Below are 1108338 nucleotides of genomic sequence, written 5' to 3'. Positions count from 1 at the left end.
TGGATAGTCCAGAGATTCAGGTCCCCTGGGTATATACAAAACCCCAGTCCTTTTATTTCTTGGTTTCATATTCTCTTTTTTTTTTAAAAGGAAACTTTTACCCATACTCTCATTAGCAGACTTCTTGTAAAGTCTGTCCCATTTTCTTCCATCTCAATCTACTGCTTTCTTCATTGTAAATAAGCCCTAACCATGTGATGTATTATAAAAAGAGGATGGTGCATTAAAAAAAATATTGAGCCATTAAACTGATAGGCTGAGCTGCCATTAATCCAATAGCTGCCCTGAGACAGAGCACTGTGCTTCTCCTAATGGAAGGAGAGGGTTGACTGGTATTGATTCATTGTTGGAGTATTATATTCTCCATTTAGACTTCTTCTCTTGGCAGTGATCCCAAACTCAAGAATCCAAATGTGAGTCTGAACTTTTATCTCTCTTTTCATAGAACTCTGGGAATTTTTTACCTTTTCTTTAACAATCCCTCTAATTACTGATCTGCCTTTCCCAGGGATTTGAAATCCATACTGTACAGTGGTAAAGACAGGGCTTTTTTCTCTTTGGCCGCTGTCCTCCTAATGCGTTGTCCTCTTTCCTGTTTAGATGTTTAGCTTTTGTTTGATCAACTGGTTTGCATACTGATCAGGTTGTGCCCTTTCCTCTACTTTCCCTAAATATTTAAATCTAACGTTATGATACTTCAAATCTTATGTGATGCTTATTGATTTTTATGCTAGAATATCTGAGATTGCCATGTAGAGTATATACACATGGTTTTATTAATGAAACATTTCCAGGATTTAATTTGTCACAAAAGCATTGGATTTTTCACGTTGAATAATAGATTTATCAGAATTACATTTTGCAATTACAAGTTATTTAGCTTATAAGCTTATGCAGATTTATAAGAATACATAGATATATAGAGATAAAGATGATAGGTAGATATATAGAGTTATCCCTGCTTATCCTCTATACCTCTGTGTGAGTATGAAAGAGAACAAGAGTGATTTATGTCTTCATTTACTTGCAGACTTTCATTCCATACATGATTATATCCTAATTATGTAGCAGTATCCAAAATGAAAGTGCAAATAAATTTTAAAGCACTTAGATTTATACTTATAAACTTTATCGTACATCTGGTTACTCTTTAATAGTTGGAACTAAATGTTCTAACTAGGATACCAATGAATTTATACCATAATTATTTTATTGTTTTAATATAGCTCCACAAGAGGTGGGATGAGGTGAGGGTATGTGTTACACAACATTATGGAAATGAGATTATGTAATTACAAGTAAGTTTGGAGGATTTAGAATAGCGTTATAAATCATCATTAAAAAAATAAGTGCAGTACATATGAACCGGCACAGTTTTTCAAAAGAGATTTAAAGGACAAAGCAAGTAGAATCAGGGAAGAAAGAATGCTGCAATAGAAGTGGCTTCTGATATCTTCCAAGTGCGCTTTTGGACTCTACTTCCACTTTTGCCAGCAGCTAGGGTTGATGGGATGCTTCCATAACCTAATCTCCTGCTACCTATATTCCATCCACTGCCACATGCAACCCTGAACTTACAGCCCAGGTAACTTGGTCATTTACAAACCAGAAAGAATTATTACCAATACCTGACTGTAAAGGTGGAATGCAAACAGATCTTTTAGGTTCTGCAGCCCAAGCTATATTTTAGAACAGTATTTTCTAAAATATTTTCTATGGAAGACTCTTTCCTTGGGATATTTGTAGCTGTTATATGATAAAAGACAATTATAATTTGGAAACTAGTTTAATTAAGGTTAAAAAGCCTTGTAAACAGTTATCTGATTTCTGGAAACCTTTATATTATGAATTTCTAAGAAGGAGATATAATTTTCAGAGTTTCTCAAATATATTTGGCTACAATATCCTTCACAAATTATAAAAAAGGACATATTGCCAGGAATATATTTTGCAAAAACATGATAGCAATTTCTAAAACAAGAGTAGAAATATAATTCTTTCATTTCAATGAAACCTACTCCCAATTATTACATCTTTTGGTAACTGCTTCTAGTATGCACTAGTTCCTTCATGAATGTATGGATTTGGAAGGCAATTCCAGTATTGAGCTTTCTGGACTTTTTGTTTCTTGAGTTTTTGACATTGAAGGATTTCATATCTATCTATATCAATGTATATATGTCTATATATTTATATGGACACATGGGTATATAGATATAGTTGAGTCTACACTTCTATGTAAGTATTAAAGACAATGAGAGTGATTTATGCATTCATTTCATCAGCAAACTATCATAGCATACTTACTAATTTCAAGACCTTGTACCATGTTCTATGAACCCTTGCTTGTAAGAAGCTTTTGAGTTTTCAGAATAAATTTTATCAGTATATAAAAAGCTAAAATTATAGGAAAATAGTCACAGTTCTCATGTGAAACATAAAAGTAAACAATAGGAGTTTAGAAAATAAAGAGATGGCTTCTGGTTGTGGTTTTATGAAGCAGTTGAACTGGACCATATTGGATAGGTGAAATTTGTGCATGCAGAAATACGGTGTTTGGGTCACAACCTCAGCCACGAGAAATACAGGAAGGAAAGAAAGGAGGGAAGGAAAGAAAGGAGGGAAGGAAGGAAAGGAGGGAAGGAAGGAAGGGAGGGAGGGAGGAAGGAAGGAAGGAAGGAAGGAAGGAAGGAAGGAAGGAAGGAAGGAAGGAAGGAAGGAAGGAAGGGAAGGACAGAGGGGGGAGGGAGGGAGGGAGGGAGGGAGGAGAGAAAGAAACATGGGAAAACATGAACTACACCTTAGGTTGACTGAAGTGCAAAATTCACAGGAGACCTCATTGGCATGACCTTGAAAGCCAGGCCACCAGGGCCACTGAAGTTTGTTGACTGCAAGGTAAAATGATCTCAGCCATGGTTTATTATGAAGCATGGACCTCACAAAAAAGAATCGTTTGGACTTGAAAAGGCTTTCCATTCAGAAATAAGAGATTAACACAGTAATAATTGAGGTTTGGGACTGAGCTACATCTAATATTTGTATTATTGGGATAAGGCAGAAATGAGTTCTCTCTCTCAATTCAGCACTAACAGTTTTATTACCTGCACAGCTAAGCTTTAGGAACATGTTTCTTCTTTTTCTCCTTGGACATAAACATCTGCGTCAGAGCATGTGCGTGTTCTGGCTCCAGTCGCATTGTGAGGCACAGTTACCTATACTCTAGAAGAGTCAAACAAAAGGAGATTGAGCTGAAATTGGAAACAGCTCAAAGCAAGGAGTGCCAAGTCTCCATCACAATATATTCAGTATTCATACATACATAATACGCACTGAAATCTGATATCAATTTTCTTCCATTTCCCCTTTGTTAAAAAATAATGTGATAGCCCTTAGCCAGTATGGCTGAGAAAATCAATTTTTTTTCTGTCTTCTAATGGATGCCACTTCTTCCACACAAGACCAAAAGTGTTTATTCACATGTTACTCTGACCAAAGTCTTCTTTGCTAAGAAAGGTTGTTCTCTTTAGGATGTTAGCGTTATTTTTCAATAGTTCTTAGCCATAATGTTTGTTTCACATGTCAAATCTTTACCACCAGCTTTCAGTGGGGTTTTATAACCTCCAGTTTCCTCTACAAAAACAATTTGTCACTATTATGTGTTACCAGTAGCAAGAGCTTCTCACTTTTGGAGCTGAGTTCTCTGCTGCTAACAGCATTGAGTACACAATGGGAATGAGAGGCATCCGATCCTTTTCTTCTCTAGAGGAAAATCACTTCCGGATTTAATGTTCTAGTGGAGAACTGATTCTTTTACTCGGCATCTGGATGCTTCTTCTAAGATAGTATAAACCATCTCCCTGACCGTAAAATCTCAGAAAATGCATTGATGTCTTTATTTATTTGATTCCTTTTATTTCACTTCTGTTTTAGTTTCCTAGGCTGATAGAGCAACTACCATGAAATAGGTAGGTGGGCTTTAACAATGGGAATTTATTAGCTTATGGTTTTGAGGCTAAGAGGAAGTCCAAGTCAAAGCATCAACAAGGCAGTGCTTTTTTCCTGAAGACCAGAGTTCTGGAGCTGAAAGCCAGTGATCCTTGGTTCCTCTGTCACATGGCAAGGCACATGGCAGCATCTCCTGTTCTCTCCCTTTTCTTCTGGTTTCCAGTTCTTCTAGCTTCCTGTATTTTTCTATGTCTGAATTTCATTCTTTTATAATGGGCTCCACTAATAGGATTACGATCCATCCTGACTGAGGTGGGTCACACCTAAGCTGAAGTATCCTCATCAGAAATGTCCTATTAACAGTGGATTCACACCTACAGGAATGGATTAAACTTAAGAACATGTTTGCTGACCACCACAACTGTTCTGCACCATTTTACCCTCAGTGTTGGTCGGCCTACGAAACAAAGGAGAGGGCGGAAGCACTGAACAAGCAAAGAGACTTAAATTTGAATAGGGGTGATCCCTGAAACTGGGTTTGATGAACAGACAAAGAACAAACCCAAGGATTAATAATGATGCATGGGCAGATGATCTGCAAGCCCAGATTGATTTGGCTAGAGTGCACCCTGTTGGAGGAGAACTCTTGTTTAATGTTCAAGGCTTCATTCCTTCATTGTGTGTGTATGGGGGGGCGGGTAAGGCATAGAGGACCTGTAATTAAAAATAGGTCAGCTTGGGGAGCAGATGCACCTCAAGTGGTTGAACACCTGCTTCCCATGTATGAGGTCCCAGGTTTGAACCCCAGCACTTACTAAAAAAACAGACTAACAAAACCAACTCTCATTGGAGAGTGAATGGAGCTCAGTGGTTGAGCACCTGCTTCCCATGTATGAGGTCCTGGGTTCAATCTCTGGTACCTCCTAAAAAAAAAAAAGCTTACTGAGACGTTTTGAATCATGTTTCTTTCTAAAAGATCCAGAGGCCCCAAGAGAATGACCCAAGGACAATTAACAGTGACAATTAAATGTGGGGACAACTTGGGGAAATATTGCACTCCTCATACCCTAGAAGTTATTATTTTCTTAATAATTTTGAGATCACCAATATTGACATCATCATGTTGCCATCATAGGACTCCCTGCCTTATTGCAGTTCTATTTTTGGCATGCAGAGTTCACAGCTGCCTCTCCTGGATCCTTGAGCAAACATGTTCTTCCTCTTTGTATGAAGGAATAGTTGGCCTCAGCTAATACAAAGCTCTCATTTTCTTATAAACTTTATGTTGTGTGCTCACCTTCCCCTTACAGAGTTACTGTGTAGTACTGGTCATGTGTATCCATTCCCTAAAACATTTCTAAGCTGAAGAATAACCCCAAAGTTGGAAAGTCACCAGTCTGTTTCAAGACACAGACAATCACCTGTCTTTTTCAAATATTTTAAATTTTGATCTCAAAGAAGGAAGCCACATTTTCTAATGAAATGTGCAAGCCAATTTCACCCTTTTAAAAAGAGAGGAATTACTTAAGATGCTTAATAGTGATGAAATTGAGAAAAATGGCCTGAGAGTGAACACAAGACCAATTTAATTTGGACATCATGAAAATTTCACTTGAAGCAAGGGCAATTATGCAATGAAATAATTTCCTAAGGGAGAAACAGTAAGATGTCATTAAAAGGGTTACTTAAAGGGACGGAGGTAAAAGCACCTGCAGCTGAAACTGCTGGAAAATCATTTTATGGATTATTGTCTTACTACTTGCTAAAGATGTACCTGGCTGGGGCAGCTTACTTTACATCAGGGAAGGAAGAATCTGCATTGTTTCAGAGGATTAGGATGTCTATATTCTATTTTCCTTTATGCCAAAATACAAAGCTCTAAATAGAATCCTGGTGAACGAGCAAAGGAGAAGATAAGGGCTAGAGGTGTGGAGAATCCATGCTGTGCCAGATTGTGCCCTGGGACCCTTCATATTTGTAATATACAGACATACACACACACCTTTGCCATCTGTTTAAACTTCTTGAAGCAGATGATTGATTTGTTCAAACTGGTGGCTGGCACTGAGTCTCTACTTCTGGGCATGAGGAGGCCTGACATGGTAATTCCTTCACATCACCACATCTCTCTTAACTGCAGCTCAGGATGTAAAAAGCATCCTTCACCTGATGTCCGAAGTCTAGGCTTTGAATCCCAGACACCCACCCCCACCCCAAGACACACACTGTTGGATCTGGGGCAACACTCCAGACAACCAAACTACCTCTTGCTTTTTCACATTCTTCATTTGTAAATGGACATGTAAAATGCCGCATTGGCTGAGCAGTGTTCATTTATAGACACTAAGCCATTTTTTTTTCAGTACACCTTTGTATATCAACCAAGAGGCTGCCACATTGATTTGAAAGATTCCCTGAAATTCTCACGATGTAGGTATTTTCTGGAAATGTATGCACTTTCATTGGATATTAACATTTTCTCTCAGGATGCCCAGAAATCTTCCCAAAGGAATCTATCTTTGGAAGCTCCCTTTCTCACCTCAAATTCCCCTAATTTATTCAGAGGAAGTGGCATGCCACATCCCTAGTGAATTTTCATCAGCCTTCCCTATACCTACTCCAGGCAACTACTTTGTCTACACTGGGTGTGTCCACCCTGGGGAGATTCTCTTTTATTTTTTTTAAGATTTATTTTATTTATTTATACACCCCCTGTTGTTTGTGCTCGCTGTCTGCATTTGTTGTGCACTCTCCGTATCTGCTCATCTTCTCTTTAGGAGGCACCAGGAACTGAACCTGGGACCCCGCATATAGGAGAGAGGCAATCAATTACTTGAATCACCTCAGCTCCCTGCTTTGTTGTATCTCACATTGTCTTTCCTCTTTGTGTCTCCTTGTTGCACCATCTTGCTGCATCAGCCTGCTGCACCTGCCCATCACACCAGCTCTCTCTCTTGCTCATCTTCTCCAGGAGGCACCTAGAACTTAACCCGGGACCTCCCATGTGGTAGATGGGAGCTCAAGTGCTTGATCCACATCAGCTTCCCTGTCCTAGGAGATTCTACTAGGCAATGTTTATATCCAGCCTTGATTAGCATGTATGTGGATAAACCCTACACTATCCATGTGTATATATACATTGGATTCTGCTACCTGAGCGTGGGCTCCATTTCATATGGAACAATCAATCCATAAAGGCTGAGGACCCAAAAGTGCCTCCAAGTATAAAGAACATACACAATTTTTTCCTTGCCCTCACACCCCAAATCTGCAGGTTTCTAAGTATAGCTTATGCTGTGTTTGTCAACCCAACATCAGTCCATCTTACAGTGGTTGGTTGTGTTTCATGAAATACAACTGGTCTTTGGATAAAGAAGACCACTTTGGAAGTCCTTGCATATAATTGCTGGATAATATTGGACAAGACTTCATTTCCTTAAACAGCTCTTCCTTTTTCTCTTTAGCGTCTTTTTTTTTTTTAAGATTTATTTTATCTATTTCTCTCCCCTTCCCCCATTGTCTGCTCTCTTTGTCCATTCACTGTGTGTTTTGCAGCTGCTTGCATTATCTGGCAGCACTGGGAAACTTCCTCTCTTTTCTTTTTGTTGCGTCATCTTGCTGCATCAGCTTTCCATGTGTGCGGTGCCACTCCTGGGCAGGCTGTGTGCGGCGGCTGGCTCGGTCGGTCGAGGTGGGGTCTGGCTGCGGACGAGGGGTCGGTCCAGCCTTGGACGAGGGGTCGGTCCCGCTTGGGTCGAGGGGTCGGTCTCACAGGGGTTGCGTGGTTCAGCTGACGGGGTCGCCTGGCGAAGCCAGCGACGAGGGGGTCGCCCGGAGAAGCAGGCGACGAACTGGGGACAAGGGAGGCCAGGCCCTTGTCGGGGGCTCTCAGGACTGGAGGGCGCACAGCAGAAGAACTACCGCGGAGACAAGGTAAACACGCAAGTCCAACTTTATTGAGGGAGAGGCAACAGTTTTATAGGGGCTGGGGAAGGCTGATTGGTCAAAGCCACGCCCTGTTCTGATTGGCTGCCGGCGAAAGGTCAGTGGGAGGTACTGGAAGGGGGAGGGGTGGTGGTTAGGGATTGGCTGTTGTTGTTGTTAGGGGAAGTGGCAGGGTTTAGGGATTGGTGGCTGCTGTTGCTGGGGTAGAGGGCAGACTGGAGTTTCCTGCCTTGCGCCTGGCTGTTGCTGCTGTGGGGGGGGGGGGGAGGGGGAAAAAGGGCAGATTGGAATTTTCCGCCCTGCGCCTGCGCAGGGAGAAAGAAGAAGAAGGGTGTTGCCTCATAAGGCATCGTGTGGCGCCATCCGGGAGGAGGGGCGGCCATGGAAGCATGGCTGCCGAGAAGGGGAAACCCGAGGGCACTCTGCGCCCATGCCGAGCTCCCTTCAGGGGTGGCGGTGAGTCTGACCAGCCACCCTATTATGGGGGCAGCGGCTTGGAATTAGGCCTACCGCGGCTGCTCCCCCGCCAGGCCAGCAAACCCCACTTCAGCCCGAGGGGTGACCGCAGCTGTGCTTTTTTCACACAGGGCGGCTCTCCTTGCAGGGCGCACACCTTGCATGTAGGGCACCCCTACATGGGGGTACCCCTGCAGGGAACTGCACTCCTTGTGCACAGCAGCATTGCACGTGAGCCAGCTTTACCACATGGGTCAGGAGGCCCTGGGGATCGAACCCTGGACCCTCCATATGGTAGGCAGACACTCTATCAGTTGAGCCACATCTGCATCCCCCCATTAACTTCTTGACCCCTAATAAGGTCGCATACTATTCCCTCTCTTTATGCTCCTGGCATTACCTATCCCGCACCTTCATTGGCGCCTCTGTTTCCTGACTGTGGGGTCATCTTCAACTCTCTTCAAAATGAGTGAAATCATTTTCACTCTGGGCATCTTTATTCATCTCCAGAACAGAGACAAAACTCCTCCCTAATTTGATAAATATAAGAATAAAGTGAGATTTCAGCGAGGAAGCTCTGTCCAAGCACCTATCATTGTGGTTTCCAGTATGCTGTCATGTCCCTGGCTGCTATGATCAATTGTGAAGTTCGGAAGATTCACATCCAGTAGGTGGAGTGGGTGGTGAAGAATGAGACTTCAAGAGTTCATTTGTTTTGAAAGATCAACCAGTGTCTCTACTGATCAACCAGGTTTGGTTTAGATGATCTTCGAGACCCTCGACAGATGTGTGAGACACTTACGACCTATGTAGAATATTTCTCGGTCGCAGTGTAAAGAAACAAATCTTTGTTTTTCAGGACTATGAGCGTATTTAGGGTAATATTCTGAGCGTAGAAAAGGGATTTGTCAAGACCAGAGGGTTTGCTTTCTTTTAGGAGGTACACATTTCAGCTGGATGAAGACAGAATTGAAAAACTAATCCTTCTTAGTGTTTATTAAAAGAAAATGAACATTCTTGGTCCTTGCGCTACAAAGAATAACCACATTTTGCATAACAAAAATCCTACTTCAAGGAGTGATGCCACAAAAATCAGATGTGAATGTGATCTGTCTGAATAAACATTAATTAAAGGGTTTCTAAAGAATCCAACCTTCCTTCAAACTGCCTACAGTGACCCCAGTCATTCTTTGCCAGTGTATGTTTTTCCTGGGCATAGCACCCATTTGGATAAAATCAATTCCAGAATATAATAAAAAACAATTCATACTTGTTTCTCTGAATTTGCTGTTAGTTTGAAAGGAAGACATCTTGATAGCCTTACTAACTATATTTCCATGTTTTACAAATTAATTTTGTTGTAGCCTCTAAGGATGTTTTCTTTCATTTCAAAATTCAATTTTTGTGTTTCCTATTACTCATAAACATATAATACTTCTGTTTTTGTCTATGGGCAGCACACACAGTTGTGATTCAGAGCTTGCTTTATGGACATAATTCATCTTCCTTGACTCTCAAATGAAACAATTAGCTCTGCAGTTAATGCTTTGTGTGCAAATATCTTTATAGTCAATTACTCTCAGAAAAAATATATAGGAAATAATTTATTTTCTCCTCTAACAAATAGCTGGGAAGCTTGGAACTAATTGTGGTGTGTAACTTTTGTAGATTTCCTTAGGAAGAAATTCTTAACCCATTACTCTATTTTACTCCTCCTTATTCCAAAGTTGTTAATTGGTGTATCTTTTCTTTCTAGCATATATATATATATTTTTTTCCTTTTTAAGGCTATTTATTAAATGTTTCATTAGCTTTTCAGATGTAATTGAGAGGATAAATGATTAAATTGGTCAACCACCTACCTCACACCATACACAGAAGTCAATGACAAATGGATTATAAATCTACATGTAAAAGCTTAAAAAAAAAAACCTTTTAGAATAAAACTTAAAAAATATTTTGGGGACCTTGGAGTAATCAAATTTTCTTAAACAGCAAATAAAAATGCTAATAATACAGAAAAAAAAGTATAAATTAAATGTCACTACAATTAACAATTCCTTTTTATCAAAAGCCATTATTAAAATAGTGAGAAATGGGGAGCAGGTAAAGCTCAGTGGCTGAGTACCTATTTTGCATTTACAAGGTTCCAGGTTCAATCCTCAGTACCTCCTAAAAATAAAACAATATAAAATAAAATAAAGGAAGCCATAAACATATATTAATAATGCCTGCAAATGGCAAAGTACTAGTATATAGAAATAAGAACTCTAAAATCAATAAAAAGGAAGCAGAAAAAGAAGTTAAAAATGGGCAAAAAAGTTTGGAATGTATATACTTCAAAAAGGATATCCAAATAGCCATTATACATGGAAAAAGATGCCCAACATCATTATTCATTATGGAAATACAAATTAAAATTGCATAAAATACTACTAGCCAGCCCCCAGAAAACCTAAACAGATAAGAGTGGAAAATAACCAGGTGCTGGCAGGCATGTGAAACACTGCTGGGAACTCGCATATACTGCTAGTGGGAGTGTAAATTGGTATTGCAAAGCTGTGTAACTACTAACACTGAACATAGCCATAACCCTCTTATTTGTATATCCAGCATAAATAATGCATATATTAACGAGAATTTTCATTACAGACTATTACTTAATAGCCAAAAAATGGAACAATTCAAAATGCCATTGAAAGCAGAATGAATACATAATTTGTGGTATATACAGACAATAGAAAATAATGTATCGATGAGAATGAACGGATTATTTCCACTTGCAGAAACATGAATAAATCTCATAAACATATAGTTGAGTAATAAAAACCAATTACAAAAGAGTACATAGCTCCTGTTTCCATTAATATGATGTTCAAGTAATCTATGCTGGCGGCAGACTTGGCCCAGTGGTTAGGGCGTCCATCTACCACATGGGAGGTCCACGGTTCAAACCCTGGGCCTCCTTGACCCGTGTGCAGCTGGCCCATGTGCAGTGCTGATGCGCGCAAGGAGTGCCCTGCCACGCAGGGGTGTCCCCGCATAGGGGAGCCCCACATGCAAGAAGTGCACCCCGTAAGGAGACCCACCTAGCGGGAAAGAAAGTGCAGCCTGCCCAGGAATGGTGCTGCACACACGGAAAGCTGACACAAGATGATGCAACAAGAAGAGACACAGATTCCCGTGCCGCTGTCAACAACAGAAGCAGACAAAAAAGATGCAGCAAATGAACACAGAGAACAGACAACCGGCGGGGGGGAAGGGGAGAGAAATAAATAAATAAATATATCTTTAAAAAATAAATTTAAAAAAGAGTAATCTATGCTTACAAAACAGGACAGTTTTTACCTTAGCAGAGCAGTGACTAGGAAAGACAAAGGGGGTTTTGGAGGGCCGATAATAATATTATTTATCTAAGTGTTTGGTTGCCTGGGTTTGCTCAGTTCATGGAAATTCATTGATCTCACCGCTCAGAATTTAAAAAAAAAATTCAGCAAGTCATAAGTTATCTCTGGGAAGCTGTTCCCAACAATTCCTTTCAATAATAAAATATTCACATTCTTTCATCTTCTTGACAAAAATGGTAAAAATTATACTGGATAGAACACATGCAAAAATAACATTTTGATCCAGTAAAATATTTCTTTATTTTTTTTTATTTTTTGTTGTGTTGCCTTATTTCCAAGTCAGAAAGAAGAGAGTGAGAAACCTCAAGAATTAGTAATCATCTCTGCAGATGATCCAGCTGTGATCTAAAATACTCTGTGGGTTTAAAGCTTTTATCAGGAAGCAGACTTGGCCCAGTGGTTAGGGCGTCCACCTACCACATGGGAGGTCCGCGGTTCAAACCCCGGGCCTCCTTGACCCGTGTGGAGCTGGCCCATGAGCAGTGCTGATGCGCGCAAGGAGTGCCCTGCCACGCAGGGGTGTCCCCCGCGTAGGGGAGCCCCACGCACAAGGAGTGCGCCCTGTAAGGAGAGCCGCCCAGCGGGAAAGAAAGTGCAGCCTGCCAAGAATGGCACTACACACACAGAGAGCTGACACAAGATGAGTCAACAAAAAGAAACACAGATTCCCGTTGCTGCAGATAAGGATAGAAGTGGTCACAGAGGAACACACAGCAAATGCACACAGAGAGCAGACAACTGGAGGGGGGGAGAAGGGGAAAGAAATTTTAAAAAAAATAAAGCTTTTATCATGGCTGATTATATGCCACTTTCAAAACCTTTTTAGAATTCTTTAAGCCTACCTAGAGTCCCAGTTCGGGTAGGAATGGAGTTGGGATGCATCTCCTGGAATAACAGAAAATTCTTCAGTATATATGAGATGGTTCCTTCCTTCTCTTAATTGAATCTTCCTTTCATAAGGTAAGCCATCTCCCTCCAGCCTGTGAGTTTTATGTGAAGATTGGAAGCACCCACTGCATTCTTTCCCACATCTTGGTCAAACATGATATTTTGACTTTCAAGTGTTGAAATCATGAAGTCTGTGTATGAGAAAAAAGAGATTTGGGAAGAAGGTTTTTTCTTTCAGAAGCGGTTCTTTATTTGCACTGGGTTATGCCAGAGTAACAAAAAGCCTAAATGCTCAGAGGCCTGCAAGAACAACTTTTTTCACTCATGTTACAGTGTTTTACAGTTTGGAGTTCATTCCTCCCCAGGTGTTGTTGTTGATATCATGGCTTGCTCAGCAATTGTGAGCAGGGCATGGTTGAGCTTGTGTGGTCTACAACCATTCTCCAGAACCAATCCAGTTGTCTAGTTTCTCCAGAGGCATGCTGGAGGATTAAAGGAAGCTATGATAGCACCAATCACCTCTTCACAATAATCTCCACTAACCATCCCAATTCTGCTCAGTATTCAATTTTGTTTCTCATTTGCTATCCTGTTCAGGAATGAGGAAGCTCTTTCAGAGTTTTCCTCTTGACCTTCCCTACTACGATGGCTCTTATGTATAGGCCAAGGATCCAATGTGTAGGCTACTCCTCCGGCCAATTACGTCACTTATCTTTATACACTTAGGAACTATGGAAATGACCACTGGATGGGTTCTGTGGACCCAGCAGGCCTCCTGCAAACCAGGATTAGCCAAGGTTTTGTTCATCCCCTGGCCTCTAGAAGAAGCTTTGGGTCTCCAAGTATCAGTGTGAAGAACTTCTACACAGTCTGCCAGCACAGCAGTGGGGAAGTACCTGCTCTTAATGTGGAAAAGTGGGCCACCTCTGTGAACTCTGAAGGTTCAAAGGGGACCACAGAGCCAATATCCTCCACAACATCCATCTAGATAGCCCTACGCCATGTTTCAGGGTACAGAATTTTCTCAACCAGAACATTTAAATTCTCTGGAGCTCTGAGATCTTTTTATTAGAGTTTCAGTTTTCTTCAGTGTTGTAGAATTTGAGAGAGGTTCAATTATTTGCGTATAGAAAGGCCAGGACTCGGGAATGATTTTGAGAAGAAAAAATGGTTTATTGACGGCTGGCCGGACTCGGGAGCTTTCTGTTGCACCCCGAGCCCCGAGCAAGATTTTTGAGTCCCTTTTATACAGAGAGGAAAGGCCAAATGGTCCTTTTGTTTCGGTTCTCAATAGGCTTGAATTAGCATGTATCTTCCACATCCCAGGTAAGCTTTTAGCATGGACTTCATACATTCTAGATAAGCTTTTAGCACATTTGGTTTGCATTTCCCCTGAATATTTAAAGTTTATAGACTTTGCATTGTTAAACTGTTTCCTGGGACTGGAGTCGTTGCCATGGTCACCAAGGGCAGGACTGCAGCCTCTTACCCGTCACACCCACAAGTCATGGACAGACAGTTTAGGCTAAGGTTATCTCTGAAGAGACAAAGAGCCTCCCACCCATAGCCCACATCACCAGAAGTATCCCCTCTTCCACTGAAGAAGTTAAATTCCTCTTTATAAACTCCCAAAACCCTCGGTCTCTCATTCTTAAACCTTTGCTTGTTAATGATCCTCTTCCATTCCTCATTTTCCCTCCGCAGAGTGTTGCTAGAATTTAGCTGTAATTGGCCAGCTCCACTATATTTGTAGGCATAATTCCCCTTATGCCTTTTATATATTTGAATTGTCATACCTGCAAAGGCATTTCCCTCACAGGGATGCTTTTCCCAGTCATCACCAGCGAGAGATTTAGCAATTGGACTATGTACTAGGGAAACTTAGGATAGTTCCTTCATTGCCTGCCTGAGCCCCCAATTACTGCCTATGTTTCATACCACTCACAGCACCACTTAAGTTAGTTCAGTTCCTCTTAGAAGCAGATGCCAAGTTGGGATTAAAATTTTAAGAGGTTTAGGGGGAAACTCCTTGTAAAGAAAAATGGCAAGGGAGCTGGAGGATATCAGCAGAACCATCAGACCATGATACAAATGGGATCCCTGTTGGGAAGAGAGGGAAGGAAACAGAGTTTAGATAGGGAAAGTCTTAAAATGAGGTAGAGCTCAAAGAAAGTTTCATCAAGGCCAAGTGAGGGTCTTGTATTAGTCAGTGAAAGGGGTGCTGATGCAAAATATCAGAAATTGGTTGGTTTTTATAAAGGGTATTCATTTGGGGTAGGAGTTTGCAGATACCAGGCCATATGGCATAAGTTACTTCCCTCGCCAAAGTCTATTTTCACGTGTTGGAGCAAGATGGCTGCTGTCGTCTGTGAGGGTTCAGGCTTCCTAGGTTCCTCCCTTCCAGGGTCTTGCTTCTCTCTGGGTTCAAGGTTCCTCTCTTCCCAGGGCTTGCTTCTTCCTGGGCTCAGGGTCCTCTCTTCCTGGGACTTGCTTCTCTGTTCTCTGTGAGCTTACTTCCAAGGACTCCGGCTTAAGGCTTCAGCATCAAACTCCAATATCAAAAATGCTCTAACTCTGTGCTTGTGATACCTTTTATCTGTGAGCCCCCACCCACCAAGGAGCAGGGGACCTCAATGCCCTACCAGCATTGAATCCAATATAATCTAGTATGTCCAGAGGGAAAGACCAGTTTACAAACATGATCCAATATTTTTTTGGAATTCATCAATAATATCAAATGGCTCAGTTCTCGAATCAAAGCTGTTGCCAGAGGAGAACCACATCAGGCCACCTGATACCTCTGCTGAGCTCAGTCATAATCTTCAGACAGCATTTGGGAAGTGTTAGAGGTTTGCAATAATTAACAAGCTGTAGCTAAGGTTTCCCTGATATGCATTGGGAAAAAGGCAAACCCCCTCTCCCCTGTGTCTGAGGGCACAGCACTTTCCCACAGGTTAACCAAAGAAACCTCATAGAGACAGGAGTAAAGAGAGATAAAGATCTTCACAATCTGCATATCAGAGGGAGATTGGAGATGGAAACCTTCACTATTTACATATCCTTTAATCCCTACAGATGAAAAGAAACGTCTGCTCCTGCAGCATTCCAAGAAGCCATAAACTCCCTCAACCCCCCTTCCACTAACTACCATTTCCCCACCTAGGAAAGTTCTGTGTAAATTCAAGTCCCCTCCTTTCAGGAGTGGACTGAAGCCTGTTCTTCAAACCCCCTCTGTTGGGAGAGCTTCTCAATAAATATACTTTCTGCCTGTGGTCAGTCAGTCTCTGTGTCCCAGTGAACGCCATTTTTCTCCAACAGGAAGGTTAGCTTCTGGCCAATCACAGTGATGGTTTTCAGAACACAGCAGGTGGGGACCTCGGTCAGTCACGTTCCCGTAGACAAAGACCTTAGAGGTGCATTCACAGCTGCCACAAATGGGGATCCACCTTCAGGATCCAACCTGATCTACGGTCTTAAGGTCCTGTGCATTTAGCCGGTGGCCCATATCCTTGATGCATATGGATGCACTTTATTGAAATAAGGGCCCAGAAAATGTATTCCTGGCCAGTTGGCCGCTTAGCAGCAAGAACGTCACATCATGGAAAAAGGAACACAAACCTTTGGCAAAATGAAGGCCTTTCCTGCCACTTAGAATAAATACAGTTATTCGAAAAAACTAATAAAATGTCATAATTCAAATAAAAACAAAATAAGCACTATTATAAAGGAAAAACCTAGGTCATAACTGCAAATACAGTATAAATTAAAAATTAAACAAGTCAATACTATGAACAACTAAATGCCAATAAATTTGAAAAATAAAGTATTTGCGAGTATTTTTTACCCAAGATGACTGAAAACTAAACACAAAACCTGAATAACATACCTGATTTTAAAAAACCCATAATTTAAAAAATATTCTGACCCTAAAACACAAAGTCTAGAAATTTTTGTAGATGAGCCCCACTAAACAATCTTCAATGCATTCTTCCAGTCTTTTTTTTAATTAATAAAAGCTATTAATATAATTCCCTGTGTTAGCAGACTGAAGGATAAAATCATCTCAATAGGTGCAGAAAAACTTCTATTTATCCCAGTTCAATGTGTTATTGATTAAAACTAAACAAAAGCCATTTCAGTAACAATTATAGACCCAAAATCCCATCAAAATCAGTCATGGGAATGATCCATCCTAGGGCAAAATTCCCTCCCCATCTGTGAACCTGTGTAGCCTGGAAAACAGGCTATCTACTTCCAGACTACAATGGTGGGACAGGCATCGGGTAGGCATTCCCATTTCAGAATGGTGGAGTTAGAAGGAAAAAGGGATATGGATCCCCAAAATAGGCCAAAACCCAGCAGGGCAAATTCTGTTAGAGTTAAAGGCCTGTGAGTAACCTGTGGCTTCATGCTTTGCCCTCTGAGCCTACTGAGGGGCAGCCCCAACCTCTCCAAACTCTGGAGAACACCCGGGTAGGGACCCTGCCCTCCTACTCTCTTGGCCTGAAAGGGCTCTTCAGTCCAGACCTCTGCTTTCCTGGGTCCACCCTTGGGATCACTCTTTATTTAATCCTGCTCTGTCCTTTTCAGTGCAGGCTGGCAATGCAGGTTCTGCCTTTTCAATACAGGCTTTTAAAACTAAGGACTTGCCATGGATGCTTGATAATATCCTATTTATTCAATATTGTAATGGAGATGTAAACAAATGCACTAAGAGGAAAGTGTAAAAGAGCAAGTGTAATGATTTGAAAATAATTAAGACTGTCATTCCCACATGATAGGGTTGCTTACGTAGAAGAGCCAAAAGACTATAGAGATATAAGACTATAAGCATCATAACTCATATAATAAAAATCTTAAAAAAAGATATGTTCTATCAATAATAATCAATCATATGACAATACAGCAGGAAAAAGAATTAGAAAATGTAAATAATAAAGTGTGTGTAATTTGCAGTACCAACAAAACCATATATTTTATCTATCCCAATAATATGAAAGTATTTTTCATGAAAAGTAGAGCTTTTGAAGCACATATTGAAAACAAATAAATAGAGCCATGTGCCATGTTCAAGGTGTATATTTCAGAGAGAATTCAGTTTCATAAAAAGGTCACTTCTCCATATGTTAAACTAAGAATTGAAACCAGTTCCAACGTTTCAACATACTGTTAAAGTAGTTCAAAAATACATCCCAAAATACATATGGAATAGCAAACAGTTAAAACCAAATTAATTTTGAGGAACAAGATGAAAATATTACCCTATCAAATATCAATATATTTTATAATGTCATACAATTAAGTTTGCATGGTATTAATATATGAATAAATTTTAAAACTCATAGGAATAAAAGAAACAGACATACCATATATGGAAAATACTACAATGCAAACTGTGGGAAAATGATACCTTATTCAATAATGGGAATGAGACAATGCATAATCTCTACAGAAAAAAATTAAAAATTTTATCTGACAAGAAATGCAGAAACAGCTTTTAGGTAGATTAAAATCTTAACCATGAAAAGCAAAGCAGTAAGCGGTAAAATGTTAACAGTAGTATGAAGAATATATATGTTAATGTCCTCATTGGTTCATTAGAGAAAACAAAAATCATAATAAAGAAAAAAATATTAAGAAATTTTGATTATCATGAAATTAAAACTCCTCTACAAAATATCACCATGACAAGGTGAAAAGCTACAGACTAGAAGATATCATAACGTATATGCATGTACTATACATTTCATGAAGATGGGAAATAACAGGTGCACTCATCCATGATCGATGGGAGTGTAAATTGGTGCAATCATTCCTGAAAAGTAAGTAACATCTACTAAAGCTGAAAATAAGCATACCTGACTACCCAGGAATTTCACCCATAAGGAAACACCCAACAACATGCATACAGCAATGTTTAATGAAGCAGTGTTTTTAAAAGAGAAAAAAGGGAATCAACTGAAATGCTCACAAGTAAGAGAATGGATAAACTAATATATACCCACAATACACACAGTAGTTATGACTGAACAAAAGCTGTTTATATAACCGTGGATAAATCTCAAAAGTCTATATTTGTGATAAGCGTACAAACGGAAAGATAATTACAGTATAATATGAAAATTTTGAAAACATTTAAAACAATACTATGTGTAATTTATGATTATGGATAGGTAATGTATAATTTTAAAACATGCAATAAAATGTGCATGTGAATTTAACCATTAAATTCAGCCTAGTGATTAATTTCAGGGAGGAGTGGGTAAAAAATGGAATGGGTATATATACTTCATGAGATACTTCAAATCGATCCAAAATAAAAGCTATGAAATAAATATAAAACTTTAATTTGACAAAAATAAATGGTTATATACCTGACTGTTTGTAAAATGGTATTCTCCATACTTTCCTGAAAGCGTAACATTTAAAAAAAAAACATTATTTAAAAATACACAGCAAAGGCTGTTCTTACTGGCTTAACCTCTGAGTTTGATGAATCTTTCTATTGAGAAATAGCCTATATTTGTTCTTACAAATATTATGGATTATTTAAAGTATAAATGGTTGGAGCTTTGATTGTTCAGCCATGAGCACTGTCAGCATTTTGTCTTTCTTAGAATAAATGATGCTTCATATAATCATCTGTATACTGCCTGTCAATTTGGGTATATGACTTTCTTAGGAAAAAAGTAGAGCTGAAGTTATGTTAGATGTTAGGGGAAGAAAAGGTCTTTGTGTTGTATGTACATGCATGCATGTGTGTTTCACCTTAAATTCTGGTTTATTTGCTAAGATGAGTAAAGTATGTTCAGAACTTTTGGGGTATTTAGATATCATAGATTAATTATTAATATATGAATAAATTTTAAAACTCATAGGAATAAAATAAAGAGCTCAGAAACAGACATACCATACATGGAAAATACTACAATGCAAACTGTGGGAAAATGATACCTTATTCAAAACATTTTGAATTCAAAACATTTCATCTCTATTTTTATTATTGCTGTACATAATATTTACTAGACTTTTATTGAATACCAGTAAAACAGGACTTGGGAGATGCTACTGAATCACACCAATTGAATTAATCATATTTAGAGTTTTATTAGAATGAATACGCTGCTTTGAGGGTACTGACTACTTATCTTGCTACATGTAAATGTCCACTAGTGAAGCTGATTTGACAACCCTGAATCATTTCTGCAAGTCCAGGCAAGTTAATAAATCTTTTGTCTTTGAATTTCTTCATCTTAGGAAGGTATTATTAAACTTAACACTTTTTATTCCTCTCTTCTCCATAGGATTTTGAATATTGTGCTGCAGTAGAAAATCACTGAATGCAAACTCTTGTACCTAGCAAGACCAGGGAGAGCATTTATTGTTATCCAAGGTTCTTTAGAGTGAATTTTGAGAACCCACAGTGAGAGTGTCAAGACTAGAATCCAGATGTCTTAGTTTTCATTTGGTATTTCTTTACTCTAAAGTAAACTTATGACGAAATATCATCATCATCTCTACACTTTTATGCACATTGTCCACCTTAAATTTTTTTAAAAAGACATGCAAAGAGAATAATCAAAAGAATAATCAGATAATAGAATCAAACTCAATGATAATTCAGAAAGATATATATGTGTGTATATATATATGAGTTGGCTTACATGACCATGGGGACTGGCACATCAGTATTCGATAGAGAGGGTCTCAAATTGGAAACTACGATGTGGGTGAAGTTGAAGTACCCTGGGAGAAGCTAGAAACAGAAATTCTTCTTTCTGACGTCATAAACCTTCAGTAATGGCTTTTAAGACAGCCAATTGATTGGATGAGGACACTTTCTTTATTGCTGAGGACAATCTTTGTCAATTGTAGATAAAATCATCTATAGATGCAGTCACCTGACTTTAAGTGCAAATCCATCTACCAAATATCTTCATAGTAATCATCAAGACAGTGCTTTCTTGACCAAACAACTGGACAGCCTTGCTAGATTAACATGTGAAATTGAGTATCACAAATGGGTGCTTTAGAATCCTAAAACATAATACTGAAAGCTGAGATATATTGGATGAATGGAAAGAGACATTCAGCAGAAGACTGGATCAGTGAATGCAAAAGCAGACTAGAGAACATTTTGAAATTGAGGCATAGAGGGGGAAATGTCTGGAAAGGGCACAAGAGCACAGGAGATGTGTGGAACGCACATGGTCTAGTATGCATGTACTTATAATTGTCCTGGAAAAAGAGGACAGGGAGATGCCATAATTAAGGAGTAAATGACCAAGATGTTTTCTAGTCTTTTGAAAATTATTAACCCTTCAGGAAGCTTAGCAAACCCTAAACAAGATTAATAAAAAGAAAACCACACAGGAAAGTGGATATGGCTCAAGCGATTGGGCTCCTCTCTGCCATATAGGAGGTTCAGGGTTCCATTCCTGGCCCTCCTGGTAAAGGGCAAGCTGGTCAGAGCAGCCAGCTGGCCCGTACAGAGTGCTGGCACACGCAAAGAGCTGGCACAGCAAGATGATGCAACAAAAGGAGACACAGAGGACAGACAATAAGAGATGCAGCAGACCAGGTTGCTAAGGTGATGCAAGAGATTAAGCACCTCTATCCCACTCTGGAAGGTTCCAGGATTGGTTCCATGTGCTGCCCAAGAGCAGACAAGCTGACACAGAAGAATACACAAAGAGCAGATAGCAAGTATGAAAAAAATTGAGTGGGGGTGGGAGTGATGGAATAAATAAACAAATATATCTTTTTAAAAAAAAAAAACCACATCATTCTCTGGAATGTTTGAGCTGAACTCAGCTGGGCAGTTTATTTGGTCTCAGGTGGACTCAGTCATACACCTGCAAGATGAGCTGCTGGGATGGCTGGGGACTGGATCATCCAGGATAGCCTTAGCTAAGATAGCTTGTCTCTGCTCCATGTGGTCTCTCATCCCCCAGTAGGCTATCACAGGCCTATTCTTGTGGCAGCAAGGCAGGGGTCCAAGAGAGGAAGAGGAGAAAGGCCTCTTAAAGCCACAAAGGTGGAAGCAGGGCAGGCTTGATGGACATGTGAATTGTACAGTCACACAGGGCTCTAAGCTTAGAAGAGCCCCACACTTAGCCTGAGGCTCTGCTGTCACCATCTTGAAATTCTTAATAAATTTTAAACAAGGGCCCCCACATTTTCATTCTTCACTAGGTCCCACAATTTATGTAGCTCTTCCTTTGTAGCAGTGAGACCTACCTCAAAAGATGCCCATGTGACAAGAAGCACCCATCTTCCAGAGAAGATTCCTGCGTTGGGATGAGAAGCAATTAAGAGGCAATCATGATGAACTTAACCTCAGGCTCAATCCTCTCCATATCCCTACCCCAATTTGAGCATCACATAATCCTCAGCAATATTTCACAGCCCCAGAAGTCCAACATGACGGAGCTTGAATTTCCTGTCATTCATGTGGGTGCAGATTCCAAACAGAATTAAATTTGATTTAGATGAGTAAAGTAAGGTAACATTTTTTGAGCTTTGTATGCTGGGAGCAAGGAACATCACCACTGCACATGTTTAGAAAAACAGATCAATCTGATTATAAATGTTACAGGCAGTCAAGAACGGTTACAAGTATGTAAACACCCAGCCGAAAGGACATACTGTCAGCTCAATTGATTGACTGCTAAATGGAGGCTAGCTTGTGATTACATCTGTTCAACAGACGCTGTTGTATCCACATCGTCAAAGTGGTGTTAGGGTGGGCTGTGAGTCAAGAAGGGGAGAGTGCCTTGTCACTGGGACCAGGCACTCAAGAGGCGTTCATTAAAATCGGAGGCTGTCAGGCATCTTGAGTGATGAACTGGAACAAGAAGCAATTGACATTTGTTCAGATCGTTCAAGGGAAGCTGGATGTGTGAACAAGAAGAGTTTGAAGAAGATCTTCATTAGGGATGAAGTGATGCATCAAAGCTTGCAGGGGAGGCTCTGAAGCCCAGAGGCCCAAGAAAATACATGTGTCAAAATCAGAAGTGAAATCCATGTTGATTTTTCTTTCTCCTTTGACATCAATTGCCTTGCTTATGTAAAATTAATCTCATGGGGCCCATCTCTTCTGTATTGTTGGAAATTAAGATGTAATTGAGAATGTCTGTATAATCTAATAGTATTGAACTGTAATTTTTGTCCTTTATTAAGTGAGCAGTTAATTTATTGCTTTGGGCAAGGTGCTGTAAGAGAATACAAAAATGAATCAGCCTTAGGTCCAGCAAGCAAGATTTTACTTTTCAGAGACATGGAGATAAGACGTAGACTAAGAGAAAGGAAAAAGCCATGTCATGTGAAGGATGCTGTGAAAAATGCTTGTAGTTACTGTGACTCCAGGACCAGTAGAGGGAAGATAAAGAAAAAGCTAATGGAAGATGATGCACATTTTTGTTGAGTCTTAAGTAGGACTCAGAATTTGGCTTTTCACTGTTACTGGGGTAGATCATTCAATGTGTAAGAAGCATCATGGATAAAGACATGGAGACAAGGAAGGATGGGTATTAAAAGTTGTAGGGGAACTTAGTAGCCTAGTGCGCTGGTTTAAGACATCTGTTTCCTAAGGGCATCAGGGAGGGAAGTAATGCAACAGTGAAAGAGAAATCCCTTGTTCCTTGGGTGGTGGTGATGCTTTCAATTGTTTGTGCGATTATTTAATTATTTAGTTATTTCTGCAGGATTTTAAAAGATTTTTAACATTCTTATGTTCAAATTCATTTTTAAATTTCTTTCAATGTTGTTCATGTCTTTAAGATTTTGTTTTAGAAAGTTTTAGATTCAGAATTATTATAAACAGAGTAGAGAGTTCCAAACCCCCACACAACTCGCCCCCAGTAATGTCTTTGATTTGTCACTTGTACATTTGCCACAATTAATGAACTGATACTGGTATCGTTATCATTAAAAGCCCATATATTATCCAATTTCTTTAGTTTTTACCTGTCAGTTTTCTGTTCCAGAATCTCATTAAGGAAACCATATTGAATTTAGAAGTCGAGTGTCCTTAGGCGCCTCTTAGTTGTGACCCTTTTTTCAGACTTTCCATGTGTTTGATGACCTTCATAGTTTTGAGAACTGCTGAGCAGATAATTTGTAGAATGTCCCTCAACTGTGATTTGTTCGATGTATTCCTCGTGATTAACTGGGATTATGGGTTCTTGGAGGAAAACCACAAGGTAAAGTGCCATTTCATCACATCCTATCTAGAGTATATATATTATCAATATGACATATCATTGTTGACCTTAATATGGATCACCTGGTTGAGGTAATGTTTGTCAGGTTTATCAATTGTATTGATACATATTAATAATGCATACAATTTATCCACAGTGTACAATCAATGGTATTTGGCATAATCACACAGTTGTGCATTCAGCATTTCAATCATGATTAGAGAATTTTCATTATTTCAATACTACTAATAAAAAAAATCATGCAAACAAATGAGAAATTCTTCACCTCTCAATTGCTGTGTTTTTCCCTGCCGTACATAGCTGCTATTTCTGGCTATTCTTGCACAATTATTTATTTATTTATTAACCAGTTTTACTGAGATATATTCACATGCCATATGATCTATCCAAAGTGTATAGCCAATGGCTTTTAGTATAATCATAATGTTGTGCATTCATCACCACAAAAAAATTTAGAACAATTTCATTATTCCAAAAAGAAAAACTCCACACCCCTTAGCATTCCTTCCCAGGCCTACATATTCACTAATCTAATTTCATCTTTATAAATTGATTTATATTTACATTTTATATAAATGTAATCATAAAATATGTAGTACTTTGTGTCTGGTTTCACTCACTTAGCATAATGTGGTTTCTTTGGTCTGATATTAACATTTTATAGTATTAACATACATTAGTTCAGCTTCAAGAAAAACAGTCTTATATGTGCAATTTTGCCCATATTCATATTTTTTAGCTTTCCTTTTAGTAATAGGTAGGACCTTAGACTTCCCCTTTAAACCACTTTCATACTCACCTAATACTACCACTAGTTACAAACATTATGTTGTGCTTTCACCTTTTCTATCCATTTCCAAAGATTAACACACATCCCTTTGACCAATTCTGCAAAAGTTAAGTCTCAGCTTTCCATTCTATAAACACATTCTATTTTCTGGTGACCCATATTCAAGTTAATAACTCCATGAGATTACACAGTATACTTAGTTGATAGTAGTGCAATCATATAATATTTATCTTTTTGTGTCGGGCTTGCTTCACTCAACATAATGTCCTCCAGCTTCATCCATGTTGTCATATGCTTTATGAATTCATTGGTTGATGGACACCTGGATTGTTTGCAACTTTTGGGAATCATGAATAATGTTGCTAAAAACTTCAGTATGCAGGTATCTGTTCATGTGACTGCTCTCAGTTCTTCAGTCGTGGCATTGCCGGGTCACATGACAAATCTATATTCAACTTTTTTAGGAACGGCCAAACAGTCCTCCACAGCAGCTATACCATTCTAAATTCCTACCAACAGTGAATAAGTGTTCCTATCTCTCCACATTCTCTCTAACACTTCTAGTTCTCTTTTTAATAGTCACCATGCTGATAGATGTGAAATGATATCTCATTGTAATTTTGATTTACATTTCACTTATCACTAGTAATGTTGAAAGTTTTTTTAAGTTTATGAGGTTTTTTTGTGGGTTTTTTTTGCCATTGATATTTATTCTTTGGACAGACATCTATTCAAGTTTTTGCCCATGTTTTAGCTTCATCATTTGTCTTTTTATTGTAGAGTTGTAGCATCTGTATATATATCATGTATATTAAACACTTTTTGGACATGTGATTACAAAATTTTTCTCCCATTGAATCAGTTGCCTTTTCACTCTTTTGACAAAGTCCTGTGAGGTGCAAAAGTGTTCAATTTTGAGGACATCCCGTTTATCTATTTTTTCTTTTGTTGTATGTACTTTGGGTGTAAGGTCCAAGAAACCATGACCTACCACAAGATCTTTAAGCTGTTTCCCTACATATTATTTTAGTAGTTTTGTGGCCCTGGATTTTATATTTAGGTCTTTGATTCATTTTTGAGTTGATTCTTGTATAGGGAGTAAGAAAGGGGTCCTCTTTCATTCTTTTGGTTATGGGTATCTAGTTGTCCCAGCACCATTTGTTGAAGAGACAGTTTTATCCCATCAACATGGACTTGGTAGCTTTGTCTGAAACCAGAAGTCATAGAGGTGAGGGTTTATTTTTGGGCTCTCAATTCTGTTCTATGGATTGATGCATCTATTACTGATTTTTTGCATATTAACCTTGCATCTTGTCACTTTGCTGAACTCATTTATTAGCTCAAGTAGCTTTCTCATAGACATTTCAGAATTCTCTAAATATAGGATCATGTCATCAGCAAAGAATGAGAGTTTTATTTCTTTTTCTATTTGGATGCCATTGCTTTTTTTCCTTGTCTAATTGCTCTAGCTAGAACTTCGTGTACAATGTTGAATAACAATATTGGCAATGGGCATCCTTGTGTTCTTCCCAAACTTAAAGGAAAGCTTTCAACCTTTGCCCATTGAGTGCAATGTCTCTGGGTTTTTCATATATGCCTTTTATCATATTATGGAATTTTCCTTCTATTACTATCTTTCAAAGTGTTTTTTATCAAGAAAGGGTTTTGGATTTTGTCAAATGCCTTTATCTGTATCAGTCAAGATGATCATGTGGTGTTTTTTTCCCCTTTCAATCATTAATGTGGTGTATTACATTGATTAATTTTCTTATGTTGAACCATCCTTGAATACCAGGAATAAATCTCACTTGGTTGAGATTTATAAGTTTTTTGATATGCTGTTGGATTCTATTTGCAAGATTTTTTAAAAAGAATTTTTGCATCTATGTTCATTAGTGAGGTTGATCTGTAATTTTCTTTTTTTTGTAGCGTTTCTATCTGGCTTTGGGATTAGGGTGATGTTGACTTCATAAAATGTTTTGGGTAATTTTTCCTCTTCTTCAATATTTTGAAGAGTTTAAACTGGATGCTGTTAATTCTTCTCAAAATGTTTGGTAGAATTCACCTGTGAAGGCATCTGGTCCTGAATATTTCTTGGTTGAGAAATTTTTGATGACTGATTCAATCTACTTAAGTATGATTGGTTTGTTAAGTTCTTGTATTTCTGGGGAGTGTCATTGTAGTTGTTTGTGCATTTCTAGGAATTTGTCCATTTCATCTAGGTTGTCTAGTTTGTTGGCATACAGTTTCTCCTAATATCCTCTTATGATCCTTTTTATTTCTGTGGGGCAGTCATACGTTCAGCCCTTTAATTTCTGATTTTATTTATTTGCATCTTCTTTCCTTTTTTTCTTTGTTAGTCTAGCTAGGGGTTTGTCAATTTTATTGATCTTCTCAAAGAAACAGGTTTTGGTTTTGTTAATTTTCTCTATTGTTTTTGTTGTTGTTGTTCTCAATTTCATTTATTTCTACACTAATCTTTATTATGTCTTTCCTTTTGCTTGCTTTCAAAATGGTTTACTGTTCTTTTTCTAGTTTCTCCAGTTGTTTAGTTAGATCTTTGATTTTAGTTCTTTCTTATTTTTAAATATAAGTATTTACAGGTATAAATTTCCCTTTCAAGACTGCCTTCACTGTATTCCATAAACTTTGAAAATTTGAGTTCTCATTTTCATTCATCTCAAGATGCAATTTTTTTGACCCATTGTTTATTTAGGAGTGTGTTGTTTAGCCTCCACACACTTGCAAACTTAACTCTTTCCTGTCTATTATTGATTTCCAGTTTAATTCCATTATGATCTGAGAAGGTGCTTTGCATTATTTAGTTTTTATAATTATTGAGAGCTATGTTGTGAGATAACACGTGGTTTATCCTGGAGAAAGATCCATGGTCACTTGAAAAGAGTGTATAAACCATTAACTTTGGGAGCAACATTCTGTATATAGCTGTTAAGTCCAGCTCATTTATCATATTGTTGCAGTTCTCCATTTTCTTGTTGATCTTTTGTCTAGTTGTTCTATCAAATGATGTGGAAGGTGTGTTGAAGTCTCCAGTTATTATTGTAGAAAAGTCTATTTCTCCCTTCAGTTTTTCCAGAGTTTGCCTCATGCATTTTGGTAAATCCTTGTTAGGTGTATAGATATTTATGACTGTTATCTCTTTCTGGTGGAATGTCCCTTTTATTAAATAATGACCTTCTGTATCTCTTATAAGTTTTTTGTATTTAAAGTCTGTATTGTCTAGTCTTAGTATACCTACCCCTGTTCTTTTTTGGTTACTATTTGCATGGAGTATCTTTTCCCAACCTTTCATTTTCAGTTGATTTGTATCCCCTGGGCCTAAGGTGAGTCTTTTGCAAGCAGCATATGCATGGATCATTATTTTTTAATCCATCTTTCAGCCTATATCTTTTGATATCCCATTCCCATTCAAGGATATTACTGTAAATGCATTATTTATTTCCAAACTTTTGTTCTTTGATTTTCCTATGACATATCTTATTTTTCTCTGTCTTTATACCCTGTTGGTTACCCTTTCTGCTATTCTTTCTTCTATATCTCTTCCAAGTCTCTCTCCTATCTTTTCCTTTCAGGCTATAAGGTTTCCTTTAATATTTCCCCCAAAGGTGGATTCTTATTTATGTATTCTCTTAGTTTATGTTTGTTTGTGAATGTTTTAAACTCACCTCTATATTTGAAGGACAATTTTTCTGGATAGGGAATTCTCAGCTGACAGTTTTTCTCTTTCAGTATCCTAATTGTATCATACCACTGTCTTCTCGCCCCCATGGTTTCTGGCATCTTACTGGGCATCCCTTATATGTGATGATTTGTTCCTTCCTTTCAGCCCTCAGATTTTTCTCTTTATCTTTAATGTTTGACATTCTGAGTAGTAATTGTCTTGGAGTAAGTTATTAGTTGTGCTTCTTGGACATAATTTCATTTATTTTGTGAGAGATGGGGAATTTTCAGCTATTATTTCCTCAAATGCTCTTTCTGCCCCTTTTTCCTTCTCTTCTTCTGGAACTCCCATGACATGTATGTTGTTGCATTCCATGCTATCATTCAACTCTCTGAGTCCCTTCTCTATTTTTTCCCATTCTTTTCTCTCTTCAATTTCAGCTGTTCTGTCCTCTGTGTCACTTATTTTTTTCTTCTATCATTTTGATTCTTCTGTTGTATGCCTCTCATGTGTTTTCGATCTCACCTATCATTTCTTTCATTCCCATGAGCTCTGTTACTTTTTAATTCAGGTTTTCAAATTCTTCTCTGTGTACCCTCAGATCTTCTTGATGTCCTTTATCTCTTTAGCCTTATTGTCTTTCAACTCATTATTTAGTTTTGGATATTTGCATTCGTCTCATTGATTAGTTGTCTAAAATCCTGTGTGTCTTCTAGGGCTATGATATATTTCTTTTTGGGGGTCATTACTTCCATTTTCTTAGTATGGTTTGTAATTTTTGTAGATGTCTAGGCATTTGATTAGGGTGGTGAGTTTACTCAGATGCTCGATTTCTCTCTCTTTTATAGGGTTCTTGGATTCTTGGTTCAATCTGTTCTGGGTCTTTAGGCTTGTTCCTTTTAGTTGCTCAGATCTGGGTCCTGGACCCAGTAATAAGATGCAGAGCTCCTTCCTAGAGCCTTGAGGAGGGAGGTTGTAAAGGCCAGAAAAAGCTTCCCTTACATATTTACCTTTAATGTCTTCATGTGCACTTCTTTGTTCTGCCAGAAGATGATTCTCTTTTGCAGCCCTCTCAGTTCAATGCCTGGTTGGAATGTGTTTGCTGTAGTTCAGACTGGGTCAATGTGACAGAGGTTCCTGCCTGGAGGCTCAGAGCCTCAAAATTCAAACTTCCTTAGAGGCAGTTCTCCAACCTTTGCTGGCAGCCCCCTCTCTTTTCCTGGGTAGGGAGTCATTCTGCTCTGTTCTGCATCCTCAACAACCAGTCCTGGTCAGTAGATAAGGAGTTTGAGAGGGTCAGATCTCTTTAGTCCTTTATCAGCTCCCAAGGCAAACAATGGGCATGGCCACATTTGGACTGGAAGGGCTTGTGGAGCACAACAGACCAAATGTGTGGGTCAAAAGCTGGGTCCGCCTTAGGCCATGTCCTTTCTCCCCTTTCTTGGGGAGGTGGCTCACTGGGCCCCCTTTATACCTACCAGCTCCAAAGCTGAGAATTCAAAAGTGTCTATTGTGGGGGGGAGGGTGCCTGCATTTGCAGCCATGGCCTTAACTCCCAGTTTTGCTGTCATGGTTCTCTCCTCTGGGTGGTGTCCATCCTTCCCCTGGTATCCTAAACCCTAGAAGACTTTTTCCCAGCCATTTCTGCCTGCTAACTAGGTATTTTCTGCAAGAGATGAGAATCCTGTGTCTTTCTATTCCACCATCTTCCTGGAAGTCTCAGTTTCCATATTTTTCCATAGTCTTTGGAAGGAAATTACTATTCACATCTCACACTTAATTTTTTTTTTTCTGTTCATTTCAGGAGAGGGAGTTATGCTCTACCTCCTTGAGGCAGAGTGTTGCCAAGCTAAGTTTGCTGCCTGATGATGTGTACAAATGCCAAGTCGTGACTCTGGGATTTCAAAGAAAGAAAGAGATTTATTACAGAGAAGTTGCGGAAAGAGACAGGAAGCAATCCAAGCCTTAAATCTGTCTCCCCAAAGTGGAGATACTTATGGTATTCTGAAAGAGGCATGATTATGATAATGAATACAGTGGTCTGAAGTGATAGAATTTTGGTTGATCATGTGCAGACAGGTTACATGCTTAGTCATAGAATGCGTGTACAAAAATGGCAGCCTTGACATGATGATGGGTGTGATTTTTAGCATTATAATGAGTTATAAGTTACTTTGGATTAAGGTTCTATATTACTGCACATGTCTAGAGGGCCAGTTCTGAGGGAAAATGGTTTTATCTAGGAGAAGAAAAATAAGAACTGAGGTAAGATGACTCAGGTTTCCTTATTAATAAACATGAGGGGTTGTTAGCAGAATCATAAGACCACTAAGTTATATGAATTTTTTAAAGTAGGGTAAGGGTTAGGCACAAAGTTATAAGATTCCTATGCAATAAAAAGGGAAGGTTTCTGGGTTACAGTTCCAAATTTGTATACACATAAGAAGGTTAGTAGGTGCAAGCAGTTAGTTCTCAGTTACAAAAATATCTATGTATCTTTGTTGTTGTTTTTTCTTTTTCTATTTTCCCTCATTTTTACTATGATGTGCCTATTTGTGAATCTCTTTGTAATTATCCTACCTTGAATTTGCTGAACTTCCTGGATGTATAGATTATATTTTTCAATAAATTGTGGAAGTTTTCTACCATTATTTCTTTAATACATTTTCTGCTCTTTTCTCTCTTTCCTGCTCCTTCTGGTATTCCCATTAAATACATGTTAAAGCACTTAATTGAGTTTTCCACATTTCTCTGACACTTCATTTTTCTTTATTCTTTTTTCTTTCCAGTCTTTGGATTACATTTTCTCTAATTATCTATCTTTAAGCTTACTAATTCTTTTTTTCTGCCAGTTCAAATCTACTGTTGAGGCCCTGTAATGAATTTTTCATTTCAGTTGTACTTTTCGACTCCAAAATTTCCATTTGGTTCTTTATATATATATAATTTCTATTCTTCATTGATCTTCTCTATTTGATGTGATGTTGTTATTATACCTTTTGTTACTTCTTTAACCATACTTCCTTTTAGTTCTTTGAAAATATTTATAATGGCTACTTAATCTTTACCTGTTAAATCCACCATCTGGTCACTCTCACATTTTTCCCAGTGTATGTGTCATACTTTCCCATTTCCTGGGATTATAGTGACCACACAGAAGTATTACATTCTACTAATTGTGTCCTGATTGCTCCATTGTTTTCAGTGATGCCTAAGGCATAAATTGCTTCACAGGCTAATCATTCAAATCTAATTTCCTTTGAAATGAGTTACTGAGGTCTGTGTTTGATAATTGTTCTGACCCCAGGGAAGGTCTTCCCAGCTGTCACTTTCTGTTTTTCTCTGGAAAATTAGCCAGGCTACAGTCTGGTTTATATTCCCAAACAATCTATGAACTGGCTTCCAGTTGTCTTTTGCCACAATTTTCACTGATTTTCAGAGAGGCTTTAGGCCTAAAGTTCACCACACTCTGTTGAAAACAAAGCCAGTTCCACTGGGGAGGACTTTGGAGTTCTCTGTTCTAAGAACTGCTTCTCCTCCAATGCATAATCTCTGAACCTTAGCCCAAGGTTCAGAGTCAAAGCTAAATCTGATTCTAATGTTTGCTTTGTCTCTTCAGACTGGGGTGTGTTTTTGTTTCTTTATTTGATTGTTGGCTTGTTCCTTTTGACATGTCCTGTAACTTTTTGAAAGTGAGGCATATCCCATCAGTAATAGGAACCAGGGTATACAGGGTATATAGGCTTCTAGTGTGGGGATTTATTCTAATCTGGCTATTTGCTGTAAGTCTAGGAAATGGAAGCCTCAATTCTTCTAATTACTTTGTTTTGGTTTGTTTTGTTTTTTCTCCATCCCCAGTTTTCTTTGTACTTCCTTAAATACTCCTCTTCCAGTTATGGCTTCATTGGCTTCTCCTCAGGGTAAGGAGATCTGAGCTATGACTCTCTGGATGTACCTGTCTCTCCAGATTTGGGGGTAGCAGTTTTCCCTGTGACCTCAGTTCTCTGATAGGTCTAAGAAAAAGACATTGATTTTGAGTTTGCCTAGTTTTTTTTTTGTTGTTGTTGAAAGACAGGAGTGATAGTTTCCAAGGTCTTTATATATTGCAGCTGGAATGGAAAATATCTCATTATATATATATATATATATATACACATATATATATATTATATATATATTTAGTTGATTGCTTACTATCTGCAAGGCAATATTTAAATGCTTGGGGTTCACAGTGAGCAATACCTCAAAGCTTACATTACATTAAAGAAAGACCGACAATAATCATGAAAATATATAAGATAATTTTAAATAGAAATAATTGATTATGATATAATTAATAGTGATATGTGGTAGAAAATGAATAGTGTGAGAATTTGCCAGTGTGATAAGGAAAGACTTCATAAAGATGTCATCTGAAATGAGACCTGAATGAAGAGGAGTTAGTCCTACAAAGTTCCAGTGAAGAAACTATGAAGTGAAGGGCTGTGAGTTGGGTTGAGCTTGCTATATTGAGCTTGGAAGCTAGGGCGAGAGAGCTACGAGATAATGTTAGAGTAGGGCAGGGACTAGAATATGTAGATGCTGATAAACAATTATCAGAGACAGACATTCAGAGAGTAATCTCCCAGCAGGCACCCTAATAATTGGTTGGTACATATAAAAAATAATATCTTGCATTGCATTCAAACATCCTTCCTATTTTTCTTACCCTTTTGGTGATTAAAAGGTAGGCTAGAGGGGAGTGGATGTAGCTCAGTCATTAAGTACCTATTTCCCATGGATGAGATGCTGGGTCCAATTCCTGGTACCTCTTTTAAAAAAAAAGTAGGCTGGAAGAAAAATACTGTAAGTAAAAGGGATGAATTCAGAGAATTTCTTACTTTTTTGTCACGATTTGAAATTGGATAGACCCCAGAAAATCCTATTCTTAAAACTAATTCAACCTACTGTGGGTGAGATAGATTTTTGATTAGGTTACTTAGTAGGGCATGACACAGCATGGGTCTTAATCTTCTTACTGAAGTCCTTTATAAATGGGATGAACACAGAGAGAAAAGGCCACTGAAGCAGGAAGCTGAAGCAATGAAATCCAGAGGAGAAGAGAAAGAACAGCAGACTTTTTGCCATGTGCCTTGCCATGTGACAGGAGTCCAGGATTGCCAGTCTTTAGGGAAAGAGCATCACCTGATGATGACTAATTTGGATTTTTTTATGGCCACAGAACAGTAATCTTGCAAGCAATTAAATCCCCATTGTAAAAGCCAAGCCATATCTGGTAACCTAGCAGACCAAAACATGTTCCAAATATGAACCAAAGCTTCCCATAACCATGAATACTTGCCTCACTTGTAGAAGGCAGATTAAAATTCAAAGCTGTGAGGGTGCATGTAATATGAGATTTTCCTCATGATCTTGGACTTGTTTGTATAGAGCCTTCTTCCTTAATTTCTTACCATTTGTCTTAGTTTGCTAAATGCTGCCCAAGCAATATACCAGAAATGTGTTGGCTTTTATATTGGGAATTTATTAGGGTAAAAGCTTACAACTCTGAGGCTGTGGAAGTGTGAAATCAAGGCATCATCATGAGATGCTGTCTCACCACATTGCAGTGGTGGGCAATCAAGCACATGGCAGGGCACATGCCGATCAGCTGGCGTCTCCCTTCTCCTCCAACCTTGTCTCTTCAGCCTTGAGCTGCTCCTTGCACAGAGCCTCTTGGAGTACTCGTTCCATGCCTTTAGGTTCCACTGATTCCAGCTGACCTTCTCTCAGTGTCTCTGCCTCGCTTTCCCTGTGTGCCTGTTTTCAGTCCTCTGTTTATAAAGGACTTCAATAAGCAGAATAAGACCCACCCTGGGTCACACCTCACTGATGTGACCCAATCAAAGGCTCCCCACTTGAAACTAAACCATTCAAAGGGTCCCACACCCACAGGATTAGAAGAGCCCTAAGGACATAGTCTTCTGGAATCCACCCAGCTTCACCATCACACTATTCTTTCTTTATCTCTTTCCCTGTCCCCATACCTCTTCCTCTTCTGCCCTCCCTTTCTCCTTCCCCCTTCCTCTTTAAATCTAGTTCTAGCTACCTTTGTCATCTATCTAGTCTATTGTAATCTAATTTAAAACAAGACTCTCCAAAGGTAAATGTGTTAGCTTTGCAGGACTAGCTCACTTAGAGAGACTTTATGCTTCAACAGCATAGAATTATTTGTTGTTCCTCAAACTCATTCTGCCTTCTCTAAAGGCCTTTCATGCTGCTTCCCTTCACCTGGATTATCTCCACCACAACCCCATCCCACAGGAATCCTACCAATCCTATAGGACCTCTTGAAGGTCAAAATGCTAGAGATGAATTTGTTGGTGTCATGCTGGATCTGAACTGTACTTTGGGGAAATTACTCTGGCTTTTGGTGTACAGGATAACCACAAAATGAAGAAGTAAGGTGGGGAATACTTAAGAGGCTTGCACACACATGCTGGTTCATAAGACTCAGGGACCAGTCTTTATGAAATCCTGGGAGCCATTTTTCTCAAGTTGTTACAGTCTTTGCACCTTTTCCCTAGTCTTATGTGACAATGGCACAGGTGGCCAGTAATTTTCTTTCTTAATGAGAACAAATGAGTCCTGGATGTTTGAAGGAGGCTGGCTGAGTCCCCGTGATGATGACAAAATCAGTAGCTTGGTCTCTGGAGTTGAAAGAATACTATGCAAATACAGCTGTGAGTCACCCCTGTTCAATTAAGGCAATTGCATTTAGACTTGTGATGATTCTATCTGAAAATGGGATCAGTCAGGGAGAAAACTGGACTTTGTGAGGCTGAACACACAAGTCACTCATCAAAAATTGAAATTTTCATTTTATCCCCTGAGTTCTTTGATGAAGCTGTCCTTGTCTCTGAAGCTCTGGAGAGTTCTTTCTTCCTCCCTTTTGTAAAATCAGATGTACCTAAAGATGTACTTGTTTATCCGTGTATTTACCAACTACCTACAGTGATCCTGCTGTAGTCAGTGCAGAGCAAGATGCATGGCAACGTGGCTCTGTTGTTGCATTTTAAGGCTGCAGCCTGGCTGCCACAGTATACAGAAGTTCTCTCTCTTTAGCTCTCTCTCTGTCTCTCTGTCCAAACTTTCCCCTCTCCCCTCTTTCTCAGTCCAAATTAGAAGGCACAATGATAATGAAATCCGCCTTGGCAAGCTAATTGCATTTCCTGAACCAAACAGGATAGAACACTAATGCTCTTTGGGAGCATAAGTTAACTAATTTTCTACCTTTATATTTGAAAAAAATAGGCTTTCCTCTTCCCAGAGGTCACCTGAAATGTGCATAGTCATCAGTATTTCTCAGGCACAGCTCTTGTTTCTGTGCAAGACCATCCTCTATCTTGCTTTCAGTTACTGAGGCAGGAGTTTCTAGTAATAATAATAATAAATCATTTATCGAGCAATTATTATGCACCAGGCATATTGTTCAGCACTCATTAAAAACTATCTAACTTAATCCTTTTAGCCATCCTCTCCAATAGCAATTATTATCCTCATTGTACCAAGAAGGGATTTCAGTCTCAGAGACTATATAGCTCATACAACTTGAAAGTATCAGAGCCTGATTTCAATCCTAGTTCTAATGAAACTGTCCTCTTAATATCCCTACTATCCTGCCACTCACAGACTCCAGGAGGAGAAGTTCCTACCTCAAAAATTTGTTATTTTTTTGCTCGTGATATGATAGTGAAAGTGGGCTTCATCTTAGAAGCTGACCACAGCATTGGCATTTTCTCTACTGAATAAAGAAGGATGACTCTTTGTATTATGGAGAGAAAAAGACACACTGAAGTCGCTAAATGGAATTCAATGAACACATATTGATTTTTCCTAAATGTAAACTGTAATAGGCACTAAACCCAATGTATCACTTCAAGTACACTTTGGGTTGATCAGGGAAGATTGGATGATTAATTAACAGTAATGAACCAGAAAGTTGTAGATTGACAATTATGTAAAGTCATGTCAAGGGGTATGTCAAGGTTCAGAGAAGAGAAAAATCATCCATGTGTCTCTGATAGCCTGAGAAATGGTCACTGAAGATATTTTTCTCCCTATGACACACGTTGAGGAATGGCTGTGGATCCATAGATCTATAAAAAACTATGGACTGCTAGTTCCTTCAACATTCTAGAAAGCCTACAAATAGGGCATGTAATTTACTCAAGATCACATGACTATATAGTAGTGATGCCAGAACTAAGTCCAAGTGTTCTCCCTGATTCCTTATGGTGAGGTGCTGCCTTAAGTCTCTGCTCACACAGCAGCTATCATACAGCCTGGTGGCCTTCCAAGGGGGTTGTTGAAAGATGGGCCTTATTCATTAACTCTTGGGGGAACTCAGAGAGGACAGGATGATCAGATGCTAATGTATTAGAAAGTGCTTCCCAATTGTATGTGGTAGATTTAATCATGCAGCCCAACAAAAGACATGTGCTTAAGTTTAATCCATCTTCCTGTGGGTGTGAAACCTTTGTAAACAGGCTCTTTTGAAGGTGTTATTACCAGATAAGGTATAGACACATTCGTGAATAGCCTCCAAGATCCTATTCAGGTGTGAGCCAACTGAATAATGGTGGACCTTAATCTCTATTACTAGAGATCTAATAAAGAAAAGCCAGGAGACAAAGAAAGCCACAAGAAGAGTCCAAGGATGTTACCATATGGCAGAGGCAGAGATACAAGTCAAGAAACTCAAAGGACTATAGCAAGCCTGCACCAGAATGCTATTGACTTTGGGGGAGAATCATGGTCTTGCCAACACTTTCAAATGGGGACTTCTGACCTCTACAACCATGAGCCAATGAATTCTTATTGTTTAAGCCAACCCATTGTGTGGTTTTTGTCATAGCAGCCCTGGAAAATTCAGACACTCTTCTATACTCCTTTGGTCACAAAGTGTTCCTAATACTCCCCGACTAGGGAAAGGAAAATCCAACTGAGGCTCTTGTCCTTTCCATGTCTCTTCCTCTCAGCCGAGAGTTACCAAGTTGTGCCAGCAGGGATGGAAATGCCAGTAGAGTACAAAGTCTAATGTTGTGGCTAAAGCCAGGTCTTTTTTTTTTTAAGATTTATTTATTTGTTTATTTCTCTTCCCCTCCCTACCCAGTTGTCTATTTTTTGGGTCCATTCACTGTGTGTTCTTCTGTGTCTGCTTGCATTCTTGGCAGCTCCGGGATTCTGTCTCTTTATGTTGCGTCATCTTGCTGCATCAGCTCTCCATGTGTGTGGCGCCACTCCTGGGTGGGCTGCACTTTTTTCGCACAGAGGCAGCTCTCTTTGTGGGGTGCACTCTTTGTATGTGGGGCTCCCCTATGCGGGGAACACCCTCATGTGGCATGGCACCCCACGTGCTCGGCAGCACTATTAATGGGCCAGCTCACCACATGGGCCAGGAGGCCCTAGGTTAGAACCCTAGACCTCCTATATGGTAGGTGGATGCTCTATCAGTTGAGCCATGTCCATGTCCCTGAAGCCAGATCTTGCTCCACCTCTTACCTTGGTACCTTACTCAAACAAATCCCAGTTTTCCCATTCTCCAAAACAAAACTAATAATAGATTTTACTCATAAGCTTGTGGGAAGATTAAGTGAATTCATATATATAGAGCACTGAGCAGATTATCTGGCAGATAAAACTGCACAGTGAATGGCACTACTATTCCTCTATTTCTGTTGGTGTCATTAATATTCATTCAATAAACATCAACTGGGTGTCAGTCCAGTGTCTAACCCTATGTTGGGTGCTGTAGTCATAAAATAGGAACAGCCTCCCAAGAGAACCAAGAGGAGGGAACAAAGGCTGACTGGAACAGAGGGCAGGGTGGTGGGTCTTCTTAGAGCCTGCAGTTCTCTTGTTCAACTTTGCTGGTAGCATCTATCCTGATGTGGGTTCTTCCCCAAAGGAGGCCCTGAATCGAGGGCAAATATTTGTTGTGGGAAGTGAGATCCCAGGAAGCACTGATAAGTGAGTAGAAAAGTGAGACAGAGAAGAGAAGGAAACCAGTAGTGGACATGTTATCAGGCAGGTGACCACTGTGGAAAAATGGAGCTCAATCTGGCAGGTGACTGAGAGAGACAGGTTAGAGCATACCTTAGTGTGATTTTGCCTAAAGCACAAGGAATCTGGGGTATTTTCTTACTTAGATCACATTCATTCTTGGTTGAGGGCTGCATCAGGTGACATTGACTCCACAGAAATTCAATGTGTCCTGCAGACCAGAGAAAAACCCTCAAACAGAGAATCTCAGGCATTGATTACAAGCAGCTTTGAGGGATGAAGAAATGAGTACAGAGGTATGTGGGAGGAGGCAGGCAATGGTAGTATGTCTCAATACTGGTGCTCTGACTCTGGTTTTGTTGATGGCTTGTGGGAACCAAGGATTGATTACAGTTCTACCAGCTAATAGTGATAATACAGGTTGGATCAAAAGTGAGAGATTTAGAAGGCTCTGGACAAGACACCTGGGTGAGCTACCAGGATGCAAGAGATAGGCAGATTTCACATAAGCCAGTTTAAGGAAAAATGTCCCAGGAAAAATATCTTATTTAGTGAGCCTGAAGCCCTGAGAGTGAGCAGTAAGCTCTACTCTTGTCCAATGACAAAGTTGTCCCTATAAATCCAGTAGAAGGATGTGAAACTGTTTGGACCCCTGGAGATACCAACTCTACCACAAAATAGTGCATGCAACTTTCTCTGAACAATACTGGAATTTTCACTTGACACCTTGCTATATTTTAGGGATGATACTTAATGCAATACCAATGGGAAACAGATGGAAAGATCCTCAGTCCAGAGAGGATAAGTAATGCACCACACCCACACAGGGAGGCAGGACTACCTGCCCAAAGTCCACGTCCTTTCCGCCCACCTGGTTTCCCCAGCTTGGACTGAGCACCTCCATTAAGTTGATAGGGCCACTTCCAACGGTGAGCCAAGAACATTCTCCTGGCTTTATTCTGTTTCCCTGGGCCATGGTTTCCCTGACCTCCCCCCTGTAGTCGGCCCTCAGACCTCCAGATGCATAAGGTCTGGAACCTAAAAACCTGAAATTGTGGCTCTGACCATGTCTTCTTTTCTACTCTTAATAACTATATCCAATTTCACAAGCAAAGAAAGGAAAAGATGATAGAAAATGTTTCTCTTTTTTTTTTTTTCAGAATAAGAAATAAAAGGGAGTGTTTACTGAATTCTTTGGGACCAAATGGCATTTATTTATTTTATTGAGACTTTATTACATACAAATAACTGTTCTGAATATAGCTGTTTCTCCAAGGTTAGAGGCTGGCTTTGGTCTTATTTCAATATGCTGCATTATGTGGGAGTGACTTTATGGAAATCATTGGGAAACAGATACATTATTTTAAGTTGCATGTATTTTTAAATGCAAATTCTTGCTTATCTATCCTGCTGGTAGACAATGGTTTGAATTTCCTGATATCAAAGTATTCAAATATCATATTTCCTCAGTCTAAAGCAGGGTTCCTCAAACACTAAAGGTCATCCACCACCTTAAAAAGGTGTTGAAACACTGATACCCAGATTCAGCTCCAGAGATTCAGATCAATAATTCAGGTACTGTGTGCATGTGTGTGTGTATTTCATCAGATGATTCTAATAAAGTTGATTCTCAGAGAAATGCTTTTTCCAAGAGATTTCCCTTTCTGATTATTAGTTAGCTTAATTATAAAATGAGATTATGTTACATGCACCTTTGAAAAATATTTTAGCCAAAAGAATTAAGAACTTTGACCTTATAATGTTACTTCTGGAGATTAATGCTATAGAAATTAATTTACAGATGGGAAAAGCCCATATATGGTGTGGTCATGTTTCCCATTGTCTTCTTAAAATAGTGGAAATCTCACCAAAAAATGTCTAAAAACATGGGGGGAGCGGAGAGTGGATGTGACTCAAGCACTTGGGCATCTGCCTACCATAGGGGAGGTCCCAGGTACCTTCCAAAGAAGACAAGCAAGACAGCGAGCTGATGCAGTGGGTTTGTGCTACGAGCTGACTCAATGAGATGACGCAACAAAGAAACACAAAGAGAGACACAGCATGTGGGAGTGGAAGTGGCTCAAGTCATTGGTGGCCTCCCTCCCACATGGGAGGTCCTGGGTTTGGTTCCAGGTGCCTCCTAAAAAGAAGATGAGCAGACAACAAGCAGACAGTGAGTGCAAACAATGGGGGTGGGGGTGAAAATAAATAAAATCTTTAAAAAATAATAATAAATAGGGGAATGTAAATATTCAAATTATTTAACCCCCATGAAACTCTGTATCCCCAAAATGTACAAGATAGTAATTCCTACCTCATGGATTATTAGAATTATAATACACATGTCTGCAAAATGCCCATTCAGTACCTGTTAAATGGCAATAACCATGCTTCCTCTGCCCCTACAAGGAGATATTATACAGACAATTAAATGAGATGTACCAACTATCAAATAAATCTTAGACCTGCCTGTAATGCAATGTTAAGTGTACTAGGTCAATATTTTAAGTACATTATCAAGTAGTTGAGAAATATGTATTATCATCTACTATGTGCCAGGTAGAGACTCCAGAAAACAGTGATTGAAAGAAGAGACTCTTTTCTGATGGAACCTAGATATTAGTGCATGGGTCAGCAAACTTTTCTTGTAAAAGACCAGAGAGTAAATATTTTAGGCTCTGTGGGACACATAGTCTTTGTCACAACTACTTAACTGCCGCTGTGACATAAAGCAGCCTTAGACAATATGTAAACAAATTGGTGTGTCTGCAAACCAATAAAATTTTATTTATGAAAACAGGCAGAAGGCCAGATTCAGCCTGGAAGCTAGAGTTTGCAGGTCTCTGGTCTGATCTGTTACAGCCATGTAGAAAATAAAAAGCAAAACACTGTGCATATAATCAAAGACTAGAAAAGAAGTGCTCTGAATGTTAAAAATAGATGGTATTTAGGTAGTTGAATTTAGGCATAATTTTTTTCTTTTGTGTACATCTTGCATTTTACAGAAGTTCTCAAATGCATGTTCACTACTTCCAAAATGAAAAAAAAGGCCATTTGAAAATGTTTGTAATATTGTCTGAAGCCTTTGAACAAAAGGAGACTCAAACTTGAGATTAAAATATTGCCATGAAATATTGACAATACTGATACTGTTTGGGTAACATGGGATATCAAAGCTGTAGCTGTGATTTTAGAATCCACTGTACACATTTGAACTTACAGCTGTGGCTGCCATTTGTCAGTCAATTTCAATCGTGTAGGATTTTAAATGAGTGTCCTGTGTATTTATGTAGCTGTGGTATGGCTGATCTCATTTTTCTTATTATACATGAACTCTGGAGGTCACTTCATCAAAACCAGCTGCATTCGGTGGGTGTTTGTAATTTGTTTAGAACTAAGCTAGGAGCTATGGAAGACAAAACAAGACACTGTTATTGTCACTCTTAAGAGTAACTTTAAAAAGGCTAAGTTTCAGAATGCTGGGCAGCGACAGAATTGCCACAGAGGCAGTATTTAACAGCATCAGTTATGTTTATCTCAGTATTCTGGTGCCAGGTTTTTTGGTTATGAAAAATTTAACTCTGGATACAGTCTGAGAAAAGGGGCTTACAGCCTGATTGGAAGCATATCATTTAAGATTCCCAGAGCAATATTATTGGAGTGCATGTGTTTGGTTGATAGTCTCCAAGGATGGCTACCAACAACTCCTCCCTGGTGTCAGTAGACACTGATACTCCCTATATCAAGAGGTAGAAACAATTACCCCTGCCACCCCTGGTTGGTTTGATGACTTTCTTTGACCAACAGAATGTGGTAGAAGTAAGACTTTCAAACCTGACCTCAGGAGGACAGGCTGCTTTGGCTGTTTGTCTCTTGGAGTTCAGCCTCCATGCAGTAAAGAAGTCCAAGCTAAACTATTGAATGATTAAAGAACATGTCATGAAAAGAGACTCCAAATGATGAGAGTGCATCTCAGATGTTCTAGTCCCATCTGAGCTCTCAGCTTTTTGGAACCACTTGAGTGACCCCCGTTGACTTCACATGGAGCGGAAGAACTGCTTAGCTGAGCCCTGCCCAAATTCCTGATCCTCAGAATGTGACAGATAAAAAGATGTTTTTGTTTTATCCTGCCCAGTTTGAAACTGTTTATGATACAGCAATGGATAACTGATACAATGTATATAAGTATTGGGGAGGGGGCTAGAAATAGGGAAAGATGGTCAGGTGACTACACTACAGAGGAAGACAGTGAAGACTATTGTAATTAGGAATCTACCAGAGAAAAGTGCAGACATTTACCTGCTAAGAACAAGAAGTAGACTGGATTTCTAGGTTTGATTGTTTCTAGGGCAGAGAAAGTTACATATGCTTGTAGAAAGGAGCCAGTAATCAAGCAATACTTGGTCGTTAACCATTTTATTTTTGATTTCCAACTGCTCAGAGGACTTTCCCCACTCAGTTTTGTCTAAAAAAAATTGGATCCTCTTACAGTCCATCTCTATAGCCTCTGGTTCTGTGCTTCTTAACATTGTGCTTTGGGATTCAATGTTCTTTTCTTGGGAAGTGGATGTGGCTCAAGTGATTGGGCTTCTGCCTACCGTATGGGAGGATCTGGGTTCAGTCCCTGAGGCCTCCTTGTAAAGGCATGCGTGCATGGCCTGCCAGTGCCAATGAGTCATGCAGCAAGATGGTGATGCAACAAAAAAGAGACAAAGGGGAGAGTCAAGGTGAAGTGAGACAGGAAACCACTCTCCACATGAGAGATCCCCAGGATCGAATCCTGGTGAATCCTAGAGGAGAAAAAATGAGAAGAGAAGACAAAAAGAGAAAGATAGATACAGAAGACCACAGAGCAAATGGACACGGACAGCAAAAAGAGCAGGGCAGATGGGGAAGGAGAAGGGAAAAACATGCTCTTCTTGTTCAGGTTAAGTTTTTTGGCAAAAAGTCTATCATGCCTTTTAAAGATCACCCACTATTTTAAATAATTTTTCATATTTATTTAGATCCCTCATGCCCTAAATGATTTAAGAAACCTCTGGTCCATCCCACCTGGCTCAGGAAATGCAAATTCCCCTTGGCATAGTACCCCAGCGGCAGCCAAAAGAACGAAATGAGCAAAGTTCTGTTTCCCGTCCCTGTGCTTCTCAGCACAATGCTTTCTAAACCTTCTAGACCCTAGAAGCTGCCCCTCCCCCTTCCCTTCCTATTCCATGCAAGCAAGCACAGCCACTATTAGAGAAAATTCATGCTCATGCTTGAAAACTGAAGGCAGATGCTGCCTCCTTGAACCCTCTTCTGTGAGCACACGTTTTGCCACTGTACTTTTTAAATGTCTCTGCTCTTCATTTCTTTGAGCGTGTGTTTCCTCTACTAGACTGTGAGCTCTGCAATGGCAGTCCCTTGTCAAATTTTCTTCTCTAAACCTAGCATTCCCTAGCATATAAAATTTCTCAATAAAATGGATTACTGAATGAACTCAGAATCTGTAACCTTATGATCTTGCATGAGTCATCTAACTTTTCAAGGCTTGAGTCCTTCTCTATTTCTAGGTAAAAGAAAGAGATTGCTACTTGCTCCTCTCTACTCTGTGCTGCTTTTATGAAGTTTAACCATTTAATTATCACAGAACTCCCTGCAGAAAAGGGATATGGAAAAATGCCAGATGGTAACAAAAGCTGAAGGTATCTAAACGACCTGCCAATCAGGGAAAAGTCTTGGAATACAGCTTCAAGCACCAGATATTCTGACAGCTGCGAAAACTTGCCTGCCTGTCATACTGGGTGGCAGGGAGCCTGGGCACCGGTTATGGGTCCTTGCTGATTGAAAGTCATAATCTCAGCTCTTCTGGCACCTGTTTGAGCGTGCCACTGTAAGACGAACATGTAGCACTGCTGCACTTGGCGCTGATATTCAGTTTCACATATGTTCCTTATTTACCTACAACAGTTGCAAACCTTTTTATAGTTATGAATTCTAACAATGCAGGAATTCAAGGCTGGGATTATCTAGAGCAGGCTGATAGTAGCCCTGGAATATGGTGCTCAGTTCTTGTCAGGCAGCCCCACTTCAAAAAACCAGATGGATGAAATTAAAATATTGGTGTTTTAAATGCATGCAAATAAACAGCACATGCATAAATGCACTTTAGAGGCTGGGGTCTCATTCAGCTAAACTTGGGTAACTCAGAATCTGGATTGTAGTTTTGCTGTCCATTATCTGTCCCCTGCCATCATGCCATGTCTACCTCCATTAGAATGCAAGCTTTATGAGAAGAGGATATCCTATGTGTCTTCAAGGCTTAGAAAATTCCTGGCTCATAGCACATTTTACATTTATACATACTGAGTTATATACATAAATAGTTTTAAGTTGAAATGTTTTCACTGAAAAATAGCAGTTCCCAGTCTCACCCTCTTTGACAGACTACATTTTCTAAACAACGCACAATATCTCCTATCCAACATGAATTTCTTACAGTGTAACTTTGACACTTCTCCCATTAAAAAGTATGGTCTCCATTCCTTCCTACTGAGTCCGAAGAAACTTGGAACTATTGTGTGAGTGGTACCATGCAACTTCTAAGCTTGCTCTTGGGACCTATGCCCCACATCATGAGGAAGGCCAAATAGCCATTAAAGAGACCATGCACAGCAGAAGGAACAGAGGCATGGCCCAGAGCCCTGGCTGAGCTCCCAGCTAGCGGTCAGCATTAAATTTTCAGCCATGAAAATGAGTCATATTGAATGGATCCTCTACCCCCTCTTTAAGACACCCAGCTGATGGTTCAAGGAACTGAGATGAGCTCTCCCCATTAAACCCTGCCCAAACTGAAGATTCAAGAACCAAACAATTATTGTTTTTCAAGCCTCTAAGTTTTAGACTTTTTTTTTGCAGCAAATGGTAACTGATACACTCCCCTCCTCATTTCTAATTCCTGCTCTCAAAGGCAGATGTTTTAAATTCCTTTAGGTATTTCTTCTGGAAACTGCTTCAAAATATCTAAATAGTATGATCTCAGTACCACCTAGTGCGAGCTATGCAAAATTACTCAGCTTCATTGTTATCGCCTGCAAAACAGGGTCACAACAATAGTTTTGTCACTGGTTCTTCTGAGGGTTACATGAGCTAATGAACTTAGACACCTAGCAGCACAGTAAATGGCTCAGTGTAAAGTATTCAATATACTGTTATTATGACTTTTATTTTTGTGAGAAAATTACATTTTTCTTGTAAATGTAGAATAAACAAGATAGTCAAGACCCATATCAGGGATACATCTGATGAAGTTTCTCTTTAGATTTAAAATAAGTTTGGCCTTGAAAACAGAGAGCTCTGTGTTAAGCACAATGAGACAGTTCATTTGTTACACATGTGTGTTTTCTCCTCTCCATCACCCCAATATGATTACAGCCCAATTTTTCATCAATTACTGCACTTTTGTTGTTTTAATTTCCTTTGTACCTTCCATTAATTCATGTTCAAACTTTCTGCCTTAAGCTTTTCTGTGATTCTTAGCTCTGTTCTTCATGTTTGCAAGTGAGATACTAAAAATCTTCCTGAAACCAATGGTCCATGGGCAAGGTAAGTTGACAGGGATTTTTAAATGTACAGTTGACAAAGAGTTTAACAGGTTTCTTCATGAGTATACCCCCAAATGTCACTCTTTATAATATTGGTCTCTTGGACCGAAGAATCATTTAAACTACTGCCTGGGCAAAAAGAGGGCAGAGTGTCTCATCATTCACCTGTTTTCAGCTGAAACATCAACCATATACCCAGCAATGCCTAATGACTGTGTAATTGATAATTCCACCTCTCCGGAAAGTCAACTTAGCTTACCCTATATTTATAGAGGGAGGGGCTATAGCCTGGATTGTATAGATTTGGAGAAATAATGCAATGGGTCTAACTACTCCATAATCAAACTTTCAACCCACCTTTTTTTCACCTCCCCTCCTTCCCTACCAAACCTTAGACCCCACCTGCAGAGGTAGCTGGGATCACCTATTTCTGAGCCTTTTCAGGGTTCTGTGGCATGAATCAGCTGGTTCCTTAATGCCTTGCCTGTTGCACCCTTTTTCAGTGTTCTCAGATTTGCTGAGTCAGGTACCACTCCATATTGTTTCTAGCTTCCAAAATGAATAGAACCGATATTTTAAATTAGCCATTGTTTCTTCACTAATTTTCATATTGCATGGTTTTACTTCTTACATTGTGCACATTTCAATTTCTTATCACCATTTTAATGGAGTTTAAGGGGGAAGTGAGATAAATGCATTTCTTTATAATGACATAAACTTAATTTTTCCATGAGCATCTCTTTGGTCCATTATTTTAGACATTCTCAGGGATGAAAATAAGAGGACTTAAGTGGACCAAAGAAGACTTGTGTTCTGGGGAAAAGAGCTCTCTCCACACTGCCTCCTTGAATTGGCTCATTCGAGGGGAGCTTTCCTGCTCTTTGGTTACTGATCCCCTTACAGTAGTAACTGAGATCTCGGAGACACCTACTGTAGAATCAGACAAGGACTGTGCTCTCATGAAATTTCACACCTTAATGAAGGTGAGTGAAAGAAGCAAGAGAGAAAAGGCTCTGCCTGCGTGAAAGTTACTATCCCTCATAGGATTTGGGGACAGGGACCCAGCTTGTAGCCTTGACAATGTACTCAGATTGGGAAAAACTCATTTCCCACGTCGAAGGGGGAAAAAAAGCTCGAGTGGGTTTCTATAAAGCCAAAGGGCAAACATAATCTTCAAACACATCTTAAAAAAGACAAAGGACAATACTCAGGGTTTGGACTCTGTCATTGTTCCCTGAACCTTCTACTGCTGTCCCAGGCCAATCCACCCTTGCCTCAGTAATGCATTTCTTTACATTTCTAAAAGGTTAACCTGTCTGGAAACTTCAATTTTATATAGCAACTATCTTCTTAGGACAAGAGAGTCCTAAGAAGAATTTCTGTTCACATCCCCAACTCTAATGGCTGAGTGAAAATGATCTCATCCCAACATGAATGGGACTTTTTCATTCTGAGAAATGATCAAGGAATATGCTCTCTCTGTTCTTTTTAACTGGGTCTTCTGATATGTGGAATTTTCCAGGATTTTCCCTCAAACATTGTCTTCCCACCCTGTAGTCCAGAAAAAATTTTTTGAAGTGGAGATAGTATATTAAAGAATAATAAAAATTGAGAGAGTTAAGATCAGTCAGAGTTTAATTAGGAAATGTTGGAATATATATATATATTCCTTATTTAGGGATCATATATGTGTGTGTGTGTGTGTATATATATATATATATTCTCTCAATTTCATAGACCGTTCTCATTCAAATGGATGGTAAAATTAATACACCAAGTAAACCAGAAAAATTTGGCACTCTTAATCACTGAGAATCATATAAACAAGCCCTTTCTCTCCTTTCTACACATTGATTTTCCCCTATTGTATACTTGCTTACCATGAAGATGAAGGATATTCTTTGAACCAAAACTTTCCTAAGTTCCCAATAGTACTTCTACTTCTCAAGCATTTTTCATGTAAAATCCTGCAGACAAAAGCAGTGTGATTTCTATTCTGTTCACATTCTTGCAGTATTGCTATACCTTCCTACTCCACTCCCTCCTGCTAAAAGGAATAACGACTCCCAGATGGTATATTTCTTCTGGCAGAAAACTCAACCTGGCATTTATAAAAACAGGCTCTTTTTGGATGTAAATGACTTCTTTTTAATTCTGTTTCGACTTCTTTTTTTTTTAATTTTTAATACCAGTGGCTGAAATGAGGTTGTCCAAAGAAGATATTTAAGTCTATTTAAGAGCTGGAAGAAGGACGACTGGAGAGTTTTAATTGTGATAGTCTTGGTGATACAAATCAAATGTAGCTTTAAGACTTGTCTCTTCTATCATCCCCCATCCTCTTCTCTGTTTTAGAAATTCCAAATTGATTTGTTAAGAAAGATCAAAGAAGTAGAGATTTTTCCATTGGGCTTATTGCTTCCAAGGGTGAATAAAAGATAAGTGAGTTACAAACCAAGAAAAAGAATAGAAAGAAAAATTGCCTAGTGAATTCGGGCTCCTTACATTTCATAAGGCCAATTAATGATGACTTATATCATCCTCCTGATAAACAGAACTACCAGAATTTCCACTTTGCCCTAATCTCTCTGAACTATATTATAGTCTAATATATTGCCCATGGATTTGAGAGGCAAGAGTGCTTACTCTTGCCAATTCTCTCCTTCTTCACACATGATGGGGAGCAGCGGGTGTTGTGATCACAGCACCACTTAGGTCTTCTTGGGTAACTCTTTTGGAGCCTCACTTCTCCCCTGTAAAATTCTAGCTTAGAGTTAGGATAGCTTGACTTGGAGAACGGAATTATTGTCAATATCATGCTAGTTCCCTTACCTGTCATATGTATATTTATTATCATCCGTGTGTGTGTGTGTAGAAAGTGACAGAGAGACAGAAGGACCAAGATAGAAGAGCAAAAGAAAAGAGATAGCAAGGAGATTAGGAAGAATGTGTGTGTTTGTTTCTATGTGCATACACTCACACATATATATTTAACCTATGCTATAAAAGCAGTTATGAATATATCAATGACAAGAAAATAGCCTTTAAATTTTTTTTCTTTTGCCTTTATAAGAGCATAAGTTAAAACAGAGAAATTTAATCCAATCACGTTGTCATTTTGTTTGTTCAAATGAGAGCATTGCATAGAAGGTAGAACTAAGCTCATCTGAATACATTACATGAGCGTTTGCCAGTTTGATCTTTGTGCAGTGCAAACGTGGTTCATGAATTAATGCCACCTCTTGTTCTTTGCCAGATGCTGTCAAATCCCTGTCATTCCTCTTTCTATTCAGTTATTTGATGAGGGGAAAAACACTGGAGCAGAAGATGTAATTTTGGAAATAAAAACAGCCCCTGATGGTATTTTGTGTGCGTGCATGTGTATGTGTGTGTGTGTTTGTGTGTGTGTGTGTGTGAGAGAGAGAGAGATAGGGACAGGGTGGGGATATAAGATCCATGATATCAAAGAGTACTTCTCAACATAAAAAAAAAAAAAGTACATTTCTATAAGAGTATTTGCCTATTCTAAGGTCTGAGAAAGAGATTTACTTGAAAAAGAGCTATGATTTCAGTGAAACCTAATGCTTTTCAAGATGAATAGGGCCGTCTTAGGGTACTTGATTAAGAGACTTGAAAGACACTTGGATTTAATTGTGAAATCTGAATCTGTGGACAATATAAGGATAATAGCAGTAAATATTTTATTAATTTTGCTACTTCCCTTGTGAGTTAAAATCAGTCTCCCCATTTACTTGATAAACAGAAGGGTAATCTATTGAGCTATTTACTTATGTTTTGTTCTCATTACTGTATTAGGCAGAACATAATTATAAGAATCATCTCCCCTAAGCCCCACCAAATTGTGTGGAACAGATTTTTGCTCCTTACTCCAGAAAGTGGTTGATGACATGTATGGTGGGCCCCAAACAGTCATTGCCAGGCACCCTGAATACAGCAATGCATGAAGGTTTTTGTTTGGGACACAGAGAGGGTGTCAAACATGGTAGGAAAATATTTTTGAGGGGTGTTGGGAATTGAATCATGTCCCCCACTAAAGAAACATTTAACTCCTAATCTCTGGTCCTGGGAGTAAGGATCTATTTGTAGGTAGGACCTTTGAAGATATCATGAGTTAAGGTGTGCCCAAACTGAATAAAGGTGGGCATTAATCCAATATGACAGAAGTCTTCATAAGCAAAGAAAAGTGGATACAGAAGTGGAAACAAGAGAATGAGACAGAACAAGACAGATGGCCATACGATGGAGGCAGAGATTGAACCACCATCAGAATGCAATGCTAACACTTCAGAGAAAACAGGGTCTGCTAATATCTTGAGAATTCTAGCCTCCCAAACTATTAGACAATAAAATCCTGTTACTTATGGCAACACATTCTGTGGTATTTGTCATAGCAGCCCTGCCAAACTAAGACAAGGCATTCTCTAAAATTGGGAAAGGGCCAAGTTTGAGGGTTTTCTATGAATGGAAAATACATGGCCAGCTCCAATATAGAACTCATTTGAGTGGCAGGAATATTTATGGGATGACAAGAGAGTCCTAAGAACGGGGTGAGAGAGTGGAGCAAACAGAAATCGTCATGGCCCTAGGATCAAGGGTGAAAGACCCCATGACCATAGTTGACCCAAATGGAAGAAGAGGCTGTAGATAAAACTAGGGAGGTGAACAGTTAGCCACATTGTGAAAGCATTTTGCTATTTTGAGGGCCACAAGCAGCAAAGCAACATGATCAAATTATGAGTTGGAAAAAAGTATTGGGCAAAAGTGCCTGGGGGGAAGAAATGTGAAATAAACAATATGGCAGATAAGTGGTAAAACCCAATTGTATTCATTGCCCTATCCCTAGAACATGGTTTTTTGCCCAGCATAAAGCAGATCCTTGATGGATTTATTTATTGCCTAAAAGGAATGGAAGATAACTCCTAATTCCCCACCTTGATGACTGACATAAGACACTCAATAGCAAGTTTGAGACCAAAGACATGGGTTCAGTTTTGGAATGATTAAAACAGTGGAGACTGTGAGTCATCCAGATGGAGTGGTCCAATATGCAGTGAGCTGTATAGGTCAGGAACTCAAAAGTGGGGACAGGAGAATATCAGAAGGAAGTTATTCCCCTGGAGGATTATATTCTAAGGACCAAGATACCTGGGAAGCCATATGTGTCCCATTGTGATCCCTGGGCATAATTACAGAGATATATAGTAAATCCTGACTTTCTGAAATGAGTTCATGCACAGTTTTTGTAAGGCTCCTTTTAATCAAGAACTTATATCAAAAATACCCCAAAAAGGTTTGTAAGAGAAATAAGCCTCCTTTTTTTAAAGTATATACTATTGCTAATGCATAAGGAATAAGGAGCTACTTAGAGCACCCACTGCTTTTCCAAGGAGAGGAAATTTTGTTCTGTTGAGTACCTTAAAAGATATATTTATGCAAGCTAAGGTGAATTCCCTAGTTTAATATAGGGAGGTTTTAAGGAACCAAAGAAAGGAGTAATGTGAAAAATTAGAGCATGAGGAACAGAGATGGGAAGGAATGGGAGGAGAGAGAACTGGTGAGAAATTAGAAAGACACATGCTCTCTCATGATTGCATTTCCTGAGGAAACTGGTGAAGGAACTGAGCTCTGCGTTTTGGTTTATATGACAAAATGTAGAGATATCACAGAGGTCTTAGAATCACAGAAGGACAGGAGACCAAGATGATAAGTGGAATTCCCAGAAATCTTTGGGAGGCTTTGGACTTTCTCAGCGAGTAGAATTGGGTCTTGTTGCAGCTCAAACATTGAGAGGTCCAAGCACACACCAGAGTTATGTTTCGGTAATGCAATTCCATTCATGAGAAAGATCTTCCAGTGTTTTCATGAAAACTTCTATAGAGAAAATTTAGAACTAGAGAATCCTGCTTGAAACCAGTCTTTACACCTCTATCTATAAAACTTCTGAAACATTGAATTGTATCAATTATATCCTTAACAGTTAGAGCACCATCTGTTAGGTCTCTCCTCCAGCCCTGTCAAATGCATCCCATTTCTGTGGTCCTTCTGAGACATCAGGAATGAGAAGGATTTTGTCATTTGAAAGAAACAAAGAGCATGGGGAGAACCACATCACGGTTTCAAGATAGAACCAGCACTAATAATTGTGAAATGCATTTAGCCATTCCACATATTTTTAAATTAACTTCTTTGTCAATCTGTTAAGTATTAGGCACTGAAAATTCAGATATTTGAACAAAATACCATCTTCGCTTTATCTACGCTTGAATGCGCTATAGGGAGAAAGTAAAAACAAGTATTAGCAAACCTGAGTGCTAAAATAAATGTCTTATCTGGAATGCAAAAGGAGCTACTTAAGGCTTTAAGCCTGGATGTGATTAGAATTTAAATTTCAAAGATCAATTTTGACAAATTCAGAAATGGATATCCCAGATATATAGCAGTAGTCCAGGTAAGCTATGATGAGAGCCTGAAGCAAGGTGAAGGCAGTGAAGATCTAAAGATAGAGACAGCGGGCCTGGCTCAAACATTGAACACCTGCTTCCCACATGGGAGATCCAAGTGTTGGTTCCCAGTACCTCCTAAAAAAATAAAAACAAGCAAAACAACAAACAAAAACACCAAAATAGGGTTGCCCATGTGGCTCAGTGGTTGAGTGCCAGTTTCCCACATATGACATCTCAGGTTTAATCCCTGACACCCAGTACCTCAGAAAAATTTTTTTAAAAAAGACAGGTACTGCTACATAGAATCAGCAGGTCCCGTCAGAATTCGTGTGTGTAGTGATCCACCTACATCCAGTTTTCTGGGTACAATGTCTATGTGGATGGCAAAGTCATTCACGGGTATAAGGAGGACAGAACTGGAACAAATTTGGGGGAGAGATGGTGAGTTTGGTTTTGGGAAGCTGAAGTTGCCTGTGGAGCTTACAGGTAAAGGGTGTCAGCAGGCAGGTGTCGGTCAGGAGATCAGAGCTGGAGCTACTGGGTCTGTGAGTTATTGGCATCAAGGTGCATTCAAGTGATCTGAGCATTAACTGAATGAGAGAACATCCAAAGGAATTCCTAGAAGAGGTAATGAGCTGCAGACAGAGACAGAGAGATGCAGAAGCCCTTTTAAATGGAAAAATAAAAGACAACAAAGAACTTTGGACACATGTTCGGTCAGAGCCTTGCTTTGAAAGGAAGCAGATGGGGGATATTCCATACCTGGGGGAAGGAACACTCAACAATCAAAACTGAGTGGAACCAGGGAGCCAAGAGTGCCTACACCTGCAAACAGGAGAATTGCATCCATCGTCCAAGTGGAGTCGAGGCACCCTCTCGATAGAGGGGTGGAGTGGACATAGCCATCCCAGGGTCCACAGAATGGAGGAATAGAGTATGGATTAGAGTGGACTTACTGATGCTCTATTCTGGAATTGTTGTGATTAGTGATGGAAGCAAATGGGGCATTGAGGTGGAGAAAGTGGCCATGATGGCTGCTGGGGGTGGGGAGTGGGAAGAAGAGACGTGATGTGGGGGCATTTTCAGGACTTGGAGGTGTCCTGGGTGGTACTGCAGGGAGAGTTACTGGACATTGTATATCCTCCCATGGCCCACTGGGTGGACTGGGGGAGAGTATAAACTGTAATGTGAACCATTGACCATGTGGTGCAGCAGTGCTCAGAGATGTATTCACCAAGCACAATGAATGTCCCATGATGATGGAGGAGGTTGTTGTTATGGGAGGAGTGGGATGAAGGGGTGGGGGGTGTATGGGGAGCTCATATTTTTTTAACGTAACCTTAAAAATTAATTAATTTTTAAAAAAACTTAGTGGAAGTGAAATCTCACTCTAAGTGAAGGAGACACAGGATACCTCTAAGGGGTTATCCAAAAGCCTTTTAGAAATGAGGGGTGGTGGCATAAGTCATTTTTTAAGGCTCATTTCATATGGCTATTGTTCACATAATGAAATCCATAGAACTTAAAGCTGTACAAAAGTCTGTTGGCATAGGTTGGTGCAGGGAGAGGGGAAAGGCTGAAAATTAGTCTAACGGTATGTTGGGACTAGATTATAAATGACCTTGAATGCTAATTTTTAAAGTTCATAATTTATTCTATAGAAAACATTTGGAACCGAGAGGGCCTACAACTGCAAGCAAGAGTATTTCATCCATTATCCATGTGGCATCTAAGCCCCCTCTCGATTTAGAGGTGGAATGGACATCACAATCCCAGGGTCCACAGGATGGAGGAATAAAATATGGATCAGAGTGGACTTACTGGTATTCTACTATGGAACTATTGTGACTAGTAATGGAAAGAACTGTAGCATTGATGTGGAGAAAGTGGCCATGGTAGTTGCTGAGGGCAGGGAAAGGGAAGACGAGGTATGATGTGTGGGGCATTTTTGGGACTTGGAGTTGTCCTGAATGATATTGCAGGGACAGATGCTGGACATTATATATCCTGCCATAACCCCCTGAATGGACTGGGGAAGAGTGTAAACTACAATGTAAACTATAATCCATGCAGTACAGCAGTGCTCCAAAATGTATTCACCAAATGCAATGAAATGTACCACAATGATGAAAGAGGTTGTTGATGTGGGAGGAATGAGGTGAGAGGGTTTGGAGGGTATATGGGAACCTCTTATATTTTTTGAGTGTAACATTTTTTAAAAAATAAAAGAAAAACAAAACAAAAAAACAATGAAAAAAAAAGAAAACATTTGGGGAGTATGTGGTTTGAAAAATGCAAGCAAAAGCGTGGCATAGTCAGGGTAGAATTGAGGAAGTTTACTGTGGTGGTCCATGTAGAGAATCACTTGGAGATATTTGAAAGTATGTCAGGATTCAGGTGGGTGCTTCTGATAATAACTGAGCCAAGAGTTGGGGAAGGTCTGGCTGTGACAAGGAAGATGGAGAGGAAGAGGTGAATTTGAGAGACATTTAGGGGGTTGCTTTCAGTTTGATTGTGGGGTGTTACTGAGGGGAAAAGCAAGAGAATGACTTTTAGATTTATGGCCTACAAAATTGGATGGATGATTGCACCATCAATAGAGAGAGAGAAGACTTGATTTTTTAACAAATGAAAAATAATATAATAGCTATGGTATGTCAAGTCCTTATTGAGTGCCAAGAAATGTGTAAATCCCTTTACATGCATATTTTTATTTACTTGTCACAACAACCCTATAGAAGGGTGAATTATTTTCCAATTTTTACAGGTAAGAAAACTAAAGTTTAGTAAGATCAATTAACTTCCCCAAGATCACCTAGTTAATAAATTGCGGATAGAGGATTCAAACCCAGATTTGAAACAACTCTGCTTTCTGCAATTCTGCCAAAGAAGGTGAGCCGTCTTGATGGCAATGAGGTTATGCCCTCCTCTAACTGTTGCTCATTCATTCACTCAGCAACAATTACTGAAAATGGTTTGTTGTATATGGGCAAAGTCTTTTGCTCAGACTGTTGCAATGAAAGAAAATGGATTTCTGTTAAGTTGCCACACTTTGCCTGAAGGGCCCATGCAATTATGTTCTTCTACTCTGGCCTGATGGATTACTACAAATAAATATTAGCTATTATAATGAGGAGTAATAACAGTAGCAGTTGTAGTGGTAATTGAGGTCCAAACACTAGTATGTTAAAACTCATGTTTCAAATCCCATGCGTATACTGAAAATGAACAATCCTTCTAGAATACAAGCTTTTAGCCCATAACTGGACATCACAATGAGGTTTCATAACAGCAAAGGGAGGTGACTTTGCCAAAGCCACATGCCACGTAGGTGACATCCAAGGCTCCTAAAATGTATACAAGATTGCATTCGGGGACATCACAGGCTTAATACACTTCAGAAGGACACCTGGGCACATGGATGAGTGGCAGTTGAAAGCCAGCCCTGAAGTCTGCTCACCAAGTATCGCTCCTTTCTTCTAATTTCTGCATGTGCACTGTTCACACGATGCTGCAGCTGTACCTTTCTAAAGGCAGGAGGTGACATTTCAAATTCTTACAAGGGTACCTTCAAGGCTAGCAGAGGCCACAGTTCACTTGAGTACCAACCGGCAGACTCGGGGTTTGCAGTTTCTGAATGAAGGCATGCAGCCACCGCTGCAGTACTGCCTTTTGTCCGAGATTAGCTTTTAAAATGCAACATTCTAAACATGGATAAAAAACACATTTTCAGGTTGTAAGGACTTGAGATTAATTGCTCGGAATTCTTTCACTCCTTTCCGAGCAATTTGCCTTTGGGCCTTTAATCAGGTTTTCAAGGTGCAATTGAGTGGATGGAACTGAGCAAATATCAGCAAATCAAAATGGTGCTCGTCGCTGTGGATGCCATTGCATTCCACCCAATTCGTATCATTAATAACAGTAATGTTGCACTGTCATGTCTATACTCCATATATATATACAATATTTCCCCTCTGTTTTCACACTATAAATGAATCGTGGCTCGGAATCTCACAGTGAGGAATTTTGAGGGCATTATAACATGCCCTGAATGGAAAACTGCTTTCAACTTACTGTGAAAAAATAATTTGTCTGAATTCATGTTTTCATGACAACATGTTCTAAGATGAAAGTCTGCACCAAAACAATACAAGACATCTGGAGGCACCGTGACAAGTGGTTGACCACTGGCCAACAAAGAGGAAAAAAATAAACCATATATATATATTTGGCAAACAAATTCTGTGCCTCCAATTGGATGCCATTGCTCCCATGGCACACCTCTCTGCTGGAGCTGCATATCCCTGAATTTCTCACTGAGGCCCTTAGTTACCAAGACGTCTCTGCTCACCCACCCATTCAGCATTGCCATGCCCTTCCAAGCCCTCCTTGAGCTTGTCAGAACCACTTCTCTCATAGCCTTTTTCACTCTCCCCTTAAACCTCTGACCCTGAAGGTCTGCCACCTTTCTCCTTCTGGTTACTAAACATGGTTATCGGTAGTTGCAGTGGATACTCTGGTGACAATTTCTAGCTCAATCATTCTCAAATTATTCACACCGCCAGTCAGTCTCGTGAGTGCTCTGGAGACTTGTCGTGAAGGTGACGACAACCCAAGCAACTGGGGAAACTCAGGATTTGGACGTTTGAGATGGAGGCAATTTAAATGCTCCGATCTTGCCAGGTCCTCCTTGAGTGGTTAACGAAGAAGTTCTACTTTGATCAGGAGTGCTGAAAAACTGTAATCAGGGTTACTTTTGCTCCTGGTAACAGCAGACTAGGCAAATTAGACCACCCTTCCTGCTGAAAACAATTAGAATCACTGGCAGTAAAGCCCGCTTAATGACACTGGACTGGGATCAGGCCGAAATAGTTACCATGATCTAGGAAAAGATGAAAATCTAGAGAGGCGAGACCATCATTTCAGACTGTTTTTCCTCCAAAATTTTCTGCTGAACTGAGGGAAGAGAGAGAGAGAGAGAGAGAGAGAGAGAGAGAGAGAGAGAGAGAAGGGGTAAAATAATAAGCAGAAGCAGAGGGTGAGGTAAATTTAATTTGGGGGGAAAATTTTGGAGAAAGTGGACCAGAGCGGTTATGAGGGAAAAAGAAATCACTGTGAAAGGAAGAAACAGCTTGAAAGAAAGAAGAGATACTGGCTTTGTCCAGTGTGGCTTGGCATTGTCATAAGAAGAGCACACACTGGGGACCTGCTCCCCCTTCTGCCTCAGGGGGAGTCCCACAGAGCAGACCTAACCCTGATATATTTCCTGGAGCCAAACCAAGCCCAGCAACTATCAGCTGAACCCCAGCCATCCTGCAGACTCAAGGATGAGAGAAGTAAATATTTGTTGTTTAAAGCACTAAGATTTTGAGGCTACTTGTTATACAGCTGTAGCTAACTATTACACATGGTAATGCTGAAGAAAAACATATTCCCTTGATATAACAATTCTTTACTTTCTGAAATCAGTTAATAAATGGATGCTGTATCTTATAACCAATAGCATCTTAGAGAAAATATAGGTGTACACTGATATGGAAATTTAGAAAGCATGGATTTAAATATTCATTAAACTGTGTATCTCCAAAATTTCTTTCGGTTTAAGACAATAACTAAAGGAGTCAATGTTTACCTGCTGGCTGAGGAGGCAGTACACCAGGAAGATGAAAGCACCCTGCAGGATGTTGACGATGGTGAAGAGGTAAGCCATGACATGGGCAGCTGGACCCACCTGCAGGATGCCCAGACACCACGTGCACCCCAGGATGAAGAGCTGAGCTGTCGCTTTGAAAGTCAGCATCCTGAGAAGGGTCAGTAACGTTTATTTTAAAAAACCAATTAATGGACACGGACAGCCCTATCATGTGGTTGTCAGCACTGAGGACTCTGGAGCTAGACTTCCTGGGTTTAAATCCAAGCCTTGGGCAGTGACTTTACCTTTCTGAATCCCAGCACCCTCATCTTAGGGTAGGGTTGCTGCGAAGATTAAAGGAGAGCTTATTATATGTAAAGAACTTAGGACAGTGTTAAATTGGTTTCTCCCCAAAAGACATGTTTAAGTCCTAAATCCCGGTCCGGTGAATGGCACCTTATTTGGAAATATTGATTTGGAAGATGTGATTAGTTAAGATGAGGTCAGGGAAGTTCATGTGGCTCAAGTGGCTCAAAAGCTCTTGCCAACCACATGGGAGGTCCCGGGTTCAGTTCCTCTTGCCTCCTAGAGAAAAAGAGCAAGAAAGCGAGTTGTACAACAGGCTGGTGCAGCAAGCTGATGCAATAAGATAATGCAACAAGGAGACACAAAGAGGAAACACAATGAAAGAAACAACAAAGCAGAGAGTGGAGGTAGCTCTGGTGATTGAGCACCTCTCTCCCACATGGGAGGTCCCGGGTTCAGTTCCCGGTTCCTCCTAAAAAGAAGATGAGCAGACACAGAGAGCACACAGCAAATGGTCAGAGAGAGCAGAGAGTGAGCACTAACAATGGGAGTGTGTGTGTATAAATAATAATAATATAAAAGATGAAGTCAAATTAGATTGGGGTGGACCCTGATCCAATATGACTGGTGTCCTTATAAGAAGCAGAGAACTGGACACAGACACTGAGGAAATGGCCAAGTGGCAACTGAGGCAGAGATTGAAGCTCATGGATTGCTGGCAACCAGCCACAATCTGGGAAAAGTCAAGGAAGAATTCTCCCCAGCAGATTTTGACTTCTAGTCTCTAGAACTGTGAGATTAGAACTTCGTGTTGTTTTAAGACACAGTTTCTAATACTTTGTTAGAGAGCCCTAGGAAATTAAGAAGACAGTATCTGGGACAAAATTGGTACCATATATATGAAAGTGTTGTAAAACTGGACACTCTATCCCTTTTTCTAAATCATTTATTAATAATTAATAATTACAGTGGGTTAACGGCACTTAGATTTGTTAATATAATAATACATAAATGAGAAAGGCTAGTTAAGGAATAATTTATATAGTGTGATTCTATTTTATTTGTGCCTATGTCTGTGCTATAGAAAATTGACAGAAAAATGATCTGGAAAAAGTATTGTACATATTAAACAGATTGTTAATTCTGTTTTTCTTGGAAAGTAGAAACAGCAGGAAAAGGGGACATTGCCCACTTTCACTTTTTACTTTAAATATTTTGAAAAATGTTAAAAGATTGCATAAGCATGCCATATATTTGTGATTAAAACAAAAACCATAATAACAACAACAAAGATATGTTTAAACAAAAATGGATGCTGTAAAAAAAAAACAACTCATAGCGCAAACTTTTTGGGGAAAGTATTATACAAAATTATATTTCAATCTAAATTCTTCCTGAACCTATTACATGCAACTGGAAACATACATTTAAATTTACTACAAGTAGCTAAATTTGTCCCTATTGTTTGGGGTGGGCGTAATTTTACTGGGATATCCTTCAGCAGCTCGCTTGTTAGGATTTCTATAGAATTTAAGCTGTCCATAATTGATGGATTAGCACACCTGAGTTGAGAACAAAAAGGAACTGTAGTGTTTTGGGACACTGCTTATTTTGTGCATTTTCCTCTTTTCCTGTTAGTCTTGAATAACTTCCCCTTTTGGGTTTTATCATAGTACATGGCTGCCCAACTAAAGACTAAATTTCCCAGTCTTCTTGGATTCCAGGTCTGCCAAGTATGAAATCTTCACACTTTGGATGAGAACAGGAGTGGACAAATTTTCTCTGTAAAGGGCCAAAGAGTAAACATTTCTGTCTTTAATGGACATACCGTCTTGGTTGAAACGACAAAATTCTGCCATTGTAACACGTAAGCAACTATTAGAAAACCAGGTAATGGTTTACTGACCCCTGGATATGAATCACAAAGGGTTACCTCCTAAAAAAGGATAAACTGGAAGAAATAGGAAGTAATACAGCTTTCTCAGAGATTACCTCTCAGCCTCAATTCATATCAAATCCTGCAAATTGGACTAGGCACTTGCCAGAAATAAATTCAAATCATATTGAAAGGAAGATAGCATAATACTCAAAACACTTGTACAATTTTCAAAACATTTTTTAAAATTTTGAGATAATTGTAGATCACATGCCATTGTAAGAAATAATATGAGAGGGACCTTATCTCCATCACCCAGTTTCCCCCATGCTAACATCCTGCTTAGCTATAGTACAATAACACAACCAGAAAATGGACACTGAGACAATGTACCAACCTTATTTAGATTTCACCAGTTTTACATGCACTCATCTGCATGTGTGTGCATGCATATTTGTTCTATGCTATTTTATCATGTGTTAATACATGTGATTCCTACCCCAGTCAAGATACAAAAAAACTCCTATCACAGGCTGCTGCATGCTCTGCTTATATGGGCACAACACCTTCCTTTCTCAGTCCTCCGTAACTCCTAGAAATCACTAATATATTCTCCAGCTCTATCATTTTGTCGTTTGAAGAATATGATTGACATGTAATTTTATAGTATGTAATATTTTGACTGCTTTGGCTCGCCATAATGCCTTGTAGGTCCATCCAAGTTGTTGCATTTATCAATAGGCTGTTCCTTTTCATTGCTGAAGAGCATTCCATGGTATGGATTTACCATGGCTTGTTCGACTATCCATCTGTTGAAAGGCTTTGGGTTTTTTACAGTCCAGGGCTAATACAAACAAGCTGCTAGGAACATTCATGTACATATTTTTGTGTAAGTGTAATTTTTTAAAATAAAATTTTATTGAAGTATCTCATTCATACACGAATCTACATAAACAATAAGTGTATAGTGAAAGTTGTGAAATTACAAAACAGACATGCATATCACCACACAGGGATCCTGTACTTCACCCCACCACCAACACTACATAGTTGTGAAACATTTGGGACAAACTATGAAAAAACATTGTCAAAACATTGCAGTGAATGCACCACACTAATGAAAGAAGTTGTTGATATGGGAGGAGTGGGGGTTGTGAGAAGAGGGGTATATGGGAACCTCTTACATTTTTTAATGCAACATTTTGTATGAGCTATGTATTTTAAAAAATAATAACGAAACAATTATTACTATTAACTATAACCCATATCTTACATTTGGGTATTTCTCCCCCAACCCACCCAATTATTAACACCCTGTGTTAGTATTATACATTTCCTGTAGTTCATGAAAAAACATTCTCATATTTGCCCTGTTGACCACATTCCATCTTCTACCACCGGATTCCCTGTGTCATACATTCCCATGCTTTGTACAATACATTCAAAATGTCCACTCAGTGGCTCTCATTTTTATCACAGAGTTGTGCCATCAACTCAGTCAATTCTAGAATGCTTTCATTACTTCAAAAGAAAAAATTCCATACCCCTTTGTACCACCCCCCATTGTTGGCCCTTAGAATTGATATAATATCTATTTTGCCAATGCTGCAAAAATATTACAATATTACTACTAACTATTGTCCATAATTACATTAGCTGTAATTTCCCTGGGATAAATGCCCAAGAATCTGATTGTTGGATATTTGGTTAGCCCATATTTCCTTTTAAAGAAACAGGTATAGTAAGAAACTGTCACAATCTTTTCCAAAATTACTGTACTACTTTACATTCCCACCAGCAATGCACAAGTGATCTGGTTTCTTCACAAGCTCACCAGCATTTGGTGTTATCACTGTTTTTTGTTGTTTTTTTAAAAAGTAGCCATGCAGATGCATATGTAGTGATATAGCATTATGGTTTTAATATGCATTTTGCTAAAGGCTAAGGTGTTGTACATCTTTTCCTGGACTTATTTGTTACCTGTGCATCCTCTTCAGTGAAATGTCTACTCATGTCTTTTACCCATTTTCTAATTGGAGAGTTGGCTTTTTCACTTTTTAGTTGTGAGGATTCTTTATTCTAGACACCAGGTCTTTGTCAGATATGTGGTTTGTGAATATTTTCTACCTTTCTGTAACTTTCTTTTTCATTCTCATCACAAAGACAAATATTTACATTTGATGAGATCCAATTTGTCCATTTTCTTTTGATTGATCATGCTTTTGGTGTTAAGCATCAGAAAATTTCACCTAGGCCCTGAATATTTCCTCCCATTTTTTCCTAAAACTTTTATATTTTGGATTTAATATGTGATACTTTTTAAGTTCATTTTTATATAAGGCATGGGATTTAGATGAAGGTTGCTTTTGTCCTATGAATGTCCAGTTGCTCCAGCACCATTTGTTGAAACAGCCATCCTTCCTCCATTGAAATGTTTTTGCACCTTCATCAAAAATCAGTTGAGGGGGAGCAGATGTGACTCAAGTGGTTGTGCTCCCACCTCCCACTTGGGAGGTCCCAGGTTCAGGTCCCAGTACCTCCTAAAGAAGACAAACAATGAGCAAAAACAATGAGCTCACATCCAGCAAAAACAAAGAGCAGACAAAGAGCAAAAGCAATTAGTAGACAATGAGAAAAAATAAGCCAAAACAATGTGCAAATAATGAACAAAAGTAATAATAATAATGAGCAGACAATGAGCAAAAACAAATGAACAGGGAGCAACTGTGACTCAAGCAGTTGAGTGCCTGCCGCCTTCCTTAGAGGTCCTGTATTCAGTTCCTGGTGCCTCCTAAAGAAAAAACAAACAGGCCATGAACAAAAACAATGAGCAGACAATGAGTACAAACAACAAACAAACAAATGAGGGAGTCATCTCAGGGAGGGAAAAATTGAAAGAAAAAAAAATCAGTTGAACACGTTTGTGTGCCCTGTGACCCAAGTATATGTCAGAAGAATGAAGATAGATAATAAAAATATATTTCTTCTTTCCCTTGTTGTTTATGGTTATGGGGAAATGGGCGCATATTAGAATTCCATCACCAGGGAAGAAGATTGATAAAGGTAGATAAATCAGTATTCTATACATGGACAGAAATTAAATGAACACTTTTAAGTGAAAAACGAAAGAACAGAATAAAGTCTGTAGCACAGTGGCATTTTTTCCCCAAATTAAAAGCATACATTAGAACAAAATGCAGCATATTATCCAAAGGTGCATTATCTCTGTAGGTTTAAATTAAAAAGGTTGACCTGTGGGGGAAGGATCATCAGAATGATTATTGTGTATATTGGAAGAAATTTAAATACAAAGCAGAGGAGACTTGCAGGAACCATTGATTGCAGTGTATTCTGAACTGAGGAATATGTGCGACTCAATTCATTGCATCTTTTTTTTAGGTTTTTTAGAATTTAAAAATGTAGACATAGTAGAAAGAATCAAAACTTGCCTCTCTGGACTCTAAGCTGAAGCTCTTCTGTAATGTTAAGTGTGGCAAGAAAAAAACTGATATCTATTTAACTGGAAGTCTTTTCCACAGGGAGAATTTTAGAAAATTCAGCATTGCTCTCTTTGTTCAAATAGTGCAAAAGAGACCATACAAAACCCTTCTAATTCAGCAAGCTGGGTCTGGATGAATTAGACTGAAGTCTTAATGGCCCAATCTTAACCATCTTGGACTCATCATATTGCCAGTTTAACAGTACATTTCATATTAGAAGACAACAGTTTTATCTAATTTTTGCTAATATCTCCTTCAGCTGCTTTAGATTGGTTAGAAGAATCGTGGCTCTGCAGGAGCTTTTGTAAAATCTAAGGCTCGGCTAAGATTCCAATAGTCAGAAGCTGGCTAGAGTTCCTTTTGACATGCAGTTCCTACCCTCTAAGAATCTATATTGAAGAGATAAATACAATGAACCAGCATAATAATTGTTATGGCTAGGCTAATGTGTCAACTCAGGCAGGTAATAATGCCCCATTGTTTGGTCAAGCAGGCACTGGGCTATTTGTAATATTAGGGCATTTCATGGACTTTAATCATCAGTGAGTTGATTGCATAGATGGCTGGTTACATCTACAATCAACTGAGGAGATTGCCATCAGCAATGAGGGCCCTCTCATCCAATCAGTTGAAGGCCTTAAAAGGAGAAGTGATTTCAGTGTTCAGGGAGAGAATTCCCAGCTCTACTTCGGACAGCCGGCATCTCCTGGGGAACTCGTCAGGGTCTTCCATCGGAGTCCCTGGCCTATAGCCTGCCCTATGGAATTTGGGCTCATGCAGCCCCACGGTCACATGAAAGAAAATTTTATAAAATCCCACACTCTTTGCAGATATCTCCTATTGCTTGTTTCACTAGAGAACTCCACCTAATACAATAATATTTTGGATTTTGAAATTTGAACCCATCTTACATAGCTTTCACTGCTTCCCCAAAACGCTTTATCCCAATCACCCAAGGCTTTCTTTCTGTCCTTTTCAATTAGAGGTTCCCAAGAAGTGCCCCTTGCACCCGCCCCCGCCCCCCCAACCACCACCACCACCACACCGACATCTCCCTACTGAGTAATCTAAGGCTGATCTGCATTTTAAGTTCAGTTCAAGCTTCCAGTCCTCCATAAGACCTGCTTGGAAAACAAGTCTTGTTTTTCTTATATTCCTCCGTGATTTGTCTTTCTCCTAGGACACATTCTATCAATAGTAATGTCATATACTGTTTCCTGCAAATGTCTTCTTTCCTTCTTGTGGATATCCATGGTTCACAGAAGAAAAATCTTAATACTCCTCACTCCTACTACACTCTTTTTCATGAGCTCATTGCCAACAGCCACATCTTACATGATACCTCTCTTAGACAAAGCATATTAATTCAACTAAGCCAGCCTGGCCTAATGGAGTAACCCACTCCCAGTGACTCCTGAGCTCCAGCTATCTCTCTGCCATTTCTATGACAAAGATATTAAATTATTTCCTTTTTTTAACATATTACACTCACACAATAAATTCTCCATTTTTCCTAAGTTAATTGAATTTGTGTTTCTGTAGTTTGCAATCCAGATAACCTTGAAAAAAGACCCATACCTAGATCCTAGTTTTTTCCCTAGGCATTTGTAGAAAAGAATGGTGCTTCCCACTGATTTGTACTGGGGTTGAGAAAAAGGGAACTGAGAGGTGGGATGTATCTTGATGAACGTGGTACAAATTATTCTCTTGAAATCCTTCACATAAGCAGAAGATCTTAGGCAGGGAGTATCTGAAATGTGGAGAAAGATGACACTTTGCAAAGAGCAGGACTCTGTATCCCTGAGATTCCTGTGTACTTTGCTTTGTAGAGATTTAGAATTGTATACGCATGTTTGAACACAGATACTAAGAATGTTTATGGATGATCGAAAGAGCAAACCACAAAGCCTTCTAGGTTTTTATTATTGTTATTGTTGTTAAACATATCTTATACAGCATATGACAAGAAATCAACATGACATGGAAAGATTCACGAGTTTTACAAGGTTAATAAACAAAGGTGAAAAAATGTTTTCTGTTCCTTTTTACCTGTTTTCCCTCCTTCTCTCATCACCAAGGTTGTTACAGATTTAAAACACGCCTTATTTTTCTTTACTCACTGTGGAGTGGCTTAATTATGCTTCCTTAACAAATATGTACTGGGAAGTATATTATACAAAAAAGAAAGTATAGGAAACGTACATTTCAAGGGATAATTATAAACCATTGTTTGTAGTTCAACTGATAGAGCATGCGCCTACCACGTGGAGGGTCCAGGGTTCGATACCCAGGGCCTCCTGCCCCATGTGGTGAGCTGGCCCACACGCATTGCTGCCGCGCACAAGGAGTGCCGTGCCACACAGGGGTGTCCCCCACATAGGGGTGCCCCATGCACAAGGAGTGTGCCCCACAAGGAGAGCCCAAGCAGGAGTGGTGCTGCACATGGAGAGCTGATACTGCAAGATGCTGCAACAACAACAACAACAAAAAAGCGACAGTTTCCTGAAACTGCATGACAAGAATTCGAGTGGACACAGAAGAACACACAGCAAGTGGACACAGAGAGCAGACAATGGGGGTGAAAGGGAGAGATATATAAATAAATAAATAAATAAATAATAAAGAGACAGTGTTTAAAAAAAAAACAAAAAACATGCACATACACCAAGCACCACTCAGATCAAGAAATAGAATATTAACAGCACCCCAAAAATTCATTCCTCATTATGTGCCCTCTCACACACCCAAAGATAAGCATTATCAAAATATAAAACTACAGCCTAACTTTGAAAGCTTCTTGAACTTCCATAAATGGAATAATTAAGTATATGATCCTTTCTATCCAGTCTCACTTTCAGTCAGTACTGCATTCATAAGATTCATCAGTTTGTAGTATGTGGTGGTGGTTGATTTGTTTTATGATATATAGTATTTAACTGAATGACTAGTTCACAGTTTAATTTTTCACTCATTCTTCTGTTGATGGACATTTGCCTTCTTCCCTCCTTCCCTCCTTCCCTTCCCTTTCTTTCTTTTGATTTTTGCTATTGTAAATGAAGGTGCTGTGAACATTTGGCACATGTATTCTGTTGAAATATGCATGCATTTCTGTTATATTTATATCTTGGAATGGTGATAGGTTATACATATGTTTGACTTTATTAGATAATGCCAAACTATTCTACAGAGAGTTTTAACATATTTTTACTCAATGCAGCAGTGTCTGAGAGTTCCATTTGCTCCTACAATCTCAACAACATTTGCCCATTTGGTATTGACATCTTTCTAATTTAAGCCAATCTAGTGGACATGTAATGATATTTCATCATGGGTTTGATTTGCAGTTCCTGTATTCCTAACGAGATTGATCACATTTCATATATTGATTGGCTGCTAGAGACCGTCTTTTGTATAATGCCAAAATTTAAAAAAATTTATCCATGTTTGTATTGGGTTATCTCTTGGCAAAATTGGCTTGTAAGAAATTTTATTCATTCTGGATCTGAGTCTTTTGTTGGATATCCGTTGGATCTATTAAAGAAATTTACCCTCTGTTCATAGCTTACCTTTGATGTTTTTAATGATGTCTTCTGATTAACAGTAGATCTTAATTTTAATGAAGATGAATTTGCCTTTTTTTTTTTTTGGGTAAGGGCTTTTTGCGTCCTATTTAAGAAGATCATGAAAGATTTTCCTATGTATTATTCCATTGCAATTTGAAGATAAGTTGACACCCTTGTCTCATGGCTGCTGCTAAGAAAAATCACCATTTCATCATTTTGTCTAATATTTTCTATATTATATACATAGATGGTTTTATCAAGCTTTAGGTAATTTCCTTCTATTGGTGGTTTGCCAGCAGTTTTTTTTTTTAATCATGAACAAATATTGAATGTTAATATTTTCCTGCAATTTCTGAGAGATTATGTTTTATCTTTTTTATTCTATTAATGTTTTGATTTATATACATTGATTTTCACATGATACACCAATCTTGCAATCCTAAAGTAAACACGACTGTATTACTAAATTTATTATCCAATATTTTAAAGGATTTTTACATATGTGTTCATGAGAGTGATCACCTTGTATCTTTGCTTTCTTGTAGTGTCTTTGTAACATGGCAAATAAGCCTCTAAATGTGACAACTTTTGGTTTTGTGATTCATCATCAGTATGATTTCAATTATTTGATCTTTGTTGGAACTTGTTTTATAGGACATAATGTAATAGTCAATTTTGGAATACTAAAATATGCATTGTTTTCAGGTACAGTGGTCTATTTGTGTTAATATGCAATCATTTGTTAATTATGTTGTCAATCTTCTATTTTGATTATCATGTTTTGTTTGGGTTGTTTTAAGCTACTGAGAGGTATAGTAAAATATGTCATTGTGATTGAGGATTTGTTTTCTTCTCCTTTTAGTTCTGTCAAGAACCTTTGCCAAGGTTTATTTATTTACTTAAATATTTACAGACAGATGTTGAATTATTACAACAATTGTTGAAAAAAATCACTCTCTCACCCCTGAATTAACTTAGCAATTTGTCGAAAATCCATTGCTAATATGTATATAGGTCTATTTCTGGATTGTTTATTCTGTTCCATTAATCCATCTGTCCTTATAACAATATCACCTTTTTATAGTAAGTCTCAAGATCAGAGAGTGTGATTCCTCCAACTTAATAAAAACTGTTTTGGCTCTTTTATGTCCTTTGCTATTCCATATACATTTTTAAATCAACTGGTCAACTCTATAATAAAAAGCTTATGGGAATTTTGGATGGGATTGCATCAAGTATATCAATAGATCATTCCAGAGAGTAACGACGTCTTAACATTAAATCTGATTCAAGAACACAATCATTTCTTCACTTTTGTTAAAATTTCATTATATTTTTCTTGCTCGATTATGTGGCTGCCACCATCTCCTTCTGTGCTCTGCCAAAGGCAGAAGAGCCCATCTTCTTTTGAGAATTCAATTAACCTGATTATCGTGTGATGATAATTCTTTGATGGGCTCCTCAAATTTGATTCTTTTATAGATAATCTGCATTTTACTTATTGTTAGGTTAGGAGCAACTTTCTCTTGTGACTTTCTATATCCTAAGTAGAAACAGAATCTGAAACATCATAAATTATGCCTAATAATTCCTCTTACCACCGCATCAGTTCTACTGATAATAGTGTAGCAACTACTTTGTGTGAACATGTTTTCATTTCTCTTGGGAAGGTTGTCAGAAATGGCATTGCTGGGTCATATAGTACTTTAACTTTTTAAGAAACTGAAAAACTTTTTAAACGTGTCTATAAAACTTTACATTCTAACAGAAAATTGTGAAGGTTCTAGTTTCACTGTACCCTGGTCCATATTTGTAATTACATATTTTTATTATAGCCATTCTAGTGAGTGTGGAGCAACATATCTTTATGGTTTTAATTTGCATGTCCCTAATGACTAGTGATTTTTGAACATCTTTACCTGTGCTTATTAGCCATTCACATGCATTTTTTAGTGGGTTGTCTATTTTAGAAAGTTTGCCCATTTTTTGTCTTACTGGCTTGTAAGAGTTTGGTATATATTCTGGATCTAAGACCTTTATCAGATATATGATGTACAAATATTTTCTTCCACTCTCTGACTGCCTTTCCATTTTGTTAATAGTTACTTATGATGTGGAAAGACTTAATTTTGTCTTCTTTTATAGCTCATGCTTTTGGTATTATGTCTAAAAACTCTTGCCCTAACGTAAAGATTTCCTCATATTGTGATGGTTAGGCTATTGTGTCAGCTCAGCCAGGTAATTGTGCCCAGTGGTTTGGTCAAGCAAGCACTGGGCTAACTGTAACACAAGGGCATTATGGACTTTAGTCACCATTGACTTTACTGAAGTGGTAAATCATAGATGGCAATCAGGGAGATCGCCACCAGCAATGAGTGACGCTTAACCCAATCAGTTGAATCCCTTAAAAGGGGAAGTGATTCCAGCACTGAGAGAGAATTTCCCAGCTCATCTTTGGACAGCCAACATCTCCCAGAACTCGTCAAGGACCTTCATTGGACTTTCATCAGAGCTCCTGGTTTCAGCCTGCCTGTAGAACCTGGGCTCTTGCATCCCCACGGCTGCATGAGAGACTCTGATAAATCTTACTATCGACAGATATCCCTTGTTGATTCTGTTTCCCTAGAGAACCCTGACTAATACACATGTTTCATATGTTTCATTCTAGCAGTTTTAGAGTTTTAGTTCTTACACTTTTGGGGGGATCCTTCTGAGTTATTTTTGAATATGGCGTGTATATGAATATCCAATTGTCCCAGTCTTATTTATTGGAAAAGACTTCCCTTTCCCCTACTGAACTGCCTGAGTACTTTGTGGAAAAGCAATTGGCCATAAATCTGCCCTTTTGATTCTGTTCTTTTTTAGCAAAGTCAGCAGTATTTGTACACTGAAAATGATGAAACATTGCTGAGAAAATCAAAGAACTTCTAAATTAATGATTAGACTATCATATTCATGGATTGGAAGATTCAATATTAGTAAGATGTCAATTTTCCCCTCATTGATGTATAGATTAAACAGAATCCCTATTAAAACTCCAGCAGGCTATTCTGCAGAGATTGTGTAATATCTATTATAAATTTAACTATAGGTTAAATGTTCTCTGTATGTTTATTACAGGAAGTTGGTTGATAGTGTTGTACAGAAGTCTTCAATACCCTGCTGATCTTAGCTCTAGATATTCTATAAATTATTGAAATTGAAATCTCTAATTCTTATTATTGCAATGTCTGTTTTTCCTTTTGATATTGCTGTTTTGGGGTTTTTTTTAGGTACTGGGTGTTGGGGATTGAACCCAGGACCTCATATGTGGGAAGCTAGCACTCAGCCACTGAACCACATCACCTTCCCGGTGATGGTTTTCTCATTTGTGTTGCTTGTTGTAAAGTAAAAAAAACCCAGGACTTCCTATATGGGAGGTGGGTTCTCAAAACTTGAGCCATAACGGCTTCCATCAATATTGCCATTTTTTGCTTTATTTATTTAGGGATAAATATCTGTCGTTAGGTGTATATACATTTATAATCCTTATATCTTCCTCATGCATTGACCCCTGAATCTTTTCGACATGTATTGCTTTGTCTTTAATAATATATTTCACCTTAAATTTTATATTATCTAATGTTAGTATAGTTATTCCAACTTTCACTTTGTATGAATTATCTTTTTCTATCCTTTTTTTTCAACCTATTTACATCTTCAAATCTTAGATGTGTATTTTGCAGACAGAAATAGTTGGGGCTTGTTTTTTATCCTATGCCACAAGGTCTTTTACTTGTTTATACAATTAACATTGAATGTATTTTGGCTGATTGGTTTTACAACTGCCATTTCGTTATTTATTTTTTTATTTGTCTCATGCCTTTTATGTGCCTCTGCTCCTACTTTACTGCCCTTTTTGTGTTAAATATTATTTTAGAGTACCATTTTTTTCCAGTGTTGACCTTTCAGTGTATTATTTTGAGTTATTTTCTTAATGGTTGTTTAGGAATTAAAATATGCATTTTTATTTATTATAATGGACTTGGGAATAATAGTAACTTAATCCTGATACATTATAAAAATTTTGTTCCATTATATCTCATTTTATTTCCTACAATTTGTGCTTTCATTGTCATATGTGTTAGATCTACATGTCATTCTTCAACAAAATAGGGTTATAGTTGTGTCTTCACCATTTTATGTCTTTTAAAGAATGTAGAGGAAAAAAAACATGTACATTTACTTAAACATTTAAAGTTTTCCAGTTCTCTCCATTACTTCCTATGGATTCAAGTTACCATTCGGTGTCCCTTCTTTTCAGACAAAATAATTTCCAGGATTTTTTTAAGGCAGTTTAATAAGTAAATTCTTCCACCTCTGTTTATCTTGAAATGTCTTTAGATTAATGCTTTTCATCAAATTTGGAAAGGTTTTGGTTATTCTTTCTTTAAATATTTTTTCTGTCCCTTTCTCTCTCTCCTCTTTTTGGGACTCCGATTGCATGTATATTGTCCCACTGTCTTTGAGGATCTGTCTCTTTCTTTCATTATCAATACACATTGGATAATTTCTATAAATCTATCTTCAAGTTTACGGATTTTTTCCTCCTCTGTCTCAAGTCTTCTTTGAGCCATGTGGCAGTTTGAAATTATTTTATGAATTCCAAAAGGAGAAAAATTTTATTTTTGAACTAGTTTATTCCTGTGGGTGTGATACCTTGTGATTGCATTAAATTTGGTTGAGGGCCCTTTGATTAGATTACCTGCTAGGATCTCTTCAGGGCTTTTGATTGGACTATGTCAGTGAAGTGTGACTCAGGCTGAGCCTCGCCCCCTTGTTGAGTCTAATATGAACAGAAACACAGAGGCAGAAAGGCAGATACAGAAAAATGAAGCTGCCATGTTTGATCCTGCCATGTAATTGAGGGGATTAGAGGGTCACTTAAGCATGAAGCCCCAAGAGGCTGGGCCCATAAAGCTGCTCAAGATGAGACAAGCCCTGCTATATGCCTAATAGCTTACAGCCGAACTCAGGAAGAAAGCAGAATAGCCAAAATTGATATAGGAGGCTTGAAAAGAGACAAGCCTTATGGCTGGGTGCCCTCAGTTGAGCTCATAACTTGGCAGAAATCAGTGGCCATCTTGCTTCAACACATGGCAGCTGACTTTGGTGAGAAAGCATCTCTGATGGTGCCTCAGTTTGGACTTTTCACAGCATTGGAACTGTACACTTTTACCCCAAATAAATCTCTTTATAATGGTGGGGCTCCTGAGGGCTTTGGAGATAGCCACATCCTACAGTCATGGCAGATAGCTCCAGAGTTTGGTGCCTTGCTAGTGAGCCCTACTTTGGAGTTTGTGCTCCTGAGTGTGACAGAGTTGGACTCAGTTGTGACTTCTCTACAGATGCCTCTTCTGTCCCTTCTATTTGAACCTATAGATAGTGCTGGAGTTGGTAAGTATACATTCAAGAGATTTGAATCTTTGGGTTGTTCATGTGCCAGCTAGGTCGAGAGCCTCAGCAGAGTTGCAAAATATACTCTTCAGTTCGTTGGACTCACCCAGGACAATTAACAAGGATGTGAAGATGGACAACCACCACACCAAAGAGCAGAGAGAGTCTACAGTTACAAGCAGGAGAGTCCCATCCATCAGCCATATAAAATTGAGGCTGCCTCTCAATTAGAGGTGGAGTGGGCATCACCATCCCAGAATCCTCAGGATTGGGGAATAAAATATGGACTGGAGTACACTTGCTGGTATTCTACTATAGACTTGTTGTGATACTAGCAATGGAGGAAATTATATCATTGATGTGGAGACAGTGGCTACTGGAGGTACTGAAGGCAGAGAAAGGGAAGAAGAGATGTTATATGGGGGCATTTTCAGGACTTGGAATTGTCCTGGGTGACAACAGACACAGGCCATGGTATATCCTGCCATAACCTGAAGATTTGAGTAGGAGAGAATGTAAGACTACAATGTAAACTATAATCCATGTTTAATGGCAATGCTCCAAATGTGTTCATCAATTGCAATCAGTGTACCACACTATTGAAAAAAGTTGTTAATGTGGGGAAGGGTGGGAGGTATGGGGAGTGGGGCATATGGCAATCCCTTACAATTTTTTGTGTAACATTTTGTGTAATCTAAATATCTTTTTAAAAAAATAAAAAATATATTTTAATAAAAGAGCTCTGATTAAAGGTAACTATGTTACAATTACTGATGGAGAGGACGTGAAATGAGGTTTAACCTGAATGTTGATTCACACTTGCAGTTTTATCCACAAATCACCATTGCTAATAAATGACTAAGAATGCGTTCTGTATTTTAAAAAAATGCTAACCCATTTCTGGTACTTTGCATTAGTAGCCCTTTGATAAAATAAGGCAAGCCACTATAGTGTTTGTTTTACATTTCACTTATTAAACTCTTCAACCTCCTAATTTCCATTTACTATAACTTTTTTCTCTTTGAGATTCTCTGTTTTCTGATTCATTACCATCACACTTCCTTTTAAAGTGATTTCCTTTGTATTTATAATATCTACTTTGAATTCTTTGTCCGCAAAATTCCAACATCTGAGAACACTCAGGGCTCATTTCTATTGACTTTATTTTTTCCTGAGTATGTGTTGTGCTTCTTATTTCTCTGTATGTCTTGTCATATTTTCCTAAATATAATACAAGACATTAGGTAATATATTATAGCAACTCTGGATTCTGTCTTGTTCCCTGTGAGGGCTATGCTGTTATTGAATTATTTGATTATTTGTACAATAACTTGCTCAAAAAAAATCTGTGAAGTCTGTCTCTCCCACAGTGTGTTGCTGCTGAAGTCCTCACTCATTTTTTTTTTTTAATTCTTGTTTTTATGTTTAGCCCTGTCTGCCTAGTAGTTGCCCCATGTTCTGCAGTTTAGTGGTCAAAGATAGGTCTGAGATTATACTCAAATACCTCAAGTCATTAAAGCATGCACTCTCTGCTAACGGATTTGTGTGGAGACTGGGGAGCGCCTTTGAAGTTCAGGCCATTTTCAAGTAAACTCTGTTTTTGTCTTCTGCCAGATTCTCAGATATACTCTGCACAAGGACAAGCTGACAGTCAGGGATGTGGGGGTGACTTGAGCTCTCAAAGCCTCCAGGCATTTTAAGACATGTGGCAAGTTGACCAAGTCCCCTACGGCTGTCTCACTTCCAGGAACTCTGTGTTAAATCCTTGGCTAGTCCACTGTTCTGTTTTTTTCTCCCAAAGAGACTAACAACTGATCCTCCCAATCACTTGCCTTTGGATAAATGCTTAAACTGACAATGGGCAGTGCTTCAAATCAAGTGCACCACATCAATCAGTAACAGTGAAATTCATTGTTTTTGTAGTCTTCTCTACCCTGGATGAACCGCCACACTACCCTTGCTTGGTGGAGGGTGGAGGTAGGGCCAAACAAGAGTGCCAATACTCATGCTTTTCTTACCCAGATTCAGCAGTTTTTAATGAATAAATACTTTTCAAATTGCTGTATACCTGTGGTTGAATTCCTGAGCACTAAAATGGCTGTTTTTGACTATTTTGTCCAGCTTCATAGCTGAATTTGGGGGAGATGACTTTTCAACCTCCTCATACCATAATGCCAGAAGCCAGAAGTTCTTCACAGCTTTTTATTTATTTACTTTTATTTTAAAGAAAATTTAGATTACATAAATATTACATTAAAAATTTAGAGGATTCTCATAAGCCCCACTCCCTCCCCTTCCCGCATTTTTCCACATTAACAACATCTTTCATTAGTGTGGTACGTTACAATTGATGAACACATATTAAAGCATTGCCCCCGTATTACACCTGTTTTTCCCCCTCTCTCCCCTCAGAACCTCCAGTGTCCTCTGCCTCCATATCAATGATGAAAGGTCTTCCATTGCTAGAACAACAAAAATATATAGTAGAATAATAATAAGTCTGCTTTAGTCCATTGTTCATTCCCCCATCTTGAGGATTGGGGGACGGTGATGACCACTCTACCTCTAATTGAGAGGAGGCTTAGATTCCATGGCACAGATGGATGGAACGCTCTAGCCTGCAGTTATAGATTCTCTCTGTTCCTTGGCATGGGCGTTGTCCATCATCATCACCTTGTTAGTTGTGCTGGGTGAGTCCAATGAACTGGAAAGTAGGTGTTGCAACTCTGTTGAGATTCAGGGTCCAACTGGCACATGGACAGACTAAAGATTTATTAAGTCTCTTGGACCTATACTTATCAAGCATAGTACTAACCATAGGTTCAAAAAGAAAGGGCAGAAAATCCATGTGTAGGGAACCACAAATGGGTGCAGCTCTGCACACTGGGGAGCATACTTTCCAAGGCAAGGCCCACTGGCAAGGTACCAAACTCCTGAGCTCTTATCCCTGCTCATAGTGTCTGGATGTCTCTAGAGCTGTCAGGAGCCCTGCTATTTGAGGCACTTTTTACCGTGGCATTCAACAAGATCCTACTGAGACATGTATAAGCATAACCTTTGGAATGACCTCCTGACTCTCTTTGAAATCTCTTAGCCATATTTGTTCTGGGGATGGTTTGCCCACATTATTCAGTCCATTTGTGGTAGATTGAATTATGTACCCCGACTTAAACATGTTCTTATCTTAACCTGCATTCCTATGAGTGTGAACCCATTATAAACATCTAAAAGATGTTAGTTTTAGTTAAAGTATAGCCCAAATGAATGAGGGTGAGTTAATCCATAGTTCTAGAGGTTTTATAAAGAGAAGAAAGCAGAAGCCAGACATTGGAGAAGGCCACACAGTAAGAAACCAGAAGTCAGTAGAACCAGAGGGGTGGATAAATGAGAGGACATCATCATGCGATGAGAGGCAGAGAGACAAGTCAAGGAACCCCAAGGATTATTGCAAACCCCAAGGACTATTGCAGATAGCACCAGAACGCTACAGACTCTGGGAGAAAGCAAGCCTTGGTGATATCTTGAATTTGGACTCTTTTAGCCTCAGAACTATGAGCCCATACGTTCCCATTGTTTAAACCACCCCACTGTCTGGTATTTGTCATCGCAGCCTGGCAAACCAAGACATTAATACATCTGTACAACTTTTTTCCCTTCTTTTACTTTGGTCCTTTCTCTTGCCTTAGGTTTTGTGTATGTCTCTTCACACTGCATGTAGCTATACTTTTTTGTTGTTTAATCTGTCAGTCTATGTGTATGATACAACAGCATCTCCTACCTGACTGAGAATTGGCCTCCATCCTATCCCCTTTCTGGGCATCCCTCCCTGTAGCTTTAGCTGCTATAACCTTAAATGCTCCCCACCCCAAGTGCATCTTGATTTGAGGAAAGAGCACAGAGCTAAATGTTTTCCCCAAAATTGCACACAAACGTCTGACAGTCAGCCACCTTTGCCTCCCAGTCCCACACAATCTAAAGAGCAGTTGTCATAGGTATGGATGTATTCAGGTGAACTTCTTATCATCTTGCTGTCCTTGCAAGGCAGCTGCTGCTCTCTGTAAATAAGTTCCCCTAATACATGCTTAAGGACTGACCAAATTGGCATTTAGTGCTTCTTACTTCAGAATCTCAACAGTTCCCATTATAGGGTGGTTTGGGCAGTGCTTTAATTTCTTCTTTAAGGGTGACTCCTGCTGCTGACTCAGCAAGACCCAGCACTAGGTAATTTAATGTGAGATTTTAATGTGTTTTTATTATAGTGACCGCAGCAATATTTGCAGTTCTCTTTTATTTTTCTTTTTTCATTTAATTTTTGTGTATTTCTTCTGTCTCATCCCTTTACGTTTTTGAGGTTTTCTTTCTTTGGTCACTTCTTTACTCATTTGAAAATGTTAAATTTAATTTTACAGTTTTTAATGGTCACTTTGGATATTTTAACATAGATAACTTAAAAAAAAGCTTCAATCAAATCAATATCCTTATACTCCTCCAAACAAAGTAAGAACCTTAGCCTGTTTTAACTCTAAACATTGTCCACCCTTTTTTGGCTTATGTGTTATTTTTGATCACATGTGAATTAGATATTAACAAAATATATTTTTTGTATATTTGTATCTCTGTGAATTAGACATTAAAATATTCTTTTATACTGTCAATGCTTGTTTGATATTTATCCATAGTTTTCTTTGCTTACATTTACTCTTGCATCTCAGAATCACTTTTGGGATTATTCACTTTCTTCTGAAGTCCCTTCAGTGAAGTTTTCTGGGTAGAAAACTCATCTTTGTTTATCTGACAAATCTTTATTTCGTCCTCTTTAAACAACTTCACTTTTTTTCAGCACTTTTATGGCATCACTGACATATTTCTGAGTTTTCTTTTTGCCACAGAGAAATTAGCTCTCATTTCTATTTTTAGACAATTGCCTTTATCTTTGGCTGTGCTGAGATTTTCTTTCTTTCTTTGGTTCTATATAGTTTAATTACAATATCCAGGTATGGATTTCTTTTTCTTTAATGTGACAGATTTCTCGCGAGTAGTTTTGTGATTTCAATTTCTGACTATTCTTTGCTATTCTCTTTATATATTGCTTTTCCTCTATGCTCATCATAATCTCCCTGTTAGCTATATTTGGATCTTGGATACTATCTTCAGTGTCTCTTAAATTCTCTCATGTTTTTAGTTTTTAAGTACTACAGTTTGTATTTTTCCTCAGTTCCTACATCCAATGTACTCTATGGCCTTAAGCATGTCTGAGCTATTGTTTAATCTCTCTTTTGAATTACTTTAAGAATTATATTTTCTAGAAGTATCTTTTATGTCAATATTCTTTGTCATTTTGATTATGTATCTTTTTTTCCTTAGTCAGGTTTTTGATTCTCCCTTTTATTTTTTTAAAGCACATTAAAAATATTATTTTATATTCAGCATCTAATTCTAGTAGCTTCATCATTTGTGTCTGTTTCTCTTGTTTGTCACTTCTGGTGATTTTAATCCTGGTGCCTTGTTTTGTTGTTGTTTTCCTGTATGCTTTCCTTCTTTTTTGTTGTGATCTCACTTTTGTTGCAAATTATTTTGTATAATTATTTTAGGGCTTTTCTAAAGGAAGCTTTACCAGAGAAATATGTATTTTCTTTATGAGATGACCAAGTATAACACTGCCATGACAGATGTGTTATTACTAAATTGTGTTATTTACTAAATTCCAGCTGCTCTGGCCTTTGTTTATTTTTTAAGACAATCACATGCTGTTAATTTAATTCCCAAATACATGTGAAGTTAGTTCAGTGTTCACATATTCTTAGGGAGACATTTTTCCTCTCTGTTGTAATGAAAGGCCAGGTGGTCAGGTTTCCTTAGATAGGGTGCTTTTTCTTAATTTACCTTTTTTCTGAATGGGCCCTGTCTTAATTTCTGTGTGTGTGTGTGTGTGTGTGTGTGTGTGTGTGTGTGTGAGTGTACAGGGGCCATTTATTCCAACCCCAGCTCTGCTCAAGTAATCTTTTTTTTTTTCAAGATTTATTTTTTATTTATTTCTCTCCCCTCTACCCCTACCCCAGTTGTCTGCTCTCTGTGTCCATTCGCTGTGTGTTCTTCTGTGTCCACTTGCATTCTTGTCAGCAGCACCAGGAATCTGTCGCTTTTTGTTGTGTCATCTTGCTGCATCAGCTCTCTATGTGCGTGGCGCCATTCCTGGGCAGGCTGCACTTTGCACTTTTCTCGCGTGGGGCGGCTCTCCTTACAGGGCGCACTCCTTCCATGTGGGGCTCCCCTACGTCAGGGACACCCCTGCATGGCATGGCACTCCTTATGTGCATCAGCACTGCACAGAGCCAGCTCACCACACAGGTCAGGAGGCCCTGGGTTTGAACTCTGCACTTCCCATGGTAGGTGGACGCTCTATCTGTTGAGCCAAATCCATTTCCCATCTGCTCAAGTAATTTTAACTCAAGTTTTGGAGTACTTCAGCACTCAATCTTAGATATTTTACATTTCTGTAATAAAAATTATAGGTTCATAGGAAGTTGCAAAGAAATGTACCACGGTGTCCTGTGCACACTCTTTGCTACCCCAACTTTAACATCTTGCATAACTAAAGTACAATATCAAAACCAGAAATCAACTTTGGGATCATCTACAGAGTTTGATTAAATGCCACTGTTTGTATATGCCCTCATTTATGTGGGTGTGTGGCATAAAATGCTATGTAATTTCATCATAAGTGCAGGTTCATGAAACAACCACCCACAATCAAGATTCTTACACCACCAGAAGGCTCCTGTGCTACTTAGAGTCATACCTTTCCTCTCCTCCCACATCCCTAAGCCTCGAATGATTTTGTACATTGAATTGGCAGCCTTGCATTATCTTGAATAAATCCCACTGGGTCTTGGGGTCATTCTTTTTATACATGTTGGGCTTTATTTTCTAATATTTTGTTGAGGAATTCTGTGTCTAAGTTCATGAAAGATACTGGTTTACGGTTTTCTTTTCTGTGCTGTCTTTGCCTGGTTTTGATCTAGGAGAAATAGTAGATTCATGAAATGAATCGGGATGTGTTTTCGTTTCCTAGGCTGCTAAAGCAAATACCATGCGATGGGTCAGCTTAAACAAGAGGGATTTATTAGCTTACAGTTTTGAGGCTGAAGTCCAAATTAAGGTGTTAAGGTGATGCTTTCTCTCTGAAGACCGTGGCGCTCTGGGACAGGGGGATAGTTGGGTAGGTCCTCTGGGCCTTTGCTGATGCTGAGCTTCTCTTCTGCCCAGATGGATGGTCTGGACCTGCTAGTGCCTCATTGCGGAATGGGGGTTGGCGGTCCCCTTGGTGCCCTGTTAGGCTTCTGCTTTCCCAGTTCACTGGTAAGAGGGAGCAGGCTTTTCTTACTAGTGTTTGGTTTTTGTTTGTTTGCTTGTTTTTTCTATATTTGTTGGTGGTTCTGGATTGCAGGTCTCTCTAGGCCTAGTCCAAGATATGTGGGAGAGAAAAAGGAAACTCGGAGAACTCATAGCGTTCTTTTTTCAAGTCAGATGTCCCTAGTCAGTCTGCCTCCTTCTTTCAACCCCTCAGAGTTCTTTTATGGTTGTTTCCTGAATTACTTCAAGGGTATCTAGCTTTATTTAGAGAAGAGAACAGGATAGCATGAGTCTATTCCATCTTGTTCCAGAACCAGAAGCCCCTAGGCTTTTTATAATACTCTAATACACTTACCATTGAGATTTTTGTCTTTAGATACCATCAGTGTATAGATGGTCCACAAACTGCTATCTTCCCATACTACCATCTTCCCTGAGATTTAGACATAAATGTTCACAGCCTACCGTGAACATTAACCACCTCAGCATAGATGGCAAATGAACTTCTCAAATTGAACACGTCCTACACAAAACTCTTGTTTTCCTTCTTGCAATGTGCTCCTTTTAGAGTCTTCCTGGTTTCTTTGAATGGCAACATCACTACACTATTTTAAGACTACCACACAAAATAAGAATTATCCTTGTTCTTCTCTTTCACTTCATGCTCATATCCAAGCCAGTAGGAAGACCTATCTATAAAACCTCCAAAATATATGTTCGGTCTGATCACTTCCATTTCTACTGCCATCTACTCTGCCTGGGTTAGTAAAACAACTTCCTCACTGATCTCCTGCTACCATTTTTGTCCCATAGACAGTCCTGTAGATACAGTAGCTGGAGTAATCTTTTACAAATGCAATTAACAATATATTGATTCTTTTTTAAAACTGTCAGCTAATTGCTCACTGTAATTAGACTAAAATCTAAATTCTTTACCATAGACTTCCAGACTTTACATGAATAGATTTCTGGCTACTTCTCTAAAACTTCTCAAAAAAAGTTTGTATTATTTACTAAATTCCAGCTGCTCTGGCCTTCTTTCTACCCTACAAATATTCCAAGCTAGTTTACTCTTAGGATAGTAGCTTCTTTGACTCCTGAGACACTCTTTCCCCAGAAGTTTGCATGGATAATTTATCCTTCAGATGAAGCTCATGTATCTTCTCAAAGGTTTCCTGACCACCCAGTCTCCAATAGCTTCCTCAGCATCTCCCAATCATTCTCCCACCTTTAGCATTTGGCATTATCTGAAACCATGTTATCTTTGTATATATTTGATTATGCATTTATTATTTTTCTTTCTGTCTCCTTTCTCAAAATGTAAGCTTTTTGGGCTAAAAACTTGTTGTTTTTGTTCCCTGCTATATTCTCACTACTTAAAAAGAATCTTGAACTTAGTAGAGGCAATATTTGTTGAATGAATGAATGAGTGAATGACTCACTCATTTCTTCACAGCTGGAAGCCTATTGAAGAAGGCAATTTTATTTACTTACAGTGCCTGACGTACAGCAGTTTCTCTCTATTGAATGAAGTAATCATTTTGAAATGCTGATAGTTTCTGCTTAACCAATATACTGACACTTGGCATTCGAAACCAAGCCAATCATTTGAGGGGAGAAAAAAAGAATGAACTTAAAAGAGTCTATAAAAGGCTTACTGTGGATTGGTTATGCTTTGGTCCTGTCAATTCCCCCATGCTATGTGAGTGTGCATTTCCTCTGGATGTCATTTTGAATGTATCTTTTAAATACCCTGTGCTATTGCTCCTTATCTTTCGATTCCTTCACCTTTCTTGTCTCTCCCTCTTGTTCCCTTTGCCAATTAATTCATACAGTGGGTATCAGCAATAGCTGGACCCCTGCACAGCTAGCCAGCTGTTCTGTCAAATACCACAGGCATGCTCTTCCTGGCTGGACCAATTATATTTACCGTCTCACACTAAAGCAATTTCAGTGCCGTGTTGAGTCTTTTGGGGGCCTGCAAAAGATCAAAGCTTTCTTCCAGACTTATGGGAATAAAATCCACAGGAAGGTGACAGCAAAGGGACTCATATAGTATCCAGGTGGCATATGATCCTCATACTCTTCAGGAGAAGTTTACTGGGTTGTAGGCTCACAATATCCAAAAAATAGAGACCCCAAGGAACAAGGAAAAATGAATGAGAGTTGACAGTTCAGACACACTGGCAAGAGAGCTACAAAATGTTATTTGACATTAAAAGTGATTTGAAAGTGAGTTGCTCCTTCACTGGAGACAGAATGTTCCAGTATGCTTTTTGAGCTATTAAAAGCATTTCTCTATGGAGCAGAACATATTTTTTTAGCATTGTAGAACCTTATATTCCAACCTATACCACTTTTCCTAATTTATTATAGCATTATGCTTGATTGCTGAATATTTTGTAGAATAGCACCTGACATCTTGGGGAAAATAAAATGAAAACAAAATACATTAAAACTATTAAAAATTAAAACTCCATGGGTCATCAATCAAACATAACAAAACCACAGCTCCCAACAACTTGAAAAGTGAGAAACGTGTTAATGTTTAAATTATCCCCACAAAAAGATGTTTCAGAGGTCAGCCCAAATATAAGATAGCTATGAATAAAACTAACATGATACATAAGCACTTGCGGATAAAATTATACAATGTTATTGAAAAACAGTTAAGTAGCCCTAACTAAAAGGATAAACATATTATGTTCACAGATGAAAAGAATCACACATTGATGTCAGTTCTCCCATACTTAACTCTGAAATTCAATCCAATTCCAATAGAAAAACCAGTCAAATGCCTGATAGAACTTGATAATTCAAGTCTAAAAGTTATGTGGGAAAAACAAAGGTCAAAATGCAAAATACTGAAGGAAAATGGGAAACACAATATAAAATATACTAATGAGATAGAAAGACATATTTTAAAGGGTATTGATTAAATCAGTTGTAATTTTGGCTTAGTGATAAACAAATAGAACAGAATAAAAGTCCAATAATGAGCTGTCAGCAATATAGGCACTTAATGCTTGTCAAACCTGGAATTGCAGATCAGATCAGTAGGAAGACAATGACTTATTCAATAAATAGCAATGCCTACATTAGTTACACACATGGAAAAATTAAATTGTAATACTTATTTGCAAAATATATATGGGGATTGAACCCAGGACCTGGTACATGGGAAGAAGGCATTCAACCACTGAGCTACACCCACTCCCCAGTGAGAGTTTGATTTATCGTTTGTAAATTTTAGGAGGTACAGAGAATTGAACCCGGGACCTCATACATGGGAAGTAGGCACTCAGCCACTTGAGCTACATACTCTCCCCAATATATTCTTTTTGATAAACTGCTTATGTGTGAGGCAAAACTATGAAATATTTAGAAGCAAATATGAAAATATATTTATATACTATAACAGCAATTACAGGAAGCAGGTGCAATAGCTAATGCCACCTAGAGAAAGGATGAGGATATTTATTGATTGACTGACGGAGTGATTGCAGGATCAAGGGTGATAAGGCAGGGACAGAGAGACATTGGACAGGCTGTAGATTTCACTGAGCCTGCACGTTCAGAACAGGAACCCTTCGCTATATTTACACTGTCATGGTCGAGATCACCATAAATAAAGAAACAATTTAAAATCTTTCTGAATCTAGGTTGGCTCAGGGGTAAAACATGGGACCACCACTGCAGAGAAGCAACCCCAGAGAAACCTGGCCTGAATTGGGAACAAATACAGCATCCCCTAACCGTTTGCTGCCAGCCTACCTGAAGGAATGAGGATGAGTAGAAGGCATGAAGACCCCTTCCTCATTCTCCAACTCATAATTTATTCATGTTTTCCTTTCTTATTACTGGTGTGAGTTGGAACAATGTGATGCTTAGAAGCAAAGACTCTGGAGCCAAATGGTCTGAGTTCAAATTCTTGCTGACCTGAAAATTCTAGAAAAAATTAAGCAGCTCACCTTGTGGCTGCAAGACAACCACTAAGTGCCTTATTTTGAAGTCTATGAAGTCTGGATATCAATATGCCGACTTATGAAACATGGATCTGTGTAGCAGAATGAACCCTTTTGTGGATGAGTGTGGTTAATAGTGCAAATATAAGAATGTTTTTCCATGAAACAGAGCAAAGGTATGCTAATAATAGAGTGATATTTGGGCAAAAATCTACCTAAAACAAAAACAAAAACATTACTACCTACCTCCCAGCACTATTGTGTTAAGTGGCTTCACGGGTGGAATTCTTGGGATAGGGACTGGCCCACAGCCAGTACTCTTTCCATGGTCAGCAGTCAGTCATCTCTATTTCCAATATAAAAGTGACTATCTTTTGGATTCCAAATCCATACATTTCATGTGTGTAGCCTTTTTTTTCCCCCAACTTCCCATGTGACAGTTATAATCTAACGCCAGGGTTCTTAATCTTCTTTGTTCCATAGACCCCTTTGCCAGGCAGGTGAAAACCACAGACCCCTTACTAAGTACATACTATACTGTGTATTATTTAATAAATACATCACACCTGCACCAACTCACCCCCACAAGAATAATGTTTTTTTGAATTTCAATTCAAGCTCACAGATCCCTTATTAAGAACCCTCTATCTAATGTGTTAGTGGAAAACCAAGAAATGGGAACTTCTCTGGTAAACCGAAAATTATTAATTGGGAAAATTAAGATTTTTGCATTGAGTTTATATTTTTCTTCAATGTTATATTGGCAGATTTAAGCAGGTTATTTTAGGAAAAAGGGGCCAAATTATAATAAAGTTATTGTTTAGCAGGTACCAAGTATTTTTGTTTGTTTGCTCTTTTCCTGAAAAGGCTATTTTTTTTTTTTTCAAATTTTAGCTCTGATCGAGTATCTGCACTTTGAAATGCATATCAGATGATTTTCAAAATTTTTTTCAGGAGGCAAGTTGTTCTTACGTGAATAAAATCTCTGGCTTCATCTGGATTTACTGGTGTCACTTTCCCTCCAAATAATAAAGTTTACCTCTCTCTAGTTCTTTGACCATCACTTGGTTTTAGAGGATATACCCAAAGGGACCCCTAGATAAAAAGATGTATTAAGTTTTCCCACAAATATATTTCACAAAGCCAAAAGGAAAACAAAAATCAAAGTACATTTATTTTCACTGCTTACTGCCCCAGTTGCATTTTAAGTTACACACTTATTTTTTGGAGGGTGTTTAAAATGCAAGTTTTTGTCCTAAATCATTAATGTTTGTCATATATTCCTTAGTGTCTTTGGGGACATTGGTGACAACATTAGGTATTAGTAACAACTTTTGAAACAATGATTAAACAGCTCACATAGCTAGCTTCTAGTGATTCTTTTACTGGCACTCACTAAGGTCCATTGCTGCATATATTATCATAGAATTATGACCAGAGTCCATTTAATATCTAACGACTTCATTGTGTGCAAACACCAGAAAATTTTACGAAATTCTTTGTATGCATTAGGAATTCTTCAAAACATAATGTGGAGCTACATTCATATTCTCTGGTGGATAAGGCAGACTCATTCATTCCCTTTGTGTTCCAGACTTACTAGAATAACTTCGTATCCTGCAGAGGCTGAAAAAAATAAGCTACGTATGCCTTGGTATCCAGGAGTCTTATACAATTTAGTGCCCATCAGTTAGATAGGCTTGCACTGACTAGAATTTGGAAATGAATTTTAAAAGGAGGCAGCATCTTATTAAGGCTGCTGATTATGGCGTGAACAGCCTGGCCGGAAGTGACGTTTTGCGGCAGCTTCATAGATAAGGGGATGTGTTTCTCAAACCAACACTTCTGCTGATACTTTTCTGTTCCACAGATTTTTAGCCCTGTTCCTATAGATGGGCACATCGGTGGTGTGCTTCCTGGCTAAGGCAGAGGAAGCGGTTTCCTTGATGAGTCAGTGTGCTCTGTTGGTCTAGGAATCATCCCAGAGGTCCAGCCTAGAGATTGCTCCAGGCTCTTCCAATAATATTGTAAACTTTAATTCCCTGCATTAAAGCCCTTATCTGCTTAAGCTCTCAAGAGTGTCTCTGTTATATACAACTGGGCTCTGGCTGATGTAGTACTTGGTACCAGAATGTTGCAGACAAGAGACCCTTCAGAATGGCATCCATGGGGTCCATGGTGCTTATTGAGGGCACACATGGGGGTCGGGGGGGCTGGGTGGCAATAGGCTCTTGGAGAACACAGATGGATGGAAGCTTCACGGGGAGTTGATTCAGGTGACCGCTGCTGTTCTGGAAAGTTGTATCTTGTCTTAAGCAGATCACCATGGCCCTCGTACTATTGTATGTAACTGTGCTCAAGAGCTTTCTTCTGTCTTCTCTATGCCAGTAAGGAGAAAATAATAGAAGTAGTATCCCCTGGAGGAATATCAATCTGCCTTTACCATAGTGCCTCAGGAACACATCAACTCCCCAGTTCTCAACCATAATTTTGTCTAACAGGACCTTGACTATCTCACCGTCCCCCAGGGCATCTTGTTGGTCTCTTGAGTTTATGACATCATTCTTTTCTGACAAGGTGAAGGATGAAGTAGAATCTACTCTAGACGCTCAGTAAACACATGCAGTCTTGAGGGTCCAAGGCGAGCCCAGTGAAGATTCAGGTGTCTGTCATCTCAGTACGGATCCTGGGCTACACTAGAATTCATTGTGTTGGGATATCCCCTCCACCCCTTGCATTCCTTACCAACAGAGATGCAATGCTTTGAGGGCCTTTTGGACTTTGGATCCTGGTTTAAATAAATCTGTTGTAAAGAAATTTGGGGGACAACTGGTGATATTTGAACACTGACTGGATATTGGATGAAATGAGAAAATAACAGCTAATTTTGTTAGGTATGACAAAGGGGTTATGATATAATTTCATATCATAAAAAGCCATCATGTATATAATTTACATGAAAATACTTCAGCAAAAATTAGAGGAAGCAAACACGGCGATTTTTAAAACAACCTTTAAATCTAGATGGTGCGTATAAGCATGTTTATTATAATTAGCTTACTCCGTGGTATGTCTGAAATTTTTCAGAAAATGAAACTCAAACATGATATTGTCATTGTGAGTCAAACTATAAAGTTCAAAATTCTCAAGATAATTTGAAAGAGAGAGAAATTGAAGTCTTCCTCAATTTCCGATTCTGGCCATTTTTAGCTAGAGTGCCTCTTGATTGCTTGCGATTCTACCTGGATTCCAGAAAGGAATGGAGGCTCCTTCAGTAGCTGCAGCCAGGATTCTCTGACCAGAATGAGTGCATTTCCTGGACAACTGCAGATATTGCAATAGTTCAACCCAGTATTACAGGAGTCTTCCATTTGAAGAGTCCAAAGAAATACCACAACACAAAGTTTATCACAGGTGCCAGGCCCCTATATTCAAAATTCAGAAAGTGAGCCAAGTCTCAGCCTATAAAGCAATTTATCATATGCAAATGTGCTTTCACATTTTAGCTCTGGGTGCTTGTCAAAAGTCATAATAGATAATAAATGATGGGTGAAGGAAAGAGACTAGAGAGAGGAAACGTTTTTGGGTTCACTTGTGTATTAAAGATTTATTGAAAAAAATCTTTCTTTATTCAGTAAAAACTTATTTATCACCTATTAATGTACCATTCCTCTTAAGAGATTAATTTTGGCCCTATGGAATTGACATATGGGAGAAGGTGGGGCATTCACCTAGACCATCATTTCCCTTCTTTAAAAGTATCACCTGGGATTTGCTGGCTTCTTGCAATGTCAGAAAATGGGAATTTTCATAACCCCAGGTACCGAGCCACTCTTGAAATGCTGCTCTTTCTCCTTGCACCTTATCCAATTGTTTCTATTCCCCTCCTCCTCAGCCCCCTGTGCTGCTGGCACCCAGTGCTGGCACTGAGCACCGTCTGCTGTGTCTCCAAAACCTCTCTCAAGCTGGTCTTTTCATTCCTGTATCCAGTGACAACTGTCGTTGCCTCTCACTGTGGAACTGCTGAGACCTGTGAAAAACTGTTTCTTAAGGAACATTTTTGCCAAGTGCTCACAGTCATTCCAATTGTAGAATTACCTCCTCCACCCTCCCGAACTGAAGTTCATGCGATCTTGAATCTGGTGCCGCTAGGAGCCTAGTAAAGACTCATCCCTCTGCTCTTAATATACATTGTTTATCCTCATCATTTGAAAGCCCCCATCACAAATCAGTTTTGCTTTCTGTCATATCCAGTTTCTGTGTTAGTGGAATGTCCTCCAGATATATAAATTTTCTTTCAAGAAGAATAATTGTCTATTTTTTCAAAAATTATTTTAAACGTATTTTTATTGTCTTTTTAAAAAAAAGATACATAGATCACACAAAATGTTACATTAAAAAAATATAAGAGGCTCCCAAATACCCCACTCCCCACCCCAGCCCACTCCTCCCACATCAACGACCTTCATCAGTGCGGCACATTACAATAATGCCTGCTTGGTGGCTTTGTTCCTTCTGTTGTCAGTGCTTCTCTAACCAAAGGATCCCCAGATCCCCTGAGGATCTTGCTGAAGTGCAGATTCTGACCCAGTAGGTGTGGGGCGTCGCCTGGGATTGTACCTCTCTCTGAGCTCCCTGCTGCCCTCTGGACCCAAGTTGGTTAACAAGAACCTCATACACGTAAACCAGCGCTAGCTGCTGGGTTCCCAGGACTCCTTTCCTTTCCACTGACCTCTGAGTTTGGGCTCTACTTTTTCAATTTTTACTTTTTTATAAACATCTTCCTCTAGCTCTTAGCTTGAGTCCTTGCAGTGACAATAATAAAGTGATTGGGAGTCTACCAAATTCATTCCTTATATAGCAATTCTGGGCCATCTTCATCTTCCTGAGTTAGGAAGCTTTCATAATGAGAATATGGGGGTAAAAAGTCTGAAGACTCCCACTTGCTAGAGCTAAAGGTTGAAAACCAGAAGCCCTGCCCAGACCAAAGCCTCGATCTCTGTTAACGTCATCTCTGAATTTAACTCCTTGTCTATTGTTATCACTATCCATTTTTGAGTAACAAACCACCTCAAAATCCAGGGGCTTGAAACAATCATTGTATTATTTCTCAAGAGTCTCTGGGTTACTGGGTCTCAGCTGGATGTTTTTTCTACTGATCTTACTTGGTGTCTCTTAGGAGGTTGTAGGCAGACAGATGGTGGATAGATCCAAAGTGTTCAATATGGCTCCACGCACAGCCGCGCACCTTGGCAGGGGATCTGGGAGCCTGGGCCTTCCTTTCTGCATCGTCTCAAGGCCCACCCATGTGATCTCTTCGTGATGTCTCTCCAATGGAATAGCCAGGCTTCTTGATAGGGCAGCTCAAGGCTCCCAAAGCAAAAGCACAAACGCAGAAGCTGTCAGATTTTCTGAAATTTAACCTCAGCCTGGCACTGCATCACTTTTGCCACATTTTCCTGGGTAGAGCAAGCCACCAGCCTAGCCAGATTCAGATTCAGGGACCACCTAAAATGGTATCAGGAGATGTGGTTCAATGGGGGCTTGTTGCCTACTATCTATTTTCAAATTCCGGGATTAGCATATTGGATGTTGGGACTTTAGAGAGTTAATAAAAATCTCTGTTTTCCACACTTGAATTTGAAGCCCGCTGAAAGATGAAATCAAGAGCCAGTCATATATTGATTAAAATAGTCTATATATGTAAATCAGATCCAGTGGTCTTTAAACTGACTCCTGGTCTCCTATGGTCTGCTGATTCTTTAAGTACTTCTGAGTACCTCACTGGGGCATATGGGAGCTTCTAGATCCCTTGAGGCCATACAGAGGCAATGGGGAGCTCAGGCTCAGCATTTCCTACTAATGACTCAGCACCATGATGGCCATTCCCCTGCCATATGAGCCTGTTGAGAATCCTGCTGATCATCCACTCCACTCCACAATATCTGGATTTTCTTTTGTACCCTTCCCCAACTCCCCACACCCTGGTTTCATCTCAAAGTAGCCCCAGGGACAATTAGCAACCTGCACCTCTTACTTGAAGACTATCTAATTCATGCTTTCTGATGGAGCTTTCCCCTTGTCACATCTATTGTCTATTCAGATATTCACGAAAGAGTTAAAGTATCATTCTGAGTTCTGTCAGGAAGCAGTCACAATGAGTAAAAGGAGAATAAGCGAATTATTTGAGAAACTGGCCAATAGGAAGAAGCTAGGCAAACAAACAGAGGTCTGTAGAAGGGAGTCAGAGGATTGGAGAGAAGTGTCCTGCAACACCTCCTGAAGCTCTGAAATGGTGAGCAAGTCAGATCGTGTAGAAAAATCCCAGGAGCCAGGCAAGCCCAGTGACTATGGTAAAAGGGAAGTTCATGGAAAGATGGACTAGAAGTCTCTGTGTAGCTCTCTCCTCTACAGGTCCACAGCTAAGTGCCTGACTATAGGCCTGGGACCACTGCTGGGCAGCAAGTCTAGCCATTGAACTAGACATGAAGTCAAAGAGAGAAGAACTGGGTCTCACCAAGCACCTTTGTGTCTGTCTGTGGCTGCTACTTCACTTCCACATTCCAAATCTCAGAAATGTCCCTCATTTGGCCAATACTAACCTGACCCATCCTTAGAAGGGGATTCTGGGAAACAACATTTCCAGCTTAACCAAATTGATATAACATGACCCTACACAATTAAGAGATCCTAAAAAATTTCTGAAAAGCTTTGACCATTCGAGAATCCTGCTTTGGATTAAAAATTCATTTTAGTGGTCAAAAACTAAACATTAATTCTTTCTCTTGGCATTCCTGCTATATAGCAATGCATTTTCAGGGAAAAGTGAAAGACATACTTTAATGTAATTGAAAAAAAAGTCATCCTGATTCCAATGATAATTAGTGCTTTATTCAAGTGTTGATGAAGAGTCAGTGAATTGAATATTTAGGGGTTTAGAATAAGTACATAGGAGATTTATCTGCAAAGAATGGGTGCTCTATAAACGTATTGGACTAATGAATGAGATAACTCCCTGGGATCCCTTCAAGATACAGGAGAAGGGAGAGGGAAAAATAGGTGGAATATGGGGGCATTTCCAGGACATTGGAATTGTCCTGCATGAGGTTGCAATGGTGGATACAGGCCATTATATGTTTTGTCATAACTTAACAAAATTGTGTGAGGCAGAGTGTAAACTATAATCCACGGTTAGTGACAATGCTACAATATGTGTTCATCAATTGTAACAAATGTAGCATACTAATGAGGGATGTTGTTAATGGGGGAAAGTGTGGGAGGGGGAGGGAGTGGGGCATATAGGAATCCCCTACATTTTATATGTAACATTTATGTAATCCAAAGTATCTTTTTTAAAAATTGTTTTTTTATGTATTTTTAAAAAGACACAGGAGGAAAAATAATATATCTAAAGTTTTAGAATGAATCAAAATAAAATTATAATGCTGTGTTGGGTATCTCTAAACAGAGTACACTCAAGTCCCCAAATCTGAAAGGTGTTAGAATTTTGGAAGGCAGGTGTGCCTATCTCTGTGGGTGTGTCTTAAGGACTGGAAACCCAGCCCAAGGACTTACATAGATCTTAAGAGAGAAACATGGGAAGCGGATTTGGCTCAATGGATACAGCATCCACCTACCACAGGGGAGGTCCAAGGTTCAAACCCAGGGCCTCCTGACCTGTGTGGTGAAGCTGGCCCATGCGCAGCGCTGATGCACACAAGGATTGCTGTGGCATACAGGGATGTCCCCCATGTAGGGGAGCCCCACACACAAGGAGTGTACCCCATCAGGAAAGCCACCCCACACAAGAAAAGTACAGCCTGCCTATGAGTGGGGTGCCACACACGGAGAGCTGTCGCAGCAAGATGCTGCAACAAAAATAGACACAGATTCCAGGTGCCACTGACAAGAATACAAACAGACACAGAAGAACACACAGCAAATGGACACAGAAAGCAGACAACTGGGGGGGGGGGGGGTGAGGGAGAAGGGGAGAGGAATAAATAAAAAATCTTAAAAAAAAAAAAGAGAGAGAGAAACAGGTTTTATTTCCTAGCAAAGCCAGCACTCTTGACTTCCTACTACAGTCTGCATTTATTCCCAAACAGCCTGTGAGAATGTGAGGTGCTCAAGTATTCAACAAAAACTGGTTGTCAGAATCAGGGGAAGGTAATTCTCCCTTCTTAGGCAGAGGTTCTTTTGGTGATTTTCAGCTGTTAATAGTTTTCCCTGGACATATGACTTTCCTTCAGTCAATGGCTGATGGTAAGCATCATTGTATACACTGCACTGGAATCCAATAGATTTGTCTTCACTCAGTTTCCAATTAAATGCTGCATTTTCCTTCTATATTCTACAAATTTGATTGATGGCTTGGTTTTCAAGAAATAAGGTAAATTAAACCCAGCTGACTATCTGACATGCTTGTAGCTCTAAGACAGCTGAAGAACAGGTGGTCTAAAATCCAGAGGCCTTTCAATTAATTTAGTGGACTCACTTGGATCTAATTCTGAGAAAACCTATTTAGTGGCCATCAAGCTGTCAAAGCAATGGGATTAAAGTAAAGCAATTATATGCCAAGCAGAAGACTTTATTTCAAGAGAAGGAACAGCAACACCAACAGGTGTTAAATTGGATAGACTGAAGTTTGTGTCTGTGTCAATATATATTTTTTCTCTCTGCAGCTTTTCTGAAAAATTCTATAGAGATGGCATTTTTCATTTATTGACCAGAAATAAGGCACTGTATAATCTCTGCCTGCTGGCTACAGAGTCTACACTCCTCTTGACTTTGAAGAGGTGAAAATGTTTTCTACCCTAAAGATCAGGCTTCTGTTTTGTGTAACCCAAGCACATTATTTTTGAAATGCAATTTACCATATTCCCCATGTATTACAGCCTTAATACATATTAAAAACACCTAAAGACACAAGGGAGACCAGGAGACATTTGTAACATGTAAAACAAGTGACTAACTTCTAGAATGTAAAAGAAACCCATGCACAGCAGGAAAATGAAAACAAGACACCCAATAGCACAATGGGTAAAGGATATGAAATAAGCAGTTTTCAAATGGCTGACGAGTGTGAGGAGATTCAGTTAGCAGTAATTAGAGAAATGGAAATTAAAACAAAACTGAAATTTTATTGATCTGGTTATTGGTTACACAAGTATGTTCTGTTTCTAAAAATTATTGAGCTGTGCACTTAAGTATACTTTTCAGTAAGCATACTATATTTCAATAAGAAGTAAAAAGGGGAGATGAATATTTAAAAAGAGAATATCAAACCTTAAAGATTGGCAAAAATTAGGCAACTGAAATGCTATCAGGGTTGTTAAGGGAATGTGACATCTCCTGCACTCCTAGTGGGACTATAAAATGGTACCAACATTCTGGAAAATAATCTGGCAGTATTTAGTGGAACTGGGGATGAACAAACTATGTCCCAACAATTCTGCTCAAGGGAAAATACCAAGAAACTCTCACCCAGGAGGTCCCCAAGGGAACAAGCATAAAATAATCAGCAAAAAAAAAATCCTTTATAAATGGGACCTCCTCAAAATTAAACACTTGTGCACCTCAAAGGACTTTGTCAAAAGGGTGAAGAGGCAGCCACATCAGTGGGAGAAGATATTTGACAATCACATATCTGATAAGGGTTGAATATCCATTATATAAAAAGAGATCATACAATTCAATAATAAAAAGACAAACTACCCTATTTAAAAAATGGACAAGAGACTTGAAAAGGTATTTGTACAAAGAAGAAACACAAATGGTGAAGAAACACATGAAAAAATGTCCAATATCATTAGCAGCTAGGGAAACGCAAATCAAAACTACAGTAAGTGCTGACTCCCTCGACCAAAGTTTGCCTTTGGAGTCTTCATTTAACGCAGGTGGCCAGCGAATTCTGTGTTTCAACTTTATGAATCTTCCACCCCCTCACCCAACGCTTTGGGAGGGACTTGTGTGTCCCAGATGCCTGTGGCTGAGGGCAAGAGTGTCCAGCAGACTGTGGAGCACCTTATCCGGAAGTTGGAGATGCTTGGAACAGAGGAACAAGGAACATTTTGTGTGGACTGTGAGACCTGCTATACAGCTGGTTCCACCCTTGGCAGCCAAGGTCAGGCCAGGAAGCTGATGTATGTGATGCACTCAGGGTACTCTTTGAGCTGCTTTGCCCTCTTTGAGAATGGACATTGCCTTATTGCTGATACCAACTTTGATGTGCTTATGGTGAAGCTCAAGGGTTTTGTCCAGAGTGCCAAGGCCAGCAAGATGGAGACCCGGGGTACCCGTCACCAGTGCTGTGACTTCCTAGTGAAGGTGGGCACAGTCACAATGGGACCCAGCACCCGGGGCATCTCTGTGGAGGTGGAGTATGGCCCGTGTGTGGTACCCAGTGGCTGCTGGAGCCTGCTACTTGAGTTCCTACAGAGTTTTTTGGGTACCCACACACCAGGGCCTCCTGCAGTGTTTGGGAATAGACATGATGCAATATATGGCCCAGCAGATACCATGATCCAGTACATGGAATTGTTCAACAAGATCCGCAACCAGCAGCAGGTGCTGGTGGCTGGGATTCTTTAGTGACTGTCATCAGGGAGACTTCACAGGAGGAGCAGGTGCTGCATCCTCATGTCCCTGGACCCCAGAAACTCAGGGCAGATATGGAGGCTTCTCTTCCCCATTTCTTAGCAAAGACTTTTGTTCTGGGGCTCTGCATGCCCTTCCCCTGACCCTCACACATAGACCCCAAACAGCTGTCTTCCACCAGGCCTTCCTGGACTTGGTCTGCCCTTGAGAACAGTAATGACGAAGAGCAGAGAAGTTTGGACCTTTCCTGCTGTAGGGGAAAAGGTAGGACAGGGGAGTCCCTGCCTCGTATTGATGGGAAGAACAGTTTATATTGCCAGCTGCTGAGGATTTGGCTTAGCTCCACAAGTGGACAGGCTGCATTTTGTGTTTCGGTTGTGCTCTAATAAAGGCCTCTTTCCTTAACTCAAAAAAAAAAAAAAATAGACTAGTCTCTATTAAAAAGTAGGAAAACTATAAGTGTTTGAGAAGATGTGGAGTGATGGGACTATAGAATGATACAGCCACTGTGGAGGACTGTTCGGCACTTCCTAAGGAAGTTGAATATAGACTCGCCATGGGACCCAGCAATAGCAGAACTAGGTATATACCCAGAAGAACTGAGAGCAGAAATGCAAACAGACATCTGCACACCAATGTTACTATTGGCATTATTCACAGTTGCTAAAAGTTGGAAACAACCCAGGTGTCCATCAACTGATGAATGGATAAACAAATTGTGGTGTATATACAAAATGGAATATTATGCAGTGGCAAGATGAAATGACGTCATGAAGCATTTGGCAACATGGATGAACTTAGAGGACATTACGTTGAGTGAAGCAAGCCACACACAAAAGGATAAACACTGTATGATTGCGATATTATGAACTAAATATATTGTGTAAACTCATGGAGTTAATAATTAGAATATAGGCCACCAAAAATTAGAAGTACGGTAGAGAATGGAAAGCTGAGGTTTAATCTGTGCAGACTTGATAAAAAAAGGTTGTTCGTAAATCTTTGGAAATGAATAGAAATGGTGAAAGTATATTATGGATTTTGTAACTAACAGAGCTATTATATGGGAATGACAGTGGTTGAAAGGGAAAGTCTAAGGTCAATGTATATTACTAGAAGGAAAGCTAAACATGTAACATAGGACCATATAAGATAATAAAAGCTCATGTAAAACACAAATATGGGTGATTTTGCATATATGTAAGACTGCTTTTACAAAATATAAATGCAAATATACTGGAGAGAAGGGAAAATAATTGCAGCTATCTATGGCAGGGGAAGCATAGAGATTGAGAGGTGATGAGTTTGGCTTGGTTTTTATTTATTTTTGTTATAGGAATAATGGAAGTACTCTAAGAATGATTGAAGTAATAAATGCACAAATATGTGATTATACCAAATACCACCGATTGTACACTTTGGACGGATTTATGCTTAATTAATATGTATCAATAAAATTGCTTTGTTAAAAAAAATAAATCCTTTGAATCTGATAGAAAAAGTAAATGAGATACTACAAGCAAAGTGCTTGACTTACAAAATGCTAGCTAATGGGGAAACAAACAAAATCAGAAGATGGGAGGGGAGGGAAGGGAAAAGAAGAGAAGGGGAGGGGAGGGAAGGGAGAAAATATTGGCAGAAGAGGAAGCATGTGGAAAGAAGGTAATGGAGCATGAAACAATTCAGGTTTTCTAAAATGTCTCTGGGGCCTCGGAAAACCTCAGGGAGTGATTCTGGACAGTACTGATGATGAGGCTTTAAAAACTAGCAGGGAAGGCAAGGACTCGTGAAGTCATGGGACATGCAAACAAAGTATTTTCAGCTGACCCATGAGTGGAAGAAGGATAATGGCCTTGAAACTGAAGAGATTGGAAAGAACAGTCATGCAGGCAAAGGTCAATTTATTTGCGAGCTAACAATGCTGAAGCTTCAGGGTCCCTTACTTGCCCAAGCCCCGTCACAGGAAGTGCATCTAATTTTGTGTTCTTGGTAGCAATAGCTTCCCCCGATTTTATGAGCCTTAAGAAAGAGACCAAGAGTGCCCCTATCCCTGTCCCCCTCCAGAGACAGGACTTTCTGTTTTTTCCTTTTCTTTTACTTTTTGTCTTGCTTGTGTTGAGACAAAGGCATTGGGTGCGATCTGTCCAGTGGTGTTTCCATAGAACTTTGCCTGGAGAGACCATGGAGAGGAGGTCTGAGGGCGCAGCAAATACTCCCACAGATTCACCTTATCGTACAAAGTAAATGCTGTTAGGGATTGCCAGAGAACAAATTCTTAGCAGCAGCAGCCAAGGCATCCAAGGAGAGGAAATAGCCGTCTTCTTGTCCCACACAGAGCACAGCCTTGCCGACATGTGCAGTTTATTGAATTAATTACTCAGTTCTCCTCTCTTCTGTGTGAAATAAAAGCTAAGAAATACAAAGCCTTTGAAGAAGACACCAATGAGTCACTAGCCAGATTCACACTTAATATCCTGAGGATTGATTGCTTTTCTACCAGGGGTTGCACGAGGAGACCCCGGAAAACTGCCTAATTGCCACATTCCAGCAGAGATTTTCAGCATTCCAGAGACCTGGAAACCCTGATGGCCCCCCTGCGGAGTCTTATAATTGCAGTCAGTTAGCTAAATAAACGTGCAATCTGTAACCGCTGGTATAAATTACCTATTTCACAGCCTGTTCCAGAGCATGAAAGAAATCAGGGAAGAGACAAAGAGGTTTTTGTTGTGTTTCGCTTTGTTTTGTAATTTCATCCACTGAGGGCAGACTGATGAAACGGCTTAGGCAGCTCATTAATTAAGTGAGCTGACCCCTGAAGGGTAATGCTGAGCAGCTGGGAGTGTCCAGACAATCAAGGCAAGTAGGTGGAGATGCGACTGGCTGCACTGTAGCTGGACTTGACCGCGGACTTTACTGATTGCCAGGTGCGCTGCCTTGGATCAGCAACACGGAGCTTGCTAGATTTGCAGATTCTCAGGTCCCACCCTAGCCTAGCTTAATCAGAATCTGCATTTAAAGAAATTTCCACCCCAAAAGAGTCATAGGAACATTGAAGTTTGAGAAGTGTGGATTTAGAGGAATGATAATGAGATGATCAAAGCTTGCCCAGGCTGAGATCTGAGCTCACCACATGCAGTATTCTCATTTACATGGGCTCTGGAATCAGACCAAAAGCATCCAAACACCACATCAGCCCTTACCAGTTGCGTGCCCTTGGGTAAGTTGCTCAAACTCTTTAGCTTCAGTTCTATTAACTGCAAAGTGGGATAATATTCGTTTCTTCAGAGAATCGTGGCATGCATGCCAAGTTCAGATCACAAGACTGCAATAAGCCCTCTAAGTTTTAATAGTCTTTTAATATTTTTAATGATACGATGGTATAGATACCAGTTTCTGCGGTTCCAGAAAATACTCCTTTCTAATGCCAGCAAGCCTCTAAATAGGCCAATGCAAACATTTGCTAATTGCGACCTTCCTGGTCACTGAAAATCACCATGACATCAGCTTCTGTATTTCTTGGCATTAGTGACCCTTCCAAGTTTCCCTAGACCCTCTGCTTGCCTTCACCTGGATCAGTTCTCTGCAGGGACTCATGGAATTCCCCAAAGATGTTGCCCATGTTGAATCCAAAACAATCTTATTTCCTCTCCAGTCCACGTTCTATTAAGCGATTGGTTGATTGTTTTGCTTACTAAACCCTAAATAAACAACTGCCTCTCTGCAACCCTCTGTTTTCACCCATTTCAGAACATGATGCAGGCCTGTCTTGTAGTTTTAATAACACCATCCCCTGAATGCACACTTAATCCACTCACATCAAAAGATCAATGAGCAGTACAGAGGGCACTGGATATTTAGTATTGAGAGCTGCAGGAATAATTGCAGTAGATTGAACCACAGGCAGGGATAAGGAGTGAATGTGGGATCAGAGAGTGGAAGCAGCTGTGATGATTTTGTAATGCTTTTTGAAACCAGAGTTCAGCATGGGGACAGGGTGTTAGGGGAATTTTTTCTTGAATGGGAGGGAGTTGATTTGAACTTTCTCTCCTGCTGCCCCTAACAGCACTGAGTCTCTCCGCAGCAACCCTTGCTAAATTTCTATTGTTTCCATCCCTAAAACAATGCTTTTCACAGAATGTTAAAGCCTTTGTTTTGCAGATGAAGAATGTGAGGTCCAGGCAAGGAAGAAAAGTTCATGCAAAAGGACTTTTCTCCTCCCCTTACAAACAGGGCAATCAATCAGTGTTCACATTTTTATAGATTTACATTCTTGACAATGCTTTACTCAATTAACATTTCATCTTTAATCTTTGCCATAATGAGGTAGATAGTACCTTCACCTGACAGGCCAGGGTTGGGAGGTTGAGAGAGATACTCAAAGCCATAGAGCAAGTGACAGAAGACTTTCATTCTCTAATTTCCTGCTTTTGATATCACACCCTCAATTCTATCAGAGTAAAACAATTTTTTAAAAATGCATTTTCTCTAGGCCATTGAAGGGTAGGAAGGAGATGAGGGAAGCAGTAACCTAAATAAAATGTTTTAAATACACATCCAATAATTTTGACTCTCTTTTTTTTGGTGTAAAGTTCTATGTGTAACACAAGTATAAATTAGATTTGTGTCACCACCACGACCACCACATTCAGGATACAGAACAATTAATTTCCTTTTAATACAGAATTGATTACTCAACATCAGTTTTGGGTCTGAAGATAAGGAAGCACTAAGGGTGGTAGAAACTTATTTTCTAGGGCCCCTGAGATGACTCTTCTTCCTCCCTTTTTACTTCATAAAGCAAGTCATGAATCAGCTGTGAGGTTCTAATAATCTGTAAGGCAGAGGTTCTTAACAAGGGGTCCTTGAGCTTGAATTGAAATTCAAAAAACATTATTCTTATGAAGACATGTTGGTGCAGGGGTGATAGTTGAGGCCAGTTAGTACAGAGAAATGAGGAGAAGAGGATCCACAGCATGGCTGACAGGCAACTTGAGACCCTGCCAAGACCTTGACCTTGACCTTGAGGTCCCAGTTAGAACTCTTTCTGGGGTCAAGGGTTGGCCCGGGAAATTCCAAACAGGCCTCACCATTGGTGGGGTAGCCAATAACAGTTGGGGCCCGTCCTCTTAGCATTAATGGGGGGGGCAAAAATTAAAAGGCAACCACACAAGCTGAATCGCACTCCCCCGGCCTAGAGGAGACCTCACCAAATCTCAGTGTGTATTTCTGTCCTTCTCTCCCCTTTCTCAGCAAGCTCTGTTCTTTTCCCCCTTTCCCCAATAAATTCTTTTTACTGCCCTAACTAAACCGGCGCGTTCTTAAACTCTTTTATGTGACTTAGCCAAGAACCTGGAGGAATCCAACGCTTCCCCAGCTTCGTTTGGCGAGCCATTGCCGAGAGACAGAAAGGCCAGCAGTGGTGCTCAGGGACCCCCGCCGGGGGCAGGTGCGTTTTAATTACGGCCTGTCTGTGCCTTCATTTGGTTCTGTCATTTTAAAGGGGCACATGTCATAAACTCGGTCTGCCCAGACTTCTGGCTCCCTCTTCAGAGGTGGTAGGGGAGAGCCCCCATGCCGTGCAGATCCAAGGAAGTTCTGGGTGGCCGGAAAACCATTCCTGAAACCTGGCTGGGCATGTGGCCTGAGTCAAACCGGAGCCTCCTGAGAGCTCGACAGGCCCTCTCGGTGAGCTCGGAATGGCTGTCACGCATTCTAGTAAACTCTTTTTAATTAGAAATGCCTTTGCTCTTCCAACTAGGGCTGCCCTCATATTGGGTCTGTGAGATACTTTAGAATGCCTTAGAACCTGGAAATGCACTTGGGAGCCAAGCAAGAGTCCCACCCTCAGCAGTGCCCCCTGAGGCTTTGCTCCTCCATCCCGGGAGGTCCTGAGACTGTCTCCAGGGCCCCTGAGGCTATTTGATGACAAGTCACAGGACAATTAGCCTCCAGTTTTTTTAGTGGGCTTTTAATGTCAGGTTTAATTGCTGAACTCGGTCCCTGGGAGTCACCTGAGGAGAGGCGCCCTCATAGCCATCTGCAAAGTAGGCGAAAGAAAGATCCCCAGCCAGCCCCCTTCCTAGGGGCAGCCCGGCTTGGGGCTTTGGTCTGGGAGGTGGACCCTGATGCCCCAAAACCTCTAAAGCTCTGGGGGTGGGGGTGGGGGAGATATAAGTCTCCCAATCCCCAGAACATGGGGACAGGGAGCAGCGCTCCCCAATTTCCAGAAGGCTGGCTTGGCAAGCAATCTATTCAGTCAGGTCTAGTGGCAGGATACTATCCAGATTAATGAATGCTTTTCATCCTCCCCCAGGATAATGGGCAGCCCTTGCAGCATTCCAGCAGACCCCCTTTTGGGCTGCCTTCTCAGAAACTGGAACAACCTGACTGCTGATGGTTGAAAATGCAAAAGGTTCCTGCCATACCATATGGCTGCAGTGTGGCAAGAGCAGGCTCTGTATGGGACCCTGAATTTCAGTTAAATCTGTGTAAGAGAGAAGGACAGACAGATCTGAGGGCCAGAGACTACATGGTCATGTCTTCTTAAGGGGAAGAAGAAATGCACTCCTTTTATTAAACCTCTCCCCTGTAGAATTAGGAAACCCCTCATGTGCCATCAATTAAGATTAAAAGGTTCCTGGTTTTCCCAGCTGCCTGCCTATTTCCTTGTAACACTCCAATCCTTCCTGCAAAAAAAAAGGCTTTCAAGGTTTTATCCATTGCCAGGAGGTTACTAGTGGAATACAGCCTCCAGAGCAGCCCCAAGGGGTTCTCTGGACCCCTTTACTCAGTACTTAGCAGCTGCCCAGGGATTCTCCTGGAGGAACTAAGCTTTCCTGCACAAAGTTTCTGCCATGGACTGACACTGGGAGCCTTGTGTCCAGGTGATTCTAAAGCCAAGTCTTTACCTAAACTAAACTAAGTGTATAAAGCTGTCTCCTGTTCTCATCTGTGCTTGCTTTAACTTTGTTAGTCTGCTCATGTCTAGGAACTTGTAAATTAGATTTGGGGTTGGCCTGTTACAAATTGGATAACGGTGAAAGGTAATCTAAAAATGACTCTTTAAATGTCAATACTATCTTGCAATTGAATTTGATGTATAAAAGAAATCACAAGTGGAATTAATTCACCTGCTGAACCAGCAGAAAAACTTAGCGAAGTTGTTACTAATAAAATTGTTTTAGGGGTTTAGTTAATAAACGGAAATGCCCAAATTGTTTTCAAAGCAAAAACTTACTGGAAACTGAAACTAAGACTTAAGATCATTATATAGATGTCTTTATATTACAAAACAGCTGAAGGATAATATCTGAAATTGCTATAACTAGGTAGATTTAACCTAGACTTCAGCTATTCTGATGGTAAATATAAGCTGAGTGGATTAGTCAGTCGAACAGTGTATTAGTCTGCAAAGTACCAGAAATCTATTGGAATTTATAAAGGCTATTTATCTGGGGTAGAAGCTTTCAGTCACAAATAAAGCATAAGTTACTTCCCTCACCAAAGTCTGTTGCCATGTGTTGATACAAGATGGCTGCTGGTCTCTGCACAGGTTCAGCCTTCCTCCTAAGGCTCTGCGGTCTCAGTTCCTTCCTTTCTCAGCTGTAGGTTAGCAAAAATTTTGTCTTTCTCCCCAGGGCTTGTTTCTTTCCAGGCTCAGCTGTTCTGCTCTCTTCACAAGGTCAGTTATAGACTATCAGGCTCATTCTCTACCCGGGGCCTCTGCCACATTTAATGGAGACTTCTCTCTTTCCTCACGTATCTGTTTCTCTGTGTATTTACTTCCTGGGACTCCAGCATCAAAACTCCAACTCTCTCCTCTGCCATGTTGTTTTCTCTGTGAGTCCACACCCCCTCCTGATGAGATCAAATCACAGCCTGATTCATAATTTAATCAAGTAAAAGTGAAACCTCTGAATTTTTTATAATCAAAGGTTAACAAGGAGAATAGACCAGTTTAAAAACATCATCCAATATCTATTTTTGGAATTCATAAATAATATCAAACTGCTACACTGAGTTCACCTTTGTTTATGGTTACTTCAGGTCTAGCCTCACGCCTTGCTTATTCTTATGATTATTTCACGGCTGGCCTCTCCCCTGTACGTAGCGTGGTAACTTCTTTCCCCCATGGCTCAGGGGAAGGCCTCCCTTCCTTCCACTGGTGTTAGTGACCCTGCTTTCTCTCGTGACTCCAGGTGTTTGCTGCTGGTGGATTCTCAACCCTTAGGGTTGGACGTCCACTCTTCCAATACATTGGCCAAGGACTGGGGAGTGGTTCTCCCAACTCAAGTGTTGATGCTCCTAAAAGCAGCATTTCATGAGAGGCTTCAGTGACCTCAGTAAGGACTATACTGGAATTAGTGTTTTTCATCCAAAGTCTGCCAAAGTCAAAATGGGAAATAAGCAGAGCTCTGAAGTAAGGGAAAATTGTATTTTTAAGCATTGGGGACAATTCGTTTATAAGCCACTAATTAAAGGAAAGAAATTCTTGTGTAAAACTCAAGGTCACGGGGCAAATTTGAGTAATTAGAAATAGCCTTCAAAGAAATCTTTTAAATGCTATTTTATAATTAAACTTATTTTGTGAAAGAATGGAAATTATTAGTAGCATCAGTGAGTTGTGTGTTTCCATGTCTCTATTTGTGTCTGCTTATTTGTTCAGTGTATATCTTCATACATTGGGATGTTAATATTCAATTAAAGAATGAAACTTCTTGGAAGAGCTCTATTCAAATTGTTAAAAATTAAATATGCAGTTATATATGTAAATGACTATTCCTGGAGCCCAAATAGGCTAAGTAGGATGGATAGGTCATACAGAAATCTGAATATAGAAACTATTGGAAAGGAAAGATTTTCCTGAGCTCATTGACCTACCCAGCCCCTAGGGTCTTCTCTTTGCTAGAGCTCTGATGGAGGGGCCAGGTGTGGCAGATTAAAACTCTTTCTTCTAGGCTGGGAATTAAAAACCAGTTTGCCTGTTGTAATTCCCCAATTTAAGCCTTTTAACAGCCTTAAAATAAGGGTGGTTAATAATCCTATTACCAAATTTCAGTAAGTAAAGGAAAAGCCCTTGACAGCTATGGAAAGATCTTTTAAAACAAATTAAACAATTATAATCATTCCAGAACCTAGCAGTCAGTATACTTTTATGATTATTCACAGTTTTAGAATTTTATTAAAGTAAAGAGGTTTTGGCCTCCTATAAATAAAGGAAAAAAAAAAACATTCCTTGCCTAAACTATAATTGGTTCAATTTTATTTAGTTTGGATGTAATCTCCCTAGGTTTATAGGATACCAATTAAATAAATTAACATTATATGTATTAAGCCTTTAAGATAATGAAAGTTGTAAGTTCATGTTTAATTAAATTAAGTTAAAGAAGGAAATGTAGATCTGCCCTCTCTTAAATGAATAAATTTCATTGGTTGTTAATTGTAATTTTATACACTTATTTTAAGGTAAAGTAACCAGTCTATGTGGTTATAGTTAATAATAAGGAGTTTGTAAAAGCATCTTCTAAACTGAAGGATTTAAGTGACTAATTCCAGGAAGCCATTAATAATTAGAAACATAAATTGATATTAATGACAAATAATAACTTTGTAACAGGGAAACCTATCAGAGGCCACCTCAGCCTGCATGTTAAAGTGGTGGTAAGGAAAAATAATCTTGATTCCATTAGGAATCTTCAGTTTTCATAAAATAATTGAGAAAATCTTTCCTGTACTGCTAAATAAAATATCTGTTAATTAATGTCATCATGGTAAAGGTATAGAAGGTAAAAGCAAAGTACTAAAAGGTTAAGTTCATTTGACATGTTATAAACTGCATTGGAAGCATTTAGAAAGTGTATAAAGATCGAAAGAGATAGACTTCAGTATTGTCAAGCTCTCTTGTGTGTTCAAACCATGCTCAAATACCTTGCCTGGTGTCTCTCCATTTGATCTATTGGTTAGGTTGGCCACTGGCCCCTATAGCAATAAAGATATCTACGACATCTCTGGCTATGCTCTTGAAGTGTATGTTGCAGTTCCAGACTCCTGCAGCAGCTGGCAATGGCTCAGTATGGCTGGATGTACAATGGACATTGCCTGCAGACTGGGTCTGTTTCAAAGTGCTGACCGTTGCTGTGCCCCAGGCTGAGTCAAGTGTGCTGCAGCGTGCTGGCTGGGTGAAGGACATACCAAGTGGAGCAATGATTACCAGAGTACTGTGAGTAGAACTTAAACAAACACAATTGGCATTATAGCCTGCTTCTGTGGACATAGAACATATATGGTATTGAAAACCTGGAGCTTAGATCTATTAATTGCAGCTCAAAGTGGAACTTGTGCATTGATTAGTATTATGTACTGTACCTATATGCCTGATGATTATGATGATATCTCTTCTAGATCATATGTGGAGGGATATTGAACGTGTTAAAAGTCTTGGCAAATTTAATTCATTTTCTAAGTAGTTACTGAACATGCCTATAAGATAAAGGAATGACTCTCTTAGGTACTGTCTTTATTTTGCTTGCTATCTGCTTGCATGGTTGTTGCCTGGACTATCTTTGTGAACTTATGTCTAGTTATGTCTATTTATAACTCTCCTAGCTGTCCTAAGTATAACCACTGCCGTGGGAACTGGGGTTGGCAGTTTATACCCAAACCAGCAGGTCCACCACAATCTCTCCCTAGAGTTAACCAACAGCATAAAAGAACTCAAAGAAGAGTGTTGTTTCCCATAACTTTGGGAGGAGGCAGCCCCTGAAGGTACCTGGCCTTTCTCACTCTCGTGGTCCAGTATGTCATGACTGGCCCCCTTTTTGGACCTGCCTGCCACCATCTTCTTCATCCCTTTAATAGGACTGTGTATCTTCAGAAGTCTAATTAAGTTCATTTCTTACAGAAGCAATGCCTTATTAGTTATGTGGGGATTTCATTCAGTTTCAACCAGGGTGCCAGACCCATCTTCCCTTAACCTCAGTAGAATAGCCAGAGAAGTTTACACCATGTCAGGCAGGGACTACTGCCCTAACTGGCAGGAAGTAGCTACAGAAGAACGACCATCACCTCTCAGCGACTCCTTAAGAATAAGGGCATGAGCTCTCTGAGGGGGGAGTTGAAGCAGGTTAGTACAGGGAAATGAGGAGAAGATGAGCCACAACATGGCCAACAGAAAACATGGCCGACAGACAACATGGCTGACAGACAATATGGCTGTGAGATCCCACCGAGACATTGACCTTGACCTTGAGGTCCCAGCTGGGATGCTTTCCATGGCTAAGGGTGGGCCCTGGGTATTTCAAACAGACCTCACCATTGGCCTTCACCATTGGTGGGGTAACCAGTAACAGCTGGAGCCCCTCCCTTAGCATTAGGTGGGGGAGGAGTAATTAATGGCTTAACAGGTGACCACACAAGCCAAATCTCGTGCTTTCTGCCTAGAGGAACCCACATCAAATCTCAGTGCATATTTCTGTCCTTCTCTCCCCTTTCTCAGCAAGTTCTGTTCTTTTTCCCCATTTCTCCATAAATACTTTTTACTGGCCCAACTAAACTTGCATGTTCTTAAATTCTTTTCTGTGACATAGCCAAGAACCTAGAGGAATCCAACACGTCCCTGGCTTTATATTTATTAAATAACACACAGTATAGTGTGGACCTAGTAAGGGGTCCATGGTTTTTACCTGACTGGCAAAGGGGTCCATGGAACAAAAACGGTAAAGAACCCCTGATCTAAGGAGATGTTCATAAACTTAGAAGGAGAGACATGGAGCTTCTGAGCATTTCCTTCTTGCCCAGCAGCTAACTAATCTTGCTGTTGGCAGGGCCTTCTCTGGGGTGCAAGGAATCAAACATTTTCTGGTGAACTCCTATAATCCAGGAGACAGTCAGGCCAGTTTTACTTTAGGGGTCTCCTAGAGGAGATGCCTCTGTGTATCAAAATAGTTGGCTCTTGTAGGGGATGCTGCCGATGGCCTGCCCAGATGCCCCTTAGCCAGCAGAATGACCAGCGTCAGCTGCAGTGTTAGCTGATGCTTCTCCGCCTCTCAGCTGCCCCATTCTCCAGAGAATTGCCATTGGCTGTTAGCAGTGTTCAATCTCACCCAGCTATTTGTGCCTGTCCTAAAGGCCCTGGCACTAATTTAGGCTCCTTATTTTCTAAGTCCAAATTTAAGATCACTGCAGAATGTGAGGGGTATGACACCTCACAGCTGTGAGGGCCACATTCACAACGACAGATTGTCATAGCAAGCTTCACGGGGCCCAGCTCTGCTGCCACTTAAGGTATGATTTGAAAAACCTAACAGAATCCAGCGACCTCTGCTGCAGACCTTGATTCAGATATAAGGATCGCTGCAGGGCTTGCTGCTTGCCTCCTTTTGGCTCAGTTCTCTGCAGAAATAAATGGAATCCCCCAAAGGCGCTGCTGTCCATTTGAATCCTACACACACCTCTTCCCTCTTAATGCAGGTGGGGCATTAGCTCATTTTTCTAGCAAGCCTTTATTTTCTCAGGTATTGCAGTTTTCAAAAGTAGGTCAACATGGAAAATGCGCTGGTCTTTGTGCAAACTATCAGCAACTCAGCAACACATCGATGCCCAGTTCCACATTTGGGCATCTCCAAGAAGCAGACAAAGGGAAACTCCAAAAGCACAACTTTTATTTTCCTAGTAGAAAACAGGTTAATCCAAAATTCCAGGTTTCTAAATGCTATAAAAATCATCACTTTGGGAGTCAGAGGCTATGTGGGGAAATTCCATTGGTAATGTCTCAATTGCTCGTTTGTGCTTCTGGGGAATGAGGAACTTCTATGTTCCACAAAAGGAAAAATCTTCAATTTCAGGGTGTCTCTGCTTGAGAATTTTAAAGGCATTTATGTCAGTGATTTTATATAAATCATATATGCCTTGGGAAGTTTAGGTATTGTTGCCATTTTTAAATTTTTTTTTAGGAACCAGGGGTTGGAATTGAACCCGGGACTTTGTATTTGGGAAGCTGGGGCTCAACCACTGAGCCACATTGCTCCTCTGACTTGGATTTCTCATTTGTTTTGCCTGTTGTTTGTTTTTGTTTTTTTAAGAGGGACCCAGAACCTCCTATGTGGGAAGCAGGTGCTCAACCACCCCCTTGTCGCCTTTTTTAAGATATAAGGAAACAGAACCTCTTAAGGTTGATTGCCCAACAAATGGCTGAGTCAAGATTTGTTCCCCAGGTCCATCATATTCTACAGTCCCTGTTTCTTTATTCTTGCTTTCTTTTGTTAACTTACTTAAAGGAAAATGCGTAGTTCTTGATTAAAGGTCTTGAAGATCTTTTCAAAGCCTGCTCTTTCACTTCCCAGGACACCTTCCCAAAAGCATTAACTACCTCTTGAACCCCATGAAGGGTTTATTTGACAATAGGGCAAAACAATTATCAGGAGTCTCACCCATATGCACTTTGGTGGAAATAGAATCCGATGTGTCAGTTTCTGACAAGGGATGTTGTTCTCATGATGAAAATGCTGAGGTGCACAAGAAGGCCATAAATGTGAAGGGCTGGGAAGACATTCAGACTGAGAATGTTAAAATCAGGATCAGGCCTAGAAACAAAGACCTTCAATTCTCACAACAGTATAAGGGATTAACGTTACAATTCTATTAATAAACATATTTCCCAAAGGGTTCCTGGCTCCAGAAGGAAATTTAAGCATGCAGGTTCCCCTCTGTTGTCCTAAGGCCCCACTGAAATAAAAGTACAGAAATAAATTCAGAATAAATCAATAATAGCTAAGGGAATGGGGAATGCCGGAAAGACCACCAATGGGTAAACAATTTCCAAAAAAAATTCTTCAAGATTAAAAACAGTTGGAGTGTCGACAGATATATTAGGCAGAGTGATGGCAGTCTGCATCATGCTGGGAGATGCCGGCAGAGGAGCTGGGAATACATCTCCAGGAATCCTAGAGGAACTCAGGACTTAAAGACAGCAGGCAGACAGGACTGCGAGATAACGTTTATTGCTTTTGCGTAGCGACTATTAGTCAGCAACCCACCTTCCCCATCACTGCCTCTAGCAGAAAATTGGCTCCTTGGTATTTTGCCCAAAATGGGAAAAAAAAAAAAAAGTTCTGCAAAGGTGTTGAATAAACAAGTACAAAAATCTAGGGATGCCCATATCTCAGAGTAAGCACACCTCATTGCACAGCCTTTGGAACATCATGATATCCAACTCTATGTCTAGTCATTTTGTAATTAAGCCTGCCAGTTGAAGCACCATTCCTGCTTCATACAGCAGCCAATCAAACCACTCAAGCAGGAGTTAGCAGGAGAAGCAAGTGTCTTTCCTAGGCACCTAGGATCCCCTATATATGAGCAGAATGAAAAGAGGGATAAAAGGAAGCAACAAATAGACACGAAAGAAAGATACAAGATACTTAAATTGTGTTCTTTTTTTAAAAAAATGTATTTTATTTATTTCTCTCCCTTTCCTCCCCCCTGCCCCCCGCACCAGTTGTCTGTTTCCTGTGTCTATTTGCCGTGTCGTCTTCTTTTTGTCCGCTTCTTTTGCTGTTAGTGGCACAGGAATCTGTGTTTCTTTTTGTTGGGCCATCTTGCTGTGTCAGCGCTCCATATGTGCGGCGCCATTCCTGGGCAGGCTGCACTTTCTTTCATGCTGGGCGACTCTCCTTACGGGCGCACTCCTTGCGCGTGGGGCTACCCTACACAGGGGACACCCCTGCGTGGCAGGGCGCTCCTTTCACGTATCAGCACTGCGCATGGACCAGCTCCACGCGGGTCAAGGAGGCCTGGGGTTTGAACCGTGGACCTCCCATGTGGTAGGCGGACGGCCTATCCACTGGGCCAAGTCCGCTTCCCTCAAATTGTGTGCTTGAGGAGTTAGGTAGGGCCCCCAAAGGGTTACAATGTCTAGTTGGATAGGCAGGCCCTGTCATGGTAACCTAGAACTGATAATGCCCTTGGCCTCCTGCCAGAAGCCAACTTAAAAGCAAAAGGCATTATTAGAGATTGAATGGCATATTTCATAGAAGGATTTTAAAATCACTCAAGATATTTCAAATCTAAAATTTTCAAAGAAAGAAGACAAAATTGATAGAATTTAAGGAAATGTTTGACATCTCCAGAATCAAATGGAAGATTTTAACATTTTTCATTTCCACTGAGATTGATAAATAGACCACTTTGTTCAACAGCATAAGGTCCTAGCTGGTGAATACAGTAGGATAAATAAAATGTGAAAGGAATGGAAAAGAAGATAGAACATGAGCCTTATTCGCAGGTGCTATGATTATATACTAGAAAATGTAGCAATTAATTAAAATTATGAATCAATTAAATAAAGTACAAAATCAGTTTTTCTATAACCCTGCACCAAATAATTAGAAAATAACATTTTTAAAAAATTACTTAAAGATTGTGGGAAGATGGCGACATAGGAAGCTCCAGAAATCAGTCCCTCCAAAAGAACAACTATTTAACAGGCAGGAATGGCCTGAATCAACTATTTCAAAACTCCAGAGTCCAGTAAAACACTGTACAGCTTCCAGAGAAAAGCAGGAGAAGAAGTTGATAAATCATGGCAAATACCAATAAATTGCTCTTTCCACTGGGTGGTTGCTATTACTGATCACCTACTCTCATTGCAGTGGGGCTGGGTCATTGCTGGTACCAGGTAGAGACATAAAAATCCAGTTCCCCAAGATCCAGGGGGGCACAGTCCAATTGCTGGTTACTGCTTGTAATCAGCTACGTTGAATTGCTGGAGGCCCGGCTCGGAGGACGACCGTGGTCCAACCTGCCCTCACAAAGGTAATGGAGGAGATTTTAATTAAAGAGTAGGCTTCCTCAGAACTGCAGAGGACCATTGAAGGGCTGGACTTGCAGGGCAGGGGCCAACTCTAGAAAGCCCAGCTTTGGCACGTGTGGAAAAGCACGTGCTTTTTTTTTTTTTTTTTTTGTCATCCTGGCAAAAGCAGCTTGAGACAACGAAAACAGTATATGAGAATCTCAAAGAAGATACAGAAAATGTTATAAGGGAACCAGACAGAGCTACTGGAGCTGATGACCACAATACTTCAAATGAAAAATTTCCAGAAGGATTTCAAAGGCAGATTAGAGCTGGCAGGAGACAGAATCAGGGGGTGCTGGAAGACAAGACAATTGAAATGCACCGGACTGAGAGGCAGAAAGGAAAAAGAACTAGAAAAAGAGGACACAGCCTGAGAGACCTCTGGGACACCATCAATCATACCAATATGAAGTAAGCTAGTAAAACAGGGAATCACCAGACGCGTCTGGAACCTGGCAAGAAGCCCACGTGGACATCAACAACCCCAAGACGGCTGCTGGAAGACCCTCCCCAAGATCCTGCCACTCAGAAGAAGACTTCCTTTGGAAGCCAAGAAAAGCCCGGAATATTCCCCAAGGACTTTATCATTGGGCCTCATGGGAGACTGATGGGAGAAATAATCAAAATGGTAAACAGCTGGAACTCCTCCTCTGCCATTAGCAAAGGGGTGGGCTAATTAACAGTTCAAAAGCAGGGGCCAGGCCTGAGCTGACTCTCTCTCCTCTGGACCCCAACTCTGGCTGCCTCCCCCACTCTTGTATCAATACACAAGTAAACCTGGGGATTTATAACCTATAATGGGAAATTGTAGCCTGTAAATCAGCTGCTTTATCACTTTGCAACCCCTTCCTCTCCACCTGGGACCCCTGATCTGTTATTTTCTTCCATTTCTTGTCCTTCGCTACCTGAATAAATTACTGGCCTAACTAACCCAACGTGCTCTTGAAATTCATTTCTGCAGCATAGTCGAAAACTTCAACAAAATCCGGTAACAAATATGCATATGACACGGATCTGCAGCAAATGGGAGTTCTTTTCTCCTGATGCAGCTTTTCAGCCAATTCTCGAGACACTGGGGTTTCAAAGAGAGGAAGAGTTTATTTGTTTGTGCAAACAAAGGATATCAGTTGCCTTAGAAGGCCCAAAGACTGCCTCCCTGATCTGCAGAAATTGTTTTATAACCTCAGAGTGCTAATGAATAATTGGGGTGGAGCTGGACACAGGTTCCTTCTTAATAAATATTAAGGAGTTGAACAAGATAGGAGTGGGGTGGGGGTGGGTAAGGTTGCAAACCAGGATCAGTCACCAGGATTTGGGATAGGGGCTTACAGAACAAAGGTCCTTTACCAGGTCTTTCATATGGATATTAAACAGGTGGGTGGAGTAGTTACCAAGCATACACAAAGGTGAGCCTAATCCAAAAACCAGGGTAAATTCAATCTAGAATTACCACCATAATAGTAAGAATGCAGGGGTGAGCCTCATCTACAAACAAGGATAAGGTCAATTTAGAATTATCATCACAAAGTTAAGCCTTCCCAGGTCTAGAGCAGGGGTTCTTCACCAGGGGTTAATTAAAAAAAAAAAAACATTATTCTTGTGGGGATGTGTTGGTGCAGGTGTGATATAGTTATTAAATACTATGATAGTATACAGGAGAGACTTCATATGGGGTCTGTGGTTTTCAACTGACTGGCAAAGGCGTCCATGGAACAAAAAAGGTCAAGAACCCCTGGTCTGGAGTAACTAGAAAAGAGGAGTGAGACTACGCTGTCTAGCTTCAGTTATTTCTGATACTAAGTTTTTGCTCTTTTGTAATATATAAGCATCTATGTAATGATTTTGTAATCATAATTATTTGTTAATTCTTAACCCTCAGTTATAATACCAGAAGGAGAAGAAAGTGGTAGAAAGAATATCCGAAGGAATACTGACAGAAAACTCGCCCAACATAGCAAAAGGCATGGATATATATATATCCAAGAAGCCCAGAGAACACCAAAGAGGATAAAGGAAAAATATGCTCTGTCATTCTGATCAAACTCCCAAATGCAAAGGGGCAAGGAGAAAGTTCTGAAAGCTGCAAGAGAAAAGCAACATTTGGGTACAGTGAGTCCCAATTACATTAAGTGCCAATTTCTCATCATAAATTGTGGAGGCAAGAAGGTAGTGGGTTGAAATACCTAAAGGACTGAGAGAAAATAACTGTCAACCAAGAACTTTATATCTGGTGAGACTTTCTTTTAAAAATGAAGGAGAGATTAAGGCATTCCTAGATAAACCAAAGCTGAAGGAGTTCATCACCGCTAGACCTGCCCTACAAGCAATGCTAAAGGTTCTTCAGAGGGACAGGAGAGGACTAAACAGTGGTTCAAAAGTGGCATTAAAAAAATACCATTGGTAAATGTTACCACTTGGGTAATTATAAATGCCAGTACTATTGTACTATGTTTTTTGGTATATAACTCCACTTTTTAATTCCTACAGGTGCTAAAATACAAATGCATAAAAAGTAATGATAAGGGAAGTGGACTTGGCCCAATGGATAGGGCATCCATCTAACACATGGGAGGTCCGCAGTTCAAACCCCAGGCTTCCTTGACCCATGTGGTGAGCTGGCCCATGCACAGTGCTGATGCACGCAAGGAGTGCTGTGCCACACGGGGTGTCCCCTGCATAGGGGAGCCCCATGAGCAAGGAGTGTGCCCCATAAAGAGAGCCGCCCAGTGTGAAATAAAGTTCAGCCTGCCCAGGAATGGCACCGCACACATGGAGAGCTGACACACAAGATGATGCCACAAAAAGAAACACAGATTCCTGTGCTGCTGACAACAGAAGCTGACAAAGAAGAACATGCAGCAAAGGGACACAGAGAGCAGACAATGGGGGGGGGGGAGGGGAAGGGAAGAGAAATAAAATAATAAAACAAAAAAATAAAAGTAATAAATCTATGGTTTGGACATGCAATGTAAAAAATTATAAATTATAACAAGTACAAAAATTATAAATTATAACAAGTATAACAAGTACAAAAGGGTACGGGGACAGAGAAGAATAGGAATTTGTGTATGCTGTAGAAGTCAATTCTACAGCAATTGGTATTAAATAAAATATGGTTATTATATATTTAGGATGTTAAATTTATCCCAATAGTATAAGAAAAATATATCCAGATAGAAATGAGAATAGACTAAATATGATTTAAAACAAACAAAATAAATATGAAAGTAGGCATTAATGGAAGAATTGAGGGACAAATAGATATTAGACTTACAAAGACTAAACAGCAAAATGTCATAAGAATAGCCTGCATTTTCAGTAGTGACTTTAATTGCAAATGGATTAAACTTTCCAGTCAAAAAGCTGAGCTTGGCAGAATGGATAAAAAGGCAAGAGCAACTAAACTATAAGCTGCTTATAAAAGACATCAAATTCAAAGGCCTAAGAAGGTTAAAAGCAAAGGATGGAAAAATATATACAATGTAAGAAGTAACCAAAACAGAGCTGGGGTAGCTATACAAATATAAGATAAAATAGACTTCAAAACATTTAAGAGAGTCAAGAATGGTCATTGTATACTGATAAGGAGTCTACTTCCATGTGAGAGTCTGTTTTATCAGCGCACCAAGTGGGCTAGGAATCAACACTGAGTTGCACTCTAATTAAGCCCTAATCGTAACATAATTTAATCAGACATCTCAGCTGAATCTAATACAATCAAAGGTTTATCACATCCAGAGGAACAGACCAGTTTACAAACATAATCTATATCTCTTTTTGGAATTCATAAATAAAATCAAACTGCCACAATATGTTACTAGAATAAAACTTCTTTAAAAAATCCATGGAACTGCACAACACAGTGAACCCTAAGTTTAACTGTGAACTATGACTGATAGTACAACAGCTGATAGTACAATTATAAGAAACATGCTTTCATCAGTTGAAACAAACATACCCCATTAATGCAAGTTTTTAAAAATAGGGTGGTACATGGGGACATTTTATTTTATGCATGATTTTTTGGTAAACCCACAACTTCTCTAATAAAAAAATTTCTTAAACATATTAAATACCTAGATATAAATCTATCTCAGCCAGTGTATTAGTCAGCCACAGGGGTGCTGATGCAAAATATCTGAAATTGGTTGGTTTTTATAAAGGGTATTTGAGATAGGAGCTTACAGATATCAGGCCACAAAGCATAAGTTACTTCCCTCACCAAAATCTATTTTCACGTGTTGGAACAAGATGGCTGCCGACGTCTGCAGGGTTCAGGCTTCCTGGGCTCCTCTCTTCCCAGGGTTTGCTTCTTTCAAGAGTTAGGGTTCCTCTCTTCTCAGGGCTCCTGCTTAAGGCTTCAGCATCAAACTCCAACATCAAAAACTTTAACTCTGTCTTTTGCCATGCCTTTTATATGTGAGTCCCAACCCTCCAAAGATGGGGACTCAAAGCCCTACTGGCGCAAGAAGTTTACATAATTACTTAATCAAGTAAACCTATGAATCCATTATAATCTAATATGCCCAGAGGAAAAGATCAGTTTACAGACATAATCCAATATTTCTTTTTGGAATTCATCAACAATACCAAACTGCTACAGCCAGTATTTTGGTGCAAATTTATAAAGTGATCCTAAATTTTATATGGAATTGTAAATGATCGAGAAACCCAAGGTATTCTCTAAAAATGAAGAATTAGGTGAAAGACTTACTCTATACTAGATATTAAAAATTATCATGCATCTTCAGTAATGAAAGCCATGTGATTTTAATTCAAGGATAGACAGGAAAAAATAATTCTTGCCAATTATAAGTCTAAATAGGAAAGAAATAATAAAGCTTGTAGAAGATAACGTAAGAGAATATATTCACATCTTTAACAGACCAAAAGCATAAATTACAGAGAAAAAGACTAATAAATTGGATTATATTCAAATGAAGAATTTGTGTTCACCTAGAATTTAGGGCATGAAACTTCAAGCTCGACGTGGGAAAACATATTTACAACACATGTAAGACATATAAATCAATAACAAAAAGAGACAACCTAATATAAAAAATTGACAAGAGAGAGATGTTAACTTCATAAAAGAAGATACCAAAATTCCAATAAACATATGAAGAGGTGCTGAATCTCTCTGGGCATTAAAGGAATGAAAATTAAGACAATGACCCCTCTCAATTGGAAGCAGAGTGAGCATCATCATACCCCAAATCTCAGGATTGAGGAATCAACAAACATAAGGGGGAATGCAACTATGGACTAAAGTAGACTTACTATTATTCTAGTAATGGAAGAACTTGTAGCATTGATATAAAGATGCTGGTCACCAGAGGTTCTGAGGGGAAGGAGAGGAAAGGATAGGTGTAAAGTGGGGCATTATCAGTACATTGGAATTGTTCTACATGCTATTGCAATGACAGATTCAGGCATTATACATTTTGTCAAAACTTATAAAATTGTATGGTGCAAAGTGTAAACCATAATGTAAATTGTAGACCATGGTTGGGAACAGTGCTTCAATATGTGTTCATCAATTGTAGCAAATTAACCACACTAATTAAAGATGTCATTAATAGGGGAAAATGTGAGAGGGGAAGCTGTAAGGTATATGAGAATCCCTATATTTTTTATGTAAAATTTTAGTTACAGAAAATTGCCAAATACAGCATCTTCTCATGATTTCATATTATGTAGTGGCAGCTTTTCAGTGAACATGGAAATTTGGTTGTTTTCAACTCAGAAGAAAATAAAAACTAAACAAGAACAGGAGTGCATTAGAAGATAAACATTTTGAGAATACCCTAACCCTAACCCTAATGCAGACATGTTAATGTGGATATAATTTTAGCTTAGACTGTAAAAGTCAGGAAATGCTGCTAGGAGCACAGATTGGAAGCTGAAGATATGACTATTAGGTGGGGAAGCATTGCTGGTTACTGAGAAATGGGTTTTTTGTCTATTTTGTTTCTTTTTATTTTCCCATCTATTATCACAAGGGCCCATAATGTTGAAAGCTTCCTATAACTGGTGCATCTTCCTGTTAAACATGGTTTATGTTGGAACTGACCACGCTCAGCTGTCCATGATGAGGCCAAGTCAATTTTCCATAGCATTCAGCTTCTTGGTTTGCCTGGTTTCAGGATCCTTCTTTAACATTCTGATCCTAAAATATGAATGCCCAAAGGCTTTAATATGTCATAGAAAGTGAGAACCAAATAAAGAAATAAAAATAAAAATTGCAAAAACTAAAAACAAACCAAAAAAAAGAAAATGAGACCCAACTGTCTAGTACTCCATATTGACCCTTCAGAGGGGCAAAGAGACTTTTTTAAAAGCCTTTTTCCCCCTTTTGGCCAGGTTACCATCTTCCAGAAAACAGAACAAAACAAAACAAAGCTAAAACCACTTTACCCTTCCTTTAAACATAAGCTGGCCGGCGGACTTGGCCCAGTGGTTAGGGTGTCCATTTACCACATGGGAGGTCCGCGGTTCAAACCCCAGGCCTCCTTGACCCGTGTGCAGCTGGCCTATGCACAGTGCTGATGCGTGCAAGGAGTGCCATGCCATGCAGGGGTGTCCCCCGCGTAGGGGATCCCCAGGCACAAGGAGTGCACCCCATAAGGAGAGCCGCCTAGCGAGAAAGAAAGTGCAGCCTGCCCAGGAATGATGCCGCACACAAGGAGAGCTGACACAACAAGATGACACAACAAAAAGAAACACAGATTCCCGTGCCGCTGACAACAACAGAAGCAGACAAAGAAGACACAGTAAATAGACACAGAGAACAGACAACGGGGGGGGGGGGGGGGGGGGGGCGGGGGCGGACGGGGAAGGGAGGGGAGAGAAATAAATCTTAAAAAAAAAAAGAACCAGTAATACTCATAAAAATAAATAAATAAATATAAACTGCCCCAATGTTCTGGTAATGCTATTAAAATTGCACTCAGATCTGCCTGCTTATTGCCACTGCCAGTGCTCCAATACAAGCCTTCCTTTCTTCCACTCTGAACTGCACCTGCTACTATCTGCTAATTCCCCTTCCAAACTCCAGCCCAACTTGCCAGAGTGGCCTCATTTAGACTGCACTGCAGGTAGCACGGCATTCAAATTCCTTCATGTGGGATACCAAGCCTTTCAACCTCAGACCCCAACCAAAATCCCCTCTTGCCCCAGAACATCACAGTCCAGCCCCAATTTTCCTGTGTTCCCCAAGTACTATCTATTGACAAGCCCTTACTCGTTTGCCTTTACTCAAGCAGTTTCCCCTGCCAGGAATTCCTTTTCCTTTACCAAACATGTCTCCTAAATAATGCTCTGCTAGAAATTGGTTTCTGTAGTTGTCTTCTTTCAATGTCTTTATTTATTTTTATCTTTAGCTTCCTTTCCCAGGGCTCTAAGACATGATCCCTGCCCATTTGCTCCCCTCTCATCCTGCTGGTCTCCTTGGTCTCCTCTCCCAGGGTTTCTTTATTCTGTACCAATGACCCTTTCTCTTCTCCCAGCTTATTTTTATTCATCTCTCAGGCGTCAGCCATGGTTACAGACACGTCTTTCCCTATGGTCACTCGCAGATAGTACTCCCCATTACATTGTTTTATCACAAGTTAATTCTCCTTTGATGCATTATCACAGTTCTAATAAATGCGTGGTTGGTTGATGTTTGTCTCTGCTGCTGAGGTCAGGGACAGAAATTTGTTTGTTGTTTTGCTCCTGTGCCCAGGAAAGTGTCTAGTACTTAGCAACGTCTCAGTATTTACTGAAAGCTCTGTAAGAATGTCCAAATATAATAATGATATAAATAAGCGTTTATAACAATATAACAAAATACATCAATAGCATGATTACAAAATGCCAAACCACCATCATTTTCTCCACTAAACGACTTGGCCAAAAGATGTTTCTTTATGAAGAACTGTAATTTGGGAAATTTTAAAACTAATTGGAGCAAAGGCATGTTTTTATTTTTCAAATCTCTGAATTATTAATTATGGAGTTTTATTTATTAAGTTAATACAAATGACATGTATGTGTCCTTTGTGAATACTATGTTGAATAGCTACAGTAAGAATAAATTATTTTTGCCATGATGGTATTAAATTAAATTATCTTGTTTATGTCTAGATTTTTGCTAAAGCATTTATTAAAGTGCATCCTAATTAGATAAACACATCTCTCTGAAATATGAGTGGTGCTTTCATTTTTGACTATCAAATAATTTTAAACTAAATGACACCAAAAATAAAGCACAAAATCAAATGTTTTTACCCCGATTCCACTGATTCTAATCAAGAAGATGTAAATTGGGAGCATTTAATTGTATTTAAGTCCCTAACACACTACCAGCTCCATTTTAGTTTATACAATCTTAGCATTGATTGAACAATTGCCGTGTACCCCACACGCTTTCCTATGAGAAGGTATTTTATTACATCTCCAGTATGAGTGGAAAATATTTCAAGATAGGGAAGTCTTTACCATTATTGTCACAGCTATAGTTTAAAAAAAAATTTTGGCAAAGAGCTCCAGGGCAAACCCCAATGAAGGTCACTGGGTCTAGGGTGGACTTTGAGCAAAAGGCTGGCAGGTAGGTTGGCCCCTCTTTGGAGCAGTATCCTTGGGATGGGTAAGAGCTGCTGAGGGGCTGTGCTCCTGCTAAGCAAACTGTGTCCTCCATTTTCATGGGACAAGCATAAGGGCAACCCTGCATGGGTGACATAACACTTAGATTTGAGTGTTAGGCAGTTTGAGATCACACACCCACCACTGAGGGCAGTGCTGAAAAATGCCAGGAAACTAGCACACGACCTGGAGAACTTGGGAGCTCTGGATTTGTGGGAATTGACTGTGGCACTGCCCTTCTCTTCTGCAGAAGCAGCTCACTCACGGCCAGGGAGCCTGGGGCAAGCCTTGAAGTAACTCAGAAATTCCAGCTGCCCATCTCCACGCCCGCCTTCTCTGTTCCTATGCTCTTATTTTGATGATGGCTGAGTTGAGATGGCTCAAAGTGTTTTTTCTTTCTTTAAGGCAATATCCATAGGGTGGCCCGTAAACTTGACTTATTAATCAGGAGGCACTGATTGCTAAGTGTTAATTTATGTAAAAGAGAACAGGAATAAAAAAAGGCAAAGCAACTATCCTTTTGGTGAATGCCTGCTCCCACCTGTTAAATCATCTGTTCTTCACAACACCCTATAAAGTAGGCATTACTGATTCTCTTAAAATGAGATAAAGGAGAATCAGCAAGATTAAATAAATGGCCCAAAGGCCTCATCGTTGGTAAAAGGCAGTCTGTCGCAATCCAAATCCTACTTATTTGGGCTGATTTTCTGAGATTTCAAAGTAATCATATGTATAAAAGTTTATTTTTGTGAAAAAGCTACCAAGTGTTTGGTTCAGTGACTCAGTGCTATCTGTAGGTCCAAGACACTGTGCCAGTTACTTTTTCCTTTCCTACCCCATTTGATCTTCAATTTGCCTCCAGTGCATTTACTTAAATCCTAACCACAGTCTCAGTGGTTTTCAAACTTTTATAAAGCAGTGGCATCCATTCTTAAAATAAAGTCTATGGCAGAAGTCCAAAATATTAAAGATCAGGAAGGAATTGCTCTGGTTGAATTTAGGGTGGTGGCTCCGGGGTCCCACTTTCTCTCCCACAAACACAAATTGCCCCCGAACTTTTTTTCGGGGAATACTGGTGTTCATGGAACACAGCAACTGGAAAGCCACAGCTTTAGTCAGAAAGTTGGCTATAGGGGACAAATGAGTGTGTCCAGCTGTGAGTTTTCTGGTTTCCTAGAAACTCTGTCTTGCACAGAAGGTCATGCCCTGCAGGAGATGTGATGGCAGCTCACCATCTGTTGAGCTGCTGCAGCAGCAAATGAAGAACATTTTTTCCCCCAAAGTTTCAACTCACAAAATGGGAGAATCACCTCATTACCTCTGGATGCTTGTGACTGCAACTCAATTGTATGGTGTATAAATGTTTGTGTCATAAAAATTACGCTCTCTATATATCATGTTGAGAATTGAACTAACCTCACCCTTACAATAAACCCTTATGAAATCACATCGATTTGCAGCTTGAATCCATTTGTCTTCCTGATCAATCAAGAGTGCATTTATCATCAAATGAACTTAAAATGATTTGTTGCTGTTGGCTTTCAACAGTGGAGGTGACCAATGTGCTGACATTACTTGGGAAATTTCACTGTGGGCAGAGAACTTCTGGGCGCACTGGAAACTTGTAAAGCTCCCTGAAAAACCTTTACCTTGCCTACGAATCTAGACAAGAAAAAAAAAACTGCTCACAGAGGAAAACAAGAATTGTACCCTGCCTGACTCCATGAACAGCATTTACACAGTCATAATAATTTAAGCCCTAATATTGGCTTAATGAGGATTTTAGGGCTGGGAGAAAAATTGTAGCAGAATAGGCAAACTAAATTATGAACTTCCACAACCCACTGTCACTGACTACTAATATTTATAAAACAAGAGGTAGTACCATAACATGGAGACAGTTGTTTTTTTAAAACAGAAATTCTAAGTTGCTTCCAGGAGAAATTTGGGGAGTGGAAGCTATTTTTCAATATGGATCCTTACCTAATGTAATTTGATATCATTACTCCATGCAGGTAGTACTTGAAATTTTTAAAATAAATAATATAACAAATTTTAAAAACTAAAAACAGGGTTCTTTTAAATTGTTTTTGCATTGATCTTAATATTCTCTGATGAATATCTCAAACACTGTTTTCCTTTGTCTGCTTTGTCCTATCTTTATATTCGTTTTTCTTTAGGTTACTTTCATTTACATGTCTCTCACATGCAAAATTGAGTTTTATTTATTTTGATACAATGTGACTATCTTTTTCTTTGGTGATATTTTTCCATTTGCAACTTTTGATATAACAGATATATTTGGACTTTATTTTACCATGATCTTTTATATTTGTTTTTAAAGAATCTTTTTTTATCATTTTCTGACCTGTTTTCATATATGTAATTTTCTGCTGGTATTTGGAAGTACTGTATATTCTATATTCTTTTTTTTTTACAAATCAATTTTATTGATACATACATATTAGTAAAGCATACAATCAATCCAAAGTGTGCAATCAATGGTATTTGGCATAATCACATAGCTGTACATTCATTGCTTCAATCATTATTAGAGAATTTTCATTATTTCAATTATAAAAATAATAAACAAAAACAGATAAAAATTCATCACCTCTCAATCTCTCTCTGTTTCCCTTGCTATACATCGATGCTATTTCTGGCTATTCTTGCTTATTTATTTATTTATTTTAAAGCAGTTTTATTGAGATATATTCACATACCATAAAAATATATCCTAAGTATATATATCAGTGGGTCTTAGTATAATCACAATGTTGTTCCTTCATCACCAAAAAGGCTTTAGAACAATTTCATTACTCCAAAGGAAAGACTCCACACCTCTTAGTTTTACATATGCAATATTACCCATATTTGTATTTCACATGAGGTTTTACTGTGCTATACCTTCTCATGTTATATTACACTCTTAATTCATAAGATTGTTACCACCACAACCTAAATATTGTAAGAGTTCTATTTCTTATTTAATTGACTCCAACTTTAAACCCCACCATGAAAGCAGAAGAAACTAATTTACTTAAATTTCTTTCTGTTCATCTTTTATATTCAAGTCCTTATTGTTTAATTGACAAATTAAATTTAGTTGGAAAAATTGTATCATTTATATTCTGTAGAAATGATGGCTATATAACTGAATATAGATGTTAAATGGAAATGAATCCAATCATCATATTTGATGATATAGCTTTTCCATACCTCACTTTTCCATATTTTGATTCATCTCTTGAGTAAATGAATTTTATCATCAGTTTTTTTCTTTAAGTAGAGTTAATGAGTGATATTTTTCCTGATTTTTTCATATCAGTGAATGCCTTTAAGCTGCCTTTATACATGACCAACATCCTGGGGAGAATTAAATTCTGGATTTTTTTTTTTCAGTCCCCTATGTTCTTGGTGTGAGACTGGCCATGAGTTACAGAAGAGGTCCCACCAAAGTTCAATGGGCATTTAAACCGCAGAATGAAGCAGGCCCCTCCATATAACAAAATAGTTATTTACTAGGGAACTTACAGAACAGCAAGCCTGGTCCTGGGCAGCTGCAGGACAGTCAGCGTAAGCTCCACACCACCCAGCAGGTTTCAGAGAGTCATACAGGGGAAGGACAAAGAAGGAACAAAGCCAAATCAGGATTTGCAAGATTGTAAACATATCTCTCTGAAGTCACTGATACATAGCAGGAGCAGTTTTAGTACAGATAGCTATCATGCTTAGGAATATGTATGTGTATTTTATGAGACCCTTAGAGGGTTTTCTGTGCCTTTTTTTTTTGCCTTATCTAGGAATTTATGGCTTCTCTGTGGCTTCACAGTGTGGTCATTTTAATAAAGTGTGCATTTTTTTAAAAAGCATATTATTTGGAAATAATTGTAGTTTTACAAATAGTTCCAAAGATAGTACAAAGAGGTTTTCCTTACCCTTCTGGGTCCCCCTATGGGTAAATAATACCTAACTATATAGTACAATATCAAATTTAGAAAACCGACATTGGAACAAGGTGTATGTTTTCCTCTGTCATTTTATCACTTGTTTAGCTTCCTGAAACTACCAATCAAGACATAAAACTATCCCATCAACATGAAAATCAACCTGTGCAACCCTTTTAGAGACATACTCCTTCCTTCCCCACCATCCTTAACCTCTAGCAACCATTAATTTTTTTCTCCATCTCTATAACTTTGTCATTTTAATGATACCACATAAAAGTCACCATATAGTATGTATCCTTTTGAGATTGACTTTTTCCACTCAATTCCCTTGAGGCCCTTCCAAGATGCTGGATATACCAATATTTTGTTCTTTCTTGTTGCTGAGTAGTATTCCGTGGTATGGATTATCCCAGTTTGACCATTCACCTACTGTAGGTCATTTTTGGTTGCTGCTGGTTCAGGATATTACAAAGAAAGCTGCCGTAAGTAATCGATTATGTACAGGTTTTGTGTGAATATAAGTTTTCATTTCTCTGGAATAAGAGCCCAGGAGTGCAATAGCTGGGTTATTATATATTAAATGTATGTTTTGTTTTTTAAGAAATTGCCAAGCTATTTTTCAGAGTTGTATCATTTTACTTTCCCACCAGCAATCTTTTAGAGTTCAGGTTTCTCCATATCCTTAGTAGCCTTTACAGTTACCATTGTTTTTGGCCTTTTTGGTAGGTGTTTAATAGTGCTATCCAATCAAGTTTTTTTTTTTTTGAAAGCAAAAAGCAATGATCCACTTTTTTTTTTAAAGATTTATTTATTTATTTCTCTCTCCTTCCCCCGCCCCGCTGTCTGTTCTCTGTGTCTATTTGTTGTGTCTTCTTTGTCTGCTTCTGCTGTTGTTGGTGGCACGGGAATCTGTGTCTCTTTTTGTTGCGTCATCTTGTGTCAGCTCTCCGTGTGTGCAGCACCGTTCCTGGGCAGGCTGCGCTTTCTTTTGTGTTGGGCGGTTCTCCTTACAGGGCGCGCTCCTTGCGCATAGGGCTCCCCTTTGCAGGGGACACCCCTGCGTGGCAGGGCACTCCTTGTGCGCATCAGCACTGCGCATGGGCTAGCTCCACACGGGTCAAGGAGGCCCGGGGTTTGAACCGCGGACTTCCCATGTGGTAGACAGATGCCCTAACCACTGGGCCAAGTCCGCCGCCCTAATCAAGTCTTAATTTGTATTTCCCTATGGTTAGTAACGGTGAACCTATTTATATGTGCTTATTTGCCATCAGTTTTACCTCTTAGGTGTTATTTACTTCATGTCTTTTTCAAATTAGGTAAGTTTTTCTTTACAGATGAGTTTTAAGGTTCCTTATATACTTTAAATACCAATCCTTTTTTGGACATGTGGTTTGCAAATATTTTCTCCAAGACTGTAGCTTGTCTTTTTATCCTCTTGTTTTTCAAAATCTTTTGCAAAAGATTTTTATTTTTATGAAGCCCAATTTATTGACTTTTTCTGTTATGGATCATTTTTTTGGTGTCATGACTAAAAATTCTTCCTGTAGGTCCTACAGACTTTCTCCTGTGATTGCTTTTAAAAGTTTTATAGCTCTAGGTATTAGGTCTTATATTCAAATCTACAGTTCATTTTGAGTTAATTTTTGCTTTTGGTAGAAAGTTTAGGTCAATGGTCCTTTTTTTTTTCCTATAGATAACTAATTGTTCTAGTACCATGTGTTGAAAATACCATCCTTCTTCATTGAATTGCTTTTGCATCTTTCCAAAAATCAGTGGGCCATACTTGTGTGGTACTATTTCTGGGTCCTGGATTGTGCTTTGATCCTTACCAACTTAGGATAAAATAATTCACTTGCCTGGAATGTACATGTAAGGCTTGTTATCTTCCATGTGCATTGATTTTTTTTTCTGCCTGTGTCCCCACAGAATTATTTCTTTGCCATTTATATTTATTGATTTAATCACAATACCTCTTTGTGAACACTATTTGGAATGAATAGTTTTGGGGGAAATGTGGGCAGCTTAGGTGATTTTAGGTAAACAGATTCAGGCCTTGCCTTTTTTTTCCAGGAATATTGTTTTCTATATTTTTCATTTCCAATCATTCTGTTTTCTTCTTTAGACATAACATTTACACGAATATTCCATTTATCTGTTTTCTCTGCATCATATGTTCGCTATTTAGTTTTACCTCTTTGAAACTTTGCATTTCATTTTGCATATTTGCCAAACTTATTCTCCATGCCCCTGCATTTTTAGCAATATCTTTTCTATTTCTTCCCTATTTTTATTGACTTTTGTTTCTGAAATACCTTTATTTTTTCTTTCGTTTCTTTATTGAGTTGTGCCACTGTACCTTTTCTTTTAACTTTCAACTTTGAAATAATAAAAACAGTGTTCTCTAGGAGAGTTCTGGGAGATGCCTTCTACATGCAGGGCAAATTCTGGGACAGCCTGTCCCTCAGACCACAACTAGACAGACTGGGCCAGACACATGTGTTCCTAGCTGTTCACTGGGGTTACGCTGCGCCCTCTAGCACCAGGTCCAGGGATGCACACTGGAAGTGGGGGCCAGCCCTGGGCACAGCAGAGACGGGCGGAAAAGGGGCCAGCCAGAGTGCCAAGAAATCCTATGGCTTTTAAGTTGCTTTTTCTTCACTAGTGTTCACCCTATTATTGCAGTCCTTCAACTATTTTCCAGAGCTTTGAGAAAGATGTTTCTGCCAGTTCTTGCTGGTTATTCAAAGCTTCTGTGAATGAACAGAACCCTGACGCTCTCACTCTGCCATCTTCATGCCACTTTACTATTCAACTCCTTGCATTAGATAATATCACCTCCTATTTGGTCTCTTGTATCTTCATTTGAAATATATCTTTCAGAATCCATGTTCTCTTTCGTTAACTTAAAAGCATGCAAAACTGTGCATGAAATTCTCTTTAGTTTTCAGGAGTAATTATTCTGCTGAGATGTATTCTAGAGGAAGTATTACATAGTGGTTAGGAGTGGGGTCAGATTGCCTAGATGTTAATTTCATCTACCACTTCCTAGCTGTGTAATTTATTTAACCTTGTTAAACTTGAGATTTTTCATCTGCAAAATTAAATAAAGCAATAGCAGTTTCACTGTGAGAACAATAACCCTTGGGAGGATTGCCAAAGAGCCTACTTTAAAAGTCATTAAGAAATGCATTATTTAAGGAAGTGGCAACATTCCTGAAAAGTTGTTCAGTGACTTTTCAGTGTACACCAATGAATTAAGATGACAATGGAAAATGAATTAAGGAATTGGAGTTCATGATTTCAGTATAGGATAGGATCCCAGAATGACAAAATTCAGGTAGAGGTGCTTAATCTTTATAGACAAAGAGGGAACTTTTACCAAAATTAATCTTAGAATTGTAGGAGTGATCGAAGTGTTTTTAGTCACACAGATCTGTGTCTGTAATCAATTAATTACTAGACTCCTGGAAATGAGAAGGGTGGGCAATTTCTAAGATGTTTGCCTAATCTAGGTAACTAGAAAACAAAACTCTTTATCTGAAGTGCACAGTCTTGATTCATATCACCACAATGAAACTGAATGACCTCTTTTTCAGAGTTCACAGATTCAAGTCTATTTGCATACCCAACAATCCTTGATGGAAAAGGAATTGGTACCTGGAGGTACACTGACAGAGGGGAGATTGGTACTTCTGCTGTGCAGCCCCACTTGTGTATTATAAAACTCCAAACCTTCCCTCAGAAAAACCTGTTGCTAATAACCAGACCATGCACTGGTGAAAAGAAATATCAGACACCTGTGGGTTATTCATATAGATTCCAAAATTAAGAGAGACCCAAAAGCCACTGTGCCTCATTGGTCAGAGAGAATTCAGTCTTTGCTTAAATTCATTTCACTGTGAGACTAGCAAATGTATCTCCTTTTCAGAAACCAGCATTTAGCAGAATCTTGATATTGGTCCTGTTACCACTGGAATAAAGATTTACATGATAGAAAGGGGCATGGGAAATTTGGAAGCCCATCCTCCCCAATAAAACTAAATATTACATACATGAAGATAATGCATCCATTATCATCACCAACCTAAGTGATGATTCCTATCATATTCTCATTTAAATTTTCTGCTAAGTGCGTGCAAAAGCCAAATAAATCTTAGAGAATGATTGTGAATTATTAGTAAACTTAAATAAGTTACTAGCATCTGCCATTCCATGGGGTATAATTACTTAAAACCAACACAGCTCTTGGCACTGGTTTGCAACTAGTGACATGGGAAAGGATCTTTTCTGAAACCCGATTTGGAAGTACAATTAGAGATTCTTTACCTTTATCTCTTGGGGATGGCATTCTCTTAACTTTGTAACTTGTTAACATTCTTACTCTCTGCAGAAATATAATCCAGAGAATCATCTCCACGAATTCTGTCCTTTGCCCATTATATTGATGACATCAAATTGGACCTGGATGAGCAGGAAGTAGCAAGGATCGTAAATACATGAATAATTAACTTTAAAGGCCAGTTTAGGGGAAAGAACTCACTGCATCCGATAGGACAGGGGTGACTGTAAGACTTCTCAATGTATCCATTTTTATGTGTTTGAAAATTTTTGTGAATTTATGATCAATTCTATACATAATAAAACATGAAACAAGGTAAAATTTAACAGCAACCTGGTGGATTCCTACTTTCTACCTACTCCATACTTAACACCTGTGCAGTTGAATAAAAATAAAATGTCTAAGGTAAAACATACAACTTGCCGGTTGATTTAACTTTAAAATAATAAAAGTGGGTTTCTAATGCTGCCTGGCAACCATACTTTATTTCCCCTACTCTATCTACTTTCTTACTTTCCTAGGTGATCATTTCGATCATTTCCCTCTCTCTTTCAATAAAAACCTCCAGATTTTGTTCTCTATTGATGACCTTAAGTGGTGGTTTGAAGCTGTATGTATCCCATTCCTAATCCATTAAATCTAATCCATTCCTGTGAATGTGAAACCACTGTAAATAGTGCCTTTTGATGAGGTGACTTCAGTTGTGACCCACCTCAGTCAGGACGGGTCTTAATCCTATTACTGGAGTCATTTATAAACAAGATAAATACAGAGAGAGAGAAAGTCATGGAAGCAAGAAGCTGAAAGCAAGGAAATCGGGAAGAGAAGAGAGAGACCAGCAGAGGCTGCCACGTGCCTTGCTATGTCACAGAGGAGCCAAGGATCCCTGGCAGCTGCTCTTTAGGAAGAAAGCATCACCTTGAAGATGATTTGATTTGGACATTTTCTAGCCCTCAAACTGAGGTAAGTTGGTGTAGTGAAAGGCGGAGGGCAGCTGAGGCCCAGCAGACGACATGGCCGACAGACGACATGGCCGACAGACGACATGGCCGACAGACGACATGGCCGACAGACGACATGGCCGACAGACGACATTGCTGTGAGACCCTGCCAGAAACCTCCTGAGGGGAAGACTGAGGGAAAGATCCCTCGAGACCCCAGCCACCATTTGGAAGAAGAATCTCACTTGGAACGAGAATCCTGTTCAGGGTCAAGGGAAAGTCCTGGATTCCTTCAAATAAAGGCCTCGCCATTGGCCCCCTGAGACCTAACAGGTGGGGCAAACTATCAGAACAGCAAACAGCTGGGGCTCTACCCCAACATTATGAAGGAGGAGGAAAGACTTTAAAAAGGCTCACCTGAGCCTTGTCTCACTCTGCAGCATGCCCATGGTCCATGCCTCAGACCACGTACTTTTCTCATTTTCTTGTTTCTTAATAAACTCTTTACTCCCCTGCCCATCCTATGGCATGTCCTTAAATTCTTTATGTGGCATAAGCCAAGAACCTAGAAGCCCAGAACCCAGAGCCTTCTGCCAGCAAAACTGTAAACTAATAAATCCTCATTGTTTAAGCCAACCCATTTTTCGGTATCTGCTTTAAGCAACCTAGGAAACTAAAACACCTTGCTTCCTAATTCATTGAAAAAAAAATGGAGCAATTAGAATAAGTTTTCATACTCTTATAACAGACCTACATATCTAAAAGCACCTATATCCATAAACTCTGCCAGTTCTCATGTCACTAGAGATGAATTTTATGTCCTTTCTAAAAGCATTTGCTTCCATTCTCTCTTGCTCATAGGACAACATTCCAACAATATTCACCTATCAAATATTACGTTTCCCCCTCTCAACTGGATTGTTCATATTAACATATAAACATGCTGCTATTTCTTTCTATACAAAAAAAAAATCTTGAGCTCACTTTCCTCTCAAGCTACAACCCATTCATTTGCTCCTCTTCTCATCAAAAGTATTTCAAAGTGTTGATTATATAGTATCCAATTCCTTTCTTTCCATTCTGTCTTACACCTACACTAATCAGATATTTTCCCCCATTATTCCATTGAAATAGTTTTTTAATGGCCTCCATGTTACTAAATCCAGCGCTCAAATCTCAGTCCTTATCTTAACTTTTCTTAGGAGTAGCAGTTTATAGTCAATCCTTCCCTCTCCTAGAAATGAAATTATGACTTGGCTTCCAGGAAACACTCTCATTTTTCCTCCTACTTAATTCCTCTCTGTTCCCTTTTTATTTCCCCATTTACCGTGACTTCTGCAGGATAGTGCTACAGGGCTTTTACACACTAAATCAAAGTTGTCCTGAATGATACTGCAGGGACAGATGCAGGGCATTATATATCCTGCCATAACCCACTGAATGGACTGGGGGGAGAGTGTAAACTACCATGTAAACTATAATCTATGCTGGGTAGCAGTGCTCCAAAATGTATTCACTAAATGCAATGAATGTACCAATCTAATTAAAGAGGTTGTTGATGCAGGAGGAGTGGGGATGGGGGTGGGGAGCGGGGTGTATGGGAACCTCTTATCCTCTTTAATGTAACATTTTGTAGGAGCTATGTATCTTTAAAAAAAGATAATAAACAAAGTTACAGTCATCTGTGTCTTCCTTGATAACCACCCCATGGCCTCCTTCAGGTCTAGTGTCCACTCTTGTCCAAAGGCTTTGCCGGGTCCAATCAGAGATGCTCTGTACAGGTCTGGGTCCCACAGCCGTGGGCAATCACAGGCTCACAGCGCTCCACCACCCACAATAAACAAAACATGTTCCCTTAATATGGGGTGTGGGTGGGAGAGGAGGGGAATGAGAAGGGAACACCTGCAATGGATAGGGTGGAGGTAATGAAATAACTTGAGAGGCATAAATAACTTGAGAGGTTTTAGTTTGTGATCTTGAAATACCAATTTGTAGCCAAAAGTGCAGGGTAGAGCAAACAAAAGAAGAATGGCTAGAATGTGGGTTTGTTTTAAAGTGCCCTGCCCTTAGCGCAGCCACGTCCCCTGCTGAGGAGAGAACCCCCGGATTTAAGCAACATTTCTTCTTAGTGAGAGTGATTTGTTCTCAGCTCAGGGGTTGCTTCGCCGGAATCTCTAGTAAAAATTTATAATTTTTTTTCCCATTTTTCATTTTTGCCTCCATTAGTTTCCTGTAGCGCTTCTCCCTGCACCTCCTTTTTCACTTTATTAAAGCTCATCTGTGGAAATTATCTTACACTGAAGAACATAAATAAACTTTCATTTAGCAAGCTGTGGAAATTAGGGATCAACAGCTAAGACAAGCGAGCTCGTTAAGCACCCATGGCAGTAATGCTGTCTTCTCATTACTCACTCATTTCCCTGATTGTTTTAACCAAATGGGAGGCACCGCTTCTCCCCTTGATCATCAGCTCCTTCTCTCTGGGTGTCACTGAAGACAGAAGAGTCGGGCAGGCAGCACACAGTGGGAGCCAGCTCACAAATCGTCAGGCTTGTGTGCTAGTTCTCTCATCTCTTTCTCTTTCTAACATTCTCCCTCCTCTACAAAGCAAGGAGAAGGAGGTCACGAGGAATGTGTGAGTCCCTCTCTAATGAAAGTTTTATACTCAACATTTGTTGGGAATGAGTTTAAGGGATCCAAAAAGCAGCATTTACCATTGTTCTTGTGTTCTAGTTCATTTCCACCATAAACCGGTGTTTTCAAAGTCAATTCAACTCAGATTCTACCATTGGACCTGCCAGAAGCATCCTGGTAGGGCAAATGATATTTAGAACTATGATACATTTTGTCCCAAGTTCTGTTAAACTTCTTGCAACAGGAAATGTGTAGAAACTGATTTTCAGACTCTGAGTTAGCTAAAGGGGACAGCAAGCCTCTTTCATTTATACACAGGAGCAGATTTCAAGAAATTACATTTCTTATAAATGAAGGAAAAGTTGCCAGTTACAGCATTGCATGAAAAGGGGTGGATGGGGTTTTACTAAACTCAGAGAAGACTTCTGAAGTGGACTTACATAAAATATAGGCTAGGGCATTCTCTGTGGTAGGCCTTGTGTGACAGGAGGTGGCACCTCAGAGGGTTGGCCCTCCATCCTCCAGAGCAGCTGCAAATGCTGGTTTGCAAAGGAGCTGCCCCTCACTGGAATAGGGCTCCACAGTGAGTAACTCCAAGTAACTATTTAACAACCAGCCACGAGCTCCCAGTTAGTGATGTGGTGAAGCTGTAGAGTAATGAAACCATCATTAACATTTTGGGGCTCCTCTCTGTGACAAGCCAAATCCCTAGATGTCACTTGTGCTTTGTCACCTAATCTTCAAAATATTTCTGTATGCTGTGGGTTACTATTATGCCCCCATTTCACAGATGATTAAAATAAACCAAGCAAGAGGTCAGACAGCTAAGTATACCGCTGTGCCAGGAGTTAAAACCAGGCGGCTTGACTTAAAATCTCTTGCACCTACTATCACCTGGGCTATCAAATATCAGAAACACAATAGTCACCAATTCATCTCTGGTTGAAGGAGACCGTGTACAAGCCAGCAAAGGAAGCAGTGCTTGAGAATGGGAGAAACAGAACAATGTGTCACTGAAATTAGGGGTTCCGAGGTTGGAGAAATGAAAATAAACCCTCAGGAAGCAGAGTTAGCTGTTTAGGGTAGATGAGGACAGGGTTATGTCTTCAGCTTTCCTGTGGGTTGGGCGCAAAATACCAGGAAAGGCGACCTGAATTAGAACAAGAAACTCAATATCTCTTTTGTCCAGGTTTTCCTCTCTCCATAAACTAAGGGTAACAGGGGAGAAGGGAGTGGTTATTTTTTAAATTTTACAGTGCAGAGGTGATGATTGGCCCTTCTCATGCATGAGCTCATGGGAACATCAAAATAAAATCTTAGCTAGGTGGTCACGGTCCCAGGTAACACTCTGGAGCTCTGTTAGTAAAGGAAGATGAGTAGTCAGGGCTTTCAAAGGTTACTCCTGCTCATAGCCAGTCTGAATGAAGAACTTATCTAATCAATTGAACCTGGAGGTACAAGGCCTGAATTCTTAAATTTGTTGGTAAGAACAAAGCATAGGAGGGCTTTCTTTTATTTCCTGATTATAAAATGAATATATATATTGATCCTGGAAATGTTTGCATTTGAAAAGTATATACAGAGGTATCAATCGCCCATGTCACCACCATTCAGAGGCAATCATTCATTAAATGACGTGACTGTTTTTTACCCTTTATCTACTGTTGATACCTTCAGACCTGACTTTTCATACCTTTCATCTACTGCTAACTTCAGACCCCATCTGAAGCCTAAGATGTTTTAAAAGAGTCTGATTTACAATGAACAGAGGCCACATAACTTGTGCTGAAAGTATATATGAGGGAAATCCTCTTTCCCTTCTTCCCAGGCTCTGAATAACCATTTCCTCCCCTGTGATGGACAGTTTGATTAAGGCAGACTGTCTATACTCAGAAGTAAATTTAACATGTTATTGGGGCAAAGTATTTTTCTACAGCCATTAGAGATAAGATTGACTGGTGATAATGGGAAAATGTGCTGTTCTATAGTAGCCAGAGCAAGATCTTGGGATAGCAGTGTCTTTGTTAGCTTTGGACCAAATTCAGCAAAGTAGGTAAAGGAAAGAAATCAGTTGGCAAACCACCAGCTTATCAAATCTTTTCTATTTCAGAACTGTAACCTTACAAGGGAAGATGGTAGGTGAAAAGGTGCCACTTCCCCTGTAGCAGAAAGTTCTAAAGTATGGAAGGTTCTTTCTCAAGACCTCATTACACTACTCTCATCAAGAGCCCTTCTCCAAATCTCTCCTATTGAAACTAAAATGAGATGGGATCAGGAAAATCCATCACCCACTTTTCTACTTCCTTACTATATAGAGTAATTGTGTTTCTGGTGGGGGCAGTTTCTGGTTCTATATGCACATGCATTTCTTGGATGCATTCACCATTCAGCAAATATTTATTGAGCATCTTCTACTTGCCAGGTTTACTTGCTGGTACTAAAGTGATAAAATCACCAAGTGTCTGCCTTAGCAGAGCTCACATTTAGTAATGGATATGGACAGTAAAACAACATCTAATATAATCTGAGGTAGTGCTAAGCACAACTAAAGGAAGTATAAAAGCGCCACACAGAGATAATGGATGATAGCAGAAATTTGAATAAAGCGAGGGAGAAGGCCCATGGGTAACTAGAAGAAAAACCAACCAAACAGAGAGAAAGCAAAAGTGCAAAGGCCTCTATGGGGTATTTGGGGGGCCTCTTTAAGGAACAGCAGGGAGGCCTCTGTGTCAGGAATGAGAGAGGAAGGGAAAGGGTATAAAGAAATGACGCTAGGCAGAGCCTTAGGGTTCCAATGAATGGAACCTTACACACCATGGGACAACCTCACCATGGTAAAATCACTCTATGATTGTTTCTGCAGCCAGACTCTGGAATTCCTCCACAGATCACCCACAGTTCTTTGATCAACCCAACACCATTCAAGAGGCTTCAACTCCAACTTCTGGCCCATAGTAACTATTTTCTTCAGGTGTAGGGGCTCCCTCATTTACCCAAACTCACCAGGTTCTTTCATGCCTCTCTGCCTTTGCATGGGCAGATCGCTTTGCTTGAAATGGTTTTCTTCTTATTGGCCTGGTGAGGTATGACTCTTCCTACAAGAAACACTTTATGTGTACTTTTCCTGGCTCACAGAGGTAGCCGCTCTTGCCGTTGCCCAACTACTCTTCACAGCATATTTTATAGAACTTTGGAAGCATTACTTGTTTGCCTTCCTGCTTTGCATGCCAAGAGATGAGGTCTTTACAGTCACAATATAGACCTTTGTCTCTATATTCCTCATGTTTAGCACAGGGCCACATGCAGGGCAGAAATCCAGTAACTGTTGGCTAAATGCATGAGCCTGAGTGCCTAAATGAATGAAAGAGTGCCTGAATGAAATTTGGTTTTGTTTTATTTCAGGTCAATGATACCAAAAAAATCATCATAAAATGGACTTCTCTTTCATTATCATTCAGCCAAGGAAGACAATTCAGTCTAAACTTTTTCTCTTTTCTAGTGGCAAACTGCAAGTAAAATGAATGTCAGGAATGTTCTGTGCATGGAAAATATAATAACTACTAATACACCTGTCAAAATGGTGTCTAAAATAAAATGCTAACAGACCCATATAACTGAAGAGGTTTGTGGGAGTTGCTATTATAAAGCAGTTTTTAACACTCTGCACAGAAAATTATCACCTACGTGAAACTTTTAGAGCAACTGTGATTTACAGCTGGAAACTGTACTTGCCATTAACCAGTAAGTCATTTCAAATATTTCATACTTCTGTTCATTGGTTTGCAAATCTACAGAATGGACAGACTCATAAATGGTCAGGGTTAAATTGAGAAGGGAATGAAAGGCATTTCAGTGTAAAGTTTTACTTTAAATATTGCTCTTTGTTAAAGGAAAAAGTCTACATTTAAATAGAAGTTAAAGTATGTGAAATTAATGTGTCTAAATATTCTATAAGAATAATAAATAATTTTCAATATGATCCAATGATAGAATGAAGTCTTCATAAAAGTCAAGATATTAAAACTCAGTGGCAGGTTCAGGAAATGAACTGAAGATACTTTTCTTGCCTCGTGATTCATACCTTCTTTCTCTTCTGTGTTTTCACTTTTCTTCTTTGGTCACAATTGTTTGAGGTGTTGATCATCTTTCCCTGGTCTGGGCAGGAATAGGTTTGGTTGAGTTTCTGAAGTGCCACCAACAGGGGCTTACAGAAAAAATACTCCAGATGAACCTGTGATACACACTGAAATCATGGATATGACCAGAGCTGACCCAAGTATAGAAATAAAATCTGGTTATTTGGAAATGGACATCTGTGTGGAATAACTAAATGGAGGGGTCAAAAGAGATGGTAATACTTGGGGTCCACAGTCAGGAGAAGGGGGCAGGGGAGGAAGGAAAAAGTGGCTAGAAGAGGAAGGAAGAGGTAAAGCAGCTAACCATTACTCACTGCTTACCATGTTGGCAGGCATTATTTTAAGTCCCAGAGACAGAGGGTCTTAAATTAGCCAACAACACTCTGACATACCTGCCTTATTCCAGGCCGTTTTTTTGTAGTAATTACCTGGCATAAGTGGTTTGGTTCTTAGGAAGACCTGTTGGTAATAGCATGGATAGTCCCTATGGCTTCTCTAGTTTCCAGGACTTTCTATCCTTTTGCTTCTCTTCTTTTCTCTGGTATTTCTCCTTCCCTGGATTTTCAGTCTTTTGCTCTAAATGTGGACGCCCAAACCACAGTCGTTAACCCTCTGATTTTCTTTAAATACACACTCACGCTAATCGACTGAAATAGTCTCGATATGTCCAACAAGATGTCGAAAAGCAATTTCCAGATCTTTAGCCATACTCTGTCTTCAACTGCATGTAGCAATCAACACTTGGATGTCCCACCATCACTGAAACTTACAAGACCATCTTCAAAGACACCTCAAGACATTTAAGTAATTCTAAGTTCTGTAAATTAATAGAAATTCTTACAGTTAAACTAATTGTAAGTTACAGAAATCTAAGTTCTATGAAATTTTGGATACATTATATTTATTAATTTCTCTCTTCACTGTACTTAGTTTGCAAGCCAGTTGATTGTTGCATTCATGCCTTTTTCTACATGGTATTGGTCGGAGGACCTGCAGAGTACTTGGCACATGGAGGGGTTGGGGGCTCATCACATATTTAGTTTATTGACGTGAACTCAGTGTATGAATAAATATGAGGAAACTATAGCTGTGAAAACATCATTGAGTTCAGATATTTTGGCCTGTTTAGAAAACATCTCTATGAATAGTTTCTACCTCAGAGTACATATGTTCATGCATTGTTTTCGAAATTCCAAAAAATATAAAACATATCCTATATTTTAGAAGCAAAATATATACCAACACATGTATGCAAAGTCATAAGAATTCAAAAGCAATAGTCATTTGTAACACCAAGAGTAGAAAGCACGAAATATCCATCGGTGAGCACTGGTAAAACAAATTGTGGTACATCAATAAAGCAGCCTAACACATTAACTATTGTGTGTGTGTGTGTGTTACAACCCAACTCCTGAAGGGCACAAGTTGGTGAGGTCGTGAGACCAAAGAACACACCTGGCAGTTAGTCAGGCATAAGCTTTATTGGGACTTATGGACAGGACAGAATCTTTGAAGGCTGTGGTTCAGAGAATGAAGATAGCACTCTGCAAAGAGACAGGGAAATGAGGGGTGATTCAAGGGGTTTCAGAATTAGGACTTTCCATAGGATATAAGAGAGTTCCTGCAGGGTCACATGACGGTGTGCATGGGGTCTGGTGAGGTTTGTACTATGCTCATAGGAAGGACATTTTCCAAGGATATTTACTGTTTTGGGAGGGTTATAGTTTCTGGGAACCATCTGTACATTCCCTCCCCTCCAGGAGAGTTGTTAACCTTTAACTTAGGTCTAGGTCATGCAGGTGGCTACCTGCTGAGGACTTAGGGGTGGGGCTCCCCTGTGTGTGTTGAGGGGAAAACACAAAGTACGGATTCTTACCATTATGCTTTTATTTGCTGGAAGACTTTGCACAGTCTAGGAAACAGGGAGAAGATTAGGAACAGAACTAGGGTTGTGAGCAGGAGCAGGAAAGTCAAGCGTGCAAGAAAGGCTGAAGTTTTGCTGCGTACTCTTTGCAATATTTACATTTTCCCCAGATACACACGTTAGCTTACAAATATATAATCTCTCTGGCTGAGTTAAACAAAAGCCAAAGCAAGTAAAATTTGGTGAGTAATCTGAGACAAGGCTGAATATTCAATCAAAACCAGTGTGAACTTTAGAGAATGCCTTCCAAAGCATTATTCTCCGGGGACATGGCATTATGACTAATGGGATTAAAGCCAATTTCCTTGAATTGCTAGACCTTTTTAATAATGGGTTTCCTGTTCTTTTTCTTTCTGGAGAATTGTCTTCGATTACTACACATTTGTCAGTTTGGACATTTATTTGGTGCTACGTATCTATATAGTTACCTATATCCATTTAGCCAAGGATTATATAGCCAAGGATACGCAAAGCCAATGTCTGCAAATGTCTCCTGTATGATCCTTAAAAATACATATAACCAGTATGAGCAGCTTTGCTGTAAATCACGGCAGGTTAAAGGAGCAGACAAGATGCCAGATAAGGTAACGAATATAGCCCTCACCCTCAGCCCCTTTTGTGTGGGTTGTGATGGTAAATTACAGACTGAAGAATGCGCGGAGAGTAGGTAGGCATTCTAATCTAATCCCCCAATGGTCCTGGGCTGGGACATTGTCTGCTCCCAAGGCATATTGGCTTTCTTGTCTTAGTGGTTGTAGCTAACTGGTCTCCTTGTCTTTCAGGGCACCACAAAAAAATGGAAGTTCCCAGAAAGTGGGTTCTAATACAGTTTTACATTTCACAGTTAAGGCTTATAGTCCTACTAAAGTTTGAAAACATTTGTTTTGGGCTGTAGTAGTATCATTTCCGTGTAATAAGTTAATTCTGCTTAGATAATGTGATCTTTAAAGGGAAAATAGTTATTAACTGATGTTAGAGGGGAAAACTTTTTGAAGAACTTGGCCCACACTAGGAAAAGATTGTGCTTTCTCATTTCCAGTTTACAGTCTGAGAAGAGTGAGCTATTTTTAGATAATATAGCTGACTTTAGGTCACATAATTAATAAATACCCAGGTTTTGAATTTAGGATGTTCTGGCTCACAACAGCATTTTGCTAACCTCTTAAATAAACCCTATATTACTTTTAAAGTCTAAGTTTCTTTTCCTAAGAGTTTTGGCTTTTACTTATTTTAGAGACTAATAAGGTTTATCTCTTTTCTATTAATAGTTTTGTAAACCAATGTAATTTGAATTTTTATTTCAAACTTCAGCTATTCTAAACAAAATTATAGTAGACAAATTTGTGGGTTGATCTTTGCACATGTATGATTATTTTTGTACCTATCAAAATTTTGCAAGTGACAGAAACTAAATATGAGTATCTTAAGCAACAGAGAATTCATTGGAAGGCTATTTTTCCCTTATACAGAGAAATGGAGCCTGGAGGAACAGGCAGATTGGCTGGAACCAGGTATACTCTGGTATACCTTTTTTGGTTCCATGGAACCCTTTGCCAGTCAGGTGAAAACCATGGACCCCTTCTCAGAATGTGGTGGCAGGTAGTTTTATGACACTCAACTAGCATTGGGTGGAACAACTACCACAATTTCGAAGTATAGATGAGCATAAGTGATTTTTTGAGTTAAGCAATGACTGTAATGTGATATGAAATGAATACTGCTGTAATTTATTGCATACATTCGTAAGTGAAGGAAATGCTAGATTTCAGTTAGAGGTCAGAGAAAATAAAGATAACAAGTTGATTTTTTTTCAGTTCAAGCTCACGGGCCCCCTGAAATCTTTCCATGGACCTCTTGGGGGTCCGTGGACCCCCGGTTAAGAACCCCTGCTCTAGAGGGCTTGGCAACCAGAAGCCCAGGGAAAACCTTACAAGCAAACAAAGTATTCAGTAAGGAATCACTCTGATGAAAGGAATAATCTCTAACCTTTCTTCCCATCCTTGGGGTATCCATTCAAATATCAAAGTCCTGAAAGCCAGCTCCTCATTGGCAGAGCCTAAGTGGGTGGGGAGAGGGAGCGTGTGACCAATTTATCTTTCATAACGAAAAGTGGGCTCTACAAGTACCTCTAAAGGCTATGGGTTTTAAGTTGCCTTCCAAAGAATTTGAGTTGAGATAAGCATATTTTAATGATAAAGGATATTTGACTTCCCATTTTCTATCAGGGTATAGGTCATTTTCTCATTGATTAGTGAAAGTTTTTATCTACAGTAAGAAAATTGGCCCATGGTACATGTAATTATCATTTTCAAAATGTTTGACATTTAATGATACATTTTAATACAGATGTATGCATAGTGTTGGTTTGTTTCACACAGTGCTTTAAAAAAACACCTTATCAGGTAAAGTCAGGTGTCCTCCTTTCCTAATTTGTGTGGCATTTTCATATTAAGTAGTGTTGCCTTTTTTCCAAAATGCTTTTTCTACATCTTTTGAGGAGATTAAAATATGCATTTTCTTCTTAAATGTGATGTGTTATATAAATTGATTTGATCATCTTAAAACAATCATTCACTCCTGAGATAAACCCATCTTGGTCATGAAGTTTCTTTTACATGTTCCTAAATTCTATTGCTAATAGTTTGTTCAGAATTTTTGTAACTATATTCATCAATAAGTGTGAAGTGAAATTTCCATTCCTTATACTATGAAAGGTAATCCTTTTTATTTATTTTTTATTTTTTGTTTTTGTTTTTTTATTAAAGTTAGTAAATCACAAAGAACATTACATTAAAAAACATGAGGTTCCCATATAAACCACTCCCCACCCTCCCACCCTCATCATTTTTGTAAATTGCTTTTTTTTCAAGACATGCACATCTCAAAAAATGTCACATTAAAAAATATAAGAGGTTCCCGTATACCCTCCACCTCCCCACCCCACTCCTCCCACACCAACCACCTCCCCCATCATTGTGGCACACTCATCACACTAGGTGAACACATTTTGGAGCACTGCTGCACCACATGGATAATAGTTTACTCTGTAGTTCACACTATCCCCCAATACATTCAGTGGGTTATGGCAAATCCTTTTTAAATATCTGGAAGAGTCTGAGTAAGATTAAAAATTCATTTAGGCCTGAGTTATTAAATGCATTTAATCTGGCATATTGCTGAAGATATTTGAGGCTTAATTTTTTCAAAAGCACTTTCAACATTCATGAAAATCTTTTGTTTTAATCCTCTGACATATTGCTACATGGAATTTTATTCATAAATTTCCTAATATTTAGCTACCTTTTATGTTACAAAAAGATTTGCTTGTTTCATTACTACTTTAAGCAGCTTTATTGAGATAAAGTCCATATACTGTAAACTTCACCCATTTAAAGTACACAGTCTGTTGGTATTTAGTATAGTCACAGAGTTGTCCAATCATCATCACAATCTAATTTTAGAATATTCAATTTCAGACACATCTAGCTTTAGAACGCCCAAAAAGAAACACCACATAATTAGCAATTACACCCATTCCCCCAACTTTATCTACCAGCAACTGAAAAGCACTAATTTGCCCTGAATATTTTATATAAATGGAATAATACATTATCTTTTATGACTGGTTTCTTCATAACATTTTCATGATTCATCATTTTGTAATATGTATCAGTACTTCATTCCTTTTCATTGCCAAATATTCCATTTTATAGATATCTACATTTTGTATATACTTTCATCAGTCAGTGGACAACTGGGTTGCTTCCACACTCTAGTTATTATGAATAATGCTGCTACGGATATTCATGTACAAGTTGTTGTGTGGACATGTTTCCATGCGCCCCTGACATGTCCCCTTGTCTGTTTGTTCATTGTTTTTGCTTGTTGTTTGCACTCATTTTCTGCTCATTATTTTTTACTTATTGTTTGCTTATTGTCTGTGTGTATTGTTTTTTCTTTAGGAGGCACCAGGAACTGAACCTGGGACCTCTCATGTGGGAGGTGGGAGCTCAATCTACCTTGAGCTACATCTGTTCCCCTGGACATATGTTTTAATTTATTTTAGGTATATACCTAGAAGTGGAATTGCTGGATCATATGGTATCTCTACAGTTAATATTCAGAGGAATTACAGACTATTGTCCAAGTGGCTGCACCATTTTTATGCCCACCAACAATATATGAGACTTACAAGGTCTGCATATCCTTACTAAGATTTACAGCTATCTATTTTATTATAGTCATCCTAGGGGTATGAAGTGATATCTCATTATGATCTCGATTTCCATTTCCCTGATAACTAATGATGTTGAGCATCTTTTCACAGGCTGATCAGCCATTTGTATATCTTCTTTGGACAAATGCATAGTCACATTCTGTGCTTGTTTTTGAAATTGAATTATCTGTCTTTTTATTATTGAGTTGTAAGATTTCTATATATATTCTGGATACAATTTCTTCTTAGATATATGATTTTCAAATATTTTCTCTCATTCTATGAGTTGTATTTTTACAATTCTTATTGATGCCCTTTTAGCACCAACATTTTTTAATCTGGCAAATTCTGTTTTTTCTTTTGTCATTTGTATTTTTGTGGGAGGAACCCATTCCCTAAACCAAGGACACAAGGATTTACTCCTGTTTCCTCCCAGGAGTTTTACAGTTTTAGCCTTTTTAGATCATTTAAGGCTATGATCCATTTCAAATAAATTTTTGTATATGGTGTAAGGTAGTGTATTAGTCAGCCCAAGGGGTACTGATGCAAAGTACCAGAACTCTGTTAGCTTTTATAAAGGGTATTTATTTGGGGTAGAAACGTATAGTTACCAGACCCTGAAGAGTCCAACTCAAGGTACCATAAGAGGTACTTTCTCACCCAAAGTCTGTTGCCACATGTTGAAACAAGATAGCGGACAATGTCTGTGAGGGCTCAGCCTTCCTTCTTCCCTGTTAAGGCTCCATGGGTCCAGCTTCTTCCAACCTCAACTGTAGGCTGGCATAAGGCTCATCTCTCTTCCCAGGACTTGTTTCTTTCCAGACTCAGTGGCTCTGCTTTCTCCACAAGACCAGCTGTAAACCAGCAGGCCAATAGCTTGGCTTTCTCCTTGGGGCTCCAGTGTCAAAACTAAAACTCTCCTCTGCCATGTCATTTTCTGGTCCTACTGATGTGACCAAATCAAAGCCCTAATCATAATTTAATCAAGTAAAAGTGAAATCTCTGGATTTAATACAATCTAATATGCCCAGAGGAACAGACCAATTTGCGAACACAATCCAATATCTATTTTTGGAATTCACAAACAATGCCAAACTGCCACAAGTAGGCATCTTTCTTCATTTTTTAATAAGGATATTGGTTTGTTGATATTATTTTGATATAATAAATAATTCTATTTTATATTAAATTATTTATGGTTTTGCAGCAGTACTAAAAAGTAAGATCAGTATATCTTAGAATTTGTTTTCTATGCTATGTAAGAGCCATACAACATGTTTGTGAACTTCCACCTGTGTCTGGAAGAATTTAAAAACCAGTAGGCATCTATTTTATTCATTATTTAGAAGAAGTTGACTAGAACTATCATTTAGTAGATTACTGATAAACTTCTGAACTCCCTCCGTAATGATGATGAGTATAGATTTTTCATATCTTCTTAGATAATTATCATTTTCAATTTTTCCAGGAAAATATACATTTTCAATATATCTTATAATTTTGCATATAAATTGCCATGTGCTAGAATTTTCCTCCCCATTTTTATATAATTCTTAGTTTTCCAATATTGGAATCAAAACAATATTTTCTGCAGTATTTCTACTTTGAAGAATTTATGGCACCTTTCATTTTTGTCTATTACACGGTCAAATCTTAAAACTTTTCCATGGTATTTGAAAAGGAAATAGACTTATGAAGGTTAATAAAATCACCCATTATATCTATGTGATTACATGTGATTTAAGTTTTTATAGTCTTATTTTCTTTCTATTCATTTTCATTTGCCTGATTTTAATCCACTATATTTTTAACTTCTCTGGGTCATTTTTTAAATATTTATACCTTGTATAGAGCTTATGGTTGAATTTTGAACTATTTAAGAGCTATTTTTGGCTATCATGAGTTGCTCTGTTCCATTTATTTTATTTATGCCTGTTCTATATGATTTTCTATTACTCTATTTGATGTTTCCCTTCCTTTTTTTTTTTTAAGATTTATTTTATTTATTCATCTCTCCACACCCCCTCATTGTCTGCACTTATAGTATCTGTTCATCTTCTTTGTTTCTTTAGGAGGCACCAGGCACAGAACCCTGGACCTTCAGTGTGGAAGGGAGGCGCCTAATCACTTAAGACACTCCCATTCTCTGCTTTGTTGTGTCTCCCATAATTTTTTCTTTTTGTGTCTCTTGTTGCGTCATCTTGTGTCAGCTTGCCACACCTGCCCGTCACACCACCTCGCTGTCCTGCTCACTGGGAACCTCTGCTCCCTGCTTTGCTGTTTCTCTCATTATGCATTTCTTCTTGTGTCTCCTGTTACATCATCTTGTTGTGCCAGCCCACCACACCTGCCCATCATGCCAGCTCGCTGTCTTCTTTAGGAGGCACCAGGAACGAACCATGGACCGCCCATGTGGTAGACGGGAGCCCAATCACTTGAGCCACATCAGCTTCCCCACTTCCATTATTTTAATGCTTTCCCTCACTGTTACATTGTTTTTCTGTTTCCACCTAAGTAATTACAGAACACTTCCATAACCCTAAAAATTCCCTTTTTATAGCCCCTTTATAGTCAATCCTCCCCTGCCCCCCACTTTCCCCAACCCCTGGCAACTACCAATCTTTCTGTTCTTATAATTCTGCCTTTTTCAGAATGTCATATGTGTAGAATAAGTTCAATTAGTAAAATTCATTTAAAAATTCAGCCATGTTGTTGGGTGAATCAATAGCACATTCCTTTTTATTGATTAGTAACATCCTATTGTATGGAATGTTTGTTTGTCCATTCTTCCGTTAAGGGACATATGATATATTTCCAATGCTTGGCAAATATGAATAAATGACTTTTTTGCTTTCATAACTTTTCATTTCTCTATAGTAAATACCCAGGAGTGGGATTGCTGGGTTATGTGGCAAACAAATATTGCACTTCATTATTTGTTCAAGTCTGAGTTTTTGAATTGATTATTTAAAAGTTTTCCTCATGAATGTTGTAGGTATTTTAAATATGTTCATGCTTACATTTGTGTTTTTGCTTGGGGGACATTAAAGTTAGCTCCTGCCTCATTAAATCAACGTGCAAATGGCGAGGCTTTCTCGCTCCCTGACCACTGAGCTCTCCCCACTTTCAAGTGGCTCCCTAGAACCGACTATTATTCTCAAGCCACCACTTCACTCCTGTAATTCTAAATCCCCGTCCCCACACACTAATGACAATGTGCACTAGTGGCTGCTCGCAGAGTGGGGTGGAAGAAATCTTTCTTGAGTAGATGCTTTGGGAGCTGGCCGAACTAGTGAGGAATCTAGGAGCAAAGAGGTTAGCATGTGAACCCACAGAGAAGAGTTCAAGTTGTGACTTGGAGCCTGAAGCTCTGAAGAGTGTCAGCAGCACCGCTCCTCATTTCACTTCCTGCACTCCTTTGCACCTTGTAGATTGCATCTCTCCTGGGCGTATATTATGTCAGCAGAACATCCTGACATACATTTTCCTTCACTTAAGTTCATAGGCAATGTTCGAGAAGACTACCATTAGGAATTATAATCGTGAAAGGGGAAGGATGTGGGGTGCAGAGGGGTGGGGCGACAATCACGAACTGAAGTGGAGGTATTGTTCTGATGCCGTGAAAGGTGCTTTTAAGTATATTAGTGATATTCCTGTGAAAGCTACTTTATCAATTCATGCAAAATAAAACCCAGCCATTGTGTGGAAATTGTGATGCAGGAGGAAAGAACATAATGATCCTTTTGTGACGAGCACCTGGGCAAATAAATCAAGGTTCCATCCGGGTTCCCTACAAGAAATGTTAATTATTAGAATTAATGTATATTTTAAAAATATTTCTGAATATTACAGAACTATCCAATAATTTGAAAATACTTATTCTTTCCTCCTATATACTTCTTTTTCCTCTTCTTTACACTAATAAGCCTCCCAGGGAGCTAAATACCTGTTCTCAGTTAACCTTATTTCTAGCTGACATGAGTACCCAATTATGAAATAGTAGGGCCGAAATAAATGGTCAATGAAAATTAATAATGCTTGTGACTATTTTCTATTCTCTACGCATAATTCCATTCTCTATTCTCTTTGCATAAACTCTTAGGAAGACGCAGATTAACACCCTTGCTTATTCAGATATTTGGAATATTGATTTGCAGTTTGGATAAACTGATAATGTGTTGAGTAGAGTGAAAATAATATTGGTTTCAGAGACAGTTCTTAATTTGAATTCCAGGTTTAATCTACGTTGCAAACAATATCAGGCAAACTAGCCTTTCTGGGATTCAGGGAAGTAACACCTAAACCACTGTGATGAAGATTAAATGGGATAATAAATATTCTAAACGGATGCCCTGATGCCCAATAAATAATAGGCATTCAGATGTGTGATTGTTTACCACCTGCCCTGTTTTAGATTGCTAAGGCTGCTGATGCAAAATACCACAAATGGGTTTACTTTCATAATAGGAATTTATTTGGGGTAAAATCTTATTGTCTCAAGGCTGTGAAAATGCCCAAACCAAGGCATCATCAGAGATGCTGACAGATCTAGACTCCTGCCTCAGAGCAAAGCAAAATAGCAGCCAGTCTCTGCCAAGGTTCCTGCCTTCCCCTCCTGGCTCACGTTCTCCTGGACTCAGCCATAGGATTCTTCTCTTGCTGGCCTCCCTTCAGCTTCGGCTTTTCTGCTTTCTGCCCGAGCTCAGCTGTGGGCTATCAAGTACATGGCCGTGTTCATCTCTTCAGCTTTGAGCTGAGCCTCTTAGGGGTCTCTTTCAGTGGCCCTGTATTCCCCTGATTCCAGCTTCTGGCCTCTCTCTCAGCCTCTCCAGGTTTTTCTTGGCATCTGTCTCAGCTGTAGCTGATCCTGGAGTCCTCTTTCACATGGCAGGGTAAGAACAGCAGCTGTTCTTCTCTGTGCGTGTTTCTGCTCTCAGTTCTCGGTTTGTATAAATTCCCAGCAAGAGGGATGAAACCTAACCTGGGTCATACCTCACTAACATAGTCCAATCAAAGGCCCTACAGTGATCTAATCAAGCGGTGTAATCAAAGCCTTCCTTAACTGGATCTAATGCAATCAAAGGATCCCACACCCACAGAAATGGTTTACTTTAAGAACATGATTTTTTCTGGGATTCACAGAAAAAATCTGTCACATACCTGTTAAAATGTTAGGTGAAAAAACTACATACAAGGTTTTATGCAGAATGAGTATAAGTAAAAGTGAACTAATTAAAATACTAAGTGATAGAAAAAATATGAAAAGTAGCCTACCTCATATTAACTACAGTTTACATGTGGAAATAAACCTATCAGCAATTAATTGCTGTCTTTTAATTTTCTTAATCTTCAGTAATCAACATGACCTACTTTATTATAAGCAAAAATATATGCTTTGGTTAAAAAATCTAAAAGCATCACAAAAACAACAAATTTCATGTATATAATTTAACACCAAGGAAGGTTTTGGTATTGGGGTTTCCATCACTATTTCAATATCTGTGGGATGTTTGCATCAAAGTTATGTGGGTAGTGTGGGAGGAGTAGTCTTTTGTCAAACAACATTGGAAAATTCTGGGTTAAACAAAGTTCAGAGGCATTCTTTGGGGCAGAACTTTCAAGAGCTTGCAATAAGCTCGAATGCATTTTGCAAGCTTATGTGGCTAAAAATACCCTGGAAACATCTCTAAAATCCTTCTATAAACCTAGCCAATCTTCTCATATATATAAGAGTATACAAACCAAAGCCACCAGTTATCAAGTCCTTCCTACAAGCTAGATAAAATGCTAAGGATGTTTACATGCATAATTGCATTTAACACTTGCAACAATCTTATCCCCATTAAATACATGAGGAAGCTGAGGTTTTGAAGATTACCCAAACCCCCATGTCATGCCTTTTGCACATTTCCTGATCCTGCTTCCTATATTACAGAAACGTGATCTCCTTTTTATTCAAAACATACTAATAAAAAAATCCTAAAAACCAACAAACAAAAAACATGCTCAAAATAAAGATTCCAAAGCTATTTTCTTCCTTTTTTTTTTTCTGATTCCTGTCTAGGCTTGCTTTCAATATGGCTGCAATTCCAAAATGAACAGAATTTACATGACTGCCATCAACAATATAGCCAGGTTATAGCTTTAATCTTCAAAACAAATGCTTAAGCCAAAGCGTATTTCTGACAGTTTAACTTATTATCTGTGTTTGAGGTAGAAAAGGAATTTGAACACTGTTGGAGATCATTTGATTTGTGCTTTGTATAAAAAACGCAATATCAATCATTTAAACATTTTGCAATAGCTCCTTTCTAGATATTTTCTGCCAAGATGGAATGAATAAACAAAAGCACAATATAAATGTAACAGCTCTTATTATGGTAGTGAAAGATGTGTGGTTTAATGTGGAAGAAAGAGGGGGTAGATTTACCTTTTCAAGGCTACTGAGAGGAAACTGCCAGCTCTGAATGTTTGTCATTTTTATGACATTTCACTTTATGAGGGCGTATATCCTTAATCTGTAGCCAGGTGTGGTTTAGCATAGTTCCATGTCAAATAAAAGGAAATTCCTCCATTCAAATGAAGGTTCATTTTAATTCCCATAAACAATTTGTGTTGAAGAGAAGCATGACAACAACGACCACCAAAAAAAAAAAAAAAAAAGCACAGATTGGACCTTCATACTCTTAGGGCAATGAACTTATTCTGACTGGAATAGCTACTGAACTATTGATAATGGTACAATAGAACTTACTTTTTGGAAGACTGGGGGCCTGCCATAACACAAAGTGTTGGAAGGCCTAGCCTGAGGAATAGCTACACTTTTCTGCAAATATCCTCTTCATAGAACTCAATACGAATTTATTTAAGGGCCACCATATGCCCAGAGACAGTCAGTCAGTGGGAAAAGCAACTTTGCACATGCATGGAACCAGGTTTGTTTATCAGTCTTGAGTTTGTATTATCAAGCTCTAATACGATTATGTGTACAAAATGGGTGGCATGGTGATTGGCAAAAAAGAGACGAATAAATTTTTATGCCTCCTCACAAACTTCTCTAACCAGCCACTCTATGGGATGGATTTAGTGGGTGACATAAGAGAAAAGAGACAGGTGTTTTCACTGGGTAAGCATTTCTTCTAGAGCACAGCACAGCATTCTGTGTCATCTTGATCACAACAAAAGTTGATCAATTCTTGGGGACCCTGGGCACCCCTAGCAGGTTTACAGATAAAGAGAAAGAAAAAGAGGAAGGGAATTACCACCAAATGGTGGAATCCACACTAGAGGTTTTTTATCCTATGCCAGATTTTAATAGTCTGTGTTCTTGTATCCTTACCTTTGAGAATTAATGGACATTTTTAGCCAAAGTCCTTTCTTTTTGCTAGATTCTCAATTTAAAAGTTAGTTTTATAAGGCAGCCAGTGACAAGCTCAGGAATTCAAGAGGCAGAAATCATCCAGAAGATATTTTCCACAAAATCCCTTGATTTTGTATGCACATTCTCTCCTGCAAGTTCCCTAACTCTTTGCTGGTGAGGCCATAATCCTTAAAGTTTTTTAAGAAGTAGGAGCAGAACTTTAGACCAACATCACCTTAGGAGAAATAGATCCAAAACAAAAATGTACATCCAAGTTCAAACTCTGCAAAGGCCTTCACACTATTTCTCCTTTTCAGAGCAACCAGCATCTCTTCTTTAAACATAAAGATGATTGACAGTGATGGCATCCAATTTTTTAAAAATTATTTTTACTTTAATTTGGATCACAGAAAGTATGCGTCTTCTATCATTCATCTGAAATATTACAAACTAGTTAACACAAATTTCTCATAATATTTTACTCAATATAAAGACTGAGGCATATGTTATCATGCTCTTTTCCCTATAAGATACATAATGTATCTCCTAGGACTGGACTCAATTGGGCCCTCCTGTGCATGCCCTTTTAGTGAATGCATTCAAATTCCCATGTGTATTGGTAAAAGAATTAGCAGCAACACAAGGTAGAAATTATTAATAATGATTGTATATATATTTTAAGTTTGGTCAAACTCAATATATAAAGAATGAGAGGTTACTGGTACAGATTCTAGAGCAAAGCAGACTTGAGTTCATAACTTGATGTGCCAATATTGCCTCTTAGACACAGGGCAAATCACTGAATATCTCTGTGCTTCATCTTTCCATGGGTTGCATGCAATAAAAATGTGAGTTCAAAGAGATAAATGTATGATGTCAACTATCTGACTAATAGGAAGAGTTTGTAAATCTCTTTAAATGTATGAATGTGGGTATCAAATGGATCAAGTATTTAGATTCTATTGGATACATGTAAAAGTTTTACCTATATGTCAGCATTTATAATTTGCTAGAAATTACATCTTTTTCAACTATTTAAATTTGTGATGAAAAGCTTTATAGGTCAACTTTAAAATCTTCAAGAGGTATATGGTTTTTCAAAATTATGGCAACTGGTACAAAAATGAAAACTTTTAAGATCATGGATGCAAATTCCCCACTTCCTAACTCAGCTGGAAACTGAAAATTGGTTTCAGTGTATAGTCATCATTGTGGTTATGTGAAGTATATTCAAATATTTTATATTACCTTTATTAACAAGTTATAAAAATTAACTTTAGAATATATAAATAGTAATTTTCTATTAAGATCTGACACAAACTTACCTGAAATCTTAAACTAGTGGCTATGTTTGGTCCAGTATCTCAAATGTAGTAGGGCCACATCAGACATGTAAAATTCAAAAACATTTTTAGAAGTCTGACAAAAGAATTGTATGATCAACAGATTTCAAGTGATCGCTTTGGCTTTGTATGCAACTCAAGACAGCAGAGCAATCAAATCATGCAGCATTTCCAAGTTCCACATTAACGACTTGGCACTGTTTCCCTGTCAACTTCATCCTCAGACTTAAGTATTAACGACAGCTTCAAAACTGATGAGTCATGGATAATGGAATAATTGTCTTTTCATGGGGAAAAAATGTAATACTTAAAACAACAAGCTCTTTGGGGGAGATGCTGGTGATTTACAATTTGTCATCACTTCCACCCTGAAAGAGATTTCTATTTCTCCATATCTAAAAGGAGAACACATTCCAAGAGGAGAATTGACAAATAAGGGTTCATACAGAGGTCAGACTACAACACTTATCCAGATTGGTCTCAAAAGAAGGGTGGACCAACTAGATTCTTAAAAGAGAAGGAGGGACAGCAGACTTGGCCCAGTGCTTAGGGCATCCATCTACCACATGGGAGGTCCACGGTTCAAACCCCCTGGGCCACCCTGATCCGTGTGGAGCTGGCCCATGCGCAGTGCTGATGCATGCAAGGAGTGCCGTGCCACGCAGGGGTGTCCCCGCGTAAGGGAGCCCCACACACAAGGAGTGCGCCCTGTAAGGAGAACCGCCCAGCACGAAAGAAAGTGCAGCCTGCCCAGGAATAGTGCCGCCCACATGGAGAGCTGACACAACACACAACAAGATGACGCAATGAAAAGAAACACAGATTCCCGTGCCGCTGATGACAACAGAAGCGGACAAAGAAGCAGCAGCAAATAGACACAGAGAACAGTCAATCAGGGTGGGCGGGGGGAAGGGGAGAGAAATAAAATAAATAAATAAATCTAAAAAAAAAGAGAAGGAGGAAATATACTATTAATGATGACTTCACTGGGAAGAATAGTGTTTAATGTTTAAACACTCTAGTGTTTAGGGTTCATTAGAGAAAACTTTCTCATTTTCCTCCCTATACTTCTGAATCTTTCACAATAAGTTATCCATGCATTTTATGAATAAATAATATAAATAGATATTTGTCCAAATATCCTTTGTGATGATTTCAATTCCTTTTTTTCATTTGAATTAATGAATGACTGACAATATTACTTGTTTTAGTTTGCGAAAGGCTGCCATGGCAATATACTAGAACTGAACTGGCTTTTACAATGGGGATTTATTAACCGATAGTCTTTCAGTTCTGTGACTGTGAAGTTGTCCAAATCAAGGCATCATCAGGAGATGCTTTCTCCATGAGCTGCAGCTACGGGCGATCAGGCATATGGCAGCGTCTGCTCATCTCTCCCCTCTATTCCTAGTTTCAGGGCTTTCAGTTTCTGGCTTCAGTGGCTCCTCTCAGCTTCTGTGTTCCGTTGATTTCAGCTTCTAGCTCCTGGAAATTTCTCTTTCAGCTTCTGGGCATTTCTCTTTTTTACAGCAGCCTCCTCTGTCTTTGTAATAAACAAAGTCCAGCAAGAGGACTTAGACCCACCCTGGGCTATACACTACTGCAGTGATCCAAGCAAATGGCCTTCGACTGAATCTAATCCGATCAAAGGGTCCCACACCCCCAGGAATGGACCAATTTAAGAACATAATATTCAGGAGTCCATTAAAAAAGTGCAAACCACCACATTACTTAAAACGTTGTGCAATGTTTTAAGGCTTATAAATTTTTTCACTTATCATCTCTCACTTGATTCTGCATAATACTCTTAAAGACAAGTGTTTATTTCCCCATTTTACAGATGAGAAAGCAGAGGAGCAAAAAGGCAGATTGATTTTTCCAAGAATATGTAGCTAGTAAATTAGAAATCTAGTCTACTAGCCTGTCAGTACCAAAGTTAGGATTTTTCCTCCCAACAGAACAGCATGCTCACATTCAAAATTGAAAAACAGGGAAGGAGGTGGCTCAAGCCATTGAGCACTTGCTTCCCACATGGGAGGTCCTAGGCTCTGTTCTCAGTGCCTCCTAGAAACATAAAAACAAATAACAAGCAAACAAATGGAAAAACCAACTCAGGGAAGCTGATCTGGCTCAGTGGTTGAGCGCCAGCTTCCCACATATGAGGACCCAGCTTCAATCCCTGGCTCTGGTACCTCAAAAAAATAAGATAAAACTGATAAACAGAATTATTGCCCTCCAATCTCAGTTCTTCCCCAGTTCTGGATTTCATTTTGCAGTCCCTAGTATTCTGGTTCAGTATCCAGAAGCAGCAGTCATTTTAAGGTACCAAGGTAAGAGTGTACAAAGAAAGCAAGATCTCATCCTGAAAGATTTTAAGAAATAGGACAATGTATTAGCCAAAGGGGTGCTAATGCAAAATACCAGAAATTGACTGGCTTTTATAAAGGGTACTTATTTGGGGGAGAAGCTTACTGATGTTCAGCCTTCCTCTTTCTTTTAAAGCTCTGTGGCCCCAGCTTCTTCCATTATCAGCTGTAGGCCATCAGGCTCTCTAGACTTTATCTCTCTCCCCCCATGGCTGGATTCTTTCTGGGCTCAGGCTTGTTTCTCTCTACAAGGTCAGCTGTAGACTATCAGGTGAATGACTCGTCTCTCTTCCTGGGGCCTCTGCCATGTCTATGGAGCCGTCTCTATTCCTGTGTTCCTCTCCTGTGTGTTTACTTCCTGGGCTCCAGCTCAAAACTCCAACATCAAAACTCCAATGAAATCCTCTGCTCTGCTGTTTAGTTTTCTCTTTGAGTCCCTTCCCACCAATGGGGTAGGGATGCAACATCCTACTGACATGGCCCAATCAAAGCCTTAATCTTTTTTAAATCGAGTAAAAGTGAAACCTTGGAATCCAATACAAATATGCCCAGAGGAACAGGCCAGTTTACAAACATAATCCAATATCTCTTTTTGGAATTCATAAACAATATCAAACTGCTACAGGCAACCTCCAAGGATGACTTTGGCATTTGTCCAGTCTTTCAGAAAGCACTTGGAATTTTGCACTCTGAATTCTGTAAATTAAAACAAAACAAAGTGTCTAAGAATTAAGATTGCCTAGTATCATGTTTTTTTGTTGTTATTGTTTTTTCAGTAAAAACAAAGCAGTATTCAGCAGTAGTAAGGACTTTGTTGTAAGGTCGGGTGTTCAAATTTCTTGCTATTTTTAGTGACATCACTAACAGAAGTATTCAATGAATTACCCACAGCTCTAAGGAAATGGTCATGCCTTCTGGCTGGGATTTTAAAATAATGACAGGGTCTATAATGTGTGCTGCAACCCTGAGAACATCAACTATGGGAAGGGTAGCAGAAATACCACCAGTTCTCAGCCCTTCTCTCTGTGACTCGGGAGGAAGCATGTCATTTTTTCAGGGAAAACTTTTTCTCTACCAATACAGGTGGCACTAAAGAAATCATTAAGGGCCAATTATTTTAAAGGCAGGGTAATAATGATCATTATCTTAATTTTTGTGCTCTGTTGGCAGTCTCCTCATTCCTTGATTTGGCTCTTTCAAGTACCCAATAATGCAACTTCTGAACTTGAAAGATGGACATTCCTGTCAAAGAACATTGCTATGAGCAAGTCACCAGAATTGGAAGCTAGTTCTGGAAAATCCATGGCATGCATCTTGTTAATTACTCTCTTTAGCAAGCACCTGTAATTATGATATGAAAAGAATCTCAACATCCCAGCAGTATGGCTCATGTTCCTTGCCAAGGCAGGCTTCTGCAATCTAGTGAGCTCTGTTATGAGACAAGAAAGTCAGAGTGAAGGAGGTGTGGTTGGGGAGGCCCTTGGCATGGGCATGGGATGAGATTCACTAGGGTGAAATCCAACAAGGAAGACTAAACCTTGAAGACATTGAACTTTTAAGCTCCTTTTCCAATCAAAATTGTTAAAACTTTCTTCTTCTTAAAAAAGTGATGATGATAAGCTAGCCTTGCAATGAAAGAAGGTAGAAGAAGGAAGAAGATGAGGAGGAGGAAAAAAGAAAGGGATAATTGTACTGTTAAATCTTCAAAGAGCTTAAGGATCATGGAGACAGACAGGCCAAAAGTCACATTTTTTCCACTGTAAAAAAGTGACTGTGCCACTCAGCCACTTCAGGTTTCCTCACTTTTAAAATGAAGAAATGAAGACACCTCAAACAACTGGTGCTTTGATAAAATAAAGATATGGCTGTACAATGCCTGGCACACAAGAGGAAATCAATATATTTTTATTAGCCTCCCCCGCTCTACCCTCCATCGACTGAAATCCCATATAATCAGCATTAATCCATTTTGATTTGACAGCAAGCAGTGGAAGACATAAATCCTTAGGAAGTCCTTGTCTGTGTTCCCTCCACATGTTGTTTATGCTAAATTACTGTAACTTCCAAAGGGTAAATACCACTCTCTTGTCTTTGTCTAGAGGCCTAGTCTAGAAGCTTTAGAAGGAAAGACCAGGATGGCTCAGGGCCAAAACAAAACAAACAAACAAAAAGCCTGCCTAGGGGCACCAGACTCATTGGACCACCTGCTAATGCTTTCCAAAGCCACTGAAAGCCAATTGCAGGTTTTCATCAACACATAGCTCTTAATATTTTCCCTGTGTTAAACCCTCCCATATGACATTTTAACAGCCACTTTTAAAGTAATAATTCCATTTTTCCTTTTAGTTTTCAAATACTATAAAATTACATGTGATTCTGCAGATCAAGAGCTAGGAAGTATTGCATCACAAATTGACATAATGCTACTTTAGGAAAGAAATCTACGATAACCTTGTTTTCCCCAATACCAATATCACAGTCATTGGTTTATTAAAGATAGGACTTGACCTCTGGATCCAGTTTCAAATTCTAAGCCTGCTACTTACTAGTTATGGAACAAGAGAAAATTCTTTAACCTTTCTGAGTCTCAGTGTTATCTTTCCTGTATTGGAGATACTTAACAATCTCCTCAATTGTACCAGGCAGACATTGTGCAAGCACCAGAAATGTGGTATACTTTCAATAAATGTTAGCTCACTTCTGAGATTTCACAATATCCAATTTTAAATCCCCCTCCAAATAACAATGAAATAAAAAAGATATAAATTACTGGGCTCAGAAGGATTTATCCAGTAGCCTACAAGTTTTGAGAATAAGGATGGAAATTAAATAGACTCAAAACATTCCCTTTCCTTCTCTATACTTTAAGTAATGTAATTTTCATCATTTTCATCACCCTGTATAGATTCTCAACTATCATTCTACTATCATAGTACTTATCTGCCTCTCTGGATAGGTGGGTTCTGGCTGAGTCAGTAAAACAAGGATCATGTTTCTCCCACATATTCATTTGTAGTTTTCTTGACACTGGTGTTTATTTCTGGGCACAAATCAAATAAATATATAAATATATATCTATATATGTATTTGTTGAAGGTTTAGAAGAAAGTAAAATATTACTAAAATATTTCAAAATATGGCCGAGGGAAAAGGTTGAAATTACTTTTATTTGACATTACATCATTAAAATCTGTTTAGAACTGGAAAGCATCTGGATGATCATATCGTCCAAGTTTATTTCCAGCAGAAGAAAATAAGAACCTAGAGGTGAAATGGCATGTGATTTTTTTTATCCATAGAAGTTGTAAGTACAACAGATTCTGAGATGCAAAGTCCTTTCAATAATACAAAGAAAGAGGTAAAAATAAAGGTGTCACTATATAATAATACTTATGGTCAGAGATCTTGAGGATCATTAGAGAGAGACTAATGGCCACACTGCAATCTCCCTAGTTAGAGGATGAAGAGAGGCATTATCTTTGGTCCTAAGATATCCCTCTGTGGGTCTTCAGTCAGTACCTAGGGCTTCACAGTGTGTCCCTAAAGGCAACAGTATGCAGTACAATGCAATGATTTCCTCCACTGGAATCAGAAAGGCCAGAGTTTGAATCTGCTTGTCACTTTCCACCTGATTAAAAAAATAAAAAGTCACAGGGAGTCTCAGTTTTCTCACCTCGACTATGAGGACTAATAAAGAGTGTCAACATCATGGAGTTATTATAGTTTACAAAATAAGTGAGAAAATGAATGTAAAGTGCACAACATGCCCACAACTCACTAATACGTTTTCAACAGTTGGTTCTTCCAACCCACTGCCAAAGGCACAACATGAGGAAAGGAAGCTATATTTAGGAGCTTGAGATTAGGTGATGGGGGAAAATGGGAGGCAATGGGAAATTCAGGCAGTTTCTGCGTGACTCTGGAGTGAAGACAACAGGATGAATGAACTTACCTCTCAGTGTTGGCTCCAACATGACTTGGGGGTTATCAGCTGTATTCCATTCTAGTGAGAAATGAGTCTAAGACATGATCTGAGTTTTTGTTATCATGGAAAGTAGTTGTGAAGAATGCTTTTCAAATTTCTTTGGGAATTTAAACCTCAATTAGGACAGAAACCAAACCAGCCTCTTCTATTCATTCAAGTACTTACAGATTTCTGATACACATTTATATTTCTCTAAAGGGATAGAGAAAGATTGCAGAGAAAAAACAGAAGTATAGCACACATCCTGGTTTGTCTTTCGTGGAGTAGACCCTAGAAAATTAAGCTAACCCATTCCTTTGCTGTAAATGCCATGTAGATGGGGCCTTTTGTTTAGATTGAGTTAAGGGACTTAAATCAGATTACTTTTGATTAGATTACATTAGGTCCCTTGATGGAACTATGTCACTGAGGTGTGACCCAGGGTAGATCTCCACCCTCTGTTGTGTCTTTTATAAACAGTGATCTGAAACACATGGAAAAAGACGGCCACCATTATGAACCTGGCATGTGTGAGAGAGGACTGCAGGAAGGTAGAGAAACCCTAAGAGGCTGGAGGCTGGAATCAGTGGAGCAGGTCCAAAGTGAAAAGAAGTCTTCATTTTGCTTTGCTACATGGCAGGAGTCCAGGATTCAACCAGTAGCTGACCTTTGGTGAGAAAACATATCTGGTGATGCCTTGATTTGAACATTTTTGCAGATTCAGAACTGTGAGCTTTTACCCTAATAAATCCCCATATCAAGGCCAATCCATTTCTTGTATTTTTATATTAGCAATTTTAGTACACTATAACAATATGTTATAAATTTGTGCTTAAATATTATATTCTGAGTGGACATACCATTAATTTATGGTAATGCCTTTATCCTTTTAAAATATTTATTTCTTGTGAAGTAGTAGTAAAGTCTTAAAGCACGATACTTTCTTCCATATATTTTGGTTATTTACTGATAACAAATTGCTAGAATTGGGATTAAAGGATTAAAGTTTCATTTTCTAATTGATTCATTTATTTGTTCAATAGATACTTAAGGAGAACCTCTTAGATGCTAGATATGGTGTTATGGCTGGGAACTAATCATATTTCAGCCATGGGCCCTGTCTAAACACTGCTAATTTGTGTTATGGATTACAGTAATTAAACTCCAAAAGCAATTGGAGGAATACATAAAAAACATAAATAAAATACATATTTGTAGTTATTATAAATAGAAACATATAGACACACAGAGATGACATAGATACATACGGACGTATATCTAGCTCTACGTCTCTCTCAGAGGGGAAGGTAGCCTTATAATAATGATATATGGATATCTCAGATTTTTCTCCTTTCATCCCAGTTCCTGCTTTCAGCAGTAAGCAAGTCCTTTCCTTTATCTAAAATATATAAAAACGCAGTTGTCTAATATGCACATCTTTTACAAAGTAGAAACATCAAAAAAATCCTACTTAAATTGTTAATATATTTTAAGTTGACTTAGTCAAATTGATTCAGTGTGATCTAGCTCTGCAGCTAAATCCAACTTGCCTTCAGGTCCTTAAATTCGTAGGTACATTTAATTTTTTAAAATTAACACAGGAAATGGCATTCTAGCAAACTGTTTCCAAATGCTTCTCTCTTTCCGCTGAATTCCCACGAATTGGTCTCATGAGTAGAATCTTTCCTCCACTATTGCCAGAGAAAATTAAAATGGTTTCTCCCTTCTATAAATTCTCCCCAACCCGACTACCAGATGAATGCTCTTAAAACCCAACTGTAATCATTTTTACCCTCTCTACCAGTAGGATTTCACGGCTTCTCATTTATCCCAGAAAATAATCTGGCTACATGTCTGTCATTCAGACCATATACCTTCCTCTAGCTTTCAAGGCAACCCTAGCTCCGGTCAGATTCAAATTCTCACCTACTCACTTACTCACTTAATTTTTCCACCTCATGCCTTGATTCAATCTATGTAACCTAGAAAGCCTTGTCAAATCTGCCCAAAGATAACAGCTACTATGTATGGACTATCTGTTTTGTACCAGAAACTGAATAAATATTTCCAAATATTCTCTTATTTCATAGAATTATTACAGCCTCTGTTTCACATGTGAAACCACTGGAGCATGTTCAAGAGACTTGGTCAAATTCATGTAACTTTCTTAAATTTGGAATCTTGTAGGATTCCAGAGTTCTTATTCCTTCAACTTTAGTAAGTTTCATGTCCAAATCCTATTTATACTTCTATCTCAAGTACCACCGAATTCATGAAGTCTTAATGTTCCAGATAGAAGTAATTTCTCACTTTTCTGAATTCTTGTTCTCACTCTATATCTCTACTACACCACTGTTACCTTTTCGTGTATTTAGACAATATGTCTTCTTACGTTTATTTATCCATTTAGTATTTTATAAAATATGGGCCAACTAAGTGACAAGCACTTCATTAGGTACCTGGTCTATAAAACAAAATAAAGTGATTCTTGCTCTTCAGAAACATGCAATCTCGTTACACAGACAAACATTAAGATCAAGATAAATATAAAACTATATATTTAATTGGTTCTATGAAGCAAAATCACAGAATCCATTGAAGTAATATAGAAAAGTCACAACAGAGGAATGTTCAGAGTTGGCCTTGTAGAGAAAGTAAAATGTCAGCTGACACATTGGCATGAAAATACATTAGCTGTCTTAGTTTTCAGGTTGAAAAATATCACACAATGGGTTGTCTTAAACCACAGGAATTTATTGGCTTGTGGATTTGAGACTGGGAGAAGTTCAAAAATGAGGTGTCAGCAAGGTGAGGCTTTCTCCTCAAGGTCTGTAACATTGTAGAGCTGACTGGCAATGATCTTTGGGTTCCCTTAGTTTGTGTCCCTGCCTTGTGAAACACGGTGGTGTCCTCCCCTTTCTCTTCCTGGTTCTGATGATGTCTGGCTTCCTGCTTCCTGCTTCCTGCTTCCTGCTCCTCCGTGTGACTTTCTCATTACAAGGCAACCAGTAATGGGTCAAATTTCTTGGAGTGAACCAATGAAGTGGAAAAGCAGCCAGGCAACAGGGTGGAAAGGAAGGCAGAGCCAGATCATTCAGCAAGGGGAAGTCACTCACAGGATTTAAGTCAGGGAATGCTATGATCCAATTTCAGTTTGAATGTTTATTTATTCTTTTAGAACAGGTGTTCTTAATCAGGTGTCCATGGAAAGATTTCAGGGGGTCTGTGAGCTTGTATTGAAAAAAAATCAACTTATTATCTTTATTTTCTCAGACCTCTAACTGAAATCCAGCATTTCCTTCCCTTATGAATGTGTGCAATAAATAAATTACAATAGTATTCATTTCAACTGACTGGCAAAAGGGTCCATGGAACAAAAAAGGTTAAGAACCTATGTTTCAGAAGACAGAAACTGTGAATTGATATATCTATGCCTATTTTATCTTTAATATTTTTCACTCCATAGCACCTAATATAATTCTTTGAGTGTATTAGTTATTTAATGCTTATTTCCTAAGACACAGAGGAGTTAATGTCACTATCTTCTGAATCTTATAAGCTCTATCATCATAACCATGCTGTTGTATTGTATCATTACAACAACTCTCTCTGGAGAGTATGTGCACAATTGTGTACCTTTTTTTTCATTTGGCATTTCTTTAACTGTCTGTAATTAAACCTGAATCTTACCAAATGGTTAACTTGAGCTCTTGATATTGCTGCCAGCTAGAGAAAGGACTGTTAAGCCACATCTAGACATTTGGTACAATGACTGCTTTGATAGTCCAAGTATAAAGAGCTGTCAAGTTTTTGTTCTAAGGCTATAGGTTACAAACATTTCAGGAATTAAGTTTTTGTTCCTTGTTTAGTTTATTTTTCACAACTTCTGCTAATACCATTTCCAAAAGACCTTACCTTCCAACACAGTGCACATTATAGCTCTTTGACCTCTCTGGGGATACTGAAAAAAACTGACTTTTTAGCAAGTTAGTAGTCATACAGATTGCTGGTATACTTTCCTTCCCCACTTGGAAATTCTCTGGGGAGATTGGGGAGGAATTTCCTAGACTGGGGAAGGAAAGTTGATTTATATAACATAAACCAGGAATAACCAGTTAGAATTAGCACTATTGAGAAGGACTGAAGGCCATATCTGGACTGAAGAAGAGAGGGCCATGACTGATTACCAGTATCTGCCTTATGTTCAGAAGGAGAAAGTGACAGTACTTAGGTCATGGTTGTTGTTTTTGCCTAAGTCAGTCAAGAAGAGCCAGGGGCATTGAGAAGTTTTCTACTATGGGAGAATTTAATCAAAACACAACATAAAGGAAGATATAAACCAAGATAGTTAAAGAATGGCAAAAATTACAATCAAATACTTAAATTGTATGTGAAATTTCAATTAATATTCAAAGAGTGCTATTAAGTTGATGATTAAAATGACCACAATAAAAATCTGAGTAATATGTACAAGGATATATTGAATAGTTTTTTGAATAGTAATTTTCATTCCATCTACTTACTGAATCTTTCTTTAAATTTCTGGTTAATTTTACCTTGGTTCTCTTGAATTATTAATGGAGAATCTGTAGGTAATTATAACAAAAACCATTGCAACCTACAAATAAATATATTTTTTCTTATCTTATTGCATTGACCAGAACTTCTAAAACAATATACTAATCATGTGGGTGAGAATGGACATAAATTTTTGTCCTTACTTTTAATGAAAATTTCTTTAATATTTTACCTTTGAGAGACCAGAGATTACTTACCATAAGTTTTTTTCTAAAATAAGTATAGAAGTTGAATATTGTAAAACAGCTTTTTCTGTCATCAAATAAAATGATTCATATGATTTTCTCCTTTGACTTAATGAAATATATCCCCTAATAATGCTGAAATAAACATACTTGATCATGGTATATTATTCATGTTTGGTACACTAATTATTAATATTGATATACCAGTATTTTCTTTAAGTTTTTGTTGCAATGTTGAAAAATGAGATTAAACCAATTAAATATTCTTTAGGGATAGTTATGATAAGATTATTGAATCAGTACTATGCTTGCTTTGCAAAATTATAAATGCTGTTATAGTCTATGTTCTGGAAGCAGCTTAGGGTAGTGATTAAGAATTTAAGCCCTTAAATCTGACACATGTGGGTTAGAAATCCAGTTATGCTACTTAGTAGCTGTCTTTTCTTGGCCATATAATTAAACATATTCCTCATCTGTAAGAAAAGTGATGATGATGGTAACTCTTAAGATTATGAATATTAAACATAATAGCTCTTATTAAGTACTTACTTTTTGGCAAGTAATTAAGGTTTTGTAGCAAGTATTGAGCACTCAATCGCTGTGTAAATATATACACATACACGCACACACATTTAAAAAATAAAACAAAAATGAAGAACTTCTTATATTCTAAAGGTTTAAAGAAAATTTGCCAGTAAAGTAGTGAAAGCCTAACGCCTTTTGAAGGCTTAGTTCTTAAAAAGTTTTCCCTCCTTCTTTCATACATATTTATCTTTCAAGGCTCCCTGCTTCTTCTGTCATTCTGAAATAACTTATATCATCCCAAATAGCAACTGTTTCTGTGAGATTTAAAACTTTTATTGGTGAATTGCATGTAACTTTTTGGCTTAAACCCCTCTGAATCAGTAGTTATGTATCCATTTTTCTCTCCTAATAGTTTTTTTCTTCCTTAGCATTGTCAAAGATTTACCTATTTAATAGTGTTTTCTGAAACTAGCTCTTGAGTTAACTATGCCTTGATATTTCTTCTTTGGTCTCTTAATTTATTGATTTCTATCTTTATTGTTTTCTCTTTTTCATGCTTATTTTCTGGAATATATAGGCTCTGCCTGGTTGTGGATGCACGGTGGCTGGGGGAGAGGACCGGAGGGGACACTCCAGGTCCTCCTTTCTAGCTGATGTGTACAATGAGGATGCCTACTGCTTCCATCCCTAGAACAAACTCAGGGCCTCTGGGCCAGGCACTTATGGGAGAGCATCCTCCTATCTAATGCTTGTGTTGTCGGTTGATTCTCCAGAGAGTATGAGGTTTGGAATCAGGACACATCCCGCTTTGAGTCTAGGCTCTTCTACTCTTTATAATAAATTTCTTAACTTCTCTAACCTCATTTTCCTCATCTGTGAAATGGCCACAATAATAGTATCTTTTTCATAAGGGTCTCAGGAGAATTAAAGGATTAAATGAGGTAATGCCCAGGGCTGTGTTTATTTCACTTGCTTATCTGTACATCTACAAAAGCACATACACATATGTCTATGCATGCTTGAGCTAATAATCCAAGAACATTTTTTGAATCGGCCTTGGGAATTTCCTCCCAACCTTGACATGCTACAGGTTCCTGGGACCCAATCTTGTGAAGAGATTGACGAGCTCTCTGAACCTCTGCAGCTATTGCATGATAAAAATGATTGAAGCCTCTTGCCAACGTAAAAGTGCCTCGTGCACGGTTATTAATAATTCTGAGCAGTGCCCATTATAGAAAACCTGCAGCTTTCATGCTTCCATAATTTTAGTCATGCTATCATCCTCTCAAGAAAGAATAATAGCCCCCAACACAAATCCTACTAGCTCTCTATTTTCCAAAAAAGAGAACCTTGCAAATGAGGAAAACAATGACACATCCTTTTCACTAGCCCCTCTTGGAGTTGAGAAAGGGACTGGATGGGGAATATCTCCCCTGCCCAGCACAAATCATTGCATGCCTGGCTGTTTTCAAACTGACAGCAAGATCCTCCATTAATAGAAAGGGAGAGGGCACTTTTCCCCCCTTCAACAAAAAGCCATTTCTGAAAAGGCATTCTTTTATAATAAAGGTAGCACGAAAAAATGATTTAGAAAACATAACCAAAATGAACTCCCCCAAACAAACTGTGCATTTGTGTGCATGGCATTTACTACCACAACTTGTTTAGAGAGGATATTTGGAAAAGTTATTTGACATTTCAGAAGCCTGTCTTCTTTTTCAGCTACAACTTTTTAAAGGGACTCCGCTTCCTTTTCAGGGGGCTGGGAATTACTGTTTATTTTTCTGGACTGCTGTGTATAAAAATGTTAAATTAGAATGTGATTTGTTGGGCTTGTAGCAAATATATAATATTTATACTATATATAAAATACAAGTCAGCCTCTCTATAACTTGGCTCAGGTAATGGTAGAAGAGCTACCGAGATAAACATTTTAATCATAACCAGGGCACTTAGAGAGTGTCCAAATAGAAAATAATTTATAATATTAAATAAAACACTTGAATACAAGGATCCAGAAAGTATGGTGATTGGATGGGAAAGAACAAGTCCAGATTTGCTACTGACAGCTGATTTTTTGTCAGTGTACCCCACCTTGAGGGGAGAAAGCTTTCAAATAAGTCATCCCAAAAAGAAGAGTTTCACAGATCACTTCCCCATTCTGTCAGCTCAGCTCCTCTGGCGAGCAGCTCAGACTTGTCACGTCACTTCTGGGGTCCCTTTCCCTCCAGCTGAAAACAAGGGAAAAAAGATGGGTACCTGATTTTGAAGTGGGGGAAGAAAAATAACTACCTTTTAAAAAGAGTAGTTTTTGCTACTCATTCATAGGCAAGAAGCTGTCTTTGGGGGAAAACTGTCTTTTACAAAAGACTTTAGGTACAAATTTTTGAAAAGGGAGCTGGGTAAATTAAGACTTCTTCCCCTGATGGCACCAATCCTAGAGGCTAAATTGCTGTATTAAAGTTTTCATTCTTTAAGACATTATCATTCATCTACATAAAGATATGAAAAAGGGTGGGCAAGTTAACTAGCATTTACATGTTACTTAACTTTCCCCCAGATTGCATTCCACACAAGCTGCTAACAGGTTAAAATAAGAGATGCCTAACAAATAAAGCACTTTCTTCAAAATGGGCCTTTTATGGCTTCTGGTGTGTTTCCAGAGGAGTTTCTGAATTCTATGCTCAAGTATCAGTCACAAAGGCTCCAGGATTTAGCATTATAGCCATGTTTAACTCTACATTTCTTATCCAGTGGTAATGTATCTCCAGTTCTAGAATTACTTTTCTCGTGCCCAGGTTAGATGTAATATTTATACAGTTTGGATTATTGGGTGTTACAGATGTTGTACTTGGAAGATAAAGAGGAGGACGCCCCTCTGGACAAATAACCCACAGTGGCAGGCTAAGGTATATCAACTTCCAGGTAAATTCCCTCTTTCCCACTTCAGGATATGAATAATTCTCCTTTGTTCAGAGAGGGGTGAAATTGAGAAAAAATGGTGAAACTGTTTCAGAGGGAAGGAAAGGTGTTGCCTTTTCTTTTTATAAGCCTTTTTGGCTCTTCTTAGGGAAAAATAAGCTGGGATCCTGCAAACTCTTGCTCTCACAGTATAGGGGGAACTATAATATCCTCGGCAATTTTGTCAGCCAGACTTGTCTTTATTTAACCTACTCAAGGACTATAAAAGGGCTGGTAACAGCACCCACGTGCCAGTTTCAGTTGTGGAAGTACCCAGTGAAACAAGGAAAGGGATCCGGGCTTTAGCAAGCACAACACAAACCACAGACAACCTAGAGACTTAACGCCCCCTATCGTTAAACACGTGCAACTCAGGAAATACATTCAACTAGATTTCAGCATCAGGTACCTCTCTTTGGACTTCTGGTTGGGACCGTTATTTATGCAGACGCTTTCTTGTTGTTATTTCTACTAACATACCAGATGGCCTGGTCCATCCCTTCCCTTCATTATCATTGTGGCCAAATGCACATCGTCATGTCAGTCATGAGGAAGGGACGGATGAGGAGGGTTTCAGCATACACAAAGCTGCTGCGTAGAGCCCTGCTAATTGCCCTGTGGTCCAAACTTGGCAGCAACGTCATTTCCTGACAAGAGTCCAGATGGCCCCAGCTTCGACTCCAGGCATACCAGCTCGCAAAGGAGGGCACTGCCACCTGCTCGAGGAAGAGAGATGAGCCCATTAATTCTGATTTACAAAGATGACACTGCTTCAAGGGAGCTGGGCATGAGGGACCCCCCAAAGTCCATTTCTAGAAACAGGCCACCGAGGCCTTTTCATTCATCCAGGTCCCTGTCCTCTGGCCCTGCTTGCAACCGAAAGTTGGTTGCAGCCTTTAAACTCTGTTTGCTCTCTGGTTTTATTGCTGGCAGAAAGCTGTGTAGTTTATCAACATTATCTCATATTGGCAGATCCCAGACAGTGAAATGGTAGTTGTTGGGGCCATTAAGAGACGCCTCCACACTCTGCCTGATACAGAATTTATAGAGTCTTACTGCTTAAGGTCCTGGAAAGTACAGATTGTCTCATTATATGAAACGACAACCTAGCACCTCAGAGATCGGGCAATTCCAAGTGCTCACAGGCTCAGGTACAACTGGGCTTTGGAGGCTTGTTAAAAATGATGCTGATAGACTTCTAAGATTTTTATAGGATGCATCTTTCCAGTGCTCAAGACTTCAAGGGGAAGGAGGCCCTCTTCATCCTAGAAAGCTCCCGCAAACCCTCTTCTGGGGAAATTTGTATCTATAGTTCTGTATCTAAGAAAGTTGACAACTTTGGTCTTTGTATGTCCCCATATTTTCACATTATCTTTGTACCTCTATTTGTCCTGGGTTGTGTTCCCAGCAGAAGAAACTGAGACGAGGATTCTTGAGCACATGATTTATTGAGGGAGTGTTTTCAGGAAAGTAGAAGCAGAGGAGGTAGAATAGATCAGGAAAGTCACTGAGTAAGGGTATCTTCTCAGATGTGGTCAGCTTCAGCCGGATTCTGCAGGGAACTCTGAAGCAGGAATTGTATCCTAGAGCTCCTACCACTTGGAAGTAAGAGAGCCTGCCTTTTGTCCTCTCAGTCAATTATATTTCTTCAGGTGAAGGAAGAATAGACAGGGCTTGCCATACCGCCCTGCCCAGGAAATGAGGATTTAGCTTGGTCTAGAGTAATGATTTTTAAAGGCTGATCTGTGGAACAACAGCAATTACATCACCTGGGATTTCATTAGAAATGCCAATTCTCAGAGCTCTTCCCAGCGCAACGGAATCAGAAATTCTGGGAGTGGGCCAAGAAATGCTAAGTTCACCAAATGCTTTCAGGGATTCTAATTCATAATAAAATTTGAGAACCACTAGTCTAGGTCAATTCTCTGGAAAAGGGGGCAGCTTTCAGCAGTCATCACTCACAGCGGCTGCAGGATGGGTCCTGGGGAAGGAGATCATTTCTATCAGGTCTCAGGAAGGATTTGTGAAAAGAAAGAGAAATGTGGGTTAAAATTTCAAGGATGAGATGTTAGTTGGGTGAAGGGGGTGGGTTTGTGGGCAATGAAAGAATCATGATTGAAGGTTCTAAAATTTAAAATATTATCATTTATTGAAAGAACTGACCGACGTGGGCTTGTCCACCCCACCCCACCCCCTGAGACATTCTGTAGCGTGTGCTGTAGAATAAATATAGTCGTGGGCTTAAAAGGATATTTAGAGATTGTTAAGATTCTGAGAAAATGTTGAGAGAAAGTAGGGGGCACAATTTGGATAAAAGATCAGCAGAACTGCTTTTAGGTTTTCTCAGATTTGGAGAGTTGCCAGCTACCTGGAATCCTTTCCATCTCAACCAAATGAGGATGGCCAGGGAATCAGAAGCACATCTAGGCACTGTCTGAAGCCTGGCTGCCCACTCATCTTCTTGGGATTAAACACACGCTCAACTCCAATGGAGATGTGAGCAGCTCAGTGACTAAGCTTTTCAAGACATCATCCCAAACCAGGGGGAGCTGCAACTTTACTGATCTATCCCTTCCCTTTGTATGACCTGGGTCGCAGGAGAGGGGACCCTTGCTCTTTTATGCCTTCAGGGCACCCTTCATTTCCCTAAATCTCTCCATCTCAGCAGTCTTATCATTGCCCCTCATCTAGCCTTGCTTGAAATCATGCCCGTTGGGGTCCTCCTTTCCCTTGCCTCCTCAGGACATTCCAGTTCCTTACGTGCTCATGAGATCTCGACTCTGAATCTTTGTATCTGGCAAATTTTTACTGACTCAGCTTTCAGCCAGACTTCAATGGGCCTTCCGTCTACTCACACATCTTTGATTCCATAGAGGGTGGGCATGGTGTCCGGTGGCCGTGGTAGTTTGAGACTGTGTGTGTCCAAGAAAATCAGGTTCTTGAAACTGGTGCATTCCTGGGGGTGGGACTGTTTGATTAGATTACTTCAGTAAGGCATGGCCCAGGGTAGGTCTTAATCCTCTTACTGGAATCCTTTATAAAAGATGAATACTGAGAGAAGGGGCCACAGAAACAAAGTGAAACCCCCAGAAGCTGAGAGAGAAAGCCCCAGAAGCTGAAATCAATGGAACACAGAAGCAGAGAGAAAGCCATGAGGCAGGTGGTTGTGGGCAACTGAGCCGGAAGGAGGAGAGAGATGCCTGCCTGTGCCTTGCTTTGTAAGAGAGGGTTCCAGGATTGCCAACAGCCTGTCTTCAGGGAGAAGCCTTGATTTGGACATTTTTCTTGGCCTTAAAACTGTAAGCTTTAAAACGAATAAATCCCATTGTAAAAGCCAACCCATTTCTGGTATATTGCCTTAGCAGCCTTTAACAAATGAAAACAGGTCCCCTTTGCTTGTGATAGGGGGGGGGGGGAAGGAGGGAAGAAGGCACATTTTTAAATTTCAGCTTGTTTCTTTATCCACATTAACTGTGGACCATTTCTTTTGAATTAGCTAAAATACATCTCACCCCAACAGGCATTAATTTAATTTTCTTCCTAATGTCATAGGTCTAGTCTGACATTAACATGACTTTGACTCTTCACTCTTCAAGATCACCTTAGCTAATCATTCCGAAAAGGGCATTCATTTCATTCCTGAGCCTGTCCTCATTATGAATGACCTACACACTCGGTGAGAAAGGTTCTGTATGAACTATTCTGACAAGAGGGAGCCATCCTCAATAGATTCTCTCTGATTCTCAAATCTCTTCTCTGATGAAGGTGAGGGAGGAACTAAGAAGGGAACGATCAGTTCATCCCATTACAGGATCAAGAAGGTCTCAGGGACAGAGTGGCATGTGTAAGTCTTTTGCCAACACAGCTACGGTTTGCAATCTGAGACTCTGGGAAGGGAGACCTTCCACAGAGTGTATTACTCACTTGATCTCAATTTCCTTCCCATCCACTAACATGTACTTACTGTGCAATTACTTAATGCTCAAGGTGCCACATTAAGACTTAGGAGAAACAAAAGCAATGTGAGTTTATTGCTAAGGAGATAAAGGTCTTATTGCAAATCATCACATATATGTTTAAAAGAATAGTCCATGAGTATCGAGATGTGAGATAAGCAGAGAATGCAGGCTGCAGCAGTTCAAAGATGGGCAAGGGCTCTCATGTAGGCTGATCTAGGAAACTATGCTGAGAAGTAGGAATCTGGTTTGGCTTCTGAAGAAAGAGGTAGCCTCCGTTAAGTTGGAGTAGTGTGTTCTGTGTTGTGGGATTGCTTAATGTATTACTTACTTGGACTTATAGTACAACCACTCCAACATTCAGAATGGAGTACCAAATAAACAAGAAAATGTGCAATGAGATCTAGTGTGTGTGGCACACTCATGCAATGCAATATAAGTTGATACAACCTTTTGGGCATGAGAGGGAAGGAGAAAATAAGCCACAAGAAATGTACAACCATTTCTGTTTTTAAAATTTCATTCTATTTCTGGAAATATACTAAAGAATTCATATGAAGTTTTAAAAATATAGAGTCTGTTTATCACAGTATTATTTAGTGTAGTAACAAAATAGAGACAGCTAGTGTGCCTGACAATTGGGGATGTTTAAGTAAATTGTGGTATAAACAATCCTTCTCAGAGGCTAAACCACGTATATTCTGGTCTGATTTTTAACATAAATTATTTAGCTCCACTGAATACATCATCAGTAGGAAGGCCTCTCTATGATATGAAGGAATAGTACTGAGTAGGAGTTTGTCCTTTTGAGCACTAGTCTAACATTTTTTACAAATGAGTCTTTGATTTCCAAGGATTTGCCATCTTTTTCAGTTGAAACTTGGATCATCCGGTGATGGCATTGGCTATCTTTTTTGGCCCTTTATTTGTCCTTCCATTTTCTCTCATTTTCTTTCTTAAAGCCAGTTCTTTGAATGGCTCCATCTATTGGTGCCTGCTGCTCCAGTTTCTGAGCTAAGCACAAACGTTTAAATAATTTGTCTTAGTTTCAGCCTGTGCACCTGTTGGGATCTGGGTATTGAATCTCATTGGCTGTTGGACTCAGGGTCTGATTGAGATCCCAGCAGCTTTCAAATATCAGCTCATTTTCTCCTGCAACTGTTTTGTGCCACAGCACATGGTGGGACCACCTGCCTTAATTTCATTTTTCATCTTTTTTTTTTTTGATACCAGGAGCTCATACGTGGGAAACCAGCACTCAACCACTGAGTTACACCAGCTCCCTCATCTTTTTTAAACGTTTCCTTTTAAAGCTTTTTCATTCGATATTCTGTATATATCCATTAGCCAAAAATTTTTAGCACTTTAGTTACTATTTAAGGAAATAGTGATGTTGGTAAATATTTTAAATTATACATGCAAGCACAGTTAGTTTTATTTTATTCTGTCATGTGCCTTATCCTGAAAAAGATTTTCCTTCTCTATTGCAAATCACTGCTTGATCTGATTTCTCTGCAAGGAGGTAGCCAAATCCTCCATTTCCACAGAAATCTTTCCAATTGTCTTTCTCAAGGGGTGGAAATTTATGCCCAATATTCTTATATGAGTCATATGGCATATGAATGAATGGTAGACAACAAGGTGTAATTTTTAGATCGGTGACAGGAGAAAAACTGAAATAAATGACTCATTTTTTTCAATCAGTAATTTATTGAGGTAAAGAATATCTTATTTAAAAAAAAAAATGGCTCCCTAAAATTAAAAACAATGAAAAGAATATCATTAATTCACTTACATCTGAGGTTTTTAAAATCATTTTCTGGCTGCTGTAAAGATTTTCTGTTATATCAGGAGAGGAGAGGCTTGAGACAAGGATTTCTGAATCAAGGCACGGCCTCTTGGTGACTAGTTTGTAGCTTGAAGGCAGCACAAGACCATAAAACTCTTGAGAGAGGAAAATCAGGAGGTGGAGAAATGGATGCAGCCCTGGGAAGAGAGCCATCCTTAAATAATGTCACTAACGCTGGTTTGTAGCATGTTTTCATGAGCATTATCTCATTTAAAACCTCCATAATCCTGCAAATGGGGGATTTCTATCTCCTCAGAGAAGAAATGAAGGGTCAGAGACATGAAGCACATTTCAAGGTCCACAGGTCTAGCAAGTGGCCTAGTTAGAACACAGAATATTTGCCTTCCAGACCTGTGTTATTTGCAACACCCCACAATTTAAGGACTTTGGGTCTTTGCTGGGAGTAGCCATAAGGACATACATCTGAGCACTTGCTGACCCATGTTGTTCAGCCCCCCAGAGGCATTCTGTGGTGTGTGCTATAAAATAAAGCTACCCATGGGCTTAAGACGATACTTAGTGAGTTACCATGATTCTGAGAAAATGTTGAGAGAAAGTTGGTTGAACAATTTGAGTTGTAAATAGTGTAAATTATTTTAAAGTTAAACCAAGAATGAGTACATTAATAGTGCATGTAATCAAATTAAATGTCCATAATTTTATAAGACAAAACATTAGTTCAAGGATGCTTTGTGTTTTTAGAAGTCCATGTCAGGGTAGACCATGAAAGCTTCCCTCAGAGACACATCCTCTCTCTCTACTATCAGTGTTTTTAATGTTGAACAATTTGAGAAACAATGAATATTTTAAAAACCTCTTTATTAAAACAGAAAGGCTTAGAGACAACCAGCAATAGGGCAGTTAGTAATCACCCAGAGCTATCTAAAACACCTGTTTGAGGGCTCCAGGAGACCAGAAGAGCATCCTACAACATTCTTGAAGGAATAGAAAGAGGAGACTGCTCATCTGCAGAGAAGATTTGTAAGTAGAGTAAGTAGAGCACTCCACGCCATGGAGGCCCATGCCTTTCCTCCACTGGAGGCACAAGCAGCCTAGGAGCTATTCTGCAACTGGAATTAGAAGTCCCACTTCCCAAAAACAGGGGAGGAAGAGATGGTTGGGCACCAACTTCAGCTACTGATTAGTAAACTCGGCTGGCTATAGTATAATCCTAAGAACAGGTAAAGTTTGAACCTGTCCAAGTCAGAAAGATGCCAGAAGCCTCCATCTTATCTCCACGCCTGGCTTGAGAGGAAGCAGGGTGGACTGAAAATCACAGTGCTGGTGGGGACTGGCTTCTTTCCATCCAGGCTGGATTGCAGCTCTAGCCTAGGCCACAGCCCCACCTCCAGCATGGAGGAAGCTGGGGGCACCTGCACCAGCCTCTCTGGGAAATTACAGACCACACCACAGAGGTCAGTGATCATCCTACTTTGGCAGTGCAAGCCACCCCAGGAGCTATTCTGTGGCTGGAATTGGAAGCTCTAGTTCCCAAAAGGATGGGAGGAAAAAATGGTTGGCCACCGATTCCAGCTACTGATCTGTAAATCTGACTGGCTAAAGTGTAACCCTACAAACAGCTAGAGTTTGAACCTGTCCAAGTAGGAAAGAGGTCAATAGCCACCATTTTGACTCCAGCCCCAGCATAAGGGGAAACCAGGCTGACTAAAAATCACAGTGACAGTAGGGACCAGTTTCTTTCACCCAGATCAGCCTTCAACCTTAGCCTAGGCTTCAGCCCCACCTCTGGCAGGGAGGAAGCTGATGGGCCCTGCACCAGCCTATCCAGGTAACTGCAGGTGCATTTGGCTGGCACAAACTAAAATAATCAGAAGTCTACTGGGGCAACTGAGGCCATCTTGGAACTGCACTTCAGAGATTGCTGCCAAGACTTGCAGCTCAATCCCTACCCCAGGCAGGGGAGAAAGGGGCATGAAGCTTCATCAGTCTCTCTGGACAACAACAGTCTAGGCCTGCATGACTCGTACCCAGAATAAATAGTTTAGTAAGCCAGATGCCAAGACACCAACAAAAAATTACAATCCACACCAAAAAACAGGAAGATATTGTCCAGTTAAAGGAACAAGAAAAGTCTTTAGATAATACAAAGGAGTTGAGACATCTAATCATAGGTGTTCAAACAAATATCCTTAATAAATTCAATGAGATGGCTAAAGAGGTTAAGGAAATTAAGAAGACATTGGATGAGCACAAAGAAGAATTTGAAAGCATACATAGACAAATAGCAGGTCTTATGGAAATGAAAGATGCAATAAATGAAATTAAAAATACATTGGAATCAGGGAAATGGACTTGGCCCAGTGGTTAGGGCATCCATCTACCACATGGGAGGTCTGCAGTTCAAACCCTGGGCCTCCTTGACCCGTGTGCAGCTGGCCCATGTGCAGTGATGATGCGCACAGAATGCCCTGCCATGCAAGGGTGTCCCCCACATAGGGGAGCCCCATGTGCAAGGAGTGTGACCCATAAGGAGAGCCTCCCAGCAAGAAAGAAAGTTCAGCCTGCCCAGGAATGGAGCCACACACACAGAGAGCTAACACAAGATGACACAACCACAACAACAACAAAAAAGAAACACAGATTCTCGTGCCACTGACAACAACAGAAGCAGACGAAGAAACAAGACACAGCAAATAGATACAGATAACAGACAACGGGGGTGGGGGGGGAGGGGAGAGAAATAAATAAATAAGTAAATCTTTAAAAAAATACATTGGAATCATATAATAGCAGATTTGAGGAGGCAGAAGAAAGAATTGGTGAGCTTGAAGAAATAGCCTCTGAAAATGAACATACAAAAGAACAGATTAAGAAAAGAATGGAAAAAATTAAACAAGGACTTATGGAACTAAATGGCAGCAAGAGACAGGCAAATATGTGTCATTAGTGTCCCAGAAGGAGAAGAGAAGGGAAAAGGGGCAGAAGGAATATTTGAAAAATTCCCCAACCCTATTGAAGGACATAGATATCTATGTCTAAGAAGCACAACATACTCCCATCTGAAAAGTCCAAATAGACCAACTCTGAGACACATACTAACCAGAATATCAAATGTAAAAGACAAAGAGAGAATTCTGAGAACAGCAAGAGAAAAAGCAATGCATAACATATAAGGGATAATCAATAAGATTAAGTGCTGAGTTCTCACCAGGAACCATGGAGGCAAAAAGAAAGTGGTATGATATATTTAAGATACTACAAGAGAAAAACTGCCAGCCAGGAATCTTATATCCAGCAAGACTGTCCTTCAAAAATGAGGGTGAGTTTAGAATATTCACAGATAAACAGAAATTGAGAGAATTTCTAAGCAAGAGACCAGATTTTCAGGAAATATTAAAGGATGTGCCAGAATCTGAAAAGAAAAGACAAGAGAGAGAGGCCTGGAAGAGGGTCTAGAAATTAAGATTATGTCAATAAAGGTAACAAAGTATCAAAAGAGTGGTAAAAATAAAATATGACAGATAAAACTCAAATAGTCAGGAATAAACTTAACCAGTGTTATACAGCACTTGTATTCAGAAAACGGTAACTCAATGTTAAAATAAATAAAAAAAGCCTAAATAATTGGAAGAACATTCTGTGCTCACAGATTGGAAGACTAAATATCATTAAGATGTCAATTCCACTCAAATTGATACACAGATTCAATGCAATCCTGACAAAAATTGCACCAGCATTTTTAAAATGAATTAAAAACGTGATTACCAAATTTCTTTGGAAAGGTAAGGGGTCCTGAATAGCCAGAAACATTTTAAAAAGGAAAAGCAAAGTTCAAGGACTCTCATCTCCAGACTTTAAGTCATATTACCTAGCTATAGTGGTAAAAACAGCATGGTACTGGCATAAAGACAGACACATACACCAATGGAACCAAATTGTTGGTTCAGAAACAGACCCTCACATCTGTGGTCAAGTGATTTTTGACTAGCCTGTCAAACCCACACAGCTTGGGCAGAACAGTCCATTCAACAAATGGTGCTGAGAGAACTGGATATCCATAGCCAAAAGAAGGGAAGGGGACCCCTGCCTCATACCTTATACAAAAATTAACTCAAAATGGATCAAAAACCTAAGTATAAAAGAAAGAACCATAAAGCTTCTAGAAGAAAGTGTAGGAAAATGTTTTCAAGATCTGATGGTAAGTGGTGGATTCTTAAAGGGGATAAGCTGAGGACTGAGATGTACTACTTACATTTAATATATGTGGAAGTGTGAATTAGCTTTACTGTAAAAGTGTGGAAAAATAGAGTGGATGGTAACACATAGTGAGTAACAGTTTGCTTATAAATGGGAATGTGCCTGAAAATAATGGTAGTTTAGGGATGTAAATGCCAATTGACAGAATGCTAGAGAATAATCTAGGAAATAAATAGCACAGTAAACCCAGAGGTGGATGAGAATTGTGGCTGATGGTACAGATTCAAGAGCGTCCTTTGTTAGCTAGAGCAAATGTACATCACTATTGCAGGGTGGTGGGAATGTGGAGCATGGGAGCACAACTGGAGTGACCTATGGACTGTAGTTACCAGTAATAATGTAACATTCTTGCATCTAAGATACCTAAGATGTATTGTGTTGATGATGGGGCAGGATGGAAAATGTGTGCCAAATATACACTATGGATCTGGTAACAATCAGATGATATTATCTTACAATCTGTAACAAATGTTCTATGACAGTGTGGTGTGTTCATAGAGGGGTATTGTTTGGGAATTCTGCACATGTGCATGATTGTTTTGTAAGTTTACAACTTCTGTCATAAAAGTATATTTAAAAAATAATAACAGGGTTGGTTGGGGGGAAATACACCAAATGTAAGATAAAGACTATAATTAGTAGTAAGATTTTGACAATATTCTTTCATAATTTGTTAACAAATGTCTCATGACAATGCAAGGTGTTGGTGGAGGGTTGATGTATGGGACCCCTGTATGATGTTATGCATGTTTGCTTTGTAAATTCACAACACTTACTATACTTATTGTTTATGTATGTTCATATGTAAATGATATAAAGGTAATGATAATAATAATCGGGTGGTTTGGGGGAAAATACTTTGGTCAGTAGTAATATTTTGATGATACTCTTTAATCATTAGTTAAGTGTTTAACAACAATGCAAGTTATTGGTAGTAGGGTGAGATATTAGAGTCCTGTATGATGTTATATATATTTGTTTTGTAAGTTCAGCACTATTACTATTCATGTATTGTTTATGTATGTTTATGTATGAGTGATATACTTCAATAAATTTAAAAAAACAAAACAGAATGGCTTAGATTTATTTTTCTGATGATTCTTTAATTTCCTTGGAGGTAGTGATTGAGGGAGAGGTAAGGAGACAAGTGTTCCCTCCTATACAGAAATATCCATACAAAACAATGCTTATATGTTATGATGGATTGAATTATGTACACCAGTTTAGAAATATTCTTCATCTTAATCCACATTCCTGTGGATATGAATCCATGGTAAATAAGACCTCTTGATGATATTATTTAAAATTAAGTTGCGGAGTAACTGAATGAGGTTGGGTCTTAATCCAGATGATGATGATGATGATGGTGGTGGTTCTCATCATCATTATTATTTGAGGTATTGAGGTGGGGGATTGAACCCAGGACCTGTACATGGGAAGCAGGCACTCAACCACTTGTGCTATATCCACTCCCTAATCTAGGTTATTAATAGAAGAAATTCAGATGTAGTGAGACCCACAGGGAGGATCCTGGAGCTGGAAGTCAACAAACCCAGAAATTAATGGAAATTGGAAGAAATGCGAGGCCATCACCATGTGATGCGGGGAAGGGACACAAGCTAAGGAACTCCAAGCGTTGTAGGTAGCAGCACCAGTGATTAATAGACTTTGAGGAGAAAGCATCGTCTTGATGACATCTCTATTTTGGACTTCCCCAGCCTCAGAACAGGGAGACAATAATTTCCCATTGTTTAAGCCTATCCATTGGGTGGTATTTATCATAGCAGCCTGGAAAATTAAGATGTATGGATTTTATGCTTCATGGCACCGCCCTTACCCCATAATTCTATGTGCTTATGTTTAACACAGATTAGCATTACTGCCTTCTGAAGTGGTTGACCTGTTGTCTATCACAAAGCAAAGCAATGGCACAGTAATAGGTTAATGGCAGCTTATCCTCAAAAGAGGAGAATATATGTATGCGAGTAAGAGAAGGACTTTGATTTCCATTATATCTCTGAACTTTATGATGACTCTCTGTAGGGCTGAAATACATTCAAGAGGGGTTGTGAGATTTTTAAATTAATGCCCAATGTTCTAAGATGATGTTGATGTTGCCCAGTGATCGAAGTGACTGGCATTTAAAAACCCCTGCCTCCTTTTATCCAGGTTATTTTGTCAGTATTACTTCGCATTATGCCCAGTGATTTTTATTCTGTGGTTGCTGTCTGGTCTCTCAGGACATTAAAATTTATGTATTGTCAATGCCCATACTCTTGCTTCTGGCATGAATTAGCAACTTACATAAGTTCATCAAAAATAGATCCATTCTTTCTGTAATGAGTATCATTACCTTTGTGCTCAAAATTATAAATGTCAGCTCTAGCTGAAGTACTAAAATATTTCAGATATTTCTGATAAAATCCTAAAGCAAAAGTGAAACTAGTTCCTCACGTGACTATGGAAAAAAAAAGATATGCAAATAGCTTCCAAAATAACAAAAGCACTAGGTGGAATTTTTTTTTCCTACCTTATATTTTTTTTTTTTAAATCATGTGCTTTTAAAAAATTAAATTATTCTAAATGGCTGAAAATGAAAGAGATACCATATCAGTTTGCTGTTCTACCTTTTCATACCTAAGTCCCATTGGACAGAGGTAAAATGTTCAACTCTGTTAGCCACCAGTTGAGGTATTTATATTGATATTTTTGAATAACATGTTTATATTGCTATTTGTAAACTTACCCATTAGATATTGTCTATTGATTTATTACTATAGTGGATTAGAATTTACCCATCAGACACACCCCTCCACACCATTTCTCCTCTCTCTCTATTGCAAATGTGGTTATTTCACACACTTTGGTTAAATCAGTACTCAATGTTTATATTTATGACTACAAATAGATGACCTTACTGAAATGAACTCCAAATAGTCAGTTTGAATTAGTGAAATATGAGTGTTTTCTACATTGTAAAACAACTTTGTTTTTTTCAATGTACATATTAATATTTCTTCCAGAATGATAGAATTTTCTCTCTGTCAAATGCATTAGACAATTCATCAGTGCATTTTGTTTTGTTTTCCTAGAGACTTTCCTTTTGAAGACAACTTCCCTCCCACACTAATCTACACTGTTTTTTCGTTAGGATTTTGAGCATATATTGTCCCAGAACCATTCTACAATATCATCTAGTGATGATCTCTACCTTCCTAGATCTTTTCCCCCCTGGTCCTTGGTTTATTGCCACGTTTTAGTGGAGAATTTCCTCAAAAGCTTCCTGGAGAAAAAGATACTTAGAAGATAAATTGACTCTTGCTGTCTGGCAATACCTTTTAGCCTAAAATTGGAGAGTAGTTTGAATGAATATAGAATTCTAGGATAGAAAGAATTTTTCTTCAAAATTTTTGAGGCATTGTTTCATTGTCTTTTATTTTGCAGTACAGCTTCCAAGAAGTCCAAATAGTTTTCACTACTAATCTTTTGCTTGTTTTACCTATTTTTATCTATTAAACTTTAAAAAAAATTTTTTTTACTTGGTTTCTGATGTTCCAAAGTGCCATAATGATAGGCCTTGGAGGGAGGTTCTTTTTCTGTTTATTACAGTGAACAGGTAGACCTTGGACCCTTTCAGTCTTGAAATATTATTTTGTTATTTCTTTATATCCTCCCCATCTTTACCGTGATCTTCCTTACTTTTATGTTATATTTTCGATCTTCTGGACTGCTTCTATAATTCTCTTATACTTTATTTTCTATTTTCCATATCTTTGGCTTTTGCTCAAATGTCTGGAATTGCCAGTTATGTTTTGATAATTTCTATCATTTTTGTGTTCAAATTTCAGTAAGCCAATAGCTCCATTTTTTCTGGTGCTCTAGAAAAATCATTTTATATTTCTGCTTCAGGGATGCAATATCCACTTATCTCTTTGAAGTTATTAGAGATAGTTTTGTTGTTATTATTTTGTCTTTGTTTTCTTCTGCTGCCTTCATGGTTCTTTTCCATTTTCTGTTTTATATCATTGATTTCTCTATTGGTTTTTTTTTTTATTTTCTTTTTCAGTTTTCTCCGATTTAATCTGTTTTCTTCCTCCATCTCATTTTGGTTTTATTACTGTGCTAATCTCTTTCTAGATCTTCCAGTTGTGAAGTTAGATCTCTGATTTGAGATCATTCTTCTATTTTATTATAAGTATTTAAAGTTATAAATTTCCCTTTCAGTACTGCTTTTGCTGCATTCCACAAGTTTTGGTATGTTGCTTTCATTTTCACTTGCCACAAGATACTTCCTAATTTCCTTTGTGATTTTTTTCTTTGACCCATTGGTTATTTAAGGGCAAATTGTTTAGTTTCCAAATATTTTTTTACTTTTCCATTTCTCTCTGTTACTGTTCATAGCTTCATCCCATTTTGTTCAGAGAAGGTATAGTGTATGATTTCAATATTTTTTAATTTATAGAACCTTATTTTGTGACTTAGTATATGATCTCTCCTGGAGAATGATCCATGAGCACTAGACAAAAAATGTGTATTCTGCTGCTTTTGGGTGTATATATGTTTGTTATCTGGTTGGTTTAAGGTGATTCTACTGAAAACAGCATAGAGTTGGGCCATACCTTTTTTATCCATTTTGCCAAATTCTGCCTTTTGACTAGAGAGTTTAATGCATTTACATTTAAAGTAGCTACTGATAATGCAGGAGTTTCTTCTGCCATTTTGCTATTTGGACTTTGTATGTCATATCATTTTTATCCCTCAATTCTTCTATTAATACCTGCTTTCATATTAATTTTATTTTTTTAGTGTTCCATTGTGTGTCCCTACACTATTCCTTCTGTAAATATTTTTCATATATTGTCTTTATGTTTACCATGGCACTGAAGTCCTGAATCTATAACAATCGCATTTAATTTGATAGTAACTTAACTTCAATAGCATACATGGTCCCTATACCTTTCCATCCCCTCATCTTTTCTATTGTATTTGTTACACTTTATATCTTTATACATTGCATGTCAAAAACCATAGATTTATCATTATGTTTTAAGAATTTGAAGTTTAGAAGCTGTAAGGAGTAAAAAGTGGTGTTACATACCAAAATATACGATATAATAGTACTGGCATTTATAATCACATTAAGGTTAAATTTGCCAAAGGTCTTTATTTCTTTATATTACTTTGATCCAATGTCTAGTATCCTTTCCTTTCAGTCAAAGAACTCCCTGCAGCATTGTTTGAAGGACAGGAGTAGTAATAACAAATTCCCCCAGCTTTTGTTTATATGGGAATATCTTTTTTTTTAATATGCTTTGTTTGAAAAAGAAACTTAGATTACATAAATGTTACACAAAAATGTAGGGAATTCCCATAATCTCCACTCCTTAACCCTCCCACATTTTCCCACATCAACAACATCCTTCATTAGTGTGGTATATTTGCCAAAATTGATAAACAAATCTTGAAGCATTGCCACTAAGTGATGATTATAGTTTGCATTATAGTTTATACTCTCTCCCACACATTTCTGCAAGTTATTACAAGATATACAATGGCCTGTACCTGTCATTGCAATGTTGTTCAGGATAATTCCCAAGTCCCCAAAATGCCCCCAAATTACATTTATTTTTCCTCTCCCTTCCCTCAGAACCTCCAGTGGCCACTGCTCCCACATCCACAATAAAAGTTCTTCCATTGCTAGGATCACAACAAGTCTACACAGAACAGCTGTAAGTCTATTCTAACCCATCATCCATTCCCCAATCCTGAGAATTCTGTGCTAGTGATGCCCACCCCACCTCTAATTGAGAGGGGGCAGATGGGATGGGACTTTCTTGCTTGTAGGTGCAGACTCTCCCTGTTCTTTGAGATGGTCATTGTCAATCATCATCTCCTTGTTAGTTGTTCTGGGTAAGTTGAAGAACCTGGAGAGTAAGTGTTGCAAGTATGTTGAGATTCAGGGCCCAACTGGCACAAGGATAGCCCAAAGACTTAAGTCTCTTGAAAATACAACTCTCAACTCTAGTACTAACTATTAAGGTTCAAATAGAGGGGCAGCAGAGCCATGTATAGGGAAAACACAACTGAGTCCAACTCTATCACACTGGGGAGCATAAATTGCAAAGTAGGACCCACCAAACTCCTGACCTGTCTGCTCTGCCTATAGTGTCTGGATGTCTCCAGAGCCCTCAGGAGCCCTGCTATTTGATGTAATATTTACTTTGGCAGCCAATGAGTTCCCACTGAGAAGGGCATGAGCATAATCTCTGAAATGACCTCCCAACTTACTTTGAAGTCTCTTAGCCATGTAAACTCATTTGTCTTTACCCTTTTCCCCTTTTGGTCAAGGCCTTTTTCCAGTTACATTGCTAGTTGGTTCTTGGTAGTAATTCCTTGGTGCCAGGGAGTCATGTCCCATGCTGGGGGAAGGTAACACATTTATATGCTGAGTTTTGGCTTAGAGAGAGGTATATGGGAATATCTTAATCTTGCCCTCATTTTTCAAAGACAGTCTCACCAGATAGAAAATTCTTGATAGCAATTGTTTTCTTTCAATTTTTAAAATATTTTATCCTATTGCTTTCTTTTCTCATAGCCTGAGAAGAATGTGAAGTGCAAGTTCCTCTCTGTGTTTCTTAAGTCTGTTTCCATAGTTTCTAGCAAAAAAAAAAAGTATTAATAATATTTAGGTTCCCTTGTATATAACATGTTGCTTTTCTCTTGCAGCTTTCAGAACTCTTTACTTGCCCTCGGCATTTGAAAATTTGACTACACTGTGTCTGGGCATGGTTCTCTTTGAGTGTATCCTATTTGGAATTCATTAGGCTTCATGAATGCCCATATTCATGCCTTTCATTAAACTTGGGAAGTTTTCTGCCATTATGTATTTGAGTATCCATTCTGCCTCTTTCTCTCTTTCTTCTTCTTCTGGTACTCCCATAATGATTACTAGTGAGTATATTAGTACACCCTGTGGTGTCTTATAAGTTTCTTAGGCTCTGTTTACTTTTTAAATTCTTTTTCCCTCTCTGTTCCTCAAACTGAATCATTGTAATTGTCTTGTCTTTGATTTCACTGATTCTTTCTTCTGTCAGCCTCAATCTGCTATTGAAACCCTCTAGGAATTTTTTCATTTTAGTTATTGTGGTCTTCAACTCTAGCATTTATGTTCAGTTTCTTTTTAAAATTTCCATCTCTATATTGAGTGTCATATTTTTCATTCCTTGCTTTCCTGATATATTTTCATTCTTTCTTTTATCTCCTTGAGCATATTAATGATTTTTTTTTTTAAAGTCTCTGCCTGGTATATACAAAGTCTCGTCTTCTTTGTTTGTGGTTTCTGGATTTTTATCTTGTTCTATTGATTAGGCCATAATTTTCTATTTCTTTATTATTCTTGTAATCTTTTGTTGCTCACTGCATATTTTAATTTTTTGTTGTTGTTTGGTGTTAACCCTGGAACTTAGCCCCTGATCTGTCTGTTCCTTAGGTTTGTATCCAGCTAGTGATTTGACAGAGAATTCCTTGAGTGCCAGGAATTATTTTTAAAAAAATAAATATATACAAAAAACTCCTTTCAGAGTCTTTGCAGACTAGCTCTGCTTTAGCTGGTGGTACTCTCCCTCAGAGTTAGTCCTCCTGTCAAGAAGATCAGCCTGAGAATAATGTGAAGGCAAGTTCCTCTCAGTGTTTTTAGGCCCTTCTTTGTCCTGGGCTTGTTTTGCTTGGATTCCCCCATTTACAGGAATTTGAATGCCCACATTGTTCCCTAAGAAACAGACTCTTTCTCCTTCCTGCAGGTACCTTTATAAGTCTTAAAGCAAGTAATCTTTGCCCCAGGCTGCTTTGACTTAATTTTGTCTTGCACTACTTTAGCTGTCTGAAAACTGCTTTTGCTTTCAGGGCACATTCATAGAGGGTGAGCCAGAGAGTTTTGTGCTCAGTCTTATAGGCTGCCTCCTGATAGACTGACACCAAAATAAAGTCACTGCAGTATGCACACAGGGGTTACTCTCCCCCCTTCAGAACTGGCCCAGAGACTCACAATAGGACTCAGACTGGCTCCACACTGCACTAGGGATGAGATGGTGAAGGGATCAGCAGGGCTGACATGACTTCTCCCTACCATTTTTTTAAAGGTTCGTATTCTTGATTTGGCCCTTGCTCAGTTACTGCAATCCTTTACCTACCTTCTGGAGTTCTAAGGAATGTGGCACTGCATATTTTTGCTAACTGTTCAAAGATATTGTGGGGAAATGGCACCTTGAAGCATTTTATGCCACCATTTTCATACAATGAAAAACTGCTGTGTTAATTTTTTAAAATTCTTTTTAGATTAAGACAAGTGCCAAGGTCTGATTAGGAGGATTTTCCTTTCTTAGTAGTTAATGAAATATAGATATTACAGACCTAGTGGGAGGTCATTCCAGAGGTTACACTTATGTACATCTCAGCAGGATCTCATTGACTGCTAAGTAAATATTACCTCAAATAGCGGGGCTCCTAATGGCTCTGGACACATCCGGACACTATAGGCAGGGGAGGATTACTGGAGCAGGATGTAGGATTAGGGGGTGGCACACAGGACAGGGTGTACTTGGAACAGGGCTTAGTGAAAGAAGACAGACTGTTATGCCAGACTCTTGATATTGATGATTGTAATAATGAACCTTTACTTGTGAAACTGAAACTTAGCCTAGTATTATATATTGCTTTAAAGTTATCTCCTGAAAGTCTCTTGTTGCTCAAATGTGGCCTCTCTCTACATCAAGCTCAGCAAATAAATGTACTACATCCCCCCCCCCCACCCCGAGTGGGACATGACTCCTGGGTATAAGCCTCCCTGGCACCAAGGGATTATTACAAGTGCTAAATAGCAATGCATCCAGAAGAAGACCTTAGGGAAAAGGGGAAAATATTAAATATAAATGGGTTTTTATGGCTAAGAGATTTCAAAGTGAGTCGGGAGGTCATTCCACAGGTTATGTTTATGCACGTCTTAGCAGGATCTCATTGACTATCACAGTAAATAGTGCCTCAAAGAGCAAGACTCCTGAGGGCTCTAGAGACATCCAGAAACTATAGGCAGAGCAGAAGCCTCAGGAGTTTAGCACCATGCCAGTGGTCTTTACCTTGGAATTTATGTTCCCCAGTGTGATAGAGTTGGACTCATTTGTGATTTCCCTACACATGGCTCTTCTGCCTCTTCTATTTGAACCTAGAGTTAGTACTATACTTGCTAGGTGTATGTCTAAGAGACTTAAATCTTTGGTCCATCCATGTGCCAACTGGGCCTGAATCTCAGCAGAGTTGCAACACCTACTCTTCAGTTCATTGGAATCATCCAGGACAACGAACAAGGAGATGATGATGGGCAGTGACCATCCCAAGGAACAGAGAGAGTCTGAAACTGCAAGCAAGATAATTCCTTGAGTCTTTAATTTTTTTTTTTTTAGTATAAGACCTGATTAAAGATGACTACTTTAAGTTTACTCAAATCCCATCCCTGAAATCCACTGGAAAAATTAAAATCTTGAGCAAAACTTCAAAGAAATGATGAAATTACCACAATCCAAACCCACAAACTCTGAATCATACCCAAAAATTTCTGTGTAATTTCACTAAGGTGAAAACATCATTATATCTGATTTAGTGCTACAGAAACCCAGCTTACTCTGTCCTCAAAACCTAGGTATAAACTAGCCTAGCCTGATTAGTACAGTACTAGAAGTGTGTCCAATTGTAACAACTTAAAATATGTGATATTGACTTAGCAGCTGGATTAGAGTGCTGAGGAAACTGATATTAGAGGTTGGGAAAATAGGAGCCCATATTATAGTGAAAATATTTCATAAAGAGTAAACTGCAGTAACTTTCTAGGCAGACCATAATGGTTCCTGACCGGAAAACCCCTGGGTGCATTTGACAAGGAATTTAAAGAAAGATATGAGCCCTGGAAAGAAATGGCTGGTTTGAAAGTAGAAATGAAAGGGGTTAAATAGAGTTCATAAATTCTGAATAATGTAGAGTTAGAGTTGATTTTAAACTCGAAGTATAAAAGATAAAATTGAAAAAGTTTTAAGATCCATCATAATTTATTCTGTTGACCAAACTAAGGCATGGGCTTTACATCTACTGTTAAAATACATAAATGAATTAAATGCCTCAAAGCAGATTAAGGGTATGGTTTTTCCAGAATGGCCTACCAGTTCTGAGGTAACCCAATTTAAATCTAGAGAGTAATGAGGGCAAAAAAGCAAAGATATACAGTTTACATGATAACTGTTTTCTCAAAGAACTCTGGCATATGGGAACTGGCCAGAAAAAAATATGAAGTCTTTCAATTTTTGATAGAATTGTATTGTCAAAGATATCATGAGGTCTTACTGGTTTCACAGAGCTGTTGTGAGTGTTGAAGTTCGTATATATGAAAGTACTTTTGAAACTGTATTAGTGATAATTTATTATTAATATCACTAATAATCTTTTCAAATGTCTGTACCCTCAACTTGCCCTCTATCAGGAGGAATTAAATTACCTTAGAAAAATACCATATGTTACATGAAAATCAGTATTTTCTTTATTTTTATTTTGTCTAACCACTTTCATTTCCCCCATATTATTCCTCCCTCAGAGAATATTTAGGAAAGTAAATTTAGTCTGTATCTCAATAACATAAATTCCTCAGTCTATACCTCAATAACATAAATATTTCTAAGTAATTTTCCTTTTTAGTTAATAAATTAAGCAATTGGCAAGTTATCAAAATATTTTAAAAGCTGTCCTTTCCAAAGGAAAGGATGTTCTTGCAGGTTTGGTAAATCAAAAATTAATTTTATTTAAAATGTCCAACTTCACACTTGCCTAGGGCCTCCCATAGTGGGCTAAGGTCTCTTAATAATTAGAAAGTTAGTAAGAAAAAAGTTAGACTCACCTGAACATTCTGAGTTATTTATTCTTAGAAATTGAAATCAAACCTAACCATCTTTAAAAGGCAGGGTCCAATTAATACAGAGCTTGGTGAGAGAATATTTGCAAAATCTTAGATGAACTTTCATGACTCCAATAGACACCAAAAAAGGATGTTCTTCCTAATGAATCAGCTGGGAAAAGCAACGTGAAAGGGATTTTTGGAATGGAGTAAAGCACAGTTGAAAAGGAGAAATTATTATGCAATGTAACTTATGTAGGGTTTGTGTTGGGTGTCCTGGTGGTCAGTTTGGAGTGTAAGTACATAAAGAGGTAGCAGGATGCTTCAGAATGGGCTGGTAGAAGAAGGCAAAATGAAGCCCTTCAATGTGAGTTCTATTGCTGAATGCAAAGAGCTCAATGGAAGGCAAAGAGCTGATCTAGAGCTAGGCCAAGGATGAAATGATGAGATGAGTGGCAATGTCTAGGACTCTGGCATTTTCATATGCAATGTGGGGGTTGCCTAACACTGAGAACAGTATCAGGAGAACATTTTTAACTTTTCAGAAATCTTAACTTCAGACTCATGATTCCATTGTGGACAAAAAACAGCATCAAGCAGGAAGGGAAGAGAGAAGAAGGAAAATAACATTCATTCATATATCCTGGCACATCGTTAAGTGCCAGGATATATTAATTTTCTTATTTAGATAACATGTATTATTTTCCCCAATTATGAGAGTAATACAATCCTTACAGAAACTTAAGAGAATATAGAATGTAATACAAACGACTTATTATCACAGTACCTTAGGTTTACATTAAACCTTATAGATTTCCTAGAATTTCTGCCAAGGCACACCATTTCATATACTGTCTTTTTCACTTGCCATGGTCATTGTCACATTGTTGGCTAGTCTTTGAATAACTAATCTTTAAAGACGTCTCTTTGGACTATCATCTTGCAAATTATTTGGGAGATGATATCAGAACTTCTGTTAATCTTATATCAAATATTTAACTTTTTTCAAAATGGACCACAAGAATAAAAAAATATCAGAGATAACGCTAGCTTCTCCTAACACTGTCCTGTATAGAGATTTTGGGATCATAACATAAGAAAGAAACCTCACTGAATACATGGTTAAATGACTTTTTAAACCTTGTGGATACAACTTGTCTTTTGTTAGATTATGATGATTTTTCAAAAAAGTAATTAGATTCAGGGCATTTGTATTAGTATGGAATAAACAAATTTCCCTGTTTAGAATTTCACACTAATTGCCTCCATGATATGAAATATTTATTCGTACACTCAGTTAGAATCAAGCATTTCAGGATATTGGGTATGATTTTATGCAGTAACATAAAAGGGTGATGTTCTTAGGGTAGTTTGCATGCTGCCTCAGGCACCTGGGAACCATGATAGCCAACTTACATTAGCATGTTATTGCTGTCAGGGGGTAGCACTCTACCATATAACGTGCAAAACCAATCAGCTAAGTTGGACCTCTTTCCCTAAGCGAGAGCAGCTCAGAGGTACAGAACCTCAGACTTACACTGGGAGAAAATTTTAATATAAATGACAATTATATTGATTCAACAATACAAGTATGAAAATCATCATTCTTATAAAAATATAGTAGGAAATGTGTTTCTAAACTTAGGTATGATATTGGCAGATGACACGATATTTTCAGTTATGAAAGGGGAGTTAGAGGCTTCATTGAAGCAAACCCTTCCTTATCCAGGGAAGAAATGGAAATACATAAAGGTCATTACCAATCTAAATCCTCAGTGTCAGCTGGTTTCAAACACAGGATCAGAAGGCAGTTCTTTGGATTTCCAGCCCAGTGCATTTTACGTCTAATTACCTAGCTTCCTAGTATAATTGTAGAGGCAAAGCTAGTTAATTTGACTGATTTTTTTAAAAAAAATCTTTCCAATAAAATAAGGGACAAGAAGCAAATAAACAAAAACTATCCCCCAGATTTTTTTTTAAAAAGTCATTCTCTACACAGAATAGGAAAAGGAAAAATTTACAGTTGTTTAGCAACATCCCTTCTTTGGAGTCACACATAGTGGACCCTTCTCATTTTTGTCTTATAATAAACACATCCCCTTTCGTTTTCCTTCTTCTTTTAACCTTCATTTGGTAACAAAAAGTATAACATCAAGAAAGACCAAGGCTAAAATCAACACAGAGTTTTCAGTCAGTTTTACCATAGCCTGTTTAGTGAGTGAGGAAAGGCACTTGTTTACCAACCTGAATTAGACCTGAACTAAAGCCATTCTAACTCATTTATCTTACAAACCTGAGAAAATTTTTCTTGTTGCTTTTCCTGAAGCACAAAATTGAATTCTCTAAGGCAAAGGGTAAAGTTATTTCATGAAAACCTCTTATGTTTGCTGGCAACCTACTTTGTTTACCAGAGGTAACATATAAAACCCTATTCCACTCAATGTTTCTCTCTCCCAGTTATCATAATCCACCACCTTGCAAATGACATTCATTTCTAGGCATAGATTAGTAAAGAGAGGAGAGGAAAATCTGCATTGCAAAAGGTTCCTAGACACTCTTATCTTCTCATTGCTCTGGTACACAGAACAGCCTTGCTGTGTAAGTTTTTTGAGAACATCCCTACACAGAACAGGAGATGGAGCTCTTTACTAACATGAATTCAAAGTGTCTCTCATCTTTTTGGATTTAAAGTCATTTATTTTATCCTACAGATTTCAGAGGCTCCCAGAAATCAGGGCTGCCTAAAATTTTCCCTGATCTTCAATTACTTATATTGGGAAATATCCATTTTGGGGAATCAAATTCCTTCCAGACTCATGATCATTACTTTAATATAAGAACTTGAAGTGGAATCTCTGTGCCCCAGGGCTGTGAAATAGTGAGGAAGCACTAGAGTTTCTCTCCACAAAGAAGATCTTTAACCATAAGGCAGGGAAGCAGATGTGGCTCAAGTGATAGAGCTTCCACCTACCACATGGGAGAACATAGGTTTGATCCCTGGGGCCTCCTGGTGAAAAAGAAGAAGAGAAAGCATGCCTGCGTGGCAAGCCAGTGCCCGCACGAGTGCCCACGTGGTGAGCCAGTGCCTGCAGGAGTGCCCACGTGGTGAACCAGCGCCCTGCACAGGTGAGTCATGCAGCAAGATGAGGACGCATCAAAAAAGAGAGACAAGGGGAGAGTCAAGGTGAAGCACAGCAGAAACCAGGAATTAAGGAGGTGCAATTGACAGGGAACCTCTCTCCCCATCAGAGGTCTCCAGGATCAAATCCTGGTGAATCCTAGAGGAGAGAAAATGAGAGAGAAGACAACACAGACAGCAGAAACAGCAGGGTTGGAAGAGGGGAAAGGGTGGGGGGGAATAAATAAATACATAAACTTAAAAAAAAAAACAACTACCATAAGGTAGACTGCAAGCAGTGCTTGTCTGGAGATGACGGAGCTAATGTGTGTGCTTGTGTGTGTTTACTTTCAGAAAAGAAAGCCCTTGAACTTTTTCTGACATGGACAATTAACAGTCAAAAGTCTCATGTAATATTAGCAATTATAGCTTTAAGATCCCTCTTTCAACTAGATTGCTCCTTTTATATAGAAATTACGGGGGTGCCGCTGGAGGGTTGCCTATTCACTTACGTTTTAGGATGAACATATACCTCCTCTCCCATGCTTACCCTCCTTTTAATATGCTCTTTTCTCTTCTCTATTCTCATTTTGTTTTCCCAGCTTAGCTCTAAGTAGTTTAATTCCTTTTTCCCTTTTTATTCTGTTCAAATGGTAGAGAATAATTTTGGAAGTGAAAACCCCTCACAACTCACAGGAAGGAAGCAAAAGAACAGGGTTTTAGACATTGCTCTTTATGACAAAACGCTACAGAGGCAAACGTGTTTTATGCTTCTGAATGAGCGGGCTTGCTAGACTTTTGCTTCTGCATTTGGTTGACAAGAGCTATGTGTTGGAAAAGTCTATAACGACTGCTTAACTGAGGCCACTGCAATGCACGGTCGAATTTGGGAGACTCTCAATGGACACAATACTAGGGCCATGGGAGCCTTGGAAATTACACTTATTAGTTCAACCTCTTTGTTCCCCTCCTGGTGCATTCACTAACTGAAGGGGAATTAAAGTATAATAAACTGAAGGGGGAGGCAGGTTAGGTCTCCATTCCCAGCAACTTGTCAGAGCAGTAATGTTGTTACTAGACATGCAACTGTAGATAGCACTTATACCTCCAACTGGGTTTGTGAGCCCATAAAACCATCCTCTTTTTGCAGCCTTTGGGAGCAGCATGCTCTGCCCTTAATTCCAAGTTAAGAGATGACCCAAGCCAGTTTTCTTAGTGCCCTGATGAAACAGTGAAACTAGACCAGAAGTGTCTCAATAGTTTATCTGTTCATAGTCACTAAGGTGCAAGAAGGTGGGGGCTGTTACCTTTTAGGAAGACACAATCCATGGAACCCACTGTGCTAGATGGGTATATTGGCTGGAGGGCAATCCAGCCCATATAGATAGCTAGATGGCATGTATTTTCATAAAAATACTTGGGAGACTGTTTTGTCCCATAAGTGATACAACGCAAAATCTGTGGCTAAAACAGGCAATGGATATACAAGCGAGAAGCAATAGAGAGTGTTAATGGTCTGTGGCAGCTTTGTAGAGAGGGCTTCCAGAATAAAGGAATTCTGACCTGGATTTGGAAGGATGGATTGGAGACACTCAGGCTAACAAGAGTGGAGGGAGACACTGCAGGAAAGCCAGAGGAAAGGGCATAGGTGGAGGAACTGGCATATGAGAAAGCACCAAGGCGTGAAAGAAATTACAAGGAGTTTGGTATTGGTGAAGTGGGAGAGCTACTGAGGTTAAGAGCATGGAGGAGGATGGTTTTGGAGTGCATGCTTTGCCACCTGGGGCTCATCTCTAATCCTGTAAGTTCTACAGCCTTGGCAAATGTTTTGTAGACTTACTCCTAAAGTTTCTCCTATTTCATGGTGAGGAGCAAGAAGACTAGTGCCCCAGGGCTGCTTTGGATCCCCAAAATTCTCAGAGTGATGAGGATAACATTTGAGTTGGAGTTTCAGAGATGAGCTTGAGGCTGTTGGGGCATATGTTTTCAGAAAAGTGTTTTGCATGGTTTTCTTAAATTATTTTTAAAAGTTTTTATTTTGTATTGAAGTATATCATTCATACATGAACACATATAAACAATAAGTGTCTACTAAAGATTGTGAACTTACAAAATAAATATACATAACATCACACAGGGGTCGCATACATCACCCTTCCACCAACTCTTTGCATTGGTGTGAAACATTTGTTACAAACTATGCAAGAGCATCATCAAAGTATTACTACCAACTACAGTCCTTATTTTACATTCGGTGTATTTTTCCCCCAACCCACACTATTTTTCAAATATATTTTTTGTTACAGATATTGTGAACTTGCAAAACAATCATACAGAAGTGTAGATTTCCCATACACCTCCACTCCCTGGTGGAACATTTGTTACAGCTTATGAGACAATATCATCAGACTATTACCACCAATCATGGTCCATAGCATACACTTGGCCCACTTTTTCCATACACCTCCGTTATCAACACAGTACAGCTTTGGCATTGCACTGGTGCAAGAATACTATAGTATCGCTGTTAAGCACCGTCTATAGGTAACACCAATTGTAGTTTTCCCATGTTTCTCCCTATTCCCATCACCCTGCATGATCTTCAATTACTGTGAATTTACTATAGAAACATGTGACAATGATTTGTATCAAGCTGAAATCAGAGTTTCCTGTATTGAATAACATAATGCCTTTTTGAAAATAGATAAAAGCAGTGTACTTGCTATAGATATGCCTATCATGCCATCTGCCTATAAATGAATCTGTCAGTGCCAACTTACCTGTGGTACACTGTCAGGCATGGTCATAAGAGAGATCTCTTACTGAGGATCTGGCCAGTTGAGTTTGAGTTGATGGCATTTGTTGATGCTATTAGACAACAAAGGGGAAAACAAGATTATTTTCTGGTTGCGGTTCATATAATTTATGGGAAGAAATTTCGAAAACAAGCTGTGAACACAGACAGAAGCTTCAGGAGGCACTCAATGGATTTCATTTTAATGTTACACTCTTGAGATCTTTGGAGATTTTATGTATTTTCTGTTTAATCTTTGGTGAAGAGAGTGCTTCTGTGAGTGGTTCAGTGAGCTTTATGTAAGAACCATTTAATAAGTTCCTTGTAGAACTTAGTAACAGGAAATAAGGTATCTTTTCTGAAGGCGTAACATGTTTCTTTTTATGTGATAAAGTAACCTAAATTATTTCTTTTTACACTGGCTGGGAAAAAAACCCACTTGTAATTAATCACAATGTTTATATTAGCCTGAGGTTCCATACATTCTTGTTCTATTCTTGCTTGATTCTATTTAAGCTTCAACAATATTACCACGAAACAAAGTTTCTAGTAAACCGAGTTTAAGATATTATTTTTCCCTTCTTTATTTTGTAAGGACTGATATTGCCATATGGTTCTAGCATAAGCATGATCTGAAAGTTACCTTGAAACTTGTATACACCTGCCAGTGAAGAACAACTCCAGTGGTTTCCCTTAGTTATGTAACTTTAGGGCTACTAGGCATCTACGGCTGGAGTTGGGATTTGGAAAGGCAGAAAGAAGGATGTTAGGAGAACGTCTAAGTTTCCATCAAAGCTTCTGCTCCTTACAGCTAAATCTGCTCATTAATTTGAAGGGCTTTCTGGGAAGGGAACTACCACTATTCACACTTTAAAAGAGTCATAAGAATAATAATTTTTTAAAGAGCTTGAGAAATCTTGAAAAGCTCAGGAATCTTTCTTATATATGAGAAAAATTGATGCACAGGAGAGTAAAAATTTCCCCATATCACCCAGATAGTTTACAGCAGAGCCAGGATTGGGGCATGATTTTACACTTTTCTGGTTTGCTTGCCTTTTTTTCCCCAAGGATCTTAAACTACTCATCAAGGTTTTCGGAATTATAATATTCAGATAGATGAATTAAGATAGTTTGGGTATCCTTAGAAAAAATCACACCCTGATTTACAGTGAGATACTGAGCTGTATCAGAACTCGCATAATAATAAAAGTGAAAGTAAATTTCTTCAGCCATGAAGAGATGCTGCCTCTCAATATATCATGTTCACTGCTACTTCTCTGTTCATGACATTAAGTCTTGCAAAGAAAATCTGCATCAACTAACCTGGGTCTGTTTATGCAGCTTAGCATTACAAAATTAAAATGGAATGTGGGGTATTTAAAGACTTGTTCAGTCATTGTGTTCCATAGAGAGATACCTTCGTCCTCAGGTAAAAAGGAAAAATGTTTTAGAGCATTAATTAGTAACAAACCCAGAGTTTTCAAATGGCCATAGAGGCTGATCTGGTTACCTTCCTTCAATCTAAGGAATAATGAAAAATCCAGAAGAAAAAAAAATTACAACAAATTTCACAGTGCTATTATTCATAATATTTAAAAATTAGCAAGACTAAAACTGCAACAGTAGGGAAAGTTTTTCTAAAATATGGCACAAGTATTGGGTAGAACAATAATCTGCCTCAAATATATATATATAGTAACATGGAGAAATGCAAATGTTCATTGTTAAAGGCCAAAGCAGAATAAAAAATAAGACAAAATAGTAGATCCCCGAGTAATGAAGATTGAGAAATTGAAATTTACTTCCCAATAATTTTTCTGTGTGTTCCAATTTTATACCTGGACTATACCTCATTTCATAAGCAAGAGAGAGCTTACTGGGAAAAAAAATAGATGAAAGAAAATGATAGGAGGAAAAGCTTTTAAAGGCCACAGACAAAGTGGCATGGAAAAGGGAAAACTACATACAGTTTAAAAATGCTGTGCTTTTAATTTCAGGAAGTTGGAGGACCTAGCTAGAAGCAATTTAAGCTCTCAGTATTACTGCTACTTGTGAATTCAGTTCTCGTTTTTAATTCATGGGAAAAATTAGATTTTTATTACTCACTGTCAACTTCTCATTTTCTGTTCTGCCACTTTGCCCCTACTGTCATCAACATGGTTTTCTTCTACTGAATTTCTCCTAGGATTTGGAAATAAACTCCAACTGAAGTTTGGTTAGGAATTCAAGGCATTTGGGCACACCAATTTGACATATTAAATATGACTGTGGGAAGCCGTTTTATTCTGATCAAATATGATAATGTGATAAAACTCTTCTTGCCGTTACCATTTATTTTAAATTGCATGATAAATCTGTTAGTTCTTCCTATTTATGCCTAATAAAAAAGAAGCTTGAGAAACCAATTTCCCTTGCCAACATTATTATTAGATAATTAATGGTATTTGATTTTTAATGTTTCAGAGGGTGGTTCTGAAGGCTTTCCTATGTGTTAAACTGTATTTCTCACAGTGTTTTGGTGATTTTTACTTTTCCCTGTAGCTTTGCACAGATAACACATACACGCATATACAATTACTTGGCTTCTGTTGTATATCAGGCATTGGCAGAGTTTCTCTAAAGAGTCAGATTTGAGTGACATAATGAAGGGCACAGACATACAAAATGGGTGTCCCAGTCAGAAAAGAGAAGGGAAAAGGGCAATAAAGAATATTTGAGGAAATCATGGCTGAAAATTTCCCAATGCTTATGAAAGACATGAATATGCATGTCCAAGAAGTGTAACATACTCAAAACAGGATAAATCCCAATATACCTACTCTGAGACACACGAGAGAATTCCAAATGCAGCAAGAGGAAAGTGATACATCACATACAGGGGATCCTCGATAAGACTAAATGCCAATTTCTCATCAGAAACCATGGAGGTAAGAAGGCAGGAGTATGATATATTTAAGGTACTGAAAGAGAAAAACTGCCAGACCCACATTTTAATCTGGTCAAACTGTCCCTCAAAAATAAGGGAGAGTTTTAAACATCCACAGATAATAGTAACTGACATAGTTCATCAACAAGAGAGCTAGCCTACAAGAGTTTTCTGTAGCTTGAAAGGAAAATACAGGAAAGAGTGACTTGGAATAGTATGGAAAAAATGATGGCCATCAGTAAGGGTGCGTGAAAAACCCCACAATTCTGTGTCTTCAAAATACAACTCTATTCTTTAATTCATGTAAGAATCAGAATACAACTGAACAAGAAAAAGGCATATTTCCTGATATCGTACATGGAAAATATCAATATTTTTCAGTTGTAAAAAGAAATGAATTCCTGAAGCATGTGACAACATGGATGAACCTTGGAGACATTATGTTGAGTGAAATAAGCCAGGAACAAAAGGACAAATACTGTATGATTTTATTGATATTAACTAATTAGAATAAGCAAACTCATAGAGTTTGAATTTAGAGTATAGGTTCTCAGGGGATGGATTTAGGGTAGAGAATGGGGAGTTTGTGCTTAATTTGTATAGAATTTCTAGATAGGTTGATTGGAAAGGTCTAGAAATGCATGGTGGTGATGGTAGCAAATTCTGGTGAGTATAATCAACAGTCCTGAATTATGTATGTGAATGTGGTTGAAAGAGGAAGTTTTGGGTCATGTATGTTCCTAGAATGAAAGTTAGAATAGGGTTGGAAGGTGTCTGGACGTCAATTCGGTGGGAAGGTAACAGAGAGGATACGTCTATAATATATAAACGGAGGTCCCAGCTGGGCGCGGGAAGTTCCCTCCTTGGGTGGGCAGAGACGCGGTAGCGGGCGCTCCGGCAGCTCCGGAGCCGCGGCGGCCAGGGTTTTTGTTTTGTTTTTTGTTTTTTTTTCCTTATTCTAGAGGCTTTGTGGTGCTGAGAAATTCGCGGATACTGGGCTGGCTGGTGAGGGATTGTTGGGACAAGACTCCTTTGCAGATTGATTTGCGGAGACAAACGGTGTTTCCCTGTGAAGCGGGGACGTTTTTGGTCTCCGGACAGGGGGGGAGTAGCGCTTCCGCCTGGAGCCCCATCCCCACAGGTCCGGCTGCCGATCGATCTGCAACGGAATTGGATTTTGAGCAATAAGGGGACACAATTGGGAGACTGTTGTAGGGTGCAGTGAGGGAGGAGGACACGTCTGGAAGCTGATTGGGGGATATTTTGCGAAGTTTGGGATTTCGGATCTTAGAGTCTGTTTTCGGCGTTTCCAGCTGAAGCCCACCCCACCCGGCGGGGCTTGGGATCTGGGTCATTGAACTGGCCGTGGTGTAGAGGCGCCCTCAAGTGGCCGTTGCGTGGGAGCACAGGGAGGGAGCTGTCCAAAGGCTGATACCCTGAGGAATTAGGTGAATTTCAGAGATCAGACATTCAATATAGAATTCGCCGATCTATCTTCCCCCACGGGACTGGCACCCAGCTACGGGGATCCCTGAGGGCTGTGTTGCACTGCGGGGCTCCTAAGCTTTCTGTGGACCAGATTTGAGGTTGCCAGGTCTGGGTCCCCTGGACTCTGGCGGTCCACACCCCAGACTCACACCTCTTGAGTCTTCAGTGTCTCAGACTTTCCACCCCCGAATCCATCACGCCCTGGGGTCTAGCTGGGGTCCTTGAATGCTCTGGACCTTAACGTTTGCGTTTTATCTTTATTGGTTCATATTGTTTTGTTTTTATTTTCACTTTATCTTATTTTTTACTCTTTTTGACACCCTGATTGCTAATATTGCATTATCCCCTAGTCTTTTCTCCTAGCGTGCCCCCCAAAGTCTCCTTTTTTTTTTTTTTATACAGTTATTTAGGGGTTTTTTTGCTTGTTGTTTTAGATAGTGTTGTAATTGTGACACTTGTATACCTGTATCTCTCTTCCCCCTATCTGTTCCCCACCGTGTACCTATCCTCTTTTTCTTTCTTCCTTTCTTCTTGTCTTTCTTTTTTTCTTTATTATAATTAGTGTTTTTTTTTCGGTTTTCTCTTTCCCTCTTGTCCCTCATTTTCCACTTATTTTATTTTAATTCAAGTACACAATAGGTGCTACAGGGAACACCTCATATTTGCTGGATTTTCCCATCCTCCACTGCCTCATTTCTGTGTGAACTGATTTAGCCTACCTGCACTATCCTCTTTCCCCTACATCTTGATATCCGCCACCATCTACTGGCTCTCCCATATTCCACCTCCCACCTCCCTTTCTTCGATCCACGAAGGGTCTAAGTCTTAATTTCTAATACCTATGTTTTGTTTTCTGTCTGTTATCCACACTTGAAACTATTACCACTTTTTTTTCTCTTTCCCTCTCTCACGAAATCAATAGCTTTTTAGCTCATACCATAATCCTCCTATATTCAATCACCTACCTCATAATAGGTACTCTACCTACTGCTATAACTCTACACAATTTACATAAATCTAACCTCCATCCTCCCAGATCTCATATTCTTGCTTTGTTAACATATATCACCAATATTACTTTACACTTTTCCCTTGCTTACACAATTGCCTTCCCCCAACACTAATACTTTCCTTTAAAGTGAACTTAACCAACAACAAGAAACTAGAATAAGAAGAAAAAAGTGACAAAGAGAAGATATAACACCGATGCAAAAATAACAGCTAATTAACCTCCAAGAGCAGACAAAGAAGCTAAGGAACTGATTAAATCCGTCAAGATAAAGAGATGACCAGAAAGCAACAAAAATCTACAAACCAAACCAGTAATCAGGAAAACATGGCTGAATCCAATCAACAAACCAATAATCACGAAGGGGAGCAAAACTTGGCACAAGCAATGAAAGATCTCAGAACATTTATCACCGACAAATTTGACGAAGTAATGAAAGAGGTTAACAACATGAAGACATCACTTGGAGGGGAAATTGCAGACATACGAAAAAACATAATAGATATGATGGGAATGAACACCACAGTTCAAGAAATCAAAAATACACTAGCAGCAAATATCAGCAGACTAGAAGAGACAGAGCAGAGAATTAGTGATGTGGAAGACAGTACTTCAGAAATCAAACAGATAGTAGAAGGGGTCAATAAGAAGATAGAAAAAATCCAATTAGGATTTAGGGACCTGAATGACAAGCAAAACGCTCAAACATACGTATTATAGGCATTCCAGAAGGTGAAGGGAAGGGAAAGGGGTCAGAAGGAGTGCTGCAGGAAATAATGGCTGAAAACTTCCCAAATCTACTGAAAGAGACAGATGTACATATCCAAGAAGCACAGCGCACTCCACAAGTCATAAACCCCAACAGGCCCACCCCAAGACATATACTTGTCAAATTATCCAAGGCTCAAGACAAAGAGAAAATCCTAAAAGCAGCAAGAGAAAAGAAAACCATCACATACAAGGGAAGCTCAATTAGATTAAGTGCTGATTTCTCTTCTGAAACCATGGAGGCAAGAAGGCAGTGGTATGATATAGTCAAGGTACTAAAGGAAAGAAATTTCCAACCAAGAATACTCTATCCAGCTAAATTAGCATTCAAACATGATGGAGAGTTCAAAATATTCGCAGACAAACAGAAACTGAAAGAGTATACCAACAAGAAACCTCCCCTTCAAGAAATTCTAAAGGGAGTTCTACAGGAAGAAAGAAGAAAACAGGAAAGGCAGAGTTGGAGGAGAGTATAAGACCAACAACAATAACAAAAAAGACACAAAAAAAAATATACAAACAAAATATGACAAACACAAATCCAATCAAAATATGGCTAACACAAATAATTCCTTGATAGTAATAACACTGAATGTCAACGGATTAAACTCACCTATCAAAAGATTCAGACTGGGACATTGGATAAGGAAATATGACCCATCCATATGCTGTCTACAAGAGACACATCTTAGACCCAGAGACGCATGGAGATTGAAAGTGAATGGCTGGAAAACAATCATACAAGCTAACAATAACCAAAAAAAGGCAGGAGTAGCTATATTAATATCAGACAAAATAGACTTTAAATGTGAAACAATTGTGAGAGACAAAGAAGGATACTACATTTTAGTGAAAGGGAAAATCTGGCAAGAAGATCGAACAATCATAAATATCTATGCCCCTAACAAGGGTGCCTCTAAATACATCAGGCAAACGCTGGAAAAACTAAGTGAAAGAATAGATACATCTACAATTATAGTGGGGGATTTTAATACACCACTATCAACTCTGGACAGAACATCTCAAAAGAGAATCACCAAAGAAACAAAACATCTGAATAGTATATTAGAGGAGCTGGATCTAATAGATATATATAGATCGCTACACCCAAACACAGCAGGATATACATTTTTCTCAAGCGCACATGGATCATTCTCCAAGATAGATCATATGCTAGGCCACAAAGAAAGGCTGAACGAATTCAGAAAGATTGAAATCATACAAAACATTATCTCTGACCACAGTGGAGTCAAGCTGGAGATTTGCAAGGGACAGAAGCCCAGATTTCACCCCACGATTTGGAAATTAAACAGCACACTCTTAGAAAAACAGTGGGTCAAAGAGGAAATCTCAAAAGAAATCAATGACTACCTTGAAACAAATGATAATGATAACACAACATACCAAAATTTATGGGATACAGCAAAGGCAGTACTGAGAGGGAAGTTTATAGCCATAAATTCATATATCAAAAAAGAAGAAAGAGCAAAAATTGAAGAACTAACTGCACATTTGAAGGAATTAGAAAAACAACAACAAAGTGACCCAACAGGAAGAAGAAGGAAGGAAATAACAAAGATAAGAGCAGAACTAAATGAAATAGAAAATAAGAAAGCACTTGAACAGATAAACAAGACCAAGAGCTGGTTTTTTGAGAAGATTAACAAAATTGACAAACCTTTAGCAACACTAACAAAGAAAAAAAGAGAGAAGATGCAAATACACAAAATAAGAAATGAGAAAGGTGATATCACCACTGACCCCACAGAAATAAAGACTATCATAAGAGGATATTTTGAAAAACTATATTCCAACAAAAATGACAATCTAGAGGAAATGGACAAATTCCTAGAAACACATAAGCAGCCCATATTGACGAAAGAAGAAATTGATGATCTTAACAAACCAATCACAAGCAGAGAGATAGAATCAGTTATTAAAAATCTCCCAACTAAGAAGAGCCCAGGGCCAGATGGCTTCACAAGTGAATTCTACAAAACATTCCGGAAAGAACTGACACCAATCCTGCTGAAACTATTCCAAAAAATCGAAACAGAAAGAACATTACCCAACTCCTTCTATGATGCCAACATTACCCTAGTACCAAAGCCAAACAAAGACATCACAAGAAAGGAAAATTACAGACCAATTTCTCTAATGAATCTAGACGCAAAAATACTTAACAAAATACTTGCTAATCGTATTCAACAACACATTAAACGTATTATACACCACGACCAAGTGGGATTCATCCCAGGTATGCAAGGATGGTTTAACATAAGAAAATCAATCAACGTAATACACCATATAAACAGATTGAGGGAAAAAAATCACATGATTATATCTATTGATGCAGAAAAAGCATTTGACAAAATACAGCACCCTTTCTTGATAAAAACACTCCAAAAGATTGGAATACAAGGGAATTTTTTGAACATGATAAAGACTATATATGAAAAACCTAAAGCCAATATTGTTTACAATGGAGAAATCCTAGACTCCTTCCCTCTAAACTCAGGAACAAGACAAGGATGCCCACTGTCTCCGCTCCTATTTAACATTGTCTTAGAAGTACTTGCTCGAGCACTGAGGCAAGAACCAGAAATAAAAGGCATTCAAATTGGAAAGGAAGAAGTCAAAATTTCATTATTTGCAGATGACATGATCCTATACATAGAAAACCCTGAGAGATCTACAACGAAGATTCTAGAACTCATAAATGAGTTTAGTAAAGTCGCAGGTTATAAGATCAATGCGCAAAAATCAGTAGCATTTCTGTACACTAATAATGAGCAAGATCAGGAGGAAATCAAGAAACAAATACCATTCACAATAGTAAATAAAAAAATCAAATACTTAGGAATAAATCTAACTAAAGAGGTAAAGAACTTATACACCGAGAACTATACAAGATTGTTCAAGGAAATCAAAGAAGACCTAAATAAATGGAAGACTCTTCCTTGTTCATGGATAGGAAGACTGAATATTATTAAGATGTCTATCCTGCCAAAACTGATCTACACATTCAATGCAATCCCAATAAAAATCAATGCAGCCTTCTTTAAGGAACTAGAAAAACTAACTATGAAATTTATTTGGAAAGGAAAGAGACCCCGAATAGCCAAAGACATACTGAAAAAGAAAAACGAAATTGGAGGAATCACACTACCTGACTTCAAAACATACTACAAAGCTACGGTGGTGAAAACAGCATGGTATTGGCATAAGGAGAGACACATAGACCAATGGAATCGAATTGAAAGCTCTGAAATAGAACCTCACATATACAGCCACATAATATTCGATAAAGCCACCAAACCCTCTCAACTGGGAGAGAGTGGCCTATTCAACAAATGGTGTCTGGAGAACTGGATAGCCATATGTAGAAGAATGAAAGAGGATTACCATCTTACACCTTATACAAAGATCAACTCAAGATGGATCAAAGACCTAAATATAAGAGCCAAGACCATAAAAACCTTAGAAAGCAGTGTAGGGAAACATCTACAGGACCTTGTAATAGGAAATGGATTTATGAATATCTCACCAAAAGCACGAGCAGCAAAAGAACTAATAGATAAATGGGACTACCTCAAAATAAAAGCCTTCTGCACCTCAAAGGAGTTTGTCAAGAAAGTAAAAAGGGAGCCCACACAGTGGGAGAAAATATTTGGCAATCATATATCTGATAAGAAACTTATAACGTGCATATATAAAGAACTTCTATATCTTGAAAATAAAAAGATAAACAACCCATTCAAAAAATGGGAAAAAGACTTAAACAGACACTTCTCCGAAGAAGAAATACAAATGGCAAAAAAGCACATGAAAAAATGTTCCAAATCTCTAGCTATCAGGGAAATGCAAATCAAAACTACAATGAGATACCATCTTACACCCATAAGATTGGCAGCTATGAAAAAAACAGAAGAATACAAGTGCTGGAGAGGATGTGAAGGAAGGGGAACACTCATCCACTGCTGGTGGGAATGCAGAAGGATCCAACCGTTCTGGAGGACAGTATGGCGTTTTCTCAAAAAACTAGCCATAGATTTGCCATATGACCCAGCAATACCACTGCTGGGTATATACCCAGCAGAACTGAAAACAAGGACACAAACAGATATATGTACACCAATGTTCATAGCAGCATTGTTCACTATTGCCAAAAGTTGGAATCAACCCAAATGCCCATCAACAGATGAGTGGATCAATAAAATGTGGTATATACACACAATGGAATACTACTCGGCTATAAGAACAAACACACTACAAACACATGTGATAACATGGATGAATCTTGAGAATCTTATGTTGAGTGAAGCAACCCAGACATTGAAGGACAAATACTACATGACCTCAATGATATGAAATAAACAAGCTGCCTTAGATAGCAAGAGACTGAACGATAGGCTTACAGGAAATCGGAGGGTGGAGGAAGGATATGAGCCGATGTCTGCAGGGGTGGAATTTAAGACGAGATGGTGGTAAGTATGAACACAAAGAAGAGATAAAAGGGGGGCAAGGGGTTGCCTTTGGTTGGGGCTTTGCGGGTTTGAGGGTGGCTGGGGAGGGACGGATGGGTGACATTGCCCAAAAGTGGGGGGAGGGAGGGGTAGCATACGAACACAGGAGAGGGTTAGGTGTTGGTGGAGAGTAAAATGCCGAGAAAATCATATCAAAATATAATAAAGAGGGTTACCTGTTTAGAATGCTCGGAGGGGAGGGTCTGATGCAGGACGGGCTCCTGGGGAATGTCTAAATGCTCATTCTGCCAGAGTGGGTGTCACCATGGGGTAGAAACCCAAGTAGTGAGAGTGGGGGTGGACCCACATCCTGGGGAGGACTGATGCCACCAAATAGAGGGAACTGTATCCCTCGAGAGAAAGGGTGGCTCCCAGGGCATTGGGGCAGTTGAGCAAGTTAGGCCCTGAACACTATTCCATCTATCTCTGGAAGTGGCTCCTCAGGAAACGGAGGTTGGCTGTCACTGTGGGCACCAAGGTGGAAGGGAAAATGGATGTTAAATGTGTGGAACCAAGGTAAATGGGGGGTAAGAGAGGAGTTTCTTGAGAGTACACAAGGATGGATATAAAACATGTAATATTACACCATAACATATAGGAGATGACAGACTGATAATGTAAACCATAATGTAAAACATAGGATAACTAAGAATGTAAAGAACTGTGTATCCTAAAGTATGCACCATAATGTAAGCACAGATGTCACCTTGTTAGAAACCTAATGTCTCAGACTCTGTACATCACGTTAAGTAAATATGATGTGAATAGGGTGTAAGTGTATTGCTCTGGAAGGAAAAAGGTTTTTGTGGGGGATGTATGGGAGTGCTGTATATTATATATATGCATTGCTGTGGTCTAGGACTCCTGTGAAGAGAAGCTGAATAATTAGGGGGGGAAAAAAAAAAAAAAAAAAAGATAGGATGTAGAATTTTTTCAAGTCAACATTCTTTATCTAAGTTCTTTATCTAACTTTATCCAAGTTCTTTATCTAACCTTTAAATCCCTCGCTATATGCCATTCCCTAGTAAGGGACCATGACATTATATTGGGCTTCAAATTTCGGGGAGTTCTGGATCACAGAGTGTTTCAACAATGGCAATGGAGGGATACTGGTATGGGATACCAATGACAGGTGATATATGGCTGACAGGGAGCTGTACAGAACATATGTCCAGGGTGCATGGTAATGTTTGGATATACTCATAGTGGCAACAATTAAAAACCACAGCAGGGGGGGTACTGGGTTCCTGGCCAGTGGTGCTCTGTCGTGGTCCCTAGGGGAGCAGCGACAGTCTCCCAGGTACAGCGGCGGGGACCGGGAGGGAGTGAGGGTTCAACGGTGAGCCCCTGATGCTAATGACTATGCTTGTGAGCTGATAAGCCTAAAATAAGAACAAGGCCTAGAGCAACATTGTGCCTGGGAATTTCCTCCTGTCAGCCTTCATGTTACTCAAATGTGGCCAGTCTCGAAGCCAAACTCAGCATGTAAATGCAATGCCTTCCCCCCAGCGTGGGACATGACACCCGGGGATGAGCCTCCCTGGCACCGAGGGACCACTATCAACTACCAACTGATGATGCAACTGGAAAATGACCTTATACGGAAGGTTCAATTTGGATCAGCAGAATATCCCTGTCTACATAAAATAACATGACTTTAAAATGCTGTTTGAACTAAAGTAAGGGGGAAATGGAAAAGAGAAATGAGTTTATATGGCTACGAGTTTCTAAAAAAGAGTCTGGAGGTTGGCAGAAGGATTGCCCTCATGCACAACTGAGCAGAGTCAGAGAGACAGATAAAGCAGATACAACCCCCAGATATCGGTTCCTTTGAGGGCTAAAGAGACCCATGGGAGTTATGGTCATGGCCGATGGGGTTAACTACCAGGTCAGATGGCCCCTTTTTGGAACTGGTGTTTATGTGTGATGAATCTGGACTCAGATGGGATCTTCCTTCATAAGACTTTCATGCTAATGTGCTGGAGGTGCAGTTAACGTTGGGGTTTAAGATATATTTAGGGGATTTGAATCTCTGGACTGACAATGTGATAGCCAGGTTCTGAGCCTCAACAGACTCCACCACCTACAATATGATTTATTGGACTTACCACACTCAGCTAAGATGGAGTTGAAGAAGGACAACCACCACACCATGGAGCCTAGAGTGATTACAACTGAAAGTGGGAGGATTGCATCCAACATCCATGTGGAATCTGAGCCTCCTCTTGACATAGAGGTGCAATGGACACAACCAATCCAATGTCCACATAGAAGAGGTGGCATTGGATTGGGAAAAGTGGACATGGTGGCTGATGGGTATGGGGAAAGGCAGGAAGAGATGAGAGGTGGAGGCTTTGGGACATGGAGCTGCCCTGGATGGTGCTTCAGAGGCAATCACCGGACATTGTAAATCCTCACAGGGCCCACTGGATGGAATGGAGGAGAGTATGGGCCATGATGTGGACCATTGACTATGAGGTGCAGAGGTGCCCAAAGATGTACTTACCAAATCCAATGGATGTGTCATGATGATGGGAACGAGTGTTGCTGGGGGGGGGGAGAGGTGGGGGGGGGGTTGAATGGGACCTCACATATATATTTTTAATGTAATATTATTACAAAGTCAATAAAAAAAATAAATAAATAAAAAAATAAAATAAAAAAAAAAAAAGAAAGTTAGAATATAATACGTGGGACTGTAACACAGTGAAACCTGTTGTGGACGATGGACTGGGGTTAATAGTACAAGAATGTACTTTCATGAATTGTAACAAATGTACAACACTAACACAAGGTGTTAATGGAGAAAAAGTACCTAACGGGCTATAGTTTAGAGTACTATTTTAATATTCTTTGATCAATTGTAACAGTTATCACACTAATGCAAAGTGTCAATGATATGGGTATATGGGAATGCTGTATTTTTTGCATGACTTTTCTGTAAACCTACAACTTCTCTAATTAAAAATTTTTTAAAGGTTTATTTCTCTCCCCTCCCCGCCCTCTGCCCTGGTTGTCTGTTTTCTGTGTCTATTTGCTGCGTCTTCTTTGTCTGCTTCTGTTGTTGTCAGCAGCACAGGAATCTTTCTTTTTGTTGCATCATCTTGCTGTGTCAGCTCCATGTGTGCAGTGCCATTCCTGGGCAGGCTGCACTTTCTTTCAAGCCAGGCGGCTCTCCTTACGGGGCACACCCCTTATGCGGGGGACACCCCTGCGTGGCAGGGCACTCGGTGCACACATCAGCACTGTGCATGGGCCACCTCCACACAGGTCAAGGAGACCCGGGGTTTGAATCATGGACCTCCCATGTGGTAGACGGACGCCCTAACCACTGGGCCAAGTCCACTTCCCTCTAATTAAAATTTTAAAAATTGATGCTACAACTTAAAAATAAAATGAACCAGTAGTCAAAATCATGACATAGCACAAACATATTGAACTAAAAGTCATGACCAAGAAGGAGGCAATTTATGGAACAAAAAACAATATTAAAAAACTAATTAGTATAAAAAGAGATTTGTTTGGATCCATAAAGCAGAAGAGGATATCATAGACCAGGAAAGAGAAAGAACAAGAAATAACTTTTGAAAATAAAAAACCTGATTGCTAAAATCCAAAATTGGTTAAAGTATTGGAAGTCAAACTCAAACAAATCTCGCAGAGATGTAAACCAACCCAGTTTCCTGTTTGAGAGCATAGGGTCAATCCAGGAGCTCAATTTCCCGTATCTGAAGGACATGTCTCCTGGTTAGAGAAGTCCACTTAGTGACCAGAACACTAATAAGATGATACTCACACAATGAGGTCCATTCCTGCAATATTTCAGAACAAGAAAAAAAAAATTGCAAGCAATTGGTTAGGAGAAATTAGCTATCAACAAAGGAACATGAAAAATAACATAGTGTCAGGCTTAGCAGCAGCATTACATAATGGCTGACAATGCCATTCCAAGCGCTGGCAGAAAATAATTTACCCCAATATACAGGTGAATTGTCAATGAGCTATGAAGATAAAATACAGATATTTTCTTCAGAAGCTGCTTTAGAATATGTACAAGATGTGAGAAAGAGGTGGAATTTAGAAAAGATTGGGTTTAATCAGAAAAGCAATGAAAGGAAGCTCCAAAATGTCAGCTGTGCAGCAGGATCAAAGAAACCTGGGCTAATTTTGAAGTAGGCAGCCAAGAGGCCGTGGGACATGAGGGAATTCCTCTTTAGTGGATGGAATTTTAAATAGTTATTACAAAAAAGTTAGAATAACACCAATAACCCCCTGCATCATAACCCAGTTTCAACCATGATTAACATATGACCAATCTTTGATAAATTTCCATGTACATGTTACATCATAAAGTTAATAGATGGCATCTAAAATTTTGGAAAAGGCTATATTATTTATATATTTTGAGATGATTACCTGAACGATAAGCTCTAATATGAAAAAATGGTTGTCCATTGGAATGGTTCTAGAAGTTGAAATGGAAGAGGAGAGGTAATATTTTCATTATTTGTCCTTGTATACAGTTTAGTTTTAATAAGTATGCATATTTTGAGAAAAATTATATAACAAATTTAATAAAACTATAAAATGAAGAGTGAAACTCAGGTAGTCTTGTTTAATTTCTTCTAATTAGTGATAAGGAAATTGCAACTCTAAATGCAATTTAGGAAGCTAGAGGCAATAACTCGCCTGAAACACATATTTTAAACTACTGGTCGCCAATCACAATACCAAACCCTCATTTGAAAAGAATGGTGTGGAAAATATTGCTGTTAAAGATTTATTGTATCTTTTTTTTTATGAGATAGTTTAGAAAGGAACAAGCCGTGATTAAGAAGTTTGGCAATCAACTAGATATATTAAAACCTCAGTGATAAAATTGCAGTACAGAATATCCATTAGATACGTCTTTGATGAAGAAACTGCTCAATATAGCGTTCGGGGCAATCTTCTTGTTTCTAGAAAAGTCATCCATAAAAGAGACAGCCATTTATCTCTTAAAAGACAGATTTCGTTCAATGTAAGAGACTCACAATTTAGCAAAAGAGTACACTTCCTCAGCACATATCCATCAGTTTTCAATGTTAGAAATTTTTACAAACTATATTGAGACCAGAGAACCTTAGACTCATTTACAGGGAAGTTCAGAATTAAACAGCACATAGCCATCCTTGACTTCATATCATAGGTGGGATTCTTTAGGAGTAAAACCTGAGACAGGGATTCTTGTTCAAGTGATGTATTGGGAAGTGCTCAGGACAAGGGAAGTGGAGGAAGAAGGATGGGGTGGGGTGGGGGGTGCGATGTCAGCAGAGTCTAGTTTCAGCCTGATCTCCTGGGAGTTCTGGAGCATGCACTGTACACAGTTTATTACATCCAGGGACAAGGGTGCAAGTCTTCTTGTACACAAGTTAGTCATTGGCAAGGTGAGACAGGTCCCTCTGGGACAGGAGTTCTCATTAAGTCAAAGCCCACTTGGATGGGAAGCAGACTTGGCCCAGTGGTTAGGGCGTCCGTCTACCACATGGGAGGTCCGCGGTTCAAACCCCAGGCCTCCTTGACCCGTGTGGAGCTGGCCCATGCACAGTGCTGATGCGCTCAAGGAGTGCCAAGCCACACAGGGGTATCCCCCACGTGGGGGAGCCCTACGGGCAAGGAGTGCGCCCCAGAAGGAGAGCCACCCAAGGTGAAAGAAAGTGCAGCCTGCCCAGGAATGGTGCTGCATACACGGAGAGCTGACACAGCAAGATGACGCAACAAGAAGAGACGCAGATTCCCGTGCCGCTGACAACAGAAGCGGACAAAGAAGAACACACAGCAAATGGACACAGAAAGCAGACAACTGGGGGCGCGGGGAGGAGAAATAAATAAAATAAATCTTTAAAAAAAAAAAGTCCACTTTGGACAAAGGAGCAATTATGATCCCCTTAATTGCCGAAACTCAGAGCAGCTTCAGGATTAGTATGACTGGTCCATAGATGGCATGTGGGTAAGTTACCAATATCACCCAGTACAGTTGATTTCTAGGGCTAAGGGGTTTCTAATCAGACAAACCATGTGAACGCAAAGTTGAGTATAGCTACAACTTGAGCACTGTTAATTCCTATTCTGTTTTCTTTATTTGCAGGTGTTCCTGTTTTTGGAAAACTGTTAAACCACATTCTCCAAACACATTCTTTGGAGAGAGATTAACTATGCTAAATAAAAGATACTCTTCTGAAAGTGGTTCATCTTTATAAGCTTGGTGCCCTTTGCCAGATAAGTTTACTTCTCCGAGTCTATTTTTCTTAATTTGTAAAACATACGTAATACAAGTCTATTCCTCTACAGAGGTGAGATGAGGTTTATATGAGATCATGCATGCAAAGCAATTACCACTGTGCCTGGCACAAAGGAAATACAGTTCAAAAAGTCAGTTCTAAAAATGAAAATTCTAATAATTATATTAGCCCAAACCTTCATTTAATAAGGAGTTTCCTGAATAAGTGAAAGCACTTTGGGTTCTATGTTCTGCGTGATATTCCAGAAATCTGGAAGAAGAACAGCCGTTGCAGATTTTGTGTTGCTAAAATCCAGTCACAATAAGTCATGGCAAAGAGGCAGAAGCTCGAGTTGTTTCTTCTTCTGATACCATTATTGAAATATAAGTGACCACAATAAACTCCATGCTTTTAAATTATACAATCTGGTTTGTTTTGACATAGGTATGTGAAACCAGGACATATGAAACCAGAACTGTGGTCAAGATAATCAGCAAATCCATCACTCCCAAAATTTCCTTATGCTCCTTTGTCGTCTCTCTCTTCTGCTCCTCCCTGCAACACCACCTCCAAACAACTACTGACCTGCTGTCACTGTATATCAGTTTGAATTTTCCAGACCTTCATACAACTGAGATCAAACAGTATTCTGATTTTGTTAGGCCTCTTTCAGTACAATTATTTTGAGATTTATCCATGTTGATATGTATATCAATAGTTCGTTCTTTTTTTTTTAAGTACCAGGGTCGGGGACAGAAAGTGGGACCTCATGTGGGAAGTTGGCATGCAACCACTGAGCCACATCGGCTCCCTGATTGGTTTTCTCATTTGTTTGCTTGTTGTTGTTATTGTTGTTTTAGGAGGCACTGGGAACCAAACCCAGGACCTCCCACGAGGGAAGCAGGTGCTCAACCCCTTGAGACACATCCACTCTACAGTTCATTTATTTTTATTGCTAAATAATATGTATCAACATTTATCTCTTATTCTTCTGTCCAAGTTTTTGACTATTATAAATAAAACTGCTTATGAATATTCATGTCCAAGTCTTTACACGGAAATATGATTTCATTTCTCTTGTGTAGATAGCTAAAACAGGATAACTTGGTCATACGATAGATGTATGCGTAACATTTATAGAAACTCTGAAGTTGTTTCCCAAAATTTCTATTTTCTTGATGACTAAGGCTATTGAGAATTTGTTCATGTGCTTATTTGTAATTGAATATCTTCTTGGGGAAGAGTCTGTTCAAATTTCTTCTCTTTATATTTTAATATTGTTTTATTTTCTTATTATGGTGCTTTGAGTGTCCTTTATATATTCTGGGCACGAGTCCAACAGTAGATATGAGATTTGAAATGTTTTTTTCCAAGTCTGTGCCTTGTCTTTCCATTGTCTTAAAAGTGTCTTTTGAAAAGTGTCTTTTAAAACTGCGAATAGTGGTTTTCTCTGACAATTGGTTTAAGGGGCACTTTCACTTTTGTCTTGTTTTAATATTTTTTACAGAGATCATCCCTTATCAGAAAAACTAAGATGCTTTTAATGAAACATGGTGAAAGTGGTGAGGAATAAGAAAGATACCAGAGGCCCACGCATGACATCACTGATAGGAAATAATTGAAATAAGCAAATTCATAGCCAGAAACTAGAATGCAAGTACCAGGGGAAAGGGTTGAGGTAGGGGATGGGCAGTTAATGTTTATCTGGTACACAGTTACTGTTTGGGGTGATGGAAAATCGTTGGTAATGGATGGTGATAATGGTAGCACGACATTGTGAATGTAATGAACACCCCCATAGTATATACTTGAATGTGGTTAAAAGGGAGAAATTTTAGGTTGTACGTATGTCACTGGAATAAAATTTTTTTAAACCTGTAGAATTGTACAACACAAACAGTGACTACTAATGTAAACTATCGACTATAATAGGTAAATTACATTATATAGTATAGCATAATTATTAATAGTATTATTATAATACTATCATAACAGTTGACAGTATAATTATAATTATATTGTTTCATCAATTGTAAGAAAGGTACCATACTAATGAAAAGTGTTACTAATAGGGAAAATTGTGTATGTACATGTGGGGAGCGGTATATGGGAACTCTGTATTTTCTGCAAGGTTTTTCTGCAAACCTGGAACATCTCTAATAAAAAGAGAATTTATGTACAACATATATGTAAGATATAAATATCATTTGTAAAAAAACAAAACAAAAACCAGATGCTAATGCCATTCAAGAGATATAGAGCCAAGTACTTCTCCATTTATTTCATTCAATACAAAAGCACAGCTGGCTTCTTTCTAGCAACCCTTAAAATGTTGGGCCTTCCCCATGTATGTTAAAATATACCTAGCTCCCTCCTCACTTTCTGACACCTATTAGGGAAAAAACTGTTATGGAATCTTTTTTTATTCTTCAATGAGTTAGCTATAAAATGTTCCCTACTGGATGTGATTCATGCTCATTGCCATGCGAATGTGTACACACTTAAGCTTGAGCACCTTTACCTTCCATTGTGTTTTTTACCTTTTGTTGATAGAGTTTGCCCAACTTCTACAAATCCTAACATTAAAAACAATCATTCTAGTAGATAAATATTAGAACAAGGGTTCTTAATCTTTTTTGTTCCATGGACCACTTTGCCAGTCAGATGAAAACCACGGATCCTTTTTTTTTAACTAAAAATGTTGAAGGTTTACAAAAAAATCATGTGGAAAATACTCCTCTCCCCCAATTGCATTATTGTGGTACACTTGTTATAATCGATGTAAACACATTTTTATAATTGCACTATTAACTGCAGTACATTAGGGTTCACTGTTTGTGTTGTACAGGCCTAGGTGCTTTTCTTTAAAATTTTTATTCTAGTTAAATACATACACTCTAAAATTTCCCCTTTTTGACACATTCAAATATATAATTCAGTGTTGTTAATTATGCTCACGATGTTGTGCTACCATCACCACCATCCATTGCCAAAATTTTTCCAACACCCCAAAAAGAAACTGTACATTTTAAGCCTTAACTCTCCCTTCCCTACCTCTATCCTGACTCCTAGTATCTCCTATTCTACTTTCTCACTCTATAAATTTGCTCATTGTAATTATTTCATATTAACGAGATCATACAATATTTGTCCCTTTGTTTCTGAGTTATTGCTCGACATGATGTCTTCAAGGTTCATCCATGATGTCTCATGTATCGGAGCTTCATATCTTTTTATGGTTCAATAATATTCCATTGTATATATTGTAATTAACTTTTTAAATGCATTTATTTATTTATCCCTTCCTACTCCCTGAGATGGCCCCTCATCTGTCTGCTCGCTGTGTCTGTTTATCTTCTTTAGGAGGCATCAGGAACTGAACCTGGGACCTCCCATGTGGGAGGCAGATGCCCAACCACTTGAGATACATCCACTCCCTAGTTGTTGCATCAGCTCATTGTGTCAGCTTGTCTTTTTTAGGAGGAACCAGGAACCAAACCTGGGACCTTTCATGTGGGATGTGCGCACCCAACTTCTTGAGCTTCATCTATTCCCCTATAATTAACTTTGGAAAAATTTTCCCTATTTTTCAAATAACTCAACTTAGTTTTTTAATCCATTTAATACCCTTGTATTTATTTATATGATGGTTTGTGATTTTTATGTTTTTAATTTGAAATGCAGAATAATCCAATGGGAGCAAAGTAGATTTTCCCCTATTTACTGACATTGAAACCAAAAGCTGTTTCCAATAGCATTTGAAAAATGATTTTTCTTATATCAGCCTGAGTGTTTTTTCTAGTATATTGCTTTGTCCTGAATTTTGTGGATTAAAATTTGATTGCAATCAATATTCTCAATAATGTTTATTGCATTTATCATGCAATTAATATATTCATTATTTAAAAATTTTTCAGGGTTCTAGTAGACACACCAAGTTGTTGATGTAATGATTTTAAATATGACCCACAAGACAGGGGACTCATTGAGACTACACAAAAATGGTAAACCACACAATTGCTTGAAGTAAGGCAAGATTTTCTGCTTTCTCTATGTCATGGGCAGATTTCATTGGTATCCATCAGGAAATACAACATAAAAAAATATGTCCAGTTAAAGCCACTTAAAAAGGATAATACTTCTATAAGAAGGCATGGGAAATCAAAGTACTGGGAGAACCCCAAAATCCAAAATTCTTCTAGAAAGTTCATAAGCTTTAGATAAAAAGAGACTTTGATCTGATTTCCAAGGAAAGGACCATGTATTCATAGCTTAAATTTTCACTAAACAATTTCTTTATCTCTAAAGTAGAGTTGATAATTCCATTTCTATTGATGTAGAAAGAATTAAATGAGGTAGAATAAGAAAATTGTCATATATTACAAGTTAATTACATTCAAGATGTATGTTAGCTCTGCTAGTTGCCTCATTTCCTTCTCTTCCCTCACACACACCAACGAGCCATATTTATAAAGGTTTGGCTCTATCTTTGAATTTTATGTGTGTGTCAAGATTTTAATGTGAGTTCTTATTTCTCAGTTGCAGGCACAAAAAAGGCCTAGGAAAACAACAGGGTGCAAAACGTCACCCATTCCAAAGAGAGATTGTAAGCCAGCTCTCCTGACCTCACAATGGGAGTGTCTGTGACTGATTTTAGGAAAATTTCACCTAGCATCCACCCCAATGGTATAAAGTTACAGAAGAGACCAGGAGAGAGAATTTCTTTATAAAACGCTGATTTCAATCTGTGAAATCTGGAGGGTAGATGGGGTGCATTCCCACTCATCTCAAGGTCAATGCTAAGGGTTTCAGTGGAACCCCTCAGGTAGTCAGAGCTGGTCACTGACAGACACCCAGAAAAGCCTGAAGTCCAGGGGCTATGGCCAGGCAGCTGCCCTGACATCACAGCTATGATGGTTAGGTTACTGTGTCAACTTGGCCAGGTAATGGGCCCAGTAGTATGGTCAAGCAAGCACTGACCTAATTGTTACTGTGAGGACATTTCATGGACTTATGTAAGTTGATTTCTTCTATGGCTTGTTACATCTACAACCAAGTGAGGAGACTGCCTTCAGCAATGAAAGATGTCTCATCCAATCAGTTGATGGCCTTAGAAGGAGGCAAGATGATGTCAGCCATCAGAGGAGAGAATTTTTATCTCAACTTCAGCCATCCAGCGCTTCCTGGGGAATTCATAGAGGAAGTTCATTGGAGTTCAAGGCTTGCTGCCTGCCCTACAGAAATTGTACTCGCGCACTGCCATAGTTGTGTGAGACAATCTTATAAAATTTTATAATACAGATACCTCCTGTCGGTTCTGTTTCCCTAGAGAATCCTGGATAATATGACAGCCAGGGCAGATGGCTGTCCCGGGAATGGTCGGTACTTCCTGTGTCAGCCAGGGTAAAAGATACGTCTTTCCATTGGATCATATCTGGGCCCTGGGGGAGAAGGAACTTGATGGAAGCAACCCAGACACTCCCCTAGAGGACTGAGTACTTTGGTGGGGGAAAGGAGAATGACAGTCAAGAAGAGTTTGATCACCTTGTCACAAAAAATACAGTCAATTATTTCGTGGTGAGGTCTCCAAAGAATCCACACAAATGCCATAAAGAGAAAGGGTCAGCTATGAAGATATGCCATGGGAGAGAAAAGTAATGCGTGATTAGCAGTCAAATTTGTCTATTTTGTCCCTTGCCTCTCTCCATTCCACCCATTTCAACAGTGGGAATGTCAAGGCAGGTAATAGGTCAAAAGGGAAATGAAGAAGAGGTGACTTCGCTGTCCTTCCTCCGAAAGCTTGCCTGCTTGCGCTTGAGGGAGGGAAAGTTTTAACTATAAATGTAATTTGAACTTTTCACAGGACAGTGAATGATAATCCTCAAAATGACACTTTTCTTCGGTCTAAAAGTGACCGAAGTACCTTCTTTTTTATTATTCAAGACTGATCAGGAAATCTTTGGGAACTTTTAGAGATGCCATGTAAGGATGGGTTAAGGATAAAAAGACCCTGCTTTCAAATTGCACCCAGTTGCACTGTCATTAAATATGATGGTTACATCTGGCTTCTAGGAACTTGGGCTTTGCCTCCTAAAGACAAATGAATTTTTCCCTCAGAATTTACAAGTATTTTTGGACTGGAACCCACTTCTGGTCTTAAGCACCTTCTTGGGGTGAGAGAGTAGATGGCTTATGTTCCTGGTATTTTCTCTGGAAAGAAAGAAATGAAGCCAATATGAAGTCCTAATCAATTTTTTAAACTTTTCTCCCTTCAGCGCTAACAACCTTAGATGGAAGCAGAGTTGATTGATGGGGAAAGGAGTGTGAAGGTAGGGATTGAGCCTCGGTGGCAGTGCACTCAAAGAATGCATATCTTGAGAAGGAATTAATATTGATTTATTGTTACAGATCCATTCTCTCATTTAATCTTCAAAATAACTATGGGAGGGAGGAAAGATGGCATTATTACAGATAAAGAAGTGAGGTTGGAAAGGCCAGAGGTTTCACAGTTGATCATACTCTAAAATGAATTACTGCACCATTTTTCTTCCTCTTCAGTAACGCAATTTGAGTATGATTTCAGTGTGAAGGTAGAATATCAATTATGTAAGTGACCACCACACTCTTCCCTATCCATCACTCTTTAAGGCAGAAAACCCAGTTATCTGCATACAGGGTTTTGTTTTTGTGCTTGCTTTACTCATTCAATTAGAGTGTGTATGTCCAGCAAATATGCACTTACGTCTTCGTTGACACAGTGTCCTATAAACCAGGATGAAGGGGCAACAGGAAAAGAATACCCATTTCCCTTTAAAATATAGATAGTTGATATTTTTTATCAAAAGAGAATTAGGATGAAAGGTGTCAGGCCCATAGCAAAACCTTTCCTAGTGCTCTACGTGCTAAAAGGCAGAGCACTCTAAGAATAAGAGGAAAAGTTGTTTAGAAATAGAGAAGAAATAGGAGATTGGGAAACCTGAGTTCATGAGATCCTCCTGACATCTCATTGAGGACTCTACCCCATGCCCTGTGTTGTACAAGCTCTTTCCACTCTTACTGACTTATATAAACTCCAGTAATTATTTGGGCTGTTGCTGCCTGGTGTTTCTATCCACGGTCTCTGAAGTTTCTGTCCCTTGTTTGTAAAAATCAGTATGCAACACAACATTCTTGAACAGCATCTGTAGAGTCTGAGAGACTTCTCGATGTGAAGACCCCTTCTTGTTGGCATTTTCCACAATTTCTAGTGTCCTAGGTTCTGTGTACTCTGCTCTCTGTTTCTTCAACTCAGCAAGATTGCCAGGCAGGGTTTGTGTTCCTTTTTCTGCTCTGCAGCCTGACACTGCCTCCAGGCAGTGTTCTGGGGGCAAGCATAAGGTTCACCTCATGTGCTTACTTATTACTGTGATTAAAGTCCTGTTCTGCATGATCCAACGTCCAAAATAATTTTTTAAATTATTTTTTATTTTTTATTCTTTCTTATATATTTTTCTAGTTACCTAATTGTTTTACAGTAGGAGCCATAGCAGTTATTCCTTCATGCATAGAAGCAGAAATTGCAAATATTTGAAGTTTATGCTTTTAATCAGTATACCTTATTGCCTTTTCTGGCCAAATGAAAAGTATTCACCTAAATGTGCTTTGGTCATGCTCTTCTGAAACTTCAGATCCAGTTTTCTTGTGAAAATGCTCACCACTTCTTTTTTTAAAATTTATTTATTTATTTTTAAAAGATACATAGATCACACAAAATGTTACATTAAAAAATATGAGATTCCCATATGTCCCACTCCCCCTACCCCCCTATTTTCCCACATCAACTACTTCTTTCACTAGTGTGGTTCATTCATTGCATTTGATGAATGCATTTTGGAGCACTGCTACACAGCATGGATTATACTTTACATTGTAGTTTACACTCTCTCCCAGTCCATTCAGTGGGTTATGGCAAGATATATAATGTCTTGCATCTGTCCCTGCAATATCATTCAGGACAACTCCAAGTCCCGAAAATGTCCCCATATTATAACTCTTTTTCCTTCTCCTTGCCTTCAGCAACTCCGGTGGCCACTGTCTCCATACAATGACGTAATTTCTTCCATTGCTAGAGCCACAATAATTCTATAGTAGAATACCAGTAAGTCTGCTCTAGTCCATAGTTTATTCCCCAATCCTGAGGACTCTGGAATGGTGATGCTCACTCCAACTCTTAATTGAGAGGGAGCAGTGCTAATGCAGAATCCTAGTAATCCAAGTAATTGAGTTCCTTCAATTGTATTCTTACACAAAATTCATAGACCTGGTCTGTAGTCTTTTGAAGCTCAATGAGCCATACCTATTACCCAATTTATCTTCATTTTGCCCCTTTCTTCTTATTCTCCTGATTACCATCTTATTGCCATATCGCCTTATTTCAATAATTTTTTGTTCCTTCTTTAACATTAGATATCTGGTTGATCCATCTCTCTACTGATTTTTCTCTTTCTTTACCACTAAAATGGAAATACTTGAAGAGACAAATTGTTATACTTAATAAAACTCTTGGTAGCATATGATAGTCAAAGATACTTGTCTGAGAGTAGTTACAAATTTTATTCCAAGGCTGTGTGATGGGTGAAAGATTATGAATTTTATAACCATGGAAATTATTTCAAATTCTATATCTACCTATTATTATTGCATAGATATGGCAGTAAATCACAGAGTCTGTTTTTTCCAGCTGTAAAATTAAGCTGAGCCTTTCCAAATTCCCAAGTCTGAACTCCCTGAAATATAATAAAATAGTTGTTGTAAGCTTCTAAATTTTGGGGTAGTTTCTTAGGCAGCCATAGTAACTGTAACAAAAGATATAGACTCAATCACTCCAAATTGCATTCCTAAGTTTCCTCACCTGTAAACTGGGAATAATAGTAACACCTATTTCCCATGGCTTTGTAACAATTAAATGACATTTTATGAGATATCCTAGCTGAGTACCTGGTACATAAAAGGTGCTTCGCAAGTGTTAAATCTCTTGTCCTCCTCTGTATTTCCTATTGCCTCAATTTCTTTTATCAGACCTTTCTAACTTAAATAGGAGTATTTTATAGAGCACAGATTATAAGCAGACCAAGGTTGTTTTAGCATCTGAGGAAATAAAGAGAGGAACTTTAAAAAATCCTTCCTGTAGTCTGTTCACTAATGTTTCACAATGACCAACAGTATTATCATGAGCAAAAATTTTATTAGAAAATAAAACTAAACAATGAGGCGTATAAAATCTCATTGGCAGCGAATGCAAAGGGAAGGTAAATTTGCTGAAAAATGCTCAGGAGTTTGGTTTGTGCTTACCTATGATATTTTTACCATTATCAATGATGGGTTGCTGTTGTGAAAAAATGTAGTTCAGAGCACACATAAAGAATGCAATGAACTGAGGAACGATTATATTTAATAATTTCAAATAATGCAAAACAGAGAACATGTACTGTGGAATGATTTACAAAGCAGGACTTGAATATGTTTTTATTAATAGAAGCCTTGCCATCTAGTGCACTTTGATGTTTATTATGCATTCTACTTTAGCACTAGATTGTTCTTTTGTTCTAGCTAATCTATTCCATTATTTCGCTTTTTGAATTACACATCTGTCTTTTTGTTCTCATTTTAATGCATAATTGTTGTGAGGATGGAAAATCTTAATTTGTTTTTCCACAGCATGATTTGGTGATGGGTAAAAATAAGGGATAAAAAATGCAGTATAGGTAAATTCAAGAGAATTTGACAATTGACTGAATGTGGGGATGGAGATTGAAATTATAGGGAAGTGACTCCCAGATTATGCTCTTGACCTACTGTTTCTATGTTTTTGTTTTCTGGTGATAGAAGTTGATCAGTTTTGTTGAGGAATGGTTGTCTGTGGTGACAAGTGGTGATATTTCACAGGCTACATAGCTTCATATAACCGTTGATTTTATAAAGAAGCTTCGCATGTAAGGTAAAGGAGAGCACTTAGAAGAAGATAATAAGAAAGTCCTATGAAACAGGAGAGATGTCTATTTATATTGAGACAATAAAAATGAAATGGCAATAGGAAAAAAATTTCCGGTAAAAAATTGAAGATACTGGAAAAGACGTCATGTTCTCATGGGTTAGCCATTTGGGGTCCTTAGATCCATCACCATGATTTCTCCCTGTTACACACTGTGATAGTTTTTTGATATGTCAACTTGGCTAGGCTACAGTCCCCAGAGATTCAGTCAAACACTAACCTGGGTGTTGCTGTGAAGAGATTTTGCAGACGTAATTAAAGTTGTGAATCAGTTGACTTTATGTATGGGATATTCTCCTGGATAATATGGGTGGGTCTGACTGAATGAGTTGTAAGGACTAAAAAGCAGGGCCCTAGAGAAGAAATTCCACCTGTGGAAAGCAGCGTTAGATCATGCCCATGGGACTTGATTGTGTCAGTAATCTTACTTTCTTGATTGCGTGTGGGCAATAGCTTCCCTTGTGTCTGTGGGTTCCAGCCTGCCTCCATCTTCCCTTCCAGACTGTCTGCCCTACTGATTCTGGACTTGCTCAGTCAGACCCCACAATCCCGTGAGTCAATTACTTGCAATAAATTTCCAACATTCAATCAACCTCATGAATTCACAAATCTTGAGCCTTAAAAGTGAGGAAAGGGGTACTTCATTACTTATTATCTAATACCTGTTATGTACCCCTTTAGATAATAAATAATGAAAAGACACAGATATTTGAGTCCTACATGTATTTCCCAATTATAACCCAATCAGTAGGTTTCTCTTTATATTGGAGAACTAAAGTTACCTCAGACCAGAATTATGGAATATTTCTATGAGTGTTTTTATATGGCTTAAAAATGTTTACTATAGAATAAAACTTAAAATCTTTCAGATCCACTAAATTTTCATTCTAACAAAATAATACTAGATCTACCCAGAGAATAGAATTTCTGACCTTGTTAATTCTATACCTGCATCTCCCCAACAATGAAGCTATTGAGCTCTGAGAAACACTTTATTTAATAGTTAGCTTTCTATCATCATTATTTAGAAGATGAAGATAATATATCTGGAGTATCTGCATTTTCCATGATGGACTGGAAAGTTTAATCAGTCTTAATCAAGATGTTATAATTATTCATGCTAACTTATGAATAAAGGATAATGGGATTTGCATAAAGCCAAAGAAATGAATTTCTAAAGAGAGAAATTTAGAAATCAGCAATTAAGTCAATTCGTGGATGAGTGAATAATGTTTAAGAATTCTGTGGGCAGTAGAATGACTCTGCAGCCAAGAAGTAATTATTAGCTCTGATAAAAGTGAAAGTGGATGCCCAATTATGTGAGATGTAGTCCACACCCCATGTACCGTCTCTGATGACAGCCATACTTTCCTTTCGGCTGCCCTGATTTATGTGAATGTACTTTTTTTTATTGGTTCCAGGCTGCCTAGACAATATGATGCAACTCTCCTCGGTTTCTAAAGGATCTGCTTTTGAATGTTCTGTATCACCCCTCATTTGTCCTCTCAGTTTCTGAAATTGAATTGCTCTATAATCTTGATGCTAAGTCTCAAGGCCCTTTTCCCTCGTCTATGTCCTAACTCCAAATAATCTGGAATCAAAGATGTGAAAAGAAAGTCATGACATGATTTACTTGCCATGACAAAACACTTGAAGTAAAATCTAGTTCTATTTTAATGTGAAAAAGTTAATCTGTTATGAATTATTATTTAATTATTATGGAACTTGAGGCAACTAACTATCCCATAAATGCCCCAATTGTGAGGCAGTATAAATGTGGTCAAAAGTAACTTTGGCCAAAAATCCACTTGAAATAACTTTTTTGTTGTTGTTATTGAGTTAAAGATACCTTAGTTCAGACCCAGTAAAATATGTGTTTGTTAATTAAGGGTATTAAAATGTGTAAATTTTGAATAGAATATTCCTTTTGCTTTTTAAAGTTTTCCTTAAAGGGATATTATTTGAATAGTTAGGGAGTATTCTTGACTGTTTCATCCATTAAAAACTAATTTAAAAGACATTATTAGGTTCTTTTCATAAAATTAAAAAAACAAAACAAGACATGGAAACATTACACCACCTCAGGTTGGACTGGCCAGTTTCACAGGCAAATTCAGTGACTGCTGACCTGTGTTAGGAGTAACAGATTCTTTATAGTGTGAGCATTTTGTGTGGATTGGCAGTGAGGTAGGAGAGAGGAACTGAGATGGGAGAAGGGAAATCTGGGTTCCAATCCTTTTTCTATTTTGGGAAAGCTAACCTGCTGGCCTATCTTGGTTCCAGGTTTCATTTCAAATACCAATTGAGAAATTAAGTTGGGATAGACTTTCTATGTCTAACATTTCATGATGTATGATTGGAAATTAACTAAAATCAAAAGCATGAAAATGCTGTAAAACCAGTGACTTATCCAGCATTTTCCCAGCTCACAAATTACACCTAGGAAGATTTTGAACATTGAGATGGGATGTATTTTCTCCATTAGGCCACTAATCTTTCACAGGGAAAATGACTATTCTATCATGCATTTATTGTGTTCAAAGAGTGAGCAAATAAGAGCTTCTAAAATAGTCCTGCCACACTCAAATATAAGTACCTTATTCACAGGATGATAAAATCTCCTCTCCAGGTATTAAAATCTTGCTTGGCTTTCTTTTCATCTTTCAAATAATTTAGCTTCCTATTGTCCTAATGTTTTGGGGTTTTTTTAAATCTCAAAACATTATTATAACTGTAATATAACCCATGTTTTAAAATAGATCAAGCTGTATTGGTGAAAAAATAGACCACATTTTAAAAAGACTACGATCTATTAATTCAATTGGCCAAAGATAGTAAAAGTTGAACCAAATCAAAAGAGGATGCCAAAGATAAATATATTCTTCTTTTAATTCTTATCAGGTAAGGAGTTCTTCAGAAGAAAAGGGCAAATCCAGTATCATCTCCAACATGTAAAGACTTTGGAAGTCATCACTCCAATACTGAAAAAAGCTGGACAAACTGAATAGCAATAACTTTTCTTAGACCCTTCAGAGAATTGAGGTCATAGAGCAAATTGCCACCATGAAATCAGGAGAGACAGGTGAATACAGAGAATGCCAGCTGAGTACAGAGAAATATAGTGCTATCAGCTTACTCAGAGCAGAAGCCACTGGAGCCATAAACTGGTTGGAACGTCTAAAAGGTAATTTTTGTAAATTGCTGGAGGCTGAGTATAGACTAACTTGAGAGTGAGAACTACTGGAAGTCCAGTCTTAAGAAGGATCTCGTACTTTCCAGGAAACTTATCAGGTTCTCAGAGTACGGATCCAAGAAAACTTCAGGGGGCTTTCCAGTAGAGCAGGAGAAAAGTAATCATTTGAAATACTATTCAGAGCACACTTCAAGGGAGAAGACTTCACCAGATATTTACCTAACCTGGGGGAAGGGCAATTATCCACACCAGCTCCATCTAGCTTTCCTGGCTCAACAAAGGGAAGGGAAAAAAAATAAGAAACACTTGTGAATGTCACAACCCAGGGGAACAAGCCTGCTATGAGAATGAGATTTAATCATAATATTTATGCTTCTCCCATTCCTTAATACCAAATCATCAACTTAATACCAAATCAATCAAATCATCAAATCAATAACTGTCTCATGGAGGGGGAGAAAATCTAATTCCTAGGGAGTAAATGACATAGTACAAAGACTCTACCCTTAACAAAGAATTGTTGATTGAAAGGAGGCCAGGGCTCTCAGAGTTCATAAAAAAATGATAGTTGTTTGGCATTTTGTCACTTTGCCCCTTATTTAAAAATGCATATTGAATGAAAATCTTACAAGGTCTCATGTTAAAGATGGGCATCGATTGGGAAGGAGTAGGAACCTGAAAATTAGGATGTGGGAATATGGGCAGCGTTCTAAAAAGTGAAAGACCTTGAACTCTTTAAATTTTTCTTTGATTGCTTTGCCAGTAGAAGTATTACTTCCTCCTCAGTTGAGGATGTTAAAGAAATTGTGACAGTCTTCCCTGAGCTAACTGCTTTAAGAGAATTCTGATCCTCATCAGGGTTTAGCCCCCGTCCTCTGATTGATACGAGTTAGGAACTGTGAGGGGGTACCACACATATCAAAAGAACTGAAATATTTTGTCAACTTATATTGACAGAAATATGAGGCATGTGTATGAATTTGGATCATAAGTTCATTGCATCAAGGTGGAAGAAATGTAATATTGGTTTAAGCAAAATTTGTTAGTATGGGTACATTGTGCAGAAATTCTGGACTCGAAGTGCTACTCAAACCCTTGGAACAGTTTTCCTGTGAGGGAAAAATTGGGAAGGAGCTGGAGGAGCCTGAGAGGGTCAACATATTTTGATGTAAGTCTGAACTTGTGGAGTAAAGAGGGAAGGATGGAAGATTGGGTATCAAAAGTCTTATAGACTGTGGTGCAGTTTTCAAAAAAATGAGGCAAAGTTTATGGGGAGTCCTTGAGCCAAGGTCACCTGTTGGAAGAGTCCCGTGTCTTCTAGGAACACTCCAGCCATCATATCCCTGCTGCACTCGGTCACTGGCTGAGAGCAGTACATGGTACGGTTGCCCTCCTTGTGAACAAACTGATGAACTTGAGAACGCAGCAGCTGGGGTGGTAGGTCCATTATGCAGCTTGCAGTTAGAGATCTGAAAGACCCATTCTCAAGGCTGCCACCCTAAATACTGATAAAAAAAGGTTTAACTCACTAAGAACATGTGCTAATTTTTAAAAACTATATAAATTATTTAGAAAATATCCTCATACATATGGTAAAATAGCTTCACAATATACGAAGAAATAGGCAAGCAAAGTGGGAGAGGAAACCAGAGGTGAACTCAAGATCTGAAAAGATGGCGGGGCTGCCCCGCAGGATTGTCAAGGAAACCCAACATTTACCGGCAGAACCAGGTCCAGATATTAAAGCACAATCAGATGAGAGCAATGCTCATTATTTTCATATGGTCATTCCTGGCCCCCCAAACTCCTCTTAGAGGGAGGGACTTTTAAACTTAAACTCTTTCTTCCAGAAGAATAGCCAATGGCAGCCCCTAAAGTATGTCTCATGACCAAAATTTATCACCCTAATATAGACAAGTTGGGAAGAATATGTTTAGATATTTTGAAACATGAGGGGTCCCGCTGTACAGGTCTGCTATGGATCCAGGCTTTGTTACGTGCTCCCCATCCGGATGATCCACTGGCAAATGATATAGCTGAGCACTGGGAGACCAGCAAAGCCCAAGCCGTGGACACAGCTACAGCATGGATTAAGGCATATGCCCTGAGTAATATTTATATTGATCTGATCATCAAGTGTGCATGTCCTGTTCTGCCAAGACTTACTCCTTTTTTTTCATTTGCATTTAATGGAGACAGTCTTAGAAACATTACAGAATAAAAAGCCCAGGCCTCTTCAGTCCTTTGGCGATTAAAGGCACATTAGCAAATCTATGTCTTGTTCTGATTCGCTGTTGTAAAGCATGAGCAGAGACTAGAAGTATCATCTGGAAGGTTGCCAAACATTTAAAAGCAGTGGCCCCGCTCTGACTTTATTCACAAATATTCACATGGTTTAAGGATAAAACATGGTGAATGAAAGTAGTTTTCAGGGTGAGCCGCAGGGGTGTGGGTGTTTTTCTTTATTTTGTTTTTATTTTTTGAGGAGAGAAATAGTTTTATTTTAATTTTATGAGCTACCCTCCTCCCCTTTTTTATGGTGATCTAATTAAATGCAGTGGTTAAAAGCAGCTAACCAGTTGTTCTTTAGAATATACCTCTAGTCAAGTCTAACTTTATTTAGACAGTGTAGATGGATAAGCTTGATTGAACCAAAATGGGAATTTTAAACAAACATCATTGCCTTCACTGATAACATGGTGACTCTACTGTCAAGTGTGTAGAATCCGCCCTTCCAAAAAAAAAAAAAAAAGGTGTGACTATTTTGTATGGCTTGTATGGAAACTTCTGTCAATCTCAGGTTTTAGTAAAATATTTTTTGTTATTCTAAAACTATTAAAAGTCATAACTGAACTGGACAACGTATTCCCATCATACTAAATTTCACTACCCTTCTCCTGATTATTGACAGGTGAACTAGACAAAAATTAATCACACAATGGACATATACACCCAACAGATCTATACATTCTTCTCAAGCACGCATGCAATATCTACAGAAATTGGTCATATATTAGGTTCATAAATAAATCCACAATTTTGAAAGAATGCAAATATAGGTCACCCTCTCTGGCATCCAAGTGATTAGGTTAGATGTTAATAACTCAGAGATAAAATGTTTAAAATCACAAATATTTGGATTTAACAGTATAGTTCTCATTATCGTATGGGTCAAAGAATAAATCATGAAGGAAATACTAGGGCATGCAGAGGAAAAGAAAGCCTGTCAGCAGGAGGAGACAGTTTCTCTGCTGCTTCAGATAACTGAGAAACTCTGTCTTCTGCTTTCATGGTACAGGTGTGAATCCCCTGTCCCACACGGCCCTCAGGTAAACAAGTGTGGGGAGCAGTCTTCCCTTCCTATGAATGGGTATGTTGTGCCCTTGTGACAAATAGCCGACCCTGGAATTCAAGTCCTGCATCTGGGTTCAAATCCCAACACCGCCATCCAACTTCCTTGAGCAAGGACGGGTGACTCAAATGTTACTGAGTCTCAGGTTTCCACATTCATAAAATGGATTAATAAGAGCTATATCACCGAGTAGCTGTAAAGCTAAAATTAGAGTGTGTTAGGGGATATTTAGAAAATACTTCATTTTAACAGGTAATTTTTTTTTCTTCTCCCAGGTGTAAATTCTGAATATTTACCTATTAACAAGGGGTTAGACCCTTGTTTGTATATTCAGTTCTGCCTTGTATTGCAGGTTCATCTTGGCTTTAAAAAGCTTTTGAGATTAGTTTGGCAATCTAGCCAAAATGTTCTTCCAATTCTTACTTGGTGAAAGATAAAGGTCTCAGATTAATCATCTCTACCATCAAAAGCTGTCTTTGTGGAGGGCAGTTCACACGGCAGAAATCTGAAATAGAAATACTGAATAAATGAAGGGACAAATGGTTTCTAAAAGTATGCATGTAAGGGGGAACTGCAGTGGATGTGAATACTTTCCTCTCCACATGACTGAAATTCAGTTTTGAAGGTTCACATTCTTTGATCAAAACTCTCTTAAGTTCTTTCACACCTGGACTGTAGAGGCAAATAGAGTATGTTGGGAAGTGATCAAAGAAGAAATTCATTTTTCATGAACACCTTGCTTGATATCGGCTCTCACATGTGAAATTGCATATCACGTCCCTCTCAAAAGTGAAAACGCATATTAAGCCGCTCTCTCAGCACCACCACCTTCACCTGAAATCCTTCCTATCTGATTTACATCCTAGTTTGTGCCAGTCTTTTGTACATGGCTTAGATCAGGGATTCTCACCCTTGACTTTACTGACGTTTGGGGCCAGCTAATTATTTTTCTTGAGACACTGTCCTGTGCTCATAGGAGGTTGAGCAGCATCCCTGATCTCCTCCCAGTAGATGCCAGTGCCACCCACCCCCCAAATAGTAACAGCCAAACATGTCTCCAAATATTGCTTGTGGTCAAGAATCACCGGTTTAGCAGGATCCTTGCCAGAATATAGATAGAAGCTTTCTTAAAAGTTTGAGAGCAGTGAAGGATGCACAATCAATCCTGGAATATATTCTATTGTTGAAAGTTTTTACTAATTCAGTGCCATCAGAAAACTGCCGGTCTTAACTGGCAAGCTTGCTCTCTGCTGTTCAATTCTCACATTGAGGGTCCTGAATCGTTAACCAAAAAAAATCACTTCACTGACTGCAATTTGTACTAGTTCCTGCAAAATGCATGTGTGTTAGCATGTCTGTGTATTTATATCATAAACATATATTATAAATATATATTTTCATACTTAATATTATATATGACAGACACATAAATGGAAGTAGATATGCCATTATTGTATTCTTCAGCTCTCTATATTGCTGAGGTTTTTGGGGTTCTTAAAGATTTATTTTTTTTATTTATCCACTCCCCCCTCGTTGTTTTGCACTGGCTGTCTGCTCTCTGTTGTCCATTTATTGTGTGCTTCGTATCTGCTCGTCTTCTCTTTAGGAGGCACTGGTAACTGAACCCAGGACCTCCCATGTGGGAGAGAGGCACACAATCTCTTGAGCCACCTCAGCTCCCTGGTTTGTTGTGTCTTTCGTTGTCCTTCTTCTTTGTGTCTCTTTGTTGTGCATCTCGTTGCATCAGCTCGCCATGCCTGCCCATCATGCCAGCTCACCCTCTTGCTTGACTTCTCCAGGAGAAACTGGGAAACAAACCTGGGGCCTCCCATGTGGTAGGTGGGCAGCCCAATGCTCGAGCCACATTCGCTTCCCTCTTGCTGAGTTTTTATTTACATCATCTGCCAGCAACAGAATGGCCTTTTAAAACCTTCCATGAAAATTGTGAAATTGTTCCTGAAAATAATTTTCTGTAAAGCTATTCAACTCAACAATAATCCAAAGAGTTATAATGTTTTCCCTTGCATCCTACCTTATCTGACAGTATTATTGCAATGTGTTCTTTTTATATGTTTGCTGACATACTTCTGTTTATTTTTAAATTTTACTTTACTGTGTCACTCTGTCTGAGGTGTATTTATAATGCTCAATAAATAATTTGATTTTGTTTTGACCCATTAAGAATATCTCCCATTTACTGACAGATATTAACTTAATTTACATGCTTTGTTGTAACAGATATATTTTGTTTTACTATTGCCATCTTGTTCCCTTCAAGAGTTCTCTTGAATTCTGGATCTTTCAGTAGGAGGTTTATTTTCTTTGCTTTTACCATATTTAATGTTTCAGAAGGCATATTTATTGCTTTTAATTCTACTACTAATTATAAAAATTTTCTCTCCCTAAGAATGTGTGGTAATTCTTTTAATTTTCACATTACATATTTTGAGGCTGTAGGTTTAGGTGAACATAGACTCAAAATTAAAATGTATTTATGGTGAATTTTCCTTTCATGATCAAATATGTCCCTAATATCCTTAAAAATCCTAGCCACCTTAAAATTCTATTTACCTTTTGATCAGTAATTATTTTCAGATTCTATTTCCTATCATTTTAAAATATTTTCTGTTAGACTCATTTTAGTATCTTAAGTCTATTATGTATATTCAGATCCTGACCTTGAAAAAATTTATAATCTACAAATATTTAACTTTTAATGGATGAGTTTTACTTATATTTACTGTACGTATTTATCCCAAAATATTCTCCTCACCTTGTGCCTGTTCCCTTTGCAATGTGACTTTGCAGCTTCTTACATATCTTACATCAAAAGCTCACAGGGAGAAAAAAAAAAAGAGGAAAAAAAAAAGCTTAGAGGGAGCAGATGTGGCTCAATCAGTTGACTACCTGCTTCCCACATGGGAGGTCCCAGGTTTGGTTCTTGGTGCCTCCTGAAAAAACAAAAACAAACAATAAGCAAAACAAATGAAAACACCAACTCAGGGAAGCTGATGTGGCTCAGTGGTTCAGTACCATCTTCCCACATACGAGGTCCTGGGTTCAATCCCCAGTCCCAGTACCTCAAAAAAAAAAGGCTTGCATCTTCATTCCTTCTATTGAGATTTGTCTTGTGACTTGCTGTCACCAATAAAAGGTAGCAAGAGGACTGGTGGGGCCAATCCAAGTCCTGGCCTCCATATTTTCACTTGCTTTCTTAGAACTCTGACAGTGCCGTGTAACCAAGCATGAATCAGCTGCTAGAGGAGGCGAACTCTCATATGGAAGGAGAGCCAGGGTATACCAGTGACATTCTGTCCAGACACAGAATAGATCCACCTGTCAAACTGCCACCCCCACCCCACTTATGGCAGATGACAAGGGCGCTAAATCGAGACCAGAGCTGTTGCACCTGAACCCAGCTTAAATTGCCACTTGTAAAATTAGCAGTCAAACAATTGGTTGTTATTTAGAGCCACTAGGTTTTGGAGTGATGTTACATGACAATATCTAATTGATACATTGATATATTTAGAATTATGCCACGATATTTTTTGTTGCTATTTGTTTATTATTTCCCACCATAAGAAATATATTTTACATCAAGGCACAGTACACACACATACATGCATCTATGTGATTGAAACAAAAGTTTCACTGAACCTTACTTACCTTTAAAATACACAGCATACATTTTCTCTTCTATTTTCAAATGCTGGTTTTGGTTTAAAAATTGATTTCATGACTTATTAATGCACCAAAACACATGGTTTGAAAAATATTACATAAGGGATAATTAAGATGCTAATAGACAAAAGTTTTACAATTCCATGAATAACCAGATGAACATTAATGTAGAACCTACCCAAATATAACTCCCCATACACACACATACACACAAAGGAGTGGCTACATAATTACCTAATTGACCAAACCAATTACTCATGTGACTATTTGTCTATGTGGTAAGAAGTAAAGCTGATGTCAGAACAAGTAGGGTAAAATCAATTATGGAAAAGGAAACAACTCCTTCGTATTATTCTTTTTTTGTTCTCTACCAGCATAAACACTATAATCCAAGCAGCCACTGTATTATAGAGGGCTGAAAATCAAGCCCCAGATTGGGTTAAGGGAATAGATGGATTAGATGACTTCTAGGTTGGTTTCCAATCCTAAACTTTACTCCTTCAACAAATATTTACTGAACACCTAATATGTGCCAGACATCATACCAGGACACAGGGACCCAACAGTGGACAAGATAATGCCAATTCTATCAGGAAGTTAACATTTAAACTGGGGAAGCAGACAACCAAAAATCAAATAAATAGAACACAACTAAAGCTATGAAAGAAATAAAATGATAGAGAATAATAGGGAAGACCTAGTATTTTTCTTATGTTTATTTTTAATAATCACTGATACTACTATTTTAGAAGTAATGATATTATAATCATTGACATTAGTGTGATAGGATGGTCACAAAAGGCTCATTTGGGAAGATTTAATCTTAAAACTTAAGAATTAAGAGCCATTTATGATTGAACCAGGGTAATAACCTTTCCAAGGATTAAACAATAAGTGCCAAGGCCCTAAATCAGAAAATAGCATGCCATGTCCCAGCAACTGACAGCGAATTGATGTGACGGGAGCAGAACTAGTCAGGGAACAATACATGTGATGAGTTTGGAGAGGTATATGCCATGATATCTTAAGTTCTCTTTTTCCATATTTTCATCTTTGTTTCTATTTTTTACTTCTTTTTCTCCTTTTACTTGATTGCTTCATTTTGACTTTATTTTTATTTGATTTTATTTCTTCCTGTTTTCCTTTAGTGGTTTTGAAATTGTATATTATATCTTGATTATTTTGTTACTGTTTAGATATGACTTGAATCTGGTAAAAAATCATGAGTTAATGAGTATCTTTATTCACCTTCAATAAGGAACTTGGGGCTATTTAATTTTTGTTGTACGGTATTTTAGTTCCACTTTCTTTGTAAAGGACCCCAAATTAGTTGTTGTAGTCATCATTGTCATCACTATCAGCCCATTGTTTCCTAGATTTACTAATATGGTGACTAATTTATTTGTTCTTCACGACTTTTTATACTCCACTACTTTCTGAGTACAATTTCTTTCTAATGTACATTTTTCTGTTCCAGAATCCTATCCAGGCTTCACATCAGTTGTTATGTCTCCTTTAGTCTCCTCCAGGTTGTTGTTTTTAATTCAGAAGGGACCTTTCTATTTTTTTTAAACCATTTACATTTATTGCCATTATTCATAAGCTCTGTCTTCCATTGCTCTAGTTTTTGGTTCTTGCATTGTATATTTTGTAGTGTTTATTGTTTTCTGTTACTCTAATATATTACATTATGTTTTATGAAGATTTGAAAGAAAAAAATTGATCCTATGTGTAATTCTATTAGTGATTAAATCTGGTTAAAATTATTTTCAACCTGATAGTTCTGTATGAAAGTTACATAGAAACTTTCCTTAGGATTCATCCATGTATTAAGATACATTCTTCAAGTCTTTGTGGGCATAATCTGAGTTTTCAGTACAAATTATTTTATTTGCATGTTATTTTTGTGACATATAATTAATGCTTCACACTTACTTTGTTTTGTTTTATTCTATGTTTTATCTCCATTGTTAAACTCAAAAACTTTCAAATATGAAGTTCTCAATAATTAACTGTTGATTGAAACTATATTTTCCCCAGTTATTTAAATAAGAATCTTTAAGAGAAGTTTGATACTTACAAATCTTTTTCTATCACAGCTTTCCTACTTTTAGATATCATTTTTTTAATCTTCCAGATTACTGACATTAAAGATTTGTTAATTAAAGACAAATCAGTATTGTACCTTAAGCAGTATTACACATTTGAAACTGTTTTCTAGTGCTTTGGCATCTCAAAGATAATTTGACTAAGGTTAAATTATTCTATCTCCAATATCCTCTGCAAAAAACAAACTTATTACATTGTTTCTATATATTTTCACAATTAGTGCCGCAGAGCAGAAGTCTAAATGATTTATAGTCCTTTTCCAATATTATGGATAAATGTAGAATTTTAAATCCAAGCATTTTACCCCCTATGTCTAGATATGAGTCTTCTTTTCACTGATTTTCCTGGTGCATAGTTGAACTTTTTCATACTTCATGTACGTTTTGTCAATTGAGATATTTTCAATTCTGTTTTGAATAATTTCATCACTGTTTTATACAAGTATCTTTAAATAACTCCAGTTTTCTGTAGGTTGGATTTCTGTTGGCTGTCATAGCTGTTATTTTATGTCACGGAATCTCTTTGTACTTTTTCTTCTGTATTCTGCAGGAGTTTCCCAGTTTTGACCTGCTTGTCATTCATTCACTTTTAACCAATGCCAATTTGATTCTTAATTAAATCAACTCAAGTTTAGAAGAAAGTGTGCATATTTTTAGTTTTAAGTATTTTCTTCATCTTCTTTTATCTTATTTGGCTCCATTTGTATTTCTGATCATTATTTCCTTATGGCACTTTGCCTATTTGCCACCTATTAAGAAGAAGAAGAATAGCTTTTTGCGTGTTAACGGTGCACTGAAGAATTCATATCTATTAACTATACAATCCTCACAGCAAACCTAAAATGTAGACCTTATAGTTGTTCCCATTTTGCATGTTAGAAATTTGAGGCATAGAGTGTAAGGTAACTTTCTCAGAGCAACCCTGCCTAGAAGTAGACTATCAAGGAAGGGAATTGAGCAAGGCCAACTTCAGAGGCTGATTTCAACCCAATAATATCAAAATTTCAGATTCTGCTCCTATATTTAATCATTCAACTTGTCTGTGTCTTCAGAATCATGGTACATACCCATCCTTCTACAATATTTTTAAATATATGCATAATGTTTTAAAAACTAACACTTACATAGGACGGTTGAATTTTCAGACTTAATATTTGCAACATAGAGGGGACACACTCTGCCATTGGCTTAATTCTCTGTCTCCTGGTTTGAACAAAAATCATGTATCTAGAACTAGTGAACAAACTGATGTACACAGCTCCTAACATGAGATTTAATTTGAGGCAAAAAAGTAAGTAGTTTGCTTTGAGGGGCTGAGGGGCCTTTTCTACCCCCATGTGTTTCTCTTAAAGTCTTAACCAATATTACCCACAGTGTCCAGTCCTTCCAGAGTTCTTCTTCCTCTTTCATTATCTACAGCATTTATCTTGCAGGAATTCTACATCTCAGGATGAAGGTCACCATGTCCAAATCCCCAGACTTCATATCTTGCTTTTCGAGATTGGCTTTCACACTGAAAATATAGAAAAGAGGAAGCAGGCATAAATTAGAAGAGGTAGTAAAGGGACAATATATTTGTTAACTCCAAAAATCTATTCCCTAGTAATGGAGTGAGGGCTTCTCAGTTTTCTGATTGATAGTAACCCTAAACTGTGAACAAAAGGGAGTCTTGAAGCTTTTTTCCTATATTTCCTTGGGACAAAATCTTTATACCAAATGGTCATTTTCTTTGCCTTTCTGGACCTAAGTTGACTACCAGTCCTTTTTTTTTTTTTTCACTCTACACATATTTATTGAGCAATTACTGTGTGCCAAGTTCTGTTCCAGGTAATTAAAATAGAGCAGCAAACCAGAGTTAAGCCCCAGTCCTTATGGAAATTTAGATTCTACCAGGGAGGAGGTGGGGAGGCAGACCATTTAAATACAAGCCATTAAACATATAGTATATGTGTATGATGGTAAGTGCTATGAATAAGTGAAATTGGGTAGGGGCCAGAGAATGGAAATGATTACTATTTTGGGTGTCAAGGAAAATCTCTAGGATAAGGTGACCTTTGAGCAGACCTGAAGGAAATGGTGGGGAGAGTGAGTCGTGGAGACGAGGTGGGGAGAGTGAGTCGTGGAGACGAGGTGGGCAGAGCATGTCAGTGAGAACAGAGGCTCAGAGGAAGAAAAGGGCTGGCGTCTGGAGGAACAGGGAGGAGACTAGAACAGAATACCTGAGGGGGACACAGGTAGGAGGTGAGTCCTAGAAGTAGTAAACAGATCCCATGGTCTTGGAGGCGTTCGTCTGGGGACTGGCTCTATATTCCGAGGCACTGGAGGATCCCAGTACAGGATGCCATGATCTCACTTCCCTTTATTTTATTTATTTTAATTTTTCTTAAATTGTCTTTTTTTAAGGTACATAGATCACAAAAAATGTTACATCATAAAATATAAGAGGTTCCCACATACCCCGCACCCCAGACCCCCACTCCTCCCACATCAACAGCCTCTTTCATCAGTGGCACATTCATTGCATTTGGTGAATACATTCTGGAGCACTGCTGCACTGCCTGGATTATAGTTTACACTGTACTTTACACTCTCCCCCAGTACATTCAGTGGGTTATGGCACTATATATAATGTCCAGCATCTGTCCCTGTAATATCACTTAGGACAACTCCAAGTCCCGAAAATGCCCCCACATCTCATCTCTTCTTCCCTCTCTCTACCCTCAGCAACTACAGTGGCCACTTTCTCCAGATCAATACTACAGTTTCTTCCATTACTAGTCACTATAGTTCTATAGTAGAATACCAGTAAGGTCACTCTAATCCATATTTTATTCCTCCATTCTGTGAACCCTGGGTTGGTGATATCCACTCCACCTCTATATTGAGAGGAGACTTAGATCCCACATGGCTGATGGATGTGATTCTCCTGCTTGGAGTGGTAGGCACTCTTGGTTCCCTGGTGTGGTGGTTGACCATCTTCACCTCCCTGTTAGCTGACCTGGGTAAGCCCAATGAACCGAAGAGTAGGAGTTGCAACTCTGCTGAGGCTCAGGGCCCAGCTGGCACATGGCCAGTCCAGAGATTCAAGTTTCCTGAGCATATGCCAACCCCAGAGCCAACCACAGGTTCAGTAAAAGTGACAAAAGAGGCATGTGTGGATAGTTCGCATCTAAGTCCAACTCCATCACACTCAGGAACACAAATTCCAAAGTAGGGCCCACTGACAAGGCACTGAACTCCAGAGCCAACTCACTTTCCTTTAAATGGACCCTTTTGGCTAGTAGGTGGAGGATAAGCTGCAGTGGGGCAAGGGTAAAAACAGGGAGATTCAGTTAGCAGGAGGCCTTTGCCTCTAGGGAAGAGGTAATGATAGAACTGAAAAGATTTCCCATAGATTGGATGCAGTGTGTTGAAAGGAGTGTAGTCAATGATTACTCAGATTTTTTTGGTAAGTTTCCATTTACCAAGACATGAACAAATTATGGGAAGACTAGGTTTGATAGGTGCTTTGGTTTGCCAAAGGGCTCCTGATGCAAAGCACCAGAAATCTTTTGGCTTTTATATTGGGGATTTATTTGGGGATAAAAGCTTACATTTCCAAGGCCATGAAATGTCCAGATCAAGGCATCGCCAGAGGTACTTTCTCACCAAAGTCAATTTCTATTGATCCAGGCATTGTTGTCATGTGGCGAAGCAAGATGGCTGCTGATCTCTGGAGAGGTCTCAGCCTTCCCCTTCCCAGCTCACCTTCTCCTCTTGAACTACTCTGTAGACCCAGCCTATTTGAGCCCCTCAGGGGCTTCTGTTTTCCTGTAGTACTCTCTCTCACACTGCAGAATCAAATATGCCAACTCCCTTTTCCTCTGTCTCTTTGTTTCCACTTATATCAGATGCAGCAAGAGGATGGAGACTCAAACTGAGTCATGCCTCACTGAGGCAGTCCAAAGCCCTAAAGCAATCTTATCAATTAATCTAATCAAAGGCCTCTCAACAAATTTCATGCAATCAAATGATATCATATCTGGAGGAACAGATTTACAAACATAATCTTTCTCTTTTTGGGATTCATAAAATAATCCAAACTGCCACAGTAGGGAGGATCATGAGTTTTAATTTTGGGCTTCAGATTGACAGGGCTATAGACTCCCAAAGAGATTGGATTAGGCAGTTGCAAACCTGAAGTTCAAGAGAGAGGTCTGTGATATCAATTCAGGGATCACCAACACGTAGATAGTTTTTAAAGTTCTAAGACTGGGTGATATTCCCAGGAAGGGAGTGTACAAAGAGATGAGAAAAGGTTGGGAAACAGAGCCCAGGGACCTCCACCACTCTAGAGGTTGGGAGACGAAAAGGAACATTTGATGATGATTCATGTACTTTATGGACCAGTGTTTTGAAAAACATATTTTTTGGTTACTTTATTAAATTTTAAAAATTATTTTAAACATTTAATTAGCAAATAAATATTCATGGAAAAAGTTAAATAATCAACTAGCACATGAATGTATAATGAACAGCAGTTACTTTCTCTTCCAACCCCCCTTCCCTACACTCTCTTTAGAGACAACCAGTTTTGATAGTTTCTATATTTAGAGTTTCTGGTGGTTACCTTTATGGAAGAGCTTTATTCTCCTTTATCATACTTTTAAAAACATAAAAATTGAATCAGAAGAATGATGAAGTGCCTAGAAGTGTTTGGTCATGTAGCTAGGGACTTCCAGAACTGGCTTCTTGGAGAATAGAGAGATAAGAAGTCAAGTACAACAGATGCAGCTCTTAGAATGACTGTTTTCCATCCCTACTGATGTCTTCCCTATAAAACAGTGTGTGTGTGTGTGTGTGTGTGAGAGAGAGAGAGAGAGAGAGAGAGAGAGATTGAGAAAGAAGGAGAAAGAGAAAGAGAGAAAGAGAGGTCATCTGTGTGGCTGCAGGGCTGGTCTTGGGGTAAGCCACACAGGCAACCCATTGTCTGCTCTCATTTCATGGAATCTGGAAATGATCAAATCTCTATAAACTCTCCCAATTGTGACTAACAAAGAAAAGGTCATTTTAGTGAGTTGGAGACCATAGTTTTAAAATACTTGGTCCGTAGAGTATGAGAAGTGCATCAACAATCTAAATGTCAGGTCAGAAATCTGTTCCTGTTGTAAGAATACTATGTCTTGTGGGTGGACAAGGAATTTTCTATTATAATAGCTATTTGGATGAATATTCCTTGGTTCTAACAAATGGGAAACTTCAGTTTTTAATTAAAAACTGTTTGATTCACTCATCAAGTAGATTTACAGTAGACTTCAAATTAAGAGATTCACGTAGTGCTTTTCAGTAATAGTGCTAACGTGTTCATGGGTGAAGTGGCATGTTATCTTTGATCTGCTTTAAAACACCCCAGTACTTGCCCCACCAACAAAGTGGCAGCTATGAAGGAAACAAGACTGTAAAACTGCCCATAATTTTTGAAGCCAAATGATGGGTACATGGGAATTTATTGTACTTTTCCCTCTACTTGAAGTATGTTTGAATATGTCCATAAGAAAAAATTAAGCAAAAAGTTGAAAAATATTAATCCTGCAGGCTTTGTCTTAACAATCTTTCATTGATATTACATTCTGCTGGTAATGCTACCCATTAAATAGAGGCATAAACACTTTGAAACAATAAATGTGATATACAAATATGAAGTAATGTTGATGATTCATATAATTATCACTGGATTTGCTGTGACCGAAGGGTGTTTGCTTCTGTGCGCTCTGTCTTCCAAGGAGAGAGGAGATCAAGAGATGGTCTCTTCCAGCCTCCTGCAATTGCTGACAACACTGGTCCTAAAAGAAGAGCTGTTAGAGTGAGGAGCACAAGAGCTTCTCTTGTTCCAGGGGATCCAGGACTAGTAAACTACACTGGTCTGCACCTGCTCAGTGTCACCGCTGCTGGTTGATTAGTTCAGAGGGCTGGAGGATAAATGTTTGTAGTGAAAAGATTCTACTTTTCTCTATGTGATTGCTAACTTTGCCCTATGGGGCTGAAGCGACACTTCCAATTATGGGGAGAAATTGAACAAGAGGACAAGGAAGCATAAGTTAACATTGGCAGAGATCTTAGAGAGATTACTGTCTCACACTTTCACTTCATCGTTGAGTTGTAAATTATCCCTCTGTATTTCAATAAGTGTCATAGGCTCTTATCAAGAGCACTTGATCACTTCATTGTTGCTCCCTCAGGGGCAAGCTACTGTGACAAAGGCCAACTATCTATCTCCCCCACACTGGAGTTCCCACAAGTTTGTCTCATCTTCACAGTTCAGGTCCAATAGTCTGAAGACCCAGAGAGTCGCCTTCAGCCTAAACTCTCTTCGAGTCCTCCCTCCCTGTCCTAGAATCTGCAGCTTCCCAGAAAAAAGACGACCGAGAAAAATGTCCAGATGCCCAGTGGTCCCCAACACAGTCTCATCAAATATATGATCATCCAATATCAGTACTTTCTAAGAGTCTGAATTATTCAATCTTTTCCTTGTCATAAGTAAATCACATGGTAGAGTTTTGCTTTGGCCTGCCCTAGTGGTTTTTAACAATTCTTCTCTTTGGCTAAGGGAAAGCATGTCTTTATTTGGAGCCTCATTTTCAATAATTATCTCATTTTCCATGGCCTTAGTTTGATTTTTGCAAAGGAACAGTCTACTGCAAAGGTCATCTCCATCTCTTGCAAAAACAACTCTGCTTCTGTTCTTCCCGTCAGTGTTTCAAAGGCCTCAGAACGAAGGTAGGGTCAGAAGTGAGCCCTGAGTCCTGGGAGCTGCCTCATCACTCAGCAGCATCTGCCAGAGGGGAGCTTCTCCCATGCACATGGTTTAGGGAATGCAAGCAAGTTGGCTTCCTTCTCATACATCTTTCTTTTCCACTGTACAGCAGCCCAGTGGTATAACTCTTCCACAGTGTTTTCTCCATGGATTCAAGCGCAACCAAACATTAGAATAGATAGGTCCCTGTCCAAGTTACCTGGTAGCATTAAGCCCTTTTTGGAGTAAGGCTGGGAGGCTCTGAGCAGGCTGCCACCTTGTGGCATTGACTTCTCCATTCGCAGAGCTCATTAGTCTTTGTTTTTTAATGTTCTAATTTTTTAAATCAATTCAATGCTTTCAGAATTTCAGAAATGATAGAGTATACCCATGCACCACATGAAAATGAAATTTTATTGCATTTTTCCACTTACAAAATATAGGTTCTTAAAAAAGTAAAGAAAATCTAGATGAATAAAATTCTCTACTCCCACCATCCAAAGTAACCGCTATTAATATGTTGATATATATTAATACTTTGCATATACTGTAGCTGCATAATGAATACATGTGTATTAAATGAAAACAGACGTAACTAGCTAGAAAATATATAATTATAAAAAATGCAATTTCAATATATCTATTTTGGAGCATGTACTTTTATTTTATCCAAAAAAAATGTATCTTTTCATAGTCAGAATCATTTTCAATATATTACTTTACATGGATGCTTTAAAAACAGGCTGCATAGGAAAGTCAAACTTTGAGTAATGAGAGGGTGATGATTGAATTACTCTGGCTCTAATGTTTGATGGAAAAGGGAAGACATATGTCAATTTTATGAGACAAGTTTAAGTTAAAGTATTAAAAACATGTATCATTGTATGTTGCATAAATAGAAGAAGCAGGGGCATACCAAAGACTTGAAGCTACGTAAACCACAAATAGAATGTTACCATATAAAAGTCTCTGCATATTTCAAATAACTAAAAGTCTGACTGACGTAGCCATGAGATATTAGGTATAGTAGGGATTTAATTCAATAAAAAGCAACGATAGTGTATTAGGCACTACTATGGCATAAACAATGAACCTCAATCAGATAGGAAAAGTTTCCCCAAAGTGTTCATTCATCACCACCTACCGTCCTACCTCACCCCCGCCCCCACACAAAAGTCTGATATTTCCCACCCTACCTTAGCCTTCCTGATTTCCCCTTCCCTTGACATAGAATCATTGTCCCAGGACCTCTGCTAGTTAAGGGAGAAGTCTGACCCTCAGAAGTGCTGGTGCCTGGGCACACAAGAAGAGCATCTCTGCTCCAAGAAGTGGTGATGACTCAGCCAGACCTTGAAGCCACTAATCACAGGGGAAGCAGACACCTGGAAATGTAATTACAAAGCATTGTGCTCAGGGGTTCCTTTTGAGATGTGCTGTGAGGATGGAGGAGGCATCTCCCACTCTTCTCTGGAGACTACAAAAGAGTTCACCGGGAAGTTATTTCCATTTAGCCTTCATAAAGTTTGAGAATTTTCCAGACATCCCAAGGGAAGGGAAGAACATTATAATATCGTAATGTGTTAATCATCTTCCTTCTAATAAAATGACTTGAAATGATAATGGAAACAGCAGTCATTGTTGTCATCACCAAATAATAATAGCTACTGCTTCTTGAGTGCTGATTAAGTGACAAGCACTGTGCTCAGTACCTCATCACCCTTGCCGTCTTTGGTTTTCCTCTTCAGCCACTTTCCACTCTTCATCTTCCCGTTCTGTGTCCCTCACTACTGATTTGTGTTGACTCCATCAAAAGGCTCCCTGGCCCTCAGACTTGCACTTGAATCCTGCCACTGAAGAGCACAGGGTGGTCATCCCTCTTCTTCCCTGCTGCACAGAGCAACTGTGAGCTGATGGGTCCCTCATTCTAGTTCCAGCAAGCACTCCCTCCATGATCAGCACTATCCAGCTCCAGACTTCTACATCATCCCTCCAGATTTCCCTTTACTTTGCCTTCACTTTTGAGAATAGCTCCTTTAGGAAACTCTTCAATTATCCAATTTGAGTGCTCTGTAGAATCAAGTACCTGCTGACATGATTTCATTGAATCCTTCCTACAAGGCAGCAAGGTAGACATCATTATCCCCCTTATCTCCATTTGAATTAGGATTTCTTTGAAAAGTATTTCTAAGAGTTGCTCTTTGTGTTAACGTATATTTGTCACCGGCCAGAAAGAGAAGAATGATTATAACTGTCGTTTATTGGATGCTCAGCATGAAAAATCACTTTAAAGTGATTTAACTTTCTATTGCATCAAAGTGATGCTAACTTTCTATTATCTTATGTTTGCAAAGGAAGAAACTGACTGAGAGAAAGGTTCAGTAACTTGTTCACAGTCACAAACTTCATCTGTAGAAAGATTCACAGCCTTCTCTCCCTGCTTTCAAAAGCAGTGGTCTGATCCCCTCCAACTATCCAATGAAGCTTTCATCATGAAAAAAAAAACTGTGAACAGCATTAGGTAAAATAATATTCACTTATATCTTATGACCCATTTATTTATTCACAAAGGATGAAGGAAATCTTACATAATTTTATCCATGTTTTTCTCAGCAGAAGATTCTGCATTTAATATGGGGCCACCTCAGTCCATCTCAGAAGACTTTTGCTTAGGTTGTTCATTAGTCAGCCAAAGGGTACTGACACAAAATACCAGAAATCTGTTGGCTTTTATAAAGGGTATTTGTTTGGGGTAGAAGCTTACAGTCACAAGGCCATAAAGCATAAGTTACTTCCCTCACCAGAGTCTGTGGCCACTTTTTGGAGCAAGATGGCTGCTGACGTCTGCCAGGGTTCAGGCTTCTTCTCCCCCTTAAGGCTCTGTGGTCCCAGCTTCTTCCAATACCAGCTGTAGGCTGGGATAAGTCTCATCTCTCTCCCTGGGCTTGTTTCACTCTCTGGACTCAGCGGCTCTGTTCTCTCCACAAGGTCAGCTGTAGATGATCAGACTCTCAAGTCTTTTTTTTTTTTTAATGTACTTATTTGTATTCATTTTTTTTTTAATATTACATTCAAAAAATATGAAGTCCCATTCAACCCCACCGCCCCCGCCCACCACTCCCCCCACAGCAACACTCTCTCCCATCATCATGACACATCCATTGCATTTGGTAAGTACATCTCTGGGCATCTTTATCTCTCTCCTGGGGGCTCAATTCTTTCTGGGCTCAGCTGCTCTGCTTTCTCCACAAGGCCAGTGTAAACTATCAGGTGAAAGGCTAGTCTCTCTCCTGGGCCTCTGCTGTGTCTAATGGAGACTTCTCCCTTTCCTCACATATCTGCATCTCTGTGTATTTATTTCTCAGGGCTCCGAGATCAAACTGCTACAGGTTGCAGTACCGAAAGTCATGTATCAGTTTATTATACCTAATTTTACACTGTTAAAACACTTTGTTTTGTCTTACTATTTATTTTAAAAGAAAAATACATTAAAGTGTATAAATGAATATATAAATTTCAATAAATGACAGCAAAGTAAAAAATTCACGTAACCATTACACAAGTGGAGAAAGAGAATATTATTGGCATCCGAAAGTTTTCTACATGTCCCTTACAAATCACAACCTGCCCCTCCAGAGGAAATCATAGTTGTGAATTTATACTGATCATTTACTTCCATTTGTAAAATACTTTTATTGCCTGCATAGTCATCGCAAAACAATATACTTTGTGTTGCAGGTTTCTGAAATGTGTATACACTAGAATAATAACTCTTGCTTGTATTCTTTGGATCAACATTATGAATGAATGATGCATTCATGTGATTGGATAAAACCACATCAACTTATCTATTTTCATTGGGGTATAGTCTTTTTACTTCATAAATATACCATAATTCATCGATCAGTTCTACTATTGACTGACATTTGAATGGTTTACATTTTTGTTTATTTTAAATAAAACTACTATGACTTTCTTGTATTTCAGTGAAAATATATATGCATTTAAGGAAATAAATATATATATATTTATGGATATATACCCAAGAGTGGAATTTCTGGATAACATCATATGCAAATGTAAACATTACAAAACAAATTTCCAGAGCAGAGAAACAAATTTATTCTGTCATCAGAGTACGTGAGTTCCAGTTTCTCCACATCTGTTATGGATTGAATCATGCCTCCTACAAAGATATGTTCAATCCATGGATGTGAACTCATTTGTAAATAAAATCTTCAGTGATCAGATTAAGATGAGACCAAACTGAATCTGATGGTACTTAATCAAATATGACTGGAGTCCTTCTAAGCAAAGAAAATTTGGGAACAGTAGTAGGAGTAAGTAGGGGACAGAGGAGAGAGATGGTGTTATGAAAGAGGCAGAGATTGTCAGTAAACTACCCCCAGAATGCACCAGATGTCAGAGAAAACAGGGCATGCTGATGCCTTTGATGCCTTCTAGCCTCCAAACTTCCATCAATAAATTTGTGTAAAGTCAATCTAAGGTATTTGTTATAGCACCACTGGAAAACTAAGAAAACATCTTTACCAATCTTCAAACCAACCATTTTTTGTTATTGTTGTTTTAGATTTAGATATTCTAGTGGGTGTGTAGTGTAGTGGTATCCCATTGCCACTTTAATGTTCATTTCCCTGACTAGAAATACAATCAAGCACTTTTTTATTTGTTTCTTGGCATTTCTATTTCTTCTTTTTTGAACTGCCTCTTCAAGTTTTTTTTACCATTTTTCTATTGTGTGGCCTTCCTTTTTTCTCACTGATCTGTAGAAGTTCTATAAATCTGCTGGACACTTGTCCTTTGTCAGTTATATGTGTGGCAAACACTTTCTTCCTATCTGTACCTTTTTACTGGTTCTATAGTATCTTTGGTTAAATAGGTCTTAAATGTAATGAAGTTAAAATGACCAATCCTTTCATTCATGATTAGAGCCATCAGTGCCTTGTTTTTAAAAATCCTATTATACCTCAAGCCACAAGGGCTTTCTTCAGTATTTTCTTGTAAAAGGCCTTTCATATATATGTTTTGCACTAACCTGGAATTGGTTTTTCATGTATAGACTGAAGGAAAGAGCACAAAATCTAATGACAATGAAAACCTTTATTGTCCTGTCAGAAAATAGAACGACTATAAAATGCAAACTCCACTACTTACCTCCTAACTCATAAATCATTTTTTCCAGGAAATTTTATATACTGTATATTTTTTATTTATAGTTTCTCACCAGATCGTAGTACTGATGTTTGAAATATTCTACACTCATTTATATCTGCCCACATATTTACCATTTTCTTTGTTTTTAATTCCTTCTGATTTTTCAGATCTTGGCTCACTTTTTTTGTTTTTTCACTTAAAATGGATTCTTTAGCATTTCCTTTTATGAAAACCTGCTGGTGACACATTCCTTCTGTCTTTTATATCATAAATGCTTGTATTGGACTTTTATCCATGCAGTATATTTTCTCTGGTTATGGAATTCTAGATTGTCAATTATTTTGTTTCTGCATTTTGAAAATAGCCTTCTCTCTTCTAATCTTTATAGTTGCTTTTGTGGAATCAGTCAGTCATTCCTCTGAAGGTCTTATTTCTCTCTCTTATTTCTTATCTGTCTTATTTCTCTGCCTGTCAATATATTTTCTTTGTTTATTACAGTTTCACTAACATATCTAGGTATGGGTTTCTTTGTTTATTATGTCTTGATTTATTGTACTTTGACCTTTCTGGATAATTCTCAACCAATTATTCTGCAAATATTTCCTTTTCTCATTTCTCTATTTTATCTGTATCTTGGACTCTCTATTAGTCAAACCAAAGGGGTGCGGATGCAAAGTACAAGAACTCTGTTGACTTTTATAAAGGGTATTTATTTGGTGTAGAAGCTTACAATGGTAAGGCCCTAAAGAGTCCAACTCAATGTACCATAAGAGGTACTTTTTGACTCAGTCTGCTGCCACGTGTTGACGCGAGATGGCGAGTGATGTCTGTGAGGGTTCAGTCTTCCTCCTTCCTCTTAAGGCTCTGTGGTCCCTGCTTCATACATCTCAGCTATAGGCTGGCATAATGCTCCTCACTTTCCCCAGGGCTCATTTCTTTCCAGGCTCAGCTGCTGTTTCTTCACAAGGTCAGCTGTAGACTATCAGGCTCATCTCACTTCCCAGGGTTGCAGGATCCCATCTAATGAGCTGTCTCTCTTCCTCTGTGTTCTCCTTCTCTGTGCATTTACTTCCATGTGAGCATCTGTTTTATCCCCAAGGAGGCTGGGACTCGAAGCTGAGTCACACTCTAATGATGTAGTTGGATCAGACCTAATCTTAATGGAATTTAATCAGACATCTCAGCTGAATCTGATTCAGTCAAAGGGTTATCAGGCCAGAGGAACCAACCAGTTTACAAACATAATCTATATTTCTTTTTGGAATTCATAAAAAATATCAAACTGTTACAGACTCCAATGAAATATTGTTAGGTACACTCATAATTCTCATCTCTTACCTTCTCATCTGTATTTTTATCTTTTGCTTTCTCCAGGGTGGATTCTGCATAAATTCATATAGTCTGTCTTAAAATGTCGTAAAACTTAATGGCTATGACTAATTAATTCTATTTACATCGATGTTTAGAAATTCAGGATATTTTATTTTTACTATTACTGAAAGTTCTGTTTGGTTCTTTTTTCAAATCTGCTGTGTCACTTTTTATTATTTTCTCCTCTTTGCAGATACTTTCTCTTTTGTAATTTATTTGTATAAATATGTTAAATACAGTTATTTATAGTCTGATGGAGATAGAATTTCTAGAAAAGCCTCTTCAGATATTACAAGATTTTCCATGTGACTTTTGCCACATCTTTTTCATTTGTCTGGACTTTAAATACTGTTGGAGAAAATACGGCGCTTACTGGGACACGGAGACTGAAATGACTATTGAGATTTATTGAGAAGCTCTCCCAACAGAGGAGTTCTGAAGAGAGACTTCAGCCCACTCCTGGAAGGGTGGGATTTGAATTTATACAGAACTTTCCTAGGCGGGAAAATGATAGTTGGAGGGAGGGGGTTGAAGGTCAGAGTGAAGTGCAGGGACCAATAGGAAGCCCTAGAAATGAACACTTTCCCTGATAGTGACTAGAAGATAGTGGGTTAGGGAGTCATGGTTTCTCGGAAGGCTGCAGGAGCAGATGTTTCTTTGTTCTGTAGGAATTTTATCTCCCTCCGATATGTAGGAAGGGAAGGTTTCCATTTCCCTTTCCTCCCATCTCTATGTGGTTTCTTTGTTTAACCTGTGGGGAAGCGCCGTGCCCTCGGACACGTAGGCTTATGGGGGATGGGGTTGGCCTTTCCCCAGTGAATATCAGGGGAAACTGAGCTACAGCTTGTTGATTATTACAAATCTCTAACAATACAATGCTTGGAGCAGCCATTTTGTGACTTAAGGATGGAAGGCACATGTGAAGAAAGGTGGGGCAGGAAGCCACAAGATCAAGGCGGGCATCCTTTAGCCACTGAATCAGTATCATACTGAAAATCCTAATCAGTGCAACAAAGCAAAATAAGTCTATAAATAGACAAATAAAAGGCATACATATTGGAAAGGAAGAAATAAAACTCTATTTTCAGGCAATATGATTATCTATTTCAAAAACTCAAAAAAGTCTATAAAAAACTCCTGGAAGAAATAAATGAGTTTATCAAGTTTGCAAGATATAAGTTCAACATAGAAAATTAATCATATTATTATATACCAGGAATGAACAAATAGGCTTTTAAATTTTAAAAAATACAATTTATAATTCTCCATTCAGAGATGAAGTACTTAAGTATAAATCCAACACTGTGTGTACAGTATCTATACAAAGAAAGATACAAAAAAAAAGTAAAAGATATTATGAAAGATCTAAATAAAAATAGAGATGTCATATTCATGAATTGGAAAGCTCAATATTATAAAGATCTCAATTTCCCCCACTTTGATCTATAGATTCAATGCAATCACAACCAAAATTGACAAGTTGATCTAAATCAATGTACAAAGAAAAGGAACTAAAACATGCAAAAATTCTGAAAAGGAACAAAGTTGAAAGACTAGACTTCTCAATTTCAAGAATTACAGTAAAGTTACAGTATCCAAGAACTGTCTATATCAGACAATTCAATGGGGGAAAGATAGCACTTTCAACAAATGGTGCTAGAGGGACTAGACATGCATAAACAAACAAAATAAATTGAACCTCAATACATATTTTATACCTTATTCAATAATTAACTCAAAATGCTTCATAAACCTAAGTGTAAAAAGAAAAAAATAAACTTTAAGAAGGAAACATGGACTTACGCGACCTTGAGTTTGGCTATAGATTTTAGACACAACAAAATTATAATTTATAAAGGAGAAAAACGTGATAAATTGTATTTTTAATATAGAAATTAAAAACGTTTGCTCTGTGAAAGAAATTCTTGTGAGAACAAAAAGACAAGCCACAGAAATTGTGAGAAAATATTTGCAAATCAAATATCCACCAAATAATTGTATCCAGAACAAAGAACAATAAAAACTGAAGAGTAATATAAAACAAAACAACAAATACACTACTCCAAAATAGACTGTAGGTTTGAAAAATTCAAAAAGGATATTTGGACAGCACATAAGCATGTGATAAAATTTTCTGTTTCCTTAGCCATTAGGGAAATATAAATTACAAACTACAGTGAGATACACTATACAACTTTCAGAATGGCTAAAGTAAAAAATACAGACAATACCAAGTACTGGAGAGGATAGGGAGTCACTGGAATGTTCCTGCTTTTCTGGTGAGAATACAAAGTAGCACAGCCACTCTACAAAATAGCTTGGCAGTTTCTTATAAAGTTAAATGTGCCCCTACCCTATGACCCAGCATGAACATTTTTCATACAAAACCTATATACAAATGCTTATAACAGCTCTATTCATGTTTTCCAAATATCCTTTAATGGGTGAATGGATATGCAGACTGTTCATACAATGAAATATTGCTGACTATTGTTCAGAAATAAAAAGAAGCAGGCTACTGATGCATAAAACAAGCAGATGAATTTCAGAGGCACTATATTGAGTGGAAAAGCCAGTCTCAAAAGGTTCCTTACTGTATGTGGCAGTTTGACATTATTTATGAATTCCAAAAAGATGTATTGATTATGTTTCTAAACTGGTCTGTTCCTCTGGGTATGATAGCCCTTTGCATTAAATTCAGAGGTTTCACTTTTACTTCATTAAATCAAGATTAGGGCTTTGTTTCCACCACATCATTAGGGTCACCCAGTTCAAGTCCTTTCCCCTTTTGTGGGCTATATAAATGGACAGTCACTCAAGGAGAACATAGAACAACATACACACAGAGGAACAGAGAGCACTCTATGCACACGGCAGAGGAGAGGACTTTGTTCCTGGAGCCCTGGGGAGAGATGAGCTGGTCACCTGCTGACTTACAGCTGACCTTGTGAAGAGAACAGAGCAGCTGAGCCAGGGAAGAAATGAGCCCTCCAATCTAGAGCTGAGATCAGAAGGAGCTGGGCCCATGGAGCCTTAAAATGAAAAGGAATGCTGAACCCTTATCGACATTGCCCACCATCTTGTGGCAACACGTGGCAACAGGGCTGTAATTTTGAGGAAGTAATTTTGAGCTGGACTCTTTAGGGCCTTGTGATGGTGAGCTTCCACTCCAAATAAATACCCTTTATAAAAGCCAACAGATTTCTGGCACTTTGCATCAGCACCCCTTTTGGCTGACTACTATACTGTATATTTCCACTTATATAATATTCTCAAACAGACAAAAATATAATAGTGGAGGACACATCACTGGTTTCTGGTGTTAAGAAAGCAGAAAGATTGCAAGCATAAAGGGGTACCACAGAGATTGTTTGGAGCGATGGAACTGCTCTGTGTACTGATTGTAGTGGTGATTACATGAATCTGCACATCTGTTAAAATGCATAGAACTGCATGCAAAATTAGCTGCAAAAGACATGGCACACAGAAAGCATACAATAAATGTTCCTTATATAGTCATTCAGAATAAAGGGAGTAGTTAATCATCTTTTAAATATAAAAGCATTACTGAGCACCTGTGCTGTTTCAAAAATGGGTATGTAAAGTACAAATTAAGACAGTGATGTTCTGAGAGTCTAATAAAAAAGACAAGATATACTAAATGTAAAGTGATTCATGTGGAAGAAACAATGTGCTGAGACAAAGGAGAACAGGATTAATTTTCTCATAGGAAGAAGAGGGAGCACTGTCAGCTGCACCTCAAAGGCAAAGGTATAAGATAGCAGCAATTGTTTGAGTGGGGGGAAAAAAGGGTCAAAGGGAGAGAAGGAGGAAATAATTTTAAGCTAGTGCACATAAATAAAACAGATATACATGACATTATCAGACCTGTACATTAGGTAAGAAGTTAAATATAGCAAGAATATAGAGTGTACCAAGAGTGCTAGAATTTTTCTCAAATGCTATTTGTAGTTTTGCAAAATAAGCTACTTAGTTGGTGCCAAGTTCCTGGTCACATCAAGTAATGGCAAATATTTTCTGTTGCAATTGTGGAAACGCACACAGTATTATTAAGTGAAATCCCACAACCATCATGTGGTGAATGCTATGTTTTGAGAAGAACTCTAGCAAGAGTTTGTGATTCGCAGCAAAAGATTCAGGTGTGGAAGAGTGAAGCTAAAGACCCCTCTCTTTTCAACAAGAAGAGCAATATCTTGATTTGCTTTAAGTATGGCGTTTCTACATAAAATTTCATTTGGAAAAACAATGCTGATGAAAAAAGAGTTTGGAAGGAAATAACTCACTGCCACCCATCTGGGTAGGTTGTGTGAAACTTTCCCCACCAGTCCCTTGGACTGGACATGGCCCTAGATCCTGATGATCTGGAAGAGTTGGGACTGTAACATCTGAGTAGTTTCACTGATTCTGTCCTACCTTTAAGGAACATTTTTAAAAGTTTTTCCTTTATGATCTTACAGGAGCCTGAAACCAAAAAGTGCTACAGTGGGAAATAATATTATTATTGGACAAATGGGTGAAATTTGAATAAGGTTTGTAATTTACTTAATACTATTGTACAACGTTATTTTCAGGCTTTAATAATTGCACTGAGGTTATATAAAATGTTACCGTTAGGAGAAGCTGATATATGAGAACCTTCTATATATTCTTGCAACTTTTATATAAGTCTAAAATTAGCTCAAAATTAAAAGTTAAAAAAAAGCAACTTATCAAGCTAGATAGTAATTTGGCATATATGATTAATGTTCCGTTAAAAATGATACAAATGTACTGACCCAAAGAAGACAGCAGGTGTTCATTAGAGGTGTGAAATCCTTATTAATAATTCAATTTCATATGTGGAAACCATGCCAGCAATAGGAACTGGGGACAGAGACCAGTTATAGCTTTCAAAAATTTTTATAAAGGAAAGCAAATGCCAAAGACCAGAACCTTCTTTTTCACAATTTCCCAGGAACATGGAACACAGAAGCTGCAGCTCCTGCATTTTCTCTCTCCGATATTTTTCTCTACTTGTCCTCCTTTGTTAATAACATTAAGTGTAGTTAAGTTGAAATGAGCATAAATAACATATTTTTCTTTCATATTTGTGAAATCTATGCCCAAAAGACTCCAGTATAAAAAATGTTATTTCGCAAATGTGCCCAAATGAAGCATAATTAAATTTGCCACTGAGTCATTGCAAAGCATGGACTTCTCTTCTGTAATATCCTCCCTCTTGCTTCTGTCCTTGTGTTGGTATCTCTTTGAACTGCTGGCCCTGCCTGAATTCACAACCAAGTAGAGAGTTCTTGGCCCATCTCAAAGATCAGTACCAATTTATTCAAAGCTTTCCTGACTTGCCCATGCATCTTCCAATCAGGCATGAGACTTTCTCCTTCATCTTCCTACTCTGATTGGAGATTTTAATTAGCACCAGCTCCCACGTTCTCCTGCTATGGCTCAGGCTGCACATTTGCAAGTGGTCTAGAGAAAGTGGGAAGCCTCTGAGCAAGCCAAAGACCTGGGATAGGAGATTATCAACGGATTTCAGAGTAAGTGGAACTTGCTCAGACACAGAGTCTGTAGACAGGCATGCACACACCCTCGCACACACACACGGAGTCCAGCGGCTGGCTTCAGGATAGGATGGCTCTCTTCCCTCACAGAAGCTTCCATTTCTGGCTTCCAGGGACAGCTGTGGCTCCATTGCCCTCTGGGGATTCTGGACCTCTATTCGTCTCACAAGGAGACCCCACCTGCTCTTGCAGACACAGAAGCAGGGATGAATTCTGGCTCTCTTGCCTTCTTGCAGGTCAGAGCCATCTGAAACAGAACCAGCTCATTTCTCTTAATCAGGAGCAATGACTTTCAAAAGAGCCTGATGGCACCAATTGATGAAGTAAGTCAAGAGGGAGAAGCTAATCATGAAGGACGTGCCTTGTGCCTGGTTATTTATAGAAGCCTCAGATGACGGGGGGAATACATTAACATTATTAAGCTAAATCCACCCTGTGCTTCTCAGGTCTTGTTAGTGGCAATTTCTCCATTAGCTGCTTGCTTCTATAAAGATCCATGTTACACTTATTTTAGTTAAAATTGTGTCCTCAAAGAGAGTGTTTCCTCACCTTTTTTCTCCTCTAAAAAACGTGATCTGGATTTTCATAGTAAGTCACAGAAGGGGGAGGGGAAACAAAACAAAAAATAATGCAAGCAACATTATGTGGGAGAGAAGTCCAAAAAAAGGGAATGGTGCTGCCTTTTCTTAAGTAAAATGGTTTTGTTATTTTTTTTAGGAGGTGCCAGGGACTGACCAAGGACCTCACATGGAAGTAGGTACTCAACCACTTGAGTTACACCCACTCCCCAGTTTTGTTACTTTTGAAACAAGTCTATCTTTTAGAGAAAGGCCTATGGTATGAAGAGGGAGAGATGGACAGGGAAATGGAAACTCACCAACTTTAAGCCAGTTAACTACAACCACAGGGCCTCACAGGATGTATGTGATTGTTACAATGAACCCAGCCCCTAATTTACTGTCCAAGGTGCTAGCCTGGTCATGAGTAATAGCAAAGCCATTTTCAAAACAGGAGAGCAATGGCTCAAAAAGTTCTAAGTATAATGAAACATCCAGTCAATGTTTGAACTTCCACCATTGTCTAATTAATTAATTAGCTAGCCTATGTAGTTCACTTATCTGGATCAGGATCCAAATGCTTGGTGATCAGTTGACATAACGCCAACATCTTTTTAAATAAATAGCTTCCTCCCTCCACCAGCCTCCCCTTTACACCCATTCAATGCATTTGTTGAAGAAATCAGCTCAATATCCTAAAAGACCACAGAAAACTCAGGATTTTGCTGATTGCACCTCTGTGGTGTCATGTAAATTGGTGCTTAGAGCTAAGAGTGTTCATCAGAATTGGGTTTGCCTTTTTTTTTTTTCCCAGCAAAAGTGCTTTTCTTGGTGGGATTGTCTATTTCCTTGGGCTGTTATTCATTTAGGATTGCTCAGTGTTGCTACTCTATCATTCTCACTTCATGTATTAGCTGGATTCTTCTATAAGGAGGAATTTTCCTTCATAACTGCTGGCCACCAGAATTATAGCTTGTAAAATACAAGCAGAATGTGAATGTTTGATTCTAAGAATTTTTTTCTATGAATTTTTCATATGGGTTATTTTCTAGCAATTTTTAAAATTGCTATTTTATTTTTCAAATATCATTATGAATGCATAGATTTAAAAATATTTTGTGTAATTGACAGCACTGAATGATGTATCTGAATATGGTTAAAGGAGGCAATTTTAGGTTGCATATATGTTAAGATAAAAATTAAAAACAAAAAGCACAAGACTGTACAACACAAATGGTGAACACTAATGTAAACTATGGACTATAATTATAGTACAGTTATAAAAATGTTCTTTCATCAGTTATAACAAATATACTATACTAATGTAAGATATTAATAATAAGGTGGTATATGGGAACTATGTAGTTTATGCATGATTTTTCTACAAACCTACCACTTTTCTAACAATTAAAAGAAAGTAAAATAAAAATATTTTGTGTGTTTCAATCCCTTGCAGTTATATTCCTTATTGCCAATCTCTGGCCAGTTGTGGCCCTCTTCATTGTGTCTTCTGAGGCCTTTCAAGAGTCTTTGACAGCTTCCTTGCTTTTCAGTATAAAAAGATGCTCTGAATTTATCTTGCATAATTCCAGTCCCAGAACTCAAGTCAGCTAGCGTTTGTCATTATTTTACTGTTCACCTCTAAAAAAATACACATGCATATGTATGAAATATAAAATAGTTTCATAGCAATGTTTACAATTATGAATCAGAAATATGGAGATTTCTTTTAACATCATAGATGCATCATTTATTGTCTTGTTTATTGTTTCAGTATACAGATATGGGAAATATGTATTTATGTGTATGTGTATGCACATGTTTGTACAAATATTAAAATGATTCATAATGATACTTTTAATTCAAATTCAGAACCATTGCGTTTTTACTTAACCTCATAGATATGTAACTATCGCTTTTCTTCCATGTTGTTCAGTCCTCATTCTCCATAACAAAACCTTGATTCATTTACTGTATTCAACAATACATGTGCAGCAATCTTAGAATAACAATACCAACCCTTACTGTAGCAACTGATTACTAGAAACAATTTTATTTACAGTTTTATTTTTCTTTAGGCATACCCCATATCCCATTAGAAATATTCAGCCAATTGTATTTTGAAGTTTCTCTCCTGTGGTTATGCTACCAATTAGAATCACAAATTCATTTGTTTCAGTTTACTTTTCATATTTAAAGATAGCTTTTAATTTAATTTTGTTTATAATTATGTAAACATTATATTTTGTTCTAAAGTTTAAACTGCAACAATAAGACATATGCAAAGAAATTTTGTTTCTAGCCACACATCATTCATCCATTTCCTCCATTCCTAATAGCATTATTTTTTTTGTTGTTTTCTGTTTGATTCTAAATTGAACTTCATCAAGATTTAAAAACTTTATATGTCAAAAGACACTATCTAGAAAGTAAAAAGATAGCCCCAGATTGGGAGAAAATCTTAGCAAATCATAACACTTATAAGGGACTTGTATTTAGAATATAGAAAATACCATTACAACTCAATAATAAAAAGACAGACCAATTAAAACTTGGCAAAGTATCTGAGTAGACATTTACTCAAAAATATGTACAAATGGCCAAAAACTACATGAAAAGATGCCTAATATCATTAATCATCAGGAAATATAAATTAAATCCACTTCATACCCACTAGAATGGTTATAATAAAAAAGCTGGATAATAATTAATGTTGGTGTGGATGTGAAAAATTGGATCCCTCATACACTGGTGGATGAAATGTAAAATGGTGCAGCGTCTTTGGAAAAACAACCTGTCAGCTCCTTAAAAAGTTAAACAGAATAACCTTTTGACCCAGCAACTGCACTCCTACCTACCCAAGATAATTGAAAATATAAAATTGTACATAAATATAAATAGCAGCACTATGCATAATAGCCAAAAGGTGGAAATAACTCAAATAGCCATCAACTGGTAAATGGATAAACAAAATGTACTATAACTATACAATGGAATATTATTCATCCATAAAAAGAATAAAATACTGATACATGCTACAATATTGTTGAACCTTGAAAACACTATATACTAAGTGAAAATGAAGTTTCTACATTAGGTGAAAATGAAATTTCTACATTAAGTACAGAGACAGAAAGTAGATTAGTGGACACTTAGGGCAAGAGGGAAAAGAGAAGATTGGTGGGAGGATGACAGCTAAAGTTTCTTTATCAAGTGATAAAAATGTACTAAAATCACTATTGATAATGGTGGCACAACTCTGTGAATACACTAAAAACCATTAAATTCATCCACTTTAACTGGATGAATTATATGATATATGAATTATATCTCAATAAGACAGTTACAAAAAATTACATATGTGCTATATGTATAGTTAGATATTTTCCCCAAGAGCTACCATCTTATTTTGATGGAAATTTAAAGGATTTTTTACATGTTCAGAAACTGTTACAATATCTTATATCATCTTCTCATGGTGTTTGAAACAACTTGATCTCTTTGCTCTCTAACAAACCTCATATGAGCTTCGACTTCTCTTGATTAATAAAGTCTTCTGCATATGTGATCCTTACTGTTTCTATATTGAAAATTTTAAATCGGAATCTCAGACAACTTTTTTCTTTGTTTGATGAGACTTAGTTTTATAAATAGAGTTTTTCAAGTGGATTTAGCAACCATTTTGCCTTTTATACAAATCCTTGATTCCATAAAAAAAAAAAGTTTGAGAAAATTCTTTTATCCTAAGATGTGATTTACTTCAAGCAGATCAAAGATTATAACCATGTACTTCATTATGTATTTGAGCAAGCTATAAAATACCTCTTTAGTATTATTCCTGTGAAAGCATTTATCCCAAAACCATCTCAGGAAAAGAAGAACATTTCTGCCTTTGTTAAGAACACATTGAGTAAGAACTCACTGGAAGAAAAAACTTCCATGGAATTATATCGCCTTATTAAAGACAGAAAGACATTCAGCTTCTGGTTCCGGTTTTATTTACTCGAATTCCTCCATAGTCTCTTCATCTTTTCCAGTATATCCATTCTCTCTCAGGGATTCTCACAATCAGTATTTGCAGTTATAGAGGGTATAATAAACTCTGCACATCCCTCAACTTTAACGAGAGCTTCATGTAACCATAGGAAACCATGACAAGTTTTCTCTCACCTACGTGTGGGCTCTGGAAAGCAGAGGAAGTGTGATCTTAGGATTCACTGTGAGTTTACTGTGTCTCTTTAATCGAGACCCTTGGGAAGTGCAATCCCAAAAGACCAACAAGGTTCAGGCGCACATCCTCACACATTTCTACATCTCCTCCTCTACTTTGAATATAGAAGTGCCTAATTATGAGGTCTGTCTCCTGACAGCCTCCTCTAGATTTGCTGCAATGGCCTGAGGACCTAGATCGTGATGTTGCAGGTATGCATAGGAACAGGTAGACTGTTGGTGGGGAAGGGAAAAACAGCTAGGGAATTGATAGCCATGCCCTCACAGCACGTATCTGCACACCTCACCTCCTTTCTCTGACATTTCCACTGCTCTTGTTAGAAGTATCTATCGTCTAACCCAAAGCAGCCATGACATTCCAGAAAAGCATTCGTCCTTGCATTTCTCAGGAATGTTTCTGACATTCCTACGTCTTTCCCTTGCTTCTATTTTACTGTATTGATGTGTTCTGAACACCTGTGGTTGGAAATGGATAGCTACAGATGGCACGTGGTTGTGGATATTCCAGACTCCGTGCTAGATATATGGACATTGATTGTTATGAAGGGGATGAAATAACTCATCTATCCTACCCTTCCACTGCCATTGCCATAAATGCTGTATTTGCAGTATGGAAAGGTATGACTTTTGATATGAAATCCCACCATGTTCTGAGCATATGCCAAATCAGTATGCAACAAATTGCAGACATATGTGTTATTCATCTCTCTACAAGACTGGGCAAGAAAGATGAAAGTAGTACCCCAAAAGTCTTGTGAGGACAAATGCCTAATTTCTGTTAAGAGTACATAGTATTTGCATCAGTGACCTTCCATGAAGACCAGTTCAGAAAGCTAGTGTTCACAAGTGGAGCAAGAATTCCCACCCACCACCTCTAACAAAAAATAAAATAAAATAAAATAAAATAAAATATATAACATAAAATCAGAGATTACTGAGAATGAAAGTTTTATTCTGAAATAGTTTGAATTTCAAATCTAACTGCAACCTTGTGAGCAATCAGGTAACACAGCAGTGTCTTTTTTTTTCTTTATTTATAAACCTTTGCCTGCATTTCATACACTACTCCCTAAAGACACATTATGGAAAACCATGGAAGCCTCCTACTTGAAATTTAGCACTTGTAAACACTGTCTTATCCAGAAGGTCACCATCTGCAATTAAACATCATTTTAAAAGCCCAGAGGAAATGAAATGCTAAGTGTGACATTCTTTGAATCATGCCTCCAGTTTATTAAATTGCAGGAAATAATCATTCTCATTTTCCATTCATTTTTAGTTATTCCCCTTCTTTCTGCAAGTATAATATATTAGGGGTTACTTGGTGGCTTTTGGACAAAATTTTTCTTTTTGCGTCTATATTTGGAAATCCCGAATCTGCTTCTTTCTAGACTAAATGCACAGTGCCTTTATAAAAGATGGAAAAGTATAGGTAAACACTGAATATTAAATTCATACTGCAGAAATACTTAATTATCCATATGGTAGAACATGAAATCAGATCCTAGCTCATACCATATAGAAAAATGAAGATACAGATGGGAATAACAAAATGTATAATATTTTTATTTTAATGAAAATTAATTTATGACAACAGATTATGATTAATTTTATTTTAAAAGATTTCTTTTAAAACAAATATCAACTTTTGTTTCTGATACTGGTGAATTTTTGAACTTACTTCCCTCATGCTGTAAATAACAAGAAAATGTGAAAAATATATGATGCAACACCTTGAGGACTTGGGGAACAAATACCATAGAAACATGATCCCTGAAAAAAAGGAAACACAGGAGGTAAACTCCATATTTCCCCCAGCTTTTATTTTGCGGGAACTTTTCAAACCTCAACACAGGAAAGTGGGTTCCAAACAGGGAAACAATTTAGTGAGTGAAGAAAACAGAGATCTGAGTTAGGAACTAAAGTGGTAAAGTGAAGGCTGGACTTTTCAGGATTAGGTACAGGACACAGGGGAGCTAGAGAGGGAAAGCCTCAAAAATATGGTGGAGTCTCCTTGAGTCTTTGACCAAATCTTAACTAAATGTGTGCAAAGCAGGATTCTGTGAAGCGTGGCTAAAAAGGGAAACTGGGGGTGCTGAGGGGCCTGGAAAGCGTGTGTGTGACTGAAGCAGAGATTCCAAAGGATACACAGGGTCATGAACAATGGAGTTACAACCAAGCAGAGTGGCAAGATATCACTGAATTTCATAGGCACTGAGTTAAGACCCAGAAAGACAGCAATTTCTTTTCAACATTCTCTAAAGATTCAATGTAACCCCAAGCAAAAATCCCAGCAAGCTATTTTGTGGATATAGACAAACTAGTTTTAAAGTTCATATAGAAAGGCAAAAGATGCAAATTAGTCAACACAATACTGAAGAAGAACAAAGTTGGAGGACTAACAACACCGAACCTCAAGACTTATTATCAAGCTATGGTAAATAAGACAGCATGGTATCAGAGGGGAAAAAAAAATGTATATATATATATACATTTAGACCAGTGGAACAGAATGGAGCGCCCAGAAATAGATCTATACAGATCAAGTGAACTGATTTGACAAAGGAGCAAAGGAATTCAGTGGAGAAAGGATAATCTTTTCAATAAGTGGAACAGAAAAACTGGAGTTAATATCTGCCCTACCCAAATCTAGATACAGATTTTACTCCTTTCATAAAATTCAAACAAAATGGATCTTAGACCTAAACATAAAACACACATCTATTAAACTTTTGTAAGTCAACATTTGAGTAAGTGAACATGGGTTTGGTCATGAGTTTTTAGATACAAGGCAAAAACATTATTCCATGAAAGAAAAAATTGATAAGATAGAGTTTGTAAAATTAAAACTTTCTTCTCTGGGAGTAGATGTAGCTGGAGTGGTTGAGCACCTGCTTCCCATGTATGAGTGCATGGGTTCAAGGTCCAGTACCTCCTTAAAAAAACAAACAAACAAAAACCTTCTACTCTGCAAAAGACACTTTTAAGAAAATGAAAAGACAATCCACACACTGGGAGAAAATGCTCACAAAACACATATCTGATACAGGACTTGTATCCAAAATATACAAAGAAATCTTAAATATTATCAGAAAGAAAACATATCACAGAGTTGGAAAATGAATAAATGATTAGAACAGACATGTAACCAAAGAAAATATACAGACGACAAAGGAAGGATGCTCATCGTCAGTTGCCATTATGGAATTAAAATTAAAACAATAAGATACCACTATAAACCTACTAAAATGGTTAAGATCCAAACAAAACAGAACAAAACAAGAAACTGGCAATAGCAAATGCTGGCAAGCATGGTGAGTGACACGATCTCTCATTTATTGTGTGTGGGAATTCAAAACAGTGCAGCCACTTTGAAAAACAATTTCATAGTCCCTTCAAAGCTACATGTATAAGTATGGCCTTACCATATGATCCAGCAATTTTACTCTTAGGTATTTACACAAATGAATTGAAAACTCATGTCCACACCAAAGCCTTCAAGTGAAAGTTTATAGCAGTTTTGTTTATAATCATTCAAACTGGAAGCAGCCAAGATATTCTTTAATAGGTGAGAGGATAAATAAACTGTGGTATAGACATCCAAAAAAATATTTCTTAGCAATAAAATAGAATGAGCTATCAAAGGAGGAAAAGATAGGAGGAACCTTAAATGCATACTGCTGGATGAAAGAAACCCATCTGAAAAGGCTGCAAATTACATAATTCCAATTATAGATATCCTGGAAAAGATAAACTTAAAGACAGTAAAATGATCAATGGTTGCCAACAATTCAAGAACCACTGGGATGAATAAGTGAGTCCAGAGGATTTTTAGATCAGTAAAATTATTCTGTATGATACGGTAATGGTAGACAGAAGACATTATATATTTGACAAAAACCATAAGGATTTTTAGATCAGTAAAATTATTCTGTATGATACGGTAATGGTAGACAGAAGACATTATATATTTGACAAAAACCATAAAACTTTAAGCACAAAGGATGAAACTTATTGCTTGCAAATTAAAAGGTCACTTAAGAGGTTGTAGAATTCCAGGAAATAAAGAAGACTATGAAAAAAGAGTTTAACTGTATTACAAATGGATGGAAAAAAAAACAAAAACACCTCACTGAAGGAGATTGAGAGAAAATGTACTAACCCAAGTAACTTTGAAAATGAATGGAGTCTTTAAGAAGAAGGCAAAAAAAAAAAAAATCCCACAAAAACACAACTGTGTATAAGCACTGTATTCTAGTTAATAAAGTGGTTTCCTGTGGGAGTATGTCTTAAAAATTCTGGTCATGCTGTACATGTAATATGGAATGGAACAATTAAGGAAATGGATAGTAGTTTGTGGTAGTCAATTTTCTCACTTTTGGAGTGAGAGTTTACGGATGAGCAAGGGGAGGAGAGTAGAATCATCCATTTGGTAATGAATTAGAATTGGAGACCTAAGTATGAATTCACATGTCGCTTAATATAGATACAGACAGTTACATGTAGAAATGGTTGTAGATGCATGTTTAAACTAGATTTCGTATAAATACATGCAGTTTTTGTTCTGTTAGCTGAGAGGGCCTAAATACAACACCCCAGTAGCAATGAGCACACTTAGTTCCAGGGCTTGGTTTCTAACATTCTCTAATAGAAGGTCCCAGTGCTCCATGGAGAAATTTCTGACAAAGGGTTTGAATCCGGAATATAAAAACAAGTTCTTCCATTCAATAATAAAGATATAAACATTCTAAATAAAAATGTGCAAGAGATTCAGACACTACAATAAAGAGAGTATAAATGATTAAATAGCACCTGATAAAATTTTCAACATCGTTAGTAGTAAAGGAAATGCAATTTGAAACCACAGTGATATACCTCTACACACGTACTAGAATAGCTATAATTAAGACTAAAAGTCAAATGTTAATGGAGATGTGCTGCCAGAATTTTGATATTTTGTTGGTGGGAATATAAAATAGTACAACCACTATAAGAAGCAATTTAACATTTTCTTATAAATTTAAACATACACCTACCCTGTCATGTATTAATTCCTCTCCTAAGTATTTTTACAAGATAAATGAAAACATATATTCACAAAAAGACTTATACAAGAATGTTCATAGCAACCTTATTTATAATATCCATTAAGTGACAAAGAAATGAATAAGTTGCAGTAAATTCTTACTATAGGATATAACTTGTAAATAAAAATATGAACAATCAATACATAAACATAAACATGCATTAAATCCCCAGATACTATACAGAGCAAAAGAAGCTGGTCAGAAAAGATACCTACTATATGATTCCTCTTTTATTATATTTATAAGAAGTCCTCAAACATGAAACAATTAATCTATCATTGTTTGATCAGAATCATGTTTCCCCGAGGAAAGGAAAGATTGACTGGGAAGAATCATATGTTGATTTCAGAGTTGACAGAAATGTTTTATAATCTTGAGGGTGGTATGGGTAGCACAGGAGACTGATGTATTTTACTGTAAGAAATTTATACCGCAATAAAATAATGTAAAAGTATCAAAAAGAAAATACGGATTCATTTAATTGTGAAACAGATGGAGAACAACAAAAATAACTAAACCTCTTGGATGGAAGGCATCCTAAACAAGTACCTGTGCACAGAAAGGTGCAGAAAGATGTTTATTACAGCACTATGTGTAATAACCAAAAGAGTGGGAGGGGACAACCACCTAATTGTTCTCCATTAAGTGGGTAATAGCTCTAATCTCCACTTCCCCTTCGCACCATGCATCTTGCCTTCAGAATGGCTGTTTGCTGCTTTTCAAAATAGTAATAATATTAATAACGATTGTGCTTCAACCTGTATGATCACGTGTGTCCAGACATGACACAGATGTATGCACAGCCAGAACTAACATCATGCAAATGTGACAAGTGGCCAATCTGGTCAGACTAAATCTCCTTAATGGGAACCTACCTAATGGGCATCTTATGTGGTGTAGAGTCCTGTGAACATGAAATGCCTGATTTTCAGTTTTCAAGGAAGAGCCATCTATTTTAGAAATCTACATAAAACAATCCTGAGGGTGTACAGTTATTAAGTTGAGACAGCTTGAGGATGATGAAAGATTATTGATAAATTCTGAGCCCTCCCACTGGAATAAATGCAGAGAATTTGCCGTGCACAGTTACAATGCCGTACAAGGGGCATAATTGCAGGTACTGCAATGAGACTCTGATCTTTTTCAACCAGAACTACTCATAACCCTAAGTCAAGTCGTTAGGAGAAAAGTTTTCTGCACAGACTCTACACCCTTGACAAGATTTTTCCTGTGTCCCTTTGGCTTGCACTGACATAATCTGCCTCTGACTTCAAGCCCTAATATTTTAGCCTAGAGATTTCTTAGATCTTGCTTATTAGGTCAGGATTATGCTTAGTTGACCCTCTGTAATCTGACCCACTTGTCTTCAGACTGTTAAAGATAGCCATCTCTCTGACCTAATATCATACCACGTCCTTTTTCTCTTTGGTCAATAGGATAAAGTCTTAAAATATATTTAATGGGAAACATCTTTTTTCTTGGAGTCTGAACAAAAAACAGCTTCAGTCAAATACTGATACATGGATTCCTACACCATTCTTTCTGGGTGATGCTTTAGAGAGCCACATTGAAATAATAAGCCTTGAATCACTCCGTGCTCAGTATTTTAAGAGATCACACAACATATAGAAATTTATATTATTTTTTCAGGTACTGGGAGAAGTCTGGGAGATGACAGATATTCTCTTGGACAGCTGGGAAAGAATTTGGGCATCCAGGAGATGAGAGAGAAATGCAAATGATAGCAAGTCCATGTTTTGTTGTGAACGCCTCACTTAACAAATCCATCCTATAAACCTAGAATGACAATGTAAGTACCCACCATGATAGAGGGGCCCAGGTGATAATAAATGTGAATAATAATTGAGACCTCCATTCAAGGAAACATTCCAGAAGGGGAGATGGGCGAAGTACATAATTATCCATAGTGCTAGGTGGAAAATGATAGACCAGTGAGTACATCTACAAGCTAAGTGCTGGATTCTTGCCCATCATAATTTTTAGAGCTGACAGTTCTCCCAATCAAATAGCAAAACCTTTTCAGCACATGAGAATATAGATATACTTAACTTCTCTTTTAAAATGAGATGCTTCATTTCAGTTAGAAAGGAAGGCAGGTGAGAGACAGGTAAATTTTTTTTTTTTTTTTCTGTTAAGCCACCTTACTAGGAAATCAATTGAAGGAAGACAACATGAGAGTTTCGAAGTACGTATCTTTGCAGGGGTCAATTTATTCCTAGAGAGTGGAATTATTGTCCTCAAGGCGACATTCGCAGGGGCCTGGATTACTTCTTGTGACTCATAGATTTTCAGACAACCAGAACTTACGGTAAATGAGGACTATTTTAAAGTTCCCAGAATAATGGAGCTTGTATTTTTCACCCAGATCCCATCTTTCTTTAGGTTCCAGGAAGCCGCTGATGTAATTTAAAGATGGAGAATCAAATCTTGGGCAAGACAATTGAATTCTAGACTAGAAATTCTGTTGGAGACAGCAGTCCCTAAAAGGCCCCCACAGGGACAAGATCAGTGTAGTAAGATGGAAAAAGATGAAACGCAATTAGTAGCCTGAGTGTCTACAGTGTAACAATTAAGTTTCTCTTTCATGAAACCCACTGAGTGGTATCTAGCTTGAAATTTAAAAGCTTTCCAAAGTGCATCTAGGAAAACTTCCCATACCCTCCTTAAACAAGGAGGAAATAGTCTTGTGTTATTGGTAGGGCATCTTGGAATATTTTAGCTAGCTGGGAGAAAGAAGGGCTGTGCACATATACAAAGAAATGGTTTAAGACATTGGAAATCAATTGACCATAAATGTAAGTGTTTATATATGGACTTTCAAATATGTTCAATTGGCTTATATGTCTGTCCTTATGCCGGTACCACATGTCTCGATTACTGTGGCTTTTTAGTAAGCTGTGAAATCAGGATCCTGTATTAATGGATTGGAAGACTCAATATTATTAAGATGGCAACAAATTAGTTTGTTGATTTAACACAATCTCTACCAAAATTCATGTAGGCTTTTTTTTCAGTAGAATTTGTTTCTAAAATTTATGTGGTAGTGCAAAGGGCCCAGAATAATAAAAATAATCTTGTAAAATGACAAAGTTAGAAGACTTACACTTCCTGATTTCAGAGCTTACTATAAAGCTACAGTAATCAAGACAATGTGGTACAAGCATAAGGATAGACATTTGGCCAATTGAACATATTTGAAAGTCCATATACAAACACTACAAAGAATAGGTATAATATGGGGGCATTGTCCTACATGGCATTGCAGTGACGATATAGGCCATTGTATATTTTGACATAACCTACAAAAGTGTGCAGAGTGTCAACTCTAATGTAAACTGTAGTCCATGGTTAGTAGTAATGCTTCAATATGTGTTCATCAGTTGTAACAAATCTAATGAAAGGTTGTTAATGTGGGAAAGTATGGGAGGGGAGAGGGTGGGCATATGGGAATCCCTTATATATATATATTTTTTTTAAAGGATTTATTTATTTATTTAATTCCTCCCCTCCCACGGTTGTCTGTTCTCTGTGTCCATTTGCTGCATCTTGTTTCTTTTGTCCGCTTCTGTTGTCATCAGCGGCACGGGAAGTGTGGGCGGCGCCATTCCTGGGCAGGCTGCACCTTCTTTCGCGCTGGGCGGCTCTCCTTACGGGCGCACTCCTCGCGCGTGGGGCTCCCCTACGCGGGGAACACCCCTGGGTGGCACAGCACTCCTTGCGCGCATCAGCACTGCGCGTGGGCCAGCTCCACACGGGTCTAGGAGGCCAGGGGCCCGAACCGCGGACCTCCCATGTGGTAAATGGACGCCCTAACCACTGGGCCAAGTCTGTTTCCGGGAATCCCTTATATTTTTTAGTAACATTTATGTAAACTAAAGCTTCTTCAAAAACCGGGAGAGAGTGTGAACTGCAGAGTAAACTATTATCCATGTGGTGCAGCAGTGCTCCAGAATGTGTTTGCTGAGTGCAATGAGTGTGCCACAATGATGGGGGAGGTTGTTGGTGTGGGAGGAGTGGGGGGGGGTGGGGGGGGTATACGGGAACCTCTTATGTTTTGCATAATGTAACCTTTTTTGTGATGTATGTATCTTCAAAAAAATACAATTTACAAAAATGATGGATATGGGGGGAGGGTTATATAGGAACCTCTTATGTTTCTTTTTAATGTAACATTCTATATGATCTATTAACTTTAATAAATAAAAATATAGGATGTCTTTTCATTTGTTTTGTTTAGATTTACTTTACTTTCTCTCCATGATGCTTTATAGTTGTTTTGTTCTGTTTTTATATATTTCTCTCCCCTCCCCCCCCACCCCATTGTCTGTTTTCTGTGTCCATTCACTGTGTGTTCTTCTTGTCAGTGGCACCAGGAATCTGTGTCTCTTTTTGTTGCATCATCTTGCTGCATCAGCTGTCCGTGTATGCAGTGCCACTCCTGGGTGCGCTGGGCTTTTTATACCCAGGTGGCACTCCTTGTGGGGTGCACTCCTTGCATGTGGGACTCAACTGCATGGAGGACACCTCTTTGTGGCACAGCACTCCTTGCTCGTGGCAGCACTGTGTGTGCACCAGCTCACCACATAGGTCAAGAGACCCTGGGTACTGAACCCTGGACTTCCCATTTGCTAGGCAGACGCCCTATCAGTAGAGTCACATCCGCTTACCTATAGTTGTTTTTTGTTTGTTTGTTTTCTGATTTTAGAAGGTACTAGAATTGACCCAGGTCCTCATACATAGGAAGCATGGGCTCAACCACTGAGCTGCCTCCACTCCCCAGTGAGAGTTGGTTTTCTTGCTTGTTAGTTTTGTTTTCAGGAAGTACCAGGGATTGAACCTGGAACCTTGTACATGGATACCAGGCACTCAACCACTTGAGCTACATCAGCTCCCCGGTTTTATAGTTTTCATTTATTTAATTTTGGTTACATTTATTTAACAAACAAAAAATCAGTGCTATTGTAAATGCAATTGTTTTCTTAATTTTATTTTTTGATTGCTTGTTGTTATTATGGAGAAATAAAATTGATTTTCATATATTAACTTTTATCCTCTAACTTTGTTGAACTCTTAGTTCTGGTAGTTTATTTATTTTTTGGTCCTTTAAGAGTGTCTACATATAAGATTATCTTATCTGCAAATAAAGACAGAGTTACTTATTTCTTGCAAATTCGGATTCCTTTTATTTGTTCATACTACTTAATTTCAGTGGCTGCAACTTCCTGTATAATGTTGAATAGAAGTGATGGGAGCAGACATATTGATGGGAAGTATTCAGTTTTTCACTGTTCAGTATAATGCTAGCTATAGATTATTTTTATAGATGCCCTTACCAGGTTGGGAAAGTTAATTTCTATTCCTAGTGTGTTGAGAATTGTTTTTTTTTTCATGAATGAGTGCTAGATGTTTATCAAATGGCTTTTTTTCTGCATCTATTGAGATAATAATGTGTTTTCCTTCCTATATTACATTAATTAATGTATATTACATTACATGATATATTCTATTACACAAATTTACTTTAAGATATAAGTCAAAATATTTGTTCCTGGTTTAATCCACTTGGTCATGGTGTATTATAATTTTCATAAGTAGCTGAATGTAGTTAATAACATCTAGTTGAGGATTTTTGCATCTTTATTCATGAGGAATAGGAATCTGTAATTTTTTGGTGTTTGTGTATATGTGTGTCTGTGATGTCTTCATCCAATTTTTCTGTCAGGGCAATCATGGTAATATGGAATGAGTTGGAAAGTGTTCCCTCTTCCTCTGTTTTCTGGAATAGTTTGTAAAGTGTTGGTATTACTTTAAATATTTGACAGAAGTCACCAATGATGTTATCCAGGTTTATCTTTGTGGAGAGAGTTTTACTTACTAATTCACTTTCTTTACAAGTTATATGCCAGTAGTGATACCCCTTCTTTCATTCCTAAAGTTGTTGGTCCACATCATCTTTAATTTTTCTTGGTTAGTCTAACTAAAGATTTGTCAATTTTCTTAATTTTTTTCAAAGAATGAAATTTTGGTTTCCTTGCTTTTTTCTATTATTTTTCTGTTTTTCATTTCATTGATTTCTGCACTAATCTATTTCCTTCCTTCTGCTTGCTTTGAGTTTATTTTCACTCTTCTTTTTCTATCTTCTAAGTTAGAAGCTTATTTTATTGATTTGGGTTCTTCTTTTCTAACATAGACATTCAAAGCACTACATAAACTACATCCTATAAATATTCATATATTGTGTTTTCCTATCATGAAGTTCAAAATACTTTCTAATTACTCTTGCGATTTCTTTATTGACTTACAAGTATTTAGAAGTGTGCTGTTCAATTTCCAAATATGTGCATGTTTCCCAAATTCCCATCTATTATTGATTTCTAGTTTAAAGCAGTTGAGGTCTGAGGAATTCCTCTGTATTATTTCAATCATTTTAAATGCATTGAGACTTGATTTATGGCCTACCCTATGGTCTCCCTTAAAAAACGTCGCATGTGCACTTAGAAACAATGTTTATTATATCTTTGCCTTTAAGTGGTCTTTAGATATCAATTAGGCCAGGTTTGTTGATAATTGTATTTAAGTCTTTGATATATATATTTTTGGCTTTCTGTTTAGTTCTATCCATTGTTGTGAGTATGATATTGATTTCTCCAATTTTCTTGTTCAATTTCCTATGTTCCCCTTCATTAATGTGTGTTTTTGTCATGTGTATTTTAGCCTCTGTTTTTAGGTATGTCTAAGTTTATGATTAATATATATGGCTCATGATTTTATCCTATTATTCTAATACAGTGTCCTTCTGTGTTTATTAACATTTTTGTCATAATGTCTATTTTGCTTGATATTAGTGTAGTCAATCCAGTTCTCCCAGTTACTGTTTTTTTAATCCCTAATTATTTTTACTGATTTATTTTTTTAGTGTTACATTAAAAAATATGAGGTCCCCATATAGCTCCACCCCCCACACCCCACTCCTCTCATATTAACAAACTCTTTCATCATCGTGGCACATTCATTGCATTTGGTGAATACATTTTGGAGCACTGCTGCACCACCTGGACACTGGTTTACATTGTAGTTTACACTCTCACCCAGTCCACCCAGTGGGCCATGGCAGGACATATAATGTCCAGCAACTGTCCCTGCAGTACTACCTGGACAACTCCAAGTCCTGAAAATGCCCCCACATCATATCTCTTCTTCCCTCTCCCCACCCTCAGCAGATACCATTAGCTACTTTCTCCACATTAATGCTACATTTTCTTCCATTACTTATATCACAATAGTTCCAGAATAGAATATCAGTAAGTCCACTCTAATCCATACTCTATTGCTCCATCCTGTACACCCTGGGATGGTTATATCCACTCCACCTCTATATCAAGAGGGGGCTTAGATTCCACATGGATGATGGATGCAATTCTCCTGCTTTCAGTTGAAGGCACTCTTGGCTCCCTGGTGTGGTGGTTGACCTTCTTCACCTCCCTGTTAGCTCGCTGGAGTAAGTTCATTAAACCAGAGGGTAGGAATTACAGGTATGTTGAGGCTCAGGGCCTGGCTATCATATGGACATCCAGAGATTCAGGTCCCCTTAGCATACACCAAACCCCAGTGCAAACCACACGTCCCATAAAAGTAACAGGAGAGGCTTGTGAACAAAGATCACATCTCAGTCCAACTCCATCACACTCAGGAGCACAAACTCCAAAGTAGGGTCAACTGACATGGCACTGAACTCCATCTGCCATGACCATAGAAACTGCAGGTCTCTGTAGCCCTCAGAAGAACCAATACCTAGGCTTTTATCTACTTTGGCTGTCTCTGGGACCCTGCTGAGGTGTGCATAAGAGCAACCCCTCTGATGACCTCCCAAGTCTTTTTTGGAGACTCATAGCCATATAAACTCATTTGTCCTTTTCATTTCCCCCTTTTATTCAAGGTCAAAAAGCATTTTTGACACCTGATATTTCATGTAGGCTGAGATATTCTGCTGGTCTGAGTTGACCCTTTTATTCAAGGTCATTTTCTAGTTACATCATCAGCTGGTACTTGGTAGTGATCCCTCAGCGCCAGGGAGGTTCATTCCCAGGAGTCATGTCCCACGCTGGGGGAAGGTAATGCATTTACATGCTGAGTTTGGCTTCATGACTGGCCACATTTAAGCAACATGGAGGCTCTCATGAGGTAATTCTTAGGCACCCTACAGCTTTAGGCCTGGTTCTTATTTCAGGCTCATAAGCATAGTCATTAGTATCATGGGCTCATTGTTGGACCATCCTTCTTTATTGGTCTGAGCCATTGTACTTGGGAGATTGTTGCTGTTCCACTGGGGAATGTGATAGAAACCCCCCCATGCTAGGAAATCAGCACCCCCTCAGTTGTTGTTTTTAGCTGTAACCACTATGAAAATATCCAGACATTTTTGTGTACCCTGTATACATGCCCTGGAGAACTCCCTTCCAATAATGTGCCCCCTATCAATAGGGAGGAATACTGGAAGTTCCAGTATTCCTCCCCTGCCATAGTTGCACCTCTCTGTGATCCAAAACTTCTTCAAAAATGAAACCTAATATATTGCCAGGTTCCATTAATAATAAAATGGAATATAGTGATGGGTTTAAAGGTTAGATATAGAATATATACTAATTTAGAAAAATTAAAGTAAAAATAAATTGGGGTATCAAAAATTTTAAAAATGAAAAAGCTTTGTTTTTGATGTTTTGCCTTTTATCACTGCTGTAAGTATTGCCCTGTATGTACAGTAGCAAGGTAATTTCTTCCATTTCTTCCTCAGTGTCTACATCCTTTCTTCTTTTTTTTTCTAATTCTTAAGTTTATCTTCACAAAAGTTTTAGATCACAGTAATTCATGTATATAATGTACAGTACTCCCATATATCCAGCATCGAACACTCTGTCCCTTTCCCAACAATGATCTTTTTACATTTTCATATTATATTTGCTGCAACTGATGTACAGATATTGAGACAATAGCTTTCAAACATGGTTACACTTGGGTTTACATTATGGTTTACATTTTAGCCTATAGGCTTTTTAATACATTTTTGGTGTATTTTAACGTGTCCTATATCCATCATTGCATAATCTTGTGGAACAATTCCATTGCCCCACAGTTACACTGATTCCATCTATTTAATACATCTGTCCCCCTCCCCTCAGGGCCCACAGTGACAATCACTCTTCATTACTTGAAGGACTATATTTAGAGATACTTGCAACAATGTTGAGGGCTTGACATACTTGACTGCCATAACCCACTGGGAGCCACCAATTCTCTTGAGAGATACAATTTTCTCTATTTGAGAACACCAGTCTTCCCCAGAATGTGGGTATACCTTCACTCTCATTGTTTGGGTTTCTATCCAATGATATAACCTACTATAACAAAATGAGCACTCACACACTCCCTAGAAGCCTGTCTTTTGTCAAATTCTCTCCTGTAAGTATCTTAAACAGATAACCTTCCTTATTATATTTTCAAAAAAGTTTTCTCAATATTATATTTTTAACCACATACCTATCTCCTATGTTCAATTGTTCCCCCCACCCTCCCCCTATTTCTTGAGCCATCTTACCCATCCTCCCATCCCTATCCCCCCTCAAGCCCACAAAGATCCAACCAAAGGTATCCCTATGCCCCCATTTTATCCCTTCCCTGTACAAATACTTACCTCCAGCTTATCATAGATTTCACCCAGGTAAGTGTCAGCTTGCAACCTTCCTCTACCCCCCAAATTCCTTTAAGCCTATCATCTGGTCTCTAGCTCTCTGAGACAGCTTGGTTTACTTATTTCATATGAGTGAGGTCATGTAGTATTTGTCCTTCAATGCCTGGGTTGCTTTACTCAACATAAGGTTCTCAAGATCCATCCATGTTATCACATGTGTTTGTACTGTGTTCATTTGTATGACTGAGTAGTATTCCATTGTATGTATATACCACATTTTATTTATCCATTCATTTGTTTTTGGGCATTTGGGTTGATTCCAACTTTTGACAATAGTAAATAGTGCTGCTATGAACATTGGTGTGCATATATTAGTTTGTGTCCTTGTTTTCAGTTCTACTGGGTATATGCCCAGCAATGGAATTGCTGGGTCATATGGCAAATCTGTAGTTAGTTTTTTGAGAAACCGCCAAACTGTCCTCCAGAATGGCTGTATCTTCTGCACTCCCACCAGCAATGGGTGAGTGTTCCTATTCCTCCACATCCTTTTCAGCACTCGTAGTCTTCTCTTTGTTTCATAGCTGCCAATCTTATGGGAGTAAGATGGTATCTCATTGTAGTTTTGATTTGCATTTCCCTAATAGCTAGTGATTTTGAGCATTTTTTCATGTTTTTTAGCCATTTGTATTTCTTCTTTGGAGAAGTATCTGTTCAAATTTTTTTCCCATTTTTTAAATGGGTTGTTTGTCTTTTTATTTTTGATATATAGGAGTTCTTTATATATGCAAGATATAAGTCTCCTATGAGATATATAGTTACCAAATATTTGCTCCCATTGTGTAGGCTCTCTTTTTCCTTTCTTGACAAACTCCTTTGGGGTGCAGAAGGCTTTAATTTTGAGGAAGTCCCATTTATCTATTTGTTCTTTTGCTGCTCGTGCTTTGGGCGTGAAGTTCATGAAGCCGTTTCCTATTACAAGGTCCTGTAGATGGTTCCCTACATTGCTTTCCATAGTCTTGGCTCTTATATTTAGGTCTTCGATCCATCTTGAGTTGATTTTTGTATAAGGTGTGAGTTGGTAATCCTCTTTCATTTTTTTACATATGGATATCCAGTTCTCCAGGCACAATTTCTCTCCCAGTTGAGTGGGTTTGATGGCCTTGTTGAATATTATATGGCTGTATATATGAAGATCTATATCAGGACTTTCGGTTCTGTTGGTCTGTGTGTCTATCCTTGTGCCAATACTAGTTGTTTTCACTACTGTAGCTTTGTATTATGTTTTGAAGTTGGGTAGTGTGAGTCCTCCAATTTCATTTTTCTTTTTCAATATGTCTTGGGCTATTTGGGGCCTCTTTCCTTTCCAAATAAATTTCATAGCTAGTTTTTCTAGTTCATTCAAGAATGCTGTGTTTATTTTTATTGGGATTGCATTAAATGTGTAGATAAGTTTTGGTAGGATAGACAGCTTAATAATATTTAGTCTTCCTATCCATGAACAGGGAATATTCTTCCATTTATTTAAGTCTTCTTTGATTTCCTTGAACAGTGTTGTGTAGTTATCTGTATATAAGTTTTTTACATCTTTAGTTAAATTTATTCCTAGGTATTTGATTTTTTAATTTACTATTGTATGGTATTTGTTCCTTGATTTCTTCCTAAGATTACTCATTATTGGTGTACAGAAATGCTACTGATTTTTGCACATTGATCTTATAACCTGTGAACTCATTTATGAGTTCTAGAAGCTTTTTTGTAGACCTCTCAGGGTTTTCTATGTATCGGATCATGTCATGTGCAAATAATGAAATTTTGACTCCCTCTTTCCAATTTGGATACCTTTTATGTCTGGTTCTTGCCTCAGTGCTAGAGAAAGTACGTCTAAGACAATGTTAAACAGAAGGGGTGATAGTGGGCATCCTTGTCTTATTTCTGATCTTAGAGGGAAAGATTTTAGGATTTTACCTTTGTAAATGATGTTAGCTGTGGGTTTTTCATGTATACCCTTTATCATGTTTAGAAAATTTCCTTCAATTCCGATCTTTTGCAGTGTTTTTTCAAGAAAGGGTGCTGTGTTTTGTCAAATGCTTTTTCTGCATCTATAGATATGATCATGTGATTTTTTTCCTTCAATCTATTTATATGGTATATTACAGTAATTGATTTTCTTATGTTGAACCATCCTTGCATACCCAGAATGAATCCCACTTGGTCATGGTGTATAGTTCATTTAATGTGCTGTTGAATACAATCAGCAAGTATTTTGTTGAGGATTTTTGTGTCTAGGTTCATTAGAGAGATTGGTCTGTAATTTCCCTTTCTTGTGTTGTCTTTGTTTGGCTTTAGTACTAGGGCAATGTTGGCATCATAGAATGAGTTAGGCAATGTTCCCTCTGTTTCAAATTTTTGGAAGAGTTTAAGCAAGATTGGTGTTTATTCTTTCTGGAATGTTTTGTAGAATTCACCTGTTAAGCTGTCTGGCCCAGGGCTCTTCTTAGTTGGGAGGTTTTCAATGACTGATTCTATCTCTTTATTTGTGATTGGTTTGTTGAGATCATCAGATTCTTCTTTCATCAATGTAGGCTGCTTATGTGTTTCTAGGAATTTGTCCATTTCCTCTAAATTGTCCTTCTTGTTGAAATATAGTTTTTCAAAGTATCCTCTTATGATAGTCTTTATTTCTGTGGGGTCAGTGGTGATATCTCCTTTCTCCTTTCTTACTTTGTGTATTTGCATCTTTTCTCTTTACTTCTTTGTTAGTCTAGCTGAGAGTTTGTCAATTTTATTAATCTTCTCAAAGAACCAGCTCTTAGTTTTGTTTATTTTTTCAGGTGCTTTCTTATTTTCTATTTCATTTATTTCTGCTCTGATCTTTGTTATTTCTTTTTCTTCCTTTGGGGTCCTACAGTCCCTCTCCCTTAGGTGTGCTGGGGGAGGGCTAATTTTTATTCTGACTCCTCCTTCTCCCAGACCAAGTTTCCTATCCCAGGGCATTTAGGTAAATTGGGCTTTCTCAGCAGATTCTCCTCTTCTTTCTTCCCAGGCTCTCCCCAAGCCAGCTGGTATGCTCCTCCAAGCTCAAAAAAAAAAAGGGGGGGGGGACCAGAAAATTGAACCCGCTCATCTAGCCCCTCAGTGTCTCCCACCAAATCTCTCGCACTCACACAGTCAGTCCAAAACCAGAGGGTTAGGGCAATCATGGACCTCAGGGAGTGCTGGATTTGGGAATGGGAATTCCAGGATATTGCGGACTCAAGGTGTGTGGGTCTGTGACACATGGGCTATAAGCGTTTGGGAAGGTGCACCTGGGAGCCACACATCCGGGAAACACGGGGCTTGGGAACGCCACTGCACAACCAACAGTGTTCAGGGAATACCGCGGCCACCAGCCCTAAGGAGAAGAGTTCCACCCACAACTTCTGACCTCCATGTCAGAAACCCAAAATTCTACCTCTAGCAGGCACCACTTCTGTCACTGTCTCTCCAAATCGACATCCATACCTCCCAGTTACTGTTTGCACTGTGTTATTTGTCTATGCTTTACTTTCAAAATATATATATTTTAATCCAAAGTGTGTCTTGTAGATGTTAGAGAGTTGGATCTTTCTTTGCTTTAATGCTGTCTGCTAACCTCTGACTTTTGGTTGTAATATTTAATATATTTACATTTAACTATTGATGTTTGGAATTGCCTCTGCCATTTTATTATTTGCTTTCTAAATATCTCATGTCCTTTTTGTACCTCTCTTCCTACTTACTGCCTTCTTTTGAGATAAATGGTTACTTTCTAGAGTACTATTTTAATTCCTTTATCAGTTTTGGACTATTGATTTTTAGGGTTTTTTTTAATCATAGCAACTCATAATTGTGTTTCTCTTCTCTCACATCTTTTGAAATGTTTGTCCCATCCCTCCTTTCTTCAGTTTCTGTATGTTTCTGTATGTTTGATTACTTTTGTTAGGGATTACAATATGCATAGCAATTTATCGCAACATACTTCAAATGAATACTACTAAATTATGGTAACATATAAAGCTTCATTCTAATATATCCCAACCCTCTTCCCCCTCTTTTGTGACATTATTGTTATATATATTACATATGTTTATTTTGAATCAATATAAAATTATTGATTTACATGCTCTTATGTCCATTAAATAAATTTTTAAAAAGAAAGAAAAATTATCTATGTAGACTCTTTCATATTAACTGACTGTGTTAGTCAGGGTCTCTAGGGAACAGAATCAACAGGAGATGTGTCAATAGTGTGCAGTTTTGTAAGAGTCTCTCATGTGACCATGGGGATGCACAAATCCAGGTTCCACAGGGAGGCTGCAAACCAGGGGCTCTGATGAAAGTCCAATGATGGTCTTTGATGAGTTTCTGGGAGATGTTGGCTGTCCAAAGACAAGCTGGGAAATTCTCTCTGATGCTGAAATCACTTCCCCTTTTAAGGCATTCGACTGATTGGATAAAACATCACTCATTGCTTATGGCAATCTCCCTGGTTGATCTTAGATGTAATCAGTCACTGGTGACTAAAGCCCGTAAATGATCTTGTATTACAATTAGCCCAGTGCTTGCTTGACCAAACAACTGGGCACAATTACCTGGCCCAGGTGACACATTAGCCTAACTGTCACATTCATGTATTTACTACTTTTGGTGTTCTTCATTTCTTCCTGTGGATTTTCCCACATATTGTCTGGTGTCATTCCCTTGCTCCAATATTGCTATTATTGTCATATTTATTTCACATTTACATGATATGAACTCAGCAACACAATTTTATAATTCCTGTTTAAAATAGCTTTCTTTTAAATCAGTTAAAAGTTAAAAAATATATTTGTATTGCCTTTTTTTGGTATTGTCTTTTATATTTACTTGTAAAATTATCTTTACCAATACTCTTTATTTCTTCATATAGATTGAATTTATCATCAGGGGAACTTTCCTATAAATTGGAAGGACTTCTTTTTTTAGTTTCTATATGGCACGGCTACGTGCAAGCAACAAATTCTCTTACTCTCAGTTTATCTGGGAAAATCCTTATTCTGTCTTCATTTTTTTTTCCTTCTTCATTTTTTTTAAAGATTTATTTATTTCTCTCCCCTTCCCCCACCACCCCAGTTGTCTGTTCTCTGTGTCTATTTTGCTGCATCTTCTTTGTCCGTTTCTGTTGTTGTCAGTGGCACAGGAATCTGTATTTCTTTTTGTTGCGTCATCTTGCTGTGTCAGCTCTCTGTGTGCAGCACCACTCCTGGGCAGGCTGCACTTTCTTTTGCGCAGGGCAGCTCTCCTTACAGAGTGCATTCCTTGCGCGTGGGGCTCCCCTACGCGGGGACACCCCTGTGTGACATGGCACTCCTTGCGCACATCAGCACTGCACATGGGCCAGCTCCACACGGGTCAAGGAGGCCTGGGGTTTGAACCATGGACCTCCCATGTGGTAGACGGACGCCCTAACCACTGGGCCAAGTCCGCTGCCCTCAATCTTCATTTTTGAAGATTAGTTTTGCTAGATAAAGAATTATTGGTTGACAGGTTTTTTTTTTTTTAATTCTTTATTTTCTCTCAGCACTTTATGTTATTCCACTGGATCCTGTCCTCCATTATTTCCAATAATAAGTCAGATATGAATCTTAGTTGGTTATTTGCTTGTTGTTTTCATGATTCTCTCTCTGTGTCTCCTCTCTCTCTCTCTTTCAGCAAAGTTGTCTTTCAACAGTTTGACCATGACCATTGTGTGACAATTTGAAGTTCTTTTGTGAATCTCAAAAGATCATATTCTTAGAACTAATACATGCCTGTGGGTGTGGGGCCCATTGATTGGACTACATCTGTGAGGCATGACCCAGGTTGAGTCTCCATCCTCTTACCCGGATGGTGCATAAACTGAGAATGGAAAGCAGAAACACACAGAGAAAGAGAGCCGCCATTTTCACCCTACCATGTGAAAGAAGACTCCAGGATCAGCTACAGCTGAGAGAGACACTGACAGACTTGCTGAGAGGCTGAGAGGGAGGTCGGAGGCTGGAACCAGCCAAGCACAGAGGCACAGAAAGAGGCCACTGAGAGGCTAGGCGCACGGAGCAGCTCACAGCTGAAGAGAGGAGCCATGCCGTGTATTTGATAGCCCACAGCTGAGCTTGAGGAGAAAGAGGCCTGGAGAAGAAGGCAGACACCCAGGTGGAGAGCTGCCATTTTGCCTTGCCACGTTGCAGGACTCCAGGACCTGCCAGCAGCCAACTTTTGGTGAAGCAGCATTTCTGATGACATCCTTAATCTGGACATTTTCATAGTCTTGCAACTCTAAGTTTTTATCCTAATTAATCCCCATTATAAAAGCCAACTCACTTTTGATAATTTTTGCATTGACAACTCTTGGCAAACTAAAATAGTGTGTATCTCTTTTGGTTTATCCAATTTGGAGACACTTGTTGGACTTATCAGATGTGTGGATTCATGTTTTATTTAATCATATTTGTGGCATGTTTAGTCATTATTATTCAATACTTTTTGGCCCTTTCTCTCTCTCTTCTCTGTCTGACACTTTGATTGCGTGCTAGTATGCTTGAAGGTCCCACAGCTTTCAGAGGTTCTGTTTCTTTTTCTTCATTATTTTTACTTTTTGTTTTTCATATTGGTTAATTTCTATTGATCTAGCACTAGTTATACTGATTCCATCTTGTGTCAGCTCAAATTTATCATTGAGCCTGTTTAATGAATATTTCTTTTAAGATACTATACTTTTCAACTCCAAAATTTCCATTTGTGTTTTATAATTTCTATCTGTTAGTTGATATTATTTTTATTTAAGCAATTATTGCTATACTTTCACCTAATTCTTTAAGCATAGTATTATTTAATTCATTGAACATATTTATAATAACTGTTTTGAAATCTTTCTGCCAAGCCCAAACTCTGGGATTCTCTCAGAGACAGTTTCTATTGACACCAGTTTCTGAATCTGTATAGGGCATAGGGTCATACATGTTTCTTTACATGTCATAATTTTTGTTGAAAACTGGATATTTTAGGTAATATATTGCAGCACCTCAGAATATCATTCCTCTTCTCTCCCACCTGAAGGTTGGTTGTTTTTCTTATATTTGTTTTGTTGTTGTTTGTTTGCTTGCTTATTTGTTTACTGACTTGACTAATTCTGTAATATGTGCTCCCTGCAGTGTGGTCACTGACATAGCTGCTCAGTTATTTTTTTATTCTTGTTTTTATTTTTGATCCTGTCTTACTAGAGTTGGCCTTGAGTCAGATAGCTTGATCGTCAGTCAATAATTTGTCAAGGCTGTGCTTAAATCCTTAAGTCAGTGGGTTTCTGCTCTTTATCACTGGACCTGTGTTTGTGTCAGTTTTGAGCTCTGTACATCTTTCACTTTCTGTGTTCACAAGATCTCAGGCTTAGTCAGTGACATGGAGATAGCTTGAGCCCTCTTGCGTCTCTCCTGAGAGTGTGCACAGCCCCGTACATATGTGCAGCCCTCCCGACTCTCACAGATTTGTAAGAGCTCTTTAAGGCCCACTACAGTTGTCTCATTACCTGTAGAGCCCTGTTAAATTCTGGCTATATTGGATTTCCTTGATTGGTTACCATCACAGTCACTATTGCTTTCATCACTGCCCCTGAGCACTGGTTGGTGTGATGGTTGATTTCATATGTCTACTTTGCTAGATTTTGGTGTCTAGCAGTTTGGTCCAGTAAGCACAGGCGTAATACTCACTGTGAGGGTATTTCATATGTAACCTTGACTATATATTATATCAGAGTGCCTCATCATCACATCTGAGACCTCCATATTCAGAGCAATTTCCACCTATACAGATCCATACTACAGGCCAGTTCCATACTAAATCTACACAAATAAAAGGCCAATAAAATACCTACAGTGGCAGAAGTTGTTCATCTTGCCATGATTTTTAGTAAGTGATGCTGTTTCATTAACAGGGACAGAATCCAAAATGCATACTGAATTTGAGTTCAATGCTCAGCCTGCTTATTCACATTGGATAAGATGACAAGGAGGGAGAAATGTATTGTTCAGCTATAATTCATGGCTTAGTTAGTTTTTTATTTTCCACAAACTGAAAACAAAACAATATGACAGGTCTGATGGTTTCTCTGAATGAATACTTTTTAGGAAACAATAATTCTCGTTGGATCGCTTGCTATGGTAACACTTGGCAAAGTCACGAATTTACATATTCAGCTAACCACACAGTCTATATGGAATACATCCACGGAAGTGTGAAATGGTCCCTGCCCTGGAAAGGAATGAGCAATGAGTCACAAACTTACAGATAACACCAAAGAAGACACAAACAGAGATCTTTTCCTCTTCCTTTCTTTCCTCCTGCCACCTGCTTTGACTCATTAACTAAGAAGGATGCTGAAATTTTTCCTACCCTTCTTACCCAGAAGAAAATGAGTGTTTTCCAAGAATTCACTTAACCAATATGCATCACTTGCAGAAAGTTGGATTAATTTCTGTCACAAATAATTTGTAAGATTAGCTGAGACAGAATAGCTCAGCCCCTTAAGACTTATCATCAATTTAGTATTTTAATTAAATATATATATATATATATATATATAACTATAAAAGCCAGTGGGAGGTGTGTTCAGAAAGCAAATGTGTTAATAACCAAAAGATAATGAATTACCGTCCAGGGAAGTATTGCTATATTCTCTAATAGAATTACAAAAATCCCCTGAGTACTTGGGCAGTGCCTAGAGAAGGAAGACAGACCATTACGCCAGGTCCTTGATATGGATGATTGTACTTACGAACCTTTACTTGTGAAAATGAAACTTAGCCTAGTATTATATATTGACTGAGGTACAACCTGAAAGCCTCCTTGTTGCTCAAATGTGGTCTCTTTCTAAGCCAAACTCAGGATATAAATGCACTACCTCCCCCGCACCCTGCCCCGGCATGGAACATGACTCCCGGGGAAGAGCATCCCTGGCACAGAGGGATTATTACCAAGGGTCAATTAGCAATGCACCTAGAAGAAGACCTTGACCAAAAGAGGGAAATATTAAATACAAATGCGTTTTTATGGTTAAGAAATTTCAAAGTGAGTCTGGAGGTCATTCCAGAGGTTATGCTTGTATACATCTCTGCAGGATTCCATTGACTGCCACAGTAAATGGTGCCTCAAATGGCAGGGCTCCTAAGGGCTATAGAGACTTCTTATAGAGCAGGACAGAGAAGCTCAGGAATTTGGCACCCTGTCAGTGGGCCATATTTTGGAATTTATGCTCTCCAGTGTAACAGAGTTAGACTCATTTATAGTTTCCCTATGAATGGCTCTTCTGCCCCTTTTATTTGAACCTATAATTAGCACTATACTTGTTAAATATATGTTCCAAAGACTTAAATATTTGGTCCGTTCATGTGCCATATGAGCCGTGAATGTCAGCAGAGTTGCAACACCGACTCTCCAGTTCATTGGACTCACCTAGAACAACTAACAAGGAGATGATGATAGACAATGACCATCCCAAAGAACAGAGAGTGCAACTGCAAGCAAGATAGTTTCATCCACCTCTTCCATGGGATCTAAGGCCCCTCTCAATTAGAAACAGAGTGGGCATCACCATCCCAAATTCCTCAGGATTGAGGAGTCAACAATGGATCAAAGTAGACATTACTATTTTATTATACACTTATTATTATTCTAACAATTGAAGAACTTTTACCACTGATATAACAGCAGTGGCCACCAGAGGTTCAAGGGGAGGGAAAGGGAAGAATAGATGTAAATATGGGAGCATGTTGGGGATGCTGAAATTGTCCTCCATGACATTGCAATGGCAAATACTGACCATTACATATTTTGCCATAATCTACAAAGCTGTGTGAGATAGATTGTAAACAATAATGTAAACTATAGCCCACAGTTAGGAGCAATGTTTCAATATGTGTCCATCAACTGTAACAAATGTACCACACTAATGAAGGATGTTGTTGATGTGGGAAAGTGTGGGAGGGGGAGAGTTTGGAGCATACAGGAATCCCCTATATTCTTTATGTAACATTTATATAATCTACACCTATTTTAAAAAACTTTTTTAATAGAAGAAAAGAAATGTGGTTCATAAGAATTTAAGGTCATATTGTAAAGGAATTAAAAAAACAGTGTTCAACTATATTTCTATACAGGATAAGTTAAATGGTTGATATACTAAATTATACAATGCATTCAAAATAGAGTAAAAATAATAAAAACTTTACACTTTATAAGGATTTGTCATACATTTTGCCTAAAATAACACAACTTTTAAGTGTCTGACCCACCAACCTACTTTTTTGTAAATGTGGGGATTATTCCCCAGAATTTCAGAGATATTCTGGGTTAAATTGAGGCTATATGGAGACCTCACTAGATACAAGGTCTTAAATAGCGCCACTTTGGACGCTCTTAAACTAAATAATTAGACTAAGTATACTCTATAGAGTTTTCAGATATACAGAACAGCTCTAGAAAATAAATGTATCTTAAGGTTAAGTTGGTTTTTCACCATTTCTGATCCCACCTGATCCATAGCTACCATTTCTCTACATTCCATTAAACTCAATTAAGATGGAAATTCTGAACTATAAATAGAAATAGATAGAAGAAACAGAACTACAAAGCAAGAATATGCAAGGACAAAGAATCAAGAACATACCAAGAGATATTTTGTACCCAAGGGATGCAGAACAACAAGAGTTGAGGAAGGGGCAATGGGACTATACTGGGAAAACATTCAAGAACAAAGTAGGGTACATATTGACAATAATGAGACATGGAGACCAGGGAAGGTTTGAATAAAGAAGAAAGGGACAAAACTAGGCTATATAATTAATTCTTTTAGTTAGTTATTTCTCATATATTTGGTTGGAGGGAGGATTGGGGGTAGTGATGTATTTTGATAAATTGGTTGAACTGTGGGTCAAATAATCTCAGAGCCTTGGGACTGCACTCCTACACACATAATGTGAGTCCATAGCTAACCTTCAGTTCCAGAAGAATCTGGGGTATTGAGTGGAAAAGAACTGTGTTGTTCAACATAGTAGCCAGGAGTCACATGTGACTATTTAAATTTTAATTAATTAAATAAAACTAAAAATTCATTTTCACAGTCACATTAGCCACATTTCAAGTATTCCATAGCTATGTTGAAGCTAGTGGCTACTGTACTGTACAGTACAAATATAAAACATTCTCATCATCACAGAAAGTTTTATTGGACAACATTATCACTGCCTAAAACAAAGCAGAGCTACAGAGCAAATTAAAGAGATGAATTATTCAATTTCTGTCTTGAGTTCTGTCTACTCTTGTTTGACATGTTTTGTTATTCACCTATAATCTACTTTTGTCTAGTTAAATTTTTCCGAGTTCCTATGTTTTCCCCTCATAGTGACAATTGCTTAACAGAGTATATTAATTCATTCTGAAAGTTTATGGGGTTTTTTTCCTGCTTCAAAGCAAATGTCATACCTTGAATTTCTTCCTAAGTTCTGTTAGTGGTGCTGGACTCTTGGACAATCAAGCCAGAGAAGTTGGAGGTTACCAAAATTCAAGTCAGTACAGTATTTAATTGAATTAATATAATTAATCAAAACTATTTGCCTATCAAAAAGAAAGTAAATAGTTCCTGGAAGATGATCCTATTCAAAGACTCTACAATTATTTATATAAAATATCCAACATCCAACAAAAACTTATCAATAGTCCAATCCGAAGGAAAACATGAATGAAAACCAAGAGAGAATGAAAGACAATACAAGCAAACCATGGGTGGTAGGGATACTAAGAATTATCAGAAACAATTCCTATTGACCCACAATAGAATTACAAGAAACTAGAAGATAGGTAACAGATAAAAGGAAAGATAAAAGGAAAGAAAACATGCCATTGGGATCTACAGACTAGAATCAAATGTATATTTTTTAAACTAAATAAACTATAGCTCAATTTAAGCCTCAAAGGGTGGCTTTAGTTGCAGAATAGACATAGCAGTAGAAAGATAAACTAGAAGAGGAATATTAGAAATTTTTCAGAATGAGGACAGAGAGAGAAATTAAGAAGCTAGAGAAAGGATTGGAAACACATGAAAAATTTTTAAATATTGCAATCAGAGTCATAGAAAAAGAGGAGTGAAAGAATGTGGAAGCAATAACTGAAGGGACAATAACTGGACATTTTCTAAAACTGATGAAATATATCAAAACACAGAATCAAAAAGTTTTGTCACCTCTAAGCAGATTTACTATTATTATTTACCTCACAGTAAAACTCAGAGAGCAATCTTGAAACAAACATAAAGGGAAAAAGTTTTAAAACACCTTAATATCAGAAAACAGATTTATAGGAACAAGAATAGGATTTATGGCTAACTTCTATAGAAATGATTGAAGCTAGAGGGCAAAGAAATAGGATATTTAAAGTTTTGGAAAAAATTAATATCAACCTAGACTTCCCTACTAGATTAAAACATCCAAGATAAAAGGTAATATAAAAATATATTTAGATGAAGAAAAAAATCATGGGTAGTAATTTTTACCAACATCACCCACACTGAAAGAAATGTTATATAAATTTTCAGGCAGAAAATACAAATGAATAGGGAAGCAAAGAGATGCAGGTAACAAAAGAATAACTTAGTATAAAGATAGGAATAAATGTAAATATTGGTCATTTGTAGAAGGTAATAAACAGACTGAATATATAAAATGTTTTTAGAATTATTATATGTAACAACAATGACAAAGGTAAAAACAGGTAAATAGAATTCAAGATTCATAAAGAGCTAGCATTTCAAAGGAAACGCTTAGAATATATTTTATATTGGACTGCCCTTTCCCCAAAACGTCCACATCTTAATCCTTGGGACTGTGAATAAGTTAGGCTATGTGGCAAAGAGGAATGAAGGTTGCAGATGGGATTAAGGTTGCTAATCTAACTTTGAAATGGGGAAATTATTCAGGATTAACCAGGTGGAACCCATAAAATCACAAACATCCTTGTATGTGAAAGAGGGAAGCAAAAGACAGAAAAACCAGAGTGAGATGGACGCAGCCTAATGTTGCTGGCCTTGAAAGTCGAAATATGGGCCAAGGAATGTGGGTGGCCTCTAGAAACTGGAAATAGCATGGAACAGATTCTGCTTTAGATCCTGCAGAAGGAATGCAGCCCTGCTGACACCTGGATCTTAGTTCTTCTACCCTACAGAACTATAAGAGTATATGCTGGGGAAGCAGACTTTGCCCAGTGGTTAGGGCATCCACCTACCACACAGGAGGTCCGTGGTTCAAATCCCGGGCCTTCTTGACCCGTGTGGAGCTGGCCCATGCGCAGTGCTGATGCGCGCAAGGAGTGCCCTGCCACGCAGGGCTGTCTGCTGCATAGGGGAGCCCCACGCGCAAGGAGTGTGCCCCATAAGGAGAGCCACCCAGCGCAAAAGAAATTTCAGCCTGTCCAGGAATGGTGCTGTACACACAGAGAGCTGATGCTTTTTAAAAAATATACATATACTTTTTTAAAAAAAAAAGTATATACTGGCATTGCTTTGGACCACTATGTTTGTGGTAATTTGTTACAGAAGCAATGTAAATCTAATACAGAGAACAATACTGAGGAAAAATAAAATACTGGGGTATTTTCGGGACTTGGAGTTGTCCTCAATGATATTGCAAGGACAGATGTAGGACATCATAGATCCTGCCATAACTCACCGAATGGACTGGAAGAGAGCGTAAACTACAACATAAACTATAATCCATGCTGTGTAGCAATGTTCCAAAATGTACTCCTCAAATGCAATGAATGTACTAATGAAAAAAGTTGTCAATGTGGGAGAAGTGGGAGGTGTGGGGAGTGGGGTATATGGGTACCTCTTATATTTTTTAATGTAACATTTTATTTGATCTATGTATATATTTTTTAAAAGGTAAAAAAGTGAGAAATCAAGGAGAAAACAAATAGAAAGTGGATATTACATTAAAGTACATCACAACTGCATCAAATGTCAATGAATTGATAATCAAATTAAAATATTAATATCAGACTGAATTTTTTAAAATACCATTTTTTTGCTGCTTTCAAGAAAACAAGATAGGAATATAGAAAGTTTGATAGTGAAGTAATGAAAAAAGATATACTATACCAATATTAAACAAAAAAGGTGGATAGTTCCACTAATATCAGAAACAGATTCTTTCAAAATACTTTAAAGACACCTATTCTCTGGTTCATTGGATGTACCCAGGTCAGCTGACAGGGAGGTGAGAAAGGTCAAACACCACACCAGGAAACCTAGAGTGTCTACAAGTGCAAGCATAAGAAGTGCATCCATCAGCAATGTGGGATCAAAGCCCCTCTCGATTTAGAGGTGGAGTGGACATTGCCATCCCAGGGTCCACAAGATGGAGGAATATAATATGGATTGGAGTGGACTTACTGGTATTCTAGTACAGAACTGTTGTGACTCTAGCAATGGAAGAAATTGTGTCATTGATGTGGAGACAGTGGCCACAGGAGTTGCTGAGGGCAGGGAGAGGGGAAAAGAGATATGATGTGGGGGCATTTTCGGAATTTGGAGTTGTCCTGAATGATATTGCAGGGACAGATGCAGGACATTGTTTAACCTGCCATAATCCACTGGATGGACTGGGGGAGAACATGAACTACAAAGTAAACTGTGGTCCATGCAGTGTGGTAGTGCTCTAGGGTGTATTCACCAAATGCAATGAATACAATGAATGTGCCTTATTGATGAAAGGGGATATTGATGTGGGAGGAGAAGGGGTAGGGGATGGGGAGGGGGGTATATGGGAACCTCCTATGTTTTTTAAGGTAACATTTTTCATGATCTATTTATCTTTTTTAAAAAAGACAATAAAAATTTTAAAAATACTTTTAGAATTACTCAAGATAAAGAGGGAGATTTTATAATAATAAAGGTCAATCCACAAGATGATATTTTAATTCTAAAAGTACCCCAAAATCAACTTAATATATACATTTCTCAATAACTGATTTAAAAGCAGTGAAAAAGAACCCAAAACGACACAAAACTTCTGAACAACATGACTATAAATATTTATCAAATTGACATTTATGAAACATTGCACCTTGAGAACTTATTAAAACTGACCACATCATGAAAGCCTCAAAAACTCGAAGTATTGAAACAATCTATATTATATTCTGACCAGAGTGGAATTAATCTAGATATTAATGACAAAATGATAACTGAAATATCTCTAACACATTAGAAATTAATCAATATCCTTTGGAAAAAAACCATAGTTTGAAGAAAAAGTCACATTGGAAATTAGAAAGAATTTTGAATATAATAAAAATGAAAATAGAAAATATCAAAATTCATGGGATAAAACCAAATGATTGCTTACAGGGAATTTTATGACATTAAATTAATATGTCTGAAAAGAAGAATGGATGAAAATAAATAATGTATATATCCATTTCAGAAAATTATGAAAAGCACCTTTTAAAATATATTTAATACTAAGAAATTAGAATGAAGCATATAATATGAATGAGAACATAAAGTTAAACTATTAGAATTAACAAGGGACTTTTGTAAGGTCACTGGGTTCTATTAGAAGAGTAAAATTAAAAAGACTGACTTATACTAAATACTAGGGAACATGTAGAGAAATGGAAACTCTCATATACTGTTCTTGGAAATGTGAAATGTTCCCACCACTATAAAACAACTTGGCAGTGTTTTAGTTTCTTGGTTGTTATGGGTTGGTTTAAACAATGAGAATTTCTTAGCTCATGGTTTTGAGGCTGGGTGCAGTCCAAAATCAAGGTGTCACCAAGGCTACGTTTTCTCCCAGAACACAGTGTTCTGGGGCTGCCAGCAATCCTTGGTCCTTAGGTTTTAAGTCACATGACAATGCACATGGCAGGCTCTTTTGGCTTCTCCCTTCTCTTCTGATTTCCATTGACTTTAAGCTTCTGGCTGCTCCCTTTGTGGCTTTCTCTCTGTCTCAATTTCATTCTGATTAACTAGGACTCCATGAACAGAATTAAGATCTGTCTTGATTGATTTAGGGCAACCTTCACTGAAACCTCATCAAAAACCCATTCACGATGTGTTCACAGGCACAGGAATGGATTAAGTTTGAGGACATGTTCTTCTAGAGTACACATGCCCAAGCCACCATAGGGAGTTTCTTGAAAAGTTCACCATATGATCCAGTCATTCCACTCCACAGCGTTTACCTAAGAGAAAAGACTCATATACACATCTATCCACACAAAGACTTACATGTAACTGTTCATAGTGGGTTTTACATGTCATTGGCAAAAACTGGAAACAACCCATAAGTCCACCAACAGATGAAGTGATAAAAAATTGTGCTATGTACATACAATTGAATACTATTCAACAATAAAAAGGACAAACCGTTAGCTATGCAGTAAATACCATGAATGTATCTTTATTTTTTAATAATTAAGATTACTGAAAGAACCTAGATAAAAGAAGTACATAATGCATGAGTCCATCTATATAAAATTCTAGAAATGAAAACTAATCTATAGTGCCAGAAAGCAGTGTTTCCTTGGAGATAGGGAGGCAGAATGGAAAAGGACAGGAAGAAGAGATTTCAAGAGGGGATGGGTAAGTTTTGGGGAATAAGGGAAATATTTGCACTCTTGGTCATGATTGTGGTTTTGTGTGCGCATACACATAGGTCAAAACATCAAATTGTTCACTTAAATGTTTGTGGTGCATTATAAATCAATTATAGCTCACTAATGCTTTTAAAAAATTAAAGACCAATAGGTTCTTTCATAAAGTTTTTTAAAAACGTCAGTAAATTGTTCACATAGGAAAAAAAAGAGAATATCCAAATGGCCAGTAAACATTTGGAAAGGTCATTCAATTCCATTATCTTCAAAGCAATGCAAATTAAAATCACAAAGTGATATTATTATACTATATACCCACTCACATGGCTAAAATGAAAAAGATAAAAACAATTATCTACTTTACTGAACATGAACATATCATTTGTCCCAGTAATTACAGTCCTAGCTGAGTACACAACGGAAAAGAACGCATGCATTCAAGAAAATACATAATAATTTTTATGGAAGCACTGTTTTTCCTAGCGAAAATCTGGAAAAAAAAGAGAAATATTCATCAAGAATATGCTGGATAAATTGTAATATGTGGACAAATGCACTATGCATCAAGAAGGAGAATGAATGAACTACATACTCAGGTTATGAGTCTTCTAACTTGATATTCTTGATATTGAGTGTAGCATTTTGTCATTATTTATGAATTCTAAAAATAGATATTGGATTGTCTTTGTAAATTGGTCTGTTCCTCTGGGCATATTTGACTGTGTTAAATTTCACTTTCACTTGATTAAATAATGATTAAGGCTTTGATTGGGTCACATCAATAGGGGCATGGGACTCACAGAAAAAACTACACAGCAGAGGAGTTAGTTGGAGTTTTAATGCTGGAGCCCCAGGAAGCAAATACACAGAGAAGCAGACACATGAGGAAAGAGAGAAGGCTCCATTAGACATGGCAGAGGCCCCAGGAAGAGAGACAAGCTGTTTGCCTGATAGTTTATAGCTGACCTTGTAGAGAGAGCAGAGCAGCTGAGCCCAAAGAGGAATGGGCCCCGGGAGAGAGTTGAGACTTAACCCAGTTGATACTGGAAGAAGTTGGGACCACAGAGCCTTAAGAGGAAGAGGAAGCCTGAACCCTGGCAGACATCAGCAGCCATCTTGCTCTAACACGTGGCAATGGACTTTGATGAGGGAAGTAACATACGCTTTATGGCCTGGTAACTGTAAGCTTCTACCCCAAATAATAGCCTTTATAAAAACCAACTGATTTCTGGTATTTTGCATCAGCACCAGTTTGGCTGACTAATAAATTGAGTGAAAGAAGTCAATGTGTAACTGCATACTTTATAAAAATAAAATGAAAAATGAAAACAGCTAATATTGAATGTTGGTTATTGGGGTGGTGGTTCTTTGCGGTGGGAGTGACTGGGAGGAGCCACAAAGAGCTTCCAGCACGCTGATAATGGTCTGTCTGCATGGTGATTGCCTTTTTGCTCAATTTATGAAATTGCATCAAGTTTACAACATTTTTTACTGTGTGAACTTTTCTGTATGTATGCTACATTTTAATAGAGAAAAATATAAATTATGCATATGTGAAATGAGAGTGATGAAAGAAAGAAAATGTTAATCAAAATCAAAACTGTCTATAGCTCTGTGTACCTCCTACGTGAGGTGCCTTATGCACACCCGTTCCTCTTCTTTCTTTACAGGAAGAAAAACAGATAATTCAAAGCCTCTGCCACTGATATCTTCTTGCCTCAAAAAGGACAGGTAGGGCTCAAATCTTGGGATGCGATGACTGAAAGACAAACTGCTTTGTAAAATGAAGTGAGTGAACTAAAGATCTATGAAGGATCCCAAGGACTGGAAATTATGATATCTTTTATTTGCTTACAAATAAGTCATGGTTCTCCAGAGAAACAAAATCCCCAAGAGATTTATAGATAGATAGATGATAGATAGATAGATAGATAGATAGATAGATAGATAGATAGATAGATAGATAGATAGATAGATAGATAGAGATAGAGAGAGAGATTTATTGTAAGGAGTTGGCTTACACGACTGTGGACTTGAGGGCTGGTAAGTCCAAACTGTAGAGCAGGCTGCATGCTGGAAACTCTGAGAAAGTGATGTTGAAAGCTTTAGTTCAAATTTCCAATGGGAAGCTGGTTGGCTAAAATTCCAGAAAGTGATGATGCTGGGGTTTAAGTAGAAATTCCCCTGACCTCTGCAATCTTCAGTTCTGGCTTTTAAGACTTCCTACAGATTGAATGAGGAGACTGTCTTCTCACATTACTGAAGGCAATCTGTTGATGGTAGAGGCAATCAACTAATTATAGATGCAAATCTCTTTTACAAAATACTTTCACAGTAATCAGCAGGGTAGCGCATGACCAAACAACTGGACACTATAGCCTGGTCAAGCTGACATATGAAATTAATGGTTTACTTCTTTGCCACACTGACTTTGCTCTTGGCCATACTGCACTGAGGGGGCATGACATTTGCCACATTGGAGCAGAAACTTTGAAGACGTGGTATGGCTTGGCTGGGGACCTTTTGTACTTGCCTTCTCCCATGATCACCACATGCCCCAGACAGTGGCTACTCCTTCAGACTAGGTAACATGAACAAGAAAGACAGTTTCAGAAGCCAGTAAGATTTGGGTGATGTTGTTACTCAGTAAAAGAATTCATAGTCTAGTAGATGAAGAAGAGGAATATCTTTATACTAATCTCTAATCTTAAATGACCTGGCTTCTACAGTGAAGCAAGGAAAATAGCTGTTATTAATAACAAATGTTTGTTCTATACAGCATCCAGGTGAAAAAAAGGGGCATTGAGACTTTTGCAAAGAAACACAGCAGAAATAGAATGAAAAGATAAAGGAGGAGTCAAATAAAAATCAATATCTATTTATGGAGGAAATTCTTTGTAAAAAATCAATCATAGTACCATCTGGGAAGGAAATGGTTTACAGTGCTTGTAATATTTGACCTTGACCAGACCTCCTAGCAAGCAGCCTACTACTCTAATTGGATTTACTAGCAGGGGAACATATCTAAAAACTGAATTTAGCAGTATGTACTTGGTCATCTAGATTGCTCATTATAAATAAATTTGAAATATATGGAATTGTGGGCCATTGTTGAATGGAGAATAGAAAGCTGTCATGCAGATTCTTTCTGTGTGACAAAGTAAGAAAAAATATTGAGAAGCCCTTAACCCAGATGGCTTCCCCTGAGAGCAATGTACTATACCCAGTATTAGGACTGTCTCTTTTTCCAAAGCCAAATTAACCCTGCATGCAGGAAAGGGGCACCTTACAGAAGCTGTGACTGATGATGGTTTGGTGCTCCTCCAGAGAAGAGTTTTGTTTTGCTTTCTCCATTAGCAAAGTTTATCTTTGGAAATGATCTATAGATCCCAGGAGTCAGCTTTGTGGGTTTAACCTCTTGTGGTGATGTACCAATTGTAATAAGAAATTACTGAGTATGGAGGTACAATGCTAGGTCTTTTTTGGGTGTATTAATCTGCCAAAAGGGTGCTGATGCAAAGTACCAGAAATATATTGGATATTTATTTGGAGGAGAAGCTTATAGTTACAAGCCTTAAGAGTCCAACTCAAGGTTGCCTTCTCACCAAAGTCAGTTGCCACGTGTTGAAGCAAGATGGTTGCTGATCTCTACGAGACCTTCCTCTCTCCCAGCTGCAGGCTGGCATAGAGCCAATGCCTCCCCAGGGTCCCAGGATCAAAAATGGGAGAGCTCTCTCTCTTCCCATGTGTCTTCTTGAGTGAGTATCCATTTATATCAGCCCACAAAGAGGGCGGGGACTCAACCTCATGCCTTACTGACATTGTGGAATCAAAGCCCTAATCTTAACATGTAATTTAATCAAAGGCCCCTCAACTGAATTCAGTGTAATGAAAAGGTGTCACACCTGGAAAAACAGATTAGTTTACAAACATAATCTTTCTCATTTTGGAATTCACAAAAATAAACTGCCACAATGGGCTATTGTCATGGAAGGGAGACAGGGCAACAGACATTTTCACTCTGTGCTAAATGTGCTGTGACAGAAATCAGTAGAGGGTACCAAGAGAATAAAGGAGTACTACCAAACTCTGAATTTTTAATTTTTTAACCACTAGTCTCTCTCATAAAGTCCGGTGATTTAATAGATAGTTCTGTTAATTAAAATTTATTTACTTGCATTACTTTCCTTAGTTTATGTAGTATCAGAAGGAAATAATTTTGGCTATTTTCTTGGCTTTATTTAGTGCTAAATTCTCTAATTTTCCATCCATTGTAATTAGGTGCTTAATAAAATATTTTCTAAAGAATGGGAAAATGTGATAAATATAGAAGTAATTTGAATATTCTGTTTATAAGATTCTAGTAATTTACTTTTTTCCCAAAAAATGTATTGCCTTTGGCATAAAGTAGACAGAAAAATATTTATTTGTATATATTTTTATGTATGCTACATGATCCCACATTATTTTTTTCTAACATAATCCTGCCTTATATCCTTCTACAGGATTTGTTTTAAAATATACATTCATCTCTGGGACAGGCACTAGGCACTTTTGCTAAATGAGACTGTAATTTATTACTACTGAGGAAAAAAGGTACTTAAAAGAAATATGAGTACTGATCTTATTTTTTTCCATTAGAGAAATGGTACTCTGTGTCTACTTATTACTGTGAATATGCCATCTTCAAAAGTCCAGCAGTGTAATTTAATATATTAAAAGAGCAGAGGTGGAACACAAAACTTATATATATCCACCACTAAAAGATTTAGTAATGCATTTAAGTACATTTCTGGTAAGTACTTTTTGAACCTTAATGTGAAGAGCTCTTCAGCAAAATGTTGGGAACTCAGATTTCCATTTAGGTAGAACGCTGAGAGCAATACCTCCTACTTTTGGAAAAAGTCTAAATGGATTACTGCTTCTCCCTTTCTCTTTATGATTATGGCAACTGCTCATAACCTGGGTGCAAGGAGAAGCTGGTAATAAAAAGAGAGCTTTAAAAATAGTCTGCAAGTCGGTATAATGTGACGTATTTTTCATGAAAATAGTGATGCGATGTTTGCTATCCCAGTAGGTTTCCTTTGGCCCTAGCTGTTCTAGTTTTTTCCCTCCGGCTCTGGAATTCAGGTAGTTCTTACCGCGTACATGGTAAGTTTACATGTGTAAGCAATCTAAGCTTTCTGCAGATAAATTAATTTTAAAACTTAATTTAAGAATCTACCGGCATAACCATAAGATGGAATATTATTTGACAATAAGAAGGAATAAAGTACAGATACATGTCAAAATATGGATGAACCTTGAACACATTATGTAAAACAAGTTAGCCACAGTAGCTGCATATTGTATGATTCCATTTATATAAAATGTCCAGAATAGGCATACCTAGAAAGACAGAAAGGTATTTGCCTAGTGCAGGGAGGGGGGCAGAATGGGAAATGACTGACAATGAGAATGAAGTTTCTGTCTGAGGCAATGAAAATGTTATAATATTGATGGTGCTGATGGGTGCACAGTTCAGGGTATATACCAAAAAATGATTGATTTGTACACTTTTAGCAGGTGAATTTTGTGATATATAAATTACCTTTCAATAAAGCTTTTTAAAAACAAGGGATTTGACCAATGATCAATTTTAAAAATATATCTTAATTTGGAAACTTCAATAGTGAATTTTAAAAGGAATTGGATATTTGGAATAGAGTTTAATCGCTAATAGTTTCTATCTACATATGTTTTAAAACACGTAAAGAACTCTACTTCTTAGTTAACACAAAATGAGTTTCTATTTAAACGTCAGATGGAATGCCTACTTTAGCCCTGGGTAAGGCCGGTGGTTTGACTCATCAGCCTGCTTCTCCCCACAACACACTCCCTCTTTGCCTTCACCAGTCTGAAGTGTAGCTGTAAGCCAAGCTATTGCCAAGATGAAATTTCCCTGGAAGTATCTCTTGGGCACAATGGTGGGTAAGTGAAACTGCAAAATAATAATCTCATTACCCAGTCCATCTCTCCTCCATCTTCTTCACTCAGATATGAAATATACTTACATGGATAATATAATTCAAATCCCAATTAATGGATTTAAATCCATTATAAATGGCTTTATAATATAAAATATATAAATATAATTTATTGTAATTATATTGGATAGTGGGGCTGGGGCTGGCAGAGAATGACAAGGGTGGAGGTTTAAAGAGAGCTACATTCTTGTCTTCCAAGGAAGAAAGTTAGCAACTTATGTATAAAATTTAGATGTCAAGAATAGAAGAAAATCATGTTTTCTGAAAGTATGGACTTCTGAAAGAAGTGGCTTCCAGGCATCTGCAATCAGGGGTTTGGAGGCATGGTACAAGGGATTATTAGACTTACTGGAATTTCAAAATTGTGCGCAAATAAAACCTTTGTAAAAATTAAAATTAATTTACTATAAAGATCAAATTCTTTTTCTGGAATAACAATGTCATGCTTCCTTTCTCTCTTTGCTTCAGAACTTCAGCTACTTACAGTTTACTTTAGGAAACTGTCAAATGACTGGTTTTAGTTTTGGTCATAAGGCTTTTAGTTATATTACTCAATGTGTATGTGGACCTTGCAAATACAATAAAGATGGATTCATACTAACTAGGAGAATTTTTTTCCCTGTTTTTTGTTTTTGTTTTTGTTTCACATGAAAATATTGTCAGCTTTGGTGGAAGGAAGACAAATGTATATTTCTTCTGTAATATAAAGACTTATATATGAAGTGAGTTAGCTGAGTCCTGAATTCAAGGGCGTTCTAGTAGGAGAGCTGGTAATAGACGGGTGGCAAAAACAGCTCCCTGGCTGACCTGTTCTTTTGTTCCCTTGTGCTTATACTCCAACAAGTCTTCTCGTCTTCTTTCTAATTCAGCCTTCGGGCAGTGTGGAGGATAGTTTGTGCAGCAAAATCCCTCACTTTTATGCTTATGAATCACTAGAAAGAAAATGGTAAGTGCCTTGCACACATCTTTCTCCACATTCACTCCTCGCCCTCTCACTGTTCAGTTTTAATATTAGAAATGGAAACCACTTTTCCTCTCCAGGTAGAACAAGTACGTTCTGTTCTTCCTGTCTTGCATGAAACCTTAACCTCCTTCTCTTCCTAACTTTGCAATTAGTCTGATTCCATCACCACATTTGAAGTTCACACTGGCTTTCAAAGTTATTTGTAAGGTCCTGAGAAAATTTTATAAAAATACTACTTATGAATATCTATGAATTATAGATATCTCAAATCACTTGATTTTCTTCTATTAATCTATTTTATCCCCATTTCTATTACGATGATTCATTTTATAATTAGCAAAATTAAAGATTTTTAAAAATAGATCTTCATGTAATTTCTCAACATTTTGCCTTCTTCTTCAATGACTTATAGTCTAAATAGACTTCTTAAAGCCACCATACATTGTTTTACTCTGAGAATTATCAAGTTCACTTACATTTTTATTACCAAGCTCTAGCAGTTTGATATGGTTATGAATTCCAAAAATAGATTTTGGATTATGTTTGTAATCTGGTCTGTACCTGGTTGTGATTGAGTTATGATTAGGGCTTTGATTGGGCTACATCTTAGAGTGGGTGGAGACTCACAGATAAAAGGCATGGCAAAGGATAGAGTTTGAGGGGGGTTGATGTTAGAGTTTTGATGCCTGAGTTTGATACTGAAGCCTTAAGCTGAGCCCAGGAAGTAAGAACACAGAGGAAGGAGAAGCAAGCCCCAGGAAGGGAGGAACCCTGGAAGCCTGAACCCTCACAGTTGTCAGCAGCCATCTTGCTCCAACATGTGAAAATAGACTCTGGTGAGGGAAGTAACTTATGCTTTATGGCCTGGTATCTGTAAGCTCCTACCCCAAATAAAAACCCTTATGAAAACCAACCAATTTCTGCTATTTTGCATCAGCACCCCTTTGGCTGACTAATACACAAGCATATATTAATAGCTCCTTCTTAAAGGGTATTCAGTTCTTTTAAAAACTACCTAAATATTTACTCATGCTCAGTATTTGAAAAGATCAAATTTATTGTGGTTTTTATGATGCTCATTTAAAATGGAGTATCTTCTTTTCATATTCATATTCACAATAGTTGTCCCATATTACATGAATGTGTTGTATTCTGCTCCATCTAATGCCTGAATTGCATTTATTACCTTGTATATTTTCCTTTCTCTTCAAATTGGTTAGTGAGCAATTAATTTTAAGAAGTAGTATTTGTGTAAAGAAAAATACAATTTATGGGAAAATACAAACTCATACTGTTAGATCAGTTTCTGAAAGGTGGCCCATGAAACACTATCATGAGAACTTGACTGTCAGAAACATTCACCACTATTGATCTTTCTTCCTGAAACACTCTATTCCCTTGGCCGTTTCATTTTTCTGCAATATTTCAGTCCAACATTTTAGTCCCCTTTAGTCCACTTCAGACCTTTTCATATCAACTGCTGAGTAATGAACAACTCCTGCTCCATTTTAGGCCTCCTTCTTCCTCTATACTTCTTAACCACTCAAATTGATCCACACTGCCAGCTTTAGTTGTCACCTATGTGTAGATGACTCACGAATTTGAGTCCCCAAGACCTACACGTTTCCTAGTTATTTCACAGAGCCTCTTGGAAATCTCAAAGCCCTCTCAAACTCAGCATGTCCAAAACCAAATTCACTACCTACCTTACCTTCTCTCATTTCCAACTAATCTCTTGCTATTTATGTGTCCCCCATATCAACAGATGGCTAAATTGTTCATCTAGTTTCGTAAACTGCAAATTTTGGGGGCATCCTTTACATCACCCTTTCATTGACCCTAGATTAGATAAACTGGCATGCAAATCCATCACTATGTCCTCTCAATTTTACCTCCCAATTTTACTCTCAAATCACTCCCCAACTCCTCATCTCCACCTTCTTCATTCAAGTTAGCCTGTTTTGAACTCTGGAACATCCGGTTGCTTCCTTAATGTTCTGCTCACATTCACCATGGTCACTTCTGGTCAAATAAGTACCTGACCATGTGAAATCCCTGTTCCAAACAAGTCAAAATCTACCCATTGTGCTAAAGAAAAAACTCCTTAACATAATCTAAAATTGTGCATGACCTGGCCCACTTGCACCTTCCCAGTGTCCTCTCATACCATGTTCTTTTTTTCTTTGCTAAAACCTCAGTGTCCATATTTTAATTTCTTGCATGTGCCATGTCCTCTTCTGTTATATGACTTACACACATTTTGTTTTCTCTGCTTGTAATTTTTGTTTTTCTTCATTTTCCTAGTTAATCATTTCTCATCCTTTACCTCGTATTAATGTAAAACTCTCTAGCCTTTAATTTTGTTTTTCCTGGGTAGCATCTGTTAATGTCATGTTTAAGAAATGGTGCTTTAGAATGAGTGCCACCTTTTGGACAGTTGAAAGCATTGTCTTAAAGAAGCCATTTGAGCAGAGCAGACATCAAGTGCAAAGGAAACTAATAGTAATGTTTTCATATACCCAGAGTAAACCTTGGTAAAACCACATTTTGCGGGACTACATTTCAAAAGAGATTGGTGGTGTGATGAACAGGAAATTATAAACACTCTGGGCATGTTAAAGAAGAATAAAGAATCCACTCTGCTTTTGATATTTATTGTGCAATGTAGAGCAATGGATTATGCTAATGGAGAAATAGCGGAGGTCTTTGTAAGGCCCGCTAAGGAAGAGCCTCAGACTTTCTCCTCTAGATAGTGGGAGGCCAGTGCAGATGTCAAATGGTGATGTGTTCTGATCAAATTTATTTTTAGGAAGGTAGCTTTAGTCATGGTGTAGAGGAGAAAATGTAGTTTGTGAGAAATTACGGGCTGTCAGATGAGAACGATGTCTTGAGATGATAAAGAGCCAAAATGTTATGGTACGAATAGGGATAAAGGCAAGAAGTGATTTCATAAGTTGTGATTTCATGATTGACTGAACATGAAAACTGAAGGAAAAGGAAACATGGAGTACTGTTGGAGTTTCCAGCTTGAAACTTGAATTTCTGCATGTTGAGGATTGAAAGGCATGTTGAGGTCCCACCTCTTGTTCTTGTGGATGTAAATCCCTTTGTAAATAGGACCTTTGCTGATACCATGAGCTAGGGTGTGCCCAAATGGAATGAGGGTGGTCTGAATTAAATACAGCTGAAGTCCTTATTAGCAAAGGAAATTGGACATGGAAAAAGAAGCCACGGGATGGAGCCAGAAACTGAAAGTCGAACTCCAGAAGAGAAAGTAGTGGATGCTGTCATGTGCATTGCTTTGTGACACAAAAGCTAAGGACCCAAAATCACTGTCACCCAGCCCCAGAGCACCACAGTCTTTGGAGAGAAAGTATCAGTTTGATGAAACCTTAATTTCTTTTTTTATTATCTTTTTAAAAAATGATACATACATAGATCACACAGAATGTTACATTAAAAAATATAAGAGGTTCCCATACACCCCCACTCCCCATCCCACTCCCACTTCTCCCACATCAACAACCTCTTTCATCATTGTGGCACAGTCATTGCATTTGATGAGTATATTTTGGAGCACTGCTACACCTCATGGATTATAGTTTACCTTGTAGTTTGTACTCTCTCCCAGTCCATTCAGTGGGTTATGGCAGGATATATAATGTCCTGTATCTGTCCTTGCAATATCATTCAGGCCAACTTCAAGTCCCAAAAATGCCCCCATATCACACCTTCTCTTCCTTCTGCCTGCCCTCAGCAACTCCCGTGGCCACTGTTCCACATCAATGATACAGTTTCTTCCATTGCTAGAGTCACAATAATTCTATAGTAGAATACCAGTAAGTCCACTCTAATCCATATTGTATTCCTCCATCCTGAGGACCCTGGGATGGTGGTGTCCACTCCACCTCTAAATCAAGAGGGGGCTTAGATCCCACATGACTGATGGATGGGATTCTCCTATTTGCAGTTGTAGACTCTCCAGGTTCCCTAGTGTTGTGGTTGGCCATCATCACCTCCCTGTTAGCTAACCTGGGTAAGTCCAACGAACCAGAGAGTAGGTGTTGCAACTCTGCTGAGGCGCAAGGTCTAGTCGGCACATGGACAGTCCAGAGATTCAAGTCTCCTGAGTCCAACTCCATCACACTCAGGTGCACAAATTCCAAATTAGGGCCCACTGGCAAGGCATTCAACTCCAGAGCCATCTGTCATGACTGCAGGACCTGGAACACCTGAATTTCTAACTTCTCCTAGCCTCAAATCCATGAGCCATTAAATTCCTATTGTTTAAGCCAATTTGTTGTTTAGTATTTGTTTTAGTAATCAGAAAACTAAAACCACGAGTAGTTGAGTTACATATAGTATTAATAAAATGAGAAACAGAGTATGTTGGGAAGGAAAACGTAATTTGTAAAATGTTATAAATTCCCCAAATCCTCATAGATAAGTTCAGTAGATAAAAAGTGTTGGAAATACTGATCTATCTTTGTATATGCAGGACTGAGACATGCATATGCATAGGAACTAAGCCATCCAAATGGATGAAATTCCATGTTAATTGAGTGATTCATTCAGTCAGAAATCTTTCCTACGAATATGAAGTGATCTTACTATGTGACAATAATATGCAGAGGAATTCAGTGCACTGAGTCTCAGGCTTTATGTTGCCTAAAGTGCTGGTAGGAACACAGATCCTTAAAATATCAGTTACCAATGATGGTATATACTAAGATGGGCCAGACTTAGGTGGCCTTGGGGTAAAAATATGAAGACACTTTGTGGATGAAGTAGACAACTAAGCAGAATTTTAAAAAATATATAGAGAAAGAATGTGTCAAGCAGAGAACATGTGCTGTGAAGTGTGGAGGGAGGAGGGACTATAAGAGAGTTTCCATAAGATAGGTCATCTTTTCTATGTGAAGTAAATAGCAAGATTGTCTGCTCAAAATCAGATAAAGAGAGAATGGGTAGGGAGTGGCATGGGAACTGAAGAGAGTGCATTGAGTTTCAAATAGTGCACAAGGAAACAGATGAGTATATATAGATCATGAGAGCCAGCCTGGGTTGGGGGACATTTATCATGAGGCCAATCTGCAGGGTGTGAGGTTCTAAAGCAAAGAGGAACCACTAGTGGTCCCTAGAACTAAAGCTTATTGAGTTGAAAGGAAGATCAGCATGAAGGTTTCCTGCATAAGAAAGGGAGGAGAGAGTTTTGAAATGTGCCAATAGTCACTAACATCAAATGCTTCAGAGACTTGACATATGGTGAAAAATGACAAGGTTTTCAGAAAAGGCTGTCAGTAACATCAAGTGCTTGAGTGATGTCAATCATAATTATTAACTGATTTTGACCATAAGGTAGATTGAAGGATGCATAGAGGGATGGATTGAGGAATGGATACGTGATTAAGCAAGTGTAGGAAAATGCTAATGGTAGAAATTAAGTTTTGTCTCTATAGATATTCTCTGTGAAATTCTTTCAACTTTGCCATATGTTTGATAACATATAAAGGGTTAGGAGAAAAAAGAAATAGGAGAGAGGTTAGCAAGAACAGACTGTGTGAAGTAAAAATAAGAAGCCAGGATATAATAAAGGGAAAGGGAACTGAGAAGTGAAGGGACACAGGATATAGTGCTTCAAGAAGTCTGAAGTTGAACAAAAGGCTTTGGTATTTCATAGCAATTTGTGAGCAATTAGATTCAAGTTTTGGGGGCTGTGACAAGGTCTGCAATTTGTTAAGCAAGGGATATTGCCTTATGGGGAATAGGGAAAGAATTTTCAGAACAGAGATAAGTTAACTGCTGACTATAACCCCTTTTCATTTTATTTTTTATTTTATATCGGAATGCCTCAATTTTTATGGAGATACCATTCACGTAACATAAAATACACCATTTTAGTCATTTTAAAGTACATAATTCAATGGTTTGCAATATATTAATGACATTGTGCAACCAACCCCACTGTCTAATTCCAGAATATTCTCATCACCCCAGAAAGAAACCTCATATCCATTAAACATTCACTATCCATTCCTCTCTCCCCAACAATAATCTACGTTCTGTCTCTATGGATTTGCCACTTCTGGACATTTCATAAAAATATGTGGCCTTTACTTGCTCAAATTAATCAAGTCCTGTTTCTAAGGAAAATTTCTTGCTGTAATAATCTCTATATTTTAATTCTAAAATCCAAATTTCTTTGTACTGATGAATAAAGCTAAGAGGAACTAGCATGCACTACCTGCTACATACACGGCATCTCACTGAGCATGTCTACGTAGACTATTTTGTTTCATCCCCAAAAACATTCTCTGAAATAAGATCATCTGCATTTTCATATAAGAATCAGAAATTGTGAATGGTTACATAGTTAGCAGAAAAGAGATTTTAAACTTAAGAAAAAATACTTACTACTTAAATGTTATATATCCCATATTCCAAGACATTTTAAATTGAAAGACATAGTTCTTTTATTGTCTTTAAAATTTTCTCAATATTGATACTAATGGAAGCATAATTTTATTTGCATTCACTTTTCATACTTTTTCAAGAAGGGAGGATTTTTTTTAAATTTTGTTTTATTTTATTTTATGAAAATTTGAGCGGTCTGCTAACCCAGTGTACTCTTTATCTTTGAAAGTCAATGGCAACTGTTGATCAGAGTTACTGCTATACCATAAATGTATTTTATATTTTAAAGACTTGTGATTTAAGAGATGACAAACATGATCACCAGTGTGATCACTATTTTTATTTTTAGTCTAGGTGTTTGTTTTTTTTCTAGTCTACATAGTCAGAAAGTTATCCACTGGCTACCTATTGACATTTAAAAATTATTAATTCCATTGAAGTATATGAAGTATGATAGGCTAATGGTGGTAAACTTCAGGAATTTCTGCATTCCTAAAGAACTTATTTTACAAGACCATTAGAAATCATTTAAGAAATTAAGAGGTTATTTCCATTTAAATTCCTCTAATGCTAAAAATTCTAAGAATACTATGGATCACTATTAATTTATTTATTCATGTCAGGCTTTTGTAGCTGCATTCAATGGTGATTTAGGCTGGAATTATTTTTTTGTTTTTTTTGGAGCAATAAAATGTCCCCTTTTCTCATATATTTTATATCTTGTGTGTATTATGTGGATTTTCAACCATAACAGATAACAGAATACAATAAGGTAAATGAACTTTGAGGCTTTTATATCAGATACTTTATATATATATGGACTTAATTCTTTGTTTCCTGTTTGACAGAAATAAAACAAGATAATAAATAAGCTTAGTAATTTTTTTCAAAATCTAAGCAAATCTGAACCAGAAGAAAAATACTTTAGAACATCCAGATCCAAACTCTCAAACATATTTTATTGTATCTCCACAATTACTGGTTCCGATCTAGAAACGTGTATATTTTAAGTTCAAAATAAGAGCTAAGTAAACCCATGAGAAAATAGATAGGGCTGCCCTGCAAATCATTTAGAAGTTACAAGGAAACATTAAAATATTTTCTAAACAGTGAAGTCAAACATTATATAAAAATGCATTTCTTAGAAGTGAGATGTTTCTTTTATTCCTTAATCTCCCAGTCTATAGAATGTAACCACAATAAAGCTCTGTCTCAATTATCTTTGTAGTGAAGTTAGAAAGAAAAATTTCCAGTAAAATGTAATTTTATTACAATAGTTATAATTAAATTGTAGACAGTTTAATATTTTCATACCTTCATTGCCAACCACATCTCTCCCCTGCCCCAAAAAGAAGAAGAGAAAATAAGCCTTATTTTTCCAAGATCAATATGTGTTTTGAATATGGCAGGTCTGACCCAAGCGTGCCTGTTGTTTCTTTGCTTTTAATATTCTTGTTTGCAGTTTAAGTTCTCTATTTTTGCTGATTGCATGAAGCATGTAAATTTATGTTGATTTTTCCATTCATGCTAAATGGAAATGTGCCAATTATTATCCTGACTCAGGTAAAATTCTTAGTTTTCCTTTTTTAGCAGCAAAATCTACACTAGTTACAAGCCCACCTCCTCTCCATCCCTTTTTAAAATGGAATGCAACAAAATTCAGAAAGGAATAGTTGTAATTCCATGAATTCTTTAAAAATGTAGTCTCATTAATTTCAATCATTTAATGAGATAAAACAATGATTGACAAAATTTTTCTTGGTATGTATCTCAATAACTGTTTTACCAAGCTAATAAATAATCTTTCTTTTCTTTTTAAAATCCCCTTTGAAATATTAGCCAATTATTTCAAGAGTATAACTCAAGCTTCAGAAAACCAAATTTCAGAGCTTATTTTAGGGAGAAATGTGGTGCTGTGATACATGGTAGATCCTTATTTTTCACTTTTTACATGACCATACAATTTAAACTAGTGATCATGTAAAGTCTCAGCATATACCATTAAAAATAGATTTCTAAGATTTAAAGGCTTTGGCTAAATTTTGTTCTTACTTTGATGTCTTTACACATGACAACAAATAATAGAAAAATAATAGAATTTTGTTTCTATTAGCAATAATAGAAATTGCTAAGTCAGCTTTCAGCAGCCAATTTAATTCAGTTATGTGATGTTTTTATGATCCTTTCTGCCTTTTCCTCCTTTCTGCATGACAATAACTCTTTCTTCTGTCCTAAAGCCATATATTTTTAAAATGTATTCAATAAAAATTTGCACACCCACTCTAAGCACTGTGCTAGAGTCTGAGAATACAAAAACCAACGAACAAGGTCTCTGAGTTCTGGAAGTTCACAGCAAGGTGTAGGGCAGGTGTGAGGGGAAAGTTGGTGAGTTTGTAGGTTTAACTGAATCATATTCAATTTTTAAGATAAGGTATAATAATGACTGTCATATAGATATAAAATGAACATGTGTCAATAATTGTGTTTAACTCATTAATTAATCAGGGAACCAGTAAAATGATACAAATTCAAAGGAGAATTCAAAGAGCAGACATACACATGAAACTTTGAAATGAATTTACAAATAAGTGCAATATAGGCCTCTCTAATTTATTGGTATTTTTTATTTTGTAAAAACAGACTTAGATATGCTATATTACCCATATTTGTATTTCATTTGAAGTTCTACTATGTTATGCAGTCCCATGTTACATTTTTTAGCTTTCCCTCTAGTCATATACATGACCTTAGACTTTCCCTTCCAATCATTGTCATACCCAAATAATAGTTCTGATAGTTAACACTGTAGTGCTTTCACAATTTCTGCTCATTTCCAAAGATTTAAAAACAACCTTTTAACTAGTTCAGCACAGATTAACCCTCAACTTTCTATTCTCTACATCCATTCAATATTCTGGTGACCTATATTTTAATTATTAACTCCATGAGTTTTCACAATATATTCAATTCATAATGGTGTAACAATACAGTATTTGTCCTTTTGTGACTGGTTTGCTTCAGTCAACATAATGTCCACCAGGTTCATCCATATTGTCATATGCTTCGCGACTTAATTTCTTCTTACTGCTGCATAATATTCCATCAATGAATACACCACAATTTCTTTATCCATTCATTAGTTGATGGACACCTGGGTTGTTTCCAACTTTTAGCAATCATGAATAACTAATGTTGCTATGAACATCAGTGTGCAGATGTCTGTTTGTGTCTCTGCTCTGTTTTTCTGGTTATATATCTATAAATGATATTGCCAGGTCCTGTGGCAAGTTTATATCCAACTTCCTTAGGAATTGCCAAATAGTCCTCCACAGTGGCTGTACCATTCTACATTCCCACAAATAATGAATAAGGGTCTATTTCTCCATATCCTCTCCAACTCTTAGAGTTTTCTGACTTTTTAACGGTGACTAATCTAATAGGTATGAAATGACATCTCATCGTGATTTTGATTTGTATTTCCTTAATCACTAGTGATGTTGAACATTTTTTTCACATGGTTTTTCATTATTTGCATTTCTTCTTGGAAAATTGTCTTTTCAAGTCTTTTGCCCATTTTTAATTGGTTAGTTTGTCTTTTCATTGTTGAGTTGTATGATCTCTTTATGTGTCATGGATATTAAATCCTTATCAGATATGCAATTACCAAATATTTTCTCCCATTGGGTTGGCTATCTTTTCACCTTTTTGGCAAAATCCTTTGACGTGCAAAAGTGTTTAATTTTGAGGAAGTCCCACTTATCCATTTTTTCTTTTGATGCTTGTTATTTGGGTGTATGGTTTAAGAAACTACTGCCTACCACAAGATCTTGAAGAGGTTTTCTTACATTTTCTTCTAGGCGTTTTATGGTTGTAATGTAATGGTCTGACACATTTTGAGTTAATTTTTGTATAAGATGTGAAATAGGGATCTTCTTTCTTTTGGATATGGCTACCCAGTTCTCCCTGCACTGTTTGTTGAATAGACTGTTCTGGCCCAGCTGGGAGTGCTTGACAGCTTTATCAAAAATCACTTGCCCATGTTGGTAAAGGTCTATTTCTGACTTCTCGATTAACTGCCCTTGGTCTATCTGTCTGTCTTTATGCCAGTACCATGCTGGGATTTTTTTTTTTTTTGGGGGGGGGGTGTTTGTTTTTTACCAGTATAGCTAAGCTATATGCTTTAAAGTCAGGAAGTGAGAATCCTCCACCTTCACTCTTCATTTTTAAGACATTTTTGGCTATTTGGGACCCCTTACCCTTCCGAATAAATTTGATAATTGGCTTTTCCATTTCTTCAAGTAAGGCTGTTGGGATTTTTATTGGGAATCTGCTGAACCTGTAAATCAGTTTGGGTAGAACTGACATCTTAACAATATTTAGTCTTGCAATCCATGAACACAGAATGTCCTCCCACGTATTTAAGAGTTCTTTGGTATCTTTTAGCAATGTTTTATAGTTTTCAAAATAGAGACCCTTTATGTCATTGGTTTTTCTAAATATATGATTGTTTTAGTCCTATTAGAAATAGAATTTTTGGGAAGCGGACTTGGCCCAATGGATAAGGCATCTGCCTACCACATGGGAGGTCCACAGTTCAAACCCCGGGTCTCCTTGACCCGTGTGGAGCTGGCCCATGTGCAGTGCTGATGTACACAAGGAGTGCTGTGCCACACAGGGGTGTCCCCCGCATAGGGGACCCCCATGCACAAGGAGTGCACCCCATAAGGAGAGCGGCCCAGCACAAAAGAAAGTGCAGCCTGCCCAAGAATGGCGCCGCACACACAGAGAGCTGACATAACAAGATGACGCTACAAAAAGAAACACAGATCCCTGTGCCGCTGATAAGGATAGAAGCAGTCACAGAAGAACACACAGTGAATGGACAAAGAGAGCAGACAAGTGGGGGTGGGGTGGGGAAGGTGAGAGAAATAAATTTAAAAATAAATCTTTAAAAAAATAAATGGAATTTTTGTCTGATTTCCTCCTCAAATTGTACATCAGTAGTGTATAAAAACACTGATTTTTTGCATATTAATCTTGTATCCTGCCATTTTGCTGAACTTGCCTGTTAGTTCTAGTGGCTTTGTTGTGGATTTTTCAGGATTTTCAGGATATAGGGTTGTATCATCAGTGAATAGTCAAGTTTTACTTCTTCCTTTCCTATTTCGGTGCCTTTTATTTCTTTATCTAGCCTAATTGCTTTAGGTATAACTTCAAGCACAATATTGAATAACAGTGGAGAGAGTGGGCATCCTTATTTTGTTCCTGATCTCATCGGGAAGGCTTTCAGTCTTTCTCACTTGAATACAGTATTAGCTGCCTATTTTTCATGAATGCACTTTACCATATTGAGAAAGCTTCCTTCTATTCCTATCTTTTGGAATGATTTTATCAAGAAAGGATGCTGTGTTTTGTCAAATGCCTTTTCCAGTCAATTGAGAGGCTCATGTGATTTTTGTTTTTTAATTTATCAATGTCATTTATTACACTAATTGATTTTCTTTTGCTGAAGCACTCTTGCATATCTGGGATAAAACCCACTTGATAGTGGTGTATAATTCTTTTAATGCACTTTTGAATTTGGTTTGCAAGTGTATTTTGTTGAGGATTTTTGCATCTATATTCCTTAGGGATAGTGGTCTCTAGTTTTCTTTTTTCTTGGTACCTTTATCTGGTTTTGGTTTTAGGGTGATGTTGTCTTCATAGAATGAATTTGGTAGCATTCTTCTTGTTTAGTTTTTTGGAAGAGCTTGAGCAAGATTGATATTAGATCATCTTTGAATGACTGGTAGACTTCACCTTTGAATCCTTCTGGTCTCAGGCTTTTCATCTTTGGGAGATTTTTTGATGATTTTTTCAATCTCTTCACTTGTGATTGGCTTGTTGAGGTCTTCTATTTCTTCTAGGGTCAGTGTAGGTGTTTTGTGTGTTTCTAGGAATTTGTCCATCTCATGTACATTGTCTTGTTTTTATTTGCTTGTTTTTTTGGCATACAGTTTTTCATAATATCAACTTATGATCTCTCTTATTTCTGCAGGGTCAGTGGTAATGTCCCCGCTCTCATTTCTGATTTTATTTGCATATTCCCTCTTTTTTCCATTGTCAGTCTATCTACACATTTTGTTGGTCTTCACAAAGAACCAACTTTTGGTTTTGTTGATACTCTCTATTGTTTATTGTTGTCATTCTCGATTTCATTTATTTCTATTCTGATCTTTACTATTTCTTTCCTTCAGTTAGTTTTGGGATTAGTTTGCTGTTTTTCTTATAGTTCCTCCAGATGTGCAGTTAGATCTTCAATTTTAGCTCTTTCTTCTTTTTAAATGTAAGTATTGAGGGCTAGAAATTTTCCTCTCAGCACTGCCTTTGTGGTGTCCCATAGGTTTTGATATATTGAGTTCTCATTTCATTCATCTTCACATATTTGCTGAATTCTCTTGCAATTTCTTCTTTGACCAAGTAATTATTTAAGAATATGTGGTTTAATCTCCATATAGTTATGAATTTTCCTTTTTCCATCCATTATTTATTTCTAACTTCATTCCATTATGATCAGAGAAAGTGTTTTGTATAATTTTAATATTTTTAAATTTATTGAGACTTGTCCTGTGACCAGTCATATGGTTAACTTGAAAAGAATATATAACTTGCTGTTTTGGGAGCAATGCTCTACAGATATCTGTTAGGTCTAGCCCCTTATTATATTATTCAAGCTCTCTTTTCCTTTATTTATCCTCTGTCAATATATTCTATCTAGTACTGAAAATGGTGTATTGAAGTATCCAGCTATTATTTTAGCAACATCTATTGCTCCCTTCAGCTTTGCCATTTGTGTGCCTTATGTTTCTTGGGGTACTCAAGTTTAGGTTAGGTGCATAAATACGTAGTATAGTTATTTCTTCTTGCTGATTTGCCCCTTTTATTAATATATAATGATCTTCTTCATCCCTTGTAATGGTTTTGTATTTGAAATCTATTTTGTCTGATATTAGTATTGCTACTCCAACTCTTTTTTTGTTACTCTTTACATAGAATATGCTTTACCAGCCTTCAACTTTTAACCTGTTTGTGTCCTTATGTCTGAGATGAGTCTCTCATAGACAACATATGGATGGCTCATTTTTCTTTTTAATCCATTCTATCAGTCTGTGTCTTTTGATTGGGTTAAGTCATTAACATTTAATGTTACTACTGTAAAAACATTACATATTTCATCTGTTTGGTCCTTTGTCTTTCTGTTGTCATATCTTACTATTGTCTGTCTTTTCGCCCTTTTATTTATCCTTCTTAATAATCTTCATTTCTACATTCTACATTCTCTCCCTTGTTTTACTTTCATACTGCAGCACTCCCTTTAGTATCTCTTATAATTCTGGGCTTTTTGTAGCATTGCCTATCAGTTTTTGTTTGTCATTGAAGACTTGAACTCACCCTCATTTTTGAAGGATAGTTTTGCCAGATATCTTGGCTGGCAGTTTTTCTCTTTCAGTACCTTAAATACATCATACCACTTTCTTCTCACCTCCATGGTTTCTGATGAGAGGTTGGCATTTAATCTTGTTAAGGTTCCCTTGTATGTGGTACTTTGCTTTTCTCTTGCTGTTTTCAAAATCCTTTCTTAGCTCTGATATTTGTCATTCTGCATGGGAATTGTCTAGGGGTAGGTCTATTTGGATTTATTCTGCTAGGGGTGCATAGTCCTTCTTGTATATTGATATTTATGCCTTTCATAAGGTTTGGACAGTTTTTAATCATTATTTCTTCAAATATTCTTTCTGCCCCTTTTCCATTCTCTTCTCCTTCTGGGACACTGATAATGCATGTTTGTGCATTTCATGTTATCATTCAATTCCCCAATACCCTGTTCCATTTTTTTCATTTCTCTTCCCTTTCTGTTCTCCTGTTTTTTCCAATTCAGATGTTCTACCTTCTAAATCATTAATTCTGTCTCCGAGTAATTCAAATCTGCTCTTATGTGCCTCTAATGTAGTTTTATTCTCATCCATTGTGTCTTTCATTCCCTTAAGCTCTGTTACTTTTCTTGCAGGCTTTCAAATTTTTCTTTTTGTTCACCCAAGTTCTTCTTAATATCCTTTATCTCTTTAATCATATTTTCTTTCAATTCCTTGAGTTGATTTAGGAGAATTGTGTGATTATCATTGATTAATTGTCTTAAATCCTGTTCAGAATATTTGCTTTGTTCTTTTGGCTTGGCCAGCTCTTTCTGTTTCTTAGTATGGCTTGTAACTTTTTGCTGATGTCTAGGAATCTGAATATGTTGGTGAATTTACTCTGATGGCCCATTTCTCTCTCTTGACTATTTTTTTTTCATAGCTCTTATTTGTTAATTGGTTCAAATTATCCTAAGTCTTTAAAATTGCCCAGTTTAAGTTATCATAATCAGGCCAGGAACTCACTAATGGGATACAGATTTTTCCTAGGAGTTCAGGTTGAGACATAAAAGCAGTTTTTCCCCATGCAATTTCTGGACTGGCCAGGAGATGGCACTTGACAGAGCACCTTTCCACAGAGGTGTTTCTTTCAAACTTCATTTTCCTATGTTTTGGTCTGGCCAGAGCTGAGATTCAAAGTGGGCTTTGTTGGCTGAATTCACTGAAGTGAAGCCCCCAGTTCCCCTTTCCTTTTCCCTGGTTACAGCTGACAGGGAGCACAATGTCTATTCCTTTTTCAGTTGGCTGCAGCTAGGCATTTTATCTGGATTTAATATCTTTGGAGTGGGGGAGGAGAGCCCTTCCTAGCCACCATGGGGGGTTGGTAACTCATGCTTGTTGTTTTGGGTCCTTTATGTCTCTGTCCCTTACCCTCCTGGGAGTTCTGTAGCACTGTCATGTTCTGCTGACCCCCAAAGCAGATCCCTCACAAAGCTTTTGACCCTTTCTCCATTGTTTTTGTGAGAGGATCAAGCCCTGCCTGACTACTCTGATGCCAACTTTCCGGGACTCCCTGGTTATTACTTTTTACATCAGAGATTCTCAAATTTGGTCCAGGAACAGTAGCATCAACATCACCTGAAACCTTAAAAGTGCAAATTTTGGGGTTCCACCCCAAACCTACTGGATCAGAAATTCTGAGTGTGGGCTCATCGATCTATGGCCTAACAAGCTCTCTAGGGAACCACTGTCTTAGAAGCGCTGGCAGCTGACCTGCAGAGAACAACTGACTTGAAGGGCCAGATCTCAGTGGAAGGAAGGAAATCCTTCTGCAGTTGAACAAGTGAAAGCTTTTGCTTCTGAATTCAGTGAGTTATCTGCTTATCTGTCTCTTCTAATCTTTAAGCACTGGTACTCGATCTTTGCTGAATTCCAAGGTCAAGCCAATGGTAGGTATAGCCAATGGTAGGTAATGTTTGTTGAATGGTTATGTAAATGATATCCACAAGGCAGAAACCCAATGAATATGGGAGAAAGATCATTGTCCGACCATTAGTAAGGCTAATTTGCATATTGGAATAGAGTACCTCAAATCCTCCAAGTCAAGAAATGCAGTTTAGATCCCAAGTAAGATGTGAATATACTTAAGGGTTGAAATAGTGATGCTGGAGCCTGGCTCCTCCTGGAAAACAGAGCATGAAACAAGGGCTTGCCTCTGGTGACTTAAATTAAATAGTGATTTCAGGGAAGGGGAGTGGAAGAGACAGGAGAATAAAAGAGGAAAACTGTTGAGCTGGTCCTCATTGTGGGCAATTGGAGTTCCATCCTGGCATCACTTTTGAGGTGTCCAAGGACTGCATTTCCAAATTGTCCTCCTTAGGTATGGGAAAGAGGAGCACTTATCCATTAGCTCTCCTACCTTTCGGTCAAGGGTTGTCTCACGGGATCTGAACTTCCTCAAATTTACAAGCTTTGTTTACAAAAATGGCTTCCTACAATGCCTCCAGGAAACTTTAGGGCAGAGAGGCAGAAGTACATAATGCACCTGAGGTAAAGTGCTATTCAGGTTGCACCTGCATGTAACTGTTTGCTACAAAAATGATTGGGATAAAAGGAGAGACAGAAGAAGTGCTTCATATTTAGACATGTCATTCTGGACCACAACCTTCTAAATTTAAGCAAGCCATCCTTTTTTTCTTCTACCCTCAGGAGGAAAACATTTGGCCCAGCCCAGAAAGAATATTTTGATATAACAGGAGATTCCATATATGGCTTCAAAAGTGTGTGGAATCCAGGGCCTGGGTATTCCAACTTTGCTGCTCACCAATTGTGTACACTTGAGAAAACTGTATTTTCCATGATCCTCTGATTATTTTTTATAAAGTTGTAATAATAATCTGCTTGTCTCATAAGCATGCTTGGAGCTTGAAATAATATAATGTTTATATGTAATATATAATATGTAAAAACAATAACCAAATTAACATAATAGTTACTATTAGGCATTTATTAAGGGCTAAGCACTATGATAAGTGTTTTATAATCCTCAAAAACTGCACTATGAGTAGGTTCTCTGATCCCCATTTTACAGATTCAGAAACTGAGGCACCGTGAAGCTAGGTAAGATTTAAAAATAATAATTAAAATAAAACCCACATTCTCGGTAAGTGACCAAGCAGATATTCAAACAAAGCTATCAGATTCCAGAGCAAAAGGTTTTTAAAATTGCTTTCCTTTTTCTTTGATACTCTCTGTTAACTTGGGGGTAGACTGGGTGGTGAAATGTGACAAATGATTAACATAAAACAAGGTTGCACAACGAGGTAGACTGGCCATGCTCCTACTACAAAGGGATTGATAGCTACTTGCAGGAGTCTCTACACAGGCTTTTAATAGAAAACTGGCTTGGATGACAAAAAAAGGGATGTGGCAGTAAAAGTGTTTGATCTGTGAGGTCTACAACTTGGAGAGAAGTGACATGAGTGTCGTATATCTGGATGTGCCCAATTTCTTCTGGTCCACATATCATATGGCCAGCACCACCCAAAGCAGACCTCCCACACATTGCTCCTGTCTGAAGTTCTCCTTTCTTTTCCCCTCCCCTGCCTCCTTTAGTATCCTGATTTAACTCTGATATTCTTTTCTTATACCCCCATTTAGGCCTTGCTTCATCTTCCAACCAGAACCTTCTAAACTTCCCACTATTCTTTTCTCATATTATTATGCTTCAACTTCCCCTTCTGGCTTCAGCATGTTAAACTGGGTAAATGTGTCTTCAGTTCTTACAAAGTCCCAGGGACAATTAATCCCAGCAAAGTTCATTGTTGGGAAAGGAGACTGTCCCACTGGTCCATTAAAGTTCACTGCACCAGACTCTGTAACTGGTCGAGAAAGGAACCCTATCCACATGTCCTTCACAATTTTACTGGAACATCTATGGCCTGGGCTTATCATCACATTCTTGAAGTCCAGAAAGGATCATTCAAGTATGTTGCTCTGCCCTGAAAATGTGATAAGCACAACTTCTACTCATGGTGCTAGAGGGGAGCAAGCAGTGGTGATAATGGCAATGTAGTTGTAAGGTAAACTGTCAGGTTGAGAGTCACAAGATTTTGTGCCAACTGCAATCTATTTTAGAGAAGATGGAACCAACTTAGATATTGTTTGTTTGCCTCTTGACATTCCACACAGTTTGCTACAGTGGCAGCTGTGACCAGCAGATGTTGAATGTCTCATTTTTCTGCCCTTCCTGCTACCTTCTGTGTATTCCAGTCTTGAGCAAATGAGTAAACATATTTGGGACAATGAAAGTCAGGTTTTTCTTCGCCAGAGAAGAGAAGTACAGACAAAGAGAGACTGGAATATACCCGATGGTGTTGGTTTGGGATTGGAGGATTTAGCCGGAGTGAAAGGTTTATAAATGGTAGATATTTCCTTGCTCTGTTCTTGTGAAGGCCTAGAAGAAATGATACACTATTAGCATTGCATATAGGTAGTGCCGGGTTCCTTGGATAAAATGCTAATTCCAGAACCAGGACAGGGGAAGTAAAAGATGAGCCTGGAACAGTTTTCTTGAGCCAGGGCATGCTTTAAAATGAGGGGAACACAATGAAAAGGCACAGGAGTTATCCTGAAGGGTTTCCACTAGTCAAACCCCGAATAATTGCAGCATGAATACAAAGATGGCAATGGGTTACAACATGCCGGATAGAATAAGAATACATATTGAAAGAAAAAATAAGTAAATAAAGGAGAAAGGACATGGGCAGTTTGGTATTGTTTATGGATTCCAAAAATAGATATTGGACTGTGTTCAGACACTGGCCTGTTTCTCTGGGCATATTAGATTTTATTAGATTCAGAGGTTTCACGTATACTTTTATTAAATCAAGATTAGGGCTTTTTATTTGACCACGTCACTAGGGTGGCTCAGTTTGAGTCCCCACCTACAGCTAGCCTACAGCTGTGGACTATATAAACAGATGCTCAATCAAAGACAGGGAAGTAAATACACAGAGAAGGAGAAAAGGAGAGTTTAGTGTCAGATGCTGGAGCTCCTGGGAGAGAGCCAAGCTGTTTGCCTGATAGTTTGCTGCTGAAGAGACCAGAGCACTGAACAGCTGAGACAGTCAAAAAGAAACAAGACCTGGGGAGAGAGATGAGCCTTATCCCAACCTACAGATGAGTTTGGAAGAAGCTGGGACCATGAAGCCTTAAGAGGAGGAAGAAAAGCTGAACCCTTGTAGATGTCACCTGCCATCTTGTGGCAATACGTGGCAACAGACTCTGAATGAGGAAGAACCTCTTATGGTACCTTGAGTTGGACTTTCTAGGGCCTTGTGACAGTAAGCTTCTACCCTAAATAAATACCCTTTATAAAAGTCAACAGATTTCTGGTATTGAATCAGCATCCCTTTGGCTGACTAATACAGGACAGTTCCTCTTTTCAGTAAACAGCCAGCTAATAAATATGGATGAAATGATGGAGTTAGAAAATAAGAAATGGGTGGTAAAACTAGTGGACGAACATTTGATGGCAAATAGAATATTCACATACTATCAAAACCAAAGTAACTTCCCACAAAATACTTATTAATGACAAAAGGGAAAAGTTTGCCATAGAGAAACCTGGCAATATGACATTAACCAAGGAATTCAAGTGAACGTGACAGGAATTGGAACAACCACAATTTGTACCTTCTGGTGACTGAGCAGGTTACAAAATCACTTCTGCAGTATACCTGTCAAAGAATGTTTAACCCGAATCAAATCATGAGGAAACACCAGACAAACTCAAATTAAGAGGTAGTCTACAAAAATAACTCAGAAAGCATCAAGGTCAAAGAAGACAAAGTCTGAGAAACAATTCTAGATTAAGGGAGACAAAAGTGACATGAGAACTCAGGGTAACGTATGATTCTGTATTGGGTGTTGATCAGACAAATTTTTTTAAAAAGCTGTAAATGACCTTACTGGCACAATTAATGAAATGTGGCTTTGGTTTATGGGTTAGAAACTAGTCATGTATTAATGCGAAATTTCCTGATTTTGATAATTGGATTTTGGTTATGTTAATGAATGCCCTTATTCTTAGGTAATACAAACTGAAATATCTAGAGGTTAAGGGGAACAATGTCACCAACTTAACCTCAAATGTTTCATGAAACTAATGAGAGAAATAGAGAGTGTGCAAATGAGACAGAATGTAAACATTTTCCGGCACTATTCTCACACTTTTTCTGTAAGTTTGAAATGATACCAACTTGAATATCCACAAACAAAAAACAGTTCCACTGTTTCATGAGGAGAGCTCCCTATGAAAGAAGAAAAAATTATATGGCTTTGAAATGAGAAGAATTGGGTAAAACTGAAGCAAAGTAGAAATTAACATTTCCTTATTACCAATATAATATATTGCAGTTTAGCTATGAACAAAAGTGTTATTTCAAACACTACTAAAAGGTGAGCGGGTGTGGCTTAAACACTTGAGCAGCCCTCTCCCACCTGGGAGGTCCAGGTGCAGTTCAGGTCCCTCCTAAAGGAAAAACAAACACTTCAGGGGATGGGGGAAAACAAACTGATAAAGGTGAGAGAGATGTCTCCAATGTCAAAGCTCAGCCTGCGAATTTATAACTTACTGAAAGTCGTTTAAAAGCACAGTTTTCTGGGGCTTGTGAGGGTTCCTAGTACACTCAGTTCCATTTAGATAACCTCTAGATAAAACCAAAATCATCTTTGGCAGTAATATCTGGGAAATCCTTATCTCCACCTTTTGTTACTAGGTAAGCTCATTTGGACACAACTGGATGGGCTAGGGTCAGTTCTGAAGGCAGGTCAGTGAAGCTGTGGGAGGAAGGGGTAGTCAGCAGGCCCTCTCTGTAAATAAATGCTTTGGTACCAGAATTCCTCTTTTCATTTCTTAGCATCTTTAAGCTTTTGTAATAATTGGCTTTTTTTTCTCCCTGGTGAAAGGGAGCTGAGAGGGTGAACCTTCTCGTTACAGACAAACACATATGCATTACTTCATTTCTTCCTTGCAAATCTGCTGAGAACAAATGATTATCATCCCATTTTACCAAAAAGAAAATGAAGGTGCCAGTTATTTGAGTGACTTTCCAATAATTACACATAAAATAACTGGCAGTCTACATGACCCCAGAGTGCCTGCTTTTCGCCCCTTATTGCCTTTGCATTAAGACTGAGGTGTCTTTATTGGTATAATACTTTCTTTATTAGGAAGAAGTATGTTGCATGAACACTAGAAAGCCTGGAAGGGGTAACTGGAGGGAACCAAAGACATAAATAAAAGTCTAGTTTGTTGGGGAGTGGGTGTGTCTCAGTGTGGGCATCTGCTTCCTATGTGTGAAGCCCCGAGTTCAATCCCTGGTTCCTCCTTCAGAAAAAGAAAAGCTCAGATTGTTTTTGTTTTATGAGCCATCTCTGTTGGTTTTCTTCCCACCCACCTTAAGTTTTTTAATCACCTAGCTGTTCACGCCCTTTGTTTTCATGCTTTGAAATATTATTATGGATCTGAGAAGCAGGATGAAAATCTCTGTTCCTAGTAAATGCACATTTGGAAACTATCCAGCTGGGAAATAACCCCATCAAAGCAGCTCTTAGAGCCACCTTCTGTAAATGGGCTGGAAAGGGTGTCAGTTCCAAGTTCTTTGGGTTTGGCTTTGAAAGTAGGAAGAGTAAAGAATGTCTGTCTACATGCACCCCCAAACCCCCCCCTTCCCCCCAAACACAGACATCCCGCCTCCCACCTCCACAAACACATAGTGAAGCACAAAATACAAACTCAGGGGAAAAAAATGCAAGTCTTGGCTTCTTCACTCATAATTGTGGGGCCCTGGGGAAGTGACTCCCACTTCAAGAACTTCAAGTCAGGAGTCAAGAAGTGAGAGATTAGGGATGTCCCTATCTCCTAAGAAAGATAATGCCTCAGGCTCCTGTCTCATCAAATGAAAATGGAAATATCATCCCTGCTGATGTCAAGGGTTGTTGTGATACTCAAATCAAGTAATGAACACTAAAGCGTTTGGGATACCACTAAATTCCATGTAAATATAAAGGGTTGTTTTATAAGCAATATTTTCTCCATTATTAATGAGAAATGATTCCGAGCAAGGAGCTCAACTTCTATAAGATATAAAACTATTCACAGTGGGTCTGTGGAATATAGTATTTCCCCCATTAGACTAACCTCATAAGGAACCATATTTGGTACATCCTAGGCATTCAAAGTATAATAATAAATGTTCCTGGGCAACTGCCTGGAAATGGGGGTCCACAGATTATACCATAGTTTTGTTGGCTCCTCAGAGTCAAATGTAATGATAAATTCTATTCACTTTAAAATACCAGCCACTTGTCAGTGTCTGGCAAACACAGCACTACCAATGCTTAATAAATGTCAAATCTTTGTTTTAATCCCCCAAATGAATTCTTCTTCAACTATTAAAACATTTCACTCTTAAAGAATCTTTTTTGGTTTTCAAATAGTGAATTATTATATGAAAATGATTCCTTTATTCTGTTGTACTTTCCTTCCCAAATATACATTGACTACCTCCTCATTTAATTGTTTACTAGTCATTGGCCTTTTTTAATTGTTTACTAGTCAAGAAACTTTGTGCAAAGCACATGGAGGGCCATGCCAAAATCCAGCAATGGTGAGAGACTAAAATCGTTAACAGATGACAAAGGTAAAGTTACAAAATAATAATATTAATATAAGTATGTGGGACTATCCCTATATAATGAATATGGCTTTTTGAATAGAGCAACCTTAAAGAAAATTTTTCTCTATAAAAACACCAGACTTAGAAAAAGGAATTGAAGTTGAATTCATTTATATTTTCCTCTATTGTATAGAAAAATGGCATTGAAATTCTGAAAGAAATGCAAAATTGCTGTGCTTCTAAGTGTCTATGACTAAAATAGGTGAGGAAAGAGAGGAAAAAATCAATTTAACACTGAGAGTAATTTTCACCTTTCCTTCCTTGATAAACATACGTGAAATGTCATGTGTTGTCATGGAAACAGTAAAATAAGAAATCTGTTTGTTAAGACCAAACACATGAAGTTAGATTCGAGGCTGTCAAATATAGGCTCTTCATATTTTTCCTTTTAGGATAGAAAAAGACTGATAATGATTTGGTCTGTAACCATCCTGTGTATATGCTAAATCTTCCCTCATTTTGTGTTTCATGTACCTGTAACATCTCAAAGTGATTTCCTTTTATTTTCTTTCCTAGAGCTTACAGGAGGCACCTTATGCAGACCTAATTTATAGTGCCTGCCACTGGATTAATATTTTAATGTTATGGATTTTAAATATTTAATTATTTAAAAGAATTTAGTGCAAAGCCAGGGCCTGTCCCAATCCATAAACTCATGTTCATAAAAATGATTATAACATAAGATCTTGGGTTTAGGGTTAAGATTCCCCCCCCTGAGTTAGAGTCCTGGTTGTGCCATTTAGTCACTGTGTGACCTCGGCCAACATATTTAATGGCTCACATTTTCAAAGGTGCACTGCATACAACCCTTGTGTGACAGAGACTTTTGGTGCTCCACCCAGCTCCTCCTCCCAGCAAGCAGTTCAATATATCAAGGCAGATGGAACACAGAGGTCTCTCTTTCTCAAGTGTAAATGAAAATAAAAAGTCAAAACCCATTTCGGGACTTGGAATTGTCCTGAATGACATTGCAAAGACAGATACAGGACATTACATATCCTGCCATAACCTACAGAATGGAGTGGGAGAGAGTGTAAACTACAATGTCAGCTAGAACCCATGCTGTGTGGCAATGCTCCAAATGTTTTCATCAATTGCAATAATGTACTACACTAATGAAAGAAGTTAATGTGGGAAAACGTGGGAGGTATGGGGAGTGGGGCATATGGGAATCCCCTATATTTTTTTATGTAACATTTTATGTAATCTATGTATCTTTTAAAAATAGATTAAAAATATATTTTAAAAAAACAACAACAACCCAATTCTACATCTTAATCAAGAGGCATGTCTAAGACAAAGTAATCCATAAAGGTTAAATGTAATAGACCTTTTTTAGGAAATCAGGGAAATGTGGTCATGGATTGGATAGTAGGTCAAGTGTCAATAATATAGATCCACACTCAGCAATGCACAGTAAACTAGCGTGATGTCTGGGATTTTTTTTTTCAAATAATTTTGCAAAGTAAATAAAAGATAAAGAAGAATGGATGAAGCCATTCTTGAATCTAGATAGTAAGTATATGGGAATTCATTTTATCCTTTCCTTTATTTGTGCATACGTTTAAAATTTTTCATAATATTTTAATTATCCTTTGAAGAAATAAAACCCTTCAAAGTCCAAAAAAGAAAAAAGAGAGAGAGAAAGAAATGAGTTAACCAAGAGTTAAATATCCCTACTCCCATCTGTTATCCATGGGTTCACAGTTAATATATTTCAGTCAAAACCAATTTTCAATGGTAAGGATTAGAGTCAGAAAGCCCTTTTGCCGCCAGTCCCCAATCATCACAGTGAGATAATGTGGAAGACATTTACATGGGCCTGAAGAAGAATGGACAGCACAACCTATGATGGAATGGTGCTGGGGAGTGAGTGTGAGCCAAAAGCAGCAGTCCAGGATGGAATGGGATCTCCAGAGAAGCTGTGATCCACAGAAAGGGCAGGACTCTGAGGTTCAGTGCTCACAAGAGAGACGGAAGGCAACCGGCAGCTCTATCACCTAATAGCATTAGAATCTAACACCCCACCCCAGCCTTTAGATCTTAAGTTCCTTAGGTTGTATATTGAGTCCAAAATGATCAAATTCCCTGAGGGCCACCATAGCATGCTGGCTTTTATGTCTGTTTGCTTAAAGAATGTAAGATATACCTTTCCTCTCTCCCTCCCTCCCTCCCTCCTTCCTTCCTTCTCCTTTTTTCATTCTTCTTCTTCCTTATCCCCCCTTCTTCTCTACATTCTCTTTCTCCTTTCTTTTTTCCCTTTCTTTTCTTTCTTTCTTTCTTTCTTTCTTTCCACTTAGCTATAGCCTTTTAAAAAAAAAACTAACCTTTTATTACTTTTTTTTTTTGGAACTGAAGAGGTCCTCCTTCTTGTTCAACTCATTGCACTATGTTAATCTGCATTGCATTTCCATAGGCAAATTATCCTAAATTATTTCTGATAAACAAGAATTATATCTTGTTAAGCATTGTTAATATTCTGAAAGCTCTTTTCATTTTGAATTCCAATTAGAAAGAGGGTAGAAATATTGGGCTGGGATTGAAGAGATTTAATGAAAATTCTTTTGCTAAACTCGTGACCTTGAAGCCTAGTGCAAGGCAATTTAACACATTCTTGTCTATTTTCTGGACAAAAAATAAATTTCATTTTAGATGAGACATAAAATGAAAGGAATCAGAGTTTATGAAACTCTATAATAAATGGAAGAAAGTTTGAATTTTTGTAATTTGCACAAACAATTCCTAACGAAATATGAGGAGTGGGATTTCTAGACAGTGTAGTGCATATGTGTTTGGGATATATTTAATATATTCAAAACAGCTCTAGGCACACTTGGCTAATATTGGCCTAGCATGAAATCTAGTCCCTCTTTTCTTTTCCCCTTTGAATCTTTTATAATAAATCCTTTCCAAAGGATTAGTATATTACTTAGTATGTCCTGCTTTATAGGCTTTTCTAGATGCTCTTGTTTTTCTACTGTCTAGAACAACCCATTAGGTGTTCAATATTAATGTGATTTTTAATCTATTGATTATAATTTTTTTAAAATCTTATATTCAATTTCTGGAAACTCGAGAGATTCACTTTGATTTTTTCCTTGGTCTCAAGTGTTACCTAAATGTATTGAAGAGCGTGTCGTTTATTATTTTATCTTGATTATCACCCAATTGTCCTATAACTAAACATACACAGTGTTCTTATTCATACCTAAGAAATTTTCTTTAATTATTTATTTGATCATTTCCATCTATTATCTTTCTTCTTTACTGGTTGAACTTCTGCATGGATTTTGGAATCTGTAAAATCTGCTATGTTTGTTACTTTTTCTTTTTCATGTTGTCTCTTTCTTTTGTCTTTGCCCCATTTGATAATTTTTAACTCAATAATCTAAAGCCAGGATTTGCTTTTTTAACTGTGCCAATTATACTCACAACATTCTACTCTTTTGCCCATTTAGTGAACTCATTTTTATTTGTAAAATAAATTATTTTATGAATGATTTATTATCTTTTATATTCCAAGGATATTTATTTTAAATCTTGTTTCTGCTATATTAATTCTGTTTTTTTTAAGTATAACTTTTTTTAAAATTTATTATGTATATTTCATGGAGTTCGATATCCTCAACCACTTAGTAACTCTTGGAGTCAGACTTATGACTGGCTATGAGATTTCCTCTTCTTTCTATGGATGCTATTTTTGTTTTTTGTACATTTCCACAGATAAAATTTTCCAAAACTCCTGAAAAAAATGTATCATTTTATAAATCCTTTCAAACCTAGGCAAAGTTTCCTTTTATTCTCTAATGCCCCTCCTCTACCCACACTTCCAGTCTGCAAATAATTCCTCGGCTGTATTTGCTCAGATGATTGTTGATTGTCAATGGTGTTATGCAGGTCACATCACATATAGTGCAAAAGTAAATCACTTTTCGGTTCCAATTCCCAAGATAGACAGGCTTTGCGTACTAAAGGACTTTTATAAATGATTCCCATTCATTTTTATGGAAAAAAAAAAAAAAAGCAGTGGCCAAAAGAGAAGAAAACATTTTTTACATAGAGTGCTGAGAAGCTGTGCGGACACTGCAGAGTGGAGAAGCAGCCTCCAAATCCATTCCCAAGGATAATAGATGCTAGCTGTGGTCAAGGCTTTCACTTCTGGACAATGTGGGATGAAGGGAACTGATTTACCTTCCTGCCTGAAATAACAATAAAATGGACATGTTTATGAAACAACTGTTTCAAGACACTGGACACCTGGCCAAGAAGGACAATATCCCCTGAGAAATGAGAAACAATTGAGAGCCCTGCAAGCACCCCAGCTTTCTGCTTTGAGAAAGTTTCTGAGCTATGACACAGGACAGGGGAACTGAGGCTAAGCCTGATGGACTTCTGGGGCTCAGAGTCTGAGGATAACAAGGCAGTGATAGTTCAGAGCTCAGAGCACAGGGAAGGAGAGCACTGCACAAAGAACTCCAAAGATCTGTAGAGAGAATGAAAGGACAAGCCACTGTAGTTTCCTCTCCTACATATTTACCCAAGAGAAATGAAAGCATATATCCATATGAAAACTTGTACACATGTTTAAAGAAATTTTATTTGTAATAGCTCAAGCTGGAAACAATCCAAAGGGCTGTCAACAGGTAACTGGATCAACAAATTGTAGTATATCAATACAATGAAATACTACTTATCAGTATAAAGCAAAGAACAATTGGTACATGGAATCTCAAAATAATTATGTCACCTGAAAAAAGTTATACCAGTGGGGGAACACATTGTTCTAGTCCATTTAGATAAAATTCTAGAAAATGCAAACTAATCTATAATGGCAGAAAACATAGTGATCAGGGACAAAGTGGGGGTATAAGTGTGGGAGCAGGAAAAAGAAATTACAAAGGAGTATGACTGAACTTTTGGGAGATGATGGATATATTCATCATTTTCTTAATTGTGATGATGTTTCATGATTATATTTCAAAACATCAAATTGTGTACTTTTTAAATATATGCAGCCTACCACATGTCAATTATACCTCAGTAATGTTACTTTTAAATCTTAGGGGAAAGGGAAGCTAAGGCTGATATCCAGACCCAAAGTCGTTGGCTTTATCTGGGCACAGGCTGAGAGTTTCTCCATCCTTTTCCCATTCTAACAGTCTTTACCCCTTCCCTCTTGGGTTCCTATTTTTCGGCTCTTCCAGATCACGTTTTTCCCAGGTACTGTACTAGCTTACCAGCAAACACTTCCATAACACACATTCCAGATTAGCATCTCCCCGCACATCTTTTGGCAGCAGGGTCTTGGAATATATATCCCAGTGACAAGCTTTTCTCCCCCCAAATACAATATGCGGTCTCTCTCACCCTTTCAGCCTCCCCATATCTTGCATCTTTCTGCCAACCTTTGGATTTTGACTGTAGCCAGAGTATAAACTATAGAAATAGCTGGCCCAGAAAAACTATAAATATGTTAATATATTTTGGAGCTAGCTTGAGTCTATTGTGGACCCTAGAAAATTATGTTCTTAAATTGGTCTGTGGGTACAAACCTATTGTTTGTAGGTCAATAGGTCTGTGGGTACAAACCTATTGAGAACCTTTGACTAGATTAGATTCAGTTAAGGGTCATTTGATTAGATTTCTCCAGGGTGGGTCTTAATCTACCTATTGGAGTTCTTTATAAACTGGAATCAAGGGAGCCACAGACACAGAGAAAAACCATAACAGGAATTGGAGAGAAAGCTAGAGGCAGCCAGAAGCTGAAAGCAACAGATCCTGGAGGAGACAGCAGAGACCGAAAGATGTTGCTTTGTGCTTGATCGCCCACAGCTGCAGCTCAGGGAGAAATAATCTCCTGATGGTGCCTTGATTTGGGCACTTTCATGGCCTCAGAGCTGTAAGTTTATAAGTTAACAAATCTCCATTGTAAAAGCCAACCCATTTCTGGTATATTGCCTTGGCAGCCTTTAGCAAACCAAAAGAGAGCACAGCACCAGCAGAGAAATAGTACAAATACTCTGGTATTTGAGAATACCAGAGAAACTGTTAGTAGCCATTTGGATCTTAGGGAGAAGAACAGAGAGGTTCCTCTTCCCACTGGGAGCCATTTAAACTCTACTGAGTGTCCTTTTGCTTTGAGGGCTGGCTTACAGTCAACATTTGAAATGTAGCTACTCTCCCCCACACTACCAAAAGACTTATCTCTTGAAACCCAGCCATGTTCTAACATGGTTCACCATGTTACCACCAACCCTAACAACTCATTCAAAAAGAGGATACTGGATATTAAAATCAAATCCCATACCCAGAGTGAGTGAGCAAACAAGGAACGAAGTTTGTCTAAAGAAATTATGTTTTGGTGAAATCCAAGTAACATCACTAAAAACTAGAAACTCTTTTTTTTCTCCTTGATTTTCTTCATCATTCAGATACCTGAGTCACATTTCATCCCAATAAGCAAAATGGCGGTTCCGATGATCGTCTGCTCTCATCTATGATGTCTCCAAGTATGTTTTGACCTTTTCCCTCTTTCACCTTCCTGTACTTTCCATGCCTAGATAGGATTCTGTAATATCATGAGATGCCAGTTCACTTTATCCCATGCTAATCCATATTGAACTTTTGCTTTCTTTTATCAGAGTTGATATTGCAATCAGTTCTCAGTTTTTGTGTCTTAATTTATTTAAAATGTGACCTTTACAGTAGACTCTTTTCTTCCAAAAAGTTGTTTCTCTATTTCTGTTCCTATTTGCTGTTCAACTGGTTTAGGCATTTGGACTTCCTTGAAAGATCATTATCTGTTGATGGTATCCATGCTCTCAGTAACCACTGCAAAATGTCCTTGTACTAGTGTGGTAAGAAGGAGCTGTTTTTTCAATTTTTAAAACTTTTTGAATTCTATAAGGAAAAAAATTATTTTCAAGTTGAATGTTAACTGATAGATTCTCATTTTTTGAAATGGGTTTTTATGTTTAGGCTTACTGAAAAATATTTCTCTAACTTTAAAACATTGAATTGTTTTAGAAATCACTTTAAGTGGTTTCAGAATCTTTTACTCTCTAATAAAATGGAAAGAGCTCTCCTGGGAAGGGTAATTCATTAGAATTTATATACACTGAAGTATAATCAATCTGCCAGCAAGGATAAATGATTGCGATCTGATTCTTCTCCATTCTTTTGAGGATTGTGGATAAATATGAGTATAGGGCATTTCAAGGAAGGTAGAAGAGTAGATCCTAAAAATACAGAAAAGAAAGGATGGAGACGCTGAGTTGTTTTACTGGTATTACGATTTGATTTCTCATTGACTCCCCATGGAAACAGTGCAGGCAGATGTCCTTAATATTTCTTGTATCATAGACCTATTTGGCAATCTATAAGCCTATAGACCCAGGCTCAGAATAAAACTTTAAATACCCAAAATAGAATACATAGTATTACCAAGAAAAACAGTAAATTTTAAATTCAATTAGCAACATACTAAGGGAACAAGCCTGTGAAGTAGTAATACAGGTGCCTTGCACAGATGCATTTAAAAATAAAACCTAATGGCAGATCTAATAATAACATAATTACTAATGATGATGGATGTAATATGTTGAGATGTCTTCAACAACTCAATGACATATGAAAATCTTCCTTTTCTATTGGTGACAAGCTCACAGGTACTCCTCATATTACTGTAGCTTGAAGCTTACATTCATAATTGAAAGAAATAGTAAATTTCAGTTAGAAGTTAGTGAAAATAAAGATGTATTCTTTCCCACCTAAACTCACAGATTTCCTGAATTCTATTTCATGTAGGCAGTTGCTTTGCTCTGTGTGGTTTAGTTAAAAACAATGTTAAATTGTTATCTATAGATTTGGGCTTTAATTGTTCAGTTGAGCATTGTTGAGAGCCTGCTAAGCACCTTAACTAAGAAAAAGACTCAAAAAAGGAAGTCAATACCATGATTTTATTTGAAGGAAGGTTATAATGTAGCAGTGTAAGAAATGTTTTTAAATTAATGCAATGAAACTTTAGAGATGTTACAAGGGAAAAAATGTGTCCACTATAGAGAAAGAATAAAGGCGGCGATGGTCAAATAAGCCAAGTCCCGAAAATGGAGGGGGTGTCATCAGGCAGAATGATGGGTACTTGGTAGAAAAGAACTATTCAGCAGAGGGTACGTCATCACCAAAAACACCAAGATATAAAACAGTTCTAAAATATTAGGTCCATTAATATGACTTAAGATTTAGTATGAAAATCTCTTGCCAAAATTACATCAAATTCACTGCCTATGAAGAGGCTCAACTTCACTGAGGAAATTATTACCAAAGAGTTATTTGAACATCTGTCTATTCCAGTAGAGTGTGATCTTTTCATATAACAATTTATTAAATGAACAAATGAACAAAGGAAGGAACAGACAGGTGACATGTGAACAATATAGCAGCCCCGTTAATACCTAACAGTTTCTCCAAAGTACCACCAGGTGGCAGGTATTTCGTCCAGGAATGTACAACTTTGGGCAAAGCTCAGATGATGAAATGCATAATGACTTTTGTTTTCTTGATACTTGCTGTCTGAATTTATTAAAATCAAAGGGATTTTATGAGCAGATAGACTGGGGAAGATTTTTAGCCCTTAGGGCCTAGAAAAATAACTGCTTACAGAAATGGTTTATGAAATTGAATTTGAAAGAGACAGTAACAAATATTCTTTCCTTAATAAGAAAAAAAAATTATGAGAGGATTCTGCAGACTATGCCATCTTTCTGTAGAAATTTTTACTCCGAACTCCCAAACAGTAAGAGAAGGATTACAACCTTGAAAGTCATTATAGTGTTACATATAATTTTTTAAAAATGAGGTATGTAAATAATTCACAGAACAAGGTGATGTCTTCTGGTTCTGCCACATGAAAATTAAATCCCAGGTGACCATAACTGAAGTCCCCCAGTCACATTTACAACCGTAAAGAGGTGTCTGAAACACAACATCCCCCAAACACATAAAGGAAGAGTTTACAAGTCCTTGGTACGCTTGGTGGAATTTAATTCTGGGTGTGAGTCTTAAGTGGCACATCAGGAAAAAAAGAGACGTGAACCAAAGGAGATCATCTAGAACAGAAACCAGGTCATATGGGAAACACCTACGGGGAATGAGGTGCCCAGTCGAGATATGTGACATCGCAGTCACCGAGGGCTCACACGGAAAAGAAGTCAGACTAGCTACATTTGCTCCAAATTAGGACAACTGAGTAACAGAGAGGCAGGCTTCTGCTTTAAAAAGGAAATGCTTTTTTCATAACTGGAGCAGACCTCCTGGGGAAACGCTGAGGTTCTCCTCAATGGACTGTTCAAGCAAAGGCTCAAGGGTAATTTTCATTCGTAAATCATTAACCACTTACTATGTGCCTCTTGGTGATGGGCATAGAGCAGTGAGCAATCTATCAGAAGCAGAGGGCAGGTGGTTGCCCTTGTTGACAAAGACCTTCCACTTAAGTGGGGAGCCCCTAAGGGAGGAATGGAGACCGAGGTACATCGCCAGGTTGTGTAGTCCCGGATCAGGTATGAGGTTTCAGAGTATATGTTGGGCCAACTCCAGGCAAGAGCACATGGAGTGATTTTTATGGTGTAGTGTGGCTTTACCTACCCCCCACCATGAACATTTGTATTCAGTTATAACATATAATACCTTTGAAATTGTGACTCTCATCCTTAAAATAAGAAAAAAACTGAAAACCAATGATTTTTCCTCACCTATAGGAGACCTGATGTTGCAAGGCAAACTGTCTCCCGGAAACTGGATGGATGGATAGATAAAGAGCTAGATAGATGACAGATAGACCGATAGAAAAAGCTTATCATAGGAATTGACTCACTTGACCACGGGGATTGGCAAATCCAAATTCCATAGTGTGAGCTGTAAGAAATTTTGATGACAGTGAAGGTGAGCTCCCCAGGTGTAGCACAGGAGACATTTTTGGATAGTGAAACTATTCTTTATGAAACTATGTTGGTGAGTACATGACACTATGGTTTTGCTAAAACCCATAGAACTTTACAGCAAAAAGAGTGAGCCCTAGTGTTTTCAATTAAAAAAAAAAAGAATTTAAGAGATTTGGATTTGAGGATGGAATGCAGAATGTGACATATAAATCTAACAGTATTAGGGATGTTTTGTTTTTGTTTTCGTTTTTTGGTTTTTTTTTTTTACACTTTTTAAAATAAAGTTAATAGATCACCAAGAATGTTACCTTAAAAACCATTAAAAAAACGTAAACAACATAAGAGGTTCCCATATACCCCGCTTCCCACCCCCCCACACCCCATCATTTTTGTAAATTGTGTTTTTTTGAAGATACATACATCACACACAAAAAAGTTCAGTTAAAAAATATAAGAGGTTCCCATGTGCCCCTCACCCCCCCAACCCCACTCCTCCCACACAACAACCTCCTCCATCATTGTGGCACACTCATCGCACTCGGTGAACACATTCTAGTGCACTGCTGCACCACATAGATAATAGTTTACCCTGTAGTTCACACTCTCCCCCACTACATTCAGTAGGTTAAGGCAGGGTATATAAAGTCCAGCATCTGACCCTACAATATCACTTAGGACAACTCAAAGTCCCAAACATGCACCCACATTACATCTCTTCTTCCCTCTCCCTGTCCTCAGCAACTACTGCGGTCACTTTCTCCACTTCAGTGCTACAATTTCTTCTCCTACTGGTCTCAATAGTTTTATAGTAGAATATCAGTGAGTTCACTCTAATCCATATTTTATTCCTCCATTCTCTGGACCCTGGGATGGTGATGTCCACTCCACCTCTAGATCAAGAGGGGGCTTAGATTCCACATGGATGATGGATGCAATTCCTCTGCTTGCAGTTGTGGGCACTCTTGATTCCCTGGTATGGTGTTTGACCATCTTCACCTCCCTGTTAGCTGACCTGGGTAAGTCCAATGAGCCAGAAAGTAGGAGTTGCAACCCTGCTGAGGCTCAGGGCCCAGCTGGAACATGGGCAGTACATATTATTCAAGTGCCCTGAGTATGCACTATCCCTAGTGCCAACCACAGAGTCAGTAAAAGTAACAAGAGGCATGTGTAGGAAGGTCACATCTGAGTCCAGCTCCATCACACTCAGGAGCACAATTCTGAAGTAGGGCCTCCTGACATGGTACAGAACTCCAAATCCATCTGCCATGACCATATACCCTGTGGATCTCCATAGGCTTCAGATGAACCAGCACCTAGGGTTGTATCTATTTTGGCTCTCTCTAGGGTCCTGCTGAGGCATGTGTAAGCATGACCCCTCTGATGACCTCCCAACTCTTTTTGGAAGACACTGAGCCATATAACTCATTAGTCTTTGCCATTTCCCCCTTTTATTCAAGGTCAAAAAGCAGTTTTTAACACTTGATCCAATATGTAGGCTGAGATATTCTACTGGTCTGAGTTGACCCTTTTATTCAAGGTCTCTTTCTAGTTGCATGGCCAGTTAGTGCTTGGTAGTAATCCCTCGGCGCTAGGGAGGCTCATCCCCAGGAGTCATGTCCCACGCTGGGGGGAAGGTAACGCCTTTACATGCTGAGTTTTGCCTAGAAAGTGGCCACATTTGAGCAACATGGAGGCTTTCAGGAGGTAACTCTTAGGCACTCTGAAACTCTAGGCCTAGTTCATATTTCAGGCACACAGGGATGTTTTTGAAACAACTTCATTGAAGGAATGGAAGGAAAGTCGATTTAAATAACTTTGGAAATGAGTGGAAAATGTAAGACCAAAGTCAAAACAAACAAAAACTTCACATAACCACTGCACTCTAGTACGTAAAGGTTTTATCCATGAGGGTATAATTTAACAATTCTGACACTTAATATATGAAGAATTAAGTAAATGAATGGTAAATAGTGAGGGCAAGTTTTCTCGCTGTTGGAGTGGGAGACTGCAGATAAGTAAGGGGAAGAGATTGGAATAATCTATGTGGTAACAGATGAAAGCTGAAGAGATCAGTATGGATGACTATTTCATTTACTCTAGATACAAATGGTTAAACATAGATATTTTTATAGATTTTTATAGATATGTGTATATCCACAGGTTGATATACATGCATGCTTTTCCTTGTTCTGTCAGCTTGGAGTGCCTAGAAACAATGACACCCCAGAAGCACCAAGTACACCCAGCACACAGACCTTGATTTCTAATAGCATTCTTCAAAAAAGAGACCAGGGCTCCATGGAGAAATGGATGAATCAATGACTCAGGCAGGAAATACAGGAGATGAGCCTGGAGGATCTTGCAGTGCCAAAAAGAAAGGATGCGTTTTAAAAAAACAAACTGAAAGAGCTCGCAATGGGCAAAGCTGGAACAATTTTAACAACAAAATTAAGTAGTATTGGATTATAACCCAAAATGTAAAATAAATATCTATGGGTCCAAACTGATATAAATAAATGATTGAAAAAGGCAAGGAAGGAAGGAAGGAAGGGAAGGAGGGAGGGAAGGAGGGAGAGAGGGAAGGAAGGAGGGAGACTAGACAAGTCTGCGCAGAAAACTTCCAAATAATTTATAGATACTCTGTCCTCAAGGAAGTGACGCATGACTCTCTACTCCCTCAGGATGGGTTGCACTTAGTGACTTCCTTCTAAGTAGTACAATACAGCAAGGGATGAAAGACTAAATTTACACTGGAGATATCTGACAATCACTTTCTCAGCCATGTGGTCAAGGTTAATATCAAAACTGACAAGTCATATTGAGAGTATGTACACATGTTGGGCTGTGATGACAAGGCACTATACCTCTGTGGTCTTCTGCCACAAAACCCATAACCCCGATTTAATCGTGCAGTAAAATATCAGACAAATCCCAGTAGAGGGACATTTTGCAAAATCCCTGACCAATATTCCTCAAAACTGTCAAGATCATCAAAAGCAAGGCAAGTCTGAGAAACTGTCACTGCCAAGAGGAACCTGAGAAGACAGGACAATAAATGTATCAGGGTATCTTGGATAGGATCCTGGAATAGAAAAAGGACATTAGGTAAACATAAAGGAAATGTGCATAGTGTACTGACTTTAATTAATGATAAGGTATCAATAGTGGTTTATTAATTGCAACAAATATATCATGCTATTGTTAGATGTTAATAATAGGAAAATGTGGGTGCAGGATATATGGGAACTTTCTGTACTATCTTCCCAACAGTTTTGTAAATCTAAGACTATTTTAAATATATTTATGATAATAAATATATGATAATATAATATTTAAAAGTTTATTTAAACATGAAAATAACCCTACCAAGTTGGCATACACTCATGGAACCCAGCTTCACTCCAGACAATTTCATCCCCTGGCTGAGCCATAATAACAAAAGAGGTGAATCATGTATCATATGTTCCTTCTACTTTCTAGGGCTGAAAGGGCACACAAGAATGAAACACAAAGGTAGTGAATATTACCTGTATTGACAAAAATATACAGAAAATCCTTTCATAAATTCTCATGATAACCATACATAAGCAAATACTATTTAAATAACAGCTTATAACTGGACAAATGCATATGCTTACCACACATTGAGAAACCCCCAAGGCAGACTTCAGTTTTCCAGAGATGCTGCTCTCTGCTCAGCAGTCATGGGACGGATTGGCAATATGAGAGCTCGATCGTGTTCCATTGATCAGCATCTCTGGATTCAATCAACATGTAGCCTGGCCTAGGCCAAAAGCTGTCATGTCTTTCTCTTTCCCTTTCTTTTCCCCTATGTCCCTTCTTTCCTCCCTTCATCTTAGTCTCCCTTCTTTCCCTTTATCTCTGTGTTGCTTCTTCTTATCTAATAGAAATGGTTTTCCCCAGGCTGTGGGCAGCAATGGGAATATAACAAATACAGCAACTCTTTCTTGAGCTCCAAATTTAAAATAAATAAATTTCAGGAAAGGATTTTATAGTCCTGGCTTCAGTCCCCTATTCACCCCTGGAGTCAACAGTCAGGAAATTAAATTTCTCTTCATGGCCTATTCCAGGTGTCATGCTATGGTATATGGTGCACCAAATGGGTCTCTAGGCTATGAAGCAGAGGGGCTAGAAAAGAAGTCATGTTGTGCATAAAAATGCCTTTCCTACTTAGTAAAATTATTGGTTTTGATGGTGATGACTTTCTTTAATGGGGATGAGGGGAGAGATACAGAAAACTCAAATGAAGATATGCTGTGTCAGGTGATAAGAAGTGCTGAGGAGAAAAATGAAGCAAGGGCTTAAAAATTCCAGAAATGTTCAAATGAGTCTTCAAAAGTATGGTGAAATTTTTTAATATGCTTTTTATTTGTTTTAAAGAGAGATAACATAAATGTTATGTAAAAAATACAGGGGTTTCCCATATATCCCATTTCCTAACCCTCCCACATTTTCCACATTAGCAACATCCCTTACTAGTGTGGTACATTTGTTACAACTGATGAACACATTTTGGAGCATTGCAGCTAAGCATGGATTATAGTTTACACTGTAGGTTATACTCTCTCCCACGCTATTTTGTAGGTTATGACAAGATATATAATAGCCTTTATCTGTGAAACTACAACATTGGGAATGTTCTTGTGGCAAATATGGCAGGGGAGGGACTGGTTTAGGGTATTGGATGTGGGAGGCATGTGGGACAGGCTGCACCTGGGGCAGGCTTCTAGGGAATGTGTGTGTTCACCTTGTCATGGTGTGTTGTATTAGTGGGCAGAGACCCACACAATGAGCAGGAAGGTGTTGAATTCCCACCCTCGTGGGACCCGCTATGTTCTTAAATAGAGGGTCAGGAGTCTCTCGAGAGCATAGGCAGTGCCTAATAGGAGAGGACAGACCAGTGCGCCAAGCCCTCAGCGTTGTTGCAAGTAACTATGACTCTTGTTCGTCAAGGACTGAACTTTGATCAGCTATCTGAAGGCAGTGTGGGGGTAGGCCACGGCGATATCTGGGGAAACAGCATTCCAGGCAGAAGAAATAGCAAGTACAAAGCCTCACATCTGAAGAACATAAAAGAGGCCAGAGTGGCTGAACAAGAAGAGGCTGACAACGTGGAAGAGGAGAGACCACGGAAGGCCTGGATGGCCATTGAGTGCACTTTCGTGCTTTTCTATATGAGATAAGGAAGACACTGGAGGGTTATGGGAAAGGAGGGGCATTATTTGGCATATTTTAAAGGATTGCACCGGCTCCTGTGTGAAGACTAGACTATGAGGAGCAAGTTCAAGACATGGAGAACAAGTCCATGGAGACAGGGGCTCTTGAGATAAGGGAGAGGAGGGCAGCTGGAATCCAATGCTACAAACTAAACAAATTCACACAAAGTTATTTTGCAAACACAGTCCCCAGGCTGTACCTTAAATAATGTCACCAATGCCAAGGGGCTCTTCTTGGGGCTCTGATGTTCTTAAAAAAAGAGGTTAGTTGTAGTAATGCTGATTATACACCGAATGGTTTTGAAAAATTCAATGTCTATGGTTCTGTAAAAACTAATGACCTTCACCACCATAATATAAGGGTTTCAGCTCACAAACCAACCTTGATCAATGTATGAGAGAGTTTCAGAGATGAACCGGGTTCAGCTAATTGTCAAAGTCTACCAAAGACTGTTCAGCTTGATGCTTTATCAGAAGTATAACCCGGTGCCATTGTCAGATCGGTCTTTCTTTAATCACACAAACTCAGCAATCGATATCGGGGTAGGGTTTCTCTCCATACACTGTAAAAATCTAAGCCCCAGTGGTGCAATTTTAATTATCATCAAATGAAAGTCACAGGAAAGAGATAGAGAATTTCTGAAGAAAATGCACTGTTTCCTTTCTGTTGCATGGCATAAAACCCACAAAGTGACTCAAAACAACTCACCAACCTGCAGCTCAGAGGTCTGAGCAGTGGGATGAGCTTCTATGCTCAGGCTATCACGAAGCTGGAAATCAAGATAGTGTATCAATATCTGGAGCTGCATTTCTTGTCTGGTGCTTGGGGTCCTCTCCCATGCTCAGAGCTTGTTAGAATCCATTTCATGGAGCGTTGGACTGAGGTCCCCATTCTCTTTTTGACTCTCAGCCAGGAGCTTCTCTCAGCTCCTTAAGGCGTCCCCATTCCCTCTCAGGCATTCCACTCTGTCTTCAAACTGTCAATGACACACCAAGCCTTTCTCCCACTTCAAAGCCCTCTATTTCTTCTGCCACTAGTTGGGAGAAAAAACTTTTTTTAAGGGTCCACATGATTAGATCACCCCACCCAGCGTATCTTCCCATCTTAAGGTGGTGTAATTGTGCTAACCATGGAGTGACATAGCCATGTTCACAGGTTCTGGGGATGAGGGTGGGATATCCTACCACATACACACACAATGAATCCACTTCCAAATACACAGAAATGCTGTATGGTTTAAATAATTAAATAATGTCAGCTAATATTTATTAGGCACTTACTGTGTGCATGGAATTTCTTTAAGTGCTTGAAATATATCAGCTAATTTATCTTCAGGAAGCAGACACTATGAAGAACTCATTTTCCAGGTGGACAAACAGGACGAACGGTTCAAAAACGTGCCTGAAGAATTAGTAAAGAGGGAGATATGGAATTAAAACCTTGACAATCTACCTCCAGAGACCACACTCTCAGTAAGATGAAGTAGCATATGGAAATCCTTGCACAGTGCCTGGATTACGGAAAATATTCAATAAATGTCACTTTCTTGTGTGTGTGTTTCCATTCTGTTATTGCCTAAGGTTTGATCATGTAACCTCATTTTCACTTCAGACTACAAATCTAACTTATTTACCCTTATAAATATTTATAAATGCTTATTTTACAATAATATTCACTTGTTATGTTTTTGTTTATCAAACACAACTGTATATATTTACCTTATTTATTTAATACAATGACCTGTGTATAATACTTGATACATAATAATCAAAACGTCCTTGTAAATCATGAATAATTATCATTTTTTACAAAGGAAAGCTAAATGTATAAGACCCCATAGCTAATAAGTGGCAGAACTAGGAGTTTAATTCATGTGTTCTGAATCTTTTCCCCATATTGCTTTCCACAAGTCTACATTAGAATGTGGGAGAAAATGATACCTACACCCACACACATACATACATATGAAAAGAAACAACAGCGTGTATGTTTGCATGTGTGTGATTTCCAGGCAAATCCAAAATATTGGGAACTATTCTCAAATTAAATTACATCACTTGGATCTGCTAGAGATGATAACACGTGTGCCCTTTGGGTGTGGACTAACAAAGTTCCTGATGATGAGTTTTGCTACTCATCAGAGTAGCCCAATTTAGATTCACAGAATAGTCCTGTTGTTCCTGGCAGATACTTTCACCCAACGCATAAGTCCACTTGAATGGTGACCCATAGTGTGCATGAATATGTACGTACGTGAACTTCCTTGTTTCCCAGTTAGTGGGCTGCTCAACAAGGGTGAACTACCTGAACACTAGCTAGAACTGACGTGATGCATGGCAGAAGGGAGTGCTGCAGAGAACACGCACAGCAGCGTGAAAATCACCCGACCAGGGTAAGGTTAATTAATACTACTCTTGGAAATGCCAAGTGATCAGCAAGAACAGTGCTAAACTCGGGTCACCGGGAGTTTCCTCCTGCATTTAGTATACTGAGTAGCCCATAATACTGATCATAATCATCTGTTCTGGCCTAGAATGATTTAGATATTTATGGGCTATTCCAATAAAGCTTACAATTTAAATTTAAATTTGAATAGACTCTTTCCTTTGGTTGGTGAGTTTACTGGAAGCATTTATTAAGTGCCAGACATTATATAGAGGGCTTTATACATATGATTTCATTTAGTAACTCAATAAATATTTAACTATACCTCCATTTAACAGGTTAGGACACTGAGTCTCAGAGAGGAAAAATAACTAGTACTAGGTCACACAGGTGAGCTGAGTCAGCTAACCTCATACAGTGTATCTCCATGGAAAGATCATAATAGTAAGCACCACTCAGGGAAAGTACAAATCTTGGGGATCAGGGTCAGGCCTATGGGGCTGAGCTGAGCCCTCAGAGAAGGAAAGGGGCTCCATTTAGATGGAACCATGGAAGTATTTCAGGTCACACTAGCATAATCAAAGCTCAAATACCAGGAATTGATGCTAGTTTCTAAGCCAATATGACCAGAGGGAGAAAGGCATGGGCATTCATCAAAACCGACAGCTCTCCAGAAGAGAATACCTGAAGTACACAAAGGTCTGGTCCTCACCCATCTATGAAGGCTTCCTAGCCCCGATCCTGGTAACACAATCATCTACATCATTGAAGGAGCGTACTGCCATAGTCAAAGGTAAGTACACAGCCAAGGTTATAATTTAGCATGTAAAATTTCAGAAAAATTTCTGAAAGTTTTCAATGAACATACGGATTTCATTACCAAGGAGGAAACTGTACACACGTTTTCATCATCTCTCTCTTACAAACCACTCCCCAACACATGTTTTCATACGATGCTCTTATGTGAGATTGGACAACCCCTGACCAAATACATGGGATGGATATTCACAACAGTAAAATAGCTTGCTGAGGGAATGCCACTGATACAGGGCCAAAATTCAAGTGTTGCTTCAGTCAAGGATATTCTGGGATGGCTTATAAGTGAATTTGGCTTCCATCTATGTTTTTAAGGAATCTACCAGAGCATGCTCAGACCTTGGCCATTAGCCTTTAGAATGCGCCATTGTATGTGCTTTCATGCTCCACAAGGCGACCTGTACTGAGAATTCCAAGGGCCTTAAATGCCTAACGAGTATACGGCCACCTTCTCGGTGGCCTTTTTGCCACTTTACTTTGGCAAAAACCAATTTTTCTATTTCTAATCATTTTATTCTAATTTGATTGATTTAAGCTAAACAATGGTTTTGTTAGGGACTATTGAAAGGAGTAGATGAGGAAATCCAGTTATCTTTAAAGTTCTTGGATACAAACTCTTGCCAAAGCAATACTTCACATTCAGTGGTGCTCAGATATTCTAGTCAGAGGTCTTCTTTTGGGAAATACAATTTAGGAGTGAACAAAGATAAACTATAGAACACAGTTCAGCGTTACATGGTGCCAAATGGTACAGGACAATTTTCTCTGCACACACTTAGTTGGGGACCAGAGTTCCACGAGCACTGTATCACTGATAAGTCTATTTTTTCTGCCTTGTATTCTTTATTCATATATGATTGAGTCACCCCCACGTATCAGTCACTTCTTCAGGGGCTGAAGTCTGAGTAGAATAAATGAGACAGTACACCTGCCCACTTGGAGCTTGCATTCTATTGGAGAGACAGACAAAAATATTTTAATAGTGGCAAGTTCTGTTATGTGAAATAAAATAAGTTATTTAGGGAAGAGGGAGAACTGCTTTAGATATTGTGATTAGTGGAAACATCTCTGAAGAAGTTCTATTTGTGCCAAGTGCTGAATGATATAAAACACTCAGTCACGTATAGATCCCCAGGAGCTGCAAGAGGGCCAGTATAAGCAGAGCAGAGCAACAAAGACACAGAACAGAAAGCAGACAATTAGATGAGGTCAGATCACGTAGGGTCTTTCAGACCCAGACAAGCACTTTGGGATCTAATTCTGAGCATGCTAAGAATTAATTATAGGATTTTAAGTAGAGGAGTAATATCTTATTTCTCCTATGAATGTTCAGTCTCATGTCATGTGGAAAATGGTTTGTAGAGAAAAAAGTGAAGCAGAAAGAGCAGTTAGGAGGTCACTCTTGGAATATCAAGAGATCAACAAAAACAGTATTAAATTGAGGTCACTAGGGTTCACTAATATGTTCAGCATACTGAATGGCCTATTATGCTGTTCATAATATTTTTTTTTGAAAACCAGATAGTTAATGGTTTATATATTCACAGAATATTCCAGTAAGGTTTACTCAAGCTAATCCTAAATCACACATTGTTTTTTGTTTTTGCTGTATTGTTGTTGTCATCGTCACTCTAATTTTCCTTTTGTAGACAGATTTTCCAGCAGTAGAAAACCAGAAGATGAATATTTAACAATCAGGTCAACCACCATTTGCTAGGTGACCTCAGGCATATCTTGTAACCACTTTAGATCCCAATCTTTATATCCAAGAATGAGTGGGGTCAGCGTAGGTTCATCTGGCTCTGAATTTGTATCATTGCTCAAATCAATGAAGTAAATAGAGCTTGGCCTCTATTAGCTTTGCCATTTATTATTCAGAAGGGAAATGAATTGACCATGAACCCAGTGACCTAGATATTGGGTATACATTTTAAATAATAGTTTTATTTCCTTGATTGCACTTATCACTTTCTAAAACTATTATTTACTTTTTTACTCTTCCTATTATAGTGTAGAGCAAGGACCATGCCTATTTTTGTCAAACTGTATGCCAACCTTTGAAAGAATATTTATAACATAGCATTTGTTCAATAAATACTTGTTGAATGATGAATGAATGATTTGCTATCTTATTGGCTACTTATATACACTGAAAAACAACAACTCAACAAAAGTCATTATATATACAGCCAAGTTATGTTTCTGTACAGTATGTGCAATGCTGTAGACAAGTAATTTTCATAATTTTTGAAGTTACAGAACTCTTCATTTAAAATGTTACCTTGAAACAAAATATGTAACATATATAAAAATCTGAATTTCGTTTAAAAAGGAATGGAAATCCCCAAGTTTTACCTGTCAGCCTTTGTTCACCAATTACCTCCGATGTAACCCCTCTTTAAATAGTTTAAAAACCATTGGACCACTTGACTACCAAGATCTTTCTAATTCCAAAGAAGCCAGAGCTCATTAAGCATTAGTTACCTGTTGGTTCAGTCTTGCACCTATATTTAACTCCCCACTCAACAGCAGAATACCTGCCCAACATCTCCAAGGAGAACTCAAACCCTCTAATACTGGAACACCTATATTAGAAAGGCTGCCTTTATCTAGCCAAAATCTATCCCCACTGGGTTGCATCCACCCCTCATGAATCTCAGAAAATTAATTGGTTTTCTTTTTCACAGGACAAACTTTCAACAGCTAAAATGAAGTTGAATCTTGTGACCATTTCCCACCCCACCCCCTCCTCGCCAGGACGAACATTCCCCAGGTATTTTTGTTTTAACACTGATTTTCTGTCTTCACGGTCTCCTGAACCTTCCCAATCAAAATTTTTCATATCTTGGTCAGCCACCGTTTGACAATGCACTACACAGGAATTGGTGCCCAGATAGAAACATAATTATCCCAGCAAGTCTATCTGCTACATTTTTTCTGTGTATATTAGCTTTGGGGTCTATGCACCATACTGGGATTTGCCCATGAGCTTTCCTCATTCTATTTGCCCTTATCACCCCTGGAATTCCTTCCTTTCTAGCTCAGACTTCAGTGTCCAGTAAATTTCATCACTTTTTATTGCCTCTGACCTAATAGCTGCATTTTACTAGTAGTCGTTGCTGTGCAAGAAAGTTGACAGGGCCATAAAATGGAACAAATATTGGGATAGTTACAGAGTCCAAAAATCTCAACAACAACAAAAATTTCTTGAGCAAGCTGTCTCTGGAGTAAAGTGTGGATTCCTCCACCTTTCTGATTTTTTCCTGGTTGCCTTATCTTTATAGTTGCTCTGGGTGCATCTACCAAAAAAAAAAAAAGCCCTGACTTTAGAGGAAGATAAATAAGGGTTTAAATCCTGGCTCTATCATACAACCACCTATGGATACTGGAAATAACTTCATCATCAGAGTTATTAATACCTCATTTGTATAAAAAAAACTTTCATTTTCAAAAATTACATACCTCATTTGTAAAATGGGTATGAAAATATCTATGCTTTTTGGTCACTGTGAAGATTAACTGCACTATGGGAGGAGAAGAATACATTTTTAGCATCTATCGAGGTCCAGGGACTTTGCCTTCCTACACCACACCAGCGAAAACCAACTCCCCTAATGTCTATCCATAGCCATCTGTATTTTATTTCCTCATAGCACTTAACATCTCCCAAAAATGTCTTAATTTGTTTATGTGCGCCTTTTTTTAATTCCCCTGCTGTGGCTACCCCCAGTAAAAACTCCTTGAAGACAAGGACTTTTTTTGATAAAACATTGTGTCCCAGTATTGAGAAGAGTGCCTGACATGTAATGGATATAATAAATATTTAAAAGCTGAAAAATTATAATTTTCTATATTTTTCTCATAGAAACCCTACAGAATGTTTCGCACATGTAAAGTATTGGTAAGTATTTTTCTCCCTGATAGCTCCCCAATCCAGCCATATTTCACTTATAACTCAAGAAATAAGAATGCATTCCCCTTTCCATGAGCTGCATTCATAAATTCAGTCCATTCTCTGTCAAGAATGGCTCCCATTCCTGGGAAATTCCCTTCGTTCACACAATCAAAGCCTCCAAACACTTAAGACATTCGGAAGTTTTTGCTTTTCACTCAAATCAATTTCCTGAGGTATGCTGTAACTGGAGATTTAAAAGAACTGCATTTCCCTACCATGGGTATACAAAAGCAATAGAGAACTGCAGTTGTAGTAGATTCAAGGTCTTCATTTTATCCTTCTTTTGCTTTTTCTAGACGCTAAGGTAAATTACATCTCAGCAGCAAATACAATGAGTAACATATTCATGACTTGCAGCCATCTGTGAATAGAAGCTTATGGAAAAAAGTACTTTACCAGCTTAATTAAGATGTATTTGGCATAAAATAAACTAAAAATATTTAAAGTGTATAATTTAAATTTAATAAGTTTTGACATATGTATAGAACCGTGAAACCATTATCATAATCAGAACAATGATGAACTTATCCATCATCTCCAAAAGTTTCTTCATGCTGTCATCCCAGCTCTCCTCACTGACCCCGTTATGTTCCTAGGCAACTACTCATCTTCTGTCTGTCTCAAGACATTAGTTTACATTTTCTAGAATTTTTACAATTATAATTATACAGGATCTTTTTTTCTGACTCCTTTTACTCAATAATTATTTTGAAAGTTCATCTGTGTCAATGTATATATCAACAGTACATTTCATTTCATTGCCGAAAAGTAGTCTTTGGTATGGGTATACCACAATTTTTTTTTATCCATTCACCCATGGATGGACTCCATTTGGGGGTCATAGCTGATGCAATTTTATGTTATCTCTGGCATACTAGTTTCAAACGATGGGGAATTGGTTCCATAATGGTTTAGCATTAATTGAGCAGAAGTGCATCACTCTTTCGGAATTTTTTTCTGGGGATTGTCTACATCAGTCTGGTCTAGGGATGAAAACTTCTTTCATGGGATTGTTACATGAAAAACCTAATATGTGGAGAGTGGTAACACAGAAATTAAACAGACAGAAAGGTTCAGTCTATGATTCCTTAATTAATGACAACTAAACAGCTCAGGTTTTATTACCAAGTGTGCACTTGTCCTCTTCCAAAGGTTGCTATACTCAGATTCCTTGTGGCTCCATATTCCGCCAAGACAACACCAAATTGTTATGGAAATTAGAACAAAGACTTTCACAATTTGAACTATACTCTTTTTCCCTCCATTTATTAAAATTCTGCACATAGAGGAAATGAGGACAGCAGCCAGTGGTCAGAAGTCATGCTGACTCCTTCTCCTGAGCTCTTAGCATAATATTAACGTTCCCTTGAATCAATGACTGTAATTCAAGATCCGTCCCCTTCTACTTCTGCAATTTTTTGGATTTGAGTTGGGATCCAAATGTTAAATGGCTAATAATGAAGACTGGAGAAGAGATTTGAGTTGACATGTTGAAAGCAGGAGGAATCACAGCAAATAAGGTAGAGCATTTAGCTGGAAAGAGATTCAGATACACATTTGAAAAGTAAATGAATCATAGAAGAACTAAAAGAAGTGGAGCCCTAAGGACTTGTTTTTTAGTTGAGATTTTAACTTTTAGAAGAGGTAACATAAATTTCTTTTGGTTATGAAGAGCTAATTTCATTGTCACCTCTTGTAATTCTCCCCTCTTCTCATGGCCTGAACTTGCTCTTCCCATCTGACACACCTGTGATCCATATTTCCACAATAAGCTCAAATGCCACAGCTTCTGTTCATCTCTGTGAGGTAATCACTCTCTCAGCGAAACTCTCACATACTCAGTTCAGACCTCTAGTGTGTCATTTCTCCTGGTCTATCCAAAATTTGTGAGTCTTTGTCTTTCTGCTCAATAGGCTATGAGCTCTTCAAAGAGAAGAATCATGTTCCACTGTGCTTTATTCCTCCAATTCCTACCACCGTCTTCAGAATATAGTAGATGTTCAATAAATGGGTAGAAAAAGTAAATGCTTTTCTATCTGGATTTCTTGACATTTCAATATTTCAGAGTTGATATATGACTTTATGGTTCCTCAGGGTGTTTACGTAGGTAATTTTTCTGAACCTCAGGAAACTTCTGGAGTTCTTTCCATTTATTAGCTTTAATGCCAGAACTCTTCATATATCTGCCAGATTTTTTTCATCTACCTGCTCATTGGGATTGCATTACCACTCTCCAGAAATCCAAGATCCAGGTATTCCTGATATCACCTAAACCCAATTATGACTCTTCAGTAGGAAATTTGTGCTATGAATTTCTAAAGCCTATGCAACGGTTTCCTATTCAGGGAATTCTCCTAAACATTTTCTTATATAATCCTGTGTGGCATATTCTCATTTTTGATCACCAAGAGGAACTCCACAGGCATGCTTTCTTGGCCATAGGTTTATTAAACTCTAATTTTAGCAGCCTTCCCCTGTGCCATGCTATGAGAAAGTGAAGAACTTCATCTAAATCCCCTTTCTATGCCCAGTTTGCTCAGCTTCAGTTGACACCAGGTGGCCTTCAAGATATAGAATTTGCACGAATGAGACAGAAAATCCTAGTTGGCTATCGAGCTTTTTGGCCTTTTTCATATAAATTTTCTAAAATAAAGTTTCCACAACTAACCCTGATTCAAATTTTCCAGTGTGATAGTTTATAATTCTGAACCAGGCCACTTCAATTCTAGCCTGAATTGGTTCCATAAATCCTTTCACATAATTTTGACTCATCTATAATTAATCATCATAATAAAATTGTTAAATTCCATTTATTTTTAATATTATAAATCTGTCGTACCAGATACTTTATGGCATACCATGATTAGCAGAGTAGAATAAGTTGCACAGTCCAGAGAACCAGAGCATGATCTTGGATTGAATTCTGTTAGTTTTTCTTATCTCCTCGTCTAACTCCAATGGAGGAGTTGAAAGGCTATTGCTCTTGTAAGTCTTTTCTTTGTAACTCTTTTCCTGAAAGCCATAGTACAGCTGGGAATATCTCTCTTAACATGCCCTCTAATTTTCTCTGATTTTTTTTGTCAGGTTCAAGTCAGGTAAAGTATTAATAAAATGATAGCTGAAATAATTTGAATGCCCAAAGTATTTAATTTTTTATGCATAGTACATACACTAACCCTGTGGATTATTATTATGCCCATTATGAAACTAGGGCAATCAGCAATTCCTTGTGAAGACTATGTCTAGAACAAACAGACTCTCTCTTTCACTGCGCAAAGCCAGGGCCAGCTTCCGTAGGCATTTGACTGAGCGCAAGGCCCCATGCTCAGAAAGGCCCTGGACTTGACCATATGCTCTGCTTCACCATCCTGAAATTTTAGTAATTTTTGAATAAGAGGACCTACATGTTTATTTTGTACTGAGCCCCACAAATTTTGTGGTTGGTGCTGATCAAAGCAAACCATAATGCCAGCCCAGACTGGCGTTCCACTTCCTGATGGATGGAGCATCTAAATCCCTTTTCTATGTCCAGTTTGCTTAGGGAGGGAGAAATGTGACAGTGGCCATCTTTGGGCATTGCCTACCATTAACTCTGTTTTACTAATGAGGAAAGCGAGGTGGAGAGAGGTTAGGCAACCTGCCCCAAAGCCCTTAGCTGGTCACACACATAGTCACTCATGTAAAAGATATGGTATTCATGTCACAATGGCACCCTCCAGGTACAGGCTACTGTGCTTAGTCCAGAGCACACTGGGGATAGAACAGTGATATTTATGGAGTCTCTGCTTTGTACAGTCATGGGAGTGGAACAGTACTAGGGTAAGAGTTCATTTGAAACAGTAGATTTCTTTTCAGTATCTTAACACCTAGTCTTAATTGCCTTGGGTTGGAATCTCCTTGCTAACTCTGATTCTGCAGACACCAAAGGCTAACACCAGCCACATGTCCTTCATCTGACAAGGGGCTCAGTTCATAAACTTTCTCCAACCCAGTGCACATAGGAGGAGGACAGGTGGAGAATGGGGGTCAGGTAGGGGAAGATCAAAGAGAAGTCAGAGCTGATCATAGATCAGGAAGGTAAGGAGGGTCAAGAGATGAGAGCTTCCAATCAAGAGAAAGAAGATAAGGTTGTACAGGAAAAGGAAAGGGGATAAGATTGAAGCAGAAGGTTGAGTTTCTAAGTGTGAAATCTTGGAAATGGAGCAATGTTGAGAGACCTGTTAGGTAACCCAATGGTTTGATAGGCTGAAGAATCATGAAGACAGGTATTAGAAAAGTAAAACTATCGTTATGATATATGACTACTGATTTGATGTTTTTCTTAACTCTATGATCTTATTTTCAACATCTGCTATACGGTTATTAGTCTCATTATTAATAGAAGCATTCATTCCTTAACTTTGTGTATCAATGCCTAATATTTATAAACATTCCATAAATATTGATAATTGAATTGAGAAAGTAACATTGGAATATCTGTGAAACCCATCATTTAATATTTAGCAAAACTATTGCTCTTCCAGTATTACTTTGGAAATGGCACATGATGTAAAGATGCCATGTTAGATATAATTTAATGTTAGAATAAAAATCAGTCACTTGTCTAAAATCACCAACATTCTTTAGTGCTTCCAATATCCCAGATACTGAACTTTAAGATTTATATCCTGACTTAGTTCTCACAAATCCTCTACATGGTAGATACTGTTACTACCAAAACTTTACAAAAAAATGAAATTAATATTAATTTTTTTCTGAAATTGGCAGAGTTAGTAACAGATTGATCATCTATAAATCCTTCTTGTTCAATCCCATGCTATAGTTTCATTTCAGTTTTTTAAGGCTAGAAAGCAAGCCACCCCAAAATTTAGTGACTTGAAAAAAAACAGAACATACTCCTTTTATTTGCTCATGACTCTAGTTATCTGGTAGCCCAGGTGTACCACCTGGGGCTGGATGGGCCAGCATGGTCTTACTCATATGCCAACAGGCTTATGCTGGCTTGAAACTGGGCTTCTCTCTGCATACATCCCATCATCTTCAAGGAGGCTAGCCTAGGAATCTTTACATGGCATCTAGGTCCCAAGAGGGTGAGACCAGAATTTCCAAGTCTCTTGGAGTTTAGCCTTGTAACTCCCACAGAGTCATTCAGTTGAACAAGCTTCAAGAAATGGGAAGGAGGCCCAAACTCTTGAGCAGAGGAGCTACAAAGAATTTGTAGCCATTTTTAATTTATCACAATCTCCATTCTGGCCATAGAAAAAAGTTTGATGCCAGGTAAATCTCTCCAGGCTACTACTTTGGATCACTGTGCTACTTTCTTTTTTTTTTTTTTTTTTTTTTTTTTTTTTTAATTTTTTTATTTTTTATTGACTTTGTAATAATATTACATTAAAAATATATATGTGAGGTCCCATTCAACCCCACCCCCCCACCCCCCCTCTCCCCCCCCCCCAACAACACTCGTTCCCATCATCATGACACATCCATTGGATTTGGTAAGTACATCTTTGGGCACCTCTGCACCTCATATACATTGGTTCACATCATGGCCCATACTCTCCTCTATTCCATCATGTAGGCCCTGTGAGGATTTACAATGTCCGGTGATTACCTCTGAAGCACCATCCAGGGCAGCTCCATGTCCCGAAGACGCCTCCACCTCTCATCACTTCCTGCCTTTCCCCATACCCTTTGTCCATTATGTCCACTTTTCCCAATCCAATGCCACCTCTTCTATGTGGACACTGGATTGGTTGTGTCCATTGCACCTTTATGTCAAGAGGAGGCTCAGATTCCACCTGGATGCTGGATGCAATCCTCCCATTTTCAGTTGTAATCACTCTAGGCTCCATGGTGTGGTGGTTGTCCTTCTTCACCTCCATCTTAGCTGAGTGTGGTAAGTCCAATAAATCAGATTGTAGGTGCTGGAGTCTGTTGAGGCTCAGGATCTGGCTATCACATTGTCAGTCCAGAGATTCAAATCCCCTAAATATATCTTAAACCCCAACATTAACTGCACCTCCAGCACATTAGCATGAAAGTCTTATGAAGGGAGATCCCATCTGAGTCCAGATTCATCACACATAAACACCATTTCCAAAGAGGGGCCATCTGCCCTGGTAGTTAACCCCATCGGCCATGACCATAACTCCCATGGGTCTCTTTAGCCCTCAAAGGAACCAATATCTGGGGGTTGTATCTGCTTTATCTGTCTCTCTGACTCTGCTCAGTTGTGCATGAGGGCAAACCTTCTGCCAGCCTCCAGACTCTTTTTTAGAAACTCGTAGCCATATAAACTCATTTCTCCTTTCCATTTCCCCCTTACGTTAGGTCAAACAGCATTTTAAAGTCATGGTATTTTATGTAGACATGGATATTCTGCTGATCCGCATTGAACCTTCCGTATAAGGTCATTTTCCAGTTGCATCATCAGTTGGTAGTTGATAGTGGTCCCTCGTTGCCAGGGAGGCTCATCCCCGGGTGTCATGTCCCACGCTGGGGGGAAGGCATTGCATTTACATGCTGAGTTTGGCTTCGAGACTGGCCACATTTGAGTAACATGAAGGCTGACAGAAGGAAATTCCCAGGCACAAAGTTGCTCTAGGCCTTGTTATTATTTTGGGTTTATCAGCTCACAAGCATAGTCATTAGTATCAGGGGCTCACTGTTGAACCCTCACTCCCTCCCAGTCCCCACCACTGTACCTGGGAGACTGTCGCTGCTCCCCTAGGGACCACGACAGAGCACCACTGGCCAGGAACCCAGTACCCCCCCTACTGTGGTTTTTAATTGTTGTCACTATGAGTATATCCAAACATTACCATGCACCCTGGACATATGTTCTGTACAGCTCCCTGTCAGTCATATATCATCTGTCATTGGTATCCCATACCAGTATCCCTCCATTGCCATTGTTGAAACACTCTGTGATCCAGAACTCCCCGAAATTTGAAGCCCAATATAATGTCATGGTCCCTTACTAGGGAATGGCATATAGCGATGAGTTTAAAGGATAGATAAAGAACTTGGATAAAGTTAGATAAAGAACTTAGATAAAGAATGTTGACTTGAAAAAATTCCACATCCTATTTTTTTCTTTTTTTTTTTGTTTTTTTCCCCCCCCCCCCCCTAATTATTCAGCTTTTCTTCACAGGAGTCCTAGACCACAGCAATGTATATATATAATATACAGCACTCCCACACATCCACCAGAAAACCTTTTCCCTTCCACAGTGATACTCTTACGCCCTATTCATATCATATTTACTTAAAGTGATGTACAGAGTCTGAGACATTAGCTTTCTAACAAGGTGACATCTGTATTTACATTATGGTGCATACTTTAGGATACACAGTTCTTTACATTTTTAGTTATCCTATGTTTTACATTATGGTTTACATTATCAGTCTGTCATCTCCTATATGTTATGGTGTAATATTACATGTTTTATATCCATCCTTGTGTACTCTCAAGAAACTCCTCTCTTACCCCCCATTTACTTTGGTTCCACACATTTAACGTCCATTTTCCCTTCCACCTTAGTGCCCTCAGTGATAGCCAACCTCCGTTTCCTGAGGAGCCACTTCCAGAGATAGATGGAATAGTGTTCAGGGCCTAACTTGCTCAACTGCCCCAATGCCCTGGGAGCCACCCTTTCTCTCGAGGGATACAGTTCCCTCTATTGGATGGCATTAGTCCTCCCCAGGATGTGGGTCCACCCCCACTCTCACTACTTGGGTTTCTACCCCATGGTGTCACCCACTCTGGCAGAATGAGCATTTAGACATTCCCCAGGAGCCCGTCCTGCATCAGACCCTCCCCTCCGAGCATTCTAAACAGGTAACCCTCTTTATTATATTTTGATATGATTTTCTCGGCATTTTACTCTCCACCAACACCTGACCCTCTCCTGGTTCGTATGCTACCCCTCCCTCCCCCCACTTTTGGGCAACGTTACCCACCCGTCCCTCCCCAGCCACCCTCAAACCCGCAAAGCCCCAAGCAAAGGCAACCCCTTGCCCCCCTTTTATCTCTTCTTTGTGTTCATACTTACCACCATCTCGTCTTAAATTCCACCCCTGCAGACATCGGCTCATATCCTTCCTCAACCCTCCGATTTCCTGCAAGCCTATCGTTCAGTCTCTTGCTATCTAGGGCAGCTTGTTTATTTCATATCATTGAGGTCATGTAGTATTTGTCCTTCAATGTCTGGGTTGCTTCACTCAACATAAGGTTCTCAAGATTCATCCATGTTATCACATGTGTTTGTAGTGTGTTTGTTCTTACAGCCGAGTAGTATTCCATTGTGTGTATATACCACATTTTATTGATCCACTCGTCTGTTGATGGGCATTTGGGTTGATTCCAACTTTTGGCAATAGTGAACAATGCTGCTATGAACATTGGTGTACATATATTGGTTTGTGTTCTTGTTTTCAGTTCTGCTGGGTATATTCCCAGCAGTGGTATTGCTGGGTCATATGGCAAATCTATGGCTAGTTTTTTGAGAAACCGCCATACTGTTCTCCAGAATGGTTGGATCCTTCTGCATTCCCACCAGCAGTGGATGAGTGTTCCCCTTCCTTCACATCCTCTCCAGCACTTGTATTCTTCTGTTTTTTTCATAGCTGCCAATCTTATGGGTGTAAGATGGTATCTCATTGTGGTTTTGATTTGCATTTCCCTGATAGCTAGAGATTTGGAACATTTTTTCATGTGCTTTCTTGCCATTTGTATTTCTTCTTCGGAGAAGTGTCTGTTTAAGTCTTTTTCCCATTTTTTAAATGGATTGTTTATCTTTTTATTTTCAAGATGTAGGAGTTCTTTATATATGCAAGTTATAAGTTTCTTATCAGATATATGATTGCCAAATATTTTCTCCCACTGTGTGGGCTCCCTTTTTACTTTCTTGACAAACTCCTTTGAGGTGCAGAAGGCTTTAATTTTGAGGAAGTCCCATTTATCTATTAGTTCTTTTGCTGCTCGTGCTTTTGGTGAGATATTCATAAATCCATTACCTATTACAAGGTCCTGTAGATGTTTCCCTACACTGCTTTCTAAGGTTTTTATGGTCTTGGCTTTTATATTTAGGTCTTTGATCCATCTTGAGTTGATCTTTGTATAAGGTGTGAGATGGTAATCCTCTTTCATTCTTCTACATATGGCTATCCAGTTCTCCAGACACCATTTGTTGAATAGGCCACTCTCTCCCAGTTGAGAGGGTTTGGTGGCTTTATCGAATATTATGTGGTTGTATATGTGAGGTTCTATATCAGAGCTTTCAATTCGATTCCATTGGTCTATATGTCTCTCCTTATGCCAATACCATGCTGTTTTCACCACCGTAGCTTTATAGTATGTTTTGAAGTCAGGTAGTGTGATTCCTCCAATTTCGTTTTTCTTTTTCAGTATGTCTTTGGCTATTCGGGGTCTCTTTCCTTTCCAAATAAATTTCATAGTTAGTTTTTCTAGTTCCTTAAAGAAGGCTGCATTGATTTTTATTGGGATTGCATTGAATGTGTAGATCAATTTTGGTAGGATAGACATCTTAATAATGTTCAGTCTTCCTATCCATGAACAAGGAATAGTCTTCCATTTATTTAGGTCTTCTTTGATTTCCTTGAACAATCTTGTATAGTTCTCAGTGTATAAGTTCTTTACCTCTTTAGTTAAATTTATTCCTAAGTATTTGATTTTTTTATTTACTATTGTGAATGGTATTTGTTTCTTGATTTCCTCCTGATCTTGCTCATTATTGGTGTACAGAAATGCTACTGATTTTTGCGCATTGATCTTATAACCTGCGACTTTACTAAACTCATTTATGAGTTCTAGAATCTTCGTTGTAGATCTCTCAGGGTTTTCTATGTATAGGATCATGTCATCTGCAAATAATGAAATTTTGACTTCTTCCTTTCCAATTTGAATGCCTTTTATTTCTGGTTCTTGCCTCAGTGCTCGAGCAAGTACTTCTAAGGCAATGTTAAATAGGAGCGGCGACAGTGGGCATCCTTGTCTTGTTCCTGAGTTTAGAGGGAAGGAGTCTAGGATTTCTCCATTGTAAACAATATTGGCTTTAGGTTTTTCATATATACTCTTTATCATGTTCAAAAAATTTCCTTGTATTCCAATCATTTGGAGTGTTTTTAACAAGAAAGGGTGCTGTATTTTGTCAAATGCTTTTTCTGCATCAATAGATATAATCATGTGATTTTTTATCTTCAATCTGTTTATATGGTGTATTACGTTGATTGATTTTCTTATGTTGAACCATCCTTGCATACCTGGGATGAATCCCACTTGGTCGTGGTGTATAATTCGTTTAATGTGTTGTTGAATACGATTAGCAAGTATTTTGTTAAGTATTTTTGCGTCTAGGTTCATTAGAGAAATTGGTCTGTAATTTTCCTTTCTTGTGATGTCTTTGTTTGGCTTTGGTACTAGGGTAATGTTGGCATCATAGAAGGAGTTGGGTAATGTTCTTTCTGTTTCGATGGTTTGGAATAGTTTCAGCAGGATTGGTGTCAGTTCTTTCCGGAATGTTTTATAGAATTCACCTGTGAAGCCATCTGGCCCTGGGCTCTTCTTAGTTGGGAGATTTTTAATAACTGATTCTATCTCTCTGCTTGTGATTGGTTTGTTAAGATCATCAATTTCTTCTTTTGTCAATATGGGCTGTTTATGTGTTTCTAGGAATTTGTCCATTTCCTCTAGATTGTCATTTTTGTTGGAATATAGTTTTTCAAAATATCCTCTTATGATAGTCTTTATTTCTGTGGGGTCAGTGGTGATATCGCCTTTCTCATTTCTTATTTTGTGTATTTGCATCTTCTCTCTTTTTTTCTTTGTTAGTGTTGCTAAAGGTTTGTCAATTTTGTTAATCTTCTCAAAAAACCAGCTCTTGGTCTTGTTTATCTGTTCAAGTGCTTTCTTATTTTCTATTTCATTTAGTTCTGCTCTTATCTTTGTTATTTCCTTCCTTCTTCTTCCTGTTGGGTTACTTTGTTGTTGTTTTTCTAATTCCTTCAAATGTGCAGTTAGTTCTTCAATTTTTGCTCTTTCTTCTTTTTTGATATATGAATTTATGGCTATAAACTTCCCTCTCAGTACTGCTTTTGCTGCATCCCATAAATTTTGGTATGTTGTGTTATCATTATCATTTGTTTCAAGGTAGTCATTGATTTCTTTTGAGATTTCCTCTTTGACCCACTGTTTTTCTAAGAGTGTGTTGTTTAATTTCCAAATCGTGGTGTGAAATCTGGGCTTCTTTCCCTTGCAAATCTCCAGCTTGACTCCACTGTGGTCAGAGATAATGTTTTGTATGATTTCAATCTTTCTGAATTCGTTCAGCCTTTCTTTGTGGCCTAGCATATGATCTATCTTGGAGAATGATCCATGTGCGCTTGAGAAAAATGTATATCCTGCTGTGTTTGGGTGTAGCGATCTATATATGTCTATTAGATCGAGCTCCTCTAATATACTATTCAGATGTTTTGTGTCTTTGGTGATTCTCTTTTGAGATGTTCTGTCCAGAATTGATAGTGGTGTATTAAAATCCCCCACTATAATTGTAGATGTATCTATTCTTTCACTTAGTTTTTCCAGCGTTTGCCTGACGTATTTAGAGGCACCCTTGTTAGGGGCATAGATATTTATGATTGTTCGATCTTCTTGACAGATTTTCCCTTTGACTAAAATGTAGTATCCTTCTTTGTCTCTCACAATTGTTTCACATTTAAAGTCTATTTTGTCTGATATTAATATAGCTACTCCTGCCTTTTTTTGGTTATTGTTAGCTTGTATGATTGTTTTCCAGCCTTTCACTTTCAATCTCCATGCGTCTCTGGGTCTAAGATGTGTCTCTTGTAGACAGCATATGGATGGGTCATATTTCCTTATCCAGTGTCCCAGTCTGAATCTTTTGATAGGTGAGTTTAATCCATTGACATTCAGTGTTATTACTATCAAGGAATTATTTGTGTTAGCCATATTTTGATTGGATTTGTGTTTGTCATATTTTGTTTGTATATTTTTTTTTGTCTTTTTTGTTGTTGTTGTTGGTCTTATACTCTCCTCCAACTTTGCCTTTCCTGTTTTTTCCTTTCTTCCTGCAGAACTCCCTTTAGAATTTCTTGAAGGGGAGGTTTCTTGTTGGTATACTCTTTCAGTTTCTGTTTGTCTGCGAATATTTTGAACTCTCCATCATGTTTGAATGCTAGTTTAGCTGGATAGAGTATTCTTGGTTGGAAATTTTTTTCCTTTAGTACCTTGACTATATCATACCACTGTCTTCTTGCCTCCATGGTTTCAGAAGAGAAATCAGCACTTAATCTAATTAAGCTTCCCTTGTATGTGATGGTTTTCTTTTCTCTTGCTGCTTTTAGGATCTTCTCTTTGACTTGAGCATTGGATAATTTGACAAGTATATGTCTTGGGGTGGGCCTGTTGGGGTTTATGAGTTGTGGAGTGCGCTGTGCTTCTTGGATATGTACATCTGTCTCTTTCAGTAGATTTGGGAAGTTTTCAGTCATTATTTCCTGCAACACTCTTTCTGACCCCTTTCCCTTCTCTTCACCTTCTGGAATGCCTATAATACGTATGTTTGAGCGTTTTGCATTGTCATTCAGGTCCCTAAATCCTAATTGGATTTTTTCTATCTTCTTATTGACCCCTTCTACTATCTGTTTGATTTCTGATGTACTGTCTTCCACATCACTAATTCTCTGCTCTGTCTCTTCTAGTCTGCTGATATTTGCTGCAAGTGTATTTTTGATTTCTTGAACTGTGGTGTTCATTCCCATCATATCTGTTATGTTTTTGCGTATGTCTGCAATTTCCCCTCCAAGTGATGTCTTCATGTTGTTAACCTCTTTCATTACTGCATCAAATTTGTCGGTGATAAATGTTCTGAGATCTTTCATTGCTTGTGCCAAGTTTTGCTCCCCTTCGTGATTATTGGTTTGTTGATTGGATTCAGCCATGTTTTCCTGATTATTGGTTTGGTTCGTAGATTTTTGTTGCTTTCTGGTCATCTCTTTATTTTGACGAATTTAATCAGTTCCTTAGCTTCTTTGTCTGCTCTTGGAGGTTAATTAGTTGTTATTTTTGCACAGGTGTTATATCTTCTCTTTGTCACTTTTTTCTTCTTATTCTAGTTACTCGTTGTTGGTTAAGTTCACTTTAGAGGAAAGTATTAGTGTTGGGGAAAGGCAATTGTGTAAGCAAGGGAAAAGTGTAAAGTTGTATTGGTGATGTATGTTAATAAAGCAGGAATATGAGATCTGGAAGGATGGAGGTTAGATTCATGTAGATTGTATAGAGTTATAGCTGTAGGTAGAGTACCTTTTATGAAGTTGATGACTGAATTTGGGAGGAATATGGTATGAACTACACAGCTATTGTTTTCATGAGAGAGGGAAAAAGAAAAGAAAGGTAATAGTTTCAAGAGTGGATAATAGACAGAAAACAGAACAAAGGTATTAGAAATTAAGAGTTAGACACTTTGTGGATCAAAGAACGGGAGGTGGGGGGTGGAATATAGGAGAGACAGTAGATGATAGTGGATATCAAGATGCAGGGGAAGGGGGATAGTGTAGGTAGCCTAAATCAGTTCACACAGAAATGAGGCAGTGGAGGATGGGAAAACCCAGCAAATGTGAGGTGTTCCCTGTAGCACCTATTGTATACTTGAATTAAAGTAAAAATAAGTGGAAGATGAGGGACAAGAGGGAAAGAGAAAACCGAAAAAAAAACAAAAAAAAAAAACAAACTAATTATAATAAAGAAAAAAGAAAGGCAAGAAGAAAGGAAGAAAGAAAAAGGGGATGGGCAAACGGTGGGGAACGGATAGGGAGAAGAGAGATACAGGTACACACGTGTCACAATTGCAACACTATCTAAAACAACAACTTCCCCCCGCTTTGCCCTAAAACCCCCCCGTCTGTCTGCCCAAATGGGTCTGCAAGCACCTCCCTTCCCACAAACCCCCAATAGGCCGCCCAGGGCCCACGAACTGCAGATGCTCAAAAAAAAAAAAAAAAAAAAAAAAAAAAATTAAGTAAAATTAAAAAAAAAAAACAAACAAAAAAAAAAAAAAAAAAAAAAAAACAGAAACCCCTCCGCAGGCTCGGCTCCGCCCGCCGCAGAGGCTTGGACCGGCTCTGCCCGGCTCCTCACGCCGCCTTGGCCTGGCCTGGCTCCGCCCAGCTCCGCTCGCTACAGCGGCCCAGCCAGCTCCGGCGTCCACCTCCCGCCACCGCGGCCTGGACCGGCCCTGCCCGGCTCCGTACCCGCCGCGGCCTGACCCGGGCCCGCCCGGCTCCAAACGCTACCGCGGCCCGCAGCCGGGGCCTGCACCGGCCCCGCCCGGCTCCAAGCGCTACCGCGGCCCGCAGCCGGGGCCTGCACCGGCCCCGCCCGGCTCCAAGCGCTACCGCGGCCCGCAGCCGGGGCCTGCACCGGCCCCGCCCGGCTCCAAGCGCTACCGCGGCCCGCAGCCGGGGCCTGCACCGGCCCCGCCCGGCTCCAAGCGCTACCGCGGCCCGCAGCCGGGGCCTGCAGCGGCCCCGCCCGGCTCCAAGCGCTACCGCGGCCCGCAGCCGGGGCCTGCACCGGCCCCGCCCGGCTCCAAGCGCTACCGCGGCCCGCCGCCGGGGCCTGCACCGGCCCCGCCCGGCTCCAAGCGCTACCGCGGCCCGCCGCCGGGGCCTGCACCGGCCCCGCCCGGCTCCAAGCGCTACCGCGGCCCGCCGCCGGGGCCTGCACCGGCCCCGCCCGGCTCCAAGCGCTACCGCGGCCCGCCGCCGGGGCCTGCACCGGCCCCGCCCGGCTCCAAGCGCTACCGCGGCCCGCCGCCGGGGCCTGCACCGGCCCCGCCCGGCTCCAAGCGCTACCGCGGCCCGCCGCCGGGGCCTGCACCGGCCCCGCCCGGCTCCAAGCGCTACCGCGGCCCGCCGCCGGGGCCTGCACCGGCCCCGCCCGGCTCCAAGCGCTACCGCGGCCCGGCCCGGCCTGGCTCAGCCCCACCGAGCGGGGCTAGATGCCTCGTCTCCGCCTACCCAAGAAGGGAATCCTCATGTGCTACTTTCTGATCTCATGCTGTTCCACTCTCATGTGCACACTTGTAAAGCAGTTGCCCCTACAGCTGGAAGCCTTTTGGTACTACACAAACTGCATGAGTACACGCAATAGCTCCAAATTCATCTGATTTTTCATTAACTAAAAAAAAAAATGTTCTCGTTGTTTGGTTGTTTGGATTAGAAATTTTTCCAATATCATTTCAAAATAAATTATTTGTATTATATGAGGAAATATTTGCAAGAGCCTAAAATAGCAGGCATTCCACTTTCTTGTCTAAATATAGCTTTCCTTGAATGAAAAAGTAGTCAGGAGACTGGTGGCAGGTAGAGCTAATCTGTGCATGTATACATATTCAAATTTATCCTGATGTAATCATGTCTTGATTTAGCAATCTGCCTGGTAAAGCTGAAGCACAGCTTTGCCAGCTCTTACTTTATGACAGGCTGAAAAAATTCACTTGAAGGTAATTTATACAACAGCATTGACTATGGAACAAGCATCTGAATAGTTAAAATGCCACCATATGCAGAGCAGGGTACTCTTTGACTAAAACCCGTATCTTAATTGTGTTGATCATAGAATCTGGGCATATAAAATTCCATGCAGAATGACCACTACTAAAGCTAGATTCCAGTTTCCAAAAGAGGACACAAAGAAACTGAAGTCATGCCCATATTTATTATCCTCCCACTGTCCTAGTTCATGGACATTGCACCTACAGTCCAGAAACAGGCTGCACCCCACTCTCCAGCTATGAATTCCTGTGTGTTGAGAATGGGTTACTAGTGTGCACAGATGTTTTGCTTGAGCCTCAAGGCCAATGGATGGGTTCTGTGGATCCAGAGACCCACAGCCACCAATGCTAGGACTCACACAGCTCCAACACTGTGCCACACTAACATATAATCATTTTCCTATGGTTCCATGAAATTTGAAAGCTAATTGGAAACACTGATCTAGTTCTTTCTTATTGATATAGAAGAACAGTTTCCCGGGTCTATTTAAGCAATAGTACAACTAAAAGTAATAAAATCTTCACATGGCCATGGTGGGAAGAGCAGCCCCAATACTGTGAAGGGTATAAACTGAAACAAAGTTTACCTTTTCTTTTATCGCCACTCTCACACTCAGAAATAATAACAACTGTTAGATTCTTTTATCCTGCCCATACTTGCCTGTGCATAAACACATGTGAATGTGTGTGTATGATTATAATAAACATCTCTTTGATTTTATTCTTTAATATCTCTGTACAAGTGTTATCAGTATTTCCCATTCTTTATAACCGCTGCAGAGTAGTTCATTGTTTACATGACCATACTTTTCTAAAAATTAGTTTCTTTTGAATGAACATTTTCTTCGTTTCCAGTTTGATACTGTTATCTATGATACCAGGAGCACATGCCATATGATACAGATGTGAAGTATCTGGGCCTGCATCCACCCAGTTGGCCTCATTCTAATTCTGGTTTGCTATCTACTTGCTAAGTGAATTAGAGCAAGTTGCTTCACCTTTCCTGCCTTTTCTCATGTGTAAAACTCTGAAAGGAGTAGTGTCTAGCTCATAAAGTTTGGGGCTAGATTAAACGGGGTTTTTATTGCTCAAAACAGAATTAAAAAAAAAACAGAATTGGAAATCGTAAGTACACAGTAAATGTTAGCTATTGTCATGTCATTGTATACCAATTCCAACATATTAGTAGAATAAAATAATTCTACAATTGAAATTACCATGTCAACTTTTCAAAGATAGTTCCAAATTGCCTTTGAAAATTTTATTGTTTCTGCTTCTTCACATCTGTTTTAATTTATCTAACTACTTAATTTTTAGTGCTTTATTTTCTTTGTATTTTCTTAAAGACGCTTTAGATTTCATAAATGACACATTGAAAATATAGGAGGACTCCCATATATCCACTCCCTCCCTCTCCCACACTTTCCCCTATTAACAGTATCTTTCGTAGTGTGGTACATTTGTTACAATTGATGAACACATATTGAAGCATTGCTACTAACCATGGTCTATAGTCTACATTATAGTTTCACTTTGTACTGCACATTTTTATAGGTTTTGACAAAAAGTATAATGGCCTGTATCAGTCACTGCAGTGTAATTCAGAACAATTCCAATATCCCCCAAATGCCCCATGTTACACCTGTTCTTCCCTCTGCCTCCCCTCAGAATCTCCGGTGACCACTGCCTTTGTATCAACGATTCAAATTCTTCCATTCCTAGAATAATAATAAGTCTACTTTAGTCCATAGTTGCATTCCCCACTTAAGTTTGTTCATTCCTCAATCTGGAGGATTTTAGGATGGTGATGCCCATTCTGCTTCTGATTGAGAGGGGGCTTAGATCCCATGGCACAGATGGGCAGAACTGTCTTGCTTGTCATTGAAGATACTCTGTTTTTCCATATGGGCATTGTCCATCATATCATTTGGTTCATTGTCCTGGGCGAGTCTAATGAACTAGAAAGTAGGTGCTGCAACTCAGCTGAGATTCAGAGTTCAACCATCATATGAACAGACTGAAGATTTAAGTCTCTGGGACATATTTTGAATGAGTATAGTGCTAATTACAGGTTCATAGAAAAGGAGCAGAAGAGCCCTGTATAGGGAAATTATAAAGAAGTCTAGCTCTGTTATACTGGGGAACATATATTCCAAGGTGAGGCCCCCTGACATGGTGCTGGATTCCTGAGATTGTCTGCACTGCCTACAGTGTCTAGATGTCTCTAGAGCCCTCAGGATCCCCCTGCCTGAGGCAATGTATACTGTGGCAGTCAATGAGATCCTGCTGAGACACTCATAAGAGTAACCTCTGGAATGACCATCTCTTAGCCATAAAAACTCATTTTTATTTAATATTTTCCCCTTTTGGTCAAGATCTTTTTCAAAATGTATTGCTTGTCTAACTACTTAATTTTTGCTGAATCTGATTTTTTAAAATGTACTTAAATTATGTGATTGTAAATATCTTTATTTTTTGTGTGGTTGAAAATATTCATATCTTTATTCATTGTCTTTTTCTGTAAACTGCCATTTTATGACTTTTGCTTACTTTTATATTGGGTTGTTCATGGCTATTATATTACTTTTAAAGAATTTTTTGTATACCAAAATATGCCTTTATCCAAGTTTTTTTCAAATACACAGAAAGGTTTGTCTTCTATATCTTGTCTTTATTTATACATTTTTAAAATCACCCTCAGATTGTGTGATGTATTAAAACTTTTCCCTTTTCTATTGATGCTGTTTTATGGTAGGTTTTTGTTTTGTTTTGTTTTTCCTTTGGATTGTTGATCATTCTAGACCTTAGAATATTGGTGAAGGGGTGTGGGTAGGACGGGAATGTATTAAGGTGTGGGTACTTTAGGTAAAATGTATGTGTACTGAAGGCATCACAGGTGATGTGATATTTGAGCTGAGACGTACAGGATGAGAATGGTCCAGCAATGGACAGAGGGGACAGAACATTCACAGACCCCAAAAACCTTTTCTCTCTGAATAATAGGAAAGAAGCTAAAGTGTTGAGGAATAATCTGAGTGTCTCTGGCTAAAGGAAGCCTCATCACCACAGTTTTTGTACCTGGACTATTACAGTGGCCGCTGTCACAAGTGAGTCACACTAAGGTATGAACTCAGGGACCTACTAGCAGAGAAAGTGTTATCTGAGGCATGAATAAAAACAACTTAGCAATTAGAGTCAAGGGAAACCTAAACTGGAGTTTGTTGATTCTTCAAAATGAGAAAATATTTTTTTTTCCAGCAGAGGCAATAAGATGCATGTCACACCAAATAATCTCATGAGAAATGATTTGTAATGAGAAAAGGAAAGTGCCACACACAGCGCCATATACAGGAAAATTCCCCAAAACAACTTTTGTGAACAGATGCCTTCTGAAAACTGTTTTTGTTTTCGGGCTGCTAAAAGAAATAACATCAAATGTGTTGGCTTAACAACAGGAATTTATTGGCTCATGGCTCACTTCCTCCAGGGCTTGGTATGTTCAGGCTGGTCAGCAATCTTTGGGATTCTTTGGCTTTTCCAACACATGGCAGTGCACGTGGAGGTGGCTTCTTCTCTGTTCTCTGGGCTCCACTGATTTCCAGCCTCTGGCTATGTCCTTTGGCTTTTCTGTCTCTGGGCTTCTCTATCAAGCCTCCAGTACTCGAACTAAAGCCCATCCCGATTCATTCAGGCCACAGCTGAATGGAAGTAACCTCAGCAAATGGTCCTATTTACAATAGGTTCATGTCCACAGGAATGGACTAAGGTTAAGTGTTTCCAGGGTACATAATTTCAAGCCATCACAGAAATGCACTGAAAAATGCTGCTAGTTGAAAAACTCCAAGAAATATGAAAATGATAATCTTTCTTTATAGAAAGAGAAGTGGCATTTTATGGCAAGAACCATTCTGGAGTGTATAGCTATATGGATTACATGTGGAAGAGGGTGGAAGAGTGTGTGTGTCAGAGAGAGAGAGAGAGAAAGAGAGAGATGGAAAATGGATGTGGATATTTGTGTATGTGTGTGTTCTGAAGAAATCTCAGAAGAATTACACAAGGACTCACACGCAGATTTGTTCTCTGGCCTCTGAAGTCCATCAGCCTCAGACTCTTTTCCAGTGTGCAGATGGGGCCACTCATTTAACTGGAATCCTGGAATGAACTGGACTGATTAAGGTGTGACCAGTGCATGCAGTAGTCAAGCTTAATAAATATCCTAAATCAAAGGGCTTGCCATTCTTGACTTTTATATTTTAAAAGAGAGTATCCATTGCCTCCAAACCAGTTGCTGAAAGAATGACTAAACACCAGTAAGACAGTGGGGAACCCTGCCCACAGCTGCATTGTGAATGGTAGGTAAACTGCATTGTTTTAAAGGATGGTTTCCTGCTTCGCAGCCTCAGAAGCAATAGAATAATTTTTCTGGTCACCCCTTTTGATTACATTGCTTATGAAAGAATCATTAAAGTCCTACTGAACACAGACATGGAGCTCAGGAAGATGCACAGTATTGATGGATTTTATTGACTCCATGATGAGTAACATGGAACATGCCCTACCCATTCTTGAGATTGTCACATCCTCCATAGTTTATGGTTCTCTCTCTTGGACTGAGCTACTAAACAAATGACAATTCCTGCTGCATGGTGTCTACCAAGTGGACCAGTCACCACCCCTTACCAAGGACTTCTAACATATAATTCCAAAAATAATTGAATATTGCATTAGTCAGCCAAAGGGGTGCTGATATAAAATACCAGAAATCAGTTGGCTTTTATAAAGCATATTTATTTGGGGTAGGAGCTTACAGACACCAGGCCATCAAGCATAAGTTACTTCCCTCACCAAAGTCTGTTTGGCGCAAGATGGCTGCCGACATCTGCCAGGGTTCAGGCTTCCTGGGTTCCTACGTTCCTGGGGCTTGCCTTCCTCTGGGCTCAAGGTTCCTTCCTTCTTGGTGCTAGCTTCTCTTTCCTCTGTGTGCTGACTTCCCAGGGCTCCCGCTTAAGTCTTCAACATCAAACTCCAACATCAAAACTCCAACATCAGAAAACCCTCAAATCTGTTCTTCGCCATGCCTTTTATCTGTGAGTCGCCACCCACCAAGGGGTGAGGATTCAACTACCTAATCATAACTTAATCATGCCCAGGTATAGATCAGATTGCAAGCATAATCCAATATCTATTGTTGGAATTCATAACTATATCAAACTGCTGCACATAGTTTGTATTATCACGATCATAATTCCATCCTACTACCTAAGGTCATATCCAGATCATCAAAGTTGAGACTGCGTGTTCCCAAATCTGTCCCAGGTTTGCATATATGAACACACACAAGCACACACATTTAGGTAAGGTCCTGGGTGTTTCCAGAAGTTAATAATTTTGTTACTTATATTTGGATTTTGTCATGTGACTTTTCCAAGGCTCACTACACAACAACAAAAAAAAAGGAAACACAGATCCCAGGTGCTGCTGATAAGGATAGAAGCGGTCACAGAAGAACACACAGTGAATGGACAGAGAGAGCAGACAACTGGGAGGGGGGAGGGGAGAGAAATAAATAAATAATAAATCTGTTAAAAAAATTATGAGGCTTGGGGAACAAAAGACAATTCTTCATCTAAGGACCGTATGTTTTATGTGGAAGGCTGAGGAATGACCTCCAGATCCCAGTTTCAGTCACAGCAGTGGGCAGATCTGGGCTGCAGTGCAGGGTCCAGGGGAACTAGATGGAATTTTCAAGGCATTTACATAAAGTGGCCAGAACATCATGAATCAGTGTAAATCCTAATTGAGGAAATGATCCAGAGCAAGAATGAGAAAAGTGGGACAAACATCAGGACTGAGCAAGGAGAAAAGGTCTGCATTAGGAAATGTATGAGGAACAAGTCCACAGGTAGAGTTCAAGAAGGACTGACAAGACAAGGTGAGGACAGAAGCTGTGACTAATGGAAGGCCATGTGAAGACTGTTTTCTTACCTTTCTGTTTTTGGGGGGCTTGCTTATCAGAGGCACAGATCCGCCAGGTCAAGAAGGCCATGCTGAAACCCATGACAGCACTGCCCTAAAATTAATGATACTGAAAGCTTAACATTTCTCAATGTGCATTACTGAAATGCCACGATATTCATAAAACATTGTTATCATGGCATAACTAACTTCTTCCTCTGGAAACTTCCTACTTCCCTTCCCATCCCTGCATTGATTAGAAATGGGCAGATGGTCTTACCTGTGCCAGTAAAAGTCCTTGACCTGGCTCTGTTGGGAAAGGACAGTGGGACTTTTGGAATATTATACAAAGACCATAAGCTAACTTCCCTCTAAGTCTCGGAAGCCTTTTCTACCATAGAATCAAATTAGACCTTCGCAGAGTGAAGAACAGGAATGTAAGCTAGAAAATGAGAGTGAGGTTTATGGTGGCTTTCAGTCCTGGATCCCATCGTTCCTAAAGTCATCTGGAACCTTCCAGCATCAGATTATAAGAACTAGTAACTTCATTATTTTACTTATTTCTTTGCTTGGGTTTCTCTGAAAGCAGAGTCTAAGACAAAGTTCTCTCAGGCTGTTAAATTGGGAAGTAACCCAGGGAGCAGGACAGAAGATGGAGTTGGGAAGGAGATTAAGGGCCATACTAGATATGCCATGGAGTTGGCCATCACTCCAGGAGACAATCAGTGCTCAGTCCTGCTGGGACGACATCTTAGAGAGTATATCTCCCAACGGCCCACCCTTGATCAGAGAGGAGGAAACATTTATTCATCATCTCCATTTTCCACTGGTCAATGGATGGCCCCCTTGGACATTGACCTCCTGGCACTTCTGGTTGCACATGCCAGAATGTAGATGTGATCACCCCACACAGTCAGAGAAGCTTCAGGGTTAGCAGTGAGATGAGGCACTGAATGAACCAGGGTGAACACATCAAGGTACTCGGGGAACCAGAGTAAGAAATAAGGAAGAAGGATTCTGCAGTGATTAACAAGAGGCGTTTGACAAAAGTAAGAGAACTGGCTAAAGCAGAATATGAACTTTAGTTCTTGTCAAAAGAACCAGTAAGAAAGCTGAGCACAGAATGTTTAAATATACTTCTGGCATGGTGTGTTACTGTGTGTTAGCACCCTTAAAACATTTCTTGTCTATAGATTCTTAAATTAGGGAGCAAACAGACCTTTGCATCCAATCTTATAAAAGAAAAATGGTCTAGGAATTTTCTGGTGCCTGATTATGGTCTTTGCCCACTACAAACTAGGAATTTGAAGAAAGAAGAAAAGTTACAAATAAACACTATGATTAATGTAAACCCTAGCATGCAGTTTTCCAGAAAGACTCCCACTTACAATGTAATTTTTAAGAATTTCAATTGGAAAATTAAAAGTAGGGAATGACATTCTTTACAAAACAAATTTCTCATTCTTCTCATAGCCATGGGCCAATTAAAAGAGTTTAGGCATGATGGCATTTTAATAACTCATGTATGTTTGACATTTACTTAAATTATTTTAATGGCCATGGCAACAAGTCAGTTGAAGCAATTCTAACTGACTTCTGATCTGCCCAAATCGCAGTGTAAAACACCCCAGGGCACCATTTCCCCACAGAATCCTTGAACAACTAGTAAGAACTGGAAAAGCCAACTTCCTCAAAACTCCTGAAAACAGTTAAAGGATTGCCGTAACTGGGTGGGCATCAAATCAAGGGAACACAACTTTAAAAATCATAGTAGACAGGGACAGATGCAGGACATTATATACCCAGCCATGTGGGAGAGTGTAAACTACCATGTAAACTATAATTCATGCTGTGCAGCAGTACTCCAAAATGTATTCACCAAATGCAATGTGCCACCCCGATGAAAGAGGTCGCTGATGTGGGAGGAGTGGGGTGGGGAGTGGAGTATATGGGAATCTCATATTTTTTAATGTAATGTTTTGTGTGATCTATGTATCTTTTTTAAAAAAGACAATAAAAGATATGAAAAAGAAAAAAAAAGATATGACAACTAAATGCAATGCTCCATTGTGTACTGTGGCCTTCAGTTGTTAAGGAAATAACTGGAAAATTGGTGAACCCTGAATGGAAGTAAAACTTGATTGGTAGTGATGTATCATGTTAATTAAAAAATAAAGTTGAAAAAAAATGGTAGGTGACACTCAAGGCACTCTTGCTGACTTGCCCACACTCCCTCCCTGGCAAGGAGTGGCTCTAGCTTGTGCTACCATTATCGGTCCCTAGCCCCTCTCCAGAGGAAGCAGGGCAACTCCTATGAAATTGGGTTTCCTGTATGTTGGAGCCAACCTATTGGTGGCAGCCTGAAAAACGGAACCAGGAAACTCATCTCTGGCTCACCCTCTGAGAACTTGACCTGCAGGCAGAAGCAGCTGGCAGACAACTAAAGCAGTTTAAGAAACAATTAAGTCAAAGCAGACTAAGGCAAAGGATTACTGACTTTAAGACATACAATTGAACAACTGGGAGGAGAGAGCAGAAGGGACATTGGCATTTGGATTCCTGGAAATGGGGGAATTCCTATAAGGCACTAGCCAGTGCAGACCTAGGACAAGATTCAGGCTCAGAAAAGGCAGAGAGGAGCCTACACTTTACCTCACCTCTGCTGATCTTCTGGACAGGAGGGTTACCTCTGAAGGATTGCAACAGCCAGAGCCAACTTACAAAGGCTGTGAATGGTGTTTTCTTTGTTTTGTTTGCATTTGCTTGTTTTTGTTAGATCTTGACACTCAAAAAAATCTCCCTAATACCAAAGCCAGAGAAAGATACCACTAGAAAAGAAAATTACAGACCCATTTCCCTTATGAATATACATGCAGAAACCCTCAACGAAACATTAGTAAACTGAATCCAACAGAATATTAAAGAATTATACATCATCACAAGTGTGATTTATCCCAGGTATGGAGGGTGGCTCAACATAAGAAAATCAAAGGGAAAACAACATGATTATCCCAATTGATGTGGAAAAGGCATTTATCAAAATTGAACATGCTTTCTGGATGAAAATACTTTGAAAACTAGGAATAAAAGGAAACTTCTTGTATTAGTCAGCCAAAGGGGTGCTGATGCAAAATATCAGAAATCTGTTGGCTTTTGTAAAGGCTATTTATTTAGGATAGAAGCTTATAGTTACCAGGCCATAAAGCGTAAGTAACTTCCCTCACCAGTCTACTGCCATGTGTTGGAGCAAGATGGTGGCTAACATCTGCCAGGGTTCAGGCTTCCTGGGTTCCTCTCTTCCCAAGGCTTGCCTCTCTCTGGGATCAGTTGCTCGTTCTCTGGCCTCTGCAGCTGTAAACTATCAGACAAATGGTTTGGCTCTCTTCCCAGGGACTTCTCTCTTCCTCACAACCAAGTTCCTCTGTGTATTTACTTCCTGGGGCTGCAGCTCAAAACTCCAACATCAAAACTTCAACTCTTTCCTTTGCCATGTCTTTTATCTTTGAGTCCCTACCCACAAAGGGGCTTAATACCCTATTGATGTGGCCCAATCAAAGTTCTAATCATAATTTAATCATGTCCAGGTAGAGATTTATCAAACTGTTATGCATCCTTAACCTGATAAAGGGAATATATATAAATACATACATACATATATATATATATATATATATATAAAACCACAGCTAACACCATACTCAGAAATGAAAGCCCAAAAGCTTTCTCCCTAAGATCATGAGCAAGACAAAAACTTTCACCGCTGTTATTCAACATTCTGAAATTTCTAGTCAGAGAAATTAAGCAACAAAAAGAAATGAATGGCAGACAAATTAGAAAGGAAGACCTAAAATCCTCCCTTTTTGCTGATGACATGATCCTATATACAGAAAATCCTGAAACATTCATGACAAAGATACCAGAGCAAATAAATGAAGTAAGAAACATGGCAAGGTGTAAGATCAACTTGCAAAACTCAGAAGTGTTTCTATACTGCCACCAATATCTGAGAGCCTGTTTGTCCAGAGGCTTCCATAGAACTTTTCAGCATATCTTACTTTTCAATGTATTTTCACTTATCAGCATATGTCCATTCTATGGCTTCTCCTGCCAAGGTCACTTGAAAGAGTGGTCCTTATGTCAGTGGCACAGCTGACTACACTGGAGACACTGATGCCAGCTGTACTTTGGCTTCTGGAGGGAACTCTTTTACTTTATCCCAGGAATATCTATGCATTGGACAGCCTGTTCCTCAATTCCCTACAGAAAACAGGACACTACTTTTATTTTGAAGTTACTGCAGGTCTGGGGATGATAGAAAGGAAATTCCATCCAGGGAGCAAGTTCTTGCATTTCCATTTAATATATACCTTTGGAGATCTTTTTCAATTAATGTCATAAGATCTACTTCATTCATTTCTAACCACTACATCATCATGGGTCATGCATGCACAATATTTAAAAATTGCCACATCGAGACTACCTGATTCTTTAAAAAATGCTGCCTTCAACTGGCCCACATGGAAAGCTGACACAACAAGATGACACACACACACACAAAAAGAGACACAGAGGCAATGAAATACACAATAAACCAGGGAACTGAGGTGGATCAAGCGACTGAGTGCTTCTCTCCTACCTCGGAATGTCCCAGGGTCAGTTCTCAGTGCCTCCTAAAGAAAAGAGGAGACGAGAAGACAAGCAGACACAGAAGAATGTGCAGTGAATGGACACAGAGAGCAGACAGCAAGTGCAGGCAGCAAGGAGGGGTGGTGGAATTAATCAATAAAATAAATCTTAAAATACAAAAACAAAAATATTTCTGCCTTGATACTCAGTGGCATTATCATGATTGATTTGATTAGTCACATAATGATTGATGAGGGGTTAGTTTCTGATGTAGATTATTTTTTGACATTGCAAACAATGTTGCAATGACTGCTGCCTCATGACTAATTCTTTGTTCTAGAGGTGGTGGTGTTACAGCAGAGTATGATTTTGGGGTGGGGAGTGTGGTGGGTGCTATGAGGTATTTATTACCAAATTTCCATCCAGAAAAATTGTACCAGTTTGTCCCTGAAAACTATTGTTATCTATGGAACTACCCTTAATGCCTTTTGATAATTTTACAATGTGATTAAAACTCCAATTATTAAATAACAAGAAATCCGTAAAATCATAAAATAACCAAAAAATAAAAAGGCAACAGATTGTATGTTTGGTAGGAGTAGAGAGATCTGATACCTACTGACACTTTAGGTAAGATCTTGGTTGATAAAATTTGGAGGCAAGTGTATGAAAACTATTGACTTTCAGACCTTTTCAGATTTTAGAATTGCACATAAGAGATTACGAATATGTTATTATCAAATCAGTCCCAACCTGATAATATTAAAATGTAGTTATTTTAAATAAGTATATCCTTAATTATGTATCATGTTGAACATTCATTTTACATATTTATTGCCCATCTGTTTGTTTCTTCTTTTAGCCTGAACTATTCATTCATATCCTGTGCCCATTTTTCACTTTGGTTATTCAAGTTTTCCACACGAATTTTAAGAATTCTGACTGTATAAAGACATTAGCTGATTTCAGTTATGTTTCCTCCCCTAACAGTTTGTCTTTGGGTTTGTTTTTGTCATTTTTAAACATAAAAGTATTTAAAATTTGTTTTAGCTTCTGGATTCTGTGTCCTGCTCAAAAAGCACTTGCTCATTCACGTATTTTTTTCTGATACATATTTTAATTATATACATATATTTTTTAAAAGAAGTTATAGGATTATAGAAAAATCATGCAGAAATTAAATATACCCCCACACTGTTTTCCCTACTATGAACAATTTACATCAGCATGGTACCTTTGTTAAAATTAATGAAACAATATAATTACAATTATACTATTAACTATGGTCCATAGTTTACATTAGGTTTCACAGTTGTAGAGTTCTTTGGGTTGTTTTTTTTTTAAATTTTATTCTGTAAACATATAACCAAATATTTCCCCACACACATTCAAATATACAATTCAGTGTTGTTTATTATGATCAATAAGTGATGACTTTCTAATTTGGGTATGCAGAAGTATATTAAGGAGGCAGATTTTTTTTCTAAATGGCTTTTTAACTTTTCCTGTATCATTTATGTAATGATTCACCTGTCCTATGCTAATTTTGCTTATCATATTTTGCTAGATCCTTCATTTATATAGGTCAATTGCAAATCTCTCAATTCCAGTGCCTTTAACCTATTTGTCTATTATGGTCAACATTAACCATAGAATCTAGAGAGACAAACAAAAGTTATTGGCACAGCTGACTCCCAGCTAACCCTACAGCAACAACAGAAGACGACAGAGGAGGAAACTGTCTGGTAGCCTCAAGGATCGAAGGTGAGAGCAAGATATGTAACATCTAGGTATGCGGTCCTTTGAGAATAAAGGCCACCAACAATGTTGAACATGCAAGAACTGAGGGAATAGTGCTTGCATAAGAATTTCTTGAAGAAATTACTAGAAGACTAACTCCAGTAAACCAAGAGATTACTAGAAAGATACCAGAAAAAGAAACTGGTAGTAAGCACTGATGATATCACAACCATACAATCAAGACAAAAGCCAAGTGAGGGATAGGAGTAATATAATGGAATGTAAGTGTTATGCAGTACAATGGTGTAGAAAAGTTACAACTAAAGAAAGATGTGAGAATAAGGAGTGCTAAAGAGAAGAGTTAAGTAAGTTTCCTAATTTCCTTCTTTTATTAAATCAGAATCTAAATGTAATTATTTACAAATGGTAAATGAACTCTTAGAATTATGAGAATCTTTAACAATACAAAGATGAGTACTATTAGTCAATATTGAGTTGGAGAGGAGGGGGAGAAGAGCAGATATAATGGATATAAATTAATATCATTATTGCTAATATCCAGAAACCAATAGCTATTTGCTACTGGACATGAGGACAATGATTACAATAAAATAAAAATTTAAAAAAAAACACCAATTTTAAACAAACTTTCTAAAACTCAGTATTAAAACTGAAAAAGGAAGCATAAATAAAACATAGCAAAAGCTTTTAAAATATAAATATATAGAAAAATATTAAAAACTAAGATATTTATTGATATAATATGCAACTTATAAGTATATGCTAATAAGCTTAACTCATTTACTAACAACAATTTCCAATTACATCACAAAGCAAACCCCAATTATTTTCTATATACAACAGAGGTGTTTCATGTATTTAGAGAAATATTTTGATTTTTTAAAAGTCTTCTGACTTTCCTTGCTATATGTGATAAGTCAGCTGTTAGTCTAATTGCCACTGATTATAAATGTTTTTCTTTTTGTTACTCTGCTATTTTATTATTATATATCTGAACGTGGGCACCTTTTCGTTTACCCTGCTTAGAATTTTTGTTTATAGGATAGGTGTCTTGATAACTCATTTGGAAAAGTCTCAACCCTTAGCTCTTCAAATATTGCTCTCTCCTTATTTTCTTTCTTCTCCCCTTCTGGAACTTCTTTTTTTTGCGTGTGTTACAGCTAACATACAAAATAGACAGATGTGTTTTACTATCTAATTTTTATTTTGTAAGTTTTCTTCATCTTTTATCATTTATTTCTTAAAGTCAATTATTAGATCCTTTTTTCATTCTATACTTGACCTTTGGTTCTTTTTTCAAATATTCTATGTTACATTTTTATAATTTTACTTTTCCTCCTGATATTTTCAAGCTTGACTTTTATCTTTTTGATCTTAGTAAACACAGATGTCCAACAAAAACTTAAAGATCAACAGATAGGGAAACGGACTTGGCCCAGTGGTTAGGGCATCCATCTACCACATGGGAGGTCCGCGGTTCAAACCCCAGGCCTCCTTGACCCGTGTGGAGCTGGCCCATGCGCAGTGCTGATGCGCGCAAGGAGTGCCCTGCCACACAGGGGTGTCCCCCTCGTAGGGGAGCCCCACGCGCAAGGAGTGCGCCCCATAGGGAGAGCCGCCCAGCACAAAAGAAAGTGCAGCCTACCCAGGAATGGTGCTGCCCACACTTCCTGTCCCGCTGATGACAACAGAAGTGGACAAAGAAACAAGACGCAGCAAACAGACACAGAGAACAGACAACCAGGGGAGGGAGGTAGAATTAAATAAATAAATAAATCTTAAAAAAAAAATCAACAGATAAATGATAAGATTCCAAGTGTGAAAAACAACAAAAAATAAACTCTAAAACATGTCCTAGAAGTCCTAGCCAGTGCAATATGGCAAGAAAAGGAAATAGGAGGCATAAATATCATAAAGGAAAAAAGTTATTGTTGTTATTCGGAGAAGACATGATTCTCAGCAAAGAAAACTCTGTGGAATCTTCACAGATTTGTGCTTTTATCACTCTAGATTATACAGAGATTTTTAAGTATAATAACATGTTACTATGAGCAATTTATTTTGTAAAAACATTTGATAATTACTTGAAAAGCATACTGTGTAAAAACCAATGAAAGGAATAATAGAAAATATAAAGAAACTTATATACATGAAAACATTTAATGTATAATAATAAGAAATTTTATGAATAAAAAACCAGGTAAGTTTATCAAATATCTAAGGAAGAAATATTATGAATCCTATGCAAATTCTTACATGAAATAGGAGAGGAGGGAGAATTTCACAATTCACTGTATTTGGTGCCTACACCCTTGGTACTAAAATTTGACAAAGATATTACCAAGAAAAAAGAACACCGTCACACAGATTGATATAACTTATAAACATAGACCTAAAATTCCTTAAACAAATATTGTTCAAATTGATCCAGCCATGCACTAAAAGCATAAATCTTTCTTCTAAGGTAAGACAGGAAAACAAAAAGAACCTAGGAAGCATTCAAGAAATAAGAGTGCATGATAAAATTATAGCTTTAAGTATAAATATGTCAGTAATTATATTAATTATGACCACCTAATTACTCCAGATTATTAAAAGCAGCTATATGGTGTTTAGAAAAATGACTGTTAAAATATAAGATAGAGAAAGGTTTAAATTAAATAAGAAAAAGCTTAACTAAAAGTCAATTACTTTTCTTGAACCCATCAGAGAATTAAAGCCACAGGTCAAACTGCCCTGCTGAAATCTGGAGAGACAGGTGAATACATAGCCACAGCCAAAATGGCTTATCTAGAGCAGAAGCTGCTGGAACCATAAACTTAAATGGTAATTTGACAAATTCCCGGAGGCTGAATGTGGACAAGAAAGAGGATGAGAAACGTATGGGGGATACAGGCTTACGGGACCTCTGCAAACTCCCAGTGAGGAACTCAAAAAGATCTCCTGTGACTCTTGCCAGGGAGGGGGAAAACAACCATTGTACAAACAACTAGAGCATTCTCCATAACCACATTTTGTTTTTCTGGGGAAACACATTTTATCAGAACATTTTCTCATGTGGGGAAAGACCTATCTCCCACTCTGGCACTCCTTATCCTTCCTGACTCACCCAACATGGGTAAAAGCTAAGGAATGCTTGTTAATGTCACAGTCCAGGGAAACAGGATCACTAAAAGAGTAAGATTTATTCATGAGATTATAGAACACTTCCCCTCTCCCACGTCTTGCTATCACACCAACAAGTCTGAGTATAAGAAGAGTAGATTATGTTGAAGCAGTTGCAAGTCGCAACTCCGAAAGAGAAGGCATTCCTAGTCAAAAGGGGAGAAAAACAACAAGAATATTGAGGAATTTGAAACATCTGGCACCTTAAGCTACTGCAAACATTAAACAAAATCAAAGTTCTCGTCAGATTAATATAAAGTCTTACACTAAAGATCTATTTACTGGAGTTTCTCTTACCTGATACAATACCTCTAGTTTTCATAGTTTTCAGCAAAACTAAAATAAAATAAAATTTACAAAGAATGACAAATAGAAAGGAAAACAAGCTTGAAGTGACAAAGCAGAACTCAGAACCATACTCAGGTACAATATAGATACTAGAGTTATACAAGGAGTAATTTTAAATAACCATGATTACTATGTTAAGTCTCCAATGAAAAAAATAGGTAACATGTAAGAAAAAATGGGTGATATAAACAGAGAGATGGAAAACTAAAAAAGAATCAATAGGAAATTGTAGAAATAATAACTTAAAAAGCTGCAAAATAAATGAAGAATACCATTGATGGGCTCATCAATAGACTGAACACAGCTGAGGAAAGTTTCAGTGGACAGGAATTTAGGTCATAGAAATGGTCCAAACTGAAATGCAAAGACAAAAAAAAAAAAAAGACTAATGATAAAAGAACAGAATATTCAAGAAAACTGTGACAATGTCAAAAGGAGTAATATATACATAATTTGAGTATTAGAAAGAGAAGAGAGAAAGGATGGATCAGAAGAAATATTTGAAGTAATAATGGCTGAGAACTTTTAAAAATTAATGATAGGCATTAAACTGCAGATTCAGGAAATTCCAAAACAACAAGTATAATAAATACCCCTAAAAATCTACATCTAGGAATGTCATATTCAAACCGTAGAAAATGAGAGACAGAAAAATCTTGAAAGAAGCCAGGGGTAAAAAATCTTACCAAAAAGGAACATGGATAAAAATTACAGCAGACTTATCAGAAACTACGTAAACAAGTAAAAAGTGGATAGAAATACTTAAATTAATGAAAGGGGGGGAAATATCATCGTGGAATTCGATTTCCAGTGAAATTTTCTTTCAAGAGTGAAAGAGAAATAAAGACTTTCTCATAAAAACAAAAAAAATGAGAGAATTCATGGCCAGAAGACCTAGCAGGCAAGATATGTTAAAAAATTCTTCAAGAGGAGAAAAACTGTATAGGTCTATATAAAGAAAGGAAGAGTGTTAAAGAAGTAATAAATTAAGGTAAAATAAAATATCTTTTCTTAATTGATCCAAAAACTAACTGCTGTTTGAAGTAATAATAGTAACAATGTATTGGTTGATTATAGCATATGGATGAGTGGAATGACTAATAATATCATAAGGGATGTGGTGATGGGCGGGAGGAATTGGATACATTCTGTTCTAAGGTACTTGCACTACATGTGAGGCATCACAGTGTTATTTAAAGTTGGACTTATGTTAGTTAAAATGTATATCACAAACTCTGGGGCACCCCTAAGAATCTGTTAAGTAAATGTATAATTAATAATACCTATCAAATCAGAAAAGACATGGATAAACCTTAAATGCCTATTATTAAGTGAAAGAACCCAGTCTGAAAGGTTATATATTGGGTGATTATATGATATTCTAGAAAAGCCACGACAATAGTGATGGTAACAAGATCAGTGGTTGCCAGTGGCTTGGAAGAAAGATAGCAGGATTGAACAGTTTAAGTAGAGGGGATATTTTAGGATGGTAAAATTATTCTGTATGATCATGTAAGGGTGGATGCATGATAGTATGTTATAGCCAGACCCAAAGAACTGTATAGCACAAAAAGTGAATAAATGTATTCAAATTAAAAATTAATAATTTAGGAAGTTATAAGATCATAAGATAGAATGCAGAATGTGACAAAAAAAAATTACCTGTTTTGTAAGTGTGTGAAACAATATCACTTAAGATGCTAGGGGAAAAGGTGACAAACTTAAGTAACTTTGGGAATGAGTGGAGTCTATAAACAAGCATGCAAATAAGCTGGACATAAATACTGTGCTCTAGTTGGTTAAGTTTTTTTCCTGGAGTGTGCATTAAAATTCTGATACTGTTATATACTTATACTGGAATTGAACAATTAAGTAAACAGATAGCAGATGGTAGGATCCAAGTTTCTCACTGTTGCAGTGGGAGTTTACGGATAAACAAGGAGAAGAGGCTAGAAAGGCCCAGATGGCTTAGAGTTGGAAATATCAGTATGAACTCATGTTTGGCTTAATATAGATACATATGGTTATATATGGCAATATTTATAGATATGTGTATATCCGTAGATTAGTATAAACACATATATTCCCTTGCTTTGTCTGCTCAGAGGACCTAGAGGCAATGACACCTTGCAGCCACAAGCACACCTAGCCCCAAGATCATGGTTTCTAAGACCATTCTTCAACAAAAGGAACCAGGGACCCTTGGAGAAATGGATGATTATTGCACTGGGGCAGGAAATATAAAAAATAAGTCTGAACATCTTGCAGTGCCAGAAAGAAAGGAATTTTTCTTAAAGTAACACCGTAAGAATGGTACTGCCTCAAAGAGGCGCAGCAGCCAACTGAAATGCTGGAACAATTTGAGCAACAAACTAAATAAAGTAGTATTGGATTATAATGCATAGTATAGCATAAATATCTGTTAGTCTATATTGATATAAATAAGTGATCAAATAAATGAATGATGGAGAAGAGACAAAGAATTTGTAATAATTTATATAGATACTTTGGCCTCAGAAAAGTGGAGACTAACTCCCTTCTCTGTAAGTGTGGGTTGTGAATGGTCACTTCTCTCCAAAGAGTACAGCACAGAAAAGGGGGAGAAAAGAGCAACTTCACAGTGGAATGGAAAACCTGATAAATACTATCTCATCACCTCAGCCGGGCAATCAAAGTCAACATTAACAGGGATAGGTCATGCTGACGTCATGCCCCACTGATACGATGTGATGAAAACAGCATTATCTCTGTGGTCTTCTCCTCAAAACCCAAACTTCCAGTCTATTGATTAGAAAAACATCAGACAAATCCCAACTAGGGACATTTTAAAAAATACCTGACCAGTATTCCTCAAAACTGTTAATGCCATCGAAAACGAGGAAAGTCTGAAAAGCCATCATAACCAAGGAGGGTCTAAACAGCTCTGACAACTAAATGTAATATGGCATCCTAAAAAGGATCCTAGAACAGGAAAAGGGCATTCATAAAAATTAAGGAAACCTGAACATACTGTGGTATTTAGTTAATAATACTGGATCAATATTGGCTCATTGTTACAAATGTACTACATTAATATAAGACGTTAATCATAGAAGAAACTGGGTGTGGGGTATAGAGGAGCACAGTACATCTTTAAAAATTTTCTGTAAATGTAAAACTGTTCTAAAATAAAATGTTTATTTAAAAACAAAACTTGAAAGCACAAGCTACATAAACACACACACATGCAAAACCCATTCTCTGCAACCCTGCAAACACAAAGAATAAAAAGCTTCCATGGCTACTAATATAAGCAAAATAGATTTTGAGGAAAAGTCCACAGGATGGGGGAATAAAATATGGATTAGAGTGGACTTATTGATATTCTACTATGGAGCTATCATGATGGAAGAAACTGTAGCATTGATGTGGAGAAAGTGGCCACAGTAGTTGCTGAGGGTAGGGAGAGGGAAGAAAAGATGTAATGTGGGGGCACTTTCGGGACTTGGAGCTGTCCTGAATGATATTGCAGGGACAGATGCTGAACATTACATATCCTGCCATAACCCACTGAATGGACTGGGGGGAGAGTGTAGTGTACTACAATGGAAACTTATCTATGTGGTGCAACAGTGCTCCAAAATGTATTCACCAAATGCAAAATGTATTCACCAAATACAGGCTGGTAGAATGGTGTAAGGGAAAGTTGGATGAACCATATGCCATTCTGAGCAGTGTCTGCGAGTGGAAAGAAAGATGGTGTTGGGCTGTTTACTGGGCACTCCCTGGACTTAGGGTGAGATCAAGTCCTCTTCCGCATCCAGGGGTGCACCAAATGTGAAACAAAACCTGAGGGAAGAAAGCGACCTCTGAGTCAATGTAGACCCAGGACCTCTGGGACAGTCTGCTTGACTGAGGGCACTGCTCATGCTACTCAGTGGGAGGGTAAATGAGCCAGATGTCAGTCTGAAGACAAGAACCGTGACAGTAGAATGCCGGAGAGAAAGCCCTGTGCTCCAATTTCCCTGAAGGCCAGTGACATAAAGAGAGAGGATAGAATGAGAAGAGCAATCCCATTTTTTTCCTGGCTGCATGAACAGTCACATGCTACCAGTGGCAGCAGCTCCCTATTAGCTATTCTTCTTTGCTCAAAGAACCGGACATGGGTGGCGCACTTGGCCCAGTGTGTAGGGCGTCGGTCTACCACATGGGAGGTTCGGGGTTCAAACCCCGGGCCTCCTTGGCCCGTGTGGAGCTGACCCATGGGCAGCATTGATGCGCACAAGAAGTGCCCTGCCGCATAGGGGTGTCCCCCGCACAGGGGAGCCCCAGCACAAGGAGTGCGCCCATAAGGAGAGCCACCCAGTGTGAAAGAAAGTGCAGCCTGCCCAGGAATGGCACCACACACACAGAGAGCTGGCACAGCAAGAAGATGCAACAAAAAGAAACACAGATTCCCATGCCGCTGACAACAACAGAAGTGGACAAAGAAGAACACGCAACAAATAGACAGAGAGAACAGACAACCGGGGTGAGGGGGAAAGGGAGAGAAATAAATAAATAAATTTTTAAAATTAAAAAAATAAAGAACTGAACATGTAACATGAACACAAAACATTGTTTCTTCAATCCCAGACATTGCGTATTGGTCCCTTTCACAGATTCCTGGGTGTCAGGTAGAGAGCCACTTAGTGTCATTGTGAAGTCTAGCCATGGCATTTTCTTCAAAGTGATGGGCAATATTTTCCCTGATGCCCCATGCACCAATAGGGGTAAGGGTGTGTGTGTGTTGCAAAAGTCATTAGACCAGGGGTTCTTAACAAGGGGTCCATGAGCTTGAACTGAAATTCAAAAGCATGTTATTCTTGTGAGGATGTGTTGGTGCAGGTGTGATGTATTTATTAAATAATACACAGTATGATGTGGACTTAGTAAGGGGTCTATGGTTTTCACCTGACTGGCAAAGGGGTCCATGGAACAAAAAATATTAAGAACCCTGTATTAGATCCTAAAAAAATGAATATGTTCAGACTGTTAATAACAATCTTGAATTTCAACTTATTTAATTACTGACATCTACTAAACGGTAGAATAAGGAATTTGAATGTATGTCTGTTGAAATCATAGCCTGGGCTGATTTATTAAAAATCTTCAGATTACTAATGTTCTCAAAGTATTATTATCACTTTTTGGGGAGAATGCCAATAGAATTTGTATAAATGAAACCATGTCAGGGCTTAGCATTAATGGCTTTTTTCTACCTACAGATAAATCCAAATTTCTTAACTTTTATTCACGAACATCCCAACTGCTCTAAGACTACATTTCCAGTCTTATTTCCAAACTGATCTCTGTACTTTTGCACCCTTGATTCCACCCCAGGTGCATTAATTTTTTTCCCCAAAGTATCCAATAGTTTCATTCTAAGAGGTGATATAACTAAATGTTTAGAACACAGGCTCTGAAGCCTACCTGTCCATTTTCAAACCCCATATTCTTTATTTTCTAGCTGTGTGACTTGGGAAAGTACAATTGCCTAACCTCTCTGTGCCCCAGGTATGCTTATTACATCCATAAAAAACATGTAATAAAACAGTTTCATTCATAGAGTTGCTTTGAGAGTAAAATGAGTTAATATGTCTAGAAGATTAAGAACAGTGCCTGGCAGACTGTGAGTGTCATACAGATGTTTTCTATTATTATTATGATTATTATCAGCTGCTATAATGGCTATCCCATTTGTAATGGCTACCCTTCCAAATCTTCCTATCCATCAGTGCATATGCAAAGGACTTCTCTTCTGTCATGTTTCCCTTATACCATCTACTGGATAGGATATCATCTTTCCTGCCTTCAAACTTCCGTAATATTTAGTCTTTTATTTAGCACAGAATTATTTATTTTGCAAGCTACAAGGATAAGAGGACACTTCTGTTCAAATTATTTGGAAAAAGCACTTTATTTTTTGACATGTATTTGGAAAGTTTTGTATTCTATTCTACTTGTGCTATATCGTACAGCCTTGCTAGTAAAAGAATACTCCATGGACAAGCAGAATTAGCATCACCTGGGACTTTGTTAGAAATTCAGGAACTCAGGCCCCAACCAGACCAACTGCATCAGAGTCTGAATTTAACAAGATGCCTAGCGCACATTGACACTGAAACACTGGTGTACAGTTTTGGATTCTGGCCAAGATGGATTGGACTCAGCTATGTGGTTTGAGGAAAAACAATGCCTATGTCCTCATGGAAACTTCAGAATATTAACAAACACCTTCTCTTTTACATTAACATGGAACAAACCTGAAACTTGAAGGCAGGTCTCTGACTCCAAAATCTTTTTTTAAAATTACAATATTTTTTTTCATTTAAAAAACAATTTATTGAAGCGTATCATCCACACATGAACATACATAAGCAGTAAGTGTTTAGTACAGGGGTTCTTAACCCAAGGGGTCCCTGGAAAGATTTCAGGGGGTCCATGTGCTTGAATTGAAAATTAAAAAAAAAAACATTATTCTTGTGGGGACATGTTGGTAAGGGTGTGATATATTTATTAAATAGTACACAGGATAGTGTGGACTTAGTAAAGTGTCCATGGTTTTCACATGACTGGTAAAGGGGTCCATGGTACAAAAAAAAAAGTTTAAAAATCCCTGGTATAGAAGTTGTAAACTTACAATACAAACATGCATAACATTGGTGTTTTCATGTCACTTCTCTCAGTTCTTCTGGATATTTACCTAGTAGTGGTATTGCTGGGTCACATGGTAGACCTGTATCTAACTTTCTTAGGAACTGCCAAACAGACTTCCATAGTGGCTGTACCATTCTACTTTCCCATCAACAGTGAATAAGCATTCCTATATTTTGACAGCCTCTCCAACACTTGTAGTTTTCTGTGTTGTTAGTAGTGGCCTAAGTATGAAATGATACCTTACAGTTGTTTGATTTGCATTTCCCTAATATCCAGTGATATCGAGCATTTTTCATGTTATTTCACCATTTGTATTTCTTCTTTAGATAAGTGTCTATTTAAGTCTTTTGCCCATTTTTTAATCAGGTCATTTGTCTTTTTATTGTTGAGTTGGATGATCTCTTTATTTATCATGGATACTAGGCCCTTGTCAAATATGTAATTTTCAAATATTTTCTCCCATTGAGTAGGCTACCTTTATACCCTCTTCTCAAAGTCCTTTGGGGTGTAAAAATGTTTAATTTTGTGGAGGCCCCATTTATCTATTTTTTTCTTTTGTTGCTCATGCTTTGGGTGTAAGATTTAAGAGATCTTTACCAACTACAAGGTCTCGTAGATGTTTCTCTATATTATCTTCTAGGAGTTTTATGGCCCCAGCATTTATGTTTAGGTCTTGGATCCATTCGATAAGGAGTGAGATAGGAGCTCTCATTCTTTCTTTTGATTATGGATATCCAGTTCTCCCAACATCATTTGTTGAATAGACTGTTCTGTCCCAGAAAAGTGGACTTGATAGGCTTATTGAAAATCAGTTGACCATAGAGATAAGGGTCAATTACTGAACTCGCAGTTTGATCCCATTGAACAATGTGTCTATCTTTATGCCAAAACCATACTGTTTTGATCACTGTAGCTTTATAGTACATTTCAAGTTCAGGAAGCATAATTCCTCCAACTTTGCTCTTCTTTTTTAGCATATTTTTGACTATTCAAGACCACTTTCCTTTCCAAATAAATTTGGTAATGGGCCTTTCTATTTCTATAAAATTGGCTGTTGAAATTTTGATTGGTATTGCGTTAAATCTATAAATCAATTTTACAATGCTTAGTCTTTCAATCCATGAACATGGAATGTCCTTCCATTTGTTTAGGTCTTCTTTGATTTCTTTAAGATTTATTTTATACTTCTCTGAATAGAGATCCTTTACATTTCTGGTTAAATTAATTCCTATATATTTGAGCATTTTTGTTGCTATTGTAAATGGAATTTTTTTCTTGATTTCCTCCTCAGCTTGCTCATCATTAGTGTACAGAAACACCACTGATTTTTGCATGTTAATCTTGTATCCTGCCACTTTCCTGAACTCATTTATAGCTCTACTTGCTTTGTTGTAGATATTTCTGGATTTTCTGAATATTGAATCATGTCATCTGTGAAAAGTGAGAGCATTACTTCCTCCTTTCTAATTTGGATGCCTTTTATTTCTTTTTCTTGCCTAATTGCTCTAGCTAGAACTTCTAGTACAGTGTTGAATAACAGTAGTGACAAGGGGCATCCTTGTCTTATTCCTGATCTTAGAGGGAAAGCTTTGAACCTCTCCTCATTGGGTGTGATGTTGACTGTGGGACTTTCATATATATACCTTTTATTAGATGAAATTTCCATTTATACCTATCTTTTGAAGTATTTTCATAAAGAAAAGATGGTGGATTTTCTCAAATGCCTTTTCTGCATCAATTGAGCTTTTCATCAATGTGCTTTTTCTCCCTTTGATTTGTTAATGTGGCATATTATGTTAATTGATTTTATGTTGAACTATCCTTGCATAGCAGGAATAAAACCCACTTGATAATTATGTGTGCATGTGTATATATATATATATATACACACACACACATAGATATATATATATTGCTGTTGGAGTCAATTTGCAAGTATCTTTTTTAGAATTTTCACATCTATGTTCATTAGAGGGATTCATAATTTTCTTTTCTTGTAGTATCTTTAGCTGACTTTGGTATTAGGGTGGGTAATGTTGGCTTCATAACGTGTTGGGTAATTTTTTCTCCTTTTCAAATTTTTTGGAAGAGTTCAAGTAGGATTGGTTCTCATAATGTCCTCCCATGATCCTTTTTATTTCTGTAGGTCAGTCATACTGCTTCCCCTTCAATTCTTGATTTTATTGATTTGCATCTTCTTTTTTTCTTTGTTAGTCTTACTAAGGGTTTGTTGATTTTATTGATTTTCTCTGTTTTGTTGTTGTTCTCAGTTTCCTTTATTTCTCTCCTAATTTTTATTTCTTTCTTCCTGCTTGCTTTAGGATTGATTTACTGTTCTTTTTCTAGGTTCTTCAGTTGTTCATTTAGATCTTTGATTTTAGCTCTTTCTTCTATTCTAATATAGGCATTTAGGGCTATAAATTTCCCTCTCAACATTGCCTTCACTGTATCCCATAAGTTTTGATAAGTGCTCATTTTCATTCATCTGGAGATATCTACTAATTTCTCTTGCAGTTTCTTCTTTGACCCACTGATTGTTTAGGAGTATGTTGTATAGCTCCCATATATTTGCAAATTTCCCCTTTTCTGCCTATTATTGATTTCCAGCTTCATTCCATTATAATTAGAGAAGGTGCTTTATAAAATTCTAATCTTCTTAAATTTATCAAATGCTGTTTTGTGGCCCAACATGTGGTCTATCCTGGGGCAAGAGTCATGAGCACTTGAGAAGATTGTTTAACCTGTTGGTTTGGAGTGCAATGTTCTGTATGTCATCATGTCCATCTCGTTTCTCATATTTTTCAAGTTCTCTGTTTCCTTGTTTATCTTCTGTCTAGATGTTCTATCTATTGATGTGAGTGACATGTTGAAGTCTCCAACTATTATTGCAGAGATGTCTATTTCTTCCTTCTGTTTGCCATAGTTTGTCTCACGTATTTATTTTTTTTTTCCCTTTTTGTGCACTGTTTTGGTCTGGCCAGCAGATGGCATTCTTTGGCAGACCTCTCAGCTCGCAGTTACTAGGGGGAGAATGCATTCAGAGTAATTCCTGAGGCAGGTGGGCAGTACAGAAGCAATGTCCTCAGGCTTGCTAAGCCTCACAGACAAACTTTCTCAGAAACTGCTCTCCTCCCTTGGTGGGCAGCACCCTCCCTCCCTCTGCCTCCTCAGCTACCAGCCCAGGGAGGCAGGGAGCCTGTTCAAGAAGGCAAATTATCTTAAGCTTCTTTTTGGCTCTCAGTGCCAAGGGTGTCACAGCTCCACCTGGCCTGAAAGGGTGTGACCTGGAATGCAGGGGACCAAGTTCCCTGGCCGAAATCTGAATTTGCTGTAGGCTGTGTCCCTCACTCTCCCCTTTCCAGGGAAAGAGGACCACGGCAACCCCCTCAGTTCTCAACCACTGTAGTCTCCAGCCCCTGCAGTTTGCAGGCTGCTATTTGCTCCATAGGTGGGGGGATGGGCATCCATTTCTGCTGTTGTGACTTTACTCCCAGGATTTTTCAGCCAGCTGATACTGCTTCACTTTGCCCCTCTCTCTTCTGGATGGTGTTTAACCTTCCCCTGGTGTCCTGAGCCCCCCAGAGCAGCTTTCCAGACAGTCTCTGCCTGTCCCCTAGCTATTTTTTCTGGGAAATCCCTCCACCTCTCTAATCCTCCATCTTCCCAGAAATCTGATTCCAAGTTCTTAACCAGTAAACTATGTAATCAAGATTAAATGCCATTGTTTAAAGATTATAAACAATCTTTAATGGTTATAACGTTGGAGTCAAGAGGCTGCTCAACTCCCAACTTTACCACACACTGGTGTACATAGAAGCAGCCCATATTTGCAAAAGTGTCCATGTGGTGAAGAATGCAGGAAGAGTTATTTCCATTGCTTTGGGTAAATGACTGCTGTATGATCTATATGGGGAAAGATAATGGCAAGAAAGCAGGAGAGAAGGTGAAGGGAGTATCAATCTACTGCCTCCTATTACTCTTTTCAAAGGTATAAATGTTTTTGGCATTAATAATTGGGGAACTATTTATTTAGAAGTGCACAAAGGAACAAAGAATTTCTTCCAGGGTGGTTTGCTTGAGGAAAAATATATTACAATTTACTGTTTACTAAAACTTGCTAATTTTAATTTCTTGCATCTTTTTCCTCACGATTTTTAAAAAATGCTGCTGAGCTCCACAGACTGAAATAATGTTTGTTCTTTACATTATGTTTTTTGCTATTTTGCTTGTGCTTTTGAAGTAGGTTCTGCTAAGAGGAAGAACAAAGAAATTGCTCAGAATGAACTCTAGCACTTTATTACTCAGGAAGATGAAAAGGAGCTGGCAAAAAATCATGGTTTTCTCCCACTTAGAGTGCAATGGTTTAGTGAAACTTCTTGTGCTAATCCAAAGGGTGGCAGTGGAGGAAGTTGCTGGGGAGGGGGATTCCTCAGGGGAGCTATTGTTCAGCAAGAGCGCCAAGACCTCGATGCTCTGAAAGTGGAGCCTGTGCCCTGGGGATAGTGGAGAGCTTGGCTGCCGCAGCAGTGCTTGGAAAGGGCGGAGGCCTCACTCCAGTGTTCCAGGAGAGCATGACCACTGAGCAAGTAGTTATAAGAGTGGGGGCTGCCTGAAGGACAAAATATGTGTTCCAGAAGTGATCCTCAGAACTTGAAATCGAATGTCATTTTCCCTGCTGGGTTTTGGGATTGTTTGTGACCTGTGATCCCTGTTTTTCTTCCAATTTCTCTCCACAGGAGTGGAAATGTTTATCCTATGCCTGTCCTTTCTGTGTATATTAAAGGAAGAAAACTGGTTCTCTGGGTTTCACGGGTCTACAGACAGAGGGGAATTGTGACCCAGGACAGAAACCATACCTATAACCAATTTTGCTGAGACTTTCTACTAAGCATTGATTCTGAAGTGACCTAAGGCTTTGGGGATGTTTTGATGGAATGAATATATTTTAAATGTGCACAGAACAAACAAAGTACTATTTTACAGATCCTGAAGGTGGAGTGTGGTGGTTTGAAGCTGTATATACCCCAGAAAAATATATTCTTAAATCTAATCCATTCCTTTGGGTGTAAAACCCATTGCAGATTGGATCTTTTGATGACACTACTTTAGTTAGGTGTGACTCACCTACTGGGGATGTTTCTTAATCCTATTGGTGGAGTACTTTATAAACAAGGATGAATACAGAGAAAGAGAGAGAAAGCCACAGAAACAAGAAGCTGAGAGCTACAAAACTCAAAAGAAACAGACAAGCAGGCACCACCATGTGCCTTCGCATGTGCCAGAGTAGCCAAGTATTGCTGGCAGCTGATCTTTGGGAAGAAAGCAATGCCTTGATGGTGTTTTGATTTAAACATTTTCTCAGCCTCAAAACGGTAAGATAATAAATTCCTATGATTTAAGCCAAACCATTTCATGATATCTGCGACCTAGGAAACTAAAACAGATTTTGGTACTGAAAATGGGGTGTTGCTACTGCAAATACCAAAAACTGTGGAAATGGCCTTGGAATTGAGTAATGGGTAGAGGCTGGAAGAATTGAGAGTTATTTGATAGAAAAGGCTTAGATTGCTTTGAAGAGACATTTGGTAGAAATATGGATACTAAAGGTACTTCCAATGAGGTCTTAGACAGAAAAGACGAATGTCTTATTGGAAACTGGAGGAGAGACAATCCTGGTTTTAAAAGGGCAGAGAACTTGGTAAAATTGAGTTCCGATGTCAGATGGAAGACAGAATTTGAAAGCAATGAACTTGGAAATGTAGCTGAGGAGATTTCCATGCTAAGTGTGGAAAGTGCAGCTTGGTTTCTCCTTGAAGCTTTTAGTAAAATGTGAGAACGGAATTCCAGGCACTAAGAAACCAGAATCATTTGGAAATTTCTGAGTTTCTGGAAAGCAGGTCCCTAGAGAATACTGTTCCATGCGAAGGTTAAGCTGAACATGGAGCCAGTCATCCATTTCAGTGCAAGTCAAGATTGGAGGTGCCGTTACCAAGAAGGATCTGTGGAAAGTACCACAGTCTGATGGATAGAACCCTTGTTTTACAACATGCAAAACCAACAAGTTTTTTTGTGAAATTTGTGTGAACAGAACCATTGCCAGCCTGGACTAAAGGGACAAAAAAGGGTCCAATTGAGGGAAAACCACTTCAGGAGCAGGACCGTGGGAGCTGAAGTCTGAAGACCAGCTTCCAGGAATCCTTGGCTCCTCTGCCATAGGCAAGTCACATGGTAACTTCTGCCAGTCTCTCCCTTCTCTTTTGGATTTGGGTGCTTTCAACTTCTTGCTTCCATGGCTTTCTCTCTCTTTCTCTGTATTTATTCCATTTATAAAGGATGCTGGTAATAGGATTGAAATCCATCCTAAAGAAGGTGGGTCATACCTTAACTGACGTAGCCTTATAAAAAGATCCTTTGTAAGTAGTAACAGTGGCAGCTGGTTTTCAGGAAGAAGACATCACCTTGATCATGCCTTGATATTGACATTTACTTCGCCTCAAAACTGTATGTTAATAAATTCCCATTGTTGAAGCCAACCCATTGAATGGTATCTGCTTTAGCTGCCTAGGAAATTAAAACAATCCTTTTACTACAGTCATTTATAAGAGAATGAAATTCAGGAAAAGAGAGAGAAAGCCACAGGAAGTAAGAAGCTGAAATCAATAAAATCTGGAAGAGAAGGAAATTACAAGGTCACCATCGTGTGCCTTGCCCTGTGTCAGAAGAAGAATGAATCACTGGCTGCTAGCCCCAGATGCCAGTCTTGAGGCAGAAAGCATTGCCTTGATGATGCCTTGATTTGGACATTTTCTTGGCCTCAAAACTGTAAGGTGGAGGAAAAATGTACAGGAATTCTGCACATTATGCATGATAGTTTTGTAAGCTCACAATTTTTCTAATAAAAATGCAGAAAAAAACAATGAGATACCACTTCATACCTTAAGAACTGGCCATTATTAAAAAACAGAAAACTACAAGTGCTGGAGGGGATGTGGAGAAATTGGAATGCTCTTCCACTGTTGGTGGGAATGTAAATTGGTACAGCCTCTGAAGAGGACAGTTTGGCAGTTCCTCGGGAAACAAATGCAGAGTTGTCATATGATCTGGCAATCCCACTACTAGGAATATATTCAGGAGAAGTGAAAGCAAGTACATAGACATTTGCACACCAATGTTCACAGCAGCATTATTCACAATTGCTAAAAGATGGAAACATCCCTAGTATCCATCAACTGATGAATGGTATATACATACAATGAAATACTAATCAGCCGTAAGAAGAAACGAAATTGAGATGCATATGACAACATGGATTAACCTTGAGGATATTACATTGAGTGAAATAGGATAGACACAAAAGGACAAATATTGTACCGTCTCACTAAGATGAACAAATAAACAAATATGATGAGTAAGCTCATGGAGTAAAACACTGGAGTATAGATTACTAGGAGATAGAATATGGGTTGAGAAGGCAGAGCTGAAGCTGAAAGTTTGTAGAGTATTTAATAAGGTAAATTGTAAATGTGGGGATATGGATAGAGTTGATGATAAAACATCATAGTGAGTATAATGGGATAGTCTAGGGAGGTTAATGTCAATTGAGAGAAAGCTAGAAGATTGACTATATAACAGTAATTTCAGTGATAGATGATGATTGTGGCTAATAATACAAACACAGGAATGTTCTTGTATTACAGGGTGTTAAGAATGTGTAGATACATGGAAAAATACAACTAATGTAATATATAGACTATAGTTAACAGTAGCAGTGTAATACTTTTACAGCAATGACAAATAAGGTACTATATCAATGCTAAGGGACAATAATTGGGAGCGCGTAAGGGGAAATGGGATCTCTGCTTTTGGAGTAATGGAAACATTCTGAAATGGACTGAGGTGATGACAGCACAACTCTGTGATGAAACTGGAGCCATCAAGGGTACACTTTGGATGGATTGTAACAAAGTGAACTCCATGGTGAATGGTGGACTATGGTTAAGAGTACACATATGAGAACGTTCTCTCAAGAACTATAAAAAATATACATATTATTACATGGTGCAACAATAGGATGGTTTGTGGAAAAAATAGACCAAATATAAGCTATGGACTACAGATAGTAGTAATATTATGACATGTTCTTCTGTCAATTATAACAAATGTGACACAACCACCTAAGTTGTTGGTGGGGTAATGTATGGGAATCCTATATGGTATGCATAATTGTTTTATAAACTCACAAATTCTCAAATAAATAATGATAAAAAATTAAAAATTGGGAGCACTCACTAAAATATGAAGTATTTCTAATTAAAATGCTTTCCCATCTGCATGTAAGTAGTGTTAAATTTTTAAATGAAATGCAGGAGGTGGGATAAGGTGGCGTCAGAGTAAGAGCACCCATCTCATCGTTCCTACAAAAAAATGGCTGAATAGGGACAAAATCCTGCCTGAGTGAGCTGTTTTAGGAACCCACAAAGTAGGAGGCTGCTGGACATTGATCTGGAAAGAGCACAATAAGGAGAGTGATAACTCAAGATAAAACCACAGATTTCTGCCCCACTGTGGGCAAGAAGCCATGGCTTTCCCCAAACCTCCCTGGTCACGCAACCAGAGGAGAAAAACTCAGAGTGGGAGGGTTGTGGTGAAGTGTGGAGAGGGGTCTACAAGTGCAGGTTCAATTGTCTGGACCCTCTTCTTTGAGTTTTGAGGAGCACACCAGCTGGCCTGAGGAGAAACCAGGAAGAGGGGAGAGGTGAATCTGCGGAAGCAGCACTATTTTCCTAACTTCTGTGGGTTACCTCTGGGAGAAGGTGGAGCCAGGCAACTAACTAGTCCTGTGCAACACACCTAAGGCAGGGGAACAGTCGGAAATGCTTGGTAGGTTTCCAAGAGCATATTTAGGGCTCCTGGCAAAGTGTGGGTGCTCTCTCTCAAAGAGAATGAGAATCATTATTTTCCATGGTGATCTGGTTCCCCAGGGTCCCATTTTAATCTCAGAGGGGAGCTCTCACTAGGCTTCCTGCTGCCCTGGGAGAGAGGGAAGTGAGGAAGGGCAGATTCCTAATCACTTTATTCAATTGCAAAGAGTCTATCCTGACCCTGGAAGGGGACTATTTTTGAGGAGCAAGTTGACCCTGAAGGAGGATTGGCTCAGTGGAGGAGTTTCAGCCTTGAATGTGCAAGATCTCTGGTTCAGTTCACAGCTCCTCTTAGAGTAGTAACCCACTGGGTTATTAGCTGATACTTTGAGACAGGGAAAACACAGATAATATCTTTCTTTTAGCTTCCCTTGGGTCTCTTATTTTCCCTAAATAAGAGCTTAAGAGGGAAGTCTGGATTTTTTATTGTTTGGTTGACTCCTTGCTTGAGGGCTTGTGGGGTTTGTTTTCTTGTTTTCTTGTCTTTCCTTCCTCTTTTCCCCCCACCCTTTTTCTTTCTTTCTTTTTTTCCTTTTTTCAATTAGGTATTACCAGCTTGTTTATTGTTTGCTGTGCTTCCTCATCCTCAACCTCCTCTTTTCTGTGTGTACTGCCTTTAGCTACCAATGCTATCTGTTTTCCTTCCTACATCTTTCTGCATTCCACCTTAAGTTGTTGCTCTTACATTTCCTCTCTTTGTTTAGCCCCAATTTTTCTGGCTTTTTATTTCTAATACATCTATTCTGTTTTCTATCTTTTATTAACTCTTTATCTTATTGTCCCTTCTTTTCTCTTTCCCTTTCTCCTGATCACACTAGCCTTTTAATTCAAACTATATTCTTCTCCATATTCAATTTTCCATTTCATTGTAAGTACTCCACTTTCTTATTCCTATAACTATACACTGCTTATGTGAGTTTAATATTTATCTCCTGGGTCTTATACAGTTCTTCTGCTACAGTTACTACCAATACTTACTATTACACCTTTTCTTTTCTTACCTCTTTTGCTTTCCCTGGCCCAAATCTTTTCCATTCTATGTAACTTAAACAAAACTAGTTAATAGAATAAGAAGAACAAAGTGTCAAAGAGAAAAATCAACACACACACAAACAGCACCAAAAAAACCTGAAACTAGAGGGAAAAGCTAATCAACTGAACGAACCCACCAAGAAGAAATGATGACCAGATAGGAACAAAACAGTACAAATCAAACCAATAATCAGGAAGACATGGCCCAGTCCAATGAACAAATGAAAAACCAGGAAGAGGAGCAGATCACTGAACAACTAATCAAAGCTCTCCAATCAAATATCATGGACTAACTTAATGAAGTGAAGGAAGAGATTAAGGATATTAAGAAAACACTTGGAGAGCATACTGAAGAAGTTGTAAACATACCCAAAAAGATAGTGGATATGATGGTGATGAATGACACCATTCAAGAAATCAAAAATATACTCTGAACAAATAACAGCAGATTTGAAGAAGCAGAGGAAAAAATTAGTGATGTGGAAAACAGTACATCTGAAATCAAACAGATTGTAGAATTGATAGATAAAAAGATAGAAAAAATCCAGCAGGAACTTAGAGATTTGAATGACAACACAAAATGCACAAATATATGCATTATAGGCATCCCAGAAGGAGAAGAGAAGGGAAAGGAGACAGAAAGGGTGTTGGAAGAAATAATGGCTGAAAACTTCCCAAACTTATTGAAGGAGATGGATGTACATGTCCAGGAAGTGCAACACACCCCAAACAGTATAAATCCCAACAGGCCTAACCTAAGGCATATATTTGTTAAATTATCCAATGCTAAAGAGAACTAGAAAATACTGAAGGCAGCAAGAGAAAAGAGAACCATCACATACAATGGAAGCTCAATAAGATTAAGTGCTGATTTCTCATCTGAAACCATGTAGGCAAGAAGGCAATGATATGATGTAGTCAAGGTACTAAAAGAAAAAAATTTCCAGCCAAAAATACTCTATCCAGCAAAGCTGGCATTCAAAAATGATGGAGAGTTCAAAATATTCACAGGTAAACAAAACTAAGAGAGTATGCCAATAAGAAACCTTCCCTTCAAGAAATAGTAAAGGGAGTTCTACAGGAGGAAAGAAAAAAACAGGAGAGGCAGAGTTGGAGCAGAGTGTAAGAACAACAAAAAAGACAAAAGGAGAAATAAAAACAACATATGACATGCACAAATCCAAAGAAAATATGGCTAACGTAAGTAATTCCTTGAGAGTAATAACACTAAATGATAATGGATTAAACCCACCTGTCCAGAGACACAGATTGACAGAATGGATAAGGAAATAAGACCCATCTATCTGCTGCCTAGAAGAAACCCACCTTAGGCCCAGGGAGTCAAGGAAGTTGAAAGTAAACAGCTGGAAAACAATCTTACAAGCAAACGATAACCAAAAAAGGGCAGGAGTAGTTATACTAATATTGGACAAAATAGACTTTAAATGCAAAACTATTTTGAGAGACAAAGATGGGTGCCACGTATTAGTAAAAGGGGTAATCTTTCAAGAAGAAATAAGAATCATAAACATTTATGCACCTAAGCAGGCCACCTCAAAATATGTGAGGCAAACACTGGAAAAACTAAGTGGAGAAATAGATGTCTCTACAATTATAGTGGGGGACCCTAATACATCATTAGCACAATTAAACAGAACATCTCAACAGATTCAATAAAGAAACAAAGACTTTGAATAATATATTAGAGAATCTGGACCTAATAGACATATACAGAACACTACACCCAACTACAGCAGGATATGCATTCTTCTCATGTGGACATGGATCATTCTCCAAGATAGGCCACCTGCTAGGCTGCAGAGAAAGCCTTAATGAATTCAGAAAGATTGCAATCATACAAAACAACTTCTCTAACCACAGTGGAATGAAGCTGGAAATGTACAAGGGCAGAGACCCAGATTAGGTACCAAGATATGGAAGTTAAGCAACATACTATTGGACAAATGGTGGGTCAAGGAGGAAATCTAAAAAAAAATCAGTAACTACCTTGAAACTAATGAAAATGACAACCAACACAACATATCAAAACTTATGGGATGCAGCAAAAGCTGTACTGAGGAGAAAATTCATAGCCATAGATTCATACATCAAAAAAGAAGAAAGAGCTAAAGTGGAAGATCTAACTGCACACTTGGAGGAATTAGTTTAAAAAAAAAGAAAAAAAAAAAAAAACTAACCCCAAAGGAAGAAGAAAGAAAGAAATAACAAAGATCAGAGCAGAATTAAATGAAGTAGAAAATAAGAAAGCATTAGAAAAAATAAAACAAAGAACTGGTTCTTTGAGAAGATCAATAAAATTGACAAACCCTTAGCTAGATTAACAAAGGGAAAAAAAGAAGATGCAAATACATGAAAAAAGAAATGAGAAAGGGGATTTCACCACTGACCCCATAGAAATAAAGATTATCATAAGAGGATACTTTCAAAAACAATATGCCAATAAGAAGGCCAATTTAGAGGAAATGGACAAATTCCTAGGAACACATAAGCAGCTTACATTGATGAAAGAAGAAATTGATCTCAACAAACGTATCACAAGTACAGAGATAGAAACAGTCATTAAAAACCTCCCAATAAGAGGAGGCCTGGGCCAAATGGATTCACAGGTGAATTCTACCAAACATTCCAGAAAGAACTAACATCAATCTTGCTTAAACTCTTCCAAAAAATTGAAATAGAAGGAAAATTGCCTAACTCATTCTATGATGTCAACATTGCCTAACTCATTCTATAATACCAAAGCCAAACAAAGACAATACAAGAAAGGAAAACTAGAGATCAATCTCTCTAATGAATCTATTTTTTTAAGATTTATTTATTTCTCTCCCCTTCCCCGCCCCAGGTGTCTGTCTTCTGTGTCCATTTGCTGCGTGTTCTTTTTGTCCGCTTCTGTTGTTGTCAGTGGCATGGGAATCTGTGTTTCTTTTTGTTGCGTCATCTTGCTGCATCAGCTCTCTGTGCGGTGCCATTCCTGGGCAGGCTGCACATTCTTTTGCACTGGGCGGCTCTCCTTACCGGGTGCACTCCTTGTGCGTGGGGCTCCCCTACGCGGGGACATCCCTGCGTGGCAGGGCACTCCTTACGTGCATCAGCACTGCGCGTGGGCCAGCTCCACATGGGTCAAGGAGGCCCAGGGTTTGAACCGCAGACCCCCCATGTGGTAGACAGACGCCCTATCCACTGCACCAAGTCCACTTCTCTCTCTAATGAATCTAGATGCTAAAATTCTCAACAAAATACTTGCTAATCATATTCAACAACACATCAAATGAATTATACACCATGACCAAGTGGGCCTCATCCCTGTTATGCAGGGGTGGTTCAACATAAGAAAATCAATCAATGTCATACACCACATAAACAGACTGAAAGAAAAAAACCTCCTGGTCATATCTATAGATGTGGAAAAAGCACTTGACAAAATACAGCACACTTTCCTGATAAAAACATGGCAAAAGATAGGAACAGAAGGAAACTTTCTGAACATGATCAAGGTATACATGAAAAATCCATAGCTAACATAATTTACAATGGTGAAATCCTAAAATCCTTCCCTCTAAGATCAGGAAAAGACAAGGATGCCCACTATCACTGCTCCTATTTAACATTGTGTTAGAAGTACTTGCTCAAGCATTGAGGCAAGAAATGGATATAAAAGATATCCAAATTGGAAAGGAAGAAGTCAAAATTTCACTATTTGCTGATGAAAGGGTCCTATACATAGAAAGTTCTGAGAAATCTACAACAAATATTCTAGAATTTATAAATGAGTTCAGTAAAGTTGCAGGTTATAAGATCAATGCACAAAAATTAGTAGCATTTCTGTACACCAATAATGAGCAATCTGAGGAGGAAATCAAGAAAAAATATCATTTACAATAGTAAATTAAAAAATCAAATACCTAGGCATAAATTTAACTAGAGCTATAAAAGACTTAAACACAGAAAACTATGTAACACTGTTAAAAAAAAAATTAAAGAAGTCTTAAATAAATGGAAGAATATACCCTGTTCGTGGATAGAAAAACAATATCCTTAAGATGTCTATCCCAAGCGGCAGACTTGGCCCAGTGGTTAGAGCATCTGTCTACCACATGGGAGGTCCACAGTTCAAACCCCGGGCCTCCTTGACCCATGTGGAGCTAGCCCACGTGCAGAAGTGCCCTACAACACAGGGGTGTCCCTGCATAGGGGAGCCCCACGTGCAAGGAGTGCGCCCCATAAGGAGAGCTGCCCAGGGTGAAAGAAATTACAGCCTGCCCAGGAATGGTGCTGCACACAGGGAGAGCTGACACAACAAGATGATGCAACAAAAAAGAAACACAGATTCCCGTGCTGCTGATAACAACAGAAGCAGACAAAGAAGACGCAGCAAATAGACACACAGAACAGACAACCGGGGTGGGGGGAAGGGGAGAGAAATAAATAAAATGAAATAAATCTTAAAAAACAAAAAAAAGATGTCTTTCCCACCAAACCTGATCTACAAATTTAAAGCAATCCCAATAAAAATCAACACAACATTTTTTACTGAACTGAAAAAATTAACTATGAAATTTATTTGGAAGGGAAAGGGGCCCTGAATAGCAAAAGACTATTGAAAAAGAAAAATGAAATCAAAGGAATCACACTACCTGACTTTAAAGCATACTACAAAGGTATAGTGGTAAAACAGCATAGTATTGGCACAAAGATAGACACACTGACCAATGGAACTGAATTGAGTGTTCTGATATAGATCCTCACATACACAGTCATCTGATATTCAACAAGGCCACCAAGCCCACTCAACTGGGAGAGAACGTCCTCATCAACAAATGGTGCTTGGAGAACTGGATATCCATATGCAAAAGAATGAAGAGGATTACCATCTCACACTTTATACAAAAATCAACTCAAGATGGATCAGAGATCCAAATATGAGAGCCAAGACCATAAAGACCTTGGAAAACAATGTAAGGGAACATCTACAGGACTCTAAATAGGAAATGGCTTCATGAACTTCACACCCAAAGCACATGCAGTAAAAGAAAAAGTAGCTAAATGGGATCTCCTCAAAATTAAAGCCTTTTGCACCTCAAAGGTGCAAATTCATTTAAAAAAAATGGCAAGAGATTTGAACAGATGCTTCTCCAAAGAAGAAATACAAATGGCTAAAAAGCACATGAAAAGATGCTCAACATCACTAGTTCTTAGGGAAATGCAATTCAAAACTACAAAGAGATGCCATCTTACACCCATTAAACTGGCAGCTATTAAAAAAACAAAGGGCTACAAGTGTTGGGGAGGATGTGGAGGAACGGGAACCCTCATCCACTGCTGGTGGGAATGTAGAAGGATGCAGCCATTCTGGAGGACAGTTTGTCAGTTCCTAAAAAACTAGCTATAGATTTGCAATATGACCCAGCAATTCCACTGCTGAGTATGTGCCCAGAAGAAATGAAAACAAGGACACGAACTGATAAATGCACACCAATGTTCATAGCAGCATTATTCACTTTTGCCAAAAGTTGGAATCAACCCAAATGCCTATCAACAGATGAATGGATAAACAAAATGTGATAAATACACACAATGGAATAGTACTCAGCTGTAAAGGAATACAGTACTAACACACGGGATATCAGGGATGAATCTTGAGGAACTTATGTTGAGTGAAGGAAGCCAGGCATTGAAGGACAATTACTATGTGACCTCTCTGATATGAATTAAGCAAATCAAGCTGTCTCAAAGAGCTAGAGACTGAATGATAGGTTTACAGAAAATGGGGGTGGGGGGTGGGGAGAGGAAGGTTGTGAGCTGATGCTTACATGGATGAAATCTATCATAAAGTGGAGGTAAGTAGTTGTGCAATGAAGAGATAAGATGGGAATAGGGATAATATTAGGTGGGGCTTTGCAGGCTTGAGGGAGGCTAGGGTTAAGAGGATTGGTCAGATGGTCTATGGAATTGGGGGGAGGGTTTGGGAGGAGTGGGTGAACATGGGAAATTGTTAGATACATGGTTGAATCTATAATGTTGAGAAAACTCTTCAGAAAATATAAGAAGGAAGAGTTACTTTTTTAAGGTGTTTGGTGGGGGGCATCTGGAACAGGGTGCACCTGGGGCAGGCTTCTAGGGAGTGTGTGAGTGCTCATCTTGTCATATAGTGTTTATCAGTGGGTGCAGACATATACAATGAGTGGGAAAGTGTTGTACCCCCATCCTGGGGCAGACTGATGTTCTCAAAAAGAGGAGAGCATGGGTGGCTCCCAATAGGGGAGGACAGACTAGAGTACCAAGTCCTTGGTATCATTGTAAGTATCTATGAATCTTGTCCTTCAAGTAGTGAAGCTTGGTTGTCACTGTGGGCCCTGAGGGGAGGGGAAGAAAGGAATATATTAGATGGAAGAAGGGGTAACTGCAGGGCAATGATGGATATAAGCCATGTTAAATTTCACCAAAAATTTATAAATATGTATAGTCTAAAATGTAAATCATAATGTAACCAAAAATTTAGAAAGTCTGCAGTCTAAAATATAAACCATAATGTAAGCCATAATGGAACCATGGTTAGTAGCTACGTTTCAGTATCTGTACATCAGCTGTAGCAAAGATAACATCCACATGTAAAAAGATCATTGCTGGGGAAGTAAGAAAAGGGTTTGGTGTTGGGTATATGGGAGTCCCCTATATTATATATGTGACTTTACTGTGATCTAAAACTTTTTAGAAGACAAAATTAAATTTTTTTTTAAAAAGGATGTAGACACTGAGGAAGGAATGGAAGGGATTGCCTTGCCACTGTACATGCAGGGCAACACCTATTACTGTGATGAAAGTCAAAACGTTGAAAACAACATTTTATGATATTTTTCATTTTTAATACCCCAATTTATTTTTTACTTTATTTTAGTTTTTCTAAATTATTATGTATTCTATTTCTAATCTTTAAACCAGTCAACACTATTTCATTTTCCTACTAATTGAATTTGGCAATATATTAGGCTTCATTTTTTAAGAAGTTTTGGATCACAGAGGTGTTCAACTATGACAGGGGAGGAGCATTGGTGTGGGGTATCATTGATGAGGGATGCATGGGTGGGAGGGAGTTCTCCAGGGCATGCATATAGGGTCTATAGATGTGTTTGGATGTTTGTTGGGTATTGTCATAGTGGACAAAGTTACACATGACAACTGTGGGAGTGCTGAGTTCCCATCCTGGAGAGCTCTGTTGCATTCCCCAATGGAACAGCAACAATCCCCCAACTGCAGGGAAAAAGACCTGTGAAGAAGGATAGTCCAATGATGGGCCCTTGATACTGATAACTATACTTATGAGCCTGTGTGCTTGAAATTTCAACGAGGCCTAGAGCAGCAGAGTGCCTAAGAGTTACCTCCTGAGAACCTCCATGTTGCTCAAATGTGGCCACTCTCTAAGCCAAACTCAGCATGTAAATGCATTACTTTCCCCCAGCATGGGACATGACTCCCAGGGATGACCCTCCCTGGTGCCAAAGGATTACCACATTACCAGTTAGTGATACAACTAGAAAAAGACCTTGAATAAAAGGGGGAAATGGCAAAGACAAATGAGTTTACATGGCTAGGGAATTCAAAATGAGTTGGGAGGTCATCAGAGGGGTCATGCTTACACATGTCTCAGCAGGATCCCAGAGAAAGCCAAAGTAGATACAACCCCAGGTACTAGTGCTCCTGAGGGCTAAGGATACACACAGGTTCTATGGTCATGACAGATGACTCTGGAGTTCATCACCTTGCCAGTGGGCCCTAATTTGGAATTTGTGCTCCTGATCATGATGGAGTTGGACTCAGATGTGACCTCTCTACACATACCTCTTCTGTTACTTTTACAGAACCTGTGATTGGCACTGGGGTTTGTGTATGCTCAGGAGACTTGGATCTCTGGACTGTCCACATGTCAGCTGGGCTCTGAGCCTCAGCAGAGTTGCATCACCTACTTTCTGGCTCATTGGACTTAACCAGGTCAGCTGATGGGGAGGTGAGAATTGTCAACCACCACACCAGGGAACCAAGAGTGTTTACAACTGCAAGCAGGAGAATTGCACCCATCAGCCATGTGGGATCTAAGCCCTCTCTCAATCTAGAGGTGGAGTAGACATCACCATTCCAGGCTCCACAGGATGGAGGAATATAATGTGGATTGGAGTGGACTTACTGGTATTCTACTATAGAACTGTTGTGGCTCTACCAATAGAAGAAATTGTATCATTGATGTGGAGATGGTGGCCATGGAAGTTGCTAAAGGTAGGGAGAGGGGGGAAGAGGTGTGATATGGGGCATTTTGGGGACTTGGAATTGTCCTGAATGATATTGCAGGAACAGATGAAGGATATTGTATATCCTGCCATAACCCACTGGATGGACTGGGGGAGAGTGTGAACTACTATGTAAAGTATGCTCCATGTGGTATGGCTGTGCTCCAGATTGTATTCACAAATGCAATGAATGTGGCTCACTGATGAAGGGGATGTTGATGTGGGAGGAGTGGGGGGGAGGAAGTGGGGAGTGGGGTATATGGGAGCCTCTTATGGTTTTTAAACAAATGTTTTGTGTCATCTATCTTTAAAAGAAAAATCAAGCAAAAAAGTTTTTATAATAAATAAATAAATGCAATACAGCCTCTTATGGGTGATCTTTCTCTCAAAGCTGCTATTTCTTTTATGTAGCCTCCTTTGCAGTAGTGTATGTTCAAACACAGATCTTAAAGTCTCAGAAGTGTTTCTCTTATGAAAATAATTGTTTTTGAATATTTGTTACAGGTCTGCCTTATGTGTGTTTTGGTTACTATGTCACTAGTCCAGTAACATACACTGAATAAAAAATTACTGAAATGGCAAAAAAAAAAAAAAAAAAACCAACACAACAAAACCTGTAAGCAAATATATCCCCATTATTTAAGCCATCCCCATTTCATGATATTTTGCTTAAGTAGCTTGAAACTAAAACACACCCCCACCCACTCAAATGGAATAAGTTCTGTCTTATTTCCATTTGATCACAGGCATTGCTGATACCCTGCTTGTTCAAGAATCAGGTCTTGACCAAGCAAGTATTTATTATAAGAATTGGCTCACGTGGCCATGGGGATTGGCAAGTCCTTATTCTGGAAGGCAGGCCACATGCTGGAAACTCCAATGAAGGTGAAGTTTTATTCCCCAGAAGATGCTAGCTGGATGGCTGGATGGCTGAAGAAAAGCAGACATTCCTTTTCTGACTGCTGAAATCCTCAGTTCTAGGTTCAAGACCTCCAACTTTTTGGATGATGAAACTCCCCTCCTTGTTGAAGCAATCTTTTTTTGATTGTAGATACAATCAGCCGTAGATGCAATCAACTGACTAGTGATGTAGATTTATCTATGAAGTGCTCTCACAGTTAACAATTGGACCAGTACTTTCTTGAGCAAACAACTGAACACCATAACCTAGCTGAGTTGGCACATGAAATTAACCATCCCTGGGGTCAAGTTCAGATGTGGGAATCTCACTGCTGCTGGAGCTCCCAGATCAACGGTAAAGCCAGGAATGGGGTCCAGTCTGTACTATGTACAAGCCCCAAAGACAATCCTCCCACATTTGGAAGGAATCTCCCCTCTCTAATGGCCCCTGACTCTTTCCTCCCATGCTTCCAAATCCCATTCCGAGAATAGGCTTCTCCATGAGTTCAGGTTTTCACAGATAAACCCGAATTCATAAATTTCTCTTCTATATTCTGAAAATTACCTTGAGATAGGAAAAACAAGGATCTGGCAAGTTTCTGAAGCAGAAGAGGAAAAATGCAGGGAACAAAACGCACATAGCTCTTCCTTGGCATAGTTTTCTACAGCTGAAAAAGTAGAGCTCAATTAATATGTCAAGAAATTATCATACCACATGGGGCAGTATTATTTTCCGCTTAAATTTTGCATGAAATGTGAAGCTAAATGGTTGTAAATGCCAAGATTATTCAGGCCACACCCACAGGCTTCTCCAAGAGCTCTGTGGTGGGAAAGTTTGAGAAGCCCTGAAGTAGGCCAACGCCCGCGTTTTATAGGTGAGCAAATTCAGGCCCAGACGTGTTCTCGGAGGTTGCACATATCGTTTATGGCAGATCCAGGTCACAGCTGGGTGGGTGGAGGCCTTGGAGCTTGTGGTGCACTTGAAGAAACCACACCATTTATTTCTGTCTGAAAAGAAGGCCATAGACCTCAAAATGCCAGGGCCCTGCTGCATTTTGTAAGACCCAAGTCTTAGCTACAACCCTATGTGCCTCAACACAAGATCCCTGGGTGACCAGCCTTTCAGCTTCCTTGGACGTGTAGTAGCAGCAGCTGCTCATGGACTTTCAGAAAACTCCTAATGCTCTTACTTTTTTTTTTTTAAAGATTTATTTATTTATTTAATTCCCCCCCTCCCCCAGTTGTCTGTTCTCTGTGTCTATTTGCTGCGTCTTGTTTCTTTGTCCACTTCTGTTGTCGTCAGCGGGCACAGGAAGTGTGGGCGGTGCCATACCTGGGCAGGCTGCACTTTCATTCACACTGGGCGGCTCTCCTTACGGGGCGCACTCCTTGCACGTGGGGCTCCCCTACGCGGGGTCACCCCTGTGTGGCAGGGCACTCCTTGCGCGCATCAGCACTGCGCATGGGCCAGCTCCACACGGGTCAAGGAGGCCCCGGGTTTGAACCGTGGACCTCCCATGTGGTAGATGGATGCCCTAACCACTGGACCAAGTCCGTTTCCCCTAATGCTCTTACTGGTGGCTTCTTCAGCGCTAGTCGGCCAGATGCTATGAGAGCGCAGGGCTGCATGCTGTGGCCCTCTCTAGGGCTCTGGCAAGCCAGGTTCCAAAATCTGTGTAAATTCTGAGTTCCAGGCTTTTAATTTGTGCTCTTGTTTCATACAGCAGTGGGCGAAATGTTCAGTTACAATATTGAATAGAAGTGGTGATCGTAAAAATGGAAAATTGTATTTTTTAGATGTTCTAATGTTAAACCATGCTTACTCTTGAAATATACCCAAATTGGTCATGGTCATGATGCAATAAAACTTTATGTAATATTAGATTAAGATTTATACATTTTTATTTAGGATTTTAAAATCTATATTCATTTATGAGATTGGCTTGGAATTATCATGATATACTATTTTTATTTGGCTCGGATATATCAAAGTAATACTGGCTTCATAGAATACCTCGTAGTTTTTCATATTCTCTATTTAATTTTCAGATGAAAATGATTTGATCCTATTGTGTTTAGGAACCTAGTTTTATTCCATGGGAATATGTTTTATCATTCAATTTCCTAAATGGCTATGTGATTATTAAGTACTTTTATTTATTCTTGAGTTGGTTTCAGAGAGTAACATTTTTCCAAATATTTTCACAGTATACCTAAGCTGTAAAAGTATTGGCCTACATAGGTATTATTGTTTCTTTAATTTCCAATATTTCTTATGATGGGTTCAATTATACATCCCAATTTAAATATGTTCATAATCTTTTTCTAAAAAGATTTATTTTATTTATCTCTACCCATCCCCGTGTTGTCTGCACTTGCTGAGTCTGTCTGTTCGTCTTTTCTTTAGGAGGCACTGGGAACGGAACCTGGGACCTCTGTTGTGAGAGAGAGGCACTTAATTGCTTCAGCCACCTCTGTTCCCTACTTTGTTGTGTCTCTGGTTATGTTTTTCCTCTTGTGTCTCTTGTTGCATCATTCTTTCATGTCCGCTCACTGCACCTGCCCATCACACCAGCTCACTGTCTTCTTCAGGAGGCACCAGGAACCAAACCATGGTCCTCCTCTGTGGTAGGCGGGAGCCCAATCACTTGAGCCACATCCACTTCCCATGTTTGTAATCTTAATCTATGTCTTTGTGAGTGTGAACCCACAGTAAAGAGGACCATTTGGAGATGTTACTTTTATTTAAGATGTGGCCCAACCTAATGATGGTGGATCTTAATCTGGATTACTGGAGGCCTCATAAGGAGAAAACTACAAGGAGGAGCCAGGAGCAGATCCAGCGGGAACCCTGAAGAGAAAGGAGAGGATATCACCATTTGGTTTACGGCAGAGCTGTAAGCCAGTGAACCCCAATGATAGCTGGGAAGCCAGCAAAAGACACTGATCCAGAAGTGAGCAAGCTTCCTTCTAGCCCCTGAAACCAGGAGACAATAAAGTCGTGATGTTTAAGCCAACCTATTTTGGGGTTTTGTCATAGCAGCCTGGCAAACTAAGACTTCTCTGTAATAATGCTAACTTTATATCATAATATTGTTTTTCTGCCTTTTTTTTGATGAATTTTATTGCAGTTTTGTCTATTTTATTAGTCCTTGTGAAGCATAAACTTTGGATTTTTATTGTCTACTCTTTTGGTTCTTCATTTCATCATTAATATATGCTATTTCTATTAGCATTTCCCTTCTGCTTTCTTTCAGTTAATTCTCTGATTATTTTTCTTATCTTTTAAATTAGAAAGTAAAGATATTTGATTTTCTGTGTTTCTTCTTTCTTAACATAAAAGCTATAAGACTTTATATCATTTAAATTTTGGTCTGTTATATTTTAATTTTTGTTCCATTCTAACTGATTTTAAATTTCTATTTTGATTTCATTTTTACCAAAAATTATTGAGAATTAAGTTTTAACATTTCCCAACATAAGAGTTTTTTACTTTTTTTTTTTTTTTTTGTCATTGATTTCTGACTGAATTGCAATGTTGTCAGAGAACATGATCTATTCTCTGACATTTTTTGAAATGTGATTATGGTCTAATTCTCCTTCACTTTTTATTAAACTAACTTCACTTTTTATTCTTTGACATTTTTCAAAATGTGATTATGGTCTAATTTTCCTTCACTTTTTATTAAACTTGCTTGATAAAATATATTGCTTATATTTAATAAAGTTAGGGGTCAGAGTTTTATACATATACTCAAGCTTACTAATAGTATTGTTTAAATATTCTGTGTTTCCACTACTTTTTTGTCTGGCTATAAATGTTGATTCAAAATTTTCTAATGATGTACCTCTGATATTTGTTGTGTCCTATTTCTTTCCTTCTTTTTTAAAAATTACGTCTTTATATAATTCCTGATTGGTTCTGGTTTGATTATTGCTCCTTTTGTAATAAATTGTTTTTCTTTGACCAGTTAATTCCAGGTAGTTTAGGGGCAGAGTTAGGGTCATATTCAGTTCCAGGCATGCAAGCTTTCTGTTTATGGCATAAGATTGTAGGTAAGAGTGCTCTCTTATAGCTTTTACTTCCCCAACTGACTGAAGTTGACTCCTTACTATAGAAAGCCTCCAATCCTCTTTAGCTCCTCAAAGACTCCATTCTGCATGTTTATGAAACTCCTCAGCCAGCTCTCCTCCCTTTTTGCCAGAACATACCCAGGGAATCCTTCCACCAACCCCCAGAGTGATATTTTTTCATTATTCTAAAAAAGATTTAGTTTATCCTCCTTAGAGTGACATTATTTTAATTGAGAAATTTGTTATTTCTGGTGAGAATTGCAGGCAGGGGAGTCCTATTTTGTTTTTGCATTTTTTCCCCCTTGTTTGACCTTCTGAGTAATTTTTGAAATGATTTTTTTTCTGTATTTTTTCCTCATGATTGTCTGGGGACTATATTTCTAATGTTTATATAAATTGCCAATATAAATTGTCAATTAAATTATATAAATTATAAATTTTTAAATTACATAAATTGCCAATAATATTTTTAACATGCACACTTAAATATACTTTTTTTAAGTAGGAGCTGAAGTTATTCAGTTTTTCTCTCTTCCTCGCTAATAAAACTTTAACTTTCAATATATAGTTTCAATATACATCAACATCCTTTTCCCATGGTCTTATCGTTTGCTGGAGCTTTAGTTACTTTATTAAAAACAACAACAGGGAGCGGATATAGCTCAAGTGGTTAAGCGCCTGCTTCCCGTGTACAAGGTCCTGGGTTTGAGTTCAATCCCCAGTACCACCTAAAATCTAACAAACAAAAAAACCAGCTCTCATTGGGGAGCAGATGTAGCTCAGTGGTTGAGCACCTGCTTCCCATGTGCTGAGGTCCTGGGTTCAATCTCTGGCACCTCCTAATACAACAACAACAACAACAAGCTGTCAAGATTTTTACAGGCCAGAAATAGGCAAACTTCTTCTGTAAAGAAAAAGTAGTAAATATTTTAGGCTTTTGCAAGCCATATATCTTTCTGCCATTGTAGCATGAAAGCAGCCCAAAGACAGAATGGAACTCAATGGGCATGCTGTGTGCCAATAAAACTATTTACAAAAGCGGGTGATAGACCATAGTTGGCTAATTCCTATCATAAACAACAGTTAATTAAGTTTATTGACAGTTTATGTTTACATGCTCTCACCATTTCTAAAATCCCAACTCTGCCCTAATTGTCCTTATTCGTTCTGGTGAAGTACATCCTTTCATGAGATTCTACACTTCATTATATGTTATTCTTTGTATATATGAAAATATCTTTATTTTGCCTCATTTTTTCCTAAGATTTAATTAATTAATCTTCCCCCACCCCCCACCCCCGGTTTTTATGCTTGCTCTCTGCTCTCTGTGTCCATTTGTTGTGCACTTTCTGTATCTGCTCATCTTCTCTTTAGGAGGCTCTGGGAAACAAACCCAGAACCTCCCATGTAAGAGGGAGGCACCCAGTTGCTTGAGCCACCACTGCTCCGTGCTTTGCTGTCTCTTATTGTGTTTCCTCCTTGTGTGTCCTTGTTGCCTCATCTTGTTGCAACAGCCCATCCTGCCAGCTAGCTATCTTGCTTGTCTTCTTTAGGAGGTACGGGGAACCAAACCCGTGACCTCCCATGTGGTAGGCAGGCACCAAAACACTTGAGCCACATCCACACCCCTTGACTCGTTTTTAAATGATAGCCTAGCTGGGTTTATATTTCCAAGGTGATAATTATTTTCCTCAGCACTTTGAAATCATTACCGTGTCATCTTCTGGCATCAATTATTGCTGAAAATGTCTGTTGTCAATTAAACTTTTTTATTATTCTTCTTAGGTAATCTGCTTTTTTTTTTTCTATAGTAGTTCTAAAGGCTCTTTCTTTTCCCTTGATGTTATGTGATTTCACTGTGATCTTCCCAGATGTAGATTTGTTTTCCTTTGCCATAATTCGTTCATGGGACAATTTCAATTTGCAAATTTTTAAATTAAAAAGACACCTGAAGAATATCTTTCTTCAGTTCTGAAAAATTCTGACCTGTTATCTCTTCAAATATTAATTCTTCACATTTTCTTCATCCCTTCTTTTTTTTTCTTCTTTTTTAAACTAACTTTAAACATGTGCTGGAACTTTTCAATCTACCCTCCATTTATTTTAACAGCTTTCTAATGTTTTTCAGTTTTGTCTCTCTGGCTTAGGTTATAGGTTTATTTTTCAGTTAAATCTTCTTATTCATTAATTCTCTACTCAATTGGGTTCAGTTTAAAATTTATTTATTTCATCTTTCTGATTTTTAAAATTTTCAGTGATTATATTTTTCATATCTAACTGGTTCTTTTTGGTAACCTCCTTATACTTGAATCCTTTCTCCTGATATTTAGTTCATAATTTCCTATTATTCTTTTGTTTCAATTAACTTCTGTGGTAGACAGAATAATGATCACTCAAAGATGTCCACATCCTAATCACCAGAACCTGTATATATTCCCTTACTTGGGAAAGGGACATCACAGTTGTGATTAAATTAAGACATTTGCAACGGGAGATTTTCCTGAATGATCTGGATTGACCCAATGTAATCACAAGGGTTCTTATAAGAGGGAGGCAGGGGCATCAGGTCATTAGAAGGAGATGTCGCCCTGGAAACAAAGCTCCAAATGATGTGGCTGCTGGATTTGAGCCTGGAGGGAGGGATGCAGGCAACCTCTAGAAGCTAGAAAAGGCAAGGAAGTGAATTCACTAGAGAATCCAGGGCAGAAAATCCTGCTGGCATCTTGATTTTAGCTCAGGGAAACCCACTTTGGATTTCTAACCTGAAAAACCATAAGATAATTGATTTGTAAAACAGCCACCAAGATTATGGTTATTCTTTATAGCATCAACAGGGCACTATTAATAATAAAGCATCCTAAACAACCTGTATAAAGTCTGAGTGAGAATGTTCTGTGAATTTAGTTTTATCTTGAATGAAGTCTATTTGGATGGTTTTATTTTATTGGATGTTACTTTTAGAGTTAGAATTCTTGTTTGCAATGGCATTTTGAGTGGAATGGCTTTATATTGGTTTTCCTTTTTTTTTTTTTTCCTCTCATGTACACTATTCTTATTTAGTAATTTTGACTTGCTTATACCTAGTCCCAAATTTAAGTCCAGGATCTAAAATAGCAGTTTGGATCGCCTACCCTAAAATGATACTTGGGATGTTACAGATACATTCACTAAGTCACTCACTTGCTAATTCAGTCTCTAACTTTGACATTGTGATTTCATACTTCCCTAGGCCAGTAGCCGTAGTTCAGGCAGAGTCAACAGCTTTGGTCTCTCCACACTCGTTTTGCGAGCAGGGGAGCTCTACCCAAGACACTGGCTTCAAACAGTAAACTTGTCCTCCACCCCCGTTCTCCCATCAAGGACTCTAAATTCCCAGAATCCTATAGAAACCAAACTCCCAGAATGCCCACGAGGCCCACCTGCTGGCCAGTCTCACATTTCTGTTCTCTTTCTCTGCTCAGAAATATTTGTAACATTTATCAACCTGTGTCTCTTTGATTTTCACATTTTCATAGTTCATCTAGCAGAGCTATTCAGTAGAGCAGATGTATACCAAAATACAAATTTACTGTGACATTTTAACTGGAAATCTCCTTTCTATCTTTAACGCATTCCAATCAACATGACAAAGCTACTTCTACATGGAAACCTCTTTACCAGAAATCTGTGAATCAACCAATCCAATAGTTTTCAGTCTCAGCCATATCGAAGCATCATCATTTCATTTTGCTTTGTGAAACACTTCTCTTATTTGGATTCTTGAGAAACACACATCCTAATCCACCCCTTTCTCTCCCCCCAAAATAGGCTTTTCCTTTTTGATCTCTTTTGTTGAGAGTTCGTAAGCTCAGTCTTGGGAGCCATTTCTGTTTCCTTTTATACTCCTTTTCTATACAATGCCACAATTTGAAATTCCATCTATAGGCTAAACACTCCCCAAATTCTATTTCCAGCCTTGCCCTCTCTACTGAACTCAGACAAGTATACCAAATTGCCCATTTGAGAGTCCCATGTTGATTTCTAATAAAAACTCTCAAACTTACAATGTCTAAAACAGAACTTTTATTCTAGCTTTTGTGGGTTTTTTCCTGTAGTAATACTGTCTTTCGCATTTATAATATTCTCTAGTTGTTTTCTCTTTTTTTTCCTTGATCAGTCCAGTGGTTTATCTATTTTGTAAACCAACTTTCACTTTGTTAATCTCTATTTTCTTTGTTTTCCATTTGATTTATGTTTCACTATTATTCTTAGTAGCTTTTTCCTGCTACTATTTTTTAGGATTTATTTGAGACTGAAAACTATTGGATTAGGTTCCTGTAGTAAGTCGGATGCGCCCCCCACCCCCCAAAGGTGTCCCCATCCTAATCCCCAGAACCTGTGAATATGTTATGTGACATGGCAAAAGGGACTTTGCAGATGTAATTAAAGCTACTAACCTTAAAATAGGGAGAACATCCCACATTATCTGGATCTAACCACGTAAATTTTTAAAAGTCAAGAACTTTTGAGAGTCTGAGAGATGTGAAGGAAGTAGAAGGCAGAGGATTCTGAAGGGGGAGAAGGACTTGACTTGCCAGGGCTGGCTTTGAGGAAGATGGGAGGGAAATGCTTTGAGGAATGCGAGCAGCCTTAAGAAACTGAGAGAGGGTTCGTCCTGACAGTCAACACGGAGACAGAAACCTTCCTATCACCGCTCAGAACTGAATTATCCCAACAACCTCAATGATCTTCACTGGGAAGCAGATTTCGCCCCAGATCCTCTGGAAAGCCTGTACTTTGATTTTGATCTCTGGGACTTTAAACAGAGGACCCAACTGAGGCTATCTGGGAACTTCTAGAAACTTCTAGAACTGTCAAATAAATTTATGTTGTTTTAAGCTGCTAAATTTGTTGTAATCATTAATACTACAGCAGAAAACGAACTCAGATCTTATGCTACCGTCTTAGCTAATCTAACTTCTTTATTTAATTTCTTGTGAAGGACAGTATTTGAGGATCTAAATTTCCCCCTGAACTTGTACTGCTTCCCACAAATTTAGACATGCAGAGTTTTTATCATCATTCAGCTCTAATTTTCATTATCATTTCTTTTTTAATTAATTGCAGGGTATTTTTTTTTAATTAAGAAATTGGTGGGAGTTTTATATTCTCTGTTCTGTTAACTTTTAACTGAATTGGGGTCAAACATCATCAGCTAGTGCCATGTTTTCCAATAAAACCTTCTCCAATGATGGAAATGTTATATATTTGTGCAATATAATAGCCACTATCTACATGTGGCTATTAAGTACTTGAAATGTGGTTTACCTCTAATTTTAAATTTAAATATACAGATGTAATTGAGTTGGATGCCATATTGGAGAAATGGATAGAGCTACTTATTCTTTGAAATGTGCTGAAGGCTTTTTCATAACCTATTAAAGATAAGCTTTTTAAAAATGTTTCAGGTGTTCAAGAAAATATGTATTTCCTAATAGTTGGATGTCATATGTGGTAAAGAGATCACCCACGAAGATCATCTACACAAAAAGTGAATATAAAACTAGCCACATAAGTATCTTCACAAAATTAGCAATAATAAAATTATCAAGGATTGGCAAAAAAAAAATCCATATTCAAATATCCTGCTTCTGTACAAGTGTATTTCTGAATCATAAACAACTTCTAGAATGAGGTCTTCAAGAAAGGTGTGGACATAGGGCATTCCCACATAAGGAGAAAATCTTTCTCAGTTGAAGTTATTTTAATAATGCTTAGAGCAGATCATCTACCTTGCTTTGTTGACCTTTAGTAAACTGCAAAGGAGAATATCCTATTAAAAGTGAATGCTCTTGGGGCATTGCCACAGTGAGTAGAGATTCACACAATTGAAAGAATATTGAATTCCCATCCTGGGGAGCTCTGTCACATTCTCTAACAGAACAGCAACAATCACCCACGTACATGGGCAATGACTAATGTCCATTGATGGGCCCTTGATACTTACAACTATCCTTATGAACCTTTGACCTTGAAGTTGCAATGTAGCCTAGTATTGTAGAGTGCCTAAGACTTGCCTCCTGGGAGCCTCCCTGTTGCTCAAATGTGGCCTCTCTCTAAGTCAAACTCAGCGTATATATGCATTACCTCCCTCCCCCTCCCCCCCCCCCCCCCAGTGTGGGACATGACTCCTGGGGATGAGCCTCCTTGGCACTGAGGGATTACTGCCAAACACCAATGAACAATGAAACTGGAAAAAGACCTTGAATAAAAGGGGAAAGGGGAAAGACAAATGAGATTATAGGACTAGAAGATTTCAAAATGAGTCAAGTGGTCTTCCCAGAGCTAACACTTATGCATGTCTCAGCAGAATCTCATAGACAGCCAAAGTAGATACTATCCCAAATAGTGGGGCTCCTGAGAGATCTGGAGACACCCAGATCCTACAGTTATGTCAGATAGCTCCAGTGGTTGGTGCCTCACTTGTGGGCACTACTTTGGAGTTTATGCTCCTGGGTGTGACAGAGTTGGACTCAAATATGACTTCTCTACACATGTCACTTCCGTCCCTTTTATTTGAACCTATAGTTGGTGCTGGAGTTGGTAGGTGTACATCCAAGAGACTGAATCTCTGGATGGTCCAAGTGCCAGCTGGACCCTGAGCCTCAGCAGAGTTGCAACACCTACTCTCCAGTTCATTGAACTCGCTCAGGACAACTAACAATAAGATGAGGATGGACAACCACCACACCAAGAACTGAGAGCATCTATAACTACAAGCAGAAAATTTCCATCCGTCAGCTATATGGTACTGAATTCCCCCCTCAATTGGAAGTGGAGTGTGCATCACCATCCCAGAATCCTCAGGACTGGGGAGTAAAATATGGACTAGAGTGGACTTACTGGTATTCTACTGTAGGTTTATTGTGATTCCAGCAATGGAGGAAATTATATCATTAATGTGGAGACAGTGGCCCCTGGAGGTGCTGAAGTCAGGGAGAGGGAAAAAGAGGTGTAATACAGGGGCAGTTTCAGGTCTCAGAATTGTCCTGAGTGACATTCCAATGGCTGACACAGGTCATTATATATACGGCCATCACCTACAGAATTGAGTGGGAGAGAGTGTGAGCTACCATGTAAACTATAATCCATGATTGGTGGCAATGTTCCAAAATGTGTTCATCAATTCCAATGAATGTACCACACTAATGAAAAAAGTTGTTAAAGTGGGGAAGGGTGGAAGGTGTGGGGAGTGGGGCATATGGGAATCCCTTATATTTTTTTATGTAACATTTTATATAACCTAAGTATCTTTTTAAAATAAATTAAAAAAACATATATTTTTTAAAAGTTAATGCTTAAGGGGAAAGGATGTAGCTTAAGCAGTTGAGTGCCTCCTTTCCATATGGGAGGGGCCAATATTTTGCATCTCTTTTCTTCAGAAAAAGATTTTCAACTAAAGTAATTTAAATGAGCATATTTCTTTACAAATACATATTTCATATATTGTATCCTATTTTAGCAATCAGTTGCATTTTAAAAGATGTGGGTGTTGTCATTAACAAAACTAAAGAGGGAATTACAGAAAAGATAAATGAGGTATCGGCGAGGTAATTGCTCTGATATGGCTTCATCATTAAAGACCACAAGCTGATGAGCTGTGTGAAAGTTTGTAACTGATGCTTTTCTAGGCACTAAATTTGAGTGTGATAGAAACATCCTATTTGTAATATATGATTGCTGAAGGCTCAGTGAGCCATTGAATACATTACTTTCTTTCCTTCTGTTTTACTCATGTGGTATTTGTAGAAAAAGTTTAATTGCTTCAATGTTCTTTTAAATAATTAAGTTGCTTGTGTGCTGTATTTTCCCTTGATACCGAAAATGGCTAAAAATAATTCATCTTGAAGTTGATGATTGTGTATTAGAAGAACATAACTAGCTTGGCATATTTTTTTAGTGTTGTTTCAGTTATTATAAAATCAAACGGTAAATGGAGGACTTTTTATCGATATGGGGCAAACATATGCTACAACTACAATTTTTTACACTATATTCTCAAATCCATGTTCTTCCAAGAGTACCATCACTTATTTCAAAGATGAGATTCTTAAAAATTCAGGTAATATGCCTGGACCAAAGTTTCTTCTGAGAATCGGCCTCTTCTTAGCAAACATGGCAGATACTGAGTAAAGTCCTGGAGGACAGGGAAGCCACCTGAGTCATCGCTACATCTTCTCAGTTAGGGCCCATAGTGGAGGTGCGATGAGTTCCAGTAAATGAGTAAGACTAGGATTCTTGAAATGAATTGGCAATCAGGAGGCTCATGTGAAGTGTCCTCAGACTCGAATCCCACAAGCCTTCAGAGCAGACAGCTCTAAGATAGATTTAACTTCCTCCAGAATGTTTTTCTCAAATCACCCTGTAACTATTCATTATTGTGTCAACAACCTTTTATTATAACTTTGATTCCATCTAGGATCTCTCCAGGAATGTTCATTAATTCATTCATTCAAAAATATTATCGAGGACTCATTCTGTACCAGGCACTGTTCTAGGTGCTTGGAATATGTCAGTAACAAAGCGGACTAGGTCTCCACCTTTTTTGTGCATACATTGAGGGTTCTAGGAAAAGAGTACAAATAGGTACCATATTCCATGCATCTAGATAGTTAAAAATTTATGCATCAAGTTAACAAATGGCTGAATAAAATGTGTTTGCCCTTTCATCTTAAAAAAGATGTCTTTATGACAACTGGGTTCAAATTTAGAATTCTGAAAGTCCTTGGAGTTCCCCACTAGAACACTGCAGAGCAAGGAGGAGAGCTGGTCCCCAGTCCCTGGCTCCCAACAGGAAGCCTGCTCCCCCCAAGTCTTCTTACCCCTCTTTCTTCTTCCCTGGAAAACAGATACAGGCCATTAGATATCTTGCCATAACCCACAGAATGGTACAGGAGAGAGTGTAAATGATGATGTAAACTATAATCCTGCTTAGTGGCAATGTCCCCAAACGTGTCCATCAATTGTAACAAATGTACACACTCATGAAAGACGTTAATGTGGGAAAATGTGGGAGGGGTAGGAAGCAGGGCAGATGGGAACCCTGTATATTTTTATGTAACACTTATGCAATCCAAGTATCTTTTAAAACAAAAAATATGTTTTAAAAAATACAGTTCCTCAAATAAGCAGCCACCAAAGGATCCCAGTGGGTCTCTTTTCCTAAGGGAAACTTAGAAAAGGAAAGTTCGTCGGAAAAACTACAGCCCTTACTGCTGCAACTGGTCTTGAAGTCACAACAGATAGGCACTGTCTCTCTCCCCTACTGTCCATTTTGGATTTCCTTCACCCTCAGCTAATACCAGTGCTTCACATGGAGCTTGACCTGGTGGCATCTCTGAATATCCTCTCCAAAACACCTGATGACCTGATTCCAGCAATCTTTTCAGGCCAACACTGCTGCACTTGTCCATTTGCCATGAAAACTGGGCAAAGGTATACACAAGAGGTGTCTGCAAACATCACCTGGCCACCAGACTTGCATTACAGGACAGGACTAAGGGTCACTTCCAAGGGCAGTGGTGCAGATGGGTCCTAACCAAGGTGCAGGGGCTGAGAGATGGATGCCGACAGATGCTACTCACAGGCAGCCTGCCACGCATGCCCCTCAGCTCACCTTCTGCAAGGGGAATCCATAAACAACTAGACCTGCTTTCTCTGATTCCACTAATCAGCCTGCTCAAGGACAGGCTGCCCAGACTGCCCTCTCTCACGGCTGCCAGCTAATCAGTTTATCTACATTTTTTTTTTTTTAAGTGCAAACAAGATTCACTGTGTCCTGATTGCCTGGAGTTTGTTTTTTCTCTCCCCCTACCTTCTCTCTTAGGAATCCTGCTTTTGGTTTTGTTTCTCAACTTAGACGACAACTGAAATCCAGTAAATAATTTTTCTGCAAATAAATAAACGTTATGCAAAATAACTCTCTACTCCCTAAAAATGTCTGCATTGTTCTCTGATAATACCAAACACAGAGTAGAATGGTATGGTCAGTACGTTTTTTTAATAAATTAAAGTAAAGCTGCTGATTCCAATTAAATACATTTCATTTGTTTAGTTTATGCATTGGGTTTTTGTGGTTTGTTTGTTTTTCTCCCAACATCCTGGAGGACACTCTAAATAGGAAATTTGGTTTGGGACAATTAAAGAAAACTGACCTAATCTAAGCCTCTCTCCAGTTTGTAATTTCTTTAAGCCGTCGAGATTTTATCTATCATTATATTTCATGTTTCCTGCTAGGAGAGCTACTACAGTGAAGTGGGAAGCACATGAATTTGGAGTTTAAATCCTGAGTGTTCCAACCATGTAGCCTTGGGCAAGGAAGTCCCATCATATGCCTGTTTTCCCTGTAAAATGAGCATAATAAGGAATAACTTCATAAAGCTATTTTGAGGATAAATTGAAATAAGCAACATAAAACTCTTTGAGAATATGGTCAAAGACAATAAATTTTGCCCTCTGCCTTTGGCAGGATGTTCTCATCTGTTAAGCCAGCTGCTTGACTTACAGGGAGTTTATGCAAGTTTCTAGAAAGATGCACATGGGTGCCCCGTGTGAACTGTAACATGCTGTATTACTCCCAAGACGTGCTGCGGCAGGCAGAGAAATTAATTCATATAAATGGAAAGTGGCCACAGCTTACAGAATCAACCAGAGGTAAAGATGGGAGGAAGTCAAAGGTGTGGGGTTGCCATGGCACCAGTCATCCCAATATCCTGCTTAATAAGCCAAGAAAGCAGAAGAGCCATAAATGTACCTTTTAACATTAAAATACTGAAGTCTTGGAAAGAAGGCTAGGGCACTGCCTCTCACCTCATTGCTTGAAATCAGATCTTTAAGCACCCTAGCAATAGATCTCTGGCAGTAGTTTAGTAGTATTACTGCTGTTGAACATCTTTAAGCATCTTTAATTATTTGAATGTTCCTTTAAAAATCAATTAAGAGCTCAGTTATTGAGTTGGCTCTTTGAAAGCAATTACTTTTGAGTCAAGTAGATAGTACTAGAGGCTAACAGTTAAAAATTTAGAGAAAACAAAGATGATCAGAATTTTAAAGATCAGCAACCCAGAAAGATATACTGTCTAGTACCCTCATTTTATAGATGAATAAACTGAGTTCCAGAACAGTTAAGTGACTTACACAAAATCACAAAAAGTGAAAGCTGGAGCAGAGGTTTCCCGACCGCTATTTGAATGGTTAGTTTCGAAAAGAGCATAGCAAATAAATTAGGTTTAGTCGTTAGCCATCTCTATATTTTTCTCTTGCATACTTCATTTCCATGCCCTTAAGAGCTAAGTACTGACTGACTATACTTGCATAAATCAAAATTGCTTTCGTCTTTACATTGGGGATGCATTTTAAAATGCTGGCTATGCCTCCGTTTGAGGGCCGGTCATTCCCATTGATTATGATGCCAGTGGCTCCAAGGGAGTACTATAAAGTCAAGTGTGGGGGACATCCTGGGGGCACCCAAGTGTCCAGAAAAGAAATTCGATGGCAGTGAAGCTACTCTTACTTCATCCATATGGGTTGGGCAAACTACCCCACTGGTATAAAAAAGAAAACACTGGGAGGCCAACATGCCCTGGCAGAAGTCTAAAGGAAGGATACATTTATCAACTGCCTATTGTGTTCTAGAGAATCTCAGAAAGAAGCTTATGCTCTATTTTAGGCAGAATCCTATGGGGCACTTGCCCCTGATGATTCAATAAATGCTCAGGGCTGGTCCTTAGCGCTGAGGTTGCAAAGCTTAGATCGGGTCCTCATTCAGGATGTTGACTCTCTGAGGAAATAATTCTCACCAATCAAATTCATAATAATTAGATTTTAAAACTAGCTGGCTGAGCCATAATTTTTTTAAAAACTTCCCTAGAAAATATTAGCTTAGTAAGCAGAATTAATATTTTTTTTATTAACAAACATCAATATATCCACCACTGAAACTAAAATGGCATTAACATTTTCCCATAGTGGCTTTAGCACACACTCTCTCTTCCCCCCTTCTCTCTTCTCTCTCTCTCTCTCTCTCTCTCTCTCTCTCCACATATATATAATAATTAAACAAACAGCTAATAAACAGAAAAAGAAATATCTGAAGCCACATATCTCCTCTGTTTCTTCTCTAGCCTTCCCTCCCCAGACTTTACTTCTCTACTGAGATTGTTCTGTATCATGCTTATGCATGTGTTTGTATCTCTCCAAAATGGTATACTAATACAACTATCATTCAATAGCTTTCTTTTCTCCCTCAACTTCAAGTTTAGAGATTTGTGTGTGTCAATACAAAGAGATCTATTTCATTTAATCCTCAATTTGAAGTAACTTTACACCTGAGAGACAATGGGGTTCTTTTTCAATTGTATATAGCATTATAAACCCCAGGGAATTAATGTTCTTGAACTTCTCTCTTGAACATGTTTCCTCTTGTGCATCTGTGTACGAGTTTCTCAGGCATAACAGTAATAAACACTATTGCTCAGTTCAAAGATGTTCCTCAACTTTACCAAATAAGCCCAGTATTCTCTGGGGTAGTGGTACCGATTTATACTTCCAGAGTAAAGGTGCTATCATTTCCCGTCAATGATGTTGTAGACTGAATAACACCCCCAAACATGGCCATGTCTATATCCTAACCTCCAGACTACCTGAATATGTTACCTTAAGGGACAAGAGATTTACTACCTGGCCAGGGGACTTTGCAGATGTGATTAAGTTAAGGATCTTGACAATGGGAGATTATCCTGCATGATCCAATTGGATCCAATGTAATCACAAGGATCCTTATAATAAAGAGTCAGGAGAATCAGAGTCATGAAGGAGACATAAGGATGAAAGCAGAGGTCAGAGAATCAGAGAGAGAGATTAAGATGCTATGCAGCTGGCTTTGAAAATGGATGTAGGAATGCAGGTGGCCTCTAGAAGCTGAAATATCCAAGGAATCCTTCTCCTCTGGAGCCTCCAGAAGGAATCTGCCCTGCCAACACCTTGACTTTAGTCTAGTGAGGCTGATTTTAGACTTCTGACATCCAGAAGAGTAAAACAATACATTTGTGTTGTTTTAAGCCAAAATTGAAAACTAATACACATGATGTTATCAGGGTTTCTGTTTCGGTCAAAGTGAGGGGCATGAAAAGGTCTCTCGTTGTTAGGATTTGCACTTACCTGCCTACTGGTGAGCTTGAGTCTCTCTTCAAATGGATAATACTGGTCAACAATTTGAATTGCCCAGATAGTAATGCTGATGATCATCTTCTTAATGATTTGAAGGAATTCTCTATACAAGAGTTTCTCAAACTCAGCATTATTGACATTTTGAGCTGGATGATTCTATGTTGTATAGGGCTATATATGTTATATGTTATATAGGGCTATCTGTGCATTGAAGACAGTTTAACAGTATGTCTTAGCCTCTACCAACTAGCTGACAATGTAACACACACACACACACACAACACAGACACACACTGTTGTAATGACCAAAAAGGCTCCAAATATCGCAAAATGTTCCCTGGCAAACAAGATCACTCTCAATTGAGAACTGCTGCTTACATTAATATATGCTGGATTTTTTACATACTAACCTGTGGCCAGTTATAGGAGTTTAAAAAATGTTTTTCTAAAACTGCAGTTTAGTAGATATTTTATGTTTTAAATATTAGTTCAGCCATTTTACCACCCAGTCACTTTATGGCTTATTTTCCTTATCTGGTTATGAAGTTTGCCTCTATTCCAGTGGTCCTCACACTCTAGCATGCATAAGACCCACTGGGGTGGGGGCTTGTTAAAACACACCTCCAGAGTTTCTGACTCAACATACCTGGGATAGGGCCCAAGAACTTGTGTTTCTAACAAATTCCTAAAGGATGCTGATACTGCTGATACAGCTGGTCCAGGGACCAGACTTTAGCAGCATCAGTCATCACAAAAATACTTTCCTTTAGTTTTTACCAAGTTTTTCAAAGTTTTGGTTTTTCCACATTTAGGTCTTTAATTCATCTATATTTTCTTTTTGTGTATGGTGTTAGGCAGGGTTTTAGTTTTACCTTCTAAGGATGGGCAGTACCATAGCACTTTTTCCTGAATTGTCTATTCTTTTGATTATATTTGGTCATGGTAGAATTTTAGCTACTGGGTTAAATTTTTAAATGAACTTTTACTTTTTAGAAGAGGTTTAGATTTCGAGAAAAGTTGTGAAGATAGCACAGAGAATCCCTTTATACCCCCACACCTAGTTTCCCCTCTTGATAACTTATTACATCAGTATGGTACACTTGCTACAATTACTGAAACAACACTGAGATGAGACAATATCATGACTAAAGTCCATACTTTATTCAGATTTCCCTGCTTTTTGCCTAATGTCCTTTTTCTGCTCCAGGTTCCCTTTAAGGATATCACAGTAGACTTAATGGCCCTGTGTCCTTAGATTCCCTTCAGCTGTGACAGTTTCTCAGAATTGCCTTATTTTTGTGGACCTTGACACTTCAAGGAGTGCTTGTTAGGTATTTTGTAGAATTTCCCTCAACTGGGATTTGATTGATGTTTTTTCTCATGGTTTGACTGGAGTTACGGGTTTTGGGGAGGAAGATTGTAAAGGCCAATGGGCATTCTCATCATATCATATCAAAGCTACATACTATCAATATCCTCTAGAAGTCCACATTAAAGGAATGGGGAGTTATGTTTGCTTTCCTTGAGAGAAGCAGATCATAAATTATTTGGAATTCTTTTGCATAAGAGATTTGTCTCCCCTATATATTTATTTGTTTACTTAAGCAATCATTAATTAGTACGAATCTTCATTGTATACTTTGGGTTATAATCTAATACTAATTTTATTGCTAAAATGATCTGTCTTTGGGAGCTCTTTCAGTTGTTTTCTGTGTCCCTTTGACATACCCCCATCATTTTGAGTTCTTGATTTGCTTGTTTTGCTTTTTGAGCACTCCCTATTCTTTAGCACTACAAGAAGCTCCAACTTCATCTTGTCCTTCCTTCCCAGATCTAGAATCAACTATTTCTCCAAGGAGCCCTGGTTCCTTTTTTTTTTTTTTTTTTTTTTGAGAATAGTATTAGAAACTGAGATCAGCAGTTTGGATATGCTCATTGCTACTGGAGTGTCACTGTTTCTAGGCCCTCTCAGGAGACTCGGCAAGGAAATACACATGTGCATGTGAATCTGTGTATAGGCACATATCTATAAGTATTTTGATATGTCTCCATCTGTATGTATATGACGCTAAACATGAGTTTATACAGGCGCCTCCAAGTTTATTTGGCTTTGCTCAGTTGTCTTTTTTATGAACTTCTTGAGTTGGAGACTTACTCATAAATTTTCCTTTTTCTTTTCTAATATATTAACTTAAGACTATAGATTGTACTCTATACTACTTTAGCTGTATCACTTTTGACATAAAATGTGTTCATTATCGTTTATTTGTAAATATTTTCTAACATCTATTAAGATTTCTTTTTTGACCCCAAAATTATTTATACGTTTCCTATCTTTTTGCTATTTTTTATTGCATTGTTTGAGAACATGATATTTATCATGCTGATTTTTAGCTATTTGTTGAGAATTGCCTTATGCATTACCTATTGTTAGGCACAGGTTTAAAATCTTGTATTACATAGTGCATGTACATTTTTATGTATTTGCATATTAAAATATTATACTGTGAAAACTGTAGATTTGCCCATTTCTTCTAGCAACTTTGTTGATTTTTCCTTTATACATTTTGAAGTATATTGTTACATACATACAAAACATTCCTTTGTATTTTGAAATTTCACAGGAGTGTGCATTGGTGAGAGTCAAATTTCATTTATCGTGTTGAACATTTTAATATATCCATTCCTTCTGGAAGTTCATTTCTTCCAGTTCTGGGAATTTTCTTGATTTTTTTTCTTTAGTATTTTCCTCTCCATTGCTTTCCTTCTCTGTGGATCTTCTGTACTGATCCTCTGCTCTGCTTTTTATATTCTCTCCCTCTTTTTCCTATCCTCCCTTTTGTTTTATTTATCCCCTTCAGCTTTATCATTGGCCATTAGCAATATAACACAAGATCCATCAGTCAATCCATTCTGAATCCATCCAGTTCCTTTGCTTCCCATGCTCCCTGACCTCCAGGCTTTAAGGGGCCTGCCTTCTGCCCGGAGCACCCTCTGATCTCCCCTATCAAACTGCAACTCCTGGTTAAATCCTACTTAACTCCTGGGCTTGTTCATTGCGACAATTTTTTCCTCCTGAGAAGATTAGCTCTTGCTTCTTCCAGATGTCACAGGGCTACGAATTTTTTTTGACTTGGGGAATTCCAGACAAATAGATACATAAAATTCAAACACAAACTTGAGTAATTTATAGGGCCAGGATTTTCATTTCTCAGGTGAGACATTTTCTCAGATTCCAAGCGGAGAGTTACAATCTTCCTTCTCTCATCCTTGTATGATATACTTATTCGATCCCACCCTTTCAATGACAGTGCAGCACCACAAGGGCCTGAGATTTATGCAGGGATCTTAGTACAAATTCCCCACATCTTCCAGACCAAAGTTTTAATCTTCTGTCACTATGTGAGGAAATAAAACCCAAGCTTTTAAATTATAAGGATAATAACACTTGACTCCAGTCTCTATGCATTTATTTAAAAATTTGTTATGTTTAACACCCTGATGTTTTTTCAATAATCTTGGCAGAAACAAACAGAAATCAGTGGCAATATTTCCATTGTAGAGATGATTGCTTCAAGGTAATTAGGGTTTCTGATTCAACAAAGACCAATATCAAAAATACTGAACCAACAATATGTGAGCCTGTTTACACATCATGTCATTTAATCTTCACAAATCCATCTCTGATATATAGGGATAGCCCTGTCCCACAGGTAAAACAGCTTAACGTCAGAGTGAAGCTCTGAAGTCCAACTGGGAATTGAAATCAATTCTTCTGATTGCAAGTTGAGTTTCTGATATTACAGGTGCTGTATCATGCATTTAATAACAAAAATAGTACTTTATAATAAATGCCAGGCCTTTCACTTATTTTTCAAAACAGTTCTATAAGGCTGTTACTATTTTACATATAAGGACAATGAGACTTAGATGAAGGACCTTGCCTAAGGTCACACAATAGTAGTTGCATGAGACTAGATTTGAATCCAGTATGACTGTATATGTACTCTTAAATACTAATCTATTGATTACCAACATTAGCGATACTGCTATTTTTAGTTCATTAATTTTACTAGCATCAGCTGTTAACTCTAATTTGACCTGAAGTTGTTTTCTATTTTTTTAACAGCATGGGAAGATGTGATCCAAAGTCATTAAATACATATCTTACTAGTGTACTCAAGTGTTGCCATTTTTCTTATCTCTGATTGAACCATATTGTCATGGTATGTCAGGTATGTGGGTGTGAGTGCGTGGGTGGGTGGAGTTTGGAACATTTAAAAAGAAAGAGCATATCAAGATGATATTTTGTTATTTTGTCATGTGATCTTGTATCAATTTGATCAAGTTATGATGTCCAGTTTTTGGTCAAGCAAACACTGACTCGGTGGTTACTGGGAGGGTCTTTCCTGGATGTAAAGCATTAGTCAGTTGATTGCATCTAAGGCCGATTACATCTAAAATCAACAAAACTGATTACATCTAAAATCAATAAAATTGATGTCTCATCCAGTCCAATTTCATCCAACTAAGTTGAAGGCCTTAAAGGGAGAGATGATGATTTCAATAGTCAGAAAGACTTTCTAGCTCAATTTCAGCCAACCAGTTTCTCTTGGAGACTTTATCAAAACCTTCTTTGGAGTTCCCAGGCTGTGGCCTGTCTTTTGGAATTCATAGTTGCCCATCCCCATGGTCGTGTGAGCCAACTTGTATCATAAATCTCATAATATTTATAGGAAGAGTCAGGGTGCTGACTCTCTGGAGATCCCTGGCTAATACAGGTCAACCCACTTGAAAACTTGGATATGAAACATGTGAAGTCCTTTGTATATCTCAAATTTTTTAGAAGACTGAGAAATTCAGAGTAGACATTAAAATATTTCTGATGGGCATGGAAGACCACCAGAGTTACAGTTATAACTTCAGATACTAGTTGCTGGATAATATAACCGGTAAAAGACAATTACAACATTTTTGGAGATTTCTGGATAATAGTATCTACAAGAAGTTTTTGTCTTTGTTTAAGATCTGCTGAAAGTACTGAAGGAGTAATTGAATCAGTGATCTAACACAGATGGGAGAAGTGCTTTTATAAACTCCAAAATGGCCACTCATACATTAAGAAACAGCTTAGCTTGGTATAATGAAGAAAACATAAGATTTAGGACCTGATAAGGTTGGGTTTGAACCCAGGCACAAACACTGGATAAGTTTTTGAAACTCAGTTTGTTCATTCTTTCTTTAAATGGAAATACTAGAATCTATCTGCATTGCTAGGTAGATGCAATATTAAAATAGAGGATTCAAATAGGCTGAGACACAATTTTAATGCCAGAAATAGAAATTACTATATTATTGTTGTTTTATATAGAGATAAATATGAATTAAAAGTCCTTGTCTAGGTTCTGGGCCACTGTATTTTGAGACTCAGGGTTATTCTGGCAATAGCTAAAAGCCTGGCTTTAATGGGCATTTGATCTGGCAAGTGTCACAGTGTAGAGAAGGAGAAGCAAATACCCACTCAATGGGATTTCTTCAGGCCAAAAAACAGCTGTTTCCTGACCTGGCCACTGTTTTGTCTCTTACCTACTTGTGAATCACTGCCTCTTGCTCTAGATGGAATGCTGTATCTGCTCTGTGTTCAGCTCAATTGTCAGCAGTTGAAAACAGGAAGAAGGGTCTCCCCTTGAAGATGATTTCCAGACACACTCAAAAAGTCTGACTGCACCAGACAAAGTCTCTGCCTACTAACCTCCCTGTGGTAAAAATCACACCCCTCATGAGCTGCTAAATATTGGCTTCACTTTATGCTCCCCAGTGTGACAGAGTTGGACTCATTTGTGGTTTCCCTACACATGACTCTTTTGCGCCTTCTATTTGAACTGATAGTTAGAACTAGAGTAGATAGGTGTATGTCCAGAGACTTAAATCTCTGGGCTGTCCATGTGCCAGTTGGACCTGAATCTCAATGGAGCTGCAATACCTACTCTCCAGTTCACTGGACTCACCTAGGACAACTAACAAGGAGATGATGATAGACAATGACCATTCCAAGGAAGAGAGAGAGACTGCAACTGCAAGCAAGATAGTTCCATCCATCAGCTCCATAGGATCTAAGCCCCCTCTCAATTAGAGGCAAAGTGGGCATCACCATCCCAGAAGCCTCCAGATTGGGGAATGAAAGATGGACTGGAGTAGATCTACTGTTATTCTACTACAGACTTACTGTGATTCTAGCAATGGAAGAACTTTTATCACTGATGTGGAGGCAGTGGCCCCTGGAGGTTCTGAGAGGAGGTAGAGGGAAAAATAGGTATAATATGGGAGCATTTGGGGGACTTGGGAATTGTCCTGAATGACATCGCAATGACAGATACAGGTCATCTTGTCATAACTTAAAAAGTTGTGTGAAAGAGAGTGTAAACTCCAATGTAAACTATAATTCACACTTAGTAGCAATGTTCCAATATGTGTTCATCAATTGAAGCAAATATGCCACACTAATGAAGGATGTTTTTAATATGGGAAAATGTGTGTGGAGGGTAGGGAGTGAGGTATATGGGAATCCCCTATATTTTTCATATAACATTTATGTAATCTAGGTATCTTTAGAAAAAATTTAAAAGTATGTAAAAAATAATTTAAAAGGGTAAAAAAATAAAGCATATTATAAGAAAAAAATAGTGACTTCACCTGAATAACATCCTAATTCTGCCTAATCAAACTGAGCAGAATGCTCATAAGTCTAGTTGCTTAAATTGATACTGATTCCTGGCATGAGGTATCTTGAATAATGATGGGGAGTAAAAGGAAGAGGAAGAGGGGATAGCTTGGAAGAACTTTGACCATGTCTATTTGGACTTTAGCATGTAAAAATGCAAGCCCTACAGGAACATACATTGAACACATATTTAATGTTGACTGTGCACTAGGAAACAGGCATTGAGCCAGCAGTAAGTATAGGGCCCTATATGTGGAGAAAATGAAGAGGAATATGACTCACTCTCCTTCACTCAAGAATTTGTAATCTAACCATGAGATATGAAATGATAGATGCTCATGAAAAGATAGCTAATGACAGAAGGTAGCACTATATGGCACATGTCCTGGGAGTCTACACAGTGAAGAAAATGGGAGAAAACATTCTATCAGCTACTAGTGACCATAATTTCATATGCTATTGGGAAAATTGCTCCCTGCACATGGTTTCTTGGCCAAGGAGACAAGTGGGATTGAATTCCATCCTGTACTTGCCCATCAAATGGAGACACCCTAAATCAGGGGTGAGTATGACCAGAGGAAGGGAAGCTTTTTCTAGTTCTTACAAGAACCATACTGGCAAACAAGGTACCCATTTCGTCTTCCCTCATTGACTCATTAATATTTATTGTCTTCCATCATTGAACTAGGCACCAGTGATAGAAAGAAGCAAGATCCAGATCCCTGCCCTCTCCTGGATGAACCCAAATGCCCATGCTCAGGAGACTCATTAGAAGGAAAGACCTCCCCTCTGATGATAAAATAATTGAAAATAATGAAAATGTTGCATAACAGTCACCCCTTATTTCATGACTTTTTATAGGACCAGAGCAAGTTCTTATAAAATACCTTTTGATCCTCACAACAATTAGTGGAGAAGCTAGTTGGGGTATCAACACCCCATTTTACTGTGACTGAGACTTTGAAGATAATCTTAGGTCCTACATGTGTGAGGCTCAAGGAAGGCCCTTTGTCTATGCCACCTGGTAAACGAAATAATGATTGTACATTTGGATGTCACCATTTTGACACTTTTCAAAATGGCTGAGTCAAAATGTCTCCCAAGTCAAAAGAACCTCAACAAATCAACCAAGAGAACATGCCTTCTAACAGCCCTCACATCTGCCCATACATGTAACTTAGCAATCTTAGCAAAATATCTTATCTACAGGTATTAAATATTTTTTATTTCAAACTTTTAATCTGTTCCAAAAATTCTGAAATGATTCTTCCAAAGTAAATAATTAGTCCTTGTCACTTTTTTTAAATAAGGTTTTTTTTTCCTCTCCCTTTCCCCCCCAACTCCAGTTGTCTTCTCTGTGTCTATTTGCTGCATCATCTTCTTTGTCCGCTTCTGTTGTTGTCAGCGGCAAGGGAATCTGTGGTTCTTTCTGTTGTGTCATCTTGTGTGTCAGCTCTCCATGTGTGCAGCACCATTCCTGGGCAGGCTGCACTTTCTTTCACGCTGGGCGGCTCTCCTTAAGGGGCACACTCCTTGCACTTGGGGCTCCCCTACGTGGGGGACACTCCTGCGTGGCACGGCATTTCTTGCGCACATCAGCGCTGCGCATGGGCCAGCTCCACACAGGTCAAGGAGGCCCGGGGTTTGAACCATGGACCTCCCATGTGGTAGATGGACGCCCTAACCACTGGGCCAAGTCTGCTTCCTCCTTGTCACTTCTTAACCCAGCTGGTGGCAGCAGGTAACATTCTGCACCTTTTTCCTGTGACAGGACATCAGTGCTGACATTCACAGCCTGAACGGTAGTCCAGTAACGCTTCCCACTAGGTTCTGTTTCTCTAATTACACTGAGGCACTTCCCACATCTAATCAAGTTATCCTGCCTGATGATGTTACTGCATTCATCTTCTCAAAGCATGATGTGTGATCTCACATTCACTTTCTAAATCAAAACTTCAATAGAAGTTTAACCCCTTACCTTGGAATTTAAGGCCTTACAGTACAGTGCCACTATCCTTTTCAATCCATTTTCCTCACGGCTCCCCTTCACATATACCAACTACTGTATTTCTCATACATGAAACTCTGTCACATAAATTCATGCCTCTTGGGAAGCAGATGAGATCAAGCAATTGAGCTCCTGCCTACCACAAGGGAGGTCCCGGGTTCAGTTCCCAGTGCCTCCTGCAGAAGGCAAGCTGGCATGGCGGGCAGGTGTGGCAAGTGATGCAACGAGATGACACAACAAAAGAGACACAAAGAGGAAAGACTATGAGAGACACAACAAACCAGGAAGCTGAGGTGATTCAGGTGATTGAGTGCCTCTCTTCCACATGGGAAGTCCCAGGTTCAGTTCCCTGTGCCTCCTAAAGAAAAGATGAACAGACACAGAGAGCAGACAGCAAATGGACACAGAGAGAAGACAACAAGCACAAACAATGAGGGGGGGATAAATAATTAAAATAAATATTTTTTAAAAAATTCATGTCTCTAGAAATTTATCTACTTTAAATGCCCTCTTTTTCCTTTCCGATTATTTTATGTACAAAGCCTACTGGTGTTGCATCTAAATGCCATCCAACAAAGATTTTCACTGATTCCCTCTAGCTGGGCATAATCACTTGTGCCTTGAATTTTAATAAGTTCCAAGTATCCCCCTCTTAAATATTTTTTTATTTTTTACCTTGTAGTATCTACTTCAGAACATACACTTTCTGAGGGCTGGAACTCTGTCATGTCCATCCCTCTTTATTCCTTTACCATATTACTTTATATTTTGTAAATTCTCACCAAACAGATTTTGTATCTATGAATCAGGAGGCAGTCCCAGTCACTCCACATTCTGGCTTTACTCCTCATTGGAGCCAGTATTTTATCTCGAGGGTCCAACAGGAAGTAGAACCTATCTAGTGCTTCCTGTCATTACTGATTCTACTCTCAGAAGAAAAGCATCTGAGTGAGAAATTTCTCTGAATGCACACGAGGGGCATTCGAGTTCCCAGCTAGCCTGACGGGGCTAAGGGAGGATTGGTTCCCTGGGAGCTGTCAGGAAAGCCCATTGTTGATTGAGCTGGGAAAGCAAGACCCAAGCCAAGGAAATATTCATAAACTCTGCCATAATGAATTGGTACGCTCCATTGCATGTTCAGTCATAAAACTAACATTGGATTTTGTCATTTTCTTATTTTAAGTAAAGGCTCTATTTATACTTTACAAGGTAAGAAGCAAGTATGTTGACTAATAATTGCCCTGTCTTGAGCAAGTAGATCAGGTTAAGTGAGCTGAATACATGAAAACAGGTGATATACGTGACAGTTGGGTGTGGGGAAGCTTCAGTGGAGCAGTGGCTTCTGGCTCCTCATCCAAACAGGACAGATGCACAGCACTCATTGCCAAAAAGCAATCAAAGATATAAGAGCTCAGAAACCAAAGCTCCTGGGGGCACCAAGGCAGAACTTGAATTAAATAAGAGCTGGGGGAACAAATAATTGTAATTATGAAGAGACCTGGCCATTTGTTGCCTCTTACTAATCCAAAATGTGACTTGTTCATCATGAATCGTATTACTTCGAACGTGTGCAACCCTCACCCACCTGCTAGGACTCTGCAGTTTGTCACCTGTGAAATGTAGAAGAGACTCAGCCATCCTTGGAAAAAAGGCATTTTCTATTGAATTGCAGTCCAAGGAAGCTTAAAAATTCTGCCTGTTGCTTTTTTTCCCCTTTCTCTTCTCATACGAGAAGATGACATTTTCCTTGAAGAGTCCATGCGTATTTTCTGTTTTTTAAGAGGACTGAGATTACTTTTCCCTGCACATCTGCAACCTAACAATCACTTTGGGGGGGTAGGCTTGTTTTGTCCCCATCAAACAGATGAAACATAGCTCAGAGAGCTGCAGTCCTAGCTCAGGGACCCACAGGTGGTCTCTGGCAGAGCTAGGCTCTGAGTTTGGGCAGGTCTGTGTAGTGCCATTGGCTCAGGTAGGTCTAGTACACGGTGCTGCCTCTCTCCACTGATTGATGAGCTCTGATGTGCCCTGATTCCAGAGGAGATATACTCACTGTCAAGCAATGATCAGACTTTTCAGGTATGGTTGCAGATTAGGCAAATAGAAATACCATATAAACACCAAGTACTTTTTAGTCTAAGTACCTCCCATGCAATATGCATGCCCTCTGCTTTAATCTGGCAAGCTTATTTTAACCAGGAGAGGGCTTTAAGGAAGTAGCTCCTACGCTGTATTTATGGAGGATGCCTTGTCCTCCATTTTAGATAGAACTACAGAACTTCTTCTGCAAGTGTTCTCCTTAAGGGGAACGAGCCTCTCTGAATAATTTCCAAATCCCCAGATAATGTTTGGTATGAAACTTTTTATAGGGAGAAGTGTTCAAAAAAACTGTTCTTGAATGAATTTCCTAAAGTTCCAAATGACTTAGCCTTATTTATTTATTGCAGTAAAGTCACATATCCAGATATTTAGACCACCAAGGTAACATATTAGAAGTAGATAAAAAATCAACTTGGAGAAATGAATACAAAAATCTGAACTATGAAGAAATTTCCTACAAGTAGGCCACAGAAAAATCATTTAGTTCCACAACAACCTCCTTCTGAGCATCTTGCCAGTTTCCTGACCTAGAGATATTACCAGATGTGAGCAACAAATGTCCCAGCACAATCTCCTGTCCCCTCTGCAAGGTCTTCAGGCTTACTGTGCCTGACTAGGCTTGGAAACAAGCCTGAACTAGGGAACAGTCTGCAGGAAACTCGGGCCCAATTCTGCCTTCTAGTGACACAGCCTCACAGATTTGGACATTGGACCCTGGGTTTGGCAATATGTAAGTATTCACGATCTTCTAAGATAGACACTGACTCATTCTCAACAGTCCCACTAAGGATCGGATCCTGTAACAGCATGTTATCTTGTTACAATCTTCTAAACTCCTTATTTCCTTACTCTAGCTATTAGGCAAGATATTTTATCAACCCCTTTGGGGTACCACTCTTTTAGTGGACAATGAGATTGTCCAATCTAGATCTAGTTTTATATCTAGATCCTCTTCAGTGTCCTTTTGCTTCCAACACCCAATACCCATTTCTCAGCTCAAACCATTGTAGCCCTTCTTTGCCTACAGCAAGAAGAGCCCCTAACTCTGGCAAACCAACCAAGGAAGGAAATATGTAACCAGCTCCCATTCCTTGAGATGTCCCTGTGGCATAAATTCCTTGCACCAGAGTTTATATTCCATAGTTCCCCTTTAGGATTAGGCTAAGAGCTACCCTCTGGAGCTTTATTTGAGATTGCACCCTTGCTTAGCTTCCTTCCCTTGCCTGTTTCCCTCATTCCCATACTGATCTCCTCTTAATGAATCATTTGCTTATGAATCCTTCCTTGGGTTCTGCTTCTAGGGAACCAAATCTTAAGATACCCCATTTCCTCCATACTTGGCTATCCTCTTGACATAGAGTTGGGCAAATTAGATACCCCTGGCACCAACCTAAGTAGGCAGGTTAGTTCAAGCTTATTTAGATCGAGGTTATTTCCAACCTATTCAAGGACTTGGTAGGCCAGAAGTTACAACAGCAGCTTCTAATCCACAGCTTGTGTTCTCTTTCGATCAGAATTGCAACCAGCCTTACAGGGCCATGTAGATCTCTGTGCAGGCAGTGGGCTTTTTCTCATTTGACGTGCTGAGCTTCTCAACATGTTATTAGCATTGGAGGTATGCAGCTGATTCTGTTATTTGAAATTTGTTTTGGGAACATTGATTTACTACCTGTCATTTTGCTTCTGTATATTTATAGTAGGATACCTGAATTGTATTATTTCTCTCCTTTAAATTTCAAAAAGACGCAGGAAAAAGAGTCCATTATACTCTCAATGGCCTGATTCTTGAAGAATTGTAACACTTTATTTTCACAAGCAGTCCTGCTCTGCGGCAGTGAAATTACAAGGTTGAAGGATTAGAGAAGTGATAGTTACCTCCCATTTGAAGCTGGGAAAAGGGGGATTCAAAGATGTATGGTTTGACCAAGGCCATCCAAGGAGGCAGTGCCGAGGCAAAGGGAACCTCAGAGCTTTGTGACATTCAGCTGGGAACTCCCCTCTGGACTTCATATTTGTGCGAGTGATCTTAATCTTCCCAAAATAGAAATGGGATGAATCCTTTCTTCCTTTCTTCTGTGTCTGACACCGACTGCTGGAGCTGCTGGAAACCACTGGTTACGTGATACAGAGTTTCCAGTGCTGTACTGAGCCGCCCGAGGGCTTTATCCCAGAGCTGAGCACTGAGCCATTCTCAGTGATTGTCTAATAAACGCTTATTGAGTAAAATTTAATAAGCTGCTACCCTTTACCTCAAAGGAAGGAAAGAATGAGAAGGACAGAAGAGACTAGGTCCAGGGGACGGATAAAAACCGGGGTGTTCTCCCTTTATGTTTTCCCCCCTTTTTTTCATGGGGTTCAGGGCATCCATATTTGACAGGGAGGTGGTGCTGAAAAAGGCAGGCACTTCATGACTCTCATTGTAGAGTGATCTTTTGTCACTAGTTCAAGCATTCTTTCGGCGTGTATTTGTTGAGTCTTTATTTTTTTAAGATTTATTTTATTTATTTCTCCCTGCCCCCAGTTGTCTGCTCTCTGTCCATTTGCTGTGTGTTCTTCTTTGTCCACTTCTGTTGTTGACAGCAGCACGGGAATCTGTATTTCTTTTTGTTGCATCATCTTGCTGCGTCAGTTCTCTGTGTGTGCGGCGCCATTCCTGGGCAGGCTGCACTGTCTTTCGCGCTGGGCGGCTCTCCTTATGGGGTGCACTCCTTGCACGTGGGGCTCCCCCATGCAGGGACACCCCTGCATGTCAGGGCACTCCTTGCGTGCATCAGCACTGCACATGGGCAAGCTCCACATGGGTCAAGGAGGCCTGGGATTTGAACCACGTGGTAGGCAGATGCACTATCCACTGGGCCAAGTCCACTTCCCAAGTGCAGGTCACCCGTTAGGCATGGGGAATGTAGTATTACAAAGACAAGCCCATACACTCTTACAGCTTAGCACTTAGGAAGACAGAACAACCTTAAATGGCTATTACATGAATAATTGTTTAACTAAAGTAATACTGAGTTATATTAATTTTAAAAATTCAAGATGCCATGGAAATGTATCATAAAATGATGTGACTTGGTCAGAGTTGGAATGGGGGTTAAGAATGGGGGGGAAACCGACTTGGCCCAGTGGTTAGGGCGTCCGTCTACCACATGGGAGGTCCACGGTTCAAACCCCGGGCCTCCTTGACCCATGTGGAGCTGGCCCATGCGCAGTGCTGATGTGCACAAGGAGTGCTCTGCCACACAGGGGTGCCCCCCCCGTAGGGGAGCCCCATGTGCAAGGAGTGCACCCCGTAAGGAGAGCTGCCCAGCATGAAAGAAGCACAGGCTGCCCAGGAATGGCGCCGCACACACAGAGAGTTGACACAGCAAGATGAGGCAACAACAACAAAAAAAGAAATGCAGATTCTTGTGCCACTGACAACAACAGAAGCAGACAAAAACAAGAACACAAAGCAAATGGACACAGAGAACAGACAACGGGGGGGGAGGAGAGAGCTATAAATAAAATAAATCTAAAAAAAAAAAAAAAGGAAGCGATAGAGCGTATCCCCACAAAAACATAGCTGAATTCCATCGTACTGAAAATAATAGCAGGATTCTGGATTGGGGAACTGTAGGAAAGATGATAACTAGTGTGGAAATTGTAGACCTAAGAGAGATATTCAGAGAATAAGGGATAGAAGAAGGACAGGAGGTACAATGGGCTTCTGATGTCAAGAAGTATACACCAAAGGTTCAAGGCTAACAGAAAAGGGCCATCTTTCCCTGGCCCCTACCCCAAGTATCCAGGACTCAGCTGAACCATTGCTATTTTAACACAATGGGCTCTACTTTCTTCCAGAGGCCAGCCCTGACAGCTAAATCTTTCTGACATTTATCCCCTGAAGGTGGTACTCCAAGTTTCACACTAACTTACATATGAATTTTTATTAATAGGCTGTCTTCACATAAGGATTTCATTATTTGGCCATCACTAGTTTTAAGTGAAAATATCCTCAGTTTTTCATCTGAAAGAGGATGCACTGTGTTGATCGAAGATCTAACCCAAATTCCACTGACCCAAGGAAAAATCATGGCTTTCTCTCTTGCCTCTCAAAATTCCCCTTTGGCTAAAGTTGGGCCAGTTTCATTTATCAACAGCGTATCCACCTTCCACACCACAGCACATGACCAACCTGAAAAACAAAGATACTCATCACATAGAAGACCCCGATCTTGTCATTTTGCTCTGCTGATTCACTGATTCTGAGTGTCATCATATATTCCTATGGTAACATGCATAATTTCTGGCTCTGTGGTGCTCTTTATAGATGCAGATATTCATCTGAAAGAGGGAAAGGAAATATCACCTCCACTTCCTACATTAAGGATCCTTGCGATGGCAGCTCAGATCTTTAAGGCTCATAATACGCAGCCCTCTGAACTGGTTCCTCACACTGATTATTTTCAAATGGTTTTAAGAATGGGATTTTCATAGGAAATAACAAAGGCTAACGGTCAGAGGAACTAGTTTGTCTGAGACATAATGAAGATTATATCTGGTTATAGTAGCCTCTAATAGGTGTAGACTCACCCTTGTTATAGGCCAGGGACCAGCAAACTTTTTCTGTAAGGGGCCAGAGAGTGAACATTTTAAGCTTTGTGGATCAGCCATATAATCTCTTCTGAAACTACCCACCTCTCATGTGGTACCTTGTCAACAACCATAGACCATGAATGTGGCTATGCGGCTGTGTTCCATTAAAATGTTGTTTACAAAAACAAGCAGTAGGCTTGATTTGGTCTGAGCTACGGTTTAAGCATAAAGAAGAAAGGACTTACTGTTTCCCAAAGGAATTGCTTTCTCGGACAGTATGGGAAATGGCGGATGCCTAACCATATTGGTATGCCTCTGGATATAATGATTTTACTTGGAAGAGGAGAAGTAGGAGGGGCAAGGATGCATGCCCACTGAGATGGGCAAGGTGATGAGGATGCACCAAGAGCCCAGGAAGATGCCCAGGCATCCTCTTCCGTACTTGCAAATTTGGGCTATGCCAACAGGAGTTGGCTATGCACCAGCTGAGCAGGATCAGTCATTGAAGATGCAGTGGAATCAATGTTGTATTTTCTCTAAACATGCATCTGATGGTGATAATGACAATTCCTCTTTTAAGTCAAAAATTCTATTTCCAAAACTAAGATTCTGGGATCTATAATGACTCTGTATGCTCTCATGCCTTTAGCGTACATAGAAATCTAGAATTGTAGAAAGTTGCAGGGAGAGGTGGGGGAGTCCAATGTTGTCCAACATTATGACCTCTCCATTGTTTTTGCCTTAATCACATGTCACTAAATATATGTACACAATATCTGTCTTTAAGGTGATTAATTTTTTTATTTATTTAAAAAGGAAATTTTGTATCATTGCTGTAAATGGGAACTCAGCCTCTCATACCATAAGTAGGAGATAATTGGGAAAATAAGCACAATAAAAATCAAATCAATGTTATTAAATTCTAGCTTGATCTAGAGGCCTGCAAAAGGCTTTGAACCTGAAGACCAATCTCGCATTGTTAACACAAGGAAACAAGCAATGTTAGGGTGATGCTCAAGACTAGCAGCAGGCAGACATTGACTTTACTGCGATCAGAATCACCAAAAAAAAAATTAAATAAAAGACACACTACTTAATGCAATATCATTATTGCATGTATGTGAAGTGACTAAATGATCGCTTGTACCAATTTTTTTCATTTCCTTATTCACTTAATATATGTATTTTAGTTCCCTCCTTTGTAAAACAGTAATAATAAAAGTTTCTACCCCATAGAGCTGTATTATGCCAAAGATCTCAGATAGGCTTATTATTACTGTTGTTAGTGTTATTATCATTAACATTGTTATTATTAGCCTGCAAATATTTATTAAATGCATGCTATATGCCAAGCACACTTTATATACAACTAACCAGCCTTTGGTTCATGTAAGAAAATTTATGAAACAATGAGCTAGGCCAAGCTTTGTTTAAGCAAGCTCTTACCTCTTGTCTGAATCTCAGAGGTAAGAATTTGCTTAAGGTCATATGGCTATTACTTTCATAAAGTTTACAGATTTCTTATCAAAAGAGAATATGGCAGGATACATTCACAAACACTTGGGTCAAATATCCCCAAACTTAGTGATGACCTGTATATGTACCTAACCTTTATATTACTTTTTGGCTCTCAAAGTATTTATATTGAAATAAGAAGATTGCATGGATTAGGGGAACAGGCTGCCAAGTGTTTGAATGTTTAGCATGCCTCTGCACTTACGCTCCCCCTCTGTGTCTTGCACATAGAGTCTTCCCTGCCGATTTGTCTGCTTTGAGGTGGCACTTTTTGACTGATCGTGAGAGAATGCACTGTCCACTGGTGTGATGATCTAGCCCTGTCTTTGGCATCTCACCTACTGCAGTGGTGGAGTCAATGGGAAAAAAAGGTCACTCCCAAGTCCCTAAACAGTATTTTGGTGTTGCAGACAAGATATGTCACTGATTAAAGAAAAATGGTTCAGCAACTCACTATTTAAGGAAACTGCTAGATTGATTTGGAATTCTGAACAAAAGAATACCAGGAATAGGGAAAATCATCCAGGTGCCTAGAAGACTTGACACCAAGTAGAGATGATAATGCTAAGAGCAGAGGCAACTTGAACCACGTCGGCAGGAGGCCGTGGGACTAGGAAGCACTGTGTCTGGCCGGATTCTGCTCAGTTCCCTCAGGTTTGTATAACTGGTTAAAAATGAGGTATGTACCTCTCTGCCGAAAGGGAGGAGGAGGTTCTCTCCTCATATCTCCCAAGACCAAAGCAAAGCAAGAGAAAGGCAGGGGAAGCAGAGAAAATTCAATTTGCCCCCTCTACTGAGAATGTACAAATACAACAGAGAAAACATCTTCATCCTTAAAAGAAACTATTACTGACTGCCATCCCTGTACTACTGAACCAGGCAGAACAGGGATATAAATGTGGGTGAGGTTGGCTCTCAGTTTCTTAAGAATCAGTGTGCTAATTGAGGAGCTGCTAATTAATTAAATACTGATCTAATTTAGACATTTGTAAGATAAAACTGCAAGCGCTTCATAATAAAATAAATCACGCAGTTTGTATCTGCATGTTTAATCTTAACACTTGAATGTCTTTGAGACATCCACGTCCCTCTTCCCAGCAGACACATGTATACAACAACAAGCATGCATGTAAGGTCAGGACCTCGCCCCGTTTAAGAACAACGGCCTCAGTATAAGTAGATGATTGCTTGAGCTCAGAAGTCCAGAATACTTTCCATTTGAATAAGCTTGGTGAAAATTAACCAGTGTATTCTTTTCTTAAGACTGCCATTAACACATCACCATAAGTGTTGTACTTAAATCAATAGAAACGCATTCTCTCACAGTTCTAAAGGCCAGAAGACCAAAATCCCAGAGCAGCCCTTCCTAGGAAAGCTCTAGGGGGATCTCTTCCTTGCCTCTTCCAGCTTCTGGCTCTGGCATTCCTTGGCTGTGACTGCTTGACTCCAATCCCTGCGTGCATCTCTCCTCGTGTCTTTTCCTTTCCCATCTCCTAAAAGGGCACTTGAATTTAGGATCAGCCTGGATAATTCAGGACGATCTCATCTCTAGATTTTTCACTTAATTACATCTGCAAAGACTCTTCTTCCAAAGAAGACCACATTACAGGTCCCAGGGGTTGGCATGTGGGCATATACGTGGGTGGGAGGCAGTCACCACTCAACTCACTGTAGCTGGCAAGAACAGAATATAGGAATATGTGGCCATACCAAGACCCAAAGATACTGAATCTGTATCAAAAGGGAGAAGCAATTTAAGAGTTAGAATAGATGATGAAGAAGAAAAGGCATATAAAATACACACAAATGGTAAAATAAATTGAGATACATTCATGAAGTTAAGTAGGCAGACATAGTCTAGACATATTTCATTTAAAATACGGTAAAAGCAATATGCAAAGAAGTATTTCTGGCTCCATTTGTCTAAAAGGTAGAATATATACATCTTTTGTAAATATAATGACATAATTATATATGTGTGTTGAATTTGCTTACAATTATTCAGGGATACACAAGAAAACTTACAGCAATTACTAGGGAAGAGGAGGAGCAGAACACTTGTATTTTTCACTTCATATCCTTGTATATGGTTTGTTTGTTTTTTAAGACTATATAGTATCTGACTGAGATAAGGACAGAAATAACAGACATTACAATTACATGAAGGATCCAACCACGTTCTTGCTCAAGTGATTCCAACAGAAACAACTGTACATTAGGAATATCTTACTATTTGAGTACTTCCAGTTCTCCCAGGGGTGCCAAGAATTCAGATGGAAGTGATTTCTTAAGAAGGTGCCTCCAGGAGAAACTACAAGGGAGTGGGTGATTCAGGATGGGGGAGGCAGAAGACAAACAAGGGGACAATTTCAAGCAAAGTCTTGGACTCGGTCTCAAAAGCGGGAAAGTTATGGAGACTAAATCAATTAGAGTTTGCCTTGTATCAAGCAAAAGAGCTTGACTTCTGTCCTTCCACACCAGTCAGACATATTACCTGTTGTCTGTTGGGAAGGAAGGGGGAAACAGAAAAACTCATACACACTCCGTCTTTCTATACCAGCAAAGCGGCTCCAGTGTCCAAGGGCAACACTCTGAAGGTTACAGGTATTAACTGTTAGCACAGAAGCTGCAGATGTGCACACAAACATAAATAGGATCTGAGAGGACCTGCAGGGTGCACAAACCCACATTTAGCAGGTTATAGATTTCATGCATTCAACAGATATTTATTGAGAGTCCAGAATTGTGTTGTCCACCTGATTGCTGCTAGCCATATATAGCCATTGAGCACTGGAAAAGTGACTATTATGAAATGAGCTGGGCTGTGAATGTAAAATAAACACTGCTTCTAAAACTTATTTCCCTAATAATTTTTTAATCCCCTCCCCCACTTGCAGCTCACTTGTTGTTTTTGCTCTCTGTGTCCATTCGCTGAGCGCTCTTCTGTGTTTTTATTTGTCTCCCTTTTTGGTTGCATCACCTTGCTGAGTCGGCTCTCCACGGCACTTGTGAGCAGCCACATGGCTTTCCACAGCATGCAGGCAAGCCTGCCTTCACAAGGAAGACCTGGGACGTGAACCCAGGCCCTCCCGCATGGTAGACAGGAGCCCAACTGACTGAGCCACAGCCACTTCCCTTCCCTAATAATTTTTACATTGATTACATGCTGACATTATACTAGATATATATTAAAGACTGAAAAAAGTACATTGTTAAAATTCTTTTGACCTGTTTTTTTTTTACTTTTTCAAGGTGGCGTCCTGTAACATATATGACCACCTGCATATAAAATGTTATTAATAGGGGAGAGAGGGATAGAGGGAGGGCATTGGGTATAGGGGAATTCCCTATATTCTCTATGTGACTTTTCTGTAACCTAAAGCTTCTCTCAAAATAAAATGAAAAAAAATAAGACACTGGGGGAATATATGGAAGAAAATGTCACTGTACATACAAGACAATAGCTCTTACAGTAATGAAAGACACAATGTATAAAAAATTTTGTTTTATTTCAAATTTTTTTAATTTTTTGTATTTTATTTATTATCTTTAAACTATTATTTTTATTTTATTTTCTTATTAATTTTATTTAGTTATTTTGTTGGCTTTATGTTTGAAGAGGTTTTGGATGACAGTAGAGTCACAACTGTGGCAGGGAGGATCACTGGTGTGGGGAGTAGGTGATAGGGGAAAGCATGGGGAGGGGCTCACTTAGGGCCTGTCTTTAAGGCATATGGATATGTTCAAGTGTTCATGGGGCATTGTCTCAGTGGGTGGAGATCCACACAATAACTGAAAGAATATTGAATTCCCATCCTGGGAAATTCTGCTACATTCTCTAATAGGACACCAAGAATTCCCCAAGGACAAGGGTAGTGCCTAGTGAAGGGAAACAGATCATTACAACAGGCGCCTTTATATTGATGATTATATTTATGAACCTTTTCTTGTAAAATTGAAACTTAGCCTAGTATTATATATTGCCTAAGAGTTCCTCCTAAAAGCCTCCTTGTTGTTCAAATGTGGCCAAACTCAGCATATAAACAGACTATCTTCCCCCTGGCATGGGACATGACTCCCAGGGATGAGCCTCTCTGGCACCAAGGGATTATTACCAAGCATCAACTAGCAATGCATCTGGGAAAAGACCTTAATCAAAAGGGGGAAATGATAAATGCAAATGAGTGTTTATGGCTAAGTTATTTCAAAGTGAGTTGGGAGGTCATTCCAGAGGTTACACTTATGCACATCTCAGCAGGATCTCATTGACTGCTACAGTAAACAGCACCTCAGATAGCAGGGCTCCTGAGAGCTCTAGAGACATCCAGACAGTATAAGCAAGACAGACAGCTCAGGAACTCAGCACCCTGTCAGCAGGCCTTACTTTGGAATCTAAGTTCTCTAGTGTAACAGAGTTACACTCATTTATAGTTTCCCTAAACATTGTTCTCCTATCCTTTTTATTTGAACATACAGTCAGCATTATTCTTGATAAATACATGTGCCAATGACTTAAATCTTTGTTCCATCCATGAGCCAGTTGAGCTCGGAATCTCAGCAGAGTTGCAACACCTATTATCTCATTCACTGGACTCATCCAGAACAACTAACAAGGAGCTGACAATGGACAACATTCATCCCAAAGAACAGAGTATCAGCAACTACAAGCAAGATAGTTCCATCCATCTGCCCCACAGGATCTAAGCTCCCTCTCAATTAGAAACAGAATGGGCATCACCATCCCAAAATCTCAAGATTGGAGAAGGAAAAATGGACCAAAGTAGATGTATTATTATTATATTATACACTTATCATTATTCCAACAATGGAAGAACATGTATCACTGATATAAAGAGAGTGGCCACCAGAGGTTCTAGAAGGAGGGTGAGAGAAGAATAGGTGTAACATGGGGGCATTTTGGGGACTTTGGAATTGTCCTGCATGACATTGCAATGATGGATACAGGCCATTATACATTTTGTCATAACCTATAAAACTGTGTAGGGCAGTGTATAAACTATAACATAAACTATATTTCATGTTTAGTAGCAATGCTTCGATATGTGTTCATCAATTTTAACAAATGTACCACACTAATGAAGGTTGGTGTTAATGTGAGAAAGTGTGGGAGGGGAAGGGAATGGGGTATATGGGAATACCATATATTTTTTATGTAACATTTATGTAATCTAAAGCTTCTTTAAAAATAAAATAATTAATTTAAAAAATAATGTATATGGCATGTTAAATTTCTATTAGACAGTGCTGGTCTAGAAAATGCCTGACACTGGACCAGGAGTGGGGGTTCTGGAGTGACCAAAAGGTTCTTGGTACCTGTCCTCAAGAAGTTCACAGTCCAGTACACAAATAAGGAAACAAATATTTTGCCTTTCATTTTAAGTGTGATGATGGAAATAAAGCAGTGAGATAGGCAACAACATGGGAGAGACCTACATCAGAACGACTGGCCGGGAAGCGTGTGTCAGAAGAATGTGTCAAAGACTGAGGCAGGGAGTAAACCATGGAAAGATCTAGGAGGGGAGGAGAAGCAGCAAGAATGGTGAATTCAAGACCAGAGGAACACCACATGGTAGGAAAAAGCATTTATGACTTGGTTGGGTTTTGGTTATATTAGTAAAACAGGAATGTGTTAAGACTCCTAAAGTGGTGAAAATAGCATAATATTCCTGGAGTCTACTGATATCTAACTGGGCACAGAGCTGTCCTCTATGAAAAATGCTCCGATTTGAGGCTTGTCTGAGAAGCAATTTTTTTTATTTCTCTGAAGAATATGCAGACCTTCACTTCAGCCAAAAGTGTCCAAACTATTTAGAAAACTATAGTTTGGGTAAAGGAGGCAGAACTTCTACAGATATTAAAATGAAAAACATGCTAATCACTTAACTGCCCCTTCAACACATCAATAACAGCTTGTTTATTCTCTATGATTTCGAAGTGATGTTAACTTTGCATTGAAAACACGTAAGGGCTTTTAAGAAATTTTAGGAAAAAAGACTGTTGATTGAAGTGCTATTCTTACAGCTTTCTTTGTATACGTCTTAACAGAGATGTAGGCAGGATAGAATGCTTTGGAAATGTCTAACTAATACTGAAAAGATAAAGAAATATTCCCTATTATATAAAACCTGGTTTCAGAAATACAATTTTGGCATAATCTTAAGTTTTTAATAGCATATAGATATTTAATGTAAAATTTGTCAAGTTGTCTCTTCTTAAAATAGAACACTCTAGTTTCTTACTATTGTTTTATCCAATGTAATGTTAAATGACCCCAATTTATTCTTAAATCTAGCTTATTTCTAACATATTTCAGCTGTTGTGTGTGTAAATATAAGGAAATCACTAGCTCAAATTTTCAAATTTTCCTCTTGAAAATTGCTGTAACTTGTGAATTCTGTGATCAATTTAGAACTGAAATCTTAAAGGAAGGAGAAATTCCTCAAGACATACTATTTTTTCCAGGAAGCGAACTTGGCCCAGTGGTTAGGGCGTCCGTCTACCACATGGGAGGTCCGCGGTTCAAACCCTGGGCCTCCTTGACGAATGTGGAGCTGGCCCATGCGCAGTGCTGATGTGCGCAAGATGTGCGCAAGGAGTGCCCTGCCACGCAGGGGTGTCCCCCGCATAGGGGAGCCCCACGTGCAAGGAGTGCGCCCCGTAAGGAGAGCTGCCCAGCACAAAAGAAAGTGTAGCCTGCCCAAGAATGGTGCCGCACGCACAGAGAGCTGATACAACAAGATGATGCAACAAAAAGAAACACAGAGTCCCATGCCACTGACAACAACAGAAGCAGACAAAAGAAGACGCAGCAAATAGACCAGAATACAGACAACTGGGGTGGGGGGAGGGGAGAGAAATTAAAAAAAAAAAAAAGACATACTATTTTTTCCTAAATGAGAGGCATGTAAGCAGAGTAATTTCTAAACAGAGGGATCTGACATATTTAAAAGCTAGGTTAGCGATTTCAGCCATTTATCAATATATAGTCTGTTGCTTTATTCCACAAGCATTTACTGGATCAAGGCCCCACATTAATTATTGTAACTATGGATGGGATTCCATCCCTATGTTCCGTGAACTTCACAGGAAATTCTAGGGGAGATGCATCATGACCCAAGGAGGTGGTTGTCCCCATAGAAGCAGCTCCAGACAGTTGAGGAAGAGAGGCCAGACAATGACTCTGAACGAAGTGAATCAAGGAAGGCTTCAGAGAGGAGACCGTTTTTGACCTGCGACAGGAAGGACAAGTAAGACTTTTGTAAAGACAAGCAAAAGAAAAGCTGGCAAAGAAAACACTGTGAGGAATGTGCCAAAGTGGGAAAGTGTCTGCAAGAGTCACTAACTAGCAAACGTAGAGGGTGGTAAGTAGTCACGCTTGTCTAGAGCCTTAGAATATGTAGGGTTGCAAGAGGGTTTGGAGTGGAGAAGAGTTTGGAATTTATTCCTCATTTCTTTTCTTTTTAAAACCTGTGTGCAGGTTTTAATGCATGTTCCCCAAATCTGTAAGAAAAGGAGAAAACAAGGAGCAGGAAAGCGTCAATTTTTTTTCCAGCCTCTCTGATCACCTGTTCCAGTCTCAGTAATTTACACAGTGTGTGTCATCTTCGTTCCTCCTGCCTTTCATTAGGATGATTATTGATTTATGAACAGCCTTAATGTGGTTCTTCCAGGCCTCCTGAATCATTCTGACAGCAGCTTTGTAAATAGATCAATTTCTGCCTTTAAAATTTGATGTCTCCTGTCCTAACAAACCATTATTTTGGCAAAACTCAGATGAAAGGATTCTTCATGTTTCGCCAAGTTTTACTAAATTAGCCTCTAAAGGGCTGAGGAAACATCATTCTTATTATGTCTGGAGAAGAAAACCCAGTCTGTTGGATTTCAGTAAAGGTCATTCATTTACTGAGGTAGCTCTACTGCCCAGTAAACAAGGTGGCATTATTTGGTAGCCCTTGGATAGCTGTGTTAACCATCACCTGAATTTAGAAGGAAATGAACAAAAGTCCTGGTCCCTATTCCAAAAGCACACACATGATTTGACCTTTCAGCATCCTAGCCTAAATAATTATTTTCCTATATAAAAAGTGAGTACTCTTGAGAGGGTGATTGCTAGATCTTTCTCTATATTTCCTTCTCCTTCTTATGATCCCTGTCACTAACAAGCACATGTTCTTTAAGTCCCTTCATTATTTAGAAGAAAGAGGCTGACCTGGTAGAAAGAAATATGGGCTTATGGCCAGAGAACCTTGAAGCCAGTTCTCAGACCTCTACTTAACTAGCTGTGTGGCATTAGGCGAAAAATCGGTTAATGTTCTGAAATTGTTCCCCTCTCTAATAAAACAGAGAGTGGCATTTCCTACCTCCTGGGATATGACATGTAACATGTAGCAAATTATTTGTAAATCATACAGCTCTTCATAAATGTAAGATAGTGCTTGCTATCCATTAACCCTGCAGTTCCAAAAGGACCATAGATAAAAGAGTTGTGATTATTTCTCCATTCGAAAAATCTATCAGTTAAAGTTGTCTATGTGTTTTTAATGAATATGGAATATTCTGTGCTTCTGTGAATCATCTTTGTGGCCCCAATAGAAGAATTCTCCAAGGTCAAAGTCTTCTGTCAGGGGTCCTTTGCTGTGTGGGAAGTGATACTCAACCTCATTAGTTTTCAGATAAATGCAAATTAAAGCAGTAACTACATAGTGTTTTAGTGGATTATAACCTGCTTGAGCTTAGCCCACATTTTTATCTCTACTGGAAATCAAGCTACACAGAAGCACGTAAAAGTTCTGACTTGCTTCTCCATGGAGAGTATTACAGGGCTAGGAATTGACCCCCACATGGGGAATTCTTAGGTTACCCAATAATGAATGTAACAGAGGGGCCAAAATCTATAATTATGATGTCTGTATTAGGAAACCAAATTGCCTGCATATATAAGCCACGTTCTCCAATGGCAGTATCAGTTTTTAAAAATGAGATTATTTTTTATCTCCATCTACTTGATTCCTTTCTGATGGTGTCATTTATTTGGCTCTCCTCAAATCCCAAAATCTATGCATTTGGCTGTGAACCTGAAAAAACAGACAATGAATGCAATTCGGGAAGTGAAGGAAGAGGAGAGATTGAGGCTTTCTGTGGAGCTGGCCTTGCAGATTTTTACCTTGAAGGCGGGCATTTTGCCTCATATGGACTGGTTTTGATCCCATGCAGTGAAGACAGGCAACCACAAATTACTTCTTTTAAAATTATATACCTGTATTCTCAAACTCTCCCATACAGTATTTTTAATTGTCTTTTTTTTAAAGATACATAGATCACAAAAAAATGTTACATTAAAAAATATGAGGTTCCCATATACCCCACACACCAACCCTCCCACTCCTCCCACATCGTCAGCCTCTTTCATCATTGTGGTTGTTAACATTGGTCAGTCGCAGCTGCTTACGGCTGCTTTCACCAGTGGAGAGCAGGTATGTATAATGAGCCAGCACACGTGATGGGGCGAATAGCTCACAAGCCACTCAGGTCGTAAGCAAACGTCACACAGGCTGCCAGAGCAGCCTCAGCCACGCAGCAGGCAGGCCAGGCAAGGGTCTTACGATGCAGCTGCTCCTGCAGCTTGACCTTGCTCAGAAGTCACAGCTTCCTCTGATGTTACAGCAGAGTTGAGGCAGGATTCGATTACTTTAGGCACTGGTGAGCTTCACAATGTTTGTGGCTTTCAAATTGCTAGACAGCCTGGAATTAGGTACAGAAAGAGTTGTGGCTGGAGTTTATGTGGCTTGCCCATGGGTTCAAAGACATCACTCACCACATGTATTCAAGGTAAATTTAGATTTGTTACTTTCCTTAGTTCTAATGATGCCTCTAGAAGTCAGAGACCCAAACTGAGGCTTTGTCCATAGAAGGACGGTAAATTTTATTAAAGAACAGATAAAAAAAAGAAATGATGCCATCCTTTTGGGCTAAGAGAAAGAAACAATTCAAGGAAATTCTTGCAGACTTAGAGATGCTGGATAATTTTAAAGGTCCATGCTTGAAGCTTTAATCATGATTTATCAAGATTTAATCAAGATTAATCATGGAATTAAGCCATAGCAACTCCACTTCTGTCTTGTATAAGAATAGCAGCTGTCAATGAATGAAGATAAAATTAAGGAAAGACATATTGAGTAACCTAAAAGAAGAAAGAGCTAGTCTTAGAAGGAAAGTTAAAATTCCCTAATCTGGACTGATATCAAGGGGAAAATTAGATCGTGAAGGCCATGATAGATTGAAATGAGAAAGGAAATGTATAACTATTCTTTAAGAAGGTTCTTGAAAAAAGGGAGCTGTCTTAATTGTTAAGAGGTTTAAAACAGTGACGAGAGCCCAAAAGAATCTCAGGAGGAAGGAACACAAATTATCAGAGCAGACTCAAGGGTTTCTACCAGAGGGAATCAGGATCCAAGATCCTAAGGAGAGGTAACCTCAAAAAGGTGCTGATGGAAAGACAATAGCCAAAGCACCTGGGGAACTTCTCCTTACAGATTGGGGCAACTCTATCAAGTGGTTACACAAGTCTGGACAGATTTGAGAAAACCAAATCTAGAAGATTACCACAAATTACAAGACAAATTATAAGGCAAGCTTTAAAGAGACACAGCCATTGTAGGTAGAACACCTGTACCCTTAGGAAACATGCTTGAGAAATTTTTGGAACTACTGCTCTAAAGGAAAATATGAGACATATTAAAGAAAACAAAAAAGACAATGAAAGATCAAGCCTGAGTTTGGACTAGAATTCAGCACTTCTCAGCAGAGGTGCATTTGTCCTATAGGGGATATTTGACCATGTCCAGGGACATTTCTGCTCATCGCAACTGGAGGGGAGAATGCTAGCACATTCAGTGGGTTGAGAGGAGGAACGCTGCTAAACATTTTGTAATGCACAGGATCATCCTCTTATAAAGAATTATCAGGCTCAAAATGTCAATAATGCCAAAATTGAGAAGTCCTGGGTTAGATATTGGAGCTGAAGGGTAACCACCTCCTCGGTTCCATTATCCAACCCAAGAAAATGAAGGTGGACAAAATTTGTTTGACAAGAGGGCTCTTTAGGTAGATGCAGAATTTAATGACCTTATGTTTCTCACTAAAGGAGTCGCACAAAAAACAGGAGAAATATAGAGAAAAACAAAGTTATTGGCCAGAAACAAAGGAAAGGAAAATAAAAACAAACAGGAAGTACACTCCATTATGAAAGATTAGCCCTACATGTGCCCTCAGAGGAAAAGTACAACTCGAGGAGCAGGATAAATATTTTATAAACTTATTTAGTCACTTCCAAAAGAGCAAACCAGGAGTAAGTGAAATGCTAGAGGCATATTCCAAAACTATAATGTAAATAATGTAAAAGAATGTAAACCTATTACAATTCTATTAGACCTGTACATGCATGGTATGTGTAATTTATGGATTGAGGAAGAAAAGGTTACAATCTGAATTGGGGACGAAGTTCAACTTTATTTAAAATGTAATATTTTATAACAAATATTAAACCCTGTAAAGGCTGGGTTCGCTTTATAGGTGCTTTGCTAATTATTCTTTGAAATTTTGTGTACTCTCACATATTTCTCAACATAGACAAGCACGTAGTTTCAACATCCAGTGCCAAATGCCGTGATGGTGGCCCCAGCTAAGGCCCGTGAGGATACTGTTTCTCAGCCTCCTAAAACCTCGGTTTCCTAGCTGAAGAAATGAATGGGCTTTTCTAGAAAGTCCTTTCCAATCCCAGCTCTAGGAGCCTATGAATTTTTATTTTAAATATCCCTCCAAGCCTCTTCTCCTGCTGACAATTGTGTACGTAAAGAATTACTTTAGCTATTAGTCAAGGAAAACACCCTTAAGAGGTTTGCTGAAATAGTAGCATCCCATGCATCTCAAGGTCAACCTAAATGATACATTTTGAATTAATTGTGCTGCCATTCCTTCTCCTTAAAACTAGGTTTTCAATCATAGCCATAGATGCCTCCCCAAATCAGACAAAAGCAATCTATGGCCTCCCATTGGCAGTTTTAAAAATATATAACAACATTCTAGATTCTATTGAGCTTGCTTTTATTTTAACAAATGTCAGTTTAATATATGTCTAGCCTCACAGAAGAAAAATATGTACTGTCTTATTATAAAAATAATGGCAAAAGTTAGACAGTAAACGTTCACTTGTCCTTAAAAGATAATAAATAATAGGAGTTTTATAACTGAAAGCCTGTGATCATAAAACCGGCAAATGGGCCATCTTTATGAAAAATGAAAAGATGCAGAGAAATTGATATAGATCTGTTTTGAAAAACAAATTTGATTGGGGATTTAACAAAACACAAAATAAAATAAATGTGTGTGTGGAACAAAAGCACGGCAAATATCAGCAAAGGTTTTCACAAGATGAAAGAGTCTGAACAGAAGACATATCAATTTCTCTCATTTTAAGTGGAAATTATTTAACTTCAGCCATCTCTAAGAAAAAGCAGATTTTGGGTAGTACAGAAAGAGAAGGTGGAATTCTCCACCCACCTGTTCTGCCCTTGCCATACAAGTGTCCCAGGTGATTATCATTTCCTAAAGGTAACCAGTCATTCTTTTATTCTTTCATTCATTCACCAAACATTGTTGAGTATCCACTCCATCACAATCCACGTGCATAAGGCCGACTCACAAAAGGTACTGAGGGAGGGGGGCTAGAAAACAAATGATGATGGTACATTACCTGCTGGGTCATAAATAGACTGGAGGTTCCTAGAATCTTAATCAGCTGAGCTGCAGCCCAAGTGACAATTACAGCTGTATTCGTCAGCCAAAGGGGTGCTGATGCAAAATACCAGAACTGTGCTGGCTTTTATAAGGGGTATTTATTTGGAATAGAAGCTTGGCAGACCATAAAACATAAGTTACTTCCCTCACCGAAGTCTACTTCCATGTGTTGGAGCATGATGGCTGCCAACATCTGCCAGGGTTCAGGTTTCCTGCATTCCTCTCTTTCTGGGGCTTGCTTCTCTCTGCGCTCAGCTGCTCAGCACTCGCCACAAGGCCAACTGTAGACTATCAGGTGAACCGCTGGTGTCTCTTCCCAAAGCCTCTGCCACAGCTGCTTCTTTGTGTGTTTGTTTCCGGGGCTTCAGCTCAAAACTCCAACCACCCATCTCTGCGGCGCAGTTTCTCTGTGAGTCCCCACCCACCAAAGGGGCGGGGATGCAACTTCCTACTGAAGTGGCCCAATCAAAGCCTTAATTATTATTTAATCAAGTAAAAGAGAAACCTCTGAATCCAATATAATCTGATATGCCTGGAGGGACAGACCAGTTTACAAACACAATCCAATATCTATTTTTGGAATTCATAAACAATATCAAACTACCACAGCTGCCAAACACAGGAAGTACACACAGTGAGCAAGCCCCACCTGCTGAGCATTAGTTACTATGTTTGTTTCCTGAGACATCTGTGAGTTGGAAATGTATCCATGTGACAGGGCAATTGGTATTAGTGAAGAGTAACATTTTCCTTCTATATTTTTCCAAAAAATATCACTTAAATAACTGAATGAAGGCTTAAAGCATGACAACCATAATTTGTGGAATTTAATGTAAAGAAAAAGATAATGTATGTGTCTGCTAAATAGCCTTCCCTGAAACAAACACTCACCATGTATTGTCTCTAGGATACATATATGAGTGGGAAGGAACACTGGTGAATAATTTGTCATTCAAACTCACTAGTAGGGTCAAGTAGATGTGGTACTCATTGGAAACATTGTGTGATGAACTATAGAGAGAAATTTACATTTAAGTCCAAGGGTCCTCCAATATTGACTCATTAGTGTGTTTATTTTTGATATTTCCCCCTTCACTACATTGCCATCCTCACCTGGTCATTATCTGTAGGTACTTGAGCCTTTTAGATTTAAATGATGGACAGCCACATCAATGACAGTACATGCTTTTTGACTCTTATTCGTTGTCAATTTCTGGTGTGAGATAAGCTCTCATAGATAAAAGATAGATGCCTACATAACACTGAGTGGGTAACAACTTGGGCTTTGAATCTTGGCTATAATCTTGTCCCATCTATTTCGTAGCAGTGTGATCATGGACAATTAACTTCTCAAAAGGTAATTAATGAGGATAATAATAGTAAAACCTCATAGATATATTGTGAGGAATAAATAAAATAATGCTTATAATGTCTTTAACCTGTTCTCTGCAATTCACAATAAATTATTTATTGTTATTGATTGAATGTTCCCTGTAATCTTGATCCCATTTAATCTAATTGAATTTAAAAGAATGTGCCATTCTTTTCATGTTTTTTCTTAACTAATCCTTATCCATTAAAATCTATTGGGGTGATAATATATGCCTAACAGCATAATACAGATGTAGAAAATGTTGTTCGCTAAAACATGTAATGACACCTTCCAACAGAGAAAAAAATCATATTGGGCAACTCAGAAATTGGCAATAAAGTATTAACAGGTGAAATCCCACACAAAGGCACCCATGCAGCTACTCAAAATAGGAGCCCATAAAGCTACCCTAAAATAGGAACCATTTTAATAAGACTTCAATGAATTCTCAAGTTGTTTAATTTCAGCTTTCTAACCAAAAATACTTGCTACATGTGAGAAATGTCTATAATTTGCACCTATGCCTAAATATGGGGAAGCAACTAAAAATCCCTTTTATAAATTTTCATTATTTCACTGTCCACTCTTCTCTCCCCAGTATTTTGGTGTTCTGGTTTTGTTTCGCTTTCTCATTTTATACATTTACCCTTTGTTACATAGCTTTTTTTATTTTTACTATACCGAAAGCAAAACAGAGAGGAAAATACAGGGAAGCAAAAGGAAATAAACAACCTTGAAATATCCATTTACCTATGTTTTTTTTTTTCTGGTTTGAGTAGTAAAAGTATTCTGGGTAAATGGAAATCAACCATGCCAATTTCTTCTATTTTTCACCCTCAGACAAACATACATCGAGTATCTACTATGTACCAGGCACTGTGCCAGAAATGATGAGGATAAATGACTCTATCGAAAATGGCAGCAGAGAATTGTTTAAAAGGAACAGGCTCTGAAATCAGACTGACTGGGTTATTCCACAATCACTCAGCAGCTGGGACTTAAGAAAGCTCTCCATGGAGACCAGATGTGGACTTCAGGATCTGAAATTCAAATTTCATAGTTTTTACTTACTGGCTATGTGACCTTGAATAAGTACTCCTTATCTCTGAAACTCAGTTTTATCACCTTTAGAGTAAGAATCAGTAATCCTATTTTGGAAGTTGAGGGGAAGAAAGGCAAAAAAACTATGCAACTTGTTTTACTCAGTGCCCAGAATCATGGAAGACAGTCAATAAATGCTCTTCCTATTCCCTTCCTTACCCTGTGCCTTTTCTTCCAGAAAGGATAATGGGGAGCAAAAATCAACCCCAGTCAAAAGATGTAGGTGAATCCTGGCATATATCACTCTTTTGAAAAGACAGAATATATTAATGTGAGTCAAATGCACAAAACATAGGCTGAGAACATACAATCAAAATCTCTAGTAATAAGTGTTGGTTATCATGGTGGCTTTGAGCAGTGTGTACCCCAGAAAAAAACATGCCCTGAAATCTAATCATTCCTGTGGGTGTGAACCCATTATCAGAAGGAACTTTTCATGAGGTTACTTTAATTAAGTTGTGGCCCAGCTCAAATAGAATGGGTCTTAATCCTATCACTGGAGTCCTTTATAAGTGGAATGAAATTCAGACAGAGAAAAAGTCACAGGAAGCAAGAAACTGAAGATCAATGGAGCCCACGAGAGAAGGGAGAGACCAAAAGATGCTGCCGTGTGCCATGGTATGTGACAAGCTAAGGACCAAGAACCGCCAGCAGCCAATTCTAGAACACCACTATTTGGGAAGAAAGCATTACCCTGATGGTGCCTTGGTAGGGACACTCCTTTAGCTACAAAACCATGAGTAAATAAATTCCTACTGTTTAACCCAACCCATTTCATTGGATTCGTTTGAGAATCCCAGGAAACTAGAAACAGTAACAGGTTTTTACTGGCACCATAGACTTAATGACTCAAGAAAGCAAAAGGATACTTAGTTTTCTCTCATCCTGCAGAATGCCATGTAGAGCTTACATTAACAAGCGTTGAATGCTGGCTTCAACATGATCGAATTGCTCACCATCTGCTCATGGAAAGATAAAGCCCTTCTTCCCATAGAACAGATAAAACAGGATTTAAAGGAAACAGTATTGTCTCAAATTTCAGCATCAAATGACCGTGTTTGTAGGACCAAATATTACACACAGGAAACAAACAAAAAAGATATCAGCCATCAAAACAGCAATATAAACTTTGAAATGCCTCCCTGAGTTTCCCTGAAACATTTCATTTGTGTTTCATGGAAGAAGGTAAAACAATGAAAATAGCATATTTAATAGTGTGCCAGATATTTTAAATAAGTTTCAGAATATTTTAGGCCTTCAATCTACTAAATGCTATTTTTATCCCTTCCTACCTTCAAAATTGTTTCAGGTGTTAATGACTTGATGAACGCACATAGGATGAAATTTCTGTATGATATTTTATAAATAAGTAATAAACTTATATTTAGTTATAGTAAAGGTGTGTCCATCCTCCTGTCTTCCATGAAACCAATGAGACAAGGAAAACGAAAACCACAAAATAAACCAGGGTCTTTGGAAAGCTAGAATGCAGCCATACCTCTGAACGTTTCTATGACTATTGCCATGAAATTGCCATACACCTTTTCTAGGAAAGCGTCATGAATATTAGATCCAGGGAATAAATAAAGCTGAGAGGAGAATGCGTGGATTTAGTGAAAGCAGCAGAAAGTTCACTGAACCTCCCCAGCGGAAGGATCCTTATTTTGTAGCATAGATTGACAAGGCAGGGAGATGGAACGGGAATGTGACATTTCCAGGTATTGATGGTAAGAAGAGTGACAAGGAAGAAAGAGGGGGTGTCAAACACCTTCACAACTGCTGCAGAGAAATTCATACTACATCACTATTCAAACATACCTGTGTCATGTGCGCTTATCGTAAAAAAAAGCCAAGAGACTTCCTCAAAGTCCAAGGCCAATGAATTACAGATACCAGAAACAGTGCACCAGGACACTCGATGGATAAACTCGTCTTCTAAAAAGTATTTAAATAAATAAAATCAACATGGCCTCGATGAAATGATCGCTCAAAGAGGAAATAAAAAGACTCAAAGCAGAGATGATAAGACGAAAGAGAAGTTCATAGTAAAAGGACAGGAGCCATTTGGCGCCAGTGATGGCAAACACATTTTTAAAACTTCCCAAATCTCCTGCTAAAAACAAACAAAAGAACTGAAAAGCAAAAGACAAAACCCAGAGATTCCAAAAAAAATCTAGAAACTATTCAAATTAACAAGTGAATTTAGCAAAAATTGTTCGCTGGAGGATAAATATACCAAATCAATTTTATCTCTAACAAGAACTTAGAAAATTAAATTTAATAAATGATATAATTCCATATGATTTATCAAAAAAGTAAAACACATAGAAATCAATCTAACAATACGTGTAATATCATTACACTAAAAACTACACAACATTGCTGAAAGGAATTAAAGAACACCTAAATAAATAGAGAGATATAGTTCATGGGGAGGAAGATTCAGTGTTGTAAAAAATGTCTGAGAGTAGGGAGAGGGAGGAAGAGATGTGATGTGGGGGCATTTTCAGGACTTGGAGTAGTCCTGGGTGGTGCTGCAGGGACAGTTGCTAGACATTGTGTGTCCTGCCATGGCCCACTGGGTGGACTGGGGGAGAGTATAAGCTACAGTGTAGACCACTGTCAATGTGGTGCAGCAGTGCTCCAAAATGTTTTCACCAAATGCAATGAATGTGCTGAGATGATGAAAGAGGTTGATGTGGGAGGAGTGGGGTGAGGGGTGTGGGGGCTATATGGAGACCTCATATTTTTTTAATGTAACATTTTTTAAAAAATTTTAAGTGACAAAAAAAAAGTAGGCTCTCCTCAAATTGATCTAGAGATTCCAAGAAGTTCCAACAAAATCCCAACAGACCTTTTTTTTAATCGACAAGCTAATCTAATATTTAAACTGAAAATGCAAAGAACCAATAGTATTAATGAAATTCTTGAAGATGAAGACCTAAATTGGAGGAATTATACTACCATGTGTCAGGATTTATTATAAAGCTACACTAAAGCTACAATGTGGCCATAGTGCAAAGACAGATGAAAAGACCAATGGGGTAGGATATTCTAGAAGAGACACTCAAAAACATGGACATTTTATTTAAATCAAAGAAGGCCCTGCAGACCAGTAAAGGAGGGATCTTCTTTACAAAACATGGTGCTCAATCGATTACATATGTACATAGAAAAATGTATCTTGTTCCTTACCTTACAAAACACATAAAAATAAAGTCCAGAGAGGTCATTGATCTAAACATGAAAGGTAAAACAATAGTGGTTTTAGAAGAAAATTATAATTTTCATGACTTTGGAATAGGCAAAATTTTCTGGAACAAAAAATTTTCTTGAACAGGAAACATCCATATTGGAAAACTGTTTGTAGGTATCTACTAAACACTGAAGATTTGCTCATTAATTCAACTCCAGTGTTTTTAATCAATATGCACCAAAAATATGTGTTGGAATGGCATTCAGACAGCCTCAAACATCCTAAACAACAAAAAATGTTATCAACAGTAAAATGACAAATCAATTATGATCTATTCCTACAATCAAATACTGTACAGCAATGAATGAAACAAAACACTGCTAATGCAAAAACATGGATGACTCTCATAAGCGTAATGTTGACTGAAAGAAGCCAGATGGATTGATTCTGTTTATGCATAGTCCACAATCAGGCAAAATGGATCTGTGGTGTTAAAGTAAGGAAAGAGCTTATCTTTGGATTAGAAGTTTGTAAGAAGTGGGTAGCTTCTAGAATTCTGTTATTGTATGTAAGTAGTAACTAGAACAGTATGTTCCTGTTATGAAAATACATAAGCCATGTACTTATGATTCATATACTGTTCAGTATTTTTTATACTGCAAGATTATTAATTCTAACACTGTACCACACTAATGCAAACATTAATAATAGGGGAATCTGGGATGGGGACAGGGTTTATAGGAACTATCTGCACTCCCTGCATGTTTTCCATAAATCTAAAACTGTTCTAAAAATAAAGCCTACTTTTTAAATTGACTTTGGAAAAAAGTATTATTTCACATATATGTATGTATGTATGTATGTATGTATGTATTTCCAGTCGTGGGTTTTTAAGATGTCATATATCAGTTAGAAAAATAATAGCCCATGTGATAAACCACAAAAAAGGGCATGCCTCTTTTTCTTTGATTTTGTACTTGAATAATACACTACCAAAAATTTTGAATTTGTACTATTTTCAATAATGAGATTGAACTTTTCTCATGTCAATTTGTTGCCATTTTGTATTTTTCTAATCTGCTCTTGCCTTTTGCTCAGTTTTTTCTTTATAAACATATATTGGTAGGGGCAGTGACAGTAGTATATCAGAGTCCTTCCCCCTGGAATTAATGGCTTACAGTGTATATATGGTATGACCTCTGTGTGACCTTGGGAAAGTTATTTACTATGTAAGTCTCACCTTTCTCATCAGAAAAACTAGATAGGAATAGTTTTGACAATCCTGAAAAGGCATCTTTTTAAGGATTACATGAGCACTATGTGACATGTAGATCACAAATATTTTTTCCTGATTTTCACAAATTTTGGAGCACCTTCTATATATAAGGGTCCATGCTAGGCATGGAGAAAATTTCTGCCCTTAGATTGGTGCACAGGGCAGCTGTCAGTCATACTATCATGACTCTCCTCTACTTCCCATTTCCATTGTCACTTCGTTCTGCTGATTTCAGGTCCTCAGCTTTCCTTCTAGTGGTTCTTTCCATTCTATCCCCATAATCGCCACCTGCATTCAGATCTTCATCTTTTCTACCTGGACATTGCAAGGACAGCCTAATTAGTCTCTGACTCCTTTTCCTTACTCCCCAAACAGTTCAAATGCCTGCTGCCAGCCTGATGATTCTAAATGCACATTTGATAAAACCATAGTCCCAAATTTCCCTTGACATGGATTCCATTCATCTGACAAGGTGAATGAAATCCACAGATGAAAAAAAAAAAATCATCAGACTCCTACTTTTATACTCTCCAGCCTCGTGTATCAATAGTCCCCATTTGGCACCTCCTTTATTTCAAATGTTCTAAAACACTAGCAGCTTACCAAAGAATCTGTGCCTTGAACACGATGCTTCTCCTCTCAGGAATACATCTTTGTCTCTATACTGCCTTTCAAATTCATCTCAGACACCATCTTCTCTGGGAGATCTCTTCCCACATGTGATAACTAGTCCTCCCATTAGCTCTCATAGTCTCTGTGCTCATCTCATCGCAGTACTTGTAAATTGCACATGATGGATCACTTATTCATTTATCTTTCCAATTTGCTACTCAGGAAACTATTTAGGAGGAAAAAAAAACCTGTGCCTTTTATATTACTGTCCCCTGACACTGAACAGTTCTGTATGAATGAATGAATGAATGAAAAAAAATGAAAGAGCATTAACACTGGACTGCTTCTCATGCCATCCCCCTCAGAAATATTCTCAGGAATATTTTAATATGAACTGAATAAAAGTCCAAATTTGAGTTTTCTAGAAAGAAAAAAACAAATACTCCTTGGAGCAATGCAGTAACATTAGCTTTTAGATAGATAGCTAATGAATGGATGGATGGATGGATGGGTAGATGGATGGATGGATGCATAGATAGATCTGATAGAAAGATAGACAATAGATAGGTAGATAGGTAGGTAGATAGATAGATAGATAGATAGATAGATAGATAGATAGATAGATAGATAGATAGATAGATAGATAGATAGATTCCACCCACTTGGGGATAGACGGTAATGCTTTACATGTCTGACAGGGATTCAAATTCCCTAAGCTAAACGGCACTTGAAGAATATATAGAATATGCTATCTTTAGGAGTCATGTATTATTCTCACAAGAATAATTCATCTCTTCTACTTTTAAATTAGACTTAGAACAAGGCTATGGGGTTGAGGGAAAACAATCCATCTTTCTTTGGACGTGGTTGTGGAAGGCACATTATAAATGGTCTCATTGCTTCTTTAGGAGGATGGATCCCTTCTCTTGCTGCTTTAAAGGCCCTATTTTTAGAGCCCATGTTCTCTGAGATTAGCTCATGTAGTATAAATTCACCAAATGGCTTAATCAAAATGAGGTCATTTCTATGCATCCCATAGGGAGATGATTTATGGTTCTTTTCTCTTGTTATTTATAAAGGAGGAGGCTTCAAGGCCAGATCTTGAAAAATATGACTACCATCTACTGTCAATCAGTAGTTAAGTGGTGATCTGCTTCTTCTAGAATCAAAATAATTATGTATACCTGGTATATTTATGGTCTGAATTTTTCTAAACCATTGACTCATCCACTAATTCTTTGCGAACTTTTTTTTTCCCAAGAGCAACCAAGTCTTACTTATCTGAGTTTGCCCCTCAGTACCTGCCACCACCTTTCACCTAGTTGGTTCTCAGCAGATGATGATATGACTTGATCCCCCAAACCTCTTATGAAAGCTTCTAAGGAGTAGAGGCCCTCGTCCTTAGTTTTATCCACATTCTTCAGTCACCCATTTGCAACAAGCTTTTGCTTCCAATATACTGCATGATGGATAGTGACAGCTCCACATAAAACAGCACAGAGACCACAAAGGAAGAGAGGAAGCATCCATTATCTCCAGTTTGCACACATAACAGTCATTTCCCTTCTGCATGTGAGCATAGCTGTAATCAGAGCTTGTCAGAAAGTATGAAATATCCCCTATTTCCTTTAGTACCACTGGTTTCTTGTGACTCATTGTGTCATTTTACTAAGCTGGTGACATCTGTGTCTGTGCTGCTATAAAATATGTAGCTAGCAATACTCTTCCTCTTCTCGGACTGGATGTATTTGTTTGTATAATGATTTGAAAACGTTCTGTGAGTGTGTGCATGTGTGCGTGCACTTCTATTTATAGGCATTCAGTCGGTACATGAAAGCAGCCATAAAGAGAAATCCAATAATTTGGGTCCCAAAATAAAAAAGAGCCCCAAAATATAAAAGCCCACACGAAATAGATCAAAGCAAAGAGATACAAAATCATGTCAAAGGGACAAAATGATTCCCAGGCCAGCAAGATTTGACATCATCCCGAGTGAAGGTAGAAATATATCCAAATGTAAATACTCCAAGCAGAAACAACTGGTTGGCCTAAAAGCACTGGGAAAGAAAAAGGAAAATAAAGGAGGCAAATACTGTGAGTGCCCATCCATCATTATCAACGGCAAGCAAGCAAGTGTTCTGGAGAAATAATGATATGATCAAGGCTGTTTTGCACATTTGCACCTTCACCAGAGACACCACAACTCTTGCATCACAAAGCCATGTTCTCAGATACCTCCACACCATGGGTTGACGACATGGGTATTCCCAACACTGCACATGGACCAAACACGTGCACATATTCATACCCCCACATGCAGAATAAGATGCCATGGTAGTTTATATAAATGTATCATGTATAGACGAGTGAGTTTACTTGATGTGATCATCCTCCAGAGGCCAGATGGATTCTGATGCTCTGATAAGTTGAGAAAATAAGTGGAGATGTACCAAAAAGCCACAGGGGTAAAAGAACAGAGAATATGGTCCAGAGAGCGATTGAGGCAATGGCTTATGGATAAGATAAAGACGGGAGAGAATTTAAGGTCAAGAGAAATCAGAAGAATCAGGAAACTAAATGAGATCCAAGGACAAGAGCTATAGGAGAAACTGAAGTGACAAGTTGAAATGGCAGGAAATTTTGATCAGAAACTAGAAAACCTAAAATGATGAGTCAGAGATAGAGGAGCAGATCCCAGTGATTTCAAGGTCCAGGATGTGTCTGTGTGAGACCATTGTATATGAGGAATTCAAGATATTGAGTGAGTCACTCATCCAATCAGACATTTGATACCTAGGATAATGGCAGGAATAGTATTGAAAAGAAATATTATGAATTTTGAGTACCAAATTCTTAAAAACTGAAAGTCAAGTGCTTTACTTACACGGCTATTTTATGTCTCCATAATTTGCTCATGCTCTTTTCACTTAGTGGAATATTATCTGCTTCACATTGTCCTAGTACATTTCCATGTAGAACACATATATTTCCCCTTGAATATGAACTATTTTTGGTGAATCTTTCCTAGAATATAAGTTCTTCTTTGAATGAAATGCATCTAATTCAATGGTGAACTGTACATGTTTATAAAAAACAAACTACAAGTGTAGGAGAGGATGTGGAGGAATAGGAACACCCACCCACTGCTGGTGGGAATGTAGAATGGTGCAGCCACTCTGGAGGATGGTTTGACAGTTCCTCAGGAAGCTAAGTAAAGAATTGACACATGATCCAACAATCCCACTACTAGCAATACCAGAAGAATTGAAAGCAGAGATGCAAACAGATATATGCTTGCCAGTATTCATCACACCACGCTTTTCTCAATTGCCGAAAGTTGGAAGGAACCTGTGTCCATCAATGGATGAATGGATAAATAAAATGTGGTACTATATACTCATGATGGAATATTTAATGAATAATGGAAACATCCTAACTAAGGGGAAAGTTCTGGAAAGTAATCCAGGAAAGATATTGAAATTTTTCTGGTGGTATTAAAGAACAAAGAGGAAAAGAGAGAATAGAGAACTTAAGAAAAAGAGGTAATTTTAAAAATCAGGCGCTGCATTTGTCCGTGTGGAGAGCATTGGTGATCTGGCTGAACACAATATTGCTGGTGTTGTCAGGGCACGAGTATGAGCCCTCTGGAGTGAAAAGCGAGGGACCGAGAGCAAGTGAACACAATGTAGTTTAGATCACTCCTTAGGATGTTTAATTCTAAGAGAGAAAGGGTAGTAGCTGGAGGATTTCCCCCAAATATTTCAAATTTTTGATGCAATGGTAAAACAGCATTTTAAAATTTCACTTTCAGACTGTTGCCAGTATAATAAAACAATTGATTTTTATATACTGAGCTCATCTTCAGCAACCTTACTAAACTCACTTATTTGTTCTAGAAGCTTTTGAGCATATCTCATAGAATTTTCTACACAGATGATTGTGCTGTCCCAAAATAAAGAAAAATTTACTTCTTTTCCAAACTGGATAGACATTTATTTTGTTTTCATTGCCTCATTTCATAAGCTAGATCCTCCAGTCCAATGTTGAATGAATGTCGTGAGAGGAGGCAGTCTTTCTTTATCCTTCAATTTGGAAGGAAAATATTCTGTCTTCCACCATCAAATATGATTTTAGTTATACAGATGCTATTTTTCGAGCTAGGAACTCTCCCTTCTCTTCCTGTTTGTTGAGAGTCCATGCGTTGTTGTTTTTTTTATGAATGTTCAACTAAACTTGCATCACTGGAATTAGCCCCATTTGGTCATAATGTGGTAGCCTTTTATATTTGTTTGTTTGCTTGTTTTTTAATTTTTAATTTTTATTCAAGTATATCATTCATACATGAACATGCATAAACAATAAGTATATAATAAATATTGTCAACTTACAAAATAAGCAAACATAACATCACACAGGGGTCTCATACATCACCCTTCCACCAACTCTTTGCATTGTTGTGAAACATTTGTTTCAAACTATGCAAGAGCATGGTCAAAATATTACTATAACTATAGTCCTTATCTTACTTTTGCTGTATTTTTTATTTATTAAAATTTTGTTAAGAATTTGTATATCTGTATTCATACAGAGTATTTAGCTTTCTTTCTTTGTAATGTATTTGTTATTAGGGAAATGCTGGCCTCACGGAATGAGTTACAAAGTAGTCCCTCCTCTTCAAATTTATGGAAGAGATTGTGTAGAACTGATGTTATTTCTTCCTCAAATGTTTTGAGAAGCCATCTGGGTAGAGTTTTCAGTATCTTTAATAGATATAGAGGTACTGAGGTGTCTTTTTGAGTGAGTGAGTTTTGGATGGCTATGTCTTTCAAGAAACGTATCCATTTAAGTTATGTTGTCAAATTTAATGGTATAAATTTATTCATAATATTCCTTTTTCCTTTTAGTATCTATACAATTGATTGCGATGTCCCCCTTCTCAATCCTGATATTGGTAATTTGTGCATTTTCTATTTTTTTTCTAATCAGTCAAGGTACAGGCTTATCAATTTTAGTGATCTTCTCTAGGAATTTGCTTTTGGTTTCATTGATTTTCTCTACTATTTTTCTGTTTTCTATTTCATCATTTTCCATTTCTATCTTCAGTACTCTTTCCCTCTAATTGCTTTGGGTCTAATTTTCTCTTCTTTTTCTGACTTCTTAAGGTGGAAGCTGATGTCATTGATTTGAGACCTGGTTTCTTTTCTAATATAAATGTTTAGTGTTATTAAAAAAATATTTAGTGTTATTAAACTCAGAGTTTACCCTCTGAGTAAAACTTTAAGAGCATCCCACAACTTTTGATATACTGTTGTAATATTTACGCAGTAAAAACTTTTTAAATTTCTCCTTTTATTTTTTTCTTTGGCCCATGGTTAATTTAGAAGAATTTTGTTTAGTTCCAATATATTTATTTGGTGACTTCCCAAAGATATTTCTCTCCTTAATTTCTAATTTAATTTCTTTGTGAGTTTTGTCTGCTTTGAATAATTATAAATTCACCAAAAGTTGTTTCATGACATAGAATTTGGATATCTAGGTAAATATTCCATGAACATTTGAAAAGATATTCTTCTTTTGTGGGATGGAGTATTCTATAAATGTTAATTATGTGCAATTGGTGGGCTATGTTGTTCAACTCTTCCATCTTTCCTGATTTGATGTCATCTTAACCTAACAATTTTTGAGAAATGAAATTGAAACAATGTATGAAAATAATTGTGTCTGTCTATTTCTCCTTAAGTTGTATATGTCTTGACTTAATGTATTTTGAAGTTTTTTATTAGGCAGATAGTTTAGGATTATTATATTCTCTTGGTAAACTGACCCCCCTATCATTATGACATGATTCTATTTTTCCATGGTAGTATTATTTGCTCTAAAATATACTTTGTCTGATATTAATATAGCTATTTGATTAGTACCAGCACAATATATATATATTTCCAACCTTTTAATTTTAGCCTATTTGCACTTATATATTTAGAGTGTGTTTCTTATTGGCAGCATATAGAAGAGGTTTTCTTTTTATCCACTCTGATGTTCTCTTTTGTGTAATAGAGACTGTTTAAATTTAATGTTATTATTGATATGTTTGAATTTAAATCTATCGCTATTTGTTTTCTGCTTGCCCCATTTGCTCTTTGTTCCATTTTTCCTTTATCTTGGGCATTTTTATTAATTTTTTTTAATGATTGGATTTTATCTCTTTTATTGGTTTATGTGTCTTTTTTTTTTAAAGATTTATTTATTTATTTAATTTCTCTCCCCTTCCCCCCTACCCACCCCAGTTGTCTGTTCTCTGTGTCTATTTGCTGCATGTTCTTCTTTGTCCTCTTCTGTTGTTGTCAGCAGCACAGGAATCTGTGTTTCTTTGTTGCATCATCTTGTTGTGTCAGCTCTCCGTGTGTGCGGCGCCATTCCTGGGCAGGCTGCACTTTCTTTCATGCTGGGCTGCTCTCCTTATGGGGCGCACTCCTTGCGCGTGGGGCTCCCCTACGCGGGCAACACCCTTGCGTGGCAGGGCACTCCTTGCACACATCAGCACTGTGCGTGGCCCAGCTCCACGGAGGTCAAGGAGGCCCAGGGTTTGAACTGCAGACCTCCCATGTGGTAGACAGACGCCCTAACCACCGGGCCAAGTCCGCTTCCCTATGTGTCATTTTGTTGTGTTTTACTTTTTTTAAGGGAATGATTTAGGTGTATACAATACATCTATCACCATTACTTTAATATTAAACCACTTCACATAAACAGTTTAACTTAAACTAGTTAAAGTTTAACTTAAAATAGTTTAACTCCATTTCTCCCCTCCTAGCCTTTGTTCTAATTTTGTGATTCATTTTACTTCATATTGCATTGTTACTAATTTTGCCTTTAACAATCATCTCTCAAAGAGTTTCAAGTACTGAGAGAAATTCCCTTTTATATCTATGCAAACAGCTTCCATTTCTGAGTTCTTCATTCCCTTGTGTGGATTCAGATTTGCATCAGTGTCATTTTTCTACCGCCTGAAGAGCATTCTTTAATATTTCCATTACTGAAGGTCTGCTAGAGAATTCTTTCAACATTTCTAATCTGAAAAAGTATCTTGTCACCTTCATTGTTGAACAATAGCTTCACTAGGTGTGAAATTCTAGACAAACAATTTAGTTTTCCTTTGTTTTGTTTATTCCAGAATTTTAATATGTGCTTTACTGCCTTCTGGCTTGCTGTATTTCTACTGAGGAGTCTACTATCTTTATTATCTATATTCCTCTCTATGCACTGTATCTTTCTTTTCCTCAGTTTACTTTTGGGACTTATGCTTTAATACTGTTTTTAAGAAAACTGATTTTGAGGTAACTTGCAGGGTTTTCTCCCTGTTTCTTCATCTTTAGTTAAAGTTCTGTGGGTTTATGGTTGTTATCAAATTCTGGGGGGAAAATTGACTATTTCTTCAAACCAATTTTTCTGCCTTCTTCCCCTAGCTCCATCCCTCACCCTCCAACCATCCTCCAGAACTCCAATTACATGCATATTGGGCTGCTTAAAGTTTTCCCACACCTTACCAGTTGTGCTCTGTTTTTATTCTAGCCTATTTTTTTCTTTGTGCTTCATTTTGGAGAGTGTTGATTACTCTGTCTTCAAGTTCACTCACATTTTCTCCTGTAATATCTAGTCTAATGTTTCCCGTCTAGTGTAATTCTCGTTGCAGGCATTGTATTTCTCATTGCTAATAGTTGGACTGCTTTTCATATCTTTCATGTCTCTTCTTAAGATGCTAAATATTTTCTCTACTTTCTGGAACATATTAAATATTACAACATTGTAAAGTCCTTGTCTACTAGAATTATCACCTGTGTCATTTGTACATCTGTTTCTACTGAATAATATTTATTTTCTTCTCATTATAGATCATGTTTCCCAGCTTCTTGACATGCCTGATAATTTTTTAATGGATACCAGACTATTATTTTGTCAGTGCTGGACATTTCTGAGTTTCTATAAATACTCTTGATCTTTGTTCAGGAACACAGTTTAGTTATTTGGAAACAGCTTGATCCTTTCAAGGCTTAAGGATTTTTAGTCAGGATCAGTGCAGACTTTAGTCTAGGGCCTAATTTTTTTACCCAATTCTGAGCCAAGAGACTTCTTAGTACTCTTGCCTGATGCCCCATGAACTATGAGATTCATGGATAAAAACATGAATGTTTCCTGGCCCTGTATGAAATCCTGAGGTTTTTCCTTTTGTCTCCTTCAGGAGATTCTTTCTTTGACTTTGGGCAGTTTCCCCATACTCATGTGCAGGTTAGGGCTCAGCTGAAAAGTCTAGGAGCTCGCTCTGTAGATGTCCAGAACTCTTTCTGTATTTCCTTTTCTGTCCTGCAAACTCCAGATACCTTGGCCTCATTGGACACCATATTCCATCTCCTCAATTATAAGAATTACCAGGCTCCACATGGATTTCCTCTTCCAGAATTGTGACCTGAACACTGTACAAGCAGGAAACTAAGGCAATCAAACTATTCCCCTCACTTTCACCACCTCTCTCAGGAATCATTGTCCTGTGTATCTTGGTATCCACTCAACAAGAAAGAGTCCATAAAAACATTGCTTTATATATTTCATTTGGGTTTTTAGTTGTTTCAGACAGGAGATGTAAATCAAGTCCCTCTTTTCTCATTTTCTTGAAAATAGAGTTTTGACTATAATGTTTTAAAATTTTGTCAGTTTTTCTTTTGATTAATTTTTGAGGTGCTCTTTCAAAATGAATGTAGGATTACAATTTAGCTAAATGTGAAGATGATCTATTAGTTTGATTCAGTAACCAACCTTATTAAGTCATTTTTTGACCCACTATGGACAATGAGGGAGCTCATAGTTGGTCCAAAACAGAGATACAATCTGCTTTCCTTCCCTACCCCATCCCTAAGGAATTCTGCTTTACTGCTCTGTTTTATGGAATATATTTGGGAAATCATCACCAAGGCTTTGAGGGCTAAAAGGCTATCTATTATCAACCCATCTGCAGGTTTGGTTGACTGCTCCCTCTGTGCTTAGCACTTGTCAGATTTTGTTAGGAATAGAAGCAAAAGATGCATTCCCTGTACTCCAATGACCGAAAATCTTACAAAGATATTCAAACTAGCCCATGAGGAAAAACAATTGTGTAGCAATCAAGAGTGCTGAATGTAAATACAACAGCAGTTTATAAAAAGGAGCAAACAGATTGAGCAATGATGAGCAAAGACATGTTGGTGGAAGCTCAGCCTTGTAGACAAAAAAGTGAACAAAAGCACTCATAATAAGAGATAAAGAAGGTGTGAGCCAAGCCCCTGGGAGGAGTCTGCATGCCTCGAATACTGGGGGTATTTATTGCAAAGCTTACTGAGAATAAGGCAGAGGTTCTACTTTGGAGAGCACGCAATGGGGGGGGTGGATATATACCCCTCAAAGTCATGCTCTGATAACACAACATCAGTTGATTCGTTTTCAAGAAAACATTTCATTGATATAGGTTGTATTAGTCAGCCAAAGGGATGCTGATGCAAATTACCAGAAATGTGCTGGTTTTTAGAAAGGGTATTTATTTGAAGTAAAAACTTACAGTTACAAGGCTTTAAAGAGTCCAACTCAATATTACTTCCTCACCAAAGTCTGTTGCCAGACTTTGCCTGGTCTCTCCTTCCTTCTTTCCTCTTAAGGCTCTTTGGGCCCAGCTTCTTTTGATCTCAGCTGGAGGATGGCAGAGGTTCATCTTTCTTCCGGGGGCTTTAGCTGTTTGAGTCTTCTCCTCTCTGTCACATGGCAGGAATGAAGTGACTGGGTTCTCTCCTCCTCCATATCTTCTATGTGTTTCTGTTTCTATCAGCCCACCAAGGGAGTGGTGACTCAACCCAGGGTTACACCTTACTGACGTGGTTGAATCAAAGCCCTCATCTTAATATAATTTAATCAAAGACATCTTAGCTGAATTTAATACAATCAAAGGGTATCACACCCAAACATAATATCACTTTTGGAATTCATAAATATCAAACTGCTACATAGCTCCATGAAAAACTTTTCAATGTTCTGTACCTCAAAGGCAGTACCCTCTCCACACCAAGACATGTGCTTGCACATGTACTGTAGTGGATGTAGTTGGTGCCTTGCCCAGATCCCTTCTCTGGCCTGAGGACCACCTGCAGCTCTGTGAGTGTTGGCTGCCTTCGGTTCATAGCTGCTCCCTTCTCAGGAGAATTCCCTTGTGTGGCTGGACAGAACTGCCCATCCAGAGGGTTGCACACTCACCTTTATCCTCTTACCCCAGGCAGCCAGAGGCCAATGACTGACCGACATGGAAGAAAAAGTCAGGACAACTTATCTCACAAATGAACCTACTCTTGGGAGCAGTTTGTGCTCCTGAGCTCCCCATGGGATCAGACTGAGGCTGGTCTCTATGCCTGAGGCCACATCCTTGCTGATCAATCCAGCTTGCCTCACTTCATTCCAGCTTTCTCCTTAAAGCAATCACCCAGTAAAACATTTGCAGAAGAATCTCCATCCTTGTCTCTTCCTCTAGAGCACCCAACCTAAGACACACATGCATGCACATTTAATGAACAATATCGTGATTTCATGTGAAAACTGAGAATTCCGCTAACACATTCTGATCCCTAAAATATTATTATGACCAAATAATGGTTAATGGGACTCAAATCAGTCCCTAACAGCTTCCTCACGATTCCTGGACTAAAGATCTCAGGTGCCTTTTAAAATTATTCCTGGCCTCAGGCACCATGACCTGGTTGAGTCACCAAACCTCTTTCTCTATCTGTTAGGTTTGGTTGCGAATTGGAGTGAGACCTCTCACACCATCCCCCTCCCTTAGTTGTAACACCTTTATTTGGGATGTTTCTTGTGTTACCAACCCCCTTTTGCTTCAAATTCTCTATTTCCAAGTACCCCTTTAAATATCTGGACTTTAGCCTAAATCAGAGCTCTGGATTCTCTGCTTGCCCAGACAAGGGTTTGAAATAGCCTTTTTTACCTTGGGGCTTGATCCCACATCTCAGCAATGGCATTAGTGCCCTGCATCAGAATTAAGGGCTCCCTGTGGCCTTGCAGGGTCAGGCTCAGAGCCTCAACCTTGCAGTTCTTGACCTCACTGGCTGGCCATATAAACACCTAGAATTGAAAGTACCAGTCCCCCCCATGTTGGTGGTCAGTAGCCCCTCCCTCCACCTCACAAGGCAAAGGCACAACACTTTGATTGGAATTCAAAGCCCTGGCATCCCCCCCACCACTCCTCCCTCCCATTATTAGCAGACCCTGGCAAGTAAAACCTTCACTTGATCTTACAGTCGGCCATTGCCAGCTTTCGATTCAGCCTCTCCACTTGGGACTGGATTTCTTTCCCAGTGTGACTCTTTGGTTCCCGACTCTGTGTTCTTAGAGCTATACATCCCTTCATGCCCACCCCTTCTAACATTCCCTGGGTATAACAAGCATCTGTGGAAATAGAGGGAATGAGTTAAATTATGTTTCTCTTATTTTCGCCATCTTTTCTTTTTCTTTTCCTTCACCTACCCACAAAATCTGCCTACTCTTTCTCCCAGAAGCTATCAACAAATTCCCCACAACTCGTCCTTCAGGACCAAATTTTCACTTTTTCCTCATCAAAGAGTCAACAGATCTCCAAAATTATCCTGTATTAAATTGTTTGATTATGTCTTAAAATGGACATATTGAAAACCAGACAAAAGAATTGAGACTGAAATTCTGAACAACATAGCATCTAAGAGCTCCGCTGCCCCCACCCAGCTCTTCAATGTACTAACACAGGGCCTTGGCGTCCTCGGCTGGAAAATGAGAATAATAGAACCTTCTTCAAAAGGGTGTTGTAAGAGTAAATGCATAAATTGCATGTACATCCTTAAGCATATGAACCAGAAATATAGTAGGCTTTCAATAAATGATATATAAAACTATTTTTATTTCGATTTTGTGTTTTTCAGAGCTTTGGATATAGTAAATTTGATCTTCCTTCCTCCCTCCCTCCTCTCCTCTTCCCTCCTTCTCCTTCCTTCCTTCCTTTCTTCCTCCCTCTCTCCCTCCCTCCCTCCCTCCTTCCTTTATTCAGCCAACCATACAGGATGGGCATCTTCTCTGTCCAGAGCCAATCCCTAGGGTCTGGGAATTAGGAGAGCTGAAGGAGGCAGGCCTGACCCCTTTCTTCAAGCAGCTCACAGCCTTGGTGGGGAAGAAGGGGAGGCAGAGGGGAAAGACATCTTTTCATGCCATGAGATCAGTGAACAACTGGAGGTTTGCAGTTAATTGCAGAGGAACAAAAGCCTCAAATCCGGTAATGCTTCGTCATAAAGAAAGAAAAAAGATAGGAATTCATCAAGTGGGATGCCCAGGGCTCTCACTTCCCCAGCAATATATGGAAATCTCCTGTTTATAATTTCAAGGCTAATGTGCTAGGCATGACCAATGGCAGCTGAGCACAGGGACACTTGCTAAGAGATTTAGGTATTTATTCCAACTCAAAGAACCACAGGCGGCCTCCTGAGTTAAATAACTCACAGGCTTTGATTGTTGTTATAGTCTTTGTTCCATAACTACTCACCTTTGATTTGTGGGAGCAGCTGTTCCCTCAGACAGGAGCCCTCAAAGAAAAACACAGCTCAGATATCACCAGAGGCTGGCCCTGCACTGTCCTCTGGGGAAGGGCACAGCTCTGCAAAGGGCTGCTTGGTTGGTGCCGAAGGTTCTGGCTTTCCCCAGTGACTGCGTTAGAGCCATGGCACCCAAGTTAACTACTCCAGGCTGCCTTAACTACTCCAGGCTGCCTTAACTACTCCAGGCTGCCTTAACTACTCCAGGCTGCCTTAACTACTGTAGGCAGCCTTAACTGTTCCAGGCTGTCTTACCTCCAACCAGCTGCCTTAACTACTCTAGGCTACATTAACTATAACAGGATGCCTTAACTATTCCAGGCTGCCTTAACTGTTACAGGATGCCTTAACTAGTCCAGGATGCCTTAACTATTACAGGATAACTATTCCAGGCTGCCTTAACTATAACAGATTGTCTTAACTGTAACAGGATGTCTTAACCATTCCAGGCTGCCTTAACTATTACAGGATAACTATTATGGGATGCCTAAACTATTACAGGATGCCTTCCAGCTTGCAGAGCAGACTGAGGGCAGGCTGGGGGTGGGGGGGGGGGGTGGGGGGCGCTAGTGGGATACCTTCCCAAATTGGGACAGAGATCTTGCATCTGGAAATGATGGAAGGTAGGCAAGATATTTTTGAGTCCTAAGAGAGTGTTTCTTTCCTGAAAGCAGAAGAATTCATTCAGTTTCAACGCTTTCCCCTTAAAGAAAATGATCACTTTCTGGGAAATGGTGTGTGTGTGTGTGTGTGTGTGCGCGTGTGTGTTGGAAAGGGGTGGTGCGGAAACCACAACATCATACGCAATAGTTTCACCAGGCACACGCACCTAGAACAATAACTCTCTGCTAGCAGCCTGCTCACAAGTTTGGGTCAAGCTGCTTCTTGAAAAACTGCTTTGCCCTTCTGCTGGGGCAGATTCCAGCTGGATGACTTAGGAGCGCACATTTAAGTAATCCACAACTGGCAAATCATAAATCAAGAGGAAGGGAGTGGCAAAAGGTATTATCCCTGAAAACAAAAGTGGTCTTTGAGTTATCTAAGCTGCAACCAGGCGTTTTTATTTTCTTGAAACACTTGCTTCCCCATGCAATTGAAATAGAAACTGATAGGTATACCATTGATTCACAGCAACATTTCAGGGCCTTATATATAGGTAAAGGAAGATTTATCTGTGCCAATAATGTAATCCTTAGTTTCCATTACAGAAAGACATAAAAGGGGGGTGGGGGGTGGAAGGGCCTAAGTTGTTTATTTTTCAGGCCACAGCCAAGACTGACTTTAGATCAGAGGCTTACAAATTACCCTCCAATGGAAACTAAGTATTTTCTGAGGGCCACTGCTAAAATAAAATAGGGTTGCTTTTTGTTTTATTTTTCAAATCTGCAGAAGACAGTAATATTTCTTTTTCAAATCTTAATTATTTTCCTGTTAGAATGTTTCTTTTAACATTGGTACTTGCTACTATAATCAGTATAGAGAGTATACAGGGGTGTCTGCTTTTGAATAAATGTATGCATTGGGTTATGTTAAGTTTAATCAATTACTATTTCATGTTATTCCTCAAAGAGCTTCCCCGTGTATGTTGATTTATCAATTTGCTAGGAACCAGAAGAGGTCACCATACTAAAAGCTGAATCCAATTTTTTAGCAAAAATTTTAAAGAAAACCACTCTTTCCTTCTATTTCTAAATGCTAGTACCTACTTCTTGAATGCCAGGCATGGTGCTAAGGGTTGAATCCGCACATTGGCCCTATAAAGTAGGTATATCATCAGACAGGAGAATGAGACTAAAGAAGTCAAATGACTGGCCCAAAGTCACCTTGCTAGGAATTAGCTGAGTCAAGACTCAGACTCAAGCCTGTCTGACACAATAACCTAGATCCATAGCTAGTGTCAGGAGCAGGTAAGTAGAGTAGATACTAACGGCAGTGGGATAATCTGCCACATGCTGGTCTCTTTCTCTCTAGACTGTTGGTTCCATGTGGGAAGAGATTTGGTCTCAATCACTGTTGAAGCCCCATCACCTAACACAGTGCAGGGCATGTTGTTTTTATTGAATAAAATAATGAATTAATGTAAGGCATATCAAAAGGGTTGATATTATTATATCATGGTGCTCCCAACAGATATGTACTGTTTAAAATAACAGTGATGTGTGAGAAGATGGCGTTCAAAACCAGTAGGGGGAAAATGAAATCAATAAAGTGTGTTTGGACCATGCCTATCCAGTGGGAATACTTCAGTTTACATCCATAACTCACGGCATAAGAAGAAAAAACCCAGGAACCCACAGAGCCAAGGACATACAAACATTTGAAAATAAAACAATAAAATGATTAGAAAAATATTTAGAAGTATCTCAGGGGTTTTTTTGTTTGTTTTTTCTTCTCTCCATCGTTTGTTTATTTTTTAGGTTTTAGTTTTAGTTTTGAAATGAGAGAATAGTAGGAGACTTCCAAGGCAAAAAGGCAAAACTTAGAAAGGTCAGGAGAGAAGAAGCGGCAGATTACTCTACATGGTAGATAGTGAAAATGGAAAAAAAATGTTGTAAACACAGACCTACACATAGAATTAATATACTAAGAACTCCAAAAAATCAGAAAGAACAAGACAACCTAATAGGAAACCAATGGCAATCATGACTGGAAATCCACTAAAAAATAAATTCAAATGGCCCACCTTTATATGGAAAGATGCTTAACCTCAACCACATTTACAATGAAAATTTGTATAAGAAGATCACATTTTACACATCAAATCGGTAACTCTCTAACTGATTGGTAACAACCAGTACTGATGGTAATATAGGAGTCATGAGTTCTCATACACTGTGGAAGTATAATATGATGCAATGTTTTTGGACTGTATATTAAATGTAAATGTTCATTCTGTGTTATTCAGCTATTCCACTTTTAGGTATCCATGCTATTGAAAGAATAAAGATAATACATTGAAATTGATACAAGGATCTTCATTCCCTCTAAAAAAAACAAACATATTGAAAGGGGGCTTAGATCCCATGTGGTTGATAGGTGGGAGTCTCCTGCTTGGAGATGTAGGCACTCTCGGTTCCCTGGTTTGGTGGTTGACCATCTTCACCTCCCTGTTAGCTGACCTGTGTGCAAGTTCAACAAACCAGAGAGTAGGAGCTGCAACTCTGCTAGGCTCAGGGCCCACCTGGCACATGGCCAATCCAGAGACTGAAGACATGTGTAGAAAGTTCACATCTGAGTCCAACTCCATCACACTCAGGAACACAAATTCCAAAGTAGGGCCCACTGACAAGGCACTGAATTCCAGAGCCAACTGCCATCATCGCAGAACCTGTGTGTCTTTGTAGCCCTCAGGAGCACCAGTATCTGGGGTTGTATCTACTTTGGCTGTCTCTGGGATCCTGCTGAGGCATGTGTAAGTGCGACCCCTCTGATGACCTCCTGACTCTTTTTTGAGGTCTCTTAGCCACATAAACTCATTCATCTTTACCATTTCCCCCTTTCATTCAGGGCCTTTTTCTAGTTGCATCACCAATTAGTGATTGGTAGTAATCCCTTGGTGCCAGGGAGGCTTATCCCTGAGAGTCATGTCCCACAGTAGGGGGAAGGTAATGCATTTACATGCTGAGTTTGGCTTAGAGAGTGGCCACATTTGAGCAACATGAAGGCTCTCAACAACCCAAGGTCCACAGAATGGAGGAATAAAATATGGATTAGAGTGAACTTATTGGTATTCTACTATAGAACTATTGTGACCAGTAATGGAAGAAACTGTAGAACTGATCTGGAGAAAGTGGCCATGGTAATTGCTGAGGGCAGGGAGAGGGAAGAAGACATGAGAGGTGGGGGCATTTTGGGGACTTGGAGTTGTCCTAAATGATATTGTAGGGACAGATGCTGGACATTAAAAATCCTGCCATAACCCACTGAATGGACTGGGGGAGAGTGTAAACTACAATGTAAACTATAATCCATGTGGTGGAGCAGTGCTTCAAAATGTATTCACCAAACGAAATGAATGTGCCACAATGATAAAAGAGGTTGTTGATGGAGGAATTGGGGGGTGGGGAGTGGGGTATGGGTGAACCTCTTATATTTTTGAATCCAACATTTTTTGTGATCTATGTACCTTTTTTAAAAAAGACAATTTAACTAAAAAATAAATTAAATAAAGCAGTGTTATATATCAGGGAAAAAACAAAACAAACAAACATAACTTAAAAGCAACTCAAATGTTCCCTAATAATGAAATGGTTCTAAAAATACATTATGGCCATTCAATGGAATTTTTGTAGCCCTTAAAATAAACAAGACCATGCAGATATACTGATCCCAGGGATAGGTTAAAAAAAATAAAAGCAATTATTATTAATAGTATAATATTATTTTTGTAAAAAGAAAACATGTATGTAATTTATTTGTATGTTTGCATAATTTTTATTTTTCTGTTATTCACTAATTGCTTAGACCCTTCATTGCAGCTTTTTCCTTTACTAGTTTTTTTCTTTCTTTTTAAATAGAAAATTCTATTCCATTAAAATGCATCTGTTTTGAGCACATCACCTCAATTCCAGATATTGGTTTTACTGTAGTAGTTCTACACTGTACTTCAAGAAACAACAATTTGTCAGGGCTAGAGTAGTCCAGAGGCTCTGGGAATATTCCATGTGTCCACAGTCAGTGACCTGTTGGTTTGAAGTTCTCGTAAAAAGTATTCCTGTTGACCTGACTTGGCCGAGGGACTGGAGCATAGGAGCCACACAGAGATGCAGATCTGGCCTGGACAGTCAGCATTGAGAGAGAAATATGACATCCAACCAGAAGATACCAGAATCAAAACTTATGCTCTAAACATAAACAAAGGTAAATATCAGGGTAATCAATAAGAACTACTAAAATTCAAGTGCAAGGCATACCAGTCACTCCAAGGTCAAAAATGGAGTGATCAGGGATATGGAATGTTGGCATCCATTCATTGACTCACTCTTCATCCAAGCAAATGGGCCTTGGCACTTAGAGAGTGCCAAGCTCAGGCTGATAATTGAGGAGATAATCAGTGATCACTCGCCTGCTCATAAGAGTTTAACAGATGACAATGGGATACAAATAGGGGAATAGACATGTATGAGATAATGATTAGGTGCTACGACAAGGGTGAGTGGAGAGTATCACGGGACAACATGGGAGCAGAACCTAATTTCAGGTGTGTTGCGGTTGGGTACAAAGAGCAGGCTGGAGGGTAAAAGCCCCAGCAGAGAAGTTGCTTTTAATTGCTAGGATTTAGCCATGTGGAGTGAGAACTGGAGAGCACTTCACACAGAAGAAACCATATAAAGGCCCATGGGTGAAAGAGAGAATGTGCATTTGGGTAACTGCAGGGGGCTCTCTGTAGCTGGACCCCTGAGAGCAAAAGAGTAAGTAGTGAGACATGAGATTAGAGAGGTAAGAAGGGGTCAGATGTGAAGGCAGAGTTACTCTCAGACACTTACCATACACAGCAATTATGTGCATGGGAATTTGAATTATTTTTCTGTGCTAGTATTAATGTAAGTTAACTGATCACTTTTAAAAATTTGGTGGTAGGGAGCAGATGTGGCTTAAGCAGTTGAGCCCACCTCCCACATTGGAGGTGCTGAGTTCTGTTCCCAGTGCCTCCTAAAAAGAAGACAAACAAAAAATGAGCAGACGTCAAACAAAAACAAAGAACAGACAATAAGCAAAACAATGAGCAGGCAACAAGGAAAAAAAAAAACAAGCAGATAACGAGCAAGACAACAAGCAAACAATGAGCAGACAATGAATGCAAAGAAGAAGCAAACAGACAAGGGAGCCATCTGAGGGGGGGTAGAATTTGGTGGGCTGTATTATTTTCCATTTTGCTTCAGTCTTTCACTGACTGTTTTTATAATTTACCCTGTCTTCTTTCGTTGCAGTTAAATGTCATTTCTCATCTCTATCCTGCCCTATTTTGCATGCAAGAGTGAATGAGATAGAAGTGGATGTGCAGAATCCAAATCACCAATCAGCATAAATCCCATCAAGGGTTAATTCTCCCATCTTGTTGTAAGTTAAACTGATGCTGGCATCAGCATTTTATAAATATAGAGATATATGCATCTAAATATGTACATGCAAATTAATATATACATATCCAGATACTAGTATATAATCATATATATGGGATCAGGTCCATGTTCATTTCTTTACTATATTGAGATTTGTATCAGCCAGTTGTCATAATTATTTCAAGAAAGCACAATTAGGCACAGCAGGTTTTTTATGCTAGGCTGCCTAAGTCATTTGTCAGATTATATTCGCTTGTTCTTTATGTGATAGGGTTTCTTGCTCAAGGATGTCCCAATATTTGGAACAGGTGACCCAGAAGGCCATTCTGGAAATGAAATGTGGGGCTCCAGGTAACTGACAACAAAGTAGTTGAAATTGACAATTAAGGAGCAAGAAACTAAACATTTGTGTTCCAGAACATTAGTGAATTTTAATCTGTGGGCTCAGAGACCTGCTGTGGCCTAATGGCAATAGCAACTGAAATTCTATGAGGAATTAGAAAATGTGACCAGAGCCTTACAAACTGGAATTCAATCCAGAGGAACACACAGAGCTTCCATTTACGAAAAAAGTGGCATGAGCTGAGCAGTATTTGGGAACACACACAATTCATGGGGGAAACTGTATTAGTTCTGGCAAAATCTTCCCCAATGAACACTTCCCTTCCTTAAAACCACCTGGCAAAAAAAATTTTTAAGTGATTTTAATTAAATTGATTGGAATAAATTCTTCTTAAAACATTTCCAACATTTCACCCAGAATATTCTTACCTTCCCAATCACAATAACCAATCCTATATTTTTCATAGTACATAACTTAATGAAAGGTTATAGTCTTATATTTTGTTTAATTTATTTTCTAAAGATGAGTGTGTCTTAGAGAGGGGTCTGTTGACTTCTGTAGGGGCCTGTGGTTATATACTCAGCCCTTATATACCTCTATGATATGTTAAGCTGGGTTTTATACACATTTGTATATATTAAATAGTTTCTATCTGGATCACCTGGATAGCCCAGCCACCTCTGGTCTAAATATTCCCACATAATTTCTGTGTCTAAGTTGAGGCACGGGCTTATCTTAATAGTGATACACCAAGGAAAGAGGAGAGGCATTTTCAGAAGATGCTTTTGAGCCAAATGAATGCAGATGGTGACATGGCAAACTGTGGGATGAAAGTTGCACAGCCGTTAGGGTGGAGAAGTTCCATGAGAACTGGGGCATCACTCAGCCCACAGGAATGCAAGAATCCTGTCTAAGGATTCTTGTAAGAAGAATTTTCTGTAAGGAAAAAAAAAAATCCTACCATAGCAGTGTGGCCCAAATGCCTTCTGCACGTGATGGTTTGGTTTCTGCAAAACCATGTTTTCTAGCATCTTAAGTTAATATTGTTAGAGGGTTTGTTTTTAATTTGTAGTTTCCTTTTTGTTTGATTTTCAAATATATTTTGGGTTTTAGATGACCAAAAGCCATACATGTAAAGAACATATAAAAAGTGTAGTGTTTATACTTTCGTGGATAACACTGTAACAAAAATCATTTAAAATCAACTGGAGGGATCTGGAACACATTGTTTCCCTTCAGAAAGATCTCTGCACTCTTGTGGTTTAGCAGCTCTGCTTCTAGATTTTGAGTTTCTCAAGTTCAGGGCCTTGTCTCTGCTTTGGTATTCCACAAGCAGAAAATTGCACAATGCTCGTTAAATTACAAAGAATAAATTGGACATGTTCTTAAAATGTTTTGCATTCTTGTGCATCTGAATATTTCTTCCTGGGACCTAAATTAATGTCCCTGTGGGATCTTATGCCACCTCATCATGTTCTACTGGCAGAGACCTTATATATGGTTGTCTCAGCAATGTGGATATTGGACAAAGTTCAGAATAAACTATCTCAAAATTTGTTATATAGCTTTTTTTATCAGTTAAATTTGTCCCTGACAGAAAACTTACTATTTAAGAGGGCTATTTGGCCACATATATTTATTTGATGAGATAAAATGCTAAGAGTCAAAAAGAGTATTCTTACATGTGCCAGTTTTTCTGAATAACTTGACTTTGTGTCCCACTTAGCTTTACTATAATGATCCCAACTCCCAAAGAAAGTTCTATATTTTGAAGTAGCAAAACCTCCTATTCCTGACACAAAGCAAAATTTCCACATGGAGAACTGAAACCCATCAATTAAGTACAAGCACAGTATAAAAATAACTTTTGAGTCTCAGATAACATGCAGTGATGGAATATGCGTTTTTAAAAAGTCCAGAAAGTAAAATGAAAGTATTGTTTATTGAAATTTTAAGCAAGCTGATAATGTCATAGAAGTGAAACTTTAAATCATGAGATACAATAGTCCCATTCATTAAGCCTCATTAGAAAATTTTGAATAAATTTCTATAATTACAGTTGCCCCATTATGTCCTGAGATATCAATAAATGATTTGCAAAACAATTTAATGAAGTCAGATGCCCACTACTCAATATAAACCTGCTGACAGGAAATATGCTAAGATGGACCATTTGTTCTTCTTAGTTACTGGATTCTGGCTCAGAAATTCTAGGTCTTTTAATCAAGAACTTAAAGATTTTGTTTGGTCTTTTGTTTTTAAGCTAGTATATGTAACAAATATAAATAAAATAAATGTATCATTTGTTTTAATAATATATTCATGATAAACACTCAAATAATACAGAAGTAGATAATGTGGGAGTTATAGTCTCTTCTTTTTCTTCCGCTGAATCCATACCTAGAGTTCACTTCTATTTACAGTTTGGTTTCATCTTTCCAGGCAACTTCTCATATTGAAAGTGGGATAATATTATATGGATCAGTCAGGGTCACAACATGAAATAAAATAAAGAGAGTTTAGTAAGCAAATTATTTATAAAGTTATGGCAGCAGGAATGTGGGGAGAAACAGAAGGGGTATGTGGAGAGGGTGGCCCAATAGGAACCCAAGTCAAATGACCTTCCAGCTGAGAGGGAGGGAGCCAGGGAATTAAAACCTGCCCTCACTTCTCTCTCGCTCCAATCTCCTCAGCTCCAACCTGAACCGGAGGGGAGGGGTGTAGTTTGCGTAAGTTAGCCTCCAGGGTCTTCGAGCAGAATGAAGAAGGGTGAGGCCCGTAGAAGATTCCCGTGGTATTCTGGTTCTTGTTCTGCAACTCTTGTTTCCCACTTATTGATGGACAGTGGGCATTTTGTTAAATCAGTCCATATAAACTAAGCTCATTTCTTCAGTTACACAGAATTCCATTATGTGAAATTATTCAGTCAGACACACAGTGATGGGCACTTAGACTGCTTGCAGGTTTTCCCGAGTTCAAGCAATATCGCAATGTCTACCCTCACACATCTAGAGCTATATAATGGTGGGAGAAATCTACAGAGCACTTTTCTAGCAAAGAACTCCTGAGCCAAAGGGGTACTGAATTTTGAAGAGGCTAACAGGTTTTCTTCCTCTTCTATTTTTAAAGACTGAAACTCTCAGAAAGCAATTGTGCCAGAAGTGGTGCAAGGAAAAGGGTGGTGACATGTCGTGTGGGAGACAAATGCAATGGACAGAAATTCCAAGGATGGTAGATATGGCCAAAGGCAGGACTCCTCCATACAATGAGTTCTGAAGACTAGCTTTCCATGCTTCTCATTTGTTCAGAGTTCTAGGGGCTCCCTCAAAAATGGCCTATGGACAGTCATTTGTTGAGAACTGGAATGTCAAACCACCTTTATGATTCAGTATAGAATTCTAGGTGGGAAATAACTTCTCTCAGAGTATCAGAGGGCTTGATCTATTGGATTCTGTTCTCCAGCCATGCCAACATGAAGTCCAGATCATTCTGATCCTTAAACTCTTATTTGTAACTTTCCACTCCAAATCTCTAATTCCATAAACCACGTTTTCTCAAATATTATTGAGAACAGAGGGGATATGATCCAATTTTTTTTTCTTTTATTGCCTTTAATAATATTTACAGATTCACATTTCTTCTGCTCACTTAGGGAACATACTCTCTTCTGTTATGTAAGAGAATCTCTCCCTAAGCCTCATTCTAACTTTGGTGTGTATGTTTCCTTTGCCTCCTATTACTGCCTGCCCTGTGCTGTCAGAATCAGTAACTCATATTAGGAGCTAAGGGCAAGTCACTGGGCACAGGGCCTGAAAAATGCACGACATCTCATTGACCTGTATCAAGGGCACCTCTATAGGACCAAAGCTCCTCTTACATGTCCTTCTGGCTATTCAAATGATATTTTATTTTGATATAAAATTTTTATATGTACGCAAGAAGCAGTATAGAGGGATGTGAAAGCCCCTTAGCATACTGTTCCCAGGGGACTTCGAGCCCCCCCCCCCACCATCCCCACCCCTTGCTGCACACTCCGTATCTCAAAATGAACTGATCAGAATCATTTTCTTTTCAACTTCAATTTTGTTACATTCCTGAGAGTTGTATTCTTTGGAATGTATCTTAAAGAGTGGTTGCTGAGCCAGGGGAGGAGTGACAGGAGAAACAAATGGATCTGGATGCCCCAGGATGCTGCCTGGGGAGCAGGGGAAATTTTCTGGAAGGATTTCTGCTCAGCAGCCCAGACCCTGAGTTCCTGAGGGAAGGCTATACCGCAGGGTGAGATAAAAACTGTTTCTCATTTTCTCTTGCCTTGGTTCATGGCTCATTTAGAGATGTTTAGTAATTAGCACTCTTCCAACATTTCTCAATTCCTTTAGGAAATTTTTACAGGAAAGCAGCTCACTGTTGAGCAATATCCGTTATTGCCAGTACCATCACAAGGTTTTATTTGTGTGCGTATGTGAGTTTTCATGGGTATTCTGATGGGAAAATCATTAGGAAGCTAAATCTACTAAAGACTGTAAATGTGGCATTTGCTGGAACTTTAGGGATTATGTGTTGCTGTTTGTCATTAATCCCACTGGGGCAGATAACCATGAACTGGATGAAGAGAGGAAGTGAGATTATATTTGGTGACCCTGTGCTAAAGAACCAAACCATTCCCATGGCCTTTTTTGTTAATTCATTGAATTTGCTCTGACAATTCTTCTGGTGTTGACTCTTGTTTCTCCAGTTGCTGCAGATGGGATGGCATCACCTTATGTACTTCAGGGAAGGAATGTTTCTCTGGACATGGAGGGAGCCATGTGTCCACTGGAAGGAGGACACATTCTTCTGCCACTAACATCCATCCATGATTCCGGGCCAAAACAAACCATTCAGGAGGTCCCTTCTGGTTTCCTTTCCTGCTGTCTCTTCTCTTTCCCCAGAGCTCAAAGCAAGGATGACCAGTAGATAGAAGCAGGAGGGATATGGGAGAATGTCATCCCAGACATCCATGAAAGCTGGTCTCCAAACAAGTTATCTGCCACAATGCATTTTGTTTATTGTAATAATAAAATAGAAGGCAAAGCCTCAAAAAAAATCTTGAAATGGCAACATCCATACAAATCACTTTTAATATTTTTTGTCCCTTTCAAGTCCTTGTAAAATGTACCGACACAATTTTTAGAGTAGTTTTCAAGTGATTATTAAGGTTGCTGTAATTCTTTCCTATTCTGCTTTACTCCCTTTAATATTACATTTTAAGTAATTTTTCATAAAGCTGTATCATCTTCATAAGTATTAATTTAAATGTCAGCCCAGTAATTCAAGAGCCTGTTCCACGGGTAATCTATCATTTTCTCTTTTTAAGAGATATTCAGTTTTGGTTTATTTTCATGCATTATAGATAGCTCCATAAATGATATTCTTATGTAAAAGTAACATTCTTACTTTTGTTCAAATTTTGTTTTAGATTCACAGGGGTAAAATTCCTGGGTGAAAGGACTGAACAGTTTTATAAATCTTGAAATGAATTTCCAAATTGTTTTCTCATGCCATTCTTTTTTTCAAACATTGTGAGTTCATTTCAGCTAAGTAATACCAAATGTTTATATTTTCATGAATGAATTTTTATAAAGTCATATCTTCTTTGTCCAGCATTTGGTGTGTTACTTGTTTGGATAACTATTATTGTTCATACTTCCATCTTTTTAATATGATCCTGTTGTAAGGATAAATGGAAATGCATCAAAACTCAGAGAGGAAGACTCTGTTCATGAATGAAATGACTCAATATTGTAAGGATATAAATTCTCTCCCAAATTCATCTGTATTCTATATAACTGTTCATAAAAATCATAAGAAAGAAGATATGTCCAAGAATAGCAATTAAATGCTAAGAAATGAAACAAAAATAAGATTATCAAAGTATCAAAACTTATTAAAAATTATAGTAATTAAAACCTTGTGGTACTGATGTAGGAATAGTTCAATGTATCTGAATCAGTAAGACAAAATAACAAATTAATTCAAGTATGGGAATTTTATTTTATTAGAGAAGTTACAGGATTACAGAAAAATCATGCATAAAATACACAGTGCCCATATACCACCCTATTATTAATACCTTGTATTGGTGTAGTACTTTCCTTACATAGATTCTATTTCAGTCAGAACGCCATTCTTTTTATGGCTGAATAATATTTCATTATGAGTATGTATCACATTTTGTTTAGCCATTCATTTGTTGATGGGCACTTGGGTTACTTCCATCTTTTGGAAATTGTGAATAAATGCAACTATGAATATTGATGTGCGAATATCTGTTTGAGTACCTGCTTTCAATTCTTTGGGTATATACCTAGAAGTGGGATTATGACCAGCTCATATGGTAATTCTACACTTAACTTTCTGAGGAACCACCAGGTAGTCTTCCACAGCAGCTGCAGCATTTTCCATCCCCACCAGCCATGAATGAATGTTCCTATTCCTCAACACCTTCTCCAACACTTGTAATTTTCCTTGATCATAGTCCCCAAGGTAATTGAGTTTGAGACTTCTAACCCATATGCACTTGAAAAAACTTACTCCCCTCTCATGACTAGATCAATGAAGTCTTCTAAGGGTAGATAGCCAGACTCACCTCAATTATCACTACATTTACATTCCCACAGCGGGGAATTTGCACCAAACACACCAGAAGGTAGAAGTAATGATATTTTTGTTTCCTTGGCAATTTGATGCTACTGCTACTAAAATCACCTCTTCGCTATCACTGATGAAATTCTAGAATATAAGAACTTTTTAAAATGCTTTTTCTAAAATGATCATTTTCATCCCAGAATTTCTGATTTGCTGGTCACTCCTGGTTCAGGTTATCTAATGCGTAGTAATTGTGAGAGCTAGGGAAGGAGGATTTTGGAAAGAAGAGCCTGAAGTAGTAGTCACCAAAGTAATAGAATATTTTGCAAAGAAGAACTGGGAAAGAGAGAAACAAGAGAAGGTAAATGTGAATACTGGGCAATTTCTGGTGGTGACAGTGAGGTGGAGAGTTGTGGATGAAATGTGCTGCTCTCATGTATAAGCAGAAAGACATCAGATGTAGTGGGGTGAGAAAGGATTCTTATTAGATGGCAGTTGGTTATTAAATTATTCCCAAAGACACTGACTTTTTTTGCTTTTCTTTTTGTTATGTCCTCACATCCTAGTTTCTCTAAGACTTGGGATCAAGAAATAAGATGTTAACAGCTCAATCCTAACACAGGAAAGTCAATGAATGTTTTGAATGCAAAACCAAGGGAAAAGAATTTATTCCAATGCACTCTTAGCTCAAATATATAGAGAGAGATGATTAGATAGAGACAGACAGACACGGATATGCATACATTTGCACATGGCTCACTGAAACTTTAAGGAAAGCCAGTGTAAAAGGGAACTATAAGCAAGGAATGGGAAAAGGAATATGCTTGTGCAGTGTCCATTTTTGCTATTTTAGGATCACAAAACAATGCTTATCTTCTCTATTTAGTGTGTTGAATGTATTACCTTATCTAAAGAAGGTATATTAGTCAGCCCACGGGGTGCCAATGCAAAGTACCAGAACTCTGTTGGCTTTTATAAAGGATATTTATTTGGGGAAAAAGCGTACAGTCACAAGGCCCTGAAGAGTCCAGCTCAAAGTACCATAAGAGGTACTTTCTCACCCCAAGTCTGTGGATATGTGTTGAAGCAAGATGGCGGGAGATCTCTGTAAGGGTTCAGCCTTCCTCTTCCTCTTAAGGCTCCATGGTCCCAGCTTCTTCTGATCTCAGCTGTAGGCTGATGTAAGGCTTATCTTTCTCCCTGAGGCTAGTTTCTTTCTAGGCTTTCTCAGCTGTTCAAGGCTCTGGTCTCTTTAGCCACAAGTTATCAGGCAAATGGCTCAGCTCTCTCCCCAGGGTTCCAGCACCCAAAACTAAACTCTTTGTTCTCCTCCATGTGTGCTTGAGCATCTGCTTTATTCCCACCAAGGGGGTGGAAACTCAAACCAGCATGCCCTAACAATATGGCCAAATAAAAGCCCTAATCTTGATTTAATAAAGTAAAAGTGAAAGCTCTGAATAATCGAATACAATCCAATACACCCAGAAGAACAGACCAGTTTAAAATACAATCCCATATCTATTTTTTCGAGTTCATAAACAATATCAAACTGCTACAGAAGGTAAGCCATAATTATTAAAACTTTGTGTGTTCACTGGTGAATGCAAGTCCTTGTGTAATTGTTTTCCACGGGTGCAAATTCCTAAAATACATAATCTTCATATTTACAGAGGGCTGAACACTGGAACTCATTAGACTTTGCCTTTTGTTTTAATCATCCAATATTGTGGCGATGTGTCAAATGGCCCAGTGTTCAGAATCCACTAGGTTTTCAGCATAAAAGGATTTATTACACAGCATTAAATGACTTACAGGATAATTGGGAGAGGTGAAAAAAAAAAAAAAAACAGGCTACCCCTTTAGAAAGGACTCCTAAAGTTACAAGGCAGAGTCAGACCTCCAAGAGAGATATCTCACCTAGAGTCATGAGGACACTTGCTATATTGGGGAATTACATTTAATGGTATCCTCTTTATCAAAAGTAAAAAAAACCTTAAAGCTCTCATATCATTTAAAGAACTTTTAAAATGACATTCATATCTATGGGATTTCCATGCTATCTACAGCACAATTACTTTTACTGATTTGTTAAAACTTACGTTTCCTGATATTTGGAAGCTGTGCATGTATAATACACTAAAGTGTTACAGTAAATGCAAACTGGAAGATGACAATAAAAATAAGTGACCCTACATCAAAACACTTCATCCCTTAGACCTTTTCTCCCTAGTGACCTCAGAAAAACCATGTCTGCTCTCTGACCCCTAATTTACTCATTGATAACATGGACAAAATTGAACTTCTTAGTCTCTATTTTCTCTTCCAGCTCCAAAATTCTTCCAATGAATGTTTCAGCAAAGAAAGCCTGTTCGCATTGCCCTCAGCAAAGTCCTTCTCCCTGGGTTGACAGTGGATTCACCTTCTGAGGTGGTCACAGGAAGTCAATGGACAGAGCTCCTGATAGGCATGCCATTTCCAGTAGGCTTCTGACCACAGAATCTCTGCTCCCCTGGAGTTGCTTCTTCTCTTCCAAGGAGACTTTAGCTCATTCTCCTTCTACTTTACTCTATGCCCTAGTCCTTCATGTTGATATTGTTGCATTATTTCCATGTAAATGGACATTAACACTTTTTATTATTCCTATCCTAAAAAATTAACTCTGATATGATGAGGTAGTACCTTTTCCCTTGGCAAAAAAAGAAATTGTCCTATTCCCTCTGAACGGTAAAGCCACTCTTGCCCTTGTAATATCTCACTATTATTAACTTCAGTTAGATGCTGGTATTAGTGATAATAGCACTCCAAGTTCAGAAAGTACTGAATTACATCAACCCTGCAGCCTTTGCAAATTTTAATGTGACCTCGGTTGGAAGATGATTGTCTTTTATGACAACTCAGTCTAGACTTGAAAACATGCTTAGATTCAGGAGGGCAAAGGAGTGCAGTGTTCAGTTAGTAAATTCTACCCAGGAGGGGCGGGGGCAGGTGGTTTGTGTGCCAGTGTGTGCCAGGCATTTGACAGTCACGAATTTGATGAGTCAAAGTCAAATAGTGAGGCCAGAGAATCTCACTCAAGAGACTCTGAGTTTTTCTGATTTGGGAGGAGGGCCTGGGCAATGATGTTTTTAAAAATCACCCTCAGGGATTCTGATGTGTAGCCAAGGTAGAAATCCATTATCCTGAACCATGACCCTTTACATCATTTGTCTTCACTGAAGTGTTGCTGCAGGAAGCTCTGCTGGCCTTGAACCTTCTGGTTGGTTTGAGACTCTTGGTCCTAGGGATGTTCATCGATCTGCAGACTCTTACCTCATTCATTTCCAAATGATCTTCGATAAACCCAATGTACCATCTTTACAACACTGCAATAAGTGTTAGTTTTTGTAAGTGTTAGATATTACTGATGACGGTTGTTGACACTGTCATGGTAGATATTTTGAATTGAGGAATGGGAAGACAAAGGAGTCCTTTAAGTACCACTGAACTCACTCTCCAATGGTTGGTTTTTACCTATTATGCCTAAAACTAGGATATTCAGAGAGGAAACTTATCCTTGCTACATGTTCCCACACCCCCAACTCATAACTCCCTCTGGGTCTTGTTAATTTGTAGATTTAATACTTACCTGTCTTCCCGGCTAGCTTGTCCCCTCTGATAGCCAGGACCATGGTTTCTCTCAGTTCCCATACAGCCTGGCACATAGTCGATGCTTGGTGAATGTTTTTCTGGTAGACCAATAACTAAGATCCATATCACTAGTGTCTTCTTAAGTTGAGGGTGCTAGACATATTTTTCTTATTTTTCTAGGATTTGTAAACCTCTTGAGAATGCAGTGAAAGTCAGAGGCTCTCCTCTCAAGAATATGCAAGTATGTACACATTCATAACAGAAAGCATAATATTTCAGGATAGTTCTAGATTAAGAAATGCTGTTCTAGACAATTAGGTATAAATCTTTGCCATTTCTTTATAAAGCCAATAAAAGTGGTATGTACCACCAGAAGCTTCACATTTAGTTTTTAATTTAGGTCCTTTCTATTATAAGATTTTGAAACAACTGGATCAAGTGAATTTCAGAGACTGCATGTCCTCAGAATTATGGAGGAACACACACAGGAATGGAAAAGTTCAACTGGGAATCAAGCAATAGGAAAAGAGGTAACTTGTGGATATAATTACAGGATCAAATGCATTTTAAAATAGACCCAAAATGAGATTTTTTAAGTCTCTGAAATCCATTCAAATAGATTCATTGCTAATGCTTTCCTATTTTAGAATCACATTATCCTAATGGCATAGTGAAGCAGAGAAATATGATGGGTGTAAATAAATTATATCCTCTGTATTTATATGTGTGTGTGCATAAACACATACATATACATACATGTATATATGTGTGTATGTGTGTATGTAAATTTAGGTAAATTCAGAGATGTAGTTCAGAGTGTACTTTTCAAATGGAGCTTTAGCATAGCAAATGACAATGGAATTACTTATTAGAAAGGAAAAGATCAGGCCATTCTTTCAAATGCTTTTTCATCAGAAAGAGAGATTTATGTGAAATTGAGTGAGTGTAAACCCAAACAGCCCACATTGCTGCCCTTCCTTAACATTATAAACTCTGGAAGGAATCTGCTAATGACATCAGACCCAGAGCCCAGTTACGGAGCATCTCCAGACGAGAAACTGAAGGCCGCTGCCGTGTGTTACCTCCTGACAGAGGTGTGCCCTGCCTGACAATCTTCTTTCAGAGAATGCAGGCCGCTGTCCTCACTCAGCTCCTCAGAGCATGGCACTGCTGGACACAGACTCCTCCTTCAAGCTCCATTCTTGGTCTCTCTCCTGCTGTGTCGAGATGCTTCCTCACATCTCTCTAGACACACAGTCTCATCTGTCCTTTCTTCAGCTTTTCCCTCTTTCTCTTTCATGCTTCGTCTTTGATCAGTTTGCTGATGATTTGCCCCATCTGTTCTTCTAGTGCACTGTTCTTTCCCAGCCTCCAGGTTCACACGTTCAATTGCCTAGATCTGAGGGCATTACTCCTAGAAAGTTATGGCGGTCAAATATGGTGATGAACAGACATTAAGTGCTTTATGGCAGTGATGGTTGTCTGATTCTGTTTTCCTATCCAAACCCTGAAACACACCAGGTACAGTGATTCCAGTCTCCTCCTCCTCCTGACTGCCTGGTCTCAGGAAATAGCACTATTGTCTTTCCTTTTATTTACTTTTAGGCCCATTCATTCATCTTCTTCCATTCAGTTCAAACGCTCATCGCCTCTTCCCTGAAGGTCTCAAAGGATCAGTGTCTACTTCTCCCACACCTTCACACCTTGACTTCAGGAGACAGAAGATCAGTGTATCCTTCCTCTCCAAGGGCATTTCATGTAAAATATCTGCTCCTCTTGTTTTCAGATACTCAGGCAATTTACCTCTCTCTCTCCTGTTTCTGCACAAATGTCTGATCAGCCTATTCATTGAAGAGTTGATCACCTGGTTTATAGCACCCCCTTTCCACCTATGTCCTGACATCATCCTGGGTGACTTCAGTGTCCACCTGAATGACCCAATCAAGAGCCTGACTTCTCAGTTCCTTGAATGACTTAACTCATTGATTTCCCTTCCACTCCTCTTCAGCCACGCATTCCCTTAGCCACAATCTGGACCTCTTTACTGCTTCAAGTCAACCTTAAAATCTTGAATTACCATACCTCAGTGTTCCTGCTTTGTCAGTTCCTAAGGCTTCAGAAGTTCCTCCAACTCACTGAACTACTAACTTTTTGAACTCTTTAACTTTCTCACGCTCTCACAAGCCCTTTCTACCTTCACTTACTGCCCTACCAAGATGAAACTTCAGGTACAACCACTTCAACCACCATTTTATACATGTCATCAACTTCCTCATCTCCTGCCCTTTTGTCCTATCTACCAGCACAGTCCCTGTCTCCATTTTCAGTATGTACACATGGGGCCCTGGGGCACTGTTACAGAAAATCACACAACTCAGATTTGTGTTTCTAAAAATTTCCAAAACCAAAGATACCAACTCTTTCCTTGATTCCCTACTCCATTCCATTTCTCCTTATCAATGGCAGCTCTTTCTAACCATCTTCACTAACAAATCTCCTATCCCAGTATCTACTCTGCTTTTATCCACTTCTTATATAAATTCAGATAGAAAACACAATAATTCTTTCAACTCCCTGCAAACCTAGACAAGCACTGAGCTGGGCACTGAGAGTAAAAGGGAGGAGAGACTGAATATACAAATGAACTATGCCAGACAACAATGACCTTCTATTAGCAATAACCACACCAGGAAACTCTATCTCACTACCTGCCACAGCTGGTCCAGGAAGATGGTCACTCTCTACAGCAATCATCCTAGGTAGTCAAACCACAATCCCTATAACAACTGACCCCAAAATAACGAGGACTTGGCCAATAACTGACAGCTCCCTAATTTTTGCCCTGGCTTCCAACTTAGACCAACTGGAGAAAGCCAAACGTGCTCTCCAAATTGATCGCATAGGATGCCCTGCTTCTAATCAGCCCATCTCCAGCTTCATCATGACAATATCCTCTAATAAGGACACACCTGAAGTCTTCCCTTTGTCCACTATAAAGCTTTCCTTCTCCTCTACCTCCTTTCAGTCTCTGTCAAACGCAAGCGATGTGGCTGATCCCTTTGCTATGAATAAATAATCTTTGTTCTCATTTGGGTGTTCTTCACTTATTTCCATAAGGAGTGAAACAGAGGCTGGGGGTGGTGGAAAGAGGTGGGGCCTTGCAGTGAAGTAGGTGGGTGGGGGTCAACTCCTGCTGTGCTGCTTTCCTTGCATAAGCTTCTTAAAATTTTTGACTTGTAAAATGGTTATGGATAATGCTTACCTCTGAGGGTACTTTAAAGGATAAAATTAAATGAGACAACGTAGTAAACAATCACCACAGGTAATGATTAAATATTTTTATCCTGCCTCTGCCCTAGAGGAACCCACAGGCTTATGTGGGAGGCAGAACCAACCAAGTTACCCACAACGTGAAAGGAAGGTGCCATCCCTGAGGTATGAACACAAAGGGATAGAAACTCAGTGATGAAGCAACTCGTTCTACCTGGGGCAGTTACGGGTGGGTGACGGGCTGCATGCTTTTACTTGTATATTCCTAAACTATTACACATGCCCACTGTTTATTTATTTGAGGAGTTTGAGGGAAAATTGAAAGTGAAGGAAGAAAAGATGTGTAGGAAGTTTTTACATTGCTCAGTTCGGGGAGTTGTAGCATAGTTTCCTCGAACAAATATAATATGATTAAAGAAGCTTATTCTGAGGGGAAGAACTCTGCGAATACAATGTTGGGGCCCCTCAAATCCTGACAAGTGCTCAGCAGGCAGCCCATCCCTGATGGTAATTTGTGAGGAAGAAATGCATTTAAATGACAGCCTTGTTTGTGAAGAGTTCTCTCTGTGAGAGGACACTGCTGCTCTGTTTTGTTAGCAATTTTGAGAATTGCAATCAGCTTGACTAAAGCGATTGGTGCAAAGCCTAGAACTTTCTATTCTTCTGATTCCTCAGACTTCAGGATACCAGGCCTGTCCATTCACTCTAGGATGATTGGGTTAGACCTCCCCAATGCCAGACTCTGTTCTAGGCACAGATGATGCCAAGCAGCTATTTCTGCCTTCAAGGACTACAGAGTCATTGACTAGTGTGGTGGATTTCAAACACCTTCTAGCAGTGAACCCCTCAATCAAAATAAAACCCTAACTGGAATCTCAGTGGGACCTAATAAAATCGACCAAACAAGAAAAAAAGAGCCATGGTTCTGATGGAAGCAGAGGTATCAAAACTGGAGCCAGCCTCTTTGGAGCAAAGGTTGAAAGTAATAGGTCTGGAGAGTGAAGGCAGAGATGTCTGAATTTTAGAACAAAATGTAGATAGACTTCAACATATGGCCTCCAACTAGGCTCTTGGGAAGAAACAAGCAAATTTCCCTATGCCCCACACTCCAGGTATTGTGTCGTCTGTCCAAGTGTACCCCCAGAGAAGAGAGGCTGCTAGACCATGTGACAGTTATTCTTTCCATTTGCTTTCCCTTTGATATAAGCTAAAGTGGAAATCATGTCTCCAATCTCTTTCTACTCATGTTGGATACCTGGATTCACACCTTCCAACTAGGAAGACACGTTCACTGTACTTCAACATAATTGTTCTGTCTCCAGCATCCGACTTCTCTTCTGCTCTTATCACATCAATCTGCATTACATTTCTTACCTTGAAATTGTCCTGTCCTGGATGTATGTGTGTAGTGTAATCCCCATTAAGTTGCAAGTTCCTTGAAGTCACGAATATGCCCTTGTTTCCATTATTTCCTCCCACATAATAATGCAGATGCTGTGGCTGACTATCCAATGGCTTCCATCACCCCCAGGAGGGTATCTCAGTACCTTTTGCTCCTACTCAACCTGCTCTAGATGCTTCCCTCTTTTGTGACTGCACTTTTTGCCATCGTGTAAAGTAAATTTTATTTTGTCTTTACCAGTCTTCCAAAGGTATTGACTTGTTAACCACCCCCAGTCCATCACACCACACCTGGCACAACAGCTTAAAAATTAGTTCATAACACTAAGACATCAGGGAAGTCTTTAATCTTCTACACTGGTTTCTACACTTAGGTTCCCCTTGTCGCAAACTTAGTGGTGTCTTCAGGTCCATAAGCTGTTGTTCCTGGGTTGTACATGGGAGATGAGGATCTGGCAAGTTTAGGAGCCCCTACCTGGAGTCACTACTTCCAGGTAAATACTGCAAGCTCTCCCACTAAAGGCCTTGCCTTCTATGCAAATACCATCACCCCATCTGAAATGACCAGCTTGTTCCAGTTTGCCAGGGGCTTTCTGGTTTTAAAACTAAGCATCCCAAATCCCAACAACTCCCTGGGATGGTTGGCGATCCTGCCTATGGCACATAGGTCCTTCCTGTTCATGGAATCTTCCAGCCTCTACCTTATCTTCAATAGTCTCAGGACGGGGAGGTGGGATCATTCTATTTCCCTTTACTGCCCTCAAGAAATCTTTTCACTCTCTTATCTCAGGATCCAGCATAATAAGCACAATTTCTCTAGTCTTAATCATTAAGAAGGGTTAATGAGAGAAGAATAAATGATAACAAATTTGCTTTTGGCCCTGCAAAGATGCTTGAAGCAGAGAAACACAAATGCTGGTTACCTGTTCATAACCAAGGAAGGAGAGGAAACTCTAGGAAGAAAGGTTGTCCGACTAACAATCTGCCATATACACATATCATTTGGCACAATGCCTTATATATAGAAAACAGTGACTCCTATTATCCCTGTTTGCCAGATATAGACAAAGCAAAATAACACATTGATCTTCACAGTCTAGTTAGAGAGAAAGGCAAGAAAGAGATGAATGCATATATTTTAAGTTAGACATGACTCACAGTACTGGAGGGAAGCAGAACTGAAAAAAAACCTTTATGTAACCTATTATGTGTGGACAAAGTTTTTTGGGATTCCAGCAAAAGTAATAGAAGAGAGCAAATTATTTGCAGGGCCTACAACCTATGCAACAACCCATGACCTTGCAACAACCCATGAAGCAAGTGTGTGACACGATTATGTTCCTCAGTCCACGTATTTTCAGACTGTGTGGTTCTTCTCAGGCATTGCTCCTGTTTAAGTCATTTCTTATGGACTGCCAAATCTCCCTTGGTGGCTAAAATGAAATTCTGCTGCCTATCTGGAAATGAAGCAGGAGGTTATTTCTCTAGATGCTCTTTTAGTAATCTTAGCATGTTACTTTAGAGTTTTAGAAACTCATCATCTGTGGCTAATGGAGACAAGGTTCTAAGTGTGGTTTGTTCTCTTGCACTTTTCTAATTAGGTCAATAAACAAATATACTAAACAAATGCTATCTCTCCAAGTTTTTGCTAACTCTGCATCTAAACATTGCCCCAGAGACCCTCACTTTAATTAGATTCAGTAGGGGGCCTAGACTTTTCATTGTCTCTAGAACTACTGGTGTCCCACTTCAGACATTAATTTAGGAAAATGTGGCCAACATATAACTGCAAAATAATGCATATAAAGTCGCAGATTTATTTTTGTCATTTGGAAAATAGCCTCCTAAAGCTTTGCTCAGCATTCTGCTTTTCAAATATTCAATTCCCAAATTTAGGAAATCCAATGCCATTTGTCACAACATTGTTGATAAAAATGAATATTGGTAATGGCCTATATGTGTAACCATAGATAGGAAGTTTAATTAATTTGGGGGCATTCCATATGATACTGTCAAGCCATTCAACATATAAACCTATATATACTAACATGGAAGAAAATGAGTTGGTTAGGACAATATGTACATTACATCCTGTTTCAAAAATATATGTGATTAGAAATAAGTATGGGACTCTTAACAGTGTTAGCATTTTTTGTGTCTGAACTATAGGAATATGTTATGCTATTTTTCATATTTGAATATTCTATTTTCTTTACTGTATATGCGTTACTGCCATATGAGAAACTACTATTAAAAAACTAAATTAAATATTAAAAATTTGAACATGGAAATTATTTTCTGTTACAGCAAAGAATTGCCACTCACTCTAGTGCCCAGAAGATCTAGAAAGTGACTCATCCCAGTAAGAGGTGCTAGAATTAGAGCGTGTCAGACCCAATGGGGCCCTGGAGATCCAACCCTACTCTGTTATTTCATGGTTGAGAAAGCTAAAGCCCTAGAAGCCAAATGTCTTGATCTAAACCTTTCCATGCATTAGTGTGGTAACCGGGTCTTCTGACTCACATTTGAACTGATTGGCATTCATTACAGTGTTAATGAGAACTGTTCATGTAAGTCAGTCAAATTTGTGCTTCACACTCAGCCAGACACTCCGAAGAATATGGAATAATTTTGAAATGCTGTCCCTACTCCCAAATGAAAGGTCCCAGTCTGACCCCATCAATACAGGTCCATGTGCCTATAAAATGTCAAGGTTGGAGGACGCACCAGATATGCAGGAAGGAGGAAAACAATAAAGCCATATCTTGTAGGCAGAAACACAGGTTACTGTTAGGATTTAGGTGTGTTGCTTCTTTTTTTTTTTTTTCAAAGACTCCCCCCTTCTCCCCTCCAGTTGTCTGCTCTCTGTGTCCATTCACTGTGTGTTCTTCTGTGACCACTTCTGTCCTTATCAGTGTCACCAGAATCTGTGTTTCTTCTTTTGTTGTGTCAGTTCTCTATGTGTGCGGCGCCATTCTTGGGCAGGCTGCACTTTCTTTTGCACTGGGTGGCTCTCCTTATGGGGTGCACTCCTTGTATGTGGGGCTCCCCTACAGGGGGACACCCTGCATGGCAGGGCACTCCTTGCGCGCATCAGCACTGCACATGGGCCAGTTCCACATGGGTCAAGGGTTTGAACTGCGGACCTCCCACATGGTAGGTGGATGCCCTATCCACTGGGCCAAGTCTGCTTCCCTGTGTTGCTTCTTGACAAGGTTGAAAAGTGTGTGAATTTGAGTTTCAGATTTGAATATAGAAGCGTTAGCTAGAGCAGTGAGGTGTTCATCAAGAACTCTCCTTCAAACAATGGTGATCAGCTGTCCTGGTTTGCTGGCAGCTGAGGGGTTCCAGTTCCTGTAAACCTGATCATCCTGTACATTTAGGCACATCTTAGAACTCTCTGTCAATTCAGTCTATACTTGGCTCCCATATGCACTGCAGCCCTGAGCATATATTCAATGAATGGGCATATGGAGGTACTGGAGACATAAAATATGGAAGCCAAGCCTAAGTCTTGGGTTGGTCCAAAAAGTTTACTTTCTCCTTACCTTCACCTCTGCTCATCACAGTGCCAGCACCTCAAGTTTGGTTGTTAGGGGAGCAATAATGATCAGGGCTTTCAATGGGGTTTTTTGTCTTTGTAGCCAATTAAGGGTGTCACCAAGGACATGAACTTGGGTTCTTTTTAACAGAGTCTCAAGGAAACTATATTGTAAGACTGTCAGACCCCCACCTCCCATTTTAGGCAGCTCTCTGCCTGGGTTATCCATTTTAATGACTAGAAATTAAGAAAGATGTGTTTGAAGACTGAGTCTACACTTATCTGCTTTGTGGACCTAGAAAAATCATTTAACCTATGTTAGGACATCACTTTTTTCACTGAAGAGATGAGGATAATAAATGTCCTGACTAATTTCCCAGGGATTTTTTTTTTGATAACCAAATTTAAAAAATAATAAGTGAAAGAGGACTAAAACATTAAAGTGCTATAGATGAGGTATTTACGGTTATTAATTTATGGGACATAGTCTTCAGCGTCAGTTAGGTACTATTATGGAAAGGCCTAAATCAGGCAACATAAAGCACCTTTATTAAATGACAGTCCCACATGAAGATATATTTGAAAAACAGAAGGCATTAAACATATTTTTAAGACTATATTATGTAACATTGCTTCCAACTCTCCAAGCTCTGTCAAACATGAATCCACAGTTAACTACATTCTGAAAATCAATTACTGAAATGCACATTTCCACCTGAAGAATTTGCCTTATACTTGTTAATCCTCATTTGCATCGATTAACTTTTGCTGTGGAACAAATGCCTCCAAAACTTAGTGACCTTAAATAGTAACTATTTATTTAACTTACAATATTATGTGTTGTCAGTTTGGACTGGGGCCAACTGGGTGTCTTCCTGACATAGGCCAGGCATGCCTTGGTTGGCTCCCCTATCTGGGATCTGGCTGGGATGGCTGGGATGACTGGACTCTCTCTTTGTGGTCTCATGACCCAGCAGGAGAGCTCAGGCTCGCTTACATGGCTCCAATAACAAGTGGAAATTGTAAGGCCTCTTGAAGACTAGGCATGTAACTGGCACATTGTCATTTTCATCACATTCTGTTGCTCAAAGAAAATCGCAAGACCAGACCAGATTCAAAAGATGGGGAAATAGACAGTCTCTTGATGGAAGGGGCTAGAAAGAACTGTGCTATGTTTATAATCTTTTACTTTTATGAAAGAAAATCAGTAGGTCCCCACAAGAATAAACTAATGTGACACCCTGTTCTTCTGGCACCCAGAGTCTAAAAATGAACTTAGATATGAGGATGACCTAATTAAACAGCTTATGATAATTGGGTCCCAGAGCTGGGGTTTGGACTTGGTCAAAACAAGGCCAGAAATCAGTCCCTAAGTTGTAATTCTAGAGGACTCAACTCAAAAAGCATCTCTTCCAAGATATTATATCTATGCTCAAACCATATATCCAATATCTTCTGTTGAGCTCCTTTGGCAATATACAAGTTTGCTCTATTGTCCTTTTCTTGCCCTACTATGCAGTAAAGTCATTTTTCTACTTTGATCCTCAATTCTAAATTGTAGGGTACTTGAGGACTTCTGTTGATACATCTCCTGAAGCATCAAGTGCAGCAAGCATGCTGAAATTTATTTATAACACTTTAAGAGCTTTGCATTGATAATTATACCTGAACTTGTTCTGTAGCTTTCTTCTATTTTGCGATCTTTAGCAAACTTTTGAAACAATGTTTATCTGCTTTATAAAAATAATTTAGAGATATTCCTTCTTTGTTGTACCCTAAAATAATATAATATCATTGGAAAGTTTTCTTCCTTAAAAGTATGGTATAATTCCCCTCTGAAACCATCTACGCTTTTATGGGGTGATAGTTTTGACAACTTTCTCTATTTTTATGTAATAGTGAAATTTTTCACACACATTTTTTGTCTCTACTGGGGTTAGTTTCAGTAATTTATATTTTCTAGATGAATCATCTCTTTTGAGCTCTCAAATTTATTGCCTAAAGCTCTGAGTAAAATAGTCTCCAAAGATTCTTTTAATTTCCCCTGTGTCTGTATTGATTTCCCCATTATCATTTCTAATTTTGGGTATTTGTGCATATTTTCTCATTTTTTTATTTTTAAAGTTAATTAGCTAATGCTTCTCAATTTTATTATTTTTTCCAGAAGAATCAACTCTTGCAGTTAAGCATTAGCTTTATCATATTTCAATTTTATGGTACAATTTTAGATTTCTTTAAAAACATTTCATTATAAAATAAAGAACTCATACAGAAAGCCAAAAAGACCATGGAATATAAATGTATGATTTTATGAATTACTGTGAAATTAAAACTTAAATTACCATCACTCAAGTCAAGAAATAGAACCTTGCCAGAGACCCAGAGACCCCAGACATGACCCTTCCCAAGTTCAACCTCATCCGTTCCTCTTAGAGCCAAACATTATCCTGACTTTTGTGGTATTCATTCCCTTGTTTTTCTTCTTGATTTTAGTACTCATGCAGGCAACCTAAACACTGTAATTTAGCTTTACCTATTTTGGAATTTTATATAGATGGAATCACACAGTGTATATGCTTAAAGTATTTCATGCAGCTGTGCACAACAGGAGACTGTTCATTTTGTTGCTAAATAATATCCCATTGAATGAAGGTACCATTATTATTTATTTTTATTTCAATGACATGGGCATTCTTTCCAATTTTAGGGTATTACAAACAATGCTGTGAGGCATAGCCCTCCTGAATATGCAAAAAAGCACATCTTCCTCTAGACAGACGCAGTTACGCAAGGGATCCAAGATTAGAATTCAGAGAGTTCTCACACCTTTATTTTCACTAACTTCTAACTAAATTCAGCATTTCCTTTAATTAGACAAAAGAAAAACACCATACCTGTCTATGTAACATTGCCACGGGTAACTTTCAACTTTGTCACTAATAGGAATCACAGACATTTCATATCACTTTATAGTTGCAGATGTCTCAAAATCTTATCTTTGTTCTCATCCCTCCCCTTAAATTATGGCAGTTGTTAGACCCACCACTAAATGTTATTAATGTATTAATGAAGATGAACAATTTTACTATAGCATAATTTATAAAAAAAAAATTTGATAGCCGTATACTTATCCATTGCTTCCCCCTGTATAAATGCTATAGAAATATTTTATTACACGCATATAAATTTTTTAAGTTAATCTAAGAATAACTTAAAGGGCACATGGCACACAAAAAAGGTTGTTGTTCTAGGGAATATATTTCAGAAGAGAATAGCCCAGTGAGAAGTCATATGTATCAGTCAGGGATGAGCCGTGTTAACCTATGGTAACAAACTCTCAAATATCAGTGGTTTAAAATGGCAAAAGTTTATTTCTCACCCATTTTACATATCCAGATGTCTATCTTGGGTTTATAGGAGAAATAGGGCACTCACTTGGTAAAACCTAAGCCGCTCATGTTTTCATCACTGGAAAGCATAACTGGTGGTTGTGGTAGAGGAAATGGAAGGTGGCAAATTGTGCATCAGCTCTTAAAGGCATCTATGCAAAAACGAGTGTCACATTTTGCTTTTGTTCTATTGTTCAAAGCCAGTTACATCATCATATCTAACTTTAAACAAAAATTCTTCCAATGTCCAGAAGGAGCACAAACTATAAATACGGTAAACAGACACCGTCACCTTTATTATATAACAACAGCTTGGTTTCCAGAGTAGTTTACCCATTTACATTCCTAAGTATTTCTACTGTAAGAAAATTTATTTGTTCTATATTTCCTCAACAACCGCATATATTTTGAAGATTTTTCATTTTAGTCATTCCAGTTATTACAAATTTTTCTTTTCTATCAAATTCCTCTACACATTGCCTAATTTCAAAGCCACTCCAACTAATACAGATTTTGGTAGAGGAAAATGGGGAGCTGCTATTACAAATACCTAAAAATGTGGAAGTGGCTTTGGAATTTGGCAACTGATTGGCTGAGGAGGCTCATCATATTGCTGGCCCTAACCCTAAACTTTGTTAATTGTAGATGCAAGCAACATAGATACAATCAACTGATTATGGATACAGATCCATCTACGAAATAACTTCATAGAAACAATCTGGCCAGTACTTGCTTGATACATGCAATTAACCATCACAGACTAGAAAAGAAACATTTAGAAGGTTAGAGAGAAGAGAGCCAATCTTTCAGCTGGGACCACAAATAGTGCCTGCTTCCACCAAGCAGACAGTGTAAAAGTTTATAATTCATGGAGTACTGGGTAGAATACTCAGAAAAGTACTGTAGAAATTTATCAGAAAACAAAAATTTCCAGCACTCAACAAGGTACAATTCATAAAGGATCACACCCAACCTAAAATTACCAGGCATTCAAAGAAGCAGGAAAATATGATTCAAAATGAGGAGAAAAAGCAACCAATCACAACTGACCCAGAACTGACACAGATCTTAGAAATAGCAGACAAGGATGTTTAAACTGTTATAATAACTGAAGTTCAGGTGTTCAAAAAGTTAAGAAGATACGTGGAAAATATAAAAAGATACAAATCACATTTCTAGAGATGAAAAATACACTGAATGGTTTGATGACAGATTAGATATCGCAGGAAAAAAATTAGTGAATTTGAAGACAGCAATAGAATCTGTCCACAATGAAGCCTAAAAAGTAAAACATCAGAATATTGAAAATAACATCAGTAAGTTCTGATAAATGATCAACATCTTGATATACAGAAGGAAGAAAAGGTGAAATAACAGATATTTGAAGAATCAATGGCTGGAAATATTTGCTAAATTTGATGAAAACTATAAACCCACATATCCAAGAAGCTCAGGTAACTCCAAACACACGAAACATGATGAAAAATTACAACAAAGCACATCATAATCAAATTATTCAAAACTAGTGACAAGGAGAAAATCTTAAAATGAGCTAGAATAAAAAGGCATTATGTAGAGGGGAACACAGATAAGAATGACAGCAGGTTTCTTGTTGGAAATTGAGGTAGGAAGAATAACAGAACCCAAAAATGTGAGCACTGGAATCCCTTGAACTTGTGATTATGTTACCTTACCTTGCAGATGTGATTAAAGTTAAAACCTCAAGACAGGTGAGATTATCATGTATTATCCAGGTTGGCCCAATCTAATCACAAATTCCCTTTAAAGCACAGAACCTTTCCAAAAAAAAAAAAAAAAAAAACTGATCTGAAAGACCTGAATGGTGAAGGAATTCATCTGCCTTTGTTGACTTTTATGATAAAGGAAAGAAGCCATAAGTAAGAAAATGTAGTGGCCACTAAAAACTAAGGAAATAGCTCTCAGCTTACTATCAGAAAGAGAATGGTAAATTTGCTCCTACTATCAGAAGGAACTGAATTATACAAACATCCCAAATAAGCAAGAAACTCTTTCTCTAGGGCCTCCCAAAAGTAATAAAATCTGCTGATATCTTGGTTTTAGTCCAGTGAAATCCTGGACTTCTGCCTGACACAAGTGTAAAATAATACATTTGAATTCTTTTAAGCTACTAAGTTTATATTAATTTGTTATGGCAGCTATAGAACACTGATGCAGAAATAGTGCAAGTGAGAAACCTTTAAAATAATGAAAAAAGAAGGTGTTAATGTAGAATTCAATACCCAGGGAAAATGTTTTAAAAATGAAGACAAAATAAGGTCTCTTCAGATATACAAAAGTTTAAAGAATTCATCACCAGCAGACCTGCATTGCAAAAATTTTAAAGTCCCTGATGAAAATAGAAACCTACCAAAAGAAAAGTACACTGGAAATGGTAGCTACCTGGGTAACTAGCTAAGAATATTTTATTATTTAAATCTCTGTAAAATAAAATTGATTATATAAAAAAATTATGGAATTTATAACATAGGTGCAGGTAAAATATATGGCAACAATAACTTCAAGGCCAGGAGAGAGTAAACGGAAAGATATGCTTTTTTATACAATATGTGAAGTGATACAGTAACACTTGAAATTAAACTGTGCTAAGTTAAAGAGACATACTATGGACCCTAAAACAACCCATAAAATTTATTATTGTGAAAAACATAAATCTACCTGTTCAAGTAGCACAACATACTCCCAACAGACCAAACCATAATAGACCTACTCCATGACACATACTAATCAGAATGCCAAAGATGAAGAAAAGTCTGAAAAGCAGCAAGAAAAAAGCAATCCACAACATAAAAGGAATTCTCAATAAGACAAACTGCCAATTTTTCATCAGAAACCATGGAACAAGTGGGCAGTGGTATGATATATTTAAAGTACCGAAGGAGAAAAACAGCCAGCCAAAAATTCTCTGGATAAACTGTTCTCCAAAAATGAGGGAGATATTAAAACATCCACAGATAAGCAGAAACTGAGGGACTTTTTTGCCTAAAGACTCACCTTATAAGAATTGTTACAGAGAGTTTTGCAATATGAAAGGAAAAGAAAGGAGAGTGGCTTGGGGTAGTGTTAAGAAGTGAAAAACCCAATAGTACTATGTCCTCAAAATATAATTCTATTCTTTAATTCCTATAAGAAACAGAATATAATTGAATAAGAAAAAGTCTTTGTAATGAACATGCAAAATATAAAGAGGTAAAGTGGAACAAAAACAACATAAAGAAGGGAAACGGAGGGAGGTAGGGGCAGAAAACATATATGCTATTGAAGCAAATTTGATATCTTTTCCAATTAGAAGGTTATAGATGTAGTTTGTGTAATACAATCCCCAGGGTATCAACAAAGGAAGTCATTTTAAAATATACGGAAACAGAAATGAGAAAGGGCTAAGTCAGATACTTCATAAAATATCAGCTATTCAGTAAAGGAGACAGCCATAAAGGAAAAGAGACAAAAAGAAAGGTATGACATATAAAAAACCAAAGGACGAATTGGGTGAGGTAAGCACTGCCTTTCTAGTAATAACAGTGAGTGTTAATGGATTAAACTCCCCAATCAAAAGACACAGATGAGAGGAAAATAAAAAGCACACTCTAATGATAGTGATATGTTGTTTATAAGAGATTTTCCTTACACCCAAACATGACATAAATAGGTTGAAAGTGAAAGACTAGAAAAAGGTAATTTATGCAAATACTAATCAAAAGAGATCTGGGGTAGCTATACTAATATCTGACAAAATAGACGTCAAGTCAAAAGCTGTTACAAGTTTCAAAGGAGGAAACTATTTGTTAATAAAAGAGTAAATACACCAAGAAGAAATAACACTCATGAATATTTATGCAACTAACCATGGTGCCCCAAAATACCTGAGACAAAAACTGGCAAAATTGTAGGTAGAAGTAGACACCTCTACAATAATTGTTGGAGACTTCAATACACTACCTTCATCAATAAATAGAACGAGGCCGAATATCAAAAAGGAAACAGAGAACTTGAATAATACGATAAATGAACCAGACCTAACAGACATATACAGAACACTGTACCCCCAAACAGCAGAATGTACATTCTTCTCAAGTGCCCATCAATCATTCTCCAGGCTAGACCACATTTGGGTCACAAAACAAGTCACAATACATTTAAAAAGAAATTATACAAACCATAAACTCTGACTACAATGGAATGAAGCTAGAAATTGATAACAGACAGAGAACTGGAAAATCTGAAAACATAAAGGCATTAAATAATACACTCTTAATCCAATGGGTAATAGAAGTAGTCACATGGTAAATCAATAACTGTCTGGAGATGAATGAAAACAAGAACACAACATAACAAAACTTATGGGATACAGTGTAGTCAGTGCTGAGAGGGAAATGTATAGCCTTACAATGCTTACATTTGAAAAGAAGAAAGAGGTAAATTTAAAGACATAACTGCACAACTAGAATAACTAGAAAAAAGAACAGCCAACTCACCACAAAGCCAGCTTCAGGAAAGAAATAACAAAGATTAGAACAGAAATAAATGAAATAAAGAAAGAACCAAAAAACAGGAGAGAGCATTAACAAAACAAAGTTGGGTCTTTGAAAAGATCAATAAAATTGACAAACCTTTAGCTAGACTGACAAAGAAAAAAGAGATAGGATGGAAATAAGTAAAATCAGAAATGAGGGGGGCCAAGAATACTGACTCTACAGAAATAAAAAGGATCATAATAAGATATGATCAGCAACTGTATGTCAATAAATTGGACAACCTAGATGAAATAAAAAACTTCCTAGAAATATGCAAAAACCTACACTAGCTCTAGACATAATAGAATATATCAAGAGACAAATTACAAGACATCGAATCATTCATCGAAAACCTCCAAGCAAAGAAAAGCCTAAGACCAGATGGTTTCACTTTTGAATTTTACCAAACGGACTAAAGCATTAAAAAGGTGGGAAAACTCTCTGACTCATTCTATAAGGCCAATATCACTCATATTAAAGTCAGATAAAGAGACCACAAGAAAAGAAAATTACATACCAATATCCCTTATAATATAGAAGCAAAAATCCTCAACAAAATGCTAGCGAATTAAATCCAACTACATATTAAAAGAATTATACACCATGATCAAATGGGATTTATCACAGGTATGCAAGGGTGGTTCAACATAAACACAATTAATGTAATAAACCATATTAACAAAACAAAGGGGAAAAAATCATATGATCATCTCAATTGATGCAGAAAAGGCATTTGAAAAAAATCCAGGATCCTTTCTTGATTAAAACACATAGAAATATAAGAATACAAGGAAACTTCCTACACATGATAAAGGGCATATACGAAAAACCTTCTGCTAATATCCTACCCAATGGTGAAAGACTGAAAGCTTTTCCTCTAACATCTGTAACAATACAAGGATGCCACTGTTATTCAACATTGTACTAGAAGTTCTAACCAGAGCAATTAGGCAAGTAAAAGTAAGAAAAACAGCCAAATTTACATGAAGAAGTAAAAATTTCACTGTATGGAGATGACATGACCTTGTATATAGAAACCCCCCAAAATTGCAACAAAGCTACTAGAGGTAAGTGGTGGGGTACAAGTTCAATATGCAAAAATCAATAGTGTTTCTATACACTACTGAGAAATCTGAAGAGGAAATGAATTTTTAAAATTCCATTTGCAATGCAATGAAAAGAATTATATCTAAAAATAAATTTACTGAAGGATGCAAAGGACTAATAAACATAAAAATACAAAACGTTGCTAAAAGAAATCAAAGAAGATCTAAATAAATGGAAGAATATTCATGCTCATAGATTGGAAGGATAAATATTGTTAAGATGTCAATTCTACCTAAAATAATTCACAGGTTTAATGCCATCCCAATCAAAATTCCAACAGCCAACTTTGCAAAATTGGAAAAGCCAAACATCAAATTTACATGGAAGGAAATGGGCCACCAAATAGTCAAAATCATCCTGAAAAGGAAAAACAACTTCAGAGGAGTCATATTTCCTGATTTTAAACTTATTACATGCCTACTTTGGTAAAAACATCATGGTTTTTGCATAAGGATAGATATATAGATCAGTGGAATGGAATAGAGAGTTCAAAACTATATCTTTCACATCTTTGGCCAATTAATTTTGAAAAGGCTGCCAGGCCAACTAGGAAAAAATTGTCTATTCAAAAAATAGTGCTGGGAGAACTGGATACCCATAGGTAAAAGAATGAATGAGGACCCCTATCTCACACCATATAAAAATTAACTCAGACTTCTAGGAAGATGGCATCAGAAAAGGTAGGCAGGGGTCAATTCTCTCACTAAAACAATATAGGAAGGGCAAAAAGCTGTCCAAGGGAGCTGTTTTGGGGATCTAGACAACTTGGAGAGTCCTTCAGGACTCCATCAGGATGAGGGACAGAAAGATGAAAAAGCCAAAATGAAAACTGCAAGTTGCTAACCCCTGGAACTGGGAATGGCACCCATCTCACACCCTCAAGGTGAAGAGCCTGGATAAAATCCTTGGGTCACTACAGCCAAATGAGAGGGGAATGGATGTCTTCCTTCCTGGGAAAAGGGAAGATGTGATGGAGCGCAGAGAGTGGTTTCTCTTCAGGAAATTTGGTCAGTAGAACTGAATCTCAGCTCTGGCCAGACCAGAATCACAGGGAAGTGGAGGTTGAAAGATACACCTCCTTGGAAAGATTTGCTGACAATCACCATCTGCAGGCCAGCAATGAAAGATCTGCAGACAATCACTATCTGCAGGGAACTGCGAGAAAAACTGCTTTTAAGAGTTTCTTTTCCCAGTCCCCTTGGTGTGGGGCTGTGCCTAATTTTACCCTTTAAGCTGCACATTTTTAAGGACTTAGAATAAGCTAAACCCCAAATTCAAAAAGAGTGGTGAAACAAAACCACAAGTCAAGAGAGAGAAACTGACCATCAGAATAAATTCAACAACATATTCAGATTCCTAGACATCAGGAAAAATTATAAGCCATACTAAGAAACAGGAAGAGATGACCCATTCAAAGGAACAACCAAAAATCCAAATGAGACACAGGATTTAAGACAACTAATCAATGATAATCACACAAATCTCCTAAATCAATTCAAGGAGTTAAAGGAAAATATGGCTAAAGAGATAAAGGATATTGAGAAGACACTGGGTGAGAATAAAAACAGTTTGAAAGGTATCAAAGAAAAGTAACAGACAGAGCTTATGGGAATGAAAGACACAATGGATGAGATTAAAAATACATTAGGTGCATGTAAGAGCAGGTGTGAATTGTTGGAGGACAAAATTTGTGAATTCAGACAGAATATCTGAACTTGAAAAGACAGGAGAACAGAAAGAGAAAAGAATGGAGAAAAAATGGAAGAGGGTCTCAGGGAAATTGAATGCCAATGCAAAACGCATGAACATCTGTGTTACCAGTGTCCCAGAAAGGGAAAAGAGCAGAAAAGAAGCAGAATAATTTTGGAGGAATTGATGACTGAAAGCTTTCTATGAAAGACAAATATCAATATCTGAAATGCATGCTAAACAGAATAAATCCAAATAAACCTACTCTGAGAAACCTACTATTTAGAATGACAAGTGCCAGAGATAAAGAGAGGATTGTGAAAGCAGCAAGAGAAAAGAAATTCATCACATACAAGGGAATATTAATAAGACTAAGTGCCAGTCTCTCATCAGATACCAAGGAGATGAGAAGAAAGTGTTACGGTGTATTTAAGGTAATGAAAGACAAAAGCTGCCAGCCAAGAATTCTTTATCTGGCAAAACTATCCTTCAAACATCAGAGTGAGTTTAAAGTCTTCTCACACAAAAACTGAGAGAATATGTTTCCAAAAGACCAGATTTACAAGAGATACTAAAGAGAGTGCTACAGCCTGAAAGGAAAAAACGAGGGTGAGAGACTTTGAGAAGATAATAGAAATGGAGACTATTAGTAAGGATAACTTAGAGGGTAAAAAGATAAACAATAAAAAGATATGACAATGGAAAGCCAAACAATAAAATGGACAAAGTAAGTAACGCCTTTATAGTAAGAACATTGAATGTTAATGGCTTGAACTTCCCAATTAAATATCCTATACTTACAGAATGAAAAAAAAAAAAATAGAAGCCATCTATGTGCTGTCAACAAGAGACTCACCTCAGATGTAAGGACAAAATCAGATTGAAAGTGAAAGGTTAGAAAAAGGCATTCCATGAAAATTGAAACCAAAAAAGATCTGGAGTCATGACACTAATATCAGACAAAATAGATTTTAAATGCAAAGCAGTAATAAGAGCTGAAGAAGGTCACTATATATTAATAAGAGGGGCAATTGACCAAGAAGAAATAAACATAATAAACATGTATGCACCTAACCTGGGCAACCCAAGACACATGAGGAACACACTGGCAAAACTGAAGGGAGAAATACATGTCTCTACAATAATAGTTGGAGATTTCAATACATCACTCTCAGCATTGGATAGAAAATCTGGACAGAGGATCAATAAGGACACAGAAGCCTTGAATAATATAATAAATGAACAAGACTTAACAGACAGTTATAGAACATTATACCCCCAAACAGCAGGATATACATTCTTTTCAAGTGCTCATGGATCCTTCTCCAGGATAGACCAAATCTTGGCTCTAATCTTAGATCAATTTATTGGATCAATAAATTTTAAAAGATTGAAATACACAAAGTGCTTTCTCTGATCATAATGGAATGGACTTTGAAATCAATAACAAACAGAAAAAGGGAAAATTCACAGATACATGGAGATCAAATAACACACTCTTAAACAGTGTGTCAAAGAAGAAATTGCAAGATAATTCAGCAAATATTTTGAGATGAATGAAAATGAGAACACAACATATCAAAACCTTTGGGATACAGCAAAGGCAGTGCTGAGAGGGAAATTTATGGCCCTCAATGCTCATATTAGAAAAGAAAAAAAAAGAACTAAAATCGAAGGCCTAATTGTACACCTGGAGGAATTAGAAAAAGAACAGCAAATTAATCCCAAATCAAGGTAAGGAAAGAAATAATAAAAGATTAGAGGAAAAATAAATGAAATTGAGAACCAAAAAATTAATAAAGAGAGTTGGTTCTTTGAGTAGATCAACAAAATTGACAAGCCTTTAACTATATTGAAAAAGAAATAAAGAGAAAAGACACAAATAAAGTTAGAAATAAGAAGATAGACAGTACCACAGGCCCCACAGAAATATGAGAAATCAAAAGAGAATGCTGAAAAACGATACACCAGCAAACTATACAACATAGAAGAAATGAACACTTTCCTAGAAACACACAACAACCTATATGGCCCTAGAAGAAATAGAAGGCTTGAACAAACCAATCACGAGTAAAGGGATTGAAACAGTTCATCAAAACCATGCAAAAATGAAAAGCCCAAGACCAGATGGCTTCACAGGTGGATTCTACCATTCATTCAAAGATGATCTAATATTAATCTTGCTCAAGTTTTTCCCAAAAATTGAACAGGAAGGAATGCTACTAAACTCATCTCACTATGAAGTCAACATCACCCACTTATCAAAACCATATAGATACTATGAAAAAAAGAATATTACAGACCAATTTCTCTAATGAATATAGACGCAAAAATCCTGAACATAATACTTGCAAATGAAATCCAAAAGCACATTAAAAGAATTTTACACCATGATTAGATGAGTTTTGTCCCTGGTATGTGAGGGTGGTTCAACACAAGAAAGTCCGTTAGTGTAATAAACCACATTAATAAAATGAAGAAAAAAAATCACATGACCCTCTCAATTGACAAAGAAAAGGCATTTGACAAAATATAACATCCTTCCTTGATAAAAACACTCCAAAACATAGGAAAAAAAGAAATCTTTCTCAACATGGTAAAGCATTTATATGAAAACCCACAGCTACCATTGTACTCAAAGGTAAAAGACTGAAAGCTAATATCAGGAACAAGACAAGGATGCCCACTGTCACCACTGTTATTCAATATTGTGCAAGAAGTTCTAGCTAGAGAAATTTGGCAAGAAAAAACTAAAAGGCACCCGAATGGGAAAGAAAGAAGTAAAACTTTTGCTGTTCATTGATGATATGGTCCTATATCTAGAAAATCCCAAAAATCCACACCAAAGCTACTAGAACTAATAGACAAGTTAAGTAAAGTGGAGGGATACAAGATTAATATGAAAAAATCAGTAGTGTTTCTATACACTACTTATGAGCAAGCTGAAGAGCAAGTAAAAATTCCATTTGTAATAGTGACTGAAAGAATCAAATATTTAGGAATAAATGTATCTAAGACTATAAAGGACTTGTATTCAGATAACTACAAAACATTGCCAAAAGAAACCACAGAGGACCTAAATAAATGAAGGACATTCTGTCTTCATGGATTGGAAGACTAAATAACATGCAGATGTCAATTCTACCCAAACTGAGTTACTGATTCAACACAATCCCAATCAAAATCCCAACAGCCTTTTTTGCAGAAATAGAAAAGCCAATTCCCAAATTTATTTGGAAGAGTTAGGGGCCCAATTAGCCACAGATGTCTTAAAAAGAAGAAGAAAGAAGTTGGAGGACTCTCACTTCCTGACTTTAAGGCATATTACTTAGCGACAGCGGTAAAAACAGCATGGTACTGGCATAAAGATAGACATATTGTCCAATGAGCCAAATCGAGAACTCTGAAATAGACTCTCACATCTATAGCCAAGTGATTTTTGACATGGCTGCCAAGCCCACCCAGCTGAGTCAAACAGTCTACTCAACAAATGGTCCTGGAAGAACTGGATATCCATTTCCAAAAGAAAAAAAGAGGACCCTTATCTTGCACCTACACAAAAATTACCTCAACATGGGTCAAGGACAGAATACAAAAACTACAACCCTAAAATACCTAGAGAACTATCTAGGAGGGTGGGAGGTATATGGAAATCCCCTACATTTTTTATGTAACATTTATGTATTCTAAAGCTTCTTTAAAAATTAAAATAAAAAAAGTCTATGCAAAAACTTGCAAAAAAAATAATAATTTAACTATTTGCCAGACATAAAAACAGAGAAGTAAAGAAAACATAGAAAGAAAGAAAAAAGATGCTGTGGTAGGCAGTAGCTTCATAACCTTACATCCAAAGCATAAACAATGGGACCTTCTCAAAATTAAACAATTTTGTTCTTCAAAAGACTTTGTCGAGAACGTTAAAAAGGCCCGCCTTCTCAATGAAAGCAAGTGTTTGGAGATCACATATCCGACATGTGTCTAACACCCATGATATATAAAAAGATCATACAACTCAATGATAAAAATACAAAGAGAAATAACCCAATTTTAAAATGGGCAAAAGACTTGAATACAAATTTTTCCAAAGAAGAAATATAAATGGCAAAAAAAAAACACATGAAAAATGTTCAGCATCACTAGATATCAGGGAAATGCAGACCAAAACTACAATGAGATACCCTTTCGCACCTTATAGAACAACTATTATTTAAAAAACATAATACTACAAATGCTGGAGAGAGTGTAGAGAAAGAGGAACACTCCTTCACTCTTGGTGGGAATGTGGAATGGTGCAGAATGGTCTCAGGAAGACAGTTTGGCAGTTCCTCAAGAAGCTGAATATTTGGGCTGCCAGGCCTCCCAGGCCAGCAAGGAAGGCAAAAGGACAAGAACTGGAGGGAAAGGGTAGCTGAGGGGCTGCATAGGGGTGGATACAGGGTTAAATATGTTATCTGTAACCATTACAACCTAAATAAAGCTTGGTAATTTAAAGAAAGAATAAAGAACTGCTGTATGTTCCAGCAATCCCATTACCTGGAATATATTCAGAAAAACTGAAAGCCAGGATGCAAACTGACATTTGCACATCCGTGTTCAAAGCAGTGTTATTCACAATTGCTAAAATATGGAACCAGCCCAGCTGTCCATTAACCGATAAATGGCGAAACAAAATGGGGTGTGAACATACAGTGGAATTCTATTCAGCTGTACGAAGAAATGAAATCGGGGTAGATATGACAACATGGATGAACCTTGAGGATATTGTGCTGAGTGAAATAAACCAGAGGGAAAAGGACAAACAGTGTATGGTTTCACTAATATGAAATAAATACGATGAGTAAACTCATGGAGGTAAACGCTAGAGTATAGATTACTAGCAGATAGAATGTGGGTTGAGAATGGGAGCTGATGCTTAATATATGTAAAATTTTTAATAAGGCTTATTGTAAAAGTGTGAAAGGGAATAGAGTTTTTGGTTACACATTATAGTGAGTATGACTAATGCTACTGTTTTATAAAGATGACTGTGGCTGAAAGGGGTAGTCTGTGGATGTAAATGTCATTTGAAAGATTATGGTTAATAGTATAAATATAAGAATGTTCTTCTTTTACAAAGTGTTAAGAATATGATGATGCATGGAAAAATTACAACTAATGTAACTTATGGGTAATAGCTAACCGTAACATTGTAATATTTTTGCAGAAGTGGCAAAGACATTATATCAATTCTAAGGGACAACAGTAGGGAGGTATAAAGGGGTATTAAGAGGTATGGGATTTTTCCTTTTGGAGTAATGAAAACCTTCTAAAATTCACTGCGGTGCTGACAGCCCAACTCTTAGATGAAAATGAGAGTTACTTAGTGTACACATTGAATGGATTGTACAAAGCATGGGACTATATAACAAAGGGAATCCAGTGGTGGATAATGGACTGTGGTTAGCAGGACAAATATGAGAATGTTCTCTCATGAACGATAACAAATATATACTACTAATACAGGGTGTTAATAATCTGGTGGGTTGGGGGGGAAATACACCTAATGTAAGATATAGTCCATAGTTAGAAATATTTTGATGGTGTTATTTCATAGTTTGTAACAAATGTTTCACAACAATGCAAGGTGTTGGTGGTGGGGTGATGTGTGGGAGCCCTGTATGATGATATGGATGATTGTTTTGTAAGTTCATAACTTTTACTACACACTAATTGTGTATATATATATGATATACTTGGATAAAATTTTATTTTAGAAAAGATTAGGCTGGTGAGGTGGAGAGAATAGAGCTGGTGGTGACTTCAGATAGGACAATCAAGGAATTTTGCCTTTATTTTAGGAGTTGAGAGGCCATCAATGGATTTTAATGGACATAACTGGGATAGCCTGGATTTGTGTTTTCAGTTAAACTATTCCATTACAAAAAAATTAACTCCAAGTGGATTACAGGCCTAAATATAAGAACCAGGACTATAAAACTCCTAGAATAAAGCATAGGGAAGCATCTTCAGGATCTTGTGTTCGGCAATGGTTTCTTAGACTTTATGCCCAAAGTAAAAGCAACAAAAGAAAAATAGCTATATAAGACCTCATCAAAATTTAAAACTTTTGCATATCAAAGGTCTTCATCATGAAAGTGAAAAGACAACCTATTCAATGGGAGAAAATACTTGGAAACCACACATCTGTTAAGGGTTAGAATCCAAAATATATAAGAAATCCTACAACCCAACAATAAAGAGATATAAAACCCACTTAAATAGGCAAAAGACTTGAAGAGACATTTCTCCAAAGAAGATATGCAAATAGCCAAAAGCACATGAAAAGATGCTCAACATTGTTAGCAATAAGGGAAATGAAAATCAAAACCACAATGAGATACCATTTCACACCCACTAGAGTGGCTACTATTAAAAATATCAAAACTATAAGTGTTGGAGAGGATGCAGAGAAATAGAAACATTCTTTCACTGCTGGTCGGAATGTAAAATGGTACAACCGCTACGGAAGACAGTTTGGCAGTTCCTCCAAAAGCTTAATATAGAATTATCATATGACCCAGCAATTCCACTTTTAGTTCTATACCCAAAGAAGTGAAAATAGAGACTCAAACAGCTATTAGCACCGATGTTCATAGCAGCATTATTCACAATTGCCAAAAGATAGAAGCAAACCAATTGTCCATCAATGGATGAATGGAAAAATAAAATGAGGTGTATACATCCAATGGAATATTATTCAGCCACAGAAAAGAATAAAGCCCTGATAAAGCTATAACATGGATGAAACTTGAAGGCATCATGTCGAGTGAAATAAGCCATATATATACAAAAGGAGAAATATCTTATCATCTTACTGAAAGAAAATAATTAGAATAAGCAAACGCATAGAATCTGAGTCTAGGATATAGGTTAACAGGGATGGGGTGAGCTAGGGGATGGAGAGTTAAAGCTTAAATCATACAGCTTCTTTTCGGATAATGGAAAAGTTTGGTAATGGATTGTGGTGATAGCACATCATTGTGAACATAATTAACAACACTGAATTATATATTTGTGCTTAAAAGGGGAAATTTCAAGTTGTATGTATTTTAATAGAATATATTTTTTAAAGTCCTTGAGACTTAAAACACAAACAGTAAACCCTAAGGTAATTCATGGACTATAATTAATAGAACAATTATATTACTGTGCTCCCATCTATTGGAACAAATGTACCATACTAACACAAGCTGTTAATAATAGGAAAGTATATTGGAACCCTCTATTTCATGCATGATTTTTCTGTAAACCCACAACTTCTCTAATTAAAAAAAGCAAATATTTGACAAATAACTTCTGTCCAGAATATATAAAATATTCCACCAAATTAATAATGAGAACGCAAATAACCCAATAAAGAATTGAGAAAGAATTATCAGATAATTCACCAAAGAAGACATGTATGGCCAATAAGCACTGGAAATATGCCTTCATGTGTTGTTAGAGGATTGCAAATTAAAACCACAATGCAATATCAATACTTGCCTATTAAAATGACTAAAATCCAAAAATGTGACAATACCAACTGCTAGTCAAATTGTGGAGCAACAGGAATTCTCATTCATTGCTGCTATAGCAAGTGTCCTACTCACTGGTGAAGTATTGAAAATTTTGTGCCTGAGATTGGGAACAGGCAATGATACTCACATCACCTATTCTATTTAAAATGCTGGAGTATTATAATAAGGCAAGAAAAATATACAAAAGGCATAAGGATTATCAAAGAAAAGATAAACTGTCATTACTCTCAGATAACCTAATACTCTACCTAGGGTATCTAAAAATAATCTGCAAGCTCGTATCATTGCTGGATAAAAGTCAATTTAAATACCAATTGTGGGGAGCATGTATAGCTCAGTGGTTGAGTACCTGCTTGCCATGTACAAGGTCCAGGGTTCCACCCCAGTACCTCCAAAAATAAATAAATAGCAATGATATTGTTGTACATCAATAACAAGTTTGAAATTTTAAAACTGATGCCAATTAAAATAGATCCAAAGTGATCAAATATGATTTACTGAATGATTTGGGTGATCTCTACATTAAAACTACAAAGTATTATTGAGAAAATTTAAAGACCAAAATAAATAAAATGATAAGCTGTATTTATGGATTGAAAGACTCATAAGTACAATGATTTCCAATGTCCCTTAAATTCATCTAAAAATTCAACTCAATCCCAATCAAATTTTAACTAATTTTGCACTAATTTACAGACTGTTTCTAAAATTTAAATGGAAATGCAAAGGATTAAGAATATACAGTACACTATTAAAGATATCATGACTTATTATGAAGCTAGAGTAACTAGGATATATGAATATTGACACAAGGTTAGAAAATTTAGCAAATGGAACCAAATACAGAATCCATCAATGGACCCACACAACCTACAATGACTTGTAACAATATGAATGAGTCTCATAAATAAAATATTAAGTGAAAGAAAATAGACATATAAGAGTATATGTGGGATTATTCAGAAAGCTAAGGGTAGGATTGCCTTGTGTATAGTGCAAAAACAATCCATACAAATAGAAGTCATGATAGTGGTTATTGTTGGGGCAGGTGGGCATTGCCTGGAAGAAAGCACAGAAGAGGCTCCCAGAAAGCTGACCAGGTTCTATTTCTTGGTCTGGGTGCTGGTTGCATGGGTGTGTTCAATTTCTTAAAATCTGACAAGCTGAACTTGAAAAGGTTTTAAAAATGGTTTACAGTATCAGGTTTGCTCTATTCAATCGTAACCAAATTTTCATGCTTCCAAGAGAGGCAACTGATTTTATTATATCTTTCATGGTCGATAGACACATGGGTCTTTCTTAGAAAAGGCAATATTACCCCCCAGCATCTCTGTAACTGCATGATCTCTCACTCCACAGGCAACCTACATAAAATCCTGTGGCTCTAATCCGGAACTCTTTCTTAGGTTTATGGGTAGTTTATTTCCTCGCTTCCGCTCTGCAAGAGTTTGCTGCCACATAGTGTGTTAAGTCAGAGAGAACATGCCTTATCTGCTATATAAACACAGACTAAAACAACACAGCTGAAAGTCCAAGTGTCACAGAGAGGCTTGTGAGCAAGAAATTTTAAAACTAAAAATACGGAATGATAAAATTCTTCCTGTGGTTGAGAGAGGACAAAAAAAGATATGGCATTGATTTTAAACAAACTTTTATCTGATGCCGTACATGTTTTGGCCTGATTTTGGAATCTGATTGTGGAGGTGGGAAAGGAAGAGCATTTTTTTGTGTTGTGTTGTATTGTGTTATGTTATGTTATTTCTTTTCTATTCTATGCTATGCTATGCTATCCTATGCCATGCCATGCCATGCCATGCCATGCTATGCTGTGCTATTCTTCAAGGAGGTACCCTGGATTGAAACCAGGACCTTGTCCATGGGAAGCAAGCACTTAACCACTTGAGCTACATGTGTTCCCAGGTGAGAGAATCTGATGAAGGGGCCCAGTGGATCTTTGTTGATTCTCTAGTGCGCTCAGCGGCCCTTCCCATGTTGCCCCATTTGGACCCTCCTGGAGAGCTACTGTAGACACATGCATTTCACTTCCCCCCCCCCCCCCCCCCGTCTCATCCTCTGCCTATTCAACATGGATAAGACTGAGATGATACAGAAGATAAAGCAAGATGATATTTGTAGCTATGTGGCTAAATGCCTAAAGGCAGCGACTGAAAAAAAGCTGTTCTTTGTGCTTGAGGGTTAGGGGTGGCAAATGATATGGAGAATGATGAAAATACAAATTTGACTTAACTCCAAAAGTTTTGCTAGTTCACTTTGACAGTATTATTATTTTCATAGTATATAATTGAATTTTTAATTAAAATTTGGACAAATTATTATTTATGAGTGCATTATTGAAATGTCCAAGTGTTTTACCCATTTATAATGATTCATAGAAAAATATATGTTTGATCTGGGGACTTCCACATATTTTATGTTATAATTTGCACTCTGTGATAAGGTCGCATTATGGTGTTCTCGATGTAATTTGTAGATTTTAGAATTAACTGAGGTTTGCTTGTGGTTTAGTTCATAATCCTTTTTTTTTTTCAATGGTTCTATGAGCAATTGCAAAAATTCATTTTGTCTGTGGGAGGCAGAATTTTGACTTTGTATTTTTAAAAAATACATAAATCCTTGATTTCCTTACTACCTTACCTTTCTGTCATCGAGTAAGAGATTTGTGCTAGTCCATAATTGCAATGATTGTTTTGTTAACTTATCATTTTAATACTGTTAACTGTTTTTATAGGTTGACATATTGTAATTTTATAAAAGGATTAATCCTGTTTTATTATTGTGGATTTGAATCTTTTAACAATGTATATGAAATTATAGTTTTGAAAATAAAATTCTAATCTAAGATTAAGTAGATGGAAACTAATTTTATATGGAAAATAGTTAAAATAATTTTATTTAATTTGTACACCCATATTTTATAGACATTTACCTATTTAGGGAGTCAAGGTTAATTTTACCAATTGACATTGGCTCAATATATATAAAGTAAAAATTAATAGCTTCAGTAGGAGAGACTGAACTCACCTTCATAATGGGAGCTATTAACATTAGTTTCTCAATAAATAATGGATTAAGGAAACAATAAAATATCAAATAGGTAGACAAACTGAGCAACAATGTTAAGATTGATTAAATAGACAAAGACATACATAGAACTAGAACTAGATACTACACATTGTTCTCATACACACAGGAATCATTAGTAATAACTGAATATGTTTTATACCATAAGACAAATCTCAACAAAAATGTACAGCATCAGAACTGGTGTGTTCAAATATTACAAAACCAATAAGCTAGAAAATCTTTTTTTAAAGGTAACTAGAAATATATATATATATGTATATAAAAAATATATATATATACCAAGAGTCATTTCTAAATAACTCATTTAAAGAAAAATAAAAATTATAAGTATTTACATGTGAGTATATTTAAAATACTACATATCAAAATGTGGACTAGACAAAGAGTACATTAGAAAAGAAGAAAGTATAATCATTTGAAATCAAATGGTGTAGGGGAGAGTGTGAACTACAGGGTAAACTATTACCCATGTGGTGCAGCAGTGCTCCAGAATGTGTTCACCGAGTGCGATGAATGTGCCACAATGATGGGGGAAGTTGTTGGTGTGGGAGGAGTGGGGTGGGGGGTGGGGGATATACGAGAACCTCTTACATTTTTTTAATGTAACATTTTTTGTGATGTATGTACCTTCAAAAATATATAATTTACAAAAATGATGGGGGTGGCAGAGCAGGGAGTGGGTTATATGGGAACCTTGTGTTTTTTTAATGTAACGTTCTGTGTTATCTATTAACTTTAATCCTAGTATGGGCCATGATGTGGACCATTGACCATGAGGTGCAGAGGTGCCCAGAGATGTACTTACCAAATGCAATGGATGTGTCATGATGATGGGAGAGAGTGTTGCTGGGGGGGAGTGGTGGGGTGGGGGTGGTGGGGTTGAAGGGGTCCTCATATATTTTTTTAATGTAATATTTACAAAATCAATTAAAAAATTTAAAAAAAAGAAATCAAATGATGTAATTAACAATATAATAGAGAAAAATGAAAACATAGACCATATTAATAGCTACAGGGAAAGCATTTTATGAAATGGAACAAATATTCAGGATTAATTTTTAAAATAAGAATAAAAGAAAAGAAACTATGTTTTAAAAAAAAAGGAAATATGTAATGTTAAAATGTCAAAAGCATTTTCTCTAGGATTTACTCAAAGTCCTAGCTGGTGCCATAAGGTGAGAAAAAGAAACAAAATGTGTAAGGCTTGGGAGAGAAGATATGCTGTCAACACTACTGCAGATGTTAGGATTTGAAAATGTGAAAAACACAAACCCAGATAACATTATTAAAATAAAAAATATTTTACCAAGATTATTACCTATGAAGACAACATATAAAAGTTAATCACAGTTCTATATACCATTAACAATAAGAAAATGAAATTTTTTAAAAATTACAAATGTATCAAAATATATAGTGAAGCCTGCTGTGGAGTATGATGTGGTTAATAGTACAAAAATAAGAATGTTCTTCCATGAGATAGAACAAACGTACATCACTATTACATGGAGTTAATAATAGGGTAACATATAGGAGGAAATAACCTAATTTAAACTATGGGCTATAGTTAACAATAAATTGTTATAATTTTTCATCAGTTGTAACAAAGTTATCTTACATGAGATAAGTGTCAATAAAAGGGAAGTGTAAAGGGTATTGGATTTTTCTTTTCAGAGCAGCAAAAATATTCCCAAATTGACTGTGGCGATGAATGCACAACTCCGTGATTATACTGAGAGCCACTGATTGTACACTTTGTATGGATTATATGGTATGTGAATAAAACTGTTCTTTATATATATATATATATATATATATATATATATATATATATATATATATATGCATGTATAAGGTGTACTTAGGAAAATAGTATTAAAGTTGTTTAAGTCATTTTCAGAGTAAAATATAAAACTTGAATGAAAGACATTAAAGAAGACCTAAATCAATCATGGGAAAAAAAAAATACCTTAGTTTTGAGTAGGAAAAGTCAGTCATAAAGACGTCAACTTTCCTCAAAATGGCTAATGGATTTTAAACAATTCTCAACCTCAAATGCTGTTTACATTAGCTAGTGCAGAATTTATGAGTAACAGCAAAGGGCAAGAAGAACCAGGTATTCCACTGAAGAACAAGGTAAAAGACTTGTCCTATGAAATATCAAAAGGAATTGTATACCTGTAATATTTAAGACAAAGGGCAAAAAGGATAAAGACAGACAAATAGAACAGAATGACAGACAATGGAAGGGAATTGAGAGCCCAGAGCCACACCTTCATATATGTGGATGCTTTCGTTAGCACAGCGGGAGCATTTCTGATCAGTGGAGAAATGGCTGACTATTTAATAATGGCCTGGTATATTTAGATAACTACATAAAAATAGAAAATGGGTCCTTATCTTACAACTGACTCAAACAACAAATTCAAGTGAGTTAAAGATACACATATCAAAGGACGATATGTGACACTTTCGAAACCCAAAAAGGTCCCTGGGTAGTAAAGAATTTAAGGTAATAAAAAGAACAAAACACTAATGAAACAAACAAATAAATGACATTAAAATAATTTTTTACAGAATAAAAAGGAGAATATATCTGCCAAACCTGTAATGAATTAAAGAGATGATATTTAGAAAAATTGTGAATAAGTAAGAAAATAATATCAAATAACACGATAAGAATTATCTGAAAAAGATATGAACAGGTACTTCACAGAGGAGGAAATCCAAGCGGCTGATAAACAAATGGGGGGGGGGGGGGGAATGTTCAACCTCATTAGTTCTAAAGAAAATGTAAATTAAAACCCATCTTACTCCATCTCATTGGAATATTTTAAAAAGTCTCATGATAGCAAATGTTAGGGAGGATTTGGTGGAAAGGATATCCTCATATATTGTCACAATTAATTAACCAATATTAGTACATTATTACTAACTAAACTCCATACTTTATTCAGATGTTTTGTTTTCACCTAACGTTCTTTTTCTCTTCTAGGATTCCATCTAGGTTACCACATTTAGCTGTGATGTCTCCTCTTGATTGTGAGTTTCTCGAACTACCCTTGTTTTGAGGAGTACTGGTCAGATATTTCGTAGAAAGTCCCTCAATTCGGGGACATTGTTCACCTGGGGCTCTGGTGTTCTTCTCATGATTAGACTGGGGTTATGGATTTGGGAAGGAGGACCACACAGGTAAAGTGCCATTTTCACACATCCTATCAAGGGTAAAAGTGCACAAAGTATCAACTGACTTATCACTGTTGATGTTGACCTTGACCGACTGGCCGGGGTAGTTCTTGTTAGGTTTCCCACTTTAAATTTACCCCGCCTCCACCCCTTTCTTTACTCTTTGGAAAGAAGTCGCTGTCTACAGTCCACATCAAGGAGTGGAGACTCATGCTTCACCTCCTTGAGGGTGATGCATCTAATGAATTATTATCTGGGATTCTTCTACATGGGGGATTTGTTTCTTCTCCCCCATTCATTTATTCAATCACTTATTGATATCAGTATGGACTCATGGATATTTATGCTATATTCTGGACTACAATCCAATACTATTGTATTTATTTTGTTGCTCAAATTGTTCCAGCTTTGCCCATAGCTCTTGTGTCCCTCTGACATACTCCATCCAATGATCCTGTGGTGGTTTTTCTTGCTTTTGAATACTTCCTTAGTCGCTGGCACTCATGTGTTTTCTACCCCAGTCCTGGAACCTGTCCTTTTTCAAGGTAGCCCTGATTCCTTTCATTGGAGAATGGTGTTGGAAACGAGGATCTGGGCTCTGGGTGTCCCATTTAATTTTATTACCACAGATACATTGCACACATACCGCATACCTATAGCCATGCTTTATACATTAAAAGATTTTTCACCCCACACAGATCAGTTTTCACCCTCTTGAGGTCGATCCCATCCCCATTAGTATGCATACCCCCAACATATTAGCCTAAGCAACTGGGGATTTAGTAAGGAATACAAAGGCTGGGAAGAAAGGCAAAAGTATCATTTTTTTAATATTATGGTCTGTATACCTAGAAAACAGAAGAAGAACCAAATAAAAAGTTCTTAGATACATATGAAAATTTTGTTATGAAATCCAAATACAAAACTTATTTTAATAAGCAGAGAAAAAAAACAATTGAAAGAATAGAATAAAAATAAAGATTCTATTTGCAATAGCAATTAAAAAGATAAATTACTTAGGAATTACTTAGGAATAGATATGAATAAAACATTAAAATTCCAGAGAGGCTCATAAAAGAAAGCCAGAATAAAAGGAATTATATGCCCTTATCTGTTGTATTAAAATTAAATATTCTCAAGATTACTATTATCTTTTAAGTGCATACTTATTATTCCATTTATATAAAACTCAAGAAAACACAAACTAATCTAGGGGGGAGAGAAAGCAGATGAGTTGAGGATGGGAAGGAAGGCAGGAGGGAAGGATAATATGAAAAGACTCCAAGAAACTTTTGGGAGTGATGAATATGTTCATTTTCTTAATTGTGGTGATGGTTTCACAGGATACGGCTGTTAAAATGAATCAAAGCATAAACTCTACTGTATGTCAATTATACCTGGATAATAAAATACATCTGTAATGGTCAGTTTTATGTATCAGCTTGGCTTGGCAATGGTCCCCATTCTAGGTTTTGCTGTGAAGGTATTTAGTAGATGAGATTAAAGTCCATCATCGATTGGCTTTATGTAAGGGGGTGCACCCTAGATAAACTAGGCTGATCTGATTCAATCAGCACTAAGTTCTTAAGAGCAGAACGGGGATTTCCTGGAAGAAAAAGAAATTCTGCCTGTGGCCTGCAGCTTCAGCTTGTGCCCGAGAGTTCCACCAGCCCGCCATTCCTAACAGCCTGCCCTAGGGATTGGGCACTTGCCTACTCAGCACCTGCAGTCACGGAAGCCAGTACCTTGCCACAAATCCCTTATATGGCGTCTACTGGTTCTGCCTCTCTGGGTTAATCCTAATACAACCTCGATTTACAAACAAGACAAAACATAAAAATGGAAATTGAGCCAGGAGATCTGGGACTGATTTAGAGTCTGCAATAGTGCCAACTTACAACTCAGCGCCCCACTCCCACCCCTTACAAGCCTCTTGGAGGCCTCCTGATCCTCACAGGTGCAAGATAGCAGCAGAGCTGGGAGGGGTGGAGGACAGGGCTGGAGCCGGGACCCACAGAGGCAGGGCCAGGGGTTAGGGACAAGACTCCTGTAATACATGTAGGGCGACTAAATAAATAAAAATTATATGGTGCTGGCACAAAGTGTAGAGAGATGGGTCAATGGAATGAAATACCCGTGGATTTATTATATAATAAAATATATTTAAAATAATTAGAGAAATGGGCATTAAAGAAAGGTTGGTACAGTAGACTAACCATTTATTTATTAACTTTTTTTAAAATTTAGACCCCTTTCTCATTTTACCCCACATAAAATTCCAGTTGAATCTTAGCAGCAAATAAAAAAGAAAAAGAAAGAAGAAAGAACTGTAACAATACTAGAATTAAAAGTGGGCAAGTTTTACTACCTACTAGGAGTTCAAAAGACCTAGCTAACTAAGCCTGATGAAAAATCTAGAAGTCATATCTGAAAAAGTAATTATATTTATGTATTCAAAAAGGAAAATCATTTGTATGGATTTTAAAAAATACCCAAAGTAAAAAGGCAAGTAACAAACTTAAAACAAGATGTGACATTTATATTATAGACAAAGTTAACTTACCTTAATTAATAAGAACTCATAAAACAGGAAACGGTAAGCTATTCTTTAGAAACATGTGTAAAGGGTATAAGCAGGAAGTTTATTTAAAAAAAGAAAGAGAATGGTTTATGAATATATTAAAAGATATTCAACCGTATTTATCATTTTAAAATGACATGTATTTATCAATAGCCTTGGCAAAGATTAAGTGAATGAATCAACCACATTGATGTGGGTATAGTGAAACAACATGCCTATAAAACACAAATGCTGTAATTAAGCTACATGCAGCAAAATTTTAAATAAGCAGCGTGTTCTGGTTCTGCTCAAAATTGGGAAAATTGCATCAGGCCTACCCTTCCGCCAACAATAATGATAAAATCCGCACAAAACAAAGCAAAACCAAACAAAAAAAGTAAATCATTCAGATTACCAGTTTATTTTTAAGTCTTTCCAAACTAAAGTATTTTGGCTTTATTTCTCTATTTTATGGCTTTTGATTATTGAGTTTGTGTTTTGCTTTTGTTAATTTCTTCCTTCTATTCTTCTTAGGTTTGATTTTTTTGTTCTTTTACCAGGTCCTCTATGTAATTTTCCATTTTCAATCATTTTTAAAAGGATGTAGTAAGTATTCTGAGAACGACTGTGGCTTATATACAGTTGGGTACTTGCTGGGCCCTTTTAATTTGAAAAACTGAGTTTTCTTTCAATTTAGCAGAAACAACTTTACCTCCTCCTTCCCCTTCTTGCTTTATATCTCCATCCTTCAGTTACTATTCTCTCCTCCTGTATGTATGTATCATAGATACTAGCCCATCTGGATTTTTCCTCCAAGTCTTTTAATACTTTTCTATTAAGCTCTAACTTTTGTTGTTTGGCCCTATATTCTCAGATAATATTTCTCTAACTTGAATAATATTTAATCCCCTTTTTAGGTAAAGAATATATATATACTCATAAAACAAAAAGGAATATCCAGACCCAGTTTAAGAAGCAATTAGTTTTAGGTCAAATTCGCAGTTTCATCTTACACATTTAGGATTTCTAGTATTTTTTTTTCCTAGTTACATAATCATTTTCATAGCAGTCTATTTTTGTTTGACTCATGGAAGTTGTATCTTCTCAATTACCTGCAAGGAATCCATTTGGCCGTTTTTTTAGGTCCTTTTAACCATTGGCCTTCCAAGTTGTTCATGTTGTTTAAAAGAATTTTAAAAAGAAAGGATGAGGACAGAAGTGTAAGACAGAAACAGTCAAAAGGAACCAAGGTCCCCAATTCCTCCGTATGATTTTGTCTTTTCATCTCATGTGCAACTGCAGCCTTGCTTTTCAGTATCAAAATAGGCCCCAAGAAAATATAGGCAAAATGAAGCAAAGAGCAAATCCAACAAAATAAGAATAGGACAGAAGACTGAGATGGAGCAAAACTATAAATTTAAAATAAAACAGAAAACTAAAGTGTTTGGAAGGAAATTTTAAAAGAACAAACATATAAATCATATATATTAAAATACTATAAAGAATAATTTAGAAGAAAGATAAAAAGTTTATCCAGTAAAAGTTTATAATATGAAGTAAAGGCAATAAAAAGCAAAAATTTGTATCAGGAAAGAAAAGGTTAGGAAATATAGAATAAAAATTAAAAGATAAAGGAGAAGGAGAGAGATTCCTGGAAGATAGCATCAGAGTAGGTAAGCAGGGCTCAGCTCTCTTGCAAAACAGCAGAGGAGAAGGAGAAACTGCCTGAAGGACCTGCTTTGGGATCTGCAGAACAAGAAACTGCTGAGCACGACACCCAGATGGAAGTGGTGACAGAGAGAGGAAGAGGCCAAAAAGAAAACGATGATTAATCACTCCCACTGATAGAAGCAGCACCCATCGCCCATCCCCCACCCTGGAGGTGAACCACTTGGTAAAACCCACGGCTGACAGTGGCCAGCTGAGAGGGGGATGGACATGTTCCTCTCTGGGAAGAAGGAGGGTGTGGCGGAGGGCTTGGTGGTGTCTGTCCAGAGAGTTTAAGCAGCAGAGCCTTCGCTTAGAATCGTGGCTATAACAAGCTCAAGCTTAGAAATACAAATCAGTAGCGGTTGAAAGAATCACCTCAGCAGAATGGTTCCCTGAGCAGTGCATCTGCTGGAAGCCAGAAAACTGAAGGTCAACAAGACTTTGGAGCCTCTCTTGTCCCTATCCCAGGACCCCTTGGATCTGATCTGTGCTCCATTAGAGGGTTCCTGGCCCTGTTTTGATAACTTAAACAGGAAAATTTTAAAGTTTCAGAATAAGTTGAACCAAAACTCAAAGAAGAGCTGTGAAGCAAAACCACCAGGCAAGAGAGAGAGATTGACCATTATGCTAGTAAAATCACTAACACAATCAGATGTCTAGATATCAACAAAAAAATTACAAGTTCAACTAAGAAACAGAAAGATATGGTCCAACCAAAGGAACAAATTCAAAATCCTGATGAGACACAGAATTTTAAACAATTGATCAATGATATTCACACAAAACTCTTAAATCAAGTAGTTGAAGAAAAATATGACTAAAGAGATAAAAGATATTAAAACATTGGACAAGCATAAAGAAGAATATGAAAGCTTGTAAAGAAAAGTAACAGAGCTAACGGGGATGAAAGACACAATGGATGAAATTAAAATTATATTAGAGGCATATAATAGCAGCTTTGAATTGGCCAAGGAACAAATATGCAAATTAGAAGACAGAGCATTTGAACTTGAAAAGACAAAAGAACAGAAAGAGAAAAGAATGGAAAAAATTGAGAGCAGGGTCTCAAGGAATTGAATGACAATACAAAATGCATAAACATATGGGTTGTGGGTGTCCCAGAAGAAGAAAGGAATAGAAAAGGGGCAGAAAGAATACTTGAGAAAATAATGACAGAAAATTACACAATTCTTATGAAAAATATAAATAACAATGTCCAAGAAGCACAATATACCATAAACAGACTAAATCCCAGTAGACCTACTCTGAGACACCTACAATTCAGAATGTCAAATGCCAGAGAAAACTCTGAAAGCAGGCAAAGAAAAGCAATTAACCACATACAAGGGATGCTCAATAAAACTAAGTGCCAGTTTCTCACGAGAAACTATGGAGTCAAGAAGGAGGTGATATGATATATTTAAGGTACAGAAAAAGAAAAGATGCCAGCCAAGAATTCTTTATCTGACAAAACTGTTCTTCAAAAATTAATTTGAATTTAATGTCATCACAGATAAACAAATACTGAGAAAATATGTCACCAAGAGAATTGGTTTATAAAAGACGCTAAAACAAGCTCTGGAGACTACAAAGGAAAAGCAAGGGTGAGAGATTTAGAAATGAAGATTATTAGTAAGGGTAACTAAAAGGGTTAAAAAGTGAACAATGTTAAGATATGAGAACAGAAAACCAAAGGCTAAAATAGATTGCACAAATAATGCCTTAATGTAATAACATTGAATATTGATGGATTGAACTCCCCAATCAAAACACACAAAATGGAAGAGTGGATAAAATAATGTGAGCCATGTATAAGCGCTCTGCAAGAGATCAATTTAGATGCAAGAACACAATCAGGTTGAAAGAGAAAGGTTGAAAAAAGATATTCCATGGGAATAGTAACTACAAAAGAGCTGGAGCAGCTATATTAATATTGACAAAATAGATTTAAATGCAAATCTGCTTTAAGAGATGAAGAAGTCCATTATAAATTAATAAAAAGGGGCAATTATGAATAATATGTAAATTACCACAGTAGACAACATAGATAAGATGGACCAATTTCTAGAAACCCACAAACAACCTACACTAACCCTAGAAAAAATAGAAGACCTCAACAAACCAATCACAAGTAAAGAGTTTGAAACACTCATCAAAAATCTCCCAAATATTAAAAAGCCCAGGAACAAATGGATTCACAGGTGAATTCTACCAATTCATCTAAAGAAAATGTAATACCATTCTTGCCCAAACTCTTCAAGAAAAAAAAAAAAATTCACCAGGAGGGAATGCTACCAAATTCATTCAATGACTCCAACATCACCCTGATACCAAAACCAGATAAACATACTACAAATAAATAAAAATACAGACCAATTTCTCTAATGAATATAGACGCAAAAATTCTCAACAAAATACGTGCTCACTGAATCCAAAAGCACTGTAAAAACATACATCACAATCAAGTGGGTTTTAGCCCAGGTATACAAGGGTGGTTCAACACAAGAAAATCAATCAGTGTAACACATCACATTAATAAATCAAAGAAAAATCACATGATCAACTAAATGCAGAAAAGACATCTGACAAAACCCAGCCTTCTTTCTTGATAAAAACACTCCACAAGATAGGAATAGAAACCACCTTTCTCAACATGATAAATGGCATATATGAGAAGCCCACAGCTAACATCCTACTGTATGGTGAAAGACTGAAAATTTTCCTGCTAAGACCAGGAACAGCACAAGGATGACCCTTGTCACCACTGTTACTTAATATTGTGCTAGAAGTTCTAGCTAGGGCAATTAGGCAAGAAAAGGAAATAAAAGGCACCAAAATTTGAAAGGGAGAAATAAAACTTCTTCTATTCACAGATGATTTTATCCTATATCTAGGTGCCCAGTGTGAAAGAATGTGCCCCCTGCCCAGGAATGGTGCTGCACACACAGAGAGCTGACACAACAAGATGACGCAACAAAAAGAGACACAGATTCCTGGTGCCACTGATAAGGACAGAAGTGGTCACAGAAGAACACAGGGAGCAGACAACGGGGCGGGGGGAGTGGAAGGGGAGAGAAAGAAAGAAAGAAATCTTTTTTTAAAAAAGCTAATAGAGCTAATAAACAAATTCAGCAAAGAGGCAGGGTACAAGATTAATATGCAAAAATCAGTAGTGTTTCTATACATTGGAATGAGCAATCTGAGGAGGAAATCAAGAAAAAAATCCATTTACAACAATGACTGAAAGAATCAGGTATTAAGGAATAAAGTTATTCAACAATATAAAGGACCTGTATTCAGAAAATACAAGATATTGCTAAAAGAAATCAAAGAGACCTAAATAAGCAGAAAGATGTTGCTTGTTCATGCATTGTAAAACTAAAATATAGTAAAGATGTCAATGTCAATTCTACAAAATTGATTTACAGATTCAACATAATTCCAATTTTAAAAACCAACAGCCTTTTTTTTTTTCAGAAATAGAAAAGCCAATTATCAAATTTATCTGGAAGGGTAACAGTCCCTAACTAGCCAAAAACATCTTGAGGAGAAAGAACAAAGTTGGAGGACTCAAACTATCTAGCTGTAAAACATATTACAAACCTACAGTGTTAAAAAACAGCATGGTACTGACATAAAGATAGATATATTGACCAATGAAACCAAATCAAGAACTCAAAAATATATCCTCACATCTACTGTCAAGTCGTTTTTGACATGGCTGTCAAGTCTCTCCAGTGGGGTCAGAACAGTGTATTTAACAAATGGTACTGGGAGAACTGACTATCCATATCCAAAAGAAAGAAGACCCCTATCTCACACCTTATACAAAAATTAACTCAAAATGGATCAAAGACTTAAATATAAAAGTTAGAACCATAAAGCTCCTGGAAGAAAATGTAGGGAAATATATTCAAGACATTGTGGTACAATGTGGTTTCCTAAGCATAACACCCAAAGCATGAGCACTAAAAAAATATATAGATAAATGGGACCTGCTCAAAATTAAATATTTTTATGCTTCCAATGACTTTGTGAAGAATGGGAATAGGCAGCTTAGTCAATGGGAAAGAATATTTGGAAACCATGTATCTGATAAAGGTTTGATTTCCAAGCTATGTATTTTAATTTTTTTTTTTACTTTTAGGAGTACTGGAATTTGAACCCTGTACCTCATATGTCAGAGGCGGGTGCTCAAATACTGAGCTACACCCAGTCTCTGTGATATATAAAGAGATCATACAACACAAAGATAAAGAGACAAGTAACCCAATTTAAAAATGGGCAAAAGACATGCATAGATATTTTTCAAAATAGGAAGTACACATGGCTAAAAAGCAGGTGAAAAGATAATCAACATCACTAGCTATTCGGGAAAGGCAAATCAAAACCACAATGAGATACCATTTTGCACCTTATAGAATGGCCATTATTTTTTAAAAATTACAAGTGTTGGAGAGGATGTGGAGAAATAGGAACTCTCAGTGTTGGTGGGAATGTACTATAGAATGTTGCAGCCTCTGTGGAAAGCAATTTGGCAGTTTCTCAAAAAGCTGAATATAGAACTGCCGTATGATACAGCAATCCTGCTGCTAGGATTATATTCAGAAGAACAGAGAGTAGGGACATGAACTGGCATTTGCACACCAATGTTCATAGTGGAATTATTCACAATTTCCAAAAGACGAAAACAACCCAAGTGTTCATCAACCAATGAATGGATAAATAAAATGTGGTATATACATACAATGGAATTCTATTCAGATGTAACAAGAAATGAACTCGGGATGCATATAACATGAATGAACCTTGAGAACATGAGGTTGAGTGAAGACACTAAAGGACAAATATTTTATGGTCTCACTAATATTATCTAAATACAATTAATAAACTAATGGAATTAAAACCTAGAGCATAGGTTACTCAGAAACAGAAAGAGGGTTGGGAAGGGGGAGCCAATGTTTAATGTCTGTAGAATTTTTAATAAGGTTGATTGTAAACTAGAACAGATGTATGTCACTATTAAAAGGTTAATACTATGGTGATATAGGAGAAAAATAAAACTAATGGAACTTACGAATTATAGTTAACAGTGATACTATAATTTTCTTCCTCAATTGCAATGAAAGGGCTATATCAATACTAAGGATGAACAATAGGGGATTAATAAGGGGGTATGAGATTTTTCTTTTTGGAGTAATGAAATGTTCTAAAATTGACAACTCTGATTAGATTGAAAACCATTGAGTATACAATTGGGATGGACTATACAAAACATGGGACTGTACAACACAATGAACTCTGGTGGATAAAGGACTGTGGTTAGCAGTACAAATAGAATGTTCTTTCATGAAGTACAATAAGTGTACAATTTGATTACATGGTGTTAATAATAGGGTAGTATATGGGGAAAATACTCTTAATTCAAACTATCAACTACAGTTAAAAGTAAGATTTTAATATTCTTTCATCAGTTGTAAAAAATTGCCACTCCAATGCCAAATGTCAATACTAGAGGATGTAAAGAGCATTGGGATTTTCTTTTGAGGGTAATGAATGTGTTCTGAAATTGTTTGTAGTGATGAATGCACAACTCTGTGATTTTATTGAGAGCCATTGATTGTACAGTTTGGATGGATTTTATGTAGTGTGTATATATTGCTATGAAACTACATAATAAAGAAGGATAAAAAGTCCAACAACCTTTTTTGGCAGAAATGGAAAAGCCACTCATCAAATTTATATGGAAGAGTAAGGGGCCCCAAATAGCTAAAGCCACCTTGAAAAGGAAGAATTAAGTTGGAAGACTCACATTTCCCGATCATAGACTTTATTAAAAAGCCACAGTAATCAAAACAGCATGGTACTAGCACAAGGACAGACAAAGAGACAAATGCAATTGAATTGAGAGCTCAGAAATCAATCCTCATATAAATCTCCTTGATTTTTGACAAGGGGAGAAAAGACCACTCAATTGGGAAAGAATAATCTCATCAACAAATGGTGCTGGGATATCTGGATCTCCACTTGCATAAAAAAGGACACGTAGCTCACATCTTAAAAATAATCTACTCAAAATGGGTTATAGACCTAAATAAAAGAACCAAAACAATCAAACGTGTGGAAGAAAACACATTGAAGCATCTTCAGGACCTTGTGCAATGGTTTCTTAGACTTAATGCCCAAAGCACAATCAACAAAAGAAAAAATAGATAAATGGGACATCATCAAAATTAAATCTTTGGCTCCTAAAAGAACTTTATCATGAAAATGAAATGACAATCTACACAATGGGAGAAATATTTGGTAACCACATATCCAATAAAATCCAAACTATATAAAGAAACCTTCAACTTAATAACAAGAAGGCAAACAAACCAATTAAAAATGGGCAAAATACGTGAATAGACATCTCCCCAAAGATTATACACAAATGACCAGAAAGCACATGAAAAGTTTTTCCACATCATTGGCCATCAGCATAATGCAAATTAAAACCGAGTGAGATATCATTTCACACCCATTAGAAAGGTTGCTATTTTAAAAAGAAAAAATCAAGTCAGGATGCATATGACAATATGGATTAACCTTGACAACAGTTTGTTGAGTGAAATAAGCCAGACACAAAAGGACAAATATTGTATGGTCTCACTAATATGAGCTAAATATGATGACTAACTCATGGAGGTTAACTCTAGTGTATAGGTTACTAGGAGATAGAATGGGGACTGAGAAGGGAGAGCTGAAGTTTAATGTCTATACAATTTTTAATAAAATTGATTATAAATGTGTGGAAATGGATAATGTTGATGGTAATAGATTATAGTGAATATAACTAACACTGCTGATTTGTAAATGTGATCATGACTGAAAGGGGTAGTCTAGGGATGTAAATGTCAATTGAATGAAAGCTAGAAGATAATCTAGGGACTGTATAACATAGTGATTCCCATGGTACATGATGATTGTGGCTAATAGTTCAATTACAAGAATGTTCTTCTATTACAAGGTGTTAAGAATATTGTGATACATGGGAAAAATACAACTAATATGGCTTATGGACTATAGTTAACAATAATATTTTAATATTTTTGCAGCAAGGGCAAACCAGGTGCTATATCAATTCTAAGAGTAAGCAATAAGGAGGTATAAGGAGGTATGGGATTTTTCCTTTCGGAGTAATGAAAATGTTCTAAAATTGACCGAGGTGATGACAGCACAACACTGTGATGAAAATGAGAGCCATTGAGTGTACACTCTCGATGGATTGTAGCCCAGTGAATCCTTTGGTGTATGATGGACCATGGTTAACAGTACAAGTCTGGGAATGTTCTCTCAGGAACTATAATAAATAAACAACACTAAAACATGGTGTTAATAATATGGTGGTTTGTGGAAAAAATACAAAATATTACTACTAATTATAGTCTGTATCTTACATTTGGCATCTTGGATTGAAAATGCCTGGCTTGCTCTTTTGCTAATCATCTTCACTACATCTTAGCCATTTTCTCACCGTGCATCACCTGTTCTGTGAGTCCAACCTCTCTCCACCCCGACGTGGTTACACATTGCAGGAATATGAGAGCTTGTTCATTAGGGCAACAAAAAACTTGATGAACATCATGTCACTGCAAATAACAAATATCTAATAGCTTCTATGTTAATCTTCAAGAACTGGGAGGAAAGAGAGAGAGAAATGGAGTGGCACAGGCTTTTGAAAATGTTATGCTCCACTGCAAAGTGAAAAATTCATTTGCTGAAAGCAAACTGCCACCACTTATGAAAGCTATCAGGGCTCCAAGCCCAATTAGAGGGGAAAAAAATCAATAGTGATTCACTTCCTTGTTAGAAGAATTGATTTTCCTGATAAAGTTAGCAATATTCTTAGAGTTTGTCTTAATCATTTTCTGGCAAAATGGCACAGCTTCAGCTCTCCCAAATTGTATAGTTAAATTGAAATGAGCGGTTTAGTAATACAATGACTTACAAATCGATCTCATCAAAGACAACAATTCATCCCTCAGACAGATGTGAGCAAAAATATCAGCCAGGCATCCAGCTCTTCCCTAGTATCCAGATGTTTACGTTATTTTTTTCAATCTAGGTAAGGATCAGGATCTTCTGGTTTTCATTCAGACTTCAATATGAAAATGGGTATTTGGTTTCAGTTTTCTGGTTCTGATAAATAGAACTACGTCCTTGGGTTTAGCTGCATTACAGCTTTTTCTTACCAGCTGTATGGCCTTGAGGAAATCATTTCACTTCTTCATCTTTAAAAAGAGATTGGATTTTCTGGTGTGTGGGGGAGAGAGGTGGATGGGAGAGAGAGAGAGAGATGTGGCTATAAAGCAATTATATATAATTAAGCAATTCCATGTGATAGACACTGGACTAATAGCATCAACTCATTTAACCTTCACAACCTGCCTACGAAAAACTATTATTATTATACTGTTTTATAGACATGGACATAGAGGTTTAGAGAGTTTAAGGTTCTCCACCCAATCCTATTCTTATCCAAGGCTCTTGACCACCATATTCCTAGAATTGCCCATTCAACTGCCTTCCAGTTAAAACGATGGCTTCAATACAGATGTGACTCACCTTTTAGGCATAAGCAGCTACTTTAATTTCCTAGAAGAACACTTCAGCAAATAAAGTGCTAATTTCCTACTTTCCACCCAATGACATTTTCTAGGTTGAAAATTGGTAACTATCAATATGTTAAATAAATTGTAGGGTTTTTGGAGTTTGCTTTCCCTGATGAAAGAATTAGCCAGTCTTTTCTTGGCTAGACAAAAATAGTCATAATTAACATTAATCCGGTGTTCTCATAACAGATACATGACATGGATATGGCCATTCCCCCTACCTTATCATGCACAGGAGGCCATGACAGTCTTCACTGCTCAGATCTGACATAGATTTGAAGACTGCTGAAAGCTCATGCCCTAAGAAACTACCCTCATTTGCCCAGAGTAGACGCAAGAGAGTAAATTCATTTACCATCCTGGCTAGCTCGATGGCATACTGGGAAGCTAGGTGGAGCAAAGAAGCCAAAGGAGGACCTGGCAAGCAATTGGGGAGGGAGAAGCCACTGCATTCCTTCAAGGGAGAAATGGAAAGTAGCAAGGCATCAAATACAGCAGGAACTTTGTGTTGCTCAATACTGTATTCCCATCACCTAGAACAGTACTTGAACATGGTAATGCCTCAATGAACATAAAGAAAAGAAATATCTAGCTGATCCAATGGATGGGAATGGAACACAATTCTAGGCAAGGACAGCAAACTGTCAATCTGAGATCAGACTGTTTCCAGAGTTGCGATGCACTCTGTCTTCTCCTAGGACTTTCATTCTGCTAGGGCTTTGAGTCAGCAGTGGAGAGCTTGTTTTGCAGACTGGAGCCAGACAGAAATGGGGGCAAAGGAAATGGCAGCCAGTAGAAATCAAGTATGGGTCACAAATATGCAATCAAATTTGATCTTGATGTAATTAAACTACTGTTTTTTATAATAGAGTTTTGCTTTAAATCACCCTGTTCTCATTTAAGTCTCTTTCTTGAAGACAGAAGTTACTCTTGCGGATATCCTAACAGGAGAGCCAGCTCCTTGGAGGTTCCCTTCATTGACTAAGTATCTATTACAAGCCAACTTTAGCCAAAGACCCATCTATGAAACTCTGATCCAGGAAATACTCTATGGGGAATAAGGAAAGTACTCTTATTTGCCAGATAAATTTGGGAAACAGTGCATCATATATTCTCATTTTGGCAAATTACCCTGCATATTAGCTCATGAAAGGTTCTTGGGTGTCCTATCCTAGAGCAGAAACACCACTTTATCCCAGGAATTTTCAAATAGTTTGACTATGGAACATCCTTTTTTCATGTAATACCTAGCTACATTCCAAGGTGTAGAGGAAAAAATACTGAACTAAGAATCAGAAAATATTTGAGTTCCCATCCTAATAATACATGTATCAGTTGCAAATCACTTAAACTTTACAACCCCCTTTTGTACTTATAAATTAGAGTAATATCTACCTTAGCAAAACTTGGGGTAAATTAAATGAAATGTTCTAGGAGGAAACTTTGTGTAAATAATGAAATATTGCATAAATAGTAGGCATTATTATCATTAATTCACTTCTTTAAACATGAAAAGTGAAAAATGTGTCCCAATTACTGGTAACACTTGTCACTTGTCATTTATAATTTTTTTGAAGACATGACCTCCTTTTTTTAGCCATTTAAAAACCATCCAAACAGTAAAATAATTGGAACCCATTAAATATTTTTCCCTTAAACACACATGACATGCATTTAAGTATCTGCCCTGAAAAAATAATTCTATAGAACTTACAAGTGCTATTTGAGATAGGTTTTAAATTAAACCTATGTCTATGCATAAACAGGCTACTGCTCCAACAAAATAAAAATAGTATACATGTATACATGGGCATGACAACTTATGTTCTAGCAGTTCAGCTATCACAATTATCATTCTTAACTTGTCCATTCATTACTTGTTTTTCCTATTGATGCTACTATTCATATTGTAAAATAGTGGTTTTTCACTATTCTGTAATGCATTGAGATTGAGAATTCAGAATGAGAAATTCTTCCTCTAGATTCAAGGAGTTTAATATTTAAAGTACCATCAAGTGCTCTCTCTCTCTCTCTCTCTCTCTATATATATATATATATATATACACACATATATATATATATATTCACACACACATCAAGAAACTATGGCCCACAGATCAAATCAATTCTGCTCCATAGTTTTTATACTTCCAAATGATCAGGGAGGCAAAGAAGAAGAGGGATATTTTGTGACAAGTGGAAATTACATAAAATTCAAATTTCAGTGACTTTACAGTTCCACAGGAACAGAGCCACACCTGTTGGTCTGTTTCTTGTCCATAGCTACCCTTGTGCCACAGTGGAAAAGTTGAGTAGCTGCAGCAGGAGCTGCAGGGCCCACAGAGCCTAAAATATTTACTATCTGGCTCTTCATAAAAAAAATGTTGCCAACCGCTGCCTTTGACTCATGCTTTTCAGGCTATGAGAAAGTACAGTTTCTTGGTTGAGTAGACATCTGGGGACAGATTTTTGGGAATAAGCTTAGCTAGCTTTTTAATCTTACTTAGCCTCTAATAGAAGGCAGCATGGTTTAGGAGGAGTCCCAGGGCTTGAGCTAGGGGTGTGTCTTGGCTCTGGTGTTAGCTGTCTGTCCTTGGATAAACTGTTTGAACATTCTGCTTCTTAGTTTCCTGAGTTCAGGGGCTACCACAGAGCAGTCTTCTGATACACGTCAGCTTCCTCCCTCGGAGTTGCAACACGGATAAAGGGGAATGCATTATAAACGGACTCCAGCCCTTCGTTTTGCAGTCTGAACCAGAAAAAAACAAAACGCAGACAGCAGACATGCCCCAGCCTGCTTCCTGCAGCTCATTTACAGCATTTTTCAGGTGTAACTGACCGAAAAGAATATATTTCAAATGGAGCGTTGGGTTCAGGCTTTCTTTCTTGTCATCAGTTACCCAACAGCATGTGGTTCTCCCTGGAAATGATACCTGCCCTCTAGGTATCACCTCACAACAGCCCAGCCCGGAGGCAGGAGCCTGGAGAGCCCTGGCACAGCAGCCCACGCGTGGGGAAGAGGTGCACGATGGTGCTCAGCTGCAGAGGTTGCCTTCCAACTGTGTGCTGGAAGAAGCAAGTGATGAGATAAGCACCCCAGGGCCCCAGCATGCCCAGGGTTCTAACTGGGATGGACACAAACAGGCAGATTTTGCCTGGTCCCTCACCTTGAATTCCCCTATGTCCAAGCAATCATTTTACTGCTTCCTTACAGGTTGTTTCATGTTGTTTTGTTTTGTTTTCTGGAGAAAACCCTTTCATTGAATTGTACATTCCCGTCTCAGGTTCTCCATCTAGGAACCTCTGCCAAAGAGAACCTGAGTCACCCAGAGGACGGAGGACTGTACCGGATCTGAAAGGAGGATGTCCCTGCTCTGGGTCACATTAAACCTGGCCATCATTTATCCTAAAGGAGGCACCAGCTTGACCCATCCACGCTGAGAGAGAGGCCCGAGAGGGTGGGGCACAGGGACTCCGTACTTTGGCCTCTGAGCATGGAGTGAGTCTGTGTCACCACTGGCTGCAAGACTGGACTAAGCCATGCAGAGAAGCATGTGCCTGGCCAGCTGCAGTGGCTGTTATGGAAGCCACCAGAATGCATTCCACCCCCTCGTGTGTCAGGGATGCTTCACTCAGTCAGTGCGCATTTGATTGACTACACGGCCAGGCAGGGATGTGGGCATGGGAAAAAACAGGAGAACCCGGAGGGCAGTGCTCTAGAGATGATTCTTGGAGATCTTGTGCTTGGAGTCAACTCCTAAAGGGATGGAAACGGCTGAAAAGTTGGCCGAAAGGGAAACGTGGCCCTTTTGTAGAATTAGGCCAAGGAGGGGCCCAGGATAGAGGAACCCTAGGACAGTTCCGGGAAGAGACGAGAGCTCACAGAGATTTGCAGGTCACCACACTGCCCATGATGTCTCACCCCGGAAGAAGAACAAAAACCACAGTAAGCTGATTAACGGGAGAGCTCTCTCAGGCCCATAGGAAGTCATAAAGGATCGGGGGAAAAAAAGAAAAAGTAATTCCTCTCCCCTCTCCCTTCACCAGGAGGGAGGGACGGTGAGCAGAATGGAGACCACAATTGCTGAGGTGGATATCACGGCGTTATGCCGGAACCATGTGTCCTCAATTGCCAGCCTAGTCAGGCATGTCAGGAGAAGGTAATTTATTAGCCTGAAGGTTAGACTCTCTGCTCGATTAAATGAGTTTTGCTACAGTGGCTTAAGGCTGATCAGGGAGTGGGCGAAGTTTTAACAGGATGAAAGGGAAGCTAAGGAAATAGTTTGTCATAGTAAAAGGAATTAGGCCTTCAAAGGCAAGTGAGAGAAATTGCTGCAGAGCATACATGGAATACATAGCAAAGGAAGGTGGCTCAATGGTGAAATATTCAGGTGGGAGAAGGGGCACCAGTAAAATTAAGGGGTCTTCTGGCTTCATTGATTGCCAGAAAAATTGTGGAACTTTTTGTATGATGTTGAGTATTATGTTGGTTACCCACAAATTTGTAAAGGTATCTACGTAACAAGTGTACATAAGAGACTACAAAGGGGCATGAGAGAACTTTCTGGGGAAATGAAAATGTTCTCTATCTTGATTGAGGTGCTGATTAGATAAAGATAATATTTGTCAAAAATGTTCACTTGAAATGTGTGAATGCTATTGTAAATACATTATATCTCCACCATGTTGATTTTTAAAAACATTATACAATGAACAGGTAGTGATTTTGTAGTAATAAAAGTTTACTTTCACTAAACCTATAACCAACTAATCTCTTTTCACAGTATGGATCAACTTTCTCTCTTTGCAGTCATCTAATTTTGGGCTTGAAACAGAATTTGAGCAAGTATATTCATAGCAAATTGAGTTTTAAAAGATTTTTTTTAGATATAAGAGTTTAGGTGAAAATACATTTGCATTTTTTAATAGTAAGCTGCTTTTTTATACAACTTCTTTGTAAAGCAAATGTGTATGTGTAACTTGGTGGGAAAATTGGTTACAATGCTAGGCTAGATGTGTGAGACTGGAAAACTAAAGATTTTGTTTTTTACAGTATACTTAATTGTAATGAGCATGATAGGATTAACTAGAGTGACATTATTGTTTGGTTGTATTTTTTAAATTATGACTTGAATAAGTTTTCGGTAATTATTTCTTGTATTTCAAGCATAAATTTGTTTTGAAAAGTGAAGACTTATGTCAGAGCTAAAAGATTTGGGAAGGGATATAGGACAGGAATTTATAAATGTGAGTATATTTAGAACAATGATTGTTGACATGATTTTCTCCTAGCCGAAATTTGGAAAGAATGCCCCCCACTTTTGGCCTACTTCCGAATCTTCTATCAAAGCCACAGATTCTTCTGTTTCTCTAATAAAAGGTGATTTATAAAAAGGGGTGGGCAAGTTTAGATACACATTAGAAACATTTTCTGTTTGCAGATAATGTTAAAATCATTTTATGTAAACCAAAAAATTAATAGGTGGTGGAAATATGTGTATAATAAAACTTGGAAAACTAATATTAATAAATTATCTTATGCTCCAAATTGCAATGGGAAAATTATGTTTGGCATATTGTTAATTTGGGGGGACGCTGATTATTTAAAGGTGAAGCTAATACAGAATATCAAATTGGAGTGAGCTAAAATGTCTTTGATTTCTAACTTTCAAGTTTTTTTGTTGTTGTTTTGGGGAGATAAAACATTTGAGAGACATAACGATTGTTGGGAATTACATTCACTAATACTGGGGAGTATCTAAGTATATGATAAATGTAAAAATAGAACAGGAATATGCTGTCACTTACTTGTATTTGCAACTTTGGTGACATGTTTTTGGTGGAACACTGCACAGTCAACATTGTCAAGGCCACAAAGTGCTATAAATTGTATTATACAAATATTCTCAACGGGAGTCTTCCAATTTTAATAGTGGCTATATTTCTCTGGCAATTCAGATACTTCTGAATTTAGAGGCTTTGGCATAGTTAAAGCTTTGGTAAAAGTTATTTTATCCACCTGAGGGTCTCTAAGAAATGGCAATCCATCACCAAAATAGTCTATAATTTTTTAAAAAGAGTTGTCAATGGCACAGTTAAGGGGGGGGTAGGGAATGATACTTGATATTCCATTTAGATTGCTCAGTTTTGAAGGAACTCTCTTCCCAGAGACCATGTCCATTACCATGTCTCAAGATGGCCCGAGCAGGGAGGAGAGAAGAATTTATGCCATCTCCCTCTGTTCATAGGTTTAATCCACAGGACGCTGACTCCCCTGTACTTCCAGGTTATGCATGTGTGTATACAGATGGCACCCACTGAGTCTCACGTCTCAGCAGCAACCACAGGCAGAGGGCGAGGTCTTCCGTGAGGCATGGGAAGACGTGATGTCAGATGAGCCTGAGCAAAACTGCTCAGAGCCCACAGCGTTCTTGGGAAACAAACCCCGAGAGGAGATTGGCATGTAGGTGGTTTACTGGGGGTGCTCTTAGGAACGTCCCTGGGAAGGGAGGGAGGGAAGCCGGATGGGGAGGCAGGATCCCGAGCACCCCACAGCCTCTGCTCCAGCAGACACTGCAGCAGGTCTCAACGACCTGTACCGTGGTGGGGCTGAGAAATCTGTGGCGGCTCATTAAGAGGCGCCTGACAGAACAGAATCCTTGCACCGTGCAGAGCTGCTCCTACGACAACGTTTAGGGCTTCCATTTTTGATAGAACACAGTAACGCTTTTTCTTTGAGAAAGTGCACTTAAGCAGCCACGGAGTTTAGCCTGAGGTTTTAGGCACACACAATCCCTGGTATCTGAAAGCAAAATGATTAGTGGCGGAGAAATAGCCACAGTCTCTGTGGCTGCAGCATGTCCCAAGGCCAATAGTGATATTTATCCTGGTCCTTCTTCACCACATTCTGGATGGATTCAGCCCCCACTCAGCACTGCAGGTGGCCTGGGCTGCTCGCCTGGGGGAATGAACCAAAAGCTCGCCCTCAAGGGGACTGCATCTTTAGCTGTCTTACCCTCGTCAGACGGTGGGTGTTCAGTTGCCCAGTTGCCAGTGGCATGAAAGTCACAAGACACATACCACTGAATCCCTTTGCTTTCAGACCCAGTCTACTCTACCGGATTCTCTAGCAGCAACCCCACGACCTCATGAAAACAGAGCTGTCTGTGCCGGTCAATTTGCCTCTCTGCAGAAGAAGCAACAGGCAAATGCACACCACTTAACCTGGGCTGGCTTCTGCCGGCAAAGGCACGGGTACTGAACAAGGCCCGAACAGAGACTCAGCACTCTGCAGGCCCCTCCAAGTCATTCAAACACCTATCAACAGTGATCAGACAGCATCAAAACAAGTTTCAGTGAGAAAATAAATGAGCAAAAGACCGAGGACTTACTTGGTGGGGAAAAGCAGCAGGGTCCTCCTGACTACAGGTCATACCCCAACAACTCCCAGCTTTGGCTGCCACTTCCGGGAAGAGGAAGAGGAAGAAGAGGTAGCTAGTTTTTACTCCACTCAGTGCACGTGAGTAAATGCAGAATTGCAGGCACGTGGAGGTTGCCAAGAAGAGTTCCTCCCAGACACACAGGGTTTTATCATTTTGGTATCAGTTCATGAGTCATTAGGTCACCTGGATAGGAAACAAAAAGTTCAAATTATGGAAAGAAAGCCATCTTTTTAAACAGGTAAATAAAAGAATAAACAATAAAAAAAAATAAAAGGGACAATCAATATATTACAGAGACAGGAAAAATCAACAGATTACAAGAAAGTAAGGATGAATTCAGAGCTTTGTGACCCAACCAGAAAAAAAGGGTCCAAAGAAGTCAAATAATGACAATTTGATCATAAAAAATGGAAAATAACAGATGAAATAAGCTGAATTTGATGAAGGAGACATGTGTTCATAATGATACAGAAAGTGGAGAAAGATAGCTCAAAATGAGTTTAAAATTGATTGTGAATCACACACTAATTTCTAATATTGTCCATTAAATATACTATTAATTGGTTAACCCCAATTATATGACATTTACAATGAAGTCTTCCCCCAAATTTTATTATGCAATACTTGAAACATACTGAAAACTTGAAAGAACTTTACAGTGAATATCTGTACACCCATACCTAGATTTTACCATCAACATTTTATTATACATGCTTTATCACATATCTATTCTTCAATCCTTTATACATGTATCAGTTCATCTTATTTTTTTAATGCTTTGCAAAGTAAATTGCAAGCATCAGCACACATCCTCGTACAATGGAGTGTTGATATAAAACCAGTTGATAAATCACAATTATGGATTACCTTGGAGGGGTTATAGAGAGGCTATTAGTGGAAGAAACACCGGGCATGATGTGTGGAAACAACATAATATGCAGTCGCTGTCAGGAGTGTCCAGACTACGAATATTATTTTGTTCATTCACAGTAATTTAAGCCCTGGTTAGAACCTTACCATTGACACAATAGCAAGGACTGAAATGAAATTTAATCACACAAAAAAAATTGACTTTTAGTCCCCAGATACATGTGGCAAGAAAGATTAAATTAGAAGAATTAACACAATGATAAAGAATGCACTAAAAATGGCATTACCATGGCAATACTTAGAACAGTAAAAAAAGAATTAGGTCAAAGCTATTTAGAGTGGCAAAAGGATATTGCTTTAGGGGAGCAGCAACTCTGCCTAGTTACGAATACGTCATATTTAAGACAGGTTTTGGATGGTTGATTATTGCATAGTTTAGCATGGGACATTTCAAAACTATTCTATTGTTACATTAGGCAGCTCATAGATGTAAAAGCTGTAACAGAATGACTCCCAGACCAAATTCTTTGTGGCGGAAGGCTTTCCAGTGCAGGGACTCTATCGACTAAGATACCTGGGCATCCCCACCACCTCCCCTCTCCTTTCCCCTAAGTGTTTTTGTTAGGGTTTTTTTCCTCTTCTCTCTCACTCTACCCCAGCCATACTGGTCTCCTTGCTGTTCCTCCAACATGCTATGTTGCTGCCCCAGGGCCTTTGCACCTACCATTCCTTATGCCAGGAAGACTTGTCCCCAGACCTCCACAAGGTTTACTCCTTTGCCTCCTTCAAGGCTTTGCTTAAGGTCTGTCATGACTCCCACTGTAAATTGAAAATCTCCTTCCCAAAACCCTCCTCTGAAGTTCTGATACCCAAAGGACATGGCTCTAGACATTGCCAATGTCTGCAAAATCCTCACAGGCACCATCGCCCCTGGTTGAGAACCACAGTTGTAGTTGGTCTCATCAGTCTTGGTCTAATTCAGTGAAAATATATTAAATTTTATGGTCTCATGTCTACATTGTTCCGCCTGTAACATTATCAGCATAGCTGGCAGAGATAGATTTTGGTGGGAAAAAAGGCATAGTATTGATCTCCTGGTGACCAGATGTAGTGGGGTTGAGATGAGAGCAATAGTAATCGTAATTAAGTTGTTTTCCCTGCCCTTTGCTACATGGTAGGACTGGTGGACTCCAAGAAGGCAAGAAGAATAAAACAGAAAGTCAAATGAGTATGAATTTGTGTACCTACCTCACTCATTTAATTGAGAAAAGTTACAGAAATATAAACAATAGTATAAAATAGATAAAGAAATCAGGACAAATTTTTAAAAATCAGGAACATAATGTAAAGACAGAGAAAGTTTATGTTCAAACTCATGCCAGAAGTGGATCTGTTATTTTACTTTTTAGTGAGAAAGGAAAACAATGAATGATCAATTACAAGATGCACAGAGTCCATAAAGATTAAAGAGAAAAAGTGTCCAAAAGAAAAAGATTTTGAAGACTCAGAATAATCCCCTTTATGAGTCTTCAGAATGGAGACACGTTATGGTATATTAGATACTTCTCCAAACAATGCAATCTTTTCAGCACTGATTTTCCCATATCTATATTAGGCCTAACCAATTAATGTATTTATGCCAATTACATGTACTAAACATAGGGTAAAACTGTCCACAGCTCACAAAATTTGAATAATTCATTGAATAATAAAAGTACTAATAATAGTGCCTTACATTTAAATTTAATTTACATTATCTTATTCAGACTTCAGAAAATCCTTTGAGTCAGGGCATTTCACAATAGTTTTATAGATAAGGAAACTAAGACACAGAGAGGTCAAATAAATTGTGTATGGTCACATATTTAATACATGACAGAATCAGGATTTGAAATGAGTGTGGCTCCATGGTCATTGTTTCTTCCCAATATACTACCTGCCTCTCCTTTATTGATATTTTATATATAAAAGATTCATCTTAGTACAGATTTACTTGAATAGCACACATCCATAGGTATATTGGTTGGAAAGGTTTCAGAAGCAAATGAAAGAAATCTGCACTCACAATAGGAGTCCCAAGGGGGCCAGGCACTTGGGTGGTGAGAATGACGGCATAGGATATCCTGAAAATCACCAACCTTTCCGTCTCTCTGCTCCACCATGCTGAGTATAATTGCATCCCCAGGCTGCTTCTCCATTTTTCAGAAGATGGTTGTAGCAGTTCTAGGCATCAAGTCTAAATATGACAGCACGCATGGGAGAAAGAGACTATCTCTTCTTACAGTGTCTTTCTTTTTTTTTTTTAAGACTTATTTTATTTATTTATTTCTCCCCCCACCCCACCTCGTTGTTTGCATTCACTGTCTGCTCTCTGTGTCTTCTCATCTTCTTTAGAAGACACCAAGAACCAAACCTGGGAACTCTCATATGGGCGGGAGAAGTCCAATTGCTTGAGCCACCTCCACTCCCTGCTTGTTGTGTCTCTCCTTGCGTTTCCTCATTATATCTCTTCATCGCGTCATCTTGTTGTGTCAGCTTACTGTGTCAGCTTGCTATCTTGCTTGTCTTCTTTAGGAGGCACCAGGAACTGAAGCTGGGACCTCCCATACAGATGGGAGGTGCCCAATTGCTTGAGCCACATCCACTCCCTGCTTGTTGTGTGTCTCCTTGTGTTTCCTTATTATGCCTCTTCATTGTGTCATTTTCTTTCATGAGCTTGCTGCATCAGTTCTCTATCTTGCTTGTCTTCTTTAGGAGGCACTAAGAACTGAACCTAGGACCTCCTGTGTGGTAGGTGGGCACCCAATCACTTGAGCCACATCCGTCTCCCTGTGTCTTCCTTAAGAGCAAAGAACCCTTCACAAAAGCTCTGCCCCAGCAGACCTCCTCTCAGCAACAACCCCTTAACCAATCACTGACAAGAGCAATCACTATTACTGATCAGACCTCACACCGTGGACCAGTATGCATGGCTGTGGGGTGAGATGGAACACCTAAGCAAATCTGGGGTTCTGTTAAGAAAGAGCAAGGGTTTGGGATGGCCATGGGGTGAGCAATGATGAATGTATGCCACCATGTGCAGGGTTTCATTTGCTCTGTCAAACTTGGCCCTACACTTTCCATAGAGAAATGCAATCTGCCTCAATTTAATGTTCTACATTTCCGAAACATACACACATTCCCTAGCCTTTCCAGGAAGAAGACTGAAAGGTGAAGGGCCCTGGGGTGGGAGTAAGATGGCACACTTGATGAACAGCAAGGGAGCTGGTGTAGCGAGAAGACAGTGACCCAGGGCGAAACGGGCAGGATGAGAATAGAATGCCAACCAGAGGCCTTGCCTGCCACACCACTGTTTTATCATTCTGGGAGCTGAGAGCAGTTATTGACACCTAGTAGGCACCTACTAAATATTTGTTTTATAATTGAATAAATGAATGAATAAAAGAATGAATGAATACTGTTGCCCTATGCTAGGCATTAAAAGTGTATGTGTGTGTGGGGGGGGGAGTATGCTCTGAGAAGAAGACTAAAGAAGAGAAAAGTGTGGAAGCTAAGGGAACATAGACAAATGCCCAGCAATTGCCTTCTTTGGCTTGCCCCTCTGGATATCTGGGAAAGTGACTCCTACTGGAAAAGTTTATCCATTGTATTCCTTTGCTCCAAAATTTCACAAATACACACGCTCCAAATCTGCAAGGTACAAGACAAGAGGAAGAACTGGTACAAGAGGAGAAAAGACGGTGACTGTGTTTAATCGTCACAAGCACTCATTCCCGGTGTTAGGAAAATGTTTAAGAGCAAGTGTCAAAGACCATAGCTACTTAGGGGAAATTGTTACATGTAAACGTTTCCTCAGAATGTCTACATATAGTTCTGAATGCATTCAGGTCACTCCTCTGCTTAAAACCTTTCAAACATTCCCCTACTTTTAATGACCCCAAAAGGTCTGGCCTCCATCTTCTTTTCTAAGCACAAATCCAGCCACCTGCGTTCCCAAACTTACCTGACTCCCTTCAGCTCCTCACATGTTTCCTTAGGGCCTTTATAAGTTTGGTCCTGCAGTCTGAAAACTCTAACCTTCAGGCTTGGCTTAGATACCTTTAACTCAATGTCACTGCCACCAGCCCTCTCTTTGCCTCCCTAAACTAAGTTAGCTCCCATACTAGTTAGAGCAAAGGTAGCTGCTGTAGCAAATATGCATTAATACTGAAATGGCTGAACCCCAGTAGACATGTGTCTCACATGTCCAAGGCCAGAGTGTTCAAGCACACAGTCAGAGATGTTGTCTGCAGCTTCTTAGGCTTGGTTGCCATAGTTATCCCCATCCCAGTCAGATGGACTGAAGGAAGAACACGGAGGAGCACAAGTGGGAAGTTGTATGGGCCAAATCTGGAGATGGCACCCATCACATCACGACATCTCATGTTCCAGGGCTAGAAGTCAATCTTACGGCCATGCTTAACTGCAAGGGAGGCTGGGAAATGATTCTAGCTCTGTTCCCAGGAAGAGGGGAGAATCTGGATTTTGGTGAGGATAGCAGATATCACAATCCTTCCCCCTGGCTCCCCACCCCAGTCCTCTCCTTCCATTATGTAGTTCCATAACACTTGACATTTTTCTGTCATAAAGTTCAATGCACTTGCTATATGGGAGACTTGTCAACTCTCCTTGGTCTACCTGATTCCCCATTATATCCCCTGGCACAGAGCCTGGCACATAGTAGACTCTGAGTAAATATTACCATGTGAAATTGCTGTTTCATTGGTCAAAAATGCCTAATAGCAATTTCAAAGAACTACCTGTAAGATATATCTCTGGCTAATGCATTATTTAACAGATTACCTCCCGCATGTTGGTGGAAAACTATTATACAGACCTCATCTGTTTTCCAACTTACTTCTTTCCATTGGTCTTATTAGATAATTTAACTTCTTTCCAAGGGAACACTTGTAGAGCAAAATGTTTTATGGACTAACCATGAGGTCATATACGCAGTGGAAATTTGGAGTGGGGTGGGAATCATACACAGACCTCCACTTAAGCTTAGGAGAATACTTTGGCATGCATGTTAATGGGAGACAGGCCTTCAGTTCTATTCCAATTAAACAAACATTTGTTCAGCATCTACCATGTGCCAGGCACTGGGTCCAGAGCCAAGGACACGAAGATGATGGCTTCATCTGAGAAACTCCTAGACTTGCAGGGGCTGAATGTACAGTTTGTTTTGGAAATATCCCTTCGGCAGTATTCAAGAGATTGGGCGGAATGAATGAGAGGAAGAAAGGCCATCTGAGAGTTGATTTTAATTGTCCAGGCAAGAAAGAGAGACCTGTATTGTGTTCTTTCAGGGCCTTTTCTCCTTTCTTTCCTTTAAGGGTGAGAGAAGGCGGGAGGACAGGTGGTAATGGGAAAGAAGAAGGGTTTAGAGAAACACAACCATTCAAATAGGAAAGCAAGAGTCCCTCCGCGGCTGAGAAGGAAAGCAGCAAAGGCTCTGAAAGGGCAGCGGCTGCACAGATAAATGTCAACAGGTCCTTAGAAGGAGCTTCAACCAGGAAGATCCCCACTCCTTCCCAATTTCTTAAAATGGAGAAACCTGCCAGTGAAATTAAGGAAAACTGGAGTCAGGGTCATGTCAGCTACTGAGCCTAAACAGCCTTTTCCTGGCGTCCACTTAATCCTTCCCGTGCTGCTGAAGAAATGGGAAGGAAAGTCTACCCCAGGATGTGTGCATTCCGTCATTTGTCAAGCAGAAGCAGTCTTTTGTGCTGGGTCTTTGTTGCTCTGGGGCTCTGAACTAAAAATAGACTTTCCAAAGAAAGCTCCCTTTAGGTGGTCCTACCAAAGCAATTTACATTATCAGCTCGGAGTTTCAAGACTAATTTGGAACGCTCGTGCATTTGATGTGCTCCATTTTTTTTCAGGGATCACTATTTCAAGAAGTGCTCAGCCCAGAAATCTCAGCTCTTGAGGCAATAATTAGGACAAAAGGTGGGGTTGGAGGGGCTATCGTAGTTGAGGTGCTCTGTGTGCCCCAACTGGGTTCTCTGCATAGGGCTATCAAAGTCTTCTGTCCACTTTTTTTCTCCTACGTTAAGGTTAAAAATATCTGCCCACATAATTATACTCCTCTAAATTATATTCCTCTACTAGACCCAGTAACTTTGTGGGGTTGCAATTGCCTCTTAATGTACAGTAACAAGTCAGCTGCAGGGTTCTCGGCCATTGCCAGTGTTGAGACTGAAAAAGCACAAGAGCATCCCCATGTCAGCCCAAAGACCCTGGAGTCAGTCCTCAGATGGAGTGACATGTGGTATCCAGGTCATTATGCACCGTGTCAGAAAGTCTGAGTGTAAAAGCCGGCTTCGCCACTGCCTCCGTGGTTGTGGGGACTGGGGGAAGGGTGTGTGACAAGCCCGAGCCCCTGTCGGTAAATAACAAGCTGTCAGTGTTGATCTTGTCCTAGTGCCCCTCTACATCGGCGTGACTCTGCTGACGGGTCCAACTGCCATTACTAAAGGGCATGTGTATAACCTGTCGCAGTATAAGAAGAGCTTTCACAGGCAATTTTATGATTTAGCCATTTTGACAACCTCATGGGATGAGTTAAAATTTTAAAGATGAGGAAATGGAGGCTCCGGTGAGTTAATTGACTTGTCCAGGTTCAAACTCGCCCAGATTTCAAGCATCAGAGTACTGGGTGTAAAATTTATAATGATTTCAGTGACACTCAGCAGCTACATGGTAATATGTCTTCCCACCCAGAAACAACATACCTCTCGCCATTTATTAAAATCTCACATTTTCCCTCCATTTACTGATTCAACAATTATAGACTAAGCCTATAGTATGTGCTTCAGGGATACAGTAAGTTTTCTTTATTTTTCTTGTTTTCTTCTATTTTATTCCTTATATATAAAATCTGTATAATCTCATAAAGGCTATTTCTTAATACTTAAAACATATTTTTGCTGTATGAATGGTGCCTTTTTGCACTATATTCCTTATTTATTACAGGTAAAGAGGAAAGCTATTGCCATTCCCACTTTAATTTTCTAGGCAACTACCCAATTAAACTCTCTAATGAGTTCTAATAGTCTCTAAGTTAGTTCTCTTGTGCTTTTTAAATAGGTAATTATGCCCTCTGAAAATAACAATACTATTAATTCCAAATAATTCTCCGTCTTACATTCTTTTCTTTTTCTCTCCCTTAACTGTCTGTCTTAATTGGACTGCTTTGTATTGCTAGAAAAAAAATACTCTCTCTACACCTTGAATGGGATAAGTGGGGGTCAGAGAAAAATTCAAAGTTCCCATACCTTAGTGACTTTCAGGGGTCAAGAGAAGGTGCAAAACCTGCTGTTGCCAGATTCTGAGAAATAACTCAGAGGGTGGGCTCTTCCTGGGAGAGCTGTCAGTAATGGCCAATTCTATGCAAGGCTCTGAAGGACCAGAGAAGTGAGACCTTCAGCTGTTACTAGAGAAAACCCTTCTCCCTATGGAGACAAAGTCTAGGATGTGTCTCCCTTGGCAGAAGAGCAGACCCCTTGCCCAGGTCCACGAAGACCACTTTTCTGGACACCCACATCATGGTGTTTACCTCACATGTTTTTTGCAGTTGGCCCACAAGATCAAGACCAGGGCTCTCTTAAGGCAGGGCACGAGAGTGTGAGTGGCGGGCAGGTATCTTTAGTTTCCTAGCACTGCTATAACCAAGAACCACAAACGTGGAGGCTGGAAACAGCAGAAGTTTGTTGTCTTACAGTTTGGAGGTTAGAAGTCTGAAACCAAGGGGTTGAGAGGCCCACACTCTCTCTGAAGTCTACAGGGAAGACTCTTCCCTTGCCTATTCTAGGTCTGGAGGTTTTCCAGCAATCCTTGGTGCTACAGATGCAGCGCTTCTATCTCTTTCTTCATCTTCACATTGCCTGCTGGCCTGCCTCTGTCCCCCGTGTCTGCGTCCAAATGTCTCTCTTCTTATAAGGATACTAGATATATTAGATTAGGGCCTTCTTTAATCCAGTTTGGCCTTATCTTAACCAACTATATCTTCAAAGACCCTATTTTCAAATAAGGTCACATCCATGAGTCCAGGGCTTAGGACTTGCCCATAGCTCTTGGAGGGACAAAATTTAAACCATAACAGTAGGCATATGAGTTCTGGAGTCCATCAGACTGGGATCAAACCTGACCCCACCACTTCCTGCCTGTGACATCATTTGGGGAAATTACCTAAGCTCTTTGTGCCTCATTGTCCTTGGATGTAAAATGGTGTTAATATTTGTACCCACCTCACAGAGAATTGGGGAGGATTAAATTAGTAAATGTATGTTAAGGGCTAAGACCAACACCTGGCACTTGGTGTGTGCTCAACAGGGCTCTGGAATGCCCTGGTGTGAAAACTTTGGGAAAGATACTTAAAATTTCCTATAATCTTTCTGAGTCTCATTTCCATCATCTGTGGAGTTAAGAACACCTTCCTCATTGGCTAGGTACAGGGACAGGGGAAGGAATGGCAACTATAGGGACAAGGTAAAGGAGTGGTACCAAGAACCTAAAAAGGAGCGTGTCCTGTAGAGCAGGAGTTCTTAACAAGGCATGCATGAGCTTGAATTTAAATTAAAAAAAAATTATTCTTGTGGGGACATGTTGGTTGGATGTGATAAATTTATTAAATAATACACAATATAGTGTGGGCTTAGTAAGGGATTCATGGTTTTTCACCTGCCTGGCAAAGGGGTCTGTGGAACAAAAAAGGTTAAGAACCCCTGATATAGAGAATGTTGCTTGAAAAGGAGCAGTGAGCTTTCACTGAGGAACAGTGTCAGCCCCAAGTGACCTCACAACAAGGGAGCCAGGAAAGGATATATTACGAAGTCCCTCTCCTATCTCTTTTCAGTCTCTTACTAGAGCTCCCCAGTGGTAGAACTCAGCCAGAAACCAGATGGGATGGGAATAGAGCTGCCACATTCAGCAAATTAGAAATACAGGATAGCCAGGTAAATTTGAATATCGGATAATCAATGAGTAAATTTTTGGTCTCAGTATGTCGCAAACATTGCACAGAACATACTTAAACTAAAAATTGTTTATTGTTTATCTGAAATTCAGATTTTAATTTGGAATTCCATATTGTATCTGACAACTCTAGATGGGGCCCCATTGATGGATTCCATATAGATCAGCCTGCCTAAGCAGAGGGCAGGATGGAGAGAGGTGCACAGTAGGTTTTGAGGAACAAATGGAAGATAATCTAGCACACCCATTAACTCACCCTTTTAAGTCAACACATATGTTTTCTTTTCTAGAAAATTTTGAAACTCCAACACAGAGAATACATGAGGTCCCAACAGCTACCACATTATTCTTGGTGATGTCAATTAAGTAGCTCACTTTCTGAAATCTTAAATGTTAGCTGCCCTGTACACTACTGGCATACTTCATATAAGTTCAAAAAGAGGTAGAGGGGAGAAAGAGTTAAATAGCAGAAAGCAACAGCTGGCCACATGAACAAAGTTTTGACTTTTCCTACTACATATTCCATCTTCCTCTGCTAACATCTTCTTGACCTAATGGAATAACCTAAACCTGCAAGAACTGATATCTTTATTGGGTCCTCTCATATTTCCATTGACAAGTTCTATGGAGCAAGGCAGTTCTAGGAGGCATCCCATTGAATCCCTTGGGTTGCATTGGGTTGGTGTGCAATGGCAAATTTCACTACCCCTTGCAATGGGAACCAATTACTGTGGTCTTTAGGTACACTCTTCACCTATTGATTTAGCACTGTAAGGTGATCAAATGACCAGAGAGGCCTCAACTTCCATTTTATCAAAACTATAGCAACGTTCCCTGATTCCCTGATACAACCCCCTATGGGAACTAGGGCCTCCAAACCCACTGACCTTACATTTACAGGAATGGGAAACAAATTTCTACAAGTGAGTTATTAGGTTTAATAGTGAGAAAATCCACATGAACTCTTTGTTCTTGGGCCCAAGCATTCTGGTTATGGGGAAGACGGTATCATGTATCGGCAGCTGTTTTATGGCATCTGTGGCATTCACAGGACAACCACCTTACAGATTGTGGTTTCTTTACCAGTTCCTTAATTGAGCTTCTGGGTGATGGGGCACATGATAAGACAGGTAAATTCCGTGAGTGTGAAATATTGCCTCTCTTGCTTTGTTATAAAATGTGTTCGTTGGTCAGGAGCAAAGTAATAGGGGGTACCATGGCATTGGATGAGGCATTCTATATATTAGACTGGAACCAGCATATTTTACAGATTCCACCATTTTCATCCTCCATTAACTGGTCATAGGAATTTCCCCATGATGCCCTAGTTGTGGCTGAGGGAGAGAGAGTGAAGGTGTTGGTAATGTTTTACTCTTAAGCTGAATAATATGTGTATGGGTATTTTATGCTAATATTTTTTCCTAATATTTTTATTTACAACTTGTATTCATCTTATGTATCTTGTCTGTACTTAGGCGAACTTGATAGAAATATGAAACAAAGATCTGAAAAATGTACCAAAATAAAATAAAATATGGTCAGTTAATTAAGCAAGTAGGGTTTTCTGTACACTTGCTGGTACAGAGAACTGAATTACTCTTTGAAATCAATTCAGAGAGAACCTTTAACCATTCACTAAATCTCAATTTCCTTAACTGTAAAAAGGATTGACAGTACCTGGATCACATATTTTTGTGAGTTTATAGGCAAAGAATATAAAGAAGTTAACACATATTTAAGCATACAATTACTGATTATGAACAGCATTAAGAGAGTTTTGGGCAGCAGGGCACTGAACCTGCTAAGATAAGATATACCCAAGCATGGCCAAAGAAAACTTTAATTTATTTATTTATTTTTAAAGATTTATTTATTTATTTATTTCTCTTTCCTCCTCCCCCACCCCAGTTTTCTGTTCTCTGTGTCTATTTGCTGCGTCTTCTTTGTCCGCTTCTGTTGTTGTCAGCAGCATGGGAATCTGTGTTTCTTTTTGTTGCATCATCTTGTGTCAGCTCTCCGTATGTGCTGTGCCATTCCTGGGCAGGCTGCACTTTCTTTCACGCTGGGTGGCTCTCCTTAAGGGGTGCACTCCTTGCGCGTGGGGCTTCCCTACGCAGGGGACACCCCTGCGTGGCAGGGCACTCCTTGCATGCATCAGCACTGCGTATGGGCCAGCTCCACACGGGTCAAGGAGGCCCGAGGTTTGAACCACGGACCTCCCATGTGGTAGACGGACGCTCTAACCACTGGGCCAAGTCCGCCACCCAAAGAAAACTTTTAAAACATGCAAGTGAAGGAAAGTGAAACACTTCATTTAAAAATATTATTTTCTCTTGCTTTATCATAATTCTGCCACATTTATTTGTTTTCCAAATTAATAAGCTTAAAAAGTCTGATAAATTTAAAAGTACAATCCCTCTTGATTCCATGGTTCTTGCCAACAAAAGATAGCATCTAAAATTGCCAGTCTGCAAGAAACATAAAGTAGGAATGATAAGACCAAATACTTGCATGGATTTTGGCTTCAGTTTTAGAAGTTACTTATTATTTTTCAATTTATGTTATTTTATATATCTTCCCCTGGCATTACTCATTGTGTCTATAATTTTAGCAATGCTAATATTTAATTTATGTATTAAAGGAATGAATAACGTAATTTGGTCCCATACAAAAAAAGTCTAAAGAACTTCAATAGCACTTTAATGTAGTTATATTAATAAGAAAATGGCACACAGGATGTTCACATGGGATTTCTTTGTGATGATACTTACAGAATTTCTTTAAAATTTTCAACTAGCTAGCTAATTAACAAAGTATGTAGTTGTGAGTGGGTGGCTACATCAGGAAACCAGAATAGAATCATAGTGCAGGAAAGATGGTGAAGCACACCTCACTGAAGGGCCTGCTTTACCCAAAAAGGAAGGAGACCTAAGGCAATGAATAGATTTGCCATGCTGGTTTTAGCCTTGCTGTTTGGCAGTTGTCTTTGAGTTTTATGCTAGCAGCTATCACAACTCTAAGTCCATATTTAGAACCTTTAAGTCCCTATCTAGAATCCCTTAAATGAGGTTGATAAATCCTCTGATTTTAATGGTGCCAGAACAAAAGATCAAATATGAAAGAGGAGCGGTTGGCATGGTGATGCTTGGACTTAGTGTTCTCCAGAAAGAAAAAAAAAAATGTACTTATGGAATGATTCCAATAGAGCATTCGTCTTTAAAATGAAAGGTAGAGGATTCCTCTTTGATTTCCTGCAGAGATGCTTGTATTGGGAAGACTCAAAGAAAAGTTGCTACACTTCCATCTCAAATGCTTCATCACCTAGTGTGAGCTGTACCTCCTTCCATTCCTCTGTGCTTGCCCATATCCTTGCTCTGATGCCTGCACACGCATGCAGAGAGTTCGAGCACATTTCAACCAACAGCCTAGAAATGAGAAGGCCCGAGAGATGTGAAGGAGGACACTGAGCTTGCTGGGGTAAGAAGAGCTAGAATGGCCATGGAGGCATCCTGAAGCCTACATCAGCTACTGAAAGAAAGGCAAGCACAGGTAAAGTGATGGCTCTAAATTTAACCACGGCGCCCTCAGCAGCACTGCTAAATTTCCAGAAAAGAAGGAGTGAGCTCCTGCTTCTGAGAAACTGTTTCTTTTGGGGTGCAGAATGTGTCCTTTTAAACAAGTATTGACAAGGAGGCTGGGAATCTCAGCCACACCCCATCTCTGACCTTACTAAGCAGGATGTGAAGTCAGCTCAAAAGTTCTTTCTTGTTCTGTGCATCTAATATTCTTTTTTTTTGGAAATTAATTTGCTGATATTAAAGGAGATGCATACAATAAGACAGGCATGGAACTTTTCTGGAATTTGGAAATCAAAAAGTAAAATGCGTATTCTTGATTTGTTCAAAGGATTTGGTGATGTTTACCTGAAGATGCTAGCAGTAAGCATTGCTTGCTATTCCACGGCCTCATGGATTTCAAGTAGGTAAATTTTCACAACTTTCTTCAACAAGCAGGTTGTGAGCACATACACTGAGCCAGAGAGTGGGCCAAGCATCAAGGCTATAGATGATAATCAGACATAATCCCTGACCTAGCCTAGAGCGTGAACACTATATTATGATAAATGTTTCATTACAGTGTGTTCAATGCTTTTGTGGATGAGTGCAGAGAACAGTGGTACACAGACAGAACTAATGCTAACTGGGAGTTGAAGACTTTATTAATAGGAACAAGTAGGGGGCTTATCAATAAAGAGAGTGCAAGTGTCCTTCCAAAAAGTGGGACAGTGTCTTTGAGAGCTCTGAAGGGATGCATTTTCTAGAGGCCGTCTAGGGCAATGGGCTTTGACATCGATGTTCGATGTCTGGCTCTGTCAATTACTGCCTATGGCAGATTGGAGGGAAAAAACACCACAAATCCTTCTACTCCTCTTTGCCATGTGACTCTCCAGTAAAGAGTTGGAGTCTGTTTCTTAACCCCTCCCATTTAGTCTGCCATGTCATTTGCTTTGTGACACGAGTAAAGGCTTGGTAAATGCTTTTCACTGTGGTTTGCTCTCTCTTTGGCTTCTTGGAACCCTGAGACGACCATGTGAACAAGCCTGAGCCAGCCTGCTGAAGCATAAAAAACACTGCCGAACCTGGCAGATGACGTCATACAGATGAGTGAGCCCAGAGAGATCCGAGGAGAATGGCCCAGCTAAGCCCACCTCCAACTGCTCACCTCAGACTTCTGAGATCAGTATGGTGGCTAAGCTAGGCACTAAGTTTAGAGGTGGTTTGCTATAGAAGTAAAACTAATTGGTACATTCAGTAACTCTGATGATTTGTTTGACCTCTTTAAACTTGGGTATCCTCGTCTGTACTCTGGAAATAAAAATAACACCTGCCTCCTAAGTTATTGAGGGGATGAAATAAGAAACTATTTATAAAGTACTTCGTGTAGTGCCTAGAACACAGAAACCACTAGATAAAAAGTGGCTAATAGTATGATTATGTTCTTACACCCATAATTTATTTCAGCCAGCAGTCAGACATAGCCCTATGGGACACTGACAGTTCTGTTAATACTAGCGCCACACAAATACCTAGGAGAGGTTTAAAAAGTAAATACTGGGAATTTTTTTGTTTATTTGATTTTTAGGTTTACCTAGGTATATGAAAACACATCAGTTAATAGGTTTGAAAAATTGAGAAATGCTATTTGATTTGATGAAGTGATCTGTTTTTGTGGGTTGTGGTCCTAAATTCAACTTTGTTTCTTTTCTTTCTTTTTTTTTTTTTTTGGAACCCTTATGCTGTACAGCAAAGCTGTGCAGCTGGATTTTCTGTTCTTTGTGATTTTAGTGACACATATTGTCTTTCTGACTCATCTTCCATGGGGGAAAGCATGGGGAAAATAATACTTAACTATATCACAGGAAGAATATGTGGGTTTGCTAATGGCCTCTTGAAAAAAATTAAGTGCTAAGTGGTTCGATTCTTTCCACTGCTGTATCTTGAACATCAAGCCTAACAGAACTAATTTTCTAGCAATTAAAATTCTGTCCTAATGGAACACAATTAGAAAAACATGTGAATGTTCCTTTTTCAATAGTATAGATTTAATTCATTTTAAGTAACTTGAAGTGAGATCTAATTGCCACGAGTGTTTATATTCTAGCCGGACAGAATTTGACATAATAAATTTAAATGAACGGCAATTATTGTGTAAGACATGCTTTGAAATTTTTCATAATTGGTAAGGTGCTGCTATTGCACAAGTACATTTGAACTGGACTCCACCTGACTTTCAGCACTCCTGCTCAAGGGTAGTTATCCTGAGAGAGATGCCAAGCCCTGCCAGGTGACACGTTTATCCTTCACAAGGCAACTATCAAAAAAGATCATCAAGAACGTGTTTCCAAATGGCTGCTCTCCAGGCAACATCATTATATCTGTATTTAAGCTTTGTCTGAACCTAAAACATGAATGTTTATAGGCACGTGTGTCAGGGCTAAAAGTAAACAACAGACTGCCTGCCACCAAGACGATTAACAAGGGAGCTCTCCCATGGGAACCTTGTTTATGGTCATAGCATCAGTTCCCCTTATTTGTTTGAACTAACAAATCGGTAAATGAAAAATAAGGTTGTTAAGTCACGAAAATATGCCTGAATTTCCCACTTACATTTTTCCTCCTAGCAGAGTGCTCACTTTGGACCCTGAAAATGTACAAGAGCATGACATCTAGAATCAGAAAGACTTGACTCAATTGCTTTGCACTCTTGAGCAGGATGTGTCACCTCTCTGAGCCCCACAGTCCTCATCCGCAAAGTAGAAGTAATATTACCTCCTAGACTTAAATGAGATAATACATGGCACCAAGGTCCTCATCTGCAAAGTAGAAATTATATTACCTCTTAGACTTAAATGAGATAATTCATGGCAAAGCACTTATCACAGTAGCTGGCACAGCATAAGCACTCAAAACATACTTGTTGTTACTGGGTACTTTTTGTTCTGTGACAAAAGGGTCGGCTCGGGTCAATATTTATGGATGGGTCACAACGGTCTCTTTAGTAGGACCTTCATCTGAGACAAAGGTTGCCAGTATTGAGGGATTACATATGGATCTCATGTCCGATTGGTTGGAATGAAAGGCTATTTATTATATGACCCAAGGGTCCAAGGACGAGGTGAAGTGAGAGGCAGCCTGGGGTTGTGTACAATTGCCAGGAATATGTGGTTAACTCAGTTACATAAACACACCTGCAAAATGCAACATGCAAGCATTTTCTATCTAGAGTGATGTTCAAGAGTGACCCCTTTGCAGGGATCAACTGCACATCTGGTTACCACTGGAAAGCAAGTAGGAGTGACTCACCATGGAAAGAACATGGAGGATGTTGAAACTAAAGCATGGGGGTATCTACACAGTAACCGTGTAAGTCATGATTAGAGAAATCAATGAAACACAGACTGTTCAAACCACTGGTTGTTTCTGTTCCTGTCCAATAGTATAGACTTTTTCATTATCCTGGCCAAAATTTCCTTGTGGCATTCCAAAATGCATTGATATGCAATAGAAGCAAGAAAATGGGCCATTCAACCCCAAAGTAGCTAAATGTCTACAAAGTTTTAAATTAGAAGAGATGACATAGCAATTTAAAAATGCATTGGGAAATGATGGAGAGGACATGGCCACATTTAGAACAATGGAACCAAGGAATAAGGCAAAAGGCAGCAATTAGGTCTAGTTAAGAGGCAGTCACCCATGGAAGAATAGATTTGGTTAATGGAAAATTTATGCATGCAAAACACACAGAGAAATAGCAGTGCTGCCTCTGAGTTCATATTTTACAAAGCAAAATGAATACATAATTTTAAAGTTTTCTCCGAAGACCCACAAAAAGCAAAAGTTTTCTTACTTTCCCCCCCCCCTCTCAACAGGTGCTTGGTTTCTTTTATTTCTCACATTAGGGGCCCTGAATGTTGAGGAATTAAAGGCTGTCTGTTAAGGAAAGAACATTGTGAAAAGACCGAAGCTGTTACTTGGAAAGTCTGGGTTAGAGGAAAGTTAATCACCCCTTCACTTTTATCATTTGTGAATAAGGAGAAGGGACTGATGCACCTCTCCAAGGTCACTTACAATCCCAATAGTCTGTGACTATGTGATATGATATAGTGGGGAAGTAGATCCCTGGAAGAAAGAAGAAAGAAAAAGAGAAGACAGAGAAAGGATGTGGAAACAGAAGAATGGCATCTCTATACTCCTAAGGATTCTTAGATTAGATACAGAAGTCTGGGAGTTATTTTCAAAATTATAAGAAAGCAACAGCTTGGAAATTGTGCATTTACTTGGAGATAGGATACTGGATCATAATGCCTGAAAACGTAGGTTTCTTCTTTTAGCGGAGTGTAGTCACTTAGAATGGGAAGACTAGTTACCTTAGAAGCTCTGAATGAAAGATAAATAGGTAAATGGATAGATATATAGGAAGGAAAATAGATACAGGCATACTTTGGAGATATTTGCAGGTATAGTTCAAGTCACTGCAATAAAGTTACACAAGATATTTTATTTCCCAGTGCATATAGTTACACTACACTGAAGTCTATTAATGTGCAATAGCATTATATCTTAAAAATCAATGTATACATCTTAATTTAAAAGTACTTTATTGCCAAAAATGCTAACCATCATCTGAGCCTTCAGTGAGCCATAATCTCTTTGCTGATGGAGAGAATTGTCTTGATGTCGATGGCTGCTGAATGATCAGGGTGTTGGCTGCTGAAGGTGGGAGTGGCTGTGGCAATTTCTTATAGTAAGACTATGAAGTTTACCACATAGATTGACTCTTCTTTTCACAGAATATTTCTCTCTAGGATGTGGTGCTGTTTGATAGCATTTTACCCACATTATAACTTCTTTCAAAATTGGAGTCAATCATCTCGAACCCTACCTCTGCTGTATCAGCTCAGTTTATATAATATTCTAAATCCTTTGTTGTTGTTTCAACTGTGTTCACAGCATCTTCACCAGGAGTAGATTCCATCTCAAGAAACCACTTTCTTTGCTTATCCATAAGGAGCAACCCTTCATCCATTAATGCTTTATCATGAGATAGCAGAAAGTAAATCATAGCTTCAGGCTCCACTTATAATTCTAGTTCTTTCACTATTCCCAACATATCTGCAATTACTTCCTCCACTCAGGTCTTTAAATTCCTCAAAGTTATCCATGAGTGTTAGAATCAACTTCTTCCAAACTTCTATTAATGTTGATATTTTGATTTCCTCCCATGAATAAGAATAATGGCATCTGGAAAGGAAAATCCTTTCCAGAAAGTTTTCAATTGACTTTACCCAGACCCATCAGAGTAATCACTATCTATGGCATCTCTAACCTTATGAAAAGTATTTTTAAATAGTAAAATTTAAAAGTCAAAATGACTCCTTGAACCATGGGCTGCAGAAGGGATGCTGTGTTAGCAGGCATGGAAATAATATTAATCTCATGTATATTCACTTCAGAGCTCTTGAGTAACCAGGTGAATTGTCAATGAGCAGTAATATTTTGAAAGGAACCTTTTTTCTCAGCATTAGATCTCGAAAGTGGGCTTAAAATATTCAATAATCTTTGTGGTAAACATTCAGATGCTGTTGTTCCATTTACAAAGCATGGGAACAGTAAATTTATCACAATCCTAGGATTGGGGAGTGGAAAATGATCACTGGCTTCACCTTAAGTCACCAGCTGTGTTAGACTCTAACAAAAGAAGTAACCTGCCCTTTGAAACTTTGAAGCCATGCATTGACATCCCTCTAGCTATGAAAGTCATAGATGGCATTGTCTTCCAATAGAAGACTGTTTCATCTACCTTGAAAACCTGTAGTTTAGTGTAGCCACCTTCATCAATTATCATAGCTAGGTCAACTGTTTAATGTGCTGCAGTTTCTACATCAGCATTTGCTGCTTCATCTTCCACTTTGATATTACAGAGATGGCTTCTTTCCTTAAACCTCATGAACCAACCTCCGTTAGCTTCAAACTTTTCTTCTGTAGCTTCCTCGCCTCTCTCAGGCTTCATAGAATTGAAGAGAGTTAGGGTCTTGCTCTGGACTAGGCTTTGGCTTAGAAAGCTGTTGCTGGTTTGATCTTCTATCCAGACCAATATGACTTTCTCCATTTCAGCAGTAAGGCTGTTTCACTTTCTTATAATTCATGAGTTCACTGGAGTAGCACTTTTAATTCCTTCAAGAACTTCATCTTGCATTCACAACTTGGCTAACTGGCACAAGTGATCTAATTTTCAGCCTATCTTATCTTTCAACATGCCTTCCACACTAAGCTTCATCATTTCAAGCATTTGATTTAAAGTGAGAGACAAGCAACTCTTCTTTCCACTTGAACACATAGAGGCCATTGTAGAGTTATTAAGTGGCATAATTTCAATATATTGTTTTGTCTCAGGGAATAGGGAGGCCTGAGAAGAGTGAGAGAGACGGGGAATGGCAAGATGGTGAAGTGGTCAGAACATACACACATTTATCAATTAAATTCACAGTCTTAAATGTGCATGGTTTAGGGTGCCCCAAAATAATTACAAGAGTAATATCACAGATCACAGATCACTATTAGAAATATAATAATAATGCAAAGGTTTTAAATATTGTGAGAATTGCCAAAATGTGACAAAAAGACATGAAGTGAGCACATGCTGCTAGAAAATGGCACTGATACACTTGTTTAACCAATAGCACCGATACACTTGCTTGACCCAGGGTTGCCACAGATCTTCAATTTGTAGAAAATACAATTATCTGTGAAGCACAATAAAACAAAGCATGCCTAGAGATGAGAGGGAGAGTGCACCCCAAGTTCTTCAAGCAAAGAAAAGTGACTTCTTTTTACATCCTTATATTCACTGATGGAGGGAAATGAAACTTAAGGTGTCTGCTCATTCATTCATCTTATAAACATTTAGCTAACCCTTTCTATTCTGCATCAGATGTCAATGACAAAAATAGAGTTAAGACATTGTCCTTGCCTTGAATAAAGCAGGAATCAGCCAGGAGTACCACAGCCCTCACTCTTGGATTTTCATAGATGCCATTCCCTGTGTCTGGCACACTTTTTGTCTACCTGCTCAACGACATCCAGCACCTCCATCCTTACTCTCAACTTGTTCACTGAGTGAAGCCATCCTTCAGGACTCAAGTGAAATGTAACTCCCTCAGGAAAGCCTTTCCTGACCACCCAAGTCTGCATTAAATGCCCCTGCTGTATGAAACCATGTGCTGTATACTTCTCCTAATCCATCATGTCTCAAACCATGTTATAATGGCTTCTTTTCTTTTCTGTAGATATTTGATACTATGAGCTCTGGGAGAATAGGGAATAATGTTTATTTTCATCATCCTTCCATCCCCAAGTTCTAGTACAGTATGTAATGATAGTGAGTTCTCTATAAATGTTTGTTGGTTAATGTAATAAATCAGTGAATAATGGAAAATATAAACAAATAAGTATAATGTATTATGGTAAATATTAAAGTCAATGCCAAGTACAATTTGTCATAGGAATGCAAACCAAGATGGTGCTAAGAGATGCCATTTATCCTGGAAGGATAAATAGGAATTCCAGGCAAGGAAAAGGATGAACAAAGCATTCTAGGTGTGAGAATAATGACTACAAAGGAAATGATGGGTGATATTAGTTTGTAAATATACATGGAAGTCATATGCCAGAATTCATATATCAGTCTCAGGAGCTTGTAAAATAACATAATTTTAAACAACAGAGTCTGGTAATGAGACTTGTGTCCTAGGAAGGAACTTCACATGGTAGCCATGTGAAATAGCAGAGAGTTTGGAGGGGCACAAGTTAGGGGAACTTTGCCATAGGCAAGATAAGAAAAACAAGAAGACTGAAGGCAATAGGAATAAAGAAACCCCAGAGATTCAAAATCTCTATTTATCTATCCTTGTATTCACTGATTCTTTCTTCTTGAACCCCTCTACTGAAATTTTTATTAATTGATTTGCTTGTACATTTCGGCTCCAGAATTTCCATAAGGTTCTTTATTATATCTCATTATTGATAGTCTCCATTTAATGGCAGATTGTCATCATATCTTTCTTTACTCTTTTTAAGCATGGTTTCCTTTAGTTTTTTAAAAACGTATTTATAATAGATGCTTTGAAGTCTTTGTCTTCTAAGTCCAACATCTGGGCCCCTCAAAAGCAATTTCTATTGTCTGCTGTTTTTTTCTATGTGGGTCACAATTTCCTATTTCTTTGTAAGTCTCGTAATTATTTTGTTGAACACTGTACATTTGAGATAATATATTGTAGCAACTCTGGATTTTGATCCCTCCCCTCCAGGGCTTGTTTTTGTTTGTTTGTTTGCCTATCTGTTTACTAATTTGGTTAGACTAGTTTAGTCAAGTCTATGTCTTTCAAACTGTGCAGCTGCTAATGTTCATGTTCAAATTATTTTCTTTCATTTTTATCTTTAAATCTGGCTTTCTAGAATTTGCCTTGGCAAAGGTCAGTGCTGTTTACTTGCCAGCTACTGATTGGCTAGATATCGTGCCTAAGTCCCTGAACTAAAAAGGTTTTCACCTTTTACTATTGGATTTGTTTGTGTTTCTTGGAGACCCAGGGGATACCTTGAAAATATTTGTGGCCTTGGGTTTTGCAAAGATTTCCTAAATAGGACACAAAATACAGGAAATCTGAAAGAAAAATTTGGGGAAATTTTACTTCATCAAAATTTAAATTTTACTTTTCAAAAGACACTGTTTAAAAAAAATGAAAGGCAAGCCACAGTCTGGAAGAAAATGTTTATAAAACATATGCCTTATTAAAGGACTCCTATCTGGACTACATAAACCCTCATCAACTCCTTAATAAGGAAACAAACAACATGATAAAAAATTTTTGAAAAAGCACTTCATAAAAGTGAATATATAAATGACAAATAAGCATGTAAAAAGATGCTGACCATTGTTATTTTTTAAGGAAGTGAAAAAATTCTATATCTTAAAGTCATGGAATGAGCTGCTTTAAATTGTGAATTTTTTTTCCATGTAAATGGTACCTAAAGCTGACAAAATCTAAACTTATTTTCAGCACTCTCCGACCAACTGGTGGATACTCTAAATCAGCAGCCCCATTTCTTCAAGTCAGTCCATGTAGTGCTAAAGTTTCAGTTGCTCATCTCCTAAGAAACAGACAAACAAAAAAACACTCCAGCTCAAGTTCTGAGGGTAAGATTCCCAAGAAACTAAAATAAAAGTCCACTGAATCTGAGTCTTGTCCCCGGGTTCTCGGGAAGGTGATATGGGTGATGGTGTAAAAGAGAGCAGAAAAGGAAGAAAGCTGTTGGGTCATGAGTAAGTAGAGCTGCAGTAGGCACTGACAGTGCCGAAGTCGGCTTTTGTCCTTCTGTACTTAAGAACTATGAATATATTACATTATCTTTTACTTGATAGAGGCTACTTGATAAAAATTTATAGTAAGACATACTTAATAAAGAAACTTTAATTATATTCTTTTAAATATTGAGTCATAACAATGCTGACCACGATTGCTGCTGTCACCCAATGTAGTGTGGAAGTCCTGGCCAATAGATTAAGACAAGAAACAGAATTAAAGGCATGAAGAAAAAGAGCTGAAACTATCATTTTTCCTGATGATATGATTATCAACATAGGAAATTCAAGATAATCAATAAACAAGCTATAGGACTAATACCAAAGTTCAACAAAGTAGCAAAGAAAATAACTATTTTTGAGACATCAATAAAATTCTCATATGCCAGACAGCCACAGTTGGTGAAGAGTTGGGGAATAGAAATTCTTTAGCATTGCTAGTGGGGAAAAAATGGAGGAGCCATTCTGGAGAGGACTCTGATAGTACTTAGTAGCGTTAAATTTGCATATAATAATCCCATTCCTGTTAAATGCAAAAGACTGCTCAAGACTAATAACCTTAGGTTAGCAGGAAGTTGAAAGCAATCCCTGGGATGGAGACCCCTAATGTCCACCAATTTGTCCGTGTATTCTTCCCCCATATTCCCCAGCCTGTGTCCACTAGTTCTGGCCAACATACTTTGAATGGAAGAGATTTTTATCACTTCTGGAATGAGGCTTCTAAGAGCCTTTTCCACTTCAGGAGTGACTATGAAGGCCACAGATTGAAATGGCAGCACTTTAAAACGGAGAGTTCCTGGGCCTCAAATCAATGTTTGCAGGAAGCTTTTACCCAACTACATTGAAATTTGCACAAAAAAAGGTTAACCATTTTGTGTTAATTGTGGAAGTATATTTATTGCTGTAGCTGAACCTAGCCTAGCCTAAGACCATGTCATCACAGGGAAAGAGGATACAATTAAGTGTAGGTGGGTGCATACAGTAGAATACTATATAGTAGATATAAGTAATTATGTAGATGGAAAAATGAATGATATTAAAAATGCAGTCTGGCCTCCTTTGCAACCCCACTCATGCAGCATAGAGCAACATATGTGGGAAGAACCAAAGATATACAAGAACACATGAGAAAGATTAGGGGACTTTATTCTCCCTTTGAAAGGACTAAGAAATCTTGTCTGTGCTCAGTCCTACCCATTCCTTTTACAGAGGGGTCACACAGTACCATAAACATATTAACAGCTCCATAACTTGGGTGACAATAAACTATCACATCTACATCAAGTTTATTTTGAGATTGGAAGATGCTGCCTTTTAATAATCATGCTGAGACAACAAGTATAAACTTAAACTTCCCTGGGTAAACCTGGATATCTGGTCATCCTGCTCATACATGATCCATCCAAGCCTAGCTCCTTTAAGATCTTAGTCCTGGCATTCTTGTACACCTTTCCCCCTTCCTGCACTACAGTTTCCACTTCTTGGAGCAAGATTTATTCCTCTGAGAGATCAGTTTCCTAGTATTCTCCTTCCAGATCTTCCCAGGGCAAGAGGTCTGCAGATGCTTCCAATAGGCCACCAGCTCTCTCTTTGTTTCTGGTTCTGATGCCCATTTCCAGAGTTTGTCCCTGTTACAACATAGAGGTTACTTCAAATATTTGTGTTACAATGTGTATTAGTCAGCCAAAGGGATGCTGATGCAAAATACCAGAAATTGTTTGGTTTTTATAAAGGGTATTTATTTGGGGTAGGATCTTCAGATACCAGGCCTTAAGACATAAATTACTTCCCTAACCAAAGTCTATTTCCATGTGTTGAAGCAAGATGGCTGCTGATGGCTGCGAGGGTTCAGGCTTCCTGGGTTCCTCTGTGCTCAGCTCTTCTGTTTTCTCCACAAGGTCAGCTATAGACTATCAGGCGAATGGCTCTTTCTCTCTCCCCCAAGGTTTCTGCTGTGTCTAAGGAGCTGTCTCTATTCCTCTGTGTTCTTCTCCTGGCTCAGGTCCTCTCTTCCTGGGGCTGGCTTCTGTTTCCTCTGTGAGCTTTCTGGGGCTCCACCTTAAGGCTTCAGCATCAAACTCCAACATCAAAAACCCTCAACTCTGTCCTTTGCCATGCCTTTTATCTGAGTCCCCACCCACCAAGCAGTGGGGACTCAATGCCCTAACGACGTGGCCCTGTTAAAGCCCTAATCATAACTTAATCATGCCCTGGTTCAGACCAGTTTACAAACATAATCCAATATCTATTTTTGGAATTCATAACTATGTCAAACTGCTACACTATGCAAGAACCTAGCCGTATGGAGAGGCGTTTCCCCAAGTGTTTGAGGAAGAGCTCAGGGACAGACATTGAATATGTTCACTCAAATGACTTATTCATGTGCATGTCATTCTTTAACGCATGCTTACAAAATCATGCTTCTTTTATTTTTTTGGTTATAGAAAACTTGAACAGAGTAACAAGAGTTCCAATACACCTCACAAACCACTTCCCAAAACACACACATGACATAGTTTTCCCTGTTGTTACATTAGTATGTGCTTACATTAGCCTGGCACATTTCTTACAGCCAATATTTGTTATAACCAATATTGATGCACTTTCATTAGCCAAGTCCCTAGTTTATTCAGATTTCCTTACTTTTTACCTAACATCCTTTTCTGTTCCCCAATACCCTATCCAGGATATAAGGTTACACTTGGTTGTCATATCCCCTTAGACACTTCTTGACTGTGACAGTTTCCCAGACTTGTATTTGATGACCTTGACAGTTTGGAGGAGTACTGGTGCAGAATGTCCCAATATTGCAATTTGTCTAATGTCTTCCTCATGATTGGTCTGCAGTGATGGGTTTGGGGAAGAAGATCGCAGAAGTAAAATGCCATTTTGACCACATCATATCAAGAGTACATGCCATAAACATGAATTCTTAAGCGTTGATATTGCAATTGATCACCTTGTGGAAGTGTTGTTTAAAAGGCTTCTACACTGTAAAGTTACTCTTTCTTCCCACTTTCCATACTGCACCTTTTGGAAGAGAGTCACACCACACAGCGCACACTTTAAGGAGTGGGAAATTATACTTCACCCCCTTGAGGGCAGAGTAGCTACATAAATTATTTGGAATTCTCCTGCAAAGGAGATCTGTGTGTTCTCCATCATTTATTTATGTATTCAGATATTCATTTATATCAGTATGACTTCATGGATTTTTAAATACTTATGGCTATCATGGAATACCACTTTATTTATTTTGTTGTTCAAATTGTCCCACCTTGGGCCATGGGGAACTCTTTCAGCTGGCTCCTGTGCCATTTGGCATGCCCCATCAAATGTTTATTTTCTAATTGTTTGTTTGCGTGCCTGTTTGTTTCTTTAAAGGACGTCCCTACTTTTTGGCACTAGAAGATACTCCAGGCTCACCTTGTGTATTTTCTGCCCCAGTCCTAAAATGAGACATTCCTCCCAAGATGCCCTGTTTCCTTTTGATTAGAATGGTATTAGAAATGAAAATCTGGGCACAAGGTGCTCTCCTTGCTCCTAACCTGTGTATATATGTATACATGTAAGAATGAATAGTATATATCTATGCATGCATGCATGCATTCTCTATTTCTACATGTAACTATATGTACACCTTTTGTTACAGTCCTTGAATATTCCATTTTTCTCTTTGCATTTCAGTTTGGGAAGTTTCTTCTAACACCTTCAAGCTTACTGATTCTTTCCTCAGCCATTCCTAATTTACTAATGAGGCCATCAAAGACATTCTTTATTTTTATTACTGTGTTTTTAATTTCTAGCACGTCCTTTTGAATCTTTCTTAGACTTTGTATCTTTCTGCTTCTATTACACATCTGCTCTTTTAGGTTGCATACTCTATGAGAACACTAAACACATTAATCATAGTTATTTTAAATTCTTTGTCTAATAATTCTAACATCCGTGTCATGTCTGAGCCTTGTTTTGATGCTTGCCTTGTCACCTCATACAGTTTTTTCCCCTTGCTTTTTAGTATGCCTTCTAATTTCTCAGCGAAAGCCTGATTCACTGTATCAGTGTATCAGATAACAGGAAATGAAGTAAATTGGCCTTTAGCATGAGGTTTTATGTTATTCTAGCTAGGAGTTGGGCTATGGTTGATGTTTGCTGTATCTGTAGGTGCCAGAGGCTTCTAATTCCCCCAGTGTCCTTGTTTTTGTCTCCCCTGTTGTCTTTGGGCTACTATAAAACCTCCTTAAATAGAGTCTTCATTTATAGCTCTTTCAGCTGTAATCCACTGTTATACTGGAGCTCCACTGATGTAGTGATAAAATGTGAAGGGAGGGCAGGAATTCTATAATCCTATGATTAAGTTACAGTCTTTAAATTGGTCTGTGTCCCTGGGATGTGACCTCCTGAGTGCTTCTTAGCTTTTTTCCCCTCTCAGGTGAAAAAAGAAGGTTAAAGGGAGCTGGACTTGTATAATTTCCCGTTCCCCCAGGTCAGATAAGGCTCTAGTAAAGTTGTTTCCCTTGGAGCATTAGTCTTTGTTATAAACCTATTTCAAAATAATTACTTTTCCTTCCCCCAGGCCAGAACATGAGCCCTTTCTCTAGCATCTTCACCATGAAAACCTTGCAGGGTTCCTGAAGATAAAACCCATCAATGTGGAGGACCTCGTAAGAGTTAAGTCCCCAGAAGTTTATCGCTCTCAAGCTAGTCAGCTCTTGACCTCTAGCAATTCATTAAAATGACCATTTACATCTACCCATCAATTTACTACAGCTCCAGAGAATTTTGCTCCAGATGAGCTGATCATGCTGTGATTCTCTGTGTTTGCCCCACTCCAGACTTCTGGTGGTAGCTTGTTCTGTGATTTCAATTCTCTGATGTGTCTAAGAAAAGTTTTGATTTTCAGTTCATTCAGCATTTTGTTGTTGTTGTAGGAAAAGGACTTTCAGGCTCTTTACTTGCTGGAGCTGAAAGCAGAAGTCACACATTTTTTTCATCTTATTCTATTTATCTTCCATAGTTCAGCATCAGAGCACCTCCATTACGGTCGGTATAACTACATAAAGGGAAAAACCAATATTCTCCCTCCTAGCTTACCCATACTCTTTTCTTTCTATACTGGAGCTTTGATTTCTATGTCTTTGAGCCCCAGAAATGGAGCTGTAGATCCAAACGTATTTTTCTTTTGAGTAGCTATTGTTAGATTTAATTTTCCAAGAGCCTGGGGCAATTAGCATGAGAGTGTTGATTTTCTCACATTCTCCCTGGAGATAAGCACTATTGCTCTTTTGATTTTTATGGAGTTAATGGGTAAAAGTGGGTACATTATCTGGTTGATTTTCATTTTTCCTAACCAAAAGTGAAAGTTGAGCAGAATTTAATATAATTTAAACTCTCTACACAGTCTCATCAATGCATTGGCTATTCTTATTCTTTACTCAATTTATGTGTGTGTGTGTTTTACATACATAGTCTTATTTGGAAATCTTTACATCATTACAGTGAAACTAAATTTTAGAGACACTGGATTGTAATTAGTTTATTATAAAAGAGAGACCTGGTAATTATTTATATGATGGAAGGTTTCAGAGCTTCACATGATGCCATTTCACTATTGCTATTTTTCAGCCTACGTAATTCCCAAGAATGTCAGCATCTGTAATTAAGAAATAATCTTCATCTAGAACTACTTTGGTACATCCATATTCTAGAAGAACTTTATCTTCAACTTTCACACTAACTGGTTTAATATCTCCACCCTTTCCTTTAGATCCTCATCCAACAGTGACTGTTGACCGCAATACTGTTCCTTGAGATTTTCCTGGAAGCGTAACGTCTCCTTTGGTTAGACTGCTCTCCTTTCAGCCAATGCTCGGTCAAAGAGAGAAAGAAACTTTCTAAATGCCCGTCCTGCCAAGGCTCTGGTGTCCATAACTGGTGCTCTGCTCTCACCACCCCTGCACCAAGGAGAGACCTGCTGTCGGGCCTTCGGGAAAGGAGAAAGTGGGAAAAGACTGCCCAGCACCGCTTCTTGTGGTTTTTAAGTGTTCTTTTGGTTTTTGTTCTTCTTGTTTTTCCTGCTTGGTAGCATTTTTTTAAGAAATCAATTTTATTGATATATATTAATAAAGCATAAATCCATCCAAGGTGTACAATCAATGGTATCTGGTATAATTACACAGTTGTGCATTCATCACTTCAATCATTTTTAGAGGATTTTCATTATTCAAGTAATAATAATAATAATAATAAACAAAAACCAACCCACCAAACAAACAAAACACATCCCTTCTCCATCTATATGTCCCCTGCTGTACATAGCTGCTATTCTGCTTCCTTCTCTCTAGTTTATTTGTATTTATGTTTTGTAAATATAAATTGGTTGTGGTATATTTGTAGATTCATATGCAGTTGTAAAAAAATAATAGAGAGGGATTCCATGTACTCTTTATCCAGTTCCCCCCACTGATGCCATCTTATGATATTATACTACAATATCAAAACCAGGATATTTTCATTGATTCAGTAAAGATAGAACATTTATACCATCACAAGGATCCCTCATTTTGCCTTTGATGACCCCACCACCTTTCCTCCTGCCCCCACCACCTCCCAAATCCATGGGAATCCCTATTCTGTACTCTATTTTTATAATTTTCTCAACTCAAGAATGTCATATAAATGGAATCATACAACATTGTAACCTTTGGGATTGACTTTTTTCACTCAGGAAAATTTGCATCACTAATTCCATTATTTTTATTATTGAATAGTCTTCCATGGTATGGAAGTAGAACCTCTTGTTTACTATTCAGGGGTTGAAGAACACCTGGTGTAGCAGTTTGATGTATTTATGAATTCTAAAAATAGATATTGGATTATGTTTGTAAACTGGTCTGTACCTGGGCATGATTAAATTATGATTAGGGCTTTGATTGGGCCACGTCAGTAGGGTGTTGAGTCCTCACCCGCTGTGCCGACTCACAGATAAAAGACATGGCAAAGGACAGAGCTGGAGGTTTTGATGCTGGAGTTTTGGTCCTGGAGGTAAACACACAGGAGAAAAACACAGAGGACTAGAGATGGCTCAATAGACACAGCAGAAGCCCCCGGGAGAAAGACAGAGCCATTCGCCTGATAGTCTGCAGCTGGCCTTGTGGAGAGACACAAAGCCTAGAGAGCCTCATAGTCTACAGCTGACCTTGTAGGAAGTGAGCCCAGTAAGAAATGAACCCTGGGAAGAGAGGGCCCAGGAAGTCTGAATCCTCACAGATGTCAGCAGCCAACTTGCTCCAACACGTGACAATAGACTTTGGTAAGGAAAGTAACTTATGCTTTATGGCCTGGTATCTGTAAGCTCCTACCCCAAATAAATACCCGTTATAAAAGCCAACAGATTTCAGGTGCTTTGCATCAGCACCCCTTTGACTGACTAATACACCTGGATTGTTTCAGTTTTGGCTATTACATGCAAAGTTTCTCTAAACATTGGTGTAGGGTTTTGTGAGAATATACGTCTTCATTTCTGTGAGGAATGAAATTTGTGTCAAATGGTAGTTGCATGTTTAGTTTAGTTTTTTTTTAAAGGAGATGGCTGATTTCCAGAGTGATTGTGCCATTTTATATTTCACCAGCAATAGGAGTGATTCAGAATCCCTACATACACAGCCACATTGGATGGTGTCACCCAATTGTTACAGTCATTCTGATGTATGTGTAGTGATATTTCATTGTGGTTTTAATCTGCATTTCTCTAATGGCTGATAATTTTGAACATCTTTACATATGCTTATTTGCCATTTAATATATGCTTTGGTGAAATGTCTCTTCATGTTTCTGTCCATGTTCCAAGAGGATGGTTTGATTTTTCGCTAAGTTTCAAGAGATAATTATATACTATAGACATTTGCGATATATCTGATTTGCGAATTTTTTTCTGTAACTTGGTGTTTTCACCATTTTAACCAGTATTTTCAAAGAGCAAAATTATTTTGTTTTGTTTTATTTTAATTTTGAGGAAGTCTGATTTACCAATATTTCCTTTCATGGATCATAGTTTTGGTGTGAAGTTTATAAATACTTTGCCTAGACCTAGATACCCAACATTTTCTCCTATATTTTTTCCATGAATTCTGTAGTTTTGTTCTTTACATATCAATCCCTAGTTCATTTTCAGTTAGTTTTTGTATAAAGTGTAAGACATAAGTTGAAGGTTTTCTGGGATTTTTTGTTTTTTGTTTTTTGTTTTTGCCTATAGATGTCTACAGCTTGGTTTGGTTTGCTGTTCTTTTTCTAGTTCCTCCAGGTGTACAGTTAGGTCTTTCTTCTTTTTCAGTATAAGCATTAAGAAATATAAATTTCTCTCTCAGCACTGCCTTTGCAGTGTCCCATAGGTTTTGATATGTTGTATTCTTGCTTTCATTCATCTCAAGATAATTACTGATTTCTCTTGCAATTTCTTCTTTGACCCACTGATTATTTGAGTGTGTTGTTTAATCTCAATATATTTATGAATTTTCCTTTTTCTATCTGTTATTGATTTCCAGCTTCATTCTGTTATGATCAGAGAAAGTGTTTTGTATAATTTCAATCTTTTTAAATTTACTGAGACCTGTCCTGTGACCCAACATATAGTGTATCCTGGAGAAGGATCCATGAATGCTAGGAAAGAATGTATATCCTGCTGTTTTGCAGTATAATGCTCTATAAATATCTGTTAGGTCTAGTTCATTTATCATATTATTCAAGCTCTCTGTTTTCTTTATCATCTGTCAAGTTTTCTAACTAAAGCTAAGCGTGATGTATTGACTATGACTGTAGAGAAGTCTATTTCTCCCTTCAGTTTTGCCAGTGTGTTCCTCCTGTATCTTGGGGGTACTCAGGCTGGATGCATAAATATTTAGTATATTATTTCTTAATAAGTTGCCCCTTTTACTAATATATACATTTAAAATCTATTTTGTCCAATATTAGTGTCACTATTCCAGATCTTTTTTGGTTACCATTTGCATGGAATATCTTTTTCCAGCCTTTCACTTTCAACCTGGTTGTGTTCTTACATCTGAGGGAGTCTCTTGTAGACAGCATATAGATGGCTGATATTTTTTTATCCATTCTATAAGTCCATGTCTTTTGAATAGGGAGTTCAAGCCATTAACATTCAATGTTATTACTGTAAAGGCATTATTTACTTTATCCATTTTATCCTTTGGTTTTCTGTTGTCATATCTTATTATTGTTTGTCTTCATATCTTTTAATTTACCCTTCCTAACAATCCTCATTTCTACACTCTTCCCCAAGTCTCTCACCCTTGTTTTTCCTGTCAGGATATAGCACTCCTGTTTAATATCTCTTGTAGTTCTGGTCTTGGTAACACACTCTCTCAGTTTTTGTTTGTCTGTGAAGACTTTAAACTCACCTTCATTTCTGAAGGACAGTTTTGCCAAATACAGAATTCCTGGGGAAGCAGATGTGGCTAAGCAGTTGGACGCCTGCCTACCACAAGGAAGTCCCAGGTTCAGTTCCTGGTGCCTCCTAATGAAGATAAACAAGACAGCAAGCTGACAAGATGGGTGGGTACAGTGAACTGACACAACAAGATGACATAGTGAGATGATGCTGTGAAGAGACACAGTGAGAAAACAGAATGAGAGATACAACAAGCAGGGAATGGAGGTGGTTCAAGTGATCGGGTGCCTCCCCTCACATGGGAGGTCCTGGGTTTGGTTTCCAGTGCCTCCTAAAAAAGAAGCAAACACTGAGTGCAAACAATGAGGTGTTAGGGAGAGGAAAGAAAGAAAGAGAGAGAGAGAAAGAAAGAGGGAGGGAAGGAGGATTCCTGGCTGGCAGTTTTTCTCTTTCATTATCTTAAAGACATCATGACACTTTCTTCTTGCCTCCATGGTTTCTGATGAGAGGTCAGCACTTACTCTTATTGCAGTTCCCTTGTATGTGATGCTTTGTTTTTCTCTTGCTGCTTTCAGAATCCTCTCTTTATCTCTGGATTTTTCATTGTGAATAGCAGGTATTTCAGAGTAGGTCTACTCAGGTTTATTATTGTGTGTTGTCCTTCTTGGATATTGATATTTATGTCTTCCATAAGGGTTCAGAAAGTTTTGATCATTGTTTCCTCAAATATTCTTTCTGTCCCTTTTCCATTTTCTTCTCCTCTTGGACAATGACAATGTGTATGTTTGTGTGTTTTGCATTGTCATTCATTTCCCTGAGAACTTGTTCCATTTTTTCTATTCTCCTGTCTTTTCAAGTTCAGATGTTCTGTCTTCAATATCACTAATTCTGTCTTCAATCAATTCACACCTGCTGCTATGTACTCTAATCTCATCCATTGTGTCTTTTCTTCCCATAAGCTCTGTTACTTGTTATCTTTTTCTTTGCAGGCTTTCAAATTGTTCTTTATGCTCACCCAGGGTCTTATTAATATCCTTTATCTCTTTAGTCATATTTTCCTTCAATTATTTTAATTGATTTAGGAAATTTGTGTGGTTATGATTGATTAGTTGTCTTAAATCCTGTATTTCATCAGGATATTTTATTTGTTCCTTTGGCTGGAACATCTTTTCCTATTTCCTAGTATGGCTTGTAGTTTTCTGCTGATTTCTAGCTATCTGATTATGTTTGATAAGTTTACTCTGACAGTCAATTTCTCTCTCACCTAGGTTTTTTTGTTTGTTTGTTTGTTTTTTTATGGCTCTTCTTTGATTTCTAGTTCAATATATTCTAAGTCTTTAAAATTGGCCAACTTAAGTTATCAAAATTGGGCCAGGGACTCACTAATGAGATACAAATTTTCTCCTAGGATTTCAGGCTGAGAGAGACCTTAAAGCAGTTTTTCTCCTTGAAGTTTCCCAGCTGGCAAGCAGATGGGTTCGTTGGCTAACCTTTCCACAGAGGTGTTTCTTTCAACCTCTACCTGCCTGTGGTACTTCTAATTGGCCAGAGCCAAGATTCAAAGAGGCCTCTCCTGGCCAAATTCACTGAAGAGAAACCTATTCTCTGTCCTGTGCTGTGCCCTCACTCTTCCTGGGGAGGAAGACTCTGCTCCCCTCTTAGTTGGCTGGGGTGTGCCACAGGTTTTATCCAGGCTGCATGCCTTGAGGATGGGGGATGAGTGCCCTTCCCAGCCACTAAGGGGGTTTAGTAACTAATGGTTGTTGTTTTGGTTTTTCATCTCTCTGTTCCTTGCCCTCCTGGGGGTTGCACGGTATTGTCCTGGACTGCTGACTCCCAAAGCAGGTTCATCAGACAGTTTTTTGTCCTTTACCCTATGTTTTTGTGAGAGACTTGAGCCCTGCCTGCCTACTCTTTCATCTTCCTGAAAGTCCCCTGCCTATAGATATTTAAGTGCTCCAGCACCATTTATTGAAAAGCTATCTTTCCTCAATTGAATAGGTTTCACGCCTTTGTGAAGAAGCAGTTGGACATCTTTGTGTGGGTATATTTCTGAATTCTCTCTTCTATCCCATTTATCTATGTGTCTACCCCTCTGTAAATCCCATAAATATTGATTTCTGCAGTAAGTCTTGAAATCAGAATAAACTAATACCTATCACTTTATTCCTTTTTTTCTAAAATGTTTTCAGCTATTCTAATTTCTTTGCCTTTCCATATAAAATTTTGAATAACCTTATCTATATTCACAAAAAAATCTTGCTGAGATTATGATAGGAATTGATTTAACATGTATATCAATTAGAAGAGAATTGACGAATTTTCTATGTTGGCTCTCCCAATCCATTAACACATCATGTCTCTCTAGTTATATAGATCTCTGATTTTTTCATCAGCATTGGGTAGTTTTAAGTTCAAAAACTCAAACATGTTTTATTACATTTACACAGTACTATTTCATGATAAGCAAAACTGAAAACAGCCCAATAATCCATAAACAGATAACAGATTAAATAAATCTTGGCAGATTCATAGAATGGAATTCAACAGCAACAAAAGATAATAAATTCAACAACATGGATCTTCATTGATTTTAAATGATCTTTACGTATTATATACTTTTAATGCAGTTTTTTTAAAAAGCTAAAATTATGTTAGAAAGAGGAAATATGCTTACTGCAATATATTTTATGCAACTTAAAACACTTATACACACAAATTAACTCCACGGTTTTCAAATATGTGTACATATCTAAGACACATTTTAAAAACATTGTAGTGAATGTCATTGAGGGGAGGAAAATTTTAATGAGGACTGGAGATAAAGGAGAAAAATTGATGAATTAAAATAAAATGAGAGAGGTACTTTGCAAGGACTGATGATGGTAGTTTGCCATAAATAAATCAATTCTGGGTACTGTCAATATCCCAAAAGTCTCAATAATAAATATATACAAATATCCCTCATAACATAGCACAGGAAAAATAAGCAGGGAAGGATACCATTCTTAAGGTGCCAAGAATGAAATTCCTTTTCTCCTCCTGCAAAACTGCTACTTAGCTTTCAGTATTATGTTTTATCTTGGGTACATCTCCCCCTAGCCCTTCAGTAGAAACAGTCTTTTCCTTCACAGGTTCCCATGGTCTTCTCTTCATACTCAAGGTTATAATGTCCCCCTCCCCCAATTCTGCCTTCCTCACTAAAATGAAATTTCCTTCAGGTCGGGGAAAATACATATACCTCTATAAATCTTTGGTTGTATAGGATATACAACCTATATAGCAGTTCTCAGTAAATGTGATAAGTGAATGAAAAACAAGGGACTTCATTTAGACACCTCTACTGATCTCAGATACCTTAAGTGGGATTCTAACTCCTGACCCCCATGACCATGTGTGAGATGGAAGCAACAGGACATGGTAACTTACTAGATAGATGGATTGAAGGAAAGCAAATAGGGCAGTTTTTGTTGTTTTTTTCAAATCTGGGTGTTTATTTCATTCCTTATATTTTCAGCTCTAACTGCATTCTAGGCAGCTCAAAAATTCTGTGCAATATGTACTCTGGTTGGGCTTCCTTGAGGTACTTGATCACTCGTATGGTAGACTTTGGCATTTTGGTAACCTGAATTTCAGGAGGAAAACAGGGACCAAGATAGGGTCAACAGCCACCTTCCAAATGTCTTCCTTAAAAACAAGTTGAGTGGGAGGAGAGGGGGTCGAGTGGAAAATGGGGTATATGGAAACCTCTTATATTTTTTAAGGTAACATTTTTTGTGTTTTGTGTACCTTTTTAAAAAAAGACAATTTATTATTAAAAATAAATTAATTAATTAAATTGATTTTTTTAAATTGACCAAAAAAAAGTAATAACTCCAGCAGTACTGTCTCCCATGGGACCCTGTATCTGATAAGCTATCATTATTACCCGAGGAGACAAAACACCAATTTTTCTGGCCAACTCGGCAAAAATAAAGGCAGATGAAACGTAGGTATGGGTCTTAAGCGCAGATTTTATAAGTTCCCCTCAGCGACAGGGAGAAGAGAACAGCTTTTAAGGCTTGAGGCCTGAGTCATCTTTTCCAGGCCCACGATCAAGTGCCTGATGGATGGCTCACGGCTGCCAAGTGAGTAACTGAAGGAACGTAGCAGGGTATAGGAGGTAGAAGACAAAACCCCACCCTGGAAAAGAGAGAATTTTTAAGATTCATTTACCCACAGCATGATTCTGTAAACTTTTGGAACATATTTCAAAGTCAGTCCAAAGCTTTATGGACAAAAAGCAGGAACTATTAAACTGCTTTTACTGGGATTTCTGTTCTTTGTTTTGAAAGTTGTGCCTACTGCTCACTTCTAGGGATATAGTTAAGATACGTAATAATTAGCAGAGCATAAGATGAATATTCATAATTCTTTAGAGATTATAAATGTGGAAGTTATACATGTGTTTGAATTTTAGGACCCCAAATACAGAAAGGGTTCCTGTCTTTTCTGAACAGAGTTCACCTTATCTGGTTATCAGACATGAAGACTCTATGTTTCTTTCAGAAACCTCTACCTCATTCTCCCAGGCTGACTGAGACCCAAGTTTCCCCACGGCCCATTTGTAAAAGTACTTAAAACTGTCATCCAAAGAATTTCTCCAGCTTCGGTCTTTCCCGTTTTTCAAGTGTTGTCCACGTGAGCAGTAAATGTCACTCCTAAAGTAAAGAAACTGGTATTCTTAGAGCCAAGCCTGAACAACCTCTGCCCAAGCAAGCTACCATGTCTGTAGTGATACTGTACATTCTGCTTAAGATTCGTTGCTTCCCCTTATCCTTCCAGACAAACTGTCGTCACCCTTGAAACTCGAACTCTCCCCAACATCTTTTTCACTTGGTGGAACTTATGCTTCCCCCGGTGCTCTCAGCTTATGCTGTGCATGTCTCCTAAAGAGCAGTGACCACACTGACTTGTACTGTTTGCTTACATGTTATGAGGAGTATGAAGATGTGGACAAGAATCCCCACTCTGCACTGCATTCCATTGGGGAAGTTAAAATTCTCAGACTTCTGATTACCTCTACAAAATGGGTCTAATAGTACTTACCTTGCCACGTGGACGTTTAGGAATCAAAGAGATGAGTAATTAATTGCCTCTAACAGCTCCCAGCACAAAGTAGAAATGATCTTTCATAAATAAACTATCGTTCAATTACACAATAGAATATGCAAAATAGAATAAGAAAAGGATTGTATACTTTTATTCATTGACATTGAACTAGCTTCATGAGATTTTACTGAAGGGAACAGAAGTTACAAGAACAGCTTAATGTCTTTAGATCATTTTATGTAAATATAGATAAATACAAACTTAAAATATATCCACCTATGCATGTGCCCCTAGAAAGGGGTATACCAAAATGATAATAGCTATTACTAATAGGTGTTGGAATTTTAGAAGATTTTAAATTTCATTAGTATCCTTTTTGAACACTGCTTGAATAATGACAAAGCTATTGTTTTGAAAAAGAGTATTTGGAAATACTATGCATAATACCATAATGAATTTGACAACTTAGAAAAGATGTTTGTGCAACTGGCAGTTTGCTCATATGTTGGGATCTGCGAGCAAGTAAAAAGCATTGATTCATTAATTGAGTGACTTCGTGCATGGGCTTAACTTATTTGTGTTTCCATTTTCTCCTCTATAAAATAGTTTTTTTGTTAGCTCTCCAAGTTCATTTTATTATTCATTCATCCATTCGTTTAACAAATATTCACTGAGCACTTACTCTGTGAGCACGTAATCACGGAGAACATATATGGGGAAGACAAGGGATACAGCCCTTGACCTCATGGGGCTTACATGCTAGAGGACACCAAATAAGAAAAGAAATAAGCACAGTATTTCCAGACGGTATTTTCAGACAGTGGGCACCTGAGGCCTGAAAAGCTAGCACAGGTAGCTGGGGAATAATGGTGGGGGACTCCCAGATGCAGAGAAAAGCAAGCACGAAAGCTTGGGAGAAGAAGTAGGGTAGGCATTTTGAGAAGCAATAAGGCCAGGTGATCTGATTCATGTGCCTCAAACTGGTACCTTGAACTCATGTAAAATTAAATGGCAGTTACTAGTCAAAGGATCAAAATCTATAAGGTAGACTTACTATATATATATATATTCCTAAGAAATGTTACTTGCTGCTTCTGAACGCCCCATAGAAGAGCTATTGACAATTTTAGAAATATTGGAGAGATCCACTTTTCATGTTATATAGGCATTTGACTGTAAAGAACAGAAAACCCAGACTTCTACTCAAAATTGAATAGGTAATTATAAAAAGAATCACAAAGTCAGGCCCTATTTTGATAAGAAATTAACTCCTAATCCTTACAGTAACCCAATTAATTAATTAGAGATTATTATCCCATTGTAGACTTGAGGAAACAGAGGCTGAGAAATTAAAGCAGTTGTCAAAGTTCTCACTGCTTCTAAATGGAAGAACTAGTACGATTGGATTAAGATTCATGGCCTTTCCACGAAATGTAGAATAAACATTCAAGTCCTTCTCTACCTCATGGGTTTTAGAGAACCAGGATAGATCTTATACTAGAAGGGAGGCATATGAGCCTTGGGTCTTACTAGCATTTTTGGGGAATTGCCATGGAGAATAATGCCAATGCAACCAAGCAGTGTTCCACAAATGTGCCATACTATTATTGTCTCTGTTATTATTATCAATGAGCATTTGGACAAACAAGGTGAGGATGCTGTTTTAGTTTCCTAGACTGCTCAAAGCATATGCCATAAAATGGTTCAGCTTAATGAGCAGGAATTTATTCATTCATAGTTTTGAGACCAGGAAAATGTTCAAATCAAGGAAATGCTTTCTTCCTGAAGACCAGTTGCTGGCAATCCTTGGCTCCTCTGTCATATGGCAAGGCACATGGCAGCATCTGCTGGTCTCTCCCTTCTCTTCCAAGTTTAGCTTGATTTCAGTTTCTTGATTCTCTCTGTCTGGATTTCATTCTCTTATAAAGAACTCTAGTAACAGGATTAAAACACCCTGCTTGAGGTGTGTCACACCTAACTGAAGTAACTTCATCAAAAGGTTCTGCTTACAATGGATTTACACCAACAGGAATGGATTAGATTTAAGAACACATTTTTCTGGAGTGTAACAGCTTCAAACCACCACAGATGCTTAACCTGGATCTCATTCATACTGACAATATGAGACTCCAAATTAAATTACTGGCTTTGATTTAGAAGAAAGAGCAATCATGAGTTGCTGTGAGGATCAGAAGCCTAATATTAATAGTTGCTTAAAATGTGGCCTGTACTTGTTGTTGCTGCTGCTGTCGATGACAGCTTTAAGATGTAGGCAAAGCACTTGCTTTCTCTGGGCTTGAAGACAGGTCCATGAAGAAAGGCATCCTGCAGGTGAAGACATGCTGGGGTTCATGATGCTCAGTGTTCCTTTGCAGGCTCAGTAGGGATAGCTGGTGCCTCCTGCCTTCCTTTGTCTTGTCTTCTTGGTGTCCTTTGTCCTGATTTCTTGGCTGTCGCCTTTAAAGTCGTGCAGTTGTTCGCTATTTCCTTTTAAAAATGGAGTGAGCAACTCTTCATTCTTTGAGGACTTTCCCTGGGTATCTTCTATTATGCCTGAATTTGCATTGCTTCATGCCTTTCACACCTGCTGCCTTTTCAACAGATCTGAGTTCCGCAGGAAGTGGCAACAGAGCAGGAGCAGAGTAGCCAAAAACTTAGCTAGAGTGGGATATGTCTGGGTTAGAGTCCTGGTTTTCATGCTTAGTGTGTCATCTAAGATAATTTTCCTTTATATTGCTAAGGCTTTGTAGGGGGTTAATGAAATAACATACATAAAATACCTATAATATAGTAGATGACCAATACTGACCAGCTATTATTATTACCAACAGTCTTATTGACAAACCCTATGACCTGCCCTTATATCTCATTATCCATGATGATTCTGATGCATCAGCAATTGAGAACCATACCTTTATTGAAATCTTTTCTCCTTTATCCTTGTCAGTACTACATCCTCTGGGTATTCTGACTATCTTCCATCTTCCCTTTCCTTGCTTTTCTTTTATGTACCTTTCATAAGCATAACTGTTTAAGTTGTCTTTACCAAATGGCTTTAGAAGAAGCCAAGGTTCATAGAATGGAAATCCAGCCTCTTTATTAAAACTTGGAGCAAAACAACAAGAGAAGGTTAAAAGCATTATTCAGTCTTGTGCTCAGCGGTGTTTACCATGAAAGGCAGTTTCATGTAACCAGGAGGAGAGTTTCGCTCTCATTACAAATTAATGAATAAGTGAACCAGGAGTGGGAGAGTCCAGTCCAAGTCCGTGGAGATGAATTCCTGTACATCTCCTGCTTCTGCGGGCTTGATATTTACCCAGCAACCAGAGTGAACTCAACCATGAAGGGAATCTACAGAAATCACAGGACATTGCTAAGGACTTGACATGTAGAATAATGATTTGCAACCTTAATTTGCCCAGGCTTCACCAGCCTATGGTAAAAGTGAGATCATCTTGACAGCAAGAGCTAAAATGTCACTGAACCTTCTAATGAAGGACCTCTGGTCTTCTGTGAGGTCTAGACAGGATTCTTCGGAATCCCAAGGGAATTTCTTACACACGGCTATGGAAAGTCCATGGCTGCTCAGGGATATCCATGCTTCCTCAGACATCACTTTGCTGGTCTACCATTACTAATCTCCCAGCATATGGAAACCAACAGCCCTCTCCACTGTCCTCAGGGTACTGTCATCAGTACGTCAATGTCTTCTCAGTACCAGGCTGGCTTTCATAACAACATGGGAGGATTCTCATCACTCCACGGATTATTCGGTATATTAGTCAGCCAAAGGGGTACTGATGCAAAATACCAGAAATTGGTTGGCTTTCATAAAAGGTGTTTATTTGGGGCAGGAGCTTACAGACACCAGGCCATAAGGCATAAGTTACTTCCCTCACCAAAGTCTATTTTCACGTGTTGGAGTAAGATGGCTGCCGACGTCTGTGAGGGTTCAGGCTTCCTGGGTTCCTCCCTTCCAGGGTCTTGGTTCTCTCTGGGTTCAAGTTTCCTTCCTTCCCAGGGCTTGCTTCTTCCTGGGCTCAGGGTCCTCTCTTCCTGGGCCTGGCTTCCCTTTCCTCTGTGAGCTTACTTCCCAGGGCTTCAGCTTAAGGCTTCAGCATCAAATTTCAACATCAAAACTTCAACATCAAAAACCCTTGCATCAAAAGCTCCAACTCTGTCCTTTGCCATGCCTTTTATCTATCCTTTGCCATGCCCTTGGTGGGTGGGGACTCAATGCCCTAATGACATGGCCCAATCAAAGCCCTAATCATAACTCAGTCATGCCCAGTAATAGACCAGATTTCAAACACACAATGGAATTCATAACCATATCAAACCGCTACATCTGATATAATCACCTAGGTCCCAAAGCAGCCGTGGCCCAGGCCTCAAGGCATCCCTTTGCAAATACAATGCTTCTGTTTCTGCCAATAGCCCTCTCTTCTCAGAGCTCAGAGGTGAGATGCACTAACGTCTTCAAAATTTTATTCAGACATAATTTAAACTTTTGCCATTGGCTAACGATGACAGCTACTTAGAGTTAAGCATTTGCTATAATCAATGGTGAATCTTATAGGAGCTCTTCAACTCTTAAATAAAGAAATAAACAAAATCCAAAGATGAAAAGTCCTTGCTCACCAAGACTGGAATTGCCAGGAGACCCTTCATGGGATAGAGGAGGGGGTCTCACTCACCTGAGTTCTGGCCGCCTATTTGTACACACTCAGGGTACAGTACTTTTCTTTATCATGGTTTATTTAAACTGTGTGTGTGTGTGGTTTCCTGAATCTCTGTCTCTCTCTCTTACCAGGCTCTAAGTTCCAGGAACAAACTTAATCTCTGTTTTTTCTCTGCTGCCTACCTGGCAACTTATAGATGCTTTTTTTTTACACTTTTTAAATTAAAGTTAATAGATCGCAAAGAACATTACATTAAAAAACATACAAAACATAAGAGGTTCCCATATATCCTACTCCCCAGCCCATCATTTTTGTAAGTTGTATTTTTTAAGATATATACATCACAAAAAAAGTTACATTAAAAAATACAAGTGGTTCCCATATACCCCCCACCCGGCCACCCACTCCTCCCACACCAACAACCTCCTCCTTGATAAAGATATATTGATGCTGCTGCTCCCGTCGTTGGCTGCTGTGCTTACTACTGTCGGGACCACAGCTGCTGGAATTTTACCTCTATCCAACCATCGGGAATTGTGCTGTGAGGAGGAAAAGGCTGTCGCAGTTTGCGGGTAGCCAGTCCAGCCTGATAAAAATGAGAGACCAAGGGTCCCAGCGGCGTTTAGAATGCTGTGAGAGCCAAATGCCAACTAGGTAAGAGGCTGAGCCTTAGAGCAGAAGCTTCCAATTGACAATTGACACCTAGAGTATAAAGAATAACAGGTTCTTTCCAAAGGACGTCAGCTGCGCAAACACGCAGGACCGCGTACGTAATTCCCAGGGCCCAGTGCAAAATGACAATGTTGGGCTCCTTGCTCAGAAATTAGGAATGATTTCAAGACAACAAGGACAGAGCTTTAAACCAAGCACACATACAGCGAACCAAGAAAATCGGAATGTAAGTTTAAAATTTTACATGAGAAAATTCCGGAGGGCGCTTTGTATTAATGAAAAAAAAGTTTTTAAACTCTTCGGGTGTATTTTTCTTACCCTGAACCTTGAAGTGGTATCTTTAAAAGAAAAGGGGAAACTATCATCTATGTGGTGCAGCAGTGCGATGAGTGTGCCGCAGTGATGGAGGTTGTCGGTGTGGGAGGAGTGGGGCGGGCGGGTGGGGGGTATACGAGAACCTCTAATATTTTTTTAATGTAACATTTTTTGTGCCGTATATAGTTTCCAAAAAGTACAATTTACAAAAATGATGGGATGGGGCGTGGGGAGTGGGATGCATGGGAACCTCTTATGTTCTGGATTTTTTTTTTTTAATGGTTTTTAATGTAACGTTCTCTGTGATCTATAAATTTTAATTTTTAAAAAGTGTGGGGAAAAAAAAGCGGGCGCTTTCTGTCCCTTTATCCAATAGGACCATCTCTATGTTTCCAAAAGATCCAATAAGGTAGACCCATCGGTCCCACTCTGAGCGTCCCTCAACTTGCTATACCGCACCGCCCAGTTTGTCTTCAGCTATGCAGACCTGGCCAGGGTTGGAGGCTTTTGGGCCCCAGAGCATGAATTTTGAAGCCAAACTGGTATAAATCCCAGCTCCACCACTTAACAGTTCAGTGACTTAAAACAAAGTACTTAGCCACCCTAAAGCCCCAGTTTCCTCGGCTACAAAACGAAGGCGAGAGTAGCTAGCCCCACACCGTGCCTGCGAGAATCAAAGAAGGTGAGGCGTGAAAGGGCTGGGCTCAGTAAACGTACAACAGAACAAGGAACAGGTGTTCATGCGCACAGTGCACTCTCTCCCTTTCGTACCAGGACAGGATGGGGGGATGTCGGGTGCCCCTAAATCAGGGGAGCCTTGCTGTGCTCCCTGCTTTCGGTGAATGCACCCTATCTTTGTAGCTTAGCTAAGTCACGGTCTCTTAGAGTTGTTTCTTGGGGGTGAGGAAGGCGAGTTGGCGCAGGTGCTCTCTCCCGGCCCTACCACTCATTCGCTCTCGGTCTGGATTTCCGCTAAACCCGCTAAGGAGCCTCTCCGCACCCCCCCCCCCCCGGCCTGCCCTCGCCACTCCTGGCCTTGGCCGCGCAGCCCCGCCCCGGAGCCGCCTCCCACCCTCCCCCTCCCCTGGCTGGCGAGCCCCAGCCCGCTCGCCCACTGCCGGGTGGCAGTCACGACTGAGCCGTCGCCGGCGAGGTGGCCGCGGGCGCGGCGGGGCGGGGCGCGCTCTCCCCCCGCCCGCGGAAGCGCCGGGGAGGTGGGCAGGGCCCAGGCGGGGGCGAGGCCGGAGGAGGGCAACGGCGGCGCCTCGCCCAGGATGGCAGTCCCCGGGCCGCGGAGCTGAGCCACCCGGCGCGCGGCGCACAGGGCGCGCGGAGGACGGCGAGCCTCGCGGTTCCCTCCCGGGGGCCCAACACCGTTCCCGCGCGGCCGAGATGATCCCTCCGAGCGGCGCCCGCGAGGACGGCGTGGACGGGCTGCCCGAGGAGGCGGCGGGCGCCGGGCAGCCGCCCTCTCCTGCATCCTCCAGCGGCCAGGAGTCCAAGGTACCGCGCGCGCTTGCCCCCGGAGAGCGCGAACTCACTCTTGCGCCTTCTCTGCCTCTCTCGGTCCACCTTTGTTTCCTCCGAACCCGCGCTGGCGTGGGGGGCCGAAATGTGTCCCTGGGTCGACCAGGGCTCAAGGACTGCCCGTCCCTTGAGACGTGAATGTTGGGCAGGACTCGCTGCCGACAGGGCTGGACCATATCCGGGGGGCGCAGCCTGCGCGCCCAGCTCTAGGCTTCTGCCCTGCGGGCGCACGCGGTGCGCCTTGGCTCCGGGTTCAGGGACCGCTTTCTTGGGTGGTGTTGGTTTGTTCTGTGCTTTGCCTTCTTATACCCAAACTGCGTGTAGGTATTAGGCGGTTTCTGAAGGATGGAGAGAGCCAAGGAGAAGGCTCCAGGAAAGCTTGGGCACTGCGCCAGCCAAGGATGGCTGCATCCCATGGGACTCAGAGACCCTTTGCCTCCCAGGGCTCGTGCCTGACTTCAGGTGTTATCACTCGGTTTCAGAAAAAGTAGGGAAAGGAGACGAGCGCTTTCGCGGGAAAGTTGTTCCTCTTGTGGAATACTCTCAAGAACTTAACGCTGGCTTTGATGAGTTACAAAGCCACCCAGAGACAAACGCGCCCCGCAGCACTTCTCCTGTCACTGTTGCAGCTTCCTCTGAAACTCTCTCGGGGGGTGCCAGGCACATGTTTGGAACTCTTGGAAGAGGATCAAGTAAAATGTGGCTGCTAGTCATGCAGTGCCAAATGGCAACTCAGCCAGGAATGAAAATCGTAAGATGGAGTTTGTAGTTAGATGTTTTCTTCTCAGGGCAGGGCTCCTGGCTCTTCGGACAGATTTGTGAGTTTCCTGGGCATCCTTGGAACCTGGGGCAGTCCCTGTGTAGGAGGGCGGGTTGGAGGGGCAAAGAAAAGGCCAATTGCAGACTGTCTGAAGGACATATCCCTGGAAGCCAGTGACAAAATCTGCAGGCTCAAAACCATAGCCTAAATGGCTCTCAGGATTTGGTGTGATGTTACGCATTGTATGCTGCCTGGCTGCCAGAAGTTAACCATCAAATCAAAGAGCATTTCGCATTGTTTTTATTTTGCTTTCTTTTTTTTCTGATAATACCTTTGGCTGCCTGACCTGGTGCACATGTCTGTCAGCCTTTCGAAATTTGTTTCCTTCATCTGGAAATGGGGAGAGTGCCCTCTCCCCATTGTGAGGAATTCATGAGATGATCTAATAGCCATCCTGGTACAATGTAAGGACTCAGTCAATGTTTATTCTTTTCCTTCCTGAGAGAGGAAATGGGATCCATCTCATTGCAGTTGATACACTCCAAAGAACTCTCACAACCAGCGCACATGTACCACCTCTTCGTCAACCTGAAGTTTTGGGGTAGCTCATCATTGTCCGCCTTTGACTATCCCTCCCCTAAGTGATATGAGTGAGTTAGCCCCCATTTTAAAGGTGATGTGGAGTTCTGTCAATGACTGTAGCCAAGTTCAAGAGTGAAATTGGTATAATATTTTTGGATTGGGCCTGCTGCTCTGCAGTAGGTGTGTTCTGGAAAGGGCCTAGCATTTGGATAAACAGAGGTGTGTTTCAAGTTTACTTTACTGGTTTGCTATTTATAGGTGTCCTAAGGTAAATTCTTTGGCAAAGCAAAAGCTTCGTATGTCTTGCCTATAATTATCCACCAATTTCCCTGACTTATGGTTTCCGATATGGACGTGTCGGTTTTGTTTTGTTTTTCCCAAAGTGGTCTACATACATTTCTAAATTTTGCTACCATGGCTTAGATGTTCTTAATCAGTGGAAGATGGGGTTTTGGGGTACATGAATCCCAGGAAACTGAATGCAAAATTGAGTGCCTCCATGTGCATTTTTCTTGGGAGAGAAAGGTCCATGCCCCACCAAAAAAAGGCTAATTTGCAGCCGTAGAGGAATGTGTGGTAAGGAGACAGAATGGCATGAAACAGAAACAGAGAAAGATTCAATTCATTTGACGCTTGGAACACCAGAACTTAAAGCTCATTGGTATTTGCATGGATCCTTCCACCCTGAAGGTGAAAACCTAGTAAGGAAAATGCGAACAAGACTTTAGCAATCATTCCATCTTACTCTCCTCTCACCTACTCTGTTTGTCAAAATACTTCACAGGTTGAGGCTTGGCTCTGGCCCCTCTGACCATTAAACTTACTCGTGCAAGACTGACAGTTAAAATTACTTGTAAATTTAAAAACTTTTTTCTTCTGGTTATAAGAGTGAAAGATATTCTTGGTAGAAATTTGAAAAGTCCAGATGAAAATAAAATGAAAAACAAGATCACTCATTGTGACACAATCCAGATACTGCTGTTAACATTTTGGTCTATATCGTAGGTCTTTTTTCATCTATTTTTATATTTGCATAGTCAAGAGAATGATTAGTGAGCATCTACTGAATGTTACTATAAGTCAGACATGCCTTCACTCTTCATAATAACCTTGTGAGGGAAATTCCGTTATTATTTCCATTTTAAGGTTAGGGAAGCAGAAACACAGGAAAGGGAAGTGGCTGGCACAACACTAGTTGAGTGACAGGACCAGGACCCAGGTGGGGTGGCTGGCTGTGGAGCCCAAGCTTTCAACTCCCTCTCATTCTGGGTGCTGTTTTATCTCCTCCGGTTTCCCCCCACACTCTAACACAAGCATTTTACATGCCAGTAAAGGTCACTGAGAAGTTGTTCTGGTCCTCTCGTCTTAAGACATCTTTGAAAATAAATTGAGCCACCTTATCATGTGAAGTGATGTAAAGATCAATTCTTGTCTCGCTGCCTTTTGTTTTGTTTTGGTACTTTTTCCTCAGAAGTGAACTTATGGGAGTAATGGAACGAAATGTCACAGAATCATCCGGAAAATGGGGCCACAAAGGACCCTCTAGGAGAGAGATGGTCATCCAACACACTAAGTGCATAAAACGTTTACAGAAGGCAGTTTTCCTTGCAGCGTCTTTGAAATGCTAACCAGAACCGGCATGGAAAAATGTACATGCATATGGGCGTTATCTGGGGGAAGGATCCATATTTTATATCAGATTCATAAAGGGTCTCTAGTCTTCAAAAATTATTTGTCCTTTTTTTTTTACTGCTGAGGAAACCAAGGGGCAGAGAGGTGTAGTGACTTGCTAAGATCACACAGATAGTTATTAGCAACTCCCCTATCTAAGAACCCTGCCTTGGTCCCTGGAGAAAACATAGTGGAACATCTTCAGAGAAAACTCCTGAACCACAAGTGGTAATGTAGTTTATGTGGGTTTTTTTCCCTAAAATTAGTTGAGTTGAAAAGTTTGATGGCCACTGATGTATCTCACCCTTCTATTTTTCCACTAACTATTCCAGAAAGACCACAGCCTAATTTATTTTCTAAGCGCTTGGTGGAGACCATTTCATACAAAGAAAAAAATGCATTTTTCAGCATCCCTTATTTGAATGAATGTCTTCTCTCCTGCCTACTTATTGAAGATATAGAAAACTTGCTAGGATCTACTGTGAAGGCTTGGTATGGATGCCCTTTGCCATTACTTATGTGACCCATGACCACATTTTGATAATGTGGAGGGATTATAGGTTTTGAGGTCAAATAGGCAAGAATTCAGATCTCTTTTCATCAATGGCTTTCTCTGTGACCGTGGGAAAGTTGCCTAGCCTCTCCGAATCTCAGCTTCCTCATCTAGGATAGGGATGCTAATACCCAATTGGCAAGATTTTTTGTAAGGCCGGAGAGTATGTAAAAGGCCTGATATGTTATAAGCATTTGTAAGCATAAAGCTCTGTTTATTTTCTCTTCCTTTGTCAAACTGGATAACTTCTGTCACCAACTAATCCAAATTGTCACCATTAGAATAATTTTAGTAACCAAAAATGACATTTGAATGGTATAAGTGATTTTCTCTCCCTTTGGGCACTTTAGCAGTGAGATCTCGCCTCAGCTATTTTGTACCCCAAGAAGATAAGCCATAGATCCACCAGCATGTGACTTCGATTTTGAAAGGGCAATAAAAGCTACCAGTGGAGCCATGGGCCAAGGCATGCACTCATTCCTGGATGATCCTCTCTAAACCTGGACCACATCCAATCTAGGAAGAAGAAAGCCCTAACCATGACCACGTGCCTTGCATCTCCTAGAAAATTTCTGTGTCCATCAGTCAGCCATGGTTGACTGAGTGCCTGCTTTATGCACAGCACATCCAAAGTCTAGTGAAGGAGAAAGATAGATCAATCAATCCATAGATAGATTGTTATAGAAGTTGTTATTGATAAAGAATATAACATCTACTCAGAGGAGAAGAGGGGGAAAAAATGGCTTAGATTTCAAACTGTCTGGGAGCCCTGGGCACAGGTAGACTGATAAAATTGCAATCTTTGAGAGAGGGTCCCAGACATCAGTATTTTTTAAAACTTCCTTGGTGATTCCATTGTGCAGCCAAATTTGAGATACATTGAACTAGACTGTAAGGATTGTAAAATATCAAAGAAAACAAGATTTAATGTCTTCCTGTCTCCTGTCTCTTCCAACTCAGCTACTTGAAGGAATCATTTATATTTGCTCCCTCTTCTTTTTCACTTCCCATTCATACTTCAATCCAAAGAAATGTCTCTGGCAAAAGTGACCTCCATGTAGCCAAATAATTGTAAGAATTACTCAGATGCAGCTGAATTTACAAGTTTGACCATGTACCTTTTATGTTATTATAAGTTATTTTCATGAATGTAACAGCAATAAGTACTCAAAATAGAAAATTGGGAAACAGAAAATATAAAGAAGGAAAAAAAGTCATGTCTCTTTCAACCACGCAGAGATAAGTATTGTTAAAATTTTTGTTGTATTTCTTTTATATACATTTTTAAAATTCATATGTACAATTAAATAAATTGGGGTAGTAGTAGTGTATGCATATATGTGCATTGCACTTTTTCTTCCATCTAATGTCACACATAGGCAGTTTCCCCAAAATCTTACATAATCAATAGTATGAATATTAAAGATGGCATGATATTCCATTTCACTATTATATCACATTCTATTTAACCAATCCCTTCTATTGCAGATTTAAATTCCTTCCCCTTAAAAATATTAAAATGTACATCTTGGTACATAAGTATTTGTCAACATTTATGCCTGGTTTCATGGGAAGTGGAATCACTAGGTCTGCATATAAATATTTTTAGGGTCTTTTATTCTCTTTGACACGGTGCCTTCAAGAAAGGTTATATTATGGTCTTTCAAATCAGCAAATTTGAAGGACAAAAAACACCGAACTTTAGTATTGTTTTAATTAGCATTTTACTCCCTAGGGAAGGTTACTTTTCACATGGTTTTTCTGGATTGTCTTTCTTCTATTGTAAATTATCTGTTTGTCCTTGTCCATTTTAATAGTGTGTTCATCTATTTCTAACTGATTTTAAGAATTTTTTATAAATACTAAAACTTTGTCTTTTCAGATGTCTTGCTAATATTTTTCCATATTGGAATTTGATTTTCCATTTTTTAAAAACAACTTTTTAACAGACGTCCCCACCCTGGGAGCAAATATGTTAACCTATATATTTCTCTAGATCCTTAATATATGCTTTTTAAACTTTTATCATTTTATTCCACTTGGAATTTATGTCATTATGTGACATGGAAGGAATCTAATTTTTTTCCCAAATGATTAGTCAATCTTTTTAGAACCATTTGTTCAATAATTCATCCTTTCTTCACTTATGTGAAATGACACATTTATTATGTGAAAAATGGTAATGTGTACTAGGTCCTCTTTTGGGATCATCTGTTCTATTATAATGATCTGAAACTCTATTTTTGCATTTACTACTATATTGTACCTTTGCATTACTGCTATGTTTTAATTATTGTAGCTTTATAGTAGACACTGTAATTAATAAAACAAATACCTTCTCTAGAGTTTTATTTAGGTAGTTGGCTACACTCACCTTTTTGTTGTTCCATCAGGTTATAAAATTAATGTTCTGAAAGTAATTGCATGAAACTTTTAAAAAATCATTTCAATGAAACCTTTACAATCATGATGCTTCTCATCCAAGAACATAGTGTATCTCTTTAGTTAATGAAACTTCTTTTATGCCTCTCATAAATGCTTAGGAATTTTCTTCAAATATTTCCTGCCCAATTCTGTTAGCTATTTCTTGGCAATTTTATACTCTGGGTTAGTCTTGTGGACCGTGCCTTCTATATTTTCTAACTGGTGATGGTAGCCATATGGGAAATTTGTTTTTACATTACACTTGTAATCTAAGATCTTTTGGATTCCATTTCTTATCTATTATCTCTTCATTGAAATACAGTGCTGCCTACTGGTTCAAAGCATAGGCGCTGGAACCAGGCAGGGTTGTGTTCAAATCCCCCTGGACCACATTCAAATCCCACAAGCTATTGAGCAAGCTTCACTGGCCTGCACGTTGCTGTGCTTTCTTTAAAGTGAGGATAGTAATGCCTTCCTGCAGCATTGCCATGAGGGTTCAGTTCATTAGCATATGCTGAGTGCTTAACAGAGGGCCTGGCACATAGTAAGTAAATGTTAGGTATTATTACTAGATAATCACCTTATCTGCAATAATAATTTTGTCTCTCTAACAATAATTCTTTTCTTTTGGGGAGAATAAGATGGGCAGAGCTTATCGCATTAGAACCCCAAAATATTGTAACAGTGGAGGTATTAGGCTAGTATTGACTTATTTAAATGACACTGATGTTTTGCTATTAAGTGTGATAATATACAGTGTTGGCGCTAAGGAGTGGCATTAGCTCTTCTGTATCCCACTAGTCATTTTGGAAGCCACTGAAGATATACATGCAGCTGGAGAAAAATAACATGGTGCTCTTCAAATTCAACCTCAAGACAAGTCCATTTCCAACTAGATCATCCCCTTAAAACCCCGTTCTGCACCAGTTTACTTCCAACTAAATCATTCCTTAAGACACTATCCTACACAAATTCCAGACTTCCCACTTATGTTCATGACTGGATTAACAGCCTTTCTCATGTTAAAGTTGGGTTCTATTCCTAGCTTACTAAGAATTTCCATCAGGAATGGACGTGGAATTGTTTCAAATTACTTTCTGGCAAGTATCAAGATAATCATGTGATGTTTTCTTTGTCCTTTGGCCTCTTTATGTGATGGATTATATTAATAGATATCCTAATATTAAACTCTATTTGCATTCCTGGAAAATGTCCTACTTGGCCATGGGGATTTTCTTTTAATAAACTGCTGGGTTTTTGATTGCCAACCTTTATTTTTCCATCTGTATACATAAAGCGGTTGGTCAATAACTGTCACTTCTGTGTTCCTGGTCAGATTTTATTTTTTAAGAATATGTCAAGTTTTCAAATAAATGATTTGGAAGGATGTCCATGCATGTTTTTATTTGTTTTTGTTTTGTTATTTTCCTGTGGAACAGTTTATAGAACCCAAACCTAGTACCTTTTTAAAAAATACTTTTTGAAAACATTTTTCCACTTTTTGCTCTATTCTTTTTTTAAAAATATGGCTTGAGTCAGGTTTGTTCATTTGTATTCTTCCATAAAATTTCTATTTCATGTAAATTTCCCTAACATCTCTAGATGGGTTTTTGTAGAACAGCCCTGGGACCTTCCAATGTCATCCACACTGCGCTCTCCCTAACAGATTCCTATGAGTTTTCATCCCATGAACACTTTGGTTGTCTATTTATATATTCCATGGTCACTTGGATCTGCTCTTGAAATCGAGAGCATCAAGCACCTTTGCTCACATCTCCACCTCACCCGAAGACAGGAACCTTTGCTCCTTCCTTACATCTCTCACTCTTTTTTGGTTCTCCTCCTACTGCTACAGTAGTTCCACTCTAGCCCCATTAATTATCTTTTTATCCTCTACCCATCCTTCAGATATTGGTCTTCCCCAGCATTCTGTTCTCAACCCTCAGCCCTTCTCACTCCCCATAATCTCTCTGGGACTTAACTAGAATATATCTTACCGATTCTTATTTATTTCATCCACCAGCTGATAAGGCCCAAATCCGAATCCAGCCCAGACATGTGCCTTCTGAGCTCCCGACCAGCATATCCAGTTGGACCTTGGACAACCTGTCTTGATGCCCTACATACAAGTTAAACTCAGTACATCCTCAAGTACGCCCATCGTTCTTGACTTGAGTGCCAGCCCCATTCTGTTCCTCTTGTGTGCTCATTCATAGATGAGCATCATCCATGGAGTCAACCGAGCCAGAACACCAGGAGTCATCCTTGATGACCTTTGGGGGGGGGGGGGGAGGCGGAGCCAGCAGAAGGGGGAGGCAGCAGGTGTTCAGGAGACAAGATGCCTCTCTCAGCCCCCAGAGAGTGCTTCAGTTAAATGAAAAAGGAAACAGGTAGCTTTTGCCTCTGCCTAATGGCTGAAGTCTCAGTCAGCTTGTTTTCCTCAGGTCTGGTAGCAGCTGTGGCCACAGCATGCAGGACAAAGACCTGACGCAAGAGAAAGAGCAGGAGGAGAAAGCCAGGCATCCTCAGGTACCAGGCATGCCACTGCTTCTTTGCCCTCCAAACTGACTTCACCATGAGTGAATAAAGAGAATCTTTATCAATCAGAGACCAGCCAGTCAGAGGGGATGGCCAGAATAATTGACTTGAAACCCCAAGATCAGCGCCAGAAAAGTGGAGAGAGACAAAATTCCGAAGGGTGGGGTATGTGGACAAGAGAGCAAAAGAGCTGATGTTAGCCGGGGAGGTGATAAGAAGCTGACTGCAACCTCCCTGCTTACTGAGGCACTTCTCTTCCATGTTGCTTCAACAGTGTAGATTATCAGACAAACTTTAGTCATAAGGATTTGCTACGGGTTTTAGTAACCTGTATGCAGATCTTCCTGTGGCTAGAAGATGGCATCAAGGGCCAGCATCCAATAAGGAAACACTTTGACTCTTGGCCTCCGTAAACATGGGCCATTTCTCCACAAAATTAAAAAACTGGTGAAAGACTTTGGGTTGGAATAATTTCCTCCAGTATGGAAGTCTTCCTGGTAACAAATAGTTATTATATCTGTAGTAGTAAAGCCTCTGTTATCATATTTTTGGCAAAGGTCAATTCTCCCTTTCCCCAACCTTTTTCTAAAAACAAATTGAGGGTTAATTTAATAAGCTTAATGAGACTTTCTGACTGATTTCTCTTGCTCAATATTTTTTAGTATATATTGAACTAAAGTTTCATAAGGAAGGACACCTATGACCTCTATATATATATAGAAACACTTAATTATAAAAATTGGATCTATATTTATTGACAGTATTTTCCTGTTGATATTTTAGATGAGGTTACTTGGAAAAACAGCAATAAAAACCACATAGTAAAAATGTAACACATCTTTTAAATCACATTTATGGTTGAAATATTTCTAGGGACAATTTTCTGATCCCATTTTCTTACTACTATGCCAAGTTAGTTACTGCTCTTCCAGAAACATGTTCTTGGAGTTCCATTTTTCAGAGGAAATGTGCTTTTCAATCTCAAAGAAGTATAGGGAAACCTTATCAGGAAAGAATTCTCAGGAAAATATATCATCCTGGAACATTAAGCTTTCCTGATAACCAAGAACATGTTCTTTTTTGCTCCAAGCATTTCCCTGTTAAGAATGTTGCATTCTAATCTTTCTATAATCTATTTCATATTTTCCTGCTTTCAAAAGCAGAATGAACCAAATAGAATATCATTCAAATATAATAACAGAGTTGCAAATGCTTTGTAAATTTCAAGGCAATTACATTGAATTTGTAATTTTCTTTTCCTAATTACTCAGGATTGCCATTTTGAGCACCTGCTATTGAACTGTTTGTGTGTAGAACAATTTTTCTCTTGCACTAAATGTCTTCATACTGCTGTGCTCTCCTACTTTTTGCCTCTGATTCTTACCTTATTCTATCTTCTCCCCAGTCTATTTTGAGGCTTCTAAGTTTCTTTTTCTAATTTGCTTTTTTTTAAATATATTTTTTAATTTTAAAAAAGGATACTTAGATTACATAAATGTTACATAAAAAATAAAGGGGATTCCCATATGCCCGGCTCCCTATACCTCCCACACTTTCCCAAATTAACAACATCCTTCATTAGTGTGGTACATTCATTACAATTGATGAACACATTTTGGAACACTGCCACTAAGCATGAACATAGTTTACATTGTAGTTTAAACTCTCTCCCACACAATTTTGTAGGTTATAGCAAGATATATAATGGCCTGTGTCTGTCATTGCAATGTCATTCAGGACAATTCCAAGTCCCCAAAATGCCCCCATATTACACCTGTTTTTCCCTCTCCCTGCCCTCAAAACTTCCAGTGGCCACTGCCTCCACATCGATGACATAAGTTTGTACATTGCTAGAATCATAATAAGTCTATAGTAGAATACCGTTAAGTCTACTTTGGTTCATAGTTCATTCCCCAATACTGAGGATTCTGGGAGGGTGATGCCCACTCCTCTTCTAATTGAGAGGGGGCTTCGATCCTATAGGGCAGATGGATAGGACTCTCTTGTTTGCAGGTGTAAACTCTCTTGGGTCCTTGGGATGGTTGTTGTCCATCATCATCTCCTTGTTAGTTACCTTGGGTGAACCCAATGAACTGGAGAGTACAATTACTACCAAGCACCCACTAGCAAATGCAACTGGAGAAAGACCTTGATCAAAAGGGGAAAATTGTACAGACAATGAGTTTATACTGCTAAGAGACTTAAAAGTGAGTTGGGAGGTCATTCCAGAGGTTATACTCATGCACGTCTCAGCAGGATCTCACTGCCAAACTGATTTGCTCTCATACTAGAAAATAAGTCATCAAATTTAGTTGGAATTTCATGTTCCTTAGAACAAAACAGACTTTGAGCCTAATGGACCATCAGAGAAGTAAACAGAGGATTTTGTGGTTGTTGTTACTATTGTTGTTTATTTTACTCAGCCCATAATCAGGTTGTTCAGAATTTCTGCTTATATTTCTCAGTTCCTAGCTGTATTTTCTATAAATAATTTTGTCAGATGCTGAGTTCTTTATAGGCTTAATATTTCTTTATTCTTCATTAAAGGCCAATCAGTTAAGCGACAGTGCTGGTATCTCTTCATTTAATTAACACATTTTTACTAGTTGTTTTATGTGTTGATCAGTTTGCTGATAATCATTCCTAATTGAACTAATCTTCCAATTAATGTTTAAAATAATAAATTCCCAAATTTAATGTTTCTATTATTGTCAAATCTACTGTAACTTTATATATTGACTCTATCTCTTCTACTCAGGGCTATAGCCTGTAAGTGAAAATGATCAAAATAAATGTTCCATGCATGAGTTGCATGAGGCAAAAAGAGTAAAAGGGGGAAAAAAGCTTACAAAATTAAAACATGTAACATACGTTTCTTTCTATGAATGTAAGAAAGAACAGGGTGTAAAATGAGGAGGTTTCATGTCAGACAACAACTTAACCAACTGAAGCCTCTCGAGTGTGTTGTTTAATCACTGAATGGTCTTTCTTCCAGAGAGAATAACTTCAGTCCGATTCTGATCATCCAAGTGCTCTAGAATTGAATGGATTTTACTACCTTAGTTGAGAAAACAATATATATTTGTTCATATGTGATTTGTTTGTTCTTGTGGCTAGAATTATTTTGGCAAAGCTTCTTTCATAGATTACCTACAGAGTGACTTCTGCATAAGGTCAGCAGTAAAAAATATATATATATATGATAGTCCGTTTTGTAATAAATCGTGATGTTGACAATGGGAGATATTTTAAACTTGTAGATGTGGAGCCAGTAGCAAAGTTTTTGCCAAGGTATCTAGCCTCATGGTGGCACCCCTTCTGGCTCTTGGGTGGACTCCACTTGCCAGTTTTGTCCATAGCCCAGTTGGCAGCTACAGAGAGAGCCTAAATCTAGCTCCCTGAGCCCATGTGCCTAATTTCCAGACTCTGGAAAGTGAGAATGAAGATCCTTCCCAGCAGCTGAGAAAAGACAGAGGTTCATAGGAGAGCAGCAGGTTTGACCTCATCCCCCAATGGTCAGACTAAAATGTCTCCTGCCAGTTAATGAGCTTTGTAATAAGCATATTCTAGCATCATTTATGAGATATGCCAAAAAGAAAAAATACAGTCACACTCATCAAATCAGCTAGGTCCAATTTTGAGGAAGCCTGATTCCTACATGTAAGTTGCTCTAACTGCTGCAGAAGGTATTAAGTTTGGACTTTTATTACTCCTGGCCCTTCACCTTAAGTTGGGGTCTCTAGAAGTAGAAGGGTTCTGGAGCATATAATTTACTGAGTGTGCCCACAGAAGCAATCTTCAAGGGAAGAACAGAAGAGGCTGAACAAGGATGTGATGTCAGGTGATGTGCAGCCATGGCCTGATGTGCTGTGGGGCTCTGGAGAGCAAACTGTACCACAATTCCTTGCCTATTGGCAATATGGCAGGACATTTTTGCTCTGTATCAGTCCATATTTGGCTTTTGTCCCAGGGATAGGGGGAGGTTGCATAATCTTCCAGGAAAGGCAGTTTCCATCAGCTGAGGGCAATTCCCTGAAGAACTCTGTGAGCCAAAGCATTTGGGGGATTGGTGCAAGGACCCCAACAGCCAGTGCCCATGACAGTGGGTTTCTACCTGCACTACTCCAGTCAAAGCAGTTGTTTACCCTTTTCCTTGCTCTAAAATTAGTGATTTTGTTAAACTTTTTGTTTTTAAAAAAAATGGTGCTACATTTAAAAGAAGTTTGATTGACATCTGATATAAGCACATCAGGGCTGATGACCTGAGGAATTGAATCCATAGCCTCCTGAAATGCCACCAAATCATCATATAGCATATAAGGAGAGTGAACAAGGAGGAGATCTTGGTGAAACACTAATGGCATCATCTACACTTTACTCCCTCCCCTCCCCTCTCCTCAAAAAAAGAGGGGGAGCATTTTGAGGGGCGGGAAAGCACATGCTGAGATTTCAGCTGACCAATTTTTTTTTAAATATACTTTTTAATTTTTTTTCAAAAGATACTTAGATTACATAAATGTTACATTAAAAAATATAGGGGATTCCCATATGCCCCAATCCCTACCGCTCCCACATTTTCCCACATCAATATCCTTCACATAGTGTGATAATATTTGTTACAATTGATGAACACATTTTGGAGCATTGCCACTAAGCATGGACCATAGTTTACATTGTAGTTTACACTCTCTCCCACACAATCTTGTAGTTATGGTCAGAAATATAATGGCCTGTATCTGTCATTGCAATGTCATTCTGGACAATTCCCAATTCCCAAAAATGCCCGATATTACACGTTTTTCCTTCTCCCTCCCCTCAGAACCTCCAGTGGCCACTGCCTCCACATCAATGATGTAAGTTTTTCCACTGCTAGAAGCACAAAAAATCTATAGTAGAATACCAGTAAGTCTACTCTAGTCCATTGTTCATTCCCCAATCCTGAGGATTCTGGGATGGTGATGCCCACTCCACCTCTAGTTGAGAGGCAGCTTAGATCCCATGGGACAGATGGATGGTAATATCTTGCTTGCAGTTGCAGACTCTCTTTATTCCTTGGGATGGTCACTGTCCAACATCTCCTTGTTAGTTGACCTGTGTGAGTCCAATTGAACTGGAAAGTAGGTATTGCAACTTGAGATTCAGGACCCAACTGGCACATGGAAAGCCCAAAGATTTAAGTCTCTTGGACATTCACCTGTTAACTCTAGTACTAACTATAGGTTTAAATAGAAGGGGCAGAAGAGCCATGTGTAAGGAAACCACAACTGAGTCCAACTCTGTCACGCTGGGGAGCATAAATTCCAAAGTAGGGCCTGCTGGCCGGGCACCAAACTCCTGAGCTGTCTGCCCTGCCTAAAGTGTCTGGATGTCTCCAGAGCCCTCAGGAGCACCACTATTTGAGGTAATATTTACTTTGGTAGTCAGTGAGATCCTGATGAGAAGTGCATAAGTGTAACCTCTGGAATGAACTCTAGACTCACTTTGAAGCCTCTTAACCATATAAACTTATTTGTCTTTATCCTTTCCCCCTTTTGGTAAGAGTCTTTTGCCGGTTCCATTGCTAGCTGGTGCTTGGTAGCAATTCCTTATTCCCAGGGAGGCTTATCCCCAAGATTCATGTCCAATTCTGGAGGGACGGTAATGCATTTATATGTTGAGTTTGGCTTAGAAATAGGTCAGCTGGCCAGTTTAAAGTGCCCAAATGACTTCAGGGCAGGTTGTGCAGCTGTTTTGCTCCTTCCTCTAAGACAACCCTTAGTGATCTTGTTCCCTGATATGGCCAAGCTTTAACCTAGAATAATTTGACTCCTGAGAAACCCCACTACCTGGAGGGTAATCAACTCAGGTGTCATGGAAAGATTTTTAACTAAATTGATTCACACACATTCACAGGTTTTTAGAACGGTTCTCCCAAATGACTTTGAAATCATGGAAAAACCAGAGCCCAGACTGGGAATCAACCTGTTTAGTGAACTTTGACCAGCTGCTGCCAAGTATAGGCCTCAGACCGCTTCACACAAAATTGGGGAAGGACTGGGGAAAATAATAGAGGAAAAAATGATTAATGTACTATTAAAAAAAAAAAAGTGGAAGCATTGTTCAGGTCACGGGGTAAAGTAATCAAGTAATAGTGACTGTCCTTTGAAGGCCTCCACATTTCTGCCTCCACTCTAAACACTTTGCTCACAATTGCTCCACCACCTGCAAGATAGGCAGTTTCCCTCCTTGACAAATGATGGGCAGTGAATTCATGACATCTGGTTCCAGGACCTATGCTACAGGCTCCAGATTCAAAGACAGATGAAGATAGATAGATGATAGATAGATAGATGGATATAGCTAGATAAGGAGTAATAGTTGCTCAGCCACTATTAAATGATCATTTGTCCATGCATTATATAATAATTTAGGAGTGGTAATGTAAAATTTTGAATCCTAGATCATGGAAAATATAGTATAGAAGAACATTTAAGGTCACTGCCTACAACCCCATGGTTTTATGTTGAGGCCACTGAGGCCCAGAGGGATTATTTTCCCATTTACACAGTAAGCACTAAAACCCAAAGCCACAGGACAGACCATCGAGGCATATATGTTGGGTTGGGAGGTCTTATGATGACCGTCAAAGAATGCCATTAAGCAGTTGTTTGCAAACTTGAATGTGCATGTGAATCACCTAGAGGGCCTGTTAGAACACAGATCTGGGGCCCCCACCTCGGAGTTGCTTGGGCCCTAGGCCCAAAGTTTCTGATCTTATAGATCTGGGGTGGGGGCTGAGATTCTTCAGTTCTAACAAGTTTCTGGTGATGCTGACACTCTTAGTACACAGACCATACTTTGAGAACCACTGCCATAGAGGCACTTACCTCCTCCACATGGGTGTACTACCTGTCCAGCTAATTTATTCTTTGGGCCGTAATTACATACAGGAGTTCTCCTGACCCAAGAGGGTTTGCAGACATTCCATTGGTGTAAAAGCTCTGGTTGTAGCCTTGGTCACCTCACAGATGGCCAGAATTTGTTTACCTGGCAAGAAGGGAAGGGCCAGGACCATCCTGAGTTGACCCAGCCTCTTCTTCCCCTCCCACATCCCCTATCTTTCTTCCTTAGCTGTGCTTTTGGTTAAAGTAGGCAAAGGAGGTCAGCTTTATTATACCTGAGACTTACTTGCTCAAACCTACACGCAAACCTCTGTGCTCATTTTAAAAGAACCAGCGGGTCAAGCCTCGAAAAGTGTTTCTGTCCACAAATTTTGAAGTCCGATTGACTTGAGAAAATCGATATCTGTCCCTTCTGGAAATAAAGGAACAGATGATCAATGAAGGGTTGTGAAGGAGGCGGGGTGGCACCTCCCAGCTATGCGTTTCCTTGGCAGGGATTCACATTTGAGGACACACACTAGTCCATCCACAGCATGAGCCTGCCTTTTCCAGCATTTTTCTAGAGGTTTTCTTATGCTCAGAAAAAGGCTCTTTCCTTTAAACGTCGGGAACAAAATGGCAATAAGTTGCATCATCTCCAAAACCTTGCAGAAAGCTGCCTTCAGAACCTAGATAGAAAATAGCAAGTGTGTCAAATTGGAGCTATAGTTAGAAGTGCTATAGGGAACCCGAGGAAGTCTGTGCTGGCTGCTTTAGGAATTCGGATAAGAATGACGCTGGCAGAGCTGCAACTATAGACAGCCTTAGGATTCCACAGTTGCTGTCTTGAGCACTTAGGAATTTCCTCATCTGCTAAGAAGACAGAAATATGGATTGTTCAGTGAATTGTCACAGCAAGACAGAACAGGCTACATAATTTCTGGGGTCCAGTGCAAAATGAAAATGGGGACCCTTTGTTTAAATATTAAGAATTTTAAGATGGTGAGCTGTGGTAGTTTGATATTGTTTATGAACTCCAAAAATAGATTGGATTATGTTTGTAAACTGGTCTGTACCTCTGGGTATATTAGATTATATTGGATTCAGAGGTTTCACTTTTACTTGATTAAATAACAATTAAGGCTTTGATTGGGCCATGTCAGTAGGATATTGAGTCCTCTCCCCCTTGGTGGGCAGGAACTAAGAGAAACCACAGCATAGAGAAGGGAGGTGAGAGTTTTTAATTCTGGAGCCCGGGGAATAGACAGAGAAGCACATACATGAGAAAAGAGAGAAGGCTCCATTAGACATGGCAGAGGCCCCAGGAAGAGAGACAAGCTATTCGCCTGATAGTTTATAGCTGGCCTTGAGAGAGGAGAGCAGCTAAGCCCAGAGGGAATCAAGCCCCGGGAAAGAGAAGAGACTTATCCCAGCCTATAGTTGATATTGGAAGAAGCTGGGACCTCTTAAGAGCAAAAGGAAGTCTGAACCCTGGCAGATGTCAGCAGCCATCCTGCTCCAACACTTGGCCACAGACTTTGGTGAGGGAAGTAACTTACACTTTATGGCCTGGTGACTGTAAGCTTCTACTCCAAATAAATACCCTTCATAAAAGCCAACAGGTTTTTGGTATTTTGCATCAGTCACCCTTTGGCTGACTAATGCATGAGCTTTCTAATGTGGGGACTCTTGCAACCACAGAAGTCTGCCATCCTTGCAGCCAGCTTTCCAGCAAGGTCTCCACTGCAGACCTTGGTAGAGCAATGAAAGCCAAAGGGTCTGGAGAAGACAGAAATTTCCTGAGGACTTGCTGGGCAAGGTAATCTATATACATCATCTCATTTAATCTTCACTTTACAGAGGAGGAATCTAGAGAGGCAGGTGTCTAGTAAAGTGAAGAGGCTTGACCGGAGTCACGTGGCTGAGCGGTGCCCACACTGAGATTCAAATCCGTTTTTAACTTTCCCACATCCGTATTTGCACATTCCCTGTTCCTCTAAGCAGTAATGCCTTGTGAGGAAAGCATTTGCATCTGTTTTCAAATTTTATTCCCTACCACCAAGTAGTAAACATTCAATTAAAAGTGTTTAGATCGATAATGGATTCATACGTGATCCGGATCCTGCTCCAAGAATAATTACAACAATAACAATAAAGGTGGAAACACAAGAGGAGGAGGATGAAGTGGGAAGAAGGAAAAGTGAGGAAGAGGAGGGGCTACAGAAGGCCGGTGAAAGGAGAAAAGCTAATCATGCTGACTATTTTACATGCCTTAGCTTACTTAATCCCCACAGCACCGCCCCTCCCCAACCTATTTTTATGCCCACTTCGGAGAACCCGATGTTTAGAGGGGTCCGCTACTTCCCCAGGTCGGCGGTTTGCGCTGGGGGAGGCTGGATGTGGAGCGCCCTTCCCTGCTGTGGTGGACTGCATTGTGCCCCTCGCGGTGGGCGCCTTCTTGGTTTTGATGTGCATTGCTGGGGCTTGAACACATTGTAAACGGGATCACTTGACAAGGTGTTTTTGTTAAGGTATGGCCCCAGTGAATGAGGTTGGGCCTTAATGCAGATTCCTTTATAAGGAGAAGAAATTCGGACATCGGAGAAAGTCCCGGCAAAGTGCCGGAACCCGGAAGTCAGCGGAACCGGAAGTCAGAACCCGGAAGAGAAAGGGGAGGGTGGAGCCATGTGGTGGGAATGCTAAGGATTCTGACAGCTGCCAGGCAAACACTTCCAACCTGGGGAGGAAGCAAGACGTTTTTCCTCGGAAACCATAACTTCCTATTAAAGTCAGAATTCGTTTGTGGTGTTTGTGACAGCAGGCTCCCGAATCCCAAATCCCAGACCCCCTCCTCTGTAAGGAAACAATGCAGTTTGCATGTCCTGCCCCAAAGGCTGTGTCTCAGGTTCCACCCAGCAGCACGTCTTTTGTTTCCCTCCAGGCAGGAGTGGTGAAATCAATTTACTAAAGATAATAACCGAGTTCCTATTTATTGACTGCCTGCTATTGACCTAGACACTTAAAACCCTGTCTTTCTAATCCTTACAGATATCCCTTTGTGATAGGTTAATATTTGATCCTCGAAACAGGTGAGAAAATTGAAACTGAGAGAAGATAACTTGCCCAGGAAGGAAGTGAGCCATGCTCTTACGCTTCAGAAACCAGAAGAGGCATGTGTATTTAATTTCCTTTCCCACCAGATCCCATTAATACAATGGAAAATACATTTTAAAAGATTGCATCAGTAATAGGGTGGGAAAACAAGAAAAGATAGCAGCAGCAGACCAGAAATTGTGAGGAAATTGTGTAAGATGTAAAGCAGAGGGCACTGAATTAACTAATGGAAAAACCAGATGAGAGAAGACTGTGGTTTAAAGCAGATTCTGGAGTGGGTTGTTGCAAACATAGGAACAGATGTTGCTCCAGGGACCCTCCACGCTAACAGTTACAGATAGAAGAGCAAGGGTAGTCTCAAGGCAATTCAGTAATTAAAGAGCTGTCTACAGTATAGAGAACTTTTCATTCCTCTAGATTTTCTGAGAAGTGCTAAAGAGTTAGAAGCACAGGCTCAGAATGAATTCAGGAGCCAGAAAGAATTTCAGAGTGCAAGATAATTCAAGACTCCAAAACTCCTAACTGCAAGAAAATAATAATAATGATCATGATAAAGATGAATAGAAAAGGAAACTCTATCCAGGAATGAAATACATGTAAGCATTCAACTTCCAGAGTAAAGCTTTCTATACAGTGGCATTTGGGGGCTCTTCTTCCTGCCTGCTTGGTCCCTACCCATATTGTAAAGCAAAGGCTGGCTCTCAGCCTGCCAGTCCAGGCTAAATCCAGGGAGAAGACAGATTTATCTGCAGAGGAAACCCACCCCAGCTATCCTGATTGAGCTAGTTCTTCATCCATAAATATTAACAGACAACCAAAGTATGAAAGAGAAGGGCAAGGGTGCATAAACTGAACTGATCCAGAAAAATGAGAGAGAACTCAAGAAATATGATTAATCTTAACTTTCTAACTGGTATCTTCAGAGAGATCCGAGAAGCATTATGTGCATGTCGTAAGAACAGGTTTCTATCTAAGAAAGGGGCCATCAATACATTGGGATGAATTGGAAAAGAAGATTGCCAATTTTTTTTTTTAATGCAAGGCTTGTAAAATATAATGACCAAATCTAAAAGCTCAATCAGTGAACTGAATTTGGAATCTCCCAAAATGTGCATCAAAAGACAAACAATTTGTAAGAGAAAGGTCAGGAGATATTGAAAATAGAAATAAGAAGTCAGCCAGTTATCTCCAATAGGACAGAAAAGATAAAATGGAGATGAGGAGACAATTAAAAATAATAGAAGAAAATTAAGAAAATTTAAAAAAAGAAACAGAAGAAAATTAGATATGAATATTCAAACTGAACAGGACTCAATAGTGCTGAGCAATAAAAGTAAAATCTAAGTACTAAGCAGTAAAAGCAAAAATGATATATGAAAAATAAAAAATAAAATTGAAAGCACTGTGTGTACACAAGTAGCAGAATTATGATAACATTTCTAAACTATAAGGATAAAGAAAAAACCTTAAAAGTTTCCAGAAATTAAAAAACAGGTGACCATCTTATAATGAGAATCAGAGGGCATCAGACTGAAAGTAAAAAGTTGAGGATTCTGCCCCTTGAAATTTTGAGGGGGAAAGTACATTGAACCTGGAATCCAATAACATAAAATCATTAAAGTGACTCTGAAAAAGAAAATCATCAGCATGTATCCCTGAAGAGCATAGATACAAATTAAATCCTGGATAAAGCATTAGCAAAGCCAGAAGTACATAAAAAAAAAATGAATTTCTAATAAGCAAGGAGAATATACCCCAAGAGAGCAAGGGCAGCACAACTTAAAGAAATGTATATAATCCCCTACTGTGACAGAAAGCAAAAGGAAAATCCTATGGCTCTTTGATGCAGAATTAATTGGAATTCCTGGTTTTCAAAAAGAATTCCTGATAAGCTAGGATTTATTTACTTGTTAAAAGGTATCCACAGGAAAAATTTGCAGCAACCATCCCCTGTAGCAGTGAATCACGAGTTCCCTTAAAGTTAGGAACAAGACAAAGGGGCACACTCTTACCTGTGTTCTCAACATTGTTCTGGAAGCTCCAGAAGAGGAAAAATAGGTATAAATATTGAAAATGAAAAGACAAAAATTGCTATTGTCAGCAGTTGATATGAAAGTCTAAGATAGCCAATTGAAACTTTTATGATTAATATGACAATCCTGTATGGTACACAAAACACAAAATCCATTGATTTTCCTTACACCCCCACCACCAATTAAGACATACCTAGAAATAAGTTTAACCAGAAATGTGTAGGTCTAGGAACATGAAAATATTATGGAAAGACAAATAAGGAGATCTAGATAAATGTTTGGTTAGCTAAGAAGACTCAGTATTGTAAAGATGTCAATTCACCCTAAATAAATATTAAGTCCAAGTGAGTTCCAATCATATCCCAACAGGACTCTCCAACGAAAAATTAGCAAGCTCATTCCACTATTCTTCTGGGAGAATTAATGGCACGTTAATGAAACACTCTAAGCTTCAGTCTCTACATCTGTAGTGCTGGGATCACAGTGGAACCTACTTCAAAGAGTATTTGTGAGAATTAAATGAGATAACGCTTGTAAAGCACTTCACATAATACCTGACCCCTAGAAGCCCCCATAGATGTTAGTTTTTATTGTTTGACTCTTATTAAGTACCCCTATTCATACGAAGATATGAATGATAATGCTTGTTGCAGCAGTGCTTATAATAAGAAAAATTAGAGTGGCCTAAAATTTTCATCAGTACTATAAGGAGGACACTACAATACACTATAGCCATAGCATGGGAAAATATTAACAGCAAAAAATTATAGATAGATGGCTATAATTGCCTATAATCTGACTTGGAAAAAGCAAGCCACAGAACAAAATGTGTAGGATAATTCCATTTATGAAAAGAAGTATATAAATACTGGTTGGGTGGATGGATAGATAGGTAGAAATTTTCAAGTAAAAAGTAAGTATATGTTAGCAAACTCACAGAAATTGTTCTGGAATTTACACACCCAACTGTTACCAGTTGTTTGTGGAGAGTTCTAGGATTTGTGATAGAGATGATACAAAGTAGTTTTCTTTCTTTATTACAAACATCCATAATATTTGAAAATTTTTACAGATCTTATATTATTTTTTTAAAGCCATGAAATAGGAAGGAATAGAAAGTATTTTGAGGGGCTCGCTGGGCTTCAGGAGAGCCTGGTGCCATCACACTGTTCCTCTCCTTCCTTGTGTCCCTCCATCCACACTCTTTCATTCGTGACCTCCTCCCTCTTGGCCCCAAAATTTCTGATGCGTTTAACTGTCACTGCCCTAGTAAAGCCACAGCATTCACACAACAGTCACCAACAGTGAGAACTTCAGGACTCCTGCTGTGATTCACACCCCTTCCAGGCCTTGCCTGAAGAAGCAGCTCCACGTCAAGCTGTAGGCCTCACCTCAGGGCTACTCTTGCTTAACCCCAAGTTAAGGAAGTACCAACCCCCTCTGCCACCCATTCTCTCTTCAGGCTTCCTTTCCATTATTATCTGAGCTTGCTGCCCTTGACTTAACTGCCCCAGACTCCCCAACTCCCCCAACCCTCCACTGTGTTTTCTGAAACTTGGCGACAGGATGACCACTGTCCCTCCTTCTTTTAGTTCTTTGAGGCCAGACTCACCCAAGACACACAGCCCCCTACAACCTCTCTACTAGAGGCTCTTCTAGCTACTATAACCCCCTACATCATGGCGGGAAAGTGGGGGAAGTGTCCTCCTCACCAGCCAGGTCTGCCCCTGGATTGTTACTACTTGCTCTTTCATGGCCTTACATGATCTAACCATTGACTTCTTCTCAACTTTATATCCTGCTAATTCCTTAGCCACATACCATGTTCCAGCAACTATGAATTTTGCGCAGTTCCTCGAATCCATCAGATGTTTCTTGCTTCCATACCTTTGTCCTTGCTTTTCCTTCTGACCAAAAGAATCTTTCCTACTTCTCCACCTACTTTGTACCTTATCCACTGTCATAGTTCTAATAATTCTTTAGGACTCTACTTTGTTCAGGAAGACATTCTTCTCATCCCTCAGCCCCTCTTCCCACCTGGACAACTGGGTTAAACAGTCTCCTTTAGATCTGCTTCTCTGGACACAGACTCTGAGATGGAGATTTGCATGCAGGGAATTTACTGAGAGGTGCCTTTAGGAATAAGCCCTGGAAGGGACCAGGAAAGCAGGATTGGACAGAGGGAGATGCTGAACTACAGTGCAGTCACAGCAAAAGACTCAGCTGATTCACTGAGGATGCTGGAGCTGAGCTTGCCCAACAGACTTACTCCAAACTGAGGTAAGAGAGTAGGACTTATATCTCCACACCCACAGCCATGCCTCCAGGAAGCGGACATGACCTTGAGGGAGGAGGCTCCCTTCAACTAAGAACCTTCAGCTTCCAAAATTCCAGCAAGAGGCAGAATCTGAGCTGTCCACCGCAGCTTCCATAGCAGACGCCCTCTCTGCACTCCTACGTGCATCTCTTCACCCTTACGAGGATGTATTATAACGTGTCAGTCTTGACTCTAGACTGGGGGCCAATGAGAGCCTGCAAGTCAAATCCCGACTGTTTTGATTAATAAAGTTTTATTGGAACACAGCCATACCCATTTATTTCCATATTGTCTGTGGTTGCTTTCCTGCTATCACTACAGAGTTGAGTAGTTGTGACAGAGACCAAATGACCCTCATAGGCTAAAATATTTATTATCTGCCTCTTTACATAAAAGGTTTTACTAATCCTACTCTAGACTTTGCAATCCTTGAAGCTGGTGTATCTTATCTTTCCATAACAGATACCTGGAAATTGCATTTTGGATGAATGGCAAGTGAATTCATCTATGGATAAATGAGTCACAGAGACTTGGGTTTGATTCCTGGCTCTGCCCTTCAAAAGCAGATCTTGGGCACATTGTTTAACCTCTGTAAGCTTTAGATTCCTCATCAACAAAATTGGATTGGTATTACTTCCTTTTCCAGATTGTGACAACATTAAATGAGAAAGTATATATAGGTTACCTGTACAATACCTGGTACATAATACATGTTCACTTAAATGAGAACCATTGGTGCAATTAAAAAATTAATGTGACATTTTAAGGCTGAAACAGACCAGATTATGTCCTACAAACCTATATGGGTATATTAGATGTGAGTGCTACTAGTTTTATAAAAAATCTTAGAACCTGCCAGAAATACAAGGCTTTCCTACAGCATAAATATGAGTACTGAGGCTTTCTGTATCTGGTGCAGATTCTGATTAATTGGAGCTAGCCAGATCCAATAAATGACAAATGCTATAATCTGGGGGTGACTGCTAATCTGTTTTAACCATTTCTTCAGCAGGTGTAGCCATGCTGCAGGCCAGCCTCAGGAGACCTTCCCCACAGCTAGATTACCAGGGGTTGGTCTCTGCACGTTTGATGGATCTTCTACTACCTGCATAAAAGCAACCTTGCTGACGCCAGTATATCTAGTTAAGATAATATGAAGTGCTATGAGCCTCCAAAGTTAAGAGGCTTAACACAAAGTAGTTAATTTCTCACTTACCCTGCAGTCTAAAATAGGTGTAGTTGGGTTTGATTCTATTATCTCTTTCTTCATGACAAATGACCACAGATTTAGCAGATTAAAACAACACGGTATCTGGGGGTCAGGAATCTGGATCCTGGTTAACTGGCGCCATTATGTTAAGGTCTTACCAGGATGAAATTGAGGTTTTGGCCAGGGCTGCAGTCCCATCTGAGGTTTGGGGTCTTCTTCCAAGCCCACTGGTTGATGGAAGAACTCATTTCCTTACAGTTATATGGCTAAAGTCCCCATTTTCTTACTAACAGCCAACCCGAGATGCTCTCAGCAATTAGAGGCCACCCTCGAGTCCTTGGCCAGTGGTCCCTTCCTCTCACAACATGGTACTTACTTCTTGAAGGCCAACAGGAAGTTTTCACTCCCGTCAGCCAAGATGGAGGCTTATAGAACAGAATGTAATTCCTGGAGTCACGATCCCATTACCTTTCTCATAAAATATAGCCTCATCAAGGGTGTGACTGTCCCATCCACACTCTAGGGGAGGGACTTATTCAGTGCATGTACTCCCACTCTCCTACATCCTCGTCATCTTCCTTTTCCCCTTCTCCGTCTCCCCTTCCTCCTCCGCCATCTCCTCCTTTATCACTAGTTCAGTCATTCTCCACAAGGGGCCTCTGCAAGTTTATCACACAGTGTTGGTTGCTTACCCCATAGCCATCTTTCTCCTCTCTAGTAAAATGCTAATATTGCCCTGGGCTCCACCCTTGTCTACATGACCTTATTCTTCAGGAAATACTGGTCTCCAGCCCAAGCACCAAAGAGGCAAATTCTGACTGGTTTAAGCCAATCATGGTGGCTTCATTCTCTTTGCCAGTTGATTGGTTTGGAAAGAACATCTATTATAGCTCTGTCTCATGAGTCTCAAGGGAAGTCTTTGGCAAGTTTCTAGGGAAGATTTTCCAGCATGATAAAAGCTGACACAAGGGAAGACACACATCACTCTTTGGCTGCTGCTGAACGTTTGCACACAGGCAGCCACTTTCTGACCATGAGGGAAGCCAGCTTTAAGGTTGGGATGAGGAAAGCAAAGAAAAATGATAGGGGAGCAGATGTGACTGGAGCAGTTGAGCTCCTACCTCCCACATGGGAGGTCCCAGGTTTGGTTCCTGGTGCCTCCTGCAAAAGACAAACAACAGGGAAAAAAACAAACCAGTTCAAGGAAGCCCATGTGGCTCAGTAGTTAAGCACCAGTTTAATCCCTGGTCCCCATACCTGAAAAAAAAAAAAGATGGACAGAACCTAAATACTTAGTGATATCATTCTGCTGCTGAATTAAGCATATCTAGAGTCTACCTGCATTAGGATCTTTGGTTTTATGAGACAATATCCTTAATGCATAAGCAAGGTTGAATCTGGGTTTCCCGATACCTGCGATCATAGGCTCCTAAATGATTGTGTGTAAGTGTGTGCGTCAATCTTAAATTGTGGCAACCACCTCAGAGAATAATGAAACAGTGAAAAATAGTGTGGTCCCCTTAAGTACCATACTATAGTTGGAAATATTGATGAAGGTGATAGTAATAACAGCAATAGCTTAGAGAGAAGATGCCTCTGCCCAAGTAATGAGGTTGAACAGAAATTTTGCAAAGCCCATTGCCCCTGATTTTACTGCATAGCAGTAGAAGCATATTAATATAGATTTGAAATATTTTCTGTAGTCTTCCAGATCCCATACTCCCAGTTTGAAAATCCAGAGTAAATGTGCCAATGGCAGGCTTTGGAGGAGCTTTAATGATTTTGTTACTAAGATCTTGATTAAATGCGCATTTCCCTTAAAACTCATTGAGGCAAGGTGGTCCAAATCAGAGTTTCGTTGGTTTATGCATCTCCAGGATGTACGTGGGTAAAAAGAATTAAGTCATGTTCAGGCTGCATTGACAATGGGCTAACAGTGTTCATGTACCTTCATAATGTATCCGTGTGCTCTTACAGATTGCATTCTCTAAGTCTTAGTTTTATTTTGCTGTTTTTTGTTTTTATTTTGTGTAAACATGCACTGCAGCATGTAAACTGAGTGAACTGTTAGTGTGTAGTGTTCATCAATTGTGTAGTTGGCTTTTATTATAGTACTAAGAGCATTTCATCTGATGCTGATAGTGACTCCAACTTGAAATCCTTTCACATGCATCTTGAGGAAGAATTATAGAAGGCAAGCCATGTATTAGATTATCAAGATAAAACACTTTAGATAAATGGCTTCCTAAAGCCAATCAGAATGAACATTCAACTGGCAGTGCCTGGAGAAATCTGTCTGTCTTACATTTCTATTTTATATAAATCCAATAAACAAATGAGGCAAAACTAGGGCATTATGCAGAACTCAAAAGATTTGTTCATTTTCACTGAGTTGCATGGCTTGTGGTAGATTAGCAGTAGGTCCCTGAAAATAACTGAATTTTCCTTTTCTTTTTGAAGATACATGGAAGTGAGAATTGAAGCTGAAGATCATCTGAGGTGGTCTATATTTAGAAAAAGTGATTTGCGAAGGGTATTTGTGGTTCATTCAGGAGTCTAGCCATGAACCATGGCAGCTCTAGATAGTAGCCTCTTAGAAGAAAAATAAAAGAATCCTTTCATTCTTGAAAAGCATTAAAAAGGACTGTTAGCAAGTGCAAGGGCAGGCGAGGCAGGCAGTGGACGAATGTGGAAATTTAAGGCAGTTTTGATATATATGCAAGCATGTACTGTATACATCAAGTTACTAGTGTGTGAGTATGCATACAAGCTTGTCAGTGGATGTGTACGAAGCTGTGTGTGCAAAGTTGTACGTATGTCTTTACTATATGCCTCTGTGTGTTTAAGTAATAGCTAATGTTACTGCTTTGATAACTGTTTTCTAGACTCTGCACTAAGAACTTTATTTCCTCAAATTATCTCAATAGCATGCATTTTCCATTCAGAAAGAGACTAATAGAGCTCTTAGGAATCAAAACCAGGATTCAGATCCAAGCAGCTTGACTATTTTGAACAATTAGCAACTATAACCCTTTGCCACTGATTGCATTGCTGTGGCTGCATAACAACACGATTTGTGTGTGTGTCTGTGTATTTTTGTTTGCTTTGGAGAAGACTTTAAAGAGAAACAGCTCTCTTTATTATCTGCATGAAAATAGAATCAGTACATTTCTCAGACAACCAAATAAATAAAAGCACCAATCTTGGTCGCCATATTGGGGGGTTCAATAGCAAATTGAGTTTGAAAAGCTAAAGTCTTAGGGCATTTGTTTTTAAATTCCTATTTAATCTTTGTCTTCATAAACATGTCTCATATCCTATAAAGTTCACTCTGATGCCTTGCCCTCTGACCTCAGGCTCATAAAAATACTTTGGTGTGTAGTTTGGCACTGTAAATAGAGGGCTTAAACTCATGTCTTCACATGGATTTCTAATAGTCATCTCAAAATTAACCCATCAAAAGCACTGGCCCAAAATCTATCCCTTTCTGCCACCAAACAGGCTTCTTCCCACTGGTCCATCATCTGAGTAAATGGCAACTTCTCAAATGGCCACTGCTCAGGTCAAAACCCTTGGGCACATCCTTGCTTACTCTCTCTATCTCACACACCATACCCAATGCACTGAAAAATCCTGGCAAATCTAGTTTCAAAATATGCTAAGAACTCAACCACTTCTTCCTGTTTCTCTATACATAAGCCAGTGTTCCTTTTGCTATGCAGTCAAGCAGTGACTTTCCATCTCAAAATTTTGCAGTGCTTTAGTTTTGTACAATAACAGCTTGGGTTTATAAAACTCTCTGCATATATCCATGAGAGTGTAGACTAGCTGTGCTGTACCAGTTAAAGATATTAGCAGGATAAGTTAGAGATACTTTTGGCTAATAGTAAAACCCACCTTAGCAATAATGTAAACAAATACAGGTTTGCTTTTCTCACATAGCAAGCAGTGTGGAGGTAGAAGTTGCTAGCCTTGATTCTGCTAACCCAACAAGCCACCAGAATCTTCCTTTTTTCTGCTCTGGCCCATTTGGCCTGTTGCCTTATGGCCTCCTGCTTACTGCTTCTTTTTGGCAAGGGGATGACATAGCTTTGTACATCATAGCTATGATCAACCAAAAAGCAAAAAGAGAAAAGGAGATCCAATCAAGTCTTCTCTCTTCTATTAGGAAAACAAGCTTTCTGGAGAAATCTACATTGGATGTACATTTCATTGGCTAGAGCTGTGTCATATAGCCATTGCAGCTGTAAGGAAGCCTGGACACGCTGCTGTTCTAAGCAAAATGGAGGTTTTTATAAGAAAAAGAGAAGTAGTGACTGGAAGTTGAATAAGCAATTAACCATCTGCCGTGTTAATGATATGTAACCTTGCAGGCACCAAGGGTATGAGGGGCGCCTGAGCAAAACTTTGGGAGAGGAAGCAAAACTGATAGAGGCCTGGGAAGCAGACTTAGCCCAGTGGATAGGGCATCTGCCTACCACATGGGAGGTCCGCGGTTCAAACCCCGGGCCTCCTTGACCCGTGTGGAGCTGGCCCACGTGCAGTGCTGATGGGCGCAAGGAGTGCCCTGCCACGCAGGGGTGTCCCCCGCGTAGCGGAGCCCCATGCGCAAGGAGTGTGCCCAGTAAGGAGAGCCGCCCAGCGCGAAAGAAAGTGCAGCCTGCCCAGGAATGGCGCCGTACACACGGAGACCTGACATAGCCAGATGACACAACAAAAAGAAACACAGATTCCCATTGCCACCAACAACAAAGCAGACAAAAACAAGAACACACAGCAAATGGACATGGAGAAAAGACAACTGGCAGGGTGGGGGGTGTGGGAAGGGGAGAGAAATAAATAAAAAAATAAAAACTGATAGAGGCCTAATCCAGTTTACAAGGAATTTATAGACTTGGGGTGGGGAGACATAGAAAAAGATGCTAATTATACTATGATGCAAATTAAAATAAGAACTGTATAAATTGGCATATCAATAATATGTTATGTAGATCCAAGAAGCAAATAGTTCTAAATGGAATGATAGTGTTTAATAGATAAAAACAGAAATAAATGAATTAGAAGTTTTTAAAAATCATCGAATAGATAAATCCTAGTTTACTGAAAACATTAAAAGTGGATAAAACTTCGTAGTCTAATCAAGAGGAAAAGTAAATATCTCTACACTTACATCATATTTAGAATGAGAAAGGAGCTATCATCACAGATACAAGTGATTTGAGATCCCTTAAATACTTGAAAATTTGATTAAAAAGAACTTTCTAAGAAAATATAAATTGCAAAAATTAATTTAGAAATGGTAGAATCACTGATTAGCCCAATTAACAGAATATATGGAAAACGATTTCTAAGTAATTACTTAGAAAAAGGTAGCCGAACCCGAATGTTTTATAGGCAAGTAATTCTAAAAATTTAAGGAACACATAAATTCTGTACTATATAAACTTCTACAGGATTGAAATAAATGGATGGCTTTCCAATTCACTTTTTTCCACACTAATATGAATACCAATACTGCAGCCTGGTAAGGAGCATTTGTCCACACATACACAGCCACACACTACGACCCATTTATGAACAGAGTGGGGAAATTTCTAAATAAAATAGTAGGGAATAAAATAAATCTGTCTATTGAAAGAATCATATTCCATGGCCAAATAGGGTTTATTTGTTCCTAGAGAAATATAAACTATTGTTCATATGGTTCTGAAAATTCCAGCCCTGTGCCACTGAAGTAAACTACAAAATTGTGTGTGCTTGTGTGTGTGTAAATGAAGCATATATTCTTGACCGAATGAAGAATAAATATAAACCATGCTGACCTATTACCCCGAGCTATCCCCGGTTATGCCACAGAAGCACAGAGGAGGTAGAAGCCTCACAGCAAAGGAAAATAGAGAAACCCATAGGGTTTGGGTTTCTAATTTTTTAATTCCATTCTTAGTTTACCAATTTTTATTCTTATATCTGTAACAATAAAACATTTTATGGCTTTAAAATCACTCAAATACAACTGTGATTATAACCTTTAAATTTTTATAATTATAATTCTCATCATTATTTCCTGAGTACTCTAAAATAGAAGCAGATGTAGGTGTATGTACATCTACACTTGCTAAATGAGGAGATGGGGGTTAATTTCCAACTGGTTATGTGTTTTAATGTTGTTTACATTTTGGTTTTTAAATTCTTGTTCTATAGTTCTCTGCTTTATAGAATATATAATAGTCCATTTTGAGGAATTAATTGAGAATTCCTATATAAGGTAATTTTTTTGTGGATGTTTCATGTGCCCTTGAAAAAAACACTTGAAGTATAAAGAGCTTAATAATAAATCAACATTATAAATTCAATGGTTCATATATTTTATAATTTCTTTTACAATGTTAGATTTATTATGGGTCGAAATAAGTCAGTAAAAATATTTCACAACTGATTGATTTCTTTCCATTTCTTTTTACAGTTTTCAAAGATTTGTCTTACATCTTCGCATGTCATGTTTTTTGGTGCAAAAATTGTTAGTTGTTTAAACTTCATTGTGATTGTACCATTCAGCACTAAGTTCTCACTCTGTTCCACTACTTATTTTAACTTAAAATCTACTCTAATTTTAATATTGCAAAGCCCTCTCCTTTGTCAACATTGTCGCATATATTTGTTCATTCTCATTTAACTTTTAGGAGTTATTCTAGTTTTCATGTGGTTTGTCTAAACTACATTTTAAATTTATTTAATTAGAAACATGAGCCATTCACATTAACTATCATATGTTTGCTTTTACTACTGTCATTTAATTTTTGGTTTCTGGAGGTTTCCATGTTTCTTTTCATTCTTTTTATTTTATTTTATTTTTTATTTTATTCTTTATTAGAGAAATTGTGGATATACAGAACAATCATGCATAAAATACGGGATTCCTATATACTACCCTACTATTAACATTTTGCTTTGGTGTGATATGTTTGTTACAATTAATTATAGCACATTTTTATAATTGTACTAATTATAGTCCATGGTTTAACTTAGGGTTGCCTGTGATTATAGTTCCATGGATTTTTAAAAAATTTTTATTGTTACCATATATACAATCTAACACTTCCCTCTTTTAACTACATTCAGATATATATTTCAGTGCTGTTAATTATGTCCACAATGTTGTGCTATCATAACCACCCTTCATTACCAAAATATTTCCATCATTCCAAATAAGAACCGTGTACATTTTAAGCCTTAACTTCCCATTCTCTATAGCCACCCTGTCTCCTGGTAACCTATATTCTAGATTCTGATGCTATGACTTTGCTTGTGCTAATTACTTCTAATCAGTGAGATCGTAGATTGTCCCTCTTCGTCTAACTTATTTCACTCAGCATGATGTTTGCCGTATGAACTGCTTTATTTTTCTTTATTTGTCGAGTATGTGGAAAACAATCCAATTTTTAAGCCTTGCTAATGACTGCTTTTACAATTTTACTAACACATCGCAATTATATCCTTCTAATTATTAATATTGAAAATGGAATCAAGTATCTGTTTCCTGTCCTGTGAAATGAGGATAATAAGAGCATGTTCCTGGTAGCGTAAACTGGATGATTAAATAGATGATACATGGCAAGTTCTGAGACCAGCATCTGAGACATAGGCAGGACTCAAATGTCAGCTGTAACTGTTGCCTTTATTGATATTGTCATTGTTGTTACTTTTCCTCCATATAAAATGAGGAAATTACCACAACCTGACTTCTCCCCCATCTTTCTCACCACCTATCTTTTGTTGCTATAATTTGTGGCATTTGTATTTCTGTGAAAACCTTTTTTACGTTCTTTCATCTGTTTCATTTAGTATTCATAACAGGTGAATTTTCTTTTTGAACTATATTTACACCAGTTATTACACCATGTTCAAGTTATTTCAAACACGAGTCCTTTTATGCCTCATTTTCCTGTATTTCCCAAGGTTTTTGTTTTCTCTGCCCGTGAATAATAATTTGCCCGAGTTAAGAATATTGGTTTCATAACTTTGTCTTATGTTGTTTCATAATGTGGAGGAAAATTGGAAATGAGTCTAAGGTTTCTTTCTTTGTGACTAGCCTGCTTTCTTGCTTCTATGGCTGGATGTCCTTCTTTGCTCTTGATGCTCTAACATTCTAGCAGGATACTATTAGATGCTTCTTTTCGCTACCCTGACTTGACACATGGTGATCCCCCATTGACAGATTTACATCTTGTTTCCTCCTTTAGCTAGGGACTCTCTCGTGACATCTTTGAATGATGTGTCTGCTCCAGTCGTTCCCAGAGTCTTCTTCAGGACCCAGTTATTTCTTTGTATCTATTATCTTCTCTAATTATTTTTAAACCAGTGTATCTTCACTTTGCTTTCTGTGGGAGCTACTCAAACACATGCCCCTCGTCACCCAGGCCCTTCCTGCAGAGTCATTCTTTCTCATTTACTTTTATTAATGCTTATAATTATACTATGGATTACTGGTTGCTACAGATATTTTCCTTAATGCTTACAGATTGCTCTCTTTCTAATCTAGTTTGATCGTCTCAGCAGCTTTCGTATCTTATTTTGCAGACATTCCATTTCTTCAGATTTATTGAGGGCATAAAGTAGAGAGAACATAAAATTTACTTTTTATTCCAATGGTAAGCATTTTCATAATTATCCCTCCTTTATTCTCTGAGTCTTGCAATCTTTACTCACTTTATGTTTTACGATTTTTCACAAGCATTATATTTTTGGTTTTTGTTTTATGTTTATAAATGAAAAGAGTTTTTCATTATCTACACTTTACACCTAAATAAAGTGAGAAAAGTCTTCTACAATCACTTTGATATTCATGTGGATGTTGATAAACTACTTGAGTTATATCTTAAGCTAGAAGGGACATCAATGTAAGTATACATGACCAGATGAGTGATACAAGTATTCAGGGGTCATAAAGAAAAAGTAAAAAGAAAGTCCTCAATAAATGGTGACCATTATCATAATCATGACTGATAAATTTGACTCCACATATATTTTAAATTCTTCTACTGTAAGCACACCCGGTGGGTAAAGACAAAGATGAATGACAAACTGAGAAAATATAGTTTTCACACAAATGCAAAGTTTTTATAAATCTATAAAAATGTTTACATATCAATAAAAACTTCCATAACCTACTAGAAAAAAATGGACAAATTATGAGCAGTGAGAGTCTGCCCATATAAACGCCATAAATAGTCTTACAGATATATCAAAATATACTTCATTCTACTAATTAACGAAATTGAAAGTTTTAAAATTAACATGACATTTTTTAATCTGTTAAATTGACAAGTATTTTAAAAGTTAACTATAACAAGTATTGGCCAAGATATGGAGAAAAAGGCACAATCTTATACCAACCAACGATGGGGCTGTGAATTTAAAAATGCATGCTTGGCTGAGAAAATCCATTTCTAGGACTGTAACTCCTAGATATCTTTGCGTATATATCAAAGATAGTATATAAAAACTGTCCATTCCAGTAATCATTTGTAATAGAAAATATACTGGTTAAGATATAGACAGGTTGCTGTACTAAGGAAACCCATTAAATATTCAGCTTCTCAAAAAATATAGTCTTTATTTCCCTTTCATAGGTTTCAAGATCATCTGTTTAGGATAGCAAGGCAGCTCTGCAACTTGAGAGCCTCAGGGACTCACTTCCTTCCAGAACATTATTCTACCATCCCCTAGGGCATTATCATCATCTCCGTGGCTGAGGCTGAATCTCCATCACAACCATATTGCAGCAGTGTGAAGAGGGGAAGAGGACGGAAATGCATAGACAGAAGTGATGCACATCATCTCATTATACTCCACTGGCAAGAATGTGGGCCCATTTTTGCATTTACCTGCTAAAGGCTTTAGGAAATGAGTCTGTCTACCCAAGAATAAAATGATATACTGGATTTGGGTGAACAAAAAAGGTCTCTTCCTCAGGAAAATACTGGAAACACCAAAATGTCCATCAAAAGAGGAAAAATTAATTAATTGCTACCACCAGTCAATGGATAAAAGGAGTTAAAGCTCCTATTCTGTTAGACTCATATGTAGAAAGATCCCCAAGATATCTTGTAAAAGAGAAAATCGAGATACAGAAATAAAAGAGGATATTATATGCATGTTATTTGGGTATAGCCACAGAACATTTCTGGAGGTTTGACTGTGAGTTGGACTCAGGGTCTGAGGTTGGAAGAAAACTTACTTTTCAGTAGCTTTCCTTTTTATATTGTATGAATTTTTTACCATCATTAAGTATTGTCATTACTGAGGTTGTAAAATATAAATATGTAAATGTGAACAAGTTCTTCCTTTGCTTACCACCCTTAAGAAATTACATGTTTTCAAACTCCTTTCCTTTCTGGTCCCTGCGTACCCTTTTATGCTTTGAACTTGAGGCTCCCTTCTGTGCTGTTCTTCATTTTCCTTCTTTTGCTCATAAATAGTTTATCTGTCTAAAATACCCCTCCAGTGTATGCTGCTATCCTGTCTTTTACTTTTCTTCTCATTTCTGTGGCATGTAAGACTGAGTTTAGTGCTGAATAATGAGTGCATCTCTCTCTCCCCAAGAAAGATTCAACTTTAGGACAAGGGGCATTCTGTTGCTTCCCCTTCCCCCTACCAAAATAGATGACAAATAGCAGGTGATCAATAAATATTTGTTGAAGTGAAAAGATCCCTCCACCCACATAATTTAACAAGCATTCAGTAAGCAATTACATGGTTTCCATACATGGCTTCTCTGCTCCTGAATTATTTCCCAAGTTCTCTCTTTTGCCAAGTATTTTCTTCCATCTAATTTTAGTCCCCTTCCTAATGTAGTATAAAAAGCAGTGGCTTTAGAACCCAACCGTGTGCTTATCAACCAGAGAAAAATAAACTGTATGTGTCTTAATGAAGAAGTAGGTAATGTGAACTGTGATTTTTAATATATATACAGACCAATTGCTATAAAAATAAATATAGATGTGTGCATGGGTATGTGAGTACTCCTTCTACATTTCACAGCTCTTTTTCACTGACATAACCTAGAATCAGTGACACTCCAATAACTGTGAACACATACAGTACCTAGATCTTAGTGTTTAAATATGATCCTCCACTAAACTGACCAGAACTCCATGGAGAAGTGGTTGTTTCCAAGACTGCAAAAGTGAAAATACAAGATCAGCCTGGAAATCCTTGCAGAACCAGCAAGTAAGGGAGCGCTCTTTTTGATCGAGGCGTGTCAAAAAGGTCCCAGAGCAAGTGGATTTGGCCAATGGATAGGGCGTCCGTCTACCACATAGAAGGACGATGGTTCAAACCCCGGGCCTCCTTGACCCATGGCCCATGCGCTGTGCCGATGCGCGCAAGGGGTGCCATGCCACGCAGGGGTGTCCTCGCATAGGGGAGTCCCACGCGCGAGGAGTGCACCCCGTTGGGAGAGCCACCCAGCATGAAAGAAGTTCAGCCTGCCCAGGAATGGAGCCACACACACGGAGAGCTGACACAGCAAGATTGATGCGACAACAAAGAGACACAGGTTCCTGTGCCACTGACAACAGAAGCGGACAAAAAGAAGACCACGCAGCAAATGGACACAGAGGACAGACAACTGGGGCAGGGGAGGGGGGACGGGGAGAGAAATAAATAAAAAATAAACAAATAAAAAGTCATAATCTTAAAAAAAAAAAAAGGCCCCAGGAGCCAACATGAAGGTGCTCCCAGGGACCAAACCCGGGATGATTTTAACAACCATCAGGCTATAATAATAGAAATGAATAATTGAATGAATAAACAAATACCTGGAGGAACTGAGGCAGCTCTTCCTTACCCTAAAATTCTAAAGTAGTGAATGTAGAAGGAACGTTGTTGGAACTAGAAAACCACCATCCAGCAAATATCCGGTAAAAACTGTTCAAGGCAAAAGTCATCAATGGGTGTCTAAATTAGTGAGCAAATATGAATGAGAAACAATGGTTGCATAGTCTCAAAGTATTTCCCCTACATGATGGTCATTCAATACAAAAGGAAAACTAGTAACTTCGCTGTGGAGCAACCTGGAAAATATCACCTTTACCCGATGACCACAGTTAATATCATTCAGTCGTGGGACATACTGACATCGTGTACCTCCTGATATGATGCACATCTCGTATGATATTCTTATCAAAAATGCATACCCTCAATCTGATCACGAGAAAACATCAGAAGAACCCAAATTTAAGGACATTCTACAAAATAATTGGCCAGTAGTCTTGAAAAGTCAAGGTTACAAGAGACGGAAAGACGGATTACCTGATACAGATTAGAGGAGATTAGGAAACTTTACAATTAAATCCTGGCCTGGATTCCAGAGGAGAAAAAGGACATCAGTGGGAAAAGTGGCAAAATTTTAATAAGGTCTGTTGTTTAGTTAATAGTTTTATGTCAACATTAACTTCCTGGTTTCAAACAATTCACTATAGTTATGAAAGATGTCAGCAGTAGGGAAAGTTGGATGAAAGGCATCAGAAAAGTTTACTATTGTGCAAGTTTTTAATATGATTAAATTTATTTCAAAATAAAAAGTTAAAAAGAGAACTAAGGAGTGCAACTTTTCACCGGTGGCTGTGTTCACAGGCAAAGGAATCTAGAGCCCTCCTAAATGGGGAAATTCAGAATACTTTTCTAATACCTAATAGCTAATGCTTAAAATCAGTAGTGTGTGTTGATGTTGTCTTTTCTCATTCGGTGTAATCAAACTCTAGGGTTTTTTCTTGATAATCAGAGAAGATGCAAAGTCTGTGTTGTTCATTTGGGAGAGGAAATTACCCTTATCTTTAGCTAGAAAATTTGCAAAAAAAAAACACAGAAAGTGCCCAGATGAGGCTCTAAACAGAATTGGGATTAACACTGATTCCATTCTGCTTGCTGCTCTCATTCTCCAAGTAGCCTTTAAAGCTGTAAGCTGTCCAATTGAAAACCATGTACTAAGCTCCCAGAAATCTAATGTGTAGCTTTAGAGGTGTTCCCCAGATGCTTGAAAATGAAAAGTCAGGGTGGATCCACAGTATGTGATATACACAAACTATTCATCAGATAAACTTACATGATCTATTAGTCACTCTTTCCAAGACTCTTTCCACTCTTTTCCTTGAGGTAACAAAATAGCAAATAGCAGAACCAGACTATGAGAAAGGAATCAGAAGCTTGGGTTCAAATTCTGACTCTGCCACCGTTTTGAGATCAAATTATATAATGTACATGAAAATGAGTTTCTTAAATAAGAGTTGGCAGCGCTAGCTTATTAAAAGGACTGAATTCAATGGGGGGTGTTCTCAGTTATTAACTTTGTTTTTCTTCATCACACTCTTCTAATGTGGTTGGTTGGATCTCTGTTCATCACTTCTTGACAATATTTTGGGCAAATCTCGTGGCTTTTCATTGTTGGTCATAAGAGTCTTATTTTCACGTATTAAATGTTCAGTCCATCTAAAGCAAAATTTAAGTCTGACTGTTAATCACCATTTTTTCCCTCATTCCCACCACCATCCTCCTCCCTGCCCCCACCACAAACATCCCAGCTAAGGCCTAATCCTGGGTCTAGGTTGGCTTGGGAACACAAGCTGTTCACACCTTGATTCATGACTTAAGAGGCAGTCACACCTTGACTCATTCATTCAGCCAAAGTCGAGATTCTGACATACAGGAATAAAGCAGTGATAAATACCTGCCCTTCGTAGAGCCTGTATTTTAGTTGAGGAGGCATATAATCAACAAAGAAATGAGTATAAAATACAAGGTCAGAAATCAACACTTCCTCTGCATGATAAAGGGCAATTATGAGAAACCCACAGCTCACATGCTACTTTATGGTGAAAGACCGAAAATTTCCCTCTAAGATCAGGAATAAGATAACCATGCCTACTGTCACCACTGTTACTCAACATTGTACTGGAAGTTCTTGCAGAACAATTAGGCAAGAAAAAGAAATAAAAGGCATCCAAACTGGAAAGGAAGAAGTAAGTGTCTCTATTTGCAGATGATATGATCAGAAAATCCTGAAAAATCCCCAACAAAGCTCCTAGCACTTATAATTGAACTTAGCAAAGTGGCAGGGTACAAGGTCAATACCCAAAAGTCAGTGGTGTTTCTATACACAAGCAGTGAACAATCAGGAAAAGAAGTCAAGAACAATACAATCCTATCAAAATTCCATTAACCTTCTTTGTAGAAATGGAAAAGCCAGTCATCAAGTTTATATTGAAGGGTAGGGTCCCCCGAATAACTAAGGCCATCTTGACAAAGAGGAATGAAGTTAGAGGACTCATACTTTCTGATCTTGAAACTTATCACAAAGCCACAATAATCAAAACAGCATGGTACTGGCACAAGAACAGACATAGAGACCAATAGAATAGAATTGAGAGCTGAGAAATCAGCCCCTACATTTATGGCCAACTGATTTTTGACAAGGTAGAAAATGCCACTCAATTGGGAAAGAATAATCTCTTCAATAAATGGCACAGAGAAAACTGGATCTCCATTTGCAGAAAAAAGGAGGACCCATCCCTCACAAACACCAACTCAAAATGGATCAAAGACCTTAATGTGAGAGCTAGAACTATAAAACTCCCGAAGAAAATGCAGGGAAGGATCTTCAATATGTATAGCCAATGATGTTATGGTTTCTTAGAATTTACCCAAAGCACAGCAACAAAAGAAAAAAATAGATAAATGGGAGCCCATCAAAATTAAATCTTTTGCTCCTCAAAGGAGTTTATCATTTAAAGTAAAACATCAACTTACATAACGGGAGAAAATATTTGGTAACCACGGAGCCTATAAAGAATTAATATCTAGTACATATAAAGAAATCCTTCAACTTAGCAACAAAAAGACAAACAACCCAATTTAAAAATGGGCAAAAGACTTGAACACACATTTCTCCAAAGAATATATACAATTGGCCGTAAAGCATATGAAAAGATGCTCAGTGTCATTAACCATCAGGGAAATGTAAATCAAAACCACAGTGAGATGCCATTTCACACCGATTAGAATGATTGCTATTAAAGAACTATAAATAACAAGTGTTAGAGAGGATGCAGAAAAATAGGAAATATCCATTGCTGATGGCAATGTTAAGCGGTACAGCCACTGTGGAAGACAGTTTGTTCCTCAGAATGGTAAGTATACAACTACCATGTGACCCAGCCATTGCACAACTTGGTATATACCTAAAAGGACTGAAAGCAAGAGCTCAAACAGATATTTGCATACTCATCTTCATAGCGACATTATCTACAATTGCCAAAAGTGGGAAGCAACCCAAATGTCCATCAGTTGATAAATAGATAAATAAAAGGTGATATATGAATGTATTATACAGTCATAAAAAAGAATGAAGACTTGATACAGTTGACAACATGGATGAACCTTAAAGACATCATGTTGAGTGAAATAAGCCAGCCACAAAAAAACAAATATTGTATGGTCTCACTAATTCAAAATAATTAGAATAAGCAAGCTCACAGAGTTAGAATATAGAATATAGGCTACCAGGGGATGGTGTAGGGATAAGGAATGGGAAGCTAGCGCTTAAAATGTTCAGGGCTGCTATTTGGAATGATAGAAATCTTTTGGTAAGGGATGGTGGAGGTGGTAGCACAACACTGGGAACACCAATTAACAGCATTGCAATATATATCTGAATATGATTAAAAGGGATGTCAGATTGTATGTATGGTAACAGAATAAAAATTAATTTTAAAAATCCATGGAACTACACCACATAAACAGTGACGCCTAAATGAACTACTGGCTTTATTAATACAATTATAAAAATTGGCTATCTTCAACTCTAACAAATGTTCCACACCCATGCCAGGTAGTTTTGGTGGGGTATATAAGAATCCTGTATTTTATGTTTGATTGTTCCATAAACCTTCAACTTCTCTAATAAAAAGAAAGATCCCTTCCTCCATACCACTCCTGAAATTTTTTTCCTCCCCATCCTTTCCTGCACTGCTGCCAGCCTCATGGCAGCCCATTATCCCTCTACCCTCCTCTGTAATGCGTTGCAGTTCAGTTCCGCCCCTCAACCTGCTAACTTCACTCTTCTCAGCACTCAGCAGAACAGAGCAATGCATTTTATTATTTAATCTAGTTTGATCCTTGCAGTATCATCTTCCCTTGCCAGGTGGCTTCTCCCGGCATTTCTTCTGAACACATATAGGAGAAATCTTTGATCCAACTCTGAAGGTGATGAAATTGCTGCTGTACCGATACTCTAGCACGCATACATGAGGGAAAGGGTAAGACAATGCTCCTTGACCACATGTGGTGGGGACCACAGAAGTTAGCAGTTATGGAGTGACCCCTATGTGTGGGGCAGTGCACCAAGGTCTTCAGATGCTTTATCTTATTTAATCCTCACAAGAAAACTGCAGTGGAAGTATTGTCATCCCCCTATCATAGATTGGGAAGCTGGGGCTCCGAAAAGTTAAATATCTTCCCAATTTTGCGCTGCTGGAGAACAGCCAAGCTGGAAAGGGTATTAAGTCAGTCCGACCCCAAAGCCTCAACCTCTCCACTGTACCTCATCCTCGTGACCTCAGAGCCTCCAATCTGAAAAGATCCTCTGGATCCTTATAACTTTACAACTCCAGCTTTATTCTCCCTATTAAACATCACATCTTCTCTGGTTCCTGGGCAGGTCAGTTAGGCTCTTTCTGTCCCATTTTTCTTCCTCTGTAAAATAGGGGTGATTTTTGCTCAGGAGCACCCAAAGGGCTGTTTAATGGGAAAGTATGTTGAATAGAAATTGTGTGTATGTGTATTAGTGTACCAAAAGAGTGAGATCTTGTCTTCTTGCCTTGTGCCATTGATTAAGATCTAATCATTGTCACCACTGCGCTTAAATAATATAAGTAAGGATTATTTGCAGGACAAGACAGAAAACCCCAAAATACCTGGGACTCTCAGAAAGGAAGAACGATGGTGTCTAAGGCAATTGGTAGCCTTGAATTTCTCTGGTAATGAGGAATAGGTGTGAGCTAGCCAGAATTTCCTTGGTGCTAGATTCTTCCTGTTCCTGTACCAGTGAACTCAGGAGCAGCATAGAAGCTTCTTTGGAGAAAATATGTTGTCTAGCCTCAAGGCATAGAGGAAGTAGTTTGTCTATTTATCCTTCCCAGTATGTCTCTGATGTTACACTCTCCCCCTCTAATCCACTGTATTATTCAACCAAAGTGGTGCTGATGCAAAGTACCACTTTGGCCTTTAAAAAAGGTATTTATTTGGGGTAAGCACTTACAGTTACAAGGCCCTAAAGAGTCCAACTCAAGGTTGCTTTCTCACCAAAATCATTTGCCACGTCTTGAAGCAAAATGGCGGGCAATCTCTGCCTGGTCTCTCAGGGCTTCCTGTATCAGTCTCCAGCGTATGGTTTATTTCTTTTTTGGACCTTCTCAGCTCCTCGACTGCCCTGTTCTTTTCAGCTACAAACTATCAGGCAAATGGCTTATCTCTCCCCGGGCTTTAGCTGTTTGTGCCTTCTCCTTTCTGTCACATGACAAAGTTCTCTCCTCTGGCATCTGTGGAGCTCTCTCTCTTCCCGTGTTTCTTCTTGAGAGAGTGTCCACTTATATCAGCCCACCAGGGGGACAAGGACTCTTTGAGTCCCTTCCTACTGGTCAAATCAAAGTCCTAAATTGATTTTATTAAGTGAACTTAAAACCTTCTGAATTTCATAAAATCAAAGGGTATCACACCCAGAGGAGCAGACCACTTTACAAACATAATCGTTCTTTTTGGGGGGGGGGGGCAGTTCACAAAAATAATCTCAAACTGCCTCATCCACCTAGATTCCACCCTAATTTGATCCTTTTTTTATACTCTTGTCTGTTCACTTCTGTCTTTAAGAAAATGTGCAGTGGGTCACGTGGGATGTCCATTCTGTTTATGCCCTTCCTGTCTAGCTACCATCATTACTGGAACAACCCACCAACACACAAACACACACACACACACACACTCTTCCTTAAACAATGCTGTTTCCCACCTGCCCGTTCACATACGTCACCAGTTGGGCTGGTTTTTCAGTAAGGGTTTACTGGGCAACTGCTATGTTCACAACCCGCTTGTAAACAATACAAAATTCTGCAGGGACCCCCCTCGAATCTTGTTTATGTTATAAATCACTCCTGCTTCTGTATCTAACTCTCATCTCTGGCTTTATCGCTTCCTGTTTGTTCAGTCAGTCCATCAGTCTTTCTTCTGGCCATTTAATAAACTTGTCTGAGGTTAAGTGTTTGTGGTCTGAACTCAGAACTTCTTGGTTCTAATCTCAACTCTACCATATGTGTAGGGCATCATGGGCACATTACTTAACTTCTCTCTGCCTCCATCACCTCATCTGCAAATAGAGATAGTAGTAGTAATCTTCATAGGGTGGACATGACAATCAAAAGAGAAAACCATGGGGAAGTGGATGTGGCTCAACTGATAGAGCGCCCACCTACCATACAGGAGGTTCAGGGTTCAAACCCAGACCTTCCAGGACCATGTGGTGAGCTGGCCCATGCACAGTCCTGCCACGTGCAAAGAGCGCCATGCCACGCAGGGGTGTCCCCTGAATAGGGGGGCCGCACGCACAAGGAATGTGCCCAGCAAGGAGAGTCACCCTGCATGAGAAAAGTGCAGCCTGCCCAGAAGTGGCACCACACACACAGAGAGCTGATGCAGCAAGGTGAAACAGCAAAGAGAGACACGGATTCCCAGTACCACTGACAGGAATGTGAGCGGACACAGAAGAACACACAGTGAATGGACACAGAGAGCAAACAGCGGGGAGAGATAAAAAAAATAAATCTTAAAAAAAAAATGTTAAACTCATGTAAAACTCTTAGGATGGAGTCTGGTGTGTAGAAAGGTTCAATACTTATTTTCTAGTATAATGAGTGTCATTACTATGTACAAGACACTGCATGACATGTCGGAAGTAGCCTCATGGTCTGGAGGGGAGTCCACCAGCAGAAGGCAAGAAAGGTAGTGCCACTTGTCCATGTCGCATGCCGGGGGGTCACACAGGAGCGAGGACCTGCAGGGAGGGCCAAGCAAGACTCCAGAGAGAAGGAGAAGCATCGAGGGAGAATCAGGTGTGTTCCAGGAAGATTAAAGGGGACGTGGACCTTGCAGGCAGATTTTTTTAAAAAGGACGCTGAGGGAGTCCATGCGACTCAGTGGTTGAGCAAAGTTCAGTCCCCGGGCCGGGTACATTAAATTAATTAATATTAAAAATATCCCTTTTAAAAAGGCACTGAAAACCTGAGGACTGCACTCAGCATGTCTCTGTGCCTGGACTAGAGGAGAGTGACAGGAAGTAATGCTGGACCAGCGAATAGCCCCAGCCATCATGACGGGTCTCACGTGCCACGTTAAAGAGCGTGGATGTAACCTAGAAGGGGGTTGGGGTAGAGGAAGGTGTACGGGTGGCTGTCAAAAACCTTACACCATTGAATTCCATGTTGTCAAGTCCATTCACCCCACCAGGTTTGAAAGAATGGCTCTGCGTATTCCAAACCCTGTTGACGGCCCCCTTTCCTGGTGCGTTGGGGTCAGTAGCCATCAAAACATACCATTTATCACTTGACACAGGGTCTTGTGTCACCCACAAATAGTTTTAAGCATTGATACTTGATCTGCACAACTCTATCTTAGACTTCCTAACACCACCACTCCCCCCCCCCCCCCCATGCTGAATCATCAATGCTGGAAGGGAACTTAGCTGAGCTGAGTTCATGCTCTCCATTGACAGCCGAAGAAACCCAAGCCAAGGAGCTTGCTGGACTTGCCCAAGGCAGTTGAACTTAACAGCCAACCTTTACCAATTCATGACCAATGGGTTTTTGCAGTCGCTTGTGACAACAAACAGGTAGATGTAGGGAGAAGCGTATTTCTGACGTCGGAGTTGCCACCCAAACTAAAGCAAATCAGGACTGGGCTGGATTGTGCTTGTCTTGTACACAATCAAGCCATCAATGGGTAAAGTGAGGAAATGGGCCGTCATTGCAGATGCTGCATTTCTCAAGACCCCCATGCTCACTCCCTGTCCTTAGAGCCACGGGTCAAATGTTCGAGATGACTGTGGGAAGAGCTATACACCACAGCATCAGCCAAACTTAGTACCGATTAAGTGAACCTACATGGCTGATAGAGACAGTGCACAGAGGCTGTTCCACCGTAGCATGACAAGTAACTTCTTGGACCCTTACCTGTTGTCAATTTACAATACCTTTTCAAAAACAAAAACGGAAATGAGCATTTCATTTGAAGATATACCTCTTTCGTTGAAAAGGTAAAATGGGAAAGAAAAAAATAAACAAGGTTCGTCTTCAAATCAAAGATGTAAGCCACATCTGGACTTCAAAGGATGAGACAGTTACTTGTCGAGGTGCTTTGATCACCTCATTTTGTTTCAGAAGTAAATGCCAGGGCTTTATTAGTCTTAAATAATCGCCAAGGAAATGTCTGTGGAGGCAGCTTCATGGTTAAATGTCAACAGGCAGGACACTGAGCTGACACAGTGGCTGCGCCTTGCCTCCGGATTTACGGCCCTTATGGGCAGAGACTCGGCTGCCTCAGAACCACCCCTTTCCTACAGAGTGCGGACTTTAGATCCTGGTTGAAACGATCAAGCACATGCTGGTTAATTAACTTTATGCGCCGCTGCAGAACAGACTGGTAAATCAATAACGCACGCCATTACAGTCACCTTCAGGCTGTAATTCTCCGTGTGCCGTTGCTCCAAAGACAATCTGATTCCTGCATTCCCCGATTAATTGCTATAGAAGTGTTGGTCAACCTGGCGACCAAATGGATTATTGCTAAAATTCCAGCTGCCACCAGGAAAAGAAAACACACTTGGCAGAGGAATTTGACTAAGGGGAGTTATGGGTGGAAACCTTATCTTGAAAGTCCACTTAGCTCAAGGGGCTTTGGAGTCAGAGACCTGTAGTTGCATCTTCATTCTGCAACTTACTAGCCATTAGCCTTTGGCTAAGTTACTGCGTTTCAGTATTCTCATCTGTAAAATGAGGTAATGACTCATCATGGATCTTTGTGCCCCTCTATAGTCCTACTTCTGTGCATTGCTCTAATCCATTGCCTTTCCCACTCCCCGAAATGGCTATTTTACATCTCTCTTCCATTTCCTGACATCTCCTCCCTCCACCTCCACTCTTCTCAAACTCAGGAGATAAACTTGTTTCTGTTTCCACTGAGAAAATAAAAGCAATCTAAGGAGAACTTCCAAGTCCAAACCACCAGTCCTACCAACCTGCCTGCCTCTATCCTAATGGATAAACTGCCTAAAGTTTATCTGAAATCTGAATCTGAAGCCAACTCTTCCTTTTGTGGGATACACCCCCTCCACTCCCCGACTGAAGGGCACTGCTCTAACATTCCTCCCCTCTTTTCTGCATCATCAGATTAAAAACATGCTGAAATAACCTCCCATTTTAAAACAATACAAAAAAAAAAGCAACCCTTTCTTGATGCTGCATCCCCTTCAACTACTGCCTCTTCACACTGATCCCATTTATAGCAAAATTCCTTAGATAAGCTGTCCATGCCCACTGCCTCCACTCGCTTCCTCCCCAGCCCTTCTCCCTTGAAATCTTGTCAGTTAGGCTTTTCTACCCACCACTTAACTGAATCAGCAACTGTTAAGGTCGCCAGTGACATTCCAAAATGCAATGGCCAACCCCAAACCTCACATTACTTGACAGGCAAGCTTGATTTAATGTTGTTGTTTATTCTCTCTTCCTTGGATCATTTTCTTTCCTTAGCTTCAAGAACACCCCTCTCCTTGGTTCTTCTCCTTCATCACCAGCCTTTTATTCTCAGGCTCCTTTGCTTGTCCTTCCTAATCTCCTTGACTCCCAAATAGTGGAGTGCTCCAGGGCTGCGTCTTCTGGATCATTTCTCTTCATTGTCTGCACGCACTAGCTTTGTAGTACTTTCGTCTAATTGCATGGCTTTAAATTCCATCTATGTGCTAAGGATTCCCAAGTTTACCACTCCAGCTTGGACTTCCCCTGAACTCCAGAATCATACATCCTACTGCCTACTTGGCAGCTCCACATGAATTCCAAATAAGCATTTCAAACATAACTTATCCGAAACTCAACTCACATCCCCATCCCACTGCCTCACACCAACTTGCCTCTCCCATGCTCTTCCCTTCTGTAAACAGCTCTCCATTCATCTGGTTGCTCAGAGCAAAAAACCTTGAAATCCTTCTTGATCTCTCTCTTTCCTTCACACCCCACATCCAGTCTCACAACAAACCCAACCAATTCTGCCTTCACAGTGTACCCCAAGTTCAACTGCACCTCACCATAATTACACTAAGCCAAGCCAAAATACTTCTCAAAACCAGAGTTATTGCAAGGAACTCCCAACCAGCCTCTCTGCCCCCACCTTGCCCTTTAGAGTCTGTTTTCCACCCAGCAGCCAGAGTGGTTCTTTCGAAATAAAAGTTAGACACTTCACTGCCACTTCCTTGCTCAAAACCATCGCCCTTAGGGGAAACTCCACAGCCCTTGCCTTGACCCACAGGTGTCAACATACAGCTGGCCCTCGGCCTCTCCGCCCCCTCTCTCTCCCTCGTGGCTCTGGTCCAGTCCCAAAGACTTCCGGGCTATTCCTTATACACATTCTTGGTTTGCCCACTACCCAGAATGTTCTTCTCCAACATGATTCAGACCCGTACTTCATGTCTTGGCTCAAATGTCAGAGACGTCTTCTTTGTAACCTTCTTCAGCTGGCTTCTGATTTTTTTTTCCTTATCCTTACCAATTTTATGTTTTATACTTTCTTAAAAAATTTTTATTTTAAAGAAACTTTAGATTATATAATGTGACATTAAAAATGTAGGAGATTCCCATGTGCCCCACTTCCTCCCTCTCCCACACTTCCCCACATTAGCAACATCCTTCATTAGTGTGGTACATTTTTACAATAGTTGAACACATACTGAAGCATTGCCGCTAATGGTGGACTATAGTTTACCTTATAGTTTACTCTCCGTCCCACGCAATTTTGTAAGTTACGGCAAAGTATATAATGACTTGTGTCCATCATTGCAACATCATCCAGGACAATTCCAATGTCCCAGAAATGCCCCTGTTATTATATGCCTTTTTGAATATTTGTTTATTTTTTATTTCCACTGACTATATTTTCAAACGTTAAGGGGAAGGACTTTATTCTTTATTCTTTGCTGTAACCTCAGAGCTCTTAATACAAGGCCCGTAAGTGTTGACTGACTGACTGAACGAACGAATGAATGAATGAATGGTTCAGAGTTGCTAGATTGTAATAAAGTGCATAGAGTAGTTTCTAGTGCATGGTAAGGTACTCAAGAATATCTCTTCTCATTGCCATTATAATGATAAATAACATGGAGCTGGGCTGTGGCAGGCATGCCCAGAAGCTCATCGTTCTGTGACCTCTGTGATTAGCAGGGTTTGCTTCCCTTCCTGTGTCCCGTATGTTCCCAGCTGGCCACTGCTCTTTAAATTTAGGGATAACTGGAGAAAGCGTGTTCCTTTGAGCTCACTCTCAGGACTTTAACTTGCAGACATTTCGTTTAAGCTGTCCTTTTGAGTAGGAAATGTCATGTTGTCTTCCAAGGCAAATTTCCCAGCTCCAAAGGCAGCAAGACTCCATGGCCTGACACACCTTCCCGCCTCATCTCAGAGCACAAGGAAAGGCTGCAGGCTTCCTGCCATCACGCTTAGCTTCCAGGGGAAGCAGAGTACCAACTGTGGTGGAAGATTCGAAGGGGGGCAGTAAAGCAAGTGAGCAGAGGGAGGATGAGCCGGGACGTGGGCAGGCATCAAACCATTGCCTTCCCTGTCCTGGCAGCAGAATGCTGTGCAGTAAGGTCTGCTGCTCCCCTTTGATACAGAGGACATGCTCCTTTATTAGTATTAAGAAACTTGAAACAGATAAAATAAAAGAAGTAGCTCCAAGAAAGCAGATTTCCTTTTGCACTCTGCATCCCTCCCCATCCTCATTCCCTCCAGAAACGGTTCCATGCCCTGGGAGGTTGGGGTGTCAGGGAGCACTTCTTCCCTTCTCCCATCTCCTGAAGACTCACTGGCAATGGAAGGAGCTCAGTGCTTGGAGGAAAGCAAATTTAATTTAATTTTGAATTTTGCTCTTGATTCCCAGGAGCTGTGTGGCCTTGGGCAAGTTCCTTAACCTCTCTGTGCCTCCATTTCCGCAGTGGTAAAAGTTGTTAAACTTCTTCATAGAATGGTTAGGAGGTTAACAAGGATCACCTGGTGGCACTCTTAGGCCAGCTCCAGGCTGCCAGCCCCCTGCTCCTGCCATTCTGCTGGTCTCCACACCTCATCTGCCTTCCATTTGTAATTTTTTTCTTTTTTTAAAAATTAAAGTTAATCGATCACAAGGAATGTTACATTAAAAAACATAAAAAAGCAAAAAACATAAGAGGTTCCCATACAACCCACTCCCCACCCCACCACCACATCATTTTTGTAAATTTTTTTTTAAGATATATACATCACAAAAAAAATGTTCACTAAAATATATACAAGGTTCCTGTATACCCCCCACTCCCCCACCCCACTCCTCCCACACCAACAACCTCCCCCATCATTGCGGCACACTCATCGCACTTGGTGAACACATTTTGGGGCACTGCTGCACTACACAGATAATAGTTTGCCCTGTAGCTCGCACTCCCCTCCAGTACATTCAGTGAGTTATGGCAGGTTATATAAAGTCCAGCATCTGACCCTGCAATATCATTAAGGACAACTCAAGGTCCCAAAAATGCCCCCACATCACATCTCTTCTTCCCTCTCCCTGCCCTCGGCAAGTACTGTGGCCACTTTCTCCACCTCGATGCTAAAATTTCTTCTATTACTCTTTACAATAGTTTTATAGTAGAATATTAGTAAGTCCACTCTAATCCATATTTTATTCCTCCACTCTGTGGACCCTGGGATGGCGATGTCCCCTCCACCTCTAGATCAAGAGGGGGCTTAGATTCCACATGGCTGATGGATGCAATTCCTCTGCTTACAGTTGTAGGTGCTCTTGATGCCCTGGTGTGGTGGTTGACCGTCTTCACCTCCCTATTAGCTGGCCTGGCCTTCCATTTATGTTAGATCGTGTTCTCGGAGAGCTTCCTCTGTGACCCTCACTTGGTGCCCCTGTGTAGTCAGGGCAGCTGTTATTGTTCTACCTTTGAGACAAAGGTAGTCAATTTACTGAACCGCCCGAACTCTGTGGGAGGCAAGCAGAAAATGGTTTTATTTTGTTCTAAGCGATGGCATTTGCTTTGATAAAACGCCCTCCCCCTGAGTTGCACATCCATGACAAAATCTCAGCAGCTTCCTTAACTTCCTGGTTACTTTTATTACAAGTCAGCTCAAAGAAAACTCCATCTCACCTCCTATTTCATTCTCCCTCCAGTGTCAGTCCAGCTTATAGCCTGAAGGACATGAAGATGGGCTCGTTCTATCTCTTTCTTGCTTCCAGCACCTCTGAGCTCAGCATGGCTTAATCTCAAAGAGTGACTTTCTCATTGCCCCCCTCTCACTTAACTCTTCTGAAGGTGGTGGTGTCCTCTTCAGAATAAGTTCTGTGCCTCTTAGGACTCATGGTCCCACGCCCCTGTATCAGGCAGGATATACTAGGTTATAGCATAGTAACTAACACCTCCAGAATAACTCAGGGGCATCTCCTCCTCCACTGCTGGCTCTCAGGGGGCTCCCCAGTGTACAGCTCCCTGAAGTGGAGAGTTGCCTTCACGTGGCCATGGCCAACTTCAGATGGGCAAAGTACTACCCTACCAGGGGGCATGAAGGTGGATACGACAGCATTGTACTGTATCAGTTGTCTGTTGCTATGTGCAGGCAATAGACACCCAGGTTAATGGTTTAAAACACGCCTCGTCTCTTCAGTTGATTCTGTGGGCTGACAATCTGAGCTGGGCTCTGCTGACCAGTTCTTCTGGGCTGGGCTAGACTCCCTTGGGTGTCTGCAGTCAGCTGCACGTCAGCAGGCAGCTCTGCGTCTGGGGTTTGGCTGCTGAAGTGATGCAGGGTGTCGAGTACCCTGGGTTTGTTCACGGGGCAAGTTGGCAGCTTCCCAAGAGGGAAGGCAGAAACATGGTGACCTCTTGAGGCCCGGGCTTGGAACCAGCCTCATGTTGCTTCTGCCACCATCTAGTAGCCAGATTCACAAAGCCAGCCCAGATTCAAGGTGTAAATAGACTCCACCTCCGATGGGAGGAGCTGGCAAGTAACATCACAAAGTAGAAGGGCTAAGGGGAGGGGGAGAGAATTGGGGCATCTTTGTGGTCTAGCCCAGGCACTGGTGACTACCATGTCTACCTGCTCTTCTTAGGTAGAAATTTCAGGATAGAGTCAGGGGTTCAAGGCCGGGTCTACTCATCTTCTCTGACCTGCAGGGGTGTCTGACCATAGTTGATTGAGGACTTCATTAGAAGAGAGTACTTAGCACCTTTTTGTCTGCAGCTTTGAGTCTTAGACATTCATTCCAGGGCAACAGGAAAAATCCCAATGGACATTCAGTTATAAAAAGGAAACCACCTTATGACCTGCTGCAGACCCTGCAAGTAGGAATTGATCCATGCCATTTAGCTGGGCAGAGGTAAACTATGCACAGAGAGCTGATGATGAAAAGCCACTGTGGCTGGGATGGCAGAGCAGGGTAAACAGTGGTGTGGATCAATCCCCGGAGCCCATGACAAGATGCGTTATCTTTACACCTAAAAACAAAGACAACTTCTTGAAGAATTTTAAGCAAGAGTCTGTATTTCCAAAAGACGCCTTTAGCTTCATTGTGAAGACTGGATTAGAGGCGTAGGCTAGACTGAGACTCAGACATCGAGTGTCCCACTTAAAAGCTAATTCTTTTTGATGCCTTTCCACATGCCCCAATGGCAAAGAAGGAGTGATTTAGTTTGTCATGGCCAAATACAAGGGGAGGGGAAGGGGAAGGAATTCCAAAGGGTAATTTAATCCTGCGGACTCCTCAAACACACACAGGGCACATACCCAAAGTCTTCAAACCCAAGCAGGCTCGGGCGACTTCGGTTTGTGGCTTGTGGGTAATTCAGCCAGCGTCAGGGTCAGCCGGTGGCCTCTTCTGTGTTGCTTTGTGCCGAGAAGGGGTCGAAGTGACCAGAAAGAGAAGAGGCAGCTGAGGCCCTGGCTTTACAGGTCCGGGCTAAGCCCTCAAGTCCGTACACTTCATATGTCCAGTGGTTCAAATTCAAAAGGTGAGGGGTGGCAGAAACCAGACATCAGGGGGGATTTTGACAGCACATGGGTGGGACAGAGGAGAAGGAGCAGGGCAGGTGCACAGGCAAAACGGGGCCTTCTCCTGCTCGCCTGGCGCGGGTGAGGAGTGCTGAGTTCCCTCCTCGCCCCACCCAGGAACCCCTAGGAGCCTCCTGGGGTTTAAACCTGGAGGTGGGAACCGGGCGGTGCAGGGAGCAGACGTCACCCCCCCCCCCAGCCTGCGTCCGCCCAATTGTAAGAGAGACTGTGTTTGTCATTGCATTGCAGCTCCAGAAACTAAAACGATCACTTTCTTTCAAGACCAAGAGCTTACGGAGCAAAAGTGCCGACAACTTCTTTCAGCGCAACAACAGCGACGCCAAGCTGCGCCCGGACGCGCCGGCCGAGGGCAGCCCGGGCCCGGGTCCTCTGCCTGCGCCCGGAAGCCTGACGGCCACCCCCACCCGGGCCGGGCCCCACCCCGGCGCGGGGCTGGGCAAGGCCCATGCCTTTCAGGAGCACATCTTCAAGAAGCCCACTTTCTGTGACGTCTGCAACCACATGATCGTGGGTAAGGCGTCCCCGCACCCTGCCCGCAGGTGCACCTGCCCGTGGAAAGCTGCGGGAGCAGGGGACCTCGGGCCTGCTGGCCCACAGGCGGGCTCTGAGCCCAGAGATTGGCAGGCGGGCCGGAGGGGGCTCCCACAGGCTGGGGGCACCGTGTATGGGAAAAAGTCAGAGGGAGAAGTCGGGGCGTGATATCACTGTGACAAACGCTTGGGCCGATCCCCTGGGTGTTCCACGTTCTTTAGATTATCTCCCTGGGCGGGGTCTTGCTATTCCTGCAAGGCCTGATGCTGTGTATGGGAAGCCCTGGGGAGGGGGCATCGTCTTGGACAAAGATGTGGCCGAGAGCGATAAGCCCAGAGGGACTGGGTGGGACCGTCCTGAAGGGGCACTGAAGAGTAGTGGTTCATGTCGATCTCGGGTGGCCCGGGACGGGGTCCACTGCTTGGCAAGTTACAGGTGAATGACCCAGGCAGGCAAATGTTGGGGGGGTTGGGGAGCAGGATGATTCTGGGGCAAGGGGGCCTCCGGGAGGGACTGAGCTAAGCAAGGTGAGGCAGCCATCGTAGCAACCCTGGCCCAGGAGATGACTAGCTCCTGGTAGGTCAGAGAAAAGAGGGCAGCCTGAGAGTCGTAAGGGGTGACCCAGAAGCAGAGAAAGACTCTAAAATGTCCCAGCTGGAAGGAAAGCATAGGTCGTTCAGAGCCAAGTGCACAGAGAGTCCTCAGTTCACCCTCCTGTGCCTTCCCCATGTCAGAGCCCAGGAACCAAACAGATGGAAGGCACCAGAAAGGGAACTGGAGGAGGGCTCGGAATGAAGGTAAACCAGTTGTTTCAAGAACAGCAGGATGTCCTGGTCAATGGACCAAACAGTCCCACCGAAGAGGAGAAAGGGGGGAAGGAGGCAGCCCGTGTTTGTTCTGAAGGGCGGGAGCAGGCCGAGGACAGTAGGCTAGAACTGAGAAAGGAAAACGAGCTGGTTCCACCACAGACCATCTTCCTGAGGTGGTGCCAAACCCTGAAGATGTGGCCACTCGGAGTTCCTGGAATGCCTGGAAGAAGCTTGAGGGGAAAGCAGCCCCAAGGCAGGCGGGGGGGAGGGGGAGGGAGATGGGCCCTGGCCAGCCCCAAGGCCAGGCCCCCGGGCTCCTCCTCATAGGCCTTCTGGAGGGACGCCTCAGGGAAGATACTCAAGGTCCAGAGCAGCCCCCGTGCGGCCCCAGGCAGAACACTAACAGACCTTTTTTATTTATTTTTACGAGTTAATTAGGTTCCATAAAATGTTACATAAAAATATGTAAGGGATTCCCATATACCCCACTCCCCACACCTCCCGCGTTAACAACTTCCTTCAGTAGTGAGGTACACTCATTGCTATTGATGAACACATTTTGGAGCATTGCCACACAGCATGGATTGTAGTTTACACTCTCTCCCACTCCATTCCGAATGTTGTGTCATGCATATAATGACCTGTATCTGTCCTTGCGGTGTCACTCAGGACAATTCCAAGTCTTGAAATTGCTCCCATATGACAGCTCTTTGTCCCTCTTGCTGACTTCAGCATCTCCAGTGGCCACTGTCTCCATGTCAATGGTATAACTTCTTCCATTTAACCATGTCCCTTCAGGGCTCTTTTCCTGTGGCCCAGCATCTCTTCTGAGTATGGCACTTGTCTCAGGTCAGGTTCCTAAGCCCCTCGTCTATGCAAATACCTTGCGTATGCCTTGGGGATTATCCCTAATTCTGCATTTCATATTCTATGGGGGGCGTTGACAAACAAGAGGCATCTGGAAGAGGCTGATCAGAATGGTGAGTGACGTGTGAAAATAAAACTGTGTGGAAACTCTGGGAGTTTTGTGTGGAAGAGCCTTAAGATTAGCAGTTGTGTTTTCTGCTGGAAGAATCAAGAGACTCATTCTATGTTGCTTCTGAGGAGAGAAATGGGGACAAGGTGTGAGAGTTAAGAGGCAGATTTCAATGAGAACCTAACCATTTCACAGATACACTTGACTTCTCATGGAATGGGTTGCCCTGAGGGTAGAAAATAGTTCAGCGCCTGTCAAATAGATAATCCCACAGGTCTTTTCTAACTCTGATTGTCTAATAATCTATGAAATGAGGGTTGGGATGTGTTTTGCTTCCCAAGGAGGCCAATGTAAATGTCAGCCATCATTGAACTTGGACACACCAATAGTTTCTAATATGGCCAGGAAAGCAGCACGCTGCAGTTTTCTTCTTTCCCCAGGGCCCATTCCAAGCAGTGGGCCATTCAAAATGAGGAACTATGGCAGCCCCTCTTGCATCCATATACCAAAGGCCTGTCCTCATCTTTCATATACCCCTATCTATCCACACTGCCATTTTATAATCACTATTATTCATGTTACTTCCTTAAACAGGCTACATTTAAGAATAGTGCTTGGCTCTCTCTGCCTAGAAGAGCCTGCACCAAATGTTGGTGTGTATATCTCTCTTTCTCTCTCATTTCTCAACAGCTCTGTTTTTTCCCCCGTTTCCCAAATAAATTCTTTTCCTACCTACAAAAGAAAAAGAATAATGTTTATATCAGTTACAGGTTATCACAAAAGATGCTGCATGACAAACTGCCTCCCAACTCTTGTGCTTAAAACAGCCATCATTTCCTGTCCTTGAGCATCTTCACATCCACTGGGGTTTGGCTCACCCATCCTGGGCTGGTTAATGCATCTTCTCTCTATTCCACTCTTATTTAACCCTTTCCTTGGGCCAGGCTACCTGGTCATGTTCTTCTCTTGTAAAGGGCAAATGGAAACATGCAAAGTTTTTAAATGCCTTGAAGTGGAGGTGACACATTATCACTTCCGCTGGCACTCCGCTGAGCTAAAGCAAGTCACGTGGCCAAGCCCAGGTCAGTGGGTGGAGAGGTCCACTCTGCCTCTAGTAGCAGTGTTACCGCCTTTCTCCACCCCTCCTCCCCTTCCAGTCCCCGCCGTCCTTCCTGCCAGTCCCGCCCATATTGCCAACCCACAATCTGCCCTCTTCCCCAATAACTGCTTACCTCAGGTCTATCCATCAGCTTCAGCCTATCCACAGCCGCCCCTTAGCCAGCCCTCCCTTCATCACACCCCTCCCTCTACCCAACCCTATATAGCTAAGTGTACTTCCGTAATAAAGCAGACCTGTTCTTGCGCTCAAGCGGTCTCCGTGGTTTTTCCTCAACCGCGCGTCCCCCACGCCTGGAGATCCGGTGCTCCCTCTCGGGGCACCCCCCGCTGGAGGATCGGCAGGAGCAAGCCCCCCCGACTCTCGGGCCTGAGCGAAGCTGAAACCCTCCCGCTCAGCGACATAGCAGGAACTGGGAAGGGAGGACTGGGGTCAATGAGCCAAACCACCCAGGGCTTAGGATGGTCTCTAGGTTACTGAAGTTTTTTATTTGGGACGTGCTAATTTATCTTGATGCTGCCACCCTTCAGCCGCACCTCTCCATCTGGAAATGGTGCCTGGCATCCATCTCTCAGTATCCATGGGGTCTCTTCGTACTCTGTGCCCAGAGGACTTTGGCAAACTTGAACTTAGTTTTTGTGTCTGCCCGGCTTCTGAATCTGATGTGTCATGTTTCCACCAGGCCTTTTCAAGGCAGTGCTATTCATAACTTTTAAATAGGTGTGATGAGTCTCTATTTTAAATCTCATTGTGACGAGTGTGAATAGACAAATGGAGCATGTGCCTTTGAAAATGGGTAACAGAAATGAGTTCACCTCTGAGGAATTTCACAGTCATCGCCCTGAATAGGAGTCTAGATACACCTCAAATACAGTGACAATGTTAAAGACTTTGTTTTAAATATCACAAAAAAAGGTGCCCTGCACTAGAGAATTACGCCATGCTTTTCTCTTATCAGAATTACGTTTATATTGTAGCTGCTGCTTTATCTTTAAAAAGAAAGAAAAAAAAACTATAACAATTCACACTGCTCTTTTCAAAGATGAAAACAAAAGTAAACCAAATAGGCTCCTTCTAGGAAGTAAGAAAGAGGTTAGAGAAAAAATGTGAGGCAAGATGGAAGGAAGGAGAAAGAAAAGGCAGGAGGGAAGCAGAGGTGTCTCAAGCGGTTGCATGCCCGCCTCCCACATGGGTGGTCCCGGGTTTGGTTTCCGGTGCCTCCTGAAAAAGCAAAAACAAACAACAAGCAAAACAAACAGCAAAATCAACTCAGGGGAACTGATGTGACTCATTGTGGTTGAACACCAGTTTCCCACATATGAGATCCTGGGTTCAATCCCCAGCCCCCAGTACCTGAAAAGAAAAGGAAAAGAAAAGAAGAGAAGAGAAAAAAGAAGAGAAGAGAAGAGAAAAGAAAAGGCAGAAGGAAGCATCAGCATTGGGGGAGGAGGTGTAAAGAAGCAGAAACGAGAGCTGATAAATGTTTTGACTTCCTGAAACAATGCATAGGACTTTTAAATTCCGTGATAATGGAACATGTATTGATCTGCCCTCTTTCTCTTTTTTTTTTACCCTTCTAGCCCTAGGTCTTGTAGGAAACAAATTAAATATTTTGAAGGTCACATAGAGGCTCCATTGGCCACATGCACCACTTGAAGATTTGTTTCCTTCAAGCCACTGGTCATCTTCATAGTCTAGAGTCTGGGGAAGGACGACCTGCCATAATTCCCTTAGAATGACATTTCAAAAAATGATATTAAAGCTGTTTTTTTTCCCCTTTCAACTGAAAACCAAAGGTCATGAATGATGGCCAAGAAAAACCAAATCTCATTTGTTCACTTTCTCGCTGATGAATATTTCTTTAAAAAGGAAGTGACAGTGACAGACTTGCCATCCAGGAGTTCTAGCTTAGAATGGACACTCAGAGTGGAGGTTAAAAGGCCTAACATTTATGCCTTACCTTGAAGGGAACCCCACAGGGGTCCCCTAGGCTCTTGCCCGGAGCAGGTGAATTAGAGTCCACACTGGGACAGTCATGAGAGAAAGCAGGTTTGTTAACACCACGGAAGGACAGGAGACCCGGGTGTCTCAAATCTGCCTCCCCTTAAGGACTTTCCTCACCATTTGGGGTTTTTCTTTTTAGATTTATTTTATTTATTTCCTCCCCCCACCCTTGCCACTTGTGTTCGCCGTCTGCTCCATGTCCATTCGCTGCACATTCTTCTGTATCTGCTTGTCTCCCTTGGTTGCATCATCTTGCTGCACCAGCTCTCAGTGGCATGGGCCATCAGCTCTCCACGGCATACACTGCCAGCTCTCTGCAGTGTGGGCCAGCTTGTGTTGACCAGGAGGCCCCAGGAAGTGAACCCAGGGCCTCTCAGATGATAGACAGAAGCCCAATGGCTTAAGCTACAGCTACTTCCTTCTCACCATTTTTTATACCAGTTGAAAAAAAATTAACCATTAGGGTGACATTTCTAAGAAGGGTCTGGAAAAATAAGTTTTTGCTTTTCTTCGTCTTAAAATATGCATGGTACCTGGGATTGGGCAATCTTGGGGTCATAAGGTTGGGGCTGGTATGGGTGTGAAAGAACAGGTAATGACAGGTGAAGACGCAGGTAACAAATGGATGCAAGTAAAAATAATGAGTAAGGAAGTGCATCGTTATACATTTTTGGCTGTCTGGTTAATTTTAAGTTTGTAACTCTGTGTGCCTATGAGCAAGAGTCACACTGAATTTTTCTAACATTATAAGGTACAGTCCACTACCCTAATATTTAAGGTATACTGGGTTTTTCTTGTGCTGCAACCTGACTGCCTATGCAACCTGGACCCTGGCCTTAGAGCTGGATGGGCCAGTGACACAATAAAGCCATAAGAACAGTGACCAATGAACATAGACCAGGGACCCAGCCTCATTCCCTGCCCATCTGTGTCTAAATTCTTTAGCTCCTTAGCTCTAGCTCTCATTCCCTATTGCCAATGCAGGCCTTGCCTTTGGACCTGACTCCTGAAATTGCTCTTTTCTCCCTGAGCTCTGCCAGGCAGATACTGTGGCACGCTCTCTGGCTAATCTACTCTTGCCTGCAGGAGTTTGATGCCCTTTATGATCACCTGTTTAGGTTTTCTCCCACCTGTGCAGGCCAAAGGTGACTGACCCAACCTCGCATGGAGATAAGACAGAAAGAGGCAGTAAGGTGTGCCTGGCTGCCCCAATTCTGGAATGTCCCAGCTTTTAACTCAACAGAGCTTCAGACAGAGAGGATTCAGAGCTGCCTTTGATACTTGGTTAGCTCCTCCACCAAGCAAAGCCCCTCTTGCTGTGATCAGACCATGACAATGGGGAGGTGGGAGATTGTGGTAGATTGAATTTCATGCCCCAACAAAAGACACATACTTCATCTTAATCTGAAAGTGGATATGAATCCATTTGTGAACAGTGCCTTCAATATGTTACGGTGAATCAGGGTGCAGCCTCATTTGTGAATAGAATCTTCCAGAATCCCATTTAGGTGTGGCCACCTGAATCAGGGCGGGTCTTAATCATGTCACTGAGGGCCTTGTAAAGGGAAGCCAGAAGCCAGAGAAAGGCACAGGAAGAGAGCAAGGCCAAGGCCGTGTAATGGAGGAAAGTGGGGGACCCCACGGATCGTGGCAAGCCACCACTAGGAGTTGAGAGGAAGCATGGTTGGCTGATGCCTTGATTTGGGATTTTCTGGCCACTAAAATTGTGGGTCCATAATTCCTTGTAGGTTATGCCAACCCATTATGAGGTAGTTGCCCTAGGACCTCTGACAAAGTGACGGAGGCTCCTCTTCACTATACGTCACTCAAATGTATTCCATCCGTGTACTCTATCTTTACTTGAATGAGTCTGCAGTGGCTCATTTCGCAATGCATCTCAGGAGAGCATGGCACTTCCTGTGGTGATCCATGTATCTCTGGAAGACTTGAGCAGGTCAGCATGTGCTGTTAATGAGATCGCCTCAATGCCTGGGTCCACTGCATCAAGCAAGCAGACTTTTCCAAAGGACTCCATTCTTCTATTCACAGGCAGTGAAAAATTCAAGGGGCAGATCCCATGTTCCGAAACTATTTTTAAGCTGCCTAAATGTTTTTCATCGGAGTCCACTTAGTAGTCAGTAACATATTTAAATAGATTTCTACTTTCTAAACATACGATTAGTACGATGGCTGGATTTCGTTGCTTAAAATTTCAAGTTCCCATATGAAGTCTTTGCAAAGTCCAGAGAACCACCCGCTTTCATAAATGTCCAAGTGACAGCAGTGGGGGAAAGTAATGATTTTGTTCTTGGGCGGGGTACCCGAGAAGAGTAGCCCGAGACAGGGATTCTTGTGCAAATGGTTTCTCAGGTTAGTGTTCTCAGGAGAAGGGAAGCGAAGGATGCAGGATGGGGCAGGGGAAGCAGCTAAAGGAAGACATGGTCTGCTGAAGCCTGATCGCACGCAGAGCTCCGAAGCACAGACTACATCACCCATAGTCCCACGTTGAGACAAGTGGCTGGCCTTTTGTACGCCCTCGTCATTCTGTCCTCAGCCAGGACTGTACCTGGGAGGTGGGGAGAGTGTAACATCCCAGGCAAGGAGGACCCTATTTGGCTGAGCACAGTGCTCTGGGAAAAAGGGCAGCTGTGATCCACTAGCAGTCAGCACTGACAGCAGCTGGGGAATTGATGCACCAGCATGATAAATAGGATCTGGACAAGAAGCCAGCAGCCTCTACTAGAGCTGTAAACATACTTTAATGCCTACCAGACACAGTATAAAAGCACCCTCCACGAGGAATCAATTAAAAAGGACACTGACCTTGGCACTGTCGTTCCTATAACATTGTATTATCGTTATAATGAATAACATAACATGAAGAAAGATCACACTACACTGCACCCAGAACCTTTCTATGACGCTCTGTGTTGCTTGACCATTCGTTTTTTTCCTCCCCTATTCTAAGCTCATCCCATTGCTCAAAAAGTAAATTAATATCTACTTTGCCTGTCTCTGGGGTCCTGCTGAGGCATGCATAAGCGCAACCCCTCTGATGACCTCCCAACTCTTTTTTGAAGACTCTTAGCCATATAAGCTCACTATTATCCATGTGGTGTAGCAGTGCTCCAAAATGTGTTCACCAAATGAATGAATGTGCCACAATCATGAAAGAGGTTGTCGATGTGGGAGGAGTGGGGTGAGGGGGGTGGGGGGGTATATGGGAACCTCTTGTGTTTTTTAAATGTAACATTTTTCGTGATCTGTAAATCTTCAAAAAAATACAATTAAAAAAATTGATGGGGGTGGGAGGGTGGGAACTGGAATATATGGGAACCGCTTATTTTTTTTTTTTTAAAGATTTATTTATTTCTCTCTCCTTCTCCCCCACCTCGGCTGTCTGTTCTCTTGTGTCTATTTGCTGCGTCTTGTTTCTTTGTCCGCTTCTGTTGTTGTCAGCAGCACAGGAATCTGTGTTTCTTTTTGTTGCGTCATCTTGTTGTGTCAGCTCTCTGTGTGTGTGACGCCATTCCTGGGCAGGCTGCACTTTCTTTGGCGCTGGGCATGTCTTCTTACAGGGCACACTCCTTGCACGTGGGGCTCCCCTACACAGGGACACCCTTCCATGGCAGGGCACTCCTTGCGCGCATCAGCACTGCATGTGGGCCAGCTGCACACAGGTCAAGGAGGCCCGGGGTTAGAACTGTGGACCTCCCATGTGGTAGACGGACGCCCTAACCACTGGACCAAGTCTGTTTCCCTCTTATATTTTTTAATGTAATGTTTTGTGTGATCTATTAACTTTAAAAAAAGATAATTTAAAAATTTAATTTAAGTTTAAAAATTAAAATAAAAAAGTAAATTAATAGTTAAACCCTGAGTAGACAGTACACATACACACACACACATATACATAAAACTAAAAAGACAACGCACTGTTCAAAGCACTGTTCACTCACCAATGAAGTTGTCTCATGGTTTGATAGGCCAAACAGAAGTCAAGGAAAATATTGAAAAGCAAATGTCATGTCTGTGTATTCTCAGGTTGGAATTGAACCTCAGACAGGCTGGCAATCATTCAACCAGGAATTTCTTTTAGCTCTAGAGCTTGTAAATAAAAAAATACACATGATCTCCAAAACAGTGTTGTTGTTGTTTTTTAATGTTTCGAATAAGTACTCTGTTTTGGGTCATGGTATGTGTCCATCTTAATAAAACAGTAACCAGAATTGAGTGGTCTATCTAACAGGATTATTACTTGCCCAGCCCAACAGATGGCAAACAGTTTCTTTTTATTCTTTGCTCATTAGGCAACCTTGTGTACACCACGTTGAGTCTGAGCACAGAATTTTAAGTGAAAATTAATAAAACTGAAGCACAGTCAGGTAAAAAGATGACCCTACCAGACGAAGACTGTTTGAATGAGTTGGGAATATTAGAACATTCCTGGAGAAGCCTTAGGGAGACACTATCATTTTCTTCAAATAACTGAAGAACTGTCACCTGGAAGAGGATTTAAACTCACTCCAGGTCCCAAGTGGACAAAGGTGGACGACACAGTGATTCAGAGTTCGAGACATTAAAAGGGGAAAGTGGATGTGGCTCTAGTGATTGAGCCTGCCACATGGGTGGTTCCAGGTTTGGTTTCCCATGTCTCCTAAAGAAGACAAGACAGCAAGCTGGCATGATGGGCTGTGGCAGCGAGCTGACACAGCAAGAGACACATGGAGGAAAATATAATGAGAAACACAACAAAGGAGGGAGCGGAGGTGGCTCAAGCAATTAGGCACCTCCCTCCCACATCGGAGGTCCCAGGTTCGTTTCCTGGTACCACCTAAAAAAAAAAGAAGACGGGCACACAACAATCAGACACAGCAAATGCAAACAACGAGGAGATGGGGAGAAATAAATAAATAAAGTTAACCTTTTTTAAAAAGACACTAAAAGAAAGAACTTCCAAAAGTACCTCCAGAACAGGGGTTCTTAACAAGGGGCCTGTAAGCATGAATTGAAATTCAAAAAAACAGTATTCTTTTGGGGACATGTTGGTGCGAGTGTGATATAGTTATTAAGTAATACACAGTATAGTGTGGACTTAGTAAGGGGTCCATGGTTCTCATCTGACTGGAAAAGGGGTCTGTGGAACAAAAAAGGCTAGGAAGGCCTGCTTTAGAAGTCAGCTTCCTCGATTTGGGGAGAGGGGATTTTTCCATGGTAAAATATGTGTTTGGAAAATGCTGTGCACTCTACTCCTTTAGGCTATTCATAACAAACATTAGCATGTTGAAGTCTTGCCATACTGAAAATGCGCCAGTTGCTATCAGCGGAGAACAGAGGCAGTCAGGCAAATGGACTCTAACTAAGGAGTTCTCTCTTAATTTCCCTAAATCTGCTTGGCCGCCACTGAACCCTATCCAGCATGTCTCTCTCTAACGTACACAATTCAGAGACTTCCCAATGCTTGCAAAAGCAAATTCATTCAAGAATTAAGATTGCAATACCAGGTCCAGTGACCTCCTAGAGATTATCGACTATAAATGACATCGAGGAACACAGCTGGCACCCAACACCTTTCAACTGAAGAAGAACTGAATGCTTTAAAAATGGTTTTCCTGGAATTTTGTCCTTGCTGCCAAGCCCTGTTTGCTCTTAAGAAATTGCTCATTGAAAATTACTTGTATGAAAAGTGAACCTCGTTTCTCCCAGCACAAAGATGAAGCCGAAATTAACATTGGTAGACTCCAAGGAAGGGGCTGTCCTAGAGTCACATGCAGAAAGGGAAGCCGCATCTGGAAGGGGCTAGTACTCTGCTGCTGGGGCTCCCATGGAACCTGCCTGGCATCAATTTGAAAATGGGAAAATCCTTGTCCTGCTGCCAAAGGAGAAGACAGGATGAGAGGAGGTGAGGGTTTCCCTATTTCTCACCGCTCTCCTTCAAGCAGCCTGTTCTCTATGGGACATCCAAAGGCTGTGTTCTGTGCCTGTTTTCAGTGCCCCAGCTTTTTGCTCTTTCCTCCGTCTAGAAAGCTCTTCCTTCCTGCTCCGTCTCTTCATCTACTCCGATCCTAAATCGAGCAAGAGCCAGTTAAAATGCTTTTGCCTCCACAGGTTCTATGGTGGTCACTGTTTTCTCTGAACTTTCATGTCAAGCCTCAACTTTAGTTAAATTCCTTGAAGACACAATCGGGGTCCAATTTATGCAGCTGGCCCATGGCAGCTAACACAGCACAGCACCTGGCACATACTAAACTCTTAAAATATTGTAATGAATGGGGGTAAATAGTCTGTCTTCAAAGTGCCAATCAACAGAAATAAGAATTTTAAAAAAAATAGAATACAGAAAAATTCTTTTTTTTTTTTTTAAGATTTATTTATTTCTCCCCACCCCCTCATTGTTTGCATTTGCTGTGTCTGTTTGTCGTATGCTGGTCTTCTTTTTTTTAGGAGACACTGGGGACCAAAATCACTTGAGCCACCTCCATTCCCTGCTTTGTTGTGTCTCTCATGTTTTCCTCCTTGTATACCTTGTTGCTTCAGCTCGCCATGCCTTCCATTGCGTCAGCTACTGCCTTGCTCGTCTTCTTTAGGAGGCACCAGGAACTGAACCCAGGACCCCCCGTATGGTAGGTGGGAGCTCAATCACTTGAGCACATCCACTTCCTCCCAGAAAAATTCTTAATCCCTTCCAAAGCTGCTCCCAGGTATATCAACACTCCAGCAGCCGCAAAGGGAGCTTGGCATAGAAGACTTATTGCCTCATCTGTCATCTTTCTCTTCGTTTCTTCTTTGATTTGCATGTTTTAGCACAAACATTTAACACATTTAAACATTTAACACAGTGCCCAAAGAAACATAGCAGAGTTATCTTCATGGTGAAATATACCCATATTCAAGTGAATGACATCCTATCTCATTATACTTTTGTCATGAATTTCCCTTTCATAGTATTTCCACTTTAGTAATTTTTATTTTTCCCTGATATGCTTTTATCTACCTTTAACTTTAAACATTTTTATCGTGTGCTTCTTTTGAAAATAAACATAATTGGATTTCAGATTTCCTTTCCCAACTTAAAAAGATTTGTGAATTTTACTTCATTGATATGCGTAGAAATATTTGGCTTTCCTTTCCATCATATTATTATGCTTTCTATTTTGTGTTTTCTTCCTTTGTACATGTATGTGTGTGTTTGCCATGTGTGGTTTATGTATTATTTCCTTCTACAATCTCCCATGTTCTGGAAGATACATAATATGTTCTCCTACTAATGACTACCTCTGAGGTTTCAAAAACTCATTCTTTATTCTACATTCTCAAGTTACTAAAAGTAAAAATAAATATGGTATTTTGATTCCTTTTTTACTCCAGATAAACTTAACCAACTTTTAATGCCTATGTCCTTCCTACCAGCAACCATATTTCCACTTTTTGCACATGAAGTATGGCACTCTCTTTAATCCTAACTTTTATTATTCCAACTTTTTTTTTTACAAATTGTATGTTTGATTGAGAATAAATCCTAGGACATGCATACAGTGTATGAGATGATTTATACATCTTTTTAGGCTCACCACCCGTTCTGTTATTGTGTAACCTTCTCATTCTTAAACTCTTATTTTTGTTTTGTTTCCCAGTTGTTCAGAGTATATTTTCAGTAATATTGCTCACGGAAGGAACCATGGTGTCAGAGGCATAGGGGAGTAAATTGGCATGGACGTCATCCTCTGTCCACTTAGTTGGCCAATGAATCTCTTGCAGACGGGGGCCCTTTGGTGAGCAGAGTCCAGCTCAGTGTGTCACATGACACTTTTACTTAAGGTCCATAAGCTATATTCTGTAGCATTGTTGTTCTACCCACTCTGCATTCACTGAAGCTAGAGGCACACCCTCTCCTTTAGTGATAGTCTGTGAAATCCAAAGTTGGGGGAACTGCTCCTTTATGTTAGTAATTAAATCCTCTGCGGTGCCAGTTCTGTTCTTTAAAGCCTCTAACAAGGATTTCGATTGTGAGATTTAATTTTTTTCTTCCTTTTGTTCCCCAAAAGCAAATGTGGTCTTTAATTGTCTTTTTTTTTTTAAATAGAACATAATCTTTCACAAATATGTCTTCCCTCTGCATGTTTGGAACAAAAGTACCCCTCTCTTTTGTTGAAGTTCATTCCACGTTGTTATTTTCTGATAAATAATTACTAAATATCTTCCATCTCCGTGGTACATGAAATCTGCCATCACAGCTTCTCTGCCTCTGTTGTCTCTACAACACCCCAACAGTTGCTGCCCCTTACATCCCTTGATGCAATCATCACAGTCTTTGCAGTGTTACTGTAGCAGTTTGATATTATTGATGAATTCCAAAAAGAAATATTGGATTATGTTTATAAACTGATCTTTTCCTCTGGGCATATTTGTTTATATTGGATTCAGAGGTTTACTTGATTAAGTAATTATGTAAGCCTCTTGTGCCAGTAGGGCATTGAGTCCCCACCCTTTGGTGCATGGGGACTCACAGATAAAAGGCATGGCAAAGGACAGAGTTAAGCACTTTTAATATTGGAGTTTGATGCTGAAGCAAGCCTTAAGCTGGAGCCCCAGGAAGAGAGGAACCCTGAACCCAGAGAGAAGCAAGCCCCTGGAAGGGAGGAACCCAGGAAGCCTGAACCCTCGGAGACGTTGGCAGCCATCTTGCTCCAACACGTGAAAATAGACTCTGGTGAGGGAAGGAACTTATGCTTTATGACCTGGTATCTGTAAACTCCTACCCCAAATAAATACCCTTTATAAAAACCAACAGATTTCTGGTATTTTGCATCAGCACCCCTTTGGCTAACTAATAATCTGACTAATAATCAGAATCTTGTCTTAGGAATGGAGTTAGCAAGCAAACAAACAGTGACGGTAGGAGGGTGAGGAATTGTTCTGGCCATCTCCGAAAGCAGCCCCCCCAAATAGGCAGGACTGCCAAGCTTCCGTGCCAGCAGCACGGGCTGAGCCTCTGGTGGGATGGGAGCGGCGGTGAATGGAAGCTTCTCTCATCTGCTCCCAGCCAGACATCACTGCTGTATTTCGAAGCAGGAGTGACTCCCTTCTCCTTTCTCAACCCTTCTCAGCCTCCCAGTAGTTAGGGGTCCTTTCTCTCTTAGATTTACAATTCAACAATTACCCTTGGTAGCCCGTGCTGATGCAACTCATTTTATTTCCAAAGGGAAGGTGGGAGAGGCAGAATTCAGTTAGCTCAATTCAGAAGCCAGTGATATTTGAGGACACACACTTAGATTTTGTTAAGTCTGTTCTCTAATGTATTTTGTATATTTTTGCTATCTGGACTATTCCTTAAAATCATCACCACTCTTGAGGTAGCTCATAAGATTTTGAGGCTCATGTTTAAAATAGACCCTGTGCCTTTTAACCTCTTTGGAAGCATCTGGCATCTCTTTTAGCAGTGATGACTTTAGGAAGCTTAGTGCTGAGATTCGTTGCTTAAGTCAATAGGAAACTAAACACATCCAGAGAGATCCCTCTCCCTCCTTTCTTTCACGGCACCAACTGATTTAAGACAAGGCTACCACATAGTCTGTCAGTGGTTTATCAGGAATCAAGGGCTACTCCTTTCTTTAGAGACCGTTCACTTACTTTTGCTGAAGATTTGGTTACCAATAATATGGAACAGAATAATGACACGTTGCAGCTACTGGTGCACAATGGATTATCCCAGTGGCCATGTATTAAAGATGTAGCATTCCTCTATCCCCCATCCAGTCACACTCTGCTCCTCCCCCTCTAATCCCATCTAACCCATGTTGAAAGAGGAAAGCATTCATTTTTTAAACATTGAGGGAGCTAAAGCTGAGAGATATGTAATTTTCTCTGCATTTTCCTGTGGGACTTGATCATTTCTTTATTAACCAGGGCAAGATCTTGAACAGTGATAGTTCCAAAGTCTGCCCATTATTGGTTCTATGACTTTGAAAAGGTCATTTATACCTGAAGCCTCAATTTCTTTTATCTTAAAAATAGGGATAATATTCTCCTTATGGCATTGTTAAAAGGAGTGAAAGAGCTGGATTTTGTAAAGTACTCACATAGACCGGGAAAATAGCAAATGTGAGAACATAAATCCCAGGAGAGTGGAGGCTTTGAGTGGGCCGTGGTCTCTGCAGTGTCCATAGCACTGAGCTTAGCACCTGTTCTGTAACAGTTGTTCTATACGAATCCACTCCGTGAGTGAATGAATAAACAAAGGAGCGCTCAACCAATGAGAGATATTATGGTGGTTATTATTTTGATTCTGTACAGAATTGAGAAGGTAGGACTTCAGATAACCTCAAAGCCCATTCATTTGTAAGTCGTGGAGCACCAGCTCTGTGCTGGACCTTGTGCTGATATCTGGGGATGCCAAGTGGAAAAATGTGACATCTTCATAGTCAACTGAGGAGACTGAGAAGTAGCAAAGAAAAAGGAGTAGAAGTTATCTGGATTCTAGAGGAAACGAGAAGGAGCCCCTGCCACCTTAAGCTCAAGACCTGTTGGGCCTCCCTCCTTGACAGACTCTTCAGTGATCAGTGGAAGAGGTGGGTTAATAGGCCTCAAGAGGCTCTCACCAGACTTCCAAGGCCATCCCATACCTTCCCCATGCTTCTCTCCGGGTAGTCTGCCTGGGAAGTCCTGAAGACAAATCGTTTATGGGAAACTATCTGAGCCCCATTTTTGTACTAGTTTGGTGACATCAAGAAGCCTGAGGAACTACTGTTTCGTCTCAGTAATACTGATCATACTTCTATATATTTGCTTAAAGATGTCTCTCTTTTTTTTATACAGATTTAAAAAAAATTTTTAAAGATACATAGATCATACAAAATATTACATTAAAAAATATAAGAGGATCCCATATAGCCCCCACTCCTCCCACATCACCGAATTCTTTCGTCAGTGTAGCACATTCATTGCATTTGGTGAATACATTTTGGAGCACTGCTGCACAGCATAAATTATAGTTTACATTGTAGTTTACACTCTCTCTCAGTCCATTCAGTGGGTTATGGCAGGGTGTCTAATGCCCTGCATCTGTCCCTGCAATATTATCCAGGACAACTCCAAGTCCCAAAACTGCCCCCATATCATACCTCTTCTTCCCTCTCTTTCTTAATGTATGCATCTATTGCTATGAGAAAGACATGGAAACTCCCTACCCCATCCTCTCCAACCCCTTAAACTTCTCCTGACCACTTAAAGTGAAAAACAGACCCAGTGGTGAAGGAAGAGTGCTTAAATGCATCTAGCTCTCCAGAAAATGATTTTTTCTCAAGTTTTTAGACACTGCTGCTATCTTACCACTGTAAGGAAATATGCAATGTCCTTCCTATGAACTGTTTATTTTACTAGTATTTGACTGCAGACTCAAATGGTCAAATATTGGGGGGGGGGGGGCGATTATTTAAAATATTGGCCAGTGGAAAGATATTATTCCTCTTAAGTTCCAGATCATGATTTTTTACAAGGGCTGTGGTGATTTAGGACAATCTTAAAAAAAAAAATGTTTTTCTGCCAAAAGAAAAGATTTTTATTTTAGAAACCCTTAAAGTCATATTTTAGAGAAAGAAGTTGTATGTTAGTCTGCCAAAGGAGTGCCCATGTGGCGTACCAGAAATCTGTTGACTAATGTAAAGGGTATTATTCGGGGTAAAAGCTTACAGTTACAAGGCCCTAAAGAGTCCAACTCATGGTTGCTTCCTCACCAAAGTCAGTTGCAACATGTTGAAGCAAGATGGCAGGCGAGCTCCACTGGGTGTCAGCCTTCCCCTCTGGGCTTCCTCTTCCTCTTGAGTCTTCATGGGCCCAGCTTCTTTCCAATCTCAGCTGTAGCCTGGAATAGGGCTTGACTCTCAGGGTTTCCTCTCTCTCCTGGAAGAGGACTCATGCCTTTCCAGGTCTTCTGTCGCTTCTCTTCCCAAGGCCAGCTGCAAACTATCAGGCCAATGGCTCATCTCTCCCTGGGGCCCCAATATGAAAATGACAGAACTCTCTCTCTTCCCGTGTGTCTTCTCGAGTGAGTGTCCATTCATGTCAGTCCACCAAGGGAACGGGGACTCAACCTGAGTTAAGCCTTACTCGTGTAGCCCAATCAGAAGTCCCAAATTGATTTTATCAAGTAAACTTAATCAGAGGCCCCTCACTGAATTTTATATAATCAAAGGGTATCATACCCAGAGGAGTAGATTAGTTTACAAACATAATCTTTCTATCTTGGGGATTTATAAATAATCTCAGTCACAATGTGACATTACAGAAGTGTGTTTTCATTGAGTAAAATATGCTCTTCTTTTAAATTTTTAGTCATTCCCAGAGGATGCCAGTTAGGGTGCTATTTAATAATCGCAGTAAATATGTATTCCCCTGTTTGTTTGAGAACCACTGTTTTTCATATATTTCCTTCCTGTTCTATCCAGGAAGAAATTTGAAAAGATGCCTCAGGGCAGAAAGAGAGGAAGAGAAATCAGTTATTCATGGTGGAGTTGGAGCTTGGGTTGGGCAGATAATAGATGCTAATGGGAATCCTGGATGCACTTTGAGAGTTTTCTAAACTTGAACCTGCAAAAGCTTTTCCTGACGGTGATATTGCTGCCCTGTGTCTGTTTAATGTTCAGACCAAGCCATGAGAGACACATGTAGATGGGTTTTGTACTGTACCCTCTTTTGACCGATGGTTCATTCTGTGTTCAGAGGCTGCAGATCTACAGGAGTAGACCTTCTCCATTTATAAACACGGGGGAGCTAGAGTCCTGTTAGAGCGTGTGTATCCTGCACTTCCGCTCGGCTGCCCCAACATGCCCCACTGGCCTACTTTAGAAGAGTCCGCTTGGTTGTGCAGCCACAGTGAATGCTCCTTCATAGAATGACAGATCTAGGCCAGTAGTAAAAGATAGCACAGCCCTCTTTGTGCGCTGGGGAATCAAAGTGTCAGGCAGGTGTGTGTGCATGAGAGAGAGAGAAAGGGAGAGTCTATGGGGGACACCTGTACATCGTGACCCAGACATTAAGGACAGAGGCTCGGGAAATGAGTAATACACAGCTACATCCTATTAAAGTGCTTTCTTCCTAGCTGAGCAAATGCTGTCTGGTTGTCCATCCGGAGAAATGAATAGTAGACCATTCTGTCACATGCGAAACTTACCGAAAGATAACCCAAAATCTTAATTGCATGCCTCCCCCAAGAAGCCTGCACACGAGTACATGTACACACACACACACACACACACACACACAGAAATGTGTTTCCATTGACACATCAGGAATGTAGTTTAAAGAGCTCACACTCTCTTCAGCCCCTACCTAATCCCTTGCAATCTCAGATCCGGGCACCATCTTCACTCCATTTAAAATCGCATAAGGGCAAGTGACAAGAGTCATGTGTCATCTAAACTGAGGAGGATCGATAGCCCAGCCTGACTGTCTTATTCCTTGGAAGTACTATATCATTTTGCCTGAAAGCACCCTGATATCCCTGCTTGGAAAGAGATTTCAGGGATCATTTTTCTGAGCACCCATTGTCTCATCTTAACAATTGGAACAAAATACACCAGTCTGATAAATTTGCTATAAGGATTCAACGAGCCAATCCAAAAGCAGTAGTGCTCAATTAGCAGTACCTGAAGACTCCTGACTTCCTCGCTGTCATCCAGCCCTCCTGCCAGGGAGCACGTGCTGCAGCTGCAGGCTGGCCCTTGCTCCTGAGGTCTCCTCTCACTTCCCACTGCCAGAATCTTGCTGCTCAGATGCCTTGTCGATGCTTACATGTGTCAGTATGTCCACAGTGGAGCAGAGCATCCTCTTTCCACTTAAAACCCACCACTTTGTTGACATACTTCCTCCAGTCAGGACAGAGGGCACCAGCATCCTCTCAGCCACCTGGCCAATGTCTCAGGATCACCTTTGACTCCTGCCTGCCCCCCCTCATCCAGAAATCCTATCCACGACCAAACGCCGCTGTGGCTTCTCTGCAACCAGAACCATCCTCTCTTCCCACTCCTCCCGCCCTGGTCCTGGTCCCAGTACATCTCACATGAACCATTTCAAGAACTTCCTAAACTATGTTATTTCTTTCCATATTTACCTCCTCATCCTCTTTCCACACTGCTGCCAAACCTCTCCTAGAAGCAAACTGATACTGCGTTACTGCCTTTCCCACGAATGTTCGACATGACCTCATTGCCTCAAGAGTTACACGCCAAGTTGCCCCGCTTGACTTGCTTATGCTAAAACCTCCAGGAGCTCACAAAGGCAAAAAGAGGGTTTAGTCCTATCGGGTTCCTGGAAAGCAAAACTTTGTTTACTACTCCTGGCAGCCACTGTCAATGCCGCTAATGAATATCTATATTGAGTCAGCACAAACTCAAAATACAGACCTGCAAGAGCAAGTCGGGAGAGAGGTAGACTCCAGTGCAGTGAGTCAGTGGGTGGATTTCACATGCCAGCTCTGCACTTAGTAAGTCAAGTGGCCTTGGACCTTCTCTTGATAGCAGTGTCTTTAAAATGAGATGATAATTTTACCGTCACGGAATGTACTGAGGACTAAACAAAGTGGTACAAAGGAAAAGCACTTCAAAACGATGAAACTCAAAAATGTTCCCTATTATTAAAGCTATCTTTAATTGTGGAAGGCAGGTTGATATTAATAGTGTGCCAAATTCCTAGGAAAGTACTTTGGGGTAGAGCATGGTTTGGGCCTTCATTCTTTAGAGACTTGAGAATAAATATAAGTTCTCTAGTCTTGAGCTAGAAGAACGATTCTGAAGAATGCAAACGAGATTGTGAAGAACTGCAGGCCTTAGAGAAGAGAAGAAGAAGACAAAATAGCACAGATTATTCAGTACGAGGGTCAGGGATGTCAAGTCCAGATATTTCCCAGATGGTCATGAGAAAGTGATCATTCAGATGGCCTCCTCTTCTCAAAACGCAAAGCCAGACACGTAACAGAAGAAAAGCTATGTGGCCATGGTATTACGATGTGAACCAGTGGCCCAGAGGGCAAAGGCTGTGGTCTCCAAACACAGGGCCCTGAGCCAACCCCACTCCGGTTGCTATTTTTAAAACCCAGTGCGGGTGAGGGGCGGGGGAAGTAGAGAGAGTTTTTCCACTAGCAGTCAGGAACCGAAATAGGAAAGATCAACAGAGGCGTTCATAAACAATGAATGCCATTAATTCTTTAAGCTAAGAAAGGGTTGGCAAAGATGTAGTGTGACAAGGAGTTGGAAATATAGGCAGGGAAAGACGGTCCAGGAGTCTTCACATTTTCTTTTTAATGGCTCCTTTTTCGCTTGCTTGATGGTATTTCAAAAGTCACTGGTAAATTGGATTTCCGGGAAAATTTGGAAACCATCTTGATCGAATTGAACTCAGGGTAGGGAAGATGGGCTATGTTATTTTTAATCAAGGTCCCATGACTATGGTTTAACAGTGATGGATTATAAGTCTCTTCTCTTTTAACAGAAAATGTTCTATTATGTAATGTCTAAAGTTTAGGGGTGGTTTAAGCTGCACTGTCATCAGTCTAACTATGAATCCCACGCTCTTCCTACTATACCACATTGTGAGGACAGTGATAAATGATCTAGGGCTCCTTTTGGGATAATGAGAAAGAGAAGGCCAGTGTAGGTCTTGGTTTGAGCTATGTCCATGTAACTTCCCAATGTGGTGTGACGAGAACATGGCTAGGCCAGCAGTCTGGAGACTAGTATTTTAATACCAGCTCTGCCACACAGTGGAATGTTTGGCACATCATTTTGCTTCTTTTGGCCTCAGTTTCTATGCCTATAAATTGTGAGGGCTGGCTATATCTTGAATTGGTACTGGTAATAATGATAGATTGGAAGTGACTGCCCAAGGCAGCTTCTAAAGCTGTACCATAGCTCAGTGGGAAAATTACTGTGGTTGACTAGTGATGTCTACCACATACACAAAATTAAGGTGCCCAACACATTTGCCATGTATTTGCCATCTCTACACTACCAAGGCAGAATTTCTCAAAATTCAAAGTTCACACAAATCACCTGGCAAGCTTGTTGAAATGCAGATCATGATTTAGTGCATCTCGGTCCTGAGACTCTGCTGGCCCATGGACCACAATTTGAGTTGCAAGACTCCAAGGTGTCTTCCTGATCTAGATACCATGACGTTATAGCTTAGTTAAGTAGATGGAGATTCAGCCTTAAGACCTGAGAAAGAAAATGATATACAGAAAAAGCAGGGGGAAGAGCTAATTTTAAACTTTTATAAGATCTCTAATTTTATCTCTTGCATAGACAGTCATCTCATTCCTTCTTTCATTCCATGGTTATTTAATAAATCCTGGGCAGTAAGGTAATTGGGGATACTTATGTAAGTACATGGACCGAGGCACATATAAAGTTCTAGGGAAACTTAAGCGAGGCAACAATGTTCTTCCTGAAGATGAAGAGATCAATGAAAGTTTCTTGAAGAATGGCTTTTGAGCTGGGCGTTGCGGACAAATAGAAAGTTACCTCTCCCTACCAAACTCATCTTTCATTCTTAGCAGCAGCTTTCTGTTGAGCGGGAATAACCAAAACATGCCATCTATTCTTTAAAAGAAATGTAACAAGTCAACTCAATGCATCGGAGACTGCTGCTGATGTAGCTATAGATTCTTCCGGCTAATCTCTGGCTCTGTTGTTTGGGTAGATTAGCACATGGGAGACCCTGTATCTAAAAGATAGATGAGGTGATTTCACTATTAAGTGTTGGTCAGAAATATTTTTTTCAATGTGGACTAATTCATCCCTTTATCCCTGTTTTCCAAATGTGATGGATCAAAGATCTGATGTCTTTCTGCAACCAGAAAATATGGCTAGAAGATTTTAGTCAGACCTAATTGATTGAGGGGAAAATAAATAAGCAAAGGATGCCATTCCAGGGGTGCAGGGTTAAATGTGAATTAAATCAGACCTGCTTTAAAATTACAACTCTGCCGCTTACCAGCTGGGTAATCTTGGGCAAATTGTCCAAACTCTCTGATCCTCAGTTTTCCATCTGTTAAAAGGGGAGTATAGATAACTTTAAGGAATTGTATGGGAGAAAATATATGCAAAGTCCCAAATTCTTGGCAATCCTGGGTGCAGTTCCCACACCAAGTGACTCTGACCCTGTTGGTTCTGTGGTTTTCAACCTTTAAGAATAAGGATGGGGGTTCTGTGCAGAGAAAAGAGGGAATTTATGACCAAGACACCTGGGTTTAAATCTGATCTCAGCATCCTCTTAGCCATGTGGCCTTAGACCGAGGACTCCCCTCCCTAACCTAAACTTCCTCAGTTGTAAAAGGGAGCTGAAAGTAATCGTTGCTCTACGTCAGTGATTATCAACCAGGGGCAGGGCTTTGCTTCCCAGGAAGAGTGTCAAGATCTCAGGAATGAAAACACATGATGTGGTCAGAATCTAGAATACAGGCTACCAGGGGACGGGATGGGGATAGGGAAGGGGAACTAAGGCTTAAAGTGTGGGGCTCCTGTTTGGAATGATGGAAACGTTTTGGTAATGGTTGGTGGTGATGGTAGCACAACATTGCAGACACAATGAACAGCTCTGAAATATGTATCTGAATGTGAGTAAAAGGGAAAATATTAGATTACATGTATGGTAACAATTATTTTTTAAAAATACATGAAGTTACACGGCACAAACAGTGAACCTACGTTAAACCAGGTCTCTAATTAATAGTAAAATCATAAAAATGTGCTAACATCAGTTGTACCAAATGTCCCACATCAATGCAAGGTGTTAATAATAGGGCAGGACATATGGAATCCTACATTTAATGCACAATTGTTCTGTAATCTCACAACTTCTCTAATAAAGAAAAAAATACAGTATACCCAGTTAATTTAAATTTCTGATAAACAATTCATTTTTTTTATTTATGTATATCCCTGACAGTAATTGGGACATAGTCATACTAAAAAATTATTTATTGTTTATCTGAAATTCAAATTTAACTCGACTTCTTTTATCTGGCAACCCTAACGCCAGGGGACACTTGGCAATGCCTGGAGACGTTTTTGGTTGTCGCAGCTGAGAGGGTGGAATGCTGCCAGTATCTTCCAAAACACACGGCAGCCCCCACATCAAAGATTTGTCAGGCCTCAGGTGGCAGTAGTGCCGAGGAGAAGAAACCCTGTCCCACGTACCTCAGGAGATTTAGAATTAAGAACACGTACTTCTGAAATCTGTAAAGATGGAAAGGTATCCATGAAAACTTTGGAGAAAAAAGAAGTACGAAGGGCACTTGGCCCTTGCCAGCCAGGAGGCAGTTAACTCTCCTGGGGTAGCCCGGGAGGTCTGTAGCAGAATGTTCTACTGGAGGAGGCGCTTGGAGGAAGCCAGAGGAGAGGCCCTGCCTTGAAGCGCGTTGTTCCAGAAAGAAAAGGCAGGAGCCTGCTGAACGCTGGTCCCCTGGGCGCACAGGCCGCAACAGCGCGCCCTCAGTTGGGAAGCCTGGGCCGCACTCACTTATCTCAGGCCTTGGTCTGCAGGGCCCAGCGCTCCCTACCACCAAGCGCCTCTGTGGTGAGGAGGGGAGATCCAGGGGCGTTACTGCCGCTGTCTTCCCTGAGCCATAGCAGGCTCTACCCAACCTCAAATTCACAACACTGAGGACTCGAAAACCAGAATTACCAGAGTGCGCCTCCTCTTTTCAACATGAATTTATGTTTATAATTCTGTGACATTAATAACACTTCCCTTCAAAAACATGTATATAGTACTCTATTTCTTGCTTTAAAAGGAAAATATGCTCCTTCTAGAAAATAAGAAAATATAAATAAAAACTAAAAAGCATTTATAATTCCACCATTCAGATAGAAATATTATTAATGACATGGTAGATGTCAGGCCAGACTTTTCTCGTGTACAGCATATGCACATTTTAAATGAGCTTTTCTTTTTTTTTTTTTACGAGCACTTATTTTTTATTGAATTTTTTGAAGATACATAGATCACAAAAAGTGTTACATTTAAAAAATATGAGGTTCCCATATGCCCCCCACCCCCTACCCCCGTTCCTCCCACATCAACAAACTCTTTGATCATTGTGGCACATACCTTCATTGAATTTGGTGACTACGTTTTGGAGCACTATTGCACCACATGGAGCTTTTCTAAGCATTCTGATTTTTTTAGTCTGGTTTGACACTTTAAAATTACATTGTAAACAATAGTTAAATAATCACCTCAGTGTCTCATAAACATATTTTATAATACAGATGTACCAAATTTAAATTAACCTGATGACGTTGGTACCATCTTCTTCTCCCACCAGTAAGGCCATGCCTGAGTGTTGTCTGTCACCACCATCTAATCAGTGATGGTATCTTTTTGGTTTTGGTTTTTTATATCTTTGCACATTTGATAGGGAGAAAAAAATCATATCTTGCTATTTTTATTCCCAGTTCTTTGAGTACTAATTAATTCTGCCATTTAGCAAATGTTTACCTTTCAACTCCATTTCTTTTGTATGTTGTCAGCTTATGTCTTTGGAGCACATATCTTTTAGGTTTTTCTTTTTATTCTTCTAACTTGAAAGAGCTGCTTTTTAAATCCAGTAAAATACCCTTAATTATAGAAGGCAAACATTTTCCCCAATTTATCTGCCTTTCAATTTTATACTGATGGCAATATTTTTATATAATCAAATTTATCAAGCTTTTGATACATTGCTTTCTCTTACAAAATGTTGCTTAGAAAGATGCTCTTTACCTCAGGAATAAATAAGCTCAGATTTCTATTTTCCCCAGATAATATGATAGTTTCAGCTTTTACTTAAAATATTTTAATCCATCCAGATTTTATCTAAGAATATTCTGAATTAAATATCTCATATTTTCCCCAAATATTTAACCAGGTGACCCAGCAATATTTGTTAATAAGTTCAATCATTTCTCCTTTTACTTCTGACTTAAAAAGTCACTTTCAGCAATTACTAAATCTTAAAGGTATTTAAATATATTTCTAAGTTTTCAGTTCACGTTATTGGTTATTTTGGGGTTTTGTTCCAGTACCAATAGTTCTCTAATTTAATTACTATTGTGGTTTATAAGTTCTTTTTCAAAAAATGTTTTAGCTATTCTTGGGCACTTACTGTACTCTTCAAGATTAATTTTAGAATCATTTTATGAAGTCCCCTACCCAAATCCCATTGAGATTTCAACTGGAATTCTGGAAAATTTGCAGAACTATTTGGAGAAAATTGGCATCCTCTCAATAAATATTCTTATTTTCTTATTTAATAATAGCATGTTAAGTATTAGCAACAACAGGCATATTTGTCTTCTTTCAGACCTAAATTCGTTCAATAACTATTTATAGAGTGTCACCTATGTACTAGCCTCTATTCTAGGTACTTGGGATACATCAGTGAGCAAACCAGATGAATATCTTTGCCCTCATAGAGTTGACATTTATTTGGGAAGACAGTGGATGGATGGATGGATGGATGGATGGATGGATGGATGGATGGATGGATGGATGGGCGAATTTTCCAGGGTGATAAGTGATATGGAAAGAAGAAATACGTAGAGTAGGGTGAGAAAGATAAGGCGTACAGAAACATGGAGCAGGTTGTAACATTTAACGAGGTGGTCAGGTTAAGCAGTTGAAAAACTGAAATGTGAGCAAAACTTAAAGGAGGTAGGAGAACTTGGGGAAAGAGCTTCCCAAGCAAAGGGAACAGCTAGAGCAAAAACCTAAAGCAGGAACATGCCTGGTACCTTTAAGTAACAGTCAACTAGCCAGTGTGGGGCTGGAGCAAAGTTAAAGGAGAGGATTTCAGAGATCTTCTGGGACTCTGGAGGCCCTTGTAAGGACTTTTACTCTGAGGGAGGTGGAATGCAAGTACAGGATTTTTTTTTTAAGATTTATTTACTTATTTATTTCTCTCCCCCTCCCTCCTCCCTCCTCCCTCTCCCCCTCCCCCCTCCCCCTCCCCCTCCCTCCTCCCCCTCCCTCCTCTCCCTTTCCCCCTTCCCCCATCCCCCTCCCAGTTGTCTGTTCTTTGTGTCTATTTGCTGTGTCTTCTTCTTTGCCCACTTCTGTTGTCAGTGGCACGGGTATCTGTTTCTTTTTGTTGCGTCATCTTGTTGTGTCAGCTCTCCCTGTGTGCGGCGCCATTCCTGGGCAGGCTGCACTTTCTTTCACGCTGGGCAGCTCTCCTTACGGGGCGCACTCCTTGCGCATGGGGCTCCCCTACACGAGGGACACCCCTGCGTGGCATGGCACAGCACTCCTTGTGCGCATCAGCACTGCCCATGGGCCAGCTCCACATGGGTCAGGGAGGCCCGGGGTTTGAACTGTGGACCTCCCATGTGGTAGACAGATGCCCTAACCACTGAGCCAAGTCCGCTTCCCCAAGTACAGGATTTTGATCTGATTATATGGGGTGGGAGCAAGCGTGGAAGCATGGAGAACAGTTAGGAGGCTACTACAGTAATTCAGGTAAGAGATCAAGGTGCAGCAGGACAAAGTGGAAATGATGCCATATTCTTGATCTATTTTGAAAGTACCCAACAGGATTTTCTGCATGAGGGTCAGGTGGGAAAATAGGAGATAGGGATGCAGCCTAGGTTTCCAGTCCAAGAAACTGGAAGAATGGCAGTGCCAGCGACTGAGATGTGGAAGCTGCAGGTTGAGTATGTGCTCAGGTATGTGTTAGGGGAAAGATCACTAATTCATTGTCAGACATGTTCATTTTGAGATGCTTATCAGACAGCCGAAAAGAAAAATGTCAGCCAATCAAGTGTATAAGTATGTCTGGAGTTGAAAAGTCTGGTCTAGAATGGAGATAGAAATCCTGGAGTCATCAGTATATAAATCATGTTTAAAGGCATAAGACCTGATGATAGTACCAATGAGGTAAGCATAGACAGAGAAGAGAAGAGATTAAGGGCTGAGCCATAATTTGTTGATGACACAATTTACGAAACAAAACCCTTGTTAAGAGACTGGGTAGAAGAGGAGGAACTCCAAAGAGACTGCAAGGGTGCAGCCAGTGAGATAAGAGGTAAGCCAAAAAACAAGTTATCTTAGGAGCCAAGAAAGAAAATGTATTAAGGAGGAGAGAATGATCTGCCTTGTGGAGTGCTGCTAGGAGATCAAATATGAGGAGAACTTTGACTATTGGATTTAACCATGTGTTGGTCTCTGGTGGCCTTGAGGAGAGCGATGGTGGTGGAATGGCAAGGAAAAACTCCTATTTCCCCGTTAAGTATCAGAGACTAGTTCCAGACATGTATCCTCTACTGTATTATTACTGTATTATCCCACATTTACTAAGAGTTTAATTCAGAATTATAAGTCTCATTATATGATTCATGAGATTCATAACCATTTCCAATGATAAACATCCTTCCATTCCTGAAATAAACCCAATGAAAGAAGTGGCACACTCCTCCTGAAATGTAAGATGGACTTTGGTTCACTAACATTTAGGATTTTTGCGTTTATGTTCATAAGTAAGACTGATCTGTAGTTTCCCTTCTTTGCTTTGACAAAATTTGACTTTATTTTAGTGCAGCTTTAATAAATTACTTAAGAAGCCTTTTGCTTTCTTGTGGTGATTCAAAGCATGAGAAATATCTCTTCTTAATTATATGGTAAAATCCATCTTTAAAATTGCATTGGATATGGTACCTTTTTGGAGAAAGGATCTTCTAAACAATTTTTCTTTCAATTCATCTTTATTAGGTATTAAAGCCTTCTTTCTCTCCTTTGCATTATTAAGGATAGATATTGAAGTCCGGCTCTTGAACGTAGGGGTGTGTGGTTCCAAAATCTATGTTCTTTTCTTAGCTACAAGCAGCACAGGTCTGGCTTTATAACAAAGCCTCTCATTTTAAAAGCTACCAAAAATGACCTACTGAGAATAATATCTTCCCAGAACCTGATCTTGCCAGAATTTGAAGGTGACGCATAATGGCTAGATTGCTTGATTCAGTGCAAAAAAATTCCTCACACATTGCCTGGTTTTGATTTTCCTCTATTAACATTAACTCTCGACTTGCCAAGTGTTTTAAATTTAAGATGGTCAGAAAGAGCTTTGCTTTGAGTTTAGCAAAGAAAATGCTAGTGTTAGGGTCTGAAGAGAGAGAGACCAGAAATAGCCACAAGACATCGAAAACTTGAAACAGGTTTGGGAATGGGCTTATCCTTGCAATTGGAATTGACTTTTCATCTCCTCTGAAAATGAAGTTTCTCTCAGGAAAACCATGTTCAGAGTTGTTTTCTTTGAGGACAGAGAGCATGTCCAATTTAGCTGTGCCAGACAAATATAAGGTATGTGGTATGATTTGACTTCTTGTCAGGAGAGCCGTACTGAAGATGGTTTAGGTTATAAGTGGTCAAGGCTTTAGTCTTAATTCAGGGGTCAGCAAACTCTGGCCCGTGGGCCAAACCTTGCCCATCTCCTATATTTGTCTGGTTTGTGAGTTAAGAATGGTTTTCATGTTTTTAAATTGTTGGGAAAACAATTCAAAAGAAGAATAATTCATAATGCAGGAAAATTACCCGAAGGTCAAATTTTTGTGTCTATCAATAAAGTTTTATTAGCACACAGCCTCACCCATTTGTTTATTTGCCATTTATGTCTGTTTACCCTACATCAGCAGAGCTGAATAGATATGGCAAAGGGATGGTATGGCCTGCAAAGTCTAAAACATTTACTACCTGGCCCTTGGTGGAAAAACTTTGCCAACCCCCGATCTCAAGCTTCAGGAGCCAAAACAATACCTATAGCTCTGGCCAAACTTGGCTTTGTTGACAGGTTTTTTTCTTCTGGAGATGCTTTCTACTGCCCTGCCTTTCTTCTGCTGATTATGCCTTCATGTGATTAGCCCCAAAATGCATGTCAAAAATCCAACAATAAATGACAATGAAGCATTTCTAATGCTGTGGTGAATGTCAATTAAAAATAAATCCCTGGTGGCATGCTCCGTGTGGCAGGGACTGGGACCAGAGAATCAGCATGGGGCGGCTTTAATTCTTCCCCTGCTCCCTCCTGGAGACAAGTGAACTCCAAAGAAGGCTACATGCCTTCCACCCCTCCAATCCTCTACCTCTCCTTTCTCCCCCATGTCTCTAAAGAGCTCAGTGGCACCCACCAGTGTCAGTAGAGTTGACATCTGACCATTTCTCCACAGTTCTTTTTTTTTTAGTTGCATATACATTACGTTTTGAATATATGTATCTTAGTGTTTTGCTTTTTTTGTCTTATTTATTTTTTTAATATTACATTGAAAAAATATGAGGCCCCCATATACCCCCCCCACCCCCCTCAACCCACTCCTCCCCCCATAACAACAATCTCCTCCATCATCATGAGACATGCATTGCATTTGGTGAATACATCTCTGAGCACCGCTGCACCTCATGGTCAATGGTCCACATCATAGCCCCCACTCCCACATTCCACCCAGTGGGCCATGGGAGGACATACAATGTCTGGTAACTGTCCCTGCAGCACCACCCAGGACAACTCCAAGTCCCGAAAACACCCCCACATCTCATCTCTTCCTCCCACTCCCTACCCCCAGCAGCCACCATGGCCACTTTCTCTACACCAATGCCACATTTTCTTCTATTACTAATCACAATAGTTCATGAATAGAATATCAGTAAGTCCACTCTAATCCATACTCTATTCCTCCATCCTGTGGACCTTAGAATGGTTGTGTCCACTCCACATCTATATCAAGAGGGGGCTTAGATTCCACATGGATGCTGGATGCAATTCTCTTGCTTTCAGTTGCAGGCAGTCTTGGCTCCCTGATGTGGTGGTTGACCTTCTTCACCTCCACGTTAGATGAGTGGGGTAAATCCAATAATCTCCACAGTTCTTGACAGAGCTTCCCAAATCCCAATCTGATCTGAAACATGAAGTTTGTCATCTAAATTTCATGCTTTTCTATAGTATGGATGAGAGTACATGCCCATTGGGTTGTTTTTTCTTTAATACTTTCTCCTCAGTCTCAAACTTTTCTCTGGAGAATCTCTCCAGAAGAAGCCTACACCTTGCACTATAGATGTATTCCTAGAAAACTGTGGAATAAATACCATTCACACTGAATTCAGACACTTTAATCAGTAGTTCTAATTCTTTTCATTTGGCATGTATCTAAAAACATTTACCAACTTGGCTTCCCTCAGATTGCTAACTTCCTTAAACAATCAATTATCACATTTTATACAAAAATAAGAGATCTTATTATTATGCAGATGTTTAAGGATTATTTCCATAAGCATGTGCATTTGATAACCAAGTATGAGTGTTATTTTTTAAAAGAACCGTGGAGTGAATTGTCCCATAAATGATATATATATTTAATATTTTATGCCTCATTTGTGTTCAAAAGTATTTAGGGGGAACTTTTTTTTTAAAGATTTATTTTGTTTATCTCTCCCCACCTCCTCATTGTTTGCAGTTGTTGTGTCTGTTCATCGTCTTTGTTTCTTTAAGAGGCACAGCGAACGGAACCCGGGACCTCCAATGTGGGAGGGGAGGCACAGAATCGCTTAAGCGACTTCCATTCCCGGCTTTGTTGTGTCTCTCGCTGTTTTTCCTCTTGTGTCTCTTTTGCATCATCTTGTCCTGTGAGCTTACCGTGCCTGCCCGTCACACCAGCTTGCTGTCCTGCTTGTCCTCTTTAGGAGGCACTGGAAACCTCTGCTCCCTGCTTTGTTGTGTCTTACATTATGTTTTTCTTCTTGTGTTGCTTGTTGCATCATCTTGTTGTGTCAGCTTGCCACACCTGCCCATCACACCAGCTCACTGTCTTCTTTGGGAGGCACTGGGAACTGAACCAGGGACCTCCATGTGGTAGGCAGGAGCCCAATCATTTGAGGCACATCCACTTCCCTCGGTAAACTTACTTATTTGTACTTGGAAATATACAGAGGGATTTGGAATATAGTACACAGTAGCCAGTCGAGTGATATATGTGGACTTGTGCTTTACCCAAGGCCATACTTGATTGAATCCTGATTTTGGTATATCCAGTTCAGCCTTAAGGAATTTGGACATCAGGACTTCAGGGACAGTCACTATTCAGAGAAGAAGGTGATACACTTTCTAACCATATCACCACTTACATTTTCATCATGAGCTATGGTTTCTGTGGTGGATTGAATTATGTACCCTAATTCAGACGTGGGCTTAATCTTAATCCCAATTCCTGTGAGTGTGCACCCATTGTAAATATTGTCTCTTGACGATATCATTTTAGTTAAAGTGTGGCCCAGCTGAATGAGCCTGGGCCTTAATCTGGAAGAGATTCAGACATAGTCAGACAAGGCCACGAGAGGACCAGAAGTGCTTGGAAGAGAATGGAGAGGACATCACCATGGGACATGAGTCAAGGATTCAAACCAAAGAGCCCCAAGGGTCACCGGCAGCCAGCATCAGGCTGTTCCAGACTTTGGGGCTTCCCTAGCCTCAAAACCAAAATTCCCTTTGTTGAAGCCAACTCCTTTTTGTGATATTTGCCATAGCAGCCTGGAAGACTAAGTCAATTTACAAAGAGAAGACTCCTTGGTTTTCAGAGATCAAGTGCACGCACATACAGAAATGAATATGAAAATAGAATACAATTCATGCCTGCAAGTGTCAATAAACTGTAAAATAGCTGCCCTACGTTTGTATGTTTTTATCCACTCTTCTGTACTTCTCTGCCCTGGCTCTACTTCTTTCTAAAAGATTCAATCAAGAGGAAAATGTTGCTTTCATTAGAGGAGAGCTATTCATCAATGTCATTTTCAAAGCAAAAAAAAAAAAAGGCCTTGCATAGATGCATATCAAAACTAGAAACAGCCATGTACACTGATATTGGCTAATGCATTTGCCAGCATTGACTTCTAATGCATTATTGATCGTGTGAGAAATCACTGCTTAGAGGAATTGGTGGTAAAGTCTGCAGTGGAGAGGACTCTCCATTTCCCACTTTCATTCTGCGTGTTTTCAAGACCCTGTCCTGGACTGTAGAGCTGTAGAGCCCATAATCTCTTACACGTGTCTGTTCCGTGGACTCCCATCTCTACAAAAGCTACTCGTCCTGAGAATTCCTCTTTACCTCTGTCGACTATAAGGGCCTATTTGTAGTCCACCAAATATGTGATCAGAACACCTCTTCCAAGGAGGGCATTGGAACAGGAGCAGTTGCAGCCCCAGAATTTTCCTGAAAAAACGTTTAACGCCTAGAAATGCGGTGCGACTTCTCCGTCAGCCCCACCCTCAGTGACAGTGGTTACACGTTTGTGTATTTGTGTTTTATCCTTATCTCAGCTGTCAGAGATGAGAGGGCCATAAAAAGCTCTTACATTTTACCCTTTTTAATTTCAGAGGAAGAAATCTCGTCCAGACAGGTAGAGGTGTGTGCAAGCAGCTGGCAGAGGGCCAGGGAGAGGGGAGAGCAGAGGAAGGGAGCTGGACTTCAGAGCTGTGCAAACCTGGACTGCAGTCCAGTGTTCTCTGTCCTCACTAACTGCATATTCTTGAGCCTCAGGGCATTATATGTAAAACCAGGGAAACTAAAATCCCTACTTCACGGGTCTATCTAGATCTTAAAAGGAGGAAAAAGTTCCAAGACTGAGCTCCCAGTTAGTGGTTTACGAGGTCAGCCAATTCAACATTTGTCCATTCTTTATCAATGAAGTTCCCAGAGACTCCAATCTTCCCTAGGAAGAATAATATTTCATTGTAATAGGAAGCGTTCATTCCCTAAAAAAATGAGGGAACATCCAAGAAATTGCCGAGCACAGTGCACAAGAGCTCAATAATTTTTAAGTCTTTCCTGCCTTCCTGCAGCATCAGGATGGGAATTTCAAGTTTCTGACCTCTAATACAGTATTTTTTCCTCTCAAATGTGTATGTATGCCTATATTCACTGACAAACTTATTCGATCTTAGTTCTATGCAAGATTTTCCTCCATTCACTTGTTTTTCGGGCAAATTACCCACATGAAAAAAGAGTCCAAATCATGCCCACTAACTCCTTTTGACTTCACTTGTTTTATGGGCTGCAGAATCATTACTTAGCATCAAGGAGGGTAGGAAAAGTTATAGAAATACATCCCCTGTTCTGTATGTGTCTTCTCAGTTCCATACAGAGCACTGGCTTCTCCCCGTCCTTCCATGATTATTTAAATTTTGAAGCCACAGACTTTTCGTAAAAGCACGAAAACTACAAAATTCAGCATTTCTCTCCCAGAAAGCAAAATTCCACATGTCATCATTCAGGTCATCGTTTATATGCAAGTCGGTTGCTCTTTCATTGCATCAGTACATCATACCATGGCTAAATTGTTATGCTTATGCACTCCTATAATTAGGTATGTTTAGTTATAGTGTGGCAGGCACTGTGGAGTAATATATATGAGGTTAATGCAATAGTGGAAATCTAAGGCGTCTCTCTGTCAGGTAACAAAGCATTCAAAGAAGCTGTACTAGGTCGTAAGGGAGGCACGATGGGAAATTTTGTCATAGGGAAGAAGTAGCACCCAGTGAAAGCCGTTAGCTGGGAGAAAAAGTTGAGGGACACATCCAACTTGATTTTGGTCTAGATAATGGTCACCAAAGGAGCTTGTAAAGAACCCAGGAGCAGAGAAAGAGAAAGCACTGATTTCCAGAGTCAGCTTTCAGCCAACTTCCGGGATCAGGCAGGCACCAGATCGAACAGTGTCTGGCCTGGATTTTAGGGTCACCCAGGAGCTTGGAGAGTTCTGGGTCCCAACGAAGCAAGGTGCAGTCATGTTGGAACAAGGGTTTGAAAAGCAATCCCAGCCAGGCAGAAGGCCACAGAGTGATGGTCTGCAGGCAGCCTAGAATACTCAAGCACCCAGACATCAGGGGGCACCAGAAGAAATCTAGTTCTTTCCATATTTCTTGAAGGGGTGGAGCCCCGACTTTCTTTCAGCCTTGGTACTTCTCTGACCCAGACCTGAGTAGGCTGATCATTTCTCATGAGCAGTGGCATCCTCCTGCCAGGGACTTTACTGGGGATCCAGGGTGAATCGTCCAAGGAGAAATGACTTCAATCTAAGGGAACAAAAACAACTTCCCGCTGAGTAGTCCAACTGTTGTTCTTTGCATCTAGCTACAAGCAGGAGTTCAACTGACGTAATTTGGACCTCTTGCTGTCACCATGGGTCATCTTTCTTGTCTCAGTCCCACATTGTGGAGGAAGAGAAAACCATGAGAGGTACTCTGGGAACAGTGAGAGGACAGAGGATTGTGGCTGGTTCTGTAGGTAAGGAGGGAGGGTGAATGTGCAGGAGACTTTGGAAAAGACTTCTCCTAGACAATGAGAAGCTGTTTACCTGTTGAACAGGGATGTCAGAAGAGACAGGTGAACAACCATCAGGAGGTAACATCTAGCTGCCACTTGCCAGCCACAACATATGATCTGGGAAAACAAGGAAGACCAAGGTGAGCATGATGAAAATGAAGGGAAGAAGGTAGGTGAGGGTTCCTTAGTCCAGCTCATTCCCACACAGTTACTCTTCACTCCTTATGTGATGTGAATTCAAGGACAGACTTCCCATGAATGATGGCTGCATTAGTATGCCTGGTTTTATTATCCAATAGTGGTTTTATTATTGCCTTTAGTTAAAAGATACTGGTGTTTTTATCTTTTCTACCATTTGCTTAGTCCTTAGCCCTTTAAATGCCTCTGGTCTGCCCAGACACCCAAAACTCACCCGTTACTTCTGCTCTCATCTTTCTGGCTTCGAGACCCTACTTACATGCATGTTTGGCCCTCTCCAGGCTCGTGCCCTCTTGATGCTGGCACCCCTTGCCTTCTTCCCTCTTGGCCGTGGCTCTGGCCTGGTGGACACTGAGGGAAGATAGTAGCTAAATCTACAAGACTGCGCCCTGGAAAGTCTTCGCTTGCCTTGTCTGCCTTTACCGTTGAATTATTTATAGATATTTTACATATTTTTACACACATAGTTAAAGATTTTTTTTCTCCCAAATCATAGTAAAGAGTCTCTTTTATTGTCCACTTTACATTAATTTAGTCAAATAAATTATGGCAGGTATTGTATAGTTGAACAATCTGGGAAAAGGCTAACTGGACTAACCATTACAACCATTATTCATGTTTGATTGAAGTACTGTACTATGATTACATTTCTTTCCTAATACAAATCTATTTTTACTCATTGTTCAAATTATTTCTGTGGGTAAGTGATCTCAATTTTCAACCATTGTTTGACCCTGTTTTATCTTTAACTCTGATAATATATGAAATTTGACTTAGGCTTACGCAATGCCTCAATGTCAAAATCTTCTCAAAATGAGTCTGGCCCAATGTTATTAATTTCATTTTTAAACAAAAGAAGAGTATATCACCCAGTGTAGTTAGTACAGCCACCCGTATTAAGAACACATTAAGGGGAACAGATGTGGCTCAAGCGGTTGAGTGCCTGCTTCCCACATGGGAGATCCTGAGTTTGGTTCCCAGGGCCTCCTGGAAAAAAAAAAAGAAAGCAAACAACTAGCAGAACAAACAAAAAAACCAACTCAGGGGAGCCAATGTGACTCAGTGGTTGAGTGCCAGCTTCCCACATACAAGGTTCAAGGTTCAAGCCCTATCCCCCAGTACCTAAAAAAAAAAACTGCTGTATTTTCTCCCCACATCTACATATATACTTCTCCATGCACTAGAGCTTCAACTCTTGATTTTCCATGAACAGACTCACTTAACAACACTGGGAAATGCCATGTTCATAAAATAACCCAGTGCCTGACAACTACCCAGTATACTAGCTTGCATTGATGTATTCTAAATGCCATTTACATGTTATAGCTAACATTCATCATTTTCGATTGTAACTCATAAAACTTTTATATTTAATCTAGAACTCCAAATCCCCAGGGAAGAATTGGTGACTTATATGATGAGCTGGCCCCATGTTTTCACCAAATCTCCATAAACCAATGGCCACATCATTCCAAGGGTCTGACTTGACCCAGTTTCCGGTATTTTCATTTTTATTTGCTTTTTTTCAAAGTAATACATGAGAATAGTTTTAAATCAAATGGTATTGAAAGAATAGCAATGTACGCTGTCTCGTGCTATAAACCTGGTCTCGCCTCTGAAAGCAAACACTTTTATCCTTTTTAATTGTGTCTTCTCATATTTATTTCAATATTTATAAATGTTGAGATTCTATTTCTATTTCTTGACTAAGCAAACATTTATTGGTTTCCTTCTGTAGAATTTTAGGATGCAGTTCTCACAGCTCCACACTAAAACTTGTTCCTTTTTCCTTGCTTCCACCTTCCCAAAAGTTACATCACAATCTTTGGTGCCCTCGCTGCCATCTTCCCAAGTGGTTTTATCAAGTTTTTTCAGAATTTTGTGTTAACTTGTCAGTTTTTACACTGTTAGGACTGTTGTTCAACTGCCGACTCAAAGATTGTATTATAATTACATGTCTTTTCTTAAACAGGTTTTATTTTTCTTCAAACTGGTAATTGCATTTTTTTCACTTCAACTTTCATGTACCTATAACCGCTTTTCTCAAATACTGCCATAGATCTCTCAATCACCATTTCTTTATGTTATGCAAGCTTCAAAAACAGCAGTAAGCTTTTAAATTTCATTTTTCCAAAAATATTGCCTTACTTCATCTTGCACCTCCAGGTTGGGCCTGTTGTGGTTGTTATGTAGGGTCTATCATTCACCTCTCCTCTCTCTCAAATCTTCTGTTGTGGATCTGATATTCTCCTTTTTTGATTTATTCTCTCATTTTCCTGAGGCACATCCTCTAATAGTTTTATAAGAAAGTGCACGTGGAAAGTAATTATTTTGAATCCCTGGTGATCTGAAAATGTTGGGGGTTTTTTCCTACCTTCTTACTCATTAACTTGGTGAGGTATAAAATTGTAGCTTGGAAATAATTTTCTCTCAGAATTTTCAAAGTTCAGTCTTTATAGCCCATGGCCTTCTAATTTTCAAGTTGCTGTTTGGAAATCCAGTCTTACTCTCTTCTGCTAAAATGCTTTTCATACTTCCACTTACTTTCCATCTTCCCAATATATGTTGAATTCTCTCCTACTCTTGCCACTCCTCCCAGAAGCCTTACTGGGGAGGAAGGGGGGTACATTTTTTTATTCATTTACTATAGTTTTACTGAAATTTTGGGATGAATAAATAGGAAATTTATGGCCAGCCTACCATATTTACTTAAAGTCCAGTGCAGTGTCATCTTCTTGTCTCCAGGTATTTAAACACATGCAATCCCTTTGCATGTATTTTGACAATATTAGCAATCCTGAGAGTAGGTGGACTCTTCCCGTTTGACGATGAGATAGCTGAAGCTGCAGGGATGTTAGTAGTTTGCTCAAGTTTAAAGAGCCAATATGAGGCAGATTCAAATTTGAAAGCATGCTTTTCCCACTCTATTCATGCAAAGGGTCACACACAGTGATGCCTTTGTGATGGACATCACTACTCATAGAAAAAGTCAGGCTATCAGTGGCTTCTCTGTATTTTGCCGCAGGAAAATAAGGCCACTGCTGTGATGTGAATTATTTCTTTGAACTACTCTCCGAGCCACAGAATGCAGGTTTCCCTCTTCAATCACTCTTGTTATTCCATAGTGGAAATTGGAACACCTAAAACCAAATAATTACTGGGTGGTCTGACTCATACAAAATAGCGCAGTGTATTAGAACAGACAAGGGAAACCTAAATTATGGGGTTTGAGGTCTGAGGGAAAATATGCCTTAATACATAATGATGCTATTTCAGAGTCCAACACACAATGAAATAACTTTCCTATTTGAAGCTCTTACTTACATTTCCACATAAGGCACAAATAGCATTCTCTAAATTGAAAAAATGAAAAATAAGCGATTGCTTTCAAAGTCCAGGCTTTTGAAGGCATTGCAGTCTTTCAGCTAGGTGGTTTTTCTCAAAAAGGAGAAAGGGCTTACTGACTAGTATTTAAGAGCATGTACACATACCCAACAATTTATGGTGTGCTAATGCATCACTTTGACTTTCTATCTGTGGTTATCACAGCATACACACTTTGTGTTAAATGATGCCTTGCCGAAGGGAGTTTTAAGGTAAAACCTCCTAAAGGGTTTACAGTACTTTGCCCACCTCCAGTTCTTTGCCCATTCAAGGGTTTGCCCATTGCTTCTCCCAGTTGAATGCCAGGTCATTGCACTTCTTTATTTTACCATCTAATGTGCAGACATTGGCTTGGATAAGAGCAAAGACAGATGAAGGCAGTCCAATTAGGAATTAGTTCATACAAGGGATGAGAGTGGCATGGATAGGGAAGCAATGGAGCAGAAGAGGGCGAATTTTACATATAATCTTGAGATAGCCCCATTGTGTATCCATAGTCAGCTGTGATATAGAACAGGTACCTGTGGCCTCATGTCTTACACTGCAGGGATGTTGTAGTTCCTCTGTCTCCACTTTAAACAGACTTAGGTTTTGGGGACCCCATTCCCTCTCCAGGTGCAGCATTCTATATGGTCCACATGCGATCCATGGAGAGTACCCACATATTCTTTTCCCTGAACAACTTTCCTACATGTCCATCTCTCCTGGGTAGGCTGAAGACGGCTGATCACCCACATCTCTCACTTTTAGTCTTCCCAGGCATGGGTATGGCCACAGCCACACAAACTCCAGGGTACACAGGGACACTTAATCTCCTTGAGGTCCCTCTCAGAATTGAGGAGAGAAGTAAGCACCCCTACAGTACTTCAACTTCTCTCTACCATACAGTAGAAGGGTGGGGGTGAGAATAACAGTGCCTCAACAACTCTACAAAGAAAGCCTTCACCCAATCTCCTACTTGTCTTTCTCTTTTCTAATGTATTTGAAGTGCCTCGTCACCTCAGAGCTATAAAGTCTGTGTTGGGGGAAGCAGACATGGCTCAACTGATAGAGCATCTGCCTACCATAGGGGAGGTCCAGGGTTCAAACCCAGGGCCTCCTGGCCCGTGTGATAAGCTGGCCTATGTACAGTGCTGCTGCACACAAGGAGTGCCGTGCCACACGGTGTCCCCCGCATAGGGGAGCCCCACAAGCAAGAAGTGTGCCCTGCATCGAACCTCCCCATGCAGAAAAAGTGCATCCTGCCCAGGAGTGGCACCGCACACACGGAGAGCTGACGCAGCAAGTTGACGCAACAAAAAGAGATACAGATTCCTGGTGCCACCAAGAATGCAAGCGAACACAGAAGAACACACAGAGAGCAGACGGGGTTGGGGAGAAGGGGAGAAAAATCTTTAAAAAATAAAAATAAAATTTTTGAGGCCTGCTTGGGGCCCACCACCTTACTTGGGCATGTCATACAGTTAGCACCTCTTGTCCTGCATGTTCTTGTCCTGGCCTAAATGGAGATAAAAAATGACCCATTTTAGCATCCTCTCTTAGCCACCACCCAACTATTTTCTAAAATGATGAATGCAGGTGTCCAGCAAAACTGCTATTCTCCTGGAGCTCCCACAAGCCACCCTCTTGTCTATCCTCCCCAATGCTTCTCCAGTACCCCTGCCTTGGGCTTTGGTATAGCAACACAGTTGTCAGGATGATTCTCTGCCTCTCCTCGCCTCCTCTGTCACCCTTCTTCTCACTCCTCGTGGCACCCTGTGCCAGAAAGTTAATTCACTGCTTTCTGCAGCTTTTTTTTTTTATTGATTTTGTAAAAATATTACATTAAAAAAATATGAGGTCCCATTCGACCCCACCTCCCCCACCGCACCCCTCCCCCCCCCCCCCCCCCCCAGCAACACTCACTCCCATCATCATGACACATCCATTGCACCTGGCAAGTACATCTCTGGGTATCTCTGCACCTCATGGTCATTGGTCCACATCATGGCCCACACTCTCCCCCATTCCATCCAGTGGGCCCTGGGAGGATTTACAATGTCCAGTGATTGCCCCTGAAGCACCATCCAGGGCAACTCCAAGTCCCAAAGGCACCTCCACATCTCATCTCTTCCTGCCGTTCCCCATACCCATCAGCCACCATGTCCACTTTTCCCACTCCAATGCCACCTTTTCTCTGAGGTCCTTGGATTGGTTGTGTCCGTTGCTTTCTGCAACTTTGGTTTCACCCCTGCTCATCACCTCCTCCCCTTCCCCCAGGCAGGGGCTGCAGCCCGATTGAGCCCTCCCTCTCCACTTTAGAACACCATCAACTTCCCTCACACAGACCTTGCTGTTCCCTCTTCATTGATCACTTTCATAAGAGTTTGTTCAACAGTTCAGGCATTTAATGGAAAGACAGCTGAAAAGGGGTGAAATTTCAGGACTTCCACTACTCAGTATGACTTGTAGTCCAGCAGAAATGGGTGCCCTATATTAAGGGCATAGAAAATGGAGTTTCCTAGCTTGAATTGAAAAAAACAAGGAAAGTAGAGTGGGCTGAGATTTTCTGGAGTGATAAATAATAGGAAAGGGGTGGGGAGAAAACAGAGCTGATAACTTATTTAGGTAGAAACGGCAGGAGAAGGTTGAAGAATCTACCAGCCCATTTTGTCCACATTGAACACTTCATGAAGAAGCCGCAGGAAAGAGGAATTGCCTGAGTTATGGCAGCAAGCTCTTTCCCAGTGATTTCAGACTAGTCGCCGGGCAAGGGCGCCCTAACCAGAGTCCATCGTGTGTCTGACAGGGACCAATGCTAAGCATGGACTGCGCTGCAAGGCCTGTAAGATGAGCATCCACCACAAGTGCACGGATGGCCTTCCACCCCAGCGGTGCATGGGCAAGCTGGTAAGGGCTCAGGCCAGGAGTGAGCCCCAGGACTCCTCCTTAGAGCACTTGTCTGCCCTGGCGAGATCACCTCCTCCAAACTCCTTACCTGCAGTGGTGCCCTGAGCCTGCGGCACCAGGAGGGCAGCCCGGGACGCTCTGGCCTGCCAAGCTAACTTCTTAAGTGACATAAGTACATAAGCAGAGGGAGAGCTATGCCAACCTAATAGAAAAATCTCCCAAGTGTGGAAAGGATTCAGTCTTCTTAATAGAGTGACCTGGGCTGGGACTTCCTTAGTTTCAGCACTGAAATTCCCACATTCTGGGACTGTCTAGGTTTTAAAGCTGAAAACCATGCATCCCAGGGATCCCCTCATTCCAGGTAAATTGGGGTGGTTTGTCCTGCTCACCCGTAATTGACTTTTCAGTTCAGTGGGTGTCAGGAGTGGGATAGAGCCGACCGCCAAAAGCAGAGAGTGATAAAAATCTACACTGCTTTAACAGAAGACTGATGGCCAAACCAAGAGAGTTGGAATTGTCCAGGAGGTAGGATTCTGGACTGATGATGCTATCTAATTCAGAGAAATCAGATAGCTGATTATGCTATCTAAGGTGTAGCACTTACTGGTGCTACACAGTGAAAAATGCAATCCAGAACACGTCTAAGAGTATTTGAAACTGGGATGGACAAAGAATTGTAAAATGGAGCAGGAATATCTTTCCTAGAGAATATTTAGACCGGACATGATAATGGTCTTCAAAAAGTGATGGCCTTTTTTGAATGTAACATTTTTTTTTTCAATTAAAAAAGTGAGGGCCTACCACACATAAGAGGAATGATCTTGTCCTATATGGCTCTAGAGAGAAGATATAGATCAGTGGGTACCAAGGCTTAACAATCAGAAATAATGTCCCCAAATACCTAGCCCAGGGTTAGTGAGTGCCTGATCAATTAAAGAATGGCAACGCTTGCCAAGAATTCCAAAGAAGCTGGAATTCTATAAGGAGCTGTGCTGTAGACCTCTAAGTTCCCTTCCAACATTGGGCTATACTAAGTCCAGATTCTAGGAGAGTTCATCTCCATACTCTGATAAGTAATGTCCTCTTCTCTCAAACCCCTGACTCACCTACTCCCCTCCTCTTCATCAATGGTGTTTCTCACAATTCAGGTCAGGGCAGGCAAGGGTCAGGCAGGGGGCTTGCTTTCTGGAGAGAGCGTAGCTTGCTTTTTGGAATCTATTTCTCCTGCCTGGGGGTAAATTATAGGTCAAGTTGTCACCTTAAAGGAAGCCAAGGAGGCACCCCTGGAAAAACCAACTGGTTTTATTTTTAGAGCTTTTGTGTTGTTTTCGCCATCTAATCTTTGACATTACCCTTTCTCTTTCTTATTCTTTCTCCAGCCAAAGGGGTTTCGGCGTTACTACAGCTCACCCTTGCTCATTCACGAACAATTTGGATGCATTAAAGAAGTTATGCCCATTGGTGAGTTGGGACATTGATGGGTTGGGTTGCATTTTGAGCAACAAAATCAGGATTAATGGATGCTTCTCTCTGAGAGTGGCAAAACTGGGGACGGGTTGGGGTAGTCTTTGTGGTGTGTTTTTCTATGGCTTTTGGGGTTTGACTGTTTGTTTTGCTGGGGAGAAAACATATGGTAGACCAAATTCTCCAGGAATGTTTATCCTTTCACTAATGAAGTACTAAAACACCCAAGTCCCAAAGGTCCCTGCTACGTCACCCTTCAACAGAATTGTAGAGTAGAAAGATCATGGAACATAGCAACCCACAGACCTGGGTCAAAGCCCAGCTTCTCCATTGACCAGCTGTGTGTCCTTCAACAAGTTACTCAACCTGTCAGAGCCTATAAAAATGAGAACAGCCATTGCCTGCTTAAGAGTTATAAAAATATATATATAAAGTTCATGGATAGGAAGACTGAATATTATTATTATAAGTTATAGGCTAATGCTTAGTAGGAACACTTTAATGAGGACAAAAAAAAATGCCCTATATTTATAAATATCTCTGACTTTTTTTAAAAACAGTATTTTTCAGTTTACTTCTATTTTTTTATCGGAAAATTTCGACCTCTATTTTCGCCTTTTTGGGGATAATTTTTTAACTGGCAGTATTAAACTAGAAATGTTTAAACTAGAAAGATTTTAATTAGAAATTCATGAGACCTGCTAAGGCTAAATTCTTACCTAGACACTTTCCTACGATAGTGCATACATTGTGTCTTGAGACTTTTTACCTTGGTGAACAGAACCTCTCACTAGAGGAAATAATGCTGGTCTCTAGGAAGAACCTTGAATTGGAGACTTTGGGATGGGTAAGCAAAGAGGAAAACCAGTCACTCAGGAAGAGGTTGAGAGCAGAGAGTTCTAGTTGGAATTGCTGGGTGCATTGGAACGTTGGCAAATGGGACCATGTTGAGGGGAATAAGGAAACCTTGACCATAAAAAGCCCCATTTTTCCAGGGGCTGCTGGGCCTGCTGCACTGAATCTACTTCTCAGGTACTCCTAACCTAGGAGATGTGGTGAGAGTTTGGCTGGATTCCTGATAGGACTTGGGGAAACCTTCCTCTCAGATGACTTTTCTCTTCTGTTGCAGCCTGTGGCAATAAGGTGGACCCAGTCTATGAGACCCTCCGCTTCGGCACCTCCCTAGCCCAGAGGACAAAGAAGAGCTCTGGCAGTGGCTCTGATTCACCTCACAGAACCTCTGTAATTGTCCTCTCCCTCCCTCGGATCCTTCCGCGGTCATCTTGGGCAGGGCAAGCCTCAGCCACTGCAGCGTGAGGGGTTCCACCTGAATACCTCACGAGTCAGGCAGCCTCCAAAGGAAACTCCAAAGTGCTATGGGCCACTAAAGGTTAACTTTCTGTTGCCAACACCCCAGGGTGATTTTACTTGCCTCCTCAAAGACCAAGCCCTTTGCCTTAGATCCCTTGACTGTTCTTGTATACTCCCTCTCACTCACCCTCCAGTATTAGAAAAGTTATCAGCATAAGAAATGGTTGGGCCTCACAATGTACAGAAGCAGGGAAATTCCAACTGTTTCTAATGCTTCCCGCTACCTCCTGATTCAAGGGTAGAGCTATTTCTCTCATTTTCTCAGTCCTGTGTCTCTACGACAAATTCCATCCCTTAACTTCACTTGAAAACTTCCCTCGTTAGAGGCACTTGACCTGCGGCTCAGAAGGTCCTCTCTCCAGGGATACTCTCTATCCCAATCACCTCTCCTACATTTTTATTTCTCTGAAACTTCCTTCGTGTTCCATGCATCTCTGTTCCATGCATCTCTGCGACCTGCTGTTATTGTCCCTTCTTGGCGGTCCCAACCAGAATTGCCACACAACTCTGAAGACCATGTGGAAGGCCACCGTACCTCCTGCAAAGGGACAAAGACCTCTCAACTCCCATTGCCAATTAGGATAGCAGATGTCCAGTTACCATTTCATTACTGGGTCCCTGCTAGACTAGCACTTCCTGACAAGACACAGATGAACTTCTGAATAGCCATCCCTGCTGGATCCTCTCAGCAACAAGTGGTTAGGATAGAATATAGGAAGACAGGTGAGGCACATACCCCTGGAAAGGGTCCTCAGTGATGAATCAGGTATCCTTGGGCTGAGCTGAATCAGCTCCGTCCCTGGGTGTAGTTCAATCTACAAGATAACCCGATATGGTAGGTGGTAGGTGAGCAGGTAGGTTTGTGAGTCCCCTAACTGATGCCACATGGCTATCCTAGAAGCCATCTTTAAATTCTGTGTAGCAGTTTGATATTGTTTATGAATTCCAAAAATAGATATTGGGTTATATTTGTCAACTGGTCTGTCCCTCTGGGCATATTAGTTTGTGTTGGATCCAGAGGTTTCACTTCAGCAGCCATTTTGCTCCATCTCATGGCAAAAGACATTGGTGAGAGAAGTAACTTATGCTTTATGGCCTGGTAACTGTAAGCGTCTACCCCCAAATAAATAACCTTTATAAAAGCCAACAGACTTCTAATGTTTTGCATCAGCACCCCCTTGGCTAACTTATTAGTGTATTCACTGTGCTTCATGCATCTCACTTATTCCTTAGAAAAAGGAGTCTGAAATAAATTTTGCTTTTTTTCTTTGCTATACATAAAGTTGAAGTCAATGAATTATTTTACTCAGTTAGCAAATATATGTACCTAGAGATTACCAGCACTGTAGAGGGAATCAAAGGAAGTGGAAGACATGGCTCTTTACCCATAAAATTCACAATTTATTTCTCAAGTCCAAACCAATAGAGAAGAAAGCTGGTGATGGTGACATTGTTCAGCAGTTTTAAAATATATACTTTATGTCTTATCCTTCTTTATTTAGAATAAATACATAACATATGTGTGTTAAAGATATTGTTACATAATGTCATATGAGTGCTGAAAGGTTAATGGAAAATGTTTAGTGTAGTAGACATTACCTCAAAGAGCGAGCGTATAATTTGTGCTATTTTAAGGTACCTGAACTCTGATGATCTCCCAAGAGAGGCTATAAATCAGGGTGGAAGTGCAAATGGCAATATTTATTTCCTGAAAGGTTAGAGATGGCACTAAATATGATGAAAATAAAAAGGTGCATTGTATACATTTTATATTATATATAAATATGCTATGGCTACATGGGTTAGATAATAATAATATATGTAAAGTTTCTAGCACAGGGCCTGGCCTGACTGGCACTCAATAAATGGAAGTTGTTTATGTTTTATTTTCATTAAACATCTATGCCTTAGCTGAGTTTTCTTTGAACTTGAATTACTAGGAAGTTAAACAAACATAAAACCCATTAATAAGTCAAATACATTATCTAAGGGCCACCCTTTATAAAGGTCCATTCTTGAGCTCTGTCAAAACCCCTGACTCACTCAAGAGTTGTGCTTTGGTCTTCTCCTGCTTGGCCCGTCTTCTCCTCCGACATGTCCTCCAAACCATCTTTAAGTTGGGTAAGTTCTTGCATGATCTTCTTTTGTTTGATCTTTTTTACATTTCTCTTGTCAACCCCCATCGCTAAGCTGATGACCCCCTTCGCTATTTCCAGTCTGAACCTCTTGCCCAAGCACAAGACCAGCCCAACATGTATCTCAAATCAACGTGTCCAAGCTAAGCTCATGTCCAGTTCGTCATTAGATCCTATATTCAGAACTCAGAAATGTGTGTTAACTGCACCCCTCCTCTCTGTTACCAATGCTGGAGGTTTGGACCTCATCATCTCTCACCCAGATTATCATGAAGGAATAACTGTTCTGCCCTCTTCCTTTTACATCTGCCCTTGACAGACCTCCAGATTTATCATCCTTTAACAAAGGATCTCATGCAATTTTCCTAATTAAAACATTCTGTTGTTTTATGGCCAAAGGACAATGTCCAAACTCTTCAACCTGGCGTAGGAGACCAGATCACCACCATCCTATCCAACATGACTCAAAAGACCCATCTCTCCCTAAACTCTCCATGCTCTTTGACATCCCCATACCTTTAAACATCACGTTTTCTCCTGTTGAAATTCTTTAAGACCCAGCTTGGTTTTTACATGAACTCTGAAGAGTTTCCTGGCTCCCACAGGCTTCTCCCACAAGCCTTCTAGAATTCCTCTTACCATAGATACGTGATGACGCTGTAGTTCTGTTTTTGCATCTCTTTCCTGAACTAGATAGTGAGCAATTTATAGGTCAGGGCCCCATTCCTTATCCATGTCATTATCACCAAGGACAGTTACAGGCTTGACACAGAGTGGGCACTTGGGAAGTGCTTGGAGAATGAAGGAAACCTTAGCAAGGGGTCCTTGAAGACTTCTCTAACAACCCTCAGGGATACACACAATACTTCATTCCTCATGTCCTAAGCTCCAGATGGCCTGTAACGCTAGTGGTTCTGTCCAGTCCCTGGGCCTTTGCCCACACTGTGTTTCTACCTGTGTACAGACAGCATCTCTCTGAGTGGTCTCATTTGGGTGCCCCTGTCCTGGACTCCCATAGCAATCAGTTCATTAGTCAGAGTCATTTGCTTATTGCTTGGTAAGTTGCAGTTTTTTTGTTTGACTTTTCTCCCTCTTCTCCAATCCCCTCCTCTTAAATGCAACAACTTCTTGTTCATATCTTGATTTTCACTCCATTAACCTGGTGTTTCACAAACTTTGGTGGGTAATCAGTAATGCACTGGAGAATTTCATAAAACTATGAAGGGCCGGGCCTCTGTGTGCTTCGTTAGTTCTCCAGATGATTCTGATACCTGCCAAGTTTAGAACCACTGACATATATGGGCAGGCCCATTATAGAGTCTCACTGACAATGTGGCAAATGATGAATGAGTGAATGAGCACTCTCCTCCTTTAGACTCTAGAAACTTCTAAGAAAGACCTAAAGCTGGTGATGGGCTAACTCAGTGGTCCTCAGCATGCGGTCTCCAGATCAGCAGCCTCAGCAACGCCTGGGAACCGCTTAGGAACGCAAATATGAGTTTCCCAAGTCAGACCGACATAATCAGAAAATCCTGGGGGTGGGGCCCAGTGGTGTGTTTTATCAACTCTTCCAGGTGACTCTGATGAACATTAAAGAAAGACCAAGTTAAATTAAAGATGCAACCTTGTTTGTTTCTAGGGAAATCAGCCCTTCCAAGCCACATTCTCTTTTTTTTTTCCTCACCTCTCTTGCTTGCTCCCTCTCTCTGTGAGCAGCTTTTGAGTCACAGATTTACAGTGACCACCAGGCTGGATCTGAAGTTTGGGACAGATGCCCAAGAATGCTAATCACATCCCTAACCCCACATGCACATCACGTTTCCTGCCGCAGGAGCCAGAGGAGGAACGTTGCTGCCAAAGAGTTGCTCCTCCACAAAACCACGTATATCTGGCTCTCAGCTTGCAGCTGTTCACCCTTAAAAGTTCTGTAGATTATACCCCCAATCCCAAAAGAAAGGCACAGACACCACCGGGCCCGAGCAAAGATGCCTCTGTCCACTTTGACCTGCACTCCAACCAGCCCGTTCTCTTGTCTCTGGTGAAAGCCAATATGTCCTCATCCCACCCCACAGCAAGCATCTCCAGGCTTGTGTGAATCTATACTTCGTGGAAGGGCAACTGGCAAGGCAGGCCACAGATGCAAGGGGAAAGAGGAGGCTCCCCAGTCATGGCCCTGGCTTATCCACATGAGCAGCAGCTGGCGCCTCTGTTGAGCTCCTGACAAGAAGCCATCTCAGAAACTTTCCACAGTGGTCAGGAAATCTGGGGGTGACCCCTGGGAACCTCTCAGTCTCTTCAATTTTGCTTCTTGCATCAGGACCATCACAGGAACAATTTAAGGATGTCCAGTTCACTTTGGTGTTTCTAGCAAGGTCTGAACCTTACAGACTGGTTTTAGGGGCAAGAGACGTGGTTTCTTGAATGTCAATGTGGAGTCCATTCATCACAGGCCTATTACACTGGCACTGATTCCATCAGTAAATAGATCCTGGGTTTTGGTCTGTGAAGGCATTGCTCTGACAGCTTCAGGGCGATAAAGGTCAATCAAATGGGACTTAGCTGTGATGTCACTCTTCCCCTAGAATCTAACTTGCCTCCGTGGAAAAATACAGAAACCATTGATAGGGCTTTAAAAGAATTTTGCTTCCTTACTGCAGAGTCAGTTGATAATGAACTTCAGCTCTTGCCATTCTTTCAGTATTGTAATGATCGAAAGTGAACATGTTCCCATAGCAAAGCTTTGTCGCCCAAGTTTATTTTCTTCCAGGGCCGTGGAGGCATTTGCTTTACATTGCTGGGAAGTCACTGCCTGGCTGTTTCTAAACCATCAGGTTTTCTTCAGTGTGCTTTCCAATGTTCTGGAATATAAAAGCTTTAATGGCTTTGGGAAGGCCAGCAGAAACCAAATTCAAAGCTCTTTCTGGGAGTTGGTTGGCTACTTTGTGAGTAATCATCAGTTTCATAAGATTCAATTAACATAAATGAGATTCTCGGCAAAGTAACTTTTGTGCAGAAAGTGAGCTCCAAAGGGGTAAGGAATGAGTGGCTTAGAGACCCTGTGACTTTTTTTTTTCTTTTCTCTGGAGTTTCATAAAAGCAAGAATGGCTGGGGAAACAAAGCTTAAAGCTAAATTGAAGAAGGGGAAAAAAAGAGTCTCTGGAAGGGTATTTGTAAAGTGTTCTGCAACTGACCAGGAGAGCTGGGAACTTTTTCCTCTCTGAGAGATGTAAATAATTTTTTTATAAGTTTCTCTCCTCTGAGTCAGTTTCTCCAAAATTCCCCCTAAATTCCTCCTTTAAAGAGGCTGAAGCCAGGCAGGCAGAGGCGTTGGGGGTGGGGCATGGCCACTGCAGGGAGGCAGTCCGTGGGGTGAGCTGGTAAACGTCTGACCACCAGCTGGGACAGGGACCCTGATTTGTAGCATTTTCCAGCTTCCACGGTGTAAATACTCCCACCGTGGCCCATCTGCTACCTGCGTGCTGTCACGGAAAGCTCCCACCAGCCCACTTGCTCTGCCGCAGCCCACCGCCGCGTAAAGCTCAGTGCCTAGCTCAAGTTCTCGAGACAACACCTGAGGCTGCACTACTTCTCAGCAGCGGGACCTCTGGCAGAGCTACCGATTCTCTCTGGGCCTCCGATTCCTATCTGAAAAATGGGTTTATCATAGGAATATTGAGGAATAAATGAGATAATGCATATAAAGCCCATACAGTAGCCATTAGCTGTCGTGTTGCTGGTATTGTTGTTAATAGCAATCGTGTAGAATTAGTTCTATAGCACAAGTGGAAGAAAGGTTATGGCCACTCACAAAGTGAGGCAGAGGAAGTATTTGAAAGCAACCGACTTTTGCAATAGTTGAAAGAGCATCTAATTCATGCCTAGAGAGCGCATCCCTCGCTAGTGCATCTTGTTCTTTATCATTAATAATTAAAACGCACCTACGGAGGGAACTGTAGTTCTCTTGAAAATTTTAAGTGACAGGACACGGGCAATAACTTGGATTTCTCGCTGCCGTCTGCTCCTGGCAGGAAGCCTGTGCGCCCCTGCGCAGTGCATCACCACTCGGTGAGCACTGAACAGGTGCCAAGCCGCGTGCTGGCAAGACCTCGGCCAGGAGGTTTGGTGCCCACGAGGGATCTGACGTAAGCTGCGCAGACCACAGAGCAACCGTTAAACGCTCGAGTCAGTGGCGGGCAGATTCCACCTCAGTCCTCTACCTGTCGTCAGAATGTCTGCTCCGCGGCCCACGGGCGTAACCCTGCTCACCCCATGTCGGTTCCTCTTTTCTCCCAGACTTCAGACCTCGTGGAGGTTCCCGAGGAAGCCGACGGGCCAGGAGACGGGTATGACCTAAGGAAACGCAGCAACAGCGGTGAGTGGCCGGGTGGGGAGCCGGGTGCCACCCAGCCCAGATGTGAGTCCCCCCGGGCAAGTAGACTTCCAGGCCCTCCTCTCCTCACCCTGGAATTCCATCTGGGCAAGTGTGCAGTATTCTAGAGGGGAGCTGGGCATGGTTTCTGGGCAAAATGTCATTGATTCGACTCTAGAATTCTTTGAGTTTCTTTGTCCTGGTTTTTCCTACCTTGTGAACTCAGCTATTCTCTCAGGGTCTAGCAGTCACTCCCATAGCACACCTTTTTGTTAAGGCATCATTTCCCGCACTGACCCAGGTGAGATCAACAAACCACAAGAAAGAGATGCTCCCTCGTGCTACACCTGAGGCACCTGCCGCCAGGTGTGGTGGTGCCGGAAAGCTTGGCTCCTTCCCCTGCAGAGATAACTAACCCCCTCTAAAGCTGATATGCACAGTCCAGCCCAGCATTCTTTACTGATATTATTTAACCCTTATAATAGCTTAAGCCCCTGTTAAAATAATTTCCAAAATACTTACTAACCATTAACTAGGATACTGTTGTTTGCTAACAATAAGACAGAGTCCCCTCTTAAACCGTGGTTTAAAGAAGCGTAACTAGGGCCTATTGATGCAGTCTTGCCAGTTACTTAGTAGTAGCTCTTTTATCAAAAATAATCTTTATTAAGTAGAGAGTATCACCAGCAAAAGCGAGTCAGTCGCAAGACCGGCGTTTGGGTCATTCAAAACCTAGCAAGGTTGTAGGTCCTCGCCCGGTCGTTACGTTGGGACAAGTGCGTTCTCACGGCAGAAGTTACCCCCCCGCTCTAATCCCTGCTTGCTGAGGCATTTCCCCCGTGGCCAGCTGCCCCTGCTTCTTCCAGAACAGAAGCAACGCCCCGAGACCTGCCTTGGGAGGTCTCGCTTACGCCTCCTTAGCTCTGGGGATCAAGCACTGTGTCTTCTCCCCAGTGAGAGCGGTGACCCCCAAGGCAGCGTCTGCCTGGCTCCCTCCTGTGACTCCTTCGTAAGCATCAGCGTTCACCAGGGCCCCCCTTGCCGGGCCACACACATCCGTTAAAACCTACCGCGAGGGTAAGGATGCTGTGGCCTCAAGAGCAGGGAGCTCTGCTTTTGGGTCAAGTCAAGCACTCACTGAGCACGTGGAAGTGGGTTTAGAGAGACAGGCTGGAGAGAGCTGGCTTCTGGGGGCACCTCACAGTGGGGCAGTACCATGGACCAGCCAAGTGTGTCCAGCATTGCAGGTCCAGCATCTGACTTTGGTCAGCAGCCCCAGGGATCTTCAGCATCTGAGGAACCAACCCACCAGACACTGGGCTAAGAAACCAGACTTGCTACTTTAATTCTCCAAGTCTGGTTGGCCCTTGTCCCCTGGGTGTGGCTTCTGTCTCCATCCTTCTCGGGACCCTCTTCTCACCAACAGCACCGACGGTCCTCTTCTCCCTAACTGTACTGGACAGATTCCTTGTTCTGGAGACGGACTGCCAGATTTCACTAACAGTGGTGTGACCCTGAAGCAGGGGCCAAGCCTCTTTGCCCCTCCAAGTCCTCATCTCCAAAATGAAGATAATAAAATCACCAAATCCATGTGGTTAACTGAGATAGTAAATACCACCCATGCGTTGGTGCTTTCAAACTTTATCCCCACCCTGGGCTTCTTCCCTGACTCTGGATGCCTAGAGCCACCTACCTACTCGACATGGCCAAGGTGAAGGAGGAACAGGCACCGCAACCTAATGCATCCATGCATTACTCTTAATTCCCCCACCTACTCACCCACCCAAACCACAGTTGTCCCTGCTTAATAAACAGCAACCTGGTCTACCAGTTGACCAGGCCAAAACCTTTGGCGTCAGCCTCAACTTCCCCTTCCTCTCACACCTCATGGCCAATCTGCTGCTCCTCAAAGACGTGCCCAGCAGGTGACCCCTGCCTACCCCTCCACCCCAGCCACCTTGTCCGGCTGCCATCATCTCGTCCTGAACCACTGAAAGGCAGCCCAGGTGCTTTAGCTGCTCTCTTTTTCCCTCAATGGTCTATTCTCGACAAGGCAGCCACAATGATCCTTTAAAAATGTATCAGATAATGCCACACTGCTGCTCAAGCCACTTCTTTGTCACACAAAGTATAATGCAAAGTCTCTATCTCACCTACAAGCCCCCACGTCCCTCTGGCCCCTGGCTCTCTCTCTGACCCAGTCACTGTTCTTGTCCCCCTCACTCAGCTCTGTCCACACTGGGCTCTTGACCATTCCTTAAGGACTGCAGTCACTGCCCTCTTCCTGGGATGCTTTCCCCCAGATGCTGCAGAGCTCCCTCTCTCACCCTCACTTCCTTCAGGTCTCTGCACAACTGCCTCTTTCTCCGAAAGACCTTCCTGCACACTTTCTAGAAAATAGCACCCCTCTCACACAGTTCCTCTCTCTTCCCTTGAACTGCTTTAGCTGTCTTTCAAGCTTTTGTTTTCATTTCTTTGTTCCTGTCTCCCATCCCCTGAAGCAGTTTTTAACAAGGATCCGTAAGCTTAAATTTAAATTTAAAAAAAACAAAACATTATTCTTGTAGGGACGTGTTGGTGCGGGTGTGATATATTTATTAAATAATACACAGTACAGCATACACTTAGTAAGGAGTCCGTGGTTTTCACGTGCCTGGCAAAGGGGTCCGTGGAACAGAAAAGGTGAAGAACGTGGTAGAAGCAGGGACTTTGTCTTGTTCACTTCCACATTCCCAGCGTCCATGGAAGCACCTGGTGAATATCCACTGGTGGCGTGAATGAGTGAAACAGCGATTTATATCACTTTTATGTATGTAGATTCTCACTTGCCAACCTCATTCATTTTAGACCCTTCATTCTCAACCAATCACCTTAGCTCAGTTTCCAGAGACCCTTTTTGCCACCCCTTGTATCACCTGGGGATAACACAGTCGAGACCCTCCTGGACAGAGGAAGATGAACCGTGTGTAGAGGCAGCCAATCAGGTGGTTGCTTAGAGAGAGGAAGATATGTATGCAGACGATTTCAGTTAAGCCCCAATGCCTGTAGTTGTATGTAACCACAGAAGAGGGAAGATTACATCTTGCCAGGGGAATTCCTGGAGGAGACGTGTCTGAACTGGGCCTGAATGCACAAGTGAGTTTATGCAGGCAGATCCAGAAGGCAACAGGGGAAGAGTCAAACATTCCAGAACAGAACAGCATGAGGGAAGACTGCAGTGCAATTGGAAAAGTATAAAGGCATTCGTGCAAAAAGGGCAAATAATGTGATAGAGCTGGTTCTCGGAGTCAGTCGCGGATAACCAAAAGGTAAAATGCTAGAAAACTGGGGCCCAGTCTCCATTCCGACTGCATGTTTTGTACTGCCGGGAAACGCTCCAGGTGCTGACTCCAGCTCTGTGGTGTTGGGCTCACCCACTCCTTTAGCATGCAAGGCCTCGAATTTCCCCCGAGATTTCTTCTCTTGAAAAGCGGTCTTCAATAGGATTTTCATCGTTAAGAGCCATGCTTAGGAATCATCGATACGAAGCATGGCGGCTATTAATAAGGTCATCGCAAGGTCCTAAAGTATAGAGATGCAGCGTGGTGCCTCCCTGCAAGTGCAGCCATGACCCTGCAGCCTGCCCACCACCTGGGAGATCCGGAACTTTAGGATCAGAATCTGCATATGAATCTATAATTCGTATGCTCATTAAAGTTTGAGAAACAGGATTACAGGTCATTTTGTCCAACCCTATCCCCTCCAGTGCCATGCATGGCACACAACACACATGCACACCTACACACAAACACACAGAACACAGCTCATACAGGTAAACTGAGTAATTTACTCAAAGTTTATGCAAAGTTGATTGTTCGCGATATCTTTTATGTTAAGCTTCAAGAAATGGAGAAGCATTTTCAGAGCATATTTTAAGCGATTTGTTGAAAGAAATTAGCACGCAATAAGCCTTTATAAAGCTTTGGAGATCTAATAACAATTCCTTTGATCAGCAGTAGCTTTCTTTACAATGCATCCTTAGAAAGAGGGGGGATTAATTATGCAGCAGTTTGCTTCAAAACATTTTCCTTTGATTGACTTTAATCCCCTGTCCATGCAGTTAGAGAAACAACTTAGAGAAAATACCCTGCTTCTCTGCTTATGTGTCCCAGATTCCCACAGCTCTTCTCACATGCATGGCAAGGAGGGTGTTGGCTTTTTGGAATCAGTCCTCAGGGATCTAGTCACAACCACTTCAATGTTACAAGTTTCATTTATGTCCTAAAAAGTATATGCAGTGCACACCAGTATTATTTCTGCCAGCCCGATGTTATGTCAAATTCCTTGAAGAATATTTCCAAAGCCACCTTCAGAAAGGCTACAATTGAAACTAATTTCATTACTGCTAAGAGCAGTTTCTGCTTTATCTCTTGTAAAAGATCTTGGGCAAGTCTGAATGTTTCTGGTTGTTGTTTTCAACCCACTCTTGGATGCCTCAGTCATGTAGATGCGGAGAGTTGTTGACCTTCACCTTTGGCTTAACTGCTAGAAACTTCACTCATAGCAAGGTAATGAACAGAGGGTGAAATAAAATTTGGGCTGCTTATTTCAGCTCAAAATGCCAAATAGTGATGTTACTGGCTGATTTCAATAATTGCATTGCAGTATGACTGTATGTGATTATAATTTTCCTGGAAGAGAAACAGGGAACAGAACAAAAGCAATACAATTTCCTAGAAATGTTCTTCAAAAAGGACTCAGTTAATCATATTCTACTTGAGGATATTACAAAATCCCTATTACTTCACTTTGCACTGAAGCAAATGTTGCCCAGAAAGGAAAAAGACAAGCTCAGATTCAGAAAGTTTAGACTTGTTTTTGGAATGCATGGGTTCTATATCTCAAGTTTTGACTTAGCACCAATAAATAAACAGAAGATATTTGAATGGGACAATTAGCTATTGGTGGGTACACCTAGTTCTTGTCCCCCTCCAGTGGACAATTCCTAAATTACAGATAAAAATATTTATTTCTGTAGCACTCCCTTAATATCTGGGCTGGATAAAAGTCTCTTTAAAGGCATAGATGATTCCCTTTCCAGCAATGCAGAGAACTGGATTTAGAGAAAGTTCTTCCAGTTTAGAAAACCCTAAAAAAAGACTAGGAGAAATAAGTGAAAGAGATTTCTTGTTAATGCATGGCTGAGCTGGCAATAAAGCAAGACAATTCCTTGGAGGCTAGCGGTAACAATAAAGCATGAATCCAAAGAAACCAGCAAGCCAGAGCCAATGCTCACGCTGCACATCCCTGGGGACCTCAGCTTGGATAATAATAAGCACCATGCATGAACAACAGAGGACAAAGTCTGGAGGGTGAACAGGGTCAATAGGTTAGTTGAGCAGCCCTTTGGAGAAACGCTTATACCCCAAAAGTCACCTTCAGTAAAGAACCAGGGGCAGAAATGCTCTGCAGAGGAATCTGATACAGGAGAATGTCTGAAATGGTATAACAAAAGTGGAGAGGAAGGAGGGAGGGAACAAAGGAGGGAGGGAGGGAGGAAGGAAGGAAAATTATTCTCACTTGGGTTGAGAGCCTAAATTCATACTACTTATAGGCAAAAGAGAAAATAATTTTAAAATTTAGTTTAATCAACTTAAAGTAGTCCAAGAGTGACAGAATCACCAGGTTATTTGGCAAAAGCAAATGCAAACCTCTCTGGAGGAAGAGAATTTAAACCCAGAACTCAAAGTTTCCCCAAATGAACTTTAAAACACAAGAACAATGAGCCGCCATGAGTAAGAGTTAGCAAAAACAACCAATTTTATGATTAAGACCCTCAGAGACTATATATATTGGAATTATCAAATAAAGATCTATGCAACTATAAGGTTATACATACCTAAAGATGTAACAAGTGGACTAGAAAAAAGAAGAATAAGAGACTATCAAAATTGAATAGGCAGTTTGAAGTAAAAACAAATAGAACCTTTATACATATTTAAAAATAGAAATTTGATGGGTTTAGCAGCCAGGTTAAACATAGCTCAAGAAAGAATTGATACCTTGGATTACAGAACCAAAGAAATTGCCGTGAGTACAGCCAAAGAGACAAAGCAATAGAACGTAAGAGTCTTGGAAGATGAGTAAAAAGCCCAACATTCATCTAATTAGCATTTCAGAGTACATAATAAGTGAGTGGGGAAGAGGCAGTGATCAAAAGGATAACAGCTGCAAATTTTCCAGAGTTGGTTAAAGTCACTAATCCTCAAATTCAGACATCTATACCTAGACACATCTTAGTGAAGTTGCAGAATTTTGAAACCAAAAAGAATTAAATGAAGGCTGAGAAGAATGACGGATTACCTACAAAGGAGTGAAAATTAGACTGACAGCTACTTATCAGTTACAACAAAAGTCAGAAAACAGTAGCATGATATCTTCAACATGCTGAAAGAAAAGTAACATTCAACCTAAAATTATAAATGAAGGAAAAGTATCGTTCAAGAATATATTTTTTCAGATGAACAAGAACTATAACTACAGTAAATTAAGAAAGACCATGCTCAAGAAATTTTTAAAAAGATGTACTTCAAAAAGGAAAACATGACCTCAAAGGAAGGACTCAGAAGCAAGAAACTCAGGAGCAAAGAGTGTGGGAAACGTGGTAATTTTAAGCAAAAATTGGCTACATAAAAATATAACAATTTTAGAAACAAAAATTTATTGATAAAAAAATTAACAAAAATAATGGGTGTGAAATGGTATGATTATAGTTAGGCATTCAAAGATTCTTTTATTGTCTAGGAGAAGGTTAAAGATATTTTTTCACTTTACATTTTCCTAAGTTAAAATATTCATCATAAAATTTATAAAATAACCACCAAAAATATTAAAAAATAGTGTAAACCTTCCAAACTAGAAAAAGAACAAAACTGAAAGATAAGAAGGAGAAAAAATTAGTCAATTCAAAAGAGCACAAGAAAAGAAAGAGAAAGGGGTGAAGCAGAAGAAAACTCATGGAAATTTTAAATAGAAAGCACAAATAAAATGTTAGGAAGTAATCCCAATCCATCAGTAATCAAAATCAATGTATATCAACTAAACACTAGATAAAAGACAAAGATTTTCAGACTAGATTTTTTACATGATGTATATCTTGCTTATAAATATCCAAAACATAAGTACATAGCAAGTTTCAAAGTAAAAGAACTTGTAAAAAATGTACCACAGTCCAATGTTAAGCAAAAGAAAACAATGTAGCCATATTAAAGTGAGAAAAATGGACTTTACTAGAGATAAAAAGCATCACTACATGGTTATGTCCACTTCACCAACAATAAATTCTAAACTTGCATCTACCAAATACATAGCCTCAAAATGACAGAATCTCAAGGAGAAATTGACAGAACTTTCAGGAAAATAGACATTCCTGCTCAAATAATTAATATTATATAGAACATATCTGTTTAACTACAATGCAAATAAAATAGAAACCAATCATCAAAAGATAATTAGGAGAAACTATATTTTGGGAAATTAAGACACTTTAAAAAGTGTAAAAAGAATTCATAATGAAAATTGGGATATATTTAGAAATAAATAATAATGAAAACACCACATATCAAAACTTATAAGATGTAGCTAAAATTGTGACTAAAATATTTAGTTTTAAGATTGTTCTATAAAATAAGAAAAACTAAAGAATAGAAAGCTAAGAACCATACTTAAGAAGTCTGAAAAATAGAATAAACCCAAACAAAGCAGTAAAAAGGCAATCACAAAGACAATAGCAGAAATCATTAGAAACAAAAACAAGTCAGTAAATCCTAAGACAAGTTGGTAAATAAGAAATGAAGGCAAGACAGTAAATCCTGAGTGGTTCTTAAAAAAATAAAATTTACAATCTCTAATGAGTTTTTAAGAATTAAAGAGGGAGCTGAACAAAAGTGTGGCAGTTTGAGGTTATTTATGGTTCCCAGAAAGAGAAAGACTGTATTTGTAAACTAGTCCATTCTGAGTGTGATACCCTTCGATCATGTGGGATTCAGTTGAGAGGTCCCTGATTAAACATCCTGTTAAGGTTACGGTTTTGATGGGACCATGTTGCTAAGTCGTGACTCAGGTTGAGTTCACACCCCCTCGATGGGCCTATATAAGCAGACACTCACTCAAGAAGACACACAGGAAGAGAGAGAGCTTTGTCGTTTCAACAAAGGACGCCAGAGGAGAGACCTTTGTCATTTCGATCCTGCCTGCCATATGACAGAAACAAGGCTCCACCAGCCCCTGGGAGAGATGGACCATTTGCCTCAGAGCTTACAGCTGACCTTGGGAAGAGAGCTGAGACTGTTGTAGGAAGAGACAAGCCCCAGGGGGAGTCCAAACCCTGGCAGAGATCAGCGACCACCTTGCTTCAACACGTGGCAACTGACTTTGGTGAGAAAGCACCCTTGAGTTGGACTCTTTAGAGCCCTGTGACTGTCAGCTTTTACCCTGAATAAATACCCTTTATAAAAGCCAATCGATTTCTGTTCTTTCCATCAGCACCCCTTTGGCAGACTAATACAAAAAGCAATAACAAATAAAATGAGAGCATAACAGAGATGAGAAGGAAAATAAAAGAATGTTATGAACAATTTCATGCCAGTAAATTTTTTTTTAATTTTTAATTGTGCTGATACTTACAATCATATAAATGACCATAGCCTGACTCGAGAAGAAAGAGAAATCTTGAATTTGTTTATAATTATTATAGAAACTGATTGAATATTTAAAATTTTTTGTATATTGAAAATACCAGATAACTTTATAAGTAAATTCTTACCAAACATTTAAGGAACAGAACATTTCTAGATTACTCTTTCAGGGAAAAAAAAGAAAGTGGCAAGGAGGGAGGATAGCACACATGCAACATTTTCAAATTTAATTTATGAGACTAGTATAATACCAACCTCACAACAAGACAAGGACAGTATGAGGAAGGAAAATTACTGGCAAATCTCCCTCTTGAACATAGACACAAAAATCTGAAGCAGCATCTTGGTAAACTGAAACCAATACTGTATTTTATAAAGATAATGTATAATTAGTAAGTTTGGCCTTATTCTAGGGGTGTCGATTTGGGCCAATGTTAGATAATCTAGTAATATACTGCATTATCTGGCTAAAGATGAAAACCAAATAACTATCTCATTAGAAAACACACTGGTGGATGTGGGCTTCAGAATAAAAACAAAGACAAAATATGGAAAAGAAAATGAAGGAATCCTTTTGGGCATGTGGAATCCCTTTTGGGATGTGGAAAATAAAGATTAATTCTGCTTTTATAACAATAGAAAATATACCTGCATAATGGAGATAGTTTTTGATGTATGATTTTTAATAAGATCATGGGTGATGTATGATTTTTAATAAGATGAATTTAAAGAACCAAACATTAAAAAGTGTGTGGTGCATTTTTGGTAAAATTGACCTTTTGTCCTCTCCCCTCATATCAGAGTCTTGGAAATGCTTAATAGGAATAGGTCTTAAACATCATTTTGCTTAATCTTCCAGTTCTGCTTGCAATGATATAGCTGAAAAGACATTCGGAATCACCTCAAATAATTTTCAGCACAGTTCACAGAATGTTACACCTTTCCAGCCCGATGACCCAATGGGTATTCAATAAAAAGCTAAAATAATATGAAATTACAAAATTGTGAAATCGGTCCTAACTGAACATTGCAAATGCACTCATGTAGCCCTCCTCTTTAATCCCAGTCAAGAATTTTCTCTGAAGATTCTCTTTGCATGCTTCAATTCAGATATTCAATATTCTTTTAAAAGTAACCAGTTTTATACTTCTGGAATCAAGTATTGATACCAGGATTTCAGATAATCACATAATACCAGAGAAAAGTATGACTGGTTTTGACTGTTGTTTTTAAATGGTCAACACCAAATTGATTGGCCAAATACCGAGGCAAAGAAGATCGGTAGAATCAGCCTTCGTTTTCCACTCACTGGCAACCAGAGCTCACTCAACAGCTGCATATTTTCTTCCTGGGGACTGTGGAATTGCTTCCATAGGCCCTGGAACTATAAACTGCAGAGAATAGCTATTTAATAAGCTTTGATACATTTACTGGGGCTCTTATAAATCAGAGAGTCTTTGGTTCTCTTTTAAGGTCCCTGGAGATTTTTGACATACTGGCTGAAATAGGTGTAGAGCTTTCCGTGGTGTGTTTCCCTTCCTCTACTGATATTTCCCCGATAACCTAAGGGGAAGTCAATGGAGAGAATAAAGCAGCAATGTGCTATCTTCCAATGTTGAATCATCTAAATGGTAGGTTAAGTTAGACCCCACGACTCTGTTGTGTACATTTGGAAACATTTGCCACATGGTTGTTTAAGGACGATACATCAGAATGATTCGGCTGTGAGTTCATCACTGGGGCAAGCAGATGTGACTGACCAACCCAGCTGAGTCAAGTCTCCTGTACCCTCCTAGACTTACCATATCTGCATCTGGACAGTAAAAAGCCCTTACCTGTTTTGAGAAGGCTTGTACTTTAGCAAAGACCATGGAGTGGCTGCTTAATGGCAAAAAGAAGATAATTCACATTCCAAAAACAAATGAAAAGAAAAACTACTGTTATATTTTTCTGTTCCAAAACATAAGAGATCAAGGAGATATTTGAAGCTTAAAACTAAAGCTTTAGTCTACAAATTAGAGTATAGATATCATTAAGAAATTAGGATTGAGGGAAACGGATGTGGCTCAACCTATCGGGCACCTGTCTACCATATAGGAGGTCCAGGATTCAATGCCCAGGGCCTCCTGGTGAGGGCAAGCTGGCTCACTTGGTAAGCTGGCCCATGCGGTGAGTTGGTCCATGTGGAGGGCCAGCCCACATGGGAATGTGGCCCCATGCAAGAGTGCCAGCCAATGCGGAGAGCTGGCACAGCAAGATAATGCAGCAAGAAACACAGAGGAGAGAAAATAAGAAGACATAGCAGAACAGGGGAGCTGAGGTGGCACAAGAGAGTAATTGCTTCTCTCCTACTGCGGAAGGTCCCGGGATCGGTTCCCAGAGCTGCCTGATGAAAATACAAGCAGACACAGAAGAACACACAGTGAATGGACACAGAGAGCAGACAATGGGGGAATGAAGGGGAGAAATAAATTAAAAATAAATCTTAAAAAAAAAAGAAATTAGAATTGAGATATTGAATATAAACAAAAGAATCTGGTATTTAGAAACAGTAATTAAAAAACAATTAAACTGAACCATGCCTCATCCACCATCCCATTAACAAATGATTCAATACATTCAACAAAAGAGGAATGACATGGTTTCTGCTCATGAGAACACAGCCAGATGAGACCAGGTTTTGAATACACAATTGCCCATCCTAGCCTGGAGGAATGTGCAAGGTTGCAGGTAGAGGGGGCCAAAGAAGGTGGTGCAGACTGCTGCGTGGAGTAGGCAGGGAACAGCTTACATGGAGAGTATATGAAAGCTGTGTCCCAAAGGACAAGGAGAAGGCAAGGAGTGGTAAAGTAGAAACACACATATGGAAAAAAACAAGGACATCTTTTGGGCATGTTTCTAATGCATGGCGACCGTGCCATAAAACTCCTGCTTTTTCTTGTCTCCTTCAGTGTTTACGTATCCAGAAAATGGCACTGACAATTTCAGAGACCAGACCAAGAACACAAACCACCAGGTATTTATGGACATCACAGAAGACAAACCAAATAAGAGTCCTTAGATCAAGCTGCAGGTCACAACCCAAGTGGGTCATGAAATCAATTCCGAGGCCCCCAGACCAGCATTTTTAAAGAATAGAATAGAATAATGTAGCATAATGTACCATGACAAAGATAGCCTGGAATAGAACAGAAATATGACAGTGCATCAAAGGTAATAAGGATAAGTACTGCATTGTATAATTTTTCTTTTACTCATATATGTTATATACACTTAATATGTAAATTATATAATTACATGTTATACTATTTTATAGCATATAAGTATATATTATATTTTATATGTTTAGCTGTATCTATTATTCGGATGGGGTGGGATGGGAAGGGACAGAATAGGATAAGGGAAGGCATGGGAAGGGAGGGGAGGGGAGGGGAGAATAGACTAGACTAGATTAGACAAGACAAGAAAAAGAATAGAATAGAATAGAATAGAACAGAACAGAACAGAACAGAACAGAACAGAATAATATAGGTTACCTGAGTTTTGAATAGCATAGCATAGCATGGAATAGATAAGAAAACAGCAGAGTACATCAAAGGTAAAAGGGATATGTATCATTTTATTTAGCTTTTATGTTACATATATAGGTTAATTATATTTAATTATATTTTATGTTATTTTTAATTTATTATATATTATAAAAATAAACATTCATATAACATTAACATTTATTTAGCTCATAACATATAGCACTTTCAAGAGTCTCTTTTATAGTCTATAAAGTGAGCATAACAATAGTATCTACTCATGGGGTTGTAAAGTTCAAGTTAGCTAATGCACATAGCAAAATGCCTGGCCCAGAATATGCGCTCAAAAATGGTAGCTTTTATTATCCTTGTTTCAAAGAGAATTCTATAGCCAGAAAATGGCAGTCCCATGATATAAACTAAAATCAGTCTGACACCAAAGTTTACCATTTTTCCACAACGTGAATGAACTAATTGCCAGATTACTATAAACTAAATTGATTCTTTTTGATATGCAAGACACCTGATTTCAGGCTAACTGGTAAAAAGTCAGTTTTAGGAGGTGGGAACTCTTTCCTACCTATTGAAAGAACATTCCAGTCTGGAGCCAAGCCTGTGTCATTTTCCATGAACAACCTTATCAAAAGAAAAATTTTATTTGAAGAAAATTGTAGTGTCTCTGGCAAAGTGTTCCAAACAACTATTTCCAAATGGTTTGTAATGACACCAAACTTAGCAACGAAATTAAAGATAAACGTAAAATTGAAAGAAAATCTTTAATACCAGCTAGATAATTTAATACCTAGTATGCATGCAGTGAAATTACATCACCTTAACGTTTCCATTTTCTATTTTCTTGCTTTCCTCCATTTCTTTCTCCTTCCTCCTCTCATTTTACTTTCATTTTCTCTTTCAGGAACCTCTTTCCAAAGACCTATTACAGATGAACACCTATGTTGCCTTGTACAGATTTGTACCACAGGAAAATGAAGATTTGGAAATGAGGTAAAAAAATAAATTTAAAAATATGTATTTTTGAAGAAAGAAAGAAAAAAACAGAAGAAATAAAATTTAAAAGTTAAATGTTTTCCAGGTGAAAAAACAGAGTAACCTGAAGGTCTTGTGAAAGCCCAGGTTGCTGGGCCTTGTTCCCAGAGTGTCTGACTCCGACTCCGTTGGCCTCAGCTGGGGCTGGGACTTTGCTTGCCTAACAAGCCCACAGCTGGCCCTGATGCTGCTGGTCCAGAGACCTCACTTGGAGAAGCACCACTTTAGCAGGCACCCAACAGGACTGCTAATGGGCGTTTTCACAAAGATTCAGCACCAGGTGCCCTTGGCATCCTATCGATTCTAGTATGGAATCAAACGCAAACGTATTTAGTCCCCAAATTAACCTTGATTGAGGAATCAAACTGAAGCTAGCAGGGACAACGGGAGAGCATCCCACTTCATGGCGATGAAAACCCTGGGGTGAATAAGGTGATTTTTGTGATATCAGTGAAATCTGAACTTATCTCTCTCTTTTTTTTTGTCTTTATTTTTTTAATGTTACATTCAAAAAATATGAGGTCCCCATATATCCCCACCCCCTCCTCCCACTCTTCCCCCCATAACAACCACCTCCTCCATCATCATGAGACATTCACTGCATTTGGTGAATACATCTCTGAGCACTGCTGCACCTCGTGGTCAATGCTCTTGACCACAGCTTGAGTCCCCTTGTGTTTCAGGGGCGGTCAACCTGAAGTCAGTTCTGGGTTCAGGTCCTAATTTGCTGTATGAACTTAAGCCACTGTAAACATCTCAATTTCCTGGTTCCCTTTTTCCCTACAAGAAGAATGACTTCTTCCGCTTCAGGGATTTGTGAGGATGGAATGATTCACGCACATGCAGCACACAGCTAGTGCCTAGTCTTTGTAAACAGTAAGTGGGAGTTATTATGGCTCTTACTGAGGTGGTGTTTGCTGGCGCATCTTAGGGAAAAAGCTTTACCCTCTCCTCCACTCACAACCCCAAAACGCAAGTCATCTCAGAAGGGGTTGCCATTTTCTACTCCTACCCCAGGAGAGAAGAGACTGCTTTTCTTCAGCCAAGTGGGTTCTTAAAGATTGGTTCTTTCCTGCTCTGAATAAATGCAGAGCGAATAAGCAGTGAGAACCTTTTAATGCCAGTGCTTTGAGGAAACAGCCTCTATTTTGGGGTGGACTCCCCTGGTCTGAAAGCTGTGCAGGTCAAATTATAAGCCAGCAGCCCTGCAGACGGCCCCTGGGAAGCAAGGCCTCTCCACCCTGGGAATTTGGGGGTTTCTCCACATCTTGAGGCTTGGGCCATTTCTCAGGCATGGTCTCTCTCTCACTTGCCTGAAAATGCTCTCCTGCTTCAGGGAAATCATCCTTCTCTCCCGTTCTCCCCAAAACCCTTAAAAAGGGAGAGAGCCACTGAAAGGCTCCCATTCGACCCTGTTTCCCTGGGTCCCTGCCGCATCGGGGTCAATTCAGCGGCTCGCCCCCGCCCCCCGTGGTGGCTGCAGCGTCCACACTGAGAGACGTCCCAGCAGCTCTGTCCATCGCACCGGAGTCTGCCAAGTCCCCTGGCTCACACCCCGCGGTCAGCTTTGTTTCCTTAGCAGCTTGCGGGCTGCTTCCAAGGGGTTCTTGAACCTTTCCAGACCAGAGTTCAGGGCCAGGATCCGGGCTTCTTAGTTTCATTCAGTTGAGCTCTGGTGTTCTCCGTCGTTGAGTAAGAACTGCCACGCTGAACTCACTGTCCGCAGTTGTAAGCACTTTTTGAACAGCTCCGGCATCGGTTGTGGGAGGAGGAGGTGGCATTTATCAAGTGAAGACTAGTCTCTCGGGTACCACCAGCCCATGAGTCAGAGCCTCCTGGGACCCCGCTGGGATGGGACCTTGCCTGCAGCTCCTTCAACTGTCAGGGAAGACCTTTGATGTATATTTACATCGCAATAAGTACAGAATATCGATTTCTTTCTTGAGAGCATCATTTGGCAGTCTAGAATTTAATATTTAACAACTTTCCCTTGTCCGGGTCCCACATTTTTATGTTAGAAGATTATGCTGAAATCATCAGATGAAAAAACAATTCCAGAGAAAGGCAGCATGCTGTCAGGGCGGGGAGAAATGGCAGGTAGCTGCGTGGTGGGAGCAGTAACTTTTTGTGCTTGTTTTAGTTGGTGGTGGACAGCTAAAAGTCAAGTTGTCTGGTCACGAATCAAACGATTACAGTCTGCTTTAAGGCAAACAGGACTATTCGTTCCCGGGAGGAAAATGTCTATATTGCATAGACTCCAAGATTGGCGTGATAGATCATAATTACATTTTGTTTTTTTGCCAGGAGATTGTAGGTTCCCATTTTAAAAACAGGACACATGATTACGTGATTTAGAATGTGGAAGCCAGTGCTCTGGGGATTTGGTATAATTCCTCCAATGAACTGCTCTTTGGGAAATATCTCTTTTCTTCAAACCATAAGGGAGGAAAAAAGTCCTTTTAATAAAATGTCACTCTTATCCACCGCATTCCAATCCAGGAAATCACACTGGATACTGTGCTCAGGAAAGAACGAAGGAAATGAGAAACAGGGAATAGTAAGAGAATGTGCTTGAAGAAAGCCTGAATGGCAAAGTCAGTGGTCATAGATCAGCACAGAATTGACCTTTGCTCCCGCAAGCATGTGTTGTGTGTCTGCTCACGAACAGGGAAAGCTTTTTCTCCAAGGGCCATGGTCCAGACTTCTCCATAGACCTGGAGATTCCCACACTGACCTGCCTACCCCAGGAGCAGGTGGCACATGGCAATGCTCCCCTTCCTCCTACAGACTTGGTGCTTCGGGTGAGTGACGTTACCATGTGCCAGGACCCAAGCCAGCCCCACCAGAGAAATTTCCCTTTATCTTGTACACGGAATTAAATTGCTGATCGATTCCTACTGGTTCTAGTTGCCTAAAGTCTACGGTACCCATTACCATCTTCATCTCTCCCTAGATTGTTCCAGCAGGTTCCACCTGCTCTCTGTATTTCTAGTCTTGCCCCCACTCCTCCCTTCCAATCCATCGTGGAGAGACATTAACACTAAAGTGATGATGCAGTAATGGAGATTGTCCAGACTTTGGAGTCAGACAGAAGGGATGCGAATCCCAGCTCCTCTGCTCTCTAACAATGGGGCCTACCACCTAATGTTCTGAACCTCAGTTTTGTCGTCTTGAAAACAGGGATAATAGGGCCCGGCCTTAGAGGATGGCTGTGATCAAATGGGATCGCAATGTCTAGTACATACTGGAAGAGCTTAATAAATGTTAGTTCCAACCAGTTCACCTTCACACTCCAGGAGTAGGTGTTTTCCTTCAGAATTAAGAAATGGTGCGGGGCTCTGAGGGAGAGGGGGCCAAGGGAGGGGAGAATAAATGTGTATCAGCATGGGTTCACTGGAGGCTTAGGAATAAAAAACACTTGCAGAGCTGTGAAAGGGTGGAATAGTGCAATGCTGAAGCCCCTGACCTGGCCTGAGTCCTCGCCGAGCCCGGCACTAGCTAACTCTCTTGAAGCCTGAGAAAACACCAGCCATCAGGCTCTGCCTCCTCTCTCGTAAAAGGACATAATCGTTTTGCCTGCCTCTGGTCTGTCTGGTCCCAACACACAAAGCCTTCCTTCAAGCGCTCAGATGCCCTCCATTTCTTGGGGGTAAAGACCAGAATATTTACAGGAACCTCAGGGCCCTGCACGGTCTCACTCCAGTGACCTCTGCTTTGTCTTTTCCCACCATTTCCCTCGCCTGTAAAACGAGGGTGCTCTTGGAGCCACCAATTACTATCCACTCTAAGGCGCCTTTGTTAAATCAAGAATAGCTTTTATGGCTTTGCTGAGTTGTTATATCATGTAAATAATATGTGCATGATGTGAATATCTCCAAGTGGGTACAAACCCTTAAAACATTTTAGGGACTCTGAAATGAAGGATGAGGGGGTGTAAATTAAAGGTTTAAAGGTCCAAATGCATATTTTAGTAACCTTATAATGCCTATTCCAAAGAAGTCATTTTGGTTTCCCACATCTAAATCATTTTCATTTTTATTAGTTCTCCCCAAACAGATTTATATGGTAATGGGCATTTTTCATAAGGAGAACGAAGAAGGAGACAGAAAGAGAGAGAGAGCACAAAGAAGGAGACAGAGAGAGCACAAAGGAGACAGAGAAGAAAGAGAGAGAGAGAGAGAGAAAGGAGCGAAAAGAAAAGAAAAAAGCTTATGAGCCAAGAAAGGAAAAGTAGGAACTGCTTTTCCAATATTATTAAATTCTAAGAGAAAACAAAATAATTGCCACATCAATGTGGGTCAAAATGTCTAATTTTGGGAAGATCGAAGAACATAACTTATTTTGTAATCCCAAGTAAGGAAATAGATTCATGAATCTCCAGACTTGGAAGCAGCTAGTCTCAGGAAATGGGTGGGGCTGACCTACCCACCAAGAATTTCCATAGCCCAGACTGAAAGAAAAGGGGCCACCATTCCTGTCGTTAATGAATTCAAAAGAACCTCTGGATGGCCTGAATTCATCTTTCTGATTTTTCCAAACCACCGCTTGAAGTTGAGTTAAAGGCGGTTTGAACCCTGTTCCCATGATTTGTCTCATCTGTTCACCACTCGTCACATGGTTATTAAGCGTCTTATCTCAGTGGATGATGAACAGGCCCTGTTCTCAACTGCTCAGATAGTCGTGGGGCTGGGAGGGGAGGTCCAGCAGAAGAGTAGGCAAGAAGTTACAACAACCCAGTGTGAGGCATGTTGGTGGGGCGGCGGTGAGTCCAGGCTATGCAGCCCCTCAGAGAGGCAACCTTGGGACATCGGAGAACGCTTTTCAGAAAGGTGGCATCACAGTCAAGCTGAGGCATCCAGAAAGAGGGTCACTGGTGCCTGTGAAGTCAGGTTCCCTTTGAGGAAAGGATAAAGGAAGAATGGGTTTGGTAGAAATTCATCGCAGGAGCAGAAGCATAGCTAGATAACCACATTCATTCCAGGCTTGATTCTGGAAAGACTATCTTTAAATGTTTAATGAATGTACGCAGGGCTGTTTAGCTCATATTGCAGTGAGGCAATTCGTGGTTCTTTACCTTTTTTGGAGGATTTGAGCCCTTTTGAGAATTTGATCAAAGAGAAGGGGTCTAGAAAAACGCACCATCTTGTGGCCTGTTTGGAGATATATAGTCAGGAAGTTCCTCTAGGATGTCCCTTTGGAAAATGCCCCACAAATGTGTATTCTGGGAGTGATGCTTTACTTGAGGCAGAGTTCTGGCTCCGGCCATCCAGGGATGTTCTAACATGCAGTGAGGGCCAGTCAGAGCAATTGCAGGTGCTAAGCCATTATAAGGAGCTCTAGGGCTCACCAGGCTCCTAGGTAACTCTGCGGCCCTCCCAGGAACGCATGCTGTCCTTTAAGGAAGATGACACTTTCTAGGTGGAAATGGAATGTAAGGCAGATTTTCTGAAAGCAAGACAGATCAGGATCTCAAGTATGCAAATGAGGAACTTGAGATGGTTGAAGGAGCAAATGCACACTCGTTCATTCATGGCTTAGCATGTGCCTACACGCTACAGACTCATCCATCCCTCTGTTAGTTTCTGAGCACCTACCCCTTCCCTTGGCTTTGTGCCCCGTTTATTCTCAGGGCTCCCCCATCTCATTGGACAGTCCTCAATTTCCTTTGCTCCTTCTTTGTCTTCTATCTGAACTCCTCACCCAGGGTGGAATTTTGCTTTATTTTTCTGATAGTTTGAGTACTGTACCCATTTTGAGCACATTTAATCCAAGCTCCTCATTTGACCCCATCCATGAAGTATATGGAGAAATGGCCCTACTTAATGCGGCTTTTTATCCTCTCTTCTTATTCTGCATCTTTTCAATGATGATGTCTTTAGAGTTCAGTGGTGCCTATTGAGTCACCTGGGGAGTTGTGCTAAAGATACTCTTGTTCAGGCCCCATGCCCACAGGTCTGATCTAGGAGGTTTGGAAAGGGAGTTAGGCATCTGCAATTTTTGCAAGCTCCTCAGTTAATTACCGTGTGAGAAACACAAGAGCCAAAGATGAATCCAAGGTTTGAAACTGAACATGGCACGGTAAAGGCAGCAAGAAGAGCAGGTATTGGGGGTAATATCGGGAGTTCATTTAGGTCTGTTAAGTTTGGACAAGTCAAGTGAAGATGTCTAGCAAGCCCTTGTATTTTTTAATTCGGGGTTTGGAAGAGATCTCGATTCCTGGGTCACTGATGGTATTTAATGCCATAAGACTGAATCCGTGTATCACCTTATGAAGGTCCACGTGAGAAAGGTTTTTAGAATTTAGTTCCAGAAGCTATGTTTCTACAGATGGCCTTGACATGCTTCCTCTTCTTTAAATAATAAGAACTGCAAAACCGATTAATCTCCCTTTGCCACTGGCATCTAGAAGGCTCTGGGGCAAATTTGGGAATTAAGTGAGCAACATTCTTGTCTTCTCATTGGTCTTTTTTCTCAATTTTTATTTAGATTTTCTTTCACCTTATATTACTGCTGTTATTATTATTATTCCCACTGGTGTAAATCATTATTTTACTATTTTAAGTCACCTCAGATCTTTTGGGGAAAGAGAGATGGACGTGACAGAATTAATGAAATGTTAATGAATAAAAAGAAGTGCCAGGAACTAAATGATCTGTCAGGGAAGGAAGAAAAAAGACAAAATGTATTTAAAGAACAGAACCAATCTTCTGAACACTTCTCATTTCTATCAATCAATGACCCCCAGAATAATAGGAGTTCACCTAGCCTTACCCTCTCTACATAGGCAGGATAATCAAGAGAGAAGGATGCCTCACAGGTGAAAATTGGAGGCTCAGGGCTAGAACCCAGGGATGGGGCTCCCAGTCCACTGCCCTCTCTCCTATCCCACATTCTCCATCCTGTGGTCCCTGTGGTACATTTTTTCTCTGAGGATGTTTGCAATTATATATGTATTTTCAGTAGTCTTTTTTAAATACACTTTTTATTTATTTTTAAAAGATACATAGATCACACAAATGCAATTATATTTTAATCAGAAGATTCAGACAAATGTGCCATTATATCCCATTTTGGCCACTCACATCACTTTTTACAAGTCTATTAGGATTCGCTAAGTAATTTTATTTGGCCCATTGAGAGAACCAGTATGATCTTACACTGGGTTCAAAGAAGACTCCAAAGCATGCACAGATACAAACAATCAGGAATCTCGACATAAATTTACAAATAGATGCAAAGCAGGTCAGTATTCACAATATAATAACTGATTACATTCCAGCGGACGCAATTCAGTTGCATTTCTATGGACCATAATCATTTGTGTAATTATCAGTTTTCTAAACTTCCCGTGATGAAAAATATAAAAGGGGGAGATGACCTGGAAGGGTGCACTGAACTGGACACTCAGTCATCTTTTTCCCCATTTCACTCCCTTGGGTACTTTTAGCAAACCTGTGAGGTTAGCCCCACAGGTACTATTTTACTAGGGAGAAAACCTTTGGAATACATAAGCCCCTTGTATGGGCTGTAAGAATCTCCTGGAAAATACTATTAAACTAGAGATTCCTGGGATTCGTCCAGTTCTAGAGAGTCAAATTCCCAAGTTGGAACTTTGGAATCTGTATTTTTTAATGTTCCCATGAATTCTGATTATCTGCCAGATTTGAGACCAACTGTCATTTATCCAAGGAAATGCAGTGGGCCAATACACAGACCCAAAACTGTAATGAGGTTTCCCGCTTCTCAACCCGTGCTCTGTACCCTCATTGGCTTTGGATTTTTTGGCCTATGACTTATGTTTCTAATGGTCTTCACCTGGAAAGATTTTATAAACTCTTCATAAAATAAGAAAGCAAGAGCCCTTGAGACAGACTAAGACAGACTATCACTCCCTTGGTGTGTCCTTTCCATTCTCTAAGTATATTACTGCTTAGCAAATGCATCAACTTAATTAAAACTGAATGTAATTCTAATGCACCGATTTGATTTAAAAATAATCTTCACAGTCACCAGGACATCAAAATGCAATTAAGGCTATTTGAGGAAAGTCTCTGGTGCATATTATGTTCGGATGCTGCACTGAGTAAAGAGACCCAGATCGTCCCAAATGTCACTAATGTGTTTAGCAGCCTCCCGCTCTCTCAAATGCCTCTCTCAATTAGGTTCTGGAGAGCGTGATCCATGACAGTTGAGGAACATTTACCAAATCCCTTCCAAACAGCCCCTTAACTGAATGCTTTTTCTCTGAGCTGGCCTGTGGGCTTGAGAAAGTGCAGGCAGTCTTTCAGGCACCAGGCTTAAGGAAAGATCAATCTACAAAGTTTAGGAATTCCTTCTTTCTTACCCAGGTACCCAGAACTGTAAAAGACTCTAGAGCATGACAGCGGAAATTGGGAAATGGATCTGATGTGAAAATGAAGCAGCGCAGATTTAAAATTAGTAGAGCCATTTGACTGGCTTCTTTTTCTGTTTCCCTTCTCTTGGTTTTTCAGGACATGTTTTGGCCAAGTGACTATAGTTACCCTAAGCTTGATTTGGGGTCCATTTTGCCTCATAAATGGGAAAGGAAGAGAAATATTTAAAATCCCCCAAAATAACCTCAGATTAAAATGGGCAGTCCTGATGAGGTGTTTTTTTTTAATTGGAGACGTTGTGAGTTTACAAAACAGTCACACATAACATACAGGATTCCCATATACCACCCAACCACCAACACCTTGCATTGTTGTGGAAATTTGTTACAATGGATAAAAGAAAATATTATTACTATCATCCATAGCTTACATTAGGCATATTATCTCATAAGACACTATAGCATTAACCCCGTGTGTTAGTATATCATATTCATCATAGAGTTCATGAAAGAACGTTCTCATATTTGTACTGCTAGCCACAGTCCATCATCTACCCCAGGGCTCACTGTATTATACAGTCCTTGTATATTCCATTCAAAGTGTAACACAGCGGCTCTCAGTTTCATCACAGAGTTGTGCTTTCATCACCCCAGTCAATCTTAGAATGTTTTCATTACTCCAAAAAGAAAAATCCCATATCCCCTTTTACCCCCTTGTTATTGAGTGTTAGCATTGATCTCGTACCTTCAATGCCACTGATACAAAAATATTACAATGTTACTGTTAACTATAGTCCATAAGTGACATTAGTTGTATTTTTCCCTGATGAATTTTGACGAGGCACCAGAGGAGCAAGAGGAAACTTAATTTAGTGGAGTTAATTGTGGACCCAAAGCCTGCAAATGGTGAAATCTCTCTGAACCTTCTTTCTTGTGTGTAAAACACAACTGGTGATGCCCTCTTCACTCAGTGAATATTGCCATCCTCTCCAGGCTATTTGGCTGTCCTTATCCCTCCAAGTGTCTCTTGCAACCAGTCACCTGGCCAGTGGAATACCAGCTCTGGTCACAGGGTCATCCCTAGACTTTGTGGCAGTTACCTCAGTTGGAATGGGGTGGGGCAGGGAGAAAGATGTGAAGAGAGGGAAAAGCTTTTCCAGGACTCGGAATACACCAAAGGTCAGTGTCTGAAGCCATTTTAGACAATTAGTCACAGATCATTTCTTTAACCATCACTGCCACCACCTGCCAAAAACCTAATGGAACACTCACTTAAAAGTTAATGATCACTTGACCTAACCTCCAAGTGAAAATTACATTTTTAGGAGGAAGTTAGTTTTTATTAAGCCCTTTTTGTATAGCATAAGGCTTTCACATATGCTTTCTCATTTAATCCACACAGCTACATTGCAAAGTAAATAGAGTTCACTGTATATTCATTATGTATATATAATAAGTAGATATGCTTATATATGTGTGAAATATATTTACAAATGTATATATTCTTTATATTATATGTAATTGAGGTATTTGTATTATATGTAATTAAGGTAGCTGAGACTTAGTTATGTACACTTATACAAATAAACTCGTCGTCCTCCTCACCATTTCTATCGCTGTAGTTAGCGTTTGTTATTTTGTTCCTCTTCTTGTTATTCCACAGCTCACTCACCATTTCTTGACTTTCCATAAATCATGATATAACAACCTGAAAATCCTCCCCTGGGCCTAAGACAAATTTTACTGAGCAAACAAAAGTAAAAAGCCAGCTGTGGTGCTGTGATCTGTCTGCACCCAAGGTGAAACTGATCCTTTTATTCTTCATAAATTACATCACACTTTGTATCATGGCATATTATTACAGGTCACAGTGCAAGGAGAACTTTCATCAGATTGACTAAGCAAAGGGAACCTTTTCATGTATTGGGGTCCTGGCAAGTTGGTCCCCACGAATTGGGAAATCAAAGAAGGGTTAAAGTATAAAATCTGCATATATTGGATCAGAAGCATCAAGTGGCCTGAAAGAAAGAAAATGGCTGCTAAGCCAGAGCAGGATTTTCCTCAAACTTGCCTGAAATGTGTTAACATGAATAAAGAAGAAATTATTCCATAGAAAGTGGCACTAGGAGGCAGAGAGTCAAGCGCCAGTAATGTTTATCCTTATGCCAAACAGGGACAGAAGAATTTTAGCCATTGGGCCCCCAGTCCACCAGGACCACTGGCAATGCTCTCCCTAAGTAGAGCAGGTTGGCGGAGTGGTTTTATCTTGGATGCCTACTCAGAGCCACTATCTGCAGCCCAGCATTGGAAAGTATTCTGAGTACAAGCTCAGTGAGAAAGAACGCAGTGATCAATGGGTGATGTCTGGCATGGGGTATAGGGGCAGTACAAATTCCACGAGCCAAGGATTTGCTAACCCAGACTTCAGAGAGTTGCTGTCTTGGATTCAAGTGCTGCCCTAGAGCGAGATCCCCCTACAGTGACATAGATTAGGTGTCTTGGTCAGATGAATAATCTAAATAGGAGTTTGCTCTTGTTCTTTTCTTTTAATTTTATTTTTAAAAGAAGTTTTAGATTGCAATAATATTATATAAAAAATGTAGGGGGTTCCCATAGGGCCCACCCTCTCCCCTCCCACACTTTCCCACATTAACAACATCCTTCATTAGTGTGGTCCATTTGTTAAAATTGATGAACCCATATTGAAGCATTTCTGTTAACCGTGGACTATAGTTTTCATTATGATTTATACTCTATCCCGCACAATTTTGTAGGTTATGACAAAATATATGATGGCCTGTATCTGTCATTGCAATGGCATGCAGGACAATTCCAATGTCCTGAAAATGCCCCCATATTACACCTATTTTTCTGTTTCTTTCTCCTCAGAACCTCTGGTGGCCACTGCCTTTATATCAATGATAAAAGTTCTTTCATTGCTACAATAATAATACATCTATAGATTTGAGGATGGTGATGCCTGCTCTGTTTCTAATTGAGAAGGAACTTAGGTCACATGGAGCAGATAGTTGGAACTGTCTTGCTTGCAGTTGCAGACTCTCTCTGTTCCTTGCGATGGGTGTTGTCCATCATCATCTCCTTGTTACTTGTCCTGGGTGAGTCCAGTGAACTGGAGAGTAAGTGTTGCAACTCTGCTGAGATTCAGAGCTTAACTGGCGCATGAACAGACCAGAGATTTAATTCTCTGGGACATATATTTAACAAGTATAGTGCTAATTATAGGTTCAAATAAAAGGAGCAGAAGAGTCATGTGTAGGGAAACTATAAATGAGTCTAACTCTGTTACACTGAGGAGTGTAAATTCTAATGTTAGGTCCATTGACAGGGTGCTGAATTCCTGAGCTTATATACCCTGTTTATACTTTCTGGATGTGTCTAGAGCCCTCAGGAGCCCTGCTGCTTGAGGCACTGTTTACTGTGGCAGTCTATGAGATCCTAATGAAATGTGCATAAGCATAACCTCTGGAATGACCTCCCAACTCACTTTGAAATCCCTTAGCCATAAAAACTCATTTGTATTTAATATCTCCCCCCTTTGTTCAAGATATTTTTCCAGATGCATTGCTAGTCAGTGCTTGGTAATAATCCTTCAGTGCCAGGGAGGCTCATCACTGGGAGTCATGTCCCATGCCGGGGAGTGAGGGCGGGAAGGTAGTGCATTCATATGCTGTTTGCCTTCAAGAGAGGCCACATTTCAGCAGCAAGGAGACCTTCAGGAGGTAACGCTTAGGCAATATATATAAAATACTAGGCTAAGTTTCAATATGACCATATCCTGTTTATTTCCTTTACAACCCTTTAGAAACTTATAATTCTATAATTATTAATTATACATATATATTAGATGTTAATTGTAATTTTTATATTTATTAAATGTTTTACTATGTATTTATTTGTTTATTATCCATCTTCCTGTCTATAAAATTAGCTCAAAGAGGGATTTATTCACCAAAGTATACCCAGTGCCTAATAAAGTGGTTCTCTCATAACCAGCTTTCTATAAATAATAATGAAATGCAAATCAGCAAATTAATGACAGAATCAATGGATGCATTTAACTCTTGTAACTCACCAAGCAATTTCTGGTCCTTGTGGAGCTCTCTTATAGGAAAAGAATGAATTTCTATCACACTATCCGTGGTATGACTTTTATTCCTCATAAAATCATAGCTTGCTTTCCAGTGAGTAACTCATTCTTATAGGTAACCTAGTAAGCAGAGGTCACATTCTCAGGAACTGCCCACCTCTGGGCATGATAGAGTGAGTCTCTAGACTCTAAAATGAAAGGGTCCAATTCAGCCAATGTCCTCTTTCTTTCACCCTGAGGAAAAGGTACCCCACCCCCATTCTCCAGCTTCATTCTCTACTTTCAATTCCTACCCAACCACCCGCAAAGCCATTGTGTTTGATAATAACCCATGGTTTCTTAGGTTATTAAGTTAAATAAAATCTGCTGAAGTCAAAAAGAATATTCTGCATTGACTTCCATCCTTGCTGGTTAATTAAATTCTTTACCTGGGAAAGAGTGATTTTTAGCCATCTCACTTTTTGTAGCATCAGCATGAAATGTGACTGTTGAAATTTGAAAATGCCAGTTGTGTCTAATGCTTCAGGTGCAACAAGCGTGGTATAGTTGGAATCCCTTACAAAGATAAATATTAACTGAGAATTGAAAATGACAGCAGAGGAGATTGAATCAGAATAGCAAAATGAGCACACAAATCTACTGCCATGCACCAACCCCTTAAAATGTGAGGACATAGATGTTTTAAGGATGCATCCATAACAGTAGAAAACGAGAAAAGAAGCTATCAGAGAACCAGAAATCTTTGGAATTTCCTGACAAACTCAGGCAGATGGAGTTGGGTTGAAAACAGTGATGATGCCCAGTGACTAAAGAATGTGCAGAAAATATTCTTTGCCCTGTGACTGTGCAGTTCCTCCTGCTGGAAAGGTGGAGTCTGTTATTCCAAACCTTGGATCTGGACTGCCCTTGTGAGTTGCTTTGGCCAATAAAATGGAGCAGAAGTGAAAATGCATCAGTTCTGAGCCTAGGCCCTAGAGGCCTCATGGATTTCACAGTTGCTGCTCTTAAATCTCTGCTATTGCCACAAATATCCAAACTGGTCTGCTGGGATATGAGAAACATGGAGCATGGCCTAGTTACCACAGCCATCCCAGCCAACACTCAGCCAATGCCCAGCAATGTGAGTGAGCCATTGCCATCTTTGGTTGTTTGTTACACAGCATTATTGTGGCAATAGGATAACAGATACAGAGTCCCAAAGCAATTAAAGAACTGCATTCATGACACTACATTACTGGTTATAATGAGCAATAGGCAGAAATGGTGTTTGACTCCAGAATTAAACCAGGAAATGTACTATGAAGAATATAATCTGCAAAATGATGAGAATTCGTATGTAGGCATAGAAGCCTGAGAGAGAAGTAGAATCAGGTTGAGATAAATCCAGACCTCCAGACCTGGGGCAGGGGAGAAGGAAAAGGTGACTCCACTCAGAAAGAAAATAAGCTGACCTCCTTCACCAGGGTTGTGAAATTCCTCGTTTTAGCAATTGGCTTAGCAGCAGGAGGCCCCAACCTGCTTGCCCATACACTTTCAAGTACCCAAAAAACAAATTTTGCCAATTGACATATCCTCCTCGCTTAAACAAAGTTCATGGTCAGCTCTATCTCTTGGAGAAAGGCCTGTTACAAACACGGAAATCAATAAGAGCAGAGAAACCTACCCAGCTGTCCATAGCTACCTACCTCAGTTTTCATTCACTAAAATAAGGAGACAATCAAGAAACATCAGATGTTGGAGAAAATCCCTTAGCATGAAGCAGAAGTAATTAGATAAACAACAGTCCAACTAATTCTGGAAGATTCAAATAATTCAGTAAAGAGAAGAAATATTATTTTTAAAATATAATTAATATCCTCTGAAATATTCATTATAGTATTGCACCCATAATAGAAACTGTTGGGTTTGACAAGGAAACGCAGAGACATGGCTGAACAAGTAATACATGAAAAGGAAAGAAAATTAAGAAAACTTTAAGAACATAGAGAAAGAAATGGGAAATATATAAGAAAGACAAAAGGTATGCAGGATTGACCTAGAAGGTTCAACATGTATTGACTAAAAGTTCAAGAATGAAAGGAGAGGAAAAAATGGATAGGGGAAAACAATGAAGGAAATAGTAGAAAAGAAAGATATTTCCCAAAGTGAAAAATAATGTCATCAGATTGTAGAAGTTCCACTAAGTGCTGAGTAGGAGGAATTAAAACACACTTCGACACATATATCTGAATGAGAGAATCAGATAATAAGATGCAAATATCCACCACATCACCAATAACAGCAACAAAACACATAAATCTTTAATTATGCCCAAGTAATTTTCAATGAATGCTGTAAAACACACACGTGTGTCTGTATGCACCAGCCTAGAACTTAAATTCCAGATTATGCCAACATAAAAGGAGGCAGGCAAAGAAGTAGAGGTGAGCAAAAGTATGCTAAATTTTTAAAAGGTACTAAGAAGAGTGCCTTGATAAAGATAATCACTAATTCTTGATATCAATAATAAACAAAAGAAAACAGCAAAATACGTAAGCATCTCTACATATAAATGTAAATGCGTAGACGAGGGTCTAGAAGGATAAACAGGAAACCATTGACTGGTCCCCTCTGGGCTTGGGATGAGGATTTGGGGGCACAATAAGAAGGGGGAGTTGCCTCTTGAAATTTACCAGCTGCTAAATCTGGGGATTTTTGCAACTCCAGTATGATCATCTACATATAAAAATAAACCTAAATATTATTTTTTAAAATACACCACAGAAATTATGCTTTCTCTTACCCAAGATTGTTTTCATGGATGGAAAGAACTGATACAAGTCATGTCTATTATATTTCTTTTTATTTTAGGATTATATAAATAAATGAAAACTGTTACTTCTGACTTTCATGTGTCATTTTTTTTCCTTTCCTTCCCTTCCTCCTCTTCCCCAATTCATTCCTTCTCCATTTTAGACCAGGAGACATGATTACTCTTTTAGAGGATTCCAATGAAGACTGGTGGAAAGTAAGTTTTTTTTTTTTCTTTTAAAACTTCATTGGTCATTATAATTATAATAAATGCTATAATTGTGGATACCTGCCTCCTTTTTCCTTTCAGGGGAAAATTCAAGACAGGATTGGCTTCTTTCCAGCCAACTTTGTTCAGAGAGTACAACAAGATGAGAAGATCTATAGATGTGTTAGAACCTTCATTGGGTGTAAGGAACAGGGACAGATAACACTAAAAGAGAGTCAGGTGAGTAAATATATACAAAAACATACAAAGTACAGGCCAAAATATAAGTCATTTTAATGAACATAGCAATTCATATAAATCTGATGAGTGGAATCATATTCAAAGTATTCACCTTGGGGAAAGATATCCCAATATTAGTGTAGTAGGATCAAAACATGCAAAACCAAAACTTTGGCTCACTTAATGGTATCTGTTGACAAGCGGAAATGTGCACAATATGGAGGCGGGGTAAGGATTTCCGGTCCCCATGATTGTCTCTAATGTGGGCAGCTACTGTCATCTGAGTTCTGTCCACCAAAGGTGGTAATTCCTCCTGGTCTCTTGGGGATGCCATATTGCTATTTGCCATTCATAGCTTTTGCCTGTAGTCACAAAGGCCCCTGTGAGGTCTCATTGTCTGAACTCTAAGCCTCTCCCTGCTCGCTGGAACCCACAGCACCTTCACATCACTCCATCGACATAGGTAAGACCTAGGGAACAAGGTACTATCATGGGCGCATGGCCTGGATGTCTTCCCACATCTCCTCTACCAGGTGTCTGATACTACCTTCCAGCACCATGTTGAATATGGCATACTCTACAACGCTGTCAACTTTCCTGAGAAGTGCTGTCAATTTTCCTGCACCTCTATGTTTTCAAGTTACTTGCTTTTTGGCCCCCACCTCCCATCTGGAATGTTCACAACAATGGAGAAGTAGGCCCCTCCCAACTTGGTCTCTGTCCTACTCATCATGTCTTTGCCTGCTTCCAACAAAGAGAGGGCTTTCTACAGCCCCTTCTTCTCTGACTGCAACTCCTGTCTCTGAGAGTAAAATAATATGTCAGACCTCCAAGTTTGTTCTTGATATATATGAGGAGGATTTCAGAAATGAAAATTAGAACTAACTTTTCTCTCCCAATGAAGTCTCAAAATGGACTTCAAATTCCAGTTTTGGCAGCCAAAAGCTGAATTTTCCTCTTTTTCTGTTGCATTCATGCTATAATAATTCTCATACTTCCCATGGCAACAGATTCTCTAGTTGAATATGCTGAGGCTTGCCCTAAAAGGAAGTAAAAAATGAAAAACACATTAATATTTTAATATTATTCTTTTTCAATAGAATTGCCCAAAATGATATTTGACATCTCTTTTGGAATTGCCTTCAAAGGTAATTTTAAAGTACCATGAGAAAATTTGTCATTACTTTCTAAATATACCAAATATGTAATACATTTTTTTGCCCAATCTGATCAACCATTTTATATGCCACAGTAGGCTGCAATTACTTTTGATTATGTTCAAAATAACAAATAAACTCTGAAAGACTAAAGATTTACATTTTGTTTATGGCTATTCAAAAGAATTTCTGAAAGAAAATTAGAAAAGTTTAAAAAAATATATTAACCCCTCTATTCAAAGAAATAAGAAGTAAATGAAAATGAGAAACCAATAATTATGAATGTTATTTCCCCTGTATTTTTAACAAAGGTTGGGAATACAGTCAGCAATAGGCATTTTCATAATTACTGGAATAAATTGGCCTTCTCAATTTGGAAAGTGGTTTGGTGCCCACGTATCCAGAGCCGTGGAATTGCTCACACCCATGAATGCATGAATTCTATTTTCTATAATGTAGCCTAAGAAAATCACCTGAAACACAAGGGGAAATACTGTATACCAAAAGGATGATCACAGGGGTGTTCATAAGGTGAGGATAATGAACAAATATACCACAATGGATGAGTAAGCCAAAGAAAATATTTCCATCAGTGGAAAATGTTGGGAACCAAGGACAGTGTTGATGGAGTTATGACCAGATTCTGGAGGGAATATCAGATTCCAGGCCCATATCCAAGTCCCTCCCCCCAAGGAAAACACAGATGGGGCCCGAGGCCTATTTTTACTATGGGAACTCTAGTAAACAAAATGGAGAACCAGACCTGACCCAGGGCCTGAAGGACCCCTTTACCATAACCGGACCGCCGCTACCACCACCAGCCTAGACTGGTCTGAATCTCAGAATCCCATAGCAGCAGAGGACCATGGGAGAACAGTGGATCACAAAGAAGGAAGAAGGGGGGAGGCTTGAGTGGACGGTGATGAGCCCGGGAACATGTGGCCCCATCCCACTTCCTTGGAGAAGTGAGAGGAGACCTAGGAGAGGGGGCAGAGAGCCCCACGTATTAGGTCATTTAAATGATCGTTTTATAAAGAATCAAGGAATAACGTTACCCCTCGTGATATACTGGTGGTGAAAATTAATAGAAACCTAAGTGAGAAAAGACACAAGAGGGAAGGGTTGTTGAAGGATATGTTTTCTTCCTTCTTCATTTAAATTACGTCCATAATATTTTTTAAAAGCTAAATTTGAAAAGAAGTAAAATTTAAAATGCTGAAACTCATCTTTTCAAACTAATAATGGAACGGTACCGTGTAGCTCTGGTTTTCCTGGGCCTCAGCTTTGCACTTGCACTCGCATACACATACACATAGATCACCGCATCCCACTGGTACTGTATCTAATTGCAGTATCTGCTGCTTATCCAGTTCCCCCACGTCTAGGGCATCTAATGACTTTGGGTTATGAAAATCTCTAATATCCTTGGGAAATTGGGTCACTGGGCTTTCTGCTTTTGGTTTTTATGCTTTTTTCTATTACTTGAAATTGGCATTCTTCCTTTTATGCACATTGCTTCCATGATATTACCTCCACTTTGGGGCAATGAATTTTGTAAACAACACTACCCTCTCCTTTGTCTTTTTCTATGGAAACAAATTATATGCCGAAAGAGATCAAAAGTCATCAGGATTCTGGCATGAAAATAGTCCTCGCCTAAGATCTCCTGATCCTTTTTCTCACAAAGTCATTGTCCCTCATTGTCCCTGGAACTCGTGTTGCCCAACTCATCACCTGCCCATTTGCTCTGCCCAGAGAGACACAACAGAAGCCATCGTCTGCCTACGGACAGTGGTGGCATCAGAGGGACTCCCCTTAATGACAGCCCCCCCACCCCAATGCCACTCCACCCCTGGCAGGTCACACATCCACTCCACCCGCCTCTGCAAATCTCACGGCAATTCCTTTTTGAATGGAGATCATCTGTTTTGGGGTCTGTTCCTTGAGATAGAACCTTTTATATCCAGCTCTTGGTTGGAGACGAAAAGAACAAATTCATACTCTCCTGGACCTTGTCACCCTAATGATTATTAAAGTATCATCATTATTACTGGACATTATTTTATAACATCAGTTATGTATATTATATAACATCAGAAAGCTTATATACCTACAACATTTTGTTTGAGGTCTACAACTGCCTTATGAATTTTATGGATTCATGATTGGTTATTTCCCTCTTAGAGATGAGGAAACAAAGGCTCGAAGAGATTTTGTGCCTTGCTTAAGGAGCCTGCAAAGTGGCCAGGTCAGAACGTAAACACAAGTCTGCAAACGCCAAGACCGTGCTTTTCACTGAACCATTTGCCTAAGACAATGTCGAGCAAACTGCACAGTGAAAAACCATTTATACAGCTTGGTTCCCAGGGAAAGGAAGTGTTGGAACAGGACCTTCCTAGGGCCCGAGAGACCCTTAGAAAACAAGAGTTGCTCACGTGGATTCTCTGTTGAGTCAATCTTGATTCCAGGCACTTGAATCTCCATCATCAGACTGAGATCCTGTCTCTAAAGGCACACACAGCACACCCCACAAAGCAAACGGGGGCTTTTCCTAGCTTGACTCCATGCCAATGCTTCACACCTCTCTACGTTTACCCAGCTGTATCCTTCCCATTCCAAAAATTTGGAAAGGCTTTCGAATGAAATAAAGTCAGGAAGGATGTTCCTCTTTCTTACCCAAGTGTTATTAAATAATCTTGCTGGCCTGGTTGATTTTTTTTTTTTCCTCAGAATAATCTCGTGCTTCCCCATTTGAGATTAAACATTGTGTTTATGTTATTAAAATACAAATCAGTGAAACCAGAAGGCAAATTAAAATTTGCCAAGTTGGTCAGTTTCCAGAAACAGAGAATCTGCTCAATGATTCCAACCAATTCCTTGGTCATATTCCCCAAGGAAGATCTCCAGCCGCCCCCATCCTCTGCCCTCATGGTTGAACTGACTGTTCCCATAGAAGATAAAGTGTGGGAATCAGTCTCCTTTACAAACTCCCCAGCTGATGTGATAAAAGCTAAAGCTTGAGAATGGCCTTACTTCCACTGTCTCATTTTAAGTCCTCCAGTTCTTCTGTGAAAACGAAAGGCATTTTACTTCTAATTAGAGATTGGCCGACAAAAGGCACTGAAGTCTCTTTACCCCTCACAAATTCTCCCTTTTCATTCTTTGCCATCAAAGTCTCAGTCAGTTTTTGAAAAATGTCGGCCACTCTAAAGAAAATTTACATTCAAATAATCTATTAAATAATCAAACATTAAGATAATCTATTAAAGGATAGACTATTGTATTTAAATAATCTATTAAGGCCAATTTCAATTCTTTTTCTGTATTTTAGTGTCCAAGATTTTTTTTTAGGTATAAAATTTCAAACACTGCTTGTTAACTGGAAGGAGTAGTAAGTGGTGGAAAGAATGTGGAAGCTAGTATCACACATGAAATCCAAATCCTGTGCAATTTTGGCAAAGTCACCTCTGAATGGCAATGTTCTCACCTGTAAAACTGGTGAAATAGCATCTCCCTCTTAAAGTGAGTCATCTGTGAAAAGCCCGAGCACAATGCCCCAAGCATCACAGGTTCTGAGCAGTCATCATCATTCAGAGTAAAAGCTAAATGGGCACTCCATCAGCAGTGGCCAATGCCCCCAAAATTACCTGGTTGTCACCAGGAGATAGACAATCTGATATTTATAACTAAAAATACAAAGCAGCAAATGATCACCAGCAGGAAAGTAGAAGAAAGTTGGTTCTGAAAATAAATACATTTCTTTTATCAAATCACATTTCTGCCTCTGGGCTTAATTGGCCTTTTAAAAAAATATGCATTACTTTTTTTTCACAGAACTCTTGTTTCCAAATAGAATTAAATTATTCATTTGCTGTGAACACAACTAGTATTTGCATTAACATGACTATATTTTCACTTTAAAAATTAAAATGATATTCTTTATTAAATCGGCTTTAAACATCATAAAAATTTTTCTTTAAATTCATCCCTATTCCTGTCCTTCCTATAAAACTATTTTCATTGCTTTTTCATGTTCTGTCCAAGCTTTAAAAATAAAAGATAAATTATCTTTGGGTTATAAAACTAATATAAATTTATTGTGGGGAGAAGGTTTTGAAAAATACAAGGAAAATAGGTATAAAGAAGAAGATAAAGATCAAAGGTAATTCATCTATCAAGGAATTATCAATATTAACCCTTTGGTGTGTTTCATGCCAACCTTTTGTTTTCACTGCTATTTCGGTATCATATTCTATGTAGTTTCCCAACTTTTTTAACTTAGTCACTCAGTGTTCATCAGAGCACAATTTTTAACAGTGGCCCATAATATGGGCCACATTTAGTCCTCCCCATTTTTTGTAAATAAAGTTTTACTGTAACACAACTATATTCATTCATGAGAGTGTTGTGTGTGGTGCTTTCCACTACAAAAGCAGAGTTGACTAGTGGCAACAGATACTGTATGACTTGCAAAGCATAAAATATTTAGTTTGGTCCTTTATAGAAAAAGTTTAACAACTGCTGGTCTAGGTTTACAAGAATGTACTTAAGCATGCCCTATGTTAGGTATTAAGATTGTTGTTTTTTTTAATAACTATTACTGATAACTGCAATGCACATCTTTAAACCTATACCTTTCCTGATAACTCTCTTTTCCATAGGATATAGTTCTAGAATTTATAGTTTAGCAGATAAGGGGTTTGTTACTGTTCTTGAACTAGATACCGCCACATTGCCTCAGAAAGGTTTGCCGATTCATCCACTCACCAGATGTTTATGGGAACATTCACGTCACCCCGTCCTTGCCAGAACTGAACATTACGACTCTGTGATATCTGTCATTTTGATAGGTGAAGAGCGTTTTATGCGAATTCGGCATTTGCTGGAAAGTTTGGGAAATTGAAATTTTTTGTCATGTCTGAGGGAGAAACGCAGTGAGTCTTTTAAAGTCAGTGGGCCACAGAAGGTCTCTGCTCCGTAGTAGGAAAAGCAAAGTCTCTGGGTGACACAGATGGGCTAGTGGCAGCTGGGCTCGATGGTTGGGTACGTCCAGGGCTGGCTGGAGATGGAGGGCTGCCCTGGCGTGCGGCGAATGCAGGGGGCTTACCCCAGCTTTCTGGGTGCCCAGGGCAGCCGCTCCGTGTATGCTGCTCCTTCAGGGGCATTTAAAGCCTAGAGGCCACTGCTGTGTACAAGATGTCCCCAGACCAGACCACGTCAGCAAGCTGCAGGGCTCCAGGTCAGAGTTTGTCAGCAGCAGGAAGAAACCTGGTGCAACTGTCAGGAAGTCTTCTGAGGGAAGGAAGGGGAGTGAGGGAGGGGAGAGAGGAGAGGACACTGCTTTCTAAATACATCTGCCTGACTCCTTCCTCTGCTTGAAATCTCTTACCACCCTTCTGGTTGGCAACAACAACTACTTTGGCCCATTTGCCTTGCTGCAGAGCCCTCGTTTTTGATCTGTTGTCCATCGTCTCTTATATATCTTAGGGAAATCTTAACTGAACTGATTGAACTGGTCCCATTCTCCTTCCAGTGATTATTTTAGTGGCTGCCATGTGACCTGGTTCCAGCCACAGAGAGCAACCCGAGTTCTGCTAAGGGACCCCCTTGACTTGCTCGCCCCTCCAGTGTTCTGTGGCTTCGTCTCCCACCCCTGACCCCTCACCCTCTTCATGTCACTGTTGTGGCCTTACTTTCAGTCTCTTGACACTGGACTTTGTTCCTATTTCCTCTTTCTCCCCTCCCACGACACCGCCCTCCCTTTCCCTCACTGTCACTTCTTCGGATCAGGTGGCTGTCTGTATTCCCGTAGCATCTCTTTCTTCATTCATGAATTCATTCACAAGTGTTAAGGTCTATTTTCAGTTTACTACGTGCCGTTCACTGGATCATCAGTGTTCAAAACAGACATGGTTCTCGCACTCATCACGCTGCTCGTTACTCAGTAAACACCCATCTTCCCAGCTGCATCCAATAAGATCGATGAGGGCAGGGACTGGAGCTGTCTTGTCTTTCACTAGTTCCTGGGATGGTTCTGGAATGGTGTCGAGCACTTAGTAGGTGTGCAATTAAAATTTGTTGAATGAATGAATAACTGCATAAAGCAATGGAACTGTGAGTCCTTAAGCAATGGAAGGATCTCTGGCTGGCCCTGAGGAGGGAAACATTTGTGCTAGGGTAAGCAACTGTCCTGGTTTGCCAACGGCTAAGGTTTTCCCGGAATGTGGGACTTCCAGTGCTAAAACCAAGAAACTCCTGGGCAAACTGAGGCTGATGGCCGTGATCATGGCCCTCTGACCCAAAGCACTTCCCCTGGTTTTCCCTCTCCTCTCACCCTTTCCTGGGCAGGTCTTTCCAACCCACCTCTAAAACAGGGGTTCTTCGCCTTTTTTGTTCCGCGGAGCCCCTACTAAGTCCATACTACACTGTGTATTATTTAATAAATATATCACACTTGTACCAACACTTTCCCACAAGAATAATGTTTTTTTGAATCTCAATTCAAGCTCACAGATCCCTTAAGAACCTCTACTCTCAATGAATTGCAATGTTTCAGCTCTGCTCTTACCGCCTCACCTCCTCTAAAGGTATTTTCTCAAGCTTTAGAAGTTATGTATTTGTACCACCAGAAGTTTAAATTCTAGACCCTTTATTTCTGGGGAGAGTAGAAGCTGATGAGAACCGTTTTTGGCCATTTGTGCGCTCATCTTTTTCACCTTCCTCCTCGTCTGCTACCAAGATATCCAAGCAGTACATAATGGGTGCAGAAATTCTCATCCTTATAAAAGGTCTCCAAAAATTTCAAATCATTCTGGAGAAGCCCATTTGAAAGTGCAAAATATGTCAATGAATTTTTGTATGTCTTGACCTCCTATTTTTGAGACACCTCCAAACAACTCTTCTAATGCCTCTGGTGAACCACATTTCCCTTCCACTCTGATACCCAAGAAAGGAAAACAAAGTTTTATCTTATAGACAAGCATGCACTGAACCTCCAGGTTTTTTTTCCTCCTGAAACTGAAACATACTTTTTAGATAAATTATGCAACACGCTGAAAATGATCCAAAAGGTCAGTAGAGGCCCAAACTCTAATCTATTTTTTGTCTATTCTAAGGCAGGAGGTAATGGGCTAAGGCTATTGCTGTGGCCAAAATTTCAGTTTTCAGATGCCTTGCCCAATGTTCTCTCTATTTAACATCTCCCCAATACAATATCTATGTATGAATATGTCACTGAATTATTTTCAAATTTGGTTTTTTTATTTAAATATTTCAGCTCAAAAACTTTCAAATAAGCACCTAAAGCAAACATGCACAGGGGAGCAGGTATTCTGCTTTGCACTGATCTTAGCTGGTTGGACTTGCATTAGGGATTGTTGGATTTTTTGTACATTTCAAAAACAAGAGGAAAACTCATCCTCTGACAGTTTTTAAAGCCCAAACCTTATTTCAAGGCATTTTTGTAGGGTCTATCACCTGCTAGGTCTCTGACAGGGGCAAATAGCAGGCTTTAGCTTTTGGAAATCAGGTTGTCAAGCCTCCTTTTGGGTTCTCCTTACCCATAAAGTTCTGGTAGGATCTAAAATGACTTCTGGGCTATTTTTTTCTAACAAGCAACCCAGATCAGGTCTTCATGGAACAGTCAACGCAGCTTCTGCTCTTACAGATTGGCTCCTCTTTATCCCACTCTCTGAGCCACTTCCCAGTCAAGTTTTTCACACAGTAGATTTCTCAAGCAAAAAGGGAATACCAGGCAACCCATTGTATGCCCCACTTTCAAGGTCATAAAGCTCATTAAATGTCCTATTAAAATCCTTATTAATATTTGAAAGACGAGCCTTCTGTGGTAGTTGCTATTGGTGTCCTACCCACCTGGTGGGTGCACCCATCCCCAGCTGCTGTTTTGGTGACTCATAACTCCAGCTGCCCCTCTTCTTGAGGGGATTCCCTTTGGTGGAATAGGAGCTGCCTCAGAGGTTATGCCTCTCATCCCACTTCTGCCCAGGTCAGGCCAATGACTGATAATGGGAACAAAAGACTGATCCCTTGCTTAAAAAGGGGACAAATCTGTGATGCAATTCATGCTCTAGAGCTCCCTATAGAATCAGACAGAAGCCAGTCTCCATTTGAGACCACATGCTTGGTTTTTCTTCCTTATCCTGCCTCCCTTACTTCCCACCTCCTGGTAAGTCATTTGCAAATGATCCCAACCTCAAACTCTGTTTTAGAGAACCCAACCTAAGACATAACCCCATCAACCCATGGAACTAGATTGGAACAGAAACTCACAACCTATTAACAACTCCCTTCAAAACCCTCTTCTAATTTACATCTGCCAGTCTCCATCCTTAAATGCCTTCCAGTGGGTGGGGGACTAGTACATTCAAGTGGTTTTTTCGTATCTCCTTTAGTAGTACAGCGTAGATAGACTTATTTTGGAATATGGGAGATGTTAGCATCTATTTACTTGGGGCCAAGACTGAACGAGTTCCCTTTGACTTCCTGATATTATATGAGACATATATAAAATTCTAAGCATGTGACAGAAGCCTGCTGAGTGGTATCTCTTCTTCAGTTCTTTAACATAATGCTTTGAGGACTCATGGCAGGCCACCTGCTAGACTCTGAGATAAGTATTATCTCATTCTGTCCTCACAGTGGCTCTTCAGGGAGACATAGTAGTATTTAACCACATTGTATGATCCTCGTCCGGAAAACTGAATCTCGGAAACCATTCCATGCTTGGGCTCAGTTCCAAACCCTCCCTTTTCCAATTCAGTGCCCCTGAGGCTTTGATCAGCAGTGATTCAAGCTGCAGGTTCTAACTTCTTTCCCGGTGACACTCGTCTTTTTTTTTTCTTCCTCGGCACTTAGATCTGTGTGACTTCTGAAGAAGAACAAGATGGCTTTATCAGAGTCCTCAGTGGAAAGAAGAGAGGACTCGTCCCCCTTGATGTCCTAGAAAACATCTGACCACTGGCCCCGCTTCCTTGTGTGGTAGGCAGGCTCTGCTGGCGACGCCGTCCGCCTCATCTCACACTGTGTCAGCCCAGAGGATCTGTCGCACTGACCTGGCCACCCAACGAACGCTGAGACCAGACTCAAGGACCCAAGACTGTGGAGTAGCAGCCACAAGGCAGAGAGTCCAGCAGACACACATCCAGGTGCCCAAGTGGGGGCAAGGCTGCAGAGGGTCTGCCGGGGCGCCAAGATCCATTCCTGGCAGGAGCAGCAGGGCTGTACATCACAGTTGTCCCCAGGACTCAACTGCCTCCCTGTCCAGGTGGCGTAAATTACCCTGGGGTGGGCTCTGGTTTGTGGAGGGGCCCCCATGCAAGGTTGAGATACGTGAAACCAAGTGTCACTCTGGTTCTGGGTCTTTGTCCTCAGTACCAACCGGCACATTTCAGGCCCTGAGCAGTCTCTCTACAGAGCATCAGGAAAGCCCACTTCCTAGCCCCCCAAATTCTGGTGCTCCCCAGGAACCCCTCACTTTGCAATTGGGCCGTTCAGAGCAGCAGACGCTTGTTTCCTCGTCTGTCCTCTATGTGAGTCCTGGGAGTGTGCATTAGAGGGGAGGGCTAAGTTGACATGGCACCAACCGTGACGACCCAATGATGACTGACAGGTCGTCCCTCCTGCTGCTCTAGGTACCGACAGCTGAGGCAACAGAGCAGGAAACAGGCGTAGATAGAAAGGGGGAAGAACAAGGGGAGACACGCAGGGGCAAGGAGCCCTTATTTATTGAATACAGCCCTTTCGGGTATGTTCTCTCATCAACACACAAAGGCCATGAAGTCTGGCTTCCCTCGGGAGATGGAGCTAAGGAAGAGGATGTGGCGAAAGTCTCCCTGAGGAGCTCCATTTTCATTTCACACCCTCCATACCTGGGGCAGCATTTTTTCCTTCTTTACAGCCTCCAGGAATTTCCCCACCTTGCAGGGAACCAGGGACATGTTGGGGAACCAACAGCGACATCTTAGAAGAAATGTAGCCACCCTGGCATCCACTCTTCTTTAGGGCAGTATATTATACCCTAGCCGATGGAAAATGGAAAAGAATCCTTAATGCTTCATTCCTCTGAAGGCAGAGGGAGTTGGGGCCTTTTTAGCATCAACTAGGGGAATCTCTATTATTCTGTACTTGTACTAATGTTTACAAGAATGCAATATACTGTGATGCCTTCCTCCTCAAGCCTCCTCTTAGCACTCAAACATGCATCCTAGTAGTCATTAATATGGTTAAACTTCAACTCACAGTAACCTTGGAATCAATGTCAGTCTGATTTATTTTGTTACAGAGCAATAAAATCATTTAAGCAGTTGGTTTTTTTTTAAAGATTTAAGTGGGTGTATTCTCTGCATGTAAGCATTATTTCCCAAACCAAAGCATCATTAGTCTCTATTTTTTTGTTAACGCTCAGTGTGAAGTTGGGAGCTGAGATGGGATGGCTGTTGATTTCACAGTAGTCTGGATGCCTTATGCTCATTTTACAGCCAGCTTCCAGCATTTCCTCCCTCTTTGTGATACAACATGCAAAACCAAATGTATAGGGTCAAGATGGATTCTTTGAGAGCTGGGGTGGATAATATGACTGCCTTTCTGTAAAATTAAATGCCAGAGTCCAAATACTCTTGGCCTCTTAATTCCATTTAATAAAGACAAAATAGTGGCTTGGAAGGAGCATAGAAAAAATGTGTCCTGATCTCTTCTTTCTGGTGGGATAGCCACTGAAGTTTTTGAAGTTTTGGTGTCATATCATACTCCCAGTTAATTTGCACATAAAACCTGTTCTATGAAAGAAAAAGAAGGTCACAGAAAAAGAAGTGAGTTGGTAAGGGATAGGAGGTACAAGAGAAAATTAGTTCTAGGCACTTCCAAACAGAAGACCCAAGACATTGGGGGGTGGGGGGGCAGTCCACTGTCATGAGTAGGTGTCCACCGTAAGGATGACCTTCCCAGCCATCTGATAAGTGACAAAATCCATGAGCTTCTCATTCCTAAGGAGCACTTCATTCAAAAGGGAATCTGCAACAAAATCCCAGAGTCTGAAGCAAACAGACCCATCAAGTGCCAAGCTGTGCTGAACCGTGGGACCACCTGTCAGATCTGAGTGCTTTTCTAGAGAGAGGGGCAAAGCAAGACGACCTTCAAGGTATTTTTGTCTCTGTGGGTTTTTGCCATCTTAGTCTAAATCATTGCTCATAAGCAAAATAGTAACGTTTGTCTACGGTTGGAAATAATTTTTGGAAATAAGAATACTGAGGTTTGGGGAAAACACAAAAGAAGCCCAACATCTTTTTTAAAAAATATCTTTAAAATTACACAGTCCCATTTCTGTCCACACAGTTATCTATACAGTATTAGATTTCCAGACCATTTACTTGGATGTGTGTGTGTGTGTGTGTGTGTGTGTGTGTGTGAGGTGTCCATAAGATCTGTCACATGATGTTGTCAAAGTTGAAAAGGGTCAATCAGAAGTGAGTTGGTCATCCTCAAAAAAAATGGAAGAGACTCAGGAGCAGTGAATAGTGTTCGTCTCAACACTGCCAGTGAATGGAGTGCATTTTAGCCAATATAGCAGGTCATGTTTCCTAGGCAGTGATAGAAGCATTAGCCTGCCCAAGTATGTTTTGATTAAACTAGCAAGTGATAGTCAACACCACTTCTCTGACAAAGCTGTGAAATTCTTTCAGTATCTAATTATTTGGTACCTCCTCAATTTCCCTTTTGGCTCTGTCCACATTTGTTATGAATAAATGGTAGAGCAAAAAGTATCTGTGTGCAATTTGCAGGATTGGCAGGTTGCCAGGAGCAAATAGCGATTTTGCAGTGAAAAATAGGGATATTCAGTGTCCAGCTCAACATGAAACAATTTGGAAGTCATTGCTTATGAAAAAAATTGAACTGAAAAATCAACAACTCTTCTTAGATCCATAGAGAATTGAGATTATTGAGCAAACCACCACCCTGCATCAATCTACCAAATTCACATAAGGAAAAATATATAATCTGAATAGGCTTATTTCCATTAAATAAATTGGGTCAATAATGAATAACCTGCCAAAAAAGAAAGCACAAAGGCCAGATGGTTTCACTGGTGAATTCGACCAAACATTTGATATAGAAATGATATCAATCCTCTACAATCTCTTCCAGAAACTAGGATAGAAACACTTCCTAATTCATTCTATGTGGCAGCATTATCCTAATCCCAAAACCAAACAAGAAAGCTAAAGATTTGTATCTCTCATGAACATACATGCAAAAATCTTCAGTAAAATATTAGTAAGTTGAATCCAACAATGTATAAAAAGAATTATAAGCCATAACCAAGTGGAATTTATTCCAGGTTTCGACGTTTTAAATTTAAGTAATGTATTCTATCACACCAACAGGCTAAAGAAGAAAATTTATATGATCATATCAACAGATGCAGAAAAAAAACATGACAAAATCCAAAATTCATGTAAAATCTTTCAGCAAACTAGCAAAGGAGGAATCTTCCTCAATTTGATAAGGAATATCTACAAAAACCCTACAGCTAACATCATATCTATTGGTGAAAAACTAGCTGCTTTCCTTCTAGGATGGGAAACAATATAACGATGCCCCATCTTACAACTCCTATTCAACCTCTTACCAGAAGTCTTAGGTAATGCAATAAGAAAAGAAAAGGAAATCAAAGGTAAACAGATGGAGAAGGAAGAAATAAAACTGTCTTTGTCCACAGGTGACAGGAATGTCTATGTAGAAAACCTCAAAAAATAAATTTTAAAAAAATCCTGGAACTAGTAAGTTATTTAAAGATTGGAGGATACAAGGTTAATACACAAAGGTCAATTTCTTACAATGAGAAATTGGAATTTGAAGTTAAAAACACAACACCAACTATTATCAGCATCAAAAATATTAAATACTTAAATATAAATATAACAAAATGTGTACTGAATCTGTATAAGGAAAACTATAAACCTATGATGAAAGAAATCAAAGATGAGCTAAATAGGTAGTCCATCTTCCTGAAAAGACTCAATATTGTTACAATACCAGTTCTATCTTAATCTATGGATTCCATGCAATCCCAATCAAAATCCCAGAAAATTATTTTGTGAATATCAACAAAATGATTCTAACATTTGCATGAGAAGGCAAAAGACACAGAATAACCAACACAATATTGACAAAGAACAAATTGAAAGACTGACACCACCCTCATTAAAGAATTACCATATAGCTACATTAATCATGACAGATGAAAGGATAGGCATATAGACCAGTGGAACAGAATAGAGAACACAGAAGTAAAACCACTCAAATATAGTCAACTGATCTTTAACATAGGAACAAGGCGGTTCAGTGGAGAAAGGATAGTCTTTGCAACAAATGATCCTGGAACAACAAAAAAAATTAATCCACATGCAAAATCATCATCATTATCATCATCTAGACACAGATCTTATATCTTTTAAAAACTGACTCAAAATGGGTAATACAGATAAATGTGATTAAAAATAAAACCCCTAGAAAGTAACATAGGAGAATATCTAGACCTTGACTTTGTTGATGAGATTTTTTTAGATATAGCACCAATAGCATGATCCATGACAGAAAAAAAAAAATAAGACTTCAATAAAATTATAAACATCTGCTCTGTGGAAGACATTACTCAAAGAATGAAAAAGAGGCCACAGAGAGGTGCAAATATTCAGACACATATATCTTATAAAGTTTTTTTATCCAAAATATACTAAGAACCCTTGAAAAGCAATATTAAGGAAACAACCCAATTTTAAAATGAGCAAAGATATCTGAACAAGTACATCACCAAAGAAGATAATATTTGAAGAAAGTAGAAAATAAGCATACTAAAAGATGTTTAGTATCATGTGACATTAGGGAATTGCAGATTAAAATAACAACGAGATACCTCTACACACCTATTAGAATGGCTAAAATCCAAAACATTGACAAAACCAAATGCTGGCAAAGACTGGAGGAAAAAGAACTTTCATACATTGCTGGAGGGAATGCAAAATGATACAGGCACTTTGGAAGACTGTTTGGCAGTTTCTTACAAAGCTAAACACAGGCTTGCCAGATGATCCGGCAATCATGCTCCTAGGTATTTACCCACCTGAGTTGAAAACTTTTGTCCACACAAAATCCTGCACGTGATTGCTTATAGATTTTTGTTCATAATTGCCCAAAATTAAAAGCAAGGAAGTCCTTCAATAGTGAATGAATAACCAAACTATGTATACCCACATAATGGAATATTATTCAGCAGTAAAAAGAAATGAGTTATCAAGCCATGAAAAGACGTGGAGGAATTTTAAATGCATATTGCTAAATTGAAGAAGTCGGTCTGAAAAGGCTACATACTGTATGAGTCCAACTATATAACATGGTGGAAAAGACAAAACTATAGAGATAGAAAAAAATCAGTGGTTGCTAGGAATTTAGGGGGAGGGAGAGTGGAAGGGATGAATAATTGGAGAGGTTTTTAGGGCAATGAAAGTATTCTGTAGGATACTGTAATGGTAGCTACATGAACCCTAATGTAAACTGTAGATTTTAGTTACAATAATGTATCAATATTCGCTTATAAATTTTAACAAATGTACCATACTATTACAAGATGTTAATAATAGGGAAAACTTTGAGGGGGGTATGGAGAGGGGGATATTCTCTCTACTTTCTGCTCAACTTTTCTGGGAAATTTAAAACCGTTCTAAAAAATAGTCTAGTAAATAAAAACTAGCAACACCAGAATAAATAAATGTAAGGTATAGTGTTCAACAACAACAACAATAAATAGGAGAGGGTTGCAGATGTGACTCAAGCAGTTGGGTGCTCACCTCCTACAAGAGGTCCCAAATTCAGTCAGCCATGCCTCCTAAAGCAGACGAGCAGATGCCACAACGAGCAGACAGCAGATGTGGCTCAGGCAGTTGGGCACTCGCCTGCCATGTGGGAGGTCCTGGGTTCAGTTACTGGTGCCGCCTAGTGAAGACAAGGAGAAACAGTGAGCAGACACAGAAAGCAGACAATGAGGGAGCCATCAGGGGAGGGCTGACTGTAAATTAATAAATAAGAGACCCAGAAAAGTGGATCACTTCCTACTCCCAGTCATCAAGAGAGTGCCTTCAAAAGTAATCCTGATCATGTGGAAAAGGACAACCTCCCTGGCCAAGGTAGCTCACATATTTAAAGACCGTGGGTCCTACCAATACCACCACACTAAAACCAGTGAATTTCAGTATCCTTTATGCTTCAGTAATGCACAAGCTCACCCCAAACTTCAGTGCAGCAGAAGTGATCTCTGATTGGGCTAAACTTGATTCCCATGACCATCTTTTCCACTAACAAGGAAGCTTGTTGAGGCAAGCATGGTGTCTGAATCATCCTTGCAGATCAAGGACAGAGACTGGCAGCAAGGAGACACCCAATAGAAAGTCCTTGAATGGATGAGGACATGAATTATTTCAGGGGGAAATCCCAAGGAAAGTGAACAACCTTTTATGAGATATTTCTTTAGGCATTACAGTAAAATCTTAATCAACAAGTGTTTATTCATACCTTTTCCATGACTACATTGTTTTAAAAATATTTCCTTGAATTGACTCTTTCGAAGCATCCAAAAGTGCAGTGTAGTGATGAGGACAGTGGACCTAGTTTTTAATCCAAAGTCCGTCACTTACCAGGCATATGATGCTAGGAGATTTCTTGGCTTCCCCGAATCTCATTTTCCTAAATTGTAAATTGGGAATAATAATCATCTGTTTGGAAGTTTGGAAGATTAAATAATGTGTTTTATGTATGGCCAAGACCATCACCCCACTGTATTAAAAAGTCTATTTTCCTTTTGAAGTTAAATAGAAGAGAGCTATGGTAACCAGCCTCCAAGGTGGTCCCCAGTGATCCCCACTTCTTGGTGTAGCCACCTCCCACATTGACACAGGGCTGGTCCAATGTGAACAAATGCATGTGGCAGAAGTGATGCTTCATGACATCTGAGGCTAGGGCAAAAAAGTCCATTCAGCTTCTGCCTTGATCTCTTGGAACACTCACCCTTGGGACCCTGAGCCACTATGTAAGAAGCCTGCCCACCCTGAAGCCATCATGCTGCAGAGACCCAATGGAGAGACGGCACATTTCAGCAGCTTAGGTCCCAGACTTCACGGAGCAGAGAAGTCATCCTCAGTGAGCCTGGCCCACAGGGTAACTTTCTGAGCCATATAAGTGGTTTTGGAGTGATTTGTTATATAGCAACAGATAACTGGAACAGGGGCTTTGTAATCTGAGCCAATGTTGGACAGTAGAAAGATGCTCTTGTCTACACAATAAGACCCAAAAAGTTTGCAAGCATTGGCAGGCAATTAACCCTCCAAATGCAAGATGTCTAGTGTTCCTGAGAAATCTCGTGTCATCCAGACATAATGGGAAAAGCAAGCTGCTCCTCATAGCACAGATTACCGTGGATACCTCCACACACAGAGGTTTTTGGAACCTGAACTTTTCTCTTCCTCCTGCCTGTTTGCAGAAATTACGAGAACAATGTATATATGACCTACCAAAGTACTGAAGGTTTCCAAGACCCCAGAAAAGACTGGGTAAAAGAGCCATAGCCTGGTAATCCTAGAAATACACAGCAAAAAAAAAAAACAAAAAAAAAACACATGGTAATGGGGAGGAGGTGAAAACATCAGGAGACAGTCTCTGGTTAGGGGACAAGGATGGCGAGGAAATTATTAATATGTAAAAGATGAGGATCTGGAAGGATATTCTTCCTAGTGTGAGGTGTCAGCCTTGTGTCCCCATCACCTCCTGTCCCTAGCCCCAGCTAGGGCATATCTAACTGGACCAGATGAACTGTGTCCCACGTTCTGGGACTTGAATTCTATCGTGGTGAATTTGAATTGCAGGACCGATTGAACCTTCCTTAGGGCTCCTTCTGTCGCACCACCAATCTCCCTCACTAGCAGATGTCTGGAAACTTTAATGTGGGCAATGAGGCTGCAAAGAGAGCCCAAATGTAGTGTCCAGCTGGCCACCAGCCTGGTTAATTTCACAGTCCACTTTTCTTCCCCAATCACACCAATCACATGCAGATACACAGGCACACACGCTCCCATCAAGAGGAAGAGCCCAGCATCTGAGCTACATTTAAAGCAACTAGAGGGAAGGTACCCACAAGCAGGAGCTTATGGGTTAGTCTTCTTTGCCATTAAAGGGAGAGAAATAAAATCAGTGGGGAGATTATAACATGCATAAATGCCCTGCTGCCAAGTACAGCTAAAAGACAAAAGTTGGTTGCTACAAGAGGATTTCCAGGAAGGAAAGTGGTTGCTACAAGAAGATTTCCAGGAAGGAAGCCTACTGGCCAGTCCCAGCCAAGACCCAGGCCTAAGCAGAAAGGCAGCTACAGAAAATTGTTCTGTGTTCAAATAGAAGCTTCAGTTTAAATAAAGTGAACCTGGCTTCTTGGCTCAGAATTTCTCAGAGTCTTTAATATGGTGACTCTTCAAAAAGGAGATAGAGAACAGTGGAGAAACTATTAGCATCTCACAGAACAAAATTTCAAGGGATATAGTTTGGAGACCTGTCATATAATATGGGTCTACCTAATGGCCCAATGCAGCCTTTTCTTACCACTCGCTAAGATACCAATGAAGCATCTGAAAGGACAAAAGCACACATTATAGTGTAAATTGAGGCTAACAGACAGTCTACCCTGGAATCTGAATCTACAGGAAAGTAAGAGAAAGTGGGAAACTGTACTCAAGGGGTGAAAACCTAGGGAGAAAGAGTGGCTTTAATGTGCTGTGATAGCTTTAGCAGATACTGACCTGGAGGGAGTAGGCTAGTATAAATCTAGGAATAAAAGAAAGTTCAGCATTGCCCAAAATAGTGTTCCCAGGAAACTGAGTGAGCAGGTGTGCTCCACAGATTTAACACAGAACAAAATCCCTTAAAAATAACTCAGACAGATTACTAAAAGTAGTTTAATGACATCCTATAACTGTGTAACTGTCTCGTAGATTTTCCTCAGCTGCCATTCAGTTGTGTGTTTTGTATAACACCTGGTCTTTGACCCTTAGAATCTGATTTTTTTCCCCTTAGATTCCAATAAGGAGTTTTAAATAGTCCCCAGTATTCCTGTAGATGATAGAAACTTTTAACCATACCTTGAAATTTTAACAAGCTAATAGGAATTTATTTTAATGGTTCTCTTTTAAAATTGAAAAAGTGGCAGATTTTTTTAATCATCTCATCATCAAGCTTAAGAAGCTAGTGAACATGTTCCATGCAAATCAGAACTTACTAAAGTCCTGAAAATAAACTCCAAAAAAGTATAAAAGCTATTTCCAAGACAAATGATGCATCTTCTTTAGACTCCCTTACCTGGTGTCATTTATTCAGGCTCTTCTTGAGAGGATAATGGGGTCTGATTCCCTCTTTCTCTGTGCATGACAATATTTTCCCTTATCTATCTTCTCCTTTTTTCCCCAGTTTCTTGAAATGATACACTTAGCTCATTTATTTTTATTCCTTACTAATGTAAAAAATCATCCAAGATTATGAATTTTCCTCTTAGTTCAGCTTTGACCATACTAATGTAACAGTTCCTTTTTTCAATCTTTTCAAAATATTCTGTAACTACAGTTTTTGATTTTTCTTTTTGATTTTTTATTCCTACTTTTTGTGTGTGTGCATATGTTACTAAACCATTTTTAAGTCAAAGAATATGGCCCATATGGCTTCTGCTTTGAGAAATTAATTACCATTTTCTTTGTGCTTAATCCATGAAGCATTTTTACAAATGTTCACTGGGTGCTGGCAAAAAATAACAGGAAAAATCCATGTTCTCTGAAGTGTAAGTCCAGTCTTTCTTATTTTTTCTCATTTGCTCTGTCTTAACAAGGAAGCCAAGTGCAATCAACAGTGGGGTCTAAATGTGAGTGTTTCTTTTCTTCACTTTAGATGGATAAGAAATGACATGCTGCATAATTTCCCACTGGAGTAGTAACCCTAGAAACACACAGCCAAAGAACATGCTTCAAAAGTTATTTCTGGGGAAGTGGCTGTGGCTCAATCAGTTGGGCTCCCGTCTACCATATGGGAGGCCCTGAGTTCGCATCCCGGGGCCTCCTTGTGAAGGCAGACTCCCCCACACACCACAGGAAGCAGCAAGTCCTCAAGCACTATGGAAAGCCGACACAACAATAAAAGGGAGACAAGTGAAAACACAGAAGAGCATGCAGCAAATGGACACAGAGCAAACAAGCAAGCCACAGGGTGGGGGGGAGGGGCAGCGAATAAGAAAAAAAGTTGTTTCTGTGGTAAGCAATCTAATCATGATAGCATGCTTGCTCAGTGGTAGGGGTCCATTTATTCTTGACAACAGTCCTGACAGCTGAGTCTAATTATTCCCATTCACATTATGGAGAAACTAAGACTCATAAAGATTAGGGGTCTTGTCCAAGGTCACATAACTGATAAAAGGCAGAACCAAGCTTTGAACCTGCAATATCTCTAAGGTTCCTAAGTGGAACTAACTGGCTGGCTCCTGGGAAGGTTTTGGTAACAAAGGTAAATGTTGGCATTGTGAAATGACAGGCAGATAATAATAATTATGAAAATGGCATGTCTTACTATATAGTCAATTGTAATTATTTGCATGATGATAGTAATAGTTTCAAATTTGTGTCTTTATAGATGATATGAGTAAAAAAATTTTTTTTTTTAATTCAGGGATGTAGAAAGGTTGCCAGGACAGCAAAGTTTGCATTGTATTTAGGAATTTCCAAGATCCAGAAAACATGTCCTTAGTCTTGCAGGCTGAGAAATGTGTTGGGTACTGAGGGGAACTCCATCACTCAGAGCAGGATTTTATTTCACCAACCTCAAAAAGGCATGTAACTCAGAATATATTAATTGGCATTGAAGAAACAACAGTTGTCACATGGGAGGAAAACTTAGACAAATGTGACCTGCCCACTCTTTGTAACTGGAAGGTTACTCGGTGACCTAGGAATTAGTGACCATGGATGCCATTAAGCATTTGATGCTGACAGACCCTGAAAGAGCTAGAAGCAGAGTAGCAATAAGCTTACCCATGGGACCCACCGTATTGGATATCTGTCGGGCAAGACTCCCTTTCCTCCACCCGGTGCTTATGAGGCAGTGATGCCTTTGTCTTTGTCACTGGAGGCTCCAGTTTGTGCCACTGGACTAATGAAGAGGGTGAAAATCATATAATGAGCTGATGAAATGTAGTCATACACTTCAGGGCATCAAATCTGGACATGGTAAACCACAAGCTGCTGTTTTCAAGACAGAGATTTTCCTTTGGCCGTTATATTACAGTGACAATAACAAATATTTGTTGGAGTCTACCAAAAAAGACTGTAATTAAACAAGTAATGATGAAAATATGAGACTCTATATAAATTTTCCACAATAAGGAAAGTGCAAGGAATCACAAGAACGTGTGATGAGGTACCTAACATTGTCTGGATTCCAAAAAGCCCTTTGAGGGTGTTATTCTGCTCCCAAAAGACGTGTTCAAGTCTTTATCCCTGGTCCTCTAAATGCAAACTTATTTATAAATAGAATTTTTGAAGATGCTATTAGTTAAGATGAGCCAAACTGGATTACAGTGGACCCTTAGTCCAAAAGTCTGATAGTCTTTATAAGAAGAGGCAACTTGGTTTTTATAAGAAGAGGCAATTTGGACACAGAGAAATGGAGACGATCATGCGACGGAGGCAGAGATTGAGTTACAACTGCACCAACCGAGGAACGCCGCGGATTGCTGGCCACCCCCAGAGGCCAGGGCAGTGGCATGGAGTGGATTGTCCTCTTTAAGAAGAAGCCTGGCCCTTCTCTGAATTCAGCCTTCCAGCTTCCAGAACCATGAGACGGAAACTAAATTTGTTTTTTATGCCAGCTGATCCATGGTACTTTGTTACAGCAGCCCTGGCAAACTAAGAGAGGAGGTGATTTTTAAGCTGAAATCTAAGGATGAGAAGCAAGCCAAGGGAGAGGTGAGAAAAGAATGTTTGCTGGGCAAAGCTTAGGGAATCCCCCAACACTGGGACAGCGTTACCAAAGTTCAAACTCATGGCTAAAATGCCCTCACTGTCCAAATAGACAAGTTTAGATTGCAAGTGGTAAGGTACCTTTTCAGCTCTTTTTAAATTTTCCAACACTTGAAGCACTTTGGGTTCACCAGAGTTCCATGGATGATGAGGTGGAATTAGATTTTGTGTAGAGTTTGGTGATATTTTTTAACTTTTAAATATAAATGTTTCCAACAGGGTGCTCCCTTCATGCTGAAGGATTGAGGAGAATTTGTGCAATATTAGCTGTATTGGTAGACAATTTGGTGGGGTATGGGGGTACTGGTGAGGAGCTGGGGATGAATGGGGATGTAGAGATGGGATAGGAAAAGGAGATTGCTTACTTATTTATGTAACCTCTCACTCCAAGAAGGGTTGAGGTGCATACCTCTTTCCTAAAAAAAAGCCCACGGAGAACAAATCTCCCAGGCAAGGCCTCATCCATCCCACATCCATTCTGTCTGGAACCCCAGAGAAAATTAATTCATCAAATAATAAAAGTTAACCCATCATTAAAATGGAAACAAATATACAGGCTTCTTCACAGCAGGAAAAGCAAGGGTTAAAAAAAACCACAGACAACCTGCCCGTCAACCCAATTTGGACCAGATGAAGCAGATTCCTGTCGCAACCGTGACAGACCTCAAAGGGGCTTCTTGCTATGGGAAGACCAGAAACATGGAGCTGCTCTTCCCCAGTACTGCCAAAGTTTCTCCCCACACTTTCAAAAACATTAAAACCTTAAATATGTGGAAATTCATGACTATTGCAGACATGGAATTTAATACCATAAAACCCAATGCAAACAAAAAGTGCAAGGCAAAACTTGTGGAGACAATGTTGGAAATAAAGAAAGTGGTGAGCTCCTGGGACCAAGAAATGTTGACATATAATCCTAGGAGAATCAGCCCTCAGAGGTTTTTCACGGACTCTAAGGAAACAGTAGTGGGACCATGAGGGTCCAGTGACTGAGACAGGAGAAAGCAGAGCTGGTCTCAGGTGAGACTCCAGGCAGAGCACCAATCTGTGGAGTAGGTATGGGGCAGCGCCAGGCACTACAAGATCCCTGGCAATGCGGCAAGACTGAGCAGGTTGCCTTTATCAGAACTCCGTGTGCGCGTGCTAGGAAGGAAGAAATACTTGAAGAGCCCTTGGTTTGTGGTGTGAGCTCCTCAGGGATCTCTGTTGGAAATAATAACAGATTAAGGCTAATCTCCCTTGGAGGAAGGGTGGGTCCTATTACCTGTGGGATCCCCCCCCCCTTTTTTGAATTAGCGTAACCTAATTCACATAACCTAAAATTAACTGTTAACCCTTTTAAAGTGCCCAAGTCAGTGGCATTGATCACATTCGCAACGTTGTGCTCCTGTCACCTCTAAGTACCAACAGGCTTTAGGACTGCTGATGAAGCACGCAGGCAGGGTCCCCTCAAGCCCTAGAAGAGACTTCAGTCCACTGAGACCCATTTAAGACGTCTGACCTCCAGAACTGTGAGATAAATGGGCAATTTTCAAGCCACTGAGTTTGCGGCAATTTGTTATAGCACCAATAGGAAAGTAATACGGTGTCACCTCAGGGCGTTCTTGTTCTTGCTTTTTTCCCCCTGCCTGGATCGGCGCACAAGTAAATCTGGGGATTTGTCATCTGGAATGGGGACTTGTAGTCTATAAATGGGTCCTTTGCCTCTCTTTTCAGCCCCTTTCCTCTCTACCTAGGACCCATGGTCTGTTATTTTCTCCCTTTTCTTTCCATTCCTTAATAAATTACTGGCCTAACTAGACTGGCTTGCACTTAAAATTCATTTTTTTGCAGCTTAGCCAAGAACGTAGAGAAAATCCAGCAATGCTTCCTTCCCCAGGAAAAAGCAGTCCAAGCCAAGCTCCAGGGCGGGGGAGAAAAGAGGGAAAGACTCCTTAGTCTGGCCAGTTGGGCTGCGCTCAAGGGTACGTCATCGCTGGCACCTTGCAGCCTACACTGGGGATGGCAGTAGCCACCATGTCCTAACTGGAAGGCAAGGAATTCCAGAATGCACACACATATAGACACACATTCTCAGATGGACTTCATACCTGGCCCCGACCAAGATTTAGGCAGTTATTTGTTCTTTGATTCGGACTATTGGTTTCAAAGCTACTCCCTATCCCGTTTTTAGCCAAGAAGCAAAGTCTCATCACATAGACTTCTGAAACATGTCTCACGTGGACCTCTCCCTTTCCATCTCTCTTTAATCCTTTTCTCTTCCACTGCCCCCATTGCCAGCACCAACCAGTTCCTACAGAATAACACAGTCTTCATTCCTAGAGGACACCTCTCTTGTATCTTGCAAATTTCCTAGCCTCAGGAGATACATGTGCAAGCTATTTTTCCCTCCTCCCAATTTCTATTGCTCCCAGAGAGGAAGAGTGAATTTTTGTTTCGGTGACCACTGGCTTGGTGTAAGAAGGGGTAGAAAGAATGCAAAGATGAGCTCCATCCAATGATAAGAAGATGGTGGATAATGGGCATTTTCACCCTGGAGTGCAATTTGTTTTCTAACCTAGTATCAAATACACTTTTTTTAGGGGTCAATTGCATTTGAAAGATCCTTCTCTTTTCTACATCAGAAACTCCCATTCCTTCTACTACTACAGCAATCCCTACTCGTTGTGGTCTAACAGTTCTGAATTTATTATGTCAAAGGAGTATTACTCCTTCCCTGTCATGGGTCACAGCACATGCTCTCTTTAATTTTCATGTCAGTGAAGGTGTATCACTCAAATTTCTTTTTCCAAATCTCTAGATTTCTCCCCTGACTACAGAAAGGGAAGGAGGATGTCACCTCAGTTCCTTAAACTTTTGCTAATTTAAATTTAGGCTGTCGTAAAGTTATTCAAAGGCTAATTATCAAGAATAAATGATGAGCAGGTATTTTTCCCAATGGGCATAGAGGCAGAAAATGATGAGCAGGTATTTTTCTCAATTGGGTATAGAGACAGAAAAAGTAGAGCATCAATGGAACAACTTATTGATCAGGATGCAGAGACAAGAAAATGAAACAGCATGTGTAGTAGAAGGGCCACCAGTATTCACTGTGAATAAGTCATACCTCCCTGTGTCCAGTCCCTTGTGTAGTCTTTTCTCACAATGACTCTGGGCCTGGCCATGTGACTGACTTTGCCCCCTGAGAAAATAGGAGACAAACATAGAATTTAAAAGCATTTGCACATTGGGGTTTACCCCTCAACTTAGAGCCAAATTGATGACCTAGAGAATCACAAGCGAATGAAACAGCTATTGTTTTAAGTGACTATATTGTAGGATTATTTGTTATGCAGCAGAAAGTAACTGATACAGCACGCCACAAATGGGACTCCTTCTTTGGAAAAGGTGTCTAATCAAGAGAAGATATGGGAAATAAGGAGAATTAACAGGCTCAGGGTAATTCAGGTAGGTGAAAGAAAACAAGAGGTTTATGGGGCATCATGAAATATGAATGAAATCAGTCTTCCACAGGGGTTCCAGTTAGGGTTGGGGTAGGAAAAGAGTTGATGGTGGAGAGCTGAAATGGAAGGGAAGACACTGCTAGTAACAAGAGAGGCAGCAGGTTAGAAATAAGGGAGGACTGTAAGTGAATGGCAGAGTCTGTAGCCATAAAGGACAACAAGAGACCCATGGAAAAGTTGGAGAGAGCTGAGGCAACACGGCAAGGCTAACTAGACTGCTTGGCAGTAACATAGGCTCAGCTCCTCTGAAATTACATTGCCAGAATCACTCCTTGGCATCTACTGCTTAATGTTTGACTTTTGGTAATTTTAAAAATTTATTTCAGTGAAGAGATTCTAAACTCCTTAAGGGAAGAATGCTTGGATGGATTAGCCTGGAGAAAGAAATCGGACACTGTCTTTGTGATAAATGCAAAAAACATAATGAAGTATTGACCTCCTCAGTAAAATCCATTGGTCATTACCAGAACAATCTCTCATCTCTTAGCACATGCCGGACCTGGCCCTAAATGACCACGATCGCCACCGATAACAGGCTAAATCACTCAGCAAAGCCCACCAAGATAAAGATCAAATTCAAGATATTTGGGGTTTTTTCCTGTTCCTTGCCAAGGAGCTACAGCTCCAACCCCAGTCACAAGTTTTGGGTCTAATGTTGCAAATCCACCACCACTTCTGGAAAAGCAATTTAAAGAGCTCTTGTAGATAGGGCTGCCTCCACAATGTGATTCTACCCCCTGCTATCTCTATTGCTTTTAGAGAGAGCTCAGGTTAGGTGGGTGGAATGGGGCAAAAGAACAGGACTTGTTTGCATATTGTGATTTTTAAGTTTTACATTATGAGTAATGTTAAAAGTAGTCTATTGAGTAAATCTGTCTTAGATGAACTGTAAAACATGTGATAGCACCCAGAAGGATGAACCGTAAACATTTCACCCAGATGTTCCTGCGAATTGTTCTAGTCCCCGTGGAGTGGAGTGGTTGGACTCAGAGTGGCCCAATACTCACCAGCTGTGTGAACCTACCGCTCATTTCTTCATCCATAAACTAGATTAATGGCCATCTCATAAAGTTGGTTAGAGAATTAAATATCAAGGTCTTAGCATAGGTTATGGTACATAGGAAGTGCTCAGTAAAACTGAACTATAAATATACATCACACATATGGAGAGAATTAACCATTATCACTGACAGCTCTTGGAAGCTCCATGCCCTACCAGAACTTCCTACCTCGTTCCTTTTCGTAAACCAGGTAGTTGTTTGTTCGTTTCTCTGACTGAATTATAAGCAGCCTTAAGAGAAAGAATGGTATCTCTTGCATAGTTTCGGCAGCGTCAGCCATGCAGTAGGTATTCAACAAACATTTACGGGACATACGGCTGAATCTTGCCCTGAACCCAGCACAGCCCTCTACATCTAGTGAATGTCCAAAAACTGTTTGTTGGATTAAAATGAATTTGTCACCAAAACAGAGGTTCCATCTGGGTTCCTTTCCACCCTGGAAACCTAAAGAGGAAAGCTTGAGAGTCTTTAAGTCGATGGCCTGGGAAATTCTAAAGCCTTTGTCACATTCTCTAAAAATTCCTCAAGACTTAGGTTCCCTTGGTCCTCCTTTGTCTCCCTGTTCCCTATGCCTTTGCAAGCTGTTTCAGAGCTGCACTATCTAAGTGTGGATGCAAAACTCTGTCTCCCAATCACTGTGTACAAGAAGTCCACTTGCAGCAATCATGGGCTGAGTTTAGCAGACTTGACCCGAAGACATCAGCAAAGAAGTCCAAAGATGAGTTACGGAACACAGCTTTCTACCATCTCACTGCCTCCTCCTTCTCCCCTGCTTTCTTTCTTTTAAGCAGAGCAAAGTATTTCTCTCCAGCCTTCATTTCACATATCCAAATGGATCAAAGTGACCAATCAATAGGACAAGAGTCTGTAAAAGGGTTTAGATGGCAGTTAAAATTAAAACTAATAAAAATAACATCAGCAATCACCAAGAAAAGCCTCCTTTCAGAGCAGTACTTGCGAGGGTTTCTGCCCTCCAGGCCCTTCCCCTGGACACATTTCTCTCCTCAGCATCTCAGAAGCACCTCCACCGACATCCTCGATGTGTGCCACAGAGTTGAGCCAACTGAATTTTCCCCTCGCTGCACCCATATAATGTTTTTAACATCTCCTTCTGAAAGTTTTGCTATTTCAGCTCCTTGGCTGACCATTGATGTCATGGAAATACACTCTCATTTGCTTACTAATAGCTTCTTTTCGTGCTGAATATAAAAATGTTTCATATTGTGTTTCTGATATGAGATTTAGATAATTATGGAAAATAGACTCCTCTTGGAAGGTCACCTTCCCTACATGCCACAGATAGGAAACAATGAGAGAGTCTTGGCTATTGTTCACTCGTAGAGATAGAGAAATTATACCCCTCCCTGACCAAACAGCAGAAATGGAATGACCTGAAACACTGTGATTTTACTGCATAAGGAAGTGTTTTTTAATAATGGCCGTGCTTTCTCTTCAACATTTGTATACTTCAGTTCCCTGCAGTTTCCCAGCACTGAATACATTTGGCCTCCCCTTTACAAGAATTCAGCTGTTATTTGTTTCCCACTTGCATCATCGTTCTTCCAAAGAGTATAGTCTGCTTCACAAATGCAACAAGGACAGTGATGGTATTATTGGATTTTATATAAGTCCAGGATGAATCTAATTGTGTACTCTAAAATGTAATGTATGCCTTAAAAGGTTATTTTATCTTGATTTTACTTATATTGCTACTTCACCACAAAAGGAAAGTAGATAACAAATGTTTAATGATACAGCTGTTGATCTATAATGGAATTATTAGCATCTGATGATAGAGTGAGAAGAGCATGGATTTTTAAAAACTACAAGCAACCTAAGTTCTAATCATGATTTAATTCCTTATTAATTTGTAGCTTTGGACACAATACTTAAGCTTTCAGAACCTCAAGATAATAATAACTGCCTGGAGGTTTTGTTGAGAAAAGTAAGAAGACATTTCTAAAAAGTTATAGCATAGTGACTAGTCTATAGGAGGCTCATAAATATTTACTGCTGTCCCCCAAGAGTGATATTATCCTCCTAAGAAGCTGTTGCACTATTGCAACCTGTTGACTAAGAGGATTTTACTCCAATATATGGTAGACATTTTCAGAATATCTTTGTTCAGGATATGCATGTTCATAAACCAGTGCCATAAATGCTATTCCTCTTTACTTCTTCCCTTAATTGCTTGGACACAACGGGAAAGCAGAGTCACCAAGAATTGGCCACACCCCCCTGTTGACTGACTGCTGCCTCCTTCAAAAGATTTGGGCAAAATTCTTTATGCTTATATGGTCCCTATGTTTGAAATGCTCAAAGCATTTTTTTGGAGATTAAATCGGGGCTTTCATGTGACCCTGGTTAATAAATGTCAAGTCTTCCATGTGAAACTTCAGAATATCCTTTTGAGGAAGGTGGCTTGACAACCTTATCTTCCGTGCAAATAAACTGAGGCAAGGAGGTAATAAATCAGAAGGCTTATTATGGAGTCTCCACTCCTTATCTGTGCACTAGTAGTTTATACTGAAGACCAGGCTTCCCTGGGAGTGCCCAGAGTGTCAGCAGGGATCCCCAGAGAGTATGGTTGTAATTCCTTGGAGAAGACAGTCTGTCATTCTCTCCTTAACATGGTTGGGAGGGTTAAGGAATGGAGGGTCTGGGATGGTGCTGAGGCAGGGGCTGCCCTAATTGGGTAAAGACTCTGAGTCAGTGATGTCAGCACAACCAGATAAGCAGGACTCCAAAGGCGGGGTGTTTTGGCACTTGTTGAAAACACAAAGTTTCTGTTTGGGGCTAAAGTAAGCCTCTTCTCAGGAGAAAAGAAGAGCTCAAGAGGGGGCTAAGAAGGGATTCTTTGTGCATAGGAAGGGTAGAGGGCTTTCATCAGCAGCATGAGAAGTCCAATCTACCTGTGTCGGAGACCAAAACGGGAAGTAGAAAGATTTCCACTCCATGGAGGAGCCACCTCCATTTCAAACATGCACCTCCAGTGGACTCTCGGGGCCCATCACTCATCTTCCTATTGCTTCTTTTCTCAGATGAGACACCCTCCGCCTCTTTCTGTTCATAATCCAAACAATACCAGGTTAACATTTATTACTGCTTACTACGTGTTCAGTTTTAAACAGGTTGTGGTGACTTTTCTTCTGTTTGACAGTAGCTGAGCTGCTCTGGAACTTCATTTCCCAGAAAACCCTTCTCTGAATGGCTCCATGTCAAGATCACAAGGGAAATTTTGCCTGAGATTTGAAAAGCAGAAGTGAAGCCGCAGCTGTATTTTATATGCTCTGAAGGTCAGTGCAAGGTACCAGGCACTACGGCAGCTCACTCACACTGACACGGGAAGCTCCAGCTCTTCCTGCATCACCTCTTACAGTTTCTCCAAGTATGTATACTATGTCTTGGTAAAGGGAACCAGCTTCTCCTGCGACCAGCCGTGGCACTGAGGTTGGAGGTGGGAAGCTCCAGGTCATCCTCATTTTCTTATCTAACGACCAGTCTGGCTGACCTAATGTAACTAGGCTCAACATGAGACTCAGAGAGGAAGCCTGGCAGAGATACCTCCACTATCTTCCACAACTGCAGAGTCTGGTCCTTGTTTCAAAAATTTTGATTTCTCTGTTACTTATGGTAGCTTCTCTGACTGAACCTGGAGTGATACTCATGTATTATCTCATTCAATTTTCACAAAAGTCCTGGAAGGTAGCCGCTCTGATGATCCCGATTCACAGACAGTGAACTTAGGGAAACAGGAGACTGTCCTGTGTCAATCAGCTACCAGGCAGCCGTGCTGGGATTTGAACCCAGGCAGTGGGATCCCAGAGGCTGAGTTGGAGCTTTTTACTCATTTCTTTTTTTAAACACTTTAGAAACTTAGCTTCAGAAAACTTGCCTCCAACCTTCTCTGGACCTCTCTAAAGCCCTGATAGTTTTCATCATTCCTCTCCTTTAATTATTCAAAAATTTCCTTTCTGCTTCCTTTACTAGCTTCTCTATTTTCTATTGTTCACTACACATATGTGCATACACAGGTTTGCCCATGCCGCCCCAGGCTTAGGTTACTCTCTGACTCCAAATTACATGTGCATTTCTTTTGACCATATCATCTGCCCAAAAGCTAACCATTTGACCCTGATGGATAACCCAAACTTCCCCCATCACTGGGGGCTGCCAGGGGCCCGACTCCCAGCTACCCACTTTTGGTAAACCGAGGAGATGAGGTAGAAAGCACCCAGAAGGACAGAGGCAGGTAAAGGGAAAGGGGAAGCTGAGAATATCAGATAAAGGACGAGAGGGGCAGGGGCAGACCCAACAGTAAATAAACTCTCAGAGGGAAAAAAGTTCCCAGGATGCTTTCACGACTTTTACACACAGTGAGGGGGCCATGACATAAGCTAAGGAGACGAGACAACAACTTGACTTCACAGGGAAGAAAAAACAATAGAGAGCCTTATCAGGATTGTTGACGGAGTCAAGGGGACAGTAATAACGTGAAGCTAATCGACTGAGACATAGGACCAAGGATGACAGTCATTCTCAGCCCAAAACCAGAATCTGGAGCTGGGAAGAACCAGAAGCTCAAGGGATGGGACTTGTGTCAGGATCTGTGAGTTCAAGGGAAGTGGTGATCCTGGAAGGAATTGTTATGTCCTTTGAAATTCTGCTAAGCCAAGAAGCATGAGCTGCGTCTATGAATTATTTCACCAGCCCCCTGATTTCTCCTCCTTGCAGGCTGCAGAGGACAGAGGCTAAGATGACTGGAACCCAGGGATGTGCCTTTGATAGTATAACCTCTTCCTTTACCCCATTTTCCCCCAGGAATGGAAAACTGCAGTTTTCAAAGAATGAGGCAGGGTCTTATGCTTATTTTTCCACATACATAGTAGGAGATGTCAGGAACATACTAGGAGAGTCATAAACATTAAGAATCAAAACAGTACAATTCAAACCAGATTCAGGAATGAAATTTGGCATTTTGAATTCAGTAAATTTGATAAATTTCTGCAGAGGAAAACTTAGCATGCAAGAAACTAGGAAAGGACCCCAAAAAAAGGGAAGAGTAGAACAATGAAATTTTCAGTCCTAAATCCCAGTGGTCTTGGACCCTGAAATCCTACTTTTGAATCTTTCAAGTGGAAAAACACTAAACAGAGAAACAGCTTTTTTGCCTAAAGTTGTTTGTTACTTAGAGTAGCATAAAATTGGAAGCAGTCTGAATATGGGGCAAAGGGGAATGGTTTTATAGTAATAGAAATAAACACTCCTGTATATCACTGATATGGAATATAATGTGGATATTTTTTGAAGTGTATATACATGTGTCGGTGCATATGTGGAGAGAGAGGAAAAAAATACTGGTAAATGAAAATGTTCTGTAGAGCATTCACTCTTTTTGGATTTTGGTGAGTCCCTCTGGGGGGGGGGGGGGCTGTTTATCTATAATTGTATGTGTGGACGCCTAGGAAAAGTCTGGAAACAAATTCCGCAAACCATTAAGAGTCATGATACAACTGAAAATGGGAGGATTGCATCCAGCATCCAGGTGGAATCTGAGCCTCCTCTTGACATAAAGGTGCAATGGACACAACCAATCCAGTGTCCACATAGAAGAGGTGGCATTGGATTGGGAAAAGTGGACATAATGGACAAAGGGTATGGGGAAAGGCAGGAAGAGATGAGAGGTGGAGGCGTCTTCGGGACATGGAGCTGCCCTGGATGGTGCTTCAGAGGTAATCACCGGACATTGTAAATCCTCACAGGGCCTACTTGATGGAATAGAGGAGAGTATGGGCCATGATGTGAACCAATGTATATGAGGTGCAGAGGTGCCCAAAGATGTACTTACCAAATCCAATGGATGTGTCATGATGATGGGAACGAGTGTTGTTGGGGGGGGGGAGAGGGGGGGTGGGGGGGTGGGGTTGAATGGGACCTCACATATATATTTTTAATGTAATATTATTACAAAGTCAATAAAAAATAAAAAAATTAAAAAAAAAAAAAAAAAAAAAAAAAGAGTCATGACCTCCAGGGGTAGAAAAAACTGAAACCACAAAGTCGGGGCATTCACTTTCTTCTTTTTTATTTCCAAATTGCTTGAATTTTTTCCAGTTTTGAGCAGAAATGACTACCTGTTCACTAAAATCTGTCCTCCCTGTCCATAGTTGTTGTAGCTCAGAAGCTTCATTCTTGGCAGGGTCTACATTTTCCAGTCCTCCTTGGGACTTAATGGCAAGTATCTCCATAGAACATGAGTGGAAATGTGAGCCACTTCCAGGTCAGTGCTTTTCAGAGGCAGTAGGCCACCTCTGTGCTCTCCTCCTCTACCAGATTTACCCTGGACGTGGAGATACAGCCTCAGTAATTTAGACAAATCCCTAGTGGAGACTCAGAAAGAAGGAAACGTGTCCGTGAATTATCGTCTGGGGAAGAAACACCTGTCTCCAAAACACTCACCTTGGACTATTGCGTGAGCTAGAAATTAACCACTATTGTGATTGGGCCATTATGTTTCTGTCCACATCATTTCAATTTAGCTTTGTCAAACTAAAATTTACAGTATTATTCCTGGGGTGGGGGAGTTCTTTTATTGAACTTTTTATTTTGAGATAATTGTGGATTCACATACAGTTGTAAGCTATCATAGAGACCCCACGTTCCTGTTACTTGATTTCCCTCATTGGTAGCATCTTGCAAAACCAAAGAACAAGATCACAATCAGGATATTGACATTGAAACAGTCAAGAAGAAGAAATTTCCATCACAAGGAGGATCTCTCATATTACCCTTTTATAGCCACATCCACTCCCTTCAACCCAAATCTGTGATTTAACTCCTAAAAATCACTCATCTGTTCTCCATTTCTGTAATATGGTCATTTTTTAGTGTTATATAAATAGAATCATAGTACATGTGGTTTCCTTTGGGACTGGCTTCTTTCGCTAAACCTGGTTCTCTGGAGATTTTTCCAAGTTGTTGTGTGTATAATTAGTTTGCTCCTTTTTATTGCTTAGTAGTGTACCTTAGTATGAACATAACACAGTTTGCTTAACCATTCACCCATTAGGTGTCATCTGGTTTGCTTCCAGTTTTGGACTGTTATGAATAAAGTTGCCATGAATATTTGTGTACAAGTTTTTGTGGCCTGATGGGGTTAACTACCAGGGCAGATGGCCCCTCTTTGGAAATGGTGTTTATGTGTGATGAATCTGGACTCAGATGGGATCTCCCTTCATAAGACTTTCATGCTAATGTGCTGGAGGTGCAGTTAATGTTGGGGTTTAAGATATATTTAGGGGATTTGAATCTCTGGACTGACAATGTGATAGCCAGGTCCTGAGCCTCAACAGACTCCAGCACCTACAATCTGATTTATTGGACTTACCACACTCAGCTAAGATGGAGGTGAAGAAGGACAACCACCACACCATGGAGCCTAGAGTGATTACAACTGAAAATGGGAGGATTGCATCCAGCATCCAGGTGGAATCTGAGCCTCCTCTTGACATAAAGGTGCAATGGACACAACCAATCCAGTGTCCACATAGAAGAGGTGGCATTGGATTGGGAAAAGTGGACATAATGGACAAAGGGTATGGGGAAAGGCAGGAAGAGATGAGAGGTGGAGGCGTCTTCGGGACATGGAGCTGCCCTGGATGGTGCTTCAGAGGTAATCACCGGACATTGTAAATCCTCACAGGGCCTACATGATGGAATAGAGGAGAGTATGGGCCATGATGTGAACCAATGTATATGAGGTGCAGAGGTGCCCAAAGATGTACTTACCAAATCCAATGGATGTGTCATGATGATGGGAACGAGTGTTGTTGGGGGGGGGGGGAGAGGGGGGGTGGGGGGGTGGGGTTGAATGGGACCTCACATATATATTTTTAATGTAATATTATTACAAAGTCAATAAAAAATAAAAAAATTTAAAAAAAAAAAAAAAAAAAAAAAAGTTTTTGTGGCCCAATATATGGTCTGTCTTGGCATGTGTTCTGTGGGCACTAGAAAGTCAGGTCTATTCTGCTGAGTCTGGATAGAGTGTTCTACAAATGTTGGTTAGCTCGTTTTGGTTGATGGTATTATTGAACTCTCCTATATCCTTGCTGATTGTTGGTCCGGTTGTCCTCTTAACTGTTGAGAGAGGGATGTTGAAGCCTCTAAATATAATTATGGATTTGTCTATTTCTCCTTTAAAGTCTATCAATTTCTGTGTTATGTATTTTGTGGCTATGTTTTTTTGGTGCTATGTTTTCTGGATTGATAGATCTTTCTATCATTATATAATGTCCTTTCTATCTCTAGTAATTCTCTTTACTTTGAAGGCTACTTTATCTGATATTAATATACTCATTCCTGCTTTCCTTTCAATAATGTTTGCATGGTATAGCTTCTTGCATTCTTTACTTTCAACCTGTCTATGTCACTCTTTGAAGTTAGTTTCCTATAGATAGCACATAGATGAGTCACATTTTTTAATCTGCTCTACCAATCTCTAACTTTTAATTGGAGTATTTAGACTATTTTTAATGATATTATTGATATTGTAGGGCTTAAATCTGCCAATTTATTTTTTCTGTTTGTTCTTTATGTTTTTTGTTACTCTGGTTTGTTTGTTTGTTTCCTGTATTCCTGTAGGTTACTTGAACAGTTATTAGAATTCCATTTTTCTTTATGGAAACACTATCTATAGCATTTTAGAGTATATCTCTTTATATGGTGTTTTAAATAGCTTCTGTAGCTATTATTATATATAATATAAGATATACTTTTGTCATCATTTTAACACTTCTAGCAAAGTATAGAAAACTTACCTTCATTTATTCCCCTATACCTTCCCTTTTATATAATTGTCTTAAATATTTACTCTATATACCTTTATAATCACAACAGCATTCTTTTTTGTTCAATCATTAAACACAGTTTTTTAAAACTCCAAATAAGAAGGAAAGTCTATTGTATTTTACCCATATTTTTGCTTATTGTGTTCTTTCTTCTTTCCTGATATTCCATGGTTCCTTCTTATATCATTTTCTTTCTTTTCAGAAAACTTCCTTTAGCCATTTTTATAGAGTTCATCTGCTAATTTCAAATTCTCTTAATTTTCCTTCATCTGAGAATGCCTTCATTTTCTCATTCATGAAGGGTGTTTCAATTGGATATAGACTCCTAAGTTGATAATTCTTTTCTCTCAACATCTGAAAAATATGTCACCTTTTTCTGGCCTCTATAGTTTCTGCCTTTCAAACTGTTTTGTGCCCCTATCCCAGGCAAGTGTCATTTTTCTCTTATTGCTTTCAAGATTATTTCTTTGTCTATTGTTTTCTGAAGTTTAATTATGGTATGTATCACTTGGATTTCTTTGGGTTCATGTTTAGGCTTCATTCATCTTCTTAAATCTATATATTTGTCTCTTGACAAATTTGAGAAGTTTTCAGCCATTATTTCTTTGACTATTTTTTCAGCCCCTTTTTCCTTCTCCTTCCCTTCTTGGACTCCAAAGACATGACTTTTTTCTATCTATTTTCTCTCTGTTGTTCAGATTAGGTAATCTCTATTGTTTTGCCTTCCAGATCACTGATTCTTTCTTCTGTCCCTTCCATTCTAGAGTTGAGCTCATCCCCTGAGCTTTTTGTTTCAGTTATTTTATTTTTCAGTTCTAAAATTTCCATTTGGCTCTTCTTCATATCTTCTATTTCTAGGTGGAGGCTTTCTAACTTCTCTTTTGTTTTAAGCATGTTTGTAATTGCTCTTTGAAACATTTTTATCGTGGCTGCTTTAAAATATTTGACAGATAAGTCTAACATTTCTGTTAACTCTGCCATCTATTGGTTGTCTTTTTTCATTTAGTTTGAGATCTTTCTGGTTCTTAATATGATGAGTGGCTTTCCTTTGAAACCTGAACATTTTCATATTATGTTATGGCACTCCATATCTTATTTAAACCTTCTATTTTAGCTGGCCTTTTCTGACATCACTCCTGCAGGGGAAGGAGGTTACTGCCTTGTTACAGCCAAGTGGAGGTAGATGTCAAGGTTTCCCACGTGACCTCCATTGACACCCAAAGGAAGGGCATGCCTTGTTACTGCTAGGTGGGGCTGGGAATTCTGACTCCCCAGTTGATCTCCACTGACACCACAATTGGGGTTGTTTCATTATCTGGGTGATGGTGAAAGTCTTGACTCTCCATTATGCTTCCATGTACACAATGCCAGTGGGGATAAGGAGGGACAAATTTTTACTGCTATGTGAAGATAAAAGTATGGGTCCCTGGGAATCAGATGTGGCTCAAGCAATTGAGCTCCCATCTACCACATCAGAGGTCCCTGATTCAGTTCCCTGTGCCTCCAAAAGAAGATAGTGAGCTGGCATGATGGGCAGGCAATGTGGCAAGCTGACCCAACAAGAGACACAAGAAGGAAAACATAATGAGAGACACAACAAAGCAGGGAGCAGAGGTTCCCAGTGTCTCCTAAAGAGGACAAGCAAGACATCGAGCTGACATGACAGGCAGGCATGGCAAGCTGATGCAACCAGATGACACAACAAGACTCACAAGAAAAACACAATGAGAGACACAACAAAGCAGAGAAAGGAAGTGGCTCAAGTGATTAGGTACCTCCCTTCCATAGCAGAGGTCCTCGATTCGGTTTCTGGTGCCTCCTAAAGAAAAAAGGAAGATAAACAGACACAGTAGGTACAAACAACAAGGGGGTGGGGAGAAATAAATAAATAAAATAAATATTTTTTTAAAGTATAGGCCCTTGCTTGGATATAGGTCTCTACTGACATGCTGGTGGAGGGGAAACCCCTCATTAATGGCTGGCAGTGATGAAAGTCCCACCTCCCTACTTGGGCTTCTCTGACACTATCACATTTGGGACATTAGGGTACCTTGTTACAAGTGCTTCACATGAAGGAAGTCCAAGCTCCCCACTCAGCACTGGTGTGGATAGGGCCACAGTTTTTTGTTTGGTGTTTGGATGAAGCAGAGTGGTCAATGTCTAAACATTTTCTGTATTTCTAGGCTGCCTCTTTCCTTGTTCTTTGGCTGGAAAGCAGGGCTTTATTAGGGCTTTTTTGTCTCCACCTATTGGTATTGCCAAATTGCCCGCTTCTTCAACTCCAAGTCTAGAATATAAGAGGCAAAAAGAAAACTCAGAGAATTCACCTCTGAGTCCTTCCTCAGGCGCAAGCTTCCTACTCAGTTCACTTTCTTCTCTCTACCTTTCAGAATCTTATGTTTGCTTTCTATCAATTGCTCAGAATTTTTTTTTGTTGTACTTAGTGGGACAAATAGAGCAAAGTACATATACTCTTCCCAGAAATATTGGTCTAGGGATTCACCATGATATTTCTTTCATAATAATAATTTTTAAAATAAAAATACAAAATTTGGTCATTTGCAGAGTATATGGTACCTTGCTTCACCTTAGCCTTTTCCCCTAATTTTTGGTTTCTAGTCCTATTGTGGGTAGTCAGTAATTACAGAGCTGAGGGTCATGTTAGGGGAACTCATCTATTTTATTCCATGTCAGACATGTTCTGAGGGATGAGGTCAGCCTGAGGTACAGACTGTGCTGGCCTGTGGCTGTTGATGAAAAAGGTTCTGGCCAAGTCCACTAAGCATTGTACAGGGAGACTTAATTAGGCTCACAGGGATTGGCAGGATTTTCTCTTTCCCCTTAAAGTTAAAAATTTCACTGGACTCAGTACAGATTAAGTTTATCTTCCTCAGCACCAGGTAGAAAATGACAATCTGAAACTTTGTACCTTTTTTCAGCCAAATAAAAAGTTTACTCTCATGTCTTACATATTTCCCTTCCTCTACTTTCTCTTCGCTCTTGAATTCTTGGTTTTTCATTGTCTCAGCCAATATTCATTGGGCATTAGGCAACCTTTACGTGCCAAGCACTGCTCAGTGAAAAGGAAAGTAACGTGGAACCAATAAAGTCTTAGACGAAGCAATTGGCTGAGCTTGTCATCCGCCAGCAAGGACGGAAAGCGTGGAAAATGGCAAGGTAGGATGCTCATCCTCCTGGTAAGTCTTGCTCTCTGATCAGAGGTAGGATACCCCTGAAAAGAGGAGAAACTATTCAAATTCCTCTGTAGCGAAAACAGGGCATTTTGAGCCCCGTAAAGGCAGATGGTCTAGCACCTCTGAACAATGCTATACATTCAAAATAAAAGACTTATACTTATGCACAGTGAAGAGAGAGAGCCTGAGCCTCAGGAACTTCTCTAAAGGACTTGTTCTGGCATTCTTCATGAGAAAAATCTATTCTTCTGTCTGGCATGGACAGTCAAATCTCTGAAGAAAATACTTAAGCTATAAACTTGCAGCTTTTGTGATTCAAGAGCAAATAACTTCTTTTCCTACTAAATTTCCATCAAACCTATTTATTACTTGCAACAGGGGACCTGCAAACACACTGCCATAGTGATTTTTCTTCCCTACTTGCCGTAGCTCCCCACTGGAGGTTTGAGATGTTAAAAGCTGGAGAGAGAGGGCAATTTCTTCTGGGAAAGATGGCAGCTTAAGCATCCAAGATGCATTTCAGGATGACCATGTCCAAACCACATGCCTCAGCTTTGCAGATTTACAAACTCAACTATGTCCTGGTCCCCAGAGCTTATCAGTCTCTCGTAGACTCACGTAGGCCACTCAATCTCATCAGCGATTAAGGAGGAGACTAGGATAATTCATTACTTCGCAATGAAAAATCAGAGTACCAAGATGTGAAGAGTTCAGACTTTGATGACGAAGAAACCTGACTTCAATTCTCAGCTCTCCCTTTACAACCGTTTGATCCTGGGTGGTGATTTAACCCCTCTGAACCTTGACGTCCTGATCTGTGAAATAGAGACAGTGAAAATACCTACCTCATAAGGCTGGTATTGGACAAAGTAAGGTAAAATATATTGAGTGCTTGACATAATACTAGTACAGTGGAAGACATTCCATAAATAGCAACTGCTAAAATTAATTTTCACCTTCACAGGTAGACACATATTCCTACACAGGCAAATCACATTATAAGCAGAAGGTTGGGTGATGCCCAGAAAAGCAAGGAAAGGAGAAGTTTTGGGTAAATCCCAATGCCTGCCGCTTACATTCCCAGGAGCAGCATGGGGGGTGGAGCAGACTGAAACATTTATGCCTAGGCAAAGTTTCCTACTGAGATCCTGTTCCCAGACATCACGCAGATGCTTTTGTGTGCCCTTGTTCTCTCAGTAGCTGTGATAATACTGGTACACAAGCCAATGTTTAAGTTGACTTTTTTTACAGGGCTCATTACACCCATGCTCTTTTGGTTTTACTCTGACCCTCAAAAGGCCTCCGTGTTCTGGCTTTGCAAAGATTCCTCATTGATCCCCCACCACTGGGTCACCACAGTTTAGGGGCTATTTTTGCCCATTACCCAAATTCTCATTTCTCTCTCTGACTGATCCACAATTCCATTAAGAATTAATCAATCTTCATGAAGAGAAATAGGTAATTTCTAAGTTTGTTTCATAACTCACCCCTCAATCTAGAAGAAACCATCAATATACATTTCTATCAGGAACAGCTTTGGGGAGCAGCAGAAGTATCAAGATGTTTACCCAGTAGCAAAGATGAAACTACAAAACATTTGGGTTTTGTCCCACTTTTCTTTCTACATTTCTGAGAGACAGCCTTAACTTCTTGTGGAAAAATATCAATTACCTGATCCTTTGCGTGAGTTGTAAAGTACACCAGATGCTTAGAAAAATGGACTGATTTCCTTTATTTTAGAACTCACAAAAAATGTGAATTGATAACAGAACACTTACAATAAAACCTAACAATCTTTTATTAATTTAGAATCCTATAAAAACACCAAAACATTTAAGGCATAGTACAAGTTCCATAAAAATAAGTTATTATAATTATAATTATAAGAATGAACTTTCTACAAGCATTTTGGCAGTAATTACAAATTACATATATTCAGAAGTATTATAAAATAGATATTTTTAAATAAAGCTTGACGTCAGTTCTCAGCAATTCAGATAGAATTCACTCACGGTTGTAATACAATCTGTTTGCTCCAAAAGATATAATAGTGTGGTAACCTGGGTAGTAAATTGCAGAGAAACATCTGCCCTGACATTGGCTTTTGGAAGTTTATATTCCAGAACCCTTTAAATTCATATGAAAATTGAGACCTCGTAAACAGATCACATTTCTGTTTTCTTTCCCAAAAATTTGTAACAAACAATTTAAAAACATTGTGTATAGCATATTTGATGATTTCTCTCCTTTCAAAAAAGGCCTATGTTGGCAGATGTAAAATCACTCTTAGGTTTCCATTTGTATTTATTTGTCTTCGACTGGACTCCTTGAAATAAAATTTGTTTCTATTTTTATATTTTTATAAACAGAAATATAGCTTCATGTTTAAATCTGCTTCAATTTTGAACTTAGAAAAATTGAAGTCAGAAGGGGAAACATTCTAGGCTATAGGCGGAAAAATGGGGTGACAGGGAGGAAAGGACAGAAAAATCAAATTATCTTAACATCCCTACCATTAACAAACTGGACCCTCATTTTCTTATCCATAAATAAGAAGGGTTTACTAGGGTGGCTGTTAACTCACTCTAATGGGTCTAAGATTCTAACTTATTTTTTTCAACAGCATCATCCAAAAGAGACTGTGGGCCATGCCCTTCTTAGAGAGAGATGATGACTACAAAAGAAAGGAAAATGACCTGATGCTCCTGGAAGCTGTGTCTTTGGTCCAAGTCAGTTCTCTGAAAACTTCTAACTTCAGTTGGAAGTTCACAATGCTGAGGACACCAATCTGGATGGGATGGGGCCCATCATATCAGCCATCCCTACCAAGAGCCTTTTACGATGGGCAAATTCCATTTCATTTCTATGCATGATGCGCCATCACTCAACAGGGAGCATTATCCCAGATGTCTGTGTTCTCTTTTGTGTGTGTGTGTTCTTCTCATGTTATAACATAATCAAGCCATTACTGAGGCCAACTCATGCAAGTTAGATGTGTTTTGTTTGTTTGTTTGTTTTGAAAAAATTAAAGGAATGGTAGGAATTCATATGGTGGCTCCATATTGAAAACAAGTATCATGTTTCAGGTTCACTTTGGTTCCCAAGTTGTCCCTCTCTGAAATGCGTGGGAGGGATTGGGGATGCCAGGTGCAGGGCTTTGTTCTAGATAACCATGTATAGGAGATTTCTGCCTAGGAAATAAAGTGAGAGAACCCCAACCATATAAGTGTCCAGAATTTTCTAATTAAAGAAGTTCCACTAATATGGTAGGGCCACATGGCTTCTGACCAATGATCTCCCTCAGTCTCTAAGGCTTAGCTGACGCAGCACTCTATCCTGTTTTGCCAACTGGATGGGAACAACACAGCCTACCGACAAAGGAGTAGTGTCCTCCTCCTGAGTGTGAACCAGCAACCTGCATCAAACCTGCCAATTCCCACAAGCAGGTGCCCAACCCAATGTTTATTTCCCTGCAGGATGCTGAGGCTTGTTCTTACAATTCACACCAAGGTTTCCTTTTCTCTAACTTGCAACATTTTCTTTTTCAACTGCCATGTTTAAAAGAAAGGAACAGACCAAAATTTAATATTTGTGAAAGGCCCAAACCCAGGTATTTTAGAAATTCTTTAGTTCTGATGTTTCTTCAGAAAATAAGATCAAAACAAATTTGAAGTGAAAACTACATTTATCCATGAGTGGATTCAAAAAGCTCTGAGTGACTGGATATATATGTTAGAACCCTCAATCCAATAGAGGAGTGATTCGCTTTTGAAGAGTTACCCCCTCCAAAAAAACCCCTAATTTAAGCTTATCACTATAAATGAGAAACACTCTCACCAAATTTAAGTTGGTGCCTTAGACCTAATGTTCATATCTCTATCAACATTTTCTGATCATTGAAAATTTTGTTTCTGTACATTCAAATGGATTCAATTTTTTGTGTGTCAAATACCAAAGTGGAAAGAACTTTTAATGGTGCGGTAAAACTACAGGCTGAAGTTTTCTTCAGCAACTTACACTTGAAATCTGGCCAAACTCAAGGACACCAACCTTCTCAAATTCAGAATGTAATTTTGATGTTTTTGCCATCAGAGTAGCCCAGTTCACTAACTGCTCCCATTAGATAAGGTAGCCTAAGCCCCCTCATCCTCGTCTCCCCTATCCTTTGGGAGCACCAAATTCAAATAAACACTCACCAATCACGTGATTGACAGCCCAAAGGCTAAAGCCCCATCCTAGGCTCCAATAAAAGCTGCAGCCCAGTTTCCCTTGGTTGTCAGTCCCTGCACTCATGCTCCCAGTGGCCCTGCATGGCATGCTGTGTCCTTCTCTGGGAACTGCGAGAAACCAATAAATCTAACTTATTTCAAACCCCTCTCACCTACTTGTCTCCTTCCCAACTCTACCATTCCTGAATAACAAGTCTTTCACAGTCTAAAGCACTGGTTCTCCTCCATTCTTCCTGGGCTGTGTTTTTCACCCCGTACCTCAAGTTTCTCTGTACCAGAAGAATGAGTTGGTAGGTGTTCTTCCAGCTCCTCACTGCTATTTCCAGACCTTTTTCCTCTCTTCCTATTAAAAAATGTGAGTTCTTTTCCAAAGCATGATAAAAGCCTATATACAACCTGGTGCTGCTACTTTCTACCCCCTGATTTCCCCGGCATCCTTTCTCATTGTTTTGTTCTCGCATCTTCTTGTTGCTCTTGATTAAGTCAACATCCATGTAGACAACCCAGCCAACATGAAGGCCGCACAGTTCCTTGTCCTACTTTTAATGATCTTTACCTCCTCCCCACCTCAGCTGCTCATTTTCTGTCATTCCCAAACTCTCAATACCAACCTTCCATTCTCTGCACACCATCCTAGTTATTATTACTATGATAGACCAGCAAAGCATATTACCCTAACCAGATTGCAATACAGGAATGCCCCCAAGAAAAAGGCATGGATTAGAGGAATGAAAGGGAAGAAAGATGAAACATTGTAATGGGGATGAGAAGTGATACAAATGACAAAGAGAAAAAATTGTAAGAGGGAAAAACCAAGATGGCAGATGCTAACAAAAAGAGTCAGGCTCTCCTTTCCTGACATGCCTTCCAGGTCAACAGGTTTTATATGTATGAGTCTTGGTCAAGGGTTGGCTAAGTAGTCTCCAGTAAGCAGGAGAAAAATAAAAATGGAAGGTCATCTGACACTGACTTTGCAAGGTTCTCCCCCATCTCTAAGAGCCATTGAACTTGGTGACATGAGATAAAAGGTGCCCAGATGGGTCTAAGAGGGAACAGTAGACAGGAAGACTCCCCTGAACACAGTATGTTCTCCCCTGGGACATGTCACACATGCCAGCCTGAGATGGAGTTGAAGAGTTGAGGGTGAGGAGAAGGAATAGAAAAGGTGGTCTCCTGGAAATTATCAGTGTCTATATACCATTTGACATCCTTAATATTTGAAAATGTTGTCCAAATCCTGTGCAAATTTCTCATTATATTTCTGTCCCCTAAGTACCTAAGGAAATTATATAAAAATGCCTGGGCAAGAGCAGGTATAACTCAGTGGCTGAGCTCCTGCTTCACATGTCCTGATTTCAATCCCCAGTACCTCCTAAAAAAATGCATGGACAGTGCACTGAATAGTCAATCCACGTAAGAAGGGGATGTAGCACTGGACACTGGTACATAGAGCCCAATAACTGTTTTCTATCATCATTGTTAGTGTTGCGATAGTCGTTTTTATTATTTTGGGATTATATACTTATCACTTGACTCTAGATCTCATTCACTAAAGCATGCAAATCACAACTTATTTAAGATCGCCCTATTTCTCAAGCTCTCCCTTTATCAAGAGGGATATCAATTCCACATCTTATAGTCCTCTATCTCGCAATAGAGAAAAGCCTCCTACCCAAATCTTATTTAAGCACCCTCTCTTTCTCTCCCAGATGAAATTGAATCTACTTCATCTCAACTAGTTCACCTAACACTTGAAGTCAGCAAATTAGATTATAGATAATGAAGCTGAGACTCAGAAAAGGTCAGTAATCTCCTCAGTCCCATACACTTAGAGTGCTACTATGAATCTATAATGAGTGTGAGACTTGTACTCTTTCTAGTTGTTTTGCATCTCATTCATCTTTGCAAGGCACGCAGTGTCTGATGCAATGCCTGGCTCCTGTTAGACACTTAAAATTTGTACCTTTTGTCTTGTGTCAAACCTGTAGTGTTAGTTCATTCACTTGAGGGTGCATTATAAGAAATTATCTCTATGTTTTCTTGACTTTCTTGAGCTACTGCGTGAGTTTGGAAATTGTCCTCAGAAAATATCCATACTTTCCACTAGATGATCAAATGTTTATTTCTGCTGCACAAAGTCATATTCCATACCGCCAAGGAAAAATTCCACCTGAATTCTCCGATACTTTGTCAATTAAAATAAAATTAAATTAAGGAAGCGAACTTGGCCCAGTGGTTAGGGAGTCCGTGTACCACATGGGAGGTCTGCAGTTCAAACCCCGGGTCTCCTTGACCCATGTGGAGCTGGCCCATGTGCAGTGCTGATGCGTGCAACGAGTGCCGTGCCACACAGGGGTGTCCCCGCGTAGGGGAGCCCCACCTGCAAGGAGTGCGCCCCATAAGGAGAGCCACCCAGCACAAAAGAAAGTTCAGCCTGCCCAGGAAATGTGCTGCACACACGGAGAGCTGACACAAGATGACACAACAAAAAGAAACACAGATTCCTGTGCCATTGACAACAACAGAAGTGGACAAAGAAGAACACATTGCAAATAGACACAGAGAACAAAGAACAGAGAACAGACAACTGGGGGAAGGGGGTAAGGGGAGAGAAATAAAATAAATAAATAAATCTTTTTTAAAAATTAAATTAAATAGTCTTCAATGCGCAGTCCTTGGTGATAACAAACTACTTTACTTATTCACGACCCCCCCCCAAAGAAGCAGCCATCAGTGTGATATTGTAAACTTCAGAATTTAAAAATTAAAAGAATATTAAGATTGTTCCTGCAGGTAATGACCATTGTGTTATGTTATTAATGGATTTTTAATATGTTCTCTTTGTCTTTCCTCTGAAGTAGTGACACAAAGGCTTCAAGGACTTACATTTAATGGGTAAATATGTTCCCTCATCTGGTATGTTTTACATGTTTGTGGACATGTATCTAACAAAGATGTAATGCACAATTGATTTTCCATGAAGTGATCCAATTTGAGTTTCAAAACTGTTTAAATTACAAGCAAGGTTTTCCTTTGCAAATCATTGTTTGCAATGGAAAATGCCAAAAAGGAAAAATCCCCGCTGGCATATGTGTGTGTTTAATGTTTCTGGGTCAACTGTCACCTCAGCTTCTTTCTTTTAACCTTAATTGTAAAACCATGTTTCACGTCTGTGAATCTTTGAATTGTTCCTTCCTTCTTTTTCCTTTCAGTTTGTGGGTTAAGCACTCAAAAGAAGCTCCAAGACTAGTACTGTCTGCCTCAAATGGAAACAGTAGCAGCAACACAACATTGTAAAAGATTGCTATCAGATCAGTGTTTGATAAGGTAGGACCTGCCACTGATTACTGGAGACCACAAAAAGTGAGGCAGGAGGAAGGGCTCTGACAATTCCAAAGTGAGACAGACTTTTGTAAGAAAGATCACATCTGGAATCAATTCTGAACTCCCAGTTGCACTCCCAGTTCCGGAAAGTTATTGATGGTTTCAGACCCACAGTTTCCTCCTTGGTTAAAACAGAATAATAATATATGCCTTGTACTTCTCTTGGAGGAGAAATATTTGAGAATGCTCCTAATGCCACGTTTGGCTCATTATGTGCACAGCATGCATAAATGATATTTTATTGAAGGGGCATATATTTCAAAGAATTAATATATGCTCTCAATTGCCACCCACTGAACTTCTTCATTCCTCAAGTCCAAACAGCTGGATTGGATTTTTCTACTGCAGAACCCAAGCAAAAGCTACAAATACTCAAATATTAGCCAAAAAAGCCATGGCCCTTGAGCACAGGTCAGAAAGGTAGAGCTGCATTCTGATAGAGCAACTTTCTCTGCTTGAAAGACCATATTGAGACACAAATCATCAGGAAGAGAAGGAAGGGAGACAACCTTTGTGGAATGGAGAGGGTAAGATGGAATTTGAAAGGCTCAGCCTGAGCTGGAGCTTGCATAACCAGCATTAGAGAGCTTTGCCTAAACCAAGATGGTGCTTATTTAGCCCCGCCCATTGCTTTCTGAGAAGGACCTTGAATTGCCACAGCCTACCCATTACTCCTAAACTGTTTGTCTAGGATAGAGTAACACTTGTTTAATCCTGGAGATCATCTCCAGCCCCCATCCAAGCAATTTAAAAATCACAATATGATGGTCACAGACTCATAAACTTTGTTTATCTTCATCCTAATGGAGGGTGGAAATGGATATTGGAGGCAGAGGTAGCAGGAATGGAAAGTATTAAATGCACTTCTACATATTCTTCTGTCTTGCTTATGGTTGACCCTTTCGAACTTTAAATTTACTCAACAAGACTCAAAGCATCAAATGCTGTTTAGTCCACCACCCAGATGGAATTTAGCCAAGGTGCCAGTTCTATTCTGCCCACGGAGTTGTTTGGGGAAAAAGCAATAGGATGTAACAATTCACACTTGGATTTTCTTTTGTTTTTTCAGAATTTGGTGCCCATTTTATTTTCCCTTCCTCTCCTTTCACCCTAGCTCCAATTAGAAAATTCTGTTGTACAAAACTCCACTCCATGGGAGCCTATATAAAATTTAGGAGCCCAATGGTGTGTAAAGAACCCTTATTTCAAGAGGGTAGGACAGAGCGTGCCATATAATCAAATGCAATTAGAGACATTCATGCAAGTGTGAATATACATCCGTTGCATGCACAATTACAGAGAATTGTTTAGAAAACTTCTACACTGTGATGTTGGATGGTTTCCAAAAGACACTTAAGGCATAAGAAGCACTTATTTGGGGCTTGCAAACATGAGTTTGTTTGTGTTCTTATGCATGTTTGGCAGACACAATGAAGCTCTTCTTTCAGGACATTTGGCCCTAAATAAAAAGAAATATGTCAGTGAATTCACCAAGAAACACAGCAACCCAACCCTTGTTGGGAAAGCTTCTTGTTGTATCCAGAGAGAGGCTGGAAGTAGACTCTGTTTGTTTTCCAGCTGAAAGTAACATCTGGATGCAATCGCCAAGAGTCCTAGCTCTTTTGGCTACAACTAGCTGAGGGACAGAAAGCCTTACCAAAGGTCCAGCGCATTCATTGCAAAGCTACCTGACACGTATAATACACCTGGAGTGCAGTTAGGACAGCAGAATGTCCATGTGACCAGACTGATCTCAATGACCGCAGACATTTTCCATCTGCACCAGGACATGCATTGTGCCACCTGCATACTTATTGGATTTCTTTGGCAGGGAGAGGGCACTGAGGGGTGTTTTTATCACCTTCATCTAGTGTATAGGAAATAAGTCAAGAATTTGCATTCCATTTTTACCAGGGGTTCTTAACCTTTTTGTTCCACTGACCCCTGGTTAGTCAGGGGAAAACCACAAATCCCTTTTCAGAATGTAGCTGCAGATAGTTTCATGACACTCAACACTGGCATGTCTATAAATTAAATTTTAGGATTATTGAAAATTATATTTTACAACCTTCCCATAGGTTCAATACCTGATAACTTAACACAGTTCAACATCTGTTCGAATGGTCATTTTTGGCAAACATTTAGACATTTGAGTTTTCCCACAGCACCATAAAACCATCTCGCCATCCTTACCAACCATTTTGCAGGCAGTTATCCACTGCACTCAGAACCTGCTACATTAAAATAAAAATCATACTAAGTCCACACTATACTGTGTATTATTTAATAAATATATCGCACCTGCACCAATATGTCCCCATGAGAATAATGTTTTTAAATGCATAAAATAAAATTACAAAGGAAATCAGTTACATATATTGAAATACAGTTACCGAAATAAAAAACATAGAATACTAAATGTATGTGCTTCTTTTTAACACATTAAATAATAATCTGATACATCAAAAATACAGGAAAGTTAAAGTTAAATTTTATTTTTAAAGAAATGTCAATGTGCAAACTGTTGTTGTTTATCTTGAATAAGACCATTAAACTGTGAGGCAGTATTTGACAAGGCAACACGCATATCATGTTGGACATCTAGTCAAGTTTTTTTTTTTCAATTCAAGCTCACAGACCCCCTGAAATCTTTCCACAACCACTTGGGGGTCCACGGACCTCTAGTTAAGAACCCTTGATCCAGGCTGAAGCACCAACTCTGCCACCCACTTGCTCTGCAACTAAGCAAGTTATATAACATCAGCCTCATAGCTTTCATCGATATAGTAAAGATAATAATAGCACCTGCTTCATGAAGCTGTTGAAGGCTGATAAGATTTCAAAATGTAAAATGGCCTCACAGAGTAATCTCTGAATGAAAATAAGCTAAGACTATTGAATTATTTTATCAATAGTCTCCCTTGTGATTCTGCTTTATTTCTGTGCAGAAAGTTTCCTCTGTCAAAAAAAAAAAAAAAAACAACTTTGATCTGACCCTTCACAACTTACCACACCTCCATTTCCCTAAATGTCAAGATACTTGAAAAGAATCCTTCATGTGCTTTCCTGCCTTCACTCTCATTCATTCATACTTGCCTTCCTGCCCAATAACAGAATCACTCATCAACACACTTTGCCATGTGGTTCTGAATGGTTCCCAATTGGGGGAATTCACTTCTCCATCCCACTGGCATGTTGGCCAATGAGTCAGGAAAATGTGAACAAACATGATACTTGCCCCTTGTGAGCAGAAACTTTAAATGTGTTTCCTCCCTTTATAAAGTTTGGCCTATTGCATTCTTGCCTTCTTCCATAAGAACAAGGAAGGTAAAGACTAGTCCTTTAACCTTAATCCTGGAATGAGAACAAGTCTGAAGCCCAGGAAAGCCCACCAGAATCAGCCACCTTTCACCCTTAATTCAGTGTCAGCAAGAACTAAGTGGTTGGTTTTATTCTGCTGAGATATTGGAGTTGTTTGTTACTGCAGCAAAAACTGACTAATACTCAGCACTGGATTTCCTGCCTCCAAAAAGCACTTCCACTCTAGTGATCAATAAGGTCCATGGCCTGCCGTGGAACATCTCCTTCTTCATGGAACACCCCTTTTCCCCCATCTCTGTATATGCCATGTTTGTAACTGTCTGTTCCCCTGACCATCAACTGTTAGTTCATAGGTGAGTGTCTGAGCCAGTCTGCAGTGGAAGAAAATCATGAAGCTATCATACAAATAGAAACAAAGAGTACAAGGAGCATCCAAGGTGGCTTAAGCCACTGGTTAAGATTGTTCTGTTTCTATGGTTAACTATACTACACAGGAAAAACTAAGACAGAAGGTACTAAATATCCTGCACAGGAAAGACTAAGAGAGAAGGGATTGAGATGGTCACATATTGACAGGAAAGAGAGAGGTCATATGTTCAGATAGGAGGAACTTACCATGAGCCATACAGCAGCATGTTTAAAGAGTCAGGTTCAGGTGGAACAGTTCAGTGTTGAAGTGATTTAGAGCAAAGTGTTTCTGATCAGACATGGTCTTGACCAAAAACCTGAGTAGCAGCCAAATTCCTCTGTTGTAAAGCTAAATCTAGGGGGTAAATTCATGGGTCTAAGCAAAGTGAGTGAACCATAGGGTTGGGAGGAGAGCCATCAGGCAGACCTGGAACACTAGAACCAAGGCCAGCATGATTTAGTGCAAAGCATCAGGTTTCTGACACATCATCCAGGAGGGCAAGTAAACTCCACTCCACAGCAGCATTTTGGAGCCAGCATGGGGTTCAGGTCAGCCCATCAACTCTCCATTTGTCCCCAGTGTAGCAAGTCTGGTCACAATCAGATCTGCTATGACCTCCTACTGATCACCATTTTGTTGTTGCATATGAATATTCCAGAACACACACAGGAGTGGTGCAGGTTTTTAAAGTGGACCTAATACTTGTACTTCCCAGGGTGTAATGTTTAGAAACCTATGGGTTGTTGGGTTGGAGGCTGAAAAAACTCTGACAGGAGACTGACAGGGGATTCTCCTGTTGGCACAGTCCCTGCTAACTCATAGGATGCTGATATGAACCTTATGACCATTACAACTCCCCCAGTTCCCATTCCTCAGAGATCCTGGAGATCTTGGACTTACACAGGAGGAGGTCCTGTTTGTCATGGAAGATGCTCTAATGAGAAGTGAGGAAGCCTCAGCAGCATCTGAAAAACCAGGTGAATAAAGACAATTATGAGTAGTTTGTAGAATTACAAGTATGGCTCCATTCACCTCAGTGTGGATCCTGGTCCCAGTTCTCATGAGAGCACAGTAACATTCATGTATATACTAAGAATGGGTATGTCTGGCCCAATCTTTCTGGGGGCCTGAGAGACTCACCATCCCAGAGCTTGCCCTCTGTGTAGAAGGCAATGCATAGAACTTTCCTACAGAATGCTATGGTAGAGCAGTCAAGTCATGCTGCATGGAGCAAGAGGTGGCTGACTGAATGGCAGAGAGTACAGTGCTCAGAAGTGGGAGGAAAAAATTTCCTAGGGAAGAAGGGAAACTAAGAAATGCAGGGATTCCTAGAGCCACATGTCCAGGTTCAAGACAAGATGCAGGCACAGAAAGAGGAATCAGGGAAGCCCCTATGATTTGACCAAGATGTATTCTCTAAACTCAATGTATAGATAAGACCTGAAGGAGAATATTTGCACAGTTCAATCTTCAAAGATTAGGAAATGTGTTTTATTATTTTTTCCCTTTCTTTTTTTTTCTTGTCAGTTTGTAGCATTCAAGGGAGGCTCTGTCAACAGTAGCTGGATATGGTCAAATTGACACATGAGCTGAACTATAACACAAGCTTAAGGAACAGACACCCCATCCTCTAACTTCCAGCAACAACACATTAAAATATCAAAATGTCCAGGTTTCAAGAAAATATTATGAAACATACAAAGAAACAAGCAGTAATAGCTCAACAAAGAAGAAACATTCCCTAGAGGAGTTCAATAGTAGGTTGGAGCTTGCAGAAGAATAAAATCAGTGTATTTGTAGACAAGACAAAATCATTCCATCTAAGGAGTAGAAAAAAGAAAGAATGAAAAGAGAAAAACAGAGCCTAAGGAACCTGTGAAATACCATCAATCATCGTAGGAGTCCCAGAAGAAGAAAGAGAGAGGGGTAGAGGGAATATTCAAGGAAATAATGGCTGAAAGCTTCCCAAATTTAATGAAAAACCTGTATATACACACCCAAGAAGCTCAACAAACTCCAAACAGGATAAACCCAAATAGACCCATGCTAGGACATATTATAATCAAACTGCCAAATGCCAAAAATAGAGAAGGGAAACTGATGGGTAAAAAGGTATGTTAGGGTTCTCTGTATAGGTTTCTATTATTTTTATCACTGTCCTGTAAGTTTGAAAGTATTTCAAAATAAAAAGTTATAGAAAGGAAAAAATGGGGGTAAATCCCCATTGTACGGATTAGACTGTAATTTATTTATCTAAGATTTATCCTAAAGGTTTTCTTAAGAGTGCATGTAAAGTTGTAGTTACAGGAATGTTCATCACAGAATTGTTTTTAATTATGGCAAGATTTTAATAGTATCATAATATTTTCAAGCTTGAATGTCCAACAATAGGAACCAATTGAATACATTCAATGCATTCAGACTACATTAAAAATAATCTTGTGGGTAAATAGTTCTGAACGACAAATCTATTCACCCTTAATTATTCAGAGAAAAATAAGGGCAAAAAAGAAATGAAGGTATAATCCCATATTTGGGTAATTCTAAATATATATGTGTGTTTTTCAAAGTTCTCATAGTGTATGCATCAAGGTGTTAATAGTGATAATGATCTACAGATGATGAGGTTGTGGATGCTTTTAATCTGCCTTTCATTTATGCAAAGCTAATGACAGTGAATTTTCATGAGAAGTTATATCAATTAAAAAATAATACATTGAAATGGGGGGTTATCTGGGCATCAAGATCCAATTTATAGAGGGCTCTTAATTACATATACATTAAAATCAAGGTCTTTGCTGCAAGTAGCATTAGTGTAATCCAGCACCTCTCAAAATTGTGTTTTTAAGAAAAAGGGTGGTCAAATAAAGTTGGGGAATTCTGAATACTATAGACTCTTCTTGAAGATTCACAATTCATAAATTCCATTTAAAAAGAAAAGAAAAATCTATCTTATTTGGTTTAACCCAGCATTGCCCAATCTTATTTAATCATGGAGCTCCATTGCACACAATACTTAAGGGTCAGGAAATGCTCATGCATTTTGAAAGTGGTCAGCCTGTAACTCTGCCAAGTCTTCAACTCTTACACAGCATAATACATACTTATATATCATGGGGTTTGGAAACATCACAGAATTTGAACTCTTGCCCCAGTATTCACTGACTGTGACCCTCTAGTGACCTCATTTTTTTTTTTAATGGAGCTAATATTGACCATATCTTGGGCTTTGTAATGAATAGTCTGCCCATATTTTTGGTGTTTGACACTGACATCTTTTTAAGATTCATCCTCCCTTCCCTTTTTTTAAAAAAAATTTATTCTGTAACATATATGCAAGTTAAAATTTCCCCTTTTAATCACATTTAAATATACAATTTAGTGTTGTTAATTACATTCACAATGTTGTGCTACCATCACCACCATCCACTACCAAAATTTTCCATCACCCAAACAGAAACTCTGTAAAAATTAAGCATTAACTCCCCATACTCTACCCCAACCCCAAGCCCTGATAACCTGTATTCTCATTTCCAACTCTATGTATTTGTTTATCCTAAGTATTTCATAAGAAAAATCATACAATATTTGTCCTTTTGTGTCTGGCTTATTTCCATCAACCAGTGAAAGGATGAAAAAATGTTGTACATACATACAATGGAAAATTATTTGGCACTAAAAAGGAATGGAGTTCTGATACATTTCATAACATGGATGAACATCGAAGACATCATGTTTAGTGAAATAAGCTTCCCTTTTCCTCCACATCTGAAAAGGCTTATGAGAAAGTCCAAATGGTAGGAAATTGGCAATGGCAGGAAATTTAAAACTCTCTCAAGCAGAACTTTTGCAATGTCCCACCCCTCCAACCAACCTGCTTGTAGTAGTTTGATATGGTTATGAATTCCAAAAATAGATATCGGATTATGTTTGTAATCTGGTCTGTACCTGGGTGTGACTGAGTTATGATTGAGGCTTTGACTGGGCCACAATCATTAGGGCATCAAGTCCCCACCCTTTGGTGTGTGGGGACTCACAGATAAAAGGCAAGTGAAAGGACAGAGTTGAGGGTTCTTAATGTTGGAGTTTTGATGTTGGCATTTGATGCTGTAGTCTTAAACTGGCACCCTGGGAAGTAAGCACACAAAGGAAAGAGAAGTAAGCCCCAGGAAGAAAGGAACCTTGAACCTGGAGAGAAGCAAGACCCTGGAAGGGAGGAACCCAGGAAGCCTGAACCCTCACAGCCATCGGCAGCCATCTTGCTCCAACACGTGAAAATATCCTTTGGCCGACAAGGGAAGTAACTTCTGCTTTATGGCCTGGTATCTGTAAGCTCCTACCCCAAATAAATACCCCTTATAAAAACCAACCAATTTCTGGTATTTTGCATCACCACCCTTTGGCTGAATAATACCACTCTATCTGCTTTGTTCAAGCCAACCCAGACCTACATACTCCTGCCCAGCTCTTCCTAGAAGAGTCCCTTGTATAACTAACAAGCTTTCTTTCAAATCTCCCTGGTGTGTGTAGTGTCATCAGCATCAACCAAATTTCAGGAGGGGTGGTCATCTCATTCCTTCAAGATGACACAAAACTGTGTTGTTATAAGATTTAAGTTGTGTTTGCTGTATAATAGGTGCTCAATAAATATTTATTTTCCTTCTCCATAGATGTGCTACCCTAGAAGAACATCTGCTAATTGGAGACAGAAAACAAAATAAATACCTCTGACTGCTGCTTTTAAGAGAATGCTAATTTCAGAGTTTGTTTCATAGTTAAGCCACTAAAATAAAACATAAAAGAATAATATTAGGCATAAAAATATTTTTTTTCACACCAATAGTTGTGACTGAAAACAGAGACTTCCAAAAGCATAAGACCTCTGGTCTGAATAAAAGATAACTTCTCAGTCTAAAGATATTTCTTTTAAGTTTCCAAAACTACCACAACAGTCAAGAATGATTTTGAGCTAATGATGGTGTTATTACAGAGTAAGGAGGTGACATATGAGCAAGTGATCACATGATTTCAATTCTACAGTAAAATAGGACAATCAAAAGGAGGAGTCCCAAGTCTCCCCAAGAATCATGCTGTAAATTGGTCAGCCTAAGATATTAATTGAACACCTATAGAGACCATAGAGCAGTGAGAAATAGTGATCAGCAAGCTCATAAAGCATTTGAGTGGTGCTGAAATTTAGATACCCCATTGACCCACTCATTTTTCATTAGGGTGAGAGCAAGAAGGACATAAAGGGAAACTTGCTGGCTGTGCATATTGCAGGGAAGGTCTCCATTGTTTTAGGTCTGGCTGAACAAGAAGTTTAACCTACCTTTGTGGTCCTGATGAGCTACTTCAACTATCCACTACATAATTTCATATATAATCTATGCCATAAAGTTATTTTAATAGATTTGTAGAGGATTCTGTGGGGTACTATCCAGATCTACCCTTCACCACTGCCTGGAGTGTTGGCTGCTGACAACTTACCTATGTGCCTCTAAAGAAATTGCCCTCAGCGAAAGAGAACGGCCTCCCCCAAAGTTGTGCCTTTCCCCTGGGGACAGCCATCCTCCAGTGGTGCCAGGGTACTAAGTCCTGTCCCCCTTGCTGCACTTGGAACATCTACCCCAATGTCAGAGCTTCTTGTGAGACCCTCGGAGGCCTGTGTTACAACTACATCATAGGTCAACTTCCCCTGCTCATGTTCTTCCCTTTTTGTATGTGCCATTCCCAAGAGCACTTCCTAGCAGCCTCCTGCGTTCAGATCACCATCTTCGAGTCTGTTCCAGACAATGACGTTGGAAAGGATTAAAGAAAAGACAGGTTAGGCAAATTATAAGAGGCAAAACTTATGCTGACTTACATATTAGTTATTATTGCATTCTTTAAAAAACAAACTTTCAGGAATTTTTTTATTTTTTAGCAAAATAGGCCTTGGCTAGTTTTGAAAGCTCATTAGAAGAGAGACAGCATAGAATGACTACAGAAATGGGCTAGGACTTACTTTCTTAGGCAGTCTTTAGCTTTCCTTGACTGCGGCTTTAGGTGGCCTTACTGGGACTCACTCTGTTTTCTACATTTGTCATATTTGTGACTGGCAGCATCTTCTGAACACCCTTCCCCCCCGCCCCATGCTTTGGTAATTTCCCACATTGTGAGGCCCACCTTTGTAAGATAGAAACCAGGGGACTTGCTTTCCTTGTCTCCCCCGCAATTAGAGCACAAAGAGGTGAACAAGACTCAACCCCACGGGAGTTCAACGAAGAAAGCAAAGACGAGGAAAGATGCAGCACAGAATCCATCTACTGGAAAGGAGGAGGAGCTTGGGAAGGAAATCTCGAATGCTAGATTCAGATTGGCAGAGGATTTAGCCACAGTGTCTTGCGTTCACTGTCCTCGGTGAGAACTGTGGACAAGTGTCCAGTCAACATGACATTGGACCTTTCAGGAGTTCTGGAGAATATCATCTGTGTTTGGTTCCTGACTGCATAGCCTCCAAGCCTAATTCTCTGAGCATCCAACAACTTCCTTTTCTGCTTTGGCTCCTAAAGTGGGTGACCAGAACATCATTCCAGAGCCAGAAGATGTTTAGACACACTATAATATCTTTTAAACCCTTATGTCTACCCTTCAATCTAATACCGTTGTGCTATCTGTTACCAGAGGATAAATTAGAGAGGCTGGAAAGTAGGTTAATTCTTCTCTGATAGTCCAAATTTTAACTAGATGGTTGTTCACTTTATTTCATTCAGTTCAAGTTCAATTTTATGTTTGGCTGATGAATTCTACTTACTCTCGCATATCTAGACTTTCTCCTAATTTTCTTCCTACATAACTGGCTTCTTCTCTGCTTGTTTTTGTTTATTCTTCCTCTTCTATTCAAACCCTAAATGCTGTTGGCTGTCCTCAAGGCTGGGTCTTTCTTCTCTCTTTACACCTGTTAGGGAAATCACAGACACCTGTTAGGCGGCCATTTCCAGACCTCAGCTACTCCAACTCCTTCTCTGGGGAAGCCACAAACACATGCTAAGTGGCCACCCTTCTGCTAAGCCCACTTCCTTTTCTAGTGTGTGCCATTCTACAACCTGGGAGTGGCATTAAGTCCAATGAAAAGGCTCAGAAATTGGGAACAGGCAGCGCCAATGCTCATTAGAACAGAAATTCTCAAAGGCAGCCCCCCTATCCCCACCCCGAGGTGGATAAAACCACATTCAAACAGTATAGTTTGGTCTCTCTTCTCTAGCACAAAATTGAACAGGCAGAGCTGCCATCTGTGGCCCTAACATGGCGTAGTTTTTGGCCACTCCCACAGACAGGCCATGAAGGGACTTCTGCTCTTTTGGACTCTTTGTACTAAGCAAGTGACAAGAAGATGTTCCCTTTCTGGACTCCATTCTGTACAATAAAAGGATCATTTGCTGAAAGTTTCTGTTGCCCTGAACCTAAATTCCCATGGCATACCACCGTAGTAACTCACTCCACAATAGCCTTACTTGAAAAACTCAAGACCCCTGTAGTTTCCATATACAGTGCAGCTCTGAATGTTCTCCTAACATCACCAGAAGATTATCTAAGAAGTGTCTCAAACTTAACATGTGCAAAGTGAAATGTCCAAATGGTATCAGCATCCACCAGAATGCTGAAGTTGGACAGCTGGGTGCCATTTTCCATTCACTGCTTTTCCTTATCACCCACATGATTCAAAGGAAAAGCAAACATTTGAAGAAGCTGGTGAAGGATACAAAAGAGAATTTCATGATGGGATCTGATTTGTACTCTCATTTAAGTGAAAGAATATATCTACCCTATTTTTTAAATGTAAAATAAGCTAGAAATTTATCAGGCTAAAATATGGATTGAGAATAAAAGCACACTGGAAAAAATAAAAAAGCGATTGTCTCGTATAAAAAAATGGTACAAGGAACAAAAATCACAAAATCTGAAAAGCATTCTGGTTTTTGTTTTTTACAAATCAATTTCATTGATTCATATTAATAAAGCATAAATCCATCCAAAGTGTACAATCAATGGTATTTAGTTTAATCACGTAGTTGTGCATTGATCACTTGAATCATTTTTAGAGCATTTTCTTATTCCAGTAAGAATAAGAATAGCAATTTAAAAAAAAAAAACAAACAGAACTCATCACCTCTCAATCTCTCTATGTTTCTCCTGCCATACGTAACTGTTATTGTTTCCTTCTCTCTAGTTTATTTGTATTTATATTTTGTAAAAGGAGTCTTATATATGTAATATGACCCATATTCATATTTTACATGAAATTTCACTATGTTATAGAGTTCCATGTTACATTTCTTAGTTTTCCTTCTAGTAATATATATAACCTTAGACTTTTCCTTTCAACTCCTATCTTACCCATATAATAGTTCTGGTCACAAACAGCATGATGTGCTCTCACCATTTCCATTCATTTCCAAAGATTTACAAACAACATATTTAACCAATTCTGCACAGAATAACCATCAGCTTTCCATTCTCTAGCCTCATTCTATTTTCTGGTGAACTATATTGTAATTATAAATTCCATTAGTTTACATAATATCTTTAGTTCATAATAGCATGATCATACCATATTTGTCCTTGTCTGGCTTGCTTCACTCAACATAATGTCTTCCAGGTTCATCCATGTTGTCATACGCTGCATGATTTCATTTTTTCTTACCACTGCAAAATATTCTGTCGTGTGTATACACCACAATTTGTTTATCCATTCATCAGTTGATGGACACCTGGATTGATTCTAATTTTTGGCAATTGTGAATAATGTTGCTATGAACATCAGTTTGCAGATATCTGTTCATGTCACTGCTCTCAGTTCTATATTCAACTTCCTTAGGAACTGCCAAACAGTCCTCCACAGAGGCTATATCATTCTACATTCACACCAACAGTGAATAAGCATTCTTATCTCTCCACATTCTCTCCAATATTTACAGTTTTCTGACTTTTTAATAGTGGCTAGTCTAATAGATGTGAAATGATATTTCAATGTAGTTTTGATTTGCATTTTCCCAATCACTAGTGATATAGAACACTTTTTCATATGTTTCTTTGCCATTTGTATTTCAACTTTGGAAAATTGTTTTTTCAAGTCCTTTGCCCATTTTTCAAATATATTTTTTTATTACAGAAATTGTGAACCTAAAAAACAGTCATGCACATGTGTGGAATTCCTATACAACACCTCTTCACCAACGCACCACACCATTGGGGAACATTTGTTACAGATTAGGAGATAATATCATCAGGCTATTACCACTAACTATAGTCTATAGCATACATATAGATAGTTCGTCTTTTTATTGCTGAGTTGTATGATCTCTTTATATATCATGAATGTCAAACCCTTATCAGGCATGTGATTGCCATATATTTTCTCTCAGTGAGTTGGCTGCCTTTTCACCAATTTGACAAAGTTCTTTGAGGTGCAAAAGTGTTTAATTTTGAGAAGGTCCCATTTACCTATTTTTTTCTTTTAATGGTCATGATTTGGGTGTAAGGTTTAAGAAACTACCACCTACCACAAAATCTTGAAAACGTTTTCCTACATTTTCTTCCAAGAGTTTTATGATTGTTGCATTTATTTTTAGGTCTTTGTTCCATTTTTTATTAATTTTTGTGTAAGGTGAGAGATAAGAGTCCTCTTTCTTTCTTTTGGATATAGCTATCCAGTTCTCCCAGCACCATTTATTAAATAGACTGTTCTGGCTGACTGGGTGGGCTTAACAGTCTTGTAAAAAATCACTCGAGGGAAGCAGATGTGGCTCAAGGGATAGGGCTTCCACCTACCATATAGGAGGACCCAGGTTCAATCCCTGGGGCCTCCTGGTGAAAAAGAAGAGGAAGCATGCCTGTGTGGCAACCCAGTGCCCGCACGGTGAGCCAGTGCCATGCAAAATGAGTCACACAGCAAGATGATGATGCAACAAAAGAGAGACAAAAGGGAGAGTCAAGGTGAAGTGCAACAGAGACCAGGAACTGAGGTGGTGCAATTGACAGGGAACCTCTCTCCACATCAGAGATCCCCAGGATCGAATCCTAGTGAATCCCAAAGGACAAAAATGAGAAGAGAAGACAAAAAAAGAAAAAGATACAGAAGATCACACAGCAAACAGACACAGACAGCAAAAAATAGCAGGTGGGGGGAGGGGATGGGGGATAAATAAATAACTAAATAAATATTTTTTTAAAAATCACTTGGCTGTAGATGTGAAGGTCTATTTCTGAGTTCTCAGTTCAGTTCCATTAGTCAATCTGTCCGTCTTTATGCCAGTACCATGCTATTGTGGGGCTTTGTTCTTTTTTCACCACTGTAGCTAAGTGATATGCTTTAATATCAGGAAGGAAGGAAGAGTCCTTGAACTTTGTTCTTCTTTTTTAAGATAGTTTTGGCTATTTGGGGCCTCTTAACCTTTCAAATAAATTTGATTGCTGACTTTTACATTTCCTCAAAAATAGGCCATTGGGATTTTTATTGGGATTGTTTTGAATCTGTAAATCTGTTTGGGTAGAATTGACATCTTAACAATATTCATTCTTCCAGTCCATTGACACAGAATGTCCTTCCATTTATTTAAGTCTTCTTTGGTTTCTTTTAGCAATGGTTTATAGTTTTCTGAATTTAGGTCCTTTATTCTTTGGTTAGCTTGATTCCTAAGTATTCGATTTTCTGTTGCTATTATAAATGGAATGTTTTTTCTGATTTCCTCCTCAGAATGCTCATCAGTACTGTACAGTAACACTACTGATTTTTGCATATTAGTCTTCTATCCCACCACTTTGCTGAACTCATCTATTAATTCTAGTAGTTTTGTTGTAGATTTTTTGGGATTTTTCTAGAAAAAAGGATCATATCATCAGTGAACAGTGAAAGGTTACTTCTTCCTTTCCTATTTGGGTACTTTTTATTTCTTTACCTAGCCTAATGGCTCTAGCTAGAACTTCTAACACAGTAGTGTATAATAAAGGTGACAGTGGGCATCCTTGTCTTTTTCTTGGTCAGCAGCAAAACTATCAGTCTTTCATCATTGAGTACAATGGTAGCTGTAGTTTTTCATACATACACTTTACCATATTGAGAAAGCTTCCTTCTATTTCTATCTTTTGGGGTGTTTTTATCAAGAAAAGGCACTGTATTTTGTCAAATGCCTTTTCTGCATCAATTGAGAGGATTATGTGACTTTTATTCTTCAATTTATCAATGAGGTTTATTACACTAATTGATTTCCTTGTGTTGAACCACACTTATATACCTGGGATAAAATCCACTTGATCATGGTGTGTAATTCTTTTCATGTGCTTCTGGATTCTGTTTGCCAGTATTTTGTTGAGGATTTTTGCATTTATATACATCAGATTTATTGGTCTGTAATTTTCTCTTTTCATAGAATCTTTACCTGGTTTTGTTATTAGGTTGATATTGGGGTCATAGATTAGTTTGGTAGTGTTCTTTCCTGTTCAGTTTTTGGGAAAAGCCAGCACAAGATTGGTATTAAATTGTTTTTGAATGATTGGTACAATTCACCTGTGAAGCCATCTGGTCCTGAACTTTTTATCTTTGGGAAGTTTTTAATGACTGTTTCGATTTCTTCACTTGTGATTGATCTGTTGAGGTCTTCCACTTCTTCTAGGGTCAGTGTAGGTGGTTCACGTGTTTCTAAGAATTTGTTCAGCTCCTCTACATTGTCTACTTTTTTTGGCACACTGTTGTCAGTGGTAATGTCCCCTCTCTCATTTCTTATTTTATTTATTTATGTCTTCTCTCTTTTTTCTTTGTCAGTCTAGCTAAGGGTTTGTTGATTTAGCTGATCTTCTCAAAGAACCAACTTTGGGTTTTGTTGATAATCTCTATTGTTTTTTTGTACTCAACTTCATTTATTTCTGCTCTGGTCTTTACTATTTCTTTCCTTCAGCTTGGTTTAGGATTAGTTTGCTGTTCTTTTTCTAGTTCCTCCAGGTACACAGTTAGATATTCAAATTTAGCTCTTTTTTCTTTTTCTTTTTTTTTTAGAGATTTATTTTTTATTTATTTCTCTCCCCTTCCTCCCCCCCAGTTGTCTGCTCTCCGTGTCCATTCACTGGGTGTTCTTCTGTGACCACTTCTATCCTTATCAGTGGCACCGGATAGCTGTGTTTCTTTTGGTTGCATTATCTTGTGTGTGTTTTTTAACGTAAGCATTGAAGGTTATAAATTTACCTCTCAGCACTGCCTTTGCAGTATCCCAAAGGTTTTGATATGTTGTATTCTCATTTTCATTCCTCTCAAGATATTTGCTGAATTGTATTGCAATTTCTTCTTTAACCCACTGATTATTTAAGAGTGTGTTGTTTAATCTCCATATATTTATATATTTTCCCTTTTCCCTTCCATTATTGATTTCCAGCTTAATTCCACTATGATCAGAGAAAATGTTTTGTATAATTTCAATCTTTTAAATTTATTGAAACTTGTCTTGTGACCCAACATACAGTCCATCTTGGAGAAGGATCCATAAGCACTTGAAAAAGACGTATATTCTGCTCTTTGGGGATGCAATGCTCTATAGATGTTGGTCTAGTTCATTTATTATTTTATTCAAGCTCTCAGTTTCTTTATTTATTCTCTGTAGAGATATTCTGTCCAATACTGAGTGTTGTGTTAAACTATTATTGTAGAGACATCTATTTCAACCTTCAGCCAGTGAATGCCTCATGTATCTTGGGGCACTCAGGTTAGGTGCATAAATATTTATTTATAGTTATTTCTTCTTGGTGAATTGCCCCCTTTTATTAATATTTAATAAGCTTCTTCATCTTTTACAAGTTTTGTATTTAAAATCTATTTTTTCCAATATTAGTATCACTACTCCAGCACTTTTTTGGTTACTATTTGCATGGAATATCTTTTTCCAAACAGGTGTGTCCTTACAACTAAGGTGTGCTTATTGTAGACAACATATAGATGGCTCATACTTTTTTATCCATTTTTTCAGTCTATGTCTATTTATTGGGGAGTTAATGCCATTAATATTCAATATCTTTACTGCAAAGGCATTACTTACTTCATCCATTTTTCCTTTGGCTTTCTGTTGTCATATCACATGATTGTCTGTCCTTTTACCCTTTAATTTACCCTTCCTAAAAATCTTCATTTCTAAACTTGTCCCAAGACTCTCAGCCTTGTTTTTTTCTTTCAGGCATCCCTCCTTTTAGTATCTCTTGTAATTCAGGTCTTTTGGTAATATAGTCTATCAAGTCCATGAAGTCTTTGAACTCACCCTCATTTCTGAAGCACAGTTTTGCCAGATACAGAATTCTTAGCTTGCAGATTTTCTCTTTCAGTACTTTAAATGCATCTTACTGCTTCCTTCTCTCCTCCTATGGTTTCTGATGAAAGGTTGGCACTTAATAATCTTATCGCATTTCCCTTGTACGTGATGCTTTGCTTTTCTCTTGCTGCTTTCAGAATCCTCTCTTCATCTCTGATATTTGTCATTCTGCATAGTAGGTGTCTCAGGATAGGTTTATTAAGATTTATTCTGTTTGGAGTGCATTGTCCTAGAATATTGATATTTATGTCTTTCATTAGGGTTGGGAAGTTTTCCACCATTTCCTCAAATATTCTTTCTTCCCCTTTTCCATTCTCTTCTCCTTCTAGGACACCAATAATGTGTATACTTGTGCATTTTGTGTTGTCATCCAATTCCCTGAGATCCTGTTTAATTTTTTCATTCTCTTTCTGTTCTCCCATCTTTTCCAGTTCAGATATTCTGTCTTTGAAATTACCAATTCTGTCTTCAAGCTATTGAAATCTGCACTATGTGCCTCTAATGTATTTTTTATCTCATCCATCTTATCTTACATTCCCTTAAGGTCTGTTACTTTTCTTTGCAGGCTTTCAAATTGTTCTTCATGCTCACCCAGTGTCTTCTTAATATCTTTTATCTCCTTAGTCATATTTTTCTTTCAATTCTTTGAATTGATTTAGGATAGTTGTATGATTATCATTGATTAATTGTCTTAAATCCTGAATCTTTTCAGGATATTTGATTTGTTCCTTTGGCTGGGCAATCTTTTCCTGTTTCCTAGTATGATTTTTGTAATTTTTGTAATTTTAGGCTGATGTCTAGGCATCTGAATACTTCAGTGAACTTACTCTGATGGCCAATTTCTCTCTCTTGCCTATTTTTTTTCTACAGCTCATTTTTTATATGTGGTTCAATTTATTCTAAGTCTTTAAAATTGCCCAGCCTAAGTTATCAAAATCAAGCCAGGGACTCATGAAAGTGGCACAGATTTTCTCCCAGGAGTTAAGGTACAGAGAAAACCAAATAGTTTTTGTCTATGCAATTTCCAGACTGGCCAGCAATGGCACTTGTTATTGCACTTTGCCAGGGAGATGTTCAATGTCCACTATCCTGGGTTTGGTCTGGCCATAGCCAAGATTCAAAGCAGGCTCTGCCAGCCAAATTCACTGAAGAAAGTCCTCCCAACTCTCCCTCCCTATTCCCTTGTAACAGCTGACAGGGTAGAAGATATCTGTTCTCCTCTCAGTCAAATGGAGTGAGCCAGGGGTTTAGCCCACCTTAATATCTTGGAATGGTGGAGGGAGCCCTTTCCAGCCGCCACAGGGTTTGGTTACTCAGGTTTGTTGTTTTAGCTTCTTTGTATCTCTGTTCCCCATCCTCCTGGGAGGTATGTAGCACTGTCCTGGTCTGCTGACCCCCAAATAAGGTCCTTGAGGCAGCTTTTGGCTCTTTCTCTGTTGTTTTTGTGAGAGATTTGAGCCCTGCCTGCCTAATCAGACACTATCTTCCCCTTCATTCCATTCTATTTTGATGTTCATGAAAAAACAGGATCATAATTGTAGATGTAATGCAAGGAAAATTGTTCAACAATAATAATAGTCCTGACTTATCATGCTACTTCACTGTATCAAAGACCAGGAAATGGATATGGTGAGGGAAAGAAATGGAAGCAATCTTAATCCCAAGAATTATATAAGGAGGACATAAAACCATTGAATTTCTCTTAATTTAAAAATTGGAGAATAGAGATACATATGTTTCAGAAAAGTTAAGCAATGACCAAAACCAAAACTCAAAGTTCCACATATATTTTTCAAATGACTGGGAATATAAAAAGTAAATAAAGCATGTAGGCAAATAAACAAATAAAGTGTCAGAAAGTTTAATCTTTCAATTAAGACAACAAATAAAATGAATTAAAATCCCTTACCAAAAGGGGAAACTTCTCAGATTGGATTAAAACATAGACCCAACTGTATGCTGTACATAAGGAACACCAAAAATCAAATGGCACAGAGTGGTTAAAAGCTAAACTATGGACCAAAAAAAATAACACAGAAACAATATAAACATCAAATCAAAGAGAATGAAAGGCAAAAAAAAGGATCCTTTTATAGATTAAAATCTATAATTGAAATGAAACAAAATTGTGAAACTTTATTTACTAAGAGTCTCAACTTCATATACAACAAAACTTCTGTGGTTGTTCTACCTGGTTTTGTGGCAGTCAGAGAGCTGTCCCCACCTATCCTCATTAACCCCCCCAAACCCTCACCATTCCCCCAACCCCCACTGTGATGGTTATGTTAATGTGTCAACTCGGCCAGGTAATTGTGCCCAGCTGCTTGGTCAAGCAAGCACTAGGCTAATTTTAATACAAGGACATTTATGGGCTTTAGTCACCAATGAGTTTACTGCATAGATAGCTGATTACATCTGCATCAGCCAGGAAGATTGTCATCAGCAATGAGTGACACTTTAGTCAGTCAGTTGAATGTCTTAAAAAGGGAAGTAATTTCAGCATTCAGAGAGAATTTCCCAGCTTGTCTTTGGACAGCCAATGTCTCCCGGAAACTCATCAAAGACTTTTATTGGACTTTCATAGGAACCCCTGGTTTGCAACCTGCCAGTGGAACTGGACTTGCGTATCCCCACGGTCATGTGAGAGACCCTTATAAAACCTCTCACTATTTACAGATATCTCCTGTTGATTCTGTTTCCCTAGAAAACTCTGACTAATACACCCACCCCGGCTCATGATCTCCCTCGCTCCCTCCCTCCCTCCCCTTCCACCCCTCCCTCCCTCTTCCCACCCCTTTCTATAGCTGATTCTATTCTATAACTCCAAGAAAACTATCTGAGAGGAAGTGAGAGGTGCACTGACAATCTGCTGAGGTATGGTCCCCAAAAAGGAAAGCACTGTATGTTCTAACAGCAATAAATAATGGGGACTGAAGCTTGTCATAAACTTTATTTTTTTTAAGAAAGAAAAAGGATATTGGAGAATTTAAAAAAATTTTTTAAGTAGGAGAAGATTCCATTTTTCTCCCACTGAGGACCTCGAATGAACTGGGCTAGAAATTATTTACATCAGCCTGCTAATGAAATTCAGGCAGAACTTGCATAGACCTAGAATGGGCCAATGATAAAGACCAGATCCAGAGAGGGTTCCTTTATTCCAGCACCAAAAAGAAAAATAAGTGGGCCACTATAAAAATGCTGCATATCTACACAAAAAGCATTAATGAATGTGTACCAAAAACAAAAGCACCATGATGTCCCCTGAAAAGAAAAAAAAGAAAAAGAGCACAAGAAGAAAAACATATAGATCCTGAATCAAAGGAAGTTCCAACCTCATTCTACCAACTCTGCAGCATATGACCTGGTCTTCTGTGGACTGTATAGATTGAACTAAATATAAAGAGAGCACTGGGAGCTGAAGGTCACCTCTCCAGCTCATGAGCACAGGGCAGTGGGTCAGATGATTTGAAGACCATGTGGCGGGCCCTCCAGTTTCCCCACAGAACCAGAGGATGAGTAAGGTTCTGGAAAGATACCAAAGAGTAGGTGCCTGTAGGGAGCAGGAGATAGGATTGGGAATGGGAGATGAAAGGGACAACAAATAAAATAATAAAAGAGAGGCAGAACAGGGGGTGAGGATAATTTTGTGCTATAAACTGAGGGGTAGGATGATCATCACACCTCTCTATGCCTAGAAGGGAAATAAAAGCTATATTGAAAGCCAAGACATTATCTAGCTCAAGCCTTACAATGCATTATTCTCATTTTACAAGGACCCAAAGCAGGTGCTTTCAAGGTCACTTTGCTATCAAATGGGGAGTAGTTTATGCTGGATATGGCTGGCTGTTGCTATGTCCTTTGTTTAGACATGTCATACCTAGGTTATGCTATAGTAATGGGCACTTCCCATGGGCCATGTTCTTTCCATTTCATCTCAGCATTTTAGCTGAATTTCTTTGTCAGAAACCCTCACCACGTCTTCTGACAGCTTACTGTGTCCCTTCCAAAAAGAAACTTGAAAAGTCTTTGGGTGACCCACAATGAGCAACCTCCTCTCCCCCCACATAAATCAAGCTATTGTTTAGTGATGCTCCATCAAGACCGGCCACATTTATCTCCCCAAAGCAAACCTGGCAAGAATATGCTCAGAAAATATTTGGTCATGTTATCTTTCCAAAAGCTTAAGAGAAGGATTTGCTTATCTATAATGATTTATGGAACTGACAAGCAGGTGTGCAAACGCGGTCAGGAAATGCGCAAGAGCAGACAGAATGGCCTAGAACAAAATTACGGTGTCAGGACGTGAAACTGATAGTTACGTTCCATAAAGGGACAAAAGAGCCGGGAGTCATAAATCACATTTGTCAAGAAGAAATAAAAAGAGAACCAAATGAGACCAGTGACCCTCGTTGTTTCTATCTCTATCATAATTTACTGACCTGCCCTGCCCTGCCTCTGTCAGAGATAAGAGCCTCTATTGCTTTCTTACTGTCTTCAGATTAGATCTAAACATCAATAAATAAGACTCACTGGCTTCTGTTAGTACATCGTGACTGTATCTGACTCTTAAGTGATTTTCTGTGACTTGATGATTTAAGCAATGTCGAGTGTGCTTGAGCTAGACCCCATGCCAAACTCACCCAGTGAAGAAGCCCACAGAGCTATAAGAAAGCCTGAATCTCAGCTCTGCCAATGCCCACCTGAGGGACTTTGGACAAGTTTCCTGTTTTCCAATTCTTTCCTGTGCAACAATATTTTAACAAAAAATACATCATCCATCAGCAGAGCACGATGAAAAGCTGAGATGATAATCCAGGTGGATGTAAAGGAATTGTAAGACACTATGCCAGTGCCCCCAACTCCATGGTGATTTCACTGCCGAGCATTTAATGAGGGGCTAGGTAAATATTTGTAAGACTGACTTGAAAGATGTGTTTCATATCTCAAAATGAAGAAATGGAATAGATGTATGTAGAATTTGTCAGTCTTTTTAATTCTGAAGTTACATTGTTGCATTTGTACAGAATAGCTAACCATCTGTTGATTTAATTTGATATTTTAGCACTAGCTGAACTGTTCTGGAATAAAAATACTTTATAACTTCCTGTTTTCTGCAAAACATTCCCTCCTTGTGTTTTACTGTGCTGTTAACAATAATTCAAAGACGAACAAATTTCAGTTCAATTCCCCCTCGTGTCTCCTACTGTACCTTGTGCTATTTTAAGCTCTAACTTAAAGGATAGCACTAGGTGTACACACCTTGCCAGAAAACCTTTATTTTAATTCCCTAGAGAAGACAGGTAGCCTCCAGGTGTGCCATTCAATGGATAATGTACATGCTGCGATGTGTACGTACTTGCTTTTATCCATTTTAAAGCTTGAGCTCGGAACCTTTTCATCCCAAGGCTATTTGCAGAATTCAAGTATGGAAGGACTAGATGCTGGACTTTATATATCCTGCCATAACCCACTGAATGTACTAGGGGAGAGTGGGAACTACAAGGTAAACTACTATCTGTGTAGAGCACCAGTGCTCCCAAATGTGTTCACCAAGTGCCATGAGTGTGCCACAATGATGAGGGAAGTTGTTGGTGTGGGGGGAGTGAAGTGGGGGGGGGGGTATACAAGAATCTCATATTTTTTGGTGTAACACTTTTTGTAATGTATATATCTTCAAAAAAATACAATTTACAAAAATGATGTGGTGGGCGTGGGGAGAGGGTTATATAGAAACCTCTTAGGTTTTTTGGTTTTTTTTTGTTTTTTAATGTAACATTCCTTGTGATCTATTAACTTTAATTTTTTTAAAAATCTGGCCCCTGCACCTACAAGGAGGCAGCAGTGGACACCCCAGTCCTCACCTTTATGCTTCACCTTGGTCCTCCAACCATCTTCCAATATCTTCAACTCCATTCCATCCCTGCCGTGAGCTGGCTTCTAATTTATTGGCTTCATCTCCCATTTCCAGCTTAGTGCTCACCCCCTAGACCTGATTCAGCCATTCCAATTTGTACTTTGTTGCTAGTTCTGGAACAAAGTCTTGTACCTGCACTGCAGTTCCATCCAGTTTTCAATGAGGACCCCAAATAAAGGTCTGGTGCTCTTGACTGAGGCTTCTTGGTTGTCCCAGCTCTACTAGCAGGAGCTATCACTGCTCATATGCATGTGGCTACAGGGTCCATGTCAGCTACCTCAGAGTGCATGTTTCCTCCACCCACTGATGACCTTAAGCAAGAAAAGACTAAAAAGTAAGAGACAGAAGAGTAGCCAAAGAATACTGATTACCCTACAACAGGGAAACCCAAGTCCTCCCCTTGACAGATATAGGAGCCTATAATTTTTTAAAATAATCTTTTTCATTGACCCATAGTATATGTGGTAGTTTGAATCTTCTGTGGAAGCCAAAAATTTATGTTCTTAAAATAATCTGTTCCTATTGGTGTAAATTTATTGTAAATGGGGCAGTTTGAATAGATCACTTCAGTAAGGAATAACCCAGGGTGGGTTTTAATCCTCCTACTGGAGTACTTTATAAATGGATGAATACAGAGAGAGGATGCTGCAGAGACAGAGAAACTCAGAAACTGAGAGAGAAAGACCCAGAAACCAGAAGCTGAAATCAATGGAACCCAAGAGAGAGAAAGCCACAAGCAGAGGGGTTTGGTTGCAGAGACACACAGGAGCTCAGAGAGAAACCCTCAGAGACACAGAGAGAGGCCTCCAGATGCTGAGAGAGGAAGTCGTGGAAACCAGGAAACTAAAAAAAATGAGAACTAGAGAAGACTGATGCCTTGATTTGGACATTTTCACAGCCTCAATACTGTAAAATTTTAAACTAAAGAACCCCCATTGTAAAAGCCAGCCCATTTATGGTATATTGTCTTGGAAGCCTTGAGAAAACAAACACACACATAGAGAGATGTTTTTAATTATAAATACACAGGTTGATGGATTACCACCAAAGAACACACCCATCTATCAACCACCCAGGTTCAGAAATACATTATCAGCACTCCAGAAGCACCCATGTGTTCTCCAAATCAGAAGTTCCTGCTTCCTTCTCACAAGGAAACAACAGAATGGAGGAACAAGATGGCAGCAGAGTAAGGAGCTCCAAGAGTCAGCTTGTCCTATAAGACAGTTAGTAATCACCCAGGGCTATCTAAAGCATCTGTTTGGTGGCTCCAAGAGACTAGAAGATCATCCTGCAACATCCTTGAAGGAATGGAAGAAGGAGACTGCCCATCTGCAGTGAAGATTCATGAATAAAGCATTCCATGCCTCAGAGGCCAGTACCCATCCTCCACTGGCAGCATGAACAACCTCTGGGGTTATTCCATGGCTGGAGTTGGAAGTTCCATTTCCCAAAAATGGGGGAGAAAGAGATGGTCGGGCACCGACTTGAGCTACTGATTAGTAAATTTGGCTGGCTAAAGAATAATCTTAAGAAAAGCTAAAGTTTGAGACTGTCCAAGTCAGAAAGAAACTGGTACTGCCATTTTAACTCTGCGCCTGACCTGAGGGGAAGCAGGGCTTATTGAACATCACAGTCAAGGTAGATACCGGCTTCTTTCCATCCAAATCAGATTGCAACCCTAGCCTAAGCCGCAGCCCCTCCTCCATGAGAGAGGAAGCTGGCGAGACCTGGAGCAGCCTCTCCAGGAAAATGTAGGCACTTTCAGGCCGGCAAAGAATAGTCAGACACCTAGGGCTTCATCCATGCTCCCCAATAAGAAAGGACAAATCTGTGTTTCCTCAGCCTCTGTGGACAACTGCAAGTGCTTTTGGTTTGCTGTGCACCTTCAATTCCATCCCCACCTTCCCCATAGGATAGGAGGGGGCTGGTGTTTCTTGAGCCTCTCTGGACAACTGCAGGTGCTTTCAGCCTGCACAGATTGGATACTCAGACACCTGTAACTCCATCACTTCTCCCCAGTAGGATAGGAGGGGGGCTGAGTCCCCTCAGCATCTCTGGCTAACTGCAGCTGCTTTTGACCCACGCAGATTGAATAGTTGGGCACTTTTAGCTCCATCCCCTTCTCCCAATAGGATAGAAAGGGAGCTGTGTTCCATCATGCTCTCTGGGCAATGACAAATATTTTCAGCCTACACGAACTGACTTCATGAGCACCCAAGACTCTACCCCTGCCCCTCCCATAGGATGGGGGGTGGTGTTTCCTCAGCCTCTCTGGGAAACTGCAGGTACTTTGGGACTGCATGAACTGGACTGTTGGGCACCTATGGCTCCACCCTTACTCCCAATAGGATAAGAAGGAGGCAGTGTGTCCCCAGCCTCCCTGGCAAAGTGTGGGTGTTTTCAACCCACACAGAGTGAATAGTTGGATACCTGTGTCTCCATCCCTGCCCCAATAGGGTAGTAGGGGGACTGTATTTCCTCAGCCACTCCAGGCAATGGTAGGCACTTTCAGTCTGCACAAACTGGTCTGTTGGATGCCTGTGTTTCATTCTCTACCCCTTATAGGGCAGAAAGGACAGTAATCCCTCAGCCTCTCAGGGAAACTGCAGGTGCTTTCAGCCCACACAGGTTAGATTCTTGGGCACTCCAGGTGCCCATCACACCCCTATCAGGGGAGAAGGGGAGCTGGTGCTCTGTAACTCTACATGAACAACTGTGATCAGTTTTGACTCACATGGCTTAGTTGGCTGCCCACACTTGCAGTTTCAACCCTGCCCCAGGCAGGGGAGAAAGGAGCTTGAAGCTTCATCAGTCACTCCAGGCAACTACAGGTGGTCTTGGCCTGTATGGCTTGGATTATTACATATGGCTGAAGCTCCATCTCTACCCCTGGCAGAGGAGAAAGGTGGGAGAAGCTTCATCCCTTCCTGGGGCAATGAGAGTAGCTTCAGCCTCCACAGCTTACAGCACCAACTACATCCTTGGTTCCTGCTAAACAACCAGCAAGGGAGAAAGGGCAATAAAGCCCTAAACTAAAGAGAGAAACTGCACCCAGAATAAATATATCTAGTAAGCCAGATGCCAAGACATCAACAAAAAAGTAACAATCCATACCCAAAAACAAGGAGATACAGCCGAGTCAAAGGAGCAAGATAAGCCTCCAGTGGATATAAAGACATGGAGGCAACTAATCACAGATATTCAAACAAATCTTAATAAATTCAATGAGGCGGCAGACTTGGCCCAGTGGTTAGGGCATCCGTGTACCACATGAGAGGTCAGCGGTTCAAACCCTGGGCCTCCTTGACCCATGTGGAGCTGGCCCATATGCAGTGCTGATGTGTGCAAGGAGTGCTGTGCCATGCAGGGTGTCCCCCGCATAGGGGAGCCCCATGTGCAAGGAGTGCACCCCATAAGGAGAGCCACCCAGCACGAAAGAAAGTGCAGCCTGCCTAAGAATGGTGCCTCCCACATGGAGAGCTGACACAACAAGATGACGCAACTAAAAGAAACACAGATTACCGTGCCACTGACAACAACAGAAGTGACAAAGAAGACACAGCAAATAGACACAGAGAATAGACAACTGGGGTGGGGGGAGGGGAGAGAAATAAATAAATAAATCTTTTAAAAAATAAATAAATTCAATGAGATGGCTAAAGAGATTAAGGATATTAATAAGACACTGGGTGAGCACAAAGAAAAATTTGAAAGTTTCCATTAAAAAATAGCAAATCTTATGAGAATGAAAGGCACAATAAATGAAATTTTAAAATACACAGAAGGCATGTAATAGCAGATTCAAGGAGGGAGAAGAAAGGATCAGTGAGCTTGAAGACATGACTTCAGAAAGCAAACATAAAAAAGAACAGATAAAGAAAAGAATGGGAAAATTTTAAACAAGGTCTCAGAGAAGTAAACAATGGCAAAAGATATGCAAACATATATGTCATGGGTGTCCCAGAAGGAGACAAGAAGGAAAAAGGGGCAGAAGGAATATTTGAAGAAATAATAATAGAAAATTTCACAACCCTATTGAAAGATGTAGATATCTGTGTTCAAGAAGCACACTGTACTCCCATCTGAATAAATCTAAAGAGACCTACTTTGAAACACTAATCAGCATGTCGAATGCCAAAGAAAGGGGAGTAGATGTAGCTCAAATGGTTAAGTGCCTACAAGGTCCTGGGTTCAATCCCCAGTATCTCCTAATAACAAACAAGCAAATGGAAAAAAAAAACTCTTGTTGGGAAGCAGATGTAACTCAGTGGTTGAGCTTCTGTTCCCATTTATGAGATCCTGGGTTCAATCCTCAGTACCTCCTAAAAATAAATCCCAAACACAAAGAGGAACTCTGAGAGCAGCAAGAGAAAGGTGATGTTTCACATACAAGAGATACCCAATAAAATTAAGTGCTGATTTCTCATCAGAAACCATGGAAGTTACAAGGGGATGATATGATATATTCAAGATGCTGCAAAGAAAAAAAATGCCAACCAAGAATCTAATATCCAGCAAGGCTGTCTTTCAAAAATGAGTGTGAGTTTAGAATACTCACAGATAAACAGAAACTGAAAGAGTTTGTAACCAGAAGACCAGTATGCAGGAAATACTAAAGAAAGTGCTAAGACACTTTAAGAAAAGACAGGGGAGAGAGGCTTGGAAGAGAGTCTAGAAATGAAGATTATAGCAGTAAATGTAACTAAAACTGTAAAAATAGTGGTGAAAATAAAAGATGACAGATGTAATCCAAAGGTCAAAATGGGTGAAATAAGATCTGCCTTTACAGTAATAACATTGAAAGTTAATGGATTAAAATTCCTAATCAAAACACACAGATTGGAAGAATGGATAAGAAAATATGAGCCATTTTTATGCTGTCTACAAGAGACTCAACTTAGATCCAAGCATACCAACAGATTGAAAGTGAAAGGCTGGCTGTGGTAACAAAAAAACTAGAGCAGCTACACAATGGGAGGAACTAGAAAAAGAACAGCAAAGTATTCCCAAAGGAAGCAGAAGGAATGAAATAACAAAGATTAGAACAGAAAAAAATAAAATTGAGAACAAAAAAAAAAAAAATAGAGAGAATTAGCAAAACTAATATTGTTTCTTTCAGAAGATTAACAAAATTGACAAACCATTAGCTGGAATGACAAAGAAAAGAAAGAAAGAATACGTAGATAAATAAAATAAAAAACAAAAATGGGGACATTACTACTGACCCACAGAAATAAAAGAGATCATAAGAAGATACTATGAAAAACTGTACATGAACAAAATAGACAATGTAGATAAGTGGAAAAATTCCTAGAAAATTATGAACAACCTACACTGACTCTAGAAGAAATAGAAAACTTCAACAAATCAGTCACAAATAAAGTGATTGAAACTATCATCAAACAACTCCCCAAAATGAAAAACTCAGGACCAGATGGTTACACAGGTGAGTTCTACCAAGTATTCAAAGATTTAATACCAACCTTACTCAAACTTTTCCAAAAATATCTAACAAGAAGGAATGTTACCAAACTCATTCTATGAAGCCAGTATCACTCTAATACGAAAGCCAGATAAAGATATTATGAATGCAGAACCATTTCCTTGATAAATACAGATGCAAAAATCCTCAACAAAACACTTGCTAATTGAATCCAACAATATGTTAAAAGAATTATTCATCATGGTCAAGTGGGTTTTATATCAGGCATGCAACGGTGGTTCAACACAAGAAAATCAATCAGCACATTATACTACATTAATAAAACAAAGAAGAAAAATCACATGATCTTATTGATTGCTGCAGAAAAGGCATTTGAGAAAATACAGTATCTTTCTTGATACATTACAAAAGATCAGAATTGAAGGAAACTTTCTCAACATGATAAAGGCCATCTATGAAAAACCCACAGCTAACATTGTACTCAATGGTGAAAGACTGAACGCTTTCCTGATGAGATTGGAAACAAGACAGGGATGCTCACTGTCATCACTGTTTTTCAATATAGTGCTAGAAGTTCTACCTAGAGCAATCAGGCAAGAAAATGAAATAAAAGTCATCCAAATAAAAAAGGAAAAAGTAAAACTTTCACTATTCACAGATGATATGATCCTATACCTAGAAAGTCCTGAAAAATCTACAATGAAGTTGATAGAACTAATAAATAATTTCAGCAGAGTGGCAGGATACAAGATTAATATGCCAAAATCAGTAGTGTTTCTATGCACTAGACATGCACAATCTGACTAAGAAGTCAGGAAAAAATTCCATTTACAATAACAAGTAAAAGAATCAGATATTTAGGAATATACTTAATCAATGACATAAAGCACTTATATGCAGAAAACTACAATGCATTGTTAAAAGAAATCAAAAAAAGATCAAAATGAATGGAAGACCATTCTGTGTTCATGGATTGGAAGACTAAATATCGTTAAGATATCAATTCTACTCAAATTGATATATGGATTCACTGCAAAGACAATTAAAAATACCTCCAGCATTTTTTAAAGAAATGGAAAGCACAATTATCAAAATTATTTGGAAGGGTAAGAGGCCCTGAATAGCCAGAAACATCTTAAAAAGGAAGAGCAAATTTGGAGGACTCTCCCTCCACACTAAATCATATCACCTAGCTACAATGGTAAAAAACAGCATGGTACCAGCATAAAGATAGACACATGAACAAATGGAACTGAGATGATGTTTCAGAAACAGACCCTCACATCTCGGATTAAGTGATTTTTTTTTTTTTCTCTTTTACACACATCTCAAATTTATTCAACCTAGAATTTTAAAGTGGAATTTCATTTAATACTCTCTCACACTTTAGCAAATTGTTAATAGCTTGTGACTCTAAGGTAAAGTTAACAGAAAAGGTTTGAATTTTATCTACATATTAATCCACATAAGGTTGTTTCACTATCCATTTACAAAATCAAAAATCAATGTCTTAATAAAAATAGATCACGTGTGTCTGTTTCCTTTCCATGTCTGTAAAATGACGGGCTTTTTCTGGTTGATTTTCATCACCAATTTTTCAAAATTAACCTCATGGCATGAGCCCTCAGGAAAGAATTTCACAGTCAGTTGACCTCTCAAAAGACAGCGGTGCCTCCTTCAAAATAAGGCTGCTATTTAGGAACATCAATATCCTCATTAGACTTCAATCAACTCCAAGAATGCTTTCAAAAATGTCACGTCTTTATGAATTTTCATCAAATATTCTTCCACATTCTGTAGCTTTGATTTGCATCTTTATATACATGCTAGCCACCAACTTTCAAGTCCCAACGTAACAAGTCTGTCAAACCCACCCAGCTGGAGCAGCATATTCTATTCAACAAATAGTGCTCAGAGAGCTAGGCATCCACAACCAAAAGAAAGAAAGAGGACCCCTATTTCACACCTTATACAAAAATGGATCAAAGTTTTAACTATAAAATCTACAACCGTAAAGCTCCTAGAAGAAAATGTAGGGAAACAATTTCAAGATCTGGTGGTAGGTGATGGATTCTTAAAACTTACACCAAAACATGGGCAATTAAAAAAAATGGATAAAAGGGACCTCTTCAAAATTAAACACTTTTGTGATTCAAAGGACTTTGTCAAGAAGGTGAAAAGGTAGTCCACTCAATGGGAAAAATATCTGGAAAATATACATCTGATAAAGGTTTGGTTTCCATGCTATATAAAGAGATCATACAATTCAACAATAAAAGAGCAGGCAATCCAATCTAAAAAATGGCAAAGACTTAAATAGATATTTCTTCAAAGAGGCAATAAAAATGGCCAAAAAGCACATGAAAAAAATGTTAAATATCACTAGCTATTACAGAAATGCAAATCAAGACAACAATGAGACAATTTCTCACACCGCCATGTATAATAATAGAATGGCCATTATTTAAAAAGCAGAAAAGAGTAAGTTCTAGGGAGGATGTGGAGAAACAGGAACATTCATTCACTCTTGGTGGGAATGTAAAATGGAGCAGCCTCTGTGGAAAACAGTTTGGCAGTTTTTCAGGAAGCTAAATATAAAATTGCCATAAACTCCAGCAATTCCTCTACTAGGAATATATCCAGAAGAACTGAAAACCATGATGCAAACAGACATTTGCACAACATTCTTCATAGCAGCATTATTCACAATTACCAAAAGATGGAAAAAACCCAAGTGTCCATCAACTGATGAATGGATAAACAAAATATGGTATATACACATGATAGAATTCTAATATGCTTCAGTAAGAAGAAATAAAATTGGGACACATATGATAACATAGATGAACTTTAAAGACATTATGCTAAGTGAAACAAGCCACATACAAAAGGACAAATATTCCGTGGTCTCATGAATATGAACTAAATATGAAGAATAAATGCATGGAGTTAAAACCTAAAGTATAGGTTATTAAGAGATAGGAGGGCTGAAAGGTGTACTGATGCTTAATGTAATAGAAATTTTAATTAACTTATCTGTAAAAGTGTGGAAATGGATAGAGTTGATGGTAACACATTGTAGTGAGTAGAACTAATGGAGTTTCTTTAAAAATGGGTTTGTGGCTATAAAAGGATATTCTGGGGATGTAAATGTCAAATGAAAGAAAGTTAGAGAATAATCTAGAGAATAAATAACATAGTGAACCCAAAGGTGGATGAGACTTGTGCTTAATGGTAGAAATACAATAATGTCCTCCAATGAACTCAGGCAAATATACATCACTATTGCAAGGTGGTAAAAATGTAGAGAAGCATGGGAGAAATACAAACAATGTAATAGTAGTTAACAGCAGTACTGTAATTTTCTTGCATCAATGATGATGTACTGTGTAAATAATAATGAATTATGGAAAACATATACCAAATGCCCACTATAGACCATAATTAGTGATAATAGACTGATGATACTATCTCATAATTTGTAGCAAATGCTCCACAGCAAAGTAGTGTATTGTTAGAGGGGTGTTGTTTGGGAATTCCACACATGTGTATGATTGTTTCATAACTTTGCAACTTCTCTAATAAAAATTTATTTTTAAAAAGCAACAAATATCCTGACTTCTGTCACTAGAGATTAGTTCTGTGTGCTTTTGAATTTCACATAAATAGAATCTATGTTGTTGCATGCAGTTCATTCATTTTCATTTCTCCATACTATACTGTTGCATGAATATACCACAATTTATCCATTCTAAGGTTGGTGGAGTTTGGGGTTGTTTGCAGATTGGAGCTACTAAAAGCAATATTGTTTTAAACATTCTTGCACCAAATTTCAGTACATGCATATATACATTTCCATTTGGTATATGTCAAGAGTGGAATTTCTATGTCACAGGCTTTAATAGATGCTGTCAAATGATTTTTCCAATGTGTTTTCAGCAATGTACATGCCAATTCACCACCAGCAGTGTTTTAAAGTTCCGTATGTCTGCACTTACTCACTTAAGAGTATTGTGGAGGCGGGGCAAGATGGCGTCTGAGTGCACCTCATAATCTCTCCTGCAAAGAAGCGGCTGAGTAGGGTTGGAGACCTGCTGGATCAGGCTGTTTCAGGTGCTTGCAGGGCAGGAGGTGTCTGGATGTCGATTTAGTGGGACAGTGACAGAGGAGATTCTTGCAAGAGGTAGAACTTTGGGTCTCTTTCACAGAGGTCGGTCTTGTGGGCTGTGTTGGGGAGTTCCCAAGCCCTGAGCAGGCTGTTTCGGGGGCTTGCAGGGTGGGAGATGTCTGGAAGTCAGTTGGTGAGACAGTGACAGAGGAGATTCTTGCGAGAGGTGGGATTTTGGGTTTCTGACATGGAGGTCAGAGGTTCTGGGTGGAGCCCCTCCCTCTAGGGCTGGCATCCAGGCAGCGATCCCTGGGATCTTTGTTGTGCGGGGTGCTCCCAAACCCTGAGCGGGCTGTTTCGGGAGACTTGCAGGGCAGGAGGTGTCTGGAAGTCGATTTGGTGAGACAGTGACAGAAGAGATTCTTGCAAGAGGTGGAACTTTCGGTTTCTGACACAGAAGTCAGAAGTTCTAGGTGGAACCCCTCCCCCTAGGGCTGGTGGCCCATCCACTGTGGTCCCTGAAATTGTTGTTGTGCAGCAGCGCTCCCAAACCCTAAGTGGGCTGTTTCGGGGGCTTGCAGTACAGGAGGTGTCTGGATGTCAATTTGGTGAGACAGTGACAGAAGAGATTTTTGTGAGAGGTGGAATTTTGGGTTTCTGACACGGAGATCAGAGGTTGCAGGCGGGACCCTACCCCTAGGGCTGGTGCCCAGCTGTGGGGATCCCTAAAGGCTGTGTTGCACTGCAGTGCTCCCAGACCCCCTGTTAACAGGATGCGTGGTTCCCAGGTCTGTGTTGCCTAAACCCTGGTGGCTCACACTCCAGAGACTCACACACCTTGAGTCTGTAATATCACAGAATTCCCATCCCTGAACCCATTGCACCCTGAGGTCCATCTGAGGTCCTTGATTACCCTAGCCCTCTGCATTTGTGTTTGTTTTGTTTGTTTTTTGATTTTTGTTTTTGTTTTTGTTTTGCTAATATTGCATTACCTCCTGGTCTTTTCTCCCGTTTTATCCCCCAATGTCCTTTTTCATTTATTTAGTTTTCTTTTTTTCTCTTTCTTGCTTGTTTCTCTCCCCTTTTCTTTGCCCACCCCCTTTTTCTCTTCTCTTTTTTTTCTTTTCTCTCTTTTTCTTCTTATTTTATTTTATTTTCTTTATAAAATAGGTGTGCAGGGAGCGCTTCACACTTGCTATATTTCCTCATCCTCCATTTCCTCTTTTCTCTGTGTATTGATTTCGGCCACCTACACTATTCCTTTTCCCCCACATCTTTCTATCCTCCATCATCTACTGTTTCTCTTACATTCCACCTCCCTTTCTTTGGCCTCCAAATTGTCTGACTTTTAATTTCTAATACCTTTGTTCTGTTTTCTGTCTTTTATTCACTGTTGATACTATTGTCTTTCTTTTCAATTTCCCTCTCTCATGAAAACACTGGCTTTTTAATTCATACTATATTCCTCCCCATATTCACTTGATTGTCTCATTATAGGTACTCTTCTTACTGCTATAACTCTACACAACTTACATGACTCTAATATCCATTCTCCCAGATCTCATATTGTTGCTCTGTTAACATTTATTACCAATACTACTTTATACATTTTCTTTTCTTACTCATTTTGCTTTCCCTGGCCCTAATATTTTCCTTCAAAGTGAACTTAGCCAGCAACAAGAAAATAGAGTAAGAAGAACAAAGTGACAAAGAGAAGACATAACACTTATGCATGAACAACAACTAATTAATCCCCTAGATTAGACAAAGAAGCTAAGGAACTGATTAAACCCATCAATATAAAATGATGATCAGACAGCAACAAAAACTACAAACCAAACCAATAATCAGGAAAACATGCCTGAATCCAATGAACAAACTAAAAATGAAGAAGGCGAGCAGAACATCAGACAAGTAATTAAACATCTCAAAACATATATTAGAGACCAACTTAATGAAGTAAAGGAAGAGATTAACAGTATGAAGAAAACACTTGGAGAGTAAATTGCAGACATATGCAAAAGATAACAGATATGATGGTGATGAACACCACTGTTCAAGAAATCAAAAATACACTCGCAGCAAATAGCAGCAGATTAGAAGAGGCAGAGGAGAGAATTAGCAACAGTACATCTAAAATCAAACAGTTAGTAGATCTGATCGATAAAAAGATAGAAAAAATCCAACTAGGACTTAAGGACCTGAATGACAATGCAAAATGTACAAACATACGTATTATAGGCATTCCAGAAGGGGAAGAGAAGGGAAAGGGGACAGAAGGGGTGTTGGAGGAAATAATTACTGAAAACTTCCGAAATCTACTAATAGAGATGGATGTACATGTCAAGGAAGCACAATGCACCCCAAACACCATAAATCCCAACAGGCCCACCCCAAGACATATACTTGTCAAATTATCCAATGCTCAAGACAAAGAGAAAATTCTGAAAGCAGCAAGAGAAAAGTAAACCATCACATACAAGGGAGGCTCCATAAGATTAAGTGCTGATTTCTCATCTGAAACCATGGAGTAAAGAAGGCAGTGATATGATATAGTCAAAGTACTAAAAGAAAAAAATTTTCAACCAATAATACTCTACCCAGCTAAACTAGCATTCAAAAATGATGAAGAGTTCAAAATATTCACAGATAAACAGAAATTAAGAGTATGCCAACAAGAACCCTGCCCTTCAAGAAATACTAAAGGGAGTTCTGCAGGAAGAAAGGAAAAAAACAGGAGAGGCAGAGTTGGAGGAGAGTGTAAGAGCAACAAAAAAGACAAAAAGAGAAGGAAAAACAAACAAACAAAACATGACAAACACAAGTCCAAACAAAATATGGCTAACAAAAATAATTCCTTGAAAGTAATAACATTGCAGGAAACGGACTTGGCCCAGTGGTTAGGGTGTCCATCTACCACAAGGGAGGTCTGCAGTTCAAACCCTGGGCCTCCTTGACCCGTGTGGAACTGGCCCATGCACAGTGCTGATGCACGCAAGGAGTGCCGCACCACGCAGGGGTGTCCCCGCATAGGGGAGCCACACGCACAAGGAGTGCGCCCATAAGGAGAGCTGCCCAGCGCGAAAGAAAGTGCAGCCTGCCCAGGAATGGTGCTGCCCACACTTCCTGTGCTGCTGATGACAACAGAAGCAGACAAAGAAACAAGATGCACCAAATAGACACAGAGAACAGACAACCTGGGGAGGTGGGGTGGAATTAAATAAATAAATAAATCTTTAAAAAAAAAAAAGAAAGAAAGTAATAACACTGAATGTCAATGGATGAAACTCACCAGTCAAAAGATTCAGATTGGGAGACTGGATAAGGAAATATGACCCATCTATATGCTGTCTAAAAGAAACACATCTCAGACCCAGGGATGCATGGAGGTTGAAACTGAATGGCTGGAAAACAATCTTACAAGCAAACAATAACCAAAAAAAGGCAGGAGTAGCTATATTAATATCAGACAAAATACACTTTAAATGTGAAACAATGGTGAGAGACAAAGAAGGATACTACATATTAGTGAAAGGGATCATCTTTCAAGAAGAAAGAACAATCATAAATATTTATGCTCTAACAAGGGCACCTCGAAATACATGAGGCAAACACTGGAAAAACTAAGTGAAAGAATAGATGCCTCTACAATTATAGTGGGAGACTTTAATACACCATTATCAACTTTGGACAGAACATCTCAAAAGAGAATCAATAAGGAAACAAAAACTTTGAACAGTATATTAGAGGAGCTGGATCTGATAGACATATACAGATCATTACACCCGAATACAGCAGGATATACATTTTCCTCAAGTGCACATGGATCATTCTCCAAGATAAACCATATGCTAGGCCACAAAGAAAGGCTCAATGAATTCAGAAAGATCAAAATCATACAAAATAATATCTCTGACCACATTAGAGTGAAACTGGAAATCTACAAGGGCCAGAGGCCCAGATTTCACACCAAAATATGGAAAATAAACAGCACACTCTTAGGAAAACAGTGGGCCAAAGAGGAAATCTCAAAATAAATTAATAACTATCTTGAAACTAATGAAAATGATAACACAACATACCAAAATTTATGGGATGCAGCAAAAGCAGTACCAAGAGGGAAATTTATAGCCATAAATTCAGACATCAAAAAAGAAGAAAGAGCAAAAATGGAAGAACTAATTGCACATTTGGAGGAATTGGTTAAAAAAAAAAAAAACACAGTAACCCCACAGGAAGAAGAAAGAAAGAACAAAGATAAGAGCAGAACTAAATGAAATAGAAAATAAAAAAGCATTTGAAAAGATAAACAAGACCAAGAGCTGGTTCTTTGAGAAGATCAATAAAATTGACAAACCTTTAGCGAGACTAACAAAGAAAAAAAGAGAGAAGATGCAAATACACAAAATAAGAAATGAGAAAGGGATATCACCACTGACCCCACAGAAATAAAGACTATCATAAGAGGATACTTTGAAAAACTATATTCCAACAAAAACGACAATTCAGAGGAATAGACAAATTACTAGAAACACATAAGCAGCCTATGTTGATGAAAGAAGAAATTGATAATCTCAATAAACCAATCACAAGTAAAGAGATAGAATCAGTCATTAAAAACCTTCCAACTAAGAAGAGCCCGGGGCCAGACGACTTCACAGGTGAATTCTACAAAACATTCCAGAAAGAACTAACACCAATCCTGCTGAAACTCTTCCAAAAAATTGAAACAGAAGGAACATACCTAACTCCTTCTACGATGCCAACATTACTCTAGTACCAAAGCCAAACAAAGACACCACAAGAAAGGAAAATTACAGAACAATTTCTCTAATGAACCTAGACACTAAAATCCTCAACAAAATACTTGCTAGCCATATTCAATAACACATTAAATGAATTATACACCATGACCAAGTGGGATTCATTCTGGGTATGCAAGGATGGTTCAACATAAGAAAATCAATCAATGTAATGCACCATAAAACAGATTGAAGGAAAAAAATCACATGATAATATCTATAGATGCAGAAAAAGCATTTGTCAAAATACAGCACCCTTTCTTGATAAAAACACCACAAAAGATCGGAATACAAGGAAATTTCTGAACATGATAAAGAGTATATCTGAAAAACCCACAGCCAACATCGTTTACAATGGTGAAATCCTAAAATCCTTTCCTCTAAGATCAGGAACAAGACAAGGATGCCCACTCTCACCTCTTCTATTTAACATTGTCTTAGAAGTACTTGCTTGAGCACTGAGGCAAGAACCAGATACAAAAGGCATTCAAATTGGAAAGGAAGAAGTCAAAATTTCATTATTTGCAGATGACATGATCTTATACATACAAAACCCTGAGAGGTCTACAACAAAGCTTCTAGAACTCACAAATGAATTTAGTAAAGTTACAGGTTATAAGATCAATGTGCAAAAATCAGTAGCATTTCTGTACACCAATAATGAGCAAGCTCAGGAGGAAATCAAGAAACAAATACCATTTACAATAGTAAATAAAAAAAAACAAAATACCTAGGAATAAATTTAAGAGTTGTAAAGAACTTATACACAGAGAACTACACAACACTGTTCAAGGAAATCAAAGAAGACCTAAATAAATGGAAGAATATTGCCTGTTCATGGATAGGAAAACTAAATATTATTAAGATGTCTATCTTACCAAAACTGATCTACACATTCAATGCAATCCCAATACAAATCAGCACATCATTCTTTAAGGAACTAGAAAAACTAGCTATGAAATTTATTTGGAAAGGAAAGAGGCCCCAAATAGCCAAACACATATTGAAAAAGAAAAACGAAATTGGAGGAATCACACTACCCAACTTCAAAATATACTACAAAGCTACAGTAGTGAAAACAGCATGGTATTGGCACAAGGAGAGACATACAGACCAATGGAAGCGAATTGAGAGTTCTGATATAGATCCTCATATATATAGTCATATAATATTTGATAAAGCCACCAAACCCTATCAACTGGGACAGAATGGCCTATTCAACAAATGGTGCCTAGAGAACTGGATATCCATATGTAAAAGAATGAAAGAGGATTACCATTTCACACCTTATACAAAAATCAACTCAAGAAGGATCAAAGACGAAAATATAAGAGCCAAGACTGTAAAGACTTTAGAAAGCAGTATAGGGAAACATATGCAAGACCTTGTAATAGGCAATGGCTTCATGAACTTCACACCCAAAGCACAAGCAGCAAAAGAATAAATAGATAAATGGGACTTCCTCAAAATTAAAGCCTACTGCATCTCAAAGGAGTTTGTCAAGAAAGTGAAAAAAGCCTATACAATGGGAGAAAAATATTTGGTAACCATATATCTGATAGGAGACTTATAACCTGCATATATAAAGAAGCCCTGTATCTTGAAAATAAAAAGACAAACAACCTATTTTTAAAATGGGGAAAAGATTTAAACAGACACTTCTCCAAAGAAGAAATACAAATGACTAAAAAGCACATAAAGAAATGCTCCAAATCTCTAGCTATGAGGGAAATGCAAATCAAAACTACAATGAGATACCATCTTACTCCCATAAGATTGGCAGCTATGAAAAAAAACAGAAGACTATAAATGCTGGAGAGGATGTGAAGGAATGGGAATACTCATCCACTGCTGGTGGGAATGCAGAAGGATCCAGCCATTCTGAAGGACAGTTTGGCGGTTTCTCAAAAAACTAGCCATAGATTTGCCATATGACCCAGCAGTTCCACTGCTGGGTATATACCCAGCAGAACTGAAAACAAGGACACAAACCGATATATGCACACCAATGTTCATAGCAACATTGTTCACTATTGCCAAAAATTGGAATCAACCCAAATGCCCATCAACAGATGAATGGATAAATAAAATGTGGTATATACATACAATGGAATACTACTAAGCTTTAAGAACAAATACACGACAAACACATGTGATAACATGGATGAATCTTGAGAACCTTATGTTGAGTGAAGCAACCCAGGCATTGAAGGACAAATACTACATGACCTCAATGATATGAAATAAGTAAACCAAGCTGCCTCAGAGAGCTAGAGACTGGATGATACACTTAAAGGAAATTGGGGGGTAGAGGAAGGATGTAAGCTGATACCTACATCTATGAAAAGCTGGAGGTAAGTATTTGTACAAGGAAGGGATAAAATGGGGGCATAGGGTTACCTTTGGGTGGAGCTTTGTGAGCTTGAGGGAGGCTAGGGATGGGAGGATGGATGGGTAATATTGCCCAAGAAATTGGGGGGAGAGTGGGGCAACACATGAACATAGGAGATTGTCAGGTATTTGGTTGAGAGTATAATGCTGAGAAAACTTTTTCAAAAATATAATAAGGAAGGTTACCTGTTTAAGATGCTTAAAGGGGATAATCTGACACAGAACAGGCTCCTAAGGAATATGTGAATGCTCATTTTGCCATAGTGGGTTATATCATTGGATAGAGACCCATATAATGAGAATGAAGGTATACCCACATCCTGGGGAGGACTGATGCCCTCAAATAGAGGGAATTGTATCTCTCAAGAGAAATGGTGACTTCCAGTGCATTAGGGCAGTTGAGCATGTCAAGCCCTCAACACTGTTGCAAGTACCTCTGAACATGGCCCTTCAAGCAGTGAAGATTGACTGTCACTGTGGGCCCTAAGGGGAGTGGGAAAGAGGTATTGAATAGGTGGAACCACTGTAGCTGTGTGGGCAATAGAAGTGTTCCACAAGAGTACACAAGGATGGATATAAGACATGTTAAATTACACCAAAAATATATAGGGGCTGATCGGCTAAAATGTAAATCATAATGTAAAACATAAGATAACTAAAAATTTAGAAAATAGTATAGTCTAAAATATAAACCATGATGTAAACACAAATGTTACCTTGTTTGAAAGCTATTGTCTCAATATCTGTACATCATTTTCAGTAAATATGGTACGAATATGTAAAAAGATTATTGCCATGGAAGGGAAAAGGTTTTATGTTGGATATGTGGGAGTACTGTATATTGTATATATGAATTACTGTGATCTAAAACTTTTGTGACGATAAGCTTAATAATTAGAAAAAAGAAAAGAAAAAGATAGCACATAGACCCTGAGGAAAAGACGGAAGTAGTTGCCTTGCCAATTTGCATACAGGGCAACACTTATTGCAGTGATGGAAGGCAAAACATCAAAAACAAAGCTTTTTAATTTTTTAATTTTTTGATATCCCAATTTATTTTTACCTTAATTTTTCTAAAATAATATGTATTCTATATCTAACCTTTAAACTCATCACTATATTCCATTTTACTATTAATGGAACCTAGCAATATTTTGGGCTTCACTTTTCAGGAAGTTTTGGATCACAGAGAGAGTCAACAATGGCAGGGGAGGAATACTGGTGTGGGATGTTATTGACAGGGGACACATGGTTGGCAAGGAGTTCTACAGGGCATATATCCAGGGTACATAAAAATGTTTGGATATTTTCATACTGGATACAATTAAAAACAACAACTGAGGGAGTGCTGAGTTCCTAGCCAGGGAAGCTCTATCACAGTCCCTACAGGAACAGCAACAATCCCCCAAGCGCAATGGCAAAGACAAAAAAGAATGACGGTCCAAAAATGAACCCTTGATACTAATGACTATGCTTGTGAGCCTGTGCACCTGACATAAGAACAAGGCCTAGAGCAGCAGTGTGCCTAAGAGTTACCTTCTGAGAGCCTCTGTGTTGCTTAAATGTGGCCATACTCGAAGCCAAACTCAGCATGTAAATGCATTGCCGTCCCACCAGCATGGGACATGACTTCCAGGGATGAGCCTCCCTGGCACTGAGGAATTACTACCAAGTATCAGTTGATGATGTAACTAGAAAATGACCTTGAATAAAAGGGTCAACTCGGACCAGCAGAATATCTCAGTCTACATATAATACTAGGAGTTAAAAATGCTTTTTGACCTGAATAAAAGGGAGAAATGGAAAGGACAAATGAGTTTATATGGCTGTGAGTCTCCAAAAAGAGCTGGGAGGTTATCAGAGGGGTTGCCCTTATGCACACTTGAGCAGAGTCTCAGAGACAGATAAAGTAGATACAACCCCGGGTATTGGTTCTTCTGAGGCCTACAGAGACCCACGGGTTCTATGGTCATGGCAGATGGAGTTCAGTGCCATGTCAGTTGGCCCTACTTTGGAGTTTGTGTTTCTGTGTGATGGAGCTGGACTTAGATGTGATCTTTGTTCACAAGTCTCTCCTGTTACTTTTACCAGAACTGTAGTTGGTGCTGGGGTTTAATATATACCCAGGGGACCTCAATCTCTGGACTGACCATGTGATAGCCAGGCTCTGAGCCTCAACGGACTTCAGCTCCTACACTCTGGTTTATTGGACTTACCCCACTCAGCTAACATGGAGTTGAAGAAGGTCAACCATCACACCAGGGAGCCAAGAGTGCCTACAGCTAAAAGCAGGAGGATTGCATCCAGCATCAATATGGAATCTAAGGCCCCTCTTGATATAGATGTGGAGTGGACACAACCATTCCAAGGTCCACAGGATGGAGGAATAGAGTATGGATTAGAGTGGACTTACTGATATTCTATTCATGAACTATTGTGATTAGTAATCGAAGAAAATGTGGCATTGGTGTGGAGAAAGTGGCCATGGTGGCTGCTGGGGATAGGGAATGGGAGGCAGAGATGAGATGTGGGGACGTTTCTGGGACTTGGAGTTGTCCTGGGTGGTGCTGTAGGGACAGTTACTGGACATTGTATGTCCTCCCACGGCCCACTGGGTGGAATGTGGGAGAGTGTGGGCTATGAGGTGGACCATTGACCATAAAGTGCAGCGGTGCTCAGAGATGTATTCGCCAAATGCAATGAATGTCTCATGATGATGGAGGAGATTGTTGTTATGGGGGCAGGAATGGGGTGAGGGGGGTGGAGGGTATATGGGGACTTCATATTTTTTTAATGTAATATTAAATAAATAAATAAAGACTAAAAAATAAAAAATAAAAAAATTTGAAAAAAAGAGTATTGCCAGTCTTTTTTATTTTAACATTACTGATTGTGAATAATGGCAGTGCTTCCCTAGACCCAGAAAAGAGTGGAACCTGGTCTGGGCCATAAGCTTTAGAAGGCCCTTCTCTAGACTTCCTATGGCCATTCCACTATCCAGAAGTTTGCTGGGTCAAAGGCACATGCCTACCCAAGCCTAGGCCCCCACCCACCATGCTAAGTTACTCGGGTTCTAAAATTCCCTCTCCAGATGGCCTTGAGACCTCTTCTAAGACCCACGTGATGCTTTTCTCCATATGGATGATAAAAGAATGTCTGTCCTTTTATCAACAGACATCAAACTTCATGGACCAAGGGGTATCTTGGGGTGTGTGTGGATAGAACCTGTACCAAAGGCTGGTGTGTTAGCCTTCATATGTATGCACCATGCTCCAAGTGGTTCAGGACAGAACCTGGAGTAGGAAGAGAAGAGGGCAGGCTGCGTACCTCAGACCTGGGATCAAGTCTTTACAACACTCCATTCTGGTGCAAAATTCCAGAGTTCAGAATATATATTCAAACCCAGCCTTTGAGAACTTTATAAAGTTTTACTTATCAAGTTAAGAGGGTAGAATATATTTTAACAGTTTATTAGGTTGGTTTATGGTCTCCAAATAGTTATCTGGTATGCAGTGTCCATTTGTGCTCTTCCTCTGCATGCAAAAATTTTATGTCAGATTGTTTTCCACAATAGTCAATGTTAAAAAGTGGCTGGGTGATACCTAAAAGCTACACTGGACCAAAAATTTATATCTAGCCAAACTCTTCTTCAGGTATGAAGGACACGAACTATTTTAGAAGATAAGAAAGACTATTATTGACTAAAATATGTGGTAGGAAGAGCAACTAATAGGAAACATATTAATATTGCAACTGAGAATATTAAAAAACTAATATATATTGGTTTAAAAGGTTAGAGTATTACATCTCAATATATTAAGTTTCCAAAATGTCTAAAATATAGATACACATAAAAGGATAGAAATAAGGTCCTATCATGGAATAATAAAATTTTAAAAATACCTATGAGAACCAAAACATAAAATAATATGATAGAATTAAAAACTGGTATATTTGACATATCAATAATATAATGACCTCAATTCATCTATCTTTAAAAGATTTTTGGAATGAAACGCAAGGTGAAACTCATCCATATTGTATACAAGAAGCACGTTAAAATAAACTGACTGAAAAATTAAATACAAAATGTTGACCAAAGTTGTACCTGAAAGATTCAAGAAAAAAAATAGGATTCTCTATCTCAGATGAGGTAGAACTCAGGCCAAAAAAAAACATGAAATGAAAGGAAAAAGAATTGAAGATGAGGGAGCCTTGAATTCCTTTAGGCTCTTGGCTATGTTGCATAAATGAATTTAAGAATACACCAGTTTAGTTAGGCCAGTAAAAGGAATTTATTGGGAAATGGGGGAAAGACCAGAGCTTGCTGAGAAATGGGAGAGAAAGATGGAAATGCATACCAAGATTTGGTGTAGGCTCCTCTAGGCAAATATAGTGTGCTCTGCCTTGTCTGGTTGCCTTTCAAACTGTTAATTATTCCTCCCCCTTGCTAATGGAGAAGGAATGGGCCCTAGCTGTTATTGATTACCCCATCAGTATTGGGGACCAATGGTGAGATCTGTTTGGAATATCCAGGGCCAAGGGGAGGTCCAGGACAGAGAAACTGAGACCTCAAGGTAAACTCAAAGTCTCAGCAAGGCCTTGCAGCCATGTTTTCTGTCGGCCATGTTGTCTGTCAGCCATGTTGTGGCTTGTCTTCTCCTCCATTACCCTGTACTAACCTTCCTCAGAATATTGTATAATGCTAAAGGGTACAATCCACAGTGAAGATGTGAAAGTTAAGAGTATATACTAAGTATACTCATTCATAAATTGGAAATTAGTGAAGATACACAGAAAAACAGAAATAGACTGATATTAGAGGAATCTAATTCATCTCTCTCAGTCCATCGCAGATCAAATGGAAAAAAATTTCCATGGAGCAACTGAAAAGCTGACTGACAGAATAAATAGGATAGATCTTACTGACATATATTGGACTTTGTACCCACTATAGAGAAGAAAACTTTAGAAAACCAGCACCACAACAATAATAATATTAAAACCTTTACCAAAAAACTTCATTACAAAGTTTTTTACTGGAAAAAAAAAAAAAAAAAGATAAGGATAAATAGCCAAAGAAAGAGAAAAAAATTTAAAGAAACACACTAGATTACATTGCTCAACTACAAAAAAAAAAAATGGATGAGAGGTATATTTTCCTAGGAGAGAGTAATTTACCAAAACTGGTATCAAGAAAGATAGAAAATCTAAATAGACTGATTAATTTCTCATAAAATATAGAAAAAACTGTCAACTCACTCACCTCTAGCAGGGAGGGGGCTGGCGGGCCCTGCTCCAGCCTATCCAGGTAACTGCAGGTAACTTTGACTGGCGCAGACTGACAATCAGAAGTCTACCAGGAAAAGAGAAGTCATCTCGGACCCACACACCATAGATTGCTGTGCAGACCTGCAGCTCCATCCTTGCACCAGGAAGAGGAGAAAGAGCCATGAAACCTCATCAGTCCCTCTGGGCAACTACAGTCTACACCTGCATGACCTGGATTATTCCACACATCTGTGACTCTGTCCCTACCCCTGGCAAAGGAGAAAGTTGGGAGAAGCTTCATTGGTCCCTGGGGCAATTAAGGCAGCTTGAGTCTCCAAGCTTACAGCACCAACTACACAACCAGCAAGGGAGAAAAAGCAGGAAGCCCTAAACTAAAGAGAAAAACTGCATCCAAATAAATACTCTAGTAAGCCAGATGCCAAGACACCCACAAAAAATTTACAATCAGCACCAAGAAACAGGAAGCTATGGCCCAGCTAAATGGACAAGATAAGCCTCAAGATTACATAAATTAGTTGAGACAACTAATCATAGATGTACAAACAAATCTCCTTAACAAATTCAATGAGATGGCTAAACATATTAAGGATATTAAGAAGACATTGAGGGAAGCAGACTTGGCCCAGTGGATAGGGCATCCGTCTACCACATGGGAGGTCTGCAGTTCAAACCCCGGACCTCCTTGACCCATGTGGAGCTGGCCCATGCACAGTGCTGATGGCGCAAGGAGTGCTGTGCCATGCAGGGGTGCCCCCTGCATAGGGAAGTCCCATGCACAAGGAGAGCAGCTCAGCATGAATGAAAGTGCAGCCTGCCCAGGAATGGCACTGCACACATGGAGAGTTGACGCAGCAAGATGATGCAACAAAAAAAGAAACACAGATTCCCATACTGCTGACAAAAACAGAAGCAGACAAAAAGAAGAACATGCAGCAAATGGACACAGAGAACAGACAACTGGGGTGGGGGGAGGGGTGAAGGGGAGAGAAATAAATAAATCTTTAAAAAAAAAAGAAGACATTGAATACACACAAAGAAGAATTTGAAAGTATACATAGGAAAGTTGCAGATCTTATGGGAAGGAAAGGTGCAACAAATGAAATTTTAAAAAAAAAATTGAAATCATATAATAGCAGATTTGAGCAGGCAGAAGAAAGGATTAGAGACCTTGAAGAAATCACCTCTAAAAGTAAAAACACAAAAGAACAGATGAAGAAAAGAATGGAAAAAATTGAACAAGATCCCAGGGAACTAAATGACAGCAAAAGACATGCAAACATATGTGTCACAGGTGTCCCAGAAGGAGAAGAGAAGGGAAAAGGAATATAAGGAATATTTGAAGAAATAATGGTAGAAAATTTCCCAATCCTATTGAAGGACATAAATATCCATGTCCAAAAAGTACAGTACTCCTATCCAAATAAATCCATATAGACCAACTCTAAGACACATACTCATCAGAATGTCAAATGCCAAACACAAAGAAAGAATCCTGAGAACAGCAAGAGAAAAGCAATGCACAACATAAAAGGGATACCCAGTAAGATTAAATGTTGATTTCTCACCAGGAACTATGGAGGCAAGACAGTGGTTTGATATATTTATATACTGCAGGAGAAAAACTTCCAGCCAAAAATCTTATATCCAGCAAGATTATCTTTCAAAAATGAGAGCAACTTTAGAATAGTCACAGATAAACAAAAACTGAGAGACTTTCTAAACAGGAGACTGGATTTTCAGTAAATACTAAAGGGTGTGCTCGAGCCTCAAAAGAAAAGACAAAAGAGAGACAATTGGAAGAGAGTCTAGAGATGAATAATATATCAATAAAAGTAACAATATGTCACAAGAGTGGTGAAAATAAAATATGACAGATAAACTTCAAAGAGGAATAAACTTAATGAAGAATGTAAAGCACTTGTATTCAGAAAACTGCAACTCAGTGTTAAAAGAATCAAAAAAGACCTAAATAACTGGAAGAATATTCCATGCTCATGGATTGGAAGGCTAAATATCATTAAGATGTCAGTCCTACTCAAATTGATATACAGATTCAATGCAATTCCGATAAAAAGTTCACCTGCCTTTTTTAAAAATTGAAAACATGATTATCAAATTTATTTGGAGGGAAAAGGTCCTGAATAGCCAGAAACATTTACAAAGGAAAAGTGAACTCTCCTCTCCAGACTTTAAATCATATTACCTAGCTATAATGGTAAAACAGCATGGTACTGGCATAAAGACAGACACATAGACCAATGCAACCTAATTGATGATTCAGAAACAGTCCCTCACATGTATGGTCAATTGATTTTTGACTAGACTGTCAAACCCACACAGCTCAGGCAGAACAGTCCATTCAACAAATCGTGTTGAAAGAACTGGATATCCATAGCCAAAAGAAGGAAGAGGACCCCTATCTCACCTTAATTAACTCAAAATGGATCAAAAAACCTAAAAATAAAAGCACAAACCATAAAGCTTCTAGAAGAAATTGTAGGAAAGTATCTTCAAGAACTGGTGCTAGGTGGTGGATTCTTAAAGGAGATAGGAGGACTGAGAAGTACTACTGATATTTAATGTATGTAGAAGTTTTAATTAGCTTTACTGTAAAAGTGTGGAAATGTATAGAGTGGATAGTAACACATAACGAGTAACAGCTAATTTATAAATGAGTATGTGGCTGAAAATGGTAGTCTGGATATGTAAATGCCAATTGATAGAATGCTAGAGAATAATGTAGGAACTGAATAGCATGGTAAGCCAAGAGGTGGATGAGAATTGTGATTGACGTACAGATGTAAGTGTTGCCTTTGTTAGATAGAGCAGATGTGCATCACTGTTGTGGGTTAGTGGGAACGTGAAGAGGCATAGGAAAAATGCAACTGGGGTGACCTATGGACTGTGCTTAGTATAGTATAGTATAGTATAGTATAGTATTCTTGCATCTATGGCATCTATGGCAGCGATGTGCTGTGTTGATAAGGGGGCAGTATGGAAGATGTGTGCCAAATGTACACTATGGATGGGGTAACAATCAGATTATTATCTTATCTGTAACAAATGTTCCACCACAGTGTGGTGTGTTGATAGAGGGGTGTTACTTGGGAATTCTGCACATGCACGTGATTATTTGGTAAGTTTACAACTTCTGTCATAAAAATATATTTGGAAAATAATCATAGGGTGGATTGGGGGAGAAATATATCAAATGTAAGATTAGGACTATAATTAGTAGTAAGATTTTGACAGTGTTCTTTTATAATTTGTAACGAACATCTCACGAAAATGCAAGGTGTTAGTGGAGGGTTGATGTATGGGGCCCCCTGTACGATGTTATGCATGTTTGCTTTGTAAGTTCACAATTTTTTCTATACACTTATTATTTGTGTAAGTTCATAAATAAATGATATAAAGATGATAATAATAGAGTGGGTTGGGGGAAAAATACATTGGTTAGTAGTAATATTTTGACAATGCTCTTAAGTCATTAGTTAAAAATGTTTGACAACAATGCAAGGTATTGGTGTTAGGGTGAGGTGCAATAGTCCTGAATGATGTTACATACATTTGTTTTGTAAGTTCACAACTACTGCTACACACTTATTGTTTATGTATGTTTATGTATGAACGATATACTTCAATAAATTTTAAAAATAAATGATAAATAAATAAATATTCAGCAAAAGTGCAAAAGTTTCATGGCAGATTGGACTCACCAGAAAAGTAAGCAGGGACCAAGCCACTGCCCGTGTGCCGTGTTGTCTCTGTGCTATCCCTGAGAGCTCTCCCACCGACTTTCTTCACCACTCTTAGAGGCAACCCCTTACTTCCAACACGATGCATTGCTGCCCTTACCCCACTTCTTGGGGATCATCAGAGCAGCTATTCGTAAGACAGGGTGGCAGAGAACATAAACAGTAAAGGAGAAATTGCACCCAGCTTCATGCTTTAACCTGGGGTACCTGGCTCCTAGCAGAAGGCCATGAGCTCCTCAAACCCATCAGTTTTTCTTAACAGCAATAACTTAAAACTACTGAAATACTAAATGAGGTAGGTTATTGTGGAGCAAAATTCAGAATGCATATTAATTTTTAAAGAAAAAAATAAGATTTTAGGAAATTTTGAAATTTGGGTAGAAAGTGTCAGCATGATTCCAGATCATGAGCCCCTTCACCCAAATATATGAGTTTATTTTTCTCAGTTATTTCTGGAATATTTGGAGATGTGGCTCTGTGGCTTCCTGTTGTTTAGGGGGATCGTGTTACCAGGAGTAAATTTTAGATTTTACAGGTATGGCCTTTTCCTCTCTGGCCCTGCCAATGACCATTTCCTTGAGACCATTCCTGATGTTGCATTTGAAAAGAGCTCACAGAACTGTTGTGGCTTCAGATGGCTTTTCTTCAACATTGACTTTAAAAGTAGATTTTTTTTTGCATGGATTATAAAGAGATTGAAATCTCAGTAAAAATTGTGGATAATTATCATTTTACCCTCTTTTGTAAGCAGAGCTGCGTTGAACAATCTTATCATATCTATACACATCATTAAACATTTCCCTAAGGATAATAGGAGAGGTGGCTCTTTCTAGAAATATAATTGGCCTAATACATCTATTTTATAAGCCCCAGGCCTAGACTGTCATGAGTATGAGACAATCTTCTTATGCCAAAAAGAGGTATATTTGTAAATATCGAAGTCATTCCAAGGTTTGTGAAGTGTAAACTTCGGTTTCCCTGGCCCTGCCCTAACCGTGCAAAGATGTCATATAGAGAAAATGAGAAACAAAAATGGAGAGAAGCAGTTGAGTGAAAACCTAGAACTGTATTCAAGTGCCAGGCCCACCGGCCCTGATAAATTATGGCTGTCCACAGAAAGCTTTTTTTTTTTATTTAAATTTATTGAAGTATACCATCCATATAAAAACAAATATACACAGTGTTTAGTAATAGTTGTGAACTTACAAAACAAACATATATAACATCAGACAGCACTCTCCTACCTCGCTCTACCACTAATACCTTGCATTGTTGTTAAACATTTTTGTTTATTTGTTTGAGTTAATTTTTAATTTAAAGAAGCTTTAGATTACATAAATGTTACATCAGAAATATTGGGGATTCCCATATACTCTACCCCTTCCCCATCCCCCACTTTGCCCTATAAATTTAAATGTGTATTTTACCCAACTGCCATTTTTTTGGAATAATAAACTTTATTTTAAGAGAAGTTTTAGAAAAGATACATCAAAAGTATAGAGACATTTTTAAGTAATGATTAAAGAGCATTGTCAAAATATTACAACTAACCAAAGTATTTTTCCACCAACCCACCCTATTATTGTTATTATCTTTATATCATTTATATATGAACATACATAAATAAATATATAGTAAAAGCTGTGACCTTACAAAGTCTTGACATAGATGCAAGAATATTATATTATTACTTCTAACCACAGTCCATGGGTCACGTCAGTTGTATTTTCCCATGCATCTCCACGTTCCCATCACCCTGCAGTTAGTGACATACAAAGGGCACTCTTGCATCTGTACCGTCAACCACAATTCTCATCCACCTCTGGGGTTATTGTGCTATTCAATTCCAAGATTATTCTCTAACGTTCTGTCTATTGGCATTTACATCATTACTCTGCCATTTTCAGTCATATACCCATTTATAAACTAGCTGTTCCTCACTATGTGTTACCATGAACTCTATACATTTCCACCCTTTAACAGTAAAGCTAATTAAAACGTCTAGGAAAGCGGACTTGGCCCAGTGGTTAGGGCATCCATCTACCACATTGGAGGTCCACGGTTCAAACCTGGGGCCTCCTTGACCTGTGTGCAGCTGGCCCATGCGCAGTGCTGATGTGCACAAGGAGTGCCCTGCCACGCAGGGGTGTCCCCACGTAGGGAAGCCCCAAGTGCAAGGAGTGCGCCTGTAAGGAGAGCCGCCCAGCGTGAAAGAAATTGCAGCCTGCCCAGGAATGGTGCCACACACACGGAGAGCTGACACAACAAGATGATGCAACAAAAAGAAACACAGATTCCCGTGCTGCTGACAACAACAGAAGTGGACAAAGAAGAACACGCAGCGAATAGACACAGAAAAGACAACTGGGGTGGGGGACGGGGGTGGGAAGGGGAGAGAAATAAATAAAAAAATAAAATGTCTAATACATTAAACACCAGTAGTCCATCTCAGTCCTCCTCTTATCTCCTTTAAAAATGCACCACCTGAAGATATTTTCCTATAATTTCTTCTAGAAGCTTTAAGGTTCTTGCTTTTATTTTTACATTTTGATCCATTCTGAGTTAATTTTTGGATAAGGTGTGAGATAGGGGTCCTCTTTCCTTTTTTTTGGCTATGGATATCCAGTTCCTTCAGCACCATTTGTTGAATGGACTGTTCTGCCCGAGTTGTGTGGGTTTGACAGGCTAGTCAAAAATCACTTGACCACAGATGTGAGGGTCTGTTTCTGAACCATCAGTTTGGTGGCATTGGTCTATGTGTCTGTCTTTATGCCAGTACCATGCTGTTTTTACCACTATAGCTAGGTGATATGATTTAAGGTCTGGAAGGAGAACTCACTTTTCCTTTTTTAAATGTTTCTGGCTATTCAGGACCACTTACCCTTCCAAATAAATTTGATAATCATGTTTTCAATTTTTAAAAATTGCTGGTGGACTTTTTATCAGGATTGCATTGAATCTGTATATCAATTTGAGTAGAACTGATAACTTAATGATATTTAGTCTTCTAATCCATGAGCATGGAATGTTCTTCCAGTTATTTAGGCCTTTTAAAATTTCTTTTAACAATGAGTTACAGTTTTCTGAATAGAAGTGCTTTACATTGTTGATTAAGTTTATTCCTGACTATTTGAGTTTTATCTGTCACATTTTATTTCACCACTCTTTTGACATTTTTAGGTACTTTTATTGATATAATCTTTATTTCTAGATTCTCTTCCAAGCCTCTCTTTTCTGTCTTTTCTTTTCATGCTCTAGCACACTGTTTAGTATTTCCTGAAAATCTGGTCTCTTGCTTAGAAATTCTCTCAGTTTCTGTTTATCTGTGAATATTTTAAACTTGTCCTCATTTTTTAAAAACAATCTTGCTGGATATAATATTCTTGCCTGGAAGTTTTTCTGTTGTACTATCTTAAATATATCAGACCACTATCTTCTTGCCACCATGGTTTCTGGTGAGAAATCAGCACTTAATCTTATTAGGTATCCCTTTTATGTTAGGCATTGCTTTTATCTTGCTGTTCTCAGAATTCTCTCTTTGTCTTTGGCATTTGACATTCTGATTAATATGTGTCTCAGAGTTGGTATATTTGGACTTTTTCTGATGGGAGTATGTTGTGCTTCTTATACATAGATATCGATGTCCTCTAATAGGGTTGGGAAATTTTCTACCATTATTTCTTCAAATATTCCTTATGTCCCTTTTCTCTTCTCCTTCTGGGACACCTGTGACATGTATGCTTGCATGTCTTTTGCTGTCATTTAGTTCCCTGAGATCTTGTTCAATTTTTCCATTCCTTTCTTCATCTGTTCTTCTGTATGTTCACTTTCAGAGGCAATTTCTTCAAGCTCACCCATCCTTTCTTCTACCTGCTCAAATCTGCTATTATATGCTTCCAACGCTTTTTAAAAATTTCATTTATTGCACCTTTCCTTCCCATAAGATCTGCAACTTTTCTATGTATGCTTTCAAATTCTTTGTGCTCATTCAGTATCTTCTTAATATCCTCACTCTCTTCAGCTACCTCATTGAATTTATTAAGGATATTTGTTGGAACATTTATGATTAGTTGTCTCAGCTCCTTTACATCATTTGAAGGCTTATCTTGTTCCTTTAACTGGGCCATAGCTTCCTGTTTCTTGGTATGGATTGTAATTTTTTGTAGGCGTCTTGGCATCTGGCTTACTAGAGTATTCTGAGTTCAGTTTCTCTCTTTAGTTTAGGGCTTTCTTGCCCTTTATCCCTTGCTGGTTGTGTAGCAGAAGCCAAGGATGTAGTTGGTGCTACAAGCTTGGAGGCTCAAGCTGCCCTCATTACTCCAAGAACCAATGAAGCTTCTCCCAACTTTTTCCTTTGCCAGGGTTAGGGACAGTCACAGCTGTGTGGAATAATCCAAGTCCTTCAGGCCTAGACTGTAGTTGCCCAGAGAGACTGATGAGGCTTCATGCCCCTTTCTCCCCTGCCTGGGGCAGGGATGGAGCTGTAGGTGTGGGCAGCAATCTATGCAGTGGGGGTCCAAGATGACCCCAGCTGCCCTAGTAGACTTCTGATTTTCAGTCTGTGCTAGCCAAAAATACCTGCAGTTACCTGGATAGGCTGGTTCAGGACCTGCTATCTTCCTCCCTGCCAGAGGTGGGGCTGAAGCCTGGCCTATGGCTGCAGGCTGATCTGGGTGAAAGAAACTGGTCCCTATTGTCACTATGATTTTCGTTCAGCCAGGCTTCCCCTCAGGCTGGAGGTGGAGTCAAAATTGCAGCCACTGGCCTCTTCCTGACTTGGACAGGTTCAAACTTTAACTGTTCGTAGGGTTATACTTTAGCCCACTGAATTTACTCATCAGTAGCTGAAGTCAGTGTCCAACCATCTCTTCCTCACCCATTTTGGGAAGTGGAGCTTCAAATCCCAGCTGCAGAACAGCTCCCGAGGTGGCTTGTGCCTCCAATGGAGGATGGGCACTGGCCACTGTGGCATGGAATGCTCTACTTTTGAATCTCCTCTGCAAATGGCCAATTTTCACCTTCCATTCCTTCAAGGATGTTGCAGGATGCTCTTCTGGTATCCTGGAGTCCCCAAACAGGTGCTTTAGATAGCTCTGGGTAATTATCACCTGGCCTGCAGCAGAAGCTGACTCCAGTAGCTCTTTACTCTGCCACCATCTTGCTGGTTGCCCCACAGAAAGCATTTTTAACACATATATCTTAGCTCTGATACAAAATCAGCAGACTTCTATAGATAAATGCTATGCATTATTTTTGCAACTGTCCTGTAAGTTTGAAATTATTTCACAGCCAAAAGGTTTTTTTAATACTACTGCAGAGAGCAATGTACTTGAAGGCTATAGAGTCATTGAAATTTAACAGACAAAATTACACCTTTTCTTCCTCAAAATGTGGGTTTTAAATAATATGGAATAGGAAGAGAAAATGCATGTACCCCATTCAACACTGAAATGTAGTCAAATACTTGTCCAGTTTTTTTTTAAAGATTTATTTATCTTCCCCTCCCCGCCCCATTGTTTTGCACTCATTGTCTGCTCTCTGTGTCCATTCACTGTGTGTTCTTCTGTGTCTGCTTGTATTCTCATTAGGTGGCACTAGAAACCAATCCTGGGACCTTCTGGAGTGGGAGAGATGTGCTCAATCTTTTACACTACCTCAGCTCCCTGGTCTGCTGTGTCTCTTATTATCTCTCCTCTGTGTCTCTTTGTTACATCATCTTGCTGCACCAACTTTCTGCATGGGCCGGCACTTCATGCCAGTCAGCTCTCTTCATGGGCCAGCTCTCCATGTGGCCAGCTTGCCTTAACCAGGAGGCCCTGAGAGTCAAACCCTGAACCTCCCATATGGTAGACGGGAGCCCTATCGCTTGAGCCACATCTGCTTCCCTGTCTGTTCTTCTGATGTGCAATCAACAGGCTCACACTATTGGCTTCATTAGTTCTGAGCATCGTCGTCTACCCATAACAACTGATCGAGCATACAGTTGCACCCCAGGACTCTTTCTTTGCTTTGTGGGTATATATAGTCGGGGGGTAGGAGGGATGGGCCACTCAAACTGATTTAGCACCAGCAGGTGCATTCAGGATCCAGGCAGTGTGCTGACCCATTTAATCCTCATGATCACCAGAAAAACTAACTATCATTATCACCACCTTCCTGATGATGACACCAAAGGTCATAGCATGTATGGATTTGTTAACTATATCTTAAATTTGAACTGCAGTCCCAAACACAACATAGATATGAGACCATGGAGGCTGACACATAGGGTCTTTCCACAGTGGTCATGGGAATAAATGGCTTGTGAGCCCAGTTAATGACCCACTGAAACAGAATCAGTGTGGCCAGAGCTCAGAAGGGGGATGTGTTCCATTATGAAAAATGTTGGAATTATTACACTGCTCTGTCTGCAGTTCATTTAGGCCCACACTGTGGCTCCATTTATCTCATGAAAGGTCACTCATGTAATATTTCAAGGCCAGTACAAGCAGCACCCTCAAAGTAACAGTTCTGTTGTCCATGGGTTGTAATAGAAAATAACCACAGATGCCACACCTACAGCATCTTTGGAAAATAAAAATTGTTTTAATCAGCCACTCTGAAAAGAGTATAACCCTTCTGCTTCCCAAATCCCTCAGAAAATGCTAAGAACCAGGGGAACATGACAATGTACAGAACAGCAAAATACCTCAAATAGTGCAGCTCTTATATCCAAGCTGCCTAAAGTTGTCAGCCTCTGCCTCAACGAGCTTCAAGAGCTGCCCAGATGGATCCTTTTTCTCATGACTCATAAATTACACAGTTTACTGAATCTATAATTCACAGGAGCATATCATGGTGGCCACCTTACAAATGCCAATGCCAAGCCACAAGCTCTTTTCATTACATGCCATGATTATGGATTAAATGATTTCATAAACATATTGACTGTTCCACATTTGGCAGGAGGCTTTCTTAGAGCCTCCACAATCTGTCATCACAGTTAATGAGATATTGACCTCCTTGTAACCCAAGTAAAAAAAAACTTCGCCTTTGAATGTCAGCCAGGAAAAATACCCTCCAAAACTCCTGTAAACTGCAAACTCTCAAACATCAGCTCCAAAATGGCCTCAGGAAAATACCCAGGAACAGGACCAGAGGACAAGGGCCACAACTGTCTCCTATGAAATTCAGGCAATAAAGATGCCTGGAATTGTTTTCTCTCCACATGGCAACAAGGACCACCTTCAACAACCAAAACCCTTAGAACAAGTTCCTCATACATTTCAAACGAAGACCCCCTAATAGCAGAGAACCATGAGCTCAAATACCCAGGGGTCTACTGGATTCTACCATAATTTCAAAATTCCCTAGCAGTCTTAAGTGTTGCCTTCAACTTTTATCATCAGGTTGCCTCCTTTTCTACAATATGTCCAGGCCTAATTTTGTATTTAGTATTTAAGAAGCTTTGTGTCAAGTGAAACTGATGTCCCAGGGAGAGGGATAAGGCTTATCGTGGACGTTGAGTAGATCATGGTCTTCAGCCCCCGCCTCGTATTCCCCACCTTAAGATCCTGGAGTAAATTTCATTCTATATCAAGAATGAGGGAAATAGATAAGATTGAACATGGTTCTTAGTTACAGAATATTCTAAAAATGCCTTATTTCTTAGGTCAAGTAAGCCTTGACCTATGCTCTTGCTAAATTTCATAAGAAAGGCTACCTTCTTGGCACTATTAGTAAATCATGGGGCAAGGATAAAGATAATTGGAGGTTTATTTACATCTCTTTCTCAGCAAATGAAACAGTAGGCTGGGTGGGAGATGGGGGGGAAAGCTCAGAGGCACTGACCTGCTTCATATGTCGGACAAGGAGTTGGGCTAAAGGGTCTTGAATATTCTCTCCAGCTGTATTTACCTCTGGGGAGGTCTTCAGACTCTTGTTCACATATACCCTGAGAGAATTTTAAATAGTGGATTTTTTTTTCATAAGTTTAAATAATTACAAAAGATGTAATTTTCAGCATAAAGTAAGTATTGATATTTTTAAAATCAAACTGCTATGTCACTAATGTAAATGTTCCTATGGGTTGAAACAAAGTATCATGGTGATTAGATATCAACCATCAGCTCATTTTTTATTAAAAATACCTGAACAAGCTCTTCTTTAACAGTCTTTTGATGTATTCTTTTCTCAAACTCCTATTTACATTCTATTTTCTCCACAGAATTATATACTAATGTAATTTATTTTTTTTATTGAACACCTTTGACTAATCACATTAATATTATGCTCTATGACAAAATAGGTGTGTAAATAGATGTTTTACTTTATTTCATTTGGCATATATCTGTAAGTTCACCAGACAGACCTTGCTATAATAATGCTACATAACCACCAACCCCAGAATCTCAGTGGCCACAATAACAAATATTTATTTTTCTGAGTCAGGTGTTTGTAGGTTAGTGGAGGAGGCTCAGCTTCAAAAAGCAAGTCAGCCAGACTTTGCTCCAGGCTTTAGATTGATTGATATTTCTATCCCCATTTCTTGGCCCAGGGGTCGTCCTGGACGTTTTCTTACCTGGGTAGAAGGCATAAATTCCAGAGGACAGATCAAATCATGCAAGCACATTTAAAGCCTTTGCTTCCATCTTTTAAAATTCTATTGGTCAACTAAGTCACATGGTCAAGTCCAACATCAATGGAGTGGAGAAATAGACTCCCTTGTGGGACTGCAGAGATTATGAGTAAAGAATTGAGAACATCAACCTATTATTTATTACCTATTATCATCTGACTGTGTTACCATTACAATTATGATTATAATACAAATGTAAAAACAATAAAAATATATACCACAGTTTGATAAGTATTAAATATGAAAAAAAAATTCATAGGGAATGCATTTCTTAATATGGATTTTTTTATGTAGATCCCACATTTGTGGATAAAGATTATAAAAATTGAAGCAGAGTTCAGTATTAATTTCCAAACAAATTTTCATTTTTACATATAAAAAAATTAGAAACCTTGTTTACATAAATAAGTAGAAATGAAAAGAGTTTTGTAGCAAAGACTGGCAATGCCAGTCTTCACATCAAACCAAAGAAACTTTCTGTCTAAAGAAACTGACTTCATTTTTTAATTCAAATAAATATGTTAGTATAGGACCCTATGACACCCATCTTAATTCTGAATGTAACGATAGTCTAAAAAGCTAGATCCCATTTATTCAAACATCAATTTTTTTTTTTAGACTGTTCAAACACCACTTTATTGGTGAATGATAAATTGCCTAGCGAATATTCACAGACATCTATCCTTGGCACTTTTTTTTTTTAAATTCCCCTCCCCTCCCCCGGTTGTCTGTTTTCTGTGTCTGTTTTCTGTGTCTTTTTGCTGCGTCTTGTTTCTTTGTCCGCTTCTGTTGTCGTCAGCGGCACGGGAAGTGTGGGCGGCGCCATTCCTCGGCAGGCTGCTCCCTCCTTCGGGCTGGGCGGCTCTCCTTACAGGTGCACTCCTTGCGCGTGGGGCTCCCCTACGCGGGGGACACCCCTGTGTGGCACGGCACTCCCTGTGTGCATCAGCACTGCGCATGGGCCAGCTCCACACGGGTCAAGGAGGCCCGGGGCTTGAACCGCGGGCCTCCTGGGGTAGCCGGACGCCCTAACCACTGGGTCAAAGTCCGTTTCCCTCAAACATCAATTTTTAAAGATATGAGTGTGGAAAAGGAGCAGGATAGTGGCAGAGTAAGGAGCGCCAAGAGTCAGCTCATCCTACAGGGCAGTTAGTAATCACCCAGAGTGATCTAATGCACCTTTTGGGGGGAGGAGGCAGGAGACAAAAAGGGCATCCTGCAACATCCTTGCAAAAACAGAAGGAGGAGACTGCCCACATGCCAAGAAGATTCATGAGTAGAGCGCTCCACACTGCACAAGCCAATGCCCATCCTCCACTGGTGGTGCAAGCTGCCTCAGGAGCTACTCCATGGCTGGAATTGGAAGCTCCATTTCCCAAAACAAGGGAGGAAGAGATGGTAGGACTATTCACAGATGAAGTGGTCCTATACCTAGAAAGTCCCAAAAAATCCACAACAAAACTGCTAAAGCTAATAAACAATTACAGCAGAGTGTCAGGATACAAGATTAACACAAAAAAAACCCATAGTGTTTCTACAGAATAGCAACTATGCACAGTAGGGGAAGCATAGAGAGATAGAGAAGTGAAGAGTTTTGTTTGTTTGGTTGGTTAGTTTTTGTTTTTTGGTATTATTATTATTGGAATAATGAAAATGTTCTAAAAATTGATTAAAGTGATGAATGCAAACTATGTGATTATACTGAATACCATTTATTGTACACTTTGAATGGATTGATGCTTTATAATATGTATCAATAAAAATGATTTGTTCAAAAAGTCAGTATTGTTTCTAGTAATGTGCAAGAAGTCAGGGGGAAAAAATCCATTTACAATAGTGAATAAAAGAATCAAGTATTTAGGAATACACTTAACCAAGAGGTAAAGCACTTGTATTCAGAAAACTGCAATGTATTGCTAAAAGAAATTTTTATAAAACCTAAATAAATGGAAGAATAGTCCATACTCATAGATTAGAAGACCAAATATCATTAAGATGTCAATTCTACCCAAACTGATATACAGATTCAATGCCATCCCAATAAAAATTCCACCAACATTTTTTAAAGAACTGGAAAAAACAACTATCAAAATTATTTGGAAGACTAAGGGACCCTGAACAGACAAAAACATCTTAAAAAGGAAGAGCAAAGTTGGAGGACTCTCATTTCCAGACTTTAAATCATATTACCTAGCAGCATGGTACTGGCAAACTGATGGTTCAGAGACAGAGCCTCACATCTATAGTCAAGTGATCTTTGACAAGTCTGTCAAACTCACCCAGCAGGGGCAGAGTAGACTATTTAACAATGGTCCTGGGAGAACTGGATACCCATAGCCAAAAGAAAGAAAGAGGACCCCTATTTCACACCTTATACAAAAATTAACTCAAAATGGATCAAAGACTTCATTATAAAATCTACAACCACAAAACTCCTTAGAAGAAAATGTAGGGAAACATCTCAAGACCTGGTGGTAGGTGATAGATTCTTAAAACTTACACTGAAAGCATGAGCAATGAGAGAAAAAAATGGATAAATGGGACCTCCTCAAAATTAAACACTTATGTGATTCAAAGGACTTCATCAAGTTGAAAAGGCATCCACTCAATGGGAGAAAATATTTGGAAACCACATATCCAATAAGGGTTTTATTTACATGCTATATAAAAAGACCATACAATTCAACAATAGAAAAGCAAGCAATCCAATTTTTTTTTTAATGGGCAAAAGACTTAGGTATTTCTCCAAAGAGGAAATAAAAATGGCCAAAAAGCACATGAAAAAATGTTCAATATCACTAGCTATTAGGGAAACACAAATCAAAACGACAATTAGACATCATTTCACACCTCCATATGTAGTAATAGAATGGCCATTATTTTAAAAACAGCAAGTGTTAGAGAGGATGTGGTGATATAGGAACACTCATTCACTATTGGTGGGAATGTAAAATGGAGCAGCCTCTGTGAAAGACAGTTTGGTAGTTCCTCGGGAAGTTAAATATAAAACTGCCATATGCTCCAGCAATTCTTCTGCTAGGAATATATCCAGAAGAATGAAAACTGTGATGCAAACAGACATTTGCACACCAATCTTCATAGCGGCATTATTCACAATTGCAAAAAGATAGAAACAACTCAAGTGTCCATCAACTGATGAATGGATAGACAAAATGTGGTATATACATACAATGGAATACTATGCTACGCTAAGAAGAAATGAAATTAGGACACATCTGATAACATGGATGAACCTTGAAGACATTATGCTAAGTGAAATAAGCCAGACACAGAAGAACAAATATTGCATGGTCTCATAAAATGAACTAAGAATGAAGAATAAATGCATAGAGTTAAAACCTAGAGTATGGGTTTGGGAGATAGGAGGAGGGCTGAGAAGGAGTACTAATGCTTAATATATGTAGAAGTTTTCATTAACTTGACTGTGAAAGTGTGGAAATGGGTAGAGTTGATGGCAACACATTATAGTGAGTAGAACTAAAGCAGCTGGTTTATAAATGGGATTGTGACTGAAAAACGTAGTCTAGGGATGTAAATGTCAGTTGAAAGAAAACAAGAGAATAATATAGGAACTGGATAACTTATTGAACGCAGAGGTGGATAAGACTTGTGGTTAATAGTACAAATGCAAGAATGTGAACTAGAACAGATGTACATCATCATTGCAGGGTGGTGAGAATGTGAAGAAGCATAGGAAAAGAACAATTAAGGTAACCTATGTACTATAGTTAACAGCAAATTGTAATATTCTGGCATCAATGTCAAAGTTGTACTGTTAATAATAGGAGGTATGGAAAAATACTGCAAATGTATGTTATGGACCATACTTAGAGGTATTATTCTGATGATACTATCTCAAAATCTGAAAGAAATGTTCCACAATGGTGTGGTATGTTGGTGGAGGGGTATTGTATGGGAATTCCATACATGTGCATGATTGTTTTGTAAGTTCACAATTTCTCTTAAAAAATTTTTTTTAATTTTCTTAAATCATATGTGTCCAACACCCTGAATTTGTTAATATTTACCATTTTAATGGCATAATCCCATGGAACATGCAAATTGTGATCTATTCTCAACTACAGCTTGTTTGAGAATAAAATGATATTACCAAGTCAAAGGAAAGTTTGAGCCACAAAACTGAGCAATATTTCCAACCTACGCTTAAACCAACTCAGTTTTTTTTAAAGATTTATTTTATTTATTTCTTTCCCCTTCCCCCCGTTGTCTGCTCTCTGTGTCCATTCACTGTGTGTTCTTCTGCATTATCAGGTGGCACTGGGAAACTGCGTCTATTTTTTTGTTGCGTCATCTTGCTGCGTCAGCTCTCCATGTGTGAGGTGCCACTCCTGGGCAGGCTGCACTTCTTTCATGTGGGGCAGCTCTCCTTCACTCCTCGCGCATGGGGCTGCCCTATGTGGGGGACACCCCTGCATGGCACGGCATTCTTTGCGCGTGCAGCACTGCACATGGGCCAGCTCACTACATGGGTCAGGAGGCCCTGGGTATAGAACCCCTGGACCCTCCTTATGGTAGGCAGATGCTCTATCAGTTGAGTATGTCCACTTCCCTAAACCAGCTCAGTTTTAAGACTAGGCAAGGGCCAATCCAGATTAATAGAAGGGACAACTCAAATCACAATGAGAGAAGAAACAGAGGCTCTTTAACATGAAAATGATATGGAATTTTTTTCCAGTTTCAAAGGAATTAATATTATTTACACAGGTAAGGAACAGGTGCTATATTTCCATTTGTTAGAAATTGATCTCTCTATAATAAAATAGATTTAAAATTCTGTGTATGTCATTTTTACTGCTAAGGAAACCCAAGCTCTTGTCTGCCTTGAAACAATCTTTGCTGTAATTACTGCTCTGTAGTGGCTGCTCTCTGTTAATTCCTCAAATCATTTAGATAGTCCTGCTTCCTCTTAATCCATAGAGCTTTGATTGAAGCTCCTATTTCCTTTATAAGTGAAGCTAAAAAATCTTTGTTCCTACTTTAATTTAAAAAAAAAAAAGATGACTCCAACCACGAATTTGGTGAAACATAATAGCTTAAGACAAGATAGATGACAAAGAAAATTCTTCAAAGACTTCGAGGTCACCCAAACCACCAGTTGAACCCTGACTCTGTATATTTAATCTCCAGTCATAATCTGAGTTACAGTCTCAATTTCTCCAAATAAAGAGTTCTTCTAGGTAAATAGGTCTTAATATCTGAACAAAATTTTTCCAAATGAAAAAGGAAGGCAACCCTACAGCTTTGTTGCTCTTTGATGACACTCTTAAAAACATGGGAAAAAACCATTTTAGCTTTGATGCTGTGACTCCTGGTCAAGTTTGTTAAGCTTTAGTAAGGATATCGTGAAGAACTCTAGTCCCAAGAGCAGTTCTATACTCTCCAAAAATGTCCCTTGGGAGGTAACACAAAAATTAAGTCCTCACAATAGTGATTTTATTGAATTGTTTCTTTATAAAACACTGTAGATGCCCTAACTGTTAACATAACCATCTACCAAAATGTAGTCAGCTGGAGCAGGTCACTGAGCATGTTTTATAAAGGAAAGGAAATGCCAAAGCTCTGTTAAAGTTGCTGCATTGCAGCCTAGGAGAACAAAGGAGATTTGTCTCTCAAACACTTAAATCAAGCGATTAAAACAAATGAAGAGTCTCTCTCCGCCATCTGAAGCCCTCCATCAGTAGAGAGATTCTGATAAATATAAAACTGGCATAATATAGTGACTTTTCATCTTTTAGTAACTTTCCAAACTCTGTGAAATCATCTCTTGAAAATGGGTTCATAACATCTATTCTGTACACTGTATGTATCATTAACACCAAAAGTTTCTTTTGCTAATCCGAGGTCTGACACTTCCTTCAACTTCTTTTGCCACAGTTTAACTGCTAACTGCCCTTCTGGTGTTAGCACTTTAGATTCTTCGGATTCTTCTAACCTTTTTTTCCCCCAGTACTATTCTCTCTCCCTCTCTCTCTATCTCTGTCTCTCTGTCTCTCTCTCTCTCTCTCTTTCTGTCTCTCTCTCTCTATATATATATATACATATATATACTTTTTTATTTTTTTAAACATACTTAGATTACATAAATGTTTCATAAAAAATATAGGGGATTCCCATATTCTCCACCCCCTCCCCCTCCCACATTTTCCCACATTAACAACATCCTTCATTAGTGTGGGACATTTGTTACAATTGATTAACACATTTTGGAGCATTGCCACTAAGCATGGATCATAGTTTACACTGTAGTTTATACTCTCTCCCACACAATTTTGTAACTTATGACAAGATATATAATGGCCTGTAACAGTCATTGCAGTGTCATTCAGGAAAATTCCCAAGTCCCCAAAATGCCCCAATATTACACCTGTTTTTCCCTCTCCCTGCCCTCAGAACTTGCAGTGGCCACTGCCTCCACATCCATGATAAAAGTTCTTCCATTGCTAGAGTCACAGTAAGTCTACATTAGAATACCAGTAAGTCTACTCTAGTCCATTGTCCTTTCCTCAGTCCTGAGGATTCTGGCATGGTGATGCCCACCAGGCCCTGAGAGGGGCCTTAGATCCCTTGGATGAGATGGACGGGACTATCTTATTTGCAGTTGCAACTGCAAGCAAGATAGTGTAACCTCTTTTTAATTTTTTCTTGCTTTTTCTTCTGCTGCCATTCTTCCTCTTTGATATTCTCTGCTATTTTTTCCTTCTCTGATGCTTTTACTTCTGGTTTTCCTTCTGCTTCCTCATCATCGGCGGCCTGGTTATCCTCAACGTCTTCACCTTTCCAGTGGTCCCCTCCACGGTGCCGCTGCCCCCGCTTCCACAGCGGGTCCTCCGAGGAGAGCGTGTGCGCTCGTCCCAGGAATGGGAGTCCCCCACTGCTGCACCGTCGCAGGCCGGGTGTGAGCATGTGTGAGCGGGAGAGCAATCAAGGAGCCAGCCGGGCGGTGGTGTGCAGGGAATTTGGAAGCCACTCTTGGCAGGGTAAAACTCTGATTATCTTAAAGATGTTTGGCCAAACCAGCAAATTACTTTCTTCATCCCTTCCTCTACTTCATGGATCTTGTCTCACCAAACTTCCATCCAAGCAAAAAAATCAAATTCAACAGATTGCTGATTGACAGCAGGCAAGGGGATGAAGAAGAAGGTTAAAAAAAAAAAAAAAAACAGGTACCTGAAAGGGTCCTAGAGAGAAAGAGTAGGACTCTTGGGAGAGTCCCCTAGAGAGACCCTAGTGACTCCAAGAAGGGAAAGCTGAAGCTCTCCTCCTGTCCCCAGTCTCCCTTCAATCAAGGAAGGTTCTACGTGGATTGCAGGAGGTGCTGCAAATCTGAAATAATTACCAGTTCTGAACATGCTCCTGGAGCTGGTGTATGCCACTCACAGACTGAGAAGAGTCTTTCTCCATTGGGCTTTGCTTCCTGCCCATCAGATGTTAATGGCTCAGTAAATGGACTTGCATTTAGGTTCTGCTTACAACTTAAACATGATGGGCAAAGGAAGGGAAATGCAGCCTAGGTAATTCGAAGTTTCCACTTTTCCAGAAGAGGGAGAGTGGCCTGGCACTCACAGGAACCGCCTGTGGATCCCACGACAAGCCACAGGACCTGCCAGCTTCCCGGACCAGGCAGGAGTCTGACGGAAAGTCCAACATGCACCAGTGAGAGAGCAATCCATGCTGTGTGCAGTCCCATGGGAGCGAATCGTCACAGCTCAGTCCCATCCAGGTCCCACATTTTAGAGCGAGATGGGCCCTAAGGTTGCCTGTCTTTAAGAAAGTGCAAGATGGTTATCTTCGTTTGGCTGATGAAACAAATGAAACCCAGAGATTTTCCAGGGTCCCAAAGGTAGGAAGGGAGAGCAGAGAAATTAGAGTTCAAATAATTTGCCTCTCAGTTCAATGAAAACAGCATGAAGAGTACAAAGTGACATGTGTCATTTTTGTTAAGCTCCAAAGGCATGAAACTTGTATAGAGGAATCTACCACATGACGTTAATCACCCTTCAGCAGCTTTTTTCATTTACTTTCTTCCATCTTTCTGTTCTTGAATTCTCTTTTAGTTTCTATGGAGGGAATATGCTTGATCTACAACATTTCTATTTTATAAAAGCTAACCATTGTTATTCCTTTTATTGTCATACTCTGTAAGGCTAAACATGAGATTTAAAACTCAAGGATCTTCAATGCACAGCGAAACTCAGCACCACACTTAATCATTATCACCAGTTGTGGTGGCAGAATTCAAAGATGACTCCTAACAATCCTCATCATTGTGTAAATCCTTCCGTTCAATTGGAGGTGGACCTGTGAATGGGATGATATATGACTCAGGTGATTAGGTTACTTTACATGGCTCAGTAAACTTTAAGAAAGGAAGATTTTCCAAATGGGATAAACCTCATTACATAAACCCTTTAAAAGCACAGAATTTTCTTTGACTGATGTCAGAAGGGAGAAACTGGAGCAGTTTGATATTATTCATGAATTCCAAAAATAGACATTGGGTTACGTTTGTAAACTGGTCTGTTCCTCTGGGCATATTAAATTATATTGGATTCAGAGGTTTCACTTTTACATGATTAAACAATGATTAAGGCTTTGATTGGGCCATGTGATCCCTGATGGGCAGGGACTCACAGGAAAAACACACTGCAGAGAAGGGAGGTTGGGGCTTTAATGCCGGAGCGCTGGAAGGTAGATACAGAGAAGCAGATATGTAAGGGGAAGAGCAAAGGTTCCATTAGACATGGCAGAGGCCCTGGGAAGAGAGATGAGCTGTTCACCTGACGGTTTACAGCTAACCTTGTGGAGAGAATAGAACAGCTGAGCCTGAAGAGGAATGAACACCAGGAGAGAGACAAGACTGATCCCAGCCTACAGCGGATATTGGAATAAGCTGGGACCACAGAGCCTTAAGAGGAAGAGGGAGACTGAAACCTCGCAGACATCGCCCGCCATCCTGCTGCTTCAACACGTGTCAAGAGACTCTGGGTGAGAAAGCACCTCTTATAGTACCTTGAGTTGGACTCTTCAGGGCCTTGGGACTGTCAGCTTCTACCCCAAATAAATACCCTTTATAAAAACCAACTGGTTTTTGGTATTTTGCATCAGCACCCCTTTGTCCTGACTAATACAGAGACAAAGCACAAGAAGGATTCAATGCGCCATTGTTGACTTTGAAGATGGAGGAGGTCATGTAGAAAAGACCCGAGAGTGGTCCCTCATGGCTGAGAGTCACCCCTGGCTGACAGTCGGCAAGAAAACAACACCTCAGACTTCCAGGAAGATGGCATCAGAATAGGCTGGCAGGGCTCAGCTCCATCACATAAACAAGAGAAGAAGGGCAAAAAGCTGTCAAACAGACCTGCTTTGGGTTCTGTAGAATCAGGAGAATGCTGTACAGTCTCCAGGAGGTCAAGGGACAGAGAGACGAAGAAGCCAAAATAAAAACTGTGAGTTACTAGCCCCTGCGGCAAGAAATGGCCACTAACCTGCACCCTCAAGGTGAGCGTCCTGGATAAAACCTGTGACTCACTGCAGCCAACTGAGAGGGGAGCAGACAACTTCCCCCTAAGAAGAAGAAAGGTGCGGTAGAAGGCAGAGAATGGTTTCTCTTCAGGGAATTTGGGTAGCAGAGCCTGCTTTGAGTCTCGGCTTCGGCCAGAATGGAATCACAGGCAGGTAGAGATTGAAAGAAAGGTTTGCCAGTGAACACTGACTGTTAGCCAGCTGGGAAATTGCAAGGATAAAAATTGCTTTTAGGTGTCTCTTATCTCAGTCCCCTTGATCTTGTCTACACCCCATTAGTGATGACCTAAGCAGCCATCAAAAACCTCCCAAAGATAAAAGGCCCAGGATTAGAAGGCTTCACAGGTGAATTCTGCCAATCATTCAAAGACGATCTAATACGAATCTTGCTCAAGCTCTTCCCCAAAAAAATGAACAGGAAAGAACACTACTAAACTCATTCTATAATACCAACATCAACCTAATACCAAAACCAGGTAAATATACTATGAAGAAAGAAAATTACACACTAATTTCTCTAATGAATATAGGTGCAAAAGTTCTCGTAAAAATATTTGCAAACCAAATCCAAAAGCACAGTAAATGAATTATACACCACAATCAAATGGGTTTTATCCCAGGTATGCAAGCATGGTTCAACATGTGAAAATCAGTCAATGCAATACACCATATTAATAAATTGGAAAAGAAAAATACATGAACCTCTTGATTGAGGCAGAGAAGCCATTGACAAAATGCAGCATCTTTTCCTGCTAAAAACACTCCAAAAGACAGGAACAGAAGGAAGCTTTCTCAACATGGTAAAGTGCATATATGGCCCACTGGATGGAACGTGGGAGAGTGTGGGCTATGATGTGGACCATTGACCATGAGGTGCAGCGGTGCTCAGAGATGTGTTCACCAAATGCAATGAATGTCTCATGATGATGGAGGAGATTGTTGTCATGGGGGGAGGAGTGGGGTGAGGAGGGTGGGGGGGTATATGGGGACCTCATATTTTTTTAATGTAATATTAAAAAAATAAACAAAGACAAAAAAACAAAATACATTGTGAGATGTATAAAACTGTCAGATATATAAGAAAATTAATTTCCTTTTAATAAAAAAAAAAACAACAGCTGGCATTATACTCAACAATGAAAGACTGAAAGATTTCCCACTGAGATCAGGAAAAAGGTAAGGATGCCCACTGTCACCCAGTGTTATTCAATATTGTGCTAGAAATTCTAGCTAGAGCAATTAGGAAAGATATAGAAATAAAAGGCACCCAAAAAAGGAAAGGAAGAAGCAAAACTGTTGAGTTCAGCAAAGTGACAGGATACAAGACTAATACACAAAAGTAAGTAGCTTTTTATACACCACTGATGAGCAAACTGAGGAGGAAGTCAGAAAAGAACTCCGTGTATAATAGCAACTGAAAGAATCAAATATCTGGTAATAAACCTAACCAAGGACACAAAGGACCTATATTCAGAAAACTACAAAATATTGCTAAAAGAAACCATAGAAGTCCTAAATAAATGGAAAAGCATTCTGTGTTCATAGATTAGAAGAATACGAATAGTTAAGATGTTAATTCTACCCAAACTGATTTACAGGTTCAATGAAATCCCAATAAATATCCTAACAGCCTTTTGTGGAAATGGAAAAGTCAATAATCACATTTATTTGGAAGGGTAAGGGCCCTGAACAGCCAAAAACATCTTTAAAAAGGAGAACAAAGTTGGTGGACTATCTGACTTTATTATCCTGACTTTATCCTGAGCATATTACTTAGCTACAGTGGTAGAAACAGCATGGTACTAGCATAAATATAGACATATTAATCAATGAAATTGAATTTGTAACTCAGAAATCGACCCTCACCTCTGCAGTCAAGTTATTTTTGACAAGGTTATCGAGCCCATCCAGCTGGGCCAGAACTCAACAAATGGTGCAGGGAGAACTGGATATCCATTTACAAAAAAAGAAAGAGGACCCCTATCTCTTACCATGTACAAAAATTAACTCAAATGGATCATGGACCTAAATATAAAAGGTACAACAATAAAATTTCTAGAAGAAAATGTAGGGAAACATATCTGAGATCTTGTGGTAGGCAGAAGTTTCTTAAACCTTACACTCTAATCATGAACAACAAAAGAAAAAATAAATAAACGGAACCTCCTCAAATTTAACACTTGTTCTTCAAAAGACTTTGTCAAGGAAGTAAAAAGCCAGACTACCCAATGAGAGAAAATATTTGGAAACCACATGTTGGGCAACAGTTTGATATCCACGTTATATAAAGAAATAATATAACTCAATGATGAAAAGACAAGCAGACAAGCAACCCACTTAAAAAATGGGCAAAAGATTTGAATAGACATTTCTCCAATGAGGAAGTACAAATGGTCAAAAAAGCACATGACAAATGTTCAACATCACTAGCTACAGATCAAAACTGCAGATCAAAACTATGAGATACCATTTCACACCTTATCATCATTAAAAAAAAAAGTGCTTGAGAAGATGTGAAGAAATAGGAACACTCCTTCACCTTTGGTGGAAATGTAGAATGGTGCAGCCTCTGTGGAAGACAGTTTGGCAGTACTTCAAGCAGCTGAATATAGAACGGCCGTATGATCCAGCAATCCCATTACTAGGACTATATTCAGAAGAACTGAAAGCAAGGATGCAAACTGACATTTTCACACCCATGTTCATAGTAACATTATATTCACAATTGCTAAAATATGGATCCAGTCCAAGTGTCCATCAACTGAAGAACAGCTAAACAAAATGTGGTATAACTATACAGTGGAATTCTATTCAGCTAAACAAAGAAATAAAATTGGGATGCATATGGCAACGTGGATGAATGTAGAGGATATTATGCTGAGTGAAATAAGCCAGACACAAAAGGACAAATATTGGATGGTCCCACTAATATGAATTAAATAGGATGAGGAAACTCAAGGAGGTAAACTCTAGAGTATAGGCTACTTGGAAATAGAATGTGGGTTGAGAATGGGAGCTGATGCTCAATGTATGTAGAATTTTTAATAAAGTTTATTGTAGAAGTATGCAAATAAATAGAGTTGATGGTAACGTTATAGTGAGTATAACTAAAAGTGCTGATTTATAAATGAGATTGTAACTGGAAAGGGTAGTCTGTAGACATAAGTGTCAATTGAAAGGAAATTAGAGAATAATCTAGAGTATGTACAAGATAGTGATTTTGGTGGTAGAAGAAGATTGTGGTTAATAGTATAAATATAAGAATGTTCTTTTATAAAGTGTTAAGAATATGTGATATATAAGAAAATTATAACTGATGAAACTTATGGACAATAGCTAACAGTAATATTGTAATTTTTGCAGTAGTATCAAAGAAGGTACATCAATTCTAAAAGACATCTAAAAGGGAGCATGGGATTTTTCCTTTTGGAGTAAGGAAATGTTCTAAAATTGACTGAGGTGATGACAACACAACTCTGTGATGAAAATGAGAGCCACTGAGTATACACTTTTTTTTTTAAAGAAGCTTTAGATTACATAAATGTTACATAAAAAATTTAGGGGATTCCTGTATGCTCCACTCCTTCCCCCTCCCACACTTTCCCACATTAACAACATCCTTCATCAGTGTGGTACATTGTTACAATTGATGAACACACACTGAAGCATTGCTACTAACCAGGGGCCTCAGTTTACATCATAGTTTACACTCTGTCCTACACAATTTTGTAGGTTATGACAAAATACACAATGGCCTGTATCTGTCATTGAAATGTCATGCAGGACAATTCCAATGTCCCAAAAATGCCCACGTATTTCATCTATTCTTCCCTCTCCCTCCCCTCAGAACCTCTGGTGACTACTGCCCTTATATCAATGATAAAAGTTCTTATGTTGTTAGAATAATAGTGTCTATAATAGAATTATAATAAGTCTACTTTAATCCATCATGCATTCCCCAATCTTGAGGATTTGGGGATGGCGATGCCCACACTGTTTCTATTTGAGAGAGAGCTTAGAACCCATGGGGCAGATGGATGGAGCTCTCTTGCTTGCAGTGTTGCCCATCATAATCTCCTTGTTAGTCCTCCTGGGTGAGTCCTTGGGATAGGCATTGGCCATCATCTCCGGATGTTCCTTGGGATGTGCATTGTCCATCATCATCTCCTTGTTACTTGTCCTGGGTGAGTCCAACGAACTGGAGAGCAGGTGTTGCAACTCGGCTGAGATTCAGGGCTCAAGATACTTTGAACGAATTGTACAGAACATGGGACTAATAACACAGGGAATCCAGTCGTGGAAGAAGGACTGTGGTTAACAGTACAAATATGAAAACATTCTCTTATAAACTATACCAAATGCAGGGTGTTAATAATAGGATGAGTTGGGGGGAAATACCATACACGTAAGATATTGGCTATATATATAGTAGTAATAGTTTGACAATGCTCTTTTATGGTGTGTAGCCAATGTGTCACAACAGAGCAAGGTGTTGGTGGGGGGTGATGTATGAGAGCGCTGTAAGATGACACACATGTTGGTTTGTTAAGTTCACAACTTTCGCTGTGCGCTCATTGTTTACGTATGCATGGTATATTTCGATAAAATTTTATTTAAAAGTAAAAGAAAAAAAAAGGAAACAAGACCTCATTCCTACAACCACGGCACACTGCATTCTGCCAACAACTTGAATGGGTGTGGAAGGAGATGACTCTTCCTCAGAGCCTCCAGCTGAGAGCCGTGCCTTCCGGAGACTGAACCGAGAATCCAGACTTGCCTGAAGACGGTGTCGTTTTAAAGCTGAAAAGTTTAAAGTGTGCAGCAGTGTGATATGCAGCCACAGAAAACTAATACACCAGTCTTGGATCAAAATAAGCATCTTCCCACAAAAGAACAGAATCAAGGGGGAAAAAATTAAGAGGCTTGGTTTTTTTTCTAGTCATGAAATGACCGGGCACAGGCTTAGGCTCCCCAAATAGGCTACGATGGGCTTGGCGCAGGGCTATCTACTGAGAAAACATAGTTGCTGTCAAATTACACACAGTGCCGATCTCCCGTCTCTGATTCTGAGAGTTACACACGCTGAACTTTGGTGGGGAGAATGAATGCTTCAAAAAGGAGCAGTAACCGCTTCTAGAGTCAAAGAGCACAGAGGAAAGGGTTTCTGAATATCCAATTTGCATTTGAAAAACAGGGGTCATTTCGGAGCACTCATCTTGTCATACTTAGATCCAAAACTCATCCACTGTCTCCTCTGAAAGGTGCTTGTTACTAAAAGAGAAAGTAAAACATGTAAAAGCAAGAAAAATAAGATGCCAGACCTAAGTTTGCAGTTTTACAGGTTGGGTAGTGAGTGGCAGGGAGAAGAGCCAATACCTCCTGAAAAATATCTTTAACTGACGCTACTAGGATGATAAACTAACTGTAAAATGTGCTTCTTAAAGAAATAGCGTTTGAAATGATTTTTTAGGAAGTGTGAAATTTTATTCATGCATTCCATCAGAGGAGAAATTCAGCCACTCGTATGTTGCCAGTTTACAGAGGATGAGAGATGGAGGTTTTATTTCAATAACTACAGACTCACCACTAAGGTCAAGATGCTTTCACAGCAGCAGTGCGAAGAAGGAGCCCCGTGCCAGCTTGCCAGGCTCAGAAGCGTCAAGACGACAGTGAGGTCACTAGCTCACAGGGCAGACACTGCAGCTGCCCCTGCGTGAAAGAGGAACAGGGATATTCTTCAGTGAGGTAGAAGAAACTTCCAAAACCTTCCTTCTAATCTTGCTTGGTCTTAGCATCCTTCTAGTAATAAAATACCAGCATAAATCTACGTCTTCACACCACATTATTATATTTATAATTGCCTTTGGTCCAGGCAAAGAGCAAAAATGTATCATGGCCCATTGAATGAACAAATATAAGGAGTTAAACGTCTCTAAGTAGCTTCTGATTCAAGCCTCCTCGCCAGTAAGCCGGTGAGCCTCGCCTCTCCTCTACGGCCTGAAGGCACAGAACAGGGCGGATGCTGTCGCAGCCAAGAGGGGACAGGATGGAGGCGAGTCCTTGCCCAGCAAGAAGGGGTCCAGCCAGTTCACCTGGCATTTCATTTTCCTTGGCAGGGGAGAAGACTCCCTGGCAGAGGAAAGTAGGATCTGTAATTAGAGAAATAAAGAAGCTAACTTCTTTCTCCATCTGAATATGTGTACTTGGAACCCTCTCCTGAAAAGGTTTCACAGTCGTTTGAAAAGAGGAAAGTGGTGAACGAACTGAGTCATCCAATGACCTAGTGTCGAGTCACAATGAACTCGGAACGCTGCAGCTTAGGAATCTGCGGCCGGTTCCCATTGCAAGCCACCGTGTCCTGTGGGTCTGGGGTGGCCCGCAAGTCCTGGCTTCTCCAAGAAATTCCCAGTTTCAGCATGGAAAGTCCCAAGTCCTACATGGATCCTATCTTGGTATACATCAGCTTGCAAGTTAGTATAGTAGTCATACGTAAAACAGGAAAATTGGATTGGATTCGACACACATGTAATATAGGTTTTAATAACGTGGATTGCTAACTTGATCATCCAAGGAACATAAAGCCTTATAGTTATCTAGCGACATACATTAAAACTGCCTTTTGAGGGTTGCTCACTGGTAGTTTGGGCATAAGATCTGATTTCTTCAACAAGCCAAAAACAGCCCTACACTGATCCATACTGTCTTGGAAAAATACTTCAGAGAACCGGCCCTCCTGGCATCAGCATCATGCCAGGGTGACGTGCACCTGTCCTAGGTCGCGTCTGCTCCAGCTGCTGCAGAACACTGGAGACACCGAGGAGAAAGGCGCGGGCACGCCAGGCTGAGCGTTGCAAAGGCAGAGAGGACACCCATGCCCGTTGCCCAACGTTTAGTGGGCAGCGGGGGCCAGGGGAATGGACGGCTCTTCCCCCAGTGCCTGTGTCAATGTCCTGCCTGCACATGGGACAGAGCAGGAGGAGGGGAAGTCCGTGCCGCCAGAAACTCCTGCCTCTTCTTACTCCTCGCCCCGGGCAGCAGAGGGAGAGCCCCGGGGCTGCTGCTGCCGGCTACGAATTTTCACTGCAGAATGGGGCACTCATGTGCCTTTGCTCTCACCACCCAGCAAGAAACTCACCAGTGACGTCACTGCCGAGTGGGAAAATGTTTCCTGCTTAAATGAGACTCATAAACGTAAGGGCCTCGTAGAAGGGTTCAGGCTCAGACTATGGCCCCTTACTAGCCAGGCTTCTGAGTTTTTGACCCTCTTTGGGTTTTACCTTCTCTCTTTTCAACTCCCAAACCCCCAAGGGAGATGATTTTTAATGGCACATTTTGTGTGATCTAGGTATCTTTAAAAAGTAAGAATAATAAAATGGTATCAGACTACATGGGATCATCGAAAACTAAATCATCATCTTCTGGTAAAATGGGTTTTCAATTCATAAAAAATAGACATATTCCTTTTGGAACAAGACATATGCTCATCTGCTACACGCAGAGGCTCTGACGCAGTGAGAGGCGAAAGGGCAGCCCCATGACCTTGTAAATTAAAGGAAGCAGAGGTCTGATGACATGTCTCCGAGAGAAACCTGCAAAGCAAAGTAGAGTAAGTGTGTCTTTTCTGTTCCAGGTGTGGGGAATGAAGGTGGAGGGTGAGGGCTGTGGCCACAGCCTGAGATGAGAGAGAAAGGAAAGTGATAGAATGCCTCTACCCGGGAAGTAGATGCGGCTCCTGTGGTTGAGTGCCCGCCTACTACATGCAGGGTCCCGGGTTTGGTTCCCGGTGCTTCCTAAAGAAGATGAGCAAGACAGTGAGCGGGCGCAACAAGAAGACACAACGAGAGACACACGAGCAGGGAGCAGAGGTGGCTCAAGCAATTGGGCGCCCCCTTCCCACGTGGGCGGTCCCAGGCTCGGCTCCTGGTGCCTCCTAAAAAGAAGATGAGCATACACAGAGAGCACACAACGAGCAGGCACAGAGAGCAGACAGCGAGAGCAAACAACGAAGGGGAGGGAATAAATAAATAAAATAAATCTTTTTTAAGAAGGAGGGGGATTAAAAAAAAAAAAAAGAATGCCTCTACCACATTTTACCCCATAGACCTAAGACTCTAAGGGGGCATTTGCTATCTCGATGTTCCACCCGGGTCCCCTCTGAGCCCCTCACTGGTTAGCAGTCCCCTCCTTCCTCTCTGCGTTCCTCACTCCCAACTTTCACACCTGGGACCTCTTCAGAGAACCACCTTGGGCTCCGGCAGACGCATTGCCCAGATAAGCAAAGAGGGCCAGAAGCTCTTGGGAGTTTGCCTCCAGCTGTGGTGGCAGTGGCTGGCAGGTACAGGGGTAGAAAAGTCCAGCTCCCTGCTTTGAGGCAGGAGGAACTCTGCTGCATGGTTTACCCTGGAGCTCCCCTTAGGCTAGACAGGGACTTGCCTTGAAATCGCAAGCTTGACTGGCCTCCCCCACTTGCTCTTCTGCTTCTCCTCAGAGCAGTTCCTTCTTAAATCACTTGCACATGAATCTTTTCTCAAGATCCCTTTCTGTGGAAGTTGCCTCCAGACTCCCATTGCAATGTGCTTTTGGAGAAACGAGCATAAAGTTAAATTTTCTCAGCCAGCATAAACCGAGCTGCTTGAATTTTGTGAGCAAAATGTGGGGCCTGAGGAAAGAATCAGACCTAGACAATCAGCCAGCCACTAGTTCCCATAGAGTGCAAAAGTTCTCCACTGCTAATCAAACTTACGGTGAAAAAGATAGTTCTCCAAATCCATGTCAGAAGGTGATAAAATAATTGATCCTCTAAAAAAAAACAAACCCAAGATCCAAAGTCAGTTGCCTTCCAAGAGCTCAGAAAAGGAAGGTGTCACCTCCCTCTGCCTTGGAAACACTGAATGTTTTCTTCATGCCCCAAAACACAGGTTCTTTTGGCCCCTGGTTCTGGCAAAGGACAATGAGATTCCATGGAGAAAGCATGGGACAGGCTGAGATCAAAAACCCATGTTATAGGGCCTCATGTTTTTTTAATCTAAATTTTAAAAGAAAATAAAGAAGAAAAAAAGAAAAAGAAAACCATTTTATATACCAGCCATAAACAAGTGTTTAACTTTAAATTTACAAAAGTATTGCAATAGCACCCAACAAAATGAAATACTTCCCTATAAATATAACAAAATATATACTACCTGTGCAGAAAACTCTAAAACTCTTTTGAAAGAAATCAAAGAAGATCTAAATAAATGGAGAGTCATTGCATATTCATGGATCAGAATCCTCAATATTTTTTAAATCTTCCCAATTTGTTCTTTAGATTCAATGCAATCCCAATCAAAATCCCAGCAAATGATTTTGTAGTTTTTGACAGGCTGAGTTTAAAAGCAAAAGATCTAGAATAGCCAGCATAATCCTGAAGAAGAATGACAAAGTGAGAGGATACACACTCCCCTATTTTAAAACTTACAATAAAGCTACCATAAGCATGAAAGCATGGTATTGGCAAAAGAATACAGGCATGGATTCATGGGAAAGAATAGAAAGCTCAGAATAGACTCACACAGATATAACCAACTGATCTTTGACAAAGGAGCAAAAACAGTTCAATAGAGAAAGGATAGTCTTTTCAAGACAGCATTTCCCAAATTTACTTAGCCATTGAATCTATTTTCCTCAGAGCATCTCACAAAACTAGTTTGTAAACTACTCACTTAACGAAACTTCATATAACCAAAGTACAGGCTGATTTGAATTATTTAAAAATCTCAAATTACATACAACTATAATATAAAAATAGCTTAGTTGGGGAGGGATGGTGAGGATATAGAGTTTAGAGAATTTTAGATTCTCAAGTTATTTTTTCTGTAGATCTTTTAATAAAACTTTATATTCTTTGGTCACAAAATCAAACATTGAGCAAATGTAGGATTTGATTTCGCCTGGCTTTTGCACAAGGCTAATGTTTCCTTTTTTTCCTTCAGCATTGGCACATTTATTAGCCTTGCGTTTCTAACATGTTCTCCTCACCTTTATCCTGCTTGTATCCACTTATGCTCTCCAGTTCTTGTCCACCCTTCCCTGATCTGCTATGGGCCCCTGAAGGCTGGTCTCTGGTTGGATGGGTAAATAGAGGTACTAGCAAGCAGTCTAAGGCTAAGGAAGAGAAGTTGGGGTGTTTATCCCCTGGCTCCCTCCCTGTTGGACAGCAGTTTGACTGTGACTGTGTTTTTCTACCTAAGGTCACAGCTCTCACTGGGCAGCCCCTGTCCAACAGCTACAACTCTTGCCAAGTTCCCATCATCACTCCCGCCCATTTGCCCAATGGGGAAGCAATGGCTTCCCACTGCTTTTGGCCCTACAGTGCTTCACCATCCATTGTTGGTATCCTTCAACTTTTTTACATCTTTGCAAACACCCCCTCATTAAACTCTCCTTAATTATTGCTGTGCATGCCCCATCTGTTTCCTGCAGGACCCTGACAAATCCATGACTCTTAGGAGAAATAAACCAAGCCCAGAGCCAGTCGAAAGCAAAGAGCAACAACTTTATTCCTCTAGTCCTGGAGCGAGCTCTATGTTAGAACCAATATCTGTCTCCACAGTGCAAACCAAGCTTCCTAATTATCTATCACATCATTTCCAATCTGCATTATGAGAACTTGGGCTAAACAGAAATGTCTGTGTTGTGAAATCCTGCCAGAAGACAGAGTCTGCATCAAGGAAGAAGGGAGCCAGTTTTTCAATGTCAAAGGAGAATGGGGGTGGGTGGGGCTCCTCATTGCAGGGAGCCAGCCTGCAGCAGGTGGTGACAGGTGGGTCAGAGCCAATCCTGAGGGGTTAATTTGGGTTGTTCTAAATGCCTTGTCCCCAGGAGACAGTTCAGGTGAGGTGATGCCCATGAGCAGTTGAGCAAGCCGGTATTCTCATGATGATTAATGAAAATCTTAGCCTCTGACTCCTTTAAGCTCACAAAGAAAATTAAATTTCCCACCAGATCTCTCTCCTGCCTGGGGCCAGAGAAGTCTGCTGCTCACCCCTTCAGGATGCAGGCAGGGAAATTTTATCACAGGGAAATACAATTACCTGGGTCTCCAAGTCTGCCTAGCCCCTCTCCCCAACTGCCAAGCCTCAGCTAGCCCAAAATGGCAGCAAGGGGAAGGGGGCTAACCTGCCCTGAGCCTTCTACCCAGAACTGAGCCCTCCACACGTCTCGTCTCATTTAAGATGACTCTCCCCATAATCCCACAGAATATGCGCAGCCCTGTGGGAAGAAGACCTCCTGGCCTTCCTGTTGAAATAGGAACCGAGAGGCAAAGCCACTCTGATTTTTTTTTTAATATAGTTTTTTATTTTTATTTTTTTAAAGAAACTTAGATTACATAAATGTTACACAAAAACCTAAGGGATTCCCCTATGCCCTGTGCCACATATTAACACTACAGGACAATAGAATACTATCACACCTTTCCTAATCCATTTAACAAGACACAGCAAGGAAAGGAGAAGAGGGGTGAATAAATGAAGTGCAGGAGATCTTTAGGGTGGTGATTTCACTTTCCTGAGCTGTTATGACACATACCACCCAAGAGTCGGCGTAAATGACACATCTATTGGCTCGTGGTTTTGAGGCCGGAAGTCTAAAATCGAGGCTCTGGTAAGGTGAAGACTTCTCCCCAAAGACTGTAACACTCTGGTGTTGGCTGCAGAGGGTCCCTGGGGCTCTTTGGCTTGACCTGCCTCATGTCACATGATGGTATCAGCTCCTTTCTCTTCCAGGTTCCATTTACTTCCTGTTTCCAGCCCCTCCCATGGCTTTCTCTCTCTCCAGCTTCCTCTTTCTTTTCTTCATAAGCCCTCCAGTAATAGAGACTAAGACCCCACTGCAGTCAGTTAGACCACCTCTTAACTGAAGAAATCTTCAAGAGATCCTATTTACCATAGGTTCCCACCAACAGGAGAAAGGCGGGCTAAGAACCTGTCTAAGCTAGGGTGCAGAAATCAATCAATGATTCCCTCGGGTGGCAGAACTATTCTGTATGAAACTGTAGGGGCAGATGCATGTCAATATGCATCAGTCATAACCCACAGAACTGTACAACACAAAGAGTAAATGATGGCCTGTAGTTAATAATAATGCATCAGTCTTCATTCACTCATTGTGACAAATGTGGCACACTGATGCCAGATGTTAATGATAGGGGAAACTCTATTGGGGTTGAGGAGTTTGGGAGGAGAGTGGGTATTGGACGTCTCTGTATCACCTGCTCAATTAATCTATAAATCTAAAGCTATATTAAAATCATCTATTAATTATAAAATCATCATCATCATCCCACCCACTGACAACCTGCCTTTTCTTATTGCCTTGGAGTGCCTCTTGCCTCTCTCCCAATGGAGGGGTAGCGTGTCTTGCAACTGGGAACATGGATCTGATCTGCACATGCTGGACATTAAGGGAGACCGAATGCTAAATGTGCAGCTGCAGCCAAGTGTCCCAAGATGCTAAGAAGTCAACTAGAAAAAGGTGGAGGGAAAACTCCTGGTTAGCCATCTCTGAAATAAGGATGAAGGCCACTCTTCTCAGGTGGCAGAAATTGGGAAGGGCTGTGAGATGCTCCTATGGTTATGTTTTAGTTTGTTTTTCATTTATAGAGGCTTCATTCATAAGAAATAATTCTAAGGGAGGGAAGAGAGGACTGTGTCCAGACTCTCGTGATGTAACAGTTATGAAGCATTAAAAATACCCTAAGATTCTGGGAGCCAGACCTACTGCTGGATTCTTTAAGATATTCTAGCCACAAAGTCACAGCTACTGATGAGTCTTGAATTACTTTGGATTCTCAAGAGGGTGAAGTCTGGGACTTGGGTGCATGCAGTTTTGTTTTTAAAGATTTATTTTATTTATTTCTCCCCGCCCCCATCCCCCCATTATCTGTTCTCTGTGTCCATTCACTGTGTGTTCTTCTGTGTCTGCTTGTATTCTCATTAGATGGCTCCAGGAACTGATCCTGGGACCTTTCAGAGTGGGAGAGAGGCGACCACTCTCTTGTGCCACCTCAGCTCCCTATTCTGCTACGTCTTCTTATTTTCTCTCCTCTGTGTCTCTTGTTGTGTCATCTGGCTGTGCCAGCTCTCCGCATCAGCCAGCACTCCTGTGTGGGGCAACATTCCCTCATGGGTCCGGCACTCTGTGTGGGCCAGCTCACCACGTGGGCCAGCTTGCCCTCACAGGAGGCCCTGGGCATCAAACCTTGGACATCCTATATGGTAGACAGGAGCCCAATTGGTTAAGCCACATCTGTTTCCCGTGCATGCAGTTTTGAGGGAGGTGATCTCAGGAATCAAAAGTGAGAGAGTGAGGAGAGAGAGGGAAAAAAATGAGGAAAGCCAATATAGGCTGGATAAAAGGCCTAACAGTTGGCAACTGGAGCTGACAACTAGCAATCAGATGTGATACCCTGTACTGAATAATTTCCACAGAATATCAAAACCCATCAGACAAGGCCACTTATGATAGAACAAGACAAAAACTTAGACCACTCCATAATCATGACTGAAGGCAAAGCCAAGAACCAGGTAAAACCACAAAAATAATCAAACATCCCTTCTGATGTGCATGAGTCCAGCTTCTTTACAGTGACAACCCTAACTCCACTTTCTTAATATAAATTGTGAAAATAACCAACCATTTCCTGACAGCACCTTATTCAGGAAAAACCCGACTTCCTAAAACTCTCCTGAAAAGCACTCAGCACAAATCCACATTCTATTTATATTTTTTTCAAAAAGGCACCCCTTAACTCCCTCTTATATTTCCCCCTAGTATATGTTCTACCTTGTGGCAGCAAGCTAAGAAACCCAAATTTGTTTTATTTCAAATATCATCCTGTGGTTTGGGGCTGGCCAACACTGACACCAGTAAAAGGTGTATCGGTGAGTTAATTACTTGTGTGGACAACGGGACTCAATCCTCCTTTGCTCCTACTAAGGATGTACCTAAGATTCGTTTAAGAATTGTGTCACCCAAAGATAGATACACTAGACAATTCCAGTCTCCTGTACCTGAGAGTGGTATTAATCTCCCGCGTTTTAGGGTTGTGCCTGCATGTGGCTGAGGTTTGGACAACTTCAGAGAAATTCTGGGGATAACAAAGCAGAGGGATCCCATGAATTGCGCTTTCCCTGTGCTCAATCTGGGACTCCAATGAAGAGCGTGGAACTGTCCAGCAGGGATGTGCTGATACCAGGTGCTCAGGGGTGGTGGTGCATCACGGACTTCTGCTACAGGTGTCCTGGTACTAGGGAGAATCCTAATTTACAGGTGCAGAAGCAGGGGCTCAAAGAGATGGGCAATGGTGAACTTGGTCATCACCTGGCCATTTTCACAATGTTGAAAAGCACTGTTTCTGAAGTTTTTTGGCCAGAGACACATTTCTGCCCACCTTTTCTAGCTATGTTTCTATGATACTGTAAAGAGGGAATGCACTGTATCAAACAGAAGCATGGGATTCAGTGATTTGCACACCCTTTCTGGTCGTGGATCCCTTTTCTTCATCACAGGGAATTTTATGGGGAACCTCTAAGGAGAGACGGAGGCCCTGAACCTCTCCTACTTGGGACCTACTTCATGGCCACAGGCAGTTTCTGAGGCTCCTTTGAGAAAACCCAAGGCTCTACAGAGCGCAGATGTGAAAACAAGAGTAAAACAGAAAGTTGGAGATAGCGCCAGCCTGGCTTCCATCAGCTGCGTTGCCCTGAGCTCCTTGTGTCACCTCTCAGGCCTCACTGGCCTGGGAATGCGCTCCTTCTGCCCTGGGAGTCCAGCTTTTCTCCTACATTGTAGCGCTCTCTTATTTCTCAGGTGATGATTGAGGGCTAAGTGTACTGATACCAGCCCCAGCCCTGCTGATAGACTCACAGCAACTAGTCTGCTTCATTCTGCAAGCACAGATTCAACAGATCCTCACCACACATCAATGTCATCTGCTGTAACATGTACCCTCCTTTATTATATATTTGTTCAAACATATTGTCTTGTGCCAACATAATTATTATCATAATAGGTGTGTAACTGAACACAGGGCAAGGCAAAAAGCAAAAGCCTTTGGCTCTCGTTTACAATCCCCTTTGAGAAACAAAGGAAATGCATGGCAAATGGGCAGAAATTTGGGGGAGTTCAGAGACCTATGAAGGCTGGAGAAGGTCAGGGACAGGGAAATACTTATCAAGAGTCTATGTATGTGTTTATAGGTAAAAAGGCATGATGTTTCAGATGAAAAATTCTCCAGTTAAATAAAAAACTTGGGGATAGATGAAATAAAATTGGAAAAATGTTGATAAATATTGAAGCTGGGTACTGAATACATGGAAGTTCATTACATTTTTCTATTTTTGGGGTGTGTCTGAAATTTTCTGTAATAGAAGGTTGTTTTGTCCAAGTATGTATGATACGTACCTTAGACACTTTGTCCATTAGCTCGTTTAGTCTTTTAAAAAGCTGAGATGAAGAATCTAAGAGTCAGAGAGAGTAAGTAATTTACCCGAAGAGCGACAGAGTCGAGATTTGAGCTAACTTTAAGAAAGATGCCAAGAAGAGATCAAGTTTGAATTGGACCTTGACCTCTAAGAATGTAAAAGCAGTGCATGGAAGATAACAACATGAACAAACCTCCCAAGATAAGACTGCAGGATATGAGGAGAGAGTTTCACAATTCATAAATACATGTTTTATTATCCAGTATCTGTAAGCCAATTATCTCATCACCTAATCATCTTGAATGAACTAAGAGAATCAGATCAATAAGACTGAGAATCAAGTCTTGGAGCAGAAGAATGATCAATTTTGTGGATCCGGGATAATGAAATAAGGGCTCGAAATGATGCAATGACTTGCTCTGTCTCAGCTGTGCCCTGTCTCCAATGTGAGAATTAAGGGAAGGGAGGGTGAGGGGCTTACCCGGGCAATTGGATGAGGCAGAAGCTCTGGCTACTCCAAGTGTTTGGAAGAATACCTTTCTTTTCACCTTCCTTATTCATTTCAAGTTCCTATGCAAGAAAATATTTACTAAGTATCTACTGCATGCTGGGTACCAGGCTGAATGCCCAGGCCTCAGAGGTGCAGAGGACCTGTCAGCCCCTCTAACTGCTCCAAGCCCAGGTCAGCAGCCAGGAAAGGTGAATGATAGTGTTAAGTTTATAATGGGATGTATGCCCTGGGCTGGAACTGTGTGGAGTTATTGGAATCGGCATTCCACCATAAAGCAAGAGTAAGACTTGAGCAAATAAAAAAAACAAAGAGAGCTGCCTAGGCAGGAGGTGGACATGTTTAAGATGTGTTTAACTTATTTGTTGGGGGAAGATTTGTAGGAAGGTGATGGAAAAGAAGGACACAGAGGAAGGATCGTCTTGGGTGCCAAGGTAAAGGTAGTGGGAAGCCTTTGAAGTTTTCTGAGCAATGCAAAGAAGTGTCCCATTCACACCGAGTTAGATTACATGTCAGTGGCCATTTGTATTAGCCTTTCCTATATCTATGTCCTTTACTACATGACTTTGCAGTCGTCCTCCTGCCCCCTGCCCCAAAGAGGCATCAGTGGAGTGTGTTTCCCAGTCCCTTGTCCTTGAGATAAGCTATAAAATTTGCTTTGGCCAATGAGATGGTAGCAAACATGACACAGAACTAGGACTTGAAATTTGCTTTTATAGCAGGGTCCTCTGTCTTGTGCTTCTGCCAATGCCACAAGAAAGACATGCCCTGGTTAGTCAGCTGGTCCAGGAAGGGTGAGAGACACTGACCAAGTGACCCTCAGAACTACAGTGAGAAGTGGAACTTCCCCAGCTATTGCAGCCAAAGCAGACCCACTCAGCCAAGACCTGCTTAGATCAGCTGACCTCTAGCCAACTCAGGGTGCATGAGCAAGCCGAGCCAAGATCAACAGCGATATCCAGCTGACTTGCAGCTGCAAGAGCCCAATAGGTGCTTTTTATTGTATGCCCCTGAGATGGTTTTTTCATTACACAGTAATAGCTGACTGATACACTCACCATACTTCCCTCAAAAATGTCAGGAAATACCTTGCCAAGGAGGCTATTCAATTAACAGTCAATCACAGGCACCTATGAGACTAAAGGTTAGGGAAGCATTTTTCTTCTCTTCCTGGGTAGAGAAGGGCAGGACAGTGCTGGGAACTGCTGTGAAAAAGGGTAGTTCTGGGTAAGAAAATGTGCTCATATGTTTTTTGTTTTTTGTTTTACTTCAAAAAATTTTTTTAATTCAATTGCCTTTTTTTTAAAGATACATAGATCACAAAAAATGTTATATTAAAAAATATGAGGTTCCCATATACCCCACACCCCATCCCACCCCCACTCCTCCCACATCAACGACCTCTTTCATCATTGTGGCACATTTATTGCATTTGATGAATACATTTTGGAGCACAGCTGCACCACATGGATAATGGTTTGCATTGTAGTTTACACTCTTCCCCAGTCCATTCAGTGGGTTATGGCAGGATAGATAATGTCCAGCATCTGTCCCTGCTGTTGTGCTCTTGTGACTCTAGCTCATATGTTTTTCACCTGGCCTAACTCCCCCTAACTTTCCAGAAGAAAAAAAAATGTTTTACCTAGAATTTAGGAGAATTCTAGAAGTTTCTAGGAAACTCACCCAATACTGGAGATTTGACAAAGTGCCCTAGAAAAGTAAACATGATATTCCAAAACTTTAGATGGTCTTACACACTCACACAAGTAAAAACTTCCAAACCTGTATATTTCTATATATTCCATACACTGGTTTTGCAATGTATAAGGATAAAAACATTGTCATCATATAAAGGAAAATTGTTTTCAAAGAAATTGCTCTTTTTCAGCATATGACTACTCAAGAGTCTGAACTCAGAACCCATAGAGTGTCTTAGGCATGCTTAACACGATTCAGTTTTCTGATTTTAAAATGTTTGGCTGACCCTTAACTTTTTTAAAAGGTTAAAACGGTATAGGTCCCACAACTGTCAGCAACTCTGTTATTAGAAGGAAAAAAAAAATGTGCAATTTGAACATCTCAGTCCCAAGACCTTATCTCCTCTCAATGACAGCTAGTTCTAGGCAAGCTTTGAACAAAGTAGCCCTAAGTGTTTTTTGCTTCCCTAAACCAGGAATTCGGGCAATCAGGTGGGGGGGGGGGGTGCAGGGGAGACAGAGAGAGTTGTCCCAGGGCTGACATGCAAACCCTAACAAACCCTTCTCATGGACAGAGATTTGAGCAGCCCTCGAGTGTGGCCACCGCCTCACAACTGGCTGCGTGCCCCAGCCCACGGTTACAGCAGAGGCTGCCCAGCTCGTTGATGGTTCATCCCTGAAGTCTGACGTTCTCCATGGCCAAGCCACCCATGGAACAAGGCAGGATATCCCAAAGCAGCAACTCAGCGAGGCCCTTTCAACCTTTAGGCCATGTTTAACCCAGTCTATTACAACAGCTCCAGGAAAATGAAGCTTATCAAAGTACACAAGCGCTCTTTTCCACTCCCAAGCGTGCGCCTAAGCCCCTTCCCGTGGCTCCCCCATCCTGGACCATCACCCTCTCCCATTAACAGCCCCATGCGCTGCCCACCCCGCGGCCTCTTCCCATCCCCCGCTGTGCCCTGGCCCTCTCCCCAGCCCTGTGCAAGCACCGGCCCATCCCCGGCCTCTGTGCAGCCCCCTCTCTTTCGCCCTGACCCCCGGGATGGGCCAAAGCTAAAATCAGTACCAGGGTGAGAGCAGGTCCAGGCTGCACCCATCAGAGCTTACTCAGGAAGCTTTTCGCTTCCATGAGCAAGAACATCCTGTAATGGAGATGCCATCTTTATCTTGTCAGGCAGAAAACTCTCAAGAGATTAAACCTAGCAGGGCAGAAAGTGAGAAAGACACCAAACCCAGATTGTCCGGGACAGCCCTTGTCAGACCAAGCTACGTGCCAGCGCACAGGTGCCCTGGAGACCGAGATCCCGAGAGCCTCTCGCTCAGGCGGGAGAAGGGAATTCGAGCGCTGCCTGCAGCGCCATCTGCTGGCCGCCTCGTGAGGTTCCGCTCTTGGGAGCCTAAAACACACCAGCAAAAATCTGAACCCAGCAAGGGGATCTTTGTAATGCAGAGCTTCGCTCGGTCTTTAATTCTTTCTCCCACTCGCTTGTTCTTGTTTCATTGTCAGTGTTTGTTGTTTTTTTTTTTTTTCTGGTCGTGGTAATGAGCATATTAGGAGAAACTCAGCCAAATCCCAATTCAATTTGCAATAAAGCAATTTATTCATTTTCTTTGCTGGGGTACATCAGCCATCAAATCAGCCCGAACCAGCTGATATGTGCTGACTCCTCATGGAAAGCGGCACTGTGTGTGTTTGTTCACCCACCTCTCCTCCCCCGCGATGACTTCGAAACCGTAGGAATCGGGGGCAGGGAGCGGCCTTGGAATGCAAGAGCACTCTCTTTTGAGTGTGATCTTTTGAGGGCTAAGCCAGTGACCAGGTACAGTCCTCAGTCCAGAATGTAAATCTAAACTTTCTAAATTATTCGGAGGACAGAAGCGGCAACCTCTTTCTACCTTTTCCACTTCAAATGCTCAGAGCAAACTCCTCCTTGCAGTGAATGCTCATTTCAGAGTTAAAACTCCATGTATGTAATCTAAGTCGCCTTTTAAAATAAAGAAAAAAAAGACTCCGTGAGTAGAGGAGAGTGGGTGTAGCTCAGTGTTGAGTGCCTGCTTCACATGTATGAGGTCTCAGGTTCAATTCCCAGTGCCTCCTAAAAAGGGGGCGGGGGGCGTACAAAATCCCAGATCTCCAAAAAAACTTACTGCAATCGCGAGAATGAGGAGGGAGTAATTAAATGATAATGGCCCTGAAGACCCGTGCTTCAGATATGATTAATGCACTGCCTAGTATTTGTCATTTATGTTCAACTGATTACAGGAAAAGGAATTCATAAAGCCCCTGCCCTGATAGCTATTGATCATGCCAGAGAAAATACAGCAAAGGGGACAGAAAATGTTCTGCAAACTGAGCAAGTGAGAATTCTGGGGAAGCAGATGTGGCTCCGGCAATCGAGCTCCCATCAACCACATGGGAGGTACTGGGTTCTGTTCCCAGTGCCTCCTAGAGAGGATGTGCAAGACGGCAAGCTGATACTACAGGTGGGCACAATGAGCTGATGCAATAAGATAATGCAATAAGACACACAAGGAGAAAAACATAATGGGAGACACATCAAAGGAGGGAGCAGAGTTGCTCAGGCAATTGGGCACCTCCCTCCCACAGCAGAGGTCCCTGGTTCAGTTCCCAGTGCCTCCTAAAAAGAAAACCAACAAACAGATACAGCAAATGCAAACAAGGAGGGAGTAAAGAGAAATAAATAAAATAAATCTTTTTTAAAAAGAGAGAGAGAATTCTGGAGCATCATGAAGAAGCAGGCCATCTAGGTATTGTAAACATCTGGCCGAATACTTTTTTTTTAGTTATTAACCTATGTTTTGCTCAATATTGCTTTTCTCTCCTGGAGTTTCAAGCAAGTGGCCTTTGTAATTCTTTGCCTTAGCGTAATTTTTGCAGCACAAAATGCAGAGTGCCTTGAGGTCAGAGGCTTGCCCACTTCTTGGCCTCTGTAATTACCCTGAAGAGGAAACACAGGGAATCCCAGAGGCAGAGAGGGGGAACCTTGTAACATCAAAGAAGGAGTTCCAGGTGAAATCCTTACTGTTGGGAATATTCAGGAGTCCCAGGAGTCCCTGAGTCACAAGATCTCAAAGGGTCTAGACCCAATGACCTGAGACACCAGAGCTCCCGACCTCGCCAAAGAGTCAGGTGTGCACACTGGACCTGAGTGGGCCCTGTGGGCGGGACAGGGGGTGTGTCTCAGCTCTAGTCGATGTGGGCCCCTGACTGGGAGGCCTCCCCTTTGCTTTGTCTCTGTGAATGACCCCAGGACCTTGACACAACCCTCGGATGGACAGATGCCCATGGAAACATCTGAAATGGAATTTCCTGTCAATCCAGCCTTAGAACATTTTAAAAAGTGATCCTTCCTGGGAAGCAGATGGGAGGTCCAGGGTTCAAACCCCGGGCCTCCTTGACCCATGTGGAGCTGGCCCATGTGCAGTGCTAATGCACACAGGGAGTACCATGCCACGCAGAGGTGTCCCTCGCATAGGGGAGCCCCACACACAAGGAGCGCATCCCACAAGGAGAGCCACCCCTTGTGAAAAAAGCACAGCCTGCCCAGGAGTGGCACCACATATAAGGAGAGCTGATGCAGCAAGATGATGCAACAAAAAAGAGATGCAGTTTCCCGGTGCCACTGACAAGAATACAAGTGAACACAGAAGAACACACAGTGAATGGATACAGAGAGCAGACAACGGGCAAGAATGGGAGAGAAGTAAATAAACCTGTAAAAAAAAGAAAAAGTGATCCTTCCTGCACACCCTAGGTTTAAGACTCAGATTCACACCACTCCAAACATGTCAGGAACAAACTGTAGAAACCTGTCACTAGAAGTAGAGGGACCAGGGAAGAAATAGAAAATGGAGACTGAGAACAAAGACATAGAAGTAAGAAAGTAAAAGCCAAGCAATTAAAGCCTGCAGCCACATCACCGAGCCCACAGTGGACCAGCGCAGGCCTGTTGCTGTGTCCACATTAGTTAAGGGTGACGTCAGGTCTCATCCAGAAGTGCCTATCAGAACCGCTGATTGGTAGCTACACCTGCTGTCCTTTGAGATCTAATAAAGTTGACCGAGCATCCTCTCCCGCAAGCTGTAGGAGTTTCGGTGAATGCCTGGGAAAGCACAGGTAGGAGCTTTCAACTCTTAAGAAGTCTAGGAGAACTGGCAGAGTCTTTGTGATGTGTTTTTCCCATGGTCCCAATAGTATAAAGGTAACAGAGCTATTTTCTTTCCTTCTGACATAAATTGAGTTACTCTGACCCCTTTAGGACTAGTTCTATAGTCAGTTTTGTTTTCAAAAAGCAATGACTCAATTGTCAACACTCATCAAATTGAACACCGAAGTTCCACGCATTTTATTGTCTTTTAATTAGCCTCATTAAAAAACACACACACACAATGATTACCATGGGTTGTCCCTAAAATCTGGAAATATAGATGAATATACATGTCATCAGATATTTTACTATTAAAAAGCAAAACAGGGAAGCGGAGGTGGCTCAGGTGACTGAACTCCCACCTACCATATGGGAAGTCCATGGTTCAGTTCCCAGTGACTCCTAAAGAAGACAGCAAGTTGGCGTGATGGGCAGGCGCGGCAAGCTGACACAACAAGATGACGCAACAAGAGAAACAAGAAGAAAATCATAATGAGAGACTCAACTAAGCAGGGAACAGAGGTTCCCAATGCCTCCTGAAGAAAAGGAGCAAGACGTCGAGCTGACATGATGGGCAGACATGGCAGGCTGATGCAAAAAGATGATGCAACAAGAGATACAAGAAGAAAAAGCATGAGAGATACAACAAAGCAGGGAACAGAGGTGGCTCAAGCACTTAGGTGCTTCCCTCCCACATCGGAGACCCTGAGTTCAGTTCTCGGTGCCTCCTAAAGACACAGCAAGTGCAAACAACAAAGGGTGGGGGGAAATAAATAAGTGAAATAAGATTTTTTTTTAACAAAAGCAAAATAATATTACCCTTAGTTCCACACTGGAGGACAATATGTATTTGGTGCCAGGTTAATGAAGACTGAATACGTATAATATTCTCATTCTAGAGTGTGGGCTCAATATTCTCAAGCCTAGGGACTGAGAGGACCATTCAGGCCACTGGTCCAGCACTTGGCCAGCTTGGCCCGGGGCCTCCGGTTGCTGCTGGAGTTAGGAGACTACTATCCATTTTGATTTGGGGTCGGGGGAACTGAATTGGGAGGCAAAATATCTAAGCTCTATTTCCCATCCACTGTGGTGCCCTGAGCAAGCTGATTTCCAGTTCCTGGGCATCAGGTGTTCTTCTGAAGGGAGTATGATGAACAAGGAGATCTCCACGTCTTAAATACTACGATTCTCTGTTGTAGCTACTGGAAGCTGCTGCTATTTTAAATAGTTTCCGAACGGAAAACCAAGATTCAGGGGGGTTGAGGCCACACAGCAAGTCTGGGAATGAAGTGTCTTAGGCTCTCCACCCCATTCATGTTGCTAAAGACCAGATCAGCACAGTTGCATTTTTAGAGGTGCAGCAGGAAAGACTCAAGCCTTGACCTGGCACTGGAATCAGCCTGCCAGCCCTTACATGTGGGGCTCAGGAGTCACCTGGTTTAGGAGAAGCCGGGATCCACGTGTTCTATAAAGGACCCCCGGCAAACCATCAGCTAGGGCTGCTGTTACAGCCTAGACAAAAACAGAGGAGAGCGCCCAGGCCAAAACCACACTCCAGTCCCTGGCCTGTGCTGCATCCGGCTACGCTTGGCTGACCCGGCCCAGATAAGCATCACCGAGGGAGTATCTGAAAAAGATGAAAAAGCCACAAAGCCACTGCATTGCAACACCAGCAAATTGCCTGCTCTAGCGGGCCAAGGCACCCAGCACTGCAGGCCCAGATGTGGTTCCCAATGTCAAGAGCACCACCTACTGCCCAGACTGTGCAAAGGCTGGTGTTTCCTTTCCTCTCCAGCAACATTAACAGAAAGTGTTGGGACGATTGATGAACATTCCCAAATCGTAGCAAAACTAGGAAGAAAATATTTTCTTCATTCTTAAACATGCAAAATTGATTTCTGCATACATGGGATCCACTGAAAAGTGTGAAATAGTACACTTTTGGTTTACACAGTAAATCAGAGGTAAATACATCATATTCTTGATATTGAAGCTGAAAAGAAATGTTTAAAACCTTTTTAGGAAAAAAAGTAAGTATTCATAATTATTTAAATATCAAAATTAGGTTCATCCACAAGCAACATGTGCTAGATATTTACTTCTGTCTCAATAAGAGATGGAATACTTTAAATTGATTTTTAAATCAAATTTACACTTAAAATATTTATACAAATTTTGTCCCATCAAGAAAGGTTAAGGATAAGTGATATGATAAAATGTCATTTGTAAATTAGAATTCAGATTTGTGACTTGAAGTAGTTGGATTGACTTGAACAATTAATTTAATTTTATGTTTTAGTCTCAATCGAGGAGACAAAAACATTCTCTCTTATGCAATATCCATTTTTAAATGTCTCTACCAAAAACTCTGATTTTAGAATCAACAATTTTCTTTACATACTGTCCCCACTCTTTACCTTTAATAAAAGAACAATAATTTTAGAAGTGAATATTTAAATGACCATCAAACTTTGTGGCTAATATCTTGTGATACTCATTCTCATTAACGATATTACAATTTTTATATTACTATTTAGAAATTCCAAATGGTTTTATGTAGACCTTTGTGGTATAGAGCAGAATTGCTTTAGAAATTTAGAAGTATTCTATTTTCAAAATTTAGGAGTTTTAGAAATTTTTAACATTAATAATTTAATTGCATTTCAAAATTCTTTTAAAGAATTAAGGGAGCCTTGTACGATGATATGTATGTTTGTTTTGTAAATTTTAAAACTTTACTGTTTTGTGTATGTTCATGTATGCATGATATACTTCAATAAAATTTTATTTTTAAAAAATGCTTTAACTCAGTACATCTGAAGCTGGATGACTCTGCTGGGAATTTGAAGTTCTAAGATTTGTGAAATGTTTAGGTGTTCTTTCATTTTTAGGACAACCTGAAAAAAAGTAAATAAAACATGCCAAATCATCAGATCAATGTCCTTATAAAGAAAAGAACCAAGCCAGATTTCTGGCCCTAATTTTGCATTTTGGGGGACAGTGCTAGGGGGTATATCAGAAGCTACCATTTTAATTGCTGTGGGTTAATGAAACAGAAAAGAAATGGACTAACTACTTAACAAGTTACTTACTTGTTAACGTATTTAAGCAAGTGTGTACACTAATTAAAAGCTAAAGGACTAAGCTGTGAGCTCCCAGGGGCATATAGAATTCAGGGATCACAATGGAATAAACACACCTAACTCAAAAGTACCTGACACAGAGAGCTCAAGAGCCTATTTGCAGAGCAGAAAACAGTTTAGTGGACCCATCCCATTGATTTGATGTAGATTACTGTAGTAGTTTTATTTGAAATTAATTTGTGATTTTATTTTGCTTTTATGGTTGGCTGTAATTTACAAGGATAAGAAATGAATAGCTAGTGTTGCTTGAAATATTTGAGCTATATAAAATGATTTACCTCCTTCTAACTGGTCTCCCTATTTCTTCCCCTGCCACTCTTCCACAGTGTTATTTGTTGAGTGAATAAATAAAACAATGTGAACATAGGGAGTATGCTAGGATTTTCTTCCTTTAGGAGAGGTTCATATGCAACTCAGTATTCATCGGTTAGGAATACAAAAATGCTGCATAACAAGCTACTCCAAAATTTCAATGACTTACAATGTTTTCTCATGCACTGGTCTACAGGTCAGTCCGGATCACTCTGCTCAGGTTTAGAACTCCTCTCACCTCTGAATGATCGTTACCAAGGGCATGCTCCTGATGTGGCAGATGACAGAAGCACAAGAAGCCAAGATAAACAGTCAAGCATATCTAAAGCCTCTGCTCTCATCATATTTCTTCATTTTCATTTGACCAAGGGGAGTGACATAGCCAAAGTCAATAGCGTGGGAAATATATTCCTCTCGCAGAGGTTGGGGTAAACCAGGGCAAGGTTGGGGAAAAGAGGAAGAATCATGGACAACTATTACATTCTATCACAGGACCATATTTTGGAAATGTTGCTTTTAAGGAGAGGGAACCTCTATAATCCCATCATCACTCACTTTTTTAAAAATGGTAGGACCTCTAATCCAACCAGTAAATTTTTTTTTTTGAGGTACCCGGGGCTAAGGATTGAACCCAGGGCCTCGTGTGTGGGAAACCAGCACTCAACCACTGAGCCACATCAGCTTCCCTGAATTGGTTTTTTTCGTTCATTTTGCTTGTTTTTTTGTTTTTGTTTTTTCAGGAGGCACCAGGAACTGAATGGGCGCTCAAGTGCTTGAGCCACATCCGCTCCCTTCTCCCATTTTTGAAATCTCCTTCAAAGTAACCAAATGAACTTAGTGGTAAAAACTCTAAATCATAACAGGAAACCAAAGAAGGGCAGCAACCACATGCCTAAAGCTTAGAAACTGATAAAGCACAAAGAAGAGACTAGAAGGGCGGGCCTTTCACCAACTGGAAATTAAGTGATGGGATCCTGAAGAGCAGAGTCCTGCAGGGATGGCCTCACGACCCTATTGCCAAGGGCAGGTGGGACGGGGCTCTCCCTAGGGTGACGTAAGCCGTCCGCAGATCTGGCCACTGCTACGCACAGGGAGAGCAAGCTGCTGAAAAGGGCTCTTGTGTGGGCGGCTGGGCTGGCAGTGAGCCTACCTCGATCGTGGCAGCTTTGAGCTGCTGAGGCAGACGTGGAGCAGAAAACACTCATCTCAAAGGTAGCACTCCCATGCCAAGGTGCCTTCTTCCATGGAGAGCAAAACCCCAACCGCCTCTCACACCACCTGCCCCATAATACACAAAAAGAACCTTGTCTAGTCTATGAGAATGAACAATCAGAAGAATTGTGAGATGTACAACACGAGCAGTTTAAAAGAAGAGGTCCACGGTAATTAAAATGTTGTGTTTCTGGCACATAGATTAACAGGTTACTGAAACAGAATATAGACTAGATACAGACTTAGTGCATATGAACATTTAGTATATAATAAATGGGGCATTCTTTTAAATAAAGAAAAAACAGATAAGTCAAAAATGGTGGCAGGACAACTGGCTAACCACCTGGAAAAAACAATAATAATAAAACTGGGATCCCTACTCGATTCATTGCACTAAAATAAATTCTGGATACACGAAATATTTAATGTTTAAATGTTTAATAAAAATCTCTGGAAGTAGAGAAGGTGTACATAGGAGAATTTTGAATATCTAATCTTGGTGAGGGGCAGCATCTCTGTGCAATAGATCAACACCGGAATCCAAAAGGAAGAAGACCAGGGAGTCAGACATCAGAGGGGCTCTCAGGTCCTCGTAAGGCCGCTTACTAGGGGTGCATCCAGAATGATGGCCGGTAAGCAGGGAGCGGCACTTACAGACTGTACTGGAGACGCCACTCATTTCCTGCCCACTCCATACCCCCAACCCGCTGTCCCCTGACAGGGGCAGCCCAGTGCCCCACGTGGCTTGACAACATCATCCGACGCAGCTGATTGGACCAGAGGCGGACACCTGACCCAAGCTGAGCCAATCAGAGTTTCTCTCCCTTTTCAAAATGGACCCCAGAAAGCCTGAGCCCGTTAGCTCTGAGGAGACCCGCTGTGAGGAAATGGAGAGTGAGGAGCCAGAGTGGGCACTGTGACACCTGGAAATGTTAGGGAGCAAGACCAGAAAGCCAGCGTGAAGTGGAGGAGGAAAAGGAGAGGACGCCCCATTCTGAGCTTAGCCAAGAGCCCACTTGGCCTCAGAAAGAGGAGGCTGGAGAATCCCGGCCGAGTCACCTCCTCTCCTCCTGACATTTTCCTTGAGATGCCAATTCCATGACCTTTCTGTAAACGCCCTTTCTACCTGCCCTATTCCAGACGACCGCATGATTTCCGGTGAAGATGCCACTTAAAGGAAGAAAAGTGCCCAGGGAAGCGGATTTGGCCCAATGGATAGGGCATCCGCCTACCACATGGGAGGTCCAGGGTTCAAACCCCGGGCCTCCTTGACCCGTGTGGAGCTGGCCCATGCACAGTGCTGATGCGTGCAAGGAGTGCCCTGCCACACAGGGGTGTCCCCCGCGTAGGGGAGCTCCACGTGCAAGGAGTGCGCCCCATAAGGAGAGCCGCCCAGCGCGAAAGAAAGTGCAGCCTGCCTAGGAATGGCGCCCCACATACGGAGAGCTGACACAACAAGATGACGCAACAGAAAGAAACACAGATTCCCGTGCCGCTGTCAACAACAGAAGCGGACACAGAAGAACACACAGGGAATGGACCCAGAGAGCAGACAACTGGCGGGCGGGGAAGGGGAGAGAAATAAATAAAAATAAATCTTTTTTTTAAAAAGTGCCTGGAGAGGAATAAAGGGAAGACAGGGGACGGGCGTGGGGGCGGTGGGACAAGGAGTCACGGCCACTGCCTTCGTTGTGTTTGAGAGGGATGTGAACTAGCAAACCTGGGAAAACCAAACGACTGAAAACAACGATCAGTCCCTCGGAGCCCGCGGAAGGGAAGCCTGTGTCAGTAAGCTTGACGAAAGAAAACACTCTCAAGCAGCAAATGTGGGACAAAATGTCCCAGGGTGCTTTTGTTTGGTTTCAAGGGAGTAGGCAAAGCGGAGGGAAACAGAGTGATGTGCAGCCCTTAAATGATTTTTACGAAGGCTGAAATTGCCAAGCGTGGCAGCTTGAAAGCAACTCTCTCACAGTTACAGAGGTCCAGGCCCCTGGGATTCCTGGCAGAGGAACGACTCAGCTGACTCTTCACAACCTTATATTGTTTCCCCGATTGGAGTGTTTTCCCCCGGAGGAGAAGTTTAAAGAGAGAAACCCAATAAAAGGAATCGACCTTAGGTTTGAAGCCTCTGCTCCTGGCTCTTTAGTGCTGTGCTGGCACCACTGGGCCAAAGTTCGAACTTGGATACAAATGGAATCTTCTCTGATCACATTCTGGGGCAAGAAGGCTCTTCTTGAAAAAGGGTCTTAGTTTTGTTTACTGAGTGCAAAAATGCAGAGCCGCCCAGGGCCACAGCTAGAAAGTCAGTAGTTGAGCCCCAAAGAAATGAGGAAAATGAAACTAAGAGGCTATCCAGAAGGTCAGGGGCCACTGTCGCTGCTGTTGTGGGTGTGTTTTCGCGCCAGTGAGGCCCTTGTCAGTGGGATATGTCTTTATAGCCAAGAATCCGAGCTGAAAAGGGATTTTAATTGCTGATGATGATTGAAATGGTTGAAAAAGCAAGTATATTCCTTTTCGTATAAATTTCCACCATATCAACCACAGTGTTATCCTCTCTTTGCTATTAGAAACAAAAACATGAGAGCTGGAACAACCCCCTCATTTTACGTGTGGCTAGATCATGAATTGAGATACTAATTTATGGATTGTCCTCCCTTCGTTTCTCCTTCCTCAATTTAAGCTGGTTCTCAGGGTATTTGGCAAGACAGGAAAGAGAAGTAACCTGCAGGACCTATTGTTTTTGTTTCCCAAATCCTCATTGGGGATTTGGGTGAGGCACTCTCCTCAGCTACAAAATTTAAGGAGGCACCAATAAAGGAAAAAAAACCCTTAGTAATCAAGATAAATATTTTAATGTATGTTTTTTAAAAAATCAAAATAAATACAAAAAACACAGTGACTAAGATATCAAATTTTTAAGTAAATGGGGAGATTGTTGGTGTGGGAAGAGTGGGGTGGGGGGATAGGGGGTATACCGGAACCTCTTATGTTTTTTATAATGTAATCTTTTTTGTGATGAATGTATCTTCAAAAAAATGCAATTTACAAAAATGATGGGGGTTGGGGGATGGGGTGTGGGTTATATGGGAACCTCTTATTTTTTTTTAACGTAACGTTCTATGTGATCTATTAACTTTAATTTTAAAAAGTGTTATTAAATAATATAAAATTTTTAGGTAAAGACAGATCTAACAGTGCAATGCTGAGCCATTTTGGAGTCTGAGGTAAAAAGAAAAATGTGAGCCTCTAGCTTTATTGGGAGCAAATTCATGAATAACTCATCAATAATACATTCAAAAATCTACTTTACTTATGTCATTTTCAATTTAGAGCATGCCATGTTTAATGGTTTCTCTTGACCAAGTGACCATCTTAAATAATTTTAATTGACGTAAGTTAAAGTTGTAATAAATTCCATACTTTTTATATAAATCACATATTTAGATTTAAAATAATGTCATGACTTTTCATACTTTTCAATATTTCTATATTTTGAACTACATTAATGGTTTGGGGGAAATTAACCTTTACAAAACTACATCACAACATATATATGGAGTACATTTTCCATTTAACTTCAGGCTCCAATATGGCTCGTCATGGCACTGGTTTTTATTTAAAAGTTTGATATTTTGTTCATCATGGATTTTTTGGCGGTCTTTTAATTTTTGGAATATTGCATTAAAATATTAGTTACCCTGATTATCTGAGCTTTATGGTAGTCCCTTAACTTTTGCGGCCAAGAAGAGTTTCACTCACCTCACCCTAGTACCATCCCAGCCCAAGGAAGAATTTGGAGGATTTGTGGAGGGTATGTAGAGAGAGAAAGGAGTTTAAAGAGAGAAAAGAAGGAAGCATGGGCTCTCCCCAGATCATACAAAATTTTCCCCAGATCAAGAAAGTTGAAAAAGAGAAAGAAAGAATTTGATAGACTTCAGAACCCAGGAATTCAAATGAAGGTCCATTAAGGTGTCAAGATTCCAAGGATGAATAACCTATGTGACCTGATGTGGAGAGAATGGTTGAAATCACTGCCCCAACAACCAGCAGGACAGAGGTGGACAATGTAAATGTACTGGATTTACAGAAAACAAAATTGTGCAAATAATTACTGCACACCTGAGGTTTTGGACTGATATTAATACCTGCCATATCCAGTGGGGAAAACTGAGGTCAAAAGAGAATTAAGCATCTTGCATTAAGAGTAGCTGAATCTTCATTTGATAGGGAAACATGTCAATTTAAATATATCTACTTAAAATGTCATTTAGTTTTAGGAAGAATGCTTATTAAAATCATAATTCCTATTTCTAGAGTTACCTCCATGATGCTCCTGCATAAATACTTTATGTCAGATGCCTGGGAGCCTTTTACGATGGCTGATATAAAATGAGAGAATTCTCAGAGTCATCTGTCTTCCCAACCTCTAACCCCTACCAAATTTCTTTTGCGAAGTTGTAGTTGGGAATTTATGCAGCATACTTCCCTCTATCAGATCAGAAAAGAGCCCAAGATCCCTCATGTGAAATTTACTCTCAGATCATGATGGAGTTATTGGCTTTCTGTTGACATAAATTGCATGAGTAGTACAATGGAAGAGGCATCATTTTCTCTGTGCTGTATGGTTTTTATAATAGCTGCTGGATTTCTCAATGTAATTTTTCTTAAGGTCAAATTTTCTCCTCCAAGTATAGTCAGTGATATGAAACTTGTCAGAACAAATCTAGATATATCTCTATGTTCTTGTATTATTCGATTCCCAGATTCTATCAGGAAGGTAGACAGGCAGAAAAACAATATACCATTAACAACAAAATAAATATCTGTGCTACTATGTACAGCATCTGTGTAAAACAGAAAGAATACAACCCAAGGGAAAGAGAGAAATTTCCACTGCTTTCTGGAAAACAATTACAGGGTTTTCAAGGCAATTTATTTCCAGATCCTAAGACACCATCACCTGTAAAACATATGTGAGGTTTGATAAGAGCTTTTGAGGGGAAAAGAAAACTATAGTAAATACTTATCAAGTGTAAAATGCACTCCAATTTAAGAAATGTGAAAATGTGGAAAAGTACCCATTTCAGAATGAAGGAATAACAGTAATGGAGATTGTATGTCATGGAGATTCAGCCATTAGTGTTTACCATAAAGGAATGGACATGATGATTCTACACCAGGACCAAAGTTGGTCATAAGTTTGGGATCAAGACACGGAAAAGAGGGAAACGGACTTGGCCCAGTGGTTAGGGCGTCCGTCTACCACATGGGAGGCCCGTGGTTCAAGCCCCGGGCCTCCTTGACCCATGTGGAGCTGGCCCATGCACAGTGCTGATGCACGCAAGGAGTGCCCTGCCACGCAGGGGTGTCCCCCACGTAGGGGAGCCCCACGCGAAGGAGTGCGCCCCGTAAGGAGAGCCGCCCAGCGCAAAAGAAAGTTCAGCCTGCCCAGGAATGGCGCTGCCCACACTTCCCGTGCCGCTGACGACAACAGACGCAGACAAAGAAACAAGACGCAGCAAATAGACACAGAGAACAGACAACCGGGGGAGGGGGGGGGAATTAAATAAATAAATAAATCTTTAAAAAAAAAAAAAAAAAAAAGACACGGAAAAGAGGAGAGGTGTGGTTTTCTGGGTTCCCCGGGCACGTTGGTATGGAGGAAAGACCCATGATCTTTGATAATTATGGATTCAGGTCCCAGTCTGTCATTTACCACCTGTGTGACTTGGGGCCTTAGTTTCCTTATCAATTTCTTGGTAAGATTTCTTCATTCTTCAGGAGTTTCTTCAATCATGTGACAAATATTTATTATGAGCCTAAAATTTTCCAGGCACTGTTATAGAAGTCGATGGTTCATAAGGGGAAAAGATAGGGAAGATCCTGCCCTTTTGGAGCTTATATTCTAGTGGAGAGACAGAGATAAGAAAGCAAACAAAATAAGCACTAATCATTCCAGATAATGAGGAGTGCATAAAAGGAAACATAACGAGATGGGACAGTGTCTAATGGGGACAGCCTCGCTAAAGAAGCAGCAATTGAGCTGAGACCTCAAAAAGAAAAAGGAAAACCATTCTAGAGAGAGGAAACAGCCAGTGCAAAGGCCCTGAGACAAGTAATTAACTGTGTCTGAGATACAACCCCCAGATATTGGTTCCTTTGAAGGCTAAAGAGACCCATGAGAGTTATGGCCATGGCCGATGGGGTTAACTACCAGGGCAGATGGCCCCTCTCTGGAAATGGTGTTTATGTGTGATGAATCTGGACTCAGATGGGATCTCCCTTCATAAGACTTTCATGCTAATGTGCTGGAGGTGCAGTTAACGTTGGGATTTAAGATATATTTAGGGGATTTGAATCTCTGGACTGACAATGTGATAGCCAGGTCCTGAACCTCAACAGACTCCAGCACCTACAATCTGATTTATTGGACTTACCGCACTCAGCTAAGATGGAGTTGAAGAAGGACAATCACCACACCATGGAGCCTAGAGTGATTACAACTGAAAATGGGAGGATTGCATCCAGCATCCATGTGGAATTTGAGCCTCCTCTTGACATAGAGGTGCAATGGACACAACCAATCCAATGTCCACATAGAAGAGGTGGTATTGGATTGAGAAAAGTGGACATGGTGGACGATGGGTATGGGGAAAGGCAGGAAGAGATGAGAGGTGGAGGTGTCTTTGGGACATGGAGCTGCCCTGGATGGTGCTTCAGAGGCAATCACCGGACATTGTAAATCCTCACAGGGCCCACTGGATGGAATGGGGGAGAGTATGGGCCATGATGTGGACCATTGACTATGAGGTGCAGAGGTGCCCAAAGATGTACTTACCAAATCCAATGGATGTGTCATGATGATGGGAACGAGTGTTGTTGGGGGGGATGGGGGGGTGGGGGAGCGGGGTTGAATGGGACCTCACATATATATTTTTGATGTAATATTATTACAAAGTCAATAAAAAAAAAAAAAACGACCTCAGAAGAAAAAAAATAAAATAATATAAAAAAATAAAAACACTAAAAAAAAAAAAAAAAAAAGAAGCCAAAGAAGTATGTGTGGCTAATGCAGAATGAACAATGGAGAGACAGGTGGGAGATGAAATCAGTGAGGTAGGGAGGGCCAGATCATTCAGCTCTTATAGGACACACAGGAGTTTGGGTTATATTCTAAATGAAATGGGAAGCCTCTGAAAGCTGAAGATGATATGATTAAATTTTTGTTTTAAAAATTCACTCTGGCTATGGTCATTCATGCAAGAGACGCTGGGATTGGGTAATAATACCTATATCATGAAGTTGTCTGGGGATTAGCAGAGAAAATTTCAAGGGCCTGGTAGTGCCTGGCCCTTCATATGTGCTCCTAAATGGCCACTATTAATTATGACTGATTATAAAACTGCATTTCTTCATTGATTTAACATACGGTATTAAGTTATCAGGTTATGAGCCTGTCTCCCCCACAAGACTCTGAGCTTCTTAACTATAGATATTGTGTCATACCCACGTTGTGTTCTAAGGTCTAGAACAGTGCCTAGTTCTTGATAAGTGCTCAATCTTATTTGCTGAGTAAAGGGCTGAATGGTGACTGGGGAGGTACCTAGCATATCCCTTCTCCTCTACCATGAGTGTCTTGGACTGATATTACTGAGTGAGTACAGAGATTCAGGTTTAGAAAGGTAAGGCAAGATGTGGTAGAATGAAAAATGGCCACAGATTCTTTGTAGTTTCTCCTCTCAAGAGATGGAGCATGTTTCTCCACCCTTTGAGTCTAAACTTTGTGAATTGCATTTAGGCAGTAGAACATAGGGGAAGTGATGTTGTGCAAGTTCCAAGTCTATGCTTCAAGAGACCCTGCAGCTCCCACGCCCTTGTTGGGAACCTTTCTATCACTGTGTTATCAAGACTAGGCTAGCCACCTGGAAGATAAGCCACCATGTAGAATGAGGCCCCAGCCATCCCAGCTGTATTCCAGCCAAGAACAGCCAAACATAGCCTAGACCAGAACTGGCCAGCTGAGCCCAGCCTTCATTCCCAATGCACAAATTCATAAGAAATGATGAATTATTGTTTTAAACAAGTTTGTTGGTTATGCAACAAGTGCTAACTAATCCAGCAGACTCAGAGATGAGACAGAAATGTACCTCAAAGAAAAAACATCAGGGAAAAAACAATTTAAAAAATGAGGTGAAAATGCAAAGGGCTATGAACCCCAAAGTATGAATTAGGACCAAGACTCTTTTTATTCCTAAGTGTCCATGGCATGCTCTAAACAATTTTAAAATGTAGAGGGTCTTCCTGTGTCTTCTTGTTTGCTGATGTAGTTGAACCCTCTTCTGTAGTGCCTATGACTGGTTGGGTTTTCCCAAAACCTGTCCCTCTCCAACAGAGTGCCTTGCCTAGCCCTCTCCTACTTACCTGTCCACCTATAAAAGCCTGAACCTTACCAATTCTAAGGGGTCAGAGATGGCACCTACCTCTTTTTCCCCATCACAAGCCCATGAGAAGAGATCCCCTGCATACATGGGTTGCAGAAGGCAGAAGCCATCATTTCTCCAAATTATCCAAGTTGGACTCCAAAAAACATCTAAACCAAACCCTAAGGGTCTTATTTACAACTCTAGGCTCTTTAAAAGCTGTCCCCAAAACAGCTCACCTCCAGGTTTCCTTTCTACCTCTGACTTCTGTTGAAATGGTCTCTAACTCCAGTGGGAGTGACAGTCCCAGCCACAGAATACTCTAACAGCATGACCAGGAAACAGCCCCAAGTGTCACAATCCCATTGTAACCCCATCCCTTCAAGGGAATCATAAAATCTCCCCAGAGTTATTTTAATTCAGGTTTTTGTCATCTTCATTATCTTTAGAATACCCTTGCCCTGTTCCCCATGATTCTGAGTTTACAACTACTGAAGGAAAATCCCCATACCAGTGCAAGAAATACGGTCCTATGTTGTCCGATCTCTCTGGAACAACATGTTCATCTTCCTGAAACTCCTGAAACAAAGCTACCCAGGTGTAGTAGTGACCCACCATATCCCAGCAGCCACCCTAGATGTCATCTGCAAATAACTAACACACATGCCCCCAGTCTCCTTCCTGTGACTCTCAGCCCAAAAGCAGCTCCCTGCCATGGAACCCTGCTTGGTTAAAAACAGATCAGAAGCATTAGAGAGTTAATGCACAAGGATCATTTCAGCATCAAAGAGCAAGGAGTTGGTAGGTTAAAACTCCAGCTTTCTCCATTAATGTGACATTCTGAGGTGTGTTCTACATCGTCTCTCAGAAGGTTCCGAGTTAGAATGAGCCTCAGTTGCACACAGCAGTGCTCACTCATGAATGCATCTTTTCTTAGCTTTTCTCCTTGCCTGGTCTCACTTCCTCATTCGTTTACCATACATCCTGGATTGCCACCCAAATAAACTAAGCACCTAAGTCCATGTCTCAGAATCTAAGAAGTTACAGAATTTCAGAAAAAGCAGGCCCTAAGAGAAAGAATTGTGTGCAGGAACTTTTCTGGACACTGAACTCAGTACTGACACCTCTAAAGAGGAAAATGATGCAGGACATGGCCAAAGAAGGGGTTAACTGGGATACAGTTGAAGCAAAGGCTTCAAGTGATCCCTCAGGGAGATGTGAAGCTGGAGTGACCCTGCAGAGCTGTACTGTGTCGAGGCAAGGAGACTGGTCCTTTGCCAGTCATCTGATAAGAACTGCCCCAAAGGGGAGGCATGACTATGAGTGAGGCAACTCACTTCAGCCAAGGTTGAGTCCAAGAGAGCAGGTGCCTCCATCATAGAGCAGGAATCTATAAGCCAACCACATAACACCACGTCAGTGTTATGAATTTGTGGGGGAAGAAAGGATCAGAAAATCCTCCTGGAGCAGGCGAGAAATACAGTGCTTGCCCCATACCTTGGGAGGAACTGGAGCTAAGTCCTAAGGAAGAACACAAGTCACTTGTCAGTGCCCCTGGGGCTTCTGAACTAGAGGTATCTCCCCTGGAAGGACCAACCTTGGCTCCTAAGCCTCCCCCAGATACAAGGACAACTCCCAACTAGCCTCCAGGCAAGTGGGTTGAATATGATGCACCAGGACCCACAGAAAGAGTCTTTCGGCTGTTACAAAGCAGAAGGATTGGGAGGAGGATTAAAGGAGCCCCTGGACACCATTAATGTTGCAGAAAGGAGTCTATCTGCTGTCATTCATCCTCATGCATCTGAGATCTACCCTTGCAAGATCTGAAACAGAACAGAGGCTCGCAACTGAGGGGCTGATGTCACCCCATACTGGGGTCAGAACTCCAGACACTAGACATCTCCATAGCTGGCATTTTTTGTAAACTAGTTGACTATGGTCAAGTCAGGTCACTTCTCTGAACTTCAGTCCCCCCGTGTGAAAAGTGAGGATGAGAATCCTACCCCCTGGTGCCATATGAGCTGGAAATGAGAACTGCATATGAATTATCTCTAAAAGTTATAAACTGCTCTACAATTGTCAAGGTGAGAAAGCAATCTCCGTGTTGTTCTCAAGTATGCCCAGATACTAACACTCTAGTAATTAAAAAGACAAAACAAAACCATGTGGGAAACCATGAGGGAAAAGAGGAAACTCTCATGGCTTTTTGTCAAATTAATTCAAAATCAAGTTGGAAATACCTGGTCAAATTGAAGCTTTCTATGCCTAAGAAGAGAAACTTTTCCATATGTGCACAGAAAAGACTTGTATAAGGATGGTTAATGCAGAGTTTTTGTAATAATGAAGAATTAGTGAGAAACAACCTAAATGCCCATCAGGGGAGGAAGAAAGGAAGTTAGGTGAATAGATTGAAGTGACATTGAGGATGGCCTGGATTTGAGGGTGGAGAACATAGTTATCAAGAGTGATGCCTGTGATTTAAATGTGCTCGACTTTACCATTCCCAGAGAGGGAGCAACAGAGGACCAACAGGTTGGGTTGTCCTCTGTTCATCGGGTGAGCTTCTGTGGCTCCTCCAGAATGGAAACAGGTAAATAAATAAATATGGATATACCATGTGAACAGTTAAACCAATGGGTTAGAGGAGAAGCCTGAGCTTGAGACATAAATGTGGAGGACTCGCCTGCAATAGATAGTGGATGTAGATGCAGCTCTATTTTTAACTGCTTTAATGAGGTTTAATTGACACACAACAAACTGCACACACTGAAAATGTACAATTGAAAGCTTACTACTAACCTTTGACATACAAACACCCTTGAATCCACTTTCATATTCAAGATGATGAACAGATCTATCATCTCCCAAAGTTACCTTAGTGTCCCTTTGTAATCTTTCCCTCCCCTGTCCCCAGGCAAACCCTGACCTGCCTTCTGTCACTATAGATGAGTTTACATTTTCTAGAATTTTATATAAGTATAATCATACAATATGCACTTTTTGTCTGGCTTTTTTCTTTCAACCTAATTATTTTGAGTTTCACCCATGTTGCTGCATGTACCAAAAGTTCATTCCTTTTTTTATTTCTGAGTAATATTCCATTTTTGGATATACCGCAATTTATTTATCCAGTCATCCATTTATGGGTATTCAGGTCATTTCCAGTCTGGGGCTACTAAAATAAAGCTGCCATCAATATTTTTGTACAAATGTTTGCAGGTGCATCTGCTTTAATTTCTCTCGGGTAAATACCCAGAAGTTGGATGGCTGGATCACAGGGTAGGGATATGCTTAACTTTCAAAGAAACTGCCAAACTATTTTCCAAGAGGGCTGTGCCATTTTACATTTCTACCAGCAGTGTTCAAGAGTTCCAGTTGCTCTATTTCCTTGCCAACACTCGGTATGGTCAGTCTTCTAATTTTAACCATGTAATTTTAGCCATTGTAATCGGTGGGCAGTGAAATAGTTCACTGTGGTTTTAAATTTCCGTTTTCCTGATAGCTAACGACTGGAAGAAGACTGAAGCTATAAGGAGACCTAACTGAGTACAAAGGGATATAGGAGGAAAACCAGGAAAGGGTGGAACCACAGAAGTCAACAGAAGAAATTACTCGAAGAGAGAGAGTTCAGTGGGGTTAAATGATGCTAAGATGAGAGTTAAAAATTCTCTGTGGTATTTAGTGACACGGAGGCCGCTGCTGACTTTGTTTAGAGGTGTTCTAATAGCAGTTGTTCCCTCTTCAGCCTCTTTCCATATTTTCAGATTGCATATCATTGCACTGCTGTTGGGGAGCACTCTCTCCTCAGGGGTCTGAGTCCCAACCTCGCTGAGGTCCTCCTCCAAACTCCTGAGGTAAAGTGCCAGCCAGTACGTTTTTGCGGTGGTTTAAGGTTTCTAGGGAATATCACAGGTTTGGTTCCCTGGAGAGCCATCTCTTAAAGATTAGTGTGCAGGTTTGTTAGGGAGTGGTCTCAGAAACGCCTCCTTTGGAAGGGAAGGGAAAGAAGCAGGAATGAGCGAGCAAGAAACTGGGCTGTGATGCCATCTCACCCAAGAGCCCAGCCCCCCAACAAGGAGCTTTAAAGCCAGGTTGGCTCTTAGGTGCTGTCTCCAGCTGGGGCAAAGGAGCCAGGCCTTTATGTCCTACATGGACCAGTCACTAGAGGCAGCCTGCCCGGGAAGGGCATGTGACCTGGGGTGAGGTGACCCTTCCCAGCTCTTCCTGAGGAGGCTGGCAACTGAGGTCAGCAGCCAGCACCAATCCCACGTTTCTGTGGTGCTGAAGGGGGATCTGGGAGTACACCCGGCATCCACTGCAAGGGGTTTCTCCTCAAGCTTCTAGATTCTCATAACCCCAGCCTCTTGCCTCGGTGTCCCCACCTAGGAATGGAAGCCACTTTCTGCAGTTACTCACTCAAAATTACCTCAGCGTTTCCTCGGCGCTTTTCCACAAGTGTTCACACAATCCCTTGTACCAAACTCTCTTTTGCTGGTCCCGCTTTCCTGGTTGGACCCTGACTGATACACTCCTCAACCCAGATGACTCCAAACCTGTACAGAAGGTAGAATAAGATTGAGAAGCCCACTTTTAACAGTTTCTGCGACCTAATGACCAGGCTACGTGTGACCTGAAAAGGTTAATTTGTGAAATGTCAGGATTATGTTTTGCCTTCAGCTCCTGTGTATTCCCAGAGTCATCTGAAAAGAGCAACATTTCAGTAGAGCAATCAGGAATGAAATACCAGTGAGCGCGTGTTCTGTCTCCCCCGTGTACACGCCCTGCGGCTGAGAACGTGCCTGAACTCTCCCACCTCCTTAAAGACCAGTGTAATCCATTTTGCTGCATTTCTGACATATTAATACACTAAATGGCTCCCTCATGAGCTGAAAATGTTAACGCAGTCACAGCTGGAGGGCCTGAAGCCAAAAAGGGAGTGACGGGCTCAGGAATAGCCGGGCTGAAAAGCAGCCTATGTGGGTATGGAAGGGGCAGGATTGGTTCGGTGATTTCTTCTTTCCATTTTCTGACTGTACCACCTCTGATTTTCAACTAAGACTGAAATGCTAGAGACCAAACCCATGGCTTCTTATTATCCAGTTCAGTACATGCTAAAGGAGCAGATCTTGTCAATTAATCAAGCATCCATCACAAGATTCATGGGTAGTCACAGCGATTTCAGGAAACGTGCCTGAGCTCTAATTCCCTGGTTCTTATCACCAGCATGGTAAGAGGCAATCAGGAGACAGACCCACGTCAGTCATTCCGAGCACGTTTTATTAACTCAGAAAGATCACATTTCACCTACTTAATCTCAGGAGGGGAGTTTAGGCCCTAGAAGCACCACACATATATTGAATCATGAACTTGATTACAAGAAGAAACGAAACACATCGTTATTACCAAAAATTCATCAGTGATGGCAATTTCCCCCCTCCCCCCCAAAAAACGTATTGAAGACTTGAAATATACAAATCTATAAATATGTTACAGCATTTCTTAACACAAAGACTCAGCTTGTTCTGTAAAATAGGCATTAAAATACACCGAGCGTCTCTCCTCATCCCAATTCTCCGATGATCTCAAGCAGCTCCCCCCTTGGTCTTTCCCTCCGCCGTCCATCCTTTTCTCCGACCTCGAGCAGCAGCAGGAGCTGAACAGACGCCTGAGACGGCCACTACGATGCCTCCTCCTCTGCCCTCCTCTGCAGGCCCCGGAAGTGGCCCTCGCGGCTGGGAGGCCCCTCCTTCTGGAGGGCCACGGAGCCGGTCTTCCCCGCAGTCTCGATCCAGGGGTGCTGAAGAACCTGGTGGGCCGTGTAGCGCTTTTTGGGGTCTACCACCAGCAAGCGGCTCACCAGATCTTTGGCAGCTGTTGAGGTGAGAGAAGGCAGGAAAAGCGAGATGACTATATATGGTGCTGAGATTTTCTTCTCCATACATGAACTAAGAACGCACACATTCAGGTTACCACCACGGCTAAAAGACCCTTTTATGTTCTAGAGCAGGGTTGTCCAACAGAACTTTCTGTGATGAAGCAAGCATTCTATGCCCATGCTACCCACGTGTGCTATTACACATTTGAAAAATGGTTAGAACAACCAAGGAACTGAATTTTTTATTTCTTTTTAATTAGTTTGCATTTAAATTTAAATAGCCACATGTGTTTGGTGGCTCTTGGACAGGACAGCTCCAGAAGATGTATTTCTCTAGTCACGGGACCAGGCCCCCACCTAACATCCACAGCTCCAGGGGCAAGAACAAAAAGCAGCCACAGACCATATGTCTACATATTTAAAAAGTTCTAAATTTAACAAGTTGTTAGATAAAATGTGCTGAGTCTTCCTGAGTTGATAAATATGCCTTCGTCTTGACAAAACAGAAAAATACATGCAAAGAAACCAAAGTAGAAAATAGCAAGAAGTCAAAATTAGTTTAGTTTTCTGCCCAAATCCATGACCGGCTCTAGAGGGATCTGATGACAACTGGTGGGCCAGGTGGCAGATGGGGAAGGGAAAAGATTTCTCCCCAGCTTTGTTGGCTCGCCCAAACTGGCTCATTGAGCCTCCTCTTCCAATCCTCTGAGAAATCCACAGGAAAAGCACCGGCTTTTTCTTTGTCTCTATTGAGGATTGCCTCTTGCATCTCCCGCTTAGGATCAGCTGCTCACCCCCCAACCACCCCTACACACACTGCCCGCCACTTGAGCACAATGGCCACAAGGCCACAAGGCCCCACCCAGTTCAAGATGGGCAAATTCTACCCATGAAGTACCCCTGCCCATCTCCAACCCCACTGGCCTCACTCCTTCAAGGACTCAGGAGCTGAAGGACAGGTTTAAAGCTGAGAAATCTCAGACCCACATGGATGAGTATGGATACCTGGACAGGCCAGCCGGCATATCCAAGCCCTCTCTACACCAACCAACCACCCACCCATCTCTGCAGCAGTCACTTCTTGCCACTATTTGGCACAGTAAGAAGCAGCTGAGGAAAGAGGTTGCATAGACCTCAGAGGTGCGCTTGGGCTGTTTGGGCCAGAAATTCTAGGGTCCCAGATAGGTGGTATAGAAGATATAGTGGGAGGCACTTCCTCTTGGCCCTGCAGCCTCCCCACTCTGGGGGGAGGGATGTAGCCAGAGCAGTGCCCTCCAAAACCCACCCATACCCAAATCTAAGGACAGCGATGCACAGAACCTTCTAAGGTGATTTTTCGTCCAATCCCCAAGTTGCCCCTGCCTTGGTCAGCTCCAGACTCTCCCTCGACCTGCAGCTAGCCACCTGGCTCCCACTTTATTTAAGGGGGAGATAATGAAGCTTTACCCTCCCCTCATCCTCCAACCCCAAGGTTGGAGAGAGAAGCTGGAGATAGCGGGCATTTCGGTAAGGACATTCCCCCCCACCCCGCCCGGCTGTGGAAGCACCAAATCTCACCATCAGAGATATTGTCCCAGTAGGGGGCCAGGAATTCAAAGTGGCCCAGCTGGATGATGCTAAAGAGCTCGTCCTGGTCCCTCTCTGGGCTGCGGAAGGGAGGGAAGCCACACAGCAGGATGTAGAGGATCACGCCAGCAGCCCACATGTCCACCTCCAGCCCGTAACCTGTGCAACGGAAGAAGAGGTGACAAGCGAGCCCGAGACCAGGCTGGGTCAACGTATTGAGTGCAACAGTGAAGAATCTGCACTCTGATCATTGATGGGGATAAAGTGACCACAGCAGTTGCCGAGGGCAACTTCCCACTCCCTAGTAGGAAGAAGAGATGTGATGAGGGGACACTTTTGGGGGACTTTGGAGTTGCCCTAAGGATATTGCAGGGTCAGATGCTGGACATTATACATCCTGCCATAACCCACTGAATGTCCCGGGGGGAGAGTGTGAACTACAAAGTAAACTATTACCCATGTGGCGCAGCAGTGCTCCAGAATGTGTTCACCAAGTGCGATGAGTGTGCCACAATGATGGGGGGGTGGTTGGTGTGGGAGGAGTGGGGTGGGAAGATGGGAGGTATACAGGAACTTCTTAATTTTTTTATAATGTAACCTTTTTTGTGATGTATGTATCTTTAAAAAAATACAGTTTACAAAAATGATGGGGTGGGGGTGGGGGGTGGGTTATATGGGAACCTCATGGGTTTTTTTATGTAACATTCTATGTGATCTATTAACTTTAATAAAAAAAATTTTAAAAAGACTCTCAGCTCTGGGTCACAGAGGACCTCAGCTCTCCATAAGCAAAAGCCACTTCCAAACACATGGGGGGAAGGGGGCTCACTGTCCAACCGTACCCTCCCTTGGCCACCAACCCTTACAAACACGGGTTGGTTGTTTGGTGTACACCAAGGTACACCAGTGTAACTCAAGGGTCGGTCTGCAGACCGCTGACACTTTGTGATCCATTTAGTGCTGGTCTGTCATAAAAATAAGCACAGAAATTGAAAGTAAGCATGTGGGTAGAGCTGCTGAAACCTTCAGCCTTGCCGTGCTGAGCACCGCCAGATGAGCAAACTCTCAGGCGTACACGCTTCGGGGCACACCGTAAAGATGGTGCACCAACAGAGAGTGGAAGCGATCCAGCGCCACCCTCCTGCCTCCGTCTGTTAGCAGACTGTCCAATTAAAAAATTACACACAAGCTACACTGTGCTAGCGCCAACAGCTAACTGACACCCCGCCATTCATTCTATATAAGCCGCTGATCTTACGCAATAGAGTAGATTCGTGTCCTGAACTGGTCTCCGGAGTGTGTTTATCTCCATCGTCCACACCCCAACGGGTAACCGAGTTCAACATGAGCATTCAGAAACTCAACAGCAACCCAACATGGCCAGCAGCTCAGGCATTGTCACACACGCATGGGACATTGCATGTGTGTGAGCTGTGATATAGTTATGTGCGGCAGGATCACACATTGTACTGACCATGGTGTACTGGAAATTTTAAAACCTGGCCCTTCCCCAGAGATCACTCAAGAAGCCCAGTCCGTACTAGCAGTCTCTATCTACTTCTTATCCATCCATCGCCTTCTCTCTCATTTTAAGAAATATCATTTACTGGCTTCTTTTTAAGATTAGAAAAAGATGGATGTTTACTAGCTGTATACATACGCACATTCATTCTTCAACAAAATTAAGATCATACTGTACATATACTGTATTTTAGTCACTTAATATTATAGCATGGCATTTCATGTGTAAAAATATATCCAAAAGCATTATTTCTCATGAATGTCAGTATTCCCTTTATTATCCACCCTTATTTAACTCACCTCATCCCCATCTCATAAAGGAGTTTTGTTTTCCAATGCCCTATTTAAGTTAGTGCTACTACAAATGTGGTTTCTTTAAGAATTCCTGTTGACTGTTTGCTCTCCTTCTTCTCTATTTTTTTGTATTTTTTCCTTCTTGCCTCTATTTTTTTTATTTTTTAAGATACATAGATCGCAAAAAATGTTACACTAAAAAATATAAGAGGTTCCCCTATACACCACACCATACCATACCCCACTCCTCCCACATCAACAACCTCTTTCATTATTGTGGCACATTCATTGCATTTGGTGAAAAACATTTTGGAGCACTGCTGCACTGCATGGATTATAATTTACATTGTAGTTTATACTCTCCCCCAGTCCATTCAGTGGGTTATGGCAGGATATACAATGTCCAGCATCTGTCCCTGCAATATCATTTAGGACAACCCCAAGTCCTGAAAATGCCCCCACAGCACATCTCTTCTTCCCTCTTCCTGCTCTCAGCAACTGCTGTGGCCACTGTCTCCACATCAATGCTACAAACATATTATGGTCCCTCAGTATTCTTCTGAGGCTCTCACTATCATCATTACAATCGCCACTATGTTGTCCACAAACTCTTCTCCCAGCCTTCTCATTTGTGGCAATCTAGCTTCAATCTACCCAACCATCTATATCTCCCTCTGCTGCTTGATACCTCATCTTCTCAATGTCTCTACTGCCAAACCTCCATGCACATTCTAATCTCCTCATTTTAGCTTCCCTGATGCTTCTACTGCTGGGAAGCTATTCCTCCCCTTTCCCTACCACCACTCCAGCAACCCATCCAGAACCTTTTCATATGCCTAGGTTAGGTAACTTGATTTCTCCTGGAGTACCACAGCCAAAGAGTCATTCATATATATTTGGAGCAATATAATAATAAAAGTGATTTCCTTTTTATATACCTTACACAGTATGTCATTAATACCATTCATTAGACCCCTACACCATACATACACAGATAAGAAATATTTTTCATGGGGAAAATGTGATTCCATTCTTCCTCTAAATGCAAAATTGGTGGAAACTTTGTAAACAAAGTACAATAATGACTGTTTCAAGTCTCCCACTAGAAGGGGCCTCAGTCAGTGGTACAATTGGCCTGTTGCTTGAGTTCCCCCATCCAGTTCTCCATTATCTCATTGCCCTGCTAACACACAGAAACACGCACACATTCTTCTGTAATAAGGGCAGGTCTGATGGGGAAAAAGTGCTCATGCTTTGGTCAAAGGAACCTGCTTTGAGTGTTTTTACTAAAGTTCAAGTCAAACCCTTAGCATTAACTCTCAATTTTTCACATTGAAAAATATTAAATACTACATATAAAACATCTGTTGGTAAATGGGCTAGAGTCCCACAGGGCAGTGTATAGCACTTACCTTTCTCAGAAAGAATTTCAGGAGCTACATAAGTTGGAGTCCCACACACAGTAAATATGGGTCTCATCACATGCTTTGCAAGGCCAAAATCAGCCAGTTTCAAGGTAGTAGATTTGTCCTCATTTCGCTGAACCTGTAAAGAGACAAAATCCTCAAATCGTCAAAATTATGATGAGAACAAAAAAGGAAAATTAGTGAGAATAAACATGCAAGGTCAGAATAAGCAAGCAATAAGCCATAGAAGTTCACAGTTTAGTCCTAGGCTGATAAATCCAACTTGCTCTCTCTGACAGGTGTACACATTTTCAACTAAAGAACCAATGCATTAGATTTACTGTCATCGCATATGGTAGCTATTTATATCTCTATTTAAATGTAAATGCATTTAAATTAAGACTACTTTCCTCAGATGCTCCAGGCACATTTCAAGTGCTCAGTAGCGACATAGACGTCGATGGAGAACATTCCATCATTGCAGAAAGTTCTGTTGGACAGCCCTGAGTTAGACAAAGATTAGTGATCTTTGAGCCTAGTGCAAACTACAGAATGCCTGTGGGTAATGCATAGGCTAGGAAGAAGGAAAAAGAACTGAGAATTACAATGAAGTAGAAGAAATAGACAAATATGCAGTGGATGGAGACTGTGCCCTACCTGGGGCAGGATGTAGAGGATTAATAACCAAACTTGCCAGGAGTTATTGAATAATTTCAACCCCAAAACTTGCAGCTGAATGGTCTTGGACAAATTTTTTTAATCAACTGAGCCTCCATTTCCTCCTTTGTGAAAAAGAGGGTGATAACTTCCAGCAAATAAGCTTATGTTAGGAGTTCTGTCAATGTCTGTAAAGTAGGATGAGTTGGTCATCCCATTTTGCACATCACAAATGCTAGATAATTTCATTCTTTTTGAACTGAGATGATTTTCTAACTATTTAAACTAAACAGGGTTCTAACCATTAATGCACAAAAATAGAAGAAAAATGATTTCTTATTTTTCCTATATACCTACTTCCACTTAGTATTAGGGAAAGGTGCAATTAGGCATTTTAAAAGTAGGGAAAACATTAAGCTACTTTTCACTCCATAATGGAGATAGACTCTTCAATAAACGGTTCTGGGACAACTGGATATCAACATGTAAAAGGATAGAGTTGGACCTTTATCTCACACATAAGCAAAATTAATTCACAATGGATTTAAATTTAAGGGTGAAATTACAAAATTCTTAGGAAAAAACACATAGGGGAAGACATATGTCCTTGGACTCAGCAATGGTTTCTTAAACATGACAACAAAAAAACAAGCAACAAAAGAAAAACAGATAAATTCGAAATCATCAATATTAAAATTTTTTCATACCAAAGGATAGTATCAAGACAGTGAATAGACAATACATAGAATGGGAAAGAATATTAGCAAATCATATAGGGTCTACTAAACACATTATATAAAGAACTCTTAAAAACTTAACAACGGAAAGATAACCCAATTAAAAATGGACAAAGAACTTGAACAGATATTTCTCCAAAGAATATATACAAATGGTCAACAAGCTCATGAAAAAATACTCAAACACCATTGTTATTAGGGAAATCCAAATCAATACCACAATATAACTTCCTGTCAACCAAGATGGCAGCAGATTGTCACTTCCCTACAAAATCTTTGAACAAGCAAAAACAACTGACAGAGCCTCAAGATATTTCCTAATTTCTCTTATGATTGGCTGAGGAATCAATGGAGGGGTTTGGGTTTGCTTATTGTTTTTGTTTTCAAGTTAGGAGAAACCTGAGTTCCTTTTGTGCTGAAAGAAAAAAATAACTATATATAAGAAGAAATGTTAGTTTTCTTGATAATAAAAAAAGAGTTATTAGATGAGGTCCTACAGGAGGAAAGGTGGATTAAATATCACTTCTTCTCTCCTATTAATCTTCTTTTAGTTGTCTTCTTTAGAACCTTTTTACACTGTTTTAATTATTGCATAAGGTCAAGAGCTCTTTGAGAAGAATGGGGATTAGGAACCAGGTCTCCTCTACCTGTATCCTCTGATCTGCCCATCACAGCAACTGATTCTCCATTTTGCTACTCAGGGCCACATAAACATTGCCTGTATTAGACTTGTGCTAGGAGTGACCCCTCCAGAAACAATCACAAGGGAAATTAGGAAATAGCCTGAGATGAATGAAAACGAAAACACAACAATCCAAAATTTATGGGATTTAGCAAAGCTGTGCTGAGATGGAAATTTATAGCTCAAAATGCCTTCATTAAAAAAGAAGAAAGGGAAGCAGATGTGGCTCAACTGGTTGAGTGCCTGCTTCCCACATATGAGGTCTGGTACCTCAAAAAAGGAGAAGAGAAGAAAGAAGAAGAAAGACTTCAAATCAGACCTAACCTCACAATTAGAGGATCTAGAAAAAATATAGCATACTAAACCCAAAGTGAACAGAAAGAAGGAAATAAAGATTAGAGCAGAAATAAATGAAATTGAGAGAACAACAAAAGTAAAAGTTGAAAAAACAAATAAAATTGACAAATCTTTAACTAGACTGCCAGAGAAAGAGAGCCCAAATAACCAAAATCAGAAACGATTGGGGGGGGGGGGGGGCATTACTACTGGCCCCGTAGAAATAAAAAGACTATATAAGAGAATATTATAAACAACTGCATGACAACAAATTAGATTACATAGATGAAATGGACAAATTCCTGGAAACACACGAACTACCTACACTGACTCACAAAGAAATAGAGGTTCCAAACAGAACAAAAACAAGTAAAGAATTGAATCAGTAAGGGAAAAAACAACAACAAAGAAAAGCCCAGCCCTCCCCCAAGATTCTGCCACTCAGAAGAAGACTTCCTCCAGAACCAGGAGTAGCCTCAGATATTTCCCCAAGGGCTTTCTCATTGGGCCCTCCTGGGAGATTGATGGGGGAAATAAGCAATCAAAGTGGTGAACAGCTGGAACTCCTCCCCTGCCATGAGCAAAGGGGTGGAGTAATTAGCAGTTTAAAAAGCAGCAGGCCAAAATTCTCTCTCTCATGCTCTCTTGCGTCTGGACCCAGGTTCCAGCTGCTTCTCCCCTGCTTGGATCACCACACAAGTAAAACCTGGGCATTTATAACCTATAATGGTAAATTGTAGCCTGTAAATCAGCCCTCTTTATCACTTTTCAGCCCCTTCCTCTCTACCTGGGACCCCTGCTCTGTTAATTTCTCCCATTTCTCTTTCCTCCCTTCCTGAATAAATTACTGGCCTAACTCAAAAAAAAAAAAAAAAAAGTAAAGAAAAGTGTGGGACTTATCCCAGGTTTGTAAGGATGGTACACCATAAGCAAATTAATTAATGTAATACACTATATTAATGGAACAATTGACGAAAGAAAGTCATTTGACAGAATCCGGCATCCTTCTTGATAATAATGCTTAGAAAACTAGGTGGTTTTGAAACGGTCTTGGCTTACACAATGGGAATTTATTAGCTCACAAGCTTACAGATTTGAGGCTGTGAAAATGCCCACATCAAGGCAATGTTCTTCCCAAAGCCTAGCAGCAGGCAATCCTTGGCTCCTCTGTCATATCGCTAGGCAAATGGAAGTACCTACTGGTCTCTCCCTTTTCTTCTAGGTTTCATTGCTTTCAGCTTCTTGTTTCCTTGACTTTATCTTTCTCTCTGACTTTATACCAATTATAAAGGACTCCAATAAGAGGAATAAGATCCACCCTGGGCTACAGCGTAACTGAAGCAACCTCATTAAAACTCCTACTTACAACAGCAATGAACATGATCTTTGGGGGTACATACAGTTCCAAAGTACCAAAGAAGGAAATTTCTTCAATGTGATAAAAGGCGTATATGAAAAGCCCACAGCTAACATTATACTCAATGATGTTAAAATGGTGACAATGAAAACTTCCCCTTTAAGTCAGGAAAAAAATAAGGATGTCTACTGTCACCATGTTATCAAAATTGTACTGGAAGTTCTATCTAGACAAGAAAAGGGAATAAAAAGAATCCAAACTGGAAAGGAAGAATTAAAATTTTCTTATTTGGAGAAGGCATGAGTCTCGTGGTGCTCTGCAACTGTGTGAATCCCATGAAATCATCTTCTTAAAGCTAGTCCATTCCTGTGGGTGTGAACCTACTGTGAGTGGGTTTTAATGCGTTCACTTCAGTTAAGGCATGGTCCAGGGTGGGTGGGTTTTAATGTGTTCACTTCAGTTAAGTCATGGTCCAGGGTGGGTGGGTTTTAATGCATTCACTTCAGTTAAGGCATGGTCCAGTGTGGGTGGGTTTTAATGCGTTCACTTCAGTTAAGGCATGGTCCAGGGTGGGTCTTAATCCTCTTACTGGAGTCCTTTATAAATGTGATGCTATTTAGGAAGTGTGCTGCTGTCCACATCTTCAGAGAGGGTGGAGCATAATCCCTGGGGATTGTGGAGAGTCTAGCTACCACACATTGTTCTGAAGGTTGAGCCTATTCTCTGGAGATTGCAAAGAGTCTGGCCGTCACCAGACTTGGAAAGGGTGGAGCTGGTGCTCCCTCAGGTCTGGAGGACAAAATGTCATTCTACAGATGACTCTCAGACCTTGAAATCAAATGGAGTGTGCCCTATAAGGTTTTGGAATTGCTTGGAACCTGTGACACCTGTTTTCCTTCCAAATTCTCCCTAGAGGAATGTGAATTTTAATCCTATGACTGTCCCTCCTTTGTATATTAGATGCAAGTACCTTGTTCTCTAAATTTCACTGGTCCACAGCCAGAGGAACTATACCCTAGGACAGACCACACCTATAGCCAATTTGATGAAACTTTGTACTTAGCGTTGTTACTAAAATGACATATGGCTTTTGGGATATTGTGGTGGAATGAATGTATTTTGTATGTAGAAAGAACATGTCTTTTGGGGGTCCACAGTGTGGAGTGTGGTGGTTTGGAACTGTATGTATCCCAAAAGTCCTGTTCTTAAAATTAGTCCATTCCTGTGGGTGTAGACCTGTTGTAAGCAGGGTTTAATGACATTTCAGTTAAGGCATGGTCCACGGTAAGTCTTGATCTTCTTACTCCTTTATAAATGGGATGAATACAAAGAGAGAAAGAGAGAGACCCACAGAATCAAGAAGTTGAAAGCAATGAAATCTAAGAGAAGGGAGAGACCAGCAGATGCTGCCATGGGCCTTGCCCTGGCAGAGGATTTCGGGATTGCCAGAAGCCAGTCTTCAGGAAGAAAACATCATCTTGATGATACCTTGATTTGGACATTTTCACAGCCTCAAAACTATAAGCTTGAAAGCTAATAAACTCCCATCATTAAAAAATAACTTATTTCATGCTATATTGCTTTCAGCAGCCTAGCAAACTAGAACAATCCTATATACAGAAAATTCTGAAAAATCTACAACACAGCTACTACAGCTAATAAATGAATTAAGCAAAGTGGAAGGATACAAGACCAACATGCATAAATCAGTACAGATTCTATTTTGCCATTTCCAATAGCAACTAAAATAATACAATATCTATTGATAAACTTAATCAAGGATCAAAGGACTGGTACATGGAAATCTACACAACACTGCTAAATGAAATCAAAGTAGTACTAAACAAATGGAAGGATGTTCCGTAGTCATGGATTGGAAGACTAAATATCATTAAGATGTTAATTTTACTCAAAGTCACCTATAGATTCAATGTAATCTCAATCAAAATTCCAACAAACTTATTTGCAGAAAAGAAAAAGCTAATCAAAAAATATAGAAGGGTAAGGAGACCTGTATAGCCAAAACCTCTTTAAAAAGAAGAACAAACTTAGAAGACTCATATTTCCTGATTTCAAAATGTTTTACAAAGCTACAATAACCAAAACAATGATGCAGTGGCATAAGGAAAAGAATTGAGAGCACAGAAATAAACCCACACATGCTTGGCCATTTGATTTTGACAAGATAATCAAGTCAATTCAATGGGGAAAGAACAGTCTTTTCAATAAATGGTGCTGGGAAAATTGGATATCCATAAGCAAGAAATGAAGGGGGACCCCTACCTCATACCATATACAAAATTTACCTCAAAATTGATCAAAGACCTAAATATAAGAACCAAAACTCCTCTCTACACATTCCTCTTCTGTCACTTTTACTGAACCTGTGGTTGGCGCTAGGGTTTGTGTGTGCTCAGGAGACTTGAATCTCTGGACTGTCCATGTGCCAGCTGGGCCCTGAGCCTCAGCAGAGTTGCAACGCCTACTCTCCAGTTCATTGGACATACCCGGGTCAGCTGACAGGAAGGTGAGAATGGTCAAGCACCACACCAGGGAACCGAGAGTGTCTACAACTGCAAGCAGGAGAATCACATCCATCAGCCATGTGGGATCTAAGCCCCATCTCGAGTTAGAGATGGTGTGGACGTTGCTATCCCAGGATCCACAAGGTGGAGGAATATAATATGGATTGGAGTGGACTTGCTGTATTCTACTATAGAATTGTTGTGACGCTAACAATGGAATTGTATCATTGATGTGGAGATAGTGGCCACGGGAGTTGCTGAGGGCAGGGAGAGAGAAAAAGAGGTGTGATATGGGGCATTTTCAGGACTTGAAGTTGTCCTGAACGATACTGCAGGGACAGATGCAGGGCATTGTTTAACCTGCCATAACCCACTGGATGGAATGGGGGAGAGTGTGAACTACAGTGTAAACTATGGTCCATGCAGTGTGGCAGTGCTCCAGGGTGTACTCATGAAATGCTATGAAAGTGCCTCACTGATGGAAGGGGATGTTGATATGGGACGAGTGGGGAGGGGGAGTGGGGTATATGGGAACCTCTTATGTTTTTTAACATAACATTTTGTGTGATCTATTTATCTTTTTTTAAAAAACACAATGAAAAATTTTTTTAAAAAATTTTCATTCTTGTACAAACTATGATTTTTTTCTTTTAATTAAAGGAGAGAAATTGGAAGAAAAAAAAGAACCAAAGCTATAATATTCCTGGAAGCACCTTCAGGGCCTATGTTAGGCAACAGTTTCTTAAATTTTACACCCAAAGCACAAGCAACGAAAGAAAAAGTAGATAAATGGGACTTGATCAAAATTAAAAAAAAAAAAATTTGCATCAGTGGACTTCAATATGAAAGTAAAAATATAACCTAAAGTATGGAAGAAACTATTTGGAAACCACATATCCAATAAAGGTTTACTATCCATAATATAAAAAGAAATCCTACAATTCAACAAGAAAAAGCCAAACTAACAAAAAAAATGAAAAACTTAAAAAAACTGAAAGAAGAGGCTCAAGTATTTGCATGTCAAGATACATAACAGTATTATTCCCAGAGGTTTAGAAGGTCAACCACCACACCAGGGAGCCAAGAGCGCCTACAACTGAAAGCAGGAGAATTGCGTCCATTATCCATGTGGAATCTAAGCCCCCTGTTGATATAGATGTGGAGTGGACACAACCATTCCAAGATCCACAGGATGGAGGAATAGAGTATAGATTAGAGTGGACTTACTGATATTCTATTCATGAACTATTGTGACTACTAATCAAAGAAAATGTGGCATTGGTGTGGAGAAAGTGTCCATGGTGGCTGCTGGGGGTAGGGAATGGGAGGAAGAGATGAGATGTGGGGGCGTTTTCAGGACTTGGAGTTGTCCTGGGTGGTGCTGCAGGGACAGTTACTGGACATTGTATGTCGTCCCATGGCCCACTGGGTGGACTGTGGAAGAGTGTGGGTTATGATGTGGCCCATTGACCATGAGGTGCAGCAGTGCTCAGAGATGAATTCACCAAATGCAATGAATGTCTCATGATGATGGAGGAGGTTGTTATTATGGGGGGAGGAGTGGGGTGAGGGGTGTGGGGTGTATATAGGGGCCTCATATTTTTTTAATGTAATATTAAAAAATAAAGACAAAATTTTTTTAATAAAATAGCTGATTTTAAAAAAAAAGTGTCCATCAACAGATAAATGGATACACAAAATGTGCTATATAAACACAATGGAATATTATTTCAGGAGTAGAAAAGAATGAAATACTGAGACATTCTACATCAGGAATTAACCTTGAAAACACAATGGTAAGTCAAAGAAAACAGACACTAAAGATTACATATTCTATGATTCCATGTATATGAAATATCCAGAATAAACAAATCCGTGGAGACAGAAAGCAGATTAGTGGTTGGCAGGAGGAGAAGAGAGTGGGGCGTGACCACTTAATGAGTTTAGAGTTTCTGTTTGAGCGATGAAAATATTCTGGAAGTCGAGAGTGGTTTTGACTGCACAGCATTATGAATGTACTTAATGCCACTTATTTGTACATTTTCAAATGGTTAGTGTGGTAAATTTTATATGTGCATACTTTACCACAAAAAGAAAAAGGAAAACAATGAATACAGAGACTCAAATCGCCTTCCATGCCCCATCGAAACTTATCCGACCTCTGGATCTCCTTCAAGTGGTGACGGGCTTTCTGATCTCTGGTAAACCATTTCCCACTGCCAAGTTCATATTTGCCCTGACCTCCTTCACCCTCAAGGTGTTTGCGGTTTAGCAGATGACTGCTAGGAAAAGCTAGGTCTTAACCTACAAGAAGTGAGCGGTGAGCTTAGCAAGTATCTATGGCACCATGCAAGGAAAAAATAGAACTAAAGCTATATTATATTCCACATTAAAAAAAAGAAAGAAAGAAGGCAGTAAGCCTAGCCTATCGTGCAGCAAGGAGAAGTATTGTGACTCTAGCAATGGGAGAAATTATATCACTGATGTGGAGACAGTGGCCACGGGAGTTGCTGAGGGCAGGGAGAGGGAAGAAGAGGTGTGATGTGGGGGCATTTTCGGGACTTGGAGTTGTCCTGAATGATATTGCAGGGACAGATACAGGACACTATGTATCTTGCCATAACCCACTGAATGGGTGGGAGAGAGTGCAAACTACAACATAAACTATAATCCATGCTGTGTAGCAGTGTTCCAAAATGTACTCATCAAATGCAATGAATGTACCACACTGATGAAAGAAGTTGTCAATATGGGAGGAGTGGGGGGTGTGGGGAGTGGGGTGTATGGGAACTTCTTATATTTTTTAATGTAACGTTTTGTGTGATCCATGTACTTTAAAAAAAAAAAGATAATAATTTAAAAAATTAAAAAACCACATTGGTACCCCTGTGACATGGAAGCAGTTTTCCACTCTGGGAAAAGGTTAAATGACGGGCACCAATCAAAACTCCAGCCTCCTTCAACACTAGCCAGTACTCAGACAAGTAGGGCCAAAGGGTACCCCAATAGGAAGCGTTCACCTCCAAACAGCAGGGAACGCTTCTCTTCCTTCTGCCCTACCCCCATCCCCTACCCCAGTCTGCCACCTGCGCCCCACTTTGACAGAAGTTTCAGGACACCAAGAGATAAAGACACCAGACAAAGAGGTTTCACAGCCTCTTTATTCTGGTGAGGTAGGACACTAAGCACACTGGGCACTATCTGCCCTCCTCCAACTCTGACTGAATGAAGAAACAACTGACTTTCTCCCAGTTCCTCCAGCATCACTCCCCACACCACTTGGTCCCGCTGGCCCTTTTGCTCTCTGGCATGGAGGGTGGTAGGGGAGAGACGCGGCCACGAGAGGAGCTGACGCTGGGCGGCAGGTGGGTCGGAGGGAGGGGGACTCCAGATAAAGTGGCAGGACACAGAAGCCAGTTACGGTGCCCACCTGCTGGTTTTGTCTTGAAGCCCAGACAGCCAAGCAGTGCCATGGGGATCTTGGCCCACACACCAGGACCTGTCAGCTCTCCACCTGGGCCCTGCCCTGCCTGCGGGACTTGGGGCAAAAGCGCTGTTTGTAACATGATGACACTCAGGTTCTGCCCCCTGCCAGGGGAGCAGACAGTCCACTTGGTTCTGGGCCTCAGGAACTTCAGGATGAGGCTGCCTCAGCTCCTGCAACTAAAACGACTCTTTGCCAGAAGATTCGGCACCAGACACTAGTCATAACCCCAGCTAGCAAGGTTCAAATTTCAGCTCACCATTTACTACGGAACTGTCAAGTAACTCGCCCCGACCGCCCCGTGCCTCCATTTCCCCATCTGAAAAATGGGGATGCAAATGACCCACCTAATAGGGAGATTATGAGGATTAAGTGAATTACTATTTGTAAGGTGTTAGAATAGTGCCTGGCCCCCGAAGAAAGCACTTTATAAGTGTTTTTCTCAATGCAGGTGTCCATCAATCGATGAGTGGATAAAAAAACTGTGGTATATTCACACGGTGGAATATTATGCAACTGGAAGAAGAAATGAAGTCATAAAGCATACAACAACATGGATGAACCTGAGGGACATCACGTTGAGCGAAGCAAGCCAGACACAAAATGACAAATACTGCACGATTGCACTACTGTGAACCAAATATATTGTGTAACATGTATGAATCAAAAAAAGCTTACATGTATCCAGTATATTTTATTAATAATTGAGAAATGTTTTTTATTCAACTGTGTTTTCTTTTTATTTTTAAATTATTGCTTCTATTTTCAACTATTAGATGTACTAAATAAAGTTTTTAAAAAATGTGTTTTATTTTTTATTTTTTTAGCCCCCCATAACAGTTCACCTCTGAAGAGCAGGACTGACTTCAGGTAAAAAGTGAAACACAGGAGGCTGGCCTTTGGTAGCCTTCTCCCCTTTTAGGATCTGCTCGTCCACACCAAAGACCCCCCCATCCTGCTCCCAGCTATCCTCTCAGGTATGGGCCTGGTCCGTCCCTTTCCCCCACTCTGCCCTGTCCTAGGTCTCATGGTAAAGCCGACTGCTCAGGGAAAAGGTGAACAGAGTAGCTCATTACACCACCACGGGAAGAATTTCTAGAATAAGCCTGGGCAAACTCACCCAAGGAAGACTCGTTGGCGCCACCAGAGTCAGAGAAATGACCAACTTGCCGGCAGGCCCAGGCCCTGTCCTCACATCGCCACAGGAACTGAGGGCACAGGGTCCCACTGCTCCCACAGCACATGGGGGGCGCTGGTTCCTCCCGTCCCCCGTCAGCACTCCGGACACAGCAATACCCAGAAATGCAGGACTGAGTGGCCGTTCCTGCAGGGCCCTCAGAAAAGACTGTTCTCTGCACTTGCTGTGGTTCCTGTGATGTGTTCACATTGTAATTACTGAGCCTGAGTCACTGGCAATCGAATATCTGCATAATTAACCTAGCCCGAATGGAAAGTCAGAGATGTATAACTAAAATGCAATTCTGGAGGGAGGATGCCAAGATGGCAGTGGAGTAAAGAGCTCCTAGAGTCAGCTCCAGGGCAGTTAGCAAACACCCAGAGCTCTCTGGAGCTAGCTGAAGCACCTGTTTAGGGTCTCCAGGAGGCCAGAAGAGCATCCTGCAACGTCCTTGAAGGAACAGAAGGAGGAGACTGCCCATAAGACTCATAAGTAGAGGCTCCACACCAAGGAGGTTGGTATCCGTCCTCCACTGGAGGCACGAGCTGCCTCGGGAGCTGATCTGTGGCTGGTATTGGAAGCTCCTCTTCCCAAAAAACAGGGGAGGAAGACGTGGTGTGGCACTGGCTTCAGCTACTGATGAGTAAATTCGGTGGGCTAAAGTATAATCCTAGGAACAACTTATCTTTGAGCCTGTCCAGGTCAGAAGGAGGCCAGTAGCCACCATTTTTACTCCATCCCTGGCATGAGGGGAAGCGGGGCTGGTTGAAAATCCTGTGAATTGGGGGACCGGCTTCTTTCCACCTAGACTGGCCTGCAGCCCTAGCCCTAAGCTCCAGCCCCACCTCCAGCAGAGAGGAAGATGCCGGGACCTGCACCAGGTTCTCCAGGCAACTGCAGGTGTCTCCCCTGGCAGAGACTGAATAGTAGGTCACCAGGGGCTGCATTCCTGCACCCCAATAGGATAGGAGAGGGGCTGGTATCCTCGGCCTCTCCAGGCAATGGCAGGATTTTCAGCCACACGAACTGGTTTGTTGAGTGCCTTCAGAGCCCATCTCCACCTCTGTCCCCCCATAGGACAGTAGGGGGCTGGTGTTCCCTCAACTTCTCAGGGCAACTTCAGGCAATTTTGGTCTGCACAAACCCAGCCACTGGGCACCTGTGGCTCCACCCCCATCCCCAAGAGAACAAGAGATGGACTCTTTGTCCAGCCTCTCTGGGTAATTGCAGGTGCTTTTGGCCCACACAACCTGCACTGGTGGGTACTTGTGGATGCACCCTTACCCCCCAGTGGGAAAGTAGGGGGTTGGTGTTTCCACAGCCTTTCCGGGCAACAGCACTTTCAGCCTGCATGGACCGGACTGTTGGATGCCTATGGATCCACCCCCACCCTCAACAGGATAGAAGGGGTTTGGTGTCTCCACAGCCTCTCCAGACACGGGTGGGTACTTTCAGCCTACAGGGACTGAACTGTTGGGTGCCTGTGGATCCAAACCCAGGCCCTAATAGGATAGGAGGGGGCTGGTGTTTCCTCAGCCTCCCGGGCAATGGAGGGTACTTTCAGCCTACCAGGACGGAGCTGTTGAGTGTTGGTGGTTCTGTTCCCATCCCATAAAGGGCAGAAGGGACAGCACTTCCTCAGCCCCTCAGGGCAACGGCAGGCATATTTGGCCCACAGAGATTAGATTGTTGGGCACTCCAGAGGGTCCATTCCCACCCCAGCAGGGAAGGTGTCTGGTGCTCCATCAGTTTCCCTGAGCAACTGTGGTCATTTTGGACACACAGGGAATAGATTGCTGCCCGTAAGTATAGCTCCATCCCCGCCAAGGTAGGGGAGGAAGAGTAGGAACCTTCATTAGTCTCTCCAGGCAACTACAGGCCGTCTTGTCCTGCCAGACTTGGATTATTATACACGGCTGCAGCTCTGTCCCTACCCCTGATAGGGGAGAAGGTGGGAGAAGCTTCATCAATTCCTGTGGCAACATGGGCAGCTTCAGTCTGCATAACTTGCAGCACCAACTACATCCTCAACTCCTACTACACAACATCAAGGGGCAAAAGACAAGGAAGTCCTAAAGGGAGAAACTGCACCCAGAATAAATACATCTAGCAAGCCAGATGCGAAAGCAACAACAAAAAATCACAATCCATACCAAGAAGCAGGCAGATACAGCCCAGTTGAAGGAACAAGATAACCCTGCAGGTGACATAAAGGAGTTGAGACAAGTAATTGTAGATGTTTAAACAAATCTCCTTAGGAAATTCAATGATATGGCTAAAGAGATTAAGAATATTAAGAAGACACTGGGGGACCACAAAGAAAAATTTGAAAGCATAGACTGAAAAAGAAAAGATCTTATGGGAATGAAAGGTGCAATAAATGAAATTAAAAACACACTGGGGGGAAGATGGCAGCGGAGTAAAGAACTCCTAGAGGCAGCTCCTGCTACAGGGCAGTTAGTAAACACCCAGAGCTATCTGGAACTAGCTGAAGCAATTCTTTGGGAGCTCCAGGAGACAAGAAGAGCATCCTGCCACATCCTTGAAGGAATGGAAGGAGGAGACTGCCCATCAGCAGAGAAGATTCATCAACCTGCAGTCCTAGCCTAGGCTTCAGCCCCACCTCTGGCAGGGAGGAGGCTGGCCAGCCCTGCACCAACCTATGCAGGTAACTCCAGGTACATTTGGCTGACACAGGTTGAATAATCAGAAGTCTACCAGGGCAAGTGTGGTCATCTTGGACACACACTGCATAGATTGGTGCCCACGCCTGCAGCTCCACCCCTGCCCCAGGCAGGGGAGAAGAGGGCATGAAGCTTCATCAGTCTCTCTGGGCAACTACAGTCTAGGCCTGCAGGACTTGGATTATTCCACACAGCTGTGGTTCTGTCCCTACCCTTGGCAAAGAAGAAAGTTGGAAGAAGCTTCATCTGTCCCTGGGGCAATGAGAGCAGCTTGAGCCTCCACAGCTTATAGCACCAACTACCTCCTGGGCTCCTACTACACAACCAGCAAGAAAGAAAGAGCAGGAAGCCCTAAACTAAAGAGAAAAACTACACCCAAAATAAATACTCTAGTAAGCCAGATGCCAAGACACCAACAAAAAATAACAATCCGCTGGAGGTGCAGTTAGTGTCGGGGTTTAAGATATATTTAGGGGATTTGAATCTCTGGACTGACAATGTGATAGCCAGGTCCTGAGCCTCAACAGACTCCAGCACCTACAGTCTGACTTATTGGGCTCACCACACTCAGCTAAGATGGAGTTGAAGAAGGACAACCACCACACCATGGAGCCTAGAGTGATTACAACTGAAAGTGGGAGGATTGCATCCAGCATCCATGTGGAATCTGAGCCTCCTCTTGACATAGAGGTGCAATGGACACAACCAATCCAATGTCCACATAGAAAAGGTGGCATTGGATTGAGAAAAGTGGACATGATGGCTGATGGGTATAGGGAAAGGCAGGAAGAGATGAGAGGTGGAGGCGTCTTTGGGACATGGAGCTGCCCTGGATGGTGCTTCAGGGGCAATCACTGGACATTGTAAATCCTCACAGGGCCCACTGGATGGAATGGGGGAGAGTATGGGCCATGATGTGGACCATTGACCATGAGGTGCAGAAGTGCCCAAAGATGTACTTGCCAAATGCAATGGATGTGTCATGATGATGGGAAGGAGTGTTGCTGGGGGGGGGGGGGGAGAGGTGGGGTGGGGGTGGTAGGGTTCAATGGGACCTCATATATATATTTTTTTAATGTAATATTATTACAAAGCCAATAAAAAAAAATTCAAACTAAAAAAAAAAAAAATAACAATCCACACCAAGAAACAGGAAGATATGGCCCAGTTAAAGGAACAAGATAAGTCTTCAGATGACACGAAGGAGTTGGAACAACTATTCATATATGTTCACACAAATCTCCCTAATACATTCAATGAGATGGCTAAAGAGATTAGGAATATTAAGAAGACATTGGAAGAGCACAAATAAGAGTTTTAAAGCATACACAGAAAAATAGCAGATCTTATGGGGATGAAAGATGCAATAAATGAAATTTAAAAACATTGGAATCATATAACAGCAGATTTGAGGAGGCAGAAGAAAGGATTGGTGAGTTTGAAGAAATGGCCTCTGAAAGTAAGCATACAAAAGACCAGATGAAGAAAAGAATGGGAAAAATTGAACAAGATCTCAGGGAACTAAATGACAGCAAAAGACATGCAAGCATACATGTCATGGGATCCCACAAAGAGAAGAGAAGGGAATGGGGGCAGAAGGAATATTTGAAGAAATAATGGTAGAAAATTTCCCAACCCTATTGAAGGACATAGATATCCCTGTTCGAGAAGCAAACGTACTCCCATCTGAATAAATCCGAAAGACCAACTCCAAGATACATACTAATCAGAATGTCAAATGACAAAGGCAAAGAGAGAATTCTGAGAACAGCAAGAGAAAAGCAATGCATAACATATAAGGGATGTCCAATAAGATTAAGTGCTGACTTCTCATCAGAAACCATGGAGGCAAGAAAACACTGGTATGATACATTTAAGATACTACTAGAGGAAAAAACTTCCAACCAAGAATCTTTTATCTGGCAAGACCGTCTTTCAGAAATGAGGGCAAGTTTAGAATATTCACAGATAAACAGAAACTGAAAGAATTTCTAAACAAGAGACCAAAATACTAAAGGGTATGCTAGAGACTGAAAAGAAAAGACAGGAGAGAGAGGCCTGGAGGAGAGTCTAGAAATGAAGATTATATCAATAAAAGTAACTAAAAGTGTCGAAAGAGTGGTGAAAACAAAATATGACAGATAAAACTCAAATAGTCAGTTATAAACTTAACCAACAATGTAAAGCACTTGTATTCAGAAAACTGCAACTCAATGTTAAAAGAAATCAAAAAAGGCCTAAATAATGGGAAGAACATTCCATGCTCACAGATTGGAAGACTAAATATCATTAAGATGTCAGTTCTACTCAAATTGATATACAGATTCAATGTAATCCCCAATATAAAGTCCACCAGCATTTTTAAAATTGAAAACACGATTATCAAATTTATTTGGAAGGGTAAGAGGTCCTGAACAGCCAGAAAGATCTTAAAAAATGGACTTGGCCCAGTGGCTAGGGCGTCCGTCTACCACATGGGAGGTCCGCGGTTCAAACCCCGGGCCTCCTTGAACCGTGTGGAGCTGGCCCATGCGCAGTGCTGATGCCCGCAAGGAGTGCCCTGCCACACAGGGGTACCCCCTGCGTAGGGGAGCCCCACATGCAAGGAGTGCACCCGTAAGGAGAGCCGCCCAGTGCGAAAGAAAGTGCAGCCTGCCCAGTAATGGCGCCGCCCACACTTGCCGTGCTGCTGATGACAACAGAAGCGGACAAAGAAACAAGACGCAGCAAAAAGACACAGAGAACAGAAAACCAGGGGAGGGGAGGGGAATTAAATAAATAAATAAATCTTTTTAAAAAGGTAAAAAAAAAAAAAATCTTAAAAAATGAAAAGCAAACTCTCATCTTCAGACTTTAAATCATATTGCCTAGCTGTAATGGTAAAAATAGCATGGAACTGGCATAAAGACAGACACATAGACAAATGGCACCAAACTGATGGTTCAGAAACAGACCCTCACATATACAGTCAAGTGATTTTTTACTATCCTGTCAGACGCACACAGCTCAGGAAGAATAGTCCATTCAACAAATGGTGCTGAGAGAACTGGATATTCACAGTCAAAAAAAAGGAAAGAGGACCCCTATTTCACACCTTATTCAAAAATTAACTCAAAATGGATCAAAAACATAAAAATAAAATCAAGAACCATAAAGCTCCTAGAAGAAATTATAGGAAAATGTCTTCAAGACCTGGTGATAGGTGGTGGATTCTTAAAGGAGATAAGAGGAAGACTGAGATGTACTACTGATGTTTAATGTATGTAAAAATTTTAATTAGCTTTATTGTAAAAAGTGTGGGAATGTATAGAGTAGATGGTAACAAATAGTAACAGCTAGTTTATAAATGGGTATGTGGCTGAAATGGTAGTCTAGGGATGTAAATGCCAATTGACAGAATGCTAGAGAATAATCTAGGGACTGTATTGCACAGTAAACCAAGAGTAGATGAGAACTGTCATTGATGGTACAGATGCAAGAGTGTCCTTTGTGAGCTAGAGCAAGTGTACATCACTATTGCACATTGGTGGGAATGTGCAGAAGCATGGGAAAAATACAACTGGAGTGACCTATGGACTGTGGTTAGCAGTAATGATATAATATTCTTACATCTATGCCAAAGATGTACTGTGTTGATAATGAGGCAGTATGGAAAATGTGTGCCAAATGTACACTATGGATATGGTAACAATCAGATCATATTGTCTTATAATCTGTAACAAATGTTGCACCATGGTGTGGTGTTGATAGAGGGGTGTTGTTAGGGAATTCTGAACATATGCATGATTGTTTGTAAGGTTACAACTTCTGTTATAAAAAAATATAATTAAAAAATAGTAATAGGGTGGGTTGGGGGAAAATATATCAAATGTAAGATAAGGACTATAATTAGTAGTAAGATTTTTATAATATTCTTTCATAATTTGTACCAAACATCTCATGACAATGGAAGGTGTTGGTGAAGGGACCCCTGTATGATGTTATGCATGTTTTCTTTGTAAGTTCACAACTTTTACTAAACACTTATTGTTTACGTATGTTCATATATAAAGGATATAAAGATAATAATAATAGAGTGGGTTGGGGGAAAATACTTTGGTTAGTAGTAATATTTTGACAATGCTCTTTAATCATTAGTTAAAAATGTTTAACAGTAATGTAAGTTATTGGTGGTAGAGTGAGGTACAAGAGTTTTGTATGTTATAAATGTATGTTTTGTAAGTTCACAACTATCACTATACACTTATTGTTTATGTATGAGTTATATACATCAATAAAAATTTTTTTTAAAACACTGGAAGCATATAACAGCAGATACGAGGAAGCAGAAGAAAGGACCAGTGAGCTCGAAGACATGACTTCCAAAAATAAACATACAAAAGAAGAAATGAAGAAAAGAGTAAGAAAAATTGTATAGGTCTCAGGGAACTAAATGACAGCAAGAAACATGCAAACATACATGTCATGGGTGTCCCAGAAGGAGAAGAGAAAGGAAAAGGGGCAGAAGGAATATTTGAAGAAATAATGTTGGAAAATTTCACCACCCTATTAAAGGACATAGATATCTGTGTCCAAGAAGCACAATGTACTCCCATCTGAATAAGTCCAAATAGACCAACTTCAAGACATATACTAATCAGAATGTCAAATGCCAAAGACAAAGAGAATTCTGAAAGCAGCAAGAGAAAAGCAAAGCATAACATATAAGGGATACACAATAAGATTAAGTGCTGATTTCTCATCAGAAGCCATGGAGGCAAGAAGGCAGTGATATAATACATTTAAGATATTTAAGAAAAACTGCCAGTCAAGGATTTTTATCTGGCAAGACTACCTTTAAAAAATGAGGGTGAGATTAGAATATTCACAGATAAACAAAAACTGAGGGAATTTATAACAAAAAGACTAGCTTTGCAGGAAATACTAAAGATAATGTTACAGCCTAAAAAGAAAAGACAAGAGAAAGAGGCTTGGAAGAGAGTCTAGAAATGATGACTGTATCCATGTCAGTAACTAAAAGTTTCAAAATAAAATAACAGAAAAAAGGCAAAGATCAAAATGGAGGAAATAAGAACTACCTTTATGGTATTAACATTGAATGTTAATGGATTAAATTCCCCAATCAAAAGACGCAGATTGGTGGAATGGATACAAAAATATAAGCTATCTATATACTGTCTGCAAGAGACTCACTTTAGATCCAAGGATACCAATAGACTGAAAGTGAAGGTTGGAAAAAGATATTCCATACATTCAGTAACCAAAGAAAAGCTGGGATAGCTATACTTATATCAGATGATATAGATTTTAAAAGCAAAACTGTTATTAGAGACAAGGAACTACATTACATATTAATAACCAGGAAGAAATAACAATAATAAATGTATATGCATCTAACCAGGATGCCCCAAGATATATGAGGCAAACACTGGCAAAACCGAAGGAAGAAATAGACATCTCTACAAAAATACTTTGAGACTTCAATACACCACTCTCAGCACTGGATAGAACATCTGGGCAGAGGATCAAGGAAGAAACAGAGAGCTTGAATAATATGATAAATGGACCAAACCTAATAGACATATACAGAACACTGCATTCCAAAATAGCTGGCTATACATTCTTTCCAAGTACTCACGGATCTTTCTCCAGGATAGACCATATATTTGGTCACAAAGTACATCTCCATAAATTCAACAAAATTTAAATTATACAAAGCACTTTCTCTGATCATAATGGAATAAAGCTGGAAATCAACAAATGACAGAAAACAGGAAAATTCACATATATTTGGAGATTAAACAACACATTTTAAACAATCATGGATCAAAGAAGAAATTTTGAGAGAAATCAGTAAATATCTTGATATGAAGGGCAATGAGAATATAACATATCAGAACCTATGGGATGCAGTGAAAGCAGCACTGAGAGGAAAATATATAGCCCTCAATGATTACATTTAAAAAGGAAAGAGCTGAAATCAATGACCTAAATATACTTTTGGAGTAACTAGAAAAAGAATAGCAAACTAATCCCAAAGCAAGTAGAAGGAATGAAATAAAGATCAGAAGAGAAATGAATGAAATTAAGAACAATAAAACAATAGAGAGAATTAACAAAACCAAAAGTTGGTTCTTCAAGATTAACAAAATTAACAAACCCTTATCTAGACTGACTAAGAAAAAAAGAGAGAAGATGCAAATAAATGAAATAAAAAATGAAAACAGGAACATTACTACAGACCCCATAGTAAAAGACAGCTATAAGGGGATACTATGAACAACTTTATGTCAAAAAAACTAGACAACGTAGACAAAATGGAAAAATTCCTAGAAACATACAAACAACCCACTGGCCCTAGAAGAAAAAGAAGACCTCAGCAAACCTATCGCAAGTAAAGAGATTGAAACAGTCATCAAAAAGCTCCCCAGAATGAAAAACCCAGGCGAGTTTTACCAAGCATTCAAAGAAGATTTAATACCAACCTTATTCAATCTCTTCCAAAAAACTGAACAAGAAGAAATGTACCAAACTCATTCCATAAAGCCAATATCACCCTTATACCAAAGCCAGATAAAGATATTATGAAAAAAGAAAATTACAGACCCATTTCTCCAATGAATATAGGTGCAAAAACCCTCAATAAAATACTAGCTAATTAAATCCAACAACACTTAAAAAGAATTATTCATTATGATCAAATGGGTTTTATACCAGGCATGCAAGAGTGGTTCAACACAAGGAAATCAATCAGCATAATACAGCACATGAATAAATCAAAGAAGAAAAATCACATGATCTTATCAGTTGGTGCAGAAAAGGCTTTTGAAAAAATATAGCATCCTTTCTTGATAAAAATACTACAAAAGATAGGAATTGAAGGAAACTTTCTCAAAATGATAAAGGCCATATATAAAAAACCCAAAACTAACATTGTACTCAATGGTGAAAGACTGAAAGCTTTCCCATTGAGATCAGGGACAAGATAAGGATGCCCCTTGTCACAACTGTTGTTCAATATAGTGCTCAAGGTCCTAGGAAGACCAATCAGGCAAGAAAAAGAAATAAAAGGCATCCAAATCAGAAAGAAAGAAGTAAAACTTTCACTATTCACAAGTGATATGATCCTATATCTAGAAAGTCCCAAAAAATCTACAACAGAACTGCTAGAGCTAGTAAATTATTTCAATAGAGTGTCAGGATACAAGATCAATACACAAAAATCAGTGGTCTTTCTATACACTAGTATGCACAAGCTGCAGAAGAAGAATGGAAAAATTCCATTTACAAGAGCAACTAAAAGAATCAAATATTTAGGAATAAACTTAACCAAGGATATAAAGCACTTGTATTCAGAAAACTATAATACATTGCTAAAAGAAATCAAAAAAGACCTAAATAATTAGAAGAACATTCCATGATATTGGATTAGAAGATCAAATATCATTAAGATGCCAATTCTACCCAAATTGATATACAGAAGAGGGACCAAATAGCCAGAAACATCTTAAAAAGGAAAAGTGAAGTTGGAGGGCTTTAACTTCCAGACTTTAAATCACATTACCTTTTTTTTTCTATGTTATTTTTTTATTAAAGTTAATAGACCATAAGGAATGTTACAATAAAAAACATAAGAGGTTCCCATATAACCCACTCCCCACCCCCACCTCATCATTTTTGTAAATTGTATTTTTTTGAAGATATATACATCACACAAAAAAAGTTACATTAAAAAATATAAGAGGTTCCCGTATACTCCCCACCTCCCTGACACGAACAGACATCTGCACACCAATGTTCACAGTGGCATTATTCATAATTGTCAAAAGATGGAAACAACCCAAGTGTCCATTAGCAAATGAAAGGATAAACAAAATGGGGTGTATACATACAATAGAATACTATGTTGCAGTTAGAAGAAATGAAATTGGGACACATGATAACATGGATGAATCTTGAAGACATTATACTAAGAGAAGTAAGTCAGACACAAAAGGACAAATATTGCATGGTCTCATTAATATGAACTAAATACGAAGAATAAACACATGGAGTTAAAACCTAGAGTATAGATTATTAGGAGACAAGAGGAGGGTTGAGAAGAACTACTGATGCTTAATGTATGTAGAAGTTTTAATTAACTTGACTGTAAAAGTGGAAATGGATACAGTTGATGGTAACACATTATAGTGAGTAACAACTGGTTTATAAATGGGATTGTGGTTTAAAAGGGTAGTCTGGGGAAGTATATATCAATTGAAAGAAAGCTAAAGAATAATCTAGGGACTGAAGAGAATAACACAGTGAACCCAGAGGTGGATAAGAATTGTGGTTGAGGGTACAAATGCACAAGTGTCCTTCTGTTGAGCTAGAGCAGATATACATCACTATTGCAGGGTGGCGGGAATATGGAGAAACATGGGAAAACTACAACTGGTGTGACCTACAGACTGTGGTTAACAGCAATATTACAATATTCTTGCATCAATGTCAAAGATGTACTGTGTTGATAATGGCACTGTATGGAAAAAGTGAGCCAAATGTATGCTATGGACCATGGATGGTAGTAATAGTCTGATAATATTATCTCATAATCTGTAACAAATGTTGCACCACAATGTGGTGTGTTGGTGAAGGGATATTGTATGGGAATTCTACATGTGTGTACGATTGTTTTGCAAATTCACAACCTCTGTAATAGAAATACATGTTTAAAAAACAGGGTCGGTTGGGGGTGAAATACACCAAATGTAAGATAGGGACTATAGTTAGTGGTAATATTTTGAAGAAGCTCTTATATAGTTTGTAACAAATGTTTCACAACAATGCAAGGTGTCGGTGGAGGAGTGATGTATGAAACCCCTGTATGATGTTATGTATGTTTATTTTGTAAGTTCACAATCTTTACTAGACACTTATTGTTTATGCATGTTCATGTATGAATGATATACTTCAATTAAAATACATATTAAAAAACACAATTCTGCTTTCATCAGTGCATCAAGACATACACAGCCTGAAAGAGGACAGCATGGGTAATTATCAGAATAATTTAAGCTAGAAAATCTAATTTGAAAGGAAAGGGGAAAAAAAATAGCGAGGTGCCTAGAAATTCCAGATGGATCATCTACAGTAACCACATTTGTTGGGTAATTGTTGAAAAAATATGTCCATCACCAATATTTGTAAATGTTCCCAACCAAATGATTGGCATTAAAAGCACTTGGCTGATTTAATACACCAAAATAAAATATGTATTTCTATGTGAAATAACTGAAGCATTGTCTCCCTCATGAGAGGGAGATTCCAAAATCTGGGACCACTGAGGTAGTAACAGACTCACTCTTTTGGAAACTCAGTCTTTTGTTTTGAAATTTCATTATGTTAAATTCCCAGATACAGATGAATACATTTTAGAATACCAAATCTGTTGTTAGGAATTGTTTTTATGGACCTTTCTAAAATATACGCCACCTCTTGTTTCCTCACACTTGAGTGATTCTCTTTGAGTCTCAGGTTCATCCCAGAAGTGTCAAGGACAGCATGAGAAAGACAGCAGATCCCTTGGAAACAGGAAGGAGGATGTTAGGTTTGTGGAGTTACTTGCCCCCTTCCAAAGAGTGGCACTAGGGAATCAGATGTGGCTCAAGTGATTGGGCTCCTGCCTACAACATGGAAGGTCCCTGGATTGGTTCCTGCTGCCTCCTAAAGAAGACAGCGAGCTGGCACAAAGGGCAGGCACAAAAAAGATGGCACAAAAAGATGATGCGACAAGAGACACAAGAAGGAAAAAACATAATGAGAGACACAGCAAAGCAGGGAGCAGAGGTGGCTCAAGCAATTAGGCGCCTCCCTCCCACATCAGGAGTCCCAGGTTCAGTTCCTGGTGCATCCTAAAGAAACAAGGAAGACAAGCACAAAACAACAAGGGGGTGGGAGAAATAAATAAATTAAATTAATCTTTTTAAAAAAATAGTGGCAGTAGTCTTCTGGGGTTCTATAATTCTTCTGTCTCCAGCTTCTATCATCAAGAGTTACTTAACAATCTTCAGTGCTACCAGTGTGAGTTGAGGCTTCACATTTATTACAACTTAATTACATTTAGGGTCATGCACTGACTGTGTGAGGTTTTGGGTTGTTGTTTTTTATATTGTTATTTTTCAACAGGCACTCACACTCCTGGTTTCAGAATAGTCCCCCTCTGAATCCCTGAAATCTAAATGGCTGACTTCCTCCTGGAATAATCCCTGCTCCAAGGACCTATGGGACTTCTGAGACCATCAAATTCAAACCTCCACCCATGGAGGTATCTTGGCTAAAATAGCCTCCCCAAGACTAGCATTAACCTGATTGAAATCTCCAAACAGATATTACCCAACTGTTATGCAGCAGGCCAATTCCACTTACAGCCATCTTAACTTGTCAGGACGTTCACCCCGTGTTGATTCGGAATGCTGCCACACTTGTCTTCCCCCCCACCTCATCTTCGAAGTCTGCCCTCTGGGGTGACACTAAATAATGGCATGCACGCTCCAGAGGTGGGAAACAAGTACCACCACCCCCTAACCATCCGAGGACCCTCCAGCCTATCTTTCTATTCCATGGCTGCCTGACCTGTCCTCCTGTCCTCACTCCTCTAAAGCAGTCCTGGACCAGCAATATCAGCCTCCCGTGGCAGCTCTTGAGCTCTCAGACTACACCAGAGCCACCAAACCAGACCTGCCTTGCTACCAGATCAGGGGGCCGTGTGTGTGCATCGAGAAGCTCTGGGCGATGCTCACTTCACCGACATCTCTTTTAAGAAGAATGCCCAAGGCTGAACAGCACACCGCTCGGAACTCTTCCCTCCCCTGTGTCCATCAAGGCAGCCAGTGGCCCAGTTAAATGGCCTACTTCAGTGTCCCTCTATCAGAAACACTTCTGGGCCCCAGTTTGGTTGGGGGCCCACCCAGCACACGTCATAGCCTCATACTGCACATCTGACCTTGGCTGCACCCCACATCCCCATTTATCTACAGTCTGGCCTACTGGAACCCATTGTTCTGTGTCTTTTCCCTCTGGACCTCTGTTTTCAGCTGACTGTCCAACCAAAAGGCTGTTACAGGTTAATTCACAAGGCACTGCAAGGAATGCTGAGCCATCTGCATTCATCCCCTGCGTTTCCAGCCATGTCAGAGTAGCCTACTCGGAATCCAGGGGATCCATATCATTTACGTAAGCACCCAGGTAATAGCTGGATGATGTCACAGCTTCAAGAGGAATCGTGATTCTTCCAAACAGTTCTTTTCCTCTCTTCCTTCAATAGGTTATCAATTTCATGTGGTCTTGCAATTTTCATTTCTGAACACAAGATGGCAGCAGAGGATAGACCAAACAGCAAGTGGCTAGGCTAAGCCTAATGGACAATTGAACAGGGTTTGTTTATTTTTTCAACTTCTTGATTTTTCATGGTTTTGCTGACCCTTTCCTTCCAAGGACCCACTCTCAACAAGCTATGAAGACTGAAATTATAAACTGATGCACATTGAAGTGCTAATAACACAGAAAATGATGTCGATTTCAAAGATAATGGAGTCCAAAAAAAATGACTGAAAAAAGGTGGAGACAAAGCCTTCCCAGGACCTCACATGAAATACCTTTGGTGACTACAATCACCAAAGCTTTGTGGTACTTAATTAACATCTCTTACTCATTCGACAAATGCTAATTAGACGCCTACCCTGTGTCCTGCGCACTGTGTAAGTACTAGGGATAAAGTAGGTAATGAAACAGATGAAGGTCTAGCTCTTACGGAACTTCCTTTCTATCAACAAACAACAAATAAATCTGTCATGACAGGTAATGATAAATGTTATGAAAAAAAATAAAGTGTGATAAAGGCTGTGTGGTCTATTACAGTATTCACTAACCACAGGTAGCTTTTTTCCCAATGTTAATCTTTTTATTTTGAAATATTGTCAAGCTTACATGCCAGTTAGAAAAATAATATAAATCCCCTACAGAGAACTCCAACATACCCAGATCCACCAATTTTAACATTTTACCATAGTTGCCATATCATTCTATCCATCCATCCATCCATCCATCCATCTGTCCATTTTCTGAATATTTAAGTGTAGGTTGTATACAGTGCTCCTTCAACACTTAGTATTGCTGCCATGTGCATTTCTTAAGAACAAGGATATTCACTTATGCAACCACCTAAAGTGTAGTTATCACATTTGCAAATTTTAGCATTGATGTAAAACTTAGTTTATACTCCAATTCTTTCATTTGTCCCCACTAATGTCCTTATGAGTCTCCTCCCTTGTTAGATCCCATCCAGGATCACGTACTGCCTTTCTCATTTTATTCTTTTTTTTTTTAATTGTGGGAACATACACACAACATAAACTTTTTCATCTCAACCACTCCCAAGCATATCATTCAGTGCAATTAATCGCATTCACATTATTGTGGTGCCCTTACTACTTTCCATTACTAAAACCTTCCCATCTCCCCAAACAGAACCCTATACCATTATGCATTAACTTCCTATTCCCCTCTCTCCCCGCCCCTGGAAACCTGTACTCTAATTTCCGTGAGCCTGCATATTCTCTGATATTTTCTTTGCAGTTGCCGTGGGGCTTAAATTTAACATCCAAATCTACTACAACATTGGATGCTTTGATACCAACTTAACTTCAAAAGTACACACAACTATGTTCCTATACACCTCCATCTTTCCACCCTTATATAGTTCTTGTCACAAATTACATGTTTATAGAGTATGAGTCCAAAACCACTGATTTTTCATCACATTTTACGCATTTGCCTTTTGGATTCTATAGGAAGTATAAAGTGGAGTGAAAACAAAAACAGAAACAATAATACTGGCATTTATATTTACTCCTGTTGTTGTCCTTACCAGAGATCTTTTTTTCTTCACACGGCTTCGATCTACTGTCTATTGTCTTATTCTTTCAACTTGCAGAATGTTCTCTAGCAACTCTTATTGGGCTGGTCTAGTGGTGGCGAACTCCCTTAATTTTTGTTTATCTGAGAATGTCTTAATCTCTCCCTCATTTTTGAAAGACGGTTTCGCCAGACATAGAATTCTTGGTTGGCAGTTTTTTGCTCTCAGCACTTTAAATAGGGCATCCCACTGTCTTGTTGCTTGCGTGGTTTCTGATGAGAAATTGGCCCTTAATCGTAATGAGGCTTTTTTGTATGGAAGATGTTGCCTCTCTCTTGTGGCTTTTAGAATTCTCTATCTTTGGCATTCAACAATTCGATTAAAACATTCTGCAACATGGGCCTATTTGGGTTTATCCTGTTTGGAGTTCACTGAGCATCTTGGATGTGTATACTCATATCTCTCATTAAATAGGGGAAGCTTTCAGCCAACATGTCTCTGAATATTCTCTCTGCCTCTCTCTCTCTTTTCCCTCTCGGGCTCCCACAGTGCATATACTGGTATGCTTCATGGTACTCCACAGGAGCCTCAGGCTCCGGTTCACTTTTCTTCATTCTTTCTTCCTTCTGATCCTCAGACTGGATGATTTCAATCGCCTTATCTTCAAGTTCACTGATTCTTATGCCAGCTCCAATCTGCTGTTGAACCCTTCTAGGGAACTTTTTATTTCTGTTACGACCGTCTTCGGCTCCATTTGATTACTTTTCATAATTTCCATCTCTCTAGTGACATTCTCTTTTTGTCCGTCTATCTTTTTTTCCTAATTTCCTTTTGTTCTTCGTCCATGTTTTCCTTTAGCTCTTTGAGCATACTTAGGACCATTATTTTAAAGTACTTGGTAAGTCCTAGGTCTGGTCCTCCTCACCGACGCTTTCTAATGTTTTAATTTTCTCCTCTGCCTGGGCCATCAATTTCCGTTTCTTTGTCCGTTTTGTAATCTGTTGCTGAAATCTGGTCATTCTGATATTTTAATGTGTTGTTACTGGAATTTAGACACTGAGGCATCTGTTCCTTAAACTCGTATTCAGCTAGTGTTATGACAAAGCTTCCCTGAATGCCAAGAGCTAACAAAAGGAAAAAGAAAAGGAGAAGGGAAAAACAAAAACACTTTCTCAGTCTTTACAAATTAATCTTTGCAAGTGCTTTCCTTCAGGGCTTATCTATGCAAAGAATTTGGAGAACAGCTTTGGACCAAAGCATAAGGACTTCCCGTATTCTCTCTGTGCAAGCATCTTGTCTGGAGCACACTGGCGTGGCCCTGGGAGTTCCCCTGCTCAACAGATAGCAGGCCTCCTCTTCCCAAGGAAACAAGCGCCTCAGGGTCCTGGCTGCAGTGAACCCCCTACAGCCAGCAATCCCTCACCCCAGGCAGCGTGGCTTGACTGCTCTCCCAAAGCCCTCTGGAGAAGAGCTCTTGAACAGGCATCCTCCAAGCAGGGCAATTTTTCTTGTTCTTTTTTTTTTTTTTTTTAATAGAGTTTTTTTTTTTAAAGCTACAGAGCATACAAAATGTTACATTAAAAAATATAAGAGGTTCCCATATATCCCCACTTCCCCAAACCCCCCATTCCTCCCACCTCAACAACCTCCCTCATCATTGTGGCCCATTCATTGCATTTGATGTATACATTCTGGAGCACTGCTACACGGCGTGGATGATAGTTTACATTGTAGTTTACACTCTCCCCAGTCCATTCAGTAGGTTATGGCAGGATATATAATGTCCTGCATCTGTCCCTGCAATATCATTCAAGACAATTCCAAGTGAAGCAGGCTAGTAAAACAGGGAAAAGACGAATCTGGAACCTGGTAGAGTTCACATGGACATTTGGAACCTTCAAGATGGTTGCAGATCAGCCCTCTTCATCCCTTTTCATCCCCTTCCTCACTACCTGGGACCCCTGCTCGGTTATTTTCTGTTGTTTCTCCCACTTCTCTTCCCTCTCTACCTGAATAAATTACTGGCCTAACTCACCCAACATGCTCTTGAAATTCATTTCTCTAGCATAGTCAACAAACCTAATTAAATCCAGTAACGCAAGTCCTGAAAATATCACCCCTCTTCTTCCCTCTCCCTGCCCTCAGCAACTCCCATGGCCACTGTCTCCACCTCAGTGATACAATTTCTTCCATTGCTAAGGTCACAACAGTTCTGTAGTAGAATACCCGTAAGTCCACTCTAATCCATATTTTATTCCTCCATCCTGAGGACCCTGGGATGGCGATGTCCACTCTGCCTCTAATTCGAGAGGGGGCTTAGATGCCACATGGCTGATGGATGCGATTTGTCCCAAGCAGGGCAAATTCTGACGGCAAGTCCCTCAGGCCATGACCAGACAGCCTAAGCCAGACATACAAGAATCCACTACATGCCCGAAGGTTACTCTCTGCCTCCAGAGCTGGGGTCAGGGATTTACACCGGAAGAGTGGCCAGCTCAGCACTGAGTCCACCAGGGCTCGAGACCCTGCAGCTTCCCGGGAACCGTTTTCTTGACTAGGGGCTCAGCCTGTCACTGCAGCCCTTTAAAGTTCTGGAGCTTGGGGAGAGGTGCTTCTGCCAGTCCTTGCTGATTGATGGAGCCCTGAACTGTCTCGCTCCACCTCTTGATCAGAGCAGGGCCTGCCTATTTAATTTTAAATAAAATTTAAAGTTCACTTCCTCAAACACACAAGCTACCTTTCAAGTGTCTCTGTAGCTGGGGGCCACTATACTGGACAATGCAGAGATGGGCCATTTTCATCAGGGCAGAAAGTGTTTCTGGAGAGCACCAGGATAGATGGTGGCAGGGCTTGGTGTTTTAAACAGGGTGGCCAAGGAAGTACTCACTGAGGACATGACATTTGAAAAAAGGCAGGCATGGGCCATGTTGATATCTGAGAGGCAAGCTTTTAGGGCACAGGAAGCAGCAAGTGCAAAGGCCCAGGGGCATATTTGGTACAATATGAGAAGAGCAAGTAGGGGCAAGAGCAGAGAAAGTGAGAGGTCGGTGGTTGGAGAGGGGCTTGGAGAGGAAGTCACAGGTCACATCAAGCAGGACCTTCAAGGCCAGGGGCTTTTAACCAGGGGTCCAAAGATCCCCCAAGGGTCCGTGGAAAGGTTTCAAGGAGCCTGTGAGCTTGAATTGAAAAAAGTCCATTTATTATCTTTATTTTCTCTGACCTGTAACTGAAATCTAGCATTTCTTTCACTTCTGAATGTATGCAATAAATAAACTACAGTGGTATTCGTTCTACCTGACTGGCAAAGGAGTCCGTGGAACAAAAAGGTTAAGAACCCTGACCCAGGCCATAGAAATAAAATTGACTTTTGCTGTAAGTGTGACTGGAAGCCGATGATGGCTCTGAGTAGGGGAGTAACAGGATCTTATCTACATTTGGCACCATGCTAAGTACTGGAGATAAAGGGGCTCCTTGAGGAGGTGGCCTGTAGGGGAAGCAGAAGACCAGCTGGAAGCTACTGCTACTGTCATCTACAGCTGGAGATGTCAGGGCTTGGTCTTGGGCAGGAACGGTGGAGATGGGGAGAGGTGGTCATCTTAGTCGGCAACGGCAAGCCAAACATCTCCATCCATCAGCCCGGTGGGATCTAAGCCCCTCTCCATAGGAAGCAGAGCGGGCATCACCATCCCCAAATCCTCACGATGGAGGAATGAACAAACATAAAGGGGGAAAGCAACTGTGGGCTAAAGTAGACTTAGGATTATTCTAGCAACGGAAGAACGTGTATCACTAATACAAAAAGGCTGTGGCCACCAGAGGAGCTGAGGGGAGGGAAAGGGAAGCATAGGTGTAACGTGGGGCATTTTGGGGACATTGGAACTGTCCTGCATGACATTACAATGACAGATACAGGCCATTATATATTTTGTCAAAACCTATAAAATTGTGTCGGACAAAGTGTCAACCATAATGTAAACTATAGTCCCTGGTTAGGACAATGCTTCAATATGTGTTCGTCAGTTGTAACAAAGGTACCACACTAACGAAAAATGTTAATGGGGGAAAGTGTGGGAGGGGAGGGGTTGGGGTATATGAGAATCCCCTCTAATTTTTTATGTAACATTTATGTAATCTAAAGCATCTTTAAAATTAAAAATTAAAAAAAATATGTATTAAATTTTTAAAAGAACATGAGCAGGGACAACCAGCAAGATGTCAGTGGAGTAAGGAGCTCCTAGAGTCAGCTCCTGCTCCAGGGCAGTTAGTAAACACCCAGGGCTCTCTGGAGCTAGCTGAAGCACCCACTGGGGGGCTCCAGGAGGCCAGAAGAACATCCTCCAACGTGAAAGGAGACTGCCCATCTGCAGAGAAGACTCGTAAGTAAAGGCTCCATGCCCAGAGACTGGGGCCCATCCTCCATTACAGGCACAAGCCACCTGGGGAGCTGTTCCGTGATTGGAATTGAAAGCTCCACTTCCCAAATACAGGGGAGAAAGAGACAGTTGGGCACCAACTTCAGCTACTAATGAGTGAAGTCAGTGGGCTAAAGTGTAATCCTGAGAACAGCTGAAGTTTAAACCTGTCCAAGTCAGAAAGAGGCCAGGAGCTGCCATCTTAACTCTGTGCCTGGCACGAGGGGAAGCGGGACAGACTGAAGATCCCAGTGCTGGTGGGGACTGGCTTCTTTCCATCCAGGTCAGATTGCAGGTCTAGCCTAGGCCCAAGTGCCACCGCCAGCAGGGAGGAAGCTGTGGGGACCTGCACCAGCCTCTCTGGGAAATTACCAGCTAAGCCACAGAGCCCAGTGTTCATCTTACTCTGGCAGCACAAACTGACCCAGGAGCTATTCTATGGCTGGAATTGGAAGCTCCAATTCCCAAGAACAGGGGAGGAGGAGATGGTTGGCTGCCGGTTTCATCTACTGATTGCTAGACTTGGCTGGCTAAGACACAACCCTGGGAACACTTGGGATGTTAATCTGCCCAAGTCGGAAAGAGGTCACTGGCTGCCATTTTGACTCTACCCGCAGCCCGAGGGGAAGCCAGGGCTGTAAATCACAGTGAGGGTAGGAACTGGTTTCTTTCACCCAGATCGGCCTGCAGCCCTGGACTAGGATTCAGTCGTGCCTCTGGCAGGAAGGGGGTTAAGGAGCCCTGCACAGCCTATCCAGGTAACTGCAGGTAACTTTGGCTAGCACAGACTGAAAATCAGAAGTCTACTGGGGCAACTGCAATCATCTTGGGCTTGCACTACATGGATTGCTGCCCACACCTGCAGCTCCATCCCTGCCCCAGGCAGAGAATAAAGTGATGTGAAGTTTCATCAGTCTCTCTGGATAAGTACAGTCTAGGCCTGCATGACTTGGATTACTCCACACAGCTGTGACTCTGTTCCTAACCCTGGCAAAGGAGAAAGTTGGGAGAAGCTTCATCAATCCCTGGCACAATGAGGGCAGCTTAAGCCTCCACAGCTTATAGCACCAACTACAACCTTGGCTCCTACTGCAAAACCAGCAAGGGAGAAAGGGCAGGAAGTTCTAAACTAAAGAGAAAAACTGCACCCAGAATAAATACTCTAGTAATCCAGATGCAAAGACACCAAAAAAAAATTACAATCCACACCAAGAAACAGGAAGCTATGGCCCAGTAAAGGAACAAGATAAGCCTCCAGATGACATAAAGAAGTTAAGACAACTAATCATAGATGTTCAAACAAATTTCCTTAATAAATTCGATGAGATGGCTAAAGAGATCAAGGAAATTAAGGAGACAATGGATGAGCACGAAAAAGAATTGGAAAGTTTACACAGAAAAATATCAGATCTTAAGGGAATGAAAGGCACAATAAATGAAATTTTAAAAAACATTGGAATCATATAATAGCAAATTTGAGGAGGCGGGAGAAAGGACTGGTGAGCTTGAAGAAATGGCCTCTGAAAGTGAACATACAAAAGAACAGATGAAGAAAAGAATGGAAAAAATTGAACAAGTTCTCAGGGAACTAAATGACAGCAAAAGACATGCAAGCATATGTGTCATGGATGTCCCAGAAGGAGAAAAGAAAGGAAAAGGGGCAGAAGGAATATTTGAAGAAATAATGCTCAAAAATTGCCCAACCCTATTGAAAGACATAGATATCCATGTCCAAGAAGCTCAACGTACTCCTGTTCAAAAAAATCTGACCAGACCAACTCCAAGACACATACTAATCAGAACGTCAAATGCCAAAGACAGAGAATTCTGAGAACAGCTAGAGAAAAGCAATGCATAACATATAAGGGATACCCAATAAAATTAAGTGCTGATTTCTCACCAGAAACCATGAAGGCAAGAAAACACCGATCTCATATATTTAAGATACTACAAGAGAAAAACTTCCAGTCAAGAATCTTATATCCAGCAAGACCATCTTTCAAAAATGAGGGTGAGATTAGAATACTCACAGATACACAGAAACTAAGAGAATTTCTAAGCAAGAGACCAGATTTTCAGGAAATACTAAAGGGTGTTCTAGAACCTGATAGAAAAGACAGGAGAGAGAGGCCTGGAAGAGAGGCTAGAAACAAAGATTATATCAATAAAAGTAATTAATAGTGTCAAAAGTGTAGTGAAAATAAAATATGACAGATAAAACTCAAATAGGAATAAACTTAACCAAAGATGCAAAGCTATTGTATTGAGAAAACTGCAACTCAATGTTAAAAGAAATCAAAAGAGTCCCAAATAACTGGAAGAACATTGCATGATCATGGATTGGAAGACTAAATATCATTAAGATGTCAATTCTACTCAAATTGATAACAGATTCAATGCAATCCCCAATATAAAGTCCACCAGCATTTTTTAAATTGAAAACATGATTATCAAATTTATTTGAAAGGGTAAGAGGTCCTGAACAGCCAGAAACATCTTAAAAAATGAAAAATAAACTCTCATCTCCAGACTTTAAATCGTATTGCCTAGCTGTAGTGGTAAAAACAGCACGGTACTGGCATAAAGACAGATACATAGACAAATGGACCAAATTGATGGTTCAGAAACAGACCCTCATATGTATGTATGGTCAAGTGATTTTTGACTAACCTGTCAAACTCACACAGTCCAGGCAGAACAGTCCATTTAATAAATGGTGCCGAGAGAATTGGATATCCATAGCGGAAAGAAGGAAAGAGGACCCCTATCTCATACCTTATCCAAAAATTTACTCAAAATGGATCAAAAACCTGAAAATAAAAGGAAGAACCATAAAACTTCTGGAAGAAATAGTAGGAAAATATCTTCAAGACCTGGCGGTGGGTGGTGAATTCTTAAAGGAGATAAGGGGAGGACTGAGATGACTACTGATGTTTAATGTATGTAGAAGTTTTAGTTAGCTTTGCTGTAAAAGTATGGAAATGTATAGAGTTGATGATAACACAGCTAGTTTATAAATGGGTATGTGGCTGAAAATTGTAGTCTAGGTATATAAATGCCAGTTGACAGAATGCTAGAGAATAATTTAGGAACTGAATAGCACAGTAAACCAAGAGGTGAATGAGAATTACAGCTGATGATACAGATGCAAGAGTGTCCTTTGTGAGCAAGAGTAAATGTACATCACTATTGCAGGGTGTTGGGAATGTGGAGAAGCATGGGAAAAATACAGCTGGAGTGACCTATGATCTGTGGTTAGCAGTAATAATATAATATTCTTGCATCTATGTGAAAGATATACTATGTCGATAATGATGCAGTATGGAAAATGTGAGCCAAATGTACACTATGGACATGGTAGTAATCAGATATTATCTTATCTGTAGCAAATGTTCTACCACAGTGTGGTGTGTTGATGAAGGGGTATTGTTTGGGAATTCTGCACATGTGTATGATTGTTTTATAAGTTTACAACTTCTGCCATAAAAATATTTTTTAAAAAATAATAATAGGGTGGGTTGGGGGAAAGACACATCAAATGTAAGATAAGGACTATGATTAGTAATAAGATTTTGACAGTGTTCTTTCATAATTTGTAACAAATGTCTCACAACAATGCAAAGTGTTGGTGGAGGGTTGATGTATGGGACCCCTGAATGATGCTATGCATGTTTGCTTTGTAAGTTCACAACTTTTACCATACATTTAATTAAGTATGTTCATATATAAATGATAAAAAGATAATAATAGGGTTGGTGGCAGAAAATACTTTGGTTAGTAGTAATATTTTGACAATGCTCTTTAATCATTAGTTAAAAAGGTTTAACAACAATGCAAATTGTTGGTGAGTTATGGGACTCCTGTATGATGTTACATATGTTTGTTTTATAAGTTCGCAACTATTTTATGTACACTTATTGTTTATGTATGAGTGATATACTTCAATAAATTAGTTTTAAAAAGTACACACACACACACAAAGAACATGAGCAATAAGTGTTTTTAAATGTTAGCAAAAAAAGCGAGGGCAAGACTTGTAAATGGATTGAGTGTGGTGGATAAGGGCAGAGAATGACTCAAGGGTGACTCCAGGTCAGTGTGGCATTGTTCTCTGATGGAGAAGGGCAGTTTCCGTTTCAGAGCAGTAATGGGGATGAGAGCCCAATTGGCGTTTAGGAGAGACTGGAAGGTGGAAAATTGCAGACAACAGGTATAGACACATCTTTCCAAGGTGTGTGTGGGTGTATAAAGGAGACAGTATGTGCAAATGGGGCATCAGCTGAAGGAGGATGTGGAGACAATGAGGGTTTTTTAAGGAGACAGTATTAGATGTATGTTCATGTGATGATGGAGCCATTTCCTGGGTCGGCAAGCACTGGTAAGGAACAGACTTGGGGTAAAATCAAGCTAAGGCATCGTGAGTTTAAGATGTTTACTGGACAACAAGGCGGTGATGTTAAGTGAGCTGTTAAACACGAATCTATCAAACTCTACCCCGGAAGCATCGACAGGTCATCCGTTGATTCATCAGTTGGGCTCTGCACCAGTTAAGAAGACAGTGTATTAGAGTGGCTACAACACAGGTTCTGAGGCCAGGTACATCCAGCCTGGGAAAGGGAAAAGGGGGCTCAGGCAATTCCCTAATTTAGTTCAGCCTCAGTTTCCCCAGGTGTAAATGGAAATAATAAAGAGAGCTTCCTTATAGGGCTGATGTAAGAATTTGATGAAAATATAAAGAACATAAGACCAAAATTAAATGACAATAAATAAATGCATGCTCCAACCAGGCACAGGCAATGGGCAGTGGGAGCACCGAGGAAAGTCAATGTCACAGTGCATCAATGCTTCAAAGTCAAGGCAGGGACAAATTTGCCCCCTAAGGACTATTGGGCAATATCTGGAGACATTTCTGTGTCATACCTGGAAGGAGGTGAGGCCACTGACTTCTAGTGGGCAGATGCCAGGGAAGCAGCTGAACCTCCTGCAGAGCACAGAACGCCCCCCCCCCACAACAAAGCATTATCCCACCCAAAATATCAGTGGAGCCAAGGTTGAGAACCCACTGATACAGACCAGTGATGATGAGCCCATAGTCATCAAGTTCAGAGTAAAATACCCACTAGTCAAAGAGAGAACTGAATTAACTCTAGAAGGACAGGGAAAAGTCCATGTATTTTGGCTTGGCCTAAAAAGTGAGTGATTTTCATAGTTTTCCACTCCTTTGTATGGACACACAAAGGGACACACCCCAGGATCAGCTTCTCAGTCCCTCTGACCCTGGAAACCCACCCCCACTCCAGTCTCTAAAGAATCAATGTTGAACCTTTCCAAGAAATATATTATCCAACCCAAAGTCAAGTAACAGAACTGTGGACATGCATTGAGTGAAAGACTTCAGGACTGGGACTGAAATTACCTGGGTCTTTGATTTAGCTCTACTTACACCAAATGAGCCATCCAGCCTCAAACTTGACTTTTCTGAGTCTATTTTATCACTTACTGAAGGAAGAAGAGGGTCTCTAGTTTTCTGCTGTGCTCAGATCTACCAGGAGTTGAAGCCCCAAAGCAATAAAAGATCCATTTCTATGTCGGTATTTTGTGCTCAGGGACAGCAAATACAAGGTTAAGGTCAGTCAAGCTCCAACCCAGCAGAGCGGCCAAGAACATGGATGGTACCTGGGTTCAAGTCCCACTTCTCCTTGGCTGTGGACTCTGGGCGAGTTACTCACCCTCCCTGTGCCTTGGGTTCCTTCCCTATAGAGGTGTAGAAGTGCCTGCAGCACACGGCATGTAAGGTTAGGTAACACCTGTGAAGCACATGGAATGGTGACTGGCTTGGTGTGTCATGTTTGCTACGGTCACAAGTATAATTGATTCCCCTTAAGTCGTTTAAAATAAAAGGACATGAAGAATTGCGTGGTCTTTTGACTTCATCCTTCACCACCTTGAGTCACCTACATTTGCTAAAATTAGATTTTTAACTAAGGTAATTCAAGAAACCTTACCATTATGCAGCCATACATAAGCACCCCAAGAGTTAAACAGCTTTTACCTGCCATCCTGACCACAGAATGTGGGTGGAACTTGATCTGCATGTAAAAGACAAACTGAGACGTGATAATTTAGATTTGAAAAGCACATAAAGGGGGGCATGAAAGCAACCTGAACCGCTAAGTAATTCTTGGCTGAGCTCTGTGAATAAGCGTCCCATGACAAGATTTTGCAAGGCAGGAGAGGATCACGGCATGGAGAGGACCGTGTCTGCTCCTGAGCCCAGTCCCCAAGCCCCCACCCGTTCTGGAGGCCAAGGCCACAGCCCTGGATTGTCACGTGGCAGCCCCAGCTAGCCTAGCGGCCACGTTCAAAGAGCACCTGCCTGGGGTCAGAGCAGGAGGACAGGGGCATCTGCAAACCGGAATACCAGCTGTGCTGGTCCCCCACTGAACAGGATGAACGAAAGCAGGCTGAGCAGAAGGAAAAGCGTTTGCAGATGCCGTGTCCCCATGGAATGAGAAGGCTCAGTGGGTCTTTCCATGAAGTTGGGGGTCCCCAGGAGAACCAGGAGAACGGCCCATGAGATTTGGGGCGATTTTGGAAATAGAGGTCTGGCAGGTGCTTTGTGTCTAGGGTTTCCTGAAGGCTGGCGCCTCCCAGATGTACCTACACCAGGAGATACCCCATCCTAACCCCTGAAAGAGGACCCCAAAACATTGTTAGGACCCCTCAGTGGAGATGGGGAGAGGATGGGGAGCAGGAGGCCACCCACGAAGCCAGCTGAGACGGTTAGGCTAATGTGTCAGCTCGGCCAGGTAGTGGCGCCCGGGTGTTTGGCCAGGCAAGCACTGGGCTAACTGTAATACGAGGACATCTATGGGCTTCGGTCACCAGGGGGTTTACAGCAGAGGTGGCTGGTTCCAGCTGTGATCAACAGGTGATCACTGTCATCACTGAGGGACACTTTGCCCAATCAGCTGAATGCCTTTAAGGGGAAGCGATTCCAGCCCTGAGAGAGGATTTCCCAGCTCATCTTTGTACAGCCAACGTCTCCCAGAACTCGTCAAGGACCTTCACTGGACGTTCCTGGGGGCCCCGGATGCAGCCTGCCTGCGGAACCTGGACTTGTGCATCCCCACGGCCGCGGGAGAGACTCTTACCAAACCTCACTCTTGAGACATCTCCAGTTGCTTCTCTTCCCTGGAGAACCCGACTAATGCGCCATCCTAGAGACGTGATATAGACCACCCCTCCAGGACTTGCACAGCCCTCAGTGAGCTCCGGAAGCAGCTCTTAGGCAGGTTCCGGTTCTGGGCCCAAACCTCCCCTCAGGTGACCAGGCCAGCTTAGCAGAGTCGGGAAAGACAAAGCTATCCCAAGAGAAAATGCAAATGAACAACTCCAAAAAGGGCCCTAAACTAGCAAAGCTGTCTTGTGAGTTCCCCACACCCCACCCGGTGCACCAGGTGAGGGGCCTGACTGGGCAGGAACGTGCACTGGCCAGAAAGCCTCGGAAAGTCAACAAACACGCAGCACCTGCCCAAGTGGCCGGCCCACGAAACCAAAAAGGCTAGCAGGGCCCATCCTGCCCACCCGTCTGCCGGTCATCTCCTCCCCATCGGCCTAACCTGCCCCGTGAGCCTCAGAGTTCTGGGTGGCCTCAGAGCCGGGCAGCACCCACAGGGTGCAGCACCCCCGTCTCCAGCACGGGTGGCCCTCGGCCACTCTGTGCTGCATTAAGTCTCAGCAGGGCACCTTCTACTGCTTCCCTTCCCGGATGACAGAGCCCACCGGGCAGCCGTGCACTCAGGAGAGGTGGCCCAGTGTGGCAGAGAATTATGACTGGGCTAAGTCGGTTGTGGCCACCGATTCGCCTCTCCCGGGGGAGCAGTCTGGGGAGGGCCACGTGTCCCCTTCTGACCAAGGAGACAGAACAAAAAGTGTGCCGCGGAGCGTCTGGGCAAGGTTTTCCATCATTCATGTTTAGAAGTGGACAACAGGGAAGCAGACTTGGCCCAGTGGTTAGGGCGTCCACTTACCACATGGGAGGTCCATGGTTCAAACCCCAGGCCTCCTTGACCCATGTGCAGCTGGCCCATGTGCAGTGCTGATGTACGCAAGGAGTGCCCTGCCATGCAGGGGTGTCCCCCGCATAGGGGAGCCCCACATGCATGGAGTGCACCCTGTAAGGAGAGCCGCCCAGCGCAAAAGGTAAGTGCAGCCTGCCCAGGAATGGAGCCACCCACATGGAGAGCTGACACAACAAGATGACACAACAAAAAGAGACACAGATTCCCATGCCGCTGACAACAACAGAAGCGGACAAAGAAGACACAGCAAATAGACACAGAACAGACAACAGGAGGTGAACGGGAGAGAAATAAATAAATCTTTTTTTTTTTTAAGTGGACAACAAACACAAAAAGTCTGCCCCTCCTTTCCCTGACTTCCTGGCTTCCACGTGGATGTGAAGATGTGATGCTTGGAACGTGGGGACCATTTGGGGGCCACGAGGGAAATGGCGAAAACGGCCCTGACATCTTTGCCCTGCTGTGTGAACCAGCCCATCTCCAGACTTCTGATGCGAGAGAGCTAGATGGTTGCACTGTTTGAGCCTTAAGTAGGTGGTTTTATTATTTGAGCCCTTGCTCCTCAAAACCTGCTCAGCGTGTCACACCTCATTTTCCCTCTCCCTGCTTTGTCCTGAATGATACTGCAGGGACAGACGCAGGACATTGTATATCCTGCCACAGCCCACTGGGTGGACTGGGAGTGTAGACTACAGTATAAACTATAATCCATGCTGCATAGCCGTGCTCTGAAATGTGTTCATCAAAAGCAATGAATGTGCCACACTGATGAAAAAGGTTGTCGATGGGGGAAAATTGGGGGGCGAGGGAAGTGGGGCATATAGGAACCTCCTATATTTTTTAAAGTAACATTTTGTGTGATCTCTGTAGCTTTTAAAAATCAATAAAAATATATTTTTTAAAAATCCTGCTCTGCACCAGCCTCACCTGGGAGCTTGCTGGACATGCAGCATCTCGGGCCCTGCTGCAGACCTCCGAAATCAGCATCTGCATTTTAATAAGATCTGGGCTGATGCACGTGTGCATGAAAGTCTGAGAAAGGTTGGGGTCAGTGCCACCTTTAGTAGACAGCCCCACTGCAGCTCGATGGCCCTCAGCTGTAACAAGGAGAGCACGGGGGTGCTCTCTCCCTCTCCTTCCCCTCGCCCCAGGTCTTACAATTCATTCTGCTCCCTGAGATGTGGACCCAGGTGGTATCTTCAAGGGGTGTCCTCGAGGTCTTGATGTTCTCACTTCCAACCCCCTCCTGGGAAAAATAATGAGGCTACCTAGAGCACCAAGCCCGTAATCATATACCCATCCACATAATTAGTCAAAATCCCCAAGCCCAAGGCCCTACCCAGTAACAGCCTCAGTTATTACAAATAGGATTAGGACAGCTGTGGTCATCATCTGCTATTCACGGAGCCCCAGCAGCGCTGTAAGGGGTATGAGAAGATTAACATATCAGAAGGGACTCGTAGGGAGGGCATTTCCCATCTAAGCAGGCACCGAGGGCCAAGGGTGCGCAGCCTGGCTGAGAGTCTTAGAAAATAATCGTTTAACCCTGATTCTGTGTATTCTATGAAGCTGATGAAAAGGGATTTGCAGGGTTTTGTCTAGATATTGAAAAGCAGAATATCCTTACCAAAAAAAAAAGGTACAGTAGCAATGAAAGAAAGAAGATTGGCAGTTTGTCCAGGTGCTCATAGAATATCCTCCAACAGAAGGCTCAGTTAGAATATTACAATCTACTTGGCGTGGCTTAACTCATGAGGAGGTGAAAGAAGTAAGGGTCAAGCCTGAATTTTCTTCCCTCTCCCCCCCTTTCCCCCCATCTCTCCCTCCCTTCCCCCCTTCCTCCCTTCCTTCCTCTCTATGCCCGTAACTAATCCCTAATATATAGGATGTCTGAAAGAAGCTGAAACAGAACCTGAGGGTTTCATGTTATTGCAATGAGACATCTAGACCTTAGACCTTGGAAACCTGTTGGAGAGAGCTCTTGAGTTGCTTCCTCAGTTTAAGGGCCATGCTAACAGATATGAAGGCAGTGAGTGACAGGACAACGCAAGGTTGTTATTTACCTTACCTGAACTTGAGGATTCCCTAGGGAAATGAAATCCCGACTTCAGAAGATTTTCACTACATTTGATAACTGCAAAGCATGTTTTAAGTTTGTCTTTGTGGACAATTTACCCTCTGCTGTATATTATCTAGCATCTACCCTTTTAGGTGGCTGTTTCAAAAGAAATTAACAGACTGAAAAAAAAAAACAGATGGAAAAAAAACGGAATTATCAAGATAATCCCGTATCTAGAATTTTAAAGACGAAAATATTTTTGAGATCTCTGGCAATATGGCCAAACTCTGGACAATATCTGGCTAAATTGACTGTGGATACTTTTTATTTTCCTAGAAACTGCCAAAATGGACACTGAAAGCCACCCTCAAATGGTATAAACCTAAAGTCATAACAGAGATGTTTCCTGGCAAAATAAACTCTGGAGATGAGTGCTCTCTCTCATATACGGCTGTTCTTAACTGAATTCATCAAAATTGGCCAATTACCTAAACAAGGCTTCTATCACTGTACTTTTTCTTTTGTGCTTTCATGTAATACTGATATCCATGGTTCTTAATTGCTGAAAGATAATACTTCACAATTTTTGTCAGTTTTTTTTTTTATTAGTGCAGCCTATCTACAAATACATTCATGAATACTCAGACCATTGATGAGAAGATGCAGACACTCCTGCCTAAGAGGCTAAAGGGAAACGTGGTTGAAATTGGAGGTGGTACAAGGGAAGTCTTGTTGATCAGAGAGAATTTTGCATTATTGAACCATCGACAATTCTAATTCTTGGACATCAAAGTAGAAGTGGAAAAAGAACGTAGAGAATGGAGGTGATAAAATGACTGGCAGGTTTATTTTAGAGGCAGAACGGGCAAGCAGTGTGTTTGGCCGTGTCTTATTCTTCTCGATTTCCCTTGCCCTACTTGAGAACATCATTCACTGCTCGGTCCGAGTCTCACTGATCTGTTAAATAGCTAGACAAATCTGATTCCTTCCTAGAAAGGCCAGAAAAGGGTACATTCTTTATCCTGGATGTAGTTTTAACTTGTCCCACCACTACTTCTTGGGGATTCCAAGGGTCTCCCAGCACCCCAGAGCTGTAGCACCTGAGCTGGGAGACTAGGGGATGCCCGCCCTCTACGCCAGCCAGGTCTGCCTACCCATCTCATTCCTTTCAGCCCTGTTTCCTGAGAAGGAACCCACCCCTTTTCTTGCACTTATTCTGGGAGAGGTTTTCTCAAAGGCCATGTTCATGTCAGACACAGCTTCCCTCTCTCCTGCCACCCCACTCGCCCTGCTTTCTTTGCTGGATGTTAGATGCCCCGTTGGCCTTAACTAATCTGCCTGTGCACTTCCCATCCTGTTGGTGCGGATCTGGGATCAGCCTCACTTCTCCAGCCCCTGTTGGCTTCCTCCCCTCCTTCCCCCAGCGCCCAGCCAACAGCCGGCAGCAACCCCATCCAGGGAGCAAGCAATGGCAGGAAAAGCAATTAACACCGATCTTTCTGCAAGCTGGAAGTTCTCCTAATGAAAACTTCTTTTCTATGATCTCAGGAGTCTAAATAACACCAGGGAAGGGGAGAAGAAGCATCTTATCAGTAAATGTGAGCAGGAGAAACAGAAAAGCTCAATAAAGATAAGCCTAAAATTTTACTCTCAGGTCCAGTTATCAGATATTGATATTTCTGTTGATTAAAATGACATGATAGGCTTCCTATATTTATGAAGAGTTCTTAGCACATTCACAAAGTATCTAAGAGCAGTTACAGCCAGCCCTGTAATCAAGAGTTAGTCCTAACATAATCACTTTCCTATGCTTAGCAAAGATGGATCTTATCGCAGCTAGCAGCTATCCATTAAAAGCAGGGACAATTATTTTGACAATACAAAGCTCAACACAAATGCAAAATACTAAATCAAAGGCAACTGATGAGCATTAACTGATGGACCATGTCACCATGCTGATGTTTACTAATTTTAAATCTTAGAGGGACAACCCAGTTTGCTACATAATTATCACTAACAGCAAGGTTAGAGATGACCTATTTCTAACCCCAGACAATGAGCCAATTATCAAATTCAACACTGTCCTGATCGCTGTCTGAAAAACCAAAAGGTACTGACATTAGACAGCGTTTAGACTTCTGACACAATAAAAATGACAAATACGTTTTATAAATGCGACAGGCCTGTTCATTTTTATAAATACAAGCTAACAGGAGAGGAAATACATTAATCTGTTCCACAAAAGATGGCTCAAATACATAGCTTTCTGCAATTTCCGAAGGAACCCTATCACCACACAAAAAAAGTAAAAGTTGTATTTTTTTAAAAAGTGGACTTCTCTCAAAATCAGAAAACAGAAAAAGGTCTAAATATCAACTATGATCAACACCAATAAAAATTCATGTATTTAGACTGAGAAATTATAGCTACTCTGTAGTTTTGCCTCTGACACACACACATGCATATACACACACTTCAGTGCACTCAAAGCATATAGGTACTGACATTTAAATCATGAAGCCTTGCCAAAAGAATTCTCAGAAGCAGTTGGCTTGTCCATGCTAAACATTTTCCTTGTGGTTTTTATTCTTTCTGAAGCAAACTTCCTTATGCAATCTAAACCCATGCTGCCTTTCTCCATTTTAAAAATTGCTGAGAAAGAAGTCCTTTAATGCAAGTGAGAGCCTCTATCACCCAACAGAGAGGCCAACTCAATAAGACCTTGTTGGAAAAAGGCAACCTCAGCTCCCTGGCCCCAGAAGAAAATGACCCCATAGGGTGGAAGATCTCACTCCACACATTTGGGATCTTGTGTAATCACTATAATGCTTTCGTAGACACATACCTGAAATGTTCAGCTCATGGACCCACCCAGGCCTCTAATCAGAATCTCTTTCCTGTTTAGACAATTCAGTGAAAATATCAGAGAGTCATTAAATAACATTGCTCTGTTGCAATTCCAAAGTGTCCATAATGAAGAGTGTTCAGCACATCATACATGGAGACCATTTGGGCTCAGAGCCAAAAAACCAAACAATAATAGAGACAATCAAGGGAGTGGAGAAAGGATGAGGACATCCAGCTAATGCAGAAATGAAATTTTTCTAGGGAGAATTATTTTATGGAATTCAGATGACTCCTGCAACCTGTCAGATTACTTCTGCAGTTCTATGAAAAGAAGGCTGCTTGGCTCAGTGGTCAACATAGAACTCATTTTGCCAGATCATTAGCCTGACTCACTTGGTGTTTCACTCTGCTTGTGTTCCACTCTGATTGTGGAAGCAGTTTACAGACAGATAAATGCACTGGGATGATGTTTGCAGAACGGGTGCATAGTTGTAGAAATTAAAGGAAAGAAGCTAAATCCCTGCCCCACCCCCCCAAAAAAATGTGGCTCCTCTGAATCACCTCCATTCACTGTTGCTTTGAAGATAATTCATGCTTACTCATGATATCCCCATTCATATAGGAATTGTTTTCAATGTAATAGTAATAATAATAATGGTAGCTGCCACTGGTGGAATGCTTGCCTTTTCTAAGATAGAATGCTATGGTCTTCATTCATTCATTCATACATCTACAATTTATTGAAAGTCTACCATGCAACAGAATTGTTCTAGGTTTCAGGGTGTAGTCTGAATAAAACAATGCCCCTGTTGTCATGGAACTTTGTTCCCAGTGAGAAAAGAAAAAAATAAATGAATAACTATAGAAGGTATCAGACGATAATTGGGGCTATAAGGAATAAAATGGGGGAAAAGGTGCCAGAGGGTGACAGTGTGAGTTGTGCTTTCCAGCCAAAGACCCCAAGAGCATATTTAGAGTCAAACAAGTTGGATTTATTGACTCATTGTGGCTAGGGAGAATGTACACCATTGGTATCCAAGGGCATCTAAGTAAGATGGATTCATTATAGGACTTGGGCTGTGTTAGGTAAAGTTAAGGGGAGGTTCAAAAAAGCAGGGCTGTGCTCGCACTGGATCCTGTCAGAAAGCTGGGGGTAATTCCATGATTGGGTTTCTTAGTAATTCGTGTGTCAGTCACTCATAGTAGCCGGAAGGGGGATAAGTGGTTACATTTGCTTTAGTTCTTGTTTTTGTCTATATTCAGACATTATGCTGGAGGGGTCTTGCTTTATCACAGTCACAGAGAAGCCTTGTCTGACGATGTGAGTCTATGAAATGGCTTATGTTCAACTATGAGTCCTCTAGCCCGGGGATTGAGTTCCCAGTCAACTCCCAGCTGCTAGGGGCCGTTTTCCTCTTTCTCAACCACAATCCTCACTCAACTTTACGAAACAGGTACTATCATGAAAGAAGAAAATCAGGCACAGAATGGTGAAGGACCTATTCTAGAGCCAGCGATGAGGAGAAGACTCCAGAGTCAGCCTCTTATCAGACTCTACACAGGGGACCCTTTCGTCTTCCCTTGGCAAGGAGATATCTTCCAAAGTGCCAGAGGGGTGTTTCAGTGGGGGCTGAAGGGAGAGGGGGAGAGGCAAAGCCTGGAGGGCAAGCGGCCAGCAGCAGACATGGTCAGCACAAGGCCAGAGGATGTGCCAAGGCCCAAGAAATTAAGTCCACACGTTCACGGTCAAGGCAAAAGTACTTTTCTCCCAGAATGGAGGAAATGTTTTCCATTCTATTTCCACTGGAAATGAATTCAATAAATTCAATCAAAACCAATTTATCTCAGCAACTTATGCACTATAACTGATGTATTAAATACTGGAAAAAGTAGTTTAAAAAAAATATATATATATATAAAGGGAATGTTGTGATGTGTGAGAACAATATAGTAGGAGGCAATTAATATCTATTCTCTTCCACGTTTTGAACATGCCCTCCCCCACAGCTGCGGGCATTGAGGCTTACCAAAAGGTTTTCTGGCTTGAGGTCCCGGTGCACGATGCGCTTGTCATGCATGTGTACGAGCGCCTTACACAAGTCCATGATCATGAGGGCAGCCGCATGCTCCGGGAACTTCACGCTTTCGATGATTGCGTCAAAGAGATCCCCTCCCCGCACGTGCTCCATGATGAGGTAGATCTCCGTGTCTGTCTCGTACACTTCGTGCAGCTTCACTATGTTGGGATGACAGAGGTTCTGGATCACCAAGATCTCGCTGTCAACCATGTCCTCCTTGCCCTTGAGCTTCGCCTTGTCAATGATCTTCATGGCATAGGACTGCCTGCTTTCCCGGTGCCTGCACTCCTTCACGACGGCAAAATTCCCATCCCCGATGACCCGGCCCATCTCGTAATGCTTCTGCACGTCAGCTGCGATGATGCCCACGGGTCGCAGCCTCCGGCCCAGCGGCCGACCCTGCTTGTTTTCTTCTGGCCTCATCTTGGGCTCCTTTTCTGCCCGTGTGGGTTCATCGTCTCGGAGAACCATCTTTCTCCCTCCTGGCAGGCAGGCCTTCTTCTCCTTCTCTGCCCCCTTCTCATCCCCTTGTGGCCTGGGGAGCTTCTCGGAGTCAGCCTGGCGCTCTCGCGTGAGCCAGCCCCCATGCTTGCTCCTGCCAGCGGGCCGGGAGTCGTTCCTCACTGCCCTCGGCCCCTCCTCCGTGCCCGGCTGAACTTCTTCAAGTTCCTTCGTAGCCTTGGCGGCTCCCTGAGGCTGGCTTGGCTGACCTTCTGGGTCTCTGTCCTCTTTCTTCTCTGTGTTCTTGCTGGGTCTCCTCAGCTCTTGAGTGGGGTTCCTGAGACTGCCCCTGCGGCTGTCGTCCTTCCACACTTCCTCCCCCGCTGGGGGGTTCACCTCCGGAGACCTCCTGCAGCTTCTCGTCCTCACGAGCTTCTCCACGTCATACCTTTGACACTTCCCCAAGTCCAGCTCACTCGTCCCCAAGGAGAGCCTCTCCCTCTGCAAGCTCTGCTGGAGCTCTCGCTCTCTCTTGCACTTCTCACATCTGATAATCTCACCAGAGGTCTTCTCGATCTCCACCCCAAGGTGCTTCTCTCCACTCACTTGCCTCTCCACTAGAGTGGCTTCCCTGGGGGGTTTGCCACTGGGTTCGGGCTCCCATTTCCCCCTCACCCACTTCTTTGGGGCCCTCGCCCTGTCCTCCAGCGCCAGCTCCATGGGCGTCTTCTCCTGGTCCCTGATGAACACCTTGGACCCTGCAGTCCCAGGGCAGCTCTTGACGGTTTCAGCCTCCCCACAGTGGGGAGCCCCTTTCAGAGCCTTGCTATGAAGCCTGCTCCTCGGCCCTGGGGAAGGCAGTTGGCTGTGCGGGGTCAACGTCAGGGCCCGGGCTTTGCTGGGGTACAGTTCTTCCATGGCCACCTGGATGTTCTTCAGGGTCAGCGGTTCTTTTCCCATGGCTATGAAAGCATCGCCTTCCCTGAAGAAATCAGAGATGCTCCTGATTTCCCTGCCCTTGAGGCTGAACAGTCTTCTGACGTGATCATTCTTCCGTCTTGGGAAGCCCAGGGCTTCCGAGATGTCGGCCAGGAGCTGCTCGAACGTCTGCACCGCCCGCCTGTTGAGGAGCAGGGTGATCTTCCGGAGGGGGTGTCCCCCCAGCTTCACCACCGTCACCACCGTGGGCCTCAGCGGGCTGCCCTCGCCATGGGCACAGCCATTCTGGGGGCTGAACACGGGCACGATGGAGCCGCGCGGCCCCAGGAACGGTTTCTCCAGGTTTCCGCGGCCAGCAGGCAGCCATGAGCACTGAAGCTTCCGCTTGGTGATTTTTGAGCTTAAATATTTCAGAGAATGGTCGCAGAGGCCTCGATGTTCTGGAACAGGAAAAGGACAACAGAGTATTATTAGTCAAGGTAGGCTCAAAGCTTCACCCGTCACCAAAGCTTTCCTAGAGATGACCGATTCGATCATCACAGCTTTATAAGTAAGACCTTCGAGGGTCTGCTTGACACAATGGAGCCATCACATTTCAGGTCTAATCCCCAGATTCCTCTAGGAGAGGCCAGGCGTGCAGAACGGAATCGACACGGGGCCTGAGCTGACCCCTCCAGGACTCGCAGAGACTGCACCAGGAGCTGGCCCTCAGGGCCCCTGTAGGCCAGGGCTGACCCTGTGTACCCCACTCCGCCTACCCTAGAGCACAAAGACCTTCGAGAATCTACATTGGAGACAAATGGCCCAAGGTTTGCTGCCCAGGAAACACCAACGAGAGGCCAGGCCATTCTGGAACTCGAGGGAACCCAAAAATCTTCCCCAACTCTTTGCCAAGAACAGTCCTCAGCTGGACTCCCAGCTTACTTGAGATGAGGTGGAATGTGAAGCTGATAGGACCCCAGGGTTTGAGGCAGATCTGGATTTGAATCCTGGCACAGCCACTTCCGATTTATGGGAACTTGGGAAACTACTTATGTTTCAGCTTTTTCATCTATAGAGTAAGGATGATAACTACCTTTCTCCAAGAGGTTGGAAGGAGTAAGTGATCAGAACTCACTAAACAGAGTGCTTGACACACAATAAGGACACAGTAAGTGCCAGTTATTAAAACTGCCCTTACTATCTTAATGCATACCTCATATTATAATTTTATTTCAATAGTGATATAATCTATTGACAAAATAGAAATCTATTGTACCAGCCTCACCTATCACCACCAAAACTCAGGGACCAGCATAATGGGGTGGGTATTTCTTAAAGTTCTGATTGCGGTTCTTTAGCATTATGGGTTGGGATAAGAAAGTTGAAGGAAAATAATAAATAAATAAGGAAAAAGGTGAAAAAACATAAAAAGAAAGTTGAAGGAAATTTCAGTCTAGGTATAAAAAAGTTCTTTTCCAGATGTTTTCCCCCCCTCCTTATTAAAAAAGAAAGAAATCAATATTATATTAATATTCAGCATTTCAGTAATGAGAATGGGCAGGAATAAAACAAAAACCTTTATCCAGCCACAATAAAATAGCTGAGGCAAAAGTGCTTTCACTTTCCCGATATTTGTCTGGGTCAGGAGAGAAAACAGGGAAATGACAGAGCTGGTAACTTGGTTAAAGCATGAGGGCGGGCTGTAAATTATGAAATTTACCCCCATGGGATCCATACATCATATCCTACATGTGGGAATCTGTCATTTTATGCTTCCTTTAAAAAATTCCGTTTTCTAGTGTATTTGAATCAACGCCACTAGAATCTCCAGTTGTGCCAGGACAGGCAGTTTGGCCCAGCATATTTACAGAGGATGGTTTTGGTTGTTTAATTATAAAGTGCAATCTGTACTGAGATGATTTCCATCCAGACACAGGTGTCAGATTAGATGACAAAGTGGTGGCTGGTACTGAACTTCCCACATGCCATAAATTTATAAGCTCCCCATCACACTTACAGTTAAACCATTTGTTTGCAGACATCTGTTACTATTCCTTTTTTTTTTCTTGCAGTGCCTCTAATCTCGCTGCCTCTATTTCTGTCTCAGATAAATTGATGCTGAGAAAGACAAGAGAGAGGGAGAGAGAGATCTACAGCAGTAGTACTAGTTTGTGTTTCCTGCACTGGAAAAACCGAGGAAGGGTTTAAGGAGGTAACTGCACCAAAGGATGGGGTTTTCATTCGTTTTCCTTATGGTGCATCACACAGACTAGAGCCCTCGAGACACATGTCACATAATTAAATGGAGTCCTGATGAATGTAGATGAGTATAGAGACAGAAAAGGGATTTTGCCATATACCCAAGGCTGGGGCTTTTCCAAGCAAATGTAGACTAAAGATAGCATTACAGATTGAATTGTATTCCCCCAAAAAATATGCTGAAGTCCTACACAAACAGCACCCAGCATGTGACCTTATTTGGAAGTAGAGTCGTAGCTGGTGGAATTAGTTAAGATAAGGTCCTAGTAACGTAGGGTGGGCCCTTGACCGAATGTGACCCGTGTCCTTACAAGATGGGAAGAGGACCCATAGGCACAGGGAAGGCAGCCACGTGGCAGTGGAAGCAGAGATTCAGGGGCTGCAGCTGCAAGCCACGGAATGCCCCGGATGGCCATCAAACCCCCAAAGCGACAGGGCAAGGAAGGATTGTGCCCCAGGGGTTGCAGAGGGAGCACGACCCTGCCCATTCCTTGACTTCTGACTTCTAGACTGTAGACAGTGAAGTTCTGCTGTTTTAAGCCACCCAGTTTGTGTTACAGGAGAGTAACACAGATAGGGGGGCTCAGGGGACCAACTGCTGGCTGAGGTCTGAGTGGCAGACCCTCCGGGAAAACGCGGAGACAAGTAGAGCAGGAGGAGGCCAGGACCACGGGCAGCCAAGAGTGCTCAAAAGGCAGGAGTTGAGTTGGGCTTTCACCATTTGAGGAGGGGAAGGCCAAGGACTCATGAAGCCAAGGCTGAGTGGGCTGCCCCCATGGACGCTGAGGTCACCACGGGTGAAGGTAAGACTCAGGGTAGAAAAGACACTGGCAAGAGGGGAGAGGTGTCTGGACAGTCACTAGATGACAGTGACAGGAAAGGGGTACGTTGTGTCACTGGATGATAAAAGCCAACAAAGAAAGGATGCACAGCAGGGAAGAGAAAGAATGACTCTGAAGCAGCCCAGGATGCTAAATTCTGATCCTTGCTTTTAAGAGCCATGATTCCAAGACAAGAAGCATTCTCTATTCCAGGGAAGAGAGAGAAGAGGGTTCCTCAGGGGAAACCAAGAGGACAAGAAAGCAGCTGGTGACAACGTTAGGGATACAGGAGACCTCAGCATGGAAGGGGGCTCAGGAAAGGCCCCGGAGAACGGTCCAGGATGGCATGTTAGGAGGCATGGAACAGGACAGAGGCCAACGGGCTCACGTGTTGAGCTGTGACCTGGGATGACCGGGGTCCAAGTCGTGTTGGGACCAGTGGCCTCAAGACGGCAAGCAGTGCAACCATGGAGGTGGGTGTGATGACAGCCACTTGGCCCCAGGTGCCCAGGGCAGGGGCGGGGGGTGTGAGGGAAGCAGCGTGGTCTCTTGGTGGCTGTCCTCAGTGTGGTTGGCAAGCTCTATTTCAAGACCTGCCCTGATTCCTGGAGGTCAGGGAGGCAATCTGGGATAACCATCCCTAACTGAGAAGACCCCGTCCAAGGGGGGTGACGCGAAGGTTCTGAAGGCAGAGCAGCTCGGGGCAAGCTCCATCGACTGCCCAGGAATTCAGGAACTCACTGGAAATCTCCACAGTCTGGGGCGAAAGTGAGAACTCAGTTCCCACCCCTCCCCAACACAACTGAGAGCCTGGACATGGGACTTCCAGTTTGCCTGCATCAAGCAGCTGGGGTGCATCAGGAAAACGGCAAGCTCAGGTTGCACATATTTTTATCCCCAAACCCCTTCTTCCACACACCCTTCTTCCTCCTTTAAAAATTCTTAGTCCAGGGAAGCAGATGTGGCTCAAGAGATAGAGCTTCCGCCTGCCACATGGGAGGACCTGGGTTCGATCCCTGGGGCCTCCTGGTGAAAAAGAAGAAAGAGTGCCCACATGGCAAGCCAGTGCCTACATGAGTGTCCACGTGGTAAGCCAGTGCCCACACAAGCGCCCACGTGGTGAGCCAGTGCCTATGCAAGTGAGTCAAGCAGCAAGATGATGACACATCAAAAGAGAGACAAGGGGAGAGTCAAGGTGAAGTGCAACAGAGACCAGGAACTGAGGTGGCGCAATTGACAGGGAAACTCTCTTTACATCAGAGGTCCCCAGGATCGAATCCTGGTGAATCCTAGAAGAGAGAAAATGAGAAGAGAAGACAACACAGACAGCAAAAAAACAGCAGGAGGGGAGGAGGCAAAGGGGGAAAAGTAAATAAATAAACTTTTTTTAAAAATTTCTTAAGTCCAGAAAGATTTATCTCTACTTCTTTAAAGTAAGGGGTAAAAATTAAAAAGAGAGACTCTAAAAGCCTGGTCTGCAGCCAGGGAAAGCAAACATTAGGAAGAGGAAGAGCTGGTCCAAGCCCTGACTGTGGGCCATCTCCAAGACCAGTCTCACCACTGGGGACCCTCGAGCTAAATGTTAGCAGAATTCTCCCAGAGCCGACTTGAGTCAACTGGACCAGGAAGCCAAAGGCTGGCCTGCATCCACCCATCTCCAGCAACAACCTCACCTAGAAAATCCACTCTATTGAACTATAAGCCTGTGGTTCTACCCATTTTGAACTCCAAGTGAAGGGAAATGTCACATGGCTCAACCTACCATCATCTAGGATAATAATCCTGACTCTGCCTCCACATCAACATTAGATAGTTTATGAAGACAAAGGGAGTAAAACTTTAACATCCCAATTCCCAGTCCTCTGCCACCAAGCCTGGAGAGCTGCTCTTGTAAGACCTGGCGTTACTGCGAACATACTACAGCACCATAAACTGGCCTCAACTTGACGTTCATATGCCCCAGTACCAAAGTTCGCAGGGTTCCTGCCCCATGCCAGTCTACTCACGCATACAACAGAAAGAGCACTGCTTTCAAGATCCACTCCTACAGTGAGCCCTTTACACCATCCTGGAGGTCTAAACCCAAACTTCTCAGCTCGATAAGGCCCTCCACCTGTCATCCCAACCCCATGCCCCCCTCACTCCTGCCGTGCATCCAAGCCTCTCCCTAAGACCCATATCTAACCACAAAACCTTCCCTGACCTCACGAGCCCACAGAGGTAGCTCACTCCTCTGAAGCCCTGCTCATTCATTAAGCAAACATTTAGCATGAACACGTGAGACCCAAGCCAATCTTTTTATTTCCCTCCCTTTCCCTCCACCCTGCTGTTTTTGCTGTCTGTGTCCATTCACTGTGTGATCTTCTGTGTCCCTTTCTCTTTTTGTCTTCTCTTCTCATTTTCTCTCCTCTAGGATTCACTGGGATTCGATCCTGGGGACCTCTGATGTGGAGAGAGGTTCCCTGTCAATTGCACAACCTCAGTTCCTGGTCTCTGCTGTGCTTCACCTTGACTCTCCCCTTCGTCTCTCTTTTGGTGCTTCATCATCCTGCTGCGTGACTCGGTTGCGCGGGCACTGGATCACCGCATAGACACTCGGCACACCGCGAGGGCCCTCAGCTCGCCATGCAGGCACTCGGCTTGCCACGTGGGCACTTGCATGGACACTCGGCTCACTGCACGGGCACCCACATGGGCACTCGGCTTGCCACATGGGCACCCAGCTCACCATGCAGGCACTGGCTCGCCGCACAGGCACGCGTTCTCTTCTTCTTTTTCACCTGGAGGCCCCAGGGATTGAACCCAGGTCCTCCCATATGGTAGGCGGAAGCCCTATCACTTGAGGCACATCCGCTTCCCCCAAGCCAATTTTGGGGTGCAGAATACCTGGTCTGGCCTTCTGCTCATCTGGGCTAAATATCACTTCAGCTTTGTATGTGCAAATATTCTCTTCTTAACTAAAGTGGAAACTCTTCAAAGACTGAGACCATGGGTTATGCAAAGTCCCCTACTCCAGCCCTAACACACAGAGTAAGCTCTCAGGATTTGGGCAACAAATTCCCCACCCTAACACCAAACACAAATACCCATTCTCAGTCTTCTGGCTCTCACTGTAAAGAACTGAAAGTTAGCTACCTCTTTCAGTAATGGTAGACGTCACGCCACCCATCTCCTAGGTAAATTAAATAAATGAGATGAAAAGAAGACATACATCCATTTAACACAAGGAAAACTTGCCAGGGCAATGTTTATATAGAACAACTAATAGTGGTGAGCAGTACATATCTTTAGCATTTAAGAAGGTCTTAATTTAGGGCTGTATAATGAACATGGGACGTGGGGTCAGGAGACCCAAATTTAAATCCGACTACACTCAGCACATTACACCATCTCTCTGAGCCTCAGTTTCCCTACCTGCCAGACTGCAGTGACAGCTCACTGATGCGAAGGCTGCCCAGAGCACTGCTTAGCATAAAGGGGGCACTCAGAGGGTGTTTGTTTCCTTCCCACTCCAAAAGAAAGCAGGTCTGGTAACCTTGAGTCTTTCCCCAAATCCATATACATCTCAAGGTCAAAGGGAATACGATGCTAAATGTGACTCTCAGCAGGAAGCATCTGTCAGCCAGGTAGCAAGTGAAATAGAACACCAGGAGGGATCAGTTAATAAAAGAAACACTCAGCAAAACTGAGCACACAGCTCTTTGGGGGAGAGAAACAGACCTCGTGCTTGCTGATCCCAGGATTCCGCAACTCTGGGGGAAGGCGGTAAACGAACTGCGCCGGCGTTCTGCAGTTATTACCCCTAATGGGTTGGACTCCTGGCACTTTTGTCTCGCCTCTGCTGCTGCAACTCGGATGAATTCAGCAGAATCGCTTCACTGGAGAGACTACCAGAGTGATGGCAAATCACATTAACCCACTTTCCTGTCTAACCACTTTCTATTTTGCCTAAGTTATTATTCATCAGGTTTGGGGCCAAGAATGTAACAATAATAATAATATACAGCTAACCTTAAGCATTTACGTTGTATGTTTCATCTGAACTGAGAGAGATCACTTTTTCAACTCACTTTTAAAGCAGAATCAACATGTCTAGCTAAGAAAAAAAGAATAACTATCTCTGGTCAGTTTTACTTTGGAATTCTCATCTTGGCTGCTGGAAAAGTGTAATAATATACCACGAAAAAGAAATAGGAGGGAAGCAGACGTGGCTCAACTGATAGAGCGTCTGCCTACCATATGGAGAGTCCAGGGTTCAATACGCAGGGCCTCTTGACCCTGGTAAGCTGGCCCACGGGCAGTCCTGCCACATGCAAGGAGTGCCATTGGCGTGCCACACAGAAGCGCCCCCACGTAGGGGTGCCCCATGCACAAGGAGTGCACCCCACAAGGAGAGCCACCCTGCATGAAAAAAGCACAGCCCGCCCAAGAGTGGCACCGCACACACAGAGAGCTGATGCAGCAAGATGGCGCACCAACAACAAAAAAAGAGACAGTTTCCCAGTATCACCTGACAACGCAAGCAGATGCAGAAGAACACACAGCAAAATGGACACGAGAGAGCAGGCAAGGGGAGGGGGGAGAGGAGAGAAATAAATTTTAAAATTCTTTTAAATCTTTAAATAAAAGAAGCAACGGGAGAACCACACTCAAATTGCCAAAGAACATAAGTAACGCATAAACACTTACTGAACATTTGCAAATTATGTGTACGAAAAGAAATGGAAATCAGTGTTTTAAAATACCTGGTGACAGCCAATACAACAACAACAACAAAATAAAAACCTGTGAAATAAAAGCACATCTTAATAGCATGTTATTAATCACCCCCTTCCTAGGAAGAGAAGCATGTGCTAAAATACTTTTCCTTTTATGAACTTTATATTTCTTGGTGGTCTCACCAGATCATTTGTGGCCTCAGGATACAGTACTGAGAAGACTATTCGCTCCTATTCTTCTGGAAGGTATAGGAGGACTGGCTGAAATCATTGTCCTTTTCACTGACGAATCGGGGGTCCTGGGCATTTTCCAGGGGCTACTTGAGAGCAAACTCGGTTTGGCCATTCACGCCAGAAACATTTGTGAACTTAGATTACGCAAACGTCCCGAGGAAGGTGTTCTGAAAGGATAAAAAATTGGAATGGAGCCTCTTGCTAAGCCTCAAAAATGCTACTATTTCATACCTTGGAGGCTAGCCAATGCCTGCACCTGTCCACGCTAGAGAAATTAACAAGCGTGAGTTTATTAAATGAAAATAATCCCTGAGCCTGACGCTTTCAGGCCAGTTGTTGGCCGTGGTCGCTGAGGACGCGCGGGTCTCTGATGACCAGCCTCACTGCACCATCTTCTTTATTACTAGCAAGAGAGACCTCGACAGAGACATCAGAAACGGAGTGACGACTTTTTTCTGCTCTTGTTCCAGAAATGCCCTCGTTTGGGGTTTTTCCTGACCTCATCATGCCGGTTTCTCGACGGGCCTCGGGGACACGGCCGCAGCCACCCACTTGGCCTCTGAGTGAGGGGTATTTGGAGTCCTTGTTACATCCCGCCTAACAGACCCCTGATCCTTTTGTCCAAGCTCCTTGCTGATTTAGAGACGGAGTTTGCCATCCCAGGCACTCTGGAGTCACGTGTTTTACCTACTGCCTCCCTTACTGACACGGGAATAAAATATGGATTAGAGTGGACTTACTGATATTCTGCTACAAAACTATTGCGACGAGTAATAGAAGAAGTTGTAGCACAGATGTGGAGAAAGTGGCCACAGTAGTTGCTGAGGGCAGGGGAGAGGGAAAAGAAGAGATGTGATGCGGGGGCATTTGGGGTATTCTGAGTTCTCCTAAATGATATTGCAGGGACAGATGCTAGACTTTATATATCCTGCCATAACCCACTGAATGGACTGGGGGAGAGTGTGAACTACAGGGTAAACTATTACCCATGTGGCGCAGCAGTGCTCCAGAATGTGTTCACCGAGTGCGATGAGTGTGCCACAGTGATGGGGGAGGTTGTTGGTGTAGGAGGAGTGGGGTGGGGGTATGGGGCGTATACGGGAACCTCTTATATTTTTTGATGTAACTTTTTTTGTGTGATGTATATATCTTCAAAAAAATACAATTTACAAAAATGATGGGGTGGGGGGTGGGGAGCAGGGTATGTGGGAACCTCTTAGGTTATTTTTCATGATTTTTAATGTCACGTTCTTTGTGATTTATTAACTTTAATTTTAAAAAGTGTAAAATAAATAAATAAATAAGTCTCCTCCGTGACACACCCCCCCCAACAAGTCTTGTCCTCCCTCCCTCGATTTTCCCACTCGGATCTAGCCCTACCCGTGCCACCCATCTTACTTACCATGACACATTTCCCACTTCCTCCCCTGCTAGTTTTATCAAGAAAAAACAAACAAAACCACCCAGCTAATGCTTTCTTCTCTCGGCAGACCTCCCAGGGTGCCAGGTTACACGTCCACGGCAGCGCACAAAGAGGGCACTGTCCACGGTGTGAACGTGTCCCTGCTGTGGCCGCACGTCTCCACGGAGCTCCCTGCTGGCGTGTGCGACAGCCTCCCTTTTCTGATCCAGTGTCTCTAAGGGCGGCACGTCTCGAACGTTAAGTGCACCCGAATCATCTGGGGTCTTATTAAAATGAAGGTTTTGGCTCAGTCAGTTGGGGTTGGGGCCTGAGATTCTGCATTTCTAACTAGCTCCCAGGAGAGGCTTCTGTGGCTGGTCCCCGGACCCCACATTGAGAAGCGAAGGGCTAGAGAAGAGCTACAGGGTAGCAGAGCCGTCCCGCGCCTGAGGCTTTCAAGCAGTAAATGCTAGAACGCAGCAGCCTGTTTCCATCATGTGAATAGGGACTCGATAGGTCATCGAAACATGGCATCACCAGTGCAGTCGAACAAAAATCCAGCCACGATTCCCTCACCACCAGGGAAACGTGGGAGGGAGTGTTCTAGAAGTCGACTACTCAGAGCCGACCAGCAGCGTCGTTATCACCTGGGAGCTTCTCAGAAATGCAGACATTTGGCCCCAGCCCAGAGCTACAGAATCAGATTCAGGGCCTGCCCGTTAGGAAGATGCCCCCGGATTATTGCCAAGTGCCAGCTGGCCGTGCATTTGGAAAAAGACCTAGACCAAAAGGGGGAAATATTAACTACAAATGAGTAGTTCTGGCTAAGAAATTTCACAATGAGTCAGAGGTCATTCTAGAGGTCACACTTGGGCACGTCTCAGCAGGATCTCAGTGACTGCCATGGTGAGCGGTGCTTCAGACAGCAGGCTCCCGAGGGTTCTAGAACATCTGGACACCATAGGCAGGGCAGACAACCCAGGACACTGGCACCTGTCGGTGGGCCTTCCCTTGGAATATATAAGAACCTATCTGCCCAATGTGTCAGAGTTAGACTCATTTATAATTTTCCTCCACATGGCTCTTCTGCCCCTTGTATTTGAACCTATAATTAGCACTATGCTCATCCAATATACATCCCAGACACTTAAATCTTCTGGTTGTTCGTATGCAGCTGAGCACTCAATCTCAGCAGAGCTGCAGCGCACGCCTACTCTCCGGGTCATCGGACGTACCCGGGACAACTAACAAAATGATGATGATGGTCAGTGTCCAGCCCAAGAAGCAGAGTATCAATAGCTGCAAGCAAGACAGGTCCATCCACCCGCCCCATGGGATCTAAGCCCCTCTCAATCAGAAGCACAGTGGGCAACCCCATCCTAAAATCCTCAAGATTAAAGAATGAACAAAAGTTGGGGGGGAATGCAACAATGGACTAAAATAGACTACTATTACTCCAGTGATGGAAGAACTTGTAACATTGATATAAAGACAGTAGTCACCAGAGATTCTGCAGGGAGGGAGAGGGAAGAAGAGGTGCAACATGGGGGCATTTTGGGGACTTCGGAATTGTTCTGCATGACATTGCAATGACAGATACAGGCCATTACACATTTTGTCAAAACCTATAAAATTGTGTGGGGCAATGTGTCAGCCATAATGTAAAGTATAGGCATGTTAGTAGCAACGTTCCAATAGGTGTTCATCAAGTGAAACAAATGGACCACACTAATGAAGGACATTGGCAATGGGGAAAAGTGTGGGAGGAGAAGGGATCGGGGTATACGGGAAGCCCCAACATTTTCAATGTATCGTTTATGCAAACCAAAGCTTCTTTAAAAATACAGGAAAAAAATTTTTTTTAATTTAAAAATAAAAGATTCCCCAGGTTGTTTGCTGCACAGTAAACTTTGAGCTCTGCTACATAAGATTACTTACTTTGCCACAGTGGTTAGTGGAACCAAAATAACACAGATCATAAAGCCCTTGGACTAGCATGAATTGATCTGATTAGCACTTAAAGGGTAGCAGTGTGACCCAACTAAATCCCCTGGGAGCCAGAGTCTGGCTTTGGCCCAGAGGAGCGGTTTATCTCGCCATCTATTTGCACCAGTCGCCAAAATGGACATGCAAGGGGACAGCAAAGGAGAAGGAGGCGTTTTGTGCATGGACATCCATAGACACTTGGGAAGAGATAAGACGCGTGGGGGCAACGACAAAAGAGGGAACGTTTCTGCATCCAGCCCTGCCCTCCCAGTCAAGGAGCGGCGGGTTTGCGCTCCTTTGGAGCACAGGGTTACAGACGGGAGCTGAAGGCCTGTGGGGCACCGTGTAATTTTATATTATGCACCTGTCTTCACATCTTGCTCACAGACTATAACCTTTGAGATCGGGGACATCTACCTCCAGCCTCTATCCTCGTGCCAACGGTTTGACAAAACAAGTAAAGCAACGACAACAAAGGGCCTGTGAGGCCGCGGGGCGCAGCTGATGAGAATTAGGGCAGACGGCGCACAGCCACCTGCCTTCCCCCGCACAGGCCCCGGGTCCCCAGGCAGGGCCAGCAGGAAGGACGGCGCTGGGCCACGAGGAGGCCGCCAGCAGGGCGCCAGCGCAAGAACAGGAGCCCCGGTGAACCTCCTGCCCTGGGGATGCCGAGGACACTGGCTGAGGACCTGGGACTGCGCCAGGGGAATGTGCATATTATTAGCAGGGCTTCGTGCTCCGGGGGCATTCCAGCAACCATGGCCTTGACCGCTCCCTCCACCTTTTCCCAGAGGAGCCCTTTTCCAGCCATCTGACCACTGCAGCACCTCAGGCTCCGCGCCCTCTTTTCTCCTGTCGTTTCTAAAGCCCTGTCCCCTTTCCCCACAGGCGCGTCTTCACCCGCAGCTCTCCTTGCCAGCGCAGGGGAGCCGTGCCAGCCGCGGCCCGCGTCACCCAGCCCTGGGACATCTGACATCTGACACCGGTCTCTCTGAGCACAACCCTCCCTGGGGACAGCTTACCTGGCAGCCTCACTCCTGGGTTCCAGGTTTCCTTCCCAAGCCCCTGACGATTTCATCTCTGGGGTGTCCCCGCTCAGCCAGGAAAATTCCAGTAGGGCACGGCTTCCTGCGGTTGTTTCCTGTGGCTTGGATTAAAAGTCCTAATTGTCCGCTGCGGCTGGGACGGTCACAGCCTTGGTGGGGGCAAGGCTCTCTTTTCCCGGGGCCGTGCAGGAAGGTTCTGCGGCTGTGCTCATCGGCAGGGGGGGCCCCTAAGGCACACCCCTCTTCAGGCCCAGGCTCGGGGGGGGGGGTACATGGACTTCACCTCTCCCCTTTGCCATCTGGGTGCCGTCACCTGGGAGCCTCGGCACCCCCCCGTAGTCTGCGTCATTTGTAAACACAACAGGGCGAGACCCTGGTAACCAGTGAGCAAGGTGGGCTCAGAGGAAGCAGCCCCTGGAGAAGCAGCATCCCCAGAAAGGTCTTCAGAGGGACACATCATCCAAAACTCAGCAAAGCATGACGTATCGCGGATTACGTGGATTACTCTCTTAATGACCAAATGAACATTTTAATGCATGGTTAAAATCACTTACGTACTTTGCTGCAGGACATTAATAAAGTTGCCTTTTTCAGACAGGAATGTTGCAATGCCGTGATCAGAACATGCCCCCTCCCTGGCTTTTCTTCCAGCTTCAAACACTTCAAATGCAAATTCATCACTGGGCTTATTTCTAATAATTGCCATGTTTCCTGCCTGGGGTTTGCAAGAGAAGCCTGGCAAAATAGTGTTTGCCTAGGCAATAATTTAGACTTTACCTTATTTGTGACTACTATAGCTACAAGGTATAATTTCAGTGTTTAAGTTTTATGAATTTGAATTTCTGTACACTAACATTTCCCAATAAAGTCCACTACGAAACCAAAAAAAAAATAGACAAGCTTTGCCACATTCCATTCCTAAAGGTGAGGCTGCAGAAAGAGCTCTAAAAGCAAATTCCTCCCTCTTCGGTTTTCCACAGAGTGAGCACATCTAGCTCATTTGTGCGTCTCCAGCTTCGGTTTGGACGGGGCCTTGTGTGAAGTAAAGATGCCTGTGGTATTTGAACCACCTGTCGGCACCTCATCCTGAAGACAGGTGCCCCTCATTTATCAGAGGGAAACCTCAGAGCGGGGAGAAACTGCCACTGCCCATTACTGCACAGCACAGAGAGGGCAACTGCCCTCTGTAGAGAGAGGTTCGTAAGTGCCTTTGACTTCTCGATAAGACAACCTCCGCGGGCAACATGTGCCTAAATAACAAACAAGTAAAATCACTGTAAGAGGAAATGTTTCCAAAAATAGAGCTTGCATTCATATTCAGGAGAGATGACGTTTAGACAACACTGGGGCGGTTATGTATAATATTAATAAGGGAGTGTTAAGAATAAGTTTATGTCAATAAATAAGATCACTTGAACAAATGGACAGATTGCATAGTATAAAAGCTCACTCAGGAAGAAATAAATCACCTAAATAGCCCCAGGGTCCTGTTTATCTAAACTTCACAAGGAGCAGATCAAAGAAGAAGAACTTTCCAGAAATATTCAGGACACGGCCATTTATAAGATCAGTTGGATTTCCTGGTAAAAATTCTCAAAACCTGTCTACATGGAAACAAGCCTCCTCTGTAAGCAAAAGCACTCTGCCACACATCCAAACCCAGGAGGGCGTGCATGCAGCTGCGAAGGCTGCCAGGGCAAACCTTCGCAGGTTAGAACTCAAAGGACACCTGCCAAGGGCCCAGCCCCCTCGAGGGTCAGGTACAGCTGTGGGCCAGGGGGAGTGACCTGTCCCAGGTCCAAAGGCTGGTGAGGGAGAACTGAAACCCGCCCCTCCCAGGCCCTGAATCTGTGTGAACAGAGGCGCCAACAGGTTTAGAGGTATCATTTGTGACTATGGAATACAGAGAAGCTCCTGGGGCCCTCCGGAGGAAATGGACCAGGACGGCGTCTCCTCAACGGCCTCGCCACCGAAGCCGCGCAGCCTCAGCCGTAGGCGCTGTTCTATTTGTTGAGCCAGCCACCATTCCAACCGGGCAAAGTCAAGTCACGCTGTGTTCCCGCAGCTGGCGCTAAGCACGCGAGCTCCTCCCTGATGCCCCTGGAGACAGGGTTCTCTAACAGGCAGCCTGCCAAAGGATACGAAGATTCCAAACAAAGAAGAGCGATGGCTGGGCAAAGCAGGTGCAGGCGCGAAAGCGTCTTCCTTTTGGGAATTCAGACTAGGCTTGGTTTTCCTCTAACTTAGAAGTAGGACACTCAAGGTCTCCAGGCTCCCTGAGGGCAACGGGCACCCAGCAGGCACTGCGGAGCTCCAGCAGCATCCTCTGGCGCCCACCCTGATGCCAGGGCAGGCAGGGCCTCACCCACGCCTCTGCGGGCAGAGCCCCCGGCCATCCTCGCGGCTGCGGGCAGCACGACCACCACCGGCCCGGCCTGCCAGGGTGGCTGGAAAGGTTGTGACGAGATACAGGCAAGAAGTCGCCTGCAGATGGTATGCACCAAGGACACGTGGTTAAATGAGGTGGCAACGGTGGCGTCGAGGCAGGGCTGCTTCCTCTGCTGAGTCGCCAGCCCCGACGGGCAGCGACCTGCGTGTTTCTCTCAAGCAGCCCGACTGCTGCTTCCAGGTCTATCGAGAGCATCTCACACCGATGCTTCAACGAAGACTCTGCCGTCTTCAGAGCTTTGATGGGGGTAAACCTTGGCGGCTTCTGGCTTCTCCAGGAGTCGTGCTGAAACTCTCTCAGGAGGCTACGCAAAGCTCGCTCTTGGCATTTGCCAAAAAGCAGCAATTTGCAGGGGTGGAGTCTAGGAAATAAATGGGTCTTGCTTGCCAAGACTCCCAACAATCAGACCCAGCGCCAGGCCTGTGGTAGGTTCTGCGCAAAACAGGTTGCATGAAACAGCCCAAAAACTGCACAGTGGTATTAATGACAACAGCCTAGCCGTGGAGTTCACAGTCATTGGAATGCGCAGCTGATCAGAGCAGCAGTGCACTCAGGAGCTGTCGTCTATGGATGCCTTTTCTCTAAAGCTCTTCAGCCACCAACATGCTGGAGGGCCAGCTCACTCCACTGAACGCTGCTGAAGGCCACTCACATCCCCTTTACCGGGCAGGTGGCCCCCTCCACTGGCCCTCATGAGTACTGGCCACTAACGGTCCACTGCTCCCTTTTTCTCCCAAAAAGTACCCTCTGCTGACCTGAACCGCTTCATAAAGAAGGTCACACACCCAACTTCACCCCCGCTAGGACGGCCATAATCAATGAGTGACTGATGGGTGGGGGGAGGCGTGCAAAGAGCAGCCCTCAACACGAGGTGGGGTCGGCCCTGCAGCGCCATCCCCACCCAGAGTCTCCCCCCACCCCGTGGGATCAGGTGGGGGCTCATCTCCTGCTCAGCTGCCCCACACACATCCTGCTCCCCTCACCCCCTCCCCCTGAGCACAGCACCACCCCATAGAGGACATCCTCAAGTCCTACGTCTAGGGACCCCAGACCCACACCCTTGCCCCAAATCCTGAAAGGCTTTGAAACGTTACAACGAGAAAGCGCACTGATGATTTGTTTTAGGGCATTTTTAAAATTCCTAAGTAGAAGGCCTTCCTTCTTCACGTTTCATTAAAAGCAAAAAGGCAAATCATTACCCAGGGTTGCCCAGCAAGTCTTCATACTTTTTTTCTCTTGCATGCATCCTTCCTTCCTTGGCTCAGGTCTGCAGTCTAAGGCCACCTCTCCAAGAGGCCTTCCGGAAAGACTTTCTCACAAATCACAAACCCCTCACTCCCTACTGTGGCTGCTTCTTCCTCCTGCCCTTATCATGACTGATAACTGCAGTATTTCCCTGTGTTCATGTCTGTCTCTCCAGCCCCCTAGCTCGGCCCTAATACAGTAACGACTAGCCATGGGTGGCTGTGTTCTACTTCAATTTAAATGCATTAAAGTAGAAAGCAGATGTGGCTTAAGCAATTGAGCTCCAACCCACCACGAGGGAGGTCCCAGGTTTGGTTCCTGGTGTCTCCTAAAGAAGATGAGCAAGACTGACATGACGGGCAGGCGTGGCGAGCTGATGTAACAAGATGACACAACAGACACAAGGAGGAAAACATAGTGAGAGACACAAAATAAGTAGGGAGTGGAGGTGGCTCAAGTGATTAAGCGCCTCCCTCCCACATCCGATTTGGTTCCTGGTGCCTTCTAAAAAGAAGACCATCACACAACAAACAGACATAGCAGGTGCAAAACAACGAGGGGGTGGAGAGAAATAAATAAAATAAGAAATCTTAGTAAGTAATTAATTAAAGTTGCTGTGTCTGCCATACTGCATGTAGTAGGCACTCAGTAAATACATGTGACTGAATGAAAGAAGAGTTTTTGGTAATCATCAACGATTTCCAGGTATCTAAATTTACAGCATTTACACCAAAACATGATATTGTCAAGAGTAAGAAAAGAACTGTAGGAACATGTAAGAAAAAAATTCCTTATAAAGCTTTGAAAGGATATGACTATTACTGGCTGAATTTTTGGCGGATAGGAGTTAATTGTGGGTTTAAAAAAAAACACAATGCCAACCTCCAGATGGAGGCAGCCAGCTAGCCAGAAACTGCTGAGAATTTTTGACAGTTATTCAAGGCACAGTGGAAAATATAAAACTTTCCTTTTTTTCCCCTGAGATGGGTAGATATTTAAAACACCACTCCTTCCACCCTTTAGAATAACATCCATCAGGTGTGTTTTCTCTTTGATTGTTAACATCATCACTTAAGATGATTTAAAATCCCACACATTGTGTTGGTGACCAAGATAAAGAGATGCCAGCCCTCCCCTCATCCACCCCTCTCCACCTCAACACTCCAGGTTTCCTTTGTAAGGAAATCAGCAGCTTAGCCAAGACACCAACTTTGTACTCCTGATACAGAAAGTACAAGTCAATGTAACTGAAAAGAGGGGGCCCACAAGGAGACACTTCTCCATGATATGGCTGAATCATTCCCAGACTCCTTTTTCAGTCACTCCATTTCTCCTTAATATAAGTGGGGACTCCTGCTTTCCTTCCACACTACGGAATGGCTATGGGAAACACCATCTTCAAAATCCGTACAATATCTTCGGTTATGCAGTCCTTGTAGAAAATGATCAAGTCCTGTCAATTCCAGTTAATATTAATGTCATGAAAGAGAAAAGCACTAAACAGGTTCTAACACCCAATGCACGGCAGACTCAGAAGCCTGATCTCCCCAGAAATCAGATTCTTGGGGAAGTCTGTGATCCTTGGGCATCAGCTGACCCCAAGATTCTAAAAGAAAAAGGAGCTTTGACTTCTTGCACTTGATTTCTTTCTGTTTCTTTTTTCTTCTTTTTTTGTTAATGCGTGTAATCATTTGTATTTTTTCTTAACTGGAACACAAGATGAGATCCCAACTAGGTTTTTTTTTTTAAGATTTTTTTTTTCATTTTTCTCCCTTCCCGCCCCCCACCCCGGTTGTCTGTTCTCTATGTCTATTTGCTGCGTCTTCTTTGTCCGCTTCTGTTGTCAGCTGCACAGGAATCTGTGTTCTTTTTGCTGCATCATCTTGCTGTGTCAGCTCTCTGTGTGGGTGGCGCCATTCCTGGGCAGGCTGCACTTTCTTTTGCGCTGGGCAGCTCTCCTTAAGGGGTGCACTCCTTGCGCGTGGGGCTCCCCTACACTGGGTCACCCTGCGTGGCAGGGCACTCCTTTGCGCACATTAGCACTGCGCATGGGCCGGGAGGCCGGGGTTTGAACCACGGACGCCCTAACCACTGGGCCAAGTCCGCTGTCCCCAACTAGGTTTTACACGACTGGTCTGACCTGCCAGGGCTGCCGTTAACATCACTGAAGAGTTGGCATCTCTGACATCCTTGATGATTGTATTTATGAACCTTTTCTTGGGAAATAGAAACATATCCTAATGTTATATATTGCCTAAGAATTATCTTCTGAAAAGCTTATTGCTCAAATGTGGCCTCTCTCAAAGCCAAACTCAGCATATAAATGTACTACCTTCCCCCCAGCATGGGACATGACTCCCAGGGATGAGCCTCCCTGGCACTGAAGGCTTATTACCAAGCATTGCCTAGCAATGTGTCTAGAAAAAGATCTTAAACAAAAGGGGGAAATATTAAATACAAATGAGTTTTTATGACTAAGAGATTTCAAAGTGAGTCAGGAGGTCATTCCAGAGGTTATACTTATGCACATCTCAGCAGGATCTCATTGACGTCACAGTAAACTGTACCTCAAATAGCAGGGCTCCTGAGGGCTCTAGAGACATCTATACACTATAAGCAGGGCAGGCATCTCAGGAATTCAGCACCCTGTCAGCACCCTGTCAGCACCCTGTCAGGGCCTTACTTTGGAATTTACGCTCCCTAGTATAACACAGTTAGACTCATTTATAGTTTCCCTACACATGGCTCTTCTGCCTCTTTTATTTGAACCTATAATTAGCACTATATTTGTTAAATATATGTACCAGAGACTTAAATCTTTAGTCCGTTCATACGCCGGTTGAACCCTGAATCTCAGTAGAGTTTCAATACCTACTCTCCAGTTCACCGGACTCAACCAGGACAACTAACAAGGAGATGATGGACAGCAACCATCCCAAGGAACAGAGAGTGTCTGCAACTCTAAGCAAGATAGTTCCATCCATCTGCTTCATGGGATCTCAGGCCCCTCTCAATTAGAAACAGAGTGGGCATCCCCATCCCAAAATCCTCAAGACTGGGGAATGAACAATGGACTAAAGTAGACTTATTATTATTTTAATAATGGAAGAAGTTTTATCATTGATATAAAAGCAGTGGCCACCAGAGGTTTTGAGAAGAGGGAGATGGAAGAATAGGTATAACATGGGGCCATTTTGGGGACATTGGAATTGTCCTGTATGGCACTGCAATGACAGATATAAGGCACTATACAATTAGTCATAACCTACAAATTTGTGCAGAGCAAAATGTAAACTATAATGTAAACTATAGCCCATGGTTAGCAGCAATGCTTCAATATGTGTTCGTCAATTGTAACAAACATAGCACACCAATGAAAGATGTTAATGTGAGAAAGTGTGGGAGGGGGAGGGAAAAGGGAGGGGCAAATAGGAATCCCCTATATTTTTAATATAACATTTATGTAATCTAAAGCTTCTTTAAAAATTAAAGAAAAAAAATTTTTAAAGAGTAATTGGAAGGGCCATTTAAATGACTGTCCATTCAAAAACGTGAAATCCTAATAACTTGAACACATTGCTTCTTCCCAAATGTGATTTGTAGGTTTGAACCAATTTAAGCACTAACGCAATTTTTGAAAGAGGACAGTAAGGAAATAAGTAATGAGCAATAAAGACTGTAAAATATATTACAGAGCTACAAGTGCAACATCTTGGTAGTTACACAAGAATAACTGGACTTCAGGAAAAAGAAAAATATAGCCCCCAAATAGATACTACTTCACCTGAGAATTGAATGCATAATAAAAGATCATTACATAACAATCAGGAAGGAAAGAATAATTTTTAGCCAATGTGGGAGCAATTGGCCAATAATTTGTAAATAAGATGAAACTGGATTTCCATCTCACAAGAATATATGAAAATCAATCCCAAGTGAATTTTGAAAGTTCAGCATAGAAAACTAAGCCATAGGAAAAACATAAATGTTACTTTAATGTTCCTCAAAACACTGAAAAGGGGAGAAGGTTGGAGATCAGAAGCGTCAAAGCAGATTGCAGGTAAAGGATCCAAGGAGTCCCTGCGTATCAGTACTGGATGGAGAAATGGAGGATGGGCTGATGTAAGCGTTGGCACCCAAAAAGAATAGTGCCGACGCGGTGATGCTGTGTGTCAAGTCGTTAGCTGCCTCAACAGATAAACTCCAAAAGGCTCAGCGGCTAACATAACACAAGCTTCTCGCTCACATGAATTCCAGCATGGCCTGAGCAACGCTGCTCCATCTCGGATCCTCCATCTGAAACATGCGGCCAAAGTAGCTGCAAGAGCAGAAGGAAGAGGTAGTGGCAGGACCCCGGCTCTCAGGTGCCTTACAGGAGGAGAGACACGCAGCATTTCCACCCACAGTCCATTGGGAAATGTAAAGGTCTTGGATTGGACTCTTCCAACAGCAGAGCCGAGGGCCAGGATTTGAGTTTATTTGGGAGGTGACCCCAGGGAGCTTGGAAGGGGAGAGGAGACACAGTAGAGAGGATGTGGATGTGCAGGTGCTGCTGCAGATAACCCAGGCTCGGCTCTGCTGGGAACCTCTGGGAGACGGTGCAGAACGTGCCTCAGAGACGTTCCACCAGAGGGGCCGGTGCACTGCGATGCTCGCCCCGCCTCCATGAGTGGCTGCGGGCTGCTCCCAGGGCCATTAGTGCCCCAGCACTTCTGGTCTACCCCCAGAATGGGCTCCCCAAGCCCCCTGCAGTCAGGGAAAGTCCTCAAACGTGGTTGCAAAGGCTCGCAGCTGGAGCCATCAGCACTGGAGCAGTGAACGCTCAGGGACTGTGAGCAGGGGGGCCGGAAGCACCTGCAAGAGCTGGGGAGCAAATGGCAATCTGGGGAGCACCCACTGTTCCTGCCATGAGGCAGAGACTGAAGTTGCAGAGGATTCTGCCTGCAGCCACTATGAAACCAAAATAGCACCTGAACTAAATCGGACAGTCAGGCTCGTCTAAGAGATTCCTAGAAGAGACTCTCCTAAAACTGGACCTGTTCCTCCAACCAGGGCCAAAGCCCAAAGATGCTTCTTGTCAGTGCATGGATACGGAGACTGCTGGTGGGAGAAAAATCCTCCACCAGTTTAGGGGGGCTCTGAGATGAAAAGGCACAGTGCCTGTGTGCAGAGAACACAGGGGCCCCTGAGATGGGTGGGTGCTTGCGTGTGAATCTTTTCTTGAATTCCAAAGAGACACAGAAGAGGAAAGCCAGCACACCTCCCTGCAGGGCCCCAGATGCCCTGCTATGAAGGTGACACCTATTCTGAGACCCAAGAAATGAGCAGAAATCTGTCATTTCTGCTCAGAAAGCAATTTCTGGCAGCTTCCAATAATCAGGGCATGCAGGTTAATAATTTACTCAACAAGGAAATATAACGTTACACTTTAAAATATTGAACGCAGAAAACTTTAACTCAAGATTTCACTCTGGTAACCACGGGGGTTTGTTTTGGTTTTAGTTTGTTTGGTTTCTGTATTTGTTTGTCTGGGTGTGTGGGATCGGGTTCACTGCCTGCAACTTCCCCAAAGTGCAAAGTTTCCATATTCTTGGGATATAATTAGCTAGAGATTGTGTCATCTGTACCACGTCTGGTCTCTCCTTGGAGACATTTTAGCATCTCTGTCCAAAACCAAAAAAAAAAACCAGTGGAAAGTTGATCATCAGTACTCTTAAACTGAAGGCAGATAACTAATTTGGCGTTCTATGGTATGACAGCTTCTGCCTCTGCACCATCCACAAATTTCTCATTTTTTTCTTCACTTCCTTTAAACACGTGGAAGACTCAAAGGAAAAAAAGTATTAATTAGGCAGAATGCTGCCAGCACCCACTCCAACAGGTCAGAAGCCGCAGGCAGAAGAGAAACGCTAACAAAGCCATTCGTATCATCCTAATGAACACTAATTAAATGCCCCATAGAGGAAAATAATAGACACCGCAAGCAGCAGCAGTTCCTCGGAAACTGGTCCAAGAAAGCTCGAGGCCGTCAGAAAAGACGCGATTTCCAGCCGGCTGAACGCAGCTCTGGCCTGAGCACGCCGTCCGGGTGCACCTGCGGGGACCCAGGGCGAGCAGCATGAAACTGCTCCACCCCTCAGGCCTCCTCCGGGTGGAGGAGCCATGAGCCACCGACCCCTGGGTGGGAGGCGGCCCTGACTCCTGGCCCCCTGGCTCTCCTCCCACATGCAACCAATCTCCAGGCCTGGGGGTCCCGCCCCATGACATCATCCCAGCCGGCACCCCTCCCCTCCTGCAGCGACACTCCCTCATTGCACCGGGGCTGTCTGCAGAAGCTTTCTAGGGCTTTCTGCGTCTGACCTTCCTCCTGGTCCCACACACCCTGGGCAAGGCGACTGTTTTTCAAATTCTTAGGGAGTCCACAAGTTTTCCAAAAAAAACTAGTTTAACTTAGTGTGTTCGTTTCCATGATCATCTTTTAAAATTAAAAAACAAAATCAAAGGAAGCATATTCTGGAACATCTAAAGAGCCATGTTATGACCAAGGAGTGCCATGTGCATTTACCACATATATGCATATTTGCATTTATGGTGTAGTTGGCATCAAGAAATATTGTATTTTCAGTGTCACAGGCTAGTGAAGAAATAACCAGTCAGACTGAATAGAGAGAGAAGAAACTGAAAGAAAATTGAGTCAGCATACAACCCACGGGCATGGTACGTGATCCGCCAAACTTACAAGAACCCAAACAGCAGTCCTTTGTATCAGAAACAGTGATTTTGTTTTAGCAATAACATCTTTATCACATTAAATTCATGAAGCTAATCTGAATTTATTGAAGTTGTGTTGGTAATTTAGGTACATATTTGTTTTGGCTTTATGGTCATATAAGATGTTTAAGTACAAAGAGTTTAGACCTATTTTATCCTACAACCTACTTGAATTACATTATATAAAAGTAATTTAAGTCAGCCCTAGGAATCTATAAAAAATTTTTTTTTCTTTAGAAGAATCCACATATTACTCCCATTCGAGAAACTCCAGTCTTTAGAATAAGGCTTACACTCTATGACAAGGCATATGTGGGTGAGAATGATGGTCACTGAACTTTCCATCCACTTCCCCCCTTCCATATCCCAATCTCTTCACAACTGAGTCTGTCCAATGGACTGTGGGCATAAGCAACAAGCATCCGTTCCAGATTGAAATCAGAAGAGTCAGAGACAACTCTCCAACTTTCTCTTCCTGAGCTGGTGACTACAATAAGCCATGTATTCCAGATGGCAGGGCTGTAAAATGGGAGAGGTTCTGTCTGCTTGGCTCCCCACTAACCGGTAAGGGACACTTAGTGTAAGTGAGAAATAACCTTTGTTGAGTTAAGCTGCAGGATGATGGAGTTAGTTTGTTAGTGCAGCAAACCTTAGCCTATCCTGGCTAATACAGCTGCTTGAATGGAGCTCTATCTTTCTCACCCACCTCTTCCCATCATAGTCCGTGCTCCAAATGATTCTTACTTCAAGATCCCCAGATGAGTCACAAGCTCAGTAATATCTGAGAAGCACTGGCCCAAGTTACCCAAACAGTCTCTATCCAGCCAAAAAGTTAACTTTAATAATAATATTTTCCACATGGAATGACCTCTCTACATCACCGAATCCTCAGAACTATTTGATCATGCCCATTTAACCAATGAAGAAAGTAAGGCTCAGAGTGGTTGGCTACCTTGCCCAAGATCACACAGTTTCGAAGGGTCAGAGCCAGGCACCCCACAGCTTGCACAGTTCTGGGAACACTTAGCCTTCAAGTCCAGCCCAGACAGCTCTGGGTGGCCTCCGGCCTCCTCAGACACTGAACCAGAGCCGAGCTTATCGGCAGCATCATGACACATCTACATCCATGGTTGTCCCTAAGAGACTGCCAGTTCTCCTGATTTCTCAATAATTGTTTGATGAACCAATAAAAATATTTCTCCTCTGATCATCAAACAACCCTCTGAGGTCAGCCGGTTGGTGATTATTAAGTAAATAAAGGTGGAGACACGGAGGTTCCCAGAGAAGTTCTGTTGACATGTCCCAGGTCAGAACTCTGGGGATGGAACCCAATACCCTGCCTGCCAGAACAGTGGGGATTTCTTCTCCTTCACTCTGCAGTGCTCTGTTTTCAGTCTTTCCCTCCTATGACCTACATTACTAGGCTGTGAGCAAAACATCCTTTCCAAAGTACTCCCCCACAAATACAGCTGCAAATGGCATTCCACTCCCCCAAGAGACAGGTCAAATTTAGCCCTCAACAGGAGGTCAGCAATGGAAAAGATGGGGAAATTCAGGAGACCAGGTTCACAGGGCCCCTTAAACCCAAGGCACAAACCCTATCAGGCAAGAGCCTCTGACTACGGCAGCTCATCCAAGTTCCCACACAATGGTCCCACTGTCAAGACTGGGACCCCCCGCCCCCAGGAGCCCCTGGGTGGCCAGGCTAGTGGAGACCTGTCCACCCTCCCTGAATGGGCATCAGCTCCCACCTGAGGCCTTAGCAAGCTAAGACATTTCACCAGCTGGTGCGAAGCAAAGCACAACATCTGCCTGAAATATTCAAATATTTAGGAAAACAAACAAGGGAAATTTTCCTTGAACTTGGGAGATAGGGGACGAGAGAAGCCAAAAAATGAGATCTTGGGACAACGGAGCAACTCTCCATTTTGGTGGCAGTTTTCTGTTTTTGTTTTTTTATAGCCAATTTTTTTCTATTGTTTTTTCTTTTAAAGACACGTAGATCATACATTGTTACATTAAAAAATATAAGAGGTTCCCAACACCCCACTCCCCACACCTCTCAGCCCTCCCACACCAACACCCCCTATCAGTGTGGCACGTTCTCTGCATCTGGTGAATATATTTTGGAGCACTGCTACACCACTTGGATTATAGTTTACATGGTAGTTTACACTCTCCCCCAGTCCATTCAGTGGGTTATGGCAGGATATATAATGTCCTGCATCTGTTCCTGCAATATCATTCAGGACAACTCCAAGTCCCCAAAATGCCTCCATATCACACCTCTTCCTTAGCACCATGCCCGAGCACCACGCACTGCCAAAGGCGCCCAGCTTAGGGCGCTAATGGGCACTGACCCCATTTGCAAATCCTTGTGCCCAGGCAGAAGGGAGCACCATTTGCATTTTACACAAAAGCACCCTACAGGCCGGCAAAGGTGCCCTTTGTCTTACTCTGATAACATGGGAAGAAAAAAATGTTGAGCGTGAGAAGGGCCCATGTTTGGGGCTGGGTTCCGTAGAAAAGAAGACCTACAAAATTGTTTAATTAGGAGGGATTCCTTGGAAAAACTGGTAGGGAAATAACAAAGTGAGATAAGAAAGAGAAGCAGCCAAGAAAAGACACGCAGAGGCCACTCTGGCACCCCTCCACGGTGGATCATTGGAGACAAAATATATCATGCATCAGTGTCCCAGTCAAGGACTGGGGTAGCCAGGCTATTTAGACACCAGCCCCCATCAGCCCTTGGCTTGGGGCTGTCCCCAGGAGAGATGTAAATTCCCAGGCACTCTTTGCTCTCAGTGCCTACAAACAAACCACTCCAAGGGTCATCCTCCCTTACAGAGAGTCAGAGGTTGGCAGTCAGGGGGATCCGTGGGCTTCAGGGTGGTACAGGGATCTGAGGGGACACAGTGTGGCACTGCAGCATCTGCTACTGGCCATAGTCCAGTATTTCTTTCCCTGAGAGAGAGGCTTTCTTCTCCACGGTGGAGTTATTTTGCCCAAAGCCCGGTCATAATAACCCTAAGACCTCATTTCCGTTCCTCTGAGTCCCCGTGGAATTCTCACGCAGGGGTTCTTTCCCTTTCCATGCCTCTTTCAGCCCACAAGGAAAGAAACACAGCACCAGCTCTGCTTCACAGACCTTTCGAACCTAAACGCGAGGAGTTCCCAGGCATATTTCAGAAATCGTTTTCTGCCTCTCTGCTCCAGTCAAGCATTTTGTGGCACCACCACCTGCCCCCCCCTCTCCCCAAAAGCAACCCAAATATACCCTGAAATGCTTTCCCCAAGTTGGGCTGTCAAACAAACCCACACCCCTTCTCTTTCACTTCCCGGGGGCCCTGCCCTCTAAGCACAGCACAATGCCTGGTCGCTGCCCGAGACACCTCAAGACTGGCAATCCTCCTCACACCTCTGGCCCAACAGATGCTTCCAGAAGCAGCCGCCGCCAGCGCCTCAGAGGGCAGGGTCACCTCAAGTCAAGAGGCGACCCGAGGAGAGCGAGGAAGTGATGACAGCGCTTCGGCTTGACAGCTGTCACTTGGACAACACCTCAAGGAAAGGAGAGGAAAGGGAACGAGCTGGGTGGGGGCCAGGCAGGGGGATGACTAACCGTGAGGGATGAATAAGAACCCGAGTTCCCGCTAAACTTCTCCTCCGTCCCCACGCCCCCAGACGCAGCCTCGGAGAAGGTGTCCCCCAACGCCTCCGCCCGCACGGCGCTGTCCTCTCCCCACCTCGCCCCCGGAGCCAGGCGCCAGGGGAGTGTAAACGCGGTCCCGTATTTGAAATAAAAGTGACGGGGTCATTTTCTTTCCCTCTGTGAATCCCCAAGCGCTCTGCCCCTCGCCCTTTTTATAATCGGCTTTAGTTCTTCTCTGTGTTTTTCTGTCCAGTTCTCAGGAGAATTCCCTTTCCTCCAGAGGGGTCACAGGGCTCTGGAGACCTGGGTTCCAATCCCAGCTACGCCACTATCAAGCCTTCGGGCAAGTCCCGAGCTCTGGGAGCCCAGGTTTTCTCACCTAAGAAAGGGGCACAAGGGCACCTTCCTTAGAGGCTTCTGGAGAGGCGCAGACGCGGTCAGCGCTGGGCGAAGGGCTTGGCACCTTGGGTCGCTCGGTAAATGCCAGCTCCCCGCCGCCTTCCCGCTCTCTGCGGCCCCCCGCGCCCCGCTCAAGATGCCCAGTGCGTGTCCCAGCAAGACCCCCCCCCCCCCCCCCCCCCGGCTGGCGAGGGAGAGGACACCGGCTCCCGCCAGCTCGGCCCCTAGCAAGCGAGTAGCAGCTGGTGGAGACACACAGGAGCGCGCGCGCACACACACAGCGCGCGCCGGCCCCTCGGCGGGGCCGGCCCGGCTGCCCCAGCCCGCACGGGGCGAGGTCCCCGCTCCGGGCGCCCGAAGTCGTCCCAGGCCCCGTCCGGGCCGCACCCCCGCCCCGGGCCCCGCGGGCGCGCACGCACTCACCCGGGGCAGGCTGCGCGGGGCGGGCGGGAGCAGGCCGGGCCGGCGGCGGCGGCGGGCGCGGGGTGGGCGCGGCGGCGGGCATGGCGCCGAGGCGGGCGAGCCGGGCGAGCGGGGCGCGGCGGGCGCGGCGCGGGGACGCGGCTCGACGGCCGGGCGGGCGCGGGGAGGCGGGGCGCGGCGCGCGGCGGGGAGCCCGCGCCGAGCCGCCCTCGCCGCTGCCCGCGCCCGCCCGCCCCGAGGCGCGCCCGGCAACCGCCGCCGGGAACGTCTCCGGGGGCGCGGGGCTTAGCAACCGCGCCCGCGCCGCAGCGCCCGCCCCGCGCCGTGCGCGCCGCCCCGGGCTGGGGGCCTGCGGGGCGCGCTGGGGACTTGCGCCCGCGCCGGGGGCCTGCCCCGCCTGCGTGGTGTCCCCGCCGGGGGCGCGGCGCGGGGGCTCGGAGCCGGGCGGGCTGGGGCGCTGCAGGCGCGCGTCCCCACGCTCTCCGCCGGGGCAGCCCGAAGGCGTCCCCGGATCCCCCGCCGTCCCCGCAGTCCCCGCACTGCAAGGCCCGGGCTTCCCGCGCCCCGTTCCCTGCCTCACACACACAGGTCCAAGGGCCCACAGACACCCCCCTGGAACATTCCCGCTGCCCCCAGATTCAGAGCCCAGCGCACGCTCTGGTCCACACCCAAACCACCCAGAGCAGCGGCTGGAAACCTCCCTCCCTCCTCCACCTTCCCGGTGCCACCTGAAGGCTGCCCCATGCTCCTTACCTTATGGACTCTCCCACCACCACAAGCCTGATTCTCACGTGTGCAGGCGCCCCAGTCCACAGATAACATTCTGGAGCCCCCGGAAGCCCCTATGCTCCAGGTCTGACTTCCCAGACCCCTCCCGGGAGATTTGAGGAATGTCCCAAAGCTCCCTCTTCCCCATGTGGTCACTGACAGGATGACAGAGAGGTCTTGTTGGCCTTTTGGTCCATCAGGCCACAGAGTCGCCCCTCCTAATGTTGGTGTTCTTTAAAATGGTTTGTGTTCAACAGGAGAACACCAAGGCCAAGCTGATAGCACCAGGCCAGCTCTCAAACGTCAGCGGCGGCCTTTATCTCTCCCCCTCATGACAAGAAATCCAGCAGGCTGTCCACGTAGGTTCAGTTGTCCGGGATGACCGTAAGGACCCAGTCTCTTCAGGCTTCGACGTGGCCATCCACTTTCATGTGGCCATCCACCTTCAAAATATTGTCTTTTCTCCTCAGACTGGTTGCCTCGGGGTCACAAAACAGCTGCAATGGCTCCAGGAAGCCACTACGAGAAAAGAAACTCCAACTGGTTTATTGTTCAGACAAACCAAAACGATCATTGAGGATCATTTTCAGCAATCCAAATTGCCAACAGTGAACAAAATTACAAAGAGCCCTGTCTTCAAGTCTCTCCACCTTCTCTTGAGGGTAGAAGGGAGAATAAGATAATAATCAAGTATGGCTGATAAATGGTATAGAGAAAATGAAGCCAGTTAAGAAGGATGTGGAATGCTGTCATTTTAGGTTGGGTAGTCAGGGAAAGCTTCCCTGACAAGGTGACATGAGGAAAAACCTGAAGAAAGAGTCTGTTTGGAAAGTTCTCTTGGAGACAAGTGTTGCTGAACTACTTAAATATTTTCTTTTTAGATGCCTTTCATAGACTCTTTTTCTGGCCCCATCATTTACATTTTAGAGGTAAATGAAAGTTAAGTAAACTGAGTTTGAGACCAAGGCTTAACTTTTTTTTTAGGTACTGGGGCAGGGGATTGAACCCAGGACCATGCGTGTGGGAAGCTGGCCCTCAACTACTGAGCCACACCGGCTTCCCTGAGTGGTTTTTTTCCTTCATTTGTTTTGCTTGTTGTTTGTTTTTGTTTTTTTTAGGAGGAACCAGCAATCCAACCCAGGACTCCCATGTGGGAAGGAAGAGCTCAAGCACTTGAGCCACATCTGCTCCTAAGGCTTAACTTTTGAGAAAGAGAAATCAGAACCTTGTGTTTTGTTCCTTGCAAAAGCAGCAGCCCAGTAGCATCTAATTACTGTCTGTAATTGTCATTTATACGTTAAGTAGAAATACACATTTGGCAATCACAATGAACACCTTAGCTCAAGTCATCAGATTACCTCACGAGAAGGGAGGGTAAGCATGATGCACTTTGCTGAACACTGTAGGAATTGCTGGTGCCTGCCTAATATCCATTCTCTCCTGATAACAGAACCCCAGTGTTTAGCTGGGCACTGTGCAACCTGTAATAAAGAATATATTTCCCGGCCTCCCTTGCAGCCAGGAATGGCCATTTAAAGTGTAATTGGCGGTGTTGTGTGGGACTTTCAGCACTGCTCCTTAACAATGCTCATTAGCAGGAAGATGCACTCTTTTGTGCTTCTCAACCCTCTTCCTTGGGATTCAGTCATGGTATCTGTGGTAGGTGTGATTATTGCTCTCAACTCTTCATTCCATCCCTTAACAGAATTAGACACTGCACCCTTTATGATGTATGGAGTATAATTCCCTTTGCCTTGATCTTAAACTTGACCATTACTTGCTTTGGCCAATGGGATGCTATTGGACGTAGTGTGAATGGAAACTTGGAATGTACTCACATATGCCTGCCAATTGCCAAGAGGAGAACATGCCCAGGTCCAAGGAAAAGGTGGAAACGTGCAGCACACCTGACCTCCATCCTGTAGCTAAATCCAGCCAACCTTCAGCCTAAAGTCAGGCTACCCCAGCAGCCCTGCAGACCTCAGAGCAAGGCAAATGCCTCTTGCAAGCGACTGAGTTTGGGGCTGGTTTATTACCCAGCGTCATTGTGGCAACAGCTAACTAACATGATGGCTGGTGATGGCTGGCGTTCCAGCAGCCATCTTGGATCATGCAGTGACCTTGAAGATGAAATCCCTAAGGATTGCAGGGCAGAAAACTAGATGAAGCCAGAGATCCTTGTGACATGATGGAGTTATAATGTCAAGGACTGATCCCTGAACAGTCAACTTTGGGCTTTCCTTTTAAGAGAGAATAAAACAGGGAATGGATGTGGCTCAACCAGTTGGGCTCCCATCTACCATATAGGAGGTCCAGGGTTTGATGCCCAGGGCCTCCTGGTGAGGGCAAGCTGGCCCACGTGGTGAGCTAGTCCACGCTGGAATGCCGCTCCACGCAGGAGTGCCGCCCTGCACAGGAGGGCCAGCCAATGCGGAGAGCTGGCCCAGCCAGATGATGCAATAAGAGACACAGAGGAGAGAAAATAAGAAGACATAGCAGAATAGGGAGTTAAGGTGGCACAAGAGAGTAATCGCCTCTCTCCCACTCCATAAGGTCCCAGGATCAGTTCTGGGAGCCGCCTAATGAAAATATTGCAGACACAGAAGAACACACAGCGAATGGACACAGAGAGCAGACAGCGGGGGGAATGGGGGTGGGGGAGAGATAAAATAAATCTTTAAAAAAAGAGAGAGATAATAATACACTTAAGCCACTAAATTAAGATCTCTTATTAGATAACAAATGAAGATTTGTATCATTTCACTCTAAGAAGAAAGCACTTTATAGGAAGTAGAAGGGCTGCTCCTATTAAGACACTGAACAGTACAAATTTACAATCATTTAAATGTAAAATAGAATATAGAAAAAGAAACAGTGAGCCATGGGCATTTCATTTAGCATAGCTGAAGAGAAATAGAAAAATAAGATTGGTCATCTAGCCAAGGTGTCAGAGCTATTCTGGTTGCAAGGAATGAAAATTCACTTAAGCTAGCTCAGGCTGAATGGTGGGGAGTACAGGGTATTTTAAGAATACCTGAAGAAATCTCACAGATATCAAAAAGCAAGATTGCCACCCACCCCCTCACGACCTTACTCTCAAATGTACCCACAATTGCTACCTCTCATAGTCCTGTTTCTCCAGAGAGAGAATACGATTGGCCCAGCTTATTTTTTCTAGTCAGGCCATTTAAATTTCTGACCATCCACTGGATTGGCTGCTTTGCGGTAGGTTGGTGCCCTTCCCTGGTCCAAATGGCCATTGCTCCATGGAAAGTAAACTAAAGAAAGAGGGGTGGACAGCCTCTTCTGGGGATGTGTGCAGGAAATATTGAGCCAGAAGTGAAAGTTGCATATGGCAGGCAAATGGATGTATCCAGGACTCCTAGTCAACTTTTTTGAGAAAAAAGATAGAAACATTTCCTGGAGGTCAAGCCTGGGTGGGATACCACTGTTTATAGGAGTTGCTTGGAGAGATAGAGGGATGATGGATGGAGCCTCCAAGAGAAAGTTCCCTCATCACAGCATTACCCAAGATTACTCCAGATTGTGACCTGGAGAAAAAAGAAAGACCCAGAATCTTTTACTGATCCCTCTTCAATCAAAGTAGTTTTTCTCAGTGACACTTTACATTTCTTCTCTTCGTATTGATACAACATTTTTATGTGCTTCTCCACCCCAGCTATCACCATCTCTCTCCTTCCCTCACCAGGTAAGCTTCTTGAGAGTTTACTCCACATTCCCCATCTACATTCCCTCACCTTTGGTGAACTCCTCAGACCTACAGAAATCTAACTTGTTTCCCCCCTTTCTGCATTGCTGCTTTAACTGCATTGCTAATAAACTCTTATCTGCCATACTTAGTAAATACAATTTGGTCCTTGTTTGGTTTCATCTCACTGCTGCATTTGAACAGTACCTTCTTGAAACTCTCTTCTCTCCTGGCTCCTATAGTGATTTTTTATTCACTCCTTTCTTACAGGAAACATTTTTTACTGCTTTGTGGGTTTTTCTTCCTCCATTCAGTCTTTAAGTGTTGTTATTTCTCTGGGCTTTATCCCTTGTTCTTGGTAGATGCTCCCTGGCCGATCTTATCTAATCCCTTGAGTTTGACCTCAGACCGTGTCATCTCTTCTATCCCAAGTCCAGTCCAGTTGCCTACTGGACAATTCCTCATAGGAACCTCTAACATTATATCCAAAACAGAACTCATCATCTCTTCCCTACATCTGTCCTTCCTACAGAATCCTTGGTCTTATTTAATTCAATTGCCCAAGACAAAAAAAATAAAAGGTAATTAGCATCAATTCCATATTCAGTCACCAAGTCGTCGGCTCTCTCCTCTCCTTCCCCCCTACCTTCCTGCATTGCCTTGTTCAAGCCCTTATCATGACCCATCTAGGCTACCCCAACCATTTCTTCTCTTTCATTGATACATCCCTTCCATCCTTAATTCCAGAGAGTCCACTTAACTGGGTGGAGTTAAGGAAATCTTTCTAAATTTTGACCTGTATGATTATATAATTTCTCTATTTAAAATCCTCCAGTGGGAGCAGATGTGGCCCAAGCAATTGGGCACCTGCCTTCCACATGGGAGGTCCTGGGTTTGGTTCCCGTTGCCTCCTAAAGAAGATGAGCAGATGCTCCAATTAGCAGAGGCCACAATAAGCAGACAACATAACCAGCAGGGAGCAGAAGTGGCTCAAGCACCTGGGCACTTGCCTCCCACTGAGCTGGGGTGTTCAGTTGCTGGTGTCTCCTAAAGAAGACAGGCAGACAATTAGTAGACAGATGAGGGAGCGGGGGCAGGGGTAGGGGGATAAAAATAATAAACAAAAAAACACAAAAAACAAAACCAAAGAAATCCTGCAGTGGTTCCCTGTCTCCCCAGGGTTAGAATCTAAACTCAATATGAAATTCAAGGGTCTTGAACCATTTCCCCTGTCTACCGCTCATCTGTTATCTCCTGCCATTCTGCTATGGAAACTCTGAACTCAAGCCAGTGTGAATTCCAGGCTTTCTTTCAGCCACCATCTCTTTCCACGCATTGCTCGGTCAGCAGCCCTTGCTCACACATCACCTCCTCGTAATAAGTAAACCACTGAGCCTTATTTTTGCCATTAACTGTTCTGCCTTCCCTACAAGCAGGAGGGCAAGAAAGTCGGGGAGGCCAGAATGCATGAAATAACTGCACAAGGCCAACCTGATCTGTCCCTGATGCCCACAAATCATCCAGACGGTGGCACAAGCCATTCAGCCAGTGATTCTTAACAACCTTGAAGTCACCCAAAGTGCCTGCATCTGGCCTGGCAGGCTCATCATGAATGACCCAAGTCCACTCTATGGAAAGGTTTCAAAGAGGAAGAAGGGGCCAAAACCATTGCCTAAGACAAGATATGGGTTTCCCATGGATGCCATAATCCCTCTTCTTACTTCAGTTCAGATAGCAGCAAGGTGGCCATGTGGAGATACGGTTTAAGGAGTACTTCTAAAATATGTTACTTTTCCTGGAGACACAAGCTCCTGCTTTTAAACAAATTTAGTTTTTAGTTTATTTCCAATATCTGCTAAAGATGCCATCTGGGCCCTCCGGATGCCCATGAATATGGCACTCAGTGCTGTAAAAGCAAGATGCAGATAATTGTTTCTGCATCACAGCGATAAAAACAAACTCATTTGCAAAACTACTAATCAATTTTCCAATGAGGAATGATAATAAAAGGAAAGTCCAAATCATTCTCAAATCCTTACTGCATTGTAATTGATCCAGGGCAAGATTTCAAGTACCATGGGATACTATGATAGTCTTTTAGCTTGACCAGCATTTCTCAAAACACTGCCTATAATTAGACATAATAGCTAAAAAACTGAACTGGTCTTAAATCTGAAAACATTAAACTGTAGTACAATATTTGTAATCTCTATGAGTTACCAAATCCGCTCACAAAAAAAGAAGAGATAATAAGTAAATGGGGGAAACGGACTTTGGCCCAGTGGTTAGGGCGTCCGTCTACCACATGGGAGGTCCGCGGTTCAAGCCCCGGGCCTCCTTGACCCGTGTGGAGCTGGCCCATGCGCAGTGCTGATGCGCGCAAGGAGTGCAGTGCCACACAGGGGTGTCCCCCGCGTAGGGGAGCCCCACGCGCAAGGAGTGCACCCATAAGGAGAGCCGCCCAGCGCGAAGGAGGGAGCAGCCTGCTGAGGAATGGTGCCGCCCACACTTCCCGTGCCGCTGATGACAACAGAAGCGGACAAAGAAACAAGACGCAGCAAAAAGACACAGAAAACAGACAACCGAGGGAGGGGAGGGGAATTAAATAAATAAAAATAAATCTTTAAAAAAAAAAAAATAAGTAAATGGAATCCACTTCTGTGATTCTGAAATAAGAAATGTATGCACATAAAGTTAGAGACATGCATATGCACATGCACATTTGCAAAATGTTTATGTATGGCATATGCCTATGTATGAGGCACACTGAAACTGAGAATGCTATACAGAAATTCCTCAATTAGGGGCTTAAATTATATAAAATGTTTAAATAAGTTTATGAGTGATTCAGTTGGTCTTAGATAAGTTCTTTCTGTTTATCTTAATGTCAAATAAAAGATATAAGGTCCTATATATCATTTTTTAAAAAGACAATAAAATTTTTTTAAAAAAACATTAAAAATTGAAAAAAAACTCTTAAAAAAAAAAGATACAAGCTCACTTAAGATATGGGTGCCACCCCTCAAAGATAAATAGAAAATGGACAGACCTTCCCTAGTTCTCACATGTAGCAAAAAGACCCGGTGCTCTAGGGGTGAGTAAACTATAAAGGAATCAGACCCGTTAGTAGTTTTGTAAATAAAGTTTTATCGAATCACAGCCATACCCACTCATCTGCATACCATCTCTGGCTGCTTTTGCACTACAAAGGTAGACTTGAATAGTTGGGACAGAGACCATAGACGCACAAAACCAAAGATATTTATTCTCTGACCCTTTAGAGAAAATGTTTACTGACTCCTGCTGCTGGGTCAATAACATTTCCATTTTCTGTCTTTGGATGAAACGGAGATGAGCAGTCACCAGCATTTAACTATTCATGTACCTGTATAATGATGTGAACCTCTCTGGAATATAAGAGTCCCTCATTTTAGGTTCAAGATCATCATTCAGGTTTAATCGAGCCCTCTTAATCTCTAATCCTCTCAGTAGATTTGTCCCTCCTGGAACATTTTCAAGATCTCTACCAAGTAGAGAAGTAGAATAGGAGAGAAGAGATGAACATTTCTGAATGACCTACCATGAGCTTTCACAAAGGGTCACTTCTTTTAAACCTCATAATTCTATTAGGTCAGGGAGCCATTTCCCGTTTTCAAGCACTTATGAAAGCTGAGAAGTGGAAAGCCTTATAAAAGAACGCACCCAAGGTCACACAGCAAGTAAGTCGCGTAGGCAAAATTGGAATCCAGGTCTGTTTGATCCCAATGCCCATGCTACTTCTATTATACCTTGCTGCCTGCGTGATTTATTCGTTCATTCTTCCAAGAAGGAATTACTGAGTACTTCATGGCACTGTGCCAGGCACTGGGAATACAATGAAGATCAAAAACAATGAAAAGTGAGGGTATGACAAGGTAAGGGTAAAATAAATTTCAAATAGGATTGACCCGGAAACCCTTCAATCCATAAACTGATTTTTAAAATTAAGGGTAACTATATCATGTGAAAAGTCATTCTATTATTTAATTTTTCTAAAAGGTGTGGTGTTTACTAACTGAACTATAACCCTACACTACACACATCATGAATAGAATGTTGGTATGATACCAGAGAAGTTGCCTGGCTCACACAATTTGGAGCAATTTCTTAAACCAATGCAGTTCACCTTTTATCTAGATGATTTTGAGTATCATTTAACCAAAAGACCAGGTATAATTCTGGATTCATGTTGGCCTGGCACACCCCACACTCTGATTTTGTCATACACAATCACTGTGTCACACTTCCTAACTGAAGTGACATTCTTTTGTAATATGGACTTGGGCAATTTTTTGTCTAACATTTTAAAAATTGAAAGTTCACTCAAAAATACTGATGGAGAAACTTAATTTCCAATAGCAGCTCTAGCAATTTAAGGGATGATTATATTATTTTTCCCACTGAATTTTCGTAGCTGTATGTACCTCATAGAAGCCTAAAAGTGGTCAAGAAAATCTTGGAGATGAAGATGAGATTGTAAAAAAACATTCTTTCATGACACTGGGAAAATGGCCAAAAAGACCTCTTCTGTGATTCCAAGTGTCACGTATCAGTGATATATTCAGTATCTTGGAAAGGCTGAGCTTATAACTTCAAGGTTGAAATATCACAGTTGTCAAGGTCAAAGATAAGATGTAATTCCCTAAGAAGTTTGAGATGTGCTACAAACGACTCTAACGCTGAGAAGAAATTTTTTCCCAACACTCCAATTCCTTCACTTATCAAACTAAGAAGTCAATGTCGTACTATTAGGCATGCTTAAAAGTCACATTCAAATGCTGCACCAGACCATGAAGAAATTATTTCCTGGAACAAATGCAACCAAGTGTAGAAGAGGAATGCAGCTAGCGTCCTCTCCCAAGTTCAAACATTCACCCTTCTGGACTGACTCTGAGTACATTCTAGCAGGCTTTATGTGGAGTCTTCAGTGAGAAATTGTGCCGTAATTTCTGGGTGATAGTCCAATTCCAATATCTAAACTAATAGACCTATCATATACCCCCTGGCATGCTGAGTGCCGAAAATTGCAACTTAGGAGAAATAAAAAATAAGGAAAGAAAGCACCTAGAGAGAGAACCCACCCTCCTCCTCAAGATGGCAGATAGAGATACCCTGGTGGAAAAGAAAACACTCTACGCCCTCTCCCTCAACTGGAACTATCCTATTATTCATCTTGATATTTTGATGTCATACTTTTTAATATTTAAAATTGTAGTGATTTTTTTAAAAAGATTTATTTATTTATTTATTTCTCTCCCCTTTTCCCCCCCACCCCAGTTGTCTGTTCTCTGTGTCTATTTGCTGCATTTTCTTTGTCCGCTTCTGTTGTTGTCAGCAGCACAGGAATCTGTGTTTCTTTTTGTTGCGTCATCTTGTTGTGTCAGCTCTCTGTGTGTGCGGCGCCATTCCTGGGCAGGCTGCACTTTCTTTCGCGCTGGGTGGCTCTCCTCACGGGGTGCGCTCCTTGCGCGTGGGGCTCCCCTACGCTGGGGACACCCCTGCACGGCAGGGCACTCCTTGCGCGCATCAGCACTGTGCATGGGCCAGCTCCACACGGGTCAAGGAGGCCCAGGGTTTGAACCGTGGACCTCCCATGTGGTAGACGAACACCCTAACCACTGGGCCAAGTCTGCCTCCTGTAGTGATCTTTTGAACTCATAGTTGACAAATTGCATGATCTACTCTTAGGAGTGGTCTAAATTAAAAACAGAATAAATCCCAGAAGAAGCCTGTAAGAGAAAGCAGCACAGCTAGTTTTGCTATACAGAAGCAGGGTGGTCATAGCTGAGCGCTGATACCCTTTTTGTATGTATGAAAGCAGGGTGGTCATAGCTGAGCGCTGATACCCTTTTTGTATGCAGCCCTTTTGTCTTTGTCTTTTTCATTTGCATAGAATCTTCCTTGTTTGAAATTTCAAGAGTTTTGCAAGTGTTCCATGAATCTTCAGACCAACCCACTTACACTAAGAGTGGGTGGAGAACATGAGACCGAGAGAAATGAAAACAGCCTCTAGCATGTCAGAGGAGAAAATGAAGATGGGGAAAAAAATATCCCAACTTTGTTACGGTTCACTTTTAATACTGTTGTTTCTTACAGCGTGTTAGCAACAAGAAAATCAGACAAAACCCCCTCAACTGTCCCTAGTTTTCAGAAAATGTAGTTTTAAAAGAGCTATTTTCGGGAAAGCATTTTAAAAAACACCATTATCTAACAGGCAAAACTGATAATTATTTAATTCTGCAGCATTTGGCAGTGTGATAACTTTTGTTTAAGGGAATGGGTGGGATTCCTTTTATTCCTTTGTGTCTACTGAACTTTGTGCTCCAGATCTCTAGAGCGCTCTAGTGCAGAACAAGATTATCATCCATCAAACATCTCGCAGGAAGAGACACTGCTTATCTCAGTCTTTAGGAAATTAGAAGTTGAAAAGGGCAAATGGAATTGCTGTTAATGAAAACAGCCCAGATTAAAGAATGTTTGTTGCTGATAAAGCAAGTGATATGTAAGTTATGACAGAAGACTCATGTTTTGTTCAATTCTAAGTTTTTACTTCTATCGTAATTCCTTTTGACCCAAGAGTTGTTTAGAAGTTGTCAGGTATTTATTTTTAATTTCCAAATATATGAGATTTTTCTAGCTATTTTTTTTTTAAGATTCATTTTATTTATTTCTCTTCTCTTCCCTCCACCCCCACCCCCACCCCCCACCCCCCATTGTCTGTTCTCTGTGTCCATTTGCTGGTTTGTTCTTCTGTGTCTGCTTGCATTATCCAGTGGCACCAGGAACCTGCGGGTCTCTTTTTGTTGTGTCATCTTGCTGTGTCAGCTCTCCGTGTGTATGGCACCACTCCTGGGTGAGCTGAGCTTTTTTCACACCCCCTTGCAGGGCACACTCCTTGCACGTGGGACTCCCCTATGTGAGGGGGCCCCTGCATGGCACGGCACTCCTTGTGCATGGCAGCACTGCGCATGGGTCAGCTCACCACACAGGTCAGGAGGCCCTGGGGATTGAACCCTGGACCCTCCATATGGTAGATGGATGCTCTATCAGTTGAGCCACATCCACTTCCCTCTAGCTATATTTTTGTTATCAGTTTCAAACTTAGTTGTAGACAGACATAATACCAATCCTTTGGTGTTTTATGGCTTAGCATATGGTCAATTTTTTTATATACCCTATATATTCGTGAAAAGAATGGGCATCCACCAACTATTTAATGTAATGTTTATACATGTCTTTTAGATTAATCTTATTGTGTTTTCAAATTTTATATATCCTTATTAATTTTTTGTTGTTTAATCAATAATTAAGTCATGGTTTCTCAATAATGTTTCACCAGGATGGCACATTTGCTTATTTCTCCTTATTGATCTGTCAGTTTTCACTTTATATATTCTGAGACCCTGTAATTAGCTGCATGCAAGTTTTAAATGATTATGTATTTCTGTAGAATTAAGCATTTTATCATTATGTAGTAGTTGTCACTATCTGTAATAGGGCTTTTAATTTAAAATGTATTTCATCTGGTATTAATTTAAGTACTGCAGCTTTCGTTTGGTCAATGTTTGCCTTTTTCTATCCTTGAATTTAATCTTTCTAGATCCTTGGGTGAGTTTCTTATAAACATCAAATAGCTGGATTTTGAGGTTTTCTTCGGTCTGAAAATCTTTTTCTTTAAGCTGGAAAGTTTAGTATGTCTACATTTGAGGTAATTATTTTTTTTCCCCACAGGATGCCAAATTCCTGAGCTTGTCTGCCCTGCTTATAGTGTCTAGATGTCTCTAGAGCCCTCAGGAGACCCACTGTTTGAGACACTGTTTACTGTGGCAGTCAATGAGATCCTGCTGACATGCATAAATGTAACCTCTGGAACTCACTTTGAAGTCTCTTAGCCATAAAAACTTATTTGTCTTTACCCTTTCCCCCTTTTGGTCAAGGTCTTTTCCCAGGTACATTGCTAGTTGGTGCTTGGTAATAATCCCTCACTGCCAGGGAGGCTTATCCCCTGGGAGTCATGTCCCACACTGGGAGAAAGGTAGTATGTTTATGTGCTGAGTTTGGCTTTGAGAGAGGCCACATTTGAGCAACAAGGAGGCTTTCAGGAGGTTAGTCTTAGGCAATAAATAACACTAAGCTAAGTTTCAATTTCACAAGAAAAGGTTCTTAAGTACAATCATTAGTATCAAGGGCCTAGCATAATGGTCTATCCTCCTTCACTAGGCACTGCCCATATACTCAGAGGAGTCTTATTGTTGTATTAGAGAATGTAGCAGGACTCCCTAGGATGGGAATTCAATATACCTTTGGTTATTGTGTAGGTCTCTACCCACCGAGACAATGCCCCATGAACACTTGAACATATTCCCATGACTTAGAGGTATGCCCCAGGTGCATCCCTCTCCACATATCCCCCTATCACTGACACCCCACTCCAGTGATCCTCCCCTGCCACACTGTGTATAGTTAAATATATTTAAATTTATTTCTACTTTCTCATTATGTGCTTTACAGTTAATTCTACTTTTCGTTTATTTTACCCCCTTTCTTTCTCCTTTTTGGATTGAAGTCTTTTTTATTTCTTTTTCTTACTTATTTTCCCTGTACTTGTTTGAAAGTTATGATCGCTATGTTTCTACTAAAGTTAAGTTTATACTTCAGTACTTTCGATTCACCCTTGTAATTTGAACATGATGGTTTTCTTTTTTAACAAAGTTTAAACTTAATCAATGCTTTATCCTCCTCCCAAACAATATAAGGAATTTAACTGAAAGTATACTTCCACTCTGGTCATCTACTGACTTATGCTGTTGTCTAGTCTTTTAGTTTTGGCCTAATATTCCCACTATTTAATCATTATTATTGTTTTATACAGTCAGTATTTATTTTGATTTACCCACAAACATACTGATATCATTGTTCACCATTTCTTGATAGATTACAGACCTTTCTCAAATACATAATTTATTATTTCCTTTAACAAATTTCCTTTAGTAATAAAGTCACCTCCCTTTTTCTTTTCAGAAAATGTCATGTTTCATCCTAATTCTTGAATAATAATATCACAGGGTAAAATTTTAGGTTGATAGTTGTTTACTGTCAGTATACTGAATCCCAGCACTTCTTTCATTGCTGCTATCAAGAAATCATCAATAACTATAATTTCCACTTTTTGAATATGATCTGCTTTCTTTTTCTGAATGATATTAAAATCTTTTATTTTTCTTCAGTGTTCAGCAGGTTCACTAAAATGTATCTAGGTGTAAATTTCTTTTTCATTTTCTTGCTTGAGATTCATTGATATTCCTGGATCACAGAATCTATATTTTTCAGAAGTTCTAGAAATTCTCAGCCATCTCCTCAAATAATGCCTCTTCTACATTTTTTCCACTATCTCCTCCAAAATTCCAGCTAAGCACACATGAGGCCTTATTCTACACTCCATGTTCTTTAACCTCTCTTTCATTTCTCCTGTCTCTATCCCTCTGGATTGTATTCTGGATAGCATTCAGTGCTGTCTTCCAGTTCACTAAATCTTCTCTTCAGCAGTATTTATTCATTAATTAAGCTGCATTCTGAGTTTATTTTGTTTTATTTTTCATTTCTGTAAGGTCTCTTTGTATCTTTTTCAAATTTTTGTATTTCCTGCTCATATTTTCAATCCCCTTTTTATTTCTTTGAACATTATAAATATAATTATTTTATATTGTACCTAATAAAACTAGTAATTTGAATTGAATTACTAGTAATTGAATTTATTTTGTATTGTGTCTAATAATACTAGAAAATGAATGTTTGTACTTCCACTTGTTTCCATGGATTCTCACGCACAAATGGTTTGTTTCTTTTTGTGTTTATTTTTAATTTTTACGGTAAGATGTTTATTTCTTTTGGAACTTAATCTACGAAAACATGTAAGGCCTGGGGTAATTTGAGTTCTTCCAGAGATAATTTGCATTTTCATTTAATTTTGAGGCATTATGATTCCTTTTGCACACCACCACATTGGTTCATTTTTTTAATTAGAGAAGTTGTGTGTTTACAGAAGAACAATCATACATAAAATAAGGGATTCCCATTACCACCCCACCAAGAACACCTTGCATTGTTACAATTGATGGTAGCACATTTTTATAATTGTACTATTAAGTCCATGGTTTAACTTAGGGTTCACTGTGTAGTGTAGTTCCATGGATTTAAAATTTTTTTCTTCTGTTACCATACATGCAACCTAAAGTTTTCTTCTGTTACCATATATACAACCTAAATTTCCCCCTTTTAATCATATTCAGATATATATTTCAGTGCTGTTAATTGCGTTCACAATGTTGTGCTACCATCACCATTATCCACTACCAAAACATTCCAAATAGGGACCTAGTACATTTTAAAGCTTAACTTCCCACTCCCTATCCGCACCCCATCCCCTGGTAACCAATTCTGACTCTATGAGTTTGTTTATTCCAATTGTTTCAAATAAGTGAAGTCATCTAATTGTCCTTCTGTGTATGGCTTATTTCATTCAACATGATGTCTTCAAGGTTCATCCATATCGCTGCATGTATCAGGACTGCATTTCTATTTACAGCTGAATAATATTCCATTGTATGTATATATCACATTTTATTTATCCATTCAACAGTCGATGGACACTTGATTTGCTTCCATCTTTTGGCAATTGTGAATAATGCCTCCATGAACATCAGTGTAAAAATATCTCTTCAAGTCCCTGCTTTCAATTCATTTGGGTATTTACCTAGAAGTGGGAATGCCAGGTCCAATGGTAGTTCTATACCTAGCTTTCTGAGGAACTGCTAAACTGTCTTCCACAGCAACTGCACCATTTTACATTGCCACCAGCAAAGAATGAGTGTTTCTATTTCTCTCCATCCTCTCCAACACTTGTTATTTTCTGTTGTTGCTGTTTTTAATAGCAACCATTCCAACGGTGTGAAATAGTATCTCATAGTGGTTTTGATTTGCATTTCCCTGATGGCTAATGATGTTGAGCATCTTTTAATGTGCTATCTGGCCATTTGTATATCTTCTTTGTTAAGTTGGAGGATTTCTTTGTATATTCTGGATATTAATCCTTTATTGGATAAGTGGTTTCCAAATATTTTCTCCCATTGCATAGTTTGTCTTCTACTTTCATGATAAAATCCTTTAACAAACAAAAGTTTTTTAATTTTAATGCGGTATCATTTTCTATTTTTTTTCTTTTGTTGCTTGTGCTTTGGGTATAAAGTTTAAGAAATCATTGCCTAATACAGGATCCAGAAGATGTTTCCCTAGTTCCCAAAGTTCTTCTAGAACTTTGATGCATTTTGTGTTGATTTTTGTATATGATATGAAGTAAGAGTCCTCTTTTTTTGTGCAAATGGACATCCAGTTTTCCCAGCACAATTTGTGAAAGAGACTATTCTTTCCCAATAGAGTGGCCTTTGCCACCTTATCAAAAATCAGTTGGCAACAAATGTAAGGGTTGATTTCTGAGTTCTCACTTCTATTTCATCAGTCCATTTGTCTGTCCCTGTGCCAGTACATGCTGTTTTGATTACTGTGCCTTTGTAATAAGTTTCAATATCAGGAAGTATGAGTTCTCCAACTTCATTCTTCTTTTTCAAGATGGTTTTAGCTCTTAGGGACCCCTTTTCCTTCCATATAAATTTGATGATTGGGTTTTTCGTTTCTGCAAAAAGGTTGTTGGAATTTTTATTAGGATTGCATTGAACCTATAAATTACTTTGGGTAACATTGATGTCTTAATGATATTTAATCTTCCAATCAATGAACATGGAATATCCTCCCATTCATTTAGATCTTCTTTAACTTCCTTTTGCAATGTTTTGTAGTTTTCTGTATATAACTCCTTTACCTCCTTGGTTTCATTCATCATTGTGAATGAAATTTTGTCTTGATTTCTTCTTGTGATTGTTCATTACTTGTGTATAAAAAACACTACTGACTTTTGGGGTATTATCTTGTACCCTGCCACTTTGCTGAATTCATTTATTAGATCTAGGAGCTTTGTTGTGGATTTTTCAGGATTTTCTGTATTTGGGAACTTAACATCTGCAAGCAGGTTTAAGTTTTACTTCTTCCTTTCCAATTTGTATGCCCTTTATTTATTTTTTTCTTGCCTAATAGCTCTGGCAAGAACTTCCAGTACATTGTTGAATATCAGTGATGACTGTATGATCCTTGTCTTGTTCCTGATCTTAGAGGGCAAGATTTCAGTCTATCATCATTAAGTGGGATGTTAGTTGCTGGGTTTTAATTATATTTTATAATGTTGAGGAAGCACTCAGTGTTCTAAGTGCTTTTATCAAGAAAGAATGTTTTACTTTATCAAATGCCTTTTCTGGATCAGTTCAGATAATCATGTGTGTGTTTTTTTTCCTTCCTTCTGTTCATGTGGTGTATTACATTAATTAATCTTTTATGTTTTTTTCTTTTTCTTTTTTCTTTTTTTTTCACTTTCTTTTCTTGTTTTGTTTGATTTTTTTTTATGTTAACCCAACTTTACTGGTATGCAAAAATCCCACTTGATCATGGCATATAATTCTTTTTTTTAATTTTTTTAATTTATAACACCTTTTCTTTTATTTTATTTTATTTTTAATTATTTATTTATTTTTAAAATTTACATTCAGAAAATATGAGGTCCCATTCAACCCCACCGCCCCCACCCCCCACTCCCCCCACAGCAACACTCTCTCCCATCATCATGACACATCCATTTGCACCTGGTAAGTACATCTCTGAGCATCACTGCACCCCATAGTCAATGGTCCACATCATAGCCCACACTCTCCCACGTTCCATCCAGTGGGCCCTGGGGGGATCTACAATGTCCCGTAATTGTCCCTGAAGTACCACCCAGGACAACTCCACGTCCCGAAAACGCCTCCCCATCTCATCTCTTCCTCCCATTCCCCAAACCCAGCAGCCACCATGGCTACCCTTCCCACACCCATTCCACATTTTCTCTGTGGACATTGGATTGGTTGTGTCCATTGCACATCTATGTCAAGTGGGGGTTTAGATTCCACATGGATACTGGATTATAATTCTTTTAATAGACTATTGTATGCCTTTTGCTAGTATTTTATTGAGGATTTTCACATCTTCATTCAGAAGACAAATTGGTCTGTAGGCTTATTTTTTTTTTGTGGTATCTTTATCTGGTTTTGGCATGAGGGTGATGTTAGCCTCACTGAATGAGTTAGGAATGTTTCCTCCTCTTCAATTTTTTGGAAGAGTTTGGGCACTATTGGAGGTTAGTCATCTTGGCATGATCGGTGGAATTCCCCTGTGAAGTCATCTTTTCCTGGGTTTTTCTTTGTTGGGAGGTTTTGATGATTGATTCCATCTCTTTAGCAGTAATTGGTTTGCTGAGGTCTTCTATTTCTTCTTGAGTCAATGTGCCACTCGGACACTGATTATGGGTTCCTGTTATGAGGGTGGGGATAACAAAAGCTTCTGGGCCTGTCAGAATCTGTTAGGCCTTATGCAATTTTCAGGATAAAGAGTCAGCTATGAGCTGCTAGTGGCTAGCACTCACAGTAGCTGGGTAATGGTGGAACCGGGTTGGTAAATGGGATCTGTATGGGGGAGCAGCATCCTTGACAAGGCTAAGGTGTTTTGGAGGGTGTTCAGATCCTAAGTCCCCAGTCCTGCCCATGAAAGATTATAGCGTATATGGAACTACTGCCAGCATGAATGGCATGAACAGTTGGCATCCAGTTCTGTACCTGCTTATAGAGAGAAATGCAAGGTGTCCCAGCCACCCCAATATCTGACAAGCAGACACTCTCAAATGGGAAATAGTAGATTTGAACACACTTAGCAGAGGGGTATAACAGTACGAATGGGAAAGATTTACCTGGTCAGTGGTCCCAGAGAGCTTCCCTCCTCAAACACCGATTATAATGTGGCTAGATACAGATATTTGCTGGTTTTCCCAATGGTAGGCAGGGATAACCACAATATCCATTCTTTCCCAACATCCATTCTTTTTTTCATTCCTGCTAACCAATTCCCTAACTCTGTAACAATGCAACCAGTTTAAAAATACTCATCCTACCGGACCCCCTTGCATGTCCATATGACATGGATCTAGCTAATGTGATTTAAGCAGAAGTCACTGATGGTGGTTTCCAGGAAGGCTTATTAAATGGGGCTAGCAGTTCCCATAAGCATTTAGAGGACACTGTGCAGCAAGGGCGAAAGCAATGGAGTTAGGGGAAGGATGAGTTTTTTGCCATTCTCTTTGCCAAGGAAATTTATATGCAAAACTGGGTCCCATTCTCCAACATTTAAAAATGCAGATTCTGATTCAGCAGTGGGGACTGAGTTCTGAATATTTTTTTAAGGTTTGCCGATTTTATTGACATTTGCAGAGAACCAATGATTAGTTTTCTTGATTCTCTCCATTGTTCATTTATTCTGTTATTTCACTTATCTCTGCTCTAATCTTTTTTTAATTTTTTTATTTCTCTCCCCTTCCCCCCTCCCAAGTTGTCTGTTCTCTGTGTCTATTTGCTGCATGTTCTTCTTTCTCCACTCTGTTGTTGTCAGCAGCACAGGAATCTGTGTTTCTTTTTGTTGAGTCATCTTGTTGTGTCAGCTTTCTATGTGTGTGGCGCCATTCCTGGGCAGGCTGAAATTTCTTTCACACTGGGCGGCTCCCCTTACAGGGCACACTCCTTGCACATGGGGCTCCCCTACGTGGGGGACACCCCTGCATGGCAGGGCACTCCTTGCGTGCATCAGCACTGTGCGTGGGCCAGCTCCACACAGGTCAAGGAGGCCCGGGATTTGAACCACAGACCTCCCATGTGGTAGACGGGTGCTCTAACCACTGGGCCAAGTCTGACTTCCCGAGATTCTGAATTTCTAACTCCTAGGTAATGCCCTGACTGCTGGTCTGTAGACCTCACACTAGGAAGCAAAGTCCTCCCACTAACTGCCTCACTGTATTAGTCAGCCAAAGGAGTGCTGATGCAAAATACCAGAAATTTGTTGGCTTTTATAAAGGATATTTATTTAGGTTAGAAACTTACAGTTATGAGGCCATAAAAGGTAAGTTACTTCCCTCACCAAAGTCTGTTGCCACATGTTGGAGCAAGACGGCTGCTGACATCTGCCAGGGTTCAGGCTTCCTCTTCCTCTTAAGACTCCGTGGCCCCAGCTTCTTCCACTATGAGATGTAGGCTGGGATAAGTCCTATCTCTCCCAGGGCTTGTTTCTCTCTGTGCTCAGCTACTCCATCTCTACAGCCAACTGTAAGCTATCAGGCAAACAGTTTGTCTCTCTTCCAGAGCCCTCTTCTGTGTCTAATGAGCCTTCTCTCTTTCCTCATGTATCTGCTTCTCTGTGTATTTACTTCCCAGAGCTCCAGCATTAAAAACTCCAACTAAGTCCTCTGCTTTGTCGTTTTCTCCTACTGATATGACCCAATCATAATTTAATCAAGCATAAAGGGAAACATCTGAATTCAATGCAATCTAACATGCCCAGAGGACCAGATCAGGTTACAAACATAAACCAACATCTATTTTTGGAATTCATAAACAATATCAAACTGCCACGCAGATGTTTGAGCTAAGGAATTGCTTAGATCTCTATTCCTTTAATTATTTTTCATCTCCTTCTCTGCAACAATTCAGATACAAGGAAACAACATAACTGGACCATATTCCCTTGGTTAAAAACAAAAAAAGTCTTACTGGATTTAAGATGGTTTAATAACTTGATTTTATCAATGGTAACTATGAAATGGCCCTATGAATGTGTTTGCATCATTTATAAATTATTTAAGGCTGAGTCCATTATGTTCAGCATTCCTAAAGGAGAAACCATAGGTTTTTCGACATTATTCTTTTTAAAAATTTTTTCTTTATTTTTAAGGGAGCTTTTGATTACATAAATGTTACATTAAAAAATATAGGGGATTCCCTTATACTCCACTCCCTCCTTCTCCCACATTTTCCCCATTAACCACATTTTTCACTAGTATGATACATTTATTACAACTGATGAATATAGACTGAAGCATTGCTATTAAACATGGTCTATGGTTTACATTATGTTTTATGCAAAAGCCCCCAGTCCCTTTGCCAAAACCATGGGAAGCATAAAGAGATAAAATATTCACATACCCAGGAGTGGTACTTTGTCTGGTAGATCAATTAAGATTCTTTAGAGGCAAGCAATAGGAAACAATTCTTAATTAAGAAAGAAAAATGGGTTTTGTCGTGTTACTTCTGAGAAACTCAGAGAATGAAAGGAAGGATAGTACAATCCAGACTTAGGAAAGTCAGAAACCAGTGCAGCACCAGAGATCTTAGCAGCAATAATTCATGGACTATCCAGAGTATTAATATTAGATAATTCAGCTCCAACAGTGTGGTTTTTCCACTGAAAAGTCAAATACCCAAACAAGAGTCTCCGGTTGGCCAAATATGAATCATTTGCCCTCCTTTATGGGACAAGGAGGCAAGGCCTTGGAATTGGCAGTTTATAAGAGTGAATTGGAGTGGGGAAAGGAGTGCTTACCCAAAGAAAATGATACTGGTTTGTTCAAAATAATACATGAATACCGTACTAGATTTCTGATTCATTTGTTCCCTTCCCTCTCTCTAATAGTAATTATATGACTTTGATAAGAATATTTTTATCTTAATGGTCATAATGCATATCTTCTACACCTTCTGCCAGCAATCTAGGCCCATCATTTGTTTTTGTAAATAAAATTTTAATGGAACATGACCTTGCCCTTTCATTTGTGCGTTGTCTATGGCTGTTTTTGAACTGTAAGGACAGAGTTGCAAAAGAAGCTGTCTGACCTACAAAGCTGAAAAAACATATTAGCTGGCTGATAGTGGGCTAAATGGTAGCCCTCCAAAAGATATGTCCACATTCTAATCCTCAAACCTGTGACTATTACTCTGCATGGCAAAAGAGTGAATATTGCATTACATGGCAAAAGATGGAATTCGATGAAGGATCTTGAAGGAGGGGCTTATCCTGGATTATACCCCTGGGCCCTCAGCACAACCACATATAACCTTGTAAGAGAGAGGCAGAGGGAGTTTTGAGACAGACACACACAAGGAGAAGGTGATTTGAAAAGGTGCAAAGAGAGATGTGGCATAAGCCAAGGAATGCTAGCAGTCATCAGAAGTCGGAAGGGGCAAGCAAGGATTCTCCCCTAGAGATTCCCAAAGAATGTGATTCTGCCAGTACCTTGATTTTTGACCCAGTAAAACTGATTTTGACTTCTAGCCTGTGAGAGAATACATTTCTGTTGTTTCAAGCCACCAAATCTGTAGTAACTTATTATGTCAGTCCTAGGAATACATGGTCATTTATAGAAAAAAAAAATTTGCCGACTCCTGTTTTAAACTATTGGACTATAAACTTTTCTGCTCACATACCTCTAAAAGAGTTTTGAAACATGTACAGCCTCACACATTTTACACATGCCAACTAAAAGTTTTCAACATGAGTTTATTTCATTTATAAAGAATGCAATTTCTAGCACATTGTAAATATTGACTTTTAAAATAAAACAGATGTATTACTCTTTTAAATATACTTAAAAGAATATAAATACCAAAATATTTTTAAGAACCACCATTAGCATTTATTTAAAAATATATGAATAAGCTCTTCTTTAACAATTGCAAATTATATCCTTTCCCCCCTAAACTTATAGTTCCACTGCATGTCCACACAGAATTTTATCCTCCCTTTATATTAGAAAATCTTTAATTGGTCACCCTATCATAGTTCTCTGTAATAAAAATATTTATAGAATTTGAACTTAGTGTTTTTATTTAATTACATATTATATTATTAACATATATTCCATTTAATTATATTAGATAATTGATTATTATTATACTTATTATTAGGACACAATTTTAAAAACTGCATCAGTGCATTATTAATCTTGATAAGCATTAAACAAAAAAGTTAAACTTTTATTGGTAAGCATCTCTTAACAAGATTCAGAATGAGGTGGTGAATCTAATCATGAGGAAATATCAAAAAACCTAAACTGAAGGGCAGAATGAAGAAACCAGCCTAAAATCTTCAAAAATGTCAAGTTCATAAGATCAAGAAAAGACTGAAGTGCTTTCACAGATGCTAACATGGAGTTGAAGAAGGTCAACCACCACACCAGGGAGCCAAGAGTGCCTACAACTGAAAGCAGGAGAATTGCATCCAGCATCCATGTGGAATCTAAGCCCCGTCTTGATATAGATGTGGAGTGGACACAACCATTCCAAGGTCCACAGGATGGAGGAATAGAGTATGGATTAGAGTGGACTTACTGATATTCTATTCATGAACTATTGTGATTAGTAATCGAAGAAAATGTGGCATTGGTGTGGAGAAAGTGGCCACGGTGGCTGCTGGGGGTAGGGAGTGGGAGGAAGAGATGAGATGTTGGGGCGTTTTCGGGACATTGAGTTGTCCTGGGTGGTGCTGTAGGGACAGTTACCAGACATTGTATGTCCTCCCATGGCCCACTGGGTGGACTGTGGGAGAGTGTGGGCTATGATGTGGACCATTGACCATGAGGTGCAGCGGTGCTCAGAGATGTATTCACCAAATGCAATGAATGTCTCATGATGATGGAGGAGGTTGTTGTTATGGGGGGAGGAGTGGGGTGAGGGGGTGGGGGGGTATATGGGGACCTCATATTTTTTAATGTAATATTAAAAAAAAAAAGACAAAAAGAAAAAGAAAAAAAAAGATAGGATCTGGGCACTGGAAAGAGGAGCCTACCTTTCACTGAGATTGGATGATGGGAACCTGAACCTGCCTGTGATCACACTCACATTCTCCCTCCACAGCATCCAACACCACATAGAGGAAGCTCATCTTCTGTCACAGGAAAAAGCCCAATATCCAGAGAAAAACATAGCTGAGATGTGCACAGAGAGCCTCAGAGAGAGAGAGAGAATAACACTGAGTCTCTGCATACATCATGTCTGAGAACAATTCCATTATGGGAATTCCCAGTTTCTAGAATCAATAAAAAGCCTTTTTGCTTGAAAAAAAAAAAAAAAAAAAGATATGACAACTAAGCAAAAGACATGACTCTGAACTGAACCCTTTTGATATAAAGGACGATATTGGGGAAGCAGACATGGCTCAAATGATAAAGCTTCTACCTACCATATGGGAGGACCTGGGTTCGATCCCTGGGTCCTCCTGGTGATCAAGAAGAAGAGAAAGCATGCCTGCATGGCAAGCCAGTGCCTGCACAACTGCCCATGTGGTAAGCCAGCGCCCCACACAAGTGAGTCATGCAGCAAGATGATGATGCATCAAAAGAGAGACAAGGGGAGAGTCAAGGTGAAGTGCAGCCGAAACCAGGAACTGAGGTGGCGCAATTGACAGGGAACCTCTCTCCCCAACAGAAATCTCCAGGATCGAATCCTGGTGAATCCTTGAGGAGAGAAAATGAGAAGAGAAGACAACACAGACAGCAAAAACAGCAGGGCAGAAGGAGGGGAAGGGGGGGAAATAAATAAAATAAATAAATCTTTTTTTTAAAAAAGGACAGTTTGGGACTTTTGGTGATTTCAATGAGAAATGAGGATTAGATGGTAGCAATGCATTAACACCAGTTTTCTGGTTTTGGTGGCTGAATTGCAGTTATGTAGCAAAACGTCCTCATTCGTGGGGAATATCGGCTAAAGTAATGGGGGAAACTATGGGGCAGTATGTTGACAATCTGGTCTCAAACAGTTCATAAAAAATTCTTTACACTGTTCTTGTAACTTTTCTGAGTTTCAGATTATTCAAACAAAAAAAAAAACTATTAAAAATAAAACCAGGATGAGAAAGGCTAGAGAAAACCATTTTGGCATGCTGATTTATAAAGAGTGTGAAGAAGGCCCAAGGCAGGTTCTCTGAGATCATCTTTGTGTAGAATGGTTTCACGACAATAGCTCTCTGGATTATTACCTGAAATCAGTCTTATGACAAATATTTACAATAAGCCCGAGTATGTTCTTTATCAGTGCCATACACTGGGGATATAATAATGAACAAAATTGACATAAGCTCTAGCCTACAAAAGTCACCAGGCAAGTAAAAGGGCACTAACAGAACACTTTTTTTTTTAAGATTTATTTTTTATTTATTTCTCTCCCCTTCCCCTCTGCCCCAGTTGTCTGTTCTCTGTGTCCATTTGCGCATGTTCTTTTTGTCTGCTTCCATTGTTGTCAGCAGCACGGGAATCTGTGTTTCTTTTTGTTGCATCACCTTGTTGCGTCAGCTCTCCGTGTGTGCGGCACCATTCTTGGGCAGGCTGAACTTTCTTTCCAGCTGGGCGGCTCTTCTTATGGGGTGCATTCCTTGTGCGTGGGTCTCCCCTACACAGGAGCACCCCTGCATGGCAGAGCACTCCTTGCGCACATCAGCACTGCGCATGGGCCAGCTCCACACGGGTCAAGGAGGCCCGGGGTTTGAACCACAGACCTCCCATGTGGTAGACGGATGCCCTATCCACTGGGCCAAGTCCACTTCCTGACTAACAGAGCATTTAATAGGCGCATACTCCCGTGCCACTGACAACAAGAGAAGCGGACAAAGAAAGAAGACGCAGCCAATAGACACAGAGAACAAACAACTGGGGTGGGGGGGAGGGGAAATAAATAAATAAATAAATCTTTAAAACAAAAAAAAAAATAGGCTCATACAACAAATGCTCAAACCCAGACTTTGGAGGTGGCATAGTCTTCCCAAAGAAAGGGATACCCAAAGTGAGATGGAGCAACGAGCCAGGTAAAGGAGGGTGGTTTGAAGTGTTTGTATTAAATGTTCATAAAATATGTTTTATATGTTATTTTACTTAAGGGATAGATAATGCTAAAATCTAAACATCTCTTGAATCATCACTCTGATTTGGCAAGTATTTGACCCAGAGCAAAGATGCTTCCTTAGAGTGTCTCCAGCCATCACTCAACATTCAATAAAGCAGACACACTCTTCTCTCCCCACCGTCTGAAGACAAGGATGTTAGGCCAAAAACCATCTTCCCCAAGTGCAAGAGCAATGCATCCCAGGAGCTCTGGGGATTTATCTGCCATGTCTTATAAACAGTTGCCACAACCATAAAATGAGGCATTTCTCAAACAGGTGCCTCTCAGCAGACTTTTGCAGACACACATGCTCCACGCTCATGCTCCGAGGAGACTGTGTGTGATGGATGTTGGGAGCTCTGTGCTGAGGTGGCCACGGAGACGTGGTGCATAAAATGTGAAAGAAGACAAAAAGGAATTGCCGGAGAATCCAGGGAAGGGAGTAGAAGTATAAAGGGGTAAGCATTTCTATTAAAGTGACATGTTGAAGCTTAATGAATCTGGAGAGCAATTGTGCACGAATCCGTAGAAACTCAAGACTTTGAGCCACTCTTCCTATTTCTGAAATTGTAACACTATTCTGCTTGGAGCATCCCCAGGACATTTGCAGCCCAAGTTCCAGGATTTGAGCCTCATTTTTATGGGAAGGCAGTGCTGGCAGTCCTAAGTCTTGGACTTGAGTCACCATTGACTTTATTGCAGTGGGAATTCATAGATAGCTGGTTGCAATTACATCAATCAGGGAGATTGCCATCAGCAATGAGTGACGCTTTATCCAATCAGTTGAATGCCTTAAAAGGGGAAGTGATTCCAGCATTGAGTGAGAATTTCCCAGCTCGTCTTTGGACCACCAATATCTCCCAGAACTCGTCTAGCATCTTCTTTGGACTTTCACTGGAGCCCCTGGTTGCAGCCTGCCTGCAGAACCTGGACTTGTGCATCCCCACTGTCATGTGAGAGACTCTCACGACATCGTATACTATTGACAGATATCTCTTGTCTGTTCTGTTTCCCTAGGGAACCCTGACTAATATACCCAACCTTTTATATTTGACAAATTAAATGAACATTTGACATGAATCAGTCCCTGTTTGTTGTTTTTCTGCTGATGCTTCTTTTATTTGCTAATTTATTTATTTACTTTTTTTAACTTGAGAAGTTGTGGGTTCATGGAAAAATTATGTATAAGATACCAGATCCCCAGATCCCATCCCATTATTAACATCTTGCATTGCTTAGTACACTTATTCCAATTAATGAGAGCACGTTTTTTATACTTGTACTGTTAACTAGGGTCCATGGTTGAACATCGGGCTCGCTGTCTGTGTTGTGCAGAGTTAGCAGTCCTAACTCTTGGTCCAAGGAAGAAGATAAGCCTGAAACATTTTCTTGATAACAACACTGTCTTCCGGGTTTTCCCATTGGGAGCAGTGTTGGGAGGTTGGGGTTCCCAGGTGAGCTATGAGAAAGAGCTGCTGGTCTCAACTGGGGAATTCCAGTCCTGTGGTCATGGAGGGTTTATCTGCCAATTACAGGCACTAACTTCTCTAGGGGACCTTGTCCAGGAAAAAATGTCAAGATGTATATGTTCCTGGGCTCTGTGCCTGATCTGTTCCAGTGGAAGGTGATGAGAAGAGGCATGAGGAGGCCAGAACAACTAGAAATACTAGTAAAGTCGCACCGCAAGCAGTCAACCAGAACTATCTGCTGTAATGCCACCTGCCCCAGGCTCACATCATGCCCTGGACAATCGAGACCCCTCTGCCTGACCTGACATCCCTCTCCTGCCTCCAGCTCTCTCTCTTTTTAATAGGACCTTGCCTTCTAAAGCCTTGACAGCCCATCCTTTCCCCATACATGGGAAAAGAGGGAGGGCCACCTAGATCGGAGGCCAGTCCCACCCCCATGTCAATCTAGGAGACAGGAGCCTCATCTCATTCATATATTCATTTGTCCATTCATTCTTTTTTTTTTTTAAACATTACTGTGAGCAGGTCAAGGCACAACAGCATTTCCTCTTTGTGTTCTTTTTTCCTCCCTCCACCCCGCCCGGCTGTTTTTGCTGTCTGTGTCCCTTCACTGTGTGACCTTCTGTGTCTGTTTCTTTTTGTCTGGTCTTCTCATTTTCTCCTCTAAGCTTCAGCAGGATTCGATCCCAGGGACCTCCGATGTGGGAGAGAGGTTCCCTGTCGCTTGCACCGCTTCGGTTCCTGGTTTCGGCTGTGTCTTGCCATGACTCTCCCCTGTGTCTCTCTTTTGCGGTGTCATCATCTTGCTGCGTGGCTCGCCTCGGGGGCCTGGCTCACTGCACGGGCACACCTTCACCAGGAGGCCCTGGGGATGGAAACCAGGTCCTCCCAGATGGCAGTCAGAAGCCCAATCCCTTGAGCCACGTGCTTTCCTGTCCCTTCGTTCTTTCAAGAAATATGCAACGGGACCCTGTAGCCGGGCATTGCTCTAAGTGCAGAGGTGAATAAAATAGACGTGATTCTAATTCTCACGGAATGTACAGTCCAGGAAGAGAAGACACACAATAAAGAAGAGAACAAATAAGATCCCTTCTAGTGGTGGTAAGTGAGATAAGGTGAACACAGCAGAAGGCTGGGACAGAGGGACTGCGGTGGGGGCCGGGAAGGGTGGCCCTTCCAATAGCACTGGCACAGCTGTGGTCTTGGCAACTGAGGATGCAGCTCTCACCCCCAAGGGGAGAAGGGAAGCACCTCGGGGGAGTGACAGGGGTGTGGGGGTGGATTCCTCTTGTCATTTCAGCAGATTGTTGCCTTCTGAGCCCGTTGCCAAGCAACCCCAGCTATGCCACAGACAAACCTGGGAGAGCGCATAGCGCCCAGGTGAGGAGAGCCCACTTCTGCTAAGCGGATCACTCTCACCCAGAGCATCTCGGTACCCGAAACAGCCTCACCTCCTAGGTCTTAAGAGGAGAGAGAGGACGAGAAGCACGTGTGAGAGGGCAGGGTCAGCAGCCCTAAATCTTGGTCCATGGAAGGCAAGACTGAAACATCTTTTGATGCCGATACTATCAAAGCACTCTTTTTTTTTTTTTTCCAAATTCTACTCAATTTACTCATTTTTTTAAAAGACATTACATTAAAAAAATATGAGGTCCCCATTCACCCCCACCGCCCCCACCCCACCATTCCCCCCCCCAATAACACTCTCCCCCATCATCATGTCACATCCATTGCATCTGGTGAGTACATCTCTGGGCATCGCTGCACCCCATGTCCCGTGTTCCACACCATAGCCCACACTTTCCCACGTTCCATCCAGTGGGCCGTGGGAGGACATACAACATCCAGCAATTGTCCCTGGGGCACCACCAAGGACAACTCCAAGTCCCGAGAATGCCTCCACATCTCTTCTCTTCCTCCCCTTCCCCGCACCCAGCAGCCACCATGGCCACTTTTTCCACATCAATGCCACATTTTCTCAATTATTAACCACAATAGTTCATGAATAGAATATCATTAAGTCCACTTTGATCCTTACTGTATTCCTCCTTCCTGTGGACCTTGGCTTGGTTGTGTCCATTCCACATCTACATCAAGAAGGGGTTTTCTGACCTCTGGTTACGAGGCCGCATGTGGGGAGCCCGCCTGTATGCAGTAGGCTACGATTACGGTGCCATTATCACTATAAAAAAGGAGCCAATTCCCACACGTTCCACCCCAGTGGGCCCAAATCAGATTTTCAATCCTCCAAAGGCACAGCCCCCTTCCCTGCCCCACTCCACCTCGCCCGCTCCTTCGCCCGGCACCCCCCTCACCACTGCCTCCCTCAGTTCCCACAACCCCAAGCCTCGCTTACCCCCTACTCTGTACCCCAGCCCCCTCATTAATCTGATCAGAGCTTCTTACGCTTCTCTAAACTCCTCTCACCCCAACCTCACCAAAAGCCACCTACTCCAGACCGCTCGCCTATAGCTTCTTGTCTTCCTCTCCTTACTTCTCCCCAACTACTCCTCCCCCTCGGGCGAGGGGTACAGGGGCATCACAGGCCCGTTTCGCTGGCAAGGCTCGGTGCGCGCCAGGCGCCGGCGTGCGCCGACCCTAATGGCGGGCACATGCATCCTGGCCAGATGCTATGTTGTCCGCTCACGACCGGCCGGTCCTCGTGGTCTCCCCCCACCCCTTGTCTTATCCCCGTGCCTGTCCTTATAACCTCCTTTTCCTCCTCCTCATAATCCTTGTCTTTTGTTGCTGCGCACACCGAGTTATTCACACCCACAGTGCGCACCAAAACTTGTTGCCTCTATTTCCTTTTAAAAACAAAAGGAGCAATTGTTGCCGCCTTTCTCCACCCCTCCTCCCCTTCCAGCCCCCGCCGTCCTTCCCGCCAGTCCCGCCCATATTGCCAACCCACAATCTGCCCTCTTCCCCAGTAACTGCTTACCTCAGGTCTATCCATCAGCTTCAGCCTGTCCACAGCCGCCCCTTAGCCAACCCTCCCTTCATCACGCCCCTCCCTCTACCCAACCCTATATAGCTAAGTGTACTTCCGTAATAAAGCAGACCTGTTCTTGCGCTCAAGCGGTCTCCGTGGTTTTTCCCCAACCGCGCGTCCCCCACGCCTGGAGAACCGGTGCTCCCTCTTGGGGCACCCCCCGCCGGCTGATCGGCAGGAGCAAGCCCCCCTGACTCTTGGGCCTGAGCAAGGACGAAACCCTCTCGCTCAGCTACAGGGTTTAGATTCCACATGGATATTGGATGCAATCCTCCTGCTTTCAGTTGTAGGCACTCTAGGCTCCACGGTGTGGTGGTTGACCTTCTTCAACTCCATGTTAGCTGAGTGGAGTAAGTTCAATAAATCAGAGTGTAGGAGCTGAAGTCTGTTGAGGCTCAGGGCCTGGCTATCATATTGTCAGTCCAGAGATTCAAATCCCCTAGATATATGTTAAGCCCCAGCACCAACTACAATTCCAGTAAAGTAGCATGGAAGGCTTGTGAAAAGAGATCCCATCTGAGTCCAGCTCCATCACGCAGAAACACCAGCTCCAAAGAAGGGCCAACTGACATGGCAGTGAACCCCATCTGCCATGACCATAGAACCTGTGGGTCTCTTTAGCCCTCAAAAGGACCAATACCTGGGGTTGTATCTACTCTATCTGTCTCTGAGACTCTGCTCAGGTGTGCATAAGGGCAATCCTTCTGACAACCTCCAGACTCTCAAAGCATTATTTTAACAGCAACCTTGCTTAGCAAATCATGGCCCAAAATATCAAAGCCTGGCCATCTTGCTCACACCCTCTCCTCAAGCTGATTGGCCCTTGTGTCCTCACACGTGTGCCTGGCCCCTGCACCACATCTGCCAAACTTGCTCAGTCAGAGCAGCACCTAGCACTAGGGCTGACAGGTTTGGGGGTTTTTTCTCCCTGGGTGGCTCTACTGTTGTGACAGATGGAGACCTCTCTTGGCCAGGAGGGATGCCCCTCCTGCTGTCTTTTCAATTCTGACACACTCACAAGCACCAGCGTCTTAGGTATGTTTCCTTAGCCTTGGGTTGAGCAAAGTACAATCATCCTACTGACGATCAGGCAACATACTGGACACTGCTAAGCTGGCCAGCCTCATGGTATGGGTCCTGAATCTTTTCAGAGGTCAAGGGAAAACATTTCTGAATATGTAAAAAGATTATTGCTGTGGAAGGGAAAAGGTTTTATGTTGGATATATGGGAGTACTGTATATTGTATATATGAACTACTGTGATCTAAAACTCTTGTGAAGATAAGTTTAATAATTAGAAAAAAGATAAGAAAAAGACAGGACATAGACAGTGAGGAAAAGATGGAAGTAGTTGCCTTGCCAATTTGCACACAGGGCAACACTTATTGCAGTGATGGAAGGCAAAACATAAAAAACAAAGCTTTTGCATTTTTTAATTTTTTGATACCCCAATTTATGTTTACCTTAATTTTTCCAAATTAATATGTATTCTATATCTAACCTTTAAACTCATCGCTATATTCCATTTTACTATTAATGGAATGTGGCAATATGTTGGGCTTCAATTTTCAGGAAGTTTTGGATCACAGAGAGGTTCAACAATGGCAGGGGAGGAATACTGATGTGGATGTTATTGATAGGGGACACATGGTTGGCAGGGAGTTCTACAGGGCATATATCGAGGGTACATAAAAATGTTTGGATATTTTCATAGTGGATACAATTAAAAACAACAACTGAGGGAGTGCTGAGTTCCTAGCCAGGGGAGCTCTATCACAGTCCCTAAAGGAACAGCAACAATCCCCCAAGTGCAACGGCAAAGACCAAAAAAGAAGGAAGGTCCAACAATGAGCCCTTGATACTAATGACAATGCTTGTGAGCCTGTGCACCTGAAATAAGAATAAGACCTAGAGCTGTAGGGTGCCTAAGAGTTACCTCCTGAGAGTCTCCATGTTGCTCAAATGTGGCCAGTCTTGAAGCCAAACTCAGCATGTAAATGCATTGCCTTTCCCCAGCATGGGACATGACTCCCGGGGATGAGCCTCCCTGGTGCCGAGGGATTACTACCAAGTACCAGCTGATGATGTAACTAGAAAATGACCTTGAATAAAAGGGTCAACTCGGACCAGCAGTATATCTCAGTCTACATATAATACCAGGAGTTAAAAATGCTTTTTGACCTGAATCAAGGGGGAAATGGAAAGGACAAATGAGTTTATATGGCTATGAGTCTCCAAAAAAGAGCCAGGAGGTTATCAGAGGGGTTGCCCTTATGCACACCTGAGCAGAGTCCCAGAGACAGATAAAGTAGATACAACCCCGGGTATTGGTTCTTCTGAGGGCTACAGAGACCCACAGGTTCTATGGTCATGGCAGATGGAGTTCAGTGCCATGTCAGTTGGCCCTACTTTGGAGTTTGTGTTTCTGTGTGATGGAGCTGGACTCAGATGTGATCCTTGTTCACAAGCCTCTCCTGTTACTTCTACCAGAATTGTTGTTGGTGCTGGGGTTTAATATATGCCCAGGGGACCTGAATCTCTGGACTGACCATGTGATAGTCAGGCCCTGAGCCTCAACAGACTTCAGCTCCTATACTCTGGTTTATTGGACTTACTCCACTCAGCTAACATGGAGGTGAAGAAGGTCAACCACCACACCAGGGAGCCAAGAGTGCCTACAACTGAAAGCAGGAGGATTGCATCCAGCATCCATGTGGAATCTAAGCCCCCTCTTGTTACAGATGTGGAGTGGACACAACCATTCCAAGGTCCACAGGATGGAGGAATAGAGTATGGATTAGAGTGGACTTACTGATATTCTATTCATGAACTATTGTGATTCATAATCAAAGAAAATGTGGCATTGGTGTGGAAAAAGTGGCCATGATGGCTGCTGGGGGTAGGGAATGGAAGGAAGAGATGAGATGTGGAGGCATTTTCAGGACTTGGAGTTGTCCTGGGTGATGCTGTAGGGACAGTTACCAGATGTCGTATGTCCTCCCATGGCCCACTGGGTGGACTGTAGGAGAGTGTGGGCTACGGTGTGGACGATTGACCATGAGGTGCAGTGGTGCTCAGAGATGTATTCACCAAATGCAATGAATGTCTGATCATGATGGAGGAGAATGTTGTTATGGGGGGGAGGAGTGAGGTGAGGGGGTGGGGGGGTATAAGGGGACCTCATATTTTCTGAATGTAATATTAAAAAAATAAAGACCAAGAAAAAAGGGAAAACATTTCTTTCTCTCCTTATACAAGAGTTTTGGTTCTGACCTCATGTGGCTCACCATCAGCCTCAGATCATGCTGAGGTTTGTTCATTCTTCTGCTTGCTCAAATCTGTTGTTGAAATTGTCTAGTGAATTTTTCATTTTGGTTATCATACCTTTCGACTACAAAATTTCTAATTGGTTCCTTTTTACCATTTCTATTTTTTATTAATATTCTGTTTTTGGTGAGACATCATTCTCCTAGCTTCTGGTAGTTTTTTGTCCATGGGTTTCTTTTAGCTCTTTGAGCATATTTAAGACAGTTGATTTAAAGTTTTTGTATAGTAAATCTAGGCTTGGGGAAAATTTCTATTTCTTTTTTTTTTTTCCTTGTGAATACGCATGCCTTGTAATGTTTTTTTGTTGAAAATTGGACATTTGAATTTGTAATGTGGCAACTCTGGAAATCTGATTTTCTCTACGCCCCAGAATTTTCTGTTGATGATACTTATCGTAGTTGTCATTGTTTGCTTATTGACTTTTCCAAACTAATTCTGTAAAGTCTATATTCTTTGTCATGTGCAGCCCCTGACGTCTCTGTTCCATTAGTTTGGTGGTCTGCAAATGATTAGACAGATTTCCTTAAATGCCTAGAACTAAAAAGTCATCCTGATTTTGGCCAGGGGCTGTATGTACATTTCAGTGCACATTGTCAACACTTAACAGGGCAATGTACAACTATGCCTTAGCCTTCACTTCCTGCTTCTTCAGAGCTTCAAGGTCAGTAGGAGATGAGAATTTAGAGTCTTCTTCAGGTCTTTCATGAGCATATGCACAGCCCTGAGCATGCGTGTGGACTTTTTTCCTTCCAGGAATATGTCAGAGCTTTTCAGAGCCTTATGGACATCTTAGTCCCCAGACTCTCCTCCCAAGTTTTGATTAGTCTTCTGTTTGTCCCAACTGTTACCTAGCACCTCAGGTAGCAGCAATTACAACGTTAGCCAGTAAATGTTTTTCACAAATACTTCCCAGGGCATTTGGGGATGGAATTAGGTTAAGTTAAAACACCACAGTTGGCTGCTCTTTCAAGAATCAGCCTTTTTTTCAGTAAGCATTTCCTGGGTTTCTGTAAACCTTTTGTTACTTTCCAGAGTTTCAGAAACAGTTGATTTTGACAGTTTTGTTTTGTTTTTCTTTTGTTTTGTTTTTGCCAGTTTTTCATTGACTTACTGGGGAAGAATTCAGACTTCCTTACTCTGCCATTTTTTATGATATCCTCACCTTTACTCTTTTTTTAACAGTTTTTAAAAATTTATTGAAGTATATCACTCATACAGCAACATACATAAACAACAAGTGTATAATAATAGTTGTGAACTTACAAAACAAACACACATGACATCATACAGGACTCTCATTACTCACCCTACCGATAACTTGCATTGTTAAACCTTTTTAACTAATAATTAAAGAACTTTATCAAAATATTACTACTAACCAAAGTATTTTTCCCCCAACCAATCCTATTATTATTATCTTTGTATCATTTATATATGAACATACATAAACAAGTGTATAGTAAAAGTTGTGAACTTACAAAGCAAACATGCATAACATCATACAGGGGTCCCATACATCAACCCTCCACCAACACCTTGCATTGTCATGAGACATTTGTTACAAATTATGAAAGAATATTGTCAAAATCTTACTGCTAATCATCGTCCTTATCTTGCATTTGGTGTGTTTTCCCCCAACCCTATTATTATTTTTCAAATATATTTTTATGACAGAAGTTGTAAACTTATAAAACAATCACGCACATGTGCAGAATTCCCAAACAACAGCCCTCCATGAACACATCACAAAATGGTACGTCATTTGCTACAGATATAATAATATCATCTGATTGTTACCATGTCCATCGTGTACATTTGGCTCACATTTTCCATACTGCCTCAGTATCAACACAGTACATCTTTCGCATAGATGCAAGAATATTATATTATTACTACTAACCACAGTCCATAGATCACTCCAGCTGTATTTTTCCCATGCTTCTCCACACTCCCAACACCCTGCAGTAGTGACGTACATTTGCTCCAGCTAACAAAGATGCTCTTGCATCTGTACCATCAACCACAATTCTCTTCCACCTCCTAGTTTTCTGTGCTATCCAGTTCCCAGATTATTCTCTAGTATTCTGTCAATTGGCATTTACATGCTTAGACTTCCTTTGTCAGTCACGTCCCCATTTATAAACCAGCTGTTACTCACTGTGTGTTACCATCCATTCTATACCTTTCCACACTTCCAAAGTAAAGCTAATTAAAACTTCTACATACGTTAAACATCAGTAGTCCACTCAGTCCTCCTTTTATCTCCTTTAAGAATCTACCACCTACCACTAGGTCTTGAAGATATTTTCCAATAATTTCTTCTAGAAGTTTTATGGTTCTTGCTTTTATTTTCAGGTTTTTTATCTATTTTTTAGTTAATTTTTGGATAAGGTGTGAGATAGGGGTCCTCTTTCCGTCTTTCAGCTATGGATGTCCAATTCTTTCAGCACCATTTGTTGAATGCATTGTTCTGCCCAAGCTATGTGAGTTTGGCAGGCTAGTCAAAAATCACTTGACCATACCTGTGAGCGTCTGTTTCTGAACCATAAATTTGGTTCCACTGGCCTATTGTGTCGGTCTTTTGGCCAGTATCATGCTGTTTTTACCACTATAGGTAGGTATTATGATCTTAAGTCTGGAGATGAGGGTTCATTTTTCCTTTTTAAGATGTTTCTGGCTATTAAGGTTGCCTTACCCTTCCAAATAAATTTGATGATCATGCTTCCAATTTTTTTTTAATGCTGGTGGAATTTTTTTATCAGGATTGCATTAAATCTGTATATCAATTTGAGTAGAATTGACATCTTAATATTTAGTCTTCTAATCCATGAGCATGGAATTCAGTTATTTAGGACCTTTTTGATTTGTTTTAACATTGAGTTGCAGTTTTCTGAATACACATGCTTTACATCATTGGTTAAGTTTATTCCTGGCTATTTGAATTTTATGTCATATTTTATTTTCACCACACTTTTGACACTTTTATTTACTTTTATTGATATAATCTTCATTTCTAGACTCTCTCCCAGGCCCCTCTCTCCTGTCTTCCCTTCAGGCTCTAGCACACCCCCTAGTATCTCCTGAAAATCTGGTCTCTTGCTTAGAAATTCTCTCAGTTTCTGTTTATCTGTGAACACTCCAATTTCGCCCTCATCTCTGCAAGACAGTCCTGCTGGATATAAGACTCCTGGCTGGAAGTCCCTCTCTTGCAGCATCTCAAATACATCAGACCACTGTCCTCTCTCCTCCACAGTCCCCAGTGAAAAATCAGCACTCAATCTTATTGGATATTCCCTATATGCTATGCAATGCCTTTCTCCAGCTGCTCTCAGAATTCTTTGTCTTTGGCCTTTGACATTCTGATGAGTATGTGTCTTGGAGTTGGTCTATTTGGATTTCTTCTGATGGGAGTATGCTGTGCCTCTTGAACAGGGATATCTATGTCCTTCAATAGGGTTGGGAAACAATCTACCATTATTTCTTCAAATATTCTTCTGCCCCTTTTCCCTTCTCTTCTCCTTCTGGGACACCAATGACACATGTTCGCATGTCTCTTACTGTCATTAGTTCCCTGAGACCTTGTTCAATTTCTTCCATTTTTTTCTTCATCTGTTCTTTTATATGTTCACTTTCAGAGGCCATTTCTTCAAGCTCACAAATCCTTTCTTCTGCCTCCTCAAATCTGTTATTAGTGATTCCAATGTTTTTTTTATTTCATTTGTTGCACCTTTCATTCCCATAAGATCTGATCTTCTTCTATGTATGCTTTCAAATTCTTCTTTGTGCTCATCCAATGTCTTCTTAATGTCCTTACTCTCTTTAGCCATCTCATTGAATTTATTAAGGAGATTTGTTTGAACATCTATGTTTAGTTGTCTCAGCTCCTTTATGTCATCTGGAGGCTTATCTTGGTTCCTTTAACTGGGCCATAGCTTCCTGTCTCTTGGTGTGGATTGTAATTTTTTGTTGGTGTCTTTGTATCTGGCTTACTAGAGTATTTTTTCTGGGTGCAGTTTTCTCTTTAGTTTTGGATTCCTAGCCTTTCTCCCTTGCTGCTTGTGCAGTAGGAGCCAAGCTTGTAGTTGGTGCTGTAAACTGTGGAGACTCAAGCTTCTCTCATTGCACCAGGGACAAATGAAGCTTCTTCCAACTTTCTCCTTTGCCAGGGGTAGGGACAGAGTCACAGCTGTATGGAATAATCCAAGTGCAGGCCTAGACTGTAGTTGCCCAGAGACTGATGAAGTTTCACATGCCTTTCTCCCCTGCCTGCGGCAGGGACAGAGCTGCAGGTGCGGGTAGCCATCTAAGCAGTGCGGGTTAAAGATGCCCACAGTTGCCCTGGTAGACTTCAGATTTTCAGTCTATGCCAGCCAAAGTCACCTGCAGTTACCTGTATAGGCTGGTGCTGGGCTCCTCAGCCTCCTCCCTGCCAGAGGCGGGGCTGAAGCCTAGGCTAGGGCTGCAGGCTGATCTGTGTGAAAGAAACTGGTTCCCCCCAACACTGAGAGTTTCAGTCAGCCCGGCTTCCCCTCAGATTGAGGGCAGGGTCAAAATGACAGCCTCTGGCCTCTTTCTGACTTGGGCTGGTTCACACCCCAGCTGTTCCCAGGGTTATCGCTTAGCCAGCTGAGTCTACCAATCAGTAGCCTAAATTGGCAGCCAACTGTCTCTTCCTCCTGTTTTTGGGAAATGGAGCTTCCAATTCCAGCCACAGAACACTTCCTGGGTGGCTTGCACCATCAGAGTAGGATAATCACCAGCCTCTGCAGCTTGGCTGGTAATTTCCCAGAGAGGCTGGTGCATGTCCCCCCAGCTTCCTCCCTGCTGGAGGTGGTGCTGGGGCCTACGCTAGACCTGCAATCTGACCTGGATGGAAAGAATCCGGTCCCCACCAGCACTACGATTTTCAGTCCACCCTGCTTCCCCCTGTGCCAGGCGCAGAGTTAAGATGGCGGCTCCCAGCCTCTTTCTGACTTGGACAGGCTCAAACTTTAGCTGTTCTCAGGATTATACTGTAACTCACTGAATTTACTCATCAGTAGCTGAAATTGGTGCCCAACCATCTCTTCCTCCCTCACAGAACAGCTCCCATGGCAGTTTGTGCCTCCAGTGGAGGATGGGCACCAGGACCATGGAGCCTCTATTTACAAGTCTTCTCTGCAGGTGGTCAGTCTCCTCCTTCCACTCTTGCAGGAAGCTCTGGTCTCCTGGAGCCCTCAAACAGGTGCTTCAGCTAGCTCCAAAGAACTCTAGGAGCTGACTCAAGGAGCTCCTTACTCCGCTGCCATCTTGCTGGTTCTCCCTCGCCTTTACGTTTTTAAAAGTATTTATGTTACAAATAGAATTCCATGTTGACAGTTTTTTTTGTCTTTTAATGTAGTAGAGGTATTGCTCCACTGTCTTCTAACTTGCATCATTTCCAACAAGAAATATGCTGTCATTCTTAGTCTGTTTTTATTTGTAATGTGTCTTCTTTTCACTAGACACCTTTAAGATTTTCTCTTTATCACTTTCAACAATTTCATTACACTATGCCTTGCTGTACTGTTATATATGGTTTTTTAAAAGATTTATTTATTTATTTATTTATCTCCCCCCCCACCCCACCCCAGTTGTCTGTTTTCTGTGTTTATTTGCTGTGTCTTCTTCTTTGTCTGCTTCTGTTGTTGTCAGTGGCACTGGAATCTGTGTTTCTTTTTTTTGCATCATCTTGTTGTGTCAGCTCTCCATGTGTGCAGCACCATTCCTGGGCAGGCTGTACTTTCTTTTGCACTGGACAGCTCTCCTTACAGGGCGCTCTCCTTGTGCATGGGACTCCCCTACACAGGGGACACCCCTGCGTGGCAGGGCACTCCTTGCGCACATCAGCACTGTGCATGGGCCAGCTGCACACAGGTGAAGGAGGCCCGGAGTGTGAACCGCAGACCTCCCATGTGGTAGATGGATGCCCTAACCACTGGGCCAAGTCTGCTTCCCTGTTATACATTTTTTTTTGCTTGGGTTTTGTTGAGCTTTTTGGATATGGGTTCGTAATTTTTATCAATTGTGGAAATTTTTTCCACTATTCATTTTTATTATTACTTTTATTTCTTTATTTTTAGGTTCTGGAACTGGGGATTGAACCCAGGACCCCATATATGGGGAGCTGGTGCTCAACCACTGAGCTACGTAGGCACCCCAGAGTTGGTTTTGCATTTGCTTGTTTGTTTGTTTGTTTTTAAGAGGTACCAGGGATTGAATCTGGGAACTTGTACATGGGAAACAGGCACTCAGCCCCTTGAGCTACACCCCTCACCTTTTTGTTCTTCAAGTATTTTTTCCAGCCCCTCCTCCCTTCATAGATTCAAAATATAGTTATGTTTGACTGCTTGAAGTTGTCCCACAGTGCTTGTTCTTAATTTTTTTCTCTCTATGTGTCTCATTCTGAATAGTTTCTTCAGTCACATCTTCAAGTTTACTACGTTTCTTCTGCAGTGTCTAATCTGATGTTCATCCTACCCAGTATATTTTTCATCTCATACATTGTAGTTTTCATCTCTAGAGGTCTGATTTGGGGTCCTTAAAAAATATCTTCATGTCTCTATTACGTTCAATTTCCTCTAGGTTCTTGAACATACGAAACACAGTCATATAACTGTTTTGCTGTCCTTGTCTATGAATTTTTTCATCTGTGTCACTTCTGGGTCAGTTTTGATTGAATGATTTTTTTTTCTCCTCATAATGAGTTGTATTATCTTTCTTCTTTGCCTGTCTGGAAATTTTTTTACTGGATGCCAGGTCCTATGAATTTAACTTTTTGGCTGGTGGGTATTTTTGTATTCTTAAAAATATTCTTGAGCATCTTTCTGTAACACAGGTTATTGGAAACAATTTGATGTTTTCATGTCTCGCTTTTAAGCATTATTAGGTGGGGCTGGAGATTCACCTAGTCTAGGTTTTTTCCCACTACTGAGGCAAGAACTTTCTTAATAGTTTTAAGGGTGCTCTGTGAATTATGAGGTATTCCACTCTGATTTGGGGGAATAGGCACTATTTTAAGACCCAGGTGGGTGCCATTCACTATCACCCATCTTTTTGGATGGTTCTTTCTCCAGTCTCTGGTAATTTACTCACACACAGTACTCATCTGAATATTTCAGAGGGATCCTCTGCAGATTTCTGGAGTTCTCTCTTTGTGCAACTTACTCCTCTCCAGAACTCTACTCTGGGAACTCAAGCCACCTTAGCTTCCCCAGGCTCCCAAGTTCATCTCAACCCAATGAGCCCACCAGATCCTGGCTTCCCCTTTCTTGCACCATCATCTGAAAACTTCTCCAGGCAGTAAGCTGGAGGAATCTCAGGGCTTGCTAACTTTGTTTTCCATAACTCAAGGATCACCGTCCTTCATTGCCTGGTGTTCAGCACCTGGAATGCCACAGTTTCATTTATTTTGTCTGTTTTTGTCTCTGTTTTGTTTATTTGTTTGTTTAGGCGGGGGGGGAGGTAATTTTTTTCATAGCACATGTTTCACTCAAATTATTTTGATCATTATTTCTTCACTTAGCTGCCACTTATTCATCTGAATATAACCCACCTGAGGCAGAAAACTTTTTCTTCTGTATCTATTGTAGCCACATTTATTGGCCTATGCCCAGTATGTAGTGAATTCTCAGTAAATATGTCCTGACAATAAATAAATGAATCCAGGGAAGCAGACTTGGCCCAGTGGTTAGGGCGTCCACCTATCACATGGGAGGTCCCCGGTTCAAACCCCGGGCCTCCTTGACCCGTGTGGAGCTGGCCCACGCACAGTGCTTATGTGCGCAAGGAGTGCCCTGCCACGCAGGGGTGTCCCCCGCATACGGGAGCACCACGCGCAAGGAGTGCACCCCGTAAGGAGAGCCGCCCAGCACGAAAGAAAGTGCAGCCTGCCCAGGAATGGTGCCACCCACATGGAGAGCTGACACAACAAGATGACGCAACAAAAAGAGACACAGATTCCCATGTCGCCGACAACAACAGAAGCGGACAAAGAAGAACATGCAGCAAATGGACACAGAGAACAGACAACTGGGGTGGGGTGGGGGGATAAAATAAATAAAAATAAATCTTTAAAAATAAATAAATAGATGAATCCATATCATCCATTCCCTAGCTTCCACTAAGCCAACAGAGGTCCACCTGAGGCAGATTAGTTTAGAGGAAGGGAAGATGAGCCGCAGCTGAGACTGGGCAGAAAACATGGCCGTGACACACTGGCCATAAAACCCCTCCAAGAAACCCACCGAGGGAAAGACTGCTGCCAAAACTAAAGCAGGAAAGAGTCTGCAAGACCCTGGTAAGGAGATCCCATTTAGAATGAGATCCCGTTTGGGGTCAAGGGAGAGCCCCAGGTACCTTCAAAAGGCATCACCATTGGCCCCCTGAGAACTGACAGGTGGGGTAACCAATCAGAGAAGCAGACAGCTGCGGCCCCTCCCCCAGTATTAAGAAGGGGAGGAGTAAATAATGGCTTACTAAAGGCAGACCCACAAGCCCAAACCCTATTTCTGCCTAGAGGAGCTGGCATCTGCAGTTTAGGTGCATAATCCTGAACTTTTCTCCCATTTCTCAATGAACTCCTGGCCTCCCTACCCCAGCATGTTCTTAAATTCTTTTCTGTAACACAGCCAAGAACTTAGAGGAATCCATCATCCCCTGACTTCAAAGCCGTCTCCCAGATGGTTTTGTGGAAAGGGACTGCCTCCCATCCCTAATAGATCCCACTATTATCCCTTGCCCCTTAGGCCAGCCACCTCCCTCCCTCTCCACCTTCTTGCTTTTCCCTCTCTTTCTCCAACGAATCTAGAACAGAAGGCCAGATGCAGTCCTCAGACACTTTTCATTTGGATAGAACAGTGGATGCATTTTATATTCGGTTATACATGTTGTATGTTATTTATACAATTTGGAGCTCTCCTATCTCTGGATCTCTGCCTTCTCTTGATCAGCCACGTCTGGCAGCACTGGGTGCTACTTGGCAATAGTCTGCTACAAGCTGGTCATTGCTTAGGAGGGTCACATGCTCTCCAGGTCACCACAATCCCCTCACAAACAGCCTCTCTGACCTTACCTATGCACCTGCTATAGGCATTTGGACTTAGGGCCTCTGAATTCACATTTGAAAATAAACTTTTCCCAAGGCAAGGGAAATCTCAGGTTTCCAAGACAACAATGCCCTACTTGCCTTCTTAATGATCTCAAAAGAAAGGGAAAAAAATACCTCAAATTTTCTCCATCAGGTTCCCCATAGTGTACCCTTCACAGAAGGGTGTGTGGAAGAATCTGATAAATGCCAAAAGCTTGAATCCAGTGAAATAATTGAGTACGTTCTGCTGTGAATGATGCATAACTCAAGAGGATATTCAAGTAAACTAGACAACTTTATTTCTCTTACACAGATTTTCAGAAGTGGGAGATCCAGAGCTGGGAGGACCCTCCTTCATGGCAGGTGTCCAGTTTCTTTGTACCTGGAGTTCTGTGCATGGCCCACACATCCAGTGCCATTTATGGCCCAATCTGGCTGCCCTACCTCGTTATCACGTCCACATTCCAGCCAGGAGAAGGGAAGAAAAGAAGGAAACGCCGTACTCTCTCTTTAAAACATTCCCAGAAGTTGAACACACTGATTCTATTTCCATCCAGTTTTGACCAAAACTTAACCCTTGGGTTACAACTCGCTAAAAAGGAGGTGTGAAATGAACTCTATTCATGATGTCCACACACTCACCTGAACACCATGCACTCTATTTCTATAAAAGAAGAGAAGAATGGATTCTGAGGAACAGCCTGCAGTCTCAACAGAAAAAATGACAGAAGCAGAAAACTTCAGTGGGGTATATGGGAACCTCTTTTATATATATATATATTTTTATATATTATTTTATATATTATATATTATAATATATAATATATATAATATTATATCTTTTATATATTATATATATATATTTTTTTTTAAGATTTATTTCATTTATTTCTCTCCCCCACTTCCACCCGCCCCCTCCCCCGTTGTCTGCTCTCTTGTGTCCATTTGCTGTGTGTTCTTCTGTGTCTGCTTTGCATTCTCAGTGGCACTGGGAATCTAAGTCTCTTTGTTGTTGTTGTTGTTGCATCATCTTGCTGTATCAGCTCTGTGTGTGTGCAGCGCCACTCCTGGGCAGGCTGTGCTTTTCATACGGGTTGGCTCTCCTTGCGGGGTGCACTCCCCTGTGTGGCATGGCACTCCTCGCGTGAGGCAGCACTGCACATGGGCCAGCTCACCAAACGGGCCAGGAAGCCCTGGTTTAGAACCCTGGGTCTCCTATATGGTAGGCAGATGCTCTATCAGTTGAGCCACATCTGCTTCCCTCTTATACAATTTTTAATGTAACATTTTTTTGTGATCTATATATCTTTTAAAAAAAGACAATTAAAAAAATAAAGAAAAAGAAAAAAGAATGCAGCTTGCTTCTCGGATGACTCTCATGTGCTCTAAAGCCTCTTCTTTCCAGGACACTTGCTAATAAGCTCTGGAAATCAGTCAGCACTGTGTGAGGCTCCAACATAAAGAGGACTCCAAATTTGGACACAATCTGAGGAATATGTGAAAAATGGGGGAAAAAATTGAGGTTGGGTTTTCCCACCGGCCTGGTGAGATTGTACCAGTAATTAAGTTACAATATAGAAAATAAAGGAAGCTCTATTTTTCTGACTCCTGAGAAGGGACTGAAGAGGAGCACCTGCTACTGCTTTCCCAGACAGAGGCTGAGCAATACAGAGCTCCAAAGAAGGCAATTACCCCTTACAGATGGAATCTGCACTCTGTGCCCAGGACAGTGGGATCAGATGCTGAGTCAACCGTAAGAGCGTCCCTGGATCCCACTTGGCACCACAGATTTGCAGGGGAAGTAGGCTAAACATGAAAACAAGAAACGAAGAGATATACTCTTGCAGAAAGCAGTCTGTGGGGGAGGTTGGATATGGGAAAGACTGGCTTATGAGTCTCTCTGCACCTGCCAATCTCCATCAGCTTAACAAACTCAGTGCGTGCACACACACACACAGCCACATTATAAGCAGGTTCACTGTGCACCTGTGAGCTGGTAACGCAACACTGACTCCTCTTCCCTTTGATCTGCCTGACAACAGCTGTCAGGAAGAGCAAGAAAATTGAGGAACAGGAGAGGAATAAAACAACTGGAGGATAAGGAATATACACCAGAACGTGTTGCCATGGAACAATGATAAAAATCATCAAATATATGGCCCTGATCTAAGAACTTAATGGAACCATCATCTCTGCTACAGGAGCTCAAAACAGTAATACGAGCATGCAAGGAAGAAATAACACTAGAAGACAATACAAGGCAATGGATAAAGAGTTATAACTCAGGAAAGAAAAAATAAACCAATCACAGAAATAAGCCATTTTGGGAGAAACAAAAAGATAGTGAAGAATACAGAAGGCAGAACTAAAAGATGAGGAAAAATATAGAAAATTCTGCAAGGCAAAACTGAAACCATAAGTGGATGTGGCTCAACCAGTTGGGTGCCCGCCTACCACATGGGAGGTCCTGGATTTCGGTCCTGGTGCCTCCTGGAAAAGGCGAGCAAACAATGAGCAGATAGATGAGAGAACCACCTAAACAAAATCAAACTAAAATCTATGAAGAAATATTTGCAAGACAGAGGAAAGTAAGAAGCTAATTTCCTTTCATATAAAGAGTGCCAATAAGTGAATAAAAGACCAGCAACCCAATCAAAAAGATAGTCAAAGGATATGAATAGACAGTTTATTGAAAAGGAAATGTATTGAAAATACAAATGGTTTATTATGAAAAGGTTTTCAAAAAGCAACTATGAGAAATGAATATGACAACTCAGATTGCTAGATATAACTACTTCATTGAAAAAGATTAAAAAGTATGATAGCACATTGACAAGCATATAGGAAAACATTCTTTCTCATGTGTTACAAAAGGAAGTATACTTTAGCCATTAAGGGATGGCAATTTGGCAATATCCATCAAAATTTCAAAGGCACACTTTGAGCCACCAATTCCCATTTTTAAGAATTTATACTATTCATATGCTTTCATATGTATGCAGTACTTAGTGTAAAATGATATTAACTACAGTCTTGTTTGTGGTATGAAAAGAGTGGAAGAACCAATCTTATTATGTAATAGTATATACATATATTGTGGTTTTCCAAAAAGAAACAGACGATTATGTACTAATGCATACAAGATATGTTACATTATTAAGCGAAAACAGGAAGTGGAAAATGGTTTTGAAAGGAAAGCTAGGAAGCCAGTAGGCAGGGAAGGTAAAAAAGTATTAATATTCGCGGTATACCCATTTGTTTGAATATTTTATCTCATGTACACATTTGGTGTGCATAACAGTAGAAACCCAGTCAAAAATAATTAATTAAAAAACATATTATTCAAAACAGCTGTTTTGAGTGCAAGATAAATATTAAGAGGTGGTTATTTGAGGACCAATCAAAACCAGGCCAAACCGAATTGTCTAGATGCCGCAGCTATTGGGAAACATGGTAGATTTGCATTTAGGACTTCAATTCTTCCCTCCTCCAGCATCCTCACATTTTGCCTTTCACGGGTAATTTTCAGTGGCCTCCCACTGTGGATGAGACATAATTCCCAGCCCCTGACATCCTCGTGCCTTTCTTTGGCCGATATAATGAGGCAGAAGTGATGGGGTGCCGGCTCCAAGCCTAGGCTTGAAGAGACCTCGTGTGTTTCAGCTTGTGCCCTGTGCTTCTGCCATCCCCTTGAGAAGGACATGCCCAGGCTAGCGCACTGTCATAGGAGGAGAATGAGAGACACACGATGCAGATCTGGCCCAGCTAAGATGGCTCAGCCAAGCTCAGCCTGGAACAAAATCCCCAGATGACCTACAAATTCCCGAGCAAGCCTTGTCAAGATCATCCGAGCCCAGCCTCAGAACCTGCGAGCTCTAACAATAAACGGTGATTAAAGTGGATGGTTATACAACAACTGCTAGTCAATGTAGGGATAATATCAAGGTTAGAGTGCCTGTGGGAGTTTGGTATTATTTATGAATTCCAAAAATAGATATTGGATTGTGTTTATAAACTAGTCTGTTCCTTAGGGCATATTAGATTGTATTAAATTCAGGGGTTTCACTTTTGCTTTATTAAATCAAGATTAGGGCTTTTTATTTGACCACATCATTAGGGCAACTCTGTTTGAGTCCCCACCTACAGCTAGCCTACAGCTGTGGACTATATAAATGGATGCTCAGTCAAAGACAGGGAAATAAATACACGGAGTTTAATTTTGGAGCCAAGCCATTTGCCTGATAGTTTGCAGCTGAAGAGACCAGAGCCCTGAGCGGCTGAGAAAACCTGGAAGGAAACACTCCCCAGGGAGAGAGATGAGCCTTATGCTGACCTACAGCTGATTTCAGAAGGAGATGGGACCGTGGAGCCTTGGGCAGGAGAGGAGGGCTGAACCCTCAGAGACCAGCCGCCATCTTGGTCCAACACATGGAACAGACTTTGGTGAGGGAAGTAACTTTCTCTTTTGGCCTGGTATCTGGAAGCTCCTACCCCAAATAAATACCCTTTATAAAAGCCAATAGATTGCTGGTATTTTGCACCAGCATGTCTTTGCTGACTAATACAGTGTCTGTGGTCTTACAGGCTTTAACCTATAAGGTATGTGCTATTCAGGTGGAAAGAAATGGCCTGGATGCCAGCAAAATCAGAAAAGGGATGCATCAATTATTAATTATTGGAGTTAAAAGTCCATTGGGGGTGTTCCAGATACTATAGCTGCATTTAAAAAAAAAACAAGGGAAGCAGACTTGGCCCAGTGGTTAGGGCGTCCGCCTACCACATGGAAGGCCCACGGTTCAAACCCCGGGCCTCCTTGACCCATGTGCACCTGGCCCATGCGCAGTGCTGATGCGCACAAAGAGTGCCCTGCCATGCAGGGGTGTCCCCCGCGTAGGGGAGCCCCACGCACAAGGAGTGTGCCCCGTAATGAGAGCCGCCCAGGTCCAAGATTCTGTATCAGGTCCAAGATGGGGCGTGTTGGCCTCGGTCTTGGCTGGCAGGAGGGGCGAATCCGAGAGCTGTCGTGGACACGGCAGGGGCAGCACGTTTCGCCTCTCATGCCAGCGAGGTGCAGCGCAGTGTGCTGAGAGGTGAGGCCTAATCGAAAAGCCTCGACGCCAGGAGGCCACGGGCAGTTGGCTTACCTCTTGGCGCCTTAGTTTCCGCACCTGCAAATCAGGACCCCGCTTCCTTATCAAGGTTATCGGAAAGATCAACGACCATGACATCCACGAGATACCTAGTTACCCAATGCTGGGCAAGTGGGAACCCTGCCCAGAGGCCATGGTTCCTGGGCTCGGATTCCTCAGTTTCTTACAAGGAAACAAGGGCCAATTCTTCGACGGGGAATAGCCTGATCCCTGGGTATCAAAGTTGTGCAGTGGTAATAATTCCTGCAGGCATTTTTGGGGGAAGGCAGCAGAGTCTGATGGGGGGATGAGCCTCTGGATTCGAGCCTGACAGAGCTCAGGGCCTCCCACTCACAGCGGAGCACCTGCAGCCTGGGTTTCCCGGAGAAACCAGCTCCCGTCGCTGCAGGGAGGGCGCCTGTCTCTGAAGCTAAGCCTGACACACAGCCCCAGATTCGGGCTGGGAAAGGACCCCAAGCCTCTCTCCATGGGGGTCCTCCCCCATTTCCTTTGCTCTCCCCTTGCCCCCTTCCAGAAGCTCAGCGCAGGGTGGTCTGGCCTCTCCGGGAGCCCGCCGGTCCCCCAGGCAGGGGAGCTCGGCGGGGAGAGGACGAAGGGGACGGTGCTCAAACATGGGGACGAGCTCAAAGGCGCCCACTCAAATGCACACTCTTGGCCCTGATTCTGTGCTAAGCTGGGAGCCAACAATGTGTCTCATGGAGACTGGAAAAGGCAGCTAGAATAGCAATTGTCTGCACCGCGGCCCCCACCCCAACTCCTCCAGCTCCGCCAGGCTCAAACTGGATGCTGGGGGGTGGGGGGCGCTGTAGGAGCTCTGTCCCCAGGCCTTCCTTATCTTTCTCCTCCTCTTGCTACCCTCAGGATCAGTGGTAAGTTGCCAGTGGAAGTCTGCAAAGTTGAGTCAAGGTCCTGTGACTCTCTTCCTCCCTCAGAAACATTTCACGAATGGGCCGCACTATTGAAGGATGTTGTTAATGTGAGAAAGTGTGGGAGGGGGAGGGCATGGGGCATATGGGGATTCCCTATAGGTTTTATGTGGCATTTATGTAATCTAAAGCTTCTTTAAAAAGAAAAAGAAAAAATTCATATTATTTTTAAAACATGCCTAGGGGAGGGGATGTGGCTCAAGCGGTTGAGCACCTGCTTCCCACACGGGAGGTCCCAGGTTTGCTTCCTGGTGCCTCCTAGAAAACAAACAAATAAGCAAACCAACAACAACAACAAAAAACAATTCAGGGCAATCAGTGTGGCTCAGTGGTTGAGCGCTGGCTTCCCAAATATGAGGTCCTGGGTTCAATCCCTGACTGTGGTACCTGAAAAAGAATTTTTTTTTAAAAGCACATGTCCAATTCAATTTACCAAATATGTATTGAGTGACTCCTATGGCTATGTTTAATTCCAGAAAGCTCTTGGTCTGTGGCAGTGTCGTCCAATAGAACTTCCTGGGACAATGGATGTTTTCTAAGCATGCTCTGTCCAGTACAGTAGCCACTGCCTTCATGTGCCCGTAGAGCACTTAAAATGTGGCTAAATCGCCTGAGAAGCTGAATTTTAAATTTTACTTAATTTTAATTCAAATAGCTTCCTGTGAGCGGTGGTGACGACGTTGAACAGTACAGCCTAGAAGGCGGCCTGTTGGCACCCGAAAGCTTCTGCTCTCACATGTGCAATAGAGGCCACGTGAGGGGGGTGGAGGAGCAGTGCCCCTCACCCCTCAGAAAGAGGTTGATTTCCACGTGGGGATTCGGGAAGGCTTCCTGGAGGCGACGGCCTGCAGAAGGGTTTTAAATGAGGGGAAGGATTTCAGCCACGAAACCGAGTGGGAAAGACCTTCCAGACAGCAGCTGGCACTGGGCAAAGGCGCAGAAGCTGGGAAGTACGTTCACATTCAGGCGAGACCTAGGAAAGGACTGAGGTGCTGCAAGATCAGCCCCTTGGGGGCGAGGAAGATGTGGTGGGGTGCAGGCTGCGGAGAGCTTGAGTGAAAGGCCAGGCGCCCAGCACGCCCCAAAGCCAGAGAAAAATGTCCATGAGCCACAGAATGAGACAGCTCGTGCCAGCAGATGGCTATGCCCATCGCAGCTGAAGCTGAGCGGCCCTGGAAGGTGGATGCCACGGTCCAAAGGAGAGGGAATGGGCGCCTGAGTCAGGGCGAGAGACCAGGGGTGGGGGACACCACGGCTGGTGGGGTCACAGCAGGTAGAAGTGCCCAATAAAGGTCTGCAGGAAGACGGGTGCAATCAAGCAATCCCTCGGACTTCATGATGGATCAGCAACCAGCCACGGGGATAAGATGGGGCCCGGGGTTCCTCCCCTCCATCTCCAGATGGCCATTGGATGCCTACTACGGGCTGGACATGCAGGCACAGGGGATGCGGCGGCAGCAGGTCCCTGGTTCTTGCCCTCTGGGCCATCACAGTCTTAAAAAGGGGTGCACCAGGCTTCTTCTGGCAGGGGGGAAGAAGGGTGGCCCTGAAGGGAAATCAGGAAGAGAGGCTGGCCTGAGGGGCAGAGCATTTTGTTTGGGACGTACCGATTCCAAGTGGCCACTGGGATGGAGAGCATCCGCAGGGCCTCAGAAGACGTGCTGGGGCCAAAAGGCTTGATCGTGACGTCACGGGCACAGCAGAGAAACCGAGGCCGTGGAGGATGTCCAGGGAGTAGGCTCGGCGAAGCTGAGAGGGAGGCAGGAGACACGGGTTCAAGGAGCAGCCTTTACGCACCCCTCGCTGGCCAGTGCCCAAGCCCGCTGGCCCCTGCGGGGTTCTTTCAGCCAGGTCCGCCCTCCAGCCCCCTTTGCTCACCCCCGACTCTCCCATTACCCGCTGGGCCCTCGGCAACTTGACCCCTGGTGGCGGCGGAGTCACCAGACCCCTTCTCCCCGAAGAGCTGCTCAGCAAAGCTGATGGCTTGACCGCAGGGCCTCTGACGGGGGGAGGTCTCTGCCTTTCTCCGAGGCCAAGCTGGCAGCCCCCTCCCCAAAAAAGCAGAACTGCCCCTGCCCCCTGGCCACAGGGACCCGCCTTCCCTCCCACCTGCTCCCGCCAGGGCAAGGACAACAAAGGGATACTGAGCCCCTTTCAGAGTCCAGGCGCCCACTTTATTTTCTAAAATATCCTCCGTACTAAGAGTAGACAAAACAGCGTCTGTGCCTTAGCAGACTTCTCAAATGCATGCCCGGATGGCAGTTCGTTTGGCCTGTGCTGTGCTGGCTTCCATCCACCTGGGCTGGCTGCTCTCCCTCCCTGCTGCCCCCTCGCCTCCCCCTCCCGTGAGCCCTGATTACTAAGAGCAGGACAGAAAAGGACCTGGAGGTACGCTCCAGGTGGGCCTGGAAGGACAGATGACCTTAGAAGTCAAACTTCCCTCTTCCTTGGTCTGGCAGGAGATAGGGGTCCCTTGAATGAAAAGCACAAGCCCGAGCTAGACCTGTGCAGGATGGCAAGCGGCATCTAGAAGCACAGCCTTTGCCACTGGGGTGCCATCACCGTGGAACACTCATCTCCTCTTAACATCTCTTGGTCAACATTTGAGTACGTGGAGGCAGCTCTTTTTCTGACCACCTCTTGGGGCAACAAACATTTGCCCTCTCACGCCTCTCCATGTGGATTTCTAAAGATATCTCCCTTAGTTTTGGTGTCCACGGATATAATCCAAACTATCTTTGAAAAATCCAACTCTTACAGAACATTCAAGGTCGCCACCAACATCTATGCGGAACTGGATTTTTACTCATTTTTGCAAAAGTGGATTGGATCATACAGCCTCCTCGGCACCTTGAGTTCTCAGCTGAGCAATTTATTTTTTGCCACACTTCCGTGTCAGCACCTTTAGATCTTTTGAAAACCTGATGGTGTTTATGGTTTCAGGTTTTCCCTTGCTGGATATTTGGATTGTCTCCAATTTAACATTCCCCCAGATCCTACTGAAGTGAACGTTCTTATACACATTTCTTTGAGAACTTATGGGAATGTTTCTCTAACATAAATCCCTAAATGTAGAAATGCTGGATCCAAGAGTGAGACATTGTTTTTTTTTAGGAGGTACTGGGGTTGAACCCAGGACCTCATACATGGGAAGCAGGTGCTCATTCACTTGAGCTACGTCAGCTCCCCACCTTTTTTAATTTTCATAAATATTGTCAAAGTATCCTGTAGAAAGGTTGTATCTGTTTTTGTGCCCACTCGGATGGGTAAGAGTGCCCTTCTCCCCACAGCCTCTCCAACCCAGGGACTGTCAATATTTTCTCCACTATGACTCGATAAGGCAAGTGGGGACAGGAAGGGGGTAGAAACTAATAATGCTCTTTAGAGTGTAGCAACATGATAGTCATCTGCTCAGGCTCATCCAGATACTCAAGTGGCCTCCAAGTAAATTTGGGTTGCATTTTTCTGCATGGTAGGTGTAGCTCTCCGTGGTTGCCTCCGGAATTTCCAGAGTTATTCTTGTTCTCTTCCCCCATCCCACTCCCAAACCTTAAAACGAATCCAAAAATCACAGACTGGCCTACATAGTTCCCTGAAACAGCTGTCCTGCGGAATCATTAAGCCTTCGGCTAAGAATAGCCTCAGTCTCTCCAAGAAGGTTGGGTCCCTGGGAGCAGGAGAACTTAGAATGCTCCCCTCTCGGTGAACATCACACACGGGCGGACCGAGCTTTGTCCCCAGAGCTGGGCATTACTTGTGACCACCCCTCCCGACCCCGGAAGAGGACCCCTGCCAGAAGTCTTTCATTCTCGTTTCCCCTGTGGAAGGGAGAGAGGGAGGACAGTGCCCGCCGAGTGCCTATTCGGTGCCCCCAGGGCCTCCCTAACTAGAGCAACCACAACCCAGCGGCAAGGCTGGGGCTCTTATTTCCATTTTACAGATGCCCGGAGACTTCAAATACCTTGTCTGAATTCACACAGCCAGCACAAGAAGGCAAATCTCAATCTTAGGTCCCACTTCAAAAGTCTTTTCACCTCCTGCTCCAAAAAGGTCCCATCAGAGATTCAGGTACACACCAGCCCTGAGAAGGCTCGGACACAGATGTCTCAGGGAGAGGACACGGACCTCTGGATATGGCTTAGAATTGGGCCAGTACCGGGAAACTTTTTCTACACAGTAATCCACTAAAGGACACACGGTACTTGCCACGGCTTTGCCCTCCTCCTTAGGGAGCAGGGAAGCTCGTTTTCCCCCGTGGTGGGTGGGCGTGAGAATCAGCGGTCCAGTGTTCCTGGCAGACCCAGTTTCTCTCCTGCAATGAGGAATTCTAGGGTATCAGGGTAAACAGAGGGGCTTCCTTTGAACTCACAGCCTCTGTACCTGTGATGGGGGCTGGAGGGTGGGGAGATTGCCCCTCCTGCCGCCCCCCTCGTCTTGGGTTCTGTAGTCAGAGTCACCAAGGCAGATTTAGAGAAACCAGAAGAGAGAAGGGCAGTTTCAGTGGCAGAAAGGAGAGCAGTTACCTGCTGTGTTCATTTACCCGTGTTCTGGATCATGGATTCAAGGGACATGGCAATTACATGGTATGCGGCATTGCTATAGGAACACATCCCAGACTCCAGATCAGCCTGCTGGAGAAGGCTGGAGAAGGTATTGTGCATCAGTGTGTGTGTGTGAAAGAGAAAGGAGGGGAAGATTAGATGGTGCTGTCGTGATGGCTAGAGACTCTAGGAATGGCAGATTCCTGTCTTGCGAGGACTTTGAAGGAGACCAAAGTAACGAGGAGACGTGGTCAAGGAAAGAGATGCAGTGAGGTGTCGTTAGCTAAGCACTATGCCCCAAAACCTGCAAAAAAGAGTTCGTACCACTGCCCCCTCCAGCTCACACCCCAGTACCCAGGAGCCCCCCCTGCCCAAATGGTCCTGAGCCCCTTCCTTGCAGATGTTCTGGGTTCAGGAGTGGCCAAGGGCAGCTGTTTGGGGGAAAGGGGGTAGTGCAGATTTGGAATGAGCTTGGATGTTGGGCTAGAGTATCCACATGCCTGGGAGGGGAAGAAGCAAAGGGTGGGAAGAGCTGAAGGGAGAGGTCCCTGTTTTCAGTCTTACCACAGACCCCACAAACGTGAGGGGCCACCAGCGTTGGGTGCCACTGGCCCAGGGGATCCAGAACCCAGGAGCTGAGTGGAGTGAACCTTGTAAGGCTGGTCTGAGGGACCCACCTCCCCTGCAGGTTGTCGTGGCAACCAAGTCCCAGCCAGCTGGTTGCCAGGTTCTGGAGGTGAGGTGGCTAAGATGGCAAACGGTGCCAGGCACGGGCGCTAGGCTCTGCCCAGACACAAGCCAGGGGGACCACTGGCGAAAACCTTTCAACTGTGTAGGAGCAGGAGTGCTGACAGGGACTTGCTCACCGGGCCCCCCACTTGCTCACCGACCTCAGGCAAAGCCCTTACCTTACACCCCTATATATTAGTCGTCATCACTGTGTACTTTTGATGGTGGTAAGATTTAGGGATCATGGGAGTAACATGCCTAATGGGACCTGGCACAGAGCAGGCCCTTGTTGCGGTTATCGCCACATTAGTAGCTTAAAACAATAATGACGTGTTCCTTCTCGTGACTCTGTGAGTCAGAAATTCAGGCAGTTTTTAGCCCGAGGTCCATTTGCTCCACGTGGCCTCGGCCGGGGTCCCTCACTCGGCAGCGTTCACCCAGCAGGCGCTTGGGCTGAGACGTCCAGGCATGAGTGGGTGTTGGGTCCTCTCCACGTGGCCTCTCCAAGTGGCTAGCTTGAGCTTCTTCACGGCATGGTGGTCTTGGGGTAGCTGAAGTCTTACATGGCAGCGTGGTTGCTCCAAAGAAGAGGAGAGGATTCTGGGCCTCTTAAATGCCCGACCCAGAGCTGGCACAGTGTTACTTCTGCCCCATTCTTTTGGGCAAAGCAAGTCATAATGGGAGGGGAAATAGCCTCAGCTTTTAATGGATGGAGCGACACACACAGGGGTGAGGCTTGATAGTGGCTCTCTTTGGGATCTACCTATCACAGCCCTCAACTATTCAGCTATCCATTTAGGTTGTTCTTCCTGTATTTCCCTCCCCCTTTTCCAAGAGAATGGCTAGGACTTGGTTCAGGGGTGAGGCAGGTGTCAGGGGGTGTCATGACCCATAGGGACCCACATCGACCCCCATGGCTATGCAATGCGGAGGTGGAGAAACTTCAGGGGGGTGGACCAGATGCCCCAGGGCTGCCTGCCTCACCAACCTCAGCTCTGAAGGAGAAAAGCCACCCACCTTCTCAAGTACCCTACCGGTTCGGATGTTGAGGGGCCACGACAAAGTGAAGAAGCGAAGGCTCCCTCATCTTACCCACACCAAAAATGCCCCCTAGTACTCTCGAGATCCCAGGGAAGGAATGATGACACAGGTTCCTACAAAAGGGGGAGAGGAATCAGAGGAGGATATGAATTAATTTAAATAAAATGTGACATTTCTTGAGCTAAGATTCATGGGCGTTACACTATTGTCGGACCATTAAGTCCCAGGATTATCGAAGCCAGACTGAAATCAGATGGAAACACAGGAAGCTCCTGTCCAGTACCATTGACACATTTTCTTTTTCAGGAGGCACCAGGGATTGAACCCAGGACCTCGTACTTGCAAAGCAGGTGCTCAACCACTGAGCTACACTCAGTTCACATCATTTTAAAAATAAAAACGAAATGCCTCGTAAGTGTATTGGGTAAAACCTAGATACTAATTTATTGGAATTTTAAGGCTGTGTTTGGAACCTTTGACCTGGGCCACAGGCCTGGGGTGCCTGGTATGGGAGCTCCTAGAGCACAGGTCTTATCCATCTCCTGGATTTGTCACTCTCACGTCCCACAAGCCACATACCCACCAGCAGCCCCCAGACTCAACCCCTTGGGAGAGCCCGAGGAGCCCGCTCCACAGCACTGGAGAAATTAAAACCTGATGCACTCTGGCCAGTGGGAGGCCTTGGTGACAGCCGGGACCTCTACGTGTTACTATTTCCTCTCCACTCTGTCCAAGGGCAGCTGTAACATGAGCTCCGTGAGTGGGTGCTCTTGGGGCGGCCAGAGCTGGCCAGGTGCCACGCAAACTTGGGGCTCACTTTGAACCACCAGGGACCACTCAGGGGAAACTGAGGCAGGTTGGCAGGAACTAGAGAAAGATGAATGGTGCCATCTTCAGCCATAGGTTTGGAAGTATGGGGGTTGGAGATGGGATTCCTGGGTGTGAACAACAGGACTCAGAGTAGTGAGGGGCGAGGGCACGGAGAAGAGGGTGAGGCTGATCTCTGTCTCCAGAGCAGGGCTGTGCTGTGTTGTTCATTGGGAAGGACCCCGGGCAGCTGCTTTGTCCAGTCCTTGAAGAGCAATGGCCAGGCCGCTCCTGGTGGACGGACATGCGTGGGTCCCCCTGCCAGGCATCCCGCTTTCCTGTAGGGAAGCACTACAGCCAAAGCCAGGTAAGAGGCGGAAAGGGGTGAGACCTGCCAATGCCCAGGGGCCAGGTACATGCCACGCACTGGTCCTGGGCAGGGGCAATGGGGCCTCAGGAGAGCAGAAATGTGGCAGCTGCTGTTGGCCTTGGTGCTCGAGTCCCCAGTGGAGAGAGCACTGACTGGCATCAGAAAGCTCAGGTCCAGGTCCCAGCCCTGCCCCAGACTGGCTCTGTGGCCCAGGGTAGGTCACTTGTCATTTTGACCTCAGTTTCCCCATCAGCAATTTGGTAAGTTCCTGGGGTGGTCCCAAGCAGTACATGGCTCAGAAATTTGTTCCTTCATCTAATCTGTTCCTGGAATCCATTGTAAGGAGGACCTCTGATGAGGTTTCTTCAGTTAAAGCGAGACCCACCTCACTCAGGTGGGGCCTTAATCTTCTTACTGGATTCCTTTATAAAACGAATGAATAGAGAAAGAGAAAGCCACAGAAGCAAGAAGCCGGAAGCGACGAAACTTGGAAGAGAAGGGAGAGACCTGTAGGCACTGCCATGGGCCTTGCACGGGGCAGAGGAGCCCAGGATTGCCGGCAGCTGGTCTTTGGGAAGAAAGCATCACCTTGGTGAGGCTTTGTTCTGGACACTCTCACAGCCTCCAACTGTAAGCTGATGAAGCCCCACTGTTCACAGCCAGCCCACTTCATGGCATAGCTTTGAGCAACCTAGAAACTAAACAGGTACTGAGGTTCTGGTTTAGGAGGCTGTGAGGCAGCCCTGTCCATCTTCTTCCTTCAGTCCTGGGAAGACTGGGCTCTTGGTCCCAGAGAGAACTGGAGAGCAGGGCCTCTTGGCTGAGAATGGTCAGGCCAAAGAATGTGTGCATTTGTGGGAGGAAGGGACAGAACAGCCACCAGAAATAGACAGCTCTCTGCTTTCCCCAGCAGGTCTCAAGAGAACCAAACAGCATTCTGGATGGTTTGCTGACTGCCTGAGGCGGTTGGGACAATAGTTTACTCTTCATGATGGGTTTTCAGAAGATGAACTTTCCCTAAAACTTTGTCCCCTTACCTGGGAAAAGAGGCAGTAGGTATGCATGTGCTTCTGCAGCAGCTGGATGCACAGCTAACAGGGGGTGATCATGACAGTGCCTCGACTTGGGGGAACCCCCTATGCAGAAAAGAACCCAGCAGGCCTCACTGCTGTCATTTGAAAGGCCTGCTTACACAGTTGGCCTTGCTTGGGACCTTGGATTTTAGGAGGGTTTTCACTATTTCTAGAACTGATGAGTAACTTACTGTGCCTAAACTGTTTGTACAAACCTTTTGGTTTGTGCTCGACACCTGCTTTCCTTCTCATCATCTGGAATTTTGATGTGTCAGGCAGAGGGTGCTGGCATGCCCAGCTCCCAATGAATCCCTTGAGCACTGAGTCTCTAATGAGTTTCCTGGTTGGCAACGTTTTCTACCTGTTGTCTTAACTTGCTGGGGGGCGATTAAGAGTGCCCTGTGTGACTCCGCTGGGAGAGAATCCTTGGAAGCTTGAGTCTGGTCTCCCCTAGACTTCACCGCAGGCAGCTTTGCCCTTTGCTGATGTGCTTGGTCTGCTTTCACTGTCATCAATCCTACCCGTGTGCAGGACCATTCGCTGCTGTGTGTGCATCCTCCCAGCGGGAGACCGAATCCCTGACACACACCGCCATCGGAATTCCAGCTGGGCCGGGGACACCAAAGCCCCCGCTGCTGGAGTGGGCCCAGGACTCGGGTATCAATGCGAATTACGATTCTTCTGCTGCTTCCATTCTCATTCACCCACCTGCAAACCCCGGCACTCTCAGGACCCTTGCGAGGAGAGGAGGTGGATCCTAGAGTAATAGCCCTCCTCGGGGGTGGGTCTCTCAAGGCAGTTCTAATAAGCAGTGCTTAACCAGGAAGCACAGGATGGACTCTGCTTTCTAAGACTCAGTTGTCCTGCTCCCCTGAGGTCACAGCACCAAACCTCGAAAGTATTCAAATGCACGCCAACCGTCTAGAGAATCCCCCTACACCGGGCTGGCACAGCTCTTAGACCACCCAATTTCCCCGACATTTTCCCGAAAGGAGAAACTGAGACCCCAGTGGGCGATAGAATGCAGTTGCTACGGCACACGGTGCACATTTCTCTCCCTGCTGTTTTTCCACTTCTGCCTCTTCCTCCCACTGCAGATCATCAGTCCCGAGGGTGGAACCGCATTTCGGCTCTCAGGAAGCCCTGAGCGGCTCTGATTTGCCCCAGGTTGAACGGCTCATTAGGAACGGGAGGAGGATTCGGTTCCAGGTCACCTGCCCCCCAAGGCAGTGCTCCCCAGCTGCGGAGAGGCCCTGGCAGACCGCCCTGGCAAATCCCCTCGCCGTTCAGGGGCATCCGAGTCGGAAAGAATGTGTAGCAGGTTCTCAAGAGACACCTGGGCAGCCCGGAGGGCCCGGGCTGATCTTGACTTATCTGTCCCTGGATCGCAGACTTTCAGGAAGCACAGCAAGCTTTCTGCCCCCTTAGGCATCAGGACCCGAAAAGGACCAGCCCTCAGATTTATTTAACCCTTTACTCTCTGGGAAGAAATCAGAAATAAACAACCGGACAGTAGCATGTAAGATAAATGATTTAACTTTATAAAAAAGGTGATAATACAGCAAGATTTGTGGGTTTTTTCCCTTTTTTCTTCTTTTTCTGTCAAGTGAAGTTTATATAAAACACTTGGAATAAAAATTAAAAACACAAACATTTCAAAGAAAGAGTCATTTTAAAATACAATGAAGAGAAAACAACCGGCGGCCAAAGCCGCCTCCTGGGAGCCTCCTGGGGAGAAAGTTGATTCGGTTGAGATAACAGACATCAGGGGCCAATGTGAACCTGACCTTGCACACCGGCTGAGCTGAGGGGCGGGGGTAAGTGGGGGCAGGCACTGTGGGAGAGGCGTGAGGCTTCCCAAAGGAGACCATACTGACGGCGGCCGTCTCAGCATGGGCAGGGGAAGCATGGCTTTCCTGCAAACAGGCTCCATGCCTGCTTCCGCCCTCCTCTTCCTTGTGCAGGGCCAACCAGCCACGGGGCAGTGACTCACAGCCAAATCCTTACGGATTGGCGCTGTTTGGCTGGCTTCCTGCTCTGTCCACTTGCTCCTGACCTGCATTCATCTCTGCAGGCCACCGTCCCCCATGGTGAGCTCAAGGGGTGGAAACTCATCAGAATGTCAACCTAAACAACACAGCAGACTCAACAGGAAAAAACAAGAAAACCAGACATGCATGGCTGCATACAAAGCACTTTGAGGAATGCGTGTGCACCGTAGCCAAGGCAGAGTTAGGACCGACCGCCTGGGAGAGGCAGGCCGGGACCCCCCGGGCAGTACTGCCCAGCCTTTTCCTTGAAGGGCAGGGCACTGAGCCTGGCCAAAGGAGCCCGGGTAAATTCTTGACCACATTCTGAGGTAGTCTAACTGCGACTTGCACAGGTAGCTGAGGATGGTCACAAAAACAACCAGGGAGGGGGAAAGAAAGCATCACATAGAGAGAGAGAGCTAACATATATAATGGAAGGAACCACGCTACAAGTGGGCTTGGAGAGGACCGGACTGGAACTGGGGTCAGGTGCAACCAGTGGGAGGACCCTTGCGGACCCTAGCACACACGGCACCCAGACTCCTCGATGGTGCCGCAACATGAGAAGAAGGGAGGGGATCCCAGAGGGATTCCCCGGCCCAGTGCGTGGCGAGGAGTGTTATCTCTAAATGCCACACTCCCGCCACCAACTCAAGCCATTGTGGTGATGAGCCTGAGAACCTGAGGTTTTTGGGATGAGGAATCCTAGCATTCCCTTCGGTTGTGATTCCTCTAACTTGAACACAGTTTGGGGGTCTCTAATACTGCTAGGCTTGACTTGGAAAAAACTTAAAGAAGTCCTTGTAGATGAGGGAGCAGTGATACCCTAAAACACCGCTGCAAGAGAAATAACAAAGACATAAAGCAAAGGTGTTGTTAGACAACTGCCCCCCCACAACTTTTTTAAATACTTGTTTATGTTCTTCTCTCTTCTACCCCAGCACTCAGAATCTAAGTCTTGATGGAATGTTCTGGAGGTTTAGGAGGCAGCAGCCGCTGGTCCATTAGTATTTTCTCTGCTTCCCACATTTCCGCAAACGCCTTCTAGGACACAGCTCACCAAAGTCTTCTACTTCATTTTCATAATCATCCTCCTGAACAATACCTGTTTAAAAAAAATAGAACAGAAACAATTCACAGAGTGGTGATTTTTTTCCCACTCCTTGGTAAACTATAATATTCTACTTCTGGTTTTCAGTTAGCCTGGAAGACGCTTCGAAGTTGCCTTGCCTGTTCCAACAACAAACTGAAAAAGAACTTTTCTTAGATCCATCAGAGAATGTAGGTAACAGAGCAAACCACTGCCCCATCAAAAGGCAAGAGGTGGTTAAAGAAAATGAGAACCTAACGGGAAAAGAAGCCCAGAAAGAAACCACCTAAAGTCCAGTTCAGGTAGGAATGCTGGAACTGTAACTGACAAATTGCTGGAGGCCCAATGTGGGCTGGCTTGAGAGTTAAAGACTCCAGGGGGCCTAGTTTTAGGGGGATTCCCATTCTTTAGTGAGTTTTACCTCCAAGAGCCCTGCCAAGTTCTGGTGGAGAAAAACCCCTTATGCATCCAGCAGGGGAGGGGAAGTTAACCCTTCTGAAGAAGGCACAGAACAGTCTGTTCTTCCCCACAGAAGACTGCCCTCAGGGGAAACTATTTTAGAAGAGCCTAAAGCAATGAGGGGGGAGGGAAAAACTGAACTCCAGCCACCCGCAGCCTTCCTGTCTCACCTAAGGGAGCGGAAAAAGAGCTGAGAAGCAGTTGTTAAGGTCACAGCTCAGTGTCACGAGCTCACTAAAAGACTGATGCCAAGTCATAGGATGCTAGAATGCCTCCTGCCCCACCCAACACACATACATGCATGCACACACACAAATTACCACCACATCAATGGAACTCCTGCAGAGTAATAGGGGATTACAACGGAAGGAGTGGCAAGGCTCAAACATAACAGAGTGGCACAAAAGCAAGGACTCTACAGGAAATTCTGGCCTCTGACACAGCTGCAGCTACATTTTAGCCATATGAACATAAAACTTCAAACTAAAGTTCCAGTTGCCTCATTCCTTATACCCATTACATCATGTTCTGTTTCTAACAAAAAATGTAAAGGCATACTAAAAGGCAAAGAAAACACAGTCTGAAGAGGGATGAGAACCTGAACCAGACTCAGATATGGCAGAGATGTTGTAATTATTGGGCCAGGAATTCAATATAATGATCACTAATACAGTGAAAGCACTAACAGGAAAAGAGGACAACAAGCAAGAACAGATGGACAATGTCAGCAGAGAAATGGGAATTCTAAGAAAGAATCAAAACAAAATCCTAGAAATCAAAAACACTTAACAGAAATGAAGAATGTGTTTGAGGGTGTGTCAGTAAACTGGACATGGCTAAGGAAAGAATTGGTGAACTTGAGGATAAGTCCATAGAAATCTCTAAATCCAAAATGCAAAATTTTTAAAAAATGGAAAGAGACAAAACAGAATATCCAAGAAATGTGAGGCGATTGCAAAAGGGGTAACATACACATAAAGGGGATGCCAGAAGGAAAAGAAAGAGAGAATGAAGAAATACTTAAAATAATTTCCCAAAATTAATGACAGATACCAATCCACAGACCAAGGAAGCTCAGAAACACCAAGAAGGATAAATACCAAAATATCTATACCTAAGCATGTTATATTCAAACTGCAGAAAATCAATGACAAAACGAAAATCTTGAAAGAAGCCAGAGAAAATAAACATCTTACCTGTTTATTTTCTCTGTTTTCCTTGAGGAACAAGGATAAGAATTACACCAGACTTGTCTTCAGAAAGCATGGAAGTAAGAAAAAGTGGAGTGAAATATTTAAAGTATGGTGAGGAAAAACCCAACAGCCTAGATCTGTATCCAACGAAATTATACTTCACAAGTGAAGGATAAATAAAGACTTTCTCAGACAAACAATTATTGATAGAATTTGTCTCTAGTTGACCTGCCTGGCAGGTTAAATTTTAAATGTTAATGTAAAAACAAGCTCTCCAGAGAGAAGTTAGGTAATATAGTTTAGAAACCTGGATCTACATTTTAAAAAAGGAAGACTGTTTGAGAAGATACAAAAGAAGATCAAATAAAATCTTTTATTTTTCTCATTCTTAAGTGATCTAGTGATAACAGTTTCTTCAAAATAGTAATAGCAACAATATACTGGATGATTATAGCTTACATGAGTGACTGTTATTTAAGGAACAGGAGAAAGGATTTGGGTTTATTCTCTCATGAGGCAACTGTATTACCCATGAAGCAATATAGTATTATTGAAAGTAGACTCAGGTTAGTAAATGTATATGGCACACTCTAGGGCAACCATTTAAAGAATTTTTAAAGTATATAAATTTTCCAGCTGCTCATATGCTGGGTGGGCCCTGAATCTCAGCAGAGTTGCAGTCAACACCTACTCTCCAGTTCATCAGACTCACCCAGGACAACTAACAATAGGATGATAATGGACAGTGCCCATCCAAAGAAGCAGAGAGTGTCTACAACTACAAGCAAGACAGTTTCATCCATCTGCCCCATGGAATCTAAGCCCTCACTCAATCAGAAGCAGAATGGGCATCATCATCCCAAAATCCTCAAGAATGAGGAATAAATAAACAAAAGAGGGGATTGCAACTATGGACTAAAGTAGACTTATTATTATTCTAGTAATGGAAGAACTTATAACAATGATATAAAGACACTGGTCACCAGAGGTTCTGAGGGGAGGAGAGGGAGAACAGGTGTAACATGGGGCATTTTTGAGACACTGGAATCACTCTGCATGATACTGCAATGACAAATACAAGCCATTATACATTTTGACAAAACCTATAAAATTGTGTGGTGGAAAGTATAAAACATAATGTAAACTATAGACCATGCTTAGTAGCAATTCTTCAATGTGTGTTGATCAATTGTAACAAATGCACCGCACTCTTGAAAGATGTGGTTAATAGAAGAAAGTGTGGGAGGAGGAAGGGGCTGAGTATATGGGAATCCCCTATATATTTTTATGTAGTATTTATGTAATCTAAAGCTCCTTTAAAAATCAAGAAAAATGTTAGAAAGAAGTATAATTGAAATCCTCACAGGGCCCACTGGATGGAATGGAGGAGAGTATGGACTATGATGTGAACCAATGTATATGAGGTGCAGAGGTGCCCAAAGATGTACTTACAAAATCCAATGGATGTGTCATGATGATGGGAACGAGTGTTGTTGGGGGGGGGGGGAGAGGGGGGGTGGGGGGATGGGGTTGAATGGGACCTCACATATATATTTTTAATGTAATATTATTACAAAGTCAATAAAAAATAAAAAAATTAAAAAAAAAAGAAAGAAGAGAAAATGGAATCAAATTACTCTTGCTGAATTGAAACTAGAGAAAGCAAAAAAAAGAGTGGAAGTAAAAAAAAAAAGGAAAAAGGAAAAAAGAAAGAAAAAGAAAAAAGAAACAAAGAAACAAAGACCAACGGCAAAGAATGGAAAACAACTATGAATATGATAGATATCAATCCAAGCAAATGAATAATTACTTTAATTGCAAATATTCTAAATATACCATTTAGTTTTTTAATTCTTTTTTTGCTATTTCATTTTTTTAAATTTTTTACTTTTTTTATTAAAGTTAATAGATCACAAAGAATGTTACATTAAAAAACATTAAAAATTAAAAAAATATATATAAGAGGTTCCTGTATCCCCATTCCCCACCCCCCCACCCCATCATTTTTGTAAACTGTATTTTTTTCAAGATATATACATCACAAAAAAAAGTTACGTTAAAAAAATATAAGAGGTTCTGTATATCCCCCACCCCCCCACCCCAACAACCTCCTAAATATACCAGTTAAAGGGCAAATGCTGGGAAGCGGATTTGGCTCAACGGATAAAGCATCTGCCTACCACATGGTAGGTCCAGGGTTCAAATCCAGGCCTCCTGACCTGTGTGGTGAGCTGGCCCATGTGCAGCGCTGGCAAGGAGTGCCGTGCCACACAGGGGTGTCCTCTGCGTAGCAGAGCCCCATGCACAAGGAGTGTGCCCCATAAGGAGAGCCACCCAGCTCTAAAAAAGTGCAGCCTGCCCAGGAGTGGCACCACACACATGGAGATCTGATGCAGCAAGATGACGCAACAAAAAGAGACACAGATTCCTGGTGCCACTGACAAGAATACAAGTGGACACTGAAGAACACACAGCAAATGGACACAGAGAGCAGACAACCGGGGGGGTGGGGGTGCAGGGAAGGTGAAAGAAATAAAATAAAAATAAATAAATCTTAAAGGTCAAAGGCTATTATAATGATTAAAATAGTAAGATCCAACTATATGTTGTCTACAAGAAACTCAATTTAAATATAAAGACCCAGATAGATCAAAAGTAAAGGGATTTTACCTTAATTTTTCTAAATTAATATGTATTCTATATCTAACCTCTAAACTCATCACTATATTCCATTTTATTATTAATGGAACCTGGCAATATGTTGGGCTTCATTTTTGGATCACAGGGAGGGTCAACAATGGCAGGGGAGGAATACTGGTGTGGGATGTTATTGACAGGGGATACATGGTTGGCAGGGAGTTCTACAGGGCATATATCCAGGGTACATAAAAATATTTTCATAGTGGATACAATTAAAAATGACAACTGAGGGAGTGCTGAGTTCCTAGCCAGGGGAGCTCTATCACAGTCCCTAAAGGAACAGCAACAATCCCCCAAGTGCAACGGCAAAGACCAAAAAAGAATGAAGGTCCAACAATGAGCCCTTGATACTAATGACTATGCTTGTGAGCCTGTGCACCTGAAATAAGAACAAGGCCTAGAGCTGCAGGGTGCCTAAGAGTTACCTCCTGAGAGTCTCCATGTTGCTCAAATGTGGCCAGTCTTGAAGCCAAACTCAGCATGTAAATGTATTACCTTCCCCCCAGTGTGGGACATGACTCCTGGGGATGAGCCTCCCTGGCACTGAGGGATTACTACCAAGTACCATCTGATGATGTAACTAGAAAATGATCTTGAATAAAAGGGTCAACTCAGACTGGCTGAATATCTCAATCTACATATAATACCAGGAGTTAAAAATGCTTTTTGACCTGAATAAAAGGGGAAAATGGAAAGGACAAATGAGTTTATATGGCTATGAGTCTCCAAAAAGAGCTGGGAGATTATCAGAAGGGTTGCCCTTATGCACACCTGAGCAGAGTCCCAGAGGCAGATAAAGTAGATACAACCCCAGGTATTGGTTCTTCTGAGGGCTACAGAGACCCACAGGTTCTATGGTCATGGCAGATGGAGTTCAGTGCCATGTCAGTTGGCCCTACCTTGGAGTTCATGTTTCTGTGTGATGGAGCTGGACTCAGATGTGACCTTTGTTCACAAGCCACTCCTGTTACTTTTACCAGAACTGTAGTTGGTGCTGGGGTTTAATGTATACCCAGGGGACCTGAATCTCTGGACTGACCATGTGATAGCCAGGCCCTGAGCCTCAACAGACTTCAGCTCCTACACTCTGGTTTATTGGGCTTACCCACTCAGCTAACATGAAGGTAAAGAAGGTCAACCACCACACCAGGGAGCCAAGAGTGCCTACAACTGAAAGCAGGAGAATTGTATCCAGCATCCATGTGGAATCTAAGCCCCCTCTTGATATAGATGTGGAGTGGACACAACCATTCCAAGGTCCACAGGATGGAGGAATAGAGTATGGATTAGAGTGGACTTACTGATATTCGATTCATGAACTATTGTAATTAGTAATCAAAGAAAATGTGGCATTGGTGTGGAGAAAGTGGCCATGGTGGCTGCTGAGAGGGTAGGGAGTGGAAGAAAGAGATGAAATATGGGGGCGTTTTGGGGACTTGGAGTTGTCCTGGGTGGAGCTGCAGGGACAGTTACCAGACATTGTATGTCCTCCCATGGCCCACTGGGTGGACTGTGGGAGAATGTGGGCTATGGTGTGGATCATTGACCATGAGGTGCAGCGGTGCTCAGAGATGTATTCATCAAATGCAATGAATGTCACATGATGATGGAGGAGGTTGTTGTTGTGGGGGGAGGAGAGGGGTGAGGGGTGTGGGGAGTATATGGGGACCTCATGTTTTTTTAATGTAATATTTAAAAAATAAATAAAGACAAAAAAATAAAAAATAAAGTAAAGGGAAGGAGAAATATACACATGTGTGATGGTTAATTTGGCTAGGTTATGGTATCCAATTGTTTGGTAAAGTAACTTCCCTACTTGTTACCATGAGAGTATTTTGTAGATGCAGTTTGTGTCAACAATTAGTTGACTACATCTATAATCAATAAAGACAACTGCTTTCAAGAAGGTAATCACCTCATCCAATCAGTTGGCAGTCTTAAAGCCAGAACTGAGGGTTTCAGAGATCAGAAGAAGAATTTCTCTCTCAATTCTTGCCAGGAATTGCAACCAGCCAGCTTCCCATGGGGAATGCAAATGAAGAACTTTAATGAGAGTTTCTAGCTTGCAGCCTACCCTGTGGAATTTGGACTCACCAGCCCCTGCAGTAACATGAGCCAATTCCCTTGAGTCAATCTCTTTTTATAAGTACACACACAAACACACACACACACATACATATATCCTATCGATTCTGTTTCTCTGCAGAATGCTGACTTACATACCATGCTAACACTAACCAAAAGAAAGCTGTAATAGCTGTGTTAATTTCAGACAAAGCAGATTTCTGAACACTAAAAATTATCAGAGATAAAGAGGGGGCATTAGGTAATGATAAAGGTGTCAATTCTCTAAGAGACATAACAGACTTTCATGTGTATGCACCTAACACCAGAGCATCAGACATTTTACCAAATATTCCAAAAAGAATTAACACCAATCCTGCTGAAATTCTTCCAAAAAACTGAAGAGAAGGGAAACTCCCTAACTCATTCCATGAGGCCAACATCATCCTCATTCCAAAGCCAGATAAAGATACCACAAGAAAAGAAAATTATAGATCAACATCTTTTATGAATATAGATGCAAAAGTCCTCAACAAAATACTAGCCAACTGAATCCAATAGCACATTAGAAGAATTACACACGGTGATCAAGTAGGATTTATCCCAGGTAAGCAAGAATGTTTCAACATAAGAAAATCAATTAATATAATATACTACATTAACACAATGAAAGGAATAAATCACATAATAATCTCAATTGATGGATAAAAAACATTTATCAAAATTGCACACTTTCTTGATGAAAACATTTTGAAAAACCCACAGCTGTCATTTTACTTAATGGTGAAAGACTGAAAGCTTTCTCTCTAAGATCAGGAACAAAACAAGGATACACACTGTCATCACTGATATTCAACAATATACTGAAAGTTCTTGCCAGAGCAATTAGGCGAAAATGAAAAGAAGCAAAAGGCATACAATGTGGAGAGGAAGAAGTAAAACAATCTATTTGCAGGTGGTAAGTTCTTATATACAAAAATCCTGAAAAATCCATAACAAAGTTCCTAGCACTAACATATGAATTCAGCAAAGTGACTGGATATAAAAGAACAATATGCTAAAATCAGCTGTGCTTCTATGCACTAATAATGAATAATCAGAAGAAGAAGTCAAGAAAAATTCCACTAACAATAGAAATTAAATGAATCAAATATCTAGGAATAAAACTAACCAAAGATGTAAAGGACTTATACACAGAATACTAAAACATTGCTAAAGGAAATCAAAGAAAATCTAAGTAAATGGAAGGATATTCCATGTTCATGGATTGGAAGGCTAAATATTGTTAAGATGTCAATTCTACCCAAAGTGATATGCACATTCAATACAATCCCAATCAAAATTCCAACAGCCTTCTTTGCAGAAATGTAAAAGCCACTCTTCAAATCTATATGGAAGGGTAAGATGTCCCTAATAGCCAAAGCCATCTTGAAAAGGAAGAATGAAGTGATCCTTCCTGATCTTAAAACTTCTTACAAAGCCACAGTAATCAAAACAGCATGGGCCTGGCACAAGGACAGACACATAAACCAATGGAATCAAATTGAGTGTCCAGAAATCAACCCTCATATTTATGACTGGGATAGGGGTATGGAATGGAAAGTCAATGCTTAAATTGTACAGTTTCTATTTGAGATGATAGAAAAGTTTCAGTAATGGATGTTGGGATGGTAGCACAGCACTGTGAATGTAATTAACAGCACAGAAATATATATCTGAATGTGGCTAAAAGGAAAAATAATTAGGTTGAACATATGGTAATAAAATAAAATTTAAAAAAAAATTCCATGAAGCTACACTAAATAAACAGTGGACCCTAAGTCAAACTATGGACTATCATTAATAGTACAATTATAAAAAATGTGTTTTTAACAATTGCAACAAATGTAGCACACCAATGCAAGTTATTAATAATAGGATGGTATATGGGAACTCTGCATTTCATGCATGATTGTTTGTAAACCCACAACTTCTCTAAAAAAAATAAATAATAAAAGGAGAAATATGGTCTAGCTGGGAAGGGGTTGCAATTGGACATTCTGGATTATAAAGAATTATACAGAGGGAAGTGGATTTGGCTCAACAGATAGAGTATCCACCTACCACATGGGAGGTCCAAGGTTTATACCCAGGGCCTCCTGACCCATGTGATGAGCTGGCTGATGTGCAGTGCTGATGCGCACAAGGAGTGCCGCACCACACAGGGGTGTCCCCCGCATAGGGGAGCCCCACGTGCAAGAAGTGCATCCCATTAGGAGAGCTGCCCAGCATGAAAAAAGTGCAGGCTGCCCAGGAGTGGCACTGCACACAGAGAGCTGACGCAGCAAGATGATGCAACAAAAAGAGACACAGATTCCCAGTGCCGCTGATAAGGATGGAAGGACTCACAGAAGAACACAGAGTAAATGAACACAGAGAGCAGACAACTGGGAGGGGGGTGGAGGGCAGGGAAGGGGAGAGAAATAAATTTTAAAAATAATAATAATAAATCTTTTTTTAAAAAAAAGAATTATGCAGGATAGTATATGGCCAAGGAACAAGTTAAATATAAGAACAATGAATAAGTTTTATTTACACTCTCATAAAGATTATTACTGGCTTATAAAGGCCAATATGTGGATATAAGAATATGATAAATAAGCAAAGGGAATGAGTGATCCTGCTGGAAAACTCATTAAGGGGAATCAAACCTCTTCAATTATTAGTGACCTTCAAGAAGCAGAGACATCTCTCTTATAATTTTTAAAAATGTCCTGCATTAATTTTCTACAGCTTCTGTAACAAAGTACCATATATTAGGTGGCTTTTAACAGCAGAAATTTATTCTTTCCCAGTTCTGGAGTCCAGAAGCCCAAAACCAAGGCGTCAGCTGGGCTGCACTCCCTCCGAGGCCTCGGGCTATAAGCTGCTCTTTGCTTTCTCCAGCTCTGTTGGCTCCAGGACTTCCTTGGTTTATGGAGCCCTAACTCTAATCTGTGCCTCAGTTTCCACACAGCCTACTTTTCTCTGTATACTTCTCTTCTGTTTATTTCTTGTAAGGAAACTTGTCATTGCACTTAAGGCCCACCTGGCTAATCCAGGGTAATCTTATTTGAGATCCTTAACTTAATTTCATCTATGAAGACCATTTAATAATAAGGTCAGAGTCACAGGTCCCAGAGACTTGACGTGGACATATCTTTTGGGTGGGTTAACCTATGATAGGCCCCTAATTCCACCTTGAAGCTCTAAAATGGCTGGAACATTTCTTGAACGTTTTGTCCATCCTCTGGCACTCTGCTCCATTTCCAGTTTAGGGCTGACTCGGGCTTCCCAGGCTTTCTCTGACAAAGCCCTTTGTTAAGGGTCTATTGACCATACATCTCAATGTTAAAAGTTTATCCTGACTGCTTTGAACATTTTAATTTATTTTAAAATGTGGTTTCATGGCACTCTTAAATGAAGGTGAGAAAGATGCCACCATATGGCCCAGGAAGGAATCCACAGATGGAGGCAGAAGGAATCTGGGAATAATTTATTATTCTAGCCCCTAACTATGTCCCTTAAGAGCCTCAGAAACACTTCTCCCACCGGGGCATTAATAATCCCCTGGGATGCTTGCAAAGCACTGCAGAGACAGTGCTCAGGGGGCGGGCGGTGAAGGGGAGAGAGGATCCACTGAAATGAGCTCTGAGTCCAGTTAGTAAGAGAGAGCCAGAGTGGCAGAAGCTAAGGGCATCACTTTACCCAAAAGACAAGGTGTATGCAACAGACAGCAGGCTGATGGGATAACTGGCGTGATCTGAGCTACAGGGACCGTCCGTCTGCCTAACTGAAAACAAGGTCTGGTGAATAAAGGCCAGAATTGAGTCCTCATAATGGAGTCTCAGCCCCTGGCCAACTTCCAAGAGTTGAGTCAGTTCAGAGACCTGGAGACCCTTGAAAGAAAGAGCAATGAAGCAGCCTACAGAACTGACCCGACAGATACATAACTCCATTGTCTTCCTCCAAAGGGCTTGTGGCATTCACTGAGTAAAGGCGGACAGACACAGAAAAATCCTCCAAATAGTGGTCAGCTGGGGGAGGTTACGGGGTCTAGTCTTGGACCAGGTCTGTCTCACAGAAGCCCCAGAGGGTCTGTTAACCCCTCTTGGGTTTATTTCCCCAGTGGCAAATGCAGTGTTGGAAAAGACGTAATCAGCAACTGGCAGCTTCACAGCCGTGGGTCCCTCACCCAGGGAGTAGGACTGGTAAGGCCAAGAGGAAGGCTACAGAACTGCTCCTCCCTTTCCAAGGTGACTCTACGGCCCTGGAAGTATCAGAGAGATGGGTGGCACCATCAAAGACCAGAGAAACACGGAGATGGGAGTCCCTACTCCATCCCTGTTTAACTACTTGCTCAGCCTAGGCTGAGCACAGATTCTTGGAGAACGACTGGATTATCATAGGTGTTTCTAACTGTGGGTGCTATACCAGAGAGAGTCTCTTTATTGAAGGAAATGACCACAACAGTTAATACATGTTTTCAATCTGGAGAATCCATTTTTTGTTCCAGGAAGCAGAAGCGGTTTTCTTTTTCACTCAACCGCACACCTTCAAGATCATCAGCAATAATGAGTCAGGAGTTGCCCTGACGATTACACATCACACAGAACACCACAGTGTATTGACAGGACAGGCTGATAGAGACCTGGTTAGAAGGTGGTAGCAGGAACCCTAGTTGCCTGGTTGTTAGGGATTGAATTGTGCTGCCCAAAAAAGATATGTTGGAGTCCTAATCCCCAGTATCTCAGAATATGACCTTATTTGGAAATAGGGTTACAGATGGAATTAGGGCAAGCTAAAATGAGGTCAGACTGGAGTGGGGTGGGCCCTTAATCCAGTATGCCTAGTGTCCTTACATGAAGAGGACATGTGGACACACAAAGACAGAGGGGAGAACGCCACAAGACAACTAAGGGTGGGAATACTAGAAGCCAGGAGAGGGGCATGGAATAGATTCTCCCTTACAGGTGTAAGAGGAAGCATGACTCTGCCCACACCTTAATGTCAGACTTCTGGCCTCCAGGACCGAGAGACAATAAGTTCTTATTGCTCTAAGCTGCCCAGTCTGTGTACTCTGTAATAGCAGCGCTAGGAAACTAAGGCATGTGCTAAGGCACATGTGCCAGGAGATGGGATATAAATGGAAATTCAGAGGCCAGCAAGCCCAGAGAAACCTCTTTTGGTCCAAAACTCTGGGGCAAGTCAGGATATTTTCTCCAAAGGGGCACACAAGTGGCTATACTGTGCAGCCCTGCCACTAGGAAAGTGGCATATTGCTTGTATTACAAGGTCAGGCCGAGTTCCGTAAGCAGAGGGCTCGCTCTGCTGGTTGATTTATTCTTGTAGTGCTGCTACCTCTCAAAATCCATCTCTATGGCTTCCTTAAGAGTCAACTGACCAAGAAATTTTTAAAAACTGAATCCATTTTGCTGATTGTTCTGCGATTTCAAGGGGGATCACGACTGAATTAGAAGAGAAATGAACATGGACAAAGATGGATTCAGTGAGTGCTGGGCCTTCGGGCTACCCCATATGGGGAGGAATGAGAGAAGATTTTGTTTCTATGAGGATATTCGCATTATATTAGATGAAAACATGGCATTGTTACTGCTGTCGCTATTAGTGTATCTAATCATCAGAACCTAATTCACAGCACATCCCTAGCTGCAAGGGAGACTGAGAAATGTTTATCATTCCAGTCTATACAATAGAAGAGAAACCCTGTAAGTTTGGAATAAATGTAGAATGCCAATTTACCTTCTCTAATACAATTACCCCTTTGGCTTCTCCCTCTACCCCTGAGGACCCAGCCTACCCATTTGCTACAGTCAAACTAAAAAGAGGACAAAGATGAGATGGGTCTCATGGTTCTCGAATTAGGTCCATTGTCTTCGCCATGTTGTCCCTGGCTTTCTCTTTTCAAATCCCTTCCAATTGTTGGGACTTCCACATACCTACATCCTTTCTTATTTCTGACAAGCAGAATTCCAGGGCCTTCTACCCAGACTGCTGGATTTCAAGCCTCCAGCCTCTACATTCTCCCTTCGGCCTTCCAGCCTCACTACCCTTGTCTCGGTCCTGACAAGCAATGCTATGCTGTGGCCTTTTGATTTCCAAATTCCAACACCCCAGGTACCTCTATGCACCCTCCACCCCCAATGACAGATGTTTTAAACACTCCTTTTCCAACTAACTGACAAAGCTAGCCTTAACCTATTGGCATCCAGGTTGAGGGGAAAAAACCCAATCACTCTACCCAAGCCTATAACCTTCTGTAGGAAGATGCAAGCAGGTTTCCCTAATGATTTTGTTTGTTTTATTCACAGTAGTATTCCCAGGCATAGAACAGTACTGATACATACCAGACACTAATAAATATTCATTGACTTAATGAATGATTGACACAAACACTTATCAAGATGGCTTTGCAAAAATTCCTTGGGAGTCACTGTACTAAATAGGCATAGTGACTGAAAGTCATATGATAATAGGGCATGATTAGCAAGAAGGGTTTTAGCATTAACATGAGCCAGAATAACTGCTCTCACAGCACAGAGGGGAAGTTCAGAACTCCATTGCTAATAATTTGACTCACTGGGAGTGTGGTTCCTAAAGAGTGAATGGCCATTGTTGACGTCACTGGGCAGCCCACTTCAGATTCTCCTGGGAGCCAATTGTATCAAGAACCATGAAACCCAAAGCATTCCCTGTCCCTGGAAGAAAGGACTCCTTACCTTTCTCCTTTAAGTGGAGCTCTGTTTTCATCAACCACTCTCGTGCATCCTTGACCAACGGAATCAGATAGTTGACCAGCCGAGTCATCACCTCCTCCGCTAAAGAAACCAAAGAACATGGGCTCTGAGTAAAGAGGCAGCTCCAACGACAAGGACGCTAAGTACTAGAGCCAAAGCCCCTAGTGCCAGTCTCAGTTTGTGCTTCCCCAGAAGAGCGTAAGGACCCAAAGCCGCCTTCTGCCATCACCGATTTCTAGGAAGATCAATAAACTGCAAATAAATGCTAGCTTAATGGCATTGCTGTAAGAGTATTTGAAGAGACAGCCAATAGGAAACCTTTCAGAGACAGTAGATCTTAAAATACAGGGGTGTCTGAATTGCAGAACATGCTTTAAAACATGCAATTTCACTCATTTTCTAACATAACTTCTCAACCCTGCTAAGAAGTAGTGAGGAAGGAAGCTAGGGGAAATCTGTTTCAAAGACCACATAAGAATTTTTTTTTTATTACTATTAAGGACTCACACTGGACATGGTTGATGACATCAATCCCCCTAAAAGAAAGAGACCAGCTACACACCTCTGGATCCTGCTCAGGGTTCCGCTCAAGAAATAGTAGGTGCTCAAGAAATGACTGAATCAAGAAAACCTTAAAGAGTTTCTTCAAGACCTTAAACATTCTCCCAGTGATCCTCTCCATAGATTTAATTAGCAAGCCCTTTTCTCATCTGTACCAGGAAAAACTAGCCCAACCCAAGATAATCACAAGTTCTTAACTGAAGGAAGTGTGGTCCAAACAATTGCTATACTTTGATAATATACATTCCTCCCTTGTATTTCTGCTAATGCCAAGGTTCTACCATCTCCTGGCCAGACTGCACTACGAAGTCCTTGACTCAACATGTGTTCTCAAACCTTGAGCTTCTGAATAGTTCCAGATACCATTTGGGCCCCTCCTTCTGACGTCCCCTTACCTCCAGTCCAGGCCTTCCACCTGTAGAGGTCCTCCACCATATCCAAAACCTTCTTGATGTTCTCCTGGACCTTCCTCTGCAGCATGTGGCTGTGCTCTTTCAAGCCCAGGTGACCGTGGATCCACATGCTCTGCTCAATGTCCTGCACCACGAGCTTGCCTTCATCAATGGCCGGGTCCACCTTTTCAAGGAAGAATTTGGAGTATTTCTGGTAGGCCACTAGCTGCTTCTGGTGGCCTTCTAGGCAGATGTGCTGCTCATAAGACTCACAGTTCCTCTTCCTGCCCTCCTTCTCTTCCAGCTCAGCCTGAAACAGGGCCACAGCCTCTGACACTGCTCCCTTACACGCTTTACTGGGGCTAAAATAGTTCTCAGGACCACAGATGAACTTCACGCCACACAGGTCACATTGGGTCCTGTCGACGTCAGCCTTTTTGAAGTTGCCAGCCCTGGGCTCCCTGGTTTCCTCCCTGAAGCTCTCTGGCAGTACACTCACCCTTCTCCTCCAGCTGATGCATAGAGACACAACCAGGCATACTCTTTTCAGCTTCCGCTGGATGGAAGCCTTCCATTGCTTCTGAAAAAGGATGGCAGCGAGGAGGTGGTCTCGGTCTTCTAAGACCAGTTCATCCATCTCGTCCTGATGAAATTCACACTCTGGTTCAGCAAAAAAGTCCACAGAGTCTGCAGAGAGTAAGCGGTTTAGTTTGACCTCTTCATGATAGAGGCCACGGACCAGGGACCCTTTGGTGTGCGTGGTATCCCACCGCCAGTAGCAGTCCATCAGGAACTCCTCATCCCGCTCAAAGAGCAGGTCCTGAAGCGCCTCGGCCACGGACTTCACATTGACTGCCATCGAAACCCGTCTCACCACTTTCAGCAGCCTCTCAGGAACCTGGTCCGGATAGTCCAAGCTCATCAGATGCAGCCTGGTCTCAATCTCCTGGAAATGCCGGTACAGAAGAGACTTGCAGAATGGCTGCAGGACCTGCTTGGCATTCACAAGCATCACCAGGCACAGCACCAGCGTCCGCTCTGCCTCGCCGGAGAGCACATAGTCTATCTCACCAAAGGCATCGAGGATGACGTTGAAGTTCTCATTCTCATGGCCACATAGCACCTTGACGAGGTAGGAGAGGTGGAACCGGAAATCCTGAGCGGCTCCTGTCACATCCTGGGGTTTGTATTCCTGAATGATGGAGAATATGTCCCCAAGCTCCTTGTCCTTCTTGCTGAACAGGAACTCCCAGTAATGCAAGAGTGCGATGTAGCTCTTGGGGAGGCACAGGATGGTGTTTCTCCAGAGGCGGGCCACGACCACCCCACAGTGAACAAACTGGAACTCCAACAAGGCCACTGCGTTTCCAATGCTGGGGATGAGTGGCTCTTTGCACCTCTTGACAAGGACATTCATGAAACGGAAGAAGAGTCTCTTGTAGTCTTCGGGGTTCCTGTACACATAGAGTTGATGGATGCAATTCTCCAGCAGCCGGATGAAGCACAAGTGGGTCTTCTCCAAACTGCTGTCATCCTTGTTGGGCACCAGCATGCCAAACTTCCCTTCTACGCCTTTCATTCTGCTGCCTTGTCCACTGCCTCTCTCCTCTTTTTCACACTCTAGCGCCTTGAGTTCCCTGTTGTAGTCTTCCTCCTCTTGGTGGAGTAGCTTTTCAAATTCCTCCGGGTAGTTGGAGGAGAGCAGGAAAGCCTGCATGGCGCTCAGCCACAGGTCTGTAGATTCCCGTCGGCTTCGTGCCCTTTCATTCTGAAACAGAAAGTAGACGTACTCTTTCAAAGCTAACCTGCAGAATCGTAAGGATTTGTAATTTGCTTTGAGGATCTCTTTGCACGCCATGGGGTTTTCTGATAACACTCTCTGGTGGAAATGCTTAGGGAAGAGGGCATTGAGGAAGGATTTGCAAAGGCCATACCCATCTGTAGACAAAATACAATCAATCTTCTCAAGTTCTTCAGCTAAGTTTTCAGGAAACACTTTTTTGGCTTCCAAGAGCAAGCCATTGATTGCCACCAGGTGCATTTTTGACTGAACCAAACACTTGGCCTCACAGCGCCGCAGAGGCCTATGGAAATGTTCACAGTTTTCATCCTCACATTTTAAGCCTACAATATACCTCATGCACACCCCTGGGTAGGTGTTCCCAAGCAGGCTCTGTGTAATCTGACACAGCCTGCTCAAAAGGTGTTTGTGCAGTGCTAACTTCACCTGGTCAGTCATGATCAAGAAATGGTCTTTTGTTTTCTTCTCTCTCAAGTTTAAATCTAGGTCAACAATTATTCTTAATATGGGCCCAGGGTCATTCTGAGCTATCTGGCAATACTTGGCATCCACTTGAGAAATTTCAAAAAACTCAAAGCAAGATTTGACCATTTCCTTCTCAGCATTGTTGGTCACACTTTTGAGGGCCTTGACCAGATTGAGGAGAACTTCCAAGCCCCTAGGAGCTAGCGCCAGGACCTTCTCAGGCTCTACCTCACACTGGCTGGCTGCTTGGTAAAGTGCTTCCACCATCCCAGCTAAGTGGTTGAGCGAGTCAAACTTGAAGAAGGCCTGCCTGAGGTTCTGAAAGTCTCTCAGGAGTAACCCCTGCAGGAAGTGGGCTTCAGCAATGCCAGACAACTGACGGGTTTGATAGCAGAGCTCCAGAGCTTCCCTCAGAATGGCCTTGGTATCCTCTAAGTCGGAATTCCTGGCCACGTTAAAGCGGGCAGCCCCCAGGAGACACACGGCCTGGAAGTCTTTGTCTGCAGTGAGCCTGGCAGCCTCCAGGAGGCAGCCGTTTTGCTTCATCAGCAGGGCAGCCTCCTCTCTCCGGCCTTCCCTGTTCAGCAGGTCTGCGGCTTCCGCCAGCCGCTTCCGACACTTCAGGAACACCAGCTGGTCTTCTATATCTAGCTTTGAGAGGACAGCCATCATTTCCTTGATCTTATTTGCACTCAGATACTTGGCAGCAGCTTCCAAATAGAACTGACTAGCAGAATAGGAAAGTTTAGAAATGGGGAGGGACTTGGCCTTTAGCATTACTTCATACCTGCGAAGACAGAGGACACAAATGTCAACTTTTATCACCTAACCAATAGAAATTTTCCTCCAAAATACAGGACAGAGGAACTTGAATAAAATTCCCACATATGGAGAAAACTTTCAAAATAGGACCTAAACTGATCAAGAATTTGTATAAATGCTTCCTTTTATACTGGTAAAATAAATTCTTTATTCTCCAAAGGGACAAGGCATTCGTGTGTCAAGTTAATTAAACTCAATTAATTAAACTAATTAATTAAACTCAAGCTAGAAGGAATTAAGTTTGAAAGTCAATTTGTAGGGCGAAAATTTCACAGAATCAAAATTTTCCTTGAAAAATATCCCTTAAAGGACCATAAAAATCATGATAATTATTTTGTGTATACAACCCCACTCCATTTAACAGACAATTAAGGAGAAACAACAAAGATGGGGACTGTATACACACCAGTGATTACATTAGTCTTCCTCCTTCTGCCCAATATATGGTTTTTCTCTTTTGCCAGGTGAGCATGTGGTTGAACTAGTCCAGCAGGGGTTCTTAACCTTTTTTGTTCCATAGTCCCCTTTGCCAGTCAGGTGAAAACCACGCACCGCTTACTAAGTCCACACCATGCTGTGTATCATTTAATAAATAGTCACACCCACACCACCATGTCCCCACAAGAATACGGGTTTTTTTTTTATTTTAATTCAAGCTCATGGACCCCTTGTTAAGACCAGTGTGAGATTAATATGAGGCTCGGAAGGGCACCCCTTACTCTGCTGAGCAAAACCGGTATAGTTACACAATACGCACAAGCAGAGAAGTGCCCGCAGACCTTACGATGCCTCAGAGTTAACCGACAGATTTCCTAGTACAACAGGCTCTCAACTGTGTGAAAATAAAAAGGAATGAAGGTTGATGCAAAAGTAATTGTGGTTTTGCGTTGCTGAAATTTGCCGTTTGACACTGGCATACATTCTTAAATAACTGTGGTTATGGTGTACATCATTTTCATGTGCAGTTCTCACTTTATGGTTTTCAGCTAATGACTATTACTTGCTGTTTATTTTATATTCATTTTAGACTATGGAAATGATGTTAGACAAAAAGCAAATTCAAGCGATTTTCTTATTTGAGTTCAAAATGGGTCGTAAGCAGCAGAGAAAACTTGCAACATCAACAATGTATTTGGCCCAAGAACTGCTAATGAATGTACAGTGCAGTGGTGGTTCAAGAAGTTTTGCAAAAGAGACAAGAGCCTTGAAGATGAGGAACATAGTGGCTGGCCATGAGACGTTAACAACAGCCAACTGAGAGCAACCATCAAAGAGGATCCTCTTAAACTACATGAGAAGTTGCAGAAGAACTCAATGTTGACCATTCTATGGTTGTTTGGCACTTGGAGCAAATTGGAAAGGTGAAAAAGCTCCATAACTGGGTGCCTCATGAACTGACTGAAAATCATCATTTTGAAGTGTCATCTTCTCTTATTCTATGCAACAACAACGAACCATTTCTTGATCAGATCGTGACGTGCGACGAAAAGTGGATTTCATACGACAACCACAATGATCAACTCTGTGGTTGGGCTGAGAAGAAGCTCCAAAGCACTTCCCAAAGCCAAACTTGCACCAAAAAAACGTCATCGTCACTGGTGGTCTGCGGCCAGTCTGATCCACTAGAGCTTTCTAAATGCTGGAGAAACCATTACATCTGAGAAGTATGCTCAGCAAATCGAAGGGCTGCACGGAAAACTGCAATGACTGCAGCCACCACTGGCCAACAGAAAGGGCCCAATTCCCTCCATGACAACACCCAACCACACATCACACAACCAATGCTTCAGAAGTTGAACAAATTGGGCTACGAAGTTTTGTCTCACCTGCCATATTCACCTGACCTCTCGTCAACCGACTACCCCTTCTTCAAGCACCTCAACAACTTTTTGCAGGGAAAACGCTTCCACAACCAGCAGGATGCAGAAAATGCTTTCCAAGAGTTTATCAAATCCCGAAGCACAGATTTTTTATGCTACAGGAAAAAATTAACTTATTTCTCATTGGTAAAATTGTGTTGATTGTAATTGCTCCTATTTTGATTAATAAAGATGTGTTGGAGCCTAGTTATAATGACTTAAAATTCATGGTCTGAAACCGCCATTCCTTTTGCACCAACCTAATATGCAAGAATGGGCTGATGGAGTATGGAGTAATTTTAGCAAGTTTAAGGAACTACCCAGATATTCTCTTTCTGATATTGAGAGCTGGAAGAAGCTACTTGGAGAATGAAGAACTCCTTCATCTCCAAGTGGATACTTGACCCAGGTGTCTGGAGTTGATTGTTCTCTTTCAATTCTAAAATGTCCTCAATGCATTTTCATTTTGGTCAATTAGCAACTGAACTCTGTATCTAGTATTCATAGCATTCAAAGGACACTCAGATAGATCTAATGTGAGGCTTCCCTTAATACTTAGACTTCAATTAGATTTCCACTTAATACACCATTAAAACTTTCTAATTCAGTTTTGTCGTATAAACTCACAAGGCAATTGGCCTGGTCAGTTATCACAATGCCACAGCAAAGCGCCCTGATAATTGGCTCCCCAACAAATGCCACAACTGACACCATTGCATATATCACATATATAATGGCACCAAAGACCCTAATGAAGGAATATGCTCAATTACCAACACAACATCGGATACCTACTTTTCCATTTCAAAAACTAAAAATTAGTTTATCTGGCTGCTGGCTACAAAAGTATGCTCACCTTGTGAATAAACGTTATATTTCAATAAAAGTTATCTGAATATTAAATATCCAATGTTTGAACACATGGGTCAACTAGGTTTCTTTTGTCAACATGTATAATGTGGTAGAGAGCAAAGAAATTATAGAACCCACCCATGGACCGCTCTTCTGGGGACAGAGAGCTGACTTAAACCCCCACAGAGCAGAATCACAGAACAGCAGAATTTCTTTCATTCTGGCTCTACCATACCTCCAGCAAGTTCTCCTATGTGGTAGCAGGGAACACTGGTTATTTCTAGATTCCACATCAACAATTAGGCCCACCCATCTTCACTTCATCTTCACAACATCCATTTAAAGCTAACAGCTCAAGGAGGCTTTCCCTGACTTCTGCCAAGCTCATGGGGTCATGCACAAAGCTTATATATCTATAACTGAGGGCATGTGTACATACATGTTACACAAAAATGTATAAGTACTCGGCTGGGGCCCTGCCAGTAGATCATGGTGAAACAAAATCCTGAGGGCTCACTAGTTCTCTTACTTTTATCCATGTACACATCAGCAAAACTGTCAACTGAGCAGGTAAAGGTGGCGAGGCCAGAACTGTCATTAGGCACAAAACGTCAGGACGGCCATGGACGATACATGTACATCCGTAGCACACCTTTCATCTTCTTCAGCCCCTTCTCCCTATGACACAGAGCCCTGCTTTCAAGGAGCTCCTGACCAAGCCCTGAGGCTACTACTTCAGTGGAAGGAGGGTGATGCAGTCAAGCCACCCCAGAAACAGCAGGATAAACCACCCGGGGGCAGAGAAGTGGGAAGAGAACCTGGGAGGGAGGGAGAGAGAAGAGAGAATAAAACCACCTACTTTTCCACAGCCATAGCAGCTTCTTCAAAAAGCTCTTCTTGGCAGTACATTTTGAGTGCTAGGTCAAATTCCTGAATCTGTTCAAAGCATCTGAAAGCATCTTTGTAGCACTGGCTTCGCTTATAGAAATAGGCAGCATCTCTTGTCTAGAACGGAGTAAGATTTTACCCTTAGAATAGGTATATTGTAACTTTTACCTTACAATGTCTAAAACACCATAATTAATAAATAGGATAGTTGCATGTCTGCTATTTGTTAAAATCCAGTGGAAAACACTAAAACACATAATATTAGGAAAACATTCTCTGTAAGGAGAAATATAAAGCCCAACCTCATACTGTACAGAAAGGTAAGTGGCAGGTGGAATAAAGATCTAAACGTGAAAAATAATAGTGGAAAATATAATACATTTATGACCTTTTGTTGAGTCTTCGACAAAATCCAAAACACACAAAAACTTCAGGGGAGAAACTGATAGATTTCACTGAATCAAAATTGACGATCAGAGGATACATGAAACGAAGCTAACAGAGAGAAGACAGGCATTCACATCTATGCCAGCAGTGCCCAACAGAACATTCTGTGAAGATGGTAATGTTCTAGAGCTGCGTCCAACAGCAGTCACTCGCCACATGTGAACACCGAACCCTTGAAATGTGGCTCCTGCAACCGAGGAGATGAATTGCTAAATTTCTTTAATTTTAATTTTTATTTACTGGACGGGACAGGTCTAGGATATAAAATGGATTCCTGTCACCACAAGTGAAAGACTTTGCTAGGACTTCATCAGAAAACTAGGCAAGGAATATAAACTGGGAGCTCATGAACGACAGAAAAATAAAACAAAGATGTTCAACCTCACGAATCATCAGAGGATGAAAATTAAAACCATGGTGAAATATAGTCATCAGATTTGCAAAAATTAGAATATCAGAAACCACTAAACATGACCAATGATGTGGGGAAAACAGCATCCTCAGTAAGGCCATTCTGGAAAGAAAATGGGGCCCTACTTAGTAAAGTCAAGTATACGCACAGCCCAGGGCCAGCAAGCAAATACACGTCACAGAGCCTCGTCCGGGGCTGTGAAGGGGTGTGCTCTGCCACAGCCCTGTGTGTGGCAGCTGAGAGTTGGCACCAACCTGGATGTTCAACACTAGCAGAATGGAGAAGTCAGAGGCTGTGGATGTTTGCTCTGGAATATTATCAGCGGTCAGAAACATGGTCAGATCCTAACACTCCAGCAGGAAGTGGAAAAAGTGAAAAAACAACAACAAAAACCAGAACAAGATACCATTTAGATAAGCTTAAAATATGTAGGTATAGAAAATATCACAGTTTATTCTTCAATAATGCATGCATATGAAGACATATTAAATGCATGAGAATGGCTGCCAATGAGAAGAGACTGGCTTCAAAGAGGAAAAGGATGGATGAAATAGACCAAGGGTCAAGTGATAAGACCTCTGCCTACCATATTGGAGGACCCAGGTTCGATCCCTGGGGTCTCCTGGTGGAAAAGAAGAGAAAGTGTGTCTGCACGGCCAGACAGTGCCCACGGGATGAGCCAAGCAACTGCGTGGTGAGCCAAGTGCCCGCACGGTGAGCCAAGTGCCCATGTGGGTGCCCACGTGGTGAGCCAGTGCCAGTGCGGTGAGCCGAGTACCTGCGCAAGTGCCCACGTGGCAAGCCAAGTGCCCACGTGGTGAGCCAAGTGCCTGTGCGGTGAGCCGAGCGCCCGCACGGTGAACCAGTGCCCATGCAAGGGAGTCACACAGCAAGATGATGATGCAACAAAAGAGAGATGAAGGGGAATGTCAAGGCGAGACACAACAGAAACCAGGAACTGAGGTGGTGCAATTGACAGGGAACCCCTCTCCAATCAGAGGTCCCCAGAATTGAATTCCAGTGATTCCTGTAGGAGAAAGATGAGAAAAAGAAGACAAAAAGAGAAAGAGATACAGAAGATCACACAGCGAATGGACACAGACAGCAAAAACAAAACAAAACAAAAAAACCAGCAGAGTGGGGGAGAAAAAAAAAAGGGAAGCAGATGTGGCTCAAGTGAAATAGAATGAGGGAGGCATCGCACCCCCTGGGATGGGCTGTCATGAATAGAGACATATATTCGACTGCTCTGTCTCTCACCTTCCAGCCGGCCCATCAGCTGACTTAACATTTCCCAGGACCCCTTCCCACCATCATGCCCCTCCAAGCCCCCATCCTCTCAGCATAAGCCACTGCTAGGCTCCCCTAACTGACCTTTCTGCTGCTCCTCTCCACAGAGCATCCAAATAATTAGTTTCATGTCACTCCTCCAATCAAAACTGGCTTCCCCATCATACTTGGACAAAATCCGATTAGGACACCTCCCGTGGCCTGTTCCTGGCAACTTCTTTGATCATTTTACCACTTCTGCCCTCTCACTCCTTTCTGCTTCCTCGCTCTTCTTCAAACCCACCAGTAGGTCCCACCTTGGGGCCCTGCCCAAATTGTTCCTTAGCCGTAATGCCCTCCAGCAGTTGTTTTCCTGTCTCTGCTAAGTCAGGTCCCTGCCTGCGCCCCATCCAGACTAACAAGACCTGACCTCGTCTGCACCTTGTCACCCTCCAACGGGTGATATACTCTCTGCATATCTGCCATCTTTCCCCCACACTAGGAATGGAAGCTGTGCAAAGGCAGAGGCCTGTGCTTTGTTGCCTGCTGGTCACCCAGCACCCACAGTGCCCGGCACACAGTAGGGCAACTGATTTGTTGAATCAGTGAGTTAACTCCACTCGGTGCACCTGAGAATGAAACAAAACAAAACGCATGTGCCAAGCCCTCTAATCAGCCTTAGCTGGGAGATTTTTTAATGAGACGAGCGTCAAAAAAAAACGTGATAAAAAAGACACAAGATTCAGGTGGGAGATTCTTCTATGTCCAGAGACTCACACAATAGCGTGCTCCCAGACAGATCTCAGCCACGTCAGTAAGACTCCACAATCGGTACATCTAATCGCCCCCATCACCTATGATTACTCAGAAGAAAACTCCCGTGCACAAGGCCTCACTTGATGCTAACTGTGTACCCAGCTCGAGGGAGCGAAGAGAGGGCTGGCCCTAAGGGGCCCACTCTGCTCCGTGAGGAGGCCCCATCAGCCAGCCAGAGTAAGGGCTTCTGGAGGTTTCCAGGGAAACCAGTTCTCATGCTGAGCAGTTTGGCGGGATGGCCAAAGAAAGCTTGGGCAAGCTTCCAGGGAGGGGCCTCGGCAAAGAAAGGGACTGGACTCTTCCCTGGGTAGGGCTTAGAGCTGTTCCAATGTTCTGGTGAGGGAGAGGAGAGGAAGCTGCTACCGGTGGCCAAGCCTGTGGGAGAGGAAGGGAAGAGGAGGCTGTGCCCTTGACAGCATGGCCTCCATACATGGAGGGCCCTGAAGTCCTGGAAGCAGGGGCCACACTCCAAGCTTTCCCACTCGGTTCCACTCCCACCCTGCACGAAGCAGTGTGACATTGTTCATGAATTCTAAAAATAGATACAGGGTTGTGTTTGTGGACAGGTCTGTCCCTCTGGGCATATTAGATTGGTTTGGATGCAGAGGTTTCCCTTTTACTTGAATAAATAATGATTAAGGCTTTGATTGGGCCACATCAGTAGGACGTTGAGTCCCTGCCCCCTTGGGGACTCACAGAGAAAAAGACACAGCAGAGGAAAGATGCTGGAGCCCCAGGAAGTAAATACACAGAGAAGCAGATATGTGAGGAAGGAGAGAAGGCTCGATTAGATGCAGCAGAGGCTCCAGGAAGAGAGATGAGAGATGAGCCATTTGCCTGATAGTCTACAGTTGTCCTTGTAGAGGGAGCAGAGCAGCTGAGCTGGGAGAGGACTGAGCCCCAGGAAGAGAGGAACTCAGGAAGCCCGAACCTGGCAGACGCTGGCAGCCATCTTGCTCTAACACGTGGCAACAGACTTTGGTGACGGAAGTAACTTACACTACATGGCCTGGTAACTGTAAGCTGCCGCCCCAAATAAATACCCTTTATAAAAGCCAACAAATTTCTGGTATTTTGCATCAGCACCCCTTTGGCCGACTAATCCAATGCCCAATGCACAGGGGGCTCTGAGGTTCCCAGGAATTATGGCAATTCCCATGCAGGCATGGAATCCTGCTTTCCCACTTGGAGAGTCATAAAATACCACAAGGGGTGGTGGGAGCAATGCAGCAGCCCTCAGCCAGGCTCTTTAATAAATTCTCCCTAGAACATAGCTTCTCAGACTACCTACCTGTGGTGTAGGACCAGGTTGTTTTAAATTTCTGATCCATCGTGACTGATATAATTAAAAGGAATTGCTAAGAAAATGATCACCACTTGGATGCCACAGCAATGCCAAACTGCTATAAAAACGTCTACTCTCATTTTCTCAGTTAATCTTGATGCAGATAAACAACAGTTTGCGACCCACCAACAGCCTGCTGTGCTCCAGGCTCAGCAGCTCTGTCCTGTAGAACTTTCCGTGTTGAAGGCAATAGTCTAAACACGGAGTGCCTAAATTACAGCAAGTGGGACTGAGGAACCAATTTTTTTAAATTTTATTAATTAATTTAAATTGTAAATCAAATAGCCATGTGTGACCAGTGGCTCCTGGATTTTGGACAGCTCTCGAGCAATTACTGGGAGCATGGGCCAGCTGTCACGTAAGCACAAAGCCATTCGGCCAGGCAGACTCAGGCTGCAAACCCAAAGAAAGAGAAGGCAGGAATATTCTAGAACCCATCTGCCCTCAATTTGAGCACTTGGCCTCCCTGTGGTTAAAAGCAGGCTTCAAACATTAACATAGATATGGACAAATGCACATCGCCTTCCAGCCTTCTAAGAGCTAGAACAGATAGAGAGAAGAAGGGCGGCAGGGAGAGTGGACAGGGTCAGCCCCTGCCTCCTTGGAGTTCAGGGGCTCACCCTCAGGCTGCTCAACCAGAGCCAGGCCCCCCGGGGGAAGCAGCTGGGGCCGTACCTTCCCCAGCCTCTCACAGAGCTGGGCAGACAGCTGGAACTCCTTGGCGTAGCTCAGGCACTTGAGGGACAGTTTTGGCTCCCTGCACTCCAAATAGGTCTTGGCCAGTTCCAAGTACTCCAGCTGCTTTTCCCTGAGAGGAGGGAGACAAAAGAACACTTTCCTGGAGTGCCGGCCCAACACCAGCCTGCTGCACCCGCTGCTCCCCGGCAGAGCCCCAGAGCCCCACCGCAGGGCTTCCCAGGCTCTTACTTGAGGCTGACTTTCTTGGATTTCACGTTGAGGGCAGCATTGTGGGCCAGTGCCAGCTTCTCCTTCTCGAAGGCACCTCCTTTTTGGTAGCACTTCGCTGCGACCTGGAATCAGGAAAAGGTTTCAACTCCCAGCAAGGTCGTGGAGGTGGCGCACGGAACAAGAGTCGGAGCATTCACTCCACGTTTCCACCAACCAAGAGTGGAGCCTCGCCCCAGTCCTACCTGCGGGGAGGGGCTGGAAGGTGCTGGAATCTAACAAAAGAGGCCTCAGAGGATCAAGTCCCGAGGGATGACCAGTCGGCACTTCCCCCAAAGGCTCTTTGGGAGGGACCCAGAAGTCATGGAAAAGGTCCATGATATACACATTTTCCAGGGTACCACAACCCCACCCTCGTTTAATCTTCCAGCGGCCCAGCTGGGAACTAGTGGATGGCTCATCTCAGGTCAGAGACGTGGAGGGACTGGCCCGGGCTCGCCAGGTTTTCTCTGGTTGGTAACTACGGTGGCTGCTTCACAGTGTACGTTGAGCAGCCACAGTACACGTGGGTTGAGATGAAGACAGAAATATGTCCCAACCTATCACAGAAAAAAAGGGACCAGATTCTCGGGACATGCCGAGCCATGTCGCCCAAACCCTCTGACAGTTGTCACCAGCCTGCCCCCTGGTTCCTGCCGGCAGAAAGCTCTTTTCTAGAACAGGAACGTTGGCACTGGGTCTGGGGCAGAAAGGTCACCTTCTGCCGGCATGCCTGGTAAGGGGGGGTTAGGGGACCCTGCTGATGAAGTGGGCAGGACAGCATCTCTACTGTCGTCCTGTTGTCCGCTCCAGCCTCCCGAGCCCCGTGGGCTTCCTGCAAGCCTGTGTGCCGTGCTCCTTCCCGCCACAGGGCCTTTGCACACACTCTCCCTGCCTGTTGAATCGTTCTTCCATACCTTCTCTGCCTAGTTAACTCCACTCATCCCTTAGGACTCGGCTCAAGGCTCCCTTCCTCCAAGAAGCCTTCCTTGCCCTCCTTGGCCAGGACAGAGCTGTCTGGCGGCACCTGGTCACTCATTTGTGGCACCTGTAATAACCGGAACTGTGCACTTATTCCTGTGCCTGATTCGCTCACCCTTGGTCAGCTCAGCCTAGTGACAAATCTTAACCCATATTCATCAGACTCAGACTGGCAGCCAAATCTACGCTGGAGGGGAACCGATATAGCTCAGTGGTTGAGCACCTGCTTCCCATGTACGAAGTCCTGGGTTCAAACCCCTGGACCTCCTAAAAAAAAACGATGCCTAATTGAGTTTCAAAAAAAAGAGAGGACCCGTCTTCTAATGTTTTTAAATGCAGTAGTATAATAGCACAAGGTACAGGAGGGAATGAAAACAAATAGGATTCATTGGGAGGGCAAAGCCCATGGCCCTGCCATTTACCTAGCAGCACACATTGGCATTTGCCCAAAGGAAGGCTTGTCATGACCGTGTTGGGGAGGGGGCGGGTCAAGGAGCTCTCATCGTCACAGGACGTCTTGATGGGTCAGAGCAAGTAGCACGAGCACCTGTCCTGGTGACAAAATTGATGGTAGGATGTTGTTCATGTGGGACAGTGTGGGAGGGGCAGGGAGCAGGCATATGAAAATCCCTTCTATTTTTTATGTAACATTTATGTAATCTAAGTATCTTTTTTAAAAAAATTTAAGTATATAAAAAATAAAGTTTATTATATTTTAAAAAGCAATTTTAAAAAAAAAGTGATGGTAGGAAGGCTGTAAGGTGCCGGGACCTGAGCGCCCGGCTCTGGGTGCAGCACCTCACCTTCCAGCACTGGTGCTTGGCATAGTAGTCCCCCTGTACGACCCACTCCTCCGGGGTTGACGTCTTAACAAACATGCTATCGTCCAAGTCTGAAACGAAAAAGAAAAGCGGCTGTCATTCTCTTAAACCTGCATGTCTTTCTGGTCCTCGTTTCAGATCTACCTTAGCTTAGCAAAGCCAGGCTGCGGGGGTTCTGGAAGGAGGAGGGAGAGAGAGAAAGGATGCCGTTTGGTTTTGGAATGTTTGTCTACCTTCCTCTTCTATGGCTACGCATCAGAAGACAGAAAGCACTTTCTAATTCCTCCTTGAAAATCCAAAGCCAGGGAGCTCCCAGGCTTAGCAAGGGACAAGGTGAGAGGATTTTATGGGACTTCAAAATGCACAGACTTCCGTCCTCATCACATTAAGCAATCTGACACCTTCCGGTTGGTGGCTATTGGCCATCCGGCCACCTGCTGCCGGCTCCTTCTGTTATCCTCCCTGGGCTGCGGTCACGGAAACAATGCTCCCCCCAGGACCCCAGAGTATCCTCGCCAGTGCAAGCCACACTCCCGACGGGTTCCAAGGCACGGCTTCGTGAGCCACGTTGAGCAACAGTGACTACCAGGTCAGCACTGACAGTCAAACCAGAGCTGAAAGGACCAAGCCAGCCAGGCCACTGGATCCCTACTGGGGGAGCTGGATTTGTTTAGAAGATGCAAAAACACTCGGTGACCCTCACAGTCTAGCTGCTTGCTGTTTGCTGTGCTGACTTGGTGTGTGCTGTCAGTGCCCTGGTGACATATTATTCCCACAGTAAAACCCCACAGTATCTAGGAATAGGGAAAGGAATGCTGCAGGAGCCACGCGGAAGAGGAATTTTCCTGCACAACAGAAACAGAGGCTCTCAGGAGACTTTACACAAGATCCCAGGATCGGTTCCTGGTGCCACCTAAAGAGAAGACAAGCAGACACAGAACACACAGCGAATGGACACAGAGAGCAGACAGGAAGGGGGGAGAAAGAAAGAAAGAAATACATCTTTAAAAACGTAAAAAAAAAAGACTTTACACATATCTTATGCCTCATAATTAAGGCTATAATTTCTCTTGGATTCTCAATGTGGCCCAGATGCTAAATAAATTGTCATTCCTTTTAACTCTGTATTTTTTTAAGTTAAAGAAATAGCCTATCTTTCTGATATTTTATAAGGAATGCCAGAAGATATTTTGAGATTAAAAGGGGTCTAAGAGGTAGGAAAGATTAAGAGGGACAGTGCTGGGCTAACCGACTCATTGTCCTTTGAGTTAAGGAGATGAAGACCCAGAGACAGAAAGTGGGACATGAATAAGGTCCTGTGGCTACCCAGGTGCAGAGAGAGAATCAGAACCTAAGTCCCTTAATTGCAAGTCCTCAACTTTTCTCATCACAACAGACCAGTCCAAAGAATAGAATATCGAATCCTGGTCCCCAAAGGAGCATCAGCTGTCACCAGACATAGCCTCCATAACACCGGTGAGCAGTGCTCATGACACCAGCTAGCTTTTCCACAGCCACCAGCCCCGTGCAGCCTGGAGCCAACTCAACAGCTAACCCTCCTTCATCATTCTCAGTTACCCTAGCAGGAGACCTTGACTTCACTTTTTTTTTTGAGTTAACAGGGCCAGAGATTGAACCTGGGACCTCATATGTGGGAAGCCAGCACTCAACCCCTGAGCCACATGGGCTCCCCTGAGTTGTTTTTTTCATTTGTTTTTGCTTGTTGTTTGTTTTCTTGTTGTTTTTAGGAAGCACCAGGAACCGAACCTGGGACATTCCATGTGGGAAGCAGGCACTCAACCGTTTGAGCCACATCTGCTCCCCATTTTTTTTTTTAAAGATTTATTTATTTATTTAATTCCCCCCCTCCCCTGGTTGTCTGTTCTCTGTGTCTATTTGCTGTGTCCTGTTTCTTTGTCCGCTTCTGTTGTCGTCAGCGGCACGGAAGTGTGGGTGGCGCCATTCCTGGGCAGGTTGCACTTTCTTTCGCGCTGGGCGGCTCTCCTTACGGGGCGCACTCCTTGCGCGTGGGGCTCCCCTACGCGGTGGACACTGCTGCGTGGCGTGGCACTCCTTGCGTGCATCAGCACTGTGCATGGGCCAGCTCCACACTGGTCAAGGAGGCCCGGGGTTTGAACCGCGGACCTCCCATGTGGTAGACGGACGCCCTAACCACTGGGCCAAGTCCGTTTCCCCCCATTTTTTAATTAACTAGTATTTGTAACTTAAAATACTTTACAATGGTTCAAAAAAACTATAATTCATGCTTAGTGGCAATGCTCCAAGATATGGTCATCAATTGTAGCAAATGCACCACACTAATGAAGGATGTTGATGTGGGAATGTGGGAGGGCTAGGGAGTGGGGCATATGGAAATCCCCCATATTATTTGTGCAACATTTATGTAATCTAAGTTTCTTTGAAAAATAAAAGTAATGAAACACATATTTTAAAAAACATTGTAAGTCAATATGAGTTCATAGCAGTAAATAAAGCATCTATTCTGTTTTAGAATCTAATCAAATCAGTGTTTGCAGTTCGCTATTTGAATCCTGTGTTTTAACATTGTTTGTAATCAGTATCAGTACATAGCAGTGAAAAATGCATGTAATTTAGATAGGGAAAGTACTTGGATAATGTTTCTATGATTCACTATGTGAATCCTATGTTTTAAAATTGTAAGTCAACATCAGTACTTAGCAGCGAATAAAGCATTTATTTTTGTTAGTATTCAAAAGAAATCAAGATAGTGTTTTCACACTTCAGTATGTGAATCACTTATTTTGACATGGTAAGTCAGTATCAGTACATAGCAATGAATAAGCAAGTATTTTAGCTTATAAGCTAATCAAAATAGCATTTTCATATTTCACTATCTGAATCCTGTGTTTTAACAGTGTTCATAAGTCAATATTAGGAAGTAGATGTGGCTCAACCGATAGAGTGTCCATCTATTGTATGGAGGGTCCAGAGTTTGATCCCCAGGGTCTCCTGAACCATGTGGTGAGCTGGCCCATGCGCAGTGCTGCCGCGCGCAAGGAGTGCCATGCCATGCAGGGGCACCCCTATGTAGGGGTGTCCCATGCGCAAGGAGCGTACCCCGCAAGGAGAGCCACCCTGCGTGAGAAAACCTCAGCTCGCCAAGGAGTGGCACCACACACACAGAGAGCTGACACAAGATGACACAACAAAAAAGAGACAGATTCCCAGTGCCACCTGATAATGCAAGCAGATGCAGAACACACAGTGAATGGACACAGCAGACAATGGGGGGAGAGAAATAAATAAAATAAATCTTTAAAAAAAAATAAAATAAATCTTAAAAAAAAAATAAGTCAATATCAATATATAGCAATGAATAAAGTATATATTTTCATTGGTTTGGAAACTAATCAAGACAGTGTTTCCATGGTTCGCTATGTGAAAAGAAACAAACAAAAACAACCTACAGCGACCCGTGGCGAAAGCTATAAAGTGCAAAGTAAAATGTGTTTCTGTCTTCTCAACACCCCCACACCCACTAGCCGTAGGTCCAGAGGTGACCACTCTCAACAGTGTTGTCTCAGAAATGACACAAGTATACGGGTATATATGCATATTTACTCGAGACTCTTGCTATTTAAACTCTTGCTACCCATAATCAGAACTGACCAGACACGTACATTTTCTGCTCAGTCCCTCACGATCTGCATTCTTGGTTCTTGCTTTGGAAAACTCAGGAAACAAGAAGACCCAGACAGTCCCTGACCCCTTACTACCTGAACTCTCACAAATCTAATTATCAATACCCTGACAGGAACCGAATCAGGTTTCATAGTGAAAGATACTTGAGGAAGTGTTGGTGTATGTGTGTTTACAATCATATAAACACACATGTCCAAAACATTCCATTTTGATATACACCAATACACATATGTAGCTTTTATATTTGCATAATATGTATTATTTTAAAACTGTATCATCCTATTTACATTGCTTTAAAATTTGAATTTTTTTCACCTAATATATCTTGACCATCTTTTTATGCAAATAAATGGAAATCCACCTTACTCTTTTTAATGGCTATATAGTATTCCACCTTATGAATGTGTTTAACCAGTCCCCCATTGCTGGACATTTAGGTTGTTTTTAATTTCTTGTCATTACGAACAGTGCTGTGATAAGCACCCTTATGCAAATATCTTTGAGATTTTGTGAAGAACATCACTAGGATAGATTCTAGATAAAGGCATTCTTTATCTTGATAGTGCCAATCTGCTATCAAAAGGCTCACAGTAATTTACATTTACCCAAAAGCGCCTATTTCCTCTTCCTGTTTCCCAAGACCCTTTTAAAGGATGAATAAAAAGATCCTTCCCAAAGGTGTGAACCCTCCTATTACAAGCACACTTTCCTACACTCCTAAGCAAATGAACAAGAACTCTCATTTTCCACAAGACCGAGGGAAGGAAAAGAAAGTGCTTTCAAAAAACCTTTGTACCTAAGAACAGTTAAGAGAAATTTGCTTCCAATTCACAGTGCGAATATTTTGATGGGATTTTACCTTTATTTTCATCTGTCTTCACAACTTGGACAAAATCTCTCCTCATGAAATACTTGAAAGCAGGAGCCCGCTTCTCTCGGTTTTCGTCGAAGATCCAGAGGTTGACCCGAGCCCGAGTGATGGCGGTGTACAACTGCTTCAGCTCTCCATTAAGAAGCTAGAGATAAGACAGAGGTCAAAGATGATGAGCCGTTTGTTCATGGACACAACGAGCCACACTTCAGTGGGCTTCCTCTGATTTTGAGAAAGTGCAAAAGCTAAATTTTAGGAAAGTATGGAACACACACGCAAAAAAGCACAGCACGACTGCCAGCAAGACAGCAGCGCTCACGGTGGCTGCAGCATGGATAAGCGGGGCTCTAGTTAGGCTGTGAGAAATCCACCCCCTTCCCCCTTTCCCAAGAAGGTGTGGTGGATTGAATTGTGTGTCCAGGTTTAGACATTTCTCGGTCTTGGTCCACATTCCTGGTCTTGGTCCACAATGTGTGTGTGGACCCACTGTAAATAAGATCACTTCAAGATGGTCCTTTAGGGGAGCAGAAGTAGTTGAAGTGGTTGAGCGCCTGCTTCCCAGGTACAAGGTCCTGTGTTTGATTTCTGATGCCTCCTAAAAACAAAACAAACGAAAAAACCAACTCCCATTGGGGAGCAGATGTAGTTCAGTAGTTGAGCGCCTGCTTCCCATACACAAGGCCCTGGGTTCAAACCTCAATACCTCCAAAAAAAAAAAGTTACTTCAGGTAAGGTGTGGCCCTGCTGAATCAGGCTGGCCTTTAATCCAGATTAACTGGAGTCTTTTTTAGACAGAGCAAAAGCTAGAGAGAGAGGAGCCCCAGGAGCAGCCAGAAACTGAAAGTCAACGGAATTCAGAAGAGAAAAGAGAAAAGCCAAGGAGCCCCAATGATTGCTGACCCTTCTAGGCTCTGAAACTGTGGACCAGTAAAATTCCTGTTGCCAAGCTGACCATTATAAGGCATTCGTTTTAGCAGCTGAGAACTTAAAACAGAAGGCAAGTGAGAGGAAGGGCACTTGAAGATTCTGTAGTTTAATTTTTAATTTTGAAATAATTATACATTTTTGTGTACCCTTCACCTAATTTACATGAATGGTTATATATTACGGAATTGGGTACCTTATTTCTTTTATTGTGGTAAAACAAATTAAAATAAAATTCACCCTTTTATCCATCCTGGAGTGTATAATTGGGTGCCATTTAGTACATTCACAATGTTGAGCAACCGCCACCCACTATCGAGGTCCAGAGCGTCTTCATCATCCCAAAAGGAAACAATGCACCCATTAAGCAGTCACTCCCCACTCCCCACCCACCCCTAACCCCTGGCAACAACTAATCTGCTTTCTTTCTCTACGGATTTATCCATACTGCATATTTCATATAAATGAAATCAGATCATGTGTGGCCTTTTGCCTGACTTCTTTCTTTTGGCACAGTGTGTTCAAGGTTCATCCTCACTATAGGATTTGTTTATGTATTCCTCCAATTGACGGGCATTTGGAGCTGTTTCCACCTTTTGGCTCTTGTGACTACTGCGGCTGTGACATTCCTGTACAAGGTCTTGTGTGAACTCCTAGTTTTAATTCTTTGGGGTAGATTCTTAGGAGGAGAATTGCTGGGTCATATGGAAATCCTAGGTTTAACCTTTTGAGGAACTGCCCATCTCTTTTCCATAGGAGCTACACCATTTTACGTTCCCACCAGTAACGTATGAGGGTTCCAGTAGCCCCACATCCTCACCGACACTTGTTATTTTCCAGTTTGGGGATTATAGCTATCCTAGTGGGAGTGAAGTGGTATCTCATTGTGGTTTTCTGGGGTTTTTTTAAGATTTATTTCTTTCTCCCCACCCCCTTGTTGTTTGCATTTGCTGTGACTGTGCATCTTTCTTGTTCCTTTAGGAGGCACCGAGAACCAAACCCAGAACCTCCAATGTAGGAGGGAGGAACCCAATTGCCCAAGCCACCTCCATCCCCTGCTTTGCTGTGTCACCCATGTTTTTCCTCTTGCGTCTCTTGTCGCATCAGCTCACTGCAACTGCCCATTGTGCCAGGTCGCTGTCTCCTTTAGGAGGCACCAGGAACTGAACCAGGGACCTCCCATGTGGGAGGCAGGAGCCCAATCACTTGAGCCACATCCGCTTCCCTCCTTGTGGTTTTGACTTGCATTCCCCTAAAGGTTAATGATGAGCACATTTTCACATGTTAGTTGGTCACATGTATATTCAAATCCTTTGCCCTTTTTTTTTAGGAGGTACCAGGGATTGAACCCAGGACTCACAAATGGGAAGCAGGCACTCAACCACTGATTTACATCTGCTCCCCAATTGGAGCTGGTTTTTTCATTTGTTTGTTTTGTTTTTTTGAAGTTCCAGGGATTGAACCAGGGACCCTGCACATGGGAAGCTGACACTTAACCACTTGAGCTACATTGGCTCCCTTGCCCATTTTTAATTGGGTTGTCTTTTTGTTGTTGAGTACTTAATATATTCTGGATACTTGACCCTTATCAGATACATAATTTCCAATTTTCTCTTCCATTCTATATATTTTTACTTTTCTGATAATATCCTTTGATGCACCACAGATTTCATTTTGATTGAGTCCCACATTTATTTGTTCTATGATTGCTAGTGTTGGTTTAAGTGTCACACTTAAAAATCTGGTGACAAATCCAAGGTCATGAAAATTTTCCCCTAAGTTTTCGTCTAAGATCTTATAGTTTTAGCTCTTATATTTAGGTCTTTGACTGATTTTGAATTAATTTTTGTATGTGCTGTGAGTTAAGGTTCCAACTTCATTCTTTTGCATGAGGATATCCAACTGTCCCAGTGCCATTTATTGAAGAGACTGCTCTTTTCCCCATTGAAAAGCAGGGGCACAAAAGCACCTTTGTCAAAAATCATTGACCACAGATATATGGGTTTATGACTGGATTCTCAATTCTATTCCACTGATCTATATGGGTATCCTTATGCCAGTACTACACTTCTTTATTACTGTAGCTTTGTAGTTAGTTTTGGGAGAAAAATTATACTTTTCCAAGATTATTTTGGCTAATAAAGATCCCGTACAAATCCATATGAATTTTAGGACCAGCTTTCAATTTTTACCAAAAAGGCAGATGAGATTTGATAGGAATTGCATTAAATCTACAGATCACTTTAGGTAGTACTGCCATCTTAAAAATATTGTTTTTCAATCCATGAACACAAGATGTATTTCTACAAGTTTAGGTTTTCTTTAGCTTCTCTAACCATTATTTTACACATTTCATGTGTACAAGTCATACAGTTCTTTGGTGAACTTTATTCCTATGTATTTATCCTTTCTGATGCCATTACAAATTGATTTTTGTTTTCTTAATTTCCTTTTCAGGTTGTTTGTTCTTCGTTTATATGAAAACAATGGGTTTTTGAGTGTTGATCTTGTAGACTGAAACTCTGCTTAATTTATTAACTTCAATAGCTTTTTGTGGAACAGTTTAGGATTTTCTTCATACCGAGATTGTTTTAGTTTGCTAGGCTGCTGAAATGCAATATACCAGAAATGGGTTGGCTTTTACAAAAGAGATTTTTCAGCTTAAAAGTCTACAATTTTGACACTGAGAAAAATGTCCAAATCAGGACCTCATCAGGTGAGGCTTTCTCCCCGAAGACCGGGTGGTTGCTGGTGACCCTGGACTCCTCTCTCACAGGGAGAGGCAAATGGCAGTATGTGTTGGTCTCTCAGCTTCTGTTTGACTGTCTCTCTCCTTCTTGGCTTTTTCTCTACTGTGACTTTCTCTCCCTAGCTGAATTCTTCCTGTTATAAAGGACTCTGGTAAGAAGAGTCACAGCTTACCAAAGGCCCTTAACTGAAGTAATCTAATTGAAAGGTCCACCTGCATTAGGTTCACACCCACAGGAATGAATTAGCTCTAAGGACATGATTTCTCTGGGGTCCATAAAAGCCTCACACTACCACAGACGACATGTCATCTGCAAATACAGATAGTTTATTTCTTCCTTCCCAATTTAGATGTCTTTTATTTCTTTTCTTGCTTTTTTTTCTCTGCCTAGAAATTTTAGCACCATGTTAAATGGAAGTGGTGAGAGCAAGGATCCTTGTCTCACTCCTGCTCTTACAAGAAAAGCCTTCTGTTTTGCATCATTAAGTAAGCAAGGTTTTTCTTCAATAGGCTTTGTCATGTTAAGGAAGTTCCCTTCTATTCCTATTTCATTCAGTCTTTTTGTCATGAAGGGTACTGGATTTTGTCAAATGCTTTCTCTACAAAAATTGAGATGATCATGTGTTTGGGGTTTTTTTCCCCTTCATTCTATTGATGTTATTTATTATGTTCATTGATTTTTCTATGCAGGATCACCCTTGCATTCCTGGGAATAATTCATTTGGTCATTGCAGATAATCCTTTCAATATACTGTTGGATTCAGTTCGCTAGTATTTTGTTGGGGACTTTTGCATCTATATTCAAAAAGGATATCCGTCTGTAATTTTCTTTTCCTGTGGTATCTTTATCTGGCTTTGGTATGAGACTGATATTGGCCTCATGGAATGAATTAGGGAGTTTCCCTCTTCAATTTTTTGGAAGAGTAGGATTGGTGTTAATTCTTTTGGGAATGTTTGGTAAAATGTTTGATGCTCTGTTGTTAGGTGCACACACGTTAAGGATTGTTAGTCTCTTGGATTTTTGCATCTAAATTCATTAGGGACATTGTTTAGAAGTTTACTGTTCTTGTGATAGTTTTGTCTGGCATTGGTATCAGTAAATGCTGGCCTCATAGAATGAGCTAGGAAGTGTTCTCTCTTTTTTTTTTTTTTTAGTCTGAGAAGAATTGGTATTAATTCTTCTTTAAACACGAGTTAAAATTCACTAGTAAAGCCATTTGGTCCTAGGAATTTTATTTGTTTTGAGGTTTTTTTAATCACTGATTCACTCTCTTTACTTGTTATAGATCTGTTCAGATTTTTTTTTTAAGATTTCTTTTTAATCCCCCCCCTCTCCAATGTTTGCATTCACTGTCTGCTCTCTGTGTCTGTTTGTTGTGTTCTTTGTGTCTGTTCAATCTTTTTTCAGGAGGCACCAGAAACCAAATCCAGGACCTCCCATGTGGGAGGGAGGCCCTAATCACTTTAGCCACCTCTGCTCCCTGCTTGTTGTGTCTTTCATTATGTTTCCTTGTTGTGTCATCTCATAGCATCATCTTGTTGCATCATCCTGTTGCATTAGCTTGCTGTGCCAGCCCATCACATCAGCTCGCTGTCTTGCTCATCCTCTTTAGGAGGCACTGGGAACTGAACCTGGGGCCTCCCATGTGGTAGGTGGGTGCCCAACTGCTTGAGCCACATCCACCCCCCTGTTCAGATTTCTTATTTCTCCTTGAGTCAGTTTTAGTAGTTGGTATGTTTCTAGGAATTTGTCCATTCCATCCAATTTATGTAATTTGTTGTTCATAGTATTCTCTTAAATCTTATTTCTGTAAAGTTGGTAGTAATGCCCCCTCTTTCATTTCTAATTTAATTAATTGAGACAGCTCTCATTTTTTTCTTTATCAGTCATCTAAAGATTTATTGATTTATTTCCAAGAATTATCTTTTCAAAGAATTTGATTCTCTCTTACTTTAGTCTCTACTTTTTAAATTTATGCTTTTATCTGTATTATTTCCTTCCTTCTGCTCACTTTCTGTTTTGTTTGCTCTTCCTTTTCTAGTTCCTTAAAGTGTTGCGTTAGATTATTAATTTGAGATCTTTCCTCTTTTTTGGTGTAGGCATCACATAATTGTACATTTTAATACCTTCTTCCAATCTCTGCCTTTTAATTGACGAATTAATACAATTGTATTTAAAGTGATTACAGATAAAGAACTTGCTTATGACATTTTGCTATTTTTTCTATATGTCATATCTTTTTATTTCTCAGTTCCTCAATTACTGCCTTCTTTTGTGCTTAATTGATTTTTGTAGTGTATCACTTTTCATTCTCTTCTCATTTCTTTTTCCATATATTTTTAATAGCTATTTTCTTAGTGGTTATCCTGGGGGTTACAATTAACATCTTAAACTCATAGAAATCTCATTTGAATTAATACCAACTTATTTTCAGTAGTAAACCAAAACTCTGCTCTTATCTAGCTCAGCCCACCCTTTTAAGTTGTTTTATCACAAATTACATCTTTATACATTGTGTACCCATTAACATACATCTATAATTATTGCTCCATGCATTTGTCTTTTAAATAACATAGGGAAAAATAGGAACTACCAACCAAAAGTACAATAATACTGGATTTTTAAATTTACATAAGTAGTTATCATTAGTGATGTTCTTAATTTCTTCATTTGTCTTCCAGTTACTATCTGGTGTCCTTTCATTCAGCCTGAGGCATTTCTTTTAGGGCAGGTCTACCAGCAATGAATTCACTCAGATTTTGTTTATCTTGGAATGTTTTAATTTCTCCTTCATATTTGAAGAATAATTTTTTATGGGCATAGAATTCTTGGTAGACAATTTTTCCCCGCAATTTAAATATGCCCTTCCACTGCCTGCTGGCCTCCAGGATGTCTAATAAAAATCAGCTGCTAATTCTACTGATGATCCTTTGTGCATGACATACTGCTTATCTCTTGCTCTTCTGAAGATCCTCTGTCTTTCGCTTTCAACAATTTCATTTTAACATGCTTCAGTGTGGATCTTGGAGTTTATCCTACTCGAAGTTAGTTGAACTTCTTGGATACATACAGTAGTGGCTTTTATCAAATCTGAGAAATTCTCAACCATTATTCTGGCAACTATTCTTTCTACCCCTTACACTTACTCCTCTCATTCTGGAATTCCCATTATGTGTATATTGGTATGCCTGACAATTTCCTACAGCTCTCTGAGACTCTGTTCATTTTTATTCATTCTTTTTTCTTTCTGCCCCTTAGACTGGATAATCTTAATTTACCTATTTTCATGTTTGCTGATTCTTTCTTTGCCTGCTCACACCTGATGTTGAATTCTAATAAGTTTTTCATTTCAGTTATTGTACTTTTCACCTACAGATTTCCTATTTGGTTCCTTTTTCTAATTTCTATCTCCTTATTGATGTTCTCTTTTCAGTGAGCTATTATGCTCCTGGTTTTCTTTAATTCTTTGCCAATGGCTTTCTTTAGCTGTCTCAGCACATTTAAGACATTTGCCTAGTAATTCCAATTTGTGGGCTTTCTCAGGGACAATTTCAATTAACTTTTTTCTGGTAAATGGGTCATACTTGCTTTTATCTTTTCATGCCTCATAATTTTTTGTTGAAAGTTGGATTTTTTGACTATTATAATGTAATACAGTAACTCTGGAAATCAGATTACCTCACCCTTTCCCAAAGTTTGTTGTTGATGCTTTTATGAGTTGTATTGCTTACTTAGTGACTTTTATAAACTAGTTATTGTAAAGACTGTATTCTCTGTCATTTACAGTTAATGAACTCTCTGTTCTGTCAGTGCCATGGTCAGCTACTGATTTGACTGAGATTTCTTTAAATAGCAGGAGGCAAAATTTTAAAAGCAAAACCAAAAGTCTCTCCTGGTCTTTGCAGATTCAGTGTGTGTTGGTGGACTCTTTCAATGTTTATCCACATAGTTTATCATTCTGTATTAGCCTTTAACTTCCTGCTTGTACAGAGCCTAAAGGCCAGCCTGGGGTGAAAGATTTGGGTCTTCTCAGCTTTTTCTGGCATGTGTCTAGCTCAGGTCACAAATGGGCTTTCCAGAGTACCCAGTATATGGAGCTTTTCAAAGCCCTTATTCCCCCATGTGTCTCTTTCACAATCTCTTCTTTCCCAACCTTTTCAGTCTGCCTGCTGCTTGCCTGTTCTGTTGTCCCTTTACTCAGGCAGCTGCAGCTAATATATTTTCCTTCAAATGCTTTTGGCAAACACCTGCTTAGAGGACACTCTAGCCCTGAGAAATTTCCAGGGTGGGCAAAACAAAAGCAATCCCCTGGGCCAATTTCTCAGGAGCCACCAGACAACATCAAATCATACAACTACAATTCTTTGAGACCAAAAGATGTATTTTTGTTTCAGATAATATTGAGAATGGATAATTTTGGTAAGTGTGCTAACACTGTTAAAGAAAAAAGTTATCTGTAAGATACATATGAAAAGTATTTACATTTATTGGTGTAAGAAAATGAAGTGAGGGGTTTGCTTTAATATTCCAGAAGAAAGAGCAGGCTGTGTGTGGGGGGGGGGGGGGGCGGGGTGCAGATTGATAAACCAAGATTAGCAAAATGTTTATAACTGTTGAATCTGGGTGATGAGTACCTGGAGTTTATCTTAAGAGTCTCTTTACTTTTCTTTATGCTTGAAAATGTCATAATAAAGTCGAAAACTTAAAAAAAAAAAAAAAAAAAAGAAAAGCTTTGTTTCCCCCTCTAGCACCAGAAAACCATACCAGAGACATGGGCCAGTGTCCCCATGGCTGCCGCCACACTGGGTAATGGGTGCTGTTAAGCGGATTAGTTAGAACACCACAGTGCTCTTTCACAGAGTGTCAGCAGCTTCTTTCTTCATCACGCATTCCCCTGGTTGTCGTAATTTTTAAATTAGATTCCAAAAATGTGAATAAATTGATTCTGATGGTTTTTCCCAACTTAAACACTGCTTTAGTGGAGGATTGAGTTTTGAAGTCCCCTATTCTGCATTTTCATGTAACTTCTAAGAGGATTACGACTTGGACACAGGAAGGACCTACTTGATTAAAATAATACACATTTCAGAACAACAGATTTGTTGGAGGCTAAAGATTTGCACATGTTATTTAACTTATATTTCTGAGATCCTTCTAGTCATTTATAGAAATAACCTGATGACTGCTCTTATTTGTTTTACACTTTGTATGAGACATAAAACTAGGGTATAGTAGTTTTTAACTAACATTTTTGGGGGATTTTGTTTGGTTAATTTACTGTGATGTCAGCCTCAAGCTGCATGAGGCGCCCATCAACCTCCCTCCAAAGAACTTTTTAGTTAGCTCCAGCCTCCACTTTGGTGACATAGCTAGGAAGTGAAGGAAAAGGGAAGCCAGGTCCCTTAACAGTCAAAGCTGGTAGGTCTGTGCTACCACAGAACCATCCATGCTACTTATAGTCCTCGACTTCATTTCTGAGCTCCCCGTGGGCAATGTCTAAAAATCTCTGGCCCAGGAGGGCCATGGGTATATCTGTTTTTAAAAGTATGTGACTGAAAGTTAAATAAAGCCAAGTTCCATAGGTAAATGAGCCCCACCCATCAAGGCAGCTCTCTGCTGAGGAAAAAAAAAGGGAGCTTGCCAACACTGAGAGCCATTCCTCCTTTTTTTCCCAACCTCCACCCCTTGATGTTGATGTACAGGAACACCCACCAAGCACAAGGCTCCATCTTTAATCTCATCTTCTCTTCCAAGCCTGTTCACTGGTTCCCTGTCAAATAAGTATGTAGGCAAATGGCAGAAAATCACCTTGTACAGTTCTGGGTTCAGCATGAATGACCGACCCTGACAGGAGCTTGGTTTCTCCAGGGGCACTTCAATCAATGGCCTGTTTTCCTCTCTGGAGTCACATGATGAAGGTGTAAACGAGGAAATGATCTTCCATTCCTTGTACGCCTGAACAACAATGACAAATTAAAGACCAACAGAATATTCTTTTCAACCATGCACACAGCCTTCCTGAGCCTCCTGGAAAGTCAAGCCTACCTTTTCCTGGCGTGAGGGCCAGTCATCCGGCCTCTGAGTGGGGTAGGCAGAGAGCAGGGATTAGGGCAGGTGCTATGAAAACTCCCCAGACACTTGGCCAAAACAGCTCAGAAGCCGACACATACTCCCACCTTCAGGAGGAGCACCAAGCGTGCAGAAAGTTATTCCATCCAACTAGCTCCAACAAGCAGTAGAGAGAAAGAAACCTGGTGTCCTCACACCTTTTCACATTATGGTTAAGAGACACCACTAAGAGTTAGCAATTAAGGCAGAATTTTCTACCTAGGCTAGTAAATCAAGGATGAAAGAAAATTCAGGAGCTATGGGGTACACTGTACAAGGTAGACTCTGAGGTCAGACAAAAGAAATTCATGTCTCAGTTCTACTTATTAGCTCTGTGACCTTGGACAAATTGTTTATTCTCTTCTAGGCTTCATTTTCCTGCTCTGTAAAATGGTGGAAATAAAATGAGATAATCAATGTCAAATGTCTAGTACAATCTTGATAAATAAATCGATACTTTACTCATTTTTTTCCCTTTACCCAAACTTAAATCCCAAAACCAAAGTGACTGTGCACACCAGGGATCAGCAAATTTTTTCACTGAAACATCAGATAATAAATATTTTCAGCTTTGCAGGCCAAGTGGTCTCTCTTCCCAACTCCTCAACTCTGCCATTGTAGAACAAAAACAATAACAGATACTATGTAAATGGCATGGCTGTTGCAATAAAACTTCATGAACACTAAAATTGAATTTCAAATAATTTTCAAGTGCTGTAGAATATTATTCTTCTTTTCATTTTTTCTAACTATTTAAAAATGTAAAAACCATTTTTAGTCCATGGGTCATAGAGAAAACAGGCAGTGGGCTGGATTTAGTCTGTGGGCCACGGTTTTCAGACGTGGTGAAGCTAAAATGCCCAGATTAAATGCAGTATTTAGGGCCCAGAATTCCTATGAAATTTCCGTTTTACTACGTCTTGCGATAGTAGGTAGTTAACTTTCCTAGCCTTTATTTTCCTATTTATAAAATAGTGCTACTTGCCACCTATGAATCTTCTCAAGAATATTGCAAAGATTAAGTGGATTAAGTTTATTTCTTGCTTTAAATTATCCCATAAATTAAACTATGTAAATACTAGGTTAAATGTTTTAAAAGCTATCCATTAAATAGAAATGGTTGTACTACAAATAAACTATAGAATCAATCACTATTTCCAAACATGAATCATGTAATCTTTTAGGAAGTTGGGAGGTAAAAAAAAAAAATCTACAGGGCATATTTATCCCTGTCTTCTTATAAACTGCTTAAATGGCTGAATCGTGTGCCAAGACAAGTGGGCAAAAGATACAAATGCTTGACATTTGAGAGGATCCTCCTGGCAGACATTATGAGTTGCATCCTGGCTGACCTTGAAAGGACTAATGAAGTACAATGCACTTTTAAACTGCAGGAAGAGAAGCAAGAGCTGCTCATATGGCACATGACTGACCTGTTTTGATGAATAAAGCACAGTTTATTTTCAAGACACAGCCTTTTAAGAATGATACATGGCAAGGACACAGGATTGTGGTACTTCTGGCAATAAAAGCAGAAGGATTTAAAACTCTTCTGTTAGGGGAACACTCATCCACTGCTGGTGGGAATGCAGAAGGATCCAACCATTCTGGAGAACAGTATGGCGGTTTCTCAAAAAACTAGCCATAGATTTGCCATATGACCCAGCAATACCACTGCTGGGAATATACCCAGCAGAACTGAAAACAAGAACACAAACCAATATATGTACACCAATGTTCATAGCAGCATTGTTCACTATTGCCAAAAGTTGGAATCAACCCAAATGCCCATCAACAGACAAGTGGATCAATAAAATGTGGTATATACACACAATGGAATACTACTCGGCTGTAAGAACAAACACACTACAAACACATGTGATAACATGGATGAATCTTGAGAACCTTATGTTGAGTGAAGCAACCCAGAGATTGAAGGACAAATACTACATGACCTCAATGATATGAAATAAACAAGCTGCCCTAGATAGCAAGAGACTGAACGATAGGCTTGCAGGAAATCGGAGGGTGGAGGAAGGATATGAGCCGATATCTGCAGGGGTGGAATTTAAGACGAGATGGTGGTAAGTATGAACACAAAGAAGAGATAAAAGGGGGGTAAGGGGTTGCCTTTGCTTGGGGCTTTGCGGGTTTGAGGGTGGCTGGGGAGGGACGGATGGGTAACGTTGCCCAAAAGTGGGGGGAGGGAGGGGTAGCATACGAACCAGGAGAGGATCAGGTGTTGGTGGAGAGTAAAATGCCGAGAAAATCATATCAAAATATAATAAAGAGGGTTACCTGTTTAGAATGCTCGGAGGGGAGGGTCTGATGCAGGACGGGCTCCTGGGGAATGTCTAAATGCTCATTCTGCCAGAGTGGGTGACACCATGGGGTAGAAACCCAAGTAGTGAGAGTGGGGGTGGACCCACATCCTGGGGAGGACTAATGCCATCCAATAGAGGGAACTGTATCCCTCGAGAGAAAGGGTGGCTCCCAGGGCATTGGGGCAGTTGAGCAAGTTAGGCCCTGAACACTATTCCATCTATCTCTGGAAGTGGCTCCTCAGGAAACGGAGGTTGGCTATCACTGAGGGCACCAAGGTGGAAGGGAAAATGGACGTTAAATGTGTGGAACCAAAGTAAATGGGGGGTAAGAGAGGAGTTTCTTGAGAGTACACAAAGATGGATATAAAACATGTAATATTACACCATAACATATAGGAGATGACAGACTGATAATGTAAACCATAATGTAAAACATAGGATAACTAAAAATGTAAAGAACTGTGTATCCTAAAGTATGCACCATAATGTAAGCACAGATGTCACCTTGTTAGAAAGCTAATGTCTCAGACTCTGTACATCACTTTAAGTAAATATGATATGAATAGGGCGTAAGAGTATCACTGTGGAAGGGAAAAGGTTTTCTGGTGGATGTGTGGGAGTGCTGTATATTATATATATACATTGCTGTGGTCTAGGACTCCTGTGAAGAAAAGCTGAATAATTAGGGGGGGGGGGGGGAAGAAAAAAATAGGATGTGGAATTTTTTCAAGTCAACATTCTTTATCTAAGTTCTTTATCTAACTTTATCCAAGTTCTTTATCTATCCTTTAAACTCATCGCTATATGCCATTCCCTAGTAAGGGACCATGACATTATATTGGGCTTCAAATTTCGGGGAGTTCTGGATCACAGAGTGTTTCAACAATGGCAATGGAGGGATACTGGTATGGGATACCAATGACAGGTGATATATGACTGACAGGGAGCTGTACAGAACATATGTCCAGGGTGCATGGTAATGTTTGGATATACTCATAGTGGCAACAATTAAAAAACACAGTAGGGGGGGTACTGGGTTCCTGGCCAGTGGTGCTCTGTCGTGGTCCCTAGGGGAGCAGCAACAGTCTCCCAGGTACAGTGGTGGGGACCGGGAGGGAGTGAGGGTTCAACAGTGAGCCCCAGATGCTAATGACTATGCTTGTGAGCTGATAAACCCAAAATAAGAACAAGGCCTAGAGCAACTTTGTGCCTGGGAATTTCCTTCTGTCAGCCTTCATGTTACTCAAATGTGGCCAGTCTCGAAGCCAAACTCAGCATGTAAATGCAATGCCTTCCCCCCAGCGCGGGACATGACACCCGGGGATGAGCCTCCCTGGCAACGAGGGACCACTATCAACTACCAACTGATGATGCAACTGGAAAATGACCTTATACGGAAGGTTCAATGCGGATCAGCAGAATATCCATGTCTACATAAAATACCATGACTTTAAAATGCTGTTTGACCTAAAGTAAGGGGGAAATGGAAAGGAGAAATGAGTTTATATGGCTACGAGTTTCTAAAAAAGAGTCTGGAGGCTGGCAGAAGGTTTGCCCTCATGCACAACTGAGCAGAGTCAGAGAGACAGATAAAGCAGATACAACCCCCAGATATTGGTTCCTTTGAGGGCTAAAGAGACCCATGGGAGTTATGGTCATGGCCGATGGGGTTAACTACAAGGGCAGATGGCCCCTCTTTGGAAATGGTGTTTATGTGTGATGAATCTGGACTCAGATGGGATCTCCCTTCATAAGACTTTCATGCTAATGTGCTGGAGGTGCAGTTAATGTTGGGGTTTAAGATATATTTAGGGGATTTGAATCTCTGGACTGACAATGTGATAGCCAGATCCTGAGCCTCAACGGACTCCAGCACCTACAATCTGATTTATTGGACTTACCACACTCAGCTAAGATGGAGTTGAAGAAGGACAACCACCACACCATGGAGCCTAGAGTGATTACAACTGAAAATGGGAGGATTGCATCCAGCATCCAGGTGGAATCTGAGCCTCCTCTTGACATAAAGGTGCAATGGACACAACCAATCCAATGCCCACATAGAAGAGGTGGCATTGGATTGGGAAAAGTGGACATAATGGACAAAGGGTATGGGGAAAGGCAGGAAGAGATGAGAGGTGGAGGCGTCTTTGGGACATGGAGCTGCCCTGGATGGTGCTTCAGAGGTAATCACCGGACATTGTAAATCCTCACAGGGCCCACTTGATGGAATAGAGGAGAGTATGGGCCATGATGTGAACCAATGTATATGAGGTGCAGAGGTGCCCAAAGATGTACTTACCAAATCCAATGGATGTGTCATGATGATGGGAACGAGTGTTGTTGGGGGGGGGGAGAGGGGGGGTGGGGGGGTGGGGTTGAATGGGACCTCACATATATATTTTTAATGTAATATTATTACAAAGTCAATAAAAAATAAAAAAAATTTAAAAAAATAAAAAAAAAATAAAATAAAAATAAAAATAAAAATAAAAAAATAAATAAATAAAAAATAAAAAAATAAAAAATAAAAAAATAATAAAACTCTTCTGTTGGGAACAATAATTACAAGGGAAAAGCCTTAGATTCTACCAGCAAATCTGCCTTCCAGGGGCCTGTTGTCTAAGTCAGATAGAGCCCTCATAAAAGTTGTTGTTTTCAAAATTCCCACCCATCCCATTCTTTGGATTTCCACATGACTGTGAAGGAACGGAGTCACCGTCGGGGCAGAGTGGTAAATGGCAAGTCACCCTTCCCAGTCACCAAAGGAGAGTTTTGGGGTGACTGTGAAAATGACTGCCCCTTCCCAAAAGGTGAGGCAAACTCCTACAAAAGAAGGGTTTAGTGTAACTAAGTCCCTTCCCCATCTCAGGAAGTGTCCCCAGTGACCATCTGGTTGAGCAGGTAACAATAGAAGGAAGAATCACAAGCCAGGGCAACAAAGATCCCCGCCTTGCCCGTCCCCACCCCACCACCCACACATACACAAGTCCAGGAATAGGTGTTACAAAGAGAGATCCTCCCTGAAACATGAACGAGGGGTGTAGGAGCCCCGGGAGTGAGAGAGAAGCTCGCCACAGTTCTTATACCATGACAAAAAACAATTACTCACCAGCAGCCCTGGCCAGTCACCCCAAAGGAAATCCCATATGAGCAGCCAGATCACAGGCTGATTATATTCCCTGGTATATTTGGAAACATCACATCAGAAGTCTTAAAGGAGTGTTACCATGTTCATAGGATGAAGCAGATATTACCCAAAACTTCGATTTGTAATTATTTAACATCACAATGCACTGAGCCATTGGTAGGAGCACAATGTCAAGATATCCCAGCCTTTACCCTTTCCAGAATTAAGGTGAGACAGAATAACTGGGCTTTCCTTTCAAAAGCAGAGCCAATCACAAATTTCAGACCCACAAGTCCATAGCACTTTGAGCTTCTTACTGGAACAAGCATACATCTGGCACTTAATAAAGGATAGGAACTATAAAGTCTTACCCCTTTCTCTTTTAGGAGAGGCTCAATTCATTCATGACCAATGGATGTATTATGGGGGGGGGGAGTTAGTCCTTGGCTATTAAAAACCGTTCCAGTGTAAATGAGAGTGCATCTGGTTTTATTAGGAAAAGTCAACAGAAAAGGAATATATATAAGGTATGGCAACGATATACTCATTAAGGAAAGTTCGAGAAGCCTATCTCCATGTAGGTTTTAAAAAGGTAGGGAGTACAGAGGAAAGATCATGAGATTTAAAACCCAAAGCCTCTGGGTTCATCTCCAGGTTCTGTCATCTACATTATGAATATAGGCAATTTACGTAACCTCCACGACCCTCTGTAGCTTTATTCACAGAATGAAAGTAATAAAAATACATACCTCAGAGGGTTGATGGAGAATGAAGTGTAGATAAAGCATTCAAAAAATATTTTATAAACTGTAAAGAACTCACAGCAATATTAGTCGTAGGTATTATTAAGGAAAACATGACATGAAAGAATGACCAGAAATGAAGAAAACATAAGGACTCATTTAAAATCTTAAAGATTTTAAGGTGTCAAAGCCATCAGTGTTCCTGGCTTGGGTACAAGAAACAGGCCCTTCAAGCATGCACCGTGTGCAACAGGAAGTCTGTAACAGGGGCCAGGACACAGCCAGCTAAGGCCCCGACGGGGACCCCACAGCACAGTCAGCAGCCAACCTGAGTCCCCGTCCAAAGGTGGTGGTGAAGAGAAACAGTGGCTGGGAAACAGAAGACCATGGCCTTGATTGGTGGCTCTACCCAGAAGATAAGGCATGGGGAGGAAAAACCATCACAAGGACTCAGGAGCCAAGTCAAAGCCATGGGCCGGCACAGAGGTCACTGTGGGTCATCACGGGGACTCTTTTGCCGCTATTGTCTGCAGGGGCTGCAAGCAGTAGTGGTGAAGCCATGCCAAAAGGGGCTCCCAGGCAGGGTGGCTGTTCTCGTCCCCCACATTACCTGATCCAGTGGGCAGGAGCCAAGTTTCACTTGTCTTCCCGGAGTTGTCCTTTCTATGAACTGACCTTGCACAGTTCTGTCCTCATAGGGTGGACATTGCTAACCTTGCCTTCACTTGTAAGGCTTTCCTTAGAGCTTGCTCCAACTTGGGCATCCCTGGGAGCCAAGGATAACAATAGCTAATGAAAACTGGGAACTGGCACTTGGGTACGAGGCACTCAGAGAAAGATGAATACCAGGGAGCGAGGAAGGACAGAACCCAGGGAGAAACAGCCCAGGACACACTGTGAAACAACCCGTAGCAGTTGTCCAAACCCACATCCAGACACACAAAAACTCACACTAAATGAGTGATGCTCCAAACAAACAGGCGCCTGTGACAAACTCTCTTATCCTCGGGTCCAAATTATCTTCCCCTTGATGGACGTATAGCCCATGCAAACACAAGCAGTGGGTGAAAATAATGCAGTATGACGTACCTCAGAATCCGTGAAAAAGTTGTAAAGGAGGACATCATCAAATTCTAAGCCTTTTGCTTCATAAATTGTTAGCACAAGTGCTAATCCCAGCTCTTCTGGAATTTTCTCCTTTGCCATGTCATTGGCTACAAGGATTACCTGCAAAAAAAAAAAAATTTTTTTTAAGGAGTTAGGGAGGAAAAAAACATCGAATTCTACAAAAAGAAAAATCCTACAAAACTCTACAAAAGGAAACCTGGTAAAGTGCAAACTATTTCTATGAGAGGCGGTGTCGTTTAAGAGAAGTGGGCAGCATGGACTTGGTCATGGGCAAGTGGAAATACATGTAACCATTAGTTATAACCCTAAGTCTGGAATTTATCTATTCTTGGGACAGGGACTATTTGACTTCCACTTTGTGGAATAATTCACAACTTTTTTTCAATTGCAAAGCACCTTTTATTTCAAAACACAATCACAAGCAGCTTACCTGGTGGGCTCCAAATTCAATGGGCTGGGTTTTCCGTTTGTTTCCTCTTAGCAAAATTGCCAAGTCACTCACACTACAGGACTCCAGGACAGTTGGTTTGGGACCATCAAAGAGGCCAGAATCCCTTGGGAGACGATCAAAAGACTCCGGGAAATAGAACTGAAGTAAATCTACCACTCCCGATGCCAGATTGAGGATTCCTGGGATAAAACAGGAAATACGTGTCAGATATTGTACCACGTGGCTGGATTTTTTTCTTGTTTTCTTTCTTTCTGAGAAGGAGTATGAGCCCTGACAGTGAGTATAATTGCAAGCCTATTTCCAGCTCCCATTTGGTTATTATTTTGTCCCCAGCCATAATACCCTGGCAGCAGCAGATGAAGGCAGAGATACTGCTGTGCTAAAAGGGTTTTAAGGGATCTCATTCCCAACCTATATTCATGTTAGGTCATATTTATAACCTCATAAAGAAGGGACAAGGCAGAAATGCAATTTAAACACTTAGAGCTTTTAGAATGCAAATATGAATGGCCAGTATGGATGGTAAGTAAACAAGACTAGTTTGGTCTGCTCGCATTGGTGCTTAGAGTGCTGGAGACAGGTTGCCATGGAAATGGCCATACCAGATGTTAGCTGGGGTAGCAAGGATTCTATCACCTTTTTCCAACAGGATTACACCCAGATAAGTGAGGACTACACTAAGAATGGCAGTTTGAGATCATTTTATGAATCTTAAAAAAAGAAAGATTGTGTTTGTAAACTAATCTACTCTTCTGGGCGCAATATACTTTGATTGTATTAAATTCAGTTGAGGGACCTTTGATTAGATTACCTGTTAAGACTGCTTTTAGGGCTTTTTGATTGGACTCCATCATTAAGACACAAATTCAGATTGAGTTCCCGCCCCTTGCTGGGCCTGATATAACGAACACTTACTGAGACAGGAACAGGAAGAGAGTGCTCTGTCATTTTTGATCCTGCCACATGACAGAAAGAAAAGGCTCAAACAGTTGAGGCACCAGAAAGAGAAGAGCCATTTACCCAATAGCTTGCAGCTGAGAGCAGGAAGATGGCAGAACAACTAACACTGATACAGAAGGCCCAGGAAAAAAAGGCCCTATGCTAAGAGAGAGAGGACTAAAGGATCACCTAAGCATGAAGCCTCAAGAGGCTGGGCCCATGGAGCTCAAGAGGAAGAGGAAGCCCCAAGGTGAAGGAGAGATCAGGCAGAGATCACCTGCCATCTTACTGCAACACGTGGCAGCTGACTTTGTGAGAAAGCACCTCTCATGGTGCCTTGAGTTGGACTTTCGATAGCCTTGGGACTGTAAGCTTTTATCCCAAATAAATACCCTTTATAAAAGCCATTTGGGGGAGAAGACATGGCTCAAGCAATTGGGCTACTGTCTACCACATGGGAGGTCCGGGCTTCAATTCCCAGGGCCTCCTGGTGAAGGCCAGCTGGCCCACATAGAGAGCTGGTCCAAGGGAAATGCTGGCCCAAGAGGATTGCTGGCCCAGGAAGATGATGCAACAAAAAGAGATACAGAAGAGAGACGGTAAAAGACACAGCAGACCAGGGAGCTGAGGTGGCACAAGAGAAAGATGGCCTCTCTCCCACTCCAGAAGGTCCCAGGATCAGTTCCCAGTGCTGCTTAAAGAGAAGACAAGCAGACACAGAGAAGCATACAGCCAAGGGACACAGAAAGCAGACAATGGGGGAGGAGGGGCAGCAATAAACAAATAAATCTTTTTTTAAAAAAGCCAATCGATTTCTGGTACTTTGCATTGGCACCCCTTTGGCAGACTAATACAGTAAGAAAAACTGTCAGAGCTGGAAAAGGATTTTCCAAAGTGCTTTCTCCCTGGTTCCCATTTGCTGTCTAAGTTCTGAAAGGACAGTAACACTGATTGAATACATCCCATGCTTCAGGCACATTCATAAACATCATCCAGTTTAACACAACAACACAATGAGACAGATAAAATGATTCTGTTTTTTACAGATGGGGACTCCCATGGTCGAAAAGTTAAGGAACACCTCCAAATGAGAGGGTTTGAAGCTGGATTGAAATCAGATTCCTGGGTCTCTACCCTACTCTTAGGGGTAATGTGCCCTTTGTCTAACCCCAGGTAGGATAGCACTTTGAAAAATCCTTTTCCAGCTCTGACAATTTTTCTTAGTAGAGTGTATTGTATGATTCCATTTATATGAAATGTCTAGATAGGCAAATCCATAGAGACAGAAAGTAGAGAAGCAATTGCTGAGGGCTGGGAGGAGTGGGGGGTGGGGGAGTTGACTTGAAAAAATAAAATGGTTTACCCCACCAATGCCCTTTGTCACGCTCTATCATGCTGATTTTAAAGGCTGCTCTCTCAAAATGAGTTGGGAGATCATCAGAGGGGATGCACTAATGCACGTCTCAGCAGGAGCTCATAGACAGCCACACCAAGGAACCGAGAGAGTCTACAGCTGCAAGCAAGAGAGCCCCATCCATCAGCCATGTGGGATCGAAGCCCCCGTCTCACTCAGAGGTGGAGCAGGCATCACCACCACAGAGTCCTCAGGATTGGGAGGTAAAATGTGGACTAGAGTGGACTCACTGGTATTCTACTACAGACTTACTGTGACTCCAGCAATGGAAGAAGTTTTATCATTGATGCGGAGGAAGTGGCCACTGGAGGGGCTGAAGTCAGAAGGAGGGAAAAAGAGGTGTAATATGGGGGCATTTTTGGGACTTGGAATTGTCCTGTATGACATTGCAACAACAGATACGGGTCATTATACATACAGCCAAAACCTACAGAATTGCATGGGAGAGAGTGTAAACTACAATGTAAAAGAGTGAACAGAGTCTAAGAGACCTGTGGGATACCATCAAATGTATCAATATGTGCTTTATGGGAGTCCCAGAAGGAGAAGAAAGAGACAGAAGGAATACTCAAAGAAATAATGGCAGATAAATTGCCAAACGTAATGAAATACAGGAATATACACTTTCAAGAATCTCAACAATCTCCAAATAGGATAAACTCAAAGAGATCCACACCCAGTCACAGAGTAGTCAAACTATCGGAAGACAAGGACAAGGAGAGATTTATGAGTGCTGCAAAAGAAAAGAAAGTGTTCTGGTACAAAGGAGCCCCAGTAAGATTAGGTGCCAATTTCTCATCAGAATTCACAGAGGTAATAAGGCAATGGGATAAAATATTTAATGTGCTTAAAGAAAACAATTGCCAACCAAGAATTTTAGTGAAACTGCCTTTATAAAAGGAGGAGGAGATTAAGAAATTCCCAAATAATCAAAAGCTGAAGAAGTTCATCAGCACTAGATCTGCCCTACAAGCAATGCTAAAGGGGACTGCTCACACAGAAAGCAAAAGACGCTAGATGGTGGACTGAAGCAGCTTAGAAGATAATTATAAATGCCGGTATTATTGTATTGCATTTTTTGTATCTAACTCTGCTTTTTACTTCTTATAGGTTCTAAAAGGCAAATGCATAAAAAGTAATGATAACAATGCTTTTGGACATAAAGTATATAAAGATATAATTTGCACTAAGTAGCAAAAAGGTGCGTGGAGAGAGGGGTATAGGGACAGTGTTTGTGTATGCCACTGAGGTTAAGTTGGTAAAATATCAAATGGACTATTAAAGATTTATGATGTTAAATTTAATCCCCATGGTACCCACAAAGAAAACATATGAAAAATATGTAAAGAAGACAATGAGAAGGGACTCAAAATAGTACACTATGAAAACTCAAATAAATATGAAAGCAGTCATTAAAAGAATAATTAAGGGATAAAAAAGGCATAAAACTTACAAAACCCGAAAGGCAAAATGGCAAGAGAAAGTTCTGCATTCTCAGTAGTTACTTTAAATGTAAATGGATTAAACTTTCTGGTCAAAAGGCAAAGACTGGCAAAACAGATTAAAAAATAAAGGCACAACTCAACTGTATGCTGTTTACAAGAGACTCACCTTAAATTCAAAGACACAAATAGTTTGAAAGTTAAAGAATGGAGAAAATATATAACCTACAAACCAAAGAGAACTGGGATAGCTATATTAATATCAGATAAAATAGACTTTAAGTCAAAAATTTTTACAAGACAGGAGCAGATGTAGCTCAAGTGGTTGAGTGCCTGCCTCTCATATGGGAGGCCCCAGGTTCAGTTCTCAATACCCCCTAAAAATAAAAATAAAAACAAACAAGTAAAACAAATGAAAAAAACCAACTCATGGAGGCCAATGTGGTTCAGTAGTTGAGGGCCAGCTTCCCAAATACAAAGTCCTGGGTTCAATCTGGCCCCCAGTACCTCAAAAGAAAATGTTACAAGGGATAAGAAAGGTCACTCTAAACTGATAAAGGGGTTAATTCAACAAGAAGACATAACACTCATACATATATTCTCTCCTAACAGCAGAGCCTGAAAATATATGAAATAAGTATTGACAAGTTTGAAATGAAAAATAGTTCTACATTAATAGTAGGAGACTTCAATATGCACTTTCAATAATGGATAGAACATCTAAAGAGAAGATGAATAAGAGAAAAAACTTGAATGATACTATAAACCATCTAGACTCCAAGAACTGCAGAATACTTATCATTTCTCGAGTGCACAGGGGTCATTTTCATTTTCAGGATATACCAAGTTAGTTAATAAAACAAGTCTCAATAATTTTTCAAATATTGAAATATAATTTATCTTCTCTTACCAGAATGGAAAGAAGCCAAAAATCAATAACAGAGGAAGAAACGGAAAATTCACAAATAATGGAAATTAAACACCATATTCTTAAACAACCAACAGGTCAAAGAATAAACCACAAGGGAAATTAGGAAATACCTTGAGGTGAATAAAAATGAAAATACAGCATACCAGAATTTATGGATGTAGCAAAGGCAATACTGTCAGAGAAATTTATATCTCCAGATATTAACATTTAAAAATAAGAAAGATCTCAACTCATAGGTCTACCATTACAACTGGAGGAACAAAAAAAGAAGAGCAAACTAAACCCAGGGCAAGCAAAAGGAAGGAAATAAAGATTGGAGCAGATCTAAATGAAATAGAGAATGAAAAAACAATGGAGAAAATCAAAGAAACCAAGGTTGATTCTTTGGGTTTTGTTTTGTTTTGTTTTTGAGGTAGCAGGGATTTAACCCAGCACCTCATATGTGGGAAGCCAGTGAGCAACCACTGAGAAACATCGGCTCCCAATGGTTCTTTGGAATGATTAATAAAATCAATAAGGAAGAGGACGTGGCTCAACTGATAGAGCATCCGTCTACCATATGGAGGGTCCAGGGTTCAATCCCCAGGGCCTCCTGACCCATGTGGTGAGCTGGCCCATGCGCAGTGCTGCTGTGCCCAAGGAGAGTCATGCCATGCAAGGGCACCCCTGCGTAAGGGTGTCCCACGCGCAGGGTGTGCCCCTCAAGGAGAGCTGGCCCGTGTGAAAAAAGTGCAGCCTGCCCAGGAGTGGTGCCACACATACAGAGAGCTGACACAGCAAGATGATGCAACAAAAAAGAGACACAGTTTCCCAGTGCCGCAGGCTGATGCGAGCAGACACAGAAAAACACACAGTGAATGGATACAAGAGAGCAGACAATGGAGGGGAGGGGGGTAGAGAGGGGGAGGGAAATAAATAAAAAATAAATATTAAAAAAAAAAAAAGTAGAATACAGGTTGCCAGGGACCAGGTTGAGGGTAGGGAAGGGGGAGTTCAGGCTTAATTGGTACACAGTTTCTGTCTGGAGTGATGGAAATGTTTTGGTAATGGATTATGGTAGGTAATGATAGCACAACACTGTGAATGTGATTAACGCTACTGAATTGTACACTTGGGAGGGTTGAGATGGGAAATTTCATGTTGTCTCACATAACATAATTTTATGTTACCACAATTTTTTTAAAAAAAGAGCATGAAACTAAAGAGACAATGACAATTAAATGCAATACATGATCCTGGACTGAACCTAAAAATGGAAGATAAAATGCCCAAAGTGAATGCAATGTACTCTCAAATGTTTAAAAAACAGGTAGGTAGGTAGGTTGGTAGGCAGGCAGATAGAGAAAATGATATAACTATTTATGTAAAATGTCAAAAGTTGGTAAATTTGGGTATCTCAATAGGAGGTATATTGGAACTCTCTGTATAGGTTTTGTTTTTGTTTTGTTTCATTTTTGAGGTGAGGTACCAGGGGCTGGGGATTGAACCTGGGACCTCATATGTGGGAAACCAGTGCTCAACCACTGAGCCTCATCGACTTCCCTGAGTTGGTTTGTTCGTTTGTTTTGCTTGTTGTTCATTTTTGTTTGCTTGTTCGTTTGTTTCAGGAGACACCAGGAACTGAACCCGGGACCTCCCATGTGGGATGTGGGGAGCTCAACCGCTTGAGCCACATCTGCTCCCGGTTTTGTATTATTTTTGCAACTTTCCCATAAGACTCAAATTATTCTCAGGAAAAAAGTTACATATTAAAAAAAAAGATGTGTAGTGGCAGAAATTATACGGTCTCTTCCCTGTAATTCCCTACTCCAGCGGAAAAGCCTAATGAAAGACAGATCATGGCTCCCAAAGCAGCCCCAGGCCAGCAACTAAGTGTCCTCCCCCAAAGGTAATCCCAAGGCTGGGACACACCTGAGTGGGACCTGTAATTCTGGTACAGCTGGTAGATCCTCTTGGGCTTCCGGACGGCGCACTGCTTGTCCTCGGCGTTCCTGCTGGCGTAGTGGAACAGAGACCGCAGGTCGCTGAAGCGGAAGGCCACGCCCATCATGATGCTCTGAGCCGTGTCCCCGGTGAGGAACATGGCGTTGGGGTCGTTGATGCACTTCATCAGCAGCGCCAGTTCAGCCTGGGTGAAGTCCTGGATCTCATCGCCGTAGAGCTCGTGGATGGACCACGGAAGCTCCCTGAGCTTCGACAGCCTCTGGGACAGGTTGTACAGGACGTCCTCTTCATCGAAATAACCTTTCTGGGACCTGATCTGCTGATAGAGGCAGAAGAGGCTATAGATCTCGCTCCGATCTTCCTTGAAGTTGGGGGACCGTTTCCTTCCTAATTTCTTATACGCTTCCTCCGTAAGTCTTCCGTGGGGGCAGCCGAGGGCCTCGAAAGAACCCTTCAGAAAAGACTTTATTTCTTTCCAAATTAGCGCGGGGTTGTAGGAGGTTTTCCCCTTGACCATTTTGGGCCATATTTCATTGGTGAATACCTCAAATGTCACATACACCCGGGGGTCACTGTCACCTGCGTGTAGGTCGGTAGCTTTCTCCTCCTCACCACAGTCCCCGTCCACCTCGGCCTCCTCCTCATCCTCCTGCCCATTGGGGATGGTCACGTCTTCCTGCGTGGACCACCCTACGATGGTTCTCTTCAAGCTTCCGTCTTCGTTTCTCAGGAAAAATGGGTTGGGCAAAGAAGCATCCAGCAGGAGGAGCAGCTGCTTGGAAGTGACAAAGAGAGGAAAGTTCTCATCCTTCAGGTCCTGGAGTTTGTGTACATTGGGCTCCAGGGGCTTGTAGTGACTGGTGGCCTTGGTAGACTTGGAGAGCTCAATGAAATTCCTTTGTACCTCACAGCACAGGACGTGGTTCTTGGTGACAAAGACCTGATGTAAATGCTCCAGCTGGTGGGAACATTCGGCAATGCACGCTTCCTCGGCTTGGCTGACTCCCGCTTGCTCCACATCAGGTACCTCCACACAGGCTTCACTCCCCTGTTCCTCATTGATACTGTCCACCGTTTCGGCTTCAGCTGCACCTTTCTCCTCCTCCTCCTCTTCCTCTTCTTCCTCCTGGTCTGAACCCTCTTCTCTGGGTTCCTCATCCAACCTTCTCTTCGGCCAGACCTGTTTGGGCAGTAGAGGGCTTCCTGCCTGCTCAGCTTTCTCCCAGTAAACGTGGAATTTCTTCCAGAGCCTATACAGACAGCAGGTGGTCTTCCCAGTGCCGCTCCGCCCAATGAGGATGATGGGCTCCAGGGGCTTGGGGTTGAGGTCAATCACGGCATACTCAAGCTCACCCACCCGGAAGGGATACTCCACCGTGGCCGTCGTGTCCTTGAGGATGTTGAAGGCCATGTTGGTGCTGAAGCTGTGGAACTTCATGAGGTTATACTCCGTCTCCACCGCGCTGGCCGGAGGGAAGTATTCGGGATCGGCGTGCTCCCTGCCCTTCTTGGCCTCCGTGTCTTCCACGTAGCAGCGGGGAATCCGCTTTTGGATCTTCATGTTGGCCAAGACCTGGACTTTGTTGATGCCCATCAGCTTCTTCCGCAGGACACAGGACAAGCCCCTGTTGTAGGCGCTGCAGATGGCCCTGATGGAGTCCGAGAGCCTGCAGTGATCCAAGACGATGTCCCAGATCCGGATGATTTCCGTGTAGACCCGCCCCGACTTCTCGGTGGGGTGCGCACCGCGCTCTGAGGCAATGATCTTCTCTGGGTCCTCGCTGCATCGAGGGGAGAAGTCGATGGCCAGCTCCCACAGCATCCGCGCCCCTTTGTCCAGCTTCGCTTCGAAGAGCTGGATGCTTCCCTTCAGGTGCTTGAGCTGCTTCTGCAGGCCCTGGGTCCACTCGCCGTTGCCCAGCTGCTGGATGGTGAGGATGGTTTTCCTCTTTATGACCTTGCTCATTGCCTTGCTGGACAGCTTCTTCAGCATCTCCGACGTGCACTCAATCTCCCACGTCATGTTGTCGAAGTCCTGGAGGCAGGCCTCGATGTCCTGTGGGCCCCGGGGCTCCTCGTTGATGCGGCCCGTCCTCCCTCTGGGAACAACAACAGGAGCGAGCGAAGCGGCCCCAAGACATGCCTGAGCAGGTCCTTCCCCTGCCTCGGGGAGGGCAGGGGGGCTCCTGCTGCAGTCAGGGCTCCCTGCACACTGGGACTCCTCTTTCTTTACATCTGTGCCAGCAACGTCCAGAGGCTCGGCACGCCGAAGATCGTCCTCTGGCAGGGACGTAACCAGTTCAACCTGCTGAATCAAAATCGTGATGTCGTGCACAAGGCCGTCTCTCAGAGAACGTGGCCTGACGGCTCCGGGCTCCTGCCTGGTCCCCTGGGCATCAGGGACAGTCTCCCAGGCATCAGGGACCGCGGGGCCTTGGGGCGGGGTTAGAGCAGTGACACCGCCTGGCAGGGACTTGAACGAGCCCTGGGACTTGAGCTGAGACATGTGTCCGGGGGCAGCAGACTTCAGGAACTTCCCCAAGTGGGCGGCAGACTCCTGCCGGTTCCTCCGCCTGCTCTCCGCCAGCGCCTTGTTCCAGGCCAAGAGCAGCGCGTCGTTCTTCTTGACCCGGTGCCGGGCATCCTTGCCCTCTTTGTTCTTCAGGCTGAAGTTGATGTCAAACTTCACCAGCAGGTCTACCAGCTTCTTCGTGCGCTTCAGCATGCCCTTCTGGAAAAGGACGTGCATCAGTGTGTTCCCGCTGCCATCCTGGACGTTGGGGTTGAGGTAGTGGAATTCAGTTGGGTTGGCCCAGAATAGATCCAGCAGGTGGCTGAGGAAGTTAAGGCCAAGGTCAGCTGAAAGACACAAAGAAGACCCTGTGAGTGCTGATACGTACTTCCCAGAGGACAGGGGGCCCCTGGGCTGGAGAGAAACACCAGCCGGGGGCATGTCAGTCCTCGGGTGTTTGATATCTGTTAACGGGGCCAGTGGCTCTCAGCCGGGGTGATTTTGCACGCAGGGGTCACTTGGCAATGTCAGGAGACGTTCCCAGTTGCCACGACTTGGAGGAATGCTACTGGCATCCAGGGAGCAGAGACCTGGGGTTCGGCTAAACATCCCGCAACAGACAGGATGGCCCACCACAGCATTAAGAAAGCCAAGACTGAGAAGCCCTGCAATAATAACCTTGGAACTTTCCAGCAAGATCCTTTACATCAGGAGCCTCGGACAGGGTGTAAATAAATGAGAAGTACTTGATGGTCCTGGAGAGCCAACTCTGGGACCCACGACTCCTCCACCCTGACTGCCCACCACAAAGTCCCTTCCTCCCCGCATCCGTGGGCGAGAGGCCAGGAGGTATGGGCAGCCTTGGCGAAGAACCGGGCCCTTCTCAGACGCTGGTTTTCTCAAAAGACCAAAACGCACGGCCTTGGTTCTAATACCCAGCTTCCTCCGCACAGAAAAGGCTGCTGTAAAAATAAGCACTTACCTTTTACATCTAAAAAGATGTGGAGTGCTGCATGTAAAGGAGTATCGCCCTCTGTGAGCGAAAGGCCACGAGGGTCTGCACCTTTGGTCAGGAGAAGAAAAGCCAGCTCGAAGTCCTCGTGTTTCAGGCACAGGGCGAGCGGCCTCTCCTGGCTGCCCTGGAGCCCCTCGGGGAAAGCTGGGAGGGGGCAGAAGAGAAGGGCACTCGTGAGCTACAGCCCATGAAGAGGCACAGCCTGGCTCGCCTGACGAGGCAGGGACTGCTTCTGCCCTTTACTTCCAAGGGAGGAGCTGACTTTGACCCTGATTTCCATTCACTCTGACCATCACCCTTTCTGGAAGGCAAAGGCTTCCCGGAGCCCTCGGGGTGAAATCCCCTTCACAAACCCTGCCCCTCCCACCTCTCCGGCTCCTCCTTTGTCCCACTACGGGACCACAGTTCCCACCATTTGTGTTCCCCTAGCGTGAGGACAGGGCTCAGGAACAAGAGTAGTCCCTGGAAAGCAGATGTGGCTCAAGCAGTTGGGCTCCCGCTTACCACATGGGAGGTCTTGGGTTCAATCCCCAGTGCCTCCTAAAGAAGACAAGCAAGACAGCGAGCTAATGCCACAAGATGATACAACAAGGAAACACAATGAGACACAATAAGCAGGGAGCAGAGGTAGTTCAAGTGATTGTACATCTCCCTCCCACATAGGAGGTCTCGGGTTCAGTTCCCAATGCCTCAAAAAAAAAAAAATAGCAGATAAGCAGACACAGAGAGCACACAACCACCAGACAGAGAGAGCAGACAGCGGATGCAAACAATGGGGGGTTGGGGAATAAATAAATAAAATAAATCTTTAAAAAAGAAAGAGTGGGAAGTGGCTGTGGCTCAATCAGTTGGGCTCCTGTCTACCATATGGGAGGCCCTGGGTTCACATCCCAGGGCCCCTTGTGAAGGCAGGACCGCCCGCAAGCACCACAGAGTGCCACCTGGCCTGCAAGCACCACGGAGTGCCCCCTGGCCCGCAAGTGCCACAGAGAGCCAACTCAGCTAGGTGACGCAACAAAAAGGGAGACAAGCAAAAACACAGAGGAGCACAGCAAATGGACAAGGAGCAGACAAACAAGCAAGCCACAAGGGGCGGGGGGAATAAATAAAAATAAGTACAGACACAGAAGAACACACAGAGAATGGACACAGGGAGCAGACAGCAAGCAAAAAGCTGCAAGGGGGGGGAGGTGGAAAAAAAAGCATAAGCCCAGTGCTTGCCTGACACAATACACAATGCATGCTTGGTGATCCAGAGATGCGTGTTGCTTTCCTTCTACTCAGCTTCTCCCCCAGAATGCCTGTGTACCCTCAACTGCCTTCTTCCCTGACACCTTCCTCCCCCGTCACCCTCATTCCTTGCTCAGCTCGTGCCTCACCTCTGCACTGCAGCCTCCCTGACCACCACCACAAGCAGACTCACTCACTTGTGGGTCTGCAGCCCTACTACACGTGCCCTTCACAGCTGCACATTCGCCACTGTGGCCTCGGCTCTTAGCACCTGAGCCCTCTATAAATGCTCACTGAATCAAGGAATAAAACAGGAATTCCAAGACAGCTGCAGTCTCTGGGCAAAGGAAGCAAACATGGCTTGAAGAAATAAACTGCAGAAGGTCTTCTACTTCCTGAGAGGCACTGCGGGAACCGGCGCCACACTGGGGCCCTGTGAGAGGTGAGGAGCAGTGCGTTCTTTCTCCTTGCGAAGGCCATTCCCCTTAAATGGCAAAGCAGGCAGGAAACCACCCAAACAAGGCCCTCTTCTAAGAGCTTGCATAATTAAAACCCAAATTGTATCACTGATGTGGAGACAGTGGCCACGTGATGCTGAGGGCAGGGAGAGGGAAAAAGAGGTGTGATATGGGGGCATTTTCGGAACTTGGAGTTGTCTTGAATGATACTGCAGGGACAGATGCTGGACATTATATATCCTGCCATAACCCACTGAATGTCCTGGGGAAGAGTGTGAACTACGACGTAAACTATCATCCACACAGTGCAACAGTGCTGCAAAATGTATTCATCAAATGCAATGAATGTGCCACAATGATGAAAGAAGTTGATGATGTGGGAGGAGTTGGGAGTGGGTTGGGGAGTGGGGTACATGGGAACCTCATATTTTTTAATGTAGCATTTTGTGTGATCTATGTACCTTTTAAAAAAAAGACAATAAAAAATATTTTTAAGAAGTAAATAAATAAATAAACAACCCAAAATGACCCCAAGAAGTAGGAACTCTCATCATCATCATCTCATAAATGGGGAGACAAAGCATAAACAGCATGCCCAAGGCCATGCGGTTAGGAATGGCATTAGTGGAGGTGGGGGGTGGTTGGAAGGGAGCTGGTGTTTTCAAACTAGTTTTAAAATAAAACCCAATCCAGCAAGACGTCTACACCCTCCAGGCACACTCTCAGCCCTACACGATCATTCTGAGTAAAGCAGCAGATGTTCCCACCCACCAACTGTTTGGCTGTTTCTTTCAAAACAAGCATCTCAAATCCCCAACCACTGATGGGAATAGAATTGACAAGGACCCACATGGCACATCAAGCATGGGGAAAAGTCTCTCCAGGGGGAAGGAAGAAATCCCTATGGTGGTCTAACCTAGGGCCAAGGACCCCCCGAATACCTGATGCTTCTGCCATAAAAGGAACAGAGAGGACAGCGGTGGTAAGTGGAATTCACAAAAAATGCACAGTTCCTGGAGGGCAAAACCCACTCGCAGGCTGTGAACTCCATCACTGTTAGAATGCAGAAAGACACGGGAGAGAAGGAGGCAGCATGTGACGGTGGAGCGTGCTCACCTCCATGGTCTATCAGGCAGCCCAGGAGCGGCGTCTTCCTGTGGTCCCAGCGGCTCAGGTGTGGAATGACAGCACAGATGTCGAGGTCGGAGAAATCACAGTCTTTAAGGAGGCAGTCTCCGAATGGCGGCTCCCCGCTGACTTTGCGGGTCAGGAGCAGCAGCACTTCGGGCCATTTCTGCTTTTCCAGTAGGAACTTCATGAAGGCGTTGGCACAGTCATGATGAATGTCACAGACCAGGTCAGCAGGGATTTCTTTTAAAAACAAGAAAAACCACACTCCCAAAAAAGGGTTCATTATTTCTCTTCTACCCACCCCCCCAATTAAGCCCAACACATACACACGTAATTAACATGAATTACAAGCTGGCGTTTCTAAGCAGTGGAAAAACTACACACAAGGAATTACTTACCCTGGGCAAGTTACTTTACCCGTGGCCAGAGTGACCTCCTGGGCTTAATAGACTAGTAAAACGATGACTATGTTTTGAGGCAAAACACTTGATTTAGGGCATTCTACTAAGATCAAAAAAGCCAAAACCTGGTTTAAATTTTGCATAATATCCAGAATGTGTCCTGTTTAAGGAATATTGACATCCGGGGAGATACTAAGAGTGATTAAACCATCAAGTTGTAGAGTAACATGGAGAAGACGGTTTATCCCCTAATTCTTAATTTTATATCATGATTCAAAAGTGCTTCCATTTGATCGTTGATGTCTGGAGACAAGATAATGTCCATATTAAGGGCAAAAAACTCTTCAAACAGATTCCCAGCAAGCAGATTGCCAGATTTAGCAAATAAAGTTATAGGATGCCAGTTAGATTTGAATTTCAGGTAAATAACGAATATTTTTTTAGTATAAATATATCCTATGCAGTATTTAGGACATTTTCATCCTGAAAAAGATTATTCATTGCTTATCTGAATTTCAAATTCAGTGGGACATCCTGTCCCACTGTTTGTCTGGCAACCCAACCAGTTAGAAAATAGGAAGGAAGAGAAGAAGGGACAAAATCAAGGGTCACCTAAACAAAGAGCAACGTGATTTTGCATTTGCTAGCTTTTTTCCATTCCCTAAAATGAATATATGTTCCTTTTAAAATAAGAAAAAAATGTTTAAATACAGGCTTATCATCTTATTTTTACAGGAACTGGCAAAATAAAAGTCTAAAGTAGAAGCTTTCGTAGTTGACAACTGCACTTTTCGTCATCTTCTGGCAACAGCACGCTCTCGCCTGCCAGCACTTGTCATTCCATAAGGTGGGGATGGGGCCTGTGATCTGGGCCCCAGCCAACCAGGACTCTCCACCTCCCTCACCCCAGCTTTGACCACATCATGACCCAAAGTGAGGCCGAGGACTTTTGCTCCCCACTGTGAGAGGTGGGGCCACAGGTCCAGAATGTTGGACAAGGTCAGAGGTTGGAGACCCCGATCAGCTGGGAGCCATCCCATCTCTGCAGGGAATCTGAGACAGAGCCAACCAGAAGACGGCTGAGCTGGAAGACAGGAGCTCCTGGGTCCTGCTGCAGTGGGTTAAATCCTGGAATCCTTCCATGCCAGGGGTCACCTCTGTCCTGGACATTTCTATTGTGAGAGTCAAAAAAGTCCTTTTTGCGAGTGTAAGCCAACTTGAGTCTGTTTTTCTGTCACTTCCCCTAGAAAGAGTTCTACCTATACTAATCTGTGGCCAATTGATGAGGCAAAGAGGGGAGAAAAGGCAAAAGTAAAAAAAGTCAAAAGAAGTGAGTGGATGGGAAGCGGATATGGCTCAAGTGCTAGAGCTTCCACCTACCATATGGGAGGACCTGGGTTCAATCTCTGGGGCCTGCTGGTGAAAAAGAAGAGAAAGCGTGGCCACGTGGTGAGCCAGTGCTCGCGCGAGTGCCCACGTGGTGAGCCAGTGCCCACGCAAGTGAGTCACACAGCAGAATGATGACACATCATAAGAGAGACAAGAGGAGAGTCGAGGTGAAGTGCAGCAGAAACCAGGAACTGAGGTGGCACAATTGATAGGGAACCTCTCTCCATCAGAGGTCTCCAGGATCGAATCCCCGTGAATTCTGGAGGAGAGAAAATGAGAAGAGAAGACAACACAGACAGCAAAAACAGCAGGGCAGGAGGAGGGGAAGGAGGGAAAAATAAATAAATACATCTTAAAAAAAAAAAAGTGGGTGGATTAGAGATGGTGGAAGAGAGTTGAAAGAAGACCTTAAGAGATATGAAGGGCAGGCAACAAAGAGAAAGAGGGTGCCATGCCAATGCAAATAAACCCTCACAGAGAAACCAAGAAAATGTGTAAGCACAAGCGCAGACACAAAGGGCCTCTCTGGAAGTAGCATCTCTATCTTATGGCCTCGTACGAGCTTTTACCCAACACCAGAAGCCATGTTTCATTTTCCCAGCCCTAAGTACAAATGGGGACAGTCTCTCTGAGACATGGGTCAGATTGACATGAAGTCCAAAGCCAAGGCCCCCAAAACGTGGTTCGCACAGAACGAGCTGGCCCCATCCTAGAGTCTCGGGGGTGCCACTTCGCTTTGAGCCACTTGTATCCAAGAACGACCACGCAGGCAACCTTGTCTCACTCAACCCCCCAACAGCTAACATGTGGTAGGCTTTTATGGGCAGCAGGCTGGACTAAGAACTCTACATCAATCACCTCCTGACGTTAGGTCCCTAATTAAGGCAAGGAAGAGGAAATTGAAGCTTAAGAGGTTATGTAACTGGCCCAATGTCACATATTTGGTCAGTGGTAGAGCTGAGATTGGAATGAAAAACTCAATTATAATCCACTTTAAATTCTGAAAAGCATTTTTGGCTCCTCTGGCCATGCCTTCCTGCCCCATAAATAGTCCAAGTTGAGGGCTTTACATACTATCAATTTTACAACACTAAATTCCACCTGCTTAGGATTTCTAGAGTCTTCCCTAATTATCCTAAGTTTGTACATTCTTTCTGAAAGTTTCCTGATTAAATTATATAACTTTATATGCTAACATTAGCAAATATCCGTAGTGGAGAAGGACATCTGTGGTACTCAAAAAAATGCTTGTATAAAAATATGATGGTATAAGCAAAGAGTAATTTTAGGAGGATTCATTTAAAAAATAGTAACAGGGATTGCCTCTGGCAATGGGATTTAAGGAATGAAGTTCAAGGGTGGATGATCAACTTTTTACTGAAGAACCTGCCATATTGTTTGAACGTACATGTAGCTGCATTACTTGCTTTTTTTTTTTCATTTAATTCTTTAAAATATATTAGAACAGAGTTTTGATGAGCATAAGTCATCTCTAACACATTTAAATATTTGAGAACAATTACCTTGAAGAGAAGAAAGGAGGCGTAAGAACTTCTGAACTACTTCTTGCTTCAGAAAGTTTTTATGCAATGACCGGTTTCCAGAGTTCATGTACTTCACCAGCTGCTCAGAGACCTTCTGGAAAACGTCACTCTCACTAGTGGGTTCCTCAACATTGCTCAATCCTGCAAAACAACACCAGTGATGCTTCTGAAAACCGAGATTACAGCTGCAAGAGATTGCAAAACAACCGACCGGCCACCCTCTGCCCCTCATGCATCCGGTGCTTTGCAATGGGAATTTGTAGCTCCTCCCACTGAGCCACAGAGTCTGTCTCCTCTCCTTTGACTCTGGCCTGGCTTCATGCCTTGCTGTGATCAACAGATACAGTGGATCTGATTTGGGGGCCACTTTTGGGCCTGGATCTCAAGAGGCCTCGGGTACAACAATTGGCTCTCTGAGAGCCTGGCCTCCACCATGTAACAAGTCCAGGCTCACCTGCTGGAGGATGCGAGACATCATAGAACAGAAAGGAGTCAGGCCAGGTGCCTGCACTGAGGCCCAGAGGGAAAGAGCCTAGCCAAGGTCAGCCACAAGCACAGGCCCTTGACGGAGACCTTCACACAGCCCAACCCAAACACCGCCCTACTGAATAGTAAGCCGAATAAATGCTTGCTATGTTAAGCCACTAAACTTTGGGGTAGTTTGTTATGCAATTTGTTAGCTGGTAAAAACAGTTCAGGAATGTGGCGGCAGGATAGCTTAGTGCAAAGGCAACATCCAACTACATGCCAGTCACCCCAACTTTTATGTCTTATTGGCAAGTGGAAAGCACCAAGAGCAAGCCATCTCTGTGGCCAAAGATGGGAAGGCAGTATCCCCCCGTTTCAGCTTACTTAAGAGAGTAGTTGTGATTAGATAATACCCGTTGGTGGAGTGCTGAAAAAGGGCAACTTTTTAATTTGGCATTAGAGTATATACTCAAAAAAGTACTCTTAGTTAAAATGGAATCTTTCTGAACAGATAAGGGAATAAAACTGGACATTCGTTATTACAACAAAATGGAAATGGCCTGGCACATGGCAGAAGTAATGTCACATTTTTGAAGAAATGAATAAAAGGTCAACGCTGTGTTCTACCTGAGTGGGAACATTTTAAAAGAGATGGATGAACTGTCCCCCACCATTGGTGGGGTAACCAATAACAGCTGGGGCCCCTCCCCTTAGCTTTAGCAAGGGGAAGAATAATTAACAGTTTAAAAGCTGACACACAAGCAGAGCTTGCTCTCTCTGCCAGAGGAACCCGCACCAAATCTCGGTGTGTATTTCTATCCTTCTCTCCCATTTCTCAGCAAACTCTGTTCTTTTCCCCCATTTCCCAATAAATTCTTTTTACTGCCCTAAAAAAAAAGAAAGAAAGAAAGAGATGGATGATTTAAAAAGTAACAAGATTTTGTGTGATCTATTTATCTTTTTAAAAAAGACAATAGAGAAGTGGATTTGGTTCAACTGGTAGAGCGTCCAGCTACCACATGGGAGGTCCAGGGTTCAAACCCAGGGCTTCCCTGACCCGTGTGGTGAAGCTGGCCCACGTGCAGTGCTGATGCATGCAAGGAGTGCCCTGCCATGCAGGGGTGTCCCCCGCGTAGGGAAGTCCCACATGCAAGGAGTGTGCCCTATAAGGAGAGCACCCCAGGAGTAGGGCCGCACACACGGAGAGCCGACACAGCAAGACGATGCAACAAAGAGAGACACAGATTCCCAGTGCCGCTGACAAGAATACAAGCGGTCACAGAAGAACACACAGCGAATGGACACAGAGAGCAGACAACTGGCGGGGGGGGGGGGACGGCGGTTAAAAGTAAATAAATCTTAAAAAAAAAAAAAAAAAGAGGGAGGGCGGGCAAGCATCCTGTCTTCGGTCAGGTTCCTGAGAAGCAAACCCTGAGCCAAGGATCTCTGCAATGTAGTTTATTAAAGAAGGGAGACCACTGAGGACAAGGAGGGAAGGACGGGAGAAAACGAAGCAAGGGTGCCATCAGGCAAAGCCCACAGGGGTGGCCTCAGCCTGATCCCTCGGGGAGCTCTGGGTAGTGAGCTGCACCTCCAAATTATCCCCAGCCAAGGGGAGGGAACTGGGCTTTCCTATTCTCACACCCGTCACTCACTGGCTGTGCTTTGGAGGATGCAGATTCCCAGGCACTTCAGGTTTAAAGGAACAGGAGCAGAGCAGGCTCCAAAAGCCCAAAGACAGCCCTTGAGAACAAGCGGTCGGTGCTGGGTTTTCAAAGTGGAAGCACGCCAATGGCAGGCAGCACACACCAGTGTGAAAAAGGGCCTAGGGAACCAGGCAGTGCAGCAACACAATCGGCTGCACCTGGATCACATTTCAAGCGCTCGAGTCAGAACAACAGAAACGCACACACGTGAGAACCCAACCTCTAGAACCAGTGTTCCCTGCCCTCCAATCAAGAGACCTGGAGGTACAGGCAGTAGCAGAATCTGTACAGCCCCATCCTTTGAGGGATAGAAATTAGGAACCATGTGACAAAGGAAGATCCACATCACCTTAACCGTAATGCAAATTTAAAAATTAAAAGAGTCAGGTATAACAATGAAAACTCACAGTACAAAAAAATAGAGGTCTCTTAGTAAAGGAGGAATTTGTTTCACTTCATCAAGCCATTGGAGACTTATTGCTTGGCTGCCTGACCCATGTCATTAAAAGCTCTCTGGGGAGCTCCATCCATCAGCCATATGGGATCGAAGCCCCTCTCAATTAGAGGTGGAGTGGGCATCACCATCCCAGAGTCCTCAGGATTGGGGGATAAAATATGGACTAGAGTGGACTCACTGGTATTCTACTGCAGACTTATTGTGATTCCAGAAATGGAAGAAATTTTATCATTGATGTGGAGGAAGTGGCCACTGGAGGGGCTGAAGTTAGAAGGAGGGAAAAAGAGGTGTAATATGGGGGCATTTTTGGGACTTGGAATTGTCCTGAGTGACATTGCAATGACAGATAAGTGTCATTATACATAACCTACAGAATTGTGTGGGAATGTAAACTACAATGTAAACTATAATCCATGCTTAGTGGCAATGCTCCAAAATATTCATGAATTGCAATGAATGTACCACACTAATGAAAGAAATTGTTAATGTGGGGAAAAGTGGGAAGTGGGGGGAGTGGGGCATATGGGAATTCCTGATATTTTTTATGTAACATTTTATTTAAACTAAGTATCTTTTTAAAAAAATAAAAAATATATTAAAAAAAAAGCTTTCTGGAAAGATCATTCTTCCTCTAGGACAATTAGTTTAGTAAAAAAGTCATTTGATCCTCTCTACCTGGGACCCCTGATCTGTTATTTTCTCCCATTTCTCGGCCCTTCCTACCTGAATAAATTACTGGCCTAACTCAAAAAAAAAAAAAGTCACTTGAAACTAAACAGAAACATACTAAGCTTGACAATAGAGAAAATTAGACGCAGCTGTGAATTAAATGCATGATTAAGTGGTTCAGACTAGTTAATAAGGAAGTTATAGAAGATGAGATAAAGCACAAAACATTAGAAAAGAAACCAGAGAACATCAATGTAAAAAGGCACAGAACTAAATGTGCTGAAATACTGACAATGGAACCCCTGGATAAAAAGGGTATATGACCTGTGCGTTACTGTGAACTGTTGTTTTCTCTAAATTTTCTATAAGCTTAATAAGATATATAATAAACAACAGGAAACAAAATTGCTTATACATTAAAGTCATAGTTAGATTTTTTTTAAAAAGATGACTAGGTACATACTAAAAAAAAAGACAGATAAAAATATACCAAAATGTAATTACAGTAGTTTTTTTGTTTTTTATGCATACCTATAATTTTTAAAACTTTCTACAATGAACATGTTATAGAAGATATATGCAAACAGACTGTAAATTAAATTAAAAATAAAAGCGATCAACTCAAGTGCAATAGTGCCTAGAAATCTTTGAAAGTAGAAATTTTTAAAAAAGAGATTTCTTTTTGCCAAAATACTTCTTTCAAGCTGTAAAAGGCAAAACTGGTGAATCTTATTATACACAATTTTATCAATTTAAATGTATATATCCATTACATTTTTATTTAAAAAATAAATATATATATAATAAATACACAGACTAAGACTAAATGACCAAATCACAAATATATTAACTATTTTCCAGGAGGTGGGTTTACAGAGAATTCCTATTCTTTTGTTTCTCCTTTCCTACCTTTTCTAAATTTCCTAAAAGGAAAATATCTTGCTTTTATAATAAGGAAAGAGTGTGGTAACCTTCAAGTCAGTGTCCCTGCCCAAATTTACTTTCTTAGTGCAGAAGGATGCAAAGACTATACACATCACAAGCTCTGAGTCACAGGCTCAGTTTACGGGGGAGACAAAGGAAGGTTCCACCGTACTCTGGGCGCGCTAACATTGCCTGCTGGATGCTCCACCAGCACAGAGCAAAGCAGCTGGCTCCTCACTTGAAGGACAAAGCAGATAAAGCTTCAGATGGATTTGAACTCATCTAAAATGCCATGTACTAGTGAACCAGAGTGAAATGATTACAGGCAACTGTGAGAAAAACAAAGGCTCAAATCTCATTGTTCTTGATCCTAAGGAAAAGTCAAGCAGCAACATTTGCTAGAGAAGGTGGACATGCTGCCATCTGGTGGTGGCTGTAGGAAGTACGTACAGATGTAAATCCTGGCTCTAGAGGATTAGAACTTGCTCTCGGTGTGCTTCCTGGCATCCCCCGGAAGCTTGTGAAAAATCAGGAATCTCAGGTCCCTCCCTGGACCTCCTGAATCACAGTCTGCCTTTTGACGGGCTCCTAAATGATTCGTGTGCACCTCAAAGTTGGAGAAGCACTAGTGTAGCTAAAGCAGAAATCTTCAGCATGATCCTTAATTTTTCAGGCTGAAATTTGTATCACCAAGATGCCAAAAGCAGCCCGAACCAAAGAAACCATCACCAGCAGGATCATCAAAATGGGGAACAGCAAATCCCTAGAACAGCCAAGGCAGCGAGCATCTTTGGTCCTAGCTATAAAGGTGGAATGTCATTCAACTGGGTGCAAGAAATTAGCACCCTGGTGGTGCTTTCCCAGGACCGCAGATGAAAACACAAAACCATGAAGTCCGAGTCGGGTCATGAACAAGGAGACAAACCCGATTGGGGCAACTCTTGCCCAGGACAACGTCTGAGCTGCAAAAGGATGCGATGGGAAGGCATGGAGGTCCATAGACACAAAACGCATCCACTTTCATTCCCATGGCCCAGGGCCCTCTCCTAGGGCTCCAACCGTCTTCTCCTCTATTGCTCTGGGTGGGAAGCCCTATCTGGGGCTAAAGTCTGAAAGTGTCTTAATGAAATTAAAATTAATTAAATAAAATTAAAAATTCAGTTCTTGGGCCGAGCAAGCCACATTTCAAGTGTTCAGTAGCCACATGTGGCTGCCTGGCTATCCTACTGAATGGAGCAGATACAAATATTTCCATCATCACAGAAAAGTATATCGGATGGTGCTGGTTTAAAAAGATCCCCTTAGGATTTTGGTGTTTTTTTTTAATGAAATTTTTTTTAGTCACCTTAGATTTTTAAAGTTGGTGCAATCAGCAAAATCTTAGCGGGTATGCATGAAACTCTTTACAGTAGTCAGAATGCATTAAAGGGACAATGATATTTAGTACATCTTCAGAGACTGAATTCCACAAGGGTTCTGGTGCTAGGAGGACTTTGGAAAATACAGAAAAACTGATTTGCTGGCCCTTCTTGATAACTGTCATCCTCCTCTTTTTCAATTTTTATCAGTTCAGAGGTTCATCCATTTAACAGGAGTGGTAGAGATTGGAAAGGAAAAAAAAAACTTTGGAGGGGAACAAAATAATCGAAGATAATTTCCCTCAGCTAAGACAGATTGAAAGGGGCCAGCTAGTGTCAAGCAAGATAAATGAATAAGGACCCACAACTAGAGACATCCCAGTAAAATTTCAGAACTCCGAGGACAGAGAAAGTCCTAAAATAGAAAAAAAGTGAAACTAACACTAGACTACTAATCAGTAGCAAGTGAGAGCGGAAGACAACAAAACAATAACTTCAAAGTTTTGTGGGACAAGGCTTTACAGCATATTTATAAAACTAAGACGCCATGGATTATTGGACACGCCATAAAAGGCTGTCAATTAAACTATGACATGCCACTGATTTTAAGCTATATCCCAATTTCAAGGACAATGTGACAAAGACAATGTCAATGAAAATGTGAAAAAGTACAATTTAGAATCAATGAAATATGATGCTTGTCTTCAGCCAAATTATAAATCAAAATGACATTTTCAAGATGCAAGAACTCCTGAAGTCTTCCACCCATGCCTCCTCCACGAAAAAATTATTTTAATAAGTACTCTAGGAGAGCAAGAAAGAAATTAAGAGGACAACATGAGTCACAAGAATTAAAAGAACAATTAAGGAAAATGAAAGGTGTTCCATTAAACTACAATGCTTGAAGAATATCACATTTAAAAAGAAAGTTTTCAGGACATTTGGTGGTATTTCCTTCACTGGGTCCAGTCATGCAACTAGTCATAGAAAGAGTCACATTTACATAATCATAATACGATGCAAATACCATTTACTGGTTTTCAATTTTTAGAATCAACCTATAGACGAAGCATGGGAAACTCAGAGTTGAAGAATAGAATGTAAATGATACAGATAATATCTAGACAAAATTCAACAAGTGGGGTCAAGAACGTTACCTTATAAAGCAATCAGTCATTAGATACTGTCCCGAACTGATATATGAAGAAACAGAGATATGTTTTAAATTGTTGGCAGTGGTTGTTCTGTGGAGTAGCTTTGATTTTTGTTAACTCCTGTTCTGTGTGATTTTTTTTTCCTCGTTGCTGTGCACATGCACCGGGGGAAAATTACTCTTACTGTCCTTACTGGGTGCCCAGGAATCTCCCTACTATCCAAAGGTGGACCTGATGAAGTTCCTAGAATGTCCCAGACATTCTCTAAGTGAGAGTTGCCCCGTTCTATCTTTCTGAAAGAAAGCAGGTAAGTTTTTCAAAGACTAGGGGACCCACTTCCATCTATGTGTACCAAGAAAAGCAAAATGATTTGTATCTAATACCAAAAACAGAATCAGTTTTATGCCCTCCAAAAGTCAATGCACTGCACACTGTACCTGGCAGGTCCTTGGAACATGGAACCAGCTTTTCCAAGTGGCTGTTGATTTTCTCAATTGCTTTGAAGTTCTTACTCCTCTTCAGGACATCCACAGCCGACCGGGACTGTCGATCCAGCAGGGTGGGGTCCGCCCCGAAGTGCAGGAGCATCTGCACGTCCTCTGTTTGTCCTAGGTCAGGCCAAAATGAGAAGGCGGGATTGTCATGGTTTCTGCCATAGGGGGACGTCCCCATGAGTGCTCTTCCTCCCAGTTCCTTGCCCAAGCAACCCAGGAAATGGGACCAGAGAGCCCTGTTTATGAAACCTGAAATGCCACCCAGCTCCTCAAAGCCAGGAGTCCTGGATGGAGCGAGAGGGACAAAAGCTTTTAAGAGGTTCCGAAGTGCGCGACTCTCTACCTTTCTCCCCTCTCCCTGGCAACAAGCAAGAAGAGGGGGGATCTGGTTACCAGGCAACCATCACAGCTGTAAGGATAACGGCAAGCTGTGACTTCAGATTTCTTTATTCCCTAGAGAAAAAACATAATATTCTTCCATAAAAATTTTAAAAAAGCCAATCTGGGGACAGGAGAAGAAAGTGGCCATTTTTTTGGCACTGGGGTCTTTTTGCTGTTACAGCTACTACCCTCCCCTCGCCAAGCCTCTGGCTGCCAGCTCCATTCGCTGCTCTGACGTGTCTATTTGCCAAGCATCACGGTGGCTCTGGGTTCACAGATGCAACAGTTTTCAGAAAGGAACACCTGAATCCCTGGGGTACACAAAGACTCATGTGGACAGGGAGTGTTAAACAAATCAATGCCTTATCAGTAACTTCCATACATACACTTCCCTAAAATTCACCACCCAGAAAGGAATGTCTGCTCAGGTATCTTGCGGTGTCCTCCTTTCCCATCTCCCCAGTCTCAACTGCCCTTCTCTCACTTTACAAGAATAAAACAAAACAATAAAGTCACCCTTGTTAATCATCAGATACCTGACCAAGGTAAGTAAAATTTTAAGACGGTCCCCAAGATTCCTGGCCCCTGGTGGACAACACCTTTTCCTAGTTATTCAAACACTAAGTTAGGTGCTACTGTGAGGAGACTTCGCAAATGTAATTAAGGTCCCAAATCAGTCACTCACGACAGGGAGATCACGTGGAGCTTCTGACCTAATCACATGAGTCCTAAGGGTCAAAGGTCAGAGATGGAAAAGGCCAGAGATTCAAAGTAAGAGAGGGAGTTGATGTGCAAGAACTCCACTTCTGGCTTTGCAGGTAGAAGGGGCCACGTGTCAAGGAATGGGGGTGAGCTGTATAGAAGCTGACAGCGGCCCCTTGCTCATAGCCAATAAGGAAACAGAGACCTCAGTCCAACAACCACGTGGATTCTGTCACAACCACGTGAGCCTGAGAGGACCCGAAAATCCAGAAGAGAGCACAGCGCCAGTCAACACCCTGATTTTAGCCCTGCAAGACACTGAGCAGCTAATGCAGTCCCATTAGGCCCCGGCTTCTACAGAACTGTGCACTGATGAATGGGAGGTGCTTAAGCCACCAAGTGGTGATTTATTACATGGTATGAACTAAATTGGCCATAGCATACTTTTCCAAAGAAAGTCCAAATTCTTGATCTCCAGGGCATCAACTGGAGTGACAATTAGACAATTAGAACTGATGCCTGCAAATCTTTTAGAAAAGCACTATAACCTTCCCCTCCTACCTACGCCCAAAAAAGTTTTACATTTTACATCTAATAATTGCTTACAGAAATTTTAATACAGTTATATTGTTTTGATAAGCCCTGTAGTAACAGGAATTTCAGTGATAATTCAATCAAGAAAAAAGTAAACCCTTAGAGCCTTACAATCACAGAAATATTGTTAAATTTATGGCACTGGTGTGGAGAAAGTAGCCATGGTGGCTGCTGGGCGTAGGGAGTGGGAGGAAGAGAGGTGATGTGGGGGCATTTTCGGGGGTTGGAGTTGTCCTGGGTGGTGCTGCAGGGAGAGTTACCAGACAGTGATGTCCTCCCGTGGCCCACTGGGTGGACTGTGGGAGAATGTGGGCTATGGAGTGGACCATTGACCATGTGCAGCGGTGTTCAGAGATATATTCACCAAGTGCAATGAATGTCTCATGATGATGGAGGAGGTTGTTGTTATGGGGGGAGGAGTGGGGTGAGGGGGGTGGCGGGTATATGGGGACCTCATATTTTTTTAATGTAACATTAAAAAAATAAATAAAGACAAAAAAAAATAAAGGTATATAAGTATTTTTGTTACAGGAAAGTGTCACTGAATGACCAATAAGACTTTCAAGCATAAAATTTATCAGGGCAAACGTCTTTGCAGAAAGTAAATTGGAAATATGATTCAAAATGAGGAATGCACAATTGGATATTTTTGACTGTTAAAGAGCTTGTGTATAATTTTTTAATGGAGGATGGAGAATATCAAATTACTGTAATCACAATCTATTAGATACAAATAAAGGACTGAGATAATAGGTTTATTTTAATATATCAGTGTACATAATTCTGAAAATTACCTTTTCTTACAATTATTTAAACTCACACATAAAAATGTCTAGATGTCAACTTAAAAAATGTGTGAAAACTGGTTTTCAAAAATTTTCAGGAGTTAAGGAAGCAAAGTGTGAAGACCACTCATATACTAGACTTTATTTTCCTGACCAGCATGCCTTCCCCCTGTTCCTAATAACAACACTCCAGATTTTTGAGAAAGCACCTCGTCCCCGTTCTCAGTCTATGTGATTTAATGGGCTGATACCAGACAGGCACAGAACCCACTTCCATCAACACCACCACATCCTCCACCATTGCCCCATCACCACCACCACCCAGCTCCAGGGGTAACCCATCACACCTACTTGACCAATCAGATCACTCCATCGGGGATAACCTGTCACCCCTACTTAGCCAATCAGATCATTCCACCAGGGGTAACTCGTCACCCCTACTTGGCCAACCAGATCATTCCACCAGGGGTAACTCGTCACCCCTACTTGGCCAACCAGATCATTCCACCAGGGGTAACTCGTCACCCCTACTTGGCCAACCAGATCATTCCATCCCTCTGGCTCTAGTGATTGGCTCATTGAGAACACATGACCAAAGTCAGGTCTCTGAGACTCAATCCTAGGACTTTTACTGAAATACTGGAAGCAGATGTACTTAAGCTGAGTCTGCTTAAGCATGAATTTAACACAGAAGAAAAAAGAGCTGAGATGCAAGGATGTTTTCTGAAGATACCCTTGGAAGAACCTGAACAAAACTGTGGATGCATCAGTCACATAAGCCAATAAATACCCTTTTGGTTTGAGTTGAGGGTCCGTAACTTGTAACCAAGAGGGGTTACCTAGTTCCAATCCATCCTCACTTCTTCAGTTCTAGGCTTTGGGTGACTCCCCAAGGCTCTGCATCCTTGGGCCTCTCGAAATGCTTCTGCACCAGAGCCAGTGGAACCATCATCACAATCAGCACCAACCAAAAAAGCCAATAGAATTGAAGATTTCTAAGGTCCTACTGCTGCTGCAATCACTTCAAATGATGGATCTGAAATTCAGGCTACATTCAAGAATCTGGAGGATTCTTGACTCTCCATGTACCAAAAAAGTACTGAAGATGGTGATAATCTCACATCATTGGGGCAACCTTTCTAGAGTTCAAATTAGCAATCACTAACAAAATCTAAAATGTACATACCAATAACCTAACCTCTTATAACTGTATGTATGTGTAGTAGATCCTCATAATTCAGATTCCATATTTGCTAAATTGCCTACATGCTAAAATTTATTTGTAACCCCAAAGTCAATGTTCATAATACTTTCATAGTCATTCAGGGACATACACAGCGGGGCAAAATACTTGAGAAGCCCTACGTGCAACTTCCTAGCTGAGGTCAAAGAAGGCAAGATTCTGGCTTCCTGTTCCAGCTCTCACACTGTAATCAAATGTCCTTTCAGTGGTAGCACTTTTTTCACATTTTTATACTTTGTTGGTGCTATCACTGTTTAAAATTGTTCCCAAGAAAGGTGCTAAAGTGCTCTCTAGTGTTCCTAAGCACAAGAAGGCAGCGTTGTGCCTTATGGAGAAAATATGTGTATTAGATAAGCTTCATTAAGGCATGAGTTTCATTGCTGTTAGCCATGAGTTCATTGTTGATGAGTCAGCAATATATATGAAATAAGGTGTCTCTGAACAGAAATATACATAAAACAAGGTATGTATTGATCAGTTGATGAACACATTGTGAACAGAGGTCCACAAGAACCTAACTCTCTATTTCCCCTAGGAGTAATGGCTCAGTATACATGAATTCGGTGTTTGTCACAATCTTACAGAACCTAACTATACGGAATAACAAGAAAACGAAAGCAATTGGTAACATTGGTTCCTGAAGGGCCCAAGGACAAGGTGGGATAGAGACTCTCACTATATATCTCTGCAGCTTTTTTATTTTTGATTGTACCCTATTTAAATTAAAATAAATTTAGGGAAGCGGCTGTGGCTCAGGCAATCGAGTTCCCGTTTACCATACAGAGGACCGGGTTTGATCCCTGGAACCTCCTGGTAAAAAAAAGAAAAAAGGTGTACCAGACCTGCACGGTGCAGAGAGGTGCAGGCCCCCATGCAACAAAGCAATGCACCAAAAAGACGAGGATGCAACCAGACAGAAAAAAAAATAAACTAAACTGAATTTAAATAAATAAAATTGTCAAACCCACTGAACAAGCAATTCCTCAATTAGAAAATCACCCTACATATACATTCCTACGTGTTCACAAAGATGTATGTAAAGGAATATTCTCTGGACATTGTTTTCAATAGCAAAAACCACAAATAGCCATCAGTAGGCTATCGTCGCACTAGAGAATACTGTGAGATGTTTTTTAAAAGGTAATGGCTGTGTAGGTACTACTTTGGAAAGATGGCCAAGATGCATTGTTCAGTGAAAAAGGCAAGTTGCTGGACAGAATGAGGAGAAGTGCCCACATTTATGTTTGAAAAGGAAAAAAGGAATTAGGCTTTATAAATAAATAATCTGATAAGACTGAAGAAGTATTCTGATAGTTGACTTTTTCAAATGGGGCTTACTTTTTTATCATATTTCCTTTTGAACTGTTTTAATTTTTTCCAGGTATGTATATTTTATTTTATTTTTTAAAGATTTATTTTATTTCTCTCCCCTTCTCCCCCACTCCTGCCCTGGTTGTCTGTTCTCTGTGTCTATTTGCTGCGTCTTCTTCTTTATCCACTTCTGTTGTTGTCAGCAGCACAGGAACCTGTGTTTCTTTTTGTTGCATCATCTTGTTGTGTCAGCTCTCCGTGTGGGCCGCACCATTCTTAGGCAGGATGCATTTTCTTTTGCGCTGGGCAGCTCTCCTTATGGAGCACACTCCTTGCAAGTGGGGCTCCCCTATGTGGGGGGCACCCCTGCATGGCACAGCACTCCTTGCGCACATCAGCACTGCACGTGGGCCAGCTCCACACAGGTCAAGGAGGCCCAGGGTTTGAACCGCGGACCTCTCATGTGGTAGATGGACGCCCTGTCCATTGGGCCAAATCCGCTTCCCAGTATATACATTTTAACTTTTTGCCTTTAAAAATTTTTTTTATTGAATATAATTCACATACCATAAAATTCATGCTTTTAGTATATTCATGGGTTTTAGCATATTTGCAAAGTTGTGCAACCATAACCACTAATTGCAGAACACTTTCCTCACCCCAAAAAGATACCCTGCACCCTTTAGCAGTCACTCCCCATTTCTCCATCTCCCAAGCTCCTGGCAACCACTAATCTACTTTCTGTCTTTATGGATTTACTTTTTCTGGATATTTAAGATAAATGGAATCATGCAATATGAGACCTCTTGTGCATGGCTTCTTTCACATGTTGTAACCTGTATCAGAAACTCATTTTTATGGCCAAATAATACTCTGTTATATAGATATACACATTTTATTTTTCTACTACTCAACTGATAGACATTTGGTCTATTTTCACTTTGTGGCTATTATGGATAAGGCTGCCATGAACACTTGTGTACAGTTTTGTATGGATATATATTTTCATTTTTCTTGGGTATGTACCTAGGAGTAGAATTTCTATAATAAATATCAAAGGCTGGCTTACACAGCAGAAACTTATTGTCTCACAGTCTTGGAGGCTAGAGGTCCAAAATTAAGGTGTCAGGAGGCCATGCTTTCTCTGAAATCTGTAGCCTTCTGGTGGTAGCTTGCCAGCGATTCAAAATTCAGTCTCCTTGGGTCTCCTTGTCCACCTTCCTGCTCCCGCTAACGGGGTTCACATCTCCTCTGCTGTAAGGACCCCGCCATGTTCCAAGGAGGCCTCCCTGTTTCAGTTCAGCCTCACTTAATTGATAACATCTTCAAAGAGCCTATTTAAAAATGGGTTCCCATCCACAGACCAGAGGTGAGGACTTGAAGATATCTTTGTGGGAGACACAATTCAATCCATAACATGGTAACTCTAGGCTTATCTTTTTGAGGAATCGTTTTCCAGAGGTGGTGATCAGCAGTGTATGAGGGTTCTTGTTTCTCCACATCCTGACCAACCCAGACTGATAACTGCATTTTTTACCACAGTCATCCTAGCGAGTATGAAGTGTACTTTCAGTTTTTAATCTAGTTTTTTAAAAAATTACTCAAAAAGGTGTCTGACACATGAATAAACAGTCCAGTGGAATAGAACAGAAAGTTCAGAATTGGTGGCATCTCAAATCTCTGGGTAAAGACAGAACTTTTTAATAAATGACATCAAGAGAACTAGGTAACAATTTGGAAACAGATAAAACTAGTTTCTCATCTCATATTATATATTAAACTCCATTGGATTAAGAATCTAAGTGTAAAAAATGAAACCAAACAAGCACTAGAAGAAGATATGAGTGAACTCGTCTTTGACATAGGGACAAGCTTTCTAACTCTGACCCCAAATCCAGGGGCAATAAAAGAATGATAAATGTGACTCCATAAAAAGAAAAAATTACATGGCAAAAAGACCAAAGTCAAAAGACTACTGACAAACTAAAAGAAAACAGATACAGACAAAGAGGTAATGAATAAAGAATTCTTTAAAACTGAGGGATGAAGGACCAAACACCTAGTGTAACAGTGAGGAAAAGACATGAATATATACTTTTAAAAAAAGATATAAAAATTGGTCCTCAAACATATTTTTTTAAAAGTTCAAACTCACTTATAATTAGAGAAATGCAAAGTAAAGCAACACTGAGATACCAGTTCTCACCTGTCAGACTGGGAAATCTTTAAAAATATGACAGCACACTCTGTTGGCGAGGCTGTGGGGAAAGAGGCACTCTCATACACTGCTGGTGGCAGTGCAAATTGGTGCAAGCCTTCTGGATGGCAATTTGACAATATCTAACAAACCTTCTTATGCAGTTTTGTATATGAACTGATATGGAGTAATTTCTAAAACATACTGTTAATGAAAAGAAGTAAATGACAAAGAGTATCTTTAGACTATGACCATGTGAAAAATAAACCATATAAGGAAATACACATGGATGTGCTCATTTCTGCAAAGGAAATCCAGGGAGAATAGTCAGAAACTAAAGAAGTTGATTACCTAGAAGGAGTGGATGGAAAAAGGGTGGAGAAAGGGTGAGAAATGGGAATGAGGGTAGCAGAGATGAAGAAGTGACACTTCTTTGAGTATATCTTTTTGTAAAATTCAGACCCTTAGAACCACAATATTATTTCACATGCCTGTCACATACTCAAAATACAAACAAACAAAACCAATAAGAATGAGGAGAGATCCCAAATGGAATACAAACACTAAAAAAGAAGAACCTAAATATATTACAACTGAATAACATAGCCACAGTAAAGGGAGTGGGGCAGGGGAAGAACTAACCTAATATCTTGACTGGATGCTATAACGGCTGAAGACAAAAAGAACTGAACATAAATAATATAATGTAGTCAGTAAATATCTCTTACACAAGGGTATGGGCTAGCAAGAGTGAAACACTCGGAACTGAACAAATAAGTAAATGTATTGTAGATGAGAGAATTTACCAATAAGTAAAGTCCAAATAACCATGGTATTGGATATCAGAGGTATCAATATAGGCAGATAGATGTAGAAATATAGGTGTGTATATATACATAGGTTCAGATACACACATATATTTCTTAGATCTGTCTCCTGAGAAGGCCTAAGCAATGGCACTCCAGTAGAAATGAGCATACCTTGTAGCCAGTCTTAGTTACTCCAATAAAAAGAATCAGGGCTCCCTGGAGAAGTAGGTGATTCCAGGACTGGGGTAGAGAAAATTGTAAGATGTGCCTGGGGCATCTTGTGGTGTCAGAAGGTAAAGAAGTACTCAAAAAAGAATGGGAACTTGCCAAAGGAACACAGGAGCCAATCAGAAGGATGCCTAATGGCCAAAACTGGAACAATATGAGCAACAAAATAAATAGTGATAGCACTGGATTTTATCCCATAGAATAAACATCCATGAGTCAATAATGATAGAAACAAATTACTGAATAAAGCAATACATGGGGAGAAGTGTTTGGTAGTTTGAAGCCTTTATGAACCCCAGAAAAGCCCATGACCCTAGAGCTAATCCATTCCTGTAGGTGTGACTCTATTACAGGCGGGATCTTCTGATTAAATCACTTCGGTTAAGGGTCTTTGATTAAATTATTTCAGAAACACATAACCCAGGGCAGGACTTAAACTTCCACTGGAGTCCTTTATAAACGGGATGAAGACAGACAGAAAAGGGACAGATGCAAGACATTATATATCCTGCCATAACCCACTAAATGGACTGGGAGAGAGTGTAAACTACAACGTAAATTATAATCCGTGCTATGTAGCAGTGCTCCAAAAGGTATTCATCAAATGCAATGAAAGTGCCACAATGATGGAAGAGGTTGTTGATGTGGGAGGAGTGGGGGGGGGGGGAAGGGGTATAGAGGAACCTCTTATATTTTTTAATGTAACATTTTGTGTGATCTATGTATCTTTTTAAAAAAGACAATAAAAGCAAAACATAAAAAATAAAGAGAGAGGAAAAAGACACAGGAACAGAGAAGAACCCACAGAAGCTGAGAGAGAAAGCAACAGGTGGAGCTGCCAGAAGCTGAAAGCAACAGAGCTCGGAGGAGAAGGCAGAGGCTGGTGGACACAAGCACGTGCAGAGGAGCCCAGGATGTCCTGCGGCCGTCTGCAGGGTGAGGGCACTGCCTGAAGAAGTGTTGATCTGCACACTTTTCTCAGCCTCAGAACTGCAAGCTCGTAAGTGAACAAACCCATTGTAAAAGCCAGTCTACTTCTGGTACTTGGCCTTTACAGCCTTTAGCAAACTAAAACAAAGGGCCAGCTCTACATCACAGAAGAATTCCAAGTCACACAAAAGAAAAGAGGCAAAGAGAAAATAAACATTACAAGACCACGGTAATAACTGTTGCTGACAAAATCCACCAATGGATGACAAAAGTAGTGGGCAAAAGTTTAGGGAGAAACAGAATGTTTGCAAAGTCTCGAATACCTCCTCCCAAGATATTGATTAACTTCAAAGGGAAAGATAGTAACTTTACAATGGAGAAGCCCCACAGATCACACCTTAACTAAATATCAATGCTAACATCATCAGTCATAAGACATATTTACAACATGAACCCTGTGATATGAAGCACTGAGGACACAAAATCATTTCTGTAATGATAACCAAAAAAGAAAACCTCGTTCCAATCATGAGAAAAACAAACCCAAGCAGACAGACATTCAACAAACTATCTGACCAGTACTCTTCAAAAGGGTGAAGGTCATAAAAGACAAGGAAGACTGAGCAACTGTCACAGACTGGAGGAGACTAAGATGACATGATGGCGGCAGACGTGGCCCAGTGGTTAGGACGTCCGTCTACCACATGGGAGGTCCGCTGTTCAAACCCCGGGGCCTCCTTGACCCGTGTGGAGCTGGCCCATGCGCAGTGCTGATGTGCGCAAGGAGTGCTGTGCCACGCAGGGGTGTCCCCGCATGGGGGAGCCCCACACGCAAGGAGTGCGCCCTGTAAAGAGAGCCGTCCAGCGCGAAAGAAAGTGCAGCCTGCCCAGGAATGGTCCGCACACACGGAGAGCTGACACAACAAGATGACGCAACAAAAAGAGACACAGATTCCCATGCCACTAACAACAGAAGCAGACAAAGAAGACGCAGCAAATAGACACAGAGAACAGACAACTGGGGTGGGGGGGGGAGGGGAAATAAATAAATAAATCTTTTAAAAAAAAAAGATGGCATGACAACCACAAGCAATGTGGAATCTTAGAACAGAGGAAGTCTGTTAGTAAAAAGAACAGGTGAAACTCATGTGCAGTCTGTGATTTGTTAACAGTATTGGCTCAATGTTAATTTCTTGATTTTGATCACTGTACTTGTAATGTTAATATTAGGAGAAACTGGGTAGGGCTATACAGGAACTCTCCGTACTTTGACCATTGGTCTAAATTCAACTCAAAATAGAAACTTACAAAATAAAAGACTGTATCCCTAAAAATATACCTCATGTGAATTATGCACTATAGTTAACAGTAATACTGTAATTCTTTCATCACAGGTACCACACCAGTCCTAAGCATCAATAACAGGGGTGTAAGGGCTATAGGGGTTTTCTTTTTGGAGCCGTGACAATGTTCTAATTGATTGTGGTGACAAATGCACAACTCTGAGAGCCATTAATAGTACACTCTCTTTTTAAAAATTATTTAAAGAATAGTACACTTCGGATGGATTGTATGGTGTATGAATAAAACTGTTTTTTAAAGAAAAAAACTGTATCCCTGATGAAAAAGAGAAAGATGAAGGGACAGAAGGAAGAGAAGCCTGTAAGAATTTGTGATGCCTCATGCAGCAGAGGCCCTATCCACATGAAAAAAGAAAGTTCCCTCTCTTTACTTCACATGCATATTCTCTAAAATCTCAGAAAGTTAGAAAGGTTTCAGTGTTTCTAAGAAAGTCTAAAGCTATGCTGTCCAATATGGTAGCCATTAGCCACATAAGATAACTGAGTACTTGAAATGCAGCTAGTCCATATTGAGGTGTACTAAGAGTATAAAATACATGGTGGATATCAAAAACTTAGTACAAAAAATGTAAAATATATCAATAATTTTATATTGATTACACAGAGAAATGATAGTATTTTTCATATACTGGGTCAAATAAAGTATCTTAAAATTAATTTCACCTGTTTTACTTTTTTGATGTAATTACTAGAAATTTTTAAACTATACATGGCTCTCATTATACTTCTATTGCACAGAGCTGGTCTAAAGCTTTAGGAAATGGAATGCTTGCCAAGTTATCAGTAAGTACAGTTAGTGCCTAAGGCAGAGTATATACATAAAATTCCCAAACACTTCCCAAGCCACCTGGATCTCCAGAGACCTGGAGATGTGTTTCTTTACAAATCAAAGAATCCATCTGGAAAATTTTTTTCTTGGGGATTTGGAAGATGGGGATTTTTAAGAAGAGTACATGATTAGAAGCACAGACATGAACCATAAATTCCTAGGATAATGTTGGCTTTAGCACAGTGGTGCGCTGGAGCTGACTCAAACCAACTCACAAGAACCAACCATTAAATTTCCAGGAATTTGGCAAGCCAGTTGTTAAGCACAGCCATTTGTAAAAATCAAATTATTTAAATGAACAAATAAATTACATTTTAAGTACCATCACTTCCTAATTATGTTACCATATTTTATTACTATCTAAGCTGAGGTTTCTTTACTTCTGTCTTTATCTGTAAGGGAGAAGTAAAATTTTATATTGTACTACTGTACTTCTCTTTCCAACTCTTCATTCAGTGCCTTTACAGGGGTGGCTTGAAATCAGCCACCAGTGGGAATTTTTGAGATCATGAACACTGGAAAATGGCATAACTCAAGGCTTTTTGTAGATTCAGTTGTTAAACATTTCCAGTCTTTAAGAGGGTCCCTAGAATCCAGAGGACATTAAATGGACAGATAATAACGAGGGCTGGAGAGGGTGTGATGTGGAGAACTTGAACCCTCATATATGCTGCTGGTGAATTAAGCAGAGTTGCCATATCACTCAGCAACTCCACTCCTGCTACATAACCAAGAAAAATGAAAACTTACGCTCACACAAAAACGTGCACAGGAATGATCATAGCAGCATTAATCATTAGAGCAAAAAGTGGAACCAACTCAAATGTACATCAACTAATGAATGGGTAAACAAAATATGGTATATGCACACAATAGAATATTATTTGGCAATAAAAAGGAATGGAGTGTTGATACAATATGGATGAACCTGTTACATTATGCAAAATAAACCAGACACAGAACACTGCATGTTATAGGATTCCAATTACATGAAACGTCCAGGATAGACAATTCCGTAGAGACAAAAAGCAGGCTAGTGGTTGCCGAGGGCTGGAAGGGGTGAGGGGAAATGCCAATGGCTACAGGGTTCTTTGGGATGTGATGAAAGATTCTAAAATTGATTGTGAGGATTGATGGCTGAACAATTCTGTGAACATACTAAAAAGCACTGAATTGTTAACTTTAAACAGGTGACGCACACAGTAAATGAATTCATATTTCATTAAAGCTCAAAAAAAATACCCAGATCCAGGTCAGTGGGGAACAACATTGAAAAAAATAAACCTCTCTGGGCTCTGCCCGAGACACACACCAGAGAAAGAAAAAGCAGTTTCCTAGGAAGACTCAAGAGAAGAGAGGCCCCTCACTGGAGGCTCTCGGGCTGTGTCTATCCCACAACCGGGTTTCATTTTGAGCCGACATTTTTAAATCACGAGATTTCACATTTTTTTTAAAAACGCCCACTTCCAACATCTCTTGAAAAATCAGAAAAAGACTGCCCGGCCTGGTTGCCACGATCAGCACCAGGAGGCAGCTGCCTGAGCAGCAGCTACCTACGGCTCCCCGTCACCTCCCTGCCACTCAGGCTGAGTCCATCCCCATTCGGCATCCTAGCTGCCCTAAAAAAAATTTTTTTTTTATGGAAACCATGTGTTTGTCTCCATCCCAAACAGAACGTAAAGTCTGAGGAGCATGTGGGTTTCAAGAAAATCGAGTGACCTCAGAGGGCTGGGAGGGAGGAAGCCTGGCCTTGAGGCAGAGGCTCAGGACGTCTGTCCGTGTGGAGAGCCCTGCCTCCCTCAGGTAGGACGGTGGCCCAGAGGGACGGAGGGCAGGACTCCTGCATTTGATTCCCAGTGTGGTGGTGGCAGGCCCACGCCTGGTGCCTGTGTCCAGCACAAGAGCTGGCATGGAATACAGCACTTAGGAACCGAGCAAGGAGGCAGGGCACAGACGCAGGGGGCAGCCCGGGTCCTTGAGTCCTTCAACCCCACAGGAGATGCTCAAAGCTGACGGGGAGCCTAGCCTTCCTTCCTTCTCTGCCCTCACTTCCCTTCTACACGCGGGTTACTCTCCCGATTGTGTGGAATGGAGCCTGTCACAGGATGGACTATTTCAGTGGTGCTGGAGTTAGAAGGCCTGAACCCACACAGCCCTCCTCACGCAGGGCGCGGGCCCGGCGTCGGCACTTACGCTTGGTGAGGTACCCCGGGGAGTGGGCAGCGACCACGTGGAGCACCGTGCAGCCGTCCCCATCCTTCTGGTTGATGCGGCCTTTCCACTCAGGCTTGTAATCCATTAGCCACCTAAAAAGATGGTTTTCCCCTGTAGGGAACAAAAACGAGGGACAGATGTTATTTTCTACACACAGAAAAATCAGTAAAGCCAATCAAAGGTACCACGCGAAATTCGGAAGCAAACTTGGGCTCTGCCACACTTTTCCACTCATGAGAAACAGGTGTGAGGAGACACAGGCTGGCTGGAAAACTGAAAGTACGAATTATAGAAAGTTATTCAGTCAGGTTAGGATGGGGGGAATTCCTGTGGCTATGATTTGCTGAAGTCGGGAGCTCTCAGGAGAAAGAGAGTGAGAGAAACAGTAGCAAAGCAAGGAGGCCATCTCCGCTGGAGTCTGCTGCGGCCTGATTCCACAGGAGCTCTGGAGCAGGAACCGCACCACAGAGTCGGTCTCACATTGAGGCAAGAGGTTGGCTTTTTGTACCCGGTGTCCATCAGTCAGGAGCTACAGAACGTCCCCACAGAGGGAGGTGGAGCTGGTGGAGTTGCCTCCCTGGAAAGTGGTGCCTGTGGGCAAAGAGCAATGCTCTGGAGACGTGGGCAGTGGTGAGTGGTGTGCAGCTAACGCTCTTGGCCCTGGGTGGTGAGGGTGCTGGCGGTGAAGGGAACCGCATCTCTGTTGATGGGGCATACACTGTAAGTTCTTTTCTAGGCTCCTGAGATTGAGGAAAGTCGCACACTTCTGCAAATGCTCTGGACTCCGTGTGTGACAGTATCAGAGATTTCCTCTGACAAACTAATCAGGGATAAACTTGAAGATGTGATCTTACCTGTAACCACAAGAGCTAAAACCGCAAGAGCAGACACAGTGGGTCTCAGGTTCCTCATATGAAACTGGGAAATCTGGGTTAAATTGCTTTCAACCAGACTTTATTTTTAAATGTTTTGTCTACCAACCCCTTTGGGAGAATAGACTTTCATATGGACTCCCCAGTAGATGAAATAGATAAGAGCAGGGCAGATTTGGCTAAAGCAAAGATGAGGGACCAAGGCCCCAAGGCTCTGGCCACCCTTCCCCTGTCCTGAAACCTCCTGGGAAGATGACACAGCCTAGAGCACGGAGACCGGACAAGAGCTCGGCCAATTCCAGCTCTAAAACAGAATGTCCAACAACCTATTTCCCCAATGTAACAGGGTTAGTCTCATTTATAATTTCCTTACACATGATTCTTCTACCCCTGTATTTGAGCCTAAAGTTAGCACTATACCTATTAAATATATGTCTCAGAGATTTAAATCTGTTCATGTGCCAGTTAAGCCCTGAACCTCAGCAGAGTTGCTTCACCTACTTTCCAGTTCATCAGACTCGCCCAGTACAACTAACAAAATGATGACAGACAACTTTCATCCCAAAAAAAGCAAAAGAGTCCCATTCATCTGCCCCATGGGATCTAAGCCCCCTCTCAATCTGAGGCAGAGGGGGCATCACCATCCCCAAATCCTCAAGGCCAAGGAATGAACAAACGTAAGGGTAGAATGCAACCATGGACAAAGTAAATTTATTAATATTGTAGAAATGGACGAACATGTAACACTGTTATAAAGACAGAGGTTCTGAGGGAAGAGGGAGAGAATAATAGGTTGGACATAGGGCATTTTTAGGACATTGGAATTAAGTGTACACCATAAGGTAAACTGTACACCTTGGTTAGTAGCAATGCATCAATATTTACTCATCAACTGTAACAAATGCACCATGCAATTGTAAGATTTATTAACAGGGAAACATGTGGAAGTAGAGGGGATAAGGTATATGGGAATCCCTTATACTTTTGATGTAACTTTTCTGTAATATAATAAAAATATAATAAAGTTTATTATTTTTTTTTAAATGGATGTCCAGCAGTAATGTCACATATGCTTGGAAAAGAAAAACAGCCTTCTATCTAAAGTATATGTATGTGTATGTGTTAATGATAAAATAAAGATATTTAAATCCTATAGCCAGGTGGTGAAGCCTTAAAGAAAAGGTTTTATGAAGAGAGCAGTCCTTTAAAAGAACCACAGCCAAAAAGGAGTAACGGCCTGTGCTTCCTTGGGATTCCCCCAGTTATAATCACAGAGCACAGCCACTGGCCCTCTGAGCCAGAGAGAAAATGAACCGGGAAAAGAACCAAAGCTGCCTTTTGCCAGCAGGAGGAAACGCCACAGCTCCCTGGGAGCTCTGCCCAGCAGCCGCTGCCTGTCAAAGGTCTGTGCTTGGGTCCCAGGGCTCCAGTCTCCTGCCAGGATCTGTCTAGGAACATGGAATCCTTCCAACATGGGTCTCCTTTAGCTATTACGTCCCAGGAGAAAGAATGTGATGCTGTTTCCCTGTTTCCTGTCTTTAAAACATTCAAGCAGCTCAATTCTGGTTTCAGCAGAGTTCCCCAATGCGGGAGGGACAGGCTGGTGGGTGTGTAACTGGGAGAACACTCACGTGCTTGGATGCAGAGTCGCATGAGGGCATGGAGAGGGTACGGTCCGATACTCTCAATATTTGCGCCGATGGAGATGAGCCACTCGACTAACTTGGGGACCTGTTCCATCTTCTCATAAAGTCCAATGAAGACATATTTCTGGGGGGAAAAGAAATTAGAAAAATCATGGAAGTCCCAACATCAATATGAGACTTCAAACTTGGTCCCCCATAAAGTTTAGAATCATTAAAACATGGCATAGCTGTGGCAACAGTAGAAATGAGAAAGTTGGAAAGTTGTGGTGAGGCAGCTAAATGGGAAGGCCCCAAAGACAAGGCAGAAGATGCCTCAGTGACACCATGTGAAACAAGAGGCCACCTTACCTCAAACAGACTTTTCAGTGATAACTCTGGGACATGAATATTCCCAGGTAGTCGGTCTTTTCTCACTGACAGCAGTAGAAATGACTGATGGGATGGGAGAAACAGAAAAAGTTGGGGTGAGAATGTTTTCCACATAGGTTATCAGAATAAAAGTTATGTTAAGGCTAAAAACCAAGCAAAATTAAAAATCTCTAGCCTTGTCTCTTTTTTTTTTAAAGCTACATGACAAGTTTTACAGCCTGAGCCATGGCCAAGCCTCTTTTTCTAACCAACTTCCTGTTTTCCAGAGGGTTAAGCTCTCACTGCTCTTTCTCAAAGACGAAGGACAGGAGCGGCTGACGTCAAGCAACATTCTGGAAAGTCATAGTAAATGCAGTAAAAAGGTCTGAAAGCTTAGCAAGCAAAGGACTCGATGCCTTTAAAAATATCCCAAACAATCCTTTAATACATCAGTGTTCCATAAGCCCCAACTATTTGGGGCCTGTTAGACTCTAGCCAGTGGTGAGAAACGACTATGTGCTTCTCTTCCCCACTCCAACATCATGTTAGGAGCCTGAAACTGGCCATGGCGAGAGTATCTGTACCACGGAATTTGGCAAATGTTACAAATCAGGACTTTTTTTTTAATCAGAGAGCCAGTTATTAAGCCACTGGCCCTTCTAAAGTCACTGAAGAAACTGAAGCTCAGAGAGGTTATGCAATCTTTCCGAGGTCACACAGATAATAAGCACAGCCTGAGAGGCCTCTGTTGGCATCGCCTAGGTATGCCAACAGGACTACAAATTCCAGCCTCTGCACTAATCCTGACTGGAGGCCCAGTCACGGCCGTCACGGGGCCAGGAGCAGTCTCAGCTCCAACCTCCCTCAGGCATGCTCTTGCCAGTGGGGACCTGGGACCACAGGGACTATCCAACGGCCACTTCTTGCTTCCAGTCTCTTTGAACGTAACACTTACTCTTAACTGCTTATCCTAATCAAGCCCCACTGCTCTATCCTCCACCCCAGATGTCACGTTTGGGATTCTTACAGGATCTTATGTGACGATGCCTCTATCTCAAGTGTTTAGGAATGACCTGGGTCCCAATGCTGGCGGGATGCCGGCCCCACCACTTGGCCTGGATTCCTGCGCATTCCCTTGGCTGCCGTGGGGCCTAATCTCTTAGGAGCTGTGATGGTTAGGTTATTGTGTCAACTTGGCCAGGGAATTCTGCCCAGAGGTTTGGTCAAGCAAGCACTGGGCTAACTGTACTACAAGGGCATTGATGGACTTGAGTCGCCATTGACTTTATTGCAGTGGTGAATCATAGATAGCTGGTTGTAATTACATCAGTCAGGGAGATTTCCATCGGCAATGAGTGATGCTTAACCCAATCAGTTAAATGCCTTAAAAGGGGAAGTGGTTCCAGCATTGAGAGAGAATTTCCCAACTCGTCTTTGGACAGCCAACATCTCCCGGAACTCGTCAAGAACTTTCCTTTGGGCTTTCCTTGCAGCCCCTGGTTGCAGCCTGCCTGCAGAACCTGGACTTGTGCATCTCCATGGCTGCGTGAGAGACTCATACAATCGCATACTATTGACAGATATGTCTTGTTGATTCTGTTTCTCTAGAGAACTCTGACTAATACACTCCCACTATCTCACTTTCCACTTAGGCTGCAGGGCTCCAGTCACCTCTACCCCACACTGGGAATAGGAGACATAAGGGGCTCTTTTCTGAGCCCTGTAAATTGAACTACATTCCTTCTAATGAGGCCTGAAGCTTTCTACTCACAGATTCACCCTAGCACTTGGAATCAAAGAATTTCAGAACTTGTTTTTTGGTTTTTTTCAAATAAAGCAGGAAAGATTTTTATAGATCACTTGGTCCAGCCAACTCATCCAGAGAGAGAAAATCCTGGCCCTTCTTTTAAGAGGGCCCTGACTCCGGGTTCCCCAAGTGTCCAGTCTTTTTCCCTTGTCCTTGCTGCCTGCCCTCCCTGGACCTCTTTAATTTGGGGTAAGCTTCCAGAAGCCACTGGCAGGACTTTGGAGGGTTCCCCTTGGACCTCCTGAAACTATCTGCATAATTGTCTGTGCATGCAGAGGGCATCCCATAGATTTCATTTCAATTTTCAGTGGAATCTAAAACCTTCCCCAAAAGTTAAGAACTGTCTATTCTAAAGCCATTTAGCCTGCCTGGACTGGAGCCCTTATGGGCTCTCCTTGCTTTTGGTGACTTTTCTGATCTGCCAAGCTTTAGATGGCCCAGCATGTCCTACCAGGCAAATTCCCATCCTCAGCCAGGGCACTCTCATGAGCACTTCGAGCCCATCATCAACAACTTCTAGTCACTGGACACTTAACATATGCCAGGCACTATAAAACTCCTTAGCTCACTGCCTGCCACGTTGCAAGCCTTCCATAAGCATTAGCTGATATTACACTAGGTGTTCTCAATTCATCATTTCTAGTCCTCGCCAAAACCCTGAGAGAGAATTATAACCTGCAACTTACAAATGAGGAAATGAGGTTCCAAAATAGTCAGTGGAGGACTAGGATCCTAGGAGATATCTGTGAATGTCACACTGTCCATCTGCCCCTCCACTCTGTGGATTCTTGGCCCTGGGTTCAAGTCTTCCTGCCTAACATAGCTGTCCCCACAGAAGCCCTCTAAGCAGCACAGGAACATCATCAGAGTCCGCACCAGCTAAGGTAGTGCAAAAATGATTGTGAAAATGTACATGCAACTGTTTCTTTTCCTCATTCCACATTAACATTAGCATCTGGACTACATTTCTTTGATGACAACACAAACACAGAGCAAGGAGTGAGACTGACAAACTAATTTTCCTATCTTAAAAAAAAACAGGCAATTCGATAATTCATATATTTCAATGACTTTCCATATTTAATGATGGTCCAGTTAAAAAGTTATTCTGGCACCAAGAAAAATGAATGGTAAATTACATTTCCCCAGTGTCAACAGACCGAATTCATTTCATCAAGAATGTACATTCCCCACAACATAGCCATCACCCTTTACTTACGTGCCATAATCCTTTCTTTGCCAACTTTTCTATTACAGACTGCCACATCTCTGCTGAGAATCCAGTAGTGAAAAGATGATCAAAGGAGGGCAAGAAACTTTGCAAAACAGTGGGGTCACCTGAAAGACAGTTTCATTGTTTAGAAATTTGAACTTGGGGAAAGTCTATAAACATATGGAAAAAGATCTTCCAGTTAAGACCACACACCAATGAATGGTAAAATAAAGATACCAGAAAGGGAGACATTTTTAAAGTAAAAAGTCCTACAGAATTGACTGAAGTGGCAATCATTTTAAGTTCAGCCATACAATCCATCTCCTAAAAGTTCGGCAGCATACCGTCAGCTAATATTTGCATAGCTTTTCTATTTGCTAAGCACAGGGATGCATTTTGTGTATTTGACCCCTCAAACAAACCAGTAAGGTGGGGCCTACTATCCCGTTTACAGAGAAGGAAATAGAAACTGAAGAGAAGTTCTGAAACTCCTTTTAAGGAAGATGTGAGAAACACTGTCACCTGATGGATGAGAAGAGGTTTTAAGGCATGTCATATAGCTAATTCATGACACAATCAAAACTCAAACCCAGATCTACCAACTCTTTTCTTCAATATGCATTCTTCTAATCCAGTGGCCCATCAACCACATTTCTCAAAATCATGGACAAGAACATCCAAGGGGATGGGCCAGCTGTCAAGAGCAACATGGTACCTCTTACAAGGTTATCAACTTCCATATAAATAAGTATCCAAACAAAACTACATTATAGAAAAGGAAGCAAAATTTCCATGAATATGTTTTTGAAAATTTAGAAATTGGGCCATAGATATACATTAACCCTCAAAATAAGGATACTTTGTTAGAAAAGTATCAAATGCACTGCCCCGAGAATCCTATCAACTGCCCCCTCTTAGTAAGGGTGCAGACCCAGTTATCTTAGAGGGGCAGTCACAAAGAAAGAGTTGTTTGGAATTCCCAGAACTACAGCCTGGCCCCTGACGGAACAGCGACTCTTAGAAGATACAGAGAAGACAGTGAAGAAGTGCAGGGAATGGGCCAAGCCTGTGGGTTAAGAGGAAAAGGAGGCTGGCATCAGGAGTGTCGGCAAAAGGGTGACTGGAGAGCTGTGGCTCACCAGCATCTTTTGAGGAGAGCTTCGACTTCTGTCTCTTCCCATTGCCTGCTATTACTCTCACCCCCTCTCCATGTGAAACTTGTCAAAATCTGTAGGATTCCACCCACAGACCACAGGAGTTGCTTTCCTATGAAATTGAATCTGCTGTCAGCAGTGAGTTCCCCACTTCTGAAAGCCGAAGACCACTTTTTCCACAATTCCAACATGTGCCGCTTTTCACATGCTAATCAGGGCATGTCTGACTATCGAGGTGGTCTCTCACTGGTGGAACATAAATCAATGGTACAGCTGACATCAGGGCAATCTTAAATTTGATCAAGCAGTATTTGTGAACAAGGGCCTGGTTATTGGCAGATGTTAGACTGAACTAAGATAACCAGAGAAAGAACTCTTTTGTCATTGACAAAGAGTACATTATATAATGTTTTCCAGTTTTGTCTAACCCAGACCACTGACAAAGTCATCTCATGGGCTAGCTCATTAGAGGAATAATCTAATATAGCGATGCAAGAAGCCCCTGAGTGAGTGGTCCTCTGTTGAACAGCTTCACTGGGCAACGAGCATCACAGCCCATTATCATTTCTCATAGAACCTGCTGTCAGCCCTTCCAGGTAATTTTTCTGCAAACAAGATTATTTTCCCAACGGATTAGAAGAATACACACAAAAATCACAAAAAGCGAGACCTATAAATAGAGAAATCTCTACGAATAGCAAGATGGAAAACTCAAGGGGTCTGAAACAATATTGGGAAAGTTTTAAATCATTTATATAAAGGGACTTAGTTGTTTTTACAAACGCATGAGGCACCAAATCATCCAAACTGCTTTCTCATATGCAAACTGGTCTTACTCAAATTACATAAATCAGCCACAAAGAAACATCCTGAAATGATCTCCCCAAAAACCTAAGTCCCACAGTAGGCCACTCAAATAAAATAAGGATTTTAAAAGGAAAAAAAAAGGTCCCCCCTGTTCCGACTTACTGCCCATAGTGGTGAAGACTCCAACAAGAAAATCAGAAGACTGTGATTGTTCTTGGTTACCCTGCAGAAGTCGCAGACCCTCAAAAAACATGTGAGCAGCTTCATAGGGCTGGAGCAAATGCAGCAAGGAATAACCAGCTCGGTAGTACCCCTGGAACGAGAAAAAAGAAAACAAAGCTATAACACGCCCCATCCTTTCTAATCTGCTGCTGAAAGAAAAGGCAAGATTGATGAGACAGGAAAATCTGACTCTAGAAGTCTCATGTCTGTGTAAACACTGATTTCTAACAAGCACTGCATATTGGACTCCCACTTTATATTTTGTGTCACATTTTTCCTGCTAATTTTTAGCTGCCAAGAAAATAATCACTTTCAAATCCTTGGTTTATACAGTATCTACACAGAGAAGGAAGTGAGTCTGGTTCCAATTTCATGTGTGGTTTTACTTAATTATCCCTCAGCTCACAGCCTGGGCAAGGACAAAAGAATGAAAAATCCTATGACTACAGTGTTTGAAAAAGTATGAGATGGACATGTAAACACAGAAGTTGTTTCCTGCTCCTTTCAATCAGAGTAAATTCAATTTCTCCTGGATATAGAGGAAAAAATTGTAAGGACAACATTGAGATTTACTGAGTTCCACGCTATAGGCAATATATACGAGGAGCAAATGAATTTTTATTTATTTAAAGGGAGGATAATATAAAATTATAATGATTAATAGAGAAAAATGGTCTACTTTTGCCTATATACCAAGTACAGGACTCTCAAGTAGGATTAAAATAGTTCCTTAACCACTTTGATCATCTGAATCAGCATCGAGTCTACCAAAACAATTTTCTGTCTAAGATAAAGAAGGTGTACACCAATTCGGCTGATAAAAAGCAAGCAGGTAAAAATTCCACTCAGCACCAAATCTCTGATAATTTATAGGTTTGCTTTAACCTCCATTTGAAAGTCTAAAGACCTCAGAAAACAATCAGAAAAAGGGCGGGAAATGTTCTCTTATTTCCAAACAGGCAAACTGAAACAGAACCTTCCATTTCTTTGCCTTTGTCAGATCCGGACTCTGTCTTTAATTTTGGCAGGAGGGTAGTGGGAAGGATGGAGAAGAAAGGGAAGACCCAGGAGCTCTGGGTGAGAAGGGGGCGAATGGCCTGGCTGCTGCACAGACCGAGTCGGCTGCAGGGGTGGCCGCTCAAGAAGGACGCCCGGAGCATCATCCAGGACCGCTCGGCCCCTGGGGCCCAGCCCCAGCATCCACCCATGGGAGTGGGCATGTCATCTCCTCCCTGCCCCAGACCTCACGAGAACGGGAAAATCCTAAAATGCCTTCTGGGAACAATTCATCAGGAATGTATTCTCATTTTCAAAGCTGTTCAACGACTTCCAGAGTACCCATCCTTTATAACAAGAAGTTTAATGAGTCGATGTCTACTTACAATGTAAAATATCTAAATCTTTCAGGGCTGGAGTGATATATAGGTCATCCCTCTCCACCCCTTTCCCATTATGGTCTGTTTCTATCAGAAGCACATATACAAACTGTAGACCACTGAGGACATCTGGGTCAATGTCAGAGTTCCCTGCACTTGATGGTGGTGGGGATGGTGGGGATGATGACAAAAACTCCAGTCTGCTGAGTGCCAACAGCTTTACCTGATAGCCCCTGAATCCTCAAAGCTACTCTAAGTTATAGGTATCCCATTTTACAGTTGGGAAAATTAAGGCTTAGAGAGAGAAAAGTAACTTGTCCACGCTGTTGGAATCAGCCACAGCACAGCACTAGACAGCAAGGCCTATGCTTTTTCCGCTTTACTCTGGAGCCTCTCTTTACATTGTCTGCACCACTAATTTGGCTTTGAATCGTTAGGTTGTCTCAGATGGCTCCAGAATTGCTATTTAATGTAACTCCTCTGATCTTACATGTATGCTTGTCCTCTAATGCTTGACTGTGAATTGCTCACGGGGTAGGCTAGTGTTTTCCACTCCTTTTGTCTTTCTCGGAGGCACCAAGAATGGTGACGGTAACTTGCAAAGTAGGCACTCAGGCATTTTAGGTAAAAATGATCAAATAATCACTTATTAATCTTTATTGACATCCTTGAAGGGTTTTATTGACCTGATTCCCTCCCTAAGGGCTGATTTCTACCGTGAGAAATGCTTTCTTAAGAATCAGTGCCATGATATCCACCCAGCTTGCTTTTGGAATAAAGCTGTGCCAAAATGAAACGTATGAACAGCAAAGAATATAAACAGACTATGAGTTTTAGCGTATCAACACCACAGCTCCACTGTGAGCTCCACTGCACTCCATCCACAAGAGGCCAGGGTCTGCTCTCCCCTACCCATGCATTTCATTGCTCAGCTAACTTGGTTTTTACTCATTCCAGATAACGCAGATGCTGCCTTAAGGGCACCAGTCTAAAGTGCAAAGAGAGCCAAGGAAGAAGCTCTTCTAGCATTTTCACTGTAAAAAAGGGAGCCTCGAGGGCACCATGGCACTGTACCTTCACGTAGGTTGGATCCCACTGGAGACATTCCTTGGCAGCAGCCAATGCCTCATTCCATTTCCCCAGGCTGAAAAATGCATTGGATTTGTTGCACAGCAGAACTGCCAGATCCCTCGGGGGAGCCCTGTGAAAAAGAACCAGTGGTCTGTAAAGTTATCACTCTGCCAACGCAGAATACAATTATTGACGGTCACCACCGTGAGGTTGGCCGCTGCCATCCCAAAGAGGTTTTAGCAATAAATGTCCCGGTTATGCCTGTCAGAGCTGACCCAAGTAGCCCCCTAGGAAGCCTGGAGCATTTGCAATTTACAAATCTGTCCTTCCCCAGATCCAACTCTTTGGCTCCCTCTCACCTTTTTAATAACAAGTGCTCTCAACTCCTTGACTCCTCCTCCCACTGACCTCCAGGGATTTTTCTCTTTGTTTTTTAGAGACCATCAGAAAACATGCTAATAAAATGGCCACTGTTCCTGAGAACGGGGAGACTGGGCCTTCCCACCGAGCCTTAGCAGACCTGGCGTGAACCATTCCACATGCATACTTGTGCAGAATGGCTGCAGTGCTCATCACAGGGAGGGCCTACTGGCCTTTCAGAACACGTGGCCACCTGATTCCCACAGACCCAGGAGAGAGGGAGAGGGCAAGCCCTGCTCAGTTACGTAGGCAGGACCACCCCAACATTTGCAGGACCCAGATTACGAACGGAGGCCCATGTACCATGTGACTGATCTGTACCACCTAACACAGCAGCCATTAACACACAAAGCCATTTAAATTCAAGTCCATTCAAATTAAATACAGTTAAAATTTCAGTTCCTCAGTGGTATTAGTCACGTTTCAGATGCTCAAGTAGCCACATTTCATACCATAGAACATTTCCCTCATCGCAGAAAGTCCCATCAGACAGCACTAGCCTAAGTATTTGAAGACCATAAGTCAAGCTCAAACACGGTTCCGTGAGACACGTTCTATCCTCCTACTTTCATAGTAACTGGAAAGCTAGTTTCAGAAACTGAGTCCTAGGACCTGAGTCAGGGAGGAAGGAGCCAGACCTGACTCCTGCCCACTCCCACTCCCCTGTCCACCTCAGCCTCCATCCTGCACTCCATGAGGCACAATTTCAAGGTCTGGCCACACCTCTGACCTTGGCCATCTTCAGAATAGGCTGTGCAGGGAGCAGATGCGGCTCGAGTGGTTGAGTGCCCACCTCCCACCTGGGAAGTCCCGGGTCAGCAACCGTACCTCCTGAAAAAAAAAAAAAAAGCAAGCAAAACAAACAAAAAAACTAACTCAGGGAAGGAGATGGGGCTCAGTGGTCGAGCACCGGCTTCCCACCTACAAGGTCTCAGGTTCAACACCTGGCCCTCAGAACCTTAAAAAAAAAAAGAGCCTGCAGTCAAGAGGAGCGCACAGGCCCTGGAAGTAGGTACTCCAGAGTCCTGGTGCCCATGGCGTGGACTCGCAGGAGCGACAAGGCTCCAGGGGATAAGGCCCCCAGCCCTGCTGACTCTTGCCTGTTGTGGGAAGGGCAAAGTGGGGACCTCTAAAGAACATGGCCCAGGCAGGAGTCCCTCTGGCTCTAGGGGTAGTACTGCTGCAAGCTGAGTGCTGAAACCAGGCCGGAGGAAGAAGGAAGAGGGGAAATATACCACCACGTGGCAATAGAAGCCTGCGTGTCACTGGAATTCAAGACACGCCGGGGAGAAAAGGCAGGGTCAGCATTTCTTTTTTATCTAATGCTTTAATTGTGGGGGAAAAAATACAAATTACTGTAGAAAAGTAAGGTTAGGCAGCCAGGCATGAACATTTTTTTAAAAGTTCAAGTCACCTCTATTACTGCTCCTATTCTAATGGTTTGTGCACCCTGCTTCTCTCACCTCTGACCGTTTCCCCCAGGTGAAGGAGCAGGGCCCCTGGAGCACACAGGAAATGGTGAGGCGGGTGGTGAGTGGCTGGCAAGGGAGCAGGAAGGGGAAGCAGAGCAGACACTGTGATGACAGCCCCATCCCTGGCTGCTACAGCCACCCCCCAGCTGCAGGGAGTGTTGGTGGAAGCTAAGGACTCCCAGGTGTCCTATTCTCCAGAGAACTGCTCTCAGCCTACTGGGAGTTGCCTTCTCCCCAGAAGTCACGTCCCACTACCAAGACTAACCCCCGAGAACAGAGAGCCCACAGCCAATGAATGATGGGCGTGGGAATCAGAAGATTGGCTCCCTCCCTCCAAAGTGAGGGCAAAGCTGTCGTGCAGTTCCTGCTCCAGTGCTCCTGACTCCAGTTGCGCCATCACCTCTGCTCACGTTACCTTCCCCTGCCCCATCCTGCTTCCCTCACTCCCCTTCTCCTGAAAGCACTCTCTCAACAAGCTGCAAGCACTTGAATCCACATCCAAGCGGTCAGAGCTGGAAGGCAGGCAGCAGGTGATGGGCAAGGGGAATGGGGTCCAGGCAGAACCCCGTTAATGGGGACTGATCTCCACGACAGAGCAGCAGGGTCAGGCTGTAGCCACCAAGAACCTTGGGACTCGATGACTGGAACAAGGGTCCAAGGCAGGTGTTGGACACAAAGAATATGGCAAGGGCCCAGACACTGGAGCTGAGTCCTAAGGTCTAGGCAGGACAAGGAGGCAAAGCTGGGTTTACCCAAAGTCCAACTAAAAGATTCAGCATGGCCTAGGACAGCGGGAGGGGGGTCGGAGGATCCCAGGGGCAGCCTGGGAAAACCGAGCCTACCTGGAATGGGAGGGCAGGGACTAAAGAGCCTTGTACAGTAAGTTCCCAGCTGGCAACCCGGCTCTTTTCCTCTACCCCTAGATCCATCTTATCCCCCTTGCATCCCCTTCCACAAATCCCAAAATGACCAAACATATAGAATTAAAATATGAACAAGAGCAAACACATAATATTTATTATATGCCAGGAACTACAGTAAACATTTTACTTATCTTGGCTCACGGGCAGATATATTCTCACAAAAAAACCTTCTAACTTCAGTACCATTATTATCCGTCGTCATAGTTGAGAAAATTGAGGCTTAACAGGTTGACTAGCAGGGCCAAGGTTACACAGCTAGTAAGAGCACACATGACATGGCATCAGCCGATGGCCAGATCCTGACCTGCCCTGCTCTGGGCCCAGCTCTGATGCAGTTCTGATCTGTACCCAGGAGGCAGCAGAGCTGCAGAACCACACACCCAAGCCAAGTAACTCAACTCAAATTCAACGGGACTGTAGACACCGAGGTGGCAGGATGTGGGAGGGAGAGCTAGATTTCAGCGGTTTGATCGGCGCCGTTTCTCAGCATAAACTTGATGCACACACACCCCACAAGTGCCAACCTCTGCCTCCTCCTCTACAGCCATTCCCAAAGTATGACCTGGGTTCTTCCGTGGGCGTCCCAAGACCATTTCCCGTGAATCGCAAGGTGACGATTATTTTCGCAGTTGTGGTAAGCTGAACAACGGCCTCAAAAAGGCCACATCCTAATCCCCAGGACCTGTGAGTGCTACATTATGTGCAAAAGGGACTTTGCAGATGTGACTAAGTTGAGGAGTTTGTGATTGAGAGATTATCCTGACCCAACATGATGTAATCGCAATTATAAAAGGTCTGCACAAGGTGACACTGCTACAGAAAAGGCAGCGATACGATGGCCAAAGCAGAGATTAGAGTGATGAGCTTTGAAGAAGGAAGGAGCCACAAACGAAGGAAAACAAGCAGCCAGTAGAAGCTGAAAAAGGCAGGGAAGCAGAATCTCCCCACAGAACCCCCAGAAGGAACCAGCCCTGGCAAAACCTTGATTTGTGCTGGGCGAAAGAGATCTCACTGTTCTTTTAAGCTCCTGCATTTGTGGTGATTTGTTACAGCAACAATAGCAGACGAATACAACAATTAAAACCAAAATATTACGTGCCTTCTTCACCTTCGTGCTCTCACATATATGTACGGAGGAGTTTTCCAGAAGCTACACGATAGTGATATGGCAACAGATGGAAAGCAGAAGCAGACGTGCGGAGCCAGCTGTTTTTCACTGAGACAAGACATTAAAGAGATTCACAAAAATGTAAAACAACGCCACTCAGCTCCCTAAGTTGTTTCATTTGGGAAAAGACAGTTATCTTCCAGGCATTAACTTATATTAACATGTAATGGGTTTGTGGATATTTTTAAACAAATTCGTAAATATATATTTTTACATTTTCTCAGTTTTAAGTTCTAATATGGACAGTACAGATCTATAAAACCCACATAAACAAAAGTGTTTGGGAATATAATTTTTAATGGTATAAAGGCGTCCAGAGACCCAAATGATTGATAAAGGTACTGGGAGCTAAAGGGTCGGGAGAAGAGAAGAGTTCCCTGCCCAGGTGGAATGCTCCGCTAGGTAGGGGGTAAACCCCATGGATAATCAAGGCTGGGACATGAATGACAACAGGAGAGTTGGGAATTTCAGATCTCCCCTGGAGCGCTGATGTCTTCACCAGAGGAAGTTCTGCTGGGTTTATCAACAGTCCCTATCGTTTCACTTTCTATTTCTCTTAATATGCTAACACTCCCCTTTCAGTTTCTGAGCTGATGCAGAGAAAGGAGAAAGACAACCCAAACAAGGCAGCAAGGTAAGAAATGAGAAGTAAACACAGCTACAGAAAGAAAAAAAAAAAAGGCCGGGGTAGCGGGGGGACGAGCCGAGCACTTACCCCCACTGGTATAACTGCTGGAGAATCTGGATGGCTTCATCATACTTTCTGATGGCCAAAGAGAAGTTCCCGTGCTTAAAACCCTGGTTGCCAGATTCTTTCAACAGCTCAGCATAAACCGTCGGGTCCATCCTGTGAGGAGACGAGGAGAGGCTGGCTGCCAGGCCGGCGGGCCCCAGCGGGGAAACTGTCCTCGTCCTCGGGCATCTGCATTGCTGCGAGACGGGGAGGCAGCTGCTTCCTCCTGGCTCCACCCTCCTTCAGAGGAGAAACCCTGACATCACCCCTCACCCACCAGGCGACCAGACCGAGAGCCTGACAGGACTACTTCTTCCTGGGTTCCTCTCTGACGTCAGGGCCGGCCAGGCCGGCCCGTTTATTCCGTGTAAACTCTCTGCTAGGCACTGAGAGCCCCCATTTCCAGGCGGCAGACACCATGAGAGGGACAGGTGGGGCTTTTGAGACGTGGCTGCTGCTCTGTGTCACGATTATTCTCCTCTCAGTTACCTGGCACTGCCGCTCCCAAGGAGCCGTTGTCCCCACTGGTTTAGACACCTGAGGCTCAAAGAGGTGCCAGTCACTTGTCTAAGGTCCTGCCAAGGAATGCCCTGGTCCTGACTCCAGAGCTGACCAAGTTCTGCTCTCGCCCGCTACACCACATCACCTATTGGTACAAGCAAAACTCACTTTTGGGCCCTTCCGCTGTGTTGGACAGTGGGGCAGAATGAAGGGGTGCAGTTCTGAAGGCGGGGGCACAGGGCCACGCCACTGGCTCTCCAGCACCCCTCCCTCCCTAAAAGACTTTAAGATAAGCCTCTCCGAGTATTTGTCACGTGACATTGCCACTGCCTGCTTACTTGTCCATGGCCCCAAGGGGCACTCGCCTCTTTCACCCGTTGTATTCATTTTTGTAACCCTATGTATGGCCTAGCACATAATAGGTGCTCAAAAAAAGATGGTGTAATGATTCAAACAGCAGATCCAGAGAGGGTGAGCGTTACTGATCTTCTCAGGCGTGGCGTGGGTAGTTGGAGAGAAGTGTCTGGCAAAGCAAAGCCAGGAGGAGGGCAGGGAGCCTCGGAGAGCTTCCAGAGGCAGCTGCCAAGGAGAAAGGGAAAAGACAGGGGTCAGAAGAGATGTCCCTTAGGATCTTCTCCTCCTCCCAGGATGGCAGTCAAAAAGGCAAGGTGATGGGAAGGGTCTTGAGCATGAGTACAAGCCGGGGGTCACAAATGCCATGCACCCGTGCGGTCACAAATCTACTGGGTGCCTTGGGGGCCAACACGACTCTTGGAGAGATACTAATTCTTATTGTTTTTATCATTCCAAGCCTTGGGGGAAGGCTCAAGCAGCTGGAAGTGGTGGCTGATGTTAAATCCATCCCGGCGTGCTGGGAACAGGGTTTTTGAACTGCCCTGCTCTACAAAGGCAGAGCCGTGTCAGAATGAGGCACACCATTCCCAAACAACAGTCCCAATACAAACTCACACCTCCATTTTTCATCAAATAAACTTCTGCATGACTTGCATCAACATAGAGATGACAGAGAAGAACATTAAAAAAAGGAAAAAAACGATATGTAGGAAATAAAGACATGCTTCTCATTCAAATATTGTTCACCATTTGTCTGATCCATCCTTTTTAAACCGCCATAATCAGACAACAAGAAAAATCACTGAAACAGCTTACAAAGGGTTAAGATACTTCTTTATAAATACCGCTCCCTGACCAAAATGAGTAAAAGTCCTAAGCAGAGAATACAAGTCAATGCTATGGGGGGGATACAAAAAAGGTCCCCCTTACTAGTTACCAAAGAAAAAGAAATTAAAATAATATAATTGGAAAATATAATAATTAAGAGAATTTTACCAAATGTTGGGGGCTGCCATACACTGCTCCCATGGGGTGTATACTACAACATGGATACATTTAGCCTTGTGGATGTTCACCACAGCAAAAAAATTTCCTCATGTGTCAAGGATTTCAATCAGTAATAGAATATCCATACAGTAGAACACTATGCAGTTATTATAAAAATCATGTTGTAAAAGAACATTTAATCATAGAGTAAGCTGGTAAATGAAAAATACAGGCTACATAGAAAGGTTGATAATCCCAAATTAACTCTTAAGTACATAGAAAGCAATGAAAATATGCCAAAATGTTAACAGTCACAGCATTGAGATTAGGCAGGATTTTAATTTTCCATTTTGTGCTTTTCTGTACTTCCAATTGCTCTACAATGTACCTCCTTAATAATCAGGCCATAAATGTTATTAAAATGATACTGTTTAAGGGTTTAATAGAAGAATACAAAAACAAAATTTACAGATACAGAAAAAACTCTTCCCTCAGAATTTTTTTCCATACTCTTCTAGAAACCAACAGTGAGCTCATAATGCTATGTGGGGCAAACATCAGATGTATTTATTTACCCACCTATGCTTCTGCTTTTGGGGGTACAATCATATCAAAGGAGAACAGGGAATCACCAACCATACAGAAGGCTTGTAGCCTCTTAAGATTCATTGAGAGTTAGTTACATGGTCATTATACAGAATAATTTACACCTCTGCCTTAGAACACACAATGCTCAGTAGTTGGCTCTTTTTGTTAAAACAACTGTACAGTTCGTTTATAAGATGAAATTGTCAAATACAAGTGGTAATAATTACCATAATGATAATACTTGATAATGAAATATGTACTACACACCTACTATGTGCTTTACATCATTGTGTCATTGTTTTCCTTCAAGAAGCCCTGTGAGGTATGCACGATTGTGTCCCATTTTACAGATAGGAAAACTGAGGCAACTGTTAAGCTACTTGCCATGGTCACAGGGAAAGTGGCAGGGCTAGAATTCAAACCCAGGTAACCTGACTTTAAGAGCTAAATATTCTCTAAAGAGCAAGATAGTAAAAACATTAAATAACTAGATGTAATACTGGCTGCAACGCAATACTCAGTCTCCTGCACTTTCAATTTTGTTGGTGGTACAAAAGCTGAAAGTTTCATAGTTGCATTGTTGGCTTTTGGTCAGTTTCTCTACGTGTCCCTGTAAAATTTATGGTCTAGTTGCTGGGAGGTGTCACCGGCTGACACCCAGAGGAAGTAGAAGCAAGAAAAACATAAATGCATGGAATAGACTTTGAAACAAGCAAGTTTGCAGGGCGTCTACATAGCAGTACCTGGTTGCTATAGTTTATATTACTTGTTGCGTATACAAACATGAAATTCTATACAGGAAGAGAGAACAAAAACTGCATTATGGAGGTATATGGAAAAAGTATACCAAATGTATGCTATGGACCATGATTGGTGGTAATAGGCTGATGATATTATCTCATAATCTGTAACAAATGTTCCACCAGGATGTGGGGTTATATGGGAAATCTACACATCTGTATGATTGTTTTGCAAGTTCACAATATCTGTAACAAAAATATATTTTTAAAAATATAGTATGGGTTGGGAGAAAAATACACCAAATGTAAGATAAGGACTATAATTGGTAGTAATATTTTGAGGAAAATTTTTTAAAGACTGCATTAGGCCTGTTGGGGGGACGTTTCGGGGGAGCCGAAGTGGGCAGAGGGAGGTTTTGCCTTCCTACTTTTACCTGGGACCACCTGCATTCTTGAACACAAATTTGTTTACTTTTTCTGATTTGGGGTTTTTGTTTTTTGTTTTTTAATCCTTTCAAAAGACCCCCAAAGCAGTCATTGATCCAAGATCAACTGTGGAATGCTGGGGGCAGGAACATGCAGGAGACAGCTCCAAGCTGTGGCCAGAAAGCCACTCGTAAAACCACCTCCTTCCTCCTCTGGCCAGGAAGGAAACCACAAGCAGCCTGGGGAAAGAATCCAGAGTCAGCACCCTTTCTGGGGAATCTGATTTGTTTGCTTTGCTTTGCTTTCCTTTTTCTTAGAGGGAGATGTGCAGATGCAGGGAGGAGAAGGGTAGGGGTCTGCTTAAGAAATTCTCTTAAAATCCTTCAAAAGGCCTCTGGAAAAATAAGACGTCTTCCCCACCCAAGGTGTTTAACTGGAATAAGAAAGGCCAGGGCCCCCATCCCTCGCCATCCCTACCCAGCTTCCAATTTCTCATCCACCTGCCCCAGCCCACCGAAGCAGGCTAGTAAGATAGGATTTAATAGACGGATCTGGAACCTGACAGAGAGTCCATGTGGACCTCAGTAACCCCCAAGAGGGCTGTTGGAGGAATCCCACCCCCAGGATTCTGCCATCCAGAACAAAGACTTCTTCTGGGAGCAAGGAAATGCCAGGGATGTTCCCTAGGGACTTGATCATTGGTTCCTCACTAGGGGATTGATGGGTGGAGTAATCAATCAAAACAGCAAACAGGTAGAAACTCTCCCCTGCCATTAGCAAAGGGGTGGAATAATTAACAGTTTATAAAGCAAACCTCGAGGCCTGAACACTCTCGCCCTGCTCTCTTGCCTCTGGACCCATTCCTGCCCTCTATGCACTGCTCTCGCCATTTTTCCTCTGCCACATGGTC

The 1108338-nt window shown here is 40.5% G+C and overlaps 3 protein-coding genes, 1 long non-coding RNA gene and 2 pseudogenes across 4 annotated transcripts; 2 read left to right on the top strand and 4 right to left on the bottom strand.

The window, feature by feature from the left end:
- Nucleotides 1–94021: 94021 nt before the first annotated feature.
- LOC101438097 (mediator of RNA polymerase II transcription subunit 20 pseudogene) lies at nucleotides 94022–94650 on the top strand (annotated as a pseudogene).
- A 96756-nt stretch (nucleotides 94651–191406) lies between these two features.
- On the bottom strand, nucleotides 191407–576775 carry LOC139437956 (uncharacterized). Its single transcript, XR_011647814.1, has 4 exons — nucleotides 576615–576775; nucleotides 532051–532284; nucleotides 232128–232272; nucleotides 191407–191489 (listed from the first exon to the last, which is right to left on the bottom strand). It is a non-coding gene; the product is annotated as an uncharacterized lncRNA (long non-coding RNA).
- STAC (SH3 and cysteine rich domain) lies at nucleotides 576215–719090 on the top strand. The gene is made up of 11 exons (XM_004471144.4): nucleotides 576215–576576; nucleotides 628298–628580; nucleotides 669207–669307; nucleotides 670687–670768; nucleotides 671901–672013; nucleotides 678572–678650; nucleotides 690274–690338; nucleotides 691766–691854; nucleotides 707313–707364; nucleotides 707458–707595; nucleotides 717627–719090. The coding sequence occupies exons 1-11, from the start codon at nucleotides 576466–576468 to the stop codon at nucleotides 717723–717725; spliced, it is 1212 nt and encodes a 403-aa protein (XP_004471201.1). The 5' UTR covers nucleotides 576215–576465; the 3' UTR covers nucleotides 717726–719090.
- A 97289-nt stretch (nucleotides 719091–816379) lies between these two features.
- On the bottom strand, nucleotides 816380–825157 carry LOC139437955 (eukaryotic translation initiation factor 3 subunit J-like; annotated as a pseudogene).
- Nucleotides 825158–861219: 36062 nt separating this feature from the next.
- On the bottom strand, nucleotides 861220–941523 carry DCLK3 (doublecortin like kinase 3). Its single transcript, XM_058290592.2, has 5 exons — nucleotides 941401–941523; nucleotides 912586–914456; nucleotides 866629–866761; nucleotides 863393–863560; nucleotides 861220–861831 (listed from the first exon to the last, which is right to left on the bottom strand). The coding sequence occupies exons 1-5, from the start codon at nucleotides 941480–941482 to the stop codon at nucleotides 861638–861640; spliced, it is 2448 nt and encodes an 815-aa protein (XP_058146575.1). The 5' UTR covers nucleotides 941483–941523; the 3' UTR covers nucleotides 861220–861637.
- Nucleotides 941524–999855: 58332 nt separating this feature from the next.
- Nucleotides 999856–1104091, bottom strand: TRANK1 (tetratricopeptide repeat and ankyrin repeat containing 1). The gene is made up of 23 exons (XM_058290772.2): nucleotides 1103815–1104091; nucleotides 1099120–1099246; nucleotides 1096610–1096760; nucleotides 1094493–1094611; nucleotides 1091467–1091550; nucleotides 1091104–1091242; nucleotides 1088580–1088711; nucleotides 1074960–1075130; nucleotides 1067766–1067927; nucleotides 1064438–1064692; nucleotides 1061601–1061777; nucleotides 1058074–1060965; nucleotides 1051416–1051615; nucleotides 1050947–1051084; nucleotides 1043361–1043507; nucleotides 1033867–1034023; nucleotides 1029306–1029394; nucleotides 1027504–1027607; nucleotides 1027252–1027384; nucleotides 1022259–1022404; nucleotides 1015604–1018653; nucleotides 1014630–1014728; nucleotides 999856–1001470 (listed from the first exon to the last, which is right to left on the bottom strand). The coding sequence occupies exons 1-23, from the start codon at nucleotides 1103943–1103945 to the stop codon at nucleotides 1001370–1001372; spliced, it is 8904 nt and encodes a 2967-aa protein (XP_058146755.1). The 5' UTR covers nucleotides 1103946–1104091; the 3' UTR covers nucleotides 999856–1001369.
- Nucleotides 1104092–1108338: the final 4247 nt, after the last annotated feature.

Source organism: Dasypus novemcinctus, chromosome 31, assembly GCF_030445035.2.
Source record: "Dasypus novemcinctus isolate mDasNov1 chromosome 31, mDasNov1.1.hap2, whole genome shotgun sequence".
Lineage (NCBI taxonomy): Eukaryota > Metazoa > Chordata > Mammalia > Cingulata > Dasypodidae > Dasypus > Dasypus novemcinctus.
This window is presented reverse-complemented; position numbering and strand designations above follow the sequence as displayed.

Bases quoted from the DNA above. Each gene is read 5' to 3' on its own strand.
- STAC (XM_004471144.4), top strand. From the start codon at position 576,466: ATGATCCCTCCGAGCGGCGCCCGCGAGGACGGCGTGGACGGGCTGCCC. The intron at 669,308-670,686 runs GTAAGGGCTCAG...TTCTTTCTCCAG, and splicing joins AGCGGTGCATGGGCAAGCTG to CCAAAGGGGTTTCGGCGTTA. The intron at 691,855-707,312 runs GTAAAAAAATAA...TCTCCATTTTAG, and splicing joins AATGAAGATTTGGAAATGAG to ACCAGGAGACATGATTACTC.
- DCLK3 (XM_058290592.2), bottom strand. From the start codon at position 941,482: ATGCCCGCCGCCGCGCCCACCCCGCGCCCGCCGCCGCCGCCGGCCCGG. The intron at 866,762-912,585 runs GTAAGCCTCAAT...GTCTCTTTACAG, and splicing joins TCAAGCCAGAAAACCTTTTG to GTTCAGCGAAATGAGGACAA. The intron at 861,832-863,392 runs GTGAGATTTGGT...TCACCTCAACAG, and splicing joins CTGGGACAATATCTCTGATG to CTGCCAAAGATCTGGTGAGC.
- TRANK1 (XM_058290772.2), bottom strand. From the start codon at position 1,103,945: ATGGACCCGACGGTTTATGCTGAGCTGTTGAAAGAATCTGGCAACCAG. The intron at 1,096,761-1,099,119 runs GTACAGTGCCAT...TTCTCGTTCCAG, and splicing joins GGGATCCAACCTACGTGAAG to GGGTACTACCGAGCTGGTTA. The intron at 1,001,471-1,014,629 runs GTAAGGAGTCCT...TTTTTTAAACAG, and splicing joins GCTCCACTTAAAGGAGAAAG to GTATTGTTCAGGAGGATGAT.